Raw genomic sequence first — 1,153,433 nt, forward strand, 5'->3', positions numbered from 1 at the left:
TTGATTGAGGTTTTTGAAAGTCATGGTGTCTGTGGTAGTTTGAATCATTGGGTAATTGGCCCGAATAAGCTCATAGGCAGTGGCACTATTAGAAGGCATGGCTCTGTTGAAATAGGTGTGGCCTTGTTGGAGGAAGTGTGACACTGAAGGGATGGGCTTTGGCTTCTTTGCTAAGCTTCAGCCAATGTGACACTCAATTCACTTCCTATTGCCTTTGGATTAGAATGTAAAAGTCTTAGTGACTTCTCCAGCACCATGTCGGCCTTGCATGCCACCTTGTCTATTTGGACTGAACTTATAAACTGTAAGCTACCCCAATTAAACTTTATAAGAGTTGCCTTGGTCATGATGGCTATCTACAACTGTAGAAACACCAACCATGACAGTACCCTTTGGTTATTTTGAGACAGCTTCTCAATATATGGCCCAAGCTGAAGTGAAATACACTGTCTTCTGGCCTCAGACTACTAAGTGCTAGAAGTACAGGCATGAGCACGATGCCTTCTTTATCTGAGCTCCAGTCAAGTCCCTTGGTCCCATCTCTGAATAGCATGGATTTCTCTGCTGTTAACCTCTCCTATTCTTTATTCACATTTGCCTGTTACACTGGCTCATTCTTAACAGCTCCATTTTAATGTTCTTTCCCATAAGAGGCCCTTTCTAGCCCCCAGGAGCACATTCAGTTCTCAGGGTTCTTTTGCTAATTTCCACTGTGGTTTTCCTATACAACAGTTATTGTTGCTGATCGGGGACCACACAGTGCTCAAAGTGCTTTAAGCTCAGACACTTCTTGATCTCAAATGGGGTTATACCTTAATAAACTCATCGTAAGTTGAACATATCCTAAATCAGAAATGCATTTAATCCATGGAACTTATTGACACCATGGCTAGCAACCACTAGCACTGCATAGTAGTGGCTGTGTCCCCTCACAGTTTTGTGGCTGTGATTCCCTGTTGCTGCCTAGAATCCCACACCTCATATAAAGTATGATTTCTACTGGCTTTCTGTTGTTTTCATACTATTATGAAGTTAAAAACAAAATTTAAAAAAACATGAAGGGACAGCCATAATTGCATATGTAATCCTAGCAAAATCCTATGCCGTGGATGCTCCAGAATTCAACTATTGACCTTGCTTCCTGTGGAAGTGCAAGTGTTATGAAAAATGATGGGAAGTCATCTCATGCCACACTCAAGGTTTTAGAATATATAATAATAAGTGCATCCAGTATATGCGAAAGAGGGATTGAATAACCAAACTATGGTCATTTTATAACTTTTATGCTTTTATCATGAAGTGCTTCATGCGGACTAGACTGAGTCAATCTATTTGCTAGAAGTAAGATCCAACCCCTGCCCTGTGAGCTAGTGAATGTCCAAGAAAGGGTGGGAGATGTGTCTACTTTGCCTCTCCTCTCTGGAAGGTAGGACTACTTTATTTTTTTTGTCACAATTCCTAACTTTGTTTGCCTTCAATTTAAATCTGTGTCCCTTGCATATTAATGCCTCCCTCTCCCCTCGTGTACAGTGTCACAAGAGATCCTGGCAGGAGGGATTCATCTTAGACAGGAGGAAGGAAGGATCCTCATACTATTATCAGGGCTCTTTGAGACTCACAGGACCCTCCAGGACACTAGATCACAGATGTGTATAGAGACACTGCTAGAAAGAACACAGTTCTATTTCTGTGCTGACCAGAGACTGGGAGTTGATGTAAAGGGCCTCTGAAAGCCCCCTTGTACCTGTCTACTATAGTATGTGGAGAAAATCCACCCTGTTATCTTGCGTGTGTATAAAACATGGAGTGATCACATTGAGTCTAAAACCTCCTATGGGCAAGGGACTATTAATAGACATTCATTAAATGCCAAATGCATACAAGACTTTGTTCCGAAACAAAGAATTAGATAAGGTCTTTGCTGGAACATAGGCTCTTCCCAGGGAGAACAAAAACTAAATTCATCGAGTTGATGGGGAGAAAAAAATCACAGGTAAAGAGCACAAATGTAATCAGGGTTCTGACCCCTTTGAAACAATTTCTTACATATTTCTTTTATATGCCATGGTTTATATATAGTGTGTGACATTCACCATCTTGAAAGGATTTGTAAGTTGTTGCCCCCCCCCCAGACCTTTACAGACAGGAAAATTACATCGGGCCATTTCATATGACCTTCCTGAGCCATGGTTTCTTTATGTATAAAAGTAGACAGGAGTAGTTAACGGGAAAGGACAAATGGGACATCACCCACCTATGCCAGGTGTGCACCTCAGGTGGGATCACCTGTGCCATTACAGAAGCTACTCAAATATTAAAATGCTTCTGTCTGTGTCCCCTGAGAGTCCTTGCCCTATATATATACCCCAGCCTCCTCCCCCTTACTCCTTACCACTTTATCTCTGCTGGTCAGCCTTTTTTCAAGAAGCAAGAGACATATGCGAAAAGGCACTTAGAGATTGTATGTGGGTGAAATAAAACCATTCAGGGGTGGAGAGATGCTCATCTCACAGTAGTGGGAGACTGCTACTTTCCTCCATCCCAAGGGTCCAAAATGTGAGGATCTGTGTCTATCTGTGGCTTTGGAGGTCAACTGATCAAAGCTGAGACCTTTAAAAACGACCATGGATGTCATAGGTAACCTTAGGCTAGTGGGGAGTGGCCTAGGGAATGAAAGACTCTTTTCTCTATCCATTTTGATTTCCTGAAGGTGTTCACTATACAAGTAGATCCCAGCCTGGAGCTAGGCAAGGAGGAGCCTTGTAAAGGCTAACAGTCACCAGGTGAACCTTCTGGTGTAGAGTGGGATAGAGAAAGAGAGAGGGATTTTACCAGGCGGAAAGGGAGACACTCCTGGTCTGTGATTGCCCCATACCTTAAGGGGTTTATTTGACTCCTGTACCAGGCTTTTTTTTTTTTTTTTTTCAAGCACTAGGTTTTGAAACAAAAGTTTCTTCCCTGCTTTGGATTCAGTCCCATTGTAGACCTTTCAATTTCCTTCAGTAATTTCCCCAGGGAAAGAGTGTCAAGTTTGTCTGCACAGGCGGCCAGGACAAGGCATCTTTTCCCCTCAGGATTGTAAGTCTTCAAGTAAAGGACACAAAGAATTGCCACTCACCTGAGATCCAGGAGGGCTGCTACACTGGGTTTCTACTTAGTGTTTGCAGTTAAAACTTCCAACAGTTAAAGCACACAGCATCAATTGTGTGCAGTGGCCCGGCATAGTCCTTATCTAGTCTCCTTGCTAACAGTTGCTAGAAGTAGGCAAAATTTGAGCATGACTGGGTCTCACTGTCTCTTCCAATGTCTTCTCACTATAAAGAGCCAAATTGCTCTGCTCATTTCCATGTAGAAAAGCCCTTTGAGTGTATTCTGTGCCGGCCGGCAGCCTACCTTCTTGCTGTCCAACTCTTACCTTGCCCCCTATTCCATGGCTGTCTCTGGCCTTTGCAGCTGTGACCAAATCCTTTGCTCTCCCATCGTCCTTAGGATGTGTGCAGTACCACTTGGTAATTCTGATGTTCTGTTTTTTTTTTTTTTTTTTTTTTTTTTTTCTATAATAAGTCTGCCTCTGGCCTGCTAATGCTGTAAGAAGGAAGGTACTTACAGACAAAAGGGGAGACCCTGAAAAGTCTCCCAAGTCTCTGAATGTACCCATCACAATGTTGAGCATACTGTGAATTTCCCAAAGGAAGTTGAAGCTGCTGATTAGCTGTTTTGTGTGACTCTAGTTTAAACCCATCGGAATATTGCGTCTCTGACTCAGTGCTTATATCAAGCAGGGTCTACATATCTCTGCTGACAGGGACAAACCATTTCCTCTGCAGTTTCCTCGGACTTGGTGAGGACAGCGGGGTAGGAAAGGTGTGGCTGCTGTACCTATCACAGACACAGCAATTTTCAACAGAAGATGAGCGTTCTGAGAATGTCTTCATAGATCAAGACACAAAGAACAATTGCTGGCAAGGGAAGTTCTGCCACAAGCCCTATCCTATCCAGCACGGATGGAAACATGCGCGTCTCGTTGAAGTATGATTGTCTGCTGCTCTTTGCTTTTTCCATATAGGAGCTGTAACCTGGACAAAAGCATCTGAAAGCCTGGCGAGCTCTCATGTCAATTTCAGTTTAACCAGGTGCTGTTTTTCCTCTGTCAGTTGCCTTCCTGAGACTTCCTTTGCTTAGCAACAACCTCTGTTTTTCACAGCAGCTTCTCTGCAAGCTTTAGCAGCAATTCTAGAGCTTCCCAAGGGCTAGAAGCCTTGTGGCCATAAGTGGAATTGAGGGGGAAAGCTCCCAGGGATTGGAAACACCTGAGGTTTCTTCAGCCTCTGGCATTAGAGCTGGTTTTAAGGACTGGGCTACTAATGCTGTTTAACATAAATGACTTGTGCCCGCATTGTATCAATAGGTCTTAGGCACCCGACACAGCTCAGAAGAGCAAGGATAACTACAGAAGATGTATTTGGGATATAGTTTTAACCCTAGCACTATCTGGTCCATCAGGAAGTTTCAGGAAATTCATCTTCCTGGAGGGAGCAATCTTTGAATGTGCTTTCAGGTCAGTGGAAGATAAAAAGCAAGCAGGGTCCAATCTGTGCAATATATGAACTCTGAGGTTCAGTTCCCTGGAGATCAGTATGGTTGTCTTTGGAATTTTCTAAAGCTAAAGGTTTCCAAAATCCTCTCAGTTAACAAGACATATCAGGATGAGAGGCAGTGCCAGAGTTAGACAGTGAGTGAATCTCAGCATCTATATTATTATAAGAGCTGCAGGGACTCCACATAAGCCATGTTATCTCAGTGAGTTACTGTTCCTATGGTGCACTCCCAACATAAACCAGCAGTAACAGCAACCCCTATAGAAGTGCACTGACATTCATCTGGTTGGATAAAGCCAAGGAAGAAAACCTAGTCAGGACCAAAATATGCTGGGTTAGTCAACCTTCCGGATATTGCATAATACATAGGATGTGTATGCAAGTGTGGCACATGTGAGCATTCTTGATGGTGTGCCACACATGCACATACATCCTATACACCTTCCATTGATTTTTCTCTACCTTGGTCTTTATCTATAAGAGTAATGTAGGTCACCTGTTAGTCAGACCTGGTCTATGATGGCAGACTTGTTACCACCACTGAGGTAACACCTCCAGGATTTCCCAAGATTCTTGAACTGGGCCCCCTAGGCTAATTCATGATATTGGAATTTACTGACATTGGCATTTCAGAGCCCAGACATTGGACTTTACTGACGTTGGCATTTCAGAGCCCAGAGTATATGGTGAGAGAAAAACAATAAAGAAGACGTGGAGAGTGGATGTGACTTCCTCTGCAGTCCTGGAAAATCTTAAATCAGATTAAATAAGAAGGAATATAGGAAAGTACTTTATAAATGGCAAAGACATAGAAAGATGTAAAATTGAATACTATTATTAGGGCATACAAGCAGATATTCTTCTCTGGTAGTGATGCTAAATATCCAATTCCAAGTCACCCATGCATGTAATAAGTAAAATATTTATGACAAGGCCAGTGACTTATCTACCTGGTAGAGGCATTTTATGTCTCTAACATGAGAAAACATTGAACTGTGTTTGAAGAATATGATTCATGGAAAAGAATAATAAAGATGACAAAAGTTAGGAGCATCTAGTTTGAACCACAGTGATGGAAAATGGGATAAGTGAAATATTTTGGAATACCTTAAAATATATCACAAGAGAGTTTGGTACAAATATTTTATGGACTTAATTTGACAATTACCAGCAGATGTTAAACAAAGAATCATTGGCTATGCAAATGCAATTCACCCTACTTTCTTTTAGTCATGTACGTTAAAATAAAGTTGATTGAGATGTTTAAAGGTTGTGACCACATAAATGGTTGCTAGCTTCTATCCCCATCTCCGTGATGTTCAGTAGATTATGACTGTGTTGTCCTCTTGGACATAAGTTCTAAAGCAGAAATAGCCAAAGAGGTTCCCTGACCTGTCTCCATCCATCCATTCAACAAGTGTAATATCTTACCAGCTCAAAATATTGCCAGTTGTAAGATGTGGGAGTACTGCCCATTAGGCCATGGTATCCTATTGATTATGAGACTTGTCGAAAGCTTCGAAGTTTTTAAGTAAACAATGTCTATTTTAGACTTGAATGATCAATTTAAAATGTAACGATGAAATAAACTGGTGGGCCCATCAGACCACCTTAATTAAGCCTACCTTCACCTTCACCTCAAGAGAGTTGCATAAGCATTTATATCTGACTTTCCTCATAGGCCAAGTAGGATCAGAAAAGCAGCTCTCCTCAAAGGAACTGTCAATTTCATATCAATGTTGACAGTGGACCATAGAGTAATGGTTTTTGTTTTCCTAATTTTGGTCTGTTTTAATATCACCACTGCATTGTTGTATGAGTGTTGATAATGAACGGTGGTTCCAGAGAACTGTAGAATAGATACAGGTTAGTATAAGTAGTGAAAGCAATAATACAGCTGCATGAAGTATGTAGTGGAATCTAAGAGACTGAATATATGACACAGACGGGAAATGATAGCATTTTCTGATGGATAGTGTGTACATATTGCAGGAAATATCAGGAATGATTTGAAGGTTTGTTTGTGAAGATAAAGAAAATTAGAAGAATTGTATGTTTCGTTTGAGATTCACATTATATTAATCTCTGGTGTTGGTGTGTTATACCAGTGATGTAAACACCTTGTCTCTGGGTTTATTTACTTAAGGAGATGATGAGGGAAACTTGTTTAGAAAACGCATTCTACACCCTGAAGATGTTTATTGAATAGGTATCTGCTATTACTAATTACTGCACTAAGTTTTAAGGCAAGTCTAAAACTTGAACTTCATGAGATCTTTATAGAATTCCACTGGTTCATTTTTTGTGTTTAGAATAAATAGTTATACTGGTTTGAATTCAATTATATGTTAGAAATTTCCCTATCCACAAAAGAGTCCAGATGAGATTTGGATGAAGGTAAAAGTCAGGGAAAACGATTTGCCTAGGTCAGGTATTTTTCCCACTTCAGGGCCTTTGTGTTCTGGTTGCAAAGTCATTAGCTCTGAAACACACTGATACAGTTAACTTATCTTCTTCCTTGATAAACCAGTGCAGGTCTCATTAGGAAACCTCCCTGACTTGCTAGATGGGCTTCCTGTGTGGCAGGTGTTCATAACAAAATGTGCACACACAGCACATTCATTCTCTGTGTGTGCTGTAATTCTATTATTGATTTCCCCTCTGCTAACTTGGAAATTTCCTGCAAGCAGGAAGTGGTTTTGATTTGGCTCACCATTTAATCATCAGCATCTAGAACAGTGACTGGATATCCTGGGGCTTCAGTAAATAATGGGGAGTAAATAAGTGTAGTTTCATACCAAGTCCCACCTATAATTCATTTCCCCCTCACAAGCACAGATTCTTGAATGTTTAATTTCTCCAATGGTTTTTGGTGACCCCAAGGAACAAATGCACCATAAAGAAGATAAAACGATTCAGACAAATATTTGTATTAAAAAAGGCTTTACCTCTACTCAAATGTTGGTATCAACAAAAGTCTATTGAATCCCTCTTTTAACTCAGTGGAGTTCCCATGTTCCAAAATCATGTTTCTTTTTTTAAAAAACTTTTTTATTAATTTATTTTTTACATTTCTCTCCCTCCTCTCCTCCTACTTCACCCCCCCCCACCACACACACACCACCACACTTCCCATCTGCTCCTTGGAGAGGATAAGGCCTCCCCTTGGAAGTCTAAGTCTGTCCCATCATCTCATTGAGGCAGGACCAAAGCATCTCTCCATCCCCCATACCCCTGTGTCTAAGCTAAGCAAGGTATCTCTGTATAGTGTTAGATCTTAAATCTACTGCCTTATATGTTGTCCCAGTCACAACATTGTCACCTATGTTAAGGGACTCTAATTACATCTTATGCAGATTCCCCACTTGACAGACCTGAGTCAGTGATCTTTCACTAGCTCACATCAGCTGATTTTGTTGGTTTTCCCATAATGGTTTTGACTCCTTTGTTCATATTATGGCTCCTCACTCACTTTAATTGTACTCCAGGAGCTTGGTCCAGTGGTTAGTTGTGGATTTCTGCATCTGCTTCCATCTGTTTCTGCAAGAGGGTTCTAGCTTCTCAGGGGTTGTGGATTGTAGGCTGGGTATCTTTTATTTTATGTCTGGTATTCACTTATGAATGAGTACATACTATATTTGTTTTCTTCTAGTTCTGTCCATTTGCCTGCAAATTTTAGGGTGCCATTGTTTCTTACCACTGTATAGTATTCCATTATATAAATATACCCCATTTTCTTTATCTATTCTTCAGTTGAGATGCATCTAGATTGTTTCCAACATCTGGCTATTACAAATAATATTGCTATGAATCTACTTGAGCAAATGTCCTTGTGGTGTGAATGTGCCTCCTTTGAGTATATGATCAACAGAGGTATTGCAGGGCCTTGAGGTAGGTTGATCCCTAATTTTCTGAGAAATTGCCACACTGATTTCCACAGTGGCTACACAAGTTTGTACTCACACAAGCAATGGAGGAATGTTCCCCTTTCTCCACATCCTCTCCAGCATAAGCGGTCATTGGTGTTTTTTTATCTTAGCTAACAAATAATCCAATCAAAATCATGCTTTAAAGTCTTAGTGTGTGAGTGTTTGAAGAGTAACTTATCACAAGTCTCTATACCAATAATCACTGGTCACTGGGCAATGAGAATTAAATACGACCCATTCATGCCCCTCAAGGAACATTTGACAAAATTGATTCTAGGAATTCTTTTTATTTGATTTTAATTAGAAACAAGCTTTTTTTTTTTCTTTTTTCTTTTTACATGTCAATTCCAGTTCCCTCTCCCTCCCCTCCTCTGCTGCCACCCACAAACCCTCTATCCTATCTTCTTTCTGCTCTCCAGGGAGGGTGAGGCCTTCCATGGGGGATCTTCAAAGTTTGTCTATGGTAATTGTTCTGCTCATGTGGCTAAACTGGGCGATTCCTCAGTTGGTGAATCTGAATAAATGAGCCGAGGATTTGTGTGTGCTTTTCCTTCATGTTTTTGTAAATCTCGCTCAAGGTATAGAAAATGGATACTCCCAGGGACAGGCCGGCCAGTTTGCTTCCTTCTTCCAAGTGAAGGTTCCACTCTTCAAATGTGCCCTGTAAACAAAGGGTATGAAACAGTCCTGCAAAGCAAAGTAGCTGTTTCTCAAATGTGTCATTAGACATTTCACTTCTGAAGTCATTAATGCACATGGGGCCATGCTGATAGAGAGAGAATGGAGGACATGGGGGAAATGTGGGAAGAACGTGAGACATTGCTAAGCCAGGGTCCCGAACTATTTAGCTAGAAAGACTTTCTCATTGAGTTCAGGGCATGGCTCAAATTTGCTATGCAGGTGTATTTACCAATTCCAAGTCATCTCTGAGCCACTCCATCGTGTGCTGTGAATTCCATGTACTGATTCCTACTGAAGTAGTTTTAATAACAAAGAACGAGGAGAGAGTAACGGGTAAAGGCTGCTAGCATCCCAGTGTTTGGAACCATGAGTATTTCATTTGGGACAAAGGATATAGACTACTGAAAGTGTGACCATGGGGCAGAGTATCTTCAGGATTTGTGTTGAAGTCCCTGCAAGAGCTGTCAACAAGCTTGTAATGTGTTTAGTGCCCTCGCACTGTTGTTTGGGTGGGCAATTACTTCTGACTTGGGAATTACATTGTGGAAAATTGATTTCATTGTTCAAAACTAAGGCTGGGTGTAGAGTTTGCCTGACTCTCTTTCTTGCATGCTATGCTAGCACTGGCTTAGCAGGTAGGGAGTGCTTCAGACTGGGAAAGGAATAGAGCCTACCCAGAATCCAAGTAAGAAACCACCAGTGAGAAAGATGAAGTAGCCCCCTCACCCTGTCCTTGACTCTGATATTTGGAAGTGTAGGATGAGTTATGTTTTCTTAAATCAAATGCCTATACTAATAGACAGGGCAAAGCAATGCTGATTCCATTTCTTTGGCTCCATGTGGGTTATGAGCTGTTTGGCTGACAGGAAGGTCCAGTAGTTATCATAAATAAAGCTACAAATACATTTGGTTTGATCAGAACTGGTGTAATTGTCACATTTGGAAACATTACTGAGAAGAGCCAGTCAGCAAAAAGGGTTTGGAGGGCAGAGTCTGGGTGTTAGAACACTGCAAGCTTGATTTTTCAGTGTTTAAATTCTAGTCCACACAGACTTCCCTGGCAGACTTGGAAGGACACTCTGCTTGCTGCATATTATTTACAAATCAAAACATGCGGAACAATATTTTACTGTATGTATTTGGGAAATTTGAGTAATTCATGGGACACATCCAGGGTATAGGTTCACAGTGATGACTCTCCCTCCCCCCTCTCTCCCTTTCTCTCTCTTCCTCCCTCTCTCTCCCCCTCCCCCTCTCTCTCCCCCTCTCTCCCTCTCTTCTCCCTCTCTTTCTCTCTCCCTCCTTCCCCCTCTCCCTCCCTCTCTCTCTCCCTCTCTCCCCCTCTCTTTCTCTCTCCCTCTCTCCCCCTCTCTTTCTCTCTCCCTCTCTTCCTCCCTCTCTTTCTCTCTCCCTCCTTCCCCCTCTCCCTCCCTCCCTCCTTCCCTCCCTCTCTTTCTTGCTCTCTCTCCTCCTCTCTCTCCCTCTCTCTCTCCTTCCCTCTCTCTCTCCCTTCTCCCTCACTCTCTCTCCCTCTCTCTCCCTCCCTCCCTCCCTTCCTCTCTTCCTCCCTCTCTCCCTCCCTCTCTCTCCTTCCCTCTCTCTCCCTCCCTCTCCCTCTCTGTCTCCCTCTCTTTCTCCCTCTCTTTCTCCCTCTCTTCTTCCCTCCCTCTCTCTCTGTCTCCCTCTCTCTCTCCCTCTCTCTCTCTCCCTTCCTTCCTCTCCCTCTCTCCCTCTCTCCCTCCCTCTCTCTCCCTCTCCCCCCCCCTCTCTCTGGGGAGGGAGGAGTGCAGGATACAAGGGTGTTTGTGGGTACACTCACCCATGCCATCACATGGAAACAAAAAGCTGACATTAGTACACCTTCCTCAGTTGCTTCTCCACCTATTTTCACCTGGGATTTACTGTTTACTGGCTGGGTAGTATGTCCCTGGAATCCTGTCTCCACATCAACCCTGAAGTTACAGATAATCCCAGTCAAGTCAGGATTCCTGCACCCCTCTGACCCCAAATTTTCCTGAATTCTCAAATACAAGTTTTCACAAGTACTTCAGGCACTGAGGCAGCACCCCAGGTCCTCATAGGCACAATTAGGGCGCTTAACAAGAGGCTTGCAGTGATTCTGAAGTAGCCCACACATTAATCAGGAGACATGAATCAAATCATGTGTGGATTTCTTTTTGTGTGTTTTTTTTTTTTTGTTTGTTTTGTTTTGTATTTTCTTCTCTCTCTCTCTGTCTTTCTCTCCCCCCCCCCCTTTTCTCTCCTCTCTTGATTCTAAAAGAGCAGATTCAAGTAGAAATGTGTGGAACATACCAATCCTTATCTAGTGCTGCTGAAAAGGACCAGTCAAATGTGATCATATACATCTTACAACCCTCTGCAAAGCCAATAGCCACAAAGGTGTAGATGTTGTTTCAAGTGGGGACATTTATGATTCAGGGAAATGGGTGTCAAGTGTGGAAGGACACAGGGAGGATTCCAGGGAATTCAGATGCCTGAGATAACTTTTGTTTACTTGTTTTCTGTCATTTAAATATGCAAATACCAAATGTAACCTGTGCCTTTGGACATAACAGTTGTCAGTTGTCCCAGCAGTGAGAAATCATTGAAACCTTTTCTGGAGGCCGCTCCTTTCCTTCCTATTTTCTATTGTTCCAAATATGAGGAATGGGAATAAAAATTAAGCAATTAAGTAGCTACAATCTCTCTTTCTCTGTCTACCCATTCCCCTTTTCTCCCTGTAGTTTGTTTTATCTTGTCTTACTTGTGTCTTGTAGAGGGCAGCTTTGGACTAACACCATTTGCTGTTTCAAGAAACACCACTGTCTATTATTAAGCAATGTTCCTTACTGCAGAATCTATCTCTCAACTTCTCCTTAAGAAGCCACTTCAAGTGTCTGCAGAATAGCCACCATGATTATATGTTTTCTTTCCTCAGGAGGCAAAGACAATGCAATGATTGTAGAATTTTCCCATCTTCACACCCTTTATCTGCATGGTTTTTAAAATGCTGCTTTCCAGAATTCAGTCTTGCAGAAATCTTATAAAAACCATAAGTCATTTAATAATACTGCATTTTTAAGCTAGATAGAGCAATATTCCATAATAGCATTTTATATAACAGATAAGAAGAAGGAATACAATAAACTAGTGATGGATCTGGACTAGAGCCTGGTTCTACATATTAGCAACTCAATTTTGTATTCAAAATGCAGCACCAATACTCAGAGATTCCACATCAAAAAGTCACTGGAACACCATAAGTGCTATGGCCACTCTAGGAAACTTTAATCAAATATATGAGAGATGCATAGATAGAGGAATATTCATTATAAAAACATCAACAACCTCCAAATTATAGAGATGAACTCATAATTTTACCATATGCCAGAAGAAATTATTCAAGTTATTTGCAAGCTTGCATGGGAATAGTCAGCATTCAAAAACTAAAGCCAAACCAGGTCACCTTCATGAAGGCTGATGTATCAGAATGCATTAGACACAAACTAGAAGAATTGATCTCAACTTGAGCTGAGGAAATAATGGATCTTTTCTATCAAGGTTCTAATCATGGGATATAGGCATGATGGGAGACTCATGAAGCTGTGGGAGACAAATGCAGAGAATCACAAATCATGAGGTTATTAATTTGCATTTAGTGTCTTACAGGAGGATGAAGTCAAGTGCTCATGGAAATAATGTTTGAATTAAGAATAGTGAGAAGGAAGATCTAATGCTTTGAGTGGCTTGATTGGAGAGTCAAAGAATAACAAAGGAAATACTAACCACACAATCAAATACCAATGAACAAGGTCTGAGTCAAATTAGGTCTGGCATTTGGCTTAGAATTTTAAAAGCTGTAAGTTCAAAATAGATGCTTTTATTCCCTTTATCAGACACTATGAATGTCAATTGTTTTAAGCTGATTGTCTGCTGAAGGCAAATGACTGCATGCAGGATGCTTTTGGCCAGGTGTACTTATCACCTGGCATTGTGGTTCTGAACAAGCAAAGATTGCTAGTTTTCCATAATCATCCCTTTGCATATATTTTTTTCTTCTTTAAATGACAAGTATCTCATTTTTACTAACAATTATAGTAATAGAATACCATTAATGTTTTTCTGTGCTCACATTGTACACTTTTTAATCAAACATATCTACACAATAGGTTCTTGTGATTGAAAAGGGCTACTGTCTTCTAATATAAACTCAAGGTCCAGAAAGTAGAAGATAAAGATGGAAGAGACTAGTGAAATGTGCCAACATGCAACCAGATTTTTGTGTTAATTCCTCCAACCTCTTATCTCTAGCTTGAAGAATAATAACTGACATTCATCATCACCAGCCCCAGCACATAATGTGACCACTAGTGCATCACTGATTGTGAACATAGCTCCCAATTGGTATTGTCTATAGATCAGAGGGCAGACTTTGAATGAGTCTTCACAATGCTTCAAGACAGACCCACTGTGGAGAATATGTGTGTGGGAGACTCATTTGTGGAGAATGGAAACATATTGCACATCTGTGTGTCTGGATAAAAGCAGGTATTCCGTTGGAAGGTGAACAGGACTATAGGAATGTTGATGAAAATGGTTAAGGCTTTATAGTGGTCCTCTTTGGATTCATAGAGGTTGCCATGGTATAGTAATTTGCCAGTCTCTGATGACAGTTCCCCTGCGGGACATTCTAATGTTGATGCAGATGGAGTGGATCTTAAGTAGGATGGTGACTGATCTGTGAGTTACAAGTGGTCCAGTACACATGGACTTATTTTCTATTTGGCTTGAAGAGAAAAAAATCCACCATAGGTTCTATTCTGGATGATTGTTTCTACAGATTTTGATAAGCACATCGAGCACATTATTGTTTCCAACAAAGAGTTTTTACTCTACGCTTCTATATCAGCTCCTGCCTCCCCCTATGGTGAATCCTAAATTGACTTGAAGGCTGAGGGAAGAGAATGCCATTCATGTTTAGTTTCCTAAGCAATTTTGGGCTCATAGATCTTCTAACCAGAGAATAAACTTTCACTTCCAGGATGCAATAGGGAGATCTCTTTACTGGTGAACCCGTCAGTGATAGGGAAATGATCCCCCAAGAACATGCTTTTCCATAACCCGATCACCAAAAACCCCACAGGCAAAAGGAGCATGAATTGACAGTGATAGGATCAAGCCTTACTCGTCAATGCTACTTTATAGTGCTGGTTGACATCAACTCGGGGCATGATGCTCATGGGCTGCTCTGAGGCATGATTAGTGACAAGGATATTAGTAATGTCAACTAATAGTAGTTTAGGAGTGGTCCATAGATACCTAGCAGTGGTATATTTGAAAGAGAAATCTCCTATTCCAACAGAGGTTGGGAGTCCTGTTGTCCTGTCTCAGTAAGTGAAGCTTGGGTAGTGTATCTTTGCAGCAGCTCTGGAATAGCCTCTCCAGGGGGATTTCTGGCTTTTACATTAGAAACAAGACAGTCACCCATGTTTTCTCTACTTGATTCCAGTCATCTGTGTTCTGTAAGCTAAATCCACCAGTGTGGACAGAGGCATGGGAGGGTTAGAAACTCTCCCTTGGTTCCTTCATTCTTTTTCCCCTCTATAATTAAGAAAGTATTGACTTTATTTCTTGGAGCAGTTTTAGCCTTAGAGAAAATCGAGCACACAATGTAACAGAAAGAAATACATTTGTGTCTCTGAATCTACATATAAAATACTTTCCTATATGAATAAGCAGTTACAGGCTCCCAACATCAACTCCCTATACTTTCTTGATTCCAGGAGAGCACTGTTTTGGAAATAAGTCCAATTCTACTTACCTATTGCATCTGATAAACCTTTCTCTGCTTTTAATTCATTCCTGTCTTGCCTTTCTACTCTTACTTTGCATCCTAAGAAAATATAAGGCCCCTACTTCCAGTGGTTCTGGGATGGGGTGGGAGTAAGATCAATGCAACCCAAGTCTAGAAGACTTAGCCAGACTGTTCCACACTCTATTGAGTTGTCTGGTACATGAAATTTCCAGTGAAGAGTGTAGTTGATGTGGAAGGATAAAGGCAGGCAAAGAGATAAAGTAAGGGATTCCATGTCAGTGTTGCTAGTGGCAGCTGGAAATGCCAGCACTCCTTTCAAATACCATGACTTCTTTCAGGCAAAGCTTATGCCTAAAGTCACAAGGACTGTAATTCCTGACTTATCAGGCCAAAACCTCATTTTTGACTCACGATCTTCTATGTGTTTCATTTCTAGAATCGGCCTTAGAATTATTTGAATATTGTTATATTAAATATTTCTTTCCTCTAATTTATCGGTCTAAGTGAGGTTTGGGGGGGGGTGGCAGACATGGAAGGCAGTCAGTTCTCAGAATCTTAATTCATAATATTTGGAGTTATTTAACACACACACACACGATGAAATCATTGGAACTAGCAACCATGACTAGACTTGACTATCTGATCTACAAGGGAATTGAAGAACAGTAGGATAGTGGTAGCTTCCAACAAGACTCCCTGAAGGTCTTGAAGGTATTAATGCTCTCCTTGCATCAACAGGGAGGATGAGGGATGTCTCAAACCCCATTGTCTATCAGAGCACTTGCCAAGGCAAACTCTTGCCCCTTCCAGGAGCAGTGTAATACTCCTATCTCCATCCTTCAGCCAGCCAGGCAAATTCACACCCCCCACCCCCATTACAGAATGAGGTATCACACCAAGTGAAGAGGGACATGGAACACTTTTTAATGTCAAGTCAGAGACAACCCACCCCTCCCCTATCCCCCATCCCACTTTCCCTCATCACATCCAGGACCCCTCCCCGAGGCCTCTCTGGTCCCCAGACTGGGAAGGAAAAAAAAGGTTACTTAAAAACTGCATTTTTCTTCTCTTTCATACACACTCACACGAAGGTGAAAAATTAAATAAAATAAACCGAGAGGATTAAGTTCTCCAGTAGTCACAAAGGCATCAGGAATTCCCGAAATGGGCTAAAGCAAGTGATTACTGACTGTTGGTTTAGTTGGTTCAGTTGCTTGCTGTCCTTTAATGCCCCAAGGTGTGATGGAGAAGCCAAGCTGGCAGCCTCTGCAGCAGAGAGCCACACCTGGAAAGATGCTGCGCCTGGTATTAGTTATTGTTTCTGTTGTCCTTTCCGCTTTTTAGAAATGTCTCTGACGTGTAAATAACCCAAGGGGGGGAAAAAGGAAGGATCTGATTACACAATTACCAGTAAACTCTATCATCTTTTAGAAGATCAACACACAGCTAACGCCATATACAGCATGCAGTAATGTCTGAGAAAGGACCCTGCTGAGAAACAAAATGGCTAGAACTCTAACAAAAAAAATATATGTATATATATGTATATATATACTGTATAATATATGCCATCAAAAGAATCATAGCCAACAAACCAAGGTAGCGTGTAGATCAACCTTCCATTTCTAAGCAGTAGGTAGATAGCATAGTACTGTCTGCATGAAATGCTGGAATGAGGAAGAAGCTGTAACACTGGTGGAGTGTTTGTTAAATCAGATGTGTGTCTGGTGGATTCACCAAACCCTCACCAGGCGGTTAGGACCTCAAGTGTGGTCTACCAGTTGTAAACCTCGATAAAACATATACTATTTGCTTTCAATGCTTACTAAACACGCTTCTCTTCACCCCTCTCCTGTGTATTTTTAGTTTTGCCTCTTGCTTTTACACTAAGTTCTAGACTCATATCAGAAAATATAATTAATAAAATTAATAATGAATCAGAATCCCTTATTATCCATGATGTCCATGTGGTAAAATGACAAAAAAAAAAAAAAAAAGAAAGAAAAAAGTTAAATGATATTATTTTATGACTGTCACTTGTGGGATTATGGTGCTGTCAGGCTGTCTTGTTTCCTTTTCTTTCTATTTTTTCTGTTTTGTTGTTTGTCTTGTTTTGTTTTGTTTCTTCTGATTTCACTCTTCATGACACATGCCACCACGGCGCAGCCCACCAAAGGGCCCTCTGCGGCACATCTAGGTCCCTGTTTCTCACTCTGTGCTTGTCTCTATGGACCGGTAGAAATTGGGATGGCCGACTCCAGAATGTTCCATGGTGGGGCACTTTAGTGGGCAGAGTGGCTGAGCCCTTGCCCACCCTGGCAACAGAGAGGTCACACAGTGCAGCTTGTGGGTGGGTCCAAGCCAGGTGTGCCTTCTTCCCATTTGGGAAAAGAAAGAAAACTCAGTGGTATCTAATATCTGCAAGGCAATTTTCAAATTTCCTTTTTTTTTTAAGCTTTTTTTTCTTTCCCACAGTTTTGTTTGTTCCCCTCCCTCGAATTTCTGCCCCATTGGCTGTGATTCTCTGAATTTCATTGGATTCTGACTTGTCGCTGTCGTGTTGCAGTGCTGTTGTGTTGAGATGCAGTGGCGGCAGCTCTCCCCAGCAGGGACAGGGACTCCCTTCAAAATTTGAGAAGCAGGTGTAAGACAAGAAGAGGGAGGAGCCAAATGCAGCCTGCCCTCCTTGATGTCCCATTGTTCACTTCACTAACAGCACCTGGGCCTGTGGAGAGAACACACATGTCATGAGCTACTTGCTGCAAGATGGGAGAACTCATCACCTGTCACTTGGTCTCCTGTCATTTCTACTAAAGCTTAACTTTAGGATGAACAGCTAGTGTTCTAACAACAGAACATTCTAAGACTCTCAAATGGATCCTCAGGGTGTAAGCAGAAGCCTTCTCTGGCAGAGAAGACACTGCAGAATCGCCGTTTGCCCATGGCATAACATGCTTCAATAATGTCAAATCCTTGATCTCTTGGCCACTTTCCCCATTACCCATCATCACCTTCTGAGATCTGACTACCTCAGAAGTATACAGAACCTTCAGGAAAGGACTTGGTGAGCCCTTCCTGTAGTCTCTCTCCTTGCTGCTGTTCCACTGAACAAAATGACTCTCAGTCTCAGGGAGATGCTGGGATTCCCCCTGAAGTCCTTGGCCTCTTTCCCATCTGGGTGAGGTATTGTCAGACTTTAGCTCAAGTGTCTCACATGCCCAAATGAGTGTATACAGGGTAGAGAGAAGACTAATCAGGGAAAAAGACCATGTTCTATGTTATGTGGACAAGCGTTCACCTAGGGATTAATGTGGACATGGGCATGCAGTACCTTCATCAATGAATGACTATTGGGAGGCAAGTTTTGTTATGAGGCATTTATTCACCTGGTTTACAAATAGATACTCTGCCAAAAACATGAAGCAGTAGAACTAACTCCAAGGTTAAAACTCCCCATTAGCTTCCCTATTGTTACATACAAACTTATGGGCTACTTTAGCTCTTGGGTCTAAGGACTTCCATAAAAAAAAGGCAATGATGATTCTGGAATAGTACACTTGGTTAGAAATCAGATGCTTTAGACACTTAATGAACAGGTACATGATCTCTGATTAGACCTGCTCGGATCTGCTCTGGCACATTGAATTTCTCAGAGTTACTTAGAACTGGTGACCATACTTAGTCCTGTCGCCACCTGAACACTGCTGGAACCTGATTACCTGACTCGGGAGCTCAGCACTGGAGTCACTTCTGGTTAAATCAGACCAGATTCAACTAGGCTTCCTGATTGCACATGGGCTTATTCTGTCAAGTCCTAGAATTTCTGACCTAGCTACTGTCCATATGATTGCATTTCTTGGTCCTTCAAAGTCAGCAGCTGCCAACCTCATGTTAGCCTGGGTTACAGGTATCACACACTGGCAAATTCTTGGCAATGTTGAGTCATCACGCTGAAAAGCCCAGGGGACCCTATTCTGCTCTGTGCCTGCCAGGAGAGGTGATCCAGGAAAAACAAAGTGGAGAGCTTTCTTGGGGACACAGGTGAAGAAGAAGCATGATCAGAAAATTACTGAGGACTCACCTTTCAAGTGCTCACATATTGTAGAATCTGGCTGCTAGCTTTCCATCCAAAGTGGCACTAAGAACTCCCTCACATTGTTGTCTTCACACACTTTCCTTGTATTACAGAGAGATGTCGCTCTTTGACTCCCCAAGTAAAGATGTCCTATGCTTTGAGGGAGTCTTCCCTCTCTGAACTGTTCTGTTCTTTCTACTTAGCCCTTTGTCTGTGCCAGTGGCTGTGAGATCTTATATACAGATCATAGAAACCAGGTTCTATTTTCATCCCTGGTAAAGTTAGTGGTCCATTTCATATTTCTACATGTGCCTTGCCCAGTGCAATTTGAAACATGGCCTGTGTACTTAGTCTGTGGGAATCTATCAGATCAGATCTCAGACTGTAGCACATCTCTCTCTCTCTCTCTCTCTCTCTCTCTCTCTCTCTCTCTCTCTCTCTCTCTCTCTCATCTGTTTTAATTCTCTGAATATTCAGGTATTTAGCTTTAAAGCCCATTCCTGCCCAACTACCTGACATGGTCAAGAAGATAGTAAGGGGCAAAAGAGATGGAGAACACATGCCACCCTCTTGAGAACACATGGGCACTCCATTTCTCCTTCCTCCCCCCTGCTTCCATACTTAACTGAAAGGCAGAAGCCACAGGCAATAAGAATACAGCAGAATCCCTGCCTAGGTCCCATGTAAGAACAGTCCATGCAAGGCTGAACACCTTTTTCCAGCCTGAAGCCTCTGTACAGTGGTCTGATAGCTTTGCTGGGTGTTCTCACTGAGGCTTTTGTGCAGTTACATTTGTACACCCCTCAGAGTTCCACTGTGCTTCAGGTGTATGCTGGGAAACTACAGGAAGTCTACAGGGAGAGCTCTTAAGCCAGCAACCTACAGGAAACAGAAGAATGCCTGTGAACTCATCTTGCTTGGAGGAAGGGTTGTCTTGGTGAGATTTACAGGGCCTTCATGGTGTTCATATTCACCAGAGACTGCCCACTGACTCCACGCTAGACACATACTCTTTCTCCTTCCCACCCTGTCTGTCTCTTCGGCATCTATGGCAAAACATGATTAGAATGAAGGAGCAGGAGATAGATGGCTCAAGGTAAGATGTCTGTCCATGCCTTCTGGAAGACACGCCTGCAGCGACTCGCCTCACAAGTCACAGTTCACCATCTACCACTACCACTGCCACCAGCTGCTGGACCTCCCCCATTTATCCCTTAAATTAACTTCAGAGTTATGTTGCCACACCTAAAATTGTTCCAGTACATGGGGGTCACACGTTCACACACATACACACACACACACACACACACACACACACAGGCAGGCAGACACAAACACACAGACACACAGGCAGACACAAACACACACATACAGACACAAACACACATGTGGACACAGGCAGACACAGACACATATGCACACACATACACATAGGTAGACACACACACACACACACACACACACACACACACACACATGCGCACACACTGGCTGGCACTCCCCAGCCATATTCTTTTCCTTTCCCATGCTCACATTCTCTAGCTCACTGAAACATTCTTCATTTAACTCCCTCCTATTCATTATTCCAGCTTCAAGGCTAGACCTCCAGTGCTTTCCTATAGGCAGAACTCCTTGATTCTGTCATAACATATCCATTCCACTGTTAAATGTGCCCCAGAATTGTAATATTCTAATTCTCCCATTTGTCTGACATGAAGTTTCCCTTAAGTGCTATCATCAACTAAAACCGGTTCTTCCCTCCTCCCTTCTTGTTGTTTGTTTGAGACAGGGTCTCTCTACCTAGCTCAGGCTGAGTTAGAAATCTTAACTTCCTGTCTCAAGACCCCAAGTTCTAGGGTCATAGGTGCATGCCACCCACATTTGGCTTGTTACAACTTCCTAATGGCAGGGTATGTGTCTCACTGACCATGGAAGGTAGTCAGTGTTACCTGACTGAGGGAGAGCCCTGACTGAGGCTGGCATGTCTCTGTTTGCCTTGCACTTCTGTTCTCAATTTTCTTATAATTATATTTTTTTTTAAAAAAAAATCAAACCATATAAATATTTTCATCTCGGTGTCTTCTGCTTTATCTCAAATTCTTTTACAGAAATCCTTCTTCCCCTTTTCTAACTCTGTCCAACAAAGCCACCAAAGGTCCCAGGACTGAACACTCTATCCAGAAGCAAAGCTTCATGGACTAGGGATTTGAGAGTGATAGGGAGCTATTGCAGTGTCTCAGGACTGGGCTGAGGATTGCAAAGTTTTGGAATTTGTGGAAACTTTACTTTTGAAAGCTTAGGAGGCTTCTCTGGTCCCTTGGCTTCTGTTTACATATGTAATTTGCTTCCCACCAGCACAGATCATGTATCTTCACAGAAGGGTGAGGTCAATGGCTAACTCATCAGGGCACTGCCGAAGGCTGGCATGCCCCACTATGAGAAAATACTGCACAAATACCAGGGGAAAGGGCCATGGGGCGAAGCCTTTTATCCAGGCCGGCATAGGTCACAGCCTGCTGAGAGCAAGGCTCTTCCACAGTAGATGCTAGGGAAGTGGCAGCTTATCCCATCCGTCTGTCTGGTGACACTGTCACTCAGATGAGGCATCTGTTCTTCACCCAGCCACTCCTCCACTCCACATTGGATGCCTTTATTGCCACTATCTCATTAGAGAGCAGCGAAAGCCTAAAGAGACTAATTACCAGGACAGTTAGGGTCTTGAAGAGCGGGGATGAGTGTCAATTATCCATCGGAAACATCTGGTGCCATGAAAGCCTCAAATAAGACACATTTTATTCCTGTCCCAGTGAGTCACCCAAGAACCTCCCCTTTCCTCCCAAGGCCTCTCCCCAGTTTTCTTCTAGCTCCAAGTTAGAGAAGGAGAGCAAGGGATAAGCAAAGGAGGCATGCAAGGCTATGGCCTGAGAAGATTGATGCACTAGAGAGAGCTTCGGGGGGGGGTTAGGCAAGCCCAGCGACAGGGTCCCAGAAGCCAGCTCTTGGGAATACAGGCAGGTGCCCATTAGTCCCACCATAAAGACCAGTTAGACTCATGCAAGTGGAGAAACTCTGGCAGGCGGTGACGTCATTGGGAATAGAGTTAATCTAGGTTGATGACAAATCACTCAAGAGTCAGGGAGAGGTCCCTCTGGAATGCTTGAGGGTGAGCTTAAAGGAGAAGGTGTCTAGGAGGAGGTGAAGAAAACTACATACCCTGTTCCCACTAAGGCATCAGTTGCCTGAGAGAAGTAAATATACAAACCTTTCCAAGGGGTCAAGGCTGTAGTTTTCACTTCTAAAAAAAATTAAAAATAAGCCACTGTTAAGGCTGAAAGCATCTTCAAGTGCTTACTTTGCCCTCAGATGGTCTTAGAAACAAGCCAGAGACACTGGCTCAGGAGATTCCCCCAGTCCCTTAGACCTGCCTCTGGTTATGCTGACCACTGTCCATCACCCCGTAGCCCTTCAGTTTTTATTTATTATTATTATTATTATTATTATTATTATTACTGTTATTATTGTTTTAGCTAGAAGTGGACTGGAGGCAGGGAAGAGTATGGGTGACAATTACTGTGGATCACTGACTGACACAGGGACTGTATTTATACACTTGATCTTAGGAGACACTCACTCCTTTGGAATTTCAGCTGCAGAGTCAAACTCTCTTCATAGAAATGTCCATTCTTTCATCAGACTGTCCCCCATTCACTGAATTCTGTGGTGTTAAGTATAAAGTTGACAGATACAGTAGGATTTATACTCCAGCAATTTGAGTCTGGGTACCCATGCTAATTATAAAATGTGAAAGTATGACTTGCTTTTACTTAGGTCTTGTCCTTTAGAAACACTGATAAGTAGGCTCTTAGATGGCAGGGGAATCTTGACCTTTGATATCTGAGTTCAAGCTGACCCTGATAGGACTCTCTCTCTCTCTCTCTCTCTCTCTCTCTCTCTCTCTCTCTCTCTCTCTCTCTCTCTCTCTGGGGCCACGGGAGACCATGCCATCTATACCTGTGCTGCAAGACTGGGTCTTTTCAGAAACCCCTGTAAATACATAAAGACAGAGAATTCTTTCTTGACTAGATGATGAAAGAGCTCCCATTCTCCTAATTGCAAGCTCTTGGAAACATAGACAGGGTTTTCTCCATTTTTCTGTGGCTACCAACAGCTCTGATGGCTTGATTTGTGATAACCATTCACCTTTTATTTTACTTTCTAGCCAGGGGCCTGTGCAGTTGCTCATCTGCATGCAGGGAGCATATGAAGCATTAACAAAGTTTTGGGCTTTGGGCACTGAATTGTTACCCGAGGAATCTGTTCTTTGTGCAGAGGTACTCACATTCAGAGAGATAACAGTCTTTGATGCAGTGCACCCTAACTGCAACCACAGTGTTTGTAGCAAGACAAATGTACTTTGTGCTTCAGACTCTGGAGTTATTCTTTAATGGAGCCAGGCTTACAAATCCTCCTGATTTGTGTATATTATCAACCTTAAGACACCCTTTTGAATGTATAAAGATGTGAGAGGTGGCCCAATGTTTGGTCATTGAAGGAATGACCTAGTTGAAGTTAAGATTGGAGAGGGAAGCCAGATGTGGTAGCCCTGATGTCTTGTGCACAGCATGGACAGTCTTTTGGAATACATTCTTGGCCCTTGGAACAGTCCAGAAGCTGAGGAGGGGCTGATTTACCAGTGTCAGTGACAAGAAAGAAGGTGAATGGAAGGAAGGACAGCTTGAAGAGATGTTGGCAGATAAAGAAACCATGCAGACTTTGCCCTCAGACCACAAGTAGTGAAAACATATGGTGTCCTGTAGGTTGTTATTCAAAGAGTAGTGTGGGTACTGGCTCAAACAGGGCTACAGGAGGACAGAAGTAGTTTTTTTTTTTGTAGACCTAGGACCTTGAGGAAGAGTTATAAGCTGAAGGCACACATTCCTGCTTCAGGAACCACACCAAAAATCCAGAAACAACTTACACACAATTGTTCCCATATAGTTCCCCTAGCCCTGGTACAGCCATTTGAAAAACAAAACAAACAAACAAAAATAAATCAATTCTTTAGCATTTAGTAGGTAAAGGGCAAATTGACACTTGTCTCAACCTTATCAAGAACTCATTCTTTTGGGTCTTTTCTAGGTCACAATATTTCAGCCCAGTGTTGCTTAATGCAGCAGGGGTGAAATGCCGGCCTGCTGTACCTTCTGTGGACTGTAGACCACTTTTGTTCTAGCATCAAGAAGAGGTACAGGAGGTTTGGCTTCATCCTCTCTGTCATGGGGACATTCTGAGAACCTCCTGAGCCAGTGGTAGCCCTAAGCTATATGTTTCGAGTGACATCTTAGCTGTCAAGAAAAGAAACACAGCTGGGTATGATTACCATGATTTAACATATCTTGAATCCCAGCACTTGGGAGGCAGACACAGGCAGATCTCTGTGACTTTGCGGCCACCTTGGCTACCTAGTGAGTTCTAGGACAGTAAGCCAGAAAAAAAAAAAAGGGTGGGGGGGGGAGAGGAGGGGAGAACTGGGGGATGAAAAGATAGCTCAGTACTTGAGAGCCCTGGCTATGCCTATTCTTGCAGAGGACCCAGATTCAATTCCCAGTACTACATGGCAGTCCTAACTGCCCATAACTCCAGTTCCGGGGAATCAAACACCTTATATCACAAAATATTTGCAGGTGACATAGACATGTAATCAGACAAAACACACACACACACACACATAAAATAAAAATAAGCAATTCTTGGCAATCCAAGTAGTTTTCTTCTGTATGACAGACCTTGATTAAAAATTATCTGATCCTTTTGCTAATGATACATTATCATAAAGCCAAACAGAAACCTGGTGGTGTGGTAAAGATTAAGAAAGGGAAAGCTGGAGGGAAGAGGCAAGAGAGAACAGAAGGGAAGAAGGGAGAGAGGAGAGAAGGAGGGAGGGAAAATATATAAAAAGGAAAAGAATCCCCTATGTCAAATAACATCACATATTTCTGCTCATTCCAGAAATGATCGTTATGTCAGCAAAGGAAATAAATACTCATAGCTGAAACCAAATGCTTAGGTAAGTTCAGGGCTGGCCTCTAAATCTCAATGGGAGAAATTTGCTTCTGGGTGAATATGTTTGTTCAAGTCACTCTTCTAGAAAAGAAGATAACAGATTTATTTTTTTCATATACATGCCATAGAAATGCTGACTGCATTGATTCCTTGGTAGGTTGACTTAGCTAACTATGTTGAATTTTCTGCAGGAAGAACTGATCATCTTCTGAAATCCAGGAGTAAATATCTGCTTTCGTTGTCCATTCTTGAATCCTGGGAGGCTCACAGGTATTAATAAGCCAACATTTCTGAACCCACGGATATCATCAGATCTGAGAAGATTGAAGATAGAGGACCAACAGATGAGGAGAGAGCAGCTGGGGAGCTGCTGAGCCTGCAGTGTGGGCCCTGTGTTCTCACCCACACAGAAGCTCTGTGAAAGACGATGGTACAGCCCAAAGTTCTTATTTATCACTTTGAGAGTCCTGTACCACCAAATATTAATACTGGAAAGTGACATGCAATCTGTTGTGTTTGCAAAAGAGAGGCAGAGAAATATGTCAAGGGTGGCAAAAATGCTGAGGAGGAACAAAATTCTCTTATCACTTCTTGTCCATTTAGATATTAGGCACCAAGGCAGCCTCAAATTTCTCTAAAGGCCAAGGGTTTCCTGTTGTGGAAACCCATACATTCCTGTAAGTCTTTGTGCATGTAAGAAGAAGTATTCCTCAGGAAAACAGCTATGTTGTCTATTATATAGGAAAACAGCCATGGTAAGGGGAGGGGGGATGAATGCAGATAAATGAGAAGAACAAGGTCAGCTTCTTCTAAAGTCGGCCAAGCTTTACAGTCTAGTCCAGTGGTTATGCTAAAGGACACATGAATCTGTCGGGATGTTCCAGACTTCTATAGTCTAAAATTTCTGACCTAGCTTACATCCAACAAGTGACTTCTAGGATGAAGGGGTGAGAGGAAATCATGATGGGGGGGCAGAGACTTTCTCCCAAGTTTTGTTGCACATGCCTTCGTTTGGGGAGATGCCACTCCACCAGTTAAATGTAACTTCAATTAAGAATTGCTAGTTAGGGACTACTCCTTGGATGTGAAACATTCCTGCTTCCTCTTACAATTTAGTTCTAGTGGTCAGAATTAGCATAATGACTGCTGACAGCGTCTGTCCTTTCTATTACTAACATTAGTGCTTTTCTAATGCCCTTTATTTTGGCTCTGAAAAGTGCCTCGTTTGGGAGTTCAAAGGCAGAAGTTGCAACACAAGTTGAGTCTGAATAATCCATGGACTTTTCCTTTTTTCTTTCCTGTTCATTGTTTCACTTTCTTGCTCAGTGCTATACATCACACGGGGGGGGGGGGGGGGGGGTTGGTAGGGGGCGGGGGGGGGCGGATAATGTAGCCTTGCCTCTTTTTTATGATAAAAGCAGTTTTTCTTCACTTGTCACATAGCTCCCCTGTTATTCATTTCTTTCTATCTTTCCCTCCACCTCCTACATCTAATGTATTCTCCTGTGAGTGTTCACGCAGTTAGAATGTAAATGGATGAACAGGGTGGGTGCAGGGGAGGAGTGGGATGAGGGAGGTCAGTAGACTGTGTTGGAAATAAGGAGTTCTCCTTGAGCTAACTGAGGGGCCAAAACAGTCATTAAAGGCTAGAACTATAGCTCAGTGGTAAAGCATTGTCTAGTATGTGGGAGGCCATGAGTTTAATATCAAGCATGACAAAAACAAAGCAAACAACAACAACAAAAACTACTGTGCTCTAGAAGAGGAAAGTGATATATGGTGACAACTTTACAATATATCACTCACACCTCATGAATGGACCTGGAAGAAATGGGAAGAGACACCAAGTATCTATAGAGTGGCAAGAGCTACACAAGTCATTGATAGGCAAGAGATGAGAGTTGTAAGGGAGGTCAATGGGCTGGTGAGAAGAAACTGAAAAGAAACAAATACATGGAATGTGTCCTTGTGGAGGGAGTCCTTGTCTTTTAGCCAGTATCTGGAGACTCAAGATGTGATGGTGTTCTTTGGAGCCTTTTAAGTGCTGAATGCTGGGACCATTATAAAGGGCAGATTACACTTTGTAAAAGATGGAAGTAAATTCAAGTGAGGTTATATGACTCATCTAAGAACTGGGGCCTCTTAAAGGTCATCTATGAGCTACAGCTCTTTGGTGCCCCATCCTGGATCACTACTTGCACCATCAAGCCTTCCTTGGAAAATCTGTGGATCAGGTGATGGTGATGTGTTTTTTGGACTGTGTGAATCACCTTGACAATTGTCTGAGTCTGTTGTTGATCTATGTCAACAGAACTCTTCATGTGCAAACTTAGACACCATTGTCCTGAGGTACCACTGTATTAAGCAGTTGTATTGTCTTCTCGTTGGTTCACATTTAGTTTCTGAAACCCTTTTCCTCATGCTCATCTCTGGGTTTGGCATTTTAATGATGCTTTGTTTGCCTTACTAATATCAGCTCTCCTAGAGAGTGTGTGCATGGGTTGGGCCCAGGAAAAGCCTGCCATGGCATTTTCCCAGCCCCCAGGAGTCTCCTTAAATAGCCATCCACTGCCACATTCCTGCAATGATGATCTTACTGCTAGGAATACCAGGAAAACAACACCAGGGATAGGGCGAGGGGAAGGGTGAGGGTGAGGTCTTTAGGACTGAGAAGGGAAGGAAAGCAGAAGGCAAGGGGGATACTGACCTTGCAATAAAGTTGAGCTTGTAGGCTCATTTAGTTCTAAATCGGGTGAGGGACATACAGGAGAGAAAAATGAAAACAAACACATATATTATATACAGTCGCTATATATTTTTCATATATAGTTTGTATACTGCCTTTCACAAGCATTTCTAGAGGAAAGGATAAATAAAGGAAGACACAAACCAAAGGCCATAAGACAAGGTGCAGCAAGACAAACACTGAAATGCTTTCTGTCCCTTAACAGGAATGGGAGGATAGGAAGCAAGGTAATTTCCAGTGCAGATGGATCCCATCTTTGTTTCTGCTGACATTGGGAGCTAAGTGTAAACAAAGGAACAAAGCCCCTTGCTGGGTGAAATTTTTCCTACCACATCTTCACCCCATTATCTTTCAGATAAAGATGAAATCCAGCAATTTCTGATCTCATCTGAATTTCATTAGGACCCCCTGGAATCCATGTTCAGGAACATGGAAGCAATGGTCTCAGAATTCTAGGACTAGCTCTATGATCCCAGAGTCTAGACGCTCAGAGCCTTATTGGTAGTTAATGGCAAAGTCTACCCTGCTTCTATAGGACTTACATCTCCCAAGATATAAGCTTAATAGGAGTTTCTTACACCAGAATCCCTCACTTTCAGTTTGACATGAAAAGGATACACTTTTATGATCTATGTGCAAGTTGATGACAAAATAGCAATAATTGAGCTGGCTTTCTGCAATGGCACTAGAACAAATATAATCACAGATGCTCTATATTCACAAAAGTAAGTGCTACTGTCCAATCTGCCTGGTCTGCTTGGTGGCTCCTACTGAAAATGACATAGAGCATTACCTATGAACTTTGGAGCCACAAAAAAAAAAAAAAAAAAAAAAAAAAAAAAGCCTTAACGAGATAGGGGGTTGAAAATGCTCATCTTGCACATTATTGGAATTTTACCAGCTCCATGGAAGAACGGTACCCATGGAGATCTTCTGTGATGGGCTCCTCAGGAATAGTTTCACAAAATTTGAAAGAGTTGCAAGTTTGTCTCTTCCTCCTAGAGATTTTCTATGTTACAGCTCTGAGATCCCCTCCATTAAGGAGCAGCTCCACCTGTACTCCATTCATCTGTGGTTGACCCAGGCCTCCTCTACTTATTTGCAAATGTGCTATTAGTTCATAATGAACATTTAGCAAACCCTAGAATCTAGGAAGCTGGCAATGATAAAAATATCCCAAAGGAGGTAGACTGTGTCTTATTGTTGGTGGGAATGGAGGGAAAACAACATTGTAATTGCCATATGTAGGTCTGTTGAAAAAAGAAAAATATAAAACAAAACAACAAAACAAAAAAGAAACAATGGCAAAGACATTTCTTTCTCCATCTTAGAACAGAGAGGTGTTTTAAGGAGCAGGAAGGTTATTTGAAAGAATGGACATGGCTGTGGCCAGAGATTGGGATGTGGAAGGTACTGGGGGGAAACACTATATATGCTTTAGATTTTCGAGCAGAAAGAAATGGACTTGCCACATTTCTAACCCTACTCTCTGTGCACAAATACAGGCATTTCCCATCAATCCCCAAAGGACTGACAGATTACAGGGGCATATGGGAGAATCTGTATAACTATTCCCATACACAAAGGGAATTCTGATTGCTTTCCATGTGCTATGACTGTGCTTGTTCAGGTCCTAGACATCTCAGTCAGTCTAGTCACAGCTTGCCCTTTCTCAGCTGTGTGTTCTGGGATCAAATATGGCCTTCTCTTTTGCAGCCCCCTCAGATAAGGCTGAGTTGCATTTCATATGCTAAGTAGAAGGCTGGGAAAGTGGAATTGAGAAGCAGAGATAGTACCATACTCAGGTGTATCTTTAACACAGGGAATGGAGGAAACAGATTGGGAAACTTGACAGTCATTGAACTTGGTAGAGTATGGAGAAATGTGCTCTAAAGGCAACCAGAATTAATCACATGACCCATCAGAAGCATCTGAACACATTAAGGCTTTAAAGCCATTGGCAGACACCTGAAGTCCTTCTTGATGGTAGATAGGCAAAGTATGCTCACTCCTTGGTAGACATTGCTCACAGGGTATAGACATAGAGTGCTTTCGAAGAAGCTTTCTTGCTGCTTCTGCTATGAATACAGTGGCTATGTATGAAATGAAGGCAGAAAAAAATGCTTTATAAACTTAGTCTCTCAATTAAGAGTTAAAGAATCGGTTCATGAACAACGATATGAGAACTTTTAAGATGATGGTGAGGATGGGCAAATGTCTTTACCAGCCATTGACAAATAGAGAACTTGGAAAATCCCATTTTCCTTCTTCTTTATCTGCCCATCTCTGAAATGAATATTATTAAAGACTCCAAGGGCTGTGATTCAGCTCTTATGAATGTCATTCAGATTTCTTATGTGCCAATGGCTGGGAAAGTTTCAGAAAAGGGAACATGTTATTTAGCCCAGTGAGAAAAGGACTGAAGATGTAAGGGCTCCTCTCTGAGATCTTAACTATTTTGTCCAATTATAATCACTGAGTCAGTTTCGGAGACATCACTGAAGGGGAAAAAGTCATTTTTGGCATCTTAAAGCTAGCTGTTTTAGGACTTTTGCCATTTTAGATAAATGAACATTTCATTTTTTTTCTTTCTCACTTCTGATGCCTGCATTCTCATATGCATGAGTTTCTCTCTCTTCTCTCCTTTCTCTCTCTCTCTCTCTCTCTCTCTCTCTCTCTCTCTCTCTGTGTGTGTGTGTGTGTGTGTGTGTGTGTGTGTCTGTCTGTCTTCTTTGTTAGTCTTTCATTTGCTCTACTTGGGTCACTTCCAAGCCTTTTCTTTTCTTCCATACTCTCTTTCCCTCCACCAACACTTCCCCAGTTCACATTGCCTTGTTACCCATCTCAGGGCAGAGTCTCACCAAATAACATGATGCTGGCATTGGTATGGCCCAACTTGTTGGAAGCCACACAGGTGTAGTTCCCGTAGTCGTGTTCAGAGACGTTGAAAAAGATAAGCTTTGAGAGGAAAGGTCTGTTTTCCACTTTGACTCCCTTCTTTCCTTCAACCAGTCTAAGTAAACAAGCAACAGAAAAAGAAAGGGGGTGAAGGGAAATAAAAAACAAGATCAATTTCTCTCATACAATGGACCTAGAGTCAAGAATTAATGACACCCTCATCCCCCAACCCCCAGCCCCCCAACATGATACCACCATGGTAATTATTCATTCTACTTCATGGAATTATATGTTTCTACAGTTCTTGGGAAGAACAAGCTGCACAGAGTTATATCAGGGATCAGTCTGGAACAGTGTCCCCTGGCTATGTTAGTTTTCTGTAAAAGTCAGCTGATGGGCTGGCAGGACTCACTTTGCTTTGTAGTATAGAGATTTTCCTGTGTGTATCTTCCTTTCTCAAAAGGCCAGTGAACTGGTGTATCAGTGCACCACCCTCACTGAAATATCCTATGGTTCTATGGGATAGCACGAAGCAACCTGCCCTGGGAACAGATACTACTGTTCTATCTCCAACTTGTTATGTAGATGTGAATCTTGTAAAGGGTGTTGTTCAAGGTTCTGCAAGCCACCATGAGGTTGCATCTGTAGCCAGTCTGGGTGTGGGTCCTTTTTCCTAGTTTGGCAGTCTTCTCCATAAAGGAAGAAGTCTTCACAACAGAACCAAGCTGTGAATTGAGTTTTGGCTCCATGGTGGGAAGAGGGTTACTCAAAGCAGGTTCTTCCTTGACAGCTCAGAAATGTCTTTAGCTAAATGCAGTGCAGAGTGGCCAGCAGAGCTTTGCAGCACTTTACACTCCTAGGATGACAAACATCCTCCCTCTCAGGCACTCAGAGATTCCCCCATCCCTTACTGCTACAGACATAAGATTTCTTTGTGAAACTGTAGTCCTCTAAGTGTCCCTGTTAGGTGGGCAAGCTTTTCTAAGTGTAGAATTCCATTTCCTCTCCCTTTGACTGACAAGGGACAAGGAAGGGAAAACAGCAGAAATGTGAAGCCCCCAAAGACATATGAAAAACTGCCTGTCTCCGCCTAAGACACTTCCATTTGTTGCTCAATTCTACTCATGTCAGTGAGAGCGAAATGGGCTTCAGGTGTCATTTACTGGGAAAGATGTCATTTTCTTTCTGAGACCTGAGGCCATGGCTGCCTTGTAGCCTCAGTGGCATCAAGAAGAAAAGCTGAGACAAAGACCCCATAGTAGAAACACTCTTGGCATGCTGGTTGCTGGGACGATAGAGAAACTTACTCAATGGGAGAATATTGGAAATGAGTACATGAACAAATGAATAAACAGACACAGAAAAAACAATGGGAAGCTGTGAATGGATCTTAAGGGGGCCACAAAGTTGCCTGCATCAGAGCTTCTGAGCCAGCACTGGGGCACTGTCTCCCTTTCTCTTTAGAGTAAATGATATCAAAGATGGCAACCCCTGCTTAGACTGGTACTGTGAAGTCAGCTCTCCCTTCCTGTGCCTAAATATACATTTGTGTCATGTTTTTATCACATGCTTTGAGATCTCATTTTTCTGGTATATTTTGTTTATGTTTTTTCCCTATTAGGAATTTGAATAATAGAGTGGTTTAATTTTCACTAAGACTTAGTGTTCAGAAACATATATACATATATATATGTGTGTGTGTGTGTGTGTGTCAATTGAGGGGGGTCTTTAGATCCTGTAACACCAAGCCCCAAGCCTCACATTTTCTTCATCACAATAAGAAGTGTGGTGGCCAAGAAGGATCTCTGATTTCTTTAATGAAGGGAAACAGCTAGCTCCATTCTCACTTCATTGAGTTTGGTCACCTCTTTCTGTCTCGGATCTTCATTTATAAAATGGTGGCTGCCTATTCCACACCTTACTAGAGGCTACCAGGATGTGCCCTAGAACTCCCAAGCAGTAGCAGTGTCCCTCACTGGATGTGGATTTTATGATGGAATGACTGGGTTCTAAATACAATTTATTTTATTGGCTGAGGGACTAGAAGATGCTTAAGGCTTGGATGACTGCATGAGGAAAGAAAAGGGGTAGTGAACACAGGCCCCGCTGTTAGACGATGCTTTGCTGGGATATTCCCATTGCTGTGCTCAGACTCTTTTTTTGGTTTTCCAAATTCAGCCTCCTTTACTCTTTGCTCATCTATCCACAGATCTCACTGGACTTAGTCACTCCTTGAGCACCACTGCCTCTACTTTTATGAAAATATTCTGAACACAGACAGGGCTTACACATTTAGTTGTTGTTCATCCACCTTCAAATAGCTCTTTGATAGTGGTAATTGTCATATTGCCTGGATGTACTGAGCCACTGACCCCTGCGCTGACATGCAATTTGATAACTCCTTGCAATGATCATCTTCACTGACTCACAACAAATGTCCTTGTGATGGCTGCAACAATGGAAAGGAAGGGAACAGTCCTACTCTTTTTCTCCTACAGAGAAATGACAACTTGCACACAAAGGGAGGGTGTAAGAGGGTCATGGGCTCGTACACAGTGGTACTGAGAACTTCAGGGAGGGATGTGGAGACCTATGATGGGCAGGCAACTTGACAGCCCCTCCCAGAGGCAGATAGAATGTCTAAGTTCTGAGAAAATGTTAAAAATAGCTTTCTGTGGAATGCGATATTTTCATGGCATTTAAAGAAATAATCCTTGGGGCTCACAATAATGTTGGTAGCTTTGTTTTCTTATTTTTGCATGGCTAAATTATATTACCTTACAGGTATGCGAATTGTCAAGTGATAACACTGAAGATGACATTAAAAGCCTAGCTGAACTGCCTTTAATTTAGAAAAGGTTTGTTTGCACATCGAACTCCCTTGGGTGTCAGGAGAGGATTTCCATAGATTAGATTATGACTCTCTGCAATCAGGAGTGTGGAAGGGAGGTTAATGAGGAGGGGAGGATTGAGCACTGTACCTCTTGTCATCCTTGAACCACTGGAATTCTGCTGAAGGGACTGCTGAAGCTTCACACTGTAGAGTCCCCTTCTGCCCCACAGGAACACCTGTACCCTTAGCTTCTGAGATGTATGGTGGATCTGCAGAAAAAAGATGGTCCATGCCATTTAAGAGTACTTTTAAAAATGGAAAAACAAAACAAAACCAGAACAAAAAACAAAAACAAACTGCCTCATTCATGCATTTATGCATTTTGTTTCTTACTCTCTGCCCTACTTCTGCTTATCTCCATCATCAAACTGCTGTATGGACCATCCCAGAGAATGGAAATGGTCTGGATGCTGTTCTAAAGGAAGACATTGTCTTTCAGCATGCATTATTTCTTTTCATGAGCTCTTGAGACACAGTGCCTGCTTAAGTCTTTTAACTTTCATAGGCTGACAACACCCATCAGCCTTCCACTCCACGGGATAGCACTCAGCACCTTTAATCATCCTCACAGGATGTCTGTATGCTAGGTCTTGCCAAAGTATAGGACTTCCAGCTATTCAATCCCCATCCAAGACTCACTTATAACTAATAATATTCATGGAGAATTGCCTGAAGGGTGTATGGCCCAGTCCTTCCCATGGGCATACTGAAATGGAGCCTGTGCTCAACTAGATGTCCTTGCTGGGTCTGCATTTATTTGAAGTCTTCACTCAGTTACTCATGGCATGCCAGAAGTTTGCACTGATGGGTATTATACAACAACTACTCTAAATTTCTGTTCTGTTTGATGCCAGGGCATTGTACCTGCATTTAAAAGTGGGGAGGGTTTTCTCTGGGGTCACAGTACCAGGAAAAGCAAAATTTCTTCTAAGAAAATGATTTCATTTTGTCTTGGAGATGTACATCTTAGAGCACATGGCGTTTCCCTTGCATTAGCATTGTCCAGGCAGATTCTGTGAACCCAGAAGCCTGATGCTTTATATTTCCTATTCTATGAGTTGACTCCTTCCTTTTGCTAATTTCCATAATGCATTTTCCCCTTTTCTTCCACTTTTGTTTTGCATCTTAAGTTCATTGTCAACAATTGTAAATTATCTGAAGTTCCCTGCAAAGTAGTGTTTACATAATAGGAAAACATGGCAGCATCATTTTACCTTTATTATTTAAAGTGTTTCATACTATCTAGGTTCAAACCAGAGCACAAATCGAAACAAGAAATACTGAGTATTAATCTATACACAGTATACTTCCCCTCCCCCACCCTTCCCGTGTAGAAGGAAAAGGGCTTTTGTGTTGCTGTTCTAGGCCTTGGGTTACATTCCGTGACAATCAAAAGCCTTCCACAAGTCGTAGAGAGTCCAGTCAATGTACATAACAAGGAACTCAGAGGGAAAAGGGCAAGGAATTGGTAGAAAATTCATGTAGATCAATGTCAAGTAGAATTCAGAAGTCTTATAAAGGGAGAATGAAGTTTTCACAGGACTGACTTTCAAATGTTTTGAATTTTTCATCTATCGTTAAAAAGAAAATTCTGAGATATATCCTCTGGCAACCTGCATATGTATATACTAGTATTTAAATTATGTATGTAATCAGAAGTCTATATCCATCAACATCTTCATTACAAAAGGATACAATACAAAGATATACAAAAAAAAAAAAAAAAAAAAAAAAAAAAAAAGACAAAAAAGCAAAAAACAATCCACACAGGGGTAGTATTTGTTCCAGCTCAGGCTTTTCTCACACGGGGAGTATCTGACTCGGAAGCATGTCACTGCATCACATGTGATTACATTATAGGAAAGCTTTGGATTTTGAAATATATTTATACGAAGCATGCATTCAATGGCATTATTGATTTGCAGGCCATATATGAAAGTTTGGTGTTATATAAAGTTACTGTCAGCAGCTTTGGAAAAGAATGGCGACACTGAGCCTGTGAAAAGAGAAACGAAAACATGACTTTGGCCCCTTAGCTCTGGAGAGCAGAGGAAACAAAGTGATGCTGGGTCTTTTCTGTCATTCTGAAGGCTGGCTTATTGCTGCAGTCTTGATAAGGGGCCAGCCTCACACTCTCATGGGGTGGGTCTGGCAGGGCCACTCACAGTTCACGGTGACCTTCACTCTCCGTACCACTGGTGCAGCCACGTCATTGGAAGCACTGCACTCGTAATCCCCTGACTGCTCCCGAGTGATGCCCTGAATTTCCAGGTACTCATCTTCACTCACAAAGCCGACAGCTGCAGGAGAAAGAGTGAGATGTAGTTAACTGCATGGAAAAGACCAAAGACACATATTAGAAATTAGAGAATGAGGTTGGGGATTTAGTTCAGTAGTAGAGCACTTTCCTACCAAGCACAAGGGTTCAGTCCTCAGCTCCAGAAAAAAAAAAAAAAAAAAGGATACAATTTATAAGCTAGTTAATGTGGAGAACTGCCCATTTGTCAGCTCAAATTCTTAGGAACATTACAGATTCTCTCTTCCCTATTTCTGCCTCCCCACTCCCTGCACCCCCCACAATTCACACCCTCTTTTCCTTGACTCCCCAGTGTTCTAGCTGCAGTGTTTGTGCTCCTACTGAACTCATGTATGGAAATAATTAACTGGTTCTCCATAAGAGATTAATAATTTTGACATTTATACTTCTGGGATCTTACCACATGGTTCAGCTCTGGGATTGGAGCAGGCACCTTAACTCTTTATGACCTCCAGACATCATTTAAAGTGAGCTTCGGATGCTGAGCTACGTCATACAATCCTGGGCACGAGACATTTGAGGATACTGCATAGTTGTTGCATGCACACACACACACACACACACACACACACACACACACTTATACATGAGATACATCAACAATGAAACACATACAATTTAAACACCTTTGTTTTCATATTAGGCAAACAAATAGGCAAATATCAATTTTCCAGACATTGATCGCCTGGAATTCTTAGGCATAAAACCCAAAGAACAAATCAAAGTGGAGACTACACACATGATGTCAAACCACAAGAGAAGGAGAAAGTGAAGAGCAAGGATTCATGACTACAAATTTTTCCCTGTCATGTCGGCATTCAGATATTTGATTTCATATCTCTAGTGGAACATTACTAATAATATTAATGCCACATCCATATCACATCCCACATATAATGGCTACTTATGTGCATCAAGTTATGTAAAGACTCTCCGTTGTCACCACTCATTCAGACATGGTCTGCTGGACCCAAGGCTGGTCTCAGACTCACGAAGTTGCCTAGACCTTGAACGCCTGATCTTCTTGTCTCCACCTCCTTAGGGCTAGGATAACAAGAGTGTGCCACCACACCTGGGCCAGCCCAAGACACTTAGAGAATAAGTTTCCAAGCTCTGTCTCAAAGCTACCCTGTGCCTTAGTTTCACATAAATAAAGTTTCAAATAAAGGAGGAAAATGCTGTTTACCTTTTGGGATTATCCTTCCTAAACTGTTTAATGAGGGTAACGAGAATGAAAATATCCTAAAGTAGGATGCTACAAAAAGTGAACAGCAGGGGGCATTATGGTTAATCCTGGGACAACTGAAATTGGGAATATCCCTAGAAATGGAAAAATGCTTTTTCAGGAGTAACACACAAAGCAGGCCTGATACCACATGGAGTTACCGAGAGCAGAAAATATAAAGAACACAGCACACACATGAAAGCATCTGAAAACATTCCTGTACTGCCCACTCAGTAATGCAGTTAATCCTAAAAGCTTTAGAGAAGCACAGAGCAGGGTGGGACCAAGCTGCACTCCTGTGGACAGCCCCAGAAATGGACCAGGACTTTTGGATCTAGGTCATAAAATCTCTCCTTAACCTCACATGTTTCTGTTAACCCAGACCATGAAACCAATGACTAAGACATTCACATAATACAAAGAAGGAAATGTATGGCATGTCAGCTGCAGCCCTGTATTACAGTGTTACCCTCATTCTTGTCATGTCAACATTAACCATCACAACAATAATAGAAAAATAAACAGACCCCACTGTCTTGTAAGAAAAAAAAAAACACTATTGTTCACTCTCCTATAATTTTTAGCCATGCTTGTGGGTGGGCTTTAAGGTCTCTTTTGCTCAAACTTTCCTCAGTGTGACTGTCAGTTGATTTCCTGTTGTATGCATGATGTAGAGCTCTCAGCTCCAGAACCACATCTGCCTGCATGCTGCCATGTTCCCCTTCATAATAATGGATTGAACCTCTGAAACTGTATGCAAGCTACCCTGATTAAATATTTTCTTTATAAGAGTTGCCATGGTCATTGAATTTCTTCATGGTAATAAAACCCCAACTAAGGGGCTGCAGAGATGGCACAGTGATTAAGAGCACTGGCTACTCTTCCAAAGGACCTGAGTTCAATTCCTAGTACCCTCATGGCAGTTCACAATTGTCTGTAACACCAATGCACATAAAATAAATAAAAAAAACCTAACACACTAAGTTTGTGTAATCATCCAGTCACATCATAGTAACCCAGAAACTCTTACATATATTTAGCCTGATGGAATCTGTACTTTCTGGGTACCAACATTTTCTTCCTTCTGTTACCTTTGAAGATGAAAAGGAGTGCCAACATGTCTTATAAAAAGCTTGGAAAACATTTAATTCACAAGAAGAAGCAAGGGTATACTGATCACATAGAAAACAGGGCTCACAACCTACCACAGGAGACCATCAACATGGTGGTCAGTGTCAGTATTATTGTTTTAGTTTAACACACTCTTTAGAACCTTGGCTGGAGAAAGAATAGAGGAAATGAGAAGGGATTCTAGTGAAGAAATTGTGATTTCTCTTACATGGCTGTTGTTTATTTACTACCAACTGCAGGCCAACATTTGTCAGATCTTTTCGCGCTAGAATGCTATAATTACTGTGCAAAGCATCTCGGAGACCAGTGTCACACTTAATATTCCCATTAATTTTAAATGGTAGTCCTTGGTACATATGTGTGGCAATTGGTGTCATATTTTAATTAGGCTTGCCCTACACCATCTGAAATTAATAATAGCTCGAATTACCAGTGTAATTTATAAATTAACAGTGCCTCAGCATTAGGAAATAAATTAGCTCTGGACAGCTGTTTCTGGATTGAGCTCCAATGTTACTGCAATGATTGATGGGATCTCAGATCTTTTAGGGCCAAGTAGAATACCACCAAGACAGAAGAAGAAGAGGACTATGTGTTCCTTTTGAGCATTTGTTTTCTCCAATTTAAGTCTGTTTTTTGTTTTGTTTTGTTTTGTTTTATTTTGTTTTTTAATCTGGATCTATGATTCAGATATACTTATTGTGATCATGGTGAGATTTGCAGAAGCTGAACTGTGATTAACTTTCTGTGTGGACATCCAAAAGGAAGAACATTTGGAAGGAATACAGTCATAAGCATAAATGCAAGCTAGTAAATGGTCACTGACTTAAAAAAAAATCAAGTATTCTACAAGAATGTGGGGGTATGAATGATGGTGAAAATTCTTCTAGTCTTGCCAGGTGTTGTATAAGGAAGGAAGCAGATGGCTTAGGATTTGGGGGAGGTATATGCTCTTTACTGATCCAAATATTTATTATATGTATGTCATACAAAAGCTGATAAGACTTTCTTTTACCATCATACAGCCTCAGACAAAGTAAGAAACCATAAAGAACCCACATGATTTCAATGCTTCCCAGTATATACATTTTCCTACTAAAATAAGCAAGGCCTGTGAAAAGTAGTTCAACTCTGTGAAAGAGATTTATAAATTATACTCTTCATTGTTTACTAGGGGTCTAAATGGAAAGGATGGAGAAAAAGATGAAAGCCACATACACACAGTAAACTAAACTCAGTATCATCAGAACTGATGTGCCTATTGATGTCACTTATGACAAACAAATGAATAGAACACACTAAATTAATATACAAAATTTTAGCATTAAAAAATTAAGGTTATGTATCACTGAATTTCTACTCTGGCTGTGAATTGATCAGTGATTTATCCCCAGAATGAAGAATTTAAAAAGAATACAGGAGGGGAAAACAAAAACAATTTAACTGAGCACACTTTGTCAACTGCTATAGGCTTCTAAAGACAGAAAGTGGCAGACCGCTTGAGAAAAGCCAGTGCCAAGAGTCTCTTCATGATCAATAGTACTCATCTATAAGTTGGCTTTCTCTTCTAAAGAAAATGCATCCTTGGGTGAAAATGACACTCATCATCTTAAAATATTCTCCCTCTTCATGGTACAACTCTTGAGACATAAGTGGATTCCTGTTTTCTTTAGCAATCATACATGTGCCTCTGCCTTGCTATAAAAGCCCCCATACCTTAGGAGCATTTCACACACCAGAGTTTATCTTGTATTGGTGTGGGAAGGTGACAGAACACCTTTGTAAAGAGCAGAAGTTGAGAGTCACACAAAACCAGTTCTCTACCATCTAGCTTCATGATATGGTAAGTCCACTAACTTCTACCAATTCTTCTGAACAATTCAGAATAATACTATGCACTCCCTGTGCTGCTGGGACAGGCAGACACTCTCGGGATAATGGGAAGCCTCTACCAGTCACTCTAATCATTGCTATCATCCATCCCCTAATGCTGCCAGGACACAAACCTTTGTTTTATTTTAGTTTAGTTGTCTGTAGAAGAGGGGCAGATGTGCAAATGCTGGTGCCCACAAAGTCCAGAAAAATGTGTCAGCTTCACTGAAGCTGGAGTTACAGGTGGTGGTGTACCATCAAATGTATTCTGGGAACTGAAATTGGGTCCTTTGTAGGAGCAGTACATGCTCTTTGCTGCTGAGCTAACTCTCCAGACCTCCATAGCACTATAGCACTTTTATTAAAGATATGTCTGTGTTTAAGTGTGTGCATGTGTGCATCCGTGCATGCATGCATGTGTGTGCGTGTGTGCATGTGTGCAGGCGTGTGTGTGTGTGTGTGTGTGTGTGTGTGTGTATTTGTGTGTGTGTGATTTTTAAGTTGAAGGCAGATGTTCTCCTCAACCATTCTCCCCCTTATGATTTGTGACTACATTTCTTGATAAAATCAATTTGTAGATCCTGGCTCCTCTACCTAGCTATCTAGCTTCAGGGATCCATTTCCTTTGCCTACCACAGTTGTCAAGGTTTATGAAGGTGCTAGAGATACAAACTCCATTCCTTATGTTCATGTGACAAGAACTTTACACACTGAACTATCATGCGAGCCCCTCCTACTATGGCTCATAATCATGGTCTGCTATTTCTATCTTAGACATATATGATGGCCCCATCTTCATATATTGCTTTTATCACCAATCCAACTAATTAAATCATACCACACCTCTACTTCAAATTCTAATTTGTCCATAAAAATGATATAATTTGAAATGAATTATCCCTCTTTCCCCCTGAAAAAGGTATGCTTAAGACCTAATTACTAGTCAAATGTCACTATATTTAGGGTCTATCTTCTTTCCTTCCTATTTTTTTTTGTTGTTGTTGTTTTGAGAGAGTTTTTCACTGACCTCAAACTTTGTCAACCCTTGTAACTTAGTCCTTTGAGAGCTGAGATCACAAGCATGAACCAACACACCTTGCTTGAAAATAAAGAACTTAGAAAGTAATTAAGTTGCAATACAATGTTGGGGCAGCAGTATTAAGGTATATGGGGAGAAGATGGTACAGTGACAGTTATGACACTTCACTAATCTAGATCATGCCAAGGATTGCCAAAAGGTACTAAAAAGGATGACCCTTCCTGCCGTTGTTAGAGAGAACCTAGACTAACCAATGACTTGATTTACAAATCAAATTGCCCATAACTGTGAAATAATAAAATGTGATTTGTGGTTACATCTAATTTTTTTGTATTTTGTACAGCATGCTGGGGCTATTAGCATATGCCCTTAATTTTCTGTTGTTGATGTCTCTGAATGTTCTCCATCCTAGCTGCATTTTGAATTTAAAGTGTTTGAAATAATCTAAAGGTCTTAAAGGAACATTGGTGGTTCCATAACCTCATAATTTTTGTACTAAGACAAAGACATCCTTCAGGAGAATTCTTTTAGAGGGACTGGTGAAGGTACAGCTATGAAAGCTCCACCAATAGGCATTGGAGACTGAGTCTCCAGAGTGGAGGACTTTTCACATTCTTATTTGGGAATTGTTTTGCGCAGCCACTTAACATGTAGCTCTAATGTTGTTTTCCAACAATTGAGGGTCACATGCTGACCTCTTTTTTTTTTTTTTTTTCGATGTCTTAAACAATAGAGACAAGGTCATAGTTATCCCTGGCTCTCAACACATCTAGAAAACTAGTTTACTTGATTTGAAATTTGTCAAGCACTAATTGATACAAAGATTGATTGAGTTGAGTGATTACAGTCAGTCAATGATCCAATGACTCAACAGGTTGAATTCAATCAAAACAATCCCAGGACTACTCATGATTCCTTAGGCCTCAGGTGACAATCAGGAAGGTGGGGTCACTTCTGATGTTATTTTTATATTTTCTGATTTAAAAAATCTAAAATTCCTATCAGTGTTTTAGGAAAAGATTTTCTTTAAATATGTGACTTTAGAAGGCTTATGAAGTGTTTAGTATAATTTATATCTAGTCTTGGAGCCAATTATTCCCTCAGAGCAATGTGTGCTTAATTTAAAACGGTAGCTCAATGAATAGGTATGAATTATCTCACAGATAATGTTTTATAGCCAACTTTTCAGGAGCACATCTACTTTATTAAGCAATGTGACAACCAAAGCACCAAAATGAAGAAGCCTGAATCAAGCTGGATACATGATCTTCTACTCCCGAAGCCCCACAGGAGCATCTCAATAGCCACAATACTGAGTGCAGAGTCAGGCTGAAAAAGACAGAGCCAACCCATGTGCCCGAGGTCACAGACTGGGCATTAAAACTCTTTTAACTGAAAATAATAACAACTTTGTTATAATTTTTATCATACCCAAGAATAAATTTGTCAGGGGGACAGCTGTAGCTATTGGAGGGGACACAGCTGTTTCCTTAATATTTTTATAGTATGTATAGCAGCCGAGATCAAATCAATGAACCACAGAAACTAGAAAAATATAGAACCCAGAATCCTAGCATCAGAAGTGAGTACGAATTATTTTTAAAATTTAATGCCAACACAGGATTTAGCAGTGCCAGCTATGGACTAGAGGACAAAAGACAAATTTTAATTACTGATACTTCCCTCACCTCAGTCAGCATCAGGCTGTTTCTGCAATGTTCAAACTGGGCTTAAGGACATCTGCTTTAAGATCAAGTGAGCTGGCATCCACTCCTACACCCTTATAACTGTAAGGGATCCTGCACAGGCTGTGTTTAGACAGAAAGAAGCCATGTTGTTTTCCAGCACATGTTTCGAGGGAAACACCACAGTAGAGGCAAGGTTCTGAGTACCAACTGGAATGTTCTGGAAGGATCTAGAAGGAACAGTTTAAAGGAAATAATCAAAATTATAAAGGAAAGATAGGAGGAAGATTGTGCCACTGTAACTCCAGGGTCAGGGCCTTCCTAAGAGCCCAGTGTAGTCCTGGATCCAAGAGAAGTGGGTGTGTCTGTGGCCTTTAATGCTCAGCTGGAAAAGGTTGGAGGTCACACTGGCTGTGCACATAATTCACATTGAAATAGGTGTAGTTGGTTGAAACTAGAAACATTAAATATGTTTGCACAATATGGTATTGGTGATAAATGATTTATAGTATACTTAACATAAAAATATTAAGCAGAGAGGCAGCTGTACCCCTCCAATAACTACAGCTGTCTACCTGACAAATTATTATTGGGTATGATAAAATTTATAACAGGGTTACTATTATTTTAGGTTATAATAATTTTATCACCCAATCTGTGAACCTAGAAGCTCTGTTCACTCTGTTATTTGCTGCAGAACAGCTTCTGAGGTCCTCAGATGAGGCCAGAACAAAATGAATGAAGAGATGTTGAGACTATAAGCAATATTTCCTGGCTATAAGTAGACAGCCATGAGTTTGGATGCAACCCACACCCTGTATAGTGTACTGGGTAACAGCTCCTTTGTGTTTCTGACCCTTTTCCCATAATTGGAAGAACATACCATCTTACAGGATAACTTTGGGTGTGAAATGAGTACCTAACTATGGAAAGTCCCCTCAATAAATGGAACTAGCACACCCATTGGTTTCAGTGGTATGAACTAAGTTTGGGCACCTTTTAATATAAAAAATCAAGACAAGAAAATCTCAACTAAGAAATGAAAAGAAGGTCAGATATCATCTTTACTGGTAGGAATGTAATAAACTCTACAAAGGATTCATAATATATCCTTTAATTAGTATCTCTACTCCTTTTACTTAAAATAGGATTTGATTTACAAGAAATATAATTTCTGAGGATCACTTCTTAAAAACAAATCAAGTATAGTTGCGCATCCCAGCTAAGCCTTCTTGAAAGCCTGAGAAACATCTCTGAATTCACAACAAAGAACAAAATGTTAAAGACACATTTACACACAGACACACATACACACTTGATTTTCCTCCAGATCTTGATCAGAGGGTTGACACAAAAGGAAATCTGATGATCTCCACAAGAGTGGGCAAATTTAAAAGCTGTCTTTCATAGAAAATGTTCTGGAAGGTTTCAAACTGATTTTATCCTACTGCAAACTGAGGAATAAGTCTGAAAAGGCTTGGTGAGGAAATTACTTTTGCTATCAAACTTTAGGCACTGACATAGGCTGAACCATTCTAAATGGCTGGCTTCCATCTTCAAGAGGACATGCACTTCAACAGGTTACTGCTGTTACAAGCAAGCTGGGCATTCATGTCACAGAGTGCACATGTTTTCATGCATATTCGTAGGTGCTACTTTTTGATTTCTAGCTAGTATGAACACATCTCATTCTTGGGAAGGTTGTCTTATCAATTCTTGTAAAACCCCTTTCTGTTGGATGCAGAGATGTTAACTGTGGCTGAGGTCTTTATCTAAATCAGGGCTTCATTTATATGTGGGCTACACACAGGATGATATTCCCCAAACAGTTTCATTGTTCAACAGAATCCCTGTTTGTGACAGAAATGCACACTATACTCATAAAATTAATCTGCTAACCTGATTCCACTATAAAGCAATGAAAAATTGATAAAAATGTGAACTGATGCCAAATATATATTACATGTATACACATATAAATGCACATATATCTCAGCAAAGTACCTAGTATAGATCCTCCATATGTTAAAAACTAATTTGATATTTGGAAGTGAATACATGTATATATTTGAATATTTATGAATATGCACAGATAAAGTATAACATTTTAAGTTATAAAAAAGAAAAAAAAGGAATTCCTTTATTAGTTCAGATGGGGGAATTTTGGAAGAATAAATTATCTCTATATAAAAGTGAAGCTGCAACCTAAAATATTTGTGACAAGGACCCCTTTGTGTTCTCCCCTGGAACCAGGCCCCGGGAAATTTTTAAGAAAGGCTAGGACGTTCCCTATTGACAGTGGTGGCAGTTTCCAGGGCCTGTGAGACTTCTGAGGTTTCTCGGCTGTTAGCTAGGTACCCTTCCCATGTTGACTACTTGAGGACCTGGCAGCTGAGTTCCTCATGTAGACCTTCTATTATGGGTGATGCTATCAAAATCAAAGCACACAGCTGGATGCTTGGAGTTCTCAGCGTGATGTCTGGAACCTGAGTATTTGCAGGAGTGCAGCTGATGCCTGCTAGAAAATAAATAAAATATAAATAAATAAATCAGCCTTTGATTTGTAAAACTCAGCCAATTTGATCTGAAAGACATTGATGGGGGATAAATATAGAAGCCGGCAGTGCCATGTCATCTCAGGCTTTAGGAGTTTGGCTTGCTTCTTCCTGACTCTCTAGAGATAGGAGTTGGTGTGGTGTTGTGAAAGATAAAGGACTGAGGTAGTTTGGGATAGCTTGTCCAGATTCATTTAAGGAAATTCCACAGATTTGAGGTACTTCTAAAGGGTTAAGATCTTTTTGGCCAGGAGAGGGTAACCTCAGCAAGAGGTCCTCTTCTAGCAGTCTCCCTGCCCACCACCTTTCAGCAATCTGAAAAGTTTGAGGGTTGGTACCTGAACATCTGTGATTTAGCTATCAAAACAATTTGTGGAGCTTCTTACTGGAGAATTGTAGAAATCTGGCCCAGGAGCTGTACCTGAGGAAACAGCTGTGTGTGTGTGTGTGTGTGTGTGTGTGTGTGTGTACATGTAGTGACAAACACACACACACACATACACACACACACAAAGAGAGAGAGACAGAGAAAAAGAGAGACAGAGAGAAGCACACGAGTACATGTGCTTTCACGAAGGGGCTATTTCACCTTTGACCAAAAGGGAGCCTGATAGCAGCTGAAGATGCTGCAAATGTTGTATCTGTGTTGTTTTGCTCCTTCACTTCACATGTAGTGATGGTTTAGAACCAAATCTGCATTGGTTCTACCCACACCTCCTGAAAATAAATCCTCAAAATCTAGCTGGCAAAAGGAAGAAGAATGGGGCTAAAGCACAGCTGTACGTGTGCTTTACTATTTTCTGGAGAACAGGAAGTAAAGTTGCTTGTTTATAAGCCCTTTGATGAATAACCGTGCACATCTGGGAATTCCTGTGTTCATTACAGGGGAGAGGCCTTGCCTACCAAGACCTGAATTGCATGTGAGGAATAGGAGGATCTGCTCATATATGTGAGGGAGTTGGTTGTGGGCTGAGGTGGGAGCTGGTGGACATGGCTTTCTCCTTTTTGGACAGCCTTCTTAGATGCAGATCATAGCACAGACTCTCCTTAAGTATTTCATTTTTCAGTGAGCTTGCTAAGGAAAGTCTTACAAAGAGGTGGTTGTTTGGGAAGACATGGAGTAGAGAAGCTGGGATGGTGTCACTCTATAAATGAGATAATCGAAGGCATATAGTCAATCAGATTCTGAAAGAAAAATGACAAGCTGCTATGCATACAAGAGATGGAAATAAATCCTGTATTTGCAATTGGCATGGAGAGGATGCACACTGGCAGAGGATAAAAGTGGGCAAATCACGTGCACATAGACTAAGAAAGCTGGAAGAAGATCTGCAGGAGCATTTGGTCCCAGAGAGAAAAAGAAACATGACTGAAAACTTTGTCTTTGTCATATGTAATTATAGTCTTCAAGTAGGAAAAGAAGGGGGCGTGTTTTCAAACAGTTGTCAAAACCTAGCCACCAACACACATACTTCATACCTAACTGTGCTACCTGCAGCATGTGCAGGTCCCCTGCCCATCTGTTTGTGAATTCGCCTCAACTTTCTTATTAGTTCCAATATACACAGGTGCGAGTTTTCAACCACATGGAATCTATAATATGAAGAGTGTAGGGAAAATAACAGAAGGTCTGATATACTATCTCATGGGATACATTACTAATGTTCCTCTTATAGTTCTTGTTATTTTGTATGAAAACTAGATGTAATGGCATGCACATCTAGATATTGGATAGAAAATGACCTAGTAAAACAAGAAAAGCATGATGTTATCAATTTCTGCTTATAGTTATGCCTTTATGAACTAGGTGACCATGAGGAAGTTATCAAATCTCACTGCCCTGTTTAGTAAAATGCAGATATCCTTTTACTACTTACAGGCTGGATATGAGAATTATATGAAAAAAATTGTAGAAATGTGTAGAAGAATGGCTGGCACACAGAATGGAATGTTAGAAGAAAAGAACAACTCTGGAGAAGTTGGGGGGCTACTCAACAATGACATCTGATAACACCCACAGCTTTACTGTTTCTATCTTCACTTTTCAGGTAATTTACACTTAGAATATCTGTGTCTCCAATGGATAATCCTAGCTATAATCATGATTGCCATGTCTGCTTTCCAACATAAGAACCTGCAGAACTTCAGGCTCTTAACTGCAGGGAAATGCCCATCTGTCCTCCCCCAGACTCGGCAGCCTAGACTCCCACTCCTCTCATCTTTGTTCACAGCTTTTCCAAATCTCATTTCTCCTTAGGTGAGGCAGAATTGCCTTACCTTATTTCTCATCTTCCTCACTTCCAATCAAGGAATTCTGGTCAGTGCCATTGGAGCACCCTGGTGCGTTCTATTCATTTCCTTATCAGTACTATTCCCTTAATTTGAGCCTTCATTATCTTCGCTACCTAATTCCATTACTCTGATTTCTTAATTCTATTATTACCTAATTTATTATCGCTGAAATATTGGCGATAGTAGAAATCAATCTCATTGATATTGAAATCCCTTCTCCACTTGACATGACTCAGTGACATGATATTCAGAAGCTCCTGTGGGTCCTTGCCCACCTCTCCAGGTTTGTTCATCACTCAGCGTTTTCTTCAAATGCACCAGCTACACCAGCAGCATTCTAAAAGTATGAAGCAGCACATGAATCTGTGTGTCTGAATCTCTCCCGTTGTGTTGTGCCTGGAATCCAATATCTTCTTTGTTCACTTTAGACATCATTGCAGGCTTCAAAGCTGTCTTGGACAGAACTGCTCTGAGAACCCTGTTTTGACCCTCACACACTTCTTTCCTTTTCTCTACTCAGTGTATGCTTCTGTTTGTTGTGTGGTGCAAGAATAATGCTGCATTGTTGTGTACCGATTTTCAACAGAACTGAATCTTTTATTTATTCTACATCTACAACTGTGTTAAGTACATTGAAGTCACCAAGTGATTATAAAGTCAAAGCTGGAGTAAGTGAAATAGCGGACTCATTTAGATGGCTGATGTAGCCCTCATGGGCAATTTAGGAACCTTCTTTTCTGATCTCCAAGAAAACAGCTGATATCTGCCTTTAAAGATTTATCATTGTTTTCCCCCTCTCTTTTTGTGTGTGTATGTACTTAAGGTATGAACTCATAAAGAAGACTCCTGAAAAATGACTAAGACTAAAGAATTTCATCCCACATTACCAAAGGAGAAAAACACTATACCTGGGGCAAACCGAGAGAGAGCTGGGTTTGTCTGTCTGCACAATGTCCTTCTTTAAGCATTCTCACTGTTCGTGTCCCTGCTTCCTCTGCCTATGAGGACACAGTGTGCCCTAATCAGAAGAGCATATGAGAGCTTTCTTATGTCATCACCAATCTGGTTCAATTTTTCCTGAGTAGAATCAACTTGGTGATTCAGCTTTGTCTATTTGTAATTAGCCAGGATATGATTGCAGGGGATGTGATTAGGCTCTTTACCTTCCTGGGACAGGCAGGGAGAAAACTGCTGCCATCAACAAGAAATGGGTTTCTGGAAAGGAAGGGGAACCTCTGTTTGGGGACACTGGCCACATGCCACTTGTAGAATAGCTCTGCACAGGAAATAGAAACATCACTGGAGGAGATGGGTACAAGCAGGAGCTGATTCCAATGAAGGTAGTGAATTTAGCTAAGCAGGGTAATGCTGTGCAAGAGCATCAGATTTACTCCAACTTCTCACTTCCTGCATCAAGATGTTTGGAACCTAAGATATCCATGTGTTTCCGGGATCTAGTGTGGTGCCTGCCACTGACAGTCCCATCCCTGCACCCCCAGATCTGTTACTCCATGTAAATCACATTCACATGCCAGTATCAAATCTCCTTCAAACTTGGTAACACTTCTCCTTTAATTCCAACCATTGAGATTAAGGAATATTTCACTTGATCAGTACCCAATGGCATTGTCCCTGACATAAAAACAAACTTAACCACTTTTACTTATGAAAAGTTATTCGTTATTGCTCTTTAACACTCAACCAGGAGGCTAATCATCACATCCAAAACTTCACTGTCCCCTTCCACAGTACGTGGAATGATAGAAAGAACTCATGAATAGAGTCAGTGGCTGCAAACATGGGAAGAAGGTAAGGAGAAGGTAGGGAGAAGCATTAAGTGGAGAAGAAGAGAGTATGAGAAAGGCAGTTGATAAAATTACATATTAAGCATGCATAAGATTTTTGTAAGCTCAAGCCAGTCCAAAGCCCATCATGAAGACAAGAACTGGTTATATAGTTCTTTCCCTAGCTATTGGCAATTCCAAGCTAATGAGAGAGGAAGGGTCAGTTTTCTCTAAGAGTGTAGCCCCTGATAAGTTATCCACACTCCAGTAGGTGACAACACATCCAAGAATATTTATTTGGGCAACACAAAATGGTCTGGATGATCTGAATAACAAGGATATAAATTTTCGTGGAAACTGAATGGGGAATAAGTCTGGAAGAAGTTGGGGGAAGGGTGAATACATTTTTGGTTTAAGCCTAGCCTTTAACAGCAGAGCTAAATCTCCAGCCCAAGTGTGTATGTGTGAATGAATACACTCAAAACACATTGTACAATATTCTCAAAGATCTAATTGAAAATTGCATGTCAAATTAAAAAAACTAAGTTGTTGCTAAAGGAAGGGATTCAGTTGTTTGAACAGATCAGAGGCTTGCTTCCATGATTCCTGTATTGCTATGGAGGTTTATGCCATTGCTACTCCCAGAGCAATCATACAAAATTGCTCATTTTTGACATCCTCTGATGCTTTCAAGACCAGTACACCAGGGAAAGTCACCATTTTTCTACAAGTGAATAATCTTTAGAACAGGGTCAAACCCCTTTTCTTTATATAAAGGACAAAATATTATTTTAAGATCTGCAGATCATATAGTCTCTGTGAAGCTTGATGAATACCACTAACATAGCATCGGAAGAGACACATGGTTGTGGTTGTATATTAATAAAGCTTTCCTATAGACAATAGTATTTAAATGTCATTTTAATTTGTTATAGTATACAGCGTAGTACAACCTAAGCCAGCACTAGAGATTGGCTCCAAGGCCTCCTGAGGATATAAATGTCCACAGAGGCCCGAGTCCCTTATGGAAAATGTATTTGCAGATAGTGGTCTAATCATGTAGACCTCCTGTAGACTTTGAGTTATCACTGGATAATCTACAAATTCTCTCATACTATAAATCTATTTTGCCATACTATGTTATTTGGAGGATAATGATAACAAAATGTGGTCTGTAAATGTCTGATGCAGATGTAGTAATTTTGGATTGCAGATTGCTAAGTAGATGAATACAGAACTCATAGATGTAGAGGGTAAACTGTGTTCTCTTTTTGGTTGATATTCAACAATTCAAAAATGAGAAAAATAGCCGTACAAAAGTGCCAGCAGGTTGAAGTTGGCCCATCATCTGTAGTTCACTGACCTTTACTCTATGTTTCGATTGCCTGTTTCTGTCAGTTTCATAGTGTACTGTTCATCTAACCCTACCTTTGTCTTAACTCCATACCCTTTATCACTTTTCCCAATACTCTCATTGTGAACTCTGGAGCCTGGTCTTCATGGTCAGTAGTTCCTTTATGTTCTTGTGTTCTTGGACAGGAACCATCCTGACCCTGTCATTGAGGTCTGGGATTTTGTATGGCCCTACAGACCTTCAAGCAGAAGCTACCAATTTTCAAATGACATACACACTTTTTTGTTACTTGGTGTCTTTGATTCCTAACAAAAGTTGCAGACTGAGTCTGTCTCAAAGCTTTGACTTTCAGGACTTACTTTAATAATTACATATTTCCCTTCTTCACATTTCTCTATTGACCTGGCTGTCATGGAACATTCATGGAACATCTTTGTTCCTGGCTAAGAGTTTCCATCACCAGTCCATTATTCATAGCAACCTGCTGTCCAAAAATATAATTGACCCAAACCCAACTCCCTTATTCTTGACTATTCATGACACTTTCCTGTGATATTTTCAGTTACTTGTCTCACATTAAATCCGCAACTGGCCAGGGACTGTACCACTTCTGAAGTCAGAAATTGAACAATTCAATGTAGTTATGACATCTTGTCTTTCCACAACGTTTGCTATGTAACTGGACACAAACAATTATTTTTTCATCCGGGGTTATCAAAGTCACTGATCCATCCTTTTAGTCTTACATGTCCCTATTGATATCTCTTTTGATAGACTTTGGACTTCTGTCCTATCATTTTAATTCCATGAAAAAATATTCTTACCCCTCACTTCTATTTCTATGTTATTATTATTAATGTAAAATACTTGATTCCATTCCTGTCAAAATCTAATTCTTCTTTACGATCCATATGTTTCTGCTCCTCCTACCTTTCCAAAGATATCACTCCATCAGTTGTCTCTACTAGTTCCTACCTGTCATCCTCTTTTGCTATAATAAACCATTTCTAAAAATGTTCTTCTTTTGCCTTTTAACTATCTGTCCCATTACCACTGTATTCCACTGACTTGTATTCTTGTCAAACTCCTTTCAATGACTGTCTACATGTGCTATCTGAAGTCCATCGTCCCTTCTTCCTACTTCAGACAGTCTAATCTAGCACCTGTTCACTCCTCTCAGCTGACCCTATTCACACCAAAGCTATCAAATGACGACCACGTTTCCAATCTTTTATTTTTTCCACATTTTCTATTTTATTGCACGTGTTTAAGTGTTTTTTTTTATAAAAGATTTCTCAGCAGCAATTTACAAGGTTGACAGCTAACTCTTAGAGTCTGTAATGTCACAACCTCTGAATTGTCATTTGTTCCTCTGGTAACACCTTTAAAATCTTAGTTAGATTCTCCTTCTTTGCTAAACTTCTAACTTCTACAGAATAGAATCTTCAGGGAACAGTCACTGGTGTATGTATATATGTATGTGTGTGTGTGTGTGTGTGTGTGTGTGTGTGTACACATATATATTTTTTCACTGTTAAATCATTTGTTAGTTCTTATCATTCATTCTTCATCATTGAAGATCAGATGTATGGCAAAATCTGTTAGCATTTCTTTCTCAGTCCTATTTATGTTCTATGAACCCCAGATTCATGCATGCAATGGCTAATCAAATATGGTCACTAGATGGCTGGAATGCATCACAAGTTTGATCTTTCTGACACAGAATCTTCAGACTTTCACTGTCTAAGTTTCCATTATGAACTAGTAACTCATTAGTTTCTCACACCACTTCTAAGTACAAAAACAATTACATTGCCGAGTATAATATATTCTACATCTGAGGCCTTGATTCTATCCTCTTTACTCTATTTTACCATGTGTAGTCAAACACTTCAGAGAATGCTAGAATAGCCTTTTGAGATTCCTGGCTTCCAGCTTGGCAATGGTGATGCATGCCTTTAGTCCCAGCACTCAGTAGGCAGAGGCATTGCTGAACTCTCTGAGTTTGAGGCCAGCCTAGTCTACAAGGTTATACAGAGAAACTTAGTCTCAAAAACCCAAGAGAGAGAGAAAAAGACAGAGAGACAGAGAGAGAGACACACACAGAGAGATATTAAGTTTTCAAAAATTTTTTTGGAGATCTATACTTGTAATAATTTCCCAGAATAATATCAATGCAGTGTTGCCATCTGTTTTGGCAATGCCATGCCCAGTATGACAACTCCTTTTCTTTAGCATGTTCTCTGTATTTTTCCATATTTTCTCAGGTCTGTCTTAAACAATTGACAGTGACTGAAGAAGATGACACCATCTTTGGCCCCAGGTTTTGCCTATGCTATGACCTGGAAGCCTTTCCATCTCAGATTGTCTTTTGTTTCTTTTAGGTTACAGCTTAGATCTCATCTTTGTGAGGTTTGATGTCCTGTATCAGTTATGCTATGCTGTGTCCTTTGTTAGGACTTATTATATTGAAATGGGATTTTTAGGGATCTCCAACTAAAGGTCTATTGAATGCAAACAATATTTCTGCATCTGTCAGGTATAGTAATAAGCAATATACAGTAGTTGGAAGAAAAAATTAATGAATAAATAAAAGTAAATATGATACATTTGCTCACAATAAACTTATCTGGCTAAGTCAACATTCATTCTTTACCTATGTTTTTATAGATTTGGTGATTAAAGTAATTTGTTCAGTATCTCAGTGCCTATTGCAAGCCCCTAAATGAAGTATCTTTATTACTTCCTTAATAACCCATGGCACACTGACTTGATGCTCTAGAGTCACATTTCTTAGCACTTTCAGTTCCCAATTTCCTGATAGCTATGCCTTACCAAGGAGAAAACAGTGGGAGACATATGCTCACTTATAGTTTTTAAAATTGAATCTGTATGCTCATATTAATAATAATTAAAATAATATGGCTTTCAATCAATTTTACTGTATTTTAAATTCCATGCTGGATTTGTAGTACCAGTTAAGATGAAAAAATCATAATACTTTCTCTCTCCCGCTCATTACAACTGGAAAAATGTCATTAGATTATTGAATGATTCTGACACCAGGTATCAGTAGGGTTATCAAGAAGAGAGATGAAAACTGAAGAAAGAGCAAGATGGTGGTAGTTTACTTTAACTATTACTTTTCTCTGACTTTTCCTTGCTTAAACTCAGAGTGGGGAAAACCCTGAAATGTTATAACAGATCCAACAGAAACTAGATCAAGACAAGTTATCCATTGGCCCTGAGAATGAAGGTAGTGATATGAGGGGCAATATGAGGGGCATTGGGCATACCCTGTGTTTTCCTCCTGCCTTTATAGTTAACATTCAAGGAAACAATCTCATGATCAGAAGAACTGAGAGAGGGGGTTAAGGTGCTAAAATGTTCACTCCAAGTTGGACTCAATCACATGAAATCAGTACCATTATGTTTTTAGGGATGAGAGCTGTGGAGATTGATTCTCTTGCTTTCTATGGCAAAGGATGGGGGCTCTCAGGAGCTGGAGAGAGTGGGCAGGATGGAGGCCCAAGAAAAGGATCCTTCAAGCAGCCTTGGGAACGTGTCGACCTGACCCATACAGTAGCCAAACACTTGGAGAATGGAACTTTTGTCAGCCCCACCTGCCCTACCTTCTAGCTGGGCAACAATGCAGGACTGTGGAAGTTCAACAGGCCTCATAACCAGACAAAGCCAGGAGAAGGAAAGTCCAAGCTTCAGGTATGACCTGGACTGGATTAAGTGTTTCTTCAAATAGCCTGTCTTAACTCAGATGGTTTTTCCAGAATTCAGAGTCTCCTAACATAATTTCAGAAATATGCATGATGTAATACGAAATTGTTCATCATAGGATGACTGTGGAGAAGCCAGATTATCTCAAGAGAAATTCTTATTAATAAAAATCAACAAATTATCAGACTTTAAAAAAAGTAGAACATTCTGGAAATGAACATACAAATTCTTAACAGATGAGAAATTGTAAATTAGAAAAAAAATAAAAGAAGTAAGATTTAGTTTGAGATGTCAACCAGATGGACACAATAGCAGAGTGGAAGTTAAGAGTAAAGAGGCAGTTAACTTGAAGTAAAACAGGACCTATTTGACTTCAGCAACAGAGGACAAGACTCTAGAAAAATCTTGACAGTGAAGAGCCTGGGAAAGAAGTGTTGGGGGTGAGGAACTTGTACTCTCATTAATTCTAGTTGTGATGGGCGAACAAAACTATACCTTGAACTATTCATAGAAATGTACACTAAAAAGCTGCTAAGATAATTAGCTAAGGATACACTATGCTACATTATAGTTGTCAACTTACATTTTATATTTAGAATCTTAGATTTCCCCAAGTTTGTCAGTTTCTTAAGATTTCTTGTTCTATAGTGTCAAACTACTATGAACATTCAAGTGTCTGCAATCATACATTAGTGCGATTCTTAGACTTCATTGGGTAAATTTCTTTGTATAGTGTTCATGGTAAACACAGATGCTCACAAAGTGCAAAGTTAAGTGTTAGTGAGATGCTCAGCCATAAATGGGGGATTTATGGTACACATCTTCCTTGAGTTTCAGAGGTATCATGGAAGAGGGAGCAGAAATGTTGTTAAGAAATGGAGGTTGGGGAGGACCAGAGCAATACAAAGTCTCTTGGACCCAGAAGCATAGCTGTGCTCAGTAAGTCATAGCTGCTGTGGTTGCTGTCACGAGGTCCAATCAGTGAACCTTCTAGCATGGAGGGGAAGGGGTTCAAGAGTTTCCACCTACAGTTGTGGAGCTGTGGTCAGCTGATGCCATCTGAGGGAGGGATAGTCAGTGTTCTCTAAGGAAACAGCCCATGTTGTTTCAAGAAGACACAGGTGGATAGCCCACAGCCAGGAATATATGGATAACACAACTTGGATTCTCTCTCTCTCTCTCTCTCTCTCTCTCTGTGTGTGTGTGTGTGTGTGTGTGTGTGTGTGTGTGAAAGTTTGGAGAGAGTAGCTGGTCGTAGTTAGGAGTTGGTGTGATATGGTTTTGATAGTATTTTTTATTTTTTGTTATTGTCAACTCAACATAAGCTAGAGTCAGTCATCTGGGAAGAGAGACATTGATTAAAATATTGCTTTCATATGACTTGACTGTACACAAGTCTATGAGGTGTTTTATTGGGTAATGACTGGTGTGGGAGGGCTCAACACACTGTGGGCAGTGCCTCCCCTAAGTGACTGGATTAAATTAAAAAAATCAAGCAGAGCAGTTCATGGTGCATGCTAATAAGCAGCATTGCTTCTTGGTCACTGCTTCATTTCCTGCCTTCAGGTTTCTTCCCTGCTTTGAGTTACTGCCTTGGCTTCCCTTTGTGATGGACTGTAAGTGGTGGGATAAAATGAACCCTTTCTTATCCAGTTGCTTTTAGTAAGAGTGTTTTATCAGATACAGCCTATCAAATTCTCAAAGAATTTATGTGTCTTTTATGTACTAAAAGACTCATCATTCTCCCATGAACTTGGGATGTCTCAAAACACATCATCTTGGCTAATAAGCATCATGGGTCTATGCTCTACTAAGAGTGATATTCTCTATTATATGTTTTTCATAGTTCCACTGTTATCTGTCTCTAAACTGGATGATGGAAAAATACCATCTGTAGACTCTATGTCTAGCATATAACTGAAGAGGTAGTTTTATTTCACAAATCATATATCATATCTAAGTTTTTCCTTTAAGTCACTCTCATCCCAGAGACCATATATGCCATCCTCCTCAGAACCATAAGGATTCTCAGGAGATTCTACAATGCAAACACACCTTGAGCCAATCATATTTTTCCTTTCACTAACATACATCTGCATTCTCTATTTGGATCTGAATATAGACCCTGAAATGTAAGCTCACACAATAATAAGTTTATGTGAGACACCTTCACATGCATGCTCATACATGCACATATGTTAGCACATTTGACTTTCTCTAACAGAATACTTAAATCTGTGGTTTATTTCAAGCTTAAATCCATTTTCAGCTATTCTATCTGGGGAAACATTCATGGAGCCATAGCCACTGGTTCATTTCCACTTGCTTCTCTGAAATTCAGCTCTTCAGAGGTTGCTCTGTCTCCCAGAAACCCCTCTGAAGCCTTTGTAATAGCTTGCTTTTTTGCCATAAAAATCACATTTTTTTCTTATTCTCCAGCATTTGCAAAACTTCAGCCTTGAAGAGTGTGACAGTTCATGGGTCCCTTGCTCAGTCACATGTACACCCAGTGTGCCACACAGGTCTGAAGTAGGAGGAGAGAATACTGATTTCTGGATTTTAGGGGGAGGTGCACCCAAACAGAACACCTGCATTGTGTGGCTGATGTTCCCTTACACTATTCATTTGCTACATTATGAAATACAAGCAATTGGAAAGCATGGCACACTTCACTTAACCAAAATCACAGTCCTGATTACAAGCCTCATTATTTCACTATTATTTGTGAATGAGGAAAAGCACTGAGTTCCGGATCTAACAGAAGCCTCCCTAAGTGACTGCATAAATTGCTGAGGCAGCACTGATAAAGAGGATAGTGGCTGAGCATTGCATAGCACATTTCTGCCTCTGAAAGCCTGGGAGGTCCAGAAAGTCTGAAGGTCATTGAAAAGAGTAAGTTTATGCTAACAGGGAAAAGGAAGTGCAACAACACAGCATCAAAGAATAAATCATCATCCAACAGAAGGATTAGTAGGCAGAGGGTAAAGGACAGGATCAGTGCGAACTCTCATAAGCACCAAGAGCAAGCACAGCTTCCAAGTGGGATGAAACCCTGTAGTTTGACTTTTCTGTGAAGATACAATAAGAATGAGAGTCAGGTAGATCCAATACTGTGAGGGACTATCCCACACATTAATGTTCCTGCCCATTCCTGATTTGGGGAGTGGGCAATAAATTCTACTAGTTGTTCTGATGGCCAAAACTTCCTTCATGAAATTCAACAATCCCTTAGCCATGGCCGTTAGTTTGAGCCATTGGGTATCCAGGTTCTTCAGATACTGAAATGGAGTAAGAGAACTGAGTAGAGAACCAAGAAAAGCAGACCAAATGGTTCACTGAGGTGCCAGGGTGATGGTGCACAAAGAAGGGGTGCAATAACCTGTGTTGTCTTCTGTGCTGGCTCCTGAATCTGTTACATTCAATTATTCTTCTAGCCATCTTAAATCTTCTTTAGCAAAGAACCAGACACATAACCCCATTTAAAGGGAGCTAATACTAGTTGAAAATGCCATTGTAACAAACAGCAATGTCTTGCATTGGCATAGTCTGGAGAGTTTAAACTTTATTTTGTCATGCTGATATTTTGGAAAATTTACTTACTCTTTTTTTGGGGGGGGAGAAAGGGTATTTGAGACAGGGTCTCTGCGTAACTTTGGAGCCTATCCTGGAACTTGCTCTGTAGACTAGGCTGGCCTCAAACTCACAGAGGTCTGTCTGTCTGGGCCTCCGAAGCACTGGTATTAAAGGCATGCACCACCACTGAACAGTTACTTTTCTTATAGCCTCTTCAAAGATTAAAAAGAAATAATATCTACCAGGAAGGTTCTAGATCAGTCTAAACATGTTAAGTAAATCGGGTACTCTGTATAAAAAAAAAAAGTTATTGTGTCTCAAGAATTAGAGACTCAAACTGAAGAGATGGTCACATACCAGCTAGCAGCCAAGTCTCTTGGCCCGGTTGTTACTGTTGGTGGTCTTCTTCAGAGACATTTCTTTAGCCTGTATGTCTGGAAGAAGACTCTACCTATGTCCAAAGCCATCTGGAACACAGCTTCTTTTGTCTCATGAAGCAGCTGGGATAAGCCAGAGTTACATTAACAAGATGCCTATCTACACAAGAGAAGAGGACTGTGCCTTGATTAGCGAATTCCCTAAGGAGCAGGACTCATCTGGCAAGGCTTGGACAGAGGCAGAGAGATTGAGGACCCGGGCAGCACACAGGGCCAGAGAAGAGCTGGAAATGGGGAGTGGTGTGAAGAATAAACAGACTCTCTCATGTTCTTTGGTGACAAGGGCTAAACCTGTTTGTCAAATCTGCTGCCCCAGGAAGAGCTGTAAATGCAACCTGAAAAAAAAAAAAAAAAAAAAAACAGAGGGAGGGGCATGGTTGCCATGGTTACCTCTGGAGTGTGCCAGGCCTGAAGAAGGGATGGTAAGCTATGATAGAGGGACCAGCTTGGATGAGGACCTAGAACATAGGATAGATCAGAAGAGTCGCCCAGGCCTCTTCTCTTGAGATGCAATAGACAATTAAAAGCTTTAAAACAATGATTAAAAGAGATATGAAGGGCAGCTGGAGAGATGTCCCAGAAGTTGAAAGAACTGGCTGTTCTTCTAGAGGCCTGGGTTCAATTCGCAGCAACCACATGGCAGCTCATAAGTGATTGTAACTCTAGCAGGTGGGATTCCAACACCCTCCCAGAGACATACTTGCAGACAAAACATGAATGTGCATGCAACAATAATAAAATAAATTGTTAAAAAAGAAAAATAAAGAACATTCAGGAAAGTTGGTGTTCCATATTCTGGTGAGCACAGGGTGGCTAAAGAGGCTGGGCAGTGTAGACAAATCAGATTTGCTCTCAGTCCATGTCATCAAGCAGGTAAGGGTAAGGGCGGCTTCTAGTCCACTGAAGCCAAAAGAGGCAGATAGGGTGCCACTGAGAGGACCTGAGGAAGGTGTAATGAGGGAGGCAAATTCAAGAGGAGAGTTCCAAGGAAGCAGCTGCCCTGTGTTGTGTCTTTCTTCCAGCACAGGCTCTCTGGCTGGTACCAGTTCCTCCTTTGGTTTGCAATCCTTGGTTAACACTGTACCCTCAGCCCCAGCCCTAGCTCCAGGCCACCAGAAGAGGTAGATGACCCTTCTGAGGCTGAGTCAAAATCACCTAGGTTTGCATTGGACAGCTGGAAGGAACAAGGGGCAGTGATGAATGCCACAGGCTTAGTCTTACAAGACTATCTCCTTCACATGCTGAGATTCTAACATCCAGCATTTCAGGGTGGGATTTTGGGAAACAGGATTTAATAGATATAATAAATTTACAATGACACTATTGAGGTAGACCTTAATCTAATATGGCTGGTGTCCTTTGAAGAAGAAAACAGGGGCATGGAAGGGAATGAACTAGGGAAACAAAGGGAAGGTGACCATATTTTTATGCCTGGATAGGCTACTATGAAAATGAATTCTACCCACACCTTCACATTGTACTTTCAGCCTCTGTAACTCTAAGACGATAATGGTTGTTGTTTAAGCCATTCAGGGTAGCATATTTTGTTATGACAGCCCTAGAAAGTGTTCTGTGTATTCATCTCCCCTTCCCTAAGGCAAATAGGAAAACCAATAGAATAAGTGGGTTTCCTTTTCAGGGCCTACTATGTGCTAAATATTTTACATAAATGTTTTAACCTAACATAGAAACTATCCTTTGCAAAGGAAGGGTCCTATGAGTTTGTCCAGACCTCCAGAGGCACTAAAGAGATCTGCTGTCTAGTTCTTGTCTCCATTGGGAAACCAGCCTGAGCTGCCTTCCTGCCCTGAGTGTCTGTCTCCAGAACACAGGGCAGTGGGAATGGGTGGGGAGTGTGCTTCAGGATGATGACAGAAAGGAAGCTGGCCACAGGCTCAGAGAAAGAGCAGACCTTACTTCTGCAGCCATCATATTTGGCAGGAAAATTTCCACTTTCTCAGAAGCCCCTCATTTTACAGGAAAGGTCCCTGTTAGCCTTACTTATCTTGGCCTCCCTTTCCAGTCTGTTTCCCTAAAAGCACCATCAGTCCTGAGACTTAACTGTGTGCTTTGAGGAAGAACCTAGGTAGGAGACACAGCAAGAGCAGGTGACAATTTTTTTTTAATCTTAAAAAAATCATCCTCCAGGAATATAATCATGATGCAAATATTTTTAAATGTTTAACTATCCATTCAAATCCACATTCAAGCATTAATAGGCACCATCTTTGCTCATCTTCCTGAACTCATTAATCTCTGATCTCTGATAAGGATGCTGTTGTAATTACATTACAGTTTTTTTGGGGAGGTGCTGGGATCAAATCCACATCATCCTGCATACTAGATAAGTACACTACCATTGAGATACGTCTCCAGCACTCCATTGCATTTGTTGATAAAAATGATCCAGTATTTAGACAGAATCTGCAGGCTCCCTAGAATAGATCACAACTTTACTGCCTTGGAGAAATTTAAGAATTCAGAATTATAGGGATATTTAGGGTGAGAATGTGGTTCAGTTGTTAGATTACTTCACTAGTAGTCAAGATTTCAAAATTGTATTAAGTTCAGTTGGAACTAATGATGTTGCATTGTTGTGATAAAGAAATATTTTTAACAACATGAAATTCATAAGACTTAAGCTGAAGACAGAGGGGCATGTGTTAGAGAAAAATCCTGCATCTGGAGGTGGGACTTGAGGTGGCAATTTGAAGTTTTCTAATGCTCAGCAATATACATACATATAGTATGTCTTTGTGTAAAGTTGGAAACCAGAATGATTTATGTCTTTTTTCAGGTTATACACTGGCTTACAGACATAAGCTATTCTTCACACAGCTCTAGCTCAGCCACTCTGATGACAAGAAATTTTCTAAGGAATATTTCATGAAGATTTTTAAAAATGTTTACGACAATGCAAATATTGATGTCTTAGCCCAGTCAATATTACAATTTATTGTCCTTCAATAAAAAGAGCGAGCCAGGCTCCCTATTGGTCAATATTTGAACTCAGGTAAATAAATCTTTATACTGACTTCAGCAGATGTCAATATCTACTTATTCAAGATAAGTAAAAGTAAAAACAGGAAGCATTATTTATTTTTTGAAGTAAAATAACAACTAGTTACATAAAGGCCCTGCGGCATTTCTGGAATATCAATATGTAGTTACTCTTGGCAATAAACCATAACAGCATTATAAGATGTGGGTTGAAAGCACAATGCTTGGAATTTTAGAAGTAGAACTTAATAAAAAATAAATTTCATCTATGTTTTAATATCACAATACTTTTTTAGACTTGAAAGAATTTTCAGATTTCATGTTCTTTTCATCCTGTATGAACTTAATTTTTGATGTTATCCATAACTTCAGGAATTCACAAGACCATATTTCTCATCAATGCTTAGATTACCTGATTAGCCTTCACTCTGAACTTGAAAGAAAAATTTCCCATATTTGACCTGTGTGTTAGTGAAGTCTTCCTATCTGGTCATGCTTTGGGCTCTCTGTTTCAGAAAAGTGTATGTCTATAATCTACATCTTCTCTTATGGACTGTATGTTCATTAGCAAAAGAAGATTCTCCCATAATTACTGCTCAGAGGTTGAAGAAAACCACCAGCCATCCATTAGGCACCTCATAGTTTCAGAAAGGGCGAACAAACATATGTGCATCTGTGCACAAGTAAAATTGTGGGAAAATTGTGCACACATGTATGCCACATTACACACATAAATATTCTTCTTATGGAGGAATTCCTGCTTACATGTACAAAATGCATTTGCCTAGACATTATAATATATTGGCCTTAGGATGACAATATAGGATGCAAAGTGGTAATGTTACTTTCATGTTGGAATAGGTTTTACACGCCTCAGGTATGTGATTTGCATCCTGAATTGGGACATGGACTCTGTGGATTAACAGACTATTTGGCCAATTAATATTCAGACATGCTCTGAATATCCACTGATGACTCCCAGGGTGGTATCATTTATAGCTGTTCCCAGAATACAGTTAGGGAATGCTGATGCTCAGTGTTGAGATGGCAATTTATGCATCAGATAGGCTTAAATGGAGATTTATGCCTATTATTAAAATATCCACAAAGTGATAGGGGCTGAAAGAAGAAAACAGGCCTTTAAAAGAATTGAGAGCTGCTAATGGTGATAGAATGTCATTTGCCTCAAATGGCTTTGTTTTTGTTTATGTTTTTTAGTTTTTTTTTTTTTTTTTATCCTTCAGGCTGAGTTGCCCAGAAACTGTGTCCTGGGCAGTGACAGTGACTTTGTGAAATGACTGTATGAATGGCCCATGTTTGTTACATTGAGAGCTGGGTGGTATCCACATAAGCAGATGTGCATTGAATTGGAAGCAATCTGGAGGACAAGGACATGAAATGGCCCTGGATACTGCCATGGTATGCACTGCAGGGTCTCAGGGCTCAGTATAGCTGATTCTCTCAGCACATGTCTGATGGGCAGTTCTGGGCTTTGATGATGCCATGTTATGATCTTCCCTTGGAGATACTGACATGAAAAACTTTCAAGGTAAATCAGAAAGAGCCCTTAATGCTAAACCATTTTACCAACACAGTTAAGGGATTTTTGATCATCAGCTTGCAGAAAGTTATATAACAACACCCTCTTTAAAAGGTATTTATTTTAAAATTGTATATCTGTAAGTCTGCATGTGTAAGTGTGTACATGAGTGCAGGTGTTCATGGGTTTCCCTGGAGCTGTAGTCACAGGCAATTGTGAGAGGGGTTACTCTTAATTGCTAAATAATCCCTCCAGTGCCAAACAATTCTGATGACAAAACTCTATGTTTGGCTGCTATCACATCAAATCTGATATTTTATACTGGAAGTGCACAAAGGAAGCAGTGTGGATTATTAAATCCACAAGGCTACAGTTTTTGCATTTGTTCTGTCCAGCACATATGTAACTGTGTGTGGGCAAAAGGCAGTTATTGATGAGAGGCAACATTGAAACTGAGACTTTGAGAGACCAAATACAAATAAAAAGCCTGCAAGCAAAAGAGGGAAGGTCATTCTGGAAAAGGACAATAGCACATGCAGAGGTCTAAGGAACAAAGGAATACCTTGCTTCCTAAGGTGTTTATATGCAATTAATTGAGTAGGCAGTAGCAAGAATTAAGGTGAACCAAGTAAAGACATATGAATTGGTATTGTAAGTGTCATAAGCACATGGCTTTAGGATATTCCTGAGGAGCATGGGGAGTGGATCCAAAATTTAAGCAAGGGAAGACCATAAACCAATATATAAGGCAGGAACTGGCCTCTGGAAACAAAATAAAAGGTAAGAATGGGAAAGAACAAGCCCGAGAACAAATACTCAGATGAGACATGGCTCAGTGATGCCAAAGGCTAAAATGTGCCATACCTAGGCAATGGTAGGAGGAAGGAATGAAGTGAGAGAAACTAAAATATTGAATAGAAATTTAGAAAAATTACTTAAATGAAAACTATGAGAAATAATTATCTTACAAATTTATGTCAGGAAGAGACAAATATAGGGGAAACTTACTAAGAATGTAGAGTGTGGAAAGAATATTATATAGAGGCCATTGGGAAGAAATAAGAATCCCATTTGGATAATATACTCTACAGTGGCCTGTAAGGCATGTAAGAGGGAGGGTCACATGCAAATGACACGGATCTCCTCAGTATGTGTTCATTTCAGCTAACGTTGTTAAACGTCTAGATGAGGAGGTAAAGGGACAGGGAGTAGCATGAAAAAGTATTTATGTCATAGATACCCAGGGATGATTAGCATCAAGCAATAAATAGAAAACCCCAACTAACTGTAAGAAGGGAACTTCAAACATGGAGAAGTGTCAAATAACAGTATTAGGGCAAGGCATCATTTTCTGATAATATCTCCCATATCACTGGGACTCTGACATTCTTCACATTGTGGTAAGGAAGCCAAGGCACCTGGGTAGGGCTCTGACAAGTTCTACCTATGCCTCAGAATACAGCCACCTTATTCTTAGAAAGCCCAAGTGAGGTTCATAGAGAGACTTAATGGAGAGACCACTTGGAGGAGTTCTGGCTGGCTGGCAGAGGCATTAGCTAACATTCGTAGTCACAGATGTATGAAGATGCCTCAGATAATTGTTACTTGAAGGTGCAAAGTTAGCTCCAAGGCTTCAGATCTTCCCAGCTGAGGAGTCACACTTTCTAAGTAGAAACAACATGACCCTCCTCATCTACTTCAAGTCTCCCACCTCAAGTGTCTGGACAAATTAACACCATCAGTGTCAGGGGGTGGGGTTGGGGGGCATTCCATTCAGAGATATCACTGGCCAAATTTAACAGAAGTCAAATAAACAAATAGAAATTCTCAAGAACTCACAGGTGTTCTAGAAACAGCAGAACAGAGACTTCAAGAAGACCCAGAAATAGCTGTGTGGCTTGGAAGTTAGAGAGCCATGGTGATATGCATGCTGTCTGGATCAAAACAGGAAATGCGACCCAAGGAAGTTGAAGCAATGAAATCCCAGGGCAAAACCCCAAGCATATATATTTTTCCTGAAATTATTTCAGAATATATTTCTACTATTAACTATCATTTGTTTACATCGTCAAATAGAATCATGTCATCGAAAAAAAATTAACAATGATTGTCTGTAACTGTCTATTCTGGAAGGTCTTCTAACAGCAGGACCTCCTTGTCAAAGGCACAGTATATTCACCAAGTCACTCCACATGATAGGTTTCAGCTTCAAAAATGAGCTTGTGGGTCCATGTGTGTAATGGAATGCAGAGGCCATAAAAACTTTTGCAACATTAAAAAAATCCTAAACACACAATGACCAAAAGTTAATTCAAATAAAATACATAGTGAATTTGAAGTATTTTTGTAGGTGCTTGCTTGTTACATCACAGAACTTCACTGAAGAGTTGGTTTGGAACACATAATATCCACACTTTGTACTGCACATGCCATCAAGCCACACTAGAAAATGATTAATAGAGTGTAGCCAGATGACATCTGAAAAATCATTTCTTGTAAGGTACTGTTTCAACCCAATAAAGGAAAGACACCATATGATCCTCTCAATAGATGAAGAGGAGATGAATGAAAACTGTTATAAAAAATACTTAATAATGCAGGAATTGAAGTTAGTTTTTTCAATTAACATGAAAGGTTATTTTCCCACTAAAGCAAGAATAAGAGGATGTCCACTCTCAACCATATCTATTCAACATTGCATTGTATGTTCTAGTCTGAGTGAATAGGTGCAGGTGCAAAAAGTGAAACTAAACAGGTTAGAAAATAAAACAAAAGTTATGACAGATGGGAAAGAAGTAAAAACCACCACAATTCACAGACGCCATGATTTGTATGTAAAGAATACACTAGAGCACCATTTAGAGTAGTAGATGAATTTAGAAATATTGCCTGGTGCAAATCAACATACATGAGTCATTTGCATTACTGTATACTTTCAGTGAAGAATATGAAAATAACCCTACCAAAACAGCTATTTTTATAATGGCACCAAAAAAGAATAAAATACTTGAACAAACTAAAGCATGTGAAAATTCTATTCTGAAAACTACAAAGCATCATCGAAATTTGTGGAAAGATATCTGAATAACTAGGAACACATTGCATGTTCATGATTGGAAGGTTTGATGCTGTTGAAATAGATGTGTTCTTCAAACTGATTCTGGCTCAGTATGATGGCTATGAAACTCCCAGCTACATTCTTTGCTAAAATTGACAAAGACCAAAATTAATTTTAAAAGTTTTTGACAATGAAGAACAAACCTGGAAGAGTCACATTTTCATATTTTAAATCTTACCAAAAAGCTATACGAATTAATACAAATGGTTAGGTATCCTGGCCATTAATAGCCTAGAAGCTACACTCTCCCTGTACATATTGGATCCCTTGACTTATGCAAGAGTACAAGAACAACTCAAAGGGAAATGAATGCTCTTTTCAGCAAATTGTGGTGAGCAAACTAGACATTCGCCTGCTAAGGGAGAAAATTTTATCTTACCCATATGTGTATACAAAATTAACTGAAATGGAAAAAAAGAGAAGAGAGGAAATCTTCATGCTCTTGGGGTTTTAGCTAGAATGATGGGATCACAAGCAATGGAAGAAAAACAAGCATGCAGTAATCTTCAAAAAAATGCAAGTGTTTGATCATTTGCAGATTACCATCTAGGAAGAATAATGACAACTCACATAACAGGAGAAAATATTTGTAAATGATGCATTTAATATGGAACTTACATGTGGTGGGGGGATGAAGGACTTTTTCTGTGAAAAGACAACCCCGTTGAAATTGGAAAAAATTCTAAATAAACATTTTTACAATAAAGTATAAATGGTCATTAAGTACAACATAAATGCCCATGCCATTGGGCAACATAGATATTGAAATCATAACTGTATTGAGAAAATACTTCACATTCATTGTAAAGGCTATAATCACAAAGATAAATAGTAACAAGTGTTTGATTGGACATTGAAATACTGGAACTGTGGTATGTTGCAGAGAGAATTAAAATGAAAATGTGATTTTGGAAAGCAGTCTGGTAGGCTTTCAAAAGATTAAGCGGCATTACCATATATTGCCAAATGATTTCATTCCTAGGTATATAACAAGTATAAACATGAATATATGCCACACAAACACACATCAATAGTCATTATAGCCCCCAAAGGGAAACAACCCAAGTGCCCACTAACTGATGAATGGCTAAACAAATATTGGCCATCTACATGGTAAAATATTGTTCAATCACTAAAGTAACAAAGTTCTGATATGTGTGTCAAGTTGAATGAACCTTGAAAATATGCTAAGTTATCAAAAGAGTGAAAAAATCTCACATGCTCCATGTTGGTGTTGATATAAAGTGTCCCAAATGGGCAATTCTGTGGAGACAGAAATTGTAGTAGTTGTTTCCTACTTCTCAGGGAGAGGAAGGGATTGGGAGGTGAGAGGAAGTATGGTATCCAGAGACTATTGGTTCTCTCGAGGTTGATAAAAATTCTCTATAAATGACTGTTTTGCACAAATGACTGATAGTTATCCAGTCTTGTCAATAGGCCCCAAGCCATGGGCATAGCGGGTGAGCTGTGAGCAAGCTGACTGTGTCTTGCAATGCCAACCACCAGGATTACTGACCTTCTTTGTTGCATCTTACTTACTTAATTATAACACTAGAGACAGACATAGTTCCAAATGGGAAGGATGTGGAGGTGACGGAAGGCTCCCATGTTTTGTGTGATTAAACCTTTTCAAACTGTTGAATTCTACCTCATCTTATAAACTATAATGTATACTTACCACCTGATCTGACCATTCACACCAGAGACATAAAAGCATATATCACAAAATTGCATGCATACGAATTTTATTCATGACAAAAATATTCATAGGAACTTGGAATTAGAAATCATCTAAATGGGCCTTACATAAGTGCATGCACTAAACAATTTTATATTTCCAGGCATGGTGGATTATATTTGTAGTTCTTGCAAATTGGGAGGCTAAGGTAGAAAAATTGTGAGCCTAAGGACAGTTTGGGTTTCAAGGAGAGACAATTCTTAAAACAAAATCTGGGCATGATATTGGATGCCTGCAATCTCAACCAGAACTCAAGAGACAGAGGCAAGATGACTACTTTACCTTCAGGCCAAGAGACAAGTCTCAGATGTAAAACAACGAAAAGAAAATATGTGAAAATTTAAAATAAATGCATGAAGAATATTCCATATAATTACAAAGTAGACTACAAGTGGCATTACAGATAAACCCACTGACAGGGAGGGGCCTACCATGAAGAATAATGTTGTGTGAGTTCAAACACAATGTAAAATATCCTGTCCAACTTGTAGAAATCATATTGCTGCTTGCCAAGCTGAGAGTGCTGGGAAGAGGAAAAACTCTGAATGGAAATGAAGGTATGTCCTCACAAGCTGAAGAGGTTTTATAGCTTGATTAAGGTGGTGGTTACCTGTCTGTATACAGTTTCTCAAAAGCCATCAACCTTAACATGTTTGGATTTCTTTGTATGTAAATTATAGCTCCGTGAAGTTGATTTGTAAAAAGAAAAAGTAAAAGTAGCTTGATGAAGTAAATGACACATCTCTGGGGATGTTTTACAAGGCTAGATCTTGATTGATAGGATTTCAAGATTTTTAAATTGCTGGCTTACCAGGACCCTCCAATCACACAATGACTATACTTCCTCACCTTCCACTCAGCACAGCCTTGTGATTCTCAGGACTGTCACTTGTAATGCAGACACCACAAAATTGGAAGTCAGGTATCTTGATTCCAACCCTGGCTGTGTCATTTTGGACTATGCAATTTTGATATAAACCATGGCCTATAACTACATAAAACCTATGTTACAGTCTGCGTATCAGATGGGCTTGTTACTGTAAAGTGTTTTGTTAAGAAGCATGGCAATCTCTCAAGAGGTACTTGCACATTTTATGGTGGGACAGATGACATAGTGAACCAGTCAGGAAGTATGGCATCCTGTTTGCTGTCTAGCTCATCCAAGCAGAATGGGAGAATTTGGCTTCCCTCGGTCAGTCTTTTTAAAAAGGTCTTTGGGGCTGAAGAGATGGCTTAGTGGTTAAGTGCACTTGTTTTTTTAAGAGGACCTAGGTTCAGTTCCTATATGATACTTCAAACCATCCATGACTCCAATCCCAAGGAATCTGATGTTCTCTTTTGACCTCCATGGGTACCAGACAGGCATATGGTACTCATACATGAATGTAGGCAAAACACTTCTATACATAAAATTAATAAATGAACCTAAAAATATATAACACGACAGTGATGCCTACACTGAATGGTTGGGATTCCAGTGTACCTGATACAACAGAACACCCCCCACACACATATGTTTCCTGCCTTTTTATGCACACAAAATGGGTGCATATGTTCTATGCCTTAAAGTTCATAATTATGAAGACAATAAAGTTCCAGAAGTCTTTCTTCTGAGACACACTACACTTGAACTAGTCTGTGGTTTGCATGTAGATGGAAGGTGAAAGACTTGTACCACACTTGTTCTTGTCCTGCAGCTTCACAGGCAGGAAACTCTGCATACTGAACTTGCTTAGTGTTTCTTGCCACATATACTGGCTGGTGACAACCTTAGAGACACTTTGGATGCTTGGTGGCATTCTAAGAACTAGTTTCAGATTCCAAAGAGCTCTATGCCTAGCAGAAACATTGGCTTCTTAAGAATGTGTTTCATTTTATTTTTTCATCTTTATTTCCTCCTTGAAAATTGAAGAAAATGCAGACTGGTGTATTTGGGAACATTTCATGGAAACAGTATTATTTCAAGTTAGATTTTTTTAAAAGTAAACAAAAGTGGTATTTGGATAAAAATAGGAAATGGACATCAAATACTGAATGAAGATGGGTATGAATCTGAAATCCATTGGGTAAAGCTAAAGAAAGAATTAAGGGGCTATGGAGATGGCAAAGTCAGTATAATTCTTTCTTCACAACCACAAGGAACTGAGTTCAGATCCTCAGCACTCATGTAAAAGCAGGTCTGGAATACAAGGATCTCTGGATCTCACTAGTCAGCTAATCTAGCCAAATCCATGACTTCCATGTCCAAAGAAGAACCTATCTCAAAAGTGAAGGTGAACAAATGAAGGAGACAACTAAGGTCAACTTCTGGTCCACAAGCACACATGTTTATACATCCACACACAACTATGTACAAAGGTATCACACATACACTCATGTACACACATTCATACATCCACACACAACTATGTAAAAACACATCACACACGCGCATGCACGCAAGCACACCTGAGCACACACACACACACACAGAAAACTACACTCAGAGTTGGGGGAAATTCATGCAAATACCAGAGTCATGTGACCAAAGTGTGAGAAACATATACATCTAAATGATTGCATGTCTTCCAATGGATTTACAATATTTCAGCAGTGTCTGTAAATGGCCAGCTGCAATATATTACACCACACTTTTCAAATTAATTGATTCTGCGCTCCTGGATTATGCCTCCACTCTTTCATCTCCTGAATCTTTGCAATGAGACTAAATGAGCCTTCACAGAGAAAACCACTTTGATCTACTTACTCCAGGGGAGGGAAGCACAGGGTGGGCATATAAGATGGTGCTTGGCCTCATTAGAAAGTACTTGCAGGAAAATGAAAACAAATGGCAGGTGCCCCTCCCATGACTCCTATGTGTTGCCTAAGCTCCAGTCCTATTTCCATCACAATAACTGTCAGCCATGTTTGCACTCTTTATAGAGATCATTTCATTTAATATCAAATATTTATAGTCAGGGTCTCCTGATAGACCCCTTCTGGTTCAGATGTTAAATAAAACATTTAATCATTACATGTATTTCAAAACAGGTAGATCACTCCCATCTACACACATATGCAACTCTTCCTACCTAATCCTACATTTCTAAGTATATCAGTTTTTTTAGCAGTAGCAAAATTCACAAATCTAGGACTCTTGATTCTTACCACTGTGCACAAGCAGCTGTAAAAACTCATTCAAATCACATAATCTTTCTGTTTTTCGAGTTCTCTTTCGTTAAAACTTCTAGCATGCTACTATCTCAGAGGAAGAGATTAAAGGCTTCTCTTCATTACATGTGGCCCATGTTTGGCTCCGAACTCAGTGATCATCATGGAACTTGATGGATGGGGGGGGGGGGCTGAGTTCCAATGCCACTCTTGGCTGCTTTGATGTTTCTGAGATCCAGTGGCCTTAGTATGGCTTCATTCTGTTCTTAGGGTTATGCAGAAAGATGCACATTCTCCTTGGATGGACTTGCCCCAGGGAGGCTGCCCTTATGACCAGGTAACCTGCTTGGGCAAACGCTCAGTTCATATTCTTGGGGGGGGGTGCGCTCATCAGCAGAGCCTGGAGATAGAAAAGGGTTGTTATATTATCCATCTTTTAATAGCCTGCTGGCATGAGGGACAGATGCTCCATGGCTCTTTTGGGAAAGCCCAGATTCCAAGTCTCTATATGGGTTTCTGTGAAACCAGACTATCAGGGATAAGGTGTTCCAAGGCCTGTACTTCTCCTTCTTGCTTCATATTTTCCTCACACTTCCTTCCTGGGTTTGAAAGTCTTGGTGAGTAGATAGAATCATTGCTGAATGTCCCATTTTCTGGGATAGTGGCTACTTAGCAGTAAGTATCTTGCATCAGTGGTGATCAGCGGCAACCAGAACCCATAGCTGAGACTTGAATTTCAGCTCTGTCACTAGATGAGTGCTCCTTTGGGTTTTGTGTTTAATCTTTCTGCCTGAGTTTTCCTTGCAGGTGAAATGAAGAGCATAGTGGTATGTACAAGCTGTTACTCCAGCTGACTGACTAAATAACTAAGAAACACTGAAAATGTGCCAGATGCCCAGGCAGACTCTGTCAGTGGACAGTGTTCTCACTATGGACACCACCATTCTCCTCCTCCTTCCCTCCTCCTCTTTCTTCTTGTATTCCCATTTTGTTCCCTATCAGATGTCATTCTTGTGGTTTTTAGGCCAGTTTTTTAACACCGTAATACCAAATTTTTGACAATATATTTGCTTTAACTTGTTGCCTTTTTGTAAGAAACAATTCAAGCATAGCCTCTAGCATGGGGTGCAAGTGGCAGTGGAGATTTGAGTGTTTTCTGAAATAAAATCAGAGCAGATTTGATGCTGTCTTCACTGGGGAAGGCAAGAACTCTACTTAGCAAGAGTAGTTAGGCAATTTATAGAGATCACACAGATGAAAAATGAAAAGAGCATGAAGGAAAAGCTAGATTTACCCATGAAAGCCATGCCCCTCCAGCCGTTCCAGACAGTTTTGAAGTCTACTTTTTAAAATGAAAATAACTAGCCCTTCTCCCACACAAAGCCTTGAATGAAGAGACTATGGTATCAGACAGAGCACGGAGATGATAATTCCTAGCAGGACAGTGATGGGAGTCACTGATCATAGTCTCTGGCAAGGACAGAGGAGACCCTGAGCTCACACTAGAGCTAATAAACTCAAGACTTCAAAGTCCTCTTCCATCCTCTCTTCCACCCCTTGCTCCTTCTCTTGTCTGTGAGGCTCCATTTTAACACTGGGTACATCACTCAGAATCTCCATCTGTAATCAGGTAAGCACAGAACTGCTTGAAGTGCAGTGGGGTGAGAAGACCCTCTCACTGCTATCTCATCTGTCCAGTCTCTGCTTCCTAGATGCCCATTTGGGCTGTATTTGGAAAGCCCCTGCCATCTGACACTGCCTTTTATCTTACAGATGAAACTGGTAGGTCTCACAAATGTCAGGATGAGTAATGCCAAGGAGGACCTGTGATACACATTAGTGAATGCAGGACAGTTTGAAGACCACACACCCCACTCTGCCACACCTGTGAGCTTGTGACTTAGGCGAGCTGTGCACAGCAGGCTGTCAGGGGTAGGGAAACAAGGCTAGGACCCCAAGGTCTCAGTCTGGAAGAGATTTTCGTGTCCCTCGGGGGTGGCAACAAAAGAAACAGAGGTAACTGTGTGTGCAGCTGTTTAAGGTTGCCTTTGGCAGTTCTGTCTATTGGGCACACTGCAAAAGCTGAATAATTAGATAATGAAGCTGAAAACTTTATTATCCAAGTAAACGTGCCATATAAATATAAGCTACTACTGCCTTCATATGTGACATCCTCTTATTCAAATGCATCCATTTTTTTATGTCTTGACTTTGCTCTTTTTTAAGAAATTCAAGATGGCTTTCTAAAATACCTGAGAGAGAGAGAGAGGTTGAGAGAGGGAGAGAGGGAGAGAGAGACTGTGTATGTGTTTAAGCCTGCCTAAGCAAACCAGGAAATGATGAAATCATAAAAAAAAGATTGGCAGATTTTATTACAGACAAATCAAAACTGTTGTATGACAAATGGTATTATAAAATAAACTAAAAGGTAGGAGACAGACCAGACTGGAACAAATGTGTGCACTGTTTATAACAAAGGGTTAATATCCATAATACAAATAGCATTTGCACAAATCAATTTTAAAAGCAATAAACAACTCAGTAGAAAAAAAATGGATGAAGAGAACAGACAAACATTTCACACAAGACATGCAAACATCTAATAAACCTATGAAATATGAAAAATATGTAGAAAAAATTCCCTGGGTAACTCAAATATGCAAATAAAAATAGGTTCAACTTCCACCATAATACAGTGGAAGAAATGTAACATGCTGAGAGTGTCTGTCTGCTATGGGGGATGGAGGAATACCACACTTCTTTGCACCGGTGAGATCTTTAATTGATGTCGTCCTTTTGGAGGACAATTAAGCTGGCATTATAAACATTTAGAGTCAACAGACCCCATGAACAAGCAGTTCCACTATCATAATCCACTTCATAGAAATATACCTTGTAAAACACACAAACATTTTTGTTTGTGAGGTGATCCTGAGTAGCACTCTTTGAAAGAATAAACTATTATAAATCCATAAGGATCACAAAGCTAAATCAATTTTAAGATGGTCCTATCATGTGAAAGATTTCTTGGTTTGTTTAAATTTTATGTGTGTGTGTGTGAGTTTACATGAATGCATGTAGGTATACTTCATTTGTGCCTGATGACTACAGAAGTCATAAAAGGGCAATGGATTCCTCTGGAACTGAATGAAGTTGATGGTTGTAAGCTACCAGGTTGGTACTAGAAACCAAGCCTAGGTCCTCTGCAAGAATATCAAGTACCAATAATGACTATGCTATATATACACAATTGTGGAGTACCTTTAGGACATGGTGATAGTTAAAAGGGTTTAAGAATCTTGAGGTTAATGGCAGGAGACACTGTTAAATTGGGGGAATAAAGTGGAGGTGAGGGCTCAAGGAAGACTACTGTTGAAGAGAGAGCCTCTACATTTTTAGGTATAAATAAATATGTATATGATGTTGGAGGAGGAGTTATAAAGGTTAGTCTATAAACTCTCAGGTAAAAAAGAGGAACATGCTAGAAACTGGAAAGAAGGGAAGATGAGATGAGTGGCAGGTGAGTGGAGGTTCATGTGAGCATGAAACACACCTGAGCAGACAACTTTGCAGGGACCTGAATCTGGAACAAAAGAGGACACAACAAGGACATGGTGTCAGAAGTCTTGTGCTTCACAAAATGCCATGATAGAACTATTTGGTCACGAATGTGAATTGCCCTTCTGCTAGGGAACGATGACCTAGAAGGTGTTTCTGAAGTCAGGTTGAATTAGATGGAAAGCTTCACAGGAACTTATGCAGAGAATGAATGGCAAGACCCAGTTTGAAGAAGGTCACTTGGAATGCTGTTTTTGTGAACATACTTAAGCATCTATATCATGTGGTTAGATGAAGTTAGACTAGTAGGTAATCACAAAAGTCTAAGAAAGAGGACAAAGTGGCTCAGGCCGGTTACTCTTCAAAGATTTTGTGCTCTTTGACTGTAGTTCTGTAGAATCCACTGTAGGCCATGTCTTTGTGATTGTGACACACAAAATAAGATCTCTGCATTGGGATAATCACAGCACCTTGATCAACTCGATGGGCTTTTGGCAGAAATACACTCTGGATCAGCATCATAAGGAGCTGCCAGGAGAGACAGACAGGGATGGAGTACAAAGAGTCCCCCAAAAGGGGAAGTTTCTGGTAAAGTGTGAGCAGATGAGGGGAGTGGGGCTTGTGAAGTAAAGGGATCTATAATCCTCCAGGTCAGGGGCACAGGACATCAAATCACCTGGGCATCTTGCAGAGATGAGCTAGTGGAATGCAGAAATGCAGGGTGAGGGCCTTGGTGTAGCACAGGGCAGATGTTGCTTCTTGGTGGCTTCACTATATGGGATGCAGAGACATTCCAGGGGGCTGACGCTCAGAAGAACATGGCACGGGACCTGGGTAGGCATTAGGTTTAGTAAGTATGGAGGTGAATCAGGAGTCACCCATAAACAGCTCTATGAGGCTGTGGATGGGATTGTAACCCTGGGCATGTTTGAAGGGGAGGATTTCTGAGTGACCTGACTCAAGAGTGGAGGCTAAATACCCTTTGCCTATGGGTTTCTCTACAGGTTTAGAGTAGGGTAGGTGGATGAAGTAATAAGCAGAATGTTCATCTCTGGGGTTGGTGTAGAATAGGGGCCAGTCCAGCAGTTTGGAATCCCCTCCATCCACAGGAGTCTCACTTCACATTAGCATCTGCCTGTTGGCTTCAACCCTGCCACCTGCCTCAGCTCTGAGTCTTCCCATTTGAATTTCTTGGAAAGTTCTTCACCGTGACTAGCCAACATGATCTGTGGGCTTCCTCCCTTCTTCCACTCACAATATTTGTACTCATTTGTCTTATTGAAGCCTACCCCCCCCCCCCCGTTCTATTGAGACATTTGACTGGCAGGTCTTATTTTCCTACAGCTGAAACCCATCTATTCTCTAGACAATGAGGTACAAGTGCTTTGTCTTCTATTGTGCTCAGTGGCCTTCTGAGCTCCCATTTTCAATCTTTAAAGGTATGTCTCAGAAGCCTCCATCTAAAACAAGGTCCTAGAACATGGACAATTGGACCAGCAATTCTGCATTTTACCAGTTAAGACCAAACACAGAAAATATCCTGATATTCTCTACCCTGGATGCTTGTCCTGGGAGGCTGCCTCCATGTTCACAGCAGAGTAAGTACTGGGAAAGAACAGAGGGAGCTGTTCACTCTAATGTACTAAGGCCTCCATTCCAATGCATGCTATAGGTCCACTCACTCTCCTTGGAATCCTCTGTGCTTTCTACAGGATGGGGTGTGTGCCCATACTCATTATAGTGTTGAGAAAAGTGGCACTAAGGATGATGCAGTAATAATATGGGACTTCTCCTGAGAGTTGTTTGGAAGGTTTGTCAGCGAAGGGAAACCATTTGTGGTCTTTCAGAAGAGGAATGGCCCTTTCCTCCATTGAAAGTTGACCTTTCTGCAGGTGGAAAGGGAAGGACAATGGTTTCAAGTACAAGGCCACCCTGAAGGAAACAAGTGTCCCATCTCTCCTTTAGCTGACATGTCCAAGGCTCTACTGCTGTTGACTGAGTGGCGCCAACTCTGGCAGAGTTCATCATTCCTAAGGGTGCTAGTTTCATAAGTATTTTGGAGTATCAGTGGCAACTGGTACTCTCCCTGCCTCTGCTAGAGAACACGCCTTGGAGTAGTGCTTAGGAGGAAACAATCCAGGCTCCATAAACCACCTTCTAAACCAGGCTGAGGCTGATGACTTAATGGGTTTGGGGCACATTTGAACAGAAGGTCCCCTGGTGTTCTACTGCCAACACCTAAAAACTCAGCTGTGTTTCAGGTCCTGCCCTGGAGACGAGGCTTCCCCATCTGGTGACTCTCTTCTGCTGTGGATTCTCAGCCAAAACTAGTCAGTTTGGCCAGATTGTGAATAAAATCATCCTTTGAAATATTTTATAATCTAGCTGTGCATACTACAGAACGAATGAAGCTTTTACTGACCTTTTTGGCTCAATACTGCCAAGTATAATATTCGTGACCCGGCAGAGACACCGTTCTTTTCTTTTCTCTAACTTGTATAACATCATTCACATTTTGAAGTGCCTTTGTTCAAACAAAGCTCTAGAACTTTCCTCAAAAGACAAACAAAAAGTACACACTCCATGGTACTACTAAGTTGGCAAAAATGTTTTCAGAAGTCTATTTTCATATAGAACAAACTATTCAGACCTTAACCCTGCTTCTGCAGGTTACGAGCAGTATAACATGGATAAGTTTACCAGTGTCTATGAAGTCACATTTCTTCTCTTTAAAGGTATCTATTAAATTTGTTTGATTCATCTGTGGCTTCCCTGGTTAAGGAGAGACAACAGAATGGGAATGGGGGAAGGGAGAGAAAGAGGAGAGACAGAGGAGAGTGGGAGAGAGAGGGAGGGACATTTAATCCAGGCTTTAAAGCTGAGTGCATGGCCACTCTGCATTTTGTGCTACAGTAAAAAAAAAACTCACCAAGATGGTCCTCTCCTCTCCTCCTTTCCAATTCTCAAAACATCCTGCTTCCTCAAGTTTTGCCTCCCTTCTCCCCAGTGGTACACATACTATTTCTACTCACAGCTTTCAAAGTTTAGCTATCTGACTTTGTAGCATCCACCCAGGTCTGATTTGTAGCTGATGCACAGCACAGTGGTTTCTGGTCTGCCATGGCTCCTCTCATTTCCTCACCCAAATTGTCACCCAAAATTTCTCACTTCATTCTCTCCTGGGTCTTCCCCTGCCTAAATGGGAGTGCTGGAATTGAAGTTCCTTTATAATATTCATCCATCAATCCTCCCACTTGTTAGAGATAGTAGCTATTTGGTAAGTATGGTTATTTTAGAAAAGTCACCTATATTTTTGGTTTGAGCCTAGCCTTTAACTGCTGAGCCATCTCTCCAGCCCTAGAAATCTCACCTATAGTAACTGGAGTTTATAGATCCAATACTACACAGGTTTTTATACACACACTCCCCCCCCCCCAGAGGTAAAATACAGTCCTGTCATTTGCCTCTTACCAACTGTTCACTTAATGGTAATTCTCAGAGAGTTTAGAGGCTGGTAAGGTGGTCAATATTTACATTAAATTCACAGAGATAATTGACAATTCTAACAGTTAAATCACAGGCAATCTACACACAGAAAATAGAAGAAATTAACAGGTAAGGCTTCTGAATAAGCCTGACTGAGTCACTTTGATGGAATTCAGTTGAGCACTTGGCTTGACAGTCACATGCTTAAAGAGTGACTGTCACTATCACACAGATGAAAATTCACTCTCCACCCTGATGAGCCTGTGTTTTTTTGTTTTTGACAGAGCCATAAACTTTACTCCTTTCCTGTGTGCTGCCCTTGTGCTTGTGTTGAATGCAAGTGGTAGATGGGAAAAGATTTCCTTTAGCTAGAGCTCCTGAGATAGTTTTTTCTGCTTGTGGTCAATGATGATTGAAAGGCAGTCAAGTTATATGAACTCAAGCACTTAGGAAAACAGCAACAACAACAATAAAAACAAACAAATAAACAAACAAAAAACAGAACCCTGGGCTATCCTGTGGCTGTGCTATTCCAAGGCTTTGAGAGAGTGTGAAAAGTCAGAGACTCAGTGAGGTAATTCCATGGATTTGGGGTTTGGGATGTATCAACAGTCCAAAAACAAACCCAAAAATATCAGGTAACATTGAGACACTCCTAAGATTAGCAGAAAATTTACCAGCCAATTAATATGCCAGCCAATGTATTTTACCTAAAGCCAACTCTAAACTTGGGGAAAATGCATGATAATCAGGTGTAGTCACCCTACTGATGGTTGCTCAAGAGCCAGAGAAGAATAGCGAGACAGGGACAGATCATGGAGAATGTGTTCTTCTATCTTACGAGTTTTCTGTCTAGCAAAATAATAGCCAGCCAAGCATCGCCAACTCCTGGATCATCAGACTGAGTGTTCTTGCCTGGGTTCCAATTAGAGATAGTTCATGGATCAGTCCCTCCTGGAAGATGGACTTGTGCTGTCCCCAGTTAGGCTCTCTGCCTGAGAAGGTTTATACTGGAAATGCCTGAGCAGCTGTCCCTGTGTCCCTGCTGTCACAAAGTACAAATGCATCTGGTGAGTAAGGCTCCATGGCTAGCCTGTAGTAAATGCCAGCTCCATTAGTGTGACAGGTGAGCAATCTATTAAGAAACCAAGGGCCCCTCCCTCATTATAGGAAAACAAATGAGCTGTGCCCCGAAAGGGGCAGTGGGATGGAAAGCGGTTCTTTATGAAGGGTCTGTGCTTTGGAGTTACAGGAATGTGATTTAGAATCCTGGTTGTGACAATGAAAATGTGAGGTCATGACATCTGTTTTGAAAGTTTCTGGGCCCCTTACATGAAAAGTCAGCAGAAGTGATTACTAACTGACAGTAACTAAAGGAGGGGAGGCAAACCTGAAGATGCCCAAAGTGATGATACACTGACAGCAACTAAAGGGGGGAGGCAAACCTGAAGATGCCCAAAGTGATGATACACTGACAGCAACCAAAGGGGGGAAGGCAAACCTGAAGATGCCCAAAGTGATGATACACTGACAGCAACTAAAGGGGGGGGGAGGCAAACCTGAAGATGCCCAAAGTGATATGAACGTTTATTCCCACACCCTTACTTAGTACAGCTGGCTTCTCCAGAAGTCCCAGGCAGCACTGTTTAGCAGGATAAGGAGCAGACCTAAGCATCCCCACAGCTAGGCTCCAGTTCCCATCAGCAGGATGCACTTCACTGCCAGTCACCTTACTCATGTCCCCACCTTCTGGAAATGCCTTACTTGTCAGGTTATTTCCAAGGTTCTCAAAGCCCTTCCCTCTCAGCACCCTACTCTCTTTCTCTTCCCGGGAGGGCTTGAAGATAGAATCCAACCTTGGAGAGGTTTAGTTCTACCACAAGTTCTTCTTTTATTATTGCCTTCTTGCAAGGTGAGAGAGGACAACGTCTCAGAATGAAAGATTCTCCTCCATGCCCTCTCGCAGCAGAGGCCCTAATTCATTTTTCATGGCCCCTTGCAGTGACAAAAGCCGCTGCTTTCTCTCTTGTAAGCGTGTACCATGCAATAAGTCAAAGCTGATGCGCATTTTCCCCCTGGGTGCTGGAGCGCACTTTGATTTAATTTGCCCTGTTGTTTGGCACCTAGTCTTTGCCAGCAAGTTTCTTCACAGACCTGGGGAAGCAGGCCCTGACAGCGATGGGGTGCAGTGACAGATGGGGTTCAGTGGGTAGTGTTTAAATAATTTGCTGTGATCATAAAGGAAATGCCGCAGAGCGACAGATGCTCTACAGACAGTAGTCAGACAGACACACGCATCCTGTTTGTGAGAGCTGCGGCCGGATGACAACATGCTCCCACAGAGATAGACCCACTCTTTTTCAGTTAGAATTAGCAGGGGTACGGGAGAGCTACAGAGGACCCCAGAGATCAGTGTGGGTGATGGACTAGGCTCAGAATTTCCTGAGCAGTCATAGGAATCATCCCCAAGACTTTGAGATGATGTGCGCATGCTCTATTTATGCCACTTTTACAATCGCCATCTCAGTTCAGGACCTGTCTTCCATATAGGTCTAGGTGAGAGCATTGGAAACATCATGGGGAAAGTCAGGCTGCACCCACCATGAGGTGATATAGCCAGGGTGTGATGTTTGGACTTTTTGACCCTCGCCCTCCTAACAAGCTAAATAACCCCCGCTTGTTTATACATTGTGGAGCTTCGGCCTCCTATATTTTGTTAAAGTGATAGAAACTCATGTGACATAGTTATATAGATGGGAAGTAACTGGTTTGGGCAGGGATGTATTAGTTATTTTTCATGGCTATGACAAAATACCTGACAAAAACAAATTGAGGAAGAAAAGGTTTGTTTAGGCTTCTGGTTTAAGGAGGTATAGTATAGTATGACAATGAAGTGATGGCAGCAGAAGTGTGAATTGGTGGGTGAAAGCCTCAAAAACACATCCATAGATGGGTTTCCTCAGTGATTCTAAATTCAGCTGAGAAGGATAACCACCATGGATACATGTGTACACATCAGAAATGTTCGGTTCAGGAGGTGATTCATTTTTTTCTGCTCCTAGGATGAAGATGGCACTCTGACTGTTGCCACATTGTCTCTGCGCTCATCAGAGGAGAGAGCCATACCTTGGATCATTACCCAGTTTGGATGCTGCAGTTACAATTGCAGGTGAGACATCTGTGATATATCTTCCCAAGCAAAGGGCCAGATGAGTGGGAGGATCACAGCAAGATCTGAGTAGGTATAACTAGCTTGAGCCACACAACGTGGCAGGAAAAGGTCCTGTAAGCACGTGGTTCCTGAGAGCTCCCATATACACACTCAGATATATGGGAATCTACCTTTGCCCTGGAGAAAATATGGACAGATGTAGTGCAGGGACAGCAAAGAGAAGGTAGGGAAAGATTGTGTTATCTGTTTGGTTTTCATTACTCACTAGGCACTTATTTTAGCAGATCTGAGTGTGAGATGCATTTCTGAGAGAAAGATGGTGAAGATGTAAGAAGAGTCTGGCTTGCTTGTTTCCAAGGTGAGGTGGAAGGGGGGAATTTAAGAGGGAAGGAATGAGATGGCAATGGAAAGGGGAAGGTTTTGGCTTGGAGGTCAGTACCCCAGCGAGATGGCATTGCTGAACAGGAAGTGGAGCAAAGAGGACTGAACTGTCTCCCAGCCACGACTTGGCAGCTGAAGCTTGAAGGTGAGTCACACTGGAGCCCAGCCTGTTTGCTGGCTTACCTGTTGCGAATTGAACAGCTGCCGCTCTCACCACCCCCTTCCCCGACTGGGCAGTATACTTCCTTCTGAAAGGTGAATGGAGATTTGCCTCTTGGCATTTTCTGGATTTTGTTTTACAGCTAATCAAACAGACATTAACCACCTGGGAACCTAGAAGCTGAGTTCCCTGAGCAGGCAAGTGACACCTTGACCTTTTGAGGGCACAGATGGGACACTGTCAGAGCTACTTCTGCAGAAGCATTTAAAGGACTCAATCAAAGTCTTTGAAGAAAAAGAGCAGTCAGAGACTGAGAGCAACAAGCTATCATGTGAGAAAGAAACCTGAAGAGATGTATCTCAAAAGTGTAAGGAGGGGGTAGGAAAGATCACAGTTTGGGAAAACAAGACAAATTTTTTAAAAATGCCTGTTACTACCACCACCTGGTTTTTCAGTGAGTATGAGAAACTTCTCAGCCCTTAATTCCAAGAAAGTTTAAAGGTTAGGTCATTGGTTCTCCAACTATGGGTATTTTCCTCTAGTGGACATTCGCCTTTGTCTTGAGATGTTCTCAGTTGTCCTGGATAGGAATAGACTATTAGTAACATCTGTTGAGTTGAGACAAGGACCTGGGAAACATCCTACAATAGTCAATAGTGCTTGGAGAACTCAATCCATCGCAGCCAGATACTGGTCCTAACAGAAACTCATCCCGATTCAGGAGAAAGAGTGCTCTGTATTCCAATGAATGACAGCCATTCCAGTTTATTTGGAAGGACTTTTCTCTGCCCAGTAGCCCCCAAACAAAACAGTGACCCTGGTGAGAGGAAATAAAGAGGCTTCCCAAGAAGCAGTAGGGGGATTAGACGTGAAGGAGGTGTTAAAAATTGGAAAATATATAAGGACAGAATGGCCAAAGGAAAGATGGATGTAGAAATATCTGCAGAGAGAGCAACAGGAGGGAATGTCTTAGATGACACCAGGATGTGTATTTGCAGTAGATGTGTTAAGGGCTGTGGAGAAAGTAAGCCTGGCGTTTCAAGAAAGATTCAAAAGTGAAAAGGAAACAATAGAGAAAAGAAAGTTACAGAAGCAAGGAAGTAATATTCTGTATGGCTGTAGTGATTTACATCCCACCCTCCGTGCATTCACTTCTCTTCCTCTACACCCTTCCCAACATGGATCTTTCCATTCTGTCAGCAACTGACACTGTCAGATAAGCAATTAGATCTCATGGTGGCTTTAATTTGCATTTGCCTAGTGATTCCCAATGATAGTATTTTTTTTCTTTGGTGGCTGTTTCTATGATTTCTGTTGAGAGATGTTTAGGCAGGGTCTTAGTTTTCAATGGGTTTTTGTCTTATTTTACTATTTAATTCTCTGAGTTAATGTCCCACATATATTTTGGTTATTAATCTCATGTCAAGCATATGGTTTTCAAATATCTCCCTCTAGTCTGCACACTGCTAATGGTTTGCTTTGGTGTGATATAACCCCATTTCTCTGCTTTTGCTTTTGTTTTCCACCCTCTCATGGTCACATAACAAAGTCATCGCCTAGAACATAACTGTGTGATTTCCCCCATGTTTTTCTTTTATAGTTTAAAAGTTTCTGGTCTTACACTTAAGGCTTTAATCCACTCCGAGTTGACTTTGGTGCCTTCTATGAGATAAGACACACTTTTACACATGGAAATCCACTTTTCCAAGCACCATTGACTAAAGAGACTATTCTTTTTCATAGGAAGAAAGAGTAGGGATAGATAAAGAACACTCAGGATAATTGAAAAGGCCACGGGGAAACATTTTATATTTACTTAAAGATATGAACACTTTAGATGAAGTTATACCACTTAGCGTGATAATGCACTCCCCCAAAGCCATAGAATATCTAACAAAACACCTGTGCCAGGCATGGGAAGTGTCTTTTGAGTTGTCAGTGAGGTGAGTCACAGAGACTTCCAGAAAAATACAGGTTATTGTTGTTGCTCTTGGTTGCTTCCTAGAATTTTAAGATTAAGACTTTATTACTGAAGACAATGCATACTTCAGACACAGGATTTTGAGGAATCAAGCTGGTACTATACTTGAAGCCTCCTCTCTGAGGACTAGCTTACATGGTGTCTGTAAGCTTACTAGCTTACATGGCAGTTATAAAACTGCCAAGGGGGGCAGGGAACCTGTGTAGCACAATAACCAGCTAGACATACACAAGGATGCAATAGCAGCACTTCTCTCAAGGGGTAACCAATAGCCATCTAATGGACTTTGGGCCCTCTCGACAGGAAAGAATTCATGTCAGATACTGTATAAACCTAGCCAACTACCCCATAACAGGTGCAGTCATGGACTCTAGAGGAGGATGTTTTAATGCTACTTTTCCATTGCGTATTACTGGCACTTGCCTTGGTTTCATTTCCTGTTATTATGATAAAACACTCTGACAAAGTCAGCTTCTGAAAAATCTTAGTTTTATCTTGAAGTCCTTGGTGGCAGTGTAGTGCCAGCCTTAGGAGCTTTAGAGAACTGGTCACATTGTATCTTCAGACAAGGAGCATGAAGGAACCAGAGAAATGGCTCAGTATTTAAGAGTTTGTACTGATCTTGCAGAGGACTCAAGATCAATTCCTAACACTCACATAACCCTATATATACTGCCAAATATATCTACAATTAAAAATAAACGTAAATAAAATAAACAATGGGAGACAAATTCTACTGTTCAACTTGCTTTCTCCATTTTACATAGTTAGCTCCCCTGCCTATGAAATGGCACCACCCACAGTGGGCTAGTTTTCTTTCCCACCTCAATTAATAAAATCAAGATAATCCACCAGAGGGCCATCTATTAGGCGACTCCAGACTCTGTCAAGTTCCATTTGTTGATGTGTACACTTTTTAAAACTTATAACACTAATTTGATTACTTTTGTATAACCACAGGGAAACTTGGTCTTTTATTTCATGATTGACATGGGTATTTGCCTTTATTCTGTTGTTATTCTTTGGGAATGTATCATCTTGGTTGTATAAAATCACATTGGAATATAAAAAAATTAAATGATAATATTCCTGACATAGAATAGAGTATTTTTTCTTGATGTATAGAACTTCTAATACATGGATCTTTTAATCTCCTTATTAACTTTATTCTTAAGCATTTCATTCATCCTGGCTATCATAAACAGATTTAATCTCTTGATTCATAGCATGGATAGCCAATTGTTATTTATTTTTTGTTCTACAACCTTAATATATCCCCTTATTCTGGTAGTTACTCTTGGAATCTTTAGGTTTTCTATACAAACAATGAGGACATAACCAAATATGATAATTTAATTTTTTTCTTTTCCTATTTGGAAATATTTTACCTTATCCTTATATAATTGCTCTGCCTAATACTATGTCAAGTCAAAATGGTAAGCAGGTCATCTTACTGCTCTCCTGGTCTCAGAGAAAAAACTTTAAATTTTTGACCATTGATAATAGTGTTATCTGTGGCTTTCTCATCTATGATCTTAATTATGATGCTCTATCTTCTTCTATTCCTAGTTACTTGGGAGTATTTTTATACAATGTTTTCAAATTTCATCAAATATTTTCTATCATATAATAGGTGGTCATTTTAGGGCTACACAAAATAGCCACATTGTGAATAAATCTGTGTTCATGAACAGATGAGGAAATGAAATTGTGCTATGAAATAATAAAGAAATTGTGCTATGAAATATTATTCAGTCTTAAAAATGAACGAAATTCTGTCATTTGTGACAGAGGGAACTGCAGAACAATATACTAAGCCACATAAGCCAGGCAGAAAAGAGCAAACACCATGTGACTTCACTTATGCTTGTTATCCAGAACAATTGAATTCACAGAAGCAGAGGGGAGAGTGGTGGTTAAAGAGGTAGGAGGAGTGAGGAGATGGTTGTGAAAAGAGGGGAGGAATATGTTAATGTTTTCCTTAATTTTGAGTTCTATTACACAGCATGATGAATACAGTTAATAATAGAGTATTGTAAATTTCAAAATTCCTAAGAGTAAATTTCAAACAATCTCATAAGAAAAAATGTTAAGTATATAAAGTGATGGATATGCTAACTAGCTTGATTTAATTATTCCACATTGTATTCATAAATCATAACATCACTTTATATCCCATAAATTCATACAATTAAAAATTGTCAATTTACAACAATTAAAAAAAAAAAGACAGGAAACGAGAGGTGCAGGGAGGTGGAAAAGATGCTCCATTGGGAAGAGGTGGTGCTGATGAGACTGTCAGTCTGGCTAGAGCTGAGCTGAGCACACAGTCTGTCACTGTGGCTGGGAGCTAGGAGAACCTGGCTGCTATCTTACATTATGTGCTCCAATCTAGAAGATGGTGGGCTAGAGGCAAGAGTCTGGAAGGCAAAGGACTATGGGCCCAATTCAGGGAGGTATCTTCCAGCTTCTCCTTAGCCTAAATTTACAGCTACGCTTTCAAAGCCTATATTGCTTCATCAGATTCTACATTTGAACAATTTTTTGGAAATCTGGCATGTTAATGAACTCAACTCCTACTGTCTCATGTCTAATTATGCTAGGTCTTCAGCAGACAGAAAGGCAGGTCTTGTTCCCCCATTTATCCCTGTGTGCCAGGTCGACTGTGTTGAGGGATCCTCAACTGAATCTTTACCCTATAAAGGTAACACTTTGGTAACAGCCAGTCTCTTGGATGAGAAGAAGTTCAGGTTTATTGAGTCATGAGACTAAGACATGTGACTGATCCAGGACTGAAGTGTTGGCTGACTTTAATACAGCCACATCATCTGTCAATTTCTCATGCATGTAAACAGTTCCCCATGAGAGCCAGGAAAATGGGTGATCAACTAAGAAATCAACTAGCTACAGGATCATGAGCAAGACTTTTCACTTTCTCCAGATCTCATTTATGTCATTTGTAAATGGATAAAACAAAAGAAAGGAAGAAATAAATTTGGACTTGATGATTTTTAAGGTTATCTGTGGAACTAATAAAGAATAAATTAAATGATGTGTGAGTGTGTGTGTGTGTGTGTACACCTTATGTGGGTTGTAAATTTATTTGCATTTTAACTTCATATTCTTTTTGTAAATCAGCCCCCTTTTAATAAATGTCCTAATTTACAGCCAACTAGGCTGTGCCTCAGTCCTTCTATGGCTACATATCTTGAGCTGATGGTTTAATAAGCATGACTTCATTCTTCTCACTGACAGACTAAGAAGGATGTTATATCTATCACACAAGACCATCAGGAACATCAGAGGCAGCTCATGGGAAACACACACAAGAGATTCAACAGCCCCAGGTAAAGGAGAATCATTATCATCAGCAGATAGAGTCAGCTGCTAGGCCCTGGGGATGTGTCCCAGGAAGAGAGTTTTTCTCTTGGGCATGGCTGTGAAAACATATTATATAGAAATTCTTCGAATAGCAGAAATAAGACTGAGCCATCTGCCATAGAATGAATATTTTCTCCCACACTCCTAATTGTCCTGTTATATGTCACTGTGGTCAGTATTCTGAGAGAAAAGACCTTGTCAAACAAGTTGGAAGAAACATTGGCTTCAATAAATGAAGTGCTAGACAATCCTGAATTCTGAATATATTATATGCATCATAGATAACTAAATGGCATGTTTTCCTAAAAATATTGGAAACCTGCATCTTTCTCCCTACAAAGAGATTTTTTTTCCTCCTCAAAATAATCAGTGCATTTCTGAATACAACCTTGGTGATATCAGTGTATATAGTAGATATTTTTCTTATTTATCCATCCATATGCCAGGGATGAAAACATTCATGTACCCATACATGCAAGACCTTCCTTCCCTCAGACAATCTTCAAAGAGTATCCCAAAGCTACAATAGCTTTGGTACTTGAGTTTTTAGCAAAATCTCCAGTTCTAGGAGCCCCAGAAAACTAGGCATGACCACCTATACCAAATGCCAATTAAAGAAATGTGGAAATTTAATCAATGTGCCCACAACAAAGAGTGATATATTAGCTAATGACCCCCAATCTACCTTCAAGATACTGATATGAATGTTAGGTTTAAACTTCAGCAGGATGTAGCAAGTCTACTTAATCAGTCAGTATAGGGTATAAAGGGCCAAGGGAAAACATCCTGACTCTGACTTGACCTCAGGACTAGGGCTTGAAATTGAATCAATTCCTGAGTTTGCCACAGAGTCAGGCTGCAGAATCGCACCAGTCCCTGAGCAGAGAACACATCAATCTCTGAGGTCCCTAAGCTCCAAAGGCCACCAATGTCTGACCAGGAAATGCCACTAATCCCTGAGCTTACCCCAGAATCTGACCACAAAAAAACCACCAATTCCAAGCCACCCTAAAATGGGCCATGAAGCAAGTTAAAAATTGATTCCTATCTAGGATGTCCCCTGGGATATTATAATCCCATTCATGGTCCTGGTCAGGGACTGCCCTAACCTCAACTGGGTGGGTGTTATCAATTTGGTGAATTTTATCTCCATGGGACCAGTCACTTCACGTCTCTGGGAAAAGATTGTTGGTGAGAATATTAAAATATCATGGAAGATGAGATTGAATACCTAATTGGTTTTCATAGAGCAAGGTCTTATACATAATAGTTGAGCACTTTGATTTAACACCACATACTCAGATCTGACTGGGTGGGTAGCCTGTGGCTAAGGATGGAGAGAGGGAAACCAGAGAGGCTACAGAGAAAGAAAAGTAGTCCCAGATTGAGGCTGTTAAGGGGGAGCGGTTCCTAGTGTGTTAGATAATAGTGAAGGAATCATCTTGTTTGGGCTTCTTGCTTGGAGTTGTTTCTTCCTTGGTTGTTTTATCCCAAAATGCATCACACCACGTGGTTCCTTTAAGATAACCTAAGTATAGACTTTAACTGTCAACCCTAGTGTTATGGATTTTTCAGATTTGTAACTTTACCCAATGTGCTGACAGATCTTGAGGTAAGATTTATACCTTAGGTTTAGAGAGTTAGAACAAAACCAAAAGAATATGAGAGTCTTTGTTTTGCTTTCCATTCTCTGTCACATAGTAGGTGGCTTGCCTGATATGGGACAGATTTTGGAGGAAATCTTTTAAAGAAGCATGTTTGGGTCTAGAGGAGGGAGAGCCATATCCCAACTTCAGAGCCAGCTTTTAACTGAAGTGGGACAGCATAAAGCAACAGTCTAATGCCACTCATACCTAAATGACACTTGGATTCCTTAACTTTTTAGGGTGGCTTGGAACTGGTCGATTTTTGTGATCTGACTCTGGGGCAAGCTCCGGGATTGGTGTGATTTCAAGCCCTGGTTTGGGGTCAAGACAGGGTCAGGGTGCTTTTCTTTGGGAACATTATCATTAGACTACTTCTTCCTGATTGGGGATGTGGAGGTTCTTGAGCAATCCTGATATTCACCAGGGTGTAACTGGGTGCTACAGGCATCTGGCTCCTTAGCTAGGGGCCAGTAATCATGTAATAGTAACTGGTTGAAAGTCTGGTTAGAAATCTTCTGGATCTGTTGTTGAAGAGATCTAGACAAGAAGTTTATAAGGCATGGTACAACTAGTAAAATTAAGAAAAGGAGGAGAAGAGGGGTTAAGAAAGGTGACATCCAGTTCCATAGTAGACTATCTGTGATCCGCAGGCCAGAGGCATCAAGTTGTTTCTTATGTTTTTGAAGATCCTCTGAAGTTGTCGGATCTTATCTCTACTATAGCTGAGTAATTAACATAGAAGCAACATTCCTCCCCAAGGAAGAGACAAAGACTACCTCTCTCTGCTGTTACTAAACCTAAATCTAATCCTTACTATGGTAGCCAGCAAATCTATTTGTCTCTGGAGGATTAGTATGGTCTGACCCACCATTTGAAGATCCTGGATGAAATGAGGGAAGCTGATGGTAAATAGCTCAGGAGGTAGCTCCTGTTCCCCTGATGGTGATATCAATGGTTATGCACAGGGCTGTTAGAAGTGGTATGACCTGCATTGTCCATTTCTCATACCATCTCCTTTTGGCAACCTGTTGGTGAGCAATCTCCAGACCCAACCACAATAGTGGTCTGGTTGAACCATTAAGTATAGGTTTAACAATAACATAGAGGGGAAAGAAATAAGAAACATTTTCTGTTATCCTAAATCACTTTCTGATACCATCAGAATTTCTATTTACATGAGACTTTCTTGGACCCTCAGAACTTCCTTAAGCTTTCACATCCTCAGACACTTATTTTAGACTCTCAGGACTTAAGCTGCCTTCAGTGCTTACTTACACTTTCACATTCTCAGACCTTTATAACACTTTCTTGGCCTCTCATTGCAACGGGGCTGAATTTTTACCAAGGGCCTCTCCTGGGCTCTCTTTAGGAATAACAGTCCTGCCTGACAATGCCAAATCTCAGCTGCTTCCTATGACCCCTTCCTGTCATTTTAAAACTAATTCCATTTAAGTGGCTCTAATATTACAAAGTTCAGTTACCAGCAGAGGTAACATTCCTGTATGAGTACATGGAGGTGCAGCTTTAATACTGTATTAAACAAGCATTGCCATTTGAATTCTATCATAAATGCTGTTTATGATTTTTGTTTTCCAGACAGTAATTGTCATACAAAAATAGAGAAAATAGGTATAGGTGGTTAGCCCCAGTGAAGGAGACATGGATAAAGGAGTTATAGCGAACTGACTCAGCCTTTGATAGTCTGATACAGAGCAGTTTCCTTGGCCTTTTTTACCCCACAGTAATACTTGGTCAAAGTGTGGTCCTGTCCATCATTGTCCAGTGCTGGTCGTACACAGCAGTCTCACCAGAGACTCTTATACCTTCATCGCTGGAGAGGAGTTGTTTGGTTCCCAAGAGATGACTAATTATGGTGCAGTCTAGTCATCAGAAGGTAATCTTCCTTATCTGAAGCATGGTCTGTCCTATGGGGCTCACTGTCACTGGGCAATATTTTGAGGACCTTGTGCAAGGATGTTTATTGGTTAATCCTATTGTTCTTAAAATCCAAAGTAACTTAAGGAGCTCTCTTAATTTTTGAAAACTGTCTCATTTAAAACTACCTCAGCTTTATGTCTTTCTAACCAATCACCTCTCATTTATAACCACTCAGGTCACATGTTCCTTCCAGACTCTTCATAGATAGGAAACTGTTGGTCTGTCCTTGAGGGTTTTTTGTTTGTTTGTTTGTTTGTTTGTTCTTCCTCACTCACCACAGTACCACTCCTTTCCTCCATTTCCCTCTTTCTTGCACTCTCTGCTATCTGGAGAGTAGATGCATGGCAGTCTTGGATGTCAGGGTAGACAAACCAGATTTTTGCATTCAATCCTGATTTCGGCTAGTTCTTTTGCCTGCAGGCTAGCTCATCAAATTAAATATTTGCTTCATGATGTCTCTCATTCATCATAAATAACTAAGAAGGAAGGAACAGGGGGAGCTCATAGGAAAATGAGATCAAGGGTTGACTTTTAAATACATTTCCAATTTTTCTTATTTCTGTAAATAAATGTTTAAAATAAAGATCAGAAAAAGAATTCAGTCCCTTCAGTAGGCATCCTACTAAATAAAAGGCAAGGGAAGGGAGGAGAACAGGGTGACTGAAAGATTCCTTATATGGAAGTGGAACTCTGAGGAGAAATCTGCATTTTAGAAATTCCATCAATAAAATATCAGCCTCCTGATTCACAATGGTCACTGTTGTGGGATATTTGTACACTCAAGAAGGCTTATTGTTGTGATTGGTGTAATAAAGAGCTGAGCCCCAATAGCTATGCAGGAGGTATATGTGGGTCTTCCAGGTAGAGAAAGAGGATAATCAAGGCACAAGAGAGATGGCGGACTAGTCAGACACAGAGGATGAGACAGAGGTAAAAGCTACATGGTAGAATGTAGACTAATAAAAATATGGGTTAATTTATGTTATAAGGGCTAGTTAAAATTAAGCCTAAGCTATAGGCTGAGCTTTAATAATTAATAAAAAGTCTGTGTGTTTTTGTTTGGGAGCTGGCTGGTGGGACAGATAAAGACCCATTACAGGTCATTCTTCACCGGTCAAATTTAGTTCAGGTAAAACATTGAATCCTGCAGAGTTCATGGTGTCATCTTGAAATGTATTCTTACAGATGGGGTTAGAGCTACCATAAAGTCTTTCCTCACCCTGGCTGAACTTTTAATCTTTGATTTTATTGGTTTTCAGAGGCAGCAAAGTCCAATAAGATGTGTAAGTAGTGGGCCTTGCACACCACTGAACACTTCTATGTGTACTGTTGAATCAGTCAAAATCCAAGCCTTAACAGTTCTACTTGAGTTTTGCAATGACTCTGTGAGGCAGACAGTGTATTGGGCCTCATTTCACATAGGAGGAAGCTAAGACCTAAAAAGATGAGATCGTTTTACAAAGTCAACAATGCCTTGTTCTTTGCTTTCATTATGGTCATTAGCACATAAGGAAGTTCCAGCCTGTGACTGGAAAGGTGATGTGGGCTGTGGTTTAGGAAAGCATCTCATATCACTTCTGGAAAAAACAGATGGGTCAATCAGGCAACCTTCCATCAACAGTAACTGAATGAGCCAATCTACATTTCTCTTAAAAGCACCAGAAAGTTCTTCCTTCCTAGTAAGTAATTACTAGAACCTAAATCAAATGAAATACAAGCACCAGCTTGCCTCAGACCCATGGGCACTTGCTAAGCCAGACACTTTTCATCTTGTTGGGCAAACCCAAAGAGAACAGGAATCAAAGCACAGGACCACACTGAAGTGGGAAGTCTAATAGGAAAATCTCTCATAGTAACGGAAGAGCTCAGGATGCCACAGCCCTGGATGAGAGGAAGCACCAAGATGGACATTCCTTTCAAGAAATTGTCATATAGTTTGGATGACCAGGGCTGGAAAGGAAAGGAGAAGGCGTAATTTAGTTTGAAGTAGTTCTAGATAGCAACCCTCCCAGGCAACCCGCAGAAACAAATACAATTCTATTGAAAGAAAGGCTATCATTTTCATCAGAGTGGTCAAATTTGTTTATCTGTAATACATTGATCTTCACAAAGGAAAAAAACATAGTCCCATAACAATCACGATACAGAAAGCAAGGAAAGCAAGCTACACATGTCCACTAAAGGAGGTGACATTAGTTATCACTATTTTAAAAAAAACAAAAAACAAACAACAAAAAGAAAGAGTTGAATATCTTAATGGAAAAATATAAAGACTAGCATATTGGCAGTGAAAATAACATGTTATCATTTAAGCTTATTATTACTGTATGTGGGTGCATGGGTATGCCCATGCCATGGTTCACAGACAGAGAGATGACAGCAGCATGGACTCACTTCTCTCCTTCTCCCTTTAATTTACATAGGTTCAAGATCACCAGCTCAGGTATTATGCAAGAGCTCTACCCACTCCGCCATCTCTTTAGCCCCAGTAAATGTTAAATAAAAGTAAATATGTACATTTAAATAAAATATTAGACAATGGCATAATTTATGTAAATATGCTCCACATTGATATAAATTAATATATAGTTAAAATACTTATCAATGGGAATGTTTAAGGGAAGATAACACAATTCTAGACAGATCAGTTAGCTGAGAGATGAGTAAGACAAATATGTCAAGCAGAATAATGCAACGAAGAGATGAAGAGTACAGATACATATGGGTAAGTATCACAGAAGTGGTAAGTCTATTTCTTACTTTGTAAGCAGCCCTAAAGGACAGCAGAAAGGAAGAAGGATCAGGAGACGATAACGTAAGAGATCAAAGCTCAGAATTTCTGAGAAGCAATAAAATAGTCAATCTATGAATTTAAGAACACTAAAAATTTTGAACAAAATAAAAAAGCAAAGGTATGTGTAACTAGCCACAGCATAGTACACACATGTACATACATACATACATACATACACACACACACACACATACTTACATACATTCATAGGTAGTTCAGAAAGCCAAAACCAGAGGAAAAAAATCTGGAAAGAAACATGACTAACAGTGTGCATGTGTGTGTGTGTGTGTGTGTGTGTGTGTGTGTGTGTGTGTGTGTGGTGTGGTGTAAGTAACTTTAATGAAAGCCAACTTCAAATTGACAGGTACCTCATCAACAAAAGAAAGAATAGTCAGTAGACCCTTTCTAAGCTATAAGAGAGAACTTAAAACTCAACCTTCTATACCCAGGATAAGGGTCTTGCAGAACTGATGCAAAATGTGGCATTTTCAGTAAGTGACACTGGAGAAAACATGCCACCAGCAGAGGAACGCCTGGGGAAGAAATTTTGTGAGAAGGAAAATAATACTGAATGGAATGTCTAAGGATGGTCAGAGAGAAATGAAGACCTAGAAATATGATGAGTATGTACAAAATGATGCCTGCATATATGTAGTCAGCAATGACAATGACCTTGACACTGAGATTGGACACCAGTCTGTTCGGCCCTGTCTGAAGCCTCCACCTGCATCACTTCATGGCCACATGTCATTTTCAGGAGTAAATCCATCCTGCACCTATCTCTGCAGCTTTCCTCTTATATCATGGGTTTATGTGACTTCAGGGATCACTTTGAAAGCTCAGAAGAAGGAGAGATCCAAAGAGGACTACTGGGCAGGCCTGGAATTGGAAACTAGATCTCCCATACATGGCACCTTCCTCTGATCCTTTTGGATTGTAGAACTGAGGAACAGTCTGCTGTCCTAGAGCCAAGTAAATGTCGAGAGTTTACTATATGTGAATGTCAACCATAGTAGGAACTGTCTTCCCAGGAGCCCGCTCTTCAGCTGGCAGAAGGATGAACACACATAGCGCGCGCACACGCACACACACACACACACACACACACACACACACCACATTCATCAACTGACATAATTACAGTGATATATGATATAGCCAGCATACTCCCATACCCATACTTGAAACACACACTCATACAACACACATTCATTACCTCTCACACAACATATACATTTACTTTTACACATTTACATACTTTCACAAATGACACTCTTACACACATAGCTCTCACATACTTCTACAATTCACACACATAGTTTCTAGCCCTGAGCCACAGGCTGCTCCCAGAATTTGAATGGAATAGAGTATTCCTTCATGAAGCCTATTGGGAATATATAACTGGTCCCATAGGTCCATGGAGAAAGCATGGAGAAAATCCAAATGTGTTCACATGCATGCATGCACATACACATGCCTGCACTGATAGAAAGAAAGTGTACAGGAATTTTCAACATCAACATAGAGGTCAAGAGACAGAGCCCCAGACAGCTGCTAAACCTATCAGAAAGCTGCTGAACCTATGGGGAAGGTTGTGATGATATGAGAAATATCTCCTTTCTGATTCCTGAAATGGATGGCATTCTCCTGAGGAAAAGGGGGCCTAGCCATCACCCTCTCCTCTCCAGAGATACTCCTGGATGGTGTGATTGACAGAGCTACAAAGAGAAAGCCTGCATAGCAACAGTCATGCTGGAAGTCTCGGTGTTAGTGGCTGCCAATGCCCTTCCTGGCATCTATGCTGCACAGAATTTACTGTATTTAACTGAAATTGCTTGATTTGAACCTGAAACCTGGTGGAGTACTGAGGGCTACCTGCTTGACAGGTTAGCCATTTAAGAGGTAAGGGCATCTGCAGACCTGGGCTCTGAGGTCTTTTTGTGCAATTGCCTTTTGAAGAAAAAGCAGCCAAACTTGTGATTTTCATGGCAGTTGAGCAGAGAACTGGGATCCTTGGCTAGAAAAGAAGCACACTGGCCTACCCTCCCTGTTGAAAGCAAGAGAAGCAGTGTCCCTGCCCAGGCGGCCTCCTGCTGCTCACATGAAAGGCCATTTTAAATAACAGTCATGTATTAAAGCAAGGGGAAAGAAAGGAAGAAAAAAAAATAAAAAGAAAAAACCTCAAGGGCTATAGCACTGCCACAGTTTTAAATTATAGTGTAGGAGGATAAAAATAAAAGAGAGAGAGAGAGGAAGACAGAGCAAGGGAAAAAAATTGCCATTGTTTTATGAAGCAGATGGGAAAGTTCAGGGGATCAGAAAAAGACTATTATTATCTCAACTCTACAGTGACAAGCCAGCAGAAGGATGCACCGTTTTCTCCCATCTCTCCCTGAGACTGGGACACTAGCAGAATATATTTTGAATGCAGCTTAAGGGCAGGGGTTCTAAGCACCCAGGGTAGAATAAAAGATCCAGTGGCATATATATTTTAAGAGCACCTTCCCTGCATTATTCCATTACCATTCCCCTTATTCCCATGTTTAGATGCTTTGGGCTGTGACCACCGAGTGCCATGATGTGCCCTCTCTAGGGTCTGAACAGAGAAGGGCCTGGAGAATTCCAAGGATTAAGTACTACAAGGAACAGCTTCCTGGGGTTAATGTTTCTAAATTCAAGGTTAAGGGGACACAGGTTACTAAAGCTTAATGAGGTGGCTGTGTCTGCTGAATGTTCACATCCAATAATATGAAGGAGCAGATATTAGAGAAAGGAAAAGGGAGGTACAGTAACACAGCTCAGCAGGCATAGATGCAGTCAGCTACGCTTGATGACCATATGCTTGATCTCTGGGACACAAACAACAGAGAGCAGACTAGCAACAAGTTGTTTTCTGACCCAGACATAAGGACTGTGCCTCACGTGTACCTGCACACATACACATGGTAAATAGCTAAGTGAATGAATGAATGAATGAATGACAAATAAAGAAGGGAAATAGGGAGTGAAGAGGAGAGATCCAAAAGGAAAGGGTGGGAAGAATGTGCCAGAAGTGTGTAGAGGGTAGAATTTCTAAATCTGTAATTACAAGGCATTTATTTTTAAATTTAGGACACTCCAGAGCCACTGCTCTGGAAGGCCTCTGCCATATTTGCCCTCTGCATCTTTCCGTCTGTATCTTCAGAATCTCTTAGCGGTAAACTTGAAGCTGCCAATCATTGCATCAATTTTAGGATTCATTTCTTCATGCAATAAACATGTATTTTAGAAGAGAAACATTCACTGAAGGTTTGGGAGCCCACATTTACTAGTACTGAGTGTTCTCTATTGCACATTTCTCTTCAGTGACTTTTTACCAACTCCTTCAAAGCAAATCATTCCCATTTTAGAGAAGAGAAAAGCAAGACCACAGTTGGTTCTAGGCTTCACAAAGATCCTCAAAGCAGCTTGGCCCTGTAATTCAAATTGCTCCTGCCTGTCATTTGTGTGCTGGATGGACATGTGTTCATGTGAAGTTTCCAGAGAGCTAAGCATAAAGGTGTGTGCTTTGAAACCTGCAAATGTGTTCTAGGAAAGCTTCTCAAAGAAAAGAGCATTTGACTGCATCTGACTTGTGGAGTGGGGGTTGAGAGTAGCCTGAGATTTGGGGAGTGTGGGAAGATGGTGTGTTGGTTTGCTTGAGATGTCCCTGTGAGTCTCAGACATTTGAATGCTTTTTCCCTTATTGGTGGCTATTTGGGGAATGAGTAAGAAGTATGGCCTTTCTGGAGAAAGTATGTCACTGGAGGCAATTTTGAGGTAACAAAAGACCCTCATCCCCGATGTGTTCTTTTTCTAACTCCTGCTTCCATTGAGAGATGCAACTCTGAGCTGGTCCTGCTACCATGGACTTTTACCCTCTGGAACCGTATGCTCAAATAAATGCTTTCTTTTATGAGTTGCTCTTTAATCACAGAAATAGAGAAGAAACAGAAACAAATGGAGTAGCATCTCAGCAGAGGGAAGAACATGTGGGAGGGCATGAATGTGTGGGGCAAAAGCAGAGAAAGAAATTTGGGGCTAGGCAGGTCAACAGGGAAACTCAAGGGGTTCCTGTGTGGCCTGTGAGAGTGAAGGCTTGGTCCCCAATAACCTGTTGGTAACTGAAGTGAGCAGGGATACAAATGATAGGAGGAAACACAAAGTAAAAGTGAACAATCCAGCATCTTGGAGCATCGTGGATGCTCACGTTCACCATGGATTTTTAGGATGGGAATCTTTGACCACCTTGCCATCTAGACCCAACTCATTTTGACCTTCTCCTTCTGCAAGTGTGTATTTCAGAGTAACAAAATTCTCTTAATATTACCCAAAGCAAAATAAGCAGAAACCACAAATATGAAGTCATATTTCAGCAGCAGTTTATGGTGTACAAGGTTCCAATTCAGAATAGGGGTGTTTCTTTCTGTCTCCACCAAGGCTTCAGCCTTGGGAAGTCGGAGCAGCCTCTTAACCATTTACTTCACTGCTGTGTTTCTTGAACATGAGGAGGGAAATTCCCTTGGCTATCCCACTGGGCTAATGTGAACTTCCACTGCAAACAGCCAAAGGCTGCTCATAGGCTTAGCTTTACTCAAATGCAAACATCAACACATGCATACAGTTCTGGAAAAGTTCTGGCTGTGTTGGGGGTTCATCTGGCTGACTTAGCACTTTAGTTATAAGAAAACAAAGTTGGTGTTTCTAAGGAATCCTGGGAAGGGCCTGACCACCTTCCCTCACAATTCCTAAAAACTTATAGGTGGTTATGCACTTGGAGCAATGAGAGCCTTCTTCCCTCACTCCTTCCTAGTTGCCTTATTCCTCTCCAGCTTGGCATAAAATTTCACATTAAATCCTTCCACGCGAGGGAAAGGGGTCACCTGGTCCCAGGGAAAATTTGGGAACTGTGTCCTGCCTTTTATTGCTTTGGCTCCCCAGGATATTCCTGTCACTCCAGGGAGCACTAAGGGGTCTTGACTGTGAAATGGACAAAGTTTCACAAATTCTAAGGCAGAAGAGATTTGGTGAGAAGAGCTAGTGTTCTGCTGAGCACAGACAGTGAGTTGTTCCTGGCAGGTGAATGCCCATGGGTGGCTGCAACTGCAAACAGCATTTGTTCTTTGGACAGAGTCCCAATGCCACTTGAGTCCTGCAGGAGGCCTGGAGGACATCCCACAGAAACTCTCCCAGCTTTTTCTGCCCCCAGTCTGCCTGTGACCCAAAGCACCAAACTAGCTTGCCTCATCATGTTATTGATGTGTCCTGTGCATAGAATATTCCACCTGCTTTTCTGGATGCTGAGAAGCTTGTGCTGTCCTGGGTGGACTCTCTCTTTTGAAAGCACTCTCAACACACACACACACACACACACACACACACACACACACGCACACACACACTTCACTGCTATTCAGACATTCTGCTTCTCTGCACTTGAATGTCTACTTGCCTTCCCCCACTTGTACAGGTACCTCCCACTGGCCCACAGTGCTCTGCTCTGGTATTACTGTTTGTGCTGCAGCCCCTGGAACATGTTTTCTTTCCTTCTGAACAGCTCCTGGACGTGGCTGCCGACCACAGCCTTTTGGCTATAGGGCTTCTCAGGAAATATAGCACCCATACTTCAGAACACCTCTGTGCCCTACCAGGTCTGGGAGGGGCCATGAGCTTTTTTAATCCAGCTGCCATTGCTTCAGTGCACTTAATATTCACGACAGATAGAACATTTCACGGCGAATTGGATGCACATTCAACTGGAAATGAAAATTTTATGACTGTTCTCACTCGGAGCCACAGATTACACCAGCTGAGAAAACATGGGCACAACCGTACAACCTGTGAACTGTAAAGTATATTAATAATGAAACCACAGCCTGGGAAATGAAGCCTTTATTCTGTTTATATTCTGCTCCATTAATAGAAGGCACTTCAGCTAGCTCCGCCCCATTAGCCAGCAATCTGTGCAGTGAGCAAGGTTGGCTAGGAGACTCAGGGCTGGGCTACTGGGGGCAACTGCTCAGCCAATGACACTCTGGTTGCAGAACTTCAAGTGGGCACCAGCTTTCTCCAAGTGGCAGCCAGGGATCTGTACACCCAGAGTGCATATATGACTTTCAGGCACATACAGGTTTGCATGGTTCTAATCAAAGAACCATGTTTCCTCATCACTATAGCAAGGTTGAAAATAGAAAGAGAAAAGAAAATGCCACTACTCTATGTAGAAACTGAAACTGATCACCCAGAAACAGCAACACATAATAAGTATTGAGAAGTTCTTAAAGTGAGATATTGCATTGACACCCCTAAGTCACCCAAGGTGTATTTTCACTATATTGATTTCCATACTCCATCATAGAAATAATTAATCAATCTAATGAATTATTTGGCTACACCAGAGAAATATGGTTCCAGCTTTATCAAAGTCTAGATGCAATAATAACAACACTCTTCCAGCTGAACCCAGCAACCCCTGCACCTTCCAGCTATCCAAACAGCAATAAAAGCCTATAGGCAGAAGCATAACGCCTAAATTCTTCCAGACAGGGTTTATACTGCCTGAGACCTGGAACGAGGTTATGCATACATACGCAGGGCCTGTGTAACCAAGTGACTCAGCATCCCTTTTGCCTCAGCATCTGATCACGGATGGGGCAGCTACTTTGGGGATTGCTGGCTGTGGGTGTATCCAAGAGCCCTGAGTTCAGCAAGGCAGAGAACCAATCTAGCTCCTTGTCAGCGCAAGCCTGGCATGATTTACAGATCTGCAGTATAATTAGTGACAACTGGAAAGAAGTCCAGAATGTGATCCGCCTGCCATGGGAGTGCATGAGGTGGGCTGGCAGAAGGCAGAGACAAAATCAAACCTGGAGGTCCTTCAGTGCAGGAGGAACTGAACTCTGGCTGTGCATTTGCCTCTGGTGTGGTTCTGGAAAGGCACTGGGCACACAGCAGCACTGGGAGGGGTGTGTGTGTATGCATACTTAAGCCAGTGTATAACTTTCCTCTGACTCCTGGCAAGAGAAACTTCCATTCCCCTGATGCCTGTGGCTTCTTGGCTCCATCAGTGGCCCAGGACTGGGCAAAAAGTGGGGCAGATGGTCAGTCATGGACAGTGATCATGCCCTCAGGGGATGAGATACTTTGAAAGGATATCACAGTCTGCTGTCTGCTTAGACTACTTGAAGCTAGTGAAAGGAATGATGTAATCCTAGGCCATTGCTGACATTTCAGTTAGCAGTGGAGTGGCAGTGGTCCTTTAAGATTATGATGAAGATTGTAACTCCCATCACCCAGTGACCTCATAGCCATCACACTATCTTAAGAGAGCACACACTCATATATTGTTGGTGATGCTCACATAAATAAACATATTGCACTGTAATAAAATAAAAAATATGGCATATCATGTGTGGCACTTGATAATGACCATAGAGCTTTGCACTACTGGCCTATGTAGTGCTCACGTTTTCTTAGAGTGTGGTACTTATATAAAGCTTCCTGCAAACACAGTGCCACTGTGTTGGCCATAGCTTCTGGGAGCTCCTGCTTAGCACATCTCTTATTTACATTCAGGCCATATGGAATGATTGGCCTAGATCATCTACTTTTCATAAATACCTCTATGACATTCAAAGAGTAACAGTGCAGGTCTCAGATTCAACCCTGGGATTAAGCAACTTGCTGCTCTACGTACTTCCTCCTCTAGCCCTGGATAACATTGTAGCCTGGGGCCATGAAATTCTCCTTGCTTGTACTACTCTTGGAGATTGAGGGAAAGGTAGCTGCTGCAGAGAGATTTGCCTATTTGAGTCAGGCCAGTCCCACAAATTTTGCAAAGCACTTACTGGCACACGGAGTAATGACAACCATCACATATCTCTAGTGATGCCACCAACTGTACAGACTGGATAAATGTTTTGACTGACAGTCATCTTTTTGAAACACATGGGTTTTAATTCTCTTTGTGAACATAAATTCTCAGACAATCCAAGATCTACAGGCTTCTCATCAAGCTCATTGAGAAAGCCTTCCTCTTCTGTCCATTTGCATATGAAGAAATGGGAACACAGACAAGGGAAGTGATGTGTCCACCCAAATTGGAAGCTGCTACAACTAGATAAAAGTAAGTAGCTACACACTTGCACTAAGAACCCTGCACCTGCTTCTGAAAATTTCAGGACACAGATATTTTTTTTTTCTTTTCTAGAACTAGCCTCTATATCTGCAGTCCCAATGCTGAAAGGCATTCTTTGTATGAGAATTTCCACCACCTATTGTACCTGCAACTGGTGTGCAAAATGTCACCATTTATGCAAAGCGTATCATGGAAGCCAGGAGAAGCTGGAACCTGAGTCCCTGTAGCTGCAGCAACCTGTTGTTGACAGAATGGGGACACGTTTCTGAGCTCAAAATTCTATAATAATACCTCAAGGGACTCATTGGCAAAGTTTGGTCAAAATATAATTACTTTGCACAGCTATTAGAGGCTGATAAAAGGTTTTAATTTGGGGAGTGACCTCACCAATCTCACAGATTCTGTAACTGCTTTTGCCTCCTTTGAAACGGAGTGACTACTCAGGCTGAAGGCCTCAGTCAAAGCCAACACAGGATGAGCCAGGATGCTGGCATCTGAGGGAATAAAAAGGGAAAGGGGGTTTTCTGGTTCTTCCCATAATGAGGATGAAAGGAAGAAAGGCACGTGAGATGCACAAGTGATAGCCTTTTCATCCCTATTATTTCTGTTCTCCTTCTTGCACTCTGCTCTCCTTTGTGCTAAACAAAGCCATTTGAAAATGTAGCTTTTGTCTTCACAAATTGCAAAGTGTGGAGAATGTACCCACGACAATCCTTTATTTCCAGAGAAGCCAAAAGGAATCATTTTGCCCTATGTGTTTTAATTGTTAAGAGGCGGTTCCCTCTGGGAGTGCTTACAGGAGGGTAATAATGTGAGAAGGGAGGTTCCATGTGCAGAGGGTGCCAAGGACAGAAAGGAGACAAATGGTTGATTTGAGGCTAAGGACAAAGACACCTGCTGATGGGCTTGAGTTCTGCCATTTAGCTGAGAGACAAACAAACATGATAAAAGTAACCAAGGAGATAGTATCAAACCACCACAATCTATTGTGCAGCTCCACGGTGCATTTGTGTGAAGTCTGGGATTGCATCTGATAGCATAATACAGATTTTACACACTGCAATTTGCCTCTGAGGAGATAGACACCACATACACACAGAGAGGGAGGGAGAGAGAGAGAGAGAGAGAGAGAGACAGAGAGAGAGAGAGAGAGAGAGAGACAGAGAGAGAGAGAGAGAGAGAGCAGGAGGGAGGAAAGGAAAGAGAGAGAGCAAAAGATAGAGAAAGCATCACAACAAAGGCTAGTTTACATTTTCCTCCCAAATGCTGCCTTGTATCAGTGGATTTTACTGTGTATGGGCAATTGGGTTTGATGAATGTGTTGGAAATCAGGGAGCAAGGCGGGGGTGGTAGCAGTGCATCCAAGCACGCCAATGGATATAAGGCTTATGTAAAACATATGCAAAATAACTGTGCATCTTCATGATGGCTCTTAAGTAAGGTTTCAATGGCTGCCATCAATATAGAAGATGTTAAGAGTGGGAAATGATCCATCAGCTTCATTTTAAAGAGATATATGTGCAGGTCTTTGCAAGAGGTGAAGTTGCAAGGAGACAGCCAAAAGAAGGGACACTTGAGTTTATAACTTCATGTAGTTCTGATTGTCCTTCTAAACAGTGAAAACATCCCACTAGTTAATTTAGCTCATGAAACTAGACATCACAGAATTGTATTTCTAGGACAAGAGGGGACTACTACGTATTATTACATTTAATCACATTTCCCTGCATACAACAATTCTAATTAGTCAAAAAGACATGGTTTACTGGCAACTGAGTACTAGTTACAAGGTAGATTATCAACTACATACATATTTGAGTGTCAAAAGGGAAACATATTACCTCTAAGAGAAAAAACATACATGTAAAATATATGAATATGTACATATTATTTCTTGTTTGGAATTTTTGTAAGACAAAACTTTCTCTTTTCCAAGATTTGTTTATTTTTATTTTATGTACATGGGTGCTTTGTCTTCATGTATGACTGGGTATCATATGCATAGAGTGTCCATGGACTCCAGGAGAGGGCACTGGATCCTCTGGAAATAGAGTTACAGATAGCTGTTAGATGTGGTATGAGTACTGGGAACTAAACCTGGGTCCTCTGCAAGAGTAAGAAATACTATTAATTGCTAAGTGATCTCCCCAGCTCCATAAGGCAAACCTCTTGAGACACTCATAAACACACGTTTGGATCTCTTATCCCAGGCTTTCCATTCTGTTTGTTTCTTTGGTGTCTCATGTGCCTTTTATTGATAGCTTTTCCTTTTTGGAATGTTTTCTTCTCTATCTAATGTCACCTCAATATTACTCAAGTTACTTTGAACAGATTCTTCGGTGTAACCTCCATTTTGGTTGCTTGAACATATCCAGTGGCAAGCATTCTTAACAAAGAACAAGACATTTTTCTCTCCACAATGGAGAGAGTCTCTTAACAGCTGCCTGAAGAAGACAGTCAGAGTGTCTCTTCAAAGCTGGGAACAAAACTACACTCTCTGAAATGTAAAACAAACAAACAACAACAAAAACACATTGAGTTCGAATATTCACATTGGTATCACATAGTTTTGACATTGGGAACTCAAAGAGATGGACTTGATGTTGGAAGAGACTTTCCACAAAGACTGTTAGAATCATCATTTTAAAATGAAATCCAACTTATACTGTCACCTTTTTGCTTGACTCTACTCTCTTTCTGTTGATAATTTAAGAAGAAAAATAATTAAAAAATAACCTCTGTAAGAAAAACTAGCTTGCGGTTAGAGGAAAAAAAGCAAGTGGAATATACCAAACGATAGACACACTCACTTCGGTTAAGTAATGAAAATTTCCAAAGTTAGGGATGATGTCTCATTTATCCTCACTCTTTTATCTACTTCTCTAGCTTCATTTGAACTTGTTATATGTTTAAAAAAATGTCTGTGGGTGGATGAACAAATTAATTAGAAGAGGCACAATGTTTCAATCCATACATACATATGACATATATAATATATTACATATATACAAGAGTTCAGTAAGTAATATGAATTTAAAATAGTATTGTCCTTTAAAAATTATAATTAAGTTTATAAAGGGAAATCATCATTATTATTCTAGCTCTATAATGAATAAAACATAGACAATATATTCCATATACATATACATATGTTCTAAGATTGGTTTCAAGGTAAACACAATGGAAAGTTTTGATAGGGAAGAGATGCAGAGAAAGACACCCCAAGATTTCACTCTCTGCCAGTTTCTGCTGCTCCTGGCATCACTCATTACATCATAAAGTAGAGACTTCATGGTAACTGGTCTTTTCTCTAAAATGCAATGGTAGATTTGGGAAAAATTGGTGGAAGGAGAAAGTAAGACAAACTTTGTCTACTTGGCTTTAAGAAGAAAGCATGTAATTACCCAGCAATTACTAGTGTTCATTTCAAGCCTATGGTTGTCAATATTAGAATATCACTTAGAGTTCAGGTTATTTGAGCTATGTAGAGAGAAAGCCAACAAGAAAGGCAAATATGGGACTCAAAACACATGTGGTTAGAAATAAATAGAGATTGTGTTCCATGTATCAAAGGTTGTATTCTGTATTTCTTTGTTTACAATAGAAGCAAATTTTCCTTGGATTCTTCTCATGAATGAAAATGGAAAGCATGATTTCATGCTGTGCCTATGCTCTCTCTCGTATAGCTAAGACATCCTTTTTAAGAAATTTGCCTACCTAATCCATTCTAGCTTCTGTATGGGAAGTAGCCATCATTACCAAAGCAAAGGCAGCCTGTTCCTCTTTGTTAGAAATAGGCATCGTGGTGTTATTTTGATACCCTTTTTTCTCTGAGCATGCTGTTGAATAAGCCAGTGCAGGCAACTTATTAGAAAGGCCACACTCAGTTAAAACAGGAAGTACTCCTTCGCTATGGGAGGGGGAAAAATGTGATCCATGAAGTACATCACTAGTCTCACCAGGGAGATGGCCAGAAATGCAAACATCCCATCCAGGAAGTGTTGAACTCAAAGGGACATTTTCACAACATCCAGGTGAACAAGATCTAGGTAATTTGTATGCACATTAACATTTGAGGAGCCGGATGGTCATGCTAAGGGGTGCTCTCTGCAGAAAGCCCTTTCAATCTTCATTTGGTCTCCAGGTGTGTTTCCAGTCACACTTTCCTAAAGCTATGAGCTCAGATCCTACGTATGTGTGCTCTACCAGTGGAGTTGGTTCTGCTTTGCTGGATACTCTCTTATCTTTCCTTCCCAAAGCTAATCTCATTGTCTGCCTGTCTCTTGACATTCCTTACCTGTGTGTTTGGAAGATGACAGACAGAAAAGCTGGGAGTGTTCCTGAGTCTGGAAAGGCAAGGCACATGAGTTACAGCCAAACATTCACATAACCTTTCCATGGTCTCAGGAGTTATGGACCCAAGGCATAGAAGATAATCATTCTCCAGTTCTGCTTCATGTGAACTACCCAGTTCTCTAGCTCTTGCACGTACCCATGGACACTGACTTGCTCTCCCTCACCCTTTCTTCTGCCCATCCCTGGCCAACAGGTTCTTCCCAAAGACAGCTTTCTTCTCCACTCATTCAGTGTGCATCAAAAGGAGTGGGAGGTTACAGGTTAACAGTGATGTAGTAGAGTCTGCTGCTGCCAAATTAATGCTGGCCGCCATGTAGCTTCCCTCATTAAACAATGCCCACCAAGATCCTGTCTGCTGTAAAACAATTGGTCTCTGAAGCCCAGTATTCATCTTCCAGGGTTGCTGGGAGATAATAAATGGGTAATATTCCAGTGATAATGGTAATGGAGTCACGGCTCAGAGCTAATATTATGGCAAAGTAGTAATTATTTCAACAGTAAACAAGGGGATGGTTGAGCTGTCGACAGAATTCCAGCCTGTTGAAATGGTTCAGTTCATTTGCTTGGAACTGAGGCCTGGGACTGGCTGCAAGAGTGGGATAAAGTGTCCATCCTTGGCCCTAGTGCTCCAGATCTCCTCCTGGCCTCTGATTTCCTCTGGCTAAGAAGCAGCAGAAATCCCCAAGCTTCCTCAGGCCTGACTTGTGATTGATGGGGCATGATAGTGATGGTGCCTTCAGGCTTCAGGCTGAAGATTCTGTCTGTCTCCTTCCCTATGGAGCCTCAGAGTGGGACACTGAGTCTTTCTGAAGAAGTAAGAATGTTAACACATGGGCTAGAAAACTGAAGTTTTTCAAGACAAGCTTCTCCAAAAAACATTGCCTCCATTTATATGTAATCTGTGGTCAGTGGCTGACAGCAATGAACTAGTTGTCAGGAAAATGCTTTGGCAATTTGTGATTCTGGAGATTGTGTGAACACTGATAAAAATGGAGACCTCAGCAAAAGTTCTTAAGATTTAAAAAGAAAATGATGACAAGACCTGATCAAATTGTGGGGTTTGCAAAGGCTCCCTTATGACTATGACCTTTCAGTTCCCCTTGTCATTAGCTAAGGAAGGTGCACCCCACAGCAAAAATAAAAACTTTATCTATGGGAACTTCTTGCCACTTCGTCATATGATATGCCTCTTCCCAGTCATTTGTTGCTAAGTAGATAGTAAAGTGTCCCCAGTAGAAGCACACAGTAGAAGTTCTATGATTCTGTGCATAAATTGGCAGTTGACTGGGCTCAAACAAGTAGGTCTCTTAAGGATTTTATATGAGGTTGCAAGTCCTACTGTGTTGAACCTAGGGTCTCTGCCAATGCTTTCTGGTTCAAAGTACAATGGCTGGGTATCGTTATGGGTCTCTAACTCTTCATCTTTCTCCTGGAATCTCATATAGTCTGTACCTATGGGAACCTCAGAATTATTTATTTCTACCTGCTGGCCAAGGCCTCCCTAGTGAGTGAGTGTCCTGCAAAACAAAACAAAACAAACAAACAAACAACAAAACTTCTAGACTTTTATAGCCTGCCTTGGGTAACACTCGGTTTCTCTATCACCCCTCTCTCTCTATCACTGAAGCCAGTCTATAGTTCACAGAAGTGAGGTGAGACTACAGGTAATGCACTTTTCAAAACTCCAGCACAGCTCAAAAACTCAGTGACATCTCTACATGTTCATAGCACCATCGTAGAGTCTTTGTCCAGTTTTTATTAAGAATTTTTTATTGCTCTATTCATATACGACTCTATTCAAGAATATATGTCTCCCCCCACTATTTTGTCACCATGACCATGGTAATATGCATTATTGCTATTAATCAAAGCCCTTGTATGCCTGTAACTGACAAAGAGTAATTATGCATTCCAACTTTTAAAGATATGTGCTGCTCCCAGTTGACAAATGAATAAAAAGGGAGACAAACACTAAGTTAAGTTGTATGCCCCACAGATCTTTCCAAAGTGCCACCTTCCTTCTAAATAGAATTAGTTCCTATAGACACCATAAGGGAGACTGAAAAATAGCTACAAATTATTATCATGAGATGCTGGCTTCAGTGTCCTTATCTGTGGAATGGAGATTATAATGATGCTTATCTCATTATCAAGATTAAATGTGCCCCTAGTTGTAGAACACTTCGCATGGAGTTGGCAGAGGATAAATCCTCAAATAAAGTTAGTTAATGGTGCTTTTTAAGAACTTCTGTGAGCACAAAACCTCTTTCCAAGCATAGGTTTTATTTTTGTAAACAGCCATTTGGATTAAAGTCTCATGAATTAGATGAGTGATAAAATTATAATAAATACATGTCAAAAAACTTTGCTGGCTGAGTTTTTGAAGCTGCTCCAAGGCAATTCCAATATATACATTACAAAAAAGTTCTCAGTAATGGTAGCATCAGTGACCCCCAGGTGGTGGCTAAGTAGTTCTGATACTTGTCAAAAACACCATATTGCTCAGATGGGCTATACATACAATAGAGAATACTCATTAACTGTAAAATTTCCTAGGGGATTCACTTTTTAAAATCCCTAGTTCTGGGATAACAATCAAGCCTGAATAGAATTTTGTGAATCTATTATGGAAATCTATCTAACATTAGACTGTCAGGTGGCAATAGTGAGGATGGGCTCCGAGTCCCATGGTGGGTCATCATACAGTACTTTAGCTAGCTGGCAAAAAGCCAAAAGGACTCTTTTAGGATATGTGAGTTTTTAAGTGATGCACAACAGGAGAGAGAGAGAAATGAAAGGCAGCTCTGTCCTGATAGTTCTTTTCCTACCTCAGTGGTAAAACTGGAGCACTAAATTCTTGGTGCTTGTTAATTCTAAAATGTTACTCCTTTTCAATTCACAGTAGCTACGACCTAAGAGGAAGAAAAGACTGGAGGCCAGAGACATGGGAGAACTACACACGCACGCACGCACGCACGCACACACACACACACACACACACACACACACACACACACACACACACCGGTACAAGCACCCACATGCACAGACACAATTGCAATGGTGGCTTAAGAAGATGTTGCAGAGAGGATAATTTATTCAGTAAAAGAAGTGATGTAGTTTGACTTTCAGGTTTGGGTTTTGACCCAAAAGTTGTCTTGTTGATAACAACATGGGTTTATTATGACTATGACTTCTGCTAAAGAACCTTAGAATAATAAGCATTATGTGACTCACAGGGAAGGAAAATATAGAATTATCAAATAGCGGGAGATATCATGTATTTTCTGGTAGTTCACCAAAATCTTAGGCTTCCTGAATTAAGTGGCTGGTTTTTTCCATATACAATTCATTGCAATTTAAAATTGAAATCTATTTCTAATGGTTAAGTTTATAACTGTGAGACAGTTGTAAACATATATTTGAAAAGTGGAACATTATAAAGAAACTCATAATTAGCATCTATAACTCCAACACTTAGCAATAGTCACTAATTTTTTTCATGCAAAGTTTAAAACTCACTTTTAAAAATGAATGACAAGACTATAAAGTCAATCTCAATAGAATTCTCTGTGACAGATTAATTCTTCCCTCATGTTGGTGAAACTGTTATTAGTCTCATGTGTAACTAGTTTTGAATGTATGAAATCATAATGATGGCATTCTGAAGGACTATTCATCTAGGTGATGATTCAGAATTTTTACAAAACATGCTAAATTAGGTAGAGCTCATTTGTCTATGATCTTTTAGTAAACTTGAGATCTGCCCTGTTTGCTTGACAAATAAAGCTTATTGTTACAGCTGCATTTCAGGCAGAAATAGAGGAGAAGATGGGAAAAGTGAGGTAGGTTTGGACCCAGAAGATACAAGAAGTCTGCAATTGCCCATTATGGAAATTCTCAACCTGTGAGTCAAGATCCCTTTAGGAAGGTTGAGAACCACTGGACTATATGGTGCTGATGAATGCAAAGTGCTCCTTCTGGGAAGATGTTGCCCACGTGGAAGGCTATTAGTGAGAGCAGGTTCATCCAAGCTATGACAGAAAGCTATAGCAGAACAAACAAAATAAATAGCAGCATCTGCTAGCCATGTCATTGCTGAGATGTGCTGATGTAGCTAGCAGGAAGCATTTTCATCACAGGTAAGTTTCTAATGAAGAGAGGACCTCTTTCATGCAAGAGGAGCTCAGTAATCACAAGGGTACATTGTTTAAAAGTAAGTTCCACATTCTAGGTTTTCTCTGATACTCTCTTTCCACTTCACCACCAGTGCCATGAAACAACAGAACCGACAACAGAACATGGTCACCAGAGGCAGCTGCTTGATCTTAGACTTCCTAGCATCCAAGACCACAGAGCAGCTCAATTTTCTTTTATGAAGCACTCAGTCAAACATTTTTCCCACAGCAAGAGAAAACAGACTAGAAAACCTCCAAACAAACTTCCCCAGGGGTAGACAGAGAATCAACAAAAGAGCAGTGAGCATGGATCTGGCCAGGAGATAGAGACTCAGGGGAACACTGTGCTTTTGTTATGCTCTGGAAAAAATGACCCTTCAAACCAAAGTGGGTAGAATGTTGAATCGTTAGACTCTCAGGGTGGTATCCATCAGGGACTAGGCACTGTGTGCCTTGTTAGAACATAGGTCAACAAGGAAAAACAGCTGATGGGCACAGGAAGTCGTCTGTAGGCTGGGAGGTAGCTCTTGGCTCTCTGCAGTGGCATGTGCCCCTCTTGGAAGGACAGAAATGCTCAGAGGTTTGGAATGTGTGTGGGAACTACAAGGGCTTCACATGGTGCTAAGAAGAGAATTTGAATGAAAAGGGGTTTTCAATGGCAGCACCAGGCTTTCTAGTTGCCAGTGTGTGTGTTACAGGGGAAGGCAAGTGTCTCCAAAAGATCTGAGGATAGAGATTTTAGGTTTGGGAGTCATGTGACTTCAGTACTGGTAGAATGTTGATATTGTAAGACAAAAGCATTCATAAATAAATGGATGTCTCTGGCTGAGTTCCAAAATTACTAACTAATAGACAATAACCTTCAAAATTCAAACTACACTTTAATTTTTTTTCAGCCATTTAAAAATGCAAAATCCATTTTATGCTCCTGAGATCGGGATCACCAAGGAATTATAAGATGATATTTAGCCTAACTGAATGTATCTGTCAATCACTACCATCACAAAATGAGGCAGTGAGAGCCAACGCCGGCTTTGAAGCATCCAGAGGCCAGAACTGTGGATTGGGAATCACAGCAACACCAATGTCCTCTTTGCCCTGTGATTTCCCTCTTGATTTCTGGCTCGCATTATTGTATCTTATTCTTCTGCTCTTTTCATATGAAATTCAGACTCAACTCACCTCACTCCCTGGAACTACATCCTCTGTAGCATTTGAGAGATGCTTAGGTGAACTTTCAAATTAATTGCACTGTATAAATAAATGTAAGACTTAACAAAAGATAATGAGGACAAATGATAATTGCTGTTGTTATAACAACGGCCACAAACACTGGTTACATTATTTGCTTTTTGAGTTTGTGTTGCAAAAATGCAAAAACATCTTTGTCTTGGAAGACTGCTTGGTAGCAAGATCACACCTCTACTCTCAGCATCCTTGACTTTCTTGGCATTGCCCCAGAGCACATGCATGATTAATGCAGAACTTTTAATAAAGAACAATGTGCCTACTGTCTTCGTGTTTACAAAGCACCTGCAACATTCTGTTACTATTCTGCCTATTCTCATCCTATTTTACAGATGAGCTAACAGAGGTCCAAAGAGGTTAATTGGTTTGCTAAGGGTCATCCACTGAGTAATTGGCAGATCGGAGTCCAACCTAGTGTTCTGACCAAAGTGATCTTCACTCCCTAGGATCCCCTGCCCCAGTTAGACTGTAAGAGCTTAGATGTTAAGTTAAAGGTTGAACTGGGATATTGGGTTGAATATTTTCCTTCCCCAATGCAGACCAGAGGTAACCAAGCTGCACGAGTTCCTGGGCTAGTGCTTTCTGTTCTGCTTGTGGGCCTCATCCCAGTCTTTTCACGAAGTCCCAGACAATTGGTTGTCAGTTTTCCCACACACACTTTTGCTTTCCTGACTCCTTTTCTTCCTTTCCCACAATGTCTCCCAACATGGTGTACATCATCAGATGGTGAAATGACTTACACTCACTCAGGAAACTTGGCAAGCACTGCCCGTCTTTTATGTGCACAGTGGGAAGTTTATAGTCAGGATGAATTGTAACAGCTCTGCAGGGCAGACTTCTCAGTACTCCCCAGCTGTAGAGCTCTCTGAGGTGAGACATGGCTCGAGAGACACAACACAGCAGGGACTTTCTGATTCCCCTTTGCATCTAAGTTGGATCTGAAAGCCACACTGCTGTGAACATCCTGGCTCACTCCTTGCCTTTCTCACAAGCAGCCAGGGATTCCAAGGAGGCTGGCAGCAAGGCTGGGCCTTCTCCTACTGGGAGCCCTATGGCCCCACCTATTAGCCAGGCAGAGAAGTAAAGTGTTCAAGGAGGCCTCCTCAGAGTGTGGTGAAGTATTAGATGAGTGCAGCAGCAATGTCTTATTTCCAAGACTGTGGACAGCATCTGCTCTGCTGCTTAATGACATAGTTGCTCCTGTTTTTTAGTAGGGCAGACGTTCCTTGTCAGAACTTATATAGCAATAAAGTGCTACTCTACATTACAATTAAATGCACATAACATAGTGTGGGATGTTGTTTATCAAGAAATGAGAGCATTTTATCTTAGTACTATACCCCAAATAGGGTCCTGTGGAGTAGAAATACAATTGTGTTTATTTCTCTTTGAGTTTGTCAAAATGTGATCAATGTATTGTTTTCTGATCATTTCAGTTGCTTTCTTCAACCTTCATTAGACCGTTCCCACTGCCTTTTGTACCAAAACTAGAGGCAGCTGGTTGTGAAGTTATCCTTTTACCAGTGAAAGGAAGGATGTGATCAGAGAAGCATGGATTTGTAATCTTTACTTCCTGCACTTTCGGTATACAGTGGGTACACCAGAGTAGTTATGGGTCTGACCCTGGGGGAAGCAGGGAGTCAGTGGATGGATCACCTGAAGTGGTAGACCTTGTATCAAGAAGTACACTAAAAATATTGCCTAAATTCTGCATTAGATAAATTGTGGTACTATGGAAACCATGTTCAAAGTGGACACTCATATCGTAATTTGCCTTATGCATGTATTATTCATTGTTAGGAACAGTAATTCATATTTATAGTTCAGATGAAATACTGTTAAGGATGGCAATTACAAATTCAACCATTGTTATTACTGTAATTCCACTATTCACTCTATGCATCATCTTTGTTGTCCCTATTCTGCTGATATTTACTGAACATTTACTTGGTGCCATACACAGGGCACATGTTACATGGATTGGTTACAGTAATCCTATAATGTACCTTCTGTGATGGATCACACTATTGATGAATTGGATAGATGAGATGGCAAAGGCTGATGGATAGTGGTAGGCAGCCCATAGTGATATTGTTTGGGAAATGGTGTAACCAGAATTTATGTCTTTAAACTCACTGCACTATGAACTTATGGACTGGTGGGTGAATATCTGAGTTTAGTCTATATTCATGAAAGAAAGATGTTTATGTCTATAGGCAGATTCAAGTGGCTAGAGCTCCATTTCCAGCTCTGTTCCATCCTAGCTTACTAACTTTGACAAATAACTTAACATTTGATTAATGGTCATGCCTCATTTTCCTTATTTTTCTTTTTCGGTGTTTCCAAAGATTAGATATGCTGATACAAGTAGAGTGCTGGCATTGAACAAGAACAGAAAAGGTCCTTGTTAGTACCAGCTTTTAACATTGTATCGACTTCACTGTCTTCTCCCACTCAACATATCCCTTCCAGCATCCTTGAGCTCAAATAGAAGACTGAACTCTTGGAACCAAGCTTCCTTGACATTGTACTACATCATTACAGGCCTACTTTTAAGTAACTCCTTTGTGTTTTTCCTTTCCTTGAAACCAGCTGAGACACAGGTTCATAAGCAATCTCTGCTGCCAGTTCTCTATGCAGATTACTGCCTTGCTGCAAGTCACACAGCATGTTAAGGCAAACTGGGCAGGATGCAGTCTGCTCTGCTCTTGCTATAAGGCAATGGGTGATGGCAGACACTTGAATAGGGCATTTTAAGCATAAAGGGAACTTTAATGGACAAATGGTTATTGGAATGGCACACTGAGACCTGATCTTTCTCTTTTCGTTAGAAGTGACTGGTGGCAATTGTCGTGCAGATGTCTCCTTGGGGTTGGACAAGATAATAAACAGACGAATCAGAGCATCTGGGGTTAAACTCAAGAGACGTTCAGAGTATTGAACTTTTAGCAGTACTTCATGGAGTGGGGAAGACTCAGACTCACAAGACTGAGTAATCAAAAGACCTTCATGAGGTTCCAATTCTACACAGGAGTCTAATAAGATTAATTGAGGTTGGAACTTCTCTTGGAGATGTAGCTATATACATGATAGACACCAAGGGGCTTTTCTGTGCTATATGTGACTAGTTCATGTGTAGTGAGGTAGTCCTTCTGTAGCACTGACCACGCCCATTGGGGGGTGGAGCGATGGGCGGAGGTGACCTGAGGAAGGAGGTCGGAGGGGGCCAGGAAGGCGCTCTCTTTCTGGCGTGACTCGGACAGGAGAGGATCGGGTTGAATTTCCTGGTGTTCATCTGTCTAGGTTGTAAGTTATTTCTCCCTGAATAAACATCCATTCGGCTTATTTGTTTATCCTGATCCTTATTTACCGCAATATTCATGTTCCTTTAAATAACCCTAATAAAGTCCTTGGTTCAACAAGCTGGACTTGGTTGGGAATATTTTCATTGGTTTATTTTATCTAAGTGGATAGATATTTATTTATTTTAATCTCCCCAGAGCATTACACAATATCCTTTTCTTTCACCACAATCAGATTTTTGAGCTATATAATTTGATGTGATATGCAGTACAGCATACATATTACCCTCCATTCTGAATCTGTGTATAGTAATAAACTCAGGTTTAGTATAACATATTTCTGGTCAGGTTTCTTTGTGACGCTACCATCTTCCCACATTTGGTATCAGCTATAAAATAAGTCTACTTTAGCAATGCTAACTTCATATAGTTATTAGAGGATGAAATGAAAATATGGTGTATCTATATCATCCCATCCCCCAACTTTCAAGAAACACTGTGGGAGAAGGGATAGAAAAGTGTACAAACAGAGGTCAGCATCTTTGGGGTGAAACAGCCTATTTTGGATATAACAGCATCATTTCACAAAGGATATTGCAGCAGCTGGCATTGTACATACACAAGATGAAGCCAGTCAATACTTCAGTATGAACAGAGGCTCATGCAAGCTGCTGCCCTTAGCTGAGGTGCTATTAAACATTGGTGGCTTTTCTTTAGGGATGTGGCCTGTTGTGGAATATTCCTTTACATTGGATGAAGGTATTTCACTACGATTAGTTTAATAAAAAAGCTAAACAGAAATACTAGGCAGGATTTCCAGGCATGGAGAATGCTGGGAAGAAGAAGGGAGGAGTTTGGGGAAGACAGGGAGGAAACAGGATATGTAGGAGATGAGGTAAAAGCCACGAGCCATATGGCTCTCTCTCTCTCTCTCTCTCTCTCCCCCACTCTCCCTCCCACTTTATTTTTCATTTTTTTATAGTTTCTCATTCTGTAGCCCATGGTGGCCTTGAACTCATGACATGTCTTCTTCAGTCTCTTAGGTACAGGAATTACTAGCATAAGCCACCACGTCCATTTTCAGACTTCTCTTTTATGCAGAGGTAGGATTAAACCATTTTAGCAGCTGCCGTTTTTCTAATGACACCCAGTTGTCTCTCAAGGCGCAGGACTGCTAACTCCCTGCTTGACAGTTTGGGCATGCCAAATGATCCCAGGACCCCTTACTGCCATCCACATGATGACAGCAAAGAAGAGTTCCCATCAAGAGGTTCTTATAGCCATGACAACATGTGCAACTTCACTCTACTGAGGTTGTCATTTCCATGACAACACCTGAATGACCCAAATCAAGAGGCCTAGGGAAGTGCCACAAAGAGAAGATGTGTCAACGCTGAGGAATGCAGCCATTCAAGGGCAGAGCAGGGCAGTCAGTGGGTACTCTCAGCAGCAAAGCTAAAGCAACTAAAATGATGTCTAAAAATAAACTCATATGAAGCTCACCAAGGTGTTCTGAGCTCCGAAGAGCTCTGGGTCCTGGGAGGGTATATGAGAAGGGATAGAGATAGAGCCAAACTTCCCAGTCCTTGTGCCTTACACAAACATTCTACCCACCTAGAGGGCTTCTATTTTCAAAAGAAAGAGGGGTTCTAGGGTAATATGGACAATGTCAGTAAGATCATCAAGGCTTCAAGATAACATTTTGGATGGAGAATCACAAATTTCAATTGCACAGCAACAGGAGTTTCTTCTAAGATGCCTGGCTGCCATTATTCACTGTATGTAGAGATTGTCTATTTGTTCCTAGGCAGACCTAGGCATGTGGGCAGGTGATACCAAGTCAGTAGGCATGTTTGCAGAACTCCCTGGTCATAATCTATGGAGCTCAAATATTTACCCTAAATATTAAACTCTCTGACCAAAGCAGGATTTGGATCAAGTTTGTCTACACTATTGTTTGGGCCTCATTTTCCCCTCTCATTTTCCAAACTAGGGAGCTCAGGCAGGAGGATATCTAGTTTTGGTTCCAAAGGGAGATTCTGACTTGAAACAAATAAACAAAAAACAAGAAGATGTCATAGTCATTTGTGGACCACAACAGATAGCTTCCGAAGGCTGGCTCTGGCTGTGGTGAAATATGGATTGGATAGCCCTGCTCCATGTCAGCATATAATTGTGGAGGGGGTGTTAATGGGTGGAAACTTTCAGAACTTTTCTCTGATCCCAAAAGAAATTGGGGTGTGAACAGAAATCTAACCATGTCTCTATGTCCCTTGCCAAGAGTCATTTCACACTTTAAGTGTTATTTCTGACAGTACTAACAGCTATCCATCCCCGGTGATCCTCATTTGAGTTGGCAGTGCATACTCTCACATCTAAATGGCCTAGTTGCAGAGAGAGCATGTTGTATTTGCAATCAGGAACTTTACCTATAAATTCCAAGATCCCATAAAGTTGACCTTGGATGTTGCTTCATTGGTGACCAAACATACTGTGTGTTCAATAAGTAAAAGCTAAAGTTGACTATCTTTTATTTCACCTGAAGAGGAGAGATGCTGAAACTGAAACCACGAAATTACACAGGATAATAACCAGGCAACTTTCAGGGCTGCCAGGCACCAGACTAGAATCTGGGAAAACATATTCTTGAAGTAACAGTCCCTTCCGGCTCCTGATCATTATTCTGTGGGACATTACTATAACACCACCAACTAAATTTCTTCTCAGCTCTTTCAGTCCATTTCCCCCCTTTCAAATCAACGAATTACCTGTTGACATCTTTCCAATTTTCATTTCTATTAATTAATTTACTAATTAATTAATTTCATGTATTTGTTTACTTTAAAATTTGAAAATTTATACATGAACACTGTATTGGCATTATTTCCAACACTCTCTACCCTCTTCAACAGTTCCTTATTTCCTTCTCACTTCATCTCAAATTCATCACACACACACACACACACACACACACACACACACACTTCCTGCTGAGTACATTTAGTGTTGCTCCATTTCAGATTGGATAACCCATTAGAAGAATATTCTTCCTCCATTGGTAGCCATTAATTGCCTGTATCTCTAGGTGTAGGTCATGTGACATGTCTGCTGCTTTTATCAGATCCACTCTTTCAACGACTCCAGTCTGAATTTTGCCAATTCTGTTTTCATTTCAAGCAACTCTAAGCAGTGCTTGCATCATCAATCATCTCTCCTTTTAGGAAGCACCCTCCATCATTGCCTATTATTTCTTACCCGTCTCTCTTGTCAGTTCTCAAGCAGTCTTTGATGGAGGCCCCTCTCCTTTCCCTGATACCTAGATGCTGGAATGAAGCTTGTTGGGGTCAGCACACACGTCTCCTGTTTCAACTCTTACCTCTAATACACTTGCTGTATTTATGAGTCTAGCCTGCTATCTAGCACCCCAGGGTTGTTGCCTAGTCATTATTCTGTACAATTATGCAGCTTCTCTTTCGGGGTCTGCCCTTTTTAGATGAAATAAAAATTAGCCAAGTGTGGCTTTTACTTATTGAACATTCAATTTGCTTGCCTAGCTCCCATGTATAGGCACTTGTTAATTTAACATATCTATGTGTATATCTAAAGCACTAAACTCTAGAAATATTTACTGGTCACAGGTTAAACATCTGAGTGTAACTTTTGATCTCTACCTCTTATTTGAAACCCCCAAGCAATCAATGAACTTTAGCTTTGTTTTTTGTTTTTTCTTTTTTATTTAAATTTGAAACAAAGTTGTTTTATATGTCAATACCAGTTCCCATATTCTCCCATCCTCCCCTATCACCCCCACCAAACCCCAGCCCATCCCCTTTCTGCTCCCCAGGGAGAGTGAGACCTATCATGGGGAGTCTTTAAAGTCTGTCATATCATTTGAGGCAGGGCCTAGGCCCTTCCCTATGTGTCTAGGCTGAGAAAGTATCCTTCTATGTGGGATGGGCTCCCAAAGTCCATTTATATACTAGGGATAAGTACTGATCCATTACTAGAGGCCCCATAGACTGCCAGTCCTCCTAATTAACACCTACATTCAAGAGGTCTAGGCCAGTCCTATTCTGGTTTTCCAGCTATCAGACTAGGGTGCATGAGCTCCCTTTTGTTCAGGTCAGCTAATTCTGTGGGTTTCTCCAGCCTGGTCTTGACCCCTTTGCTTATCCCTTCACCCTCTCTGTAACTCGATTCCAGGAGTTCAGCTAGTGTTTCACTATGGGTGTCTGCTTCTGATTTCATCAGCTATTAGATGAAGGCTCTAGGATGGCATATAAGGTAATTGTCAATCTCATTGTCAATTGTCAAAAGTAACCTCTCCACTATTGCTTAGATTGTTAGTTGGGTTCATTCTTGTAGATTTCTGGGCATTTCCCTAGTACCAGATTTCTCCTTAAATGTCTCCCTCTATTATGGTATCTCTTCTCTTGTTCTCCTCTATTCTTCCCCTGTGTCACCCTTCCTGTTCCCTCATAACCACCTCTCTGGTCCTCTTCTCCCCTTCTCTTTCTCCTAACTCCCTCTCTCCTCCCTCCATGTGCCCAATTTGGTCCTTTTCCAGGGGACCATGTTTGTTTTTAGAACACATTCAAGTTCAAAACAGTTTTACCATTTTCAATCCTACCATCATAGTCCACATTATCACTTTTAAGTTTTTCTCATTAAAGTCTACCATTTCTCTCTGTCAGCATTCTTGATCTCTGTATATACCAACCACACTCCTTACTCAAGACTTGGCAGTACCTAAAATCTCGGTGTGAAACAACGATTTTAAACCTTCCTAATGTTTCAACCCTTTAATCTTCATATTGTGGTGACCCCCACCATAAAATTATTTTTGATGCTGCTTTATAACTGTAATTTGCTATGGTTATGAATTGTAATGTAAACATCTAATGTGCAGAACTGATGTGTGAACCTTCTAAAGGTTGTGACCACAGGGTCAGGGTTGAGACAGGTTGAGAACAATTGGTCTAGTTTATATTCTCCTAATAACTAATAACCCCACTTCATGGGGGTACTGTAGGCCTTCCTTGTATTCTGCCTTTCAATACTATAATGAAGATTCCACCCCTGATCTCTCTTACTCATCTTAGTAGTATTTTTTTTCTCCTTGCCCTCTCTCTTCTGACACCAAGGTATACATTTTTTTAATTGGGTGGTGTCTCTCCCTTTATTTTAGAGCCCCTAAGAGCCAATGCTGTACTCAGTGCTCAATCTGTCACATTTAGATGCACACTGGCATGTTTCAGTACTCAGTACCTGAAGGACAAGTCAATCTGCCCCTCTCTCATATCTCATGTGTATACATCATTTCTGCTCAGTCTAATGAGTTCCTCTTCTCCACAAACATAAGCTTCAACTTGTTATAGTTCTTTCAAAAAAAAAAAAAAGAGTAGCCAAAGGCATGGAGAGATAACTCAGCAGGTGAGAGCTTAAGACCACTTGCTTTTCTTGCAAAGCACCTGTGTTTCGTTCCTAGAACTCATATTGGACAACTCACAACCATCTGTAACTCCAGCTCTAAAGGATTTGATACCCTGGTCCTGCATACACATAGGTACCTGCATACACATGGGTAAATACCAAGAAATATACACACATTCACCTAAATAAAATATTTAAAAATAATTTTAATATGGGCTAAATTATAGCCATTAACAGGTTTAAAAAAAAAAAGTCAGACATGCATTGATATGTATTATCCTACCTGTGGCCATATGGAATAAATCCAAAAAGAACCCTAAACTTCCCAAACAGGCAATTAAGGAGGCCAAACAAAGACTTTAAGGAGACATGTGAGTTCAGCCCCCACCTCACCCTACCCATTTTAAGCCCATTTCCAGTTTCTAGCCATTCTCCTACATGTCTCTAAAGTCTTCCCTACTTTCCAATCCTGCTGTTTCATCATGTTGAACTTCAAATGACTTCTCTAAAGGGCAACTGTGCTGGCCAACAAGAAGACTTTACCCTACCTAATGCTACCATTCTACTCTCAGGCCCTTATGGTGAACATTGGGCTCTGTTGAAATCAACAGAATAAAGTTCCTAGGTCTTCCCTGGGGGTTACTACTACTATATCTAACATGGCTCATGTTTCATTGAAATACACAATGCATAGGTCCCCCAGCCCCACCATCATCCATGCCCAGGACATCCTTCATTGCTGTACAGCAGACATTTTCTCCTACTAAGTTGGCTCACACTTCCAACTTTCAGCCATCTTCCCAGTTCCCCCAAAGAACACCCACAATCTAAGTTAAATGCTCAGTTATACACTTTGCCGCCAGACAACCCCTGCTGCCTTGATTAACTAAACCTGGCTATTTGCTGAGATCTCTTTCTTCTATGTAGCTTTATCAAGGAATGTGTGGGTTGTTCCCTTTGGCATTCAGAGGCTGGGATTATTGCCTTTCTCACTCCACAGGCTCACTTGAAGGCCTTCTTTCTTTAACTCTCAATGGTCACCTGTTCTGTTAAAACTCTTGCTTTCCAGGCTTGTCACCTCCACTCTTCTTTCTCACTTTCCCATGATACTTTGAAGGCGCTGATGTATGGGTAGAGTCATAAGCATACTGCCTGCAACTTTTAGCCATTTAACTGCAGTGCTTCCTTTGGTGATTTATCTGATACCTGCACTACCAGTCATTAGATCTGTTTCTCTATGTCCTTCTCCTTTATCTATGCTGTATGCTACCCTTGTCATTAGCCTAAATTTATTTGTCATTCTCTCTATTTGGTAACACTATGAGAGCATGATTTCTGATTCAAAGTGTGTGTGTTTCCAGCTTGCTTACTTAGATGGTCAATCTATAATGCACATGTACTCTGTTCACTTCTTTGCTAAATTATCATGTATTTAATGTGTATATAATTTCAACATCAAGCCAAGCATTGATGCATATGGTTAGACACCAGGAAAAAGGCATCCTCTTTGCCCTTGATAAGCCTACAGTCTGGGGAAGGGCTGTATTAAATATGACTTTCTGACCATGTTGGAGCACATCAGTGTAGGCATTCACTGTTGCTATTTCAGAAATAAACCTGCTACAGATACCAAAGGCTCTTCCCCCTTCAAATTTGAAAGGACTAGTTCTTTAAAGATGCTACTGCATCCTATTTTGTCTGTCACATCACTATGTAGATAGATGATGTCTTTGTGTCTCATTGTAACACTTTGCAGCAATTAAAAGTAGTACATTCTAAGGATTACCTACCTGACGTTCCTTCTATATTGTGCCTACTAGCATAGAAGGTCAACGAGGCCTTGACTACAATCTGCTTTGTTGCTTTGTTTACTCACATATCTCCAGTGCTAATTGAATTTGCCTTTCACACAGTAGGAATCTGTTTAATATATAGATTCTCACTATGTGTCATAAGTTGTTATATTATTCACTATGGGTTTCAGGATTGCCATGAACTCTTTCCTCCTATCTTAGCTTCCCAGGTTCTGGACTATAGTAATATGCCATTATACTGAACTCAATAAGAAATTCTAGAATGAATAAGTTAATTAATTAACATTATTTCACCAATGGTTTCCCTAGAGGCAACATAAACACTACCTTCTGTAATTATTTTTTCCATTGAATGGTATATTATGTGGTAAATAAGTAAATTGGGGAGAAAGCCTTTTGTCTCTCTCATGCAGGTCAATGGACAAATATCTATAATCAAGGTTACTCTAGCTAGACATTCAAGAAAGTGACATGCAATGACACAAAGAATTCAGAGAGGAGCACAGGCCTCCTGGGCTACAGTTCAGCTAAGCATGGAGAGTCCAGAATCTGTTGTGGGGAAAATATCAATACAAAGCAGTTTTGTTTTCAACCCTGGGTCAAAAGCAAAGAAAGGAATCTGTGTTTTAGAGGTGGGAAGAGTGAACAGAGATGATTCAATCACTGTTGTGGGAAACTAAGGAGATTAGATGATCGAGATAGGATAATAAGGGGTGCATGGCCCTGGCCCAGGACTGCAGAGCAGTGGAAGGCTCTGCTTGCAACAAGATCCAGAGATCCCATAGAACCTGGGCAAGAGGTTGCAGCCCCTATGACAGGAACCTAATTGCTGTTCTTCTCAGTTCCTTCTGCCTGCCTCTTCTGGTGGGGGAAAAGCACTTTTCTACTACTAGGAAAATGAAGTATGCCAAAACCAACAAGCCACATAGTGATGCTGAATGAAGTCAGATAATGAAAAACACAGCCTGGAATCTGGCAAGTTCTTTTCATATCTAAAGCTGCTAAAGTGTAAAACAGCCTAATAATAACAATCAAAGCAGAAGGCAGGGCATTGTGTAGTTAAATGGTAGTATTTAACATAAAGAAAAAAAAATAAATCAAGTCAGAGTGCAGCCCCATCAATCCTGTGAATCAGAGCCGTCCAGGTTTGTATATGGAGAAGCAAGCTGAGACAGTGCAAGACACAGGCAAGACTTGGTTGGAGAAGAGGGGGGTAGAGAGGCCAGAGCTGCATGCTCAGGGCTATGGCTTTTGTTCAGACATATTTACATTTAAAAGAGTCTGAGATCCCAAGAGAGGGACAGGAATGGCTCAGGGTTATTGGGCCCAAGTGCCAGGATGTGTCTGGGTACAGTGAGGGGGAAAAAGTCGATTTTCAGATAATCAGAAACAATATCAAATTTTACTTGATTTGAATTTTGCCTTAGTTGTGTAATTATTTATGAATCCAAATCTGTGCCTTTGGTTCTAAAACAAAAGGGATGCCTATAGACTGGGGCATCTCTTAGAATTAGGGAGTAACAACTTGTGTCAAGTAAATGACCAGCAAGTCACACATCAGTGACTCTCAAACCTGAACAGGCTTCACAATTGTCCAGTGGGTATGGAAACCTAGCCTCTTGGGTGCCCCCCTCAGAACACTGATGTCTGTAATATGGACAGGACACAATCAGCTTTAACAATTGTTTAGGGTTCTTTAGTCCATTGTCTGTATTTGGGATACAAGCTGCCTTGCACTGAATCCAACCAACATGGGGCTGCCAACCTTGTCCCACTCCTTTGACTTTCAAAAGCCTCATTTAAATGAGAAAAGATCTGACAGGTCATGTGAAGTAGGGACTAGGGCTTCTCTCCTGTCTCTAGATTAAGGCAGTTATCCCTCCATGGGGGATATGTTCGCAAAGTCCTTTTGTGCACCAGGGATACATCCTGGCTCCACTGTCTGAGGTCTCTTAGACTGCTCAGTCCTTCTGGCTGAGACCCATATTCAGGGGGGCCTGAGTCAATCCCATGCTGGCTTCCCAGCTATCAGTCTAGTGGCCATTAGCTCCTCCTTGTTCAGGTAAGCTGTCTGTATGTGTTTCTGCCGCATGGTCTTGCCCTCTCCATCTGCATCTGGGTTCTAGTTAGACTCAGTGTTTATGTATGGGTGTTTGATCCTGTTTTCAACAGGCATTAGTTGAGGGCTCCATGGATAAGTTAGTTGTTGATCTCACTCTCCAGGAAGGGCATTTATGATAGCCTTTCCACGGAAGCTCAAATTGTTAGTTGGGAGCAGTCTTGTAGTTCTCTAGACCTTTCTTTGTGTTCAATTTTATCTTCAAACCAATATTGGCTCCCTCTTTTAAGTTCTCTCTCTCTGTCTCTCTCTCTCTCTCTTCCTATCTTCTATTCCTAACCAAGCTCAATCTTCCTGGTCGCACATGTTTTCCTTTCCTCCCCCTAATTTTCTCCTACTTCTCTCTCCATTCACTGCCCCCTCCCCACTTCACCTGAGCTCTGGGGGATTTGTCCCTTCCCAGTTTTGTGAGGGACTTTATATGAATCTCTTAGAACACACCTTGTATCCTAGTTCAACTGGTGATGTGAATTATAGGCTGGTGATCCTTTGCTCTAGGTCTAAAATCCATATATGAGTGAATACATACTGTGTTCCTCTTTTTGTGACTGGGTTACCTCATTCAGGATGGTTTCTTCAAGTGCCATCCACTTGCCTGCAAATTTCAAGATACCATTATTTTTTTCTACAGAGTAGTATTCCATTGTGTAGATGTGCCACATCTTCATTAACCATTCTTCAATTGAGGGGCATCTAGGTTGCTTCCAGGTTCTTGCTATTACAAATAGTGCTGCTATGAACATAGTTGAACAGATGTCTTTGTTGCATGGATGTGAATCCTTTAGGTATATGCCTAAGAGGGGGATTGCCCGGTCCTGTGGTAAACTAATTCCCATTTTCCTGAGGAACCGCCATACTGATCTCCAAAATGGCTGTATGAGTTTGCACTCCCACCAGCAGTGGAGGAGTGTTCCACTTTTTCCACATCCTCTCCAACATAAGTCATCACTGGTGTTTTTAATTTTAGCCATTCTGGCAGGGGTAAGATGGTATCTCAAAGTTGTTTTGATTTGCATTTCCCTGATAGCTAAGGATGTGGAGCATTTTCTTAAGTGTCTTTCAGCCTTTTATGACCCCAACTGGATGATATTCCCCTACATATGGAATTGGGGTGGGGGGATGGGAGGGGAGGGTGGTTAGAGTGCATGTGAGAGGGCAGAGGAGGTAAAAGAAAGGGAAGGAAGGAAGGAGGGATGGAGGGAGGGAGGGAGAGGGAACTGGGATCGACATGTAAAATAATAAATTAAATTAAAAAAAATGCTTTCACTCCAAAATTTAAGTTGAAGGACAAGTTACTGGGGAAAAGGATTTTTATTTTTGTTTCCACAGAAAATGAAAAGATGTGGATTCCTTCCAGGCTAATGTGGTTTGATCACGCCAGACCGCCTGAAACAGAGTACAAGGTGATCCTACATTCAAAACAGCTGGGCAAAGCAGCCCTACAGACTACAGCCAGGATTTTTGAATCTTCTTCGATTCCCCCCATGACAGCGCCCCTTACCAGCAGGAAGTAGTTTGGAAAGAATGACGCCCAAATTCCCAAATATTGTGTATAAATGTTTGTTTTCATTTAATTGGACTTTGTTATATAAAATAAAATAATAAAAAATAAATAAATAAATAAATGAGAAAAGATAATATGCTTTCTTTCAGTGGCATATGCTAATAATAAAACCTGTCTCTCACTGTTGTCATGAAGAACAGACACCATGTGTAAATGGTTAGAAGGAAGCCTAGCATATTTTTAATCTTCCATAAACTGTTAGTGATTGAATGATGGAAAGTATGTCTGTTAAATAGACTCTAGGATAAAAACATAGTCATTGGAGGGCAAGAAAAGATTCAGAATTCCCAGCTGGCCCTCTGTGATCCATGGGAGATGGAATAGAAGATGTTGCCTGAAGACATGGACTGCTTTGAACTCTTTATTGTATATGTTTCTTCCCTATACACACATAACTATGATGAAGTTTATTTTATTAATTAGGTAGAATAAGAGATTAAATGACAACAAGGTAGAGCCACTTTAACGGTATACCGTAACAAAATCAAAACAGAAAGAGAACAGCCTCTCTCTCAAAACATCTTATACTGTGCTCAACTCACCCAGCAATGATGTAAGGTAATGTGTGATGGGACAAAGTGGGGCAGGTGACACACACATTGTGAGGTCAAGGCAGGCCATAACTGGCAATATTACTTATACATAAGAATATTGGTACCACTACACTTAACCTTGAGACCAGAGGGCCGCTAAGTGACAAGTGGGCAGGTAGTTTATATATGGCTTTGCTTGATAAAGAAAATATGTATATCACAGGCAGAACAAATCAGAATGGCATGAAGCTTTGCCATAGTCATACTACTGAAAATGGTAGACTCTTGGAAACTTACATTTGTTTATTTCTGGAGTTTTCCATCAATATTTTCAAACCACAGTTGACTTTAGATAACCAAACCCACAGAAAGTGAGGCCACTGAATAGGGAGGACTACTGTAGAAAATTAGCACTGTATATATGTACTGTAGCCTGTACATTTACATTGGGATTGGCAGGACTTGGCAAATCCTAGACAACAATTTCTAAGCCTCGGTTGATCTAATGAGATGCTTTTCATGCCACAACTGGTGCTGACTTTCATGTGAGTCTGTTCAGAAATGGTCCTCCTGCCTGTAGGGGCCTTCTTTCAAATCATCTTACCGAGCCATGATGATTGGCATTTGTGAAAAAGATGATTCAATCTCCTTGCTTTTGTTTCTTTATTTGTTCCATCAAAAACATTTCTGCTTGGTAACAGTCACCAAGCACCAGCATAAATAGCCTAAGACTCAGGAGAGCGTGGGGGAGTGCCATGTTAAGGGTGTCTGAATTCAGCAGACATCAGATTCTACAACATTTTTCAAGGGTTTTTTAATAATTGGGTAAAACCACAAACAGTGCCTGTGGTGTGAACTTCTGCCCCTGGTTTCTAGACTGAGGCATGATCGCATATGTTCCCAATTCAGGCACATTGAACTCATTAATTTCTCCACTAGTCTTTTTTTATTATCTTCCTTCTCTTTGAAGTAGAGAGTTGCATGGGTAAGATTGCTCTAAATCAGACCATAAATATTAAACTTACAAAAACCCTTATTGACAGTGGTGAACTTTACCCTAACTATGTCTGTCTGGCTGTAAATTTATAGCTGAAAGGAGTTATGGAGTTAGAGTAATCTGCAAATGTCTCCTTTCATTTTCCTCCACCCTGTTCAAACCATTTGATGAATGAGTTTCTGGAACACTTTCCCCTACATGTTAGGTTGTGCCATGGTTTGATCTTTATCACAGTATATTACCCTTTCTATGCATCAGAACCAATACTGTCTATTCCACACTGCTTTGAACAAGTCTCTCCTAATGACACATCTTTTTCTTTTCTGATCAGCATTGACCACTGCAATATCTATTTCATCAGTAATTTCCTGGTCCTTCTGGAGGAGCTACTTAGGGTATCATGGGCACTTTGACTGAGGATCTAAGTTTATTGGAAAGTGATGAAGCATGAAGGAGGTGCCAATTAATTACTTTTAAATACTATCCATTCTGGCAATTGAATAATTCCACTTTTTAAAGAAGGGATTTGAATGTTCTCCTCTTCTGTTCCTTTGTCATGAGTCAAAGTACTGAAGAAAGAGCTATCTAAGGACATGGGAGCTAATCATAGGGCATTTATGGTATTATATATCGGCCAACCATAAAGCATTTAAAATATTATGTGTTGGGTAACCAGAGCCAACATTATCTGTTGTAATGGAGACAGATGTTTTGCATTGATAAACCTGTCCCAGTCATTTGACAGTGTATCATTATCTCTATTTCCCAAGAATAATACTATGAAGACTTGATGTTTTGGGTACAGATCAAGTAAAGGATACAGAACCTTTTCTTAGATATCTATCTAGATGACTTGGAAATCTTGATATGGTTATCATTCAGAAATAATGCAAAGATGATTGAGAGACACAGCTCAGTTGTGGTGGTCAAGCATACATCAGTCCTACGTTCTAGCCTTGATAATGGCAAAAAAATGTCCTGTAACCATTGAGATGAGGGTACATTTTCAATATTTTGGGCCTATGAGATAGCTCAGTAAACAGAGCTTGCCACCAAATTTGACAACCTGATAGGTAGTCAAAGAAGATAACTGACTCCGCAAATTACCCTTTGTCCTCTACATGTGTTCAATGGAACACACACACACTATTGTAATAATAAAAGAATTTAAATGATGAAAAGAAATGAGGCTCTGGTGTATTTCTCCCTAGTCACTGACAATCAATTTTATTTTAAATGATATCAATTTATTTTTATTTTTGCTTTTGTTTGAGGCAGAGTTTCACTTCAAAAATATCCCTAGCTAGCTTGGAACTTATTATGTCAACCAGGCTTGCCTCATCATTGTGGTGATCTTCCTGTTTCTGCCTCCCATGTTGCTGTGATTGCAGGCATGTATATTCATGCCAGACTGTATTTCCAGCACTCTATACTCACGCATGCCACTGTCTATCACAGGGACATTAGTGTAGGCATTGGAGAGGAAACAAAATGGCATAAGTAAGGACTGCTCTTGCATTCCATGATCTCTTAGATTACTGAGAATGTCAGTCCTTCCTTTTGAGTGACTGGAAAAAAGCCATCTTCCCTGATTGGGAATGTGTGAAAGTGCTTTAGAATCCCCAAAAAGAGGTGAACCCTGACTCAGGAATGTAATTAGAGACTCTCAGACAGGTATCTTTGTCTTGCAGCAAGAATAGGGTTTTTTAGTAAAGAAGTGATCTAAGGAGAGAAGGAAGCATGGGTTACCAAGAGGTCTTCCCATATGTGCTGACTTGTCTTTGTTGTTGGTTTGACAATGCTGCATACTGACAGGAATGGCCAGGCCAAGAAAATTCTATGTACCATTCCGAGAAACAGGAATTAATGGAAGAAAGATGTAGAGCTTCAGCTATGGTGGCCAGTGCCCAGCAGGACCCAGCAACTGAAAAGTAAGTGACAACTTTTCTCCACTGGATCTGTCCAGTTGTAAATGACAACTGTCTCAGATAGCTAATCTCTTCTTTCATTGAAATGAATGCATCTTGTATAGCCAAAGCCTCAGACAGGGGGAAGATTCTCCATACAGTGTTTCCATACATATCCACTGTAGAATGCACAAGGCACAGTGTACCTCCCTCTTGCCCACAGGAAGCAGATACATGGAATAAGATGCCCAGGGCATCCCCATACCCACTTGACAAAGACATCTTCTCCTAATTACTTCCCCAGATTCTGATTCTCCATGAGAAGACAAGAAGAAAGCTGGCAGCTCTCAGCAGATTCCCCAGGCAGGAATCTGTACTGACAAGTAGCAAGAAGACTAAACACCAATTCTCCCCTTCTCTTCCAAGCCATTCTTTCTCAGAGACTTGGGTTACTTTTTGGCTTCCTGGTACAGCCATTACTGGAAACATAATCACTAACTATCTCTTTTGGTCACTACAGGAAAGATTTACAGGGTACACTGATTAATAACAAGTTAACTCAACCAAAGAAACATGGTATAGAGTCATGGCTCCCCATCTCTCTTTCATGCTGGGTGGGTGCCATGTCCGAGTAAGGTGATGCCTTTAGCTCCCTCCCTCAGCTCTTCTCTGCTGGGAACAGTTTTGTCTGCCATTCTAATGATCCCCATGCCACACAAGCCTTGATGCCGGTGCTGACAGGCTACTCATTAGTGCCAGGGTGCTGTAGTCAGCCGATGGCTTGCCAGAGCTCCACTCCTGACACTTTTTCACAGAGCTGTCACAGAGTCATAGAGCCTGCCAGCTCTGGTTGAACTCAAGCTGTGATACCCCTGGTGCCAATTAATGTGTCAGTGTCCTGCTTTGCTGGGGAGGAGGCCTTGTCAATGCTGACAAATGGGAAACCAGGCAAGCCAGTGGTCTAGAAAGGGCAGCGGGTGTGTGGCTCAGGACACTGGCAAGGATATGAACCCATGCTAAGGGTCACTTTGGTCTCATCAGCTTGTTGACTTGAAATTTTTTGAGAAATAAGGACTACCAGTAGTTCACTGAGGTTCTTGAAGCCCAGGAAGGAAGAGCTGACTGCAGGGAAAGGCTGTTGACATGGATGCAGAAGTCATGTGGAGGTGTATCCACTATATGTTGCATTAAGAGGCTTTCTTTATTTTGAAACTCAATGGAGATACTTCTGCTCTCATTCTACCCACATATCTTTATGTAACCCTGAGACAAAGTTGGTTTTCCTTCCTGTCTCTATTTATATACCAAGAATAAGGAGATGTGGAATGGGAAGGACAGGAAGGAGGGATAGATTTATAATAATTTTCTTTTACTCACTAATTAACTGCCTTTGTTTTTCTCAATTCAAGAGAACCAGCACATTTTCATATATATTCCACTATCCTCCTTTTTACATTAGGAAACTACTTTGGAGCCACCTATGAGAGGGATAAAAAGCAGTAAGTAGTGGGAGGCTCATGATGTCCCAGAAGGTCAAGATAAAGAACATGTTCCAGAAAAAAACATCTCAGCAGAGTTATGGGCAGCTAGGACATGAGTGTATCAGAAATCCCAACATCAAAGCCACTATGAGCCTTCTCAACTTCTGTGAGAGTGAGATTGAACAGGGGCCTCTCCTTTCAGCCTAAGTTGAACATCCCACCACAGCTGGTTCCTTGGGGTGGCTTCATGAAAGCCTGAGAGAGCCAGGGAAGGCTAGTGAAAATGTCCTGGAGCTTTAACAGGGGTTCCATCTGGGAAGGTTGCATATCTCCACTGTAAACATCACAGTGGAGAGGAACTATCAAGAGTAAGACAGGAGCATTGCACTGGGAGAAGAGGCGTGACTCTCTGGAGCAATGGCAAATAGCAGGGATGTACATCAAAGCAACAGTGTACTCTGAGTGGTGTCTAGGCTCCAGGCACTGTGCATATGGTGAAGATGCAAAAAAAAAAAAAAAATGAGACCCAGACCCTGATCTCAAAGAACTTTAGAGATGGGGATGACACAATCGAACCAGATGTGGAACACCTCTGCTCCATGAATTTCTTCAATGCCTTTGTCTCATCTCAGCGCCTTTTGTCTTAGTGTTCTTTGGGTGTCTTAGATGAGGATGTAGATTACTATTCAAGAGTTTTAGTAAAAGAAAACTGTTGAAAGTAGGTGCCCAGGGAATATTCTATCGGGCACTTAATGGTTTCTTGGTTCCAATGCTGTAAACATCCACAGATTCATGACTGGAGTCAGGTTTTTACCTGAGCTTATTATAGGCTGCCAGGAATATGATAGGGTAGGAATCCTAGCTGTTTCTCTAACCCTCTAACAACTCAGTGATATCTGGTGCCAGGGCTGTGGGAACATATTTCTGTGAAGTCTGGACCTAATTTGGGGGTCTTCAGGGAATATTGAAAGAGAACCAATTTCTGCATACTAAAGGAAACTCAGGGATAGAACAGTTTTAAAGTCCATTCTTTCAGGCCTAGGTAAAGATAAAGGACAAATCCAGACTCCTGAACAGGGAGCACCTTTGGAGGAGATCTTGGTTTCTCTGATGCTGTGTGTGACCGACTGACCCTTCTGAGGAATTTGGCTGGGCTTTCATGGAGTTAGCTGCAGCTCTTTTTGGGAACATGAAATGGGAACTTTTCCTCCTGAGACTATCAGAGCCCACACAAATATATACAGTAAGTGCATACCCCCAAAATGTGTTCAGAGGGAGGACAGATATCTAGAAAACTTTCTCCTTGAATTCCAGTGGTAAATCACGAGGAGGAAATAGAAAAGGCAAGTCACCATAAATAACATAGGGAAAACAACTTTGCACAAAGAATGTCTGTGCCAAAAGGCAGCATGGGAGGACCTATATTCCTCTGCATCCTGCCTGTGGGCATCTAACATTGCCTGTACCTGGTGAATGGGCTGGACCAGCCTCTTGACCCTTTTATCTATCAGACATCCACTCCTATATCAACATCCAGGGGCCTTCCTGAAAGAATGGTTTACATTTTATGTTTCCTTTCCACACAGATGGCCCTGGCTAGAAGTAGTCATTCTAAAGAGGTTATGAGATATTGTGAGTTGCACTGGATGGCTTCTGATAAACAAAACTAGGCATTTTCAAAACTGCACAAAACCAGCAGATCAGTCTAAAGGGAGAAAATGCAATGAAGTCATCAGGTCGTCCCAAGTGCCTGGATCAGCTGTTCTTTGGGGAGAGTTTCATGTCTGTGTAAGAATTTTTTGACTGAGACATGATCTGTCTTCCCCACTGGGACAAAAGATGACAACTGCTCACTGCCTTCGGAGACTCAGTGAAGGTGCACATTATTCTCTCAGCAGCCCCAAGCCTGTCCTAGTTTATTTAAAATAAGCACTTTTTTGGAAACATTTAGTGAGTACTGATGAAGGCCTGACTGCTAAGGGTCTCTAGTTTCAGCTCAGATTTGGCAACAGCTCAATGACATCTCTGATCTCCAAAGAATCATCGCCGGGGACACTGGTCCCCAGTGAGTCTTGAGGTGATTAGCTACAGCTCAGCATATCTCATCAGTCCGAAAGTGGGACAGCTAATCTGGGTCCCAGATCTGGACAAAGCCGTTCACCTAAATTACTCTAATCTGAAGGTAGATTCTGATCAGCCTGCTCCTCTCCCCTTGATCCATCTTCTGTTTCCATAGCAGCTAAAACCTCAGGAAAGTGGCAGCATCTGGCCCCAGCTCAGATGAAAATCTCCTAGGGAAGTGAATTAACTTCACGGCCACAAAAGAAGGAACAAAGGATGCCTAAAGCACAGCTAAACCAGCATCAAACAATAGTGAAGGAGGAAGAGAGGGGTGGAGAGAATGGGAGAACAGTGAGAATAAAGTGAAATCATGGCAGAAATATTTAAGAGATAGTGAGAAAAATGGGAGAACCAAGAAGTGTAGGGGAGACGTGGGCATAAAAGGATTGGACAGCGGAAGGTATCTGGAGGCGAAAAGCCATAAAACATCAATACAGTGACAAAGAGCTGACTGGTTAAGGATGGGAGTCAAACTCGAGACAGAGATTCTTGGAATAGGTAAAGGAAGTCTACTCAGTGATAAATGTTCTTCAGTATTGAAAGGCATACTGGCCCAGCATCTTACAGCACTGGGGACTCAGTGACATTAAGCTGTGATAAATGGGGTATGTAGACTCGAAAAACCTGTGCATTTAGGTATCCCCACCTTTACAACTTTCCCAGGTCTGCTTTCCATCACTAATGAATGATCTCATGCTCAGCTGAGGCATCCTCCCAGACTTGAGCCAGTCCACACAGAAGGTCATTTCAAAAGGAGAGACTGACCTAGATGCAGAAAAAATTCTCTCTTCTCTGTTTTCAAAGGGATCGGGAATGATGACCAAACAGCTCCCCAGAGTTCAAGACAAATACAATTGAACATGTCCCAACTCTGAGACCATCTGTCATGTTACACTGTCACAGTCTGAGAGGAAATTCCATATTTGAAGCTGTTATAGCCCAACACTGATTTTTAAATATCTGATTATGAAGGCACTACCACCTTTAGAGATGAGGGCCTTAGGTTCCAGTGAAGGACATGCTGGAAACAGGCAGTCCTCAGTTATTGGTACCTTCTTCGAATTCACTTGTAAAAGCAGACAGTCTGCCCGGCCCAGTGGTTATGGTCCTTCTGGGGACAGCCTACACCCAACAATGACTACTGTGTTGATGAAAAGTGCGAACCCAAAGATCTTAGTAGAGGACAGATTAGAAGGAATATTGTGATTCAGAAATCCTACACAGCATGTGAAATGCTTCCATGGACCACATCATGAGTCATTATCTCCTTCCACACAAATTTTCCCCCTTCTGTTTTCCCCTACAGGAGCTGATCACAGCACACCCAGAATAGATTAACTTTGCTCCACATCACTCTATTCAGAGTCTGCTATGGGGGCACACAGCCTGGAACAAACAGAAAAACCTCCACAAGGATGCCTTTGGAATCCTTAGCCTTGCCCTGCCTAGCAATACACATGCCTTCATCTGTCTATACATAAGCATAAACATGAATGCACATAAATTCATATGTAATTACATACATTAGCCAGTGATCAGCAACAGATCTGAGGTTGTCTAACAATGCCTTTGCTCAAGTGTTACTATCTCTTAACTCCTTTCATTAATCAATGTATACTACTCAGTTTTCTCAACCTTAACCAGTACTTGTTACATAGTCATTCAGCTCATGAGAATATATTCACAAGAACAGGAATGTGTTAGTTTAGGGTTATGACTAATTCCCCCAGTGCTTAGAACAGCCTGGATGATGTTCCTTGACAACAAATAAAAGCTACCTTAATGTTCAGTTACATCTTGTCAAATCCTAAAGGTTCAAAGCACAAATCACTCAGTTTAGTCTTCAAAACATCTGAACATTTTGGCAACATAAATTTTTCAATGCAGGCACATATTATGTGATATTTGTTATTTAGAAAATAACAGAGAAAAACAACAGCAAAACCACAAAAACAGCTAATGGCCAGATTTTTGGCAAAGCACAGACCAGGGAAATTTCTTGTTAGGAATATAGCATTTAGAGCTCTCATCTGTCATTATGTGTTTGTATTTCCTATCTCTTCAAAAAGCAGCTGGACAATGTCACCAGCGTAGAACTTCCATCATGATGTTTAATGTTACAAGTTCACACAGAACATCTTCACGACTATTTCACCCAGACTCAAGCAGAATTAATCTCCATGAGATTGCAAACACATATTCAGGCACACCTTCTGAGATTGTCAAAACTATAACCATGTGCATAGAACAATCATATCTATAGAGTCATGAATTGATTTCAGACTGCCAGAAGCTTAGAGCCCTTTGGCCTCGGCAGCCAGTACCACCACCTCCCATCCTCCAAACAAGATTCCTCTTATCCCTTATGAGTCAATGTTCTTACCTTTGGGAGAAATATGTCTCCAGGTTACTGTAGGCTCTGGTCTACCTGTGGCTATGCAAGTGAGGCTGATGTTGTTCCCTTCATTAATGGAGATATCTGAAGAAATCTCTACAATTTTGGGAGACACTGTGGAGACAAAACAGGTAGAAGGAACATAAAAATCCTGCTGACAAATCTGTTCGTTGTCTTGAAGCAGAAGCAGACAGAAGCTCCCAAAGATTGAAACACATGGACTACACTTGGAAATGATGAAAAATCAGAAGGATTACCTTAAACAGAAAAAAAATCTTACCTTGAAGTAGTTTCCAAATTAAATACAAATAACTCCAGAGAGAAATCAAGTCCACTACAATGCCACAGTAACTCCCAGCTGTATCTTCTATCTCCCCTTACACTACCACCGCCACACACATCTCCAACACAGGTTCATGAGTCATTCTTATTGACTTCAGAGGTGGTTTTATATAATGCAGTTCTTAACATAGCACATATCTACCTAAATAGCTTGGACTCTCCCTGTTGTCTACCTGACATAATCATGTTCTCTAGGCCAGCACAGGAGGATATTCAGAACTGAGCAATAACTAACTTCCCCCACCCATCTCTAGTGCCCCCCCCACATTCACTCACCATGCCCCAACACACCATGCTATTTCTGGTCACATAGAGAATCTATATTGTTCCTTGTTATTTCCTTCACTATCTACCCGTCCCCCTTAACAATTCAAATTCAGTTCTGCTTCTTCATCCATGTTCCTGAACATACTAGACACAGATGCTTGGGCACCCATTTCAGTGAGCTATACTAACTTGACCCCTCTCCTGCAAAGAAGGAGGGTAGTACCACAAATGTCTGAAGTTGGGGAGTCACTTGCTTCCTTGGCTTCTATTTTGGAGCCTGGCTTCCCTTTGAAGACACTATGCTCCTCCCTCTGTACTTTGGAGACCTGCAACCTGGTCAAGCACTGGCCATGTACCCTGGTTCACACTGGAATCTGTGGCAGATGCTCATTCTTGCTATACATCTGAACCTCCTTCTGCACTGTCACCTTTACCTAGACAAAGTGACATTGGATTCTCCATGAGGCCCCTCATTTTTCTAATCTATCAAATGATCTGTACTTTAAGAAGATAAAGTGACAGTGTCATTTATTGAGCTCCTAAAGTCTAAGCATACATAGATGTATACAACTACATTATACCTCTTTGTTTGGAGTCACTCATTCACTCATCCAGGAACTTTTCTGTCAGCGTGAGCCTGAACCATACCATCCTCATATAGGTATCCACAGTAGAAGCCCAACAAGTATTTGTAGCACCCATCTTCATGCTGGACCCTTTCATCTGGGAAGGGGATATGATGGAAGTATCTCCTCCCAGCCTTTTTCCTTTTTCTCCCTTCTCCATCATCTTCTTTCATTCATGTCTTGCAGTCTACCTGTGTGGTACTCACGTCTCCCAAGCATGTGCTGTGTTTTGTCCTGTTATCATCTCCCCATGTGTGCTCAGCAGCTTCTCTCTGATGGTACCCTGACTGGATGAATTTCCACCCTTCTATTTCAATATAAGTTCTCACAAAAGAACCTTTTACATCATTTAATCTTATGTTTTCATGCATGTAGTGTCTTTCATATGGTAAGTAAATCTGATCATTTTTAGACTTAAATCTACATTAAATTTCAAGTAAAGAGGGTGTGTGTGTGTGTGTGTGTGTGTGTGTGTGTGTGTGTGTGTGTGTGTGTCCATTCCTGCACATTAAGATAGAAATAAAGAATAAGTGAGACAGAAGTAAAACAGTGAGGTGGGAAACTCATTGCTCCACAATCTCAGATATTTAAGATCTAACACTGCAATTTGCAGTTGATCATTAAAAGTCAGAGTGTGCCTGTCAGGATAGAAAGGCAATTGATATGTTAGTGACTAAACATCTGATTTGCTGACTCTTGACATATAAATTTCTAAATTCTCTTAGTTCTAAAGTTCCATAGAACTCTTGCAGATGTAAAAAAAAGTCTGATGTATTTCACTCACAGAACGTTAACTGCTGCATTGCCTTCTGGTGAACTTGGCCCAACACATCTGCCTACTCCCCACTCCTGCCCAGTCTTGCTTGCTTCTTGGAACACAGGTTGCCTGCAGAGTGTCTATGCTGGCCTTCAGACATTACTTAAATGGTGCAGGTAAGTAATTTATTGATCTGTAAAGCACTCCAAGATTCTCTGCAAGGGATTATGTCACGCCAATGCCATGCAATAAAATAAAAAATGATGGACTTTGTGGACACGGGATGATTTAGGGGTTGTAGTTGGAACTGTACATAAAGTACATTTTAAGTGGAAATCAGTCCCGGTAATGAATTATTCTTGCTTTGGAAGGCTAACTGGGAGTTCATTTTCCTGGCTTCCTACATGATAGCTAATCTGCTAATCATACACTGGAGAACAATGGACAGTCCCCAAGTGGCATGGAAGGTGGAGTGGGCCAGAGCTGTCAGTACAGTAAGTATATTAAATGAGACAATCACACCTCATGCTTGGAGGAATCATCGAGAATCGTCTCCTCCCCCACCCCTGTCATTTACAATTGGAAAGTATCCAACTCATGAAAGAAAGGGAGAAGTGCTTACCACCTCTCCCAGCAGGCCTAACAATAGACCTTGAAGGAGGCACACTGCCCTAGATGGAGCCAAACAAGAAGCCATGCTTGGTATGGGGCTCAGGTGAGAACAGGAACAACCAGAGTGATGAGAGCTAAAGCAACACGTGCAGATGTTCTGGGGTGGAAAGGATCACTGTCTAGGTGGCAACTTTATCACACTATCGGTTTTAAGATTAGAGGCTCAGAGCGCATCCTTGATATGAGGACTTGAGTGCTATCCACAGCACCTCCCTGAAAAAATTAAATTGAGCTGGCAAGGAAGCACTATGATTTCAGCTAATTCCTGCTCATAAAACAGACTTGGGAAAGTAAGAGATAGTCTCTCTGTATTTCACAGTTTCCATGGATACTTTCTGTACCTTACTTCCCTTAATGCAGGCTGTTAGAACCATACCAGGATTGCTTTGTCTGCTAGTATTTATTCATTCACCCATTCATTCATTCTCTTGTCGATATTCATGAGTCACTTTCCATATGCCAGCATTGTGCTAAGCACTAAGAACATAACGGCCTTGTCCCTAAGGATAATGTAATCTAAAGATATAAAACAGACAAAGAAATTCAGACTTTAATGTATTGTGACAGAGAAGGATTCATTAAATGCTATGGGAGTATAGAAGTCAGATGCCTAAACTTGACTGTGAGTGGCTATTTCAGGACACTTTCAGGACACGTGGCAACTATGTTAAGTTTTATGGGCTGAGTAAAAGTTTATCAAGTCTGGGTTGGACAAGAGAACAAGTTTGTTAGGCAAAAAGAATGAGATAAGAAAAGCACCATTAGTGCTTTTGTGCCAATGTATAATCAACCATTATCAGGAGAGATTTTTCCTTAGCAGCTGTGCCAAAAGGCGCAAAGTGCTTGTGAATGCATACTCTATACCCAATTGTGTATTGGGTATTTTATGGCATGCAGAAATAACCAGTCTGGTTAGCTCTCCGTGTACTTTCTATTTGTTTGGGGGAAACAATGCATTCAAAACAGTCTATTGTGTTGGAGGATGAAGCAAAATGTACCAGAAAATTGTGTGTGATTGTGAAATGCAGGATGTATGTGATAAGTGCTGTGAGCTAGAAGGAGGGATGACCACAGTGAATAGGAGTACCAGAGGTGACTCCACCCCACATTGGCATCTGCTCTGGATAGCAACAAGCATGAAAGAATTATGCAACAAGACCAATGTGGGGCTGTACTATAGGAACCAGAAATACACTGGTATGGATGGCGTAGCAAAAAAATCCATGAGGTACAAGAACATACAACATATACCAGCCTTCTGTCCCACAGGGCTTCAGATCCTGGGCCTCCTGCACCACCTTCCTCATCTACAAAGGGGAAACCAGCAATTCTGAGAATTCTGGCATTTGTGGGATTCTTGAGGGAACTTATTCAACTTCTGAAATGACTTCAGAACAGTTCCTGGAAACATGAGACATTCAATATATGAGATGTGTATGGGTTTTTTTTTTTATTTTTGGCCTCATATGATTGGCAAACTAGTGTGAGTGTCAACACAGAATTGACAGTCAATAAATTTCACAAGGATCAATGAAAATGGGATACGAAATCAATGAGATACCAGGAGGCCAGATTGCAGAACAGCCTGTAGGGGTAGGTCTTGGATTGTTAACTTCAATAGGCTATGGCAAGCATTTGATTTTTTAAGCAACACTAAAATATTATTTCTATAATTTAATTTTTTATTTTAGGAAGAAGAATCTGTTAACCATGTGTCAGAATGGAACTGGGAAAAATAGGAGTTAGAGAAGTCTATGTACATGAATGACATTCAAAGCCTGGATGGAACTGTTGGCTCTGCAGAGATTGAAGGAAAGGGGTGGATTGGAGAACAGTGCCAAGGAGCATACATGGAACCTAATGATGGCCTGGAAGGGAGGTCTCAGAGAAGCAATTGGCTCCATGGAGAACTTTAGTTAGAGTCATTTTGGTTTAAATATGCTGATGAGTAAGATGCTAGGTGACAACTGAGGACAACCAGGCAGAAGCAACCTGTTACCAGTTGGAGTTACATGACCAAAGGGGCCAAAAGCACAACTGAAAAGTAAACTCGGGAGGTCTGAGAACAGGAGCCACGAATCAAATCAGTTGAGCATCAGTGGTGCCTTGAAGGGGATGTCATTTTCTGCATATGTGTGTACTTGGTCTGAATCTAAAATATACCAATAACATAAACAGAAAGACTAAGACATATTTAGGATATATTTAGGAAGAAAGACAGAAGTCAGGTGAATCATATTCTGAGGATAAAATTCCACATTTAATACATATTTTAAGTTTTCATCTGGCTATTACTGAATTCTAATTCAAATATGTAAATAATTAAATAAGGTAATTATTAAAACAATATTCTGAGGAACTTTCCTATTCCTAGTTTAGCTTACAGTGCCCAGGTGTTGAGTTTTAATAATTATGCCATTAATAAATAGCAATTTGCTGTTTTTAGCACACAGTAGATATCCTATTAAATCTGAATTAAGATGCTTTATTAAGCACTGTGCAGTCCTGTGGGGCTGAGAATGCATGTAAGTGCATGGACCAGGTACTTCCCAGGACATATGCAGATATATGCCTCCCAGATGGCTTCCACTGCTGCAAGGCACTTCTCTTTGCTCACTAGTGAAAGAAAGCCCTGGATGCCCAAGCCTACTAGGGACAGTGTTCAAGGCTGGGATTTCTTTGCTGCTGTGTCCCAGGAACTTCTGACTTTACAGTATTAAATGACCAAATCTAGGGTACTAGCAGCCCTTTTTGGCTTATATACCTCAAAATGACACTCAGGCCATGATAGCAGCCTGATGCAAAATGTGCAGTGTAGACATGGAAGCTATTTAAGAGGCAGCCATTGTATGCCAGCAAATCCTACTGCAAAGCTGTTCTGCATAAGAATGCATCAGGCGGTGTGGCGAGATATGGGACTACATTTCCCCAATCCAGATTGAAACAGGCTGATAAATCAGCCACAAGCATGGAGAAAACTTTCTTATAGTAGAAGTCCCTTTATGACATGCACTTCTCTCCTAACCTCACCCAAGGTACCCTATTTCTCTGCTGCCTCTTCTAGTCCTAAAACACTCCGACCCTTCCTGATCCAAAGGTCCCTCTAAAATATCCCTGTTTTCTTCACATAGCTTATTTGTCCTAGCCTTTATATCATGACTCCTCAAAGAATCTTCTTTGGCCACTTTTTTTCAAGATAGTCTCCACACTGGATTAATTTTTCCAAAATTATTGTCCTTTTTATTACTTCGTGGTGCTGGAGGACTTGAGATCACTGCCTTCAGCATGAGAGGCAATCATTCTACCAAAGAGCTACACTCTCAGGTTGGCCTCTTCTAAACAAACCTGAAGCTCCACTGTTGCCTGCTCACTGAATTGCTCAGTACATGACATTATGTCCAGCAAACGGCACATTCATGTTCTACAGAAACATTTTGAGTGAATGGGTATTTTTGCAAGGGTGAAGGGAAGTGTGAAAAATGAAAGTTCCTATATATCCTCAAGATCTATGTGGTACAGACAGCAATGATGATAGTCACCAGTTTCCAAATACCTGCTTTGCAAAAAAAAAAAAAAAAAAAAAATATATATATATATATATATATATATATATATATATATATCACATTTACCCCCACAATCCCACAATTACCCCAGTGAAAAGGTATGATTTCTAAAGAAACCCATCTTGACTACTATGAAGTGTCAAGACTCAAGGCTTTTACCTTAACATCATTAAATCCCAGACCAATGGAAACTCCTTATCCACTTGATTATGAATTGGGAATGTTTATATTTAGTAGGGAGTCTAGCAAATTATTCAAGAACATACAACTGAAAATTTCAGTGTGGTGAATGAGTTTTAGTAAGGATTTTATGGCTAAAAATATCCTTGAAGTTGCAAATACATGTATGAAAAAATATATAAAAAAAGGAACATGACACCCAACTTCTGTGCATATTGGCTGCTTGCAGAATCCTGTTGTACATTAGACACTTTTCAGGGAGTAAGCTTACTGATAATATTTTAAGGATCCTATGAGGAATTTCTATTATTATTATTATTCACAGATGAAGGGAGTATTAGAGGAAGTGGAGTCATGTGTTCAAAGGCAAGCTGTCAATCAGGGATAGAAATGAAACATTATCAGCAAGTTATGGGTGATGCCTACTGTTTGCTCTTCCCAGAGGCCAGTTTTGTAGGTTGCAGGGTCCAACCCTGCACTGCTTGGGTTTTGCTGAAAATGTCTACCCCATGTACCCATCCACCCAGCTCCTTAATAACAAAGCTATGGGCAATGGTTATTTCTCTCATCTGAATACCTCCACATTTGCTACATCTCATTCCTTTCTTTTGTAGCTCCATGGCAACATTTGTGTGCCCACTGGAAAATTAGCTGCAGAAGCCCTTCTCACTGCTATGTATACAGTGTTATTCTCCATCACAGAGTACATGGGAGGCTCCACCACCATGATTCTGGACTAACTTCCCACTTCTGCATCCATAGTGAAATCTCCCACACATTCCACTGTGAGCACATCTTGCTCTCCTTGTATCATTCACCTTCCTTCAGTGTGAGCTGAACCAGAGATGTGGCCCTCAAGGACACTACTGAAGCCACCCCTGTGGCTACTGACTCCTGCATGCACTCCTGCATGCACAAGGTAGACATAGTCTACCTGGTGACAGAGAAGTCATCAATGATATCCACCTGTCGCAAGTCCAAGACTAATACAAGTTCTTATTGGTTCTATTGTGATTTCAAACACAAATCCACCATCCCCTTGCTCCATCTCTTCACTCTCTTCAGCTGTTTTTCCTTTCCTTCTTTCTTCTTCTGAAGTATCTGTATGCTCTAACACACATATATAGAACTGAGGGGTCTGTGGCATTATTTACAAAGACAACCTCTAAGATTTATGTCAGAAGACCAAGTATGAAGCTGAGATCTTCATATTACTAGCTCTATAAATGGACATAAGTCATTTCACTAGCTGGTTGCACTAATTATATTAATATCTTTCTGAACCAGTGCTTTATGGATCAGAGAAAAATGTGGAAATACCACATGTTAAACATAAAATATTATTCAAATATGACTCAGTAGTGTTACTAATCCTCATGTATCTTTGGAGGCCAATATGAAGAGAAATTGATTTAAAAGACATGGTGGTATGGTTACCTATGCTCCTGTCAGCAGATGCTAGCTGAGACTTAAAAGCTAAACAATGACTCTGAGGTCAAAGGCATCTGCTAGCTGAAGACTCAATCCCAGCCTCAGAGAGGTTCAGGCTTACACTCCTGCCAGCAAGGAAACAGTGGTTGCTGCTGTTTGAAGAGAACGAAGCCAGACTGGATGTTCAGAATCCCAGATGAGGGTCTGAAATGTGAAAGCTCTTTAATGATACAACCTCGGGCGATGGTTATTTCTTTCATCAGAACACTTTTGTCATTTGTTACATCTCATTCTTCCTCTTTCGGCTTCTCCATATTAAAACCAAGGAAAACTCATGAAGCCCTGGGAGAAAATCTGGTGATTTATTCAGGATTAGTCATAAACCAGTGGTTCTAAAGTTTGGAGTGTGGGCCTTTCAGGATCAACAGAAATGTGGAAGGAAGTTTTTATGAGCTCTACTCTCTGACCCAGTTTAATCATCCCTGATGGAGACATAGAAGAATAAAGTAAACACCATTCATTCATCATGCCATGCTTCCCTGCTTCTGGGTATATTCGTGTAAATTGAATTTCACAGCCCCTACCTGTAACTGTAAGTGCTCCATTATAGTGGGCACCAACTAAGAAATTGCTAAGAAGTGTCTCCTCATCAGCTCTCCCAAGTGAGAACATAAAAGAAGTCTTGCTAATCATGATGCGGCCTGCCACCCAGACAGGACTGGCTGGGTTGCAGTTTCTAGAACAATAGTACAGCACTGAAATTGAGTAGCTTGCTTGCCTTACACTACTGTTCTGATATGGACCAGCTCTTTAGTTACCAGCTCATCCAAGGGTAGAAAGATAGAGTAGGAAACCAAGGGTCACTGAGCAACAGAAACAAATTCAAGAATCCCTGAAGAACATCTGGCCAGGTGTTCAGCATAGACACAAGCATTGCACTCACTGTGCAGAAAAAAGACTAAAGTTACTAAGCTAAACAGCTAAGCCAAGTCCATTATGACTGGGCAGTCAGACACATGCCTTCTCTAAGCAGGTATCTAGGAAAGCCAACAGCCAAGTTCCAAAACTAAAATGTGCCAAAAATGAGGAGGGAATCAGTTAACCTGATTTACTATATAGTTTTACAAGGAAGGTGGTGGGGAAAAACAACAGGAAAATGTTGGTTTTCTTATTATACCTCATGGAAGGAAGCTATTAATTGTTGATCATCTCATAAGGACTATATTCTTGCCATGTATTTTCCATGCAATTCAGAACACTCAAGACTTAAAGAGCTAATGAAATTTCACTGAAGGAAGAGGGAAGTGGTCAATGGCTGAGCCTGGCTCTTCCTACAGGATTTGGGGGAACAAAGCAAATATGTAGGTATAATTGAAAAAGCACTTTGTGGACTGCTAACTACTCTACAAATAGATGCTATTATGAGTGAGATAGTATGGAGTTCAATTAATTAGTAGTAAACAGCTTAACTCTTTGCTATACAAACAAACACTGGCTAGGTCTTCATTACCCTGCCCAGCTACATCTTTTGATTAACCCAATGGATCCTCAGCATTCAGTTCAGAAATGGGGAAGACAACAAAGTTTCTGATGTTCCAGCTTCTAAATTCTGCTAGAATTCTCCGCAGTCCACAGTCCTGCTGCAACCACTGAAACCCTACTGGAGGTCCTACTCAGGATTTTTCTTTGACCTCTTGGCATCTGGCATCTTGCTGGGATTCCTTTTTTGAAAGCATGGAGGCATATGTAATTACTCTAATGAAGCTGACCAACACAGTGATAACAGCCACTCTTATCATGTCTCAGACACATTTTATATGAGTTTTCTATACAAGCTCTAAATGACTGACCAAGGGCTTGGATAGGAAAATGTCCTACTAAGCTTTGAGGACTCTGCAAACTCAGGCTTCGTGGCTTCAAATCCAGCTGCGAGAAGGTGTACATAATTTTGTTCCTTAGAATACAGAGTTCTTGCTGGTCACTTCTTTTTCCAAATTTAGGAAGAGGTTAACATATTCTTGCTTCTGTTCAGAAACTTACCTTAAGTAGAGGAGAACCATCTTTCTACTACATTAGTCTGAGCTATCGTCCCTCCCCAGGATCAAGTCTGTGTTTCTATATGCTGACGTAAGCAATGTGACATTGTATGTATAGGCTAACACGCTCTCATGGCCATGATTCTCTCTACCCATTCTTTCCCTGCTCTTAAAACATGACTAAGCACCAAATATTTCTCTCATACACACTACCCTGTTCAGGCCAGATGGAGGCCAATCAAGTGAAAATGGAGGCCATGTCCCCAGGTGGTCCCTTCTCAGCACCAAAGAAGTCTATGCTGTCAATCAACTGCCTGCCACCTACACACCTACACGCTCAGCTACCTTTCTGGTGTCATTTGCACTTTAATTCCTAATTGCCTAACAGCACTAGTAGTTAGGCATTCAACAATGGCTATAAATCTGTGAGCAGGAGGAATTATGCTGCCTGCACTAAGAAGGTTTCCATGAACTCCTGGCTGACTGTATCCCTGACTGCAGGAGAATGAGAATAATTTTCCTTCTAGTACCTGCAAGGTCAAGTTAGACAGAGAGGAGATTGCCTTGGGGAGAGCATCTGCCTTCCTCTAGCAGCATAGTAGTGCTAATGCTTGTGCCAGAATGAAAACTCAGGTTGTACTCAGGCTTCTGTGTCAGTGATTTCTGGAACCATCTTCAGCAAGTGAAGATACAGCTTATGATCTGACCTTGACTCTCAAAGCCCTGTATGTGGTCCCACTGCAGTTCAAGGTTACTTGGAAACTGGTTTTAGACTGATTTTGTGTTCTGAGTTCTTATTGCCACTAAATCCTTCATAAAGGTTATGGTTGGAGAACAGATCATGATGAAGCCTTTCTCCCACAGCATGGGAGGTAAAGATGCTGGCCTGTTTGTGTTGAGCTACAAGTTCTCAGAGAACACAGTAGCTCTGTGAATCCCCTGTGAAATGTCACAGTGCTGGAGCAGGAGAGGAGGGTGCTGCCTGGGAAAGAAAAAGTTTCAACATGACTTCTTGTTAATACAAAGCTTGTCAAACACATCACCTAGAAATACTGAATGTCTTTATTAGATTCTTTTATCTCCCCCCGAGATTGGAAGGACGCACCAGTTGCTTCTCGGTGGAGATGTCATCATCCAGAAACTAATTAAAGGCTACACAGGAAGCTGGGGCACTCACACTCTGGAGAACAAAATGCATTAGCAAGCAGAGTAAAAAAAATTACAAGTGAACTTTATATCGAAAAGGGCAAGTTGGGAATTTGACAATAACTTTTCTTTCTCCCTCACTAGCTCACAGCAGGTGAAAGTGGGCCCATCAGGATGTCAATGAATCTTGATGGAAGACCATCTGCTCCCTAGCCTCTCTCAGGAAAGGATTTCTCCTGTCTGGGTACCAAGAGATGAGGACCAAATGACCATGTGCTGTGGGAAATGCAATCAGGTAGGTTTCAGACCAGACTCTGCCCCTACAATTGAGACATGTGGGAAGATGTGTATGTCTGAACAACATTCATTTACTTGTGCACTCAATCCAAAGTATTTAAGAGTGCAGGAAAGGCAGACTAAAGCAGATGTCTTTCATAATGGCAACAAAAGCTTACAAACTATGCTCTTGTTACCTTTAAATATGGAACAGGCCTCCCCCATGTATCCTGTGAACATTGCTGTTCTACTGCTCTATAGTTACCAAAGACCTATCTCTACAGGTGCCATGGTCTCCCCCTTTTGGATCCTCTCTGCTCGCTCATATTTTATGCTCTTTCATGTCTCATTATTCACAGAGTCCAGATGCTAAAACTTAATAACCTATCTCTGCCACTCAAGGACCATTACCATTCCCACTACCCTAGACCATGATGTTTGAGACATTTACTGATTAATGCCTTGGTTTGTGAACCTTCTTCTGTTTTTAGGGTTCTTCCTTATTAGCTCTGTCTTCTGAAACATTCTCATATTTTGAATATACCTTGTCTTACACTAGTCTTTTTAAGAATTATTGGCTGGATGACTGAGAGTGAATGGGTGAATAAAAGCAAAAGCCTAAATATTTGCTGCTCACTCAGAGAAAAGTTTAAAGCCTTTGCTTTGTCTTGGCAGGATACCCCTGCTTGTCCTACTTTTCTTTCTACTTTTGTCTCAAATGATTCTTGACCAACGAAGACACATGAGCTACCATGCATTAAGGGTCATCTAGAGAGATGGAGATCCAGAGCACCAGGGTAGCCAATAGCTCACTAATGTCTAAGTACTAATTAGCTTTTGAGACTAATCCTAGATGTCGGTCCACTGTTAGTTTCACTGATCTGCTACCGAATAATACACACCATACACATCAATGCAATTTTTGTAGTGATAAAAAATATACCACATTTGAATTATCTTCAGTGTTTTTAAATACAAAGTCCAATAGCATTAAATACATTCATAAAAACAAGTAATTTTTGAAATAGTTACTTAACTCCTCAGTATTTTGTATGTAACAAATGTTGCATGTTGCATAGTATCCTATGAAAGGATGATTATGATGAGTGGTTTACATAGATCATGTAGTACCCAGCACATGCTATGGGACCAAAGATATGAATCCATATACAAATACATTTGTCATACCTGCTCCAGTTGGAACTGCTCCAACTAGAATTACATCGGCTGATGTCTATGTAGCCAAATTCCAGGTGCTACATCTTATCCATTCTGAGGGCTAATTCTTTGTCTTTGTTATTATTAAGTCACCACTTGCCTCTGACTTCCCTTTTGTTCCTTAGCTTGGTGTTGTCACCCTGTCCTTCTTCTCCTATTGTCTTAATAGCCACTCACAAGTTCCTGGCTCAGAGGTAGAGAGCTTTATTTCCTGACTGTGGTTTGTTTCACTAACTGCTATCAGATGCTCCTGGATTCAGAGTTCATGACTTTCTTTTGTACTGCACCCCCACTCCTATATAGGAAATCCCTGCATCCACACATTTTAGCTACATGGAGATGGAACGCAGTTTTTTCCCCTCTATAAAAATGATGGTATAATAATGGTTCTTCCTGCAGGGCTTTCCTAGAGATTTAATGTGTTCACATGCATAAAGAGCTCAGAACAATACTGAGCTCAATAAAGTGTGCTCAATAAAGCCCATGCATTTCCAGTGTCCCAAATATAATTCTGGATTCTTCCTCTCTCTACTCCAAAACCTCTTCCTCTCCTCACATGCCCCTTCTTAATTAATCACACAGTTGCCAACCTAATCTCTTTGAACAAAGAAACAGGAGTTGCCCTTAATTTCCCTCATTCCCTTGCTTTCCATGTCCAACTATTAAATCTTGTTCACTTTATTTCCAAAAATAACCCTTACACTCCCTGAATTTCATTCTCTTCTCTCTTGAGATAATGTTTAGCCCTCTACTTATTCAAGTCTGCTTTATGCTGTGTTATTTCTTTCCTTTTACATAGACATTCCACTCTTTACACTACAAAGTGCTTTAACAATACCTAAATGAGGGGTTCTCAACCTGTGGGCCATCATGACCCCTTAAGGGTAACACATCAGATATTCTTCATATATGATATGCATAACTGTAGCAAAATTACAGTTATTAAGTTACAATGCAATAATTCTGTTTTGTTTTTCAAGGTAGTGTTTCTCTATGTAACTTTGCCTATCCTAGAACTCATTCTGTAGACCAGGCTGGCCTCAAAATCACAGAAATCTGCTTGATTCTGCCTCCCAAGTGCTGGGATTAAAGACTTGCAGTAACACTGCTCAGCTTCCAGTGAAACAACTTTATGGTTGGGGGGTCACCACAACATGAGGGATTCTATTAAAGGGTCACGGCATTAGGAAGGTTAATAACCACTGAATGTTAAGACAACACATACAGAGAGAGAGAGAGAGAGAGAGAGATAAAGAGAGAGAGACAGAGAGAGGGAGAAGGAGAGAGAGAGAGAGAGAGAGAGAACCCTATGAGAACCCTATCACTTCTATTTATAATCCTCCTCTAAAATTCAAAGTTCATAATGATGTCTCCAAAACACTACCTAGCTGGCTTGGGTGGAATTGCTTCTATGTCTTGGGCTATTTTTCACTCAGCTCTCTGATCTTTTCTCCACTCCTTGTAGATGGCAAGCATTATTTTTAATACAGCTTTACAATTTCTGTTTCTTATTTCCCCCATATCTTCACCCAAACCATCATATGGTTAGTAGTTTACTACTTAGATCTCATTTCAAATGTTTCTAAACTCAACATCCTCCCTGCCCATCTTTTTAAAGCAGCCCATCCCTATGTTCTCCTTTGAATTGTATATGACATAACTGGATTTTCCTCCTGGATTTCTCATTTATTCGCTGAGTGTTCATTGTTTCTATCTCTTCATTGGACTTTTTCCTCCCAGCGTTGCTGAGAATTGATCCCGGGGTCTTGCACATACCAGGGAAGAAATGTTACTGCCTTAGAGTGTATTCCACAAGGCATGGTCAGACAGGCAGTCTGTAAACATGCTCATCAAGGAAACCTGACCATCTCAGTTCGATTTCCAGAATCCTGAGTGTTGCCACTGACCTCCATTTATGTACCATGGCACAGGTGTGCCTGTCTTCACATATGCATGTTATAAAATATACTCACAGTATTAATAAATCAACAAAGCTGAAAAATTGCACCCTTCGGGAGAATGAGGCTTCACATTGTACCCACTCTATCCAAGCCATATACAGTGGTGTTCAGTTCACTATAGGAACTTGATACATTCAACCACCCCTAGGCAGAATTTATTTGTACTATTTTTATTGTCAGAAATACTTTCTGCCTGTACATATCATAACAATAAGATGTCACAGTGATCACTATACAACAAACATCCTTTAGAGGAGACTTGAGAGGGTAGAACCAGAAATATGTTTCTTACATGTTGTGCTTCAGCTTGATGGTCTAGCAGTAAATAGAGTTCTACCATTACGGTCCACCTGTGAACTGGGACCACGTCATGCTCATTATCTTTCCTGTGATTCCATGGGAGGGACATATTGAAGATAAAGATTTCCATAATTCAGCAACTAACAACTGGAAGACTAAATTTGCTTCTACACACAACCTGAAATCTGCACGAGTATATGTGGGGAGATGTATATGTGTTGTGTTATATGTATGTATGTGTGGATAATATGTGTGTATACATGTATATATAATGTTCATGGTGTGTGTTTATGATATGTGTGTATGTGGTGTGAACATGTGTAGTGTGTGTGTGTGGTATATGTGTGTGTGTGTGTGTGTGTATGTGGGGTGTGTAAGTAGTGGGGGTATGTATTTATAGATTTAAAATGAATATGTTTATAAAGAGGGTAGGGCAGCCTTACTTTCCTACTGAAGAAGCTGCCACTTGTGAAGCTCCAGAAAATGTTAACTTGCTTTGCAAAGTCCAAGTTCAGTTTCTTCTAAAGCACTAGGACATCAAAAAAAAAAAAAAAAAAAAAAAAAAAAAAAAAAAAACCAATGGATTATGGGCTGTTCTCCCTTTTCCAAGAAGGCTGTGTTGAGTAACACAGAAAAGCTAAACAAAATCCCTGTCACTGGGCTATAAATTAAAAGTCCCTCTGTGCTACTGCAGATAAATCAGCAACTTTAACACTCCTTCCCCGAGCTGGGCATCTTCAAGGAGCATAGGACAGGTGTCTCCAAGCTGAAGTATTGGTTAAAAAGCTGTCCTCTAAATTACATTTGGGCTATTTCTTTTCTGGCTGGCTGTATTTTTTTGTGATCTATCTGGAGGCTTAAAAAGACGCACAGCAAAATAAATCTCAGTTCCATTAAGCACACACTATGGACTTGCATATTTGTTCTTATCTTTGTTCTTCCTTTCTGTCATCCCCCGCTGCCCCACCCCTTCTCAATGCTATCAAACATCAGCACCAGAAAATGTTTATGATTACTCTTGACTGATTCTAATCTAATTCCCTGTAATTGTGATGCATCATCATGTGAACTTCCTCTCTGTTCTAAGAAGCTCTAGCATTCTCACTGCAAATACCCTACAACAACTTCAGATGTAAAGTCAGACTGTTTCTTTCTAGAGTCAAAATGGTTGATAGAGTAGGCTCTGGTCTAAACACCCAGTCAGAAAATCTGGGTCAGTGGAGACAGTCAAGGGGCACTGCCACAGTCTAGATTGGATCAGCACAAGTGAATGCACTTGCCTTCCTTTTAAGTCCAGTCCAGGCCCCTGCTGAGCCAAATCAATATTTAATAATTGTGAGATACGGTTGGTTATGTGGATGTGTAGGGGGTCTTCACTTGCCCCTTAGTGGGAGCTATTGCAGCAGCACTGCATATATAGCATCTCATAATGCCCAGTGCTTGCTCCTTTGGCAATTCCTATTTTTATCAACCCCACCATTCACTTCTGAAATGCATACTAAAGACAATAAGCTAAGTCCCAGAAGAGCTCAGCCTATACCAAAGTAGCTAGGGGTGAGCAGGAGTTCATTACAGCAGACAGTGGAATTTCTCTTTGTGGAGGTGCGGGCTGGGAAGAGTAGAACAATGAGGAGATGGAGCCAGGTCATTTCTAAAAGATCTTGTGAAGAACTCAAAAGCACACTGCTTTAGAAGAGAGAAAACATGGACCTCTGCTGCCCTCAGTTCTCCTGATACCCCTAGTGTCCCTCTAAACCAATCCTTTTCCTTGTATCTTCAGCTCCATCATCTGTAAGAGGAGTTTGGGCTAGTTGAAATGCCTCTACATCAGCACTGACATTTTGAGCTAGTGATGGGAGATGCCATTCTGTAAATGTTTCTCATACTGGTTAATGAATAATGCACTGTTGGCCAATAGGAAAGGAGATAGGAGGGACTAGGAGACAAGGAGGAAAGAGGAAGTAGAAAGGAGGGGGTCAAGATGGAGAGTCTGGAGAAAGCAGTATGCCGGCCAGCTCCCCAGGAAGAGAAATACATAGATCAGCAGAAATGGGTTAATACTTAAGACAGAGCTAGCCAATAAGAAACTAGTACCGGGCCAACAGAATTATATCTAATACAGAGTCTCAGTGTGTTAATTGTGGCTGGCACGGCGGCAGGACCAGACTGGCAGCGGGAGGAAAAACCGTACTCCTTACAAATGGCACCCACGTGGCTAATAAGAACTTCCACTTAAAATTTAACAAAAGCTTAAAAAAAGGGTTTTAGAAACAAAAGAACAGAGACAAGCAAGGTTTCTTAGTAGCAGCATTTTTCTTGGTTGAACTCTGCTTTGCGAGAGACAAGCAGATATTTGCACGGCTCCTTTAAGGGAAGATTCCCGACTCAGCATAAGTGGCAAAAAACTGCATGGCTTTAAAAAAGCACTGCTAACAATTTATTGATGTGTATCAGAGCTGGCAATGGCAGTGACCACATCTCCAAGTCGGCAACCTGCTGCTTGCTGCCTGTAGACTAAGGCAGTGAGCACAACTCTCATTGCTGGCAGTAAAATAGCCGCCACCATCTTTGATAAATCATGGCAGACACAACAAAGACTTTCATTTTAGCAATGTTGTTGTTTAACCGATAAAAGACTTGTGGCTAGAAAAAGATAAAGATTTACAGTAAAGACAGATTCATATTATGAAAAACCTCTAAAGGTTTACAGTGTGTTTTAAAAAATATGTAGGCTTGGGAGAGAAAAAAACAAAATGGTTTTTAAAAGGCAGAGAACAGCTGGGTGTGGCTGCACACGCCTTTAATTCCAGCACTTGGGAGGCAGAGGCAAACAGATCTCTTGTGATTTCAAAGTTAACCTGGTATGCAGAGTAAATTCCAGGACAGATAAGAGTTACACAGACAAAGCCTATCTCAAAAAATAGAAAAGAAACAGAATAATAAAAAAGCCACAAATGGAAAAACTCTGGACACTGTATGGTATTAAATTGTCTTTGTATTGCTTGACTGCTGAGGAAACAACAACTGTTAAAGGAAATGCTGCTGAATTAATTCAATTTATATATTTTAAAAATGCTTTGACTCCAAAATTTAAGTCTAAGGACAAGTTACTGGGGAAAAAGTTTTCTATTTTTGTTTCCACAGAAAATAAAAAGCTGTGGATTCCTTCCAGACTAATGTGGTTTAAGCATGCCAGACCCCCTGAAACAGCGTTCCTGGTGATCCAACATTCAAAACAGCTTGAACAAGGCAGCCTTGCAGACTACAGCCAGGATTTCTTCATCTTCTTAGGATTCCCCCATGACAGCGCCCCCTATCAGCAGAAAGTAGTTTGGAAAGAACGACACCCAAATTCCCAAATATTGTTTATAAATGTTTGTTTTCATTTAAATGGGTTTGGTTATAAATGGTTAATGATCACAACCAATATTCTTTTTAAAGGTAAAAAGGGGATTATGGTATAGATATGAATACTTTGTTTTGGAATGGATTTCATTTATTGATACAATTTAAGGTCAATTTTGTTATATGTATATTTCTCTTCCTGTTTATGTATTGTGTTTATATAGCTCATTTAGAAATGTAATGTATAATGTAGTACAGATAATAGATAATTACCTATGATAGTCAAAGCTTAGAGTTAAGTTAGTTAGGTTTTCCAAGATACACAGAGATGTATTTGAGATAGGCATTCTTCAAACCTTTCAAAGACCTATAGAATATGGCATTTAAAATGGTTTAGGGTTTTTCTTGACAATGAGACATAAATGCTCCTGGCAACACCACCTACATCAGAAAGGAAGATGAAAGATGGACATTGAAGAAACGTGTTATGGAGTTTACTTCCAATATGGCAAGACTAGCCATTTGGACAAGATACTGCTCTTTTCTGGACTGTTTGATTTTATGCTGTATAAACTGGACATGCAGAACCCACAGAAAAATGACTGCTGATTCAAGATGGACATTGCTACAGAGTTCCTGCTTCATGGAAGAGTCTGACAGACAGTCTGCAGGACACAGAGAAAAGTGACTGACAAACTGCCAATACAAGAAGACAGTTTCCCGCTTTGCTGAAGAGTCTGCCAGACACACTATGGCCTATGGGCTGAAGATGGAAGATTACAAAATAACTTCGGGTGACCAGGCAGTGAATTGTCTCTGTCATTTCTAGAGTTTATATGTTATCCTTCTATGGCCTTTGAAGGAGTTGAAGACAGATAGTTATGGTTATAGTTTTCCTTAGTTAAGCTTAGAGATAAGTTACATATAGGACTTTAGACACACAAATATAGGATAGATGATAGAATAGTTTCTTTTAATCTTGTTAAATGTTAATGAACTAAATATTGTTAACTGTGATTCTTACTTGATAACTGTTGTGTAATATATTTTGCTATATTAAGGTTAAAACCCTTCTTTTTATTTTAGACAGAAAAGAGGAGATGATGGGAGATGCCATTCTGTAAATGTTTCTCATACTGGTTAATGAATAAAGCACTGTTGGCCAATAGGAAAGGAAGATAGGAGGGACTAGGAGAGAAGGAGGAAGAGGAAGTAGTGGGGAGGGGTCAATATGGAGAGTCTGGAGAAAGCAGAATGTCGGCCGGCTTCCCGGTAAGAGAAATACATAGATCAACAGAAATGGGTTAATACTTAAGACAGAGCTAGCCAATAATAAACTAGTACCTGGCCAACAGAATTGTATCTAATACAGAGTCTCTGTGTGTTAATTGGGGCTGGTGCGGCAGCGGGACAAGCTGGTGCAGTGGCGGGACAAGACTGGCAGTGGGAGGAAAAACCATACTCCTTAGAAGCTAGTTCATCACTGAGGTAAGGGAATCCTCCTGTTCATTGTAAGATATTCTGTAGCATAAACACCAGTAGATGCCATCAGCACAACCCACACAAATTTCCTGTGTTACACACACTTGGAACAGCCACCATCCAGATGTTGCCAAATGTATCCAGGACATGTACTTCATGAAGCCACTGGAGCAGCTCATTCTGGAAAAGTCTCCTGAAATTTATATGCTTTTCTTTTCATGCAGAGTTGCATGGAGATGCTAGTCATAGACATAGACTGCAATCATCTAGAAGTTTCTCCTACATGCCGTTCTTGGGAGTTCACTTTCAAAACCAAGTTCAACATTGCCTTGCCCTGAACTACTTTCTTTCTTAGGTTTAAATAAGGTAGAGGCACTGTGTCTGTTATGACACCCTATGGTACATAACCCCATTATAGCTTTTCAGTGGCTCTGGAGGCATATGTAAAGCCACAGAACTTCCTACTATGATGACTGGCCTTCAGTGGCTGGCAACACCCGAAGCCCTCCTTATTGCCTTTATACTTCATCCAAGGCAGCTGAGCTCCATCTCACTGTCCCCTTCTGCAGGCCACCAACACTGCAGGGTCACGAGCTACTGAATGGCTCATTACCAGGGGCAAACCCATCAGAGAGGAGCCTCAGTCCCAGCACTGCAATGAATCCTTCAATTGGCTAGGAATGAATGCATTAATCTGGGGCTATTAGAGCCTTTTATCAGGCTGCCTAAAATATACTGCCTTCCCAAAGCATACTGAGCAGGCATTTCACCCTAAAGGGATATGTGGGAGGGAACACTATATCGGCACTAACTAAAACAGAACAGCTAAGACAAATATCACATACAGGGGGAAGGGGAAGGGCACTGAAGGCTAAAATAAAGGGAAACAGCCATATAATCTGAGAAACTTCCTTTAGAGTGAAGAAGAAAAGAAGAAAAGAAAAGCAAGACACAGAGGTCCTCAGTGTTACAGACTTCCTGAACAGCAACATGGTGGAAGGAGAGAGGCCCTGGGGCAGGGAAGGCCTTGTTCCAGTCACCATGCGATGGACATGGTCATGTGATAGACATGGTCAGATGCCACATAATAAAACCTGGTGCTTAATGTCATAAGTCTGTGGTTATGTAGACATAAAGAAAAGGCAGTAGGCACATTTGCATACCTGTTGTAATCCCAGAGGCATGTCACTGGAAACAAGGCAAGAATTCAACCTGTCAGGTACCATGCTCCACTAAAACTCCACTGGGGGTGGGGGAGGGAGGGGACTGAGCAGCAGAGCTGCCTCAGACACTGGGCTAAAGGCAAGACTGCAAGAGTAACAGTCCTCCTGGGACAGTTTGAGGCCACAGTGTTGATGACTGAGGGCTTATTTGCTTATAAAATAGAAATTATTACAATTGCCTTGCTTTATCTCATGTTTGTGAAAACCAAATATAATAATTCATGTGAATATGTTCTCATACAAATAAAGAAATGGCTGCAATGCTAGAGCATGAGTGCCAGAATATTTCAGGTACCAGATAAATAAATAAAAGGGTAAGCTGTTCAATGCACTGGCCACAGGATGAGGACGGCATGACTCTTTCTGTTCGTGCTCCATCGTGAATTTCAGTGGCCTGTGGGGTCCTCAGGGACTAGGCATCATAGGGACTATACATGGGCATAGGGACTGGGCATAGCTTAGAAAAACAGGCTGCACTGAAGACGTGAGTATGGACAGCATTCCTTCTGGAGTGATGTAGGCTCTGGAGAAGGAGCAAGTTGGCTCATTTAGGGATAGGTTTGTTCTTGACTGGTTCTTTTAACTTCAGTCTCATCATTTCCTGGTTTTGTTTTATCACAGTAAAATTTATGACCATTATGGACAGAGTGTCATAATGAGGTGTAGTCAGATAACTTTCAGATACTTCCATCCCCAAGGGGACCCCAGGTATCAAGAAGCTTCCAGAATGGCTCAGTGTCTGAGTTTTGGTCACTGGAGAGTCCCCATTACTGTGTGGTTTTTTTTCCTGTCTTTAGTAAATCTGGCATTAAGAGGGCTTCACTCAAAGCCTAGGATTTATAGATTTCAATCATGCTCTTAACCTCTGATAGCAGAACACTTTAGAGATACTTCATTTTTTTCTCTAATCTCTCCTTTCTAGAGTAGAAAAGAGATTATTAGGCAAGAGTGGCAGTTACTGTTGATGAGGATGACTCAACATCAGTTCAGCTATTGGTTGTTAAGACCTTGACCTGTTATTTGCCTGCACACAAAGGAGGGCCAGCAGTAGAAAGCATAAGCCCCCAAACAACATGGAAGTCATTGAAGCCACCACGGCCTATAGCGTCCTTTCCACTCCATCCTGACATTCTCCCACCTTTCACAAAAGCTATGTTCTAACAAGATAAACTTCCCAAGGATCTGGAATCTATTTTTATATTTTATATCTGGAATCATTTTTAATAATGACAGTCTTTTTACTTAGTAATAGAGAATTATTTAAAATCATATCTGTTGAACCATATCAGCATCTCTGGGGATAGAAACAGCAGAGCTGTCCATCAGCTGCAGCTGATGAATGGGTAATGAAAATTCCAATGCCAGATGCAAAAAAATAATCATAAAATTATCAAATTTGCAGGTAAATGGACAGAGCTGGAAATAATTGTACTGAGTGAAGTAACCCAAACCTGAAAGACAAATGTTACATGTTTTCAAACTTTGGATATGTGTGTTTAAATTGGGGTACCCATAAAGTGAGGAATAGCTAGTTAGAATATACTTAGTACCAGCCATAGGAGATAGGTTTTTAAGGGGGGTGGTGATAGAACAGTTAATATGAAAGGGCATAAGTGAACGGGAAAGGTTAGTTGGGATGAAAAGTAAGAGTGCAGGATAGGGTAAGGACTATGGGGAGGGACCACAAACACTAAATACATCTGAAAATGCCATATGGAAACTTGATAATGTAGAAGCTTTCTAAAACACACACACACACATGCACGCACGCAGGCACGCATGCACGTATGCACGCGCGGACATCCACAAAGTTTACCCACAATGAGGGGGATAATGTCTCTTCTGGATAACATAGACTATAAAAACAAAACAAAACAAAACAAAAAAACAGTGTCAGGTATAGGTTATATCTTTTCAAGTGTTTGGTGGGCTGTTCTCATAGACCGTACACCTACCCTGAACCTATAAAAAAAAAAAAAAAAAAAAAAAACCTACAGGCTAATGTTACTGCTCTTGTTCACCTCCATTATGAAAATGTCATATTGCTGATGAAGCCACCATCATAAGAAGTAGAGAAATCAAGCTAATATCAACTAGGAAGCTTCATCTTCCTGGTTAACTTTTATATGGCAAAAGGTTCTATTGCTGCTACAAAGGAGAAGGGTAGTCAATATCGATACTCAGCTATGAACAACACAATTTAGAATAATAACTGGAATAGCAAGTTCTGCTCACTGATGCAATGCTCATCCGAGGCTTCTGCCCCATATTTCTGCTTTGACTTGCTGCCCTGACTTTCCTCAGTTATGGAAAAATATTCAGAGTTGTAAGAAAAATGCCCACTGTCCCAAGGTGTTGTCTGTTGATCACAGTGTTTTATCACAGCACTAGAAACAATAATTGAGATAAGCAAAAAACGATAAGACTTAGTGGTGAAGACCAGTAACAAAACAATGTGCTGTATATGATGGGGCATTGCACACCTGAACTCACAGTGCCTGGATCTACATGCACAGGGCTTGAATAAGATCAAGGCAGCCAAAAATCTCAGCATGGGCAGAGAAGGGGCTCATGACATTCTACCTTTATCTTAAAAGCTATTTGCAATTGATGTTTTCTGGAGAAAGCATTCTGTTTTGTTAGAGATTTGGCCCCTGAAAAATGACTCATGCTCCCGTAGATGATCCTACACATTAACAGCATCATGTGAATTTAGTGGGTTTCAAAATAAAGAGTTCACAGGAGGTTGACAGAGAAAAGTGATGGAGGGAACAGTGGATAGATTTGTTCATAACAATTATACTCACATATAAAACTTTCCATTTAAAAGTTACATATGGCAAAGCAAAGGTAGTAACATATAAGATTTGCTTTGGAATATATTCTCTTGTGTGGCTATTGGCAAAGAAAGAAAATAACAGTGATGTAACACAGTCAGATGCAATAAGATCATCAGAAAGCATCCAGCTCTGATTTGGGACATCATTTCCTATCAAAGATGTGCTAGAAGAAGCCTTTGTTTGCATTATGAATAGAGGGATTATTTCAGAATATGAATGGAAGAAAAATTTCCCTCTTGAGAATGAAGAGAGTAGAGAAGAGATTATTACAGGGGACAGAGACACTCTGGTGTGTATTACCAAAATAAATGTATACATACATATCTGATGTATGGAGACAGACATGCCCACATAAACACAGCTGTACATGCAAATATGTACCTACTGAAGGAGTGAATAAAAGCAACGGAGGACACTATAGAGAAAGCATCTAGTGTTTAGGCATAGCCTCCCAACACCGAAAGCAAGTTTGAGGATGTTTTGTTTGTTGGTTGGTTTTGATTGTTTGTTTCGCTTTCTGTTAAGCTTTTCTATCTCAGTAGCACTGGGCAGACATGATTCTTTATTTAGAAGTGGGAGAATAATAGATCAAATCCCATAACATGGCTGTCAACATACACACACACACACACACACACACACACACACACATACACACAAACACACACACACCAAAAGAAAGAGAGAAAAACAGAGAGAGAGAGAGACAGAGAGAGAGAGAGAGACAGAGAGAAGAATCTGCTGTTCTACAACACTGTGAAATAGCAACCCAAATCAATGAAAATTAAGAAGGCACAAATGTTGAGCTGCTGCAGAAGGTCCCACTGCCAGCTTCATAAAACATTGCTTCCTACACCATCATAGGATTACCAAAATGTGATCCCTTAACAATGCTCATTCAAGGTCAGCTGTTGAGAGGAAATCTCCTTTCTACCAGAAAACTTTGTGTAGTGCACTTCATTTGATGGGGTTACAAATAATATAAACATGTTTTCCAAAAAAGATAACTCTGAAATTTTAAGGAGACAGCTCTATTTCTGAAGAGATGAGAGGGTTCCACTTGCTGCACTGCTAGGAACAGGGAGCATTGCAGTAGGGGATTGCAAGGGGAAAGAGCTTGTACCCTTTTGCCTCAAGGAGCTCTGCCTGTAGTCAACCAGTCTTGCTTATGCAGTGCTACATGGACAGGCCACAGAAGATGAAGCATGCTCCTTTCAATATGGGTCTGGAACTTAGAAAGTACAAACATCCACCACACTCGTGCAACCAGTTGTGGGAAGGGTAAACTTTTGAATTAACCATAGATGTTCTACATCAGTTGACTCTGCAAAACTCACCCCAAAGAAAGGGGGGACACATGACATGGAGACTAATGTTTTGGAGAGGTACATGGAGAATATGAGCAGGAATAGATGCACACAATCTTTTCTGTGATGTGGTTATAGACTGAGTGTGTCTCTCAAAGCTTCATGTGCTTCATGGAGGCTTCTGGTCCCCAGCGTAGCCTTGTTAAGGCAGAGGAAACTATATGATGTTGTACCCAGTGTGAAGTTGTTTATAGGGATCACCCTTAGAAATAACTAATGCTGCTCCTCTGGCATGAGTTATTTCTCCTTATTGTAAATTGTTACAATGTGAGGATCTCCTATGCATTTAGTTCCTTCTGCACACAGCTGCTCTCCTTTCTAATTCCCTGTCTTGTTGTAGGATTGTAAGCCAGACATTGCTGGAACACCAGTGCTATGATGCTTTAATTCTCTAGGTCAGAATTACAAGCCAAGTAAACTTCTTTATTTTCTAAATACCAAAAACCAAGACACTTTGTTATAGCAACCAGCATTATTCTGATATACTCTAAACATGATCTACTCTAAACACAGCCTTTTCAGGTGAAGGATCTCTAAAAACTAAATAAATAAATAAATAAGAAATTTTTAAAAAAGAAAAGAAAGGAGAAAAAAGGCAAAACATTTCTAATTTTTACACATAGAGAGATGCTTTGGCCAAGTGACACAGTAATTACATGCAGCATTCACCATGAAGCTCCTACATAGGTAGGGTTCCTATGACTTTGGAAGATTGAAGGTAGGTATACATCTGAGGAGATAAGCTGAATTTTGCTCTGCACAGAGAGCTTGGTGAAATCCTTCAGATCAGTGAACCCAGTGACGGTTTATAATTTCAAAGAACCTATTAACACCTTTGCTTTTGAATCAGAGGCTGGAACAGGAGGTGTCTGTAGCATTTGTTTCCCAGCCCTTGTCTCCAGATCTTGATTTTCCATGAGAATTTTCTCTGTGGCATGAGAAATACTTTCTGAAACCAATTGGTTTCTTTTCATCTCACTTCTCATTAGATACCTTGGTTTTATCAGTGCCTGTGTTCTCAAATATAATGAAGACAGTGACAGCCTGATTAAAGTATTGGGACTTCATTTGAGTTTTTGTCTAAAGTTTTCATGACTTCTTCGATTTGAAGAAACACACTCGTCCTGGTGCTGTCAAGGAACATGAGTATTTTCAGGTGACACCTGTGTTCTCAAGGGGAGGGATGTGTGTTTGAGAGTATTTTGAGAGGACATTCACAGTCCTCTGGCCCTTCTTTATAATGATTGCAAATTGGGCTCCAGAGTCTCATAACTGTGATGTTCACTAATCTAGTGTTTCTACTGGAATGAAAATCCCTTCGAAAAAATGAGCTGCATCTTCCTGGTATTTTGTTAAAGTTCCTAACAAAGTGTTCTTGCCAAGCATAAACTGGAAATACTCAAAGCAGGGTAATGGGAGTCAAGGCCCTGAGCACTATGTCTGTTGATGTCACTGCTGAATCTGGCCAGAAGGACATAATAAATCATTCTGGAACAAGCTTGTTCTCCAGGCTTCTGAGGTCCTGCAGAGTCTTCTCTGATAAATGCAGTGCTGCAGTGGTGGTTGAGTAACTATTCCCTGAGCTCTCACTGCATGCCAAGCCTGTGGGACAGAGCTGAGAATGGATAGAACCAACAACTTAAGCATATGTCATCAGGGTAGAACTGAACAGTATGAACGGTGGATGCTATCTAGCTCTACTTGAGGTGTATGATGTAGAATAGTGCATGTGCATGTGCCAGGGAGGAAATTTTCAAGAAAGCTCTCCTGGGTTGAGGTCTTAGAGAAACTGAGGAAGCACATAAGCAGAGAAAGAGAGTGCTGAAGGAAGCAGAAACAGCATCCATGAAAACAGAAGAAAAGTTCAGAAATGCTGGGTAACAAGTTGGTCTGTGTCCTTCAGCTGGAAATGTGGATAGTAGTATGGGTAGATCAGGATTCCACTTGAAATAGTTTATATGCTTTAATAAGGATGGGGTGGTTGTTCAAGAATTCTGGTCATATTTGTGTATGGAAAGGTAACATGGGCAACTCTATAATGATATATTTAAGAGTACTAATTAGAAATAATTACCACTGTGCTTTCTATCATCATGCTATCTTCACCATTTTACCTACTAATTTCAAGTCTTTGGTGTGGATGCTGATTTATAGCATGCTTCAGTCTTGAGTACAAAGGAGCCTACTGCTATGAACTACCCTTATTGTATAGTAGCTGTTACTACATGCCTTCAAAATAAGTTGAATGATACCCCCAAAGTCACACAATTTTAAGTGGTATCAGTCCCAGCTCAGGTAGTTTGACCATAGAGGCCATATCCTTAGCCAGCATGCATGCCTTGAGAGTGTAAAAGCCTTCCTTGGAAATGCAAGCACTGCTCAAGGAAAGAGGTCTAAGAGAAAGGAAGTTAATGGATGGAAGATGGAGTTGCAAGCCTTAATAACATGGGCAAAACACATGTGAAGCTAGAAGTAAAATGGAAACTTTCAGAGAAGTCTGAGATTCTTGACTTGGGGGATTTGATGAATTGGCAGCATTTGTCAACATGAAAAATATTCATTAAAGAGAAGAACAAAATTTTACTTATGTAATATTTAGTGGAAATCTGCTACCATATTACATGGTTACTCAAAAGTTTGACTCCATTCCTACATTTAAGGAAACCTTGATAGTGAGAACCCACACTGAAACCTGTTAAAGATTAACTAAGTGTTCCTCCTGAGGTTTAGTAACTTGGACATTACATGTCACCTCCTCCCTGTTGATTGGATATTTTCATCAATGACCTGATGCCATAGGTGGTGATATGAAAAGGCAAGGTCAGTTAGAATGAATCACTACTAGGAAGTTCAGTATTTAGAAGCATCTTAAGGCCACACTAGACATTTAAGTACCCAGCATTCTAATGTGTCAACAAGAGGGCCACAGTGGAGTTTTGGTGGCCTCAGTGTCCTTGCAGAAAGACTTCCTGAACTGTGATATTTTTCTCTCCATTATCAATTGATTCCACAAATTCTATGACACACTTTCAGTTAATGTTTTTTTTTTTTTTTTGTTATATCAACTTCAGTCAATTCCTGCTCATGGAAACCAAGAATCTAGTTAGATGCAAATGAGATAGACATTGTTTCTAAGCTGTTAGCACTTTAAGTTCATATGTTAGGAATGTAGAGTTCAAATTGTCTCCCAGATGTACCAGCAAAGATATTCCATTGACAATCTTAGAAGAAAGTAAGCCTATCTAGATGACTGCACAAATCACTGCCCTCAAGTCAAATGGAGGGCTGAGTTGCACCACTTGCAGAAACACAAAGGAAGAGATTCATGCAGAGCTCAGGGGACATGGCTATGAATGACTTACAAAGAATAGCAAAGGCTTACATAAGTAGTAAGTTCTGAGATGGAGCAGTCAGTACAAAGCAGAGCTGTGAGAGAACAGTCTCATGAAAGAGGAATTACCAGGATTGTAAATGGTAAGTAACAATGACAATAATTTCATCAGGAGACTAGAAAGAGTACCCTAGGGCTGAGAAATAAGCATGTCCATGACACAGTAGCTTGCCTTGCACTACTAGCTTATTCTGAGACTCTTACATTAAAGAGGTAGTCTTCATTTACAATACAAGGTGATTGTCATTTCAGTCATAAGTAACCTAATCCACCACATCTTCCCTCACCTCCAGAAGGAGCCCATGATTGCCTGGGGTTATCAACAAAGGAAATTTAAGAAAACCTCACCAGACTTTAGTTGTCATCTTGTGATGCTGAATGGAGTGGAGGTGGTGGGCAGAACTGCTAACTTTGGTGACCATAAGTGTATTTGACTTTTTGTGGTTATTGTTTTTTTTTCCATCAGTTTTCGAGGAGCTAACCCAGGTCCTTGTGCAAGTTAGTCCCTTCTGTTTGTGGAATTGAAATACAGTTTCTAAGGACACAAATGTTAGAAATGTCTGACACTTAAGAAGACTTTGGGGATGATTGCTTTGGTGGTGGGAGTGTTTGTTTGTTTCTTTGTTTGAAACAATGAAACTGCAGGCTTGAAACCACAGAAAGCATAGAGGTAACTCTGAGAAACTATTTGGATATATGACATTTTTCTGTCCTCCACTGTTTCCCTTTAAGAACTGAGATCACTCTTCCCCGCTCCTATGCATTGCTCTTCCCCCATCTTCCTTGTTTCTTTAAAGATGCCTGCTTTAATTCCTGGCTAATTTCTGCTTTTAATAATAATCCATCAGTGTTTAGTAGCTCCTTTAAAAGTCATGTTTGACTTAACATGACTGTCAGTTTCTCTCTGCCTTCTGCATGCCCTCACTAATCATCTTCTACATCTCTCCGAGGGATTATTTCATCATTTTAAAGGGTGTTCCTCTTCTCTTTTATCTTTTCACAAATTATGTAATAATTTATTAGACTGTGAATGTCTGATAGAAAGGGAATGTGCAGCCACACATTGAGGAAATCACCTTTCTCTCAGAAGACAGCCAATCCCCTCTGTGTGTTCCAAAACCAAAGGGCCCATGTAGCTTTGGCGTATTCTGGGAAGGTGCTATATTTTACAAGGTACTTCTGAACACATATACACAATAGCATTGCCACTATTCTCACTCTACTTTGAAATGAAGAAACAAAGGCACTGGGAGATTAAAATGTTTCTAACAGCCAAATATTAAGACAGGTAGGCTGTTGGTGGTGTCTGCACCTTAATTCATTTTAATGTGTGACTTCTTAATCAAGAAAGCATCCTCTTCATCAGTTTCTATTCTTAATTTGCATCCTTGTCACCAAGTTCCATCCATTACCACTGGGAATTGTGTTCAGCTCCGTGCCTTCTCTGTCACATGGATGAGGTTCTGTAGTTAGGTGGGCCTCACTACTCCCACATAACAATAGCAGAGAATGCCACTTCCATCTCTTCCCCAAATCACCTTCCAAAATGACTTTGAGTCATCTTTGCAGAAATGCAAATCTCATCAGCTTATAAAACTTTAAAGTATTCATTTTCGTCTGTTTTACAAGCATGAAAAGCCTTTTGTGGGGTGCATAAAAGAAGGCCCTTCAGGATTGTCCCATTTGCATCTTGCCAATCTTTCCTTTCACTATAATGTATTCAAATGCACCCTCTTAGTTTCTTGTGTCTGCTGGTATCACATACACACCTGTTTCTTCCTACCCATCATTATCTTTCGGCCTTTCTTAACCATAAACTAGATTAAGATCTTAGTGTTAGCCCCCTTTCCCTAAATCTTCTCTTCCACATACAGTCTGTTTCCTTGATTGATGAACTATCAGTGTTTTTATGTGGCTACATTTTCTTAGCCCCTTATCTAGATTCAAATCTGGAAGACTTCTTCAGCTTCACTCTACCTTGAACCAGTTCGTGTTTGATGTATCTTTTCTCTCTAGCATCCTACTGCAGAGCTCTTTGTATTTGTTATGGGAAGTGACCTTTTTGAAAACTCTTTGGCAGCAGCAATTTCTTTTTGTCTCTAAGTGTCTAAACAGCACAGAATGCCTGAAAAAATACTCAGTCCCCTAATGATCAATAAAAAAGAAAAAATAAAATTTTGATAAAAGTTGAGTTCAGATTGCTTCATTAATGTGATTATTTAAAATGCATAATTGAAACACCACATTTTCCTTTGCTTTGAGTTCATTGATTCAGTTACATTGAATATTATATCCTCATAACCTACACTTACATTTAATATCTGAAAATCGCTTTAGTTCTGGGTAAAAATATTTCTCCCTTAGGTGGTTTCCATCTACACCAAAGTAATTTTCATTCTCTTCAGTTTAGTGTTTACTTTTCCCATTATTATTTCTCATGGACAAATAAATAATGAGTACTCTTTTCCTATAATCAAACTTTAAGATAAGAAAGTTATCTATAAAAATATGAAAGGCATGGACTGGAGAGATGGCTCAGTGGGCAAATCACTTGCTCTGCAGTCATAAGGGCCTTGGCTCAGACTCGCAAATTCCCTGCAAAGCTGGATGTGATAGTAAATACCTATAATCCTAGTGCTCCCATGGTGAGATGGAGGGCAGAAGCTAGAGAATTCCTACAAGAGCATGGTCCAGCTAGCCGGCCATATGTAGTGATGAGGAATGAAAGACCCTGCCTCAAACAAGGTGGAGGCAAGCACCAAACCCTGAGGTTGTTCTTTGACCTGCAAACATGCTCGTTAGTACATGTATACTTACTTATGTTCCTACATGCTCACATGAAGTGTACACACACAAACACACATACAGACAGACACATACACAAAGGGAAAAGCATATATATATATATATATATATATATATATATATATAAATGCCCCCAATTGTCCAGATTTACAGTCAATATAAGGTTTAAAATGTAGATTAAAAACCTTTCCACTAATTGCTATAGTTAAATTTCACCACTTTCTCAACATACTTGGGAATCTTAGAAGATCAAATTTGAAGAGTTAGCTAATAGAATAAGGTACAATATCAAAGATAATGATTCACAAAAAAGAATGAATGTCAACATAAATCTCAAAGTTAATCTGTACATTCCTTCCTGGATTTCCTGACAGCCACAGAGTGGTTACTCTTTTCACATTCAATGTTTAGTTCAATAAGGAGAAAGGCATTGTAGCTTTTTCACCTAACAAAAGGAATACAAATATTTATGCAGTACTAAAAGTTATTCATTTTATTTCAAGCAAGCAAAAATCATAAGGCTCTACAAACTGTGTTATTTACTTGTGTGACCTCATATAAAGGACAGGATCTTGACAGCCCAAGTCTATCTGTAAAACTACTTGGTTCATAGGCTACAGTTGGTGAAACAAGAGATTAGATATAGATCAATGGTTTTCAACATTCCTAATGCTACAACCCTTTAATATAGTCTGTTTGTTTGTTTGCTTGCTTGTTTGTTTTTGTGGTGACCCCCAATTATAAAACTATTTTCACTGCTATTTCATAACTGCGATTTTGCTACTATTAGAGCTAGTAATCTATATCTGTGTTTTCCAATGGTCTTATGCAACTGTGAAAGGGTAGTTCAACACCCCAGGAGCTGAGAGGTTGAGAACCACTGGTATAGAGTAAGGGAATATGTGGCACAGGTAGATATCCTTAGGAAAGGGAAACAATAGGTAGTTATGGATGGATGGGGGATTACAATTGGAGGGTCAATTGAGAGATGGGGAAATCAGTGAAGGAATACAGAGGATAGCTAAAATGAAGAGTTATTTAAGCCAAAGTATGGGCACCTAAACCATTAGGAGCTTCTTAAATATGTACATAGGAAGGTGATTTAAATGAAATCACCCTATAAAGGGGGAAAGAGTCACAACTGTCCATCTCTTGTCACCAAACAAAAGTTCCAATACCTGTCACTGAGATGTTGGTCAAAGGGGTTCAAAAGGGGAACCAAAAAGTTCAGACTGTTGCCAAGACTATAGGTTGCTCTCCTCAAACAGATGGCAAGGCCTCACTGCTAAACACAATACCTACACAACTCATTGAACATGGAGAAGTTGAACTGATGACTATATAGAGCCTTTGCCCTTATCTTATGACAACTTTGTTACAGGAAAGTACTATACAAGCTACCAAAAGTGAAACATAAACATCAAGCCAGAGGGAGTAACCAACCAATATCTGATTTGACTTAAGGCCTACTTTATGAGATGAAACCCATATCCAACACTTCTTAGGTGACAAAGAAACAAAACTAGATTGCTCAGGGAACTAGGGTAAAACCAAATACTACTGTTTAAAAAGAATGAAACAAACAAATCTATCAATAAAATAATGCCTAGTGGCATTCTACTATATTCATAGACCAATACTTTGCTCATCCCTCATCAGAGAACTTTCTCCTACAGCAGATGGAAATAAATACAGAGTCTGAAGGCCATACATTCAAGAGTGGGAAAGCTTGGAACACTCAACCATAAACAAGATGTCCTATCTAATATCTCTCCGATGGGCTTAGGCAAACCCTCTGAAGAGAAGGCAGAAAGAGTGTAGGAGCCAGAGAGATTGAGAACCACCCAAAATAAGGCCTTGCAAATCAACATTTTCCAAGTTTATAGGAACTCACAGAGACTGAAACAACTTGCATAAGATCTGGATGGGTCTACACCAGGCCCCCTGCATATATATTATAGCTTGCAGTTTAGTGTATTTATTGGATTCCTGAGTATGTAAATAGTAGGTCTCTGATTCTTATGCTTTTGCTTGAGCTCTTTTCCTTCTGTTTAGTTGTCTTGTCCAACTTTAGTTGTATTAGTCTTTGTTTTATCATACTATATTTTATTTTATTATCATCCCTTAGAAGACTGTTCATTTTCTAATGAGACACAAAAAGGGGATGGATCTCTATGGGAAGGGAGGTGGGGAGGAACTGAGAGGAGTAAACAGAGAGGAAACCACAAGCAGGATACAGTATGTGAGGGAAAAAAAATACACTTTCAATAAAAGGTAAAAGTTAACAAGAACAGAACAAAAGGAAGACATGGGTAAGCTGGGTGTTATTGAAGACCTGTATTAACTTGTTCCTATAAGTGATTTTTGCTTGTGCTTGCATTCATTCAGCCAATTCTGGTGGAGTTACTCAACAAAACTTTCAAATAATTGCTCAATTCTTTGGTTGTGTGTGTGAGGAGGAATAAAATTGTGGTGGAACTTAATAATCAATGACCACAAACTAATTAAGCAGATAGCATCTTAGATTAAAAGTTTCTCTATTTAAAAGTTTTGACCTGTTTCCTGAAGCACTTGAGAACTAAGTAAAGGGTTTTCCAGCCTGAATAAGTCTATTAGTGCTAGCCAAACATCAAGCAGAGATCCCAACACTACAGTATTCTACCCTATTCTCATTGGGGCTTCATATAGCTTACAACAGAAAAATTTTTATTGGCTTTATGCATTTCATTAGCCTGTTGGGTTCCCTACTCAGGTGTATTGAATTGTAGAACTCAATGACAGTTTCACTGTAGGTGTTTTGAGGGAAGGCATTCCTCAGAAGTTGCTTGTTAGGAAAAGTCCCAATGTTTTCTGAAATATTCTAATTTTATCTGATTTTTTGTGAAATAATCACTTTATTTTTAGAAGTAATAATGACAGCACTGATAATAGTAATACATAATAAAGTCATACAATTCTGTCCCTTGTTCCACTTTGTAATGATATAAGTGAAAAACAATGTATTCATATTCTGGTGCCTATCAACTAGAATTGTTAAAGCCACTAAATTGGATCATACTGTGGCCACTGGATTGGAGTGCACTGCTGAGCTGTAGTATTTACTTGCATAAGGCCAATGGAGTTAAGAATGAAAATGTGTTTCTGTCCATGTTTCTGAAAGCAAATAGTCTCCCAGTGGATTTGGTACTGAACAAGGCAACCTCTTATGTTGAATCATGCATGTATTGTAATGTCTCTAATAAATCAATTACTTTTTGGCAGTAAAATGTCAAAGCATTTAAAATTCTGATAATCACCTCCACTTTTCAGAGCTGTAGTCTGTGTAACCCACACAGTCTAGCATTCTCCTGGAAGCACAGAGAAGGTTAAGTAACAAAGAAACAATGAAATATTTTGCCATACCTGTCCCACTAGGATCAGAGTGGCTAAAATTCTTCCCCATTCTCAGAATGCTGAAAACATGGGTACAGTTCCACATGCCAAACACAGCTTGGTAGGAAACATACTTTTGGTGCCCTATTACAAAAGTTATTGTAAATAATCCCTCAAATATTTATTATGTGCTAAACAGAAGCACATTCTAGACATCTTTTCTGCTACATGTGTAACCCAGTTTTACACCTTCAAATGACAAGATGTGATGCTACCCCTTAAGTTGCAAAAGGGAAACTGCCTTCAACTTAAAGGTGTTTCATCTGCTATAGAGATGAAAACTCTCTCTGAAACAGTTTTTTCCTTTTCTTTTTTCCTTCAGAAATTGCTTCTATATTTGTAACTGACCAAAATGCTACAAACATATCTCTTAAAAATGCATACTTTGTTATCACCCATCATTCTAGAAATAGCCCTTCCTGTAGCTCTGCCCCTGAGTACCTCTACCTCAAGCATAAGGAACTGCACATGTTTTCCAAGGACAAATGAATACTTAAGTCCTTTGCACACCACAAAGGTTATTTTCTGCATATAATCACATGTAAGTGGAGGGAAAATTGCAATGTGTGCTGATCAAACAATCTTTTTGTGTTTATTCAATGAGTCCAAGTGTGAAACATATGTTTGGGGCCCAAATAGATGATAAATAAATACATAAACAAAAATTCTGGCCCCTATGCTAAAGAGTATCAAGAAAACAAAGGAAGTGGACCTGGGGTAGATAACGACAAAGTATTGTGAAGAATTTTGAAATTGTGACACAATAAAATTGCAAAAAGCATCCACACTTGACAGCCACGGAAGAGGGGTGGGGTTGGGCTATTAAAGAATAACTTTTCAAGAGTCTGTGTTTAATTTCAGTCTTACAAATGTGGGATGTTGATTTTTATTGAGGGGGAAAGATGCACAGAGTGACAGAATCAGTGGCAGATACAGGCACTAATCATTCCTGAGAGCTCAGAAGGGGCTCAAGTGTGTATACAGGAAGGCAGGGAAGCTATTGTTCACTCATGGCTAGGTTGCATCCTGTTAGATTCTTACACAAAGTTACCTCAGCTTAACAGACACCGGGCCCCTATCCTTATACAGCTGATAGAGGGTAAAAAGTAGAGGCAAGTGTATAAACAGACTAACACTGACAATGATGGGATATTCGTGGTGGAGGAGAGCGATCATGGGTTCAAACGGACAGAGCACACACCTTCACACACACCCTCTATACACACCTTCCATAAACTTTCCACACTCTCTCAGCATATTCCCTCCACACACTCCTACCACACACACTCTCTGTACACTTACTACACACACCCTCCACACACTTCTTCTACACACAACTTCCACACACACACTCAACACACCCTACACACTACACTGAGAATTTTTATTTGCAATTAAAAATGTTACATCTGTACATTGTGCACTGAATCTTTCTCTAGTACTAGAGCTGGGCATCTTTGTCAATTGCTTTATTTGCAAAGCAGCCCACATCCCAGTGCTCAATGTTGCTGAACTCCCTTCAACATGCTGCAGGGGAAAATGAAGGTCCTTGGTCCCTAGTTCAGACAAGCCACATCAGATAAATGTGAAGTCTTGTTATCCAGAAATATTCATCCAAGAAAAGGAAAGAATTTGATTACCACGAATTCTTCTCCATACCCCTCTTCCTGCCTGACAGTAACCTCCCTCTCCAGAGCAACAATAATCTGAACACAAACAGACATGAAGCTTTTCAAAAAGTAATGAACTCAGAGGCATCAGCGCCAAGGCGATCATGGTTTAAATGCACGACTCCAGGAGCCCAGAGAGGCCATCAATTATACAGCCCAGCCGTCCAGGAAGAAAAAATAATATTTCAAAGAGTCATTGCCAGAAAGAGAAAGAAAATGAAGAAAATGCCATAGAAATCAAACCATTCAGAGCATTTTGTTCCAAGCGGTGACTGAGCAAAGATGAGTAGCTACATCCTGCCAAAGGCAGCTGTCTCAACACAGAGAGGAAAGGAGGGACAGAGCATACCTTAGTCTATAAAGTCACTTTTCAGCATCATTTTCTGCTATCCCAGAGCATGTAAACTGCTACACAGTTAATTGAACAATCCATTTGCAAACATTTTTGAGAGCCTAAAACAACATATTACCTACCATAGTATCCAGAACCTGTTCATATCCGTAGTTTAATTTTTTTCTTATAAGTCTTTGAAGCAGGGAAGGGCACATTACCATTTCCGGTTTGCAGATAGAATAGAAACAAAGGAAAAAAATATGACTTGTTCAAGGTCACTCATCTACTAAGAGTCCCCATGGTGCTGATGGCACATTATTAAGACAGCCATCAATATCCTTTTATTTTTTTTTAATGGGAGTTTCAAATAAAGATTTTTGAGACTCAATAACTAACTGTCATTAAGTCATAAATCTGATCTTGTAGCATCCAGTTAGGGGCTCTCCTCTCTCCTCTGGGGAGAAGCTACTCTATTAGAAGGAACACAGAGTCAAACAGGCTTATAAGACATAGTTTCCATCTCACAGTAGGAAGCAACTTTTGTCCCAAACATTCTGTACTAGTTTTTGTTTGTTTTTATTTTTTTAAGAAAATTAAAAGAGGGAAGGTAAGTCCAAAGAGGTAAGGTCAAAGAGAAATTGTTAAACTATGTTGATTATAATTAAAGTTGGCTTTTTTTTTCCCTCAAAGAGGGCAAGGCAAAGAACAAAACAGCAACCCCACAGCTGAAGGTCTGAATAGTCATCTACCCTGGGCTGCTTGCAAGCAGAGAACTCCAGCATTAGAGCCTCTCTGAATCTCCATTGATGCTGGAGTGGTCTTATTGGGGACACACTTGTCTTTGAATTGCCCACGGTCCTGAATATGATTCCCATAAACCCACTGGTTTGCTAATTGAACTTTGGTAGAATCATTACTTTGACCTCTCATTGGTGCCTTCTATGGGGTGAATTGATAAGTTTCTCCTCTCTCCCCAGGAAATTCTCATACAACACAGGTTACATTGTCTTGCTTCCTTCCCTATTGGGGTATATTATATCCAATTTTGCTTTTGTCACTCAGACTGAGGAAATGACAATACCTGCCCAAAACATTTTACAAAATAAGATGCACAGAACATTAAAGATGTAATAACTTAATTGCATAATTGTTCTTTACAGAAGTGAAGGTGAAGAGGAAGAAAAGTCTCATCTACTGCATATCTGGTGAGCTGAAATGTTAAGAGTAGTAGTCTCTTGTGCTTATGTTCATCAGCGTTCAGCTTGGATGTTCAAAAATACAAGTGGAAGCATTTAAAAGCCAAGTATCCAAGGTCATTCAGAAGAGTGGTTCAAAACCCCTTTTTGTACACTCATGAATGGTCATAGACAGACTGATTAACCTTTCTAGGCTTCATTCCTTAGTCATATATTGGGAGTGGTGAGGGGGTTTAACTCACGCTTCTTTTGGAGTTTAGAAATCTATGTTAGGGACTACAGGCAGCACCAGGAAAATACACAGAGCATCTTTAATGATTTGTATTATACAATGTTCTGTGGATGGAGAGCTGGAAGCAAAAAGTGTTATTTCCCTGTCTTCTGGATGTCTAGCATCAGACAGTAACTGACGTCAAGGGGTGCCAGGGAGCTTAACTAAAGAATTATGGTGAAGGTCCTGTGTGATGCGTAAACACTGAGAGTTAGTGGATGGCATGTGGGTTGCCTGGCGTTTTGTACTAGTCCTTCAGTATTACAATTGATCTTGCCTGGTTTCCTCCTGCATTGATCTGTTCAGAATGCTCCTGACACAAATGCAATTTTCTGTGGCCAGCAATCAAATTCACCAATCGTACATGGCAAAAGCGATCGAAACAAAGGGCAGAAGTTGTGCTATTTCCAGCATAAATGATCAGTTCCTGAGTTTCTGACAGCATCAAATGGAAAAATCAAAATAACTTAAGACAGAAATAGCCAGAAGACCCTGGGTCCTCAACCTATTTGCAATATTCCTATGTGACCTGAAGCCATCCACTCTGTGCAAATGAGAAATTACATACCTTGTAGGTTTGTGTGCTGGGAGAATTGGGATTTGGCATGAACATGTCTTTCCTTTGTAATAATTGTTTCTGCTTTTAATTATTGACATTTCAATAGATTTTTAATAGTATCCCTCCATAGGCCAAAGCATTTCAAGTTAGAGTTCTCTCTAGTCACTAAACACACTTTTCCTAAGCCATGTATCTTGAAAAGAATTGCATGTGTTGAAAACATTTCTGACTATGTGTTAGACAAATGATCTTATTGGTATTAAGCATATGAAAAATGAATGATGACAAAGAGACCTAGGGGGGGCAGAGAAAATATGAATAGACCATCCTGGTTTTCATACTCTCAATATGAGAAAATATGCCCTCACCAACTATGCCAATTGCTAATTCAATTCATTATCAGTTTTTTGAATTGTTAGAACAGTCCAATCTATTGTATGCTGTTTATCTCTACCCCAATACTAACTGATTGGATTAAGGGCAGTAACCAAGCTCAACAAAGATAGTATGATTTGTTTTTTTTATAATTTGTGATTGAAGTATTAAAACCAAAATAGCTGGATGCAACCTGGCATGACAAGTCAATGCCACATGGGACAGGTTGGGAAATAGAAACTAAGGTGAAAGAGTCATGAGATTACTATAAGCTGATCTCTCTGTAGTTTTCTTATGCAAAAGAAACACAATAAATATACCTCTCAGTCCAAGAGACCCTGAGGGATGGTGAAAACAATACCCTTTCAGAGACAGGCTCTTCTTAGATTTGCTTCAACAGTGTCTCCCTCACCCACTGCTCCAACAAAGGGTCTGAAACCATTTTAGTGGGTTGTTGAAACTCAAATGGATATTTATTCTTGACAAAGATGGGTAGTAAGAAAAGGTCAAGAACCCACAATGAGCATGGGAAATGAAAGGACTGAGTGTTAATGAGGGTAAATGAGTATCTGAATGTTTATCTTTCCTAGTTCCCAAGGAATGAAGAGGTGGATCTTTGGGGAGCTGATTAGGTTCTCAAAGCAAATCCCTCATCTTTTTGACCAGCACTCTTATAAGGGAAGCATGGAGAAAACTCTTTACCCCAGTTACAATGTGCAGTTATAACTAGAAAGACAGCATCTGTAAGAGCCTTTCTTGTGCAGTCCTATAGACCTAAGTTTAATTCTTGGAACCTGAGGATGTTGGAGAAAAGAATCTCTTGGAAGTTGTCCTCTGACCTTTACATATATATTTTCATGAACCCTAACAAGATACTGAGTGAGCTGATCACTTGATCTTATTGTTCATAAGCTATTGATTTATTTTGTTTGATACAGCAGCTTCTTACTCAGGAGACAAGAGATTGGGCACTAAGACAGACAGGGAGGATAAGACAAAATCATCATGTGCATGCTTGTGTGAGCTCTGTGGAATTTTGTTCTTTGGAAGAAAGTCAGTTAACACCCAAAGAAAGAAAGTAAGGCACTAGATTATGTCACAAAATGAAAGAGGAAGAATTAGGGTACCATCCAATAACAATTAACATCTGGTGGACTCAAAAAAGTTGCATCTTTTGAGTAAAGAAATACTTACAACACAGTGAGGTGAGTGCAATGCAGACATGAGTGAGGCTTGAACCATTTAGCCAGAAGGAAGACTTAAAAAAACATAACAGACATCTTCAAATACTGTGGTTTCCATACTGGGGTCAGAGCCATTTCACTAATATTTTTTCTATTTCCAACACTCTCAATAATGTTTGACATATGAAAGTGAATTCCTTAGTGAATACTTGTTAACCCGAATTAAAAAAAAAATCACTAATTACCTTCAAATACTGGATGTTTCAGTTTGTTTTAATTCCTTTACAATAAACCCAGGAATCCTTATTCTCGGACTATATATGAGAAAACTGGAGTTCTGAAAGATAAAATATTAGGCTAAAACATTCAACTACCAATATTTCATTATGATGACTTACAACTTGTAGGCATTTACATGGGTATACATAGATGGAATTCAGCTTTCAGTTTCTGCTATGGAAGAAACAAGAGGATAATTCCATGAAAGAATAAGCTTGGTTATATGCATGTGTGTACCAAGGAGCAATTCTGAAGGAAGTTAGATTTGTTCATTATTCCTTCCTAGAGTATGAATGGGAAATGGAATCTGCCCTCCCAATTACTATTGTAGAGATGATTGCAGTTTTAGAAATAGTACTATTAAGGTTTATAACCAGAAATTCATATAACATACAAAAAGAAACTACCTCTTTTTGCTTGGGGGGTCTATGGGTATTGGTCACATGGGACATGTTAATGGCAGTAGTGAAAAGCCTTGTTCACCCTGACCACATCATTTTTCCCCCAAATATTCCCTAAGAACCACTGTTCTGTTAATCATAGCATGGCTGTGAGGGTTCATTCATTCCTTAACACATGGCCTCTGCCACTAGGCTCTAGTAGGAGTCTATGACTGACCTGAGATGGCTGCTCCTTATCCCAGAGCAAAGAAAATCAAAGAGCTTGCCCTTTTTCTCATCAGTGGTTCTCCATATCACTATGTCTGAAGATGCTCTACACATTTAGAGAGATTTTGGTAAGCTGATTTTTTTTTGGTCCAGCAGGACATCTGCCACAGCTCTCTGTAGACACAAAAAGGGTACCCTCACATGCCCTAAGGCTGCCACAGCACCTCCACAAATATTTGTTCCCACTTTACCTCTGGTTTTTGAGCCAGTGTTGGAAGCATAACCCTTTCTTCTTCCTAGCATCAGAACAGTCACCTCTATCTAGTCTCAGGTTGATGGTAGCTCTATTCTGGGAAGCAACTCAGTGCAGGGAACATAATTCTAGAGGTCACTATGGCTAATCAGGCTATAGAATATCTGGCACATTCAGAAAGTGTTATATAAAATGACTAATAGCTCCATTTTATACCTGATAGCTATAGATGACCACTCAACTATTGGCAATTCAGAAGAAGGCAGAAAGAGAGAAAATTAAAAAATCAAATACAAAATGAACAAAACCATCTAAGAGCTGGCATGGTAGTACGTGCCTGTAATCCTGACACTATGGTCTCTATGGCAAAAGAAGTAAGAGTTCTACACAAGCTTAAGTTATATAGGAGAATCCTGCCATTAATTAATTAACTAATACTAAAGTTATTTTCTGAGTATAATCTCCAATCCTAGAAATAATCAGGACCAAAATAAAGGAGGGGGGATGTGGATCAGAAGTTCTCAGAGACTATGCTCCCCAATCCTAAAATCAATCCAGCATGGCATTTACTTTCTCTTGCTGGGGGTATGAAAATCAAAGACCTCCCTTGCACAGCATCTGAATCTGAATGACAGGCTCTTGTGCCTGCCTGGGACAGACTTAGAATGAGCTCTGTTTCTCACAGATATAGATGCTTCTGCAGCAAGGTACTTCTCTACTCAAGGCCACACCCTTTCCTGAAGACAAGTTTCTCTTAGACCCTGTGTTGACAAAAATTGCTCAGGGGAACTAGCCTGAAAATCAAAATCACTTTCAAAAGCAAGAGGGAGAGAGAGAGAGAGAGAGAGAGAGAGAGAGAGAGAGAGAGAGAGAGAGAGAGAGAACACCAGATTAAAGTATCAGCACAGAATTTATGCTCTGGACTTAAGGTTTAATAATGCAACATAAAATCAATATTTAATAAAGCAAATGATGGAGAAAAACACTGCCCGGGAGATGAGGCTGCTGCTCTGTTTTCAAACGTCTTGGTCCCAGAGGAGGGCAAGTTGGCAGGATGGATGGGAGACCAGGCTGACAAGAGAATCTGGCATGCAGACAATCATAGGTCCCATTGATTCCCATTCTGTTATCTCCTGGGTTTGCTGGCCACTTTTATTAAAGGGCTGACATGGAATTACAATGAGAGTGATATGAGATGTTCAATAGACCAGGGGCCAATGGACCAGGCCAGCCTTCAATTAGCAGCTCTGGATTGGCGTGTTCCATGCAGGAGAGCCATCAAAGTTCAGACTCTATTTGGAGAAATGAAAGGCAGAGGATGGGCCTAAAATTGGAGCTTTATAGATGTGTTCCAGAGAGGCAACCCCTGATGAGTAATGTCAGGCTACTTGGTGATGCGAAGAGGTGGTGCAGTAGAATGCATCTATTCTGTATACCCAGCATCTCCAGCAGTGCTTTGCCCTGAAAAGAGATGCAAACTGCCACTCACTGATGCATCTTGAGTGGGCTGCGTCTAGGAATTCAAAGTGACTTGGGTCCTCTGTTTTCAATGTGCAGTTCAGAGCACTTCTGAACTTGGGGAAAAGTCTTTGAAGTGCTTGGTTCACCACATCCTTTGCAGTTAGTTGAGTATGCCTGGTTAGGCATTTCTTTCCGTTGGAATATGTTCTTTCTCAGGGGAGCAAATCATAGTTCATCCTGTCTACTTCTCTGGATATCTAGGTCATAGTTCATTTCATCGTATTAGTTGGCTTCTAGGAAGCATAGTTGTCAGATAACCAACCCACTGCCACCTTGCCAGTAGAGATCTATGTTCTTAAGTACCTTCCACAAGCTTATCGGTTTGCTGAGTACTGGTACTCAACATGAAGACTATGTATGGCATAACATAATCCTCTGAATTGTGTAGTCTCCCCTCCCTCCAAGGCTCCCACTTTAGAGACAACTGAAGTCAATATGTTGTTTATAGCATAACAAGCCTCAGGCAAGGTATGTGACAGCCTAGCTGCTGCTTGAATGGGAATAAACTCATCTGTAATGGGCAGATTGGCTACTCCCATTTGTTTTCTAAGAAACAGAAGAAAAAGAACAGAGTGCACTGATTCTCATTAATGAGAAAAAAAATCTTCAGAAATCCTCAATACGACTGTAAATTGTGAAGACAGTCAGTGCCTGAGAGTCAGGAAAGTCAAGAAGATGGAAACAGAAGAAATGAAGAAAAACTTAAATAGGCATAAAATTGCCAGTGTTACTCATTGCTGTTTGTGAAGTCATATAACCTGCACAGAACAATCATGCAATTAATTTTTAATGAATGAATGAACAGAGTAGAATAAAATCAAAGACCAGGATAGGGTAGGGTGGAAGGGAGCTGTAGAAAATCAGGAAGATGGATCAGAAAGGACTAGGCCATGGGGAAAGGTATGGTACAGAAGGCTGAGTGCAACTGCATAAGTCAGACATGTCCAGGAATTACTCAGCTTAAGCATCAGTTTTCCATGCAATTATTGATACTGTTATGAAAATTCTGCTAATGGAAGACAGAGGTTCCTGCATATCTCTTACTTGTAAAGAGTTATCAGTGTGGTAGCAGGAACTATCCTGAAAGTGGACTTGATGCCAGAAATGAGGTCAGCTCATGGTGGCCCTTATCTTTACCTTTTCTTTGAGCCTCACATGATTTCAAGCTTCTGACAAAAGTTATCTGATTAATCCCTATGGGTTAAAATTTTGAGGTCTACAGGGTCAAACAAATTGATCAAGTCATATGCAGTATAATAGAGATTTCTCCCTGTACTAGTAGACAAAGAAGTCCTACTTAAGCAGGACATAGGGAAACAGGGAGTGTCAATGAAGAACTGACATTATAGTTGCAGCAAATTGGATTCAGAACTTCAAGGACTCAAAACAGTTAAAGAAAGTAGGTGGTCACATTATCCAAATTACATGGTGTGGACCTTTTGCTGAAGGTGCCTAGTAGGGGCAGTCAGGAGAAATTCGACAAGACTGTCCACACTGCACTCAGGAGAGAGTAGCAAAGGCCAAAGGAAGCCTGATGTAGGGGTTTTAGATGATCATTCTCAGTGTTGGGAGTAATTGATATATTCACTCAATAGCTCAGAGGCTGCTATCTGAGCAGCTATAATATAATTTTATTTGTAAAATTCTCACTGCTTTCGAGGTGCTCTGGGCACTGTACAATAGCACTAAATAAATTAAATTAAAGCATGAAATATTATGAAAATGCAATGAAATCAACATCACCGAGGAGACAGGGAAACCCAAAAAGAAATAGGAGGGAAATGACTCCTTTCTGTAAGAAGCAGCATATAGTGGCGGGGGGGGGGGGCAGATGCTTGGGGAAAGCAGAAAAGTGAAGCTGCCTAAACAACAGACAGATTCACCATTGGGGGTCTTTTCACAGCAGATAAGGCTCTAATGTCATCTTCCACTGGGATGAAGTGGAGGAAGACTTTAAACTCCCTACATGTCAGTTTCCTCATCCAAAAGTATAGATATCTACTGTTGAAGATCTTGAGACCTGAGTGAAGCATACTACCCAACATCATCACTTTTTATTGTTGCTGTGACCACTGGGCAAAGGATGAGTGGAGGATAACAGAGACAGAGTAGAAAGGAGCAGGTTAAATGGGACAGGAGAGAATATAGGAGGGTTAAACATGTACAAATTGTATGATACATTTGAAAGAAACAGCCTTTATGAAACTCTACACTATACACACACACACACACACACACACACACACACACGTAAGAATTAAGAAATAAAAATTAAATGACAACCTTGAATTCTCTTTTCAAGCATAGGGTATAAGGTTTTAGCACTCTTTCAGAATGTTGATAGACAAGAGCAAGAAGAAACTGGATGGTGTGGAAAGTAGGGTAACAGTATTTGGTTTTGGACACACTGTGGGATTGTTCAAAAAACAATTCTGCCCCATTCTAACATAACTTTCTAGTATTTGATAATGGAGTGATTCTATTTTTGCATGAAGTCATCATAGATGAAGCTCAGAGGGATTACCAGGGTTACTGTATATCATAGATCATGAGCGAAGAAGTCATGGAACATGTGTGGAGGCCAATGGGTGAGGGAGGTGAAGCTGAAAACTAAATCACATCATAAGAATCATCTAGGAGGAAGGTGGTATTAGGGGAGAGTATTTCATAATAAGACAGGTAAGGATTTCAATTAGGGTGTGTGTGTGTGTGTGTGTGTGTACATGTGTGTATGTGGAGACAAGTGGCCAACACTGGGTGTTTTTCTTGATCTTCAGAAGGTTATTTTTTGAGACAGGGTTTATAACACTGGTTTTAGCTAGGTTGGCTGGCCAAAGAACCTCCAGGATTAACCTGCCTCCATCCACCCACTCTCTGCCTGCCTAGTGCTGGGTTTAGAGATATGTGCGGTGACAACTGGCTTTTATATGTGTACTAAGGACTTTGTCATATTTGCCCAGCAAACACTTTACCCACTGAGACATCTCATTAGCCCCTTTTTAAATTGAATTAAAATTAATATTTTGATGATTTTTGCTTAAAAAATAAAACAAAACGAAACGAAACAACAATAAAAAACACTCCCTAACAAAAATCTACCAGTAGAACAAAGACGTTTACAGGGTAAGTGCTAAGCCCCATCACCAGCACTATCACTGTCTTGACATCTGCTTTGTGGTACAACTGAGAACGACCTGGGGCAACAGAACACAGAATGACCAGCTTCTGATACAGTGATAGTGGGGTGGGTGATCTGGCCATGTAAATGCTGGGTCTGCCTCAGAAAAACTGATGGCTGGACACATCCCCATCTGTAAACATTCACTGAGGTCCCAAAGCTAGATCAGTTTGCTCAGGGCACATTTTAATAAGCACATGTCATTTCCAGCGAGTATATAGGATAACAAAGAAACACAAACTTTGCTTATGCTGTGCTTTTTAAAATGCGAACTTCCATTATTGATGGTTGCCACCTGAGCTCATAAGACTATGTAGTGAGACTGATATTTCACCAGTGGACATTTCCTTATAAGAAGGGGAGGGGAGGAATGCCTCAGACTGAGCTGGATTATAACACCTTTGTGTGGAGTCAGCTCATACCATCACCCTCAATAGTTCCACATAGCAAGACTTGTCATTATCCTCATTTTACAGGTGAAAGAACCAAGTCACAAAACCTGGTAGAGGTATTATTCTAACACAGCTGGGTCTCTCACCATGCTGGCTGTCTTATGTTCTCACACACACATAAAGGAAGATATGTCCTTAGCCAAGGGTGAGCAAAAGAGCCCTGAAGAGAGCCAGGAGACTGAACTTTAGTTGTAATATTCCTCTTAGTCAGAGGTATGACCTTGGATTTAAAAAAAAAAAAAAAAAAAAAAAAAAAAAAAAAGCTTACCTCGTGTTTCTGTGTTTCTCCATCTGTCATGACTGAACATTGGTTTTCAACAGGAGTGAACAAAGCCTTATCTCCAATGTTAAATCGAAAGGCCTGAATAGAGTCTCCATAATGGTCATTAAACTGTAGCTTGAGTGTCTGAGACCCCTGGCAAGGGAACCTCTAAGTGGCTTCTACCTGTGATATTATTTGCAAAGTCCACACCTAATTGTGGTCCAGTTCTCTAAGTTCTATTGATGCTAGCCTTTGCTCAGGGTGCAAAGTTAATGCCTGGGTTGAGTTGTGCTGCACAGAGCAATGGAGCCCAAGTTCTGATTGTTCTCTGCCTCTAGCTGTCATGGAGACAAGCTGAGATGGCTGGCTCCCTAGATTCCAAACTAAGGGAAAGGAAACCACCCATTGCACAAGGTTCTTCTGAGCATCAGATATGATCCTATGCAGAAAGAGCCTACTAAATAAAGGTCCTGCCTACTACACATATGAGGACCTGAATCATGTTGCCAGCCTGGTGCAGAAAAGGCTTTGTGCATAGAGAAGCCAGCTGATCCCTGTACTCAGCTCACTGTGCTTGCTGCACTGCTCAGGAATCCATCCTAGACATATTTGTTCATGGCCAGCATACAGCACAATGTCCAGAATAATACCTTCATCTTTCTTTCCCAGCCAAAGGTGGGCCCCTTTGATGGCTTCCACATTCACACTGGGTAAGTATCACATGGCTGTTACACCCATGGTCTGCTGCAAATTACTTCCAGTTGATAAATAAATGGAAACAGCCTGAGACAAACACATGTCCTCCCCGTGAGCACACATACACATATTCCCCACACAAACACATTCTGAAAGAGCAATATACACAGATCCAGATTTGGAGTCTCAACAAAGAAACCTTAAACACACCAACTCCCCACACCCAACTGTGCAAGAAGGGAATTTCATCTGGGGCTGGATGGGGCTCCCCAGGGGAAATGATATATTGTGAGTGAAACTGCAGCTCCATTTCACGATGTGCTTATTAAGTGAGATGAAAAAATAAAGCGGTGCATCTGATCAGCTGGCCTTTCTCTCAAGGGCAGGGTAAGCCCAGAGTGTTGGTGGGAAAGCCTGGAGCTGTTTGCAGACATCAGCAGGCTGCAACTGTGCACTGGAAGGTCTAACCTGATCAGAAGTGATGACTCTGCCTTAGTTTACTGGCTATGGCTGATTGTCAGTTCTGCCCTGACTGCTGGGAAAGGCTCTCCTCAATAGGACCATATACAATAGCTGTTACCTGTTGGCTAAGCTTATGCTAAGCAATGGAAAACTCACCTGTTATGTGAACTGAAGTAAATGATAGAGGAAACAGTTCAGAATAAGTCTTTTCTGGCCTCAAATAGGCTGGAGGCTGTTCTGACCACAGAAGTTGACTTCAGGTCTAGCAGGTCTATTGAGAAGGCTGTATCCTCTGCATGCCCCCTTAGGAAATTCCTCTGCGGATTCCCAGCAGGCAGCTAGAATAGGAGATCAGGGATCCTTTGGTAGGGGTTTGGCATTCTCTGCATTCTTCTACCTTCCAAGCATCTCCTAGCAGATCTGTCCTGTGCTCTATCCTATCTACATTGTCTCATTATGGGCTTGTTCCTCTGTTCACACGTAACTCATCTCCACTTACTGACATGTGTTCATCTCTCTAATCTGAAACCAAAGCTGGCAAGGCTTTTCTTATTTGTAAATTTAGAAACTTGAAGCTTCTATAAAGTTAAAACAATGAATTCTGTTTACTTCCAGCCTTAAACCAAGGAGGGCATGTGTCTTTGGAGAAAGATTATTCTCGTAACCTGAGAGACTGTGGACCATCCTGGCTCTTCCTGTGTGTCCAATGTCTCCTTCCATGCATGCCCCACCCCTGTTTGTATACCCTCAGAGAGCTGTCTATTGAGTCCCCCTACATGGAACAGAAGATGGTTCTGGATCAGGGACCCAATAATAGGTCATTGACTGCTCATGTTCTATGTTCTCACTCCCTTATTTTCTCTGCCAAAAACTTCCTTTCTAGCCCATCCATGCTGTGTTTAGATGCCAAAGATCTTTCTGAAACAACAAATGTAATTCTCCCCTTGTGTTCTCTATTCCCAGTGTTCAGTGAAATCCCACATCTAAGGAGGCAGGACTTAGGCTTCTCTACCCTACAGGCCATGGATCCTCCCCAGAGCTTTTGCTTCCCCTTCAACTATCATGTCTCGACTTGGTTGGTCTATTGAATGTCCCTGTTGTGTGTGCTGTTCCTTCAGTCTAGGATACTGGCTCTCTGTAGAGCTTTCATAAGAAGATCCATCCTGCCAAACTCAGCTTAAATGTCATATGTTCTAAAAATGGGGGGGGGATGAATAATCACCTAGAAGGAAGTGATAGAAGACTTCATGCCCCTCACTCCTGAACAAATAAACAGATGAAGACTGAAACAAAAATGTTCGTCTGTTTTCATCCACATACTCAATCAACAAATATCTATTGTTCCAGGCCTTATTCTAGGCATGTGAAAGGAAAGGTAAAGAAAACAGCTCAGTCCCCATCCTCACGGAGAAATACATTCTGGTTGGGGTGAAGTAGGCTACATCCTTTTACAAAGCAATATACTTTATAACGATCAATGTGTCATCATGAAAAATGAAGCAAGAGAGTGCTGTGGAGACATGACAGTGGTAGGGAGCTAGCTTTACAGAGAGTCAAGCAGACCACTTCCCCTCAGGTGACTTCCGGCAAAGAGCTAAAGAAGAAAGGCATACTCTCGCAGGAGTTGGGGACAAGCAGGAGGTACATGGAGTTGTAGAGAGATGTTAGGAACCGACTATCATCAGGCTGAGTCATGTGAAGCAATGATATGGCCTGGCTCACACCCTACATGCACCAGGAAGCAAATGCTGAATCGAAAGAATGGCAAAGTCTGTCAAGATACACTGTGCCTGAATGTGAAGAAGAAATGAGAACTATACTGATGAAGAGACAGACTGTCCAGGCAGGTGAAGGTAATGATGTAGCTTGCCAGACAGAGCTGGTGAGGAGGGGATTCTGAGTAAATCCCAAACATGATCTGCTTAAGAATGAGAAAAGAGAGGAAGAAAATCTGAAATGGGGATTAACGTCCTACAATGAACTGCTAAATAATGTAATTATTGCTTTTGGAAGATGAAGGCTATAGGAAAAGGCCTTCCTATGATAAGGGTACCAAGACCTGTTAGAACTGAAGAGATGTACTAGGTACATTCTGAGTTGGAAATGCTGTTGAGATAAATAATGAAAATGAAGCCCAAATAAAGTATTCAGCAAATGAGAGAATACCCCAGGATCTTCAACTCCATTTCCTCATGCCCAAGCCATCCACTTATGACACTCTTACACAGCTGAGAAGTTCATATTTGCTGTGCTGTATCATCTAGAATGCCCAGGTCAGTATTTTAAATAGCATCAAGTACAATCTTATCCTAAAATTGTAGTAATTTCATCAGTTCCTATCTGTGGCACAGCATCAATTCATCAATTTCCTATCAAAGACACTATCATTGTATATACAGGACAGGGTGGATTTCCAGGACATAACTTTCAAAAAGACCGTCATTCCTCAGTGCTGTCAGGGTACTGGTTCTTGAATCTTCTGAGGATACCAAAACCCAGAACCATGCTTGCTTCTATAATATAGTACAGTATTTGAATGTAACTTAGGCACATCTTCCCACTGCTTCAAATCAGCCTTAACATTATACCTAACATAATCCAAATGTTATGCACATAGTTATTATACCTTGTTGTTTAGAAAGTTATTACAAGAACAAAAGCCTGAACAGAAATCTGAATATGTTTTTTCTAAGAAAGAAGCCTCAAACAATAGCAATTTAATGTCTCCTAGGATCTCTGAATCAGTTAGTGGAGAGTGGCCTTGTTGGCAGTTTTAGCTCAGGGTTTCTCACAAGGCATAAGGCCAGCAGCATACAAGACTGTTTTTCTCTGAGGGCTGAGTTGGGTGGGAGACTGGACATTCAGTGGGTTGGCTCATGGCTGCAAAGTCATGCTGGCTCTTGGAGGGAAGCCCAGGTTCCTCTCCACACTGGCTTATCCCTATGGCTACTTGAATGTCCTTGCCACAGAGTAGCACAAGGAATCAGAGGTTGAATCCTTTCTGTGAAGGGCCAGAGAGCAACAATTGTGAACACTGTTGGCCAAGTCAAGCCTCTGTAACATGCACTTCTTTATTTTATCAAATTTCAAAAGCAAAATTTGTAAGCACTAGCTTCCAAATAATGGCAATAGAGGCTCTGGGCTGGGTTCAACTCATGGGTCCTAATTTGCTGACCCCTGCTCTGGAGCTGAGCATCCTAAACTGTGGGTGGTAAATCTGTATGTGGCCATGCAACTGAGCTTTGTGAAAAAGAAAATGGTAACAGTAAAAGGTTTATGAGCTGTCAAACTCCAAAAGTTTAAGAATCTGAGCTATTCCCAGTAGATCTGTGGTACAGCATGCATCCTCACTGCAGCCTTGGTTTGGAACATGTGTGAGCAAGTGGCATTGGGCATGCCTTCACACCACAATAGACAAACCGATGCCTGAAGTACCTGGCTCAAGTTTGAAATATTATGTGTTACATAATGTGGTATTTTTGCTGTACATACAATGTTGTCCATAATTATAGAAAAACTAGTTATTCATATTTTCCTATCCTCAATCTTCAGCACGCAAGTATCAAATTCGTGTATCTTTCTGACTGCATTGTGTTAGAATATTTGATTTTAAAAATGTTGTTTGAATTTACATATAAGTGTTCAGAATCAATAAATGTTGAAAAAAATGAAAATAATATCTGACAAATTCCTAAGTCATTTGTAAGAAAAAGGAAATCAGGGCTGTATTAAACTTTTGATAACAAAATATGAATGGAGACAACTACAAAAGAAAGTATCAAAAAAGCCAAATCAAGCATACACAGCAGCAATGTATATCAAAAATAGTCCTAAATATGCATGGACTTGAGCAATCAGCCAAACAGAGGGCCTCCTGAATTTTGGATTTCCTTGTTTTGATTGGGGACATGGTATTTCTTTTTTTTGAAACAGGGTGCCATTATGTAGCCCAGGCTAGACTAAAGCTCACAGGTATTCTCCACCATCAGCCTCCCAAGTGCTGGAATTATTGGCATACATCACTATGTCTAGCTTGTAAATAAAATTTTAGTGAGATATTGCCAAATTAATTGAAAATATAAAATAAAAATTGCTATTTGAATTGCTTGCTCACTTGAATTTAATAATGAATCATTAAATCAATTGTAGTTGGGTTTAGGACTGAACTTCTAAATTCTGCAGTGACCTTAAACACACCTATCATTTTGTATTGTGTATTTATGTGACGTGGTGTTCATGGCATTGGCAATTATAAATTCAAAATATTGATCAACTCTGAAAAACATTGAAGAGACTCTGTTCCTGCAGTATTAAATACCATGCCTAGATTTAGTTCTTTATGCAAAAGTAAGGATATATATATCAAAATTGTTTTAAAATAAAATTCTTTGGGGTTTATTGTTAGTTAATGATTTATATGTGTAACTGTTCTATATAGGTACATGTATATTTGGGGTCACATAAAACTTTCTTCAACAGAAGGGGTTGTGAGTGAAAAATGTTCAGGAAGTCCTAGCTTACAGCTAGAAATCACCCCAAAGACTAAGCTCAAAACTGCATTCCAGTAGATCTGCAGTACTAGAATTCTTTCTTAATTCCTACCCCCAACAACCAGGGGCCTGTCATTTTAGAGGCAGTGTATTAATTTCATGCTGCTATGTAACAAATTTATAGAAATCCCACAGCTTAAAACAAATAGAAATGTCTTTTCTTCTCAGTTCTGGAGGCCAGATGCCCATAGGCCTTTCATTGAGCTGAAAACAAGGATCAGATCTTAATCTGGAGGCTCAGAGGAGAGTGTTGCAGGATTCTTCCAGCTGCTGGTGACTGATGACATTCCCTGGATTGTGGCATTATCGCCCCATCTTCGAGGACAATGCTGTCAAATCTCTGTTCCCATACTTACATTATTTTCTCTGTGTTTGTCTCTGGCAGCATCACTGCCTCCTCCTACCTTGTATGTGTGATTACATTTAGGACCCAAGATAATCTCCCTAACTTATACTCTTAATTTAATCACATCTGCAAAGATGCAACCATTCGGGGAATATTCATGGGTCTTGGGACTAGAAACTGTCCTTTGCTTGGCCATTCTTCAGCCTACTACAATAAAACTGAACCATGAGCAGTGAATCACATTGTTTAATTAGTTTTTAAAAAGAAAATTTATAACTCCATTCATTACTCAACAAATAGTCCCAAACTCCTATTAGTTGGAGGCACTGGGAATACAATGGAATGCCTCCTGCCCTCAGGAAAGCAGACACATCAGACTTATCACACAACTTGTGCTATAACCACAAAGAAGGGCAGGACTTGAGCTCTTAAGGGAAGCAGAAGCTCAAGGCAACTTTGGAAAGCACCCCCTCCCAACTCTGTGCAAACTTATATTTGAAAGCTAAAACAGCAACTAGCAAGAGAATTCAGGCTGAGAGGAGAAGACTTACAAGGGGCTGGGGGCCAGAAAGAGCAAAAATATTAGTATAAAGTCAAATAAAAACAGTGAGGCAAGGATAGAGAATGAGCCAAAAGTAGAGGTACCAGAAACCAGACTACAAGCTTTCCTGGACTTAGATGTCCTTGAGGTAACCTTGTTTGAGAAGACTACTTTGGACACATGAGTAGTTGTAATGAGGGTGTAGGTGAAGGAAATAGGATGGGTGTGGACAAAGTGATGCTATTTTTTATTTTGTTCTTGCAGTCCACAGAAGAGGTATGAGACCATCCATTTCCAAAGATTTTCATTTATTTGGACTTCTAAGAGAGCAGAAATCTTGCTCCTAAACTTGGAGTCATCAGTCTTAAAGTCTTAGATCCCCAGGAATGATCCTGCCTGTGCAACTATCCTCTTATCTTGTAAGTATCACTCCATCGCAACCCCATTCTATGTCCTGATCATAGACTATTGTGATAAATATGTGTAGATATTCCAACCCCCCAATGAATATTTTACATATAAGTGAATGTGAGAAATTCTAAAAATTCTTGATCTTTCTTTCTTGAGGTGGGAGGAATGAAATGGCTTGGCTAGCCTGTACCCTCAAAGGAAGGGAAGTTGACCCAGATGTCCTCTCTCTGAAGCCCAGGTTTCTAGGGGAAAAAAGGCTACTATAGCATCTACTCAAAGACTTCAATGTGACATAGCTGAGGTACAACACCAGATGGAAGGGCAGAAGGAGATTACCAGGGTGTAATCCAGGTTAGTTCTTAGGAGCATGGAGAGCTGCATGCCTTTCAAATACAGAGGACTGGATCTGCTCAAAGGACACAGGCTAGGACAGACAAACCTGTATGCTTGATTACAAACTTCATGGCATTGGCATACAATCACCTGCCACTTCCTTGCATCTAATAGGCATCATTCTGCAAATCAGATTATAGGATGTATCAAAACATTTCTATAAAGTATCTAATTGAGAACAATTTAAATAAGTAGGTCATTTTTTTCCCAGGTAATTATTATCAAAATTCAGACTGGAACCCAAAACTCTTAAATCCTAAAATCTACTTCTTTCTACTAAGCTATTAAATCCACAGTGGAGTCATTGCTGGGTTCATTGTGCAGACTCCCAATTAATCACAGTGGAAAGCTCTACTCGCCAAGTGAAAATCCTCTAGCTTGAATTCTTAATCCCCCACCAGCTGAGTTTACCACAAAGACATGAATATATAATTGAGACATAAAGAAAACATGCCACAAAATTAAATTGTCCTAATTTTTAAATCAATAAATTCCTTTTCAAATAACATAAAATGAAGATAAAAAGAAAAATGTGGGGCCCCAGCAACTACAACAGCAAATGAGCTGAACTCCAGCAGATGCCAGCTAGACTTTCCACCAATGTCAGATATTGCTGATCACAACTGATATTCATTGGGAATGTCAGTTCAATGGTATATTCCAAGTGCAGACTTCTAGAAATCTAAATTAGTCTGAAGGCATGTGAAATGGCAAGACTTCTCCTCTTCTGCATGTGAGATATCAGGTAATAGGAGAAGGTGGCTTCTGGTAGCTCTTGCTGTGGCTGCCATTTATCCTTAGCTGCAACATCATCCACTCAGGTATACCGTCAATGACATGCCAAGCCCAATGTTATGTACTCCTCTGAGTGCATAAAGAGCTACTCCTTGACTACACTGTGACACATTAATCATTGTTGTGACTGCAGGTGTAAGTACAGAGTGCTTCCAGCAACAGACTTGGTGGTAGACAGGTCTTGGCTGTCTGTCTCATTTGTGTCTTAGCCACTACGCAAGGGACACAGAACCACTGGGAATTAGAGCCATTCTTTTCCTTCCAAGACTTCTTCCTTCCTCTCAAGGCTTATTAACCAAGGTGCTTGTCATGTTACATTCCACTGATAGCCTTGTGGATATTGTCCACTGTCAAATCCATTCAATGTACATTACCTTGAGGAATAGAAATGTCACCCTTGCCTATACATCAAGTAAAACCTAGTCTGGGGAGAAAAAACTACACATCCCCATCCATCCAAAACTGAAGTGTTGCCAACTTTCTGGCCCTGCTCTAAACACATAAGTGATGCCCCCTCTTATTCCCTTATGATTCCTGCCTGGGACAACATGTCTTCCCCAGAGCACCTAACAAGTCCCACTGACAACTGAGAAACTCTTTGTGAAATTCTACCTTCGATTATGCTGCTTAGTTATCAGGGAGCTGCAGTTACTTCCTTTCATTGATTCATCAAATCTATATGCACACAAATACTCCAGTCTCTGCTCTAACAAGATAGTGGTTTGTTGGTAATGTTCTTCTGTGATATCAGGAACTCTATGTGATTTTTGTGTTCCTAACATCTAGTTTGAAAATGAAGTTGAATAGTATTGAATAGTGTCCCCTGATGATCTTGAATTCAACAACAGATAGGCAGAAAACCTTCTACAACGATGTCGGGTCTTCCCAGGCCCAAAGAAGCTGAGGACTGTTAGCTTTCTCAGGAAGAGAATGGTGAACTGAATATGAGAAGGCAGACTGCACACCAATCTTCCTGAGCAGGCAAGTGTCACCATGGGTCATTCAGGGCACTGAGATCAATAACACTGCCTTTGATATCACTCTCCCAAAACTACTGTGTGCATAGCCTGTAGCCTCCAACTCCACAAGCCTTCAGAGAGATGGCAGTAAGGACAAACTCAAGAATTAGAGATGTACTGCTTTCCCAGGAAGGCTCCAAAAGACCTCATACAATCTTTAATTAAGAATATCTTAAAGGCATGATGGAGCTTTAAAAAAAAAAAAAGAATCTCTGCTTCACAATTAGTTTGAATAAAGCAATACCTCCAATGTGGAAAAGAAGGCCACAGAAAGTTTATTTTGAAAAGGCTGGCATTGAAGATCTGAATTCCTTCTCCACCCAAATAAAATGACAACCTTTCTACTTGGAGGCTGAATAAGAAATAAAGATACAGAGGGAAACCTTGCCAATTTGTCCATCCCATGGTGAAGTTGAGATAGCATGGAGGCAGTTCAGGTTCCCTAGGGAAAGCCCCTCCAGGGAAATGATGTTCCCCGCTGCTTATAGAATTTCACCAGGGAACATTAACTGCTCACCTGGAGGAATGCTGCTAACTCCCTGATGTTCTGGGAAGCAGTCACAGTCACCTGAATCCTTGTTCCCTTAGAATCACATGTGAAGTAAAGGATTTACCCCTGTCTACTGTTGTGACCACAGAAGTGATGCCAAATTTCCAAACTGCTTAGAAAAAAATGAGGGGTGTCCCTTGCCCAGCAAAATCATATTCAAAGGAACACAAATGACTTTAGGGAATCCAGTGTGACTCACCCTGCTTGAATATGGAACAGGTAGGCTTATGGTGAACCTCCAGAGATGGGAGCACTAGCCTAGCCCTTCTGATAAATGATGTCACTCCAGTGTAGTTAGGGCTTGCAGAAGTTAAAAACTTCACCAGGTGGTGAAATGCTTCATTGGCATGCTACCAATTGCCAGGAGAATGTCCTACCTCCTTACCACTTTCCATAGTGGTTTGAGGAATACTTCAATTTCATAGTAGAATTAATTTCCATAGCTTTTCAAAGTTCTACCAAATTTAAATGCAGAGCCTTATGATCAGAGAGAAGGTACATTTTCATATATTTCTTGGAGGAAGCAGAAGAGTAGAGTGTCCCAGTGTTCTCCATTGTCTGTCACCTGGGGCTACTGAAACCTAGAAAAGTACATAGATCTCCTGTGTGAGGTGAATCTGTCTGTTTGGGACTGGTGGGTGATGCTGAACTCAACCATGGACTCAGCCAGGTGTAGTTAGAATGGAAACAGGGCTGTAAGATCTTCTCAGGACTCCAGGAGCCTGATAGTGTGAGGAGGAGATGGCACCACCTGCTGTGTGCAGAGACAGAGATCTTTGCTTTCAAAATAAAAAATCAGATCACATTGTTCCCTTTGATATTCTGTGCTTCAAATTTCCTTTTGTTGGGGCCCACCTGTAAAAGTCTTTGGTGCATAGGCATTTAGAAATTCAAAGTTATTGTTCCTGTTCTCTTAATCACAGTAATGAGTTTTGCTTGACAAGGTCAATTAATTATTCAAGATTGGAATACACACACACACACACACACACACACACACACACACACACACACACACACACACTGGCAAGCAGAGAGGATTAGGAACCTGGAGTCAATAAAAGCTAGATGAATGGTTAGTATGGTCACAGTTGAATTGTTTATGTCACCAGCTGGCTGTAGGTCTCCCAGCCCAGTCTTCCTCCCCTGAAATCTCATGAACACAGGGGCTGGGTCCTGTATTGTACAGTAGACATCAGTGGTTCAGTCCTGCACTAAAGTTTCAAAGCTGCTTGACTCTAAAGGCAGGTAATTAACTGAGACAATAGGAAGGCTTTTCAGATCAACTCTGCTGTGTAGAGAGAAAGAGAAAGAGGAAAACTCATTTGCACCAAACAAAAAGGGAGGGGCAATTAGATGCTCTAATGACAATGGAGAGACCTAGATAGGGCCTGGAAAACTGATAAAGAGGCCAAAAGCTTTCTTCTTATAATAAAAGGAATATCTTTGTTTTTCTAAGTTCTGCCTTCTGTTGTTTTCTGTCATGCAAATGTTTTTCTAGGCAAGATTTAAAGTCCCAAGGGTACTTGGTCAAGACTGAGAAGTCCTTCTTCATGCTTCAGTAAGGCAGGCCTTTCATGTTCTATACTCACTGCTGCAGGACATGGCAGTGCAAACACAGGATTGGAGGACAAAAGGCATCTTAGATGTCTTCTCTAGCTGCCTGCACCTTGACAAATGATTCAGTGGCAGCAAGTCTTTTATTCTTTCCATTTTCCAAGGTCTCACTTCTTTTATGAGATCAACAGAGATGGAGGATGGTCATTTTGAAACATACAAAATTTGTTTGGTAGCAAAATCAAGATCTGAAATACGCAGCTAGATTTCCGAAGCAGACACTTATTTTTATACCCATAAAGATGGAATCAGAGGGTCAAAGGATAGATGTGGTTTTTATGAGTTATTTTATTTTTAATTATGTATATGTGTGTGTTTGTTTGCATGTGCCTGTAAGTGAAAGGGCCTTCAGAAGCCAGAGGAGGGCATTGGATCCCCTGGAACTTGTGTTACAGTTGAGCGACCTAACACAGATACTTGGAACCAAACTTAGGAATTCTACAAGACTGCCACTCAATGCTGAGTCTCCCCTCCCCCAGTCACATCCAAAAGCTTAAGTTCTGGCTGCCTAACTGGTTATGCAAATCTTTGAGTGGCACTTCTTACTCAACATTCTGGATGCCATCTTCCTTGCATTCACCTTTGGACTCCAGTCTTCTTTTGTGCCCTAGCTGAAAAAAGAACTCCAGTCTCCAGTCTTCCATTCAGCAACTTCTTCTTCTTCTTCTTCTTCTTTTTAATGAATACCATCTTTTCTTATTTCCATTTTTTTTTTCCAAATCATTTCACATCCTATGCCTGGTCCATTGCCAAACTGGTAACTACTGGTAACACTGGTTAGTAATGCTCCCTGTGATGGAAGCTCAGGTCCATACTCTGTGTCTGCATCCTCTACTTGTTTAGAAAACACAGTTCCTATGAGTGCAAAAGTGTTAGTTCTATATCTGATATTTTAAATTGTCACTCTAGTAAGTTGTTAGTGAGCACCAGTCTTCTCATAGGCACTCACAATGGCTCTGCTTGAGAGCTGCTCCTTCAACTCTTCTGCCTGTGGTCTGCAGTTTAGTGAGGGCTATAAAGCCCAGTCCAACCTAAATGGAACCCTGTCCACGATCAAGGACCTTGACTAGTCCTGTTGTAGAAACCATGCTTTTCTGTCATCATGAGGAGATGAGAAGAGTTTAGGAGAATCTACAAAATCACAAACCCATCTATAAACTAAATTAAATAAAAGAAATCAAACTTAAAGAGTAGAGATTCAGGCAACAGCATCCGTATTCACACAGATTCTTAGAGATGATTTGGAAAAGTGATGCACCATTCTCTCTCCCCACACAAAAGTGAACTTGGTCTTAAAGGCAGCATTGCATTCATCCTTATTTACTAATTTTCAAGCCATGGGAGCATACTGCTAGAAATGCTTCTAGGGACTAATTATTGCAGGAAGAAATGAATGAGTTTATGTCTGCTTCTCGGGCAAATGAAGTTGTGGTTTCTTGACTATGTTTAAGAGTCAATCATTTTGAATTACAACTGTAAAGAAAGATCTAATATAAAGAACTAATGGACTGTGTGGGATATTTGAAAGTCATGATGCTACAAATAATCTTGAACATCAGACAGATTGCAAGAGGTCATGGCACTGTCATTTCCCCTCACCTCCACCTTCTCTCTGTGTGTGATACACATATATGATGCTGGCTACACAGATATAAGTTCACTTGGCAGAGTGCTAGGTCTGTTTTTTGTTATTATTAATGTTAGTATTTCTGTTTTTAAATTACAATACTATTTGGAGAGCTTGATGTGCCCAACTTGCATTCCAGTAGTCTTTAGTTGAAAAGCAACTTAAATTCAGACCATCAGCTTCTGCTAAGGGAATTAGTGTCTCTGTTCAGTATAATAAATGATCCCAAGATAAATATATTTCTTTTTTTTAATCCTGCATGGTAGTATATCCTCTTTCCAATACAGAGTCTGGCTCTATTTAGTTTGTCTGATTGCTTTGAAGAACAGGACAGGTTGACTCTGGACAAACTATAGTCCTCTATTCATTAACGTGTCAATAATACTCAGCCCAGGCAAATTGACAGCGGATTAGCTTGGGCTGAGTCTGTGTACAAGACCAATGCTTTTTTTAACCCAGCTTGTTTCCAGATCAATACACCCATCAGCATTCGAAAATTAGCCCAAGATGAGATTCCAATACTCGAGATGGTGTGTCATGGGAAGAGGGCACCTAGCCAAGTCACAGATGTAAACACCTGGCTATAGATTAAACATTTTCCATTAGCTTGGACATGAGTGAGGATGGATGTGGACTGTAGTCCCTCCCTTCCTCCTGTTGCCCCACCTACCAAGTAGTCAGCCTTCATTCTTGGGGCCCGTGTAAGATCTTTGGACTATATTCCCAGACATTTACTTTAGTAAAGATTCATTAAATACCCAATGTGTACAAACCAGTCTAATATTTAGGGCAGGCATGTATGGATGTGTGCAAGGAGACACAGAGGAAACCAATATTGACCAAGACCGGGTTTCTTGTTTTCTAAGAGGTGTTCGAATTTTCCACTTCATCCCCTTTCTCTTTCCATGATGGTGCTGCTTCCTGCAGTGAACCTCTGCTCAAAGTTCCTAGCCTTTCCTGGTCATTGCAAGACACTCTGCCTGAGGAAGGACTTCCGAAGTACTGTCTTGTAAAGATCATAGGTGGCTTCCCTGGAGTGTTCAGCAAAGCTCCCCACAGAATGGTGACTCTTAACTTTTATTTTTTTCTGTCTATCTACTAGGAAAATCTATTATATGTTTAAAATGTATACATGCTCAAACAAAAATCTCACATAGCAGTATCTAGTCTGCTATTTATAACACACTCAAACACCAGCTATGCAATTCTATTTTAAAACGCTATTTGCACAAAGCTGTTTGAAAAAAAATACTCATTTATATAACCAATAAAAGAAAGAAAGCAAAGAAAGAAAGCATCATAATTTCCTTTGGTTAAAAAAAAAAAAAAACAATAAGCAAAAGTTATAAAACCCTGATGTGACCGTACTCTGCCGCAGCCTGATAGCTTCTAGTGTATTGCTGCCCTTACCTCTGAGGAAGCTGTATATCTGAGTGTCCCCTTATCCTACACTCTTCTCTCATGGCCGCACATCCTGTCCTGCTTCTGCCAGCTCTGATTCATGACCCCAGTGTGCTTTCTTCACCTTCTCATCGAGACCCCTCCCCTCTTTTAATTGGTTCTTCTCAACCCTTCTTCAATTTTCTCTCTCTCACCAGTCACTCCAGCTTTCGCCCTACTCTCAAACATACTGCAGGGGATGGGGGGGTGCAGGATGCAAGTGGGACATCACTGCCATGCCTGCTACCTGCCACTGAACTGCATGAAAAGAGCCAGGGATCAGGCTGGGATGTGAGGCGTGGGGGAGGAAAAAAATCCTCCAACCTTGGATTTCACTTCCAAGGATATTCAGTTCTGAGAGAGCAACAACAACAAAAGTATTTAACCTACCGTAAAACATGACTAAATGTTTAAAAATATCAGTAGTGTTTAAAAAAGTCAAAGTAAACATTCAATAGCACAGTGACTAATAGGTACATACACCTCCATGGGCTAGGCCTTCTCCTAAGGGCTTTAGTTTAGCTATGTGTAAAATGTAATCCCAACCCCGCTCTTCACATTTACCCTGTTTCACAAGATGAGGCCCCTGAGGTGCAGTGATACTGGTCAGACAGAAGACAATGTGGCTCAAAACTGTTGCTCAGTAACTAGAAACCCATCTATTTGTTAAGTGTAGTTTGCTGCCCAAGGACTAGTTCTGATTTGAGAAGAGTAATATCAACCCCATGATGTGAGAAACAGGGAGTAGAACGCAGAGAAATAAATCCAAACCCATCCAAACACCAGCAAACTCCCTAGCAAACCATAAGCCTACAAAGTGTAAAGAAGAGAACAGAACCCCAAACAAGCAACCAATCAAAAGAGAACAGAAGACCAGCTAAGCAGGAACCCTGAATCCAGTCTCATAGCAGAAACACGAGGGAGCAAATCTTGACTTGGATAAAGAAAGAAGCATGTACACTGCACCAGTGTGTGTGTGTGTGCGCGCGCGCATGTTTGTGCGTGCATGTGTGTGTGTGTGTGTGCATGCACACATGTGTGTGCACACTTGCATGTGTTGCTGGGGGTGGTTGAGGTAAGTTCCTGGGTTGAGGCAAGATCACTGCTTCTTGGCTCTTCTGTCATTAAAGGCTGGTCTAGGGCATGGCATATGTACCTCAACAGAAGAACATTAAAATTCTGGTCTTAAAATAAAGCAAACTTGTACTTGGGTGCAACATTTTTAAAGATGCTAAGACAAGGAAAAGCCAAGGGAAGCAATAATTAAAAGATAATTTTGTACAAAAAATATTAAAATATTATTGGAATACCAAAAAACAAACAAACAAACAAAAAAAAAAAAACTCAATAAGCCAGTCATTAGAAAATTCAGTGTCTAGCTGCAAGATGACCACCAGAAAAGTGTCCTGTACGGGGAAAACATCAAGGATCATCTTGGTTTAGGATCATCAAAAATACAATGAACACTGACATTCCCAGATCTGCATTGAGGCCTCCCAACCAAGCTCCACCCACCTTGTACAATGAGGTGGACCCTGGAGGTCTTAGGGTGGTTGTCTGTCTGCACCGAACAGGTATAAGGACCCTCATCATACACATCCACATTCTGGATCTCGATGCTGTACTGGGTCTGGGTGTTACTCAGGAGGATCACACGAGGATCTAGGCACCACTTGTCATTTCCAGCATAGAGGATGGTACTGCGGTTTAGCCAGGCCACCCGGGTGACTCTGTTGTCAATTGTACACCTGCAAGATAAAACCATGCATATAAGTAAAAGGACCAGAGACAAAGCAGAGGTTGTTAGAGGCATTCTAGCATTCTTCAGCATGCCTTCATACCTAGTGGACAGATACGCATTTCCAGTGTTTGCTTTGCCAGAACTTACTTTTAGGATTATGGCTTTAGAATATCTACTATCTGAGTTTTCTAGATCCTGAGGTGTTTAGTGTCTCTAAAGCCAGAGGAGGAAATGATCATTTCAAGTAACCTCTATGTGCAAAGTCAAGGCATCTTGCTTACTCAGAATATCTAGAATGTTAAGATACTGCTAGCACTCCTAGCTCAGCCCTAGGATCCACATACTGTGGACAATGATAATTCCCATTGTCACTGTCTGGGTGTTTGAGATGTGCTAAACTGTTCAATACTCACAACAGCCCTGCAGGGTGCATTTTATTGGAAAAAGAATTCAGGCACAAGGATGCTAAATGCTTTTCCAATTCATGGTTAATATGTGCTGGCTCAGAAACCGAGCTTTAACTACAAACCATCCTTCCACTCATCTCAATATAGCAAATTCTAACAGAAGGCTTCTGAAGTCAAAACTAAATAGGGACCACCACTATTGCTATTTATCTTCATTATACCCAGGGCAGAAATGTTCAATTATTGCTAGACTAAAGACATTTTCTAAAATCTCAAAACTGTTTGCACATATAAAAATAGATTCCCTTTCTTTTTATTTTTGCATCTGGAGCCCTCAAGTTGTAGAAGCTCCCTTTTCTCTTCTGCACTGCACTGTGAAACCGCCCAGTAACTCTGGCCAAGCCTTCATCACATCTTTCTGTCTGTATTCATTTCCCTCTCTTGTTAAACAAAGTATGTCCTATGGCCTAGGGCAAAATTCACAAATACAGTGTCCTGCTTGCGTTCGTAATACTGGGAATAGCTGTGTTGCATGGTCTTTATGGTGATGTCTCAAATTTCTGCACTCTTTTAGGGTATAAAGCACTTTCACATTCACACTGTCTCATTTGTTTCCTACAACAACTATTTGAGGAAGGTGCTCAAATCCATTTCCTGTTTCAAAGACCAGAACTGTGGAGTTCCAAATTGCCTAGGTCTTACTCAATGAAAGAAGAAGTGCTGAAGACAGGCCCCCACCCTTTAACGTCTTACTCCTAGCACTGTGCTTCACAGTGTGCAAAGGTGACCTTTCCAGTGGAAAGGTATCATGCTTTACTGTCAACTTCATTGGCTTCAGAAATTCAAGGAAACTGGCAAAGCATATATATGGATTTATCTTTGAGAGGATAGGGAAAGTGCAAAAGATCCCCCAAGAAATTAGGATTCACCATCTCAAGAGGTGCCACAAATACATGCTCTTTTTCTGATGCTGCTCTGATGTGATATATTCTGCTCCGGGCTCACACCTCACCAAATATGGCGGAGTCACACCTGTGAAACCTCAATAAGCCTGGCCTTCTTTCTACACGTTATTTTCCTCAGATTTTTTTCCCACAGTGTCAAAAACCCAACCCAAAGTGTCTTTGCTTCTGTTGAATTCTAAAAGTGGTCTGTTATCAAAAAAAAAAAAAATTGCTAAGCGCTGCCATGTCAACCCCTCCACTTCCTGCTTCCGGACAACTACTGTAGGTTGCTCAGGCATAGGTGGATATTTTGTAGAAAGCTCCTATGGGGAAATCTGCCCATCCAGAAGCACTTTTGCTCTAAGGCCCAGCACCAACAGGTGCCACTTACATCAAAAATACATTCCTTATACTACTGATTCAGTCTTTGAGAGCCCAGAAATAGCAAGTTATAACAAGATCTCAGTTAGAGCTTGAAAGACACTGATTCAGAATAGGGATACCCAGGACCTATATAAGTTATGGAGCCTGAGGCCAAATGAAAAGACAAAGACCTCTGTCAGTGAAAAGTTCCAGATGGTGAGAGTGGGACACCAAACCGAATGTGGGTTTGCAAATCAATAGTCATGAAGCCAGCTCTACTGTTCCTCAAACTTTGCTTGTAATCTGTGAGGGGAGTTTTCTGAGAAATAGGTTCAGGCTAGAAGCAAGGCCTGAGACATATCCAAACTCTCTCTTCCTCTCTCCCTCTCTCCCTCTGTATGTTACATAGGCTACTACCCTCAAACTCTGTCCTTCTGCTTCAGCCTCCAGAGTGCTAGGATTTCAGGCCTGTTTCATCTTGCCTGACTTAAGGTTCTGTTTCCTGGCTGGGCTCTCTGAGGTGAAGGCATTCACTTAGAACCTGGGCCCACCCTTTGAGGTGATTTCATCTGGAGGTGAATTGTGTACACATTTGCTTTTGGGAAGCCTTGAGGCTACACCTCACTGCTAACATGTGGCTGGCAAGAAAACAGCTTCTACATCACAAGCAGCATTCACCATCACCTGGGAACTTGTTAGAAGTGCAAAATCCAAAGCCCAACATCAGAGGCAGTGAATCGGAAGCTGCATTTTAATAAGATCTCCAGGTAACATGATTGCATGTGATGCTTGGCCTGGTCCAGAATTATCCCATGCCTCCTTTCTGACTTCAAGGAAAACACGCAGAACACACTGAGAGTGTCCAGGACAGAGTATGAGATACTGACAAAGGAAACTCCTCATGGTGATCCCTTCTTTTCAAATCACAGGACAATGGTCTTCATCTTGGGCTGCAATGACTGAAACCTGGCTCTAGAATCATGCTGCTTTGAACTCCCTGAATTACAACTCATTCCACACTTTGCTTTCCTGGAAACACCTTTTATAATAATAACTTTAAGGGCAGACCCTGTTCTGAAATTTGCTTGGGTCAAACAGGTTACCAGAAAGTCACACTCATGGCCAGTGCTTGCTGAACATGTATCTCTACTTGCTAAATACTGTGCAAGCCTGCTCTATGAACTATTAGCATCTCAAAAACTTGGCTGCATTAATGTGCTGCTGCTAACCAAAAGATCAAATTAGCTGAGCCTAAGAAAAACATCTATATAAGAAAATCACAGTGATATTAACATCCATCCTACTTTTCACCTTTGGTGTTCCTTAATGCCCTTATGAGACCTCAAACAAACACATCTAAGTTCCAGGTTCTTAGACTCAGTTTGCGTGTGAATAACCTGGCTGAGAGCATACAACAGAGATAGCTGGGTGGTGCTGGACAGGAGACTGAGATACTGCATTTTGTTGTCACTCGAATGGTGCCCACAATGGAGGGTGATAGTCTGGAGATACACCGTGAGAACCGCTAATTCAGAGATCTGGTTTCTGGCGAAATGAGAGCAACTGAGTGGATGGGTGCTAGGAAATGACTCTTGTCAGAAACAATTTTCCATTACTTTGCCGGAGAAAACTTTCTTGTAACCAATGTGTTCTGTGAAGCCAGAAACAGATTCTTAGTGACTTTTTCTCTGAGCAGCTGAAATTAAAGCAGATAGCAGTTAAATGTCCAGGCTACAGGAAATGCTGACCAGCACACCCAAGCCCTGCTCACAGTTGTGACACCCACTGCTTACACTTCACACAGCCTCCAGAAGTAGTACCAGAGGAACATCCTGGGCTACCCCTGGAGGTCTAATTATTGAATAGGACTGAAGGAAAAACCTTCTCATCATACCATCATACCTGGCTTTACAGGGCCAGAGAGGTTCCTCAGCAAACAAGCTAACACTCCAAATGCAGCCAATTTCCAGCACAGTCATGTAGCCCCTGTGATATACTACACTGAAAAGTTGGCATAGTTTCAGCTGCGGTTTTAGGCACATCCAAGTTCATGTTGAGATGTCCAAACTGTCACTGTTGTGTATCAGTCTTGCTGAGTCTCCATGGAATTAACACAGGCGTCTGCAGAGATGGATCACAAAGGTAACTCTGCAGCCAACTCCTGTCACCTGCTCATACCTGCCCCTATCTATCTGTCTCATTTATCCAGTTCCATAACAACTCAGAGGAGACATTTCTTCCAGGATAAAAAATAAGTGAAACAGATAATTGCTCCTCAGCCAGAGTGAGTGTTTGGTTGGTGGGAAGAGGCAGACATTAGAGTAGGAAGTTTGGCCAACAGTCCCCTCTTTGTAGACATGCCATCGTTCAAAGACTTCTACATAGTTATTCCTGAAGCACACCATGATGTTGCACCTTCCTTAGGAAGACATTAAAGATATGATTAACTGGAAATGGATAAGGTTTTAACTCATCCTTCCTTGACAAACCAAACAGGGGAAGCTGGAGTTGGACTCTCATCATAGAACAGGAAATAGAGTTCAGCAGGACAGAGGAATGAGAGAGATGGTAAATGGAAAGGGTGCCATGTGTGTTCAGAACATCAAGAATATCTCTCAATGAGAATGAAAGCTAGAAACTGCTCTAAGGCAACAGGGTAGGAGATGCTCTTAGTGGGGGCAGCAGTGCCAGGAGAGCATTCCAGTTCTGTTTCCCTGTTACTTTCTTATTGAGCACATCTGCCTAAAGGCTGCTATCTGTCTACATGATGGAAACAGAAAGGAGGCACATGGACACCTGGTTGAAACATCTGGACAAATCAGATCATGTCTGTTCCCATACATTACCCCAGTTCCAATTTCTACCATAAGCCCTTTCAAGAAGCCTCCAGATATCTGAATAGTACCCTCTTTCCTGGACATCCCCTTTTCTGTTTAAGGGCTCTGTTGTCACTCATTCTCTCTCCCTCTCCCTCTCTCTCTCTCTCTCTCTCTCTCTCTCTCTCTCTCTCTCTCTAACTACCTCTTGCTCTCCTTCTTATGCTCCAACGTGTGAATAAACTTCTCTCTAAAACTTACCTTCTGTCCATGAATTTCAGTCTTTGAAATCACTGGCTCTATTGTTCTTGAAGACAAACTCATATTTCTGTGTCACAATGTCTCCTAGTATCTAAAGATATACCGGGTTTCTATTAAACATCCTCTCCTGTCATGATTTGGGCATGAAATAGACTCCAAAGACTGTGTATTACAGCTTTGTATCCCAGCTGGTAGATCCAGCCCCAAGAGATGACTGAAACATGGGGGCTCTGTCTCTTTTGGTTTCTTGGCTACTATGAGGTGAGCAACTCAGTTTTCTGTTCCCTTCAACTGTGATAGTCTACTTCATCACAATCTAGAAACAACCTATGTGCCAATTATGGACTAAAACCTCTAAAACTGAACCAAATAAATCTTTCCTTCCTTGAGTTCTTTTCAGGTCATAAGGACACATTTAACACACTGCCCAAACTGACTCTTATACCAAGAACAGAACAAATCCCTTTGTGTGTTCTTATCCAAGGCTTCTGGACAGAGCTCTAAAGCTTACTACTCCACTCATCTCTGACATCCTCTGACAGCCAGCTTCAGGGTTCAACAACTAGCTACAAACACATCCCAGGTTTTGGTACAAGGGTGTATGGTTTTCCACACCATATCAGCTCTCCCTTATGCATGAGGCCCATGTTGACATCCCATAGACAGTCCTTGCCAACATCCTAGATGATTCATGACAGAGGAAGAATGCCCAGAGAGACGTTCAGTTGCCAAGAGACATCTGGTTGCCATGAGGCATCTGAGTGCCATTTTTTTTTTAACTAAACCAGTGCCCCCTTTATGTGCATATGTGACTGTCTGCCTTGTGGACTTTCTTCTTGTTGGGAATATACAGACCCATCTAAGGCTCTATCCTTTGAGACTGCCCTGTACATATGAACTGCCAGAGCATCATCTATGGTGACAGAAAGCCTCATATGCAGTTGGCCAGAAAAGGATACAGCCATAGGAGAACAGGCCCAACCATGACACTCTAGGACACAGAATAAGGTATGGAATACTTCCAAACCTTTAATTGTCTGCAGCTGCATTTATTGCCCCCAAAGAAGATTTAAAGTCCCTGACATCTTCAATGAACAGTAATTGTTTTTTTTATAAAGAGGGGAGACATGAAGTATTGAAGCAAGCCCAGGACACACATCTCAGAATGAACTTTTGTGGTCCCACACTACTTTTGGAATCAGGGTGAGAAGATGAGAAAGATAAGAATTTGAAACCTGGAAGTGAAAGTGGTCTGTTTGCAGCCTCCTAAAGACAGGCAGATTGTTGAAAAAAAGAGAGAAGGATTATTGAAGAAAGGAGAGAAAAGCCAAGCCTGGTCTCTCATGATAGCACCTGCCTGAGGATCTAAAAGCAATAATGGATCCAGACAGTGTGCAATCCGCCAGCTCCTCCTATCAAATGGCCCTTTAACTTCTATTGAAAGATGGCTCGCTTGAGACCACAGCAAAAAAAGGTGCCTCTGTCCTTCACAGCACCTGGTCACAACTGTCTTATCTCACAGAAATGCTTCAGCCACTTCCAAATTTGACTTCCCTAGCTTTTGGCATATGCTCTCATCACCTCAACCTTCTCAGAAATTATTGCAATGTGGGTGGCTCAAGATGCCTTCACTCAGACCCAGCACATTGGAGTTCTTGTGTGAGCCTTCCATACCTGCTTCTCTGAGGAAGTGTTTTCCTGGAAAAACCAGGCAACAAAGATGCCAAGATGTCTCATTGCTGATCCAGTGACACTACAGAGGCCAGAAGACACCTCAGATCTCTAGAATAATAGATACCCCCAGTAGTGAGGTGGATTATTTTGAACCAGCTAGATAACTTTTAGCACCTAAACTCATGTTCTTACAAAATTGAGCTGGATCTTACAGACAAAATCTCCAGTTTTCCTCAGTTCAAACTGGTCTTCCTTCTCTCAACTGGCTCTGGTTTGACTTTGAATAACAAAACCAGCATACAATGACATCTTCCCTAGCTGTGAAGATAATGACCAGGCTGGTGATGCCTTGGCAGAAGGAGAGGACATGATTGTGATGAAGAAGAAAAGGCAATGAATGAAGGAAACAAAACCAAACCAGATGGACACATATCATGCTGTGCCTGTGGCTCCATACTGCTGGGAAACAGCTGTGGTCAGGGGGAGGGATGGAAAGAGGAGGGGAACATGGCCGAAATCTGGCTGCTGGAATGAAAGTCTCCTTTCTGCTTTCAAGATCTCAAAGTTACTTCACTGCACTGATTGCATTTAAATCATCTGTGGTGAAAATAACTTTTCTCCTCCATGAAGCCAAGAAGGAGAAGAAGAGGAGAACTATGCACAGGAAAGCATAGTTCTGAATACCAGAGAGATTGCAGCAGGACTCCTCTGTGTTCTATCACGTGGACCTCTTCCTCATTGGAGTTCTGTTCCTTACATCCTTAACACAATTGTAAATTACGAAAGGCGATGGATATCTAGGCCTTATTTCCTTGTGTATAGAGTCCAAAGTACACAGCAAACATCTGTCCACTGATTATGTGATTGATGCCACCCATGTTTTACAAATTTTAAGAGGGAAAGGATGTGAGGACAACATCCAGTAAAGGTTCAAGTTATAAGAACAAATACACCACATGTCACTAAGAACCCGTATCTGCAAATTTGATTGTATGTGCTGCCCTCCATGACTTCTCTTGCCATGGGGAATTGGCTCAAAGGAGGCAGACTCCTGATCCTTGCTAAATGCCTTGTGGACAAAGCAGGAAGGCTTTGCTTTGTGGACTTCCAGAAAGGCTGTCAGCAAGCCGATCTACCCACCTGTCCTTTCTTAATCAAATATATCTTCACGGCCAAACTCAATGCAGTTAGGTGGGCCATTATTTGTCTAAATAGCACAGCATTTTGATTTTGTACTGGTAACAAAAACTCAACATTAATATGAATTCCAAAGGAAGCTCAACAGGCCACATGATATTTTAAATTACAGCTTCCATAAGCCATTCTTTATTCATCCATGGTCTAGTCATATATAAAGAAGAGCTTGATAGTTAGTATAAGACGATTTGGGTAATGTGAGAATGTCTCCACTATGGCAAAGTGTAAAGGCCTTGGCAGAAATGAAGACAAAGAGGCATCTTGGGCATCTCTCCTTCTGTCAGACTACTGAAATGATGGGCCCCATTGGAACTGGGATTTCCCCAGGGGTCTCACATTGGGAGAAGGGAAAGGCTAGACTCCTGGTACAAGGCATACAGGAGCTTAATTTCCATAAAGAGTTGCATATAGTTCTGACAGCTTGTCAGACCTCATTTCAAGGAGAGAAGGCGGGGGGGGGGCAGCAGACAGCAGCGAGGGGCAGGATTACGTCTTGACCAAGACTTAATTTATACATACATTTTTTTTTTACTTTATATTATGTGCATGGATGCTGTGCCTGATTATATGGCTGTGAATCCCATGAGTTGCTGGTGTTCTGGACATCAGAAGATGGCTTTGGATCTCTTAGTACTGGAGTTACACAAATGATTATAAGTGACTATGTTGGGGGGGACTGGGAATCAACTGGTTCTGGGTTCATCTGCTGGAGAGTAGTTAGTGCTCTTAATTACCAAACCATCTCTCTGGTTCCTAGTTATACACACCTTTTACCCTCTAACTATAAACCTTATGTCTGAACCCATAGATAGCCTGGGGAGGAAAGTGGTCATAGGCCCTTATTCCTCTTCCCCATGTGGCCACATTGACTGTTATCTCATTGCCTGGACTTCACTGTTAGTATTTTTTGAATCAGGCTTTTGAAAGATGTGGCCTGTTAGGACTACCAAGGTCCACAGCCTCCTGCATTCCTTGGGTGCCAAAGCCAAACAACCTAAAAAGCTTCATTTCTATTCATTTCTTTATTATATTCAAAATAGACCAAACATGGAGAACAGCCATTCCTAAGGGGCAGAGGCTAAATGCACTCATGTGCATAACATTCATGGAAATTTGCCTTGAACGCAACCTGTCATTTGACCTTGGCTCAAATGAGTGAGACCTGGGAAGCTCCACCCTACCCTCTCTGATGGTTTATTTAAATAGTACTTACATAGAGAGGGTTATATCTCTGAGGGTGTTTCCAGAAAGCAACAACATGAGCATCAGTGGACTAAGGAGGTCAAATACTTGCTCATCAATTTGAAATAGTATCATCCAACCCACTAAGGAACTTAATGGAATACAAAATTAAAAAAGGGCAAGACTTTCTCTGTGTTCGAGTTAAAATATTCATCTTCTCCTGCTCTGGAAAACTTTCTCTTCAGGTTATGAGTCTTTGGCTTGTATTGAAACTTACAGTAGAGTTGTGAGGCAAAGCCTATAATCTCTAGAGTGATAACACAGGCAGGCATTAGACAGATAGATGGGTCCAATTGATTCTGTTTCTCTGAAGAACACTGAGTGCCAGAGACACCCAATCCACATGTTTCAGGCATGGACTGTATTATGTACACCGGTCTACCTCTTCCCTGGTTGTCTGTACACTATACACAGTAGACTCTAGTTGCTTGAGGTTTTATGTGAAATGTTCTTCCATATTGACATTTACAGAAATACCTATCCTTACCCTAGGACTTTAGATATTATTTTTATTCCAATTTTTTTTTTTTATTTTCAAGGCTGTTTTGTGTTTACTGAGTATTCTTCAAACACACTTCATCCTGTTATGTATTACAGGAAGTATATTCATGGTTCATCCTTTTGTATTACATGCAGCTCTGGGAAGGCAGAAAGCACATACAAATTGAGCATCTCTAATTTAAAAATATGAAATCTGAAAATCCACAGAATCTGAAACTTTGTTGTTGCCAACTTGATGCCACAGTGGAAAATGCCATACCATAAAATGTTATTTTTATGAAATAAAATTTTAGATTACATAAAATCACTTCCAGGGTAGAGGGCATATGTGAAACATCAATGAATTTTGAATTTGGATTTGGGTTCCATCCCAAGACATCTAGTTGTGTATATGCTAATATCCAAAAATCTAAACAAATCTGAACTCTGAAACACATGTGGTCCTAAGCATTCCCATTAAAAGATGTTCAACCTGTATTATCTGCTTGTCTAAGTCTACTCCTTGACACCCCCTACCCCATAATAGCTTCTGGTAATAATATTAGGGCAATTTAGACCTTGGTGAGTGTTCTAATGTTTGTGAGGTAGAGGTTTGTTAAACAGTGTTTTAGACAGGGATGAGTCTGAACAAGCACAAGGGTATGAGAGTAAGTCTTCTAGGACCTGGGAGTAAAGTGTATGGAACAGAAAGCTTTGACAGGACAGATGGAGTCAGATATCTGTGTGCCTCTGGACTCCACAGTGCAGTGACTGGTGTTATCACATCAAGGGTTGCCTCTGCCCTCCAGCATCCAGCTGTTTTGTTAAGCCAGTGTGAAGCCAGGCAGGGCTGAAGATACAGAGGGAAGGAAGGTCCCAGAGGTTGTGCTCCTGTTTCAGAAACTACAGCCCTTGCCAGAGGCCCTTTCTTCACAGCCTCACTCCCTGGTGGGACCTATGACTTCCCCTATCCCTCCCATGGCATGGCAGCACCTTTGTAAAAAATCAATTTAGAGTGTCATTTCTTGCCTATGGAATCTCGGTTTACTGTAGATAGTTTATCCAATCTGCCCTAAAATAGACTCTCACTATATTCTGAGGCCAGAAAGTGGCCAAAATACCTAAACAAAGCATTTTTCAGAGACTAGCTCAGAGTGTAGGGAATTTATCCTTAGCATTGAGCTTTTTTTGTTTGTTTGTTTGTTTTCCTCTAGTGGACTGCCCAAGGAATCAAGAAGGGAGCTGGGCAAAAGAAAGCTTTGGGAAATAAATCCATCCCTAGTCTTGCCTACGGGTTTAACTCTTTCATCTTGTTCTCACTAACAGCTCTGTATAAAGCTTGTACCAGATTTCTTCACGCCTCTTTATCGGTCAACAAATCATGTCCAGCCAGACAGAGCATCTAGTGGAAAAACCATAGCACACGTGGTCCAGGTTACCAATCTTGTGCATATCAATCTTGTGCATACACAATTGTACATATTATGGCCTTATGTGTCTTAAGAAAGAGGAAAGAAGAAAGCAATCTGGCTTGCTTCCTGATGAAAAACAGTCTGTGCTATGCAGACCCTATGAAAAGGAAGGCAGGGAAAGGAGATGAGCGCTAGACTTCCAGAGATGCTCAGGGGACTCCCATGTTGGAGGGCAGTGGGGAGGGGGTTGCATCTGTTTTCTCATTAAATGACCTTGGCCACACACCATTTCACCTCCTTGTGGTGCCACTGTGTCTAAGCGATTGCCTGGCCTGGGGTGGAAGTGAAAGACAGCTGGTAAGTAGGCAACCATCCTCCCTGGGGAGCAGTTGTCTAGATACAAAGCCCCCTTTCTGCTATCTGAGTTGGAGTCAGGGAAACAGAGGAAGCAGGAGGCAAAACCAGCACAAAGATGCAGCCTGAATTGCTGAGAGCTTATCCTTTTCCATCTATGTCCTGTAGATCCTCCCCTCCCCCAGCACTCCTAAAGACAAGGAAATACAGGAATCACCAAGAGCACAAAGCTCATTGGCTCTGTCTAGATAATTAAGGTGATACAGTCCCCATAGGAGCGATGTCTTTAGGAAGATTAAATCTGCCAGTGGGAAGGTGATGCTTTGCTTGGTCTGCTTCTCTGTACCTGGGGAGACATCACTGTTGACCATTTTCTGTTGGATCTCTTCTTCACTAGCCCTGGTTCAGCTGCTTCTTTGAACTGGTCCTTAGGCCAACTTGTTGCTAATGATGGGTAGGGCTACTCTCCAGCTTCCTCACTTCTCTTGCCTTTCTACTGGCAGCTGATTATATTGAGGTGGGGGGTCACAGTGAGAATCTTGGGGTGCAGGAAAGACTGCAAATGGCAGACATGCCAAGTCAGCTCTTGTTTTATCTGTATTATATATAAAGACTGTGTAGATAAGTAAAGGTAATTCTCTTGGGCCTGATGGACAGGCCCAGAAGAATCTCACAAGTGTTTCAATCCAAGGGAAAATGTGTCAGGATGCGATCTGGGGGAACTCAGGCCTCAGGTGGGCAGAGGAGGAATGTGGACCACCTCAGGAATGTGATACATAGAGCATAAGGCCGGGAGGGGAAGAGAAGAAGCCAGGCCTGGGGTCTGCTTTTAGATCCCCAGTGCCATGAGGCCCTCCAGCACAAGACATAGCAGTGGTATATGTTCACCCTGGCTCTTTCAGGTCCCTTGTATCATCTCTTGTGGCCGTCCAAGCTCCCACATTTCTACTCCTACCCACCAATTTCCGTTTCTATGTTCTGAGACCCACCTTTAGGTTCCAGGCCTCTGTTCACACTTTCACAGAGAACTAGAGTTTGCATCCTCCAGGCAGCTGTCAGCAGGCTGCCTGTAGTGGACAGAAAGTGCCTTAGCCATCTTTTGGGTCTCTGCCTGAGATAGATAGAGCTGCCTCCGGGCTCCTGCCTTGCACTGCCTCCCTGCTTCTGTTCTTTCTTCTTATGTCTAGTCCTTAAGGGCTGCTTCTGGGAATGCAAAAAAAGACAACCCTATCTATCATTCTCACACCTGCTTCCTAACTGGTAGAACCCATAAGAAGAGAAAGAATGACAATGTTTAAGGTAGCACAGAAAAGTGAATAGAAGGAAAAAAGCGGGCTGCTCTATGGCCAGCTACTGGGAGGAGCAGACAGTTCCTGCCTCTGCAGAAGGCACAGTAGCTACATAAAGCCTGAAGCCAGGAACAGTGGGCAGAGAGATGCAAACACAGCCAACCTGGTAATATAGAGGGGCACTTCATGGGAGACCAAATGTGCATAGGAACACAGTGAACACTCCCTGGAAGACAAAGATGCCCAAAGCTATAGAAGTGAATACAGGGTAAAGGAGCTGGTGTCTAGTCTGGCAAAACTGTTCTGTGTGATGCACAGAACTAGAATGCCCAGAAACAAAGGTTAAAGCCCTATGTGCCACACTGTGGAGTATGTTGTATGCTGTGTTATGAATTGCTTTCCCAAGGGTCTGGGGATGCTGAATGGCAGGACAGAAGTCATATTTGGAAATGATGAAGGGAGAGAGGATGAGGAAGGTAGGGAAGTGAGCCACTGCCAGCCACAGTGGGAACACTGCACCTTGAGCTTCTTAGGGATTGTTTTCCTTCCTGTAAATATGCTGCACTCACTCTTATCATCAGAGAATTGTCCACGTAGATGTTCTCGTCCAGCTTCACAGGATGAAGTTAAACAAGGCTGGAAACTGGAGTTACGTGTAAGGGGTATTTGTGGCTCATAGGATCTCCACATGTTCTTAAGGCCACTTACTAGCCCTTCTATTTTCAATGACATGGATAAACTGTGGTGTATTTGAAAAAGTTTACTTTTCCCACCTCTGTTTTTTTCATTGAGTAGCAACTATGTCCCTGACATTATTGTGCTAAGCAGTTAAAGATTCATTTTACAATCAAAAGATATAGACAGGCACATTCTCTTTGTGCAGAAGAGGAGGGGCCATAGTTCAGCCATGAAGAAGTGTGGTCCGTATCATGACAGAATACTAGAAGTGCTGTGCAAAATATAAAAAGATGCCAGGGAAACAATCCCTAATCTTATGGGTCATGGGAAGCCTTGCAGAAGTGGCATTTATATAAAAATTCTGCAAACTGGTATTCGCAGGAATATGGGAGTACACCTACCAATAAGCAGCCTGAGGTCAAATTTATACAGCTATTTTTGTTTTGGAGGACAAGGCTGCCTAGCTATTTACATTCAAATGAGTATGTGCATCTCTTGACTTCTTAACCCCAAATACAATGGTTGTGTTTTGGGACTGGTGAGCACCTGCCACCCAGCATGACAGCTTGAGTATAATCCCAAGACCCACATGCTAGAAGGAGAGAACTGATAAGTTTTACTCTGACCTCCATACACATGCCATGAGGTAGGCACACCTACACACATACACTTACACAACAAAAACACAATAAAATGAGATAGTGTTTGTGTGGCTGCTGGGTTTCAGAATAGATTAAGAAGTGAACACCCTATAAATTTGATAATACATTGGGTATTACTCAGCTTTGAACAAGGTCTATAATACATTGGGTATTACTCAGCTTTGAACAAGGTCTCTACCATTTGGAAGCTCCTGCATGTTCAAAGATCTGATATCACCTCCATCTCTGCATTCACGTCCCAGAGGAAATGGCAGCAGCCGGCCTGATTTTCAGGAAGCCATGGTATCCAAACTCTTGTTTCAATGTCTAATCTCTCGAGATAAGCATGCTTCTTTTCTTGACTCAGTGTCCACATGCGCTAGTGTGGAAAATACAGTCTGCCTTACCCTGTTCTTCTGGTTGATGTGGTCAGAATGCTTGCATGCTGAAAGGAGGTACAAACGGCCTGCTTGAGAACATGGAGGGGTTAATGTTTGCAAACCTTCTGTGTGGAAACAGTTGTCCCTGTCTCAAGTCTTATTTTCCAAGCAGCCAAAATACATGCCAAGGCCGCCATGCTCAACATTACACATTTATTTATTGTGCTTCTATGCCTGTGGAGATGTGGTGCTCACTCTTCAGAACAAAACATATTCCTTACTCTCTGTGTTTTAGGAGCTTATGATACAGAGAAGATAACAACCACTTAAATGAGAGGAAGCAGGGTGCCTGCATAGGCAATTGGATGATAAACACCAGATGGATATGGAAAGAAATAAGCACAGTTTTAACCCTCCGTGCACAGGCACAATCTAATCAGAAGCGGGAAGCTCCGAACACAGGGCTATTTTCTTTGCCTGTGCCCAGCATCCCTCCCCTCCCATTCAGGGCAAAAGACAAGGAGGCCAGCAGAGGTAAGGTTGAGCTGGTTAGTGAATAGAAACAGACCCTCAGCTGAGAAAGCAATCCTTGGGGTCAGTGCTCTATCTGCCATTCCTTCCAAAGCACTTTCATCCAAACAACATTGGTCAATTAAATAGCCAAGTCCTTTACAGAAATTCTGGGTGGATTGCCCTTGATCCCTGCTGACTCATCTTGTAGGATGGAATTCCAGCTGAGATATGGGTGCATTAGTTCTTTCTCTGTACCCATCATCACTAATCATGAATCTTTCACAGTAAGCCCAAGTCAGTCCCCGGCAGTGTTCAAACTGTACAGGCCACCTTCTGTAGTGAGGGCTGGGTAGGACTTATTCCCACCTCATCCAAGTCGGCAGAGAGCTGTCAGCTGTATTATCCTCTTACATGGTCTTTTGCCTCCAGCTCATGCTTCAGCAGTGTACCCTCTCTGGCCCTCTTGGAGGACTGTGAAAGATGTTTCTAGACAATCTGTCCTAGCCTCACTTGTTTAAAGCCCTCAGTGGCTCACACTGCCATGGGGACACAATTCAAACAATTTGGAGAAATACATCAGGGTGTAAGGCTCATGCCTCCAATCCCCTGTCCTTTCAGTGCTCTGAATGATAGCCAGAGTGTTCTGTGTGTGTGCAGATTCCCAAGAAGAGCCTGCTTGTGCCTTATATGCCACACTCTAAATCTATTTCATAGTCTGTTTTCACCACTATCTAGCCACGTCCCTACTTTCCTCCATCACAGGGATCCCTTCAGACTCTCAATGCACCTTATGTAGCTTCAGCATCATCTTTAGCAGGGTATATGGAAATTGTGAAGGCAAGGCTAGTGCACTTTCTCTACTTGGTTTTTTTTTTTTTTAATTTTATTTTTTTGTAATCTACCATATACCTATTGTGCCTACCATCACTACATGTTTAGGGACATTTTCAGTTGATAAACAGTGGTTGCTTGAAGTGAAGGCACACTGTCGTATGTGTCTATCCTAAACCAGGTGTGTTGAGACAATAGCCAGCCTTATACAGAGCTCAAATCCTGGACTCTCTCCAACTCTTCTCCATGGTTACTCATGCAGGCTGCCAGGATCCTAACACGCTTGGATCTATACCACATGTGAGTCACACTCATAGAAGTCACAAAGTCATGTTTTGTGCTCCCCCACCCACCCCAAAAGCCTACAGTGAAGAAAAGATGCTGTAGATAATTCACGAGAATGTTTTTGTTAACTAACCCGAAAAACAACACCTCAAACTGTCTTTATGCTTGATGCATTCAAAGCCCTTCCAGCTTTAATTAGTATCTCACAGACTCACCAAAACAAAGCTGGGGGCAGAGATACAACTCAAACCCTGGATCTGAGGATTTAAAATGAGTTAGTGTGGGCAAGTCACTTGTCCCGCTGAGACTCAGCTATGCTTTTTCATTTTACTATTTTTTTTTTTTTTTTTTACAAAACCAGGATGATGTCCAAAGCCCCAGCCGTGTAGTTTACACCAAGCCCCAGCTCCTGCCTTGTTCTCCAGGGACGTATGCAGATGCTGCTAGCTGTCCAGATTTGATGCTCAGATCACCACAAAAACAAAACCTCTCTGTTCTGATAGCCAGGTTCCTATCTGTTCAAGGTTCTGCAGACAGAACCAGGATGGAAGAACTTAGGAAAGAGATGTGGAGAAAAAGTGCAGAATTGTGAAGACAGGGTGCCAACTGATGACATGAACAAATAAAACACAGCTTCACCCTTCATGCAGATTCTCTGGGAGGGGAATACAATAGAAAAAACACTTCATGTCACACCCACAAAGCAGAGAAGAATAACATATTATTAATTAGGATATAAATTTATGTAGTAAAATTGGTATCATGATGGTTTCTTAAATGTTCTCAGTAGGGGAACTTGAAAGGAAAGATAAGAAGGTGGTACTTTCTCCTTCCTCCTACTTGGGAGAGACCTTCAATCCCTATGTTTTCTGAACTTATATGACCCATGTGATATTTCTTAGCATCTCCCTAACAAATCTATTGGATATCACTTTCAAGACTTATTTCATTACCTCTAAATTCACTTACTTGACTGTTTTCTAGGTGCAAGTAGTTGATTCTATCTTTCCAGATGATTTCCCCCTCACAGTCACTTTTCCCTACTTGGAAAATGCATTACAACACTCCTATTGGTCCTATTGAGTATCTAAAGTTACATAGCCCTAAACCATACCTACAATATGGTTTCAATTGTCATACATACATACATACATACCGTGATAAGTTTAACTATTGAATTAGTCTTAGTAGTAGATTAGTAACAGAGGTGCTGGATGTAGCAGCACATGTCTCTAATCTCAGTATTCATGAGTCTGAGACAGAAGGATCCCTGTAAATTCAGAGCTAAAATACACTGGAATAGAATATAGGACTCATGTCAAATAACATAATAAGATAATTATAATATATTGTAATGAAAGTCCTATGAATGTGGTTTCTCAAGGCTGAAATATATTGCACTGTATGCAGGACAATGAAAGTGCTACAGGGTTACCCAGATGGTGCAGAAGTTCATCACTCTACTCAGAACAATACACAACCTTAAACTTATAAATTGTTTACCTCTTGAATTTTCATTTAATGTTTTGGACTGTGATGAATTACCGGTAACTGAAATTCTGCACAGTGAACCAACAGATAAGGCTGACTATAACACTGGTCACTTGTGTGGTCAATATGTTTGGATCATGCTCCCTTATAAGAATACATAAAAAAGGATATCCCCTAGTCCCTGCCATTGGAACTGTGTTTTTCTCACTAAGAACAAGATGCTCTGGTGATATAGTCCATGATCAGCAGACTAACCAAAGAAGAAGGGACTGACAACAAGGCTTCCTAAAGAAAGAGATTATTCTTATTAAGAAACTGAAATCAAATTGATCTTAGTTCAGGAAAGGCAGGAGTTGGATTTGTGGAGATGCTGACCTACAGAAGTGTCCTTATCATTGAAGTCATGTACATCTCACACCTACATTCTAGATTCCTCCTTCTTGTCTTATAAATGCAGGCTCAAACAAGTGTCCCAATCTTAAATGGCTGATAGCTGGAGCTAATGAATTGGTGTGCATGCTTGAAGAAAAATAATGACACTAGCAAGCAACTTCCAACTTGCATTCCATAGCAATCTTTTCCACATCCAGGAAGCACAGAAGACAGGGAGTCTGAGATGAATCAGACATTCAAGTTGTTTCCTATGACAGTGGGGACCCACCACCCCCATTCTGTTCTTCAAAGTTCCATTTTACATATATTTCATCTGTCTGCCAAAGACAGTTACGACCCAAATGGCTATGTTGGGTTGGTTCTGATTTAAGAACTCACTTGGGAGCAATCAGCTTTAAGATCTGTTGGCTGACCTTTTGTCACCCCACCCAGGATAAAGTAGGTATTCTAGATCAATACAAGTGCAAGACATTGGAAAACTGTCCCTTAAGTTGGATCTAAAGTTGTCATTAGGGACTCAACAGTAACAGCCTATATAACAGAGGCATTGCACTGCATTGTACTTTGTGTACAATGGTAAAAATGTTCAATTCTTAAGTCACCACCTCTGAGTTCTGTGTCAAAAATATATGGCCAAACTATGCCCTCACACCCTTAAACAAAAAATATTTTGTTTAAGGGGATTTTCATCTGCTGTCATCCTAGGTTCAATAATATCAATTGTCTTCAAGTAAAGGTTCCCATACTGTCCCCAGTCATTTTTCCCCTTGCCAAATGTTTATATCTGCATATTCCCCCACCAAATATTAATAGTTACTTAACTCCTAGCCACAATTATAAACATTGGAAGAATCTTGGTGACCCCTATCCTGCCTGAAGGAAATGTGCATTTATGCTGCCTGGAGGCAGGTCACAGTATGTCACAGACTGTCTCTACAGAAGTCATATCTGAATCCTGCTGTCAGATGTCCCTGTGGAGTTTCTCAAACCTTGCTGATAGAGTAGGCAGGACTAGAAACAGTTGAATGGTAACATTATGCATGCACATTCAAAAGACATTTATTATCTGAAAGACACTGTTTAGAAATTGTGCTTCTACTTAATTTGTGATAAATGATTAGTAAACTTGTTTGTCAATGTAATAAAAAAAAACACTGAAACTCATAGAGCATCCTCAATTAGATTCACATAGCGTTTTGTCTGGGGGAAAAAAAAAAAGAAGTAACACACTCTCACAGGAGGAACAGGTATATTTCTTGCCTGCATGTTCCCTTCCCTTCTCTCCACTTAGCCCTTTGCCCTGCACAGTCTATCCCAGACAGACTTCCTTTGCCAAAGCAAACCAGCGATCATAAGGTGGAAGATGGATGGACAAATAGAGGGATATCCTTTGTCCACAAGTTCCAGGAAAGAGTATAAACCATGCTGAGGGCTATTCCCCATACTGCTCCTCTCCTCAGTCCCTTGGACAGAGAAGGCTAGATCTAAGACCAGAGCTAGCCTCTAGAATTTGAGGATTATAAACTCAGACATCACTCAGCCTGCTGGCATGACATCTTTTCTCCTATTAATAGCAACTTCTTCCATTCTGCTTATCCCAGAAAATGGAATGAATGAGGCTTGGCTCCAAGTATGAGAGAGAATAAAACCCAGGATAGCAATAAATTGGAGTACAGAGTGGCAGACACTGTAATCCGCTGGAATGCCTCTCTGGCTCAAGGAAAAGCACCTCTTTGGGGAACCAGCAAAGGAAATCAATGCCCATAAAAGCATCCAGAGCACAAGCAACAGCAGAAAAATAGATACTGTTGACCAGGACATGCGGCAGATTGCAGGTTGTAAAACAAAATAGAAAGTCATTAAAAAGGCGGGCAAAGGGCACAGTTGCACGATGCAGATGTCACTGGGGACCTGTGTTGGGGGCCTCAGGGCTTCTCATTAGCCAGGAGGTCAGTATTGTCTGTGTGACTCTGGGGTCCTACATGGTTGATCCCTGCACAGTGGCGTGGAGGTGAGAAGCGATTACTCATGCAGTGGGTCCACTTGGTAGCACATTCTCAGCAGCTTATCGGGTTATTAATACATCACAAGCATATTGAGCTGTATTCATTTAGGGTTCGGATTGCTTTAACCAAAGACTGTTCTGGGAAGCCTGCCAGGGTATGTATTTCTGGAAGGAGTTCCCTATTCTACCTCATTCAGCACCTTTTGATCCACCAGAGGGCAGAGTCAACCCATGAGACCCAGGCTTGGGAACAACCTTGTGGGGTAGTTTACAGAGGGAGGGGACCAGGAAAAAAAAGCCACGGACAAATCCTTCACCTTGGACAGGAAGTGGGGAAATACTTCCCGCAACTCTTGGGACAAAGGACTGACAATAGACTCAGAAAAGGAGCAAGGAAAGAAAAATGCCATTAATGTGCCGTGCCTCAGTTTCCCAACATGTAAGAGGACAGATGCTTGAATCTTTTCAGTGCACCTTAAACCAGGCTGCCTTTTACAGGCCATAAGAAACACCTCTCATCACACAAAAGGGACAGTGGGCAGACCAAGGCTCTAAGGTCACATCCAGCAAAGTGAAGTCATAATCTAGAGGCTTGTCCTGAGCTTCATATGCCTCTCCCTCTGACCCTCTGCAGGCCTCTATCTTGGGCATTCCCATTCCTGTACCCCTCTCCTTTCATCTTCTACTATCTTTGCTACCCTCCCCAATTCCTCTTGTTTTGGAAGAAATAAAAGAAAACCCTCAAATAACTCCTGGGGGAAAATGGCAGCAGCTGCACAGCCCTCCTCCTTCTCCCACCTCGGAAGGTGCAGGCACACTGCCAGCCATGGTGTGAGCTTTGATTTCCAGTCCTCTTGCCTGTGCTCCACAATCACTCGGCCTTCATTTATTGGAGTGAGGAGGGTGGTGGAAGCAAAAGCAAGAAGAAACATCTTCCCGTCTCAGAACAAATAACTGGAACCAGCACCTGTCATCATCCTCAGTAGGGTCCACAGTAAGTATCGCATGTCAATCACATTACTCACCATTAAGAACCAACACTGCAGCAGGGCTGTAGAGAAATCACATTACCCTGATATTGTTCCATGCTCTTATACCAGCCCATGTAATACTAAATCCAACAGGTGCTTCTTTTGGGAGAGGAAAGGAATGGGTTCAGAATCATCTTGGTTTGGTTTTATTTTTCCCATCACAAGCGTTCACTGCCATACACAGTGATCAGACCCTGGCTTATTCTTAGTCTATGTTTCTCAACATTGCACAAGAATGTGTGTTGGGGCTCTAGGTAGTTACAAAAAGTGATGTTACAGCTTTCCTGAGTTATGTCCCTTCCTCTAACTACAGTTAGCACACTCCACCATAGTCAGGACCACAGTCAATCTTCCTTCTTCTGCACACCTCTCCCTTCCCCTCTCCTTTTCCCTCTCCCTATTCCCCCCTCTCCAAACACACACACACACACACACACACACACACACACACACACACACACAGACACACTAACCACTGCACTATATTATCTTCCACTTCCCTTTACTTACAGCGGGTTTAATTTAAGGGTTTTTGGGCGTCATAGAACATATTCTTCATGAATTTTACTCACTAAATTATCTTCACCCAATATTTTGGGGGTGTATGTACTTACTGTGTTTCAACAAGTGCCAAAGAAATACAAAGGTGAATAGGCCAGATAAGATGTCTTCTGTAGGCAGTGCTTTCTGATTTAGAGCATTTATCAAACATATTGCTGACCTTGATAAATGTTATTGTTTTATAAATATCTCTCCTTTATATTTAAAAGAAGTTTCATAGCTTTCCTGATGAACAAAGCTGAGAGATATTCACTTGAGTGGCTGGGGAGATTTAGGTAGAAGCATGCTGACCTAGAGGTGCAACACACTGGGGCATATGGGTAAGATATTTTCCCACAAGACCTTTGGAGTCACCCTTAGGGATATGGAAGACAGCATCAATGTACAGAGGTCTCAGAGTACCTCACTGTACCTAGATCTGTGAGATGGATATCATCACTTGCCACTGGGGAAAGACTAAGAAGCAGCAGCTGCCCTCACAGTTCCACCCAGCAGCTCATGCCTGCCAGAGTGAGACTGCAGGAAGGACCAGATGCTGAGAGGTAGAGCCTAGGGTGCAGAATGAAACTGAAGAAGTCCAGAGGGCTATTAATAGAAAGGAATGAGCATAGTAAAAATAATACTAATGAATATCAATTAATGGTCATCAACATGTAGTAGGCCCCATGCTGAGCTCCTTACACACATTATTTTATTTGCTTCATATAACTATTCTCTGTGGAAGTTACCAAAAATATCTCTACTTTGCATGCAAAGAAATAAAAGAGCAATAGGTTGCCTGGGGTCCCAGAGTTACTAAATTTCAGAGTAGGGTTTCAACTCTAGGAATCTCTCTGTGGAGATCCATTCTCCACAGCAGAGATTCTTTACCTACAGGTGTTGCTGGCTTGGGAGCTGGACTAGTGGGGATCCTGGCAAAAGGAAGGAATATGACAAGGGAAGGGTTTTTAGATGGACGACTTCAATTCTTAGTTATAAACTCAGATGCAAATATATTAGAGACTCTGGGTTGAATCTCATATGCTAGTCTTGATTGTTCATCCAAGTTGTCTATACCTTCAGGACATGATGATGTCTGCTGTGACATGGATGAAGTTCCTGGCAGCTGGGCTCCTGGCACATCCTCAGACTCTTGTTGACTGGTTGTCAAATGTGCAGAGGGCATTTTTGATAGGAGGACTAGAGGAACAGCAGCTTCCTACTTCTTCCAAATGAAGAATGACTATAGGTCATATGCACACCAGGTCCTCTGCTCTCCTGCTCGCTAACAGCTCCAGCCACCTTTCTTTCTCTCTCCATAAAAATAAACCCATGTGCACCCTATCACAGGCACATATAGGAATTATTGGGTATCTTAATAAGGCTCCCAGAACAAGCCTATGCTTTTTAGTAAGATAGCATTAATGTCTCTATATGTATGTGAGAAATATATGAAATGAACCCCAACATCCCTCTTGTGTGTACATCTACCTGCCAGGCCACCATCTGTGCCCTTCTTGTCTCTCTCTGTCCTTGCTATGGACAGGACATTTTACATGAAGCTGTAAAATTTGATGACAGCTTTCTGTTCCTGTCATGTGGCCCTCATGCTGATCCCTCTGTGATATACAGCACTGACCCTCTGGCAGTCAAACAGCCTCATTACAAATGAGGAAAAAGAGAGCAGAAGACACAAAAAGAGGGTTGCAGACCAAGGAAGAGTAGTGCTAACAGGACAGTGTACAAAGAGAAAGGAGAAGAAAGGAAAACAGCCTAAAATTGTCAGCCAGGGGAAAATGGAGACTGGCCTTCTCATTCACTTTTTGACTACCCAATAGATGCATGATATTCTGTCTTTCTCTCCCTCCCTCTCTCTCTCTCCCTCCCTCTCCCTCTCCCCCCCCCTCTCTCTCTCTCTCTGTGTGTGTGTGTATTTCTTACTTGTCCCTGTGTCTGTCTCTGTCTCTCTCTGTCGCCCTCCCCCACCCTCTCTGTGCCTCAGAAAGTAACCAGGATTCAATTCTAAGTAGAGAAGTATACACTCTTAACCTACAGATACTATATATTGAGCAAAATGCAGTATCTTCAAAGAAGCAGCAGCTAAGGGGCTCATGAAACTGAGTTGGGATAGGTCATGGGTCAAGACTTCTTAGGGAAAGCTTATATGGGAGGTCTATATCCCTGTGAGTTTCTAAACCTTCTTTTTCTTCTCTGAGTCTCCAATCAGATTCTTGAGACCTAGGGGCGAAATGCAGTGCTTTAGAGGGCACGATCCAACATATCTACAGGGCACAGGACTTCCTGCTTAGACAAGGCAGGGGCATCTGAAGGTTTCCTTAACAAACGCATGAAGTCTCATCTTGTAGTATGGGCAGAGCCTTGGCTCCCAAGAAAATCCTGCTGATTTCACTTTAACTGCCCCAGGGGAGGCTGATTTACTGACTCCCAAGTTTCCTAAACAAGGAAGGGAATTTGGAAGAGCACCTACAGGCACATCATAATGGGAAAATGCACATTTGCCTTTGCAGCATCCCTACAATGGGCTGCACCTGTTCTTTGATTCTTTTACTGCCTATCACATTCTTGTTCCTGTCTTCATCAGGGATAACCTTGACTACTAGTGTGCTGGATTCATGAGTTCAGCATCTTGACAGGGTCCTGAATTCCCTAGACTCATGTCTCCCAGAGACAGGAAATTGGCATCTGTAGCATCTGTTCTGAGTGCAGGACTGTGCCAAGTGAACAGCTCAGGGCATGATGCTTCTCCAAACACACGGCTCAGCACCAACAGCACTTTACCTACATTTCAAATTAATAGGCAGTTTAGGTGTTCTCCTTTCAGCTTCCTGCATAGAGGCAGAGGCTGCAGTGAATGCCAGCCCATGGTGTCTACGTTATTAGATATGCCTGCAGAATGCAAGTAATTTGTGCTTCTGCTTTGTGCAATTGGCACTAATGGCACATGCATAAAACGGAGCCATCTTCCCAAACACACGTCAAAGGGATGTATTTACCAGGCACAAAGGCTAGGAGCAGAAGAATTGAACTCTAATGATAACATGTTTGCAGAAAAGTGATGCACTTAAGTTATTATGTATGAAAACTATTGGCAAAATTGTCAGTCTAGGCTCATTAGAGAAAAAGAGGTGGGAGATGAACACAGAAGGGGTGGTCTGCTGGTGGGAATTGAGGGACAGACTGCTGTATGAGAACATAGATTACCAGAGGGAATGGAAAATAAAATGAGAATTAAGGCTTGTGAGGCGGAATTTAAGAGAGAAATAGGGGATTTTATAGGTCAAAGAGAGGTTTGCAAGAATAGAGCTGGGAACGGGATCCTGTAATGGATCGGCTTTTCACTTATATTTTCTGTACTCTGTAGTCCTCTTACTTAAATAAATGGAGTCTGGGCATTTTCCACTAAGTTCTTCCTTCCTGCATTTCATCATGCCTCTGTCGACCCCAGGCGTCTTGTACATGACTCATATTTTTTTTTCCAGAATTCCATGTTAGCCGCCAGTCTCTACTGTTACTACAACTTTATGCATTCAGATTTATATTTTACTTTTTATGCTTGAACTTTGATGTGGGTTTGCATTTAATCTGAGCAGAAAATTAACACTATGACCCTGATTTTATATTCAAAGCAAATGAGGTCCTGGGAAGAAGGGCTTATGGAGGTCATTGCAGAAGACAAGCTTAGTGATGAAGATGAATTGCACATCCTCAGGCTTATTCGGGCAGATGCTCCCTCCCTATCTCTACAATGGGAATAAAACCCCAGCCTGTTTTACTTTTGTTCTGTGAATGCTGCAAGTTTTGTAGTGAGTTAGTTCAGCAGGCACATCAAGGTGACCACTGGACAGTTGTGAAAGCAGCCAAAGACATCAAAATGATTGCAGATCATCAGAAAGCAATGAAGAATGTGTGTGCACACAGATGCACACAGCCTGTACCTCCATCCAGTCTCTTTGGCTTTAACCCAGCTTGGAATAGCCCATTCTAATTGCTACCAAAGTGTAGCATTAGGGTTAAAGGCAGACATAAAGTGAAGAAAGAGTCCTCCCTTGTTGACAGTCAAGGAAAGGGTGCTGCATTCACTTCAGTTGCTATTGACATGCTTTTCTCTGGGGACCCTTCAGGTCAGGATGCCTATTAATGTCTGAAAAGCCATAGGCAGGTAGGCAAATATTATATCCACCTATTCCCAGCTGAGAAAAGAAAGGAGGCAGTCAACACAGGTGTTTTATCCACTAGTGTATAGATACTGTGTCTTCAGGAATCATGAAGGGAAAATGTTGCTCATTCTCTCCACAAATTAATTACAAATTTTAGTACTGCAAGGAGTCTTGACTCTTTCTTGCCCATGGAAATGATTCTGTGTGGGTGTTTCCCCCAAGCCAGGGGCTAGACCTATAAAAGGAATTAAATGGCATTAGTCAGTACTCAGATCACTGATCATAGGGCCTTGGTCTCAGCGGGTTATATTGATTTTATCACCTCTCCTCATCCTTACTCTCATCCTCTCTCTCTCTCTCTCTTTTTTTTTTTTTTAAATCACCATCAACTCCTTAAGTCCATCACTGTCTAGAGAGAGTGGAAACATTCTGCCATTCCTTCAATAAGCCTTTTATCTCATAGGCTGATAAAGTTCCAAACACACAGAATCCGCATTTGAAGATGCCATTAGTTCTGGTCAGTTTTAACACCAGAGTAATCGGCATGTTCACACCCAAAAATAAATAAACAAAATAAAAGTAAAACAATTGAAAATGGAAACATAGCAACATAAATAGAGGAAGAGACAAAGATGTTTGCTATTGTTTCATTTTGGGGTTCTTTTTTATCATTTGCTGAGCTGTAAAACCAAGCTGTGACTTGGAGAGGCCTCATTCTGTACTGCAACAGCAAATTTACTGATTGATCTCATTGTCTCCTCAAGCCTCTTATATATTCCCCAACTCCCCAGCTTCTGTGGAAGAATGTGCTACGGAAGCATATATAGTCTTTACACAGCATTCATGAGTCCACATGGCCCAATGAGCCAATGGGCTGACAGCCATGCATGGAGATGCCATCCTCCAACATGAGGACTGATATATACAGCAGCATCACTTCACCACTTGAAACTTTACCTGGCAGGATATGCGCATGGCCAGGTAATCTCAATTCTCTAAAATCTCTGTCCATCTGTGGCCTTGGTGCAGAAGGTCCCCAAGCCCATCATCGATGGCTCCATGGTGGATTGGACTCCTACATGGGACCAGAGGCCTGCCAGCTCACTCCCACTGTGACTGAAAATCCCATTTCCACTCAGGATGGCAAAGGCAAACAATTTAATGCATTAACCTCTACTGCCTCCTCACCCAGCTGCTTTCCATCTTGATTGAAGGGTAAGGAGGTTAATTATTCCCAGGCTCCTCTTCAGGGTTCACAGACCATATCATTGCTGCTAGCAGGGGCAGGGGCTGGTCTGGCTGAACCTAGGCTTTGGAGAAGATGGTGGTAATGAAGTTGGCTGCTGCTACCACTGGAGCTGTTCCTGTGCCAGGCTTTGATATCTGAAAGGGTCAGTCATGAGGTCAAGGACGCATATCCCCATTCTCAGAGATCACAAGAAGTGATGATTTCAGCTTTGGTCAGTATGATCACCATGCCAGTGCATCCCTCACCAATAGATTGAGTGTCTTCTCTCTGCAAATATAGATTGAGGGGAGACTACAAAGCTCTGGATCTTGAGAACCACAGCCTCCTGGAATTACCTCAGATTCAATAACAACTGAAGGCTACCAGCTCCTGCCAATGAGAGAAACTCTATTTAGGGAGCAGAGAAAACAAGCCACCGATGGAAGGTGCTTCGTTTCATCCACTGGCAGTCAGAGGATGAGGCTGAGGAAGAATGAGGCAAACTGGGCAGAGAGGGGTTTCTTTCTACTATATACTATCACTGTTCCTCCCCCTCCAGCTCCTTCACCCCCTTGAGGACATCATCCTTAAAATATATTTCATTTCACAGCTGCATTATGGTACCACAAAATCCTGGGAATCCAATTTAAGAACAGATTACCTCCTCACTTACTTCATTTGAAGCAATTACATGTTAATTTTCATTGAAACCAGCCTAATGCATACCAATCTGATGCTGCAATCTCATTTGAATACTTAAGGGAACATCTACCAGGTTTGGGGCTCCAGAGATTTATATTTAAAGGGCCACTTCATCATTCTGCTCATTGGTGGGCACTCTCCTCTTCCTGGCGCCCTCCCTGAAGCTCTTTGGGTTGGGAGCTGTACCATGGTGAAGTAAGGACTGATTGATGAGTGTGCTCCACAACTGCACGTAGCTATAGTTAGTGAGGGAGCCCATGTTCCGGGGCTCCTGTCTTTTCTCTGCCATTTGTGTTGGTGGGTTATTGTGATCAAAACACCTAGCCGCCTCCACCTTAATTTGTCTGCCTTGCGAAGTCAAGATTCATTCTGTACCATCTGCACAGGGGAGATGCAATGCCAAGTCCCACCTCTCCTCAGCCCCCTGTCTATGTGCAACCCCCTCACATTGTTGATTGCTACATATGGCATTCCAAGCCATTCACCTACGGAGGAAATAGCTTTCTAGACAAGCCCTGTGCATTGATCTGAGCCACTGGTAATTAATAATACTTGGGACTTTACACTCAGCTGCTCTTTCAGTTTCAGAATATACAGGTTTAAACAACAACAATGGAAGCTATTCTGCTCAATTTATGAATTTAAAATGAGAAACATATCTGAAGCTGCAATTTAGAGAGATTCTGGAGCTACAAAGGATCATGAACCTACTGTGAAGATGCTACATACATACATACATACATACATACATACATATATATATATATATAGTATTATATTGTAATTCATGATAACATAGAGGAAGGCAGACGGTTGTACAAGATGGATTTAATTTGGATATCCCAGAATTGTTGGTTCCAATGCAGAGATGTAGAAAATCATGACCAGGCAAGTTATTGGAGACATGTCTATTAACGTTGTCTAGATTTAGCTTGAAGTTCAACAGGTATTTGCGATATTTACTGCTATGTACAATGCTGTGACTGATCTCTCTCTCCCCCCCAGTTATCCCTATTCTCATGGAGCTTATACAACCAAGGAGACATAATATATAAGACCATCAGATAATGTGTGTAGCACAGAAAAAGAAGGCAAAGAGAGGGTTGAGTAAGTGTGATGTGGTCCTGGCTCCCAGTTTACTACTACTGTATCATACTAGCAAGCAGACTTAAACCCATTGCCTGTTCTGCCTCAGAGGAGCCAATGTACCTTCAGGCATCTTTTGAAATATCATTTACACAAGTAAAGGTCATTCCTGACCTAACAGGGTATTTCCAAGCTCTTCACCCTTAATTTTATTTATTTATTTTTGGTTTTTTTCAAAACAGGGTTTCTCTGTATTGCTTTGGAGCCTATCCTGGAACTAGCTGGCCTCGAACTCACAGAGATCTTCCTGCCTCTGCCTCCTTAGTGCTGGGATTAAAAGCCTGTGCCACCAATGCCCGGCTGATCTGTTGCTCTTTCATCAGCAGAAGCTTAGCTTGCAGCAGATATGAGGGCATGTGGCATGGCCAGTGAGTTCAATAAGGAAGATCACACAGACAAGGGTACGTGCCTATGTTCAGAGACAGCAGGCTTGAAGATTGACACTACTTGCTCATGTTTTCAATCTCAATCAACAACAAAGAGAACAACAGTGGTGCTGCCTTCCCTTATAGATAGCTTGGTAAATACATTTTGTTTTCATGCAGCAAGATTGAAAGAGCATTTGCATTGCTGGAGGGCTAACTGGACTCCTAGAATAAAACTGCAATACAAAAAAGCAATCACTTTAAATGTCCACTCCTGTCTTCTAGCTGTAATGCTGAATTAAAAATGAATGTGGGTTCTTCAAGAACTCTAGCTATCTATGACTTCGGCGGAGGTGGCGAGATTGTCTTCCTGCACAGATGCCAGGTTATGATCTCACCTTCAGAAGAGGAGTTCTCATAAGTCCCCCATTTCGTTTGCTTGGGCACTTGTTCTCTCTCTCCTTGAGTCTTGCCTCACATGTTTACATTGTTTTAATTTTTTGTGCTTCTTTCCATATCAACAAATGGGGATGAAACCAGGTAAAAGAGCCCTTTGTCAAGTTGGAGAGCCTCTCTTCCCTTTCTCTTAATTATGAGTGTTATCTGCATAGTGAGTGTCTTCCCTATAGCTCTAGCCCTAGCCTCGTAGTCCCTACTCTCAAGCCTGTGATTCATCATCTTAAGGCCTCAGAACTACAGATATGTATGTGAATAGGAAAGTATGGGAACTGGCTGTGTTTCAGTGTATCATCATCTTGCACTGATGTTTAGCCCATGCTGTAACAGGTGCAACCAGTGTTGTCTATTGACTGAATTGGAGTGACATTCTGACCCAGGCACTTTGTCCAGGAAAATGGGGAGTGGGAGTGGGCAATAGCTACTCAGAAAGGGACAAGAGAAGACCATATCCAAACTAAATTTAGAACATGCTGTAGCTCTCAAAGACTGGATAGGGATGTCTTACAAGAGAGATGAGCATGGATAAAGGTCTTTTCAGAGGGTCTGGTTTGTTTGCACTCTGCCCCATTAAAGAAAGGATATCCACAGAGCTGGGATGATAATGGCTATGGATTCAGTAGGCTTTGCTGGCAGCATTTAGGACAAGCTGCTCTCTGCAACCCTACAAGGTTTGAGAACTAATCAATGAAGATAGGGGAATGTAGCACCATCATTTCATTAGTTAAGTCAACATTAGACAAGGGAAAGTGGCCCAACAAATACTAAGTCATGATTTGTCAGCAGGTCTAGGGCCCAATACTGGTGTCTCAAGCTGCTGGCATGCCATATAGTGACTGATGGGGTGAAGGAACCCTTGTCCAAGCAGGAGCCTTCTCTTAGACAAAAAGATATCCTTGTTCAAAAGAGCCACCTGTTTCTGTTTTCTTGGTAGAAAAATGTTACTTATAGCTTTCCTTACTTTTTCTCCTATATAGTATCTCCTATATAGTATTTTGTTTTTTCTTTTAGCCTTATTGAGGTATAATTGACAAATAGAAATTATATATATATGTATATATATATATATATTTAGCATGTACAACATGATGTTTTGATATATGTATGTGTTGTGAAATGATCACTACAATCAAGCTAATTAGTATATCCATCATCTCACCTAGTTACCATTTCCTTTGTTGGGAGAATTTAAGTTCTGCTCTCAGCAAATTGCAGCAAGTCTTTGCAAATACAACACAGCCTTGCTAATTCATCTCCACCATGCTGTGTGTTAAATCTCCAGAATTATTCTTTGTAGTTGCAACTTCAGTGCACATGAAACTTCTACTCGTAAGAGAGGGAATCTCTGGCCTGGGTGCAGACCTAGCATTTTACTTGGGGCAGTCATCCACTTGGCCAAGACACCACAATTAGGAAGATGGTTTCACCGTAAACCACACTTACTATATATGTGGGGTAATCAGCCCTTAAAAAAGCCCTGCTGTACTTGTCTTCCCAGAATCCCCACTGTTAGTGTAGTGGTTTGTAGGGCCACAGCCATGTAAGCATGCTAAGTCTGCCTAACTGTTTTGTATTACTCAGAAAAGAGTAACTTCATTTTCCTTTATCTCTTTTCTAAGAATGCCTTTTCTGCCTTTGTGGGCATCCTTACTGTTCCTGTAATGCTTCCTCTACCATGTGGCTGCTAGTTAACCATGTGTCTAATCTCCATGCCAGCTTAAACAGCATGGCTTTGTTCCTTTCCTTCCTATTTCTGGACAGTTGTTGAGATGTACAGCTTGCTGCCTGGGAAGTTTTCTTGTTTTAGACTCTAATAAAACTGTACTTGAGCTCCCATTTGATTCTATTCTTAAATTATTTTATTAATGAGACTAAGAATCCCCAAAGGGGATTCTTGTATCAAAACTTTGTACTCAGGGACCAATAGCTTCCCATTATTCTTGCCCCGCCCCCGGGCCCCAGAAATGAACATTCTATTCTCTGTTCTATGCATTTGACTATTTTACGTGCATTGGTCTCTCTGTGTCTGGGTTACTTCACTTAGCAAAATGCCCTCTGAGTCCATCTACAGTGGCTACTATTGGAACCATCAATCCTACCTTTATCCTCAGGAAACCAAAACACTAACTCATGTATATATTTACATCTTTGTGTTCCTTGCATGAAACTCATAATAACCAAGATATAGACTTGTCCATCATCAAGAGATGACTGGATACAACAGTTGTGATACACACACACACACCATGGGTAAGGCACATGACAAAAAGGAGAGCCTGTGGGCAGGGAAAATGGCTCAGTGTGTAAAGGAACTTAAAACCAAGACTGATGATCTGAGTTACATTCCTGGGACTGAAGTGGTTGAAGAAGAGAACAGACTCCCTCCAATTGTACATGTATATGTCTATTGGTATGGACATGTGAATGTGTACACATATACACATTTACATACTTACATATGCAATTGAATACTATCCAGCTTTGAATAGGAATATATCCTACACTCTATTTTAAGTACCAGGTCAGTAGAACTCCAGGTTCCTAGTACTAGTGTTGACAATCATTACACACACACACACACACACACACACACACACACACACACACACACACACATATATATATATATATATATATATATATATATATATGCATGAAAAGACAATCTAGACAATTTTACCAATTTTTTTTTGCCAGTTAGGAGCTGTTGATAAATACTGTATAACCTTGATCAACTCAGGCATATCTTTGGACCTTGTTTTCCTTATGTTAAGTTAAACTTGATCATCTCTATTGTCCCCCACACCCAAAGTAAAATATTAGACTTAAAGAGCTAACGTCAACTCCTGATATCCTTCCCTTTCCAAAGGATTATAAATGTGTTACACAGACATACAAAGTAATCCTCCTGCACAGATGTGAACAAATACAGAGACTCTCATCCAGACATTACTCGGAGAGTGAGAGACCTTGGAACACTCAGCCTTAAATGGTATATCTCCATCAGATTCCTTGCCTTGGAGCTCAGGGAACCTTGCTGAAGACGAGGTGGAAAGAGTGTAAAGGGATGGATGACAAGTCCTCTAAATCAACATGAGCAAAGTTCAAATGAACTCACAGAGACTGAGGCAGTATGCACAGGGCCTGTACGGGCCTGCACCAGGGTACATATATTACCACTTCCAGTTTAGTGTTATTATAATATTCCTGAGTGTTCTAAGGAGTGAGTCTCTGATTCTTGTGTCTTCTCGTGGTCTCTTTTCCTTCTGCTTGTTTGTCTTGTTCAACTTCTATGTGATAGTTTCTGTTTTCTCATATTTCATTTTATTTTATCATTATCCCTTAGAAGCCTGTTTGCTTTCTAATGAAGGGCAGAAAAGAAGTGGGTCTGGATGGGAGGGAAGGAAATGGGTAGAGGAGATGATATATTATGCGTGGAAAGAATCTCTTTATAATACCAAGGGAGAGGCCATGGCCAGGCATTAGGAATGTGTGTTTGCCTGTAAGGGAGGAAGGATGATGGCAGTGAGACAAGATGCTGCTACAGTTTATTTTTTTAGTAGTTAGTTTTCAGTGCAAGGCCCTGCACACACTAAGTAAACACCCTACCCCAGAGTCTCAAGCACAGTTAGAACATACTTTTGATGAACACTATGGCATTACTTCAGAAAAACATCTTTAGTATGATCATTTAATACAGTCTAGTGTTGGTAACCAGAACAAGGAACAGAACCAAGCATCTTGTACTGCCCTCTCCTGGTAGAGCAGTAAAGAACATGTAGGAAGCAGGACTGGAGGTGGGCAGGGCTGGTCCTGACACATAAAGTGCTTTTGTTGGGGGCTCAATGCGTTCAAAGCACTCCCCAGTTTTCTTCATAGAAAGCCAGCTGACTTGACACATGCCATGTACAACACTTGTTCTTTATTTTAAACACAGTTTTAGATGTCATTTTGAAAGCAGGATAAGACCTTTTCAATAACATTCCATATTTACACTTCTTTTATTTTTTTAAACAAAAGCTTGTGTCTGAATAGAAACACGTCTTCAAAGGATGCCTTTTGAAGAATCTATAGGACAGATAAAAATGTGTTGATGAAGAAATAAGTTCAACTGCACAGTATGAAAGCAAATCCTTCCTCAAGATCAGGAAGAATGACATGAAAAGAGACAGAAAGACTGGAGGTTTCAGGAAAGGCCACAGCAGTGGATAAAGAGTTCTCAGGATGCAGCTGTCATTGGTGGCAATGAAGGCTTGGACTTGATGCTCATTTAAGATTCCTCTTCTGTCTGATTGTTTTTGCAAGTTCTTCAGTCATCCTTGGCTTTGACAATGAGCCCAAAGGACTTCATGGCATCCATCAAAACAGGTACCCCTGCACAACAAAAGGTGCTGCCTAAGGTGGCTTTGGGGGACATATTTACTATCTTCAATCACCCTAGTTGTTGGTTAGATTTACTGATATCTCAAAATATTCTGGAGTGAGGAAGCTGTGCTCTGTCTCCTCCTCCTGCTTACCACATCCCAGCCAATAGCAGAGCACCTGCAAGGAGGTGAGGATGCATGTGTTGAGTCAGAGGCCAGTGCTTCAGAGTTGTTGCCCTGCTTCCCCCTATTGCAGCCCACCCCTGGTTGGATCAATTGGGTACCAAGAGTAGGAGGAGCCATGAAGGGAAAATATGTACCTTTTGCATGTGGGCTAGCTTTCAGATGGAGAGAATTTGGGTCATGATACTGAGTTAAGATAACGTCCCTCCTTGTGATCTCTGGATGAAAATGCTATTTAAATGCAAATCACAGAGGCATTTATTAAAACCATGGCAATGATTCCAAAGTTATTTAAAAACCAGGTCCCTGGGTGAATATCTTACTAACACCCAGGTGAAGTCTTCACTGAGGTGGGGCCTGGGCTGCATGAACAAAGCAAAAAACAAAAACAAGAAAGCCAGTGGGCAGGCAAGATGGCTCAGTGGGTTAAAGGCACTAGCTACCAGGACTGATTCATGTGTTGAAAGAGAGAACAGATTCCTTCATATGTCTGTGCATGCATGCACACACATAATAAATAAAGGTAAAAACATGCTTTGCTTTTGTCTTTATAACAAAAAAAAAAAAAAAAAGAAGAAGAAGAAGAAGAAGCAGTCTTGAACTTGGTCAAAGCAATCTGGCAGTGTCCATGATACAGCAGACGGGTGTGTGTGTGTGCTGGGTGCTGAGCAATAACTAGGACAGTGGCCGTGGAGAACTGCTTCCAAGGTCTCACCAGGGTAACCTTTGGTTCTGTCTAAAGTCATCAGAGATGGTCCAATAGGCCCATCAGGAAGTCAAGTGCCTTCCAAGGCCATTCTGGAGGTAACAAGACAGACACCCTTTCAGCTATTTCCCCAACTGTCACCAAAGAAGATTATCTCTGCAGTCCTGAAAGTAAGAAAACAGGGCTACTATTAAATCTTCTGGAGGGACACTGAACAGACGCACAGAGCTGTGCTTGCAACTGCCTCCCACAAACCAGGGTGGTCTTCCCATGCCATGTGTGTGCGATGTGGAAAGGAAGAGGTCAGAAATTGCTTATTAAGTCAGCATAGGTGTCCAGGCTCCAAGCTCACCCTCCCAGAGTCCAGAAACACCTGATTAGAAAGCAGGGCATGGACTCCAAGGTCTGTCTCAGTGTTGTCTACACAGTCCCCAGCAGCAAATGTTCCCTCAGTAGAGAGCTGTGGGTTCTACCAGCCTTACCCATTCCAAGACTTGAAGCATCATTTTCTACCAATTCAGAGAAACAATAAGGTATTCTAAGAAGTTCCATTATTTTTTTTTTGCCCTCTTTCTCTTTGTCATTGCTTTCTTGCTAAAAGGTTAGCCATACCCTCCTACATAACATGTCTTCAAGATGTGGCATTCAGCTGAGTGTGGGGACACTAGTTTCTTTCACTTGTCTACCAATGCTGTATAACGGATCAGGCAAATGACGCAAGATTGCTTCATCTATGGTCTGTTTGGCATGCATCAAGCTGCATGGAAGTGCCTTAGCCTGCGTCAGTCACCAAGATTGCACAACATAAAGAAGGCTATGTACTGCTGGATGAGAAATAGGGGGAGAGTAAGTTCTGCTCTCTTTTAAGAACAACCAAGGCTGCAAACATGAAAGGGATCTTGTGACCTTTTGTTGTGCTGTGTAGTAGCTATTTATAATCTGAGTCATCTGTAGCCTCCATTGAGGAAGGCAAAGCTTCCCTCATCCCTTGCCAAAATGCCTGTATCAGTATCAAACTAGTTCCTTTCTGCCTCAAGTACAAAACATTGAAAGCCTCCTCAGAAAATATAAACTTGTGGTAATGTCTCTTTATTACTAATCGTGATTACAGAGACAGTTTCCAATCCCCCGGTGGTGGTGAGTGGCTGGCTGGAAACTATCTATTATTCTACTTCACAGACTGAAGAATTTAGATAGGACATCTTTAAAAGAATAAGTCTGAACCCTAGTGCTTCATTTTTTCTCGGCCAACTTTGGTGATTGAAGCATCTACAATTCTTTTCAGAAGGTCAGTTTATTAAGTGTGTGTTGATCTCAAACAATCCCATCTTACTCATGGGAGACTGTGAGCTGGTAGTTTGCTTAGGACTGCTGGACTCTACATCATTCAGAACCGAAATGGGGAATCCTATGTAAGCAGACCTACAGTCTTGGGAATGTCTAACCATATACATTGTTAGTGACTTTATTTCCATTAGGATAAGTTTTTTTTTATTCTTTTATTTTTATTATTTTCATTATTGTGTGTATGTGAACCAGGTGTGAATGTGGGCATGTGGACAGTGTGCATGTGGACATCAGATGACAATTGTCAGGTGTCCTTCCACAGTAGGACCTGAGAATCAAAATTGGGTCATCATGCTTGTAAGGCAAGCAGATATGCTCCCTGAGCCATTTTGCTGGCTGAACCTTTAAATCATTGTTTCCCTGCCCTTATAACAGTAAAGGAAAATTCAACCTTATGCATATCCTTTTCAAGAAGTTGTGAGGAGAATCTATTGTGAGTTGCTATTTTGTAATACGAGTTCTAGTAGGTCTTAATAATAAAAGCCCAGAGTCAGATATAGGAGAAAATGCTAAAAAGATCCAAGAGATGAAGGAGCATAACTACAGCTACCTTACCTACTCAACTTCCCAGCAGAAAAGAGACTGAGCTCCTATCTCCTCCCTCCTTACCACTTCCTGTTTCCTACCAGCCATGTCACTCGTGTCTCCACCTCCCTAGTGCTGGGATTAAAAGCTTGTGATCTCAAGTGCTGGCTGGGATCACCTTAGTATGGGCTCGGTTTCTTTTTTAGACAGATTCAATCTCATGTAGCCCAGGGTGGCACTGAACTCACAGAGATCTGTCTGTCTCTGTCTCCCAAGTGCTGGAATTAAAGGTGTGTACCACCACTGCCTGGTCTCTCTGGTTAACTAGTGGCTTAGCTCCCTACTCTGACTTTCAGGCAAGTTTATTTGTTAGATCACAAACAAAATATCACCCCACTTTGTTCAAGAAATAACTGAGTTTGCTCATTTATAAGCTGAAAAATATATCTACAAATTAAGGTGTGCATTAATATGATTTTCAAATATGAAATAAAAATACCAAATTCACTAGATTAGATTATTTCTTGCTATAAAACTTCAACCTAACATGTGTATCAGTGAAGGCATTTGCAGAGAGGACACTGAGGTAAAAAGGGGAAAACAAAGCCCCATGCCACCATCATATGTGATCTACGAATAAACTGATTACATGCATACTTATGGTCATGCTGCAGCCATCTGCTGGCAATGCAGCTCTCCAGAGACACAAGTGTCCTTGGCAGAGATGAGTCATGCAGAGTCCTGAAAAGATGTTAATTGCTAAGTTTACTGGTGCTAGGAACACCAAACCTTGTGGCGACAGGAGTGCACACCTCATTTTCTCATCCTGTGTTCACACTCACTGGTTTGTGCCAAATGTGGTGCAAGGGACAATGCTACAGCACTCAAGAGACAGAACCCTTCCTTCTGGAACTGATGTGCTAGTCGGAGCACTAAGAAATGCTGAAAAATTATTTTAGAGAGGCATGGTGTCCTGAAGACAGCACACAGGACAGTGGGCTGGAGGTGGGTGATGCTATTAGACTGCATAGGTTGGGGTTATACCTCGATAGAAACATATTTCCAGGAGAAAACATTTGTCTTAGTATCTAAGAGGTAACCAGGAAGTATCTAAGGGGAGACCTTGGACAGTCAGAAGAGAGAGAGATGCAAGCATGCAGAAAGGAGGGCATGAATGCACAGAGGATGTTTTCCATGAGCTGAGAGTATGTCAGGGGAGTGGACTAATTGGTTCCATGCACGGCCATGGGCTTTCATCTGATAGGTAGAGGAAAAGGATTGTAGGGCTTGTTGGTTACCAGTCCTGATTTTAAAGATAAAAGTTTGGACAACTGAACAAAAGGGAACTTGTGGACCCCAGACTGACAGCTGGGAAACCAGCATAGGATTCAACCAGGCCCCCTGAAAATATCAGTTATGGGGTCTCTGGAAGTTTTTATCCCTAGTGTATGAATGGACTTTGGGATCCCACTCCCCATAGAGGCATACTCTCTCAGCATAGACACCACCTGGGGAGTGCCTGGGCCGTGCCCCAAATGATGTGACAGACTTTGATGATCCCCCATGGAATGGCTCACCCTCCCTGGGAGCAGAAAGGCGATGAGATGGGGGTAAGTGGGGAGCATGGGAGGACGGGAGGGAGAGGGAACTGGTATTGATATGTAAAATAAAATTGTTTCTAATTTAAATTTAAAAAGTTTGGTTAAATGGTATTACGATGGAGAGCAATATGATATACGGCTTCTGTCTTAAAATGATGTTTCTGTTTTTCCCAGAGGACAGTGTAGCAGAAGGAGCTGGGTAGCAGAGAGGCCACTTAGGAAGTTCAAGTAGCTATCCTCATTTGATGATAGTAGGCCAAATTATAGGCTGTGAAATGAAGGACAGAATATAGAATGAGGATATGTATTGCAGGTGCAATAGGAGTAAGGGAGATGGTGAGTCATGAAAGAACAAGGATCAATTTGAACTTCACAATTCTAGCCTGAGCAGCCTTTGTAGAAGGTGCTGTACTGTGAGATGGGATACTCTTCATCACAGAATTGAGAAGAACTGGTGATTCTGTTTTATATTTGCACCTATGATGTCCTGCTGGAGTCACCTACAAAACTCCTTCACCTGGTGTTTGTGTGTGTATAAGACTGTCTATATCAAAGTACTATTCCTATAAGTCAGAGGGGATGAGAGAAAAAGATGGAATGTGTGCAAAGCATCCCAAAATACATATGGATCCAAGCTACAAAAGGCAACATGGGCTTGGGTCCTCCAGACACCAACATTCAAGTTAGTCCCAGTGAAGCAGGACAAATAAAATAAGGAGAGGGGTAGTTCCCAGAAACTCAGAAAACTAGCAACAATGAGGCCCTGTTCTAGAGTGTTTTAGACTGCAGCATAGAAAGCTGTTGTTAGTTCATGCAGAAACAAAACAAAACAACCTTTTTTTACTTGAACCATATTCTGCATGAGTACATCGAGGAAGACAAGAGAGTATCAATGGATAGCTAATCATTGTGAATACTTAGTTATGTGTCCTGTGACAAGATTCCACCTAGAAATTAGAAGAGGACATTGACTAGGTGATCAGCTGTGGTCACAATGCCTAGCTCTTTTCTTTTCCTCAGCAGGACCAGAGAAGGGCTCTGTATTTGGACTACAGGGGCTAATACAGTATCTGATAAATAAACACCAGATGCATTGATGAATGCCCACATTGCTGGGAACACTCTATATACTTTGTAGACTTTAATTTTCAATCTTCCTAGATTGAGAAGAGAACTCAGAGAGCTGCCCAGCCTTTACAGAAACTTGCAATAAACTAGCAGAGACACATACATCCTAACTGTGTCACATATGTTGATGGCTAAATGATCACAGTCATCATTCCATTCAACTCCAGCAGACCTAACAGCCTGTCACAGGGAAGCACTAAAAGACGTCAACACAGAAGGAGTAGCCTGCCCATAGTGGAAGATCCCTTCCTGTGGATGTCTAAAATTTGCCTTGAAGATCCACTCAGTTCTGGACTTTTAACATTTCAAACAAACTCAGCTCTAAGCATGAGTTTGTTTAAACTCTCTGCAGACAGCTTATAGGTGGGTGTGGGCAGAGACAGATGGGATGCTGCAGAGAGGAAGCTGTGTAAATGCCAAGTGGCCAGGGCTACGGCCAACCTGGAAGCCTTCCGGCAGGCACTTCTGTTTACTAACCTCCTGTCTTGGCAGTGCCTTTAGCATGGTCACGTGGCTGCTCCACACGGAACTGCTTAATTGCCACCAGTGGATAATCTGACCCTTTGAATCCAGATGGCTGAAATCTCCCTGTCATGGACATCGGTACCCCTTTCCTGAATAAAATGGCTGCCTCATTACGTGGAAATGGTTCCCTTTCCGTGAACCATCTGATGACTGCTACCTTGGAAAAGTGAGGTAAATACCACCCTGAAAGAAAAGGGAAGAGGAGGCAGGAAGAAGGTACATGGTGGGAGACTACTACCCTGCCCCTCTCATTTCTGTAATCTGAATGTGTTTATTTATAACTCAACATTCTAACTGATAGCTAAAAGCTTTCAAGTGAAAATGTAGGTCAGAAAATATTATGTGGGGTAATGGCAATTGTTTCAGCTTCAGAGAACAAGTAAGTAATTGAACTTTGCTGTATCACTGACTTCTATAGACCAACACCCACCCGCTTAGCCACAAAGCACATGGTCCCAGTTTAGCCTCCAATGGCTAACTTAGAGTTTTCTTGCCAGAGAAGGGGCTGGGTTTATGGCAGGTAAACAGAAAATTGGCAAGGATGGTTCAGATGCTCTGCCCCTCACCTTAAGGTAGGCACAAGTATTTTGTTCAAAGCCCTGGAATTCTTCATCCAAAGCAACCTTAGGATAAGGAGAGATGGGTAGAGTGAAAGCTGCCCCAAGCCAAGGTGCCCTAGGGCCAAGCAATCAGTTCAGAGCTTTGGGGCCTGTACAGCAAAGCTGTGCAGTGACAGAAGACTACAGAGTCAGCCAGTCAACCAGATAAAACTGCCTGGACTCCAACCTGGAGGGGTCAAATCATGATAATTAGGGACAATTAGCCATGTGTCTGCTGCACCCAGATTTTATCCCGAAAGCTCAGGATCGCTGCCTCTCCACTGTGGTCCTGCCTCTTCCTCCTTTCTCTCCACTCCAGTTTCCTAATATAGACTTCTGTTCACTTCCTCATCTCTTTCCTCTTCCCGGAGCCTCCTCACTCTCTGCTTCTCTCTCCACTGATTGCTCTTTTCATGTCTCCCCTAATAGATACATTTTTAATAGCTTTCTTTTCTCCACAAATACAAATGTGTTCTTGGTCTAACCGTGTGTATTAAATTAATAAGCACACATTTATTTATCCCGAACTTAGCAGTGCTTCCCCCTGGGAGCATTCTGCTTTCAGTCTCTATTCATCCTCACTAAGTGGGCACAGCTTCTGGAGGAGCATTGGATCCTTGGTTGTGCTCAAACTCCTGGGCACACATTCTCTCGGCGGGCTTCCTTGGAGGCCAGGGTTAGGAATAATAAGTGGGTAGAGACTGGGGCAAAGGAGAGGAAGAGGAAGCAGCAAGGGGAAGAACACACTCAAGGTGGCCCCACTGGGCTCTCCAGGGGCCTCAAGGCCACCCTTTTGATGCCACTTCCTGTTAGATCATCCTTTAACTTAGTGTTTTGTAACCTTTGCTGTTCATGGAGTGTTCATTACAGAAAAATAAAATACAAGGTTGGAAAGATAGAGAAATGAGAGGGAAGCAGGAAGAGAAAATGGGGGGGGGCGGTTAATGGATATTAACTGTCCCATAATCTCCTTACTCAGAAAGGTCTACTTTAAATATTGTAGCAAATATAAATATCGTCACATATATCCATAGCAATGTTTATATACACATTGGTATTCATATGCAGACATGACATGGAGCTATATTACAGGTAAACTATTGGAAGAAGGAAGATGTTGGGGACCAGTAATCTTCCAGTGAGAAAGCCATTTGCTGAGCCAGTAAGGAAAAGAATGGACAGTTAATAACCTGCATGTGGGCAGCCCACCGCATTTGTATTGCCTCAGCCTCACACAAACCCACAGGAACTTTAGAATGGAGTAAACAAAATCTTAGAAAACTCGATTGTCTCTTGACCAGATTCACAGCCAGGCAGTGGAACATTCAAGACATGGATATAGGGCAATATTATAGATGACTGGTATCCCTTTCAGATGTAGGTAAAAGCTGAGGAAATCTCTGGAATGGAAGACAGACATGAACTAGGTACTTGCCTTTATTTTACTTATTTATTTATTTATTTATTTATTTGCCACCAGACATTTATAACTGAACTAGAGAAAATTAATAAAAAAAAAAACCAAACATAATCTGAAGATCACTTAACAGTTAAAAAGTTAATCAACCCGAGTGTAGGAAAGTGAAAACTGAACTTATCAAAGTTCCTGAACACAGAGCTGAATCTGTGGTGATGCTCTCTACAACAACAAAATGCCTGAGATTAGAAATGCTAGCACGAACACAAAGGCAAAAGAGGCCACGTAACTAAGAACCACATGGCTTCTGTGAGCTTTACTTGAAGCCACAGTGGACCCCAAAACCTGTGCAAGGGCCGGATTCCAATCTGGCTGAGAAGATGTGCCAACTGGTTTCAGTCTGTCAAACTCGTCTTCTCTAAACTTGGAGAGAGGCTGAGTGAGGGTTCTGCTGCGCCTGCCATGCCTGTGTGCATCGAGGGAGTCACCTCCTGGAACATCTGCTGCCAATGCTCAACACTAGGCAGGATAGGGATCAGATGAAGGCAGACCCTGGCATGCTTTGCTCTTCATTGGGGCCAATTTGCATTGTAGATGCCACAGGCTCCCTAGGGCCAAGGAACGCAAGGCCTTTACAGTCCAATTTGGCTCTGCTGTGTGCTCAGTTCTGAAGGAGAGTTGCACTTAGTTTAATGGTTTGACACGAGGCACATGATGTGTGCAAGCACCTGGAAGTTTGAGGGAGGCTGGATTCCAGAATGTGTGGAGACAGGCTCCACACTGCCCACAGCCCTGGGACCAGAGGCTGTCACTAACACAGCAGGGCAGCCACACTAGTGCCTGCTCAAAGGGCACTTCTAGAAACGCTTAGCATTTTCTCTACTTAGGAAATGTCCTTCAAGAAAGTTTTGCTGACAATTTGATCTTACCACAAAATGAGGCAGAATAAAATGCATTAGAAAGACTAATATGAAAACTATACTGTGTAAGTTGCAAAACTCCTCCACAACATGGAATGTAGCCAAACTGTAACATTCAAGGTTTTAAGGAAAGATTCTTAGACCACTTCCTGGTTGATAATAAAGTAGCCAAAGTTTGCTACTTCATGAAGAAGGAATGTTTATTTAGCTTACAAATACAGAAGCTGAAAGTCTCATCTCTAGGTATTATGCCTAGTTTGCTTCACAAATAGTGAAAAAGGCAAAAACTGTCATGTGCAAGAGAGGCCAAGTGTGTGGTATAGCCATTTAATAACAATTCACTCAGAAGAGAACTAACTCATTATGTAAGGTCAGAACTAAACTCTTCTATGAGTAGCACCCTAATCTCCTAATTACCACCCATTAGGCTCTACCTTTTCAGAGCTCTACCATTTTTCAGGACCACTACAATGGCGAGGACTTCTGAAACATGGCCCTCGGTGAAGCACACTCAAAACATAACAGATACTTTGTGAGTTCTTCATTGGAAAGAGCATTTGCCCATCTTCTCTGCTCACTGGACAAACATATGAGATGCAACCTATCAAAATCTCAGAAGAAAGAACTCTTCCTATAACAGATGATTTTGGAGCTAATTACTGAACGATGAGTAAGAGAAGTCAAGGAGAAAAGGAATAGAAAGCACGACAGGTTTAAAACACACACACACACACACAGCACATACTCATATACACATACATACTCTTACACTCACATATTCACATACTCAAATAAAACACACATTCTTTCTCTTGCTCTCTCTCTTTCTCTCAAGAACACACACACACACACACAGGGGAACACAGTACAAATGATGAGTAAAGGAAACAATAAGCAACTCCATCTTCTTGGGGTGCTAAACACTAGAAGAGAATGCCAAAAATGGGGCTGAGAGCTGGGAAAGAGGAGTTGAATCAGAGTGTCTTATGCTATGTCAAGCAGCTTAGACACAAACATTCATTATGTATTTTACATAATCTTTCCTACCATTATATTCAGGATTCAAGGATAGAAGGCTGAGCTTAACAAGACAGGATGAGAGGCAGTTGAGATAGTAAATCATTGCCATAGTTCAGGCAAGAGATGGGAATGCTATTATATTCTTGGTGATAGAGACACAGATAGGGTGAGCAGGTGGCAGCATCAGACTGGCAGAATGTGGTGAGAAGAAGTAAGGCTCTAGGTTCTAGCTAGTGCTATATAGAATTGATTGCATCACAACCATGCATATTGAAATGTGTGCAGTGCTGTGTTCCTCAGCCTATCCTATTCCATTACTATGTCTGGTCACAGTAAACAGGGATACTAAATTATTGGACAGGTGTTCACTGAACACAAGCTCCATGGCTGGCTAAGTATAGCTTGACCCAGAGGACAGACAGTGGTCATGTGTACAGAACAAAGAACTAAAAGGCCACTGGTACCAAGGCCTTGGGTCACAGGGCAGCAGAGCAGAGAAGAATGATGTCACCCTGAGTTTTCTTTTGTCCGAGTGAGCAATCTCTCCATGGTGGAACACCACTGTCAAGATCAATATTGAAATAAAAGGGTGGGGAGGACCAGAGAGAAAGAAAACAGCAACTCAAGTCCATAGAGGTAGGAAGGCTGATCAATGGCCTCAGGAACAATCCATACTAATTATGGTGATAAAAAGCTGTCAGTCAATAGCCTGGATATTAAATTTAGTGGGTTGGAGACAACAGGTCTGCTTTCATTTCCCCCACCATTTTATTTATTGAAACACTCAGATACAAATGAGCATTCAGTGCTGAGATTACATTGTTCCACCTGCTTTGAACTGCAAATGCTTTGATAACTGGGTTACAAAAGCTGTCACATTCCCCTCTATAGTTTCTAGGCAGAAGTCTACTTTCACCATTCGGACAGAATTCCATTTTGTGAAGTTTGACAGTGATACTCATCATTAACTCACAGCTGATCATTCACCTCATACATCTCAACACAGCTGTGTGTGTGTGTGTGTGTGTGTGTGTGTGTGTGTGTGTGTGTGTAGTGCTCAGAAAACAGAAAGAAGATTCCCTCGGCAATGAGAGGACACAGACAGCACAGTTATCCCCAAACAGCTTCGAGATGGATGGCAGCCCACTGTCAGATGTTGTGCTTCTGCAAAGGAAGTCCTTTGAGACTCTTTGTGGCCAAATGCCTAGCACAGAAGGAGCGGAGGTAATGGGTGTCTAAGAAGCTAATAAGGAAGCCTAGCTCACACCACCACGTATGGTTCCAGATACAGCAATTCAATCATCCTTGAAGCAGGTGCTGGTGGCACAGCTCACTGGGGGCTTGCATATGCTAACTGAACCTTCGACTGTCTGGGTCTGTACTCCCCTCCGACTTGATTATTCTTCTGCCAGGGACAGATCCTGTGCATGCTAGCTAACCAGCCTCCAAATCAATCTCCACTCAGAAAAACAACACGAAGCGCATATTTTATCAGCCATGCCGATCAATCTTGCACAAGGTACTAAACAAACTCTGTTAGGCCATAGATTGCTTCCAGGAGTGACAGCAAGGAAGCAAGTGGGTGTGGTGATTAACCAGGTGGATTTCAAGGAATCACTCCTTTTAGTGCCCTAAAACTTTGCTGGCACAGGCAGTAGAAAGAAAAAGTCATCTTCCTTGGAATCCAAGGATTTGTAGTTATCATGTCTATAAGAAACCGTGGCTTAAAACTAGGTTGGCAGACTTTGATGATCCCCCATGTAAGGCCTCACCTTCCCTGGGGAGTTGATAGGGGTGGGATGGGGAATTGATGGGGATGGGCTATGGGAGGATGCGAGGGAGAAAGAACTGGGATTGATATATAAAATAAGATGGTTTCTCAATTAAATTTTTTTTTAAAAAAAAAAGGGTAAAGAAAAAAAGTTGGTTAGTACCAACAGGTGGAGTTGGTCCATTTGGGAAGAAAATGGAAAAAATTAGCTAGAGGATTAGGTAGGCAAGAGCTGAAAGACTTTGGGAGGAACAGCAAGGCTGTGCAGTGTGGGGCAGCTGACTGCTTTGGTATGGGAATGGAGGGTAGGTGCAGAGAGGACATTTGTCACCAACATTTCCCCTATGAAAAAGCAAATGCCTGACTCTCTCCAGAAATTATCTGTGACATAGCATGGTATATGGATTCTCAGTCTATTATCCTGAGAACAGTAAGGTTCCCTAGAAGTCTTGTTCCTTATGCCTGGCTGGCTTTAGTACACAGGCCTGCTGAAGAAGAGTCTATAGAGTTGACTGACATATGTTTAAGAATGCCCACTGCTAACACACTTGAGGCAAACCACTCCATTGTTCAGTCATGCTTTTCCAAACTGAGGTGAGAATGATGCCAGGATATCTTCCCATTGCATGCTAGTCAGAGGTAATGGGATTAACAATTAATCAGCAAATTAACAAATAAGATAGATATGAAAATATTCACATATGCTGGTCATCAGTTATGTTTTATGACATAAAAAGATTTGGGCACCACTGGCTTAGAAGCACTTTAGAACCTATTCCTCATATAACAATGTGCGGTTTTATTCTTCTGAACCTCAGTACATAGCCTCTAGCAAGCTTCCAGCCACTCCCCTCTCTCCCCCACCCTCCCCTGAGACTTCCAGGCTCCCTACTATGGTCAGCAGAGTTGGTTCTTTCTCTCTATCTTTCATTTACAATTTGATTTTGTCGTGTTGCTACAATTTCAGTTTCGATAACATGGAGTTAATTAAGACACGATCTCTAAGAAACAGGTGGCCACGGGAAGATAAGCACAGAATCTTCCAGCTGTAAACAGCTAAGGCCTCTGACCAGAATCCAGGGAGCTGCTGCTGTTACAAAGAAGACATTGCTATCAGCCCTAATCAAACATGAATGTAATGTTCACGTGAATATTGAGCAGAGTCCATGCACATTGCTCTGGCTGTGATCAAAACAACCCAGGCTGTTGTAGAGGAAGGAAGCCATATATGGGTTGACACATTCCCTTCTGCTCAATAGTATCTGGCCAAGGAGACATGAAGACCAAAAGCTAGGATCCTTCTCACTTGTTTGGGAAATTTGCATAAAAGTGCTGTAGATTCACCAACTTTTGCAGTTGAGGGTCCATATTTGCCTCTAATTCCTTAGAAAATGATGAGACCATGTCTGCCAGAATTGTAATTAAATATTGAAAAGTCAACATGAAAGCAAAGGCATTGGAACCTGGAAAGCTCTACAGCCAGGACCATCTGAGATGTGCTGCCTAGGACACTGTCTCAGTAGTGCTAGTATGGGCATAAGTAACAACTGCAGTCCCACAAAGGAATTTGTTAGCACTCAGGCTTAAAACACATATAGGTGATTACCTCCCAACAAAGCAGTCATGGGAAGAATTCTTAAGTGAATGATAGGGTTAATACACCAAAAGTTTGCCTCATACCAGTCTCCACAGGACTGAAGCACCTTTTTGTACTAGAGACACTGTTAGCTTTTGTGTTCCAGTTTTTGGAGAACAAGCTAATTACATAAAGCAGAACATAATCTTGCACATAGAACATATCATTGTTTCAGCTTTGATTTGCATGGAGCAGGCATTTACTGTTTGTAATTTTTGGTAAACCACCAATAAAACTACTGATGTTTTCAGTTACTACATTTAACTTAGACAACATGTCATAATTAAAGACTATCCTAGCTGCTTCAACTTCCCCAATCACGCCACCTTTCTAGTGGGCTGAATGGATATTAATAATAGCAAATTTTATGACACTTTCTGCAAATAAGACACTTATTTGCATTAATTGGACAGAAACAAAAAAGTAGCAGGAAAAAAAAAGTTTGTCATAGAATCTGTGCTACTGTGTAGAGGTCAAAGTGGATTAGAAGGCAGGCTCCCATTCACCTCTATCCTTCATGCCATTCTTCCCTGGTTTTCCTTTTGACACACAGTCTCATTACATAACCCAGGACATCCTCTACTTTGTGATCTCATCTACCACAAGCTATCATATCCTCAGCTGAAGGCACCCCCAAACACTTCTCCCTTTCATTTCTTTTTGGAAGAAAGTTCTCATCAGTCCCCCAAATAAAACAGGGAAGTTTTAAAGAAAACAAATAAGTTTCTGTTATGCAAAAGTCTTTCTCGGGGTGAATGGCATGAAGTTTCCATTTCTTGGCAAAACTGTATTGACAGACATTCCTAAATGCAAAAGTTCCCCAACTGACCTGACCTGAGCACCATATAAATGTTTTTCATTGGATAGTTCTCACCTGTTCAGTCAAGGAAATAAATGTGACAATTTGGGTACTATAAAGGAAATCCAGACACACTGAGTACTAAAAATGACAAAAGTCACTTCTTCAGTGGTTCTGATAATTTAGAACATAGCCCACTGTACTAGATGATCACCCTAGTCACCAATACAATGTGGCATGAGTGTTTCTAACAGCCTGGCTGAGAGGAGGCCTATGGTCAATTGTAACTGACTTCAGGTCACTGGTCTCCTCAGACTGCAAATGCCAATCAGACAGGTCAACATATTAAACATTGGGGTTCTAAACTGGTTATGGAAGTAAAGCCCCAGGCAATGATATGACCAGCACACATGCAGGCTCATCACTCTTTTCAATGGTTTAGGCCATTTCTAAATAGATGTATGTGCCTTGGGCAGTCCTGCTATTACCACACCTCAGAGAGTACAGCTTTATAAGAACCTTGGCTTTGTAGAACTACTTGAAGATGAAATACAGAATAAATGATGCTGCTACATACTACCTGAAGCAAAGTCACGGAACTGGGCTGTGACCTCTGTGAACAATGACACTAAAGAAAGCTACCACTGCTTTATGCCTACCACGAGTCAGAGATAAACATAGTTCCAGGACTTAAATCAAACAGGGCCTGATATAAAGTCAGTTGTTGTCTCTACCATTTGCTCTGTAATCCTAGAGTCAGATTTCATATAAACCCAGGCTGTTAGGCTTTGTGTTACTGTGTGAGCATATGTGTATGCATATACACATGTGAGTGTGGGCACACGTTTGCTGTGACATGCCTGCGGAAGTCAGTCTCGGTTGTTGGTCCTCACCTTCTACCTTGTTGGAGACCATGGCTCTTTCTGTTTTCTGCTGAGTACATTAGGCTAGCTAGAGAGCAAGTTTCTCAGGGATTCTACTGCCCTCCATCTCTTGATAGGCATGCCTGGTCCAGCTTTATGTGAGCTCTGGGAATTCACATTCAGGATCTCATTCGCTTGGAAAGTGCTTTAGATGCTGAGCCACTTTTCTAGGACAATTCATTTTAATCATGGTCATAGAGGGTTCAGTCTACCACAGTAGAGAGAGAGAGAGAGAGAGTGTGTATATGTGTGTGTGTGTGTCTGTCTGTCTGTCTGCCTGCTGCCTGCCTACCTGCCTGTGCATATGTATGTGCAGAGATTGATCACTTGGCCAAAAAGTAGAAAGTGTATCTTTTATAACAGGCATTCTCCTTTCCCCTTTTATTTCCGGGATTCCGAGTTTATAGTAGGATCCCATCAATATTCAAGGACTTTCCTGTGAATGCCCTCCCAGACACACCTTGAAGAGTGATTTCTTAATCACCTAGGTGCTTCTCAGTCTAATCTAATTGAAAATAAAGATTAACCACCACACCCAGCAGTATGGAGATAGAGTTGTTAAGGAACTAAACTGTGGAAATCAGGTGCAGTGGCATGTTCATAGGCAGATGGACACAGCAGAACACAGCCAGTGAAGTCTACAGAGTGTCACTCCTCAGAGACTGCATGTCCTGTTTCCAAAGTCTCATTCTCCACACCCTCCACAGTATTCTCTGTTACCCTGTGGCCCTCTTGCTGAGCTGGACTTTGCTATATCTGCATGATGATTAATGGTATGGTAAATGTCAGCTCCCTTCCTGGCAGGTCCTTGTACAAGGCAGCAGGCAGATGAAGAGTGAGGAGACAGTAGGTAAAGAATTCAGTGCTTCTGTTAACCATGCAGGGACAGTCACTCCTTGATGGGTCAGTAATTAATAGCTCTGGAGTGGTGGGCTGCAGAAGTGTGCTTTGTGAATAGGCTCTGGAGGGGGGGAGGTTGCATTGCTTGTAAGGTCGTTAAGAGAATATTATAAGTAATACTCCATGACTCTCTCATTAAATACTAAGTGAGTCATTCAATCTTGGGGTTCTATTTCTATTCCCCTTCTAAATGCAACTTTAATGATTTAAAATCCCTTCAACCCAATTACAGCCCTGGATTCTGATTAGGAACTCTTGCCCATTGTGAGCAGGAACCATTATCCAGAAGCCTATAGCAAAATTAGCACCTAGAGAGGTAGCGCTGGGAAATAAATCCTTCCCTGACATTTCAAGACCAGTTCCCGGCCAATTACAACACACTCTGTTACTCTGGTAATGTATAACTGAGTTGCTTCTTGCAATCAAAGGTTGCTGGTCGAAAAGATAGGAGAAAATCATTTAAGGTAAAAAAGAAGCATTGGAAGTTTAGAAGCCAGTCTGGAACAGCAGCCTTGAGGCGAGGAAGGGTCTGTCAGGCAAAAGCTGTCACTCGGGCTTGATAAATTTATCAGAGAGAAGCAGTGGTAGATTAAGGATACTGACGTGGCAATTGGGGACTAGGAGGTAACATGCACTTCCTCCACTGTCTAGTGGTATACTATACATGTTATAGTAGCAGTAAGTGCTATGACTAGGGGACAGCATTCCTAAGGCTAACACAAAAGCATGGTCCAGTGCAAACCCTTGTTCAGTAAGAAGGGCTGGGCAAGTGGGATTTCTCCATGCAGTTTTTTCTTCCTTTTTAAGCAATTCAGGCTGGTGGTATTTCTCAAATTTTTAACACATGGTCTCTAAGATTGCTCCGAACTTTGACAGTAGCTGCTGTGACATTTGTGAATGACACAAGTCAGCCCAGGGTTAAGAACCAGTTAGTTGGCTCCGTTCAGACTTAGGATGCTAGGAATGAAGTCCTCAGCTTTCCAAATGCCAGTGCACATTACTGAAGAGGAAACAGGGTCATACAGACAAGCCACTGTCTCTGTCATGGATGCCCTTTTTTGTTACTGTCTTTGTACTCTCAGTTCATTTACCAATCATGATAAATTCCATATCAGTTCAGGGACTCCAGGCCTATGCCTTTGCCTTTGTGGCTGAGGTAGCACACTTGGAGCCAATTGCTAAAACGTTAGGGTAACACTGAAGCTGCAGATGAAGGAGGCCAGTTGTCAAGCTGCGGAAAGACAGGACACGGGACCAATTAGGAAGATGTCTAACTCCCTTCTGTGTGGCTCCTGATGTGGCACCGGCCCATCCTGATGATGTTGCACCAGCCCATCCTGATGTTGCACTGGTCAACCCTGCCACAATCCCACTTGTCTTGTTTTCTAGTTATGATGTGAGAGAAGAACAATGAAAGGCAGGCAGAAGCTGAAGAGAGAGCAGCAGAGGAAGCTTTGTGGATTCCCAGGTTGCAGACAGGCCCACTGTATTGAAATCCTACAGGAGGCATCCACAGTGATGCCATCAGGCTGGGAAGAGGGAACTGAGGGTGCACTCCACTGCTGGGTTCTACCCTTTCCTCTGAAACTCCTCTAGCTCATCTTCAAATGTCTCCATCTCTGATTCCCTCCCTCTGCTATTAATCTGAAGGAGCTGTCATTACAAAGACTCCCTAATTACTAAAAGCTGATAGTTGCCTCCTTGTTGAGCCCTATTGTGATAAATGCCATGAATAAACATCCCAATTTCCCCTGGCCCAGCAGTGTATACATGCACACACACAGGGACACACACAGACAGAGTCTTCTTAAGCATACTGGGGCTGTCTCATCACTCTAACCTCCTTGACTTTTCTCTTCTCTAGCTCCCGTTGTTTCCATGGGAACCACAAAAATAATAATAATCATAATAATAAAAGGGGAAGAAATGCCTGCTGTTCTTCTATTGAAAGGGGCTTCTATTTACCAACACCTAGAGTCCAGTGTCCTCAATGGACTGCTGAATTCTAGCCACATAATTCTCCTCACTCTCATCTAGCCTCATCCTTAATATACATGCCACTCAGATTCACTCTTTGGATCTCCCTAAAGCGAGAGACAAAGGTTTTTAAGGGTTGGAACTCTTGACAATAGAAATTATAACAGGAAGACACTAGAGTATCCAGGAATAGCATATCTCATGCCTGCTGAAAACACCTAGTGTTTTCTCTGTGGTATCAACAGGTTAGTCATGGCAACTCCTAGACTTTCTGAGCCTAGGAAAACATGATAAACTAGGAAGAGAACAATGTATTGAGCTGGGCATTTAGCCTGACAATTCATTGTTCTCTTCCTTCCCATCTAGCTGGCCAGTCAAAAAACATGAGGCATGGGGTGGGGGTTGATATCAGTTTTATAATCTACTTAATCCAGGAGCAGTGCTAGTTAGTTATAGAATATAACTGTGAACCACTGTCACTGTCCTCATAGAGCATGCCATTTTTTTTTTGCTGATACAGATAAATAAAAACACGAGGTAGAGTTGGGACTGGATCCATCACAATGAGTTTTCACAGGAAAGACTTTACCTGTTAACTCAAAGAAGTTGCTAGGAAGGAAGCACTTCAGTGTGATGTCTTAAGAGAGAATATGTATGTGAATGTTATGTGTTTGAGTGGTGTGTGTGTGTGTGTTAAGGAAGGATGTGCCAGACTAGTTGATGCTGACGATTTACCATGAAGCCAGGGGAACAGTATCTTAGACTAAGTCAGGAAGAGTGCTGGACTCAGTGTCTATTGGAGGAACTTGTGAACTGGATAGTGTGGTGGAAGAATTAGCTGCCAAGATGAACCTAACTCCTGTGCTTCCTTATGTACCATGTTCTGTGGGCTCAGAAGTCATCACTGAGACAAAATACTCAATAAGAAGCAATTTGAGGGAGAAATAGTTTGTTTTAGATATGAAGACAGAGTCCACAGTGGTAGGGAATACATGGGGCAGAGAAAACAGACTCTTAGCTGTGATACAGAAACTTGCTCATATTTCTGCAAATTAGGAAGCAAAGGTATGGTAACATTGGTCCTCAGAAGGTTTTCTCCTATCTCATTTATTCGGGCCAGGACAACAATATAAGTAGTGGCCCCCAAAATATTTACAGGATAGGTAAATAGTTGAAGGGAACCATGGTATACATGGGATACCAAGACACGGAAGGCTTCAGGTCTCCTAATCCAAGTTAAGTATATAGGCTGTTGGTCCAATAAAATAAGAGAACCAATGAAAAGCTGTAGAGAAGAAAAATAGAATCATGTTTCTATTTAAAAGATTTGGCTGTAGCATAGAGAATGATATTGGTCAGGGACAGCTTAGGGTACAAGGACAGTCAGAGAATACAAAAATAATCATCATGAAAGATAAGAGTAGCTGGAAATAAAGTGTTGACACAAAGAAAGATAATATTCAATGGGGGGCAGCATGTGGAGAACTGAGATGGATTATTTGAGATGCCAATCTGTCTCTGGTCTTCATTCCCTGGGTGAGGGTCACTAAAAAGTAAAACTAAAGGGAAGACAATGGAAATTAACCAAACCTGCTAAACTTACTGCATCTTTGCATCTCTGGCTGGGGATAGACAGAGAACTACATCATGGTTCAGTGTCAGGAGACAAAGTAGGCTTGGGTTATGAATTATAGAGGCATTGGTATATACATATAAAGTGGAAGATGGGCTTGACACACAGACAAAAAACAAAAATAACAAACAAAACAACAACAACAAAAAACAACACCCAACACCTCTTGATTGTCCCAGGAGGCAAAGCCCCCAAGAGCAAACAACCAGATAGACTCAGGCAGTCAGAGAGCAGTGTTTCTAGAAGCAGAAGAAAGAGGTTAAGTGACCTAAGAGGTCATGTGAGCTTCTTCAAAGCATATCTAGGGACTCCATCAGAGCTCTGGGCATCTTGGTGGGTATCATTTCTGAGGAGCAGTGGAGAAGAGTGAACTATTAGCAAGAATGTCATAGCTGGTGCAATGATGTCTGGGAGGTGAGTGTGGGTATGAAGAAAGACATAGAAATTAGGCAACAACTCAAGAAAAATCTCAAATACAAACTATATTAATGGTGTTTCATTGCTGAAATGGTAGGTATTTAGATATTGCAGGTATCTGAAAGGGGAAAAAATACAAAATTGGCCTTCTATGGATAGTGCACAAGAAGAGGTCCACAGTAAAACCAGCTTCAGGAAAGAGAAGAACTTCTGTTTATAGAGATGTGAATTCACAACTATGGGGGCAGGAGCTCCCGAAACCACTGTCTTTAATGGTGCCAACGTGTCATGTTTCTTCATTAATTCACTTCTACAATATTCCCACAAGTACTTTTCTTTTTACTTACTTTGTCTCCTTCCTTCCTTCATTTTAAAAAAAAAAAAAAAAATCTAGAGTCTAGAGTCATGTCACAGCTACAGAAGCACTTTGTAAGTGACCAACAGAGTTTTGAGACATGGTTTCACAAACGTTGGTCAGGCTGGCCTTGGACATACTCTGTAGCCAAGCAGGCCTTGAACCTTTTATCTTCTTGTATCAGCCTCACAAGCAGCTTAATTATCTGCCTGATAAACTACCTGCAGCTGTGGTGGCACATGCCTTTAATCTCAGTGCTTGGGAGGCAGAGGTGGGAAGATTTCTGAGTTTGATACCAGCCTCATCTACAGAGTGAGTTCCAGGAAAGCTAGGAATACACAGAGAAACCCTGTCTTGAAAAGCCAAAACAAAAAAACCAACAAAAAACAGCTATATTGAAAGTCTACTAAAATACAATATTTTAGGAATATAGAAAATATTCACAAACTTTATAGTGGTAAAGTCAAATAAAAACAAAACCAATTATGATCTCAAACAAACAAAAGAAAAATTTAAAAATAATACAAAAGTAAAACCATAATTGAGAAAGACAGATACCTATAAAAAGGTGCAAATATCAGTAAAAAACCAAGACCTAAAATGGATTTGTGTGGAGAAAAAGAAGTAATTTATAGGAAGACAAGTTTTATGCAGTAAGAAAAGCAAGAATGCAGGGGTTAATAGACTCAAGAAAACTGAGAACAGCACTCTGCAGAATGGGAGGCAGAAACTGGATAACTGACTTGTCAGCCTTTTGTTTTTAAGTTAGCTCAGTGGTTATGGATTCATGGAAGAACCACTAAGAAGCCCAAGTTTTCTCCAACAGCAATTAGTGTAAGCTATCAAGAGATGATTTTTTTCTGAGTTCCATTTTCCTCAAAAAAATATCCATAAGGGCACTGGGGTAAGGAGGGCAAGATGTTTATGATAGTGGATGAAGCCATGGGTTTCTGTCTCTAGGCTGGATGATGGGGAAGTGATTAAAGAAAAGATGGAGGGGCTGGATTGAGAGGAGGGATGGGGCTGCAGAATACATCAGTTCCAGTGTGTGATGATGGAGAAAGAATTGATTATATAGACCTGGCAGCTGATTTAGTGAGGAAGTTGCTTGGGGACACTGGGAGTGATCCCAAGGCTCTTAGGATAACTGACTTAGAACACTGACTGGAAAGAAAAGGAAGGCTCATTGGACAGAAGTAGATGGCAGGCTAAGAGGACATAGGGTCTGGCGATGCTCACCTAGGTGAGCAACAGGTCTGAGTTGAGGGTGGGGGACTGTGACAACATGAAGAAGTATTTTGTGGTTCAGCTCTCCTGAGGGTGGCACATACCACCTCATCTTTGCTAGATGGCAGTTGTAATGGGCAAAGAAAATGTAGCACAGAAACGGAGGTAAGAAGATTTCCATGCTGTACGCCAGCCACTGTACTACTGCACACAATTCTCAATGCTGTTTTGGATGCCATTTCAGGCACATGATCCTACAGCTAGAAAACCACAAAGGACTTTGCAGTAGGTTGTAGCGAGTAACCAGCAAGACTAGAGTCAGGAGCCAAGCAGTTTTCTTTTTATTAATAGCCAGCCAAGAGGTGGCTGTTGTGATACACACCTCTACTTCTAGCTATTAGGAGGCTGTAAAAGGAGGACCTCAAGTTCAAGCCTGTCTGGACTGCACAGTGAATTCAAGGCTAGTCTGGGAAACTTGGAAATACCCTGTCACAGACTAGACAAAATTGAAAGTGACACAGCTCAGTAGTGAAATCCTTACCTACGCAGCTCAATACTGTAATCCTTACCTATGCAGCTCAATGATAGAATCCTTATCTGTGAGGCTCAATGTTGTAATATTCCTGTGTGGGTTAGTACTGGAATTCTAGCTTATGTACTTCAATGGTAGAATCGTCATCTATGCTGCTCAATAGTGGAATCCTTGCCTAAGTGGCTCGATGGTACAATCCTTACCTAACACACACAGGCTCTAAGTTTCATCACCTGCCCAGAAACAGCCACGGCTGGGTTGAAGAAAGAATAAAGGAAGAGTTATTGAATGAGGAATGAATGTTGATTTACTGCTTCCTTGGTGTGTGTGTGTTCACAATATTGTATTGCTATTACAAAATGACACTTTTTCCTGTCCTACCTTCTGGAATATTCTGCTTGACTTCATTTCAGTGATCATAGTATTTAGAGCCCATGCCAAGCCCTTTAGCATCTACTTATATATTCTTTAACAAGCATATGTGACTTCCTTTCCATGAACCTCATCCTTTTGAGGCATCAAACAGTCCTTGGGCCTGGGCTGAAGACATAGAGATTTTCCCTCCAGGTTTATATTGTTCCTTTATCTGGCATTGGACTTGGTATGTGTCAGGAGCACAGATGTTGTCATTTAATCAATTCTCTTCATTTTCTGTCTCCATAAACTGCCCAGCCATTAGATCTCCATGCAAGCACTCGGGAAAACATCCTATGAAACAAGAACATTTCACAGTTTTCTGAGATTAAAATCTGAACTAATGGCTGTTAGCAAGAGAAGAAAGTTCCATGGAGATGCATTTGCAAAGCTCTGAGGTTAAGCACAACCCTGCTGAGACTGCCCAGCTCACAGACCATATAGGTCAGTGAAGCTTAAAAGGCTCCACAGAGCCCATTGGGAGTATGGAGATGAAATGCAGGTAGAAGAAGGTAAGTGGACAGATGGTAAGCATCATCAGTGGGCCCCGCACTCACGCCTGGGTCCAAGCATTTTAGTACACCGTCCAGCAGCAGACAGAGCTGTCCACTGGCCCGAAGGATGGGAACTGCCTTTGTCAAGCAGAGCTGTCCACTCTTGGCTGCTGGGGATTGTGTACAAGTGCTCAAACCCAGCTATGATCTTTTTGGCATGGGTCTTTGGTATCAGGATAAGCCTGTATGCTCTTTGAAAAGCAATCCAGCTGAGTGGGCCATGTGGGCACAGCTGGTAGATGCCTTCTCCAGTGACTGCACATTTAGTCACTTGGCAAATTAAAAGATGTCCCATGCAGGCTGGAAGCTTGCTCTCAGTTGCTTGCCCAATGGGAGAGCTGGGGCCATTGATTTTCTTCAGCATGCTTTCATGATGAAACTTACCTGAGCCTCACAAAGACTCTTTAGGAAGGGCTCTGAAGGCTTAGAATTTGGGAGCTAAGAATTTAAATAATACATGAACAGGATGGTATGAAACTCTTCCATTTTGACCATTCCTGCACTTAACATAAAAAAGCACTGTAGAGAGTGCATTTCCCTCATTATACCCACACTACTTTTTGTTAACATGAGAAAGTAGTGTATCAAAATAATAATAAAACTATAGAAAGATAAAAACTGGAAGACTGCCTTACACAATTTGTGGGAGATTTTACATTAGCTGGCATGCATCACAGGTTAATGGAAAGCTCTCATGTGGCTGGCCAAATGTAGATGGGGTACCTGGCCATATTAATAGGAACAGAAAGTAAAAAATAGAAGACAATGTGCTTCACACTCCTTCCACCTCATCTAAAACAGTCTAAGACTTCACACTCAGTTTTAATGTGCCAGGGAAATATAACCAGGACAGCAAAGGTCAGGAGAAACACCTATGAGGAATTTGTAACTAATCTTGGAAAAGAGAAGACATCCATAACTGTTTTTAAGTTTTTGAAGATCTAGCATCTTGGGAAAAAAAACTATTTCAGAACTATTAGGTATAATTTATAAAATACAGGGGAAAATGTATTTGTATAATTATAGTGACTTCTTTAGCAAGACAATAATGACAATTATGAGCAGCAGCAACCAGAGTGACATGACCTGGAAGCACACTCCAAGAATTGTTAAAGACTTTCACAGGGTTTATAAATGGTGCTTGTAGGATTCAAACACAAGTCCACTGATTACATATCATAAACTCCCATCTATCTATGTTCTATTACCCACACATCTTCCTTAAGGTTGTGATGCAGATTTAAAATAAAGATGCACACAAAGAGCTCAGAAGAGCCAGTGGTGTCACAGCTAGCATCCATGAGTATTGACTATTGTCACTGCTATCTCTGGGCAAGCAGAGCTGGCCAGCATCTAATGCTAAGGTTTTCTGGTTAAGTGTGTGCCTCTGAATCACATGGTTTCCTTCTCTGGGATGCCTCTTAGTAATACCTCACTCCTTGTGCTGGGCTGGTTATATGGGAGCCCTAACTCGTATGCAAGGGTCAAGTGCCCCTCTGCAGAGCCAGCTCCGATACCCTTGAGGTCTACATTTAATCCTAAAGTTGGACTTTTCTTTATTCAAATCCCATTCAGAATTGGCACGATTCCATTTGCTGATTCAAAAAAAGGGAAAGAGGTTTTGAAAAGGCTTATAACAAAGGCTCATAAGCCTTACAGATCAAACAGCTCTTAAAGAACAACATTTTGATGAGTTAAGTGTAAAAGAACCAGAAACATACGGATTAAATTCCCCTTGAAATTTGAATGCATTTAAAAATGAAAGGGAAAAGCACTTGGCAGAATGCACTGGGGTCCTCTGCTGAATCTCAAACATTTAGGAAAACGGCTTGAGACATTGGACCCAAATGAAGCCACTTTCTATCTGGCTTCCATTAAGTGCTGCTGGTGTTTTCCCCCCACATCTCTTCAGAGACTATTTCAGATCCTCGGCTCCTATTCCTTCCTTTTCGCTTAATAGCTAATTGCTAATTACCAAGAAATTTGTGTGCTGGGAAAAGCAGTTCATTTTCTGAAAAGACTAGAGACTATTTCTCAGGTCATCCACTGGTAAGCATGTGGCAACAGGGGCCTGTGACGCTCTTTTGTGGTTGAGCTCCTTGCTACCTGTCCCATGTTGTTAAAGTGCTGAGTTTGGGATGAAAAGCACACCAATAGGTATGTCAGGTTCTAGAGGCCTGAGCTAGCATCACTAGACAACATAGCACTGTTTCTAGAGTTCTCTAGGACCAGAGTTCTCATGGGCAGGGCAACAGCAGAGACTAAAGTGGGATTGTTAGATAAGCAAAATTGTTTGGCTTGTGTGGATGGACCAGTGTTGGTGGTATTATCAGGGAGAGATGTCTCTGCAATGATTCCTTCATGGGTGACAAGAAAACATGGCTTCAGTCATCTTTATTTATTCTCTGTTCATTATTTTTTAGTGATGGTTTGATCATCTGTTTATTCTATCTTAGAATAGAGAATTAATCAACATCAACAAATACTGTCAGTGAGTCTGTGCATATTATGAATGATGGCCGAGAGTTGCCTTTTACTGTGGTTATAGTTTTATTTTGTATGATCTGTTTTCATATGAGCAATAAACTTGGAGGCATTTTATATAAGTGCAGAGTTCTGACTTGAGAACAGTAGACCCAGGCTTAACTCCTTTCTTGCTCATTTTTTAGCCAGATGAGGCTGAAGTAAAGAGTTGGTGTCTTACAAGACACTATAAAATGTTAGGTATGATGGGCTACTGGCAAACATCCCATCCCACCGCCCCAGCAAAGTTCCTGGCTCATGAAGGAAGTATCAGCAAATGATGGCTGCTCTGGCTTCCCTTCTGCTGATCCCATTCTGTGGCATGGATTTTCAAAAGATATTTGAACTTTCTTGAAGCCTTCTTCTAGCAAAGAGGAACCAAATATACATTTCAGATCATAATTGTGAACCAGAGAGAAGGCTAACAGTGAAAATCTTCATTCCCTAAGACTATCATGGGCAGAAAGATAGAGCATATACAGCATATCATAGGCAAAATAGAAGTCTGTCTTCATGGTCTTTTCTCAACGGGCTGGACCAGATCACTTTGTGGATTTTCAGGAATTATCAAGTCCATAATATTGCCTGGGGACAATGACTAAAATTTTAGTAGTGTGGGGCTGCAGTGTGGATAATGACCACAGGCATTGCATGTTCTCCATGGGCTTTCTACTGTCATGCTAGTGCTGGGCATGTTGTAATGATAATCTTGATTCATTTCTCCAGCCTTGGTACACTTAGAAGTAGGCAGTGACTCATTGTCACCTACTCATTGTTTCAGTAAGTGGGTATGTGGAGGGGGGTTCTCAGTCATACTATTTGACTGCAATTCACCTGTTGCTGCATCCCTGCTTCCAAGACAGAGTAATGACAATTCACCATGCAGTATATCCTAAAATATTTACTGTTTGTCCCTTTACAAAAATGTTTTGGCCCGATAGCCTGCTAGAATCAAGCAAAAGCCACAGATAAAGAAAAGACATATTTAGTAAGCAGGGCAGTTGCTGAGAACATGGTACAGCTGTTTCCATAACACACACTCATTAAGTCAGATTAATGCAGCTATTTAGCATGAAATGTATGAGGTAATCAATACTATTGTGTCTGTAGTTTAAAGAAAATAAATGATGAAAGTATGTCATTGATTACATACCTACCAACACTATCAATATTTACCTTACTTCAGGTAAATGCCAGTGAGATAAAGGTTACCTCTTGCATGAGAAGAATTAGACTTTTGGCCAATTCTCCATCATTCTGAGACAGATTAATAAGAGCATAGCTGAGCTTTTCCCCCTCCTGATTTCTGCCTCTGGCTGTTAGACTTTTGCTTGAGACTTCTTGAAAAGGGTGAGAAGGAGCGAAAGGAAAGAGCCATGCTTTAATCTAAGTGCTTATAAATCGTTCTCAAAAAAGGCAATGTGCTAAAATAAAATTCTTTACAGAAAATGAATAAACACCTTATTTTTAGATTTCTGAGTAGATTGCAATTATCTTTCTTCCCTAGGCTAATAATAGCTCCGAAAATCCAGTGTGGTTTGGAGGTGGCAAGAGCTCTGTTGGTCCCAAGATCATCAGAAATGTTGTTCTACTTAGAAATGTAACTTATGCATAAAGCCATCCATAAATGCTATCTTGCATGGCTAGCTTAAGAGATGCAAATATCAACCTGGGGCTCCATCTTGGAAGGGTGTTCTACTGGAAACCTATGTGAAACTTCTAATGTTAAGCTGCTAAAGATACTTCTCTGTTTCACTTTTACAAAAATGTCTCCACATTTTTCATATTTCCTTTTAAGATTTTTATCTTATTGTGGGAAGAATGTAATCTCAGATCTACATACTGAATGAAACTGTAAGCCTACAGTGTCTGCAATAGGCACAGTGCTATACAGGAAATGTCCACACTTACTTATTTTGTGTGATGGAACTTGATGTTTGTTGAACTGCCTGTTCTTGCCCCTCCCCGGCCACTGAAACTCATCATGCTAATGTTTGATTCTACAAATCTGCCTAGTTGATACCATATTGGATTGAATGTCCAATGTTAGCCTTTCTGTGACTGGCTTATTTTATTCACTTAATTAAATGTCATCAAAATTCATGCATGTAACCACACAGAATAGATTGTCTTCCTTTTTAAAGGGTAAATAATATTTCTTTACATGTATATACTTCATTTTCTGTATCCACTCATAATCAACATGTTTACAGCATTTCCACATCCAGGCCATAGTGAATTAAATATAGTGTGTTTGAACTAGTAATATGTCTTCCCATTTTTCTGTAACCTAAAGAGATCTCTGCCTTTCTACTTCTTCATGATTTATACAAGTATTGGCAAATTAACAATCACCTTATATCAAGAGTACTTGAAATCAAGCAAGTATATTGTTTTCCTTGGACCCATATTTAAAAAAAAAAAAAAAACGTAGAAAATGATTTTCCATGAATACTGTCCCTGACATTAATCCTGGCTGAAAGTATAAAAGGATTCTGATGGAAGATCTATGCTTCCTCATAAGCTCTGATTTCTGAGGCAGAGGCCAGCCAAGTTCTCACAGGTCAGTGGTAGTACCATAAGAGGCTGATACACACAGTGCCTTTGCAAGTAAAGACTGTGATCCTCAAAGCCAACCTGTCTCTAGGTCAGTCATATAGGTTCCCTTCCTGTCTCCAAACAGTCTGCCAAGTCCACACTAAAACAAAATGACACCTTATTCTGTTCACTGTTTTCTAAACAAGCCACTATCTAGTGGCCTATTCCAAGTTCCTTGAGGGAAATTCTGTGCTGGAAGATAAATCCATGACATTTCAAGACTCATTCTCAGTCAATTAGAACTGCCATTGTGACAGTGGCTTGATGGCACACAGATTCACCTCCAAATCTCATCCCTTAGTGGCCCTGCAGTGCCTTCTGTAGGCTAGGTCCAGACAGGAAAACCAGAATGGCCAGAAATAACAAGGGACTGAGGAAAGCAGAGATGGGGGAAAGGGTTGTCATGAGAACCTTTGCATCGAAGGCAGCCTTTCACCTCCTGCACTTCCTTTGACCTCTAAATGCAACCTTGGGCCACACAGGTCACACAGGCCATACATGCCACATAGGCCACACAAGTTTCACAGGCCACACAGGAACTACTGAGGAGATGAGTTGTTGGTACTTTATTTGAAAATAGACTTGACTCTGCTGATTAGCTTAGAAAGTTTCACCCTGGGGTTTGGGCTTACAGTTTGTGAAGAGGGCTTCAAGTTAGGCCATATTGAATCAACTTCCATATTGCTTAAGATCCCCTATATTCCTCAACACGTGTCTGGAGAAACAGTGAAGTCATGTGGCCCTTTCACAGTATTCAGCTTGACATTTATGGAGGGCCAGATACTTTGCACACTTACTGCCACTGATAAAATGCAGATATAATATAATCAGTAAGACCTACATGAGATCAACATGGCTTCCTTCACTCACATGATGTCTTAGGATAAATAAGCATCCCATTTTCATGGCTGGGAAACTGAGACCCAGAGAAGATAATGCTCATACTCCAGGTCTCCCAATCAAAACAAAACAAAATAAAACCTCTTACTTTGCTTTCTAAGTAGAGGAATTCTCAGTGTGACTCCTTGTATTATTACAGAAAATTACTGAAGATAGAATCCCTCAACCTAGACAACCCTGCTAAGTTTTATTTTCTGATGCTCTGACACTCTGCTGACCTTCTGGACATATCAGAGAGCTATGAGGCTCGGGAACTTCAGGCTATAACAGGCAAGACTCAGAAGCCAGACACAGTTTTCAGAAATGACACGATCTTTGGATCTGTTCAGCTATGACCATAGAGTAACTTTCAGCAAGTATTTGCCTGAAATATGTATGTTCTCTCTTATGAGTTCTCAACTCTTGATTCTTCTCTGCAGCAAAACACAAAGCCCCTACCCCATGACACACATACTCTATGGTGATAGGCAACTGTAACTTTAAAAGAATGAGTTAGAGACCATAAGCTGGCTGAGAGTCCCTTTTGGAGAGGTGGCAGGGGGATCTGTTCACATAGCACTCTCATTGAACTAGGCCTCATGTCTTCCGTAAAACTAAAAATAAGGATGATAACAAGAAAGATTTATCTGTGTCTGAAAGGAAGTTCTGACATTTCCAGAATGGCATCTCTCCAGAAAATCTGTTCATTCCTTCCCATTCACATCTCTGCTTAGTATTTCTCTGGAAAAATAAAGCTAAAGGGAATGATGACTTCCCCATGGTTCACAACAATAAGATCACCCAAGTTAACATACGCTCCCTCAAAACTTGGTTGGTTAATTACCATCAGAAACACCAAAGCAACAATCAGTGTCATATGTGTTTGAGGACTCTTATTGTTCTAAGAGACTCCTAATTATATGTTTCCTCTTGTGTCTATCCTTTACCCCTCCCTACTTCCCTACGGGAGATCGAGTAACACAATCAAAGAAGATTCTAAAGAGGCTTGTCATATCCTGGGGTTTACAAGACATGGCATTCAAAAGGCAGTGATGTTAATATTGTTTTACAGTATGCTGACTTGCTTGGGGGTTGCAGCCATCTGTGAGCATTAACCCCTTTCTAATGCAGGGGAAAGAAGGATGGGCGGTTAGCTCACTCACGCAGGCATACCTCTCAGGATCTCCAACCCTCAAGTTGTACATAGCTAGTTTCTTTCCTTTTTTCCCTTCCTCCCTCCCTCCCTCTGTTCCTCCCTCTCTCTCTCCCTCCCTCCCTCCCTTCCTTGCTTCTTCTCTTCCTTCCTTTCTTTCTCATGAGAAACATACTTTAGTTGGTTTTAATGGACTAGTAACCTTGTGATTATGTCCCTAGCCAATCCCTATTCAAAACATTATCAGAATTATCCTGAATTCTTCACGAGTTGAGTCTAGCATATGCAATTGGTTGATGATTTTCAGCACAGATTTTACTGTGTTTACAATCCGGGGCTCTTAATGCAGGGTTATTGTTACTGATGCATGTTGTCTCAGTTAGGTTTCTGTTGCTGTGATGAAATACCATGACTAAAAGAAACCCAGGGAAGAAAGATTTGGATTACAAGTTCTGAATCATGGTCCACTGAGGGAAACAGGAGCTGATGCAAAGGTCATGAGAGAGTGTTTCTAACTAGCTTGTTCCTCCTAGCTTGCTTAACCTGCTTTCCTATAGCATCCAGGACCACCTGCCCAAGGGTGCCTCCATCCACAATGGGCTGGGCCTTCACATCAATCACTAACTAAGAAAATGCTTGCCTATAGTCAGATCTTATGAAGGTAATTTCTCAACTGAGGTTCCCTCCTTTTAGGTATCTCTAGTTTGTGTCCAGTTGTCAAAAAATACTAGCAAGGACAGAGGCCTTGCATGCCATACAAATTATGTTGTATTTCAGTGTGTGTCAATTGTGAAAGCAGCAAAGGTTTGTGAATGTGACAGAAGATATGAACTCTAATTCTAAAAAATGAATTTGTTATTTTATGATTCTTTCTCTTTCTCTGCATTCTTTCATATACTCAGGCACATATATATTTCTAGGATATTCTTAGACTCTGTGAATGTGACTTAGTCTTAGATCAGGAAAGCTCATTTTATTAAATGTTTAGCTTCAGTATGGCTTCATCAGAAGCCATAGACATCCACATGGGCCTTTGATGGTAACATGGACCAGGGACAACAACATGACTCTGGTCCTCAGCAGGATCACAGACACCAACATGACCTTTGGCTGCAGCATGGACCATGGACATTAACATGGCATCCAGAGATAACACAGATCATGGATATCAATCTGGCCTCTAGGGCAGAACAAACATCAAATGGACCTAGGGTGTCAACATGGACTGTGGCAATATTGCACTGGAGGTCATGTTGATGTCCAAGGTCTATGCTGCCACCAAGGATATTGATGATGTCTATGATTGATGATGCAACTACAGGCTTTGTTGATGTCTGCAGTCTTGCAGACAGAGACCATGTGGATGTCAGTGGTCTATGATACTGCCTAAAGCCATGTTGATATCCATGGGCCATACTGTCACCAGTAACCATAGTCCATGATCCATTGCTGCCACTGACTGTAAAGGTCAAGGAAGCTTTTTTGCAATGGTGTTGATGACTTCAGACTCATAATGGAGAATGAAAGACATACAAGGCTTCTGTAACAACCTTTTCCCCCAACATCATCCCCAAAAAGTCTAGACAGGAAGCCATTGAAGAGAACAGTTAAAACATGTGATAGGCATACTGAAGGGTAGCTCTTCATGGTTTATGGCTTCAGGCAGGAGTGAGAGTGGGGGTAGGGAAAGACTCATTGTGTTTTATGTGACTGGCCACTGGGAGTTTGACCAGGCTCCAGTGAGTACATGAGCAATGCCAACTAGACTTAGCATTTTTCTTTTATTTTTCTTCTTCTTTTTTGGTGTGTGTGTGTGTGTGTGTGTGTGTGTGTGTGTGTGTGTGTAGGGGGTGGTCACAAGGGTGGGGGAATGGACCTGAGAGGACTGGAAGAGTGTGAATGGGGTACATTATGTAAAATTCCCAAACAATCAATAAAATATTATGTTGGAAAAAAGTTCAACTTCTAAATATTTAGTATGTCTTCCCGATGTCCCTGTATCATCATGTGTAAAATATTTTAAGGTGCATCTTATTTACTCCTTTTTCTCAGTCAAATACTTTCTTCACTAGTACAATTCAATCCACTATTCCACCACTTAATTTTAATCTACATACATGCCCTGTGAACTTTTTATATGTGAGGCTTAAGTATTAACTTGGCTGGACTATGATGCTTAGTTATTTAAACACAGATGGACTGTTGCTGTGACTATATTTTGTCACATTCAAAATCAAACTGACCTGAAATGAAGAGGGTCACCCTGGATGAACTGGCACAGCCTCAGCAATTGACTCAAAAGCCTTTAGAGGTAGAAGAATGACCTCTGGGAGGAAGCAATGCCATCTGTGGACAGCTGCCTCAGCCTCTGTTGTCACAGATGTTATTCTTGATGCCCGCCCTGTGGATTCAACTTGCCAACCCAGGGCTCACACTCCAATAGTCAATCCTCCCCATTAGACACCTCAGGCTGTCTTCTCCAGTTCTGTTGCTGCTCTTAAACCCTTACAAGTGCACACTTTGTATAAAGAAGTAGGGCACAGCTCAAAGAAATACCCCAAAAGGTATAGCTGTCTGCTAAAAAGGATATTAAGCAGGGGCCAGGAGCCTTTTCACATGTATGTAGGAAAACCATAATATGGTTCTTGAAGTACTCAGAGGAAATTCTGTGGACATGTATGGAACTTTTTCTTAGGAACATACTATTAACATCTATTGTAAGAAAGTTGCTTCTATAAATGTCAGGAAACCTCAACAAATGCCACCTAAAATGGATCGTCACAATGGTAACACCAATTGGAATGTCAGTAAGGATGGGGGACATCTCATAAAGTCCCAACCCTTCAGGGAAGTAATGGTTGTTGAGAGAAGAAGAAAGTCTTCTCTAACCATAGGCCCTTTGACAGGTTATCCAATCCCAAGTAGTCATCCTTAAATAAGTATATATAAAACACTAACTGGAATCAGCAAGTTGTATGTATATATACACATGTGTATATATTTGTGTATATAATATATGTGAAAAAATAATTTTAAAAATGCTAAATTTGAGAGGGACTAGAGTACACAAAGTCAAAGGGGGGAAAGAAAAAGTGGAAATAATGTAAATGCAGTACTCTTGTATGAAATTATGCAAAGCAATTACAAAATTTAAATTTAAATGCCTCCTATTATTATAGAGGATCAGAATGCTTACCTGCATTCTGCCCTATAGTTTGTAGAAAGAAAAACATTAAGTATGATATGGATATTTAACAGAGGACATTTTCAAGCAATGGGTTAAAAGGTTTTGCATTCCACTTACAGTAAAATGTGAGAGGAGAAAAATGCATTGAAAAGCTGTTAAGGAAAAATGACCCTGCCTTTGATGACTTGGGAAATTATCTATGTAAGTTGTGAAATCTACTAAAATTAGGATACTCTGTTGTTGACAAATGTGCCCTGAAGAAAAGACTGACAGCAAAACTAAGCAAACTTGTCCAAAGAATGAAGCTATTGAGTGCAGGAGCCATAAACAGAGATGAGATTACCCAAGAATGTTCTACAGGGAGCCCATCTTTCCAAGGGTATGAGTCCCTATAAATAACATACATAGGGGACACAAAAAGTTTTGAGAATGTAATGTCCATAGAAAACATGGCCAGCATGGCTGAAAAAAAAATGAACACATCACAAAATTAAATAACGCTGTTGGACTCAAGAGTTTGACAGGAAAGAACCAACCAGAGAAAACGGTTAAGCTATGTGTATTCTATCATTCAATAAAAAGCAAAATGAACAGTGATTCCTTGTATGCAGCATTGAGCCCAGAGGCTAGACTGGACAAAAAAGGCTGAGTGTTTGTGCCAGAAGGTAAGGATCTGAGCCACAGAGTATCATTTCCAAGCCTTGTAGCTGAATGGCATTTTCCTGGTAGAACCCTGAAAGTCCTTAAAACTGCTACCTGCTTCTTCTTTGTTTCTCTTCTTTTTAAAAAGAGCTACAGAAGTTTGTCTGTGTGCATCATAGTTTAGAAGAAGGTAAGGTGTATTCTAGTTTCAAAGGCTTCCAGATGGAAAGATATCTTGCCTCCATGTGGCTCACACTCAGAGTATTATCCAATCTATGTTAGATGATGAAACATGGGACTTTGGGCATAAATGTATAAATAAGATTTTTAAAAATGAGTGTATCTACATCAGGCTGAGATGTGGAGAATCTTGTGATGGAGTGAATGCATTACAAGCATATATATGACAAGCATATATGATATGAATCAAAGGTAGTCATAGGTTTGGGAAACTGTAGTAGACTGAAAAAGATGTACTTTGGAAGTGTTTATATTCTAACCCCCCAAATCTGTATATTTCTTTTATGGGGGTCTCTAAGAATGTAGTTAATGAACAATCTTGAGATGAAAAGCCAATTTTGGATCACCTTAGTGATCTTTAAGTACAAGCACACAGTTTTTGAAAAAGGAAGATAGTAGTGGATTGAAATACATATGCAAGTGAATATGGTATGAGTGGAGGGGAGACAATAAAAGCTGAGCTTGAGGAGTAGAGTAATGCAGTCATGGACCAGGAATGCTAGAATCTCTAGCCAAGCTCCTGAAGGAGCATGGGCCAGTTCACGCCTTGCTTTAAGTCAGTAAAGTGATGTCACACTTCTAGACAAGTTGGAAAGTATATTCTCTTGCTTTAAACAGTCAGGTTTGTCATAAATGTTACAATAGTATCAGGAAAACAACATAGAGGTTCTCAATGATTATTCAGGTATCTCTAATACAAAGATGCCAACCATAATGGCAGAACCAAAGATGCCTCAGTACCAGTCTTAGGATATAGAAAAAAGGATTCCCATGGAGAGGAGGACATGAGATGAGCAGTCATAAAATTAACCAACATATTTTGAGATGTGTTCAAATGGAGGAACCCTTAGATTTCACAGCACAAAAAATAAAAGGTTAAAGTAGAATTGCCAATGGCCAACAGTTACAGTAGAGTATGCAAGGAGACATTCATTTAGTTGTATTTCAGTCTTTAAACTGTGCTTCCTATAAAATATGGAGAACTATAAAACCATTGAGGACACCTGGTCTGGTGGTCCCCCCCCCACAAACCTGCCAACACCATGTAGGCACAGTCAAAGAAAGGCAGCATATCCAAAATCTGAAAATATAGAGTCTGGCAGTTGGTACCTGCTCATGGATAATTTCTTCACTTTCTTAGTTCAGTGTAAAGAACTGAGATAAGACTTGTAACATTTTCATAAGCATCTGCCACATGCCTAGACAGTTAATAATAACAGTAAGTTAGCATGTGGGAAAAGTCAGGATTACAACCTAGTATTTCTTCTCCTTAATTCTTCCATTAAGAGGCTAGAGAAATTAGGAGGCTAGAGTCCCATAGAGAGGATTAAGTCTTGAATGGCATTCCAGAAGTTTTGTAATTTGTGGGGTGCTTATAATACATGGTACAATATAATTTTATGTTCTGGACAGGATCATTATCTGGTGTTTAAAAAGATATAAAAGGTCACACACGAGTAAGAAGGGAGCCAGTGTTGATCCTACTGGAACAGGTTCCAGGAACAAGATGTTTGAGGCCCTGCTTAAGGACAGCACAAAACACACTTTTCAACCATTGTGATCACCCACCCTGAGGCCATGTTAGAGGACGCAGAAATGTAGCCTGCCACATATGATTGCTGGATGATGGGGGAAATCACATGAGTATAGGGAAGAGTTGCAGGCTTCCTTGTATATAGCTATTCCAGAAAGGGCATCTGAGTTTTGGCATCTCTTCTAAGGGAGCTGTTTATAAAATGTCACAGTGTTTGATGGTTGGCAAAGTACTTCGGTACATTTGTTTACAAAGCCTGCCTTTCATGATTCCTAATGATCCTAAGGGCCAGCTGCATATGTTGTTCCAAGAGTCAGATCTGACACATTCTTGTGCGCAGATAACCCAGTGGAGCATGCATTTCTCAGCCCTTTTCTGCTGAAAGCACTGCAACAAAGTTTGCAGTGCTCAAAGTTTAGCACAATGCAATGAACCTTTAACCTTGTCCCATATGTCACTTAGCTACTTAGCAGAGATGCAGAATGGTGTGCAATGAACCATGTTCTGCAAAACCCAAGGAAAAACTGTTTTCTCAAAAGTTGCTCTACTTGGAATAGTTACAATGTTGTGATCTGTAACTCAAGGTGATGGTCACTTAAGCTTCTGTCCCAGTGGGAAATACATCTGTTAAGCTTGAAAGGAATCCAAAGAAAGAGCATCATGGCTCAAGAACACAGACCCAGTGGCCTTCTTGCATACTCCTCTAGCTACTTTCAGGTTTGTTCCCTGCACTGTGTGAGCAAGGGACTTGGTGAGGCTCATTCTAAACCATCAAGAAATCCATGGCTTCAAAACCTTCTTTTAAAGAATTCACCATGTTGTTGGAGTCCTCACTATTAACCCTTCATTTCTGGCAGTCACTTGGAATTAGTCTTTTCTCAGATATATGTGGTGTTCCTTTTGTGCACATCTACCTAACTACCTAACTCAAGTATAATTTAGCAGTATTATACACACAGGGACACACTCACACACACACACACACAAACACACACACACAGAGAGAGAGAGAGAGAGAGAGAGAGAGAGAGAGAGAGAGAAGGAGGAGAGACAGAGAGAGACAGAGAGAGATTTCAATTAAGAAGATAAGTTTATTCTAATCCAAGGTTCAAGGATGGAAGGAGGAGTCTCAAGAAATGATTTGTTCAGGGGCTTCTCACTCCTTGTCCAAAAAAAAAAAAAAAAAAAAAAAAAAGCACTTTTGGAAGAGCTAGTGCTTTTCCAGTCCCTATCACTGGGGCTCTTACCTCCTTTCTCTCAAGTTTTTCCATCTTCCAAGCCTTCCCCTTAACATATTTTGCACTCCTACTGCCATAGACATGTGTAGTCTCAAATTATGTATGTTTAAACTTGATTCTTGACATGAGCATATTTGAGGTTGGGCCTCTGGTGCATGGTTAAGCATAAAGAAGTAGTCTTCCTAGGGTTATCCAGGATCAGAACAGAATGCTCTCTTTCCTCCTACACCTTGAAGTCACAGGGAGAAGGAAACACGCCTTCAACAGACATGGAACCTGCCATAACTTTGACCTGGAAACTTTGCAGGCTCTAGAAATCATAGGAATGATTAAATACATGTTGTATGAGCCAGTATATAGCATCCTGTCAGGTAACAAACTGACAACCTGAACAAACTAAGACAGCTCCCTTTCTCTTTCCTCCTAAGCCTAAGACTTTTCTATTGAAGCTCAGTCTATTCTGCCCAGCATCCACATTCAGAAACACACAGCACCAAGAGTTTCAGCCTTCTGTTTCTTTGTATAACCCATGGAGTATTTCCTATTCAATAAAGGACTTCATTTCTATTGACTTGTAAAGACCATACACTTCAAGTGCCGCCAAAACAAATCAATGTCACATGAGCCAAATAAATCCTTTTAACTACTCTAAAGAACTAGTGACTGTGAATTCTTGATGTCTGTATTTTGGTCAGGGCTTATAGGTTCTATATAACCCATGGCATAGCTGCTACACTAAGACTCCAAGCAGGATGCCTCTGACCACAGTGTACTTACTCTTTAGAAGGAGAAGCCTTTGTGGAGGGTCTACACTGGTGCCACAGTACTCCAACTCTGGTCCACTCTGCATTTTATCCAACACGTTAGGCTTTACAGTAATAGTTCAGAGCAACCTGCTTGTTAAGGAAAGTTACCCTGAAAAATTCAGATTTGTTAAACATTCAGGACTGGAATGTTAAAGCAGTCACTGTTAATGAGTATGGGTGATTTTTACTTGGCTATTTAGAACTGACTGGGTTGGCACATGCCAGATCTACTCTTGGCTGTGGTTGACATGGTTAGCTCCTGAGTCTCCCAAGCTGGAAAATATAAAAACAAACATATAGACATTATCATGTAACACTGCCTCTCTCACACACTGTAGAACATCTTGAGGCAGGTTTATGCTTACTGACCTCAGGGTAATTTTTTTGCACCTGGGTGGTAAATTACTTCCAGGTGAGGGAAAGCCAGATGGCCCAAACTTTCCTGGAGTTGATTAAAATGATTGTACCTGCTTCAGATATCTACCAATCAAATACCACTGTTACATTTACCATGGTAACGTCTCAGCCAGTGGCTTCTGCACTGTTAATAGAAGATGTTGAATCTACCAATTAAAACCAGCAAATGATACCCCCTATCTGATACACACACACTCACATCACTTCATCCTAAGTGCTTTCACACAGCCAGCTGCTGCTGAACAAAAAGAAAATTGAAAAAAAAAATTCTTTTAAAAGTGGAGCCCCTGCTTTTGGTGACATATAGAATAATAACACAGGTCTTGAACACCCTGGCACAATCTACCACCACATAAATTCAGAAGATTCTTGAACCCTGCGATTGCCTGGCATCTCGTGGGACATTTGTCTGCACTTGGCAAAGATGCCCAAGAACAAGGGTGGAGGACAATTTTCACATTCATGTGGTATCAAATGTCTCCTAAGTCAGCCATGTGAATTCCGCACTCTGTTATTATCAGATGCTATTAGATAGCCATGTGTTTCCACTTTCTGGTTTATAATTCAATACAATTCAATTTATTTCTGTTCAATTCAATTGGGTTCCATCTAACTCAGTTTAACTCAACACATTCATTAGCCACATACTCTATTAGCTATATAGGCTGGTATGAAAATTAGTTGAACAGAACCCTCCTTCACAAGGGGCCTAAAATAAGTTATCTGCAAGTGTTTGATGGACCTGTACAATTACATGAAGGACACTGAGCATCCCTGAGTGCTATACGCCGCTAAGGTGCTGAAAAAGACACATGGATGACTTCAATATATCAGCCATTCTGTCAAAAAGTATACAGTGATTATGCCAAGGGTGAGCAAAACTCGTGGTTAGTGTTGCAAATAGGGTGAGTATTTTGAAAGACAAAAGGAAAGGAATAAAAAGAAAATAACAAAAGGGTTCTACAGCACAGCCCCATCTTCAATACAGCATTAAGAGTAAGATAAACCGAAAGCCAGCGCCATTTCAGCGCACATTCACAAAATGCCATCTCAAAATCACTTAGATCTTCAGTATTTTTTCAACATAGCTGAATGTTTGCCTTTGCAGATGCTCAACACAAACATCCGCATTTAGACCAATAAAAATAGCAGTCGTTTGCAGTTATGACCATTAACACCATGTGTAGACATGCAAAAATAAAAGACTAATCCCACCATGTGAAGCAGGAAATATACCAATTTCTAAATTTTTCTGCACCTTCAGGTCTAGAACTGCTCAGAAACAAAATACCAACAGCCCACAATTGCAGATATTGCACACTCCTCAGGAAATTCAATAAACTTCATTATTTCTAGGATTTGAAATTAAGTCTTTGGTTTCCACCAATAACTTGTGATTCAGTGGGATGCTCCCTTTGTTGCTATAAATGCCTCTGTTCCTTTTACGTGGTTTATTAATGGTGCAAAGCTATCTGCCTGATGTCAGAAGAGGGCAGGGGGTCAAATATTTCTTTTCTCTCCTTGTTTGAGTGCTGCTCAGTGGGGACATGACCTTCATCCCAAGCACATTGAACTTTGAAATATTGGAAGCCCTTTCTTTCATGGAAGACTTGCTTAGTTAGGGAAGCATGGGGTAAAAGTCAATACCAAACCTTCTCTTGGCTTGCTTAAGTCATGCAATATGACTTTACCAGGTAAACTGGGTCCCTCACAGTTCTACTCTCCAATGTATTAACCAGAAGAAAGCTTTCAACAAGGCACTTAGGCCTAATGCAATGACTATTGGAACAAACAGAGAGCTACAGTTACTGGATATGGTGTAACTGCTGAAAGAAGTTTAACAAAGATGTTTCTTAGAAAACTCAGCAAGCCTGGGTATAAAACTTGTAAAGGCAGCTCTCTACTGTCCCACCAGGGCCAGCCTCAGAAGAAACTGTCTACTCCCACCAGTGCCAGCCTCAGGAGAAGGGACCATCCTTTTCTGCATCTGTGCTGCCATAGCTACAGCCTTTCTACAGGGGTGGTGGTAGACACAGCAGAGCTTCTGTCAAGTCTTTGGATGATTATAGATATATAAAAGACAAGAGACTCTCCGACTTAAAGAAACAATCGCCCCCACCTTGCAGTGTTGCAGGGGCATTCCTGGGAACTCAGGACAGGAAGAGTATATATGGGACTGCAAAAGTTCAAGTCTGACTGAAGCATGGACTAGGTATTCTTTACATGATACCCTAATGGAATGAACCAGACAGACACTGAGACTATGGTAATGTTCTCCAGAGGATTGCATGGACTCCAAAATGGTTTCCTGTGGGGACTACTCATAGGCACCTGTGCTGGGGCACCTTAGATGTGGAAATTAATCTGGCTTAAGAAACAAAATTCAGATGAGCAAATTACAGGACTGGTAACTATATAAAGCCTAGTTTGATTAGGGCAGCCAAGGTGTTGGGGCAATCACTTGATGAATCTAGCATCGGTATTTCCATTTCAAGCATGAATATATGTCCTAGTGAGCCTTAATTGTCAACCTCATACAGAGTTAACTGAGGGATCCATTTGTGTGCATTTTTCTATGAGGGACTGTCTCAATTATTAATTGATGGGGGAGAGCCCATCCACTGTGGGTGGGATAATTCCTCAGAAAGATGATCCTGAGCTGTATAAAACACTAACAAAGAATGAGGTATGGAACAGTCAGGAATCTTCCCTGGCTCCTGTCCCAAGTCCCTCCTCTGATGTCTCTCAATATTCCATTCAGACCTTGAAGTACGAGCTAAAGAAATCCTTTCTTCTCCAATTGGCTTTTGGAGAAAATGTTTTATCACTGCTCCAGAATGAAAGCCAGAATTGTATGTAAAACAATGCACACTTGACTCCCAAGGCCTTTTCCTTGTCTGTCTGAGCTGTTCTTTGTGCTAAGGAACAGCATGTACCCCAAAGGCTGATGCTTATAGAATGACTGCAGTCGGGTTCCGGGGCTTACAGCCACCAGAGTTTCCAGGAATCTAAAGCTGAGTTTCAATGGCAGCCCTGCAAACAGGGATGAGTAATCGAAGTACCCTACATGGCCAGGCAGATGGACTGTTGGGCCTGTCACCTGATGTATCAGATAAGTTCAAGCCTGCACAGAGGCAAGAACATGACAAGGAGGCATAACAACCAGGCAGAATGTCAGACGGTAAATGCTGCCCCAGAGCACACTAACTACAAAGAACAAGTAAAAAAAAAAAAAAAAAAAATGGAAGTGGAATATTTAATTTTTACTGCTGTTAAGCTAGAATGGGTGGTTTTAAAACTTTATCCCCCCCCAGGAAGGAGTCCTAAAGAATTTCTATTGCTGTTATCACCATCATGATCCTCTCTCTTCTTACTCCGTTTCACATTTTCAGAATATTTGTCCCGTTGTGAATAGTATTGGCTTATTCTTATCTCCTGTGGATATGGAGCAGGTATGCTCCATATGTAGCCCTTGCCTCCTTCCAGTGAAAGGTACAGGTTTTAAAAATATGGCAAGCAGAGGACAGGGTACCAAGAAGGTGATTTAGGCCCTGCTTATAACACTTGGTTTCCTGATCTCCGTAGGTCATCCTCTTTCAGAATAAGGAAGAAGACAACTAGCAACTTGAGTTAAAAGACTGTAGGAGCCACTTTTTGTCTGAACATCCTGTCCCAGTGTTCCATAGAAAATGAGGGGAAACTAGTACAACAAGAAGACTTAGAAAATAAATCTTTGGAGGAAATGAGGCACACAGAGGTCGCTGCAGCAAGTGTAGGAGACAAAGGTGTAAGGATGTCCGGAAAAGTAGGGAATGGATTTAGCACTGGGCATCTCACTGTTAGAGGCTCATGGACAGGCTAAATCTCTATCTATATCAGCAAGATATACCAGATCCTATAGAATGTCAAAAGAAAGACCAAGTCCAGTATGAAGGGCAGAGCTGCCTAGGGGATAGGGTTGTAGAGTGCCCAAAATGGTGGCACATACCTATAATCCCAGAACTTGGGGGACTAATATAGAAAAGGTCTATGAATCAAGGCCAAGATGGGCTGCACAACAACTACCAGACAAACACGGGCTATAAAATAAGTCTGTGTCTCTAAGAAGAAGGAGGAGGAGGAAGAGAAGGAGGAGGAGAAGAAGAAGATATTAATCAACTCCTGTCAGGCCAAGAATATTCCTTCCCTGTTAGGAGCCCAGGTGAAGCACATTCTACCACCAGCTCCTGCAACCTACCCCCTTCATGGCTTCATGGAGTGCACAAAAAAAAAAAAAAAAAAAAAAAAAAAAAAAAAGCAGCAGAGTGGGCTCTCAGGATTACAATAGTGCATTCGAATAAGAATCACCCTGTACTCCACAAACACCAGCTCCATGAAAACCAAATGAAGAATCACCCTAAAGCACCCCAAAAGACAGAGTCATCAGAGCTGACAGAGCAAGGACAACTGCAAGTAGAATCAGATGTCAGAACCAGACATAAAAAAGAAAAAACAGAAGCTTTGTGTATTCACAAACAAGAACAGGCATTATTTAATAAGCGCCTTAGGAATGAGAAACAACGACAGTGTCCTAAGGTAATTTGCCAAATGACTCTAGGATTTGGGAAAAGAAGATGAAGTAAAACAATAGCAGTGAGAAGTTCAGGGACTTTGTGTACGTCCCCCATGGAGGGATACTGCCTTAACCTAGAGACAGGAGAGAAGTCCTAGTCCCTACTTCACATGACTTGACAGATTTACATGACCCCACCTGGATGGCTTAACCTACACATGGAACTGGGGTGGGGGGATGAGAGGGGAGGGTGCTCAGGATGTGTGTGAGGGGGCAGAGAGGGTAAGAGGGAGGAGAGAGGAAGGGAGAGGGAACTGGGATCGAGATGTAAAATAAAAAATAATAAATAAATAAATAAATAAATAAAAAAGAAGCTGAGAAAGAAAACTGGGATACTGTGATAGTCCATGATAAAATTCAGCCAAAGGGTGAACCCAGGATCCACTGGAAATGCCTCGGTGCCCTGTAAAGAGTTACTATCTGGGAGCCCTCCAGAGCAAATCCAGAGGACCATGAAACCATAGGCTACCCAAGGAGAGAAGAAGGGATAATGTCATGTGTGGAGAAAGCAGAGTGGGTAGAGGGGGTTAGTTTGGGAGCAACTGCAGAAATGGCAAGCATATTTTCCCAAGAACATTGTTCTAAAACTTAAACATTCGAGAGGGTGTTACTAAAACACTCCTTGAAAGTATAAATACACAGTTTAGGCTATCTGACAAAGAAGAACAAGGAATTCACGTAAGACATGCTGGCAGTACCACACAACATTGCTAAAAACACTTCTAAGAACAGAAAGAAAGATTTATAGTTACATTCCTAGAAACCCAAGCCTGGTGCATTTCCAAATACACGATATATTTTAGACTTCATCTTTTACAATATTTATTGCATTGTCTATTTTCCTTAGTTTTTTTTTTTCTTTTCTTTTCTATAGTTGTGTACACAGCCGGAGAGCAGAAGCAAGATAAGCACCAGACTGGGACTCCACATTTGCCCTTTCCTTGCCCCAATGGTGCCTATCTTCCAGTTGATTGTGTTAGGTTTATGAAAGCCATACCTCTCAAAGTTGCTATCAGCACTTTCCTTTTTCTGTGGGGGCATAGAATGTGCCAAAATACCCAAATAATCCTACAAATATCACTGTACTAACAAAGCAGGTGGAGCTCCTGGAACAAGGTGGACAGCTGGTTGGCAACATTGTTGTTGGGTGCATTGTTGTTGCATGTATGGATATACTTGGCATTGGCCCAGTGGCCTTCCTCTAGTGTGCTAGATGGCATGCGGGCCAAGGAAGAGTCGAGCCACAGGGAAGAGGATCATCTAAGCATATATGTAAGATGTAAACAGTGAAATCAGGGTCTTGGCAAGTAAGGAAATGACAAAGTTTACACAATCAATCCTCTGCCCTTCCCTCCCTTCTCCTCTTTTCCCTTTTCCTTTTATCCCCTTCTTTTCTCTCCTAGTCCCTCCATTCATCCTTTTACAAGCTTTAATTCATCTTATGTGTTTAGGATTCTCTACTCTGTTTCCTGATTTTCTATTTTAGTGGGGGAAGCACAGGTGTCAGATGATCGTACAGCTGACTGTGTTTAGTGGCTATGTGTTTAGGTGTTTAGGTGGTGGAATTTCAATGCCATCAGAAACCTTTCACTGTGCATTAGTCAGTGTAGTAAAAAAGCTGAGAAGCTCAGTTGGGGACAAAGCAGGGAAGTGTGTGTGTGGGGGGGGGCCCAGGATTGTAAGCCAGACCTTGTTCTCATAGGTATCCACACCTACCGCCTCTACATCTTCCAATTGCCAGTTTGAGGCAAGAGTGTGTTCATATTTTAGTCCTTACTGAATAAAAATAAAGATTTCTAACTTGTAATTTGTAAGAGGAGGAGATGTTTTTATTTCTCTCCCTACTGCAAAGATGAAAATAGACAAGTCAAGATCTCTTCTTTATGGTTTCTCACTGCCAACCCTCTCACCTACTTTTCTGAAAACATAGCTACTTTTGTTCAGAGGAAACACAGAAGACACACTGTGTAAGGAGGACCAGAATTTATTGTGCATTTTCTGTGTGCAGAATCCTGTATCAGCTGCTAAAACAGATCATCTGTGATCTAAATTCATAGCTGTCCCTCAATCTGTCACTAGATCAAATCCTGATAGACTTACCCTAAGCTAGGGAGTCTATTCGATGAAATTGTCCTTACCACATCGAATCTATTGCATCATGGTTTAGCTTCATCTAAATTACTTAACACAAAGCCGATGTTCTAACAAAGTGTTGACCATCTCATATATACGCACAAATAAGCTTCTTATAGCCTTGGTGGCATGAGAGAACACAAGCCAGAACTCTCAAAACCACCAGCAACATTCATTGTAATGGCAAGCCCAGTGGTCATTGTCCATCATCACAAGTGACTGCACCTCAGAGTCAGAGAAAAAGACTCAAATTCAAAATTTAAACCAGTTTCAATTGTAAAGTTTAAAAATCAGAAGCCAAGGTGTATTATGTTTGGGACTATCAGTGCAGGCCTATTAAAGACAGATAATGAAGAGTCTGTGTAGAAAATGAAGCATTGTGTTCAAAAATGTTAAGTAAATGATCAGGTCCCTGATTCCTAAGATAGGAGACTCAAGCACACACACACACACACACACACACACACACACACACACACCTGCATACAGATACATACATACACACATACATACACATCAAGAAAACAGACACACATGCATACACACATATGCATAAACACACAAAGTCACATATACAAACATGTACGTGCGCGTGTGCGCGCGCGCGTGCACACACACACACACACACACACACACACACACACACATCCTTCTTCACTGCATACTTGGAAATACATGTTTACTTTCCAATCTTGCCTGCCTGTTATCCCAGGCTGCAGCTGCTGTTCCAATGCCATGGTGCTAGGTGCCAAAAAGCTGTTTTCTTCCACTCTAATAAACATGTTTCTATTCATTTGTGAGATGGTGTGTTTGTTTATCCAGTAGGCTTCTGCTATGTGGGTCTGGCCAGATCCTATGTTAACCCTCCAAAGACAAAGCTCTGCAAGCTCAGGCTCTGCCCAGGTGTCTGAGCTGCACTTCAGTGAGTGAGTCCTAGGCAAGGTGGTGGCTTTGAGAGGAGAAAGATGTAAGTGAATGAGTAAGGGGCATAAATGGAACAGCTGCTTCATTATCCTAAAACAAATTTAGAGCCAATAAAAGGTGTTCAAGTGAGAAGACTGGAGAATGAAGATTGGCAGTCAAAGAAAGAGCCACATTGGCTTTGGCCTCAGCATCAGGTCTCTTAATTCCAAAGCACTGCAAGGAACTCAGACCCCCTGAGACAGGATTCCCTGAGACACTGTTAGCTCTTCTTCAACAAATCCTGGCATGGTGCTGCTTGCACTGTCTCCAGTGGCTTACACTTAGTAGCTTATTTAACCCTTCTAGTCAATGTTATATGTGGGACAGATTTAGCCATGTTTTATAGAGCAGGAAACTGAGACACAGAGATGTGGCTGACCTGACTAATAGATGTGTTATATTAGATGTGTTATATTAGTCAGGTCAGCCACTTCCAAGAGCCTTCAAGTAGAAAATGGGATGCTGAAAATACATTGCAAGATGAGTAAGGGACTAGGAAAAGCCACAGACAGCAGACGGAGGGGCTAGAGCCCAGCAATGTGCAGTTAGGGTCACCTAAAGTTCTACTCTTTGTTAACAGCCACCAGTAAGTATGCAGTGACCTTGATATGAACTTTCAAAGGATGGAGGAAATATCTAACCCAAACAAAAATAAATATATGAGACAGATTCATTTGTTATGGATTCTAAGTATCAAAACAACATCATCACAGTTGTACTGCCACTACTCAGAGTAGTCAAGAGTAGTGAAGCCCCTAAAGGAGCATTTCTCAACTCTCGTCAGAGCACTGTGATGTTGTTATCGATCTGTTAGGGTCAAAGACTGGGCCTTGCCAGCCTCACAAGCTGAGCTCACCCACCTTTCCCTAATACACCAATTAAAGAGACAAGTTACAACCAAAAGCAGAGAAAGGTTTATTCAATTTGCCACATTGGAAAAAAGAACACATAAAGGGGTCTGATGATCCCCAATCCATCTTCAGAGTGCCAACATGAAGTTGAAGTTTAAATAGATGGCAAGAGGGCTAGAGCACTGGCTGAGTGGGTGAAGCTCTTGGAATGCAAGCATAAACTCACATGAAAGCTAGCTGCAGCAGCACACAGCTGCATCTTGGGTGTCCAACGAATAACAACACTGGGGGAGTGTATAGAAGACCAGTGGAAATACATGAAAAGATTAGTTTTTCCCCCATTCATGATAGCTTTGTCAATGTTCTACATCCTAAGTTATTGAATTAGTGTCTATTGGACCTTCCCCTCATCTTCCAGGGACTGAATATCCCCCATTCAGTCTGTTTTCTGGCCACCAGTATAATCAAGAAGATGCCTACACTCCTATAACTCATTGCAAACTAACTGTGCCCACATGCATTCATTTTTTCATAAAGTGGAAGTGATCAGGGTCACAGTCTCATCTTAAAGGAATCTTTGCAGTATAAATGACAAAGTAAGTACAAAGTTGTACACAGCTCTTCAGAGAGACAGGCCTCACATCAAAGTCTATTGAAAATTTTCTATTTCTAGGACTCCAAATAAAATCATCTGTGTCCATACAGTAGAAAGTGTAGACAGAGGGCTTTGGAACTAACACTAGCTTTGTCTAAAGGGGAAATGGGAAAGACTATAAGGTAGTGACCCCCTGCCTTCTGTGGAGTGCACATCTATACATCAATTCCCAGGCCTTTGTACAGCAGGAGCAGAGGCCTTACTGTAGAAACACCGTTTTGTGCTGTGTTCTTTCTTTTGTTTAGCTTTTATTTCATTTCTTTTTTAATGATCACTGCATTTGCCACTGTAAATAGACCATCAATGCAGTGCAGCTTCTTTTTTGAGTAGTTGGCAGCTGGCTCTGGAAAAGAATCCATCAATTAAGGTTATCAACACAAGAGAAAAAAAAACAACACATATTAAGCGCCTTCTGTTTCAGGAAACACCTGGGTAGCTTTAGAGACAACATATCCTCCATTGAGATTTTGAAGCACATACTGAGTTAATTTTGCAAGAATTGTAATTGACTGGTTGGGTAGTGGAAGTAGAGAGAGTAGTTCACCTTCATACCTCATATTATTTCAATCCACTTCTCAATACTCCCCACATCCAATACACAGATATGGGGAGAGGACAATAGGGAAGGAGGGAGAGGACCGGGGAGAAGGGTGGAGACGGGAGGGGAAGAGTTCCCAGACTCAGGGAAATACCTACTGATTTGATGCATAAATCTATAACCCATTCCTGTTGCAATCAGAGAGCATCTAGTTGACATTGAGAAGGATTTGGTTTAGTGAGTAGGTGCTTTGTGCTATTTTCACTTGGTCATGACAGTGTAAGAATAGGAGCTGTAAAACTTGACAAGAATCCCATGCCTGGAAACATCCTTCATAAATCCATGACCCGATAAGTCAATGGCATCATTTCCATCATCTGGATCATATACTGAGATCAGATCCTTAGGTCAGAAATGCTTTGGGTCAAATCACATGCCCCTTTCTTTCAGGTGGTTAACCCCTGTTATTCTGTATGTCTTCACTAGTGACTTCAAGGACAATGGTAGTTATGCCTTCACAAGACTCCTTTAACATTCATTATGCTTGCCCAGAGTTCAGGTACTCTCCGGTGTTCATTATTCCTGTTACGTTTGGTACATCACTGCAGCTGCCTCTTGACCCAATGCAATGCAAATGACACTGAAAGCTCTGAAACATACACAAATACCAAATCCAGCAATAGAATTATTTTATTGTTGTTTAGCTCTTCCTTTAGGTCTATGTTAGACATCATAAGAGATACTATAAGAAAGAAATCACCAAGTATTCCTTTTGCTTTTAATGAGCTTTGGAATTTCTAATACATTTGAGAAATACTTATTTATGAAACATTAATAAGGCATTTAAATGAGGGCTTACACACACGCTTTGAGTCTGGAAAAATATAACTGGGCCCATAAACTATGACCCTGAAGAGAAATAATTAATTCAACTATTCTGTCTGTCTCATAGATGGAAAAGATGGGGTGGAGGGATCTTCCCAATCAAATAACATTTCCTTCAAATATGAACTTGGAGTGAATAAGAGAGTGATTTTCCATCTGGTGCCTTAATTCCTGTCTATCCGGCTTCCTATTGCTTCCAGCCTGGACATGTGATTATCTATCACTCTTTCGGAATGAGCAGGACCAGGTGCTTCCCTGAGCATCTCTGCTCCTTCCCTTACCTACACTCTGATAAGCATGGGATAGCTGGGGGCCATTGACAAGACTCACATTTCCAACTGATAAAGTGCCATTTACACTATGAACACAGATGGCAGTGGTAGGGTGTTCAAACTTTACACTCTAAGGGAAAGTAGACCAGGGCTCCCACTCCTAGGGAGGATGAAGGCATGCCCATCCCTTTTATTATTAAAGAAAGGGACAAAAATAAGAAAGAAAAGGGGAAAGAGGGCCAGTGACATATTCATAGTTAGAACTGTGGCACACAGCTTTACGAATCAGCAGTAAATCTGGCTTCATGATGTTCTTTCTCCAGATAAGTGTCTATTGGGAATTTAAGAAAAATTTCCTGAATCAATTGGATGGACACAGAGGTCAATATGTTTATTCTCCCTAATTTGAATTATCTATTTAAAAATCTGAGTTATTTATTTCACACTTTATAGGTGAAATTTTTCAGCTCCAGATTTATTCAGTTCTTTCTAGTCTAACATGCAACTGGCCTGGGAGACCTGGTAGACAAGCCCCAGGCCAACCTGTGTAATCATCGAAAGACCCACTGGCTGCTTCAGGTCCATTATCCCACTGCTCCCCTAGCACTGAATCCAATCTTCAGGGATCACGGTGCAGTAAGCACCAGCATTGATGAGTTCCCCACAATCATTCCTGAAATAGACTTCACACTTGAGGGAGCTGTGCATGTCCTTGCTCCCCACCTTCTACATCAGAGCCGAGAGGAGGAGACAGCAGTGGAGAGGGGCTTAGGCAAATTAATAAAAGTACAAACTATTTGTATTTTCCTGCCATTGTGACCAAGACATTAGGAGGGTAAATTACCTGGCCAGAGCTACAGGGCTAGGATTGAAACTGGCCTATAATCTGACTGCAGAGAGAAAACTTTTCAGCATGAAGAAAGATGTCTCCCTTGATCAAGGTCAGCTGTCCCATCAGCCAGCGGACATCAAGATACCCTCCCCACCCCTGACACAGAACAAGGCTCAGAAGCCATCAAGCCCTATTTCTGGAGTTCCTGCTACAAGGCAGGCATAGTTATGCAAAAGAGGGAAAAAAACAAACAAACAACAATGGCTGTTTACCGCATCTCAGGGCAGGTGACACACATAAAGATGAAAAGGAAACAATGGAAGCAGGCAAACAAAGCTGGAAGAGAAAGAGCCCTTTGACAGCCCCACCAGTTCACTGTCTTTTTATGGAGCCAGTGTTCCTGCAGCAGCGGCCTTACTGATGTCTGTGTGCTTGGCTGCTTCTGTCCCAGTATCTTTAGCTCAGGAGCAGATCTAAATGATACTCTTTTTGTCCACCCACCCCTCTTCATCCTCAAGCCTCCAGACACAACCACTTAAGCTTTATCTCCATGCACACTCTCATAGAGTACACATTTCTTCTGAAGTAGAGATATCAAGTGTAAGCAATTACTTGTGTAGTAATGTGCTTATGCTCACCCCACTCCTTGTACTAAGGACCACAGTGGTGGGGCCATTTCTCTCTAGCTCCAACTGTGAGCGTGATGCTGTTAGCAGACAAACACACCATCACTAGGTGTCTCTCTTCCAGAAGGCAACTTGCCCAGCAGCTTTCCTTGTTTCTATGCTATCTGCCTATTTTAGGAATCTTCACAGCTCTAAAATCCCTGCAGGAGTAGGCTTGTCTGCAGTGGCTGAAAGGATCAACTGTGGAATGAGTGCTGTTACTCAAAGAGGGCTGGAGCTGGGCTTCTGATAAACCTGGGGGTTCTGATAACTCCTATTCATGAACAAAACCAGGTGTGGATACAGTGTTTGCTCTTCCTTCCCATTGGCTTAACTTGGGCCATGGCTCTCCAATTGCCAGCTCATCACAAATGTCATAGAGAATTGCTGGAAAGAAATAAACACCACCACCCCCCCCAATTTAACTTACCCTATTGTTCTGCCAGTCACCCATTGTGTGTGTCATGTGGTCGGGGTCCTCTGTTAAGCAAACACTTCTGAGCCAATTCCCAATTCAATTTTAGGATAATCCAGCTAATTAACTCAGAAAAAAACATCAGTTTGCAGATGGGAGAGAAGTATCTTGTCTTTCATAGTTACCTCTAGTGATGAAATCAGAGAATCCTGTGAATCAAAACTGCCCAAGGGTCACAAAGAAAGCTACTCTGAGAAGTGGGGAGTCACTAGAAGGTAGCATCTTCCCCATCAGGTGGAAGGTGTGTCTGAGGCAAAGGCACCTGTGTTTGCTTTCCTGGCTGAGCTAATCTGAAACACATATCCTTCCTCAGAATGCCTCTTTCTGCCCAGGAATTTTCCCACACTGCCTTCCTGACTGAGCAGAGCATTGGCCCCTTCTCCAGATGAGTCATATGCCACCAGACTCACCATCAGGACAGAAGAAAAACCTACACCAGGCAGAGGTGATGGAAGCAATAAACACCCCGATAGTGCTGATAACTATGGAGGTCACAGCCAAGGGCATACTTCTCACATTTCTTTGAGCTACTCCCTGGATTTGATAAAGGCTGTCAGTTGGGGAGGTAATCTGCTGTGGCAGGCTGTGTTGTCTCCTGTCTTGGACTCTGTTCTCCACCTCCATTCCTGTCCCAAGCCACACTTCGTGTGCCATGACCTGAACAAGAGTGCTCTGCTAACCCTGTCAGATATAACCAGCTCCAACAGTGCTCTATTCATTCTCTCTTCACCTTAAACATGCCCTGTGCGCATAGAGGTGAGTCCCATGGTCTCCATGTCTGGGTCATCTGATGATGACTTTCTCTAGGGGTCACTTAGAACAGGCAGCTGATATAAATGTATCTGTAGACCCAGATTTTTGTTCTTTTTGCAGCTGTGTCTGAGATGTACTTTTCTTCCTGGCAGTAAGTATCTGGAGCAGATGGCCTTCAAGTCAAAAGGCTAGATGTCTCTCCAATTATATTTTTCCTCAATTCCATTTCCTTTGACCTGGTCATTTCTGAAAGACCAAACACCCTCTTAATATCCTTTCTTCTGAGCTCACAATGAACAGCAAACTAAAAACAAATGTCTTGAATAACAGTGCACAAGTTCTCCTTTGGAGACATCAACCTTGACTCTCCACAGGACAAGGGCTGATTCTTCAAATGTCTCTCAACTGATGAGCATGAAGGGACCACAGACATTAGGTACTTTATCACCCACCCAAAATTAGTGGGCTCTGATTCTCTAGATTGTCTCAGTTTTGTTTGTTGCTGCTGCTGGTGATGTGTGCTTTGCTTATTTTGAGGATGTCAAGATGTTAACACTGTGCTCAATACAACTTCCGATATTCCTCTACTCCTGGGTTCTGACTCACTGTGGTTGACATTTGGACCCAACTATTTACAGGTGTTAGCCACATTCACACTACTTTCTCATACAAAGCTTTCAAGGGACTCTGGAATCAGAGCAGGGAGTACAAAATTCTGTACTCTAAAAGAGTGAAAGGATCTTTTCGTTTCCTGTCTCCAAATGCAAGCAAATAAAAAAAATGAAAGACTCTCTTCTGATCCCACAGCCATTCCTAGAAATTAGCATTATCGTCTTGGTACCACAAAGTGGCCAGCAGTGTCCCAACATAGAATGTAGAGGTTTGCCCATGGTGTGGACTCCAGGAGATCTTTACAGAGAACAGAAGATGCTTTGATCTTCTCTCTTTCCTGGATAATCTTTAGCATTGTACTAGAGCAGGAGGGAAAGGAAAGAGGCTGAGCATGTTTGTCTAATGGTCATTGTTATTTGGCAATGTATACTTTCTGTCATTGGATATGGTAGTACATACCTACGATACCAGCATTAAGAGTTGGAGAAAACTTGGCTGCTTAGCATATAAGCACAGACCTGTAGGGACACAAAACTGCCAATATTAATAGGTCTAAAGATGAATATCATTCTGAGTTATCACAGTAAATGGAAGTTCTATGGCTATAATGGCAATCTGGCTCCAAATCTGAGACTTCACAGCCTGTGTTGATCAACTCTGACCTTAGCAGGCAGTGATACATAGGTCATGCATACAATACCATCACAAGGATCATGAACATGACTGGAACCTAGGGAGATATCTCAGTCAGAAATGTGACTGCTGTACAAATGGGAGAACATGAGCTCAGATTTCCAGAACCCATGTAAAAAGCCATGTGCTCACATGTAAAAAGGTAAAACATGGCAGCAGAAGTCTATGACTCCATGAAATGAGGGCAGTGGCAAGCAAATCACTGGCAAGTTTGGTTGCATTGATAAGCTCCAGGTTCGTTGAGAATTTGCCTCAAAAAGCAAGGTAAAATGACTGATGAAGACACCTGATGTTGACCTCAGGCCTATACACATGCAAGTACATATGCATGTACAAACCCACACAACAATATCTACAAAGCATGCCTGTACACAAGAATAGAACACAGGAGCACACAGACTAAGGTAGTCCCCAGGAAAGCCATGTTGAGTGGGTTCTCAAAGATGTTGTTTATTTGTACAATGGGGACTTGATTTTATAATATCTAAATGTTTTTCTGCCAAGGTTAATAATGGGAATTGAGACCAAGCATTTAAAGGAAAACAATATTATCTAGAATCATAGCTGAAACATTTCAGAGACAAAAAAATTGCAAACGATATTTGGGAGTCATTATCAGGCTGGCCTGAAAACCTTGTTTAAAATTTGACCTTGACATTAAAAGGCTCTTTAGTAAATAGGTAAGATTCAGTGTCTCAGTTGTCTTCATCCCTCCAGCACTGACTGGTATCCGTGTAAGATCTAAGGCTTTAAAAGCACACACACACACACACACACACACACAAAAAAAAAAAAAAAAAAAAAAAAAAAAAAAACAGGACATGGGCAAAAGAAGTTATAGTCAAACCTAGAAAAAAATGTACACTTTGATTCTACATCCAGATCTGTTACTTATAAAATGCAGCCATAGGTGGTCAATAATATCAGAGCCTGGGATTCCACAGGTAAAATTTATGATCTTGTCAGCATCCTAACATTACTACTGCATTTAAACAAAAATGATCCTAGTGTTATTTCTAAGAGAGTAAACAGTCAGTATGACTGAAAAATGGACAACTGATAGACACGAGATGGATATGTGAGTAGAAAAATCAAGGGCTCATTTGCCCGTGCTTTTTTGTTGATGTTTTTATAGTTTTATGCCATAAGCCCCTCCCGATCTCTAAAGATATCCTTTCTATGTGTTGGTGAAGAAGACACAGAGAGAACCCAGGGGAGCGCTATCTGGGAATGACCTATTATCTGTACTCAGCATGTTCCTGGAATCCTGTTGTCCCCATGAGAACAGGTGAAAGCCCGACACTGTCAGAAAGTGGGAGAAGCACTCTATTTAATATTTTATTAATGGTATTAAGATTTCTTTGCGTAAGTCATTAATCATTAGGTCATATGAAAGGCTTATGTTTATTCAGAGAGTATAATAACTCACCACACTAAGGACTGTAATTTCTCACTGGCCAATAGAAATACTAGGTTGCTACACAAAAGGGATGATCTTTTTCTTTGATTTTTGTTTTTTTTGTTTTGTTTTTTTTTTTTTTTTTTTTTTTGCTTTTTTCTTTTTGTATTTTCTTTTTTTTTTCTTTCTTTCTTTCTTTTTTTTTTTTATTTAGTTTGACCTAGGCCAGTTGCTTGATTTAACACACACTTATTGAATGCCTTTGATGAAAACAAATACAATTTCATCTCTTCTGTTGCAAGCTCCCAATGACAGCAATAATGATAAAATAGCAAGAATCATCACCATTTGTTGGGCACTCGCTCAGCACCAGTCCTGTGTTAAGCACTTTGTACTCATTATCTCAGTTCTCCTATTTAATTCTCATCACCACCCTATGAAGCATGCACTAGTATGATCTCAATTTTGTAGAAATTGAGTTTTGAATTTGAGTAACTCACCCAAGGTTAAGCAGTGAGGATGGGTCTGGTCTAGCAAAAAAGATAGACTGCTTCCCAGATAAAAATTCCATTTTAGATTCTTAACTTCATATAAGTAACCATATTTCTATACACAACCTGTATGAGCCAGGACAGCGGTAGTCACTCATCTTTTATTCCCTGTCCTCAATTCTGATAGATTTCTACAGATAGTAGAACCATGGAGACAGCTTAGGAAAAAGAAATGAAAAAAAAAAAAAAAAAAAAAAAAAAAAAAAAAACAGTTCCTAGGACAGTCAGCTGATTAACCAGAAGCCCTGAAGTCTGCTGAAGCTACACTATGCAATTACTACAGGCCTATACCAAGGACCTGACTTGAAGAAATCCTCATCTGCAATCACAGAACTCAAGTGTGGGTGTGAGGTCCACTCTATATCTCTATTGTTGAAATGTATTTGGGAGATGGAAGGAGAGTCACAGAAAAGAATGCCAAGTAACCATCAACATTGGATATTTGAAAAATAAGTATTCATATAGGAAACTGTAAATTCATGCTTGCAAAATGTAGTTAAATATACAAAATAGCTCCAAAAGACACCCTAGGGTGTTTCTTAAACAATTAGCACCTACTAATTGTATAAAAACAATGCATTTCATCTAGACTTTTGTTCATTTATTTTTATCTTTTTTAATCTGTGAAAAAAATTAATTGGTTTCATCCCCCCTTCCCCATTACCCTCTTGTCAACTTGAAAAGGTCTAGAATCAAGCTAAAGACAACTTCTAGCCATGACTATCTTGATTAGATTAAATGAGGTAGAAGGATCCATCTGCTATGGAAGGCACCATTCCCTGGACTAGGATCCTGGGCTGCATTAAAAATGAGAGGGAGAGAGGGGGGTGGAGGGAGGTAGGTAGGGTAGGGAGAGAGAGAGAGAGAGAGAGAGAGAGAGAGAGAGAGAGAGAGAGAGAGAGAGAGAGAGAGAGAGAGAGATTATTCTGTTTCCTAACTCTGGCCATGACCAGCTCCCTCAGGTTTCTATTGTCATGACTTTCCAAACACGATGGACATACCCTGGAATTGTAAGCTAAAATAAACCCCTTCTCCTTTAAGTTGTATTAGCCTAGGTATTTTACCACAGCAACAGAAAAGTAATTAAGACACTTCCCACACCACTTCCTGCTCCCATTGGTCCTTTTCCTCCATTCAGATAGATTTTGTATATATTAAAACATGCATATATTAAAATTAGGATTATACCTGTGAGAATGTATGATATTATTATAGTTCTTTCCCATTGCCTTCTGTTGTTCCTTTCATCCCTTTGTCTTTTCTCTCACATAATCACTTCCAACTTCCATGTCCTATATATCTGCATATTTAAATCTTTATTTCATATATGAGAGAAAACATGTAATATTTGTCTTTCTGTGTCTGCTTGGTTTCTTTTAACATAATGATCTCCACTCCTATCCATTTTTCTACTAATGTCAAAATTTCCTTCTTTATGGCTGAATAAAACATCTATTTTATAGATGCATGTATAGTATGCATTAGTATGAGTTTATGTGTCTGTGTGAAGACAAATAGGTGGATGGACAGATAATATATATATATATATATATATATATATATATATACATACATACATACACACACACACACACACACACACAGACCGAACAGATCACAGGTCAGATTTTCTTTATTGATTTATCTGTTGATAAGCAGCAAAATAGGTTCTGTATCTTGGCTGTTGTGACTAGTTCTGAAATAAATATAGATGTGCAAATATTTCTGTGGCATAATCCTTCAGATATACATCCAGAGGTGATATAGTTGGATCAAATGGTAGTTCACGGTAGATCTATTTTTACTTTATTTCCAGAAGCATGCATTCTGATTTCCACAGAGGTGGAATTTACATCCCCACCAGCAATGTATGTGCACTCTTCTTTCCCTACAGCATTAGTTTTCTTGAAGAGACATACTTTGATTAAGATGAGATGGAATATCAGTATAGGAGTGTCTTAGTTTCATCTTTCTTTCTTATTTTGAGACAGGGTTTCAAACTGCAGCTGAGGCTGGCCTAAATTTACTATGTATGTAGTACAAGATGGCCTTGAGCTCACAGCACTGCTCTCCTGAGTCTTTCCAGTACTGAAACTGCCTGCATGAGCCAACACACCTGGTTCAATTCAATGGAGTTTTAATTTAGATCTCCTGATAGATAAAGATATTGAACAATTTTCATGTATTTCTTGGCAATTTTATTCTTCCTTCTTACTTATGATATATGATTACATGCCAGAGCACACAGGAGAAAGCCAGAAGACTTTAAGTTCATTCTCTATTTCTACCTTTAAGAGGATTCTGAGGATGGAAATCAGTTATCAGCCTTGTGCTGCAAGAGCATTTACCCATGCTGAGACACCTCTCCCTCCCTGTCTATGTTCTTATTGAGAACAGTCTGTTTAATTCATTTGCCCATTTATTGAGTGATTTATGGGGGATGCTTAATTATTTGAGTTTTTATGAATGATTTTTTTTTGTTTATGGAGACAGGGTCTGTCTATGAAGTCTTGAATGGCTTAGAATTACACAAACATTTTGCCTCAGATTCCTGGATGCTGGGAATATAGAAGTATCCCACTATACCCACCTTCATTATGATATTCTAATACATGTACACTATGTAGTTAGATCATGTCCATCCCTCAATACCATCTTTTATCTCCCCTATCCCATCATGATATTCTCTTTTTTATCTTGACGGTCCCCCAAATCTGCAGTCTACATGTGACAGAAAACAGCCTTCCCCTGTATCAAACATAAGATGATGCTAGTATATTTTGTTTTCCAATCTATCTGCGTGGGGGGCAAGCACTAAATCAACATGCTTTAAATTACTTCAAGTAGTGGCTGAAGGATGTAATGGGTAACTACTTTTCAATATTTCAGAAAATATAAATGAACCCAAATTATTTTTCCTTTGGACAATGCAATTAACTAGAATCTCTCTGGCTTAGAGAAAGAATAGTTCAGTAAAACCATAAAGTTGAGCTCAAGTCTTCAGTGACCATGTAAGAGTCTGGGTTCAGATAAATTTAGGCAAGATAGTGGCAAGATTGTGAGGCTATGTCTTAGTTAGCATTTCTATTGTTGTGAAGAGATACCGTAAGCAAGCAATTCTTAAAAAGGAAAGCATTTAAGTGGATCTGGCTTACAGTTTAGAGCTTTAAGTCCATTGTTGCCATAGTGGGAAGCATGGTGGCACACAGGCAGATATGGTGCTGGAGGAGTTGATATTTCTACATGTGGATTCACAGGCAGCAGGAAAACAGAGAGACACTGGACATGGCTTGAGCATTTGAAACCTCAAGCCCACTTCCAGTGACAAACTTCCTCCAACAACGCCATACCTACTCCAACTAGGCCACCCCTCATAGTAGTGGCATTCCTTATGAGCCTATGGGGGCCATTTTCATTCAAAACACCACAGGCTGAGCGCAGGATTCCTCAGTGACTCCAAAAGAAAGTCCTTCTCAACCACCTCAGGATCCTAGAGTAACGAGACATGATTCCCAAATTCTGCTTTCATGTCCCAGCATCCTCAGAGCTGGCCTTCCTCTCACACTCTCCATTTCTTCTTTGTCTCTACCATGTTCCATTTACATGGTAGCAGCATAAATCAACAGCATATGATAAGTTCAGTGAATTAAATGTTGCTTAAAAATATGTATTCTGAGCATCAGCTGTATTTTAGTCCAAATCCTAGGTACTAAGGCTATAATGTTCATTAGAACACCATGACTCCTATCCTTATAAATACTTATTATCATAGGGATGATATATGTAATGTAATGGCAGATATGATATCAATAATTGATGAACTGAAAGACTGTAGGATATGTAGTGCATGTCAGGTGACCTAACTTTGTCTTGATTCCTCCTTTGATGCACAGTTCATGCATACATTTTTTGGAGCAGACCTACACACTTTTCTTACCAACATTACTGCCTTCAGAGCCTAATGTTCAGCCTATGGAATGGTGATATATATCCTGTGGTGTATAATCTGTCTCTGCCTTATGTTGTAGAAACATACTCTAACATATGACAAGCAAGTTCTTAAACCAGGGTCCATCTCCTATAATTTTGTGTTCCAGCTCTGAACTTAAACATTTTTGTTTAGGAAGAGAACATTCTTTCTTCTCTTGGGTATGGACAATGGAAATGCCTTGCCATAGGTCTTTGCTCCTACAGTCTCCAGTACAATGAAAGTATCTGAAAAGAAAGACTGATGCTCTTGACAGAGACAAGGTCAGTGGTGTTCATAGCTCACATCAGCTTTATTAATGGAGTGGAGGACAGGATGTCAAATTGTCCTTTGCCAGCAGAAAGCAACACAAACTTGCACATCTGCAGTCCCTGCAGAGATATGATTGACTATTAAGCTTTCCTTGGATCTTAGTTTCATTTTTTTTTTTTTTTTGGAAGAGGCCATATTTGTTCTGGTGAGCAGGTATTGGCTCTCTCACAGAGAACAATGAGGAGAAACATGCTATTTGGCTTCTAAGGTCAAAGCAAAGCACTGTAACTTTGACTCAACTTGACTCTGCGTTCTTATGAATAATAAAATGTGTAGCTGTGCACATGCCATTTAAGTTATAGAAGTGAAGTCACAATGTGAGTGATTTATTAGTGTTGCCAACAATGACCTGAATGAGGGCCATGGGGATTTTGGGATTGATGATAATAGGGGAATCCTGGACCTTGTTCTTCAGCTGACATGCTGCATGACAGTTGAGGATAACAAATAACATGGCAGTGCCTTATAAGTCAATCTACTGATACATTTGATCTACTTGACCTTCTCAATGTGATAATATCCTCATTTTATTGATGAAAAAAGTAAAGCCTGGGGGTGAGTCAGTACCTCATCCAAAGTCAAGCTTATAATTGATAGGAGAACCTGATCTTACCTGTGGTCTTCTGGTTCAGAACCCCACAGGACATAGCAAAAGGGGTTCCAGAGCAGTGGAATTGCTTGCCTCAGATGCAGACACAAGGCATGCTCCTAGTGCTTTCCCCTGAACAGCTAGACTATTAAATCTTGGGTATGCAAGTAGATGCACATTCATATCCACTGAGAGACAGAAATGCATCTCAGGGAATTATAGTTTAATAATCTCACAACTCAGCACATTAGTAGTAACCAGAGACAAAAATAAAACTCATGCCTGTCTAGGAGTGTCTAAGGTTATTCTGAATGCAATTGAACTAACATAGGTGTTCCACTATCATCATGTCAGAGTGATGTCTACCCCTCATTTCCTCATTCCTCATCAGCCACACCTGGGTGCTCTGCAGTTTGCCTCCATCCCTTTGCTTACACAATTAGAAGCCAAAACCAGAGAAACAGAAAGCTATTTTCCCCAAATACACCACCTCTTCACCTCTCTCTCTCTCTCTCTCTCTCTCTCTCTCTCTCTCTCTCTCTCTCTCTCTCTGTCCCTCTGTCTTCCTTTCTCTCCCTCTATCTTCCTCTCTCTCTCTTCCTCTTTCTCTGCCTTTCTCCCCTCTCCCTCTATCTTTCTCTCTCTCTCTCTCTCTCTCTCTCTCTCACACACACACACACACACAATTAAAATAATTGAAAAGGGCTGCTGTATGTTTCACAAAGGGAAAAGCTCCAATCTAAGCAAATGCAGTTAGGGTGGAGGAACGATGTTCTTTTAAATGCTTGGTATGGAAGACTGTAAGTAGTTTAATGTTATGAACAGAAGGAAACAGTCTTTACTGGAGACCTACTACGTGACTAGCACATACACAAAACAGTTTTATATTGGAACAGGCACACAGTGTGAGTCATTCATTTTTACAAAACAATAAGGAAAACAAGTGCATGTCTGATATTGTTAGAGCCAGACAGTGGTGTGGTAAAATCTGTATCTGACAGCAGAGCACATTCACATATATGAGTCTAAGTCACTCTCTCAGGATCCGGACAGAGTTAGGTCATCCACTCTCAGAAACAATTCTTCTCACTGAGGTTGAAAATGGTGATTGTAGAGAAAAATCCCTTTCCTTGCTCCTTGTCCAACAGGCTGGGTATGCGGAATCAGAAAAAAAATCGCTTCAGTATAAGACATTGGCAGAGAGCCTTGGTTGAAAAGGGCAACAAATAGAGCTTGGGGACAATTGGTCTCATCAAAATTCTCAACATTTTGTGTGCTGGTACTATTCCTGATCCGAGGATAATTTCCCCCTGCCTTAGTTAGGGTTTCCTTTCTGTAATAAAACCCTAAAACCAAAGTACTTTGGGGAGGGAAAGGTTTATTTTGGCTTACAAGTCTCAGATTACACTCTACAACTAAGAGAAGTCAGGAAAGGAGGAACCTGGGAGCAAGAATTGAAGATCATTGCTTGCTGGCCTATTCCTCAAGGCTTGCTCAGCATCGTTCTTATAGCACCAAGGACCACCAGCCTAGAGTTGCCACAGTCTGCAGTAAGAAGGGCCCTTCCATATCAACCACCAATCAAGCAAATGCCTCACAGGTTAAACCTAGGTCAATCCAGTGAGGTTATTTATCAGTTAAATGGCTATGGTTTTTGTCAAGTTTTCATAAAGAAAGTACATTCAAGATACTCCAAGGACAGTGAAGGATGTTATAATACAGAGTGTTCCAAATGGGTTCTTTTTTTGTGTATGTACATGCAACTCCTAAGCTAACCACTCCTGGGAGCTGTTTTTGGAAGTACTTAGCCTCTGGTCTTTGAATCCATTCCACTTAGCCACATTCTCTAATTTGAATCTGCAAGAAAGCATCAGGTTTGCAGTCCTCCAGAATGTCCTTCCTTCCCAATCAATATTTATTTCCTTTTTTGTTTTTTTATTAAGCTAGCTATTGCTATGTTTTGCATGTCTGAGTATGCTGTACATATGAATGTGCATGCTCACGTGTGTGCAGATGCCTGTGGAAGCAAGAGGTTATCATTTGTTATTTTTCATGATCACACTTCACCTTACATATTATGGCAGGCTCTCTCATTTGAATCCAGAGGTCACCGATTTGGCTATTCTAGGTAGCCAGCTTGTTTCAGGGATCCACCTTACTGGTATCTACAATCCATCTCCTCCTATGCATCTCTGCTTCCATTGGTCCTAGAATCTATTGAGACTCAATATCCCCAAGCATTCTAGCTCTGTTTGAACCCTCAGATTTCACTTTTTCTGGAAGAATCTGCTGAAGGTTTTCTGATGTATTTCCTATTCCCAATATCTTTCTGTTCCATCTGTCTTCCAGTGACACATGTATAGGAATCTGTGACAAAATTTCATGAGACCATCCTAGTATTAGTCATGAACCAATGTATAAAGACACTGCTTTCAAGGAGCTCATTGCTGAGTGTGGAGCAACATGCCAAAGGACCATAAGTCAAAAGAACAGAATATCAGTGTGAAAGGAAGAAAGAATACTATGAGGCGATGGCAGCCAGAGACTATTGATGACAAATCAGGCAATGTGCTGAAGATATACATAAAAAGCCACTCAATCTGCCCAGGAGCCCCAGGGCTGAGGGAGTCCAGAATCACCCCCACTTTACAGCTGAGTAAACAACATTCAGAGAGGTTAAGTCAGTTGCCCACATTGAACCAGATTACAAATGGCCCTGATTCAAAAGACTTTGCAGGTCGGAACTCCACTAACCTCCAAGTCAGAGGCCATTCTCCTCAGTACACTCCCTCCCTCTTCCACTTGGAAAATCTTCACTGCATGTTCCACATGAGCCAGAGTCCACCATACCAGAAATAAATAAGATTGGTCAAGAAATTCATGAGCTTATCACACAAAATCAAATTAGATGGATTGACTGAATTAAGCTTCTGCTCCTAGTGAACACAGATTCCAGTTGCCTTCAGCCTTCTGTGTTTCAAACAGAAACTCAGAATTACTTATGCTAGCCATGAGTTCAAAAACACCAAGAAATCAAGAAGAGCAGCATAAGGCACATGAGCAAAGTATTCCCATAGACAGGAGGCACATCCACTCCACCCATGTGTGTGCACACACACACAATAATATTTTGTTTGCAAATCTGCCTATTTACATAGTTAATTTGGGATCTGTTTGCAAACACAAATTAGTTTGGTGCAATTACTTTGTGCATGGACATGGAGTTAGCCGCTTCAGCAGCTTAACAACATCAAAAGAGACTGCATAACAGCATATGGTTCTCTGTATATAATCACAGTATTACCTACACACATTAGTTACATAGATGTTACATTATAATTAGTACCATTCTTAAGTCATTGGAAAGGGAGGAGAGGTATTCTAATTAAATAAGCAAGGTGTTTTGATTAGGAGAGTGACAATGAATCACAGCAGTCCATTAACTGAAATGTGGCATGCAGCTACCATCTTTGTGCTGCCCCTCCATATTGGGGGGGAAGCTCTTAAATAACAACAATGATTAGGATCATTCTGCGACTTCATGTTTCCCTGTCTTCAAGACATATTGCTGCTTTCTGAGTCTCCTCTGAAACTCAAGTAGTCACCAATGGTATCACACTGTAGGAGACTACAGCAACAGTCTGGTGACAATTGTCCAGAGAAGGGAAAGTAGTAGTCTCTGCATAATGCACTTAGTGGTAAACTCAAGATCAGGACAGACCACTGACTCTGGTTTGAAATCCAGAGATGATTCCCATACCCTCTGGCATCATGATGTGGCTGTCACTTTATTAGCTGCCACCAATGTCTCAGTCAGTTGATTTCTCTCTAAGATTAAGAATGAATTCATAATGAAATTCTCAGAGGGTGAATAGTTGCTGCACTTCCTAATCCATTCATAACCTAGGCTGTTGAGTAAATAGAAGCTAGTATTCAAAGGTCTTCACATGGTTTTAAGGACTCATGCAATTAAAAGTATGCTGCCTCCTGAGGATGTAATTCACTTAAATTCATTAGGGTGAACTGAGCCAAGCTGTGTCATATGAGCTCCAGACACAGCATTTGCTGGGTGACATTGGACAGTGTACTAAATCTTCTCTTGATTCCTCCATGATACTGAATTACATGCTTAAATGTTTTCCTCTCCTTTTTCATTATAGAACGAACTTTTCTTTCAACAGGCACTGTGTTAATATGAGCTTCAAATTTCAACAAGCAGTGACATCATCTTAGGGTTGATATTGCCATTGTGGCTCTGGGTATAATGGGTCAGAATATTCCTTACACCCAATTTCCCCCATGCTGCCAAGTGCAATATTGTCTCCATCCTCTTTTATGGAGAAAATGTGAACTTGGAGCCTAGGGGAGGGAAGCCACAGGATGCTGTTATTATCACCAGGCCAATTGAGGAGAACAAATAGCATCACAGCATAATCAGCATCTTATCCCAAATCGTTCTGTCCTTCCTCCCCAGTACACCATTTAACACTCTGTGCAGAAGAAACTAAACATTCTTTGTAGCATAAGATGGGAAACAGACCACAGAAGCACAGGATAAGAGATCACTGGTGTCCATCAGGAACAAATGACCATGTAATAACTCTGTAATTACATGGTAACTAGAACTGATTGAGCCTGTAAATTATATCCTTGTCACCCCTGGGTAATGATGCAGCTCTATCTCCCATCTACAGAGAGCGGCAGCACATGTCCACAGACGCTGAGAGATAAGGGAATTCGGGGCTGTTAAAGCAGATTTGCTGTTGCTGGTAGGTGCCAAAGAGACAGGCTGAAATCTGGGATTTAATGATCTTCCAGTTGACGCATTACTGTCTCACCAGCCATAGCAAGACATCCATTACCCAGCTAGCACTCATCATCCTTTTAGAGTGGTTGATTAAGACTCCCAAAATTAGAGATGAAAGGAATAGGGTAGGGCTGGGAACATGTTCACGCAAAAATGTTACACATGCCTATAGACAGACAGACAGACAAACACACACACACACTCACACACACATCATATTGGCCAAATTACACTCCCTAAAACATTTAATTTGCAAACCTCTGAAACATCACTATTGTGGCATTTCACCAAATATTTTAATACTAGGAAGAATATTGTCTATTTCTATGCAACATCCTCTCTGGGACCATTATGCAGAAGCATTAAGAAATTCTGCCTGGTAGATCATTCAGCAAATATTGTTTGACAGCCGACTGTGCATACAGCATTCTTTTAGGTGTTAGAGGAAACAAAGCAGCATAACACTCAATTCTCTCCCTCAAGAATATGAGTCCACTTACACAGATAATATAAATACATAAAGTGCTGAATTGTAATGCCACAAGGCAGTATATAATTAACTGCCAAATGACTAGTATGGATAATGAGACACAGAGAGTAGAAAAGAACTCACTTTACTGTGGTGTAATTGTAAATATAGCATCTTACAGATGAACAGGAACATCTACAAGAGACCAACTATCAGTCTCATTTAAGCTCGATTACGAAGGGATGTTTCAAATTTCTCTCTGTTGACAGGCCTCTCGCTTTCCCAAAAGCAAACAACAACCACCACCAAATGAATAAATAAAATGTCCAACAATAAAAACTGTGGGAAGAAAAGTATCAGGAATGTGATCACTGGGATGGAGATATGTCTCAGGAGTTGAAAGCACTGGCTGCTTCTCTAGAGGACCAGGGTTCAATTCCTATCACTCCATGGCAGCTCACAGCTGTAATATGGATCCAGTGCCAGGCAGGGATCCATCACATCAGGCATGCAAGCAGGCAAAATCCTATACACATGAAATGAATCTACAGGAAAAAAAAGAAATATGAACATAAGTATAAAATTGCCTCTAGCTGAGATAGTAGGCAAGCAGAAATGTATTAATGATGGCTGTTTTTTTCAGCACAGGTCTCAGATGAAGGCTAACTGTCCAAAGTTATATGAACATTTACTAATCAACATAGGGATTTAGTAAGGAGAACAAGGGCAGGAAAATAGCACAGTCATCAACTAAAGAAACTACAAAATCAAAAAGAAAGAAAAAAAGGAAGAAAGGAAGGAGGGAAGGAAGGAAAAAAAACTACAAAATCATCCCCCTAACATCCAAGCAGGGTGAATTAAGTTAGGGGACAAGCCAGTGGGGATCAATAGGGTCATTTCTCCCAGACAATAAAGAGGGGAAGAATGTGCTCTGCGCTCTGGATTCTTTTCCAACCTTTAGATGCTGTTTAAAACAGGTTATTGCTGCTGTACTGCTACTGCCAAGGGTTAATGAAGAGGGGCCCTGGGGTCCTATCTGGATTGGATAGAAAACCATTATCTATCATTCAGTGGTCCATTTCAGCAAGCTCAAAAAATACCCAAGCTAACAAGGGACTCTATGTATGTTATACATCTATGGGGCAATGGTTCCTTGCTCAAAAAGAGAAAGAATACATGGATGATGCTTAAAATCCTTCCTGAACCTAATTTCCGGAAAGGCTGTAATGCTTAGTTATTCAAAAGCTAGTGAACAGTAATTGAATCCCCAATCTCAAGTTGCAGGGAAAGGTTAACTTCAGCATTAACTAACAAGTAGTTGGACAAATTTCTCAGTAATCTGAGCTGCTGTTGATGACATATCAATATTTTCTTTCTGAAAGGATGAAGCAATATCTAAGAAACTGTCCTGTGATGAGTTATGGGTGATCTTCAGCGGCCTTTATTTGCCTGCTCACACAACATTGGACTTGCATTATGCATTCCTACAAGAAGGTACCTGACCGAATTCACCTAGTGGAGGGAAGATTTATTTTTCCCTTACAGTTTCTGAGGATCTTAGTCCATGGGGAAGGTGAAGGTATGGCACAGTAGCTAAGTGGCAGGCAGGAGGAATATGTGGGAAAGACTGTTCACATGGTAGTGGTCTTGGAAGCATTGAAGCAGAGGTTGGGTTAAAAACTTTTAAAGGCCTGACTCTGGTGATCCACATATTCCAAGGAAGGCCCACCTCCCAGGTTTCCAGAACCCACACAAACAGTGCCACCAGCTGCAGAAGATGCCCTCAAAACATGAACCTGTGAAAGACATTCCAGATCCAAATGATAAAAGCAATAGAGCTGGAAGAAACCTCAAACTGCATATAACACTTCAGCCTTCCATTGATGTCAGGAAACAGCTTCCTTTGCTGCTCAAATCACAATGGTGCTGACAGGCAGGGCTCTCTACACCCCCACTTTTTATTTTATTTACAGGGGCTACAAGATCGATATTAGCTCCCCTGGAAATAAAGCTTTCTGCTTTGCATTGGAATTTATTTTCAATTGCTGCTGGAAACCATTATCACACAATAATGTTCATTCACCACTTATGTTATCTGTTCAGCTAGGCAGATTGCCAGGTATTTGACTGCCTGACACCAAGTCCATTTGGTGCATGACAAAAATAAATCCTCACATTGCCTGGAAATAACAGGAGACATACTTACCATCCAGCCCTGGATGACTGTGATCCTCTGGAGTTTTCAGAACTCATGTAAATCACCCTGTGCCACAGCCGTGGGTACACTCTCACTATCTGTGTATAGTGAGTGGGAAGAAAATGCTTTCAAATGGATCAAACTTACTACAAACTGTAGAGGTAAAGGAATGAAGGTGGAAGGCCATTATGGGTCTGTACTGTCTTAGTTTGGGTCATGTTTTAATTAAATTGGATTCATTGATCACATGAGACTGCTGTGATGTTCAAAAGTGTTGACTGACATCCTCCTTGGTGCCAGAGTAAGTGCTTGACATTCAGGGAAAATCACCTACATCTGTCTAATTATGCATAAGGTAAACATACTGGGACACATGTAAAACATGGTGTTGGCACTAGTAACGAAACACTGTATCCTGGTTAGAAATCCAGGGGCAGATTCTTTGATGAAGTATAATTTGAATTAGATGTCTTAACTGATCTGTGAGCACAAATGTAGGCAAGGAGGCTGTTGAGAACAGCTGACTAGAATGTAAGTCAACTCAGTGGTTTACTAAGGTTACTCAAGGTTTACCCCTTGAGGTGGGGACTTAGTAAACATCACACCTATAATTAGGTTTTATTTAAAAAAAGAAAAAAAAAAAAGTAGACAGCCACGCTTAAAGATGAGCCTACACCTCTCCAATCCTGAGGGGATTTTAGATATGTTATTTTTGACAAGTAGTCAGAGAAACAGTGTCTCAATTAAAATCAAGAAGGTCAAGGGCAAAAATGGTGAAGTAGACAGGCCCGGTACACAAACAACAGTGAAAGCCCCCAAAATGGAAGAGGCTTACACTGAGAGTGTTTCAATTTGATTATGGAGGAAATCATGTTCATAAGGTCCCAGGACAAGTAAGTGTACATGCAAGGAGACAAGTTTGGAACAGTGTGGAGCACTGGCAGAAAGGCAGGTGACAAGTAACACCAGACTAACAAAACCATAGCAGGAGGTGTCACCATAGAGTTGGTAGTGAACAGGTTGAGGGAAGCAGTAAAAGTAACACCTATTTGTGCCCTTGGGAGCTTTGTGTCTTAGTGAGTTCCTGTACCCAGCACCTGGGAGCACTATGGCAAGATAATCATGTTTTACATAACCCTGGGCTACAGAGTTAAGTTCCAGGCCAATGATGGATACATAGTGAGACGTTATCTCACAAAACCAAGAGGTGGGATAAAGCTCAAGGCTAAAATAATTGTACTTATTTAACTTGTAAGGTCCAGGTTTGATTACTGCTGTGGACAGAATTAAAGGGTAATGGAAGAGGGAGGGAAAAAATGAATAAAGCAGAGAAACGAGGTTTATGCGGAGTTTGAAAATACTTATCAAAGCAGTTTTAATAAACAAAACAGTTTGGATATATTCATTTGGTTAAAGAATGAATGGACATTAAAAGTTGAAGTGTTCTTCCAAAGTTTCAATTAAGAATAAAAGGAGAAGTGGATGGACAGAAAGATGAACACAGGGAGGACTTGAGCATCCTACCTTTTAGAGGAAAACCTGGTAGAGAGCAGTATGATGTGAGGTTCCCACATGGAAAGGATTATAGAACAAAGTCTAAGCAACTGTCATTTCTACCACCAAAGATAAATGCAAATCAGAATCCATTAGAACGCTCCTGTAAGTCCACATCAGTCTATCAGTCTGTTCTTTTTTTTTTTTTTTTTTTTTTCCCTGAGTTGTGGTGTGATTGTCCAGTTTCTTCCTAGGATCTATCTGAAATCTAAGCAGTTCCATGTGAGCAGAAGACAACTGGGGCCAGACATTGCCCAGTTCTCCCTACTGACTGTCTCAGGTATTTAACCAATGCCTGAGGGAAGTTCTCCTTGATCCCTCTTTTTATCACATACCCAAGACCCAATTTCCCAGCCAGTCTTGTAAGCCTCAACTATCAAACAGACGCAGAGAATGTCTACCTCACACTTCCCACCCCTGTACTCCCAGCCCCTGCTATTGCTCATCTACAATGTGGCTATGCTCTTCCAACTGGTGCATTGATTCCAACATAACCCTTCCCATATGCCCAGAATTATCTTTTTACAAGCACAATCAGAACAAACCATTTCTTACTGCAGTACTGTATGAGGACATCGTGTTTATTCCTATCTTTAAGTTAGCACACAAAGTAATGGGTAGTCTCATGCTTACCTTATTCTCACTGATCCCGCTTGCCTGGTACTTCCACTGTCTCCCCGCCCTCCTTCTGCTGATCCCTTTCTTGCCCCTGAAGAACTCTCTGTCTGCTTGCATGTCACATGTATTCCATAGCAACCTTTTACTCTCCCGCTCTCCCTAAAAACCTGTTTTTCCCTTTTCATGGCTTTCAATACATATACAAATACTAAAATGTAGGCTTTGCCTATGAGAGAACATGTGCCACCTGTCTGTCTGAGTCTTGTTTATTTTGCTATGTGTTTTGGTTTCCAGTTTATCCATTTCCTCACAAATATCTTTCTCTACTTCCTTTTGCACAAAGCATAAAGCTAGACTTCTTCTTAGAGCAGGACATAGTAGTCACCTCTCCCTCCCCATGTGTGCACAGTGTAGTGGGGAGCTGTGCTCACTAGTCCTAGTTGTCTATGCCTTTCTGGCTCACCTAGGCAGGATTCTCCTTCTGTCTGCTTGGGGCTTGTCCTTGTTACCTACTTTGCTCACAGGCTGCTTGCAGAGGAGTGTCCTCAGGCTGGAGCCTTGCCCTACTAAAGCACTCTGCTCTCTGGTTTCCTTTGGAAGCACAGCTGTCCTTTTTGAGTGGGTGGGTGCTGTCTCTTTAGCCTCAGATCTAGCATAAAACTATGTAGATCATCATGATCCCAGGATACAGTCTGTAGTAATCTCAGGCAATGTGAGAATTGAGAAGTATGAAAACATGGCTAGCTTGTGTATTCATATGAGATCTTAAATTTGTCATTACTATAGTCAGTAGCTGGCTAATTAATTCAATGAACTAACTTTCTGCTCTCTCTTGATTCCTAGAATCTTTTTCTTTCATCTCCTTCCCTTTGGCCAAACAAAATCTGTCCCTTTACTTTCCTGCTATCTATCATAATCCCGACACAGGTCCTTCACATATTTAGCTTTCTTTTGAAAATCCAATATGTACATAATCTCTTTCCTCACCTCTGTCACATTACCTCAGCATGGGTACCTTCAAGGACGACCTATACCTGCGAGCCATCATTATTTGCTCTTTACCCAGGATTCTTTCTTATGCAATATATGCTGTAAATTTATTTATATGCAGATATTTAATTACAACTTACATATTACTGTATAGTTACCTGTAAATATATATAATTAATTTGTTAAACATGGTTTATTTTCTACCATACATGCAATAACTCAACTGGTGTGTATACAGTCTGATTAGTAAGTAAATAAATAATACATCAGGTTCAGCTCCCTGATCCCATCACAAGATATTTTATAATTATGTGTATAACATGAAGTGGCCTGGGAGATTGTACTCTATATTAGTGGATGGACAGTGGGTGGGAGTAGCTAGCTGGCAAAGAGGGTTGGTAAAGAAAAACCTTAGAGAGACAGACAGGCCATGTGTTGGTACCAACAGTATCCTAGTCACCTCCAGAGCCCTTGAGAACTGCTTCTCCTGGGGATGCAGCCACTTGTGATTATGACCAGAGCAACAAAAATAAGATAAATGATATTTTTCTATGCCTTGCTCAATAAGACAGAGCAATAATATATTTTAGGGAAAAAGAGAAGGCTATCAAAAAAGATTATAATGTTTTCAGATCAATTTAAAGGATGATAGCTCAGTGATATGACAAACCTACTCATGTGGAACACTGCCACTGCTTTATAAATAAGAACTTCCTATACAAACATGAGGATTTGTAATGAATTTGCTGATTATTCTCTTCCCGTGAATAATATGCAGAATTGATGTTATGTCCTTTTTCCTCTCTGGTTACTTCCTCCCTCCTGTTGCATGGTTTTCTGATTTATTTTTTCCTTTATAACATCTGTTAAGACACACCTTCATAATTTCATAGCTATCACTCAATGGGGGCTCAGCCTTCCATTTCTTTGTCACTAAAGGCCAGCATCATTCTATTTCTGCTGATGCAATAAATGAATTAAATTTCTTAAGCAAAAGTCATAAAAAAACCCCAACAACTTTGTATTTTTAGTCTGGCATCATAAGAATCTTTTCTTTAAAAAACAGGAAAAATAGAGCAAACTGAGTCTCTATTTATTCTTCAAGTCCTTAGAATAGACTAAGGGCAAACCACTAGGCCCAAGAACAAGAGCTCAGCAGCAAAACCAGGATCAGTATAGAGAAACTAGAAAGCCTAGCTATACCATAATAGGCTCAGCACATTCAAGTATGAGAGGTATGGGCTCTGAAAGGGCCCAAATATGGGAGGCCACTGACTCATACGTTTTACCTCCATGAACCCTACTAGATTTATAGCTTCCTTTAATTAATATCAGAACACATTTCCCATGTTTCCGGGGAGGATAGGCAAAAGTGGTCAACTGGAAACATGTCTGGGGTATTCTATTCTTACTGAGGCCTGCCTCACAAGAGAAATCATTTCACCAGAGCCTAGAATCTGGGGAAAGGGAAATGTCTAACTCCAGTCCCATGTAGCCTGACTCACCTGAGAGAGAAGATGCATGTACTTAAACTGAGGTATACTTATGAAGATCACACTCCAAGGACATAAGCCCAGTAACACAGAGAATAGCAGCATGGGGCCTTGCATGGCAATAATGGGGTGTTTGTATGAAAAAGAGAATTGTGTAACTCAGATACTAGTGTGACAGAAAAAGTAGATTGATGGGAGATGTCATTCCGTAAATATGTTTCTCATACTGGTTAATGAATAAAGCACTGTTGGCCAATAGGAAAGCAAGATAGGCGGGACTAGAAGACAAGGAGGAAAGAGGAAGTAGTAAGGAGGAGTCAGTATGGAGAGACTGGAGAGAACAGAGGTCCGGGCCCACTCTCCGGTAAGATGAGACCATGTGGAAATACTTAGATTAATAGAAATGGGTTAATATTTAAGACAGAGCTAGCCGATAAGAAACTAGTACGTGGCCAACAGCATTATATCAAATACAGAGTCTCAGTGTGTTATTTGGGGCTGGGGGCTGGCACATGGCGGTGGGACTGATGGTGGGGAAAACTACTTGTGACAGTAGATAGGTGAAAGGGCAGGGGAAACCCACGCAGAAGGTAGAGCTGGATGCCCTGAAGGAAAGATTGGGGGATGGTGGATCAAAAACACTGAAGCAAACATACAGAACGCCATGATGAGTGCACTGCACATTGCTAGCAACACACAGAAACCACAAAATTATCAGTAGACACTTCCTAAACCTAAATCCACAGAGAACAGAGCATGGGATGAAAAGGAACCAAGAACCTTACTCCTGTGTAGGGTTCAACTACACAGCCAGGTGGACCCCTGCTGATTGTAGTTGAAACAGAGTGTCCCATCTTAAGACCAGGAAATTCAAGACAGAACAGACAGGGACAATGGTTCTTTACTTGCTAAACTCTATCTTAAAGCTGTCTCTTGTTTTTAGCCTGCTTCACCCAAAGTAATTCCCTAATCCCTAATGGTATTTCCTTCTCCAGAAAGAGAAAAGATAGTAACAAACTGCCTTTGAGGCCCCTCCCCCTAATCAAAACCCAAGCTAAACCCAAACAACACAAAGCCACAGCAAAAAATAATTGCCTTGTTCTCAACACCAATTGCTGTTGATAATATCTGTGAAATGTAAGCATTGGAACTTAGTTAACACTCCCCAATGCACAAGAGGATTTTCCTCAGCACCCTTAGTGTAGTATGAAAGCAGATGACAAAGCTCTTGCAGATAAAAGCCAATGGAATTATTTTTTCTTTGTCAAAAATGTATCTGATGAATATACAAGAAAGAAGATGACCTCCATATTCATGCACTCCTTTCCCCTAAAGAAGAGTGTTTGTGACATGAACTGACAGTGGCCTCACAGTCAGGGATGTCTCTTAGAAGGGACTCCAGAATGGTGTCCATATGTGAACATTTGGGCTCCTGAGGGATGACACTTTCCTTGGTGGTAGAGAGCAATGGACATTTAATAGCAGCTGAGCAAGACTCCTGAGTACTGCAGGGCAAGATATTAACCCAAAGGACACTCCAAGCTCTCTCTGCAAAGGCAATGTATTAGACATAGCAATCTTATTGATATTAGCGGTAATTATAATAATTATGAGTGTGCACACGGCACTTTTGTGTCTGTAAATGCTCCGCATTCATCCTAATGATTGCCATTTGTACAGTACTTCGTATTTCCTAAATACTCTGTCATTAATTAGATGATGGCAGCAACATCTGTGGACAAGGGCCTTAGTTTTCCCTCTTATAGGCACAAGATGGAGGGAAAGCAATTGCCTTGCCCCAGGCTGTGTGATCAGTCAGGGAGGAATCACAATCCCATTTTCAAGTGCCCCAGTGTCTGTATTGCCTGTACTTTGTATGCAAAGCTAGGCGACTGCTTCTAACTGAAAGGAAAGTGCCTAGAGCATGAAAACCCATCACTTATCCAGCCTCTGAGTGACTGTTAAGTACCTCTGGCACCATAAGAAATCTGTTTTCATGGACAACTTCAGGGGTGCAAGGTATTCCCCAAAAATCACTATATGGAAATTCAAGGTCCTCATCCTTGGTTCAGGTCACACCCCTGATTCAATCACACTGACCTCTCAAGCGCTGTTAATGGGAATCCACAGGTGTGTGAATAGCTGCTTCAGACAGTGGCTCTCAGCCTTCAGTAGCATCAAAGGGCTTTTCAAAGACTGCTTGTCCCTACCCCAAGGATTTCCCACTAGAATAGACTGGAATGAGGCTTGAAAATGTGACAAGTTCCCTGGTGACATTTATTGCTGGATCTGGTACCACACTTTGAGAAGAAGTGATTTAAGCATTCCTATCCTGTCCTGCCTCACCCTCCCTATGTTGTCCATCTTATTTTTGAGATGGGGTCTTCTTATACAGCCCAGGTTGGACTCAATTTTAAAACCCTCCTGCCTCCACCTCCAGAATTCTGAGATTATTTTGTGTGCCACAACAGTCAGGAATCTATGGTATTATATATACAGATAGAAAATTTGTCTAATTGTTTAACTTTTAATTGCAAAAAGCCCTTCAAGGGTAGCCACTTAGCTTCCAATAGACTGACACAAGCCTCTATGTTCAGCACAGGCTGAACCAAACCGTGGCCCCACAGACAGACTTCTACTCTTCAGTGTGTCTGGTAGCATTGGGATGGCAGCTTGAAAAGGGAATATTGTAAAACCCTAGTTCTGGGGTCCTGATGGGCTGATGGGAGAGTCCCGTGACACAAACACCAAAACCAGGAGATGCAACAAGCAAGAGGTGTTTATTGAATGAGTGCACTTGGGTGTCAACATTCTTGGGGAAAGCTGCACACCCCTCAAAGGGTTCAGGCTCCTTTTCATAGAGACAAACTGCAAATCAGCATGGGGCACTGCATGGGGCACAAGGTGATTGATTACAAAGTATGATCTCATGATTGAGAGATCACCCAGGTGTGATCTGTTCCTCTTTAAAGGATAAACCACAATATAGAAAGAGAAAGGTTTTGTTTAGTCCCAGCTTTAATGTCCTGTCCAGTCTTCCATGCTATCATATGGCCCATCTTCTTTGCCTCAGTGCTTTCCTCTATGGAGAGATGCCACAGCTACCTTAGGAGAGTAGCTAGTGGAAAAACTCCCTGCCTGTCTATGTAACTTGCTCTAGAGGGGAAAAGGAATAGGAAGGTATACCAATGCCTTGAGTCATGTTCTACCTCCATTTTCATTTCTGTGGTCAAAAAAAAATGACTGAAAGCGATTTGAATAGGAAAATGAAGTGTTTATTTCATCTTACACTTCTAAGTAAGAGCACCTCATGGAGGAAAGGAATAGCAGGAACTCAAAGCAGGAATCTGAGCAGAAACTGTGGTGGAAGGCTGGTAACTATCTTGCTTTCCAGCTGGCTGGTGCTCAGTAACTTTATTAATCATCCCAGACCCACCTACCTAGGGATATAGAATTATACTTGAATTATCAATCAAGATGTCCCTTAGACATGTTCAAAGCCCAGTGTGATCTAGCTTACTCCTCACCTGAGGTTCACTCTCCCCAGATTAACGTAGATTGTGTCAAAAGTTAAGCAGTACAGTTATCAAGATGTCAGGAGTTACTCATTTTTACAAAAAGTCTAGCCCATCCTAACATGCATGAAGCTCCATGTTCCTTTTGGTTATGTGTTTCCAACCATCTGGAAAGATTGACAAATTTTGATAAGCATGTAAGGAAGAAGTCCAGGGCAGATTTTAAAAGCACTGACAGCCACATGTTACATAGTTCCAGAAGGTGAATTAGCAAGAAATGGACAACTGTGGAAGAGCCTAAAATATACCATGCTTGTCTTGAAAGCAGTCAGCCTCTATCAGAGATCCCCAGTAATATATATTACACAGGTAAGGGTGTAGCTCTGTGGCTAGAAAAGAAAACCAAACCAAAAAACACATGCTGTCCCATCTCCTACTCCAGCTCTCCCCATGAGGTTGTTTCCTTTGGGAAGAGTCCCCACATTCCAGAGACATTCTTGGTGAGCAGACTCTAGGAGTCTGCAAACCCACTATCAGCTACAGATTGAATGAGAAGTGGTTCAGAAACAGTTTCAGATAGTAAGCCATCCCAGATGCCTGCCCCTTGACAAGTCAGTACTCAGCCAAGGCATCACCTTGCCAGGGTTTCTGTCCTTCTCCCAGGCTCAGCTGTGACCAGAGGACCCAATTCCACAGCTGTTCAGCTGCACGCTGTGCCTGTTTCCCAGCTGTAATGCCATATTACTTGTGCTTGTTTGCCATCGGCTTTAATTAAGAGGGGTTTAATTTTCCAGCATTATCTTGGCTCCTCCTTCCCAAGCACTCACATCAAGAGATTCAGTGGTTTTCCACCCAGGCTCAACTCAGGCACAGGCCCACTAACATTGCTGAAAATGCCCTCTTGCGCCCCCACAGGGCAGAGAATACAATGGATCACGTGACAGATCTGCAGTGGGGGTGGGTGACTCTGCTGCTCTGGGGATCCCCATGAAAGCAAACTGTTCCTTTGGAGGAACCAGGTTCCCCTTTTAGTCTCCACTGGGTATTTTTTTTTAAAGTCTTTCCACGAGCTTCATGTGGAGCCAGCCTAAGGAACTCAAACTTGATTCCAATCTGATTATCCAACATGGCCCTATCAGCTGAGACAGCAACATTTATCACATTAATAGGAAGGATGGAAGAAAACTGGGATCCCATCCAACAGGAGCATTTTTATCACATGTTGCACTGTCTTACAAATCCAATTATCACCAGCTGAAGGTCTTAACAGCCTTGGATTGCAGCTTTCGAATCTTAAAGGCGCATGATGCACATTTTCTAAGATTTCTTTCTACCATTCCTTTTTCCAGGCTCTTACAGGCACTCAACCCACAGGACAACTTCAAAGCTAGAACTGCCAATGAACTGTCTTGAGTTTAACCAGTGAGTTCAAGGGAAACTTAGACTGAGGATGCCATTTGTCTTAGTTAGGTTTTTTTTTTTTTTTTTTTTATTGCTGCAATGAAATACCATGGCCAAAGCAACTCAGGGGAAAAAATGGTTTATTCACCTTATGCTTCCATATTGCTGTTCACCACCAAAGGAAATCAGGACAGGAACTCAAGCAGAGCAGGAATCCGGAAGCAGGAGCTGATGCAGAGGCTATAGGGAATGCTGCTTACTGGCTTGCTCCCCACGGCTTGCTCAACCTGCTTTCTTATAGAACCCAGCACCACCAGGTGCCCAGGCACAGCACCACCCATAATTGGATGGACCTCCCTCCATCAATGACTGATTAAGAAAATGACTTACAACTGGATCTCATGGAAGCATTTTTTCTACTAGGGTTGTTGTTCTTTTGCTATAATTATTGCCTATGAAACACAAACAGGAGACTCCGCCCACATGGAGTTTATCGATAGAGGGGAGAGAAGGGGGGTAGCTGGTGGCCAACCGAAAGCAGGGGGGAGAGAGAGAGAGGAGAGAAAGGGAGAGAGAGAGAGAGCGTGCAAGAGAGAGGCATGCTTGGCATGCTTGCTTTAAAAGGGAAACTTCCCCATGTGTAACTAAGTCCCCTAGCAGCCAGGTAAAGCTTGAGCAGCCAGGTAAGACATGACCAAGAGCATCCTGCCCATCATCAGTAGGCGGGGGCAGCAGACTGCTGGTTCCCAACAAAGGTTCTACCCATTCAGATGACTCTAGTTTGTGTGCCAAGTTGACATAAGACTGACCAGCACCCACTTGGCCTTAACCTTTTGGGCTGAAATGCACTGCACAGTGAGAGGTAAGATCCAAGAAAGCAAAACTAGGGAGGCATGTAGGTAAAAGCAGGTGACTGACAAAGTAGGACAGTATGTTTTATTATGCTACACAGTTCCCAAAGTTTACTCACAAATTTAGAAGCTGTTACCAGATACCCTGTGACTTAGAGAAAGCATTCCCCAAAGCTATGAGTATAAATGTCTGAGAAACATGCTAAATAAAACTTCCTGGCATCTGCTGTAGCCAGGAAAAGAGATCAGCAAATATATGCACAAAAAACCTCAAGACAATGTTGATCAAAAGTGACAGCCAACCATTGCGAAGCATAATCACTGCACAAGGGTAGAAAATGACCCATGAGTGTTATATCTGTGTAGAATTCTGAGCTCTGGAGAAGAACTAGTGACTCTAGTACTCAGTGAGCCTAACTTGGTCACTGTGAAGGCTTTTCCAGGGTAAGTCAGGCCATGAGGAACACCAAACTCTAGGCCTTAGTCTAGGAGAATCACTTGATTTGGAATATTGGGTAATGTCCTATCTAGGAGCACTGATAGCAGGAATGATGGTCACAAAGAAAACCAGGTAGGTCCAATGGGTGCTTGGAGTGCTGTTCAGTTATACATACTCAATGAGGAACTCAAGTTAAACCCATATCTTTCATTGGAACAGGAAGCAAATGAAAAACAGACCCTAAAGTGAATTACATTTCTAGTGGACTCACTACCCAAATACAAGTCTACTAAAGGATGTATGTCTGTAGGTGTTTGAGTATAAAATCCATTTAATCATTGGCTAAAAGCTTAACCATACATACCCCAGAACAAGCTGTAAGAAGCAAGGCTTTAAAACTAATGTTAATACGTTGACTACCTTTGACTGCAATATAGTACACTAAAAATCTACACTAAAAATGTACTTATTGTACAATTGGGCACTAAGAACTCTTGGATTGTTCCAAGATGTTGGCTATAGTAGTGATAATTTCAAATCATTTTAATACTTTAAAATTTAAAGAACTAGGGGGACCTATGTGTTAAAATGAAGGAAGCACATAACATCAATAAATATATATACAGAATATCAAAGATATAGAAATCATTTTTCAAAATAAACCAAATGCAAATACTAGAGATAAAATTAAAAGAATGCACATCCATACAAAGAAATCTGTTCATCTATGTCCAAAGCAGTGTTATTTGTAATATCCAGAACCTGGAAGCCCCTAAACCAAAGAAAGGATGGAGAAAATGTGGTACATTTACACAATAAAGTACTATTCAGTGGAATAAAACCAATGAAATCTTGATATTCTCTGGCAAATGGATGGAACTGGAAGAAACCATCCTGAGTGAGGTAACCCAGTCACAGAAAGACAAGCATGTTATGTACTCACTCATATATGGATATTAGACTTAGAGCAAATTATTACTAGCTTACAATCAATACCTCCAGAGAAGTTAGGAAACAAGGAGGATACTAAGAGAGACATACATGGTCCCCCAGAGAAGGGGAAGGGGACAAAATCTCCTGAGAAAATTGGGAGCATGGGAGGGAGGAGGGAGGAAGTGGGATGAAGAGAAGAGGAGAAGAGGAGGGCAGGGAGAACATGAGGGATCAGGAAGACTGAGTCAGGGGAAGAATAGAGGAGAGAAAGAAAAGAGATATCTTAATAGAGGGAGCCATTATATGTTTAAAGAGAAACCTGGCACTAGGGAAATTTCCAGAGATCCACACAGATGACCCCAACTAACAATCTAAGCAGTAGTGGAGAGACTACCTTAAATGCCCTTCCCCTATAATGTGACTGATGACTACTTTACATGCCATCCTAGAGACTTAATCCAGTAGCTGATGGAAGCAGAAAAGGAGAATCACAACTAAGCACTGAGCCTAACTCTTGGAATCCAGTTGAAGAGAGAGAGGAGTAAATAGCAAAATGGTCAAGACAGTGCTGGAGAAACCCACAGAAACAGCAGACCTGACCAAGTAAGAGCACACATACCACAGTCGTAAAGCTGGGGCACTAAGCCCTCTGAATGTGGGTGCCAGTTAGGAGGCCTGGGCAGTCTATGGGAACTCTTACAGTGGAACCAGTATTTAAGTACCCAATAATGTGTCTTTTTCCCTGAAATAACAGAGGCCAAGGAACTAGGGTGACATATTCAAATATGGTGGCAGGAACAAGACTATTGTGTAAAAGAATTTCTCTTCTAATGTGCAGGTAACACACAATCTGTCCCAGACAATGCACTGTGGATTGACCTATCTTCCTATCTTGCAATTAATTACTCTTGAAAGTCTACCAGGAAGATGTGACACAGCCAGATGCTGACCCAAATTCAAAAGAAAAAAATAAATAAATAAATGGCAATGTGGAGGTTCACATAAAACTCAACTAGCCTCTCCTTATCACACCACCTTTGAACAAAATTCTATGAGCAAGACTTAAACTATTGCATTCCTGTATTTATCATCTGTACAGATGTAACACATCTGCAAGAAATAGGATAAAAAAAGAAATATGTTGGAGACTACATTTTACCACAATTTGGTTGATATTAATAACTAAATCAGTTTTGAGAGGCTAAAATGAGCAATTATAATCACCAGAGAGAATACTAAAATAATTTCTCAAACATAAAAGTAAAATGTCAATATAAAGTTTGAAATTAGAGTTGGAGAGACAGCTAAGCCATTAAGAGCACTAACTGTTCTAGCAGAGGGTCAGAATTTAGATCCATCCAAGCACTCACATTAAGCAGTTCACACACATCTGTAACTCCAACTCCAAAAGATTCAATGCCCCCTTTTGGCTACAGTGAAATCTCTGATACTGGCAATCCCCTTAACACACACACACACACACACACACACACACACACAGAGAGAGAGAGAGAGAGAGAGAGAGAGAGAGAGAGAGAGAGAGAGAGAGAATGAGATGACTCTTTTAAAAAGTGGAGTGGTATGAAAATATAACTAATGCAAAAGTAGCCAATATAAATGACAAAGAGACAGTTAAAAAAGCATTTCTCTCTCTCTCTCTCTCTCTCTCACACACACACACACACACACACACACACCACACCAAAAATATCAAAACATAAAATGGAAATCCAATCACGAATAGAAGGGCTGCTAATATGTATAAAATAAACACGACAATTAAGAGAAAAATTTTCAGACTGTGGACTAAAGTGAATTTCCATTATAAATTATAAAACATAAAGAATATTATAATAATAAAAATCTTGGAAACCATGGTATTAAATTACAATTAAATTAAAAATCAGGCAGAAAACTATAAACTCAGATTTTAAAGAATATGATTATTGTTATGAGTCAAAAATAAACAAAAAAACATGTTTTGCTGAATAGAAACCAAATCTCAATAGATCAGAATTGTGGGATGCAGCAAAAGACATGCATAGTTGTAAACATTTATGTTAGAAATGATAAAAGGTCTTAGTTGGTAGCTTAATAAGCCACCTTAAGAAACTGTAAAAGTAGAGAAAATCAAATCAAATTAGGGGATTAGAGGTGATAATGAGTAATATGAAATAATGAAGTGGAATAAGATATTACAGAAAGTTAAGTGAGCTAAATTCATTCTTAAAAGATCAACAAAGTTAACAAACATTTAATTAGAGTAACTGAGAAAAGGAGAAGAAAATTGTTGGAGTTGTAGAGCAGTGGAGACCTGCTGTTGCAAGCCCTAACACTTTCAGAGTATATATGGTCTACATGGAAATCTTATTAACAACTTACACCAACAAATTAGACAATGTGGATGAAAGGGACAAATTACACAAATGTCAGAAATTACTGAAACTGACACAGAAACAAGTACAACATCTGAATAAGATAGAACCCAGTATTTATATTCACCATTAACCATTGCCAGGAAAAGCCAGCTCCATGAGCCTTCATAAAACTTTGTCAAATAGAAAAACACAAAACATCAATCCTGCATGAATTCCTTTACCATGTATGGGTGAGGCTTATTCTAAAGGTTCAATCTTACCATATATGAAGACAAAGATGGTGTAAAGAAAACAAGGTACATATTAATATCATTCATGAATATAGATGCAGCATGCTTTGATAAAATATTAATAAATGGAACCTAGGAATATGTAAGGAGTACTATACACCATTACTCAAGGGGACATATCACAGATGAATAACTTGATTCAGTGTCTGAGAATGAACCATATATGACATAAACTAGAATTAAAACAAAGCTGCATGTCCATTTTAATAGATTAAGGAAAACATTTACCAAACTTTTACACTCATTCATAATAAAAATTCCCAAGCAGGAGGGTCTGAATCATCCTTAACTTTACAACAGTTATGTATAAAGCTACCCACAGTTAGCATTCTACAAATATGTTAAAAATCTGAATATTTTCACACTGGGAGTAGAATGCTCATTGTTGGCTCTTCTATTCAATGTGAAATTAGTGCTTCTATCTTTTGCAACAAAACCAACAAAAATAGAGATGGAAACAGTAGGAAAGGAAAAGGAAGTTAACATTAAGATAGAAATGAAACTTTATTTCAGCCAACACAGCCTGAGTGATGAAAATCCCCACATGATTAAAACTAAACCAGTTCAGCAAGTTGCAGGAAATAGCATCAGTACACAAAGGGCAATTATATTTCCTAAACCAACAACCCTGAAACTGTGCTAACAACTCCATTCACAAAAGCATCAAAAAGAATTAAATACTTAATAATAAATGTCTACACTGAAATCCATATAACAGTGTGGAGTGAAATTAAAACCTGTCTAAATAAATGGAGAGGCATTCCATGTTCATGGATCTGAACCCTCAGTAGTGTCAAGATGGCAGTTTCCCCCAAATTGATCTATAAATTAAAATGAGATCTCCATTAAAATCTCAGCAGGGTGGTATAAATTGACAATCTGTTGCTAAACTACTTATGAAAATGCAAAGGATGTAGAAAAGCCAAAACAATTTCAGAGAAGATTAATGTCAGAAGACAATATTACCTGATTTCAAATCTTCCACAAGGTTATAGCAATGAGGAATGTATGTGTACAATGACAGGCATTTAGATTAGTGGAACAGAACTGGCTTTCCTGATAGAAATTCTATTTACAGGAACAAATGAAGAGCCATCATTCCCATTTGAGGCCAACTGAGTTTTCACTGACATCCCAAGAATGAAACATGTTTTCAAAGCATTGGTCAGGAGCAGTTGAATATCCACGTGGGTAAAAATGGCCCTTGATCTCCAACTCAAATCAACAGGTCTATGCATAGACATTAACATGAGGCTCTTTCTAGGAGAAACTCATGTTCCTTCATTGGGTAAAATGTTCTTAGGTTAAAAAAAAAAAAGACTTAATAAAAATGTGATAAATTGGGCTTCATCAAATTTGAAAACTTTTTGACTCAAAATCATCATTAAGGCAATGAAAAGACATGCCACATACTGGAGAAAATACTTGTAAATCATGTGTCTAATAAAAGCCTTGTACCAAGAAAATATAAATAATTCTTACAACTGAGGAAAACAAGCAATTCAATTATGAAACTGACAAAAGTGTTGAACAGACTCCTCAAGCACAAAGATATATGAATAGTAATAAGCATGAAGAAAGGCACCCAATGTCATTAGTCAGTAAGAAACTGCAAAAGGAAGCCACAAGAAGATAAACTTACAACCTCACTACTAGAAAGGCTACAAGCAAAACTCCCGACCCTAGCAAGTGTTGGCAAGGACTTAGAGAAAGCAGGCTACTTGTCAGCTGCCAGAGGAAATGTGAACTGTTGCAGCCACTTTAGGAAAACAGTTGGCAGGTTTTATCAAAGTTTTAAATAAATTGACATGCGACCCAGGAAGTCTACTCCTAGGACTGTTCAAAAGGAAATGCAAACATAAATTTTCATATAGATAAGTTTATAGTAGTGTTTCTCATACTAGCCTATATCCAAAAACTATATCTATCTATCTATCTATCTGTCTATCTATATGTATGTATATATATATATATATATATATATGTAAATTAATTTTAAAGGTGTTGCATCTTTGTAATAGAACACTGCTGCTCAATGAAAAGATTGAATTATGCACACATGCTAACACATGGATAAAATATTTAAAAGCATGATGAAAAAATTCACCCACAAAACCTGCACCTTGTATAATTACAATTAAATAAGATTCTTGAAAAGGAAAATTTATAGACAGAAAAGCAGATTAGTGGTTGCCCCAGTCTGGGATGAGAAATGGAGGTAATATAGGCGTGTGGAAATTTTCTGAAGTGATGATCATGTCTCCAAATGGAGTGTGTTGATGGTTACTCAACTATAGGAGTTTACTTTTTAAAAACAAAAATCACTACATTATACACTTCAAGGTGATAAGTGTTAAGGTATATATAAATGATGCCTTCACCAAACCATTAAAAAATGAAAGGTTCCTTCAGTCGATTATCTTGGAGCCATAAACATTCATGTGTACCCCATTGTTCTCCCAGTGGGAAGATGGTGCCCTCCCTGATCAAGACTAAGCTTACTACCATCTTTCTGTGTCCCACTGATTCCTTGATAGCATTCCTTGTTCTCAAAATTTCCTACTAACTAAATCTTTTTCTGACTTACATTAAAGGACGGTCAATAATAGGCATGGTTGCCTCATTTCCCACCTATAAACAGCTCCACATAGATAGCCTTTTCTGCAGAATGGTCAGCCTGCCACTGTCAGTAAAAGCCTGCATGCACAGCTCATAGACCCCTCTCAGCCCTTATTTCACAGACCCTGCTTCACAAGCCTTCCTTCCCGTTCCTTACTGGCATTCGCCATGAGTTTCTCTGGCCTCACTATTACAATCTCTTAAAATGACTTGTTAGACAAACTTGACTGATTTTTGACCTTAAAAGTTTTATGTGTCTAATTCTATACTGACTTTATGCCCCTCTTCTTTAAAATGCCTCTTTTTTTGCCAGTGTCCCCAACATTAGTTAACTATATGATCTCTAACCTTGAGCTTCACCTCCATAGGTCAATTACTGTCTAAATCAGTAATTACATGTGTCATGCACACCCCAAATGCAGCAATCCCCACCTCAAACTCTAATGTGTGTTCTCTAGTTCTTTCCAAGGAGCTAGACAAGCAGGAAGTCTGAGAGCCTTTTGCAGTCCTCTCTCCTGTCCCCTCTCCGGACTGCAGAGAAGCCCTAACCAGATACTTGCAAGTGCCTGCTCCTTCTTCCTTTTTACCCTCCACTTCTGGCTTCAACTTACTACTGCATCATTTTGGTATTCTAACATAGACACTTCAAGTCCTCCTTTTGAATGAATGAATGAATGAATGAATGAATGAATGAATGAATGAATCACTCAAGCAAAAGAAAAAAGAAACATAGTTTTCTAGGCAAAGGTGCTGTCAGCTTAAGAAATGTGAACCTCTACTGGTGTCGACCTGTGTGGAAGCCTTGTTAGAGCTCATTAAAAAGGAAAGAATGCTTAGCTATGCCCTGTGCCTTTCTTCTATGTGCTTTCACCTTCAGATTTCCATCTAACCCTGTATATAGAGTACTTCATTATTTCAGATTATGCTTATTAAAAAACTTCGGTAATCTGGAGATAGGCTGGGCTTAGGTCCATTTTTGCATGTATGAAAAAAGTGTTGATTAATTACAGTGGGAATGACAAGACAGCTACTTGACAACATATTGTTAGCCATTAATTAACTTAGCTTTATGTTCTTGAAAGTAATAAAATTGCATTTCTTTTAAAAGGTTTTATAATTAGTCTGAACCACACAATTTAGCACTTAATTATATACTGTCTTCTATTGTTTTTTAATTCTTTTTTTCTTCCTTTCTCTCCCACTCCTTTCTTCCTGACTGCCTCTCCCACAGCAGTATAGAGGGACCATACCATGCATTCACTGTTCCAGTCATTCTTAAAGGATATAAGTAAATACAAAGGCCTTAATTCTGCCTTCAGGGAGCTTCTTATGAAAGAAGAAGATGGAATTGGCACATAATTGACTATATTACACGGGTGAAAGTAATTAACTACATTCCTGAGTTTGAGATAAATCTATGATATTGAGAGAATCCACAGAAAACTTTATTGCTTCCAAATTGATGGGAGGATATAGGCTTGAGGACAAAGACAGACACACTCAGAGATATAGAAGGTATGTTGATGAGCAAGCTCAAAGGCAGAAGCAGGAGAAGTATTTAAAACCACATGATGTATACTAGAAATACCATAAGCTCTATAATCAGCCCCTCTACCACTCATAGTGATCTTGGTCAACTTAATAACATGCAGAATTGCTGAATGTTAGGTTTCCCACCTTTAAGTCATGCACTATAGTGTCTAATTCATGTTATGGTAATTAACTTGGAATAGTACTCATAAAGCTCAGTCACACAATGGGTATCAAAATATGACTCAAAAGGGCATGTGCTCCTTTGTTCCAAGATAAAATGAGCATATTAGATATAAACAGTCTCTCTGGGGAAACCATACAACAAATTTTTAGCAGCCACTCATGCAATTTGTGGTGCTCATTGGCTTAATTGGTGCCTCTGCCGTCAGCTGATTTGTGCCTCTTAGCAGAGACACAGGACTCCTTTCTTGTCACAGAAATTTTGTCCATGTTGTGATCCAATGTCCAATGGACCAGAACATTTGGTTCAAGAGGCAGGGTTCACATTCAGCTGGTCTGAATGGATTATGAAGGTCCCTGACTGACTCAGGACTAGAGAAAGAAAGACCTTGGAAGAGAGAGAGCCAGCCCAAGGGGTTTTGTGGTCTTTTCTAGCCAGGAAGTGGATGGTGGTAGTGTGTGTTGCAGTCGCCTGAGATTATCTCAGGTTTGTATTTTTAATATTTATCTCCAAGTTTTATTTTATAGCAAACAGGAAAAGTAATAGCAATACTTTCTCCCCGGAGCTCTGTACGCCTTAAGAAGATTTCAAATAGAGAATGAAGTACTAAACACCACTTATTTGTACTTCAAGATAAATATAGGAAGCAGTGCAGCAATGGTTATCAGGGGGTTTCCCATCTTTCTTTTGTCTTTTTGTATCATATTGTATCATTATAGAGTTTGTATTACAGGTTATTTTATTCAATAACATATTTATGAGACCAGTTTTACGGATCAATAATGTAAGACATGGTTTCAGGCTTGTTGAGAATTATGACAAAACACATATCCCAACCACTCAGCACTAGAGAGTTTGCATTGTAAGATCTATAAATATCAGATAATTTCCTATGATCGAACTAAGATCAAGGAAGCCTAGTGACCATACACATGGACAAGTCACTGAGATCAGGGGAAGTCCAAGTGTCTTGCTCAGGAGATAAGACTAAGACTCCCAACATCTATGAACAAGCAACTGATATTTGGCATTTCTTAAAAGAGATGACATACAAGTATTCATTAAAAAGTTATCCCATTGTGATAAGCAAACATGAGGGAAGGAAACCAGTCCTAGAAAGATATTGGCAGCTTCCCTACATGGGGGGAAATGCAAAAGACCTACCCATGGTAAACAGTCAAAACTTACAGGAGCCAGGAAGGCATCTGGGAATTCAGTGAAAGATACCTGATTAAGTAGAAATGTGTTACTTAATAAAAAAAAATGGGACAAGACAGGGATGTCTACTGTAGAGAAAAATCACTCATGTTGCTCAAGAAGAGACATCAGAGCGCAGAGCATGGACTAGGGACACTGTGAGGAAGCTCCTCCATGGGACAAGTGAGTTAGGATGCACTATAGAGAGCAGTCAGAAAGCCGGAAGAGAACTGACCTATAGACACATCCATCTATCATCCCTACAGTTCAGCATCTACTTACAGGATCATCCCATCCCAGACACAGGCTCTTTAACTTTGTTTGCTGTTGACATCAATGGAACCAATGGGAACTTGAATTGGGGCTGCAGCTGCATCTCACATGGACAGAGTTTCCAAGATTCGGTTTTATGTTCTCCATGTTATATGGGGGAAAGTAGTTGTTTGTGAAATATTTATATCCAAATAGATGGTATGTATAAAGAGAATTGTTAGAACCAAAAGCTGATTGGATGAATTGGAACAGCCCTGGTGAGAATCAGCATTTGGATTGTCTGAAACTCCTAGAATGAGCTGCATTAGCCTCCATTGTCTAGTCTCTGCTTTAATGTTAGTCCATCCCCTTCCTTCACTCCTGCCATGCAAAATTAGCCAGCTTGGTAATGGCCCTTAACTACAGGGGCCAAGAGGTCAGCAGTGAACACAGAAGGTTCCCTTTACATCAAAACAAGCTTTGTCTTCTCCATTCTCCTGTCCCTCTGAGAATCTGTGTCATGATCGCCTCCCAACAAAACTGAAAAGGCAGACAAACCGATGACAGATTTTTTTAATCACAATTGTAATAACCCATCATGTCTCATGAAAAAGAAAGAGGGCAACAGGGAGGCAATTTGGTCCAGGAGTTTAATAAAAGCATGCTTCCCTCAGAAGGAAGCTCATAATGCCATCTTCCAAGTGCAGAGTGCTAAACAGAGCTCAGGAAGGCAATGAGCCAGATTTGGAGCTCTAAAGATGTCACTGGGTAGTGTGTTCTGTTCTCGTGGTGGCCTGCTCATCTGGAGAGCAGAGCCACAGGAGACTGAGCAGCATCTGTCCTGAAAAGAGGTCCTTTGCCATGTTACTCTCTGCAGCGATATTTGGTTCTCCTTCTGCCTACAGGCTTTCTCTTAGTCACAAGCTTGCTTTCCATCAGCACGTGCATATGCATGTCACAAACCTCTAAGGGATTTGCTGGTCCAATCCCAAGCTGTAACTGTGCTTAAAGACAGTCAGGTATACAATGAGGAGTAGGTCACTGAAAGTTGAGGGAAACTGGGACACTTCCCTGGGTGGCAAGAATTAACTTCCAGGACTCTTGCAGGCTCAAGCAGTTTCAGGGAACACACTGTGTGTTTAAAAAATGCTTGACAAAGACAAGCTTCCAACTGAAGCTTTTCTTAACAAAAGACAGGGGGACTTTTGCCAGAGGTAACGCTTCCAGGCTGACAGGCAGAGGGAGGGCTGGGCAATAAGTCAGTGGGGTGCAGAGGGAGTAGAGGATACCTTCCCCACTGTGTTGATTTGGTGTCTGTGAGCCTTTCTTTCAGGATGTGGATATGTGCCTTGATGCCCCGCTGGTGAATTCTCTCCAGTTATAAAACATTTTGTTACCTTCATTCGCTCTTAATTAAAATGAAAAGAAAACTCCTAGGGTTTCACCAACCGGAAAAAATACAGGAAGAAAGAAAAGGAAAGGAAAACAAGAAAGAAAGAGAAGAGCTCTTTGAATTGTTGAAAGCAAAAGGTTAGAGTTACCTGACTTGGCAAGGAAGAAAGGATTAAAAAAAAAAAAAAAATGAACTCACCGAAATGGTTTTAATCTCTTTGAGCAGTGTGGATTCTGAGAATATTTTCAGGGGGACATTGTATGCATTTGTAATAGCAGAAGAAAGACAATGGCTTCTCACTCTTCAGTACCCCCACCTGGCTACCAACACTCTCCTGCACTCTCTTTGGATTGCTAGATGGCTGGCTAGCTCTCTCAACAATTTTCTACCAAAGGCCACCACTGAGTCAAGATTACTCACACAGTAGAAATCAGGATGCTAAGAAAAAATAAAATCTACAATATTGATAGCTTTAATTTTCTGAGCTCTACCTGAGGTCAGCTTTGATATTAGGTCCTTGACATTTTGGTTCTCACAATGGCCACGCAAGGAAGGATCACAGTCTTCAGCATATTGGAAAAAAGCAAAGGCTCTAAAAGACTACCATTCTTGTAGTATGTTTACTAAGTACAAACTATGCCCAAAGTGGTATACTCAGTAAAGGGGCAAGGCTGAATCTCCTATCTGTCTAAGTGTATGAGCTTTTCACTGTTTTGAGACCTGCCATTGGAGGCAAAAGAAAATTAATCATATTTGGTTTTCTAGTCCCTTACTTCATGCGTTCATTCTTCATGAAGGCCCCAAGAGAAGTATACATATACTCGTCTTGATTTCTTCTTGGAATTAGTAAGCCTGCTTTAAAATCTACGCATGTTCAATTAGATATTTGTTTCTCTGTTCTCCATATTCTCTGCCTTCTATGAAAAAAGCCCTGTCCAGGTATCCCATTGTAGCACCATATTCAAGTTTTAGACTTTAAAAAATGTTTGGTTCTTTTTTTTTTTTTTTTTTTTGGCTGGCGGGGTTGGGGGGACTCTGGAGAGAAGACTCCAATGTTAAGTGCACTGGTTGTCTCCCAGAAGATCCAGTGCCAGAACAGACAGTGGCCAACAATCTCTCCAGTTCCACAGGATCCAATGTTTTCTTCTTGCTTCTAGTGGTCATGAACACAAATTGTGCAAAAGTCATAGTCATATATTCAGACAAATAACCCATAAAATTAAAATCAAAATAAATTTCAAAAACATTTTGTGTGGGGGAGTGTGTGGGTGTTGTAACACAGGTGTGTGCAGTTGTACATGAGTGAGTATGGGTGTGGAGGACAGAGTACAACCTTGGGTGTCACTCCTCAGGTACTAACCACTTTTTGTGAGACAGGGTTTCTCAATAGCCAGAAGCTTGCCAAGCCACTAGGCTGGCTGACCAGTGACCTCAGGGATCTACTTGTCTCTGCATCCCCAGCATTGGGATGAAATTCCACCATGCCTGGCATTTTCAACAAGGGTTCGAAAGATCAAAAACAGGTCTTTATGCTTGTATGGCAAGCACTTACAGACCGAACTATCTCCCTAGCCCCACCCTGAAACCTATTTGAGTTATAAATTCATATGCCATCGACTCCGTACTACTACTATGTCACACTGTATGTTTTAGCTCACCCAGGATGAAAATTTAATTCTGCCAGACTCTATATTTAATGCCATGTATTATTATTTGCCCTGGATTCATAAAGATCTGTTATACATTTGATTCTATATTTGATGTCATGCATTATGATTTGCCCTGGATTCATAAAGACATGTTATACACAAAAATACCCACAAAGTTTACAAAACCAATGCAAATCAGGTAGATGATTACCCATTCCCAAAGAACTTCACCATAGCCATTCTTAAATAGCAAACTTCTCAGTGCAGTTATAATTTGACTTGATTCTTCCCCTGGGGATGCATCTTTTGCATAAATAAAGCAAAGCAGAGAGTAACAAAAGGAGCCCCAGAAACATCAACCTGGAAACCTACATTGTGAATCTGTTGATGTAGCACTCAGGTATGAATAGTCCTTACATCAAAGGGTGTTTTATACTCTGTTTCTCCTAGTGATCCTGTGCTGGTGGTAGGTTGTCAGTAGGATCAAAGTTGCCAAGTGGTCCTGGGATGAATGACCATCTTTCTTTAATTGCTCTTTCCCTGAACTCTTCTACAGGTTCATCTTCAAAAAGGAAGGAAAAAAAGTAAAAAGAGAACCACACTTAGGAGCTAGGCTTCAACTGCTGCTCATTCTTTTTGTCTTAGACCCAGGGTAGTCAGAGGCAAATATGCTGTGCTGAAACAGACAACTATCTCTATAGGTTGAAGCAAAGGACACAGGCGGTACTCTGTGTCTACTACTCCTGGTAAAGCAGACAGTCTTCCAGTATGGTCATAACTTTGAAATGTACCATGCAGAAATAAAGACTTATCCCAGCCCTCCACGACACACATGTCATTTCTACTTGCCTGTCACTGACTAGTTCTAGTCATGCAGCAACCACCAACCCCATATTGGAAGAAGTACAATTCATCACCATGAAATACTACACATGTAAAGATCCACAAGTAATCAATAAGCAGCAAAGATTTCTACAGGATACCCATAAGCAGAGAACAGAAAGCTTCAGACCATAGAACTCTGGAGAGCACACATATGGGACTTCTAGGTGACCTGATCTTTATTGGTTCTTTGCAGGTTCCTAGGTACATCCCTGATTACACCAACCCTTTCCCTTTTGGAAACGACTGCAGAGTTCTCCTCAATTCATAATTGGTACTCACCAAACCAGCCTTGTGGGATGCTGCCTTCATCGCTAAGGAGGAGAAATGAACAGAATATACCTTGTTAAAGTTTCCACTCACAAAGACATGCCTTTGTCCTGTGATGGCCTTGCAAAAGCACCTTTCATCTATTTCAAAGGGAAGCTGCCTCTTCACCTTCTCTCGGCCTTTCTTGTTGTGGGGCTGTTTCCTATGTTAGGACAATTGAAACATTTTTCTCCTTCCTCAAATTCTGCCTTTAGATTTTTCCACATAGAGCAATAGAGCAGAGGACAAGCAGCACACACAAACCAAGCTGTCTGTTAAGTCAATGGGACATCTCTCTCTCCTCAAGTTTTCTCACCATTTTGGGTTGAGAGAAGCAGGTGTCAGGTCTCCTTGGGTGAAAGAGTTATTTTCAAGCTGTGGAAAGATTGCGATTGTGAAGCAGATTTTTGTCAACTCCTACACATCCTAACACTGAGCACCCTTATTATAAAAGGTGTCAAGAGGCATCAGCCAAGTGAATGAGGCACCCAAGAGAAAGGCATGCCTAATCAGAGGAAGCCAAAGGAAGGGGCATTATTCCTGATATTACAATAATGGGGGACATGTCTCACCAATCTCCAGCAATGTTTATGTGGGAGAGTACTATGAAGTAAAATACACCATTATGGTTAAAATCTGCTTTCATTTTCTTTGAGATGTGTTTTAATGTCGTTTGTGATGCTCTAAGAAATAAGCAACATCCGCCTTAGGGAAAAAAGAAATGATGGAGACAGAAAGGTAGCTTATAAATCTAGGTGTGCTCATAGCATATGCTAAGGGATTTGCAGCAGGCCCATGCAAGTGAATTAGGAACTAGGAGGACTGAGAACTGGCTATCTCTGTCTTCTTTCACAAAGAAGAGGAAGGACAAGGAACACAAAAGCAACACCAACAGCACAGTGAACTGAACATATAAAAGTACAAAAGAGAAACTTCTTTGGAATTGCTGCTATGTGTCAGGAATAGTATGCACAATTACCCCCCATTTAACATGCATGACAAATATACAATATAACTTCCACATATCCCTTCCTTTCCATCCACAGACAACTCCTCCACACTTTAACAGGGTTGTTCTTATCTGCCTGGCTCCATATTAGGCACTGACAGCACCCAGGAAAGAGCTGGGTTAGTGACAATACAAAGCGGAAACTGGGAAATGTCTGCTTAAGGTTTTTACAGACGACACCTCTTGTCTAAGAGAAGATTTTCTCTCAGGCCTTTGGCACTCTCTCAATTCCAGTTATCCACATACAGCAAGATGTTAGAGTTAGGTAATGGAATTCTACCTGCAGTTGTACAGACTCAGACTCTATAGGCATAGCTCCTGGAAACAAACAACAAACTCCCTTTCTAACCCCATTCTGATAGCCAACCAAGCCCAAACTATTGCATAGTGTCATCTGCAGCTCTAATAATGTCCCTATGCTAATCGCTACCCATCAGCAATACATTTTCACCACAAATTCAGAAGAACAGGTAAGCCTCCTTGTCCCCACTATCTCATTGTCATTCTGAGTATGAAGGTGAAGCAGTAGTGATTTCTGTGAGTGAGCTCTCACATCTATCACCCGTTGTAAATGTGACTATTAAAACTGTCCGTGTTCCAGGCCTTAGACACCTCACCATGCTGCTCAGCAGAGGACAAGCTATCATGTTATTACTTAAAAGTTCCCAAGGAGACCAGTCCTTTTAATCTTGCTATCTACAGCCAAGTGAAAGCTGAATCAATATACAAGGTAGCATGAACTTCCCAGACTTGGAATTATTGTAATCCTACCACAGATATACCAGCTGATGTTTTTCTATTGAGGCAATGCAATTGTGTACTTCCCTCTCCCCTCTCTCTCTCTTTCTCCCTCTCTCCCCCCTCTCTCTCCTCCTTTCTCTCTCTCTATCTCACTGTGTGTGTATGTGAACTCCTTACAGCCAAGTTATGAGACCCCTGTTGATCTGTGACAGAGGATACTAATCAAGAGAAACCAGGGAAGTAGAATACAGATATGAGACATAAATGATCAGGTGAGGGAATTAACTAGATAAGGGGGAGAGGTCTTCCAAGGAGGAACTGTAGGAACATGCCCATATACAGGACTTTGAATACATGGGAGAAAATGAGGCTAGAATCTACCTTTAGCTTTTACTTAATAAAAGAAATTCAAGTTTAAAAATGTTAAAAGAATGGATTTGAAGATTTATTGTATTTTGGATATACATATAGACAATTTTATTCAGACTAGAATAGAGAAGTTGTGGTATAAAGTAACAGTACAAGCAGTCAAGATACCACTACCTAGCACAGTCAACCACTCCCTGTTCCATTTAATACACACACACACACACACACACAAAACTTTCTCCTTTCTTCCTTTCCCTCCCCTGAATCCTCCTTGGTATAAACATTCTAAATTATTTATATCTAGATTGAAGGCATCTTTTGGTATAACTGGGCTAGGATAATCAAAATATAATTGTGCTATAGATATGCAAATACGTTATGATAATATTTGATTAAGGCAACTATGAGACCTACAGAATGATGCTACAGCAAGCTTTGGGCCATCCAGGAGCAAAAAAGAAAAAGAAAAAAAAAAGGCTTCAGATAAAAAGGTTACATGAGGATCTTGAGCTGTTAAAGAAACTGGCTGGGTGAGAAATAAATTCCGAACAAGAAGCATCTCTGTGAACAGCTCTGTAAGTAGTAAGACCAGGAAAAATAAACCTTAGCTCAGGGATTTCTCTGTGCAGACTCCAAGGAAGCAATTAAGGTAGGTTTCAGGCCTCTGAGAAGATTCAAACATGTGAGGAGGCATGGTCTGATGTGGCGACAGAATGACTGGGAAAAGCCTTTAGTTCTTAAGTGACCAATGTAACTTAAAACCAGCTTCTCAATGTATGGACCTTAGGCCAGAAGCATCAGTGGTACCTGGGAATACGCAGCCCTACTTGTGTACCACCCTTTCCCCCTAACTCAGTGAGTACATGTGTCTGTGTCTCTTGTGTGTGTGTGTGTGTGTGTGTGTGAAATTCTTAGACCCAAGTTAGAAGAGCTCTGTTTTAGCCTATGACAGCGGAAACTAATCAAGAGAAAATAGGGAAATGGAACATGGAATCAAACCCCCAGGAGTTAGGGAGAAGAAATCTGTATTTGACGTGGTCCTCAGAAGAGCCTGATGCCCACAAAGCAGCAATTAGACTCAGGATGATGTTAGAGCAAAGCAGGAAATATTGGCATTACTGAATTTAGCAAGTTGGGTCCACACAGAGCTATGGCAGGGTTTTCCGGCATTTGGTAATGTGGTTTTCCTTCACTTCCATTCTACTTTTGCCTTGTACCTTCTTAAGACCATCTTCTAGGCCAGAGACCTGATCAGGAACTTTGATAGACTAAGCAAGGAGAGGCCATCAAAGATCAAATTTCTCTTTAAAAGGAAGCAGCAGCTCTGCCATGGATGAGTTAATATGGTAACACAGCTGCAACCTTACTACATACAGGCTCATCCGGTCTAAAATTTACTGCATCTTCAACATTAGGAACTCGTCCCCCATATTTTCTGTATTTTCCAAGATGAGTTCACTGAAGCACAAAATTTAATTCCCTCATCCAAGATCATGGAGAAAGGAAATAGAATTGGATCCAAATCCAAGCAATCGGTGCTGTAAGATTTGAATGGTGGCCAGAGATTCCTGGGGAAGGAAATGATCCAGAAGCATGGATAGTAAGAGCAAAAGATAGAAATAAAATAAAAGAACAACCTGTTCATACTAACATTTGAAAATTTTGAAAACAAAGGGCAAAACCTTCCTCTTTGAGGGATAAATAGAATTTTGTGTGTTTGCTTGTTTTTTTTTCTCTCTGCAGAGCATTAACTGTATTCTTAGAAGGACTTGATGTCAAATGGTAATCCTGTATCACTGCTACTAAAAGCCCTGTCTGTCCCCTCATATCTTGGACCTATGACATCCTCCTCATGGCTCACTTATCAACACCTTCTGTACTCAAATTCCAATTAAGAGATGATAGTCAGACATGGGGAACAAACCCCAACACTCAGGAGGCAGAGGCAAGTGGATCCCTGTAAGTTCAAGTCCAGCCTAGTCTACAGAGTGTGTTCTAGTACCCAGCAAGGGGTACTAAGAAGCACCATGTTTCAACAACAGTAATATTTTCAACATAAGAAAAATTACTAAATTTGATAGTTTTTATACAACAAATCTGACATAAAGATCCATAATGGAAGTGTGAACCAATTCTGTATCACTTTCCTACCTAAAATCTTCAGTGAAAGGAAAACAACACCCTTGACCTCTGAAAACCCTCCTGCATTTGCAGAGACTATCTCCACAATGATGGACAATCTCAGTCAGCTCTCCATTGACCCTGCAGGTCTCACTAATTCACCATCTTCTATTGTATTTTTCATTTTCATGTGGCTGTATGTTGATTCTGATCTTTTTCCCCATCTAGACTTCACCCTTCTGTATGTCATCCATTCTTTCAGGCCCTTGATTCATATTTCTTTGCTCATCCATGTCTATGTAATTACTCCTCTGTTTCCATAACTTTTTGTTCTTAATACCATTTAACCACTACTCACATTTGTTGCATGGTTTCACCTCTGAAATTTATAACACTGAGCAATTATGGGTGTGTTATGTTACATGTATTACTACAAATCAGCTCCTTTATGTGTATGCACTATATCTGGAACAAAGGATCTAAGTCTGAGAAAGCTGACATGACATGCATGCTTGTGTATTGTTAGCATTGATTTCATACACAGTGTACTGCTTTGTATGAAGGAGGCGCTGCACTCACTCATACTAAGCTAAAGAGATGGGATGCCTCACACTCCCATAGGAGCATATGTGATTCTGCATTTGTCTTTAGAAATCTAAGTTCCGTTTTATTTAATGCAGTAGCTCTGTCTCTCAAGCTGACCCACACATTCTTCTTCAGCCTCTTGTCTGCTATGGATGCTCCTGCCTATGCTCCCTCAGCAGATAACCAGGAGTGCCACACAGCTCTCAAGCTGCCCTTTGTTTCTGCAAGTTTCCTGTGTTGCTTGCTCTGCATGAAATGCACTTTGCTCATTCTTTAGGAAATTCCAGATAAGATAAAAAACCCTTGCAGAAAGTCATTTCGTACCCGTCCTTCCTACTGGTATTATGCTGCCTCCCCCCCCCCACAATGTTTAGGAAGCAATTGATTATATTTTTCTGCCCTATTTGCTTATGAATTCCAAGAGGACAGCAACTGTTTCTTATTTATCTCCATGTCCCCAGGCACCAGCGTGGTACTCAGCGCAGTGTCTAAACTCGGTGCATTGAATGAGAGAATAAACGAATGAATAATGGAATAGAGAGGAGAGACCAAAGCAGACTTTTATAAATTTGTGAAGGAACCTATCATTAGCCCAGTGGAGAATGTGATAAAATTATGCCACACAATAGGAAATGGAAGCATGTTAATATGAAAAATGCACTTGTACACATTTACCCCAAACACTTTCCATATTTAAGTCATATCCTCTCCAATTCATTTGCAGTACTGAAATCTACTGGGGGAAAATGGTTTATGGTAAATAAACTGAAGGAACCTCTACAGGAAATATACCACAGAAATAAAGGAAGAACAGCATCAGACAGGAAGGTGGTAGCATCAGGGACTGAAAGCCAAGGATAGGGCATCCTTCTTTCCATAGAATTCCTTCCTTCCAGGACTGACAACTGAGCATCAGATCTGTACCTGGCTTTTGAGACAAAGCAATAGACTCTGCCCACAAGCCAGAATTTTAAAGAAAAACACAGTGAAAACAAGGGGTGATTATGCCAATGGAGAGTTGGCTCCACCCTGATCCCCATCCCAGATTGGGTTGATGGTATCTCTGAGGTTGAATGGGCCTTAGCACTCACACACTGGACTCACAGCTGAAAGCCTAAAGGCATCTGTGATCTCCTTCTCCTTGATGCCTTAAGAGAATTTGATCAAGTCATGTGAAAAGTGAAAGCTACATATTAGAAACGCCAGCATGCAAAATGTGTGTGTGTGTGGTGGGGGGGAGGGCATGGACTAAAATCAAGCATGAAAAAGAAAAGGGAAATAAAACTAGAGCCATAGAAAGCCTGTCAAATCGCTCCAAAACTGCAACAAAAGCATGGGAGAGATAGTTTCTCTTTAATGAATGCTTTGATCAGCCACAGTTGATATAATAATTATATAAAACTAGAGCAAGACAGAAATAAGAGGTGTTTTTCTCTTACATAGCTTATAACCTTTGCAATTGGTTCATATATTTAAGAAAAGAATAAGGCCCTCCCTTCAGCACAGAAGAGTCTGCTTTGTCCTTTGACTTATACAGGAAATTCTCAGCCAAGCCTATACCCCTTTTCCTTCTTGCCCCTAGGAAGGCTGCTCTGCCAGCCATGACTTTGAAAGGGAACTAATAATGGTGATGGAATTTTGATCACCTGCACCTTGCCCTTCATTCTCAGGCTAACACTACTATTTAATCCATAGTTTATCCACAGGCTGTGTGTTTCCTCTCCACCACAACGCTGTTTTTTTTTTTTTTTTACTTCAACTGACTCCTCACTTCAATCTGTACTTTGTTGGTCATTCCCCAAGTAAGAAGGTATCCAGTGCTTCTGGAAATATTGACTTGGCTAGTCTCCAGAAAAGGAGGAGAAAGCATCATTCTTTTTTAGAGTGATACTCCCACAAGCACGTGCTCGTTAGAAATAGTAGGGGAGAGAGGTGGTTACCATGGGAACAGAGGCAGACACACAAATAGGAGCCACACATTTCTCTCAAGGGAGTACCAGCAGGGACTCCTTCCTTACTTCTATCACCACCAGAGCCCCTTTTGAAAGCTTTCTTCCCTGAATGGGAAGAGAGGCCAAAGTAGGGGGAAAGACACCCCTGCTCTGAAATTCCAGGTGACAGGTGGTGAGTCTTCCGAAGCCACAGGCTGCTCCCGAGGCTGTCAGTGGAGACATCCTAAACCAGGGTCTGGACAGAGGAGAAGAGAAAATAATGGCTGCATCTTTAATCATCATCTGGATAATTCTCAAGAGTGATGGTACATACACTTTAGCCATAAGCTCAAGCAACATTGATACAGAGTGCCCATGGTGGCTTAGAGCTCAGCCAGGTTATAAGGGGAAGAGGTGGGAAGAGATCAGAGGATGACAAAGCCCACCCATCACTTTAATGCCATAGAGCCCTTCTGGGGGCACACTGAATACATCAGGAGAACCACAGAAAGAATGGGGAGAAGAAGAAAGGCAGGACATACATGATGGGGTGTGTGCACCTCCGGAAAGAAAGTAGAAATTGTATATCTAGCCCGACACTGAAGTCGGGCTGATGGAATCTGAGACTGACTCTACCATGATCAGATATAAATAAATAAATCTGGTTTTTAAAACTCAGGCTTATAGTAATAAAACACTGGCCAGCTGTTTAGCAAAATGTATATAAACAGCTGGTTGATTAAATAGCATTCAGGCTGCAATGAAGCCTTCAGGAAAAGATGATGGGCAGGTTCGTCAGGATGTCTCAAGCATAGCCTTGCCTGAGTGGTGGGACCCAGAGGCCATGGGGATGCCGCAGAACTGGAAGCCTTCCCCTGCCACATGCCAGATGCTGATTTATGGGGACTGGAACAATTTGTCTAAAGCTGTAATTTTAACTACCTCCGTGCTGAGCAGCCAATCAGTGGGCTTGCTCCACGCAGCTTTTACGAGTCCCCATAAAAGCAGCAAAATGAAAACTCAGGGGCCCTTAAAATATACTCCAAGGGTTTCTGCAGTGCAATTGGAGGCTTTTATGACTCCTGTCAGGACTTTTATGACCCCGTAAAACCAGGCAGCAGCCTGGCCTGAGATGAAAAGTGGCCCCACTGTCTTAAAGTCTAAATGGTCTGTACATTTACAAGGCCTCCAGGAAAGATGGGGGAACACAGCCAGGGTTGCCTAGAGTGGAGGTGGGTTGTGGGGCAGGAGGACTGAAAACGGGGAAAGGGAGTGACTGGAGCAGAGGAGGAAGGGGATGAGCTGCGCATGCGTTCTACCTGTCAGAGCCCAGGGCCCCAAATACTCCTGACATTTGTCACACAGGAGTAACAAGTGGAAGTAGATCCAGGCAAGATGCATTGTCTTTGGGAAGAAGGAAATGGAAACTTCAAGGGACGCTCAGGCTCCACCGTACCATTTCAAGGGCATTTCCCCAATATGACACCCGCATTACAGGAAGTGTGTGAGGGGGGGTAGTCTAGGAACACTGCTCAGAGCACTGTAAGTGTTCTCCAGAGTTCAGAGAAAAAATTCCACAGGACTAGTGTCTGCCCTGTGCCTGAAGACAGAAGACACCCACTGCCCACCATACTCAGGTAAGAAGTCTTATCACAGACTCCTTTTGTGTCACTGAGACTGTGACAGTGTGATTCCGGACCTCAGAGTGCTCCTGACATCCAAGCTAGCTGGACAGGTACAGTGTGCTGCACAAACCCCAAAGAATCTACTGCCCTTCCATGGTACACACAAGCAGATGGCTTAGAGTCACATGGTGTGACTCTTATTATGGAGGCATAAGCTGCTACCCAGGGAAGGCAAGGGGCTGTTATGTGCATAGGGAATGGACATTCCGGAACAATCTTACTCTGGGACTCCTGGTCCTACCACACAGAGCCTACAAAGAAAGTAAAGGTGATAGAAAGCAAACTTCAGAGCTCAAATAAGATTAAAGAATAAAAGAAAAGTGAATGTGTATGAAATACCACAGCAGAGTCAGGAGGCAGGTGTTCTACAGGCAAAGCACAGAAAGACTCTGTAAAAGTTGTGAGAAATGGGTCCATGTCTCTAAAGTGATTGTCTGTTAAGGCTGAGGGTCATCCAGGTCAAGAGAAAAGACATGAAAGCAAGTGATTCACTTAGATGAATTACCATGCTGCCTCCTAGAAGAGTGGCATCTTCTACCTAGAGAGGCTGTATGTGAGTAAGGAAATTACTGTGTCACAGCACAGGGACTGGAGTTCAGATAGAATGAAACACATAATCAGAGTCATGTTGACCCCAGGGCTGCAGGATGGACACCGACCCAGCAATTATTCCTCTTCTATCATGCATGCTAGCAGGAGCCTTGAGGGGTGGCAATGCAGGTTGGAAGATGACAAGGCCCAGCTGTAAATCCCAAGACACCATTATGTACACTGAGCCAGTCCTTAATCTTTGTGAGCCTTTTTCCCTCATCTGAAAAGTAGAGATAAAATATTTGCCTCACGTGGTTGCTGTAAGGATTAAAAGAGATAAATTGTGTAGGGCTGGATTTGAGCAGTATCTTAGTAGACGGACAGGAGTTTGTCAGTGCCCACAGAGAGGGGATGCAGTTTTAAACAGAGGAAACTATGGTAGTGGCGGACACAAACCAAAAATCAAATTTTAGGTACAACCAGGAATCCCCTATCCCTACAGCAGGAGTCACCTGTAGGGAGCAAGAATGTCCATTTCTTAAAAATTGTACATTGACAAATTATAACTGTAAATATTTATGGGATAAAAATGGATATTATAATTTTCATGCATTGTGAAATGGCCAGATCAAGCCATTTGACCCAATCTATCACTTTAAGCACCTGACACTGTTTATGAGACCAGCACTCAAGGTTCACCCTCCCAGTGGCATTGAAACTTGCAATGATCAACTGTGAGTTCTGTTCACCCATGCTGTCAGCCTACATCAGACCTGCTCCTCCTAACTGGGTCCTGAACACATCCACTTACTTTTTAATTTTAAAAATATTACCTGAGTGTATATGTATGTATGTGTATGGGCATGTGAATGGAACCTTAGACGTTGCTGCTCAAGTCTATACCCCATTTTTGTTTTTTTTTTGTTTTTTTTTTTTTTTGTTTTGTTTTTTTGAAACGTTCTTTAACTGGTCTAGAATCCCCCAGTCAGCTAGACTGGCTGGCCAGTGGGTCCCAAGGATCCACATATTCCCCTGCACTGGGATGACAAACAATGTCACTATGCTTGACTTTTATTGATTTGAGTTTGAGGACTGAATTTTGGTCTTCAGGCTTGCAAGGCAATTGCTTTACCAACCAAGCTATCCTCCAGCCCTATCCCCCTTTCCTATCATCTCCTCAGACCTCTTCAACCACTGATATCTACATTCTACTCTCTCCCACCATGAGTCCATTCACTGTATTTCTCTATATACTGAGATCATGTAATATTTGCTTTCTTTTGGCAAAATGTTCTCCAATTCTATACACACTGTGGCAGAGGACAGGATCTCTTGCTTTTGCACAGTTGTAGAGTTACCATATTTATTTTTATCCATCCTTCCTCTCCTGAACCCTTAGGAGGACTACATGATTTGGCTATTGAAAATAGTGTTACTATAAGCATGACCACACAGACAGTACTTCAACATGCTGATTTAAGATCTTTGGAAATGCATACCCAGAAGTAGAATTCTGCTTTTAGCTTGACGAGGAACCTCTGTAGTGAATTCGTTACATATTCCCATCGACATTTTTCTACATGAAGATCTCTAAACAACAATTCACTATATTGTAGCAGGTGTGGTGATGTGACCAGAGGGGAGAGTAGAGTGTCTTCTTGTTTTTATTCCCTGACTCCTGTTCTTACCATCCATTCTCACAACATCCAGAGTCTTCTTAAAATACACACTGAATGTGTCATTATCTTTAAAATTCTTCAGGCACTTACTATACTATACAGGCCAGCCCTCAAAGCTCTGTATATTGGTGTCTGCACAGCACCAGCCTGGATTTGCTTTAGCCTCTACCCCTCTGCTCCCTTGCTCCCAGATTAAATTCCTATTCATCATAATTTTAATGTTCATCTCTCCAGTCCTGCTGAGCTGATTCCTCCTCATCCAATTGTCATCAGTGTGATCAAAGACTCCTCTAAAAGACTCCATGAGTTGGTAGTATCAAGTTGACACCCAGATCCACCAGGCACTTCTTTCAAACACACATTCAGTTCTCAGTTCATTCACACTAGAGTAGAATGCCAGTGACCATAGAAAGACACCATCTTAGAACTTGGCCACCTTATCTGGAGAATAATGCACAAAAAATAAAATGTGTTAAGTTACAAAAAGGGCTGGTCTAGAATGGAAAGGATCCTGAATATGTAGCTTGAGTGTGTTTAGTCATTCATGCTTTCCACAGAGCTAACAGTGATTGAAATAGGACATTGGCTCAAATGAAATAAAAAGAGCAATATGACCAGGCTATAGGGATGCTATATGGGGCTGTAGACCTGTGTTTGGAAGCATGACTGATTTCAATCATACAGGTGAGAAGGGGAAAGGGTTTGGATTACCACTGTGGATGTCTAAATGCCAGACAAAAGCCATTCAAAAGTAAACTCAGCCAACAACAAGAAATCAGGATCAGACCCCTTTGTAGCTTCAAGGTGTCTATCCAAGTGCCTGGTAGCCAGATGAGTGTGTGGGTTTCATAGTTAGAACTCAAAGTGTGAATGTGGACACAGAATCAAGTATAGGGCTTCTTAAATACAAAATCTGTGAGAGTGGAACATAATGAAGGAAATACTCAGCAGACAGCCGAGAAAAAGATCTTGTGTCCAGAAAAGACTAGAAGCATAATTTGATGAGTTAGAGGTGCCACACCTATATCACTGAAATAGAATAAACAGTCCTTGATGTTTGTATAAGACTCAGATGAGGCTAGTAGGCTCAAATTCAAACTCTGAAAATTGTGAACAGTTTAAAAAACAGTAGGGACCTGGGGACCAGAAGTTGCTTTCCTTAACAAACTCCTGTCACACACAGCTGACATTAGATGTCTCCTGTCATTGGGTATGTCCTGATTATACCACCCATTTTTCAGCAATGTATATCAACTGCTTATTAGGCTAGATGGTTAGATATCATGCCTGTGGGGTCCTCTCCATCTCTGTTTTTACTTCTGTAGCAGAGTATCTCTTTCTCCTTCCAGAATTCTACAAAAGCCTCCTTTACCTAGTAGAAGAGTATTCCAAGTGGGTCCCTCAGACTTCAGGTTGTAGTCCCCCCCACAGATGCTATGTTTTTTATTTATATATACACACAACAATGGTAAGCTTTAGCTTTTAAGTTGAGCACAAGGGATAAATGACAATAGTTAATAATGAGCTAGAAACATAATAACAATACAGTCCTTATCTGATCATGTAATTTTAGCTTGTAAAAATCATGTGTGTCAGAATTCACAGAACACTTTCTTGGCCAATGCAGGATGAAGTTTATCACCAAGGTGAGGAACTCAGATGGATATGAATGATAATTAAGAATAAAACTCTTCTCCTTGCAGGGCAGTGGTGGCAAATGCCTTTAATCCCAGCACTAGGGAGGCAAAGGCAGGCAGATCTCTGTGAGTTCGAGACCAGCCTAGTCTATAAGAGCTGGTTCCAGGACAGCTTCCAAAGCCACAGGAAAAAAAACAAACAAACAAAACAAACAACAAAAACCTACTAACCAAACAAGCAAAAAGCCTCTTCTCCTCAAAGTCACCACTAACTTCTAACTAACCAAATCCAGTGGATGGCTAACACTGACTCCTTCACTCTTCCTAACCTTTGGGGACGGAACCTTCTTTTGTTAATGGTGTTGACTAGGCCTTTATAAGCTGCTCTTTCTCCTCCTTTTCATTTTTAAGTCTCCAAAATTCATGGATTGTTATTGTCTCAATTGTACCTACCATAGGAAATTTATGTAAACACACACACACACACACACACACACACACACACACACACACACACAATCTTTTTCTATCATTTGTAAACAATTATTACAAAAGTGCTAGCCTTAGCTCAGGACTTCCATATATACATCTACTTGGATTTGTACAATTGGAGGCTTGGTAGGCACTTCAAAAACAAGATGTCAAAATTCAGCTTGTCATCTCCTACCACAAAGCCCTGTTCTCCTCTCCCAGCTAATTACCTCATTATCGGAGCCAAAGATATGGAAGCTGTTCCAGGTGCATTGCTTGTCCCCCCACTGCAACAGACAACAAACTGCGCGTTCTACCTTCTAATTACTGCTGCTCTGTATTTGTATTGCTCAAGCCTCAAAATGCAGTTTGATCCCTCCTGAAGGGATGTTATAGACTCCTGGAAGTCATTCCACTCAAATGGCTTTTATTTCCATACTCTATCCCAGTGGGCACAGCATTCCACACATCTAGCCTGTACCATTTCCTTTTCGCGCAGAAGGATTCCCTTCTTCAAGACAGAAATTCTACCCTATTCAATGTTTTTTCACATATGTAGGCACACGCTACTTTAAAAATTAGATTCCCATATCCAATCCCAAATCAACTTCAGAGAATACCTGGTGGGCTAACTCCAGAAATATGGTGGATATGTTTCCAAACTTCTAGAAATTCTTATGACACAAGTGTAGTTTGCAAAGGAGATGTTTCCTGTAAAAAGTCTCATCTCTTCTCTGGGAATCCCTAGTGCAAGCACTCTTCTTCAGACTCCTGTCCCCAGAAGGATTCATGCAGCATACGTCATTGCTGGCCATTGTTCAAATAGTCCACGTGTAGGCATCTAGACCCAAGATTCACAAACATGGATCCTTTCACAGAGTTTTTGTAAGGGAAAAACAAAAGAAATGTCTTTCCAGATTGCCACATGGCTCTTGTATTCTATTTTGTGCTTTGGAGAGGTAGAGTAAGCGATTCTGTGTACTGAGAAGAACAGAAGCCACAAAAGGAATAACAATACCGACTCCCTGGTACTATCCTTGCCCTTGGTATCACTCTTTTTATATGTTTGTTTTCACAGTTCTGGGATGGAGCCCAGCGCTACACGCATGATGTGCAGACTCTCTATCACTGTGCTATATTTCCAGCCCCTGACTATTCTTGAAGCGAAGCTTCAAATGGATTTGCAGTTCAGGAAACAATTAAATGTTTTTAAGGAAGTTATATTCTTGCCTGAGATATGTTGAATGGTTTCCACACAAGCATCCAAAATCAAGTTTGTTAAGAAGGAAGAGATAAACACCCAGTGAGTGCCTCCACTTTACTTCATGTCTTGTCCTGCCCACTTGTCCCTGGTCCCTATTATTTCTTGCCTATCTTCTTTGTTATATACTTTAGAAGGTACAATTACCTCTTTGTATTAGCTTCATCATTGCTGAAGATTCCTTTCAAATTCTATTTCCTTGAACCCCTCTCCAGGCCTTTAGAGTAGACATGTATTCTCCCTGTATCTTTTCTTTTTTTCTTTTTGAAACGTGGTTATTCTGTGTAGTTTTGCAGCCTTTCCTGGTACTGGCTTTGTAGACCAGGCTGACCTCTGCCTCCCAAGTGCTGGGATTAAAGGTTTGCAATACCACCACCCAGTTTCCCTTGTGTCCTAAAGCAGCTTGTGTTGAGAACTGGTGTGGCTTTTGTTGAGTGATTTTTGTATCCCCCCCTGAACCTCAAGATGAAGGCTAAGAGCTATTCTTCTAGTACCTTTGATTCTCTACCTTTTGACATAGCGGTAAACATGGAATGACCTCATCAATGCTTGTGATATGAAAGACTGTACTAATCAGCCAATTAATCAGTCACCTGTTAATTTCTAATGACTCAGAAGCTGTAAGACAAAGGAAATGATAGAAAGGTGACTGCCTATAGCTTATGATGATTCAGTCTCTGACTTGCAAAGAAAAGCCCCTTGTGATGGGACTGATGCTGTCATCTCCACAGTGCAGCAGGTGGATGGCTGTTATGCTTCTTTTTTCCCAATACAAAGAAAAGAAAGAAGGTCATGTGGGGAAGCCTCTTACCAACTCGGCTGAAAGAGTCTGCTCAATACTGCTTGACGTATCTCCTCAGCTGGAGATCCTAGGAGCTGGAAGGTGCTGCATCTTCCCTACAGTGCACAGTACTATTGCTAAATGCACAGCAAACATCAAGCAAGCTGTATGAGTCATCCAGCCCACTTAGTGTGTAATATTGCTTTTCCTTTCCCTCAAGTCAATGTTCTTATCCAGATTATAGAGTATGTACAGCACAGTTACAGGGCAATCTATCAGGTAGCTGGGTTCACAGCCCACTCAGTCACTCACTGATTAAGATTCAAATTGACATAGTCTTTCTCCCCCCAACCCCTTCTCTCTCTTTTCAGTAGAGCAAGAATGTGGAAAATAGTTTATAAGCTCAGTCCCTGGCTCACAGGAGATGAAAATGTGATACTTTGCTAGCTCAGACAAAATCCTCCATGCTACATTAGGCTTGATAGCAAATTTTGTACTTGCAGGCTTTTATCAAAACCATATCTGAAATCTTAATAATGCAGGAAGGTGGATAAAGTCTCTCCTCTGTTCAGGTTTACATCAACAGAAACAGAACTAATTCATGATTCAAAACTCAGCAATTTTGGCAGGTCTACAGTTGCATTTGGAAAGTCATAAAGAGGATGAGAAGAACCTGGGTACATGTGAGCACATGTGTACATGCACACTAGCAAGCACACACATGCACATGCAAGCACATACATGTATGAATACACATACACACGCACACACTACTGAATGAAAATAAAATCTTAATGCTAAAATTAAAGATTATATTCGTGAACAGCAAGGACTGCCTTGAATTTTTAATATCAGCCCCCTTATATAACATAAAGTACGGGCTGGAAAGATGGCTCGGTTGGTAAAATGCTTTGCCTTGCTGCACAAGGATGCAAATTTAATTATCAATATCCATGTTAAAAAAAAGAAAAATCTGTTTGTAAAAACATATACCTATAACCCCAGTGGTGTGAAAGTAGACACAGGAGGATTCCCAGAGCTTGCTGGCAACATAGTCTAGAGGAATCCATGAGCTACAGAATCAGTGAGAAACTCTGTCTCAAAAAGTCAGGGGAAGCTTGAAATGCAGATCAGTGGTAAAATGCCTAACTGCTGTGCATTCAACCCTAGGTTCAAATCCCCAGGCCCCTAAAATAAAGAAAAACAAAACAAGGTGTATATCTGATAAAGAAGACACCCGTAACCCTGATCTCCACCTACACATCTACACACACACACAAAATCACATATACACACAGGTGCAAACCCACTTAAGCACAGATCTGCAAACCCATTTACACACACACACACACACACACACACACACACACACACACACATTCACATACATACAAAGAATATAAACTATATATACAAAAGTATAAAGCTAGAGTCAGTCCTTCTATTGTATGTGTAGTTTTCTGGCCTCATACAGACACAACATACTACAGGATGAGGAGACTACCAGATTTATATGTAAGTTAAGAAGAAAGATTTGCCCTTCTGTTCAAATCTATAATTTTCACTTCACTCTCTATGAAACTTGAATTTTTTTTTAAAAAAAAATGATTTTAGCTTTATGTTTTCTTGTTTTCAAAATGCAATGAATAAAATCCATTCTGTTAAACTTACTGGTTTCTTTTGAGGATCAAAATCAATAAGATTGATTCTTCTATCCCAGCTGCCAGCGTTCTAGCTACACATAATAACACTATGGGGTGTGCTATTTTGTTGTTCCTAATATTTGCGGCTTCTCTTTAGGAAAGGATTAGAGTATTTGGTGCATTGACATTAGTTTTGGCCATCTGACTTGTTGTGGCCAACACAAAAAGGAGTAGAAATCTCACCTATTACTATAAAATGGAAGGGTTTGGAGCAGTCATGTGGGTCTTCTATTCTTTTCTCTCTGGGACAAGACTCCATGTCTTAACTCTAACTTATTCCTTCAAGCTTTAGCCCAGAAATTAAATTAATTGAAATCTATACATATATATATATATATATATATATATATATATATATATATGGACATGTATGAGATAAATCCATATTGAAATCAGTTGTTTTTGCAGCAAAATGTAGCCAAAGCTGACTGATAGACATGAGAAACTGTCAACCAACTTCAATTTTCCCTTAAGTATACCTCAAGATAATCTGATCCAATTTCCTTGGAAAATACACCCACTCACAAAATAATTGTTAGACTTTTAATACAACAGGCATTTTCTCATCCTGCCTATTAAATAATTGTTTTAAGACAAATATAACTATCTTTACAATAGTATAACATATTTTGATTATAGGATTAAAAAGACAAATAATTTAAAATAATTTGATTAGTACAGACCAGTAAGTACAATGCTTTGAAGTAAAAAAATTTAATTGCATGCATATAAAAATGTTTCATAAAATAAATGTATATATGCTACAATAGAGCCCTCATCTAGTAGCTGATGGAAACAGGGGCGGACACGCACAGCTAAACACTGATCCCAACTCCTGGAATCCAGTTGCAGAGAGGGAGGAGTGATAAGAAAAGGTGTCAATACCAGGCTATAGAAACCCACAGAGACAGCTGACCTGAACAAGGGGGAGCTCATAGACCCCCAGACTGATAGCTAGGAAACCAGCATTAGACTGACTCAGACCCCCTGAACATGGGTCTCAGTTAGAAGGCCTGGGCAGTCTAAGGGACCTCTGACAGTGGAACCAGGATGAATCCCTGATGCACAAAAGGACTTTGGGAGCACATTCCCCATGAAGGGATACTTCCTTAGCCTAGAGGCAAGAGGGAGGGCCTAGTGCCTATTCCAAATGACTTGACAGATTTTGATTGTCTCTCCTGGAGGGTATCACTCTCCCTATGGAGTGGGGAGAAATGGGATGGGAGAAGGGGCTCAGGGTTCATGGGAGGAAAGGGAGAGAGAGAGAACTGGGATCAATATGTAAAATAAGAAAAAGTAATATACACATATATGTGTATTAGTTGTCAGTCATTTACCCAATTAGCATAATTTTGTGAAGTTGCCTTTTTGGGTAAGATATATAGGCTTAGGGTTGTCTGAATATATAACATCCATAAGTCATTAATATTTGAAAATGGAAGCATCAGTGGTGTGTCCAGAAGCAACATATCCCAATGCCAACTTTTCTGTGTCACATTTTTAAAAAAAGATTTTTATTATTTATGTGTATATGTGTGTCTGCGTTTGAGTATGTACTCCTGTGTGCGGGTGCCAAAGAGGCCAGAAGGTAGCATCAGATACCCTGACACTGAAATTGTAAGCGGTTGTGAGCCACCTGACTTGGTCACTAGAAATTGAACTAGGCTATCTGCAAAAGCAGCATGCACTATTTCTTTCTTTCTTTCTTTCTTTCTTTCTTTCTTTCCTTTATTTTTTTTCCAAGACAGGGTTTGTCTGTGTAGCCCTGGCTATCCTGGAATTTGCTCTATAGACCATGCTGGTCTCCAACTTATGCTTGCCTCTGCCTCCTGGGTGCTGGGATTAAAGGTGTGTGCACCTGGCAACAGCAAGAACTCTTAACCACTAAACAACTAAATCAAATATTTTCTCAAAATGTAGATGGTTCCAGATCCATTAGATCTATACCTACAGATCCAGATAAATGATATCACTTTTCTGTATCATGATGATATGGCTTAGTTTGCCTATTTGCCAAATCTAGAAATAACAAATCCATTACTATAGAGGCTTAGCATAAAGAAATGGGATTGTAATATCTGGAGCACATACTTTAGTCATTTATACTGTATTTATGTGGGAGACTCCTCTGATTAGATGCCTTCTTGTCACAGACTTTTATTTTTTTAAATCTCAGCAGCCTTCCTTGTTCTGCCAACAATCAATTCATCAGGCCCAGAAAACTGTCAAAATGATGGCACTGTCCATGCAGCCACACATATCAATTTCTCAAGAGAACTCCTGGTTTAACTAAATGTGACAATGTTCATTCCCTTCACTTGGAGAAAGTCCTCATCTCAGCCTAAAGAGGTAATGACAAAGTCCATAAGCCCACACCACCATGCCTACAGCAGTCATTCAGAAGCAATGCTGTACAAAGACAATCCACCACTGCCGACTGGTGTGCTAACAGACCACCAAGAGTAGTTTCACTTTTACTTACAAATTCAATTTCAGGATGGATGGAGAGAATCTAATGCAGCATCACCAAGTTACCCTGAAGTAGTTATGGAAGAACACCTGTTCCCTGGGGAATGTTTGTAAAGTAGAATAGCTCCAGGCAAAGAGTGATTTGGAAAGTCAGTCCACAGAAAGGCTAATATATTATTAGACAAAAATCTTCAAGTGAAGTACAAACGTTGTGCAGTGAAAGCTTTGTACCCCAAAAGCCATATATTAAAAGCAGTCACCAATGTGCCACTATCAGAAAATGTGTTTGGGGGCTTAAAGTGTGGAGATTAGGTTCAGAATACAGAACTTTATCAGTAGGATTAGTATCCATATTTAAGATGCCCCCAGAAAACTTCCTACTATGTATAGATACAAGAAGCCCCTCTATGAAAAAGTAGGGCCTTAACTAGACTCCAAATTAGTGAAGCACTTGATAATAAATTGCCAGACCTCCATATATTCAGACATAAATTTTTGCATCTTACACAGTATTCTGTTACAGCAGCCTGTATGGATTAACATGACAAGCTTGTCCTCAGGAGAAGACATCTATGTGAGTCACCTTTGTTTCCAGTGTATAGCCCATTCATACTTCCTCAGCAAAATGAGTCAACTGAGTGACTGGCCAAGTGAACAACACCACATATTGGAACACAATGATTTGCTTTCAGAAGCTCCATGTAAAACCAAGCAACTGAATCATTTGACAGAGGCTAAATGATAGGAGAATCATTGCTTGAAATGGCAAATATCTTAATAGCAAGCAGTAAAAATTTCCTTCTATTAGTAATGACCATGACACACACTTCTCCCATTGAACTGTTGTGAATCTTCTCTCCATCTCTGCATCTCCAGGAACTTTCCACACCATGTCAACAGCACAGACTTCCAAAGTCTGCTCCACAACCCATTTGTTTTGTTGTGAAGGCAGTTCAATAGGAGAAAGTCCAATTAAAATAAAGGATATGATATGATAGAGTAGATAAAATATTAGTTTTACACATAGTAAACATTCCAGTCTGCATCTACAGGTGGCTTGCATGCACACATGTACATGTATCTCCTTGTTTCTCCTTGTCTCTCCTGTTAAAATTAAAATATGGTTGTTTATATAAGTGGACATAAAATATTTGAAAACCATTAGTATAGATTAAAAAAAAAAATAAGCTAGGAAGACCTGAAGAATACCTGTCTCCCACTTGCTAGCTATTCAACTTTGAACAAATGACTCTGCCATTTAGACTATTGGGTTTGTAAATCTATAAAAGCAAAATTATGTGGGTTAAAATTTCAATGAAATAAAGTAACATTAATGAGTACTTGGAATTATAAATTTATAAAAATATTTCTCCCTTCCCCTTTTATCTTTTTGGTTAACTTAGTGATATGTTAGAATAGTATAATCTTTCCTACCTCCTAATTATTTTGGAATCCATTAGATTTCCCCTACTAGAAATTACATTCCTTAAGAACAAGGAAGAAAACTCAGTTACTCATTCACTGAATGCTTATTGGAACCCTTTTGTAGCCAGTGGGACTAAATCTCTAAACAGTAGCAATGAGTAACCCTAGACCTCATGAAGCTTACATTCTAGAGGAAGAGGATCAATAAAAGCAGATGAACCAGGACCAAGAGCTGAAGTGTTTAGGAAAATATTTAACATATGGATGTGTGAGACACACTATGTGGAGATAGACTTTATGCAGGAAGCTTAGAGGTGTCACTCGGGTATAGTTATGGACAAATGTGCCCCACATATTTGGTGGCAAGATAAATAAGTGCTTAATAAATAAAGACATGTAAAATGAATGGGGGTGCCAAATGAGTAGCCTTTATAATTAAGTGCCGAAATGGAATAGAACATGCCCTTTTAATTCTTTCAGTTCCTGCAAAGTGACTGAAAATCTTGAGACAGGGAACAGGAACAGCCATCTAGCTTTTGTGGAAGGCATGCTTTAAATTAGGCTTGTTGAAACAGGCTGTAAAATCCAGAACAGCCAATGACTGTCATTCAGTCTCTGTAGTGATGTTTCATGTTAATTGCCAGTACAGACATGTCCCTGGAGGCTGTATCTTTAGTGGCCAAAGGACCTATCAAGGTTGATGTTTCAAAGTTGGAACAGCTCCCATTAGGCCAGATGGAGTTTTTTGAGAGAAGAGTGTAGATTCCCTAAGAGATATTTCCAATTCAAAAAAAAAAAAAAATAAGATAAAATTAAAAGCAGACCCACAGAGATACAGCATAGCTCAATAGAGAACAGGGTGAGTTTTCAAAGGTCTCCAGTTCAGAGGTCTGTGAATACTGATGTCATTTATTCTGAGTTTACTAAGTACATATTAGGTACTCTGGGGCTAGCTGGATTGAAGAAGGGAAGAAGATAATGAACATTTATCAGGTGCACAGGCCTTTTCTATTCCTGATAATGTTGGATCTCAACAAATCCATTCTAAGTTGAAAACATCATAATTGAAATACATTTCATATATCAAACCTATAAAATACCACCATAACTTTCCATAGCTTGTGTTGTGTGTTCTCAGTAGTTAGTACAGCAGCATGTAGTTGGTCAAAACCATTTAATGTAAACCCTATTATTCAAAGAAGTGCTGAGTGTTGTATAACTTATTAAATACTGTATTGAAAATAAAATCATATGGTTGTACAGTAAAGTTTTATAGTGTTACAAAATATGAAATTCTTGAGTGTGTCCATCATAAATCAAGAATTGTATTCTTGTCCTAATGGCACCTTGTGGAATCATCCCAAGGAAACATTAGTGGGAGGAATGTATAACAATCACCACTCACTATTCATGAACACTAATCTTTTTCGGCATCATATTGGCTGCCGTTGTCCAAACCATCTTGCAATTACATGTCACTTAATAAGAATTCTGCCCAATGAAATGAGTGTCAAAGTCACCTACAAAACTTAATAAGCCTGACCCTTCAATGACTCCTTCTTCTACTGTTGATACCTTCTGATTCCCCTGCAAGATGCTGCTCCTGAGGACGTTGGATACATTTTGTGGAAATTGAGGGACCATCCTGCAGATTCTTTTTTTTTTTTGGATGAGCCCTAAGGCAGAGGTGGGTATCACTGACTACCACAGGACTAACCTTAATTGATACAGGTGGGTTATGGATATCTGGTGCTCACCACAGAGATTTGGTGATGTATTTGTTACTCCAACTACTGTTTGTCTGATTTTTAATTATTGTCATGAATAGGTGATGGCATGATTAAACCAAAAATATCATACTTGGAGGTGACTAAAATGGATTAGAAAGATGGTGATCCCTACTATAAAATATCAAATTATTTGGTAAAAATGTCACTACAAATCAAAGTAAGTAAATGTCCACTGAATCTGAGAAGGAATGGAGATAGAGGCACAATCATTGCAACTAGCTATTGCAAGAAATAAATGAGCTCAAAGAACACGTTTTACTTTCCAAAGAAATGAGGAAGAAAATAAATCCAGCAACTGGAGGCCTCCCAAAATAGGAAAAATTGGCTGAGCCAAGGCCTTGCCCATCATAAAGATCACATAGCACACCTCTAAGCTGAAAGCACCATTACTAATTCTCAGACTCACCTTTGGGGAGATTATAAAATCATGGTCAGTACTTTCCTTGCCAAGGACCTTCTTGAGTGGGCCTCAATGTTGCCACACTGAACATTGTGAGAGCATAGAAAGGAAGGAGCAAGTAAGCCTCAAAACTGTTCTACTCCCTTTGGTGTTTGATTCGTAGAAAATGATGCTTATGCAGTATTTGAAAGACTTTGTAGTCAAAGAAATTATGACTTTACTTTCAAAGAGCCAATGACTTTGAATTGAAGTCTACACATTCTAACTAGAAAAAGCAAACAGTGGATTGCCTAACGTATTCAGCTTCAAGGAGAATTTGATCAACAATAACTGTACCAAATGTGTCCATGGAAAGTGCTGAAGCTATCCAGCCATGAAGAGTATTAAACCAAAACTCTCCACTGGAGACTTTTTCCAACTGACAGAGCAAATATATCACCATCAACAGAAACTAGTAACATTCCAGCTCTCCTCTTTTCCCAATTAAATGTTTATGATGATAAGCATAAGTTGTGAAATATTATTTTAACTAGGCAAAGATGTGTTGCATTTGTTTAACTTTGCATAGGGTACCTAGTTGGTCTACTAAAAAGCTGAACATCCAATAGCTAGGTAGTGGAGGGAAACATAAGGCTAGAGGACAGAGAGTATACATAGGAGGAGGAATTTAAGCTTGAAAGAGATGAGAGAAGGAGGAGGAGAGAATGAGGGAGATGCCTGAGGTCAGAAGACAGATAGGGCCAGAGCCACACATGAGAAGCAGCAAAACTAAGACATACATAAGGAAAGAAAAGAAAAATGTCCCAAAGCAAAAGGTAGATAAAGAGAAACCGGTTAATGTAAACAAGGTAATGAGAAATGAGCCTAAGCTAGAGCAAGCATTCATAACCAGGAAAATGTGTAACGAGTACGGTTTTTCCGCCTGCTGCCGCCCGGTCTTGTCCTGCCGCTGCGCCAGCCCCAAATAATACACAGAGACTCTGTATTTGATACAATACTGTTGGCCCAGTTACTTGTTTCTTATCGGCTAGCTCTGCCTTTAATTATTAACCCATTTCTGCTGATCTATGTATTTTCCCATGGCCTTCTCTTACCCTGGAGGCGGCTGGCGTCCAGCTCTCTCCAGACTCTCCATCTTGACTCCTCCTTCCTACTTCCTATTTCCTCCTTGTCTCCTAGTCCCTCCTATCTTCCTTTCCTATTGGCCAACAGTGCTTTATTATTAACCAGTATGAGAAACATATATACATAATGGCATCTCCCATCAAAAATGTCTCTATGACATTATTTGGGAGCTGGTTGGTGGCCCAAAAGAAAGCCTAGTAGAAGCATACACTTTTAGCCTACTTCAAAGTACAAGGAAGGAAAAGGGAAGCTGCATATCACTCTTCCATGAGAAGTCACAGCTAGTCATGAAGAGTAAGAGGAAAGTATTGCCAGGTAATCTTGAATTTGGAACAGGATGCAACAGTTGGAATGGACTTTCAGTTTTCCAATTTGGGGCTAACTTGGTGTTGTATACATGTGAAGAAGGGTGCAAAGGCATGCAGTATCTACCAGTGTTAAAATGCCAAATGTCCTAATTTCCTCACGTCATTATACTATATTCCTTTACCAGGCAGTGTGTCAGGTCAATGGAGTAACTATACTTTGATCAAAAGCTTATGAAATATCATCTACTATGATTATCCTTAAAATTCTTCAATGTGTGCTCTCTTATGCTCCTTCCTTATCTCCTAGCTTCAAGATAATTTTCAGAGGCTCATAGAAGACAACTGACTAAGATAGCAATGGAAGAGCATTTCTTAGTCTGGGTCAACAGGTGTCTGTGTGGAAGATTAAAAGAACTACAGCTTTTGCATTGATGAACAAGACATGGGCATGTTTATTTAGAAGAGGATTTGTCTTTTAGAAAATATAATAATATTCATGCCTTAATTGTAATTGAACTATTCCAGATAGCTTTACAGAAATAAGGGTAGTGTTTAACCTATGTCCCACAATCTTCATATCCCATTGTTCCACACTTTTTGATAATCATCCATCATCAAAAAGCAGAACAACTGTGTCAAGATAAAGTGACCAATCTTTTCCTATCTTCAGATATTGGGCACAGGTTTCCTTTTAGGTGGTATGGTTGAAAATGTGTTTATCCATGGCTAAAGAAACAATCTATACCTAGTAGGGACAATACAAACTTGAATGTGCCCTGCAAGCTAATGAAAAACACCCTCTTCCCCACATGCTGATTCCAGAGGGTTCTTTAGGTAAATGAAAATCATAAGCCATTTTATACTGGAAGTTTTTCTGCAGAAAGGCAAGACTTGGGTCCTTTCTTTGCGTTAAATCTCACCTTTATTAAATTGGCTTTCTCTTAGTGAGTTTCCAAAGCACTGAGTTACTAACAAGAAAAGATTTTAATAAGGTCCTATATTTTAAAGCCATAGGCAACACAGCCTGGGCCCTTTATGCTATGTAATGAATAAAAGAACTCAAATCACTGCTTTTAAAAACCATCTATCTAAGAATTATAATACCCTTTTATTCCACCCTCCTTTTCTTTAACTTTACATGTTTGCAATGTCACTTGCTCCAAGGGCCATGTATTAGAGGAATAGAAACCCTGCTTTTCACAGGAGATGGCCCTGGCTAGAAGGCACCCCTCTCCCAAGCTGCTCTTGCAATAGAAGAGCCTGTCAGTGAATGATCAGTTTGCCCAGCCCATCCTCTTCCCCTCCAGTACCACACTGTAGCTCCTTTCCATTATCTGGCTTCTCTTGTCCTAGCTCTCCCCCTGTTTTCTCTTTCTATTCTCTTGCTCTGCGCTTTCCCTTGATCTAGCATCGAGGAAACAACATTCCAGGGAGAACACAGATTACTCTCCATTCAGTTCCAGTATACAGAACAAACAGAAAGAAGCCGCCCCATCTGGCTTGGTGACAGCATTCACTGCCTCAAAAGTTTCACCAATCAATGCGTTTGTCACAGATTTCTCTTCCCCTTAGGTTGATGGGCAGTCTAGAGCATAATTTCATGATGAGGGAGGATGGATTTTTTTGTTGTTGTTTTTCTTCTTTTTTTCTTTCTGGGGCCCTAAGCAACACAGGGTGATCTGAATTAAAGTAGGCCAGTTCTCGAATCCTATTCTAGCACTAAACTTTGGAGAGCCAACCAGAAAGAAAAGTACAACATGATATATGTCCCCTCTGGTCCTCTTTTGCCCCAGACACAGAACACAGGTGCTTCCAAACACGGAACAAGTAGAACATTCCCATCAAAATGTTTTATTCTGACAATGAGTCACCTCCCCAGCCAACAAAGAAGTGCCTGTAGAGATAATTAAGACCATGACTGGAGTGGGCTGGGGTGAGGGGTGGGGGAAGCTGCAGGGAACATCATATGGTCTCATACTGAACCAGACAGCTAGGGGGACACACTGAGCCATGCTGGAGGTTCTTAGGTGGAAAAAGTATTGCCTAGTTAAGACACAGACAAGCTAGACATGGTGGCAGAAATCTAATTCTTTCTTCTCCCATCCTCACCAGGCAGCTGTACCAAATTCTCAGTGAAAAAGGAAATACAGAGTGCTAGGACATCACTCAAAACGTTTCAGTGTTTGTCCATCACACTATGTGTAGCTTTGGCTGGCCTGGAGCTCACTATGTAGGCCAGGCTAGCCTCAAACTTATAGTGCTCCTCCTTTCTGCCTCTGACTCCTGAGTCCTGGGATGGAGGATGTGCACCCCTACATCTGGCTGATCCAGCTCGCTCTTGAGGTTTAATCTATACTTGGCCAAATTTCTTCTTATTTCTCTTTATCAAAACAGATAAAGTTGATGAAGTTGTTCAAGGACTAGGGTATTTAATTATAACATACATTGAACATACACACCAGGTACACAACTACTACATCTACTTGAAGTAAAAACTGGAAAAAAATGGCTGTGTACAGGACACCTATAATAAATGATGAGAATCTGGTACAAATCCCTACCACATAGACTTGCATAGGCTATTTGCAGTTAACTCCCATGTTATGAGCAATTTTCCTGCCAGCCTGATCCCACAGCCACATCAGCCCCAAATAACAGAGACACTGTATTAGATATAAAGCTGTTGACCAGTTACATTTCTCCCTGAATAAATAGCTATTCACCTTATCTTTTTTTCCCGATCCTTATTTTTCCAGATATTCCTACTCCTCTTTGTCCCTTTGTCTCTTCATGGCTTGCTCTCATTTCTGCAAAGAGGTTCATTTTGAATTGTCCTTATATGTCTTCTTTCCTACCATCAGCAGACTGTCTCAAGAACATCTTCAAGTCAGACAGTGGTGGCACAAGCCTTTAATCATAACATTCAGGAGACAGGAGTAGGTGGATTTTTGTGAGTGAGAGGCCATCCTGGTCTACAGAACTAGTTCCAGGATAGCTAGGGCTACACAAGGAAACCCTGATTTGAAAAATAACAACAACAAAAAAAAAACCACTTCAAACCCCTTTCCGTTAGTACTCCCAGAGCACAGAAAGCTGTTTTGTAACACTGCATAAGCTCAATAGGTGCTTAAAGTAAATATATTCATTAACAAGGTAGCTAGCTACCCATTGTTCTCTTAAACGGTGCTGAAACCTCAGTCCATTCCTACAGACATTGAAAATTTGTGGTAGTTATCTATTTTCCTTTAAAATTTGCTTTTTAACCACATAATTAAATCATCACAAACAATTTGTGGGACTTACATTATGAGAGAGAATTCAATTTGGTTTTCTCTCTTGGATATTTTTCATTTTCAATTCAGTGTTGGCCAAATAGACATTGGTTATATCTAGCAGGACCAATGCAATAATAACATCTAGCATGAATGCACTTGCCTATAAAATTCAACATCTTTGAGCCTCTTTGGGAGATAATAAACCAGCCTTATTTTGGATATGCTATATATGAGTTTGCTGCAAGCTTACCTACTTTTTCAGGCCTGACTATCAATCTAGGAAAATGATCAATTCCCACTTCAGAGATGTATGAAGAGAAGCAAGTAAAACACAAATATTTTATAATATTTGGACTTTTCTTTTGACACCCATTGCTTAGGATTTGTGCTCTTCTTGGGTTATTTTTAAAATGCAATGCAGGTGATTTCAAATTAGCAAATGCCATGGTTAATCTTAATTGTCAGCATGCTTGGGTTGAGAAATGCCTGAAACTTAAGTAAAGCACACTGCTGAGCTCCATTCTGTGGGAGTGTTTTTAGTGATGGTCACTAGATGATGAGGGTTCTGCAGTATTGGGATGTTTAACTTACTGATGGATTCACATGAAGGTAGCACCACTGAGAGGATGTGAGAGATACAAGATATGTTCTAGTTAGAGGAAGTGGGTTAATGGGGGAGTGAGATGGATTCCCCTCTCTCTGCTTCTTAGACACAAGCAGGTGAACAGCTTTCCTAGCACATAGCCCTGTTGCCACAGTGCTCTGCCCTAAGACATGAGGCCAAATGACCATGAACTGAGTAAAACTAAAACTATGAACCAAAATGAGTTCTTCTTTACCTAAGTTATTTCTGTCAGGTATTTGGTAACACTAGTAAGAAATATAAGCGATGAAACAAATGATTGTTTTGTATCCAAAGGGTATAATTAAAACATGACTCAGTTTACCCAGTAGTGATAATGCTATAACCCATCTTTCTTTCACATCTTATCTCTATATTAATTAATATGTACAAAGAACATTGAGTTCCTTGGCCCTATATATTCACACAGGGCTATTATCAGTAATTGTCTTTTAGTAATTAGATGTCACCAGGTCCATTATCATATCTATAGACTTGGGAATACTTGAGCCATAATGTTAGAGTCTAAAGTGTTGTCAAATGTGGATGTCAAGTGTCTTTCAATGTCATGTCCTCTTCTGGGCATAGAGAATGATATCTTAATGCTGCCTTCTGGGCATTTTTTAGTTAATAATGAGGCCAGCAGGCCTCAAACAGCTTCAAACAATAACTCCTTATTGGATTACTAGACAATGAATTAATGGTCACAAAGAGAATTACCAATCACAATGTAATTAATTACAGGCAGGTGAGAAAGCTTTGTAACATCCTCCATTTCATCTCCATAACACACATGCACTATACATCACCTTGATCAGAGGTCCCCTCAATTTTTGAATGCTAAATATCAGAACATCTTAAATAATCAGAGAGGGCTCTAATAAAATCTGTATTTTTAAAATATGTTAAGTTCCTCTGTTAAATGCTGAGAATGCCATTAACAGGTCCTTTGTGAAATCTATGATCTAAATTTTGGATCTGATGGAACCAATAAATGGATTTAATATAGACTGACTCAGAGAGCAGACTAAGCTGTAGGAGGGTGAATCATACTCTCCACAGGCTCTTTAAGTCCTGATCTAGGTCTAAACTTTGGATCTGATTGATCCAATAAATGGGCCTTATATAAACTACCTCTGGAAGCAGACTGGGTGTGGTAGGTTGAATCATATTACACTTCACCTGGTTGTAGTTGACTTTCTGAGTTTCGGTGTATAGCATCAACAATCAGAATCTACTTGTATTCTGCAGGTAGGGATGTTGAATACTAAACTGACTGCATCTGAAAGGTCCCTTAGCTTCACAGAGTGAACCTTACCCATGTATGTTTCCTAAATATGTTCCCAGACATGCCAACCCCATAGTATCTAACCTATCAGCTTCCTTGGCATTTATAGGCCCACATAAGAAGAAGGAACTAGGCCAAAACCCAGAGAAAATGTATGCTTTGCAACTGCATGCCAGGGCCCTTCTTTGCCACAGTTAATATGTGCTCCAATTAAAGAGATTTCCAGGTCATACACACTCAAGCATGCAGGTGGGAACTAGGTCAAACATATGTTAGTATATTTGAAACTCAAGTATTTTTCACAGACTTCAATTGCTAATGTGTGTTCCAATTCTCCAAGCTCTGGTTACATAAACAGTATCAAACAGACATATTGATTAAACATGAATACTCCTAGTTTGGAAACTAATGCCAGGAAAAAAAATGGACTATAGTCTTATTGCATGGAACCCTGCCATCTTCCTGTGGTGGCAGGAAGTAGGGCAGGAAGAACAAATCTTATTAGCTAGAGAAGGTCTAGTGGATTTTTTCCTTCTCATTTTATTAGCTTTCATTCCTTGCTGATGGATAGTATTTTTTTTCAGAGAAAACATTCTCTGACCCAAACAATTTGAAACCTACTGTACTATATGTTCTAATACTCCTTCTTTCTTGCTAGACTTTCAAAAGGCTAATATTTTGAAGATAAATAAGGATAAAATGATATTATTAGCATCCTTATGATCTCTAAATTCATTTTCCGATAGTTTTGGCACAGGTTTTCTGGGCTATGATATTGTCCCATCCTTCTCCAATTCTCTCCTACTACTCAACAGATTGAGATATGCCTTTATTACTAAAGTAATTTCTTCACCTCACCGAATTCATCATGTCTCTCCTCACACTTAACATTCTAAAAGTTAAATCTCATTTCATTCAACATCCCCTGCTCAATGTCTCCCCTGCTGGCCATGCCACCATCATCTGACTATGGAGAACCCCCAAAGAAGAGCTTCTCCTGGAGTATCACTCTAGCTGTCCCCAAGAGTCTTTCTGAATACCATTATTTTTCTCTAAAATTTGTGATTTGTTTTTCTCCATAAATTATTTAGGATAATACTTGTGTGTAGAAGCTATCTGTGGACAGTCAATGTCCTACACTATCAACGGTTTCTCATGAATGGAAATTTGTTTCTCTCTCTCCCCCTCTCTCTCACTCTCTCTCTCTCTCTGTCTCTCTCTCTCTATCAAATCAACAATATGTTCTATTACAAAAGTTCTTGCTTCAATGGCTGCCAGCTTTTTATAGTAACTAGTAAAAAATAAATAAATCATACCAATACTTCCCTTGGCCTTTGACAATCAGCCTTCACCAGATATGGTTAAGGAAGCATTCAATCATTTCATATAAGTACAGTGTTGAAGCAACTATATATATATATACTGGGAGTTAGGGCTAGTAAACTAGTCAATGGGCTGGCAAGACCTTAAAATCAACTCTTTGTTTCCATGAGGGGAAAGAAACAGTTACTCTTGGATGCTATCATTTTGGCTGCCTAGGGCTGCAGAAGCGGCATGCACCTGAGCAATTGGTAAAGTCCAGCCTGAGGAAAGAGCCATTTGGCATGGGTAGGACAGCCCTTGCATAACACACACCAGCTCATTGTTCTCACAATAGGAAGAGCAGATGCTCTTGGGAAATTTGGCAGTACAACACATGGAGAGAACGAGGCTCAGCACTGAAGGCTTATGATAGGAAACTGTTAAGCATAACTGTTTTTGTTTAGTGTTCTTTCCAATCCATTAAAAATGTAGAAAATGATGCTGCCATTTTCCAATTCTACCAAGTGGCAGCAGGGTGTGGGGGCAGAGGGCAATCCATGTACTTCTGAAGAGATAGGTTCTCAAGGCTCAGCACGTGATAAGCCAGATCTATTTGATTTCCAATATGCATGTATGCAGAGAAAGCTTCCAATGGGTGGTGCTGACATTTATCTTCAGTATCTGGGGACTGGTGGGTTTGGTCACCCCTGTGCTCAGGAGTGAAAGTAAATGTCAGAAAAGATTAGTGGCCATATACTACCCACACACGTGGACATTTTTCATTCTCTGTGCATTCTTCATGCTGCTCTTCATTTAGGAAACAGTTGTGAGAAATTCAATGTACCTGTGCTCCAGAGGGAGTGAAATTATGGAAATGTGTGCTGTGTTATCAGCAGGGATTTTGACTGGGATTATTTTCAATGCAAAATACTACTTCGCAGTATACTTTACTATGCTTATTGGAGACAGGGACACAGGAATGCTTTATATTCTGAGAGTATGTCCTCATCTATGGGTCTTGGAACTCCGGACAGCACATTGGGCTTTTATACTTATGCTATTACTTGGATCTATTTATTAAGGAATATGGTTAGTACTGAACTGAGGCCTGGAAGAGAGGGGTGAAAGACTTGCTTGGAAATGTTCACCTAGATTATTTTTGTGGTAACCACAGAGGTGAAAATGGCAACAGGGAGGGGGAAGAAAGATGAAGGAGCACAGGAACACGTTCCTGTGTGATATCCATCCTGTAAAATAAACTCCCTAGCCTGGCCAACTAGGAGCCAAGAGAAGCAGAAAAGAGGCAATAGGAAAGACCAACTCCCATTCTAAGCCCTCTAAGCATCCACTCACTGCTTCAACTGGGTTCCATTAAATTCCATGGAAGCCAGGATAAACCATACTTAAGAAATTCAAATTAAGGAGCTAGAGAGATGTCTCATTGCTTAAGAGAATTTGTTATTTTTCCAGAGGACCCAGATTTGATTCCCATAACTCAGATGACAGCTCACAGCCATCTATAACTCTAGCTCCATGGGATCCAATATCTTCTTCTGGCCTCCAAGGGCAACGAAAAACATTCATACGAATAAAATAGTACAATAATTTTTAAGTCCAAAACAAATTAAAACAAATAAAAAATTACAAAATAAAGAAACAAAAACTCTAGCAATTCAGAATCACCTATCATGATTCAAAGACAGATTGCTTGTGAATTGGAGAGAATCAGCCCCTCACAGACCAAGTTGTTCCTCACGGAAGGTATCTGACACTCATTTTTTTTACAGGGTAGGAGACACTCTGCTCTCTGGTGGAGCTGTATTTTCTCAGATATCTCATCCTGACTAAACCACACAACAAAACACTCTAAAGCAAATGACAGCAGGGCCTGGGAGTAGAGCTCTCTTCTTCTCCCAGTGACCATACAGACTTGAAATTCCACTCCAAAAAGCCACTCTTCCTACAACCTCTTCCTATCAAGTGGAAAAATCAGTGAGCTAAGGACTCTTGAGTTCAACCCATATCTTCCCTCACAAGAGGAACACTTTTGAGGAAGGACATCTATGACTTGCATCCACTCAAGGCCGAAACACAAATCACAGGATCACCCTTGACAAATTTATCCATGTAGAGGCCTAACTAAGCATTTGTTCACTTCTTTTTCTTTGTGAGGTATGAAGCTAGGTGTGCATGCACTTATCCTGAATTAAGACACTTACTTTGGTATTTTATATTACCCAAAGAAGCTAAAATCCAATAGGGAGAGCAGGAAATTATACTGTCTATCCATTTCCTAAGGTTAAGCTGGACCAGCTTACAACTGAGGGACATACATAAGTGTAGATATAAATATGCATATGGATATGCAGTAGGGGTAAGAAACACACCTGTTAGTTGAGGGAGAACCCTTACAGGACTTAGCAAAATAAAGGAAGCATGGGCTAAGGGAAGAACATATCATAAGCACACAGAACAGTTGTGATGTGTGCCAATCTTCCACAGATTTCATCTGTTTCAGAGTGCGTCTCCCTTTACCACCTCAACTTGAAATATCTTGTACATCAGACTACAACATCACTAGCTCTTCCTGTGGAGGGTTAAGAATCTTGCAGGTTCATTATGTGATACTTCCCTTTTGTGCTGTTTTACCCCGATTTTTCTGGGAAACTAAGGTCTTATTGAAGCTCTTGTTTCAAATAAAAACATTTCGGAAATAAGGACTCTTGCAGGTCTTGGGCACTCATTATCAAATTGGATTCCTACTTGAGTCTTATGGGGGAATGCTTTCTCAGATGAAATTATGAAAATGAATCCCGTTTTGGTGGTAGTCTCAATTTCTTTCTTGTTGTTGTGATAGGATATGTAGACAAAGCCAATTTATGGAGAGGAAGGTCTGTTTTATCTCACAGTTCAAGCTATAGTACAGCATGGAGAGGAAGTCAAGGGAGAAATCTGGAATGTGTTGGTCTCAACACCTCCACAGGTAGAAGAGAACAATGGACACATGTTCAGCTCATTTTCTGTTTTATGCAGACCAAGATCCCTTTCCAGGGAATGATCCCAGCCATAATCAAGATGGGTCTTCACATATCAGTTATCATAATCAAGATAATACCCTACAGGCATGCCCAGAAGCCCATCTCCTGGTTGACTATAGAGTTTGTCAAAATGACATTTGGCATTATTAACCACCACAGCTTTCATAGGCTCATTGTTGGAATACTAGGTGCCTAGCTGGTGGAACTGTTGGGGAATGACTGGGAGGTGTGGCCTTAATGGAAAAATAAGTGGAATTTGAAGTTTTAAAAGCCCATACCATTCCCACTTAGCTGCCATTTCCAGTTCACTCTCTCTGCCTCATGGTTGTATCTTAAAATATGAGCTTTCAGCTACTACTTCAGTGCCAGGCCTGCCTGCCTGATGGTCATGAACCCTCTCTTTCAACTCTAAGTTGACTTGGCAGTGTCTTACCACAACAAGAGAAAAGTAACAAAGACACACAGTTTTCTGTGTATACCTCTCAGACATTGTACCATGCTCATAGAATAGCTAATTACCATGAGAATAAAATGCAATAATTTACATTAAAACAACAAATTTAGTGCTGTCTCAGATTCCAGTCCCCCATAAGAGAAATATAATGGATCATATAGCAAGGTGACAAAGCATATCTGTCTTCAAAAAGTACCAGGATATGGGATACATAAACTTAGGGTAAATACTAAACTAAAGAACATGTGATTTGACTATGATTCACTCATTCATCAATTTATTCACACACCTAAATAAATACCCATGTTATGCCTGGTACTTCTCTGAACACTACAAGATCTAGAACACTCACATTAACAAGGGCTCCTCATAGTGTGTTCCCTGGATAAGAAGAAATATATAGTATGGTTCTCTAGGAGTCTTCTCTCAGATAGAGTAACACTATGGGTTGTGAGCTGAAGAGGTGATATGCATGATGGAATTTTCAGAAGTCTTAGGTTTTGCTTCATTTTGTGTCTAATGGTCCCCTCTTCGCATCCTACTGAAGGGACAACTGAACCTGCAGGGTGATCACAGGTGTGAAAGATAACCTGTTTCCCGATTCCCTTCCATGCAATCATCCCTGATGATGTGGTTATAGATGAGATCATAGAACTGTGAGTTCATTCTCATAAAGATCTTGTAGCTCCTGGAGAATGAGTTGTATCTTTAGTTAAGTAAATTTCAAGTCCATAGTGTTTTTGTTGGTATTACAAACTTACTTATCCATTTAGTTGCCAGATCATTTATCAGCTTGAATGTCTTCAGCATAGTTGGATGCACTCAGTGTTGTAGACCTCAGCAAAGGAGATGAATTCACAACAGGGAAGCTGACTAACAATTCACTTGAGAGGCACAAAAATCATCACACTTCCTTTCATTCAGAATTCTATGTGAGGTTATGTTTTTGTGTTTTAGTGCTTTAAAGAATTACAAAAAAAAAAAAAAAAAGTTCATTGATGGTCCATGACACTGTGCCTGATAATTTGCCTAAAAATGAAAGATAGAATAATATTACAGCTCCTACACATTCCTAATATGAAAGGAGAAAAAAGCATAGTAAGCATACTTCATCCCTTCATCCCAAAGGATACATCTACAACATATCTTCTGCATCTATGACAGAGGGGTCAGAAAGATTGCAAGAGCTACCATTCCAGGAAGTCTATCCTAGAAAAGGCGACATAAACAAGACTGAACAAGGGCAATATCAATGGACAAGTTAATATGGAAGGGAGAAAACTTTATGGAGTCCTCACTGCCCCCCCAGAACTCAGGCAACCAATGACTACTGGAAAAGGGTATTTAGCCTCCCCAGGGAACAAAGCAACTTAATGGTTGTCCAGTGCAGAGTTGTCAGTCCTTAAACCATATATATACAAACAATAAAAATGGACTCAGCATACACAAAATACATATGCAGGCATGTACCAACAATTAAAAAAAAAAAGGCTACCAACTTGAGACCAACTTGAGAGTCGTGGAGAAGTTTGAGAGAGGGTAGCTGGGAGGGGTGGAGGGAGGAGGAAGTGATGTAATTCTACTTCAATTTCAAACTTCTTTCTTTTTAACTTCAAAGAATCCTTTGGCTTAGGGTGTTTTCTAAGAGTTTTGTGGTAACCATACTGTCCACACCACAGGGCAGACTATTGGTACAGGTAGATAAAACCCAGGCCGAAACACAATCACAGGAAGTCAGGCCCGACAGGACAGGCTATCTTGCCAGGCAGTACAGACACAATGATCTAATGGTGTGGTGAGGTTCAGGGAGAAGAAACAGATGTAACAGATAAAGCTCAGAAAAAAAGACTGTATGTGTAGGAATGGAACCTGTTAAAATGACAACCACAGCCACACAAAGCTTAGTGGATGGTCCTGGAAAACAGTCTTGTAGCCTGGGGGTCTCAGGGGAACAGAGCTGGATACTGATTTTATTACGGGAAGGCTATTTTGTATCATGTTGTCAAATTGCACCTTAATATCCTAAGAGGGGGAAAAGCAAAGTCATAAACGTCCAAACTAAGTCCTGAGGGTTGGAAGGATGCTCAGCAATGCAGAGTGCTAAGAGAGTGCTTTCTGCTCTTGCAGACAACCAGAACTTGTCTCTTAGCACCCATGTCTGACAGCTCACAGTAGCCTGCAACTCCAACTCCAAAGGACCCAATGACTTCTTCTGGCCTCTGAGGGCACCTGCACATATTTTCTCATGCACATGCGTGCTCACGCGCGCGCGTGCACGTGCGCGCGCGCACACACACACACACACATAATTTCAAGAGATAATTAAATGAAAAAAATCCTGTTTTCAATAAAAAATCCAAGTATAACATACATTCATATGTTAATGAGAAGTGAACTGTGAGGGATTTTGTTATTGTGAAAATATTAATACCCGAGAGTCTAGTTACACATATGAGATGGCTTTGACTTCTACACATTATAGCATGAGGCAGTCACCACATTTGTGCACACTGTCATTTATCAAAATGTCATTATATGGTGTAGAGTTTATTTGGTCAGGCACTGTTATAAGTTCCTTATATATTTTGGCTCATTTAATCTGAGAAAAAGCTATATTTAAAAGTTAAGGTTAATCCATCCACATTGGAAGTGAAAAGCTGAACACTATCACCAAGGCCACAGACAGTGGCAGACCTCAGATTTGTACCCTAGAAGTCAGGTTCAAGCTTTTAATTACTTTTATGTGGTGTCTGATGAGGAACACCGTTGGCAAAATCAAAGCAATGAGCAATGACATAGATTCATACAAACATACTTTTCAAATTTTAATGCTGATAAGTAATTAACATATAGAATGTGTGCCATGAATTCTTCTGCCTAAACCCATATGAAAAGGAGATAGTGGCAATAAAAGGATAGGGCAATGATTCAGCAATAGACAGGAGAAAAGATCTAGAAAACAAACCTGCTCATGAAGAGTTACACATTCCCCAGAAACCAAAGAGATGCAAACAAAATTAGGAATGAAGACTCACTTTATCCCATAAGTATAGATAAAGCTAAGTTGAGGTACCTGCCCTTGTGCTCCACAGGGTGACAATAGCCCTGTAAAGCCTATTGAAAACAAGGTTGTAGTTCTTTATGTTGTGACACACAGAACCTATTAACCAGCAGCATCAATAGTGGCTCTGCTTCTCAGGGAAAGTTCACAGCAGTCTATGAAGGGTTGCTTGTCATGATTATATGGGACAAAGGAAGCTGGAAAGGATGCCCCAGTAAATCAAAGAAATGGATACATCAGTGGCAAATACATACAAGGTACCAACACATTTTATAAAGATGCATGCACATTTAATGAGATTTATGCGATTTATGAAATACATTTGTATGAGGAACTGTAGAGCAAGGAGAGTAGGAATAGAATTGAAGATGAAGGGGCAAACAAGACAGCAGTTTTCAGGGATCAATGATCCCGTGTCGGCAATGCTGGTCTTTGATAGGTGTGATTAACTCAGCCCTCAGCCATGCTGCATGTGTAGAAAAATAATGAAGAATTATGAGTGAGATCAGGAATGGAGGATGAGGCTAAAGCCTAGGTACAAGAATGAGGATGTCAATCATGCTTAGACAAGAGCTGAGGTGAAATGCTACTGACATCCGAGGCCTACGGTAGTTTAAATAATGGCTGCTGCAGTCTGTGGGAAAGCAGAGCCAGGGACAGATGTGAGCCTTTAGATAGGAATCAGGTGGCCAGACTAGGGAAACATAATGTCTCCGGGGGGTGGGGGGTGGGGGGGAGAGACTGGTGGAATTGGGGTTGACACATGAATGACAACTGTCAGGTTACAAAGCCAGAAGGTATTTCTGACATTAGTTTATTTAGAACAGAAGTGGTTAGAGCCCCAGAGGAAATAAAGTTTCTAAGCCCCCAACAAGTAGAGCATAGAAGCTGGACAGGAGTCATGCAATTGAAACACATGCCCCTCACCAGCTGAACTGAAGTAAATACACAGAAGTCAGAGTCTGGATGTTCTGCCACCATGATGCTTGACCTAGATCCAGCCAGACTATTTTATTTGGTTGTGAAAATGTACAGGTCATGTTTCTGAGTACATTACTTCCATCATCTTTACTGTGAATTACTGACTTTCATGTAATAAGATGAACACAGAAAGGGGAGACAGTGCCCCTCACTTTGCAGTTAAGAGTAAAATTTCAGCAAGAGAGGAGTTTGTCCTTTTCAAAATTTATGGCCTGTCCATAAATTGGGCATACTAAGAAAACTTCAGAGACCTGTCCAATAGCTCAAGTGTTTCTATTCATACCATGTGATAAAACCCAAACTATGAAACCCCAACACCTACTGGTGATCTGCACCACTGAGAAAGGACCTACAGTCTTTGCTAAGGCTCTCAACCCCAAAGATTAAAGTATTCTGCTCCCCCAAATCAAGTGCAGAATAGTACTTGTCAAGAAGATATGGCTTTGAATGCTCACAGACAGCAGACACAAAGAGTCCATGCCACATTCAGCTAACAGAATGGAGCACATTGGAGGAGAGAGGGCAAGCCCAGCTGAGTGGTCTTAGGAGAACATGCCCTGTCTTCATCTCTCTCATGGAACTCATCACAGTCATGCTAAGCAGACCCCTGGGTGAACTTTCTAGTCTTCTGATTAAATAGCTCTGCAAAGACTTCTGCCTTTGTTCCTGAAGCACCCTACCACCCAAATGGAAAACAGAATTAGCCCTCTTCTGTTTTTAATCTTGAATTGTACGCTAATTGGTGTTTAAGAGCCCTGCTGCTGTATTGTATTTGCCCAGTCATTAACTGTGTTTGATTACAGATGTTTCAGGTATAGCCAAAATGTCCCCTTGCCTGCTGACAAATGAATACATCAAGTAGTTTTTAAACACCACTAGTCTCCAGGAGGCCTAAAGTGCAGCAACAAAGATAGTTCATGGGGAAAGACTCAAAACGGTCATGAGAATTAGGTGCGTGAGAGTGTATGCTCGGTCTCTGAAAGGCCCTCTTTAAAAATGCCTTTTAGGGAAAATAGGTAGGATTCATAAGAGTGTGGTGGTGGGGGATTATCACTCTGTTAGAGATCAAATATCTACCATGTTATAAGTGTGAGCTGGTCCCCAAGAGATTTGTGGATAGGAGCTTGGTTTTTCAGTGTGACCATCTTAGAAGGTAGTTTGGGAATCTTAATACACACACCAAGATATTAGGTAACTGAGGATTGCCTTTTAAGAAACCAATAAAGATTTGTGAGGCCTCTCTCATGAGAGAGTAATTATCATGTATGTGAACACCTACTCCCTAGTAACTTCCATGGTATTCTGTTAAGCTACTATCTTTTTCCAATACACTCCCACCATGATGCCACTACCAGAATATGATACACCCACAAGGGTGACGTAGTGAAGCAACACTAGTCCCCAAAACTAAGTTAAATGAACCCCCTTTCTTTATGGCACACACAGCCTTTAGTATGTATTACACCGAAGATAGATTGATGCTATAGCTCATCCACAAACCCAAAACCCCAAAGCGTACTCCACTCTTAATTCCACATACCAGGACAGTCCAGCAAGACCACAGGGACAGTGCAGAGTCAGGAAACACAAACCACGAGGAAGTGGAAGGGGTGATTCACAGATAAGAAACACACAACTGGGCCTAGCAAGCAGCAGGATTACACACACACACAAACACACACACTAGACAAACAAAAGAAAACCCTGTCTCAAAAAAAAAAAATGAATGAGAAGGAAGGAAGTAAGGAAGGGAGGGAGGGAGGGAGGGAGGAAGGAAGGAAGGAAGGAAGGAAGGAAGGAAGGAAGGAAGGAAGGAAGGAAGGAAGACACTGACAGGGTCTTTTTTATTTCCCTCTGGGAGTTCTGGAAGCTACTTTCCTAAGTGAGAAAGATTTCTTGATAGTGTTAGTTACCTGGCAATTTTCAGCCATAGTGTCTTCAATAAACAGATTCTGAGGGTGGCATGCAGGATGGTGGATGCTGAACTCTCCAGTGACACATGGTGTGGCATAGAACTCTCTAGACAGGAGGATCCAGCATATTCAGTGGCTCAGTCCCTGTGTTTTCATCCCTCACATGTTACAAAAAAAAAAAAAAAAAAAAAAAAAAAAAAAAAAGCAGTCTCAGCTGAAAACTATTTCCACTCATGGTTCTATTTTTCTGTGTTATTGGTCTACTTAAATGCTAGTTTCTTAGCCCCAGCAAAATGGGAGTGCATGCCATTATTCTAATTAATATCACTGAGATAAAACATAACAGCAATTTGAAACTACCCATTTTGTTGGCCAAATCCAGGTTGTGTATGTTAAGCACTCCTATTGTTGTGAAACAGTGTCCTGACCTGTCACCTCTCCAGCTATGAACATTACCTGACAGTCACATGTGCCTCTGCCTATACAAGATCACTACTGTCTTAAAGTCTTAACACACTTCACACTTTGGAATTCTTTCCCCAGAGAACTTCCTTCTTTCGATTTTTTGAAGACACTCCTCAAATGGCACCTTCATAGAGGTTTCTTAAAATGTCCTCTGTATTTCTCATTGTACTACTTCACTGTTTTTCATCCACAAGCACACACACTCCTGGCAAATGGACAATGTATTCACACATTAGCTTTACTGCCTGTGTCTCCTCACTGGCATGTAGGGCAAATGGATTTTTTTAAAATCAGTTTGAATGAGATATCCTGTGATTTTGAACAGTTACCTATACATAGCAGGTATTCACCAAATATTGACTGAACAAAGGAATGAAGTGAGTCTATTCTGCTTTTGTGACCTTGTCCCCGTTGTTTTCTTCCACCTAGAATCTTGCTACAGTGATGTGTGATGTATCTATCATCTTCTATGCCAGAAAATGAGAACTTCCTACTTTGAATTATTCTACTTAACTCGGCTTCAACTGCTGGTTCCTCAGGCTACCACTCCCAGATGAATGAATTTTCCCCACTAGATTGATGTCAGGTGACTCTCTTCTATAATTCCCTCCTCTTGCCTCTCTTCCTCTCTCACCAGGCTCCATCTTTTCTTTTTTACAAACATTTCAGCATCTTTGATGCAGCATTTGCTATGCCAGCCATGCCAGGCATATTCCCGACTTTGATGAGTTCACCATCTACTAAAGTTTCCTCCAGAGCTTCCCAGTGAATAAGTCATTCCAAAGCTTGACATTCTTCATCACAGTGACAAAAATAAAAACCAAAAAACAAGGTGTCGAGTCTCAAAATCCCATTCTTTATTCTTAGCATGAAGATAAAAATTCCTACCATAGAGCAGCATTTTGTAATTAATCTAAGTGGTACTTCAGAAGTAATTATATACAACATAATAAATGTATACAACAATGTAAGTAATAATACTGAAGTAAACTGAACAATGCCAAGATGTCCTGTTGGCAACCACTTGGTGCCAAGCGTGGAAGTTTCTTTCTCTTCTCTCCAGTGCCCAGCAGTGGTCACATTTCTTTACTCCATCCATTGTTTTATTCTGCCTCACCCTTGAAGTTACTTAGTAGTCTGCTTCCCATGAGATGTTGAGCTGCTTGAGGCTATCTCATTGTGTGAAGCTCAGGAGTTGTACACTGCAGTTAAGAGTTAAGAGACATCTTGCTTTCTTTTCTTATGGGCCTCATTTGTTTTCCTTTCTTCTACATATGAGCATGCCTAACAGTCCTTTTCCCTCTCCATCAAGCCCTTTGTTTTCATTGCCTTCTTTTGCATTCCACCCTTCTTAATGATCCCTTCTCTCTCCAGCAGTACCACACTACCTGTTATGCCCTCCCTCTTCTCCTTGCCCAGGCTATGGTGCAATCATCCCCCCATGCCCTCCTGGTCATCACTTTCTGTCAGCCTCTTGTCCTCACAGCCCAGCCAGGAGAAGGTTTATTGATCCCCTAGTAATACCCGAGTGCCTCTGAAGGTTAAGGTCAACAAGAGTAAAGCATCCTGCTGAACCACAAAACCTGACTCTGCTTCAGTAGGAGGGGCATCAATTATTCAGAGTTGTCAGACCATGGGGCACACACATCCGGTGATAGTGGGTGGGAAATTGTGAATGATAAAGTTAGTACGGAAGACTGTCACACATAGGTAAACGCTCACAACCCAGGGCCTGCCCTTGTTGCTGGGGCTGACAGTGATGACAGGATCAGCTATGGTCACAGGAAAAGTGATGCTGGATAGAATCTTATTAAAAAAAAAAAGATGATCATCAAAAACATCATCAGCATCTAGAAAGAATAATTTATGTTTGAGTCATTTTTATTTATCTTATTTCCCACAACCCTACATATAATTCTCCTTCATTTTTCTACTTTCTCTTGTGATCTATCAATGCTTCAGAATCAAAGTAAACTCAGATAATGGTGCAATTTGCTTGCCACTTCTACATCTTTACAGTTTCAAAGTCTTATTCCATCTCAATAACAGTCCCTCAGTTCATCATATACAGGAAATAAATAAATGTGAGTCAGAAAAACAGGTGTAAATCTTAGTATTTTACTCATTCCAAAGAAGTATGCTCTCAAGTATCAGCGGCCTGTCCCAGTGATGTTACTATCATTTGTCACCCAGCTCACCCTTGGGCCGTTGCACACACAATCACTTTGCTGAATGCCCACTTTCTCCACCTTCAGTTGGTTGAAGACCCATTCACAGTTCAGGGTTGCTTTTAATCTCTCTTCTCCTTGATAAAGGTTTGCCTGAGTTTGAATGCTGACTCCATCATCTTCCCTTTCACTTTCCTGAACTGTCAATATAGAAATAATAGCAATAGCAAGCAGGCATGTGCAAATCCCTTTGAAAAGGCCTCTTTTGCTGTGAGTACAGTGCAAGCAGAACTCTCATTACTATGCCATCTGCACATGCTCAAGGTACAAATTGCATGCCTTGTGCCTCTCCCTGAGGGGACATATTCTACTTAGCAGCTATTAAATCAAGGGATGTTGTCAAGACAGAATCAGAGTTCTATCTATGACCTGCCCTGTCCCTTTGGAGAGGATCCTTCTACTAAGGTTGGAGGAGAAATTCCACATGAGCTTTCATGAATTTATTATAAGCATGATCTTGTCACAAATGTTTCCAGGGAGGACATCTTGTAAGACAGAGCTTGTGTCTCCCTCTAGAACAAAAGACATGTTTTCTTTATTGTCGCTCTAATAATGATAATGTCTCACTCTCTGAAAGTCACTGGATATTTTCCTCTCAATCTACCATAAAAGATTCACCCTCCCTAAACTTGAAGTTACTCAGTTATAAAGCAAATCCAAGTCTTCAGTGACTCTGTAGCATGCCTATGGGTGCAGGACTACTGGAGAGTGAATATGAACTTACTATGTAAGCCACGGTAGTAACATCCTTTGTCTGGAACACAGAACGATAAGTGTACTGTATCTTCTGCCAGCATCACCTTGAAAAGTGGCAGGTTATTCATTAGTTTAAAATTAGGGTAAATTATCCTACCTTCCATGTTTCCCGACAGGTTCTGGTTGGTGATGACAATTGGCTATTGATACAACTTTCTAGAAGATAACAGGAGCCATTTTCAAGGGCTGTGTTGGAGATAGACAATCTATGGAACCTCTTAACAAATGCTATTCTTAGGTCGTGGGTATATGTTTTAAGTAAGGATCTCTACTGTTCTATTAAAGGTTAGAGGCTTTTAAATCTCCCTACCCCTTCAACTTTGCCCCCCTCCACTACTTTAAGGAGAAAAAATGGCTGGGATGGGCGTAGGGATAAGGCTGTGGTACTATGGAACAAAAGGCATTTAACCATATGCATAAACTAGAGAGGTATAAGGAAGGAAAGGTCTTGAGTTGCTAAGGACACAGGCACAGAAGTCACTTTCTCTCATTGTGGCTGAACATGCAGATTCAACTGCTATGTGATGTGACCCATGGGTTGGGCCCATTAAGCCAAGTCAATATAGTGTTGTTATTGCTCCTACAACAACAATAGGAACTGAAGTGCCGTGTGTCTGCACTTTATACCCTATAGGTGGAAAAGAGAACCCTCATGTTTGGGGAGAGATTCAGGGACAGGAACACTTAGAATACTTTAGGACAGAAAGTTTTATGTTACCAGGGAGTAAGCTAGCAGTTAGCACTATTCTCCACTCTCTGATCTCTGAAATTCTTATCTACAATTTAGAATTAGGACTCTTCCTTTTAATGGTTCTGAATACAGTTCTGATCACATGTCTTCCAGCAGTAGTGGCTGTGTCCTAAACCTTTTATAGGGTGTTTTTTGTCTGCTTGACTACTTGTGAAGTTTCTTAGGATGGTACAGATATCTTTACTCTTTCCAGTTTCCTCACCAGGCAGGGCAAACTACAAATCAGAACTGGTCCTTTAGTGGACTCCAGATTATAGAGCCATTGCATTCATTTACCAGTTAACTTTCAATCTTCTCCCACTAAGTTGCATTGGATGTATTCAATCAACTTGTGGCAAGTTCTCTACCTCAAAGACCCCAAACCCTAATTATCTATCTGAGATAAACATCTCTATGACTATGATTTTCCTGACCAAAACATCTGGCAACCAGCAGCAGTCTCTATCCAGAGTCATCTCAGAGGTTTTGGGTTTATCTGCCAGGCATGGTCACCAGGTACATCTCTTTTGAGTACTCAGCTTGTGATCTTGATATTTGCACACTTGTGGAAACCAAACACCAGGTTTTGAGAAGCTTTGAGATTTTCTAGATTGATATTCCCAATCAGAGATTGCTAAAAGTAGAACCCAATGATATCAAGATAGAAGACCCCCGCTATCCTTGTTTGTCATGGAAATTGTCTATTCCATAACCCAGTCTGTTTATCTTGCTGTCATGTCACGTTTTTTCACATTTTAAACAAGAAAAAAAAAGTTGTCTATCCCTCTGAGGAAATTCTACCATCAAAGTGGTGCAAGGAACAAAGCTGCTGACTCAGCAACCCTTTCCACTCCTACTGTATACACAGAGATTCCCTTAAATGTCCCTACTTGTCACAATGGTATCCTCTAATCTGCTCCAGCTGGTCAGCCTCAACATTATCATAACAGAGCCAAAAACGAGCATGCTGTTAGGCTTTGTGGGTAGAACTGAAGGCTATTCCCATAGTTCTGACAAATCATTCTCTTCACAAGGCTAGCTTGTAGTGATTTGTAGACTGCTCTTCATGGCCTCACTGTTTTGCCTCCAACTTTGAAAACCATAGACTACCATATTAGATAACCCTCAAAAGGACCATGGATTGTGAAAACAAATCACAGCTGCTAATCAGCCTGACTGATGCCACATCTAGAACAAGCTATGAGACACCACTGGGACGATCAGTTTGAAGATGAAGACTAAGATAGCCAAATTAACACCACTGATAGCTGTGCTCCCTGTGGTAGGAGATGCGGCAGCAGCTCTACCCCCTACAGTAAAGGATTATTTCATTTCAGACTTAGTGTTTTCCTACCAACAAATTGATCTCTTTGTCTCACAGTGGGAGGGCACACTGGAAGGGGTACTGTCCCTGTCACAGCTGAAGGATAAACTCCATCTGACATATGACCTGGTTCGGACTATTAATGCTGAAACCCTGCTGAGGACACTTTGTAGGGTACAGGAGACCTTACTTACTGAAAGCAAAACATTGTCTCCCTTGAAAGTAATCTGGGCCAGTGGTGAGCTTTCTGAATGTTTCTAGTCAACTCTGTTGTGCCTTTCATTACAGATATTACATAACGAAGGACTAATAGGTCAGTTGTTTGACAAATCCACTTTCTGTCATGTCCCATTTGCCCTGACTGAACCTTGGAGTTGTCTTAGAAAAACCAAATCAGAAAACTGTCTACAGCTAAAGAGATGGCTCAGTGGGTAAAGTGCTTGAGGAAAGGGGACTTGAGTTAGATCTCCAGTACCCAAGGAAAAGCTACTAGGCATGGTGGTATGCACCTGCAGTCCCATGCTGGGAGGATAGACACAGATGAACTCCTGAAGCTCATTAGGCAGCTGGTCTAGACAAATTGGAAAGCTGAAGGGTCAGTGAGAGATTCTGTGTAGAGAAATAAGGTGGAGAGTGATAGGATAGGACACTGATATTAAGCTTTCCTATCTACAAACACCTACATGAGTATGCACACCTACACACATACCAAGCACAAAGGATTTCTGACTGCTTGCCCTTTGCTTTCCAGTGCAAGCATCTCACTAAAATACATTGGTCCCAGAATGTGACTATTCTATGAAAGGGATTGTAGTTACTGGATAATAAACAACATGCTTACACACAAGCCAACATGTGTGTGGCATGTGCACACAGATATGTGTGTAAAAGTTCTTGCAGAAGCTCAGGACTTATTCTCGACAAATACTATGCTTTATTTTTTCCTGTCGTGACCTCAGTTCAGCAGAGTAGGTTCACATGGGGCACAACATGGACACAGGGCTACCTAGAGCACTCACTTAATTGTTTGATCACAACAATTGTTGGCATGTCCTAGGTTAAAAGAGAATGGCTACATTGTTTAGCCATTATTGTCCAAATCCCTCAAGAGTGACTGACTCAAACAAGCCAAAGTGAGGGAAAATTGCTATTCTATAGGTTCTATAAAATTGCCCTTGACTCTGCTTCAACTGAGTCATCCAGAAGAAAGGTCTAGGAACAAATAAAAATATGATTGGAAAGGGTAAAATTAGAAGCCCCATATGAGACACATAAGTTTTGTAGAAGACAGCCAAACCTCAGGCACCTGAGCAGGAGCAAATCACTCCCAGGAGGCACAGAGAGGAAGGTATGTGACTAAGCTTGTGTCTTATTACCAGCCCAGAAACCCTGGCCATGAGGAAGCTATCCCAAACACTCACAAGTATCTTTTTTTAACTGACTAATAGGTCCACTGATACTTCTCTGGTGGCTCTGACAAGTGGTTTATCATGCCCATAAACCTACATGAGAAGTTTATCAGGATGGCTTAGGATGACCTAGATAACCTTCAAACTGAGGCACCTCTGCAGATTCTGAGTTGACTTCCCTACTCCCTTCTCACAGTCATTGACTCACAGAACATGCATATATCACATAAATGGGGACATAGGTAAAACTTGTTACTTGATGTCTTCAATTGGTTCCAGGATCCCCACACATGTCAAAATTGGTGATGCTTAACTCTTATACAAAACATATACTATCTGCATACAACCTAAGCATAACTCTCTTATAGTTCAAATCAATTCTATGTGATTTAAAATGCCTAGTCTACAGGTTGAATAATTACACTGTAGTATTTAGATGAGAAAGGAAAAATTCTGTACACGTTCCAATTGTTTATCAAGTAGTTTTGATCTGTGACTGACTGAGCTCATGAACAGAGAACCATCTGAATACTGAATGCTAACAGTAAGTGAAGCTAGGCAGTCCCTATCAATAGAGATTAGGTTTGCAACTATACTCAGTCATTCTAAGTGCTGTAGAAACCATGGTGCAGCAACCATCTAGTACCTCACATGGAAGAAATGGTTAGCCTGAAATTCTAGACAGATGGATCCAATAATTGTAAACATTTTCCCACCAAAAATACTTGAGACTAGAATTCTTTTTTTCACAATATTTCTATTGATTATTTGGGAATTTCGTATCATGAACCCCAAACACACTCACTTCCCAGTCCTCCCAGTTCTGCTCGCAACCTTTGTAAACTTCCCTTACCAATGAAGGAGAAGGAAGGGAAGGAGAAGTTATACCCAATGGATCATGGTCAAACTTTTAGTGGCTATCCCCTTAAAGAAACCTGAGTCCTCCCCGACCTGCACCTCCTAGAGAAGCCATCAATTATGGAGAACTACCCTTCAGCATCCTTATTGTTAAGTGTTCTCTTTGATGGTTTTTCTGTCTATGTTGGTACTGTTTTGCAGGGAGGGATGTCTCTGAAGTCTTCTGTGTCCCTCTTTCTCAACTGTGAGAGTGCAGAGACTATAAGTCTTAAGTGGAGATCAGGGAAAACCTTGCCATTCTTTTGTACAAGTAATGAATCTTTTGTTTTTTAATTTATTACTATTTAGTGTTGTAATGTGTTTGTGCACAAGCCATGGCACACATGAAAAAGTAAAACAAACAGCTTTTGAGAATTAGTTCTCTGTTTCAACAATGAAATCTGGTAATCAAATTCAGATCATCAGGCTTATATGGTAGGTGTTTTTAACTGCTACGCCATTTCGGTGCCTGCATTATGACTTTTTTATACATTATAAGATGCTCAAAAAGAATTCTAAAGTACTTGGGAAGCCTCTTCTTTACTCTAGAAATAGTTAGGGTCAGTCTTATCTCACTGGCAAGGACAAAGGACTGAAATGCCTTGGACTATTGTTTTCCAAACCCAGATCATGTCTGTTTCCATCAGTACTTACTGTAGTACCCACATTTATGTCTTACACAACTAGAAAGGTCAGTATAGAAACTTGAGGTTAATAGTCTCCTTTCTTCCCTAAGTAGACCCTGATCAGTTTGACTTTTGCTCATCTAGTCATCTCTGGTTCTCTAGGAAGACAAAGCTGAAGCTAACCCTGACATAGCTTCAACCCTGCAGCATGGAGCCCTGTTAATATTGACCTTAATAAAATGTTCTCTGAAAGAAACTAAATAGACTTGGTACCATCCTGCCAGATTAATCAAAGTAGCTGATGATATAAGGAAACTTAGCCACAGGGAACTATCAGTAAGTACTGACAGGAAGCAATAATTCCTTGTGGCTCTCTAATATTTTGCACCTCTTGCAAGCACAAGCACAGATGATCCTTTCATAGATGTTTCCATGGTCAAAGAATTCTATCCAGGTTGTGGTGGCAATACATATCTTTAATCCTAGCACTCAGGAGGCAGAGGCAAATGGATCTCCATGAGTTCAAGGCCAGCCTGGTCTAGAGAGCAAGTTCCAAGATAGCCAGGGCTATTAACACACAGAAACATGTCTCAAATCATAATCATAATCATAATCATAATAATAAAAACCTAAGACAGAGACAACTGGGACAACTGGGTATTTATAATGCACAGAGTTGATTTTTATGCATGGTGTGATAAAGACATTTTGTGATTTTTATACATGGTGTGAAAATGCCATTTTGCCCCAGTACCAGGCAAAATGTTGACAACCATGCTGGCCTCCCATTATTAAACATGTAGATATGCTAAACTTGGATTTTACTCAGGTGTTTTGCCAATCAGTAGAATACACAGCATGATCTTGGGCTATAGATAATGCATTTGAGACTTGGGGCACAAACTTGAAGCTACTGTTGTTAGAAGTCCTCTGACTATGATCTCAGAGTCTCACACCTTGATAGCTTATACTATGCTTTGGAAATCTTCCCTCTGAATGTCTTTGTGTTCAAGGCTTGGCCTGTAGTGTGGCACTGTGCAGAAGTGGTAGAAACCTGAGGAGGTAGGGCCTAATGAGATGTCCTTAGAGTGTGGGAGACTGCCAGTGAAGGAAAGAGTGGGTCCCTTACTCTTCCCTCTCTTTTCTTCTTGGCCATGAGGCAGGCAGTTTTATAGCATCAGACACTCATATCATGGTATGCCACCTCACCACAGGCCCAAAGCAATGGGATCAATGGACCACATAACTGTGACCCAAAACTGTGAGCTCAAATAATCCCTTTATCCACAGAGGTCAGTTACCTTGAGTATTTCATTATAAACACACAAAGCAGCCTGTCATCCTGAGAAGAACGTAACATCTATGACCCTTCATGCTTCATGAATCAGTCACTGGTGTTCTAGTCTGTAATGGTATCAGTTTCTCTCCCAAAAGACATTGTTCCTTCTGGAATGGTGACTATCAATTTAACAGAGTGCCTCTACCAAATGAGCACTGCCCATAGGCCACAGTTCAGCCCATAGAAGGAAGCCCATCCTGTTAATGTCTTTCTCCTGCCTCTGGCTTGTGGACACACAGTGAACTAGCTGTCTGGTTTGCAGAAAAGTGAACTTGAGATAGGAATGAGCAGCTGGACTCACCAGCATGCGCCAGTGTTGAATTTATCTTCTTCAGAGTTCTTTGCTTTTTCATATAGAAGATAAATCAAAGAGAGGGAAGAGGAGAGTGTGGGCTTGTGCTTTCCTCAGATTAAAGTCATTGATTACAAGCTGACATCATGGGAGCTGTTGATACAATAAATTTTTGTTTTTTTCCTAAATGATTTTCTCATTAAAGATTAGAGTTCTATGGGGAAAGTTGTAGTACTCAGTGCTAAAATATTAGCTCATATTTAATACCTGCAGTTCCGGCTTACCTGCTCAGCATTCTTTGTGGCTACAGCATTTCACTCTCTCCCCTCACCACTCATGAGAGTCTGAAGTTTATCCCAAAGCATCATGATGAGAAAAGCCCCCTACTTGTCCCATGCCACTCTTCTTATGGCACTGAGGTGCCTAGGACACCTTCTGAGCTTTTAAGTTCCATGTCTCTAAAGACTACTAAATTGGGTCGGATGTGTGAGATTAAGCTCACCTCATAAAATTTGCTTGAGAAAATCTCAGATCCATTAATGCTTCATAAAAATTTTACAAGGTTTCTGCTAAAGGAAGGAAAACAAACAGAGGTGGTGTCGGCATCTAGGCGCTCCTTAAATCAAACATTCTCTCTTTCTAATGCATTTTTTTATGGCACCAATCAGAAAAGCAATCAACCATGAAGCCTGCAGCTTCTTCTGCTTCCATTCCTAGAGTAAAATCTCTAGTATCTTTAAGCATTCTGAATGAGGCCAAAAGAGAAGTGTCTCTATTAATATTAATATACATCTATAGTATAAACACTCTCACATGTATATCTAGATATATCCCCACACATATCCTTGTATCTATACCTATCAATCAATTCATCTCTAGGTAGATGAGAAAACTTATATGATCCTAAAAATGCCCATATTAAGATTAAAATTTCCCATCATACAATTTCAGATCAGGAAACTAGGGTAAGATGAAAAATTAATCTTTCTCATACTAATTCCAGGATAGAAGGCTGAGGATATAGAAATAATGGGCATGCAAGACTGCTAGCAATTTAAATAACTCTCCTATTTATTACCTTTACTTAAATTTGTATTGTTCTAAGAGCTAAAATTTAATAAAATAAATCACAAGTAAAAACTGAACTCCAGGGTTTAAAGGTCACTGGTTTTGAGATATGCAAGGAGACCGTTCAGAATGATTGACAGCCCAGCATACTGCCCCCAATGTCCAGAGCTGTGGGCTCCAGATACTCTGTACCCAGACATTCTCTTGATAAATAAACCCACTGAAGGGAGAATAGAACTCTTGGACCTAGTTTCCTGACATCATAAGGGACTGTCCTGCCAGCCCTTATTCCTCCAATTGTGTGACTTCCTTTGGAAGTCTTTTCATAACAGACAAGTGACTAAAATATAGAAGCAATAATAACACTACCAAATATTGCTTAGATTTTTCTCTTTTATGTTCCATATATATTATAATTATCTGATCCTCAGAAACCCTGTGAAGTAAAAAAAAAAAAAAACTGTAATATCTTGGAAAGGAAACAAAATTTTCACTAAAATAAAAACTAATGCTTAAATTCTAGCTTGGCCGGCTGCTAGCTTATAGGACTTTAGACCTACAAACCTGTTGTCATATATGTAAATTATGGATGGGGGGGTCTCTATTTAACACACATGAAACAGTGTTATGGTTTAATCTCTTAAAATTGCCACAAGTCTAGTGTGCCTCAAAGGGATGGGGACCAAAAACTTGGTCCCCACTGATGGCACTGCTGGGTCCTGATGATGGCACTACTGAGTCTCTTCTGGGAGCTGCTACTGCCTTTCCAGACTGGGCATACTGGGAAGTAGTGTTGCAATTGAGATAAAAGAGATCACCGAGGGACATGAATAGGTTAGCTGTCAGGAAAGAGAAGGGGGATATGATGTAATCATATCCCAATCTCAAGAAAAGTAATATTTCTAAAAAAAATCGATATGGAGACTCCAACCCCTTTGCCTTTTTCCTCTTTCTGTGTACTTCAAGGTGAACAACTTTGCTGTATGGTGAGTGGGCTGCCATAGGACTCACTTCACAACAGGCCCAACTGGAACACAGAAATCCAACCAAGGTGGAAGTCATGCCTCAAAATAAGTTTGCCCTCCTTTTGAGTTGTTTATCTCATCCATTTTGTCACAGCAGCAGAAGACCAATACTTAGGACATTACATAGAGACTTGCAGAATAAAGTATGTCCACTCACACTTTCGTACAGTTTAGGAAATTAACACTACAGAGAAAGCTTATAGCACAGCTATATCTCTCCCAATCCTGATGCTGAACATGTTTTTTCCATGACTCGTGGCTGCCCATCTTTGCTTTCAGCTAGCAGTGTGCCACACAGGGGGAGGCTGACTTTAGAAGGAAGAGAAAGGCTCTTCACTCCTGCCCAGTTTCCACCAATTAGAACTGTGGCGGCCAATTTCAAGAGGGCCCCCACATCAAATAAGCATGAGTGAGAAAACAATGCCTCAGAGATGAAAGATTGGGTTTTATGGGTGGTGCCCTTGCCCTGTGGCCCAACCCACATGCAAACAGATAGGGAGACAATCTGAGCTCAGTTTAGTAGAAGCTGGAAGACCAGGAGACTTCCAGAGGTTTCCCTGATTCCTAAGCACTCTGTTCTTACCACATTTGAAAAATCTGGCCGCAGACTCACAGCAATGGAAAGGTATTGTGGGTTGTCAGGGAATGCCTGCTGACATCATTTCTGTTGAGAAGCAATCAATCCAAACCTGGGGCTCTGGTCCTTTCCCATTTCCTGTACTCCCATGTGCCTGTTTAATGCTGATAGCTCTAATGATATCTTTAATAACTAAGACTCTGAAATGCTCCAGGTCATCATGCTGCCTTGAATGGGCAGCACCTGTCGTCTCCCTGATGCTCCTATGTGAAAGAAGAAGAAAGAAGTCCAGGTCTAGAACAGGAGTGTAGCCAGTCCAGGGCTCTCACCACTCAGCCTGCCTGCTTCTGAGCAGGTCTCCACTGTGCTGGCTAATGGAAGTCTGTGGCATTCGCAGAGATGTTTGTTCTAAAGAAAATCGATAGTAGACTCCCTGACACCAGCATCAGACATCGGAGAGACACTGGCTTCCCTGACTGGCCTTGGGAGTTCTTGAGCGTGTGGAGAAGGAAGTATATTCACTTAAGGCCTTTGCCCCACAGGTTTTGTAAATAATTCAGAAAGACAAGGAAGAGCTATCTTGAGAACAGACTTCTGGGGCTGTATTGCTCAGGATTCTAAGACATCACCTAGTGCCCCTCTGGTCATTTTCTTCTGTTACATTTTTAAAGCCAAGCTATGGAATGCATTTAGGAAAACCATATCTTAGTATTAGTAAAGTGTAATGGTTCTCTGGTAGGAACACCAGCCCCAAATCCCACTATTATTAAATCAGAGCAGAGCACTGGCATGGAGGGGACCAGGGGAACTAACAGGGTGAGGGAGAAAGTTTTCCTTAGCTCTTTGACCTGGTTAACCTTCATAGTCAAATTGATTTGATTAAGAAATGCTTAGGTAGATGGTAAAGTGCAGCTTTGATGTGTCTGCATGGGTGTTTCCAGCAAGGATTAAATCACGAGGCCAGTGACCTAAGGCAGGAATGGATCCTTTGATAGACTTGTACTATGACAGTGTGACTGGGAGGTGGTGGAAGTTAGGAGGTGGGATCTACTGAGGTTGGAGGTCCCTGAGAGGAGTGTCTTTGGGGATGTATGTGGCCCTGGCTCTTTTCCTGGTTTCCTTTCCTTAGCTTCCTCGTCACCAGTATGTGAACTGCTCTGACATCTCTGAACATGTGAACCAAGATAAACAACCTCTCTCCTTCATTTGTTCTCAGATATTCTGGTAAGAATGGTGACGACCATAGCAGTACAGGATTCTCACACTACCAGTACCTTTCATAAATCACAGTAAAATTTATAAAAGGACTTTATGCATTTCTGGACCCTTGCAGTTCTTAAAAGCTGTTGTCTAGACTAATTGTCCTGAGTACTTTCTCACTCTGGTCGTCTATATTTCGCTCTTATATTTGAAATCGTTTTTGAATGCATTTGAGAAGCCTTTCCCCTCCCTAGTGCTTTTCTGAGAAAAAGGGAGCCCTAAAAGTTGACAAACAGCTGTTGTCCAGAGCGTAGCCAGGGTCTAAGCATTAAGTAATTGAGGGGGAAAAATGCCAAGTAGCCTGTCGAGATGCGTGGAAAATTTCCAACTCAGTACCATCCATCTCAATGCAATTTAAAACAATGGCATTGTATTTCCACCAATTATGCTAGCAACCCTCAACAAAAATTATAATATTCAGCACAGATGAAAGGGTGAGGTTGTAGAGAAATGAGCAGTACACCTATGCAAAGGGCAATTTGACAGCAGGTGTCAAAAAACATTGGCCATTTGCATATGCTTAACTGTAATTCTGCTTCAAGAATCTATCCTATGGAAATAACGACAGTTGTGAATGAAGACGTCACAAGAGGAAGTTAATTCAAACAGTATTTACAATGGCAAAACCATCAGTAACAGCTTGTCTCACAGAAAATTGACAATCATTACTTAAAAGAGTGATTGCCTATCTATGCAGCAGAATATTTTGTTGCAAGGAAATAGCACAAACAGGGGCTGGAGAGATGGCTCAGTGGGTAATGTTCTTACTACAAAATGATGAGAAGTTGAGTTTGAATCCCTATCATGTGCATAAAAGCTGAGTTTGGCAGCATACATCTGTAATCCAGTAATGGGAGGGGACTAACTGAAATGTCTAGCCAAAACAGCAAGGTTCAGTGACGTACCCTATCTCAAAAAACACAGTGGAGAGTAAAAGAGATAGACATTAACCTCAGACCTCCAAGTCCACATGCATGGATTCATGCTCACCCTTGTATATACTGCAAAGAGGGAGAGCAAAACAGAGAGAGAGATCACTTATACAATATTCAATGATAAGATGCTATGCAAAAAGATTATATGTATTAACTATTGCAAGTAAAAGCATAATTATACATATAGATGTATGAAGTAATGATTGACAATATTAACAATGATGACCCATGAATAGTGAATTACAAATAAATACTTTTCGCTTGTCTGTTTGGTTTTCTTACTACTACTTCTTGAAATTTTCTGTAGTAAACATATGATGCATACATTTTAAGAAGAGTAGTTTCATATGTTCCATAAATGTATATTTCATGTATTCTATAAAAGTTGACTGGACACATACTTTTCCCAGGGAGGATTTGGGGCAAAGTTAAATGTGCAGTCTCTCTGGGAGGTGCTGATTTAAAGGTAAGATGCTATGTAATCCTCTTGCAGTATCTGAGCCTGGAAAAGACAGAGTCTCTGGCCATACCAAGTCTAGCCTTAGCCTGCAGCTGCATTCTGTGCTACTGCAAATGCCTGTGTTTAGTTCCCCAGTCACTGACCTGAATCCAAGAGAAGTCAAATGCCCAGAGCATTCATTTGGATGGCTATTTTGGGGTAATGGAGGTCTTACCTTAAGTCAAACCTCTGGTGGAATCTAGCCCTGAGGAATATCCTTCAGGGGGTTACTTCATGTACTGATTGGACTAATTTAGCTACAAGTTACTAAACAATGGTACTTGATTTTGCCTTCCTTACACACAGATTTAACATTATCAAAGACAGCTGCAGTTTAAAAGTGCAGGAGCTACTTTTCTCCATCTCTCCAGAGTGACTTAATTCTTAAGTCTGTCTATGTCATTCCATTTATTTCTCTACCTTTCTTGCTCCCCTCTCATCTTCTTATCTTCTCTCCTCCTGATTTATTGCAAGCTTTTACTTAAAAATAGTTTTCTTCTTTCTTACTCTACCCCTCCTTTCTAATTAAAACATAAACTGGTCCTCTATAAAAGGCCCCTATAAAAGTGATCATTTTGCATCGTGTTCACTGCTAAGACCCAACTACATTTAATCTCACCCAGGTCATCAATGCCAAAGAAAACAGATTAAGCAAAGCCACCTATGCAAAGAATTCTCCTACCCAGTGTAAGTTCTGACTTTGACATTAGTGGGTATGGACTGCCTATTTTCCCATAGGTTTTAAAATGACTGGTACATTTCACTTTTCATATGTTCATTCAGCCAGCCCCTAAGTAAGTATGGTCTGCAAAGATCTGTTCTCTATACTAATTCTGCATGCGCGCATGCACACACACACACACACAAACACACACACACACACCCAAAAATTTGGCTTCTGCTATTCAAAAAAAAAAAAAAAAAAGACATATAAACCCTGTACATACCAATATCCAAAAAGCTGGATCCTAATTTTATTCCTAAAATACATTTTGAAACATCTTATAAAACTTAGAGAAAAAATACAGCATGACTCTATTTTTGAAAATCTTAGCACTTCCACTTTCCATGCCATTGGCAAAATCAAAAAAATGTTGCCACGACAACAAACTACCCAGTCTTTCCCTGATGCCTGACAACCCACCAGCACCCACTTTCTTTCCTGAACACTCTTGCTTACTGGCAATAGGAAAACTGAGCTTAGTGCTTTCTGTCCAGGAAACAGAAAAGGCATCTACATATTTGTTTTTCAAGATTAACAAAACTGGCCTTCAACAAAGATGTTGAGGTATGCTTCCAGTTTCACACTCCTTATATATACCTGACCAAAGCAATGGCAAAATAACTAAATTGCTCCTGCCATCTCTACTCTGGGGATTGAGTTTGGACAGGGCAGTGGCTGAAGTAAGCATGGGTAAAGAGAGACAGAGATGCAGCAGTGCCAGCCACCATCAGTCATCACCAACTAAGAACCATGCTTGCTTCTTTAACTGGTTTGATTTTTTATTCATTCATTTATATTGAAACAGGATCCTGCTATGTAGTCTGAGTTAGTATTGAACTCCCAGGCTGGTTTTCAATTCACTATACCCTGACTCAGACTGCACAGTTCTAAGATTAAAAGACTGTGCCACCATACTTAGTTCTTTTCATTTCTAAAGGGAAACTCTTGTGGAACCATATCTCTGCATGGGAAAGATAAATAGCCTCCCTTTATTGAGCATTCAGTTTGTTGTGTTTGCTTCCTGCTAATCATTAAGGAGAAGAAAGTGTATCCAAGTATGTGGTCATTGAAAAGATATTAACAAACACACAAGAAAAACATGAGGCTCCACAAGGAGTAGCTAGGGGAAAAGGGTAATCATAAAATTAAAAAGCCATGTATTTTGCTGCATTGATTCAGTCAGTATTACTGAATATTACATATGCACACACATATGTACACACTTATATATGTATACCTGCATGCATACATAGATCTGCTACAGGTAGTTTGTAGAAAGTACACTGGTAAATGATATGAAGTTTCTTCCCTGAACAAACACAGATCCTGTTAGCATTTGTAACTTAAGACTGACAGCCATTGAGTACTAGTAAAAGTCATGTTTAGGGTAAGAGCAAGGGATGCTCAGTAGACAGTGTAACCACTTAATTCTTTGAGGCAAGGAATGGCAGGCACCGAGTATCAAAACACCTTCAAAGAGATATAGTCATTCCAAATGTTCTTGAATGATGCTCAGGCTTTGGCTTATCAATAAAAAAGGTAACCATAAATAAAGTTCCCCACACACAAGAAAGCAAGTAATAAGATATTGTCAGACTTGTAATGAGTGAAACCAGGGTGATGATTTCATGCCGGGAGCTCTCATGGATTATGTGGCATGGAATGTATGTGGCAGAAATCTCATTATGAAATCTTAGGTTCAATGGTCTTGTCTTCTTCACAGGTGATGTGGGCTGTGAGGAGTGCCTGGGCCATTCCCCCAATCTCCAGCATCATACTGTGCTTTGAACTAGTCTTTGTTTCAGACAGGATGGCCCCTTATTCACTGGACCAGGTTAATAGGGTAGAGAGGGAGCATCTGCTTCATAGAAGGCTGTCAAGTGAAGGCAGTAACACTGTCTTCAAACCAGCTTTTCATAGGCTCTTACTTAGTATTTAATTTGGCTGCAGTGTATGGAATTAGGCTAATGGCTGTTAAGTGGCTAAGGCACAAACATGCCCATCTGCTGAGGAGGCTCTGGGCCATTGTCTATTTGAAAGGCTAAGGAAAAAAGATGAGTGAGACACACTGTTACTCAGAGAGCTTCATCACATGCCTGTTTATGACCCCTGTGATCTTATTTCTCTCAATGCTTCTCATTTTCATGGTTCCATATTAAAGAGATAGAAGCAGGTCCTCACTGCTGGACCATTACCAAAATGGAGATAGCCTATCCTCATCTAAGCTGGTGGATGCAGACCAGGAAGCAGCCCCATTAGCAGCACAATGATTCAGTGCACCTCAAGATATGATGCAAAGTAACAATGTTCAAGGTGCTATGGAGAACACAAGGAAAGAGATGAGGCTATAGTATCACTGAAGATGCATGATGCCCTAGGTTCAATTCCTAGTACTTATTATTAAATTAAAAGACACAGAGAAAGTGAAACACATGGAAAGATTCCTGACACTGGGAGATCCTATCTTAAAGAGAAGGAAAGAGAGACACAGGCCTGAAGTATTCTAATATATCATCCACCTTGTGCAAACCCCAATCTAAATCTAAGGAGGAAATATCTAAGAAGAGTATATGGGAGTTCAAGGTCAAGAATTCTTTTGGACTTTTGTTTTGAATACAATAATAGCTTATGTTTATAAGTACTCATTTTCTGGAGCACAATGTACATGTAGCATCTAAATTAACATTATCAAAATCCTGATACAAGAATCTTTTCATTCCTTTTGGCTCACGAGTAAACAGAGGTGTAACTAGTGCTATCCATTGGCAAGGTTTTTGTCAGCTTCTGTGTTATCTTTAAAGTTAGAGAGGAACAAGTAGTTTAGTGGTAGAGCACTTGTCTAACAAGCACAAGGCCCTGGGTTCACTTATAATCACTGCAAATAAATAAAGATAAATAAAAATACAGCTGGAGAAAACCAGACAGGCATAGAAGGTGAAGTGAAAGGGGAGCATGTGGGCTTTCCAGTCCTGTGCTGGGCTAGGGGTGTGGTGGGAATCAGGTGGTTATGACAGTGAGCTTTCTGGTTTGGCTGCAGTATGTGGACAAAGGCATGGGAGCCAGCATGTGAGGGATTGTTTAAGCCAGTATGCAAGATACTTAGAAAACTAGGCAAGGGAATGAGTCGTTAAAGGGGAGGTTTGCATGCAATAGAAAAGGAAGAGGGTGCTCAGGGCTATTCTTCTGAACATCCCGTCATGTCTGATACACCAGATGCAATAGCAATGAAGAATACAGACAGGAAAGATCAAATGAGATGTCACAAGTGCCCTGTAAGCAAGTGACACTGCACTCACACTTCAAGGAGTCTGGTAAATCATGGTACCACTGTGTCATGTGATATTGGGGAGGGGTGACAAGGTCAGTCTCACCAGTAGACACTCACTCACTACATAGCCTCTGGCTTGGGTCAAGAATTGTGCTCGATAGTGGAGATGAGGAAGCAAACAAATCGAAGACAGGCTATCCGTTGTAGTGAGCAAACACTCACGAGATAATTATAAACAGCTAATACAGACAGCTTGTCAAGTACTGGCAGAGGGGTAGTATGTAAGCTGTGGGGTCTTGGCAGGATGAAAGACTTGGTTTAGAGCAATGAGGGGAATGGTAAATGTCCAACAGAGCTTGCACAGCACTCTGAGCTCATCTAGGATATCTAAAAATGCACCCTAAGTGTGCCATGTTAGTCCTTAGGAAATGTGAACATTCAAGTTAAAAAAAGACTTATGAGTGAACAACTATGACTATACTAGAAATCACTGGTGACTTGGAAGGATGAATTTCTGCGACTTCAGGAATGTGGGTCACAGTTCTAGGTGCAGGGGCTGTCTCAGGGTAGAACTGAATATAGCCTTCCATTTCCCAGAGCTGCCAATGCATGGAATGTCTTCAGTTGTGCTTAGAGTTTTGTCATTGTGTAGCTTAAAAAACCACTGAGATGGCTTTCTGCCTTATGAATTAAGGACAAAGATGCCAGTGTTTAGACCCCAAGACATTATGTTGTTCGAGATGCTGAGGATGCAGAAGTGGGCGAAACATAGCTTCTTCCCTACAACTGATGCTCTAGACAGAGATGATAGGTAATAAACAGACAAGCAACAGATGTATGAAATTATTCCAATGTTCTCTGTAACACTATCCATGGCACCTAAGACACATAAGTGACCTAAGTATCCATTCATAGATGAGCAATCAAAGAAAACCTAGCTCAAACAATAGTATTTTACAGGCAAAAAAGTTAACTGGGGGACAACAAAGGTTCCTTTGTCTAAGGTCTTCAACAACAAAGAAGAAGCCTGCTTTAGGAAATGAAAATGGACAAGTATTCAAGTCCTTCATGATACACCTTTGGGCATCATTATAATTTGAATCAACTTTTACTAAAATATCTTTCTCAGTATGTAGCATGTAAGAGTTTATGGCCAAAGATGTGATGATATTCATTACTGTAATTCACTAAGAATAAAACTAATAATAACAAATCAATAGAAATGTATTATTAGGACCTAATGTTTTTTGAATGTTTACTTTGTTACAGTCGGTCCTGGCATGAAATGCCTCCTTTGTAGGATGTTATTCAATCTCACTACAAATCTAAGGAGGGCAAACCCAGGCTTAAGAAGTAATCTAAACCAATTATACAAGGCACCAGAAACACTCATATCCAAATGTAGCTCATACCAATGTCACTCCTGGTAACTGTACATTACTAGCAATGTACCATGGGACTATGATAGAAAACAAGATGCTAGAGGACTAAAACCCTGAAACATTGACAGCTTTAAGAACAGACCTCACACAACTGTCTCACACATGCTCTATTCGCACCAAAACTCCACACAGACTCCTGTCATCTGCTCTTCTTTCCTCCTTTCTTCCCTTCCTTTGTTTCTTCCTTTATTGGCAGTTTTCTGGTGCTTCTATGTGCCAGACGTTGCCTTCAATTAAGATGGACAGCCACAGTTCAGGTGACAAGCTATACGAGAGTAAATCACTGGCCATGGCAATAAACACTGACCTTACAGGCAAGGGAGGCTCCTTGCAGGGACCCAGCAGCAGGCAATTACCTCACACTTAGTGTACAACTTAATGAAGAAGGCCAATAAAATCAAACTGGAAGGAAATCCAGATAATCAATGTCAGATATCAATAATGAAATATAGAAGGGCGTCTGTGTTTTCTCATTTATTTATTTATTTATTTATTCATTCATTCATTTATTTATTAAACTGACAACCTACATCTCCACAGAGATAACCTAATTTCTGGCCAGAGTGTGGAATCTAGATGCAGAAGAGTATCCAGTGCCCATTGAGCCTATTAAAGTTTACTTGTCCTGTGGGGGAGTGAGGAAGCACTGAGTGAATGTGTAAGGAGTGGTTGGAATCCTGAGTGAATGTGTGTTGTTGACATGTGCAAGGCCGTATAAAGGACTCTGATGCCTCACACAAGGGAATGATTAAGACTTGCCTGGAATCAGGCTCCAGGAATTGAAAAAGCCTGCTTCTGAGTCAAATAAGAGTGTTTACAAACAATTGGCCAATGTACGCAGAAATTATCACCCAAAACTTCCTCTTCTGAGAAGACTGAGCCTTAGATATTTACCTAAGTAGACCTCCAAGGGAAATGAGCTAACCCTGCCTCCTTGTTCAGCTGTGTACATTAACTCTGCCTCCTTAATTCATTTGTATAAAATTAACAAGTGGAGCTTATTGGCAGCTGGTACCCTCCCACCTGACCCAAGCTTTTCTGTACACATGTCTGTGTGTCAGAACTTTCTTCATTACCTTGTCATTCCAGTTGATCCCTGAAGTCACGAATAGTGTGTCAGTATCCCTTCCAAAGTCATGTTGAAATATAATGGACATTGTAATGGCCTTAACAGGTGGTTCCTTTAAAAAGCAGTTGGTTCATAGGGTTCCATCCTTATGAGTGGATTCTGACAAAAGCTGACTTCTCTAATTTGATCTGATGTTAACTTGCCTATCTGCCATATCAGGAGGCAACATGTGACACCACCACAGTCTTAACTGCCCAGCCTCCATGGTTTGGCTTTAAATAAATTTCTGTTGTACATAAATTACAGTCCATAATATTCTTACACCATAAAGGGGGGATTTGAGATGTAGCATAGTGATAGAACACATCCTAGAGGCTTTGTTCAAACCCCAGCACTGAAAGTAGTCAGAAGGAAAGGAAATCAGGAGGAAAGGAGGAAGACAAAGTCAGAACCACCACAACTTGCCTAGAAAAACTTCCTGCTGAAGAAATCTAAGAAAGCTCTTTGGGGAGTGCCAATTGTGCTGACTAGTATTGTCAACTTGACACAAGCTAAAGTCGCTGCAGAGAAACAGTCTAGATTTAAAAAATATCTCAGTAAGATTGGGCATAAGCAGGCTTATAGCCTGTTTTCTTAATTAATGATTTATGTGGGAGAGTCCAGTCATTGTGAGTGATACCACCCATGGGCTATAAAAAAGTACACTGAAGAAATTGTGAGGAGCAAGCCAGTAGGCAGCATCCCTCCATGGCCTCTGCCAACTTCAAGCCCTGCTTCAGTTCCTGCCTTCACTGCTTCTGATGAACTGTGATAGGGAACTGTGAGTGGAAAAACACTGTCCTCCCCAGGCTGCCTTTGTCATGCATGATTTTTTATCACAGGACTAAACAGTGAAGGCAGCATGACCAACATAAGTAGATACTCTTAATAAACAATTCTGGGACTGAAATTATTTTAAAGGTTAAAAAAAAAAAAAAAGGATTTCTCCCTGCCATGGGTGCATAAGTGAACCAACAATTTCATTATAAAAAGACCACATCCAACCCAGATGTGATCTGTAATTCTGACATATAGAAGGATTGAGTGAGGATGATGAGTTCAAGGCCAGCATGGGCTACAGAGTAAGACCATATTCTAAAGCCAAGAAAGAGAGAAAATCATTAATATTGTTCAGCATCTCAGGATAGTAAATGTCTTTCTAAGGAAGAATGCAGACACAATAAATGCAAAGTAATTTAACTACACAAATTTAATAATGTATACAGAAAATACATATGACAAAAGGTAAGACTGCAAGAAAGCTAGATGATATTATAAGATGAATGGCAATGATTAATTTATTCCAACTCTTAAGAATAGATAAGAGAAGGATGAGGGAAAAACAGATAAGCAAGCTAAACAAAAAGATGAAGTAAAATTGTACATCAAATATGAGAATTATCCATTTCCTTCCCTATCAATGAGACAAAAGTCCACTATTTTAAAAAATTAAACAATGAAGTATTACAAAGAAAAAAAAAAAAGAACCCAAGAACCTCACTCATTACAGGCTAGGTTATATAGAAAATTCTACACAAGTCCCTAAGATTGAACAATCCAATGTGTGATTTTGTAATATTCTCCATACTATGGATTTATGTACTCCTAGCCCTTACACACTCAGAGGTGTGAGTTAGCTTTAAGAGACACTTACGTGTTTGTGCCAAGGTGTTTGTTGTGGCCTGGTTGGAACAACATAGAAAATGAAAATAATTTGAATATCATTGTAGAAGGAACCAGTGAAATGCATTCCCAAGCCTTAGAAAACAGAATATTACTCATCTAGGTAAAAGAAGTAAAGTTTAATTTATACACACTGATGGGAGAGCATATTGCTGACATACTGTTTGTAAACAATGGGAAGCCCAGATCGATATGTGGGACACATTTCATTTGTGTAAGATACATATTGTATGTGCCACATATGGTTGGAAATGAATGTAGAAACACCTGCCAAACTGTGGGCTCCTCCAGAGAAGAAGAAAGACTTTTTTTTTTTTTCAATGAAATGTCTACTTTTTAAAAGTCTCTAGATTTTAGCAGAGGACATATGTCAAATTTTGGTTTGTTTTCATTTCTTTGTCGGTTAAAGAGGAAAATAGATAAAGAAATCTTCTACTTGACCCTTGAGCAATTTATTTGACTTAAGGTGTGATCTTCTTTTCAAAATAAGAGTCCTGGGTGGTGTTTGATATCTTCTCACACCAATGCTTATAGGATTTGAAAAGAAGTTATCTAAAAGGTCCATATGACTGCTGCCACACCAGCAGGCTTCTGGGTGAGAGGTGCTGAAGCATCCATCAGTGGTCCATCTCCCTGTTGCTACTGTCTCCTGTAAGTCTCACACTGCCTGCACAACCCAAGCATCCATCTTCCCATTCCTGCTGTTTCCCATGAGTCTCACACTGCCTGCTCGCCCCAGCTCCCCTGGTCTTTTAATAGTTTCTATCTACTGGATTTTACTCCCTGAGACTCTGATTCCCTGATTGCTCTATCTGTTCTCTTTCTGACCCGAATCTGGTGACAGACTTCTGTGGTCTGTCTTCCTTTTGTGTAACTAAGTTCAGTTCATTAGTTGTATACAACACATAGATCTGCTCAGTCTCAGCTGACACATTGGTCAGGACTGTGCATGGAATCTAGCAGCCTTCTGGGCTGGAGACACTCAGTAGGCAAGACTACTTATCACAGGGAGAGATTTGCCAGGTTCCATCCATTCATTTTAACACTCTAGTCTCCCAGAGGTTTCAGAATGTACTCATTGCAGCGAGCAATTACTCTAGCATGCCAAGGGAGAGTGAGAGGCTGGAACTAGAGAGGCACAAGTGTTTAGGGCTGGGTCACTGTACAGCTGGGAAACTACACCACCCAGAGAATTAACAAAGAGGGTATGCTATTTGCCTTTCCTTTTCACAAACTCTGACTGCCTTTGGGATTTCTTCTCTAAGTGATTGGGGAAATATTGACAATTAAGGCGAAAATTTGAACACCTGGCTGGCCTTTTCGTCTGAATATTCCGCTTCTTACTGTTTTCAGCTTGTATATGTATGAGGGGCTCATTCTCAATCTCCCTCCTCTTTAGTGCAAATGGGACATCAAAAAGCTGCCACCTTCAGACATCCATGGTGGATAAAGGTGTGTGTGCCTGTGTGTGTGTATGTGTGTGTGTGTGTGTGTGTGTGTGTGTGTGTGTGTTTGTATACATGCCACATTTGGTCCAAAGGATTAAATTTGGGACTTTGCACATGCTAGACACATGCTTTACCAATGAGCTATCTACTTCCAAGCCCAAATAAAAGATTTCAAGTAAGTTTGCAGCCAGATAGACCTAAATATGAAAAATTCCCAGGGTTCAGGAGGCTCACCTCTGTACCGCTTCAAACTTAATATGTAAATGCACTGTTAAACATTAGGTGTATACCAGGGTGTGGTGTGTGTGTATGTATGCATGCATGTTAATATGTGGTGATAGCAGATGCTAAGGGAGTAAGACTATTTCATACAAATAGTTAAAAATCAGCTTTGCTATTTTGTGACCCATACATGGGAAACCATTAAAATATATACTGCTGTTTTCCTGAAGCTGTGCTTGCTGAAAGATGAAAATAAAACAAGAACAAAAACAATGAAATCCAACCACACACCAAAGGGACTGTGCTTAGTTCAAAACTCTAGGCATGAAGCCCAAATAGATCCAGACCCAGCTTTATCCTCACACAACAGGGAAGATGATAAAATGCATTTACTTAGTCTTGCATCACGAGAGCCAAATGATTCCAAACTGAACTAATCCTGTCTATCCCAGGAGCAGTGTTTTGGTTCTCTGTGCTACATATGTCAAAATGGTGATGCTGTGGCATGATACATTTCCACAACACCCCTTCAAGTGTGATCAGGCATATACTCCGACACATAAATGCTCTGTATACATTTGCTTAAATAAATAATTCATGAAACTACAAATACCTATCCCTGAAGCAGCTTCCAACTCTTAAACACTCCAAGCGTGCTCACCCTCATTTTAAACAGGAGGAGATGAAGTGCAGGTTGCAATTCAGATGGAGGGGAGGGGATGCCAATCCACCGAGACCTATTTCAAATTAGCAAGGAGTTAGCTACCGGATACCAACACAGCAGGCAGAATTTATTTCAAGGGCAAAATGTGGTATTTAAATAAGGAGAGCATCCCGGTGGTCCTGATGAGGAAGCAAAGCTGAGTGAGGACATGGATTTCAAAACACATGCCTTTCCTGGGTCTTGTGAATGGAGGAAAGGACTGCCCTATCACCTTCCTACAATACCTAGAACCTCCAAACACAGCTCATTAGATACTCACCTCTACTTAGCTAAGCATGTCTCCTGTGCCCAATGCAATATGAATACAAGGATTAATAAACTACAGTACAGAGCCCAACTACTGCAAATCTCTGTCTGGTGATTTCCTTTTTACCACCAGAATTTTGCTCTGTGCTTAGCAATTCTGGGTTTAAAGCATTTTTTATTTTTTCTAGGCAAATTACTTCACACCAGCCAGTGGCATTTGTCTACTACCAAAAGCCTATCAGTGTCACCTAGATCTCTTTAAACCGCTGGATTCTTCCCAAGATCTCACACTAAAAAGGAAGGAACGTGTTTCAGAAAAGTTTATGAGCAGAAAGAATAAAAGTTTCACATAAAATATTGACCAAAAAGAGGCTTTGTAAACTCCACTCACAAAAGACTCTTTCCTGGGGAGTATCACTGTCACTGGGAATTTTTCCTCTTTTCAAAAATTTGACTCAGAATGTCTGCCAGGCCAAAAAGCTCTGGCTGTCAGAGAGGTGTGGGACCACCATGAGATTCCTATGCATGCTTTTGTGATCTGCATTTTGAAGGCTAGGTAGCCTTTGCTTATTTGTGATCCAATTCAGTAAGACATTTCTAACAGTGGAAGGGCATGCTGTGAGAAAGTTTTTCAAAAGAAAGCTGAACTCTTCAACTTCTTTGTCCAAGCTAGAGGTATTATTCCCTGCGGAAAAGCTTTTCCATGCACATACAATGACCTGAGTTCAGGCAGCCATGTACATGAGCCAGTAACCCCAGTAGTATAGGGAGCAGAAACAGGAGGGACAGTGGGATCTTGTTACCACCAGCCTAGCTCTAGGTTCAGTAGAAAGCAATAGAAGAAAACACTCAATATCTTCTACTGGGGCCAAGCATGTGCACACATGCTTGCACATTCCTGTATGCTCACCTCACTACACACACATATATGCATATATATATATGTATATATATACATATATATATATATATTCCAAAATCAGAAAGACGTGAAACACTATCATTCCCTGGTATTTCTGGAAAGCAAACAAACAAAAACAAAAAAAGAAAGAATGAAAGAAAGTTCTGTCAAACCTTGTCAGAATTGCAAATCTTATTAGGCCCCAGCAAGAATCTACCAAGTCAGAATCTTAGAGAAGACACAACATGTATAAACAACTCAGCAGGGACTCTCCAACTTCAGTGTTTGTCTGAAGTAGAGGCTGGGTTTGTTAAAGAAAAGACTTACCTAGTATTTCCTCCAGAAAGTACCCAGACATCAGCATTGCTTTCTGGGCCTATGACTTCTGATTGAAGTCACTAGCCCAGCACTGATGGGCTGCCAAGTGGTGAGGGATCTCTGACAGAAGGGCAGTCTGTGTGTGTGTGTGTGTGTGTGTGTGTGTTACAAGAGAGCGGGGATGGTACTCTAAACACTAAAATAATTTGCTTTGTACAAACCTTAAACACATAGCCTGGGAGTCATTTACCTGCAGTAATTGTGGTGTATCATCTATATCTGACTGTGATCCATCACAAGTGTTCAAGTGAAGAATTTTCCATTTGTGATGTCATGACTGTGCTCAAAATATTCGTGAAGTTGGTGCATTTGGGAGTTTAGACTTTTGGATGTCTTGCACTGATGATAGTACTTTGGGAGATGAACTTGGAAATGACACCTCTGCTCCCCAGACGTGCTCCAAAGATTCAAAGTTGCAAGCCTAGTCCTTTTTAGACCATCAGAAATGACCTGCAATACTCTGGATGGCTAAGCTCTGTGCTCTAATACACAGAGGCACTTCCTGTGATCCCATAGAGACAGCTAGTCTCTATACAAAGTGGTATTTGTCCACCAAACCGTTAACATTGTCCTGCTTTAACTCATAGAAAGGATGCTTTTCCAATCACCCCTTGTAGCTAGATCAGTGGTTCACCTAAGACCATCTTCAGTACCAACCACTTACATTATGATTCATAACAGTAACAAGACTACAGTTATGAAGTAGCAATAAAACAATTTTATGGTTGGGGGTCAGCACAACATTAGGATCTGCTTTAAAAGGGCGCAGCATTGGGAAAGTTGAGCCCCACTGAGCTAGATGGAGACATACACCATTTCCAGACAACACCCAAACCTGCCAGATCACTCCCTCACTCTCCTTGAAGCAAGGACTACAATATATATTCCATAATGGAAAAGCTCAGGTCCTTAAATCACAGCCTGGGAGGAGCCACTCAGGAGAGCTGTGCCTGCTGCCCAGATATTTCATGAGCAAGAAATTAACGTGTATCACGTTTATTCACTAGGATTTAGAGGTTGTTTATTACAACAGCTGTTATAATTATGCCACTAATCCATCCTCTGTTTTTGCATAGTGGCTCCTACCTGACCCTCCTCCATGATCCACTTGCTTCACAGTTAGTTTAAGCACCAATTTCCCCTCAAGAATATAGCCTTATTCACTTTACTTATTTAAAAAAAAAATCTTACCATTGTAAAATCTCTGGCATAAAATGGACAATTATTAAATATCTATTAAAGGGAGAGGAGAGGAAGAAAAGGAAACAAAGGAAGCAAGCTTTAAAAAACAGTTTTACCACCTAGGCTGAGCCCACAGATCTAAATATGTTCCCCTAATATGGATTATTGCACAACCAATACCTGCCTGCTGTCATGGATTAATTTTGATTAGAATGGAGTGGGGTTAGAAGGGAGGAGGTGCGGGTAGAGGAAGGGGAGGGAGAACTGTGGTTGGAATGTAAAATGAAATAAAAAAAATTAAATGGAAGAAAAGAATGCAAAATAAGAAAATAATGAAAGAAACTCAGACCTCCACAACTAGGGATTCTCCTTGAGGAGTTGTTTGGATCACTCCAAATGATACACAGCTGCTCCTACATAAGAAGATGCCCTGTGTGAGGTACTTCCTGGTTAGTCCCAATCCCCTGATACCCTCACGGGATTATGACAATCGTAGAATAGCATCTGACAGTCATTTATCCTGCCTTTTCTCTGCAATGTGGAGGAGCATGAGCCATTCCAGTCTCCACTAAAACTGAGATTGAAGACATTCTTCTTGCTCCTCCAGAAGATTCCTTTTCAATGTCAGAGGGACAGAGACAGAGAGAGGTCAAGCAAAGACAACAGAATGCAAGGCTTTGTTCTTAGCAAGCAATATACAGCCATAAGGGAATAGTGATTAAACAACTCAGTCATGACCACAAGCCCAGAGGAAGCTAGAGAACAAGAAGCAATGTCTGAATTCCCGTCCCTTTACCGATTTGTTATTCTGACACACCCCCAGAGGAGGTGACTTCACAGGGATGACAGAGAAGGGAAGAGTGTTCTAGGGTACCAGTGTCCAATTCTTAATACCCACAGACAGACAGCTCCTCCTCAGCTGAAGCCCCACAGGCATGAAATCAACAAGTGACAGTCAGAGAGTGATGTCAACTTGACAGATTATGAGCCATTGCCCATTTACCTTAAATCATTTGCCTATAAATCATATGTATGAGAAGGTGTGTGATGTACTTGCCTACCAGGCTCCCAGAGTGTCCATCTTTCTGCTTCACTTCCCTGGGCTCTGTTCTCCCTGCCATGTCACCAAATTAGACTGGATACAGTGGTACACCCTGGTCATCTCCAAATTCAGGAGGCAAATGAAGGATGAGTGTGGTTCAAATGTAGTGTGAGGCCATACCTCTAGGTTTTTTGTGGGGGGATACAGATTGTGTTTTTGTTCTTAAGTGGATTATGGTATGGAAATAAGGTTGATAGATTTAGTTAACTGATAATCATGTTTCATAGATGCTGATTCATTAGGATAGTAAGCAAAATCATCAAGTCACCTCTATTCTACAGTTTCTATTCTCTGAGTGCATAGGATGATGGCTCAGTGGCAGGTATCAGACACTTGCACGTTCTATTCTACTTACCTTGAATCAGGAAAAGGATATACTCACCATGGAAAAGCCAAGTATGAGCAAAGAGGTAAGAAAAAGACACATCCCTGAACATTTTGGAGTTATCACATATAGCAACCAGTCTGTCTGGGTGGCATCAGGTGATTTCCCCTGCTAATCGACTTCATATGTACACTGTGCATGTCAGTTTGCTTATGTGTATACTCTGCATTGTTTGTGGAACACTGGGGACAAGAAAGTAAATATACATCCCCTCTAGTAAACTTGAAAATGCTTATCCCTCAATTTATACCAATTAATGTCTTTAATGTGTTTGACTCCAGTAAGCCTCCCACCCCACTTTCTCAACCACTGGAGCCCTTGGAAAGACTGATCAAATTTCCTTGCTCTTATATTACTTTATGCAGTACTGGGACTAACTACACATACAATGCATATGAATGTTGCATTGTGCTTGGAGTAAAAATTCAAAGTCTTCACTGGGGCAGTATCCACTGAGATTCTTAGGTTGGCAATACAATATAAGACCATAGAAGATCTCTGTGGAAAAGTCTGTCTGATATCTGGATACTCCACAGTGAATTTGAAAGCAATGAGAATGGTCTTCCTTCTTGGAATTTAAAATAGATTGTTTTTCTGTATTATTTTCCTTCTGGCTGAGATCTGGATTTCTGGATCTCAAGGGAATCACATACAAACAAATGTCTTAAGAATGAGAGATGTGCCCTGCATGAGATCCATGTCAGTTAAATAATTATCCTCCCACTGTCTTTCAAGCCTACCATGCAAATGATGGGAGCTTTCTAATTATTGTCCCCTTTCATCCTGTGTCCACATAACATCACATCACTCAAGGGGATGACACAGAAACCCACTTTACTCCATCCTAAATTCTGTGCTAAATTTTAAGAAAAAGAAACAAAAGCAAAGGACAAAAGATCCTCACATCCAAAGGATTCTTTTGCTCCCTTCAAAGACAGAACTGGGTTTGCGCTTTGCCTCTCACCTTTCCTCTCTCTCATCATGATTACAATCTCTTTGCTAGAACTTTATCATTTGTATGCAACCATGCTCTGCAAACTGTGTATCTAAACACACACACACACACACACAGAGAGAGAGAGAGAGAGAGATAGAGAAATAGAGAGAGATGCATGCAGTCACACAGATACACACACACAGTTACTTTCCATTGATCTCTCCCAGTTACTAGCATACTAGCATCTCTCTCTCTCTCTCTCTCTCTCTCTCTCTCTCTCTCTCTCTCTCTCTCTCTCTCTCTCTCTCCTTAATGCCTATCTGAAATCTTCATTTTCATGATCAGGAAGGTTCATCAATGCAATCTCAGGGACATTATTCTCTTCTATGATGTGGCAGTAACTTTCCAAGTTGGTCCCTCCTTTCTGAAAACATTTTCTCTTCAGCTCTGCTCCCACAGATTTCTATTCCCTCCCAATCTCCCAATCTTCCCACCTATTCTCTGTGCTCTTTCCTGGCTCCCACATCTCTGCAATCTTCAAATATTGCAGATCTGCAAACTTCTAATACTGACCTTTCTCATTATTTACACATAACATTGGTGATTTGATCCCACCTTAAGATTTTAAGATCAATTGGAAGCTTCTCTCACATATTTGTATTCACAGCATCCCATGAGAACCTCTTTCAACTCAAGACCAACACCTAACCCTTTCCACACATAAAATTTCATGCTTCCTCATTGAATTTTCACAAGAGTTACACTCCATCTAGCACATAGTCAAATGAGGGAAGTCATGCATGCTTCCATCCATCCCCTCTTTGCCCTGCCTTTATCCTGGTACCTACAGACTATCCTTAGCACCCGCCTACTTCACATTATACTTAGAGCAGTAAGAGTTCTCACTGATGCACACCTGAGCAAGCTATTCCTTTTCCACAAACTTTTAACCCTCATATGGCACTGAGATGAAGCACAAACCTTTTACCTCATGCCATGTAGTCAAGAAGAACCCCATGCCTCCCTGGCCTCTCTGAGCTCTCTGACATCTTGTCATCCCCTACTTTGGCACTGTGCTGGGCTCCAACAGCTTTTTTTCCTTCTCAAGCATGCAGAGAAGGCTGCAGACCACACCAGCTCCATATTGATTGTTCCTAAGAATTCTACTCTTCCTTCTAAGCTGTAGGCAGAGCAGGCCCATGCACATCCCTCAAGGTTAGGTTTCACTGTCCACATCCCTACCATCTGTTCTTGCCTACTCCTAACCATGTGTTTCTTATCACATCTCCTATTCTTCAGAGCCCTGTCATCCAAAATCTTCCTTGTTGAATTATGTTTCTGTCTTCTTACCACTAAAATGTAATCTTCCATAAGAACAAAGACTTTACCTTGTTCAGCTGTGTACTCCAACCACTTAAGTCAATACCTAATCTACAGCAATCACTAGATGGACAATAGATACCTAAACAAAGGAACATATAATGAGTACCAGCTAAACTGATAGTGTGTGCATTTTATTAACCTTTCCTAGTAAACACTATTTTAAGGTTTGGCTCAGTGATCCTTACAAGAAGAATTTAAGTATGAAGACTGTGCATCCTAAGAGAACCACATCTCTTTTTGCCCTGAGATGTTCCAGTGCACATACTTGATACAGTGTCTGCAACCCATGTTCTGTGAGAGCTCTAACACACAAGTCATCCCTCTAAATAGCACTGATTTCTACTAGCAATAAGAAACTGGGATTTATTTCCAGAGTTATATCCAATGCTAAATTATTATACTAGCTAATATAAGGTCTGTCTATAGGGAGTTTCTGTTCCCTCTCATTGGCAGCTTTGTGGGGGAAGGGTGAGGGAGACAGAGTTACAAGTTTCCCTGGAAGCAGACTTCAGAGACCAGCATCGAGGTGCAGATCTGGTTTAAAGTGTATGCTCACTGGCATATATGCATACTTTCTCCAATCAGCTAAGGTCATCACAAGTTACAATCCATTCAGTCTGAATGGCATGCAGCCTATGTTATGTGAGGTTGCTCAGGGTGGGCAGTATGTCTGGACAGTGTGTTTTCAGACAAAGGGCAGGAAGCAGACAATGCCCTGGGCTTTAGTGTCAAATTAGAGGGTGTCTAGTTAGTTGGGACTCCATTATGAGTCATCTAGTGTTCCAGAGACCCAGGTCTGCTTAAACAGGAGGTTTTGACACCTCTCATGTTCCCGTTCCCCATCTTTCAGTGACACTGTCTGAACAGCCTGACCCCTTAGAGTTATAAATAGAGAACTAGAAAAATAAGAAGAGACTTCACAATTCCAAAGGTCACTTTCATCTGCAAACTTTTAGGTCATATGTGAACAATTGCACTGTGATATCACCTCTGCTCAGGAAAACATCTATAGTACCTTAGTGGCTGTTACCATTCTTGGAAGGCATCTCAGCATTGTATGGCCTTTTCTTATATCACATACCTGCTTAATAGCAATACCTGTTGGTGACCCATCCATTATACAGAGGACCAACCATACAGGCCCTATGCAGTCTTGCATTTTATCTCTCTGTCATATCTGTCTAATAGAACAAGAGATAATACACAGAATATTAAAAAATATTAATAGATAGAATAAATTATTAATTCAATTAAAATGAGTCTAATAATGATTCTTTTTCATTGCATTTATTAAAAGGAATAATTAATTGCTAAGCGGGTATTTAAAAAAACATACATAAACTGCTGACTCCACTGAGTGAAATTGCAGACTTCTGTTTCTGCAGGACAACAGGGTAAATGCCTGAGGAAAATACTCCTCTTGCTTCCCATGCCTGTGTTTTCACAGCTGAAAATGGAGGAGTTGAAAGACATATTTTCCTTCTGGAACTATTGTACAGGACTTTTAGGAGGAATGGGAACCTTTGTCCCACCCTTTACTAGTCTTGCTTCCTTGAGCAATTTTGGGAGGGCTATTCTTGGTTACAGCATTTGGAGTTATAATCAAGATAGAATCCATCTCCAAGGATGGGTGCAAGATACGTATGGGTGCTTAGCACGGTGTCTGGTAACCTGCTACACAATTGGCGTCTGTCAATATTGTACAAGGTTTGTGTACTGCTGTTCTCTCCTCTGAGTCATCAGAGGAGATAACACTTTTTCAGGGCAAGGACCAATCTGGAAATCACTTACTATTTTCCCATAGTTTAACAACCATGCTCATGAGAAGACACCAAGAAAGACTCAATATTGAGACAGATTAATATAAGCAAAAAGGGCTACAAAAATGACTCAGCCTACAAAGGTGCTTGCCTCAAAGTCTGATAATCTGAATTGAAATCCTAGAACCCATTTTGTGGAACACACACATGCACATATGCACCTGCACTCAACAAAATTTTAATTAAGCATACAGTATACAGTGGTGTCTTGATGTTGGGGGTGGGGTTTGGAGTGGTTTATGCAAGAATATAAGGTAGCAGATAAATTAATTTCCAGATGAATTAAAACTTAATCCTATATGTTCCAAAATTGTCATTTTAATTTTAACCAACTTAGATGACAAATTACTTGAAATATTGGCTCACTTGAATGTCTTGAGAGACTAACTTGTAATTTAATATACTTTCAAATGTTGAGATCTCTGATTCATCATTCCAAACACTGATGTTTGACACAGATATTCTTAGAAGATGATGGAATATGTACAAAACTGTTCTGCACATGCATACACCAAGAGACACATGTCTGATTTCTTTGCTTCCTCCCTTTTCATCACCCCTAGTGATCACAGTACAAGAGCAGAAATGCAATGCTGGTAATTTAACACAGATTCAACAGAAGAACAAAACAGGAGCATTAACGATTGGGAGTTCTAGTGATTTATTTAAAAGTGATATTTGTCACTGTCTTCTTTTATCCATTCCCCTCCTTTGTTCTACATGAGATAAGGCTTGCATCTAGGGCTGAGAGTTCTCTGTCATTTTTGCCTAAACCTCTGCAAGGAAAATGACCAAAAAAGGGCAGTTTTAATCAAAATAAATATATCATTGAATGGGTAAGGTAATTAGGGTCATGGGACATCTATCTGGCCCTGAAAATTAATGAGAGATTGCAGAGGGAAATGAAGGGAACAGGCAAGGGGGCCCATCTCCTTCATCTCCTTATCTCTTCTCCTGGACTTTTCCCAAACACACGTTCTTTTTTTTTTTTTTTTTTTCCCTTTTGTCTCTGGTCAGCACACATGGGTGAGGATCTTCTAATTCCTCTAGGGAACACCAGGCATGGGCCTGGACACAAACTGGTTCTTGTGACTAATAAATACAAGAAGTTAACCTCAATCTTACAAGTGAAGTAAGTAGAAGGCTTCCAAGTGGGTTTTAAGTGGGGAAATAGGTGACCGGATTTTCTAAACCAGTGTGCATGTTTCATTCAAAGTCGTAGTGTGGCAAGGAATTATGTAAGCATATCTCAGGATGGAAAGAGTTCATTATTTACATGACACAATAATGATAATACAGCAGGACACTAACTTCCTTGCCTTTCATGTATTGCTATCACCGACACCCTTGCATACTGACTTTCTTTCCTTTTTTTTTAATTTTTAATTTTTTTATTTAATTTATTATTTTACATGATGATCCCAGTTCCTTTTCCCGCCCTCCCTCCCTTTTACTCTCTCTGCCCCCTCACATGCACCCTAACCAGGTTGCAGAAGCACATAGAGACAGCTGACCTGAACAAGGAGGTGCTAACGGGCCCCCAGACTGGTAGCTGGGAATTCAGCATGGGACTGACTCAGGCCCCCTGAACATGGGTCTCAGCCAGAAGGACTGAGCAGACTAAGGGACCTCAGACAGTGGAACTGGGATGTATTCCTGGTGCACAAAAGGACCTTGCGAACACATACTGACTTTCTAACTCAGCTACACAATGAAATACATCTGTAAATACAGCTCATTGGTTACCATCCCCACATGGCCCCTTACCTCTCTGGAACCTACATAATCTCTAGAAGTTGCCACAAAGCCTACTCCTCAGTGAGTTACATGTCTCTCAGAAGAGCCACACAGCAGCATCTTGTTATGGCCAAGAAACTCAGACTGTTTAATTTACAATGCTCTGACCACTCCCACAGACAATGAAATGAGACCCAGTCTGTCTCCTGGACATTCCTATGGTCCATCTGAATCCACATTTCATGCTCTCTTCTCTTTCAGCCCAGGAGCATCTTCCCTGCTGCTGTGGCACTCTCTCCCAGATCCCCTCTCTCCCATACTTCTAGCTCAAATACTACTTCCTGTTAGTGAAACTTTCGCTACCCCTGTCCAGCTGTAGCCGCATCCCAGCACTTCATTAAATCTGACATATCTGGATACAGCTCTCCACAAGCTCACCATCTCCCCTCACATGACTACACTGTGAGTCTCAGGAACATATGTCTCTCTTACTCGTTCTAGAATCATGGCACATCACACATCTAAAAAATGTTCCAACAAATGAATGAATCACTCTAAGGCAGGCAGTGCTAAAGATTTTCTGTGGATTATTTTATTTAATCTTCAAACCTTCTCTGTAAGGTAGTTTCTATTAATTACTATTCTTATTTTACTAATGAGGCTAAGTAAATTTCCCAGTGGACTGCACAGTGCATTCTCCTAATGGCATTTCTCCCTTATCCTCTCTATATTTACACCATGCTCTATACACACAGGATAATGTCCCTCTGACCTATCATAGCTCACACATCAGAGAAAATATCTAAGCTTCTTCTCCAGTGTTTTGGGGGGAGGGTTATTTTGATGTTTTCTATCATTTTTTAAATTGACAATTTCATATGTAGAGCACACAGTATAATGGACAAGACGAGTGTGGTCATTAAAAGCACAGACAGGCCAGCAAGATGGCTTAGTGTGCAAAGATACTTGCAGCCAAGGCTGACAACTTGAATCTGACCCCTGGCACTTACAACAACCACAAAAAAAAGTCCAGCCCCTGCAAGCTGTCTTCCATTAGCATGCACACATGCACACAGGCATACACGCAAAGATTCACACAAGTATAATAAATGAATAAATAAAAATAAAATGAGGTCTTTATTTTAATAAAGGACATTCACAGGCCATGGAAATGGAATTAGCCTATCTGAGGTCAAACCCCCATTCAGCCACATATTCATAAGTATATGAGATAAGATGTGCAAAGCAATATGTCCTTCTCTCTCTCAGAAAAAAAAAGTTCAGGAAATGTCCACTGGAGTTGTCATCACCATTAAGTACTGACTACACGATTGCCCAGGCTAGTCTTTACTTCCTTCCCTGAGTATCACACACATATTACAGCAGCCTAACAACACTGTCTATAGGTCCTAGCCATCAAGACAGATTCTTTCTCTTCCTGTCTTTCTGCTTAGGTGTAGAGTAAAAATCCAAGGGAAAGAGTCTGTGGAAAGAGGACTTTGCAGCACCAATTCAGTAAAATGTAAAGATAAAGCCTGGTAGAATTAACCCCAGAGTCATCTGTCTTCTTCTTAGAAGAAACCTGAAACACTAGGGACTAAACTGCAGAACCCACAGAAATCACCTGCATCTGTAAAATAAAAGTGTAAGCTCACTGTCTTTGAGAAGACACAAGCCAAGTCTAACTCTGAAAGAGCATTTCCACTGTGTGAAGCTAACAGGGGAAAGGGAACTCCCAGCTAACAGCTGGAGGTGTTACAAAGCACTGCCCTTTGTTTTGATGTTAAGAGAGGGCAGGCATACAAAGGAAATGAATTACTGCTTGGTCAAGTATTCCAGAAGGGGTGGGATAGATGCATAGCCTATGGGTGCACAATGCATGGACATGGACCCTTCAGGCCCCCACAGTTCCCTGACAGTTTTGGGCCCAGGAACCAACTGGTAGTTCTGGCACACTTGCAGGAGAAATGCAGTGGCACTGCCAGGTTTCGGTGACAAAGGGAGCATTTACAGCAGGCACACTGACAGCTGTCCGAGTGCCACATTTATTTACAAAATGTTAGTTAAATTACTGACAGTTGGCGCTGTGGAGGAAAAGCCGAGAGAAAAGCTGACACTTCCTGATCTACTGGTGCTCAGCTCCCTGGATCTGCTTCTCATCTCTTTATTAATTCCATTATTTGCCTGTTAGTTTATCTATGTATGACTTCTGGTTTATTCACTGGCCCTAGCTTTGAAGAGACTTCAGGTGTCCCGTGCAGTTAAATTGCTCCATGGAATTTGGTTCCAAATTGCCAGAGCTCTAAAGTTGCCCTAAGGATGACTCTTCTGAATGGCAAACATGCTTCAAGCAGGAAGTGCAGAGGAGCCCCCTGGAAGTCTCTGGAGACTGTAGAAGAAGGGAGCACATATCAAGCCAGTTCTCCCACCACCCTGACCACAGAGAGACTAAGGTGGGAATAATCTCACAATTGGAAACATCTCTGGATGCTTGTGCTCTTTGTCAGAGACAGGATATCCATGAGACAGCCAGACCAAGTACTTCCGTTTTTTATTCTTTCTGACAGAAGCAATTAAGATAGAGGAAGAAGAATTTGTGTGATAAATGTAGATCAAAGTCATTCCTCTATGGAGTTTTAAACATCACAATATATTTCTGATACATCTTGTATCATTGCTTTTCTTCAAATGTTCTTTTTTTTTTAAAAAGGCATTGGTTGCCATAAATTGTTGTTTTAAAATTTGTCCGGTCTTTTATCTTGTGTCAAAATAATTTCTGGGTTTTGTTGATAACTTTTAAAAAGGGACAGATAAGTGAAGAGTAATTAAGCTTTCCCTGTGTTTCCTGCTCCTCCTCTGCCCTCCTCCCCCATGAGCTTGTCATTTATTGAACTCCAGACTTTGTGCCTGTTGGTCATTAACACTGGAAGGGAAGTTCAATGAGACAGGGGTTTTAGTGTGCTGTGATTGTCTGTCATTGTCTACAGAGTCTCAAAGAGTGTTCTGCCTGTGGTCAGCAAGTCTTGGCATTCCTGAATGAAATGATAACAGCATAGCCACCTAGAGCTGACACTTCTCAGTCCCGTTGGTTTTCATGTGTCGAGGATGTTCTGGGCTCACCATGAAATAGACAGAGGCATCACCACAGAGGAGGGACACCTGTAGCTTTAAGGCCTTCTCTACTTCTTGAAACATGTCCAGGGTTTTATAGGGGCCTTCACAGGCTGTCCCAAATCATTCCTATAGGTTCAAACCCCTGCCTGCCATCATCTTCTTCAGCCTTCCAGTGGCATTTGCTGCTCTCTAGCACAGCCCCCAGGTTAACTTCCAAATAAACTGTAGCTACGTTGAGTCTCTTTTTGTGAACCCTCATCTTCAGCTCCCTCTACCAGACTAGAAAGGGCTTGCCAAAGGTAAGAATGGTGGCCTATTTGTATGTGGAGCTCTTAAATCATTCATCCCACTGCCTATACATGGAAGCAAGTATACAGAGAGCTCAGTGATTGACCTGCAGTGATACGAGTCCCCAAAGTCACCAGCCTAGAAGACTGCATAGTACCAACCTTGTCTGATTACAAAAACCAAAAACATATGGAAAACCCACAGAGAGCCACAACCTTGTAAGCCCACTACCAAGAAATTTGGTATGCACCTGCATGTTCATACAAAACCCTTTCTGTTTTGTTGTTTTCAGTTAGCATCTCCAAGTGCAGACATGCTCACAAATTCCGAGCATTAAACCAGTTCTGACCAATGGGTATAGATCAGTTAATGTTCTGAAGTAATTTAGAGAAATTACCATCTTTGTTCATGTATTTACATAAATTATTTTCTAATAAAGGGAAAATAGACACTACTGATAATATGATGTTTAAGCACCACAAAAATTACTTATCTGGTACAACTCTGAAAAGAAGGAGGAAAGTGATTAGAAAATTCAAAGCACTGGTCAGCTGCTCACAGGAAGGTGTAAATAAGTTGGAATTCAGAATCCAGAAGAATGGAAGTTCTATTTCCTAGGCCAAGTAGAGAGAACAGGGTGGATTTGCTACATTTATATATGCAGATATGTTACACACATGATATGAAATATGAAAATATAAGGTATTTTATGTGATATATGAAACTTTCATTATAAAGAAAAGCAATATGCAATTGGCTTATAGGGCACACAGAACATGTGTTTCTCATATAAGCATTACATCATGCCCTAGAGCTTGTGAGGAGACAGGCCCAATGGGAGGTAGAAAAAGAAAAGGGACCAGTCCCAAGACCAGAGGCAATCTGCATCCTTCCTTACTTCCACCTACATGGAAGGATCTGAGCATCAAACATGAACTCAGCATCATCCAGGGCCTCAGAAATACCTATCCCACTCATTCTTACTTTCTTCTATAAAGTAAATTTATGCAAAAAGAAAAGGACTGGGATTGTAGCTTAGTGGTAGAGCACCTGCCTAGAACATGTGAGGTCATGGTTCAATCACTAGCTCCACAAATACATACATGTATACGTGAATGCATACATACATACATACATGCATGCTCACACACACAAAAAGAGAAATCCATGAAATATTAATAGAGAAGTTCCCAGTGTATTCAGATGTGGAATATATGTTTATATCATCTTTAAAATAAGGGTTTACTTTGTTATCTACAGCTTAGTGAAATTATTGAGTAGAGATCACAAAATCATTGGTACCTGCTGACTAGTTAAGAACTTAGTACCAACCAAGGCAATTGCATCAAAGCTAAGTGGTCATATTCCTTACCTCAAGCACTTACCATGTATTTATGAGAAGAGTATTCAAAACCCTCTTTTCTGGCTGCCTGGAGAAATGCAGCAATCACTAGCACCCTACTGGGTAATATTCTACTACAATGTTTTCTCCCAGGCTTATGCTAACTTTGTTCTAATTGCCAACTCATGCATCTATGTCTCACATACCCTTCCCTTTCTCTGGTAACCAACCACATGTCTACTCACTACTGCTCTCAAGTTAACATGTTCAGATACCACAAATGGGCAAGATGAGACAGGATTTGTGTTTCTGGGTCTTACTTCACTTAGCACAATATCTTTCAGCTTCATTCATGCAATTGCAAAGGACAGGGTTTAATTATTTTCCGAGCTTAGTGATATTTCATTTATTGGATAGAGAACATTTTCCTTGTCTATTATATAGTATTGGACACCTAGACTGACTCAAAACTCTTAGCCATGTATAAACAGAAGCGCAATGTACATAGCAGTGTGCTAGTATCTATTTGGCATCCTGGTTTCACTTCCAGTGGGACAGATAGTAGTTCTAGCTTTAGTTTTTGGAGCATGTTCATAGTGTTTTCCATAAACACGGAAATAATTCACCCCCCAAACAATACATATTGTTCTTTGCTTCCTTCCTCACTCCCACATGTGCCTTACATTTTTTACAGTTGTCATTCTAATTATTATTTGCTTATGATACTATATATACATATATGAGAACATCACATTGTACATCACAAATATATAAAATTACTATCTACATAGTAAACAAAGGCTTCATCTTTATGGTAAAGATGACAAAGGTGTTTAAAACTAAACAAAAAAAATAAGACTAGGATCTTGCAGTCTTTTGCTGAAATATTTACTGTACATTATTTCTTCTGAACATTCTATCAATTTTAGCTATCAAAGGCCCATGAGTGATGGGTCCTTTAATCATGAATGACAATAAAGTCTACGGAACCATATAATGTTTATTCATCCAAGGAAGTAAAGGACTGGTACTTCTGTGTTACCTCATGAGACATCAAGGACATCTTCAGAATGCCTCAATTGGAAGGATCTTCCTACTTTGTGCATCAGTGTACGTCTAATAAACAACAGATACTCTCCAGGGACAGCCCTCCTATATTACAGGAAGTGTTAGTTGGGGATTTGATATTCATTGTGAGACTCAAGAGACGTTCCTTAGCAGGCTGTGGCTGGTAGAAAGGCACAAATAACTTTTAAGGGAATGTAAAATTTTAATAAGGACTAGACAATAAATAATAATTAACTACCAAAAGGTGGAAAGCACTCATGATATAACAGCGTTCCAAATGATCAGACTGCTCCCATGGTCTCCATAATATAAGGTCCAACGTGTTCCAATGCCACACATTCTGGGTTAAGTTCTGCCCTCAACTCTTCTATCTGTTCATGTCAAGGAATTCCTACCTCAACACTTTCATGTTGGTTGTTTCTTCTCCCTGGAGCATCCCCTCCCAATATAGGAACTCACCCTAGCAAATATCACATCTCAGTTAAAGGTTCCATTTCAGGAAGACTCCCCAACCTACTTTCTCATTTCCCCCTGTAGCACACCCAGCACTACTGGCTTTAGGCTGTGGCTGCTCCTTGACTTCCTATCTTCTTGAGTCTCAAAGGTCTACAATGGCATTTTCTTCTCAGCAGATGTTAATTAGTTTCTTAAACAAATAATTGAATTGATATAAGCATAAAGCATTGGAGCTGTGGAAAAAGTAAGACATGCACCACCTGTTGGGATAATCAATGAAAGAAGAGAGTCTAGATGTGTTCTGTAGTGTCACAGTGCTGGGGTCTCAGGGAGAAACAAAGGACAGGAGTGAAGGGTGTGGAATTCACACAAACTAAGTAATCTCCAAGGGAGGCTGTGTTTGAGCATTGGAAGTCCATCTCAACATTGGGACAAAACACGGGTGAAAGATCTCAAAAAAAATCTCTCTCTAGAAATTTTCTAAACACAAATGGGAGAGGACCTCTCTTCCATAATCTCTCAACCATGTTAAATCATTTAACTTGTGGGGTTTTTGTTTGGTTGGTTTGTTGGTTTTTGGTAATTTTCTCTGTTAGTAGCATAAAATGAAACATCTAATACTTAATATGTGCCAGGTACAATCCTTAGAAGTTTTCATGTTAACTTATATGATTATTATAAATGATCATGATTATTAGATGAGATGACCCATGTAAAATATTTATCACATAATGATAGGTTCTCATTATATGCTGCCACAGCTGATTTTGTTTTGGTTGTTGTTGTTGCTATCATCTCTCTCACAGAAATTCTACCAGGTAGGTATTAAGGTACCACAGTCCGACCCCTTCTCGGAGAATCTGTCCCATGTCCCCTGACTGAATGCCTGAAAGATCATATAATACTGAACCTTACACACACCATAATTTCATGTGTATGCATAATAAGGATTTACTGGTAATTTTGGCACAGTGGAAGATTAAACAATGTAACAGCAAAATATATTGTTTATAACAACATACCGTAATAAAAGTTACATGAATGTAGTCTCTCTCCCTCAAAAATGTCTTATTTGACTGTATTCATTGCTTATTTCTATAACAATACTTAAAGGAAGCAAGTACATCATGGTGTGTCTTTAGCATATCCAAATTGTCAGCCCCACTAACTTTGTACTTAAGTCCATTATCAAGTGAAATCTGGGATACTGCAACACAAAAACGTAGTGCCACTACAGTCCATCTGATTACTCAGATTGCAAGAAATGTACACCATGAATAAATGGGACAAAGGACAGTTCACATCTCTCTCACAGAAATTCTACCAGGTAGGTATTAAGGTACCACAGTCCGACCCCTTCTCGGAGAATCTGTCCCATGTCCCCTGACTGAATGCCTGAAAGATCATATAATACTGAACCTTACACACACCATAATTTCATGTGTATGCATAATAAGGATTTACTGGTAATTTTGGCACAGTGGAAGATTAAACACAGTGGAAGAGAGAGAGTGAAGTGGCCAGGACACAGATTCATCACACTCCCCAAAAGCTTGCAAGTTAAAGTTGATAAGTTCTCTGTATCTGGATTTTCTATTTAATAATTGCAAATATAGGTTGTGGGTAACTGAGACTGCCGATAAGCAAATGCTACTGTATTATTTAGTGCAGTTTCACAGATAAGAATATAATGTCTGGAAAGGATTAGTCTAATCATTTCACAGCTCAATTTAAGTCCCAACTTAAACCTGTACCAACATCACAGTCCATTTTCCACTGCAGAATATATACTTAACTACCAGGTTTTATAAGAGTTGGATACCTCCATGTAGATAAATAATTATGTATTGTAAATAACCAAGCTATTGACAGGATAGACACTCTGCCACTTGAAGCTTCATACATGTGAAAGGATCTCTGATGCTCCTGAACTTCTGTGATTTAACATCTCTGTTACAGTGTCAGGAAGCCTGGTCCTTCCCCACACCATTGACTGTCCCTGCTTTGCATCTTTTCTTCCTTTAATTAGTGCTGTGAGGAGAAAGCTGAAGGGCTGTTGAAGCCTATGCATAAAGGAAGAGTGTGAAACATAGTGACAATACCAAAGTGTAACAGGCATGAGGATCAGGCCACCATGACACCTTATGTGAAAGAAGAGAGATTTGTATCTGGTGACTCCTAGCATCTGCTGTTTCATTCAGCCCAGTCTCCTTGTGTGGGTCTTGGAGTGCAACACCTACTAATAATTGTATGCTAATGTTAACTAATGAATAGGCTATCTCCTAATACTAATGATAACCACAGGGACAGGGAAATGTTATTCTGAGTGCTTAATAAAGTTGTTGCAAATGATCTAAGTATGCAGTGTTCAATTTTCAGATATAAATAAAGATGATCCAATGAGTAGGGAACAAACAAACAAACAAACAAAACCCAACAACACTTTCTAACCATACATGGCTTGTGGATACAAAATACACAGTAAATAGTCCTTCTGGAAAGCTCAAGAGGCCTAACCTACAACTGATTTCTATGAGCCCATTAATGCCAAAAGTACACCTCCTTAAACTACAGGTGCATTTACAGATAGTCATAAAATTCCAGCTTAATTTACAATGCTGTGGAAATGGCAATAGGTAGAATTTCAAATTGAATATTATGCATATCATAAATGCTAATAAGGTTTATATATCATACTAGAAAAAACCTGAAACCCATGAATGATGATATTTCAGTAGAACACACTAACTAGATCCTCATGGCTAGAGATGGAGAAGGGAGTCCTCAGGTGCAGTCTGCCACAAAACAATACTATGATAGCCAGGACCATTTCTTCAGGGTGGCTCTTGACACAGAAAGCAGAAATGACATAGGCCTGGGGATTGTTATTTATTTCTAATTTCCTAATACTTAGACCCTTATTTCTATGCTCCTGAATTTCTATGTGATGATAGCTCTGACATGTTTGCAAGACCTCCATACCCTTCTTCAAAAAAAATTATATAATAACATATAAACTAGATTTGCTAATAAGAAACCATGTAATAATGTGATATGTGAATAGATTATATGTTAAATCAGGATTAGTATATCTAAATCCTTGTCTATCATCTCTTTATAGTGAAAACATTTTAAATTATTTCTTTTAGAACCATCCTAAATTGTAATTGCATAGGCCAGCCTTGAACTCACTGTTGCCCAACTTGCCAGGCAACATGTGGTCTATCTGTCTCAGCCTCCTAAGTATCCAGAATTCCAAGCCCATGCTACCAGCTGCAGCCTAGAACTGCTGGTTCTTGTCTAACTGCTGGCTCTATGGTCACTGTCTGTTCCTTCTTCAGTTTATAGCTTTAGCCACCAATTCTCTGCTATCTTTTGATAAGGTCATTAATCTTTGGGGTCACTTAATCTAGCATGTTCCTCTGTGGACTTTCAGGGCCCTTGCCCACCATGTACAGTTCTCCCCAACTTGCAAGTGGATTTTACACACCAGCTGACTGGCCCCCTTATTTCATTTTACTTTCTGTCAATTCTTTACCCCACATGACTTACTTGTTTGTTTACTTGATAACTGGCCCCTGATAAGTATAGTTTTTCATGCTCAGGATACATAGGAGTTGTTTGGAGTCACTAAATGGAGACTACCCTTTTGCCAGGCACTGGTGAGTGACTTCATCAAGTTGTAGGAAGGACACATAAGCCAACTTTTCTGGGCCAAATGGACCTGAGAAAGATATATTTTTTTTCCAATGCAACCATATTCTCTCTTGTCACTAAGACTTTCTCTGATACCTGAGGCAGTCATATAGGGGTAAATAGGAACCACAGAGGACAGAGCTGCTGGTAGAGAGGTATGTGGGTACATTCTACAGGTTTACATCAGTCCCGTACTGTAAGCAGGGAGCTGTTCGGCCTACTAAGCTACAAAATCTAAATTTCAATCATGAAATAAGATGATATTGAGTTGCTGCTTCCACATTTCTTCCTCTCTTTGAAGCTCTCCCACCATGACCACACCTTACTCCTACCGTGACCTCACCTTATGCCCTCCCCTTGCCAACATTTCCTTTCTCCAATACACAGAGTCCCATGTGAGTAGCCCAATTCCAGCACCAAGATTCTCTTCCACAGTCTGACTCCTGACAGCAGATTTGCCTCCTTTCTCATCAATATTTTCAAGAACAAGCCTACAGACCATCCATCAGTCTCTTCGAGGGCTGTCAATGAAAACACCAAGAACTAGAATTCCTTCAGCACACAGGGTTACACTAAATAAGAGACTCTGCCACTAATGAGCCATTTGTCATCTGAGAGGCATTTCCACTAATTGCAATATCTCAGTTATAGCCATCATGGATATGTGTTAATTTGCTTCAAGGTAAAACTTTTCTTTGTGGCTGGTTTTCACAGACTCTCACAGTAAAGGAGACATTTTACTTGGTTCAGAGATATAAAGCGTCAAGGAATTGAAAATCAAACATTTGAGGCTTCAGTTTGAAAAGGCCATGGGTCTGGCTTTCAGACATGTTAAAAAAAAATCACCGAAAGGTTTGCTGAAAAAGATTAATAAGTTCATAAGCTTGAGATAAAAATCATGTATATATCCATACCATTAAAATGAAAAATATGGATTACTTAGTAACTGTTGAGTACTGATTTAGATGTAGATAGTTATGCCAACAAATAATCTCTATAGCTCAGACCCAGACAGAAGCCCATTGTTCCCTTGTGTAGTAATCTAATGAGGTTTTGGGTCAGCTGGTAGGGTGGGGCAGGAACTCTTTCTTGTGCAATTGTTCAGGGACTTTTCTGATGGAGCATCTGCCACAGAGGATGCAGTTTCCAAGGTAATTTTAGGCATCAGAAGCCACATGGCATCAGGAGAAAGAGCTCAATGTAGTTCACAGGGGAGAGTGTGGTGGTCAATCCACTCATAGCTATTGTTTACATTACTTAAGTCACATGACCAACCTAAGAAAAACTGGAAAATACAGCCATGGATTGTGTTGGTGAACAAGAATAAACAATATATATTTTAGACACTAGAAATCTGTTTTGTTTTGTTTAAAAAAAAAAGCAAAGTAGTGGACCAAGCAAGGTGGGACATGCCTGCCCAGCTATTCCAGCAGGTAGCTGAGGTCTAGGAGAGCTGATATTCTTAACAGCATCTCATGATGAGTTGTGAGAGAACCAAGGTCCATCCCAAGCCCAGGTCTCCTTGGCCCTGAGCCACCAGTCAGTCCCAAAGTGATGAATTTAGCATAGATTTTCCAGAAGCAATTGAACTACCAAGATGATATCTGGTTACAGACTGCAGCAGTGTCTGATACTGCCCAGTCCTCTGTGCCCTCTGCCTTCTGCAGACAGATGGCAAGCAAGCATATGAGTCTGTCCAGAGACAGTTCACACTAGGCATTGCCCTCAGCTGTACCAATGGTATCGGCCACATACAGAGTGCCACACATTGTTTTGAGCACTTAAGTGATGGTAAACTTAGTCACAACTTAATGAGTCAGTATCCCAGAGATCATAGACCTGCATGGCTGAGCCAGGATTTGAGCCTGGGAAAGGCAGCAGTTACTTAAGAAAGCAGGCTTGCCAGGCAGGTGATGTAGATCTCATTCCCAGAACTCAGGAGGCAGAGACAGGTGAATCTATGAGTTTGAAGCCAGCCTGGGCTACAGAATGAGTTTCAGGACAGCCAGGACTACACAAAGAAATCATGTCTGAAATTAACAGAACATTTTGTTAAATTCCAGGCTCATGGTTTGCCTTCTGCATGCCATTTCCTTGTCTTCTTCCACGTTTGTAGGCCTCAGGCTAGAAATAATCCTCATTTCCCAGTGTTTATTAGATTTCTATAAAACTCCTTGTAAAGGTGGATATTTAAAGGCCCTTTAGATTCCACACATCTGGCTTTATGAAGTGTGTCCCATTGTCCACTTCCCAGGAAAATTCTTCCTCAACATCATATTCCACTGTCTGACCTAGAAGCAAATCCAACAGCAGCATCCACCTTTATCTGCACAGTTTAATAACACCTGAGCCCATGCCACTACAGACTTTCCTCTTCCTAGCAAAAGATAAACAAAATTTTCACTGTTAATAGCCTACTATTATTCCTAATAAATGTTTCATTCACTCTACAAATATCCTTTAATATATTGCATGTCCCAGCAGTAATTCAGTCACTATGAATGAGAGCAATAAACTCACTGGCCTGGTGGATCTTACATTTTAGGGGAAGAGACAATAAATAAGTAACATATAAATAAATAACCGGTCTTTCTAAGTGTTAAGGCTATGAAGAAAATTACAGATACAGAAGGGAGCACAACAAGGGGGATATGGGAATAGCTATTGCTAACAGTGTGGCCAGGAGGATGTGTCACTGGAAAGGACACACAACTTCCCTGAGGGTTGTGGTCACACATTCCCACAGCAGGTTCTAGCGGAGAGAATAGACTTGGATCCCAGGGCAAGAGAAGCTCAGTATGCCACTGCCCTGGGGAGGCAGCAAAGATGGACTCCGGGTGATTAGAATGCTCTTCACAGTACCATGAGTCTGCATTTCATTCCATGGATAATTGGACCAAAACAGGGTTTGGAACACAATCATGTAACATAATTTATGTCCATAAAATGATAAGCAAGAGATTTCTAACTGGGAAATGACTCTTTAATAGCACAAGCAGATAGGAGCTGGAGAGATGGCTCAGTGGATAAATCACTGGATGTTCTTCCAAGGACCCAAGTTGGGCTCCCAGCACCCACATGGCAACTCACAACTGTCTGTAACTCCAGCTCAGAGGAGCCAATGACCTCTTCTGCCTTCCTCAGACAGTACCGGCATATGATACACATAGATGCATGCATGTAAAATACCCATATACATAAAATAAAAACAGATAAATCTCTTTTAAAAACAAAAAATCAGAGGCATGCTATCAAGTACTTTAAGAATGAGATGTTGACTTTGACCTTTGACTTTGTTCAATCAGATGGTGAAATGTGGTCCAATTCAGGAATCTCTTTAATGTGAAGATAAACTGAGTTTGCAAACTCAGCATATTAAAGACAGCATAAAATAGGAAGAAAAACAAAGTAGCTGCTAGGTTTCTGGCCTTCACAACTGGACAGCAGATGTGTGCTTAGTGTGGACAGTTCCCAGGCCTGGAAACGACTGAGGAGCAGGCAGTTAGTGAAAGTTGGTGGTGAGTCAAGAGCATGAGAGAGGCATGCAATCTCAATGTCTCGTAAAAGGGCAATCTGCTAGTTCAGAGCCGGACAATGTAGTTAGTTCAGAGAGAAGGGCACAGTCAGGATGCAGAGTAACTGTCTGTAGCTGAAAGAGAACTGGTCCATATGACTTATTGTATCTGCTTTGTCATCACTGCAAGTCTTGAGGAAGATGAAAACAAAAAAGAACAGAAGACATAAAAAGACATCTATTCACCTTTCAGGCTCATCATAAGTAGGACATGGAAGGAAAACACCCAATATTGGTTGAGATTACTTCAGTGGTGAAAATATTCCAAAATAGCTACTTTACACCAAGGGAGGGGATGAGAGTATCAAAATCAAAATCAAAAATCAAAGGAGATTTTAATGATGGCAGATCGTAAAATCCACAAAGTAGAAAGGTTTGTGGCATTATAAATAAGCATGTACCACCGTCAAATTTCATTCTTACCATGGTAAAAATCTGGAGGTGAAAATGGCTGCCTCATAGTTGACAGCTTTTACCATAATATAAGCAAAAGCAGAAATTACTTCATTCTGGTGGTCTTTTGAGAGTGAGGGAAAACACTAACTATTTTCAGCCTCCTCAGCCTCCCTGGCAATTGCAATGGCAGGGGATGGCCCCATTCCTGGGAACAAACAGCATTGTGAACTTTGACACCTATTCTGTGGGCCACTATGGTTCCTGTCATGGCTGAAGAGTACTTGGTCTAAGGGGGCCTTTCTGTAGTTCTTTATATATGACTGCTGTTACTTAACAAAGGCCTTTCTTTACAATGCTGTAGGGCTGTCATAACAGAGAAGCAAACCAAATGGTTACAATAAATAACTATAGTCTCATACTTCCAGTGGTTGGAAGCCTGAGACCCCAAGAGCAACAAGGCTACATCACTTGGAAACTCACATGCAAGATTCTACCTGGTCTGCTTTCACTTTTTATTACTAACTCTGTAGCATTCCTGTCTTCCAAGCACATCACCCCAACCTCTGTCTTCTCCATCACATAATATTCTCCTTGTGTGTATTGGCTCAGGCATTTGACTGCAGTATAACTCCATCTTAGCTCATTACAAATGAAGCATCCCTTAATCCAAAAGTTCAAAGAACCCCCAAAATCTAACTCTATGAGCACCAGTGTAATAGAAGCAGAAAACTCTGAACCGTGAACATAATGTCATCCACAACATTATTTAAAATTACCACCAGGCTACCTACACAGGATATATATGAAACATAAAAGAAATTCCTATGAACAGGGTGATGAACCTCATCCCCAAGACTTCTCATCATGCAATTGCAAAATTAAAAACAAACAAACAAACAAGCACATTATTAAAACTTCAAACCTTAAATCTAAGTCTCAAGCATCTTGGATAAAGAATATTCAAGCCTATTTCCAAATATGACTATATATAAGGTACAAGAAACATTTATTTCTTTATTTGCTACTTTGTTTGTGTGGTGGAACTACTGGCATAGATCTCCTTACAGCCCCATAGTACTCAACTTTATAGTGGTCACATATAAAAACAACAGCACTCAATTAGAAATAATGTGTATTTATTTACTCTCTTACTTGTACGTTCTGGTGTGACTACAATTGTTTTAGATTGATCTCTCCTGATGGGAAAATTTGTGAAAAGATGATTTTTCTGAGTATGAGAGCAATTTTTCCACTCATTCATTACATTATGATCTGTCTAAAATCCAGACAAGATAAGAAATTACTTTCATACAAAAACATCTTCCTTTGCCTCCATAGGGCCAACAAAGCTTTGTCTGAAGGTTGATTTCAGTTTTATGATTTTCTATCAGTCTGTTGGTTGATGCTGTTTTCATTAAAAATTCTATTATTTTTTTTTAAAAATCCATCATCAAGTTCTAAAATTAATTCATATGTTCATTTTACAAGACAAAGCTCACCCCAAAAGCTTTCTAAGCAAAAACATTTCACTCTGACAAGACATAAAATTGGCCAAACACTCCAAAACAAATCCAAACAACTCAGCTGTGTGAATGAATGATTTTTGACAAACAGACCATTAAAAAAATGGAAGCTGCAATTCATAATAGCTCATTACACTCAAACTAATTTATACCTTTTGCCACTGGCTTTAGAAGACAGGGCTTCCTTGATCCTATTGGTGAATTCCAAACTAATTTTTAAATACTAGAAGCATCCCAGATTTTTCTCTACCCTATAGAAAATTACCAAATACAGGTTTTCACCATGCAAGTTCTGGGCCTGCCTTCCAATGACAAGGAGATATCAAAGGCAGACAAAAGAACTTCATTGTTGAAGATGAACATACCCAAAGATCCCCTGCTACATGGCATCCTACCCTATCTTACTTCCCTTTAATATCATATTATCAGAGACTAATCGTCTGAGGACAGAGATCACCCAGCCTAAATCTGTCCATGAATTTCTGATAACCTACTTTATAAAACATTCTAGACGGCTTTGTTTGGTGGGAAATTCATCTTCAGAGCCATGAACTGTCACAACTTGCTATGCAACAATCTTGTTAAGAAAAATGAAGGCATACTTTTTTCTCTATTCCTTTCAAAAGTGAAAGTCTCAAGAAATGATGGGAACCTAAGAATATTCATAGATCAAAGCAAAGGTGTTGGAGAAAGCATACACACACACACATACATGTACACAGAATTACAGATGATTATGCGGGCTTTACCATTATATAACCATTTATAAGTAAATAAAGTAAATCTACAGAAGTGTAGTTACATGACTATTGGAGCTACAATGGTTTATAATGATAATAGGATAAAATATGTGGATATTATATAACTCTGTATGTACATATGCATACATACATACATGCATGCATACATACATACATACATACATATATATATACATATACATATATATATATATATATGAAAAGATAGTTTGCTGTAAAGGTTTGCAGTGTGGGGGTCCCCTTTTCCCTTGGCCTGTTGGCCATCAATCCAAGAGGTCAAAAGCTCAGAAGCAGTGGCAGAAAGCTCTGTATCCTGCCCTTGAACATGAATAGAGACAACTCTCCAGAAGACTGCCTTTAGTGAACCAGCTCAAAATTATTGCAGCGTATAAGAGATATATAGGATTGGATATCCTGAGGACAAACCCTAATTTGAATTAAGTGGTACACTCCTATCAAAAGGTTTTGTATAAGGCAATAGGTCCCTAAAGCAGAGGTCCTAGCATAAGTCATTTAATAGGAATCTGTGCCAAGGGTTAAGCTAAAGATGAATCAGGCATCTGGCTTAAAGACAGCTTTCAGGTAAGGTTAGTCCTCCAGGCCCAGGGACATTCTCCAGATAAGGGCAGGTAGAGAGCAGGAAGTTCTCCTGGGGAGAGAAGGAGTCCCATGTTGCTAAGCCCTTGAGATAAGCTACCAGACCATGGGGGACAGCAAGCTTTTCCAATCAGCAAAAACCTTCCAACAGTTCATTTCTTTATTTTCACCCAGCACAATACCATGGACTGTATAGCAACTGTTCTCTTCTAACAAAGAGATGCATTTTGTTTGTTTGTTTGTTTGTCTGAAATTACACTGAGAAGATGCTTGCACCATGGAGATACTTGTGTGGATTCCTGACTCTAAGTTCAGTTTCCTTCTAATGCATCACTCTGTGCCCTAGTACATGCCTGCCGGAAGAAGTTGGTCAGTATTCTGTGTCAGAGACCTTTGTTTCCACCAGCTGTCATTCAATTAAACTTCTCTTTTATCTCCTCTCTTGTTGCACATGAAAAATCTGAAAATGCTTCCTAAATCCAATAAAACTTTTATATTATAAAAACAGTTGTAGACCATTTACATGTATTTATACATGCAGACAGATAAATATGGTATTGATGACACTGTCTACTATTTTTCCTTGTCATCAATTATGCAATGGAAATTCACAAACTGTCCTGTTCTTGGGAAATAAAATTACTTTAGTGAAATGTTCAGCCTTAAAGAGTAGATACATGTCAACATTAATTTTTCAATACCCCAGAAGAGATGTGAATGGTCCTGTTTCACATATAAGAAAAACAAACAAACAAAATGGTAGACCCAGGCCCTTCCCATTGGACCTCAACCACCTAACATTCAGTTGCACTGGTTTGTGGCATCCTTATAGAATTATGTCTATCTGGAACTATTTCGTTTCCCACTTTGGGAAAACAGACATATTTGAGGAATTGTGACCTCTCTGTGAGAATCCGAGACTGCTGAGGTCTGAAGCACAGGATTAATGGTAGAACCTGGACTAAATTTTCTTCTGAATAAGTCAGCCCATGATTCCGAGAAGGAGCCTACTAAGGCAGAATGGGTATCTGTGTATTCATGCCACAAGCTACATAAATTCTTCATAGTCCAGGACCTATTGCCAAAACTCATCAAGAATGGAGCTGTGTGTTACACAAGGAAGAGCAAACAAGTCCTTGGTAGCAGACGGACTTGGATAGAAGAAAAGAGGGATAAGATGAGGCCAGCTCTCTATCCTAAAGAAAAAAGTCCTAAAAGACAGGTCCAAGCTCCTACTATCTGCCCCTGTGGTCTGGGGAAAAGGCTTTCTATTGTTTATCAGTCTGTGGATTCTGAGTAAGAACTGTGTCTCCTCTGTGATTTGGCTGAGAAAATCCTCAGCACAATGCTTAACAGACATGAAACAGGCTTGTGTGGCACCCAAAGGCAGTGTAATAATAACACATGCTTTTGTCCAAAGAAAGAAGAGTTAGGTGAGAACCAAAAATGTGGTGACAAATGTCAGCCAATTATATCAGAGCACCCCAATAGGTCTGCAGAACGGTTTGATATTTAGAGGGCAAATCCCCCTTCCTTTAGGCACAAGCAGCCTGGTAAGCCCACAGCCAGGGACTGGAATTGATGCTGCATGTCACCTTTCTCACTTTGGAGCAAGACTGATGGTCATTGTTCTCCTTACATTTAAAACTCTGTGACCGACCTTCATGATCTCTGTAATCCTTTCAAACTTCTTTGTGTGGTCCTAACAGGGAAAGAATAACTATTTCTGCAGCACACTTCTGGGGAAGGGAAGGGATATTGGAAAACTGGGTTCCAGTAAGAACTGGCACACTCTCACCCCTTCTGCCCCATAGTTGGTGGATTTTTCATGATTCCCATTTTGTTTTCTGGCTCCATGATGGACTGGCATGATCTCGGAACCTCCCTGCACAGGTCCATCTGCCCATGTCCTCAGAACTTCAGTCCACAGGATGAAAGCTGACCCTCTCTTGACAGGAGCATGGTCAGCAACCGTGAGAGAAGTCAAGGAGGTAAATAAACCCAGTGCATGCTTCATGGATGGCAATGCTATTCAGAAAGAGTGATGCCAGAAGCAGGGATCAATAATTCCACCACAAGACAGTTGCTGCCTATGGACTTTGAAAATAGAAGATGGGACCGGGGATGTTTTCTGTCCCCCTCCTCATCTTTAGTAGACTGTCTTCTCTGAGGTTCCACTGGCATGCCATCAAGAACATTTCTTCAAAGATTGGGTGACTGGGTAGTAAAACGAAGGAAGCACACGTCACAGCACAGCTAGCAAATAAGGAGCAACACAGCCCATCTGTATGGAGCTCAGAAAGATGCCAGCTCAATGAATTACATGCATTTGGAACCTGCACATGTTACCTTGTCAGAAACTACTCCACACCACCCATTACCAGGGCAACTATGATGCTGCATCAAAGACATCCCAGGACAAGGACAATACAAGATGGTAAAGTAAAGAGAAAGTCAAGGGAAGAAAGGAATGATCTTTGACACACATTTCTTCACTCATCCATACAGCTCATTTATTGGTGACTTCCAGAAGAAAAGCCACAGGGGAATGAATGTGCCCAATAGGCCAGAGGGTGTACACCTATCCCACAGAATTCACTGTCCATGTGAGGAAGGCAGACAGTATTCAGGTACCTAAACACAAGGATTGATGGCTTCAAACAGATGAGTGTTCATGAGGAGCTGACATTGACTTGTGGAAGTAGGAGGAGGCCTAAATTGATATGGGTGTCAGCAAAGGACTCAGTTGGGTTACTTCATCTGTACTTGGGCCCAAATCGGAAATAACTATAGATACAGCAATCTGGATGGCGTTGTTCCTAGTAGTAGGACAACCAAAAATAAGCTCCATGGGTCCATTGATAATAAAGCCCAGAGAAAGTTTAGTTTTACTTACCAGGGCTTTCAGAATATCTGCAAGGACAAACACAGACCCATAAAGAACCCAATTCCCTAAATCTGGAAGGAAATTCTCTAGATCTACCCCAATCTTCTGTGTTACTTACCTACAGCCTTGATCTTCCACGTTAACATAGACTTTTTATTTTCAAACTCATCCAAGAAAAATAACATGGTTTAGTCACTACAAGTCAGGACACAAGACAGAGCAGAGATCCAGCCTCTGACTTGCTCCACACTCAGGAAATAATTCACTTTTGTAGTGACTGTTTCATTTGTGGAATGTCTGAACCAGGTTTCTCACTAGGCAGAATCACTGAATGACATTCTGATGTTTAGTGAAGGTTTGTACCTGGGCTTTACCTGAGCTACAGGTTCTGAACTGCTTGATACTGCCTCTACTTTGTTTGCTTGGCTTTCGAGACAGGGGTTCTCTGTGTAGCCCTTGCTTTCCTTGAACTCTTTGTAGACCAAGATGGCCTCAAACTCAAAAATCCACAGCTTCTGCCTCCCCAGTGCTGGGGTTAAAGGAGTGTCCCACCACTGCCTCTACTTTTTCATAGTACTAGTTCTATGTCCTAACCACCAAAAGCCTACCTCCACAAGAGGGCACTCTGCTCAGACCGGCCCAGCTTGCCACCCTAGCCCCATGTGTTAATCTTGACTGCCCTCTTCACAGACTAGCTTTAGAGAGTGGACCCAGGTCTTCTGAGAGCCAAGTCCAGTAGTCTATATCTTTCCCTCCATTGTTCAACACCTGACTTGATGCACTTTCTGAAGGAACCATGTAATACATCTTTGTTGTTTGATCATTGCTAAGTTATAAAATAAAGTGATAGATAAATAGGATAAGGAGAGAAGAATAGTTCTAGTTTGTCTTCATTCATCAGTTTCACAAACTCTATCATCCAGGGCACTTGTGAGGTTAAAAGTTGTGATCGTTGCTCTTCCAGAATGAGCTCATCCCACTAAGAAAGACAATTAAACATCAATACAAAAGAGGAAAGAATGGCAGACATTAAACAGCACTGGGGAAGTAGGAAGACAGATTTCATTGGGCCCTGATAAGTTTTAAGAAATCTCTGTGTCCGAGGTCTGTTTAAATCACCCTGAACCAGTACTCTAACTCTATTACTTGCTACTGGCCTGAGTTCAAATAAATTTTGCCCTTTGAGTCTGGACTCCTTTATCTGTAGAATGTGAGATAATCTAATGAATCTCGGAGAGTAGGGGGGTCAACTGTTACTCTATACATTTAGTTCATAGTACCATACAGAGGCTGGTCAATTAATGATAATACTATTCAACATATTAACATCCCCATTTGATGTCCCACTTCAAAACTTTGTAGCTATTCCACCTTAATCAAGTAATGATTTTGATGGGTTTTTTGTTTTTTGTTTTTTTCCTGTGAGACAGGGGGCTATAGTGGGGATCCAACCAGGGATTCATATGAGCTAAGAAAGCACTCTATCAATTGAGCCATATCCCCAGGCTCAAGTGAGAATAATTCTTTATTCCAATGCCTCAGGTTTCCCATCTGTAAAATGTGATAATAATAGCAATTACTTAGTAATTATTACTAGAATTCACTTTCAATGTTTGGAGGTTGAGATACAGCACTTTGGCATTCCCTGATGCACAATGACTACTCAACAAGCCTGGGCCATATAGTTACACATTCTGTGTCATGTGATCTCACCATTCATAAACACATCAAGGGAGGGCACAAACAGTGGGAGATTGAAAATGTCTACAACTCTGTATACCGTTGTTTCTCAATAGCTCCACAAAGGTCAACAGAGATAATTAGAAAAAGTAAAATAAACTTTGAAAGTTTCTTCAAAGTAGAATTTGTCACTGATGCATTTAATCTGTAGGGACTCTAAAAGATCCCAAAGATGATACTAGTGAGAAGAAAACAGAATAAAAGAAACTAGAGCGGAAAGTCCTCTGCTGGTCATGAAGAGAACCGCAGTCTTACTGAAAGGAGGATTGGGTGGCTTTCCCGGGAAGCAGAGGTGCTTCAGCCTCCCTACTTGTTGATACTGAAGGAAATAGACCAGTTCCTTCTCTAGCACAATTTAAAGGAAAAAAAAATAGAATCATGAACAACTAGATGGTTGCAACTTATAAACAAGTGAGATGCAAATTTAGCAATTTTTATATAAACAAATTAATGCATCGTAAAATCACTACATGCAACTTTTCAAAACAGAACATCAAAGGCAGGAAAAGTGTCTAAGAATTCAGTGCTTCCACTCCCAAAAGTGCACCCTCAACAAGGAAGCCCTTCCATATTCATTCCAGTGCAATACAATCTGAGAAGGACGGGGAAACACCTGAGGGGCCAAGGGTGGCACACACAAGCTTGCCTGTTACACCTAGTGCCAGTTCTGACCACAAATCATGGCTATGACCAATGTCTTGTATCGTTCACACACTGGTTCATCTAACCCCTAGCTTTTAGGGTTCCATCTACTGAGAGAGCCACCCTCCTGAATGCCACAAAGACATTAAGCCCTTTGTGGCTGACACAGCACAGCAGGGGACTGGATGGACCTTTTATGCAAGGTTAGGTTGTGACCAATCCTGAGGTATACAGGCACAGCCTCACCACATCCTCACACTTCAATCTGTATTCAAAGAAGACCACTGTGTGGAGTCTGTGTAAAAATGCAAACTAACATTGGTATTTGAAAGAGACTGAGGTGAGGGTGAAAAATAAGAGCAAAGCAGCCTATATACAATAATGACTGTTAGAAAGAAGCCCCAGGCCCTGGCACCTGCTGGATGCAGCCATTTTCTGGAAAAGCCAGAACCTCCTAAGCCATAGAGCTATTGCCTTCCTTGGGTGACATCTTGGGACACTCTAAACCCCTTGTGTGAATGTGAGAATCACTGTCAAGGCCAACTGCTATTTATATCTTCAAACCCCTAGGGCACTCACTAGCTTCTTTTCTCTCTTCTGAGTGTGTAGTGGGGAGGGGGAATCTATTTGTATTTAAAATAAACCCCACACATAGTGTCTCTATTTTGCTTCTGGAGGTCTGCTTCCTGCAGCCAAGGGTCAGGGTCAAAGAAGCCATCTAGAGAGCACTAAATTTTCTTGACTATAGTTTTAGAGGTTTGGAGTTCTTTTTCTATTGAAATAATCTGAAATCTGCATAGTTACAACTCCCATGAAGTCCCTACATAAAGCAAATGCCCAGTCCTTTTAGAGAGGGGGAGACTGGGGGAGCTTAACCTAAAGTGTTCCCTGAAGAGTTCATTTTTGTATTATTGAGTAACCAGGAGTTCACTGGAGCCATGATGGTTAGGTCTCCAAAGACAAAGGATCTTGGGATGTTTGCAGCCTTGCATGGTTCCTTAAATCACATGTGCTTTTGACAATGCCCCCACAATTCAACTCTATATTGCCAGCACTCTCACCCCAACCCTTTCTGTCCTGTAGGTATCATGCACAAAGTCCAGTCTCAGAGCACTAATAGGACCAACACATCTGACACCAAAGCCAAGGTTAATTTCCCAAGAATCTCCATGTCAGGGGATAAAAATAGTGTCCTGTCGCCTGTGGTCAGTTCAGTGGACCAGTTTTAAAACTTTATTAAGGAGGACACATTAAGCCAAAGAGGGGTGTGAAGGTTTCTTGGTCTCTTAAAAATTCCAGAGAGGAAAATCTCCTATTATAATCATCCAGTGTGTAGCCCTCCTGTGAGAGGTGTGGTTTTATCAACACTGGAAAAGGACTCAGTGCTTTGATAGCAAGGTAACAAGGGAGACAGTCTTTGCCCCACTTAACACAAAATATAGCCAAGCTTCTTCTCCTCCTTTCCAGGTCTTGCAATCCTCAGTCCTAGAAATCATCCCTGACCCAACACAACCCTCTTCCTAGGGTTTTTTTTTGGGGGGTGCCAAGTTTTGCACATACAGAATTGGTGGATAGAGCAAACAGAGCATAGCCCACTCCTATAAATGGCATTTTCAACAAACACATCAGAGGGCATGGTGCTAGTAGTGTCCAAAAGCCACATTCAGACCGGAGAACACATCTGCCTCTGCCCACCGTCTCATGGAATCCAGACAGCCCAGAAAAACATTGGTAAAACCAGGCTCGGGAAAAGAGATTTTGCGGAATCCGGTCCCTGGTGACAATTGACAGTGGCGCGGACAGTGGGGCATAGCCACCAAGCCATGTCCCTGCTTTGGGACTCATTAACTTCAGAGAGATCATCCATGCTGAGTCTCATGCAAGTCCCAGGTCACCATAGCCTTCAGGCTCAGGAACAGGCAGCACAGGACCACTGCCCTAAAACTGAGATGGCTAGCACATCACCCTTAACAAACCCCTGAGTCCTAGAAGCTAGGTTTGGGATCCACAGATCTTCCCACAGGCATGGCCCTGTGATCGCCACATTCCTTGGCAGAGCATGCTAATTCAGGAATTGTGCAACGCAGGGAACTAGCGACCTCTTCACTAGCCCTGGCTTGAGACATTGAACACACCCGCACCCCCTGCCCCTGTCCCCCAGCCCAAACAAATCATTATTTCGTAGAATGGCAGTTCCCTACCTGAGGGTGGCGCTCTCCCCCTGCCTGACCGTCACGTTGTCCATAGCTTTGGGGAAGGTGGCATCTCCGCTGCGCACCGGCACTCCTGTGGGTACAAGGAACAGCAGCCTGAGAGACACGACCACGAGGCACTTCCAGGGCAGGAACAGGTACCCACAGACCCCCATTCTCGAAAGCCACAACTTCCCAGAACTCCGGCAGCGGCACGCACACGCCCCCCGGGCGAACACAGGAAGTGGGTGGGGTGGGGAGTGAGCGCGGGGACCCTGCGATGAACTAGCAGCGACCGCGCGAAGCACTGGGAGGAGGAAAGCGCGCAGACTCCTCCAAGTCTAATATTCCTCCCTCAAATCCAGCCTCAGCTCGCCAGCTTCCAAGAACCAGTTTCCAGGGCACACATCCGAGGCGGACTTTCTCCGTGCTGCCTGTGTCCAGGAAGGTGGCCAGAAAGGAGAAGCGCAAGGCAGGCAAGCAAGCGCACAGGTGCGGGTCTCAGGAGCTGCCTCTTCCCTGTAGCAGTTCAGGCATGGCACTTTGGACAGGAGTAAGCACTTTGGTATCCAACAGGGCTGTGGCTGGGTTGCATCCAGCTACCCAGATGTGGTCTGCGATTCCTCAGTCGAACAAGGGGAATTCCAGCACTTTCTTAAGTTTCAGAGCAAGGCTCAATGCCAGAAATAATCGGGAACAATAGCAGATGGAAAGTAGAGCACGCAAGAGGCGGTACGGATGGTGCCAGGCTACTGCTCAGCCGGCTTCAAGCAATCCGGACTCCGAAATCCTGCCGCAGAGCCTCGGTCAACTTACTCGGAGCCCAGATGCGCGCCGCAGCCTGGGCTGTCGTCTCTGCAGCGCAGCAGTGAGGTTCGAGCGGCCCGGGAGGGCGGACCGTGACGGGGTCCCTCGCCTGCTCTCTGGCTCGCTGCAGAAGGCGAAGCGCAGTCAGCACCGGAGCCGCGGACGCCACGCTCAGCGGCCGCCCCCGGCCTCCGCGCCGCCTTCCTCCCGGGAGCAGCCCCGACGCGCGCGGGCCCCGACCGCCGGGGTTGTCATGGCAGCAGCTCCATCCCTGACCGCCACTTTCTCTCGGTGCCTACTCCAAGCAATCCAGCGGGCGGGTGGCACGGACTGCGCGCTCATCCCAGCGGGTGTGGGGCGCTGGAGCCCACCTTAACCCCCGCCGTGCCGGGCCAGGGCAGGGCGGTGCACCACCTCTGGCCACTGGTTTAACCATTTCTGGACTTAAAGAGCAAGCTCTTCGCAATTAAGAAGACAAAGTTACTGTGAGGTCTTAATAAGCCCTAGATGTCTTAATAAGGGTCACAAGCTAACTAGGAAGAGAAGAGCCTGCAGCATGCATATGTGCACCTTTAAAATGGTCAAATTAATTCTATCAGCATTTTAGAGAGCAGTGTTAGAGGATGCTTTAAATAGTCTCATTTTTATTCAACATTACACTATCCTCTGCACTCCACCCACCCCTAAAAGCTCCTTAAAACCCCATAGACTAAACACAACCGTTCTAAAGAGATTGTCCATGTAAAATATAAACGTGAAAATTCCAGAAGCGTCTTGGTGGTTGAAATGAGCAAAGTCCTATTAAAATGTTGGTCAAGATCAACACTGCCTTTCTCAACTCCTCATCTGCACCCCAGACACTGAGTACACTGCCCTGTAAAAGGGAAACAAGCATGGGCAACTGCCTGGTTTATGAAGAAAATTCTCAAGGTCCTGCCAGGTTCACACTCTGGCATACCTGATTTCATGTCCAAGAGGTGTGGCTTTCTTTACATCTTTGAAGCCCAAGGAAAGACTGGCTATGCCTCAGGACCTGTGATTTCTCTCTGTCTGCTTCTGGTTCCTCTGTGCCTACATCATGTTTCTCCCTTCTCCCTAGTTGTGATGGACCATGACTAGTCCCTGTGCAGGGAACAGAGTGGATCGGTAGGGACAGTAAGAGTAATACCAATATGATCCCTTCTGAGGGACTTCCAGTCCTGAACTTCCAATAATGACTTAAACTGTTCCTGGGAATAGGAGGAAGTATAGGATGGTTTTGTTTGTTTCCCCTGGTCTTTCTATTGCAAACAATTGGGATTCAAACAAACAAAAACTATAGGGAACGTTCTTCGCCATCCTGACACCAAAACATGAATGCAGAACCAAGATTAACCACAGTGGTGCTGGTATGGGGGGGGGGGCTTTGACACTATTGAGCAATGCAGGCCATGTCCATGTAGACAGCATGTAAGAATCCTTAAGGACCCTTCTCCCACAATATCCCCTCACACTGCTACACCACAGAGAAGGGAGGGCAGACGTCAGCTTTGGAATGTGTTAGCCAAATTCAAAGGCCACAAGGGAAGCTTGGTTTTCTATTTTTGTAGTTTCCCAGGCACTGCTGGACCATGAAGTACTGAGCAACTTTACACTGAAGGTGTCAAAATGCTCGACATCAATTCATTACTAGGACAATTCCCTACTGTCTCCCTTGGTGACTTTTTCTGATATTAAAGTCACAGGGAACTCATCCACTATTTTTGAACCCAGGGAACCCTTTGACATACAGCACCAAAAATGCTGCTTGTTGACTTATGGCAATAAAAACTGGCTTTTTTTCTCAAAGCCTATTTTGTTTCCTTTTCCCGTGGGAAAACATGAAAATTATAAACTATTCCCTTCATTTGAGCTGTCCATGAGTACAGATAGAAAGCTTGAGCTTCTCTTTGCTGATTAACAGGCTTATGAGTTTAAGAATCTTTCCATAAAGCCAGTGTGTCACTCCTAATGATCCATCCACCACCCTCCCTCTGGCCCCACACCACCCTACTTCCTAAGTGCCACACTCTTTGGAAACAAATGCCAGACATGGGGAAGGGAAAGGAACTCACTCTGGGCTTTGAAGTCATTTCCCTGCAGACTCAGGCCCTAGAATGGAGAAGATGATTCCTTTCATGACAAATTCTAATTCAGCCTTGTGCATCTAATTCCAGGTAGGTACAAATGAGCATTAGGTTTTGCATCTAAGAATGGAGATAATGACAACCAACAGCCTGTCCCAAGGGACCTACATACATGATTAACTCTAGAAAGAAAAATACTTAGAAAACCATTTAAGATGGAAGAGGCTTTATTAATACATTTTTCCTGTGACTGTTTCGTTATTATGGCTAGACAGAAAAATAATCCTCCAAGGCTCCTTGAGACACAGTCTATATTGGCCTGAATGCACTTCATCTCAGACAGGCAGAAAGTCTCTCTTTGACCCTGACTGGGAGTATTGACCTGCAGCACCCTGGTGGCTGTCCACAGAAAGCCCATCAGAGCTCAGGTAACCCTCATAGAGAACAAAGAAAAGCCACTCACAACCTCTGCTTAGAGGACACAGGGATCCAAACTCTATTCACAAATAAAAGTCAAGCAAGTGACCAAAGGTCAGAGATGCCCACACAATTAACAAGACAGGTCGGCTTCACTCAAACCTGCTATTGAAGTGCTTTAAAAAGATGAAGATCAAAATCGCATGTCAATTGCCTTCCCATCCCCTAATCCCTAAATATAACCAGCACTTAGTGGCTTATCTTATATCCTGTCTCTGGCTTCATAAAAACTGCTGGATTTATTTTATTTTTCCCAGCATATCTGAGTTAATGAAAAAGGGATGACAGTCAGAGCAATTTCATTATTTGTGTTCTTTATAGAAACAACTTCCCCTCTGCCTCCTGGAAAGCAGACTCCTAACTAGTGCCTCCTCCACCTTCTCCCGTCCCATCCCCCTCTCCTTCCTCTCTTCTTTCTCACACACACATATACTGTACACATAAATCAACTTGTCACAGCTTGTCTCTGCACTGACAGCTGTAATTGCTTCAGGTTATAAAAATATCTTTAGGACAATACCTTTCAAGCTCTCTCTCTCTCTCATACACACACACACACACACACACACACACACACACACACACACACACGCACGCACGTGCATGCAAACACACACACTGAAGCAGATAGTAGTGTATGGTGTCTTATACCTACTTGGCACCTGTACACTGAACTAGGGTTTGAACAAGGAGAAGTCCTGATTGACAGGTAGCCAGCTGGGATTTTTGTTTTATTTTACTCATGTTACCTACAGCAAGGCTAGGGTGAGCTAAAGAGCTATGGCTATTCCACTGTGCAAGAGACAGAGGAAGAGCAGTAGCTTAAGAAATGCCAGCTCTATTTCTCTACAAAGGCGAAAGGCCCCCCCTCCTGGTAGAGATTTCAAATAGAAGCATCGGCAAGATGAAAAACGCAGGGCAGTTAGTGAGTGGCGTGACATCAAATAGATATTGGAAGATTTAATCAGAAAGAACAGTGTAAATCTGGATAAAGAGGTGCCTCCAGGGGTGTAGGGAAGGACTGGGCTTTGGAAAAATGCTTGCTATTTTAGCTCCTCTATGAATACAAGATCACAACAAAAATCACTGCTAATCTGGGCTACAGTCCAGTGTGTTAGGATTTCAGTGGGAAGAGCAACAGGGCAACATGAAGGGGGGGAGAAGAGGGCTGCATGTAGAAAAAAGAGGTCAGAAACAGAGAGATTCAAGAAGAAGGATATGAAGAAAAGGCAGGGGCATGGCTGCCTGTCCATGGGCTTTGAAACACACAGAACTTTATAAGAGATGCACAAACCAAAGAGATTGTAGCGGGGGAAGCTATGGAGGGCACCTGAATGAGCAAAATCAAAGTGCCAAGAATACAGAGGGTAGGTATCCAGAGAGCATATCCAAAGAGTCAGAGAGGTTGGGGCAAACTTTTTGCTTGTGTAAGATTTAGGTCATGGTAAAGCCTCAGACCCAGACAGTCACAGAATGATGTGTCAGAAAGGGTGTGGGAAGATGTGCAATACTTCCCTTTCACTTCAGGAAGGAAGGATTGAGTCCCAGTATGGCACATTAGGTAAAATGCTAATAGTGAGAAAAGAAGGCAAGAACTCAGGACTCCTGACAGCTGGTCCACTCGTATTCCCATTATTCCACAACTATGGACACTGATAAACAGATGAGTAGCAAACACTGGCTTTTGATGCTTCATCTGGGGCCATACAGACAACCACAGAAGGAGCCACACACTGCTCATGATATCTCTAGGCTTCCAGTGGTTGTACTGAACATGATGCATTTAGTAAACAAGCATGTGTAGGGCCCGTGTTGAGAACCAGATAAAGAGAGATGAAGGAAAACACAAGACACACTGGCTTGCCCTCCAGTTACCAGCAGTCTGGTGCTTTTGAGTTTTTCAGCAGCCATTATTTACAGTGAGATACACAGATGTTGAAGTTCTAGGGAATACTGACTTGTACTCCCCTCAGCTGAGGAAAATAGACTGCAATCTACCTTCCTCTTAAGAATCCAACCTGTGGTGCACGTCCAGATTTCTTGGCACCACACTTGCCTTTCTAGAGTCCTTGTAAAGAGGAAAGGAGTGCATTAGGGATGCTCCAATGTGACACAAATCCTCTAGTCAAGTAATCCCACACAGAGCATGCTGTCTACCAAGAGAGACAGACAGAGTTCCCAGAGCTTCTCAGACTAAAGAACACACTTGTGGTATGAACACTGTGAGGAAGAAATGGAAGAAGGCAAGTCACATCAAGAATGAAAGACCTTTACATTAGGAACTGATGCTAAGCAGGTCTTTACTGCTGAGGAAGAATGAAGAGCAGGCAGCATGGCAGAATCCTTGTAGCAGGCAAACTTCATAGACTCCACCCAATCCAAGAACAGAAGGAAGGTGAGCAGAAACTATCACTTGTTTGGTTGTGTTCAGCTGAACGCAAGGTGTAACCTGATATCTTTGTCCCCTTCGGTAAGATATAAGCCCTCATGCACCCATTCAGTTCATATTATCCACCAAGAACAACTGTGGATTTTGGAACCAAAAAGGGCAAAAGTCAAATCTTCATGCTGTCATAAGGATAGGACCCTGGGGACACAGCTGTGCTTATAAACTAGAAGAAATCATGGTACCCAGCACATGGAGCTGCTATGAGGCTCAGTGAACAGACACAGGCGTTCAGGCCAGAGCCTGGCTTTTCCTGTGTTTCTTGGGTGATATCTGGAGGGGTTGTCTTGAATATGTCAGGAAGGATGTAGAGAAACTCATTCAGAGGACAAGAGGAATGTAGGAGCAGAGCCCAGGTCTGGGGACAGTCATGGAATTTACATCAGGAGGGAGCTTCATCCCAGTGAAAGATAAGAAACACCATGCTGGGATATGGTAGAGAGAGAAAGTGCCTCAGTCTACACACTCCAAGCTGGAAGAAGAGTGACCCTACCCTTCACATCACTGTCTCATCTCTGAATATTTTAGCTATTCAATGGCTGCTATCTGTTCACAGAAGCCTGGGGGGGGGGGAAAGCTGTGCTTGAGATCTGGCTTACTCCTGATAGCTGTTGAAGCACTTTGAACTCTCCTGTTCCCAAGTGCACTGCAAATGTAGAAAAACCCAGGATGTAGGGGATAAGATGCTTCCAAGCCATCCTAAGGAAGCCTTCAGACCCTCTATGGGTCTCCTGAACCCTTCTGTGCCCCATATGCTTGCTGCAGGCAAAGCCACTTGGAGTCTGAAAGGTCAACTTGCTACAGTTTCCATTTTCAGAAAGTAATTTAGTCTTCTAACCCTACCAACAGCCCAAAGCTGTCAGCCCCATAGTTCTTCTAGAGAGGTTAACTATGGACATCAGCTTACATGAATATACTCACCTACACACTACCTATCAAGTGTAATATTTGCAAGAAGCAGCCCAATGGGTCAGGGACTGGCTTCTAATACCACACCAAGCTTGTGCATGGCAATCTCTGCAGACTGGAGCACACCCAAGGCACTATCAGGAATACACACCTTGCATACTCTACACTTCTTTCCTTCCTAAAGAATCACTCGCCGTTCATGTCTTTTCCTTGCCTTTACCCACATTTTTCTTTGGAGGATTGTACTCCTTCCTCAGCTAAGAGATCAATGAGATGGGAACACTCCATAATATACTGTTTTAATTACACTTTCTCCTAGTAGTAACATCCACTTGAATATCATCTTGTAAACCAGAACACCTGGGTTCCAAATCCTCTCAGCCCATCAGCAGAACTCAAAGCTAATTTGGAAATGTTAGGACATTCATTTGTCAAATGAATCAACATCCTATAGGGACAGGGAATCGCCATCATAGCCTACCAGCTAATTCATTCCAATGGGCTAACACATTTCTGAAGAACTAAAGAGTAATTCCAGAGAATGATGACATCTCTAGGGAGGCAGGGATCAAGGGTCTGCAGTCGTAGCTCCAGCCTACCACTTACTGTAAGGAAGTGCCTGGGTCTCTACCTCCTAACTCCTATACAAGGAGCTTGGATTAGAAGATTTCCAAGGACCCTTCCAACTCTAATAGACTGTGATTATGATGCTCCTCAGCCCTCTTCTCAGAAGCAGTTTACCCTTCAGAGTCACTTATCTGTTCCTCCTGTGCAGAAATAGCCTCTTCCCCCTGCCCTTCCACTCTCCAGTAAGCCAAGGTACCACTTCAGAATTCAGAGAACTATCATACAAGGTAATTAATGAGCTGCCCCAGATCTAAGGCAAGCCGATGGAGGAGTCAAGATGATTAAAAGTCTTCCAATAAAGGGTTTCTTTAAGGAAAAGAAAAATCCCACAATGCATCCAGCAATGTTAATCTTCAATAAATAGGCTGTTAATATTTAACTGGCATTTATTTAAACTTACAGTAACTGTCCTATTAAATCTAAATTAATTGCCCATTTGGGAATCTTCCCCTAAAGCCTAGCTGGGACATGGCTGTCTAGATCATAGTCTTTGCTAGGCATCTAGCCATAAAGAGCATAGTTAAGCCATTCTTCCAAGACTTTGCTATTGGACTAGCATGGCTGCAAGAATGTTGGAGGTAAACTAGGCTAGTAAGTTGTCTGCTCTGTGACTTTCTAGGAGCCTAATTGTTTCTGCTCTTCAGTAAGAGACTATTCTGTTTCATTATTGTTTTTATTACATAGGGCTGCATAAGGCAAATTTTCATACAAGAATATAATGCACTTTGAACCCCACTTCCCTCTGTCTTCTTACTCTTTTTTCCATCCAACCCTGTTCCTTGGAGAGTTTTACTTCTAATGTCGTGCATCTTAGACACATCTGACCTTATGTATACAATATATAAAGTCTAGGGCCTACAAACTGGAAAAAACATGTGGCATTTGTCTAAGAATGACTTAATTCATTTAATATGTCTATCTCATATTGCATCCATTTGCCTACAAATGACACAATTTCATTCTTCTTTATGGATTAAGAAAATCCTTATTCTCTCTCTCTGCTTAGGAATATTTTTCTTTTGAGCACATGCTAGTCAAGTACCCCACCCACCACAGACTATAGGTCAATCAGTACTCCTCCCCCTGCTTTTTTTGAGACTTTGTGGTTTACATTCACTCTTCTTTCTTTTGTCTAATTATCTCCTGAATTTCATAAATAGGATATTTATGCTTCACAGTCAGTTGTGTGTTCATATCTGAATACATGTATACATGCATAAATGCAGCTTACATACAAGCAAAAACAGAAATACACTTTCATGTGTCACAAAGAACATTTTGTAATGGCAGTCAGCTATAAAAGAGCTGTGAAATAATCCCTGAGCCATGCTGCTTTGTCAGGGGTAGCCAGAGTGTAATTGGGTAGAACTGATCTTTGCTCTTTCTGGAATCAATCAATATTGTTTTATTATAAGTGTGATCCTGGCTGAACTTCTGTGGTGTTATTTCACTATGATTAAAACACATTTGCATTTGCTCACATGCTCACACTCACTGCTCTAGTCAGATACTTGTGCTAGTGTGATGCGGATTTCCGACAAACACAGGTTTCAGTCACATGGGTCAGTGCTCAGACAGCATCAGCTTCAAACCAAGGTGTCCGGCTAGAATCTGAACTTTCCTCTAGGAAGTGGGAACAGAATCAGATGATCATAATCCTCTGTAAGGTTTCTGAAGGACTAGTTGGGTTTCTCTAGGTTCTGCTTGCCTTGCAAAGCATGGAGGCAGGTGAGTTGTAGCTAAGGAAAGATGTGGAGAAGACAGACCACTGAAGGGGAGGACAGCAGAGAGGAAGGCAAGGCATTCGCTCTTTGTAAAAGGACTGTGCTTGTGCTTAACCACTTGTGGAAGGTTTAAATTTGTACTTCTATAAAAGTCAAGTATTTCTTTCTAATGTATTTCTAACTAAACTCGTATACAAACCATTACTTGTTTGTTTGTTTGTTTGTTTGTTTTTCTTCCTTCAGTTTCTCTCAAGTTAGACTGAAGACGTACAGGATCCTCACAATGCCTCAGTTAATAAAAGAAATTTGTCCTTTCCCAAATCACCTTTATTTTTCATTTTACTGACACTTAGAAAGTGGAGGAAAATGAATGGCATTCTCAGCTCTTTTGTGTTATCTTGTTGCCTCATCTATTCACCTTCACTGAATGTCATTTTTCTGGAATTTACATAGGACAACATGGAATGGCATTGTTGATGCATCAAGACCTCAGATCTCCTCTCCTAGGGATCAACCACTTGTGGCTTTTTCCTCCTTAAAAAAAAAAATACTGATTTCCCTGAACCTTCTGTAGGCTTCTTCCTTGGAATTTATCAGAGATCTGCAAGAAGCAAGAAAACGAGAACAGCTGCTAGAGAGTTCTAGAGTAGATTTACCTGAACTCGGGTAGCTCTAATCCTGCAAGAGGGAGAATAGGGGCATGTTGTGAGTGTACATGGGAATCAGGCATAACATGTGAAAATAATTTACCTCAGCTTTCACAACAGTTTTGACAAGGTGTCAGGATCAAAGATGGCTTAAAAAAGTGGTGATGAGATGTCTCTGTTTTTCCCTCCAAGGCAGAAAATTACCTTAAAGCTAAGATGCAAATCAAGCATAGATTGACATGTTTTTATAAGGAGCAGTATTAATAAGAGATACCTCAAAGGACAGTAGCTAGGACAAATCAAATGTAATTTCTTTTCGTGTTTGAATGATTTGTCATAGGAAATTCAGAGGGAACACTCCTAGGTTTTCAGAAGGCATTGTGGTCCATTAAACTTATGTGAATATACAGAAAAGTGGACAAGTCGAATATAACAGGCTTCAGGAAAATAGTCCAATGTGTACTGGTTAGATATCAAGTCCTGGATGGCTAAGAGACTGAACATGGATGCTGTAGCTAATGGCCTCAACTGACTTTTAGTTCAGGCTCCACAAGCTACCAGCCTCGTCTTGACCCACCTTACTTACCTTTGAACATCTCAGTGTTCTCTATTAAAATGAAATAGTGCTTCCTATCATGTTAGCTGCAGGATTACATAAGAAAATACAAATAGTACCCAATGGCATGTTGTGCCAACCCCAGAAACAAGAGCTACTGATTTTTCTGTCTCCAGACTAGGAAAGTAACTTTGTAATCAGTTATCACTGGTGACTATTTCTACATGGCCCTAACAGTACAATGAGACAGAGTGTTTTCCCACAAATAACAGGATTTTCCACCCCCAAAAGAATATTGATCCAATGTTGCTATAAAAACTAATAGAGCTATATTAAGAGGAAAAGATAGAAAAAAACAAAAATATTACTTTACTCAAAATTACAGTTTTATTGAGATAGGATCTTGTTTCTGGAATACTATGAATGAGGATGATTTCATCAGGTCTTGTTTAAATGTCACTATTACTATTTCCTGAACTCTGCCCCCTCACTACCTAATTCCTTCCTTCCTTCCTTCCTTCCTTCTTCCTTTCTTCTTTCTTTCTTTCCTTCTTCCTTTCTTCCTTCCTTCCTTCCTTTCTTTTTTTGGATGCTTCAATTTAGATTAGAAAAACAAATCTTATTTTATATATCAATCCCAGTTGACTCTTCCTTCCATTCTTCCATGCCCCCACTGACCCCCATCCCATCCCTCTTCTGCTCCATAAAAAGGGTGAGTCCTTCTATGGGGGGGTCATCAAAACCTGCTACATCATTTGCGGCAGGGCCTAGTCTCTTCCCTGTGTGTCTAGGCGGAGAGAGAATCCCTCTATGGGGATTGAGCTCCCAATGCCCATTTGTACACTAGGCATAGATGTCGTTCCATTACCAGGGGCCCCATAGATTGCCCAGACTTCTTAACTGTCACCCATGTGCAGGAGGCCTGGTTCCGTCCTATGCTGGTTTCCAAGCTGTCAGCCTGGGGTCCATGAGCTCCCCTTTGTTCAGGTCAGCTGATTCTGTGGGTTCTCCAGCCTGGTCTTGACTCCTTTGCTCGTCACTCCTTCCTCTCTACAACTGGAATCCAGGAATTCTGCTCAGTGTTTAGCTGTGGGTGTCTGCTTCTGCTTTCATCAGCTACTGGATGAAAACTCTAGGATGGCATATAAGGTAGTCATCATTATCATTATAGGGGAAGGACATTTAAGGCAGCCTCTCCCCTATTGCTTAGATTCGTAGTTGCACTACCCAATTTCTTAACCCTCCTGTCATTCTGTTTGTGTCTTTTCTCACCCACATCTGCCAGGTGCCCTTTCTAAATTATATGTAGCAGGAACCGACCTCTCTGTTTCCACTACCTCACAATGACAGGAGACATGCTCCCTCCTGAGCTCTTACCTGAATGGCTGAGATCTGTCTTAGGTTGGCTAGCCATCCTCAGCTCTAGCCAGGTTTGTTGCAGTGGCCATGTTGAAAGAAGGTTCCCAGAAGCTAAGAGCATCACTTTTCTCAACTAAGCCCTTAGTGGCCCCCCACTGCCCTTTGAATAAAGCTTTCCATGTTTATGTGGTGTCTGAGCCCCAAAGACACACTCCTTTGCTTTTAGATTTACCCTCTGTCGATTTTCTAACAGCAAACCAGATTAGAACTATTTCATTTGATGACTATTTTAATTTCTTAAAAATTCTTCTTTCCAAGCTTTGGCCTTTATATCTGCTGCCGCCCTTCCTAAAATCCTGCCCTTGTATTTTTCAAACCAAGTCCTATCGGCCTTTTCAGATCCTAATTTCTTTCTCATACCAGGATATATCCTACCTCCACATGATACGCCCTCTGCAGCAGTATTTCTCACAACAGCCACGATATTCAGGGGAACTGAAGTTCTCTCTTCCCTGATCTATTCCTGAACCCTAACACCAGATCTGGCACTTAACCACTTGATGAATATTGACTGAATTTCCATGGCTGTCACAGCTGGGGAAAAATCAGCAATTAAAATTCTTTGCTGACAAGGCTTCCAAATCAAGTAACCTTAGAAAAATGAAGACATGCAATATAAGATAGTGGGCACACACCAAATGATTTAATACTAAAACCAAAAAGAACCCAAAGAAATAAAGGTAGCAGCTTAAGGATAAAAGCAGTTGTGTCTACACAAAAGGCTGTACCAGAATATGTGGTGTGTAAATGGGAAGGCAAAGGCTAGGATGAGTGAGAGGGTGAGAGGTTTATTAGGTCACAGATGTTTGACATATACCTATAACCTTTGAATATGACTCCCAACTGGATTGTGACTGTCCAGAGCAGGTAAATAGGACATCTGAATTGATGTGACCTGCTGTGACCTTTCTAATGTCATGTTCCTGTTTACCCAGTGATTCAATTGTCTACATGGATGGGGGTGACAGAGCTGCACTCATCTCCAGCCCTGTACACTTCTATCCCAGCCCATTCTAGAGTACAGCTGTATCCTGGGTGAAGGCAGTTCTTAAATGCTGCAAGGCAATGAGTGTGTGACAGAGAGATGTGGGAGGATGATCGAGAAAGCAGGAGAAACCAGCTTTAGACAGGATCAAGTGGACACTTTTAGCTCATGTTCTATGCACACACACACACACACACACACACACACACACACACACACACACACACACACTCACGCACACAGGCACGCATGCACATTTCTACTCTTAGCCACAGTTGAGTATATACATTCACTGTTTCCTGAACACTGCCACCTGCTTTAGCTCTGGCTATGCTTGGCAAACTTCTTCCATAGGCTGGGCTGCTCAAGAGCGGAGCTGGCTTGTAAATTGTCTTTAAGCCCCTGGTGCTCTGTCTCATTGCCTCTCTGTGCCAGCCTACCAACTAGGGCATGATGGGAAGCAATTCCATAGAATTCTCACTCTAGTGGAAGAGAATTATCTCAGTAACCATTGAAAACAATAGCTGGTGCCCAGGTCTGACACCCTACCTGTTTGCTTCTTTTGACTTGCTTCATGAGAAACTGCTAAACTATAAATAATTTCATTGGGGAAAGTATAGCATTTCCTTTCCTTCAGACATGGTGGAATAACATAATACAGGGCTCCACAGATGTTGAAAACAAAACAAACAGAAACAAGCCTAAGTCCAAACTAGGAGTGTTTTATGAAAGTTTTCCCCAAATAAAGGTTGGAGTAAGTTAGTAGGGAAGGGTGTTTCTACTTGCCCAGCTGGGATGAACAAACTCTTAACACATTCATTGAGAGCAGGTAATGTGATATGCAGGACTGCGTGTGTGTATGTGTGTGTGTGTGTGTGTGTTTGCGTTAGAGGTAATTACATAATTACACAGATGATCAATAGCCACAAGTAGAATCCATATAGAAAGGGAAAGTACAGTTACAAGAAAAGAGAAGAAAAAGGAAGGGATATTGATTCACAATCATTCTGTCTCAACACAGGGGAGTAAAGCATATTCAATATCAGCAATATTTGTGAGAAGGAATTAATGAATAAAAACTGTAAAAACATAACACGTAACCTAGAGTCTTGTATTTTCATCTTCTCTGGAGACCCATTGGCTGTACCTCCCCCCAAGCAAACACTGTTCTGACCACTTTCAGTCTTCTAAGAGAAAGAAGAGCTTTGTGCCCTTTTTATATCCTTCCTTAACAGACCAAAATAGAAGAGTTAAATGAAGTTATCTAAACATTTCCAAGATAGCCACTTGGCTCTTGAGAGAGATAGCTAAGTATAGTCTCGTAACAAATCTACTCCAATCCCAACATTCAACCCTGACCCCCTAGCACTCTCCATCCAAGAATAACATTAATACTAATCAGACTATTAGCCAGGGTGCTTGGTTTGAATTTGAAAAATTGGAGAAATGATCTTATAAATTATTTTCCAAGGATATCATCTTTTAGCATTAACAGCTATAACTGACTCTGAATTCTGGGAAGTGAGCATAATTACATGGAAATTGACACGACACAAATGCCAAGAATTCTGTTAACCTTTAATATCTTTTTAAAAACCCCCTCCTTGTAGTTATCTCTTTCTTTTGTTCTAAATGTTACTGATGAATATGTAAAGGTGTAAGCAAACAAGACAGTAGGTGGACTGTGGGATATTCGTCTTTGGAATTCTAGAGTTCTCCAGATGTTCCATAAGATACCAAGCGATGAATGGCATACTTGGAGTTTGGCTGAATCCAGAAGATGCCTCGTCTCCGTCTTGGTATTTTCTCTGTTCTTGTTCTCTGATTACAATTCTCCAGGCTAGGTGGAGTTCCTTTGCAATAGAAATTATAGTGGAAATGTAGGTGTGAGGCAGTGGGTGTCTAATGCAATTCCTGACCTGCTCTGTGTCTTTGCAAAAGTCACTGCACCTTTTCCGTGCTTTGGATTTCCTTTTAGTAAAGCGAGTGTGATGACATTTAGCTTCAACTGCAACAATATTTGCATAGTGCTGTAAACTTTACAGAAGACATTTACATCTCTTATCTCACTGGTGTCTGGGTGTTCTATTCATTCCCCCTCCTTTTCAGACTCTACTGCCATTACCAAGATTCTTTTGTGTTCTCTTTTTCTCTGTGTACAATTTTAATTAAGTCTTAACTCATCCCTTGGCCTCCAGCCCTGCCTCTTCCTAAACTAGTCCTTAAGAGCCATAGCAAACTTTGGGGGAGGAAGTTGAAGGGGTGTTGATAATTACTATACCCAGGAAGCAAGAACTATCAGGACCATGAGGGCAGAGAGATTACATGGTCAGCAATGTGAGAACTGGTCATTTGTGGATACCGGATAATGAATGCCTTAGTTAAATTTCATTTAACTAATAAATATGAATTTTCTTGCTTGGTTTTAATGTTTACCGAACATCCAAGAATACTCCATCTTGCAAACCATGCAACAATTGCTTGACTTGCTCATATCTTTACCTAGAAGTGTCACTGGTTTTGGAAATTGTATCAGCTGTGAGAATGTTTATTGTGGGGTGTGAGTCACTAGTTCTACATGTCTATGACAGCCTGCCATCAGTGTAGCTGCCATGTTTTCCCTAGAGACAGCTGTGCTTCTCTCTATCCCATAGTAAAGTTGTTCCTCAAGACTCATTTTATATTTATTACTAATCATTTTCTTTTTATTTAGTTTTAAAGATCCAGCTAGGACATTAAATAGGTCACTTTTGAAGTAGGCATGGAAATGGTTTATTTTAATTTTATTTAATTTAAAGTTCTAAGCTTTATATGGTAATGAAGACATACCTAATTTTAAATGAGTTCTAGGTAGGTTAAGTTAAATATTAGCTGATATAAACAAATTATTTGAAGCCAGCTTTATCTTTCTTGGATTGATCTCTAGTAATGTTCTTGGTTTGTTCAGGAAGTTTCGGCAGCTTTCCCTGACTATAGCAGGTCTTCCTGCCTATGGTAATTGTGCCACTGAGAGCTATGTTAGACTAGACTACAGCATTAGGCTTTGCTGTGACCTCACTGCCCCCTCACTGACCTTAACAACTCAATCAACCTGAACTAGCAGTCCTTCCTGGACCATCACACTGATACTCATAATCTCTATATGAAAGGATGCCTTTCTGTTATTCATAATTTTTGTAAATGCCGTTCAGACATGACCAGGGTAAATTCTACTTCCTCCATGAAACATTGTTTTAACCAATGTTCCCACTACTGGAATAAATCCTTTTTAACATATCATCTATCTGTCTGTGTATCTATCTATCTATCTATCTATCTATCTATCTATCTATCTATGTTATATGTCCAAATATGGATTATATGCATACATATATATATATATGCTGTAAATATGCATATCTACCACAATGTAAGAATTTGTGATACCCATATATCTTTGTAATATTGCATGTTTATTATGTTTTCGATTCTTTGTATTATGGATGATTCATTTGGTCTCACCTGTTATGGGTAAGAAGCTTTCTGAAGGAAGTCACTCTTTTCTTCTAGTTTCTTTATTCACCTTCCCAATGCTGTGCAATGTGTGGGAATGAGAGTGTAGGTTCTGTAATGCTCATTTAATTGAACTGCTATCTCAGTTGTTGTATTGCTCTAAGCACTGCCCTTCATTCACACAGAAGGAAACTGAACTCTAAACCTGGAAGGTTTTTGTTTGTTTGTTTTTGTTTTGTTTCAGGGACTCTTGATATTGTTGTTTTGTACATGAGATCTTACTGTAGCTTTGCAGGTCTGAGACTTTCCATGTAGATCAGGCTGGACTAGAACTCCCCGAAATTCATCCATTTCTGCTCCTGGGTGATGAGATTAAAAGTGAGTGTCATTTGCTCACTTGGGAGATTCTTTTAGGTAGAGCATCCTGTAGAGGTAGGAGAAATCCTGACCTCCATCTCATTCAAGGTCTGGGGCTGCCTTTAGAAGTGACCTAGAGTTTGGCCTCTGTTTTTACACACATACACACACACACACACACACACACACACACACACACACACACACACAAAGAATTAACTAGTTTCTAGATCAAAATTCTAGTAAAGAGGTTATGGTTTCTATGACTTCATGTGCAAATGCTGAGGCAAAAAACTTCCACTTCTCAAAATCTCATCTCCCAAACAGACTTGCAGCTTGCTCCATTTTAAGATTGGATTCCAACAGATTTCAGGCAGAAATAAGACACCAGTTTCCCAGAACCATCCAAAGACTTGCTAGTGGTGGAAGGGTCAACTTCCAGCTGTGCTCCCTGGCCCAGTGCCAGTCCTGGCGGGACCCATCCATCACAGCTGAAGCCTGCCCTTCTCACACGCTGCTTGAGTTGGAAATGGAAGGGGCCTTTTAACAGAACATTGTCTTAGGAGTGTGTGAAGCAAGGCTGACAGAGAAAGGAAGATTCATTCCTGACACCAATCATACTAATATCTGTCACCAAAATGACATTTTCCCTTTAATGATGAAAAATGCATCAGAATAGAGGAGGGGAATAGCAGCTTCCCCTGTGCTGAGCTGCTCTGGCCTGAAAGGGAGGAAACCTCTGCTGCTGCTGGTGGTGGTCTCAAGGTGGAGCAGGTAAAGGAATGGATGGTCGGCCCGCCACTGAACAAAGAAAACTCATACCGGGTTTAGAAAAGCAGGCCTCCAGCACAGGGAAGTCTCGGAATTAGGTAATGTAACCGAACATCTAATCCATTTCTTATGAAGTTCTCTGCCTGCTGTTTCTGCAGACCCATCTCCATATTTTTCAGGCACTGAGCTGGAGGCTCAGGGCTGATTTCCAGGGATGCCATGTCCAATTCCCTCATATCAAGTTAGTAAGCCTCATAGGAAGATCATGCTGCTGAGTCTATTCCCCAGTCTCTGGGTGTGAAAGGCCTGAGCCTGAGAAACCCAGACAGAATGCAGGTTACCTGTGTACACCCAGGAGTCAGACTATAGGTAAGAGTGATCCATGGAAAGGAGAGAAGGCACCACAGAGCCACAGTTCCAGAGACCCAGTGCCCAGATTGGTGAGGACTGCACAAAATTCTGCATGTGCTCCCTCATGCGCTGAGCAGTTGGAGAAAAACAACAGCATGGCTGCTGTAAATGCTGGCTGCTTGCTTCTCAGCTTCATGTCTACCTAGAAGTAACTTCACCATTCTTTCCCATTGGAAGAGCCTGTTTCTCATGGCATTCATCCACTTACTTCTCTTCTGCAGCTGTGCATGGCCATTCGACACAGCAAGACAACAATGAGGAAGTTCACATGCATGAAAATGAAGCATGCATATTCCCCAGGCCCCATATTTCTGTCTTTATGGTCAGGTGACTGAGGGAGAGATGCAAAAGGGAAGCTGCATTCTAATAGTTTTTCCAGGGGGTTCTCCTGTGAAGGCCTTTGCTGAACCGTTAGATACCCTGCCTACCTACCTCCAGGCCTCTTTCATGGTAACAGCTATTACACCTCTGAGAATAAAAGGTTTGATTAGTGGCTCTCAAAACCATCACTGCTGAGAAATATCCAGTCTCTAACTTGTTCTAGTTTGTGTCCTCATGGACTTGCTTATATCCTGTCACTCACTCTTACAAATATTGGCATGCCTAGGAATCACATGACACCAAGGGACTTTTGAAGTTTTTAGGCTTTCAAAATTATATGCAACATTAATTAGCACAACACCCACACATTAACTAACCTGCCAGGAAAGCAATGTTACATCATCATCTTTATGAAGAAGGAAACTGAGTCATTTACATCCCTTTATTTGCATGAGTGGGCTCTGGCTCCCTGCTCCTTCTTCTCCATTTTCCTTTCAAAAAATACTTTAGCCAAGCAAAGGCATGGCTTTGCACAACTGAGACCCCAAAGGCACTGACAAACACAAACAGACTGTTTAAGGCAGAAGCCATAATATGTATCCCTGCAAATAATTGAGACCATACTATCTTTTCAGATGGGGTCAAACACACTGTCCTCTGATGTTCTTGGCCTTTTGTGTCTCCTTGTGTCCTTTCAGACACAAAACTCCCCAGCAAGAGCTCCAAGGTCCAAAGTGACTTCTAAACTCTACAAACGACACCAAAAGCCTCTTCCATAGTGGAGAGAAAGGATAAGCCAGGCTGTTCCCAGGGATGCTCAGCAAGAAAGGGAGGAAACTTCCTGCCCAGAGCCAGTAGTGCTATCCAGCCCCTCTGGAGGGGTCATCTGCTATGAGACATCAGGGATCCCACTGAGATCTTTCTATCAGAAACCCGTGTTCTTGTTCTTCAGGGTGCTAGGCACCACTGACAGAGTGGGACATTGACCATGATCTCTCTGTCTCTTATCCCCATGATGGTAGCTGCTTCTGGAGAGTTTAAGAAAAAAAAAAAAAAAGAGGAACTTGGATGAGACAAGACCCTTATTCCAGCTTTATGATCATTAGAAGAGGGCCAGACTGGATTGCCTTTCATAGCAGCTGTGTCCAGCAGAGGCACTGTGGCAATGTAACATCCAGGGGTCGAAATCACCACATGTCCTATGACAGTTGGAAGTGGGCCATCACCTCCTGATGATAAGGACAGTGCATTTGCAAACTGCTTAAGTGATAAGATGTAACTTGCACATAAACGTTTGGTTTGCATGAATTACTTTGCTCATAGCATATTTGATATACTTGAGGAAATGACAAAACTTTCTACTTTCACAGCAGCAACAATCACAACTGACATAAAAATATTGGGTCTGTTGGGAAAGAAATGATACATTCCTTTCTTGTATAATTGAATTCTGCTACACCCATTCTGTCTAAAAAAAAGACTATGTTCCCACTTGGCAGATGAGTAACATAAAGCTCACATTGGTCAGGAACCTGACCAAGTTCCCACTGTGAATTATCAAAGATCTTAGCTGTAAACTGAGTCTTCCAACTTCATTTTTACTTAGCAGCACTGTACTCATTGAGGAAATCTAGCCTCCCTTCTTGAGGAATGCTCTCTCTGCTGTGGCTCCTCTGTGAGGACAAAGAGGCCTTAGGATAATGGGAACAATTTATGAAGGGCCAGAGGAGCAGAGATTGAGAGCCATTGTTAAGAAGTGGGGCCAACGGAAAAAAAGAAACACAGGAGGTATGGGGCAGAAGAGGGAAGCAAGTCCACCTTGCCTGAGCAATGTAACGAGTCTGCTACTCACAGCACAGCACTGCTCCAAACATCTGGGAAAGCAGCATCTGTTGTCTACAGAACAACAGGCAGCATTGATCAACAACACTGGGAGCAAAGAGCAGGCAACACTTCCCAGTGTTAAGACACTGTGGGTGGCTTCCTGGGTGGCTATTGGTAGCTCTTGCAGAGCCTATCAGGAGAACAGAAGCCTGCTGTCTGAAAAGGTGTCTGCTCTGGATGTGATGGCCAACTTCCTTGATGTTGTGCAGCATGTGGTCACATAAAATGCACACTTTGTTACATGCTGGGGACGTGAGTCCTGGCAGTTTTTAGACTTCCATCCCCTTGCACATTATCGCCCCAAGAGGTCTCTGACCTGTGAAGCAGCCACCACATGAGAATCCCTAGCTTATACATATATCTGATAAGCAAGTATAATGATCTCCTCTAGATACCCCCCAACAGATCCCCCTCTTCTCCACAAGCGCCTCTGTCCTGCAGGGGAGAACACACCTCTCTCTCCTGAATTTCTCAGAACCTGGATCTACTATAAGGTCCAAAGGTCCAGCTGAGTGAAAACACAGGATATCTGCCTTCCAAAAAGATGTGCTTGTTGTCTCTATTGCTTCTGTCTTTCTATTACATCAACTTCCTTTAGCATTAAAAATAGATCCAAGGTAAAGTCAGAAGACTCAAGTTCCATTCCAGAACTTCAGGTCTAGGGGATCTGGGGCCGTCTTTCTGGTCTCCCTGGCATCTGCACTCACATGCATATACCTACCCACACCTACATACAAATAATTAAAATTAAAATAAATCTGAAGAACATATATTTCAAAAGACCTTTGGTACCATCTCCATTATTACTACCATCTCATGGGTGAGGAATGTAGGTCTAGAGAACTTTTGAGGAGAACAAGTCCACAGAGCTGGGCTAAAAAGGATATATGGAATTTGTTTGTCCCCAAGCTCAGCTATATTCTTGCCTATTTCTCTGAAGCAAGACCAGAGTGAAAAGTTGAAGGAATAAATGACCCCAGGCTAGAGACAGGTAACAGTTGAAGAGGAACTATAGAGGAGACTCATTTTATAAAACGAATCTGTCAGGAAGCATGTATCCAGAAAGACGACGACAAATACTCATTATGAGCTTTTCTAGAGACATTTGGGTGGTGATGTTTATTCAAACGACTAGGGGTGGAAGTTTTTCAGGCAGTTTTGCCTTTTTATGTTATAGGAACAGAAAATCAATCTACCACTAATAAAAGATAAATCAGGACTGCTCATATAAACCCAACTGTGATTCCATGCTTTTCAGCAAAGGAGAATGCTTATGGATTCCCGTTTCAGCCACTGTAAACCCAGAGCCTTGGGCTCCCACCTCAGTCTCCCCTGCCTCAAGCAGTTTGCCCGTAGCCCTTATAGTCTGTGGCCTCATCATTAGCACTGCAACACCAATTAATTGTGATAATGAGCAGCCTTCATATTTAAGGAAGAGTCTCAACCTGTTCTCTTGTGGCTTCTAAATTTGTTTAGGAAGCTTTGTCTCCAGGAGGTTGTGCTGGTAAGGGCTCCCAGGGTCAGAACTGCTTGTGTGCCCATATGAATGTGTCACACAGGGGTGCTCACTATCTAGTAGAGCCGTGTGCTTTCTTGTGTGCAGGGAAATAGGTCAGGGAGAAAGAACTGTGGGCGTACCCTGTGCTGCCAGGGAGATGAGCTTTAGGTGTGCTGAGGAGGGAGACTCTGTGAGCATGAGGAAGGAGATAGTGGGGGGGGGGTATTAAGTTCACTTTGCAGTGAGAAGTTGCCAAGTTGGTGGGAGAGGGTTCCTGCAGAGATTTGTACTCCCTGAAGAGATGCCCAGGCCATCTGGGAAGCAGTTCCTCATGCAAATGAAGTGAACCACTATATGCCTTGCTCCCTTGTTTCCATTCCTTGACTTCCCACATGCATCCATCTTATTTATTACAGACTCCTGGGCCCATTCGCTGTCTCTTCCCAGTCTACTTTTCATTTACTCTTCTTTTTTCCTCATTTGTAAATAATAAATGTCAAGGGATGGGACTGCTTATTTTTACTGGGATGACTGGAATCCTGCAGCTTAGGACCTTGTAAAAGCCTCCAGACAAACCCCCAAAGGAAGGATATTTTCCCTTGAGGATATCCTGATGTATTTTTTTTTTAAAGCCCACCCACTGGGCCGTCAAAGTCACATGTACTGTGACAAAGTGGGTAATTATGTTTCACTTAGCACACATCAAATGAACAATTGGCCAAAGAGCTTGTAGCTTGTGCACCCGTGCTTGCCTGAGGGAGGGGGTGGGGTAGGAGCTGGCCTTGGGCTCAGAACACCAGGGGGGTTCTGGCCTTTAAAGGAACCTATACAGAGCCTGTAGAGGCGGGAGGTTCTGAGCCTCTTTTCTGCCAGGGAGCTGAAGTGAAACCTGCCTTGTTGGTCTCTCATGTCCCTTTGTTTGGTTTTCATGGAAACCTGTGTTTATGTGGAAACTATAGGCGCATTGGCTAGAGACAGATGTTGCTGATCTCCGTACCTCATCACCTTCAAAATGCTCCTTTGAGAGAATGAGCCCACACTCTTGAGTTCTTTTGCTAGAGAAGGAGATGAAAACAGATCACCATTGTTTCCTAAAATCTACATGTGTCCTTTGGGTGCAGGTGACCCTAGGCTGCCTTTGACAAGGGATCTCTTTATCTCCCCCCTCCCCCATGCTTGCTGCATCTCCAGGAAGGGGAAACATAACTAAAGTCAGTTGTCATGCAAAATAAAACAATAAAACCTAAAGAGAATTAGAGCTGGCTTCTCTGGGGCTCATACAAAGACTAGCCTTCTTCACTCCTGAGAGCCCTCATCCCATCACCCCTTCCCTGCACTTCTTCGCAGTCTGGGAAACTTTGTCGCTTTAAAATTTAATTATATAAAATCCTGTTCCCTTTACCCCCTGCGGATGAGCAATTGTTCTGCTATTTCTATAAAAACGCCACAGGAAATATGAAAATAGGAGGCAGGATTTGGAGCAAGACTGCTCCTGAACGCCTGTGGTTAGCAGCATCAGAGATGGCTGCATGGATTTTTATATCTGTCACAGGGAAATGGAAGGTAGCAAGGAAGGAGTATGGGAGGAGGGACACACACACACACACACACACACACACAAGAGAGAGAGAGAGAGAGAGATGGAGGGGGGGAGAGGACAAATGGAGAGGCATGCAGGATGCTACAAGTGACCCATGACCTTAAGGAATTGAACTTGAGAGCTGGACTCAAAGCAAGGCAGCTTGACCTGTCTCAAGCTCACTATTCACTTATACAGTAGGAGAGCCAGGAAGGCAGGTGGGTCAAGATGACTCATGAGTTGGAGAGGAATGAATTGTATCTTTCTCTGCAGGATGAGATGACCTCTTCCCACCAAGCTGGGCATTATCCACAGACTTTCTTTCCATAACCAAAGAGTAAGCTGGGAGAAAGACTGAGTAAAAGCAGTAAAATCTGAAAGGACAGACACTGGAGGGTGAAGCCAAGTTCATAATCATGCATGGCCACCTGCAGATGGAATATGGCAGCTGGACTCTTCTTGCTGTGTTTCATCTCAGATGTAATACGAGGATAGCAGAAACATGGCAACAAGAACTTCTCTCACAAAAGGGGCCTAGAAGGGTGTGATTGTAATTATTAGAATAAGTAGTTTTGGTGTAGCAATATTTCAAAGAATATGGGGATTGTGCTTGGCCACATCTACCATGCTGAGTATTAAGTGTTTGAACTCATTTTATGACTGCTAGTTTGTATCTCCACCAGCATCTCCCAATTCACAGACATTTTCCAGGAAATGTAGAGGCAAGATCCAAGCTGTAATGAGCCAACAAGGAAGTCAGGAGCAGCAACAGGTAACTGGTAGGGTTAAAGATAAGAAGTAGGTGCTGCTGAGTCAAGCACATCAAAGGCCATGAGAGGCTCTAGCTCTCCAAGGGAAGGATAAAATGTTAGCTTCTTCCTAGTTGCTTCCTCTCCATCCTGGCACAACCTACATAGCAGAAGAAATCTGCATGTGCGAGATACTGCTATGGTTAGTATATATTTTCCTCATCTTGTTTACTCTGCTATGTGGGTTATTTTAGGAGATCAGGGTGTCTAATTAATGCTTGATCTTTCCCAGCCTCTGTAGATCAGTGAACACATACTGAGGTCAGTGATGAGAAAGGAGAATCTGGTAGGGAATCCTAAGAAAGGTATGCTTTCCTTAAACTGGCATCATTTTCCCTTCCTGACTTCCTTTTCCTAACTCCTAAAGGTCTTGAACTTAGGGGTCTATTATCAGCAGTGGTATACAGATCCAGATACCAAAGTACCCATTAGATACATGCCAGGGTGACTTCTCTGTGGAAGTGTGCCACTACCAAGGCATGATGTTGTCACATCAGTAGTAAAATATGTTTTCCTTTGAGATTTAGTGGAAAAAAGGCCCTTGTGCCCTAGGTACTCTGTATACATCATTAGCTCACAAAATCAGCTATTCTCTGTTGTTAGGGGTAAGTCATTTTTCTTTTCCTTTTTTGATTGTTTGTTTTTTGTTTTTCTATTCAGGGTTTCTCTGTATTGCTTTTGAACCTGTCTTGGAACTTGCTCTGTAGACCAGGCTGGACTCGAACGCACAGAGATCCACCTGGCTCTGCCTCTTGAGTGCTGGGAATTAAGGCGTGTGCCACCAACGCCCAGCTTAGTCATAGATTTCTTATGAGACTGTGAAGTAAAATGTGCTTTGGTCCAAATGCTCAGCATCACAGTTAACACTTTAGAGGAGATTACAAGTGATGGATTTTTAAAAAACTTGCAAACTGATGGAGGCTGAGGGGGTACTTTTCTCAGGATGAAGACAGGAGATGACTCTTCTGACAGGACTTTCAGTTGGGCTGGTGAAGACAGTCTCTTAAGACTGATAGTGGAGAGCCACTAGCGAGATGAGGGGATGCCTAGAAGAATATAACTCTGGCTCAGGCTAGAGGTTTTAGAGAAGTGAGCAAAGGAGCTGAATGATAACTGCCCCTGGGAATATGGAGGCCCTAATATGACAGGAAAGAAAGTAAGGGTTTTGGATTATTGGAATGTGGCTTCTACTAGCTAGTTGACCTTTTCTTTCTTTGAAAAAGTAGAGGAGCAGCTATTAACACAGATTGACTCAGGCATCTTGCCACAGAGGTGGTCAAGGCTTCACAGAAGCCTCTACCTTTGACCTATTTTGCTCCTTTTACATTGGGGTTCAGCTCTCTGCATTTCAACACAGCCCTATCTATACCTGGGCAATGGAAGAGTACACAGATACCAGCAATCCCTCTCGGTGTGTTAGAATAGGTTACCAGGTAAACATAATTCACTCTCCAAGTCAACAGGCAAGCCTAGCCATAGGCAGGAGGTACATATCAGAATTAGAGTCCATATATGAAGAAATGACAAACCAGTTATCTTTATTCCAGATAAGTAAGACCCACATGAGGAACAAAAGGCAGGATGCCATAGTGAAGCCCAGTCAGAAGGCAGCGACTTCTCCACCATGCCCAGACCAATAAGTACAGACAAGAAACAGACATCTTCTGGTCATGGCAACATAAGAAGAATCTAACCTTAACCATTGAAGAGAGGAAAGTGAAGACTAGATTGCCAATGGCATCACAGAGCAGCCTCCCAGCCTTAGACTACCTGTGACTGGGCTTCATGCTCTCAAGGTAGGTTTGAGCTTGGGTTTCAGTCCTAAGAGGAATATGGGCATTACAGATTCTCCAGTGTGGACATTACAGGTGCTCCAGGAGTTTGGCATACCCTCCTGCCCCTGCAGGGATTCTCTCTTGTGAAAGGGAACCTAGACGTTTGCACACAGGGAGCCATGATCATAAATGATACATGGTAAGGACTGAAGAAAAGGAGGTGTTTAATCAGGGCACAGTGACTTAAACAGAATTAAATCAAACTTGGACTTTCGCTCTGAAATTCTGGCAGTGACCTGCTTGTCTGCACTCAGTGAGAAAGTTGAAATCATGTGGTTAGCAGGCCTGACATGGAAGAGATAAGTTTCTTGGAATAGGTAGGAGAATGAAGGCATGGCAGACAGAGAGGCAGATCCTTAATCAAGGGACTCATCCACTGAGAACTACCCCAAGCATTTGACTCAATTTCTCAATCAGGTGACAAAAAGTTCCCTTGTTCTTCGACTGTGAATAAGTGCTCATGGGCCCACACCACACCATCAGGGAACTTCTTGTATGAAATTTATCTTTTTCTCCATCATTTTACAGTGACCCAAGTACAAAAACGCTCCTCTGTTGTGGTGGCTGATAATGCAATGAGGCTCCATTCCCTCTGTGAGCTAATGACATTTGTGGGGAGATGACAGGTGGGTATGAAAATGGAATCGGATAGGGAGGGGGCAGGCTCTGGCTCTGTTCCCTGTTCTTTGCTGTTTCTGTCACTTTGCTTCCAAAGAAGAGTGTGGGTTGATATCTATTAGTCTGTGCATCAGAATTTTCATTTAATTTTGTAATGAAGATGTTGCTCCATCAGATACAGATGACATGTCAGCAGAAATACAGAAGGCCATTTTTATGTGTCAGCTGGCTCTCAGCAGGGCCCCCACCTGCCTGGGATAGTGTAGAGTATGCAGATTCAAGGGAATGGCTCCACTAGGCTAGACTGATTATCACACTTATGCCAGGTCTTTGTTCTCTTTCCTGGTGACCTGTTCCTCTCCAGCTGGAAGCCCTATGAGGACAGGAGACTTTTGCCTGTTGGTTCATGCACATCTGAGTCTGGAACATGAACAATACTCAGTTTAGATTCATAGTGACCAGCCTTTCCAGATCTGGTCATGCCAATGCAACACCTCTAACCAGTCAAACCTACCTGAGGACTTGTCCTTTCCCTTGGAAAAAAGGTCTGCTTAGTAAGGGTTTCCATTGTTGTGAAGAGACACCATGACCATGGTAACTCTTATAAAAGAAACTATATAATTGGGGCTGGCTTATAGTTTAGAGGTTTAGCCCTCTATCTTCATGGTGGGAAGCAAGGCAGCATGCAGGCAGGCATGGTACTGGAGACAGAGCTGATATTCCTACATCTTCACTTACAGGTAATAGGAAGTAGTCTGAGCATATTTTGAGCATATATGAGACCTCAAAGCTCACCTCCACAGTGACACACTTCTTCTAACAAGAACACACCTACTCCAACAAGGCCACACCTCCTAACTGTGCCACTGCCTTAGGGGGCCATTTTCTTTCAAACCATCACAAGGTCACAAAGATGACCTAGTGCCAAGGACTGAAGCATCAAATCAACTCAGCGGTCACCCAGTTGTAAACCTGTGTTCTTGTTCTAAAACCCTCTGTGCCTTAGTGTCCCCTTTCTGTAGCTGATGTTCAAGGTACCGACCTGTTGTCTTGTACTTGTTGTTAAGGCTGAAGAGGATAAAGATGGGCCTGGCACATACCAACTACTCAGTAATATTAGCAAGCATACATTCCTTAAAGAAAGCTAAGTTTTGTTCCCACTCCCTTATCTGAGTTTTTTCTTCCTGGGGAACCTAGAGCAAATACAATGCCTTCAGAAACTGTCAATCCATTTCTCAGAGCCACACTACTCTCCCCAACCCCAACTCAAGATAGGATAATTAACATTTTTTCATATCCACTTTGTCAAGATTACTGTAACTTGCCATAGTGTAGAAGTTGAATGCCTGGTTACATAACCACACATCTCAATTTTTTTACTTTTCAAGCTATGAGACTCCATGAGTACTAAGCATGTCAAATACATCAGTCCCTCCATCTGTACTAAATAGGGACATTGATAGTATCTAGTTCCTGGGATTACTATAAAGATGAAATTAACTAATTGCCACTAAGAGTTTAAAATAGCTCTTGCATCTACTGAGAAAGTAATTTGTAGATAATAAAGTTTTCTGTCTGTAGCTACCATTACACAAAATACTTTCAGCCTGTTACGTACAGGCTGGGGACCCCTCTCATTCTGTCATCTAGATAAAGATAATTGTATCTAGATAAAGGTCATTGTATACACAAAGACATAATACTTTATTTTCCTGGGTAGGTGACCTTGAGTGTCTATTCTAACCAAGAACCTGTGATAAGAGTTGGGGACATAGGTTCCTTTGGGACAGTAGCTTGTCATTTTCTCCTTAACACCTTCTGCTTTAATATTTGAGACACTGGACTGTTCAGCCAAAGACACTGAGTACCTGATTGGAAGTCTGTCTCTCTCTCTCTCTCTCACTCACACACACACACACACACACACACCCCACACACAAAGAGTATCCTGGTCTGCATTCTGGAGTCGGTTATAAAATAGTGAAAATCAATTCTATTAAGAGTTTTGTTTTCTTAACAACATGGGGAATATTGCCTTGTTTTCTTATTTAAATCAGAGGTTCTGACCCTAACTCTGGGTATTTGAGATTCTCCTTGGAATCTGAACAGGACCTGATACCCAGAAAAAGAAACAGGGTACTTAGAACTGTGGATTCTGCTTGGATTTCATGCCACTCCTTGGAGCAGTCCATGGTCCTCTATTTCCAGCTTTCTCAAGGGAACCAGAGATATTCTGACCTTTGAGTGTGGACCATTAATGTTCTGACTTTTTCCTCTTAATTACTTGAGATGTTATAATTGGCATAAAAAGGTTATGTGCTAGGGTGTCAGTCTTGAAGAGCTGCAAACAGCCACCTCAGAATGTCTGGCTTCTTCATTTGTGTGAACTGCCTGGAAAGTCCTGGGTGTGAGGGATAGGGGAGAAAAGACTCTGTGTATGTAGGTGCGTTTACCAAGACAGGTTTGTGTTGTTTTGCATAGGCTTATCAGCTTACTTAAACTAGTCTATTTGTAATTTTCCTAAACTTCTTTTTTTTTTCCTCATTGCCTATCCAATCAGGAAAAAAAATGATAAGATTGAGTAGAATTTCTTAACTCTTAATGACTACATGTTTTATCAAGCCTAAAATATGAGCACTGCATTCAAAGCTCTCAAAAATTGAGTTAAGAGGCAGATCTTGAAGGTGTTGGGGACAAAATTGATTAAAACACATTGTATGAAATTCTCAAAGAATTAATAAAAATATTAAAAAAGAATTGCCTAAAAATCCATGACAAATTAACATGGACTAGTGACTATATATCCTTTTCTATTCTACAGAATTCCCCATTTGCATTATGAATAGACTTTCCTTCCATTTACCCCTATCACAGAAGGTATGGCTTAAACCCTCTATGTCTCTCCAGGACTAAAGTGAGACATACTTAACATGAATATCATGAAAAAGCTCCTCTATCACACTGTAATGGTTAATATTTCGTGTGTCCACTGGATAAGACTGTAATATCCAGATATTAGATCAAACATTATTCTCGATGTTGCTGTGGAAGTATTTTTAGATGTGATTAATGTTTAAATCAGTGGACTTTGAGCAAAGCCGATTATTCTTCATAGTGTGGACAGACGTCATCCAATCCTTTGGAGGTTTTACATAGGAAAAGACTGATCTACCCTGAAGAAAAAACATGCTGCTGCAGATGTATCTGTACTCATGCTCAGACACCAGCTTTCCTGCTCTTTAGCCTGATGACCTGCCCTGTACATACTTAACTTCTCAATTGTGTCCACATTTTTTGAACCAGCCTCCTTTCTTTCTTTCTTTATTTCTTTCTTTCTTTCTTTCTTCCTTCCTTCCTAACTTCCTTACTTTCTTTCTCTCTCTCTCTTCCTTCCTTCCTTTCTCTCTCCCTTCCTTCCTTTCTTCCTTCCTTTCTCTCTCCCTTCCTTCCTTTCTTCCTTCCTTTCTCTCTCCCTTCCTTCCTTTCTTCCTTCCTTCTATCCATCATTCCATCATTTCTTCTTCTGTCTATCTCTACCTTTCTATCTCTCTCCCTTCTATCTACATGATTTCAGCTATGTAGCCCAAACCGGCCTGGGACATGGAATCCTCCTATCTCTGCTTCCTGAGTACTAGGATTACAGCCATGTGCCACCAGGTTCAGCAAACCAGCTTCTCTCACTCTTCTTGTACACACACACACACACACACACACACACAGAGAGAGAGAGAGAGAGAGAGAGAGAGAGAGAGAGAGAGAGAGAGAGAGAGAGACAAGTTTGTTCTCCTGGGTAACTCGAACATGCACAAATAGTCTAACACTGGCCTTTTCTTAAAGGAAAGATATTCTTTTATGTATCTTTTTAGGATGTGACTTTTCTGTGAATCTTTCCTTAGATTTCACTCAATTTTCCAATCCCCAATTAATTTATGTTAGGCAAATAGAGGAAAGCCATGGCATTATCTCCTGCTTAGGATGGAGATCAGCTCACCATTCCATCACTCACAGCCTCTTGTCTACCACTGTGCTGTCCTCACATGGCAGTTTTTATCTTACTAGCCCGTTTCCTCGGGGATTTTTTTTCACCCATTGATTTCCCCCATTTCTCCCTCAGAGTGCATAGAACACAGCACAGAGAATTGCTCCATGATTGCAAACAAATGTAGGTTGAACACCTGACATTTCTACATCTCTGTGGTCCCACTAAATGGATGCCAGAGATATTTTTCCCTCTAAACTTTTTTGAGGTACAAATCTAATTAGTATTAACAACAAAAATCAGGAGTTAGATATTATGGTAAAAACCTGAAGGATCCAAGAAGGAGAGAGAAAGCCACAGAAGCTTCCTAGCTTTTTCATACCTCTACCCAACAGGGCTAAGATTTTTCTCTCTGCCCTGCCTTATCAGTTTGTTTCCTCTCTGTATGGTCCTCTAGACCACTGTGGTTAACTAGTGGCTAGCTCCGGCCTCTCCAGGAAAGCATTATTTGTCAAAACACAAACAAAACATCACACAACACTTCTTTCATTCACTTTTCATCTGTTTGAAATGAGATAGTCAAATGCAGCCAGACACTGTATTTAATCATTATTCAATGTGTGGTCTGCGGTTTCTTGTTTTGTGTTGAAATTGGGTCTCATTGAGTTAAAACTCTGATGAGATCTTCCTGCCTATAACCTACCAAGCAGGTGGAAAGCCATCACCCCACCCACTTATCCACTGTGTTGTTAACTCCAATATCCACTATGGGTTGGCTACTTCTCTATGTTAAGAGGCTGTGCTTGTATGTGTGTGTAGATGTGTGCGTAATTGCCACCTCACAATTCTCTCTCATGTAGGCTTCATTATTCCTATTTTGATATTCAGTAGAGGCAAGTAAATTAACTGTGATTACATGGTAACAGTGTGACCCACCTGAGACTCCAACTCATTGTTTCTAACTCTAAGTCCACTCACTTGCTGTTCCTCCAATTGCCTCCTTAAACCACCAGAGTGGGACTGAAAAGGAAAGAGGTGTTTACCATGTCCATGTTGTCTTAGTTTGTCAGAAGAAGCACTCTATGTGTATTAATGAGGACAATGGAAGGAAAGAGAAATAACAAATAATGGAGACCCAGACACAGTTGCTAGCAGAATAAAGACTTTCAAAGGAAATGAAAACAGGGTTTTAAAACACAGGACATCTGTATAGAAAAGCATATCAGAATGGAACATATTTTAGGAGGAAGGAAGTTGCATGGAAACACACATCCAGAAATCACCCAAGTCGTGATTTAAGCAGCGATAATCAGTACTAGAATGTTCTTTCTGCTGCTCCTAGCATATTTAAGCCCAACATCTTTGCCTGTAGGGTTAGCATCTACCACACATTTGGCCCAAGGTTCTGTGATTTACCTACACATACTTTAGCTTTGAGACAGAAGAAAAAGACAAGACTTTGAATTTGTCTTCATGGATGCCACAAGGAACTGAACAGGGATGATTTTTTTTTCTAAATAGGCTGTACACTAAAAGCCTGAAGCCAAGGTTTAGTAGACATCATCTGAGAATACAGATAACAACCCAAAAGCTATGGGGAGTCCATGCACCCTTAGAGCTGGCAGGGAATCTTTCACATGCAATGTCCATTCTGTATCTGCTTTGCTATCTGGCACTGGACTCTCAAGTCCAGAGCCCTGGGTGGGAAAACTCTGTGTGAGAAGCTTTCCAGCTAATCCACAGCTTAGACTTTCTTTTCCTAGTGACCTGTCCTAGCTAGCACCTCCTGAGCAAATGACTAATTCCCCTCCCTCATTTGCATTGTTACCTGAAAGGTATTTTTAGTCTGTGATCATCTGCCCCTGAGTCCTCTCCTTCTCTAGTCTATAATTTAGCATTAGGCCCAGTCTGTTTGCAGAAGAACTGAGCATGCCCAGGATTTCTGCTCCCAGAATGAATGCCAGCAACGGCTGCCACCTCCTATAAGCCTTAGTTCAAAACGGGGAAGAAAAATGCCACTTTCAGATTGGTCTTAGTTTTCTTTATTGAAAGTTTTATCTCATGTCTGTTGAGTTGGGAGAGATTTGTCCAGATGGCTGTGTGTGTGTGTGCGCACACAAACGCACACACACATGCACGAGTGCACGTGAATGTACCGAGAAAAGCAGAGCATAAAGAGGGAAGTTGATTTTCCTTTGTCCACAATCTATTTCTCTGCTCTTTATGGCTCTATTCACTACTCTATTGCAATACTTGAGGATGACAAAAGCCAAAAAGCTACAAGAAAACAAACATACAGGACACCACAGATATTACACTAACAAAACAAAACCCTGAAAAAGCTCTTGCAACAAATCTTTCTAAGATTCTGAGGCCACAGCCCAGTGCAATGTACGGAAGACTATATAGGGATCTGGGAGAGGACAGCAATTTAGAACAGCAATTTCAAAAGACTATAAGAGAATACCTACAGCTTGAGCTAAGAAACTTTGAGGAAATTTATCTGGAAGTCACCAAGGTGCTATGTTAACCTTTTCCTATGATTTGTAGATAAAAGATTGTTGTTGTTTTCAAATAACAATTTTTGAACAAATACAATTGAACACACTTTGAACTTAAGTCTAGTCACAACATGTATAGAGCACTACAATGATAATGATTTAACAAAAATATTTCCTTGTTCCTCTTTCTGAGATTCTTCTATTTTATCTTGTATTGATAAATAATCTTCATTAAATATGATTCCACTTAAAAACAGGAGAACTGGCAATGGGCATTTGGGGAGTATGTCTACAGCACCAAGATAAATCTACATTTTCATGTTTCATTTTGCTTCCAAGAAAACTCATCTACACAGTGGAGGAGTATGGCAGATGTTAAGTTGACCAATAATAAAGTTTACTGTCGTCAAGGTAGGCATCATGCTCCCCCAGAGATACACTCAGAGAGCACATCATCATGTCTCTGATATTTTTGTAAAGATGTCCCACCTGGGGCAGACTGCAAGGAAGTACCACACAGACTCAGGTCAAAGGTCTCCTTCCTGAATGTGCTAGCAAATATAGTTCGAGTTTAACATGGTCCTCAGAGACAGAATACTGGCACATTGTTATGATTTGAAGGAGAGATAGAGTTGTGGCAACTGAATTTGATGTGTTTTCTTGAAAAGATCCTGAGCCAGAAAAGAAGACATATCTCACTGCTAGGAAAGGTAACAAAGCATGAGTTGGGCTTGTGAAATGTATGCTTGGACTGATATCAGTATTGCTCTCCTGATTGTGATGATTACAGAGTGGCAAAGAAGATGGAATTCTTATTGAAGAGAAGCAAATCTTAACATATATAGAAGGATGAGGACTTCCTATCAGTATGAGTCTACCCAGTGACCAGAAATACACCTGATGACTTTGTTCTCTCTTTGTAGAGATTTCCCCAAGCACCTTCTGTCTCTAGCCACTGACCTTTAGCCTTGGCTCATAGGATAACTGATGGGAGATGTGATTCTGTAAATATGTTTCTCTTATTGGTTAATGAATAAAGCACTGTTGGCCAATAGGAAAGCAAGACAGGTGGGACTAAAAGACAAGGAGGATGTGGGAAGTAGTAGGGAGGAGAGTCAAAATGTAGGACTGAGAGAGCAGAATGCCAGGCCCTCTCTCTGGTAAGATGAGACCATGTGGAAATACTTAGAGTAATAGAAATGGGTTAATAATTAAGACAGAGCTAGCAGCTAAGAAACTAATAACTGGCCAACAGCATTATATCTAATGTGTGTTATTTGGGGCTGACACAGCTGTGGGACCAGGCTACTCATAAGAGATAACCATATCAATTGGCTATTATATATTCCTCAAACTCACCAACAGCAAAGTGGATATGAGAGATGCATATGAGAGATACTGGAAAACACCTTTGAGAACCAAGACAATCACTCTCTAAGTACAGAAGTCCCCACACTGATGTCTATAATAAGATGCAGTTGTTCGCCTCATCACAGGGGCAGTAAGTACACTTGCCATTGAGAAAAGCTATTTTCTAACATCTGGAGAACTGATGTTATACCTCTTTGGTATCCCTCCTCCACTGAAAAGGAAACTATGCCCCTTCGAACCCCAAAACAGTTTGTGTGCAGGACAGAAAGCATAAGTAAAATTCTATAGCCAAGTATAAGGAAATGTGATTATAAAATATACTAAGTCCTTCAAGATGATTCATAAATCAGATATTTCATGGTTTCTGATTATAAACTCCCTTTATTCTGTGAGCATGTAAAGAAAGAACGTTGGCATATCAGCAGAAACACAAGTATATTCAAGATGGAGATGTTGACTAGTGCTGGTAGCACCTGTTGCTGAGGGAAGAGGAGGTACGGGTTTCTGGGTTCCTGAATTCTGTGGGTGCAGTACTTATTAGGACCTGTCTGTAATCTTGTCCAAATAGGAATTTCTGCTCAAATTCTTTCTGGAAGTACACTTGAACATGATTTGTCCTTTTAAATCCTCAAATCAAGTCGCGAAGCAGGATGAGGAAGACTGATGCAAGAAAGCTATGTCTCCCCAGGAGAAAGTTCTGATGGATGAAGATACTTTACAGTAGCAGGAATGTAACATGAAGTACCCAAGAGCAGCAGTTGCCAATCAGATGGGGAGGCACAATCCCAGAAAAGCAGGTATCAATGTAACAATAATTATTAAAAAAGTGTGTGTGTGTGTGTGTGTGTGTGTTCATATAGCACTTTGCAGTTCACACGTTTTATTTCATTAAATCTCACACTACCTCTCCTGGTGTAGTCATTGTTATTTTCATTCTATAGACATAAAAAGGACCATTTCTCACATCACCTGGTCCTTTCCAGCTCCTGCTGATGCTTTACTCACAAGCACTTTAAAGATGGTTCTAGTAAAAAGAAAATGAAAACATGGTCTCCTGCCCTTCAGTAGTGGCACAATTTGACCTGCTTTTGGCAGTGCAATGCCTGCTATGATATTCTTCTAACAGATTTGTCTAATTATGTTTTGCTTGGGTTAAGATTAAAATTAATTGGTCTTTCCACGATCAGACATCAGAAGAGTAATAGGGCCAGGCACCTGAGAAACAGCAAAGGATTAAAAGATCAGCAATGGGTAATCCAAAATGCAAAGTCCGAAGTTGGTGCAAGGTGAGGAGAGGATGTGGACTAGTCCTTTCAGTGATAGGTTAGTGGTTTGTTTATTTGCCAACACCAGTATCTTTATCACAACCTGGGTGTAATGGTATGTGACCACAGCTACACACACACACATACATACACACACACACACACACACACACACACACGCACGCACGCACCCAGATAGAGACAGAGAACAGAGAGACAGATCAAACAGAGACTGGGAGAAACAGATACCTAGGTGGGAGAGCTCCCGGTATATGCTTCCTTCTACCACACTCATATTGCTGGATAGAATCTAAGGTCTGTGGATTTTTGAAGAACGGATAAATCATTTCAGATAAGGAAAAAGGGGTAAAAAATAGACGATAAAGGAAAAAAAATCTACTTTCTCCCCCTTCAAATGCCACAAGAAAATGTCAAGAAAATTGCTTTAGTGGAAATAGCAGAGGAGTTCAAAACAAAATTGCCAAGTGTCACTCCCTTGGCCTGCTCTCCCTTGCCTCTGAGGTGCCTTGCTACCTCTGCTCCATTTGCCCCTAGGATGCCACTTCTCTGTCCTCCAGAGGAGAAAGGACTGAAAAACAACCCTTGGAAAGCCTTTTCACTAAGGAGAATAATAGGGAATCTAAACAAAGGACACAAAAAGGACTGAAGAAGAGATTTTCTCTGCTAGCTGGCCACTTCCTACTCCAGGACAAAATCCATGAAAGGGAGGACTGTTTTCAATTTGAATGACATCATTATCAAAAGCTCTTGTTTAGTGGTTAATTCTGTTATGCTGGTCACAGGTCACCACCAATAGGATGCTACCTAATATACTTTTGCCTCTTGCTCTCCTGGAACTTCATGGCATTTCACAATCCTGTGAGAGACTTCCCTGATTTACTCGGGTATACCTACCTGTCTTTCTTTGTGAATTTTCTATTTTACTCATATCGGTCAGTACAATGCTTACCTGAAGGACACAGAGAATGAGACTTTTCCTGTTATAATAGATGAATCCATCTAGTCATTCATTCACTTGTCCATTCAACATACAAAAAGGAGGGAGAAAGAAAGAAAAGTTCAGAGCCATTGGATACTAGGTTGTCAGCTACCCTGTAAAAACAGAAAAATGAACAAACCCAAATCCTGACATGAAACATTATATTAAACTTAGTGTATAAATGGGGGAAGTTGAGTGCATACATATGAATGGACTCACACCACACTACATAGTACAGGTTCTATTTTCGCCTTTGCCATTTGCCCTGATGTTGCTACAAAGGATTCAGTGAGAAAACCATCATCTCACTGAGTTCATTCTTGCAGAGCTATGCCAGGTTCTCCCCAATTAAAGTCTACAACCAAATCTCTAGCCTTGATTCTGGAAACCTCAACTGGATTGGTAATTGGTGTTGTGGTCCTTTTCCTAGATCAGATGTATGGTAATGATGATGCTTAATTATTTGATCATTAGGAATAGCCAACAAGTAGTCAAGCCCTTACGCTCAATCTATTATCCCTTGGATATAGACGAACCATTGTAGAGAATAGTATAGGCAATTGTAGAAGCAATAAAGAAAGGTTCATCAAAAGACATGTTTTTGCATTAAATTAATTGCTAGGTTTTAGCTGAGAATGTATAAGAAATAAAATAGCAAGAAATTAAACTACAACCCCCAAGACAAGGACTAAGATATGATCCTCTGAAACATATATCACCCTAGTTTGTAATCTATTTGGTATAATGCATATTATAATTATTTAATGGGGGATGTTTTCCTATTGATGTTATTTAAAAACAATTGGAAACACATCACAGCCTAAAAATAAATCATCTTGAAGGAAAACACTTTAGAGTAGAAGCAACCAAAGTCACTGGTGCTTTGTGGTTAGAAAAAGATGTGATAGACTCTATTGTCCCCAGAGCATATGTTTATAATCTTAAACTCTTGGAGTCACAGTGAGGTCAGGACGACCTTAATCTCTATTTCTTTTCACACTGAGGCAACCACTAAGCACTAAGCACTCTGTTATTGAGTTTAAATGTCAACGTTGTCTCCTCTAAATCTGCTGTAATACCCTCTAGTATTGTAGTATAATTTTTCATAAAATCTTAGTGAGGACACTATCAACAGATGGAGGAGTCTAAATCAGCAAGTTGGATGTATTCTTAAAATACTGCAGTGATATTTTATATTCATTGAGCATATCTCTTTCATCTCTCTCTCTCTCTCTCTCTTTCTCTCTCTCTCTCTCTCACACACACACACACACACACATGCACACTCCATTGGGCTTTTTCAAAACAGTATCAAAAATTGATGAAGAGAGCCAGAGAAATGTAACTATTTGGTAAAAATTAATAGGATAAATATCTTGTGAAAGAGAACTGATGGACATAGATTTGGGTTGCACAAGCCAATGCATGAGGCAGCCACTGGCCCTTTTGAGGAATCAAGACAAATGAAAGAAGGATACTGAGAAATTGATGAATCTCAGCAGCCCTGGGAATGTCAATAACTATTTCTCCCTGGGTATAATCATTCTGAAAGTTCCCTTCCAAAGCCAGATGCTGCTGAGCCACATGAAAGGTAAGGTAGGACCTCCCCAAGGTTAATTAAGGACTGGCCCCAGCTCCTGAGCTCAGCTTCCACACCAGCTTGTGGATAATGTGTGCCAGATCTGCGTCAATCTCGTCTTTTTTCCCAGGTAAACATGTGGGCTTTGGTGGAATTGCACCCAGCAGAGAGTGCCTTAGTAATAAGATGTCTTAGGTGCACTAAAACAAAATCTAGTACTATGGAAGAATGAATGAAGCCGGCAACTGTGCCAAGGGAGTTCTCTGTGGGTACACAGCCTGTCTTCATGAGGAACTTTAAAATCCCTTGAAGGCACTGACAGTTTCCCCAAGTTTAGGCCTGAAATTGGCTGAAGCTCTTCATTCTTAATTGGGAGAAACTGCGGAGGCTGCAGGGAAACAAGAAGGAGAAGACAAGGTACATGATGAGAAAGGAGAGACCTAGGGGACCAATGGTTACAAATGCAGAGAGAAAAAGAACGAAGGCTTCCCTAGAGAGCCTAGGGCAGAGAGGCTCTCTGGGACAGCAGAGCAGATGGATCTCCAGAGAGGAGCCAAGAGGAGCCAGTGGGGGACACATCAACATCAAAGTGCTTCTCATTGCATTGGCGGGGAAGAAAACAAGCCTATACATGCAGCATATTCATATTGATAATGTAAACAATATTTCAAAGCTAATAGCAGTATTTTTTCCGTCAAAGTATTACAACATATTATGCTAATACTCAGCCCTGCTGTGCTTGCCTTCCTAGGATACCTCCGCTTTCCCAGAAGTCACTCACTGCCTCGGTAGCTCTATTTATTTGTTCCTGATTTATATTCTTCCTACTTAGAAAACAAGTCCGAGACAGCTTGCCTTGTTAAATATATATAAAGCCAAAGAGTGCAAATGAAAACAGAGGCAGAAATCAGTTAAAAAGAAACATATCAGGTTCTCCCTGGGCTGGGCAGCTGAGAGGCATTGAACACTAAATGTAGCTCTGAGCTGTAAGAGGAAGGGGAACAATGTATATATTGCTGATGGCTGTTTTTTGTTTGTTTGTTTGCTGGTGTTTTTTTTTGTTTGTTTGTTTTTTGTTTTCCTGTTTTTTAATTGGTAGGAACACAAGCATACCAGGACACAAAATCACACTCAACACTGCTAGTGTTTAGGACGCACAGCAATAGTTGATTAACTGACAGTAGTTCAGTTATGTTTTGTATAAATATATAATAGTACTTTCAGATGGGTTTTTCTCATAGTTGCTCCATCCTTGAAGCAGCTTGCAGATTTTTTATTTAGATTTAGACCAGTTCAGTTCCTTAGGCCCTGATCTGGGTTTTGAATATATATATATGTCTCTATCTCAAATATTACAAACTTCTGGAGGTAGAAAGAGACTGATAATAATTTTCTTAAAATAGGCCCTGAGTGATATACACAAGTCAGATCTTTCGTTCATTCCTTATTGACAAGTGCAACACTGGGTTCTATTTTGGTCATTTTCTTTCTGAGAATTGGCTTCTGAAATATCCAAGTTGGCAGCTTAGTGTGCAGGGTACGCGTGAGAAGGTGGAGACAGGGTCTCATCCTATAGTTCAGGCTAGCCTGGAAGTTGTTTTGTAGTTCATTCTGTCCTTTTTCCCATAATCTTTCTTTCTCTGTTTCCTGAGTTGTGGGATTACAAGCATAATCTGTTATGGCTGACTCATAAAATGGTGCCAGGCTATTGTCAAGCTTTCATTATGAAGATTCAGAAACAACGTGCCTTAAACCTGGATATGGGAGTGTGCCTGGAGTCCCCACACTGGGAGACAACCTGAGTGAAGTGAAAAAAGGACATTACCTCAAGAAGAGAATGCTACCTGGCTTGGTTCCTGCATTAGACCCCAAGCTCTCAACAAGTGGCCAACCCTGGGGCATCAGCCGAGCAAAGGGAGAGAATTAGAGTTTTCTACATCATTACTCTAGGGGCAGAGTTCACTAGTCTCTGCTGTCAGACATCTCAGAGCTAGAATTTCATGAAGATGCCACCTATTTACTAGTATTATCTTTTTTTTTCCTGATCTTTTTCCCCATAGAAAAACAAAGGCTCAAATGTTAAAACCACCACTGATACTGTTTAAGAGCTAAATGGGAAGATTAAGATCCCAGCGACTCTCTACCAAAACCTACCTTCCCTAACAGATGCTGTCCTCCTCCAAGCCTTTGTCTTCCCAAGGGCCAGGGGGCAGGGGTTGGAGGGGGACATGAGTAGAAAGCACAGCTTTCCCAGTTAGGAAAGGACACAAGGACACAGGACTGGGAATCCATTTGCCTGAGAATTAAGAAAACAATAGAGAAGTGGGACCTCATAAAACTTAAAAGTTTCTGCATAATTAAAGAAACAAATATCCTGGTGAAGAAGTCCATGAAAAGGTAAAGAATCTTTGCCAGCTGTATATCTGACAGAGTATTGATATCCAGCATATATAAAGAACAAGAGAGAGAGAAAGAGAATAGAAATAAATGACCCATTTTTAAAAAATGGGCCTACAAACCAAATGAAGAGTTCTCACCGGAAGGATAAAACAATGACCAACATATATCTGCCCCAAATAAAAATGTTCATTGTCTATGGCAATCAGGGAAATGCAAATCAAAACAACATTGAGTTTTCATCTTATTCCAGTCAGAATAACAAAGACCAACAAAACAACCAAAGCAAAGGCTGGAATGGGTGTAAGGGGAAATAAATCTTTATTCACTGATGATGGGACTGCAAACTGGTGCGGTCTTTATGGAATTCAGTGTTGAGACGTCTCAGCAAAGCTTCTCCACATGCATTGCTTAGCCACCTTCATTGATGCCCTCTTCATGGTAGCCAGGAAATGGAACAACACAAGTATCTTTCAACTGATGAGTGGATAATGAAAATGTGGTGCAATCATGAACTAGCAGGTAAATGACTATAACTGGAAAATATCACATTGAGTGAGGTAACCCAGATCCAGAAAAGCAAACTGCATGTTCTCTCTCAGTGGAGACTCCTAGTTCCAAATTTCCAAGTGTGAGCACATATGCTGCAGTAACTTCAGAAATCATGTAAGTAAAAGATGGAGTAGTGCTGATCTAGGAGGCTGGGGGAAGATAAAGAGGAGAATAGCATGGTGCAGGGTATCTAATCAGGGAAGTGGGGAGAAAGGAGGATCTAATTAGGGAGAGAGGAGAAATACAAAGAAAGAGGAAGTATAAGCTCCTTGAGGCACATGAGTGACCAGGCCCCACCCTAGACTACTCTAAGGTGGTAATGGCTATTTCCAGCTCCTTGAGTTGGGAGGGTTGCCAATCTCCATTCTACAAGGGGAATAAAAAGTTCAAGAGTAGGCCAACGAACCCCATGAATCCCATGAACCCCTGAACTCAAAATCCCACCAATCCCTGAGCTTGCCCCAAGATCAAGCCTCAAAATTCCACCAATACCCTAGAAAGCTATGCCCCCTCCCAAGAAAACCTATTAAATGTCTGCCCCTTTCTTGTTCTTAGCTGCTTCTCACCCAGCAGAAGAAGACACCCTCTCTGCTGTGTCTGTCTCAGAAATATTATCTCTTGTGTAAGGTTTGTTATGCCTTCTGACACTGTATGGTATTCCTAGGCTCCAGACTGGCAGTATACATTTTCCATCAGAGCTATAACATTTTCACTGGGGAAACCTTTCCCCTCAGAACTGTAATACTTCCCAGAGGAGTGTAAAATAGCATTGAAGATGGTATACTATTAACTATCTACCTTAAAAAACTATAATACACATTAATATGTATAAACATCCATTATTATTTAAATTAAAGTTTATCTAGTCTGTTAATGCTCTCTTCCAAGAGCCAAAGACCACATAACAAAAATCCTAGCACCAGCAATAAGATGCCCCCTTTTTTGTTGTTGGTCAGGGTTATCCAAAAGACTGTCAAAACATTACAGACCATTGATATTGCCCTTGGTTCTACCAGCAAAGGTAGGCGATAAGTCTCTATTGCTGAAGTCATCATGTACTTCAGACACAGGACCTAGAGATCCATTAGCTGGAACTGACTTGACTGGCTCCTCTCTGAGGAGGAACTTTCATGATATCAGAAGGCATCATACAAGCCTCCCAAGAAGGAAGGAAACAATCAAAATTTCTGCCCATCTATGACATCTATAAGCCACAATGATGACCAGCATGGCACAATTACTATAAGGGTGTTGTAGTGGCACTCATACCTTGGCAGTAATCAACAGCTCTCTTTTTGGACTCAAGACAAGCTCAACAAGAGGAAAACCATGACGTACTAGAAACCTAGCCAACTACCCAGGGGTAATGAAGTTATAGATCTTGGTTGAGAACATACAACACCACTTTACTAAACCAGAATTATCCAAACTGCATTGAACCCATGGATAAATGTAGTCCTAATTCCTCATAAAGGGCACTTCTCTTTGCAACAGATCATTACAGAAAAGCACAATTAATCAGAATGCAGAGTTGTAGATTCCAGTCCCAGTGGATATATCTACAAAGCAAGTCCCTCACCTAAGGCTCAGGGAACATTGTGGAAAGTGGGATGGAAATATTGTAAGAGGCAGAGGATAAGAGAATTTTCTGTGAGGCTATATATCCTAATCATGGCAGAAGCTACATCCATAAAATCTCACTAACACAACTGCCTAAACATGAGCTGGACAAAGGCAACAACAATAGATATACCAAAGTGGAAGGAGGAAAGACAACAAGGCCTGGAGTCTACTACACAAAGAACTACAAGCAACAAAGGAATTCTGAGCATGAGAGACATAGTTATCTAATACACACTAGTTATCCAGTAACAAATGGTCAGCCCTGAAAACATACATACAAGTAACATTATGTAGACTGAATATGTTATATTAGGAATGTATATATTCCTATGTGTATACAACACATACAAAGGCATGTACACACACATATACATGTATAACATATAACATATACATATATGCATGAAACAATAATTAATGAAAACAGAAAGCATGAATTTTAAATATAGAAAGAGAAGTATATGGGAAGGCTTGAAGGGAGGAAAGGGGAGAGGGAAATAATATAATTATAATCTCAAAAATAAAAGAAATAATATAATATATGGAATATAATATAACAAATAATATAAAGCAAAGCTTTCATCTGAAATATTCAGAATTGGTGCAGTGTACCTAAACATACTTTTCAAAAAGAAAATATTGGGCAATATTCAAGAATCCTCAGATCCTAGTTGATCATGCACCAACAGATGCCTCCATGACCCATAAGTGTATGGGCAACACAAATTACACATGGTAGGTTATAAAAACATAGCATAGCATATGAAGTTAGGATGAGGTAGAGATAGGTTAGGAATTTGAGGGAGAATAGGAGGTAAACATAAACATGGTATGAAGGGATCAAATTCACAAAAAAAATAATAAAGTCATTATATTGAAGAACCACCAAGTTACTTAAATTTTCTTTGTGTCAGTTTATTCACCTTATAAAATTGGTGTCTGAACTATAGAATTGTGCTTTGAATTAAGTAATGTGGCTTCTGAATTGCACACAGACCACAATCACTAAATCATTCCCTAAAACAACAATGGAGCCCCTCGGGTCCAGGAGATGAAGAGGCAAAATCAATACTCTCATAAGAGTCATGGCTTAGATCTGGATGGGCCAGTGACCAGCTCTGGGGTTTCCTCCCAAGCCAGTGAAAATTCTAAGATCTGACTTTGATAAGGAATAACAAGGGACAAGATAGAAAGTATGAGACAGCAGCATCTGCCTGGAGATCTACAATTAAATTATCTCCCAAATTCTCACTAAAGTTTCCTTCTGCTTCTAAAACTATTCTAAAACTATAATCTTACTAAGAATAACCTAAAATGAGAACATACATGATGTTTTAGAAATAGCATTTGGAAATCGTAGAGCTGGCATTGCCTAAGCCATCTGAAGTCATTTTAAATTTTATTTGGGACGAAGGATGAACAAGGATAGTTCAGGCCAATTTCTCGGGAAGCCAGCAGGATGTGAACAGATGTCAGTGGTGGCAGATCATCTCAATTCCTCTCTGGTTTCTACATTCAGCCCAAAAGAGAACATGAGCGCCTTCAAACTGAAAAGAAGAAAATAATTTTGGAACTTCTCTTGGATGCCTGAGCTGGGATGAACATTCCTTAGAAACAATGGGTATCCAGTGAAGTGCATGTGAGGACAAGAGGCCTATGATGGGCTAGAACCCACCCTTCTCCTCTGAGCAGCCTCTGATGGAAGATGCTCCAGAAGCTAAACTTTGGCCACTAGGGGATAGTACAAGGATTTTAAAAGTTGGAGTCCACAAATCCCTCCCTGCTTACTCCATCCACCCAGAACTTAGGAAATAGAAGCCTGTGTGTGTGATGACCACACAGCTAATGAGTAGGAAAACCAAGAGAACCTCTTTCTCCATTTCTAGTCTGGGAGAAAAAAAAATGTAAACTGCCTCCCACTGAAGCACAGTACAAAGAAAAATATATAGGTCTTTCCTTGTGTTGGAAGTTTCTCCATCCCTTCCCTACTCCTAGTGTAGTGTAAGAAGTGATGAAACCTTCAAGAGGTGGGTGTCTTCCTGCAAGGCAATTAGGTCATTGGAGGTGATGCTTTAAAGAGGAAGAAATGGAGTTCTCGCAGGATCCTAGTTAGTTCTCATGAGAGTGAAATGTTAGCAAAACTGCCTGACTTTCTGTCTCAGTGCGTGAACATTTCCTTACACACTAACCACACTAACTGTCATGTTATTCATCACGGTGTGGTCTTGCCAGGGGCTAGACAGGTGGATGAAAATGCCTCAAAACTAAGCTAGATAAAACGTCATATAATGTAAAAATAAAAGGAGGAGCAGGGGGAGACAGAGCAGGGGGAGGAGGAAAACAGATGGTATTTCTAGTGATGTCATCAGGACAGTATCATGGGGAAGGGAATAGTGTGCACAGGGCAAAACTTGGAGGAAATAAAGCTGTTTGGGAATACAATATAGATTGGGTAAATATAAGAGGGAAATGAACAGAGGTTGGAGCTTAGGGTGTGTGTGGGAACTAGCAGGGAGCACAGGTTCTCCTTGGAATGAAAAGAGTGAAGACATGAGACAGAGTGAGCCAGGAAAGACTGTTGCTTCCAGCATGAGCTGGCCATGTGCTTGGACTTGATTTTGGAGCAAGCTGCTGCACAGACCCAGACAGGATCAGATCTGTGTGGCAAAGATGAATCTAAGCAGTGCTGTGTACAACGAGTGGCAGCTGGGAAGGATCACAGGCAGAGAGAGCAGATAGGAGCCAGCTAATAATAAGGAGTTAGATACAGATAATCAAAGGCTGGGGGCGGGGGACTGAGAGATCGTTAATAGAACTCAGCCAAAATTAAAAAAAGAAAAAGGAGCCTTAGAAAGAGCAAAGGAGGGGAATTCAACAATGAATTAAGGTAACTTACTTATCTGTGGAACAAGGGGTACCTTGTGATTTTGTGGCCTGTGTACCTTAAAGATTATATTCTAGATGAAGCTAGAGACAGCTAGTGAGCTCCCTAGGACTCCACCAAAAGCAAACAATACAGTCTCAGTGAAGCACAGCCCTGCCATCCCTTTAAGAGTTCCTTGTTGCAAGAGAATGGGGTAGAGTGGGCTCTCTTGAAAGCTCTCATTCAACAGGATCCTGACTATGGTGTTCTCTAGCCTGCCCAGCACAGTCAGCCTGGACTCTTTCAAACTTATACCTACAGCTCCATCTGCTGGTGGTGGGATCCCTGGCTCATGGCTCTATGTATTTAAGACCTTACTTTGTGTCCATACCTCACACTCCACATTACACTCATAGAAACATACTCATAAGCGTGTGTATGTGCACACATAGAAAGTTATACACATATAACCACACACATTCAGACATACAACACACAGACATCCATGACATACATGGGCCCACAAAAATATGCATGTACACTAGAAATAAGCACACACATAGTCACACACACACAGGAAGACTGATAGATATCACACAAGAACACAGGCACATTGACACTCGGCCAAACATACAGAGGAACAAATACACACACAGGGATATACTATACATACACAGGCACACATAGGAGAATCCAGACATGCAAACACACACACACACACACACACACACACACACACACACACACACACACCAAAAAACAAAGCTAAAAGCTTGCACCCCTCTGTAACGTGCCTGCTTCAAAAAGCTTCCTGCTATAGCTGTGTGGTCCCTCGTTCTCTCCTTCCCTCTAATTTTGGAGGCCTGCAGCCCACCCTTGGGCAGACCTGGGGTGTGAGTTGAACCACATTCCCACCTTAGCTCTGTGTAAAGTGCAAACAGCAGGTGGGCAGGTCACAGTATTTGGGAGGACACATGGTTGGACTTCTGAAAAGCTAATTTCCTTGTTAATTTCCCTTTGTGCTGCTAACTGAACCTGTGATTACATCCTGCTCTCTCCTCAATTGTCCAAGAGCTGGGAAGGAAAGAGGAAGACCCTCTTCCTACACCTGCTCCTACTCTCCATCTTGGCAGCCACACACTGTTTCTTGCATCCCCAACAACTGGTAAGACAAGTTGGTCCCTCCACCTCTCCTATTAACCCACTTTCCATGATGATACTAGTTTGTCTAAAGAATCTTAAGTTCAAATGAATTTTATTTTTAAACCAGAAAATTCATGACACTGTAATGAAAATAGTCACTTTTAAAAAAAAAACCTTTTAAGAAAAAAAAAATGCCATTCCTAGCTACATCTCTTAATGGCTGCCTCCTGGAGGCAGGCTAAATGATGATTCCACCAACCTGTTTAAAATGTAAGGGAGGTTACTGCAGAAGTAATCCGAGGGTGTCTCGACTGCAAATACCAATGCCTTTGTCAGCGATCTCTGGCGCCATGCAGGGCGCAGGTATTTTTAGCCCAGGCAGATTTGCAGGGGGACACGCATGCACAAGCTGAATTGTGTGAGATGGTTCTGAATCATGACTATCCATGCCTGTAGGGTTTGGAGCCCTGAAGGAGTGGCTGGCTGTGCTAAAGGCAAATGGGTCCTGGTATCTGGTACCCCTGGGGTTGTGCCCAGCTCCATTGCCTATGGAACGCTGAATGAGAAGCAGCTTCTCTATGGCAACTGCTTGGCCTGGCAGTTCTAAGAGACCAGTGGGAAACACAGTGATGACATGGAGGGCTGCTATCCTTCATCCTGCAAACACTCCTGTTTTTGTTTGTTGTTTTGTTTTTCTCCATTTAAATTTGGGACAAGACTGAATGGAAAAGGACAGGTTAAATGCTGGAAATATCTGAGCGTGTGTGAGCAATAGTGCAAGTGTATGTATAAATGCATGTGTGGAAGTAGGTATAGTGTGCATGGTGTTTTGTTGTGCATGTATGCTGCATGTGGTGTGCTGTAGTGTACACATGTGAGGTGTGTGGTACATTTGTGGTGTTGGGTGACTATTGTGGTGTGCAGGTGTTCGTGTGTGAGTGTATGACAAATGGAGGTATGAGTAACAGAAGTGTGACGTGTGAGTCTGTATGTGGGGATAGAGGTAGATCCAGCAGACCAGACCAAATATGCATATGTGACTATATTAATTTTTCTAGCGTTGTTTGGTTTGGATGGTAGGTTGTTGTTGCTTTTGCTTTTTTTTCAACAGTAGTCAAATGGGCGGTAGGAGGCAGTGACTGGCTGGGTGAACAGAGTATCCCACTAACCAGACATTGTCCATAAAAACACATACTCAGGGAGATTTTTGAACACTCCCAACTTCAAACATTGATTTCTATTATACTCATAAGTACATTCCTAACTGAAAAATATTGCATTCTAAATTTTTGTTTGGTGGGATATTGTAAAACACAATTTGTAGTGTAATAAACATGAACTTGAATATTGGCTTCTGCCATTTGTTAGCTAGTGGATTTGGGTAAGCCGACTGATCTGTGTAAGCCTTAGGATTCTTATCAGAAAGGGGCTACAGGCACTGGCCTTTGGGGCATGTAGATGTTGTCTCCTGGTAGAAACTATATCATTGCATGGCTGAGTGACATGATAAAGAACCCAATGTCACAGGGGGCATATCCTCTGTGCTGCCCAGGAGAGCAGCAAAAGGGTAATGAAGAGTTCTCATCTCCTCAAACACAGAATCTCAATCATTCAGACATGGGCTGCCCAGGCCAGAAACTTTGAGTTGAAGGCACAGCTGAGACTAAAGCACAGAAATTAGCAAGAGACAGAGACTAGCCCAACAGTAGGAGACACATCCTGACAGAGACAACTGTCTGATAAAGGACCGATAGGTGACAAGCGTCCTCTCCCCAGTTGTGTTCAAACAATGCCAGGCACTCCTGTTCAGAGGTGGCATGTAGAGAGCCTCTTTATTAAAGCTGAAAGTTTAGCTACATCAAAATCAAGATAGAATGGTCTCCCAATGTTCACAGCCTTTGTTTCTGTGAAAGAGAAGGAGGGTATTACCATTCCTGTTTCCCCTTGAAACCCAACACTCTAGAAGTCCTTGGTCCCTGCTGGAGGCCAAGAAATAATAGGAAGCCTCCGGTGTTGCATGGCTGTGCACTGGGACCATTAAGTGTTCCACTTAGTGCAAGAGGGACAGGGCAAGTGAGAGTTGAGTTTAAAAATGATAATTAGCTCTTGTGATAGTCTTAATTGAAACTCGATAGTCCAATGAGAGGATTTCGTGGGTCAACCCTGCTCATTACCCTCTTTAGCAGCAGGAAAGTCAGGCCCTCATGTGACACTCCTGTGGCCAGCCCCACAACAGACAGAACAGACATTTCACATTTTTTTTCTTCCCAAAGTTTTCTGTTTTTATTGATTTATTTTTCTTCCGTTGGCTGTTTCTCTCCCTTGTTCACATCTTCCCTAACTTTTTAGTATTTAAGATAGACACAGACCATACTAAGCTAGCTACTTCCATTTCTCAAATTCAGGTTAATTCTGAGCTATCTAACTGAGCAACTGACGTTATTCTTTCTGTATTACCTTCCTTCTCATTTTCCTCTCTGGTTCTGCTATATCTCTAGGCCAGGCATGTACTATTGGAACTGTTTACACATTTGATTTGCCATTCTGCCAACCTCAATTTTATAAGCTAGCCCAACTCATTGAGTTCTCTCAGAGAATACTCAATGGTCTGTGTGAAACTTGCTTATGTTTGGTAACACAGTGTGTCATCATTACTATATCTGGTTTTTAAATAGGAGGGAATGAAAATGATTCCTAAGTATGAACAAACCCATGCAAGTTATGCAGCAGCCACACTCCTGTTTGTAAAGTGGCAGAAGATCCTGAACCTGAAGGGTGATTTTATGGAGGCAAAGCAAGGTAGAAGAGGGCAGCCAAGACTGCACTCATACTGTCCCATATTCTGTGCCGAGAAGGGAGGCTCTAGGCCCTCAGAAGTTGTGGCTTCTAGGCTAATCTCAGAAAGAAGAGGAAGGGCCCTTCTCTCATTATGCCATCATTAGTCTCCTGCTCTGGGACTTCACACTGGGTTGCATTTCTGCAGTTCCAAGAATAGATTGCCTAGTGCTAGTGATTCTGAGGTGTGTCTGAGTTACTTCAATCACCACTTTCTGGGCCCAGGTCACTGTGCTTCTTGGAGACACTCTGAATAGGCTCTGCGTGCTGCATAGTAGAGTCAAAGGATTCCAAGAATATCTTCTAACCTGTACTTGGAAAAAAGGACCAGGATGTAGAGAAACCAGGAAATGAAAATGGAGACATCAATAGCACAAGCATGAAATGTGTCTCAAAGCAGACTTTAATGGGCACAGGTACAGAAAAAAGAAACACCATGTTAGTCCACTCTCCATTGCTATAATGAAATACTTGAGGCTGGATTATATAGTAAAAGTTATTTAGCCCACTCCTGAAGGTTCAAGAGCATGCATTGACATTACCTCTCTGGTCTAAGGATGTTGTGACTAATGGTGCTATCATGGAAGAATGCCTGTGGAGATCCCATCTCTCAGATAACAGGTCCAAGCTTGGCCCTATAGTCCATTCTGAGAGAACTAGTGACCCAGTGACCTTGGAAACCATAATAGTTCTATCATCTGTTGACAGTATCGTACTAAGACCTATCACATGAACCTTTGAGAGACACACTCTAGACAGATGCAAAAAATGAAAATATCAACAGGAATCCTCTCAGAGGAATCTCTCAGTTTTTCTGTGACTTTTCACTTCCTGCTTGGCTGCTTTCCTTGGGATGGTGGGAGAGGTATGTGTATGGGCTGGTGTATGGGCATGTGTGAGCTGGAAGTCAACCTTGAGTGTTGTTCATTATGAGCTATCTGCCTTGTGTTTTGAGACAGGGCCTCTTACTGGAATCTGGGGCTCATTGATTGATTAGACTAGACTGGCTGGCTAGTACGCTCAGAGATTCACCTGTCTGTTTCCATCTCTCCAGCACTGGATTACATGTGTGCGCCATTACACCAGCTTTTTGTGTAGGTGCTATGGATTAAATTCAGGGGCTTGAGCAGCAGACACTATACTGAGTTATCTCCCCAGCTCTGATTGGCTGCTTTTGAAACACATAATGATTATGGTTTTGTTTTCACAATACTATGTACATATATATGAGTGCAATGGCTAATCTTGGTTGTTAACTTGACATCCCTGGGAAGAGAGAGCTTTAAATGAGAAGTCACCTCCATAAGACTAGGCTGTGAGCATACCGGTAGGGCTTTTTCTTGATTACTAAATAATGTAAGAGGTCTGAGCCCATGGCAGGCCATGCCACTCCTGGGCAGGTGGGCGGGGGCTGTATAAGAAAAGTCGCTGAAGTGACTCTGAGAGTAAGTAGATTTTCTCTAAGACACCTGCCTCTGCTCCTGTTTGAGTTTCTGCCCTGGCTTTTCTTGGCAATGATCTATTACTTGGAAGTATAAGGGAGATAAACCATTTCTTCTTCAAGTTGGTTTTGGTCAGTGTCACAGTAACTACAAGCAAACTGGGAAAAAGAGAAGCATAATTTTATAAACAGAACAGTAGATTACAGGGGAAAAAGGAAGAACCCCGCCATAGAGGCCTGGGCGGGAAGTGTTTGATTCTTATACTAACTCCTCAGTTCTTCACATTAGGAGAAATAAACCTTAGACAGCATGGCCATGATGCGCCCTCAGCTCTGAAATTCGAAAATTGCCTTGGTTTTGTGAGGACCTAAGGCTGAATTCCACAGATCTCCTTTCTTCTCCTGAAAGGCCAGAGGCACTCTGTCTATAAGATATATGCTCAGTATATATCTAATCCCAAAGACAGACATATTGTTCTGAAATAAACAGCAGATTGTGTTTTCAGGTGAGGAGAACAGTTTTAGTTTTTGCTGTCTGGGGAACATGGATGTCCCCCAAAACTCCAATGTGAGCAAAAACTTCAATTTGGGCCACATTTTTCTAAAAACTAGGGAAACTTAAAACAAAACAAAACAAACAAAACAAAACAACAACAACAACAACAACAAAAACCCTCACCTCACTTTAAAAAAATCTCTGAGTTCATTCTTAACACCCAGGCCAAGTGTCCATCCTACTTCCCAAGTCAACAATGTCTAAGACATTCAATAAGTGCATGAATAAATGAACGTTCTACCCAAGACCCAAATTCTGTGGACCCACAGCTGCCACATGGTTGCGCTACTTCCAAGATTACCATGCCCTGCATTTTTTTTTTCTTGAAGTGGAAATAAAGCCAGTTAAATTATCTTCCTTAAGTTAACTTAGATATGGCTGACTTTGTGTTTCTTGCACATTTAACTCCAGTCATGGCCTCAAAGTGACCCAGAAATACATGCTCCACAGTCCACATAGCTGTTCACTTGACAGTTATGATGTTATCACAAAGAGTCCCCTGATCAACTGAATCCTGGCTTTATAATAGGCACTTTGCCCAGACAATATCCTTATAGATTTATGATCAGATACTCACTTTCTTTAAGCTGATGGTTGCCTGCACTGGTCACTGGTTGTTCTTGGAGCCACAAAAATAGTAGTAGCTGACTCAGAGGGGCAGAAAGTGATCATGATGCTTCACATTCAGGACAGATTCTAGGTGTTTCCAGAGGGAAGCAATAAGCTGACTTTCTCCATGGGTACTCAGGAACTGTTGATGCCTCCTAACATGGAATGGAGGCATGTCTAGCTAGTGCTTACTTGTCTCCAAGCACTACTTGTACCATAGCAACCAGCTGCATGGCCTGCCTACAACACCCTTTTTTTTTTTTTTTTTTTTTTTTTTTGCATTCTAAGACATATTCATTAGTGAAATATCAGAAACCTCAGGGGCAGCATGTGCTTCTAATTCATTTTCCAATTGTATAATGAGCCAGGAGTGAATTTTTTAGGGTGAATTTAATTGACCTTTACAGCAACATCAGGCAGATTGGCTTAAATGCTATTAAAGCAGAGGGTAACCCAGAGAGACTTTCTGGAAGGTTATCGGAAAATCTATCAAGTTTTTTTTTTCTTAATTTTCATCAAGAAAGGAAAAAGCTAAATGGAGGACACAGAAGGATAAACAGAAAGAAGGACAGAAGGACAGAAGATTCAGATTAAGAGTGTGATGGAGAGAGAAGAGGGAAATGAAATGTCAGGGGTGGGTGGGAGCATCTCCAGCCCCTTATTGCCGGGGGATTACGCTTTAATTTAGAAAGCCTTCTTGAAAATGTGCAATTAAGCTACAGGTCACATTGGCCTAGAGTCTTTTTAGCACTTGGGAATAGGAGAGTACAGCCCTTTCTTTATTAATATTTTGCTATTGGTATTTAGGTTCTTCATAGTAGAGTTCACACAGAATAGAAAATGACATCTTCTTTTGGCAGCTGACATGAGTCTTATTTCAGTCTCCTTTGTCCCTTTCACTAAAAGTTTGGTTCTCAGTCACAAGACACTCAGAAGAAAACCAGGAGCAGGGCTGAAGACATCCTAGGATGCCAGGAAAACACCCTAAGGAAGGAGTGACTGTCAATGAATGGGAGCATATGGCACTTTGTGACAGTGTCAAACCATAGGAAGAACGATTGGGAGAAGCTCAACAATAAACACTAGAATCCATCATTATTGTGTTGTACTCAAGCATTTCCACAGTTGTGTAGCTGGTAAGATATTAGGAGAGAATAGCATGTCTTTGAAATTTGAAGAAAGCAGAAGCAGTGTGCAGCCCTAACTCCATTCCCAACCAAGGAAGGACCGTTAAGAACCAAGGAGGCGGTCAAGGATGTAATCTGAACCTTATGCCCTGATGAAGGCTGTGTGTAAGACTGTCCACTTGCTGGTGCTAGAGAGTTTGGACTTGGGAAGCTGGTGTTCCTAGATTGTTAATACAGCAAAATATCCCTTATCCTTCTGGGAATCTAGATATTTGATGCACACAGGCAAAGATGGACACATAACCAGGACCCAGTAAGTACGCTGGATATTGAAGTCTGTAGCTGTGTGCTTCTACTGAAGAAAGTTCATGTACTCCTGCAATTTTGTTGCTAAGGCAAGAATGGATGCTGTGAGACCTATTGGAGAAGGCAGATGGCTTAAGGAATACTGTATGTGGAATACTTCAGACTCAGTCCATAGTTTTATCCCTCGTATTCTTGGTATGTACTTTTATCAGAAGATCCAGGAAATTAGTATGGCTGCATTCTGATTCCTGTGAATATTTCTTGAATATTTTCAAATATGAGGGTGCCTTGGCAACCCCAGGGATACTCTCTTGTATAGAAAGGTGTCCAACTGTTTTGGTACTACCCTCAATTCCAAATCTTACATTCCATTCTGAGATCACTTTTTGATACTCATGGAAGCTACAAATATGAGCTAAGGCCCAATATAAGTGCATCTTACCTCTGCAGTGACTAAACTTTCCCAGCCCTTGGAAGACTCTAATAGACATTGGAGTTACTCATATATAAATGTTTGACTCCTCATATCCAAGAATCTACAGAAGAATGGGTGTGGGGGAGCAATTTAGAATAAGCTCAGAAAAAAAAGGAAAGATAAAAGAGAGGGAGACTTCTAAAGTAGTGATACAGAAAGTGTCAGTCTCTGTTTTTACTATCAAGGTCAGCAGCATCTTTTTGAATACTGTTTGTTGAGTGCTTACAGAATGAAAGCAAAAGTTTGTGTTTGCAAAGCTCTTTGCATACATTGATTCTAAGTAGCATCCAGAGTGGATGCAGCAGGCAGTGGGTGCCATTACTAAAGGACAAATAAATTACATAATGTTTCCACATCACAGAACTGGAGAATGATGAAAGGGTATCCTATCATCAAGGCATGTACCTTTAGATGGCAAGTGAAGGCTCAGAGTGGTTCCCTTTCACTGGGTGCTGATAGACTTGAGGAGGCTGTTTGAAAAGGACAACAAGCAATCTTACTTCTAGTTGTCCCTTAACACTGCAAAATTCCCAGTAACTTTTGTGGGGTAAAGTTACCCATTCACAAGCATTCTTTATTCTTACCAGAGCCCTCCACCTGGTCTTGTAATAGCAACAACGTTCTTCCAACCTTAATTTTGAAATACGTTATATTTTCTACTGTCTGGGATTAGAGACTTTTATTGCACCCTCAAATCCTATAAAATGTTTACTAAATTTGATTCCTATAAATGTACTTTTGTATTCTCTGCAACTTCCATCTAGTACCATACAAGTTTACGTGTCTGCTGGGACAATGAATGGAGAGTGGATAGATGTATAGATGGACATATGTAGATAGGTGGATGGATGGATGGAGTACAATGGAAGAATGTATGGGAGAAGAGAATTAACTACATTACAGGAATTATATACCAACGTGTTTTTAACTGCTTCCTTGCCTTCTGCATTACAGTATGTGAAGAACTATCATGGGAACAAATGTATGGACACACAAGTGCAGAGATGACACTCTTTTTTTTTTTTGCACTTGTCAACTTCACAGAAACTGGATATTCACAAAGAAATGCTCTATCAGTTGTCTACCAGATTTTAACTCTCCAAATCCCTGCTCCAGAAGGAACAAATCATACAAGAGGGCTCCCAGTTTGTGAGGTTCTGCTGCTCCAAAACCTGTTTAAGCTTCTGTTCCTTATAGTATTCTGTTCACCTGACTTCATATTGTCCTTTACACCCCTCAGTGTTCAGAGTACCACCTTAGTTCTGTAGAGAGTGGGCATTTTTGCATTTGATTATTTGTTCATCAAACAACTCCTTGCAAGGGCCAGGTTATTTCAGTAATTTATAAGAGTCACAATTATGGTCCAATTTGTGTCCCTGTGTGCTTGTTGCCTAGCTGAGGAGATAGGTATTTATCTCAAAAATTGCATAATACATATGAAGAAGAGGGTTGAGTGAGAGAGAAAGAGGAAAGGGAGACACACACACAGACAGAGAGAGAGAGAGAGAGAGAGAGAGAGAGAGAGAGAGAGAGAGAGAGAACAGAAATCTGGAAGAAGCACGGACAATAAAGAGAAATGAAAAGCTGCATCAAGCAGAAAAGAGTCTGAACGTGAAGAGGCAAGTAACACACACACACACACACACACACACACACACACACACTCACAAAAGCACAAAATGCCTTATGCATTCTCGAAGCTCTCAAGGTTCAATGAGAGAACACAGACTGGAAAGCAGGGTGAGGAGAGGAGGCAGGGGGAGATGAAAGCTGTCAGGAGCGAGACACAGAAGAGCCTTTCAAGCTACATGAAGAAGTTGGGGCTCCTACCTATATGGTGATTGGATGCCAGTAGAATACTTTAATGAGGTATCTGTTTGCAAAAGGTCATTTGGTAGGAAGGGAGAGGATGATTGGAGGTGGGTGAGTCAGGAGATAAGGAGACAATAACATAGGCTAGACAGGAAATAACAGGCAAGGATTAAAGTGTTAGCAATGGGAATAGAAATGATATACAAATTTGAGATGTCATTAAGTAAGGGTGAGGGACAAGGAGAAACCCTTGACAGGTGTGCAAGTTTCTCTGTTTTACTGACTGCTTGCGCTATGGGAGTTATAAAAAAGCAAGACAAGGTTCTTTTCTGCAGGAAAGGATGTGTGAGATGTGAAAACAACTAATGGCAAAAGGTGATGCATGTCTACTATCAATGAAAGGTACAGACTTAAAGTGCCATGAAGAGGGTGACAGAATGGGGTTCTTCCAGCTGCACTCATAGCAAAGGTCTGGGTGCCAAATCCTATGCGTGTCAGTCTAGGACACAGTGAGACAGGAGACAGCAAAGATGTTTCTGAGGGACCACAGTTACTAATTTGGATGTCTTTAGCAGGGGTGTACAGTAGGACTCAGGAAAGATAAAGATAGAAGGTAGAGGCTGGGAAAGATCAGTACTTACACATGGTGGATGATCTGACCTGGGTGTCCAAGCACTAACATAAAAACCCAAGGGTGATGGCATGCAATAGTGACCTCAGTGTTGTAGAGATGGCAGTAGAGACAGGTGGATGGGTTCCTGAAACTCATTGGCCAACCAGCCCAGGAGAATTGATAAGCTTAAAGTTCAGTGAAAAATTCCATCTCAAAAATTAAAGGTGAAAAGCAATTGAGCAAAGACATCTGATTCCAACCTTTATCCACCATGTGTGTATGAGCACAAACTAACAACACTTATTACAACAAGCAACACTACACACAAGGAAAACACACACAAATATACTGAAAGTGTTTTTGTTTGTTTGTCTTGGACAAAAACTAGAATGTAGAAGATTTAAATGACAAGGAATTGGAGTTTCTTGCCCCCTGGCCAGCATTGCCCTGATTGTTCAGAGTGTATTCTGGCAAAAATCTGTGTCCCAGAAGATGCTATCAACTGCTTTGTAAAATGAGAGGATGGTGGCTGAATTGCATTTGGAAAAAGATGTTAAACTAAGTTAAACAGGTTCATTACTAATGGAGTTTTGAGCTAGTTTAATATTACATATAAAGATGAGGAATAAAAAGGATCAAAGGCTATAGTGCAATTAAAAGAGAAGGAACAGAAGGCATAGAATTAGAAATCCACATGTGGGTTCTAGCCCCAAGTTCATTATGGCTTAATTGTGAATTTTCATAAGCCATTAAAAATCTTCCTGGGTGGACCTCAATGTCATTGTCTGTGAAATGGGGCTATTAGATTAGGTGAATGGTTTAAAAGTCTAAGTGCTCCCTGTCTAATTTAGAGTCCTTAAAGTGGGTTAATCATATTTTATATGGCTCAAACATAAGCATAAGAGAATGTAGGTAGCTATAAAGGGCTTTGAATCAAATTGAAATATTTCTTTGATTTTTTGATGGTTTTGTATAAACTTGGCAAGATGATACTGGGACATTAGCTATTGCTACACTCAATTATAAGGTGGATGAGTGAGAGGAATCTGGTTTTGTTTGTCTTTTAATTTCTGGCAACAATTCCAACCGCGGAGACACAATAACTCAATCAACACTTGTTCACTTTGCAAGTGAGTGCTGGTCAACTGTAGAGCAGCAGCTCTATCTGCCTTTATTGAAAGGTCAGCACCAGCTGTTCAGCTGGAAACAAACCTGGGGAAACAAGCGTGAAAGCAATACCACAGGGATTAAGAACTTCTTGTTGAAAATTTGCAGACTGGCAGGGTGTGATGGTTCATGCCTTTAGTCTCAGCAATTGGGAGGCAGAGACTATGTGATTTCGAGGCTAGCCTCATTTACAGACATCCAGAGCTATACTGAGAAAGCCTGTCTCAAAAAAGAAAAACAAAAAGAAGAAATAAAGAAAATTTGCAAACTATTGCAATAGATGTTCTCTAAGGTATCTTTAAATTGTGAAATCACATATTGTTGATGTCTAAAATATGACATTGTAAATGATATTTTAAGATGTTCATTATACTTTGGGAGGGGGGTGAATATTTTTGAGTAGCAGAGATGTGGAGAAAATTGAGCATGATAAGCTGTGGAGGAGTGAATGGATGATAGGAAAACTGATGTCACAGGTATGGGACACTGACTTCACCAATTATGCCAGCACCAGAGCCCCCAACAGTGCTGAGCCTTAGACATGAGGCAGACAAGCACAGGGCATAGTTCTTAACCTGGGACTCTACTTATTTTGGGTTATAAACACACACACACACATACACACACACATACACACACCATTCTCTAGTAGTGTACATGGTAGCCTGAGAATCCGCAATGAATTGCTCACATAGCTCCCTCAGAACAATAGAGTAAACTTCTTTTTCTTAAGGACCATCAGACTTGAACAGTTTCTATTTCAACATTTCCTAGTTGTGTGTTTGGAAATTGTATGGAGGGAGGCAGTGAAGCCTGAACTGGTTTTTAGTGAATGTATAGAAGGGCAAACCTGCAGCCATAATGAAATGTTAAGAGAGTCTCCTATTTACGGCCTTGGACCTATGTATGATTGTCCATGTGGATGATTAAAATCACATGCACTATGGGACAGAACATGCACAATACCAACCAAAGTGGAGAACTGTCTATGTTATACTTCTTAGTAACCAAACTCTTCCTTCTCTTGAACCCCACAAAAAGAAGTACCAAACAACCACCAGGGCCCCTGAGCATCTTCATTCATATGGCCTGGGGCTGCCTTGCAGTGTATTCTGACCTGTTCTTTGCTTTGCGTCACACCCCTACCACTTTTGAAATCCCTGTGGTCCTTTATTTCAATTCCTTGAGCAACAGGCCAAGAAGCCAAAAACACCCAATCCTGACCTCAACCATCAGTAACAAAAGGAATCAATGAGTAGACTTTGGCTATCTAATCAGTCTAACAAAACATTTATTGGCTACCACTCTCTGCCAGTAAGGACAGGGCAAATCAGTTTAAATACAATCTAGTTGTGCATTTGTTATGTCTGGCCCTGAGTTAGATCTATTGAAAGATTTGATGGTCTCTAATCTGTATGGAGTTCAAAGATTTCCTAGCTCCATAAGTAAGTCAGAGGCAGGCAAAAGCAGGACCCCACTACATTTGATATTAATGAATTTTGATTCTTCTTGAGCAAGATATTTAAATAGTGTTGTTAGGATAAAAAAGACTCTAATTTGAGAAATAATAAAGGCATACCGCAATGTACACAACTCTAAAAGAGATTCGACAATGGAAAAGATAAGGGGGAAAAGATCTGGGGAGTTTGTAGAAAGCAAAAAAAAAAAAAAAAAAAAAAAAAAAAAAAAACAAAGAAAAAAAGAAGTTAAATGTTTGCTTTTGCTTTTTATCATCTCCTTTTGTTTTATGTGTGAGGATGAGGAGACTCCGGGGTAGCTCATAGACAGGAAGGAAAGAAAACTGTGAAAATCCCACTAGAGTTATTACATAGATAGACTCAGTGTTCTACTGCTTCTAAAGTTGGTGTGGAGAGGCCGTGGTAACATACTAATTAGTATCAGGATGCTATGGACGTATCCAAAATAAGCCTGTCTCCCATAGCAACCCTTCCCATTCACTTTCTCTTCACCCTTTTAGATTGTCACCCTGGTTCCCAGTAACCATCTTTATGTACTTCCTGCCTGCTGGGGTTAGGGTGGGGGAAGAAGTACTTTATTTTAATTGTTCTAAATTTACCGCTTCTAAGCTCCAAGTCGTGTCTCTTGGTTCAGATGCTCTAGAATTGCCAAATTACCTGTGCTCCCCGCGAGCACTGGAAGTCCCCCACCAGCACACTGGCCAGATGCTCTGCCCAGCACGGAGCTCTGGCAGCAGCAGCCTGTGGCCTCCCTCCTCCCTAACCAGACCGCGTACGCCATGCTGGTTTACACTGCCTGCACTCCCACTCTTGTTCTTGCCTGCGCATTCTCTACACAGCAGCTGGAGGGATCGTTTAGAAACCGTGTCACAATGCTTTTCAAAGCCGGGAGGGGAGGCATATGGCCCTATTTACCTGTGACACTCAGTCTAATTACTGAGAGTGTCCCTTTCACTTTCATAAGCCTCCCTATCTGGACAACAATTAAATATCCACTCTTCTTCAATACTCCCAGAGAAGCCGCACTCCATAACACGGCCTAATCTCTGTTGCCCACTCCCAGTCACAGGTCCCCCTGTTTGCTCCACCATTAGGCAATGGCCACACTAGCTTCTTTGTGTTTCCAATATGCAGAGCTTATGCTGCTATTGGAACTCAAGTGCTTGCCACTGTCCCCAGCATAGACTCTAATGGCCCCTGCTTTCAACAGTACATTTTTTTTCTTTTCCTTCCCAGCTAAACACAAATACAACAACCGCGAAACTATCTTCCATTTCAAAGTGAGCAAACCTACCCAGCACACAGATTTCCTTATCGGTTCTCTTTCTGTTTCTTCATCTCTCTCTGCACTCCGTCGCCCTCCCTCTTCTGTTATTTGTTGCTACCTTATCACTTATAAGGTAGTTCCTTAATGAAGGAACCCACCTGTCTTTATTTGTTATCATAGTTACCATAATGATGGGTCAGAAGTCCTGAGTACTCAGCACTAGGAATACCTCCCGTGGTATTTACCTATGGGAACACCCTAAAACATTTACTTTACACTGAGGTCCTTTCAACTGTGAGAGCATAAAAGTGTAATCCACGTGCCTGCATTTGCATCACTAATATATCGTAGAATGGGTATGTGCCTGTTCCAAGCCCCTCTACTATAAAATATATATTGTTAACTTTCTATATGTTTCTGGCAAAAATAACACCATTTATTTCAACCAGAAGTTTATAGCTCGTTGAGAAGGAATAACAGTTTATAATGACATATTTTCCCAAAGAACTAGCTACAGAACATCTTTGAAGGGCAAAGAATCAGTAAGTCCATTAATTGCTGAAAGACATACAGTTCTAATGGGCTCAACTACTGATTCATGGTCAATTACTGCCCAAGCGAAGAGCACAGCCCAGTGCACAGCCTTCTATAGGCAATGCAGGAAGTTCTCCAAAGATTTGTTTCAAATACTGTGGAAATTTGAGGAATCATATGGAGAGTTTGGTGAAACACAAACTGCTGTGACAATCTCAGGGTGTTTGCCTCAATGAATCAAAAGTAGACACCTAAACCATGCATTTCTGACAGGTTGTTGAGAATTTCAGAGCTTCAAAAATGGAGATGAACACTCCATAAAAATCATTGGCTTAGAATTTGAGATGGCAAAAATCAAGAGAATAACCATCCTAGATAGCCTGAGACCAAACCATTTTCTTAGAAATGAAGCTAAAATTTCTAAAACTAGGAAAAGAATAAGGGCTACCTATGACTGGTTAAGGAATTTTACCTACATAGAAAATGTAGTAATTGTAATTGGATCACATGCTAGTATCCTTTTATAGTCTCTGCCATAGTTCTAGACAAATAGCTGCCACTGAACACTGTGTGTAAGCAATAATAAGCAGAATAGTATGATAACCTTAAAGGCGTAATACTGACACTCACCTTGGAGGTAACCAACAGCTCTCTAATTGTACTTACAGTCTGCTCAACAAGAAGGAAATCATGCCAAGCACTGGAAAACTAGACAAATACCAGGAGCTAGAGAAGTCATGAGTCTTGGAGGAGAAGTGACAATCTCCTCTTTACTAAAACCAGTACAACCCCTAACTGCATTCTAAATATTTATTTTAGGCCCACAGAGAAGTGTATTTCTGACCCTTCATTCAGGAAACTCTTTGCAAGAGATGGAGACCATTGCAGAAAACCACAACCAATTAAAATTCAAACAAGAGTACATGTGGCCCACTCTCAATGGATACATCTACAATACAATTCCAGCATCCAAGGTTCAGAGACTGTTCTGGAAGAGGGAAGAGAGAGATTGCAAGAGCCAGAAGAAACAGAAAGCCTGCTACAAGGTTATATATTCTAGAAATGTTTGAGAAGCTACACACCCAAGAAGTCTCATCAACATGACTGCCCAAACAAGACCTGAATAAGAATGACACCAACAGATGTACTAACATGGAAGAGAAAAAGCTCATGAGGACTCAATCTTACACAAAGAACTATAGGCAACTAAGGAATTCTGAGAGTGAGAGAAATAGTTTGTACCAGGGAAGTGTCCTCTACTTGGTTATCCATTGTCAAGTTGTCAGCTCTGAAGTCATGTATGTCATTATGTACAGATCAGTTTACATTTATATATTTAGGAATATATATATGTATATATAAACAATTAGAGAAAAATAAGTCATGAATTTGACATAGAGCAAGAGGGTTTCCATAGGAGGGACTGAAGACAGGAAACACAAGGGAAGAAATTATGTAATTATAATTTCAAAAGTTAGAATATGAATATATGTATGTAAGGTTCATCATAAGCCTGAATGTTTAAGTAGATGAATAACTAGGTAGATAGATGATGATGATGATAGACGAATAAACTAGTCGGTAGGTACCTGAATAGATAGATGATTGGAAGGATAGATACATAGACAGGTGACAGATATATACCATTATGGATGGAAAAATATATTTTAGAGAACTATCTGCGATCCTCCTTTATTTGCTGTTGAAACAGTAGACCTGATGAAATCAGAATTTCCTCCAGAAACATTATGCTGTTGGAAAGAAAACAGAAAAGGCTGGGGCCTGTTATTACCCTAAGGAACTGCTTGTCTCCTAGGAAGAGATGTCACATAATTGTACCAACTTCCAGACCCTTCCCAGAGACTGCAGCCTAGACAACACAGTGGTGCCATACTTTGTCCAGAAGGACTTAATTTTGCTTATTTCTTACCCTGTACCTAAGCTTTATGTTGTGACCCAGAAAGTTGAGTTTGGGGAGGGCTCACTACCCTCATTTCACCCCTTTTCTCAATGCAGTCACACTGAAAACATCTCATTTTTTTCTGCTTTCTACAATCATTGTCTTGAAGATGGATGTTTGAGCCTAGCTTGTTTGGGATACTACAGCCCAAGCTCTGGCTCCAAGACCAGATGGAGAGGTGGGAAGTTGGATGGATGGGTGGGACCTCCAACCCTTCCTACATATATGCCAAAGTGAACTCATGTACTCAAGCAGTCAAACAGATTAACAGAGCCAGGTGAATATGAGTCTATGGCCAGGTACAGACAGCAGACAGATTCCTGACCTGTACTGCCATCTCGGGAAACAAGGCAGAGGGAGTGCCTTGCTAGCCTCACACTCCTCTCCAAACTTACTCACTCCTTTGCTCTGTAGGGAGCCTTGTAATACCTAAAGAAAGGAACACTTCAAAGTGAGGCGAAGAAAAAAAAGAGTTCAAATGCAGTGAGTGTATTGAAACGTAAGGTTTTCTGTTTTAGTGAAATTAAAGGTGTAGGAACCTCTGCTGTATTAAATGTTCAGTATGTGCAGAAAGTAAATACTGTCAGTGAGCAGGCAGGAGATTAAGGTGACAGGAAAAGCAGCTTTTAAACCTGTTAGATATTAATTTCCCATAGATCATCCGTCTGTCCTCTCCTTGTTTGAAGTTCCCAAGGCTGGAGGCTTCAAAGCACACACTGACTGCCATTTGCACACAGCTCATGGCTCCGCAGGGAGCCTCCTCAGCAGGTTATAACACTGTCCCTGCAGGAGCCCTCCTCGTACTCGCTCACTGTCAGTCTCTGCCTTTTTCTTTATTTCTGAACATCAAGGACAATTCTATCAGCAAGTCCAGCAGCTGGTAATGCAGCAGGCTCATCGCCACCATGGTGTGCATCTCAGACCCTCCCTGGCTCCAGGCATGCAAATTGATTTAGGAGATGAAATGAAAAGTGATGGAAATTCTTCCTGAATCCTCTAAGCAACTCTTTCCTCTTCCTTGTTTCTTTTTCCTTCTCTATCATGCTTCATTGTTTCTCTTTTTGTGTGAGCTGAGGTCTGGGAAACAATGGACCTTTTGAAACTCACCATTTGACAATTCCTTATTTTTATTTGGCTATAGCAATGCCTGTTCGGTGCTGGGGATGATTTGTGTCCTCCAAAAGGCTGCTAAAGTAGGACAGAATGGCAGTCTGTCCCCAAATATGCTATATGAAAGATTGTATAAAGATGAACAGCACAAAGGGATTGCTGAGCCCACTGCAATTCCTCGCTCCTTGACTAGACACAAGACACACAGCTTAGAAGGTTCTAGACTAGCAGAATCTTGAAATGTCATTCTTAGACTTCTAAAGGATAAAAAGTCATATCAACTGGAAATGACAGACAAATAATAAAAACATGTTTTTCTATTAGAGGAAGAGGTGACTTATGAACAGGGTATCAGTTAATCACCTGAGGTTTCTGCTTGATTTCTCTGAAATGAAGGTGCTATACTGTATTATCCTCTAAGCCCACTTCCTCGCTCAATGATCACAGACATGCAATTATAAGGATTCTATTGCTGTACAGCAGCAAAAAATGTAACATTGGGCTCTTCTCTGTCATTTGCTTTTTTGTTTTACTGTCATTAAATAACATATTTGGATCTACCTGTCACCAACCAATTATGTACAACCTGAACCCACAATAATGTGCTTTGGACTCAGCAAAGAAACCAACTGGACATATTAAAATTTATTTTTCAGAATTAAAACAAGTTTTGGCTACACTTCGGCATGACACGTAGAGGAGACATGGCAGGAACTGACTGTCAAGGCAACACTGAGTCAGGTGGGAATCTGCAGAGACAGCCAGTGGATATTTCTGTGCATACAACTCAGATTGGGAGATATTTCTGTTGAAAGAAGTCTGAGAAATAACCCATTGCCTAGTTTTCTAATCAAGAAATCCTATGGGTCAGTGCCCTCCCTTAGTGCATACCTAAATTAAAGATGGTTCAGTTCTTGCCAGGTCAATTATTGACTTACAATCCTGGCCAAATCCGATGGCACCACCTAACCTGCCGACCTTGCCACCCTTTCCATTTGAACATCGATTGTAGCAGCTCACCTCATTAGTCCATTCTCCTCAGCAGCCGCTACCTACCCAGAGGAATTTCAGCTAATCCCTTTTTGTTGTTTATTTCTCAGTTTTGTTTAAGCGAATTGAGGGCAGTGACCTCAGACTGGGAAGGACAAGCCAAACTTCTGCAAAGAAATCTCCAGCAAGTCTCTCGGGATCCACCCCACTCTGTGTATTCTAAGGAGAAGCACACATGGTTCAGGAATCCAGAGCGTCTACAAGGACAAGAATGAGACTTTCTAGAAGCATTCAGAATTGCTAAGCTTTAGGTCAAGTGGAAGAGGGAAGCGCCCAGGATAGTTATCATTTTTTTTCCCCATTGTGGTCACCACCTGGTGGTCTAGAATAGCTTCTAGAATGTACATTTAACTAAGGAATGGGTGACTCAAAGAGTCATTGCTTTGTCATTACTGGACAGCAGTCCTCTGCTTCCAACAGCTCACCTGCTAACCCATGTACCCAGGCTGCAACTGTGAACATGCATTTTCAGCATTAATGGAATGATTTCAAGTCTTTGTACTAATACCAAGCCATTAAAGTGGATCCTGGGGTTTGGCCTAGCATTAATGGTCACTGTAACCTGCACTTATTATCCTGAGTGCAAATCACATGACTCTAGGTTTCAGGTCTTAGCCAGCATTTTAAAAAATGAGTTTTAGATAATCTGTAAATAATCTGAATGTCCTCGCGCTGGAATGAGGTGTTTTCATTGAAGGGCCATTATCCGCCTAGCAATATTAGATGGGATACTTACATACCCATTCTATAGATAGAAGTCTCGAATTTTCTAAGCAACAAAATAGATTGAGGAACAGAAGTCAGCCACTTGGCAAGTAATTTTCTATGGCAGCCTTGCTGGAGACAGTGCAGAGGGACATAGCAAGAGTGGCTAAAACAGCAGCCTTAGTTCACAGAAGGAGAAAAGAATATTGAAAGCCCACAGTGCACCATGCTGTAATTAAAGGAGCAATTCAGAGGGAGAGTGCTTAGATTTTCACTCTGCTCTGCTATTCCCTAGGTGTGAGACTTGGGGCCAATCTGGCATCTGCATTCCAGAGTCTGAATGAGAACCAAGGGCAGCAGCAGATGTGAAAGCTCTTTGTAAAATGCAAAGACTATCTAAATGTTAGTTGTTAATAGCATTTTGAAAAGGAGCAAGCACATCAATGCTATTATCAAGGGTCAGAGGCAAGTGGGTCTCTTGAAGGCCTGTGGAAGAGGAAGCAGATATAATGCAGGGATTTTTCTGGCAAGCGTGCGTTCCCTGTAGCAACACCCATTGTGACCTGCATAGTCTCAGGAAGCTGAAGGTGATATTATTATTAATATTACCCAATCATGAGGAAAGTGACTTTCATGTAGATGAAAAGGACTCCAATTTCACCTTATCAGCCGAGAAGAAAAGGGGATCAACCATTTAATAAAATAATCATGCAAACTCTAGTGTAAGAGCTCTAGCTATTTGAGGGTTCCAAGCATCCATCTTCACCTATTAAATTGTTCAGCTATAGTCCAAGGGGAAATGTGAAAGTTATGCCTACACAAAGGAAAGGAAGTATTTTTGAGAGTAAGAAAAATGTATAAATATGCACTTAATTTTCATACTGGCTTCGTACCTGAAGTTTTAGAACCTGATAATAAAATTCATCAAGAGGAATAACACATCTATATCACTATTGCAGGTTCTTTGTAATCTAATAACACAAGGAATACAGAGAATAAGTGTTTGCTAATGGATTAAATATTTTAGAGCTAACATATAAGGCTTTTACCCCCACATGATAGCTAGCCTTCAAGATGGTCTCAGTGTCCCTCCTATCTCCTTGCATATAAATCTATTCCCTTTCTATGGAGGTTGGACCTAGGGACTTGTTTCTAATAAGTTGACTAGAATACAAATGTTGAGCTATAATTATAAAAGACCCTACCTTCTATCTTACTCATGACCCTTTCACCTCTACCTTTGCTATGCATTCTAAAGAAGGATGCTTCTTGTTGGTACTGCCATTCACAAAGATCCATATGGCAAGGATCTGAGGGTAGCCTCTGGCCAACATCATAGGAGGAAGCAGAATCTGTTGCTGATCACACATGTGAGCTTCAGGGTCCATCCAGCCCAGCACAGACTTGAGATAATTGTCATACTCAAAGGCACCTTGATTTATACTTTCTGCTAGGTCCAGAGCCAGAAGACCTAAAGGAGTGTGCCCACACTCAACCTGGAGCAACAATGTAAGAATAAGCATATGCTGCTTTCAGCTGCCTCCCATAAGTAATCAATGCACAGCAAACACGTCAATCATAACAGCAAGTGAACCATAATATAGCACAGACTCAAAAGATCCCTATTTTTTTTAACTGATATTCTATTCTGGAAAAGATTTCTAAATTATTCAAATCAATCATTGTCTATTTCTTTGCTCAGAATTCACCTATGGCCTCTGTCCTTCATAGCTGATGAGTGAAATTCATTGATATGATACAAAGTCAGCTGGACTACCTTCCTGTCAACCTCCATCCCATACCAGTAAAGTCATGCTTCATGTTCTAAGCAACACTGCACTTCCTGTGTATGATCCCCCACATAAGGAACATCAGCAAACACAGGTCTTCTCTAAACCTTCTGCCTAGCTGGTCTGTATAGCTCATCTCTCACCATCCTTCTATACAAACAAAGTCATGCCTCTATTAGAAACACTTATTAGAGCCACCAAGCTCTTCAGGAATCCTTCTCTGGTCATTATAGATCAGAGCCTTCTGGAAGCCTATGAAGAATGGCTTATTTGTGATAACATTTGTGCTATATTTATAGCAGCTATTATGTCCATGTATCTGTCTTGGTGCTTAAGCACTAAACTTTTTGAGGGTTGAGCTGAGTCTAGTAATCTATCTTTGTGCTTATGAGGAATAATGTTTTGTGGGTATTAAATAGAATTGTAAGCAAAGGCATTGAACTAATCCCAAAGTTTATTGTGTGTAATGGTCTAATTGGGATCATTTCAACCAAGCAGCGAGAACAGTTGCAACACAAGAAGCAATAAAGGAACTTCCAGAATATTCAGTCTATTCTGCTACCTGGAAATCTAGTAACTTCACTGCTTTTCTTGGGTTCATTGTAGAACTTTCTGTCAGGGATTTTTATTCTGGCATTCTTACTCTGCTATCTGGGTAGCTCAACTATGACCTCTGTCTTTTTGTGGCTTTTGTATTAGAGATTTCTAACAATGTATTGATTTCCTGATATAGGTATTTGTCTTAAAGATATGGCTACAGTTTGAGACAGACTGAGTTCTCTGAAAGTATTCAACTTCCTGACTCATTTAACATGTAAGCAGCCTATCTTTCAAGCCAGCATATCTTTCAGTCTGACAGATGGGGTCTAGACCACTTTTCTCAGGTCATAGAAATGAAAGAATATACATACTTGTTCCCTACACATGGCCACCTCTGTAGGAGCCAACAGAGATTGGACACAAAGTTCATTGCCTGACTAGGGCATGGCTACCGTACTTACAACAGCAAAGCCCTTATCTAGAAGACAGAGTCTGTGAAAAATAGAGAAACACACAGAGAAAGCATTGTTCAAACTTATTTTAAATCTTATCATCTGACCACTACAAGAGTAGAGATTGGCATGCTGGCTACGGAGGCCTCTGATGCCGAGCTGGAGGTGGAAACAAGGGTGGTCCTTCCTGCCACCACAGAGGCAGGTTACCATTCATATACACCATGATTTGGGTTTTGGTCCTGGGCATTTTCCTGGTGATAGGTTCTAGAATGTGATTTGCAGATCCGTGACAGAACAACAACAGAGGCGGTCATCAGCTCAGGGCTAGTCTCTGACCCAATACAAATGCCAAAGCAGATGGGAAGAATGAGGGAAACACCAACACACATTGAGTATACAGGAGGCAGTTATTGTCATGGCAAAAGAATTGCACACTTCCTGTACATGCTATGCCCTAGAATGAGCCATAGACCCCCTGATTTTTTCCTTCAGGTTTGGTCACAGTCTGGGTTCTGGCCTTACATAGCAGAAGTCTTCAGACTTCATTTTCGTGCCCTACTCACCTGATTTCACTCTTTTCCTTATTGCTGCTATTGACAAGTACAGGTATTCTCACTATAAATTATTCTAATTAAGATGTTTTGGATATGTAATAACTGATTCATTAAGTTTGTTACCGAGTAATCACTACATTTTGGAGATTACAACAAATATGTCATTACTGAATTTTCACAATAACTCAATATGATAAATATTATTTATATTTTATTAAAGAGGAAGTCATAGTCCTGTAACAAATTGAAGACTATAGACTTAAAATTAATAAGCAGTCGCAGAAGCCTTTGCCATCACTTCAACACTGAGTTCCATCTTTTCTGCTGTTTTGCCATTAACCTGGGCTATGACTCAAACCTCTTCCCAATACAAATTTTGTTAATTGCTCAGTTCATGGTTGCTCTAACTCCGGTCCCATATCATTTCCTTCCTCACCACACCCATCTTCTGTCCCATTACTGTTTTGCTCCTCTGTGACTGAGTTTCAGTCATTGAGCCTTAAGCAACAACTGTGGCCAGCTCTCACCCAAGAAGTCCCTTAGTGTTTCCGTGTTCTAAGGTTCATCCAGGCCCTGATTTTTGACTTGTATATTCCTTGGAATACTGTACCTAACAAAATACAGAATGCCTTTCTGTTGTTTTTGAGGGACACTGTTTTGTAAGGTAAGGTCTCATGTAATCTGGGGTGGCCTCAAAGCCACTTTGCAGCTAAGAAACATGGAATTTTTACAGAGTTGAAATAGACAGACAGACAGACAGACACACACACACACACACACACACACACACACACACATACATACACACACACACACACACACACACACACAAGACAGACACAGAGAGACACAGAGAGAGTTGAAATTAAGGTTTAACTTATCATTTTCCAATGTCTTGTGGTACAAAAATGGCATACAGTCAAGGGAAACTAAGCCTGGAAGTTTGAATTTTGTTTTTTCTCAGGCTAAGGACAGGCTGTCTGTCCTCTGTTGGACAGTAGCATGGGCCACAGTTCCCAGCAGCTTCTCTGCCAGGGACACTTGGCAGTGTACTGCACAGCTAAACTAAAATGTTCAGTGGGTGTTGTGGACTAAATGTACTTTGCAGGATGTACATCAATATACATTGAGGAGCATCTGTATTTCTTTCATCCAGTTATAAAACATTTTCAAAGTATTTTTATTTTTAATTTGGAATATTTGTTTTTCAGATTTTTGTGCATACTCAAGATTCATTTATACATAATAAAAATAAAAAATTTAAGTGTTTAACATTCCATTTATGTTTTGTTCTAAATAATAAAATATGTATGGTTCAGCTAAAACAATGCACTATTTAATAAATTTGAAAGAACAGATTGATTAAAAATCATCCCTCACTAGTGTTAGAAAACAACAAATTGAACCCCAAAATATATATAAAAATACAGTACTAAAATATATAAAAAGCTATTAAATAGAAAGCAAATGAAGTTTAGGAGGATTAATAAAATTGAGTATTTCACTGAGAAGGTGAAGAAAACTAAATTCACAAGAAGAAGAAGGAAAAGGAGAGTGAGAGAGAAAAGAAGAGAAATAATAATAACAATAATAATAAGCCACTAATTAAAAGTAAAAGATGCACAATATGCTGTAACATAAACTGTCCTAGTTTGGTTTCTGTTGCTGTGATAAACACCATGACGAAAAGCAGCTTAGGGGAGGACAGGGTTTATTCAGCTTGCATCATGGAGGAAGCCAGGGCAGGGGATCAAAGCAGGAACCTGGAGGCAGAAACTGAAGCAGAGAGCATGGAGGGGGCTGCTAATTCTGATTGGCTTGCTCTTGGGCTCCTGTTCAGCTCCCTTTTAATAAAGCACAGGCCCACCTGCCCAGAGATGACACTGCCCACAGGGGACTGGGCCTTTCTGCATCAATTAACATTCCAAAAACTACCCTACAGACAAGCCCAGAAGCCATCTGACTGAGGCGATTCTTTAACTGAGTCTCCCTCTCCCCAGCCATGTCAAACATGGCAATGGAAGCTATGATAGTCACAAACTCAGCACTTCTTTTATTAATACAAATGCTCTTGTAGTCCAATTCGAAAACAAAATAGGTAAGTTAAAGCGATTCAAAGCATGGAAAATAAGATTTCACAGGTGATATTCAGAACAAAATGTTACCAAAAGTTTAACAACCTAATAACCAGCATTAGGCCCAGAAGCATTTGCAGACAGGCTGTAAAAGTCATAGAGAATTTAAAAGTTAAGTGAACATGAGTACAAACCCCCACAAGTCCTCTGACTTTCATGACTAAAACATGACACGTACATGTGTGTACCTGTGCAAATGCACACATGATGAATGAAATGTATTAGAAAGAATAAGGTTTCCTGAGCTAGAAATTTTGGTTCCAAAAGCAGAAAAGGAACATGTGAAGTCATTCTCACACACGGAGATGTGACAATCAAATTGAAGATCAGCAAACTAATGTCAAAGTTATATTTTCAAATATCCAGGAAAGCTTCTATACACATGTATTTTATTTTATATGTATGAGTATCTTGCCTGCATCCATGTCTGTGCACCACTTGAGTGACTGGTAGCCAAAAGACAGAAATGGATCCCCTTGATCCATTACAGATGGTTGTAAGCCACTATGTGGGTGCCTGGAATTGAACCCAGGACCTATGGAAGAAGAGTCAGTACTCTTAACCACTGAGACATCTCTCCAGGTCTCAGCACAGGGATGTTTCTTAAGTGACTGAGTTGTTTTATCCAGGAAATAAAAATTAATTAAATCTTCAAGTGAATTAAGTAGACCTGATTCTGTGAGTGGAGGCTTGCCCTGGGCATTTGAAAGAAGACTCATTAAAGGCTGCCCTGGTGTCTGTCGGATGTATGGGTGTGTGTATGTGCGTGTGTGTGTGTGTGTGTGTGTGCATGTGTGTGTGTGTGTGTCTGTACATGTGTGCTTGTGTGTGCATGTTTGTGTGTGTATGTGTATATGTACATGTTGGTGTGTGCATGTGTGTGCATGTGTGTGTGCATGTGTGTGTCTGTGTGTACCTGTGTGTGCATGTGTGTGTGTGTCTGTGTGTGCCTGTGTGTGCATGTGTGTGTGCATGTGTCTGTACATGTGTGCTTGTGTGTGCATGTTTGTGTGTGCATGTGTGTATGTACATGTTGGTATGTGCGTGTGTGTGCATGTGTGTGTGCATGTGTGTGTCTGTGTGTGCCTGTGTGTGCATGTGTGTGTTCATGTGTGTGTGTGTGTGTGTGTGTGTATGTGTGTGCAGAGCACTCACACCGATTCTCACTAGCAGAGCTGGACTGAAGACAGTGCACATTTATCAAGCACCTGCTGATGGCCGTGCATCTGACAAGGCCTCCTCCTTGAGAAGCACTGACCATCCTGGCCTGAACATCACCCTTTCCATTTCAGCAGGGCTCCTTCTCAACACCGCTTCAGTAAGTACAATCTCATCCATCTATTTTCTCTGTAATAGCTTCCTTGAACCAACTTCTGCGATTAACAGTTTATTCACTGAATTTTATTCCTAGAATGCTTGATTGGTCAGTTTCGAGAGTAGGGGAGGCAACCCTTTTCATTAAAAAACAAAACAGAACAACTGTTTAATAAAGTGAGATACACTTATGATAGAATTGCAAAACAAATAGTGAGGTATAAATGTTTTACTTCATTTCATAGATGGGATTTGATTAAAAATACAGTGAGCATCAAATTCAGAATTTAAACAGTTAGAAGGCATTGCTCCAGAGTCAGGAACAGAGCAAGGCTGCATGCTCTCATGCTCTCATTGCTTTTATAGAAGGATTTGCTGAAGGTCAGATTAAACACAGTGACACAGATGAGGAAATAGAGATAATGAGAATCAAAGGAAACAATGAGCTGCCTAATGATATGATTATCTAAATAAGAAATCCAGGTGAGTCAAACGTTAATTATAATTGATACAGGAATTTAGAAACATAAATGATCAATATAGAAATATCAATTAAAATTTGAAACACTAGCTGCACACAAATGAAAAACTAGTTAAAGAAAACACGATTTGCAATGACAACAAAAATAGGGTCCATGGGACTAACTGTACAAAACATGTACAAGAGATTTATAGCAAAAATTATAAAGCTTTATTAAAAATCTCAAAATGAGATCTAAATAAATGGAAGCCTACAGTATGCTCAGGGATAGAAAAAACCCTCATCATAAATATGCCAATGCACATAAAATTATTCCATAAATTTTATCAAATACAACTCTAGAGAAAATACCAGGAGAATTTTACATGACACTACGCATTAATTCGAGGAGCATAAATAAAGGATCAGAAATAACTGAGATGAATTTGAAGAGCGAAATGGGAGGGTTCATTCCCTCTGATAGTGAGATATGCTTGGAAGCTCCATCAGTGCAGGTGGTATAATTGTAAGGCCACGAAAAAGAAGCACAGATCAAAGGGAAGGACATCCTAACACAGAATCACTCCACACTGAAACAGAGTATCCCAAAGAGATACCTGAGATCTTTTAGAAACTTTCCAATGAGGACAGGACTCCATCAGCCACACTCAAAACTCAACAGCAGGATGAACTCTATGAATGAGTAGGACAAAAAAAAAAAAAAAAAAAAAAAACAAAAACAAAAACAAAAACAAAACAAAGCTAAAACAAAACAAAAAAAACAGGGCTTTGCGGTTTTTAGAATGCCAAAAACATTGTATCATCATATAGGGAGTTATTCTTCATACAAACACATATGCATATATACAGAGCCTCACAGGGGAGAATATAGTTTTAGTTCACTTAGGAGGACAAAAGAGATCGACTATGAAAATTATATTCCTTTCAAAACACAAGTCCCTCACTGAAAGAATAAATTTTTATTTCAAAGGGCAGAACTATCAAGCTGTAAAAAAAAAAAAAAGTAAATGTAGAAATTCAAACCCTATCAACCACCAAGACAGGGAAACAAAGCAAAACAGAGGCTTCCAGGGAAAACAGACAGCTCACTAAGGAAAACAAAACGCAGGTATGTTTCTACACACCTGTAGTCCCAGCTACTCCAGAAGCTGAGGCAGGAGGATTGATTGAATCCAGAAGTTGTAGGCTGTAGTGTTCTGTGTTGTTCATGTGTCTGCACTAAGCTTGGCATCAATATGGTGACCTCCCAGGAGAGGGAGACCACCAGACTGCCTGAGCAGAGGTGAAATGGCCCAAGATGAGGAAAAATGTTCAGCCAAATTAGAAATGAGGAAAATGCAAATGAAAACAATAAAACATCATTATATCTGCAAATTGCTTACTCTTCTATGCCCTAATAAGAACATAAAATCATTTTATTAAGCAAATTAACAATATTTGGGAAATTTGAAGGCCTTTGAATCCCACACCCAGTAATTGCTGATCACATGTGCACAGGGTGTTATGTATAAGAATGATTACTTGAGTATTGGTTGTGAAAGGATAAACAAGCTAAATATCTCACATCATGCCAAAGAGAGCCGTGGACATAACATGGAACACTAACCTTGAATTTAAATGAATGAAGGAGATATCTGTACACATAGCAACGAGCTTGGAATTATGACACATATATATTTTTCCAGCTCTCAAGATGTTGAAGCAGGAGGGTTGTGAATTGGAGGCCAGCCTGAACTACAAAATGAAATTCTGTCCTCAAAAAATAAAAACCAGAAACTAATTGTCCTATTAAAAATGAACATAAGGTTACAAAATGTGGAAAATAATGGAGGCTTACAATCAGGTGAAGATGTGTGTGTGTGTGTGTGTGTGTGTGTGTGTAGGGCAAAGGTTGATGTCTGGTGTCTTTCTCTATCACCCTTCACCTTAATTTTGGAAACAGTGTCTGCCACAAAACCAGGAGCTCATTGATTGGGCTGGAATTGCTGGCTTGCCAGTGAACTCCAAGAATCCACCTATGTCTACCCACCCAACCCCCAAATAGAAATGTTCCAGATGATGCCTGGAATAGAACTCAGGTCCTAACCTTTGCATAGCAAGTTCATTACCACTGAGCCTTCTCCAGAGCCTATATTGAGATTATTTTAATGATTCAACATTATCGAAAAATATTTTATTTTGTTTGCATGTATATTTGGAACTAAAAAAGAATGTAACCAACTTATATTCATGAGGATAGCAAATAGAAACAAGGAAAATGGACTTAGAGAAAAATAAAAGGTTCTGTGTTGGTATGTAATGTATTTCTTTAATATTGAGATACAAAGTAAATTTGGGGGAAAAAGTTAAGACATAGAAACATAGGTCTTTAACACACTTTTTGTTTCCTATTCGTGATTTTGTTTATATATGTGGCAATTATGAGTGATAGCTCTTGAATGGAGTCTACCTAAAATATATGCCATGTTTTCTATTCTATGTCTGATACCTACCATCAACCAATACTTCTGTTGCAACATCTTATTTTAAAGACCAATTTTCTATGAATTTTCCCTCTGTCTGCTTGAACATGATCAGTAGAGTAGCACATGCCCAAGCCATTTCCAGGAGTTAGCAGATTTAGGGTACTGTTCCATGGGACGCTGCCTCTTAGTGTTCTTTTTCATGAACCATGCTTTCTATTTTCTTCTCTGTCTTCTGCTCTCTTCTCTTTTCTTCTGTTCTCTCCTCCTCTTCCTTTCCCTTCATTTTCCTTCTCCTTCCTTCTCTCTTCCCCTTCTTTCTTTTTCTTTTTCCTTCTTTCTTTCTCTTCCTTTCTTCCTTCTGTCTGTTTTGTTTTACTTACTATCCTTTTGGAGATAAGATGCTTCACTATGTAACTTATACTGGTCTGGAATTTCACATATTGTAAATAAAGCAAAAACAAAAACAAACAAACAAACAAAAAACCCCACACCTATGCTAAAGAGTTTGCCAGGCTGACTAGTTGGTGGTTGTGGAGAGATACAATATCCTTGATGCAAAGCCAACTTGTCTTGAGCTATCTTTAAGCTCTTTGATAATCATCCATTGTTAACTCCTGTCTAGCCTAACAGCCTGGTGACTATCAAGTACAAAATTTTAGGGTGTTGTCTTAGTACATTTTTTTTGTTATGATTAAACACTTTCCAAAAGAATTTGGTGAGGAAAGAGCTTATTTTATTTTATTTGGTCTTATACTTCCACATCACGTATAGTAGTGCAGGAAATAGGGGCAGGAACTCAAGGTAGACCTTGAAGGTTGGTGGAAGAAACTGAAGGGGAGTTCATAGAGCAATGCTGCTTACTGGCTTGTTCAGTCTACTTTCTCATACAAACCAGGGTCATCCTCCTAGGAATGGCACTACCCATAATGGGCTGGCCCCCCATATCAATTATTAATTAAGAAAATGTTCCACAGGCTTGTGCACAAAACAATCTGATGAATGCAATTCCTCAACTGAGATTCACTCTTCTCAGATATATCTAGGGCAGTTTCAGGTTGACTAAAAACTAACCAGCACACACTTAGTCATTAAGCAAGTCACAAGAGTCTTTCAACCCAAAGGCTAGAAACGCCAGCAAATGGCACCAGAGATTCATCTCCTGTGGCCCAACCACCTAATGTTCCTACCAATGTATTCAAAACTATCTTGATTTATTTTCCTCCTCCATAATTACAACTTCATTAAATCATTTCTGCATTACAGCACTATATTACAACCATTTGAATCCATGTTCTCTCAGATTTTGCTCATGAATTAACTCTCATTCTCATTGAGGTGAGAGCTGTTATGCTTGATACGTTATGCAAAAACCACAGATTGAGAATTGTGCTAGAGATCATAAAATAGAAGAATTGGGCCAAATTAATACCCACAGCAGAAACAACCTTACCTAGAAATATTTTAATTCCATCTCATTCTGGCCCTAACATTCCACAATGAAGACACAGTGGCTTCTCATGGGCTCACAAGTTCAAAAGACCACAGACTATTCTAGTAAGTGAAATGTTACACAAACCGTGATCAGTCACTTCGCCCTCTGCTCACCACTTGACTCCTAAAACCATCCAATGGCTTACCCAGTCATACAATCTCCTTTCCCAATCATAGCCCCAAATGAGATTGTCTCAGGCTCTGCTCACCCATGCTCTGCAACTTCAATTAACACATTCATCTTTGAATGAGACTCCAACAATACTGTAGGAGAATTCAAATATGTAGAATTCAAATATGAATTCTAACTCTTCCAGTATGGCTCCTGCCTAAAGGTCACTCAGCATCTCTGGCAACTTTAATTCTTCTTGGTAGCCCAGCTCTCAACCTGTGGAAGCACTCTTCTCTCTAAAGTGCTTGGCCCCTCTTCTTCACGCACCTTATCGCTATTCCATCATAACTCTTAAACATTTCTTGTTAGATGTACTGGCTGGCTTTATGTCAACATGGCACAAGTTAGAGTAATCAGAGAGGAGGGAACCTCATCTGAGAAAATGGCTCCATAAGATCAGACTGTTGGTAAGCCTATTTGGTCATTTTCTTAATTAGTAAGTGATGGGATAGGGTCCAGCCCGTTAAGAGTGGTTCTGGGTTCTATAAGAAAGCAGGCTGAGCAAGCCATGCGGAACGTGCCAGTAAGCAGCCCTACATGGCCTCTGCATCAGACACTGCCTCCAGGTTTTTGCCTTGCTTGAGTTACTGTCCCAGTTAGATAGATGATGATCTATGATGTGTGTGTGGGGGGGGGGTGAGCTGAATTTAACCCTTTCCTTCCCACCTTGATTTGGTCATGGTGTTTTGTCTCAGCAAAAGTAACCCTGACTAAGACATGGAGCTTAGCTAGTTTGGCTGGTTTTTCCTCCAAGCCTTTCAACTGATTTCTCTCCTTTCATACATGACAGCATTAGCCACATCTCTTTTTCCTAATTCTACTTTTTTTATAATCTGCCAACACCAGCAATGTTCATCTTTGGCTATATATTATAAACAAAACAGAATGTAAAAAATTATAACTGACAGGTGGGAAAATGGCCTGGATACCTGAAATTTTAGAGTTTGCTAAACTGATTCTAGTTTCTACTAATTTGAAAATGGTTAAGCACGTGTTGCCTGCCATTAATGCCTAGCCCAGGATGGTCTCATCATAAATACATCTGCACTGAGTGCTATTCCTATTACTGGAGACTATATTCTGCTCCAAGTGTGAAATGCACCTGCTTTCAGGGTCACTATATTTGGCAACAGCCCTTGGCAGTACTTCCCAAAACAATAAGGATAACTTGATTATAGAATTATTACAATTTATTACAGTTATTGGTTTCATATTTCAGTCTCTTTCCAGGGTTGTGTGTTCTGTAAGGTAGTGACTATCTTCTATTCATCTTTATATCTCTAGAGACAAGAAGAGTTCAGGACCCATAAAGTGTCTCAGAATTGTGTCCTTAATCTGTTTAACTGACCATGAATTGAGTGGTCTCACTTTAAAGTAATTATCAAATTCTCACATGGGTCTCTATGTGCTGGACAATCACACTTTTATATTAGTTGTTTCCCTGTCTGTTTCCCAAGGGGGCCATTCTGCAGACTTCTCTCCTTTATTCCACTTCTGTCACCTTCCAGCATCCTGGTGCCTGGTGCCTCCACTTCCTTCTTCATAGAGCAGGAAGCGAGGGCTTTCTCTGACTCACTATCCTGCCTCTGCCTTTTGGATTTGATACCAACACAAACGCACCAGCCTCCGAGGAACGCAGGCCTCCAGCCATCTACTGCAGGACATCAGCATCACTCCACTCCTGCCTCATATTCCCCTCTCAATGTCTTTCTCTCTCTTCACTTTCTGGCTAATTTATTCATTATATGAACTTTTGAAAAATTCCCTTTATTTTTCTGTCATACAAGAAAACTCATCTGAAACCAAATAAGCAAATTCCTCTGCAAACCAATGGTCTATCTCTTCTTGCTACACAGTTGTGTGTTCTCAGGAAGCTGTTAGCCTCCTTGTTTTCAATCTCATGGTTATTTCTTAATATTCCTTTTCTTGTTAAGTTTCTTATGTAATTATTGAATGGCAAATAGTTCCTATTCATTTGAATATAAGTTAAATTCTATTGCTCTTCTCTACGAAACACTTCAGTGTGAGTTTCTTAGAGTAAAAGTCTACACTCTTATAATGACCTTTTTTTTTTTTCCTTCAGCAATATGTTCTTATTGCCTGACTCATAACAATTTCTCCTCATGGCAATTTTATTCATGATGACTGTCTACCTACACACTATGTGCCCTGTCTGTCTGTCTACTCACTGTGTGCACTGCCTGTCCACCCACTGTGCACATTGACTGCTTGCCTACCCATTGTGTCCACTGTATACACACTGTGTACACACTGACTGTCTACCCAGTGTGCATGCCAGTGTCCTTAAGGCTCCTGCAGTGATAGACTTCTGCTTTAGAGACTTCTTCCCCCAAGGCCTACTACATTTCATGCTCCTCAAAAAATTTACACATAGGAAGGACAATTTTTTTATAGACATTTTCAAAACACTTCAAAGAATACTCTACATAATAGGTACTTAGTAGATGTTTACTAAATGAACAAATGACTAACAGAAAAGTTCATGTTCTGTTTTAATTAGTCACATGAAATTGATCATATATACTACTGTCTATACAGGCAGACCTTTTAAAAACTTTCTCTTAACATTATTTTCCATTGATTTCTTACATACTGCCTGTTGATACTGCCATTGATTCAAATACTTCATCAATATGATGTCTAGCTTCATAATAGTATTGAAAGGTATCTACGATCATTCTTTTCAATGACATTTATTTATGTTTGTGAATGTGTGTGTGTTGGGGGGCTATGCATGCCGTGGTATACTTGGGAGGTCAAAGGACAGCTTGCATGAGTTTCTCTTCTTGCCTTTTACTATGTTCATCCCAGAGATTGAATGTAAATCTCTAGACTTGGTGGCAAGGGCCTTTTGCAAGCCACCCATGACAGAGCCAGGACTTGAACCACATATTTTCCATCTCTACCTTTTCTTCTTGAGTACACCCATAGCAATTCAAAACACAAACACAACTAGATGCTCAGCTTTGTTCTTGCATTTCCCACTGGTGATTACAGGACATTCCTTAAGAAAACTTAGCATGCTCAATGGCTGTGTGTCTGACATGGATGGTGGCAAATGCAGCCTTCCTAGAGAGGCAGACAGAGCATGATCATAGGCCCAGTGCATTCTATACCCACCCTTGCAGCAGTAGTGCAGGGACAAAGTCATCCTTCCCACTTCTTACCCGATGTAGAAATAAATAAATAACTGCAAAAAATCCAATCTCTGTTTGGAGGCACTAAATCCCCTCTTCTTTCCAGATGGCTGGGAGATTTCTCCCAGGTGGTAAATATATTATTAAGAACTCATTTCACCGTGAAATTGACTATTCAAAACACAGACAGGAGTTAATATATTAGGACAACCTGTCTGAAAACTCACGTTAGAGAAAATTTATTTTTGTTTAATATAAAGCCTGGTATTATACACAACTCTTCTAGTTCAGCTAGTTAAAGTTGTTCCCAGTTAGAACATGTGTCCCCCTGTCAGGAGCACTATCACTGAGTGTCACATATCCCCATAAGAAACTGTGGTCACTCCTTCTGTGTAGCATGGTTTTTGATGCTGTCCAGCCTCGGACAGCACTGTTCAGGTCTCTTGTGTACACAGTGACTGTTTCTCAGTGACTGTTTCCCATCTGGCAGTTCAAACTAAGCTAAAAAGTCTTTAGCTGAACTTGTTCTAGAACAGCCTTGCAAAGAGATGACCGGGAGCCCCAAGGGGAAATGTAGAGAAGAATTGCCAGGAATAAGTCATGAGCTGTTTTATCAATGGAAAAATCGCACAGATTACAAAACAGAAAAAGGCTTGTCACTAAGGATCCATCTGGCTGTAAATGCCTCGAGCATTAAGTCGTTCATGCTTGGCTGATTTACCTTTCAGTAACTAGGCTACTTCCTTAGATCACTGGGCCCATTACTCAAACAGATCAATAGCTCACTTCGTGTATTAGACTGGCCCTGAACTCCCAGAGATCTGCCCACCTCTGCCTCCTGTGAGATGATATCAAAGGTGTGGTCCACAACACCTTGCTCAAATAGATCATGGACTGTCAGTGAGATCCTACATTATAGTAAGAAATGTATGCTTCAGGTTTGTGCAGGGTTAGAAAAACCCAGCATCAAGAGTCACCAACTAACTATTTAACAAAAGGTGGGGGGAGGGAGGGTGAAGGAAAGCATAGCAGTTCAGGGACCTTTGACTTAGTCTTGAGGAAGGGTGAGTTTGGCATGCATCTGTGTATAAGTGCTTGTCTAGGAAGGGATGCCCACCTCAGTATTGGAAGGAAAGTATCTGTGCCTTTGCTGATAGGGCTTTCTCCTTCTGATATATACTCACTTCCTCCATACCTTGACTTGTTTCAGTTTTTGTCAATAATCTTAAGTTTAAAATCGAAATGCAAAATAGTTCTGAGTTTGAAGGAAATAGTGTGGGTTCTCATAGAGGCTCAAAGAGACTGTCTTTTGTTTAAAAATGATCCCTTCAGGAATGACAGGTTTATTTCTAATTACACAATGAACTTGTTATGTATTGGCACAAGTGAATCCAACTGACACCTAAAAATGTCTATTAAAGAATTCTTAATTTATACAATTATTTTGATCCAACTAATTACTCAAATAGGAATTTAGTCAAACAACTGCCTACGCTTCTCTAAAAAAAAAAAAAAAAATGAAGTTCCAGAGTAATTAGTAAACCAGTAATGAATAATCCACCAAAGAATGAAACTATTTTTCATATGTTTAAAATAAAACAGTGCCTCTTTCTGGGCCACTGACTTCTGCAGCAACTCGGAGAAGTCCAACCACGAATTCAAAGAGAGTCCTGCAGAGGCAAAGCTCATTCCAAAATCACTTCAGTGAGTTAGAAACCCAGGCTCTGGTAAATTACCAAAAAGTATAGAGGCTAAGCAAACTTAATTGATTGAGAAAAGCTCACCCATCCCTTTCTCCTTACATCGAACACTCACCATCTATACCAAGTACTGGGTACTACACTGTGCCATGGCATCCACACCATGTACCAGGTGCTATGATGTGACATGGCTCATAGAGAGCAACGTTTCTCATTCAGTCCTTGGAGAGATCCACAAAACCTTAAAGGCAACGAAAGCTAGAGGTTTTCTCTGCCAAAGCTCTCCAACTCATTTAATGGAGCTGATTCCATGAGAAATTTGCGGGGAAAGAGGAATAACCAACAGATGGAAGATAAAATAGTAACTATGTTAAAAAAAATTATGTTTTTTTTATTTTATTTTACATGTCGATCCCAGTTCCCTCTCCCTCCCTCTCTCCCTCCCTTCCCTTCAGCCCTCCCTCCCTCCTTCCCTCCCTTTTACCCTCTCTGCCCTCTTACATGCACTCTAAACACCCTCCCCTCCCATTCCCCCACCACAATTCCATATGTAGGGGAATGCCATCCAGTTGGGTCATGTAGATGTGACAGGTCCTGTGAAGTAGGGACTAGGGCTTCTCTCCTGTCTCTAGAATAAGGCAGTTATCCCTCCATGGGGGATATGTTTGCAAAGTCCTTTTGTGCACCAGGGATACATCCTGGCTCCACTGTCTGAGGTCTCTTAGACTGCTCAGACCTTCTGGCTGAGACCCATATTCAGGGGGGCCCGAGTCACTCCCCTGCTGGCTTCCCAGCTATCAGTCTAGTGGCCCTTAGCTCCTCCTTGTTCAGGTAAGCTGTCTCTATGTGCTTCTACCACCTGGTCTTGTCCTCTCCATCTGCTTCTGGGTTCTAGTTCTACTCAGTGTTTATGTATGGGTGTTTGCTCCTATTTACAACAGGCATTAGTTGAGGGCTCCATGGAGAAGTTAGTTGTTGATCTCACTCTTTGACTCCAAAATTTAACTTGAAGAACAAGTTACTGGGGAAAAGGATTTCTATTTCTGTTTCCACAGAAAATGAAAAGATGTGGATTCCTTCCAGACTAATGTGGTTTGATCACGCCAGACTTCCTGAAACAGAGTACAAGCTGATCCTACATTCAAAACAGCTGGACAAAACAGCCCTACAGACTACAGCTAGGATATCTGAATCTTCTTCGAATCCCCCAAGACAGCGCCCCTTACCAGCAGGAAGTAGTTTGGAAAGAACGACGCCCAAATTCCCAAATATTGTGTATAAATGTTTGTTTTCATTTAATTGGACTTTGTTATATAAAATTAAATAAAAATATTATAAAAAAATTATGTTAAAATACAATATGCATGCAGAAAAAAATAAACACATCATGGTTGAACAGCTTGGTAAGAATCCATTGCTGAACACACTTATTTCTCTAGCACTCGTTGAAGAGAGGGCTTGCCTGTGCAGAGGAGCTGTTTTCTTGCCCTCTCCATCTCAGCTCCCTGAAGTCATACCATTTTGTTCTATTTTAGTAGGTCAGTTTTACCTATATCTGTATTGCAGATAAATGGAACCACTTGCTATGAATTTTTTCCTTAGTATCTGACTTAGCTGGTAAATTTGGTATCTATCATCCATGCTACATTATTATTGTTATTATTATTATTATTATTATCATAATTATTATTGGAAGATTATGTCCCAATCAATATATCCATCTGATTACATGAATATGCATCACTTCCAGTTCAGGGAGCAAACAAGCACAGCAACTTCAAGCATCCTTGTAAATCATCTTTTGCCAAATCTGTATTAAAGAAACTGCAATGCAAGGGAAAATATGAAATTCATAATTAATAGTTCTCAAGAGTTTTCCAAAGTGTTTGTACCAATTTGGATTCCCAGCAGAAAAAAAATCATTTCTAGTTTCCCTGTACCCTCACCAGCTCTTAATATTGTCAGCCTTTCTAATTTTAATCTATGTTTGTAGATAAGTAATAGCATATCGTCATTCTTTTAATATATATATTTACCAATTGGTGACGCTGAGTCATTTAGAGAACATTATTTTGTGAAATGTCTGTTGAAATCATTTACCAAGGACTATTGGGTACCTACTTATTTTTGAGTTTCATAAGTTGTGTATGCATTCTAGAGGATAGCCTGTTATCATTGACAAGAATTGGGAAGGTCCTATTTGTTCACATCTGACCACTTAAAATCAGTCACAAGCAGCATTGTTGGGGGGAGTCAATTTAGAGTGCCATAGCCTCCAAGACACACATACACACTTGTACCTGGTAAACTTACATGTACCTCAGTCAACTTTTCATTATTGACTTACAAAACAGAGACAAGGTTGAACCAATCTGAGCCCCAACGCATAGGGGTTTCAAAGTGCTGCAAGTGCCCATGCCTATAAAACACCCGGATATTACATAATCTATAGACTGAAGTCCAGGAGGGCAGGGATGTCTTGTGGCTTGCTCACTCATTCTTATATTCCTTTTATGTTTAAACAATACTGAGCACATGACAATAAGATATATGTTGAGTAAAGAAATAATCACAATTCATGGAGCCCATTGGGTAATTGTTAGTAGCGATGATAGAAGCGAGATGTGTCTTTATATGACATGTCTTAACTGAGTGGACAAATTGTGATGAGGAAAGCTATATTTCCTGCACTGTTTAACGATTCTACAATACAAACATCCAGGCTAGTCATGGAAACTGCGTGGACAGTTGTGATCTAACTCATTTGAGAAGAATTATATTTATAAACTATTGCCCAAAACACAACCTTAATATTTTTGGAACTAGGTGCTATGCTATCATTGGAAAAAATTATGTTATGGATATTAAGTATAATTTTAATCCTGTCATCTCAAAAATATGTTGCTCACCTTCTGAGCAATAGCAAATTAGCTCATAATTACTAAAGGAAAAAACTCATTAAAATGAAAGGACACAACAGATTAGCTTAAATTAAATTTGAAAATTAGAATACCATTTGGATAAAATGCAACATTCTTCTGTATTAACCAAATAAGTGTATATGTGTGCATTTATATGTGTACACTCACACATATGCAGGTTCATATAGTCCTACATACATATGTACATACAAATATATATGTAACTGCCACTGGTGGATCCCAAAATTAGCTCAGGAAAGATGTTACCAGTATTTTCTTCACTTCAAAAGTCTTAGCGGGGCTTAGTGTAATAGTCCACACCTTTAATTCTAGCAGTTGGAATGCAGCAGCAGGCAGATTCTCTGCATTCTGGGCCAGCCTGGTCTACATAGAGAGTTCATGCCAATAGAGGATACACAGTGTGTAGTGAGACCCTGTTTCAAGCAAAAAAAAAAAAAAATATATATATATATATATATATAAATAAATAAAAAGAAAGAAAGGAAGGAAGGAAGAAAGAAAGTCCTAGCAATTCATTGATGCAAGTGGTAGGAATAGGCCAGCTCCTGTACTGGGCTACCCTGTCCTAAGATGAAGCCTTATATCTAAACTGAGGGTGAAATCAAGACTGGTTTTCAAGGGCCACTGAGATTTATTGAGACACAGTTTACACTGCATTGGAACCAGAAATGAAGCCAGTTGTGACTCACTTTGAGTGACTCTAGAAGAATTTTGAGTTCTTTTTGCTATCAAAGAACAAATGTACTCATCTAGCCCATGCTGGGAATCCAGTTTTTCCTAGAAAGTAAGCCTTTGTTCTAATAATTCCTTAGCCAAACACTACATCCTTGGTCTACTGGCCTATAGGTCTGAGGTCTACCTCTCCTCATGAACACTGAATCAGCAAGGCAACTGATTGCTCTGAATCTAACAGTGAAAAGACAGTCATACATAAGCCCCTTGGGGTTTTGCTTCCTTTAACATCCAGAGTGTGCCCTGAGGGCTGGTTTTCAAGTTTGAGTGTGTGTGTGGTTTATTTGCATGGATGGTGTGGAAACTGGAGAAAGTTATAAAACAAAATTATTTCTGTTGGTTATCCATCTGCATGCAGCAAAATTCTATTCTAGAGGATAACTGATTATAAGAACATGCTAACAATGCAGACTTCTCACTCAGTACTCCTGGCATAAATATTAGTTTTCATAGCCTGTTTGCCCTCATGAATATTTAAAAGGTGAATGTCAACCCTAAGACAATCAGAGCACTGTGCTAATCTAAGAGTCATCATTAATACTCAGCCTTTTCTTTGGAGCTAGAGTTAATACCAGTTAGTAAAGTTCCCCCTAAAAGTTATTTTGATGGGAGATGTCATTCTATAAATATGTTTCTCATACTGGTTAATGAATAAAGCACTGTTGGCCAATAGGAAAGCAAAAGAGGAGGGACTAGGAGACAAGGAGGAAAGAGGAAGTAGTAGGGAGGAGTCAAGGTGGAGAGTCTGGAGAGAGCAGGACACCAGCTGGTTCTCCGGTAAGATGAGACCACATGGAAATACATAGATTAACAGAAATGGGTTAATACTTAAGACAGAGCTAGCCAATAATAAACAAGTAACTGGCCAACAGCATTTTATCAAATACAGAGTCTCTATGTATTATTTGGGGCTGGCGCCGCGGTGGGTCAAGACCAGTGGCAGGTGGAAAAACCTTACTCCTAACATTATTTCACAGATACTGCACCAAATTCTCTTCCTCAGACATGTCATAAAGTCTGAGGAGAGTCTCCCTTTCTCACACAAGCTATGTGAGATGCCTGGAGAAGCTTGGGCATTAAAAATTTGGGAAAGGATGGGTTGTATGAGTTGCCTGGACCGCTACAGGCTTCCTGGATTCCTGACTTCCAGAAACATGCGAGTCTCCAGACTGAAAAATGGACTCCCCTGAACATTCACACATGGTGGTGAGGCCTGGGTCTGCAAAGCATGGAAACTCAGCCTGGGCTGTTTTCTACTATAAGGACTTGGGAATGGGCATTCATCTATCTTGTGGTAGAATCTGTTGTTGAAAAATCTGGGAAAGTTTTGCTTCCTTGTGGCCATGTTGACACTCAAAGCCACATGTAGGCTTTGTAACCAAATGCAAACCATAACAATTTAAAATTTCTCATTAATTTTTAGAGATGCACGTGTGAAATGGAGTCTTGCAACCCCCTGGAAGCCACTATTAGTTAAAAAATGTGAGCCCTAAAAATACAATGGTTTACTCTGAGATTATAGTGAGGGTTGGAACCCCAAAGTTCCTGTATGTACAGACACACATTAGGAGATAAGTACTCTTAAATGTCAATGTAGGTATGCACATGTGAAAGAGAAAGAGAAAAAGACAGACAGACAGACAAAACACTTATGGAGGGCTAAACACAAAGCTAAAAGGAATCCTTTCTGTTGAATTTAACATTTTGTTTTGTTTTTTTAAATAACCAATAACATTGAATAGAGAGTTTCAAATATAAAAGTAGCATGCAGGTTTCCTGATACTTTGAAAATACAGTAGAGATCAGCCAGGCAGTAGTGGTACATGCCTTGAATCCCAGCACTCAGGAGGCAGAGGCAGTTGGATCTCTGAGTTTGAGACCAGCCTGGTTTACAAGAGCTAGTTCCACTACAGACTCTGAAGCCACAGCAAAACCTTATAACCCTATCTTGAAAAAAGAAAAAAGAACATACAGTAGAGATCAGATCACTGAGACTATGAGCTAAAAGATTCTGGGGATCAAAAACTCCATGTATTTATGTATCATGGAGAGGTGCTGTGAAACATTCCAGTTTTAGAGTAGTGGCAGCATGTTGCTGTTGTTGATGGTGCTTCAGTGGTGATGAACCCAATAGTGGTGATCAAAACAGGGGTGATGTTGTGATGACTGTGGCCATTGTAATGACTGATGGTGGTAGTGAGTGATTTGTGGTTGTGGTGGTTGTGGTGATGTTATTGCTGGTTCTGGTGGTAATGGTGATAGAAATTATTGATGGTAGTAGTGATGGATGATGGCCATAGGGTGATGTTATTGGTGGTGATTTGTGGTGATGGTGATAATAATTAATGATGGTGGTCAAAGTTATGATGATGCTATTGTTTATGGTAGTGAGTATGGTGATGGTGGGACAATAATGACTGATAGTGGTGGTGATAGCAGTTATGATGGTTGTTATAATGGAACACATAAAAGATTACCCTACAGAGGGTACTGTGATAACTACTTTGCCCGGACAAGATCATTCAGACCTAAAAATATTCTATGTGGCAGTTGCTTGGCAGATGCTTTAATTATCTTCACCTTAAAGATGAGAAAAATGAGGCATGGAAAGTATAATAGCTTCTCAAGGTCATATAGAACCAGATATTTGAACTCAGATGATTTGACTCCAGAGTGATGAACCTTGCTATTCTGTAGTGCTGCCAAGAAAATTCAGAGAAGCAAGAATCAGAAACAGAAAGATATATTCCTTGTGTGACAATATTCAGTGATGGGAGACCCGGGGAATATTACTGTCTAATAATGGTAGGGGACTGCTTAAAGTACAGAAAATCACAGTCTGAAGTATAGGAAAAGGGTGGATTTAGAAATTAAAGAGGTAACTGCCCATAAAATTTGATCATTTCATTAGAATGTGATGTGACAAATTGAGTAATGGTACCAGATACCTGCAATTTACCTTATATGTAGCTTGAGATTCAAGATAACTATTTGGTGTGAGTATCAGCATTTGATGCTACTCTCAGTTAAGTTCCTGGTCTTGAGTTGTGCTATTTAACCATTGAGAAATATGAGAAGAGGGATGAAGTATTACTACAAGGAGTTACACTGGCAGGACCAGCCATTAAGCATGGGTCACAAACAGATAAAAATGACTGGTAGTGTCTTTTAAATAACAACAGGAGACCTAAGCACCAATAGCATGAATTCTTAGTCTATGTAACTTTCCTCATCTTTCTCTGCTACAATCCTTTCTCCATGACAGAGTGGTCCTTCACCCAGCTATTGCATGGAACCTCACCTCAGTTTCCCATTCCTCTTTCTCAACTCTGCTGAGATTGCTCAGTCTCCAATCCTTAAACAACCCAAATGCATTCCTTTAATTTTCTACCATGGAATCTTACCTTTCTGACTTTTTATGCTTGTTAGCTTTTTTTTTTTTTCATTTTCCACTTTCAAATAGACTTTAGGAACTACAAATTTAGAAATATCTTCCAAGCATGTGGAGATAGAGTTTGGTACAATGTAAGTACGCAAAATGATTTATAGAAAGATCAGATCAAAGGAAACAATGGATATACACATGAAGGAATGAAAACTCTTAAGAATGCTACCATATCAGGATCTGTAGGGGCAATGCACAGGCAGAGACTCTCAAACTCTATATGTGCATAGGCTAGCTGAAGAGCCAGTACTCTGTGAGCACAGAAACTGCATACCTATGTTTGCAGCTACACCAGTCCTATAGGCATAGGATTCAGATTGCACCACAAAGGCTCCAGAAAGCCAGATCTGGGGCTACATCTTCCTGTATTATTCTGATCTTTTTTAAATTTATGTTTATGTTTATATGTGGACTGTGTATGTGCAGAAGCATGTGTGTATGTATATATATGGGTGTGTGCTTGTGTGTATGTGTCTGTGTGCGTGTGGACATGTGTGTGCATTAACACACACATACATGTTGAGGAAAGATGACAACTTTGACAATTATTTTTCAGGAGCTGTCTGCTTTTTTCTTTTTGAGACAATGTTGCTTGCTAGCTTGGAGTTCAAAATGTAGACTAGGCAGCCAGCCAGCCAGTGAGACCCAAAGATCTACCTGTCTCTACCAGTAATCTCCAGAGACTAGATGTCTGGCCAGTGAGACCTGATGATCTTCCTTGTTCCCTCTTATAATCTTTGGTACTGAGACTGCTTGCATGTGCCATCATGTCCACCTGTCTTTACTTGGGTTTTAGGGATCAAACATACATCCTCATTCTTGGGAGGCAAGAACTTTCCCCATATGAGCCATCTCTGTAGCCATTTTCTTTTTAATGTTCTTGAGACTATGGAGGCTTAACCATCAGCCACCTTTTTATTGCTGTCAACAATAAAAAGAAAAGATTCATCCCTTGCCACTCCCCTCTCTGCTGGTCTCTGTCCCTCCATCTCCATTCTTATCTCATCTATTATGTACCCACTATGCCATCCAGAATACTTCATAAATTGTTCAGGACTTAAGAGACAATAAGCTTGTGCATCTACTAGGCATCTTGCCCCCTTTGCCACTCAAGCTTTGTATCCTCACTCTGACACTTACTTCAGAGTGTGGAGAGGAGTGAATGTGTCCTCACTGATTATCACTGCCCTCTCTATGCTCACTCACTCCCTTGTGGAAATTGATTCTTTGAGGCCTGTGCCATTTATCATCCCACCTCCAGCTCTGCTTGCTGCCAGCTTCCTAACTTCCTTGTCAACCCCCATTCATCAAAGGCAGACTTACATAAGTTACTCAAAACTCTAACTGGTGCTGGAGAGATGGCTCAACAGTTAAAAAAAATATTTGCTACTTTTGCAGAGGACCCGGGTATGGGTCACAGCACCCACTACACATCTCATACTACATTAACTCTAGTTCCAGGGGATCTGAAACCCCCTTTTGGCCTCTGAGGGCACCAGACAATATATGGTATACAAGGTACATACACATATTTGCAAGCACTCACACATACACATAAAAATTAAATACACATTAAAAATAACTCTCTCGTGTCATTTATGACCCCCCCAACTTTACCTTAGGAATCTCTTCAATCTACTCCTGTGAAAATCACAGATTTGTCTTACTCTGTAGCTATGTTTTCAGAATTACAGACTTGAATTCATAATATCTTCACTATCCATTTTGTGTTTCTAACAACTTCCACTAGATGTGTTCTTCAAATTTTCTGATATGTTGGTCTGAAGTCTCTTCCCTTCCTTTATGCTTTCTGCCATGAACCATCTGGGGCTCATAGCTCACCTTGTCAACTGAAGTCTTGCCACTCTCTCAAGGACCTGGCTCCTCTGCCCTCTGCTGTGGTATCTATAATTGGACTAGTATCTAAGATGCCTGTAATCCAGACTGGACTTTTAGCTGCTGAATGTCATGCAGTAAGGGTAGCTTGACCCTATGCTAACTACTACCATCTCTTGGATCTCCATGAGTATCAGGAGATGCCCTGTTGCATGTCTTATTTGTATTTCAATTGTACATTCTCTTCTACACACAGGATCCTCATTTGATATCCTTGTACAAAGGTAAAAATCCTGAACTAAGTAGATTTTTGCGATTTTGCCAGATTTACCCACCACTGCCTTCCCCACAGTATCATGGCTACTGTGATTTATTTACTTCATTTATCCAGAAGTTGTATGTCTTGGTCACAGAGAAAAGGACACAAAGAAGGTGAAGCCACATATTTGAGGAACGTATATTTGTGACAGGTGTGGAGAAGGGAGGAAAATGTTGCAGGAGCCTCAATAAGTATTGCTAAGAAAACTGCTGGTTGTTAATTAGAATCAATTGGCTCCTAGGATTAACTATCTGTGGGCTATGAAGCTAGTGGACCTGGCTTGCAGAATTGAAAAGATTTGATGGACTGCAAGAAGAAATGTAATATGCATGAGAAGAGTAAAAGTATATGCATGGTCTCCTGGGATTTCTTGTAGTCTGAGTAACCCACTCAGTCTTTATCCCCACAGTCTATGTGCCACAGAAGAGTAGAAGTGAGTGGTTGTGCCCATAACACCTCCCTCTACCAAGGTATCTCTTTCCTTGCTTTCCTTCTCTGTTCTTCCCCCAAACCAACTCAACCTTCCTTATCCCTCATGTCCTCCTTCCCTCTTCCTTTTTCTTTTACCTCCCTCCATCTTCCCCCCATGCTCCTGATTTATTCAGGAGACCTTGCCATTTACCCTTTCTAGGGGAACCATGTATGTCTTTCTTAGGGTCCTCCTTGTTTCCTAGTTTTTTGGAGTTATTGATTGTAGGCTGGGTATCTTTTGCTCTATGTCTAATATCCATTTATGAGTGAGTACATACCATGCTTTTCTTTCTGTGTCTGGGTGGTTTCTTCTAGTTCCATCCATTTGCCAGTATAGAATAGAAACTTGGCAGTAGAAAAATCTCCAGAAAATCACAAGGATGACCCCCAACTAAGAATCTAAGCAATAGTGGAGAGGCTACCTTAAATATACTTCACCTGTAATGAGATTGATGAGTACCTTAAATGCCATCATTGAGACTTCATCTAGCAGCTGGTGGAAACAGAAGCAGAGATTCAAAGCTAAGCATTAAGCTGAATTCCTAGAATTCAGTTGTAGAAAGGAAGGAATAATGAACAAAAGGGTCAAGACCATGTGTGGGAAATTCAAAGAAACAGTTAACCTGAGCAAGTGAGAGTTCATGGATCCCAGTCTGACAGCTGGGAAACCAGCTTAAGACTGAACCAGACCCCTGAATGTGGGTGGCAGTTGGGGGTCTTAGGCAGTGAATGGGGCCTCTAGCAATAGAACTATTATTTACCCCTAGTGCATGAATGGTCTTTGAAAGCCCATTCTATATGGAGGGATACATTATCAGCCTAGATACAAAGGGGTGTGGTGTTGGTTTCTTTCCTGACAAACTGGTCCCATAGCCACTTCAGTTCCAAATAAATACACAGAGATGCTATATTAATTACTAAATTGTTGACCTTTGACTAGGGCTTCTTATTGGATAGGTCTCTCTTAATTATTAACCCATTTCTACAAATCTATGTATTTCCACATGGTTTTACCTTACTGGAGAAGGGCCAGGACCTACTACTCCTTTGTGGTCTATATGGTGACTGATCTCTTGTGGCTCTCCTGCCTACATTTCCCAGAATTCTATTAGTCTCCTAGTTCCCCCAATATTCCTGCCTCATTGGCTAAACAGTGTTTTATTCATCAACCAATAAGACAAACATATATACAGAAGAACATCCCCATCATCTCCTCTTTTATGTCTAAATAAAAAAAGGTTTTAACTTTAACATAGTAAAATTATATATATAGGAAAACAGTTGTCAAGTAAGAACTGTAGTTAACAATATTTAGTCCATTAACATTTGGCAAAATTTATAGAAAATATCCTATCACTATCCTATCTTTGTGAGTCTACAACTTTATGAGTAAACATCTTACATCATAACAAAGGAAAACCATAGCCATAACCATCTGTCTTCAACTCCATCAAAGACCACAGAAGGATAATAAATATATAAGCTCTAGAACTGACAGAGACATCTTGATGCCTACACAGTCACCCAAAGTTCTCCTATAACATTGGAGTATCCATCTTCAGCCTGTAGTCCATAGTGTGCCTGGAAGACTTCTCAATGAAGCATCTCAGTGAAGCAGGAAATTTTAAACTGAACTCCTGAATTGGCAGTTTGTCAGTCATTTTTCTGTGTCCTACAGAATGTCCAGCAGACTCTTCCATGAAGCAGGAACCCTGAGACTGTCCCATCTTGTTTTACAAGTTCAGCATTCATTTTCCTGTGGGTTTTGAATGTCCATTTTATACAGCATACAGTCAAATAGTCAAGGGATGAGAGGATTTTGCCCAAATGGCTATTTCTGCCATGTTGAAGGCAATCTCCATAATGAGTTTCTTCAATACTCATCTTCCTCTCTGACGTAACTGGTATTGCCAGGAGCAAGTGTATCTCACTGTCATGAAAACCCTAAACCATTTTAAATGCCATATTCTGTAGGTCTTTGAAAGGATTGAATAATATCTATCAATTTGAAATATATCTCTGTATATCTAGAAAAAGATTTGACTATCAAAGGTACTACCTATTCTATATTTAATTATATATTACATTTTAAAAGATCTGTATAAACACAATACTGAAACAAGAAAGGAAATATACATATCACGAAATTAACCTTAATTTTGTATCAATAAACCAAAATCTATACCAGTGCGAAGTATTCATTTCTATATCACATTCCCCCCCCCCTTTTTTTTTACTTTAAAAGGAGATTGGCTGTAATCATTAACCATTTTTAACCAACCACATCTAAATGAAAACATACATTTATAAATAATATTTGGGAATTTGGGCATTGTTCCCTCCAAAGGGGAGGGCCTAGATCCTGTCCCAATTGATGTGATAGATTTGATGATCCCCCATGGAAGGCCTCACTTTCCCTGGGGAGTGGATGGGGGCTGGGATGGGGGACAGTAGCTAGAATGGGAGGATGGGTGGTAGAGGGAACTGGAATTAGTATGTAAAATAAAATTGTTTCTAATTTAAATAAAAATTAATTTAAAAAATAAATGAATGATTGTGGGTGAATGAAGCCTCTGTAGTTTTCAGCCCATCAGAAGAAAGTTTGGAGACCATCCAGAAAAGTGTTAATGGTCATCAGATGAGGATCAACTGTAAGAAGTATGGGATCCCTTGTTCTAAAGCAACTGACATTAACTAAAGACATTGTTTAAGGTTTATAGTTCCATTTATGGGTTATTATATTCTTAACCTGCCTTCCCAAATCCTGTAGAAAAATAAGCTATTAAGGTAAGAGTTAACAACTTACAATGCAGATGCACTCATCTCTTTTCTTCAGCAGAGACTGTTTTACTTTATTTTCTATGTATTTATTTCCTGCCTTTCAGACTGTGTAAAGAGTACACAAATAGACACATGGGGGAGGACCTAGAACCTGATCCAAATGATATGACAAGACTTTGAAGACTTCCCATGGGAGGCATCACCCTCCCTAGGGAGCAGAAACAGGATAGACTAGGGTTTGGTGGGAGTTATAGGGAAGGATGGGAGGGTGAGGGGACTGGGATTGACACATAAATCAACCTTGTTTCAAATTTAAATAAAAAGAAAAGAAAAGAAAGGAGTTTTAAAAAATGAGTAGGCAAGCAAGTAATATCTATAGCTACAATTCTACTCCAGGCCAGTAAGATAAAATTGAGAGTCTTGTAGGGAAGGGGACTTTGAATAAAATACAAAATTTTAATTCTAAACCAAACTGCAAGCATTGATTTTTAAAAAAGAAAGAAATTGATTGAAGTATTATGGAAGTACATACATATTAATAATTCCTGGCAGCCATGGGGGAAAGAAGTTTTTTCAAAAAGTTGACAGTAATCATCCTTAAGTTTAGTATACCTATATCATATGGAGGTCTAGCACATCCTAGTAAGAACCATTGCTCCTCCAAGGTGCAGTCTGCTTACTCTGTCACTTGTCTTACTCCCTCCAGACTTATTCAGAGTGTTTCCTTCACTATTTTGTATAAACAAACAATTTGACATCAATATAACATGTCCAGTCTCTCCTTCCAAATATTTTCCTTACCTCCCTGTCTCTCTCTGGCCACAGACCTGTTTCTCTTCTCACAATGGTATTAGATATCTCAAAAGAACTGTGATTTTTTTTTCAACTGTGTACTGTCCTGTTTCTGACTCCTCGTAGTCTCACAATAATCACTGCCTACGTCACCATGGTAAGACATTAACTGCCATGCTATATGTCAAGTGTGTGTCCCTTCTGCCCCATCTGCACATTGTATGTAGTTGCCATGGATACTTTTGAAGTCTTTTCTTCCTCTGCCCCCTGTAGTTGCTTTATTTTACCTCTCTGGTCACCGTTCTTCTGCTTCTCTTGCAGACTTACCCCTCTTTTGTTGGCCTATGCAATTGGAACACACCAAAGTACATGCCTGCATATTCTTACAAGAATCTCTCCTTAAGGCATTTTGTTCATAGACATAATTAATGAATGAATACACACAACACTATCTACAAACTCATATCTCTAGCCTCATCCTCATTTTCAAGATTCATAGAGCTCCAAAAACTGCTCAAAGTCTTGTCCATGATATTAGAAATTCAAGGTCTAGACAACCACAACTAAGTTGAGAAGGATATTTTGTCAGTTCTGACTTTGGGCATTTAAATGGAATTCAGTTCTCATCCTTGGCTCATAGTCTTCTAAACAACCAAATCTACCTATTTGTCTGTTTTATAACCTTTTAAAAGTTGTAAATAAAACTCACTTTACCATAAATAACTTACAAATAAAAAGCATCCTGCAGTAGATTCACAAAGCCACTTGGTGAAGCTCTCGCCCAGACTCGGTTTCTACCCAGACTCGGTTTCTACCCAGACTCGGTCTCAGTGAATTTTCTCTATAAATAGAATAGTCATTCTGAATCTACTACTGAGCTTCACTTTGGACTTTACATTTTACCTATCAATTATATTTTTCTTCACATATCCACAAATCACACAACAACAAAAATCCATGGTACAGTTAAAATTAGAGAAAACAATTAGCTTTTATCCTCTTTCACAGTCCGTCTATTCTTTCCCTGGCATTCTGTCCTCCCTCATCACCTAATAGTACCCTTTCTTGCTCTCTTTTATAGGTGTTATTCTATTCCCACACCCACATGTATATTTGTTTACACATGTACATATACGCATTGTAGCCGTAGATCTTCATATGAGGTAAAAAAGATTTTAATTTTTTTTCCTATCTATTAACCTCTTGATTTCTACCCTCACCTTCCTGGTATGCCTTCATTCATCATTTCTGTCTCAGATAACTAGAATAGTCTTCCATAAATCTATCCATACTGATCAGTACACTCACATCCAACTTTCCCACATTGAATCCCAAATGAAATATAAACCTGGTGATTGGACCTTGTGCTTAGAATATTAGGATAAAGAGATGAGTTCCTAATGCTCCCTGTCTGTTCTCTGAGGAGTCAATAGCTCAAATCCATGTTAGTTTTTCCAGTGTGTCCACCCTGAAAAAGTCATACCTTAGTTTTCTAACTCCTTGCATCCCAGTTCTAATTCCCTGCCTCACTTGGGTATACAGTTGTTTGATACATAATCAATTAAATTAGTGTGTATTAATGTTTTAATTCAAAGGAGGATGAGCCCCTCTGGCAGCATGATTCATATGCTCATGGGAAGAGGTTTGGATACAGATATACCCAAGAGTGAAGACAGAGGTCAGAATCATGGTTGTGCTCGTCAGTTTTTCTAAACTTCATACAAGCCAGAGTCACCTGGAAAGAGGGAACTTTAGCTAAGGAATTGTCTACATTTGACTGGCTTGTGGGTGTGTGTGTGTGTGGGATTTTCTTGATGATTGATATGGGGAAAGCCTAGATCATACTGAGTCATGTGATCCTATGTCAGTTATTTAACCAATAAGCAGCATTGCTTCATGGTGTCTGCTTAGGTTCTTGCCTTTAGATTCCTGCCTTGAGTTCCTTCTCTGGCTTCCCTTGATGTTCAACTACATAACCTGAAAGGCAAAATAAACCCTTTCCTTGACAAGTTATTTTGGTCATGGTGTTTACCTCAGCAACAGTAACTAAACTCGGACAATGGTACTACAATCACAGATTGCCACATTGCTAGGAAACCATCTGAGTCCTGGCAAGAGTCATGTGACAGATTCTTCCTGCAAACCTGAGAGAACATAGGACTCCATCATCACTGTGATGTCAGCCTTGTAGCTCCTAGGATTGTGGGGACTTTCTGGAGTGCTTAGTCCCACTCTGAGCGTTCATACAATAGTACTTACAAACTGATGTACACCACAAGTCTGTACTGATAGCTAAGTTGGTCTCTCTTCCAATAATTTGTGTTCTACTTCCTAAAAGAGAACTTTTTAGCTGTATTTATATCTGGGATATCTTTCTTCTCTCTGTTACTTTGCTAAATACCTAAAAATCTCCAATTCTCTTGGCCAAGGCAAGTGCCACAGCCAAAGGAAATTCTATTTATGATTCTGTTTGTCTTGACTTATAATTGTATATCATTCAGGCCTTTCATAAGGTGACATAATGTCTGTCATAGTGCAATCATGCAAATCATATTTGTTGTTTGAAAGAATGAATTCTTATAGAAATACATATTCTAGGTTGATTTTAATGTGACCCCAAGCAGAATTAATTGCCTACTGTTCTTCACTTTCCTCTCAAATATCATGACCCACTAACAGTAGGGGCTGTGACTTCTTTGAGTATTATGTACAAAAAATATGCACCATGCTGGGAACTGAATGGGTACTCAGCCAATATTTGTGTGACTGAATTATGTTGCTGGTGTAGGAATAACTGACCACAGCATGCTGCACAAGTGGAAGGTATAATTACTATTGAATGGCTTGGAATATTTCCCTCTACACTAAGAACTTGTTACAATTTGCCTTTCCTGGTAAATACAGTTATGCCCAGTAAATTTTTCTGTTCAGCCTCAAACTTAGGTGGAAGGAAATTAAATGTGTCTCCCTCAGATTCATTTCGAACTCATGACTCAGTTGATGTGCTTCACAATGCCTTTTGAGAATTCTTTTCAATTCCCTTTATCCCTTCTCCTCCATCCTCCCTCCAATGTGTGTAACCCAGGGGGAAACAAAGCACTTAAATGTAATCAACACTGTAATCATACACACTGTTGAATTCCACCAAGAAGAAACAGAAACTGGAGTCTTCTATGCACCCCTCTTTGGATTTAAATTCCTATCTTTGGAAACTTTGACTATATACCTAGGCTAAAGTAGCAGCTCTTTGTAGTTGGGGAGTCATCTACTGAAGTAGATTGTAACAAAAATTATTTTATATCCCCAGTATTCTTTTCAAATTTTAAGTAATGCATGCTGAGGAAATTGGAAAAAATCAGGAATTTTACAAATTTAATAAAGAAGTGTTTCTTTCCGTTAGGTTATAACAATAGAAATTTCTGCCTCTTCATTTCTCTTTACCTGGTGTTTCTAAAGCACTTGCAAAGGCTAGAACTAGTATCCAGAATTTTGAGGGGATAAAAACCCAGATATTTATGAATGAAGCAAGGTCAACTAGATGATTGTCAGGATACTCTTCACTCAATCAGGATATACTTTGCATTTCTTTTGGGCAGAGAGCTAAATCTGCTCACAATATGCCCTACCATTAATTTTATATTGACTTAATGCTCAAAGAAACCAAAGAAAATGAGACTAAAGGGTGGGACCCTGTGTAGAATTTGTTCTGCTTCTAGTAGATAAGTTTGCTTTGGGTATTGGTTACAGGAGACACTTGGTTACTTTTTTATTGCTATGGTAAAACACCATGATCAAGGCAACCTATCGATGAAAGAGTTGCATTGGTGGCTTACAGTTTCAGAGGGTTTATGTCCATGGTCATCATGGTGGAAAGCATGACACCAGGCAGGCAGGCATGACATTAGGACAGTAGCTGAGAACTTACATATTAATCTACAGGTGCAAGACAGAGAGAGCTAACTGGGAATGACATGGATTTTGAAACCTCAAAGCCCTTCCCTAGCGACACATCTACTCTAATGGGACCACACCCTCTAATCCTTTCCAGTGTTTTCCACCACCTGGGAATCAAGTATTCAAATACATAATCTTATGGGGACAATCCTAACTCAAACACCACAAGGAGAAAATAATTCTTTACCAGTTGATAAAGAATTCCCTGTCTCAGGATGTCTTGTGATTGGTGCATCTCAGTATGCCATTAGTATTTCTCACCTCCCAAGCAAAAGATTTCTTTTCTAATATCAATTAATTCCTAATTATATGCAAGAATTATCCCATTCCTCTGTGTTTTAGTGTCAAAAGAGAAAGAAAAAAGAAAGAGAGAAAGGGAAGGAAGGACAAAGGAAAGAAAACAAAGAAAGAACAGATGGAGGGAAGATGGAAGGAGTGAATTGAAAAATGCAGTGACTGTTCTCCACCCAAGTACATGCTACTCATGGAGATGAGGCATTTCCCTATGGATGTAGCTTTCTCTTCTAACTTGCTTTTATCTGTTATTCAAATCAGTCTTTGAATATTGAAAATCCACATCCATTTCTACTTTCATCTTCATAATTTTCTCTTTCTCATCTGCCTGCTCCTATAGGATACCACTGAGCCAAAGGAAAGCAATGAGCCCTTTACTCAAGTATTAGAATACATCTGAACTCCACAAAAAAGTAGCACATTACAGTGACACGATGAAAAATGATTCATTGGGGATGGTCCTACTTTCCTTGCTTTTATCAGTTACTCATTCAGGACACTGAAACCAGCTGTTACAAAGGCTGGTATTTGCTTTACAAAAGAAGAAAAGCTCCCTCTGTACACACAATCTTATTCTTCCTACTGATTCCAGCATCAATAGCATTTGACGGGTTGGTAATTTGTATTTAAAAAAAAACATTATTCATTTAGTGCCATTTTTCTTTATTGTTTTACATTTTACACATTGGTGCATAGAAAACATTGGTGCATCCTAACAATTCTATTCTTTGCAGTGATCATTCATTCAAGAGGGGCTGTATGAGTGTCTTTGGGGACAGTGTGATGAATTGTGAAGTGCCAGGGGGGCATGGCAATGAGGAGAGGGGAAGAGGGAAGAAGCAGGAGAAAAAGATGGAGACAGAAACAAAGACAAAAAGGATAATTACCTGGGGTGAGAAAGAGGAGACAACTGCACGAGAAAACAAAGGGAACTTGAAAGAAGAAATTGATACAAACATTACATCCTTATACACTACAGCACACAAGGACTTTGGACTCTCAGCTCTCCTTGCACCCCTCATAGGCTATGTACGAATGTATTCCTGAATTTTTGCTTGGTAAGGGACTTCAACTTTACTTCCTCATAGTAAAAATAAACAAATATATTGACAAGAATCAAGGTACAGCTTCACGTATTTCAATGTTTGCTCCATAAAAGTCAGTGGTTGAACCTATGAATCCATAGTCTCAAACTGACCAAAGCTATGAAGAGTAAGATGGGATGTAGCAAGGGAAATAATATGTATCATGTGTACACAAGTCCCTGCACTTGATCCCTGGTGCAAAACACAAATCTCCAAAACAAAATAAATAAACAACCCCTTCCCAAATTCTGTCTGTAACTAGAACACACAGACTTCTCTCCTGCTATTATTCCCAAAATAACAGAGAAGACTATTTACATAGCTTTTACATTATGTTAATTATTACAAGTCATCCAGAGGTCACAAAAAGTATGAAAGTGACCAGGTGTTAGGATGCAGGGCTTTTTCCTGAGCACTTGGGAGGTTGAGGCAAAGGGTCATGAATGCTGGACCAGCATTCCCACACATGCGTATCCCCTCACACACACATTTGACTCTCACAATGAGGGATGTGTCTAGGTTATATGCAGATATCATGGCATTTTGTGAAAAGAACTTGAGTATCCCAAGATTTTGATAGTCATGAGGGAGTCGGGGACCCAGCCCCTAAGCTATACCAAGAAATAAGTCCATTTGTACTAACTCTTTTCAGTTAGAACTGATATGCTTAGGGAGCTTTCTGAAAGTGGGCTCTTTTCTCAATCAGTAGTGTGAGAATGGGACTGAATTGCTAATTCTGACATTTAGATCAAACTAGGGACACATAATGAACACAGCCCTCACTTAGAAGAGTCACCTGCTAAGTAGATGTATGGACCACACATGCCAAGCATGTACAGTATGAGTTTGAAAATGCTTTCTTTCAGTTATTAAATGACACCTGAGTATCCATAGCTATGATAGCCACTGTGTATCCATGGCTATGATAACCACTCTGTACCCACAGCTATGATGACCACTGGGTATCAATAGCTATGATGATCAATGTGTGTTCACAACTGTGATGACCACTGTGTGTCCATAGATGACTACTGTACATCTTTCCATAACTTGGGTGACCACTGTGTGTCCACAGCTATGATGACCACTGTGAGTCCATAGATATGATGACTACTGTACATCTTTCCATAACTTGGGTGACCACTGTGTATCTAAAGCTATGATGACCACTGTGTGTCCACAGCTTTGATGACCTCTGCTTATTCTTTCTTCCTTCTCTTAATCCTCTGAATGGTAAGTATTGGCCTCATTTTGCTGATAAGGACACAGAATCTGAGAAGTAAAGTATTTGATTCTGGTCGCAGTCATAGTTAAGGTGAGAAACCAAATTAAAATAGGCCTTACAAGGGAGCTCAAGAGTTCCTGGTGATCACCAAACCTGTAGATGCACACACCGAAGTAGATGAGAGAGAAACAACTGCTTGGACCATCACAGAACAAGGCTCTCCTGCCTGGGTCAAATGGATGAGTTAGCTTTGATAAATGGTCTTAACCTGATGATTAAGTTCCAGAAGAAAACAAAGTTTCCAATGAAGTGAGAAGTGAGTGACAAGTGTTCAATCAGCTCCATTAGGAGGAGGATGGCAATCCCTTTTTTCCTGAGATGCACTGCATGGTGGGAGATCAAGACAGCAACTCAAGAACTAAAGAAAAGAAGTTTTCTTTTAGTGGTGTTATTGCTTTCCTGACCCAGACAGAGAGACATCATTTCTTTGTACTCACATGTGAAATGGCAATGCCTGATTCTTATATTTCATTTCATACCTTCAAGAGGAAACCCCTTTGGCTACAGATTATTATTACTGACTAGGGGCACACATTCCTGTTGCTTAAAATTCAGCAGTTCATTTAGACTGGAAGATTTGGGTATGTGCATGAGGAGTGGAGGACCCACCCTGTACATGTACATTTATTACCATTACATGGTATGAGACATCCTGAACATCCTCCAACAAATGCTGTGCTATGATTGATAACACTATATAATACAGGAATGAACAATAAGATTATGAAACTACTGATCACCTGTCAACTAGAAGGATGTATATAAAAAATTCAGGTTGTGGAATATGCATGGTGTGAAAACCTTTGCATGAGTTTCAAAGCATGGCAATGCTTTCCATTCTTGAGTGATCCATATGTATACCTTAGATTGTCCATTAATGCCTGGACAGTGGACATTGTAGGAGAAAGACTAAATATAACTGCATAAGAGAAGGACTCTCAAAGGCCCTTGACATGATTGGTCATGTATATTTTTTTCATTAATCTGAGTAGTAGATGTGCTAATGTTCATACCCCCCACTTAAAAAAATTAAAATATTTCACAATAAGTGCTTTTTGCTGGAAAAGACGTGAAAATAAGCCCAGAAACCCACAACCACCAACAGATGGCAACCATGGGGATGGACAATAAACCTCCAGAAAAAGAGAGATGGGAGCACACACCAGGAAAATCCTATTGCCACTTGGAAGCCAGACAGACAGCATTGCTTCTCATTGGACCACTGGCTTTGGTGGTCTGCTTTCAGGAGTGTCCATAGGCAGATAGAGATGTAAGGGGAACAACAGAAGGAGACGGAAGATGGTGAGCACTATGAGAGCTAAGGTTCTGGGAACACAGGAGGGAGCAGCTCTTGTTAATCTCACCAGGCTGTTGTGGTTGAGTGGACTCACTTTGCTCCCAAAGCAGACGCTTATGTTATTATTTCTCTCAGCGGGTTTCAAGCTGCCTGTTAGTTAATAAGAAAAGTGAGAGATGCAACAATTGCTTTTGCTTGGCTAGCTTGTAAAGGCTTTGTCACTCAAAACTGGAACAAAGGCCCTAATAACATCCTGTGCCATGAAGGCAAGTGTCAGAGAACAGACAGAAATCAATTATCTGGGTGAAATTCAGAGGCTGGAGGAGCAGTGTGCACGTGCATGAAGGCATTCAGACCACATAATCCCATTAACAGGGTGTTGGGCTCTCACGGGAGGGCAGAGTCACAGGAAAATTATAATTAAAAGTAAATAAAGGGAAATGAGTCCCTGGTGGCCTTCTGTCATAGCCCTCAACACAGACATGGTTCTGTCTGAGGGTAGCAGAGCTTTGAATGGCTTGTGCACCAGGCAGGCTTGGAAACGGGAGCCATAGGCTCTCGTGGGCATGCTCACTAATCCTGCCTGTTAGTAACATTTAGTAACTGGTTAAGAGATTTGAAAAGTGACAGCAGTGTGACCAGAGCCCAGAGTCAGGATGAATCTTCCTGACACAGGATCTAGATGACTCTGGAGACATTTAGCGTTCATTGCTTATGCTAAAGTGGTGTTTAAGGAAATGTATAATGAGAGTGAATTGATGAACAAATGGGCAATGATTATGGGATAGCTTGGTGAGAAGTCCACTCACTTCTTCCCAAAACTAAACCACAAAGATATCCACAAAACCTTGTAGCAGTTCAGAAATCCAGGCATGGTCCCAAACCAAGTACATTAATATTTCTGGGTGATACTTGGGCTTGTATAGTTTAGCATGGCCCCTTAAGGCACTCCAATGTGCAGCTGGAGCTGGAACTCTTTGGATAGGATGGTTATTCCCCATTCTTCATTTGAGTAGATAGGTATAGTTCATGGTCTTGCAGAGGAGCAAGAGCAGTCAGGAAACAGTGGAAAGAGAGTCTGATCTCACACCCATCAGTAACTAGCTTTATGACTTCAAGTAAATAAATTAAACTTTCTAAATTGTAGTGCCCTAAACAGTATAAAGGGAAAAGGTGTTCTTGTGAACTGGCACTTGAACTCAGGGTCTTAGCTTGCTAGACAAATACTCTGCCACTGAGCTCAGCCTCCAACCCTGGTGTGGAGAGATGTTCAGGAAGTATTTTTGTGGTGTATTTTGTTAGCAAGTTTTGTGACCTTAAAATCTCCCAACCCATAACCTATGCAGAACAGTCCATGTACATGTCTTGTGAGGGCTGCTTCTGGCCACTGAGCATCTGTGTGGAGATCAAAGATGTGCTTCCTGCAGGAGATAAGAGGAGGCAGAGACTACTGCAGGGCCCATCATGCTCTAAATAGGTGCTGTATAAAGAGGCACGCATGCAGGCAATGGACAGTGTGTTTAAGTAATAGAGAAAGTGCTGGAGCAACAGGCTTTGACACATCATGTTCACTATATATCCAGTTATGGATAAGTGAAGGAATGGATTCATGAATGAGTGAGTGAATGCTACTGTAGTAGGTGGCTTGTCTTTGGAAACTGCCTCACTGGATATAAGCTTGACGATTTCTAACATCCTAACCCATCTACACAGATCTGGGGTTGATCAACAAGCACAATCATGACTTTGGTGGTGGGAGAGAACTGCCCTCCCCCTTACAGGAAGGACAAATTTGCGAAGAGGAATATTTCAGTTTATGGTACTGGGTGGAAATCTTTATAACTCCTCTGCAAGCTCTCTTCTCTTTCAAGTGTGGTTTTCCCATTTACTAAAGCCAGTGGGTGAGAGTCTGCTTTTATATCAGGTAGGCCTGGGGTCATGGTGCCCTGTGAAGAGACACCAGAGGTACTGACAGGACAGAAGAAAACAGTTTTAAATGTATTCCCTAGGAGTCATCATAAAGTAAGCACTGTGGCGTGAAGGTGGCTTCTGCAGCAAGGAGGGTGATTTGAGCCCACTGTCCCTCTCCCAGACTGTGTTAGCTAGTAACGGGTGGGTGCTAACAGCTGCTAATGTGTACAGATTGGGAGAGCTGTAAACTCCCAGCCCCCAAGCCCATCATCTTGAGTGTTGCTGGTGGTGAGAAAGTTGTTTGGAAGAAAGCACAGCCAGGGGATTCTCCCTTATTTACAAAGAGGGTAAGTGGTATGATCCAAACCCAGCAACAGCAGCTGGCACCAGCCCCAGGGCCTTCACAGTTCCTGTGGGGTTAGGAAAATACTGAAGAGTCATTCAGTGTATGCTAATGACATATGGGGCAGAAAGGAGCCTCAAATAGGTGCAGAGAGGGTTAGTAATTACTGCTAACTAAATGAGGAGGCCAAGCCCTCCATGCTGGACAATGTGTTTTGTCAGAAGGGTAAAGCCAGAGCAATGCCAGGGATGGAGCGCCAAAGGGAGAGACCTACCATCTCCTTCCCAGACAACCCTTGTTAAGGCCCACAGGTGTGGTGCTTGTTGCACATGAATGCTGGGCATTGTGGGACAGAAAGATTCTTCTTCCTTGCTACTGATGTGAAGTCTGTTGAGACATGGTGCAGCAGCAGCAAGGGATTTGAAGCTGGTACCTCTGCTGGAAGCTGTCATTGAGTTGCCAGACAATGTCAAGGCTATTTCAAGGTCAGACTGAGGAAACATATAAGAGTAACTTGAGGGTCAAATTGTTTGTTTAAAATCAGCACCACCCATTTAATTTTCACTTCTCCAAACTCCCTATAAATGATTTTATTTTATTTTTTAAGATAATCTGTTCTGTACTGATATCCAGTTGCAGAGAAGGAGGAGTGATAAGAAAGGGGTCATGACCAGGCTACAGAAACCCACAGAGATGGCTGACTTGAACAAGGGGGAGCTCATGGACCCCCAGACTGATAGTTGGGAAACCAGCATTGTACTGACTCAGACCCCTTGAACATGGGTCTCAGTTAGAAGGCCTGGGTAGTCTAAGGGACCTCTGACAGTGGATCCAGGATGTATTCCTGGTCCACAAAAGGATTTTGGGAGCACATTCCCCATGGAGGGATACTCCCTGGGCCTAGGGGCAAGAGGGAGGGCCCAAACCCTACTCTAAATGACTTGACAGATTTTGATGATCTCTCCTTGAAGGCATCACCCTCCCCGTGGAATGGGGAGGGGGGATGGGAGGCGGGCCAGGGGGCATGGGAGAGAGAGGGAACTGGGATAGATATGTAAAATAAGAAAATATATATATATATATATATATATATATATATATATATATATATGAAGATAATCTGTTCTGTGTGGAAACAATCCCTAGTCTTAAATGTCAGGTATAAACCCTGAGGACATTGAGCTTGGGGTACAGTAGAAGTAATCAAATGCATTATTAACGTGGACATGCCATGATGGGTGTGAGCCTTCCAGGGATACAGAGAGTACAGAATGGACTGGGTGTGGGTGGAAAGCAGGAGACATTCACAGCCAGCCTTGCTTTAACTTACTCTGGACTCTGCTGAAACAAGATTAGGAAATGGCTCTCCATACACTCCTGGCTTCCTAATTCTGCCACAGCCTTGCCACAAGTCAGAAGTGTTTGGACAATCGATGCTTTTACCACAGGAGAGAGAAAGGAAACAGCTAACAATTTCAGAATCGGTTAGAGGCAATATTTGTTATTAGGAAGCCCTTGAAAATCTAGCCAGCTTATATACAAAATAGACGGCATGATTATACATTTATACAATTTAAGTGAACAGAATGGGTCCTGTGTGGTATGCTATGCCAGTGTTGGCCCTTGGAACATTAGCCCTGATCCCCCAACTAAGAGGAGGCTCAGAGTATGCTCAATAGTGTAACTCTGGGACTGCAAGGGCTGCCACCCAAGTCAAGGACATGGAAAACCTTCACTTTCTCCAGTCTCTAATTTGGTGTGGCAAAAAGTAAGGCGGGTGGATTATTATCAATTCTTACCATTTCAGAGTTACAGGATTTAGGGGAAAGTTCCTGAGATTCACTAGCTTTAACTTGTCAATGATGAGCTAAAATTCCTCTTTAAATTCCTCTACTAACATCAAAATCTTTTTTCTCTCAGATTTCCACTACTCTGGTCTTAGATTCATATTAACAAATCTTCTAAAATATGGTGTATTTAAGAAGGAGCATACCCCATGACTCTATAAAAATATCCTATCTGTCATTCAATGATTAAGAGCCCCATTGCTCTCAAGGAATTTACTTCCCAGCACTTCTGTTGGGCAACACACAACTGTCTATATATTTAGGGCTTCAGGGGAATCTTCTGTCCTCTTCTGGTGTCCATGGGCATCTGCACTCATATGCCTACTTCCCTATAACAAATTTAAAAAAAAATCTTCCTTTTCAAAGCTTTTAAGACAGTATCATGCTAAGTCATCTAAGAAGGAAACATTCAGCCTTCAGACATTTGGGGGAGTTCAAGGAACAGTGTACACTGTCACCTTAGGACAAACCATGGTGGTGCTTGTGACACCATGCCGATTCAGTCTTCTTGTGAGGGAGATGCATTTCTAAGGAACAACTACTCTTCCACAGCCACTGGGGCCCTTGGTGTGATCTGAAATACAATCTTCTTACCCATCCCTAGGATTTATTTATCCCATTTCATTATCACATGATCCACAACTACCAGCTTCTCCACAATGAATGAGAACTTCTCACAGTTAGAAATGTGAAGGTTATCAGTGCTACTTTAGCTTGTCAGTTTGAGACACCCTGCAGTCACCTGGGAAAAGCAAACATCACTGAGCAATTTTCTCCATTGCACTGGTCTGTAGGTGGGTCTGTGGGGGCATTTTCTTGATTAATGGTTTACGTGGGAGAACTCAGCCCACTGTCACCACTGCCACCCCTGGGCAGGTGGTCCTGGGTTGTATTAAAAAGCCAGATGAGTGAATAATGGAGAGGAAGCCAGAGAGTTCCTCCATGCCTCTTGCTTCCTTCTCCTCCCTGAAGCCCTGCCCTGACACCCCTGGAATGGACTGTAACCTGTAAACTGAAATAAGCCCCTTCCTCCAAGTTGCTTTGTTCACCGTGTTTATAGTAACAGAGAAGCAAGCTAGAGAACCCTCTGAATGCAATATGGGGAGAAAATGGAAGTTGGGACCTTAGAGGGAAACAATCATGCCTTTGGCATGCATATCTCTCCCCAGCTCCAGACCCCCCCCCCCAGCTCATATCTCAGATTTGCTGAGGCATTGAGGCTTCATCCCAGTCCTAGTAACATGCTGGGATCTGCCCCCCCTCCCCAACAGAAGGAAGCAAGATTAAAGGCAGCTGCTTAATCCTTCCTCAAAGCTTCTTAGCATTTCTATCAGGGTCAGCTCAGCCAGTGCTTTCTCAACCTGCCCACAGAAAATATCCTAATTTAGGTCCTTCTGCTGACTGTCAAGTTGAGAAAATGAGAGACTGGATCCTGATCAGAGGACAGGCTGCGAGAGATGCAGGTGGCATGAGGGAGGGCACATGGGGGTGGATGGCAGGGTACCAAGCCATCCATTTCCTTTGCAATGACGAGATCTCAAGAAGAAAGATGCTTCTTTGTTGCCTCAATTTTCCCCCTCAGAAAGATTAATTAAAAACCTCCAATGCATTGAGCACCCACTGGGCTGTGCTAGGGGGCAGGGTACCTGTGAGCAGGAGGGGCAGTGTAGAGGCAGTCACATGGAGGTGCTGATCTGATGGATAGAAGGCAGGTAGCTGGTGTCAGCAGAAAGACGGGACAGACCAAGACAGACAGGGTAGAGGAGATGAAAGGATCATGAAAATCCTTCTAAATCAAGTTTGACTTGACCCTGGAAGTATCAGAAAGTCACACAAGCATTTTTATTTGGAGAGCAATGTGACTGAATTTGTATTTTGAAAGATCTGATTGGCAAGTAGTACACAGGATTGGAAGATACCAAACACAAAGAGAGATCAAAATCCCTTGCTGAGGAGGTTGGTAGTGTTGGCATCAGACAGCAGTAGAACAGAAGAGTGCTAGGATTGGTGTGCAGGGGAATTAAGAGGTGGCGTCATCAGGGTTTGCTTAGTGATGGTTGGAGGTGATGCAGAAGAAAGGAGATCCAGATGAAAATCCTGTTTCTAGCCTGGACAATGGGTGCAGTGTACACCACACAATGAAGGGCGATGGTGGGTGCTGCCCTAAGAGAAGTGGAGGTGAACAGAACAAGGAAATCCAGAAGTCATCTCAAATAAGGTCACTTCTCACTCCCCTATGGTAGCTGTGTTTCTCTGAATTGACTAAAAACTGAGACAAGTTTAGGAACTGCTTGGGATCCTGACCATCGGTAATTGTTTTGTTTTAGTTTTGAATGCAGAGGGGTAGAAATGAGTGAAAAGAGCATGAACATCTGAAACTGCATGACAGGGTTCCAGAACTTTCACTTCCATGGTGGAAGAGCTAATGTGCAATAAAGAACCTATTGGTGTAGACTCACAGTCTGGCTCAGCAGAGAACCAGCTGGGGAGGCACCTAGGGGGAAGCTGGGGGAGGAGAGCCAGGTGCAGGCTTTCAAAGCTGCTTTGTTAATGATCTGGAAGAGGAAGTGAACTGCACATTCATGAAGTTTTCAGCTGAGTAGCCAGAATGGGTAGTGCCAGGGAGGAGGGCAAATAATTGGACTAAAACCCAAGTGGCAGCAGAGAATAGGGACCATGCGTACCCACTTCTGCTGTGGTAATTTATTGCAAAAGGACCACATTCTTTCTGAAGACTTACAAGTAGAGCGCTCTATTAAGGTCTCCAGGAGGCACATTAGCTCTACAAAGTCACTAGGTTGTAGTTCATCCAATGCTTCATTAGGTGTTAAATGACAGATGGTAATAATAATATTAATCATACAGGACTAACATTTATTTAGCTCTTCCTGTGGACTTACTGCTAAGCTAAGTCCTCTTACCCCTTTGACATTCTGAATTCTCCAGAACAGCTCTTCTGCAAATGAAGAGTTCAGAGTGAAGGGCTGAAGTGACTCACTCAAGGTCACACAACTCCTAATTGGCAAGGGTGAAATGTGACAGCATATCTCTGAAACCCCAAAGATTCTAGTCCTAACTATCACCCTGTATGGTCGGTATCATCATAGAAATGTTATAACCAACATCATTTATGGGATAAAAGACTTTGCAAAAATAACAATGATTTCAACACCATTTTAATTTGGGGGGGGGGGACTCTGATTCTCTACTAATGTATATTGTCTAAATCAAAAACTTTCGGCATTCCTATCTATAAAGTCTACTTGTGGGAGACTCCTAATTATTCTTTAAGGAAAGCTTGGGTGTCTCTTCTAGTCAGTGTTCTGAACCTCCTCTGAAAAGGTCATACATTCCTATACTCCCCAAAGTTCTCTTATTGGTAGGAATAATCCCAAAGTATTGGCAATCATCCTCTGTTCACTTGTGAAAAGTCTTTTATTTATTCATCTCTATAACCCTAATACCTAAGCCATGACTTTGAGCTTAGTATGTTCTCTACCAATGTATCCAGAAGAAATACAATTAAAAAAAAAAAAAAGACTTGGTCACAAAGTGTGGGTATTGTTCACTTGTGAACAAATACCTTAGGATAATAGTCATCTGGTCTCTGAAACTGGAAAACATATTAGCCAGAGTTGACAAACCTGAGAAACCCACAGTTCTTTATAGTGAGTGCTTAGTTACAAACAGTGGACACCTACAAAGGTGTGGCTTTGATGAGAACATTTTTTTTTAATCTCCAATTGAGCTACTGTTTCAAACACTTGATGAGAATGTAGAGTAATAAGAACAACTCACTAAAGGTGAACACATGTCAAAGGCAAATCTCAAGCAACATAATGGGTACTGAAGAGTTTCTTGCCATAAAAAGGTATAATGAGGTTCTTAAGGAAAAGGATTTCTTTATCTCTCTTGACTGTGCCTTCTCATATGCTGTTTCATTTCTTTGTCATTATCTCATGTCCTCAAATTTGCTAAAGTCTGTCTAGCTATAGAAATATTAAACCATCTTTTATTTTTGTTTTTGTTTTTTTTTTTGGTATAACCTCACTTTTTCACTTTGCCTTCTCTCACAGTGTTACCTTCAGTCTTGCTGCAGAGGTAAATTCCACTGAAATGTCCCCTGGTTATTTGACAGCCACCTCAACTCCCTTAATGGTCTTGGCATTTTCATGATATGTGCCTCACAGGCCCATATGGCGGTCACCCCTCAAGCCGTGGCATTTATTCTCTTTCCTCCTTCGGGTCCTATATTCTGACCTTAGTGTCTCATTCACTATATCCAAAATATTTAGTACAATCCATGGTGTATTTAGTATAAAGGAGGTGGAGGAGAAGGAGGAGGTGTGGAAGAGGGAGGAGGTTGAGGAATTCAGAGGGGAAAGGAAGGCAGGCAGTCCAATTCAAATACTATAATATTTTCTCTAATCTGGGAGGATGAAAATGAAGTGTATTTTAGCCAAACAATTTAGATTCAAGAGTAAATTCTTATGCCTGAATGTTGAACTGGAGTTGATCCAAAACTCATTATTTGTTGAAAGGATACATCAGTTCTCATATTCTAATATGTACTAGATATTTGCCCACACATGATAATGACAGCCTTGTTAAAAGAGAAAATAAAGAGGAGAGAAAGGGGGAAGACAAAGAGAAAAAGATTCTTTGCATGTAACAGGTAGAAAAGTTAGGGAGAAGGCAAGAGTTTGAAGCAAGCAAAATGGAGTCAAAACAAGCATGCAACCTTGCCTGGTGTGAGGTCACTTGGCTGGGAATAGGTTAAAACCAGAAAGTGTCCTTGTTAGCTAACAACCTCCATTCAACTAAGTTTTATACTGGCATCAACTACAATACACAGTTCATTCAGGGATGGCATAGACACTTCTAGAAAACCTTATGAAAGATGTAGATTATCTCAGGGCTAAAAGGTGAAAATAATTATATCTTAAAAAAAAAAAAAACATTGCAAATTCCAGATGCTGGCGCAGCTGTATTTTAATATTCCAATACTATGACAAGAGTGAATCTTGCTATGTGCCTCTTATCTTCCCCTCACATACCAGTGCTGTCAATGCCATTGGCAATTTTACATGTAAATGAGCTCATCCATCACTCCTTGCTCTGCAGCAACTCACTTCTGAGCCTGCCATAGAGTTACACCATTAAATCTCCCTGCTTTACAATATACATCATGACATATTTGACATCAATCAGCTGTGTCAGCCTGCTCACTGTAAACCATAAACTCACTCTGCAGCCCTCCCTGCACGGGGTGATTAAACCTGCTTGGGGGTAGCTTCCTGATTACAGTGATAAATGGTGATTCATTTCCAACTCATGCTCTCACCTGTTCCTGGCTGCTGCCCCATACTCCTCATGCCTGCCTGATGGAGGAGGCAGTGGTCAGTGGAAGGTGTACACAGAATTGTTGGTTTGTACACGTGGGTTTAAACCCTGGCTTTGACTTGGCAATTACTACGATGCTCTGGGTTATGACTTTGCTATTTTTAAATATGGTTGTGAAGCTGCATCCTTTATTGTGTATTTAGGACACAGTGATGAGTATGTACTTAGAGTTCTTCCAATGACAGCTTCCCCGACCCCCAATATTAAAGACAGATCAGGAGATTAACTCCCAAGTATCAGTGACAGATACTCTCCTGTCCATCACATCTGTGTAGCAGACAGTGTTTTGTCAGGTTAGCCCTACTTAACTACCTCTGAGTCCTACTCAAGTTAGACTATCATAACTTATGTGAATAAAGATGGCATGAGTATGGATATACCCATAAACATATTTTAATCACAATTTTCAACTATCTCACTTACAAAATTCAGTATTTTGTTGTCAGAAGGAACACATTGCTAGCAACATTCTGGCAGGTTGCATCACACCATACAGCTGACCACACTTCCTAGTATATTATGACAATACACTTGAAAGCCACTAGACCAGATAATTTATGTGCTTTGTTCTAGCAGAGAAATCCAAAAGAATTTTAGCAATATGATGAGCTACTCCACTGAGCTGACTAGGCAAACCATCTGATCTTTCCAAAAGTCCTTTTGCCCTTCCTTTTGTTGGGCCTGAGAGAGAAGATACTTCTCTTGTTTTCTGGCACAAGGATCAAGCCATCTGCTGACCAGTGGAAGCATCCTCAATGGTGTGTGCTCTCCAGAATATATCCTAAGTAATAAATCAGAGGGCTCTTTGGACCCAACAAAACACAGAGTAGTAAGCATTCTTTATCCTTAGTTACCCTACTCACACACAGATCAAGGACTAGCCACCTGCTGCTTGTTCTGATTTTCATCAGCCTGGCTGCTCAGGTCTCCTTTGTCTAATGATCTCATTTATCTACCAGAATCCATAGTGGTCTGTCCAGAGAGGAGTGTACAAACCATCTGGAAGGAGTAGATAGAGGAATGAACTATTGCTATAACACTGAGGCAGACCGATTCGGCTTAGGGATGCCCATGGCATGCAAGGCAGAGAAGTCAAGAGAAATGCAAGAGTGTGTGGGGAGATGAGGAAAAGGGGGGTAGTTTGATGATTTTGTGAAGTCTAAAGGAAGGGAGGAGAGAAGCAGAAAGCAGAGGAGGGACAGCAATGAACAGAAGGAGAAAGTTAGCTTCTTGCTTTCATTCGTGGGACATCCAGAGTAATGAAGCCTCTTTCTAGAGAAGATGAATGGGCATCTGTAGAGATTATGAGTGAGGTTTTATTGCAGATCAATAAATCTGTGTCAGAGATTCCCATCTGGAGGGAGTTTTAATTTAAAGGAAAGAGTGATGAGCTCACAATGATAATAAATCAAAAAGTTGTGTATTCACGTATGCATTAACCTTCTATCAAAACACACATTGATGTCAAGCAAGAGTTTGGAAACAAATCTCCCAGGTGATTTCAAAGGACAGCCATTGGAACCCAATAGATCACCTGATAAGGGACAAAGAGAGTCTGCTGCCTTACTTCACTCTCACCCACATCTTTGACAAGAACTGAGGGAAGCTGAGGATTTATGCCGCTGCCATTAGCATGAATTGCTAGTTGTCACCAAGCAACAGCTGTCTTGGATCAAAACCAAAAAGAGTTCTCCAGAAAGGAGATTTCACAGCCACAAAACTGAGATAACAGCTGATGAAATAAGGGAAAAGGGAGCAATGGATGAATAAGGGAAATTCTGAAATCTCTGCTCAAACAAAATCTGAAGTGCTGGGGGTAATTCTGAAACAACCCTGCCATTCCATGCCTATCCCATGGACCCTAAGCTTAAACTGATGACCTCCACTGAGCATAGCAGTGAGCATCAAAGACACAGGGTGTGGCCATCAGCTGATGATGACAATGTCCTGGTGAAGTTGCATTACCATACTTCAAGAAAAAGCTAGCACAGACAGGCAGTGTTAATCAGCTGCCCACCTCACTCTAGAAAAGCTGCTAGTGTTAAGGACACCTCTCTGTTGAACATTTGCTGTCAGTTTTGTGTGGTAATCTGTATGAATGTGCTTACCTTTCAAATACTAAAGAAGTTAATCAGAGAGCACTTAGCAGAATAGCACCCAGCATTTTCCTTTGCACACATTTTAGGAAGTCTGTTCTCTGCATCCCAGTCACTGCATGCATGCATTCAATCAACTATAGATCAAAAACATTTTTTGAAGAAAATGCTTCCCATTGAACTTGTATAGACTGTTTTTCTTAATCATTATTCCCCAAACAACACAGTGTAGTGACTATTTTCATACCAATTACATAGAGTCCAAATAATTTAGAGATTATTTGATGAATCTGGGAGAAGCCGGGTATGTGTGACATCGTGAAATTCCAGCATCCTGGAGGCTGAGACAGAAAGATTGCTTTGAAATTGAGGCCAGCCTAGGCTGTATGGCAAAATCTTGTTTAAAAATTAAACACCAAAATACTAAAAACTAATATGCAAATCAACAACTGGTAAATGGGCAAAAAATAGAGGCTGTGGATTCTGAAGCTCTAAATGAGTTATTTACATCACATATCCACCCCTAACCACACATACACACACACACACACACACATACACACACACACACACACAGAGAGAGAGAGAGAGAGAGAGAGAGAGAGAGAGAGAGAGAGAGAGTTTTGGAAAATAAATAAATAATTTTGGAAAATAAATAAATAAAAACAAGATAAATGGGAGATGCTGAGTAGGGTGAGATAGTAAGCCTGCAATCCCAGAAATGAGGTTGAGGAAGGAGGATCTCACTTTTAAGGTCAGTCTAAACTATGAGAAACCATGTCTCAAACTAACTAAAATGGGAGGACTATCACTCCCTGTACACAAAATGTGTAAGGCATTCCTGTTCACATCTGCATGGCTCCATAGATGATGTGACAGGAAAACAGGGACCAGAGGATCAGCTGATAAACTTAGCTTAGATCTGTCTGTCTCACCCAGCAGGTAGCACCTCCAGCCTTCCTGGCATTCAAATCAAATGTTTAACAAATGCTTCACACCAATGACTCTAAGGGACTGTCTGTGCTATCTCCCACTCCTAAGGCTAGCCTTTGCTAAGCAGCTTGTGCTTCTCAGCTGAAGTGCTTCTCAGCAACATCACCCCGCTGCTTATGGCAACCTTCATCTTTTATCTGCTATTCATTTCTGTGAGAACTTTTTTTTGGACTAGCATTTTTATTTCATATATGGCTTCTTAACATTTACACCACTGTGTCACAGTTACATCACGCACAGGTGCACAGCATAGTGGAACCCAGAGTGGGTGCTTTGCTGAGGGTGGTGGGAAGAATGTCTTTAGGAATGACACTTAAATGGCAGAAATCACCTCTAATGGGACACATGGGTTCATGTAACAACTGAAGTGCAAAGAGAACTTAATTTCTGAAAAATGTACCAATTCCCAATCATCATTAAGAATTTGCATGTACTTTACAGATATCCCTTCAGCACCCTCAGCCATGAAAAATATTCATTTGTAAACATGGAATATTTTAGTGGGTTGGATCCTAAATCCCATTTCAAAGATCAGTAAAATGACTTCTGGAGAGGGAGCAGAATTTTTGTGACCCAAGTGGGTCAACCAAGCAACCGAGAAAGAGTCTTTGATGTAGAATTATGATTGTGGGAACCTGGATCACTGATCTTCTAAATCAAGTTCAAGGCCTGATGTCTCTGGAGTATTCATCTTCAACTGAAAATTCTTTCTCCCTGAATTCTCTGCTGAATATGTAGAAATGAGAGTTTTAGAAAAGATTATGATACTGTTAATAATCATCTTCATATCAATGAGGCTGTCTGAATGTTCCTATTGAAAACTTTATGCAAATAACATCGTTTGCAATTGTATCTAAAAAGGTAAAAAGGGAGAAGGAACACACAAGACACTGACAATAAAAATAAAGGCAACAAGTATTTATTACTTACAAATGACTTTTAAGTGCCCTCTCACATTTTCTAGTCGTTACATTCTTATGGGCACTGTTAGCCACACTGAACACAGAGAATTTAAAACATGCATAATATAACTGGATGTTGGCACATAGAAGAATGCAAATAGATTCATATCTGTCACCCTGCACAAAATTCAAGTCAAAGTGGATCAAAGACCTCACCACAAATCCAGATACACTAAACCTGAAAGAAGAAAAAGTTAGGAATAGCCTTGAACACGTTGGCACAGGAGACAACTTCCTGAACAGAATACCAGTAGCATAGATACTAAGATCAATGCATAATAAATGGGACCTCGTGAAACTGAAAAGTTTCAGTAATACAAAGGACAGAGTCATGGGACAAAACAAAATGATAGCCTATAGATTAAGAAAAGTTCTTAACCAAACCCACATCTCACAGAAGGCTGATTTCCAAAATGCATAAAGAACTCAAGGAAACTAAACATCAACAGACCAAATAATCTAGATTTCAAAATGGGGTACAGATCTAAACAGAATTCTCAACAGAAGAATCTCAAATGGCCAAGAAACACTTATTCAGCATTCTTAGCGATCAGGGAAATGCAAACCAAATGATTCTTTAATTTCATGTTACAACTGTCAAAATGGCTAAGATCAAAACTGAAATCAGCAGCTCATGCTGGAGAGGATGTAGAGTAAGCGGAACACTCTTCCACTGATGGTTGGAGTGCAAACTTATATAGCCACTTTGGAAATCAATATGGCAGTTTCTCAGAAAACTGGGAATCAATCTACCGTAAGACCCATCTATAACACTCTTTGGCTTATACCCAAAGGATGCTCAATCATACAAGGACGTTTGCATAACTATGTTCATGATAGCTTTATTTGTAATATCCAGAAACTGGATGTCCCTTAACTGAGGAATAGATAAAGAAAACGTGATATATTTACACAATGGAATATTACTCAACTGTTAAGAATGACATCATGAAAATTGAAGGCAATTGGATGAAACTAGAAAATGTCATCTCAAGTGATGTAACTCAGACCCAGAAAGACAAACATGGCATGTACTCACTCATAAGTGGAATTAGCTGTAGACTAAAAGATAACTATACTAACAATCTGTAGACCCAGAGAGACTAGGTAACAAGGGGTTTCAAGGGTGTATGCTCAAATCTTACTGGGAAGATGAAATAGAGGATATTTCATGAGTGAACTGCAATTGTGGTGGGGATGGGAACATGGGAGATCAGGTTTGGTGGGCATGAAAGGGAGAGTACTGAAAGAGACTACTGGAAAGGATGGCACATTTCAGGGTCAGGTAAAAACCTGGCTAAAGGGAGTCCTGTAATAATCTACAAAAATGACCCTAGCTAATACTCCTAGCAGTAGTGGATATGTATCTTGAACTGGCCATCTCCTGTGACCAGATTGATGCCTAACACAATTGTCATCAGAGAGGTTTCATCCAGCTACTGAGTGAAATAGATGCGGACCCACAGCCAAAAATTAGCTGGAACTCAAAAATCCTGCAGAAGAGGGGGAGAAAAAGTTGTAGGAGCCAGAGGAGTAAAGGGTACCATAAAAAAAAAAAAAAAAAAAAAAAAAAAAAACTCACAGAATCAACTAACCTGGACTCAGTGACTAAACTGACAACCAGGGAGCCTGTATGGGACTGACCTGGACATTCTACATATATGTTACAGTTGTGCATCTTTGTTCCATTGTGGGACTCCTAACAGTGGGAACAGAGGCTGTCTCTGACTCTTTTGCTGACTTTTGGGATCCAGCTCCTCAAACTGGGTCACCTTGCCCAGTCTTGCTACATGGGAAAGTGCTTAGTCTTTTGGCAACTTCATATGTCATGTTTGGTTGGTATCCATAGGAGACCTGCATTTACTAAGCAGAAATGGAGGAGTGGATTCGGGGGTGACAACATATAGAGGTGAATGGGGAGGGACTGAGAGGACAGGAGGGAGGGAAAATTGCAGCTGGGATCTTAAATCAATAAATAATTGTTCATGCTGACATAGAAGGTAAAAACCATTCTGAAACCTGGGGTGGGATATCAAATAAGTAAATACATACCTATATACATACATACATACATACATACATACATACATACATAAACACATAAATATGCATGCTGACATAGAAGGTGAAATCCATTCTGAACCCAGAGCCCAAGCTGCTAATTCTTCTCCATAGTCTGCTTTCTACTTTCTGTAATTTTTTTTTTTAATCCTTGGCATTATTTCCCATTTGCCATCAACTTTCTGGAACTTAAGCAGTCTTGTTCTTGATCACTTGATCCATCTCTGATCCCAACCCAAATGCAATCAGAATGGCTTTCGGGAATGGATAGTACCATCTTCAGGTACCTTCAATCCTATTGTCTCTGCTGCTTCAAGTCTCAGTTCCCAAGCATACTTCAAGGTACTCAATGATCTGGGCAAATTCACATTCCTTTATATTTCCATTTTATTCTTTGATTTCTGTGGTGATAACAGCTGGAGGAAGGGCAATGGCGCCTTCCCATTCTATTCCACCTGGGAGGAGCCTGACACAGACTTCACTGCACAGACTTCAACTCTGCCCAGCACACAATCAGACCTTCATGTAATAACAATCTCACTCATTTTTTTTTTTGCATCCCTCTAGGGCATTTACCTCTTAGTGAGTCTTAAGTCTTGAGTATGCATGTAAGTCTGTGCCCTCAAAAGCAAAGACTGTGATTCAGCCTATCTTCACTGGAACATACTATGAACATCATGCAAACTGGTTGAATTGAATTTGTTCTTTTTAACACTAGAGAGTGTTTCTCACTCAGGGAACAGCTGATGCAGAGTGACTTGTGAAATGCATTATACCATTAGTTAAAAAAATACTCAGTGTGGGGTTTGCTACTTCATGGGCTTTGCTCATTAGGCAAATTCCTTGTCCTTTCTCAACTATATTCTCAGTCAGAATAAAAGAGTGGTACCAGATAACATAAATTGCACCATGTAACACTTGACCATCATCAACAGTCTTCCCTATGTTCTTTTTAATTTAATTTCATTAACTTATTCTTTTATTATGCATGAAGTGTTCTGCCAGTGTGTATGTCCACACACCAGAAGAGGCCATCAGATCTCAATAAAGATAGTTGTGAACCACCATGTGGTTGCTGGGAATTTAATTCAAGACCTCTGGAAAAATAGCCAGTACTCTTAACCTTTGAGCCATCTTTCCATCCCCCTTATGTTCCTTTTAAATGTATAATACATACTTTAACATCCCTTTCCACTCTAGAGACTTTCTTGCTCTTCAGAGATGTGGAGATAAAAACAAATAACTTAAACTTTCATGAAAATCTTGTATCAACCTTGTGATATCAGCAAGTTAATTACCACTAACTTCACTTTCTTTTTAAAATGATGATAACTTAAAAAAAAAACAGCTAAAGTGCAGGGAGTTTCAGATTTGATATTCACCGTGTATTTTTAAGATTCTGAGTCATGGTAGAATGACACTGACTAAACAATTATAAATAATTTGCCCTATAACTGAAAACAAGGTTCTTCATAAAATTTGCACTTAGGTTTATAGAAAACCTAAGTTGTTGCATGTAATTACCAGGCAATCTAATTTAATCTAATCAGATCACCTTTAAAAGGAGCTTTGTCAAGTTGATACTATTTTGTTTTCCATGCTTGTATGAAGATATAACACAGAATGAACTTTTCTGTTAAAGATATAAATTGAAATGATAGATGTCTAATCTGATTTTCCCACCAAAATTGTGTTATCATGTAGGCTAAATTCCTTACCAGAAGTGTGATGTCCAGTGTGTTTCAGGCATGACCAGGAACATCACATTTAATTTTGTTTAGAAAACAAAACTGCATTTTTTTTTTAAAGCATAGAGCTTTCCAAATCGGTTTGCTCCATTAAATCGAACAAATGTTATAAGCACAGAATAATGGAAGGTTGTCTCATGGTCACTGCTGGAAGGAGAAATATGAATTGGATATTAAGAGTCTTCTTCTATGACAGACAATAAGAAAAATAAATGTGTTTGAAAGTCACGAAAGAGTAAATGACTTAAAGAATGAAGGATGTGAATTAATGTTTATTGATCACTAACTATATTCTGTATGCTACATACCAAAGGATCTTGTGCTGAAAAGGTGAGTGTAATGGTAGAGTAGTATAGAGATTTTTTTAAAGGACAGCATAAAACATTATCTTATTTATATTTGAGCCATATCAATCTGATAGCCATGGATCATTTTCAGTCATATTTGGAAGTACACCCAACCACCTACCTACCCAACCCCCACATTCATATACTAGGTTAAGAGAGGTTAAAAAAAAAAAAAAACTCTTATATGAAAGAAAATGTGCATATTAAACTTTATCAAGGATGAATAAAATCCAGATAAACTGATAATAGGAGGACTTCACATGAAGAAAAGACCAGAATAAAAATGGAGAGAAAACCATAGCACTATTATCACCTGTATCCATGGATTTAATTAATGCTAATCAAAAATATTTAAATTTATTTTCTGACCATGTACAGATAGTTTTTCTTGTTATTATTCTCTAAGTAGTATAGCATAGTAACTACTTGTGCTGGTTTGAACAAGAATGGCCCCATGGACTCATGTGTTTGAATATTTTGCCCATAGAGCATGGGCACTATTAGGTAGGAGGTGTGGCCATGTGGAGTAGGTGTGGCTTTGTTGGAGGAAGTATATCATTGTGGAGGCAGACTTTGAGGTCTTATAAGCTCTAACCTGGCCAGTGGGACACAGACTCCTTGTTTTGCCTGCAGATCAAGATGTAGAGCTCTCAGCTCCTTCTCCATCATCATGTCTGCCTGCACAGTGTCATGTCCCACCATGATGATAATGAACTAAATTTCTGAAACTGTAAGCTAGCTGCAAATAAATGTCTTCCTTTATATGAGTTGCTGTGGTCATAGTGTCTCTTCATAGAAATAGAAACCCTAACTAAGATAATACCTACATAATATTCACATTTAACTGGTTATAAGAGTATATAATAGGATTGTGCAGGTTATTTGCAAATTTGATGCCATTTTCTATAATGGACTTGAGAATCTGCATATTTGCGATCTCATTTGTATCATAAGATTCATCCTCCATGTATTCCATGAAACACTTGCATATTCTTATGCAGCAGTGAGTATTGAAGATTGGCTGGGAAGTAAGAGTTATTGCTTACAATCAGGAAAGAAGGCCCTGCACCCTACCATGGCACCCCAATATTTCCAACCCTGGTAGTGGGAATGTGGGTAAGCCACCACAGAAATCATCAGCATGGGACACCTGTCCCCATTTCCCATCTGACAGACCAACTGTACAGCTGCCCAGACTCAGAACAAAGATTAGGTTATAACTTGGCCCAGCCCTGCAACCATCCCATCTATGACCTGTTAGAGCATGTGAAGGGACCTGATCCAGGCACCCAAACCCGCAGGATGTCTAGGAAGAGTCCTAGTGCAGGCCCAGCATCAAGCATGTAGTGGAGACTAGGTGCCTCAAACCCATAACTCTTTGCAATGAACACCTGCAAGAAGAGATGTATGGACCAATACTTATACAGAATGACTTGTTGGGTGGCACTGCAGTTTCCATGATGAGACTTTTAATTCCTTCCCTTTTAAACAATTTTTCTCACTACATTTTCTTCATTTTTTTTCTCCTGAATTTTGTTTCATTGGTGGTGGAATCAAAGGGATGGATTTTGAATGGGATCAAGATACATGATATGAAAAACATTTAGAATAAATAAATTTTATTGATATAAAACAGAGTTATTGATTGTTCTTTGTTATGTCTGTGGACTACAAAACAAATAAATTATTAAAGGAGGGTTCTGCCTATTTACAGTAGTCTTTTTAACATATTGGTGTTGCGTTAACAAAGCATTGAAGGCAGGTATGATGGCTTATCTTGTAATCCCAGCACTCAGAAGACTGAGGCAGAAGGATTTCTGTGAATTTAAGGCCATCTTGGGCTACATAGTGAATTCAAGGATAGCATGGGATTCCAAGCAAGATCCTGTCTCAAAAAATTGTGAAGGTATGTAAACTAAAAAAAAAAAAAAAGAAAGAAACATATTTGTCTCCACTCTGCCTCCACTCTCTGGAGGTTGAGAGCTTGAGGTGGAAGCCACATCAGTTTGGTGGCTACAGATTCTGAGGGTCCTGCCTTGTGACTTCCTCCTCTGGAAGAGAAGATCCATTTCCTTACATGGCAGAAGTAATAAAGGGCGAAGAAAAGACCTGTAGCTCTGTCTACCCAGCCTTTTGACAATACACCAGTCCATTCAGAAGGATGTACTTTATGGCTGGTCACTCACCAAAAAGCCTACCTTGCAACATTACCACAGTGGTGGTTGAGGGTCAGCACATATATTTTGGGAGTAAACATTCACAGTGGTGATAAAGAAGACATTCTGATATCCAAACAAAAATAGTAGCTAGTGTTGCCAGTTTTGGTGAGAGACCAGCCCAGGATGTAAACCATACTTTGAGTTTTAAATGGTGACAAATACACTGCCAAGAGCATGGGGCTGGAGTGAGGTAGGACAGGATGGGAAGTAATAATCCTACAAGATGCAGAAGTGTAGCATGAGTTCTAATAGTTCTTAATAATAAAAGCCCAGAGTCAGATATAGGGGTAAATGCTGAAAGATCAGAGACATAGCAGCAAGCCACAGCCACACATTACCTCACTAACTTCCCAGCTGAAAAGAGAGAGAGTGAGCTCCTATCTCTGCCTGCCTCATATCCCTCTTTTTACCCAGCTATATTGAAAGACCCCAGCAGACCCCAAGAGTTTGGAGCCTGTCAAGGGGAAGGCCCTTGCCCCCAAGAGACGAGACCAGACCATTGGATGCAAGTGCAAGAGGTTATTTATTGTTTACACACAGGTACCTATGGACGCCCCAGTCTTTCAAGAGACTGAGAGAGCGTGCCTGGTTAAAGCATATGCAGTTTATATAAGGTTGGTGTGGCAAGAAGCAGGCTTACAGAAGCAGAAGCATGGTTACAGGGACTTCATTGTTTCATCTAAATGTAGCAGTTGTAGTTAACCAAGGACAGTTGGTTATTCGGGTTTGGCACAAAGAATACAAAGAATTCAGTTATGACTATCTCAGCATACTGGACACTGTCCTGCTGACCTTGCTTTAGTCCAAGCTGCAGACCACAGATATCTGGTCGGCGTTGGATGAGAGTAGCACCTGTTTCCCTCCTGTACTTTTCTCATAACATGACCTTAGCAGTTAATGAGAGCAGCTCAAGCAGGCAGTAAGCATAGTGGGGGTCTTTCAATATCACTTCCTGTCTGTCCTTACAGACATCCAGACCTCTATGGCTAACTAGTGGCTAGCTCTGACCTCTGGTCTTCAGGAAGCTTTATTTATTAGAATATCACCACCTAGAAGCATCATGGAATATGACATGTTATAGAAACTATTGTTAACAGGTGTCTAGAGTGATGTAGCTCCTTACTGCACACAGAAAATGGGGATTAGAGATTGACCTGTGCAAACACATAACACTCACCTTGGAGCGTGTTAGTAGGGCTTGACTCCAGTCACCTATGCCTGAAAGGGTGAGGTAGACTTAGATTTCTTGGCAAAGGGGACATCACTAACAGTTTCCAATCAGGGAGTGCCAGAGTCAGAGCTACATATTGGGAAGTTAATGAAGCAGGAATACAAAGAACAAGAGATCAAGGGTGGGAGATGTATTAGTTGGTTATTCTGGTATTTCAACAAGTAAAACAGGCAGGAGGTGATGGGGGCTGGTGAGGGAGAACAGTGGGGAATGACACCTTTCACACCAACTGATCAACAGTCCCAGGGGCAGAGTACTACAGACAAGGGTAAACACTGGCAGGTTCTTCAGACAGAGATAGATTCAGAATTAGATTTCAGGACAGGAGTCCAAGTGGGAAGCAGATCTAGGCACCATTCCCATAGAGGTGATAATTGGACAGTGGGAGGTGATGAGAAAGCTACCACAGGAGAAAGTATGTAAAACTAAAGGGCACAGAAAACCTTCCTGGAGGGTTACATCTCTCAGGGGCACAGGAGAGCCAATCAGTGGTGGACAATTAGCCCAAGAGGCTGGAAAAGGCCCCAGGATATGTGCAGTAGCAGGGAAGGTTTTACTGTGCAAAGAAGCGGGTCACCAAGAGGGATGAACTACACAATGGAGTAGGTTGGGTTGAGATCCAGCCAATTCATTTCATAATTAACAAGTTGGTGATCAACTTCAAGAGAAAAATTGGAGAAGTGTGAAAGCAGAGAACAGGTGGCAGATCCTGCAGAAGCTTAGACAGGCTGCTACACCCTGAGTGCAGAGTGTTCTCTCACACATTTGTCAGAAAGAGGAAAGAAAATACTCTGGAAAAGTCAAGCTGGTCTTCTTGCTGTACTTGAAATCCCTACTTAAAATTGCCTCATTTTATACTTTGCAACACTATGGAGTTTTGAAAACTCAGAGTACCTGGTAACTAGCATGTTAGAATAATTTTTGAGGTTCATGACTCACACCGATTCTGAACTATCCAGAGAGCTGTCTGCATCTGACTGGAGGTTCACATCTGTGTACTCAACAGCGGCAACTCCCACCCAAATTATAGGCATTGCTTTAGAATACCAACAGCAGCCAGCACCACAAACCAAGGTGAACAAACATCAACCAATATACCCATTAACAATGTCACACAGTGGTTAGGGAGATGAAATGGTCATTGGCAGAAAGGTGAGCTCAGGGAAACTCAGGGGTTGGGGACTATACCCACAATATAAATCATAAAATAAATAAGTAAATTATATTTATCTGCTGAAGAAAGCAAGCCCACTAATGCCCTACCCTCAGCAGCAATTCCTTGAACATCTATGTGTCCACTATCCACTGCTCTCCCCTTTCCTTGGGGCAATCTAGATACATGAAGGTCTTCAGAGTTGGGAGGAAGACACTGCTCACTGGCACCAGAAGCATGTACCCTTCTTATCAGAGATATCTCTGTGTGTGGATGAGATGGAGGTGACATTAAGGGACAGTGCATGCCAAGGGAAAACAGAAAAGAATTGGTCAAACTTCAATTAGCTAGAATGCTGTTTTCATGCAAATGGCCCTAAGCAAATTGGAAAGAGGCAGGTGTAGCAGAAAGAAACAGACCAGGAAAGAGATGCAAGAGAAAAGATGAATTAGTTTTAAGTAAGAGAATTTGTGAGAGGCATTAGCCACTCTTGGAGAAAATGAATAGGCTTTCTCCTCACATGTATTGAATTTCCATGATTCTCTAATGTGGAAGTCTTTTATTTGCAATTTTAGGATGAGAGACTTCAGGTATATTTCAAAAAAGAGAATTCTCCCTTTCCCATGCATGTATAATACTCAGCACCAGCCCCCAGGGTGGGGTGAGGTGGGGTGAGATGGATGGGTTGAGGTACAGAAGAGGTGACAAGCTCACTCATCTGAGAGGCATAAGACCCCTTAGATGGCCTTTGTGGACAGCACCAGGCTAGTTTCTTGAGCTACATGGGGAAAGATGGAAGCCAAAGGGACCTAAAGAAAATTTAAAGATGCCAAAAGTGATATGGTAACAAACGGGGGTTTGTGGCAAGTTGACCTTGTTCTGGTGACACTGGTAATTGGATATGTTATCTAACTTTGATTTCTTTATTTGTGATACTAAGAATAGTATTGCCTTCACTGTGAGAATGAAATGGGATAAAATAATGGAAACACATAAAAAATGGTCAGAATATTTGAATATAAACGCAAGAATCCAGTACACATTGAGGCTCTAGCTCTCAATTGGGAGAACACTCATCTAGCATGAACCTATTCTTAAGTTGGATTCCCAGCACCATATAAGCCAGGTGTTGTGGTACATGCTTATAACCCCCATGAATCTCACACTCAGGTGGTGGAGTCAGAGGTTCAGTATGCCATGGCCCTGCTCAACTACAAGTTTTGAGGCAATTTGAGGTAAATGAGAATCCTATCTAAAATGACGAGGAGGATGAGGATGCTGGTGATGATGATGATTCTAACATACTATGGATTAGAACATTCTTTTTAAGAGTTTTAATAAGAAGAACGACATTTTTTAATGAAATGACTATATTATGGGAAAGCTATCACAGGCTCTTTTGCCATAGGTTGGAACGAGTACAGTCTTCAATGGAGGCTTCTGTGGGAATGTATATCCTAAGAGTCCAATGAGTGAACAAGAGAAGGGGCGAGCAAGGCTGATGGCTTGTTCCAGGCTCCAGAAGAATCTGGGCAATTCAGTAAGGTTATCTGCTTCCTTGGGGTAGGAACTCTAATATGCCATTGATACAAGGCAGCTTCTGCAGGACAAATACATTCTACCAATATCTACTATGTTCTGATTTAAAATCTGACTTTGAAAACAGCCATTCCTTGGCTTTTTTTTTCATGGTTTTGTAAAAATAGTTCATATGACTCCCAATGGTTTTGCTTTGATGCAGAGGTGAGTCATTGGGTATTGTGTAAAAGTGCTAATCTTCCCCCCCATACACTTCTGAATTCTTTAATTTCTCTGACACATTAATTCTAACCCCAGTCCCCAAAGCCCCAACATCCCTGAGAATCCCAGAACAGAAATTATAGCAATTTCCTGTAACCTGAATCAAATTCCAAGGTTGGAGAGCACGGGCCAAGTCCAGCCATTAATTCAAACAACCATGTGAAAGATTATGGTGGGCAGCTGTGATTCCATTAAAGGGGGCAATTTCAACTCCATTTCCTTGATAAACAGACACAAGCTCACCCCTAAATTGGGCTTGATAGATTTGATTAGGGGAGAGTTTTTGGAGGTTCTACAGGAAAATTGCTGTTTGATGTGCAAGGCCAAATTGCACTTGAAATCTCCTTGGGGGTTGGGGGTGGAGAAGGAAGAGGAAAGAACACCTAGCCAATTGCCATCATCCAAGCAGCAGGGGAATCAAGCTGTTGTATTTAAAATATCTGTTAGGTATGCAGCCAGTGTGTGATGCAGAAAGTGTGCCTGCTCAGGGGACCCGGTGATTAAAAGCAACAAAACCAAGTGTTATTTAAACAAAGCAAAATGTGCCTATCCACTTTTTGTGCCCCCTATGAATCTTGCAGGGAAGGTATGTAGCATTGGTTTGGGACACCTGTGGTTTCCTGTTTCTGTTTCCACGTGGAGAACCCAGGGATCTGGACTAGAAGTGATGGGAATGGGCACAGCCTCTGATCACAAACAGGATGAGGGCTAAATGAAGATTTGACCATTTAGTCTATATGATTTGAATTAGTCAAATGGAAACTTTACTTCTTTAGGTCATCTCAGCCAGATGAGACAATGAAGACTGTAATCAGTTCTTGAAACACTGACTAAGGATACAAAAGTCACAAATATTTTGTATTAGTAAGTCTGGGATTTTGTTTGTTTGTTTTGCACAAGTACTTCAAGAAACACTTTCTCTTCAGCAGTGACCATTCTGCCTGCTTGGTGTCAAGCTTGTAGGGAATAGAGATTTACTGAGGACCTAGGTTGTGCCAAGAACCAGTGTGCTTTAAGTCCATGGTCTCATTAAATCTTCCATTAACCTTGGGGGGTGGCTACTATTTTCCTGTTTTCAAATAAAGATAACAAGTTCAGTAAATGTTTGATGTTTTAAATAGCTAAGATATTAGAGGTTATAGGAAATGAACTAGATGTTATCTAAAATCACCTACGCCCAAGTCCATATTCTTGCAGTCTCAGAGATATGTTGCCAGTGCTATGGCAAAGAGGATTTTACAATCGCCTGTCACTTTATATAATGCCCTTGGGAATTTTTATAGAGATAAATTTATAAATGTAGACATTTATAAATGCAGAAATTTGACAAATACATTTTCAGTATGCTTCAATAGTTTTAACTGAACTTCTATGATTCCCCAAAGCAGAGATATTTGAAACTCTAGGCTCCACCCACTCAAGCCTACTTGTTATAAGAGTGAGCACATTTCAGTTCATAGCATCATCTCCACATAATCTTATAAGTGACCAGAGTTTTCCACAGAATCCATGCCAGCCACAATTCTATAGCTTTTCTGCATCATTCCCCATTGGTCTTCAATCATCTAGCCATTCCAAAAAGCTCTCAGAATTAGCCTTTGTGTAGAGCAAGCACACTGTTGAGTTTCGGGAACATAATGCCACCCTAGCATATGAACCATTCTACTGAGTATACTGGTCTTCTCTTTCAGTTCTCCTTCCTTTCTCATCCATCACTTCCTGTGCCCCCAGAGAAGGACTCTAGGTAAGATACTGTGAGCTTACAATACTTCTTAGAGCAACTGATCAGGATCCAAAGGCCCAGAACGACCATCCTATATAGATGGGGACCAAGCTCCCCATTGAGCTGATAGTTCACCACACTGTTCTCCACAACTCAAAATTCTGCTGTTTCCCAGCTCCACCATATGCCTTGAACCACTGCTTTTCTCCAACTGAGACTACTACACAAACTTTACTCTGTGCTCATTCCACAAGTCACCTGAGATTAGAAAACAAAATGATTTTCAATCTGATTTGAGAGTTTAGAGGTTTCATTTCTTGTGCAAGGAATAGTGATGCCTATTAGCACATAAAATACCATGTTCAAATGGCAAGACCCACGGAGGACTCTGGGTCAGCATGCAGTCATCCAACATATGTTTGTTATTGAGTCACACAGATTGAGTCAGGCAGGAGTGGTACAGGACCGAGTATGGCATATACCCATGTTTGTCTTTTAATGTGTATACTCTTAATTGATAATGAGAGTGGGAGTTATTTGTTATGAACAATGAAGTCCTTTACTGATGAACTAAACCATTAAGTAACAATTAAACAACAAAATATTTTACAATGAGTCTTGAATGTTTTTGCTCTCTCCACTTTTTGCTATTTCAGGATCTTAATCATCAATTAATTGAATAAATATTTACCCAGGGCTAATTGGTAGTAACGCATTGTTGATTAATGCAGGCATGGACTCTGCCTGCCTGGAATTGAATGGTCTGGAGGAGGAACTATCATTCAGCAAGCAGTTAGAAGTGCACTGGATGTTGCCATCTGCTTCCTGATTGAAATAACTCTAGGCAGGTGTCAGTGCAGATGGTCAGGATCCACCTGCAGAGCAGGTTGGGGCAGGTGCCCTAAATGACCTGGAGCCATCACTCATCATCTCAGAGGTGGAGATGATGTATCTCCACCATTACTGATGCTCACACCTTCACAGGATGGGCAGTGGCCACATGCTGTTCTAGAATACAAACAAATAGGCCTTCAAATTGTTTGCAATAAAGGGATGATGGGAGTTGGTTCTCTTTTTACAAGATAGGGATCTACCCAGGTGTGGCTCCTAACTATAATCCCAACACTGGGAAGTCCAAGACAAATGTGAGGCCATTTTAGCCTACACTGTAAGGTCCAGATTAGCCTGAACTACAGAATAAGATCCCATCTCAAAACAAACAAACGAACAAGCAGGCAAACACAAAGGATACATCAGCAGAATCAAAACCTTAAACTCAACAGCAACTAGAGGCCCTAGTACTCAATAGGTGCTGCATAGTTTCCGGAGCTGCTCTAAACTCATCACCATTTAGATGCCTTGTTCTTGAGCCCTTTGCTACTGCTCCCATACCCTTCCTTTGGTGCTGTGGAGTCTGTGGCAGCCAGGTGCAGAAAGACATTTTGAGGAGACCCCATCTCTTTTCCATTTTTTTCTGGTCCAAGATGGAAAGGAAGTTACAGGTCTAGGCAAGTCCTCTAATCTGCCTATGATGACAGCAGCAACTAGGAGGAAAGATGGAGAGGTTCAAGGGGGATCCTGAAAACAACTGCTTGTACATCTACTAGCATCACCAGGCTGAGGATCTCAAAGACATTTATAGCAGAAATAGCCTGTTCATTTATTTTACACAGACACCCATTATTACTACTCTTTCCTTGTTTGGGTCTTGCATCAATGTGCTTGGCTAATTTTTTTCTGCTTAGCTGCCAACCTTGGACAAGAGAACATCTGGTGTATCCCAAAGGACATTAGCCCATTACAAAAGGAAAATTGATTTTGTAAAAAAAAATCATAAATCAGCAGTCAAATGAAAAATGTCATTTTAAATTACAAACATAACTGAGTTGGTGCGTGGCTGGTACCTGTGTATAACTGGAATTATTTATGACTATTTAATATTTGTTGGGGTGGTACATTGTAATTTTAATTATATAATACAAGGTGAGATAATTATTTACTAGTGCTGACATGGAAATGCCAATAATTGCTTAATATCTGTTGGAAATTATTCAACAGTTTTTAATTAGCAATACATACTAAAGTGATTGTTACTCTCCAGCAAATATAAAAATCCAGCCATGAGAAAAGACACCTGGGACTTACATTAGTAAGTGTTCTAAAATGTGCTATTGATTTGTACACATTATCATACTTATGTTATTACTTTTCAATGTTTGACAAATTCTTGCTTTCATCAGCAAAAGAACACAAAAGTAAAGAATAGCTATCGAAGTGGGCAATCATGTAAAATAAAAGGCACTTATTACAATGGGCCCATTTGTCTCAGACATCCTTAGATTGTATCTGGAATAACAATGTTTGTTGCTATAGGCTTTCATTCACACAGTTTCTCCAATTAGTCTATTCACTTCCATTACAGATCCCTAGAGGAATGCATCCAGTCCTAACTTTCAGAATGTCTTATAAACAATGTTCTTTGAAAACATACAGCTAAAGCTGTGGGCCAGGGAGAACTGGCAATCTCTACAAAGCACATTCCCTCTTTGGTTGAGTTCTTCTGCTCAGCTTTGGAATACACAAGGATATAATAATGAAGAAACAATAACACTGGATAGTAATAAATGGTCTTAGCCATTTACTATATGTAAGGGCTATTCAGGAACACTGTTAGTTACTAAAGACATCCCTCCGGGGCTCTACTATGTTAAAAAATACATTTAATGAGAATGACATTTTTAGAGTTTGCTGCTAAGTATTTCTTTCAGTAGTCCTTACACAATGAGGTGCTTCGCTAAGAGGGGTGGGGAGGAAGGAGGAGAAACACTTCCATTTCTCTAGTTCCAGAGCTGCTTGTTTGTTCTTACTATTGTGTTCATTTGTTGTCATGAAAGCTTGTGGTCCTGTTCCCTCTGTCAGCTGTCCCTCCAAGGCAGGGAACACAGTAGCTTTGGTACTTTGCTTCATACATGGATCATGGAAGGTGCAATGCACATATGTATTGCTTACCCCGAACTCATGTGTTTTGCCACTATGCAAGTCTAAATTAAACTTCTACAGTGAATCCTTGGATTGTGCCCTTAGGAGACCCAAGTTGCCTCATAGAATCTCAGAATGAAAATGTCCTTGCTTTGTCTTGGAACAGTAGTGTTTTCCTATGAGGCAGAATCAGAAAGACAGCAAAGGGGATGCCAGCTCACAGACAACATGGTATCATCTCCTGAAGTTGTATACCAAGCATTTGATCTACTAACAGTGAATTAAGAACAACCCTATATCACGGCTATTCCTTCCTTAATAGATATAGAACAAAAAGCAAGTAACAATAATAGCTGTCATGTGTGTATAAACACTTAGATACTGTACGATTTCATTAAATTCCAACAACACCTCTCTAAGAGAGAAATCATTATCCTACTTGCAAATGAAGAAAAAGACAGCAATAAGGCTGGGATTGGGATGAGATGCATGACACCTTCACCCTGGAAGCAAAATTTAAAGAAATGAGAGAGAAAATGGAAAAGAAAAGAAACCTCAGTAATTTCCATGCACACTTATTTTAACAAATAAAAATTAATGAAAAGATCAATGATAGAAAATGTGAAAAAATTAAAATAAGCTCGGGTTATTATCACCATTCTCCCCACCCCCGGATGACACTTCTCAGCAGTGTTGAATCCTACTATACCTCACCAAAGAATGTGCATCTTTGATAAAAGGAGCTGGGACACACACTCAGGTTCTGTTAACTCCAAAACCCGAATCATACATAACTCACTGTTGTGGCCTACATGATGGTAACATACTTTCTACAAGATTCATCACTTGCTGCAGCTTTCTGACATAAACACTTTATTTGGTGTCTTACAATTGAGGTGGGAACATCCATGTGTCATATGGAACTATTATTTTTCTCTAAAGTCAATATAGCATATCTTAGGTTTTAGATATCATGTATTCTAGAGCATCACAATAAAAATGAGAACTAAATGGTACAGTGTCAACTCTGCATGTACTGCTTACCCATCTATCCACTCGATCAACAACAGTCCATGAATACTTGTCCTATAGCAGTCTATTAGCATGATTCATGCAAACACCTGCAGATTTTTATCTGAATAAACAGGTAAAAATGACAAGAAGTAAGAGTCTATCTTCCTGAGTAAAACTCTTGAGGAACAAGGCAGTAAACTATGAATGAGGAACAGAAGTCATCGCCAGCAGCATAACATTCATATTAAGAAACCATGTAGTAGAGACACAAAGTGATGTTTTGACAGATGGCTATTGTGAATTTATGACAAAGTTCCATAACCTGGGCATCACTATGCCAAGTCATCCTTTCCTTTACTTCTTGCATGGAATTAGGTTATAGCAACATGCTTAGACTTGTGATTCAAGCAAGCTTATTCCTAAAATATCAGTATGGTTTTTCACCCCAGAGAAGTAGATACTCAGCTAACCTCCCACCCAAAAGTTCAAGAGGGAAAATGAGCACCACTGGGGACATCAGCAAAGAACAGTGGAAGCCACCTTTCACACCTCCCAATCCCCTTCTTTGGATTCTCATTACTCACTTCTTCTTTCCTGAGAGCCATCCATGAAGTCCTGCAGTCTGAGATGATCACAATCAGTTGTTATTCATCAATCTTTTCCCCCTCTGTCCCAGCCACAGCTCAGATAAATAATGAATACTGAAGTCTTCTAACTTCATCTCCCCAGTCAAGCTCTCTGGTCCTCTAGTCATTCTTGATATACTATAGTGAAGATCTTTCCATCTGGCTACTTCTCTCTGAGTCGGGAGTGGCCAAGCCCAGCGGCAGCTACAAAGGGCTGCGAAACCTCAGCTCTGTGTTCTGGTGCTTGGATCCTTTGTCACAACCCTTCTAATCTTTTCTTTAGCAACCTTGTGCCAGTGTGTCTTCCTAGTACACTGACTCCTAGTTCTGAGAGAATAGGATGGGAGATAGGGCATGGGATGTGATGAGGGGTGCATGTACAATGAAGGTTCTTCCTGTGGCTCCAGGAAAGTCCATCAGCTTAGAGGAATAGAGGTGCTTCATGGAATGGATTAAGACAGACCTGCATATACATAAGTGCTGTGGCTTTGATGAATTGGTTAACATCTCTGCCATTCTCCATCTGTGAAATGGAGATAAGCCTTTTGTTTCACACAGTTGTTTCCAGTTAAGGGAGATATGGCAAAGTATTGAACATCACATTTGTTTAGAATTTAGCCACTTGGGTGCTCATGGATCCCTAGTTTGTGCCAGATAGTGAGCACTAAGATTAGTGTATAAAAAGGGTAGGTTAATTATTTGATTCACAAAGTTGGGAAGGTATTTAATAAGTTACTTCTTCTCAGCATTATTGTTGATACTGGTAATAATATTATAGCCAATCAAGAGTGCATTACCATTATTAGCAATATAAAACTTAATCTGTAAACATGTGGGCTTCCTGTGGTCTTTCAGACTGTATTCACAGGAAACTTGCCAAGTCCTGCTTTGTTGTAGCTACTGAAGGATAATGGTTATACTAAAAGTACTTCTAAGCCACTTGGTAGTTCTTGCTAAGGAGAGATCTAGAACCACCATTTGAACAGGACTGGCTCCACTCATTCATCCTAACTGGACTTCCAAATTGTACCAACTCAGAATACAATCTAGACCTTTTTTTATTTTGTATTCTAGGTGAATGGCAATAAGGGAAATTAAGCAACTGATTAAAGTAAATATAATTCATTCCGTAAATATTTATCTTCTAACCAGACATTTGACGAGAAATGTAAAAAGTAAAGCTTATGAAGCCTAATGTTTCTTTTGCATGAGAAATCAATTGATCTATGTTTACCCCTTTTATTTCACAAATTCAAAACAATAGCAATTCAAAGAGCAGAGGCTGCATGGAGCCCTTCAGTGGGAGCTGTGGAGAGTGCCATGCCCTTTCTACATCTTTTATGCAAGGATGATATGAGCAGTACAGAGTAGACAATGATGGCTGAAGTGATGATGAGCAAGCAGGAGGGTTATGAATTGGTGGTGGCAATAGTATGCAGAGCAGGGTCATGCAGGTAGATGGCAGGAAGGACAATTATTGTTGAATTTAAGGAAGTAAGATATAAATGTGCAAGACAGAATTGATAGCATGCTAGTTTGGTTTAACCAGATGTGGCTGGCGAGATAAAAATCAATAAGAAACCCTTGTACAGAAGGCAAGACAGGCAAAGAAGCAGAAATCCACATCTCAGTCTAAATTTACTTCAGGTGATGAAAAAGTTGTTTTATTCTTCAAAAAAAATTATTCTCTGGCTTCATATGCATGTATGCTTGCTTGCATGCATGCCTGTACATGTGTATGTGTGAGTTACTCTGTGTGCATACAGACACATGCATCACACATGTGTGCACATACACATGTGCCTGAATGTGTGTGTATGCATGCACTTATTTTGCTTATTATGCGAAGCATACTCAAGCTCCCTTTCCAATGTATCAAAACTTGGTCATTTTAAAAGAATCCAAATACTATTTATAATAGAGATGATAGTAAGAGGGTCACATTCTAAATCAATACAGGTGTATCCTTTAATAAATACAACAATTATTAAGCATTAATTATAGTTCACTAGGTTCCGGGATCTGGTTTCACATTCTTTAACTTTAAATCTCATGTCAACTTTATTAAATAGGTTTGGATAAATAGTTCAGAGCTTAGTGAGATTTAATATTTCATTTCAGATTCAGTGAGTTGAACTCAGATCTCCATGGAAAACTCTGGCTACATTTGAAATGTGTCTCTTCACTTGATAGTTGACATGTTCTTTAATTCTATTCATCCACAATATACCCAATAAACTTTCAATGCTACAGGCTAGAAAGAGAAAGCCAAGATCCACCACACTTGCAAAGCTCTTTTAGGATGTTTGGGCTGGGATCATGACTTTCCTTGAAGGTTGGAGCATGAAGGACATTTTCAGATGTTATAGGGTGCTATTCCTCAATTTGGGTGTCAGTGACACAGATGTCCTCAGAGCAGAATATTTATGAGTTGTGTACTCATGATATATGGATTTTCTCCTCTATGTAAATATACATGTGCCTATATGTCCCAGTCACACACACACACACACACACACACACACACACACACACTCACACGCAAAATCACACTATATAAAAGTTTAAATGCAAACAAAAAACAAACAAGCAAAAGAGACATTTCCACTAGCTTTAGGGAGATTTACTCAATAATAGAAGTAAACAGACCTAGCCAGAATATTCAAAAGTCTACCTGGATATTGTCAGAAATGATTACATATTTATGACTGCTTTTTATATTTAACATATTTATTAGGAACAGCTGAAAGTAGCATTCACTTCCACTTCCTTATATAAACAGACAAAATATCATAGAACTTAGACAACAAAGCCTTACCTTTGTTGTGCTTACCACATTGTGAATATAGGCACTGAACAAAGCTGATTTGATCCTGTCATCACACATTGATACCACAAAGTGTGGAGGTTCTGCCTTAAATACTGGATAGAGAATGGCAAGTACTCGAGAAAGTCATGGATCTCAAGTTTAGTGCTTTTTTAAGCCTGAAAGCAATAATATTGATTAGTACTTGGTGATGTGGCTGAATTCCATTCTTTCAGGAGAGTGCCTCAAAGATATTTTTGAGCAATGAAAACAGACCTAGTACCTAGGAGACCTGGATGCTTCCCTTTCCTCCTTATTTCTAACTGCTAGAGGGCAGCCTGATGCAGGCAGCTCTGCTTGAACTGCTAGGAAGAATATTTTATAGGTCTGTATTTCTTGAGAGCTGGATGAGAACTAAAAATTATCCTCAGGACCAGCAAGACACACACCTCACATCTTGAAGCAAACCTTTGTTATAGCAATCAGTAGGCTCCTATGTGGAAGGAAGCTTCATAGCTTAACGTTAGCCTAGTTCAAGGAGCCAGTTCTCACAGTGCTGAAGAGGTGACAAGAGTCATTCTTGTTCTTGAGGCCAGGAGGAGAAAAGGAAGCATATGGTGTGTACAGGATAGGAAGTCATAGTCACTCTACACTCTTTATCTCAGGAGATATTGTTTCACTTTCCCCCATTTGTTTAGTATTTTCACAATATTGACAAGAGGGAAAATCCATGTAAGAAGACCCAACAATTAGAAAATTAGAATATCAAAACAGAGAAGGCATATGCCAACAAAACCAAGCTTCTGGAATTAACAGAACAATGAAACAGACAGACAGATGGACAGCCAGAAGACACAAACACTCCCCAGAAGAAATTTTGGATTATGTTTAAAAACACCCTATGCTTTCTCAAGCAAAAATTGAATAGATAGAGAAAATACCAGTGTTGGAATTCCAATTCCTTGTCTAGACTATTAAGAGAAAAAAGTTTATTTCAAGTGGGGTAAAAAGATATTTGTGAAGATAGGTACAGAAGGTTAATGGGGAGATTATATATCAAGAACTAGAGAGAGATATCTCAGGAGGCAAATGAATTTGTTCGAACAAACATAAGGACATGAGTTCAAATTCCCAGCATTCTTGAAAAATGGGTATGTCTGCATATGCATTTAACCTGTGATCTGTGAGCTATGGGCAAAAGCAGGATCCCTGTGAAAATAGACAAAAATTAATAAGGATATCACTAAAGCTTGCTGGCTGCCAGCCACATCTGCCTCCTTCTCTGCAGCCCCAATTCTGCTAGTAGTAGAAATTGAATACAGAGGATCATGTAGGTAAGGCAAGCCCTCCACCAACAAGAAAACCTGTTTCAGTGGAACTTGGTGGAGAATCATAGTGCAGGAAGCTGGACCTTCTTTTCTGCCTCTGTACACATGAATGTTCAGAAGCACATACATGTGCATACACCATACATGCATCACATAATATTTGATCACACACAACACACACACACACAACTGTTGCACCTGAAACAAAACATGAAAAAGAAGAAAAGGAATCTGAGCAAATGATAAAAGAAATGGGAGCTGACATGTGGGGAAATTCAGGATAGACCAGAGGCTCAGTGAGTTCATTCTCTTCCAAACTGAGTTGACAAGGAAAGATGTGTCTTACAGAGTATGTGCCATCACACAGGAATAGTACAATGCATTTTGGGGTAACATATAAGCATGTCACTTACATTCTGTGAAGGAAACAGTCTTTTTGCTTGTTTGTTTTTTGTTTTTTTTTTTAACCAAGGAGGGGAGGAGTAAAGATTCAGATTTGAATGCATCTCATTGGCAAACCTAGAAACTAGAAGATAATGACACAACCTCCAGTGGCTGAGAGAAAACACACTCAGAATACTGTGCTTAACCTAAAAGTATTCCCAACAACGAAGATGAAAGAACTGATTCAGAGAGAACTTCACATTGACTCCGTGTAATGAGAACACTTAAGATCAGCCCAATAGGAAATTCAAGCTGGAAGAGAAGCCAGAGCCAGGCCTGAACATGGGAAAGGCAAGAGACAGAGAAGTGAGTGGGAAGCCACCCCTTGCCTTACCCACCAAGAAGGAGAGATTTCTCGGGAATGAGCTGAAAGCCACACTCAAGGAGGAGGATATACACACAGAAACGGTTCTCCAAAGCACCTAGAGAATTACACCAAAACCTGGGACCTCGGGTGGAAAGGAAATTAAGCGGGAAGAAATCCCTGAGGAACAACAAAGACTTTGAAGAAATATGCAGGAGAAAGAAAACAACTTTTTCCAATAGTCATATTTAAATGAGGAAGATGGAAAAGAAAATAGAATCATGTTTTTCCTATTGTTATTTTATAATTTATTTTTTTCCAGACAGGATCTTGCTGTATAGCTTTAGCTGCCCTTGTATTTGGGGTATAGCACAGGCTGGCCCTAAAGTCATGACAATCCTTTTGCTTCAGCTCTTGAATTCTGGAAAAGTGCAGCATTTTCCAAGTGAAAATAAATGTTAGAAATTAATACTAATATATTATATTGCTTTTAAATAATAGAAAATGAGGACCAAGCCCATGTCTTAATGGTAGAGCCCTTGACCAGCTTGAGGCCATTGGTTCAATTCTCATTACAATCTACAAAATGGGGAGGGACGGGAGATGTCCCAGTGATAAAGTACCTGCCCTGTGAGTATGAGGCTTTAAGTTTGAATCTGCAGCATCCACATAAAAATCCAGGTGTGAATGCACACATCCGTGGCTCCAGCACTGAGTAGGCAGAAACTGGCAGATCCCAAGGCCTAACTAGCTAGCCACTCGCAACTGAAATATCAAGTTCTCAGTTCACTGAGAGACTCTGTCTCAGACAATACTGTTAATGATAATAATAGTAATAATAATGTAGAAAGTGATCAAAGATGACACCTGATATGTACACTCAGGTAAGCACACCACACACACACACACACACACACACACACACACACACACACACGGGGAGAGAGACAGAGAGACAGAGAGACAGAGACAGAGAGAGATTGAGAGATTTAGAATTTGTGTTCAACTGTGTTGCAAGAAAAACTGTAGCTATTTGAAATAAAAGTAAAACCTAGAGCCATAAAATGAACAGAAATTAAGATGTAATTGGCATAGTCTCTATATACAATATGATATAAAGTCAATTGTACAAAACAAAAGCAAAATTGTGTATAATGGAAAGAGAATTTGTCATGAAAAAAATATAATGCCACCTATTGAGAACTTGGTGAAATTAATTGATAAACCCTTGAAGAAAGACAGATGAATAGAAAACCATAATTAATAAAATTGGCCTTAGGTATAACATATAACCTCGAATTCTTGAAACTCAAATATAAACATATGTGTATATGTGTAAGAATTCACTTTTAAAAATAAACTTTCACTGGGCAATAAGGAAACTTGTAGACACATTACAAAATTTAATGGGTAACCCTAGTAGATCAAAATCCTATATTCGAATAATTATTGGAACCTTTACTTAAAATAAGTAACATATGTTGGTCATATTTGTTGCAAAAAACAATAGAATTTTAATTTATCCAAGAAGCAAACAAAATAAGATATCTGTCATCTAACCTTATGACACTAGGAGTAAGTATATTCCCTAATTTTCTTTATAATTAATGAGGAGATATGAAGATTAAATGTTCAATTTTCTAAAAATCAGAGAATGAACTGCAAAGTATACAGAAATAGGATAAAGGAATTAACACGGATACAATCAAGAATTAATTAAAAGCAAATAAACAAAATCCAAGCGGGACTATCCAAAGTTGAGTGCACCAAAGAGCTGTGTGTGATCCTGACTGAGGAGACGGCACAAACCAGCAAATGTAGACATGGTTTTAAGGGACCAAAGAAGAAGAAAGGAAGGAAGGAAGGAAGGAAGGAAGGAAGGAAGGAAGGAAGGAAGGAAGGAAACAGCATACCAATTCTGGCAGATTAAAGCATTTTAAGAGAATGTTCTATGAAGCTCAATAACAACCCAGAAAGCACAGATGATGCCTTAGCAAAAAGGAAGGGACCGAAGGCACCTAGGAAGTGAACCCTGGATAGAAACAGTGAAGTACGCATGCATTGTTTTCACTGGGTACTGGGACGCAGGTGAGGGTCCACTAACCTTTAAATTCTACTAATATTCAAACTATCTCGGGCCACATAACAAGCAAAATTTTTAAATTTGCTATATAAATCTGTATTGCATTAATGCTAAGACCTAATAGAAATACTGTGAATTGATTTCACACATTCATATATACAGGAAGAACTTAGTAGTAATTGCAAAGGTGACAGAATTCAGCTGTTAGTGGAAATGTGCTGTATTACAATGAAACATTGTTTCTAGCTATGGTGGTGGAGCTTAAAGCAGAAGGGCAAAATGATTCAAGTAATCACTGGAAAGTTACTGGCTGAAAGCTAGCTCAGCAATGGACCCTTGGAAGGTAACCTCTCTGCCTTCAAGAGTTTAGTTACTGTAGTCAAAGATGTGATCTTAGCATTCAAACACAATTAATAGCAAGGAAAGATTAAGTATATCAACACTCCAGGGACGGCATACACATGGGTGTTTACAGTAGAACATGTTTATTTAGTTCCATTTACATAATTTCACAACATTACAAAGAAATAAAAGACGTGATAATTGAAGTGAAGCCTGTTTGCAGGATTCATTAAAGCAGCTCAAGGGACAGGAGGAGCTGCAACCAGCAGATGCCTCTCAGTGAATGTCCCTCCAGGTTGACGTCTGAACTCTTCTGCAAACCTCGGTCCTGATGGGAGCAGCCCCCTGTGGGTGGAGTGTCTGGCTCAAAAGCTGTCAACTAGACCTGAACTTGAAATTAATTTTTAGATGTCTATTCTTTTTTAAATAGTATGCTAAATCTAAAAGACCCATGACTGTGCTTTTCAGCCTTCCTGAGAATGTTGTGTTTGTTCTTTGAAAATTCCTGACAGTATCTATATTTTACCACTTCATTTTGGGCCAGAGCTCTGTCACTATCTAGGTCATAAAATAATGAATGCTGAACGAACCTGCTATCCCCTGGTTCCCTGTGTCAGTCACTTCAGTTATCACACAGTAAACTCTAGCCATTCACTATGCTTTCTGAGTTGTCCTGTTTTAATGTTGGTGCTGTTCATGTACATTTGCTATTAAACACATTAAGCTATTTAGAGAGAGGAATATGGACTCAAGCATCTCGCCACCACTTTTAACTCAAACTGCCAACACTACCTTCTAAAGCAGTCATGAGCATCATCACATAAGCATATACCACCATTCTCACTTTCTACTACTACTATTAAAAATAATGCCTGGGAAAACAGGGTGGAGCCATCGAGATGGCTCAGACAGTACAGATGCTCAGGGTCAAACCTGCCTACCTGAGGTCAATCCTTAGGATCCATGTAATATAAGGAGACAACTGACTCCCAAAAGCTGTTTTCTGAACTCCACACATACCCTGTGGAACATGTATGCCCCACATGTCCCAAAGAATAAGAAAATGCAATTTTTAAAATCCCACAATAAGTAGAATCATACTGAGGAACTTTTGATCTATGCTCCCAGATTGGAAGCTTTTCATCCCATGATTGGTGGGCCCATCACTTGTGCCTATGGCCAGGCAGTTTATCATGGTAATGGAAGCTCAATATAGAGCAAAAGCACTTGCCTCTTGGCAGAAAAAAAAGAGGGGGGAGGGAAGGAGAGCGAGACTGGGGTCCTATGGTCCCCTTCAACCTCACACTCTAAGCAGTACTTCTGAAGACCAAGCTTCACATGTATATCTCTGGGAGCCATGGAACAATGATAGCCAGTTAAGACCTATAGTACTTTGGTAGCCGAATCACCTTGGTATTCATATCAAGGTAAATTCTGTCTAACATTCAACCATTACTCAGTGTTGACACTATGCTAGCCAGCCACAAGACTTGTTCTAAAGTTTTCAAACTAAGACTTGTGGCTGTGGCTCAGTGCTATAGTTTGTCTCCCTTGCATGACACCCTAGATTCAATCTATTACCAAGAAAATTAATAACATTCTAGCTGAAGTCTTTCCTTCACAGGCTATGTATCACTTTGCAGTCTTAACCAAACACTGGCTGAAATAATTTAGAAGGCAGAAAGTGCCTTGCTGAAGAAAATGCTGGCTCTACCTGAGAGACACCCTGCTGTTTGCACCTGTCTGCACGGAGGTAGCCTTCTGTCTGCTCCTCAACATTCACAGCAGAATGACATCTTCTTCCCATCTGGTGGCTCAAGCATATGGCCATCACAGCAACTTAGGATGCCTGCACTACAGGTACCTGTTAGAGTACTCAGTTATAAATTGTCTGAGTCCCAGAGTTAGCCAATAGCTCTCATTACATACTGGCTATTTTTAAAAGATTGATTAATGGTGATATTCACTATCATGTTTCTCCCATTCCTACTAGAACAGTGTTAAATTAGCTTATCACCCCCCAAAAGAGCTTTGTAGATTATTGTCCCAAATTGACAATATCTTTTCTCCTTCTCAGTCCTCTCTGCCACCTTGGACATAGAGCTCCAAGCATAGAGCCTTTGGGAAGTACATTCTCTTCTAGGCACCATTTGCCTCCTTGCTAGAGGAGAGTGATGCTCACAGTAAATGCTGTCCTCAGTACTGCTCCGGGAACACACTGTCTACCTTTGCTGGGATGCTTCCTCCCTGTTGAAAAGAGTGACTGATGCTGGGTGATTTCTTCGCTGGTCTTATTTGCTAACTTTCTGAATTGGGTGTGTGGAAAACTCAACTCCTGTTTTAGGAACAGTTGTAATGTGTTTTAATCTCTGTGTCACTTAACTTATTTAAAATTCATGCCCTCATCATTTTTTTTTTTTTTTTTTTTTGCCTCTCATCAGGCTTTGGCCTTGCCATGATTCAGGTGTCTTCCTTCTGTGTTAGTTAGCTTGCTGGCCCCCCACCTGCCTGTCAGCGCACATGACCTTGTATTGGAAAGCAAGAAAATGCACAGGTCAGCTTCAAAGAGTGGCAAGCAAAATTATAAATCCAAATGTTGTCTATCCCCTGCTGCGTTTCCTTTTATTTTTAAATAATGAATCTATCCTGTTGCTGGTAAAAATAAATCCTACAACTATACACACTTTGTCTTCCACTTCTATAGAATCTATACCTGTGGATTCAGCCTATTGAAGATTGAAAATAACCTGAAAAAATATGCCTATAATGAAAACAGAATTTTCTTGCTGCTGTTTCCTAAACAATACAGCCTAAAAACTACTTACATAATGTTTATATTACATTACGTGTTATAAGCCACCTAGACATGATTTGAAGTAGAAGTGTTAATGAGTGTCTTTTATACATGGCACATAAGCTTCAGAGTGCTGGTAATCTTGTGGGGGCAATACACATTCAGCCGAAGCCATACTTCATGTTTTGAATTTTCTCTTTTCCCCAAGCTAGCAATATACAGTATAATTCTGTCTTTTGATGCCAAGCAGTGGCAGTAGCTGCCGCTCCCAGCCAGCTACACTATCATGAGGGGATACAGCCAACATTCCATGGGGTACTGTATCAAATGAATTACACAAGCTATTCAACTCTTTATTATAGAATGGGCTTTCTGTGACAAGGTTTTGTCCACCTATAAACCAGTAAAAATGTTCCAAGCACATTAATTTAAGCTAAAACAAACTATGTTAAAAGAATTTTCTATTTGTGGTATTTCAATGTCTGAAGGCTCATGAAGACTTAACTTTACTTTATGTTGGTGGAGCATCTGTAATACATTCACCCTTGTGTCTAGTTTCTTGGATCAGCATAATGTTTTTTGAATTTATTCATTTGGTTTTGCACTCAAATGTTTCTTTTCATTACTCAATAGGATTCTACTATGTGTATATAATATTTTATCCTCTCACTTTCTGGTGGACACAAGCCATTCCTGACTTTTAAGCTGTTATGAATGAAGCTGTTGCAAACAGTTGTGCATTTTGTAGGGGCAAGCATTCATTTATCATAGACAATACCTGGGGATTACTAGAACACGTGGTAAAGCATTTTGAATTCCATCAGAAACTACCTAGTTGTTTTTCAAACTGCTCCTGTAACTTTTTAATTTCCATTTACAGTGGGTTAGAGTTCTGTTTTGCCCTACATCCACATGGATACTTCCCTCTTCAGCTTTTTTCATCTTATGCTGGAGGGCAGAGAGAAGAATCTAGTCTGTTTTCAGCTCCATTTGCTTGATTGCTGCTGAGCAACATCTCATTTAATCATCAACTTAACGCATTGATCATTTGTGAGTAGTTGCTTATGCAGTTGCCCAATTAAAACACCCTGAACTACTTATCCTTTGCTCCTGAATTATAATATTACTTTATATATAAAAGTCCATTCTAAGATACTGACATGAAGAATACTCTTATCCACTTTGTGGGTTCAATGCTGTTTTTTCCATTGTATTTTTTTAAATTAAGATTTGGCTATGTATGTAGCCTTCGTTGCCTTGACACTCAATGTGTAACCCAGACTAACTTTGAACTCGAAGTTTCCTGATTCAGTCTTCCAGATGCTGAAATTACACTTATGGATCTCCAGGCCCATAAGTGAAGGATGATAGGGTTCGAGGCCATACATTTTCTCTTGATCTGTGCATTCTATGTTTAATGTAAAGACTATTTATTTACTGACCAGTTAATAATGCCTGTCAGCCTGACAGGGTCTGGAATCACCTAGGGGACAAGTGTTTGGGTGTGTCTGTGAGGGAACTTCTGGATTGGGTTAACTATAGAAGGAAGAACAACTTGAGCAGTAGTACTCCATGGGCTGGCATCTCTGGCCGAATAAATAGGCAAACAGGAACTGAATGGCAACCTTGACCTGTTACTGCTTCCTGACTGTGGATGAACTGTGACCAGCTGTCTCACACCCCAGCTATTTGGCTGCCCTGCCATGATGGACTGAGTTCTTAAAAAGTGATTCAAAGTTTTCTTCCCTATGCTGCTTTTAAAAGGTATTTTTGTTGTCGAAGTATGGTGGCTCACATCTTTAATCCCAGAACTTGGGAGGTATTGATATGAGTTCGAGGCCAGCTTGGTTTACAAAGGGAGTTCCAGGAGATCCAATGTTACACAGAGAAACCCTGTCTGTCCAGTCACTGGAAAAATAATAGCAAATTGCAATATCAAAGGTTGCAAGTCTGGTTTGGTTGCTGGTGTTATGATAAACACCAGGACAAAATGCAAATTTGGAAAGCAAAGGCTTATTTTAATTCACAGATTATAACCCATCATTTAAGGAAACCAAGGCAAGAGCTCCAGGAAGAAGCTTGAAGTCGAAACCAATGGAGGAATGAGTTCAGCCACTCCTCGCTTCTGATTGGCTCAGTTCATCTTTTCATACCAAACATGAGATAATGTACAGTATTTTCCATGGGTATATCTAGCAATACTTCTATTAAAATACATTAAAAGAATCTCCATGTCTCTTCACTCAATTACCACAACCCTTTTATAGAAAACCAGTTGAACATATGACAGTTTTAAGTCGGGTTGCTGATTTCTGTGAAAAACACACTGAGATTTTGACTAGAATTTTGTTGAACATTTTTATCATTTGGGAAGCATTGGCATATCAATGATTTTCATTCAACTCATGGATGTGGCATATCTACTCTCTTCTGATTCAGACTTTACATTCAAAAAACTGTCAGTAATGCTTTATAGATTCACATGGATAATTATGCCTCATATGTATTCAAAAATTTATTCTCAAGTATTTTATGCTTGTAATGCTACTCTAAGTGTGATTCTTCAGAACTGAATTTCTAACTATCTTCTAGTATGCAAAAATCAATGTAACTTATCTATTAGCCCTTTACATTCAACATTGCTAAATTCACTTATCCTGGCCATGATTTCAAATTTGTATATTATTCTTTTTCTTATGTTATTGCACTAGCTAGAAGTTCAAGCTCAATGCCATATAGAAGTGATGAGAGCAAACATTGTTTACTTCTTAAATGTAGATAGAAAATATATGCTTTCTCTACTAAGTGTTGTGATAAATATGGATTTCCTATACACAGCCATTATCAAGTTGAGAAAGCAACTTTTGTGCCTCCGTTTATTAAGAGTTGTAGTTGTGAATAACGCTGAATTTTGTCAAATGCCTCTCTACTTCTATTGATTTTTGTCTCATTTATTTTGTTAGTATAGGAAAGTTTATTGATTGTGTTTCAAATATTAAACCAACCTCCTCATCTTAGAATAAAAATCTACTTGTCATGATGAATTATCCTATTTATATGTTTCTAGATTCAATTTTCTAACATACTGTCACAGTTAGCTGTGTGTATGTTTAGATGTAATTTTGGTTTATAGATTTTTTTCTCTTGCAATTTCTTTGACTTTGTTATCTGTATAATGTTGGCTTCATGAATTTAATTAAGAACTGTTTCTTTCTTCTATAGTCTCCAAAATTGTTTCAATAGATTTGTTACTATTTCTTCCTTCATTATTTGGCAAAATTAAAAGCAAAGTCATGTGGCTCTGGAATTTTCTTTTTAGGAACATTTTATACAACTACATACTAAATTTTCACTCAGTCTTGTGAAAAATATTCATAAAATTTCTCCCTTAATATTATTTCATTACATCCATGATGCAGATTTTACCATATAATCTTTTATTCTTATCCTTTAATATTTGAACAACCTTTATTGATAGCCTTTCCTTCATTTCTGCCTTGCTAATTATGACCTGGGTGTTTTATCTAACAATCTTGCTGTTTATTAGTCATTTCAAAGATTGGACTTTTGGTTTTGCTATCTTTTTTCTGACTTGTCATTCTTCTAGTGACCCTACTGACTGTTCCACAGGTACGAGGTAACTGTTTTACTCTAGTTGGATAGAAATTAAACATCTCCCAGACTTTCCTGAGAAATTGCCTATTGTAAAGATCACAGCTGGGGACATGTTCTCTCTGCACAGGCTCCCCTTTCACATTCACCCAGAGAAGCGTCAGGACTCATGTAGCAATTTCTGAAGTTCCTTGCACCTGAGACCTCCATGGTCTCCCCATCTTCAATGAACACTGAACTGTCTGTTCAGCTCAGTGAAAACAATGGGCTTCCAGAAAGGCTTCTAGGCAGAAATCTGTGTGAGCCAAAGGCTTTCCCTCATCTATCTTTATTTCCTGTAGGATCACAGCCCTAAGTGGCTATTGGCTGAAAAAATACATCTGTGCCATGTTTAGTTGTTTACAGCAGGAGGGAATTCTAGCACAAATTAATATCTCATGACCACAAGCAAAATTATGAGAGTTTCACGATTAGCATTCTGATGTCTCTTTTCTTTTTTTTTAATTAATTATTCAGCAGGATCTTATTCAGCACTTACTATAGTGGCACACATTTAACAATAATAAATTAGTATATAATAAAACATGTAAATTGGTTTCATACATCACTATTTTCTTGTTTTCATTTATTTCACCTGCTGTTTACTCAACATTTTCAACCTCTAAATTAGAGTGTTTATTCAACTGAAGAAATGATTATGTATTGTTTGGATATTGCTCCCATTGGGGATGATTTGTCCTTATAGGCCAAAACTCTCCTTAGTTCAGAACTGCAGTGCTTTGCATTTTCTTCTATTCATTTCTTTGTTCTTTTAAACATTTTAAGGGGAAAAAAGCCACTCTCAAACATGTTCTCTGCATCACTGATTAAATTTTAGATCGCTATTTCTGTCCTGTACTTCTCTGGCATTTCTAGTTTCCTTAAATATTTCTTGATATAATGAGACTCCCCATTTTACTCAGTTTGCTGCTACATCATGTTCTATTTTTCATATTCAGAAAGTTGGTTGGCTCTTTTTGCCTTTATGAAATTCTTTATATGATGCTTATTAAAGCTGCCTTCTGGTTTACGTAGTATGTGTGTTTGTGTGTTAGTGTGTGTGTGTGTGTGTGTCTGTGTGTGTGACTGTGTGTGCCTGTGTCTGTGTATGTATGCTTGTGTGTTTCTGTGTTTTGTGTGTGTGTGTTATTGTGGGTTAAATTCAGACTTCACACACAGTAGGCAAGTACCCCACCACCGAGCTGTGTTTCCATCTCTTTTGTATTTTGTGTTTTGTCTTCTCTAGGCTAACCTGGAACTCTCTTTGGAGGCTTTAAGTTTGCTATCCTTCTCCCTGAACCTCCAAGCAGCTGAGATCACAGACCTACACCAAGTTAACTGTAGTATACTTAAAACAAAAAGGACATAAACTACTTCTTCACATGTGCTCAAGCATGATAATATTCACTTTTTTTAAAGGGTTCCTGTGCTCACTAGATCTTTCTTTATGCTTATTGGCAGGGAAGGTATGGAAACACTGGTGAGTGGTTGGAGCCCTCACAATCCTCTGATACCATAAATGTAAAGGCTGCATGATGGGCTTATTCCATTGCAAATGTTTTAACATTTCCCACATTGACTTGTTTTCCTGAATGTTCTGCAAATCAGGTGAGATAGTTATCAAGTAGAAGCAAAGAGTACTACTGAAGATTGAGTCAGGAGAAGAATAGAGGAGAGCAAGAAAAGTGATACCCTAATAGAGGGAGCTATTATAGGCTTAAACAGAAATCTCGCACTAGGGAAATGTCCAGCAATCTACAAGGATGACACCAACTAACAATCTAAGCAATAGTAGAGAGGCTAACTTAATGCCCTTCCCCAATAATGAGATTGGTGACTACCTTATATGCCATCCTAGAGCCCTCTTCCAGTAGCTGGAAGCAGAAGCAGACACCCTTAACTAAACACTGAATCAAACTCCTGGAATCCAGTTGCAGAGATGGAGAAGTGATAAGCAAAGGGGTCAAGACCAGGCTGGAGAAACCCACAGAATCTGCTGATCTGAACAAGGGGGAGCTCATGGACCACAGTCTAACAGCTGGGAAAGCAGCATAGGACTGACCCAGATCCCCTGAATGTGGGTGTCAGGCCTGGGCAGTCTATGGGGTAGTGGGTCAGTATTTATCCCTAGTATACAAATAGACTTTGGGAGCCCATTCCACATAGAAGGATACACTCTCTCAGCCTAGACACATGGGGGAGGACCTAGACGCTGCTCCAAATTATATGACAGACTTTGAAAACCCTATGGAAGCAGAAAAGGAATGGGATAATGGTTTGTGGGGGGGAGAGGGGAGGAGGGAAGGGTGAGGGAAATGGGATTGACATGTAAAACAAGCTTGTTTCACATTTAAATAAAAAATTATCAAAAAGAAAGAAAGTCTCAAACATTTAGAAGAACCCACTAAGATAACTGTCAGCTTTGAGACCTAAGTCACCCACTCACCGTCCTGACATCTGGTAGTCCCTGAACCATTCTTGACAATTGAATTAACAACACAACCTGTGCAGATGACCTTAGAGCCATATACCTACTTCCTGATAAAGAGCACTTCTCAGTCCCACAGGCCTCTCAAACTCGGCATGTCCAAAATGAAACTCATAATTTCTCCAATGTTTCCTATATTGGGAAATAGCACTTTGATCTCAAAAGCACAAGCAAATACCTGAGAGTGTTTTGAGAAGGCCCAGTGTGCTTCAGTGAGCTTGCCTGTGGTACTGGTCCTGTATCCTTTATTTCTTTCCTTTCTGAGTTTTGCCCTCCTTCTTACATTTGCTTCTGGTGGGTTTGTTTCTCCTAGCTTATATCTATTCAGTCTTTCCCACTTCTTCCTAGCCATTTTTTTTTTGAGACTGGATCTCACTGTGTAATCCTGGCTGGCTTTGAACTCTGGACTCAGACTTTCAGTGATCCACCTGCCTCTGCCACAGAAGAGCTAGGATTAATGAGTGATTCTTGCTCAAGGCTTCTTCTAAGACAAATTTAATTCTTTCCAATGGAAGGCATTTCTATACCAGTTCTATCTCTGAAAGGAACAACCAAGTTCACTAGCCTAAGAGTCCCCCAAACCTTACTGTACATGTGACCCCCACTTTCCAAGGCATATGATGAAAACACATTTGATTGGACAGGAATGCATGTGTAAAAGGGAGGCGGTTCTGCATGTCTGCAGAAGTCCCATTAAATCCTCACACTGGTGTACTTCACAACACTCCAAGTAGCATGTCTCTAAGGCATGATACTGCATACATCTCCAGGCTCACGCTTCTCTCTGTTCCTCTCCTGCACTGTGTCCTTTCCCCAAATTTTGGCTGCAAACACTTCCTAGAGAAAACTGCTGTGTTTTTTTCCCATAGCTTCTCTGTCAGCATGTAATTCCATCTCCTCTTCATTTCAAAAGCAGGTGTTTCTCAATATCTGACCCAAGGTGTGTTTTATTATCTTTCCTAAAGTCTCTCCATAGACAGACTTTGCTTTCCTCTTGCATGCTGGTTATAATGGGGTGAGCCTACTCTTAAAGTACACGTGACACTTTCTTAGTAGATTTGGACTCTTGTCTTCTTCAGTAGTGTACAAGCCTTACAAGGCAGAGTGTATGTTGTATAACATGTCTCTAGCACACTGTCTATCATGTTATGGGACTTGTTCTTTGTAAGAAAGGATAAATGCAAAATGCAACAATGTGTTAAGCATTAATTAGAAATATTCTGTAGAGTTATATTTGGTTTCCATTACCACAAAACTATTGTCACTGACTTGTCAGTTCAAAATAATGAATAGTTGTTATCTCACAGTTGGGATTCCAGGAGTCTTCTACTCTGTCTGTACTGGCTGAAAGGAGAATATGGGCCTAATCCACACTTCTCAGCCCAGGATCCATGTTGCTTTCCAAGTTCATCCCTTGTGGGCACAGTCTACTTCTTATGCTTCTGGGGGAACTGTGTTCCTGCTAGGTGTTGTCTGGACCTGCCCAGAGACTGGAGGCTGGATGTGATTCTTTACCATGTACCATCATACCATTACATGGACAAATTACAGTAAGGCTGCTTTCTTCCAGGCCAACAGGTATTCTCCAGTTTACCATGGTTACCCCATATATAATGCCACACAATCACAGGCTTGGCCATCTAATCAACACTCATTATGTAGCACAATCTAGACAAGTAACACAGAGAAGCTGTTCTGTCATAATCACAGGCCATGTCCTCATTCAAAGACAGAGTATTCTACTTGTACATCACCATGAAAGGGTGGGGGTAGAAACATTGATGTCTAGTCTATCTTTAGAATTCTATGTACCACAATAATTGACTAGAAAGGCCCAAAAGGAATTTAGTTAATTTTTCTATTGCTGTGATAAAACACTCTTACCAAAAACAACTTATGGTGGAAAGGGTTTCTTTCATTTTGTGCTTTCAAGTAATGGTCTATCATCAAAGGAAGTCAAAGCAAGAACTCAGGGCAGGAACCTGGATGCAGGTACTGAAGCAGAGGCCAGGGAGGAAAGCTGCCTACTGGCTTGATCAGTTTGCTTTCTTATAGCTACCAAAACAATCCGCCCAGAGGTGGTACTGCCCACAGTGAGCCAAGCCCTTCCATATATCAACCATTAATCGAGAAAATGTACCACAGATTTGCCAGCAGCCCATTTTGGCGGGATCATTTTCTCAGTTGAGGTTCCCTCCTCTAAAATGACTCTAGCTGGTGTCAAACTGACATAAAACTAGCCAGCACAGCACAATTGAGGAAGATAGGAAAGAGAGTCAATCTTATACAAAAAGATAAAGGGAGACATTAAGTATGTTTATAAAATAGGAGTTTTACCATGATTATATGCGAGAGCTATTTTTGGTGTTTAAATTCTTCCTTCTATAAATGAACATGAAAATTGAGGAACTTGTAATTTATGATAGAATTCCTGACTACAGCTAAAGGGGTGTTCTTCTGCATTATAATCGCCTTCTACTCCTACTCATTAGCAACAAAGAAAAAAGAGAGAGACGCCTTCAGCCTTGGAATAAATAAGTGAAAAGGAACTTAACTTTGGTATTAAATCCGAGCAGTTGCTCTTACATTTTTTCCTCAGCTTGATTAACTCCAAGTGGAACCCTAAAGTTTTAAAGAATACAGTTGATGCTTTTTTGCAGTAAGATTGACAGACAACCTTTTGGTAAAGAATAAGTGGGTAGAAACCAGTTGCATGCGCTTCAGTTTAACCTTTTGGAAAACCAATCACCAAACACAGTCATAGGCTTTTGGCTCTTTGCAGAGGTGCCTGCTTCTTCTCTACAAATCCTCCTGGATCCTAGGATTTGAATGACAGGTGCTTAATGTTACCGAACATGCCAGGTTACCTCTTCATCTCCTGCATTGAATGGGATTACATTTCTGAGCTGTGACAGGTGATGAAATGACAGTATTATCAGCTTTCAAATTTTTAACATTTGCTCACTCATGGCTTATTCCCCTGGGGTAGCTTCTTTTCTACCCTGAAACTCACCAATGATCGGTGTATCAGAATTCAATATATTCATCCCTCACTATGCAAGCAGAATTAGGTCAAACATTATTTGGCTCATAGGTAAAAACTCCCATAGGCAATTATCAATTCCCTTTATGATTAATGTAAAAAACAATGGTGTTCTATTAATGGAAATGTGTGCTTCAGTATTCGCAGTCATGTGCTGTAGATAAACTCTATCATTACACTAATACAAGGTAAAAGTTCCCAAAGCAACCAAGAATTTGACAGCAACTATAATAACCGATTGTGTCAATTTGCCAAAAAAAATAGAATAAACTGACACTATTGCTGTCAGTGTTAAACTCATTTTTGCAAAAATTAGGGTTCTTTTTTATGTTTTTAATGCCATGTTTTGAAGTGAGTTCATTGAATAAGTGCATGGTACACAGCCTTTTAGCATTGACAGAACCCATGCTACTACAGGCTTCATTGCATATTAGGGTGAGTATTGTTAACTTTTTACTTACAAAAGTCAGGCACAGAAACACATAGCTTATGTAATCTTATAACATGATTAAAAGAGTCCCATGTAACAAGGATTACTATAACTGGAAAAATAGTCTTCATTAAAAGATCTTCACTTAATGGGTATATTTTCTTATGTATGATATGTGTTTTCTTCATTGAGACCAATGTTTCTCTGTAACATCAACTTAGAACTGAACTAAGATGTCTGTCTCAGACCCACAAAGGATGACACTTTACCAAAGAAATGGGAAGCATAGACAAATGTCTGCGTTGGAGATAAGCAGGCTTTCCTGGTGTTAGTGCCTATAATCCTAGCATTTAGGCAGCCCACAGAGGAAGGTCTGGTTTTTAAAGCTAGTCTTGACAATGTAGTGAATTCAACACTAACCTAGTCTATACAATAAGACATTATCTCAAAGAAGTGGGGAGGCCCTGGTTGATATAGCCTACTACCATGACATTACAACATAAATAAGTAGGCAACCATAAATACAGTCAACATCTATGGGTGACTCGAGGACCTCTGACAATATTGAATGTTAAGGATGCTATATGTATTTTTGCATAAATTATGCATATCCTTCCACATACTTAAATCCTTCTAGATTATTTGTAATACCTATTACTAAGCAAATTTTCTATACAAAGCTCTCACACTATGCTGCTTATGGAATAGCAACAAAAAATAAGTTGGTATATTAGTCTAGTTGTACTTTTCATTTGGGTATTTTTGATTCACAGTTGGCTGAATCCATGGACATGCATTCTGAAGATGTGGAGCTCTGTGTACTGAACACTTCCTTCATGATTAGAATTCAAGAATTTCCTTCAAAACTTTTCTCCTTGTGTGGATATTATGACTCTTTGATACCCCAAACTTGTAATTCACTATGTTACACACACACACACACACACACACACACACACACACACATACACACACACACGGGGGTGGGGGGGAGGGTAAGATGCCCCACTTTCAGGACTGCTCTAAAAAGTCCTGCCCTTCCTTTCTTTGCTAACTCGTGACTGAGGGGCTAAAGGGATAAAGACAACAGCCAAATCCTAGGATAGAGGAACCTGGACACCTGAATCACCATTTGGAGGTATGCGATCTCTCCATCCTTCAAAAAAACCAAAAAAGAGAAAACCAAAAACCAAACATTTAGTCTGTTTCAACATTAAAATATAGGGATACGTTTTTTGTAACAGATAATACTAGCCTAACTAATACAGAACTCAGGGTTTTGAAGTAGATGCTGTCATTATTATTTTTTTAAGTCTACAGTATATGACACCAGCTTAGCAGTTTAGTGATAGACATTGAGGAAACAGACCTAGCAAGCTGGAAATCCCTGCTCTGCTGTAGTGAAACATTTGGTAAAACTGTCACCCTTGTTAACATGGAAGACAGACCAAGTGCCTACTGAGCTGGTGCATCTCAGGGAAGTGGTTGGAAAGAGGCAGAATGCAAGCATATGTTGATCTTCCCTTGCTGTGTTTGGCAAGGTATTTTAAGAAAGATGAGCTTGATATAGAATTGGCTGCTTTGCACACAGAAAAGAAACAGAATAAAAGTACCCAAGTTTTAGAATTACATGCTTATCTGAAACTACCACTAAAGGACAAAGAATGTGAAAACAGTGACAAAGGGCCATTTAGAGGCAAAGTAGGAACATCTTGCAACAGGAGCTCCTAGGAATCCCTGAGGAGGGTGACCTTAACAAAGACTCCTACTAATGGGGGAAATGGAATCTGAACCACCGTCTTCTGTGACCAGGGAAGGCTTCCAATGAAGGAATTGGGACACCAATCCAGACACAAAACTTTTGACCTACAATCAGTCTTGCCTGCAAGATGTGCTGGGGTAAAGGTGGCTCACAACTTTTGAAAGCAGCCAAAGGGTTAGTCAAAATTGAGACCCATGCCACTAGAGGGAGCCTACCCATGACCCATGACACTTCCAGGAAGGCCAGGAACCAGATTCAGAGATCAAGGATGGAACCAAACAGGATCAAAAAAAAAAAAAAAAAAAAAAAAAAAAAAAGAAAGAAAGAAAGAAAAGAAAAAAAGAAAAAGAAAAGAAAGGAAGGAAGGAGAAAGAAAAAGAAAAAATGAGAATGAATTGGTTCCTAATGATGCTCTGGTATATGCATAGAACAGAGCCTAGCATAATAATCATCAGAGAGACTTCATCCAGCAACTGATGGGAGCAGATGCACAGAAACCCACAGCCAAACATTAGGTAGAGTTTGTGGATTTATTCAGAAAAGCTCAAGAAAGGATTGCAGGAGCCAGAGGGGTCAAGACACAAGAAAATGGTCCACAGAATCAGCTTTGCAGGGCTCATAGGGGCTCACAACCAGAGAGCCTGTATGAGTCTGACCTAGGTTCTGTGAATATATGTTATGGTTATGTAGCTGGGTGTTCCTGTGGGACTCTTAACACTGGGAGCAGCAGCTATCTCTGACTCTTTTGTCTGCTTTTGGGAACTTTTCCTTCCTCCTGGGTTACTATGAAGATATGTATCTAGTTTTATTATAACTTGATATTGCCAAGTTTGGTTGACACCCCTGGGAGTTCTGCACTTTTCTGAAGGAAAAGGAAAAGTGGAAGAGGGAATATGGGGTGTGGGGACTAGGAAGAGAGGAGGGAGGAGAAACCACCTGGATGGGATGCAATATATGAGAGAAGAAGAAATTAAAAAAAAAAACTCAGTTAAAGTGCCACAGCCACGTAGCTTGGGCCAAACTTAAGCTGGAGCATCTACACAAGATCATTATTCCAAATAACCCCAAACTATCCACTACCATTATGACAGAGAGTGTATCATGGCTGGAGGGGAGATTTGAACAATGAATTTCTGGTACGACATCTGGCTTGTAGAAAGGTTGAGAAAATCAAAGTAGTGTTTTGTCTTTTTCAAAACATTTGTCCTGTTGTAATGACTACAACATCCCAAATAATCACTTAATATGCATAAAACACATGCATAAATCCTATCACTTGGCCTCCACCTCAAATTCACATCACCATTGCTCTTTGGTAAGGAAGGCTGTAGGCACCATTGTTATTTGGTAAGGAAGGTTTAAGTTATCATTGCTAGTTGGTAAGGAAAGCTGGAGGCATTGTACTGACCAAGCTTCTCAAATCTTCACATAGTATCTTGGAATAAAACCCCTGAACAATATAGAACAAATATGTGGCATTCTTTTCCAACTTTCCATATGTGAAACAGAGTATTCTGGAATGTATAGCATATTTTTGTGTGCACATTGCTGTTTAATGACCACACTTTGGGGACTGGGAAGTTGACTGAAACTAGCATCTGGAAAAGATGTTCCATTGTAGGTCCCCAGAGGTTGTATCAGTAGTATGGAGAGGGAAATCCAGGACCAAATTTTTTCCTGTGGGGATTAGGTAGGAATAACATGACAAGATTTCATTTCTGTTGTTTCCTGCTGCCTGAAGCTCGCCAGAAATTTTATCTCTTTTCTGACCTGACTAAGAGTCCACTCTGGGGAGAAAGTACATGGCTTTCTTTCCTGTATAAATAGCCACTATTCATAGCAAAAAGTGATCTGATATGGAAACATACGAAATGATATAATAGGTTAAGGGACCAGATGTATTAGAGCTATAAAACTCCGTCCAAATGTAGCATTTTCAGGATTCAAGCCTTGTGGAAAGTATTAATGGCATACATTTGTTGAGATGCAACTGAATATGTTTTGTAAATTCTAAATTAGCTGTCATGGCAGCACACCCCTGGAGGAGTGCTATCCTGAGTTACATTCCAGGGACATTCAGATAACAGCAATGGTGTGTTCCTCTGTCAACTGAACAAGCATTCATCTCAGAATGATTATTTCTAAACCCATAAAAACAAAGTACCAAGCACCAGGAGAGATGTCCATCTGCTAAGCCTCAAGAATCCATTGCAGGAGAAGAGAGAATGTGAAAAGGGCAAGGAAAGCATGCACTCGTTTCTCTGGAGATACCATAGGAATGTTGCAGCAGGCATGGGTTCTCAGCAGATTTGAAATCCAAGTGTGCTTTAAAAACCACAGGCATCCAGGAAGGAAGTAGCCCACAATAGCTCTCAGATCATTAGTGACGCAGTCATAGTGAATGCTGAGGCAAATTATCTTCACCTTCAGTTTAATGCGTTCCTGGAAGCTGCAGAGAGAACCGCTCTTAGGAGTGTTCTTTAATGGCGAGTTACACAAAGAGAATTCTCACTACAGTTCTTTGTGATGACATGGTTATCTGAAACAGAGAATGGAAATTATATTTGGAGCCCCCACATCTGACATTCTCATGTATTCTGCATGCAATGAATACATTTATAGAAAATCCATCCTCAATTGGCCTAGGAGAAATGATACAAGTGGAGACAGTTCCTCCAGAGGATAGAAGGTGGGGGAATGTTTGTTATTCTACCAAAGTGAATAAGGAGAGAACGACTTCTGAAAATGACTTCTCCAGCTCCCTAATAAAGTGTGTGTGACTGTGCAAAGTCAAGGGCTAGTGTGAGTGATAAGGATGGGCTTCCCCAAGGGGAAGGCAGAATGGGAGTGAGGAAGAAATAAGGCACATCCGCTGTCTCCCTGAGATGCCACTGCCGAAGGAAAAAAAATTGAGGTTGTAAGGGGCAAAGCCCAGTGCCTGCAGGGTAGGAGGCTTAATAAAGGCTGTTGAGATAAAGGAAACCTCTTGAAATGGATGGGGCTGCACTGACGTTTATGAAGAATCCACCAGCGATTAAGTACTTATATTTGGTGGAAGGCTTCAGAGCAATTTTGGAAAAACAGAAGAAAGCAAAGGCAGTGACATGAAGGCTGTGGACTATTTTGTTTAAAAAATGTGATGACAGGAGATGCCAGGTACTGGAGGTTCTTAAGACTATTGAATTCAAGCTTTAACACACATGTGGGAATTGTGCTGTGCATCCAGTAGTCACAGCTGACAGAATGATGCACGAGGAAGCAGACCGTGTAATAAAGGCAAGAAGACCATGCACTGCTTAGTCACCCTAAGTGAAAACATACGACATGCTGAGGTCACAACAGAGTCACATCAGCTACTACTCGTGGATAAAATTAGCGCATTTGACAAGGCAATCTACAGTTTGGGGTGGCTGAGGTTATGAAACTTAAGTAACAGTTTAGCCAGGTGAGAATATATACCATCTGAGAAAAGAGAAAATGTCTCCAAGATGGAGTCAAAATGAACAGTCGGTTTTTTTTTTTTTTTTTTTTTTTTTTTTTTGCATTGAAAATGTATGTCTGACCTAAAAGTGCATCGGCAGGAGCCTGGCATTGAGAAGAATATAAGAGGGCAAACAGCAAGACAACTGGAGGAAGGTAGCTTCCTCCACTTGAATGCAGAGATCATAAATGTAGTTAGGAAAAGGCTGCATAACCGAAGAAGAAATGGGAATATAGGTACCCTTGTATCACATTTTTGAATGGATGTGTTCCTCCAAATTTCATAACTAAAAAACCCAGTCACCAAGTGATAGTTTTGGAAATCAGGGCTTTCGGGGAAAAAATGGAGTGAGTTCTATTAATGAATTGGGCTTCATTAAGCTGTCTTTCACTCTTGGCTCTTCTAATCCTTTATCCATGTGAGAAGGTAGCCTGTCTCCTCTGAGGATGTTGCAGAAAGAGCCAGAGCAGACTGTAACCTACCTTGACACTGACTTGCCAGCACCTTAGCCCCTCCATTGGAAGAACAAAGAGGAATCGATTTCCATCCATTAAGAACTACCAAATGTCAGGTATTCTGTCATAATATCCAAAAATACTGGAGTTTGAATCTGTGATAGCTTGGTGTTGTGGGAGAGGTACACTCTTTAAAAGATGGAGCCTGCTGTGTGGTCTTCAGGTCATTAGGGGCACTCTTGTTTTAGCATTAAATCTCACACATTTAAGAACATAAAATAATGAATGTTTTCTGTCCATCAGAGTTTCTTATGTGTTAGCAGGGTAGACTTCTTAAGGTTTCAAGAGACTGAAGTAAAAATGCAAGCCGGGCTTTGTATTTATTTAAAGTCAGGAAGGCAGAGAAAAATCCACTATCTCAATTCCCTGGGCTGTGAATGTGGGGAAGTTGTATCTGGGCACAATGAACATGTCTGCAATTCCAGCATATGTAGAAGACTGAAGCAGGAGATTCACAAAGTCAAGGCCAGCCTAAGTTATAAATCAAGCTAAAAAGCACCACGCAAAACTAAAACAAGTAGATATTCAATAGCTTCTCGGGTTTGTTTTTTTTTTTTTTTTTTTTCTTTTTTAAAAAGAGAAAAAAGCAACCAGTCAGCAAACCAAATGAAAAGGAAGGTGTGGTAGTGGAGGAAATACTGACAGATTGGGCGTGAGAGGTTACCTTAAATCAATGTTAAGGCTTATGTGTATGGGTATTTTTATCTGCATGTATGAATGTGCACCAGTGTGTAAATGCAATGCAATGCAAAGGCTAGAAGAAGGGCATCAGGTCTCCTGGAACATTCCCAAATTGTGAACAAAGTTCACTGTGTTTTATATCACTGCCAGTCAAGGTACTAATTTGTGTAACTTTAAAATCAAAGAGAAGCGACATGAGATGCAGGAATTGACTTCCATTTTCTCTGTTTCCAAAATTTGAGGCACTTGCGCAGAGCAGAGGCAACTTTGGAAGCAAGTTATTTGAGATTAAAAGGCTCTGATCCCCAGCATGTAAGCATCAGGACCAGACATAGCCAGAAACTGACATGCCTTTCTTGAAAATATATCTTTGGTTCTGCAAAATTGCCTTACAGTGTGAAGCTGAGCCCAACAGTTGCCTCATGTAACTGCTAGCCATTTTAATCAGTTGATGAAGACTATTAGAGGCCCAAACGATGCCCTCAGGAAATGCTGAGTGATAATCCTAGTCAGATTCTCAGGAAGAGAACTTTGACACTTTCATTTCTAACCTTGTCATCGATGTAATGGGCACAGCTCACATTTCAGACCCTAGGATCCTCAGGCCCTGTGGTACTCTCAAAGAAGCACTTAAAAACTCAACTCCTTTTTATTGTAGTCATTAACAAGAGTAACGTAATTGATACAAACTAACACAAGATGGAATCAATGGTTTGAGAATTTCCAAGATTCCTTGTATCGAGAGAGAGAGACTACACATTTTTATTTCCAGACTTGTGTGATGTCAGTTTTACAGCTGAGGCTGGTGGCATTTTACAGCTCCTTCACAGAAGTGGGCCTTAGTTTTGCTGCACACATGCACAGAGGGCCTCTTCAGTGGGACTCACTGACTGGCGCTGTGATCTATTGAAAAGGAGCATCATTCTGAGGCTAAGTATGTATGGAAGCTGCATCCCAGTTCTCACAACAGCAGAGTATCTGAGGAAGCTGCATCCCAGTGCTCACAATGGCTGCAGCAAGACTGTGTCACAGCGAATTCTCAGAGCTCTGAACATGGAAGAAGATGCAGACAGTGTCTCTTCAGTGGTGGTCCTTCTGTTCTGACCTTCACGTGGGAAATACTGGCTGGACAGAAGGACGTTGATGGCAATGCCAATGTTAATATCTCTACCTCCAAAGCTACACAGCCCATTTGCCAAGAGCCAGTGTCTCCCATTGATTCAGAAACCAAGGACAAAGTTCCAGGAGAAAAACCACCCAAGAGGACACAACAACAGCTCCCATTGTGTTTCATGCACTAGAATTTGAGATTTCTACAAGTGAAGCTATCATTTCCACTCACAGGCTGTGGAGTTAATTTAGAACCTAGTTTTCTTGTTAGGAAAAATCTTGTAATGCCAGGCTCAAGAGTGGTCATAACCCTAGGGCCTAGACACTGAGCATTTTACTCCCCTTAACTTTGCCAATGAATTCACACACAAAGAACTGTACTGATTTTCTGGGAAGCCTGAGATTTGTGTTTCATCATTGGCAACCAGAGGCTTTTGCTGTTTGTGGGAGGAATAGCAGCGTCAGCTGGGTTGAAAACTTTAGCCATCTGAGCTAAGCTGGGTTAGACTTACATGTCCTCACATTCTCTTTTTCCTTAACATCAGAGTCTCGTCCTTCCTGAGCTTAAGACTGGGCTCTCAGTGTGGTCATCTGTGAAGGGTAAATCAGGTGACTGAACTGGGGACATAAGACTAGCTACTTAAATAAAAGTATGAATCAAAAGGAATTTGCCATTCAGCCTTCCAATTTCCAGGAAAGAACATGGCCAATAGTTGTACTTAACAGCCATTTCCTGAGGATCCTGCCTCTTCTGCCAAGCTTGCCTAAATGGCCAGTCCCTGACTCTTGCTGAGTGGTGAGTGAGGCTCTAGCAAGAAGAGGGCCCCAGAATGCATACTGCCTCCCATATATGCTAAGAGTAAAATAGTCAGGAAATGGGAGCTGGGCTTGCACCCCTGGCATGCCTGGGGCTGGATGATATTTATTATCAATGACAAAGCTGTCATTCTTCAACTGATGTCTAGGTATAGTTCTCAGTTGGTTCAGAATATGCCAGTAGAGAAACAATGGGTGATCCACACTCCCCAAGCCTCCCTTGTGGATGCAGAGCATCATGTTTGGAACTCAAGGCTTTGATGCAAGGTGCTGCCTGTGTCACCTTGAGCACTGAGCACTTCTCGGCAATGCTCTGAACCTCCCTGCTGCCTCATTTGTGGAAGAAAGTTAATGATACCAGCTTGGCAGGCAGGTTTGTGTAGAGCTCATATAGGGCAGCACTATCCAAATGTCTGTAATTAATGAACTCAACTTTCTTGATCTCCCAGGGGAGAAAAGTAAATGCTTTGTAAATACCAGAAGAATTAGTGACTGATGAAAGCTTTTTTTTTTTTTTCTACTTTGCTCTTTAATTTCTTTTTCTTCCATTCCTTCCTGTCTCCTTTCTCATCTTGTTTTTTCTTCCACTGGAGTTTTCTCTGCCAGCATTTTCAGAGGCATAAAGCTTTAAGAGGGTTTTGAGTGCTTTTTGACTTAATTGAAAGAGCACTTTCCGTGGGAGACTTTTTAGCCCTAAAGAAACTAAAAATATCCAAAACTTGCAGAATAAAATAAGAACTGAAAGAAAGGAAAATGTACACGGGATTCTGAGCTGAAGTGAAATGCTAAACAGAGGGGGACATTTTGGAGGAACCCCGTGAGATAAGCACCTGGTACCAGGAAAGAAACCATTTTAGTGTTGGATACCTATTGTTGAGAAGGGATCTATCTGCATGGGAGTGGGAATGGTGGAGATGGGATACATGCGTGTCCTTTGCACTTGGTAACTGCTGTCAACATTTACCTACCTTTTCTTAGCATTAACATTTACTCATATCCAATGAAATCTGTAGTGTTTAAAGCATTTTAGGGCATTAAACGTAAAGACATATACCCAGTTAAAAAATAGTTCAAAATGTTTATAGTTTATTATTCAATTAAGTTCACCATCCTGAGGCATGGGTCATATAGACTGGAAATAGTGACTTATTCTTTAGGAGTGTTAGTGCACTATATGCTTCAATTATTGCTGCTACAAACAATAATAGTAGACTCCGATACAGTGAGAAATTATTAAATATCACATGGCCCTGGTGCCTTCGATCAGACATCTATATGTTAAAGACATTATAAGTGGGGCATGGTTAAGAGTCGAGATTTCTTTCTTCCTTTATATTTTAGCTTTCTATTTCCATATATTGACTGTTTGAAGTGAGAGTCTTCATTGTGGCATTTCCATACATGTATCTAATGTATTTTGATACTATTCATCCCTCCTCTGTTATATTTTCTTATTCCCCCAACACAGACCATTTATCTTTCCACATTCTAAATAACCCACCCCTCTTTCATTGTCTTTTCTCTTCCTTAAATTGTGAATTTGAGGAAAAACAATGTGTTTGCCCTTATGAGATCATACTTCACTTAACCTGTGATCCACCCATTTCCTGTACACAAAATTTTATTTTCCTTTATGGCTGAATAGAACTGTGTATATATGGGCTTTTTTTCAACCATCACTTATGGATTGATATCCAGATTGATTCTATAGCCTAGATATTGGGAATAGTGCAGTTACAAACATGAATGTACAGGGATGTCTGTAGTTGATGTCACTTCATTCAGGTATGGATATAGACGTGGTATTTCTGAATCATATAGCACTTACAATTTTAGATTTTTGAGAAAGTTCCATAATGGCTTCCATAGTAGCTAGGATTATTGGGATTATTACCACCAATAGTGTATGTAGGCTCCTTTATGAGTGTCATCTCCAGAATTTATTGCTCTTTTTTTCTTGATGATAGCATCCTGGCTAGATGGAACTTCAATGTCATTTAATCTGCATCCCTTTTCAAAGGCTAATTTTTTTTCATATCTTGGTTCATTTACTTTTCTTTCTAAATGGATTTGTTTAAATAATTTGATCACTTATTGACTAAGTGATCTGATATATATATATACATATACATATACATATACATATATATATAATGAATATTAATCTCCCTTGGGATGAACTACAACAAAAACCAATTCTCCCATTCAATAAGCTGTCTTTTCACTTTCTGATTCTTTCTTTCACTGTGCACAAGCTTTTTCATGATTTGTAACCCTAGTTTTCAATTCTTGCTCATTTCCTGAGACTTTCTCATAGGTGTAGATATTGAGAATTTGAAGTGCAGGTGTCAACATAGTGTTGAAGTGCTTCTTATCACTTCACATGATTCTAGTCTCTTCTAATACAAACACTGAGCCCATCATGGGCTCATGGCCTTCATTGCCTTACTAAACCCAATTCTCTTCCAAAGGTCCCATAAGCTAAAATCAACTTATTATAGATTAGGGTTGCAGGAAGAAATTCAGAGAATTGCAGATAGAAAAGATAGAAAACTGCATAATACATGGATTATCTTGTTCGGTTTACAAACAGTCCTATGAGGTAAAAATCACTGAATTCTCCCTGGAGTAAAGGAACCAAGCTAAGTAATTTGTCTTGGGTACTCAGCAAACAGAAAGCTGCAAGAAGAATCCAGGAACTTATTCTAGAGCCCATTAGCCTTCACACTGTACTCACTCTCTTACTCATAGGTCTGGATACAAAAGAAAGACTTGTAGAGAGATGATGTAAATGGCTTACAGTTTTCTGCATCATGTTAGTGAGTGATTTTAAAACATAATCAAAGACTACCAAAGAAGACAGAGGTGAAGAAATATCATCATGAAGGTGAGTCAAAAGAAAGGGACAAAGGAGGCTAGATCTGAATATTTATGTGTCCTGTTATTCATGTGACAGTGACTAGAGTGGATGTCTAAGAATGAAGAGAGTCTGATTGCAAAGAAAAAGCTAGTAGAAAGGAGAATAAAGGCATTGCTCTAAATGATGTCACTTATATTCTTAAAATCATGAGCACATACATATAGCTCAAAGATGGAAAATATTTCACTCAAATAGTAACTGGGGAGCAGGCAAAATAATGGAGTCTGGATTCTTTGGTTGAGAATGGAACAAGTGAAAAATATTCTCAGCAGACTGATTGCTTGCTGTGGCTGCATGATATTCTGTGTTGAAGGCTTCCCACTCAGATGTAAGGTAGGAACATCAGTGGTTGCCTCCCCTACTTTTAGTGGTGAAGAGGTACCTCTGCTTCAGCAGTGCACCTGCTGTAGCTGCTCCTCCCTCCAAGGGATGAGCTAGGCTGACCATGGCCCTCTGAGCTAGGCTGACCATGGCCACCTCACCATCCCATGTGCTCATAGAACCTGCCTTCTAGTACCCAAGGTGTGCTTACCAAGATCTTAGCTTTTCAAGATGAGCATCACACTGACCTCCTTGGATGCTCTTCAAGAACTCTTTATGAGAAAATGTGCCTTCCTTTGAGTCCCACTATGCATGGCTATTTAACCCCCAACAAAACATACTGTTCCCCAAGTGAAGACATACTTGTGAATGTTTCCTTCAAAAGATACTACCTGAGCACCTACTTTGTGCCAGTTACAGAGGCATAAATGAGGCTGTGGAGCTGTACAGTGAAAAAAGATAGGGATGGTACTGATTTCCTGAGAATTATATCCTGGGGGAGTCAGATGATCAGTGATTAAAACAAACTACCTAGATAATACTGCATTGTACATGAAACAAATGGGACATTTGATCATGAAGAACAGGACACAGAGCTGGGATCCATTTAAATGGAATTCTGGGGTAAATTCTCAGAGGCTAGAATAAGTGAGAAGTAGAAAGTGGGGAGGCAAAAATGGCTCTAGGATGGACATCTGAATAGGGAGTTTGGGAGAAATGGAGTAAAGCTCACACAGGAGGGAAAATTCTAGAAGCCTGGCATAGGATGGACAGTAGAAAAAAAGGGAGTTTGAAATGGCAAAAAGAGCTCAAATCACACAGATACTCAGATTTAGTCCAGTTAGGGTTTGGACTTTTGCTTTTTAAAAGTGATGGAAAGCCATTGGTGGTCATAAAGGGGCAATAAGGAACTTAATTTGTATTGTAAGGTGCCCAGTCTAGCTGCCCTGTGTGTCATACATGTGAGTAAGACAAGAGGGAAGTAGGACTTGGTGCTGGAACTATGTTAATTAGGCATAGCAATTAGACCCTTGAAGAACGTACAGAATAGCTGGAAATAGGCAGGTTGAGTTCCCCACACTTTCAGTGACATCAAAGAGCCTGGAGTACTCTGGCATAGATCTTAGCCTCACTGTGACTCAGTTTTCTCACTAAACTGATAATATTCATAGCACCCATCTAGAATGAACTGTTAAATGTTGTGTATAACATCTGGCATTTTAAAATTGTCATCATGACATTTAGGGGTCTGTAAAGAGTACCTGGTTATGAATTGAAGTTAGAACAAGGTACTCTTGGAAAGGTGCAACTTCAAGCCATATTTTGGCTTTTAATTTGTCAACCAATGCCTTCAAAACTACAGCTACTAACAGATAGCAATTGCACTCGAGTTATTTCACACAGTATTGTATTTAATTTCCCAACAGCCTTAAAATACAGTCCTGTTACTATTGCATTTCCTTTGTGTTAGCACCTTCAACTTTGGTTTGAGGAAAATGTGGCCCACACATACAGAAGTATGGTAACTCCTTCAAGGTCAAGTAATTAGTGGTGTAGCCAGAATTCAATCTACATCTGTTGAAATAAAATCCCTAAACTCTCTCCACCTTAATAATTCATAAGCAACACAATGCCTGTATCCAAAACATATCTCAAATTATTGGGATTCCAAAGGATCTCTGTCTCAGCACAAAGTATAGTACACATGGGGGGTCCCCAGGACACATGGAGAAGAAAGGAATCTGCCCATTCTATGCTTTACAAAGAAGGACAAAACAGACCTCTTCCATCTGGCATTCTGTAAAGCCCAGCTTTGCCAGGTAAAGTCTGGAAATGAGTTTGTACCCACTGCTGAGTACCAAATGTTAGATAGCTAATTAACCACAGAGATCTGGGAAGGAACCCATTAAAGAGACCAAATACAGCATGAAGGGAAAGTAAATGGTACTATTGCCGCTTATTACTGTTATCACCATTAATATTAATATTAATACTATTATTTAATTTTATTATTACTCTGATATGTCATTATTATTGCTGTCTCCTACCATCTTCCATACAAATCTATCACAAAATGTTTTAGAGGTTTAATATTGTGATAGTTATGTAATTAAACAAATAGAAATAATAGCTGCAGAATTGCAGAGTTACATAATCATTGCTCTGCAATGGAAATCGTAAATAAAACTTACATGCCTCACTAGCAGTTACATTAAAAACAATAGAAACATTCAAGCCTAAAGCTGAAGAATTATTTAATGGTTACATAATTAAATAATAAATTATAACAGAACAACAGAGACATGCAGATCTGAAGCAGTCTGCAAAATGGGTAAAGGGAACCATTAAGCAGGGTGGGCCCTGACAAGAGAGGCACTAACAGTTTTCTGCTTCCTATTCTGGATCGATGTATGTGAATTTTATCACCCTCAAAATGCAAAGCAATTTGTCTGAGGCTATAAATCCCTTGGATAATATAATACCCTAAAATGACCCACATGTTACCAACACATCTTTGTGTTTCAAATGATCTCAAATTGTCTTTAGTCCTGACTAAATAGTAGACAACAACTCCTCCACTGCCTGCACTGATTCAAGAACTAGTGGGTTGGCTTGAGAAGAAAAGCTCACCAGAGGCCAATATGATCTCACTGGGAAATTTATTGAGATAGTTGCCATACCTGAACATTTCTTTGGTTGTGCTATCCCAGTATTAACATAGCTCAATATTTGGAAAGACCACAATATTTGGTATTAAATCAAATACTTAGAAGATGGACTGACTTGCTAATATGATTTCATCCCTGAGTTCTGCAGTCAGACTGCCTGGATTTTATATAAAGGTGTATTTATTGAGGTCTGGAGTGAGGGACACCATCCTCCACCTAAGAACATAAAACAGGCACCTGTTCTAAAGACTGAGCTCAAAGGGGAAACCAGAGTGATAGCAACACATTTTGCTCTCTGAATCCACCTGTCTCCCTGGGTGTCAGCAGAACTGAGCCCATTGTTGGAATGAATGGCACGATGGGATGTTCCTGGGATGCCAGCAGCATGCAGGATGAATAAGCACATGGCATCGCTCAGCAGTGACAATGGGGAGGCAGAAGGCTCCTGTCCAGAGCCAGCAGGGAACAGAGCTGTAGTCTGCCAGTCTCTCTGTAATTCACATTTGAAGGAAGCTCTCAGTTCTCCATCAGGCCTGTTCTGAGAGCAGCCAGGCTGGGCCATTATCATAATGGGGTCACCTGGGATGCTAGGAATAGACAGGGGAGCAGTCTATTGGGGAGAACTAATTGACTCCTGTCTCCTTATTTGGCTCAATTTGACAGGCAAACCTAATGATTGGAAAAGCATGGCCTCAGAAGAGGCCCACACCATGGAAGAGCCAGGAGGCCATTGCACCTGCTGGGCCTAAGGGGGGGTGGAGCAGACTGCCCAGTGTCAGCCCCACAAGCTCAGGTCACCGTTTTCCAACATGCAGGTCCGGCATGCCCCTGGCTTACAGGGAGACTGTGCTGCCATCTGCCTGTGTCCTACACTGGCACAGTGATGAAGGACACTTAGAATTCACATCTCTCAGCATCCTTTTGTCTTTGTTTCCGAGAGCTCACATTTGAGTCCCACAAGCAAGTCGTTTGTATGCTTCCCAAAAGGAAGTTGAAAGGAGGACCCTTATCTGGGAAAGTTGAGGAATCAGCATGGTCCTGGGGTGTGGGGGAAGTTTTCTAAGGGCTCTGCTGACCTCGAGCTATTTGAGAATCTAGGTAAAAACATTAGGCTCCTTGGCTAGCTCTAACAGGCTCCAGGGTGCTGTGGTGCTATGAACTCCCTGGGGAATCCAAAACAAAAAAAAAAAAAACCTGATATGACAGCTCAGACTTTAGTACCAACATATCACAGGTTGGGAAACTTTTTTTAAAAATCACAAATATATTTCTTACTGTTAAGGAGGTTGAAACTCAGATTTGGGGGTCTCTATGTGGTCAGAATGTGTTCCATTTTCTATTCCCCAAATGCAGCATAGTGGCTCATGCATATAGGTCCAGTGTTCAGAACACTGAGGCAGGAGAGTTGCCATTTAAAAAAGAAGAAGAAAACAAGACCACTAACCCACCCCATCATGAAGGGTCCACTCTTACTACTATATTTAAACAAAATTACCCCCCAAAGACCCCATTTCTAAAGGGATTGGGGCTATAGTATAAGACGATGGAGGATTGGCAACCATGGGTCTATAATGCCTTGGTTGGAACCCTGCTTCCTTTTTGTCAGGTGAATTCTGTGTGACTTTGTTCTCAGTGTCAGTTACCTGGTCTGCAGGAAGAACAGTGTGCCTCCCGCATCAGGCTGCATTGTGCAAAGGGTCCAAAAAGTTCTAGAAAGCCTTGAACACTAGGTTCTCAATTAGATTCTACTCGCAACTTTCTTCCTGTTCCTTTCAAGGTAACTCAATTGTTAGTTTTTGTTGTTTGTTTTGGGGAGTTGTTTTGGTTTTTGTTGTTGTTTTGCATTTTGTCGGGAGGTCTTCCCTTTGTCCACATTTTTGAGATTCCTTTCATGTGGGATTTCCCCCTCATTTTTATTGCGATCAAAAATCATCAGTTGAAACCAACCTTCAGAAGGCAGAGAGGCTCTTCTGGGAGTTCCAGCGGTAGGAAGGTCACTGCACTGGGAGGTGCATGGTCACCTGCCAATTGCATGGCAGAGTGCTTTTCCTGTGCCCTGATCTCCCTTGGAGCAGGCTTCCCAGCGTCTTAGCTCCCTGTAGCTCCTTTCTGGGGTCCTCTCTGGACAGCTCCAGAGCCATGTGCCACAGGACCAGATGCCTCCAGCCTATACCCACAGATGGAATCCCCTGGCCGTTCCCAGGCCCACATACCACAGCCTAGCTATCTCTAACCGGGATGCCAACGCTGATGCGTGGAAACCACATGCCTAAATAACGTCTTTGTACTGAGCAGAGGAATCAGAACGGAACAGATGTTTTAAGGACTCTATAAATTCGTGAAGATGAAAAACCACCCACCCAGCACTTTTTAACAATGCGCCATGCTCATGAACCAGCATATCGGAAATACTAAAATAAATACGAAATCCCACTGAAGGCTCAGAATAAATCGTAGCTTTCTTTCTTACTCCCTTTCTTCTTTCCCCCTTTAAGCATATACTAGACATCATTTTTAATACTCGTTGAAGATCCACATATAGGAGCAGGAAGCCTATAAAATCATGGCTGCTTCCCTCTAAGTAACCTGGTGATCAGCCTCATCTGTGTGAATAGTCCCCCAACTGCTTTAAAAAAAAAAAAAAAAAAAAAAAAAAACCTCATTCTACTCTCCCCAGAAACTTCTCCCTCTCTCTCCCAGCTCATCCACTGTTGTCATGTTGCCTCTCATAACTCCTTGCTGAATTCCAATGAGGTTTTCTAATTAGCCTAATTAATTTTCTGCCCAACTTAATAAGACTGTCTCTGGTTCAGAAATAATTGGACTTCCCAAACACCATTTTCCCTCCCTCCATTTCTCAGTAGTGAATTGTGATCCAGCCTCCTTTAATAATTCAAAATTAGCTTCTGTTTTTCAGATGATGGGTTCATGTTTGGAGAGTTATTTAGTTTTTTCATTAACACTCTCTCATCTCCAGCTTGCTCTTCTGAAGAACACCTTTAAAAGCAATAAAATAAAAGGGAAACTTGGATCCCTTCCTGCAAGGGAAATCCATTTGGGACAGAGGTTTCAGTGGATTTTTGCTTCTTATCTTATTAGTTTTCATGAAGGGAAATTATTGACCTGGATGAAGCACACTCTTTCCCACAAAGTTTGGAAGCAGCTGTAAAAATAAGCCCTACCAGGCCAAGGCTGCTTTCAACGGAGAGGTTTCCAACCCTCTCAGGCAATTGGCCTCCTAAGGGGAGAAGAGCCTTCTTGTAACCACTTACAAATTTGTTATGTGTGTTTGTGAATGTTTTACTATAGAAAAATAGAATTGTTATGATCGTAAGTGTGTGTTCTCCAAGAGCAAAGCAAAGCAGACCAAGGAGTTGGACATAAAGAGGAAGGCAGAGAGCTAAGGGAAAGGAGAGATGGAAGAGAAGTAGGCAAGCCAATGAAAAGGTCTCTGCTTGAATAAGAGCTGCAAAACTGTGTAAACTGCATATTGTCATGTGTTTGTTCTGGAATGCTGGGCAGTCTCAGCCTCTATAGTATAGCTTTTGCAGCCCTAGGAATATTTTGCTTGGAAGCATGTAGATGGAATTATTTTCTCACTCCCTAGAAAGCCTCAGACAATTTTGAGAGGACTCATAAATATGACAAGGACTACTGTGCCAGGATAGGAAAGCACAGTAAGCCTATGAGCCTCACAGTCTTCCCCCAGACCCCACATCTGGGAGTCTTCTACTTAGGGCCACCAGTTTTTAAGTGAATCTTGAAGATTTGCAGGTGTGTGGCTTACAAAGACTTCATTTCAAACAATCACAATAAGAGTGAATCCATGTTCTTCCCTTTTGATCATTCTAGAACAAACTCCCCCAAACAAAATGGCTGCAGATACCGGACTGAATCAAGACTCACTTAGACATGCAGGCACATTAAGAGAACAGGAGCCAGAAAAGTGCACCAAACTGGTGCGTTCAGACATAATAACCTTCCACGCAGAAACAGGGTGTTTTCTCCCAGACTTCTTTGTGGGTGGACTCTGCCTCCTCTTCTTGTCCCAATTCTTTTCCTCTTGTGAGGATGTTTCAGACACAGCATTTGGTAGTGGGTATGAAGCACAATCTAATTTATTTTTCAAATGTAAATAACATTTAATTTCCCACCAATTTTTCCAGATGAAGTATGCCTACACTACAAGCTAACAAACTTGATTGACTAATCATGGTTAGTAGGAAGAGAAGTTGGGTTACAGGATCAAAATAGAAAATAAATAGTAACATTTGCGGCCAACTATTTGAATGAGGCTTGTTCTCAGCAACCAGTTAGGACAATATGGAGTGGAATTTAGTAGTCTACTTTGTACTAAAAATCTCAGACTTCCCCTTGTATTGCTTGAGTAATATTACTTGATCTCACATGGATGCTACAGGACCCAATAGGCATCTAGAGCTTCCTTAGAGCATGGTTCATTTAACAAGATGGATTTTTCAGTGAAGATCTGTTCAAACTTTGAAGCTAGTATAGTACTAATGAAACTTGAAGTCTTTGTCCATTTTCTAGCCCTAGAGCTCAGTCAATGTTTTCTAACCCTTATCCTCCCTATGGCTCTGGTCCTGATGTTAAAAAAAAAAAAAAGCCTTGGGGATGACATCCTGTTGAAAGAACCAACCAAGTAGATAAAAAAAAAAGGAAGAAAGAAGGAAAGGAAGAAAGGAAGGAAGGAAGGAAGCACCATCTCAATGTTTCAATAGTCACCTGAGGACCTAACTCCAAGTCACCACAGCAGAAGTGCTTCTATTTGCCTTCAGAATCTGTTCTTACCAGTTGGCACTGAACACAGTCCTGATGCGACCCTGAAAACAGGCTCTATAACAGCAAGAGGTGAATATCTTCTCCACTCCAATTTGTCTTGACATTGTTTCTTCAAAGGTCTGAACTAATATATTAATCCTGATTAGACAAGATGTGGCAGGCAAAATTCCCTGGGGAAGGTAACCCTCCCAGACACACCACTGAGGGGTCAGTTTGATAGAGCTCACAAAACCAGTTCCCCATACCCAACAATTTAATACCAGGCAATGTTCACAAAGGTGTTGGGAAAGTGGGAAGGTGGGTGAGTAGAGATCAGAGTTAAACAATCACAGGACTAGGACAGGGTATGGGAAAGGAACAAGTGATGTGTCTGATACATATGAGCCAGGCTCAATTTAGAACTACCATGTTAGGACTTCAAGAGGAAACGCCAAATATGAAGGCTATGTAGCAGTTTCTAGAGACACCGCTCCATCTCTTGAATCAGATAATGGTAGAAATGTGTTGAACTAGGAATATCTTGTTCAAAGACAACCTGTTCCCTCTGGGGGTCCCGTCATTCAGGGATACAGTGGGGCATATGCTGCCTGGTTGGAAGCCCCATCACTAGTCAAGGTTTGATGGATAATAAAATGGTTGGGTCACCTTTTAAAATCCAGCCAAATTTGTTGCAGTGATCTCCCACAGCAAGCAAAGAAGTGTTTCCTTATAATGTCCAGGAGGTTGCTGGCCATGATCTCCACATAGTGCTTCTGTGTTTCTGTGTTGACCTCATGGAATGCAGGTTAGGGGAGAAAGTAACTATAAATGTTCCCCTTGAGCACCCAGGCTCTCATCTTCTTCCTAAGATCAGGTGATATCAGTATGTAATAACTTCATAACATAAGAAGACACCTGGTTTTTGCCCAGGGCCTTTTCTATTCCTCCTTCATTATGCCTGGTAATCCTTTGTCAAAAAGCATGAAGAAGGCCTAGGAAATGGCTCAGTGGATGAGAGTGCTTGCTTTAAAATCACAAAAACCTGAATTCAAATCCTTAATGCCCATGTCAAAATTCAGGCATGACTAGGCATCCTTGTAACCCAGCACCTGGGGGTTTAGATTTCTCACCAGCTAGCAGCAAACTTCTATTTCAGTAAGAGACCCTGCCTCAGGGCTGTAAGACAGAGTGACAGAGGAAGATATCAGACATCCTACTCTCTGTGGGCCCCCATGCATGTGCACCTATATACTCTCATACATGCAACACACACACACACACACACACACACACACACACACACACACACATCACATATATGCTGTACACACAAAAAAAAGCCTTAGCAGACAATGACCATGACATTTCAACCTCACTGCCACCACTACCATTACAGTGCATGCCTTTTTACAAATGCCAGGGAGAGTATGGGTAGTGATAGCAAAAACTAAAACTATAGCCCTGAGCCCAGTTGGTTGAGATCTAGTGTTGACAATGGACTGCTTTTACGTTCTGCAGAAGTATCAGTGTTACTATGAACTGAAAGTAAGAAAAGAAGGAACATCTCGATGAGAGTACAATAGTCAAGCCTGCATCCCCACCCTCACAGGATGCTTGTACTCAGACAAGAATCCCCACTCTGCTAAGGACTTTGCCTAATTCCTCAGAGTGAAGAGGCAGTGGGGTTAGGGACAGAGTCTAACTCACATGCAGACATATGTTGTTTTCCCTCTGTAGTCGTTTTGAGTGAATGGTATCGTACAGGAAGACCATGTTCAAAAGTGTCTTTCCATATGAGAGTTCAAACACTGTGCGGATAATAAAACATGCTAGAAAAGCTACCAGTTGTCTTTGTGAATCAAAGCACAGGGGCCCAGTTAAGCCCAAATATTAGGTTCATGAATGTTTTAATATAACTATGACTCATGTTCGTATGCTAACATTACTTGTTATTTTACCAGAAATTGGAATTTGGCTGGTTCTATACTAGGATTTTTTTTTTCCTGACAACAACCCTCAGGGCAGTCCATTTGTATCTCAGTGGCCTGAGTTCCCAACTTCACTTTGCTGGGATAAACTGCAAATGCTGTCAAGAAAAATGTAATGACACTTTTCTACTGTACTTGTCTGTCTCCACCCAAGGGTAATTGGATCGTCTCCTAGGCCAAGGGTGAAATTTGAGATCTATGCACATATCTAAAGTGAAGGCATCCTGTTGTATACACTTGAGTTATTTCAGTCAATTTTATTGAGATTAATTTATGAATAATTAATTTCAAATTAGATAGTATGGCTTGGTTCTGAGAAGTATGTATGTCTATATAGGCACTGTCCCATTTAGGAGAGGGAACATTCTTATTGCTTCCAAGAGTTAATTTGTTCCCTTTGCTGTCAGCCCCATGGCCAGTCCATCTATGTTCTGTTTTCTGTCCCTATGGATCTATTTTGGCTTTCCTAGAAGTTCATGTAAAATGACTCCAAGTTTGCAATCTTTTCCTCATGAAGATTTGAAGCCCACCCATGTTGTTGCACATGCCTATAGATAGTTCATCCCTTTTAATTGCTCAGTTCCATTACATTGTCTTGATTTAGCATAATCTGTCTACTCGAGTCTCTGTTGGTATGTAATTGAATGTTTCCAAAGTGAACAATACCAATAATGACGCTGCAAACACTTGTGTGAAAGTGTTTGTGTAGACATATTATTTTTGTCTGTCTTGGAGAAATGGGAGGAAACATCAAGGGAGCAGACTATGTATTTAAATTTATGGAAAAAAACCAATACATTCAGTGGTTTACATTTCTAACACTGGTGTAAGAAATTTCTAGTGGATCCATGTGCTTGCCAACATTTGTTTGTGGTCAGTCAGCCACAAATAGATCACACTAAGGAAGAGCAGCAGGTAATACCCAAATGAGTAAGTGGTGAAAAATATGCTCTCTGGAAGACCATTTAAAACACAGTGCTTAGGGGTGACTAGAAAAAAAGGAAGCGGTGATAAAATAAGCTTGTCTCACATCAGCAGCAGGAATGTGGAGGTGATAGTGGTAGGATATTCCTGGTCCCTGGTTTGAGCAGGTTGCTTTCTGGAGACACCGTAAAGGGAGAGGATGATTAGAGGAAACAGTAAATGGCAACCATAACATACAGAGCAGGCATGGTAGATGGCAAGCTTGTCACAGTAGCATATTTCTCGACCGTAAAAAAATTTGCAGGTATGTGACAATGAACATTTGACTTAATGTTGTGCCTGAAGTGCCTCTACTTGGACCCTCAGGACAACTGAGGTACACATCTTGCATTATCCAGCTTGAGCAAACATGCAACAGGTGAAAATTGTCTTTTTTAAAATGTGGAAGCCTAGGAGTGGTGGTGTATGTCTGTAATGTCGGTGCTCTGGGGGGGGGGGGCTGGGGTAGGAATTTTGAAGCCATCCTGGTTACAGAGTGCGACTACATCTCAGGAAATCAAACCCAAGATGGATGTTAGGAAAGTACTCTGTAGAGAAATGGGAACACAAAAGTGACTGGTTCTTTTCCTCTGTCACATGCCAAGTGTTGCCTGCTGAGCTCTTAAGTAATCACAGTAGGTCCCGTGTAGTTGCTGCTTGGCCATTTCACCTCCTTTTCTCCAGACATTAATGGAAACACTAATACACGAGGAATACACTAAACATGGGAGCTACACAGATGCTGAAAATTCTGTTTGCTCCATAGAGCTGTCAAGAAGTCTAATGGTCCTGAGTGTCAATCAATGACAATTCAAGGACCTAAGTTCAGAAGGAGGTACATCCCTGGGGTAAGGAGAACAAATTAAAGATATCCATCTAATGAGTCAAGTAGTCAAAGTTGTAAAAGGAAAAAGAAAGATGTCTATCGCTGTGAATTCGACAAATGTGACTACAATTGCTTAGAGTCTTGTCCTTTTGGTTGCTCACTCTGTGACAAGCACAGAGCAAGTACTGCATCATCTTGTCCTCACAGCAACCCTGATGCTGGAGGTAATTATCAACCTTTTATTGTCTTCCAGGAAGCCATGGCCTAAACATGTTAGCTTGCCTAAGGTCACATTATTAGGAGGTAACTGAGTTGGGTGCAATGCCATGTCTGTGTAGTCCTTGAGCCTGAGAGTTTTTGATTCCTCCAAGACTTTTGAAGTTGTGTTATTGGAACAAAGTCACAAGGAAGCAGTTGCTTCACCCACTCTACTTTCTTCAATGCCCACTCTTAATGTACTGTAGTACCCCAAGTGTGCTGGATATCTATATGCAATGTCGTGTGCCTAAGTGCTAAGGACACAAGCTACAAGCTACTCTGTGGCTCCCCTGCTTCTAAACAAAACAGAGAACCTGGCTACAGAGGTCTAGCCAAGAAAGACTAAACCAAGGTCACCTCATGCTGCTGTAGCTCAACTTCTTCTTGGTGCTGTGGTCCATACCTAAGCAGAGTCACAGAGGAAGGGGAAGAGGGGGGGGGCAAAAAGAGAGAGAGAGAGAGGAGAGAGAGATTATGTGTCACTATCTGCTGTGAAAAGACCTGAAAAACCGTGTCAGATGAGATTGCACCTCCCTGGAGACATTCTCAACACAGAAAGTCTTATGAGCCGATGTTCCGATGCTCTTGGACTTTCACTTGGTGGAGGAGGAGGTAAAGTGTGCAGGGAGAGGGGAGCAGGTCACAGGAGACACGCTGTTTACAAAGCCACAAAAGGAGGATGAATAGATCTAGTTGGGTCCCCAAAGGCAAAGATGTGACTTTTCACAAGTAAACAGGAAGGGTTTATTTAGACAGATATTAATTCAAGACAGAGCTCCTGATTTAGGTCTCTGCTTTGCTGCACTGCCCTCTGCTGGCCAGAATCCTTCCTTATGGCGCTGACTGCTCTATTTGCGAGCTCTCATTGGTGCTTACAGGTGAATGTATAACAAGCTTGTGTCCTCATTTGAGTGTGTGTATGGAACCTATCCAGGACGTAAAACTCATAACTTTTTACCTCTGGCAGCCTCTTTTCATGTCAGCTCCACTGAGAAGTCTCACACCTTAGAATTACCTAGAATTCACTATAGTACCTCATTCATAGCAAACTCTTGACAGAGCTTGAGTGATTATGAGCCAAAAGACACAGCTGTAATGCAAATACCAACTGAATTTAGCCTGTGGCACCTTAATCTTATATGTACAGTAATACTGGAACTTCTTCAAGCCAATCAGTGGGTCCTTCTAAGAAAGATGTATCAGGTAAAACTGGAGTCACTGTGTGAGGCAGCAAGTGCCAAAAGCCGCCCTGGCAGCCAGTATACTGGAGAGACCCATCATTAATCATTATGACACGATGTAATGTGTTGGCTGTGTCCTAGAGGAGGCATTCCTGACACTATGGGATAACGAGGGGCTTGCCATGTAGAGAAATGGGGGAAGGGGATCTATGCAAAGGAGACAGAATGTCAGTGACAGCAATGTGAAAAATTGCATGGGGCTTTCAAAAAATCCCCATGGTAATACTCAAAGTTCCACTGAGGGGCAGGACTGGCGATCAGCTGCTGTTTGGGAGGCCAGATGAAGCAGACCCTCTGTCTTCTGATTAAAAGGCTTACTGTTAGATAGGAGTAGATGGCTTCATGGATTACATGAATTCCAGAGTTCAGATCCCCAGAGCTCACATAAAAGCTGGGCAAGTGTCATGATCTTACTGTAATCCCAGCAGAGGAAGAGACAAGGAGTCCCTAGAGTAATCTGGCTTTCTATACCAATAGAAATTCAAGAACTCTGGGTTCAGCATGAGGTCCTGTTCCAATAAACAACCATAGATATTAATTTAAACAGACACCCAATAATCAACTTCAGGCCTTCACACAAGCATATCCACATACTCATGCATACAGGTACGACACACATGTGTCTCCCACTGAAGTGGCTACAAATTCATGTGCTCAGCCCTCAACACACAGATACACTCAAAAAAAATTTAATTTAAAAAAGCTTGTGATTACAGACTGTGGTAGAGTCATAGGCTTGTTCTCTATTGGTTGGTGGCATGATTTGTTTGCCCTGCAAAGAAGGCAAAAGATGATTTGGGGGCAAAGAAAAAGGAGACAGAAAGGAGGCCCCACTTCAAAACCTCTGAATTTATTAGAGAATCAGGAAAGGCTTCGTGATGATGTCAGTGGCCTGGATAGCAGAGAAAAGATGAACAGGAAGACGATTTGGGAAGCACGGAACACTGGCACAGATATTTTTGCCAGCAACTGGAAGACAGGATAGATCATGCAGGCAGAATCCAGGAAGAGGAATAGATCCACAGGGAAAATGCAGCCGGGACACTGAGCTGGGTGCTTATTAGTTATCCCAGCAGCATCTCAGACAGTGAGGCTGCAGGTCACAGGAGAGTCTGACTGCATGAACCATTTCCAGAGCTCTCAGTTTATAGACTGTACTAGAAAAAGTACATTTTCCATCTGTGCCTTGGTTTCCCTCTGGCAAATTAACATAAAAATCTGGACTATTCCTACAGGATACAGCATCTTCCAAGAAATGTTTACAAGACTCCTAGTCTATTTGTTTAATGCTTTATCATAAAATGGGTATATCCTCTACTCCCTCATGACAGCCTTACAGGTTATATATTTTTATCACAATCTGATTTTCTCAGAATGAGTGATGGGGTTAAGACAGTGCCACACTTTGGAAAGGAGAGAATCGAAAGTTCAACTCTAGACCTCTGCCTCTTTTCTAATGTATCATTAACTCACTGTTATAATAAATTATGGACCTCATTGCTCTGGGGCTCTTTATGTGGGGCTCCTATGGTATGCTAGGTTTGCTAGGGGAGAAGAATAAAACTAAAAACATTTTACAAGAATGCAAAGAATACCAAATGTCTAAGACAGAGAAGTGGGGGGGCAATGTCCCATCATTTATAAGGTGCCGAGCTCCTTGGAAGATAAAGGTTATTTAAATGCATAGGCTTATTAATGTCTGCATACTTACAATTCTTTCCATCTAAGCACAACCTGAAACTGCAAATTGTACAGGAGGAGAGAGAGCATGCTTCATGTTTATCGTGATCTGGAAAATTATAGCGTAAGGATGAAGGAAGGCAAGCTTAGAGCCTGAGTACATAATGAGCAAATGCATTCATGAGCAACTATCCTCTTTTTCTTTGCAGCACCCTCCTTTCTTGACAGGAAAGCTTCCCCTACACCAATTTGGCTACATCATATCCCTGTGTGCACGTTGTACACATAGATGGAGCATTCTCCATGGGGCAATGTTTCCCTTCTCCAGAGTTGAAAAAGAGTAGCATGTATCCGAAATCCTGCCAGCATGCAAGAAACATCCCCAACCAGCTCTGTGAAAGATGTCTGTCCCTGATGGTTGCCACAGAGAAATAAATTAAATCACACCAGCCCTGAAAGTCACCTTCTGAGGGAAGAGATTTTTGTTGTTCTGGTTCTCTGGCTTAGCCACTTCCCTGTCCTTCCAATTACCCACAGAGGTAAGAGAACATGAAGACTCCCCAACAGGGCACATGCTGTATCCCAAGAGATGGATGATAACGTCTGAGGGAAGTGGGTGGAGAAAACTCTCTGCACTTCCCAGCAGCTGGAGCATTTCAGGGAGTGGCAGAAGGAGGGCCATAGATTAAAGAATAAGCATGTTTCCTTGAAATGCTTTCTTTGTTAAATTAAAATAACACAGAGGGTTCACTGTCCCCTGGTACTCACCCTAAGGCTACAACTTCTCTTGTTCCTTGTGAGGAAGTGAGTTTCCCCAGTAGCTAGAAATACTGCCCAGAAAGTGTTAAGAGTCATCCTTCCATATTTGAACAATGTTTTATGATAAAGCATCTTGTTGTTTGTCATTACTTAAACCTTGTAGACTTGTCATTCTAGCCCAATTCTATGGGAAACACAACTGAGATTCTATCTTGCAGTCACTTAGCTAGACCCCCACAGCAAATCAGTAAACGGTAAGTTGGGACCTTAAGACCCATCTCCATGTTCTCTTCTGCATCAATTGTTGGTTATTCAGTGCAATAATTCAGAAGGCCCATGAAGGAAGAGTGGGGAGGAATGAAACAGGAAATAGTCCCTGCCAAAGCTTTAACCACCAAAAATATTTCACAATTCTAATACTAGGTGTTTGCATGTGGTTTTAAAAACTTCCAACTTTCCTAATTGTCCTCTTATTCTGTCTTCCAAGAAAGGAGTTTAATATCAGTTGTAACTCTTCCCATTTGAAGGGGAGATGGAGCATGAAGAGATGGGCATTAACCTGACCTTTCCCAGGTAGTCTGGCTGCAACTTCCTAATTTCCAGTGCAGAATTCAGGGGCTCTTTTCTCATTAGGAAACTGTTGAGTCCCCCAGAGAGAGAGAGAGTTATCAGAAACATAGCCTAAGGAATATAAACCATAATCATAATCACAATTCCTTGAAGTGGTTTTTGGTGGCACCATGAGTCAGAGAGCATTTCACCATAGTCCCAGTGGAAATGCCTGCCTTTGTGTGTCAGCACCAGTTTAAGGAATGCCACCCCTTTATATACCAGCTGTGACTTAGGTTGTATCATTTCTTGAGGAACTATCTGACCCTCTGTCCATGTGTAATGGTGCTTACAATTGCCCCAAAGATAAGCATACACACACAGCTAGAAGCCCCCAGCCCTACAGGCACGGTGCAAATTATTTCATCGACACATTTACCTAAGCACAGTGATGTCAGAAGTATCAATATTAGGATTTTAACATCTCTTGACCAAGGAGCATTTGCATTTTTATTCCTGGACCCCAAAGCAGTTAAGCTCATGGGTGAGTAAGCCCCTAAATAGCTACAAAGGACACTGAACCTCTTTACCCAAAGCGTTACAGAGTCTAGCAACAATACAGGAAATGATCTTTCTTTCCAGAAACATTAATTATCTAAGACAGACACAATTTCTAAACAGACTTCTCCTTTCACTGTCTCTGACAGGTTTTCTGAAGACTGCTTCAGGAGGAAATCCCCAGAAATATTTGAAGCTAGGAGACACTTTCCCTCAGATACATGCTTTGTGTCTCCAACAGTCATTGCTGTCAAAATTTTATTAACATGAGAAGAAGAAAGCATTTGATTTACATGTTCCCTATTATGTGTAATAATAATCTCTGTACAGATGTTGGATGGATATAACCACATTTTTGTAGATTGGTTAAATAAAATCAACTATTTATTCCCTTTAGATTCCAAATTGCAATTTATTTGTGTGGAATTTAGTAACACTTACCACTTTACATATCTAAAGTACTTTACAAACATTAACAAATTAATCCTCTCCATCTCCCCTTAATGTTCGGAGTAATTAACTCCAAATCACAGATGGGGAAGTCAGGAAAGGTTAAGAGATATGCTTCCAGTGGCAGAGATAGTCGGCGTCGCCCAAGACAGGAAGCAACATGACCTGCTCTTCAACTGTGGGCTAATTTTGGAACATGAAGAGCTTCTAGGGTAAGCAGCCATTTAGGCTTTAACTGAAGAGCCAATTAGATGCTGGCAGGTTAATAGAGAGAATCAGTACCCACGAGCAGAAAGTGCAGGTGACTACGAGGTCTATATGATCTGATGATAAAGGGCTGTGTGTATGGGACAGTCACATTGGATACAGTAGTTCTTCCCAAAGGCCCATGCATTTTAAACTCCCCAGTGTTCTGCAGTGTACTGAATGATAAACTCAGTTCTAGATAAGCAATGGCTGCCACTTCCATGCGTCATAAAGTCTTCAGACTTGATTGGTCATAACCTATTCTTGGGTTGCAAAAGGGGAACAACTCAGTGGTCATCTGCCAGTGTGTTTGGACAATGAGGTGAGTCTCCACTGTGGGTGACAGGCCTGCATTCTCACTAAGCCATTGGTAGGAATGCTGCCTACAACAGTTGAGTTTTATTGAATCTGTGGCTCTGGGTTGCTTTAAATTCACACAGCAAATTACCCCTTTTAGGAAAATTACCATGAAGGCGAAACTGGTGGAATTGGCTTTTACTTTGTTTCATAATTTCCGCAGACATTTGCCACCTCAGTTTTTTTGGGAAATTGCATAGAAGTTATTCCCTCTTCCATTTTATCTCCATCAAAATCATGCTTAAATAATTACTAGCTACTGGAAATGGATACCACCCAATCAAAAGTTACTGTTTTAAAAACTTGGAAAAGATCAGCGTTAACAATAGCCAATGAAACACACAGTCAAATATATGTATTTGCTTTCTGTTGCTGTGATAAAGACCATGACCCAAGACAACATGGGGAGGAAAGGGTTTATTTCACCTTATGGCTAATATTCATCAGTGGGGGAGGCCAATGCAGCAACCCAGGGCAGGAACCTGGAAGCAGGAACTGAAGGCGAGGTCATGGAGGAATCTTCTTACTTAGCTTATTCACCATGCACTACTCAGCCTGATTTTTGACAGCACCAGGACCACCAGCTCTGGGGTGGCACCATCCACAGTAAGCTGGATTCTCCCATATCAATCATTAAGCAAGAAAATGGCCCCACAGACTTGCCCACAGGGTAGCCCGATGGAGGGATTTTCTCAATTGAAAATGCCCCTGGTTTATGTCAACTTCACCAAAACTCTAGCCAGTACATCTGGGGAGTGTTAACAATAAAGAAAAAACTTATGGTGCACAAAAGGACCTTGCGGACACATCCCCCATGGAGGGACACTCCCTTAACCTAGAGAGAGGAGAGAAGTCCTAGTCCCTACTTAAAATGACTTGACAGATTTATATGACCCCACCTGGATGGTATTACCCTACATGTGGAATTGGGGTGGGGGCATGGGAAGGGAGGGTGGTCAGGGTGCATGTGAGGGGACAGAGAGGGTAAGAGGGAGGGAAGGAGGGAGGGAGAGGGAACTGGGATCGACATGTAAATAATAAGAAAGAAAGAAAGAAAGAAAGAAAGAAAGGAAGGAAGGAAGGAAGGAAGGAAGGAAGAAATTACCAAGCCGTTGCTAAACATGTGCCCTGGGATGGAGGTTTCCATAAAATCCCAACCCATCTTGAGAACACAAATCAGTAAACATGATTTTCCTAGCACTGGTTGAACTGAAAATAAGGCAAGGCCAGAGCTGTTTCATGAAAGTGTATAACCAAGTGAAGAAGGGAGGCTGACACCCTGTGGCTCCTGAGTGGGCCATAGAAGAGCCCTCCTCATATAGCTAGTGCCTCATCCGCATTGATGCATGCCAGCCCTGCAACTTGAACCTGGGTGCCTATAACGCTGTCCTTCTGCAAAAGAAAAATGCTGCTCTATTTCTGCTTTTGTCCTTCACTCAGATTCTACTTTCCTTAAGTGTGTAGCCCTTTAGTTCTCCCACAGCAATCAGTTCTGTTTACACACATTATTCAAAAGGGATCTTTTGGCTTCTGGATAATAGCATGTTTACCAGAATTTCTCTATTTTAAATGGGGAAAATAAAAAGAAATAATTAACCCCCCTTTCCTCCAAATATTTGGCACAGAGCCCACAATACCTTTCAACTAATGAAAGTGCCCTTTTATCTAATGCTGGAAATAGCTTGGTTAAAATCCGAGACTATATAATTCACATGGGTTATTTGTCTGGCCCATGGAAAAAAATAACTTCATAATACCAAATACCAAAAAGACACACAAGCTCTTTATTTGTCCTGGCACTTTGCTTTAAAATGAAGGAAAAAATTCTACAGACTTCACACAAAAGAAATTGTGGGAGCAAAGAAGCACACTGTGAATAAATCCAAACAGAAGCCAAGAAGGAACACACAGAATAAAGTCACTGCTTATTAACTGGAAATATTTTCTGAAGGCCATGAAAAATTTGCCTCAAATTTAAATACTTTGGGTCTATAGCTTAAGTTGATGAAATTCTTTGACCATAAATTCTTATATATTTGCTTAACTGCATTTCATTCACAAGTTGTTCAGACTGCAGTGCATCATTCATTCATTCATTCATTGCCAAATCCCTTGTGTTTTTTATTCCTCTGTTTTCAACTATTAGGTTACAGTTCCACTTTCAAAGAAATCATTTATACTAACAAACAGTGTTGATGCGTTTGGTTTAGAATGTGCATTTTATTTCACAATGAAGTCTGTACCTGGATGTGGTGATCACTTGAATGAGTGACAGAGAATGTCCTCATTGCTAAAGGTTGATTTCTGTGGCTCTGGTGGTGTCACTTAGTGGAGCTCTGAGACTTCTGATTTCAAGAATGCAGATGCTCTGCTCTTCACAGCCCTTCCTTAGGTGAATACAGAGCCCAAGTGTCTCCCATGACTAGTTCAGCCCCTGATGTGCTCCATAGGCCACCCCCTTCTCTCAGTCTTTTGTAGGGTGTCACCAGGCTCCACCCAGATATCTAGTCTCTTAAAAGTCACGGAAATGATCAAAGATGATCAAATCTCCATTGTGACGATTACGCATCCCAGACCCCAGCCTGCCCTCGGTTCCAGCTGCCACATTCAGGGTCAATAAACTATTATTCTAGCTGTGTTTCACAGCCCACTGACTCAAAATTGACTGCCTGCAGCTCTGTTTTACTACATGGAGGAAAGAAAGGAGAGAGAGAGGGAGAGAGAGAATATCTTATAAATTATAAGGAAAACAGGGTCAAGGAAAAAGATGAAGATGATGAACATGTCCCATGGATTTTGATATGTCTTTAAAAGCAAACCGTATAACTGATTTTACAGTCTTGTCCAATTAGTAGATAAGAATTATTCATCTTTATGGATAAAAAACTGAAGTCAATAAATTCATAATGTTGAAAATAACCATTTTTATGAAAAGGGAACACAATACTGAGTGTTCGTTATGAGCATTAGACTTCTTATCTGCTCCATATTAAGTTTTAGCACAAACATCTTCTGAGATAGGGGTGCTTATTCTCATTCCACCAGTGTGGAAATTAAGGCACATAAACGTAGGCCACTCTCCCAAAGAAGCGGGAGTGATAACTGGTGAGGCCTTCACTACAGTGTTCAGCCAAGATGCCAGGTTCCCACTGCAGCCCCAAGAAGGGCTCTAGCACTGTACATAAATTAATAAATAAACAAACCAAGAAAGGAGTGAAAATTTCTGACTCCACACTTGACAGGGAACCTTGTCAGAGTGAGGATCCTCAAACCTGCATTTGCTTCAAAACCACTGAGTTTTTTCATTAAACCAAAGCACACCAAATTACTACACTCCTTGGCCTAAGCACATGGATTGATTTCCCTCATCATTGACTTTCTGATGTTTTTAACCCACTGGCTTCCGAGTTTTCTAAACTCCCCCTCCCCATCATCTTGTTGCTGCAGCTCTGAGTTAGACAGCAAGAAGAAAACCAAACCGGAAAGAGAGCCTCTGTGACTGCAGTTTCCAACCTGTAACCTCAATTGCACTGTCACATCCCTCGGCTGGCACATTCTGCCACCTGACCAGGCTTGTCCTGAAGGAAGACAGGGTGTCATACCAACCATCCGCTGGAAGCAAGCCCAGAGGCTGCTTAGAGGAGGCAGTTCTCAACCTGTGGGTTGCAGCCCATTTTTGGAGTCCAGTGGCCCCTTTTACAATGGTTGCATATCAGACATCCTGCATATCAGGTATTTACATTACAATTTGTGACAGTAGCAAAATTACAGTTGTGAAGTAGCAATGATAATAATTTTACAGCTGGGGATCATCACAACATAAGGAACTGCCTTAAGAGTGGCAGCATTAGGAAGGTTGAGAATCACTGGCTTAGAGGGTTGTCAGGCCTCAGCACTGAACTCCTTGAGCTGTCAAAGCTCTCCATGGCAGGAGAGAAGGACCAGAGTGTGGACGGAAGGAGGTCTTCCATAAGGTTAGGAGGCAGCTGAGAAACAAAAGCCTTCTCTACTTTGCTTTTATACTAATTGAATAATGACAGGCAAAGGCTAAGGATGCAGCTTAGTAGTAGTTCGCCAGGATAGCATACACAAGGCTCTGAGTCGAATATACCCATCATCACAAATGATGATGGTGTTGTGATAATGGTGATGGTGATGGCAGTGGTGGTAGTGGAGTGGTGGTAGTGACAATTATGACAATGGTGGTTTGGTAATGGTGATGATGATGGCAGCAGCTAATTATTTCTACAGCTTTATGAAACAGACATTCTTAACTGACTTTTCAGACTGGGAAAACAGGCATTCTAAGAAAGTAAGTAAAACATTAATACACAGTAGTAACAATATGAAAACTGACACCTTTGAGACAACTGGGATAAGGTTTAAGAAAGAAGTTAGGTAGTAGCCTTTTCTTCTGGAACTCCTGGAGGCATTGAACCTGTCATCCTTATGGTGCTACGATGAACTTGGCACAGAATGGGGACTGGCACTTTACTCGGCATATGGAAAATCTAAATGGACGGTCACCATGTGCCACTGGCAAGACTACAGAGATGGAGTTCATGTCGCCAAGTGAGCTCAGTTCAATCTAAGAGGCCATGTAAATTCACAATGACTCATTGGAGAGGCATTCTACCCTCCACCCAGGTTGATGCTTTAATGTGTGTCTAACCAAACATTCCTCTTTCCTCCATATATGCCATTTAAATTCAGCAAATTATGGGGAAACTGAAGGACTGTCGGTTTGCAGACACCACGTAGGTCAGTGATATGCTTTGGAGGAGAATCACAGAGTATATGAAGGGTCAGGAGTCATGGTGTCTAATTATACCAGCCAACCAGTAGTGCAGCTACAAGAAAAAAATTTCATCAGCCAGAGCAGTTGAGATCAGATGGGTACCATGGTTTTCCTGGGCCCTTCTCTAGTATTTACAATATTTACCAATGCCATATAAAAATCCACTGCACTTCATGCTGGAAAGGTTTTCATTGGCTATACTGTTTCATAATTTCATACCTTGAGACTAATTTATAGTGACCACTTTCATCAGGTGAATATAGATTCTGATAGGGAAGATCGTAATGAAAAATTGTAGGGACCTTGGGAGATATGTCAACTCTTCATTGCTGACATGGGAAAGGCAAGCATGCCACTATGTGTTCCACAGAGGAGCAGGCAATAGGAACAGGGACTTCCTCCCCTGTCACCATTCAGCCCAACACCATGGATAGAGGTTTGTGTGCCTGAATTCTCGGTTCATCCGTTTGTCTGGATTGCACTTGTCCATCCCAAAGAAGAATTTGAGGATGGAGAAGGAGGAATGATGGCTAACCTGGAACATCCATCTGCATCCTCTTGCTCTCTGCTAATGAAAACTGCTGCTGCCGGCGATCCTGGCAGCTTCAGGGACATCAAGAGAGGGGAAAAAGCCACGGAAAACGAAAGCGTCAGTTTGATCTACGGTGTAATTACACCCGTGCTGGGAGACAACACAAATTTGGCCCCAGTGCAGGTATAATTCTTTTTGTCCAGAAATTAATTTTCATATCAAGAAAGAAACCATTTAAGTTGTGAAACCAAACAGGACAAAGGAACAAAAAGGCCAAGGATGGCAGCCTGGGGCCTGGGTGTCAGCCCTGTACTGGGTATTAATAACTTGGACAGGGTTTGTGAACAGCCTGGCAACATTTCCCAACCTGCTCACTCCAAGGCAGAAATCAAGCATCTGATTCTAAGTGGAAGATCTTTTGGAGGCAAGGGTGGGGAGGAGGAGGTGCCTGAAGGAGACAGAAAGGATAAGGAGCATAGCTCAGCTCTCCAAACACCCAGATGCATTTGTCTTTCCCCAGGATCCAATGAGCAGAGCTAAAACAATGCTGGTGCTCTTTTCAGAGCTCTGGAGGGCAAATGAAATAACAAATAAGAAAGTACTTCAAAATCAACACACTTGATACCAGATAAAAATAGATGTGACTAAAGACAAATAGCATGACTGGCTTCCATTCTACTGAGAGGCAGAGTGGTACAAATATGCTAACAGAGATTATATAGATGTCAAGGTCCTTCTGGAACTCCAGTGTGTGGTCTGGGAGATGGGTGGTTCCCTCAAGAGTGATTCCGGTGGGATGCAGGTCTGTCCTCATCTTTCCAATTCATTGGCATCCTTCCAACCCCTTTGCAACTTCCCTGACCAATTCTTACAAGCAGTAGTTGGAGCCCATCTCACAAGAGTAAGTTAGTATATAATGGACCATATTGTGTGGAAACTCCACTTCATGTGCCAGGTCCATCATCTCCCTCACTGAACCCACCATGGATGCTATTGGCCCAGCACCTTGACTTATGGGGAAAAAGCATCTGTCTAAATGAACCTATAGCAGCATCATGTCTCACCAGAGAATGCAAGTCCATGCTCCCTGAGGACAGCTGCTCTGAGTGAGCATCCTACACTGACATGTCTCTTCACATGCAAATCACAATAGCATGGTGGATCTAGGCTGAGTTTTCAACTAAAATAAGCAAACTATTTTCCAAAATGGAAATAGGGACAACTTACTCCTCATTCCTTCTTGTGCCCAGTTTCTCTGTTCATTTCATATGCTACTCTCAGATAAAAACAAAACAAACAAGTGAACAACAAAAAGAGCGAGCGTGGAAGAGGAAAGCAGTGTTCTCCACTGTTTCCCCAAAGTTAAGCTGATCACGGAGCCTCTTTTTGTCTTCCTTATTGTGCCTTCCCCATCTTGCCAGAGAGCTAGAAGCTTCTGGCAGGTGTGGAGCTGACAGAATACCACCTCAGAGCCATTTCCAGCTGATAAAGTGTCAAATGAGATGGAACGGAAAGTAAAATCCATTTGAGGAAGCCTTGATGGCTGGGCTGATGGATAAGGGAGGCGTGGGTGAGGCTGGACTGCCACTTCCAAGGCGCTTGGCAGCTTAGAGAGTAGAGGACAGTGCGACAGCCGTCAGATGCTGCGGTTTTCAGTCACCTAATAGGCTGCCTTGCTACATACTGGTGAGCTCCAGAGCTGGCAGAAGAGGCTTGGAAAACAGGGAAGGAGTGCTCGAGTCTGAGGTGGAAGCAGTAACTAATTTCATGTCATTCTGGATACAGGGCAATTTGGTGACCTAGAAATAGCACTGGATTCTAGAATTGACCGTGCAGGGTTATCATAAATGGAGCATTCACTGAGGACTGTGACTTCAGATGAGCCACCTTTCTTGGCTCTTAGTTTCTCATCTGTGAAACAAAAGAAGTAAGAAAGTGAGAGATGGTGGGGGCAGTTTGCCATGTGCACTGCTATTATCACCTTCAAACTCTTGGACTCAGGGATGGTGACTCCAGGGTAAGGTGGTCACACCGTTTTAAGTATATCTACAGAAATGGCTCAAGGAAATGTATCTCATGTAAGAAAACCACAGAAGTGGCCAAAGGCTCTGTCAATCAGCTGTCCATCACTGCAACAGACTAACTGGGATACTTCACTTACTAAGTGAAAGGTTTGCTTTAGCATACAATTTTGGAGATTTATTGGTTTATAGAGGTGTAATATATGAGCATGAGTTCTGTTTGGTTTTCCTAAAAATATCCATTTGCTTAGGGTCTGTAGCATACCAGGGCAGATGTAAATGGTGGGGAAGGAGGAAGGCAAAATGGATTGCCTTGTGGTTGTGAAGTGAACAAGAAAGAAAGCATTAAGGGGTGGAGCCATGGTTACCTTAAGTTATTTAAATGCATGAGGACGATGACCTAGTGACCTCTCACCAGGTCTCATCTCTTCAAGCTTCTGCTGTCTCCTGTTTGCAGTGTCATGGGAACAGCACTCATCACATGGTCATTTGCAGACACACAAAACCTAAGCTTTGCCAATCTCTGGCCATTGTTCTCTAAAATGCATGCATGAAGGGTCTGACCACACTGACCTCAGTCCCAAAAGCAACGGAATCAAGGAGTATCAGAACTCCTCAACAAAATGGCAAAGCATACTATACACATAGACAAGAACTAGTCTCTATTGAAGGGAATGCATAGTCATGCATTCCTAGCTTGGAATCAAATATCTGGTTAAGGGATACAAGAAACAAAATAACATGAATGGCTCTTCTTTTTCCATTTGATTTTATTTCAGAGAGCAGGCGCCCTTGCTGGTAAACCAGAGGAAGGAGTCAGGCCCCTAGAGGTGGAGTTGCAGGCAGTTTGGAACCATTCAAATGAGAATAGAAGTCCAGTCTTCTGAAAGAGCAACACAGACAGGTTCCTCCTGAGCCCCTCTACTCAGGTTTTCCATTCCTATGTACTTCATCAAAATGGCTGCCATGCCCCTGTTGTCATTTCTGTGAGGCAACTCTTTCATTTGATGGTGTTTCATAAGCTATGCATCCTAACATTGTACCCATTTTGCAGATTAGCCCCATTGAGAGTCAAAGCATATAAGGGTGCATATAAGACAGGGAAAGGGGTTTGCGGAACTATTTTAAGCTCTGCAAAGCTGTTGTAGGGTCTGGACATCTGAGGGAAAGCCTGGGTGGTCTGCCGGAGTCTCACCTTCACTAGAGGGGAATACTCTTCTTGTGGCTCCCATACTGAAAGAGCTTTCTTTTCTCCATTGCTTCTCCTTGTAGCACATTCTTGGCAGCATCAGCTAAATAAGTGTGATACAATCCAGCATCCCTGTAGACCTCAGTGGCAAAAGGGCCAATAAGAAAGGAGGAGTGTTCTCAAGTTCCCGGGAAGGCTTTAGTCATGTATTCCTAGTTGATCTTATTAGCACCTTTCCCTGTGAAGTAAACCCCTTGCTTAGGTTTTCTTGGCTTTGTCAGTATTTGTTATCTGCTTTCTGTTTTTCCTGGTATTATTTTAATTATTCTTTCCTCTTATTATTAAATCTAAATTGTCTGAACGGTCCCTGGGTGCTGTCATAAAAATGATGAAAAGAAGTATAGCAACAGGGACTGTGATTGGTGTCACAGGGGACATCGTGATTCTGATAATGCAGGTATTTCTGTGTGGATTATTAATAATGTTATTAATAATGACAACAATCAGAGTAGCGACTAGCTTGGAAGCTGAATATTTCTGAGAAATGGTAATCTGTGCCCAGTGACACGTCTCAGAGTCAAACAAAGGGCATGATGTTGATAACACATCTGCCAAACAGTGGGCAACACAAGCACAAGGAACGCCTGGGAATCTGGACAACTTAAAAGCACAGTTGGAGGCAAGAGTGACAGGACCCTGCAAATGATGAGGGTTATCCTCTAAGATGACCCATGTCTCCTGAACATCTGGTCTCTACTGAGCATATGATTAAACACATGTTTGGCTCACCGTCCATGCTTGTTGAAATAATGCAAACTAAGAAGGCAGAGAGAAGAGTAAATGAGGAATGGAAGAAGGAAGGGTGGGAGGGAGGAGAGAAGACTGAGTCACTAAGCTGAAAGTTATTCATCAAAAGCAGGTAGGGTCAAGAGCAAAGTGTTGGCCATTGGGCTGTTACCATGTAAGGATTTTAGAATGGTATTTTGTTTATTTGTTTTGTTTCATTTACTGTGTATTAGTTGTGTTTTTGAGACAGGGTCTCCGTATTTGGTCTTAGCTATCCTTGAACTCAGAGCCCCACCTGCCTCTGCCTCGATTTAAAGTGTGTGCCACCATAACTGGCTCTGTGTTACTATGATAAAGACTACTCTACTACTTCAAGTCCTATTCTTTTCTACAATGACAGTGAGAACTATGTTCCCCAACTCACCCAAGGACTCAGCATTCTGAGGCAGGGAAGCTGCAGAAAACAATGAGTAGACAGTCATTGACTCATTCCTGCTTCCCTGGAGGCTCCTCCCATCCTGGAGCCTCCTCCCACCCTGCCTCCTACCCTGTACAGTCACATTATAGTGTCCCTTTGCTGTGGGATACAGCCACAGCTGCAGTCAGCTGTCACTTAAAGAAACTTTCATTTGGTAACTAGTTATTCCAAAAACTATTGATACAGACAAAAAAAAAATAATAACAATGCACAGGACTGTTCTTTAGAGTATCATTCATAATACCAGATAATTGAAAATTATATTAATGATCAACAATATTGTTATATTAGATAAATTACAACATGTGATAGATTGTTGTGGAGCTATTAAAATAACATTTTAGAATAAATTTTAATTGCATTAGAAAATGCTAGAATATGAAATGGTGGTTAGGAGCCTGCAAGAGTAGAGAAGGATGGAGTTCCTTATTTTGGAGCAAAGACTACAGACACACCTCAAGTCCTTGTGGGCATTTCAATGTAGTTCACGTGCATGGACATTCTCACACAGTAGTATAGCTAGTTGTCAGTTCATACAAACTTGTCTTTACTAAACCAAGGCATTTGTCTGATCATTATGCTCACTTTATAAATGCTGTGAATTAATCAATGATTATTAATTCAATGGTGTGAAGATAAACACTGAAGGGACACTGGCCCACAGAAACATGTGGTTCTGGCAGGCCTTGCCCTTCTCCCTCATTCTCTATGCCTTGCTAATACCATTAGATTACATTCCTAAAGCTAGGCCCCAAGGTTCATTCCTTTATTTGGACACTTCCTCCTCCTGAGACTGAATACCAAGGTCCAGCAATCAGAAGCCACCTTTGAGTCACATAATTAACATGCCCAACATGTGGTCCCCTAACCCAGCCCACCCCACCCCACCCCTGTCTCATCATAAACTGTCATTTTTCTCTATGCCAAGTCTGTCTCCTCTCTATCCAGAGGCAGTCCTTTGTCCTCTGGGACAAATACCCCTACTCACTTTCCTTTGTCCTCTTCCTCTATCTCCTGTCTTTATCTCTTATTCCCTGCCCTCAGTCCCTCTGTGGCAAATATATCTCCTTTGTCCTGAGAATTTGGTCTTGGGTGTCCTGAACTGGTACTTTTCCTTTCAAACATGACACCCAGCCAAATCACTAAGGCGAAGGGACACATGCAATTGGGCACAAGGACAGGTACATGAGGAGAATACAGAAAGCATGTCTAGGCTTCTACTAAATACTGTGTGGAAAGGAAACTATCCATACCAAGAAGCATTTCTGAGGTATTTCAGTGCCCTCTAAAATGATATAAAAATCATCTGTGTAAGCATGATGCCCTATACAACATTAGGCTTGAGATATTGAGACTTCCCTGTGAATGCTAAAATTCATGAAAATTTTAAAAATAGAGTTTGGTAGTGTGAATGAAATTGGCTCTCTCATTGGCTCATATGGAGTGTCACTATTGGAAGACATGGACTTGTTGGAAGAAGTATGTCAGTGGGGGGCAGGGAGGGCTTTGGATTTCAAAAGCCTAAATCAGACCCAGTATCACTCTCTCTTCCTGCTGCCTACTGATACAGATGTAAAATCCCCAGCTCCTTCTCCAGCACTATGTCTGCCTGCATGCTGCCATGTCTCCAACCATGATGACAATGGACTGAACCTCTGAGCTGTAAGCCAGTCCCAATTAAATATTTTTCTTTCATAAGAGTTGCTATGGCCATGGTGTCTCTTTACAGCAATAGAACAGCAAAATTATAATTGGCAAAGTACCTTAAAATATCTCCTGCTGACATTCACATGGAAGAAGTTAGTTATTCAGTTTGATGTAATGGGTTATATTCTTTAGAAACTAACTAACCTGGGTGAGGTTGAGGGTGGGAACAAGATCATTGAGACCTATGGAGTTGACCGATGGCACTGAGAATAAGCAGAAAATGGTGAGTTCTGGAGAGTTCCATCACACAGGAAAAAGGCCAGTCAGACTCAGTAAGTGGGAATAAGGAGGGAAATGAATATTTACAAAGGCTCTAATGTTCCAGCTTGGGCAACTGGATGAAAAATAACCAATTATGTGACTGAGTAACAATGCAAGATGGCATGTTACTATCTATTGTACTAAGAACTTGCTATATAGCTTAACTCATTCATTCTCATGACAACCTCAAAAGAGGGTCCCTTAATATTAGCTTCACTTTACAGGTGAACAAATAGAAGCCCAGGAGGTTTAAGTAAAATATGCTCAAGATCATCTTTTAAGAAGTGGCACAGAGGATGAAGAGATGACTCACTGGATAATGGCATTTGCTATATACAAGCATGAGAACCTGAGTTCAAATCCCAAGTACCACTGAAAAACAACAGCAGAAACAGGCTAACCTCAGTGTTGTGGGAAGCAGAGGCAGGAGGATTGCTCGGAAATGCTGACTATCAGCAGAGCTCAGGTTTAGTAATAGATCTGTCCCAAAGGTATAAGCTGGCTAGTGATAGCAAGGACACCAGATATCCTTCTCTGGCCTCTGGACCCTTTCATGGGAACATGCATATGCATACACATATTCACATAACCTATACACCCACAACTACTCCCTGTACTCACACACACTAAAACTGAAGAACAGATTGTGAATTATAAATCACAGGGCTGTTACTAAGTATTGTGCTATGTCAAACCCAGAAGGTCATGAAGTTGGAAAAGTATGTACACAGATGAATGTCAGACAGAGGTCTGCCAAGCATTATCAAGGTAGAAGGACAGGTGCCAACACTAGCCGGCATGCTAAGCCCCAGTGGTATTTTTATGGAGAAGAGGACTCTCTGAGATTGGGTTGAGCATGCTCTTTGCTCTATAGATAGATACAGGTGGACTGAGTCACAGAATGTAGCTTTCAGCAGTTGGTGAATTGCTTCAAAGGAGTTTTGCAACCAATATTCAGGCTCAATTCTGTTCTAATGGCTTCCACTAAATCAAGGAGGAAATTGAAAAGATTGGCATACACATGCACAGACTGTGTGGAAGTCTGCAAAGGTGATGATTGGTGCCCCAGACATGACCTTAATTTTCCATTAGTGGGCCTCGATGAGGGTCAGTTGTGTTTGAAGATGTACAAAATGAACTGGAATAAGAGGGATAAACAGGAGCGGTTAAGAGCCTTTTCTAGAGGAATTGGGAGTTGATTAAATAGCATCATATACAAGGAAGCACTTTGATCTTGCTCACAAATGGAAGATCAGCATGAAACCTAAGTGTTGACCTGCCTGATGAGACTAAATAAGGTTTCTGAGAAACATGAAAGAGGGGACTGATGTACATAGCTCAGATCTTAAGAAAGCAGGTAAGCATAAGGAAGGGAGGAGTTTACAAGGCTGATGATTTTTCCTTCCTAGTCCCCGAAGCAGAACAAAATCAGGTTCAAGAGTTTGGACATAAGTAATCATAGGCACTGTCTGCAGCAGCAGAAGGGGGGCATGGGCCACACAAGATTCTAGAAACAGTGGGCAGTTTGCTTTGTTTTTGTTTGTTTGTTCCTGGCTTGGGAAGGTATAAGAGAAATCAGTTGTATTAATCATAAGTGGTATTATAGATGGAAAAACAAACAACGAGCGCTGAATTGAGTCTGCTGCTATGAAACACACTCTGCTCCAGAGAAGGCTGGAGAGATCTTATTGTCTAGTGTCGGAAGTCAGCAGTGGCCGTTCTTTAGACAGGTTTATAACAGGGACAGGCTGACCCAGGCATGTGGCTGACCCCAACAAAGAGAGTTTTATAGCAGGGACAGCCTGGTCCAGGCAGGTGGCCAACCCTAACAAACCCCTAAAATCTGTTTTTGATCTGATAGGGGTGATCTAGCTCCACTGCTTGCTTTACAGATAATTCTGATTGCATTCTTCCTTTTCTCCTATTATTTTCCTCTACATATAATGCAAAGATTTTCATGCTTTTCTTCACATCAGAAATCATTTCCTCTTCATAATCTCAGCAATTATCAATATGCATATATTTTAGATTTATTTTTATGTGTATGTGTCTACGTATCTGGTGTGAGTCATGGAAGCTAGAAGAGAGCATCAGATTCACTTACAGGCAATTGTGAGCAACGAGGCCTGGATTCTAGGAAGCAAACTCAAGGCCTCTGGAAGAGCAACAAGTGTTCATAACAGTTCAGTCATCTCCTAACCCTCTATCTGTATGCTTATTGTTATAAAAGTCTAATCTTCGCTCAGTAAGATGGTTTACTGGGCAAAGGCACTTGCTATGTATGAACCCTGATAACCTGGTTTTAATCCCCAGAACTCACATAGTGGAAGGAGAGCTGTAATTCCCACAGCTGTCCTCTGACATACACACCATGGCATGCATGCACATGTGTCACACCAACTCCAGTGGAGTCTGTGTGACATGGTGAAAACCATGTTTTTGGACCAGATGCATGTGTTTCATGGAATTTAGTCTGATTCAAACCACATCTCTTTGCATTGTGCCTGTCTGTCACTCACCAAATCCTTACCGACCTAATTACTGGAGCCCTCATTCTCCCATGGAGGAGACCCCTGACTGGGTCAGGCCATGACACACATGTACACGCACACACACACACAAACACACACACTACCACCACCATACCTTACACACACTGCACACACATAGGAATGTAACTTAAAACGCCCTCTGAGGCTGGTCTTGTTCTTTCAGCCATAAATCCATGTCTTTAGAGGGAATATGTGTTCACCTGAAACTTTTTATTTAGATTTGTTATTCCAACCTCAGAGCATGTCTAAAGGTCTGAAAATACACAAATGGTCAGTAAGTACATGAAAATGTGCTCAACATCATTAATCTTTAGGAAAATGAAATAAATTCACAAGAAGAACCCATTTCACTACAATGAGCTTGTGAAAGCTGGCTAGAACCAGAATGGCAGACACTAGTAAGGGTTTGCAAAGAAGTGGGGTCTCCCTGTGGTTGGGATGAAAAGGTGAGGAAGGCAATCTCAAGCTCCTCAGAATGTTAAGCATAGAGTTGCTACATGACCTAGGAACTCTGACCCAAGCATATTCACTTTTGTAGCGTATATGATATGATAGGTTCCATTTCTCACATGTAACATCACCTGCATTGTTTATGTGCATCTCCTCCCTTGGTCTTTACCATCCCTCTCCCCTCTCTTCCCCTCTCTTCCCCTCCCTTCCTCTTCCTTTCTCTCTCCCTTTCCAAATATTCCCCATTATGACTGGAATTTGAAATATCTCCCATACTATACTGGTTTGAACATTTTGCTCCCCAACTAGTGAAGCTATTTGGGGAGGCTTGGAACCCTTAGGACGCATAGCTTTGCTGGTGGAAGGCAGGTCATAAGTCTGAAGACTATAGCACAGCCTTTGGTTTTCTGTGCCTTCTGCTGCCTGGTTTTTGTCATGCAAACAGCCTCAGCAAGATGCTCCTGCTGCCCCATCCCATATTCCCTCCTCTGATAGGCTGAAGTCCCTGAGATCATGACCCAAATAAATCTTCCCTTCCATGAGCTGTTTCTCTCTGGTTCCTCTCTCGTGTCTGAATAAAACTCCACTGTGTATGTTTTCCACATATTCCCTTTTCATTTTCAGTGGATGGACATCTAAATGGATTCCATGGTTTGAGTATTTTCAGGAGTGTTCCAATAAATATTGGTGTGCTGGTGCCTGTGTAGTGTACTGACTTAAACTGTTTCAGGCACACACACCCAGGAGTAGTACACCTACATCAAATGGTATTCTGCTTCCATGTTTTGAGAAACTTCTATACTGATTTCCATAGTGTCTGGACTAAGTCACATCCCCACCAGCACTGTATAAAGTATCCTTTCCCCATATTCTCAACAGCCTTTATTGGGTTTGCTTTCTTGGTAATAGCCATTCTCACTGTTATCAGTGTAATGCCAATTTGTATTTACACTATGGTAATGGCATTGAATGTGCTAAGCTTGCATTTACCAATCATGCACTTCTTGGTTGAAAAGCATCTGTTCACCTCATTTGTCCTTTTATTGACTGGATTATTTATAGTTTGAGTACTTAAGTATTTTGAGTTCCTTATAAATTCTAGATGGTAATTCCCAGTGGAATTCTCTTTGCTATTTGGTGGGTTTTCATGCTGTGCAGAAGCTGTTCAGTTATATGCAATGCTATTTTCCAATTCTTATTATTATTTCCTAGATTACTAGAATCCTTTTAAGAATATTCTACCTATGCCTATGCAAGGACTTCCCCTGTGTTATTATAGAGTAGTATCAGGTTTTCCACTAAGGTACTCAGTCCCTTTTGAACTGATTTTGTAAAGGGAGAAACACAGGAATCTAGCTTCATTCCTCTACTTATGAATGTCTAGTTTCCTTGGAACTATTTTTTTGAAGAGGGTGTCTTTCAGTCACCTTTGTGGAAAAATCAGATAAATGTAGCTACATAGAATTATTTCTGAGTCTTTGATACTGTTCTATAGGTGCATATGCCTGGTTTTCTTGTGCCATGCTATTCTTGTTACTATGGCTCCATGGTATAATTTGAAATCAGATATTCTGATACTCTCGTCTTTGTTCTGCTTGGCTTGGGAATGCTTGGAGCAATTCCTGTTTATTTATTCTCCTATCTTGTTAGCAAATTACTGACACCTCGGGCAGGTACGTTTGAGAGCAAATTATCCACAACTAATACCTACTGCATTTAATGTCCTGGCAGCTATCACATGATAGATATGCAGTCCATACCAGATAGTTGTTACAGATAGATAGGGAACAAGCAAAATTGGGGCTAAGCATCAGATGCTTTCATAGAAAAGCCAAGCAAGGACATTAATGGAGGGTCAGACCTCACCCTTAATCCTGAAGTTAAAGGTACAATAAGCACACACACACACGGATGTACATGAGAACAGCCTCCCCAGCCTTGACTTCAGTCAGAACACACCTGTGAGCTGCCTGGAACTAAGCATGTACTTCAGCACAGTCACATGAGCAACAAAAGCCCTTTCTTCATGATGGGTCAGGATGAAAACCCTTACTGAGACTTCTTCCTACCCCTTCCATTTTGATGTTGATCAGGGAGCTGCCACCTGCCTTGTCCTTAATCAGATCTGCATATTCCAACTACTCAGAGCAGATGCCTCAGCAAATGTCTTGCTTCTCCCCTGTCCATTCTGGACCTAAAAATCTGCCCCTGCTAACACTGACATCCCTGACATCCTGTACACATCCCTGACTCTTCCTTACTAACCTGTGAATAGATTAAAAAATGAACACAGAGATTATTGAATTTGTTCAAGGTCATGCTGTTAATAAATGCCAGGACATTTCAGATGTCAAGTCCAATAGACTGAGTTTTAAACTGATGCTTTTTTTTTTATCATTACATATTGTCCTTACCTATAGTGCATTATCCCATAATATGCTATGCTAGTGTATGCCTACAGAGAGTACAGTGGTTGCTGGTTTTGTTATTCTACTCCATTTGAGAGGCAATAGGGTTGAAGATCTAATTCCTGACCTCATGAAGCTTATTTTTGAAATCAACACATATACATAACCTATAGCCCAGATGCATTGCGGGACCTGTGATGTCTCATATCTAAGCAGGAGACTTCCATTGCTAGCACACTGGGAAATGGAAAAGACAGAGATTTGCCTGAGTTAAATTAAGTGTAGCATAATAATGTCAGTCTCACCTAGGTTTCTTCATGAGGCTCAACTCAAGGCCAGTGCAATAGTTAGGTTCCTTCCTTCCTCCTTTCCTTCCTTTCTTCCTTCCTCATTCCTCCTTCCTTTCTTTTTTCCTTCTTCCTTACTTTCTTCCTGTTTCTTTCTCCCTTCCTTTCTTCTTTCTTTCATTCTTTCTTTTGTTATTTCTTTCTTTCTGTCTGTCTGTCTTTCTCTTTTCTCTCTTTCTTTCACCAACTTGACACAACTTGAGTCATCTGGAAAAAGGAAACCTTAGTTGAGATTTGCCTCCATCAGGTTACTGTGGACAACTCTTAGGAGCCTTTTCTTAATGAACAATTAATGTGGAAGTGCACAGACCACTGTGGCCTGTGCTACTCCAGGGCAGGTGGTCTTGTGCTATATAAGAAAGAAAATCGAGTAGGCCATGAAGAGTAAACAGCATCCTCCATGGACTCTACTTCAGTTCCCTCCATGTTCCTGCCTTGAGTTCCTGCCCTGACTTCCCTTAATGATGGACTATATGCTGTAAATTGACATAAACCATTTCTCCCCCAAGCTACTTTTGGTCAGAATGTTTCATCACAGCAATAGAAAGTAAGACATCCTATAACTCTGATTCCATGCTCTTCATTCTATTGTTCACCTTAAAGACTTAGATATTGTTTAAAATAGTCTTCCTTTGACCAGCAACCTATGGGGAGGTGCTGTTTTCTTTCATATTTAGTCTACCAACACCCATTTCCCCCTCTAACTCACCTAATTAGCAAGTACTCCTTCTGCAAGTTAGTAAGTTGATTTTACTAACTCATAAACAGCCCCCCATAACTTGGTACCCCCTTTTTGATGATGTCAAGAAGAAGCCAAATTTGTAACTGTCTTCTGCAATTGTTAGAGCATAAAGCCATCTGTTCAGTGGGCTGGTTTTACCTTATTTCTTACTTTGATTTAAGTTCCCCTACCCTTTAAAGATATATTTTGATATGTCTGACCTTGCTACCTCACTAGAAAAAGGAAGCAAGGTACTTATGAATTGACTGCTTTGCAAGGCAGGTGTTCCAAGGGAGCATAGCTTTTGCCTTCCTAAAGAAATATTGCTTTCCTAGGTGAAGCACCCATAGTAAAGTGCAAGGGTGCAGATTGGAGAAAGAGGATGGAGACAGCACCAGGCCAATCTGCTCTGTATAAGAATGGAAGAGGAATTCTAGAATTGGTCTGACAGGTTGAAGATGGAATCATCTTTAACAGCACAGGTTATAGGGTCTTAGGAGAGAGAAATCAACCTGGCTACAAAGCCACAGGCTGAAGCTTAGGGAATAATAGCCAAGCAGAAACTTCCCAATTCCAGTGACAATGATGGCTGAGAAGGCTTTTGATGGGAGATGTCATTCTATATATATGTTTCTCTTGTTGGTTAATGAATAAAGCCCTGTTGGCCAATAGGAAAGCAAGATAGGCAGGACTAGGAGACAAGGTGGATTCTGGGAGATGTAGTAGAGGGAACTCAAGATGTAGGATGTGAGAAAAGAGTTCCAGACCCTCTTTCTGGTAAGATAAGACTACGTGGAAACACTAGATTGATAGATATGTTAATATTTACAATAGCTAGCCAATAAGAAGCTCTAGCCAAACAGCTTTACCATTAATAGACTCTCTCTGTGTTATTTTGGGACTGATGTAGCTGTGGGGCCAGGCTGGCGGCAAAGTGCTCTTAACAGGCTTTAGTGCTGGGATGTTTGGTAGCTCCTTTTAAAGTTGTTTCCTTTGCTGCTATATTATGCTTCAAACTCAACAAGCCTGCACTAAAATCTTGTCCCTCACAGTAACCTTGGACCAGGACTTCTCAACTAAGAAAAGAGTCAGTGTCCTGCAAAGACAGAAGCAGACACATGTCTGAAAATGGGAGGGGGTGCCAGGAGACTAAAGGAGATTAACATCAGGGGAGACCAATGAGAGACAGTGATTTGAAAGACCTTCCCTTTGCTTTAAACATAATAGAAAAATGGGGAATTTGAAAAAGTATAGCAGAAAGGCTAGGACTTATCACAACATAGATGAGGCTTCCAGAGGACACTATACAGCTCTATATCCTCCCCAAACCACAATACCCTCCTTCCTGCTATGAAATCCCTTTTTCATCTAATGGCTCTTTTCACAGCCCCAAATCAAACTACCCCCTGTGAACAGGAATATCAAACACCCTATCCCTCATCTCCTTTCTTCTCTTATTTCTTTGACACATGTTCTTTACTTTTTGTTGACATGGGTATACTTCTGGGACAAAGTGTGACATTTTCATACATGCATATAATGTTTAAAACTTCAGTTAGAATAATTGCTATTCCAATTGCCACAAACACGTATCTTTTCTTTGCCTTATTAGTTATGTTTCATTATTAGCTTTGTTACCAACCATGGTTATTCTATTATATAATAGAGAACACTCTAAAGCCATCCATCCTGGCTAATCCATACTCAGAAACCACTCAGTACACTTTCTCCACTTCTTCCTCCTCTACATCTTTTCCGGGTTCTGGAAAAAAATCTTTTTCTTGGAAATCAATTAATTGTTAGCTTCTAGATACAAAAAAAAAGGTTAATTTTATTTTAATTAACTTTCTGTTGTTAAATTGTTTCCATGTTGTTTGCTGCAGACAAAGGGCTTTCACTGTCAGTGGATGAATAATATCCCATTGTATGTATGGGCACACTGTCTCCTGTCTCCGTGCATTCACCCACCTGTGGGCAGGGAGGTTGATTCTGTATCTCGGCTGTTGTGAACAATGCCTCAATAAACAATTTGGTTCAGTTATTAGAATGAGGTCTTTAAGATCAACAGCAGTATCTCTGGAGACAGGTTAATAGAGCAGATGTTCCATCCATCCCTGCTTCAGGCACACTGAGCCTGGGGAAGTTGCTCAGTGGTGTCCATCTCAATAGCTCTCTAAGTGATACGGACACATCACAGAGACCAGTAGCATCTTATCACAGTAGGATTTGGTAGTGTTGGGTTTTTTGGTTTTGTTTTTCCAGCTCAATTCCACCTAACAGATTCTCCTCTCATTTCTAACAGAAAAATAGTAGGCATGCTTGTAATCCTAGCTACCTGGGAGGTATAGACAGGAGGATCATGAGTTTGGAACTTTGGGGGCTAGAGAACAAGTTCGGGGCTATGCTGCAATACTTAGTGAGATCTTGCATCAAAATAAAAAGTGAAGATAACTCAACATAGACTTTCCAATAGAGTATGCACCTAGCATACTGCAGACCTGAGAAGACATGTATTTTTCTAATGATCTTCAAAGACTCTTTCTGCTCTATGGCGTTACTCTCTGTGCCCCTGTGCTGTCTTTGTCTCTTACTTCTTATAACACTGACCTCTTTGGTGTTTCTAAAATGTGCAAGGCTGGCTTCTACCACCAAACCTTTATTAGAAGCCACTTCCTCTGACTGGAACACCACTTCAAGTCACTCCATTCGCATAGCTTTCCTGGATCCTATTACCTGCACCTAGTCTCACCTTTATCAAGTTGAATCTATTCTCATTTATTTTTCTCTACACGTTTGTATATAAAATCACATATGTTTTAAAACTTAAATATTACACTGTCTGACTCACCCTCCTCTAATAGATATTCAGCAAGAGCAAAGATTTTGTTTGTCCATGGTATCCATTGATGCAGTATTTGACACACACTATGATGCATAGTCAATATTTGTCAAGTATGTGAAGTCAACACTTACTTGATGTCCTTTTTGGCTTGTGAACTGGCACATTCCCTGGACTAGGAGCTCAGAATGAAATAACTTGTGCTACATTTAGGAATTATCAGAGTCCTCCTTCCTCTTTCAACACACAGTTTAAGCCCCGACCCCTCTTATTTCATTGTCCAGCTGTAATTTCTAGGCATTTCCTCTGTCTTGGAAAGCCTCTCCCTGCTTGCTCTCTCCACCCCAGGGCTGTACTGTTTAGGCAGCCTCCATCTGTCCCTCATCTGAGTTCCAACAACCCTGTATGCATCTGAGATCTATAATTTATTAGTGCCCTTCTGCTGGGATGTTTTTTCTTTCTTTCTGTATTTCATTCATTCTTTCTGGTCGTTACTGGTGCACAAATCTAATCACCACCATCAGAAGGGCTGCAGGTGTTTGGAAGTCTCCAAAATTGATGTAATCTGAACCCCAAACTAGGCTGAGATAGGCAAAACTCAGGGACTGTCTTGATGACTTTAAGTGGTGTCCTGGGCTCTTCACCCCTCATTTGCATGTTTGCCCCACTCAGTGTGTGCAGTAAAGCCACAGTTCGTTCTTAGAGGAAGCATGTATATGGGTTGATGCCGAGGGCCACTAGAGTGGGCTAGACAGCATGAATGAGCTGTCTTCTGAAACCTCAGTAGGCAATATATGTTTTTAATAATCATCTGGTAATTAGCAGCTGTGATTCAAAGCCTTTCACTTGGAAAAGAAATAATAATTCTACTTCCTGGTGCCAGGAGCCAGATGGGCAGCCAAAGACAGAAGCCTCCAGCTATGTACCAGATAAGTAGAGACGGTCAGGTCCACAGGCTCCCTCATCACCCTGCAGCTGGCACAACATCTGGACAGGAGAACAAAACTGTGGCCCAGATACCTGCCACACACAAACTTGTCCACTTAGCACCTAATTACTGTATTTGTTTATAGCCCATGATATAGATATAGTAGAATCCATCCCTCCCAGGATTATTTTCAAGGGACTTTGGAAAAGACATGCTGCCTTATAAGTAATGTCGAACTGGGGAATTATTTTGAACTGTCACATGACCATGAATTCTTTATTTGGGTTCCAAGTAATTGCTTTAGCCCTCAGGCCTTCTCACTGCCTGCTACCCTTCCCCCCACTTACTCTGCTAAGCTTGGCTCCCTCAGGGTCAACCAACAGCAAACCTTTTCTCAAGTACCAGGCATCTTTAACACATATACCAAATATTCTCAACACCCCACCCCATCACATGTACACTTCTTTGATGAAGATATTAAAAAAAGGCAAATCATATAAAGAAGGACAGAGAAAATAAGCCAACTATTCAGATTTATTTATATTTCTCTAAAAAGACCAGTAGCTAGTCTCTTAGAGGTTTGGGATACGATGGTGTGAATTTGTTTGCTTGACTGAAATAGATAACATAGAGTCAGACCTTTGTATAGAGAAGAAAGAAAAAGAAGGAAAAGCAGAAAGAATAGAGAAGGCAATGAACAACAGAAGGGGGCTCAAGGTGAATCTGTAATCTACCATTATCAGCCCTGCTTTTGTTGTATGTTTTACATAACCAAGAAGGCTGAATTCAGGTCTAGCAGCTGCACCATCTCCATCACTGTTAGCAGAGGACCAGTGGCAACTGGTCTTTGGCTCTGCACTTTTCTCTTCCTTGCCAGGAACAATAGCAAAACTGTAGTTGCTGTTCCAACCCTGCACTGAAGAGCTAAATCTGTTGATGGTTGCCATGGCAAACAAGCTTAAAACACCACTGGGTAGTGTAATAGTAGAAGATAATGCTTCATAAGTTTCAGTGTTGAGTTTCTGAAGGCAGAATTTTCCTAATGCTATTGTTCAATGGGGAAGAGCAGTGCAATGAGGGTCAGTAGGACTGGATCTCAGTCTCAGATTGGCCACTAAAAACGCCCCATGACCTACCGAGCAAGACTCTTAACCTCTCTGAAAAATTAAGAACTGGTAACAATATACTAAGTGTTGGGATTCTAAGAAAGAAATAATAGAAATTATTGTCTAAGAGTTAGAATCTGATCCCTCCCCTCCATTAGCCAAATATGGGACTTTAGATATTTCATTTAACCTTTCTGGGTCACCACTTCATCATTGGGAAAATTAGAGATTACAGACAGATATTATATATCTTGTGTTAATGTGATATCAATGATAGAAGAGCTGGAATTTCAGACAAGAACATCATGAGAGAGACAGAACAGCTTAGCTGGCCTTGGACTGTCATCATGCATCTCTATCATGTTTTATAGCAATCAACTAGGATCTTGAGATAAGAACATTTCTATAATAAATTAACACACTGTTCCAATTATTACTATACTCTAAGAATGACCTTGAATCTTGCTGTATAGATACAAGTCTGTTTGAAGGGAATCACACCTAAGTTCTCCTTGTAGTAGCCACTTTGTACACCTAATAATTCATTCTTACTCAGTGTGGTTTTCAGGAGAAATAATGACCTAGAGACACAGAAGATCCCCCCATTTAAATGCAGTGTGTTGGATTATGCGTGCAAAATCTTGAAGAACAATATTTAAGTGTAGTAATTGAAACAGTGACAATCAAATGAATGAATGAAATGAGGAGAATAGTTATAATAGTACATGTATCTGCTATAGTTTATACGCACTACATTCTAGGCATTGTGCTTGGTAGTTTATAAGCATTATTTATCTAATCTTTACAACAGTCCAAAGAGATAAGAAGTGTGGTTTTAATGTGTAGATTGAAAGTTGTAATAAGCTTTAGAGAAATCATGTGACTCAAACAACATCATATACATCTTGTATCTTGATTAGTGGAGGTGGGTCTCATGTGCAAGCAATATTGACTCCAAAGTCAGTACTCATAGACAATAGGCAAATTTAATATTTAAACATATAATACTTGGCAATGTATTGAATCTATAACAAGCAGTTTCACATTTTACATAAAAAAATTAATGAAGGATGTATTTTTACCTCCCAGTCACAGAAGAGAAAAATCTGTCTTTGAAAGTCTAGGTAGCTTGCAGACCTTCTGGATAGATCAGAAATTGGTTCCATGTTGTCTTGATGCAAAAGGCACTATACTCAGGAAAATTGAGAGCACTGATCTAGTGTCATGGTATGTTGAGAAATGAAATCTTATGTTCTTCTTACTTCCAATTTAGGTTGAATATACTTAATCTGGAAATCTGAAAAGCCCTGTAATTTAATAATATCATGTTTATGCTCATCACATTCATGTTACTGTAACTAATAACCAAGTTAATCATTTAGAGAGGGTAAAAGGCTATGCTACTTCACAGATCTGGAGTTTTCAGTTCATAACCAGGTCTTGGTTGATTTGTACAAGAGGCAAGGCAGCACATCACAGTAGGAACTTGTGGCAAAGCAAAGATTGCACTTATGGTCCAGGAAGTAAAAGAGAGAGTATGAAAAGAGGGCTGGAGTCTCATAGTCCACTTAAAGCACTGCCCCATACCTCCTTAAGTTTCTATCAGTCCCCATTAGCATAGCACAGGGGCCAACAGAGAAAGTCCATGCAAATGTTCCTAAATAAGAACATGCTTAAAATGTTAAACCTTTAATCTTAAGCATTTTAGATTAAGCACTCTACCTGTAGCAATACTGCCCCAAATAAAGCTGTTACCTTGGAGTTGCTAATGCAGAATTAGAGAGAAGATATTATAGATGGTAGCAAGCTAATCCAGATTTAGGAGGAAACTATAATACAGAGTAGCAGAATGCCATAAGGGTAGTATGCTCACTTAACCCTCATAAAAGGCTATATGGCACATATTTACTAGTGAGGCAATTGAGGGAAAGTGAAGTAAAGTAATTTATACACAGTCTTATGGACTTGGGAAAATGCAATTGGATAGAACAGTTTACATTTTACAATATCAAACATGATCATGTATGACCCAAGGAAGAAATACAGTTCACTAACCTAATAGTCAACATGACACAAAATTATATTGAGATGAAGAGCGGTGTCATGGGACAGGTCACTCTTAGATGTCAGGAAAAGCTGGGTTTGAAACTTCCATGGCCACCATCACTACATTTGCTAAAATAAGAATCTAGTTTGACTCTTTTCTCCCAACTTCTTCAAAACCCATAATGCAGAATTAATAAATGGATGATTGTTATAAGTGAAGTCAATCTTCCAGACAATGTCTGATTCCAAACAACAAGAGCTTTTTGTTTTTATCAAAAAGACCAACTTAAATAATTGAGTACATAGAGCCTTGTACAAATGTGAGTTATCCCTCAGAGATATAATAAAAAACCCCGGGATTTCCACATTTTGGACACAGGACATGGAGAAATCAAGTTGGTACTGATAAGGAAGCTTAGTCCTTTCTACCTAGCTTTAACTGCATCATAAGGTGCTATGCAGGCTCCCTGGAGGAAAGTCAACAGTCTTCTCCAGATGTGAATCCTATAGTGTCTATAGGCTCCATAGTGGCATGAATGCTATAAGGGGGGGCGGGTAGTAAACTACTTTCTGGATTTAAGGGCCAGCCCATGGGAGCAAATTCATATCTGGTGATGTAAATCTAGTCAATAACCCATGATTGAGGACTTCATAGGCCACAGGAGGTAAACCTATTACTATAGCTAAATGGGAATATTATTGCACTGCCCTCTACATGTATCACGTATATTGATATACCCATAGATTAGTCCAACTCTTAGACCTCATCAGGGAAGTTGCTTTGTGTAGTGGGTGGTGAGTAATGCAGAAAACTTAACACTGGTCAGAATGCAGACAGTAAGTGTCTTTGGAGTGCTCAGCCACAAAAGGATTACCTATATCACACCCTTTTTTCCCTAAGGCTGAGAATCCACTGTGGAAGAAGGGAAGGGAAAATTGTAAAAACCAGACATGTGGGAGGATCAGAGTAAAACAATGTATTCTGGACTTGATAGAGCCCTGTATTCGTGAACTCTCAGAAGCTATGGCTACCTGCACATAATTGTTGTGCAATTTCAAGCCAATAAATATTTCAACATAGAAGAGATAGGGCTCATGAACCTGTACCCCTAGTTCAGAAGCTAATGACAGTTGATGGCATCTAGGAAAGAGAGAGTCAGTTTTCTTTGTGGGTTTGGCCACGGGGAGGTGACCATACTCTAGTGGATGGTTTCATATATGTAAGTATATAGGAAATACTATTGGACTTTATGGGTTATAAGTAAATGAAAGGAAAAAATGAAGAGGAGACAAAGTTTGAAGGGAATAGGAAGGTGAGGGTAAGCTAGGAGGAGCTAAGTGGAGGAACAGGATGAATTTGGTCAATATACATAATATGCATGCATATAATCTCAAAGAATTAAGAAAAATATGTTTTCAGAAGATCCTGGGATTTAAAGATAAACACATGCCAACAAGGTGTATGACCTCTCAACTTTCACTTAATGTGATCTCAAAGTTATGGAGAAGTGGTGGCACACACACTTGTTATGAAAATTAAAATAGGTAACTTCCATCAGGCACCTATCACATTTTCTGACTGAGTAGAAGCACACAGTGTTAACTTCTCAGCAGTCTGGAAATGAAGCAACTGAAGCAACAGTATCTATAGTCTGTCATTCAATTTTTCTGGGCAATGGGGCTTCTTTGCTCTGAGGAAGTACCCCCTGACACATAGTGGGGTGGATTTCCTCCCACATAGGTATTTTAAAGCAGTTTATAGTAAAAATGTGTGCATGGCGAGCATGAACCTGCTGTGAGAACACACCTAGCAGCAAAGGAAGTCCGCCATCTGCGCACAGCCAGACCAAAGCAATTTCCAATTATCTTCAACTTGCACCCTTGTGAGTTCCGCCTAAAGTTGAAGTTGTTGTTACTTTTCCACTCAGATCCTGGAGTGAGAATTTCCCAGTGGATATAATGTGTGATGATTTGGCTTCTCAACCCCCATTAGCATTGATGGAACACAACAGGACACTTAAAATAAACAGGGTCCCCTTGGCCTCCATAAATGCTTCAACACTTAGCAAATAAGCAGCATGGTTAGCTCAGAATCACAGGCTTGAATGGCTTGTTGGCAAGTTCCTATAGCACCCAGAAGGCCATGCAGAAACCCATAATTTCTGTAACTTGGCCCTCCAGAGGCATTGCACCTTCATCCACATGAAATGTGCAAGGAGACAGCATCCCCTGCTTCTCTTAAGAGAGCTCTTGCTTCCATGGTCTCATCCAAGAACCCACTGTTGTGGCTACTAGGAGTGCTGTCTACATTCCTCTGACTGAATGTCCTTTGACATAACAAGAACAGCAACACTGTTGCCCTTGGACAAAGATTTCACATACGATTCTACTGGATTCAAGAACAAATGACGGAATTGTGTTTCTGCCCAAAATGAAGGAGTAGAGAGGAGACTTCAAACATGTAGAAAATCACAACTGAGATAATGCTTTAAGGACACCACCAATCTGGCCATGAATATAATACTCCTTGAAAAATGAAAAGCAAATCATATGAGCACTAGACCTGTCTCAGTGAACTTCTTAGAGGAAATGTTTGGGCCTACTTTAGGGAGGGCTGCATCAGGCACAGCCTGGGAATGGCAGAAATGAATGGCTGGGATTGGAGAGAGAGAGAGAGAGACACACACACACACACACACACACAGAGAGAGAGAGAGAGAGAGAGAGAGAGAGAGAGAGAGAGCTCGGTAATTAGAGTTCTCAGAGTAGAACTCCAGAAATATGAGTATTCCCCAGAGCCCTGATCAGCATGTGTGTGATGAAACATCCAGAAGCTGGGCAAGGAACTTGCCAGAAGACGGACTAGTTCCCAGCATTCCTACACAACCAGCAGCATGCATCTTCTGAGCAGGCAGATCAGAAACCATAATAATTAATTAGATACAGAACATGGCCCTTGTGGGTATCTTTGTCAGTGAGCCCTAACACTAAATATTGTTCTGGTCTTACCTAACAGACCCCAGAAAGCAAGCTCTGAAAGCACTTGAATTTGTAAGTAAAGCCCTCCCCTTAGCATGAGGGCTCAATTTGTTTCATTGTAAATTTTACTAAATACTTAAGGAAGAAATGCAATCTGTTACACATAAACTCCTTGGAAAATTGGAAAGGAAGGAAAAATTCCCAATTTATTCTATAATGTCAACATTGCCTCGACAACAACTGCGAAAAATGGCAGAATAGATAAACAGATACAGAAAGAAAGAAAGAAAGAAAGAAAGAAAGAAAGAAAGACAGAAAGGAAGGAAGGAAGAAATTATAGAACACTATTCCTCATGAACACAGATGTTAATGTTCCAAACATAATTTTAATAAACTAAATAAAACAGTGTACAAAAATGATGCCACAAGGTCATGTAAGTTTTAACTCAGAAATACAAGTTTAGTTGAACACTAAAAAACTAATCACTATGATACACACTATTAACCAACTAAATGAGAAAAGCCTAGAATCATCTCAAAAGAGAAAGAAGAAACAATTTCACAAACTCTAAAATCTATTTTTGAGTTCAAAGCAACATAGCAGCTAATAACCCTCTGAAAATTAGACATAACTGATGAAGTTTCTGTGAAAACTCCAGAGCTGTCAACTCAAAGAGAAAAGTCTGAAAGCCTTCCATGTAAACTTCAGCACAGAAGAAGGGCATCCATTAAACATCTCTTATTCATATCATTCTGGAAGTTCTAGCTAATGCAATAAATGAAGAAGGACCCATAAATAGATGACATTATTATAGACTATCTGTTGAAATACACACTTTTTTAAAAATAGGTCAGAGAGTACTGGTGTGACTCAGTGTCTTCTAGACATGACAGAGCCCATAGTACTCATGAACATACAGCAGCTGTAACTGCTGGCAGAAAACATGCATAATATTAAGCCAGCCAACAATCTAGCAGAGATTGGTAGAGCTCAGAGAGCAGCTGCACCCTAGCTGAGAACCATTGGCTGTTTATGGCTACTGGGAGAGGGAGAATGGTATGGCCTTTTGTAGGATGCCCATGCTCCAGTGAACAGACCATTTATCTATACATTTGCAGGCAGTATTAACTCAACTCAGTGAATTACCAAGAAAATAAAAATAAAGAATATGAAGTTGGGTGAGTAGTATGAAGGTATGAAGAAGTCAGAATTTGATCAAGATAATTGTACACACAGCTGAAAATCTCAGAGAGAGAGAGAGAGAGAGAGAGAGAGAGAGAGAGAGAGAGAGAACATAAAAGATGGAGCCATTATAGGATTGAAGACAAAACTGGACCCAAAGAAAAGCCCAGAGACCTACAAGACTGACTCCAACTAACAATTTGAGCAACAGTGGAAATGCTACCATAAATGCCCTTTCCTGATAATGAGATCAATGACTAACTTATCTACCATCATGGAGCCCTCATCTAGTACCTGTTGGAAACAGAAGCAAACACCCACAACTAAACACTGAGCTGAACTAGAATCCAGATGCAGAGAAGGAGGACAATACCATGCTGCAGAAACACATAGAGACAGCTGACCCAAACAAGGAGAAGCTAATAGGCCCCCAGACTGATAGCTGGGAATCCAGCTTGGGACTGACTCAGACACCCTGAACATGGGTCTCAGCTAGAAGGACTGAGCAGTCTAAGGGACCTTGGACAGTGCAACCAGGATGTATTCCTGGTGCACAAAAGGACGTTGCAGGCACATCCCCCATGGAGGGATACTCCCTTAACCTAGAGACAGGAGAGAAGTCCTAGTCCCTACTTCAAATGACTTGACAGATTTAGATGACCCCGCCTGGATGGCATCACCCTACATGTAGAGTAGGGGGGGGATGGGAGGGGAGGGTGGTCCGGGTGCATGTGAGGGGGGGAAAGAGGGAAGAAGGGAGGAAGGGAGGAAGATGGGACTGTGATCGATCTGTAAACTAAACTAAAATAAAATAAATATGTAAATAAGATAAAATTTTAAAAAAAAACTTTTAAAACTAATGACCACAATAGCATTATACCAATAAAGAGTGTACCCAAAATTAATTGTGATACTTCATAAAATCAAGGAACAATTTGAAATTGAAATGAATAAATTAAAAAATACCTTTAAGAAGGGCTATTGCTATTATCCTTGGTTACCCCTCAGAAATGGAAAGTAAATGCATATTTACTGAAGACACCATGACAGACACAAGACCTAGGGAACCTAACTTAGATCTTACTGGAAAGCCTCTTCCCTGAAGACTAGCTGTCATTGCACCATGTAAATTTCAAAAGGAAGAAAGAAACCAATAGTCCTACCTAGATATGATACCTATGAAGCATGATCTGAATGGCATTATACCCTAAGTGCAATGATGACAAATATATCTTGGTAGCAACCAAAAGCTCTATAATTGGAATTAAATCCCACTCAACAAAAGGGAAATCCTGTATGAACTAGAAACCTATTTATAGAAAACCACACTGATCAAAAATCAGACTTGTGAAACCTAGCCTTGACTGACACATCTTCAACACAACACTTGCACTAGGATCATTATAGAAAAGGGAAAAGAAAGATTGCAAAAGCCAGAGAAACAGGAAGCTTACCATATAATTTTTGCAAGTTTTAAAACCCTGCAAAGAGAAGTCATGCCATACAACAGGACTCTCATAAGAGTTTTATTAGAAGAGAAGAGAGAAGGGGCAGAAAGGGGGTGGGAGGCAGAGACCGATCCCTGCAGACAAGAGTGGTGAAAGAGAAAGAGAGAGAGAACAAAGGGGAAGAGAGACAAAGAGAGAAAGATGGGAGGTGGGCAGGGCCCTTTTAAAAGTGAACATTGTGAATGTGCTCAGGAGGTGCTCTTTGTGACTGCAGTTGAGAGTATATCCTGTCAGAACCCCAAGGGCAGGCCAGTACCTATGGCTGAATACTAACAGTAATTGTATCTCTTAGAAATAACAGAGAAACTATACACTTTAAGTCTCATCAACATGATTGCCAAAAATCTGAATAAGAATGACTGCAATAGGCATGTTACCATGGAAGTGGGGATGTTCCAGGGACCTCAGGCTTAGACTAAGAACTACAGGCAACAGGAATTCTGAGGACAGGAGAAAGAGTCTTCCCCAGGTAAGAGCACACTAATTGGTTATCCAGTGCCAAATAGTGGGCTTGTCAACTCTGAAAACATACAAGAAACATTATGTTGTCTGAGCAGGTTGTATTTATATACACATGTGTGTAACAACTAAGGAAAAAGAGGCCATGAATCTGAAAGACAGCAGGGATGGGGGAGAGAGCATGGGAGGGATAGGAAAGAGGGAAGGGAGAAGAAAATTATATAATTCTATTTTAATATCAAAAGTAATATATATACAATTTCAAAACGTACTGTAAATTTAAATAGATAGAGGTAAATACAACAAAGATTATCTGGCACCTGAACATTAGACATGACAAAATAATACTGAGAGATATTAAAGAAGATCTAAATAAACAGAGACACTAATATAATCAGTCATGAGACTTGTACTGTTATAATGTCATTTCCTTCAAATTAATCCATGAATTCAATACTATCTCAGTGCAAATACCAGTAGATTTCATAAGTAGGAATTGACAAGTTGATTTTAAAATCCACATGGAAATGCAAAAGGCTGAGAATAGTAAAAAAAAAAAAATTAAAAGAAAACAAATTGGAGACCTAACACTGCCTAGCTTGAAGACTTAGAGCTTCAGTAATCAATAGTGGAAACACTAATTTAAAAATATCAATGGAACAAAATGGAACCCAACAATTAACCTGCACTTACAAGGACACTTGATTTCCTACAGAGGTCATAAATCAATTCAGTGGAGAAAACACAGACTATTGTATAACTACTCCTAGAACAATGGGATACCCATGTTAAAAACTAGACTGGCAGTCCATGCTTTGTGGCATACAGAGAAATCTATTCAAAATAGATCAAAGACTTAAACATGAAACTTTCCAGTAAAAGTAGGAGAAAACTTTGTGACCTTAGGTGAGTCAATTATTTCCTAGCTGTGGCATAAACAAAGTATAATCTACACAGAACAACTTACAAGTTTGACTTCAACAAAATTAAAACTATTTGTTCTCTAAAGGCCTCTGTTAGAAGATTAACAATATAAGTCACAGGTTGGAAAAGATTTGAGATCATGCATATGGCAAAGAACTTAGAATATATTTTATTATTGTGCCCAAGTTGCAAATTGTATGCTCTTTAGGATCTAGCAGCATTGTGTTTGAGGAGGCACCGTGAAGGTTGAGGGTGTGTGTTTTTGCTTGGTTATTTTTGTTACTATAATTTAATAGAATTTCTCCATCTCTTTCTACCTTCTAAATCTTCCAATATACCCCTCCTCTTTCTCCTTCAGATTCACAGACTCTTCCATCCCTGTTATTATATGCATATATGTAATTGTATATACATATATATTTCTAAATATAACCCATTGAGTCCCGTGTAATGTATGTTGTTTGTATGTATTCAGAGCTGACCTTATGGCACCAGAAAACTGAGTGTTCTGCTCTTCCCTGAGATTCCTCCCAATCTTTGCTTTCTCAGTTGCTTGTCTTTATGTAGAGCTGTGGCTGAACAGGCATTTCCCCATCCAATTTGGCATGTCTGTTGGTATCATCCTTGTTCAGTTCATGTTTGGGTTGTCATGTTGATTAGCTTTTGCAGGTGGCTTATGGTGTTACAAGGAGCCAAAATCTCACAGGTAATTTCCTGATACCTCTGGCTATTAAGATCTTTCCACCTCCTCTTCCACAATGTTCCCTGAGCCTTTGGTGTGGGAGTGTTCTGTAGATGTATCCACTGGGATTGATCTCCACAAGTCTGCATTTTGATTCATTGTGGTTTTCTGTAGTGGTCTCTATCTGATGCAAAGAGAAGTTTCCTTAATGAGGGGTGAAGACTACATTTATCTCTGAGTTATAATGACAAATGTCTGTGGCAATATAGAAGTCAGAGTCTGTGTTGATGTCTGTTGTTCCTCATATCATCAAAGGCCATGCCAATGCCAGGAGTCTGGGCCCCTGCCTAGAGTCACATTGGCATCTGATGGCTATAACTGTCATAAGGGTCATCCTAACCTGAGTGGCCTGCATTGCCATCTTGGACCATAGTGACATCCAGGCATGGCCTACTGCTGAGGGCCAAGTCTAGATCTGTGTTTCTATCACAGCAAATGTCTTTGTTGATGTCCATGGCTCATGGCCACCAAAATCCACATGGATACCCAGGGTCTATGGTGTCCCAGGGCCTTGCTACAAACAGGGCCATATTAATCTGGATGGCCTGTGCTGCCACCAGGGCCATGGTGATGTATGAGACCAAGCTGCTGCCTAGGACCATGTCTGCATCTGTGCTCCTGCTGCAGATGACTATGGCCTGTGTTACCACAGAGGATCATAAGAACTAGGTATATTGAAATCTGAGGGCATCACGGGCCCTGGGATAGCTGGTTGTGCATCTGGAGATCTGACCCTGCCCCACATGGGAGAGCTGTCCCCATACTCAGAAGAGATGGCCCCACCCTTCACCCTGGGCATGGGAGAGCGAGTCCCAATGTCATGCACGTAGGAAAGCTGGCTCCACCCCTCATCTGAAGTGGTGGACCCAGTGGCCCAGACTGACCACTTTTGGTACCACCCAGATCCACATCCTGGACCTTGAGTTGACCCACACTAACATCTACCCTATCTATGACCTGCTGGAACATGTGAAGGTACTGGTCCTGTGGAATGGTAGCCACAGGATCTTTATGACCTGGCAACAGCAGGATATCCAAGAGGAGTTTTGCTGAAGGTCCAGTGATGATAGTGTGCCATAGGGCTTGAACCAAACTAATGACTGATTGCAATGAAAATTTGCAGGAGGGGCTAGTTGGGGAAAGAAAGGTATAATGCAAGACACAATGCAGCACCCAATGCAACAAGAATGAATGAAGAGCTGTTGGAAAGACAGAGGAGCAAGTTGAGCTTTTTGCTTTGTCTTGTTTTGCTTTTAATGAATTTTGGGGGTTTCTTTTGGGGGTAATTCTGTAGGGGTAAGAAGTTGATATGGAGGGACTTGGGGGTGAGTGGAATTGGGTGCATGATGTGAAATGATCAAATAATCAATAAAGAATTATGTTACCAAAAAGGACAAATATTTATAGATTGTTGTTGGGGAATAAGCTGGTTTAGTAAATTAGTGATTGTAGATTCTCCTTCCACAGTCACAGCTTCTCTAGACTGAGTAGTGAGTGAGCTAAGTTTCCAATACCAGGTATGTTATCCCTCTTGCTGCACAATTCAAATCTTAACATATTCAAGAAGACAAAAATATCTATGTTATTCTATACAATAAATAAGGAATAAATCCCTAAATTAAAGGGAGAAACTACAGGAAGTATATAAACTTACAGACATTGAACAACACACTGTTGAATGCAAAAGAAATCAGAAAATGAAAGTGAGTACACACTATACCAGATCTTTGTGAGATCTAATGAAAGTGGTTTTAGTTGATAGCTATTAATCTCTAACTTAAAAAAAATGAAGAAGCCTCAAATAAATGGTTCACCTTAAGGTCTTATGAAACAAGAACAAACCAAAAACCCAAATCAGTAGAAAGAGAGACACAATAAAGATTAGAAGAGAAATTAATATAAAATGGAAACAAAAGAGCATTGCAAAGGATTGATTAATCATGACTTATTTGAAAAGATAAACAAGACTGACAAATTCTCAGGCAATAAAAGAGAGCAGACTCTAATTAAATTTTGAGATGAAAAGGGAGATGCTACAACAGCTATCAGTAACATTCAAGGGGTCAGTGGAGCATACTTTGAAACCCTAATTTCTAGCAATTATCCATTTTAGAAGAAATAGGTAATGTTCTAGTAGTATACAACCTATTAAAATTAAATAATGCTATAAACAACATGAGAACATCTCCAAGAAGAAATGTGAAGAGGTATTAACAAACAATCTTTCAACTAAAACCAAAGCTGAGTGTGATTCTCTGTTGGATTCTATAAGATCTTGGGGAGGGTGATGGGGAGCTGTGAGGAGAGCTAACACCAATGCTTTTCAAACTACTCCATAAAACAGAAAAGGAAGTAAGGCTACCTGAAGCAGGTAAAAACCTTGATACCAAAACCAGGGAAGGATACAACAAACTTCAAAAAATTATAAGCCACTCTCGCTGATGAATATGGATACAAGATTTCCTAAAACACGTGTAAACTGAATTCAACAACAAATTTAAAAGAGTATTCACCATGACCAAGATAGTTTCTTTCTAGGATGTTAGGATTACTCAACACGCAGAAACCAATCTATGTAAATACATCATAAAGATTCTCTCAAGGATATGAATCACATAGCATGTCATTGATACAGAAAAAGCTTTAGACTGATTCAATATCCCTTCATGAAATGTTTTGAAACAAAGAGGAATAGAAGGAACTTTCCTAAAAAACAGTAAATGCTACGTGTAAAAAAAAAATCTATAGCCAACATTATATATACTACAAGTTTTGGTGACTAGTTTCTTGAGTTCTTTGTATATTTTAGAGATCAGCCCTCTGTCACATGTGGGGAGATGGCTCAGTGGTTAAGAGCTGGTTTTTAATTCTTTTCTTGTAAAGACCTTTTTGTGTCTTATATTTATTCTTGGGAAATGTATTCTTTAAATTATTGTACAGGGTTGTTTAGTTGATCTTTTTCAGCTAATTTATTATTGGATCATAAGTCATGTACTGATTTTTCTATGTTAAATGGGTACCCTGCTACTTTTCTCAAATATTTTATCAGCTTTAAGAAATTTCTGGTACTTACTTTTTCCAGAAAGGAGGAAGAGCTCCCTGAGGATGCCTCAGCTCCCAGGTCCTTGTCTCCACCTTAGGTACATAGTTAGCATTAACATGTATTCAGTGAGTAAGAGATTAACCTGAAAGTGAGTAGTACCAAATGGAATACAGTCACGCTCAGGGGCCATGCAAAAGTTTCATGGATAGTTATTGTTTCTCTGTCCATCTATCATATTTTAGATAGTAAGAGATATGTAGAAATAATCCTATTAAAAAGTGGGGTACAAAACTGAATAGAGAATTCTCAATAGAGGAATCCAAAATGGCTGAAAGACACTTAAGAAAGTGCTCAACATCCTTAGTCATCAGGGGAAATGCAAATCAAAACAACTCTGAGATACCATCATACTCCTGTCAGAATGGCTAAAATTAGAAACACCAATGACAGCTTATGCTGGAGAGGATGTGGAGAAAGGGGAACACCCCTCCACTGCTGGTGGGAGTGAAAATTTGTATAGGCATTTTGGAGATCAGTATGGCGGCTGGATTTTAGACAGAGAGCAATGGATCACCAGCCTATAATTCACACCACCAGAAAAACTAGGATACAAGGAGGAACCTAAGAGGTACATACAAGGTCCCTCGCAGAAGGGAAAAGGAACAAAATCTCCTGAGCATATTGGGAGTGGGAGTGGGGGGCAGTGAGTGGAGAGGGAGTTAGGAGAAAGAGAAGGGGAGAAGAAGAGGATCGAGGAGAACATGAGGGACCATGAAAATTGATCAGGGGAGGAATAGAGGAAAGCAAGAAATGAGATACCATAACAGAGAGAGACATTATAGGTTTAAAGAGAAATCTGGCACTAGGGAAATTTCCAGAGACCTACAAGGATGACCCCAACTAACAATCTGAGCAATAGTGGAAATCTACCTTAAATGCCCTTCCCTGATAATGAGATTGATAACTAGTTTATATGCCATCATAGAACCCTCATCTAGTAGCTGACAGAAACAGAAGCAGAAACCCAAAGCTGAACACTGAGACAAACTCCTGGAATCTAGTTGCAGAGAGGGAGGAGTGATAAAAAAAGGGGTCAAGACCTGGTTACAGAAACCCACAGAGACAGCTGACTTTAACAAGGGGGAGCTCATGGACCCCCAGACTGATAGCTGGGAAACCAGCATTATACAGACTCAGAACCCCTGAAAGTGGGTCTCAATTAGAAGGCCAGGGAAGTCTAAGGGACCTCTGACAATGGAACCAGGATGTATCCCTGGTGCATGAAAGGACTTTGGGAGCACATTCCCCATGGAGGTATACTCCCTTAGCCTAGAGGCAGGAGGGAGGGTCTAGACCCTTCTCCGAATGACTTGACAGATTTTGATGATCCATCCTGGAAGGCCTCACCCTCCCTGTGAAGTGGGAAGGATAAGATGGGATGGGAGGGAGGGAGGCATGGGAGGGAAGAAGGGAGAGGGGACTGGGATTGATATATAAAATAAGAAAAAATAAGAAATATAAGAATAAAAATTAGAAACCCAAAGAAATAGACAGAAGAAGATACTAGAAGGCAGAAAACCACTTGCGTGCATAAATCAGAAGAACCAACATTATGAAAATGCTGAATACACACATAATACCTAACTTCAAGCTATACTACAGAGCCATGGTAACAAACAAACAAACAACCAAAAAAAGCCCCATAAGGTATTATTTCAAAAACTGAAAGATAGATTAAAAGAGGAGACTACAAGACCCAAAATAAACTGACAAAATCACAGCCACCCACCTTTTTACAAAGATGTAAAATACAGTTTGGAGAAAACACAACCTCTTCCACAAATAGTGCTGGAAAAACTGGATATCCACATGTAGAGCTGGAAAAACTAGATATCCACGTGTAGAAGAAAGAAACTAACTCTTATCCTGAATAAAAGTAATATAATTCAAATGGATCAATGACTTTCTTGTAAGACCTAAAAATCTTAAATGGGTAAAGGAAAACATTTAGCATATAGGCAAAGACAAGGAGTTTCTAGAAAGGACCCCAGACTGCCTGGAAATGAAGCCAGAAATTGACAGATGAAATTGCATGAAATTTCTGGACAGCAAAGGAAACAATTAACTGAGTAAATAGACAGACAACAGATGGGAGACAATCACTGTTACTTACATATGGCAGAATTTATTTTGGGGTTCTGTATTCTCTTCCATTAATCTATGTTTCTATTTTTGAAAACTGTCATGTGATATCTGTTACTATGTTTTGGTGGTATATTTTGAAGTCAGGTATTGTGATACCCTCAGAACTGTTCTTTTTGCTCAAGATGATTTTGTGTACTTCTTGTCTTTTATACTTTTACATTAGCTTTAGAATCCTGTTTCTAGTTCTGTGAAGAATATCATTGGAGTTTTGATGGAGGCTACATTACATCTGTGTTTCCAAGTTTCAGTTTCACTGATGCATGATTGTAAGCAGCCTCTCTAACTTCTAGTGTTTTCTCCCATTCCTCTCCTCAAGGGAAGACAGGACAGTTATTTAGGAAAAGATTTCCAGCTTTTTAAAAGCTAAACATGCAGTTTCCATGTGATTCTGTTCTTTGGTATTTACCCAAAACAACTTAAAAACATATGATTGTCTGATATGGTGTGGGCATTTGTGTTCTACCCCCCCCCCCAAATTTTCACATGTTGAAAATTTAATCGCTGAAGTGATGGCCTTAAGGAGATGTGGACATATGGGAAGTGATTAGGAAATTCAGAGATTAGGAAATGCGAGAAAGCATTAGTGAGCTGGGCAGTGGTGGTACACACCTTTAGTCACAGCACTGGGGAGGCAGAGGCACGTGGATCTATGTGAGTTCAAGGCCAGCCTGGTCTACAAAGCTACACAGAGAAACCCTGTCTCAAAAAAAAAAACTGAGAGACAGAGAGAAGAAAGAAAGAAAGAAAGAAAGGAAGGAAGGAAGGAAGGAAGGAAGGAGGGAAGGAAGGAAGGAAGCCTTAGTGAGATGTATCCTGTAGAGTAGTGGTCCTCAGCTTTCCTCAGCTGCACTCCTTATATAGAGTTCCTCATGTTGTGGTGACCTCCAACCATAAAATTTCTTTTATTGATACTTCATGACTGCAATATTGCTACTATTAGGAATTTTGATGTAAATACCTGATATACAGACTATCTGATATGCAACCCCTGTTAAAGGGTTGTTTGAACAACCCTCCTTGCCCCCTCAAATGATCACAATTCAAGGTTAAGGACCACTGATCTAGAGCATGAACCTCCCATCCTGCAGAGCCATGGGCTGAGCTAACATTTATAATTTATCACATATCTAGCCTGGTATATTTAGTTATATCAACAGACAATGGAGTAAGACACTGTGACACAGTGTACTTAATTTAGTTCTAAAATAAGAGGAAAGGGGTTTTTGTTAATTAAAAAAGGAATAAATGGTTGCCCATTTGAAGTATAAAACACATATCTGTGGGGAAAAAAAGAGAAAATGAAAACAAGAAAAGAGGAAGAGGAAAGTTTTACTGAGACTGTTTATTTCAAAAAAGTAGAAAAGAATGAATTGGCCTGAAGAAGTTAGGAAAATCACTAGAGACGCAATTGTTCCTGGTGGCAGGAAGTGTTAATGAGGCATTTAACATTTGGACTTTGCTTAATAGCTGGGAATAAGTTGAGATGGAGTAGGCTGAGTCATGCCGATAGGAGGACAATGAAGTAAATGGTTAGAAACAGTTTTATCACAGTTAAGTGGGAACAATACTCTTTTGTTATCTTTTATCGCTCTCTTCTACTTGTATGTATGGCATTGTGTGCTTTGTATTTAGCAGGAGTGCTTAACTACTTTCCATTTTGTTGCTCTGAAAATTTGCATTTCTTTATAATTACATATCCAGTGTGAGGTGTGACATCCTTGATTTCCCAAAGAGATTCAATTCCCAGGCCTCTCTATAGGTGTAATAAAGCACTTGGCCTCAGAAATGGAACATAAAGAAACACTCAAGGACACATAGACAGCCAAGAACGTGCCTTAAATCTCCAACCTTGGCTTCCACTCTGTCACTCTGTGGATCCTGTCCTTCAGTCAGACTGAGAAGCCAAAGCACATGAGGAACCCAGTGCACTTGCCTCTGGTTTTCCTTACTTCATATTCTTCCTTCCTTAGTCCTTGTCAGTGCTTTTTAATTTTCCTATCAACTGAGCAACTTACTTGCTAAATATTTGCAAAATGTAGAGGAGAATGAAAAAGGGGTGAGGAAGAGAAGGAAATCAAGGAGGAGAAGGGAGAGGAGGACATGGGGGCAGGGACAATAGGGAAGATGAGGATGAGAAAGAAGAAGAGAGAAGCCACTCAACCCATGTATGGACAATTGCTTGTGGTGTTTTCTTGTTTTGTTTTGTTTTTTATATACATGTGTATGGACATCTGACCATTTCTATCTACATCATATGTTTATATACACACACATTAGAAATATTGTTATATAAATGTCTGAGAAGACATTCTCACTGTAGCTAATAACAGAATTCCTCTTCCGAAAGAAGGCCATTTTCTTCATTAAGGAAACAAATGTTAAAAAGAGAAGAGCCTGGGATGATGTGAGCTCGCCTGCTCTGCTACTTACATTTCTGGTTTGAGAGATTGAGTGGTGGGACACATAGAAAGAAGGGGCACTTAGAGAGGAGAAAGCCAGACACTGAACCAGAAACACCCATTGAAGATGCTGGGATGGAAAACATTTCTAGAAAGGGGAAACATTGGTCCCTTTTGAGGACATGGAATTTAATCACTAGAAAACTCAACATGGCCTTCATTAAGACTTTCCTACACATGGCCTTGGGCCTGGGGTGAGGGGTATAGCATTAGTGACTCCAATGTTTTCTAAGCCAACCCCCTCCCTCAAGTTTCTGGTTCGCTGTGCCTGAGCTGGACCTGGAGTTTCTACTTTCCTCAAGCCTCTCAGTTGTTGGCAGCACTCTGTATGTCACCTTTTGAGAGCTACTGGACAAGAGGATTAAAGACAAAAGACCAGATCTCCTATTTGGATAGATGTGAAGACAGGGACCCAAAGATGGCTCCCTCAGTGCTAGGTCTATCTTGCTGCCTACCTCTTGTTTAGACTGAAACTTTAGAGAAGCGTTGATGGTTGCACTTTAACTTTCCTCACCCACTGCTATTCACCCTGAGCCTCCTTGTCTCTCTATTCTTGCTCTCTTAGCATCTCAAAGCAACTAGAGAAAGTCTTAAAAATCACTACATATGGACACCTCTCTGCTCGGAAGTCACCAGAGATTTCCTGTCTTCCATGGGACAGTGAGGTATTTCTCCTTCCACTACACCTTCCCATGGCTCATCTGCACCAGAGACATTAGTTTTCTTACTCTATAAATAGAGTCTGTATGCTCTTATCTGCAAAACAGACTTTCTCCAACTTTTCTTCCCTAAAAATGCTTGCCCCACAACAAAGATTCCTTCATCTTCTGTGCATCTGTTCAGATAATACCTTCTGAGCAAAGACAACACAGTCCACTTAGAATTGCACCTCCATAACCCAATTCTGGCCACTCCCATCATCTTCTGGGGCAGTTTTCTTAGCATGTGTCATCATCCATAATTTTCTGTCACTTATACAACTTATGATTTCTGGATATTTTTACTTCACAAGAATGTAAGCATTCCCAAAGCAAAGATTTTTTTTTTGTTGTTTGGTTCTCTGATGTATACTAGAGTAGATCACTTTTTACTACATAAGAGACGTGAACATATTTTCATGTCTAAATAAAGCATGTACATTTCAGTTACCTCCTAATATGCCTGTCTTATCTTTACATCAACATCTGATGTGAATGCTATAGATATTCAGATCTGTAGATGCTCATGTTCTATCTATGAAATGGTGTGGTATTGTCACAGGTTCCGGGACACATTAAGCCATCTCTGGGTGACTCATCAACCTGATTCAGTGCTCATTCTGTGCAGAGTGGCCATGCTGCTGTGTTCAAAGAGTCTTGATAAGAAAAATTCTATACAGGCTGAGCACAGATCTGATTTTTTTTCATGAATCTTCTATTCAGGATTGATTCATCATGCAGACAAAGATCTCACAAACACAGAGATGTACACCATTCTCTCACTGCTGAGTATTCAGGTTTTTTTTTTCTATCATTTTACTGTTTTGTAGAACATGCAATGAATAGCCTCTCTCTCTCTCTCTCTCTCTCTCTCTCTCTCTCTCTCTCTCTCTCTCTCTCTCGCTATTTTACTTAGTTATTCTTTTACCACCCCAGGAGATAATCCTATAGATGGGAACAACAGGTATAAAAATATTCCTAATACTTTTAGTATTAGAATTTTAATACCTTCATTGCATGCAGCCAAATTGCTTTTCAGCTTACATCTCTTACAGCAAGGGTTTTAGGTTACCCACTGGCAGGATATAGAGTCAAAATTTTTCTGACTATGGCAATTTGTGAGGCAGAAAGAGACCCATCTCAATTTAATTAATTTAATTCTTTAAACTCTTGTTATGTTTCTTGATCATTTGGGTATTTTTTTTTTTTCTAGCTCTAACGAGTCTTTGTTTATTGTCTGTTGTGTTCATGTTTTCTTATTTGTTTTTGGCAGTTTGTGTCTTGAGATTATTTAGAGTTCATTGCACTTCAGTGGATTAACCTATATTGGTTATTTTAACTTTTTGTGAAAGTTCATTGTTAATGTGGGGAAATGAGATGGGATGTATAGTTTTATATGTTGAAATATTAGTGAATTTATGAATAATTTATTTCTTGGACTTCTAAAGTCTCCTGTCTATATGATCATAACAAAACAACTAGAAAATTGAACTCCTTCCTGTTTAATTTAGATGTCTGTATTCCTCTGTTTGCTTGCTGGCACTGTCCAGGATAAATGTCCTGAAGTACTTAGAGAAGCTTCCTTATCATCTTGAACTAGAGAGAAAGCCAGCTTTTCACCGCTTTGGAGGCCTCCTTTACTTTGAGACATTTTATTTTTAAATGATATAGAATATCCTCTAAGAAGACATTTGCAACAAGTGGGTTGCAAAAGATTTTAAATATTAGCAAAGATGAGTATAAAATAAAGCACTTTTGGTGGAAATGTACAACCATAGCCATATGTCAAAAGAACAAGGACAGGAGAATACGCCAGCTAGAGAGAAGGAATAAGAGATATATTTTCACACCATGGTTATTACTGTTTTGGTTTCTTTTTCTTTATTTATTTCTCACTACACTGCAGTGGCTGGCCTGAAATGCAACAGAGATACAGCCTCTGGCTCTTATTGCTGGGAATAAAGGCATGTTCCAGCACACTGGGCTCTTAAGCCTTGTAGTTAGCAATGTGTGTGATACATATTTTTAATAATTATGCTATGTTTATATACATATATATAGTAGTAAGTTATTCCCTAAATATGTCAGTTGAAAAGATTAAATTTTAAAAGTAAAAAATAGTATTACCTTTCATAATCTATGAATTTTCTTCCTACTGTTGAATTCGAACCCACTGTTGTTGGAAAACATACTAGTTGTTATCCCAATCTGAACTTGTTAGGACTTGCCTTGTAGATTTACATTATTTTCAGAACATCCCATGTACATTTGAAAATAATGTGTTTTCTCTTGTTGTGTGAATGCTCCTTCCATATCTCCATAGTCCATGTAGTTCATAGTGTTACCCAAGTCCAATGTTCCTTACTGAACTTCCTATTTCAAAGACTCACTGTTGAAAGGGGGCATTTAAGGACCTTTCTATTATGGCATGGCAATCTCCTTTTAGTTCTGCAAGTATTTAACCTATATAATAAGGCAGTCTGATATTGAATGTATATGTATACATCTATAATTGTTATATTATTCCAGAACTGGCATCATTATAATTTCATAGCAGCCCCCTTTGTATCTTCTGAAAGTCTTTCCCTTAGAATCTATCTTGGCTCCAAGAGGCACAGAGACTCTTGCTCGATCTTTTCGGAGGCTTTTGCACAGACTGTCTTTGTCTATTGCCTTCTCTTTTAATTGATTAATGTGACCTTAAAACTAAACTGAGTCTCCTGTAGGTAGCATACAGTTGGGCTAATTTTTTTAAATCCATTTAGTCATTACATGTATTTTCATTGAATAATTGAACACATTAATAATGGGTAATTTATTGACAATTAACAGTTTGCTTCCACCATTATGTTGTCTTGATCTGTTCTGTTGGTCTCTTGTTACTCTCCTGATGTCCTTCTGATTTACTTATTGTCTTGTGGTGTTTACTTTGATTAGTTTTCCTTTATCTGTTGTGTATGTAATGCAGGTGCTTTTCTTAGTCTTTACTATGAGGCTTATACAAAACATAACCATCTACTTTCAGATGATAACAGTTTAACTAGCTATTTCTAAAAAAAAAAGTAAACTCTACACATCTTTCACACATTTTATGTTATAGATGTCACAATTCATATTTTCCATGATATAACCATTAATAAATTATTGTTGCTAGACTTCTAATATTTTGGCCTTTTAGCTTTTATAATAGAGTTGAATGATTTGTGTACTACCATTGCAATATTTATTTATTCTAAACATTACCTTGACCTTGACCTTGTGTTTTGCCCTTCCCCATCCATTGTTACCAGTGCCCTTCATTTCACTTGGAGATTCTTTTTTTTTTTTTTTTCTAACATGTCTTGTAAGACAGGCCTTGTTTTCTGTTTCTCCAGGACTGTTTCATCTTCTTTCTCTCATTCTCTCTCTCTCTTTCTCTCTCTCTCTCTTTCTCTCTCTCTCTCTCTCTCTCTCTCTCTCTCTTTTGTATGCAGAGTTTCTACTAAAAATAAAAATCTGTTGATAACCATACAGAAAGTTGTTCATTTGTACATTAAAAATCATATGTATGTATGTAGGTATACACACACATACTTTCTCTCTGGCTTTTGAAATATGGCACTAAGTCTTAGTAAAGATTCTGTTGTGTTTGATTTTTAAGAGCTATTTTGCCTTCAAGGATCTGGATAGTCATTTCTTCCTCTAGATATGGACAGCATTCTGTAATCATCTCTTTAAACAGGTTTTCTACCTTTCTGTCTTTCAGCTACTTCACTTACCATCATGAGTGTGTCACCTCGCTTGCTGGTAACCCATATGACCTGTGATCTTTTGCCATTGTGTCTCACTCCATTTCTTTCTGTTTCTTAGATAGATGTCTTAAGTAACCTACCTTTGCCTGAGCTTAAAGACTCTGTCTCCAGCCTACAGCTGGAATTCTTGAGATACCTTTAAGATATGGGTATTATGTTTCTCAGCTCCAGAACTTTCAGGGAACTCTTTGTTAAGTTTTATTTTTTTCCTTTCATTGAATTTCAGGTTTGCTTGTGTATTGTTCTGCTATCTGTATTTTACTGCAGTTTCACTGAGGTCATGTGAGCCCATTATTTGAATTCCTTGTTAGGAAGTTTTTATTGATTATTTGAAGTAGGCCAGAATGGCCCTGAATATACTCTGTAATGCAGCCTGGCCTCAAACTGGAAATCCCCTTGCTTCAGTCTCACAAGTGATGGCATTTCAGATATGCCAACATGCCTGGCTTTTGCACGTCACCTCTTTAAGATGAGTTACTGGCCAGGTGACAGAGGCTTACACCTTTAATTCTAGCACTTGGGAGTCAGAAGCAGGTGGATCTCTGTGAGTTCAAAGCAAGTATGTTCCACAGAGCAAGTACCAGAACAGACTCCAAAGCTACAGAGAAACCCTGTCTCGAAAGACAAAACAAAACCAAAAAACAAAAAAAAAATGAGTTATTGTTATTTTGTGTTTTCCTTTGTCTATGCTGTGCTTTGTAGACTGTGTCTCAGCCTTGTAGAGTATTTTTAAACCTTGTAGAGTATGTGTCAGCCTCATACAGCATGTGCCATCCTTGCAGTTTTACATTTCCTTCTGTTGATTTGAAGAATGGCCATCTTTTCTGGTGTTTATTGATTTGCTGCATTAAGGTGAGCCCTCACCTGTTGGCCTATACAGATACTCTGGGTCTCCAAAATGGGTATTGGACTAGGAAGATGACCTAGTTCATAAATTGCTTATTACATAAGCATGTATCTGAGTTCCATTCCTGATGTACACAAAAGCCAAGAGTGGCAACTTGCGTCTATGATCCTAGTCCGGAAGTGAGAAGACACAGCTTTTTCACCCAGCTAAAATAGTCAAACTTTTGAGACCATGTCTCAAACTGTGAGATGAAGATAACAAAGGAAGACATTTAACCATACAGGCCTGTGGCCTCTACATGTGCATGCATGGGTGTGTAGACCTGTACAAACATTGCCACATGTATTTGATCAAGGATGGATGTTCCCCTACACACATAAGTTATTTTTTTTAATGGGATTGGAACCTGGTCCTGTGGGAATTGTTCTGAGTCTGGGTCAAGATGAGCTGCTCTGGTACATTTGAAGACCAAGACTTTCAGTTGCTAGGGATAAGCTTGGTCCTAGGACTATGGGGAGAAAGTAACGCCTGCCTAGAATTACAAAGATATTTGGAGTCATCAGAAATGTCCTGAGTTGGGAGCCTGAGATGATGGAGTTAGCCTAGATGAAGTTAATGGTGCCAACCTGAAGCCTAGGCCTGCAGTTTGGCCATGGCCTAGTGATGGGATCAGTAGAAATCAGGTACCTATGTCACTGTCCTTCCCCCAGGCCAGGCTCTGTGTTCTCCTCGTGACACACAGACTTGGTGTCCTTCCTTTCCTCCTAGCACATGTTTATATCTTTGCCCCACTCAGATGCTCCCGTCCCTTGTCTGGATCTCTTAGCTCTTAGGAAGCTATTTTTGTGCATGAATTGTTTTTCAAATTAGTGTTTCTATGAAGGGACAAGCACCGGAAACTCCTTATTCTGCCATCTGGCTGATGGAACTGTTTTTAAATTTCATGGTGTTTGACATACAGAAGGATTTTATCTGAACACTGCCAAGCCCATCAGTCTTTCTTCTATTATTTATGGCATTGCTTTGGGGCATAGACAGACCTTCTCCACCCAGAATCCCTACGCAGATTTATTTATGCCTCTAGTTTTAAAGGCTTTATAGTTTACATTCTTCTCTGTAATCCACCTATAATCCAAACGTTGGCCTCTATATGAGAATTTTGATGACAGTTAATCAATATTTAGTGCCACGCTCATGAATATGATCTTATTTTTTAGCTGATTCCTCTACTTGTCATATTTGTACATAAAATTCTTGAATTTCTTCTCTTTCACAAATGTGTTTCCAGGCAGCCTATTCTCTGCGCACATCTTTCTATTGATTCTTCAGATCCAAACTCACAGTTTATAGCATTGCCACTCTGAGGAATGTTTAAAGGTGGTCAAGTCTGGCTTTCCTAACTTCCATTGTCTTCCATTTTTGCAATGTTCTTACTTGTGGCTAAAAATGAGCATAGTTTGTTTTAAAGAAAACTGTGTCAACAAAGCAAAAATCAGTACTATGTTTCAAATCACCTATAAACAACAAAGTAACTTTCAAAAGAGATACCCTCAAACTATTAGTCTTTCCATCATAAAAGTGGTTTGCCTCTGCCTGTCTTTGCCTGTGTTGTTCTGTTCTTCTCTTTTAATCCCATGGCTCCCCAGACTCTGCAGGCGCTGTCTCTGGTCTCCCCAATATGGTGGGTTATTATTTGAGCTCTCTTCCGCCTGCCTGCTGTGTGGCCTTAGGCCCAATATCACCAAGTCTCTCAAGTCACCCATTAAAAAATGAAGTTCTAATAGTAACTATTGATGATGAGGGTCTAAAAATTAAATGAGAAAATGATGTGTTGAAAGCCTTTTGTGTTGAACTGAATAAGCACTCTTCAGATGGGGACTTTCTGAATACTATGGCATCTTTCCCATCCCTGTCTTTACCTTTGTAAAGAGAAAGGATGGGATGTGCTACAGAAGCAGGGTCTGACACACTCAAAGGATGTAGCAGCCCTAGAGAAAGAAAAATAGGACTCTAGGTGTCAGAGACTCCGTTTCTTAAGAAACTCTCCCTATGTTTGGGCTGATGAATGGAAAGTGATGAATGGAAACTATGCGTCCAAAAGAAGGTAGCATTCAAGGGAAGGTGTCCTGGAGCAGGTTAGGAGAAGATCCAAGCTCTGTCCACCGACAGACATCTTCATGGATGTGGGACCTGTGTAGCTAGAGAGGGCCCAGTGCTCAGAAGTTCCATGCTTAGTTCACGCTCAACTGCTGACAGCTCAAAATGCTAAGTACATTTTTAACTAAAAGAGTATTCATTGTGCACTAGGCCTTGCCTGTCATCCACATCATCCATCTTAACATTTTCCTTAGGTTGTCTGGCCTCCTTCTAAGAGGAGCTCTGAATTTGTTTGAAACTTCATCTCCTAGGGCCTAATGACATACCATTAAATTAAGAAATAAAAAGATACTTAGCAATGACAAGCCAAAAGGATACTTGCTGTAAAGAGGAGGATGGAAGAGCAGGGAAATATATATATATTTTTTTTATCAGAAGTGTACTGAACCTGGGAATAGAGTTCAAACATATATAAGCTGCAATGTATAAGCTGACTGCATAGTTATCTCTTAAACAAAAAAAAAAAAAAAAAGCCAAATGCCAACTCTAGAGCTGATGGAATACAACACCTGCCCTGTAGTTCACAGCTAAGCTAGTAAATCTGAGGCCTTTCATTGCCAACCACAAGTCCAGATGTGTCACTTGTAACTAACTCTTTTCTCCTTAGAGGGAAATGAACACATAGCTTTCTTTATTTGACATTTAAAAAGTGCTAATAGCAAAGGGTGGAGCTGGTGAGATAATTCTGTAAAGCCATGAGAGTCAAGCCTGCAATCTAAGTAAAACTATGAGACATGACGGTACATGCTTATAATACCAGCACTGAAGGATTCCTGGGACTTACTGACCAGCCAGGCTAGCTTATTTGGTCAGCAGCAGGCCAAAGACAAGCAACAAACAAGCAAACAAACAAACAACAACAGCACCAATGTAAAGGGGTCCTGACAAAATACCAAGGTTGATTTCTGGCCTCCACAGGAACACACTCATACATGCAATTGTGAGTTCATAAGCTTTGTCTCTATCAAAACAACAACAAAACAACTGCTAAAATATAGAAAACAAGGAATTCTTTGGGGCTGTTGAGAAGCTTAGTGTTTAAGAGCACATATTGTTCTTGCAGAGGTCTCAGGTTCTAGGCTCAGCATCTATGACAAGTGGCTAGTGACTGCCTGTAACTCCAACCCCAAAGGATCAGCTGCCTCTAGCCTCCTCAGACATCTATGCTCATGTGCACACACCCACAAACACCCACAGAGGCATACACATAATTAAAAATTATAGAAGCTTCCCCTTGGAAGAACTTCACATAATTGCTCATTTCTGCCTCGTAATGGCCCTCTGAGTAAATAGTGTTTGTTTTATGCATAAGAGGAACCAAAACTCATGAGTTAACCAACTTTCCCAAGTCACAAATGTATCATCTGGCATTAAAAAAAAATTTAAAGGGTGGGAAGAAAGGGGGGAGGAGGGAGATGGGAGTGGGATAATATCTTGTTTATATTGCTTATACAAATAAAGCCTGCCTGGGCGTCAGAGAATAAAGCTTGCCATGAGCTAACCATAGAGGTTTGGAGGTCTAGACAGACAGACAGGAAGTGAAGCAGCTGGGAAGGAACAGGATATAAGCAGGGAGAAACAGGAAATTGCTCTCTTGTCTGCTGAGACACTAAGGCAGTAAGGAGTGCTGTGGCTTGTTCCTTCTCTCTGATCTCTCAGCATTTCCCTCTATATCTGATTCTGGCTTTTTATTATCTAGACCAATTAAGAACTCCATTTACTGGATAGAGAGAGGGGGGAGTAGCAGGAGAGAGGAGAGCATTTGTCCATTATATGATGGCACCTATCCTAGGAGTGTTGGAGGGAAAAGTTTTAGTACTTGACAATGGAGGGGATATGAGCAGCATGGAACATAGTTCCTAGGATCCATGTTCAAGCCCCAGGGCTGGAAGACATTGTCACTAATTAACAGACCACAGATCACTAGCAGCTGAGTTGCAAACTCTAGGAGAGCAGTCACTGCATCTTTTTGGGACATGCTGAAGTGAGGTGCCTAGAAGGCATTCAGGAGGATGCCTGCAATTGTGTCACATTCCTGAAAGCAGTGCTGGGAGAACTCAGTGAATTAATACCTGCAAGGAGCTTAGAATGGCACACAGTGCCAAGTAAGTGCACTCTGTAAAGCTTTGCCATTATTATGACCTAGTAAACATCTAGGTCATCATGGAGCTAAGAAGATTATTATGACCCAGTAAACAAGTGGGTCAAACAGAGCTGAGAATCGAGATCTTGGCTAGAGTTAGAAATCCAGAGTTGCCATCTTATGGATAACTGAGGCCATCAGAAAGTAAGATCTCTTAGAGAAGGATATGGCATCAAAGAACAGCGTCCTAGAGAGACAGCATCAACAAAGAGGCAATGAATGTATAAAAGGAGGCATTTTCTGAAGTTTCAACAATAGGAGAAAGTTTCCTTGTATTTAAAATCAAACACTTGAAAGACAATTCTTTGGGTAGTAATCAATCCCATCGGAAATCACTAATCTCTGACAGAAGAAATGCAGCTAACCACACTTTGCTGTGTTTGGTCATGATCAGCACCAGCGATAACTTGATATCCCCCCAATTACCATGTATTCAGACTTCTGTGTGGGGAAGAGATCTGGCTTTCAAAAGATGCTGTCTAGTCCCAGGTACTATATACACTATATACACACTCCCTGGGTGCACGTCCATGCATAGATACAGTGGTGCTGGGAACTGAACCCAGGCCTAGTGCATGCTAGGCATGCTAGGTAAGTGTATTACCTCTGAGCCACACCCCAGCCCAGTCTTCTTGCTGATAGTTTGACCAGTGACCTTGGAGGGCTCCTCCTGATCACCGTGTGAAGTCTTGCAAAAGGCTTGTGTGTGTGCCCTTTGTCTGTGAATGACTGTCCTCCACAGTTCCCAATTGTGGCCTCTAATGAACATAGTCCTCACTGACTTTCAACTTTGTAGTTTCCTATCTTCACTGTTAGGTTGCAACCTTATATCAGTGCTAGTTTTACTGATAGCCTTAATGCCTGGCATAGCAGAGAACCATTGCAGGTTCTGAAAGACATCAAGTTTTATTCCTGGAAGGAAGCTTTTTCATTTTGGCATCATCTGTGTCAACTATCCCCACTTTTTTGTTTGTTTGTTTTTTTGTTTATTTGTTTTTGATTCTGCATTCAGGGAATCTGTGAAGGTTTGGTAATCAGGACCTCCACCCTTCATTCAACATGGATGTTTGCCAATTTTATTATTGGTTTTTCCAGTCAAATGGGTGAAGCATATATGAACACTAAAATGTAACTGGTAGCTCATACTTGTCATTTCAACACTGGAGAGACTGGGGCAGAAAGTCTGCCCATGAATTGAAGGCCAGTCAAAGCTACATGATGGGTTCCAGGCCAGCACAGAGTACTGAATAAGACTCTAACTGCAAATTAGAAACAAACAAGAAACAACAACAAAAAGCACACACCAGAGGGCACAGTCAGTAAATACAGCTACACAACTGTAGACTTGTAGCATCACCTCCTCAAGACAGCCTCTTTGAGACATCCTCCTCCTCTTTCTGTCTTTGGAGTTTCTGTCCAAGCAGTAGCAAGACTCCTAGCCCACCTTTGCTGACTTACCTGCCTTTTCTCCCATGTCCAGTAATCCTCAAAAACAGATCCAAAAGGGAAGCTTTGGGATTAAAAGGCAACTGAAGGAGCCATCCCAAGTTTTCCTGTGCTCTGTTAGCCATGGCCTGTACTGGAAACCAGCACAATTTAAAGGGATTAGTGTCCATAACCACATAAGTGACCCCCCCTACACATTAACAGATGGGTTATTAGCATTTTGTTTTACATTAAGGAAGTAAGTTTACACCATAGAAGAATACTTTTTAAAAATCTTTGTTTGGAAGAAACACCCTCTTTGCTAGACAAGATCAGACACCTGCATCCCATAATGTTTGTGTTTAATGGATACAGTCCCTTTTGATATCTTCCCAGTACCAAGGTAGGTTAGAAAGTTCAGTAGCTGCACAAAGATCTGAAAACATGGTCAAGGTGTGTCATTAAATGGACCCCTTGGTCCATTGCTTTCTTTTGGATTTCTTTCAGCAAGCCAAATCCTAAACACAGAAGTTCAGAGAAGACAGACTCCCAACAAGTCAGCCTGGCAGGGGGCCTTGGAAGAAGAACATTGGTGCTGCTAGGACTTTGATGTGAACTGGCTATGTGAAGATCATTTTCCTCTATGAAGCTGACTTTTACAGAAAAAATATTTACTGCATATTTTATTTAGTGTGTGTGTGTGTGTGTGTGTGTGTGTGTGTGTGTGTGTGTGTGTGCATCTCCAAGGAGAACACCTGCTCTTTAAAGACAATGGCAATTGCATCGTCTGTAAAATGGGAATAATTAGAGCATCTGCCCTACTATACTGGGATGAAGGTGAAATGAAGCAGTTCATGGGAAAATGGGAAGTGGTTATAGCAAAGCTTGCACACAGCACAAAGGCTCAGAAATGCTAACTGTGATGGCAATGTTGTTAATGATGATGACTAGATGATAACAAGGACATTCTCCAAAGACCAACATGAAGAGGGGACTTGATAATGGAAGAAGACAAGTTGAACTTCTAAGTTTAATCTAGGAACAGGGATCTTAACAGTGACGCAGGAGCTGAGACAAAGAGATGGATGGCATTTGTACCATTTATACATAAGGTTGGCACTCCTGATACCCTTTATAAGTTGAATTTGACTTTGTCTTGGACTGGATTCTGGATGCAGAAACAAGGTCCCCATGGAAATTGTAATTTCTAGTTGTTGTGGAAGGACTTGGAACTCTGGATACTACTCACATTCATAAGAGTTTATAAATCCTACACTAGTTATAATTTGCCCAAGAGAAGCAAACAGACAGACCTGTTCCAAAAGCACATGCTGTCACCCCTGGCCAGACAGGAGTTACAGTTTCCTTGTCTTCCTACTTCAGATGTTTCATAGTCTACATGGTCACCCAGCCCATGTCACAGCTGAGCACAGGCAAGAGAACAATGTCCTCTTAGTTTCCAATGGTGTCAAACAATTGAATGACCCATCAGAGACTATACTGGGCAGACTATACTTTTCATCACTGCGACAAAGTGTCAGGAGGAACTTGGTAATAGCAAAGATTGATTTTGCCTCACAGTTTCAGAGGTTGTATCCGTGGTCCATCTCTAAGGTTTCTGGGACATAGTGAAGCATATCTCAGATGGAGTTATATGGAGGAGCGAAACTGGTCACTTCATGGTCACCAGGAAATAGACACAGAAACATAGAGGAGTCTAGGAAAAGTTGTACACCCAAAGCCTTACTCTTATCTACTTCCTTCAGCATTACTGTGCCTTCTAAAGAGTTCTGGTTTATGCTTTTTGGAGACAATGTCTCATTCTGTCACTGAGCTATGCTGGAACCCACTGTGAGAACAGACTTGTCTCTGACTCTTGCCCTACTCCTGAAGTTTCCAGACCTCATCCAAAACTCTACCAACTACTGATCACACTTTGAATACCTGCAATATTTATTGGGAATGCTGCTTCATATCCAAACTATGGGGGGAAATCACCTGGAGATGTTCAAAGAGCAAGAATCAAACAAGTCTGAAATCAAAAGTCATTAAAAGAAAGTGGCATCTAATAACATCACAAACATGTAACAATCCCAATGAACAGTGAAACACCATCAAAGATGGAAAACTTACAGAGGTAAATGGTTGACATGAGGAAGGTACCTAGAAATTCAGACAGAAAAACAGAAATGACTTATATGGAGGAGAAGCCCCAACAAGTTATTTCCAAGGGAAGCCTATAAGTCATATTTAACATGATAAAGAATAGCGTGGAGCCAGGATGTATTCCTGGTGCACAAAAAGACTTTGCGAACATATCCCCCATGGAGGGATAACTGCCTTCCTTAATCTAGAGACAGGAGAGAAGCCCTAGTCCCTACTTCACAGGACCTGACAGATCTACATGACCCCTACTGGATGACATTCCCTTACATATGGAATTGGGGTGGGGGGATGGGAAGGTGGTTAGAGTACATGTGAGAGGGCAGAGAGGGTAAAAGGGAGGGAAGGAGAGAGGGAGGAAAGGAAGGAGTGAGGGAGGTTGTGAGGGAGAGAGGGAGGGAGAGGGAACTGGGATCGACATGTAAAATAATAAATTAAATTAAAAAAAAATGCTTTGACTCCAAAATTTAAGTTCAAGGACAAGTTACTGGGGAAAAGGATTTCTATTTTTGTTTCCACAGAAAATGAAAAGATGTGGATTCCTTCCAGACAAATGTGGTTTGATCAAGGCAGACTGCCTGAAACAGAGTACCAGGTGATCCTACATTCAAAACAGCTGGACAAAGCAGCCTGACAGACTACAGCCAGGATTTCTGAATCCTCTTCAAATCCCCCATGACAGTGCCCCTTACTAGCAGGAAGTAGTTTGGAAAGAACAACGCCCAAATTCCCAAATATTGTGTATAAATGTTTGTTTTCATTTAATTGGACTTTGTTATATAAAAAATTAAATTAAATAAAATAAATAAAAAAATAGCTAACAATTTTCAAGAAATAAGCATAAAGTATTAGGAACAGCCAATATGTAATACCATCTAAAGTGATGCTTGGATACAGCCACAGCACCCCAGCTTCAGCCACGCTCATGTTGAGAGGCCCCCAAAAACAGTATCTGCCTGTTTCTTGGCTGATTGATTATATTTTCAAGTTCATTCTAAACTTCCAGTGAGTGTGATCTCTGTGTTTATAGCGTCCTCTGCCATCTTCCCCAAAAGCCTCACTCTGCAGTGAAATCTGAAAAATTAGCAAGGCTGTCACAGAGACTGACAGTGCCATGCGTTCACCTGCCCTAGCTCAACTCCTCTAAGAGCCGCCCCTCCCTGCTCCGAGCTCCACACACTCAAGGCTATTCCACTAACGTTTTCTGCTTCTTGTCTTCAGTGCCAGGGGCAAGGTGACATTCCTTGAGATTTATTATTATTGTTTTCCATAACCTGAGGAATGTCAGCCATCTAAAAGCTTCTGCACCATGTTGATTTTCTAAGTTAACTCTGACTTAGTCTAGATTTATTGGCTAACTTGCTGATTTACCTTGTGTGTGTGTGTGTGCACTAGCATACCTGTTTGCTTCACATGAAGGTGAAGCAAGAGGGAAAAACATTCAATTCTTATTTGGTTCTAATATGTGCCACTGTGGGAGCTAATTGCTATCATCAATGACAGTCCTTTCAATTCGTGTACCTGTCAGGTAAGGACAGTGATATCCTTTATATCACACTGGAAAACGAGGCTCTAGGAAGCTGAGTGGAGGGCAAAGGTAAAATTGGCCATGGATCCTATTCTATAGGAAAGAAAAGGAGCCAACATATAGAAAGATGACATGCTGGAAGAGCACCCAAATCCATATTTCAAATAGAAACACAACATTATGCTGGCATCCAAGTACATGGAGTGAATGGAAGTGCCTTATTCACTTAGCATGCTTGCATCCCCAGAGCCCAGCCTGGAGCTCTACTAGTTAGTGTACCTGTATTTCCAAGGACTGTAACTCAAGAAACTGGGGTTCCAGTGCATAACAACCGAGCTTGCATCCACTCCCCTCAGTGCTGCTTCTCTGGGCTCGCTCTGCTCTCTCCTGGGTGAATGAAGCCACACTGTGTCATCCTCACGTGGCTGCGGTGTGCAGGGCCAGTGACATTGTCACAACAGTTCATACAGCTCGAGAAATTTGTCTCTACCCTCTGAGACCAATAGTCCCCTCCCCACCCCCATAGTCACTGTCCCTAGAGGAGCTGCTGTCTTCTTGGCTTTGGAATATCACAGGGTTTATTGCATCAATAAGATTTTCTGTTGGAAAACGAGTTTATTATAGTATCAAGTTGATGTTCACTTTTCCGGGCCATAGTTCAGCATTTCTCGTGAACTTCAACCCTCCGGTTCTACTGAGCTCATACATCATGACTCCCGTTGCCCTCGGGGCAGCAGTGGAGTAGAGAGGACTGTGAGCAACAGTTCTCTGCTGCCGTGTGGATGTGGGGAAGGCAACCTCTCTAAAACTGCTTCCTCATTTGAAAGTAGAGATAGCACTTATACTTGTGAGGTCACCTTAAGGATCAAGGGGCATACATCAGTCACTGCCAACACTTGTGTATTCCACATCAGACCAGGCGTTTGAGCCTCCACGCTTCTCCAAATAAGTATTCAAGCCTGCTTCCCATATAGACTCAATACTCCCATGGAATAAATGTCCTGCTTTAAAGAGATGGGTTGAGATGATTCTGTGAGGTGAAGTCAAAAGAACCCATGCTCTTGAATGAAACCCCAGCTCTTTCTTCTTGTAGCAAATCACCTGACTCCTATGAAATGCATTCCCATAATGCTAATGTGTATGCTGTGCTGCTCATAGTGAGACCATAGATTGAACCGGGCTAACTCAGTTCAGACTCCAGCACCCTTTCTAAGTGGGAAACTACAATAACAGGCACTAAACCACGCATGGCTAACCAGCCTAGAACACTGTACTCTGTGATTCTTACTGAAGTCCAGTCCAAATCTTACCATGGAGGACTTTATAGGGAGGGTGTGAGGAGGAACACTAAAATCCTTGGAGTAACTATTGCTGAGAACAGTTTTTAGGGTGTCTCAGACAACCTGAATGCATTTTCTAAATCCGCCATTCTGCCTTCCACTTGTCAGGTGGCTGCTTCTCAACTCTTTTCCTCACTGCCCTCTGGTGGTGACAGCTTGCAATTTCATGACTGACTGGCTGACTATTCTTGGTCCCCTCCCAGAGTGTTCTCAGCACTAAGCAAGTTAATTGTCACAACCATCCTACTGGATCCATGAGTTCAGAATATGTGTATTAATGGGGCCACAGACAAAGTATATCAAAACTGAATCAGTATTGAACATGTATACTTTCCCCTTGTCATTAGTCTGTTAACAAACAACTTAAGTACATAGCCTTTAGTTTGCATTGAGTATTTTCAGTAACATAGAGCTGATTTAAAGCAGATACTTAGACACAGAACTTGAGCATCGTGGAGTTTGCTATTTTCAGCGGGCTGGTCCCAGGAGCCAATTTTGCTTTCTCACCCTTGCCTAAGGCTTTGAACCTCGTCATCAGCTGCCCTTGCTGCTCTATGCACACCCCATTCAGCTCTGAGCTATTGCCTCAGCAAAGGTGATCCTATCACTCTTGCTTAAAACCCTTTAATGACTTTCACTCTCCCCCAGGAAATCTCAGGGACCTTGGCACAAAGTAAAATATGACCCTCTGTGATGTCTCCTTTGACTACACTTTCACTCTGAGCTCTGACTATGTCCTTGGGAGTCCGGTGCCATGCCTTCCCTTCATTCCTGGAACCTTCCTGGGGCCTTGGAACTATCCTAGGGTTTCTGGACTCTGCAGGTCTCCTGGGTTTCCTTCCCCTGTCTTGTTATTTTTAGTCAATGCATTTCCCACCTCTCCCCACTGAAGGCCCACCCCTCACAAGAGCTGTTGTCACTTTACCAATGAGGACTTTCTGTGAAAACTTCCTCTCCCACCTCCACATAAGGCACAGGCCTAAGCCCCCTGCTCTCCACTCCCATGAGGGTTTTCCCACCTGACCCAGAAATCACCTCATTGGCAGTTTTCAGATCTTCTCAGTTCTAAGACAAGGTCCTATGCTAGAATAGAGAACTAGATAAATGTTGAACGAAAACCTCATATCGCCGAGACCTTGAAAAATGGCAGCTGCTTCAAGGGGAAAAGGTAATCACACTCACTTATATCAGTGATTCCCATGAGCATTCATGATAGATTTATTATATGCAAGTCACCAGAAAGAGATTTAAATTCTCTTTTCAACTAATGGGGCGCTGCATTACTCACCAAACTGCAATACTATCTCATTTAATCATCACAACTGCCCCGGGAAAGAGGAAGGCGGGCAGGTGGTAGATCTACATTCCAGATGAGAAATCAGAAGCTGGGGAGGGAGGGACCGATGACCAAGCATCTGAGGATAGCATGAATGCCAGAGTGTGAGCCCAGTCGATACAGCTGCTCTCTCGAGGTGACACAGGTCTGCTATCTTTCATTAATACTCTGCCACCTCTTTCTGACAGAGGCACATCCCTGGGGATGAAGCCAAACACGGAAATATGCTCTGCCTGCAGAGTTGAGCTGTAAAAGCAATCTTCCTAGCTTCTCCTGTCTTGCCTCCGGTTCCTAATCAGTTATGGAAGAAATGACAATTCAGAGAGGAGAAGAGATCCCCATGAGGAGCTGCAGCTCACTGGAGGGATCTGAAGGCTTTGTTTCCACAGCTGGGATGTCCAACTGGCAACATGGGAGCACATCCGTGTAAGGTTTAGGTAGATGATACAGAAACACAGGAAAAATGACACGCCGAATGAATCAGTGAAGGTGAAATAAACGGTGTTCAGCAACAGATGGGGATGGGTAGTTTTCTCCTGTCACCTCCCCTCAGGTAATAGATAACCCTGCTGCTGCCAGAGTTCCCGGGAAGACAGGCACAGGGCCTCAGTCTTCTTTCTGTTGGAAGCCATGCCCCTCATCCCTTAACCTGTCTCCAAGATAAAAATCTTAAGAGACCCAAACTTTTTGCAAGACTTATAGTGGCGATTTAACTCAGTGCCGGCTGAGGTTGCTATCTGTCAGGCTGTCATGGTGACAGGCAGATTTGTAAATGCTCTGGCTCCAGTGCCAGGTTGAAGGTGACATTTTTCAGCTGAAGATTTTTTTTCTCCATCTCTCATTGAGACAGCACAACTCAGAACACAGAAACAGAAAACCATCCCCTGAATAAGCCTGTGACCCCACAGTCCTGCTGACCCAGGCTGCGGACCCCTGTGTTCTTAGATTGTTGTCCAGTGCCTCCCATCCACCTCTGTGCTGACAGGCCAGGCTCAAGGGAATTCCCCAAAAGGCCAAATACTCAGGCCTGCCTCCCCACCCTAGCTCTCTCTGTCTGCCCATGATGACTTATCATGATTTGTCTTGGCTGATGGTGGCTCTCCCTGTCCTGTTATAAATCCTCACATAGATTCATTAGCAACAGTACAAAAACCAGAATCCCAACTAAATTCAGTTAATGCCTTGGCATCCTATTTCTTGGCTGACACATCTAATGCTGGCCCTGAATACTCAGTACCATTGCCCTTGATCCCTTTCTGGAAGCATTAATCCACTCCCAGGATTCCTTATTAACCTCTTCTTCCCTCCCCTTCACTGAGCTCTGACTAGCCTCATGGTGGTGATTTGGTTTACTGGTTTCCAGTCCAGTTCTTTGCATCTATTTTTTGATCCCTGGGGAGGCACCTTGTACCCTGATGCCCAGCAGGAGGCCAGGAAGCACACTGTCTCTTCCTGATTGTTCTCTCTCTCTCTCTCTCTCTCTTTCTCTCTCTCTCTCTCTCTCTCTCTCTCTCTCTCTCTCTCTCTCTCTCTCTCCTTCCTCTGTTTCCTTTAAAGGCCACAGAACTGTGCAGGGTTATTCAGAGGCCTACAAGGAGTCCACATGTACTGGGAAATTCTAAGAAAAGGGAGTTCAGAGGAAATCCTGGGAGAAGCTTAGGGCCCAAAAAGGAGGAGGAAAAGAACCCAGGTGATGGTCTGTGCCATGCTGGCCTCCCCTCTGGTGGTTTCTTCCCTACTCTTCTCTGGGGAAACTCTCACTGGGAAACACATACCATGGCCACCCTGAGGGCCTCTGGCTCCCCTTTGTCCTTGACATTTCATGGTCTTCAATTTTTCATGCAAAGATCTAATATTGCCTTCTTTTCATTCTTGTTCATTTTCCAAATTCTGATAGATAACATAGGCACCTCCTCTCACAGAACTTGGTTGTGAGTTCAGGCTAACCCACAGCAGAAATTGTACTGATGTCAAAGGTTTCAGGCTAAGATCCTCGAATAAGATTAATCTGGTGGCACTGAAATAAGCTCAGTTAGGTCACTGAACCTCAGGGAGACTCTGAGAGGCATCTCAGGGACACATTCCTACACCCTGAAGCACCTGTGTCCCTGCCCTCCGGAATGTTCATCCCTGCCCCTCTTCCCTTCTCTTCCTTTCTTCCTGGAGTTTTCATTTGTGTGTGTGTGTGTGTGTGTGTGTGTGTGTGTGTGTGTGTGTGTGTGTGTGTGTACATTTCTGTGCTAGCTTACACTGAATAAGGGGCCAGCTGTTGCTGTCACATTAGGTGGCTTAGATACTGACAATATTTCCTGAACTTTCTGAGTACATCCTGGGTTGTGGTTTCTTCCAGAAACTCTGGCATCAGGCTACAGCCTCCCCTCCACTGCGCCTCAGCTCAATGAGAATAAGACACACAGCCTGTGTTTTGGGTCCCTGTTCTCAGCTCATCTGGTGTCCAAGGATTATTTTCTTGGGGAACAGCTTTAGGGGAACAGCAGATTATTTCATTCCCAGGAGGTTTGGTACAAGGGCTCCCCTTGGCACACAGCCTGGCCTTTTGGAGTCAGACTGTCTCCTTATGCTCCAAGGTCTTCTGTCTTCATGCACCCTGGATTCCAATACCCTGTAGATAGGAGTATTCTTTCCTGTCTCCTCATAAGACAATGTCTGTTAAGTGAATTTTACTTACAATTCTCTGGATACAGGAACCCCTGAAGGGAGGGAGCATTTGCAGCTGTGCACCAGAATTCCTGTACCAAGTTGGTGGCACCTGATCTTTGCCTGGCAGTTCCTCCAAGACTGCTGTGTGATATAATAGTCTTTTCAGAGACAGTTCTCTGCATATCTCTGGACTTCCAGAATTTGCCAAACTTTGTTCATAGTTCAGATGATATATGTGTTTGTGTATGAAATCTAACAGGGGAGGCCTTGCATTCCCTCTTCTCTAAGCACCCAGAATCCAGGATTATCCAGTGAGCTCAGGGTGCTTCTATACCAAGTTCTACAAATACAAAAGCCCCAGAATACACATGGGAGGAAAGACACAAGATGGCCTCAGGTTCTGCTCATGTCCCCTCACTATAAGACAACCTGAGTGGAGATTCCAGCCCACAGGTGGATATTGCCTTTGCTAGCATAGGCTACATAGGGTAATGATAGTTTTCTCCATGTGCACAGCACAAAGCCAAGTGTATAAATGGAAGTAAAAATCCTTCTGTCCCAGGAAATAGACATGTGAACCCAAAATGATATTTCCTACTAAAGTGGAAAAGTCTTTTTTTTTTTTTTTTTATTACGAAGTCTCTCTAGAGAGCTGGCAGATGGTAACAGCGGGGAGGAGTACCCTAGGGCAGAGTGCCAGCTGCCATGAGAAGGGAGGAATAGCTTTGACCCAGGCACTTAAGGCTTTCAGTCCATGTCTGGGCTGGGGGAAGGGATGGTGAGACATGGAGAAGCCCAAGCTCATGGCACCCTTGCTGGCCTCACATTGTCTGCCCTGGCTTTCTCACATGTCATCACTGGACACTTAGAATCAACAGAATGTATTTCCTTCATCTCTCTAGACACTTAAGTGGGACCATTTTCTGGGCCATATTGGTCAACACTAGTGAGTTCTAACAGCCGAGGCCAGTGGTTACAGCTCACCCATGCTACCTTGCTCTGTTGAATGATATGTAGGGACAACTCACCAGTTCTCTATGCCTCAGTTTCCTCATCTGCAAAATGGAGGCAAGAATGTCACCATTTGGGAAAACTATGGGAGGGTCCGATTCATAGCACACTTGCCCTGCACAGACTGGGCTGTCAGTAGCCCAGAGCTATGTATGGTTTCACTCTGTTAGATCTGAAGAAAAGCTGGTGATTCTAATGATTTTCCTATTTCTCCCACATCGTCTCTGTCTCATTCTCACCTCTGTGGCAGGCAGAGGAAGGCAGAACACCGATGTAATGAGATTACAGTGAGCATCCTGGAGGTAGGCGAATGGAATGCGCTATCTCCAGAAACCTAGATGTTTTCAAAATTGGGTGCTTCAAAGTGCAGACAGAGCCCCGTAGGAGTCTTAGTTTGCTGCCTAACAAGAGAGAAGTAAGTGAAGGCAAGGCCTCTGGCCTGAGGCATTAGCCCACCCATCCCTCTGTAGGCCACCACAGGCTGCAGCCAGCTCCTCCTGGTGGATCTCACCTCCACACTTGCCTTCAGATCTATGGAGGAGTGAGTGCCTGCAGGGGGATGAGGCTAAAAGCAACGTTTTCAGGGGAATTGAATTCTATGAGATAGATCTTAGAAGTCTCTCCCAAGAGCTGAGCTAGCCTTTGAATAAAGACTAAGGAAACAGAGTAAATGTCCTGTGCTGTAGCTAGAAAGGCCATAAATTCTCAGTCCACCAGTCCCAACACCCCATGCCTTCCTTCTCTGGGATCCTTAACCATTCTGGACTAAAACTCTGGGAATTGTCCTTCTCAGAGGTCAGACTACACAGAGACAGCACAATGTCCCCTGCTACCTATGTCTGTGCTTGGTGATGGTGATGGCCTACCTTTTCATTATGACCCAGATTCACAGGAAACAGGAAAACTGCTTCTCAAGAGGAACATAAAGAGCTCAGGGTACAGAGGCCTCACTGGAGAACCCCCTTTCTCTTCTGCTGGGAACTTTGTTCAGCAAAACCCTAATTCATTGACCAAGGCTTGTTTTCACTGAAGGTAATGCCTATGTAAAATTAAAACCAACTCAATTCATTTTAAAACACAACTAGTGAACCTGCTAAAAGTATATGTGGCAGAACTGGAAAGTGATTTGGAAGTCCCATGGAAACCTTGAAGATGTATTGGAGTGCACCATCCTTTAGATTGGGTACGATTACTGCTCCTTGACACGAGCAGCCACGCTTTGATTCAGAATACAGTCATTTGGTCTGACAGCAGGATAACCCATTTGGATATCAAACCCCAGGGCGAAGCGGGTATCCCTGATCACCTGCACCCACCTGGAACACCAAGTTTCTCTCAGGGCATTAACTGAGTCCTGCTGGGCACTGGGGGAAAGCACAAGGCAGACAAAGAGCAGGCAGAGCAGGGAACTCCTGCACAGCAGGGCAGCACGGCCCAAGAGAAGCAGGTAAAAGGGAGGCGCTGGGACCACCGGTGTTGCCTTTGCTGATTTAGAGCTCAACTCTCAGACTTCTCCAACAGAGAAATGACACGTTCAATCACATCTGATGGGATCTAAAGCATTGATCTCAGGCATTAAGAATCACCCACATGCTGGTTTCTGCCTGAGTGATCTGAGTTGTTCCCTCTGTCCAACTCTGCTTTGCGAACCATTTTGCAAATGTAGTTGGAGGTACCAAGAGGCAAGGGAAAGCTGTTTCCCTCCCTGTCCCAGAGCCCTCACTTTCATTTTAAGGAGCTGGGCTTTCATTCCAGGCGTGTCTTCCCCCCAGGGGGGCAAGGGTGCCCTCTAGTGACATTTCTATGGAGCTGCAGGCAAGGTTCGAGGTCTGCATCTGCAGACTTACTTTCTCCAGATGTGAGACCGCCTGGCAGCATGCATCGCACCCCTCTGGGGTTTATTAGCCTGCTGTAATGTCAGTGCAATAATAACCCCAGGGAGGCCATTACACCACTATTTCCATCCAGAGGAGGGCTATTCCATCAAGTACTCCAGAGGCCTGCTTAGTAAATGAGTTTTCTTTTAAAGATATGTTCACTTGATTGCTTTGCTAGAGTGTATTTGGCACCAAAAGAAAGTCTGTGGGGGAATGGAGGACATGCAGGGGCCTGGGACCACCATGGCTCAACAGCAAAGGAAAGGGCAAGATATCACGGGCTGGAGGCCCTTGCCCTCTCTGTGGCCTTTGGTCCCTCTTTTCCAGTGGCCCCAAGTTCATCTTTGTGTTCCCACCCACTCCACACAGCCCAGGGATGGGTAGCATTAATTCAGCAAGTCATGGCTGATCCGAGTTGCAGCCACAATCAGGAGGCAGGGAGATGGGAACAAAGAGTGAATATCAAAGGCCTGTCACCATCTGGGTGCTGGTCCTGACCATAGATGGCACTTAGGCCCAGAGCCTGGGAGTTAGGATTCATAGCCAGTACAAACCTCATAAAGGTCAGTTAAGAGGCTGGAGCTGGCCTGTGGCCCAAGTTGAAAGAGGCCAAGGGGTTGTATTCAAGCTCTTGGTATAGGAAGGAGGTCCTGGGAGAAGCAGAGGATCCCTCTCACATCTTGTGTATATGAACTCCTAGTGGGTCAGCAATGCGCCAAGATTAACATCTGATGCCAGGCATGTCCTAATCCACATGGGTCACACTTCTCACACTTACAATTCCCATTCCTCTTCAAACTTTGACTTAAGGAAGCTATTGTTTAAAAAACCACATCAGAGGAAACTTCTGTCCCCATAGACACCTACAGAAGGAAGGCATCCTCTTCAGGCCCAGCCTCTTACCGACCACACATCTGGTTGTCCGTATCAGCTCTAAAAGGCCTGCCAGCCCAGGTTCCATCGCCGCCCACTGACACAGCCACCACTCAGCCTGCTGGTTTCTGTGCCCCACCCGGCAGGGCAGGTGTGTCTGGGCTGTAATTGTTCCTAATTAGCTTCTCCAGCACTTGGCACCTTCTGCAACCTCCAACCCGCAGTTAAGTGGTTCTCAGAAAAGGACAGAAATGATTTTGTACTTTTGGAAACATCAAAGGAAATTTAAAAAAAAAAGACCCCATTTTCATTTGCAGCTCCAGGCCAGCCTTGATGTGGTGTCCACATGAGGCTGGGCCCTTGCATATGTGCAGAGGGGACAAAGAGTTCCTGATAAAAACACACGCAAGTTCTCAGGCCTGGGGGGTCTCTATGTGGCCTCAGGCCCATCTACAATGGGCTTAGAAGCATCTTATACCCACCCCCCATACACAGTTATGATAAACTACATGGAAACAGAGACCTCCCTACACTCCCTTGCCAAGCATAGAAGTGTGGTGCAGGGTTACCCCCAGATGACCCCTGATGCCATGACCAGATTAAAAACTGAATACATTGCTTGTTTTCCTTGTGCTTGTTATAAACTGGATGGTTAACCAGGTCTAGAACTCATGTATGTCTTAAGCAGGATTAACACTGAACAGATAAGTAAGTATATAATATGCTAGGTACTGTAAATGGCAAGGAAAAATAATAAATCAAGACAAGGAAATAAATATATAATGGTTTCCTCTACACTTGGAGAATGGGAGACATCTCTGATAAGGGACATCCGGTGATGAGCCCAAGAGCTATAAGGAAGAAATCCACTTGCTGTTAGGGCATGCAACACCACAAGGCGACCAGCGAGTGTGAAGGTGTCGGTGCGCCTGTGCATGGTGCCGAAGGGAACCATGAGACAGGAGATGGACAGCAATGGGCCAGTAGCACAGCTGATTAGGGAAGGACAAAATCAGTCAGACCCCAGAGACTAGTGACTAGCAAGAGAGAAACAATGGAGCAATTTTGCTAGCCCTGGCAGTTCCAGGAAATGTCAAGGGGGCTGGCTCAGCAATATTCTCAGTGGCCATATCTGTCCTGGTGTTCTCAGCTAGGGTTCCCTTCATCTCACCTTGTACAGCCTTGTACAGGTGTCCAAAAGACTCAGTATGACCTACCAAGGGGTCCAGATCCCTTCCTACACATGGGCTTGTCAGGGGAACCAGACGCAGGACTCAGGACAGCATCCCTAGGAAGTATACACGAGCAGCAAGTCTGTGGGCCTGGAGGACCCTGCAGATCACTCTGCAGGTACAGCCAGTCCTCTTCTGTCCTCCCTGGGGTGCTTCAAGCTCCCTGAGAACTAGTTTCTGTGGGCACCAAAATAAAATGGTGCCAGATCTTGTGGGCTGCTGTGAAAGGGCTTTGCAGGCAGGGAGGAAACTGGGGTTTGCATGGGATCTGTTGTCTGGAGAAGCCACCTGGCTGTGTCCAGAGCCAAGTTATACAATCTCAGAGATGTCATGTGTCACTCATCCCAAAGGATCTTCCTAGGATCACTCTTGTCAACAGTGTCTAGGTAAATATGCCCTTAGGGTAGTGACTTAAACTTCGCTCTCTGTGCTATATCCCATGGGCCATGTACATTAACTCACCTGGAGACAAAGATCTTACTATTACTGGTGGAGGAAGTGAACTGGAGTGAGGCCAACTCTAATCATCTCCCACAGGGCCAGGCCAGCGAGTTGTAGAGTTTTAGGAACCCAGTTCTGCTGAACTCCAGAAGAAAGAGAATTTGGTTCCATCACAAGAACCTGTCCTCCCTCACTGCCTCTTCTAAACTCTGCCTTCACCCTCCCCCCCCCACTTGCCCTCACCTCTGTCAGCCATCCTTTCCTCCATCATGATGGGAGGAACAAGGGATGGGAACATTTAGTGAAGTCAGCCCGCAAAGGAGAACCCATCCATTCCCTCAGGGGACCTCTGTCTCTACCATCCAGCTGCCTGCTCTCTGCTAAAATTGCAATTTCTGAAAATGGGAATACAGATGCTGGCTTGGGGTCAGGCCACCTGCAGAGGAGCCATACACACCCTCTCCATGGCAATAACAACCAAGGACAGAATTGGTTGCCTCTTGTTCCAAGAAACCCCAGGGCAATCTCCCATGGACATTTTCACAAGATGAGCCTCAGACACACCTCAGGCTTCCCTGCTGTGGGCTACTCTGCTGTAGTAGCTCTTGTGATTTACATATCTGGGTTCCTTTTTTGCCTCACTTCACTGAGCAAAATTGAGTAAGATGAAGGTGGGGAGCTACCCATGTTTGAGGGTGATGCTCCACTCACAGAGGCCTTGTGAGCATTCTTCTGATTAGGAATAGCAAATGCAGATTCCCTGCTGGGTTTGGAGTAGAGGCCAGAGGACAAGTTCAGTTTTAATGAGAGAAGGGGAAAAAAAAAAAAAGCCAGTGCAATGAGAATGGGGTGGAGGTTGCACTACCAGAATTCCAGAAAATCCCATGGGTATCCTTTCTTGCTTGTGGGCATGGAACATATTCCTTGCCACTGTGGCCCAGTAGGTGCTGGGATTAGTTGACAGAAGGGACCTGAAACCAAAGAGCTGGGAGGAAGCCTTCTGATAGACAGGCAACTGGTTTCATATCTGGCTAGCAAAGCTTAAATCAGTGTAACTATCTTTCACTTGCAGACACTGAGCAAATCAGAACAGGGTATCCTCAACAGGGAGTTAAAAGGAAGGACACTAGTTGCCATCTGTGGCATCCAAAGGAAGACAGTCCACACAGGGCTGGCTATCTTGTGTTAAATGACTTGCAGAGTCCTTTAGTGTCCACCAGAGAGCGCAGTTCAACGCATCCGGTGCTGAAGCAGGGAAGACAGAGCCCTTAGGCCAACCAGAGCTTGCAGACAGCTTAGGCACATAAAAAGAAGGGGGTATCCTGAAGAGGAGACTTCCATTTTGGTCCATTGTGATGTGTAGAATGCCCTAAGTGGCCTGAAATTACAGCTGCTGTTTTATATAAGAGATTCTAGGAATGGTTCTTACCATTCCTAGAGTGAGTCCTGCTTTCCAGGAGGGCAAACAAAGGCTTTGAAGAATCATCCAATGGTGACACAGTGGCTAGCAACAGCTGAGAGTAAAGTCAGAGATCAACAGGCTGCTGGTACAGTGCAGGCTTGGCTTAGGGGAGAAAGGTCTCTGTGAACCTATCACCTGAGGTAGAGGGTGGGTCACAGTTTTCTATAAGTGTAATCTGGAATGGAGAAGGGTGAACTCAGCCTGCTTGTATGTTTAATTTTTATTCTATAGCCATAAAGGCCAAGGCAAGAAAGAACACAGACAGATAGAATCATACAGAGAAAAACATAGACACTTGAAGAGACAGAGACATACACACACACACACACATACACACGATGGGGGGGGTGGGCACGGGCATCTAGACAAGTGTCTAAGGAGTGCCTGTCCTTAGGGAGTCCTATTTTTCTCCAACAACCCAAATCTGGTAGCTTTCCAACTCATTTCAGTGAAATCCTCAACGTCAATTTTATGAGCAGGCCACCTTCACAAGAAGAGGGAGGAAAGGCGATGCGCAGCAGACAGGGACATAAATAGCAGAGAGGGATGGGGGGGTCAGGGCCCCCAGGGCTGTCTCTGTCTGGGTTCATGTCTCACAATCACCCAGAGAGCTTCATCCTCCCCTGTCCAGGAGGGATTTACCGATGCTCAATAAAATCTGCCGTGGAATCTTGCTATAAAATACAGGCCTTTCTCAAGCTGCTTTGCCCACAGAATCCTAATCCTGGAGTCACCTTCCCATGACTTTTTTAAAAAGAGAGATGGTTGGCCAAAACCCAGTACTAGGCTCTCCCAGTTCAACACCTGCATTTCATTTTCATTTTTCCCCCCTAAACTGTTTGTGTTTCTCCACACTAGCTTCCATAGGGATGTTAGAGGCATCAACTCAGGCGTTTCGAGGTCTTTACCCTTATGTAGGGACATTTTTATGGTTTCGGACGACACTAATCCAGCCATGTTTTTTGTATTTCTTCTTGTCAAGGAGCCAAGGCCAGAAGGAAGTGGGAGAACTTGAGAACAAACAGCAGAAGAACTGTACAATCAGAGAAGTGGACCACAGCTCCCAGTGGAGACACCATTGGAAGGCAGCCTGGCAAGAAACTAGAACTCCTCTGTCCTTACCATGGCAGGCATGATTAATCAATCCCAGCACTGGACTCCTCAATTGATTACTTGGGGAGCCACTGACTGATTAGATCCCACAGACAAGATGAAAGTCCTTTGCTGTATTTGATCTACAGTCTCAAATGTACCCTTCTTTTCTTTCATCACTCCATTCACCCTTCACCCGCAACACTTTCTCCTCCGACTTGGACCAAGAGTGACTCACTATCTGGATCAGGAATACAAGAGGAGCTGGGACAGGGTGGGAGCAAGCATGTGTTGTGAGAAGGATGCTACTTGAGCTTGGAAGGGTAGGGCAGGTCATAGAGGAGACCAACTGAGGTCCAGGGAACTCTGCTCTCCCTGAGCACTTTCCAAAACTGACAGCTCCCGTGGCAAAAGCAATCTTGTAACGTGAGAGTGATAGCAAATATGGGGAAGACTATACGAGGAAGCTGAATGCAAAAACATGGGCTTTGGTGGAAGGCACCCTGGTCTATGACTGCTCGATATCATCAGGGTCTCCTGACTGATTTGGCCCACTCCACTCCTGTTTAGACTTCTGTAGAGAAAACTGTAAGTCCAGAAACCAAAGGCCACCAACAAAAGGTCCGAAGAACCAGTGACAACTCCTTTCGAAGCTTGAAAACACAGAAAAGGAAACCATACAATCTGGGGAGGGGTGCCAAGTAGCAGGAGGGTATGACACAAAGGAAAGACAGAGTGTCCTAGAGGAGGCTCTGCACAGTGGCACGTCTGAAAATGCACAGAGTGACTCAGGTCCTGGGAGGGCTTCCTGGGCTCTAGGATAGATGCCCAGCATGGAGAGTGCCGCTCTCAGGATACTTTGTTTTCTGTGCAGCATCAAGGAGATGCAGAAGATCTCTGCCTTCAGGCTCCTAGGCTGGAATAGGGGTGAGTGACACCAGACACTGGCGATGCCACTCAGAGGTGTATCCAGCTAGGGGGCTTAGCCACCCACCCCAGAAAGGTCAGCAAAAACTGGATGAAGACTACACGTGCTCCGCATCAGCTGCCTAAAGGCTCTGCTGGGCTCTCAGACACCCTCAAATCCTGACCTGAGCCCAAGGCAAGACAGGGGAGGGAGCTTGTCACCAGAGCCCCCAGGGAAAGTTGATGTTTGTGAATTCCTTAGAGAATCCTTCAGACCAAACCAATAAGTAAATAAAAGTGAGGTCATGAAGTGAAGTGTGACAGTGGAACTCATTAGCATACATCTGCATATCAATGAAGAAGGAAGGGCCTGCCTAAAGAGAGGGGGTCATTTACACATTTGAAGATCTCTTACAGTGGAGTGGCCAGCTCTGTGTCAGGGGTCTGTGTGTCACTGGGCCCCAAAGGGGGCTTGGGACGAGTGGAAGGACACAGCCAGGGCCCACCTCTGCCTCTACCAAGACACTGACAACTTGCTTCTTGGCTCTAAAAGTTCCTGACGTGTGACTCTGAGTGAGTAACTATGCTGGAACAACCCCTGTTCCTCCATAGTGACAGCAGCAGCACTCAGAGGTGTCAAGAGAATGTGGGTTTCCTGGAGCAGAGTGGCCCTCCATACATGATGAGCAAGCCAAAACTGCAGAGGCTTCTGGGGATGGCACAGGAGGGGACGCCAGAGGAGATGGGGGAGGGGAGGGGGAGGTTGGGCTGCACACTCAGCACCCCTGTCTAGATAGACACACACTCTGTATTTTTAAAGACTTTCCAGTTTCACTGTGCTGTTCTAGCTCCAGGCTGCCTTGCTGGCATATTAATAATAAATAATAATACATTGCATCTGTCTAGCACTTTGCTATGGTTTACTAAAGACTTTCACCTATAATGTGCCACTTAATTCTCATTAGTGCTTGGAAAGGCTTGGCTGCAGAGATGAGAAAGTAGGTATTCATGGGAGCTGGGCAACTGATACAAACTCAAGTGGCCCTAAGGGTCAGGGGGCACTGAAACCTGGTTCATTTGTCCCTTGGCATCTACTAACTCAAATGGAATGAATATTCTCAAAGCATGCATGGTGGGGCAGGGGTCCCCAGGCCACTGTCCACATCTCTCCTCAAGTCCCACCTGTACAAAGTTAGCATCTACTAGGTGCTAGACTCAGAACTGTCTGCTGCTGATTGGTGTGGCATTTGAAAAGCACTCAGCACCACCAGTTTGCCCATCACTGTCAAGTCTGTCAAGGCCAGGAAAGACAAAGGCTGTAGTGTGGTTCCCTAGTAGAAGCATCTAAAGGGGTGTGACAACTGAACGCAGCCCAGTGGATGGGTCAGTGTTCAGGCACGGATGTCACATCTGGATAAACTGGGATCTAGACTACACCAGACGACAGCAGTGGATTCCCATAGAGTTTCCCTAGTTCCCACAGTTGTGCCAAGAATGCTTGGTAAGAAGATGACCACTTCCTAGAAGATGCATGGCAGATATGGATGAACAAGCTTCGGTGTGCTGCTCTGTGCTGTTTTTAGAAGGGGATGATGCAGCTTAAGAAAGCAAAAGCATACCGATACAAGAGGACATGTCTCTCCAAGCATGAGTGGTGGTGCCTTGCAGGACACTCATGTCTGACTGAGTCTTGTAAGTCCCAGGGACAGACTCACACATGTTAGCTGCTGAAACCCCCCTTCCCCTGCCCCCACTCTCTCTACTGGCTCTTTTCCCTGCATGTATGAGCACACACTCACAGTACTCACACATCCACAGGCATGCAAGTTTGTAAACATGCAAGTTTACAAACAAGTTCATATATGTGCATGCACAGACTCACATGTGATATAGTCAGGCAGGGTTCCAGTGCAGAAACAGAGCAGCCTGCCTTGTGCTACCTTCGACACAGCTCATTTATTTTACACTGAGCTAATTGTTTTGAAGTCATTTTTGCCCATTTATCTTAGTTTTCACCTCATGCAATTAAAAAGAAAATACCTCATTCCTCTCCCACCAATAGCAATTTACATAATTCAAAACAATTCCTTCCTATAGGCCCATGAATTTTTAGAGGCTATTGAACCTTAAAGTCCTCTAATAGTCCCTTGTAATCCTTAGGAAAAAAAAACAAACAAACAAACCAGCAACAATGACCAATCAGAATCTCCTATGGAGGAAACCTAACTCAAGGCTTTCATCTCAAAGTTTTCTCCAGTGAAGGTAAACCCTGTCCCCAGTGAGCTCCCTGCCCATCTCAGCCAGCTCTAGCTCTTAAGGCAGAAAAACTCCCACAGATTGTGTGTCTGGAGTCACAAAAGGGCCTGAATTGTTCCTCTGCCCTGATGACGGCATTCTATTTTAGGGAACTCACAGTTTGAGATAACACAGGAATGCACAGTGAACAACCTGGCTAGAATCTTCTGAATGGAGACACCAAAGAGTCTCACAGAGGTGGCCAGAGGAAGAAGGGGCATCATGAACAGCAAGCACCCAGCCTTTGGAGTCAGAGGTGGGCACTGCCATCTTCTCTAGAATTCAGGAGCTCTGACAGCCCAAGGAAACCACTCAGCCTAGACCTCAGGATCTTCATCTCCTAAAATGAGTTAATACACTCCCTCCACTTCTAAAGCTTTCATGACAAATAGAAGACACTGAAACCAAAGTTTCTATCCCATGGTTGGCATTCAGCAAGTAACAATTGCTTATTACACTGTTTTTAAAAGATGGTGCCTCACCCGCCCCTCTGGCAGACCTGGAACACACTATGTAGACTAAGCTGGCCTTGAACTCACAGAGATCTATCTTTCTCTGTCTCCAGAGAGCTGGGACTCAAAGGCTGTGCCACCATACCCAGTCAATAATTGCTTATTAACATAGCTACCACTCCAAAAGGTTGTGATGATGCATTTGGCAAAGGTCTGATCTCTATTGTAGTCTGTGTTAGGTTCAAATGACTTATAATAATAACATCAGTGAAATCACATCACAGGCAGTAATAAGAATTTTGAAATGTGTTGGGAAAACAGCCCCTGATATATTGGGAGACAGCCAAGATAACCAGTCGACAAACAGTGGCCAACAGATGAGATGCTTGGCTGTTAAACACACTTAATAAAACAGTGTAGCTGTGGGAAATCGCTGTCTTGCTGAAGAGGCGTCTCCCAAGGGTTTCTGCAGCAAGGATCCTTTGATCTCACACTAGAATGAACAGAAAAAGATGGATCTGGAGACACAACACTCAGCCAGGCCCAAAAGGTAGGGTGCCAGCCAGTGAGGCTGGAGGTCTGCATGGCGGCTAGACACTGGAAAAGACAAGACTCCACATATGAAGAGATTAATAGGGAAAGAGATACTGTGTGGCGTGCCTGGCATACCAGAGCTCTTTTCTTTTTACTGGTGAGTGAGTGGATTGAGTTAAGATCCACATGAAAGGGAAGATAAAAGACCAAATCCCATGTCCAGCGAGCCCATGTTGTGATCCCTAATCCAGAGCTCACTGAGCATCACCTACTGTCAGACCTATGACTGCTCATCTTACAGTGCCGTGGGTGTGGATCCCTGATAACATACTCCCAGGGGGAAGTTTTGTCTCATTTGGGGAGTTTCAGCCAGGAAACATTACAGGGAAACAGACAGGGAAGCACATTAACACTGGTACTATTTTGCATCATCAAATGGGAACAAAAGGTTGTGGTTCTGCACTGGGCCACACCAGATCCACAGGCCAGAGAGATACCACAGCAGTAACTCAAGGAAACAAAAAGCATTTGCAATACAAGGAGCTCCATGCCTGGCACATCTCCATGGCTTGCTGGCTTCTGAAGCCAGGGTTTTTCTCAAGGGCACACGTTCACAGCCAGGAGGAAACAGAAGTGCCATCCTGCTCATGTTTGTCCTTTTTTCAAACAGTGAAGCTGAGACCACCAAAGATGAGACCACCAAAGATGTGCTGGCACATGCAAAAACTAAACTGATCTTCAGGACTGACTTTCCTAGCTTCAGTGCCACCATCTCTGCTTGTAGAGCACCAGCCCTAGTGGGATGAGAATGCCTTGAGTAGAGACAAGAGACTTGGTCAGGTCTCAGAACATTCTAGTTTGAATGTAGAGAATGCTCAAACATGCCTCTGCAACATACCTTCTTGATTGGTAATCATGAGGAGAGAGAGACAGACAGAGAGAGAGAGGGGGAGGGAGGGAGGGAGAGGGAGAGAGGGAGGGAGAGGGAGAGAGAGAGGGAGAGGGAGAGGGAGAAGAGGGAGAGGGAGAGAAAGAGCATGCACTATTTTCTATAGCCACAAGAGGGCAGCGGTACCCCACGCTAGTCCTCTGCTGTGCTGTACCTGCTGTGTGTATATTTATTTTCAATGAGGTCAGGAGTATCAAGGTTGTAAAATAACATATTTTCACTTGTTTTCTTCCTCCATCTCAGACATAGCATTTCCGAAGTCAATTATCTCCCCTAGATGTTATTTTCCCCTCCCTTTTCCTCTGTGTTGTCCCAACCCATCTGAGACTGTCACCAACAGTGGGCATGAGGAAGAATCCTCAAAAGAACCTTTTATTTCCCTGATGGCAAATCCCCATCCTGGTATTTTACTTTCAAAATCAGTGTTCAAATGTAACACCTCTGTTCTCCTGCCTCACAAGGAAGTACTGATCGTGCAGGGCTCCAACAGTGTCTGTAAGGGCTGCAGGGACCACCAGAGACCTGGCGGCACACCCAGGTTCCACCTAGCAAGGACAAATAATGTATGAAAACATCACTGTAGGAACCAAATGCAATTGCAGCATTCAAAGCCATTCCTAATCCTGCCAATATGGGGCCTCATACTTCAACAGAGGCTTTGTCCATTTATTTGAGCAGATAGATGGGTAACCTGGATTACCATAGGGGACAGCACAAAAGACATTCATCTTCATGGGCACAAAGACAGACACAGGGAAATAATTAGTGGCTCTCAGGAACTATTTCCCTGGGGTCTGCAGAAACTCAAGGCAGTGCCAGGCAGAAGGGCCACATGTGCCTTTCAGGGAGGCTATGGTACCTGCTCAGAGAAGGCACCACCATCTCACAGCAGGGTACCAGGTAAAAATATGCAAGTGAATAACAAACCCCACCACCACCCACTCAGGAGCCCAGGCTAGGCCCAGCCCTAGCCTTGTCTATTGGTGTTTTTATTCCAGAAACTTCCACAAGGCCCCTTGGATGTGCCAAAAGTTCTAGAAATTTCACCTGACCTAGTCCCTCTCCCCCAGCTTTACCTGGAGTCTGCATTACCTGCGAAATGCAATTCTCTTCCCTGTCCTCGGGGTCAAATCATAGTCAGAGATGGTGATAGGGGTCAGCTTGAGCCAGACTTTGAAAGAAGACATGGCGGGACCAAAGAAAAGGGTTGGGACTGTCCGTGAAACAACAGGAGTAGGGAATGTGAGCTGTCCGGGAAGGTACATGTCAGTGGAACTCGGCTCAGCTGTGGCCTGGAGTGTGCTTGCTGAGCAGGCTCAGGTGTGCAGCAGATGTAGCTGCCTTCAGAGGAGAAGTCTGGCTGCCTGCATTCGGGAGGCATGAGATAGCTGCCTGTCCTGGGCTGCTGGGCCCCCATATCGCGTGTTCTTCTCGCCCTCCTTCTGCTCCTGAGATGCTGATGGGGAAGAGGAACACGCTGCCGCGATCCTGTGCCTGCCACTCTCAGACCTGCTCAGCCCCCGCCTCCGCCTCCACCCCACCCCACCCCACCCGCACCTCCGCTCTCAAGAAAACTCATCAGCTAGGACCCACAGTTTGCTTCGGACCCACGCAATATGTTTAGGAGGAGAAAGTAGACATGAAGGGGGGTAGCATGCTAGCAGAGCACAGTGAAGAATCACCAATGTGGTGGGCCATCCACTGCTGTGATGCAGATGCCAATGCTAATCCAGTACCCCCGGGTGAGGTCAGCAAGATGACCTTGGTCATCCCTGAGTGGAGTACATGCTATCATCACAGGGAATCAAATCTCGGCTCTCTCCAACCTTTACATGACTTTCAAAGGGGCCTCAGCCTCCACTCACGAGGTTTCAACCATCAGCAAAGCTCCCAGTTGCCACACTGCTCTGCCATTTTTGACACCATTTCTTTGATCAACTCTTGTTGCCTGGCAATTTTGTCTGTCCCTGGTGACCAGCAGATCTTCCCAAGGCCTCCGCTTCTGATACTGCTGACTCTTGGCTGTTGTTGCAGGGCTCGGAGCCATGTGTCAAGCTCTGCCAAGGCGAAGATGAGCCCCGCCCTGGAGGAAAGTAAGGACTCATCCTGGGAGTCAGCATCTATCCAAATGCACTCTCTGCAAGCCCACAGTGAATGAGGCCAAGGGCTAGCAGAGACTGGACAATTCCCCTGAATTTGCAGGGAATTTAGATAGAGAGTCAGGTGTCCCTAGCCCTCCATAAATAAATTGTGCAACCATGGGGCTGGGAGGACAACTAGATAGTAGTACCCCAGGGAGCCGAGGGAGGAACCAGCATTTGAGGCTAGTTATGCCTCTGCCTGCCCTAGGGAGGGTAACGGTCCTTCCACAGCATAAAGTTGCTGAGAAGGAAGTTACTCAACGGCAAGAGGCCAAAAGTCGTCTACCAGCAAATTTCAGGAGCTGGGCTGCTATGGACAAACCTTGTCATGGGAATATAGAGGCTGGAGAGGGCAAAATATCAGAGGAGAGGTGCTGAGCTGGGAGGGATGAAGAGATGAGGGCTGGATTGAGAGTGGACAGCAGAACAAGATCACATGTCTGAGCTTCAGGGATACAGAGGAGGGGAGGGGGGGCACAGGAGTAGGTGGAGTGGGGAGGGGCAGGTGGCCTGGCTGTCATTTTTCAAGCCCACACTGCCTCCCTTTCCCACCCTGCCCATTTCCACCTTGAACATTTAGTCCAGGGACACAAGGACCAGCTGACAATATTGAGACCTGGCTGCATCCCCCTCTGGGCCTGCAAAAGTGTAATAAATGAAGGATCAAAGAATTATTAATGCAGCATGTGAGCTTTGCTTTAAACAAATCAGAGAACTTGACAGCAAGATTATCTTTTTTCTATCCCTCCCCCTTTGTTGTATTCTACCAAATTCCAAGAACTTGATTTTTGCCAAGGTGGACAAGAATGGAGCAGAGGCCAGAGAGGGAATGGAGGGCATTTTGGGGCAATCCTGCAGCCAGGCAGCCTGATGTGATAGCTTAATAAGAAACTCATCTTAATAGCCTACAAACAAGAAGCCAGAGACAATTAAAATTCACTTCCAATTAATTGTTTCTTCTTTTCTCATTACCAAGCAATGCCAGCCAGAAAACAACAGGGCCTTAAAAAGCAAAAGCAGGTCTCGGCCGCCACTTCAGCCCGAGTCCCCTGGCAGCAAGCTGGCCAGAGAGTCTCCTGCTTCAATTCAAACTCTGCTCCTCCCCACCCTCCACCAGGAGGAGGACCCTTTAAACATGAACGCACCCATACGTCTATTGCCACAGCCCTGGAGAGGACTTTATGGTTTCAAACTCGAGTTACTTACTACACTAAGTGACTGCCTCTGTAGTCATGATCTTCCTACTGGTTCGGAGGCCTTCTCCACCAGCCTCAGGCTCATATCTCTGTGCACCTCCTCACTGGCTTTCTGGGCTCTCACCACAATTCTGGACAATAAAAGACACCCTGAGCTGACACAATCTCAAGCAGGCCTCCGCCTGAGGCCCAGAACCCCAGAGGCTGTGCTTACTTTGCCTGGCCCAGAAGAGCACCAGGGCGTTGCAGGTCACTTTTGTTAAGATGTCCCTGTGCTGCAAAGCAACTGCCTGGAAGGTGCCAAGGGCCCCAGCTCCAAATCTTGGCATTACACTGGGGGTGGGGTGAGGGTGGCCTGCATAGAGCACTCAGTAGGTGCCAAGTGTCTTCTGGGTACAACCCACTTAATGCCCTAAACCACCATCTTAGCCAGACAGCCCATCCTCAGCACACAGAGCCAGTGTGGAAAGCCTGACTGATATTTCCTCTATAGCTTTGAGCCACCCTCAGCCCTTAAATATCTCTCTGTGTCTCTGTCTCAGTCTCTTTCTCTCTCTCTGTGTGTGTGTGTGTGTGTGTGTGTGTGTGTCTGTGTGTGTGTGTGTGTGTGTGTCTGTGTGTCCCAGTGGACACATAGAGGTATGAAGATACCCTTAGGCATTAACTCTCACCTTCCACCTTGTGTTTAATAGGGGCTATTGAATTGTTTGCTGTTGTGTACACATGAGGATGGAGGGGTTCTCCTCTCTCTGCCTCCCATCCCCCCATTCCACTACAGGAGAACTGGAATTCCAAGCGCGCTACCATGCCTGACTTTGGAGGAGGTTGGACATGCAGACTCAGGTCTGCTTGTACAGCAAGGGCTTAGCCGCTGAGCCATCTCGCTGGCCCATGAGCTGCATTTCAAGAGGCATGTAAGGGTTCTAACAAAACTCTCAGCTTAGTGTGTGTTTTTGATTTCTTCTGTTGTAAGAGAAAGCTTTGGCCGCACCCTTTGCCTCACCTGAGTGGTTTTGTTTGTTTGTTTGTTTTTTCAGAGTTGGGTTTTTAAAGATACTTTAATGCAGATTTTTCAGAGAGGGTCTTTCAGAAAGAGAATTCACAGTTTGCTAAGTCTTTTTTTTTTTTTTTTTTAATGTAGATCTTAAACTGGAGGAGCAGAGGAAAGAGCAATGCCAAGGAAAAGAGTAGGACACACCCAGATCAGATATGAACTTCTCAAGGGACAGTCACTTCTCTTCGGTTAATAGACCAGAACGCATGGCTATGAATCAGCCAACTGGAGGGACAGCCACTGTGTACAGATGCTTTCTACCGCAAAAGCCAGGCATCATAGCTGGTGATCCCTAGAATGAGCCCTTTAAAAGACAGGGCAGATCCTCCGTCCTCCCACCACCAGTTACCACCAGTGGAGTGAGTCCCCCAGGCAAGAGTTCCCATCAAGCCTTTACTTTATCGCTGTTGTTGATGTCTGAGATGCCTCATAATAACTGGGATGGATTTCTTAGGGAGCCAAATAATGGGATGCATTTCCACCCTGGCTTTATAATTAATGTTTGCATCATTTATCTTTCGTGGAGAGATTATTCTGACTAACGAGGTTCTGGGCCACTAATTCATTACGCTGCCTTGTCACTTCCTGCTCCTTCTTATTACCCAGAAATAGACTCATTAGTCAGAGTTCAATGACAGGAAGAAATTGTGTTCGTTAATTTAATTCCCTCACTCACTTCTGGGCCCATGTTTGTCCAAAATGGGGATTAGAAGAGGGAAAGTTTCTCCTCTGAGGTCTTTGCTTCTGACTCATTATGTCCCCCACCTCACCCCTGGTCAGTCAGGACAGAGCCAGTGGGGCCATCAGAGAGGCCACCCTGGCATTGCCCTTTCTAAACTCATAGCTGAGCGGGTTAAGGGACACAACCTGGGGACTTAGGGACTTGTAACATATAATCAACTTTTTAATTTTTCTTTAATCTTCAAGTGTCAGTTGATATTATGCAATGGCTTGAATGTGTCACCCAAGTGCCTGAGATGAGACTGGATACTCATTGCTACGGTGCTGAGGGGTCGGGTCTGTAAGCAATGATGAGGCTACAGCTCTCTGAAAACAATCTATTCCAGTCTCAAAACAACAAAACAAAACAAAACTTGTAAGAAGGATGAGTATGTACACATACTTAAACACATACACAAGCACACAGTTACATAGTCTTCCCAAGGGTCAATTGATGCATCAAGAAACAAATAGTTTCTAGACAGATGGAGAGTCCAAAGACTAACGCCGAGCACAGGTGACTGGAGAGAAGACATCACAGGTTGAAGGCTAAGTCGGCCATGTTTTCAGAGTCTCCACAAGGGTTCTCTTCAAGAGCAAAGAGGATATATTCCTTAAGGACAGAGAAGTGGATGACAGGATCTCTTCGGTCATCCAGAAAGTCCATTCATGTGCCACTACGGTGACATGAAGGATCAAGGCTGAGGCATGAAGCACATGGTCCTTCCTCTTCTGTGGGGTCCTCAAGTCACCATAGTCTGCCCACAAGGAGAGCTGGTATCTCTAGACCTCAGCAGATGAAGATGAATCTCTCAGATGTGTGGGGGAAGAAAATATTTTGGAATATCTGCTCTAGCTGTTTACATACCAAGGACCTGAGCAACAACTAAGCTTTCATCTGCCACTGAAAGGGATGTCAACCTCCCTGTAAAGGATCCCACTGAAGGCGGGTGGGGGGGCATCCTCTCTCTTCTGAGTGTAGCTTTGTTCCTAAGGGTCTTTGTTCATCAGTGCTACCCTGTAGATGGAGAGGGTGAAGACATCCCCACTACCACCTTGCTCTTGAGCACACAATGGGAATGCACCAGAGACTTTTGGCTTTTAATTAGCTCATTGCTGGAGAGTCAGGGTTCTTTCATCTCAGGATATCAGGATCAAATGTGTCTGCTGGGTGTTTTTTCCTCCCAGGAAGGGTAGCCATAGCCAAGGGCCAGGGTTCTGTGTTGGAGAGGGACAGGAAGAGGCCAGGGCAGGTAACCCCTACCATTTTGATGTCTTACACATTTGCAGTAGATGCTAAGTAACAGTGTATCCTTACCAGTTTGGCTTCAGGTGTCTGTAACTCCTTGTTCTCTTTAATGAAAGACTGTTCTGGGAATGGAAAGGAGGGGGCAGAGGCAGTGTAGAATGCCCACAGGTTTATGAAGTGCCTTGAATTCAAGGCAATCCTCCTGCCAAGGAAGAGGGAATGGTAACTGGTAAAAAACAACAGGAAGGAGATAGAAGGTACAGCTGGCTCAGTAGGACCCTGGAGCCCTTGCTTGAGGAATTCAATAGCCTTGAGGGTTAGGAGCAGCTGTGTTACCTTTAACTATCAACAGCAAATGCTAGATTCAGTTAAGTAACCTTGGTGAATATTTAGTGTTAAGCGTAGCACATACCACATATCACTGCATCACTTTACTATTAATATTTATCACAATAGCTGTTAAGAAATCACAATGGATATTGAGCTGAAGATGTAACTCGGTTGTCAAGCATTTGCCTAGTATGTGTGAAGTATTGGATTTTATCCTCAGTACCAAATAAACTAGGTATGATGGCTCACACCTGTAATCCCAGCACTGGAGACACAGAAGCAGGATTTGAGGGCCAGCCTGGGCTACATGGGGCCCCTTTGGAATAAAAACATAAAGAAGTAGGTATGAAGTGAGATACATCCTGAACCGTTTATGACTTGTGACCTGAGTTTTCAAAGCAGTGGTAGGGAAGTTTTATACCCATTGTACAGGAAGGAGACTGGAGGCCAAACTGGTGAATTGCTAAAGTCAAGCAAATGGTGCAGAACTTGCAAGGTTGCCTCCTTTCCAGGATGTGGAGGAGCTCCTGTTTCTTCCCAGATGTTTGGGCTGAGTCTCAGACCTCTCTCATGACTGAATGTGTTTTCTAGAACTCTCACAAAAAATGCAGGAGGCTGGAAGCACCCACAACACAATGTAACCCTCACAGATCTGAGGTCTGGAAGCCCAGGATCAGGCATGCTTCTCTGCGGCCTGTCCCTGGCTGGCACTGAAGATTATTATTTTAATTATGTGTTCTGTATCTGAGTGCAGATGCCTGGGGAGGTCAGAAGAGACTGTCTGACCTCTCTGGAGTTACAGGCACTTGTGAGGCACCTGACACAGATGCTGGGACCCTTACTTTAGTCCTCTTCAAGAGCAGTGTTTGCTTTGAACAGTTGAGCCATCTCTCCAGCTGCTGCCTTACCTTTTTATTGTCTCTGTCCTAATCATTTCCATCGCATCTGCACCCAGCCATATGTCCTCTGCCTTCACTAAAGACATCTTTAAGAGCCCTCTCTCCATTCTGGAGCCCCCAGGGCTCAGGGCTTCCAACACACATTTTGGAGAGACAGATGACTGGGACCAAGGAGTTTGGTTAAAGCTTTTGATCCTTCACTTGCCATGGAGTCTCCTCGGCTACTCACATCACTGCACTCACTGTGTACCCAAAATCTTTTTACTGTGCTGTACAAGAAGATTTACTCTCTAAAAGGCTGGGCAAATGTCAGGATTAAGACAACTCACTCCAGAGATGAGGTGTGGAAGGGATAGGTAAGACAAGGCAGCTGTCTCTAACTGTCAATCTTCAGTAAAAGCCCTTCTTAATTTCCCTGAGGGACAGGAGGGAAAGGGTGAATGCCACTGGCAAACACAGGAAGCATTTAGAGTGGTTCATTACCGGGGGTCCAGTACCCACTCCCAGTCTGCTGGAAGCAGTTACATGGTTCAGTCCTGGGTACCCTGCAGAGGTATAAAGCAGATTGGTTTTAGGTATTTCAGGTCATCCACATGGGAGAGTGAGCTGAGGGCTCCTGGTCTATTTTATAAACTTCTCTGAGCTACAGCCTCCTCTTTCTGTCAGATGTCAAAGGATGGTCACAGCTGTCTGAGGGTGGCTGTTAAATGCTACTAGGAAAAGAAAAGGAAAAAAAAAAAAAGACACATTGAAACCCAACAGAATAGTGAAAGGAAGAGCAGCAGCCATCATACTTCCAGGATTCTGGAACTTTTGACTTGGAGAATATACTCCATTTGTTTGGCTAAAAATGATCAAATTAATGTACAGGAAAAAAAGAGACTTGGGAACAGAAATGTGAAGCAAGTATAGTCATTTGGTGCCTGGCCCTTGGGGGTAGACAGCCAGGGAGAGGAGGGATTTAATCTCCTGGGGCCCACACATTGCTGAGTGATTGGCAAGCTAATTTTGCTCTCCACTAGGTCTGGTACGGAAAGGAAGTGAAAGTCGCAAAGCTGCCAAGAACTGCTCCTTGCTTCGGCAAAAATTCTAGATTTCATCAGAAAAATCGAGAATGGGATTTGGGAAGGCCAGAGTAGGAAGGAATTATCTAGATAGTGATCAAGGTTACACATTGAACAGTCTCCTTTCAGAAGTATTATTGTCTTATTTGGTCGCTGAATAAGCTTATAAAACATTAGGCTTGGTATGCCTTTGTCACCAACTAAGGGACTCAGAATGTAATGGCTCAAGCATACACAATAAATTTATGCCAGATAAAGATATCCAAACCCTGCTCTAGTGAGCTTTTATCCATCTATAGCGGTCTTTCAGATCAAGAATGACTGTGAGGTCAAGTTCAGTCACTGTACATAGCTAAACATGAGAAGAGTGGAGGCTGGGAATGTAGTTAATTAATTACAGAGAAAGAGTAGAGCAAGAGTAGAGTGGTTTAGACTTTTCCTTCTTGTTCTCCTGGGGCAACGGAATCTAGATAAACATCAGTCTGAACTTCAAACTCAGGCTTCAAGGTCAGGTGCCTGGGGAGAGAATTTCATTTTTAAGTTTCAATGTCCTCTTTTTAGGGAGATGATGATAAGCATAATGTCATATCATTGTACATATGTGTATCTGTGTGTATGTGTGTGTTGACCATTAAGGTCTGGCTTTAAAGAAACACAACAAAATATTCTTTGATCAGAGTGAGCAGCAATGAGATAGGCCCTGTGAAGACCCTTGTGGAGGATGGCATATCTTTTTGCTTCATATTCTGCTAAAAAGCCCCTACCCTAAACTCTGTCCGCCTCAAGCCCACTGCTGCTACTATGTCCTGGAGATGCCAGGCCATAAAATGCTCAAACTCTGCCAGTCATCTCGGTCTTTGTTACAGGCAGGGACTGTTGTAAACAGATATCAGGAAGGCCACAGCACCCAAGGTACAAGGAAGAAAGGAGAAAGGTCAGTACAGGACCAAGAAGGCTTTGCTATGCTAACCCAGGGCTCTGCCGCTGAGAAGGTGGCCAGGTTAATGAGTCAGGGCAGGAAGAAGCCAGGGCATTTGGCAGCCAGGCTAGGAAGTAGAGCAGTGATTGAGCAGGGTGTAGAGCGATGGAGCAGATAAAACAGTTCACCTATATCTCAGAAACTCATGAAGAGGGCATAGGTGTGACTCTGAAAAATGTCCTGGCTACTTGTCACCTTTCAAAGACAAAACCATAGCTCTTCAACTATGCATCCAAAAATAAGCAAAGTGTGTGCTTTGGGAATGTCTTTGTGAACACTACCCCTGTCTTCTTCCACAAGGGCACACTGGTGCTGAGGAATGTGTTGTTCTGGATCTAGGTGAAAATAGGATTCTATTCTCATGGTTCAGAGAATCATAGCAGATAAAAACTATTCAAATATACCCCATGCTTTTACGCTCAGTGCAAGATTTTCCTGTAACATTAACATGTACTCCATTATGCCATATTAATTGAAATTTTTGAGGCATTGACTTCATCTGTCATAATAAACTGTATCTCCCAAAGCTCCTGTCTCTCAAATGACAAGTTGTGGTGTCCAGAGGAGAAAGACCTGAGTGGATGCTAACCCCTCTCTACCCATACACCTCTCATTCTGCATACATGCACACGTGCACGCATGCACACACATTAACACACACACCCTACTTGCAGGAAATTCCAAGAAATAAGAGTTCATGCCACAGCCTTATTCATTGTACAAATGTATTAAAAATGGTGAATTATCTTACTAGGTCGACAACTCAATCAACTACGACTGTGGCAAAGAGGCTACAGACACATCTGCGGCCTCAAACCTTATCTTTTAATTGTTTTACTGGGCACAGTGCCAAGGGTGGTCTGTGGCTGCCAAGTGGGGTGGGGTGGGGTAGAGCCTCAGCTTGGGCTTCCATCCAGAGGGATGGCAGCTTAAATCTCTACATTATACAAATGCCAAAAATATTCCCAGGTGTGACCACAGCCGGGAACATGTAATACAGGGTCATGACATCCAGCGGGAGTACAGGAAAGCCATAGGTTTGAGATTGAAAGGTGAGGAAGGACCACATTTTTCTAAAAAAAACAGTACTTTGCCCTGTTTGGGGAAAGGACTTAAATGTAGAACTATCCTCTCTTCCTTCTTCCCTTCCTTCTTCCCTCCCATATTTACATTCTAAAATATAAATATGATCTGCATATTTACACTTTAGAAAGGAATTAGACACTTTTAATCTCAAGCTCTGAGGCTGAGACTGTGGCCCAATGGCAGAGTGCTTGTTAGGCACGAGTGAGGCACTGGATTTGAGTTGAAATACCCCTTTATCACCCCCAAGTCCTGTTTCCTCCTTTATTGTGGCTGCTAGTGCAGTTTCACTTTCTTACCAAGCCTTCTCCACAGAGCTCTGTTTTTCCCCTTTAACTGGACATTAAAAGGGACCAAGTCTTCTAGATATCTTACCAGGAACATTTTATGCTCAGTCTAGTTTTATAGGCCGCTAAATGGGATGCTTTACATTTCTTTCCCTTCCTCTCTCAAGGACAGTTACAAATCCATGTGGGACAGAGCCATTACTCAATTGTATCAACGGATCCCTGACAACCTACGAGGGGAAGAGCAAGATGCGTGTCCACAGTCATCTCAGAGAAGCAGTTGCATTCCAAGCACTGGAAGGCTGAGCTGGCTGGGAACTGAACGCCTTCCATGAGTGACTGGGAAAGTATAATCACTAGTACAATGACAAATCAGTCTCCAGCTTTTCAGAAATTACTCTGCTTTATGCTAAAGAGAAAATAAGTAGTGTTTCAGTCTGGCTGATCATGCGGGAATTGAGAAATACACCAGCAGTAATGAAATTGACCTGAAAATTAAGTAAATGAATCTTAATGTTCCAGAGCTCAGTTTCCCCACAAACTTCTCGTCTGTCCAGAATTTTCTGTCCCACTTACAATCCTCTCCAGGCAGGAATTCTCTAGTTCTGAAGTTTTCTCCACTGGAAGGCCTTAATCCTCTTTCCAGAAGCAAGCTTCAAACCCCTTTGGTCCTCAAGCTCCTGGCCACCAAGAATGATTGAGGCACAGCCTCAGAACACACAGCCCCAAGCCATTTTCAACTTGGACCCCCTCCAGAAAAGCATCCCCTGTGGGCAGTGCAGCCAATAAGTTAAAGCCTCCCTCCCATTTCAAAGAGCAAACTCAAGGCCCTTCTCAAAGCCAAAGCCATGACCTGGACCGTCTGTCCTGGAGAAAGGCCCTGGACGTCCGTGCCGAAAATGAAGAATGAAGCAGGCAGGCACCTACCTGTGCTGACCCTGGACTGCCACCTCTTCCCACCTTCCCCGTTTCTTTTTTCACTCATTTTTTTTCCACTTTTAAAACATCCAACTTTGCCTTGGGGATGAGCAGAATGAAATGTCACTTACCTATAAAAAGAGAGACAGGAGAAAAGTCATGCATCACATTACATACAGGTTCTTTGAAATCAAGGCTGCCTTCTGACTTTGAAACTGTAACAATGAACGAATAATATTTTTTTTATCCCCCCTTTCTATATTTAATGAAACTCGGGCTCTCGCAGGTAGCCCATCCCAGGGGCCCAACCTCCCTTCCCCTTTTTCCTTTTGTTTCCAGGCTGCTTGCTATCCTCTTTCCCACTCTCACCTCAACCTGCCTGACCTTCTCTGCATGGAGGGAGTAAGGGTGAGAGGCACAGACCACAGAGGCCCTCAGACAGATGTGCCACTGAGGTCACCAAATGTCACAAGTATTTTTTGTCAAAGGTGATGGAAGTGGTAGAGACTATGGATCAGGGACAGCCTAGCTGCTTGGGACAGGAAAGTTCAACTCCCCACAGGCAAGGTGACCTTCAACCCAATAGCTTTGGGATTTCTTCAAATAGCTTTGGCTCTAGACACCTCTCTGTCTTTTTCTCCATTTCACTCTGAGTGGTTTATCTTTGAATAAATTCTTCTCTTTCCCCCTCTGTCCAGAATAATTGGTAATGCTCACTGTTCAGACCTGCTCAGGATGAAAGTTCTCATTTTTGCATGATCCATACTGCCCAGTCCCCTGCCTCAAAGCAAAATTCAATTGATCCATCCTAGGCCTAAGAGAATATTTTCTTGAGATGTCACTAAGACACCTAGCCTGAGTCCTAGTCCCCAAAGTACTTCTTGTTCACATGGCAAGTTCCCTGTGACCCAAGATCATTTTATTCAGTGCTCAAGATAAGTTGTATTCAGGAATGGCCAAGTCACCATAGCAGAAGATCTATCAAACATCACAACATGTGCACATATTGGAAAACAGATTTCTTTGGCCTGCCAGAATCATCTTCATATGCCTGGGTACCACAATTCTTTTTTCTCTTTTTTTCTTTTATTTTTGTCTACCAGTCTTTTTCTGAGGCCCTCTAAAGAAAATACTCCAGAGCCAAGTACTGGACAGACAGGTCAGTACATCCTCCTTGACCAAGGCTGTGTCAGCTTTATGTTCACCACTTAGGATGCTCTTTAAACATGCAGCCATGGCCATGTATACTTAAGAAATACTTTCTCCTCCAACCAAGTCACTGTATCAATGACTTAGAAATGGTCTGAGACATGCAGTTGGTCCCAAAGTCTTGATTAAAAATACTTGGCTCAGAACTGTTTCTTCCTATATAAAAATAAAAACATGTTCCTTCAGAAGAATGATAATCTTTGTTGTTCTCACTATGGATATCAAATTTTAAAACAACCAATCTGGTTTGCTTGTAGGCCACAGTTGTCTAGAGCATGGTAAGGTGATGGTCAGCCTTGTATTCCCTGTAGGAAACATGAACTATGAACTCATCCAACGAGACATGGATTGACTCCATGCCTCAACCAATGTGAGAAGATGCCACTTCACTCCATGCAGCTCTCTGTCGTTCCCACATCTGTGAAGAGAAAGGAATACCATATGCCTCACATGGTCCACTGGTATGCGAGGCTGCACTATCCTTGAAATACATTCATATTTCGAGCTCACTGCCAGGAGCAAGTTCTTTGAAGGGCAGCACCGATGATGTTGGAGCCACACTTCCACAAAATGGGACATTGGTTTGTGCTGCTCCCTGATAATGGTGAAGAAAGAATGCCTTAGCCCTCTCAGCCACTGAAAATCCAGAAGTTTCTGTCCAGTGTTATTGCCTCTCCTTTGACCCTGAGGAACACTGGCTTCCTTGGGATCATTATCCATCTTTAGTATCTTTGCTTAAAAATTCTCTCTCTCTCTCTCTCTCTCTCTCTCTCTCTCTCTCTCTCTCTCTCTCTCTCTCTCTCTCTCTGATCATTGCCTTCTGCCCTTGCACCTTTGAAAATCTGTTGTCCTGCTTGATCTCTGGTCTGTAGTTTTGCAGCTGGATAACTTTCTTAGAAGGCTGAGTCGGGGGAGAAATAGAAGAGGATGGAGGGCAGAGCTAGAGACTGAAAAGACCGAATGTTGTGCCTTCCCTCCATCAGAGATGGCAGGAGAGCAAAAGCACCTTAAAGATGTCCTGCTGAGGACTCACTAAGAGAGGGCATTACTCTGCCATGGGTGCCCATAGCAGGGCATCTGTGTGTGTCAGGGGGCAGGAGTCTTAGGGAAGGTTCTGCTTTATTTTCTACTTGGAACTGTTCCTAAAAATAAAACCAATTTGTAAAATAAAATCTCTTACTCACTCAAGAGAACATTCTTAATCACAATTAGTGGTATATACAGAATCATCTCTTACCAAATTTTAAGATTTGTGGAAATGAATGGATTTTCTGTGTACAATAGAAAGAAGAAAGTGGTGGAAAAGAAATTGTGGGAGAATGGGAAGATTTCTTCCTTGGACAGTCCTACATATCTTCCAAGTCTACTGATGTCTACATATTATTGCATAGGAACAGCTCTGCCATTATACAACCAACCCCAGTGCATTGTCTGTGGACTATGAATAAGAGTCTTCCCATGTCTTGATCTTTCCTTCATTCCTGTTGTAGTTTGGAATGTCCCCACCAAAGGCCCATATTTAAGTGTCTGGTCCCAGTGTCTTTCTCTATGGTCCTTCAAGGGCTTTTGGAAAGTCTCTAGTAGAAAGTGCCCCAAGTAGGGATTATGGGAACCTCTCTCTATGCTTCATGGTCTCCCATTGTGAGCATCCACCCTGATGTGTGTTCCCACTAGAATGTATGTTCTCACCATGGGCCACACTAATAGGGTCATCCAGTCTTGGACTTGAATCCCTGAAGCTGTGAATCCAAATAAACCTTTCTTTACTTGACAAGTATGCTTGTCATGTGTTTTGTTATAGTGACATGAAGCTAATAAGGTTCCTGACACAAAGCCCACTGCTCCAATTGCCCTCTGTCCACCTTCTTTCCTGACACCTATTAGAGTTGGCTTTGGCCATTCTGCCACTACATTTTCACTTTGCAATCTTGACAACATTTAGCCCAGCTTTTGTTGCAAAATGAATTATGATAAAGCTTTAAGAATTTATCTTTGTGAATTTGGACCTGTATATAACAGATTATGGATCTATGCATGCTCTGATAGCACGGGGTCTACTGCACAGATGAAAGATATGGGTCTTGCCTTCTTACATTACACAGAGAAAATGGGATGCTGAGCTATATTATAGCATCCTATGGACAAGAGAGAGACAGGCACAGGCTAGGGAAGGATACAGGGCAGGAAGCTTCCATTTGGGTGCTCTGAGAAACGCCAAGAATAAAAGCATTGAGATTCTGTATAAGGCACCAGGGAATGTCCACATAAAGGCTAGCCCTTTGTGAAGAGCTCCCTGCTGAATGCTACATTTAAAAAAATCTGATGACCATCACCCAGCCTCTGACCCTCTTCAGAAGAGGGATTGCTTTCTTTTTCTCCTTGGAGGGCAGTCATTCTGCAGTGGAATTCCCCACTGACCCATTCCCAAATCTAAGGCTGGACTCAGATGCTCTATTCCCCGAGAGAATTGGAACCCTAACGGGAGTGTAAGCTCTGCAGATGGGGCTCAGAGCAGCATGACCTTCTCTCTCACTCCAGGCACCATAAGCCCGACTGCTGCGATGACTTCTTAATGGCTTCTTGCAGGTTGCTGGAAACCATATGCGATAACAGAACAACTCTTGGAAACCACTTTACACCAAAATGTTTCTCCTCTGGTGTTCCCTTCTTTATCTTAAGGTTGAGTGCCAGCGATGCTCTCCAGACTTTGAGAGCTGTGAAATGATGTTGATATCTCTGATGGCTGTGGAGTACAAAGGAATCAGACACACTCAGAATAGACAAATTCTAGGTGCAGTTCAAGTGTGTTCTGTGGACCTGGGTATTCGGGTGGAACTGACAGTCCATACTTAATCCACACTTGAGCAAGGAAAAGAAGGATGGATTTTGGGGTGGGGCTAGGTAGCATTCCTTCTCTTCCTGTCCTGCTTCACATCCTCATCCTCTCTGTTCAAACTGGGAATCTGAGAACCCACCAGCAAGAAGGCTCTCTGCATGCCCCCATTACTGGGATCTGCAAATGCATCTCTGTGACAGGCTACAGTGGTTGAGTGTCCCACCCCCCAGCTGCACACACCTTTTTAGTCCTTTCTTTCCCCCATTAGTATCTATCAACTATCAATACCCACATCTTCTCACACTGTTGGGAGATGGCTTCACAGAATATGCAGCCATTCACTTGACTCAGAGATACAGCTCCAAGACCCCATGCTGGGTTATCAAGAGGAAAAGGAGTGAGCAAAGGTTTCATCTGGGTCCACATGGGTGAAAAACAAATGATGCTAACCCATCTAGCGGGGAGTTATTTTTAGTTGACTGTGTTAAAAGGTAGAGGGGTAGACTTAGAGTCTTCTCCAGCCAGCCCTCCACTGAGGTATTGGGTAGTGAACCCCTTCACATTTTCCATCTATTTTCCTACCTTATAGAGAGCACAGTGGGGTGCACGGCTCTCTACCTTTCCTGCCCACATAGTCTTCATGATCTGGAGAGTGATCTGGCCTTAACACTTCCTGGGTGGGGAGACAGAGGCCCAGGGTAGGGGCAGTCTGGAAGTTGGAGAACACACAAAACAATGGACCTGTCCTATTTACTTCTTTCTCTGACTTTGTGTCCCCCCTGGGGTGACTGAAGAAGTCTTCAGTGAAGTTAGGCTACACATGTGATGGCTGGATTGGACAAAAGCCAAGAGGCCTCATGCCAGCACATGAGAAGGGAGAGGCCCTTGTGATGTGCTAAGGCTCCCACAGGAGACCAGACTTGCTCCGAGAGCCTCTTGTACTCCTCCATTGCTGCACTCTCTCCTGATGCTAAGAAAATCCCTTGACCCCCCCCCAAGTGCTTCCTGAAGACAGGAATCACACCAGCTTCAGCATGCAAGAGCTGCCTGTCTGTTGAATCAATCAGGGAGCGACCAGCCCACTTGACAGGTGGGGAGCCAAAGAATGTCATAGCTTTGGTTAGAGAAAGGTATTGTGTACTTAATTAACAAAGACTTAACAAACACCTCCTTTGAATACCTCCTTTGAATACCCACCTGGAGGTGGTAACAGCCTGAGATAATTTATAGGGTCCTTTTCAGCAAACATCTTGTCAATCAAACATCTTGGTCATCCCATACACCAGTCTCAAAGAGAGCCTAGATTGGTGCTGTCCCTCTATGCATTCTCTCCTCTCCGTGGTCCCTTGCTGGACTCCACACAGGTGGGTGAGTTAGTGCCCCAAGCTCTTTTCCCAGGACTCCCAGGTAGGAACTACAGGCTCTATCTTTCCATACCCTTAACTTATACTTTGTCCAGGTCTGGGTTTGTAGCAGCTGAAAGCCTTTGTGTGCTGATTAAAAGGCAGACAGTCAGGTGGCTGTGGTGAGGGACAGAAGGAGCTAGGAGCCTATCTTTCCTCAGTCCCTCTGAGCTTGTTCATACAGTAAAACACAGAGCCCCGCCATGACATTTGATCACAGTGGAAACAAAGGCAGACTTTGAAATTCATCAGACACCTTCCTTACCTGCAGGCCGCTAGCCAGCCTTGCCCTTCCCCTGGGTCCACCAGCTACAGCCCGTTCTCTAGAGAGAGCAGGGACAACTATGAAGTTGTCTTTCTAATGTCCCACCAGGGTTTCTTAAGGATAAAAGTGATGGTAGGTAGAGGAGGCAGAAATAACAAAGGGAGAAAGAGGAGAACACTTTCCAGAAAAGGTCCATAGGAGAAAGAACACATTCTGATTGCTAAGGGTCTGTCTTTCCTGCCTTCTTCCTAGAAGCGGTTGACTCTGACTGTGCATGAGCTGCACCAAAGTGGACATGGTGGCTGAGGTCTGGCCCTCCAGTGCCTGACTAATAATTGCAGCTCCACTTTGTGGGGGTTGGTGTTAGATGGAGGGCAGGAGTCCATGATGTGGGTTTAAAGGAGATGTTCAAGAGATGGTAAGAAAGTTATTCATCTAAGCAATAATACTTGACAGCCAAAGATGAGACTTTATAGCAGGCTGTATTCCAAGTGACTATCTGAAGGTGAGTGTCTGCTGCTCAGTGCCAATGCTATAAGCCATACTGCATGAACCGAGGAGCCAGGATCCCTAGACATGCTCATATTGCTGCCCTACTATGGAACAGCAAACACTGAGAGTCATGCTCCCCTTTGTTAATTTCTTGTTGAGGAAGTATATCTCCTTCTTTCCTCTGCCTTCAGTTTATACAGCATCCAGAGTAAGGCACACTGGACTACACCATGCTCGAGAGCTGTCCTCCTGCTTGGGGTGTATGCTGTGTATTTGATGATGAGCTGGATGACTTAGGGAGGTGAATCTTGGGCTGGCCCTGAGAGCCTCTTGTTTCTCTGTAAGCGCTGTGAGCTTGAGCACCATTTTGGTTTGTGGTCACTGGAGATCTGCATATTCTTCAGGTTCCAAAGTTCTCATTTGGCTGCCAAGACCTCATGGAAACTGTAGGTAGCATTGGAAGCCTTTCCATGGAAGGAATAGTGAAAGTCACAATACAACATCTCTATTCTATATCTATGTGCTGCACCATATGGGGTACTGTCACGTCTATTCTTACTCTATCTGAGCCTTCTAGGAGCCTTACAAGGTCAGGGTTCTTTCACAGTCCTGTGTTACAAGGTGTTAATGGGGCTGTCATTTGCCAATGATCACAAATTCATTCACGGAACTCAGGACACTCTAAGGATTCTGATGGAAGAATGCCTACTTCTGCCCTTTGGAGACCATTCCCAACTGCTCTGGGCAGGGATCCAAGCACTCTGAAACTTTCTCAGAGCAGCACAGCTGGTGAACTGACCTACACATCCCACTGTGGTGGACGACACTTCCTTTTTTATGTTCTCTTCATTTATTCCCAGCTTAGGAAGCAAACATTTAAATTTACTGGTCCCAGGATGAATATATACCCAAGAATGCTTCCAACATCACTAAATAAGCTTTATTTCACAGCATCTGCCAGGGACTCTCACTTAAAATTCACTGTTTGACTATGTCCAATTGATTTGAGTGAACAAAGTAATGAGTAGTTAATTCTCAGTAAGTGTTTTTAATAATGGGTTGATATTTATTCAACTTGTTTTTCAACTAACTATACACGTATGGAATTTATATGTTGGTTGCTGTGTGTTAAATGAAAACCAAATGATTATTAAAACCATATTTATTGAGGATTAATTCTGCAATAACCACCTACACAGTAGCTATCAAAGTAAATCCTCCATAAATGTATATGTGAAAGCTTTATTTAGATTGTTCCTATAAAGCAAACTTAAAGAAAATAGTTCCTACAGGAGTTTGCAGTAGCAAAAGACAAAACTTGAATTTTTCATTCAGTTAACTCAAAAATGATAGCATTTCTCATCTGTAGATATGGGGACCCCATATACCAAGAAGCAACAAGGAAAAAAAATAAACATAGGATTCCCAATCAGTAGTTTGAATTTACATTTGATTTACTGATGATTAAAAGTATCTAAATGTCTGCAGATAGCTGGAGTTGGCACTGGCATCACCCTGTCCCCAAACAATAACTTTTTTATCATCCAAATGAAGAAAATTGAGTGAGTGTGTATTTGTGTGTGTGTGTGTATGTCAGAGAGAGAGAGAGAGAGAATGTGCTTTATTTCCTTGGAATTAAATATCCACATTTCCCAGTCATTTTTATTTTTAGAAAATCAAGGGTTTGTTTGTTTGTATTTTTGCTCTAATTTTTTTTTGTCCTCATTTCTTCCAGAGGGGGCATAGCAATGACAAAAAAAAAAAAAAAAATAAGTCAGTGATAAGGCTGGCCCGTATTCTAGCATCTGACATTGGTGGTGGTGAAGGTAGTGATGGTGGTGGTGGTGATATCTATATTTGAGAACAGTCAGTGAGCCAAGCACACATACTTATTTCTACTTTCATAATTATCCTTGTGTTAGTCTTACTATGTTGCTGTACTGTCTTCTTGGTTTGTTTTCACAGAGTCTTGCTATGTTGCCCAGGCAGACCTTGAATCTCTGGTTCAGATGATCTACCTGCCCCAATTTCCCAATTCTTCAGGATTATCAGCATGAGCACCATTCTTGTACTTTTAGTCTCTGCTGAGAACCAAGGGAGAGGGGTTTCTGGAACTACAGGCAAGGCTGGATTCCTAGAAGCTATGGTCCAGAAGCCTGGAGGGAGGATGATTGGGAACCATCAACATCAAATATGGGTGAAAACGGAGAGGTCACAATGGCCTAGGGACCAGGTGCAGCCTCCCTAACTCTAAGGCTGTATATAGTGACTAGCACAAGTGCAAGGATGTCACCCACCAAGTTAAGAGGAACCCAAAATTTACATCTTGAAGAAAAGGCCTTTCTTTCCCTCTTAACGAAATAATCCCCTGATGCACATCATGGCCTGCCTGAAAGGTTTTCATCCTGTGGATCACAACCATTTGGGAGATTGGACAAACCTTTCACAGGGAGCTTCTCTTTTTTCCCAGCTGCTTGGTCCCAAATAATCACACAAAAGCTTGTATTAATTACAAATTGTTTGGCCAATAATTCAGGCTTATCACTAACTAGCTCTTACCTTTAAATTAACCCACGTGCCCTTGGCTTGCATGCTGCTTCTTGGGCCGTTGGCTCGAATCTCTTTCACACCTCCCTTCTTCATCTGAATCCTCAGTTTGGTTGTTTTGCCTAATTTTATCCTGCCTGGCTACTGGTGAAACAGTTTTATTATTAACAATGGGAGGAATATATATTCACAGTGTACAGAAGGGCTGTCCCACAGCAATTGACTGTTTATAAACTATCATCTACTTCCCTTTACCTCCTGGTAATCCTTTCTATGGGATCTAGGAAGATTTACACCACTCTCTCACTCACGGTTTCTTATTGATGAAGCTCCTACTGAAGGAGATGATTAACTTTTTGACCTTATGGGGCTCTAGTGTGACCTCGGAGAAGATATATAATCTTGTTATCTTGTAATGAGTTTTATGGCTTATTTCCATGTATTTCAGTTATGTTCATTTGGTGATTAATGCAATTATCAGCCTATGCATTTCTGAATTATGAATGATGGAGCATTCCCCAAATATGAAAGAGGTTTGGGAGTGTTCTGTCCATTCCTTATCCTATTTGGTGCTTATTTCCATTCTCCCATACCAGCATAGATAAGCAGACAAGGCATTGTTTCTGTGAGCCCCATGTGTCCCATCTAAGCTCTACTTGGGTGTGGTTATTAATGCAGTGACCTTTAGATTATATTGATTTAAGTAAATCCTCTGCTTATCATTCACGCGTGCCATGCACTATGTTGTAATTACTGAGATTATTACTTAAGATTTGGGGAATGGAATCACTTGTTCTGGACTGTCATCTATGAATGCGGAAGCCTGGGCAATTATGCTGATCTGAACTCAGGGAGTTGTAGTATGAGCTACCATATGGAGACACATGTGCACAGTGGTTGGTGTGTGGGGCATCCCATGGACTCATCTTTCTCTTTGGCTCATACTTGGTTACTTGACAGGTTCTAGTATTTAACAATTGAATCTATGTGGCACAGAGCAACTTTTATTTCACCTTGTACAATTTCTGGATATACCACAAAAAGCAGGTCATGGATAATACTTAAGAGGGCATGAAAGGGGATATGGGGAGATAGCTCAGCAGGTAAGAACACTTGTTGCTCTTCCAAAGGACCTGGGTTCAATTCCTGCTATCCACATTGCCACTCACTATCATCTTTACCTCCAGTGTCAGGGGATCCAACTCCCTCTTCTGGCCTCTGAGGACATTTAGTACACAGACACACATGCAGGTAAAATACCCATACATGTGATAAGAGAAATAAATGGTATACTGTAGGCCTTGTATTCTCATCTGACAGGTATGGTGAGGGAATAAGTGTGGTGATGGTCTACATTCACCATCCTCACTTTCCCCTATGTTCATAGTGTGAATAATTGAGGCCAGTTGGCATTCTGAGGGGGATAAGCATTTGATAAAAAATATTACCTAGATCCAAAACTGTGTTTATGGTATTATACAAGCCTATATGAAATTATGTGAAATAGAGTTTTAAATCACAATTGCTCATCTGAACATACTAACACACACCTATAATCCCAGCACTTGGGAGGCTAAGGCAAAAAAATTCAGAGTTTAAAGCCATCCTTCACTGCATGGTGAGATGGAGGTCAGCCTGTGTTATAGAAGAGAGACCACTATTCAGAAACAATGTAAGTAAGTAAATAAATAAAAATGTATTTAACTTCTATTTACAGTAGATAAAGTTCCTCTTATTTATGAGATACACCTAGGATAGCTTTTTCCCCATCTTTATTGAATGAAACAGTGTGGAAAAACAATATAAATTAGGTATGAATCTATGTCCCAATTCTGTCATTTATACATTATATGAATCTGTAGGAATTCTTTAATTCTCTTAAGGCCTAATTTTATCATTAAGTGGGCATCAGTTATATAAATCTAAAATCTATCAAGAAACAAACAGATCAAGTATAAAACATTCCCTAACATACCATGTGGTCCATATTGCTCACATTCCAGCTGATTTTCATAGCTTACCCTCCCTTATATTGGAACATAGACACACCCCAAAAGATCTCTTCATTGCAATCGTTTGTATCATGTGTGGTTTGTTCTTTGTGAAGTTCTCAGAAAAGAATCACTGTGCAATCCCTGATACACTTCAATGGCCTATATAGATGCATCTGTCAATGCACTTAGGAAAATCCTTAATGGTGAGACACCCAAGTTTGAAGTAAGCTCTGAATTTCTTTCTTTACCCAGAGATCACATGATCCCTGGATCATGTGCTTTGCTATTTCTAGAACCCTTCTCATGATCCACCTGACCTTCAGTGAAGGAAAGTTGGTAGGGAATATAATCCCACTGCTCAAGTGTGGAGGATTTAAGATGTGAGAACTCGAGAGTAGTAATCCAGTTCTGCTAAAACTTGAAAGCCAGTGTCTTTGTACACAACTGAATACCTGGGAGCCCCAGAAGTCAGCATGCCAGTTCCACCCCTCTTCTGCATATCCTGGATATTGGGGTTTCCACATTCCTCAGCAAACATATTACAGTACACTTGTAGCCAGGCCACAGAGCACACACTCGTATTTCTTCTATAATGTAAAAATCAATACTGAAAACCAGGAAATGTATTTTACTGGGAATAGTAGGTTAAAACTGAAACACAACTCCAAACATTGAAAAAGCTTAGATGGAAACCCCTCTAGAGTTCAATTCTTTTCAATTTCCCACTGTACATTTCTGTTTGGAGGTGTCGGGCGCTGTCTGATGGTTGTCACTTCTCCCCAGCAATTTCTGGCCAAATCTCAGGACTTGGCAAAGATGTTCCAAGTGAGACACCATGCACAAAGAATGCTTAAATGAAGCCTTGGAAGATACAGTATAATACAAAGTCTGTAGCTTGATCCAAAATCCACCACAAGTAGATGATGGCATAGAGAGTTCTAGAAAAATATCCCATTTACAGCAATGTGTTCAGAGCACCTCTTCTCAGATTGGTCCTTGTAAGAAGTGTTTGTGAGAAAGAAAGTAGGTTAGGTACTGGGAAGTGTGTGTGTGTGTGTGTGTGTGTGTGTGTAAAAGTTTTAGAAATATGAAAGTTATAAAATTGTATGCATCAAAAATAGAAGCAGAGAAAGGGGTCAGATAGTATCTGCTTGGGCTGGTGGGCATCACAGTCTTGTTCTCATAGCTGTTCTCTGCTGGAGTTATGCATTGATCTGAAACAGCCTCTGAAGGATCCTGGGTTGAAGCCTTGGCTGTCAGCTGACATGCTGGGAGAGTGTTCTATCCAGGGCCCTTGCCTCAAGTCACTGAATCCAATGAAGGTGTCCTGATGTGTGATATATTGGATGGTGGTGGACCCTGGAGTGGGGAGCAGTTGGAAGAAGTATGTCACAGGAGATCTGCCCTGGAAGAGACTAGCTTGTCCCTTGTCTCGTCCTCACCCCTTTATCTTTCTTCCTTTCCTTCCAGGACTCCAGGAGACTTGCAGGTTGGTCCCCAAGACACACAGACATGCTCCCTGCAATGATACTCTGTCTCATTATAGCTTAAAAGCAATGGAGCTAGCTGACCAAGGATTGAGAACTTTCAAACCATGAGACAAAAATGAATGTTTTCTTCTCAAGTTGATCTGCCCCAGTATTTTATCACAGTGATGAAAAGCTGACTGACATGTGGTACAGCATGGAAGCAGCCATAGACTCTGGGTAAAAGAATTGAGTAATGCTATGTTCCCATAAAACTGTGCTTACAAGAACAAATGATGACCCAGATTTGGCCCATGAGACACAGTTTTTTGATTCCTGTATCAGATGAACAACTGTATATTCTCCTTTGAAGGATGTTCATGAAATAGACCTCCTTCCCCCTCTCAAATCATCTATACCAATTGTATAATGCACTTTCATAACCTTTCACATGTGTGCTTCTTTATATGTGTGTCTGGGGTGAAAACTGGTCTAGGGTTTCATACTTAAGTTTCGTAGCTAGAGTCCATGTCTTTGTATCTCTCATAGCACAACCCATGAATCACAGACATCTTTGATGTAAGAGATGATGTTGAGATAGATCATGACGCAGCCCCCAGTTTCAGCTATTCATTCAGCATGTTCATAGGATTCAGTGTCTGGGTTTCCTGATTCACTTGAAAGAATGGCACGAAAGGCAGGCATTGTGCCTTCCAAAACAAGGTCATGGAACACATCCCCTGGAAATTGTGGAGGACTATACTATGCACACATATGAGACACAATCTACCCTCTGTGCAGAATGTCTACATGTGTATATTTGCACACCCAAGAGTGCAGCCCTAAAAGCACAAAGACTAAAATGTGCTTGACTGGGTAGAGGCAGAGATGTCTGTGAGAAGAAGAGTCCTAGCTTGAGGGGAAAGAAGGAAAAAAAAGTCACATGGTTTGTTTTCTCACCAGAACTACTCTGTCTGGTCACCAGTTATGTGTAAAGGGTGAGGATGATGGAGAATGTTCTTTCACTCTTCCTTCCCTGGTGCCTGCCACCTGTCATCTCTCTAGACACAGTGGTGTAGATGGAGGGGACTGTGCTGCTTAGGGAAGAGGCAGTGGTACCTGTCTGAGTGGACATTTTAGCAAATCAGCCGCCGCCACGGCACAGCTCTGAAGCCCCTGACTTTGCCACTGAGAACAAACTGTGCACTCCTCTATAACCTTGGAGTGGCCACTTCACTTCTCTGTGCTTCAATTTTTCTGCCAACAACATGACTAATAATAGCCTCAATTTTATGAGAATATTGTGTGGTTCATTTTCTGTGAATAATGTACTTAAAATAGGGCCTGGAGCACAGTCAGGTCTAATACATGGTCCCTTGTACGGCTCTAGAGCACAATCTGACCCCCCCCACACACATACACACACACACTCACACATGCCCTGTCAGCCATCAAGGCTGGCATGGTGCAGATTTGGTGATTGTGCAAGCCTGTACACTATAGAAGCAGCGTTTGGTGGTTTGGAGTGACACATAGAACAAAATCAAATAAACTGTGAATTTCTGCGCCATCACAAAATCTGAGTTACAGAGGCATACTGGCATTCTAGATTCTCTTCTGAGGGAAAATAAATTCATGTCTCTCTATCAGAATTGACAGGAAAATATATCATCTAATTTTAAAGCAAGCCCATCATGTTAATAAGATACTGAGGGAAAGAAATAGAGGAAGCCTATACCCAGGTCTCCTTAAAGTCTCAGGACAGGCTTAGTGGTAGAAACCCATCTCCCCATTTGATAACTGGGAAGCCAATGCTGAGGAGTCAACTATCTAATGATGAAAGGAAGGAGCACGGGATGTCCTGGGACTGTATCAGCTGCAGCCTGCTGGAAAGTCAAGTTTGGGTGTGATCAACTGAACTGCCATGTTCAGGTGTGGTCACATAGTCAACACTATCAGGTGTGATCATATATAATGCTATACATCCAAAATTAATCAAACATACTACATATTCAGGTGTGATTTCAAATACCACATGCTCAAGGGTGACTACATTTATCATAAGTTCAGATTTGATCAAACATACCATGTGTAAGTATGGACACACACATACCACACATTAAGTTGTGGTCACCTGCCTGCATACTATGTACTCAGCGTTATCACCTCTATCACTTGCTCGGTTGTGAATGCATGTATTCACATATTCTGTCTGTATGGATAGGTAAACGGAGGAGGACTCAGTCTCCTGGGTGACTCTGAGTGTATCAACCTCCTATGGGCCTTCTTTGCTGCTAGGTCACATTAATCTCCTCAGGATAACATAGAAAAGGGGAGGCCGGGAATACAGAGAAGCAACTTCCCTGCGGGGTTGCAGGCAACTTCCTACGCATTCCTAGCTGCTTTGCTTCTGGGAAGATTTCCCCACTCATGCTGTATCCTCTTGCGATCTCTTACTATAAATCACAATCAAAGGCCAGCATGGGTTGCTGAGACTAACAACCTGAATTTGGTCCCTGAGACACAAAAGGTGGAAGGACAGAACCAACTCCCACAATTTCCTCTCTGACCTTCACGTGCACTCTGCGTGGCATGTGCACAAACCTTCTAATGCTAAATAAATGAATGAACAAATAACTAATATATAACGAAAGTTTAAAATTCACAAGTTCACAAGAATCCTGGTAGCTGCAAGATCTCACACTAGTAGCCATGTTGGGCAGAGTACATCTTTAGGATACTACCATGAGCATAAGTCTGAGGCCCCCTGGATTCACTGTTCCATCTTCCCTGCACACACTCAGAATTACATTGGCCTGGCAGCACTGGTTTTACCCCTACTACATTTTGCGTTCATACCTGTAGCAATATGGTGGTAGGTAGTGAGTACACAGCGTGATAGACAGGATGGGAGAAAGGACTGGAGGTGTGGAGTCTGCTTCTGGCAAGATAGGTTCCCTGTTATCGCAAGGTAGGTGAGACCTCAGGCTTCTATACAACATGATGAAGATCAAGAGCTGTGAGAGGCCCCAGGGACCATATGGTCTTGGAAGAAACAGATCCTTACAGCAAACCGTCTTTGCTGGGATCAGCCTTGGTCTCCTGTGCCTTTCATCCTTGTGGTGCACACACAGAGTTCACATGGCATGACTCACATGCACACTCGGGTACACAGAGGCATTGGCAGCCCCCAGGGCCAGGCACACACATGGAGAGTGTAATATCAGCAGGTACTCCTGTTGGTAGAATCACCCCTTAATTCATTCTGAGCCGTGCCATTTCATTATCTTGATCCATGCTTTGCCTTGCTAAAGTGAATGTCACGGACTGTGCATTAACAGCTGAAAATAACGGCAAAGGCCCGAATGACTCTGATGGGAGCTGAATTCTGCTCTGTTTTCCCCTCAACATTTTCTCATTCCAGTCCTCTTGCAGTCCCTTTTCAGTCTTTCTTGTGTCTTTTAAATATAAAATGTAAAGTATTAATTTTGAGCAGAAGCAAGATTAAGCCCTCTGGAAAGGATTCTGGAAATGGAGCCATTGCTTGACTTAATTAAGAAACGATTAAGCTGAAGAGCCAGTATTAAAGCTTCATGTAGCTGGTTCCCACTGAATTGTTGTTGGAGAAGTAGAGTCAGGAGGCAGAGGGAGGGTTGAGGGGGAGGATGGAGAAAAAACTGGATAGCTGGCATAAAGCAATATTTGTTGAAATGAGAAAAAAATTAATCGATGTGGAGATTTCTCTACCTTCCTGAAAGGTCAGAATGAAGACATAGCAATTGTTATTACATCCTCCAGACTCTTTAGATGTCCCAGGATGGGCCATCTCCATTGCTCTCCTTTCCTCTCTACCCCAGGTGTCTGAATAGAAAGGGGAGAACATGCTGTTTGCATCAATACTCCAGGGAATGCAGTTAGCCCCCTGAAGCTATAGGATAGCAACGACTAATTAGCCCCACAAATTTATGGGCTCTGGGGATGTGAGCAGATGGGTGTTTAAGTTAACAGCACATTCAATTTGTCCTCCATTAATTCCAGAGCGATACCTGAGTTTATTGGAGTTTTTATATTGTTTCATCTGTTTCAGAGCGAGTTCTCCCACTGCCCCAAACTGTCATTCTTTTGACAAGCAACTCTAGTCTTTCTGAGGGTCCTGGAAGGAAACTGACTCAGTGGCAAGCTGCTTGGATATCCTAGTGCTCTGAGGTCACATGCAGGTAGCTCCAGGGGGGGTCTTCTACCCTCTCCTTCTAGCCCTTCCCATTTGTACTGCTCATTTTGAACTGTCACCACTGGCCATTCAACCTGGTCAGTTCCAAAAACGCTTACACTTTCTGTCTTTAAATGTTTCTGCTGGAAAATCTACCAGAGTTTGATGCTCTGATTCACTGAAGAGTCATGTTAAAACAAACCCAACAGCTGGGCATTGGTGGCACATGCCTTTAATCCCAGAACTAGGGAAGGAGAGGTAAGCACACCTCTGTGAGTTCGAGGCCAACCTTCCAGGATAGTCAGAGCTGTTACATAGAGAAACCCTGTCTCCAAAAACCAACCAGCCAACCAACAACAACAGAAACTGGACAGCATTGATTTACAAGTGGAATACCACTCAGAAGTTTCTTTACCAACCCTTTTTCCTTACCACCCCTCACACTTCCCGAATGGAGCTGTAAAGCCATTCCTGTACCTCCCTTGGAAGAAGTAGGGAGGCCAATGGGCCAGGGTACCCAGACAAGTGCCAGCTGCACAGATGGAGATATTCTTCCCTCTCTATTCTCACATTAGATTGAAATTGGCAGTTGTCTGGGGGCGGGGCTCACAGATACTGAAGGTGAGGCCTCTGCTCCCACCATTTCTTCTGATAGCCAGAGAGACTCCAATCTATCTGATTTCTTTTTAAAGTTTTTCACTTTGAAATAGCCTTGATAATATCCAATCTTCTTTATGATTACATTTTTATGAATGAAAAAACAAAAACAACCAAAGTCACAAAATTCCAAGGTTCTATGAAGTCATTGATGCTCAGAGTACCATGGAGAAATGGCAACTCTGATCCCCTGTCAAAAGCTAGGTCTGCCTTTCACAGAGTTCTAAGGTTTAGATGTGTAGGGAAACATCTCCACGGCCATGGTCACTATCAATACCAGCAGCAGCAGCATGTGGACCTGAGTGCAGAATGAAAACCCGACAGAAAATGACAGGTTAAACATCTCCGATCTGAAAGTTTGAGATGTTAAATGCTCCAAAATCCAAATCTTGAATGCTGGCAGAACAAGTGGAAAATTCCACAGCTGACCCTGTGGGAGGTATGGGAAGTGTTGCAGACAACACTCCACTTCACTGAAAATAAGTGCCTCGGGCTAGGTGTGAAAAGGGCGTGTGAAGTATAAACAAGATTGCATTTAGACATGGGTCCCCTCCCCGTGACAGCTTGCACATAGGCAGATATTCTAAAACCTGCAAAAAATCGATAGTCTTAAATATGTCTGGTCCTAAGCATTTGGATGAAAGCTATTGAACTAGAGCCAGGAGGCCAATGTTGACATCCATTATTGTTCTAAAGCAGCAGCCAAGCAGAGATATCTCTTTGTCTCCCCCCCCCCACCTGTACCTCCCCCTCTTGCCCAGGATTGCCTTCAACTGGAGATAATCTTACCTCTATCTCCCTAGTGCCAGAATCCATCCCACATGAGCCAAAAAAAATATTCTTGTTTCATTTTCATGTGTAAAAACAATTTCAAGTATTAAACAACACATTCCTGTGATTCCCTGCATACAGTGAACACAGTTCTATGGTTCTGGATTTGCCATCTGGAAAGAGCAAGGAGTGTACTTTATAGTCTGGCAGCCAAAGAGCAGGTGAACACCAATAGCCTTGTGTTGTAGAATATTAGTTTAAGGTGTGTTACATTAGTTTCTGCTCTGTTTAGTAATGTGAAGATGTACTGCTTTTGTTTATGTTTGCATTTGTTTACCTCTGTGAAGCTGTGGTTCTTTGCCTGTCTAAAACACCTGATGATCTAATAAAGTGCTGAATGGCAAATAGCAAGAGAAAGGATAGGCGGGGCTGGCAGATAGAGAAAATAAATAAAAGGACAGGAACAGAAGCAAGAGAGAAGGGGGGGGGGCGGGAGGATGTCAGGAGCCACCCAGCCAGCCACAGAGCATGAGTGAAAGTAAGATTTACAGAAGTAAGAAAGTGAAAAAAGCCCAGAGGCAAAAGGTAGATGGCATAATTTAGGTTAAGAAAAGCTGGCAAGAAACAAGCCAAGCTGAGGCTGGGTGTTTATAAGTAAGAATAAGCCTCCCTGTGTGATTTATTTGGGAGCTGAGCGGTGGGCCCCCAAAAGAACAAAAAGCCAAAAGAGTCCAAAGAGCAAAGAATAAAAACAAACAACTACAGCCTTGGGTAACTATGAGGGACTGTCCTCCTGAGCCCATTTCCCATAGACACATTCTCCTCTTAGATGCTAAACAATCCAGTGCCCTGGCCCCTCCTAGAAATTCTGATTTCATAGTTTGGCAGTGAGGGGGACAAGGATATCTCCAGCATTTTAAGCACCATCACAGGTAATTTCCATATTGAGGAGTCAAGGAATAGCTTCAGAGACACAGCACTTAATTGAAGTCACCCATTGAGTGGCATAATGCAAATATGGCCTCTGGACTCTTGTGTCTCATGTCACTGTGCTGGTAACAGGATATCTTTTCCAAAACAGTGGGATACAGTTAGCCTCATTAACAAGACAAAAAATGGCAAATTAGGTCAGCCCCATGGTTCATGCAACACCAAAATATGGCTTATCATAGCCTGCAGGGATCGTCTACTGGGAAGGATAATTTCCTCACTGAACTTGGCCTTCAAAGGATAAGAAGGAAACTTGCTGTTTTCAGATAGGCAGAAGGGAACCTTTCCCCGAACCCATTTCTGCTTTTCTGCTCTGTCTTATTGTCACTAGAGCAAGGTGCAAGCGTTTATCCTCCCAGCATCAGTCAGGCAGCTGCCTCCCTCCATTTGGCCTCCTTCTTTTCTCAGGCTTAAGGAAGCCTTTTGAAGATTATATTCTTCCCAGCTGCAAGGAGGAGGTTACAGAAGCAGCAGGAGTTCACAGAAGAAAACAGAAAGTCCCAGTCAGAGTCTCAGGCAGCCAGCCTTCTCTAGGTTGAAGGCTGCACTCTCTCCCTGCCCAAAAGAGCTAGAGGGAGAGCCAGGCCTCAAACCTCAGGGAAGTTGCCAATTCTCCCCAAGAGGCCAGAGAACCCCCAGTACAGCAGGAGCTGGGGGTGGGGTGGGATGGGGTGGGGTGGGGTGGAGCCTGGGAGCAGAAAGACACTCTTTTATCACTTACTAGAATAGAGAAATGATTCCCAGCTCTGTGAGAAGTGTGCTGGTACACCAGGTAGAATGTCTGCGGTGTTACATGAAAAGGTGTGTTTTTGTTTTTGTTTTTAAACACACACACACACACACACACACACACTGTATGTATGTATGTATGTATATGTCTTTGTTACTTCTGAGCAGGAATCATTTCCGTTTAAACTACCAAATCCTTGTGTGATAAAATACAATTTTCTTGGGAGGAAAAATGCTACCAGCAGAAAGAATCATGTCTAGTCAGCAACTTCAGAGGAATTTTCCAAACCAACAAAGAAGGGGAAAAATGGCAATCATATATCACTTTTCATTTTAACACAATAGTTAGCTCTGTGCCAGCAAAAATGTAAAGACTCTAGAATCTTCTACATCTTCTGCAGCGACTAATAGCTTCTAATAATTATTAGAGAAGATTCAATATGAGGTAGTGGTAGTAGTTAGGTCCATATGGCTTGGCATCAAACCTCAGCTTTTCTATTCTCCTGCAGGGTGATCTCAGGAAATGACATAACCTCTCTGTGGCACAGGACTTTATATGGGTGCTGGGAAGGTGAACAGGGTTTAAGCTAATGATATTTTCATTATTGTTTTTAATCATTATTATGTGTTTAACATTTTTTTAAAAGATGGTCTTATATTTTAACCAACTTTGGTCTGGAACCCAGGCTCCCTCAAACATCCTGCTTTAGTAAATTGTTTTTGCTTTTGTTAAAAATATTTTAAGTTTTTAAATGAAATAGAATTATACTTTTTTCCTCCCTCTACCCTCCCAGCATCTTTCCCTCAAATTCTCCCATCACCTTCCACTCTCAAGTTGATAGCTTCTTTTTCTTTTATTATTATTGTTACTCTGTTATATATGTGAATATGATTTCAAGACTGACCACTCTACATTGGACAATCAATAAGGGAGCTTCATCCCTGGGAAAGACTAATTTTCCTTTTCTCTGCAGTCTTTAATTGCCTGTAGTTCTTTGTCTAGGGGTGGAACTCTGTAGAAATTTTCCCCTTCCACACTAACCTGTCTACTGATATTGCCATTGTTACAGCCTTGTTTATGCAACCATGGAAGATTTTTCATAAGACATGCAGAGAGGTTGCAACTGATTTCAAAAATATTGTTCAAAACTGCTGTCTTGCTACTGAGCATCAAAGCCTGAACAATGATCTAGGTTTATAGAAAGTGATCCTTAAGTTTAATCATCAACAGAGAGATGGAGGGCAAAGTGCTTGGACAGGCAGGACTTGAAGCATCATCCCATTTTAGCCAGAGCAATTCCAGACCAATGTCTTTGTTATCAGGCACGGACTACTGTGCCCACTTTACATGTTGCTAGTGATTGGACCAGGGCTCCTTGAATGCTGGGCAAGCTACCAACTCTGTTACATCCCCAGCACAGATACGTAATTTAAGGTTTGGTTCATTATTAATTATATGTGTGTGTGGGGGGGGGGTAGGGGGATATGTGCATATGAGTGTAATTGCCAACAGGGGCCAAAAGAGGGTGCTAGATCCCCTGGAGCTGGAGTTACTGTCAGTTGTAACCCTCCAAACATGGGTGTTGGGAATTAAACACAGTTCCTCTGAAGAGAGTATTCTTAACTGCTGAACCATCTTTCCATCCCACCAGATATCTGATTTTTTTAATACAATGTTTCTAAGTTATTTAAATGCAGACTGTAGCCTGTGCTGTATAAATTACTTATATAAAACTGGGTGCTATCTGTAGGGCTCAGTTTTCCTGCAGCATCATCCCCAAGAACAAATGTATGTGTGTTATTCCTCCCTGTAAATGAGTACAGCAAGTGAGCTGGGTCAGGCAAACATGGTGTGCTCCTACAGTGACTTATCCCTCCCCTAAGCTTGAGTGCCACATACCAGGTAAAGATGTCAGGATATATATGCTGCTGAGGTAGGGGTTCTCAGCCCAGAGAGAAGCTGAGAGAAGAAATGATGATGGAGATCTTAGAAACAAGAAACATCGCCTCTTTTGAGAATATATTTGTTCTGAGCATTTTGCCTTTTGTTATCTCTTTTCCATATCCCTGCAAGAATCTTTCTATACATGGCCAGATCTTGGAGCTGTCTTTGTTTTGGTATGTAAAAATGAATATCAGTTGTCAAGTTGAGGGCAGCATAGTGATGGTACTGTCTTTGGTTTGAGCATGAAAGCTTGGAAGAAAGTAGATAGATGATGACAGAGAAGAGGGCAAGATTAAGGCAGGAGAAGCCAGTTGCAGGTCAAAAGTTCTGAAGAAACAGACAGATTGCTGGCCAAATACATGGAGTCTATTTAGATACTATAGCTTAGACACTGAAACAAATGGGGAAAACATAAATGTGGTGGTATCTTTCTTGCACAAATAAAGCCTGTCTGGGACTCAGAGAATGGAGCCTACCACTAGCTAACCATAGAGGTCTGGAGGTCTGTGCAGACAGACAGGAAGTGATATAGCTGGGCAGAAACAGGATATAAACAGGGACAAACAGGAAATCGCTCTCTTCTCTGCTGCTACGCTTAGGAGGTAAGGTGTGCTGTGTTTTGCTCCTTCTCTCTGATTTCTCAGCATTTCCCTCTATAACTGACTCCAGCCTTTTAATATCTAGACCAATTAAGAACACATAAGAATATAGGGAACTCTGGGAAGTCTCCTTAAAAAGCATGGCAGGAGTCATGACAGTTGTTGGCAAAAGGTCCTGGGATCACACACACCTCTCTGAGACTGTAAAGAATACATCACTTCTCATTTGCTGCCCTCCCCATCATTATGGAAAGTGACTCTGGTCTTCATAGAGAAGACAGGTTCAGAAGCAAAATGCACAGGTGCTTAGAGACAGATGTGCCAGCTATGTAGGCAGCACTTCCAAGGCTCACTTTGTGAGGGAGATACAGACAGACTGTGGCACTGATTAAGACCCAGACATGACAGTATGCATGTGCCTATTGGTGTCCTTTAGCTTGGACAAGGAAGTAGGTATCTCATTCAGAAGCCAAGCGGGGTTAGAGAGACCTTGTAACATGAGTAAAGCCAGTTTTGCAGGCACACTAGGCATTTGCCCAACTTTCAAGGTGCCAGTTGATCTGGGCACTCCTAGGTAGACATCATCACCAGAAAGGTAACACTGAAGTTCAGGTCTGCCTGAATATAGTCTTCAAATTGCATTGAGGTTAAGGAGACAGGAAGAAGATAATTTAAGGAGACAGTTAAGAAATGCTATTGCCTACCATGTGTGCTATCTCATTAAAGCCCCAAAATTGCTCTGCAGGAGATCATATAATTTCTACTGCATGCATGGAAACGACCTTGCAGAGGTCATGCTTGTCAAGGGATCTTCAGCCTGTCAGCTTCAGAGGCAGGGGAACACAGATCTGTGTCATCCTTTTGCCTGTTTTAATTCCACCAGGCCCCCGAGCAGTGCAGAAAAACTGTAGCCACATCACCATCACTACAACAGACAATTAGAAAGAACTTCTTATATCAAGGGAACCCTGCATAGCTCTATGTAACACTGATCATGTCTCAGAGAAACATATAAAGTGATTGTTTCACTTTCACCAACAAAAAAAGTAAAGCTTAAAAATGTCGAGAGGGGCCAAGATTGGAAATTTGATCTTTCTCCATTTATGACCAGAATGGAACTGATGGCCTTCTTCCTATTCCTTCTACTCCATGATAGCCTTTGGCGGTGAAGATTTGGTGCAGAATTATGACAAAATATTTCATTGAGAATATGCATATATCAGTAAGCATATATTTTATGTACAAATATGTGCATAATTTCGTGTGTGTGTGTGTGTGTGTGTGTGTGTGTGTGTGTGTGTGTGTGTGTGTGTGCATGCACATACCACGATATGGTGTATGGAGCTAACCCTGGGTATAAGTTCCCACCTGCCATTTGATACAGAGTAGAGTAGACTATGTGAACCAGCAGCTCCAGGAGTTCACCTGATTCTGCCTCTCATCGCATTGCAAGAACCCTAGGATTACAGATGCATGTTCCCAGCCCAGGCTTGGTGCAGGTTCTGGGGATTCAAACTCAGATCCGCAGGCTTATGTGGTGAGTACTTCATCCACCAAGCCATGTCCTCAGACCCCATCCATATATAATTTCTTTAATGTGTCCAAAGCTATGTAGGGACACATCTATAAATGCTGGCATTACTTATAATATTAACAACTTACAAAACAAGAAAAATAAAATCATATTATTAAACCCATTTTACAGAGCTGGAAATTCTGGGAATTCAAGCTAAGAAAAAAAAATGGTCAAGGTTAACAAATAAGTAAAGACTGGAAGAAGGCTACAAACTTAAGGTCATTTGATTAACAAAATCATTTCTCTCTCTCTCTCTCTCTCTCTCTCTGTGTGTGTCTGTCAGTCTCACCCCCCCCCCCTTCTTTCTTTTCTTGTCTGGTGGATTGTCCTTGTACAGGCCAATACCAAAGTGCTTCAAAGGGAAATAATAATGCCTTTACAACTACAAAATTGTAATATGTAAGTCCTCAATATTGACAAGTTTTGGTCATCGCATTCAAAGATCAAGAACTGTCTCTGGCTTGGGCTTGAAAGAGTTTTATTTCCATGACGGCATTATGTGGTATAAGATGCTTTTGGAAAAAGAATTTTTTATTTTTATTTTTTCATTCCGGGGGCTTGAAATTTCCTCCAAGCAGCTCTTTGAAGAAGAGTTATTAGAATTTATTTTCAATTATACACCAGAATAAGCCGTCTGTAGTATAGTTAACTTTCAATTTCAGCCAATTTTCGACGCATTCAATCATAGATGCCTCAGTGATTAAGAATCTATGTTGCAAAACAATTCCCACTTTGCAACAATGCAATCAAACAGATCTACAACTCATAACATATTATCCAATGCTTTCTCAGCTCACTGGTGAAGTGGAATAGAATTTACCAACCATCCCCATTACCCAGAGTGCTCGAGCTCATTTGCAAATGGATCTGAAACTCAGAACAGCTCTAGAGGGGATTTGGGTCTGACATAGCCTTGAAGAGGCTTGGCTGTTTTGGATATTTATGACTTTGAGCTCTCTCATTTTCTCCTCTGCCCTGTTGTGTACTGGCTGGTAACATTCCATGAGAAACTGAACCCCTCCCCATGTGAGTCTGAAATCACTCTCCATGGCAGGAGTTCAGATTCATTAAGAAGACCAAAGCAGGTTTTATGTCCAGCTGTTTGCTCTTCTAAGTAGAACGGCTCTGTGTGTGTGTGTGTGTGTGTGTGTGTGTGTGTGTGTGTGTGTGTGTGTGTGAGTGCCTGTGTGTGTGAGCACAGAAAAAGGCATACAGTGACAGAAAGAGATGGTATAGAAATGTAAGAAATGCAGCAAACTTAAATTCCTTTAAAACTTTGGGAGACATGATAATAATAATATATTTATAGATAGCTGAATTGATTCATAGAAATTCCTTTAGTAGGATCCCACTTTTAATTCAGTGCACCAGACATTAAATTCCATTTTGGATTAAGGGATAGGAAGGACTGGCAAAATAGGTAAAAGGAAAAGGGAACAAATTCTTGAGGAAGATTGACTTGCATTTTTAGACACTCCAAGGTGGAGTGAGGAAATACTGTGGTCATTAGATTAGGCCTTTGAAAATCAAGCGTTTACAACCTTGGAGAGGAGAAATGAGAGCCTGGACACTGAACTCCTTCAGGTCAGCCCACTTCTCTTCTACCTGGGCAGAGAAGACTAGAGTTCCAGACACCAAGACCTCTGCACAGCTTTGGTATCCAGTGGAGACAAAGGATGAATTGTCACAGAGGGGATGCAAAAGGCTGTCCTTGCATGACCAAGATGGCAGCAAGAGCTAAGCCTGCCTTGCAGACTCTATAGGACATAAGGATAAGCTAGAGATAAAGAAAGGTGATTTGCTTACAAAGACTAAAGGTAAGACCCTTTAGGTTTTAGAAGGAAATATAAGTGGAAATAATGGCATTCTCCAACCTAGCTAACTCATAAAGCAATGAGGATAAAAATAGAAATTCTCTAGCATCTAGGGAAAAAAAAATAAAGAGAAGTCACCATGAAGAAATAACATAAACACATAGAGGGTAACTCAAACTTGCACAGAGTAGCATTCCTTGCTAACAAAATATTAGAGCAAACTCTACCAGAATCTGAGCAAAATAAAATGTGACCCTTAAATATTATGGTACCCAGCTGTCTTTAAAAAAAAAAAAAAAGTGTTGCCAGCCATCCAACCAATCAAAACAGAAGGGAGACAGCCAAAAAAGATTTTTGGTTATAAAATATTGATGCCTGAAACTATCAAATTAAGTCTAAACAATTATGGAAACTGTACCCAAAATGAGTGACAATGGAAGATAGGACACAATTAACGCGAATGTGGGAGGAAGTGTGACAGTGCTCATTGCTGTATGCTTTCTGTTGCGAGTCAGGAGCTACTGGCTGCATTGGAAAATGTAACATAGAAAACACTTTAATCTCTGAATGTCTTCTGTCTCTGTTGCAACATCAGAGGGAACTTTCAGAAAACAATGAACAACACACATAGTGATTTAAAACTATAACATGGCTTTGATTATTCCTAGTAATAACAGATAAGGTACAGAACCTGGAGTTGAGAAGTTAGGGTCGTAGAAAAAGTTGGCTCAGTTACTCTCTGTGGTTAGCTTTCTCTGGAACACACAGCCCCCCCCCCACACACACATAGACACCTATATTCCTACTATACATGAACATATATATGCATAGCTATATGCTGCACATATATATACATACTGACATACACATAGAAGAGAGAGACAGAGAGAGAGAGAACTTGCATTGAGTTTCTAGTAAGATAAGAGCTGTCTCTAAACTATTCATAATCTTTTCACAATACCTCTACCCTAGATACAATTGCCATAAGAAATAAAGGTGTTTCTGTAAACCTGGAATGTGGACTAGAGCCTACTCAATTTATACGTTTCCAAATTCATACCCTAGTGTCCAGTTACCATGTGACATTTCCTTAATTATTTTGTTTGGTTTCACTCTTGTCAATTAACTGATCAGGTTTTCCTGGGAGAAAAAGGAAACTCAAGCTGGCCATCATAGTACAAAGCAGACATTAAAATCAAAATGAGTTTCTATTGATGAAAGCATGGTTTTCCTTGGTCATATTTAAATACAACATTGCCCTTGTTCTGAAGACTTATACTGAAAAGATACCATTAAAAATTAGGTTTTGCAGGAAGAAGCATTCTAGGACCCTAAAAAGCCTGGCTGAAATCCCTGACCTATCTCAGAGATCAGGAGAGGGCAGTGTTTGTAACAGAAAACTGCAGTACAGATCACTAGCTCTGGAGACTCCAGTACAGACAGAAGTTATCATCAACTGACCTGGGATGGCATGGCAATGAGGAGCCATAGCTTCCGAACGCCTCTGTTTAAACTTACCTAGAAGTATGTGTGTGTGTGCGAGCAAGTATGCATCTGTGTGTGGTTTGTCTGTCTGTCCCCAAAAGCAACTTTTGGGAGGAGGACTCTCCTTTCACCATGTGGGAACTGGAACTTACCTGCTAAGCCAACTTCCTGGCTCTCTGGCATGTTCTCTATTGTAGGGCCATTACTGGGCTACATAGACTTTGATAGACTCCTGAGGACACTTGGGACTCTTCATCAAGGAACAGCAAGGGGCTCTGTTCCTGCTAATTTGACACTGCCTTGGCCACCAACCAAGAAAAGGTCAGTGGGGAGAATAGGAGTCTACCTTATAACACTGACCATCAGTCAGTGCTGGCAAGCTCCAACACACAGATTTTTATCCGGCTTAAATAGAATTTACAGAGAACAATGAGAGACACATGCAGACTAGGATACTTCCAAAGTTTTCCCTAGATCCATCTAAAAAGCCTCCCACCAGCCCTTAAAGCTGGGATTAACACAGGAGAGAAAGCTGGGGTTCAGCAGAGAGAAAATACATTTGAAAATCATCTAGTCCTGAGAATATCAGAGCTTTGGATATTAAATGCCATTAATTTCTTTAATCCAAGGCAGGAATTGCTAACTTTCTATTTCAATATCCATTCCCACTTTCATAGAGTCACTAGTTTTCAGAGATGCCTGATGAGGAATGTCCTGCTGTATGCTTTGAATATATGTTCTCTTACTGGTTGATGAATAAAGCTGTTTTGGCCAATGGACAGGCAGAATTTAGCCAGGTGGGAAATCCAAACAGGATAGAGAAAGATAATAAGCAGAGTGAGAGATGCCATGTAACTATGGAGGAAGTAAAAGACTTGGGTATCACCAGTAAATCAAGACTATGTGGAGATACACAGATTAATAGAAATGTGTTAATAATTAAGAGACAGCTAGCCAATAAGAAGCCTGAGCCATCAGCCAAATAGTTTGTAATTAGTATAAGCCTTGGTGTGTTTATTGGGGACTAAAGGGCTACGGGATCTGTCTACAGATGCCTGTGGTGTAGCCTCCTTTGCACTTGGTGTAGTCATGTGACCAAGTTCTAATCTCATGGGGCAGCTGTATGGGAGCTGTCTAGAATTTCCTAAAGCACATTTGTTTCATGCCATTTGACTTTTTCTCCTGGGAGGAGAACCGTGTGGTGGTTGGAACTTCCACTGTGAATGCGAGGTCAAGTGTCACACTGGGGACACAGAGTATGCAGGGAAATGCTGGTCCTAGGTAGCAAGATTCCCCCATGTCAGCCCTGCACACTGTCTTCAGATATTTTGAATATAAAAAGAGTTTTAAATTACTTAATCCATTGCTTTCCAAATTCCTGTGGGTCTTGAGGACTGAATTCCAGTTATCAGCCGTGATGGCATGTGCCATTACCAGCTGATCCATCCTGCCAGCTCAGAGCCCTTATTCCTGAACACAGATTACAATTATAATGGAAAACAAATGAGGTTTGATCTTCTGTTCAGCTGAGCCAGCCACATGCAAGCACTTCCCTCTGGAACCCTGTGCATGTATCCATGCACCCCCCAGGGTCATTCTTGGAAAGTGAGTCTCCATCTTCCTGGAGCATCCATCAGTAGAAACAATTTTACAGAGATAAGTGTGAGCAAGAAGCAGTGGACAATCTCATTCTCCTTAGCAGCCAGTTAATCAACGTATGGATCCCCATGTCTGCATATTCCCTGCCATACAGCTGATGCCTGTTGATGGAGCTCTGTACTCTGTTGCTCACACAAGAATATAAGATTTTCAATGGTTGGAATTCTCCAGAGGGTGGGCAGTCAAGCACACTTAGTCCGTTGCTGTGGACAGAAACAATACAACTTCTCTAGGCCTTAGGCTGAGGTCAGCTCCATTCCAGTCCCGCTGGAAATGATCAAACTCATGAAACCACTTAGGCATTCTGTCCTGCTTCTACAGATTAAAAAACATTCTGTAAGGCATTTGCAGCCACACGGCTTTACTCTTCATTGAGTCTGTTATTAAGTCACCAAGAAGACCTCTGTCGTTTTCATTTAAGGAGATGATAGAAAAATTCTGCCAACCCTCAGTCACTGGCTTCACAGGGGCACCATCCACGATTTCTCTATTCCCATTTGACAAGCCTAAAACAGAGCTGACAACACACTCTGCCTCTAGATGAACCCTTCACCATTACCCCTGCCCCTGCCTGTGCCCCTGCCCCTACCCCTGACATACATGCACGTACTTCAGATAACCACCAAATATATAACCAAGACATTTTGTGAAGAACCAGGGTCCAACATATTTGACTTTCTTGTCTCTTGCCCACATTCATGGCTCTTGGATTCATGGCTCATCAAGCTGTTTAGACACCTGCCTCTGCTCCCAGGGTACAACAATTCTTCAGGGAGCCGTCTGAATTATTTCTTTAAGTATGACTAGTACATCAGTCCTATCATGCAGTCTTGGAGTTTCATGGGAAAGTCCCCTCCAATGCATTCATTTGGCTAGTTGGATAATGAAACTCAGATGAAAACAGCCATTTTTTTTTCAGAGTGCAGGACAATTGATTTTGAGAACAAGAGAGAAATGATTACCAACACCATAGCAGCAATCATGTTTATCAGACATTTGCATATGTCAAACACATTGCCATATTAATAACTAAAAACTTACCTTACATACCGCAAATGAAAAGAAAAATAGTAAAACAAAACAAGCAAACAAAAAAACAAAACCTAAATGAGACTTAAGGATGTCCAAGTTCACAGTCCTTTCCTTGGATGTTGCCTGCCTCATTGCTGGCTCCCAGAACTAAGGCTCATTGTGTGAGAGGGTACCCTGAAGAGAAGTTGTGGATATGCTGTTTCCCATCAAGTTTTCTAGCGTGTAAGGAACCTAGAAGTTCTGGCTCTTCCCCTACCCCTTCTGACTGTCTCTTCAGAAGGTTTGCCAATCCCCCTCCTGTGGCATGGTTCCTCCAAATTTCCAGAAGAGTCTAGAAGCAGAGTCAGGGTTCCTCAGTCTTGAGTAGTGCACATTTGCTTTGTGAATGTGGCCATTGTCATGGGGCCTTAGGCTTCAAAGATCATGGGGCAGAGCATTACCTGTGTGTGATAGGAAACAGGAGGCCCTTGCTGTCTCCTTGTTGATTGTATGCCCCCCATGAGTGAAAGAAAACCAGTGCTTGCTTCTGAGTGGAAATCTGGTGTATGAAAAGGACTCTTTGGCAAGATGAGACTTAAGTTTATCTTTGAGAAGTGCATTTTTTTTTCTGCAGTAGTCACAGACACAGAGCCTAGCCAAGAGGATCTGTGTCTAAACATGAGTAGGGTGGGGTAAGGATTCTGGTTCTCTTGGGAGCTTTCTTCACATTTTCTTTCCTGTCTCAGCTATACTTGCTAGTAAGTAACATCGACTTCTTTTTCCTTAAATGCTCTCCTTTCCTTAAAGAGCTAATGCAGACAACTTTTGGCTTCCAAGCAGGGCAGCGTTTACCCTTTATCTGCCTCTACTCATACCTCCCTCAACACTAAATGCAGCTTGCTTCATTTCATGCACACACAGCGATTTCTCACCAAGAAGAAACACCTGGGAGAGGCAGGCGCTTGTGATACAAGATAATTAGAGATTATTATAATCGAAATTTCATTGCCACATCAAACTGTGTCTTTTAGCATTAATTAATCTCCCAGCCCAAGCCCCTGAGCCTCTCAATTCGCCTGCTGGAGATGATCAGTTTGTCAAACACCCAGCCCTGCATCTCATTATCTTATCACAGGGTAAAAGGGGGTAAGATTAGCACAGAGCTCTCCCATAGCTTCATCAGGCAGTGGGGGATCTATGAGATACCATCTCTGGTCAGAGGCAGTGGCTATCATGTGAAGAATATTTTATTTATTTATTTATTTTTATTTGGTGGATGTAATTCAACTCCTTATATTGCATCTATTTTGGTGCCAGAATAAAACTCTTTTCCAAATAACTCAACATTAGCATCTACATTAGTTAATATCTATATGCATTGGCGGTATTACTAATGATTAACTCAGAAATGGCAGCTGATTATTGTGCTGTCATTTGAAGAACTCTAAATACCTTAGTGCAATTAGATATCTATCCCCATGCTAGTAATAGATATACTTTTCTTAACATATATGTTGTACTTTTCAACTTTGCTTCTCATAAGTCACTGATGCAATTGTTCCAGCATTTATAAAGTTTCCCGTATTCTTGAAACTGAAGTGCATTTTCACCACTTCTAAAAATAGTAAGGTCATATATTGATTAGGAGGTGTATACAAAAATTTATATAGCAGCAATGTACCCTAGATAAAAGCTGGGGCCTAGGCAAATGACCTGTAAAGGGATATTTGACTAACTTGGGACATGTCCATAATGTAGAATGTGCACAATAGTGAGAACATTCACCACAAATGTCGGCCACAGTACCAACAGTGCTGAGTGAAGAAACAAGGAGACTATTCTTCAACATGCTATTCATTCGTGTAAGTTGAAAAGTCCCACACTTATCCAACAAGCTGATAGTCTTGACTGTAGAAGAACTTGGCCAGTCTGGTGTACAATGATGTTACCTAATCTCTGTGTGTTGTTCAGGCGTGGTCAGTATGTGGCAATTCACTGAGATGATTTTGTATGTCCATATGCTATTTTGAAGGAGATCGTTTTGTGTTGATGAGGAGGAGGAAAAGGGTGAAGAGGAAGAGGCAGAGAAAAAAAGAAGCATTTGAAGTTCCACATGCCATGTTCCTCATCTCTTTGCTCTTCTAGGAAACCTGCTTGAGACTATCAGTGAATTCCAAGAAGTTCTCAAGTTTGCTCCTAGGCATTTGATCAACTGACTCCTAAAGACACTTGTTACTTCCCTTGCTGAGAAAGGGGAATTTGCCCCAGCAGCTTTTTCAAGCACACCAGGGCAGAGTCTCATTAGGCTGGATAGCCACATCTGCATCCAAGCTTTCCATGAAATCAGGTGCATTTAAGAAACACATCTGTATTCAGAAGACATGATTGGTACACACACCTAACACACTTAAAATTGATCAGGGGTGTTTTTTGTTTGTTTGTTTGTTTTTGTTTGTTTGCTTTTTTGTTTTGTTTTGCTTTTGTTCTTTAATGATGTGGGTCCCTTCACATGATTGATTTCTTTATAAAAGGCAAAATAAGTTCCACAGACAGAGCAGGGCATCTGTGCTTACCAGTGCCAGGTAAGCACAAAAATCTGTAGGTTATTATTTGTGTACCATCAAGTTTCTTGGGTTATGATGATCTCTAAGTATCTAGAATCATCAGTTATTTCTTTTTTGGAACAGCAAATAATATACTTAATCATTACTGAAGCCTACTAGGCTCTGTGTTCTGTAGACAGACCCTTAGGCTGTCTCACTCCTGGATTCCAAGTATACAGTAGGTGGAGGAGGCATGTTGATGAGAGGATAAATGAGTGGGTCTAAATGTGAAACATGGCCCAAAGACAAGCTGGCTCACCTTCTGCGTAGGCCTTGCAGTCCATGATTAGTGTGTGTGTGCTTGAGATTTCATACACTATTCTTGACAAAGCAAAATAGACTCATGCTAATAAACCAATCACTTTTTAATGTCCATCCTATGCTCAGTAAAATACTAAGTGCTGCAAGTGCTGCAAAACTATGCATGAGCATGATTCCATCCCTGTAAGACAGGCACTAATAAAATTGCAAATAATATAGAAAGCTCACAAATAGTGCAGAACAGCCAGCAAGGATAAGCAAGGGGAAGGGATGGACTGGGTGATGGCTGTGCTTTATAAGGTTCTATATTTGTGTTACCTCACTTAATACCCAGGACTGTACTTACTGTACAGAAAAGGACACATACCTGGGCCTGATATTATAAAGTTGGTTGATGGCATCTAAATTCAAAGCCATGAGGCCACTTTTATTGCTTCTGGGAGAGGCACAGTGAAAGTTGGTTCTTAAATAAGGTAGAGTGCAAATGGAACAGATGCTCAAATTGGGCCCCACTGTGGTTCTGCCAGGGAATTTCCCCCATGAGCTGAGTAAATAGAGCCTAAGGTCAGCCATCACCTAAGGCTTCACTCACTGGATGATCACATGACATCTATTTCGAACAGGGTGCTGTTAGAAATGACTGGGGTGAAACATCCTGACATGACCCTATCAGTTCCTTACACACACACACGCGCGCGTGCGTGTGCGCGTGTGCACGCGCAAAACAAACAAAAGTACCATTAAGAGTCACTTGCTACCTTAAGCAAATCAACTACTTTGTTACATGATAGTTGACAGGAGTAGACATTCCATCCATCCTGCCCAAATGAGACAACCATGAGGTTTATACTTGGCAGACAGCAGAGGAAATAAAGCAAGATACAAAAACTGATATGGCCAGAAACAAATACACCATTAACTACCCCTCGTTCACTTTCTATAGCCCCCCTCAGATGCCTTCTTGGTCAGTGTACTTTCTTTTGTGGGGGCAGAAGCGGGTCCTGGCCCAGTGGGAGACATACAGGAATCACTCAGATCATTCCACAGAGAGATGCATATTGGAGCCATTCCTGTCCCCATCACAACCTAATCCATGGCTGATTATTTGTTTATTTAGTTACTGCTGTCTTGCTCCAAGCATGCTGCTGTCCGAATGAATTTTCATTAAAATATGCAGGCAGCAGAAGATGGGATTTTAAAATGGAAAGACTTAGGACTCTCTCACATCATGTGCTATAAAATGGAATTTTGTGGATAGCATGGTGTCTGTCCTGGACGTTTGCCAAGGGCTTTTAGTTAATGAACTACTCAATGGGTCTCATTTCAGTGGTGCCCAGTGTCCGTAAATGGTTTTCCTGAGTGTAAAACCTTCTTATGCTGATTTCCACTTGGATTCTCTAAACAGACCAGAGAGTTAGAACTGCCATCTACACTGGCAATGAAGTTGTGGAAGCCCAGAGATGGAAAGCTGCTTTTTCCAGTTCATCTAGCCATCACATGGGAGTGTCAAGGCAACCTCAGACTTCTGTTTGGGAATTTCCCATCACTGCTGAAGGCCTCTTTCTGCATATGGGGAACTCTTATGGGTGGAATGTATCATTTCCAACAGCAGTGCAGAGCAGTGTGTGAGCAGTCAGGATAGGAGAAGTCAGGATACTTCAAGGCTATCTCATCTTAGCCAATACAGAATAGGGAAGAAGACAGGAGCCCAGAGGCAGAAGGGAAGCCTATTTCAGTGTGTTTTTCCTAGTGAATTCAGTGCTTTCTTAACTGTGTGGTCACAGAAAAGATTGAATCAATTTATATTCTGTTTCTACAGCATAGTTTTGGTTACCAAATAGTGGTTAATTTAATAATCTGGTCAACTTAGAGGTAATAAATGGAATATTAATATAAATGAATTAACTTTTCAAGCAAGAAATAAATTATTTGTTCATTCTCTCCCCAAACGTTATTGAACACTCTGCTGTGCAAAGCATGTAAATGAGAGCCTGTGCCTGAGTAAGGAGGTTAGCTACAGAACAAGGGCGTGCTTGGGAAGCCCCAGTCTCAGCTTCCTATGTTTGTCTTCCTGAGATTATACAAACAGTGAAATAAAGAAAACACGTGTTTACCACTCTGACTCCTATACATCTCTCCTGTACCCTCACCAGCCTGTGGGCATGTTATTTTTAATAGATAAAAAATTTCTGGCTGTTTGCACTATTACATAATTATAAAACCTCCAGAAGCAGCATCCTATGGGTTTGGTTGGGACTTTATGAAGAATCTCCTATTCTGTTCGCAAGGTTCTGAAACACAGTACCCACTCTGGCCCCGGCGACAGATACCCTTTCTCACAAATGCCGCTTTCCCTGCTGGTGTGTCCAAGAAGAGATTGGTAGGATCTTCTTCCCAGGGCTCTCCATTGTTCTTGGCTATTCAGGCCCCAGATGTGGGGCACAGGCCTCATAGAATCCCCTCTGGAAAAAGCCCTTTCTGCTCCTCTCTGCAGCTCTTTTCCACATGGTAACACTTACATATGTGGTCAGCACTTAGAGACTGACAACACTCCCCCTTCTATTTATCTGCTTGTAACTGCCTCTTATGCAGCACATACAACCCAAGGCCACCCTGTGGACATCTCTTACCTCCCTTTTCATATCCTCTTAATGAATTTGACCTAGAATAAATAAATAATTAAAACAAATTTAAGGAATTCTTTGCAGCTACTTCTAAATAATTGCTAATTAATTCTCTGATCTTCCCAAACAGAGGGTTACTGTTTCGAGGCCTTGGCAGATAAACAGGCAAATATCTGCCTGGGAAATGTAGAGACGTAAGACATTGCCCACCGTTGGAGGCTCCATTTACTATGTCTATGGATGTGAATACAGTCTCCGATGAGTTTGTGATTAGGGGACTGTGTGAGCTCTGAATTCTCCCCTTGTTCTCACATGCTACATCTTAGAGACTCCCTGCTCCCACACCATGCAATTACAGAGCTTTGTACTCTGGCAGCACCTAATTACTGTTAGCAAGTGATTTCACATTGGTTAGCATAATTTCTAGTTATGTTTCATTAGTTCATCATTTCACAAATAGTTATTGAAGATCTATCATGTGCCAACTACGCTTCTAGGCACAGAGAATATCTTAGTGGACCCACAGGCTAAATGTTGCTGTCATAGCAATTGCATCTTAGTCTATGAGACAGATCATAGGCACTAAACAAACATGTGACTTGAAGTCAGATGGCCCTAAGTGCTGTGAACAACAAAGCGAGGCCCAATGGAGGCTGCATATGAGCATAGGCTTCAAACAGGTTAGTGAGCAACTGTGTAAACAGATGGGGCATGACATTTCAGTAGAGAGTGCAGCAAGTGCTATGGACATCGTGGAAGATGCTGCTTAATGGATTTGAGGATCAGCAAGCTAGCCCACTTAGCTGAAACCATCCAGTGAGCAAGGGAGACCGGGCAGGGCACGGGGCTTTGAGACATCTAGATCAGTAATGGCTATGTGGTACATGGACTGTTTCCTATGTAATGGGAGAAGACACTGAAAAGAAACTGACTTGGTAGGTGTTTTAAAAGAACCAATTTGCCCTATCAATAAGAAGTAGGGTGGGAAGGTAGGGTGAGAAAAACTGAAACAGGAGAACCAAGTGAGAGTGTTGATGAGGAGGGTGACTTTGAAGGAGTTATACAGAAGGTTAGAGAAAGCCCGTCATGCAGTTGAAGAGGCAAGGAAGCTTCACTGCATGGTGTCCTCCTGTGGCTGAACTTAGTCGTAAAAACTCCCTCTCTCTGTGTCTCTGTCTCTCTTTTCTCATGCTTATGTGCTTTCGTGTGTGTGTGTGTGTGTGTGTGTGTGTGTGTGTGTGTGTGTGTGTGTGGTGTAGTGTAGTATAATGTATGCATGGGTGTGTGTGCCTATAGAGTTCAGAGGAGGACATTGTATTTCCTGGTCTATCATTCTCAGTCTTACTCTCATGAGACAGGCTCTCTCATTGAGCCTGAAGCTGGCTGTTTGGAGTCTGGCCAATGATGTCCCACAATTTGCCTGTTTCTGTCCACCACCAATGGGGTTATAGGCACAACTATGGGGGGCTTTTTCTTTTCTTTATGGTATTGGCGTTTAGAACATGGATTTTCACAGTGTCTTAGTTGTGGTTACTATTGCTATGACGAAACACCATGAGCAAATCAATTTAGGGAGGACAGGGTTTATTTGGTTTATACTTCCATGTCACTGTTCATCCTCAAAGGGAGTTAAGACAGGAATTCAACAGGATGTACCCAGAGACAGGAGCTGATATAGAAGCCACGGAGGGGTGCTGCTTACGGGCACTGCTTGCTCATCACAGCTTGCTCACTCAGCTTTCTTACAGAACTGAGGACCACTAGCCCAGTGTTGACCCCCCCACCACCATATGAATCATCCCCTCCCATCAATCACTAATTAAGGAAATGCCCTAAAGATGGATTTTATGGAGGCATTTCCTCAATTGAGGGTCCCTCTTTTCAGATGACTCTAGTTGGTGTCAAATAGACATAGTACTATCCAGGACACATAACAAGCACACTTTTCCACCATGCCATCTTCCCAGCCATGGTAAAGTTTCATATAACCATTATTTACTATCTTCATCCTCTCTTTAGCATATGCCAATTGGGGCAGACCTACTGTTTCTATATTTCTCCCTGTTGTTTTCTGAGTCAATTAATTGTGACATTTCTGCCTATGTCACACCTGCTAAGAACTAACACCTGCTAAGAACTAACACTAGTTCCATAATAGTTTTTCTCCTTTTCCTGAGAATATTACTGCTGTGGGAATTCATTTTGCCAATGTCTTTGGAGTATTAGGGTTTGGGCATGGCTTCTTGTCTGTGGATGGATGTGAGCTCTTATAAAGAGAGAGGCAGAGAGAGACAAGATCAGACGATATGAGCCTGTCTGAATCAGTGTGTGGCCAGTTCCCAGCTCCTTTGGGCAGAAAGGAAGGTCTTTGCAACTTGTCTTGCATTCATGAGTGAGTCTGTTTTTCCCATAATATATATATATTATCTTACTTTAACCCTCTTAAGTGTCTAGCTCAAAGAATTCCTTGTTCTCTCCCTTATGTGTACATTGTAATTATATCCACCACTGTAGCATTATGAACAACCTTGTCACCATGTCAGGACAAAATATGTTGAGGTGCTAAATTTATATCTATTTTTCATTTTCTCCTTTCCCCATTTTCTACCTTACCATCAGATGTGGGAAGGGATGAGTATACCTTCTGCACCCTGAGAGTTCTAGACTTCAGTCTTATTGGAGATATATCTGTATGTACTCGGTTCCTCTAGCTGTGAAGTTTTATATAAAACCAGAGAGGGAGTAGTTGAGAGATTGAGGGTCTAAGTCTTAGCTGCCTTCTGGAGACAATGTGTATCTAGAAGATGCTACACAGTCATATGTATTAAAGGCTTTGTCTTTGGAATGGTGCTGTTGGAAGATGGTAGAATGTTTTACATGCGTGGGCCTATTTGGAGGTCATTGGGCCACTGGTGACATGCCTCTCAAAGGAATTGTGGAGCCCGTCTTTCTTTCTATTATTGTCTCTCATTTGCTTTCAGGCTTCAAGGAGAACAGTTTTACTCCTTCACATGTGTACCTACCATGATGTGCCACCTTAGGCCCCAGCAATGGAACCTATCTATCATGGTCAAAGCCAATCTATCATGCTTCCCTTTATAAGTTATTCATCTCAGGTATTTGCTTTTGCAAAAACAATTCTGAAAGACATATTTCCTATGTTACTTACATTCTGTCTAAGAAGAAGTGGCGATTTCTAAATAAATGTATTGAGTTTTCTGGTTAATAAGTCCCATTTTCTTTTTCAGAGTTTTGCATACCACTGCCCAACATGTCATACTAGATGTATGTTTGTGTGCATTCCTTTTGAGCTCATTCAGTGTGCAGGACTGCTATATCTTTGCAAGTCTAGTTAAGCCCTCTGAGAACTTGGTATATTAGACGGAGTTCTAAGCTTTGTGCTTTTACACTGTAGTGTTTCTTCAGCACTTGCTTATGCTGTGAATTTACCAAAGTGCATGCTAACTATGGCATTCTTACAGCTAGTTTACATTCAGTTTCTCTGTCTCATCTGAACACAAGAAGATTACAAAGAGTCACATCCTAATGCTAGTAGGAGCCAAACTTTACGCCTACTTCCTCTCCTTGTAACAAAAAGGCTGCTCCCACCAAAATAAATCAGTCAAACAGGAGCCCCAGGCAACAGTGAGCTAATTTAATTTAGATGCCTTGTCACCAGAGGGCACAGAGTAGGGGTATATTGGCACATTTGCTGGCTAACTGACTGCTCTCATGGTATCTGTATACATCTTGGATTGCACTTGGCCGTGGTCCAGAGAAAATCTGCTTCCTTTGCTGCTAGACTTTGTTTCAGTACCAGAGCTTTGGGGAGATTATGAAATATTCTTCCAGGGAAATATTTAAAGCCAAACCCCATTGTTCTAGAATGGCTGTAGGTACAGACTTAATGGGGGGCGGGGGGCAGGGGCTGTACTTAGTAACCTCTGGAGAACCTTTGTGTCTCACATTGGCTGGATTTCTGCCATCACCAGGGTTATACCTAACTGCTTTTTCAGTAGAAACCATTCCCAAAGTCTCCCTCGCTGGAAGAGATCTGAGCCACATGCATATGAATAGCCTCAAGCTTTTCTGGGATAGATGTTTTGGTATCATTTCTGTCCCAGACTCTTCCCAGCTCTCACCCCCATAGCTGTGTCCTGGTCATGGCAAAGTGACTCCAGCTTGGCCCCAGGAAGCTGCTTCTTACAGGACAGATTCCTCTGTCTAGCTCCCGGTTAAATGACACACTGGATGGTTTTGCATGCCCCTCTCCACTGCCCCAATTCCTTCTGGACCAGACTCAGCCCTGTAAGCTATAAAAGGCATCTTGTCCTCTCTGTAACACTCTGTTTCATTGCTTCAGCCTCAACAACAACAAAACTGCCAGGGGAAAGAACTTAGTTTCAACAATTGTTTGTGTCATGGATGATGAAAGCAGGTAGAGGGCATTTTGCTCTGTGCACAACAGGGCCCCCTGCTTTTCTAGTTCTGTTCATCCATCAGTCCAGTGGCAGTGTAGCATTCAGACACATTAAGGCAACTAAAACTGCCTTTAAATGAAACCAGGCACCTGCACTCAACACGAAGACACCAGCCTGCAGCACACACCCATTTCCTTCCTGGGCACCAGCCATCCCATGTGACACTGTCAGCTCCTACTTTCAGTTGTACCAATGCCAGACACGCTCCACAAACATCTCCTGTCATTGGGTCTGTTACAACAAAATCTGTAAATGACAATGTCAGTAAAATAAGCCTGACAGCCTATCCATAGAAAATAGCAAGCAAGGATTGGTGAGGGTTGAGAGCTCAAAACTGAGATAAAGATAACCCTCTAAACGCAGGCATGATGGAATATTTGGCTCCCGTGTGTACACATATTTATCCACACTACATCCAGTTTCCTTCCAGAAAACATACTTCATTTCCCTGTGACAAGACAGGTTTGTGAACAAAGCATTGCAGCCATGTAATTCTAGGTTCCTGCAGCTCTTCGTCTTCCCCAACCACTGTGCAATTTCCAATTACAAGTACGGCCATAGCTACAAAGATGACAACACACACACACACACAATCACACACACACACACACACACACACACACACACACACACACACACAGGACTCAGACAGGAGAAGCGGGCACCTTGGCTTCAAACACACAGCCAAGATTCTGCAGCTGTAAGCCTGCTGCAGCTTCCAGGCATCCACTCTAACCTGGCCCCGCAGGCTGTCAGAGCAGTATTCCCCCTCCTGACTCCTGCTATCTGCTGAATGAGCAGTCTGCATTCCAAAACCAGCATCTGGGGTGTAAGAACTCAGATCCTGGAACTTATTTCAAGGTCAATTTGCTTCAGAATCAAAACCCATTTGCCATAGAGATATGCTAGAGAGAGGAGAGGGGCTCCCAAAAAGGAGAAGGCACATTCATTAGCAGCTGTCAGAAAAGGAAATCAGATCTCTGCCTCTCTGTCCATCCGTGTGTCTCTGTCTCTCTGACCCTGTCTCTGTGTCTCTGTCTTTCTACTTCTCTGTCTGTCTCTGTCTCTATAGCTTTTCTGAGCCAATATATTAGTTATCAGAGGAATAGGGTAAGGACAAGAACTGTTTGTATAGCCCATCTATCTCTTGAGCTGAAAACAGGAGTTTCCTACTACATATGAGGCTGACGACTCCACTTTTTGGGACTCACTCCCGGTGCTCAGTCATCTCTAAGCCACCAGTAATTCTTGACAGACATTTTCCTGAGTCCTGGGTAAAGTTCAAGGCACCAAGGAAATTGGTGGCAGTGTTTGTCCCCCTTCTTAGATTTCCTTATCTCTGCCTCCTGGCAGGCTAGGTCTCCCCTGTCTTTTGTGTATGGGCAGTTACCATTTGCCAGGGTTTATTTGACTTACACACCCCTGACCACTGTCTGTGACTGAAGGGAGTCAGGACAGGAACTGAAGCAAAAAAACATGGAGAAACATAGCTTACTGGCTTGCTTAGACTTGTTTCTTCTACAACCAAGGACCACCTACCCAGTGATGACACAGTGAGATGGGCCCTCCTACGTCAATCATTAATCAAGAAAATGCCCCCACAGACTTGCTCACAGGCCTATCTGATGGAGTCATTTTCTCAGTTGACATTCCCACTTCCTAGATGACTCTGGCTCGTGTCAAGTTGACAAAAACCTAATTAGCACAAAGAGCGATACTCAGGCTTGCCACACATTTAGGCTGGAGAAAAGGATTCTAGTTGAAGGCTCCTGCTTAGCTACACTGGTTATCCAATCCCATTTTCACCATATCGAAAAAGATCAGATGAGGGGAGGCAAGGATAGAATGGGGTCCCTTGGGATGCATAGCCATGTGGTCCAAGATGAAAAGTGTAAATGGAAGAGGGGTGGCCAGGAGCAATGACACTAAGCTCATCCTATGCAGCATATCCAGAAGCTGTCTTGCAACTATGCACATCTGAAACTCACATGTATTCCTGTTTCCTAGTCTTGGTGGACACGGAAGCTTCAAGACCTTTATGTGCTCTGAGACCTGGGACAGATGCTCATTTAAACAAAAACTGACAAGACAATGGTAATCTCAGAGAAAAACCTACTCAGAGCTGCCCCAGAAAACTGTGCCACACAGCACTGAGTATAGCAGCTGGCTTGACCTCTGGGACAAACCCAGCAACACCACTGCCCAGGGCCTCCTCTGGGACTATGTCCTTCCCAGGGCAGGCCCTGGAGCATTCCCGATGGAAGTCAGTACCTTTGTCACCTCTGGGTAAAATAAAAGCTTAAGAGTAAAAAGTAAAAGAACTTACCCATTTGGGGTAATATGTTTATTTTTCCATATAAATCTGTGCTAGTTAATAATAGACCTTGCCAGGAATGGGTCATCTCCTATCATGGGCAAGATTTCTGACCTTTCATGGCTTTTGGTTCTAGTTTGCTTTCCTATTGTTCTGATAAACAAACACCATGGCCAAAGACAATTGGGGGAGGAAAAGGTTTATTGCATATTACAGAATGCCTATGGATGGTGTGTTGGGTGTTTTTGTGTGCCAATTTGACACAAGCTAAAGTCATCAGAGAGGAAGGAGTCTCAACTGAGGAAATGCCTCCTTGAGATTCAGCTGTAAAACATTTTCTCATTTAGTGACCCATAGGGGAAAACCCAGTCCATCCAGGGTAGTGTCATTCCTGAGCTGCTGGTCCTGGGTTCTATAAGAAGGTAGGTTGAGCAAGTCATGCAAAGCAAGCTTGTAAGAGGCTCCCCTCTATGGCCTCTGTATCAGCTCCTGCTTCCAGGATCCTGCCCTGTTTTGAGTTCCTGTCCTGACTTCTTCAGTGATGAATAGCAATGTTGAAGTGTAAGCCTAAGAAACCCTTTTGTCCCCAACTTGCTTTTCACACGTGGTAATTCTTCAAAGCAATAGAAACCCTAACTAAGACAGATGGTACCATCCATGGTGACCTGGGAGCTCCAATTAACAATAAAAAATAGTCCACGGGCCAGTTTGATATAAGAAATTCTTTAAGTGAGGTTCCCACTTCTTACTTGTGTCAAATGAGATTAGCTATCATCTTCACTGATCTGTGTTTATTAGTGCCCTAAGCTTCAAGGACAAAAAAGAATCCCACAACTAGGGAGAGGTCCTCCACATTTCTCTCTCCTGAGAGAAGGCACCACAAGGAAAAGCAGGAGTGTGAGCACTAACCCAGAAGGTTAGGGAGGAGGGCTGGGCAGAGCTGCCTTTTCACATAACCAATTCTAGTTATCCTCTTAAAGCAAGCTGGTCACACAGCATGGATTTCAGTTTGGGGAGTAGACTCACGTACAGATAATTTCACCAGCCTTCTTAGGAATGAGGCTGCACTGTGAGTTTCATAGATCCAAGCTCCCACAGCAGAGGGAGAAGGAGGAAACACATGTCTGTGTGGATTTTTAGCTGGGCCATTCTGTGCATAGAGTTGTAGCCATAGCAAAGTAGCATGTTCTGTGGGTGACACTTTGCTGCTCATCTCCAACTGACAGTGCCAGGTAAACTTGTGTTCCGCCATGTTAGAAGTAACCATGCAAGCATCCTGTATATTTTACACTGTTGTCAATACTTGATAAACATATGAGGTACCAAAAGGAAGTGCTTCATCTGTAACTGACTGCAATTTCAACTCAATTTAGCTCAATAAGCACAAGAATGGCATTTCCTATGCATCCATCTCTTTTCCTGAGCCCAGCCGCCCTCCACGGAACTTTGCATACTTTTGTAGAGACTTGAGGTTGAAAACATTTTATTCATTATTTCAGTAGGTTAGTGATGTATTACAGCAGCTGAAAATGTTTTTCATATTAAACATCGTGAAGAACTAGGAACATGGCAAACACCTTTAAACCAAGGTTCACTCAGTAAGATTACAGGTTTGTGACCAGTCTATTGCACATAGCTAGTTCCAGGCCAGGCTAGGCTGCATATCAACCCTGCCTCACAAAGCCAATAACAACATTGTGAAGAGCATTCAGAATACTCCTAGGGTATTTCATGAAACTCAAGAGTATATTTTTTATTGTTGAGTATATATCAGCACACATATTAGTGGCATAACATACAATACCTTATCCCCATTAGTGTCAGGAACTTATGAGCAGTTTGGCTGGAAAATTCTCACTTAGAGCCATGCATGAGATTGAAGTGAGATGCAGGTGGGACCCATGTTGTCTGACTATAGTTGGGATGGTCTATATTGGATGTGGTTTGCATAATGTAGGCAGTGAGTCAGTACTAATTACTGATTGATCTCAGCAAGGTAGCTACTACGTATTACAAGTTGAGTGTGAAATGTTTCTCATTGGCTCATGTGTTTGACCATTCTGTTCCCAGTGGGTGATGCTGTTTTGGGAGGTTATGGAATCTTTAGGAAGTGGGACTTTACTGGAGGAAGCAGATCACCGGAGGGTAGCTCTTGGGTTTAATATCCCTGCCCTGCCTCCTGTTCCAGTTGTTTGCTGTGCCACTGAGATGTAAGGCACCCCCAATACTGCAACAAGATGCTAGCATGCCTTCCTTGCTATAATAGACGGCAAACTATAATCCAGAAGAAATTCTCCCTGCCTTAACATACTTGTCATGGACTTGGTCACAAAGGTGAGAAAAGTAATGAATATGCCAACTTCCCACCAGAAACAGTGATACAAGAGAACACGGCAAGAATAATAATGCCTTTTATGACCTAGCCTCTGGGGTCATAATTGACATTTTGATTACATCAAGCCATCCTTGGTCTGTTGTGAAAAGGGACTATACATGGATAGGATGTATATTGGGAGGTGAGGGCTACAGCAACTGCTGCCATATTAGGCAGGTGATCTTCAGAAACCCACTTTTTTGATCATCTTCAAAAAACATGTTCACAAGACAGATGTATCAGTAAATAATGACAGATCCACATGGGAAATCCATTTTTTTTTTCTACTTTGACTGATCACTACATTGAGTCCATCTTTAGTATGGAGTTATACCATTTCTTATCATTGTTATTCTGTTCCTAGTTCCAGGTTCTTGTGGCTAGCAACAGGGCCAGTGTGTATGTTTGAGTTCCAGCCCTTTTTGAATTACAGACATTTTGTCTTTCTCTTGGCTCTCTTCCTCTTTCCTTACATGAAAGAATTCCCCTTTGATCTATTGTTCACTTGGTTCCAGAGCACTATGATTCCACACAGAAGAGTCAGAGAGGCAGAAAGCCAGAGGAGATTTATCCTGTAATTACCAAATCTATGTACACACACAGCATGGAGCCTATGATTACAAACACTATAGTACATCCAGAATTGAGGAATTAGTTCTGTATAGAATGAGGTATCATTTGAAGCCCAAGTTCTAATTGAGTTTCTCTACCTTCCCACATCAGGCTATCCCATTATTCATAGTTAACATGCTCCCAGCCTTCCCTCCTTACTCACATTCCCTTGCTCATAATGCATCCCTTGGGTGCTGAGCCTCAAGAACTCTTTTCAGTGTATCACGCTCTCCTTTTTACTCACTAAGTTCAGGAAAAGAAGCTGGGCTGCCTCCATCTTCTAGTCTTTCTTCTTATTACTATATCCATCTTCAGGTGAAATAAGCACTCACCAGTATTTGCATTAGTGCCCAAGCCACCCCACCATCCCAGTCCAGTTGACTCTGTGCACCAAATCAATGCTTTACCAATGCCACTTCCATCACTTCTTCCCCTTGCTCAAAAAGCCTTTCTTCCCCTGATGTCAGGTAAAAGCCAAAATGCTTTGGCCCAGCACTTAAGAGTTCTAGGATTTGATTCCGGAGTCCATTCAGATGTTTTTGGGTTTTTTTTGGGGGGGTTGTTTTGTTTTTGTTTTTTTGATTTTTGTTTTTTGCCTGACCAACATAAGTATCCTTATCCCCACACTTCTATTTCAATACTTCTTTAAACCAGGTGCTGGTATGATCTTGCCCCTGTCTGTCCAGTGTATGTCCATCTGTGATCCATATCCTTCTAGAACAAGCTTCCAGAGCTCCAGATCCTCCTCTAAGCTCTTCTGCTCTTCAACTTCAATTTATATTATTGCCCATTAAACTCATTTGCCCATTGCAAAACCTTGTTTAAAGAAAGCTTTCCTTGATCCAGGTGTAGGGCTCCATTGAAAAATAGTCTTTTATAGACGGTGTATCTCCCTGCCCCAGATGCATGGACAGAGTGCACTTCTCCATAACTGATAATAGTTCAAGCACTTAACACACTAATGAGTTCCATGTGTTGAAAACCCCAACAGAAGCCCCAGGAACAGTGTTTTTTAATGGATTCCTCTCTTTCTCTTCTGGCTCAATAGCCATCTCAGGTGGAAAAAGCTTCATTTTATGACATGGTTTGAACCAAAAGGCATTTGTGATGGGTCGGGAAGGGGTTTGGGGCACTCTGCCCAGCAGAGGATGCCTTCCATTTCCTCAGCTGCTGCTGATTCCTTGATTTCCTTTCTTTGCTTCTGCCAGGTTTGTTTTTCTCTCTCAGTTTACCTGGTTCATCATTTAACAGTTTAATGATTGTTTTGGTGCCCATTGGCAAGTGTCCCATTTAGGGACTAGCTACCCACTGTGAGAAGCTGGAGTAATTTGTGTTTGTACATTTTTGTTTTCCAAAAGGCAGTGTTAAGGGGATAATGCCAAAATTGCACAAAGGATTGCAACAAAGAAATGTCCTTCTTCTGCTGTCAAGGGCAGCAGTTCCTACCTCTTTCACACAAGTAAGATAGGTACCCTGAGATGGGCCAGCCTCAGCAGCTGGGAAGGTTGTCTTCAGTGGCTCCTCCAACTCCATAGAGAATAAGAATGTTGGACCTCCGTCCTAATTAGCATTTATATTAAGTGAACTAGGGACTGGGAGGAAGGGTGGAAGACAGAAGCCTGTTTGGCTGTTAAGGGGAGGTGTGCAAAGAAGAGTAATCCTTTACACATAGCCAGGGACTAAGAATCTGTTAAGTGTTGGGCCCAGGGCTAAGCGTTGTTATTCACACAGAAAACACCAAGAAATAAAGCAGCTCGAATGCAAAGCACAGCCTGCTTTTCCAAGGCCATCATAGTTGTCTTCGATCTTTTCCGGATTAAGCCAAAGCCTGTCAATGGAAATCCAACCGGACTCACAGTCAGGAAACTGCACAGCACGGAAGCAGATATGGAGGAAATTGAAATCAGAGATGGAGGCTTAGGTCACAGCTTCCATTACCCAGTGTGGGCCACGTGCTTCCCTGCTGGGTGTTCTCTCCAACCTGGTTTGCTCTTGGTTTAGATAACTTTAATCATAGGGCTTTGGCTATAGCTCTGAGGTCTGTTATTAAGCCAGGAATAGTAATGGAAAAATATCACATCCTATCTAGCAACCCTAGCCCAGGCTAGTAAAGTGGCAGAGAAAAATCAAACTCAGAATGATAGAACCAGTGTGTCCCAGGGAATGGAACCCAGCAGCCACAGAGCCACATCCAGAGTCTTTAAGAGAAAGCCCAGCAGAATCTCCGGGTAGATCAGCTTTCTATGCTTCAGGGAAAAGGGACGTAAGGTTTCCTGCCCACACCCTGTCACCCACCCATGTTCTTAGGTGCATGTGCAGTTTTGAATCATCAACCAGTTCCTTTGGGTTAAACAAAATGTTTCAAAGCACTATTTGCACTTGTATTTGCAGCCACTGTCAATAAACACACACACACACACACACACACACACACACACACACACACACAAGAAAGGCAATCGGATCAGGATTAAAAGTCTGGTATGCCACCTAGCCTTCATCATGAACTCATTGTGGGATAACATCAAAGCAAGATGCCTCTGAGGAATGTTTCTCATTGGACAGATGAGCCATTTGAGCTAGATGACATCCAGGTTGGCTTCATGAGTCAGGTACATTGAAGAAAGAAAATCAGAAAGAAGGAAAAATAATGGAGGCTGGACTGAGAGTTGGGGTGAGAAAGCAAGCAAGGCTTGAAAAGGTGAAGGGAGCAGAAGAAATGCACCTCAAACATCCTAGAAATGGTCCCTGGGCAAGGCCGGCAGGCCAGATCAGACAGTTGCCATTGGACCATTCTCCTGTGTAGTCAGGAAACATGAGGCTATCATCACTGATGGCGAATGGTGCCACTGTCACATGAAAACAGCTTGGCACCATCACTATCCTTTGATGGCTTCCAGTGAAAGGGCTTTTCTAAAGTGCTAATCTATAGAAAGAGTCTAAGCACACTTAAACTAGTAAGATGTAATTACTTCTCGAACACCTATTCAATGTCACCTTGATCACAGAATTTTTCCCATCCAGTCATAGCATTCACTCATTCAGAAATGCTCATTGGACAAAGATTTCTTCTACATACTGACAACACAGGAAACAAAATATAATCCTTCCTTGCCTTGTGGAATCTGCTATATGGATTATCATTGTGCATGGAAAGTGACCATAAAAAATAAGGACAGCTACCATCAATTATATTTCCCTTTCAGTAAGTGATGGAAGAGAATTGTAGTGCTCATCTTATAGGCAAAGATCAGGTTTGGAGGTCTTGGATAACCCATTCAGCATTTTACAGTGTATAATCATTACAGGCAGAATTTAAAGCAAGTGTGCTAATCTCAACCACACACCATCCACTGTATACACTGCAGTATCTACTCCTCCAGGGGAGAAAAGTCATGAGGGACTGAGGAGGAAATGGAGGAAAAGACGAAGTTGCAATTATGGGGCAGGTCACGATGGGAATTAATTAGCCCAGGAAATGTTCTTATTCGCTCATGTGAAATTTTATAGTTATAATTTGGCTGTGAAGTGACCAACATAAGCTAGTGAATCGAAGTTTGCAGTGGGAAAACAGACACGCCACAAACAGAGCACAGTCCCAAAGATTCACCACAAGTCACTGCTCTGCCCACTGAGGAGGTAAACAAGAAGCAGCTGACAGTTTCCAACTCCAGGGCAATTCTGCTCACAAATTCTTACAACCTTCAGCCATGAATATGTCCTTTTTGCCAGCTCCTGGTTGGTGCAAGAGATGCACACATGTGTGTGATGTCCAAAGCCATTTAGCTGCTCAGAAGTTATCTGCACTGGCACGCAAGGTGTGAGGGAGAAGGATCCTGTCATACTCGGGCCATCAAAGGGGATTACCCAAAAACTGATAAAAGATTTTAATTTAGATGATGGTGATGAGGGCTCAGGGGAGGGGGCTGAGAAACGGACATATTTAACTCTGAGGTGGTGAAAGGAATGAGATTAAACAGATGATAAAAGCACACTGAGCGAACTATTTAACCAGCAACCATGCAGTCCCCTGTGCTATGGCCTTTTCTTTGTGCTATGTGGCTGGCTATGATAGGGAAATTCCCCCAAGGCACCTGGCTTGGTGCCTAGGATTCTCCACTGCCAAGAAGAATTTAACAGCTATCATTGCCCTTTGTTACCCTGGAAACAAACGAAAGCTGCATCTTGTTAACAACCTATATTCTTGACCACAGTGCATACAGATTTAAGAGGGAATGAGTATTTCCACTTTGAAAGGAATCTTCTTCCAGTCAGTTCTCACGGGCTTTAAAACGTGTATGTGTGTATGTATGTATGCATGTATGTACGTATGTATGTGTCTGGGCTACAGTTTGAAATCCTGTACTCTGAAATCTTTCTTGGGCCTGTGAAATAGCTCAGCAGGTAAAAGAAGATACTTGCCACACAAGATGATGGCCTGAGTTGGACCAAGAGTGCTCAAACTTCACAAAGTTATCCTCTGGCATTCCCACACATTCTGTGGCACTGACACACCCACCACACACATACACACACACACACACACACACACACATACACGAACACACACACACACAAAACCCTACTGAAATTACATGATTTAAATTGCCAAGTTATCATTTATATCTCATTATCTTTTAATTGAGGAAGAGCTAGCCAAGCAATATACTGGGTATAAATAGTCCAAAGCACTATCTATTCAAAGTATGGTCCATGAACTAACAAGGTCAGCTTCAGTTGGAAGCATGGTAGGATGACAATGAATGTTTCAGTCTCACTGTAGTTCTATGGAACAATATTCATGTTACTACATAGAGACAGCTTACCTGAACAAGGAGGAGCTAACGGGCCACCAGACTGATAGCTGGGAAGCCAGCATGGGACTGACTCAAGCCCCCCTGAATATGGGTCGCAGCCAGAAGGACTGAGCAGTCTAAGGGACCTCAGACAGTGGAGCCAGGATGTATCCCTGGTGCACAAAAGGACCTTGTGAACACATCCCCCATGGAGGGATAACTGCCTTAATCTAGAAACAGGAGAGAAGCCCTAGTCCCTACTTCACATGACCTGTCAGATCTACATGACCCCTACTGGATGACATTCCCTTACATATGGAATTGGGGTGGGGGGATGGGAAGGTGGTTAGAGTACATGTGAGAGGGCAGAGAGGGCAAAAGGGAGGGAAGGATAGAGGGAGGGAAGGAAGGAGTGAAGGAGGTTGTGAGGGAGAGAGGGAGGGAGAGGGAACTGGGATCGACATGTAAAATAATAAATTAAATTTTAAAAAAATGCTTTGACTCCAAAATTTAAGTTCAAGGACAAGTTACTGGGGAAAAGGATTTCTATTTTTGTTTCCACAGAAAATGAAAAGATGTGGATTCCTTCCAGACGAATGTGGTTTGATCAAGCCAGACCACCTGAAACAGAGTACCAGGTGATCCTACATTCAAAACAGCTGGACAAAGGAGCCTGACAGACTACAGCCAGGATTTCTGAATCCTCTTCAAATCCCCCATGACAGTGCCCCTTACTAGCAGGAAGTAGTTTGGAAAGAACAACGCCCAAATTCCTAAATATTGTCTATAAATGTTTGTTTTCATTTAAATGGACTTGGTTATATAAAATAAACAAAAAACAAAAAACAAAAAAAATATTCATGTTACTAAGTTCCCCAGTTATTCACATTCATGTTATAGTAGAGAGAGGGTAAACCATGACCAAAGTGCAATACTGAGGCTATAGCATGTTTTAGCCAGAAGGAATGTTGAAGCCCACTGATATGGCTCCATTCCATCTTGATGTAAGATCAGAGAGTTTGAGTCTATTATTGCTCTTTCAAGGTTAGACAACAATGATATGTTTGCCCTAAGGTGTGGCTATTGCTTGTCTTGCCTAGATAACAGGATATTTGGCCTAAGGGCCTAAGGTGTAGCTAATGGATCTTTCACTAGTTTGACTAAACTAGCAGGCCAGTGAGCCTCAACGACCCTCCTATTTCTGCCTCACAAAAGTGAGGTCTATAGCCAGGCATTACCTCACCCAGCTTTTCACGTGATTGCTGGGGACTGAACTCAGGCCCTAATGCTTGCTTGACTGAATTCACTCTCTCTCTCAAGCCCCCTTTGTAAGTTGTTCTTATAAAGCTCACTTAGTTTTTACTGATTAAGTTCCCTTGATTAGAGAGTGAGCAGTTTAGAAGCCCACTGCTCTGTTAGAGCAAGGACACATCCGGCCCACATTCTCTATTCAAGAATCTAAATGCAATGCAGGCACAATTCACAGTAATTGTTTGTTGGCAAATGGCTAAGTATATGATGTCTCTAAATAAGTAGGAGCAAAAATGAGGGCAGAAAAGCCATTCGCTCATCCCAACTCCTCATAGACTGTAGATTAGCTTTAGACAGGAATAGCTGGAAGGTATTTTCGATATGGCCAGATGTACTGGTTGTCACACTCTACTCCAGGACTCCACATAGAATCACAGCCCTGGGCTTCTGGGTCTGCCTTTAGAAATGGAGTCGAAGTGAGTGTGAAGTGAGAAGCAATTTGGTCTTTTCTTCCTCCAACTAGAGAAATTTTTATCTGTTTCTAGGTGAGATTTTATTGGAGCCAACAATTTAATTACATGAATGAACTTTAAGTAAGGCATTTAAAAACTACAGTGTGGGGGCTGGAGAGATGTCTCAACAGTTAAGAGCACTTGCTGCTCTTGCAGGGGACCCCAGTTTGGTTTCGGGATCCATGTGAGGCTACTGCACACAACTGTCTGTGATTCTAGCTTCAAATGTAGATCCAGCACCCTATTCTGGCCTCTGAGGGTATCCCCACATATGTGGGTTACACACTTGCAACACACACACACACACACACACACACACACACACGTAAAAATAAGAGTAAAACTTGTTAAAATTATACTGGCTAGAAGTCTGCTCTTTTTGCCCTTAGGACTGAAATTTTCAGAGGTTGACTGATTCTCTCATGTCTCCCAGCACTGGCATTTGTGCATAGCTGTGAAGCTGTGGTGCATGGCAGGTTCTTCATCCCTGCTTTTGGGTTGACTGCTGGTCCACCATAGTCCAGAAAACTACCACAACTAAGAGCTGTCTATGTCCAGTGTGCATGTGCTGTGGGGTGTGGTGTAGCCCATGCGTCTCAGATCCTGTCCTTCTCTACCCTTTCTTTGAGCAGGACCACAGAGTTTCCCTATCTATCCTGGAAGGTAAGCCTGAGTTGCTTCAGACCTCCATTATGAATTGTTCCTGACATTGGATCTTCAAGCCCAGGGTTTCTGCTCCACAGAGGTGTCATGGATACACCAGATGTTGTCTGAGCTGGGTCCACTTCATCATTCAGAAGTATGAACCAATCAGTGGTAACCTTCTACTCTTACTTTCCCCAGGGAAAAACATGGTGGCTGGCTATTTGGAAACATTTTCACAGGAATTGTGGGGCCTTTTACTCCAAAGCTTTGTTTCTTGTTGTGTTTGGACCAGCAAATCCATTTCCCATTCTCTCCTCTTTCAACCCCTAAGTGCTGGTCAATGGTTAGGTTGTTTTCTTGGCAGTCGACATAATAAATGTAGGCAGGATATTTACATTCCCCATTATATGTTTTTAAATTTCCTTGGCAGAAGAACTGTGAATGCAAAGTAATAGTATGGCTGGGAAGCAGGGGGCCATAATTAAAATCTCTTTTTGTTTTTTAAATGGCTTATTAAAATACTTGTGAAACCTGCTATACAAAGAGGCAGCCAAAACCCTGTTGCTGCTAAATGGAATGAAATGGATTTTTCAAATGTCATGCTAGTATCCACTTAATAATACATTTTTCTATAGACAGGACAATAATATATATTTTAATCACTTTTCTACAGGCAAATAGACTGCACAGGGGCTGCCCTTCACGGGCACTTGGAAATTATGAATTTTTCAATAACCTTTTCTATTATTCATCCTGTGTTATTCCGTAACATTTCTGCATGAGGAATGTGCTTCCCAGACACTTTATGAAGCTTTTCTATTATTTATTAAACAGCAAGGTGTCCCCCTACAACCCTTCACCCCTATCCCTGAGAGAAGGCTACTCGGAGGAGGGTCCGACATGGGTACCTACATCCCAACTCATTAATAACAGCAGATCTATACGAGATCCTGATTGAGTAGGCACATCAACATGGCTCAACTTTGGCCTCTGGAGATGCTTAGGCTCAGAAATGTGTGTGGATTCTTTGGGGAAGGCAAGGAAGAGAGCTAGCCTAAGAACCATCTCTGTTCATAGAAACAGGGCCTTGCTCTGTATGTCTGACCAGCCCTGTTCCAGAAGAGATCCTCTTGGGAACATAACTATGATTAGGAGGCAGGAATCCTGGGTTGCCTTTTCTATTACAGGCATAAGTCTAATTGGAGAGACATCCTTTTCCTCACTACCCTCATCTATGCACACTGTTGTCTTTGCATGGATGTTGACTCACTCTTTATGTCTTACAGTAGTCTTGCTTCTCAGGGAAGACTTCCAAAACACATGCTAAGCATGTTAATTCTTCCTCCTCTCCCCCACCCCCGGATGTCATGCACACCTCGCTCAGCATTTGCTACATACCATTATTTCACTGTGGGGACTCCCAAGAGGGACACATTCTCTCCTGTGAGTAGAAGCAAGACATGCATAATGTCCAATCACTACTTAGGATGAATGAATGAATGAATGCTTAACTCTACAGCAGATGTTAGCAACATGACAAAGGTGTAGATGGAGAAGACAGACATGGCTTATATATTTGCATGCTTACTGTATGTCTCCTTCTTTCTCCTCCCCAGTGAGGTCAAATGTAATTACATATCAAATTCCAGACAAGGAACTGTCTGAGGAAGAGGCCTGGAACTCCTGGGGTGATGAACTTAAATTGAGACCACAGCTGTTCTGCCTGCCACCTGCTGCTGGGTGAATGTTCTAGGTGCTCCAGCCAGGTACCTGTGCTCATGAAGAAACCATGGACACCCATGAATATACACACATTATATCTAAACACTGAGCTATAAACTTGCTTTGTCCAGCCAAAAATTAATTGCACCTAAACAGAACAGGAAGAGAATCCAGAGTAGGATAGAGAATCATTCGGTGAAGGAGCTGTTAATTAATCTGTTTGATTGATCATTTCCAAACTTTCTACTCTGGGGAATAGGAATGCACAGCCAGCAGAGGAGGCAGAACTCTAGAAAGTTGCCCTACTTCTAATATGCCCTAGAGGAACTCTGCAAAAAATAATTGTCATGCTAGCTCTCTTGCCTCCAGTGATCCATTGAGCTATGTCCTCCTCCGCTGGTTTCCTCTCATCCTTACTCACAGTCTGAAAGGAGGAAGGGCAGGGCCCCCTCCTTCTCATGAGGTGTCTGGGAGAGCAGAGCCAACTCACAGCCAGGGAGATGCATGGCTTGCATTGCTAGCACTGTTCATGTTTTCTGTTTCATGGCTTATCTTACTTTGGGATTTTCTGATAGCTATGGACATTTTACACTGGGAAAATGGACCCTGTTGAATTCTTCTGAATGAGCATCCCATGTATCTAATAATGATGTAACAATTATTAGATTACTGTTCTTGAACCATACACACCTGCAGGAAACACTGGTGTATGATCCTTGTGTTTTTATTCGGGGTAGAGGCACTGAGGTATACCGAGGAGCAGGGATCTACCAATGTCTGGGAGGGAGAAGGAAGAAGAGCAAAGATGGGGGGAAAGTTGAGGAGAGGAGAAGAGAGAAGAGAGAAAAAGAGAGGAGAGACGAGGAGAGGAGAGGAGAAACAGCATCTCAGGCACACTAAGGACAGGTGCTGATGAGGACATGGGACTTTATTCATCCCTGCCATGTAGGAAGGTTGCAAAATGTTCTGGCTCCTAAAAGAAACAGTTAATGTGGTTTCCTTACCCCAGGTATAGGTTCCCACACCCCAACTATACATGTCCATATCATCTGTCCATTTGGTTTTGTCCTCAGGATGGACTGGCCTTCAGGCCTTTTTCCTGCCTTCTGTTTATTTCAGAAGTGTGTTGTTCAGTTTATCTCTGCCTCTGAGTCTACTGTGAGGTATTTAGCCTTTGAGGTCTTCTGTAGCTACTTTCCTTCCATGAACCCCACATCCAGAAAAAGTCTTTTTAAGTGGCAGGGGTCCAGGAGAGGGCTTGGTGTGTCCTTTTCATCCCCAAAGCTCAAAGCCACAGCTTGTGAAGGAGCTGCTGTGGGACCTCCAAGGCCGGCCACAGTTGGCTGCTCTCCCACTGTCATGGATTTCTGTGTTTAGCAATGAGGAGCTCAGCTTCTGGAGACTGGAGGTATTATTTGTAAATCAAGACATTACCCCAGCAGATAAGCCAAACTCCTTCATCACTGTTAACCCTTGTGTCCTTCTGATCCATTGAACCTTGTGAGGACTCCCTCCCCCCACACACAGTAGGGTGTTTCCTTTTATTTCAGGGTATCTTTTCTCCCTGTCTGAGTGATTACATCTTCTGGAGTACAGAAGTAAGGAGCATTATTCCTAGTGAAGATTATCAAGCATTCACATTGTCTCTATAGTTGGAGGGCACACACTATTGTCTGTGGAGGGAGAGATATGGCACCAACAAGTGATTCACTGGTGGGCCATGCCTGGGGATGGCTGTGTCCACAAGAGCTCTAAGTGGAGCCATGAGCCTCAGGCTAAGTACTAAGCTACAATCACCTGCTTTAAACAATTGGCTTTGCTCCCAAAGTGAAACATAATAGCAATTATATTACAAGATTGATTGCAGGTTCACTGTGTCCTAGATGCTGCATTTAGTGCCTGAGCTGTGATGGTGGCACATGCCTGTAATCCCAGAACTTTAGAGGTAGAGGTGGGTGATTCAAGATTTTGAAGCCATGAGTCCCTGCTTAAGAAAGAACATAGTCATTATGCTAAACCCTATTACATTATAAAATTAAAGTTAGCCCAACAAAATCCCTCCAGAAAGAAGTGTCATTAGTCCAGTTTTACAAAAAGGAGATGTAGCAAAGAAAGGTTGCAAAAGTGGCTCAAGGAAAACATAGCCAATGACTGGCTGAGCAAGAATGGAAGACAAGGGAAGACATGACTCTGGTGACATCATAGTGTATGGCTGGCTTTTATTTTTCCTTCCTGTCAGTTTCTCCAGCATTCCTCCATGGTTCTGCTTTAGTTCCTGCCTCCAGGTTCCTGCTACAATTCCTACCCCTCATGATGGACTGTAAGCTATAAGAGCCAATAAACCCTCTCCTCTTCAGATTCTCAACCTTCCTAGTGCTGCAACCCTTTAATACAATTCCTCATGTTGTGGTGACCCCCAACCATAAAATTATTTTCACTGTTACTTCAAAACTGTAATTTTGTTATTTTATGAGTTATAATATAAATGTCTGATATGCAGGATAGCTGATATGCAACCCCTGTGAAAGGGTTTTGACCCCCAAAGTAGTCATGAACCACTAATGTATAGGTAGAGTAGGTAGAAGATGTTACTGTTGGCATAAACAGCAACACAGGATAATGCATAGAAAGTTAGCTCAGAGACATCAGCAATTGGCAGCATAATCTGACCTTGGAATACATTCACCACAGCAAATCTGTTCAGGAGCCCCATTGAGGACTAGAAAGACACTGGAGAGAGCTACTCCATGATAGTTGCCCTCAAGGATTGCCAGATCAGCTCATCTAAGGCAAGCTGCTATCAAGGAGATTGAGGATGTTGGAAATAAAGGAGCCTGTCTTCATGGGGCCACAGCTGGGGTGTGGACAAAATACAACAGATCAGAACTGCAGAACTAGATAGAGTTGTTTCCCACCTTAGCTTTCCAGGCATTCTCCTAGCTAACACCCCTGAACTGTCCATGTGTGTACTGTGTTCTCACCTGTGAGCAGGATAATAGTGCTTTTTGTGGAACCGTCACAGAGACTCAACAAGACTCAAGGGCTTGGGACAGCATGACATGGGTGGGTAGGTCTAGTCCCTTGGCCTATTTCAAATCCAAGGGGAAGAAGCCTGTAACTCAGGAGTTCGCTGAGGCTCTCTCCCTCTCCCTTCTGATATATTTGAATCAACTTTCCAGTTGCCTGTCTCCAGGAGGTTCCACCACCTGACCCATTGAGAGCTCTGCAAGGAAATAGCTCAGCAGAGATTAGCTGAGCAGGCAACTCCCTTGTCACATCCAGGTTTATTGAATTTACATCCAAAAAGAGCCAGGAGCTACATTGATGGCTCAAGACATGGTGGCATCAGGAAGAGGGTGTGAGGAGTGGTAGGGGCATTTGAGGGGCAGCTCTGCCCCCTGCCTAGTTCCTGTTTCCAGCATAGAGGGAGATAAAGAGTCATAAATATTAGTTTGCATTTCACTGCATGTTGGGCACATTTCCTGCCAACACTACCTCTCACAAGGGCAACTGCTTGACACTTAGGCAAGGGAGTAAGCGGGAAAACAGGACAAGATAAAATTACAAGTGACAGCACAGCCCGTGTCTGCAATTACAATGCATTGTAAACAAGGCGTATTGCAATTCCAGCTGCCAGGCATGGCCGGACTGTCAGGGATGGTGCCATCTGAGAGGACAGCAGGCTTCTGCACAGCTGCTCCGAGCCCAGCATGCTGGGGAGATAGGAAACAGGCCCAGAGGAGCTGAGCTGTACCATGGAAGCATGGCCAAGCAAGGAGACTGATAATTTCCTGGGAGCAAATGGACAAAAGCAGTGGGAGAGCATCCAAAGGACATTCCCACCATGTGTGCACATGTGTTCATGCATGTAAACATGCTTAACCTGTGTGTGTGTGTGTGTGTGTGTGTGTGTGTGTGTGTGTGTGTGTTATATGTGTCATTAGGGTGAAGAGAAGAAACTTCAGATCCTGGGTGCATGATTCAAGATCATTGCAGGACGAAAGAAAACAGCTTTTAGGAGAGAAAGAAAACTCCCCAGTGCATGGAGGCATGTCACATGATATGTTTATGATTGACACCACTGGTCAGGGTCAGTCAAGCATTGGCCTGACATCCTGACCTAGTCATTATTGAGCACCTATGGTTTCAGGTTGTGCACTGCAGGGGCTGTCAATCTTGTGCAAAAGGATATAGCCTGTGGTGTGGTGCAGTTCTCAAAGCTGAGGCAGGGAGATCATGAGTTCAAAGTCTGCCTAGACTACATATTAAGATGCTGTCTCCAAATTCAAAGTGGGAAGAAGGTAGCTTTTGATCTTTAGGAGGTAGATAGAGAAACAATGCGGTTAATATCAGTTTTCTTTTGACAATGACAATAAAAATGGCCTAACCTAGGTATGAAGACAATGCTCACTTTTTTCACTGAAGAGCTCATGAAAGCTTAAATTTTGTCTTTTTCCATTAAAGCTGTTTTTTCTGCCCAGGACCATTAGGCCTGACTGGTTCTGCTTGGCCTGGAAGGGTAGAAGAAACCATGGTCACCATTATTGTGAGCAAATATATGGTGGGATGTGTGAGGGAGAGGTAGAAATGTTCATCACCTGTGGAGAGAGTTGGATCTGAAGAGGTGAAGGCGATGAGGAAGGAGGTGAAGACTGATGTGGGTGGCATGCTTGCTACCTAGGGCTATAGTGACATCTGGGCTAGGGCTGCTGCCAAGGGCCATGTCTTGGTCCATAGCTCTGCCACTGCAGTGATCTGTGTTTATTTTTGTGGCCCCTATTATCACTGAAGGCTGAGAGGATGCCCTGGGGTCTAGGTTACCACCTGTGTCATGTTGGTGCCCAACGGCCATGCCACCACAGGGGCCATCTCCATCTGAGTGACCTATGCTGCCATCTGGGCATGGGCTGCTGTTGAGGGCCATGTTTAGGTACATGGCCCTACAACCACGGGGGTCTTATGTTAATGTCTATGGGTCATGTTGCCATCAAAGATCACATGGATGCTCAGGTTCTGTTCTGCTACCTTTGGCCATTTTGAGTTCCGAGGGAAGGAATGTGCTGCTGAAAGGACCATGCCAATCTGAGTGGCCTACACTGCCACCCAGAGCTGTGGTGACATCCAAGAGGCTACTGCTGGCCATGTCTAAGTTTGTGGTCCTGCTGTAGCTGAAGTGAGGTTTGTGTTGATGTCCACTGCCTGTGTTACCACAAGGGCTCATATGAACCCAAGTGTTGAACCATGTGTTGAAATATGAGGACCATGTTGAACTGGCCACACCTCTCAATATCCCTGAGAGCGCTGGCTTCTCACATCACTGGAGAACTGCCCCTGCCCCTAGCTGGCCCTGGGATAGTGGGTCCAGGCACTAGAGAGCTGGCCCTCCCTCATCAGAAAATTGGGCCCCTGCACTGGGGAGAGCTGACCACACACTCCATCAGGGCGTGTGAGAGCTGGCTCTACCCCATGCCTGAGGGAGTTGGTGCTCGTACCCTGATTGATCAACTCAGCTACCACCCAGTCACACATCTAGGGTTTTGTTGGTAAAACCCAAGATCTAGCCCATCTACAAACTTCTGGAACACATGAAGAGACTGGTCCTGAGCAACCATAGCCACAGGATCTCTATGGCTTGGGTCAACAGCAGGATATCCTAGAGGAGTAACAGGGAGGATTCAGCATTGATGATGTATCAGAAACCAGAGGCCTTGAACCTACCCAACAACACATTACACAATGAACATTGGCAAGTGAGGGTGTTGGGACAAAAGACTATGCTTCATGTTATACAGACACTCCCAATGCCACTAAGATGGATGAATAGGTGATGGAGAATTGAAATGTTTCTTTGTTAGTTTTTGGTTTGTTTTCTTGTTTTTTAGTTAATATTTTTATTGTTTTTTAAATTTTCCTTTGGCGGGGGAACACTACAAGGGTGAAGGGTGGATACAGGGGCCTGGGAAATGAGTGGGATTGGGATACACTATGTGAAATTCCTAAATAATCAATAAAAAATGTGTAAAAAAACAAACCATTTCTCTAGCCCTTTGTCAAATATTAAGCAGGTTTAAAATGAGGTGCAAACATAGCAGATGCTCAAGAAAATAACAACTTCCTTTCCTTCTCATCTACCTATCCATGGCAAGGACCTGTTCTATACAGCACATATTCAGCTGAGGAGCATTGTTCAGGGTGAGGATCAGGACAGGCAGCTTAGGGTTGTAGTAGAACAGACTGAGTTGCAGCACTCAGGTGGTTCGTGCCCACAGTTCAGCATGATGAAACTAGAGGGAAAACAGGCTTAACTTGTAGCAAGAACAACTTAAGTTAGACACTTGACAACATACATCAGCTGGAAATAGGAGCACCCCCATTCCAGGCTGGTACCCCTAAGCCCAGCACCTCTGTAGTCTGAGTCTTGTTCCCTGACTATGAGAATGCAGGGTGGCAGGTGGCATTGGATGCTCCCAAAGGCAGCTGATAGATAGGGGATGAATATGTGGATGGTTTTTCATGAATATAGTAATGGAAAGAGAGATGTGATGAGCAACCAGAATCATAGTGCTGGCAGGGACTTTAGATGGGCTTTTCTAGACTTATCACTTGTAATAAAAAAGGGAAATGCCCTAGAGAATGTTTGTCAACAGCTGGTATGTATTCAAAAATGCATGTATATGCAAATATATATGAATATGTATATGTGCATCTAGTATAATTAATGAATATATACATTATCATATAGTTACAACATAGAAGTGATATTATATAATATATAGATGTAAATGTAATTAATACTTGCTATCTTTGTTTGGGAGGACTATGTTCCCTACTCTCTGAAGTAGGCAATGGGGACCCAATCCATCACTCTATTGTGCCAACATTAGCTTTGCACCTCCAGCTATGAAGGCTAGGTAAGGGACAAGAGGTGCCTGGGGACTTTGTAGCAGTGAGACCAAAACAGTTTACTGCTTGTGTGACTGCTTCGTTAATCTCCTTTAAACACTACTTCCATTATGTTACCTGTCTCATCACAGACCTGCACTTTCCTAGGATCTACAGAATGAGGAATAACTCTTTCTTCACCTGACTACATACGTACACACAGCCTGAACCAGACATTTGAAAGTGGTTTTTGTTTTTTCCCTAAGAAGGATGGGACCCTTGTCTTCTGCTCTGTTGTGTTAGGAGCCTGAAGCCCTTGCCCATAATGTTAAATATTTGATGCTTTGTGAAATTCCACCAGGGCTGAATATTTATTTCTGACCTTTCCTATTTATTGTGTTTATGCACTCTCGATATATAGGATCTGTTAGCCAAGATGCCAGGCAAGTCTGCCAACAGCTCCTTTTTGTGCCCCTATTCTATCAGAGCTAACATGTATAAAAGTACCAAGCCATAAATCTTCCTATTCATCAATTCACATGTTTGCTAACCTCAGTTACATACTATCCTTCCCTCAAACTTGATTGCTAAGAAGATTTAGTGTCACAGCTAAATATTTTGGATGCTCTCTTGGGAGAGAAGGGATCATGACTTCATGACTCCTCCTCAGAAAATCCACCCTAGCCATGTGGTGTATGGTCTCTCACAGTCTTTTGTGTATTGCTCATCCAAAGGAAGCCAACGGCCAGGTGGTAAAGCAGCCCTTCAGACAGGCCAGTTTGGTAGTGGATCAGCCATCACATGGGTGAGCATGCATAACTTCTCCATGTACCTTGGCCTTTCTGTTTGTTACTTGTGGTTCACAGTAATTTCCTTGGGTCTCAGTTTCTTCATGTGAAAAGCAGGAAAAATAACTTTTGCAATAATACAAAGGTATCAAATGAAATGTAAAACTTCGAGAGTGGTATCTGCCACACAGTAAATATGAAAGTTGCATTTCATGACCTGGCATTACTTGACCCTCAATTACTCATCCAGCCCCCTAAAGTTAGTGACTTGGATTTTCTCTGCCATGCTTTATATATTGCCAAGACTGATCTTGTTTTGACACCAGGCACTATTTAGGTGCTGTGAGCCTCAGTAGGTACAATGCCCCATTGGACTTCATTCCTCCCAATGTTTCTGATACATGGAAGACTAGAGTTCTGTCTAGCATGGTGGCACACACCTGTAATCTTGGAAGTGGAGGCAGAAAAGGCAGGGATTTATTGTGGGTGTAGACTACACTGTGAGTTGGAGAACAAACCTAGTTTCTGAGAAACAAAATCCAAACATGTACATAGTCCTCTGGTATGGAGCATCTAAGATATAAGATTTGCTTTCACTCATGTATATGCATGCTGTGATTGGTGAGGTAGGTTTATAAACACAGTGGTAGGACTTAGAATTATGAGTCTATTAGTTAAATCATCACTTCTAGATAATTCATCCATTTTCCAATTCACAGGCACTTCTGACTGCTAAGATCTGTTTGTGTTTAATAACTTGAGTTTGTTGTAGATGCTGTTCTAGTTAATTTCTGTTACTCTGACAAATACCCCGGCAAGAGGCAACATGGATGAGTAAATGGCTCATTTGACTTACAATTCCAGGTTATGGTCCAGTGTTTCAGGGAAGTTAAGGCAAGAACTCAATGAGCTATCACATTACATCCATAGTCAAGAACACAGAGACATAAACAAATCCTTGCTTGCCTACAAAGAGCTTTCTTCACTCTTATACAGTTCAGGGCCCAGTTCACACAATGGCACTGCACACATTCAAGGTGGATGTTCCATTCCATCTCAATCAGGATAACCCCACACAGGCATGCCCACAGCCAGCCTGGTCTAGATAATCTTCTATGCAGGTTCTCTCCCCAGGTAATTCTAGGGCGTAGCAACTTGACATTCAAAACTGATCATCGTAGATGGTAATGCAGAAGAACTTGTGGCTGAGATGTGCACTTTGAAGTAGCTGTGTAAAGTAGGAAAGTGTTTTTAGCTGTCCTCTTAGTCAAATGGAGGTAGTAATAAACCTACTCATGGGAGGAAGCTGAGGATGGCATGAACTTACATTGTATAAGCCAGGGAAGAATTCAGGCATAGCCAGCCAGCACTGTGGAAGGCCACTCTCTGGCACACTGCAGGTGAAAGGATTTTATGGTAAAAGGGTATCTTGGCAATCAGGGCCAGAGAAATGTCACCAAAAATCACATTATGCAACAGACCCCGGGCATGAGATTTATTGGGAAGGGGGTAACGTAAAATGGTTGTCTCTAAGCAAGGATAGAAACAGCTGCAGACTAGGTCATGATGGCTAGCTTTATACAGGGTATGGAACACGAGCATAAGGAAATTATGCAGTGGTGGTAAATGTGGCAATGTGTAGCACTGGCAGTTAGTGATGACGATGTTGGCACCGAGGGGAGGAACCTGGTTCTGGAATGTGGGCAAAGGATTTTTGATGGTTCTCAGTATGCCAAGCAGCAGGTATAGGCAGCCAGCACTGTGGAAGGCCCCTCTCTTTTCCCAGTATTGGGATCCATTGCTTTCTGACTGAGAATTTGCTTATTTTAAGACACTTCAGATCACTTTGATGTAGTACATTTCTTGACCCCTTTCAAGAACTAAAGTTGCTCTATGTTCAGATGTAGCCAGCATGAAATCAGTGACATAGATTCTTCCTTCCAGAGACTTAAAAATATTTTTGGAAGGAGTCTCTGGGTGCTAAGCAGCTGTTGAAGTGTTTCTCTTTAAGACTACATAGTTTTTTTCTTGAATATAATATGAGAGATGGATAGACAATCGCAAGGGTCTGTGTTCACTGTCTTATTTATCTATTGTTTGGCAACAGACAATACATCTTACAACTGCCTCTTGTTACTTTATAGTTTCTGAGGCGAGCAGTCTTAAAACACCCTCCATGGGCACTTCTGGCTCAAGGTTTCTGAGGGGCTACAACACATTTTTGGTCAGGACTGTGGTCTCCTCTGAGGCTCAACCAGAAAGGTGGAGATGTGTTCCAGCTGGCGTATGTGATTCTTGGCATGTGTTTGTCCGTCATCAAATGAATCTCTCTAGGATGCCTCATCTCCTGTCAGATGTCTGGCTGCCTGCAGCTGGCTTCATCCAGGGCAAGTAATCCAAGGAAGAGTGAAGGAGATTGCCCAAGATGAAAGCCACTGTCAAATACCTTAATCATGGTAGTGACATGAATCCCAAGCCTCTATCACATTTTGTTTGTAATTAACTAAAGATTCTGGAAAGCACCTCACACACTCAAACACACACACATGCACATGCACACACTGCACAGTCTACAAAGGCTGACTAAATACTTAGAATGTCAATGACTGTTGGAAGGTTGGAAAGCTGCAGGTTCAGAGTCTGATTAAAAAGTATCTTGGACTACCTTTAACTCTCTTAGGAACCCACCTCTGTATCTCACCCAACTTATTGTGGAAGGAAAGCATTAACATAGCATAGCACTAAATTCCATCAACCCAGAACTAAGAACACTATTACATAGTATTAGTATCTCAGCCTATAGCAGAGGTTTCTCTGCTTCACTTCAACTTATTTCCGCCAAGGCTTTTTTTTTTTTTCAAAAATGCTTTGATTTGTGGCTTTCTTTGTCCCTTGTTTTTGTACCATAAAAACTTGATGAAACCATTACAATGTCAGAATGTGGAATTTTGTGTACTCCTAAGTCTGTGCTCTGGGGCCATTTTGGCTACACAACAAACTATCCTTTTTAGATGAGAACTGTGTTTAGTTTGTTTTTATGTTGTCAGTTATAATTGAGTCAATAAACACAGGCCCTACTCATGGAGAGGGATTCGCACAAGGCTATTGTGGTAGTATGAAAAGGTATGGACCCCACAGACTCATGTGTTTGATTGCTTGGATAGGGAGTGGTACTATTAGGAGGTGTGGCCTTCTTGGAGGAAGTGTGTCACTATGGAGGCAGGCTTTGACATTTCATTTGTGCTCAAGCCATGCCCAGTATTGACAGTTCACTTCCCGTTGCCTGCAGATCAAGATGTAGAGCTCTCAGTTCATCTAGCGCCATTTGTGCCTGCACCCTGTCAGGCTTCTTGCCATGATGACAATGAACTGAACCTTTATAGGAGTTTCCATGAGTGTGCTGTCTCTTCACAACAATAGAAACCATAACTAAGACTGATATGATTATCCTCAGGGTAAGGGCTAGGTTCTTAGGAACTCTTCTGGTGGCCATCTACCAATCTTCTATGCCAACTATGGCCTCTAGAGAGGTCACTGCAGTGACTATGAGTTTCAGATAAAGAAGGAAGACCTAAAGTACTGTTGTAAAGCATTAAGTCCCCCCAAATACCAGTGAGAGAATTCAATCTCATTGAAATATAAAGGCAGGTTACTACAGGTAAGGTTAGGTTCTGCATGAGCTTGTTAATTTGCTCCAAGAGACAGTAGGTAAGTTAAAACACTGAACATAGGTTCTGGAAAACCATGAGCATTTGCTTGGCCAGAGAGGAAAGGAAAGGCAGTAAGAAAAACCATAAACAAATGGATATGACCTGGAGTCACAGTGTGTGTGTGTGTGTGTGTGTGTGTGTGTGTGTGTGGGTGGATGGGTGTGGGTGTGGGTGTGGGGGGGTTGATGGGGGACACAGAGGAGGCTGACTAGAGGCAGAGAAACATGTTAAGGCTGTCTATCAGCTTCAATAGTCTTGAGTGGGTAAGAACTGCACAAGGTTCTCTTGGAGTTTTAATGGCACAGCCTATGCTGGGAAGAAAGGAGGGTGTGGGGTCCAAAGCTTTTCAGATTTACCTGGACTTTGGCATTAGAGATTCTGCAGGGAATGGCACTGTGACAACAGCGGCCATTATCTAGCCAGGTAAAATGGTGGGGGTGGTTTGGGTGCCCCCTGTGGCCAAGAGGAGAGGCCTGCAAATGGCTCTGCAGCCTTCGCCTTCTTTGCTTTCAGCGATCAAATTGCCAAGAGGGTCTCCGGAGCCCCTCCGGATGCATCCACCCCCGCCCCAGGCAGCCCATGGAACTAGTCCATGGCAGCCAGTCTCCAGTGTGGTTCCCCAGCCAGGCCAGCTGGCAGGAGGGCTGCCGAGGCAGCAGATCTGAGGAAAGAATCCTCAATCACATTTACATGTGCATGGTGCAAAAAAAGGGAAAGGAAGGGGGAAGGGAACCCCTCCGGAATCCAAAAAGAAAGTCAGTAAGTACTCCACAATAAAAAAAAAAAAAAAAAAAAAAAAAAAAAAAAAAAAAAGACTCAGCCACCAGCTTGATTTGTCTCAGATGTTCTCAAATCGATGTCCTTAAAAGCTCTGCTTCCCTATCTTCCTTCTCCTCTCGTCATCCAATTGCCAGAAGAAAGTCTCTAATTTTGCTTTAATTTGTGCCTTGGTTGCAGGAACAAAACAGAACGTCACTGAAGCCCCCCTCACCCCTCCCCCTTGGCACTCAGCAGCTGCACTTCCTCAATGGCCTGACGACAGCTTTCTCTCCCACCATTCCCAAGTCTTTGCCAAAGATCCTCAGAGCACAAGGCTTAGGGCAGCTTCCAAAGTAACAGACATCCAACGTTTGCATTTACAGCTGCGAGTTCCCCAAAGCCTCTCAGGAGTGGGGGTGCCGGTTCTGATTCAGGGAAGAGCAGAGCACAATGGCTTGCTGTGATGTGGCACATGCTGGGATCTCTCAAAAACAAAGCTAATCTTGGGCATCTTGCCAGGATCGGGTGGAAGGACGTAGTAACAAATTTGGATATTTACATCATTTTTCAAGAAAAAGAATAAACACAGTCTCCTTATTTCTATACAATTGAATCCTTTTGGAAGATCCCATGACATTTTGTTTCCCTGTTGACTCATAGAGTTCAGAGTATACTTCTCAAATGCAGCCCTGGCTTGAACCTCAGACAGAATTTTCTCTCTCCTTTAGTGGTCTCCAGTCTTGCCTCTACCTAGGAAGAGCACAGAGAAACACTTCTAATTAATCTTTGTAAATTGCTGAGCAATCCCAGGAGCTAAAGGCAGAGTATTATTAGAAAGTGCTAGCTGCATTTGGTAGTGGCCATAAAAACTGGGTGCTGACCAGATCACTTTTCAGGGTGCAATTATTGGGAATGGTTGCAAGTGGTTTTATGTGATTGGGTACTTCATGAATGCTCAAGCAAAGCACTGGGCAGCCACCCAGAGACACAGACTTGTGGCTCTTGTCTCCAGCAGGTGTTGGCAACCAAGGGTTTGCAGCCAGTTAAGCTGTGATCTTTTTGCTTTTACTAATCCCTTAACCACACCAGTCTTGTTTCCTGATGTTATACCAGTAGTCAACTGTGGACATGACTGCAGGCACCAGCAGAGGGAAGAAGACAGTGTCCAGTGCTTAAGAGCTGGAGTTACAGGCTGTGAACAAGGATGCTGAGAACTGAATTCAGTAGCCATGCAAAAGCAACAGTTACTCTTGACCACAAAGTCATCACTGTTTATCTTATCCTATGTCACATACGCATGTTTGTTAAACTCCACAGATAGGTGTGTATGAGGGAAACACAGCCTAAATGGTTTTTAACACTACTTTCTATTTCAGGCATCCACTGAGGGTGAAGGAGTATAGCCTTTTGGGAAGATACTTGTCCCACTGTAGTTTGGGGTCTGACAGAGCATCCCTTTTGTTACTTTTCAGGATCTGGAGAAACAGCTCACTTGTGGCTAAAATGAGCCTTCAAGTCAAGGGACCTCCAAGTTGTTAAGTGTGTATATAGGAAGATCTTCATTATAACCTATTTGAAGACTCTTGGGACAGAGGATTCAACTGATTCAAGGATGGAGATGAAAAGACTTCTTAGCATTTGTCTATAGAGACCCAAAGAGCAGAAACAACCCAGGTGCAATTTTGGATAAATGGCTTTATCTCAGCTTTATTATGTGTTTCTGATCCTGTGCAAGGATTTCTCAATAGTTGCTGCCTAGAAATTGTTGTGTGATATGAGGCAGGGCATTGCTTCCCTCTCTCTGAGAATCTCCATCTGTGTGGATATGAATCCACACTTCCTAGGACACTTGATTGGGTTACTAATTAAAGTTCAGAAATGCTCTTTGATCTGGGGAAGGCCCTGTGTCTGAAGGGAGGGCACACTACTTCCCTGATTGGTTCATTTGCTATGGTGATTTTTCTAGAGGCATATGAAAAATATCCAGCTACTGCAGTTTATTGTCTTGTGTTAACACAGATATTTCGCCATAATGCTGCATGAAAAAGATATCATAGATTTACTGTTTTAATATCTATTTGCTACAAGGACTTTAGAATTAGATAATAGGAAGTCCATGATATATTGGGAGATATAAGGTTCTGAGTTACTGCTAAGGGGCTTGAAACTTCTCTGGAAAGATTTAAATTCCAGGTTCTGAGAGATGAAGCAGTCTTCTCTTCTCAGGGCCAGCAGGATGGCACTCAGAATAGGAGTCCTAATACAATTGGAAAACCCCAGAACATAATCTCTTCTATTGGAACTAAGGGCTCAGAGACCAGCTTCGACTATAACTTCCCAGGCACTGTGGAAATAGGTTAGTGATGCATTGGATCATCAAAGGGAACAAGGCAGACTGGAATCCACATGTAAAAAAGGGAGGCATTTATATGAGCTTTTCCGGGCACATTTGGAGGCACATTTGGAGTCCTTAAGGAAGCCATTCTACTATATTTCCTTAAAACCTCAATTAAAAGGACACCTCAGACAGCATAATAAAATCTGGGAAGGCATCTTGGAAGGTGGTGAAGTATGTCTTTAATCTCAGCACTTTGGAGGCAGAGGCAGGCAGATCTATGTGAGTTTGAAGTCATCCTGGTCTACAGAGCAAGCATCAGGACAGGATTTGAAACTACACAGAGAAACCCTATCTCTAAAACTGAAAAAAATGGGAAATTCAGAGTTGAAGATCATGGCTGGCACACATGGGCCCTGCTCTGAAGCTAGGGCATTAACTCCCAGACTTAGTAAGTCTGAGAAGAGATTATCTTATACTGGATACAGGGACTGTACCAGTGATAATTATCAATATGCATAGTGGTTGGGGATTGTGACAGGCTGTCAGTTTGACAAACTTGACATGAAAAAACTTCAGCTGAGGAACTGACTGGGTAAGATTGGCTGTGGCTATGTCTTTGGAGGCATTTTCTTAACTACGGGTTGATGTCGAAGAGCTCAGCCCATGGTGTGCAATGCTCTTCCTAGTACTGTGAGACCAAACTGTGTAAGAAAGGTAACTGAACAGAAGCAATCAAGCCAGTACACAGCATTTCTTCATGGTCATCGTCCCAGTTCCTACCTCCAGGTTTCTGCTTGAACTCCCTGTCTAGGCTTCCCTCTCAAGGATGGACTATGACCTGTAAGCTGATGTCAATCCCTTCCTCCACAAGTTGTTGTTGGTCAGTGTTTTTTTTATAACAACCTAAGAGAGCAACTGGGATAGAGATGGATTATATACATGGTGGTGGTCCCAGACGACAGCTGGCCTCAAGGTGACTTAATTTTGTGTGAATTTTGTGTTATGAGGTTGACACAATAGAAATCACCAAAGCATGTTGCTCAGAATGTCATCCTGCAGTTAACCTGTAGCTGACTGCCAAATCATGGATAGAGTTCAGAATATTAACTATATATCCAAGAGATGTCATCCTAAGTGCTTGAGGTCATTTATCCATTGATCCTTTATTCAACCCTTAGGTAAGAACAGGATTTCTTTCTTCAAAGGAATCATCCAAAATGAAAACAAAACAAAACTAAACAACACTCCCAAACAAAACACCAACCAATAATCAAAAAACTTAATAGGCATGAAAGACACAATTTAAGATTCAGGAGGAGCAACACCAAAGCACAGCTTAACCACCAAGTTAACTTTAGCAATATATTCCTTAAATTTAGAAGTGTTACTGCCAGACTATAAAAAGCTAAAGGGTTCATTTACATATAGTTAGCATTCTGGAGGGAGAGGCCAATGAGAAGCAAAGAGAGCTAGACATTTTCTGCCATGTTTCTCACATGCTGCAAGGTGCCAGTCAGTGTCCATTCTTGTCCATAGTTCCTTCTCAAAGCTATTATTGTTGTTCATTTAGAAGAGATCTCAGGGCACAGAAAACAGACAGGGGTGTGGCTTTGAAAGTGTAGCTATGCTGTCTAACTAGAGGACTTACACTCTACTGAAACAGGTTCGGTGGGGTTAGGGAAAGTTGAGACAACTCAGTGTCCTTCATTTACAAAGGGACAGATCAGAGTCTCTTGGCCATGTTTCCACTGAGGTGCAATCCAGCTCCTAGAGGGGGTTTTGAAATCACCAGCATGGAAAGTGTCCACAGAACTGCATCAGTATGTTCTCCTCTGAGACACAGGATGTCTGTGGAACTTAGGATGGTTAGGAAAAATAACTCAATCAAAGAATAAGCAGGGAACACAAGGATCAGGTTAGGACTTTGGGTGAAGTGTCATCTTGGAAGCATCCCTTTGGTACCTAACAGGAAGAAAGCTTATGGAGGGTACTGTTCGGGGCTGACCTAAGCAAAATGGAGTTACTGGTACTAAGTACCACAGACTTAAACCCAACTTTGAACTGGGCCACTTTTCCAAAAAGATATTTGGACCTCTGCCTGTTCCTTCAGACCCTCAGTAGCATCATGGTCTTGCCCTTTGGGGATGGAGGGAAAGATTCCTGTCTACATAGGGATAGAGAAGAGAAGAGATGGCAAAGTGCTGGATGCTGAGATCTGGGGATCTGTGGAGAACCTTAGATACATGGGAGAGAGAGTCTGCCCCTGGGAAAGGGACTGAATGAGAAAAGAATGCGGCCAAGAAGACTGAAAAATGTTCTGGTGAAAATGAAAGAAAATTCTTTGTCTGAATAGGAGTGTGGTGTGCCTCAAATTTTATTCTCTTTAGCAATGACTCTGAACTGTGCAGTACATAAAATTTTCTACCCATCCCAGATTTTTGTGTACCTACTTATCAAGTAGAACTCTCATCTTTCACCTTCTGACAGCCTCCACGATTTCACGAGAGAATTCCTATGTCTCTTAGGATTGTGGTTCCTAGGGTGAATTTGTAAAAGATTCATGATCCCAGTCATAAGGACAAGAAGTAGGGCCCTCCTCTACCCCCAATCTCTATAGTGAGAACATTGGCTGTAATGAATGAGACAAGCCTTACATAGACAAGGAAAGGTAACTCCACTTAGGCTCCTGATTTCAGACTTAAAATAAAGAATACCAGAGGAGTTTCAAAATGTAGGACCAACAGGGTAGAGCTCTGCGTCCTCTTTCCGAGACAAGCAGAGATTTGTGCGGCTCCTTTAAGGGAGGTTTCCTGACTCAGAATAAAACCTGAAGGCTTTTAAAGAGCTCTGCTAGCAACTGAATGGTGTGTACTAGAGCTGGCAATGGCAGTGACCACATCTCCAAGCCAGCAACATGCTGCTAGATGGTAGCAAAGACCAAAGCAGTGAGTACAGCTCTCAATTCTGGAGAAAATAAAAATCTGTGGATTCCTTCCAGGCATGATCAAGCAAGAACTTCTGAAGCATTGTCCCTGGGACAAGGAAGTCTCACAGACCACTACAGCCAAGATTTCTGCATCTTCTTAGGCTCTCCCTACCAGCAGGAAGCAGTTTGGAAAGAACAATGCCAATTCCCAAATATTGTCTATAAATGTTTGTTTTCATTTAAATGGGCTTGGTTGTAAATGATTAATGACCACAACCAATCTCTTTAAAGGTAAAAAGAGAATTATGGTGTAGATATGAATACTTTGTTTGGAATGGATTTTCATTTATTGATACAAATTTAAGGTCAATTTTGTAATTTTGTGATATATATATATATATATATATATATATATATATATATTTCTCCTCTTGTTTAGGTGTTTATATAGCTCATTTAGAAACGTAATGTATAATTTAGTACAGGTTATAGATAATTACCTATGATAGTCAAAACTTAGACTTAAGTTAGTTAGGTTTTCAAGATTTATTTGAAATGTATTTGAGATGGATAGGCATTCTTCAAACCTTTCAAAGACCTACAGAATATGGCATTTAAAATGGTTTAGGGTTTTTCTTAACAGTGAGGCACAACTGCTCCTGACACTACCTGCATCAAAAAGGGAGATGGACATTGAAGAGTATATTTTCAATATGACAAGACTGGCCATTTGGGCAAGATTCTGCTCTTGTCTGGACTGTTTGACTTTATGCTGTATAAACTGGATGCAGGGCCCATAGGAAAGTGACTGCTGATAAAAGATAGACATTGCTACAGGGTTCCTGCTTCATGGAAGAGTCTGCCAGACAGCCTGCAGGACACAGAGAAAAGTGACTGACAAACTGCCAACACAGATGGGACATTTTGAAATATCTTGCTTCGCTGAGGAGTCTACCAGACACACTATGGCCTATAGGCTGAAGATAGAACATTACAGAAGAACTAACCAGTCAGTTGACTAACCAGGCAGTGAGTTGTCTCTGTCATTTCTAGAGTTTATATATTATCCTCCTGTGGTCTTTGATGGAGTTGAAGACAGATAGTTAAGGTTGTAGTTTTCCTTAATTAGGATTAAAGATAAGTTACATATAGGACTTTAGACTCACAAAGATAGGATGGATGATGGAATATTTTCTTTAAATCTTACTAAATGTTCATGGACTAAATATTATTAACTGTTGTTCTTATTTGATAACTTTTTTGTTAAATAATTTTGCTATGTTAAAGTTAAAATCCTTCCTTTTATTTTAGACAGAAAAGAAGAGATGATGTGAGAGGTCATTCTGTAAATATGTTTCTCTTATTGTTTAATAAATAAAGCACTGTTGGCCTATAGGAAAGCAAGATAGGCGGGACTAGGAGACAAGGAGTATTTGGGAAGGAGTAGGGAGGAGTTTCAAGATGTAGGACCAACAGGGTAGAACTCTGGGCCCTCTTTCCAGTAAGATAAGACCACGTGGAAATACCTAGGTTAATAGAAATGGGTTAATATTTAAGACAGAGCTAGTCAATAAGAAATGCTAGTAACAGGCTAACAGCATTATATCTAAATAAATAAATAAATAAATAAATAAATAAATAAATAAATATTAAAATAAAATAAAGAAAGCCATTGCTTATTATCAGCCTGGAGATCCAAGGTAATCAAAAATTCAATCCAACCACTAAGTCTCCTTCTCACCATTCCTGAACCCTAGCCCTCTCCCCCTTCTGGTAGGGCCCTTTTATTAAAAGAAGCCATTTTGTTAGTTCTCAGCCTAGCAGATCAGACTTAACCTTATTGAGATCCTGAATAAAGGTGTTCAAGCCTTTATGCTGTGGCCTATTTGTCTTTGTATATAACATGATCTACAGCTGCCCTCTGAGGGCAGAGTGGCAGGTGGGTGGGAGTGGGCCAAATCACCGTCTGTGGCCTCGAAGTCCACATGTGTAATCATAACACAGCCATAGACTATAATATGGCCATAAAGATCTCAGAACCACAGTATATGAGAGTTATGCCTGAAATGAAGTCCAATCTGTGAAAAAAAACAGCCAGCATTAATGCCACAAATATGTGACAGCGGGCAGAGAAATGACTGATCGGAGATGTTTATAAATATAGAAAGTGAGCTGCTCAAGGCATCCAATAGAGGGGGTTAGCAAAATGAAGACAGATGGCGGGTGATTAACTCTCACATTCCTTTATGGCTGCCAATCCACTGATGTCTTGCTGCTCAGCTTCATCACCAGCCCCCTGGTAGGACCCTCCAGGTACTTTACCGGATAATCACCACCTCCTAGATAGTTCTCCTCCCAGAGAACCACTGCTTGTTTCTCAAGGATGAGCTCTACAAGGACAGCAGTATAAGCTGATACCCAGGGAGACATTCCAAAGATGGCATTCATCTGTTAGAAAGGCAGCCAAAATCCTGGGGCTTGCTCAACTGTTTCATGGCAGTTTTCATGGAAATATAGGATATCATGTTGGGAGAATTTGGAGGCTCCCTTCTAGCCTAGCTCTTCAAGCAGTGCTGAGAAACTTCTAGGCTCCTTTTCCAAGTGATGAAAAGCATGCCCTTTCCCAAGAGGATCCATCCTTTTTTGACATGGTGTTAACCTCTAAGTGAATTAGTGTTCTTTTTTCTAGAGCACCTAGTCTCTGATCCTTGGCTAAATCATGTACAAGGATCAGCCAGTCTTCCTTCTCAGACAGATCTACAAAGATCAGGAGAGGACACAGACCATAGCCTTGATCTTATCAGTGGGATTCCAGGAATTCTATTCTTGATTTACAAATCCCGCACTTCACTCAGATTAGTCATAGTCCTAGCCATCTGTGGTGGTTTGCAAGAAAATGGCCCCCAAAGGGAGTAGCATTATTAGTAGGTGTGGCCTTAGTGGAGTAGGTGTGCTCTTGTTGGAGAAAGTGTGTCACTGCGGAGGCAGGCTTTTAAGTCTCACATATGCTTAAGTCATGTCCAGTGAGACAAACAACTTCCTGTTGCCTGAGAGTCAAGATGAAACACTCTCAGCTCCTTCTCTAGTACCATGTCTGCCTAGGTGCCACCGTATAGCGTCATGATAATGGACTTAACCTCTGAAAATGTAAGCCACTCCAATTAAATATTTTTCTTCTATAAGAGTTGTTGTGGTCATAGTATCTCTTAATAGCAATAGAGACCCTGACTAAGACATCAACCCAGGCCAAGACACACCTTTTCACAAAGTGCTCTGATGACTGTCACAGGCTCTAGGTACTGTGACACCCTGGTGGTATGTCTTATTCACCCTGATGTATGCTCACATTGTTTTGCATGGAATAAAAGCAGGAAGAATCCTGTTACTGGATTTTGCAGGACATCTGTAGTCACTAAAAATAGGCAGGCTTCCATTTAATCTTTTTCACCCTGCATAACCAAGGTTTACCTCTCCAGTCTGTTAGACAATGCATACTTTCAGGTTGTGTCTCCAGCATGATTTTCATTGGATGAGCATTCTGCTCTGAAATGCTATAGATTTCAGAGTGGAACATCTGAACACCTCAGACCTATCTCTATCAGTTGCTAGTCTCATTTCTTTTGAACCCTTAAATACCATTTTAGTCCTTACATTCAGCTGACTTGTTATAGAGGTCTGCTTCCTAGTTCCCTGGCTTTCCTCTTGTCACTATCTGGCTGGGCATCTGGGCCTTGATCATTTCCTGAACAGTTAATAGTTCTTATTAACTTTCTTTCCCAAGGGCAAATGACATTGCCTTGGACCTTCTCGGTATAGCTGTGCACCTAGTGCCAAGCAGTGGAAAGAGTAAACACTCCATACTACCTTGTTGAACTGGATTCTATAGATAGGCTTATCCCTATCTATAGGTGCAAAGACTGGGCATAGAAAATCTAAGTAGCTTCCTTATAGCTAAACAGCTAGCAAGTAACAAATTCAGGTTTTTATCTCAGTGTCTGGGTGTCGATACTGCTTTATACACTTAGTCCCTCATGTCTGTTTCTACCCTTGAATACTTGCCCTTTCTGACCTTCCACCCTTTCTTACAGTTTTCCTTTTCTGAATCCAGTGTCCCTAGTGTACTGGCCTTTCTTCCCTAACTCTTCATCTGGGACTTACCTCTACCAGAACAATCTTTTCAAAGAACTTTTACCTCTTACAGTTAGTAGGATTAAGCATGAATCTGAGATAAAATATGACACCAACCTATATTTGAATACTTTGCCTTGGAGACCTAATTATAAAATACTACATTTTTTCCACATGAAATTTCATTATCTTTTCATTTTGCTGGCTTGACGAGATCTTTCTGTAATAGATCACCTGAGAAATTTGCTTTTCTTCCCAAGTCCATGTCATCCATAAGTTTGATAAGTGTCGTCCATCACTGTGTCTTCATTCAAACTGCTGATGGAGGTATTTAATGATTAAGGGCCCAGCCCACATCAGGTGTGTCCTGGCAAGCCAACTTGACAGCTTGATAGGGATCAATTAGTCATTTGGCACCTGTAGGTGTGTGCTGTCCATCCACTTTGCCAATATTCAGGGTAAAGTTTTTGTCCAATGAAAGCCTTACAACAAGGCTCCTAAGATGCCCTCCTGAAATGACCACTCATTGTGCCCACTGCACTCCCTGTAGAGCAAAGCCAGCAGAGGAAATGAGGTTTGTCTGACCTGACTTCATCTTAATAAATCTGAGAAAGTGGTAAATTGCCTGCTTTATCATTATTAACCCATAAGAAAAGGAGTCTATGCTTTAGAGCATCTGTTTTTAAAATGCAACTAAGGGAGTCCTGGATTTCCTTAGAAGTACTGGAGAGACTCCTGCCAGAGACGAGGGTCAAATAGTAGCCATACTCTCAGCCATCACTGTAAGAAGGTCTAATGTTTTATACAGTACAATAGCATTCACTTCTAAGTATTATGTTTAAAGTGAAGTGCAAACTATAATTTGAAAGCCACTGCTTTAAAGGGAAAAGCTGCCTGCCTGTCTGTCTGTTTGCAGCCGTATTTGATTGCTGTATTGACTGGTATGCAAGACACTCTATTAGACACATCATTATCCACATTTGTTCTATGCCTCCAGAAGTACTACCAGACTTGATAGATGGCCACAAGATAGAATGTCTGAGCAAGTTCATTATTGAAATACACACATCTAATTGTCTCCAATGAATCCTTGGTTTTTTTGTTTTTGGTTTTTTCTTCCCAAGTTATCTTCTCTGAGGCAACACCCCTAACTTCAGCATTTATGTAGGTTTCTTAACTTTGGCATATTTACAAATACACATCTTCTTCACCCCTATGATAGTCTTAATGAGGAAAATGCAATCAAGATGCAATCACCCACTTACCAGAAGGAAATTGATGCTAAACAGGGGTTCAATAGTTTCTTTGTAACTATATAATCAGTGTTCAGAAGAACCACCTTTCAAAAGTGTGGACCCCAAAGTATTTGAAATTTGCCTTTATCCTGATGAGAGATGCCATTATGTATATATGTTTCTCATACTGGTTAATGAATAAAGCACTGTTGGCCAATAGGAAAGGAAGATAGGAGGGACTAGGAGACAAGGAGGAAAGAGGAAGTAGTAAGGAGGAGTCAAGATGGAAAGTCTGGAGAGAACAGAACTGCCATTCCTCCGCTCTCGGTAAGACCACATGAAAATACATAGAAATGGGTTAATACCTAAGACAGAGCTAGCCAATAAGAAACAAGTAACTGGGGGACAACAGCATAATATCTAATACAGAGTCTCAGTGTGTTAATTGGGGCTGGCGCGGCGGCGGGACAAGACCTGCAGCAGGCGGAAAAACCTTACTCCTTACATTATCTCACATAGCAACATCTTATTTTCAGTGGGTTGAGCACTGATATTTCTGGGTGCCTTCAATGGGCTAGATATTGTGCAAGGCATTTACAGAGATTAACTCATCTAGTCTCACAGAGTCCATGCCAATAGCAACAGTTTCACACTCAGTTTTGCAGAAAAATCTGAGGAACTTCTCCAAAGTTGTACAATAAGAAATTGGAAGAGCTAAGATTCAAATTCAAGTCATCTAGCTCGAGACACTTTTACAATAACAATCATTTTCTTATTTGTATTGGCATTTATCTTATCAAACTTATCACACACAAACAGGTTTGATTCTCATTGCTTTCTGGAAGGGTTTGGAAGCTGTATGTATTCACATACGCTCTTACACGAGAATCTATCATCAGGGATTAGACCTTTCTTTTGAATTATGGCCTTCCTTCCTTCTTTCCTTCCATATGCTTGAGAAATTCAACTCTGGGCTTCACACATGATAGGCAGGCTCTCCACTGCTGAACTCTACCCCCAACCCAAGTTAGGCATTTTCTTTTGTTCAAGTGGAAGTGGTCTTTGGTGTTAAGTATCAATAAGAGTCCAGTAAGTCTGACTGAGAGTCAAATGCTGAGATAAAAGGAACAGAGGCATACATAAGCTCTGATTATTTGGGGGAAGGCTTGGTGCAGGCACCTGCCCAATGGTGACTGCAGCTCCAGAGAATAGCACCCGGAAACAAAGTGTGTCCAAGGCTTGAAGGGGAGTGGCGTGATGATTTATCTCCAACCCATGTAGCTATGGGCCAATTCTGCCTCACACACAAGCATTCTGATGTTCCCTGTTATCTAATCCAATTGTCCTGAAGAATAGTTAAAAGGCACAGAAACCTACACAATATGTTTCTCGTGTGGACAGAGCCACAGTCTGAAGCAGGGGGATTCCCTGGTATTAACTCTTTATTTCTGATGGGAGTAGTTCCTCTCCTCTAATTGGCAGGGACAGAGTAGGGAAAGGGACCACAGATTACAGTGAGTTCTTACCAGCCTAGCTCCTCTATACTCATTGGAAAGCTGGCTTTCTGCCAATATATATATATATATATATATATATATATATTCTATTACCTATTGAGCAGGAAGGAAGATAACACTCCTGAATAGCATCAGACAAGGAATGAAATGAAATTTTAACCCTGGTGATGTAAGATGTATTGCACTTCTCCTTTATAGAGTCTATTTGCCACTTGAGATAATTCAACTGGAATCCCCAGAGTACCCAGTGGGCCTGGAGATAACAACAGATGGAGGTACCACTGGTCCGCTTAACATCTGCCTGATGGTCTTAGGAAGGACTCATTTTGAAAGAGGGTCTCTGGTTGAGCTTTCATAGGAGGAGGATTAATCTCTAAGAGAGAATAAATAAGGTCATTTCTGCTCACAGCTATGGGAAACTGAAGTCACTGAAAGCTTGTACTGGATTCCTGTCTTGTTGTTCGAGTCCCTTCATGCACTCTCTGGCCATCTGAATATCATGCTGGCTAATTTATGCGCACTATTGGGAGGAAGAAGGCAAAAGGCATTTCCTCTTTCCACATTTGGAAAGGTAGGAATTTTACAGATGGGCAAGCACAAGGAACACAAAGGTGACTCCATAGAGCCAGAATATACCATCACTTTTCCTTCTTCCAAAGCTACTTTCATGGGTCAAGATTTTTATTAAAATGACATGAAAGCACATGGCTGCAGGCATAGGTTAGGATTCACTGCACAAATCTCTGACTCTTTTCCAGGCTGCTGTAGTCTGCATCTTAAATTAAATGTCCCCTCTGCAGTGATAAGGCTAACCAGGGTGAGCTTATTAGGAGATAGTAAGGGCTTTGAGGGTCGGGGGTGAAGGTTCTTAGGTCTCTGCAGGTGTGTCAATCAGAAGAACTGAAGTCCTGGCCATTATGTCTGTTCTTTTGTTCACAGGCTCATGGTACAAGAGGTGGCATACTGCCATGTGTCCCAGCTGCAATGGACTCTGCTGCCCCCAGCCTAAAGCAATATGTTCAACTGCTCAGGGATAGAAACCTGAGATTTTGGCCTGCTCTCTATAAGTTAGTTATCTCAGGACTTGCTAAAGTGATAGGAAACTTGTAGCTTTACTGACATCAGAGCCTCAGGTCTAGGACTCCCAGGACTTGTGAGGAAGAGGAAGAGGAAACTGAGGTGTGTTATCACCTCACTGAGCCACAGGTGATACTTCTTAGTGAATCCTGAGGCTCATCCCTAGCCCCTCATGCTGGCTCCTGAGCCTTGCAGGGAGGTGAAAGCTGACAGGCACATGTGAGGTTGGGGGCTGCAGACTCAACCAAGTTACAGAAGTCAAGAAGCCGCTTTACATTCCGCCCGCATCCAGACATGCTCTCTCCTTCATCAGCTTGAGAGGGGCATATCTTGAGACACCGAAGAAGTTTTCATCTCCTCTTGATTGGGCTCTACAGCAGCTTGAAAAGCCTCTGACTGAAAGTGAGAATCGTGTCACACCTTAATAGCCTCATTTCTCAGGCGACGTGGGCTTTTTCAACTCCCCAGCCTCGGTGGGATGTCGAGCAGCGAGAGGGCTGCCCTGTTTGTCTGGCACACATTTCTATTCAGGGAGCCATCTCTGCTGAGCTTTTCAGAGAGCCACCTTCATCCAAAGGGAAGGACAGACGTGCTCAATATGAATGTTAGTGGCAGCTAAAATCTGCCACACCCAGGGTTATAAAGCACAGTCGGGTGAAGACAGGAAAGAAGCAGGAGTAGGGACCAGACTGGAGCTACTAGTCAGGCTCAGCTGGGGGGAGAGGAAAGCAACAGAGAAGGGTTGCAGGGAAGGTGTCCCCTTTTAGAAGGTTAGGCTACTTCTTGCCACTGAACAGAACAATGTACAGTCTTTATCTGGCTGGACCATTTTCAAGCCTGGGCAGCAAGACAGCTCAACTCTGAGAGGTGATCTTTGAGACACAACCATTGTATGCCCTTGTGTATCTGGGCAAATCTTGCAGGTCTGCTGCTGTGACCTCCTTGGAAGACCTTGGGCAGACAGTTTCCTGTCTAGAAGAGAGGGATATTGCCCTGTTTGTTTCCAAGCACCTGTCTTCATGTCACTGAGCACACAGCAAGGACCCCAAGCAAATATGTATTAACTATTCCATGTAGCTCTGGGTGCAGCTGGCTTGTTGTGAATTTGTAAAGTATCTTAGTGCTGGACCCATGTATTGTAAATAGATCCAATCTATTTCACATACAGAGTGTAGCCAGCATAAGGACAGAAACTAGAAATGTGGAAGACACATTTTGTTCTTTACCATGTGTGCCCTTTCCCCACTGAACCCTGGGATACCTAAAGGAAGTCTCCGCATGAGACTTTTTGTGACCTACTTCTGAAAGGATGAGTCTTGTGTTGTTTAATTGAACAGTGAGAGAGTCAGAGTGTGGCCTTCTGTGTGAGGGGTGGGCAGAGGATCTGCAACAGGGAAGGGGTCCCCTTTTGTCATTTCAGGCTCAGCTTGTAAATAAAGAATGTCAAGGAGACCCAAGGTCACAAGGAAAGCCACTTTTATGCATCAGAGTTCCTCCAGCCCTGGGACTAAGTGCCACCACCAGTATGAAGGGGTATTCCTAGATAGGGCACCCCTCCACTAAGAACCAGGGGGCACTCCTCCCAGAACTACTCTGTAACAGCAGCTAAAAGCTTGTGTGGGTTTTGGGGTGGAGCAAGGCTATACTTGCAATAAAAGCAAGCATTCCACCACTGGGCAATATGCACAGTATTTTTAAAAAATAATTGAAATGAAGTTTTCCTAAATTACTAAGCCTATCCTTGAACTTGCTCTATAGTCCAGGCTCATCTTGAACTTGTGGTCCCCATGCCTCAGCCTCTTTGAATGCTAGAATTACAAATCTTGGTCACCCTTTCAAATAATAATAATTTGAGTCATAGAGCAGCTAAGTGACTTGCCTGCAGTAATGCAGTGTCACTAGTTTCAACATCCTGGCTCTTAGCTACCTCACTGCATCTCTCTGTTGCCTTGGCTCTGTTTCCATTTGCCCTGAACAACCAGGACAGTGGAATGGGGGGTGCTTTACTTGAACTTGAAGTCCCTTCTGAGTCCACAGGGCATGTTCCATAGGAAGTATTTCTCTTTATTGAGCAAACAATGTTGCATTAATTATTATTTTAGCTTGTACTGGTTCCCATGGGAAAAGCATTCTACAAGCTTATGATCTAAGTCACATTTTCAATATGTAAAGTCGTCTTTCTGAAAGTGCCTATCACCGTCGAGTTTTCAAATGACAATAGAATTTGTAAGTAACTTCAATTCTGTCTACTCTTCAGGCGCCATAGACGTCTGTCATCTGTCTTTCCAATGTGCATTGAGCACACTGAACAGCTGGAATAAACTTTAGACAGCATCCATTTGGCTTTACCAGCTCAGCGCTTCTCCTTGGCTGATCCTCAGTCATGGTTCTTGTATATACTCATGACACTGGGTGTGGGGCTCGCAGAGAGAATGCCACCAGAGTCCAAGACAATCCAGACTCCTTTAATCAAAACAAGGAGCTGGCTGGATAGAGGGTGGGTGGGGCCTCCTCACATTGTGCTTTGATACTAGGAGTACCTTTATGCTGGGTCTCGGTGCCAGGCTGTAGCATGTATATTTTGAATTTAATAGATGTTCCAGGTAAAGAAGGGATGAGTACCAGCAGTCCATGATGACGCCATTGGGGTGCATACGCTTGTCTCTGGAAAGGAGGTGGTGTCCAGATCTGGAACTAAGGGTCAAAAAGGCTCTGAACTCTGGATGAGAAGTAAAACTAGAGTAGAAACCCAGGCCGCTCACATTAGAATTTCCTGAAAAACTGTCCTGATTCAGAAGAATTGAGTGAAGGACCCAAGGCTGAGGTCTGATACTGCTTTCCAACAAGCTCTGGGAGATCTGAGTACTTTGCTGCTAGGAAGCAAGGGTCAGAGGTCTTGAGAGTGAAGGGACAAGAAAGAATGAAGCAGATGGAATGATTGATGCCTGGGGTCGGTTTGGGGGGGGGGGGGAATGCAGCAAACTGCAGCAGAAAAGACAGGATGGAAATGGAGACTCTGGGAGCATTGTCCTGGGTGGACACCATACTGCAAGCCTCTGCTTGCTCTAACCATAATCCCGACTCGGGGCTCTGTGTGAACCTGGAGCCTGAGCTGGGCTCCTTCTGCCTTGCATCTAGAAAAGTGAGGGAAATCAGCCTGGCTCTGTAAAGGGTTGTGAGAAATTTTGGTGAAAGATTTGGCAGGGTGTGGGGAGTGGATGATTTGATAAAAAGGAATCAAGTACTACTGACACATGCTGCAGTGTGTACCAACCTTGAAAACAAAGTGAAAAGGAGCCAATGACAAAAGACAAGGTGATGTACCATTCAATGTATACAAAAATCCAGGAGATGCAAACGCATGGAAATTGAAAGCAGATGAACAGTTCCCTGGGTTGGAAGGGACAAAGGGATTGGAAAGGGGGCAGATGAGTGTTGAAGGGTTCATTTGGGATAATGAAAATGATATAAACTTGTGATGGATGCAAGTCCAAATATCACAATAGCTAAATGCCTGTCAACAGGAATGGTGTAATTTTATTACATTTAACATGACACGATTTCTAAAACAGGCAAATTAAATGTTATGTGAATTATGATCACCTAAATAAAGCTACTAAAAAAGATGCTAAGAATATGGCTCAGTGGTTGAGACTTTAATTTGAATACAGTCTTTGTGACACATTTGGGTGGTCAAAATTGCTCAAAAGCCTGGATTTTATGTTCTATCTCAAGTACCTTCCCTCCCTCATGGCAGGAATAGTTGTGAGTCTGATTGTGAGTTATGAGATATTGTCTTAAAAAATGAAATGGAAAAAAGAAAGAAAAAGAGGAAAGAGCCATAAAGAGAGGTAGGGGGAGCCTGGGGGACATGAGTTCATTTTTACTGCTGGGCAAAGTGGAAGAGTAATATTACTTAGGTATTTGTAAGTGTCACAACTACCACAAAGTTCCTCATATTCTTTTTTTTTTAAAGTGTCGCAACTACCACAAAGTTCCTCATATTCTTTTTTTTAAAGTGTCACAACTACCACAAAGTTCCTCATATTATTTTTTTAAAAGATTTATTTATTTATTATGTAGTGTTCTGCCTGCATATATGCCTGCACTCCAGAAGAGGGCACCAGATCTCATTATAGATGGCTTGAAGTCACCATGTGGTTGCTGGGAATTGAACTCGGAACCTCTGGAAGAGCAGTCAGTGCTCTTAACCACTGAGCCATCTCTCCAGCTCCAATTCCTCATATTCTAATTAGCATTGCTGACAGCAGAGGTTGTTGGGTGCTGTCGGGAAAGAGGGGGCACCAAGAGAAGAGGGGACCCAGACTAGATCTGAGATTTGCAAGAAAACTCTCCTCTTGCCTTTCCAGACCAGACTGCATGGCCCTGTTGGAAGTCCCCTAAATAGAGGAGTATTTGCCCTCCTGCCTTGAGAAAAAATTTCCACTTGAGGTGGGCCTTCTTGTCCAGGGTGGTTGGTCAAAGCTACTCAATGGTCTCTACATGGACTGTGGTCATGGCATAACCTTACAAAACAAGGACAGTGTTTCATACTTGTATTCTAGCCCTGACTCTAGGCTATTCTCCTCTTGGCATTAGTTGTGTGATTTAAACAAGTGATTACTCTCCCCAAGCCCCAGTTTTCCCAACTGTAAAATGAAGATGCTACAGGATGTGAAGTAACATACCTGACTATATTAATCTGTAGAATGGGTCTAAATGAAAGATTTATGAAATTTAGTCTGGGTCTCAGCTCAGTGAGTAGCAGGTCACCTGGAAAGCCCCATTGACTGCATGTTTTCCTAACCATTTCCTGAATGGAGGCTTGCTCATTTATGCATGTCTTCTAAATAAATCAAGTGAGTTCAACTCAGTTTCATGACTTGACACAGAAGGGTTTTTTTTCTTTCTCCTATATCCATTCTAATGCATTCTACAACATGCAACAGAAAGCTCAGAGACAGTGCTCTCAACACATTGTGTAGGCTCAGGAAGTGTTTGCTGTGGTAGAGTAATAATAGTGACACCCTCACTATTGTTTACTTGTATTCACCCAACAAATAATTACTGAATGCTATGGTAGCATCCCTGTAATTACAAGTATGTGAAAGATTGTTAAGTGCCTGGGAACCAAGACTATGCCTCATTTTACCCAACTGTTCCTCCATGGTGGTACTGACTTATCTTGGAGGATAAATGGGATGAGTCCAAAAATTTGAGACATGTATTATCTCTGCATTTACATACCTGAGCCTACACAGGGTCACATTTGGATCTATGACTAGTTTTTCAAAAGATAAAGAACCATTTTATAATGCTGAGCACACTATCACCCATGAAACACAGGGTTAAAAGAAATGGATCTGGGGAAAGCTTTCTAACAGTAAGGTTTTATTGGGTGGTCATGGGATCGACACCTGTGAAGACATGTATGCACCTCTTTGTCCATGCTTGGCTTACTTGATTTTAGATAATGGCCTCCAGAGGGAGATTTTCTTAAGTTTTCTTGGTCAGAGTTTCCCCAGGTGCCTCTGGCTAGACTCTTAAGTGGCCCTAGACTATTAAGCTCCTCCCACTCCCATACATTCCCCATTCCAACAGATTGGAGATGACCAGATCCTCGGCTGGAATAGAACAGGAGGGTTTTTCAAACCCTCTGTCTCCAGTTGGCTCCTCTCACCTCCCAAGCCCCACTCCCAGCCCAGCCCTGCCCACTTAGACGGGGAAACCTCAGCAGAGCCATTTTTCCAAGTCTGGAATGTGTGGCATCTCAGAGGGACCGCCCTGACATCTAAAGCTTTCTCAGTACAAGGCACTACCTGGCAGGATTTCCAATCACAGGCGATTGATATTCTACTGAGCATCTTGGAAAATAATCCGCAAACAAGAGGCTGCAGGCTATGAGCGTTTCTGTCTCTTTCTTGCTCCCTCTTCGCCAGATCTCTTTTAGAACTCAGCTTACAGCTTCATAAAAATACAGCCTGAGCTGGAGCAGAAAACCTTAGCACTTTACCCAACAATATTATCCTTTTAAGAGTTTTATTAATCGGTTTAAGGTTGTGCTGCATTTGGCTAAGAGGTGTAAGGTGCCTTCCCCTGCTGACAAGATTGTCCTTGCATTTCAGGAGTTGGCACGGTTGGCTCAATTAACAAAATGGCCAGCGAAAGAGGGTCAGCCTTGGAAAGCTCAAGACTCATACTGTGTGTATGATGAGTTGAGCAGCAATTTGGCTCTCCTGCTGCATCCTGCCTGCATACAGGCATGCTCACTAAATGCATGCACCCATGCAGGTAGACATGTGTGCACATGCATACAAGTACCACACAAACATACACCACACCATGCACACACACACACACACACCACAGAGCAAAGTACACTGAGACTCTCCCCAGGAGACACAGAAGACAACAGCATGAAAGCAGATAAAGGCTCTCTTGATTTGTTTTTATCTCCTTGCTGTTAAAGAATTTGTAATACGTTCAGCAAGGAAGACTGACTGGCTTGAACAAGCCAATGCACCTGTCAATTTAGCAGCATCATTTGAGCTCAATCAGTGTGGCGCTGGAGGAGTCCCCTAAATGTTTAATTTCTTCCAGCACCATAAGCGCTGTGATAGGTCTTATCAGGATTGTATTGACTGCACAAAATGAGTCCTGGTGTGGAGCAGTTTTCTTGACAGGAGAGACGTTAAAAGCACACACCAGGAACCCGCTTAACAGGTTTCTAATAATATCATCTTCTATTGGCATCCTATTTTCATTCCTGACCACTTCAGTCCTTTGGTGTGCACATGGATGATTCATCCTGCCCTGAGATGCAGTGTTTCCCAGATGCAGGCTGATACGACTACAGGCAGAACAAAGGTAAGACTTCTTCCCCCTGGAGATTGGTCAGCTCCAAGATGGTCCTTTCTTCATAATGTTAAGTTGAATGTGTGGCTTTGTTATCGACATGGGAACTCTGGATTTCAGCCAAACTCAGGTTGATCACACATCATATGGCACAATGCCCAGTGTTTTCTCAAACACTCTTCTAGGACATACACAAAATGAATAAAATATAGGTTTGAGTTTTGTGTGAAACAGGAAAAGTAATGTATCCACTTGTGACCTGAGTTCCATTCACAGTTCATACAAGTGTCAGGAGAGAGCAGAATCCTGAGAGTTGTCCTCTGACCTTCACAGACATGCCTGTGGTATGTGCATGTCCACACCCAAGTAAATAATTAAACAAGTAATTAAAAATGTTCTAACCAGCATAGAGGGTGCTATCAATCACAGTGCACATTGGTGTAGTGGCAGTGGGAGAAGAAATGACCTCCTACCTGCCTTAGAAAGGCAGGGGGCAGACAGGAAGTGACCTAGAAACATCCTCAAGGAGGAAGTCAGTCTGGACCAGGAATCAAGGTTGCATTTTCCCAGACAGAACCTAGAGTCAATGTCATTCCAGCCAGAGAGACAGGACAGAAAAAGGCAGTAAGTTATGGGAAATAAACTACTCAGTAAAGTATGCCACTGTGACTGGAGATAGATGAGGAGGTAGTCTGAGCTTTGGGGAGTACACAGCCATCACAGCCATGACAACCACTATGCATGACTGGATATCTACTCACTGTTGCCATTTTCTCCAAGCTTGTCATTCTCAAAGAAGCAGATCATACACACTTGAGACCTGAGAGGTGGCAAGTGCCACACAGTGCTTCATACTATTATGACACCACAAGACTCTAGAGCTTTCCATAAACTAAAGAGTATTGTAGTTTGGAAACGTACATGGGGGACTTGAAGTGAGGTATGCTGGGAGAAAAGTAAATGTCCCCGTGTATATGTGATTCTGTGAGGGTATCAGAATGTTTGAGTGTGTGAATGTGAGTGTATCCAAGTGTGTGAAACTGTATGAGTGTTCAAGAGAAATCCTGCACATTTGAGTGTGTGTGTGTGTGTGTGCGCGTGTGCGCGTGTGCGCGTTAAGGATATTAATGAGGGAAAGTAACCCTGCAGAAAGAATGCAAGAAGCAAATGTGGTTTGGAGGGTTATTAAAAGGGTGTATCTCATGTCAAGTGTTTTGATCATAAAGATAAAAACAAACAAATAAAGTATGGGAAAGAAAAGAGACACAAGGGAACTCTTAGAGCTGTTGGCTGTAGCTATGGTGACAGAGTCCCACACATTTGTCCAAACTTTCCAATCTCTATGCATTGATTATGTGTAGTATATGTCAATATTACCTCAGAAAACTTGGGTGGAGACTAGGGAGATGGATCCATGGATAAAGGTATTGGCATAAAGCATGAGTACTAGAGTTCTGATCACTAGCATCCCTACAAAAGCCAGGTATACATTGTAGATACCTGTTATCCCAGCACTCAGAATGCAAAGACAGATGATCCTAATGTCTGTCTAGAATAGCCAGTATTAGCAAGTTCTGGGCTCAATAAGTAACCTGACTCAATAAATCAAGTGGAGAAGAATCAAGAAACAAACTAGGCATCAACTTCCAGGCCCCCATGCATATGCACCCATGTGCACTTGTTTGTACATGCACTCATATACGCACCTACATGCATTAGAATATGCATAGTCAGGTACATAAGACACATGCACACACACACACACACACACACACCTGGGAATGTGAAGAAAGGGAATTCCAGAGAGCAAGCAGTTCCTATCCCTTTCTCTGTCTTATAGGCACTCAGGTAGGTAGCCTTGTACAAGCCAGGAAGCAAACCCTCAGCAGTACCTAACTGTGCTGATTCTTTGGCCTCAGACTTCCAGCCTCCAGAGATATGAGGAACAGATTCTTCGGCTAAAAAGTAAATTAGTTATCAAGACTCAGGGGTGGCTCAGTGTCCAGCTGCCCCAAGGGAGTGGAAAAATCTTTCTCTTGATTAGCCAGTCCCTTCAGTAGCGAAATGATCTAGATTTTTAATTCTTAATTTGCAAGTCACATGCTCTAAGCATAGATAATAAGAGCCTTATGCTAACATCTTAACATTTGCAGACAGCCAATAGATCATTGGTTCTGAGCTTATGGTTCATGACCTCTGGGTGTCAGTTGACCATTTCACAGAGACTAAGATCACCATTGGAAAAGTATTTACACTACAATTCATAACAGTAGTAAAATTACAGTTATGAAGTAGCAACAAAAATAATTTTATGGTTTCGGGTCACCATGACACAAGGAACTGTATTTAAAGGGTTGCAGCCTCAGGAAGGTTGAGAACCACTGCTATAGACTAGAAAAGTGTCCCAGAAAACACAGGCATAAGTTACTTTTCAGGTTTCCAATTTTTCAGCCCAGAGCAAGACCCCTCCCCCAGGATCTCTGTACTCAGTGATGCTGCTGCAGAGGCGCCCTCAGGCCCTCTGAAGAATCATGGAAGAAGCACTGTGAGTTTGCTTTAGAGGCCAATGTGAAGACAGCTTGGGGAGTGAGGCAATTCATTAAGACAGGGAAATGAAAGGGACAAAGGGTATCAATGCTTATCATCATTTTTATCTCCAAGGGAAAAACAGGCTGCAGTCTTAGCAGAGATATTTGATGGGATACAAGACCTTAGTGTGATGCTTTCAATAGAGAATGCGCCTAATTGTTTGATCTCCACTATGTTAGGAATAAGTTTTTCTGCTGGTCTGGACCCACCGCGGCGCCAGCCCCCAATAACACACTGAGACATCGTATTTGATATAATGCTGTTGGCCAGTTAGAGAAACATATTTACAGAATGACATCTCTCAACACTACCCAAGAGTATTGCATTAACTCTTGTTTCTTGTACTTGGCTTTCATGCCCAGCCAAGGGAGGGGTCAAGCCAGAGGGAAGGCTGCTACAAAAGAGTGGCCCTGTGGACCCCACAAGTGGGATCTTGCCCTAGCCCACATAAACTAACACTCTGGAGTCCTTGGGGAAGATGGAAGAAAGAATGGCTATGGTAGACTGAGGCACAGGAAGAATCTTCCTGTGCTGTTCCCCAGAGGGACTGAAGGAACTTCCAATTACTTCCACAGTAAAGTCCTTGACATATGGAAATTTTCCCCACTCCCCAATAAATTACTTGCAGTTAAATTTAATATATTTTTTTCCTTCAGAAAAGAAATAATCATTAGCCTCAGAAGCAAAACTAGAGTTAAGGCTCCAGTAATATAATAATAATAATTTGCACTCACATGAGTTCTTCCAGCAAAGGTCTCCAAAGCTCTGCCAAACATTAATTAATTAAGCCTTGCCGGTTGCCCCCAGGAGGCAGGTAGCTATTATCTCAGCTTTCCAGATGTGGAAACTGAGTCTCAGGGAGGCAAAAAGGATTTGCCCAAGGTCACCAAGGGAATGAGAAGCAGCTTGACGATTCTCTAGACTCCAAGCACAAAAGGCAGGGCCTGCCACAGCTTGTGGGGGAGGAGGAGGGCTGGTGGGCCTCGTGCTGTTCAGGACCTGGGGGTTCAGGTCCAGTAAGCGTGCATGAGAAGACAAGGAGGGGCTCCTACCCTCCCTCTTTTCAGTTGTGAGGTTCACGGCCTGGAGCATACTGCCACACAGCTAAAATCTGGAAATGGACATCGAGGTGCCAGGAAGGCGAGATTACAGAATATTTTGGAGAGAAAGCACCAAATTCCAGTTTTCCTTTTTCCTGACCCCTGTCCCTCTCTGGTAGGTTTCTGTAGACATTTAAATCCCGAAATGCAAAAGATCAAGTTGAGAAAATTAGACTCTAGGCCCTTATGGGCCTGCCATCTATCCATCTGATCCACTAGACACGCCCGAGGCTTTGCCCGGTCTCCTAAGGAATCTGCTGGGCAGGATTGTTTACAAGGAGAGCAGAGGAGTCCGAGCCTCTCCCCTCCATGCCTGCTTTAGCAGCTGACAAATATGAGGGAGGATCTGGCCCTCCCTGATCTCCATCTTGGGTGCTGTAAATGGAGGTTTGGGTATTTCCTCGTGAGATTATACTTGGTGTAATGAATCCAATTCTTCCATTCCCTCTCTCTCTCTCTCCTCACGGGACCGCAGCTTCTGAGAGTTTATCTCCTGTAAGATGAATCGCCCAGAGACGCCTGGTGCATCTTTCTTTACACTTCACCTCCCCCACTGCGGATGAGAAATAGACTTTTCCCTCATCCATCATAAGTCAGCGTGACAGGGCTGTCGGTCCTGCGGCCTGACCTACTGCATCTTTCTTGTCTCAGCATCAATGCCCCACTGCTTCCTTGGGATTGGTCAAGGCATTTATAAAAGATCTGAAACTGTAGCCAGACCAAATGCCCCCAAATAAAACCAAGTTACAAATAATAATAAAATGGGCAGAAAATGAATGTGAGATATAGTGTAAGGGAGATTCCGTTCGGATTTCTTGATTCTGGATTGTTCACTTTAAATGGGGTATTGTGAAATGCTAAGGAATCCAGTTTCCTTGACATGTTATCAGTCTTCAAACTCCCCTAGAGGGCAGAGGGTAAATCCCATTTGCTTGATTTCACACCTCGGGAAAGTGAGACAAAGGAAGGTGAAGGCTGGGGCTGATAATGGAGGCCAAAGGAATTAGGCTTTCTCTGACAGGGGAGAAGCCCTTGGAAGGATGCAGTGAAGGCTTCTAGGTCGTGGGCAAATGAATATAAGCAGGATTCCAGCAATTTGTTCTATCACAACACTTCCTGCCGCTCCCCTATGGGGACAGAAAAGAATGAAAACAGACTCTCATTTTAACACAGGAAGTAGCCACTGGAAATTCTGAGGTGAAAACACACAGGAGTGGCAGACAGGAGATCAAGCTGGGCTGAGAAGAACACAAAAGAATCAGGCTTTGTCTTTTAGCCTTTGGGAGAGCAGCAAGACTCAGCTTCTCATCTCTAAAATGGGAGAACCTTTGCATGAGGGACCATTGTGTAGAGATTTTAACAGTGATTCCATGATCGCCAGGAAAACTCAGAATGAACCCAGTTGGCCTGATGAGTGGGGTGTCCTTTCTTTGAAAGTCAGGGCAAAAGAAGATCCTTCTGGAAATGTTTTTCCAAACCCTGAGGCAGGTCAGTGGACAGGCTCTCTTTTCTCATGGACACCATGAAAATAAGCTAGGAGTTCTCAGCCTTAGCTAACCCTGAGATGGTAGCTCAGCCTCGATGTCGTGGACCTTGTCCACGCAAAGGGCCATGTTAGGGAAAGTGAAGGGGGAGGTGTGTGCTTGAGTGGGTAGCCACAGCATTTGTGCCTGCTGTGTCCTGGCCACAGCAAGTCTTTCCCAGTCCTATGCACTGTCCCATCATTTTTTTTTTCCTTCATGGATGATTCTGGCAGGAGCAGAAAGGACCTTGGCTTTTAAATGTTATTGGAAGATTTAATTAAGCACCATTTGAAATTTTTTGAATGGAAATTGCTACATTAGGCATGATTATTACCCATTTTCTTTAAACATAGGGCCAACTGCTAAGCTGTTAGGCACAAGCCTGGAAATTACAAAAAATATTCAGATATCCATTATCTGGGATTGTGTTGCCAAGCATCCTATCTGATTATAGGATGCCTACTGGAACAGATGGGCCTTACATGGGGCCCTTCTAAGCCAGGAAACGCAGACATATTGAGTTCCAGTGAATCCACGTGCCCAGTGCTGCTGCCACCGCAAAGAAATCATTACTGCTCTTGCAAATCCTGGACAGTTCCTCCCACAGCCAGCTTCTGAGTTCTGTGACACACAACAATAAGGGCAACCTTGACTTGAGTGGGGGGGGGGCATTGCAGCACAGCCAGAAATCTGTCTGGGGGATTTCCAGGTGACCAGGACAGTTGGCATAGGGACACAGGGAACACAGAGCCCATTGTAAGGCTCTGTTCAAAGCTGTTAATGCAGGTGCTCTGACATAGAAAAAGTGCCTTCATTTCAACTCCCTATTTACGAGAAGTTTACAGAAAGCTTTGGAGCCAAAGGAAACAAATTTGGTAAACACAGTAAGTAATAGATTCAACAAATACAGCTAAGGATAAAGGACTAATTTACATTTAATGAGACAGAGATTGTTTATTAAACAAGAAATGGTTGTGCTTATGAAGATGGCCTTAAAGGTTTTTGGGTTTTTTAAATTTTTTTTTATAAAGAATACATTAAGCTTTTTCATATTCAAAAGATGTGACTGGAGGAGTGGAGGGAGGGAGGTGCCTGCAGAATGCATAAAAATGTAGGGAGCTGATAACTCCTTCTGGAATTTAGGGCACTGGACAAAAAATGTAATGGAAAATAAATTCCACAAAAGGTTCGCTTCCATGGGTGTTATACCACAGGCTGACCCCAGAGTATTGATTTAAAAAATAAAAAAAAACTATATGATTACTAGAGAATTGATGGCATGTTGGAACATAAATTCTGCCCTTGACCTTGTATAATGGATTTTTGAATCAAAATTTCTTTAACTGTGCTTACAACTGTGGGAGTCTGTGTTGGCTGCTGCTGTCTCTGTGATTTCTAAGTGAGAAAACACTGAGGTTTCCCATGTAGAAAGCACCCCAACCTCTCATAAAAGAGGAGAGCAAACAAAAGCCCAGCCCACCTGTGGGCTCTAATCTTTTCAAGGTACAGAAACCAACTGAATCATGGGATTAGTTCAAAACCACTACCTGCAGGACATTCTAAAGTCATTGGGCTCAGTAATTTCGCTCCTTCTTTTAGGGGGACAAGTCGTTTTTAACTCACTTTTCCATGTCTCCCATAGTACCACATGCAGAGTCTGAAAAGCTGAAAGTGTATCCCAGACTAGATGGCTGGAACAGAAAAGTCTAATTTTTACCAATCTGCCTTCTCTTAAAAGCTGGCCCTCTTTGCAGTCAGATGGGCTAGATAACTATGTTCTGAACATGAGTGAAGGTGTAGTGAAGTTTCACTGTAGGTCAAACATTTAAAAGGAAGTGATGGATAATGTCCCTGTTCTTTAATTTTCCCATGTTTTCTCAGTCATGACATGACAGTAAACACTGATCCAGCCACTTGGGAACTGGACTTAAAGCTTGTGTTCAAGTGGATACCCTTATCCCTTTTGTATCTACTTACTTGAAAAGGAGACACAGCTCCACCCTGCTAATGCCCTGTATGTAGAACAGCTGGGCTTTAGTTTCTAACACTGAACTAGTCACAATGGCTGTGATGGTTGTTTTGGAAGTTAACTTGACTATATCTGAAATTAACTAAAACTCTAGCAGCTGGGTATACCTGTGAGAGTTGGTTTTTGTTTTTGTTTTTTTTTTTTCCTTAATTAAATCATTTGAAGGGGGGGAAGACCCACTTTTAATTCAGATCTTTCAAGGTAGGAAGACCCACCTTTAGCCTGGACTACCCCTTCAGCTGGCAGCCTATATAAAGGACACAGAAGAAGGAAGCTTGCTCTCTTTGTCTGCTGGTCCTCACTCTCACTGGCAAGTCCATTCCTTCATTGGCATTAAAATCTAGTTCTTTTGAATTCTGGCATATAATGAAGACCAGCTGAGATATCCAGCCTTATGTACTGAACAACTACTGGATTCTTGGACCTTCTGTTGGACGACAGACAGCCATTGTTGGACTAGTTGGACAATGGCCTTTAAGCCAATCTAATAAATCCCCTATGTCTATGTTTATTTATAATAAATATCATCACTTGATAAATAAATAATTAAATATTATTTACTATCCATACTGTAATTTTATATGTTCATTATAGATATATATTTTTCATTGTATCAATTCTGTTCCTCTAGAGAACCCTGACTAATACAGGACTTTGAAATTAACAGATTTTTTTTAATGCATACTTGCCTGTTTTAACCACAAACTTCTTAGTAATTGGAACTACATCTAACAAATTTGAGGCTGTAAGGCCACCTGTTGTGTAAATATTGCCTCTGAATTGAAACATTCCCTCCTGGAGTGAAGATGGATTCTCACAAGGTTTAGGGAGCTAATCCAACTTGCATGAAGCAGAAATTTACAAAACTTAGTTGTAAACGCTGTAAACAAGCTGGGGATGGGAATGGGGGAGAGGAGCACTGTTGTGTGTGGAACAGCCTGCAAGCTGGGAAGGAAACTCCAAAATGCTAGAATGGATTTTTCCACAATGCTGCTGACCAAGTGACAGACATACTTCTGTAGGTAACCCCAATATTTGGTTTAGCAAACTATACTTGAATGAAATTATCCCTTCAGTCTGTGATACCAGGCCCTCTCTGGGGTGAGAGGAAGCCTGTGCATGTAACACCACTCTCTCAAATAAAATAAATGGGGGAGCAAAACAGAATCCGTATCAGAAAACGTTAAACAAGACAAAAGCTGATAGAGAAGTTTCCAGAAATATTGGATGGAAGCCCAAGTTGTAGGTAAGTACGTTTCTTTCTTTATGTGTGTGTGTGTGGGGGGGGGGTTAAACGGGTGGGAGGTGAGTAGTGGAAGCCAAGACAGCATCATTGATGAGATTGGCATTTTATTGTAGTTGTTTTGTTTTTTTTGTTTGTTTGTTTGTTTGTTTTAACAACTGGAATATTGTTTGGAATAGCTGTGCATTTTCCTAAGCAGAATGAGAAAAGACACTTCAAGGCAGGCCTTGGGGAAGGTGGCTTGTCAAGGAAATCTGACTCAGCAGAGTAAGTGCTGCTTCTGTCAAAGAAGCAAAACCAGCCTTTATTCTTGATTTTCTTTCCTGAACACCTTTGGCATACATTTCATAGTGAGCCCTTCAATTATAATACATTTTGAATTTGATTTTGATTAGAAAAATGGTTCACACTAAGATAGTCATGGACACAAGTTCAAGGCCAGCCCGAACTGCATTGTGAAAGCTTGTTTGGAAAAGAAACGATACAATAAAAATCTTCAAACAACATAAAATGACAAAATTCTCCCAAAGATCCTTGAATCTTGTTCAACAGCTACTACATTTTGCTTTATTGCCTTGCCTCCTCTTTTGTTTTCTTTCTTCATTATTATTATTGTTGTTGTTCTTTTAATTTTGTAAGTTCAGCTGGAGCCAGACAGAGGATGGGAGGGAAGACATGAACACTGTGTGTCTAATTATTTTGATAACACTTCCCTGATACCACAGCACTTACATTTCAGGCCAAGCATCAACCAGTTTCACTGTTAGGACCCAGCTAACTCCAAAAGCATCTGGTGTTCTGGAATTCCCAAGAAATAACCTTGGGATGGACTAATGATAGGATGGGCATACATGCAACGAAACTCAAGAACAAAATAGACATGTAGCTCTTGGCAAAAGGCTAGAGGCAGCAGAGCTTTCTGAGATAATGGCCACTGATAGCATTTTACATAAAACTGAGATGGTATCTTTTGTGTCACTGTGGATATGCTGTCTATAGTTAGGCCACCTAGAATGCACCCAATCTGTTCTGAAGGAAAAGAAGCTCTCTAAGATTAAACATGGAGAGCTGTCAAACTTTGGCTATTTGGCAGGATTTTACTTCTCCTCCCATACACTCACCCAGAGGCACTGTGAGAACCTTTCAATGAGGTTACCATGGGTAAAAAAAAGTTCATCAATGTGCTTAAAAGGAACATTGTAGTGCCTAACAGGGTGAAGCAGAAAAGTCCATGCACTTTTCTGCTTCTACGTTTCTTATAAGAAACTCAAATACGAAATGCAGCCCAAATACCACTGAAGAGGAAGGGCACTACACTCTTGAACACTTGCCTGTCCAACTCCCACTCATGAAGAACTCAACTGTAGCAGAATCTTTCCATAACTTGGCTGAGAACGAATGTCAAAAAAAAAAGGCAACTAGTTCATCTTTTGCACAAATGAAGATTATAGATGCTGTCTTGCTGTCAGTCATGTGACTCCAAGGTAATCCAAATTTTCACAGGCTATTTGGCTATGTATCTTTAGGTCCATATGCCCTAGGCTGGCTGGGGTGGGTTTCCCCAATTGCACACAATTGTGGGGAAAATTCAGGGGCTAGAGGGCCAGCACTGGGTCAATGGAATGTCTTTTGCTTCTATGTCCCAGTCAGTACTCAGCAAAGTGTTTACAAAGAGAGCAGTTGAGAATGAGTTTCACAAATGGGTAATTTTTTTTTTTTTTTTGTTTTTTTTTGTTTTTTGTAGGCTCCATGTTCTGGTGTAGAAAATAGCAGGATTGTGGTGTAAGGATGGAAAACTTTAGCCTAATTTTCCCTAGACTCTGACCCCTACCAGTGAGTAGGCAAAAGGTCATTCTTGACTGTTTACAACAGGGTGGTTTACGACAGCACCTGTGAGTGAATGAGAACAGGAAATGAGCCTTGGCACACTACCCAGAAGCCCTAGCAAAAGCAGACTTCCTGGGCTAAGTGCCGGCTTGGATAGTTCAAATTGATTGGTCTGCACTGGATGCTATGAGATGATTGGTTTATGATGTGTGGGCTTTGTTGTAACCCTATAAAAGCTGTCTGAACCCTATAACCAGGGTTCCCTGTCCTCTACCCTATGTGGAGTATGGCTGCGGACCCCAGTGCACTGGAATATAAAAGACCTCATGCTTTTGCATCAAGACTGTTTCTCATGAGTGATTTGAGGGGGGGGGGCGCCTTTCTTGAGTCGGGGCGTGAGGGTCCATGCCCTCCGCGGGTCTTTCAATGGCCCTCCAGAGCTTTGTTGTGAGGTGTACTGGGGCTGGTATACTAGCCTCCAAGTTCTTTATTTATGTACTTATTTTATGTATATGAGTCTTTTGTCTGCATACCAGAAGATGTCATCAGATCCCATATAGTTATAGATGATTGTCATCATGTGGGTGCTAGAAATTGAACTCAGGTCCTCTCGAACAACAGTTGGTTCTTAACCACTGAGCCATCTCTCCAGTCCTATACCTTGGTTCTTGCTACATTCCTGATTCATGCTGCCCCAAAATTTTCTCTTTGATGGAGGTTTCCATTCCCAATCTCATCCAACACTCCCTACTAACCCTTTCATTGAAATTATAAAGAACTATCTAATTGTGTAGCCCACACAGAGTCAACAAGTTCTCCACTGCTAAGAAGCTGACATTCAAAAGTAGAGATTCATACATTTTTGAGTGTAATATGACACAATAAAAAAAAATAGAATCATACCAATTTCAAAATGGATCGCCCAGTTTATAAGTAACACAGAACTATTACAAATGTCTAGTAATCTTTGATGGGGTCACATCCCGTAAACCCACCATAAACTGAAAGTGTATTAAATAAAAATTATTAACCCCCAAAAGTAGTTAGTACATCTAGTGTGCTAAATAACATAGTCTTGAACATGCTCAGAAAACACACATCAGATAGATATGGCCAGACACTTCACATGAAGCCCACTGCACCAGAAAGAGTTGAGTAATTCATGGCATTTGTTGACTCTTGTACTGAAAGTCAACAACTGAACAGATGTATAGGTCTGACTTTCATCCTCTTCCAAAGGAGAAAACCATTAGGTTGAGCTATCATAACTTGGGACTTCCTGGATTAGTTTGAGGTCAAGGAACTAGGCTTGCTGAACGAAGAGGGCAGGGTGGGTGGAGAGGTTTGAGGACATTGGCAGCATCGCTACCTCATAACAACAGAAGGAACCTAGTCTTCTTCAAATCTGCAATCATGTTATCATGGGTCTTGTCTCTTCCTTCAAGGAAGGAGCTTAAAGTACAGAAAGGTGTTGGTCTAGTGTCCTTCCCACCTTTCTTTTCTCCCTTCCTTCTCTCCTCCCTCCCTTTTCCCCTCCCTCCCTCCTTCTCTCTTCTCTTTTTTTCCCCTGGATTTTGGCATATAACAAAGACCCCCCCCTCCCCTCTCCCTCCCTTTTCCTCTATTCCTTCCACACTTCTTTATTCTCCCACTCCCCACTCCACCCTCCTTTTCCTTGCCCCTTTCAGACTACTTTCCTTTCTAGCCCTGGGGCTTCAATCCCGCACCTTGGACAGAGCAGATAAGCCTTCTACTACTGAGCTACATGACCACATTTATCCCTCTTAACCACAGTGATAAATTCATGAAATGACTCCATGCTCACCAGGCAAGTCTTGACTACAGAGACATATGGAACAAACTCAGCTGTTGACTTTAAGTCCTTTCTCTTCCTCCCCAAGATAAGCAACTTTGTGGGAGAGATAAGATTTGCCTAAATGTTTCCTTCAAAGTAGCAGAGTGAGCTTTCCTGCGTGCCACAGAACAGTGATAACATTGTAGTTCCTATGTGCCATGGTGGTTGTCAGTGTTTCCCATGTGCTGGCTGCTGTTTTAAAAGTATTTTTTCAAAATAGGACCCTGAGGTTCAGTGTTTATGTAATTTGTCCAGCGACTTATAAATTGTAAATGGCAGATTGGGGCTTTAAAACCTTGCCCTGCCCTTTGACTTCCCTAGTATTAATTATAATTTCCATAAGAGTGGTCCCTGAAGATTTAAATACTCTGCTTTGAGTGCAACCTGTGTCTGAGAGGTTGGTTTCCAGACCCACACTGACAGCCTTCTGCCTGCTGCTTCCCTCTGTTTTCAGATGAAGGCAGTGGTGACACGTTCTACTTTAGGGGCCATCTTCTCAACCAGGGAAGATGGCTTGGGATGGGATGAGCAGATGGCACCAGAGTCGCCCTGTTTTCTTTTCTCCTCACTTGTATTGGGCTTCACGCTTGTTTCCAGTCTCCCCTGTCTGAACTCAACTATGAAAACACTTTCCCCACTGATACTTCCCAGGTCCCTTTCATTCACAAAAAGCCGGTTCAATACATCCTGGCGATGCAAGAGGCTTCCTATGACCCGTTTCCCTTGGAGACCACTTTCCTTCACCTGGAGGTAAAGACTCTGAGCTGGCAGCCTTCACTTGTACCAGGAGGCAGCACCTTGCTCACACATTCTGAGACCCATGTCTGGATGCTTCACCAACACTGCCATTCCTAGGCATTTATTATTTTTCTATTGAGTCAGTTCCTGCCTGAGGAAGTGGATGCTATCAGAGAAGTGTATTGTATGTCCCAAGGAGGTCTCCTATAGGACAATTCTGACAAAGAAGAGGAAGGTGTGATCTGGGGCCTGTTCTCAGTGGGCAAGAGCTAGATGCATTTATCTCCACAGACACATCTGAAACAGAAGATGCCAATTGGTTGGGGACTAACTGATAGAGCTCAAAGATGAGCCAAAGATGTGGTCCCAGAACACTCTCCTCTTTACTCCTCCCTCACCTTCCTGTACCCAGCATGCTGCTGACTATAGATAGGGGTGTGTGCCAGTGACTTGGCACAATGAATTTGGCTAGAGTGGATGGCTCTGTCTTACCACACATCCAGTCATCAGAAAGGACCTGCAGACAAGATCCAGACAAATATATCTGAGGAAAAATTTTCCTAATACATAATGAGTCCTAAAGTCATGGGGCCATTGAGTCTATTGGAGTTGTCCTCAGTTCATTATGTCTTCCCATGGAGAACCACACAGAAGAAAGAAAGAAAGACACAAATAAAATATCAAGAAGAATGAACTGATTGTGACTAGAGACATTGTGTCAATACTGTAGAATGAAGTGTATTCAGCCAAAGCTGATGATCTAGAAACTATGTGGGCTCTTTAACAAAAGAGCTGAGTTCTTGGTTCTTTGGTCTTGCTCTGCTGCAATCCTGGAGACTCCTTGAGTTACCTAATTAGAAAGGACAGCAAGGACATACACCTGACACAAAAGGTCTCCATTCCCCATCAGAGGAAAGCTGGGAGATAGTGCCCTGCAGAAGGAGCCAAGTACAGCCAAGAAGAGGGTGGCTTTCTCCACAAAGTGAGGGGGGAAATTTCACTTATGATTTCAAATATTTTCTCTAACATAGCTGCTCTTTGTATATGGGAAAAATCTTTTTAGTACAGAATTTATTTCCTGAGGAGGCTTCTGCTTCTTGCCTGTGAAATAACACACTCTAAAGCAGAGAGAAAAAGAAATGAAAGCTAGGATAAATGAGCAAGCTGGACTGTTAATAAGTATTATTCTGTCTCCGTTTCTGTTCACGAGTGTGTGTGTGTGAGCAAGTTTGAAGAGAGTCCTAAGTGGCCTTTTCACACCAGGAAAGAATGTTTATAGTAACATTTATTTATAAATTATTATGTCCCTGAAAATCTCAAGTTTCATAGAAGGCATGAGGTTCTTGTGCTCACAGACAAGCTCTATAGGAACTGGGGATGATAAATACGCAGGGTTGTCTCCTCAATGGAAATGGTGTATGTCTGTTTCTGCCAGGGAAAGCTGGAAATGGATATAGTTAATAGTGATCTGTGCTATGTGTAGGGTCACAGCACACCTAAATTCCCAGGTTATATGTTTTTCCCAGATTCTTTCTCCCAGACATTTATCTTGAACATTGTTTCTCCATCAATGAAACCCCTACTTATGGAAGATGTCACACATACCTTGCAAGAAAGTTTCAATATAGTCACGGCTTAAGATTTATTGCAATAATTATCACCAGGAAAAAAAATTTTCAAAGTTGTACTGTGCTTAAGTAGGTCTAAAACAAACTGCCCAGGGTCAGACTCTAGAAGTTTGAACCAACACTGGCTACTGAGTTGTGTTGAACAAGATTTCTTTCTTGCCTAACTCAGAATATTACCCTGCTGACCCTGGTGTTTGCAAAGACTCCACAAATTTTCCCTTCTGAAAGTTGTATGTAACTGTATCTAGTCATTTTGGTCAAGGGAACAGTTTTTTCAGAATATAGCTTATCCTACTCCTTAAACTCATAAGATCACATAAGGAGCTGTGAATTCTTCACTCATTCATTAAATTCCTCTTATTGAGAACATCATTTACGTTAAGTATGTCCCTAAAATGTGGGTATAAAGGGGACCACATGGTCTTGAAAAGGAGATAGATATGTCAATATATATTGACAAAAGGTCCTGATAAATAACAAAATGAAAACAAGCACAAGCCTTTGAAATAGTGAATGGAAGAGAATGCTGTAGAGACAGAAAGAAAAGTTTTGGTATATGGTATTCTGTTTGATTTGAACCTTAAACACTCGCTAAGAACACTTGACTAGTCAGGGGGCATAGTTAGAACACAGGGACTGAAGGCAGAAGGAAGGATAGACTCCAGAGGACTACAAAAGCAAGCAGTCAGAGCCTCTGGAGACTAAAGGTAGACTACTATATGTGAGAATTACAGGAGCTGAAGGGTGCCACATGGAGAAGTAGAAACTTGACTTGCAGTAACAGAGGAAGGGCGAGATCTTAAAACTCTTATACAACCTGGTATGATTACGTCGGAGAAGGGTCCCCATAGCAGCAAGGGATCCAATGACATGATTCAGCAAAGGAAATAGAATTCACAACAGCAACAAAATATCAGGAAAGGGTACTGTGACATAGGTTAGAAATGGCGCAGTTCTAGCTCAATTTTAATAATGATCACAGGGGAGCAGGTACATTTCCACAATGTGTAGGAGGATAAATAGACTAAGTTTAGGAAACAGTTTGACTCAGGCAATAGAGAGGAGGAGGCAGGCTGATGCCCGGGTTTCCAGAACAGCCTAGTGCTGCCTTTTGTAAATTAGAAAATGAGAAGTTTGACACCTGAAAGCCAGAAACAATGAGGTTTGTTATAATCTGCAGAGTTAAGGCATCTACGTGCCATCATGGACTCTAGCACCCAGGAGATAGACTTGTGTTCGCACCAAGACTGTTTAAATCCTCCAAGCCTGTTCTGTTGTTTCAGTGTGATTTGTGCACCAATAGCTCATGAAGACTTTCAGTTGGGAGGAGTCATTTTGAATTTGTGGAATCTTTGGGAGGTGAAGCCTCGCAGGAGGAAGTGAGTCCTCAAAAGTTGGCTTTTTAGCTGGGCCTACTTCCTGTCTATTCTCTGGGTCTCTAGGTGTCTATCTCTCTGCTCTTCGAATCACCATCCACATATGAGCAAGCTCCGCCATGATAGCAGCAGTTGCCAGTCAAAACACAGGAGCCAAAAATAAATTCTCCCACCAGGAAGTTGTTTCTGGTAAGGAGTAAGGTCACAATAACAAGAAGTGTAACTGATAAAACTTAAAAATGTATATAATTTTCACAATATACATAAAACATAATTTCCAACTTATTATAAACTGAAGACTTGGGTCATGGTCACCCAGACACATAAGGAAAGAGTGAGTGCCCTAGATACCACCATGTTTCCCTTCCTATAAGATACTCCCCTGTCCCACTAGGCATATTTTCTACCATAAATTTTGTCATAGCTGCTTCTTACATTTGTGTATGTGGCAGAGGTATCTCTATGTCTGTGTGTTTATGTTACTATCTGAGCAGCCACTTTGTGTGTGTGTGTGTGTGTGTGTGTGTGTGTGTGTGTGAATTGTAGCTCAGTGTGCTCCTGTGAGTCAGCCTTATTGTATAGACTGGAAATTGGTCAGTTTCAATGCTATTTGATATTCATTGAAGGCATATACTACAAATTGCTTCTTCATTCTGCTATGATGGATGTTTTTACTGTGTCTACCTCAAGGTTATTTTAAACAATAACACCAGGAATATTCCTGCAAAGGTTCCTGGCTACACACACACACACACACACACACACACACACACACACACACACACACACAGACACACACACACACACAATTCTGATAACTAGGAGTGTAATTCAGGGTTTTAGGGTATGCAGAATTTTGATAGAAACGAACTCTTCCCCAAAAGGCTAGCATGAAGCTTCATTCCTTCTATATAGATGACACCTACCATAACCCAGCGCCTCCTACCTAAGCCAGTCCTTACATGGGCAGAACAAGCAGGGGACCGATCAATTGTGAGAGTGAAATGATCAACAGAGCTGGCTTTCTTTTTGAGTGAGACATTTTATCTATGTGTAAGGACACTAACAGAAGACAGTGGGAAGAATGGTGAACAAGTTAGCACATGGTTCTGTGTTTGAAACATGTTGGTTCTATCAAAGGCAAATTGCTTTCTCAGCTACAAGACTTCCTGAAGACTTTATGTACACTGATGATTCAATTTCAGAGAGAGAGAGGGGGAGCAAGAGAGAGAGAGAGAGAGAGAGAGAGAGAGAGAGAGAGAGCATGCTCTCAGGCTGCTTTTCCCATTGCGGTCATAAAATCATTTTTCTTTGTTCCCATAAGGAACATCACACAACATTTCCACATCACCTGTGTCCCTTCACTGTCAAAGTTCATTCTTTTTTGTTTGTGTAGTTTGGAAAGGTTAGCTTACTTTCTTGGCTACCTAAAAAGTCTCTCTTTTATGACCCACTATCTTCTCTCAAAGCTATGACTCTGTTTCTAAAGGTCATCTTGGGCTCCTGTCTATCTTCATACCCATGAAATGGCAAAGGCCCTGGAGTCAGCCCTGTACATGTGAACCAGGCACACTGCTACTCTGCCAGACCTACATCTCCGATCTAAGCCTTGTTTTACCAACTGGAAATCAATCAGAATACTATCTGTTTAATAGATACTAGATGCAGGAATTCAGTCAATACATTCCTTGCAATATGTTCAGAATAGTGTTTGGTACATAGTGGATACCTGGTGTAACTCTCTGTTGTTCTTGTTACTATCTCCTTGTTGTTCCTTCTCTTCTGTGTTTTCTGGGACCCAAGGCCACGTGCTTCCCTGGGAGCTGTGCAAGCAGACTCAGCCCAAAAGACATGAATGAAAGTCTTCACACATTGACTATATGTCAACAGCACATGTGTATGTACAAGCACAAGACAAAAAAAAAAAAAATTACCTTAAAGTGTGGGTTGTCATTTGAAAGATGAAACCTCTTGGTTTTGGGATGCTAATTATCTGTGGGCAGAATGTATTTTCCTCATGGGAATATTTGTTTCGTTCCTAGATTTTTCCTTAATGAAGTTTCTTTCCTCCCTCCCTCCCAGCCTCCTTCTCTCCCTCCCTCCCTCCTTCCTTCCCATTTTCTTTTTACAGGCTGCATGTAATTGCTTTGAAGAAATCTCCACTAGAATGAATCTGTCTTTGCCTAAAAACACTTTCTGTGTGTCTAAGACACATAATTATGCAATATGAAACACTTTGAGTTCCAGCAAATACAACCCTTTGTGGTGTGGTGTGGGGATGACTACTTCCCTTCTTTGAAGAGATCTTTGTTGTTTCTGTTGTTTTCCTGAGAAATTAACAATGTAGTCAGTATTACACTGGATCATAGGTTCTTTCTTGTGAAAGCTTTTGCTTTGAAGGTGAAGTCTCCATAACCCTTTAGCTCCTTCTCTCCTCTTAGGGCCTCTGTCTTTTTCACAGCATACAACCTGAAGCACGTTTCCTGATCCAAATGCTGGCCATGGGATAGAATGTTCTCAGAAGTGCTGGAACAGATGAGTACAAGGTTCTCTCCTAACTAAAGGCCCTGAGCTGTCTAACTGGCATCAGGATTGGGGTTGTTTCATAAACTATGCTGGTGTGGGGACTGGCTACATGGCAAGAACACTGATGTAAGAAAGACTGTAAGCTTGTTTCCCAGCTTTTTTCTCATTGTTTCTATACTTGACCCATTAGTATCAGTAAAGTAGGAACTGAGAATGTCCTACTGTTGGCCACAAATGCAAGCAAACTCTAGGCCATGGTGGCACAAGCCTTTAATCCCAACACGGCAGAGGCAGAGGCAGGTGGAACTCTGTGAGTTCAAGGCCAGCTTAGTCTACATTGTGAGTTTTAGGACAGCCAGGGCACAGAGAAAACCTGTCTCCAAAAATTAAAAAAAAAAAAAAAAAAAAAACTGTTGCATTTTTTTTCTACATATGATGTCGTTGACTAAATGTGATGACCATATGGATCCAGAGCCAAGCTTTAGGGATGGGGGCTCCAATAATGCCTCTGTACCTTCATTCTTCTGGTATTGTAGCTACGGGATTGGAATGCATTGTAGGAAGAGCACAGGTCTAGTCACAGCTTGCCACTGTAAAGGTATGTTGCTGTTACTGCTTTCTCGGTGTCACCTTTGGTGCACAAGAAAATTAGTGAGTAAAGATAAGATTTTTGTCAGAAGTCCAATCATTCACCCACGGGTCGCCCACCCACTCCTTCATGTACCCATATCCTTAATTGGGTACATATGCACAAGTCCCTTAGACCAAATAAAGATACATGATCTAAGGGCTCCAAATTTCAAGAGCCAGCTTGTCATTGTTTATAAAAATGAATTGTTACTATTGCTTCCTTACCGCTATAGTTTCTGAACTACTGTCCCAAGTTCTCTGGTATTTAATAACTACCTTAAATATTTGGTTTGTAGTACAAGTTTGCTGAGGGCTTATTTCTTTTCTTCTGATGTACATGATAACTGCTAGATTTATATATGCTAAGAGGCTTGGAGGCAAGGAGCATGTTTGATATATAGCACATAAATAAATAAAGCAGCCTGTGCCAGCCTCCAGCCTTCCCTCCCCTTTGTCAGGCAGTCAATCCTTCTGGATCAGAACAGGAAGAAGTCTGGAAGGGAAAACTGACTTTTTCAGACCTGTTCCAGCCGAGACCAGCAAACTTGTATCTCATGAAGCTAGCTGTGTTAGCATCGCATTTAATCCAAATGTTATCATAATTATTGTAACTTTATGTTTGTATAGTACTGAGACCCTGGGGAGGAAAAAAGGACTGTGAATGTAAAATAAGATGATTAAGTATCACTGCCCCCTGTGGTGATATTTTGTTTGTGATTTAACAAATAACCCTGAAGATCAGCTTGCAGAACTAAGCCAGACAGTGGTGACTCACTCCTTTAATCCCAGCACTTGGGAGGCAGAGACAAGCTCATCTCTGCAAGTTCAAGGCCAACCTAGGCTACATGAAATTGATCCAACCTACAAGAGAAACAGAGCCAAGCGATGGTGGCTCATACCTTTAATCCTAATACTTGGGAGTCACATGCCTTTAGTCCTGGCACTAGGGAGATGGAAACAGGAAGGGATATGGTAGGGCAGAGAGAGGAATATTAGGCAGGAGGAGACAGGAGCTCAGGGCAGTCAGTCTGAGGATTCATGGAGACAGGACCTTGCCTACTTTGGTCTGAGGACTGGGTAGAGGTAAAAAGTTCTCTCTAGTGGCTGGCTCCTTTACTTCTCTGATCTTTCAGCATTTACCCCAGTATCTGACTCGGGATTTTTATTATTAAGACTAATTAAGAATTTGAGCCACAGTCCCCCCCTTCCATGGGGCTAGGGGTGGAATACCTTGGTTTTTGTTGTTGAGTTTTTTTTGGATTTTGTTTGTTTGTTTTTGCCCCCCCCCCCCCCCCGCCAATTCCTTCTTTTAGGTAACACCTGTATGTACCACCTGGAGACTAACTTTTTCCTGATGGGATCAACTTAGAGAAATGCAAAGAAGGGTGGTGGCAATAGAAACTTATGTGGGGCCAAAAGGAAAATTTCTTGCAGTGATTAAAAGAAAGGAATTGGGATTTACAGCAAGATGTGAGTTACTACTTTATACATCCAAATTAACAGTCACTGAAATTCCAAGAGAAATCTTTTACACTCTTGAAGGCGAAGCTTGTTTAAAGTCTGTAACTTTCCAAAGCCCCTTAGTGAGTGTGTGGTAGATTCCGAGTTTAATTTTTCATCTCCTTCTAAGATTCCTGCTTCTCTTGGTGTGATTAAAAAATTGGTTTGCAGGCCTGATGAATTCTGGGTGTGAGACTGGCCCTGAGCAATGAGGTTTCAGAGATATCATTGACTTAGATATCCTCATTTCCCCTTAAAGGATTTCCAAGAAGACAAAGGAGACTGTTGCTCAGAACCTAAGAACAACAGTTATGCCTTATGACATACACCTTAAAGGTGAGATAGGTCCTCTTGTGAGGTTTTTCAGACCGGAGAATCAGGAAGAAAGCTTAGACCTAAACTGTGGGAAGAAGGGAGCTAGAGTAGGCCTCAGAGGTGAGGACACAGGAAGAATACATGATCAAAAGCAAGGAGCATGCCCCAGAGCCTACAGAGCAGGGCAGGGACAGGGAAAAAGAAGAGCTGGGACCAGGGTTCAGGGCAGCTCCTTGGCCTGCAAGTCTATCTAGAATGACATCAGAAGTGCAACTTGAGAAGCCATGGAAGGAAAACAAAGGGACATTCTGGGCCTTCTGCTGCCATTTCCCCAAAGAGTGCTAATTCATTCCCCATCCTCTCCTAGGTCACTGGGACACTTTGAAGCGGGTAGTTTGCAGGGATAGTTTAGAAACCTGAGACCTTCACCTGCATTGAACTGTATGCACACCTCTCTGCACGCCCCACCCTAAAATCCTCTAATAGCTCCTTAACAATCCCTTAGTAACTCCCCATTTATGGTCAAACACATCCTAGGACTAGGAACATGGAACCAATTTAGTCTGGGCATGTTAGGTACATGCCTAGTAAGACAAACTGTGTTCTCTGTGAGAACTTTCCAGGAAACCCCCCCCCTCCATTTACCATTTTATTCCCATGCATGATTGAGAATGCAAGCTACTCAGGATAAAGGATATGAACAATTTATAGAATTATATAAGCCAAGCCTGTCAATCAAAACAGAAAAGTACCCACATCACACCCCTAGCAACTAAGACCTCCTCCATCCAGACTCACCAGAAGAAGTCCCCTACAGTTTATCAACTCTGTAAATTTTGCTTTGGTTTTAAAGAAACTTTCTCCATACTTTGCTATTCCTATATTCTTTAATTCTTTAAACAAAATTCCAGGAATCTAAAAATACCCAGTCTAGACATAAACCACCTGTATAGCTTTGCAGAGTCCGTGGTAGTACTTGCACTCCTAGGGCACGCCACTGTTTCATTTACATCTCCTGTGGCTGATAGGCAGCTGCAGAGGCTGCAAGGGACCATCTTGTTTGAGAATGGGGGTGAAACCATCCAGGAAAGCAGGGCATGATAGCTGGTTAGCACATGCATTGCCTCCATCATAGTAGCAAGGTGAGAGCAGGGAAGTTGAGTCCCAATTCATGACAATGCTCACCATAGCTGGTCAAGAACTCAGGCAGGTATGCAGCTCAGCAGAGGTTCTTTCTGTGTAGAATGTGGGAAAGTGAGTGTCTGGAGGTGGGGTGTCAAGGAAAAGGGACTGTAATCAGGAGAATGTGGTAAAGCTCCTCCAGAATCCTGCTGGGACTCTGGATGGAATTTCAGAAGGAAGCTTTGATGAGTTTGGAAAGTTTCAAATCCAAGATGTGGGCATCTTGGCTCCTTTAGTAACCCTTTCTACCCTTTTCTGTGAATGAACTAATGCTTTGTCCCCAATAGGGAATCTCTGCTAAAGGCCTCAGACACAAATGAGGACACTGTTCGCCTCCTGCTTGGCTGAAGCTGGGTGTCCGTTTCTACAACAGAAAAATAAGATTAACCAAGAGGTAAAACATAGCTTTGTTTAGTTTGCACAGAAACTGTTCACAAACTACTAAAAGTAGGAGAGGAGACATCAGGCTGCAGTGAGTGGCTTCAACATGCCACCCTCCCTGTCTCTTCTCCCAAAAAAAGAGAGACCTGAAACCCATCAGTAAAACCTGGTGGTGGGACTTTGCACAGTCAGCAGTTCTTTTAAGTAAAAGTAAAACACTCTCTCACCGGTATAAAATTCAAATACAACAGCAGGAAGGGAGATAAAATGTAAATGCTCGCCTCCCAGCTCCCTAAGCTAACTACCCATATGTAAAGCTGTTTGCATCTTTCTGTGCTTGGCAAGCTCTTGATGATCAAATTCAGTCACCATTCCCTGGTTCTTGCCTCATTGCCTCCTCCTCGGCCAGGTGTGGTTATTTCCAGTTGTTCACATGTTCTGGGCCATTTCATACCATCAGGATTTTATTCAGGCTGTTCCAGCAGCCTAAAATCTGTCCTTTCCCCAGCCCCTCTTGCCTTCTGCTTGCTGACACCTTAAACTGGATTTCAGTGTTCCTAATAGTACTCACTCTACAAAGAACCTAAGGTCCCTCCATCAAGCTGTTTGTCAGCTTTAAGCCCCCAGAGAAGTCTGTCTGAAGTTAGCTGTGTTTTGAGTGTTGGGGATGTAGCTTCATTAGTAGAATGCTTTTGCCCAACATGCTTGAAGTTCTGGGTTCAATACCAGCACTACAAAACTGGGTATGGTGGTGCACATGGCTATAATTTTAGCACTTGGAAGGTAGAGGCAGAAGGATCAGGAAGTCAAGAAACCCTATCAACAACAATAATAAATAAAGATAGTTGTCTTTAAGTCTTTCTCCCTCTGGCTAACTTAGTTTCTTAGAAGCTAAGATCTCTTTTCTGCCAACTTAGCAAAGAGACTGATAAAGAACTCAGAGAACACTAGTGGCATGAATGAATAAGTGGATGAATGAATGAATGAATGAATAAATACATTAAATGTGTCATGTCCAAATTAGGAAGGCATTCTTAGTATTGCTGTGAGTAAAAGAAAAAAGGGAATGTTAAAGACTAAAGAGAAAAAGAGTAGTTTGAATAGTCAAAAGGGAGGAAACCCTAAAGCCTACTGAGAAGGAGACATATAAATAGAAAGAAAGAGAAAAAGAAAGGAAAAAAACAGAGAAATGGAAAGTTTCTCCCACATCTAAAAAGACAATATGCTAAGCCATTCTAGTCACACTCAATTATTTACTCACATCTGTTTATTATCATCCGAGAAATGATAGTGCTTTTCATAGTTCTGTACCTTAGCTTCTTTAAACTCACAGAGAATGGGCTCTGACTGCATTAGATTGCACAGTCCATTGAGGAACAGTGTATTGTCTGAATTACTGGGACTGTGGTGGGAGGAGCATTATCACTGCAAGATTATCACTCTAAGAGGAGGTTAGATGTAACAACAAAACAGCTGCAGATTGCAGGGAGTCTAGGGGCTTTTGGAAAAGGAAGAGGGCATGGATGAGATCCTGACATCACTCTGGCCTGCCCTTCCCTGTAATCACACCTGCCCACTGCAGTTTCATTTTCTTCTTGGGCAAGTTTCATTTTCTTCTTGGGCATTGAGAGACCTAGGCACAGGACTTTGGCCACAGAGCTCTCCTGTGGGGAACGACCTCACTGAAGAATGCCTTGCAGTCCCAATATGTCTGTTCCACGCAGTTCCCTGTACAGTGTGGCCATCTGGGAGGGAACATTTTGAAAAATATAAAAATCTCAAAATTAGCCTGATGCAGTGACCCAGAACTGTGATCTTAGCACTTGGCTGGCAGATGCAAAACAAGTTGAAGGCCCAGCTTAAGCCCAGCCATGTTGCCAACAAAATTTCCAAATTTAAATTTGTAGCTAAGCGAGGAGACACTGGGATAATTGTGTCTGGTTTCCGCCATCCCTGAACTCCAGAAGGAGAGCACTGGGAGGGAGATGAGACAGCCAGGTGGCACCATGGAGCTAATCTCTTTTTATATTTGAGGCCTGAAGAATGGGATCACGGGAAGCTTCAATCAGGAGAAATATCTCTAGGAGTAGAGAACAGGCAACTTCTTTGCTGAATCAGGAAAATGGGTTTACAATAGGGACAGTTCAGGAGCAGAGGTAAAGGCGACATGTAGATAACAAGAAAAGGAGAGAAACAACTCTCAACAAGGGAGGGTAGGGTGGAAATTATGAAGATCTGACAATTGAGAAGTCAGACCAATCAGGGGCTCCGCCATCCTGGGGGGCGGGACCAAAGGGAAAGGACACCTTCCTTTCTATCATATATATGCAATAATTCAGCTCTTCAAAGCAAATTATATTAATTTGAAATTAGAAAAACAAATCCAAAGTGTAGGAAAGAAAATTGTTTTATTTACAGTGCTAGGGAGATTACTCTGGGAAACCCAGAGCCCTAAAACCTGGCCACTGTGGTCTCAGAGGCAGCTCAGAATCCTGTCTATGTGACTGGCCTTTTCCTGTTCTCTAGGAACCAGGCTGAGACATAAGACAGGGTCTTCTGAATGTGGGGTAGAGGCCATGGGAAGCCAGGCAGCTCTGTAGGACTTAGCCCCAGATTCCTTCCTGGGAGGGAGGAGAGGCCACCTGCCTGGCGTGTTTGCTAACATGCAGGAGCTGCGGCCTGTAATCATCATTAGCTCTCTTTGGTGTTTACTGACTGTTATTAATTAGAACGAGCAAACTTGGCATTAATGTGCCTGCCATAAGGATGAAGGCTCTTTCTGCACAGCCATGCTGCATGAGCAGCTAGACTGGGACTCATTTACCAACTGTTAGCGGGAAGAAGAAGAGCCACACACACCAGCTGACAGAGGGTTATGGGAGAGCGAGGGGGCTGAGGTCTGTGCCTATCTGTTCAGCATTAGGAGGAGCTGCATTAGAACAAAGTAATACAGAACCTCTGCCCAGTTCATGTGGGAGCTGCTTGCTGGTTCTGGGTAGCCTCCAAGAGCAGCGCCAGCAAAATCCTGTGCTCCTTGGTCACCAGACACAGCTTTCTCCTCTCTGGTTCCAGCTGCGGAGGCAGGAACCAGAAAGTCACTGCACAAGCCAGTGGCAAGTGTCCTGATGCTCTTCAGGGAAGAGCATGTCTTTCAATGAATCTTGGACAAGATTGGATTGCCCAGTTGTGCACAGTCGCCATGAAAAGCCAAGCATTTTCTGGTGTACTGATCAATCACAGTATCCATACATCTCTGCATTTCACTGGAAGTGATGCTGTAATTGTATGCCCTCTCTAACAGATTATCTCCCAATGCAAAGGCTGACCTATGTGGGAAATACAGAAGCCAGAGGAGGCAGTGGAGGATGGCAGGTAGAGAACAGAGTTAATTTACTTCTGCAGAGCTAGGTGGCCTGGGATTTGGACATCATTCTGTTCAGAGGAGTCACACACTTCAGTTTCCTCGACTATGGCTGAGGAACTGGTGAATAAGACTTCCAAGTAGAAGTCACTGGGGCTGTGTCCTACAGGATCTGGACCTGTACTTTGCATAGTCTAGGGAATCACTCTTTACTTTCCCAGGGAAAGCAGCCTGGTCTAGTTATACTGTAGGAGTCAAGTCTGACTGTGCAGAACATTTAGCCTTGACATCAATGTGGGAAAAAGACTGCTGTGAAGCAAAGCTGACACCCCCTCACTTTTCCCCTCCCCCTTCCTTCCTTCCCTTGCTGCCTGTGGCAGCCTTTGCATCTTGTGTTGGCCCTTGGTTTCTTGACTGCCTCTGTGACCTGTAGATATTTATACTGTCTAGATCGAATGAGTAGAGGAGGTGAGTGATGAAAAGTGGAGGATGCTGATACATGAGGACATGGGGACTGGAGCATGGGTAAAAAGGACACCTGGGGAAATAATGGGCTGGAATTCTGTGTCACTAAAATCATTAGCTATCTCAGATAAACCCACCCCTAAAATGCTCTAAGGAAACTTCAGGTTTCAGGGATCTTAGTTGCCCAGAGGTGGAATGGCCACAGAGTCACAGCAGTTTGATCCATGGGACATCTGGTAAACAGTGACTGTCCCTGTCACTGTTATCACAGGTCAAACACCTTTAAGTCATGAGTGCAGCTGTGAAGAGAGGCTGGCCTCTTGATTTCCTTCTTCTGTTGGATGTCTAGTGACACTTAGGCCATCTGAAGGTCTGAATCAATGCACACAGCTTCAGGTCCATCTCAAAGCTATCTCTGCTAGGTCTGCTTGACCCTCTAAGCTGAGCTGGGTTCCCTGTTCTGTGGGCCTGTTAGAACTTGCCCTTCCTCGAAGGAGAACAGAGCAGGGAAATGAAATGCGCAGTTGTGAGCTGTTCAAGGTCAATACCTATATTTTATGTATACTTCTAGCCCTCTGGAGACTGTGTCTAGAGCATGCTGTAGGTATTAGAGAATGAGGCAAAGGTCCTCTGAAAACTGCTCTTCTGTCAAAACTGAAATGTGTTTGCCATCAAGCAACTGTGGAATACATATACTCAGTTGATTTGAGCCAATGTGCAAAGAAATCAGCATAAGGCTTTCAAAGTTAATTTAGATGTCATAGTCTGAAGGAAGTATAGGAGAAAGGGGGTGACATTTCTCAGCAGCTACTTCATCTCTAGTGAGCAAAGTCTTTAAAATATCCTATCTATTCCAGCCCTAACCATTCATAAAGCAGGTGCCATTATTCTCATCCAGCCACCTCTAAGAAGTCCACAGCATTCTCTCAAGAATAGAGCTAGACACTAGAGTCTGTTGGTGAAGAAGGAGCAGAGAGGGTCTCTTGGTCTTTCTGCATACAGATTACAATGAGCTCTGCAGTTCAGATTGGATGTACATGTTACTTGATTTTTCAAAGCTCATGGCATTCAGCTAGAATTTAAAGTCTGGGCTATATGACTGTATGCTCTATTCTCTTAATATATTTGAGGTGGTAGACAATACAGACAATTTGGGCAAGATATGTTGAATTTCCATTATGTAACTAAGAAGGACATTCAGGAAAGACTAGTGGTTCTGAAGCATTCTGAGGCCTCCAAATAGTCTTTGGTGATATTTAACAGATCTCCTGTCTTCCTAAGTCAGTGGTGGACTTGGGACTAGGCTTTGGATGGGGGTAAAGGAGAGAATCATCTCTGTCACTTTAAGGTCTAAGTTGTTTTCATGTGTTTGTTTAGAAACAGCACAGGAGGCTGCCTGACACGCAGGGAAGGGGATGGACCTGGACTCCTTTAGACCTCACCTCATCAGAGTTACTGTTTGGAGTAATGAGGAAGCAGAGGGATTGATTTGATGCTAATGAATAATCAGCTTCCATCAATAATTGTAATCACTAATCTGGTGCAATTAGAGGCAATTATAATAAATGCAATTTCCTCCTGAGCCAGTAACGAACTACAGAAATATGAATTGACTTAAGGGGGCTGGCAATGATTTATGTGATTGTGAGATCATGAATTCCATTATTTTGATAAAGGGTCTTAAAGGGACAAGATTCTATTTTGAGTTCACACCTACCTAAGGGAAAGCTACAAAATGTAGTCAGAGATGATTGTCATAAAGGCTCCTGTGTGACTCTTACAACTGGATTTAGATAATGCCAGAAGCCTATAGAGACTACTTGCACTGTCACATAAGATTGGTTCCTTTCAGTTCTGCCTGCTAAGGTATCCCGAGTCTACACTCCAGAGTTCTGAAGAACAAGAGGAATAAATAAGTGTAGCTCAATCAATGCTGCAAAAGAGCTTGTGCACAGCCACTTCTGGATGTAGATTTGACCTTTCTCTTATTCACCCAGACCTGTTGGCCTATGTCCCTTTGCACATCCAAATGACTCACCAAGTTCAAGCAGAAGGATGTTTTTATGTATATTGATTGCCTCCATATCTATTAAAATTTATTGAAATCACTTTAAATGTAGCCTTGTTCTTAGATATGATAATGCCTATATTTATGTTCTAAAGCATCATCCAGTTTTTCCTGTTTTATTTAGGCAGCTACAACAGGGCACTACATAACTGTGTCAGGACCTTAGTCATCAAGAACAAGGTGAGCGGTGAGATGGCCACCTTCCTGCTTGTGTGCAACTGAGGGATTATTGGAATTCTGGACATTTAGCCCCCAAATGGAAAAGTCTAAAGTCAATAGATGAGTTGTTCCCTTGGAGATGTATTTGGGCACACAGAGGCCAGAGAAGGATGGAGAGAAGAATGAATGTTTCCATAGCTCTTGAAATAAAATTCTGCTCCCTTACAATGAATTTCCAGGCTCTTCACAACCCTACCTGGGATGTCCTGTCCTGGTTCCTTACAAGGTGGGCTCTATGTTCATTTCTTTAAGCCTTACACTTGTCTTATACTTAGAACCAGTCATTTGCTTTTCCTTTGGCTAGAGTGCTCTTTGGCCTCCATTTCCCCCACATGTTGCTTCTTTTTGACTCTCCTTCATAACTTAAATACCTTCACATTGAATTATGTTCCCAGACTCCAGTTCCCATGGAATAATCTCCCATCACTCACTCAGTGACATTGGCTTTGAAGCTCCTAATAACCATCACTCTCATGAACGGCTACCCCCTTCGCCAGTCCCACTTTATACTGTTCAGGCATCTGTATTCACACGATCCTCAACTGACTCCATGATGGTCACAGTGCCTTGTGCTCTTTCTTATGCTTGAAATGGATTCTCATGGTGACTCTCAGTTGAAATTCTTCCAGAATAACTTTCACAAAGCCTTCTCTACCTACTTAACTAAACCACCCTTTGCTTATAATTTTCCCCTTAACTGTTAAATAATAATTCATGTAAATAATAGTTGTACATATTTATGAAGTACATGATGTTTTGATAGATGCATACATCATGAAATAATTAAATCAAGGTAATTACTATATCTATTGCCTCACATGATGCTTACCATTTCTTATGGTGAAAACATTCAAACCTTACTGTGTTAGGAACTTTGAAGCATGCACGTTTTAACTGCTGTCACATCATACAATAGATCTCAAAATCATTCTTTCTTTTTCAAATGGAACCTGCTGATTAACACCAGTCCCATCCTGCTCTTTAATACACATCTGGCAGGTATTGCATGCTACATACTTTGCTCCATATTGTATTATATTTTCATGTATCTTTGCCTGAACCAAACAGTGCAGTTCTAGAGGTCAGTGACTGCCTTTCTCCAGCTCCACTTCATCAGCCAAAGTGTAACAACTGCACAACTATACTGTAAATCCTACTTTGCTAGGGGACTCTGAGGTTTCCATCAAGTGACAGGCACCTTCTTGTGTAGTCATTTATACACACTCCTATAGGTACTAAGATTCTTTTGTGTGTATGTCTGTTTATGAAATAATCCTATGTATGTGAGTGATGTATATATGTGTGCATATTTGTGTGCAAGACAGAGGTCAATACTGGGCATCTTCCTCTCACACTGAAACCAGAGCTTACTTATTTAGCTACATTTGCTGTCCAGTCAGCTCTGGGAATCCACCTGTCTCTGCTTTGCCTCCATCCCAGGACAGAGGCTATCTCTCCAGGTTAGACACTCTCCTGGGGTGTTGGGGATCTGAACTCAGGTCCTTATGCTTAGGAAGCACTTTATTCCCTGAGCCACATCCCCCTACACACACACTTGAATAGAAATACAACCCATATGGTACAGTAATAGGAAAATAAGCATAAGACTCCACAGATGTCAATGCAAGTTTCAATCTGTCACTGACTAGGTATGTGGCATTCACCAACTCCCTTTATCCCTGCCTGAGACTTTGCTGTGTATAAAATGAGGCAATATTGTTTAAATTTCTCAAGTGCTTCTAGGTTGAGCATTCCACGCTTTTGCACCTTGTTGAAACTGCAGGGGGACAGGTGAGGGAGAGTAAATCTCACATATTCATACTTAAAATTCCAAATGGAAGAACTTGTTGTTTTTCTCCCCCTTCTTCCCTTCCCTTCTCCCAAGTGGTAGCAAACAAGCAATAAATATGGAAATCCTGAAAGCGAGAGAAAATAGTGAGTGTTCTCCATCTTGCTGACAAAGTACAGAGGCTGTGCCACACAATGAATGGGCTTATCCCTCCGTTTCGCTTGAATGAATTCCTCCCAGCTGAGCATAGATGGGCCATTCCAGGACAGGTGTCCTTTGTTCTGTGAGCATTGGGTCCCCTGCCCCTGTGCCAACCAGAGCAGCACCAGAAGACCACTGTGGAGTAAATGTGTGTGCCCATCACCAAGAAGCCTCAAACAGATGGGGATCTAGACTTTGGAAAATGGCTCTGAGGGGAAAGAAACAATCAGGTGAATTGGGGGTGGTAGTCCTGAGACAGAGAGGGAGGGAGACAGGGAGAAACAAAAAGAGAGAGATGGAGAGAGAGAGAGAGAGAGAGAGAGAGAGAGAGAGAGAGAGAGAGAGAGAGAGAGAGAGAGAGAGAGAGGAAAAAAGAAAAACAAAGCAAGGCAGAATGTTCCAATCAGCCAAATCTTTTCTTGCCAGGGGACAGGTAACTGGTTTTCAAAATTGTGCAGACACACTCAGTAATTGCTCTGTACCTTCTCTTGTCTGCCTTTTAAGCACCAGCCAGGATCACGTCTGACTCCCATTACCAGCAAATGTCCCAGGAAGGACCTGAAGTAATAGAGCCTTTTAAAGCTTATTCTCAGAAGCTCTTCCCAAGATGGCACCTAGAACGGAAGTGCTGTCATTTAGCTGTCAGTTACTGCTCCATCAACTGCCTCCATCCTGTTTGCTGCCAAGGCAGCAACCCTTCCTGTGTCCAAGGGTCACATTCTAGCAGGTCTGTGCTTCTCTACTTACAAGGCAGGCAGAGAAGTTCTCAGGTCTTCAACAGGTACTGTAACAAAGAGGCTGAAAACTCACTGCTTTCTGGGCTGAGATACCTTAGTAGTGGGGTGTTTGCCAGGCATTGCAGAGGTTCTGGGTTCAGTCCAGAGGAAAGGGAGTATGGGGGGGGACAAGAAAAGAAAACAACTGACTTGCCTTTCTGAACATTTCTTCAATTGTATTATCCTATTTTTGTTTGATTATAATTGTATTCTTTAGCTTCATTCATGGTGAAAATGTCAGACCTAAGGCTTCTTTTTATTTTATCTCTTCATGATTGTATCCTCAACATGACTGCTGTTCAAGATGGTATCAGTATGCTGTCAGTGGCGCTGAATCTATGGGCACCTCATCCCAGAAGAAAAGGATGTGGTGGGACTGGTCACAAGGATGCCAGTCATGTTTACGCAGGAGTGTGCCACTTCAAGCATGAAGTGTGGGACTCCACACTCCTAAAGCCTTACTCTTGCCCAAATTTTATACATTCTTTTATGTCCAGCTGAAATATTGCTTTCTGATATGAGACAGCATTGAAGTATTTTATTCTGTGTGGTTGATCATCCTCTCAACCCTGTGAAGATGGTACAATAATATTTAATATTATTCTGGGAATACTGAGTAATCACTTCACCTGTATATTATTTTCAGTAGAATGTAGTCTTTATAAAATCGAATGTGTCAGATTGATAGATGAATAGCAGCTAGGTGAATTTCTAATAAAGAAAATTAAGTAAAAGTTTAATTGTAGGATCTGGTGGTAGGTTTATATATTGTAAAATTTCTTTACCTTTTTTATATGCTTGAAAAAAATCTCATAAAATGTGAAATAATTTTAAGGTTTCCAAACTTTTGATACATTCATTCATTTCGTTCATTGGTTTATGTAACAAACTCTAATGATGTGTGCACTACTTTCCTTATTACTAGAACAAAATTGTTTACAAAAGAAAATTAAGAAAAATTCTGTTTAGCTCATAATTGGAAGTGCAGTTCATAGTGGCATGGAAGGTGTGATAGTGTGAGTGTCTGGAGCTTTGGCAGGAAGATCTCCAGGCAACTAGTCACACTGACCTTCCCAGCCATGCCCAGAGGTCTTTCTCTTAACAATTCTAAATCCAAAGTGATAATAACCATTAACCATAACAAACCCACTTTATCAACTTGACACCCAAACATGTTTAATCCCTAACATTCTACGCTTGGCCCTCAAAGTTTCATGGCCATCTCTTAATGCAAAAATGCACTTAGTTCAAATGCAAAAGCACCCATAGTGTCAATACTATTCAAAAGCCCAGAGTCTCTTGTGGCACTCAAGACAGACTCCTGTTAGGCCATATAAAACATTTTAAAATGTAGACCTCTGGGGGATGGAATGAGATGGCTCAGTGCTTAAGAACACTTACTGCCCTTCAGAGAATCTAAGCTCAGTTCCAAAACCCATGTGGTGGTTCATCAGCATCTGTAACTCCAGTTCCAGGACATCTCATAGACTTCTCTGGCTTCTGCAGGCATCAGGGACACATGATGTTCACATACATACAAGCAGGCAAGACACTCATACACATAAGCATAAGGATAATTTATAAACTTTCATGCTTTCAAAGTGACACAGAATAAGCATTCCCATCCCAAAAGAAGGTAGTGGGAACACACCAAAGAAAAATTAGTCCAAAATGAAACATAATCTCATGTCTAGACTCTGGGGCTTTATCTGAGCTCTAAAACCCCACCTTTCCAATTCTGCTGCTGGCAGGACATGTTAGCAATGTCTTCAGCCAGTTCTACAGCATTCCTCTGAGGATTTCCCATGGTCCTGGGAAATTTCCATCACCATAGGCTATCCATTGTAATTTAGGTAATCTTCACAGCTTCTTGTATTGACCTGTGGCCTCAGTGGCTTTCTGAAACCTCAGTACAAGCTCCATGACCTTCTCGCTCTTGCACTGTGTATTCCTGAACAACCAGCACCGTGGGGATGATGTTTCCAAGTTCTGCTGTCAGCTCAATGTAGTGAGTCCCCACTATTGGTCACAGCTATAGGGTCCACTTTGCACAGTGGCAGCTGAACCCATGAAAACACTTCTCTAGTTGGGTGTTTTTGATCAGAGAAGCTCTATGGCTGCATTCTGTCTCTTTCCCCTTTATGGGTAAAGTGTTATACTAAAGTCACTTTTCCTACTGTCCCAACACAAGCAAAGTATGACTTTTCTTCTTAATATCACTAATCTCTTTAACAAATGCAGCTACTTTCTCCACACCCTTTCTGGTATGCAACTTGAAACTCACACTCTTCACCAACCTGCAACTTTTCATGTCTCTGCTGCTTTTGCCTTTTTCTCTCACTGTAAACATAGGTAAGAAAAGTGAGCAGTAACCATGACACAGCTTGAACATTAACTGTCCTAAAGTTCCTACCACCAGACAAATTGGTCCATTGCTCTTTAGTTGGGCCTCACTCAAGTTCTCAAGACGCAAAATACAGTTGGCAAAAACATAATATGAATGGGTTCTTGCCCAATTCATGGTAGGTCTGTGTTCCTTTCTGGATTTTGTAGATGACTTTTGCTATTAGCATCTCTAGAAGCATTTGGGTCTTCAAAACTCCCACCACAATGGCCATCAAGCTCTACTTCTGTATCAAAACTCCAAAATCTCCTGTGTTCTTCCTGCAAACCAACTCTGAAGGCTTCTGGAAGACATGATCAGGTTTGTCACAGTAATAGACCAGTTCTTCAGAGCTGTTTTTGTTTTGTTTTGTTTTTGTTTTTTCCGTTTGCACTAGTCATTGTTTTCATTGCTGTGATAGAACTTAAGGAAGGGAAAGTTTATTTTGGCTCACAGCTTGAGTGCAGTCCATCATGGTGTGGAAAGTGTGACAGGGAAGCAATTCCAGCTGTGATGGTGGAGTGTGAAGCAGCTGGCTCCATTTCATCCTCAGTCAGTAAGCAGAGATGAATGCAAGTGCTCAGCTCACAGTTTTGTTTGTTTGTTGTCTTAGTTAGGATTTCCATTCTATGGCAAAACACCATGACTGAAAAGCAAGTTGAGAGGAAAAGGTTTATTTGAGTTACACTTCAATATTGCTGTTCATCACTGAAGGAAGTCAGGACAGGAACTCAAACAGCAGGATCTGGAGGCAGGAGCTGACACAGAGACCATGGAGGGGAGCTGTTGACTGGTTTGCTTCTCATAGCTTGTCCAGTCTGTTTTCTTATAGAACCCAGAACCACTAGCCCAGGGAATGTACCACCCACAATGGAGTGGGCCATCCCTTCACTGATAACTGATTTAGAGAATGCCTTACAGCTGGATCTCATGGAGGCATTTCCTCAGCTGAGGCTCCTTCTTCTCTGATGACTCTAGCTTGTGTCAAGTTGACACACAAAACCAGCAAGTGCAACTGACCCCTTGTCAACTTCACACATGAACACACCACCATTCAGCCACATCCCTTTCTCTTTTATTCATTCCCAGAATCTCACTTGAAAATCATAAATAATTTTAAAAGTCCTACAGTCTTTACGAACCCAAACACATTAAATTTTCAGTCTCTTTAAAGTGTTCAGTCTCTCTTAAAAGTTCAATTCTTTCATCTTTGTGCTTCTTTAAAAATCAAACTTAAATGCCTTCTTCAAGAGGAAGAAACAGGGCACCATCACAATCTGAACTAAGCAAACCAAACTCCAGCAGTATAAAAGCTGTGTTCAACATCTAGGATCAGGTCTTCTGGATTACTGCCAAGGGCTTGGGTCACTTCTCTGTCCCTTCCCTCTGCAGCACACACAGATGTCTTCTAAGCTCTGGTTGGCTTGACTTCACTGCTTGCACTATGCTTGGTCGTCACTCCATGGTACTGGCATCTCCAAAATGCTGGGGGTCTTCTACTGAAACATGGTTGCATTTTCACCAATAGTCTCTCATAAGTTCTCTTCATGATGCCAGGCCTCAACTTCTTTTCATGACCCCTTAAGTTCTGGGCCTTCTACTGCCACTCAGGCTGCACCTTCACCAATGGCCTTTCTTGGCCTCTCTCAGTGCCAAGCCTCAGCTGCTCTCCATGACCCCTTCATGCCTTCAAAATCAGTATGACCTGGTGACTCTTAGACATTATTGAGTCTGGCTGCCAGCAGGAGGTGCAGCCTTGGCCACCTCTAGAACACAGCTTTTCTGTGCTCCCAGAAAACACTTTCCAAAATATTTCACCTCAGTGATGCTGGTCTCTTCTTAATCACCACTAGTTTCTTAACTCCAGATGACCAGCATCCATAGTCCCAGTTATGTAAGGGTTTTACATTAGTAGTTCCTTCCGGTATCTTGTTAATCACAGCTGATTCTTCAGCCCCAGCTAACCAGAACCACAGGGTCTTAATTCAAAATAGCAAATGGCCCCATAGTCTTTACACTTCCCTCTGAAACTTCACAAGCCAGGCCTCCATCCTCTGTACTTTTCTCAATACTTTTATCTTCGAAGTTCCCACAGAGCATCCCACAGAACTCTTTAACACTAAATGGCTCTTCTAGACCAAAGTTCCTACATTCTTCCACAATCCTCCTCAAAGCATGGTCAGGTCTATCACCGTAATACTCTACTATGCTGGTACCAATTTGTCTTAGATAGGTTTCCATTCTTCAACAAAACACCATGACCAAAAAACAAGTTGGGAGGAAAAGCTTTATTTGACTTACACTTTAGCATTGCTGTTCATCACTGAAGGAAGCCAGGATAGGAATTCAAACTATGCAGATCCTGGAGACAGGAGCTGATAGGGATGTCATGGAGAGGTATGGCCAGTCCTTTGTACCCATGTCACTCAACACAACTCTCGAACACTCTGACACAGGTAGTTTCCTGCTTACTGACTTGCTTCCCATGGCTTTCTTAGCCTGCATTCTTATAGAATTCAGGACCACCAGCTTGGGGATGGCACCACCCTCCCTGGGCTGGGCCCTCCAGCATTGATCACTAATTGAGAAAATGCCTTACAGCTGGATCTCATGGAGACATTTCCTCAACTGGGTCTCCTTCCTCTCTGATGAGTCTAATTGTGTTAGGTTGTCACATAAAACCAGCCAGTACATTTGTTTGTTTGTTTGTTTATTTATTTATTTATTTTTCTAGTGTGGCCCTATGAAATACCCCTATGAAATATGATAATCTGCCCCCATTCAGATCCACATTCAAGGTGGATATTCCCTCCTCAGTTACACTCTAGAAATACCTGAAAGGTATGTCCAGAGGTGTGTTTCCAAATCCAGTCAAGTTAATGATGAAATTAAATATTACAACATGCTTTTTACACTCTGAGATCATACTCTATGCACATGGTCCCTACAATGACCTGTCAGTGCTGAGAAAATATAGTGGATGCTCAGCAAATATTTCCTGATTGTGGGTTCTTGTCATTCATGTGCCACTGATTTCCTTCCTCAATGCATCTACCTTTCTGATGTATTACTGTGTTGGACAATGTCTACCTTGTAGATAAGGGAAATAATAGTGACACTGGGCTCTATATAAGATTTTGCTTTGGACTACCACCCATCTCTTTTTCTTCAACCTGAATGAAAACCAGCATACTACCGTGGCAGGGGGAGCAGGTGAACTATTCAGTGTGATGTAACTAAGGACAATCCCTGGTCCACCAATTTCTTCCTCAGTTAAGGATGTAATACGGTGAGTTCCAACCCTCAGTTGTTGTAATGTGTTCTTTTTGATGAGAAGCATCCCTTCTTTCTGGTAAGTTACCTTCCACATCTTACCGTTTCCCTGCATATAGTATATAGACTTGGCAGTGAGGATCCATTAAGTCGGTAGAATTGTACTAACATTCATTCAACCATGTGTGGAAGAGACTGCTAGGTGCCAGTCAGTTATTTTATCCAAAGGGGAAGGTCCACATCCAAGTATCCCTGCCTTGTCTTTGGACAGCTGGTGGTTTCGGGAGGAAACTACCTGTGGCAGGGTGTTCGAGAGTTGTGCTGAGTGACATGGGTATAAAGGACTGGTCATACTAACATTTTATTGGACTGTATTTCTTGCCTCTTTCTCTCTGGCAATTCCAGACTTACACGTCTGGAATAACAGGTGATGAGGGCATTTAAAAGAATGCTTATGTCATTTGTATAGCAGTGAGTGGACAGTCAGGCTTCAAAAATAGGATATGATGAGGAAGTAAGGTGGGGAAACCCTTGGGAACATTTACTCATTTTATAGTCAGATGCTGCAGGCCATTAATAAATACATGCTAGCTGTTTTCTTCCCATAGTGCTTAGTGTCTTTGCCATTCAGTTAGCAATTAATCATGGAATAGAGTATTGTGTGACATTTCAATATTATTGCATCAAATTTTTGCTCATTGCTTACATTGCTGTCTAACTCTTTACATGTGTTGCAAGTCTAGCCTCAGCTGGAACTTGAGATACCAGAAGTTGTCTGCTTTTGTTTTCTATCTCCCACTGTGCCTAACTAGAGGCTGGCTCATAGAAGGTATTTAATCAATGCACTGCTTAAATAAGTCCTTCTGCCTGAGGCTCATCATGCTCCTGTGACCCCAGAGAGCTGACAGCTGTCACCTGGGCCACCCTGGGCCATAGGGACACAATCTAAAAGAGCCTCATGCACCTTCCCTCCACCAGTGGCATCAAGACCCCCTGAGATGCAGAACCAATGTGAATTTTAAAGACAGGTTCTGTGGTGGTTCCTTCTCTCTTTAGAGCCACTGGAGCGGCTCCTTTTACTGAAAGTACAGGGATTTGTGCCGCGTGATTGTGCAGCTGGGGGCCGGCTGAGTCCACAGTCATCAGGGGCTCAGCATGCTCTGAAGGGCTTTATGCTCCAGGCCCTCACTCGGGCGGGGCACCTGGCTCTGTAGAGGCCAGGATGCAACTGTTTCTGCAAATGACTTTGCAATAATGGCTCTGCACCCAAAAATACAGAGCTGAGAACGTTTTCTTTCCCCTCCTTACTCAGATTTCTCCCCAAAATATCACAGTCAGGCAAAGAAGTAAGCACATGTTTTCTTTTATGTCAGCGAAGCAGTAAAAACTGTCAATTTTTTGACTGCCGGTGATAGACCAAGACACGCAGGTATCATTAGTTCTAACAGGAGCTCTTTCGTAAGCTATTACTCCCATTTTACAGAGGAGGGAACCAAAATTCAGAGATTCTTGATAATTTTTTTTTTTTTTACTGTTGGCAAACTAATAATTACCAAATAATGTACAGCCTGGATGAATGTGTGTGTGTGTGTGTGTGTGTGTGTGTGTGTGTGTGTGTGTGTGTGTGTGTAGGTGTAGTGGTGTCTATGTGCCAGGGCTTCGTATCCAAAGATTTACCCTTCAGCATCTATTCTATCCTATCCTTGTTGCAAGCTGTGCAGAGACTGTTCGCTCTGCGGAATGGCCAGGTGGTGGCAGAGGCTGGATGATGGCAGTTTCTGGAGCTCTCAAAAATGTCGTCAGCGGTTCACTTATTATTCAGGATAACATCCAACAAAGTGACGACTTCTTTCCTTGCTATCAGTATCTCCTGCCAGCTGTTCACTTGGATTGGGGGAGAGAGGGATTTCATTCTGAATTCACAAATGCGGCTAAACCTCCCTCTGAGTTGAGCTGTGGGGATTAGTGTTCATGGCACAGGACTGTTTGGCAAGCAAAGGCCCTGGGAGGGAAGGAGAACCCGGGTGGGAGAAAATAACCCATTTCTGGAGACTCTGCCTTGGGGGGTCTATCTCTTCAGAGCAAGACCTTTAAATCCACAGGAAACACAATAAATGATCCCAGGGCTATTAAACAAATGACTGCTCTGGTTTTGGACAAAGAGGCCCATTTGCTTTTCTGTGCAGAGGTGTGTCTTGTTGCCGTCCTCTCCCCCTCTTCCCAGCATTTCTGCCTTCTGTGGAATCCCCCCCAATGCATTTCTGTCAACTAGACTATTCATGCAGAGCATGTGTTGCTTCATGCAGATCCTGGAATAACCTGTACCTAAAGGTTCTGTCTCTATGCTCCAGAAGGAAAGAAACACAGGCAAAGCTAGGACTGAAGGCAGGAATTGTGACTCCTATTTGGGCCTGCACCCATCAGGCCAGAGAGCTATTTTACTTTAGCTGATGATGCAGGAGCCAGTCAATGCTAGGCAGAAAGCTGGTCACTTGAGAGGCTACCCTTTCTGGCCCAGGTCCCTATTTATATGATTAGGACGCCTACACCATTGTTCTCCTAGGCTGGTGTTGCAGACACAGGGGAAAGCATTTATCAAGAGGGAGCTAGATCACCCATTCCCATTTTCTTAAATGTCAGGGTGTAAATCAAACTCCAAGCTGATTTGGAACATGTGGGTGTTAGCGAATCAGACAAGGATAATGTGTTTCTAATCCAATGGCTTTCACGATATATGATTTACATCCTAGGATTGTTTCACAGTGCTTTCTCTGGGTTTTTAGTTAGCTTGGTATTCTGCATCTGCTATGAGTTTTATTACCTCTGGCCATAGGGGACTATGGAATTGTCACTTATCTCAGAAATGCCAAAAAAAGGCATGATAATACCAACAATGACAAGAATACCACTACGTAAATACCTTTCGAGACTATCACCTCAGCAAGGCCCAACTGTTTTATTAAAACTTGAAAACAAATAAGCCAGCCACTGAGTGATGACATTTAGTTCCAATTCCATAGCCCCTGATAATCAAAACTTATATATTCAACAACAAAAACACACAATTTAAAAACTAGCCTGAGGACCCAAGTAGACATTTCTCTAGAAGGATAGGTAATTTTCCAATAAGCACATGAAAACATACTAATCATTAGAGAAATGCAAATTTGAAACTACTTCACACACATTACAGTGACTATTATTTAAAAAGCAAAAATCAGCAAGTGTGTAGATGCAGAGAAGTGGAAACTCTCATGCATGGAAATGCACAGAGAATGTAAAGATGGCAGTGTTGAGGAAATATGGTATTTCCTCAAAGGAGTAAATGTGAAGTTAACATAGGAACTGGCATTTCCACTAAAGGCTGGGCATGAGCAGGTACTTGCATGTTGCATTCATTGCTTCCTTATTCACAGTAACAAAAATTGTAGAAATAACTCAATGTTCACCATTAAGGAAATGGATAAATACCATGTGGTATATGCATGCATTGATATATTATTTAGCCAGAATAAAGAATGGAGTTCTCATGTTTGTTCCAACAAGAACTTAAAGACAAGGAACAAACCAATCTGAAAGGAAGATACTAAATGATCCCCTACTATGGAATATCTATTGAAATACCAGAGCCTAGACAGAAGACGACATTAATTTTATTCACTGAGGATAGAATGTTTTGAAGATGGGCACACACACTGTGAAGACATATATACTTTTAAACATTTAAAATTACTGTTGTGGTAACTTTTGTTTTGTGTACTTTACCTCAGTGAAAGAAACTCATATCTATTCCCTAGGTAAACCTCTTCTCCCCAGACAACACCTGGATGACTGCTCACACCTCCAGCATGTGTCCTGATGTGCTGTGTGCTTTCACCGATGCTGTCTCCTCTATTCAGTATGACTTTTTCCTATGCTGTCATTCAAAGTGCTAGCCAATCACAGATACTTTGACTCACCCTCCTCTTTTCTGAAGACTTAGCATTCCCCAATTTGCTTTTTTAAATCCTTTCATGGATCACGGGAAGAATTCAGCAGCTTGCCATCAAGCCTAAGTCCCCAAAACTCAAAGAGTGGAAGTAGAGAATTGATTCCCACAAGTTGTCTTCTGACCTTCCTGTATGCACCCTGGTGCTTACACACACACACACACACACACACACACACACACTAAAGAAATATTTAAGAACATTTTTAAATTCCATTCTTGCTTTATCATAATGCCCTGGCCTGTTCAACAATGATTTCTTCAAGTAGGTTAGCAGTTTCCTCTTCCAGTGACAATACTTTATTCAAATGAATTAAAGACTTTCATCATGGCATTTTCAGGTATGTATCTTATCCTGCTTTGCTTGAAGTTGCTTCACCCAAAGTCGTGTGTGTGTGTGTGTGTGTGTGTGTGTGTGTGTGTGTGTGTGTGTGTATGGTTATCATGGTTGTTTCTTTTGCCTTAAAGTATGTACATGCACTGTATATGTGCCACAAAGAGGCTTAGATCCCCTGGAACTAGTGTTCCATACAATTGTTAACTGCTCTGTGGATGCTGGAACTCAAACTGGGAAGCAGAATCCCATGAGGTGAAGGCTGAAAAATGGCTCTAACTATTAAGTCATCTCTCTAGGCCCCCCACGATCATTTTCGTAATAGGGGTGCAATAAATTATATTTTGGATTTTGTTCCATTTAGGTTTGTTTTTTAGTTCTGTATGGAGGAAGCAGGCAGTCTTAACAGTTCTGAGAAGGGCATTCAAATTGCAATAATTGAAGGGAGAGATCAGGGACAGAAAAGAAAGTGGTGTCCTCTGCTGTGTGTTCTGCCCCCATTCACACCGTGGTAGCATCTGGCAGGTAGTGCTTTCAATACTGACTCCAGCCATAGAGACCTGGTCTTGCTCTTTACCTTTGCTGAAACTTTGGCATCCGCCTCTGTGATGTGGGAATGACAGGTGCATGTTAAATGATGATGGAGAGAGTATTCAGAGAACAACATGTGGGAGCCTTTGCTCCTGGCAGGTGCTCTGCACAGGCGGTCCTGCCTGTAAAGTCCTCTGATCAGAACTCTGCTCGATACTCCTGTTTCTCTTCTTCATTCTCCAACAAGCCTGAGCTCAGATATCTGTTTCCTTTGTATACTCCCCCCCACCCCCACCCCCACCCCCGCTGCATGTTTTCCAACAGCAACACAACCTGGAGTTCTTTGCTGTAATAACTAACTCCTTCCTCCCTTTCCTGTCAGGGGGAAGGAGTTGAGGTCAGGAGGAAGTTAAGGGTCTTCACCCTGGTCCTGCAGCACAGCTGCTCTAAGGTCACCATTTGCTGCTGAAATCCAGTTCCTTGGCTACATCAAAGGGCAAGTGCCCTACATGAGCTGAAGTTGGCAGGACCTCCAGTTCCTTGGCATGCAGTTGGAGTCCTTTAAGCTTCTATTCTTGGGTGAATATAGGGCTTTTGTTCACCGTCCCAGCCCTCTCTATAACGGGGAAAGTGCTTTTCCTTTCCTCCCATTTTCCCACCCTCCTTTCTCCGTTGGGAGCTTTCAAGTCTTCCAATTAAGTAGCTGGTAAGTTTTCTTTGTAAGAGGCACTAAACTTCACTGGATAACCTCCATAGCAAATGAATTCCTTTCCTTTCTCTTGGATTCTTATGCATTCAATTCTTTTATAGGGGAAAATAGGTTAAAATAAAATAGGAAGTTTGCAACATAGAGACACTGTGCTAGGCACCAGAGAGGCCTAGATCAGCGAGACATGCCCCTACCCCCACCCCAAAGGAATGTCCAGGGAATATAATATTGTAAGAAGTCTGATGGGTGGATGGATGCCAAGATAGAGTGCTATAACTCATATCTTGAGTGGCCTCCAACATCTGTGTGTTAAAGCCACAGTCAGTCTTCATGTTATTGGGAGGTTGAAGAAGCTTTAAGGCAGTGGATTTCAACCTTCCTAAGGCCATAGCTCTTTGTAATAGAGTTCTTTATGTTGTGGTGACCTCAACCATAATATTATTTTGCTACTACTTCATAACTATAATTTAGTTACTGTCGTCGATCATAATGCAAATGTCTGGTGTGCAGGATATCTGATATGTGACCCCTGTGGCAGTTCCAACCCATAGGTTGAGAACTACTTATTTAAGGGCTGGGGTTTAGAAGTGGAGTTATTTTATGAGACCATACTTGAAGGTATGGCCTCAGTGGGGATTTTGAAACTCTGCTGACCTTTCTGTTTTGATCCCTGACACTTCATGGGGCTAGCTGCTGTCCTCAACGACATACTCCTACTGGTGATTCCATCAGTTCACAGCATCAGGACCAATTGGTCATGGGTTAGAACCTCCAAAACCTGTGAGCCAAACAGAGCTTTTCTCTTTATAGTTGGTTTATATTAGGTGTTTATTACAATGAAAGAAAGCTGACTGACTATGTGCGGTAACACTAAATAACTTACCCTTTTAAACTGGATCAAGTGGGGTGGAATGGGTTGCACAGGACAGACAAAGTACTAGTCTCATCTGCTTTCCAGAAGACACTAGAATACTCTTTTATGTATCTCTACTGTGTGAATGCTGGGATAGATAGAGCCCGGGGTATATAGTATGGGAGGAAGAAGGTCATTCTTACAAGGTGAAATTCCTGGACTTGGAATGATCGTGACTTTTGTCAGGAACATCAAGATGACTAGGTGCAGGGAGGAGAATTTCAATTAGATGGACAGCTCATCCAGATCGACTTCCTGTGCCAATATATGCACCCATCTGCCTGGATTTCAGTTTATACTAAGTCCTATAGTTCAGGGTGCTATAAGAAGATGAAAGTTCCTGAGAAGATCTTGTCAAAGCCATGGCTCTTCCTGTACTCCTTGGGCACTGATGAGTGAGTCTGAAACTCCCATCTATCTTTCCTCTGAGACTTATTTCTGTTGCCCCATATTTGGGAACGAACAAGATTGAGAGTAAACTTTTTGTCCACAAATAGCTTAAAATCAGAAATAGCTGAGGTAAGTAAAGACGCATGTGTCACCATGGCATGGCTATTCATAACCATCTAAGGACTCTGTCTATTCAGTTCAAGAAAAATCTTTCTAAGATTTATTTTGTGTACACGTGCATGCATGCCTCTCTGCATGTATATGTATTGTGTGTGGGTGTTCCTAGAGAACAGAAAAGGGTGTCAGATCCCTGGCAACATGAATGCTGAGAATCAAACGCCTGTGCTCTACAAGAATGGCAAGCACTCTTAAGCACTGCATCATCTCTCCAGGCATTTAATCAGGTACCTTGGGCTCCATACCTTAGACTATTGCCCTTTAATTTACTCAGAAAGACACAGATAGCCTTTCTATCTGGAGACCAGCACCCACAGGCCAGCATTAAGTGTACAGTGACAATATGTCAAATTGTGCCTTAAGCTACCAGCCTGGATGGTGCTTTCTGATGTGTCAGAACATCTGCTTAGCATAAAGCACATGGGATCTTTCTCCAAAGACTTAGACAGCAGTCCATGGAGCTACTGCTGTTTTAGTGGTTGTTTGGGCTTAAAGCGTGTGAGGCCATGTGCAGATGGGACTCAGGCTGTGCTTACTGAGCACTCCAAAAATCAAAAAACCATGAGGAATAATACAAGGGAAATGTAATGCAATTCGTTAGGGAATATAGAACTCACAGAATCTTCAGAATTAGTGAAAGATGAAGTAAACTCCCAATGTCTACACATAAGTAGAAGATGAGAGAGAATAATCCAAGCTAAAGTACAGATTGATGCCTAGAGAAGACCAGAAATAACACATATCTCTTAAATATTGACTGAACAGGGACCAGTATTGGGATCTATGAAAGGTGGTAGGTATATTGGGAGACTACAGCTCAATTATTTAGAAGCAAGTATCAGGCCTGGAAGCAGAACCCATGCCTGAACTCATCACTCATTTAACAAATCAAAAGTATGAGGTTATTAAGGTATTGTTTATTGGTTAAGATTGTATTGCATATTGATTAAACATCACTGCCACTTTAGGTGCTGCCTGAAACTGCAAAAGTTTCCCGATGTTTTTCAGTTATTATTTCCTTAATTATAGAATGCAGCTAATAGAAACACCCACCTCATAGAGTAGATACGAGCCTTAAAGTGAATATATGAGACATGTATACATATTACAGGTGCCAGTTACATTGATAATCATTTATTACTGTTTCATGATGATGATGATGGTGGTGGTGGTGATATGGTGATAGCACAGCCTCGGTTGATGAAATATCATCTGCTATGGTGTGAATGTCCTCTTCAAGGCTCCTGTTGAAACTGAATTCCCATCATGGTTGTGTAAGCACAGAGCTCTTGAACAAGCAACTAGGTCATAAGGGTGGGGCCCTCATGCATGGATAGGTTTTGTTCTAGGACTAGGTTGAACCCCCTGGAAATGGTGTGCTAGAAAGCACCTCATACTCCTCTGGCATGGACTTGCTTTTCATTCTGCCTTTCACCAGAGGCAGTACTCCACACAGAGACCCCTTCCAGATGCTGGTCCTTATGTTTCCCATCTTCTAGGATCCAAGTGAAACCAACCTCTATTTCTCCGGAGTTAGCTACTCTCTGGATTCAAGTATATCAAAAGTGAAAGGACCGAGAAGACTTCCTTGAACACTCTTAGCTCAGATGGGGATGAAAGGCATATTCCCCCCAAGCAGAGCTTTACAGAAATCACTGCAAGGGAAAATAAAAATATACCTAATTAGAGTAAGTTTAAACACAGAGGTGAAAATTATGTGCGATGGAATGAGTAGAATGTTATCAACAACATTTTTTTTTATCACTTCCAAAATCTACAAAAAAAGTCAGACCCTTCAATCTTTGAAAGGCAAACATTCAGAGCCAATCCAGGTCAGGTCCCTGTTTCAGGCCTATTAATACATTAAGAGGATGGTTAAAAGCCCACTATCCCCTAGTGGACACTCTGACAGTGTGTGAACCCACACAATTTCTAGTCCCATGGTCCTGAATCTTAGAAATAGCCAGGGAGAGAGAAATGATACTAAATGACTCTTGCCCGTGATGGTGTAGGGAAGCTAGTTGAGCAGCAAGGTTTCATCTCTCCCTGGCCCCAACTGGGACAGAGTAAAGCTCCCATGTCAACATCCAGGAGATAAAAATCCTTAGTTTTCACCTAGGCAGGTGACAGCAAATCTGCACGGATGGTGATAAACCTACTCTGGTGACAGAACTCATGTCAAGAGTGAGACAGGTGTGTGCCAATGGAAATGTCCTAGAAATAGTGGTGGTCACTGGGTGTGAAAGATAAATTGTGATCACAATCAAATTGATATTGCTCTTGTAATAAGGCAGGGGGATAAGTGTGCAGAATTTAAAATCTAGTTCCACGGTGTGAGGAATGGAGGGCATTTTATAGAAAATGAGGGCATTGGCCAAACAGGCTGGGATTCAGAAAAAGACTTCCGAGGATGAGGATAAAAGCTTCTCATCCACTCAGACAAAGCAGAGGCAATAGAGATGCTCATCTCTGGGTGTCTGGAGACTCACAAATAAGCACATTAGTTTCAGCACAGACACCGTTACTCCTTTTCTATACACAAGGGCAGATAAACCTAACATAGCCATACTGCCACACTGCATTGCCATTGCTCAGGACGATCCCAGCCAAACCACCGATGTCACTCAGTATCCCTGGATGTGTACTCACACAGAAAACAATATGCTCATAAACACACACACACACACACACAAGCGTGTGCACAATGCACACTCACACAAATGTGCTTGAGCACACATGCACATGCACACACACATGAACACATACACACACTCTCACATGTACACGTACACACACACACACACACACACACACACACACAGTGAAGTCCCATACAATGGTTAGCAAACTAAAAGTTCTTCCTATTCAGACATGGAGAGAAATATGAAGTCTTTTGTCACCTTGAAAGCAGTTTCTGTGACCACACCCAGGCACGAACTGTACTGCTTAGCTATGCTCCAGCCCCTGATTCAAATCAAATGCCAACACTTGTTAATATTGCTCTAAATGTCATTGCTGTAGCTCTGACCCTCCCTCCCATCCCCTCTTGTACCCAGTTCACCCCCAATATACTATTGTTTTAAAGCAGTTCTTCTGTTAATTAAAAAGTGGGAATCAATTGGCCTCATCTCTCCCTTCCAGGCTCCTGTGCACACAAGGATTAGAGCTGCCTCTACTTAAGTCAATTAGAGATAAGGAGACGCTGACATTTCTACAACCAGCCTTATCGCACTGCTCAAAAATGGCTCAGATTAACATGTACAAAGATGATTTCTTTAGTACTTTCCCCTCCTCCTTTACTTTCTTTTAATTATTATGAGGAAAGCTGACAATCTAAGCTGATGGTAGAGATGTACATTCCTGCCTAAGATGAGTTGCCCTCCAGAAATATACACCTGACCTGCTTATCTGGGAGCATCACTATAACCCCATACCTGCCCACTAGGTTATTTATAGCCTCTACTAAACCTCCATGTACAGAGCGTACAGAGAAATACAAATTCTTTGCCTATAGTGAGGACAATGCAATTTTGATGTAGTAAGAACAGTGACATGGGCATCACAAGACATGAGTTCAGATTCTGTGGGGACAGTAAATATGTCCTTAGGTCTCTAGCTATTTTTAGCCTTACTGGCCTTATCTGAGAAATGGAACTGCAGTGTTAGCCTAGCAGCACTGTGGTGAGTGCACACAAGTGCAAATGCAAACAGGGAATTTAGTGCAAGGGGTGCACACATGTTAAGTTCAGTGAGAACACTGTGAAGTAGAGCTCAGACTGGCGAATGTCTGGATGGAGAAAGGATGCTGTTCACAAGTAATCCCATGTGTCATAGAACATGCTAGTTGTTGATTCCAGGCACTTATTACACACACACATGCACACGCATCTCTATAGCCATCACCATTAAACTCTACAAGCTTATTACTATGATCTGTGTTTTAAAATGAAAAGCCTTGGGTTCAGAGAGATTAATTAGGTTGTTGAAGAACACACAATATGAGGAATGGCAGAGCTGGGATCTGAACCCAGAGCCCATTATCTTCCCATTACTTCTTGCCCCAGTGTTGTTGAATAATCATGGGAGGAGAAGTGGTATAGTCCAATGACCTCTACTTCATTCTTGCAGTAGTAAGAGAGCTAACTCATTGACACTGCTCTATGAACATATTAGCAATTTTCCAAATTTACTGAGTCCATTAGCCAGAGTCTCTGGCTACCTTTGACTTTAGCTGCCTGGACTCTGTTAAATGCTGTAGCCGACCTTGCACAGCTTCAATAGACATCTTCCAGCATTTCTCCACATCATCATTCAACAAGCAGACTTCTCTCATCTAGAAATCCTTTATTAAACCACTTCTGGCAAACAAGCTGACTTTCAACAGTGCTTACAATGCACAACATGATAGGCCAGAGTTGAGCCCTCTGAGTGTGGCACACACACACACACACACACACACACACACACACACACTACCCAGACAATGCTGAAGGAAGGACTGTTGTCTTGGCTGCCAGGTGTGCTATGGCAGAAGGACAAACCTGGACTCAGTCTCTTCAGACATCCTGTCAGCTGGGAAGGGATCTCACTCTAAGCAATACCCCTTCTCCAGGTGGCTAAATATAGACCTGGCAATCTTAGCCTACTCAAATCTCAGGTTTTCCCTGAAGGACCATTCTCATTATAGAGCTTCCTGTGGGGTTAGACAAGGTGGTCTTTGACCTTCACAACAGTTTGAGTTGTCCATCTATGCAATTCAGCTTATTTGCCCGTCTTCCCACACATGGTGCCTTGATTTCAAGAGCACTCCCCAATCAGCAACTGATTTGCTAAGTTATGCCTCCAACTTTGTTTTCAAAAAAAAAAAAAAAAAAAAAAAAAAAAGAAACTCATGTAGTAACACTATTTAGCCAAGATCACTAGGTTAATAAATGCCTGGAGTTAGAAACCAAGTTAATTCTGTCCTAGGTAGGGTTTTGTTGCTGTGATAAATAACATAACTAATAACTTGGGGAGGAGAGAGCTTATTTGGCTTATAGGTCACACTCTACCATTAGGGGAAACAGGAAAGAACTGAAGCTGATGTCACGGGGGAGTGCTGCTAATTGGTTTGTTCTTTGTGGCTTGCTCACCCTGCTTTCTTATAATACTCAAGACCACCTTCCCAAGGATGGTACTGCCCACAGTGAGTTGGGCCCTCCTACATCAATTGTTAGTTAAGAAAATGCCCACAGATTGACCTATAGGCCAGCCCGAAGGAGGCATTTATTCTGCTGAGGTTCCCTCTCCCCAGATTATTATAATTTATGGAAAGCTTAAAAAACTAACCAGTATAGTCCTAGACCAGATTTACACATACACCCATATGTCCCTCCTTGTTTTACTCACATGGATAGACTTTTCTCTACACTTTACTCAATTGTCATTATTTGACACCTTAAGATTCTACTTTACATCTTCACTTGTCTTTTTTTAGAGGGATTGTGGTTGATTAGAGATGGCCATAAGCTATCTGAGAGTCCTGCCATTGAGATCAAGCTTCGATTTTCCACCCCTCTGAGTCTAGGTTGGCATTACTGCCATGCTAATTCAATAGAGCAGAGAGAAGTGACCCCACACCAATGCCACATCAGCCTGGAAACACTGATGTTTCCTACCAGTGACTCACAAGGACTTGACTGACAAATGAAAGTTCAGGATGCCACAAGAGACCATGTGGAAATGTTCAAAGTTACCATGCAAGTGAAAACAGCTCACATACACATGGCCTCCCACACCATCAAGTTGTGCATGTGATGCTGTCTCAGAAGCTCTACATGGATTCAGTCATTGTCTATACCAGTTGGTCCTAACTGATGTCACAAAGATCAAGATAATCATTACATTAATGCCTTCTGAATTTATGATGTGCAAATCTGGTTGAGGAATAATTTGTTATACAGAAATAACTGATTATAACCCTGAGGCATACACCTGAGTTATATTGACAAGTGCCCTGACTATCTTCCTTCTCCTTTGTTCCAACTCATCTCCCGATCATTTCAGCTTTACTACCACCCTCTTAGTATTTTCATTTTTGTATTCAGGCTTGCCTAGAGATTGTTTTCATCTCTGAATGGACCTTACTATCTCTTCCCTCTCTTCCCTATTATTTCTCAAATGAGTTATCAATACATACAACCTCCATGTCTGCACTACCCCTTTCCTCCTTAACTTTTAAATTCCTGCTTTTACCTCAATTGTTCTATGACATAAAATTTTTTTTTTGTGGAATTTTCTTTAAGTATCCATTGCTTTAGGGAACCATTATCACAACTATCCTCAGACAACCAATATTACAAAATATGAGCTGCCTGCCATTCATTCATTCATTCATTCATTCACTCATTCATTCTTCACTCCAGTACTGAGATGTCTGTGTTGTGAGACTCCTATGACACTTAACAGGAGAAATAATGGCCAGTTCAGACAAGAATATATTAAAGACAACTGACATAGACATTACTGACCTAACTCCATTATGGTACACGTCATTTTGAAAGACTTGTAGAGGCTTTTGTGGCTTAGGGGCCTGTGTTCTGTCCCTTTAGTCAGCCCAGCATGTCTCAGCACTGGCTTCATATTTGAATCACCAGCAGAGATTTTAAGAAACACTAATCATTGAGTGTCACCTCTGGAGATGCATTAGTGTAGGCTAGGACTCAGGAATTAGGAGGTTTTAAATGGCCACTAAGTGATTTTAATGTGCAGTAGGGGCTTGAGAGCCATTGACTGACCTAAATCCCTAATAAGGCAGCTTAAGATCATTTTACCTTATCTGTCCTCTGCGGAGACAGAGGAAAACAGTGGCTGGAGAATGAGGCACTTGAATTTTACTGCGAGCACTGGGCAGCTTTTCAGTCTCAGGTTAAACAAGCCCAGTTCCTCCAACCTTTCTGTGACATCCATATTTGCAGCACTTTAATCACTCTTTAATCTTGTTTTGATTTAGCTCAAATAGGTCTGTTTCCCTGGAGAAAGCTTTCCAAGTTAGATGCCTCTGTTTTACAGAAGCACATAACCCTGATAGCTCATCAATTCAGCTGTGAATTGCACAGGAGTTGTTATGAAATATATATCGGGAAAGACTCAGCAGACTGTTGCTTTTCATTTAGGCTTGCACTGGCTAAAAATGAAACCACACATCCCAACGAGGAGATCTTTCTCTGTTGTCCTGAAAGTATTGCTAGCAATACATCTGGTCACTTGACTGAAGGGTCACCCAAAGACACTCAAGGCCCTACTTTGGTTTTCCTGAATCTTATTTTCTTTTGGAAATTGTAATAAACAGTGGTCCCAAAGAAACTCTGCTTTGTTCAAAAGCCATCTTGCAGATGCTGAACCTGGGTGGGGGAGCAGGGGAGCAGAGGGATCCAGAACTCAGCCTCGGTCACTCAACACACATGAGCTTGATTAACCATCATACAAATTCTAATCAGAGTCACATTTGTTGTCCTTTCATATACATATGCATGGCTGTTCTTTCCTCTAAATCACATCAATTTAAATTTTAATTTGCTTATAATTCCAAGAGCAATTTGACCTATTATTATATTGGAAATGAGAGACTCATAGCACAAAGGTCTTCAGAGATCGCAAACAGAGGAGCACAGGCAGCATGTTCTGGGCAAGGGGATCTTAATAACATGCTGAAAGGGGAGGCTTCATTTACATGGGAGCAGGCTTCTGTCAGTCTGGATTTGGAAGGAAGATTGGAGACCGGTCATTTCCTGAGTGTTTTTCCCCTTAAGGTTATTAGCACATACATAAAGCTTTTAGGTCCTTAAGATAGAGTAAGAATCCAAAGCATGGCAAAAATGACTGACAGTTGTCATAACACACACAAATCCTAGAATCAAAGCTAACCATCAGAGAGCAATTGCATTTGGAAGGACTTTTAGAAGTTTATCCTGCAATCTGAGTCTCTAACAAAGGTTTACAATCGAAGAACTTTTTAGTCAAAGCTGCATTGTATTGTAGATGTCACAGAAGCATGGAGGACAGATGCTGAGGAGACAAGATGTGTGTTTTCCAGGTTTCTTAGAACTATGTGGTATAGTATAGATCTGTTGACTTCCCTATTCATATTCCTGCTATGCCATTTATCTCTGTGTGTGCATTCATGCATGTGTATGTGTTCTGCTAAGAATTAAACTCAGGGCCTTGTATGTGCTAAGCAAGCATCTATCATTGTTTTACATCCCCAAAACCTATTGTATAGTCTTAAGCATTTTCTCTAAACTTGAAATCTTGGTTTATCTCACAATTGTGATATTATCTATCAGGAGAACAGACAGAATCTTGGTAAAATACTTAGACTTAAAGAGTATTTCCAGGTGCAGAATGTTCAGTAAATCCAGTTGTTATCATCGTACCTCTGTAGTTAATTGATCTAGCACAAGTACAAACACAGTTGCCAGTGCTAGATCAATTCTGGATCATTAAAAAACAAAAAATCTGATGATCCTATGATGCAACTATGGATGGGAACAGAAGCAGACCACTCAGTTCAGCGCCATTTATGTATTAATGCAGAAACAAAACCAATGAAGCTTTAAATCAAGACTTGGGCTGTATGTCACTAATTCCATGATCCCCTTTCCCACACCACCACCTCTGTGGATTCCAGGATTGAGTTCCCAATGGCATCTTCAATGGGAGAAGAAGGGATGAGAAGGGAAAGAAAGACTCATCTGTTTGAACTCATAAATCAACCCTGGAAAAAACGAATCTAATTATTATTTAGAAAAGCGGGTGAGGGGCTAGGGATTTGGATTGACTGGTAAGGTGCTTGCTCAGCATGTATGAAGCCCCAGGCTCAGTCATAGTACCAGATAAACCAGCCATAGTGCCAGCAATCAGAAGATCAAGGCAGAAGTTTAAAGTCATTCTCAGATACATATCAAGTTGAGTTTTAGACCAGCCTGAGAGCTATAAAACTCTGACCAAAAAAAAAAAAAATCTATGATGTTTATCCAACACTGCCTTAAGACACCCAAAGGCATGAATCCTCATTTCTGTCCATTTAGCCTCTATTAAAGTCATCATGGGTTATTTACTGATGCTACTGAAGACAAATCATAAGAAAAATATACTTACAATGCAAGATATTTGGAACACATTGCATCTGAGATTTCCCTGAAAAGTGCTATGGAAGAAATGCTGGTCTAATTAGTTATTGTGATCAGGTATCTATGGAAACAGTCATATATTTGTCCTTAAGCCAGATAAGCACTTACTCATTGAATAGCACACAATCATATAAGCTGAGCTTGATGATTACACATTGCACACAGAAAACAGAGAGAGCAGAAAGGATAAGGGAAATAAACACACAGAGGAAAGAGGGCCTGCCACACAGCATGATCCCAAGCCTACAGTGATCCAAAGCCAAAGGGAGACTTCATTCACTTGCCACTGATTCTGAATGAACCCCATAAAATGCCCCCTTGGTGCCACAGTGCAGGGAAGTATCCTATTAATAGCATGCCTCAGCTGCCTTATGGGTTAAATGGGTTAACTGGGCTTTTGTTGTATGGCCTTGTAACATAGTAACCATTTATAACATAATTGCTATGGGAAACTGTGTTCTGAATTCCAACTACTGAACTTGAAAACCTACTTCTAAAACAACCCACATGCTCAGCAGAGCACCCTGTGTCCCCAGAGAAACAGCAAAGGGCTTAGAAAGAGTCCCTTAAGTCTCCAAGGGTGCAGGTGCCTCTATAGGGCACTTTCCACATGGGTGATTAGAAACTTCAAACTTCTCTGGTCCTCAGTTAGTGGCAGCTGAGCAGGCACAGCTCCATCTATTTCATCTGGAATGTAAGCGCCACCAGGGCAGGAACCATGCCCTCTTTGTCACCTCAGCTCCTCTAGCCCGCCATAAATATTTGGTGAGTAAAGGAATGGAAGAATAATTGCCTACCTCCCAGCACTGTGAGCAGAATCGAATCGAATGGGATAATGCATGTGGAAACAATTCAAGAAGCTGTAAAATAGAATACAAATGAGAGACATGATAATTATAACCTATTGTTACAGACAGAATGTCACCTTCTGTGCGTTCCATGTAAATGAGGATGTTTGTGTTAGTGTTAATTCGAATGGCTGAGCCAATATCTAGAATTCTGAGTAGTACAGATGGGCCATGCAACCTAGGATAGCAGCAGGGGATGAAGACAGGAGGGAGGGGTGCCTAATGAGAAAGTAAGTAGGGAAGTTGGAAAGAGTGGGACTGGAGGGAAAATGGGCTAGTTAGAGCAAAAGCCTACAGGTAGGACAAGTCAGACCTAGGCATCAGTTAAGGATTTTCATGCATCAGGAGTAGGGAAGGGCAATTTCACCTGAGCCAGGGAAGAATCACAAAGAATCACAAAGGGTCTGATGTTATTTTATAGATTTACAAACAAAAATAAAACAAGAAAAACAAAGAGAGGGGGGCTGGTACTTGGATAACTGAGTAGGGAAAACACACAAAGGGCATTGCTAAGACACTGGGCTTAGCACATAGCAGGACGAGGCTGAACTCAATCAGATTTTGGACCTCACTTGTGAGCTTGCAAGTTGTTTCATCTCCCAGAAACTCCTCCTGGGACTGAGATATCCATGACTATTTGCTGATTATAGCCAGGTGTGCAATCAAGGAAGAACATGGGAAACTTAAAGGTGAAGGAGCAGGTTTCGGAGTCTGGTCCACAGTACAGTGGCCATCATGTCTGTTTGGTATGTGCCTTGGGGGCCGGGTTTGGTTTTTGTACATTTGTTCAGATCTCACCTTTGTCTTCAGAGTGGAGTGCTATGAACTGACACTCAGCAGCACACACCCCGCCTATGGCACAACAAACCAGAAGTTGCTTCCTGATCACACACAAAAGAGTTGAGGGGTTGAGATCTGGACTTTCTCATCAAGCTGCTTTCTGGTGTTTGAGAAAAGCCTGTGGCCACTTCCTATGGTCTCTCCTGCAGTAATACTATCCTGTCTTATTAAGACAGACAGACACCTCATCTTAAGGATTTGAAGTTCCTGCCCTGCTCCATCTGCCAATCCTGCCAAGCAGTCTAAATTGTTCCTGCATATGCTTCTTTGGGAATCACTTGAAAAGACTAGAAATGAGGTGGGAAAGGTTCTTCTTTATCATTAAATAAATATGTATGAGAAAAAGGGACAGAGACAATCAAAAAAGAAATTCTTTCAGGCTGCTTCTCCTGTTCTGGAGTCCCAGATGTCAAGTTAAATTATAATGCAGATAATTCTGGGGTACGTTTTTAGGAAGAGCATCACATTGCTTCATGATCATAGGTTCAGAAAACTGAGGGGTTAGCCATAGCAATGTCAGAACACCTCCTGAATTAATTACCTGTGCATCTGTTGTATGGAATGAATAAGACCTGCTTTTCTGATACATAGGATCATTGTGTAAATGAAGAGAAATAATATATGTAAAAGCACTTGGAGAAATTAAAAACACACTCCAGAAATAAAACATTGATTAACAGGGACCTATTCAATCAAGAGCTGCTTTCTCTGTCTCATATATTTGTTTAAAAATACATAAATACACACGGTTATCAACAGGACTGGTAAGTTTCATCTAGCTCTTTGGAAAAACAACAGTGTGTGTAGGGCAAGTTGTCCATATTTTCTAAACAAAAACTCCACATAATCTTTATGCAAGTTTTTTCTGTGACTATTTCTCCTCCTATAAAGTGAGTAGAAAAGGGGATCTTTTCTTCTACTTTCCCACAGTGATGCATATGATAATTCAACAAAAAAGCTGTGAATTAGCCTGGGCATTGGCAGGAAGTTTTATGTGTATAATCTCCCTGAAACATCTCTCATTTCTCTGCTTAAACACCTGATGCAGCTGAACTAGCCAAACGATCAGAAGGAAGTCACTGACTCAAGGCTATAACTCTGTAAGTTCATTATGTGTGAGTTACAGTTTTGAACCAGACTTGGCTTCCAAGGCAAGAACCTCACATTCCTAAAATAATGTCCCTGACACCAGAGGAAAATGATTTCTACAATTCTCACCTTGAACTCATGTACAACTCCTACCTCATTTGTGACCTGTTTCCTGAATAGGTGACTCAATCTGGCCCTGTCATTTTGACTTTAATTATCCCCAACATTTAAAGGCTCATGCTCATGGCAGAGGAGGATTCAGAGGACCAAATTGCCTTAGCAGGTGATTAAACACTCAGATGAAAGCAGGAATGCCATGCGCCATGGACAGAGAGCCCTGTTCCTCATGATATTGCCGTCTGCTGGTGACATCCCAGGGTCCAGCGAGGTAGAAGCACAGAGAACAAGTGTACTGTGTGCTGGCACTGTACTGATGCTTAGCATGGAGTGACTAATTGAATACTTATAAATGTGAGGCCAAGGGCTCTACTGTAAGGCACCAACTCTGGATCAGAAGCAGCTCCATAAGAGAAATGGAATCTCGTCTTCCTAGAGATTCTGATTTGCTCTGGGATTGGCTATGGCATCTGCATTGTGAAACCATGAAATGATGACACCAAGGCTTATTAAAGGCTGCCAATATTAGGAACCACTAATATTACTAGAGATTTATTACATGTGAAGTACCTGCAGAAGCCTACAAAGTTGTTCCCATCTGTATTTCCTGCTTTCTGAAGTGGGAGCCACACCTTAGAAAAGTCAGAGACTTGCCACAAACAATGCAACTTGGAACTATCAGAGCAGAGACTCTTGCCCTCCCCCACCCCTGAATCTGAGCCCTTATCACCATTTTATCATCTCGGGCAGAACCCTAAGCTGGACAATTAAATCAAAGTGTGTATGTTAAAGGCAATTTTCTTGTTTTCTCTCCCGGGGCACTTGTGGTGATGCCAGCTGACTGGCCATCATTATTATTATCACTATTAACAGATTCTTCTGCTGAAGCCAGAAGCCAGGTTTTGGAGGCATAAATTCCAGAGGCAAGAGCCAGGAAAAATGCACACAGTAATCTTTCCAGTCGTGAGGATGGTGGTCTGCAGGGAAGCACACATTTGCTTCTATCCCCCAGGGTGGTGACTGAGGAAAGCCACTTCGTAACACATAATTAAGATAAAACTTAACCTTGGGCCCTCCACCACCTTTATAAATCTCTTTCTGTAGCCCAGCCTGCTAGGGACCCATGTGTAGCAATAGTTACAAACATACTCAGCTCCCAAGGACTCCATGGAGCAGCTTCAGACACCCTGCCCTGCCCCCACACAATCAATATTATCACACTGTTAAAAGATAGTCATAATGTCTCAGATCCTTAAAGCCCCTTTGAGCCTAAAAAAGTTCAAAGTACTTTTATATTGCTTCTTTCGTTCTATCTTCATAACATCTGAAGGTGGAAGAGGACTTTGGGGGGAAGCAGCTTTCATTCCTTAATCCTGTCTCCCATAGTCTCAAAATTTCTGTTCCTTTCCCTCAAGGAAGAGGCTCATGGGGAGATGACCTTGACTTTGATCAAAGGTCCTTTGTGTTCTTTTTTCAATATTGCTGTTTGGACTGGCGTGACTATCTTTGGGTCCCATGCGTATTTTCATTGTCTGCCATGGAAACACCAGAGGCTAAAAGCAGAGTCCACCAGTCCTCCTCCATGGAGAAGCCATCTCCATAATGTCTTCTCCATCAAGAGGGCTACTGAAGTCTCTCTGATGAGGCCATGATGACTTAACTTAAGTTGATTTTGCAGTAACCAACGGGATGCAGGTGTAAAGCCCTGACCTCAGTGTGTATATGAGTACAATGCCAGCAATGGAAGGGACCCAACTTAAATATTTAAAAGAGTACATATCTTGATATTCAGAGAAGGAAGAGACAGGACACCTCACCAGAGAATTCATGGAGAATTCTGCATCATGTCAGAAATCACACAGTCATCAGATAAGACAAGGAGTTGGAATCATTATGTAGAGAACAGGCTGAGAAGACCAAGTGTTGGTGCCAGGGCTTAGATGAGCTTTGAATAAGGTCCCAGTCTCAGGAGTGCAAAGCACAGTGATGGAATGGTCCCCTTGAGCAATAGGTTAAGACAATAAAAGAGAAAGTATTGCTGAGGGCAGTAAATATTTAAATGCTATTCCTACAGGTACTCCTTGGACAAGTGTCCAAGGCTCTCCCTCTGCCCACTGTGGATCCTGATTTGGCTACTGGCTAAGGAAGCAGGTGAGGGAAGAAAAGGCTATAAAACCAGGGGCTGTAGCTCACTTGAGTATTCCCTGGAACTGGAAGAGTAAATGAGTGAATGTCTTATACTACTATTTCCAATCTTGTCTATTGTCATAAGCATAGGAACTAGAGCCTGGCCTGAGCCTGCTGCAGGAAACAGCCAGACTCATCTAGCTAATTCAGCTTGATGACAACAAAGAGAGCATGAGCAAACTCTGGGAACTTCACATTAATATCCTGAGACCCAGAGTCCAGACATGTGGGATCTTTGAGTATGTACATGGCCACAAGAGCTGGCCACTGTGTTCTTCATCCAGGTAAGATGGCTATGTTGTCTTATCCAGGCTCTGTTTTAAGGACAGTTGATGCTTAGTTCAGCTGGAGCTACTGTACTCTAGAGAAGAGTAGGTGTAGCAGATAGGACTTACTAAGATTCTGTAGAAGGAACTGGCAACAAAGACTCAGACAGAGACTTTAAATATACCCAGAGAGTGAGCAAACACAAGACAAATGAACAAACACAAAACAAATTATTTTCATAATCAGGAGAAATACATGTGTCAGTGTGTGCTCATGTGTGAATGAGTTGGCACTCCAGCCAAAATATAAGTTGAGTGTTATGAGCCATGAGTGTTCCTTCCTTCAGCTCATGGCCCGTGCAGCAACTCCCAATGAGAGATTTGGTTGCCAGGCTTGAGATTCACAAGTGGGCTGGGCAATGTGGAGCTTGTGAATTGAGATATTCAAGTGTAAATTGAGATGCTCAAGTGAATGGCCACCCTTCCATGTCCTGCACAGCCTATTATTTCCCTTTTGGCATCAGCGGTGATGTGTTTAGACAGCAGGTGACTCTCGTGTTGTTATGACTGGAAGTCCTGAACTATACCAAGGTACTTGTCCCTGTGCATATAAGGCCAGGTGAGGTTAGGATCTTAGGCACTTACACTGTGATGGGTCATACTCTGACACACAGATTAGCCTTGCAAATTGCTGCCAATTATAATGGGCATAGCAAGCACTTTCATCATGATGCAAAATCCAAGGGATCAAATGGAACTCAACACTGCTGATGTTTTAGAAAGTGGAGGGAGGAGGTATAGGACACAGCTGCCAGGTGCCAGAGTGTGATTGCCTAAGACAATAATCTCATCTCTCTAGCTTCCTGCAATTGGGAATGTAGAAGAATCAATCCTAAACAGAGACTGGACTCAGCCATGCAATATGCATAACCTCAGAGTTTCTGCTGTTTCATTGGGATCTGTTTGGAAGTTAAGCCCACCAGAGGTCTTGGGCTTCACATGAAGTCTTGGGGCATGGCTGTATCCTGGTAATCATGAAACAGGAAGGAAAGTGAAGAGGTACCGGCACTTACAAGGTAACAGACAATTATTCATGGAACCCTGATTCACAACAGGCCAGGACTGAGGGTCACTGGCAGACTCATCTCACCCTGTTTCAATTAGGCCACCACATTTGCTGTGCTATCTCCACCGGCTGTCATTCTGGCCTTACCTGCTGGGCTCAGTGCCTGGCTCAGGTCTCCTGTGATGGCTTGGCTCCTCCTCAGCTTTTGGAATGGGAACCTGTGTTCACTAACCACCTGCTTCCCAGCTCTGGCCCATGTCTGTGAATAGTATGTCTCAGAGGAGTGTATCCCAAGGCCCTGGAGATAATGTGCACGATCCTCTGGCTTTAATCTCAGAATGGCACATTTGGTAATGTATTTTCCTGGGTATACTCTCCCTGATCCTACCAACTGCCTTGTGGAAGGTCTCAGACTCCAACTGATCCGTTTTCACTTTGGAGAACTGATGAACCTGAGACACTAAATGACTTCCAATGCTATAATCAGTACATTGGGAACTATATATATATATATATATATATATATATATATATATATATATATATATATGGGTAGGTCAAATCATGACACCTCCCTTCTGTGCCAGTGGCTCCTAGATCCTTTCAGAAAATCACAAAGCATAGACTCCTAGAGAATTTCTCATGCCAAGTAGACTGTAGATCCTCCATCAGTCACCTCCTGCACCAACCATCTCTGGAGGTCCCAGAAGATTCCAACCATGTCACAAATTTTACTGCAAGGCCAGACACATGGTAAGCATAAAAGAAGCATGCCAGCCAACTGAATATTAGTTCCTGAAAATGCAGGGACTCTTGGAACTTTCAGTAGATTTAGTGAATTGATTAAATTTCTTCTTTGACAATTGTATGCACACTTACACAGATCTGTACCTATATTGAGTTACTTAATTTTCCTCATTTGATACCCCATTAGCCTCTACCATTCCTCCTGCCTTTTCCATTAGAACTTTTCCCAACAAGCCCATTTCCTGCTTTGATGTCTTTTTTTTTTCTTTTTCTAGTTATCATCATCATCATCTTCATTGTTGTAAATAAACAAGAGAAGGATGATTACTGAAACATGGGAAACATATCTGCTTACAGTGCTGAAGAAAAAGACCCACACTTCCAAATGCCCACTGACTACTCATAATCCCTCTGTGAGGGATGGAACTCCTAAGTCCCTTCCCATATATCATAAAATGTGGGCCCAGTCTTGTGTACATTTTAGGGAAGTGGCCACATCTATAGTGAGTTCATGAGTACAATAGTCATGTCAAGTACAGAAGACACTGTTTTGAAGCATTGCTCTTCCCTAGCACCTGCCTTGTGCATTGTTTCTGGCCTTTCTACTGTTTCATGAGCCTGGGAGAAGTAAACATGCATGCAATATTTAGGGCCAAGCAGCCCTTGGTAACTCATCCTTCATACTTTGACCCGAGAACTTTCAGGCAGTGGTGGCACACACCTTTAATCCCAGCACTCAGGAGACAGAGGCAGAAGGACCTTTGTGAGTTTGAGGCCAGCCTGGTCTACAAAGCTACACAGAGAAACCCTGTCTTGAAGAAAAAAAAAAGTCTAGTGACAATTAAAAGAAGCACTAATCACATCAAATCAAACAAAACAAAAAACAGTGACAGAGTAGATTGTACAAATTGGAAAATAAATAAGACTAAAGTAACTAGATACTTGGAAACCAGTAAGCACTGCTGTGTTGCAGATCATTGCAAGTGGGAATTGGATTCCAAGCAGGCTCCATCTGATTCCCAGGCCATTCTTTGGAGGCTGGGAACAAACAGGAAGGCAGTATTGGTAAATGGCTGCACTTTCCCCATCCCCACCCAGGGAAAGACATAGGCCAGACTGCTTTGTTGGGGGAAGAGCATGTTTTATTTTGTCCTACAGCAGAAAGAAGGACAGGACAGTAAGACACCATGCACAGCAGGAAACTGGCAGGAGCCCGGTTGCCATGGAGATGAGAACATGCAGCAAGTGTGAGGTTTGGGATTAGAGTTTTTGGATTAGCTGGAGGAGATTGGCAGACAATGAGGCCCCAGCCCAGCCTACAGCTGAAAATGTGCATTGTTTCTTAGAGTGGAAACAGGAAATAGTTCTTGTACTTGTGGAATCGGATGCTGTGGTACATGTGCCCTGTCTCCACATGGTATTTCCTTTGGAAACCCTTGCTCTTGATTGCATGATTGTATTCCTGCTGTGATGTCCTATGCTATATTTTGATTTATGTCCTGCAGATTAGCATCATCTGCTCCCACATGCTCCTTTTGCTTGAAGCAAAACGCAGAAATGATACCTCAGGCCAGCACCTTTCTAGAGTCACCTCCTTTTGAACACCTTGGAGCCTCTATTTCCTTATGTCTATGGAAGAAATTAGAATGCTTCCCTAGTACATAAAATTGGATCTGAATTGGATCTCCAGTACTTGAAGACAAAGCAAAAGCAACAAAAGAAGCAAAATAAATACCTGCAACCCACCTTCCTCCCCCCAACTGTTGGGAAGGCAGGACAAGACATTGCCTTGTGCCTTGTGCCTATAAAGAACAGGGAAATGCTGACATTACCTAGGCTTTTACTTATGGATATATCCTGCCTCCCTGGGAAGTTTGTTGGTTTCTTGAAAACTGGATCCAGATCTTCCTTTGGGCTGCTGGGTCTACTTATGTGAGCATTCTTTACTTTTAAGTATGTATGAGAACTGGCCCTGGCAACACTTCTTGTGTATCTTCATAAGAACAAAAGCATGCCAGCACTAGAGTGTGATGCACTGGATGACCATCAGATTTTGTGCCTGGGAGAGGAGGCAACAGGCAACCGAAATCTGGCTAGAAAACCAGAGAATGTATAGACATTCAAGAAGAGAATGGGGAGAGGCAAAATGGAGTGTTTAGATTATACCAAAGATGAACCGTGTGTACTATAGTTCCTGGACTTCTGATCATAAGCAACCATTTAGTGATACTTTCCTTCCAAGACAGCCTGACCTTGAGGAAGAAATGTGTCCCCTGACATCCTCCTAGAAGGTGCACATAGGCCATAGGGAATGAACAGATTGGATTCAAAGTCACAGATTTGAGTTTGAGTCTCAATTCTTCAACTTGAAAGCTATATGTCCTGCATCAAGCCACATTACTGGCTTCCAATATTATTATTTTTTTTCATCACACCTACTATGATGCTCTTTCTTAGTAATCCTAGTGATCAAACCAAAGTTTGTCTGTGTACAGGAGACACCTAATTCCAGAAGGAATTCCAATTTAGGAATAATGAAAATGAACATTAATCTGCCCCCAGTCTATCATTTTAACCAGTTGTTCCACTCTGAGGTATCTGTTCCTAAACTCGTATCAAGATAGGCTCTATAGCATGTGTCTTCCTTAGCCACCAAGAGCTGGGTCTTGAGTCCCCTAAGTCCTGTTCCATTGGGTTAAGAAAAATGGAGGTACTGGTCTCTGGCAAATATGTCCTTGCTCACAAGCCTTCAGAAAAAAACCTCAGAATATCAAACTGCAAAGGGAAAGAGGAAAAGAGCAGAATGTATTTCCTACATCTCATTTCTACCATACTTCACCTTGTTTCTTTTAGTCCAAAGTCCATGGACTCTTCCATGTTTCCATGGAATAGTTTGTCTCTCAGGCAGAGTCGGTAAGTCATCCTGAGAACTAGATCCCAGCAGCCCCCTTGGTGATCCACCAGTGACCAGTGCTGGAGTGAGTCTCTCCCTGTGGTCTTCTCCTCCTCCTCAGAACAAGTTGGCAGGATTTATAGGGCTGTCCCAGCGACACGCCATCTCAGTAACTGCAGAATGGCAGTTGTAAAAAATTCCATTTGCTAGGGTATTAGAATCCCATTAGCACTCCCAATGGAGAAATAACCCGGACCCTTCAGAAGGAATTAAAGCTATGTGGGCACCAGCATTTGGAGTGTTATAGGCCTCTCCCAAGTTTGGCGGATCACACCAGCGGACATAAAGCTCCAGGCACCAGATGTCCTTGGTCCATAAACCCCTTGAGAGAGAGGCCTGGGAATGATGTGCAGGAGGTTCTTTAGTGCCACAAACAGCTCCAGAGTAATCACCAAGAATCACTGAAACACTTTTCTGGTTTACCTTTCTCAGAGAATGAATAGTTTTAGGGAAAATCCCATTTAATCCAAGACTGTCTTAGAACCTCTTGTGCCCCTTCCTCTCCTCTCATTCTAACAGCAAAATCCAAGTCCTAAGTGACATCAGCAGTAACACTACAAACACAGCATGTATGTGATCATCAAAACAGAATCCGTTGAAAAACAAAGGCACTCACAACACTGTTCTGGTTGGGGGTATTTTCAACATAACACAAACTACGTTCGTATGGGAAGAGGGAAACTCAGTTGAGAACATGCTTCCATCAAATTGGACAGGGGCAAGTCTGTGTGAACCTTTCCTTAATGACTGGTATGGTAGAGTTCAGCCACCTCTGGGCCAGATGGTGCCCCTCTGGGCAGGTGGTTCTCAATTATGTAAGAAAGGTAGCTGAGCAAGCTATGGAGTGAAAGCCAGTAAGCAGTGTTCCTCCATGGCCTGTGCTTTGGTTCCTGACTCCAAATTCCTGACCGGAGTTCCTTCCTGACTTCCCTCAATGCAATGATGGACTGTGATTGAGTTGTGGAAGCCAGATGAACAGTTTCCTCTCTAAGTTGCTGTTGGTCACGGTGTCCATCACAGCAATTTCTGGTCAGCGAACACAAATACCCAGCCAAATCATTCTACTTTAAGAGGAAACAGATGCCCAGAGAGGTGAAGCAACTTTCACAAGATCACACAGTAGTCAAAATGTAATCTCCTCCTTCTTGGTCTAATATTTCTACTACTGGACTCCCTTCTGGTAGAAGGAAAGAGTCTTAGATTGCCTGTGACTTTCTGAACTATGAGCACTTCTGAGGTTACGGATTCTGAATGCACCCAGCAGCCATTCATCTCTGCCTGGGGAGGTGAGAAAGGAAGAGCTCCAAGCTTAGAGCTTAGGTGTTGCCATAATAGACTTGTGGTCTAAAACATTAAAATTATTTAATGGGTTTAAATAGTAGTTTCTTAGTCTGTAAATGAGGGTCAGCAACAGCAGTATGTGGCTTGTAGTGTCTTGGGGATCTTGCTAAACACCAGTTCTGAAAATGGAGACTGAGAGTCAGCATCTTTAACAAGCTCCGTGTGACAGTGATACTGATGTCTGGGAATCACACTGCACTGATCAAGGTCATTGAGTCATGTAAAAATTAAAGACAATGAAACATACATGGTTCTTAGCACCATGAGGGTGATTATTCAATAAACAGCAGTGGTTAACCTCATGTGTTCATATGAAGCCTATATCCTACAGATTCAAGGGCATCCCCAATGACCTACTCCATGCTGGGAACCATGCCAGGTGTGCAGAACTTCTTGCCATCTGAACCTCAGGCCACACCTGTAGCACAGGGGAAATGATTCCTGTTTCTACTGTGAAAGAGAACAAGACTCAGAGAAATTAGTGACTTCCCTATGGTCAAAAACGGCAGCCCAGGGCAACGACCTCGAGCGATAGTTCTTCCACTGCACTGAGGAAAGAGCTGTGCCCTGTCTTCAAGTCTGCCCAATTTGCCTACTATCCAGAGCAGACCAAGGTGGACTTGAACTGTGAATGCTGACTGGTGACTTCCTGCTGCCAAAAGAGGAGAGAAGGCCACATTGGGTGGAGAGGGAGTGCTACAGGGCGCACTGTGACAGGAGGAGTGGAAAAGGGTGGATGGCTGATGGATGCACAGTGGCAGGAAATTTACAGATCAATAAATAGACAGAGATCCAGTGAATTTGACAGCTGACAGACACGTGGGGGTGTGCCGACACCCAGATGGTCAGGAGTGAGCAGCACAGGGAGGGTGAGCTGGGAAAAGTGATCAATCTGGGTCAGAGCAGACAGGCCCAGAGACAGAGAACAGCACATATGATCTGGCAACATCATTTGTGAGTGTGAGCACCTGGTGCTGCATGAAATGGACGGTGCAGTGGGTTTTCAGTCTCTCCCAGATTCTACTAAAGAAGTCATCTGGGAAAGCCATTGTCCCCACTCCCACCCCTGAGGGGCTTAGAAGGGTAAAAGTGGTAGGCCTCAGGTCCTGCTGGCTATGGCAAATGAAGGCAGCCACGAATCACCAAAGTGAAGGGCATCTTGTTGGAAAGAAAGGCATTTCTGTTTGCCTCTCAGCACTTGAGCCCACAAAATCTGCTTGCTGGTGTCAGAAGTAGACAAGGAGGCCAGAACAGGTTGGATAGCTTTCACCAGGAATAGGAAACTTTGACCCTGCTGAGGCCTGGTGTCAATTTGAAGTCTCTGGAATCCCTGCAGTTGGCAAGCATTTTGCTAAGCACCTCTGCTCTGTCAGGCCCTGATACATATCTAAATACATGAGCAAGCCCAAGACCTTTGTCCTGTGAAGCTGTGTTCTGGTGGGAAGACAAACAACACCTCCAGAAAGTACTAGAAGTACTCGAATATAAGGGTGGATGACATGATGTGAAAGAGAACAGGGCAGGGGAGTGGGTGAAGGACAGACAGGCCTTGGGCAAGGCACTTGCAGCCGTCTGTGGTCCATCTGGCTGCTGACTCCATTGTTACATTCTCTGCAGTGCTTTCATGACAGCATGCTGCCCTGCATGTTCTTCTTTCTCTCTACGACATTTGATGGCTTCTATTATTCTTCCTTCTTCCTAGGAGTATAGGGCTTCCTTTCTTTGCTTTCTCTTGTCCTAATCTCCTTGGGCTGATGTAACAAACTGTGTTGGTGAACAGGGTAGTGTAAATGACATGTATTGGCTTCTTAGTATTCTGAAGGATGGAAAATGCAAAATCAAGTTCCAAATATTTCTCCTCCTCCCATGCTCCAGCTCCAAAGCATTCTCCAAATGTGTGATCCATCCTTTCCTTAGCCTGGGACCTTCTTCATGTTGCTATTTATCCAACCATCTCTTTTCCATCTGTCTAGGAGTTACTTCCCCAGAAAGGGCCTTCATGGATCAGTCCACAAACAGTTAGTGTCTCTGCCTTCAGTCGCCTGAATCCACTTCCAGCCTTTAGCACCTTCACAGCACTTCCTACTCCCTGTTGGGGTCCCAGAGTGGGTCATGGTTAGACAAAGCAGGCCAGGAAAGTCAGACCGCTTTAATTCCATGTGGATCTCCACACCTTATGAATTGGAGGGTGTTAGGCAAAAGGTTTCTTAAGTTTCTTAGCCCCAACTACTGCATCTCTAACATAAGGGTGATCATAAAAATGATGGTAAATCCTATGGAGTAGTGTTGTTGTGAGTCTCAAGGAAGATGAAAATGTAACATGAGGACCAGGAGTCTGTAGACAATATTTACTCAATACACATTAGATCCTAATGATTCCAGGGATCATTGGTGCCATCAAAATATCCAACCTGTGCAAAGAAAGAAAAGTGTGGAGCCTCCTGAGAGGGAACCTGGGCATTTGTTTCTGGGAGATTGTGCTTCCTCCAAACTACACAGCAATAAGAAGGGAGCTGAGCTGGGTGGTGGTGGCACACACCTTTAATCCCAGCACTCAGGAGACAGAGGCAGGTCGATCTCTGTGAGTTCAAGACCAGCCTGGTCTACAAGAGCTAGTTCCAGGACAGCCTCCAAAACCATAGAGACACCCTGTCTCGGAAAAAAAAAAAAAAAAGAAAGAAAGAAAGAAAAAAAAGAAAAAAAAAGCAGTGGGGGGGGGGAGCTGAGGACAGAACTGTCAGAACTGTTATGAATGAAAGAGTTTGGTATCCATGCCACTAATGCTGTGTTAGGATGAGAAAGCACATTATGCCTGTGCCTGAGGCTCAAGATGACTCCTCTGCAAAATGGGTAGGGCTGAAGTCTTGCAGTCTTTCCAGTGACATCCATTGCACCTGTCATTGCCAGCCCCACCCATCATTTCTGCCCCTTGATTTGTAGTGGAGCACACATCATCTAGGAGCTTCATTTGCAGCGATGCAGCTTCTCAAAGACACCCAGTGATTCAACAAATAATAAAAGATACCCTAATGGAATACACTTGCAGCTGATAGAGTGCTGTGAGTTAGTAGACAGATTGGATGTAATGCAGAAAAGTGGGAGGGACCCACTGAGGCTTTGGAACTCAGGGGAATTATTTAAACTTGATACAGAAAATATAACACACTAAAATAGTAGAAAGGTCTGTGTGGCTGATGGATGGCTAGCAGGTGTGTGTGTGTGTGTGTGTGTGTGTGTGTGTGTGTGTGTGTGTGTGTGTGTTATATGATGTGACTAGAGGGGATATAGAAGAAAGATAGGATTTTTAAATTTCTGTCACAAAGAACAAGGGAGGCTAGTTTAAAGCCTGAAGCAGAGAACAATATGCTCTGTTTTTGTCTGAAAAGAGGACATTCTATGGAGTGCAGCATGGACAATAGTTTCAAAAGAAGCAGAAATGATGTATGGAAGTTGCTCTGGAGGAAGCAGCTGCAGTGGCTGAGTTAGAGTGGCTTGGAGATGGCTGGAGATGGAGAGCAGGTGCCTGTAAGAGCAAACCCTCCCTGTTCCAAGACCTCTCTAACTGTGTGAAGTGATTGTTCCTAAATCAGGCTAAAGATGAGGAAACTGATCCTCTGGGTAAATGAGTGCCCAGCTACATAGCTGCTATGTGACAAAGAGTCCCTGGGTCCACATCTCTGAGCATCAAGAACATTTTTCTTCAACATCACTCACCCCAGGAATAATGTGTAGACTCATCCAGTCTATGTTCCCCGTTTTCCTATGGCACTGTGGACACCGGCTTACTGTCACTGTGTACCACCCCCACCCCCCATGAACTGAAACAAACATTGTGTCTCATTTTATAGCTCCCCGGACTAAAGAATTGCCTCCAAGTGCAAATTGAGTGCAATGTCTAGGGGGATTTTGAACAAATGATGCTGGTTCCCCAAACACCAGTAGTAATGTAAGCCTCCTGCCACTGTTCATGTGCCCAGGACACATCTCCTGCTTGGAGCTAACAATGACAAGGTGAGGCAATGCAGCAGTGGCATGAGCTTGAATTCTCCAAGTAACCAGCAGGTGCCTCCACCAGGGCAAGACAGCACCAAGGAGAGGAAATGAGGAACCTATCGAGTGGCCAGCCCCCACCTTGCAACCCAGGCCCTGGCTCCCCCCAACCCCCAATTTTTTCCAACAGAGTTTCCTTTCAGTCTTAGCTCAGCCTAGAGGCCACAACTCCAGAATAGGAATGAGTGCTCATGTATATTCAAATGCTAGGATGGGAAAACAGGCTGAGCTAATTAGCATTTTTAATGAAACAAGACCACAGAGAAAGAGCAGATATAATGGGCAATAACTTGTTTTGGAATTTTTTTGGAGAAAAAGGAGGGAAAGTTTACTGGCCTGGGTGGAGGTCAGAGTCATCTGTAGGATCAAGAAATTTACAATCATCTTAACAAAATCAAGAACAGCAGAAGAACTAAAGTAAAAATATACACTCTTCGATATTATTTCAGACGGTGTCATCGGCTCCACTTTACACAGAGAGCAAACTAGAAGTCACCTCACCATGGCAGAGGCACCAGAGTTTCTATGTGGGTCAGTCTGACATCAGAGCCTCATGTGTCTGACCTTTGCTCAGAGCTGCCTCTGTGTACAGGCACTTTCAAACACAGCCAGATCACCTACTGCAGCCTCACACAGGCTTCTAGCAAGAGCCCCTTGCAGACAGTGATCTACAGTGCTAATGCTTAGGTAGGTTGGCAATGGGAAGCCCTGCTTACTGGAGCATCCCTGAACAGAGCTTCCCTCTCCAGATCTTAACGGCCTCTGCGTGAAGAAGAGAATCCTGTGTGTGCTAGCTTTGCGTTCCTGATGGACAGAACCCATAGGCTGAGAAGGCCAACCTGACCCCCAAGGGAGCCAACAGGAGGAGGTCCGATACAGGAGCAGAGCTGAGCTCCCAGGAGGTGTTCAGTATGTCCATCTGCTGGCTGAAGTTTCAAAGACCCTCCTGTTCTTGTCCTCAGGTTGCTGTCATTGGTCCAGTACCCAGGCTAATCATGATGCTATTATCACCTGGTTTTCATTTGCAGGGTGGGGGTGGGGAGTTCTGTTCTATTTGGTGGAACAGCCAACATGCTCGCACCTGCCCTGCAGCCACATACCCATTTGGGTTTCGTGTCAGGCACTAATGGTTTTATTGAATGCATTATTGAACTGAAACAAACTAAATGCTCTCAGATAAGCTGAAGAAGATGCTGTTCCCTTCGTGAGGAGGGTTTTACTCCTCTTAACTTACTGGGTGGCTGGCTCTCAGGAGCTTCGAAGGAGTGAGATGTGAGTAGTGCCAGGAGATAGTGATGTGAGATGGGGATGTGGTGGCCCTTTAACCTTGGCCTTCCTGAGGGACTCTGGCCTGACAGTGCTTTGCTCTCTTCTGTTGTCTGTGTTGAGGAGTCTGAGTTGCTATTATAGGATGTCTCATTTTTTTACTGGACAAAATGGCATGAAATACAGGGAGGCAAGATAGAATTTGCTGAAGGTAAGGTGTCATGGTATCACCAGAGGGTTCCCCCTTCTCAGAACCCAACCTGCTGCCCACAAGCATGGTCTTCCAGGTAAAGGAGTCATTAATCCATTTCCTAGTGACCTTAAATCTCTGAATAGGAAAAGGCACTGCCCCAAGCCCACTCAAGTCACTGCACCCTGTCATAGGTGGAAGGGATGGGTTATAGAGGGGTAACTGAGTCACTGTCCATTCCCTTCTATCACAGTCTAGTTTGTGTCCCAATGAGAACAGCCAAACTTCGAATGCTTGCTTCTTAACCAAGACTGGAAGAAAAATGAGATATTCTGCGATATTTTCTACAATTCTTAGTATCTCTTTTGATAAAACACCTCTCTTAACCCTCCAGCATTTTGTTTTGCTAGAATACTGTCCTGGGAGAGAAGTCAAAGGCATCTTTGTGTGCAATCACTGAAGCACTTTGTTGATGGGCAAGGAGGGGCTGGAAAAGACTTACTCTAACCTAGGGCCTTCACTGAGCCTGGAGAAGAGCCTGCTCCTGAGGCTGCAACAGCACTTCAGGGCTTGAATGGTTGCCCTGGGCCCTAGGGGGCTGGTCCCCGAGCACCCCTAACCCTTGCCAGCCTCCTTTCCATGCCAGCATTTTCTGGCTTTGCTCCCAGGCTGTAGCGCATGATCCCAGTGCCTGAGCCAAGAAAAGGAGGCGAATTCATTCCCAAATCCGCACCACTGAGGCCCAGAGGGGGCATGTGGGAGACCATTCGAGGAAACACTATGGGCAAAGGAAGTGCCGATCCAGAGCTCGGAATCACCTGACCACTAAACCCAGATCACTGGTAAAGGCTCCCAATCAGTGTGATTGCAATCAGCTCGAAGCCTCCTGCATCCAACAGATCAGGTAAAAACATGCAATCTGCAAAATGTATGTCAAAATCAACAACAACAACAACAGCAGCAGCAGGGGAGGTGCAGAGTGGGAACGAAACCCATGCTGCTTTCGGGTAGGCATGTCTCTGACACCAGGCTGACGCGGAGGCTATATGACCAAAGACCCAAGAACCCGCTGAAGGGAGTGAAGACAAGGACAGAGACCGGGAGCCCAGCTGAGGCCAACATCAGCCCTTCAATCAGTCTCTTTTAATACTAATTTCCCCTCATGTTTTTTAATTTAATTCTCAGCTTCCTTCAAATACCAGTCAATGAACCGTCCAAATTTCCTCCAAATACCCTTGAAAATGTTAAATTATGCAATTAAGGGTGGTGTAATACAATAATATGAGAAGAAATGTTGTCATACATATTTTAATGAGGCACACAGGCTTGGAAGGGAGAGGGGGAGGAAGAAAGCCATTTCTAGAGCTGTCTTGACCCAGCTTCTGGTGACAGCTTCATCTTCTTCATTGTTCAGAGCCTGCCATGCACACAAACCTCAAATGAGCATTCCAAGTGGACAGAACTCTGCAGCACAGCTCTGCAGAGACAGGCCAAGTCTGCTCTGAAAATCCATAGAGATCAGTTGGTAGGATATCACTCTTCTCACATTTAAATGCATCATCCATCCACCTTCCATCTATTCATTCTTAAAAAAAAAAAAAAAAAAAAAAAAAAAGCCCTTTCCAGACTCATACATCTAACCTTTGAGAACACAGTAGAGTGGCAGATTATCCACTTGGCATTTATTGTTGTTGTTGTCGTCATCTTCATTGCTTCTGATCGAGATTATGGTCTCAAACACCCTAGGCAAGTAACATAATCCTAGCCTGGTGTCCTAGTTTATCAGCATACATACGACAATGCAATCCTGGGATGACATAGCGTACTCACTGGACATCGGCTGGGACCTTGGCTGGAAACCATGCTGTATTGTAAACTGAGAGTCTGCACTTTGTGATGCCTTCATGCTACACTTGAATGTGTCATCAATCACCTGTTCACCCTTCCTCTGCTCCTTTCCTGTGTCCTTGTGGCTGCATTCAGCAGCTTGAGGAAAATTAGCTTAATGAACTTCATGGAAAGTTAATTCTCCAGTTTACATATGACTGTTAAAGTAGCTAGACTGAAGCCATCTAGGTCATTTTTAAAGAAAATATATAGAAAACAGGGCTCTCTTTCCCATGAGCCCCTAGTCCATTTAAAATATTGTGATGGTTACCCTCTCCTTTTTACTTATGATTTTGTGATTTGAAAACATTTTTTTTTGTTTCCCTTAGGTGCATTATTTTCTCTTAGACCAAATGCTAAACATCTATGTCTAAAGATTACACCTTAATATTTTTCAGCCAGTATCTAGGCAGAGTTGAGGGTGAATCTGATTAAGATACTCTGTATATACATGGAGGAAACTGTCAAAGAATAAATACTAGATATTCTAAAGTTTTAAGAAAGATACTGTATTTACTGGATGCTAGCCCCTTCCAAAATAAGATTTACACCATCACGTTCAGAACTCCACCATCTGGCCCCTTTGTTCTTTAGTATGATGTTCAGTCATCCAGGCTTTAGCCAAGAGGATATGTTTAATGTTCCCTGAGTTCACCATCATACACTTTCAAGTGCTAAGATGTTGGCCCTTCTTCTGTCTCTGTTGCTTCTCAAGAGGAATGTTCTGCTCAGGATTGGACAAGTAGGCTGAGGACACATTAGCATGTGTGAAAATTATTGTTATTTTAGACTCTGGAGTCAGGAACTCCAGAGCTCAAGCCCAACCTGCACACTTGTCTCCGAGAGCCACATATTCCCCTGTGGTCACATTGGGATAATAATAACCACTGTTTAAGAAGCTGTAGAAAGAACAGTGGTAACATAAATACATTTTGTGAAACCAACAAACCTGAAATTTATTAATTCACAGTGTAGTGTAATGAAAAACATTCAGGAGTTGCCTTTTGATTCTAATACTGCAACTTAGTAGCTGGGTGATCATGAATAAGTCACTTTGCAATTTTAGGTTTCAATTAATCATGCATCATATGAGAGGCACAGCAGCTGTCCTGACAATTTCTCGGGGCTCCAAGGATGGGCAGTGAGATGCTGTATGTAAAATTGCTTGACAAACTGCACATCAGTACAGGAATACAAAGGTATTTTAAGTGGAGTGAGCAGCTTCAGGATCACAGATGAGTTAAAGGAAACTTGCTAGTGGCAGGTTGAGTGACCCAGGGAAATTTCCTATACCATTTTGGTACCTATTTTCACTGTTTACCAAATAGATATGACCAAGGAAATGGTACCATGTGATTGGTAGACAGACCAGATAAACCAAGGCAGATAAAGTGTTCAAAATAGTGCTTGCCATGATAATTGAGTAAGTGGGTTAGGCTATTATTTTTGGAGTTTGGGTAAACCATATTATACTCTCCCTTTATTCCCAGACCTTGGCCAGATCTATGTTTTGTAACTTAAAAGGTAATATCTGCATCACTGCCTTTATAACACTAGATTTGCTGGCATTTTATTATTTATTGTTAATATTTATTATTATTATTTTTATTACTATTATTACTTTTCTTATCCTCCATCTTGTCTCATCCTAGAATCCTCTGGTTCTTTATTTTCCCTAGAAATGCAACTAAAAAAAGTCATTTTATAATGAGCATGATTCCTTCATGGTAGAGATAGCACCAACTCCAAGACTCTATTCGTTAAGATTTTCACTTTGCCTTTGGGAGTAAAGTTTCTTATGTGGAACAACAAAAAAAATATTCTAGATACATTAGGTCTTGATTCTTCAGCATTTTCAGGGATATATTTAAGAAAATAATGTTCAGGAGCTACAGAGATGGCTGTCAATGAAGTGCATGCCACAGAGCATGAGGATCTGAGTTCAGATCCCAGAACCCACAGAAAAGCCAGGTGTGCCAGCAAGTTTCTGCAACACTAGCATGGGGGTGGGAGGCAGGGAGGGTGGATGTCACTGGCTAGCTAATATAGCCAAATCTATAAGTTCCAGATTTAGAAAGATAATTTATCTGAAACATAAGGTAGAAAGCTATGGAGAAAGATAGCCAATGTCAACTTGTGGCCTTCCTATGTGTACACACACACACACACACATCCACATGTTCTCATGTTTATATCTACATGAGTACTTGCCATATGCACACAGAATACACATACCACATGCAAAACACATCCTACCATGCATAATATGCAATTACAAATATTTAATACTTATTTAAAATGAAAGTGACACATTGTTAAAAGCAGAAAATAGAAAACAACTAACAGAAATTCCACGACACTGGCATCTTGTTATGAATGGCTCCCCAGTGCATTTTCCTATGTTCTTAGCTATGTACATCTTATCCTTTCTTCACATGCCAACAATTTTATATTAGCATTTCCTACAGTAAGAGCAGAAAAACGATTCAGTATCTACTCCAGCATGGCTGATTGATTTTTTTTAAATTGATAGCTCTAGACAGTTTCTTTCAGCTTCCCAAATCATGGCTGGTAATGTCATGGAAATTGTTAGGATTTTGTTCTGGGAAAACAGTCACTGAGCCTCTTTATTTATATGCTAGGATGTTTGGGAGAATTTCTCTCAGACTAGTTTCTAGGTCTTTATATTTAAAACTTTATCTTTCCTCCACTCTCCATATATGTACATTACTGGGCCTAAGGAACACATTTTCATTGCCCTGTGACTTATTGGAAGCATTGGTGTCTGCAATGTGGTTAGTACCTTTCTAGAAGTCATCTCTACATCAGAACACCTGGCAAAATTTTAATGTGTATAGGCATGACATCAAGTAAAAAAGGTACATTTGAATAAGCCCAAACTCAATGAATCTCCAACAAAATACTTTTAGTTGGGTCCCTAAAGTGTTTGTGTCTATTCAAATGCCACATGAAGTATGATGAATATTGCACCAGACTAAAAGTAAGAAAAGCCTTGACTTGAAATATCTTTGAACTCGGTCTATAAAGTATGACAAGGTGACTATTATCTGAGTGCCTCTTGCAAACTCTTGTATTTGGCCACTACATATAAGGAACATTTTTTTCCTGATACTTATTACTGCTTAGTAAATTGTCCCCATACCTAATGGGTCAAAGCCTATCCTGATACCTCAGTTTCAGAGAATCCCATAGCTGTATGGACCACAGGAAAATACCAACTATCACTGTGGGAGCCAGGGTTGGATTATCTCTGCTGAGCCTGTGCAAGTGGCAAAACCCTGAGCAGGCATTTGTGCTGTGTTGTAAGTCTCTAAGTTTTGGGAAGCTTTCTTTTCGAGAAATTGACAGTGGCTTTTGTGTTGCAGTTTTTTTATTTGTTTCTTTTGTATTCCTGGTTTTGGAAGGGGAGCTGCTTGTGTCTGACAGGTCAGTATCATATACTGAGCCAGACATATCCCAGCCCTGTCAAGCAGTAGATAATGAAAACAGCAACAGGGAGTTAAATTTTACCTAGAGTGTGAGACTACTGTAATGAAAACTTAAGATGGTGTATTGGCTTTGGGATTTTGTGGAAGGCTGGAGGGTCAGAGAGGAGAGGCTAACAGAGACTTGGAGAGTAGGGAGTTAGGGACATTGTGCACTAGGCTAAGGCCAGCTGTAGTGAAGAAGAAACAAGGAAGTGCATCTTATGGTACTGCAAAAGGGGTGGGGACAAGGGAGAGACGATCACCTTCTAATAGAACTTAGAGGAGATAAGGGAATCAATTAGAGCATCTGCAAGTGACAGAAGAGTCTCAGAGTAGAAGCTATAGAGAAAAGATCAGATCAAGTCTGTGACCGGACAACTCTTGGTTATGGCATTTGGAAGACTTAAGACCTCTGAAACTTGTTGGATCTGAACTAAGCTAAAACACTCCTAGAAACCATATGAACACTGACCTCCAGCAGCTTCCCACACCCAAGGTAGACAAGGTTAGCTGTTTTATAGGTGCCCAGAATTTAATGTGTCCCATGACCTTAGCAAAACTGACACCATAATGTAGGTACAATTCGGGCCTTCTAGAACAAAGATCGAACCTATTGAAGTCCACAGTTCTGGGAAAAATTCTGAATGTATTAAACTTGTTTTTTGGGCTTTTATAGTTCTGCTGTGGCTAACTGTTCTTGCTAACTGATGTTTAACAATTCAGGATGTGGTTTTAGTGCTTAAAAACTCACCCTGTGAGAGACTTGGGACTACACACAGGTTCAGATCACCAATTGTAGTCACCTGCGGGTTAATAAAGACTTTCTGTTGACTGGACCCTGTGTCCTGGTAGCCTCTTCTGGTGGGTACCTCACAACAACTGCAAGTGGTCTGCTAGGCATGGGGCAGGAAGGAAACTGCAGTAAGATTGATTGATAAATGGATGAACTGACGAAACTTCAGACAGAAAAACTTACCACTCTAAATTTTGAGCCTCACCCCCAAATTTCAACTGTGGGGCTTATTCTACTCTGATATTTATATTAAGACATAAGTAAGTATCTAGAGAGGATCATATTTTAAATGAGATTTATTCATAAAAGTCTAATACTTACTTCATTACTGCCACACCAAGACAGAAAACTATAAAACAGGTTAAATAAGGCAAAGGGACCCTTCATTATTAGTAGAGGATCCAGCCTTTTTTGCCAAAGACATAGAATTGTATTTTAGTAAAAATGTGCTATTTTCCCATAGGTTATAGGACTTCAGGAGATAACTTTATATTATGTTGTTAATTATGATAAAATTACTATGTCAAATTGAACAGTTAAAGAGAAAGAGAGAGAGAGAAAGGCAGATAGCCATAATAATTTGCAGAGAATTGTTCTCAAGAGAAAGTCGGCAATTTCAACAAAGTGATTAAAAAGTTCAAGGTGACAAACACATGTGAGTCCCCAAGGCTCTATGTGAAGAAAGCAGACTTCCAAACTCATTTGGCCTCAAGCACAGCCATTTTTGATGGCCATTAAGGGTGGAGAGGGGATTGGAAAAAAGATCCTGAGGGTGGAACATAGAACCCAGAGTTTAAGATAATAGGGCTGTTCACACAGGCAGAACTTAACACTGGTCAGAAAACTTCATTTCCCCTTCCCCAGAGATGCTGCATTTGTAGAAAGTGTCTTCCAGGACCTAAGGACTGCTGTGAACTAGGGTCTGTGATGTTCTTGTGTTCTTTTTGAGTGAAGGTCATTCTGGGGTTGATACTAAAATGCAACTGTAAGTTGCATGTGGAAATTTAACTTGCATTTTCAGCTCCTGGTCATTTATCCCAAAACACGAGGTACTAGACATCAACTCGATTCCATGATGCAATAAAATTTTGAATTTTTCAAGAAGAAAGGAAGTATGTTCCATGTAAGGGAGATTGAACTGCAGTATTCAAAAGGTGTTTTATGATGGGTAAGCCAAAACGATGCCTGGAGAACAATTCCTGTGTTTGCTGCTCCTCCATCAAGTTGTGAATTCCCCATTGCCTCCTCTTCTACCTGGGCAACCTGCCATTCTCCAGAATCAATAGAATGGGGTGGAATGATCCTGTGCAGGTTGCTGACCTCAGTCCTATAAAGCTAGGTGGCATTTAATCTTTCGGGAGTAGGTCATCAAGAAGCAAGTTCAAGACAATCCACTGAATGATGGCGTCCTATGGAAAGACAGTGTTGTGTACAGTGAAAGTGAGACCACTGTCAGAAAGAAGATGAGAAATACATGGCCAAGCATGGAAATGTAAGAAATAATGAATTTTAAGCCCCCAAGATTTTGATGGACACTTAAGTAGCAAGATGTACCAGAAAAGAGTGTGAAGTACACATTTTTTTTTTTTTTTGGCTTCATGGTGACCTTATCTCTGTATATAGAATGTGGGAATGAAAGTTGTCTCTTCCACACACCAGTTCTCCATGTGGGCTACTCTTTGGCTCACCCCTCTAAGACCATCTCTCTTTTCTTCTGCTTACCTCCTTCCTTGAATCTTGTCTCCTGGAGTTTGGCAAAGGTCTCCCGGGGACAGCAATCACATCCACTGTCCTTTACTTCAGGGCTGGCTATCAGTGGCCAGGCCTTTCAGGGATACCAACAGACAAATCCTCCCGCCAGCTACATTTTTTTTAACTTGGCTCCAGTATATTCCATCCTCCTCTCCCCATCTTCCCATTTGATTGGAAAGCTGCAACTTCCTTGGTTGAGGACACTCCATCATCCCTTTGGAATTCCCTGCATACAACTTCTGTAATTGTCTCCTCTTTTTCGTATCTTCACTTGAACCAAATAAAATTCTATTTGCCACTGTTCTTTTGACTGGTATAGTCTTCTATGTTTGTCCAAAAATTCTGAATCCTACTCAGCACAGAGTTAAAATGCCCATGGAATAGGAAGTCATAGATACTAGATTTCAATCTTCAGTATATAATTTCGTAGTTCAGTAACCTTGAACTAATCAATTAACTCGTTTGAATCATAATGTCTTCAGTTGAAACTGGAATGAATAATGATCTATTTCACAGAGTTATATTTGGGACATCCAGTATTCACCAGGACCTAAGTTCTGCATATGGAACCTTTTAGGCACTATGATTGAATGCATCAGAAAGCTGAGCTGGGAGCCTTCATCTTTTTCAGAATAAGTTATGAAGGCTATAATGAGAGTTTAAAGTAAAGAAACATGAGCCTTGAACTGAAATCAGCTTGGCTACCATGGTGGCAGTTTTCAGGGGCTCCAAATGTAATTAAAATGTAATGGCCAGTCGACCTCCTCCTGGGACAATTCGGCAAGAAAGCATCAGCCCTTTGCTGGCATTTTGAACTGATGAGCAAGGATGTATGCACCTGTGTCCAGTGATGAACTAGTGGCATTAAGAAGAAACAAACAGGAACCATGTTATCAGAAGATCTCCCCTTTGTAATCAGAAGACCACTCTGGCTTCTTCTGTGCAATATGCATTATTTATGGCTCATCCAATGCAAGCATTTTGTTATTTGCTTTCTGAGAAGGGAGGCAGGAAAAGGAATCTTTGACACAGCAGTTTTGAACAAGCCTAAATGAGATGGAAATGAAATGACAAGGGAGTAAGGAATGTTGGGAAACTATACATACAGAAAGGAATAAGAGAAAAATGATGTCAGTGGCAATCTATCCTAGGTGGTCAGGCCATTCTACTTGGCCTGGAGAGAACCCAGTACCCTAGGAAAGTACATTCAAATTCCAGTGGCTCAGGATGGAGGGGACAGTTGTTGACCAGTGAAATTTCATCTCGGAAATCCATTTCTCAGGACAGCTCAGGGACAAAGGTTGGCACACCTGAGAGCGTTGTCACCTCTGAAGAAGGAGATGACTCAGTTCTTGGCCTTGTGAAACTCAGATGGCAAATGCCAAGTAGAGAGAACAGACAGCTCAGCAAGAATATTACCCTGTGGCCTGTCCTCCCTGGTTGGCTCTACATGGAGCTAGGACTTGAGACTGACTATACAGTAGTATGACTAAGCAAAGCTCTGTCCACCCCATTTGCACCCATACCCTCCACACTGAACCATACTCAGAAGACAACTGAATTCCATGTCTGTCTTCCATCCAGCGTGTTCTCACTGATACTCTCATGATCATCATCATCAACAACACTAAATCTTTGCCAAGTGTCCTTCATTTTGTATTCTGTGTCAGGAAACTAATATTAATGGAGCCTCCAATTAAATGGAAGGTTGATCTTCTTGGTATTTAAATTGTTTTATCTAAATTAAGCTTTACAACCACACTGTCAGATGTTACAATCCCCATTTTACTGAGGATATAACATGTTCAGAAAAATAAAGTAATTTGCCTCAGGTCACATAGCTTTGTCATGGACAAAGTGTGGAATATAACCCATGCTGATGATCTCAGAGAGAGAGAGAGAGAGAGAGAGAGAGAGAGAGAGAGAGAGAGAGAGAGAGAGAGAATTTCCCCCCTTAATGTCATCCCTAGAGGAATTCCACAATCCTATGTGCTCACACAGAAGGAAATCAGTATACTTAAAGGAAGTAAAATATCCACTTCAGTATTGATAGGACACACGAAGATAAAGATGAGTTTAGACTAAGTATGTTCTATCTTTACATTTGGAATGTTTGGTGAGTAAACCCATCTTCTCTGATATCAAATCATGTCTGAGAAAAAGAGTGAACAAAACTCCAACACCTAATCTACAACTTATTTTTCACTCTGACATAAAGTTTCTTTGCTTTAGGAATCAATGCTATTGCCACACTATAACACATCCTATGAATGGACACACAGTGGTGGTCAGAAGACTTCATTCCCTGGATGACTGAGACATTGTAATTGCTCTCTTGTTCCACTGGCCCCATTGTAGACATTTGCCTGGAGTTTTTGAGATAAGATGGGAGTGGGAGTGGAGGAGTCACACTCAAAGATGCACCTATCAATACTCTCCTCAAAATACTTACCTTGGAACCCAACACAGAAGGGCCTCTTACCCTTTCTTCTTTCTTTATGATAGGCTTTCTTGATCAAGGGCATCATAGATTCAGATGTTTGTTTGTGGGGACTGGATCTCACTATAGAGCCCAGATGGTCCTCAAACTTATGACACAGCCTTAGCCTCCCAAGTGCTGGGGTTACTATAGTGTTCCATCATGATGGCCTTAGAAGGCTGTTTGTTGCTTGCCTTACCATTTTACATTTTGTGATGCTAGGTGTAGAACTAAGTCTTAATCCAAACTGATGTTCTACCATTGAGATATTGAGATGCATTCCTAGCTTTTGAAGATTTGAATCTTTATTTTTTTTTTATTTTAATGTGTGTAAGCAGTTTGCCTACAAATATGTCTGTGCACCAGTGGCCAGAAGATAGAGTCAGATCCCCAGAAACTGGAGTTACAGGTACTTTTGAGTTGCCATATGTGCCCTGGGAATTGAACACAGGTCTTCAGGAAGAGCAACATATGCTTTTAATCACTGAGACATTTTTCCAACACCACCAGATTTAGATCTTAGTGGAGCCAAGTAAGAAGTATTTTTCTGTTGGCCTGTGGGGGAAGATAACTTGATGGCTGTGAATCCATCCCTGGGACCAGAAAAAAGAAAAAAGAAAAAAAGCAGTCCAAGCCCCAAAGGAGAATTAGAAGGATGAAAACAATGTCACGTGTAGATATTGAGCAAGAATTTGGTATAGGATCCATGCCCATTGATTTTGAATATATTATTTAATTTTCCCAGTATCTACTGCCCCATTTTACATGTGAGACCTTAACATATTTAAGGAAAGGAAGTCCTGGGGGGGTATTTCCCCCTCAGATCTATGTCTCTTTCATTTCCTTTCAGCCATCACACTCCTACCACATTTTCATAAAGATGCTTTTTATTTCCTAAGGTGTAGCCTGCTGTCTGAAACATAGGCAGCATCTAAAAAAAAACGCTTATACAATGAGTGCAAGTGAATGTATGAGCACCACACAAATGCCTTTAGGACCTGAGGCTCAGGCTGGAAGACCAGCAGGAGAGTGTCAGTGGAAGCACTGGAGTGGCTCTCATCGCTCCTGGAGAAGGAGTGGTACCCATGTTTGGAAGAAAGTCTCAGTGTCCCCCCTAAACCTTTTGGAATGGCTTGGGATGCCTTGGGATAGCCCAGTCCATCACTACCACTTCCTTGCTTTTGCTTCTTTCCTCAATCCCCATCTGCTTCCTTGTTTGAAAATGATCTATGCTCTAGGCAGAGCTGTGTCCTTCTCCAGTCAAAAGCCTGGACCCACCAGATGCTTGCTAGGTAAAGGGAAAGATAATCCCCCTTCTTCACCATTTACACCTAAAAAAAGGAGAATCAACTTGTGACTATATGCCAGTTTCACCTTTATTTTTTTTTTTTCTGTTACCCTGATACCTTCACCTTTAAATTGAGAAACCCTTCCTCTAAACTCCTTCTTCTTCCAATACAAAATTTACCAATAAGAGCAATTCAGTAAATAGATTTCTGGCACAAAGCGACTGTCCTTTGTATAGACGCTGGGATACTTAACATAATGCAGGCAGAAAATTAGCCTGTAATCACTGCTTTCTTATGCTCTCCCCCTACCCCTTTAGATGTATTTAAGCCCAAGAGATTCCCTCAGTGAGTGTCCCCCTGGGACTTGGTCCCTCCTCTCCTCATTACCTGGGGTTTTGTTGTCTCTGGCTAGGAAAATTAGGACACAGCGGCTATTGAGATGCTTCTGTTCAGCCAGTGGGATGTTCACACAGAAGAATGATTGTCACTGCATCTGATTTTAGATGCTTTACTGGCATGAATTATCATTCAGGCTCTTGCAGGAAATGCCAAAGCTGGCAGCGCTGAGGGAGCTCCAGTTCTACCCCTTGCTGTTCCTTAATTAGCAAAGGTAGATGATGGGGGTCTTCTTCCCTACCCCCACCCCCACCCCACAGAGAAAGGAAGGAGCTGAGCAGCCACCAAAGCCATTCTGCTGGATGTAGGGCAGCACTAGAAGAGCTGGCCCCGTGGCAGGTTTGCCCAACCTTTCCACAACAGGATCACAGAAATGAGTCTGCCTTCAGGGGAGCCTGAAAAGGAACTTTTCTCAGATTCTCACTCCCACTTACAAGCTCCATATCTGCTCCTAACAAACCCAGCCCTTTTCTTCTTCTCTTTGATTAAAATAAAACAAACAAACAAACAAAAACCACAAAACCATCTCAAATGCCTGTTCTGCACTGAGTTGGTTGTGCTGTGTGCCCATGAACAAGTTCACTGTGGGTCTATGGCTATGGGATGTATAAGTGGAATGCAATTCCAACTGCAGAGTCTGTGGGAGGACTAAATAAGAATGTGACTGCAACTGTTGTACAAGCCAGAGCAGCCCCTGTAAACACATCTCAGGACAGGATGCACAAAGTACCACAAATTTAGTGATCTCACTCACCCACCCCCTTAAATGTGTAAAGAGATGTAGCATCATCAAATTCTTTTCTCAGACTAAGGCCCTAATTCATCTCCCACCTCCCCACACTCCCCCAGCCACCACTTACCTTATGTGTTTCCTCTCCCACACAAGAAGGTTGCCTAAACCTTTATGCATGCCAAGCCTCATACTTAACTCACCACCTCAACTCATGCCAAGACTAAATTTTGTTCTTCCCTATCTGTCTTCTTTCTTTTTGCGGCTGGGGGTGGGGTGGGGGAGAGCATTGTCTGGCTGAAAAGCTCATGATGGCCTTGAATTCTGGATCGCCTTCCCTCTACCTCCCCAGTGTTGGAATTACAGGCCTGCACCATAACACACTGCTAGCTCCTGTTTCTCTTTTGCTATCTATCTCTTTGCCTTCTTCTCCCCTTAGAATCTCACTTTCTCTCTCTGTCTCCCAATTCTGTCCTTAGCTAGCCTCTGTCCCCAGTATGCATTACCCAAACTGATCCCAGAAGATTAGCATACAGCAAAGGTAGGATTTTCTTGAAGAGGATAAAGGGAATGAGGGGAAATAGAAAAAGATAGACAAAAATAGCTTCATTTTAGTCAATCAGGGAAGGGCAGAAGGCAGTCAAAATTCACAGGCTAAGGATTCTGTTGCTGCATCAAGTATGACTTAGGACATGTTGCAGGCTAACGTCTATTCTAACTCACCCAGGGAGTGTAGTGATGGAGGAACTCAAACAGGTGAAAGCAAGAGGGTGCCACATTTTTGTCAGTCTGCTGGAAGAAAACCTGAAATGATTTAGCCCATGAATATGCATCATGCTCATCTTAGCGATCAGCAGAGATGCTCAGCAGATGGCTGGAATGTGTTGAGATCTGTTCAATGCTCTACCTGAATATTATGATGGGGAGGATCAAGCTCCAGACAGAAACTGTCAGAATGCATAACACATTGTCTGGGGGGTGTGGTAACTCCCCATTACCCTTGGACCCAGGGCCAAAGGCCACGATCTTATAGAAGATAAAAGGTAGCTTTAATGAGTGAGACATGAAAGGGGGCCTGACCATTAGTGGGCATTAATGCTCCTGTTCCCAGGGCCATTAACCTTGGGTTCCTTGGGCCCAATTCCAAGTAGGTTAATTACACACCGCCTTCTCAGACTTCTTCTGCCCTGACAGCTGCATTCAGTATGGTTGTAAGAAATGTTAGGGGTATCAGTCATCATCACCAACCTGGGAATGATGCCTTCATCACTGACTCTGGGATTTCAGCTATATATCTAGGTGTTAGTATGGGGGTAGAGGGTGGGACCTAATAGCACAGGGAAATTATTTTGCTACTACAGACGTACATTTTATTTACCACCCCTGTTTCTGAACCCCATTTTCAAGAGGCAGTTACAGTATATTCTTTTGCCTAAGAGGGAGCTGCATGGCTGCATTTCAAAAGCAGAGGAAATGTTGTTAATGATGCAGAGCTCAGGATGATTGAAGGGGATGCCAAGATTAACAACAGTAACAAAAAAAAAAAAAGTCTCCATTTGCTCCATTTATTACAAAGTGCTAGCTGTGTGGCTGCCTAGGCCGGCCTGGGACTGATTCTATTGTGACAGGATGAAGGAATCATAAAGATCCCTTGGCTGTTTCTGGTTCATGAAGATGCTGCATAACATGGGGACACTTATGCTCATCAATATCATTCATCTCTTACCTCTAGTCTCATCAACCATTAACCCCAACCCTTCTAAAGTGCACAGTCTCCCACAACACTTTGCATGCATGCCTTACATGCTTCCAAAGGCCCTCCTTCTCCAAGCCCTATCCAAGTGATCATAGCCAGAGAGAAATACTACATGGCTGTTGAAATTGAAGTAAGACTGGCTCATGGGCTGCAGGTAAAGAAGATGCACAAGCTTGCTTCCAAATTCCTTAATTGCCTGTGGCCAACTCTCTATGCATTTTTTCTAGCTGTTAGTACCCTGCTGATTACCCACCTGAATCCATGCTCTTGGGAGGCAGTCTACTCACAAACTTATTAGGAAAAGAGGCTATTTGGCATTCTTCACTCATTTCTATCTGCTCTCCATCATTTTCAAATCTCTACAGCAATGTCCATTCATACCCACTCTAGCATTTTCTGGATCCAAGCTTGCTTTCAGTCTTCTCTCTCCCAATGCCTTCTCCCTCTACCCCCTACAACCCTGATCAACACACTTCATTTGCAAATGGACATTCATTCGGAAAACCCCTATTGAGTTACCTCTTCCATTTCCAAAAGCCACCTACCATGCTTTTCAGAGATGAAATACTTAACTATGTATACTACATCTGCATCCAGCTGGGTAATAAAGTGCAAAGAACCTTCATGGATTGAAGGGAAGTGAGTTTCTTCTCCACTAAAGACATGGGACTAGAGCTGAATGCCCTTTGAGGCAGGCCACATTTCTCTCCCACACTGCTTGACCCAGAATGGGTAGAATGCTCTTTGGTACTCTTTGCCCAGACTTTTTGTTTCAGAGGCTCTTTGCTGAATCCCACAATCTGCTCTATAGGAATTCCTTAAATCATACTGCTTTATTTTAAACCACTCCTATTTTAGAAACTGCTAGAGGTTGGAGGCAAATTTCTATGCTTTTTCCCGAGTTTGTGTGATGTTTAGGCAAGTTATGCACAAAGTTTCATCATTGGAGACCCAAACTGGGGTTACTCCAAGCGAGAAAATGGGCGTGGTCTGCATGATATCTTCTTTGGTGGAAAGCACCAGATGGGAAGCCAGCATTTGAAGGATAGAGGAAAGGTGCCCAGTGTGTTTGGAAGGATGAGAAAGACACTGTGTGGTCTGCCAACACATCTTATTTGACATCACCTTTCCAGTACAATCTACCCCTTGTTCCAGCCACAGGTATGGTATAAAATTTAAGAATATACCAGAAAAGTTAAGTTAAAATAAAAAGTAATGGGAGTCAACAATTTGTACTGTCATTAAAAAATAAGTACTTCAATACTTTAAAAAATTAGAATCATTTCCCGAAAAGATGTCTTTCACTTACTGATGTCCTCATTTTTCACATCCTTTCACACACAAACCCTCTCCATCTCTCTTATCCCCTCTCAATTCCTGCTTAACACCTTCTTTGTCTGCCTAATTTCCCCTCCCACTTCCAGATCTTTTCACTTCGTGCTTGTTGCCCACAGGAGTATTTGTATAAAGCTATCCACCAGGGCACTGACAGCTCACCAGTGGCTATATAAATGAATACATTAACTTCTTGGCCCCCCAGAAACCTGTAGCTTCATGAACAGGGACACAGCCCTATGAGTCCCTTCCCTTATCCATGACTGTTAACATAAAAAAAAATAATCAATGCAAAAACACAGTTATAAACAAGCCATCCATTGTTTAAATAAAGCTATGATGAGAATACTACCAGGTCATATTAGAGCTGGAGGCAATAGCAAAAATCAGCAATACTGATCCTGTCTCGATTATAAACTTGAGATATCTTGTTAATTATTTTTAATATTGATTTTGATTTCTTTAAAGCAAGTAATTAAATAGTTTTCAGTGTTATTGCCGAGCTTAGGCACTTCGGTCGGTTCTGTACAGAGTGGATGCTTGACTGGCCTTGCCCTGGCCCCTCCCTGTCCTGTTCCACCAAAACAATCACTTACTACTGCCTTCTCCCCTTCCCCAGTCTCCTTTGCATTCCCTCCTTCTCTGCTGCCAGGACTCAGTTTTGTTTCCTCACCACTCCTTTCTTGCACAATCTCAGTCCTCATCTGTCCAACGCAGTGATGTCCAGACTCGCCCCTCAAAATGTTGCAAATCCCATTTTTCCTCCTTAAACGACCCCATGGTTTTTAGTATATAAAGGTAAGAACTTCAAACCTTTGCCTAATGTTTAGTTCGTTTTTTTCTTTTGCTACCATAACAAAATCCTTGAGACGGGCTCACTTTATGGATTCAAGTGTTGTGCTTCATTCACTAAAGGAAACTGAACTTTCAAAAGGGGGAGCCCCAAGGCCCCACCTCTTGTGAGAACCTCAAGGCTATGGCTTCAGAACAGCAGGAATGCACAGAGCAGAATAAATGCATGAGCAACAGGATGCTAGCCAATCTTTTGGGACCTGAGCTTAGTCTCAAGACAAGTGGCCCCTGTGGGAGCACAAGAATCCTACAAGCGTGCTTTACTCCCTTCCCAGGTCACCATCCCTAATACCTAAGGACCTCTTCTAGCACTCCCTACTTAAAGGTTTCACAGCTCTTTCAAACACTATAAGTGTGTGGACCAAGTTGATAGGGGGCAAAAAAAAAAAAGAAAGAAAGAAAATAAAAAAGAAAAGATCCAAGTTCTAGCCCCCTTCTTTCTTTGCCTTAGGCAACTCTTAGTTAGTCTGAGGCCCCATTCTCAATATTCCCTTTTACAGACTCCCCAAGTAATCCATAGGCACTGGTTTTATGATGCATTGCTCCTGCTTTCTGACACTTCAGATCTCTCATGCTGCCTTCCATTCTTCTCAAATTCAATGATTGCTGCTGACTCTGCCTGGATTGCCCGTCTCTTCTCTCTGTCTGGAAAACTTGCCCTTTGTATAGCTGTCTATTAGTGTATCCTTTCCCGTTGCATTATAATTGTCTGTTTGTACCTTTTTCTCCTCCACCGAGCTCTGAAATACTTCACAAGGACAGGGAGGCTGTCTCTAATTCATCTCTATATTGAAGGCATATAGCAGGTGTTCAAAGCAAGTTTTGTGGCTCTATAAATGAATTATGAATAATTGGGTAATTGAATCACCACAGAGAGAATGCTTATAAACAGGGCTTTAGTGAGCTCCTAGTTTTGCAATGTTGCATGCAGGGCACTTACAATCAGTGCTGCCCTCAGCAAGCCACGTTCATGGTGAACTTTACCAGCCCAGGCTGATCTGAAATATGCCCTTTACCAACTCATGAGTGGAATAGAGTAGACCCAATATAAAGAATCCAAAGAAACAGAAATGGAATTTGTGGAGTTCTGTGCTATGCATGGATGTACCTGTGTCTTTCACAGGGTAGAGATGATCCATTTTAATTTTTAAAAAAGTTTCACTGGATAGAAGTAGCTGTCCTTAACATGTAACCATCTCTGGTGGGACCACCAGAGTAACTAGTGTTTTCCATTCTGGAGGGTCGTGTAATAAAGAATGTGGACTGGAAAGATTATTTTTAATATCAATAGCCAGAATGATGCCATATGTTCATTTCTCTGGCAGCTGTGCTGCTCAACACCCACTGCAGAGGACATTTTGCAAGATATGGGCAGGGGGTGGGGGGAGCCTTATAGTCTTGTGAAGGAGGTAGATAAACACAATGGATTCAGGCTTGCTCTGCTATGGCATGCCCAGTATGTTAAGAATAGGTGTGGGTGCTCTGACATCACAGAAGAATGGTACCTAAGTCCTTCACAAAATGTCCAGGAAAGAAAGATAAAGTAAGTAAGAAAGGCAACATTCTGAGTGAAAAGCCAAGGTTAACAAAACTGCGAGGACATCAGGATGAAGAAAGAGATGCAGCTTGAGTGTTGAAAAATCATTGGACCATGTAAAAGTCTTGCACATGTGCAAGGGCTAGTGCCAAAAGTATAGGAGGCCTTTGCAGAATTTTAAAGAAGATTGATCTTACCTAATTAAGTTGTTTTTTTTAAAGAATTATTCTGAAAGCAGTATGACAGTCTATGAGAGGGATCAAGACCAGAAGGCAAGATGTTCAGTGCAGAGCTCTACGGTAGTAGAAACTAGAAAGTTGTGTGTGCTACCTAAGGCAATACTAATACAAACAGGGCAGATTCCACTGGTCACAAATAAAATTGTCAGAACTCGGTGGCCAGCTAAAAGTTGTGGGTAAATGAGAGAGAGTCACCTAGAGTTACCTATGGATTATAGAATTGGACTTCTGATTGAGAAGAAACAGGAAGAAGCGGAGAACTGAGATAGCGAGCACAGCTTTTATCACTTGCATTGCGGGGCCTTCTGATATGTCTAGGAAGAGAAAGCCAGAAATAGTATCTATCTTGGCAATAGCAATTTGGGACTCATTAGCAAATGGTTCTACCAAGTCAGGGAGAAGGCAAAAAATAAAATCTGGAATACATTAGCTATTCTTCTCATTGCAGTAACCAAACGCATGACAAGCAGCAACTTTGGAGAGGCAAGAGTTATTTTGGCTCCCAGTCTAAAAGGTCATGGTCAATCGTGGTGGAGGAGGCATAGCAGCAAGACTGTGAGGCAATTGTCACATTGTGTCTGCAGTCATGAAGCAGAGGGAGGAAAGGATGATGTTCTGCTCATTTCCTTCTCTTTATGTCTTTATTCTTGGTCCCTAGCCCGAGGGACATTGGCACTCTTTAGTGTGAGCATTGCTTGCCTTGGTTAAACTTTCCTGGAAAAGCCTTTGTGTCCTCCTACACAAATCTAAATCTAATCACATAGGCAATGAATATTAGCCACTAGGAATAGGAATATATTTACTACAGGCACCAATGTTGAAAGGGTGAGTAGAAGGAAAGTGGTCCACAGAGACAGATGGAGCAGCCACATCTGTTGAGTGTAACAAGAGTCCCCAAAACAACATTCTCCTGTCCAAGAATACATGAAATAGGAAAGTCATACGTAATGAAAAAAAAAAGTCTTCTGATATGTAGGAAGGTCATAAAAGAAAACAGTATCAAATGTCTGTAGTATTGATACCCAAAGACAAAGATGAAGTGTGTTCTGCTCCACGTTGGACTAGATAGGATAAAGGACAGGGAACATTGCGAGTTTTGCTCCAAGCACTCCCTCTTAGCCTCTCATAATCTAAAAGGTATTTTCACTAGAGGATCCCCAGGCTCTTTGCTCTCCCTTTTATTGTCTTGATAAATCCTTTATTGGGACAGCTGTCTTACAAACAAGCCCAGAACACACATAAACCCTTTTCATCACAAGTTATAAGTATGTGCCTCCTCCCATGGCTCTGCAGCCTGTAAATAACAAGAGGCTGACTGATAAGGAGAAGAGACTGGACCAGCCACAAGCCCTGGATCCCAACCTACCTTTATTCTCCCCCACCAAGTGAGCAAGAGCTGGGTGACCCACTGCAGAGTCTAGACAGAGCTTTAACTCTGAACGCTGCCATAGGGTTCCTGTCAGGGATCTGTTGGAGTCCTAAAGGGAATTGGCTTTTGAATCCTGTCTCTACTATCCACCCTTTGTCTGTTTAAATAATTCATCACCTTTAACCTGCAGTATTGATATACAATCAGCAGCCAATGCTTCTCATGTTTGCCGAGTTAGTCTTCCTCTTTCTGCCTCTTGCTTCAGTTCAGCCTTTGGATGCTGAATCTACTTCTTCCTCACTGTATCTCCACCAACCTGTGGGGTACTGAGTTCATTACCTTTAGCTCTCATTTAGAAAGCTCAAAGATTCTTTGGTCTGCCTTAAAAGTTCACATTAAAGAAATTATCTTTGACAGCTCTTTTTCCCCTTAAGAAAATGTGCATAATGCTGCATGGAGGAAATTATAGTCTTTGTATTTGTATTATTTAGAGGAGCATTTTATCTTTCCTATTTTAGTTGACCTAGGCATGAACTTAACACCTAACTCACTGAAGTCAGCCACAGGATTGGCTCATATCAGGTGTGAGGTGGAGACTGTCCTCTAAGGTGTGTTCTTGAGTCTTGTTTCAATGTTCCTTTCCAGCCTCTCTGTAACTTTATACCCTTTGTCCCATTCCACCAAGAACTTCAGCCTTGGTGACTGGCATGATGCCCTTCTCCTCTATGGGGATTGATACGAATTTGTAGGCTTACTCTTTCCCAAGGATGTGATAAAAACTGTAGATACCGAATGTCCATTAGCTATGAACTTCCTTAACCACTACCATTTAAATATGTGACCAGGAGCTTCATCTGTTTACTTCCAAATCTGGAACTAATTTTCCAAAGTCACTCACTCCCTTTGTCTGTAGCATACTCTCAGTGAACCGAGAGCAGAGACTGAGAGCTAATATTGCCAATTAGCATTTGGAGAGAGAAGTATAGGATGCTCCAAGTAGAAAAAAAAATACTATGGTCAGAAGAGTACTTTAGGCACCTTCAAATATTATGCTTTGGCTATTATACAAGGAACAAGGACTAAACAGTCCTGGGTAGAAATGTGCCCTGGGCTTCAGCCTGACTCTGGGATATGAGCAAGTTTAGACTGTGGTGGAATATGAGTGGCAGCTCAGCATTTTGAAAACATTGTTCTATGGGTAACATATGAGGTAGAGGTCAGGTAGAGTTGTATAATAGTCCAAGAAGTGTCTGATGAGAAGCTATACCAAGAGAATGGTATCAGGATTACCAAAATGGATACATTTGAAATAAAATTCCAGAACTGGTGACTGATTCTAAATGTATCACTGGAGAAAGATGAATATTGAGAAGTCCAGGTTCCTTGCTGGGCAAGTTAGCAGATGGGAGAGCTACAAAAAAAGGAGAAGTCAGAAGGAAGCATGAAAGGAGATAAAGAAGATAAATCCAGTAAAGAGCTTGAAGCATATGGTACCTGGGAGGAATCCAGGTGACAGCTCAGCTGAGTGGGCTATATAGGTGTAGAGCTCTTGGGCTGCAGATAAAGATTTGGGAGTTTGTAGCACATAACTGGAATCTGCCAACACAGGCATAAGTGAAATTCCCCAGCAGAATGCCAAGATAGGTGCTAAGGAGAGGGCCTAACAGACAAGAACTAGGTGCAGGACCCAAAGACATAAACCACATTAAAAGTCACCTGGGTAAGAAATGAGGGTTCTGCAAAAACAGGCAAAAGCATTTCAGTTAGAGGTATGGCCAGCCGTATCACCTGTCATAGGGGTCATAGGGATGTGATATGTGTACATGATTAAAAACAAAAACAAACAAACAAACAAAAAAAGTCAACAACAATAGCATCAAAGTCCTAAAAGTGCCCTGTAGTTTAATCATTCATAGGCCCATGATTCTGATTTAAAGAGAGTGATTTTGCAATGGATTGAAAGGTGCACGTGGAAGATGTGTTAAAGGTAGTGAGAATGTGTGGACTGCTCTATGAATATGGATTAGATTGGAATGGAGATAGACCATCACTAGATAACTAAGTTTAAGGGTTATTTGATTTCTTCGTGCCTAAAAGAAAATTGACAAGTTAAAACAAAATGTAAATTGAGAAAACATTGCCAAAGAGAGAGATTGAAGATACTGGAGAAAGAAGAAACAAAAAATGGAAGGGAAAAGACAAGGGACAGCTCCTCCTCAGAAATGAGAGAAGGGGAATGCTTCCCCACTGGCTAGGATGGTTAGCAGCTGTAATGTTTGCTCTGGGATCACTATGGAGGAAGGGGACATGACCCACCTCACTTCAGCACACTGCTGGTTTGCAGGACAGTCGCTGCTGGCTGATTTTCCCTTCTCAGCTGTGCTTCTTAAAGCCTTGCAGTGAAGAAACTATGCAATGTCTTCTCTCTAGTGTGCTTGGTGGTTGCATTCCACCTACCCCAGGTGGCATTCCCTATCTGTAAAGGAAGCCTGTGTCCCTAGCATAGAATAAGAGGGGAAAAGTTAGGGTGGCTGGAGACCACATCCTCCACTACTGACTCACAAGCATACCGCTTTGTCAAGCTCCACACACTTTGCTCAGGCTGGCCCTTGAGAAGGTAGAGGTCAGAGCATGGAGAATTTCTGCTGTGGTAAGGAGCTGCTATGCCGCATCCCAAGGTACTCCTGCCAACCTTGGCTCTAGCCTGGGTTGTGGCTTGCTTTCTGTTTGTGCTTCTCATCGGCCACTTATAATGAGGGAGGAGCTCCCTGCTCAGGGTCATAGCCACATTCTGTTTAGTGGTCAGTTCTTCAGATGTGAGCATCTCATTAAATGAGCCAATGAATGTCAAATGTTATGAGCAAAATTTAGAAAATAATAATCACAATGTAAATGTTAGTTATTAGTATTGATGTTATTATTAATACTATTCCTCAGATTCCTTCCAGCATGGGAAGTCTATCCCAGGCTCTGTAGTTTCCTGTGTAACTAATAGATTAGATGCAGAAACTAATTGAAGAGGGGTTTGGGGGTGATAACACCCCTGGGATATGGCAAGTTAGTATGGGATTTTGAGTGGGACAGACATGAGTCTGATTTGGAATTTCCCTCCTTAATTTCCAAAACCTTAATTTCTTCACCTGCTAAATAGATGTCTCATTATGTCCAATTAACTCACAGGTCTCATTTTAAAGAATTATAATTGTATACATTTGTTGCTAAATAGACAAAAAATATAAAATATTAAATCCCTCTTCTTGTCATTCACATCCTTGTTTCTTTCTCAGTGTGAGAAAATCATGCTGAATTTATCTGGAAAAAGGCTGTACCTTCCTTAGGACCCCTAACACCTGCTATGTTGCATTGGGGGTTATATATGTTGTTCATTGATCCTATGCCTCTTTTATTAGTCACTTTCCAACACACACACACACACACACACACATACACACACACACACACACACACAGGAGTGGGGGGGGAGCAGGGAGGGTGAGAGGGTGTGAAGTGATAGTAGACTGGCTAAATCCATAAACCTGGGCAACTGTGACTAAGGACTCACCTTCTTATGTACCCATCTCCCATCCAATTCCCAGATGCTTGGCCATTTCCCATTGTCCCCATTCTACCCTAACATGTTTGCTCTAGTTTCTTGGGACAAGAAAGATGCCCAAGAACCCCTCTAAGAGGTGGATGATGACTCTAAGAAGTGACACTGAAATCAATTAAGACCATCAGGCTGGCATCTTTCATGCATCACATAATTAAACAGTCATAGAACAACTCACCCAGGGAACCCCTGGCGTTGGCAGAAAGAAGAAACTCAGTTATAGCCTCAGTTATAGTTATGGCTGCCTGTTATTTATAACATGGCATTCAGGCTGTGAAAAGCAGGAATGAGAGGTGATCAGGACTGAAGTGCTGCCTGCTAATTTAAATGTCTCGGCCTCAGGAAACTTGCTGGAGTCTCCAGCCATCACAACACTGGGCAGTACATGTATGTTCCCTCTGGAATTTCTCCACATGCAAATATTGATTCTCCTACTTTTGAGTCATTGCTGAAAAGTACTTATTCCCATGTGGACTCCATGGAAGATGCCTGGTAGAAAGACAAGCACCAGCTGCTCTACATAAATTCTCACAGTTTGGGCAAGTAGATAGAACTTCCAAAAGTTCTCTTCTCTTTATCCCTGGAGAAAGCAGGCTAGTATGAAGACTTTGAGCCTTTTGAGATGGCATTAATTTGCTGCCTTCCACCTCTATACCAGCTATGTTCACAGGGAAGAAATGCAGTTATCTTAATTTTATCACCTTCGCCTGGAGTCCACCTCCAAGCTTCCAAGAATTCTCACCATCACTTCTTAAGTCTTGACATAAATAACACACCTTCAAAGACCTGCCCCTCACCACCATGCTGTCCTTCAGAGCAGGAAGATGCACACCTCCTTTACATACTTTCCAGTTGTCACATGATGACTAATCTTGACCGTCTACTGGATTGGCTTGAGAGGTAGGAATCTGTGGCATTAATAAATCTCATTTCTAGATGTTTCTGGGATGACACCTCAGGAGATGGTTAAATAGAGACTAGTCCCAAAGAACAATTTCATCCAAACTCACCCCTCAGGAGACTATTGACAAGCAGTAGAACCTGGAAGGCAGGTCACTGGGGGTATGCCTTTAGATTTATGTCTTGCTATGACTCCTTCCTGTTGTGGCTCCATTCTGGCTCCTTCCTTCATAAGACAGATAACTTCTGCTCCACACTCCTGCTACTATGACACTCTGCCTCACTTGAGTCCAGAACAACTGGAGCCAGAGACCTTGGACTGAGACAGTGGGTTCTATAAGCCTAAATAAATCTTTAATCCCTTAAATTGCTCCTGTTGGGTATTAAGTTGTAGCTAAACAAGAGCAACTAACACCTTCACTAACCCTCTTTAATACAGTGAATTACTAAACAAGACAGTTTATTTGACAGTCACAGAATAGTCACCTTTACTAATTATCTGCTAAATCCTAGGTGGACAAAGAATCAGCCATCATTGTTTCCTCATAAGGACATTCCATTGCCTGGCACAGAGTATGAATTTAATACATATCAGTCATTTGAGTAATGAAGAAGCCAAGAAGAATTTATTTGGGAAAGGAAACTAAGTTGTCTCATAGACAAACATCTCCCTTAAGGCATTTGAGTCAAAATTAGATCCCCATCAAAAGCAATGAAGAATTAACAGTGTTTTTTTTTTTTTTTTTTTTTTTTTTTTTTTTTATAGAAACTGTATATCTACAGGATCCAGCTTGGTCAATTCCATTTTGTTTCCAGGAATTCATTCAGCACCTAAAATACTCCCAACATAACATTAGGGTAACAGAGGATGTAAAAGTACATGTCTGGCTTCCTATAATCCCTGAGCGTACGATCTCCTACGGGAGATGGTATTTTTACTGAGGAACCTGTGTCTTAATCAGAAGTATACTGGCTGTATAACAAAGGCTCCAGGGGGTTGGGAGTGCAAGCATTAGTAAGCTTATTTCTCTACATATTACTTAGAAGAAGCTCCAGGAACATTGGATACACTCCTTTTTAAGTTCACAGATCTTCAGCCTTTCCCATCCCCACAGGACTTTGTTCTGACTTGGAGTATGTACAGGCCAAAAGGAATGTATACCAGTGTACATGTGACTCCCCAGGTAACATGAGGAACCTTTGGAGACAGCTTAACTGGATCCCACAGGTCAGGCTTTGAACTTCCTACAACCCCTTCCTACCTTGGGTTATTTCATGACTTTTCTCCCAGCTAATTCTCTACTTTTAAGATAACACCGATGTGCGCCAGCATGGAAGGGTGACAGGAGGCAAAACTGCTGCTTTCTCATAAGAAAAGCATCACATTTTGATGTTTAGAGGGGCAAGATGAGGAGGTAGTAGAATAAGCCATCTTGCTGTGTCTGGTCTTTTATTTTGGAGCAAAAAAAAAAATGTTTAATATTGTCAAACAAAAGCCTGCTTTCTAGGATGCCTCCTTGCTTGGCATTTAACAGAATCTCAAATCTCTTTGTCTTGCACAACTGAGATCTCTCTTAGAAGCAGTAAGTGTGGATCTAAGACTCCCTGCAATTTTCTAACTTTAGGCTACTCACTGAACTACTCATTAAAATAGAGCAAATTTACCCCACCCTATTCATGAGGGTAGCCTGAGGGCCATGGGATCACACAGAATGACACATAGGCATGGGCTGCTTTTGCCAAGGTTAAAGATAGCTCATGAGTATAGAGCTTACTTCACTTTGCCATTCTATTTTCTGCTACAACTATGCTCTGAGCCTCACACCATTGAGAGCACCAGATATTTAACAAAGTTTAATTACAGAGCAGATTCATCATATTTATAAGTCAACACCCTTAAAGCTTCTGTCTCTGACTCCCTCATGTTATAAATACGCCAAATGACAGGACCTAATATGTGTTAAGTTTTTACTGTACAAAGCTCAGTATCTCTGTTTTCGGGGAATGGCTTGTGCAATGATCAAAACTGTGCTCTTGGGGGAGCTAAGATGAAAATCAGTTGAGGAAACCAGCCTCTAGTAACTTCTCCAAGTTTATACTGTGGGAGTGTCAGGGTTTAAATCTTGGCACTCTATGCTTGGCCCACCTTCCCTGCTGTTGCACAGAAGACCACTGGCATGGGAGAGACAACTTACCCCAGATTACTCAATGGTCAGAAACAGAACCAGGTTTCCTGATCCCCAGCTCAGATGTCCTTTATCTACCTGGGATGGTGGCATAATATAAGAACAAGACCTTGCGCTCAAATCTTGTTTAGATTCTTGATGTTATTGGGAATTACCTTAAAGAAATGACTAACTGGGATTCTGCTTTATAATTATAGAAGAACACCATAAAATTGTATCTTCAAAATAGTGAGCTGTGAGAATTAAATGAGACAGTATGTAGAAGGCACTCCGGTCTTTAGCAGATCATAGCTATGATTGTCACATCATGCCACTTTCCTCAGGATGGTGTGCAGAGTGAAGATGTAGAAGGAGTGATTTTAGAGTGGCTTGGTTGTTGGAACCAGAGGGGCTGGCTGTGAAAGGGCATGGGATATACCAGAAGCTTGAGTCTGCAACAGAGAGCAGCCTTCTCATTTCAGGAACAAAGATGAAAGCACAGAAAGAGAATGACAAAACTAAAGATGCTGATGCTTGCGAGAACCAGCTGATATTTTCCTCAAGCACCTTGACATTTCATCTGTTCCATCCACCATAAGATGGACAAGTTGCTGACTGGGGACAAGTCCCTCCTTATCACCCAGATGGAGGCACCTATACCCTGAATTATCTGTTCCTTTTCCCCCTGGTGGCAACCAAACCTGACTAGCCAATCAACGGCCAAAGCACAGGGTTCCCAACCAGGGAAAGAGCTGGCTGCTCCTCCCAAGAGAACTCTGAAGATATGCAAACTTTTGCAATTGCTTCTGCCTACTCACATCTCTTTCCCTCTGTTAACAACTCGACAGACATCTTGTCTGTATTTGATAAATAAGCTTCTCTGTTTATTCAGGGGAGTGAATTTGTACCTATTATGATTCAAATGACATTGACATGATATTTTCTCTTTTTTCCCCCTGCTGTTGAAGCAAGAAAAGAAAATCCATAGGAAAAAAAAATCACAACCCCCCCCAAAGCAATTACTCTGCATATTGGTCCATGAAATAAATAAATGCATAAGCTAACTCTCTTTTGGGGTGGAGATAAGGGAATTGATAAATAATTTAGAAATTGTTGCTGCTTCCTGGTTTGCAGAGATGCAGCTGGCATGTGTTAATCTGAGCACATGCTGCATTCATTAGACACTGAGCAACATTTTAATTCCTCAACCATTAACATTATCTGCAAGTAGAGCTGCACTGGAAGTCAGATCCTGGGGATGTCAATCAACCCATTACACAGCACAGGCTCCATTAGATGGAGTGTTACCTTTCATAGGGCTGCCTGAGTCAGGTAGTCAATCAGAAGTGACTAGATTACCAAGAAGAGGATGCGGGCAGGTGGGCAAGCAGTGTACTACCATGGGCAAAGTACAGGTGGGCAGGTAGTGAACCACTAATAAAGTAAGGCTGCGGCGGCAGGAGCCACTGTGTTGTCTCGTTGATCAGCTTGAACTGAGCCTTTCTCACCTTCCACCCCAGCTTCCTTCATCTGGATGCTCCCAAACACTGACTCAAGCAGTTTCTCTAATGCTTTGAATACACACAATGTCCTGCAGATATAAGAAGAATAGGAGGGCTCGATATTTTTAGGTAAAAGTGGCAAATGAAGCAGAGTTTCTGGGGCAATCTCTCATGGATTGTGACGTGAAGGGAAAAAATAATTTTACATCCCAACACTGCACATATAAACATATATTGCATTCAGGTTCATGTGAAATATAGTGTCCCACAATGCCTTTACTATGTCATGAGCTTCAACAACTCTATTCCACTTGTCAAAAACCACTAGTGAACATCACTGAGTTATTTAATAACTTCTAATGGTCTGCTGTTTGCATTTGGGCAACATTGACTTAGCCCAGTTCTTAGGTATCACAGCAGACCTGGTATGAAGTCAAATTTCTGCCTCGAGATGGTAAGAAAGCCCCGGGGAAAGACTGAACAACAGTTAGCTATACACTTGGTCCAATAATAAAGATCTGAGGAGTAGGTGACTATATTAGTTTGTATAAATTTGAGAACTAGAGGCAGGGTGTCTGGGTTAATGAAATCTTAAGTACCTGGAGAGGGTTCTGGACTCCCAGCTACTATGATCTGCAATGGGAATGAGAGATATATATGAATCTCCCCTGTGAGATGGAGATCAAAGACTCCAGGGAGTTAAGATTCACATCCATTTTTGATCTCTACGTTCTTTTCTTCCTCTACCTTTCTGTCTCTATGTTTCACTTTCTCTCTTTGCCTTGGTTCCCCTCTCTTTCACTATGCCGTCCTTTCCTCTCTCTCTACACCCACCTTCCTTTTGCCAATGATGAATATGTATTCAGCCATGTCAGTATTCATTATTCACTATCTGCTGAAATTATTCTTCAAAGTTTCTATAAGCCAACAAATAAACAAATAAATATGGTTTGGATTGAGAACCTTATGTAATCGTGCACAGTGTGCATGCATGTGGTGTGTGCATGTGTGTACAGTGAACTGGAGGGCAAGACAATGATTCTATTTCTTCTTTATGAAGGGTTGTGAGAGCAAGGCATTGGAAGAGTAATAAGCCTGTGTATCCCCAACACTGAGAAAATAAAAAATACCATTGCTGGTTCTTGGCTTATTTTTCTTTTTCTTTTTTGTGTTTTTTGGGGGTGGGTGTTTTTGTTTTGTTTTGCTTTGCTTTGCTTTGCTTTTCAACAGGTGTGTCTTCTCTAAGCTTACCAGTCACGCATTTGATTATATTGTTTTTAACAATGAAACCTTAATGAAAAAGATGACATTTGTGGATCTAGGTCCTGAGTCTTTAGCAGCACGGGACCCTAAGTTGGTAAATGTAGGGATTTAACCAATGTAATTATGGTGAATCACGACGTCCCAGGGAGAGAGAGGGAGAGGGAGTGTAACAGTTCTCTACTTGAGGACAAACCAAGGCAGGGCTCACATAGCCTGTATTCAGGGAAGGGTTAGTTCCAAGGAACTGGGATTAGGACACATGTCATTTTCCCCAAACCTCTAGCTTCCTACATGCCTGAATTTTTCAGCTGATGTATGGTGACAGTAAAGTCTCCTCCTGTCCTGAGATGACTGTAAGGACTAAATCACACAATGTACAGACTTGCTTCCTGGAAGGTACTCAGTGAGTTGTCTGCACTTCCTCCTTCATTGCTGTGCTTATGTGGTTTTCTGTACCATCTCAGTCCATTTCTCTGCTTTCTTCTCTGCCTCTTGCTCCTCCTCAGGGCCCCTTTCATGACCATAACCCCTGAAGGGAAGGATGGAGTGGACATCTGGAATTACTGGCATTTGGGGGCAGGCTTGACTGAGGATGCTAAAAGAGGGTGGGCAAAAGCCTTCCAGACCTGCCACACAAGCTCTCTCTGCTTCCAGCCCCTGCTGGGTGAGCTCCTCCCCTGAAGGGCAGCTCAAAGAACCAGGTCCCCTGGTGGTCACCAGCCATCTGGTGGTTTTAAGCCACCATCCAGGCTCCCTGTTGAGGCTTCTGAGGACACAGAGAATAACCAGAGAACTATCATAGACATTTTCTATTAAGCCTAGACCCAAGGCTTACCACGAGGCCTGGCACAACCCAACTGTGCTTTGGGAATTGCTGTGGCTCATTCTCAGGAGGGACTCCCCTCCAGTCTGTCTGTGTTAATGATAAGCCTGGTTTGGAATTCTGAGAAAGGAAGAGACAGTGTTTACTCTGAATTCAATACTTCATTGACTTCCAATTGGGGTTTGTGCTCTGTTCTGCAAAAAATCACAGAACCCAAGAAACCTCAGATTAGTGTGTAGGTCCTGAGGGCTTAGTCCTCAGGGCCTGGAGAAAGAGTCCCACCCATGTCAAGGACTTTAATTGTGTGTATGGGGTGGGAGGGGGAACTGACACAAGATATAGGAAGCTGGTTGCCTGGGCAAAATTGTCGAAATGGCTGTCTTAGCAGGGCTGCTGCTGCTGTCACAGCCTCCAGCTCCAGAGCGTCTGTTATTGCCAGATAAGGAAAAGGCTATGGATTTTTCTCAGATCTCAGTCTGATTCTGAGTTTACAACTCCCTGTTGCAGTCTAGACTGCAGAGAAAGATTGGGCCATGCTCTGTGTGCAAGAACAATGGTCCCTGGGCGCTGAGGATGCGGCAGATCGCCCTCTCTTAGGGTTATCAGTGTGCATTTTGCCATGAGCTGCTCACCACCCTGCTGGTGTGTATTCAAGGAGCACAAACTCATTTGTCAGCCACGCAAAGACCAATTAGGAAGGCAATGCCACTATGCATTAATTGCCCAACATGCACAGAAGCCAAATGTAAATCATTCGGGGGTCGGCCATTCTTGGGATTGATCCACCACTGGGGAGAAGTGGAAGGCAGCTGCACTCAGAGTAGTATATGTGTGCTCATGCTTTCTCTTTCTCTTTCTCTCTCTTTCTCTTTCTCTCTCTCTCCCTCCTCCCCCCCCCACACACTGTAGCTTTAAATAATCTCCACCTCAATCTAGGTTCTAGAGACACCCCAAGTAAAAGCAAAACTTGGAGACCTAATTCAGAAGTATCACCCCAGCTTGACATGTTTGGGGCTTGGGATTTTAGGAAAAGCAATTGCATTATTTCACCAACTTTTAAAGCATTGCTTGTTGTCACCTTTGACCCCTTGTAGCACTGTTTGGACATTGATGGATGAAATTCTGCCAGAGTCTTCAAGAAAATATGGTTCTCAGCTCACAATAGGACATCTTGTCCCCTCGGAGGCCATATTGGCTCCCAGGACTCAGGCAAAGGACATCTCTGATTTGTGAGCTTGCTTAGGGGTATTGCAATGTCTGAGTCTGTAAGTCATTTGACAAATTGGAAAAATAGGATAAACTGAAGAAGAGGAAATGGGAAAGAAGTGGGAAAGGTAGAGTCTAGTGTGTGAGTGTGTGACCGCCTCTAACTTATGACTTCTGAAATAGGCTCAGGGTCCTATATGTACACACACACACACACACACACACACACACACACACGAAGTAGTCTTTAATAATCTCCATCTCAACTACCTCAATCTAGCTAGAGACACTCCAAGTAAAAGCAAAAACTGGAGATCTAATACAGGTGAATTATTATGCCAGCCTGACGTGTTTGGGGGCAGGTTAGTGACTGACAGCAAGGGAGCACAGACTCAGTATTTGCTGTGTTGATTTCTTTCCCTTCCCTAACTACGATTTTGGGGGAATAATGACTGCCCTTGTGACAGGAAGTTCTTTAGGTCCTAAGTTTCAAGGTTCTGACTTCTACACTCTCAGAAATCCTCTGAGGTATTGGGTGGACCTGCTTTTCCCTGACACTGTAAGTACAGACTAAGAGACCGGATTCCTGGAGTAGCCTCTCCCTTTCTTCAGCTCTCTGGCACTCTCTCATTCCCAGCAGCACCCCCAGAAACAACTTCCAGAGAGTGAGAGGAAACAGCTTGTCCGAAAGTAGAAGAGATGTGGGAATTGCCTAGAAAGCCAAGCACCATGTAAACAGCACTCAGGAAACAAGAGCTGTTGCTTTAATTATGGCTGGCTCTGCTTTAACACCAGCTTCACTTTTCTTTTCACGTGTTCATCAGAAAGCTGGAGAGAAAGCAATCTCCCCGGAAGACGGGGGCCACCACTGCCTCCTGGCCTTAGTGTCCTTCTGTTCTCTGGGAACAAGAGCCTGATTGGTATGTAGCCTGGCAGCTCTAGGATCCAGACTTTATGTCAGTTCTGGAAATGGGAATCAGAGTGATGCTCCCAGTGTGGATTTTACCTGTTGGTTTCAGCACTGAAGAAGAGGACAGAAAGGAGGGTGTTGTAAAGCTCATATTTACAAAGGTAGAAGAATAATGCAAAAAATACATCATTAACAATAAATAGCAATCATGTTTAATCAATATACTATTAATACATTCATTTAATAAGTAGGTAATAAAATATTTAATACATAGACACTTAATGATAATAGTAGCAGCTGCCATTGACTAAATGCTTAACTTGAGCCTGGCTAATGCAGTAATCTCCAGTGTTTAGTGTCCAACAACCACTCAGCCAGGTTTAGATTAAGATTTATGCAAAATGTCCTGTCCAAGGTCACACCACCCTAATGTGACCCTGTGTCTCTGGACTGCTGAATGTGAACTCTTGGTGATTTATGTGTTCCTATTTAGGGATCTTGGCATGTGTACCAAGTGACATAATTTAGGGAGACACCATGAACGGTGGATGGAGAGGGAGGCTGGTGTGTATACTGACTAGTTGCCTTCCAGAACAGAATAGAAGCTCTCTCGGGACAGACCTTGAGTATCCTGTAGACTCTTTCTGAGGGAAAGCTGAAATATGGAAAGTGAAGTCACTGACCTCAGGGCAAACCTGAGATCTAAGCACAGTTTCCACTGTCTTGGAAGATCATTTCTCTATTACACATAAACAGGACAAGGAGAAGGTATGTGTGAACCTCAGCCATATCTAGTGTCTTTATAGCCATGGAAACTCAAGGTCAATGTCCCAGACTTAGAGGTAGGCCTACTGGGGAAGAAGGGTCTTCCTATGGCTCTCTGAGGAAGCTGGGAAAAGGACAGGGTTTTCTTGGTGTTTGCCCACACTACTGAAGAAATTAAAACCACTGGGATGGAAGAACATTCTTCACCTCAAGCAGTAGCAGCACTTCCCAGGGAAGAGGGAATACACAATAAAGAAAAGCAGTGTTCAGAAGACAATATCTAATCACTCTTCTTGACTGAACCTAATTCTCAGCTTGAAAGCCTGATTTGTCTCCCACTTCCTTGTAAGGCTGTTCCAACTCTCACTTGCCTCAGTTTTTAAAAATGAAGTATGATTTTAGAATGATCTTCTAAAAATTTACTGTATATTCTGTATTGTTTAAAAAACAACTTGTTAGATTAGGGAGATACCTCAGCAAATAAGATCATATGTGAAAGAGTGAAAATCTGAGTTTGAATCCCCAGCATGTACATAAAAGCTGGACATAGCTACATGTGCCAATAATCGCAACATTAAGACATGGAGATAGGATGAAGCAGGGAGCTCATTGGCTCATTGGAAATAGTGAACTTCTGGTTCACTAAGAGACTCTATGTCAAGGGAATGGAGTGGATAGTATAATGTAGCTCCATACAAGTGTATATGGGCATACACATCTACATACACACACACACACACACACACACACACACACACACACTGTTAAGAAGCTCCCTGTACAATGAAAAACTGGGCATTCCCATTACCTAAGAAATTTCCTAATGCTCATTTGCTGCCTCCCAACTGATTTTTATCAGTATATTTTGCCTTTTTTCTAGAAGGTTCTAAGGGTGGAATCATATAGTATTCAGTCTTGTAAATATATCAAAAGTTCAGCCAGTTAGGATTAGGATTAGTGCTATGGTTATGGTTATGGTCATGGTTCAGCCATTTTGTTTTTCTAATAGCTTCTTCTTTCCCACCGGTGAATAAAAATCTAGTGTATAATGGGTCTCATCTCTTTACCCACTAGCTACCTGCAGGTCATATCAATCATTCCACCCTCCTCCCTTGGAAATTACAAATAAATTTACTGTAAATATTTGTATGCAGGTTTTAGTAAACTAACACTTTCTGTTGCATTTGTTAATACACAAAGGCATTTTAAATGTAAATATCTCTATTTTTGTTCTTGAATCTCTTTTTTGATTCAGTTTTATTACAATTGTTTAATAAAAATGTATACTCAAAGTGGACAGTGTAATGTGTTGATATCCATACATACTGTGAATTATCATTAATGAAGTTAACTAACATGCTCATGATCTCTAATTAGGGATCATATTTTTAAGATCAATACTGTTGTCATATTTCAAGAGTATAATCCAGGGGGCTGGAGAGATGGCTTGTGATTAAAAGCACTGGCTGCCCTTCCAGAGGATCCAGGTTTGATTGACAGCACCTACATGCCAGCTCACACCTCTAACACCAGCTCAAGGGAATCCAACACTCTCTTCTGATCTCTTTGGGCATGTATATAGTGTACATACATACATACATACATACATACATACATAGTATATACGTATAAGACATCCATACACATAAAAGAAAATAAATTATAAAATTATAAACCACTAATAATATTCAATATAGTCACTCTGCTGTGCTTCAGATCTTCAGAATATGTTCATTTTGCAGTCACATGCCTGTAGTCTGACTAAGATCTTCCCATCTTGCCCAGGCCCCAACCTCCGGAAACTTGTATTCGACTATTGTTTGAATCAAACCCTTTTGATGCCACATATATCTCTGTTTCTCACATGTCTTTAGGTGAGTTCTGTAGAAAGTTTTCTTTTCCTTTAGTAATTTCTTAAATCACATATTGTTGAATGCAAAAGTGCCAGACATCGTACAGACCTGAAATCCAGGATACTGGGATGCTATTCTGACTGGCTGAATGAGGAATAAACATGCTGTTTCATCACAGCCAAGGAACTGGAGCACAGCACCACCCTCCCAGGTCATATTGGCATAAAGATAAACCATTTATAAACACAAAACTAATGTTGTTCACCTGGTGTCACACCCTGAGACACTCATATACATCCCCCTACTTGGATGCACAGCAAGGACACTTTAAACTTCCCTGATGCTTGGAAGCAATTAGAGAAATACTCTTAAGGTATCTGCAGACTTAAAATGGTTTGTACTGACAATCCTTTCTACACAGAAGCTTTGGAAAGTACAAGATTGACTCTGGTATGATCACAGAGGGTCAGATTGTTCACCCTCCTGTTCTTTAGTTGAACCTCCTTGGAGGTGCTGCTCAGCTGACTTCCCCAGTGCTATCAAACACACTCTGCTGATGAGAATAGGCTCTGAATGGGAGGTGTCTGAGGGAAATGCAAGGCCTCTTATAGTCCCCACCACTTTCTTCTCCCTCTTCTGCCCTCTCCCCTCCTCATTATCTCATCTACAGAGGATCCTGAGAAGGGAAACTTTTTCCTTTATAGTAAGTCAGAATTTGTAACTCTATTACTTCATTCATCGACTTTGTATTTGGCCTTTGGGGCCATTGGAACTAAGTGGAAATCACAGGAGTCTTTTCAAAATATTTGAAATCCGCAGTGTTTTCCTCTCTGTGCTTAAAGCTAACATCCCTCATTGCCTCCTGCTTCTCATAAGAAGACACATTAGCCAGTCTGCTCATCACCAGAGCCACTCAGGACAGGGTGTTTGCCTGTGAATCCCAAGCTGCTTTTAATGCTGCAGATGGAGTGGGTTGTAGACATGCTGATCTATTAGTACAGCCTTGTCCATCAACTTTGGGGGAAGCTGCAATGCGCTAGCAATACACGGTGCTTCCTAGAAACTAAAATTCCTAAATAGTTTCGACTTTAGATCCTAAGCCCAGTTTTCTTTTATTGCTTTAAAAAAAATAAAAATTCCTGCCCATTCCACGAATTTGTCAAAATCCCTTAAAATCTGTTGTGCTAACTATTAACAATTTTTCTAAGCCTTGACTTTGACATCTCAGTCTTGTACTCAGAAAAATGGTTAATTGCACAGGGTTGAAGGCCAAGCCTTAATCCAGACTGACATGGCCCTTCAGCTGAGTCCCAAATTCCCCTGTCACTCCAGGACTCTTCCAAAATTTAAAAAGTGCTCCCTAATCAGTTTCTCCATAAGTAACTAGGTATGCAAAGGACAGAAATCTGAGCTGAGGGGACCCGGACACAGAGAAATGGTGCTGTACTAGTGAGCACAGGTTTTCCTTTCAAAAGCTTGTCCTTATCCAGACCTTCTTAGTAAAAACTAAGCACTCTAAATCAGCTAAAATTCTGGGTGTTCAGATAAATATCGATTGTTTCTCATTCTCATTGGCATTAACAATGGACAGAAGATCCGGGCTTCAGTCACATGTGATGAATTCATCCATGAGACAGTTTAAAAATATCCTCGGAAGCCACCCAACCAGACTTGTTAGGAGGTGGCTGATTAGAGTGCAGAGAAGAAGGTGAGTAAACCCTGCCCTGGAAATTTGCCACCTTGCTGGGGACTGTGCAGTACCCAAGGCCCTAGTCACAGCAGGTCCAGAATGGCAGCTGTAGCCTACTCCTCCAATGGCAGTACAGATGTCTGCCCCTGCTCCATGATGGAGGCTCATGTATGGTGCTGGGCTGGCATTTTAACAGCATGGAGAGGTGGCATTTGCATTCTCGCATACAGCCAGACCAGATGCCTTTATGCACAAGGAAACAGAGCCAGCCTCTCCAGGGGAGCCAAGTAATGGACACACTTGAGAGAAATCTCAAAGTGTGATTCCTGAACTAGAAGCCACAGTACCAACTGGGAGCCTTGTTAGAAATGCAAATTCCTTGGCCACAGCAAACTAAACTTACTTTGTAAGTTTGGGATGGGGTTCAGCATCCTTGTTTTAACCAGTCCTTCAGTTCTGAAACTCATTAAACTTTGAGAAGGGCTGTTCTAGTATTTGACAACAGAGAAAGTGATACAGGGGAAAGTAGCACATTGTCCAAGCCCCATGTCACCTTAGGGTGACTGCAGTGTTTGCAGATGCAAACAGTGGTGGGCTGTAACTAGTTGCCATATAAAACACATAGACTGTTCAAAGAATGAAGACAGACTCACAGAACCAACAGATTTTGGGGCAGCTGATATTTTGGTAGGCAGATTGGGGAAGGAGCTCTCCACCTTCTCCACTGTATTCATAAATGCTTCTTAAATGGAATAGCCCTCCAAGCATAAACATCCAGGTGTCCACACTCACATCTGAAGGGCTCCTGTTGTGTCTCTGTGACCCTGCCACAGCTATCAAATAGCCTTTTCACATTCTCAGCTGGCTCTGATGGCCTGAAAAGCCAGCCATTCTCCTGCCTAAGGTATCTCCCTAGTAGCCAGGAACCATCTCTCTCTTCTTCATTCTCCTACCTCATCAGCTCTTCCCTTCCAAAGCACCTAGTCTCCTTTCTACATCCACTCATTCCCATGGTGATTCAGTCAAATGAGTTCTTACTTAGACCCTTCAAGCTGCTATCTCCATAGACTGTGTGGCTGACAAATGAGAGAAGCATTATTTATTGTTTTGGAGGCTAGAAGTTGGGTATCATTGTGTTAGTGTGTCTGAATCCTGGGGAGGTCTCTCATCAGTGCTACAGAGGGATGCCTTCTCAGTACATCCTTACATGTTCAAACATGAGCACTCAATGGAGTCTCAGCCATGAGAACCCTGCCTCCACCTACAAGCACTCTGTATCCCTGAGCTAGGGACCTTGGCAAGGCCCTCATGCCATTCTTAAGTCTATTCAACTGGTACCTTATCTAAAATTCATTCCTATTTGGAGATGGCAGAACCTTTAAGTAGTAGTGCCTAGTAGGAGGAAGTTAGGTTACTGCAGCCTTAAAAGGGAGTGCAAAACTCTTTTCCTTCCAATCTCCTTTGCTTCATGGCTTCCATGAGATAAGCAACCTTTTTCTGTCATATGCATTTTTTCTATTGTATCAAAATTGAGCCCCAAAGCAATGGATCTGACTACTTACAAGTTGATTGTGTCATGCATTTCATTATAGTAATGGAAAACTGATTTTGTAACACTTCTCCCTCTATCTGACTAAGGGTTCTTTATTTTCTTCTTCATGGTTACTTATTTGGGGTTCCCTCCCTTTTTCTGGAAGGGAGTGACTTTGGTATTGTTCAACACTCTATTCTCCCACCAGACTAGGAACAGACATGGAAATGATGCTCAATAAGTGTTCATTCAACTGTTGATTAGCAATATGTTCCTCATTGATTCTTCTAAAATGAATATTGTCCCTTTTAAGTATGAATAAAGCACCTTATGCAACACTGGACCTCCATTGTCCAACACAACACGCAGCATGTACCACTGAATGAATTGATACAAGTTGGAACACAATCACAGAGACAGGAAAGCAGAGGAATCCATCCAAGACCCAGTAAATCCTATTAGGTTTAGCAGGAACAGAGGTCTATTTAAGAAGGAACAAAAAGAAGGAATAATAAGCCTCAGAGGCATCAACAAGGGTCATTGACTGTAGTCCCAATTCAAAATGTAATCACCCCAAAGCCCTTACAAGTAGATAGGATATTCCCTATAGGCAAGGGCATTCTGTGATTCCCAGATAATTTTATGCTGGTATTGGGCTTGCTTTTGGACCCCCCCCCCCTTTCTTCTCAGTCTGCTTTCCCTTACAGCTAAGCTGGACTTTAAGTTTTTCAAGCCATCTGCACTGATTCTTGGAGCAAATAGCCATTTTGTCTTTATGGATGTGTCCATCTTGGGATCCACACTAGGATGCTTGGTATGGATGGGTCAACAAGCTATGAAAGAGGAGGTTGGGAAGCAAGTACCAGCTGAGCTCCTGAGTCAGGGGAGATGGTAGACTATATTGAGGCATGCCTAATGTTTTACTCAAGAGAGTCTTTCCTTGCCAGTGCCTCACATAGTACAAGCATCCCAAAACAAGGGAGAAAATCAACTATGAACTAAAATTCTTTCTGCTAATAAGTTGATTATGCCACATATTTCATTATAGTAATGGAAAGACAAGTACTACAACATTTCCTCATCTTTCTAAGGTTTCTCTATTTTATACTACACTGTTTGCTTCAGAATCCAGATATGGCTTTATCCAGCCATGTATTCAGTCCTCCATGTGAACCTGACCTTAAACAAAGTTCTCTTTGACTTGGTGCCACTATCATACAACTCCCTTCCCTAAGCAGTTTGGGGGTTTCTTCTCTGTTCTTTTCAGCATCTTCCACCAACTGAGGGACTCCATGTCCTCCCATGGAACAGCTCCTTCAGCAGTGTTCTAGACCCTAACATGATGCCTCATGTCATTCCCTTGTGGTCATGCTCTAGAGAAGATATTAATGTTTGTGAGCAGAGCTTTAGTTCCATGGCTAGACTCTGAGAGGAGTAATTCTACGACACCCTGATCACAGAATGCTATTCGTGCTGCCTGTAGGCCACTAGCTCCTGTCACACTGCCTTTCTGCTGCACCTCCCTGTCTCTCAGTGTGGGGCCAAGTCATGTACACCCACCGGGCTGGCTGCAGCTGCTGCTTTACATTTGTAGATTTTAGGTCCATTACTGAACCACCCGTTGACAGCACCTGATGCTTTGACTGGCCCAGCAGATGCTGAGCGGAGATTTTCAGTCTTGCTGAGCCTCTGAAATGGAACTATCACACTTGCCTTGAACAGCACACACAAAATCAGAAAATTTATAGTCTGCAAGGGTATCTGCAGCGAGGTTTCCTGTTTGAGTAAGACAGGCTGATTAAAAATATTAAAGATTGTGGTGTCTTTTCCCCTTTCTTCAGAGGCCCTGTCTTCTCTCTGTGTTTATCTTTTGCTAGAGGCACATTTCAAAGCTTAAGGCTGACAGTTTCATTTAAAATTATTTAAACTATGCGAAATACAGGATGGGTATGAAGGTGATTTTTCTCCTCTCTGTGGCCCCACCCTCATACCAAATCAGGAGGCAGTTGGAGGCTTGCTTTAGGTGTCATTAATTTCTGAGACCCACATCATTCTTCTCGGTTTCCCACCCTTGCCCCTCCACTCCATACATACACAGTGCTCACAGAGACAACTTCCTCAAATTTATTGCATCTGCAAACTTAGACGGATATAAACTCCCTATCTCCCTCACCTCAGCCAACATAATCCCAAGCCATGGCTCTAACTCAGAAAGCCAGCAAAGGGCAGTACAGTGTCTATCCAGACTCAGAGAGAGGATGTAGGATACAGGATGATTGTCCTGGCCTTTCAGAGACAAAAAAGTGAAAGAAATGAAAAGTTTTGTTTCTAAGAGAGGAAAATAATCATATTATGGGTGAACTAAGGATGTTTGGTCAGGACGAGCCAAAGTGGAAAAATATTTCTAAACATGATGGAGACTGTCTGTGATGGGGATAAGGTAAAGGTGTCAGTAATAGCTAACTTCAGAGAAGACAGAGGAGGAGGACTACCACAATCAGAGATAAGCTCCTCAGCTCACCCTGTTGGTAACAATGTAGTCAGTGTGGGGTACTCTCAGAGGACTCTTTGTTCAGCCCACACCAGGGTAGGACTATACTGCATCCTGATGTCCTGGGAAGACATGGACATCAGCACCATCAGACTGCTCTTCAGAGTATTGGAGAAAATAATGGGAAACATTAGCAATGACATATGGTTCATACTCTCAAAAATGAATGTAGAGGCTGGGGTTATAAACCAGAGAATCCATGCCATTTCAAGCGTGTGTTTTGATGTTTGTTCCAATGTGTGCTTTGGAAAGTAAAGTATTAAGAGGTGTTGTCTTTGAGAAATGACTGAGCCATTCTGCTTTATACATGAGGCCTCTATAAAGGAGCTTACAGGGCTGGGTACAGCCCAGTGGTGCAGTACTTGCCTATCATGGGTAAGTTTGATTCCTATCACCACAAAAAAGCAAGTAAATACAGAAAATGTGGATTGAAGCTGAGAGTGGTGTTGAATTCTTATAGTTTGAGCTACTTATAAAACTAAGTTTGTGATCAAACTGTGTTATATAATGAGACCGTGTTTCAGAAGGAAAGATGGGGTACTAGGAGAGAGGGGGAGGGATGGAGGCAGATTGGGAAGGAGGCTATACAAGAAAGAACCACTCAGTTGGTATAAGGTCCTTACCAGACAACAGAATTTGCTGGCATTCTGAATTTCTAACTCTTCTGAACCATAAGGAATGAATTTCTGGGTTTTGTGGGCTCCCTAGTAAGCCATCTCTGTAAACAGCTGGCAAACAATGCCAGCATTCAGGAAATCAAAATGGGTGGATGTTCTCTGAGGCTTCGTGGGCTTATGAATGTCTAAGCTCTTTACTTTTGATAACTTACCTGGTTGAGTTAGTGATAAATCTACCCTTTCCCTTAAATCTGTTTCTTTGACTTTCCTACCTTTAGAGAAAATGAGCTTCCATCCTTCCTGCAGGATATAATACCAACACCCTAGTTCATAGTTGGATTGTGGTACCCAGCAATGACTGTCTTGAGCTCCTAAACTGCAGGGTACTGCAGGATTCTCAGCATCATTTATCATCTCAGTAGCTCTCCTCCCTATAAGGTATCTGCTAGACAGATTCAAGAATAGGATTTTCTTCTCCATTTTCATATTTTCTAGTTTTCTAAATATGGTATGCTTTCTGAGGAGGCCACCCTGAGTGGAGGGATGTCCCTCTGCCTGAGCAGCTAAGAGCTGATGGCCTGGATTCAAATCTATCAAAGACCACAGAGGGTGTTGTGGGCAGGAAGGGAGGAGGCTCCGAGACTCAGGAACCCTACCAGTCCACAAATAGACTTTCATCTTGTTGAGTTAGCATCACTGAGTCATAGCAAATGGAAACACACCTTATGAAAGCTGGTCCCACAACAGAAACAAAACAGAGTCCCATGTGCTTTTATCTTTGAGGACACTGAGAATTGCATAGCCCCAAAGGGTTGCTTTGCTAGAGAAGCAGTTTTCCTTTTCCTCTTGAGATTTATTGAATAGAGTAGCAGCCTCCATTATTTAGATGATAAAAATTCCACACAAAGGCATTCAGTAACCTGCATGTTTGGCACTCTCTGGGCACCAACAAGGTGAAGGATGCAGAAGGTTCTGAGAATCTAGGCTGGGATCTGGGGAATTTTAGGGAAGCTGGGCTCATATTAAAGACTGTAACTGTCCATGGAGCATTGTCACAACTAAAAGGTTCTTCCAACCTCAGGGTCTTCCTAGGAATGAGAGTTACTGCCTGTGTTCACAGTGCCTCTTCATGGAGCATCTACTATAGAGGGGATATTTTCACATATCATAACTTGTCTTGATGAGATTTCAAGAGACATTGGCTGCTCTATCTCCATGTGGAAGCACCTGACCTGGATCAGAAAGCCTCCTTACAGTTTCTTTAAGATCAATATTCACTAGAAACAAGCAGCCCTCTGCTGAGGTCCTAGGCTTGAGGACCTCTGCCCAAATCAGAGGAGATGGCTTCTGAGATACCCTCCCCTTAACCTGAAAGCATCAATAGCAAGAGCTAGCAAGGAGTGCATCTGGACCACAGGAGAGCTCATGGGGTAGCAGATGCTGCCCCAGCACTGAGGCAATAAGGCAGAGAGCCAGGAGTCCATCCACTGCCACCTACTGTGTTTCCATTTCTCAGCCCATTAAACCCAGAAAACACGAAATGTTCAGGAGTCTTGACAGTGATAAAATAGTGTCAAGCTCCCCACACCTCCCCATCCCTTCTAAAGGAGGTACTAGCCAAGGTACAAATCCAAGAGTTGGGAAGTCCCTCCTCCTGGGTAAGGGAGAGATGCTTAGGGAGGGAAGCATTGTAGCCCCCAGCACAAGTGAGCAGAAATGAGGGAGAGGCAGACATCTTGGGCTTCTCTGGAAATGCTGCCTTTTATATAAGTACCGTATCACTCTTGTATGACTACTACGGGCCATATCCTAGTGAATTCATGTTGAAATAACCCAAACTGCCCCCACCCCACCCTGTATGGATCACTGCCTGCCACTTCTTATTTGGCCATCTTTCACCATACACTGTAGTCAGAATTGATTCTAAAACCCATGATCATCATAAGATTCCTGGATCATACTCCTGTCGCAGCTTGTATCACCTTGTGCCATTTCTTCAGAACCCTTTATAACAGCCCATACTCCCTACACAACATGAACTTGGTGTTCCTCTGCTGAGTGAGTTCTGCCCCAATGAGAATGGCTTATCTTTAAGATTGCCTGGGTGTATGTGCCCATTTATGGATCTGCACACTTAAGTCCTCTAGCCACACTAGGATGCCCTGTGTCTATAGAAGAATCCCAGTTGGGCCCATTGCTGTCTTCCTTTTTGGAGCTTTCTTGGGAGCCATGGGCACACAGTGACTTTTCTCACTGTTCTCCTTGAACATTACTTTCTGCACTGCATAATTAGCACCTGATGCTATGCTGTCTTCTCTAATTATCTGAACCATGTAATGCACGCCTTAAAAACATCCAGAGAAAATACTCATCTATAAATCTCTACCTCATGCATCTGTTTGGTTTGCCTACCCAGACGGAAAATCCAAGTGTTTTTCCTTCATATACCAGACACAGTCTAGGCATTTAGTTGGCACTCAGTGCTTCTGAAGAAATACTTAGTGAAGTCTTGGTCTTTCTTGGCATCGATAATTTCACTTACATTTTGCTAATTCAGAACATAGAAGCAAAGGATTTTGTTCTTAGTTTACAATAAGGGAGCTTGAATCACTTCTATAAATGAATGATTTCAACCAGTTTTCAGGGATGGAGACTATAGGAAGTAAGCACAAGCTATATGAAGGATTTTCCCAGAAGTACCAGACCCAAGATACTTTGCTGGGTCAATTTTCTACTCTGAAATTCTGATACAAATAATTTCTTGCCATTTTTAGGCATGTATGTGTGTGTGCATGCATAGGGTATATGCCGGTATGCATATGGCGAGACCAAAGGAAGTTGTTGGATGTCCTGCTCTGTCTACCTTTTCCCTATGGACAGAGTCTCACATTGAACTCGAAGATAAGCTGATGGCCAGTAAGCCCAGTAACTCCTACTCCCCAGCATAGCAGTGGAGTTATAGGCATGCATGATCCTGTTCAACTTTTTAGGTGGTTACTGGGATTCAAACTCAGGTTCTCATACTTTATTCAACAAGTTCTCCCAAACACTAGATTAATTTCCCCAGCTCTTCAGGAAAGACATTTACTGCAGTGGTTCTTAGCCCTAAATTTGTATACCCTCTTTGGAGAAGGAGTAGCTATGCTTTGTGCTCAGATATCTCAAAATTTAATTGGAAGTAGGGCCCAGGCACAAAAACTTTTTCCAGAGATTCTTAAAATGGTGTTTTTAATTATACTGTGTGTGTGCATGTGTGTGTGTGTGTGTGTGTGTGTGTGTGTGTGTGTATGCACATGCGTGCATGCGCACATACACACACATGTGGATGCAGGTGCCCTTCGAGTTCAGAAGAAAGTTTGGATCCCCTGGAACTGGAGTTTCAGGCAGCTATGAAACCCACAATGTGGATGTTAGGAACTGAACTTGGGTTCTTTGCCAGAGCAGAAACCTCTAAACCTCCGAGTCCTTTCTCTAACCCATCTCTTGGCTATTTTAAGTTACAGCATCGATAACATCTATTAAGAAGGTAAAAAACAGAGATCCATTTGCTGTGAAGAGTGGTGTTAAAAACCAAAATATCCCACTCCTCCTAACAGGAAGCACAGTCAACATTAATCTCTTGGTGGTGTTGGAGCACTATTTAGTGTGGATTCACTGAGACTGCCTAGAAGTAATGTCCAAACATGAACTACCTAGAAACTAGCACAATAGAGGTGAATTAGTCAAACAAAATGGAGGGAGCTGTTCTGGAGAAGGGGTGCAGAGTGAGGAGAGGGGGAGTAGGGCATTGTCTTAGGCTGCACTTCTGCTGAGATGAGCGCTATCCTGCAGCACTGAAGTGGTTCCATGGAGGCCCATCCCCCAGCCCTGGCCTGTGAACCTTGCTTTTCTTCCTCGTTTCTGGATGGAAAAAATGGAAAGCAAGCTGAGGAAAGAGTTTTCAATAACAGGGGTGTCGGGGGGGGGGGCATGCTAGCCTTTATGTTAGCTTAGAACCTCAGAAATGTCAATATGCCATTTAAAAGACCAAATAAGGCATTCTACCCAGGAACAGGCAGAAAGGGAGAGATGAGGTTCTATCCGGCTGGCGCCTGATAGCATCAGTTCCTACAGGTCCTTAACTCAGCTAAAACTTGCCTGGAAACCTCAAGTGCCAGGTCTTCAAACACAGTGCTTGGTGGGGATGGAGCAGAAGATGGAGAGCGGAGGTGGGAGGCAGAAGCATCCTTTTAGACTCACTGGTTAACAGTGGTTCAGTTGTCACGACAAGCTTTCCCCCATGCAGAGTGCACAAATAACACAAGACAGGCTTCGAAGGACATTGAGGTCCCTCATGGGGAGTACATGATCAGGCAGCACACCTGCAGCTGCCATGCTTCTAGACACACACACACACACACACACACACACACACACACACACACACACGCACACACGAGTTAATTAAAAGTAAGAGGGTTGTTGGGAGAGATGATAGATACACTGATGTGAATGATTCTGGAATCCCTGCCTGTGCAGACTGCATTCACTCACAAACCTGGCTCTGTTGGCCCATCTGCAGATGAGACAACACAGGCTGCCACTAGCCTTAGCTCTGTTATTGGCTTGCCATGTGCCTTCAGGCAAGTCCCCTTGTTACTCTGGGTCTCAACTACCCATTTGTACAATGAAGAAGCTGGGCTGTGGTCACCTGAGGGCCCTTTCCCTTGCTCTAAATTCAGAATATCCATCCTGTCTTCTTGCCCCTGCCGAATCCCAGACAAGTAAGCAGGCGCACCTGGCCACCCTCAGGTCTCTCTGACCTGTGCACTCAGCCACCAGTGGTTTGCTGGCTGTCCTTTCACTGTAGCTAATCTCATGCATGAGTTACTGTGCAGCAGCTCCATTACCAGCAACAGCGACCACACTGATGAGAAAAAAATAAATGTAAGCACCTAATCTGACTGCGCCAATTTATAGCTCAGGATTCCCCAGAGTCTCTCCCCCCTCCCTTCTCCCTGGATGCCCACAGTCCTTTGTTTTCCAGATGCTTCCTGCCCACTACAATATGCACCTCTTCTCTTTGCACTGCTTCACAGGCCCCTCACTACCGCAGAAAGCTCCTGCCCTGTGTAATGTTTGAACTACATTTTTTGGCATACGCAGAGGACAACATCAGGACAAGGTGGCTGTTTCTGGCCTAGAGCCACCCTTCTTCTTCCATGTGTCCTGGTCCGACAGATTGAAGTCTATACAGAGAGTGGGACATCAGAGCAGTAGCAGGTCCCATTGTCCCCTTACAAATGAGAGCTCTGTTCACAGTCCTGTAAATCCTCCTTGGTCCCAAAAGAAGGAAAAGAGATGCTTTCCTTTTGAGATATCAGTTGCTACCAGCTTTTCCTGGGAATGCCACACCTGGAAGGTGGCATGGGAAGGGCCTCATCTCACGCCTGGGTATGTGTTCAAGAGGCATCGCCCCCCCACACACACACCATCCTTCTTCACATCTGACTGTGGCTGACAGCAGGCTCGCTGAAGGTGAGCTGCTGGACAGCGATGCCACTGATTGTGAGGACAGTTGGGGATGCAGACAGTGGACACCAGTCACAGGAGAAACTGATGTAGATTGATAGTCCAATAGATTGTCTCTGACTGGAGCTGGGACAAGACAAAGACATCCCAAGAGGGGTGGGCAGGCACGAAGACAGCTAAGACAAGCTCCCTTTCACCTCCTCCCTCACATTAGAGAAGCCTGGGCTCTGGGGCTCAGTAGGACTTCCACACACTCACTTGTTTGCCCCAGTCCCTGAGTACTATAAACAATGGTGGCCTGATCTCTGCCCTGCCTGTATGGAGTCTGTGTGAAGGCGCTCCACCAGGCAACAGACAGGAGCTCACCATAGGCCGACTGCAGCAGGTCTGCAGGCAAGGGAGAATCAGAACAATTGTGCTGCCCTCACCAGAATAAGTGTGAAACGTAACTGCTTGAGACACAGAAGTACAAGGAGGATAAGTGGAACAAAGCTACGGAAGTAGGACAGGCCTGCAGCGCACCCGCTGGGATCCTTGCCTAGCCTAGGTGCATGGTCGGAAGGCTGCACGTTTGAGGCCTCTGCTCCGGAGGCCCAAATGGAGATGAGCAATCTCATAATGAAACATCTGTCTCTCCTCTACTTCTCTTTCCCCCAACTCATCCAATTACCACATCTAACATTATCCATCATCTCATCTTTGTGGCAGCCAGAATCGAAAAGCAGACGAGGGAAATTAATAATAATTGTGGTGTCACAGTGCGGGATGCAATCAGAATTCAGCATGGAAGCAAATACAAATACAAACAAACCATATTTATTCTTCTGAAACATCGCTCAGTTCTCCCTCCCTCCTTCCCCGAAGAGCTGCTGCTGATGGAGCTAGGGAAAGAGATGAATCAGCGCTAATGTGGGGATTAGGAATTGATTCTGCAGCCCCAGCCTGCTCCAGCCCTGCCATAGAGAGGACTCTAATTGAAATTAGAGCCGGGATTTGGGAGCCTCTGAAGAGACAACTCAAATCCATCAGGGCCCAAGTGGGAAGCAAAAGGAAGGGATCTCTCTCTCTCTCTCTCTCTCTCTCTCTCTCTCTCTCTCTCTCTCTCTCTCTCTCTCTCTCTCTCTCTCTCTGTCTCGCTCTCCTCCCCAGCGAAGGTGGGAAGTCTGAAAAGATAAACCAAGAAACTGAATCATCCACTCCAGGGGAAGCCAATGAAAGAGGTGACTCACACACCCTTTGTCTTGATATCTAAGAGTCTAAGCAACTCATCAGGGGATCCCCAACCTTTCTTCTACATTGCTCCAAACCAGGCTGTGCTATTCCCACTTAGGAAGAGTCCTCATAGCCTGGTGGACTCCTAAATGCCAGTCTGTAGCCACCTATAATGGAGTAGCCTGCTGCCAAGGCTAGCGAGGGTAAGTCTAGCATAGGTCAGACCAAAGGGCAGAACATTTGAAGCAAAAATGTTCTATCAGGCAGGACACAGCCATTTGCATACTCTATCACTCTCCTTGCAATCAATTCACACCAGTCCCTCTGCTCCCAGTCTTATTTGGAGGCAGCCAAAACACCTGTCAGGGAGGTCCCAGCTTTGTGTAGGTGCGGCCAGCAGTGAGACCTGTTGGAAACCTGTGCTTATCTTTCTGTCCATGTTATTTTTGATGATAGATTCAACCTCCCTGAGGATGTCTATGTCAATATTAGTCACCACAGAGGCCTTTCCTGAACACACAAAATACTGTATGGGACGGTGTTTGCCAAAAGGTAGGTGGGAACTCAAATAAATGTAGCAGTCTGTAACTACTACAAAGGCAGATCCCATCTCAGCTACATACAGGCATACTAAAATGGGAAGAAGGAAGCTACACCTTGAACAACAAAGTGAGAGGACACTGGCTTAAAAATTCTGACAAGGTATAATAATTCCTTCAAAAGCTTCAGGCTTGTGCCACCTCACACTCTCCTGTGGCTTCTGAACTCTGGGATGTTTTAGCTCTACTCCCACTAAGCAGGACTCAAAGCCTGCTGCTTGGTGTTTTTGCCTGTGCACTCCTATCTGGAAGAAGGCTGAGGACTCTACTAGAGTGATTTTTCTGGCTGGGATCTGTTGCAGCTTCATGTCTGGTAATGAGATGCCCCTCTTGCTATACAATAGTCAATGCAAGCAAAGAGCTTGACAATAGTAGCCTCAGGAAAAGTTTATGTCCATGTGCAAATGCATAGGAAGTGATAAAACTTCCTTCTGTCTGGTCTCTACTACCCAAATCTGCTCCAAGGAAAGGATAGATGGTGCTTAATAGGTATCACTACATGGTGAGGTGGGGCACCTATTGATAGCCTTGTAAATTCACATCACCCAGCAAGCCATGACTTCTTTACACACTTCCATGATGGCTGAGCTTTCAGGGTGATATTCATCATCACAGTCTCCTAGCAGGTGTTGTTAGTGCTCTGCCATAACCCAAATCTGATTGGCTGTTCCATATGGTAAATGACAGTGTCTAGAGGTCTGCTATATGCTATAAACATCTTCTTTGGAACTACAACACATCTCCCTGTGCCTATTGCTGACTCTCAGCATCAAGTTGGACCTCAGTGATTTTTTTTGTCAGCCATGATTAAATCTGAGTTTGCAACATGTCATGGAATACAATTAGACTGTTAACTATGAGGTGAGTTTCAGTTCGGGTACCTGCAGCAACTGGGACCTGTGCAAATTACAATAGGCTTCCTAGGAATACTCCAGAAGGCAGTAAGAGTAGAGTCCCCAAAATATTTTGAGCTTTGATATTAAAACCTTTCGATTTCACAGTCTGTTAACTTCGTTGAGCCCCAAGTCACTGGTGTGAGCACATAGTGCCAAGAGCTGAAACCAAACCCTGAATTGTAAGAGAACTTAGGGCTGCAGAGAGCTCTGAGTGAACTCAGGGAAGCTGTCTGGAAACCATTGTTTCCTTGTAGTCCTTGCCCACCTCTCCTTATTACAGTCTTTCTATTCCCTCTTCCACAATGATCTCTGAGACTTTGAGGAAGGACTATAACATAGATGTCCAACTGGGGCTAATCATTCCATGCTCTCTTATTATTTGCATCTTGACCTGTTGGTAATTTCTGTGTTAATTGTCATCTACTGTAAAAGGAAGCTACTCTGATAAGGTTGAGAGATTGTATTCATTAATCTATGAGCCGAACAATAAGTCTATTTTAAATACTATTGCCATTTATCTGAATAGTTGTAGATTCTCCCCTAGAGCCTATGATCTCCTCCTAATAACTGTACCAAGTATGAGTTTCAATGTGTGCAGCAAACCCGAATTCAAATCAGAACACAATTGGTTACTCTCATGACATTCCTGCCACTATTGCACCAGTGGCCATGTCATATTGGGCCAATCATGTAGCTTGCAGGCTCCATGGCTGGGTATAACTGTTAAGTATTTTATTTCTCTGGTAGTGTGAATAGCATCTCCCAGCACTATGAAAAGCTAGCCAGTAGGAACAATGCTTCCAGGTGAATATAAGCTTGATATCTCCATGTTTTATGACTCAAGTGGGTTTATAAAAACCACCACCACAAAAACAACAACGAGATACAATGTTGGGTGGGTGGAACTGGCAGGAGTTGGGAGATAGTGGATATGCTCAAACTACATTATCCAAAGATTTCAAGTTACTTTTAAAAATGAAAAATAGGAAGTTAGGGAAAAGAAAAGTAGACATTTGGAAGAAGGTAAACAGCTGGGAGGGATGAAGAATGTAGTGCAGAAACTGCTTCCCAATAAAAATTCTGCGAACCTAGAGTTTGGGAAACTACTACAAGGGTGAGCTTGTAGAAAGTCTGTAGAAAATTCTGCCGCATACAAACTGCATTTAACCACAGCTACTTCTAACAGGGTCACCACCAACCTTGAAGAAATGGGTTAAAGATCATCTTTTTTTTCTTTTTATGTTTCTACTGAAGGATTCTAGGACCTTGGTCCATAATAGACAGTCTGCAAATAAGCTATAACCTTATCACTACATAACATCTGAAGTAAGACAGTTCTCTGTCCATAAGGTTTGAGAACCTGGGCCAAGCGCACATGGTGATGTTATAAGGGGAATGTTTCACAACTCAGAGTTGTAGGAAAACAAGGGTGATCTGTAACAACTGCTTGGAAGTTTTGATCATGAGATTTGTCAACCTAAAATAGAAGTGAAGAACTCTATACAAAGAATCAGATAGTAACTGTTAGAATCCATGCATTATGCTGCCCTGCCCCAGTCACTTGGCAGCATGCATTCAGGCAGTACCCGGGCCAGCCCAGGGTCCTATGGCTGCTATGCCACTACATAGTCTGCAAAAGGTGCAAATGTCCCTTTAAGAAGCAAACTCCGCCCACTTCTCCTCTCTTTTCCACTGTTTCTCTATAATAGCAGGCAGGACTTTTCCTATCTCTTCCTCTTCTCTTTCTCTCTCCCTTCTAGTCCCCCCCCCCCACTTCCCCTACTTTTTTCCCTTCTCAATACAAATTCCTTCCCATGTAATTTCTGCTTGATGGCTTGTTTGTTCCCTGCCATAGGGATCTGTTGCATTCTCACCTTCTATGTGTCTGTGCATGTGTGTGTGTGTGACACACACACACACACACACACACACACACACACACACGCAGGAATTTGTGCCAAAGTCAGAGGACAGCCTTGGGAGTTGGTTCTTGCCTTCCACCTTGTTTGAGATAGGAATTCCTTCGGTTCCTTTTTTACCAGACTGGCTGGCTTAAGCATCTAGGGATTCTCCTGTCTGCACTTTCCACCACTGCACCCTGCACAGCTTGGTCCTGGATATCTGACTGGTACAAGAAGGAAGGGAGAAAGGACAGACACATACAGAGAAGGGGTGGCTGGGTGGCCCCCGCACTCTGCTGGAGACGCACCATCCACAGCTGCAACCTGGAAAAATCAATGCATTTATTTTACCCATGTGAGTCAAGGAGGCGGGTTTATTGTATACAACTGAGTAAGGAGACAGGCTCAACTAGTCTCTGTAGGAGGTCTCTGTAGAGAAGTCTCAGCTGTAGTCATCCAGGAAAAGAAAGCTCCATGGAGGGTATTTTCTATGCACACTGTCAATGTTTGCACTTAGACCTGAGGAAAACTTAGCTGATTCCCATGAGCCCGAGGCAATGGGATCATTAAAAGGGTGTGCTCACATCAATATCTCAACAGCACACATTCACCTCAGGACTTTGGCCATTCCCTACATATTCTCCTGTGGCTTCCTCTGTTCCATACATGCCATGTTCATATTAGGACAAAGTAGGAGTATATACATGTACACTATTGCACATGGTTTTTATAGGTTGGGATCTAAACTTGGGTCATCATGCTAGTACAGCAAGCACTTTGTCCAGTGAGACATCTACCAGTCCTATAGTCTTCCTCACAGTTACTTACTTCTGTCCTTGTAAAGAAAAGTCAGTCACAGACAGAAGGCTAATGAGCAGGTTGGGTAAAAACTTTACTGAAAGAAGAGTAGGCCACATTTGACTTGAGTTTGCTAACTTTGAAAGAAAAAATAATTGTGCCTGTAATAAGTTATATAATGTCCTCCAAAAGCAAATATGGTTGGGTAGTATATATAAATCTCATCTTGTAAGAATTTTTAGAATCTGCCAGGTCCATCATTTAGAGAAATGAGTGAATCAAATATTTCGTTGTCATTTACATTATTATACCTCTCAACAGCTTCCACGCTTCTCCCCCCCCCAACTCCCACACTCAGTGACTGCTTGCCATATGTCATCTCTGCTGACATATTGAGAATGCACTTCTCCATCACACCCACAAGGCTCCAACCATGCCTGTGAGACACCACAGGCTTATCCGGCGTGGACAATGGCATCCCAGGTTCTTGATCTTCCCCCTCCTGATTTCCTTTTCTTATCTTAGACATGAGAGAAATTTTATTTCTCTCACATTCATCCTGGTTGATAATGCCCAGTGTGGCCACAGGGGACCAAGTGAACCTCAAACCCTGAATGGGCAAATGTGTAAGTGGGTACTAATGATTAATTCTCAGACTCTCAACTGCTCTACACATACCTTGAGGGTTTCAGACACTGCTTTAAAATAAACATCTCACAAGATAAATACAATGCAGCTTCAGAAGCATAAATTTTATTTGAATAATTTTAGAGGACGTTAAATATTATAACTAATTCAAATGATGCCATATTAAAACATCCACAATAAGGATGATAATATAGATAGGGCATATGAATAATTGACTTGAATTTATGATCATGATTTTGACCACACTGTACTATGATTTCATATTAATGGGAATATGTATTTCTGCTTCTCTCTTGGGAGTGTTTGATGGAAAAGTTTAAGACTGGCTCTTGACATGTACCCCTTTCCTAATTTTAGTGGGGAAAATAAAGGAAGTACAACCTCTCCATTTCTTCAGGAACACATGCACACATACCTATAGTCTTCTTCTATGGCACCCATTTCAGCAGGTAGAGAGCCCTCTTTAAGACCACCATCCTACCTGCATACCTCTGTCCTTTTCTGTGGCACTTTTTTGTTTGTTTGGTTGGTTGTTGTTGTCCTCGGCCACTTTAAATTTTCACTCCCTCTTTTCTTCTAGCTTGATTTCAGTCACTAACACATTCAAGAACCTTCTATGGAAACTGCTCATTTTGTAATATATCATGTTTTCTGTCATCCAATCCTTTACTCCTCTTCCTCAATCATAAGACCTCATTCATACCCTTTCTGTTTTTCAATCCAGCTCCAGTCCTTTTGTCTTTATCATTTTATTGAAATTGTCCCCATTGAGATCATCCAATTCACTCTAGTTTCTGATCCCTTGGATCATTCCAAACCATCTACTGTTGGAGCTTCCAGCATGACTACAGTGCTGGGTCGCTTCACCTCTCTTTCTGTAAAATACATTTCCTCAACTTGAACTTCTATAATTCTTTTCTTATTTAACTCCTATTATTTATTCTTTTTGTTCCTGCATTAGCTTCTTTTATTTGGAGGGAGGTCTATCTTTTAGGCACAAATAAGCAATAAGCTTCTTCTTCACTTTCTCTACACAACTTCCTAGATGAACTCAACTGTTGTTTTCATTTCCTGTATTAGTTATCTATTGCTGTATAACAAAATTTCCCCAAAGTTAACTGTGCAATACCATAAACATTAATCGTCTCAAAGTATGTGGTCCAAGTAGTCTCCAGAGTACCTCTGGAACTAAATCTCAAATGGTTGTGCTCAAGCTGTCACATCACATAGTATTTCAATTTCGTATGAAAACTCAAATGGGTAGTTCTTCTTTGAAGTTTATGCACATGGTTCTTACAGACCTTAGTTTCTTGCCAAGTGGATCTTCAAAGATGCCTATAGCATGGAAACTGAATTCCTCTAAGGTGAACGATCCTAAAGAGACCAATTACTTGAGAGTCCAAGATGAAAATCACAGTCCTGTCATAAGGTTGGAAGTGGGCACTTATTACTTCTGCTAAAGTCTATTTATCAAAAGTGAGTCAGTAATCCAGTCCTATGTGAGAAGATTACACAGGTTATGAACAGCAGAAGATGGGAGTCCCTGGGAACTACATGAAAGGTCACCCAGGATGCTTCCTGCTCACTAATGGTTGCCAAGGGAATTTTTGTACCCCTAACACTTTCCTTAAATTCTAGTATACTCCATGAATCCAGAACATATATCTTCATATTAGGAATTTCGAGGGGGAGAAATGACAATTCTTTCAAAATATGACTTTTTTCTTCCTACTCTCTAAATATGATATGAGCATAAGCCCAGACATCCTAACTGGAAACTGAGAAAATGTATTTTTAATATTTTTATTATGTTACAATACAACTGGTTTTCCTTTCTGAATTGTATCATTAAATAACAACCCATTTCCCTTTTCTACTACTTACAAAATTAAGTTGTTTATGGTGTTCTCCTGAGCTATAACATCAAATCCACGGCACCCTGTCAAGTGCCCAGCAGACTCAAGGTATGAGGTAGACTAGAGATGAAGTGCTGAGGCCACAGGTGGTCACAAGCACCAGGTGCTGATAACTGTAATGCACTTTCAAGTGCAATGTCACTGCCGCTGCCGTAGCTGCTTTCAATAAGGATGACAATGATTACAGTGAAGCCAAAGTGGATGAGTTACACAACCTCAATAATAATATGCAAGGTGCGTTCTTGATCATGGATGCAAACAAGTTTTCTGCATCTACTGAACATTTCAGGCCTTGTCAGAGATGCCAAAATCTCGGGCTCCAATGCCACATGTCATCATCTCCTCTTCTGCACCTGGATGCTCAGTTAAGGCTCATCCTCAAAATAAACTCTGTTTGTGAATGAGGAAATCATCACGGGATAATTGGAGCTGCCGGAGAGCATGGGATGTCATTCTAACTGAATGCCATTCTGAAGCTTCCCTCTGTGATCTGAGAAGCTCTACATCTAATCAGTCATTGAATGAATGATTTCATCCACACTAGATGTGCCGGACACCAGCCCCCGAGCTACATCTTCTCCCTTGTCCTGAAAGGATACTGTCACTTCCTCGGGAGAGAATCTACTGTGTCATCTCCATCTCCATCAGCCCTAGCACAGCAGAGAAAGCCATGTGGGAAAGGCTGAGCGACAGATAACATCACCCAGCAACAGCAGCCAGCCCTATTCCTGCCTGTGAAGTCAATGGACTTCCAAAAGCGAACAGACCGCCAGTGCCTCAGGACAAATTTAGCTGTGGCTGGGCTGCATCATGGATGGTTACTAGCATGAAAATTCATTCATATGAGTTTGTAATATAATACCTGACACAAGATATATCGTGGCTGCCATGCTCCAATCCCAGATAAGGACACAGCAGTAACAGATGGAGGAACAAGGCACTTATCTTGTTAGTTGATGGATTTATCTTTTTTTCGCCTTCCCTACATATTCCATAGTGTTTAGTGAGTGGTGTTTTTTACCATGCAGCATATGGAGAGTGAATTGATTTCTTTTCTCCTGCCTTAATTCAATAAGAATGAGAGTGGAGGATAAACAGTTTCTTGTGCTACAAAAATTTTCAAACAGTCAAGAAAATGTCAAATTGCCTTTACTTCTTTCTTGTGGTTAGGATCTCTGTTCTTGGGAGAATTCTTTCCTCAGTGGGAATAGAAGACAAGAGTCCTTTAATGATTAGGATAATGACATCTCCAGGGTCTCTGGGCCTGGTGCTGGGGACTTCAGAGAGGCACATGTGTACTCTCAGGAGGAGAGACAAATACATGTGGTCAGAATACTTCTAGACATGACTCATCATGGCCTTAAGGATGTATTCACTGGCAGGGTTTTCCCAAGATCACTCTAAAATAACATAAAAGATAAAAGGAATACAGACAAAATAAGAGAAGATTTCACCAGATAAAACAAGTTGGCAGAGCTCTAAGGCAGGAGCTGATAAATGACCTATAACAATCCATAAAACAGAGAAAGTTGAACCCAAAATGCCAGCATCTATGGAAGCAGCTGACTGGAGCTGAAACCTAAAACCTCAGACAGACTCAAGCTGTCTGTGTTTCAATGGATGCTGAGGGAAGACAGAACAAAAACACAGTGGAAAACATCCAGGAGGAAAAGTTCTATTTGACTCTCCTCTTTGCTGGAATTGTCCTGACAAAATACTGGAAGCTTATTTTCTAGAACAATGACATTGAAACATGTGTTCCCTGAGCTAGCATCCATATCACCTAGAAAAATGTCAGAGATGGAAGCTCATTAGGAAATCTGCATGGGATTGGCCTCTCAAGCTCCCTAGGAAATAGTAATAAACACTGGGAAAAGGTGAAGCAGAGATAGATGGGAGGGACTTAAGCAGGTTCTAAGAGTATTTGCTTAAAAAAAAAAAAAAAAAAAAAAAAAAGGTAGGCACAAGAGTAAGAGTAGATTAAACAGTAGTTGGCTTGGCTTCGGGGCAAGCCTGAACTGTTTAGTGAGTTCCAGGCCTGCAAGGACTACATAGCAAGACAGTTTCTCAAAAAGTAAACAAACCAGAAAAAGTCAACAACAAAGTCATCAACGTTTGAGGTTGTACAGCAAAATGCATGGCCCTACCCAGCCACTTCCAGTAATGCCTTCCTGCTTCTGTGTTCACTTGTGAAGACTCCATGGGGCTTTCCAATGCCTGCCTTTCAAGCAAAATAACAAACAATAACCAGGGGACAGTGAAGAAGAACTCTTGGAAATTAAAAACAAGAATATCTGAGAAAGTAAAAAAATGTTAATGTTAGACAAAGAAGATAAAACTGAAGAACCATTTCAGAAAATATTGAGGCAGCAAAGAGAAACAAAACAAAATAACATGCAAACATGTCACTGACCTAATAAAAAAGAATGATAAAAATATGGGAATTAACAAATAAATATCAAATGATACACTTTCAAAACTAATTGTAACAGAATGCAAGTATAAAGAAGAAGGAGGCTGGGGAGATGTCCTGGTAGTTAAGAACACTTGTTGCTCTTGCAGTGGACCAAGGTTCAGTTTCCAGCATCCACAATGTGGCTTTCAAACATCCATACCTCTAGTCCCAGGGTATCTGAAGCTCTCATCTTATGTTGCAGGCATGTGGTACATACACATTCACAGATGTAAAACACACACACACACACACACACACAATAAATCTATTTTTAAAAAATATTAAAGGAATAGATTTACATATAAACACATGCCTAGGTATGTATATATATATATATATATATATATATATATATATATATATATATATATACACATATGGAAGAAAATTCCAAAATATATAGATCCCATATGAGAAACTAGGAATCAGAGTAGTGCATGTCTACATAGCCACTAAAGAAATCTAAGCAGCCACTAGGGAAGTGTCAGAATGTTAGTGACATTTTTAAGGGGGAAAAAAGAAAAATGTTTTGAGGTCTGATTTTATGTGTAGCTAAACTATCACTTCAAGAAGGATGTTCCATAGTCGTCACTGTTAAAGTCAGCTATAGGATCTACGTTGGGTATAAACAACAAAATATATTATTGTTTAAAACAGTGAGAGAAGTTAAGAAAACAAGAACTGAAGGGATGGGGGCTGGAAACAGATTCTAAAATAAGAGAGAGGCTGCGATGACTGTGAATATAAGTCAGATGTCAGCTGTATAGCTGGCCTGGAAAGCAACAACTCACATGGAGCAGGAGAAGAAGGGCCTCCCCTCCCCACCCTGCAGCACAGAGTAACAACAAACACTGTTAGGTGGCTCATCCTGAACCTCAGCAATGATTCTGCACAGAAAAAGGGAGGCCTTTTGGGGAAAACAGGCATATGTGCACAGAAAAATAAGTAACTCTAAAAAAAGGTAGTTTATACAGGGAACCTCATCATAAGTCTTGTGACTTGATTTGCAGATAGCATTCATTTACATATTGACTTTTGAGCTAACCAATAATTCTACACTAAAACTACAAATTAGGGAAACAGAGGAAGTAAATGCAAAAGCTATTTAAGGATTCCAAATCCTTGTCTTCTCTGGTGAATGAGTATCTAGAACACCTTTAAAAGCACGTTATTCAGAACACCCAAGGTAAATATCTGAAGACACAGATAGGTGCTCACAATGGCTACCTCTGAAGAATTCTTCAACAAGAGAATGGAGTTGTCTTTTTAAAGATTTTACTGGTGGTACTATTGATAGTTAATGATGTTCATAAAAATTAACTTGGGGCTGGAGAGATGGCTCAGCAGTTATCAACATCAGCTGTTCTTCCAGAGGACTCAGGTTCAGCCCAGCACCCACATGGTAGCTCACAACTGTCTGTAACTTTATTTCCAGTGGATCCAACACCCTCTCAAAGGCATATATGGAGACAAAACACCAATGAACATAAAATAAAAGTAAATAAATGTTTTTTATTGACATTCATTTTATAGCATACATTTACAGTCCTCTGAGCCCTGCTTTCAATTCTGCATCTGCTTCTCTTAGATACATCATCTTTAAAAACTCATCAAACAGCCCTGAAACAGGCAGAGTTTGTCACTATCTTAGTAAAAACTGCCACTTCCTAAGAGATGTCTTCTCTGACACCCTCTGATGGAAAGTTGTCCTCTGTTAATGTCTGCCTCAGAAGCTTGCTCCTCTCTTAATGCTTGTCACAATCTGCAAATTTGATGGCTTTCTGCTGTTATGGGTCTTAGATTATGGAGTTTTGGTCAACCAGCACTAGTGGACAAAAGGGGAGATACAGGATGTATGTTCCAATCTCTTCCCCAGCACTATCCTCTTACAGTAGCAACAGGTCTCGTCTGAATGGAATTCTTCCCTGGCAGGTGGACTTTCTTGTTGCTAGAGGTAAGACTGAACCCTGTATAGAAGACAATGGTCATGGAAATGCAAGGGTTGAATCTTCTTTCTTGGGTAGTTTCAAACATCTACTCATACAATATTTGGTAGGTGCTCAAATAAAAATCATTAATTTATAAGACTTGATAATTTATATTCCTTGATATTTTGTTGTCTAGATACCTTTCATAGTTCCTCCCTCCACTAATCAAGCAGGAATTTATGGATGTAGTAGAGGGTTGTTGTTAGAGGCGGGGTCAATGACAGCAGTACGATTAGAATAGGTGCATGTCAGGGTACAGACATGTGAACCAGAAAAAAAGAGAATAGAGAGTTGTGGGATGGGATTCTCTCTTGGACTCTGGGTAAATATGGCTCTGCTCAGTATGAAGTCTCCTGGAGTCTGGGGTAGAGTAGTGGGGACTGTCATGTCAAGCCTTTCCCAGTGACTGTTTATCTGTGTAACCTGGAAAGGATAATGTCTTCAGGTTTGAAATGGCCACAGAAACTAAGACGATACACATTGTTGGTAGCTAACGAAGTAATTATCTACTGAATTAATAAGTGGAGGTGAGCTACACTCCTGGTGCTGGGGCTATTTCAGGACAGAGGATCCCTGCCACACAAAGGTCCAGATCTATGAGAAGAGAAACAGTTACAGACCAGGGGACTTCGAATACAAATGGTGGAGACAAGGTTCTACTTAGGGACCTGGGCGTGTCAGATATGTGCTTAGTGATTTTTTTTTTTATCTTTTCTGCTTATTTGCTCATCTGCCAATCCTAGCACATATATACAGGATCTAGGGGGGAATAGGAGTGTGGCCCGAATTATCCACGGCAGCAGCCCTCACAGTGCTCAGTGAATCAGGCATCCTTTTTGCTTTTCTATCCCTGCCTGCCATCCAAATGATATCCAAATCAGAGCCCCACAACACTGCAGAGTGATTCTCAGGAGAGAACTACAATTCTGAGCTGGGCTGAGGGGTGGCTATAAAAACAGACAGGTACCACTGATAAACAGCAATAAGCAAACCTAATCAAGACAGGGGAGTTTGCAGGTCTCTGCGATGCTGCACTGAGCAGCTGCAAACCAAGCCAATATGAATCACCACAGATCTCTCCCGGTGGCTTGTGCGAGACTGCAGTGGTTTTGGAACAATACACAGAGTGGAGGAAACAGTGACTTGGATCCCACAACAGGTTTGGGGGACCTGTGGGGAGATCAACTATTAGGGTGGCAGCCTGCAACCCCCTGCAGGGAAATAGCCTTCTGTGGAAGCAGATTATTTAAGATAGATGGCCCAGAGAAGCTGTTGTAGCCCTTAGGGGGAGCATCTAACACAGAGAACAGGCAGGACCCACTGTGGGCATCACAGCACCTGTCATCTCCGTTTGAGCATTGTGATAAGGGACAGGACAGACAGAGGGCTTGGGAAGATCCATTTAGTGTGATGTAAGTGATGTGACTCTGGTTGAACCTGCCACCCTCTCTGTGTGATCAGTCTCCATCTCTTCCCACTGTCACTCTCAAATCACTTGAGGCCTCCTCTCATTTTCCTGACCACAGCTGTCCCTGGTACAGTATGGCCTGAAAGGAAAGCTTGTGGGTTTCAGTCCTCTCCCACCACTAATGGACTTGGCTGCACACAAGAAGCAACTCCTCTCATCTGCCTGGGTCCCAGGTGTCCTGCCATTTCAGTGGACCCCTTGTCTCCCTGTCTCAGGCTGCCTGCTGCCAGCTCAGTCTAGACTACTCCTGCCATCCATCCATCACCACTCCCCTTCCTCACAGTCTTTGTATGAATAACTCCTCCTCATGTTTTATATTTTAATAACATTTCCTCAAGTCAATTCCACACCCTCACACACAGTTGGAGACCCTCATATGTTCTCCAAGCGCACTATATTTTTGCTTTATTGCAATTAGCACAATCTTAATTAAATAATCCTTTATGGCTGAGCCCTGCTATTCCACAGTCTCTATGAATAAACTCAGCTGGGATCTGGTGCATTCTCAGTGCCTAGTACTGTGACAGGCACCCCACAGTATGTAGTTAATGAAGGGGGAAAGACCCAAAAATATCACTTGAGCATGACTTATAGGCTCATGCTATTCTAGATACCAGGTCCTATTGAACAAGATAAGGTCCATGTTCTTAAGAGGCTCAACTAATATTTGGGACAGACTGAGATGTAAACCAACAATTGCACTTTCAGTGCTGTCACAGAGGTAAGAACATGGTACCTGGGGACTCATCAAAAGGAAATGCAAGCTATTTCAGGAGAGTAGGAGAGGTTTATGGCATGAATTCATAATTGCATTATAAATCCTCTTGAACATGGACATTAGTGCAATACTGTGCAAATAGAAAACCCTGGTGATATGGAGACTAGGGCAAATGCATGCTTAATCATTTGTTTACATGAGAGATCCCTAGTTCAGTGTGTTCAAATAGCATGTATGGAAACATCAGCGATGTTGATCTAAGTAGTTTTAGCATTCATCAATATTTTCATTTGCTTTAATATTCCTGTGCGCCACACAGTTATTTATTCTGTGTCATTGTTATTCATATTTTTCTATAATCATCTTTATCATCAGTATCACTGATGATTACTCTAACAGTAATGGCATCCAAATCTAGGCCCACAAATGACTCCGAAAATGCTTAGGGCAGCCCCCAGCCCTTGCAGCCTGTGCATTTGGTTTCTCATTTATTTTTGCAAAGAGAAACCTGAGGCTTGTAGGGGTCTGAGAGCTGGGCATCTAGCTCTCTCATGCTCTTTGCATGTTTTCCCAAGGAGGTTGCCTTAGTTCCTTGGTCATCTGTTTAACGCATAGCTTGGAAAATCAGAGCCTTTATTTCCAGTGGTCATCATCAACAATCTCTCCTCTCAGTCCCTAAAAAAGCAGTTATTGTTGGGGAGAAAAGTTGTGAAATGCTATCTTTGGGAAGGACACAGCCATTGCAATCATAAATTCAACAGCTTCAGCTGTGTGTGCTGGGGTGCACAAAACAGGGCCTTTGATCAGCACTCGATGGAGGAGGAGCTCATATGGCTCCCCCCATCCCTGGGGAAACCAATGGCTATTGATTGGCACTAGAGGAGTGAGAGTCATTATTTTCATTTGTGTAGCCACTTGATGGTGATCCCATCATCAAGCTTGGGTGACTGGTCCCACAGCCATGGCCCCAGGTAATCTCTGTAGGCCACAAAACAAAGCAAGCCTATATGAATTCTGTAAAGAAACTTGTAGGGGGGGTATGGGCAAGTGGTGAGGGTAGGAGGAGGGCAAGAGAACATGCATGGCTGGTGATAATAATCAGAATGCAGTGTGCACATATATGAAGTTGTCAAACAACAAGTTTAATGAGTCAAAAAAAAATTAGGCACTGAGTATTATCAGCTTTTACATATCAAGTGAAAGGACCTTTGGACAGAACCATACAGTGATCCCAACTTACCCATAATTCCACTTTCCAAAGCCTCAGTCACCATGAGTAACAAACTAAAAAAATATTGAATAAATAAAATAAATAACTCCTACATTTTAATTTGCCTAATAGTTCAACAAATGCATTTTTCGGTAAAGGAAGGAAATTATACCCAGGTTGTGTATGTTAGCTGCCTACACTAACTACTAGACTCGGTAGTATTTTGGTTACCAGATGGCACTTGGCAGTGTCATGCAGTGGCCTAGAACCTAGAACCACATCATGATGCCTGCCCTATTTACCCCAACCCATGTCATCTTCTCCATGGGCACTGTGTTACCTCATGTCAAGAGAAGAACGAGCATAGTATATGTGGAGGCTTAAATCAGAAATGTCCATTACAGGCTGACACATTTGAATTCTTGATTCCTCGTTAGTGTTGTTGTTTGTGGAGGTTATGGAAGCTCTAAGATGTGATAGCTTTGGTGGAGGAAGTACATTAATTGGGGCAGATTTTGAGGGTTTACAACCTCACCTCATTCCCTATACTCTCTTTCTACTTCTTGTATGTGGATAATGTGACCAGCTTGCTTTCTGCTCCTACTACTAAACCAGGTCCTCCCTGACATAGAATTTTCCCCTGGAACCATTAACCAGAATAACCTCTTCCTTAAGTTGTTTTAGTCATAGTATTTTGTTACAGCAACAGAAAAGTAGCTAATGTAGTAATAATAAGATATTTTGCAGAAGCAAAACACACATAAATTCATTACAGTATATTATCACAACTGCTCTATTTAATTTTATTTTAACTACTGTTAATCTCTTACTCTACTTAATTTATAAATTAAACATTATAATAGGCATATATACACAGTGGGGAGCAATATATGTAGGAGTCAACAGAATCCTTGCTTTCAGCTGTTTACTAGAAGTCTTAGAAAGTGCGGGCTGGAGAAATGTATGAGCAGTTAAGCGTCAATACTGCTCTTTCAGAGGACCCAAGTTCAATTCCCAGCACCCATGCCTGGTGGCTCATATTCACCCGAACCTCCTGCTCTGGGAGAATCTGATGCCCTCTTCTGACCTCTGCAGGCATCTGGACTCATGTATACATACCCATACATAGACACACATATATGCACATAATTAAAAATAAAATGAAAAATTCAAAAAGTAATATATAAAGAATGTACCTCCTGGAATTAAGGGGAGTTACTGTATAACTTTATGACTTATGAAAAATTATTTTAGGTACACATATTTGTTTTATCATAGGACCAAGATTTATTGATGCTCTACCGTACCACAAATTGTGCCAGAGGGAAAGATTAAAGAATAAATTTCTGTCTCTTCTTTCAAGTCTGGGAATTAAGGAACATGCATCATGACACAGTATGAGATATGAGAGACACAGACCTCAGTGACCAGTTTCACCTAAGAGAATAGAGATGATTTCATAAAGCAGCTGCAGACTGAAGCAAGTCTTGGAGGATGAGGCACTGAAGGCATGGAAGAAAAAAAGGCTTTCACAGTGGAGATTTATGGATCAATCAAAGCACTACATCAAGCATGCAAAATCAAAGGAGAAAGAAAGGAAGGGAGAGAGAGAGAGAGAGAGAGAGAGAGAGAGTTCTACTGTGGTGGAAAAAAAATGGCTTAGACTTGAAGAGTTGTAGACCTGGAAATATAGATGTGGCCAAGTTATGGTCCCACCACTAAGCTAAAAACGTTTGAGTTTAATTAAACTGAATTAAAAGACAAACAGTGAGATGAGTGAAGGATATATCACACATTTCAGCTTGGGCTTCCAGGTGAATGACATGTCATTGATGAAGAAGATGAGAACTTGGAGAAAACTATTTTCCATATTGAGTTTTAATAGACTTGTGGGGCATTCACATGAACATAATTAGTTGGGATCTAGAGATGTGAGCCTAGATCATTGGGAAAGGGCTGCTTAAAGAAGTAAATTTCAGAGTCATCTGTGTAAAAAACTGAGAATAAAAGTCATGAGAATAGAGAGATCACCCACAAAGGTTGCAGATGTGAAAGGAAGTCAAGGATGGAACTTTAATGAGCATTGATGTGAATTCTGTGAGAGAAATGAACAACAAGAGGCAAAGTCCCAGAAGCAGAAGACAACCAGAAGAGCACAGTGTTCTTGATGCCAAGATCAGGATACACTTTAGGAAGTGACAGGTCCATCTTGCCAGTGCCATGCCAACAAAGAAATCACACTGAAAGAGTAATGAAAAGATTAGTGAATAGTGATGCCATGGTTGACCTTGATAGAGGTTGTGGTCAAGGATTACAGTGGTCTGAGAAAGACATAATGATTCCACTGTTAGAGACTCTCTGTTAAGATGTTTAGCTTTGAAGGAGAGTGATATAGGATGCAGAAAATGGAGAGGGGCAGGTAGTGTGGAGGTGAGACCCAACCCTATGGTTTGTGCAATGATTTCAAGCTGCACATTGGAAGACTTTCATGTTTAACTGCTCACTGAGGTCCATATAGTCCTCAGGGTTTCATTAACAAATATCTATTAGTCATTACGCCTCCTTGGCTTTGGATCTGGGAAGGTAAAGTGAGATTTTATACATTTTAAGACAATCTAACTTGTCTATTCGAGTTTGTTTAATGTTAATAGCAAAAGGGCCACATGTTTAAGAATCACAGATCTTCATTTGGTTTGTTTTGGGGAAGGGAATGGTTTGAATACAAAGCTAGCTATAGGCTCCAGTGTTGGAGTCGGGATTTCCAGCTGGGAAGACTATTTATAATGGTTTGGGAAACTTTAGAAGATGGAACCTGACTAGAGGAATGGACTGCTGGGGTGGGTCTTTGGAGGTATCTCTGGCCTTCCTGTCTCTTTCTCACTTTCCTGTCTACTAGAAACAAACACTGGCTTCCATCACCTAGTTCCACTGCCATGACTTCCCTCCAGGATTTAAGGTCAAGTGACCATGGGATCAACCTTTGAAATCATGCACCAAAAGAAATACTTCCTCTGTTTTTCCAAGTACTACAGTGATGATGATGGAAAATTAATTTACACAGCAATTCTTTTTATTGTCTTTAAAATGATTTCTCCAAGCAAGAACAAAAATCCCAAATAGAGACCTTAACCTCTCAGGTACTTCAGAACTGGATACCTGAGGAGTATTTAGTTTATTCAAGGTCAGCCTCTTTCTCTTGTCTGGAAAGCCCCCAACAACGAGACCTGCTGCCCTCCCCCTCCTCTACCTCTGAAGGTCAAAGGGGTAAAGACTAACTTGAGAGAAGATAATAGAGTAACAGAACCTCATAAAAGAAAGAGGTAAGAATAGAGGTAAAGCGCTGCTGGCCAGAGGAGGTGATTCTGTTGATATGGTGAAGAGCGATGCTGACCCTGTGAACTCAATTTGCTCCTCTGCTCTTCACTTAAAAAATCTCCCAGTTCTTCCTCTGTCTTTTGTAGCCCCTAGAAAGCCCAGTGGCCACAGCCCTCTACGACCTGCTTCCTGCCTACTAATTCAGTTGTTGGAGCAAGGAGCCTGAGTTCTGACAGGTGGCCCTTCCAACAGAGGGAGAATGGATATCAGGGTCTCTGGCCTTTGGGGCCCAGCTTGGGCTGATTTCATTTCAGATTAAGAGCTACTGAAATGCAGCAATCGATAACTCAGCTCTTTTGTTTGCTTGTTTTTTTCAAGTCCCCAAAGAGATTAGATCTTATTTTGCAGACCTTTAGCAAATTTAATTGTTTTTTATCCACAGTTGCTCAATACAACTCCTTAGAATCCAGGAGCAGACAAAATCTCCCCTTGCATGTAGGATTCCTAGGAGCTAAGACTCTGACGTCTCTGGAGTTGACTAACACAACATCTCACACAGTGGGAGTACAGGGTTTCTTGAACCTCCTAGCCACAACACACTTATTTCTGACCACACCCAGGAATAGGAGTTCTGTCCTTATCCACAGGACAAAGAGGAAACACAGGGAATTAAGAGTTCCCACTTTACCTCACACTCAGATTGTAGCTTTAAATGTCTTCAGGGAGTCTATAAAGAACCTGGAGCGACAGATGACTTCATAACCAAGTCAGGATAAGAAGACCTTGTCCAGGTCCCCTCCGGTTCTCAGTGATATCTTCTAAGAAGGAAAACACCTCCAAAGTACAAGCAGTCACAGCCACTAATCACAACTGTAACAGAGTGTTCCTAATATTTTTAGCCATCAGACCCACACAGTGAGAATCCAAACTTCTTGTCTATAAGCTTTAGTATCCTGACGACTTGCTCAACACAGATTTATTGACCAGGAAGATAACAATTTGCAAATAACTTCACTTGTTCCTTTGAAGAACTTCCATAAATGACTTATTAATCCATCAATAAGAAGCATGAAAGGCCATCTTCTACCCCAGGACCCTGTACATCTTCATCCCTACCCTTGTGGAACCTACTCAGCCTATCTCCAGCTCCTATAATAAATGACACCCCTCAAAGTCTTAGTAAGGTTCCAACTTTGTCCTTCTCTGAGGCACTGCTAAAATTGTCACTTTCTTTATGAGGAAGCCATGAGCTTGGCTGTATTACCTACAGGTTGTAGTGAATTTGGAGACAAGCCTGTATTTGACCCTGGCTTCTGGGCAGCATTTGAATTCTTTGGCCACCTAGATTACAAGATTTTTCATCAAATTTCAGAGTTGTTAGTGAATATTATTTCTTTTAGAATCTTTGGCCCTTAATGTCAGAAAGGTGTTATAGATTAGAATACCTGACCTTGAAAAGTTTAGGTCTGCTCTGATGGATCTGAACTTCAACAAGGTGCTATGGAAATTGCGGTCTTACTTTTCACAGGAGTTGTTTAATTTAAATTATCTCTCAATCTGCCACTGAAACAAATGGCCCCCATCCCCAAGGTATCAAATATTCACACTTTACCAATATGAGACCTGAGCCTCTAAAGGGTTAAGTGATTTACTCAGGTGTAAAGCCAGGAGATACTAGACCTAAAAAAATCAAGCTTACCCTTCTTAATCCCATAGTAGCAAGGAAGGACTCTTCAGCTTGGCAAAGTGGACATGGAAGACTAACAGGCTAAAAGATGAACTAACTGAGCTATAGCAAACCACATAGTAAATGATCAGCACAACCCTGCTGAGAAAAGCAGTCCTTTACAGAGCACATTGCTACCACAACCATCTCTGTGGAATGATTGGACTAAGATTCCTGACTCGGATTGCCTACCTGTCAAATGGCGCCAAGTGGTTGATTCATGGCTGAGAAGCTGAAAATTCCAATTGGCAAAGCCATTGCAGGTCAGTGGAAGCAGAGGAAAGAACAGGCTGTGTCCCCAGTGCCATGAAGGTGGCTATGTGCTCCTGGCAGCCTCTACTGGGGCAGACATGCAAATACCTTAGTGGGTCACCAGGTTCCAGTGGTGTTCCCATCTGCCAGTTTCTCTTATTACCTTTTGTTAAAATGAGCAGAAATTCTTCCCATTCTGCATTCGTGCTTGATGTAATGGTGCAAAGCATTTTTCATTTATCACCCTAGTAGCAGTCAAAGGAACTCCTAATAATATAATACAGGAGGAAAGCCATTAAAGTTTATTTGCTTGTTCCCCATCCTGGGTACGAAATGGCAGTCAACAGTAGAGCTGCTTCCAAACAAGCTGACCTGTAGGTCCTACATAGACCCTCTTCCTGGGGAGGATCAGGTGCAGAAAAAAGTCCACTTGTGAATGATGTCATCTGGGCTAAAGAGCCTCACCACCAAGTCACTGAAAGAACTTGAACCCTGTTACCTAGGTAGGAAGTACCATGTCCTGATAGCAATAGACAGAGCTAGGACTTCATGACCTGGAATGAAGTCCAGGGTGACAGAAACCTTGCCATTTTTGAGGACTTTGAGTTGGCATTGAATGGGCATGTGGTCTCTGAATTGCATCTCCCCAGCCAACTTCAAATTAAGGCAATCCAGGGAATTTGAAGGACTGAGTCTTTACTATGAATAACCATTCTTATAGATTGAAATGGCAGAACAGGAGAGGCACAGGATATGAAGAAAACAGAGAAAAGTGTGACTTAATTACCAATCAAGTATCAACTTAGTAAAGATGACCTAGAACAATCTTAATTTTCTTATCTTGGTTTTTCTCATATTAAAAATTGGGGTAATAGTTCATGTGTTCTGGAATTATTTTAAAGCATAAACAGAATTATCCAAAGCAGTTGCTCACTCTATAATGTGAAGATCTTGATGTAAAGTTGAAATTTGTTCAGCTCTTAGGTAAGGCCCAAGAGTCCATGTCCCCTGTGGTAAAAATACTGCTGTTGGGATTCTTTGTATAGCAAAGATGTATGACAACAAATACAGTGCCTGGTGCATGATTGATGTTGGCAAATGTAAATCTTGTGATTGGCCATATGCTGCCTGCCAACTACTTCTTGCACTGTTCAGAGGTGTAAAAGGGGATAACCTCTGATCTTAAGGCAAGGATTTCTTCAATAGTCAACAATTGCTTAGAAGGAGCGATACTTTTCTCATGTAAAATACATCAAATAAGCAAGTGGTTTTTAAGATGTAGGACAAAGAGTAAAATTAGCCATCTGCAGTGACTTCCTGCATGCTGATATCTTGACTTATACTGGGATACATTGCTTAGAAGAAGAAGCTGAGGGAGTTCTGATGAAACTTCCTGCCTAGCTGTTTAACCAGAGGCTATCAGGCCTGGATGAGAGGGCATATGTCAACCCACCTTGAGAGATGCTTGCTTACCATGGTGATGTTTGTGAGATTCATCCCAGAAGTTTATCTTTAAGCAAGTATTAGAGGGACTTCCCAGCTTCTGACACTCTACTTAATTTATGCCTAATGAGAAACTAATGGTTTTCTTATAGACTCAGGCATGTGACAGCCATTTTTAATCTAACTCTAATTTCCAAGCACCTAGTTCCAGTGGTAACATCCTATAGCTTTAAAAGCCAAAGCAAACTGATAAGTTTATGATGCCAGACCATCTTTTCACCAGTGTTTTCAAATAAGATGCATTCCTGTCCCTCCCATCACATTTTGATCAATTTAATTCTAATTCTCCCTTGGAAAATCTTGGCATAGAAAGTGTCGACATGGAACATTGTGGGGTTGTTATGAACTTTGCTTTCTAGAAGCAGGTGAGCCAGCCTTTAAATCCCAACTCAGATCCTTACTCTGTAACCATGAACAGGGTCACATATCTTGCCAATTTCCATTTATGTCTTCATTTTTCTAAGAGGGTGGTTTTCATATATTATCATTTGGCATGAAAGTAGAAGAGAAACTGTCTAGGAGTGATAGAGACTATGGAAGAGTGTAAAGAACAGGGAATGGAAGGAATGGGGATGATACATTCAAACACCATATATACTTCCATGAAAACATACCAGTGAAAGATTATACTGGCTACAGTGAGTATACACAATAAATTAAATATTTTAAAAACTGATTGTACAATGTCTATTTCACAGGGGGTTGTAGTAGGGATTAAGTAGGATACTGTGTGCAAAGCCTGGAAGATCATACCTGGCATATAGTAACTACAATAAATACACTTGTTAGTGGTGTTAGTAGAGCTGAAGTGAAAAGAGGCATTTCAGAGCCAGACAGCCAGATTTTCATCCCATGTACACTATTCACCTGGTCAATATTCACCCCAAGCGTCCCAGATACATGAGGGTGTTTATGAAGCCTGCATTGGAAGGTTGTTGTGAACACTGAGAACATTCTTTTCAGGGCTTGGCACCATGCATGTGCTACAGAAGACTTTCACGGTATTTTACAAACTGTTATTATTGTTACTTTCACCATCTCACTGGTGTAGAACTGCAGAAGGGTGATGTTTAGGGCTAATTGTCTAAGTACTTCCAGTTCAGATGTTGCAGTGCTACCCATTGCTATTCCTAAATATGAATTTGGAGGTAGATCTTCAGGAGTGGCTGATTCAAAATGAGGACATTAAGGTGGGCCTTTGTATCTGACCAGCATCTTTAAAAGAAAAAGGAATTGACACAGCACACAGTCCAAGTGCAGTGACATGAGTACCCAGCCACATCATATCTCTGTGAAAGCCAAGGACAGCCGGTTTTGAAGGAACACAAACCTAAAGACAGAGTGACCTTGGACCTCCATCCCTGAGAACTGTGAAAGTACATTTCCATTATTGAAAATGCCCAGTTGTGGTGCTTTGGTAGTGGCATCCAGAGTTAAGAAAGACAGGTGGGTGACATCTTTGTTGTACTTGGCCATTATGCCAAAGCAATGGAGAGCTGCAAGTCCTAAGTGTTGACTGTGGAAGACCAGGGTTGGCAAAAGCCTTCAGTATCAGGGTCATAAACATAGAATGAATCCACAGGGCTAGGTAGGTTGAATTTGAGCATTCACAGGAAGGGAAGGTAGAGGTAAACATGATAGATAGAAGGGACACTTGTGGGGCACCTGACTCAAGGTAGTGTATAGACAGAACTTGGAGCCAACAGTGGAAAATTCTGTAGAAAGACTATATGCACTCAGGCAGGAATGACAGATTTCTAGAGGATTTGGAAGAAGAAGGGAAATTCAGCAGAATGGACCATCCCCAATTATGAGATATTTGGCAAGGAATTCTCTAATGTTGCTGTTTTAAATGTCACAGGTATTTCTCAAAATAGCTTATCAAAATCCTCTTGTCTCTTCTATTAAGCAACATGAAGCACACCTTTTCCCTAACGTCATTAGAACAACACGAGCAATGCCTATACCAAGTCAACTACATCACATCCAAAGCATGTGGCTCAAGTCTGAACACGGAATCCCCTGGGTGGTTTCATCCACTGACTCATCAGCTTATGCTCCTGACCATTGGCCACTCACAAGACATCTGAACGGTTAAAAATCCCTGGAGAGCATTTAAATCTTAGTTATTATGGAAGTAAAATGCACTTACAGGTACAGTTCTTATTAGCAAGGCGGTCACCATAAGCAAGGCTGTCACCATAACAAACTTAGTAGAAAAAGGAAAGGCTCATGTGTATTCATAAGCAGAAGAAAATAGCTAACCTTCAATAATCACAGTGCTAAGTGTACACCTCTGAGGCTAAGGTAGATAGTTCTCAGAGAAGATAGATTAGTCTGCACTGGTTTCTTTAAATTAGAAGGGTAGCTTGGGAAGCCTGAATAAATCACAATGTTGGAGACAGTTCTGAGAACACAAGTCTTGACCCATGTCACCCCCTGTCATCTTTTCCTCCAGTCCTTAGGGAACCCAACCAGAACTGCATATAGGATAACTTATGTGAATGAGCTCTAATTAAGCCCCATTCCTGGAGCGGGTCTGGAGGGTTACCACATCATTAGTCTTGGTTCCAAAGAAAAAGCCTGTGTGGGGAGAAGGTCAGAGACTCATCTAGTGCCTTTAGCTCTTATCTAGTACCTTCTAGGTCTTCTAGGCAAGGCCACAAACTGGCTGATCCATCAGGAAAAGGCCACCAGGTGGATAAGATTGTGAATCTTTAGTAGACACCATTGTTTTCTTCTCCATTGACAAATTCTATCTTCTTAGCAAGATTTTGGTAAGATATGGCAAGGAGCAAATAAGACATCCTGGCCAAAAGCAGTAATTGTAGATCTTCATGGTGGACACCCCTACAGACAGGGATTAAATTAGGGCAATGGTTCTCACCTCAAAGAGTGGATCATGACCTCTTTTTGGGTCATACATAAGATATCCTGCATATGAGATATTTGCATTACAATTCACAACAGTAATAAAATTGTAGTTATGAAGTCACAACAAAATTAATCTTATGGTTGGGGGGTTACCACAAAATGAAGAACTGTAGTATAATGTCACAACATTGGGAAGGTTGAGAACCATGGAATTAGGGAAGATTATTGATCCTGGTTCATTCTTGCTTTCTTTTCCTACTTCAAGGTCATCTCACAAAAACTCTACTACAAATAGCAATGCAATCTACACATTAAATAACATTATGGAAGAATGATTTGATACAGTTTTAAATAAAAAATAAGAGAAAAGTTAAGGTTAGAAAAAAAATCTCTCCTCAGAGCATATTTTACATCACTTTTTTTCTAAGTGGGTCAATGAAAAAAAAGTATTCTGTGACTAGTTGTGTCTGGTTCCCACTGCACTAATGGTCCATGGAATTAAAAAGAAAGTCCAACTTTCACAATCACTGCCTCAAAGGGATAACACATTTTGCATTCTTTTAGAATGCAAAAATGATTCTTGTTACTTCAATACACAGAAAGTTGAGTTCACATATCCACCAGGAAAAGAAATATGATGGCATTGAAACAAGGAAAAAATAGCTTTATATCATTTTTCATGACAAATAGAAAATAATTTTTAAAATATTTAAAGGCCATCTCAGGCCCTGTGGGATCTTCATGATCCCCAGATGCTTTGTTATCTCAGAGTGAAACTAGACATGAAGGAGTGGGATGGAGTGGGATGCTCAGCTCAAAACCATCATGGGGAATATGGAGGATGCTCTAGCATGGACCAGCATGGAGCAGAGCAAGGTCTACATCTTTGACCAGACATTTGTTCACTTGTTCTCAGAATCTGTAATACTCACCATTGTTCACTGTATATACTAAAATTGATGTTTATAAAATTAAAAAAAAAAGAAATAAAGTAAATGCATTAATGCATTCCCTGTTTGCTTTCTGGGCCATTTCCTAAGCTTATCCAATTCTGGAAGGACAAGCTTCAAAGTTCTTAGTTCACTCCTTGGTTAAAGAGAGTGGATCTCAGAGCAGCCCCTTGGGAGGGCAACTTCAGTCTAGATGGTCTTAAACCCAGGTGTGGGGGTTGAGGGGTGCCAAGAAAGACCCCAGTACCTTTCATGCTAAATAGGCCCTGAGCCTCACAAATTCATCATAGTTGTGGCTTTATTGCTTTCCCACTTATACTGTAACAAATTACCTTGACCTTACTGACTTTTTAGAAAGAGTATAAATACACTATCTGAAGAATTTTGGAGAATTCAAGTCCAAAAGCAGTCTTGCTGAGTTAAGGTCAAAAGTCAGCAGGACTCATCACTTCTGGGGGCACTGGGGTGGGAAATCGGCTTCTGTGCTCTTTTGGGCTGATGATGGTAGCCCATATGCCCTGGCTCCTGGCCACTCTCTGCATTTTTGACTGTTCATCCCCTGGAACATGTGTCTCTCGTGTTTTCCTTTGACTTTCTTGTCTTCTTCTAAGGCCATTTGCCATTGTATTGGTCCCTCCTGGATAATCCAGGATAACCCCTGTTTCCAGATCTTTGCTTCTAGTCATCTCAGATGAGTCCCCTTTCTTGTATGAGCTAGCATGGTCCTGGGGGTTCAGGGTTTAGGGAATGGACCTGTGCTTAGGCTGCTATTCATCAAAGGACACTGACATTGACAAACGTGTGTTTTTATACTGAATGAGATACCTGTCTCAGGCACCAAAGGATGGAACTAGATAAAGACTTCTTGACAAAACCTTCCAGAGATGCTCCTGGGCTCAAAGGCTCCACCCTAAGTTCCCAGGAAGTATGAACCTCCAGGTTTAAACTAGAGATGCTATATGGGGCCTTTTGGTGAGTCTCCCTGCACCTGCTGCTGCCTGGCTCCAATTTCATTTATACTCCACTCCTGAGAGTCCTTTAGAGCCTTGCGTCTCCCTGCAGTGTCTTGTTACTCTTAAAATGAAGCCTACTTGCTTTCATGGCCTCAAATCCATGCATGTTCTGGCTTCTGTCTCTGTCTTTCACTGTGTTCCATTCATTCACTTACCAACACAGCCCAGCTTCAAGGGTTCCCTTCAGTCTTTTGATGATCACAGGTCTCCTGCCTCAACATTCTTCACTTCTCTCTTCTGTCTGTGGTGCTGCATGGGCGGCCCTTCTCTCTATTGGACCCTTGTGTCCTGCAGACCAGAGTGAAGATGCAGCCTCTCCAAATCTCCCTGTAGCCAGCCAGCCCTTCTCGTTCTCTCTTCTTTCATACACCACATTGTTAGACTCGCCACAACTTGTACTTTTGAGTTAGTAACAGATTTATAGACACATGCAAAGTAGAAAAGCAGACAGCTAATTCCCCAGCCGCTCAGCTGTTCTTCCAGGACTGATGGCTGCCCAACCAAACTCTAAGCGAATGGCAAAGACCCAACCCAAGTCTGTTTCCTTCACAAATGTATAATTAGCCTTCAGCATAATGCTAATGGATGTGTGCAATTTCATAAATATCCTCATGTTACAAATGAGAATATTGAAAACACAAAAGATTTGGTGACTGACCCCAAGCTACATGACAATATTGAAATAGAGCTAGATATTGAATAGGCTAGAAAGCAGATCTTCTGACTGCTAGTTCTAGTGTTTTCTACCACCAAAGGGGATCAAATAAAAGATCTGAGAAACTATTTTTAGGGGGTGGGTGGCTATTTGTTTGTTTTGTTTTATGCTGATCTGTCTCTGTTGGCACTTGTCCACTGACATCCCTCCAATCTTCCAGCATACTCCCTAATTCAAATTCTGTTTAAAGAGTTGGGACATGGTGCATTAAAGAAAAACTAGATGCCTCTCCAATTTTTAAGTCAAATGGATGGATAAGTGAATGAGTAAGTGGACTAAATGAGGCTCTAAGGCTTGTGAGTTCTCTCTGATCTGATATGATGAAACACTCCTTGGTTATTTTCTGTCCGTTTGGTGATATAAGTATGAAACTTGAGGTGTTCCTGATGCCCACAATGATTTTGGTGCTTGGGACTTCATGTGTGGGGGCATAGATGCTCCTTCCTCCTAGACTTTCTCCACACATCTCTGCATGCATGAAACACAAATACCGAAAGACAGTTGCCCTCTTGCAGTTTAATATAGAATCAATAGACCAACCAGGGATATCTTGCTTTTTGACTTCATGAATTCTAAACTCTATGGTGTCTCTGCTAAGGTGTAAGCAGTAGAGCCTGAAGGGGCAACAGAAATACCATCATGCCATGTGATCCGATAAGCAGGTTTAGGAATCCAACTTCATCAAGACCTGGCAGATCCCTATACCAGCCTCTTCTTTGGGTTGGTGGTGTCCATTGTGGAGGTGAATTCAGACAGTGTCATCCTCTCCTTCACTCAAAACCTAGCTTTTGAATGAACTTCTTTGTGAGTGGAGATAGGAAACAAAGGAGATCTGATAGTTTGAAGTAGTCTCCGGGCTTTGCCGATACCATGGTAGAGGTCAGTGCCATGCCTTCAATGCCTTGTGCATTACTTCAAGTGCAGACACACTGATGAAGCAGTGATAAGCTACAGCCCATCCTGATCCATCAGGATGCAGGAAGGCCTTTGGTGCCTCTGATGCCTCTAGCGTCAGGGCTCTGATACAAGCCTTTTGGTAAACTCTGAATTCTATTCAATATTGCTTCATTGACATTTAAAGGTCTCCATCAGCCCACTAGCATAGCAAAACAGATTGGTGGATAAGATCGCTATTGCTTTGATACCTCCTCTGAACCTAAGACAAGATGATTGCTGCCTGGATGGCAAGCTCAGGAGTTCCTTCCAGCTTTAGAACTCTGTGATCGTATGATACCTCCCATTCAGCTAGTAGTCTGAACTCCTCTGACTGCCAATAACTCTCAGAAATCCCATTAAAGGAGCAAATGAAACCTGTAACCAAACCTGTCAGGAGACTGCCAGAAGCCTAGGGCCTTTTCCACCACAGACAGTTCGTTTTCCAAAAGACTTACGCTGCCAAATGTGGAGTGTTAGGTGAGATACAAACTACAGCTTCCTGTGTGTGCTGTGGATCAAAGGCAGGAAGCTGATGGACCTCCTTCTTAGGAATTCAGCCCATTCTCTGGTAGGAGGAGAGAAAGTCCAGATGGGTTTCTGGAAAGTTCCGTTGCCTTACGTTCTTTGATTCTGTCCTTTGATAACTTTCAAACCCCATCTGACTCCTTTGTTGAACACCTCAAATAAGCTAATGAATGTGTCATTTTCTAATTCAAAAATGTCAGCTTGAAACAGTGTCCCTAATGTTCTTTAATGTAAATTCCCTGGAGAGTTATACAAGATCCAGAGTAACTCAACCTCCAGGTTGGAATGAACCACTGGACCCTGCTCCTACAGAAGAAAGAATGCCAAAACTCTTAGAGAAATAAAGTGGTGATTTGAGCCTGTGGAAACTGCAATCTGGGGTTGTGGTTAGTGTGGTTTTGAAATGCCCTGACTATCCACTGGCATCTGCAGGAATCCAGCCAGCCTGTCACATAGGCACAGTCTGTGTCTACTTTGAGGGTCTCTTCCAGCGAAGTCATGCACATGAAAACAGGCACAGCCTCTGGGAGGGCTTCACTGCATCGGCCGTCCAGCCAACATAAGCACATCTGCTTTAATGTCGTGTACAGCACTGTGTATCTGAACATGGCCCACAGTAGACACCAAGGACATTGTATTTGCTTTGTTTCCCTAGCTGATTCAATTTTCCACTTCCCACAGAAGGCTGCACACCACCTTCAAATTTCCTAATGACTGATGAGCCAACCTTTTTCCTACTAAGACCTATTAAGAAGTCTCTTAATGTTTAATAAAGTGTAGCTCTTTATGGAACTAGAAGAGTCTTCCCCACCAATGATCGACTAATAGGGGTCCACCTCTCCAAAATCATGTTTTTTTAAAGGCTTCCCAGAGTCAAAAGTGGGACAAGCTTTCGCTGCAGAGGACAAAGGGAATTATCAAATGTCTTTTTGCCTTCCTTTGTGTTTACTGGGCAAACCTATAGATTAAACAAGTGATATTTTATCACTTGACATCTTTCTTGTCATGAGCTTGCTAGGACAACAGTGGCTTTAAGCTGCTATTCAGTAAAGTGTAGGTCTGAGGAAGACTCTAGCAGATCCTAAGAAAAATGATACCACTTATTAGCCAATGGACCAGAGGTTGTCTAATTTCAAAAATGAGAAGACTGAGAATATAGAAGGTTTCTTGATTAATCCAGGTCAAGTGAAAACACTGAATAGAGCTGATGCCCGAAATGAAGCTTGTAGACTCCCAGGCCTGACTGCTGTCATGGTGTACCCTCCTCCCCACCACATCAACCCAAAAGATAGCAGAATGTATTTTTGAAGATTTATTTTTTATCTTCTGTTGGCACTTCTCTGTCAACAGGCCTTCCAATCTCCCAGCCCACTCTCTAATTCAAATTCTGATTAAAGGCTGGCAATCAAAAGCAAGAGTCTAGATCCTCTTCCCCCAGTTTTAAAATCAGGTCTAACTAGGATTTCAAGTTCATTTGAAAGGCTAGGCTGTGGTGAGACCAGCACAGTTCTTTCTTTGTCTCCTGTCTTAGAGACCTGCCCCTGCCTCATCTCTGACACACACTGACTCCACACAGGAGAGGCTGGCTCTCTTTGCTGATTTTGTGCCCCATACATTTGGATTTGATGTCACTTTTTGTTCACCTGAGTCACTAACAGTCTGGCAAGGTGAGGGGAAAATCAAAAGTCATCAGTCAACATTAGAGCAGCAGAGAGGCTCTGTCACCTGCTATTGGAAAGGAAGATGGGGAGAAGCAGCCATGAGATTGAGCAAAGATTTTCTTGCCTCTTACTCAGCAATTCTTGAAATGCAATGAATGTGTAAGTGAAATAAGAATGCAAAACCACAGAGCTTGAAGGTTACGCTTCTGTTATCTCTCTATTTTGTGTTTTCTCTTCCTCTCTCTCTCTCTCCCTCCATCCCTCCCTCCCTCCATCTCTCCCTCTGTCCCCCCCCTCTCTCTCTCTCTCACACACACACATCTTCTCTCACCAACATAGAAAGTACTTGGGAAATGAAAGCACAACATTGCAATATATGCTTGGTTTCACCCCAATTTACAATCTGTACTAGATAGAGTTTCCACATAAAACATAAGAAGTCCATTTAAACTTGAACTTCTGATAGAAACAAAGTAATTTTTTTTCAAGCAGAAATATGTTTAAGATACCATTACTTTTACTAAGAACTTTTTATATCTATGAACAACACATTCATCTGGCTGTCTTGTCTTTTTATTTGTTAGCAATGACCAGGTGAGTGGTTTGCTGGAGATTCATGACATAGAAAAGTGCCACTATTGAAGAAACATGGAACCTGGTGACCTAGAAAGTCACCTAGGGTCTTTCCCAAGAACCTTCTGTTACAGTTCAAGTCCCTTCCAGTTCCATCCTTCAGATCTCTCTCCCACAAAAAAAAAAAGCCTGTGGTGTCACTATAAACTGTAGACAAATGGTTCTATAGTCTCAAGGAAGAATCTGGACTTGCCTGATGCTTATCAGTTATCAATGTGGTTCATATGAGGTTTCTAGAGCAGGCAGATGTAGGAGTGTACCTGCTTTCTAAGGCTGGGACAGCTGCACTATCCAGGCAGCTCTGAATTGCAGTGAGGGTTATTAAGAGCCTATGAGACATTAGGGATACTCAAGAGCATTCATTGATGGGAAAGCAGTGTGTTCTAACCATTAACTATAGACCTCAGATCTGGACAAAGTTAAATGAATAGGTAACACATTATTTATTACCAAGTCCTAAGTAAATGGAGATCCTCATACAAAGCAATGGACTCTGAGCAAATGTTCTACATAATCTCCTGGAAGGCTTACTTTGCCTCTTTTCCTCAAAAGAGACACTACATGCCAATGAAGGGGCAGACTCTGACCTTCTGTCCTGGTCTACACATAGTACCTCTCCTGGTAAGATAAACTTACTTAGTCTAGGGGCCTCTATTAGTTTGATAATGAGAACTTAGTGGGAACCAAACTTAACAATGGCCAGCACAGTGAGAGGAGTGTTCATGCATCCTGTGCAGAAAGATAGCCCAGCTCCAAAGGCCTTTCCTAAGCAATAGCACTCACTTCCTTTGCTCATCCTTCAGGATCTGGGAGGGAACCACCTTTGTAACCTGTCTCCAGTACACCTGATTCATGCCCCACTCCCTCCCTTTAAGCTCTCCCTTTCTCTGCCTTGGAACTAACTCTCTGAAGTTTAAGAGGAAACCTTAAAGATCTATCTAACCCAGGCAGAGAAAAGCGAAATTCTCAGTGTGTCAGGCTTGTCCAGCTTGTAGTCACTGAGGGTCATGTGGGCAAAGGAAGCAGGCCCCCAACTGTGCCTTCTGAGTTTGTCCTTAACCCTCCTGCCACTGGGGGCCTCTTTGTTTCCAGACCTTTCCTACAACCAAATCATCTCATTAACCATGGTGCTCATCTTCTATGCCTTTCATCCCTAGAATTTTTTTCTACCTGTCCCCTCAGGGCTGGACCACCAAAACCCAGATGCATCTCAAAGGGACAGTGCTGCTGTAAACATTATTAGTTTTAAAAATTCCCCAGGTTGGCCCTGTAGTTGTTTTTGTTGGCCTTAATTTAATCAAGCTTCTGGTTCTTCTTAGCTGAAGCAGGAAGGACACAGCCAGGAGCTGACACTGGATTCTGGCTTGAAGAAAGGGCTCTTATCTATCACTGGAGAGGGCTCCAGGGTTCTGGACAGCCAGCTTTAGCCTGAGGACAGAGCCCTACAAGCACTCTTCCCAGATTAGAAGCTTTGGTGCACCAAGCTCTCTTCTCCACTTGGACTCAGTGCAGGAGCTCCTCCATAGTCTTTACCACCCTGGGTTGGCTGGCGCTCGAGAAAGCTAGCAGGAACAGTCTCCTAACTGTTTATGACTAAAACAGAATAAAATGCTGTTTAAAGGCAATCAGTTGGAATTGCTTTCAATACATAAATATTTTGGGAAATGATTAGTTCATTTTAATTACTTCGTTCACATGGATAACAATATTTTTTTTCATGCAGTGGCTTCTCTGAGGAGGTTGCAAAGTTCTATTGATTCTATTCTTACAGCTCACACTTTCTTCTGGAAAACCAGTCATTATATATACAGTCGACACCGGGAGGAGTTAGGACTTGGAGGGGGCAAAGGGCTGAGTGGACCTCACTGGACCTCTTGTAGAAAGTTAGTCTTATCTTCAGCCAAGTTCAGCACAAAGTCTAATTAGATTCTAAATGTTTAATGTTGTTTTTGTCTTAGACCTCTGTAGCTGGGAGGGGTTGAGGCTCCACAAATATCTGAAACCATTGATATCCTGGGAATACATCTCCTGCCTTATAAATCATCAGAAAGCAGATAGCTTCCCATTTTTATAATTAGTGATAATATACTCTCTCACACACACACATGCATACACACACACACACACACACACACACACACACTCATCACAAAAAGGGAGTTGCTTTCCCTGAGAATTGCATTAGAGTGCATATTCTTTTGTCAAAACCACTTTGTAGATTTTATTAACTCAACAAGCTGAGCACAAATACTGCGCTTATTATAGAGAGCAGATCACACACAAGTGCCGTCAATAAGCCACATCACTCAGCAAACAAATTCATTACTATCAATTACTTGGAGAATTACACTCTTTTACTTCCACTAAGTACTTAAACATCTAATTTGATAGACTGGGGAGGGGTTGAGGGAGAGTTTTCTCTAATATTCCAGATTGTTACTTTGGGAATCAGAGTGACAGATCAAAGAGGTGAATATGAGGATCATAGACATATGTCTGAGATTGAAAATGCACAGACAACTGGCAGAAAGGTTCCCCCTCCTCTTCTCTCCCTCCTTCTCCTCTCTTCCTTCCTCTTTCCCTCTCTACCTCATTCCCATTCTTCCTTTCATTTTGTTTTCCCTCTTGCCTTCTTTTCTTCCTTCTCTCTTCCTTCTTTGCTCACCATATTTCCATGAAATTGGAATTTTGCGAAAGGCAGTGAATGCTGGCTTGAACTTCAGGGAGAAATGTCATCATATCTCCATGATGAGAGCTTACAGGCCTATGTGTTCAGAAACAATGCTGTCTCTTGCCTGCACAAGGGTCTTGTACTCAACAGAGAGCTGTGAGTAGAACTGGCATGAGCCTGAAGGGACCCTGGGGGCTGTGGCTTCACCTTGTCCCCCAGGAGAAGGGGCAGAGCACATAGAGGGTCAGCCCTAGGAAGCCCAGGCTGGATAGCAGAGAGGAAAGGCTGAATTTTCCGATCTAGCCAGGCAAGGAATTTTGCAGAAGCAAGACACACTCTGCTGCTACTGCTTAAACGTGTGCTTCCTTTGCTATGTGAAACTGTCCTCAGGGCTCTGTTCCAAGCACATAATTGGGAAAGGAGAATAAAAAAGTGACAGCCATGTGCTCTGATTTGCCCAAAAACGCTCTATGTGCTGCAAGACTGGCACCATGTGTGAAGCTATCCCAACCTGTAACTGAGACTTGAGACCACCTGGGGACTCACTTTCCCTGGAGTGGGAACTGCAGTCTCTTGGCCACTAATTGGTTTCTCTAGCACACTCACAGAGACACAGACACATATACACCTACAGAGAGGAGACAGGCAGACAGATAGACAGACAGACAGACAGGCACCAGACACACACACACACACACACACACACGCACACACGGATACAGACATACACACAAACACGTGCATATACAAACACAGACATACACATACAAACAAACATACAAGCATGCACACACACAGTCATACACACACAGATACACAGAGAGAGAACATACACCTGAGACCCAAATGCTCATACATGCACACATTCCCTCAAAAACATGCACACAGGACCCACTACCATCATTCAACTGACCCCCCAACACAGACATATTCTCTTGGCCTTGCCTGAAGAAATAAAGTCACTAGAACCTAGAAACCCCATCCTTTACTCATCCTCCTTCTCTGTGAATGTAGGGGTGTCACTTACTGTTTTCTATTTTTCTATTTTAACTTAGCTATGTCCAAATTGTGCTTGCGGAAGCAGTCACTGTGCTGCACGCTGTAATTTGGCAAGCCTTGGAGAAGTTAAAACACTGTACCCACATGCAAATCAATAAGGCAAAATTCAAAAGATGCTCTTAGTGGTGCACATGGACACTCAGGGGAGGACCACTATCAGTGGTGCACATGGATGCCCAGAGGAGGACCATTATCAGTGGTGCACATGGACATCTGGGGGAGAACCTAGGAGAAAATGATTCAGACCCAGAAGTGGAGAACACTGACTCCTTCCCTGGGAAAGAAGCGTGCAGAGGGGTTCCAGTACAGTTTGGTCAGCATTTTAAAGGATGGGCAATTTTCCAGGTTGGGGAAAAGATGAAGGCTGGGGTGGGTAAAAGGACACTAGAGGGAAATCCTGTCAGAACTTGGCCAGGCCAAGAAAAAGGCCACACAGAAAGTAGGGAAAGGTCCTGGCAGCAGAGGAAGGTGAAGGGCCTTAAAACTCAGGACCCAAAGATCCTACAGTGCACTATAGTGTTTGAGTGTTATGGAGAACCACTGGACATAATAACGCAAGGTAGAAGCCAGTGTCATTGCTCTGTTTTGTTATAGAAATATAGTCTCAAAGTAAAGGCCCTAACCAGAAATGAAGAAAATTTAGATCTGTTTACCACAGAGTGGAAGGATATGTCCTCGCAGTGCAGACAAAGTAATTACAAAAATGCAGGTTGATATGAGGGGGTCACAGAGTCTCAGGGATAAGAGGCCCAAAGGTTAGGACCTCTTCTCTTGACCCTTCTTGATTAGTCTGGATTTTCTGGTCACATTTGCTGCTTGCCTCAAGAGACACTGTACCAAAGAGCCTATCTGTGAGGTCCCTGCTCAGCTCAATGAGCACCTCGCAGCCGCAGCCCAGTTAGTGCTAAGATGCTGCCCCCACCATCCCTGTCCTTCCGTCTCTCAGTTCCTCTCCTCTTCAGCAGGGTTCCTCCCCACTGTCTGTGTCTACCTTGCCCCCCTGTATTAATTACTGAGGTTCCAAGCCCTGGGAAGTGGTTGTTAACAAAAGCTTAGTCCTGGAGGAGGTGATGAAAAAAAGGAGAAATTTTTGTTTTTGAGGCAGATGAAAAAAGCTCAAGAAAATGTGTGTTTGACCCCCCAACATGCTTCTTCAAGCTTCCTCCTGCACTTCTTAAAGGCACCTCCAAAGAGAGGCTTTATGAATGCAAAATGAAGTTCTTGCCTGTGCCTGCTCCAGAAGAAAGGAAGGCCGGGCTTTTATATACAATGTTTCCTTTATGACTCACGCTGATCCCCTTGCCCCTTGCTGAGGCACAACTTCAGAGGTCTTCCTGACCTTCTCAAGGTCACTCCGCTCTGCAGGGCCCCTGTGCCTCTCCCTGGGACCAGCAGCGAAGCTGAAAGGGCCAGGTTTTGTTTTCTGTTTCTTCTCAGTCATAGTGGAGTCCTTGCCCAGGGGCAGAAACCCCTGAAGTTCCCAGCAGGGCAGTCCCAGTAGGCTGCTGTAGGACTTCTGTACCACTTCATGGGAGGACAGAAAACCTGCAGGCAGGCGTGTCTCCCGCCCAGTGTCTACCTCATGTTCCAGGGATGTGGCCCGCCAGAGACTCCTTATGCACAGGTCAGTAGCCACTCTCAGCCTCTGCCAAACAAGCCCCTCCTTTCTTTTCAAGTGGCATTTGCTACCAGCACTTAGTTGCATAGCAAGTTAGTATTCAGCCATACACCTGGCTGTTAGCTGCTTGCTGACAGCCGTGATTTCGGTCATAGCTTGTTTGTCTCCAGTTTGTAGAAGCGATGCCCCTCCCTTGGATACCCTGACAGTTTTGGAGGGTACAGAATAATGTCTCAGTCACTACTGTCTGCTAGCTTACATGGCTGGCCGTGTTTCGCACATCAATGACAATTGTCACACACACATACATACACACCCTGCCACCCACTTCCAAACCTGATTTCTGAGTACAGCACAGGGATCTGCTTTGGGAACGTGCTTCTTTGCTCTCACTGGAGAAAACTGTCTGTATGACCGAATTGCCTTCCCACCTTTAACAGAGAAAGACTTGGCTATTTAGACTGATGCGTTGTATCTGAGAGGCAGAGTGATTTATTAGAGGCTGAAAAAAATGATGCTATTAACAAACTTGTGTTCCAGTTAGAATCTTTCTGTGCCCAAAGCCTGATTGAAACACGTTTCCCGGGAACACCCAGGCTTCTCATCTGTAAAATGGAAACAATGTTATTTTATATTTCATAAATTATTGCATATAATATATAACAGCCTAATAATAAATGTTCAATATGTAGCAGTTTAACTTCCCCACAGGATGTCATTATGCTTAGAGAGGGACAAAATTCAAATTTTGCCAGGGATGATCTATACCTATATATCTGCATGTATGTATATTATATTTTTATTACTTCTTTGAGAATTTTATACATGAAGACATTGTATTTGTATCATATTCACCCCCTTTATTCCTCCAGGATCTCTCCCCAGTTCCTTCCCTGATTCATACTCTCTCTCTCTCTGTCTCTCTCTTATGCCCTGCTGTGTTCAATTTGTCCTGCTGATATGTTCATGGGTCTGCGGTCATACTGGAATATGGCCAATCTACCAGATACCAGAGCATGGCCAACCTACCAGAGACCACATCCTTAAAGAAATCGACTCTCCCTTATGTTACACCCAACAACTATCAATAGCTCCTCAGCTTGAGGTGGGGAATCATGATCAGCCCTCTCTCATGCAGGAATCTTCACTGGCCTCTCTCATGCAGGAATCTTCACTGGCTTGGTCTTGTGCAGGCAACCACCACTGTTGTGATTTCATGAGTCACCTCCATCGTGTCCTTTTCCCAGTCCTCCCTGACCTCTGGCTCTTGCAAACTTTTTGCCCCATTTTCCCTGATATTTCCCACAGGGATGAACTTAGAAACTTCAGGCATATAAATGTTACATTTTTTTCAAGGTCTTGCCAAACCTACTATCTTCTAGAAGCTTCATCCACCATAGTGCTTCTCTTCACAGAGTTAATCATCCTCCTTAGAAATCCGGAATTTCACAATCACTTCACAAAAAGTGCTTATTACTTTCTCATGCATATGAGCATCTTATAGATAGAATAGGGGCTTGTTCATTTTGGCAAACATTTAGCAAAAATGAACAAAAGGAAGGTAGACATTTTTGTCTTCTTCCTGCAGTAGAAAAGGGTATTTCTAGGAGTCTGTTAACCATTCTGGTGTGAGCTATCTCTTCCTAAGTCCATGGAACACAGAGTGACCTAATGATTGATGACTGGCTTTTAGTTTAGGGTAGGCCTGGAAATGCCCATTAAGGGGGGGGGCATTGAGGCATTGCACATTAATCCTAAACATTTCCCCTTAAACCCAAATGAAATAACTAACTGTTGCATAATTCAATAAGAAACCCAGGCTGGGGGCCCCACTCTCCTTTTGGAGTAACCAGTGAGTAAGTACCATCCATGAAACTATTAAGTTAATTTAAAATCCTGACAATTTAGTGGCGCTCTGGCAAGATAAGACCCATTTATTAAAAGGCACAGTTCATTAACCCAGATGCTGCTGGCATGTTTGCTGGGAGAAAGGGGTGGGTTTAAACTCATCAGAAGCCATCTTCTCTCCCTGCCCAGGAGCCAGCGCCGTCCGGTAGAACGGAGAAGTTCAAGTCCTGTGTTAATAAATCCCAGGAAATTTCTGCACACAGGATTTCACCACCCCAATTCCTGGAAGATAACTGCACTGTATGGGAATTACGCTGAGTGTGATGGAGCTGAGCTGACAGCAGACAGGCATCTCAACATTCTTTTCTTCTTCCAAGCCCTCTGCCACTCTGCTTCCCTACAGCTCCTCTTCTTGGCTTCTCTGACAATCTGTGCCATTTCCCACTTATATTTTGCACATCTCACTTCTGTCTTCAGTTAGTGGACCTCAGACTAGGCATATGAAACATTCCACAAGTGTACCAAGGCAATGTCTTCCGCTCACCCTCTCACATATCCTTTGGACACATGACAAATCTGCATGAAATGATGAGAACACTGAGTATGAGACACACTAAAGTCCTTTCCTGAAAGACACACACACACACACGCACACAAACAGAGAGATGGGGGGAGAGGGAGGGAGGGAGGGAGAGAAAGAGAGAGACTCTTCCAATGCAATGCAATTGTAACCTTTCTCTAGAAACCCAGAGGGCACCCAAATAAATGGTTAGGGGGAGTTCCCAGCCCTGTCTGTGATAAGAAAGACAAAAAGCTAGTTCCAGCAGGAGTGGCAGATTTGAGAGTTCTATAACTTACAACATAAAATTAACAGTAGAAACTGAACTTCTCAACATGCAAAACTGCTTTAATCAACTTGAAAATAGGCTCTATTTGGACTAAATAACAACTAACATTTGTATTGGGACAGGGTCTTTATTTGGAGTTGCAGGGTGTGTGTCAGGGATAGGGGTTTCTTTTGGAGTCACCAATGCAGAGTTAATTATGAAAGTACACCTGTGCATCCTCCTGGTACATGCAGGGAGGCAAGAAAGAGCTTTGACCTGATTCTCCAAGAGGCACCCAGTAAGGCTTCCCGGTTAGGAAGATATTTATTTGGGTAAATTATTTCACTTAATTCTCATACTGACCTAAGGAGAGAAAGATTTCTGTCTGGCTGCTGGGAAAGCAAACAACCAGAGGATGGAGCCTAAGGAACTGCCTTTTCTCAGCACAGAAGAGAAGAGAAGTATGCTTCATGCTTTAGAAGGCTCACTCTTACTTTCACAGACTTCACTTCCCAGAAACAAAGCATGTGTGCACGTGGTGGTGGTGGTGGGGGGCGTGTTCTTTCATTCATAATTTCTGACAATATGGAGCAGCCATCCCTGCCCCTATTTCCCAGAAACTATGTTGTTCTTAAAGGTCGTAAGATGATGGAAGTGATTCCCTTCCCTCCTGGATGGAGTTGGAAGAATCAACAATACAGTCAAATAAATAAACTAGACAATTCAGAAAGCCACAGGGAGTAGCAATGGAAGACGTAATTGAAAGGGGCTTCAACTTTTTCCTTTTTTACTTGAGACATGTTTACAAGCCAGCATATAGGCACAGGCAAGGGAAATGAATGCAAATCAAACATTTACTGCTAATAAACAATAAAGAAATTTATTTTAAAACAAGTCCTGGGTACACATATAATTTTGCCATTTAATGAAGATGAAAGCCGATTTGCATAGTAATGAGATGGATTTGCTTGTTTATTTTTCACAAAGAATTAAATCTTGGCTGATTATTTTATACTGCTGAACAGACAGCGACTTCAACATGTTTCAGAATAACTTAATATTTTGAGTTTTCTAATGATCAATTTTCTGGGAATGCTGTATTTCATAAACACAGGGTGCCAAACTGTCGAAGTATATTTAGGGCCATCTCAGAAATAGTTAGAAGTACTGTCCTAATCCCTAAATCAAACTTCATTTAATGAATCTTTTTGTGAGACTTAAGTCAGATTCAAACAGCAATTTTATTAAAATTAACCATTCTCACAAATATAATCCGTGCTTATAGGCTGAAGAATGGTAGTAGAAATATATTAAAAGTCTGTTTTCTGTAATTAAATCATTATGTTTTCATAAAAGCAGAACACTTGGTTGTGTAGTGGAAATATTGTACCTCATTGCAGAAATTAGGCTCAAATCTGATCAGACATGTTTCAGTCAGTCTTACTTGTCATTGCTTGGTGTAGTGGAATGTACACGCAGCAAAGTGCACGTATGTGTTCAGGACCAGGGCTGCACTGAAGCTGTGTAATGCCACACGGGTGAGTCCTTCCAGGATTCATGAGTCCTGTGACTTTGAGTCAAATTGTGTTAACTTTCTGGAACCCCATTCAATTGTATCCCACAGTATGAGAAGCTGTGCGAAGGGAAACAGCTGAATGAGACAAGTCTGTGCTCACTCAGAATGGTAGAAAGCAGCCAGAACCAGAGAAGGCTGGCAAAGAACTCCAGGCAGAGTTAACAAATGGACCAGCTTCAGAATAAGAATAAAAAAGGCAAATTTGGGAATCAGGAGGGACCAGTTTCTTGGAGCAAAACCATGGAGAAAAATATGTGACAGTCTGTGTGAGGTAAGAGGCCAAAAAAAGTCCCCAAACAAACAAACAAACCAACAAACTTGCAAACTATGGGACAACAGAGCAGGATGACAGAGAAGGATGAAGATCTCATTATAAGAACTGGGTGCCAAATCTGTTCTATGACTAGACAACACTATGTTGCTGCTCTGGACTGGAAGGCATGAGGTAAAGTGTGAGGAGTAAGTGTGAAACCTACAAAATCCAATAGGAAGCTGTTGCAATCATGCAGGCAAAATCCCATGCTACCGTAGGGGAAGAAGGTATTTGAAAGAAGAATAAATACAGACAAAGGTATATTTTGTGATAGATTATGCAAGAAATGTTCAAGTCTTTTATGTTGAGACTAAAGAAACAGGAGGAACAGGGTAAATCTTAGGTTTCGAGCTCCAGGAAGATGTTTAGAAGGAGCCTTAGAAGGAACCCTGGAGACTAACAATGATGGGTGCAAGGTGGTAGAACACCAGCTTTCATTTTGGATATATTTTTATTGAAATGGTAGTGTAATACAGTCAGACATAAAATCTTAATTAATAGCAAAAAAAAAAAAAAGAAAGAAAGAAAGAAAAAGAAAAAAAAGGTGGGAACATTTTAATTTTCAATTGGTAGACACCAGACTCTATTGAGCTGAACTTTTTTCTATCTCAAAGGATCTGGCAATTTCCCCTGCCTTTGAATGAATAATATCCAACAATTTCTTCTTATATGTCAACAAGAAAATTATCAGCTATGAGTACCTTCTCTAGCTTGTCTCATACAGAAGTTAATTGGCCCACGAGAGAACTTGGATTGTGGTCACTCTTCCTGAGACAGGGATGGACTTCAATTACCTTTATTAAATTTACACCCTGCTGTTTTGCTTTCATGCATTTTGCTGAATGTAATAACTTATTTCAGTGTTGAGTCACTGTGTAATTCTAAGAATCATGTTTTGAAGAAATCTGAAATGGTAATTAACAAAACATGCATAATGCCAACAATGTAAGGCTCTCAAGAAGTGGAGGGAATGTGACCAAATCTGAGCTTGCACAAGAATGGCAGGTATGCCTCTGCTTGGGACAGATGATTTGAAACTGCCAACATGCATGAGTTCATTCTAGCTGCAGAAAAATAGCAACTTTTAAAATGTAGGTAAAAGAAAAGGATGAAATGACATTTTATAGCCGAGCAGTGGTGGTGTATACCTTTAATTCTAGCACTCGGGAGGCAGAGGCAGACAGATCTCTGTGAGTTCGAGGCTAGCCTGGTCTACAGAGTCAGTTCCAGGACAGCCTACAAAGCTACAGAGAAAGCTGTCACCAAAAAAATAAAATAAAATGACATTTTATTTGAGATGTTTTTGTGGATCTGGAGTTTACAGGCAAAACCCTGTCTGAAGACATGACTCTGGCTACCACCAGTATGTCAAGGTTACTAGAAACCAAAAGAGTGGATGAGATAGAACTACCAGAAGAGTCCAGGGAAAGTCTGAGAACCAAGCTCTCACCAAATGGCATGGAGAGGTTAGACTTCAAAACGAGGAGATTGAGAAGTGGGAAGGAAGTCGGCCGAGTGTGATGTCAGGGAGGCCAAGAGGGGAATTTTCACAGAAGGAAGAATGGGTCATCTGTGTCAAGTACTCCTGAGAGGTAGGCTAGAAATTGAACGCATTGTTTGACAATAAAACTGTCGCCAGTGACTCTGATGAGCTCAGTTGTAGTGAAGCATCATGGACCAGTGCCAAACTGGAGAATTGAGCAGGAAGAGTTGAAAAGTCAAGATAATAAATAGAGATCATTTTTGGAGATACTTCACTGGGTAAAGAGCAGACAAATGTGGCTGTGGCTGAAGGGGAATATGAGGTCGTGAGAGGTTGTTGATGTTACAGTTGTTTTAAAGATGGAGAGACAAGTGGTCTGCATGCTGATGGAAATGATCCAGTGGACAGGGAAAAGCAATGCTGTTGAAGACAAAAAGGAGGTAATTGAGAGATTGAACTCCTTGAGAGGAGAGAGCATAGGCTCCAGAACATAAATTGAGGAACCAAACTCTAAAATGAGAAAGGGATATTTTTTCCATTACAACCAGAGTGCCTTATAGGTCCCCAAATGAGAAATGGGTATTGAGAGATGTGGGGGCCAGGAGATGAGTCAACTCCCAATTGCTTCTATTTCCTCAATGAAATAGGAGCCATCTACCTCAAAAGGGAGAAAGGAAATGTTGAGAAGTTTATAAAGATTTTGAGAAAGAGAGAGAAGACACAGAGTTCTTAAGGAAAATACATGCATACCTGCCAGGAATGACTTGGCAGTAGGAAATTCCTATCAACATGTAGTACTGCTAAGGCTTTAAAGTGACACAAGACTACATATCTGTCTGTCTGTCTGTCTGTCTACCTATCTTTTTTTCCTCCCAGCAATGTCAAGCTCTACAGGTACAGGACCAGAGAAAGTGTTTATTAAATAGTTTTAGCTTGTATTAAGGTCTGGAGAGGGAGAGGAAATTATCATGGAAGGAGAGAGAATGGGGAACTTGAAGAAGCTTGCAAGAGTCAATATATGCTATGTGTATCCATTAGGGGAAAAACCTCAAGCAGTGTTCCTCCGCAGACAACTACAGTCTAGGTGTCTTAGCGACCTCAGAATTGTGAAGAAACAGTAATGGTCTACTTGGCTTTCCCTTTTCTGTAGTCTAAGCTTTACTTGGAATTAAATGAGTTTTCACCTTCTTTAGTCCCCAAAGCCTAATGAAAAGCAGCTGCTTGTCATCCATGTGGAGAAAACCTTTAATTGTGAACGTACATTAAGCCACCCTTTAAATGTCTCATTTCTAACGAACAGCCCTATTTCCTGTGACAGTTCTCACAGGTCCTGTGATATGGCCCTTTGATCATTTCCAGTGAGCACCTTGGGATACTATAGAAAGTGCCATAAGACTTTAATGGGGAGTCTTATAGAGCTCAATAGGACTAATATGGCCAGAGGATATCCCACCCTGCCTATATTTTTCACCTTGGGTTATATGCTTTGTTTCAATGATTACTTTTTTGACAGACATCAGCATTCTGTGGCCATCTTTTTCTTGTTCAAATTTGTTCCTGATGAACGTTCCATCCAGTCTGAGCATGAACTTGCATCCAGCTTGGCTCTACACTTGTCTGCTAGGCTGCATTTCTGTAGCTGCCTGTTTTGCAATTCCACTCGTACAGGCAGCCACACAGCAGCCTGTTGTCACTTCATTTCTCATTTCTTCAACCATTCCTTGGATATCCTTCTACACTGTGCCACAAGAACCATTCAGTTCTATTTCCAATTCTATCCCTGCCAAGGGAAGAAATGTCTCTATTGACCAGTGTGTCCTAAACACCTCAGTAAAAGTTCCTGAGTGCCATCGATGTTCTATGTATGCAACTCAGCATTGTAAGAGAGATCATGATTGGTAAATGTGGATCCGCCCTTCTCCTACTTGGAGGCATGACATACAATATCCTGGTATTGTTCTATGTTCTGTACATATCATGCTCTGTGATACCTCATACCCCAACCCATTCAAATCAATAAGACCTTCTACCCAGTACCTGTCAGTCATCCAGCAATTAGCTAAGAATAACTCCCAACTCTCAAGGCCCTCTTTTTAAAATGCATATGTACAATTTTGATGATAACCAACAGTCTCTCAGATACCTGCAGTTGTTGTTGTCACTGCTTAGCAATGATGAGGATAGAATATTTCTGATGGGCTCAGTGGTGGTGGATCACACCTTTAATCCCAGCACTTGGGAGGCAAAGGCAGTGGATATCTGTGAGTTTTAAGCTAGCCTGGTCTACAGATCTAATTCCAGGACAGCTAGGACAGTTATACAGAGAAACAAACAAACAAACAAACAAAAAAGAATATTTCTGATGGGAATTGTTTCCTTTACTATTTCCAGTTGTGCCAATTCGAATCTCACATGCAAACATCTAAAAACCTTGGGAAAAAGAGACATACTGTTCGACATTAAGGATATCTGATGCAAGATGAAGAAAGAAGTAGACACTCGTGATACATCATTGGGTCAGACACAAAATGCAATGTTTTTGTTTACTGAAAACCCACTACATATCAAACACATTAATATGTTATATTATTTAGCCTCATAACAGTATGGAAAAAGGTCTGATGACTCCACTTAATGAGGTTAGATAGCTTACAAGTAAGACCTCATGGTTAGCAGAGGGCCCTGTTTTCAGTACTCATGATTTTTTAATATCTGTATTGAAATATATAGTATTTTATAGTATATTTAATGTATAATTGGAAAATACTATATATTTTATTGTTAACATTAAACATTTCAAACGTGCATATGATATATTTTGATCATAGTCATTCCTATTTTCCCCTCTAACTCCTCCCAGACATACTCAAGTCCCCTCCCTACTTTACATTTGAAAAAAAAAGAAATAACCACTGAGTCCAGTGGTGCTGGTCATACATATAGATGTGGGGCTGTCAAGGGACCAAGCCCCTGAAGATAACTATCACTAGCAGCTGCCAATAGCTCCTCAACTAAGGGTGGGGGCTCACCAAAGCTCACATTGTAATCAAGAACAGAAGAAACACTGCAGAATCTCACCCTGGACAAACCCACACCACCCCCTGAAGTACAGAAGATACCTGATGGGTTTCGATGTTCAATGTCAACAAGCTTGAAGCTAGGAGCTCCTTCCTACGTACACAGCACACAGCAATGAGCAACACTTTGTCTACCAGACTGACAGAATAGCTCTAATACAGGTTGACCTGATCACTCAACACGTTTCACATTTAGAAATCTAAGTTTTCAGTTTTTTCCCTGCTGATTTTCCTAATTCTTTGTGTTCTGCCTTTGGGTCTGTCCACCTTTTCTTCTCTTCTCTCTTTCCTTCTATCCCTCTTTAATTTTCTGTATATGCATGTGTGGTTTGTGTCTGTGTTCACAGATTGTGTGTGTGTACATATGAATGTGTACACTGTGTATGCTTGTATGTATATGCATGTACATACAAAAGCCTAGGGTTGATGTCAGAGATCTTCTGCCATAGCTTTTTTAACCTTATTTATTAAGTCAGGATCTTTTCATCAAACCTAGAGCTCATGAACATGGCTAGTCAGCTTGCACTGGCAGGGAGTGCAGGGGCGTGTCTTTTCTCCTTTCCAATGCGATCCTGGAATTACAAGTGGGTATTTATGTGGGTGATGGGGATCTTAATTCAGGTCCTCTTGCTGGGGGGGCGGAACGACACATGCTTTAACCATTGAGCCATCTTCCCAGATAGCATGCCTGCCTGCCTTTCTCTTTTTCTCTGTCCCTGCTTTTCTTCTTATTTCTCACTGCCCCCCTCCTTTCTTCTCTATTTCTGTACAGGGAAGGAGGTCATTTAGGGAGGTTCAGTATTGGATCCCAGAAACTCAGAAGGTCAAAGTTAGGACAAGAGGAAAAAGAAGAAAACTGGTTCCACCCAAAGCTCAAGGGAGAGAGACTAAATAACAGAGAACACATGTCCTAGATTTTCTTAAGCCTCTCTCGGTTCAGATACTGCCTTGCACTTTCTGCATGGGTTGGAAACTTCTGGTATCCACCCCCATTGGCCACACTCAGAATGCAGGAGGAGGAAATGTGTCCCACATTCAGGATGCATCAACACATCTGCTGCATGTGTTCTGGAATGTGACCATCTGAGTCACCATGTTTTTGATAAAGCCAAGCTGTGAGAGAATTCACTAATCACTCCAGGTCACACAGGAAATGATAGAATGGAGATGCAAATCAAGGGCTCTGCAGTTATTAGAGCCAGTGCTTTTGGTAGGAATTTCCAATGGAGATACATTCCCAGAGAAAAGCCCAACTTGTCCTTGCTGAGATTTCACACTTCAGAAAATGAGTCAGGGTCTCAGTACCAGGTGAGGAAGACTCCATACTGAGCCCTACTCACAAAGGCTAGTGAGACCAGAAACTGGCTGGGAATATTTTCAAAAAGCTGATGAGAAGATGTGACAGCTTTCCCAGCCCCACGATGCTGAGAGTGTTATGGAGACTACGTACTCCTTTTTGATGCTATTTGGAGGATGGATAGGATGGATAAATTTCCCCTCCTTCATATCCTGTTTTGAGACTACCAGTGAACACAATCAGGGCCCATGCATGGCTTCTGTTAGGACAACCTCATAAAAGTCATATATATGTATTTCAAAATGGTTGGATATCAACAATCTCTTGTGTACCCATTTGATGCTGTTTTTGTGATCGACAGGTCCCCTGGTGGAGTCTAAATGCAGAGTCTGTGCTCAGAAAAGGCTATTGTCTGTCACTGCCCATCAATTTATATGTGGGAAGAGGAGGCACATCAGTGGAAGCCATGTTCTAAAGAGGAAGATCCTATGAATCTACACTGTCCCTCTCTCCTTTACTGACTTTTAAAGGGATGTTAAGGATGAGAACAAAAGTGATGCCCGGATAGTGGTAGACATCTTCATACTCCTCTTAAGTGTCCAAGAACACGAATCAAAGTGGCACTGCATGGGAAATTAAGACCACAGGGTTGCAGCCATGTTTCTGTGTCTTAAATTTCTACCCACTCCTTTAGTTCCTATATGAACTAAACTTTTGTCCTCATCAGTCTTCCCAACTTGCAATGCTGTTAAAATGAGAAGAGATAGTACATTTAGAGATACCCCTGAAGGGACCAGACCCTCACACAGCCCCCTGCTTTAGCAGACATGACAGGCTGCAGAAAAGACTTAACAAAATGTGCTGAGCTTACTGACCTTGCCTGTCCTCTCAGTCATTAGGAGGTCAGATACCCTTTATGTTGCAAGGAAGCAATCAGAAGTTAGCCAGTAGCTCTGGACTGCTTTACAGTAAGAGTGGCTTACAGAGCATAGCAACTGCCTTAGGAGGGCCTGTAGGCCATAACAAACAGTTGGCCAATAAACACAAGACAGGTCGCCCAAACCCAGAATTGCACCAATCCTACGACTGTTGTATACCCCTGGATACTCCCCTTACCCCAAGAAATAAATTGCCCCACCCTCAGAAGACCCTTGGGGTTCTTGGAGGGGCCCAAGTTAATGCAGTTAGCTATTTAGTAATAAAAGACTCATTGTTTTTGCATTGGAATGGGTCTCTTGGTGATTTGGAGGTTCAGAATTTGGGCCCAACACCTCTGTTGCACTTAGCCCCCACAACACAATCAGCAATCAGAGATGACTGCTATCATCAGAGGCAATTCCATGTGCATTGTAAGGACTTGAAGACTGTCCAGGAAAGCATCCAGCTCTCGTCATTCAGAAAAGCTCCCCCCACCCCACTCCAACCACCCTTCTACCACCCTAGCTGGTGAACAGAGTAGGGCACAAGGAATTCGAAGGAAGGATGCTTGAATCTCCAGAGGAGCCACAGCTTGAAGTGAATATGGAATAAAACTAAAAGCTTTCTTTCCAGAAGGCAAGGATCCTTTGGGATTTGAGCTCAGAGAGGGGCAGATTGGAATGTCCAGGATCCCTGTACTCATCTGACCTTGATAGAAGCCAGTCTTTTCCCTTCTAAGTGCACCTGTGCACCGTGTTTCTATCACACACATTATTTAAAAGTGCTACCAAATTTACAGTAGTTTTATTGTAATTCGGTCTTCAATCTTTAGGTCCTAAAAAATAAAATTACTTTTATGTGGAAGCTCGAGGCATTTTAAAGCTCTTTATTTAGATATTTGGAGGATTGCTGTGGAAGGGAAAGAAGCAGGGCCTAGCAAACCTCACTTTCCCTATGAATGTTGTTTTTCTAACTGACCACAGGCCCTGGAGTCCCTTTGTTTCCCTGTGTCTCATTTTTCCACCAAGTAAAATAAGTGAATTGGTAGTACTAGAATTTTCAGCTATCAGGCTAAAGGAAACAGTCATAAAACTGCAAGAAGACCATAATAATGCAGATGTTCACAGAAACATTATTTATGGTAGCAAAAATTAGAACAACATAAATGTCCAAACATGGGGTGAGAGCATTGTACATCTACTTGATGTAATATAATGAAACCAATTAAAATGATATTCACTAATACTATGTAACGACATGGAAAATTGCTTCTGATCTATTCTTAAAAAGAAAAAATGAGATATAAATGATATGATTATAAGGATATAATAAAAACCATGGCAGAGAATAAGAAAAAAGTGGGAAGAAATACATTAAATGTAATTGTGCATGAGTGACTTTAAATCTTTTTAAAGCTACTTTTGTGTGGCTCCCAAATTATATTTAATAAGGATATATTACTTAAACTAAACAAAGTACCTTAATAATCATCAGCAGCAAGCGTTGGGTTAAATGTTTTCCAAAGCCCTTTGCTTCTCAAATCCAACCATAGTCATGAAGATTTAAACAGATAATAGATCTGTTAAGCCCTTTCAAATGTAGACAGCCATGCATTATAATAGTGTCTTATTGTTCCTAACTGGGTTCCAAGCAAGAACTAACGTGAATCTGCTAATAAAGAAAAGGATCCAGACAAGAAAGGCCAAGGATACAATAAGCACTCTCTGTTAGAGCTCCCTTTGGCCAGAATATTCTTGATGCAACATTTGGAAGAATGGATTTTACACAGCTTTTTGACATGCAGTCCTCTCTGCCCTTTGTACTGACATAATTGTCAAGCAGATTTTACTGCATTCTCAAGCAAAGGGCAGAACAGATGGCCAGAGCCCAGCTTGGGGACTGGTGTCTACTTAGAGCATTGCTGATGCTTAGCAGGGAAGGGACAAGATGTATGGTTTTCTTGTAAGGAATAGGGCTAGGTAGAAAAGCCAAAAGGGGAAAGAGTTCTCTAAAGATGCTCCCTACCCCCAACCAAGGACTGCCATGTGTACATTGCTTTACCATAGTGAGCTTGAACACCATGAGAAACATATCTAGGAGTAGGTGTTGACCCAGATTGTAAATGTCTTGCTATAATTTTACAGCATAAGAACAACTACTAGGTTACAGTGGCTGGGGATAAATGGCCCCTAGAACCCATGTATTAAAGGGATAGCTGTCAGCCATCTTGAGAGGATTTGAAACATTAAGTGGTGAGCCAAGTAAAGGAAGATAAACCAGCAAAGGTGTGCCCTTGAAGAGGACTTTGAGACTCTAGCCCCATTATTCTTACCTGCACTCCTAGCTGCCATGGTCTTCTGCTTGCCACAAGCAATGGGGTTAAGTGACCATATGCTGAAATCTCCAAAACGATGAACCAGAATAAACCTTTCTTTTTTTAAAGTTGATTTACCCAGGCATTTGTAACAGTAAGGGGGCACTGACCAACACAGTTCACATTTCATCTGAAGTACATCACCTTAGTCACTCCCAGGCAAACCTGAAGAAGTGTTCAAAGCAAAATGAGGTTCCACAAAAGTAAATGTTCAGGAGATGTAGGTTGGCTCTTGGCCCTGAGCTGTAAAACTACACAGACTTGGACTGCACACGTATTTCTTTGAGTTTGTTTCCTCACATATTAAAAATAACCATATTCTGGAAGATTATTTTTAAAAACTTAGACACAATAGATGAAGTATCTGGTTCCTAAGAAAACCTAATGTGTTATCCAAAGTTAATCTGTAGGCAGCTTTAAAAATAAAAATAATATAAAATGAAACAAAACATTGAGTATGTGGTTCCAGATGCCTAGACTATATTGGCCTGAAGCAAGGGATATCATACAGTTGTCAAAAATGAGTTTAAAATACATTTTCTATTTTCCCATTCATTTCTGTTGGGTTTTGTTAGAGCCTTGTGCTCTAGGGTACATTGCTTGACAGGACAAGGAAAATTACAGAATTCAGATAGTCAAGGAGAGTAGCTAGGCTTGAGTCATTGCCATGGCTCTTGGAACAACTCATAGATAAGCAAAACATAGCAAGGTTTACTAAGTGAAGGAACATAAAAATATGGAGCCCCAAAACAGAAGAAATGAGGAAATGTATGTCCATCCTTTATAAGAGCTAGAAAGCCATGCCATGACCCACTCTAGCCAGTAAACCTGGGACTTCTCTCAGTTTGTGACTTCAGCCCCAAGATCCCAAATATATCAGACTGTAAAGTTCATTTGCCCAGAATGCTAAGCCACTGAGCATTTGAAAAAAGATAAAAATAAGCAACCCCAAAGCAAACTGGGTTGACATCTGGTGCTGGGGATAGGAAGTAGACTACAAAAGAACAGAGGAAATCAACCAGACTTTATCAACTCCACCAGCCTTTCCCCTGTGGGCAGAGTGGAGACAGTAGCCACTTCCCCCTTTACAGTTTTAACTAAAAGGAGCATTACAGAGGTGAATTAACATTTAAAAAGAATGTAAAAACTCAGAGCTGTTCTAATGATGATTAATGGAGAGCTATAAGGGGGCCATGACCTGCTAGTGTCATTAAATGGATTGGCAGGTTTCTGAGCATTAATTATAAATAGCCACAGGAGTTCTCCTGTTTAACAGAATGATGATAAATCTGAGTCTCTGAGAGAGAAGAAGAAAGCAAAATGGGGAAAGTTTGCATGTATCTGCCTGTGTGTTGTGTTGTGGGGAGTGAGACAGTACACAAGCAGAAGGAATGAGATAAATGATAAATTAGACCCTGCCAGTCAATCACATTTTCTAAATGTTTTATGTCCCAAAAGCTATAAAAGCAATATTCCTCTCTGCCCTTATTGGAACCATTTTTGTTCAGAATCACATCAGTTTCCTTGGGGATTTCAACTGAAATGTGCTTTGCCTTTTCTTTTTTATATTTACTCTCCAGCTTGTGACCAAGGAAGGGGTAGAGTCCGCATACAAATGGGCGGGAGAGAGAGACCCAAAGATCAAGTGAGTGGTGGAAACAGGTAGAAAAGGATATTTAGAGGAAGCCTTACCCCCTGTGGCCACCTCCACAGGTAGAAAGGGATATTTAGAGGAAGCCTTACCCCCTGTGGCCACCTCCACAGCAAAGCAGACTGAAGCAGGTATGTCCTTGGTTCTTGCTGTGGAGTGACCTCCCATGAGGGCCAGGAGTAACTTAACAACCAAGGGGGCTATACTGAGTTCAGGACTGAAGTGCCAGGAGGCCAGGGTGATTTTTGATGGTGATGTTCCCTGCTGTATCCCCAGAGCCTTGGACATTGTGGGAACCTGCATTTGTTGAATGATACATGTAGATCTCCTTTCAAAAGCCAAGATGCCTGGGATCTACATAGTCGACAACAGGATAATTAACATACATTTGCATCAGGGGTTTTTCTTCCTTGATAGCTTTGGCTGGCACTGAAATGATGGGATACCAGTCTCCCCTCAGCCTAGGGTTGGTAACCATGCTCAGATACCCACACCCATCCCTATTTCAACACACAATGCTCCTTTCCTGTGAGAACCACCAGATAGGAAAGGACTACCTAACTTACCTAGCCAGATAGACAGTCAGTACAGGGTTCCTTCTCTCAATGATACTCTCAATGATCTGCAACACCCTGAACTCTTAATATGTGGGAAGGGCAATTTAAGCCTAGGCGGTGAGGGTGCTGGCATGAGGGTTAAGTTCAGGGTCTAGGGAGGCCAGAACTATGTAGAACACCCAACACAGGTGATGAATTCCTTTGAGGACTTGGCTAATGCCTGTGCTAGGAAGAGAGAAAGATGGAGGGTGGTACAGGATAGAAAGGGACAAGAGAAGAAAATTCCCAGCCAGGATTGGAATGACGGGGGCTGGAGGATCATGCTGTGTTTTTGTGTGTGTATAGTTCTTTTAGAGGCTTTCCTCTACAAGTCATTATTTCAGCTGATTGGAAAATCGTGTTGAAAGACCTGCTTCTCTGGTACAATTTTCTTCATATCCTATTAGTTGCAATACAATTACAGAGAATACATCAATTCCTGGCCTGCCTGCTGCTGCTGCCAGAGCCGCCTATTAAAAAGCGGCCTTATTAATGGAATTGTACATCTAGGATTAATCGGCTTGCATTGGCCATTTACATTTCTCATTCCACAAGCACTTTTGTTTGCTTAATAGGCTGAAGGAGGTAGGAAATGACACAACAAAGCCTTTCCCAATTGCCAAGCCTAACACTGGTGGATTTAATATCCCCTTCCTCTTTTCATCCTAGAGTGTTGCATGGGGATGCGATCTGGCAAGTGTCATGAGGGAATAGTGAAGTGGCAGCTAGATGGCAGGTGATTGGTGGGAGTGAGGGAAGGGTGGGGCGGCCCAGGAAAACCAGTACTTCTGCAAAGGAACTAGGGCCCTGGTCTCTATCACTTTGAGAACTGAGGGGAAGAGAGGCCAAGTGTAGACCACCTGCAGTAAAACGTTCAGGAGAGCACAGTTCCTGTGATTCAGTCAGCGGACAGGGAGAGATGTCCACTGTGGCTTCTGCCAGCTATTCTCTATCCAGGCTGGTCCCCAGAATCTACCAAGCTCTCTACCATCTATGATTCCAACTTGATGAAAGCAAAGTATAATTTGCTATGTGGGAGATTGTGTTTGGAGGAGGTGAGAAAATCCAACCACCACCCCTGGGCTTAATTTGCATCTTCTTTAGGCTGAAGATAGCTGTGAACCTATGGTTTGGGTGGTCTCAGACTTCCAGAAAGGGAATTATGGATGACTTTCAAGGTCATGAGCCTCCCCAAATTTCTGGAGATCTATGTACAATGGCTGTCTGTACAGGAGCAGCCTGCCAAGAAGAGTGTTCCATATAGATGGACAGTCTACACCATGGAAACGGGCCTAGTACATGACAGGGTATGACTTAGGACAATGGGGTTAAAGAGGAGTAAGAAGGCAGTGTGGATGCTCCAGGCTCCTCCCCTCATGATGGACTCTCTTGTTAAGTGTGGGTGCAATACAATTAACCATGTATGTGCCTCAGCTTGCTCCTTCATTATTGAAGGTGAACCCTGCATTGGTCTTCAGGAAATTCTTTGGGACATTAAAAAGGCAGCCACACCAAGGAAATGTTGCTCAAAAACAGTAGCTCTCATGCCTTTTCCTCCAATGCTGATCACCAGAAAACTCAGCTTTCCAGGATTCCAGAGGGGTGGGAGACTTGGGGGAAGGCTCATAGTCAAGGGATGATCTTCTTCTAACACATGGTCTCCACACTTCTACCACATGGTCTCCCACATGGCAAACTGCATGCTTGCTCAAGTTGGAATCATAGATGGGAAGTGATGGAGAATTTGTTAAATGGCTAGGACCAAGCTTGGCAGCTCAGCCTGCATGAAGACTGTCTGCTGAGGGTCATGAGACAGAATTTGAATACCCACTGGCTCATCAGCATCCTCTGCCCTTCTTTGTGAATTACCCAGAAGGCCATATAGGTTGAAGTTCATCCCATTCCCAGGAAGTCATGCCACATTGAATATGCTTTTCCCTTTTCCTCACCCTGACCCTATTTACAATCCAAGATGAGCCATGCTGGTCAGAAATGACAGACAGCTGAGGTTGCTGAAGCCCAAATGCCTTTCTATGCAGGGGCCTCTTGCTTGCACAGAGGACTCTGGTCCTTGGGTTATCATAAGTAGCAGCAGCAGCAGAACCAATACAAGCTGAAGCACTGTAATATGGTAAGATTCTACTCTTTAATAGGTTTTCCTAAGCCACCAGGAAAGAAGATGGAGAGGAGAGACTCCATTAGCAACACTACAAAGACCACTACTTATTAGTATTTTAGAACAGTAGCAAAACAGTGCTTGAATCTAATTATTGCTGACAAATATGAAAATTGAAATCAAAGGGAAATTTTCAGCTATGGTGCCTCAGATGCTATCCTTCCCTGGCTTCGGCTGCACCAACACATTTGTGTTTCCAGTGGTTTCTAGAGAAAATTGGTTATTTTTCCCTTCTCCTCCAATACCTGGTTCTCTCCTCCCCCCTCTCCTCCTCCCCTACTCCCTCCCTGGCTAGGACCCTATAAATTTTGAAGCATTAAATCTGACATATTCATCTTGGTAGCTGGCACTGGGTAAGTAATTTTATGTTTACCTGTCAGGGTTATGGAAAGGAGCCAAGCAGTGTGCTATGGAAGCTCCTGTGTCTCTTAGCACCATCCTTAGTACTAAACTTTTCCTTTTCTTCTTCTTTTTTTTTTCTAGATAAAAGTCATTTGACTGATTTCAAATTCCTCGTGATATCAGGACAGAAAAAAAAAAGGGCTTGTCAACACCTTTCTTTCTTTCCCCCTATTAAGCATACTGTAAAAATCAATCCCTTTTGTCACCTCGCTCTGCTTGCGAGAATGTTTAATGGATGTCAAGGGAGCTAATGATCGCTGGTAGAAAATTCATTTTAGATTTGCTATTTATAAAGTACTCAGTACTCAGGTGGGAAATTAACATGAAGCAAGGAGTCAGTCGGGTGGGGTGGGGGAGGGCTGGCAGTGCAGGGCTCGGCCCCTGCCATGTTGGTAGTGGCTTTGAGACAGCACCCAAAGCATCCTGGGGACAGAGAGTACACATGGCTGGGAGGCTATGGCAAGGCATCCCAGGAACAGAGAGTGCATCTGACAGGGAGGCTGTGTAGGATAGCACAACAGTATAGCACAGTGATTTGACATTTTCTGGCCTCAAATTTCACAATCATAAAATATTTTCTACAATATGAACCTTACAAGGTTGTGAGCAGGTTATTTACATGTGATATTAAGAAATATCACATGTAAAGCATTTACCAGCTCCTGGCACATAGTACTAGCACGTGGATAATAAATATTCCGTGTCTTCCCTCATTGTCCCATGTGGTTTGTAAGACCCCACAGGATCAGCACCTATGTATACTCAGATCTTATTTGGACCTACATGCACTTTCAAGTCACATATAAGGACCCGAGCTCTACCTGTTATCTCTTGCTGCCAGGTAATTTGATCAGCCAGGGTTCTGTGCTCCATGCACAGCTTTGGAGAGTTCTAGTACCTGCTTTGCAAAGGCAAGGGGACTGCAGTACCCTCCCCCAAAGCCACATTCGTGGCAAGTTGCCAGGTGATCCTGATGCTGCCCTCTGGGCACCACGCTTTTAAGAACCCCATGAACGTACACGCAAACCCAATCAATCATTTCCTCTCAGTTCTGAGGAACGCTTCCTTCCTAGAAGCTCACATTCTAACCCCTCCTAGTCAAAATGAGACTCCTCACTCCAACTTCAAGCCAGTAGAGGCCTTCGAATCCTGAAGCAAATCTCCGAGAGCTGTTTAATCCCGTCTAAACGTTTCCATCCTTTGCTGAGGGGGTAAATGCCGAAGTTAATTTCATGATTTGTTTTCACATAGAGGCTGAGCCATCTTTTTCCTTCCTTTGGGCGGCTGATTGCTCAGGTATCCAGATGAGTTAACTTTGTGCTCCCAAGTCCACGCCCATGTGGAACTCCAAATCAGGGCACTCTATTGTACCCCTCTCCCTCCTGCTGGCTTCCCCCTTTCCTGGGCTTCCCTTGGATGCTTCTCTGTTATATTTGGATTAACTGCAAATCTCCTTTGATTACTCACTCTCTGTTGAAACAGACAACCTGTTGCCACGTGTTTGATTGCTGAAACCCAGGGGAGATCCTATTTGTAATGCAGCCAGTTACAGCACACTCAGCATTACACACCGCCACTGAGCTGCTAATTCATTGTCTAAGAAGTTGCTTTTCAGTTTCTGATTTTTCAATAATAGGCTTCTCACGAAGCTCTTAAGCTTCAGAAATAAGCCCCAAACTGCTTTTCCAGTCATTTACATACGCACAAGCGGATCAGGAAGTGGGGAAGAAAGGGAATAATTTTATATGTTATCCCTGGGACTCTGGAAGTCTGGGCAGGTGAGCATGTCAAGGCAGGAAGTCTGGGAAGGTCAATGGAAGTAGAGAGGCCCACAGGAGACATGCCACCAACGCGAATCAAACCTGATTGTTTCTCCTTACTCACAGTCACCACTTTGGGCCAATATGCTAAACACCAGCAAATTCCTTTTAGGAAGTTTATTCCTCACATTCTCCTTCCACAATGCCACTGTTAGCCACATAAGCATCCCTGTCTTGCCCATCACCAGGGCCAAGTAAGTTGTTGGTTGTGCAAAACCAGCCTAGGTGCCAGATCCAGGGGATAGACTCCATCATTCAGGAAATTTTCTTCGTACTTCTGTTGAGGAGTCATGGAGTCAGACCCTGGCTTATATTAGCTGTTCTGTCATTTGAACTGAGAGGAAAATAAAAAACAAAACCTTTCTGGTTGGTAGTATCCTCTCTCTCTCTCTCTCTCTCTCTCTCTCTCTCTCTCTCTCTCTCTCTCTCTCTCTCTTCAAACATAGATCTTACAAATAACACAGTGAACCAAGAATAATAGCAAAAATTCCTTTGCTTCCATATCATACAAATCCTCATTAAAATTTAGCAAATGTAATAAATTTGCTAAAACTCATTTCTAGCTTTAGACATCGATTTCAAGAAGGATAATGTTTTGCACATTGCAGGTATCATGTCAGCATCCTCCCCCAATAATAATAATGATAATGATAATAATAATAATAATAATAATATCATATAAGAGGTCTAATTAAAATTTTGAAAATTTAACAAATGCTTTTCAATTCAAAGATATAGCATATGGGTGAGCCAGCTTGAAAATTGTGAGCATGGGAAAGCTGTCCCCATTACCCATCTGTCTTGTGGCTGCATGAGCAGGGGAGAGTCGCCCCCTCCATCAATGCTTAGGGCAGGTGGGAGAGCTGGCCTTGCAGTCACAAGAGTGAGAGAGCCAACCCTATTAGTGCAGGTGTGGGTGGGCCAGCCCTGAAGTTGTAAACATGGGAGAGCTGCTCCTATTTCCCACTTCTCATCAGGCAGACAAACCCTACAGCTCTCCAGACCCAAACCCAGGGTTATGAGTTGGCCTGCTCCAACATCCATCCACCCCATGGTCTGCTGTAGTACATCAAGGGACCTGACCTGCAGATCCAAAGCTTCAGGATCACTGCAACATGGGCAACAACAGGATACCCAGGAAGAGCCCTAGTGAGGACCCAGCATCCATAGTGTAGTAGAAACCAGAAGCCTCAAACAAGAACAAAAACTTTTGTGGCAAACACTTGCAAGCAAAGGCAAAGGTGTTTGCAGTGTGACTTAGTATGTCACACTGAAGCTTCCATGACAAGATTTTTCATTCCCCCCCTTTTTTTATTAAATTTTGTTTTATTTGGGGGTGTGGAAGGGGCAGAGGGTGGATGCCAAGGAACAGAGAAATGAATGGGATCAAGATACCTGATGCAAAAGACACACTGAATAAAGACCAAAAAAAAAAAAAAAAAAAAAAAAAAAAAGAAGAAAAAAAAAAAAAAGACACAGCAAGCATGGTATGATTTTTACCTGCGATTCAAATTTATCAGAATCTTGGGTTTTTAGTTGCTAAATCTAGCAATGCTAGTGACTCCTTTTGTCCCAGTGTTTGGTGGCTTTTTTTATAGTAGATATATATGAAGGAAATTAGAGCCCCTCCTGCTACGGTTTGGAACTTGTTTTGAGTATGTTCTCTAATGAATCATATGCTGGAAACCTCATCCCCACTCATAGAGCATAAAGGAAGTTACCTATTGGGGGGTCCTTTGGTCATTTGCCCTGTCTCCCTTGAGTGTGTTAGTGCTCCAAGGCTGCATTACATATATGAGTGTGCTCCTCAGTCTATCTGAATTTCTGTCTCATCTCATGATCAAGCATCCTACAAGTTGATTCAGCATGAATCCAATAGCCAAGATGTATTGACACCACTGGGCCCTTGCCAGGGGCTGACTCACCCAATTCTGACTTTCATCCTCTAGGCTATGAGAGAAATAATCAACTTAAAAAAAATTGTCTAACTAGCCTCAGATATTTTGTTATGACCACAGAGCATGGAGTAATATAATGCTCAGGGGCAGAGTTTATGGCTTCTATTTCCTCCTAATTCTCAGCACCCAGACCAGGGAGCAGTCATTGCAGAATGTTCTCCCTGCAGGTGTGTTTCACAACTGCTGTCAGTCAACAGTCCTCTGAACTCTAGTAAGAGTCACCTGAAGGGCATTCTCAAACACAGATTCTCAGGTCTCATTCTAGGCTTTTGGCTTCAGAAACCACACTCCAGGTCTGTGGTGTCTGGTGGCGTTGTCACCAACTACTCTTAAAGCAAGTGAGAAATCGGGGTCCTTATGAAGGCCACATTTGGGGAAATTTCTATCATTTCCATGGAGTTTTAAGAAAATTGTTAGTTATTTATGATTCTATATGTCGTGTTTCTGTATGGGTATGTGCATGTTTGTGCAGGTGCCTGCAGAAACTAGAAAAGGGGATTGGATCCTCTGGAGTTACAAGTGGTTGTGAGTCAACCAATATGGGTACTGAGAAGACAGCAAGCCATCTCTTCAGCCTTTCCATCCTTTAAAATTCCTTTTCTGTTTTTATTATTTTTATCCCCTGTCAATCTTTCAGGTGGGACATTCCTGCCTGAGAACAGCAATGTACAGAGGCCCTTGTCTGTGACATCAGTTTGTTGCTCCAAGAGCTAAGGGCAGAATTAAGTTATGGACCCTGGAGAGAGGAAGAGACAGAGGCTGGGAAACATAAGGGAGGATCTTCTGTCCCCTAGAGGAGGAAGCTAATGATGACTTTAGAGAAGGAGCACTCATCAGTACCTGTCCTATTCAGTAAGTCTCAGGTTGTGGCTTTGAATTTTCCAAGATGCACCAATTAACAAAAGGTTTCACAAATATAATTTAGATCAAAGCAAAACTATATTCCAAGAAAACATAAATCCCACATCTTACAGATGAGGAAAATAAAGGTCTGGGGGAATAACCTCAGTTCCTGAAGTTGGAACTAGAGGCAGGACTAAAGAAAAAAGTTACTTTTCTTGCTAAATCATTAACTATATCTTACACAGGTCTGTTCCATAAACTGTAAAGACAAAGAGTTTTGCAATTCATGAGGGACTTAATGAAAGGAAGGAGTAGGCACTGAGTTCTGAACATGTTGAGGGATTGTCCTAAGTGACAGGACCAGAATTAGAAAAGGAGGTGGAGAAAGAAGGTGACATAGATCAGATTATAGTTTAAAAATCCAAAGATAGGAGATTGGCATGAAAGGAGGTGATTGACAGTTCATGAGGTCTTCCAGGTTCATTCTTCAACTCTGCCATGTCACACAAGCAAAAGTCTCTGCCAGGCCTTCCTTTTTTTTCTTTCTTTCTTGAATACATATCTGGACATACAGGTGGGCTTGCATATATACTGGCAGACACACTGACTCCCCTGTGTTGTGTTTAGGGGAAACACAAGGACAGTTGAAAACTCACCCGTATCCACCGAACCCAGGGTGGCTAGCTACCTCCGTTTCTTTCCATTTCCATCTCAGGGCAGTAAAATGCCCATAATAATATTTACCATTTAACAGTTCTTCAGTGTATAGTTCAAGTGATCAGATATGTTTCCAATATTGATTAGCCATTGCTATAATCCATTTTCAGACTTTTTCAACATCTCAAAAAGAATCTTATACACGACAGGAACTTTCTATCCTTCATCTTCCCCTAGTCAATCATAATCTCTATGGATTTACCTATTCTAGATACTTCATGTAGAGAGACTCCCACAACATTTTCCTTTTTTTTTTTTTCTGTGAAATTCTTCACTGAGTAGCATGTGTCAAGATGTGTTCTTCTGAAAGCCAAATAACACCCCATTCTATGTCAGAAAGTTTGTTCATCTCCTCATCTATTGACAGGCACTTGGGTTGTCTCCATCTTTTGGTTCTTGCAGATATTCCTTTGTTTTAAACACTCATGAACAATCAGGTTAAGTCCCTGTTTTTACTGGATCCTACAGAAATTCTGTTCTTAGCCTCTTGAGGAGCCGCTCTGCAGTTTCCACAGGGACAAAACCACTTTGCATTCCCAGCAGCAGGTAGATGGTGCCCTGTCCGCCTACTTTTCCCTTCTCCATGACTTTGCCAACACTTGCCTTTTAAAAGTACCCAATGTATATGAAGTGTATATGAAGTGGCACCAGGTTATTCCTGACTGTTCTTCCTACTTATTTATTTGATAATAAATGTTCTAAAGGGTGAAAAGTAGTACCTCCCTGTGATGCTCATGTGTTTCCTTAGTGACAAGGATGCACAGACCACCATGGAGGCAGCAGTGCCTATGTGCCTCATGAGAGCACAAGAAGGGGCCAGTAAGTAGCATCTTTTCCCCTGTGTGGGTCTTGAATGTGTCCGAGTGTGTGGTGATCCTAGAGAATAAAGTATTTCTTACACAATTGTATCTAGAGGAGATGATGGAGTTACGTTTGGGCTAAGTTAGGTGTGTGTGTGTGTGTGTGTGTGTGTGTGTGTGTGTGTGTGTGTGTGTGTAGTCTGTATGCAGTAGAGTTTTGGGAGAGGTTCTGGGACACCGGAACCCATGCCTCATGCTTCCCTTTCTTTATATGTTTCCTCATCCCATGCCTCTTTCACACATGCTGCTATCTTTCACCTAGGAGTCAAAGTCACATCCATACAAAAGATTCCAGCGACAGAGAGGCCTGTAACCCGATGTTTAAGAACACCACACCAGCTTTGAAATAGACAAGGCAGAGTATTTTTAAAGTCAGGAGGATGACTTTATATCTTATTTAAGCTGCTTTTGCTGAACAAGAGCTGAATCCAATCATAATAGATGCTTTCAAACATGTTTCTCCTTCTTTAGTTGAAATAGGTGTAGAATTGATCTTTCCAGACCCATTCTTTGCCTGTGCTTGACACGTGCTCCCTTTCCTACATGACTATAATCCTGAGGAACTTGTTTGGCCAGGTATCTCCTGACTCATCCTGCTGTGTTCCCCTTTACTGGCCCTTGTTCCCAGCTCAAGCAAATCTTTCTTAGCAGCATCCTCCCAAAGTGCAGTCTCTCTTATCACCCTTCTTTTCATTTCCTCCTTCTCAGTTTCATCTCCCTTCTTTAACGTAAATACCACATTTTCCAGCTCAACTTTTATTTCACTCTATGGCTCTTTCCAAAGAACTGTTCCCACTAAAGGGATAAAAGGCCTTTCGTATTGTTTGTAAATGATGTGTATATTTGTATCTCGGTGTGAGTATATGGGGTATCTATGAAGGTGAGATGAGGGCATCAGATCCACTGGAACTGGAGTTACAGGAGGTTGTGTGCCATCTAATACAGGTTCTTAGAGCTGAACTTGGATCCTCTGTGAGAGTAGTGTGTGCTCTTAACCCCTGAGCCACCTTCCTAGTTCACAACAGAAGACATTCTTATGACTACATGTGATGTTTTGGGATCATTTAGGAGCATCTGGCATTGCTAATAATCCTACATGTCTTACATACTTTGTACTTAAATGATATCTTACTATTTTGATTTTTTATGTGTGTATTGGGGGGCGGGTGTTTGACCTTTCCCTGTAAATCTCCATTATCAGAACTCTTCTATACTCTGCTGGTCTGTGATGACCTCATTCCCACCCACATAGTCTGTACTCTCCCTGGATCATTTGCTGTACCTGTGTTGAAGACTTTTTTCAAGCCTAAGTACTTCTCCAAAGTTTCAGAACATCAGAATAGCTCCTTGGAAACACACTGTGATGTCAACTAGATAAGTTGCCCAAACCCATGTCTGAGCTATTTACCCAGGAACTAGAAGACTCTTTCTCCAAGTCACTCAGGAGCCTCCGGCTGCAATATTGCCCATTCTCACCATAGCTGTCTCTATCTTTCAGCACTGTTGTAGTTCTCACACCCGTGGCCTCCTGCCTAATTGGCTACATCCCTTAGGATGTGGCCCTTCCTCTATATGAGCTTGTTTCCCTCCAATCCATTTCTCACACAGTAATTAGAGTGTCATTTTAACAACCCAATAACCCCAAATACTGCTTTTTTAAAAACCTGGTCATGTTACTGACTAGTATACAACCTTCAGAATGAACCTTTCTCCCAATATAAAGTTTGTTTGTAAGAGCCATTTAAGGTGGGGACAAGATGACTTAGAGGCTAGTCTGAACTACATGAGAGTGTCTCAAACACAAAAACAACAAAGACAGCAAGAAAGGGCCATTTATGTTCTGCCCTCTGCCTACATCTCTTCCAGTGAAAACTCTAAAAGGCAGAGGCAGTGGGTTTCATTGGGACCTTATTCAGCTGCAAGTGAAGATCTTCACTTACTACTTAAAAAAAAATCTCCATGATAGTAAGTACATTTCATTGCTTTTTATTTACTAAAACAGCAAGCTTTATGGTTACATATTGAGATACTTCCCTCAATATCCTTGAGAGTGTGGTTGCTCTTCCTGTGGGCAGTGTGGCTGCTGGGGTTCCAGGCAATGTCAAGAAAGGAAATAACAAGCATCAGAAAGCTAGAGTCATCTAACAACAGCCCCTGAAGCCTTGTCCATTCGTTTTGTGCCTGCACTCTATAGGTCAGATTGCATTACAAGTCCATAGAAGATAATGATAAAGGAATATTTACTTATCCTTATAGCAAGAGAATCTGGGAGGTGTTTTAAATGGGCACACTGTTGCCCTGTAAAAATTTAGGAGCATCATTTGTAGAGAAATAATAGAATAGATGCTGAGAAGACATCAAAGTGACTGCTAGAATAATCTCCTCACAGAGTGTATCAGCTGTGAAAAGGGGTTAACATCAGTGATTTTCACTGCACCTCTATGATACAATTTCTGGTATCCTTCCCAGACAAAGATGGCCACTCCTTCACTGACCAAAGCATGGAGGGTGGGAATCAGACCTGGACATCAGCCTGTAACCATCTTCCAAAGTGATGATGATAGGCAGGTAGAGCAGAACCAGGACTCAGGAAGGGAGAGTCTGGTAATTGGAACACTTTAGGATTGCTAGATATAAATTGGAGACCATTATTCAAATGGGATCATTGCCTTGAGAAGCAGACAGGAAATAGAAATGCCAAGGTGCCTCAGAACTCTACTAGTCAGTAAAACAGCTTTGAGATTTAATGGTTGAAGTGTTTGACTCTGGACCAGGTTTTAAGAGTACAAAAGCAATGAAAAACAATGACAAGGCATTTAAATCCTCCAGTCAAAAAGTCTTCAGGGAGAAGGAAGAAAAACAAAAACAGGGAATTTTTTATTTTCTGTATTAGCAAAATGATCTATGGATGTGCATGCCTTGACTATTGCATGAAGGAAAGAGCCATTTGCTGGTTGGTTTTTGTCAACTTGACCTAAACTTAGATGCATCTGAGAAGAGGTAATCTTATTTGATGAACTGCCTCCATCAGATGGGCCTGTAAACAAGTCTATGGTACATTCCCTTGATTAATGATTGATATGGAACCAGCTCGTGGTAGACATGTGGTCTCATGGTAAACATTACTCTCCAGCCTGGGGAGAAAGCAGGCTTGGCAAGCCATGAAGAACAAGACAGTAAGCAGAATTTCTGCATGGACTCTGCTTTAGTTACTGCCTCCAGGAGGTTCTTAACTTGAGTCTTTGTCTTGGCTTCTGCTGATACACCTTAACCTATAAGCCAAATAAACACTTTCCTCCCCAATTTGCTTTTGGTCATAGTGTTTTAGCATAGCAATAGAAACCAAAGTAAGACAGTCAATCTGCCCTTTCTGTGTCTGGGCCAAGGTGCATCTTTGCTGTCCAGGAAGTTAATCAGACTCCCTACTAGAATGCTGAAGAAGGAGGGGTGAGGAAAGGTTTAAAGAGGCAGAAAGAAAGCCCTCCTTTACTTTCTCTTCTCCACCTGAATGTGTCTAAGCAATTCCTTGTCCTTGTTTTTTATTTAGTCCTCCTGTTTCCTGCATCTGCTTCTGCTGTGGACACTTACTCAGGTGGAGAAGACTGGTTCCATATCACAACTCTACATGAACCTATCTGTTCGCCAATAGAAGAACTTGTCTATGTTCTTCAGTAATTCTAACCTGAAACAATGAATAGCTACATAGTTACCCTTAACATATGACTTATTGATAGTAGACAGATCTATAACTTAAGATAATTATCAGAATGATTAGAGAGAAGTATGGACACAACATAGTGCGGCAGCCACCAGAAGGAACTATATAGGATGACATACTTAATGTCCATAAAGTATTGTCACAAAATGCAATGGACAGAGCTAACAAGATGACCTCAGGAAGGATACACTTTGGAGTCGGACCTTTGCTTACACAGTGAAAATACACAGACATAGGATAAGGAAGATTGAAATAATACCGCACTGTAAGCTTGAGATATAATATGGCCACTAGACTACCTAAAGCACATCAAGGCCTCTTCTTTTCCTTTCCCTTTCTCACTTTCTTTTCCTTATGTCAGTAACACAGTAACACCTTTGCCCCAGATCCCTTTGCTAAGGGTGCTAGGAAAGTAAGGCATCCTGTGCCCTCCCTGGAGCTCACAGGCTGCAAAAAAGTCACAGGTAATTGGGTAACTACCCTAACATGCTATGGATGTTAAAAATGAAATTGAGTACAAGTGTACTGGAGCCACAGATGAAGAACAAGGCAGTTCAAAGAGATGCCTTTGTGCCAAGCTGGTCTTGCATTACTGAAAATGTTTTACAGTAGTCAAGGGCAGGCAGGCCTGAGCACAAACAGAGGACAGCATCCAAATGAACCTAAGGAAGAGAATCACAGAAAACTCAGTGTCTGTGCACGGGAATCGTAAAGTGAGGGAAACAGAGGCCAAACCCATAGGGCTTCCATGCCTTGTTAAGGCACCAAGGCTCCGCCCTGCTTGAATTAGGAGTAAGGAGTCATCATAGCCTCAGACATACTGGGAGAAGAGTATTTTAAGAAGCATGTGAGATAGTCACTGGGAATGTGGTTGAGTGGAAGCATGCTGCCTGGCATGAGTAAGACCCTGGGTTGAGCCACTGAGTGAAAGAAAGTTACAGAAGAGCAGTTAGAGCTCCAGCCATGGAAGGTTATATGAAAAATAAGAAAGAAATCTTGACATGTTGAACATCATGGAAAGACAGCAGAGGAGAGAATGACACTTTCAAATGTGTAAGAAACATCCAGATAACAGAAAGATCAGATCAGTTCTGCAAATAGGTAGATTAAGGTGACCATAATGCTACTGGGTGTTTAATAAGTACCAGCTTATCTAGGCACCTTTTCAGTATTAACTTAGTTACTTCATCCTTTGAACAGCATTACCAGGAAATCCTATAATTATTTCATTTTCTTGAGTAAGAAATAGAGTCATACAGAGGATGAATCAAGAGCTGGGAATGTAGCTCAATGGTAAAATGTTTTCCTAGTGTGCACGGGCCCTAGTTCATTCCCCAGGACCACAAGGAAACAAAAAAAAAAAAAAAACCACATGTTGATTCAAATGCCTCTCAGTTCTCAAAGTAAGAGGTAGCCAAATTAGGGTTGTTTCCAGGCAAAGCCAAGGACAAGTAAGCTATAATAATGTTCTAGAGTAGGGGAAATGTCAGGTAGAGCTTTCCTGTACCGTATCCCTTTCTTCCCATCTTCCCTGGAATCCAACAATTAAATTAGTAGATGATCAAAAGGAAGTTTCCCTATCCACATTATTGGTAACAGACGCTGGGAGCCCCCAGCAGCTGCATTGAGGAGGTGTCAGAGCTCAAAGGGAAGGGTCGAATAAATCATACTAGAAGTCCCCCTAGACTTGAACTAGTTGTGATTCTAGCGTCGTCTGACACAGCAGGGTGAATTCTTTGGGGCCACCAGATGGTTGTGTGGGTTACCCATTGGCTAAACATGGCTCTAATCTGCACAGTAGCTTCATAACCTATGAGCCTCTCAAATCTGCTGACTCCACCAGAAAACAAGCACGCTCTCACTCCTGCATGGCCAACAGGAACTGACCTGGCGTGGAAAGCAGAGGTAACATCACAGCAGTCTAACAAATGGAGCTTCATGGCTACTGTTGAGGTGCTAGGAATGAGTCTTTCTTGACCACAGGAAGGAGGCAGGACTACATGGTGACTGATTCCTCAGGAAGGGAGGGAAAGTGTAGGGAAAGATGGGTGCTCCGTCCCTGCCTTTGAGGAAGGAGTTTCTTCCATGGCTCCTTGCTGCTTAATACTCTGCAAGTTCATCTTAAACACATTTATTCTTGACCTTCACTCAAAGGCTTCCTGAATTTTTCTTACAGGAAGCCTTAGAGATGGATCAATTAGGAATGATTATAATTCTTCATTCCTTCTGCCTGCAGATCTTTAACTGATTAATCTTTGCCTGGCACCCTAAGAAGGCTCTACAAGTAAATAAACATACGCCTACATTGACAATGTCTTATCCATGACTCTGTATGTAGAGTTTGCCTACGCACGAACATCACTTTTGAGATCTGACTGTGTTCACCCATCTGTGACCATTTATATTCCTAGCTTCCTGCAGGCAGAAACTAGTTGTGAGTATTTACTTCTAGCACCGCTACCTATCAATAACTATACTCAAAAAGACAATTTGCAGAATTGCTGAATGCAGAGCTTGGAATGAAACTTTAAAATCCTTTGATCCAACTGCTTTATTTTAAAGTGGAAATGCCAAAGCCCGTCGAGGTGTGTGTCTAACCCATGGTGCAGGACATTTTCGGATGGCTTTCTGGGTGTGGTTTTTAGCCCTCCTCCTAATTAAAACAGGTTGAGGGAGTTTTTAAAATGTCAGTGTTTGCCCAGTGGTGGTGGCACTAGTCTTTAATCCCAGAATTCTAGAGGCAAAGGCAGGCAGATCTCTGTGAGTTCGAGGTCAGCCTTGTCTACAGAGAAATTTCCAGGACAAGCTATACAGCTACAAAAAAAAAAAAAAAAAAAAAATACACAACAAACAGATAGCTAGATCGATAAATAGATGATAGATAGATAGATAGATAGATAGATAGATAGATAGATAAAAATCACAAGGAGACTCTGACTTACCCAGTCTGTGATAGGGTCTGATGCTGGCATTTGTATAAAGCTTTCTGGGTATTTGATGGTTTCAAATGACTAGTTTAGAGTTGAAAACAGACCCAGGCTAGGGAGCTAAGCATCCATCTGTTGAAGGCCATTGTGGCTTCTGAGACTGGGTCAGGAGAAGCATTGCACAAGGTTACTGGAATTGGAGGAATTGTAGACCCAGGAAAAGTTTTGTCCCATGTGAAAACAGCCACTGCCATGGAAGATGGGAACAAGGGCAAATTTTAGTTGCATTGTAGGGACCAGACTGCACATAGAAGCATGGCCTTCTCTGGATGTGCAGAGCTGAAAATCCAATGGGACAGACCAAGAGGCAAGAGACGATAGATATACAGAACAGCCATGGAAAGTGGATTCCCAAATAAATAGAGTATAGCAGCAGAAGAGAACAAATAGCTGTCTTTGGTTAATGAAGCATTTGGCTTGTTTTAGAAACCTAAATTAGGGGAGGCTGACCAAGTAACAAGTAAGTTCTTAATGGGAAGCAAATGTGCATCCCACACTGAAGCCCAGAAAATAGACCAGCTGCCCAAGGCAAGTTCTTCCCTAGCCTTATCTTTACCATCTTTGGCCTTGTTGTGGCTGTGCAGAAATTGGGGCATAAAGGAGGGGGTCTGGCTATGCTAGGTGGCAGTGGAGTTAAGATGGCAGTGGTGTCTATGAATCACCAAATATTCAATGACCACACCAGGAGCCACATGAATAATTGACTCTCATTTGCTTTCAGTTTCTTCATGCTGCATATAATGGAAGACACTTGAGATTTCAGGAACACCCTCTTGGCAAGAACAACAAAAATCAAAGGTAGTGTCTCTGATCTGCAAGAACACAGAGCTGTAATGTGCGCTCTGCCAATGCTTCCTTAAACAAGGACTAAGTGCTGATGTTGTGGAATATTATTTTAAGGTGTGTGACATTTGTTTAATGATGCAAAGATCTGTTGCATTCTCTTCTGTTGATTTGTTCAATTCTGTGAAGCTGTGTTACCTTGCCTGTCTAAAATACCCAAATGGTCTAATAAAGAGCTGAACATCCAATAGCAAGTCAGGAGAAAGGTTAGCAGGGCTGGCAGGCAGAGAGAATAAATAGGGGTGAGAAATCTGGGAAGAGAGGAGATGGAGGAACTAGAAAAGAAGGAGAGGAAGATGTTGGGGGCCAGCCACTGAGCCACACAACCAGACATGGAGTACGATGGAAAGTAGAGATATACAGAAATAGAAGAGTAAAAGCTCACAGGCAAAAGGTAGATGGAATAATCTAAGAAAAGCTGGCTAGTAACAAGCCAAACTAAGGACGGACAATATAAGTAATAATAAGCCTCTGTGTGTGATTTATTTGGGAGATGGTTGGCAGGCACCCCAAAAGAGCAAGGAACAAAGAACAAAACAAAAACAAATACAACAACAGCAAAACAACTCCAGGCTGGTTACTTTCTTGCCGCACCATCATTTGCACAGGGGGCCTGATACTGCATGGAGTCTTCCCACTTGCTGCAAGGGGAAGATTGTGATCAGTCTTTGATCTTAACTCTTCCCTTGATTTGTTTACTGTTACAGTCCTAGCATCTTCAGTACAGCAAGAATCTTAGTAGTGCTCAGTACATTCTTCTTAGTGATTGACCAGCCATAGTAGATTTTTGACTGAGGTTAGAGTTTGGTGCCCCTTCTAAGAATAAACAAGTGAAACCAAAACAAGCTGGCCTTTTGATCAGTCTTTTACTAATGGAAAGTCTAATGTTCCCACAGAAGCCAAAAAAAGATAGGGGAAAAATCAAACTTAGTAACCTAATATGTTCTTGGTAGCAGGAGTGAAGAAGAATGTGTTTCCAATATTTGATTCTTAGCTTGACAGTCTGTCTTGAAATCCTCTTTTCAGCAATGAAAATTAGAGTCTTTGTTGGTTTGTTTTGCAGTTTGCAAATGGCTGCAGAGCTCTTCTGGCAGGGCTTCTGGTTTTCCTCTTGCAAATAAACAAAAGGCCATACCTGTAATATGACTTACATAAGGGGTATTCTGTGATTGCTTGCTATGATTTCAGAAGGAGAGTCAAGAAAGGGAGTGAGGAAAGAGGAACAAGGCAAGCACAGATGCAGAGGGGAAGATAAAGGCAGGAAGAAGGCAAGATAAGCTGGGTATGAAAAACTAGAGTGCCAGAGAAAAAAAAAAAAAGAGAGAGAGAGAGAGAGAGAGAGAGAGAGAGAGAGAGAGAGAGAGAGATATGAAGGCAACATAGTGAACAGCATCCCAGACTCCCCTCCCAGGGATGGGTGAACTCACCACGGTTCATCTCCCCTCCTTCCCCAATGCTCCGCCTTGTGTTCTGGGCTCAGTGGGCTAGACTCTCCCCTCCTTCTAGGCAAGCCTGCAGGAAGCAGAGCAACCCCTGCCAGCTTGACCTAGATCTGTCAACTGATCAATTACCACTCCTATAGAAGAGAAGGGGGGATGAAAGGAAGAAGGAAAAAGGAAAATGGAAAGAACTAGAAGAGGGGAGAACTGGAAGGGAAGGGGAGGCCAGTAGGAGAGGATGGGAGGGAGCATGGTTGAAGTCACATGGCAGGGAGGGTAGCAGCAGACTTAACTCTGATGGCAGCATGAGTAAATATACAAGGAGAGAAATGGGAAGTTTTCAGAGACAACTGACCAACATCAGTTAAAGTACAGGAGATCTTTCTTTTTCCCAAACTTCGCTGATTCAGAATAGAGTAGTGCCCCCCTTCTCCCCCCCTTTCTTTCTCTCTCTCTCACACACATTGAAATGCTCATCTTTAGCTCCTATCCCTCTTTAAGATTCCACCCCTTGGCTCTTCATGCTGCAGCATCACAACCCCATGCCAAGCCTCCTTCCACAAATGGATGGGGGCATGATCCCCGTGTTTCATCTAGAGACCCCCTCCCCTCCCCAGCATGAACTCCAGTGCAGTAGAGAAGCCCCACCAGGGAGGAAGACAGTCTGAGGAGACTCATAAGACAGTGACTACCCAACCTGCAGGCACCAGCTACCTTATGTTTGCATGTTTCAATTTTTATGTTTAATTTGTTTTTATTGAATTTCAAATGACTATAGACATAAAGTAAACATGTAACAAGCCAATAGAGCAGAAAGGAAGGAAACTGCATAAATACAACCGGTCTCAGCATGGAGTTCCACTTAGCACCACATGTTTGGAGTGTTACAAGCATTAATGAGTCCTTACAACACCCAGGGGAATCACTCCCCGGCCTGTCAGGCAGGTGGGGAGACAGGCTCTTGGGAGGAAATATTTATTTTCCCTATAGAAAACACAGAAAAAAATTGAGCCTGGAGATAATCAGGTTCCCAGCTGAGCTGGACTCAGGTCACCAAAGCTGGTTTGATACCTGGAGGCCATCTACATGGGGTATTTGAAGACTGTAGGGCCTCTGATGCCACTAGCAATGAAGCAAACTTTGCATTCTAGTTGGTGAGCAGGAAGTCAAGAACTCCCAATAACAAAAACAAAAACAAAACACACTTGGCCAAATCCTAGGCTTGCCAGTCTTGTCCAGAGGGTGTCTGCACTATGAGGGGGCATCAAGAATATTACAGATCTTTCTAGCACATTCTGCAATCACACAAGTAGGACAGGCTCACAAAATCTGCAGCTTCTTGGGATATTGCTGCTCACGTCAGTGCAAGGGATAACTTGGTTTGTCTGGTCCATCCATGACACACAGCCACGGGTAGTGTTGGTCATTGTCCCCTAGTTTTGCTGAATTGTATATAGGTGGCAAAGAGATCCCAGGGAATTGCTAGTAGGAAACAAGGAGTAGAGCCCCCCGCCCATTCTACTACCACCACACCCTTCCCTGGAAAGGTATTTTAAAGTTACTTTCTTGCACTGTATTGTTAAAAACTGCATTGGAAGGGAAACATCCTAAGAAAGAAGAGAAGCTAGGTATGCATCATGCTTAATAAAAGCAAAGTGCTTCCTTTATTTCTAGTTGACTTTAAAAGGAAAATGCATATCAACAGCAGAACCAGGTTGCGCATGGTAACTCTGGTAACTAGGGCTGCAGTTCCAAGAACGACCTTCATCAAGAGGGCCTGATGCTCCTGCTTGGCACTGCTTGATTGCCTGACAGCCTCGAACAAATATTCAGAGGCCCAGCACTGTGGGTAGTGCAGTATCCAGCAAGAAGGGTGGAGAGGAACTGTCTAGGAACATTAGACCATGATGAGCCCCAAGCAGGCAACTCTAAGCATGGCAGTCACATTTCACTTTTAGGGACTCCCCTTCTCTCCCTGCACTTTGGTCACACTTTCAAGTAGCCACAATGCCCACACCAGACCCTATTGCATGTTGTCAATAAGTGCCATTTGGTTTCATGTACCTTCTTCCCATCTCAGAACTACCCAGTTTGGCTGCTGAGGCCAACTGCATGCTTACTGTAGCATGGTGGGAAGTTAGGTGGTTTGTGTAGCTCCATGGTGCCCATGGCCTCGCCTGGGAACCAAGAACAGTGTGAAGTGAATGTCTTTTCACTCTGTATTTCCAATAAACAGCTTCCTTGACATGGGATCTGAGAGGTGAAGAATTAGGAGGGTTGGTAGGGAAACTAACCTAGCTAATGGAAAGGTGCTGAGAGGAACCATGATCCTTGGAAGGAAGAATGGTCAGTTGCTAGAAAGAGAAAAGCTGCAGTGCACCCAGCCATTTGCTTTGGGAACCTCTGCTGGCAGAAGGTGGGCACTGTGTTGGAAAGGGCAGCCCCTAATCCTGCCTCCTCTCTTCTCAAGAAAAGCTTCTTCGAGTTAACTAGCCCTGGTTTTTCTCAGGGCAGATCCCTCACCCCCTGGAGCTACTCAATGCCTTCCCCAGTCTTCCAGGCCTTGTCACATGAACCCTTAAACCTCCCACCCCTCTAAACTGGATCACTGTTGCTAGTGGGTTTGGGGGAGGAATGAATCAGGGAGGGGTTCCTAACCTGCCACTAGAGCTACACACCTTTCCAAGAGGCAAGAAACCCAGAAGTAGCAGCCTTGGGAAGAGTCAGCTTAAAACAAAAACAGGAGGAGAAAAAATCGCCTTGGAATGTGTGCTGAATTCTAACTAGTCCTGCTGGGTCAATGCAATAGGGGTGGATTATTGCAGGCAAGACCTGGGCTGCCTCAGTAATTCTGTAAGTTTGATAAGAGATAGCTAGCAGCCTCTGCTTCCTTCCCCGAAAGTAAAACAGATATCACCTTTGCCAAGTCCCACTGGCATGTGGTATGGGGTCTCTAGGGGTCACACTGCCTTAAAAATTGGTCAGCCCTGTTCTATTATGACACACAAAGCCGATTTAGAGCTCCCCAGATGCAGCCAGCACAAATAAAGCTATCATTTTTCCTTGGGAAATTCGGAATTTGGTTGAAGGAGAGCAGATCTGAGAAATCCCTGTCCCTACTTTCAATCCCCAGGATGGGAATAAGACTACAAAAATCAGACTTCACCTGGGGAAATATGATTTTTTCCTACTCCTCTATTCAGGGGTGATGTGAAGTATGAGCAAATATTATGCTTCTCTGCATTTATTTCTAATGAAAAGTTATGCTAATTTATATGTAAATTTGCTTTGGCCCTGGGGCTCCTGGCATATAGCCAATTGGTACTGCTGATGGTGGGATATTGGCAATTGTCTCCAAGTTGATTTAATAAACAGGACAGAGGCTCTCAGGACAGATGACAGTTTCCAAAAGCATGGGTCATCCTCTCCCATCCTCTGACACCTTACTCAATGCCTTACCTACTTAGTTTCCATTTCTGTTGTCAGAAAGCAAAGGACTATTTCCCTGAGGGGGCCTGGGCTTGAACTCAATTTCCCTACTGCCTGTGTTAGGGCAGTAGACTCAGTTGGTGGGATAAGCAGATATATATATATATATATGCTTGTGAGTTCCCTCACACACACACACACAGATCCTGCTCCATATTACGTAAGAGGAGTCAACCAAGGATGCCTCTAGACTCCTTATCCTTCTACACCCCCAATGCCTAAGGGACAGGGCAAAATGGAGAACTCAAAGGCTGAGCAGTCTCAAGGATATTCCTGTATGGTCCTTTCCCATGGACCTTCTTATCATGGTCTAATTCCCCTCTACTCCTTTCCCTTCTTCCTAAGCCATAGCCAAAATGCACAGACATTTGCATTTGACTCTTTCCACCCTGTTTCCTCTGTCCACCTCATATAGATCTGCAAAGACAGGGATCATCACTCAGAAGGGGTCAGAGGGACCAGAGATTAGGACTCAGGGAAATCACCAGAACTCCGTGCTGCACTGGCAGAAGAAGAGGCAGTTGTGGGACACCCATCCCCTTTCACTCTGCCAGCCAGAACTTTCCTCTGGGAATGCAACAGCATAGGAATAGGAAGGAGAGCCTTGCCCTCTCCTCCTCCCTGCCTCAGGCTCCAAGACTCTTGGGGAGCCTTGCAGGACCAAGCCTGGCAAAGTTTCTGCCTGTCTCAATCTCTGAGTTCCAACATTTTAAATAGTAAAGGGGCAACCTAGAGCTCCCCTTCCCCCACCCCGACTCCCCAAAGGATGGGGGTAAGGCAAGCTGGTTAGCAGCTAATTCCATGGCCAGGATTAAGGGGAGGATCTGCAGAGTGGTAGGGACCACACAGTGCAGCAAATGGACTCCAGGTGGAGGCACGTTCCCAAATGCACCTGAAAAGAGCAGAGCAAACACTGAAGAGCCCTGGTCAGAGAGCAAGCCAGCCTCAGCAACTGCAGCCTGGCTTCGCCGCCGCCGCCAGTAAGAAGACCGAAAATTAGCATTCGCCTCTTCGTGCCTCTGTCCTTTCAACTTAGGAAGGCTTTCGCGTATTTCAGAGCCCACCGCAGCCTGCCGCTGCCTGCACACTCCTTTATCTGCTTGAAACGCCCACCCCCACTAGCCCCGCTACAAACACACCCCCAAACAGATACAAAACTAACAGTTGTTCAGGCTCCTGTGAATGAATGCATTTATTCCCCGAAGCCAGACCGTTGGCCAGCACCTTCCAGGAGGTACCCGATTATTTCCAGCCTGCGTCTCCCGCTTTGCACCTCTTGGAAGCTTTACAAGTTCACTGGCCAATATTTAAAGTTTCCTCCTGTAATTTCTCCCTAGTCGTATAAGCAGCACGTTCGCAACCCGGCTGCCCTCCCCATCGGCGAGGATCCCCTGCGTACATGTGTGCTGGGCTGTGTAAGTGTGAAGGATGTGCATGAAACCAGGGAGCCAGCGCACAGCCACGGACCCAAGGGAGTAGCAGAGACACGTTTTACTTATGCACATATAGTTTCTCATTCCAGTAGCAGCCAGAATCAAATCAATATTCTCACAGCCTGGTCGGGAGAATGAAGTCCCAGCCATGCTGGATGAAACGCTCGCACTTCCACCTGCAAACCGCGCAGCGGAGCCGACCCCGAGAGCCTGCAAATGCTTGCAGCACCGGGTACCATTCCCGGAGCTGATGTAGGCAAATCAAAAGCCGATCTTACCTTGGAAGAGGCACAGAGCCGCCAGCCCCGTGAAGATTGCCCACGAGATAGAATTGTGCATTTTTGCCTGGATGGTTTTCATAATTTTTTTCTTCTTTTTCTTCTTTTTTGTCAGGATCGTTTTTTCCCCCTCCCTCTTTCTTTCCTTTTTCCTCTTGATAGATTGTGTCGCTCTCAAGCTCTTCCGAAGAGATTTAAATCCACTGTTTTGCTGAAGGACACAACAAGGAAGCCGAGGGCGTGAGAGAGTCTGACTTCTCCGTAATTATCTCCACTCATACTCTGGCACTGAGGCACATTGTACAATCTGGCCCTGGACAGCCCTCCTACAAGCTGCAATCATTGGTTCTAATCCAAGGATTGACAGAGCTACAACACGCGCGCGCAGGGCACACACACACACACACACACACACACACACACACACACACACACACACACACACACACACACACACGAGGAATCATTTGCTGGGCAAATCAAGCTGATTAAAGAGACAGGAGCCTGGAGAGATGGAATGATAAATGCCACTTTGCCCCTTGTATATTACTTTCATTTTTTAAACTGACAGTCAGCAGAGCCCTGAGCATCCAAAAATCTCTTTCCTCTGGTGGTCTCTAGCCCCCTGAACTTCGATACACTTTGCACTGGAGAAATCCCATAGCCAAGGTGGCTTGTAGGAAAATTTAAAGGGGCATTTTCATGCTCTGTGAAACTTGCAAAAACGAGTCAAATTCTATTTGTTGTTCCTATTTTCCTGGCAAGGGAAGTATCATTAAGTATCAGATTTCTTCTCTCTTTTTCTTCAACCTTTTGGTGTAGTCACTTTGAAAATAATAAATAAGTTTCTGTTTTCTTTTTCTGTCCCTCTTCCTTCAGAAAATGTGTATCACTCCTATTTTCATTCACTTTATTTTCTAAAATCACCCATGTGTATGTCACCCCAGGCCAAGTGATAAAGTGTCCAGAATTTGAGAAGACAGCCCACCATATGATTACACAGAACCATCAGAAAGAGAGCAAGGCTCTTGCTCTATGGCCTCAATCAACATTCACTAAAAAGCATATTGTCAGTGTCTGTACTTCAGCCTTCAGTTAGATTTAAGTTAGATGCACTAAAGGACCATCAAATCACCACTTTGTGTGTTGCTATAAATGTACTCAGATGGTTGCAGACATTTGTCTCCTTGATGATATGTCAGCAAGAAAATCAAACAAACAAACAAACAAATAGATGTGTGTGTGGTTTTTTTTTTTTTTTTTTTTTTTTTTTAGGGTTCTAATTCTAAGAAGTAGGAAGCTCAGTTTTGGCTTCTTCCCCTTAAGGAAACACATGATGTATCCTGAACAAAAGAAAAACTGAACCCATTGTGGATGCTCACCAATTCATTTCAGCACACGTTTTAGATTGTTCTCCAGAACACCACTGTCGTAGAACACCCCATAGAATTGCTAATGCATATTCTTGATATGCCACAGAGAACTCATTGCCTGTTCATATTTATGGGCACAAGAGTGAAATCAAGAGGATATTGAGACATTGGGACCATCCTAGAGGTTCATTCTGCTTGTTTAGTGACTATGTGAGTACCACTTGCAGGTGGGCAGCCCATGACCCTGAGCACTGCCACCCAGAGCATCTTTCTTGCTACCCACAGATCCAGGCCAAAGGCAGCTTCCTTTAGTTCCCTGAGCCTTGGCCCTTCGTCTGTAAATTTGGAGTGCTGGAGATCACGTCCAGAGCTTCTTGCTATTGTATTCAAAGGTGTTCTCTCTCTCTCTTCTGCCTCTACTTTCTAATTCACATGTCCACCCAAAAGTCCTTGATGCTGTGAGCTTTGCAGGACAAGAATCTTATCTTAGGTTCGTTTGTAAAAGGCTCAGTATAGTGGCACATGTAATTAAATGCTCCAGGGCAGCTGGGACAGCAGGTGACAAGGGTGCAGAATGGTCTGAAGGTCGGCTTCACTTTACCTCTACTTCTTTCTAAGATGATGAACAAGACCAGAGTCAACACTGATAGTATTCAGTGACTGCAGAGGGAGAGACATCAACATTTGTGGATGTTCTCTGTGGAACTGCACAAATCCATGTGTGAAACTGATTTTTGCCAGGCTCCCACACATGCAGCAACAGTAACGAAGTAGCTACCACAGTCAGTGTTTACTGAACCTCTGTTATGTGCCAGGTATAAAGATTTGCAGTCTTTTCTTGCATTTTTCTCATTAAATTGTCATGGCATATGCTTCATTATTATTACTCTGCTCATTTTACAGATGAGGACATTGACATCCAGAAAACACTTGCTCACAGGTATACAGTTCTTAAGAAATAGAGTCTGAGTTTGATTTTAAGCATTTGTGGGTTAGATCAACTTCTAAACTGACTTTCTATGCTAAATTCTAAACATTTTTTTCCTATTTTGAAAGCAGTGAAAGTATAAATTAATACATGCAGAACAACAGTTATAATATGATAGAAAATATACAATAAACCATACACTGCTTTGAGCCTTAATCAAATTGCCAGTGTTTGGCACCCGTAATTGATGCTATCAGACAGCACCTGTAAGTGACCGTTTTTCTATGGTAGCTTTCTGACATTCTTTAGAGAGGCTTGGAGTCACGATATGCCTTGAGGGGGACATAGACAGAGTAGATGAATAGCATGGGGAAGAATACTGTAAGCAGGCAATGTCATAAATTAGAAGTTAGATTTGGAGCTGCAAAGGGCCTGTCTAAGGTCTTCCCTCACACCCTGATGTGATACAATGATTTTTTTCTTTTAAACTTGAAGTAAAATGAAACCTTGGTCTATGCCTGATCCTAGGCAATACTTTTCTGAGAACAGGTGGATGGTATAACTATTGAATTAACACAGAGCAGGCAAGCAGAATACACACCAGTTATTCATACAGCTTCTTTTTCTATAGCTTTAAGAGTTTGATATACAAGAACTGTATTTATGTCGTTTCTGCCCTATCCTCCCTCCTTTTCTACTTCTCCTTTATCATGTGCTCACCTCTCCTTCTCAAATTCATCTCTTCCTTACTATTATTGTTACATAAATAATTATGCTTATTATTGTTACATACATACTCAATATATGTGCAATATACACATACATATTTATATCTGAGTCCAGTTGCTCATCTGTATGTGTGGTTAGTTCTGACCACTTAGATTGGATAGCCTATCAGGGGCTCGTCCTCTCTTAAAAACTATTTGTTGCCTATATTTCTTCATCTAGCGTGGTGCCCTGTGAGATTAGAGGCCATGTGTAAACTGGTGTTTTCATTGTGCTGGTCTCATTTAGGTAGCCATGTTGCTAAGATTTTATTGGTGTAGCTCTGTGTCTTGATTAGAAAACACTGTATCACAGCGAGCATCCTGATCCTATGACTCTTATAGTCTTTGTGTCTGCCTTTCCACAATGTCCCTTAAGCCTTAGGTGTGGTGGTTGTGTTGTAGATGTATCAGCTGGGGAGCGGTACTCTGTAATCAGTTGTTCTCTGCATTTAAGTAGCTGTTGATCCCTGAGATGGTTTCCATCTGCTGCCAGAAGCGTCTTTCAATGAGTGGGGAGAGTTACACTTACCTGTGGGCGTCAGGACAGGCATTTTGAATGAGTTGGGAATTGTAGCAGTTTAGGAAACTGGCAGTTGTCAGAACGCAGGACCTAGGATTGTGTCTCTCTAGGTTCACATCCCAGCTCTGCTCCCTACAGACTCCGAGACTCATTTGGAGATATCCCAATTCCACATCTGCTGTCTACAACAAGAGTAATTACTCCTCCATCCAGCCATAGCCACATCTCACAGCCACCAAGTCATTTCCATTTATTTTGCTATTTTAGCCAAATTGAGACTGATGTGGTCTAGCACATATCAGGGGAAGAAGCAATCAGGTCCTGAGAATTGAGTCTCTCTAGGACAGTAGCTTCAGATTGGGGCTACCCTTTCACTGAGTCAAAACATATTCCTAAGGGATGGCCGATCCAGCTAGGTTGGAACTACTTGCTGCCAAACCCTAGTGTCCAAAACGTGCTCTCTCTTTCTGAATGTGAATCTATCACATCCAGTAAATTTTCCCAGAGGCTTTCACATTTGGTGAAAACACGCAATTAACCTCTCATAGGGAAAGTACCTTCTCTTTTGTTGTGAGGTGTGGCCCCAGTCACCAGCTGACAGACTCCTGAGGTCAATTGCTACTGATGGTTATCATCGGCAGAGAGGACTCTGTGTACTCTAGGAAGGAGTTCATCTGACCAGTGTCAGATTTCACTGAGAATGATCATGTGGATGGAATCTGCTACCCTCTCCCCATTTTCATGTGTGTCTCAGCTCTAACAGGATGTATGGCCTCAAACAGCAAACCACCAGACCCTGTCCTTTAGGGGCGGCCAGCATCTGTGTTTGGGATTCCCGTGATGGGAAGCGAAGCACTGACTGATGAACCTCTGATTGGGGGACACTGTGATTGTAAGGGGACTCTCAGAAGTCTCAGTTCCTTGCTACACAATCAGAGTTCCTGTCTGTGAGTCAGACACTCGAGCCTTCCTCATCAGAGCTGCAGGAGGCACGGTGAACTTTGGGGTCACCACATTCTTATCATGCATCATTTGTGCATGCCATGAGCCACCTTCTCTACAGAGGAGGGTGGATAAGTGGCCCGAGGCCCAAAATCAGTGCCAAGAAAGGGACTTTACATTTTATGTAGAATGGTGCTCCCATCCACCTACAATTCTTTTAAAGTTAAGGGGACTTTACTATGGGGAAGAATTTTACTGTTTGTGGATAAAGAAGAAGGAAGAGGCATCAGAAAGCAAGAAGGGGAAACAGATGAGGTCTTTAACTTCTGAGGAGAGGGCAGCCAGCACTGTGTTCCATACACCTTTCATCATCAGGTAGCTGAAGATTCTACCCAGTATGTGATGAGCTGCTACAAATAGGGATTGATTCTCTGCAAACTGCCCCGATGCACACCTGTCACCTTAGGCCATGGCAGACAATAAGTCCAGGAAGGTTACTGTGAGATCCAGCTGCCCCGCTGTCCAAATTGCAGCTGAACCCTGAGAGCAGCCTTCAGCCTAGGAGAAAGGTGAACAATGGCCCGCGAGTGGTGGGCCAGCCCCAAGGACTGGATTGGGAAACCATACAGAGGAGGAGGAGAGGAAGGTGTGCAGTCTGCGAGGGAGGCAGGAAGGAGTGTGCAGGCAGTGTTTTTATTTCTCTCAGCCATTATGGAAAGAACGGCGGGAGCCTAAATCTAAAGAGCTGCGCAGAAATAATGTTGAGGACTTAACAAAAGCTGCTGCTCCGTTCTGCTGTCCACCTGCTGTGGCCTGCCTCTGCCGAAGCTCTGTGCAGAGCGTGGTCTTACATTCTCAGATGCTTGCATGAGCCCTGCTGTGGGAGCAGGAGCCAGCCTGCCCTCTGCACACCTGGGGGAAGCCTGGTGCAGCTGACTGGTGACTGCACTTCAGGGAAGGAAAGGAAGGCTATGACAGGAAGCAGACAGTCTCTTGCCTTTTCCAAGGACTGTCCCTGGAAAGTGGCAGGGCCCTTGGCCACCTTAGGTCAGGCACCATATGAGATCACTGGTAAAGGGAAGAGAATGGGTATAGGGGACAAAGCATGCCTGAATGGTGTAGCTCCATTTTGAGAATTTCGTAGTAGCAGATTACCTGATATATATATTTTCTTCTATATATATAATTCTTCTATACTGATATTAAAATGAAAATGTAATTCTTAGCCCAGAAATTTTAGATTTCAGTCCAAAGTCCTATGGAAAGAGACTCTCTCTCTCTCTCTCTCTCTCTCTCTCTCTCTCTCTCTCTCTCTCTCTCTCTCTGTGTGTGTGTGTGTGTGTGTGTGATGCATGTGCATAGGCCAGAGGACAACCATGTTATTGTTATCCATGTTGTTTTTTGAGACAGACCAATCAGTTGTCAGGAACTTGCCAAGTGGATTAAGGTCAGTGACTCTGCCTCCTCTAAACTTGGATGACAAGTGAGTGACAACATGCCCAATTGTTTGTTTTTTATGTGGGTTCTATGAATCTAACTCAGGTCCCTTTGTTTGTAAGGAAATCACTTTACCAACTGAGCTATCTTCCCACAACCAAAAGGAGCTAATAAATTACAAGCATGGCTTGTATTAGGAATACTGGGAAAGATGTGAGACTTAAAGTCAGAAGAATGGGCATTGCATCTGTCCCTGTGGGAGTCCATCCTGTGCTCATCAGAGGCTCAGGGTTCATATCCTGTCTCCCTCTAGACCATTCATCAAGAGAGAGCTAGCCTCTGCCTCATTACCTTCAAGTTGTGCTGAATATATTCTTCAAAATAAAGGCTATGACTATCCTAGCAAATGCATAAGCTTCTTGTCTTTAAAATCAACTTGCAGGAAAGCACTAATCAGTGTGCTGGTTAGGGAGCAGCCAGGTATCCCATCCTCAGGGTACTGGTTGTCACATTGTCTCTGGGTGCTGCAGAAAGCTGGGAGGTGACTGATTCAGCACACTGAGCTGTAGTTCCTTGTGGTCTGATGGGAGCTGACACAGTCTTAGTGTGTAAGTGGACACAGCCAATCAGTTTCCTCCCTGAGCATTTTCTAGGAGTTTGGAGGGAAAAGGCATTTTATCCCAGTGGTACTTTTATTGACACATGAGGGATACCTTTCTAACACTTGGGGAACCTCTGCCAGAAAAAAAACAGAACCAACAAAAGGAAGATAGAATTAAAGGGTAAAGATGCTGTTGAAAGAAAGACAAGAGACACTTGAAGCCAGATGTCCCCTCCTTAGAGTTCCTACTTTCCATTTGCTCAGATGAGCTGGAGTCAGTTCCTATTCCTTGTAACTGAAAAGATCTAGGGGAAAAGGCCAATGTAGAGGGTAATGTGTATGAACTTCCTGCTTCTCCACCCTTCTTGCATAGCTTCACATGCTCTTCCAAGTGTCTAGGTGTTAATAATCAGAGCTTGTAGAAGAAAGGAAGCCTTAGGCAGAGATGTAGGTGTCTGAGATCTTTAAAATCAAGTCACACCAAGTAGCCCATCTTGGTATCAACTTGGTATCAACTTGGTATCAGCTGGAACAACAGTGGACCAAACACTTCCTTTCCTAAAGGCTGTAGTTAGATGGGTTGGGTACATCATCATCATCATCTTCTTCATCATTTATCAATTGTTATTTTAGTGAATGCTGGGGATGGTACCCTGGGCTTGCATATTTCAGGCAAGTGTTCTGCCACTGAGTTATACCCCCAGCCCAGGCAATTTTTAATGAGGGTCTTCTATGTGGACTGTCTGCATGGTTTTCTTACCTGTCCTTGGTAACTGAGTACTATTATTTCAATTTACTTAGATCCATGATTGCTCATGGAGTAACTGGTCAGGACTTCTCCATACCTAACACCTGCCTTTTGTTCTCACATTTGGGTATATTTGAAATGAAACCAGTCTCAAAGGAAGAAGATAAGGGTAGCCCAATCGGTCAGGACATTCCTCTACCTGTGTAAAATAATGTGACCCCTTATTCTGAGTGAGGACTTCCAACAGCAAAGGGCTGGAACTGAACCCTTGGCTGGGTAGGAGTCTTTGTGACCCAGCCTTGTGAGTCTGGATCTTGGTGTTGAAGAGTTCTGAGAGTTTAGGTAGATGGGGCTTGGAGTAGAAGATCCTGACTGTCAGAAGATTGGAACTGGTTTGAAAAGCATGATTACTCTTGATTCTGTGCAAGGGAAAAAAAAGAAATAACTGGCATTTTTGGAGGTTCTAAATGCAGCACCAGTCTGGGCGTACACCTGAAATTTCAGCTACTCAGAAAGCTGAGACAGGAGGATCATAGATTCCAGGTGAGTGACCTCATCTCAGGATAAAAAACTTCGAACAAACCTGGCACTACTACTCAGTGGTAGAATACTTGCATACCTACAAACATAAAGACACACATATACATGTGTATGTGAGTGCGTATACACACATACACACACACACACTCACAGACACACACTCACAGACACACACATACTCTCATGTACACTCACACACACTCACATATATACTCACACACACTCAAACACATACACACACTGACATGCACACTCACATATACACTCACACACTCACACACACTCAAACATATACACACACAGTCACACAGACACCCACACCACACAATACTCACATGCACACTCACACACACAACACACTCACACACACTCACACTCACACACACTCACTCACGTGCATACTCACACACACATACACAGACATGCATAGAGATCAGGCCACTCTCCAGAGAAGTTCTTTCTGGTTCTCTAGATTTGAGCACACTGAGCTTCCCTGTGTCAGGTTGGGTACTTTATGGGATGAAGATTCAGCCCTGTTGGCAATGGAGCTCATAGCAGGTCATATCCATGAATGACACAGCACATTTTCTTGGAGGTAGCAGGACCAGAGCATAGAACAATCAGGGCTTGTCAGGGTTAGACACACAACAAAGTAGAGTGATGCTTGAGGTAACAGGAAGACCTACTTCCCTGCACTGGAGTTGAAAACTCAGTGTCTAAGAGCCACTATTCTTATTTGAGCCTTTTCTCTCCATTTACCAGTTTACTTTTAGATTTATGAGGACAAATAGTTTTGATCTGGTTAGAGATTTATGGATTTCTCAGTTGTTGGCCTCATATGGCCCTCGTGCTGTCTAAAACACATTGAATTCTACCACATGAATTTAGGCATAGGCTCTGGGACTAGTAGGGCTTGAGAACCTTTCCGTTAGTATCTCATGCTCTCATTTTGCAGAGAGCTGTGGTGTCCATAGAACGGTGACCACCTGCATAGGCTCACACAGAAGAACTGGGAACTGGGAATGGTATCAATTCATCTCACCCCTTGTCCAATGTTCTTTCTTATATTTCAGAATGTCTGCTTGCCTTGCTTCACAGTATGTATGTTGTCAAGAAACCCATTCTGGTTTATTCATCCAAATTTATGTTTTTCCTACTAAAAGTTTTATGTTAAAAAATAACCACACCGGGAAATAATAGATATATTCCACTACTGTCTGTAATGGATGACTTAGGTAGTACTGTGGTTTCTGATCCTTTATATAGCCTTGGTCACAAGAAGAGATAGTAGTGAGACTGAGCATAAGTGCCCTGAGACTCCAAAATCTGTGTAAATGCTTGGAGTGTGAGAGAGGAGGGGGAAGACAAGAGTGGAGACCTGACAGGGTTTGCATGACTATCAGACTTGCTAGTAGATTCTGATGACTGGCTTTTCAGGACAGACAGGTGGTCTGGCAGTTGGTTGGTATGGGATGATGCTCTTTTAATATATTCACCTATTCAAGTGTTCCCCTATGTGGTGCACAGGGATGAGAGCCCTTAAGGAGGGTATCAATGGAGTCCATGTGGGAGCTGACTCCAAGGCAGCAATAGCTACTCGTCATAGACAGCTGACGGATTCTAACCCACAATAGGATATAGAAGAGACATATAAGGGTTTAAAATCAAATCATTCTGTCATACTGAAGAATAACGATAATTCCTACTAAGGGAATGTATATATTTTTAATTTCAGAGTGAATTAAGTGCCTATAAAAAGTGTTGAGTTGGCAGCTCGGAAAGATGGGGCTTTTGATTTATGCCCAGTGAAGAAAGAGAAAGGCAGTTGCCTGGAACATTTCTGAGAGCTTGGAACCACCCACCCATGTCCTCTACACTTTATCTCACAAAGAATTGCTGCCCATCTTCCCCTCTCAGGTCCTACTCACCACTCTGCAATGGCTTCAGGTAAAGAAGCCAGCCGGACCTAAGAGTAGAACATCCAACAAGAGAATACCAAGGTCCATGGAAAACTGGATAACCTGTGACCATCATTTACAGAACAAGCAGCCGCAGAAGTATATGCACATCTTCCTCTAAGTGCTTCATTTTGGAAGCATGTTTGCATGTTTTATTTCACAATTTTCTCAAAAATATTTGTTGAGCAACACTTGCTCTTGTCACTTTTGTTTTAGGATGGGAGACATAGGCACAGAGGATGATAGAGTGTTGGATCTGGAGTTATCTTTAAAAAGTGACAGGAGTAAAAATAGTGCTCAGATTTCCATACTTTCAGGGAGGATGAGGCAGCAGTGGGGTGTGGACTCAGAACCCAGGTGACCTAACATTCTGCCTTTGTCCCATTGCACAGTTCAGTCCTCATGGGGTGAAAACAAAATTATGTACAGATAAAGGGATGGCAGTGATAAAATCAATAAAAATAACATCTTATGGATGGAAAATCTGTATCAGGATAGATTAAAAGCCTAGAGGTAAAGTAGCGATTGTATAGCCATGAAGGTGAGGTGGAGCTGGTCTCACTGCTTTAGATTCCTGTAGACAGTCGTTTAATTTACAGGATACTTAAGTTGTCTGAGCCTCACATGCCGTCACCCCCCACCCACTATAGCAGACTCAGGGAGGAGAAAGAGCCTGGCAGAATTGCACACAGCACCTGGGTAACGCTGCTGGCTCTCAGCAGGCTGTGACTCTACATGAGGTCATCTACTAGGGGAGCATTGTTTTTTGTTTTGTTTTCATCATGTAGAGAAATATGATAATTTGGGAAAAAGCTCTTTTTAAGAAAAGTGAAAGACTGATACTTTTTGTTACAATTTTGTCTTTTACTGGCCCTAACTTGGATTTCTTTTCTTGCTCTCCCTTTACCTTTGTATTAAAAGAGCTGGCTGTTGATTTCATAGCTGATGAAGCACCCTTCACTATGGATTTATTAAGACTAGTCCACAAAAGCTTTCCAGAGGTGGTATATATTGAAAAGATTTCAAAATATGTTAAAATTGACCACTGAGCAATTGATTGCTAATGTTATGCTGTCCTCTAGACACTCTGTTCAAAAATAAAGTCTGTTGGAAGAAGAGTCCTGAATGTACAACTTCCTGATACTGAGAACACACACACACACTTCATGTCTTCCATAATAATTCAGAAATTCCAGAAATTCTGTCATGCAGTTCCAAAGGCTGCTGTGGGAGAAAGTGTCTTTAAGGAGTATGTTTGTGCTTGCTGTTATTACATAGAAATGTCACTGCACAAGTAAAACACTTACATGGGGCAAGGAGATGTGACTCCGAAACACACATACATACACACACACACACACACACACACACACACACACACACAGAGAGAGAGAGAGAGAGAGAGAGAGAGAGAGAGAGAGAGAGAGAGAGACTCCCCATTCTCTTACAAATGTATATTCCACATTTACAATCAGGATTACTAGTGGAATATTGATAGCATAAACAATACTTTCCTGTGTATGGATTATTTTTTAATGCAGCATGTCTTACATGGTTTCCCATCATACAAATGGTGCAAGAAAGCAGCAGCAAAGTGAAGAGTCCTAGCATAATCAAGCAGGAAGGGAACTCCTGAGGTTTGACCCTCATCTTTCATGGTGCCATCAGGGATTCCAAGTGATGCCTTCAATTTAAAAGAGTATCTGTAATCTACAAAGAACTGTTGCTTTTGTTTCCTTTAAATATATTACATATTGTACTATATCTCTATGTTAAGTAAGAGAGACTTAAGGACATGTTTTCAATTCAAAGCATCCCAAATATTTCTTGAGCTACAGTTGAGTTCATCGGCTCAGGTTTTAGGGTAGGTTCTATGTCAATGTGAACTTAGCACTGCAGCATCCCTAGGACCCTTCATTTCCATTCTTGGATTAGTGGTCCAGCATTTACCCAGCTTCTACACTGAGATAGATAGTTTGAATACTATTGATGCATCTGCTGGCAATTCTTTCTTTTAAAGTTACTCTTGGTTCAAGTGGGACACTGACTCACAGCTACAAACATAACGGTGATTAAGGCAAAACTTGCCCTTTCCATTTTCTTTCTTCTTTCCTTTGTTTCCCCTCTTCTCTTCTTTTTTCCTTCTTTCCTCCCCATTCCCCCTTTCTTGCTTTCCTTTCTTTCCTTTGTTGTGTCTTCTCATGCCACTTCCTACCTACAGAGAAACTAGTTAGGAGGCCCAGAAGAGAGGTTTTGCATAAAGCATGAGCATTACACACTCAAGCGATGCCAGGGAGGAAGTGGATTCCAGGGTTACATCAGCTTAAGGTGCTGTGCTGTAGTATCATTCCCACAAGATAGTGATAAGCAGCTGTACCGTTTTACTGAATACAATTCTTACAGAAACTGTAGGCAGATTTTTTTGTCTGGGTTTCAATGAGTTCTGTGCCACCAGCCACTTCCCAAACAACCACTCAGAGAATTATTATTAATTATAAGTGCTCAACTGATCGCTTGTTTTTGACTATATCTTATAACTTAAACTAACCCATTTCTATTCATCTATGTGCTGCCGTATGGATCATAGCTTGTTAACTCATCTTGTACAAGTCCTCTTCCTTTGCATCTTGATGGAGATTCCTTTGATTCTTCTCTCCTTCTTCCCAGCATTCTCTCTGCCACCCAAATTGGCCAATCAGCTCCTAATTAACAACGAGAACAGTACATAGTTATAGTGTCCAAAGATTTTTTTTTCCACAACAGAAAACTGCCACGTGGTTAGTGAAGCATCTTCTAGGTCCTCAGGTTTACATGGTGAAATGGTAATTGAACAGAAAGTCACCAGTGCTAGGCAGAGTTTGGCTTAAGTACTATCAATGTCATGGATTTATAAAAGCAAACAAAATTTGCCATCTCCACTCAAGTATCATATGTCTTCCATGCAGAGACCAAGCATTTTGATGGATGGACCACAATGGGAGGTGAATCAAGAAGTTAAAATCAAAGTGGAATGTTGTGTGTTTATGAAAAGGAAATGCTCCAAAGTAAAAAGCAAACACTTAAGAGTAAAACAGCAATGATGTAACCCTAAAGATAAAACAACACAATTAGAAAAAAAGGTACTTAAAGGTTTTTATTAAAAAAACCATTGTGAAAATGATAAACTAGATAGATATGGAGATTGACAGTTATATTAGTCCATCCATAGATGGATGTGGGATGACAGAAGTTTGAAATAGGCAAATTAAGAATAAATATCCATCCTTTCAATGAAATTGTCACTATTAAACATCTACAGGTCAAACAGTCTCAGTACTCTTTCACAATAAGTACAATATGGATTCATTCTCAGTTAATGTCCAATTATCTTATAAATGAATGTGAAAAACTAGGGTTTATTTGTAGAGTGCTTGCTTTACATCACAAGCACAAACACAAAGGTCAGTCAATTCTCAGCTTCTCATAAACTGGAAATGGTGACACACATCTATTTATGGTTGTGAGCCTAGCCTTTAACGGCTGAGCTATAGACACACATCTATAGTTACAACCTTGACAAGAAGATCAAAAGTTCAAGGTCATCATCAGTGAAAGAAAGGGGGAGGGAGAAGAAGGAAGGAAAAGGAGTAAAGGAAGACAGAAAGAAGGAAGGAAGGAGAGAAGGAAGGAAGGAAAATAAGAAGAAAAGGAAGAGGAAATTAACAAGGAGATAAAGAGAAGTTATATTCTGGATAAAGGAAAAAAGTACAAGTTTAAAAAATAAGAATTCAAGTGAAATTCTAAATATATGTACAAGAATATTGTGCATTGAATCATATGTTATGCAGCCAAAGTAAATTACAGTCTCAATTGCTATTATTAGACAACAGGAAGTATTAGAAATGAATTGTAGGCACAGATGACTACTACAACATTTGACAAGAACAGCAAAATATAATTCTTTAAACAGAAGAACCAGCAGTTGTGTGTCTCTGAGAAGTCCACAAATAAGCAGATATTGGCATTAGTTAGGTGGTTGAGCAAAGTCTGGACTAACGGCTTTGTCCTTCTATCTTTACCTACCTCAAGACAGCAGTTGGCTTTCTAGATTTTGCATTCATATTTCCTGAAGAATGAAGAAAAGCATTGAAGGATACAGCAGCCTTTATCCATCCCATCTCATCTGGAAAGCTATTCTCTCAGAGAAAGCTTAGTCTTTCTCATTAGCCAGATCTGCAAGCAAACGACCAACCTTGATTATGAGGGAAACATGAAAGGAGTAGTAATGAGTGACCTAAGGGGGAAAGACCTAAAAGGAATAACACTAAAAACAGCAAACTTGACCAAAAATAATAAAATCTGCTTGAGTAGACAAATGAAATAAATAAAACCAAAGTGAATTTGAGAAAGGAACTATCTTACAATGTTTGATCAGAAAACATACATTCAATTTGAAATGTTGATAGAATGCCAGGTTTAAGTTTAAACAAATAATCCCAAAAATCTCAATGAAACAGAAGATTTTAAAAAGAAATATGGAATTGCCAATATTGACTCTATAGATAGAAGCCAAAGAAAATAACCACTGGGAATGCTTCACTATGCATCTATCACTGGATTGAAATGATACCGTGGTTCCCACCATATATAAAATCACATATGACCAAACTATTCTAAAACATTTCTCAGGAGCCCACAATAGCCATTTTTCAAAAGTCCAGAGTTGGAAGTTGCCTTGGGTTTATTTTTGGTGGATTGAAAAGGAAATGGCAAGCATGAACTTAGGGATCATGTTGTCTGAGAATATATTGTCCACGATGTGTAGAATCATTATTTTTCCAAAACATATTCAGAAATGGAAAGCCTTTGAAAGTCAATACATATCTGTGTGTAGACACAAAAGCATGAATACCCTACCCCCTCCAGGAGTACCCTGCAATAGAGTTTGAAATAAGATTTATGTGCCTATAGGAGTTTATAAGAAAAATGGAACTTTAAGTCAGTGGGGAAGTTAATTGATTATTAATTAAGTTGTGTCAGAAAAATGGTGACTCCATCCAAATGTGGTGAGAGAGGGGGAGGGAGAGAAGAGTGAAGGAGGGGTCAGAAAGGGAGAGAGAGTGAAGGAGAGAAACGGGGGGCTTTTTTCTTGATATTAATCAAAATTTTAATTCAAAGTGGGTTGAAGAATTTTTGGTTAAGAGTGAAGTCTTAAAGTGATGAAAATATCAGATACTATATTTTTAATTTATATAGTAGGAGGCTTTCTTGAGTAAGATACAAAACCTAGAATTTATAAAGGAAAAGATTGACAGGTTTTGCTGTACAAAAATTATAAATGTCTGCATGACAAAAGACTCCATAAACAAAGTTAAAAGACAAGTGAAAGAAACATCCATTGGTGCTGCGAATAATATTTTGATGTAGTGACTGATTTCCCCCTCACTTTCTTTTATACCCACCCCTTGTCCCTACCACCCCTTTGGCAGCAGCAAGGGTATTCTATGTTCATTGCCTCAGAGGATAGATGACACAGCATAGTGCAGAGAACAAAGGAGTCAGTTCTTAGATTTTGAATTTCAAAAGCCTAGGATGTAGCACAGAGGAAAAAAAAACCATTGGGAAATTGTATTTGTAGCAGTCCCAATCTTAAGATTTGATTGTCTTGATTCTCAGTCAAGATTCTATTGACTTGGGGAAGAGCAGGGGAAAGAGAAGTAACAGCTGAGAAACTGGGTGAGTGGGGTGTGCATGAGAATAGCTTTCTTACCAAGAGCTGAGCTTGGTTTTATTGGGGAGAGAGGTGGAAAGAGAGAGAGGGTGGGATCCAGGGGCATGTGCATGTATGTATGTGTGCTGTGTGTATGGGGTATGTATGAGGTACATGTTGGGGGGGGATGTATTATATATGATGTGTTTGTGTGTGTGTGTGTGTATGTGTGTGCACGTGCATGTGATGTGTGGTATGTGTGATGTTGATCCTCTGAGAACCCAGCACTGAAATGAGGTGCAAGACAAAGGATGCATCAGCACCCAAGGTCCAGGGAATGGAAAGTGAGGATGGCCAGAATGTGACCGAAACAACCAAATCATCAGACTTCTCTTCAGTTGCACAATGTAGCCAGATATAAAATGGACATGACCTTGGGTCTGAAAGTTCTTGACAATGAAGGTAGTTGGGCCACGTATCTTTAGGCCAAGCAACACCTTAATATAAAAATAGGCAAAAACAGCATAGAAAGGAAAACCAAGCCAACAAATATATAAGCATATTGAAAGATGCTGAGGCTTACAGAAGTACTGAATATTCAGTAAAATGAAAATGTTTATTGTTATAGACTGGCAATGTTTGTAAAGTACTGATAATAGCAAAAATGGTTAAACGGCAAAAAGAAGACCCAACACGTGAACCACACATTTGCTTGCAGTCAGCAACTCTACTTTTAGGTTCTCTACTTTGACAAAATATGCAGAGACACCAGGTACTATCTACACATGTATTTTCTACAACCTTGTCTACATCAACGAGAATAAATGTCACCAAGAAGAGATTGCCTGAAGTATACTTTTGATCTTCTGTTGTACCCAACATTACTTCGATATTTAAAAGAATGAGACATGGCTATGAATATCACGGTAAAAGGTATGTTACCTACCAAGGGACCATTAAGTCATATAATTATTTGAACAAGTTCCAAATAACGGCAAATATAATCTTCCCTACATTATAGGCAAGCATGTGCACATATATTGAGGGTGAATTTATGGAAGAATAGTGATAAAATAGAGGCTTTTATGTTTTCATTTGTATATTTATTCTTTTGGCAACATGATCCGAGATTTGTATAAACCAGAGAAGCTTCCAGAAAAATTTAGGAAATAGTGTGCTTTTTATCTGAGTTATTAAAAACACTGAGTTTTTGTGTTATTTAATACCCTCTGCACTTGCTCCCAATTCTTGACTTAAAGGATGCCTAGCTCAGAACTGAGCACAGTGCACAGAGGAGGAGATCCAATTCTCTTATTCCTCCTGCAGCTACCTCCTGACTGTTGGGGAAGGCAGGGCAGGTAAAAAGCAGGGCTTGGTGACAGCAGGGGAGGCAGAAACCGGAAAAGCTGTCTGATTGTTCCAGAAAGACTGTGGGCCTGTTGAAGTGGAGAAAAAAAAAAAAAAAAAAAAAAAGGACAAACAGGAACAAAAGTGCAGGAGTAGGGCAGCTGGAAATCGTATATATCCTCTCTCCCTGAAGATTCTGTCTTAGGTCAGACATTCTTTATCATTATATCTGGAAGCCTCTCTTTTGACTTAAATGGAACCTACAGAAGGACCACACTCTGTTCTCAGCACACAATCAAGGTACTGAATGTGAGAGAACAGCATCTATCCCAGCATTGCATCTGTGACTAAACTTTTCAGTGTGCAAGGTGCCTTAGGATGACTTAGTAGAATAACAAGGGACACTGGAAATGCCTGCGCTAAGGCCACATAGCAAAGTCAAAGAAACCACCATGCTTAATGATCATGTGGATCTACTGTACTGAATTCATGTTGAGAAGTAGTTTTATGAAAGAGATTTATCAGTAAGGTGAGGATGGTATCTCTCTGATGTCTGGTCCAGGCAAGCTTCAGAAAAGAGATTAGTTGGAGAGGCAGCAGGTGTTGGGGGATGCTGGCATGTGTTCTGTGTATAACAGATGCTTACGGGCACTCTTTGAGGCCTCAATTGGGAATGATATGAATAGGAGAAAAGAGAGGAAATGGACAAAGAGAGATTTTGCTGAGCTTTTACAAAACCAGACAAACCAATGGAAGAGCAAGGACCAGAACAAAAGGGGAGATCCAGGCAAAGGAGACTATCTTACACATCCTGACAGAAGACGTCAGAGATGAGCAAATGTGGAGACACACAGGTGAAGCAAGAGACAGATTAGCCTCAGCCTGGCAACTGAACCTCATATGACATACATGACTGAGGGCAGAGATGAGACTCAAGAGATGAGTGGATCCTTGGAGAAATGCCAGACTAGTTCTGTACATAAAACCAGCTAGATGAATCTTATCTAAACCTATGTGCTGGATGGATGGCACCTTGGGCCTTATTCTGAGTTGCTGAGTAAGCCCTTTCCCATGCCTGAGAAACTCTCTGACTGTCTTCTTAGCTGCTCTGAGAAAACACATCACATTTCTAGCTCTTCTATGCAACTCAGCAAGTTGCTGTTTCTCTAATCAGTGAAGCCCTGGTAAGCCGAGGCAAACACGGCATTTTCCCCATGGATCACTTACCAATACACACTGCAGAACACAGTCAGTGCCTCCCATAGACCAAGAGAGAGTCTATTCCAAGTGCTTCCTTCTCCAAGGCCCTAGAAAGCAGAGCACTCTGAGAGAGGGGTGTTTGGAAATCATGCTCCCTCTGCTAACATGTGCCTGGGAGAAGGCTCTGTTTTCAAATTGATCATAGCTTGATGTGCTTGTTGGTTCTGCTTCCCCAAGTACCCTGACCTCATTGGGGGCCATCTTTCCCAAACAAAACATTCCACATTGGTCTCTTTTCCCGTGGTCTCTCTGCAATTCTCATCACCTCTAACAGATACCTTGGAAAGAAGTTCATAAGCCTATCTTGAGTCACATTGGTTCTGGCTATTTCTTATGCAGTTTCATACTCCATAACTAAGGCAAGATGTAGCTAAGGCAGAGTACTAGCAGGAGTACTTTGGTATTTCTGAGCTGGATTCATCACCTGGAACATAGGAAAAAGTAACTACACACACCTGGCAGGCTGTGGGGATTTATTCTATTTTATTCTTTTTACAAAAGTGTTGGCCAATGCCTACTAAACTGATGTTATGAGCTGTCACATGGTAAGACTTGTATTTGGAGAGTAATGATCTGTGTTCTAGACCAGCAGGCTGTTAGAGCATGCATGTCTACTGTTCACTGTCCATTCCATAGTTATTGCCAGGTACCTGTCACCTAGACAAGCAGTGAAATCATAGCATGTAGATAACTTAAAAGAATAAGGACAAAAATATGCTGTGGACATAGGAGATGCTAGACAACACATCCTGGATGTCATCTTGGGTGTCTACACCTGGCAGCATAGAGCCCTCCCCTCCCCATGGAGGGGTGTTTGTTTGGCCCTTCAATTATTCATGTCTCACTGAGTAGGGATCTGGTTAAATAAAATGGCTGCATCAAGACTCACCATGAATTCTTCATAAGTACAGGCAAGGAAATGCTTCCAGCCTTCACTTCTTAACTCCATGGAGTTCTTCATCATTCCTTGAACACTAGCACTCCCAATAGTGTTGGGATGTGCATGGGTAACTGGGGTATATTCATCACTGCTATTGAGTCAGCTGGCAGAGGACCAGGAGCTGCTCTATATAGAGCACTGGTCAGAGACAGAGACTTTTAGTTGTCTTGTATGAAAACAAACTCTAGAGGGTCTTAGAGACAACAGTGCCTGTTTGCTCTCAGACCAGTAGAGAAATCTTTCCAGCAAAAGCATTCTGCCTTCACAGAAGACAACTCAGCCTACTCGCCAAGCAAGTTCTGCTTAAGATGGAGAAGTTGTTAGTTCCCTTTGCTACTGTAACTGTTAATATTTTACAAGACCCCCACCTCCCCAGTTCTCAGCTCACTAAAGGAAGCCAGCCAAGGATGCACTTCAGTGCAGGCTGGGTGACTTCCTCCTAACAAACTTATTGTCTGTGCACTGACTGACATGGAGGACAAGCCTTCCCCTCCTCACTCATCTATTCCTGAGCCTGAGGCATGGCAGCTTGCTGGAGAGACTGACCTGAGAAGAAAAGAGACCCCTTCCAGAGAGCTTCTTTGTGACAGGAGCCAAGAAGGCACTGCAGGTGGTTCCCTCACGAGTGCAGGCTGATGGTGCTAATAACACAGTCAGGACAGAAACACTAGCAAGAGTAGCCAGGGATGGACTGGGCTAGGATCCAATTCCTGGAGGGTTGGAGGAGCAGAGGAGCAGCTAGCTCAATTTATGTCCTGGTAAATGTAAAAATCAGGTAAGATTTTGATTGGACTCAATCATGGCAATGTGCCATTTTATTAACAATGTCATTATTCACAGAAAGTGCAGAGGTGGTCTTGGACTTGATGACTTCCCCAGGACCTGGAGTTGCTTGCCCTGACAGAAACCCACAGCCAGCACAGGACACTTCTAGGGGAAGCAGACTAATTTCATAAAAGTTTCATTTACAATTTTGTGGGCTCAGATTCTCTGGTGTTTGTTCACCTGCTTCGTGGCTGGGTGCACCTTAATTGTGGAGTCAGAAGTTCTGGATCAATCTCCAGCTCCCACTGAAATCATCCACTCTCTCTGAAATACCATGCACAGGTTAATGGCGGGTCTCCAAAATGAGCCATCATCCTAGCCTCATATTAGGATCCCCAAATGGTTCACAATGACCAGCTAGTCCTATTCTGGGCAGTGATGATAAAGGAGACATTTGAAGGGCATTTCATTCAGCCAATGTGTTTACCTCTTAAATGTCAGCAATGCAATCTGTCCTTGCCCTGAGTTCTGCCCTAGCCAGGTACTTCCTTCACTTGTAGTTAGTGTCCTTTCCTTCTTACTGGGTGATCCCCTGCCACACACATAATGTCTTTCCAACTCATACATTGCCCAAGTCATTTGTATCTGTCCATCACACAGAGACTCTAGGCCTCGGTGTCCAAGAAACTTGCCCTACAGGAAGTGCTGGCTGTGTTCCCCCCACGCTTCTACAGATCCTGGGCTTCTTTCCATGTCTGCACTTACCACTCTTTATTGCAATCATCCATTTACTAGTCTACCTTTTTAAATTAACGTGCACATTTGAAATCTGGGTTCATGTCCCATTTGTCCTTGGACACTGAACAGCTAACATAGCACTGGTGTGTGATTCGTGGCTAAGAGTGCTGAGTGAATACAGGAAGTTCATTTCCTGTCTTGATCCCCATATCCTTACAGGACAGCAACCATAGCATTTCAACAATTTTGTGGATGTGTCTTGTTGTTGGGTTGGGAGAAGGAAGTGAGTTTACTGGGCAATAACTAACACATCCCGAGGAAGAAAATTCCTTAATAAAACCTGGAAATAACTATTACCTAGAGTGATGGTTTACTAATAAAACAAGGCAACTCTAGGCAAACTGAAATGATGCTATGGCCTGGAGACCCTAACCCCTGCTTATCTATCTAAATTTTCCTAATGATTGCTTTCCTGGGAGTTTGGGTTTTGGGATTCCTGTAATTCAACAATGTGGACCACGTTACAGCTACCTCAGCCTTGCCACTGAGAAGCTAAGCCAGCCTTGCCGTGCGTTTTCCTGCCTACAATGTGTGTGCTTTTGCTGCTTTCCCACATGGAATCCCTCCCTCCTAGTGACCCTGTTTGGTTCTCTTTTCTTTCTGTGCCCTTCTAGAAACAGGAACACCTATGGTAGAGGTACAAGAACTATAATAGCTGTCTTGGATTCAGGGGCAGATGTCACATGTAGGGAATGATGTCACTGTTCACACACTCCCACCTTGCTTAAGTCATCATTTGACCTGTCTTTCCTAAAGAAATTAGGACACATCCTAAATGTACAGTAGCTACACATTATTCTTACCAACAGAAGCCAAGATCATCTACCTGCCCAAAAGTTTCTGAGAGTTCCACACCTCAGAAACTCATGGAAACTGTGGTGGTTTGGGTGAGAGTGGCACCTGTAGGTTCATGCATTTGAATACTTGGTTCCCAGTTGGTGGAACAACTTTTGGGGAAAGGATTAACAGATGCGTGGTTTTCTTGGAAAAGATGTGTCTCTGAGAGCAGGCTTTGAGGTTTTAAAAGACTCCTGCCATTCCGTTCTCTCTCTCCCTCTCCCTCTTCCTCTCTCTCTCTCTCTCACATAGAAATCCAGATGCGAGCTCTCAGTTGTCCCTGCCACCCTGCCTTTATTCTGCCATCATGGGCTCTAACCCTCTGAAGCCATAAGCCCCATAAGTTGCTATAGTAGTTAGGATTCTCTAGAGAACTGATAGTATATGATTGTGCATATGTGCTGTATGTATGCATGCATGTATTATGTGTGTGTATGTTTATATGCATATACTCACACACTTGTATATATGCATATATGATTCATTAGAGTGGCTATGGTCCGGATAGTTCAATAATAGCTGTCTGTTGGATCTAAAGTGCAAGAATCCAATATTGTTCAATCCACAAAACTGGATGCCCTCATCTTGTCTTCTCCATATATCAGGGTCCAAAAAAGAGACAGGCTCTAATACCAGTGAAGGAATGTCTCAGCATCAGGACATATGAACTTGACAGTGAGAACGAGGACAGGCAAAAAGCAAAAGCTCCTTTCCTCCCTGTCTTTGGCATAGGCTTCCATGAGAAGTGTGGTCTAGCTGTAGGTGGATCTTTCCACCTTAAATGACACAATCAAGAAACCCCGTTCACAGGCTTGCCCTGCTACTGGGTTATTTGTTAATTCCAGATGTAGTCAAGTTGACAAGCAAGAAGAGCCATTGTATTTGCTTTGGTCATTGTGGTTTTTTCATAGCCACAGAAATGTAGCTAAGGCAGAAACCAATATGAAAATAATCAAGGACTACCACAGCCATTAATGAGTACTTAGTTTGTGGAGAATGGACCTCCATCAGAGACCCTCAGGGTACATGATCTCATTTGTCCTCATACTAGCCCTGGAAGGCACACTCTCAATTTCATCTATCAGATAAATGAAACTGAGAGATAGTGCAATTACTCCAGGCTTTACACCCAATAAACAGAAGAGTCTGGATTTGAATTGTGGCCAGTCTTCCAAATATAAATCATAAAGGATCCACGTTGTCCTTTCTATTACCTGCTTCTTTAGACACAGAGAATTAAATGAGGAGTCAAACACACCTGTTTATTCTACCAATCCCTTGTCATGGAAAGCATCCCCACACATGCCCTCTCCCCCAGCATGCCTTGCTTCCCCAGTATCTCCTAACATCTATGTGTTTTTCCAGCAACCACAAGTGCTGTCTACATAAATCAGAACTTATTACTCAACTAGTTAAAATTTGCAAAGGCACCCCATTACCTCCTGCAGATATTCTTAGCAGAGCTAACCATCAATTGTAAGGGAATATTGAAATTTCTGTAGTATTGAAGAAATTCCCCAGTAAGTCTAATATCTCTTATGCTCTCTGTACCAACTCACACCTACATTTTAGGTGTGAACCTATAGCCTAAAGGGAACAAAAGAGCAGAGAAATAACAAAACAGAATACCAATATTTATTGAACATTTACTCTGTACAGGCAACATGCAGTGCTGTATGCCAACTAATTTATTTTCTTAAATATAGTAGTTTCATTTGCATATCTTACCTCCTTCAATCCTCATAAATGTTCCATGAGAAAGATGTTATTATTATCCCTATTTTCAAAATGAGAAATTGGAAACCCAGAGAGAATAATTCACCCTCATACTAGTAAGATTCAAAGTTCCCAAATTCAAACTCAGTCTAGATTTCAAATGCAGATATCTTGCCACAACAATCCCCTAAGACCTGTGCCCATATGGGAATAACCTGCACCTCCTTTCTCTTCATCTCATTCAGTTCTTCTCCCAGAGAACCTTCCTGGCATGCCTCTACTCATTAGGATGAGATATGCCCTGTGTCTACAATACTCGATTTCATTATTTTAGGGACTGCTTCTTCCTCCTTCCCAGTACAAGTTCCTTTTTAAAATATTCATTTCCCTAGCTAGGCAGGATTCCATGGACTTACTCCTCAACCATATTTTTTCCAAGTTCCAAAAACTTCTTGTCCCATTTATTTTCAGTGTCTTTAACCCTCCAAACCAAACAAACCTTATGCCTAGATCTTTTTAGCACTGTATTCCTCTTCTCTACATGAGCTTCTCTCAGCCTTAAAGAACACAACTCATGAACAACTCCATGGTTTACAACTTCTGGGTTTCTACCTTTGAGTGAAAATGAATCTATTTTTCCTGAAATGCTTGTTTTCCTCCATTATTAGAGAGTTTTGCTTCCTCTTTCATTGAAATAAAAAAGTGAACTCCTCACCCACTCACCATCAGTCCATTTATCCATCCATTTATCCATCCATCTATCCATCCATCGATCCACTGAATATGTATTGAGCCACTTGCCAATTCAGTGAGCAGTAAACTCAGCAGACAGAACTCACTATCCCTGTAAATCTTACATTCTTCTGATGGGTGATAGAAAATAACTAAATGAGCCAACTACTATAGAAACACTATTCTAATAGAGATAATTCAGAGAGGCAAGTCAGCATCCCAAACAGGTGGCAGTGTTTAGACGTCAGACGTTAGAAAATTCCTGAAGCTCTTCTCCCTTCTCTGAAAAAAATCTTTGAGTCACTCACCTGGAGTATACCTGTCTTATCTGAGTGATAATTTTGGTCTTTCTATGCCGTCATTTCCCAAAGCTTTGTGTTGCATTTTCCCCTTCTTCAGAAACAACTGCCCTCCATTGTGTGTCTTCTTTTTTCCAGCTTAAATTCTGCATTCACTAGTTACAGCTTGTCGACTGCCATCAAAATGGGTCATTAAAAAAATCACAAAGCAAAATTCCATCCTCACCCTTTGTATTAACTCTCCACACTTTCTGTAACTAAGTCCCCCAGACGCTTACAGCACAGAATGTATCATCTCCTTGTTCTGAAGGCAAATACCCAAATCAATGTGTAAACAAGATCATACTCATTTGGGGGACTCTTTACTCCTAGTTCTCTGTAGTTTTTTGTTTGTTTGTTTTGTTGTTGCTGGTTTTGCTTCATTTTATTTTATTCTACTGTGGTGCAGCTATTCCAAGTTCCTTTGACATTCTCTTTGTGTTTCTGTGTCTAAATTTCTCTTTTCATTAAAAAAATAATTGAATTACTGCAATACTACTCCAACATTAATTTCTTAACTAATGAAATATGTGGTCAATGTTTCCAGGAAGGTCACAATTGGAAGCATGAGAGGTTAGCATTTCCACATGGGAATTCAGAGAGAACAGCCCATAAAACCTTCTTATCCTTCTGAGGCCTCACTTTTGATTTGCATACTATTCTATGGCTATATTTTTTTTCTTTCCAAAAAAAATCATTTGTGTACTATTGATACCTCATTTTCTTCATTTTTAATTAACACTTAATTTATTTTAATGTGTTTAGGTATCTTGTTTGCATGCATATCTGCATACCACATGTTTCTTTGGTACATGCAGAGATTAGAATAGGATTTCTGATATTTTGTGACGGCTGTTAGATGTTTATGAGGTCTGGAAGAGCAGCCAGAGCCATCCAAGTTGTCTCTCAAGCCCTGACACCTTATTTTCTTCCTTTCTCTTCCTTCCTTTCTTTTTTTCTTTTCTTCTTCTTCTTCTTCTTCTTCTTCTTCTTCTTCTTCTTCTTCTTCTTCTTCTTCTTTTTTATTTTTTTTTATTTTTGTTTTTCCAGGTAAGGTTTCTCTGTGTAGCTTTGGAGCCTGCTGTCCTAGAACTTACTCACTCTGTAGACCAGGCTGACCTCCAATTCACAGAGATCTGCCCGCTTCTGCCTCCTGAGCTCCTGAGTGCTGGGATGAGAGAAAGGGAGCCACCAACACCTGGATTCGCTGTCACTCTTAAACCCAATATACTTATACTGTGTTCTTAGTTGAGAGAAAACATTCCAATTCTTCACTAGCCTTCCTTCCTTCCTTCAGCTTCTCTCTACTCAGGACTCCACTTATTCATACCCCTTCCCAAATAGTATTTCTTCAAACTGTCTTTTTTTAACATTTCAAATATACTCTTACTTATTCTCTACTTATGTCTATTATACCCTATTATACTTCTTAACAAAAACCCTCAAATTGTCAGTGACTTGCAGCTACAGATATAGCTCTGGCATTAAAAGCACATGCTGTACAAGAGTACCTAGGTTTAGTCCTCAGCACTCATGTGGTGGCTCACATCCATCTTTGACTGCAGTTCCAAAGAATCTCATGCCCTCTTCTGACCTCTGTGAACACAATGCATATATTGGTGGTACACATATATAGGTGCAGGCAAAACCTCATATGCAAGCAAAAATAAATAAATAAATCCTTTAAAAGTCAATAATGTCACATCTAACTATATATAAGTTTATTAAGTTGTGCAGAGTTTTGAGTCTGGCTAATTTTGGTATGTGATATTTTGATTTAATTTGTGAGATTTCTTTTTACAGTAAAGTTGATCAAATAAATAAAATGTCAGTGACATATCTGTGGTGTTTTGGATGAGAATGGCCTGTATCGACTCAAGTGTTTGAAAATTTTATTCCCTGTTGTTGGAATTTTGGGAGTAGGATTAGGAAGTGTGGCCTTCGTGGAGGAAGTGTGTCACCTTTTTGAGACTTCAAAAGCCCATGCTATTCCCAGTTAGCTCTCTCTGCCTAGTGTTGGCAGATCAAGATGCGTGCTCTCAGCTGCTGCTGTAACAGCCACACTCCCTATCATCATAGCCATGGATACTAACTCTCTGGAACGTGAACCCTGAATCACATGCTTTCTAGTATCAGTTCCTCATGGTGTCCTGTCACAGCAATTGAAAAGCAATCAAGACATTATGGTAAAACAATATAGTATGTTGTTCATATTGCTTGTTTGTAGGTTATATGAGATAGCAAGTCTCTGCTGCAGATGTGGGTTCTATGTATTCTCTCATCTAGGACACAAACTTAACCAACCAGAAGCCCACTTCTGAATATATATGAATTTTTATTGCTAAATGGTTCAAAAGCATAAGAGGCTGATTTGAAAAATGCCATTAAATGTGAAGTTCCTGTAGGACAAATGGCGGGCTACACTCGCATTCCAGTGGTCAGAGCAAGTAGTAATGTCCCATATCAGTGAGGCAGAGAAGCACATACCTCTGTCAGGAAGGCAGGCTGTCACTGGGCACGTGTGATCCCACAAAGGAGGAAACTAAAGACTGCCCTCTACTGCAGCCTACTGTGGTATGCAATGGACCACAGGTCCTCAGACTTGAAAGCTTTTCCATTTTTGTCTCTTCTACAAAGATGCAAACTCTTTTCAAGCCAAAATGACTCATCTTTTCATTCCCAATGTTTTACACGACACCTGCAGTATCATAGATGCTCAATAAATAAGGGTTGAGGGCATATATGCTCATACAACTTCTTATATATTCGCTTGGTGTTACAATATGAATTATTTTTTCCTTTTCATTCTCGTAGAGCAGCAGTGCATCCTTAGCTCTGGGGATACTGCACTTTGGTTTGTTTGCTTATTTGTTCTAATCTGCTCATTGTTTTAACAAAACACTGACCAAAACTACTTAGGGAGAAAGGAGGGCTTGTTTCATTTCACAGGTTACTGTCCATCAGCTAGAGAAACCACAACAGGACCTCAAGGCAGAAACCTCAAGGCAAGAACTGAAGCAACAACCACGGAAAAACACTGCTTTTGGGTTCACTTCCACAGTCAAACTCAGCTACCTTTCCTATGAAACACAGGCACACTTACCCACAGTGGGCTTTGGCGTCCTATCAATTGGCAATCAAGAAAATGCCCCACAGACAGGCCTATATGCCTAGCTGATGAAGATAACTTCTCAATTAAGGGTCTCTCTTCCCAGGTATATCAAGTTGACCACCAAGATTTGTCATTTAGGTGATTTTTATCCTCTGGGCTAGAACCTACATGAGGAGCAGATCGTCACCTCCCTTCTAGTGCCCTGCAAAATATCTGGAAGACAAAAGTTAAATATATGCCTGAATAATTGAATCGAATCACTTTCCCCAGTGGAAATCAGCATGTGTTTATTAATTGCCTACCAGATCCATTCTACCATTCACTCAGAATAGGAAGCTAGGACATGCCAAAGGCCAATGGCATTAAGGAGGAGAGCAGCGTATGCCAGTGGCCCCGACTTAAAGAGCAACACTTGCTTCCAGCAGCAAGCTCAGGACCACTGCGCTAATCTCCATGCCTTCTCATCTACTCCACCTGCACCCCTCACCTCAATTTCAACAGCATGCCTATGATCTAATTTTCCCATCCAGTTTATTGCTTTGCACTGCTCAGCTCACCAAGTACATTTGTGTTTATTGTGCGATTAGTGCTGAGTACTCTGAACAAGGTAATGACAGGCAGCAAAGGCCAAGAGCAGATGCCCTAGCTCTATGCATCACTTCATACCTCAGGAGAATGAGGCTCTCCTCTACTCTGAAGCCTGGCTGCATTACAGATTCAAGCTTTCAAGCTGGAACCATCAGCCTCTCGAGGAACCTGGCAGAATGCAGCCCAGAAACCATTTCAGAGGCAGACCTGGCAATGAGCAGCAGAACTGATGGAGAATTCAGGGAGTATGGGCAATACGATACGGTCTTCCAGGCTCTGAGATTCAGGGAGAGATGTGGTGCTTTCTGAGCATTCTGGTCTTGAGTTCAAGTAAAAGTGGGAATTCAGAACATTAACAGGAAGAAAGGAAGGAAGAAGGAAGAAGGAAGAAGGAAGGAAGGAAGGAAGGAAGGAAGGAAGGAAGGAAGGAAGGGAAAAGGCAGGTAATGAAAGCCTTCCCATCATCGGACCAGTTTAGACAACTTCTATCAAGAAAGTGATAAGATATAATTGTGACCAGAACCCTGGGCAGAGATTTCAGAGAACTAAAAGAACTAAGCACACTTCTGTCTTGCCCTACAATTTACCTGCTGCAGTGGTTTCAATGAGAAATGTTCCTCATAGTCTTGGGAATTTAAATACTTGGTCCCCATTTGGTGGTCCTACTCAGGGAGGTTTAAGTGCTTCTGCCTTGCTGGAGGAAACACGCTACTAGGGGTAGGATTTAAAAGCTTACAGACTCACTTCTCTTCCAATTTTCTCTCTTTGCTTCATGCTTAATTTCAAGATGTGAGTTTTCAGCTTCCTGTTTCAGGTGCCATGCCTGCTACCGGCTGCCACACTGGCCTGTCATCATATGCCCAAATAAACTCTTAATTCTGTAAGTTGCGTTGGTCATGGTGTTTTATCATAACAGCAGATAATAATTAATGTGCCTACCCTTGCCTCCCCTAGATAATAAATGCATCTTCCCTTAAGTGTTCACCTACTCTACGATCTTTTCTATATCTATATTATAAATATAGTTTCAAACATTCCCCCTCCCTAGTTCTACTGGCCAGTCCTCCTATTGATATAATGTATAAGTTGCTCCTGGTAAAAGGATAACCCATAAGCATCTTTTCACTTACTTGTATATTCAGCTGTTAATTGATTTCACCAATAGTTGAGACTTATGTTGCCACAAGGCACTGGGCATACATCTTTGAATGAAACACACTGTCTACTGTCTATGCCTTTGTGAAGCTCACAATCTATTCAAGGAGAGAAGCTTTAAACAATCATACAAATACATATATAAAGGCAGGTTGTGGTGCAAATTATGAATGCTTTTTTCTTCTTCTACAATAAGAGTCTTTTAATCCTGAAGGTTTCAAGGGAGTTATAGATGCATTTCAGAGGCTCTATGGGTTTCTTCGGGTTGTATGTAAAATATTCTATGTATATAGGTAGGTATGTGCTCTTTGCTCTGAAAAGTATCTATGGCTTTTATCAAATCTCAAAGGGGACTTTGAGCTGGTAAAGTTAAGAAGCTATGCCTCAGAGCCACAGACATGATTGACTTCTTTGTAGCATTGCTACCTCCCAGAATTGATTAGATGTGTTTCTGTTTATGGCTCTCACTGAGCCAAAGTGCTAACACAGAGCTAGAAGGACCAACTGTCCCTAGCAGCACCTCATGAGCAAAGAGGGTAAGTGGCATGCCTGGCTAGTACCCACAAAGATATTGATATGATCACTTGTCAGAAGAAAGATTGGGTGATGTTTGCAATTTTCATTTAAATATTTAACTATTTCATACATTTGCAATGTGTAAACCCTATTTACCCTTTCTCTCTTTCTCTCTCATATATATATATATATATATATATATATATATATATATATATATATATTTTCTTTTTTTTTTTTTGGTTAGGGGATATATAATCCCCTAAGACATCCCCTTTAAACTTCATATTTTTCAAAACATTTATTTGATAACCTATTATGTCTGATTATGGCTGCCCTTATGAACATGGATGTGATACTATTCATTGGAACATGGAAAACATACTAGTTGTCACACTCTCAAAAATAAATAATTTTCCATGTAACAGGCTGTCATTTGGGCCACCAACCAGCTTCCAAATCCTGACATGGAGACTTCTTATTAGTTATGAATGCTTGGCCTTATCTTATGCTTGTCCCATCAGCTCTTACAACTTAACCTGTTCTCTTCATTTACACGTTGCCTCTGGGCTTTTTACCTTTCTTTCCTTCTCTGTATCTTATTTTCAATGTTTCTTGTGTCTGGCTGGTGGCTGGTTAGCTTCTGGCTCCAGGAGTGTCCCTCTCTTCTCCCTCCTTCTCTTCTCCTCCTTCTTGTTTTTAAGCCTAGATGTCTCCTCTTGCTTATTCTCTTTGCCTGCTAGCCTGGCCTATGCCTCTTCTGCCTAGTTATTGGCTGTGCAGCTTTTTCTTTTTTATTAGCCAAATCCGGTGCCTTAGAAAAGCAAGAAGAAACAGCAGCACATCTTTACACAATTAAACACAGCATAAACAAATGTAACACACCTTCCCATAAAGTAATATTCTACAGTTTAAACAACTGTAACTCATCTTTACATAGTTAAAATAATATTCTACAACATGTCCCTCCCCCAGTAGCTATGAAATTCCATTAACTTCTCAGTGAGTGGTTCGGATTATAGAACACCTCATCTATCTATGCTAAAAATTTTAGAAGCCTTGATCTTTCTCAGGCCTTGTGTAGGCATTGTACATATAAGTACAGCTTCTCTGAGTTTGTGAGCACACCAATCCCTGAAAACATCATTTCACAGACCTCTTCCCCATCCTCTAGCTCTTATATTTTTTTCTGCCTTATTTCCTTTATGTTCCCAAGCCTTGTAAGAGGAGGGGTAGGTAACTAGATAACAATGCTAAACACCCAGTCTCCTATTCTTAGCATGTTTGCATTGACTTTGCTTACTATTTACATTCTTTTCTGTGTATTTTCCTGATCTTAATTGCTTACAATAAATGTATTATTTCCCATAATAAAGAAAAGTAACATATTAAAGCTATGTTATTTGGCAGGAAATTATACATCTTCCACCATATCACAATGGATGGCTAAAAGTTAAGATATTTACATACACATGCATGTAGTATACTGGCACTGTAATTATATTCTATGTTGTCATTATGAAAGTTAACCTTCATGAGGAGATAGATTGAGTTAGTCTATTAAACTATAGCTTGAACAAAGAATAGGGACATGCTTCTCACTGGACAGTTAGGGCTCTATTGCCTTTGACATTGACTTCCAATGAGTGATCTCCAATTCACCAGTTAGGGAGACATTTAGGAACAGGAGTATTTAGGAGAGCCCCTTCCAGGGTATGAGTCAGACCACTCAAGAGATAGCTCCCATCATTTGTTCTTCAACTTCGGGTGCACTGGGAAGAGTATTGTCATATGCCTACACCACAAGCTATGTTTCTACATATACATCTAACCCCTGACTCAGTTCTCAGACCTAAATGGACATCAATCATCATCAACATTTCCTCCACTGGAGCTCAGGAAACACTGAGAAAGAAGAAATGGAAAAATATACGGGCTGGAAATTGGGATGTGTTCTGACATGCTTCCTTCAGGACTTGGCATGGCTATCACACAGTCCAGATTAAAAGTCAATGAATGGTAAAGGCTTACATCTAGGTTCTTCAAGTGTGTAACAACTGATCTGGGCTTCAAGTTACTCAATTACAAATAAAATATGTTATGTGATCATATTCCATCTTACAGCACTCTTCATTAATTATAAAAAAAGATAATTAATGAGATCCACAACCACATAAAGACCATGTCAGTTAGAGACACTATTTTGCACATGATATCACATCATCTAAGATTAAAATGTATCATTGAACCAGGCATTGGTGGCACACGCCTTTAATCCCAGCACTTGGGAGGCAGAGGCAGGTGGATTTCTGTGAGTTTGAAGCCAGCCTGGTATACAGAGAGAGTCCCAAGACAGGCTCCAAAGCAATACAGAGAAACCCTGTCTGGAAAAACAAAAAAAAAAAAAAAATGTATCATCAAAATACATAAACTCCATAGCTGTAAATAAACCAACCTGTCACACATCACATTGTACAGGATGTGAGAAAGATGATGAAGAATGCATGAGCATGTGGCAGGTCACCCCAGGTACAGGGAACACCAGGGATCAGCAGCTCGTTTGTCAGCAACCTTCAGTCTGTGAGCTCCCCTGCATGGCAAAGTTCAGGGTGATTATTGCTATTATTTATGGAACAAGTTCCCCCTCATTTAGACATAGACTATAGTAAGACACCAAGGCACTGATAAATAACAGCTAATAGGTCTGTCTAGACAATCTTCTTCAGGTTTTTATTTTTTTTCTGCACCTTGAATCCAAACTGGGTGGAGAGCTTGGGGATAAGAGGGAAACCATTCTCTCTATAGAGCAAAATAAGAGGGCAAAAAGATTTGAGAAATCAGAGTCCTAAGCAGGGTAGAAAGTGAAAGTCTGGTGCTGCTGGGTAATGGGGGAAAGTATTTTTCCCTCTCATGTGTAGTGACTTTATTCATCAAGCAGGTAGTGACACATGGGGAACCTGACATGGGTGAAGCCAGTCAGGTTCTAATCTCACTGTGCCTCTCTCTTTTTAACAGCAGACTGAATACTTAACCTCTCTGGTCAATGATTTAGTCCTCAATTAAAACTAAAGTTTAGGCCAGATCAGCATTTCACAACTTGTGCTTCTCAGAACATTAGTTTCTATGGGATAGTAATAAGCATTAGCATGAAGGAAAATTAAAAGAAAACATGATTCTTTGGTCAGTTAAGTTTGGAGGATGCTGGTTAAATAGAGTTGAGTAAGTTTCCTTACTATAAGAATTCTCAGGGCGTTTAATGTGTTAAACGTTAGTTCTGAATCTCCCCAAAGTGACCATAAGTCAGGGAAACTTTCCCCAAACTTTTGTGATTGCAGATGTTCAGTGTTTTGTTTATATTTGGTTTTGTTTTACTTAGCATCAACAAAGATCTGAAGATACTTTGGGGAAATATATTTAAAGATTCTTTCCAGAACTCCACTTCCATTATGGGATTTTTCTAAAGGACCACTGAACGATTTTATGCACAGGAATAAACAAGAGGGACCAGCCTCATATGGAGTGACGGCTAGAAATGTCAAAGCCACCTACTTATTTTCTTGTTTAATCTTTGCAACAAGCTGGCAAGGTGAATTCTACCATTCTAATCTTACAAGGGAGGATGCTGAAGTTCTGAGATATTAAGGGAACATCTCAACAGAAAGCTGTGGGTCCTCTTGTCAGAGGTGGGAATATGTGCATGCAATCTTAAATACAATGTCATTTAAACAAAACCTCAAAGGGGTGAAAGACTCAGCCACACATGTATCTAGCAAAGAGTTTTAAGGAGCGAGAACAACCAATGCACAATGCCTGAAGGGAGAATGTGTCTAACTTGTTGGGCATCAAAAGGTAACCACCTATGCAGGAATGAACAGCAACTGTAATGGGAAGTAAGACATTTGCAACCAGAAAGATGAGATCACAGGCCTAGTAGCAATCCTGGGATCTCCTGCTTTGACCCTGAGGACAATGGAGGACAGAAGGGTGACACCATCTGGTGACTTAGTTTATTAGGTTGTAAATAAATGCTAGAGAAATGTGCCAGTCATTAATTCTGTTTACAGATTATTTTCGGTTCTTTTGGGAAATGGGCTATCTTCATGAGGCCACATCATAGATATTTTAGTTTAAAAACCTTGGTTCTTGGAACCCAAATGGAAGAGGCTCAGCTACTTGTTTCTAATACATCAATTAAAAAAGATGAATAATAGTGAAAAGCAGAAAATATTTAATCAACATCCACATCAGGAAGAGAAAGAGATCAAAGTATTCAGTGACCCTGAATTCATCTGTGGGGCTGGGACATGAGATTTAGTTTCCAACAAAAGATACATTGGAGCCATGGGAAAAGGTATGCATAAATAAACATTCCCCATCATGGTATAGTCTGGTTGACCATGGCCTAAGTTCTACGTGACGAGGTAGTATGAGAAAGTTCTTACTGCTTTGCTTAAGAGACAGGCTGGTTCTCACGGAAAGATTGTTCCTGCTGCAGGGTGCAGCCTCAGCACTGTGGAGAACTGCCTTGATTGTCTTCAATGTGTTGCTTTTCCAGGAATGCAAGGTGACTGTGTTTTAGGAGATTGATGGCAAATCTTTGGGTACCTTGGGTGCTTCTGAAATGAGAAACTGTAAAAGGTATCAGTAAGATGTCTCAAGTTACTTTTATTTTGGTACCTACAATCTTGAAGGAAATAAGGGGGGTTAGAGGTCACTTTGTTTTTATGGACAAACACTTCTTGAGTGATTGACATGCCCACATGGAATAGTATGCTGAGGATCTAGGGAAAAAAGGAGTCAAATACAAAATGAAGGCAGAGATGGAAGGCTTTCTTTCTCTTTTCTATTACCTTGTGGGCCCAAGTAAGAAGTCATTCTTTATAGCAAAAGCAATTTCTAATGCCTGTTGCAGTCATGGGACTTTCTTGGTCAATGAAACATGCATAGGAGTAATGTAATCCACTACCATGTCAAAGCTTTAACGCTCTGTGGACAATTTGCCCCTACTGTATGACAAGCAATGGGGTGGCTCAGTCAGTCTGGGTCTGATGGAAATTTATAGTGATTCTGCTAACCTGTCTTGAATGTGATAGTGAGCTATAATCCTGGTTAAGACACCAAGAGACTATTCCTACTTATTTCTCCAGAATCCTAAAACCCATTCCTACTGACATAGAAAAGCAGTGCATAAGCAGAATTAGCAAAGCTTGCTGCAGTAATCCAAGTGAGAGATGTTGGTCCGAGGGAGGCTAAGGGAAGTGCAAATGGTTGGTTAGTTAGATTGTGAATTCATTGTGAACCAACAGAGCTTCCTGATGTCTTGGTGAAGTGAGGTAGTAGAGGAGAGAAAAGAAGGGAAGAGAGGAAAAGGGAGACGGGGAGGGAATAGGGGAAGAGAAAAGAGGAGAGATAGCTCAGCACCTGTTCCAGCCTGAATAACAAGAAAGACAGAATTGTAACTACTGGTGTGGGGAATGATGGGTCAAAGAAATTCAGGGGAAGGGAGTTTTACTGTGAATTCTTTTCTTAGTGTTCCGGTTTCTACTTTATTCCATTGAAAAAGATTACAGTTTCTGGTTATCTGCTGAAATATTTGAGTTTAGCTTTTATCTCCTTGAATGTAGCATAGGAAGTCATGAGAGGTTCTAAGTGACAAGGTCCAATTTGTGAACCCTTCACAAAGCTCAGGCCAAGTGATAGTGTTATATGTTGTTTTCTGCAGGAGTGGCACAGACTAAAGTGCCTTGGAAACAGTATTTTATGTGCCTCCCTTTCAGAGCTAGAGTCCCAAACAAACCACTCGGAACTCATTGATTTGAAACTCCTCTTTATTGTTTTCTCCCTTGATTGAGTGCTTTGACTGCAAATTGCGGATTGATTCAGACTCCTCTAATTTTCTGCCTACTTGCTGGTTCTCACCCATCATGCTTGAGTCTTGTCTACAGACCATCCTTAGTCTCCTTCTAGAAACACTAAAACTGCACCATCTGGAGAAGATGTCTGGCCCTATTCTAAATGCCTTTACCCTTCGATAGTTTATCCTGGGAGGTTCCAGGCAGCAAACCTGAAGTCTTTTATGAGGTACAGGTTTCAACTTGGAAGGCAAATTCTTTTTCAAGATAATCAGCTTCAGTTTGATCCATACAGCAAGAAAACTACTCAATATTTAAATGTAATAAGATTTTTGTTTTATTTTTAAAAACAAGGTCCCAGGTAACCCAGGCTGCCCTCCAGCTAGCTATGTAGTAAAAATGGCCCTGAATTCTGATCTTGCTGTCCCCACCTCCCCAATTCTAGAACTATAGGCATGGGCCACTACATTTAATTTTATACAATGCTAAGGATAGAACCCAGTATGCCAACAAACTGAGCTATATTACTGGCTGCTAAAATGAGAAGGCTTTTTTTGAATAATCAAAGGTGTTGGTGACACTAGATATCTGCTTTTTGAGTCTCTGACAATAGCCTATGAGCAAGTAGTCATTGTCGCTTTAAAAATGCAGATACTCAATGGCATTGTCCAGTGCTCAGCTGGACAGGTGACTTGTTTATGTTACCTGAACTGTACTCAGAGCCCTCTATATACATTACCCAAGTCCTTGCAAACATATAAGGTCAATATTTTACAGATTAGGAGCCCATCCTTCTTAGAGCTGAATTAATTGCATGTTTTTATTTGAGTGCATTTAAAAGTACTTAAGTGTTTCTATTTAGATTCTCCAGGGGCCAGGATTAAATGTTCTGATTTCTCTCTTCCCAAATAGCGTGAAATCTAGATACTGTTCAGTGATACTCATCCAGGGGACTTTTGGAAGTGCCTTGTTGATATGAGGGAAATGGACTTTGGGTTCTTACCACAACTGTATGCTTTCTATAGCTCCTAGAACACATTGAATTATGACTTGCCTTTCTAACCTGTAAAACAAATACAAAAAAAATAATGTCCAATATGTTATTGGTGCTTTAAAGAATAAGAGTGGAGATATACGTCAAAGGTGTATAAGGACCTTCATTGCCATGTTCAGACAATTTTATCCCATAACTCAGAGATTTCCAAACAGTTCATTATACAAGCCTGAGACTGTGCTGGCTTGTCATTTGTCAAGGAATAGTCATGGGGCAAAGAAACAAATATTTTCAACAAAGACTTCCCAGCACACTATGTTGAAGGATGTGGGGAACCATGGATGGTTTTACATGGAAACAGAACTGTTAAGGCTCTTGTTAGTTTTCTTCTGTTGTGATAAAACACTGGGGCCAAGAACATTTAAAGAAGGAAAGGCCTTACTCCAGCTAATGGATAACAATCCATCACTGATGGAAAACAGTAGGAATTTAAGCAGAAATTTAAGGAAGAAACCTGGAGAATACTGCTTCCTGGATCACTCTCTCTTTTACAGCCCAGAACCACCTGCCCAGAGAATGGTGCTAACTACCATGGATTAGTGTCTCTTACATCCACTAACAATTAAGAACAGGGATTCCCTGAAACCATGCCAATTTGACCTAGGTGATAATACTATTGTGACTCATGTCTCAACTGATATTAGGCTATGTAGAGTTGACAATTAAGACAACTATGACAGTTGGGAATTTATAAATTGTCCTATATAAAGGACAGGTTTAAGAAGACCAGTCACATGCTAGATAAGAAAGTAAGTAGGAGATAAATATTCTGTAAGCAGAAGAAAAGATCTAACAACTGGACAAGAAAATGTCTTATTATTGATTGACTATGAAGGAGAAGGGTGAATCCAGACTAAGAAGTTTTGGTTTGAGTAATATGTTGTAAAGTTTTCTTTAAAGATGTGTTTATGCTATAGAACATTTGTTTAATGATGCAAAGATGTGTTGCATTATTTTATGTTGCATTTGTTTAAATCTGTGAAGCTGTATTACTTTGCCTGTCTAAAACACCTGATTGATCTAATAAAGAACTAAACAGTCAGTAGCAAGGTAGGAGAAATGATAGGCAGGGCTGGCAGGCAGAGAGAATAAATAGAAGGAGAAATCTGGGAAGAAAGGATCTAGGAACAAGAGAAGGAGGAGGACTCTAGGGGCCAGTTATACAGCCACACAGCCAGCTAAGGAGTAAGAGCAAAAGTTACATATGCAGAAATAAGAAAAGGAGAAAGCCCAGAGGCAAAAGGTAAACTGGATAATTTTGTTAAGAAAAGCTGGCTAGCAACAAGCATAAGTAAGGCTGGGCATTCATAAGTAAGAATAAGACTCTGTGTGATTTATTTGGGAACTGGATGGTGTCCTCCAAAAGATCCAAACAGCAAAGAGTAAAACCAACCAAGTACAGGAATGATTAGAGAATGAAGGGATAACTCAATGTAAAAAGATAGTAACCTGTAGAGAAATGATAGTGAATATGAGAAATATGATGTGCTAGTGGGGCATGAAAGTCTTGACATAGAGGCTGGTCAAAAATTAAAGGCACTATTAAGCAGTCACAACATAGAAACTCAGGAGCACTTTATTTCATCTTCATGTTCATGTCCTCATTATTAAAGGATGCACATGGTGTTTAAGAGGTCAAAGCACTCATAGATACTCAAGGATTTAGACCATAGCATTATCTATGAATATATTTCACATATCAATTCTACCAACCAGTATGCATTAGGGCTATGACCAAATGATCCTCAATGCTAAAACAAAACCCTGTACTGCCTGGAACCTGTCCTAAGTACTATGGGTTCAAATGATGCCCACACCTAGCTCTTGGGCTTTTGGCATAGTCTGTCTGTCTGACTGTCTGTCTGTCTATAGATATCTCACTCTGTTCTTCCTTGACATATGTGTACTTTTTCCAGTATGCAGTCCTGCTACATCACACACAGTGTGCCACCTTCTTAGACACCGAAAGCACTGGAGCCACCCACCTTGACTTTCTTCTACCAGAAAGTCTTTCATCAACAGTCATTCTTTGGGGAAAACTATTATTAAACAAGTATTATGCAGATAACCTGGATCTAACTGAGATTTTGTTTTAGGAATTTATAAGAACGAGAAAGAGGGAGATGAAATATCTACATAGGAAGTTTGTGACTCCATAATTATAGAAAATGAAATGTGTAAATATGTAACCTCTGTATGTGTGTGTGTGTTCATGCATGCTCCTTGATCTCTGTATTAGATAGAAGGGTGTATAGAAACATGCTTCACGTCTTGCATTATTTTTGTTATACCCAATTGACTTATTAAGGATATGATCCTAGAGTAGGAGGTGGGAAGGCAGGACTGGGGAGAGACTCCCCGGGTCTGATGTTTGCCTGGGGTTACTCCTTAAAGCTGTGCTTTCCAAGGGAGCTGAGTTGTAGACTCCAACATCTGCTAGTCATTTTCATGTGTGTCAGTATAGGTGAAAATGAGTGTAGGTGTCATTTATCAAATGGCACACCTCTAAGCTCTAGCTGTGCTTGATATGGCTCTAACAAAGGCCTACAGACCCAGAGCAATGAATGCACTCATAGCTGACAGCCAATCACCCATGCATGACTTTACCTGCTGCCATCTTGCCACCTTCTTGCTGCAAGAAAATCTCTTGCTCATAAGGACATACCACACAACAGTCAAATGACAATGCCAAACCATTGATTTCTCTCTTTTCTGTTCTTCTTTGGATGTGGCATGTGTTTTAGCACTCTGCACAAGTGTTAAAGTTCAGTTCCTTCTTGCTCCCGTGGGGTTGTTGAAGTGGTTTCTGGGATGTGTCCATTAGAAAGAAAAGGTTCATCTGAAAAAAGGGTTGAACACCCAAGGATCTATACACAAATGTTTGACACCCAGAGTGATGGTAATTGCTGAGGACCTTATGAGTCTGGTCATTAAGTAATTCTCTCTCTCTCTCTCTCTCTCTCTCTTCCTCTCTCTCTCTCTCTCTCTCTCTCTCTCTCTCTCTCTCTCTCCCACCTCCTGTGTTCCCCTGCTGTGATGTCCTATGTTAAAAGTAACAGAGTCACCCAAACTTGGACATGAACCTCTAGAACTTGGAACCAAAACAACCCTGTCTCTACCTCATAAGTATTCTCTCTACTCCATAAGCATCCTGTGCCAAGTATTTATAGTGAAAGAGAAAAAAAATGCTATTCCAGTGTAGGAATCAAGTATTAGATTTTGACCATCAGTGTGACCATTTATCCTGAGCTCTAGTTCTGCATTTAAAACCCTTTGACTGTTTATAGTAAACATTAGCTGGAGTGACTGTCATCTTATGAATTCTTTTAGGTAACTGGGGAGGTCACAGGGTTCCTGGGTTCTTCCTGTTATTCTAAGTGAAATCAGTAAGACCTTGGGGTATGGTTAACTTGAAATCAGTCTCAGAAGGTGATAGGATCCATCTGCGCTGCCTTTTTCAGTCAGCTCTGTTCTCTGTGTCATCTGCCTTACCTTTATTGGCTCACCATTTGGAAGCAGATCCAAGTAGTATCAGGAGGATACATTCTGTAACCTGCTTCCAAGGTCTGGAAGCATTTGGACTCAACAAGGAGAGCCCAGCCATGTAAGTGCAAGGCTTACTGTGAGCCTCCCCTGCTTTTCCCCATGACATCCTTTTTTTTTTTTTTTTTAAAGTTGTTTCCTTTAGCACAAGATATGTTTCCTCCCTCCACCTCTTCCAGCTGTATTCCCAGCTCATTGAAGAAAGGAGGGAAAGAGCTGTTTAAATTTATACTGTTGAATTTCTGTAGGACACCGAAATATTTTTGAAGTTAATGGAGGAGCTCTGAATAGTCTGTTTCAAATAATTACAGAAAAAAATACATTTAAATAATTAGTAGTTGCTACTAGAACATTCAGCAAAATGAAATGACATCTTTGCATGCCTATTAAACAGCACTTTATTTTCAGTTTAGGGTGTTTTGGATGAAATTAGATGGCAAACATACTGCATCATTGAGTGATTAGAAAAACTGGTGTCATTTAGAGCTACACTAGGACCACCATCAGCCTTTTCTTTTTCCCAGAAAGAAAGAAAGAAAGAAAGAAAGAAAGAAAGAAAGAAAGAAAGAAAGGGAGGAAGAAAGAACTGAGTACTCCTGTTAGGCAGTATTTTAATAGAAATGGGACCAACTGTGGCCCTTGAGACTTCAGCTTAAGTGGCTTATGGGTAATCCCCCTGCATGCAAGGGAAGGTGTTAAAGAGAATCTGATTATTCTATATTTTCTAATTCTGGGATTCTCATTTTGCTTTGCTTGGAGAATACATAAAACCCCTACTCTGACATCCTCTCCCCTCTCCAAGCAGAATCTTTTTGGCTCCAAACAGAAAATGATCCTAATCTAATGAGTAAGACCAAATATATCTTTAGCCTCACTCCTTGCTTTGTTCACAGGGCCTCGGCCCTTTATTCAAACAAAACAAAGCTCCGATTACAAAATTATTTACAAGGAGTCTAATTCTAACATTTAAATTCAATAAAGACTGTGGTTAGAAGACTTACATTTCCCATTCTCCTCTTCTCCTTCCTTCTTCCCTCTTCATAATTTTCTATCTCCACTGTGGTCCTTGAGACCCACTCAAGCTTTCTAATCAATGCTTCTCTTCCTCCTTCCTGGAAGTAAACAAGAAAGAAAAAGGGACAACTGAGGAATGGTTGTGTCCCCTCGGTGCAATGCTATACCTCACTATAATATATTGTTTATTTTATAGTATGCTATTTTAGAGGAATATTTTTTAGCCAGATGGACAGGAAATCCATATGTTCTTCTCTTCACTGATACATCGTCACACACCAAGAAATTTGTCAGAACAGCGAAGTAATCTCTTACAAATAAAAAGCCACTTAGAGTTCTGAGATTCTACCCCATGCATCTAGGAAGCAGTGGTAGGAGAGAAACTGACGTCACATCCGCCTGGGGGGGGGTTGGGGGTCGTGAATAGCCAGCAAGGAAACAGCTAGAACACAGCTAGAGCATGCTCTGCTCCAGCGCATGATTTGGGCAATCACATTTCTTTTGGGGGATCCCATATGATCTTTCATGTTGTGGGAATCTCTATCAGTTGTTTATGGCACTTCCTCGACCTAACACGCTTGCTTGTCTCCTTAGGCGTCTTTTTCCAGGAGTACCTATTAGGGTGTCCTGATTGCTGGTTCCATCCGGGATCCCTGGTTGTGCCTGCTGTTTCCCCAGGAAAAGAGAACATTATCTGCGTCTCCTGTTCCAGAAGAGTTGTTCTTCAGTAATTATCAAGTAGGACAGTTACAAAGGTCCAGATAAACTTCTAAAAAAGGGTCTCTCTCTCTCTCTCTCTCTCTCTCTCTCTCTCTCTCTCTCTCTCTCTCTCGCTCGCTCGCTCTCTCTCTCTCTCTCTCTCTCTCTCTCTCCCCACCCTCTCTCTATATCTATCTATATACATATGTGCTATTCAAGTAGATCGACTCCAGAGAAAAAGTGGGCTGCCTGTCTCAGAAGAAAGCAGTGAGTTCCCGTGTTTAAGTGAAGGAAGGAAGACGAAGCTGACTGCAGGGTTTATGTGGTGGCAGGAAGTGGTATTTCTGCAGAGACAAGTAGTTGGCCCAGCCTGGGCACTGGTGTCAGAGCTGTCAGCCTTGCTCCTGACACATGGGGGCAGCAATGAGCAACTCAAGGAGCCAAGGCCAGTGTCTGCCAAACCAATGTGAAGAGCCTTCTTCACAAAGTTGGTCATTTCCACCAGTTAGTGGGACCATTTCTCTCCTTCCTGTTTCTTCTCATGCCCTTCCTTCTCAGGCCACGCCACCCTCCCCGCACTGTAATCCCAACCAGTCACATGTTTCTTTTCCAGTGTGTACAGTAATGGAAGGTCTGCACTGTATTGTCCCTGCTCCGATGTCCCTAGGGTGACTTGTGCCATCAGCCCGCTCAGCAGCTCCTGCTTTTCTGGAGTTCTCTACGCAATACCCCGCTGGGGTCTGCTTTAGATTGGTGGCTTATAGATCCTTCTTCCCAGCTTCAGCCATGCCTTTTGGGAGTTCTATCCTGCCCTTAGTGGGGCAAGAGGGGATTTGGGGCTGTGAAGCAAAACCAAACTCCACTTCACAGTGGCCACTGTTTGGGAACATCCCTGGAAGTGGGGATCCCAGTCAAAACTGAATGTCGTACTCACCTGCTGCCTTCCTCTTCTGCCTCAGTTCTACAAGTCATCTGGACTTGGGAGTGCCAAGAAGGTTCACACCATGGCCTCCCTTCCCTCCCACTACCTGCAGGGTCACACTGAGCTGTCCTTGCTCAAGCCCCCTGAGCCCAGGCTATGTGAGAAGACCCAGCATGCCTCTGTCTGCAGCAGGCACTGCAGAGGAAAAAAGTGACAGTTTGATCTTAAGGCCAGCAAATATGCTGAAAGCCCTCCGGGAGAAAGCCACAGCCTCAGTTCCCAAACCAGGTTGTTGCAGAAGTAGTGTGCTCTGTATTTACTCTGCCTGTTTGGAGCCAATTTAAACAATTTCAATCAACAGAATCCATATGATAAATTACATGTTACTCATCCTTATGAAAGAAAGACAAGGCTCAGATTGAATTTAAACTTTGAGTGGGAAGTGAATTTCCAAAGAGCCCCAGAGTTTTCTCTTACAGACATGGAAACTAAAAATGAGGCAGGAAAAGATTGGCCTATAAGCACACACCACCTGCACCTTTGGAATAGAACTGTCTTTGGTAGTTCCATTTCAGACACTTTGTCCTGTGGATCTTGGAAAGGTTTGGGGAATTTAAGCCTCACCAGCAGGCTTCATTTGAGAGAGTTAGATAACCTTGCCAGGCTTAGCCAGAGCAAACAGCATCTATTGCTATGCTATGTGGTTTTATGTATTAAAATAAATAGATTACTCACTAATATTTAACACACAGTTAACAAGTGCCAAGTGGTAAGTATATGACCACCTTGCATGTGCAGGAAATGGTTCCAATCACACAGTAGGTTTTCAGTGATTTTTTTAAAACTGTCTTCACAAACACACGGGAAGCATGTAGCATACATCAAATGCTGATCTAAATACATGTAGCATACTTCATTATTCTCCCAGTTCTGTAGAATTGGACTGTTATCATCTCCCCATTTTTCAGACAAAGAGACTAAGGCCCATGCAGAGGGGATAAAGCTTTGCCTCAGTCTAAGAATAGCTGAGTTGTGGATCAGGAACTCAAGCCTTGGGGTTTCCAGTAGAAGCCATTCTCCACTAAATATTTACAGAGCTCCTTCTAGACAACAGGCACTATTCCAGGGACCTGAAGTGTATGACAGTGCCAAGGTCTCTGATTTCTTTGAGAGAGGCACCACCGGCAAATGAGTCAATCCAATAAGGGCTCTGCCATGTTAGGAAGTGGCCACTGTGGAGAAGAACCAAAACGGAGCAGAGGAGACTGAAAAGATAATGCAACAAGAGGAGATGGCTGAATTTGGATCAGGAGAGCCTTGCTGAGAAAGGGATGAGTGAAGAACTAGGAAGCAGAGGATGCTCGCCAGACCATATGGGGAGAAATCATTCCAGGCAGAGGGAGCACGTGCAAAGACCCTAAGGCTTGGATTGTCAGAATCAATTATGCTAATTGGTCCCATACTCCCTCCTCATCCTAAATTTCTAAGCTTAGCAAATATAGCCTAGCACCATGAATAACAGCGAAGACTGAGAGTAGATTTTGTAATGTCTCTAAATTACAAATCCAACTGTTAACCTCCACGTGGAACAGATGAGGCCACTCCTGTTGTGAAACACAGTGCAAGGGTCTGGATGACACATTTAGGACATGTAATTGCCTCCTTCCTAAGGAACCATGCTCACATCTTTTGCTCATGGATAAAGAATGCCAGAGCAGGGCTAAAGCCAAAGATCACCTTATTTAAAACCTCTGTGATTCAAGGATTGTAACCATTTAGTGCATATTGATTTTTCTTTCCTATTTTTAGGAAGGTAAGAGCATCTCAACTAAACATTTTTGATAGGTGCCAGTTCCTAGGGAAGATGACCTAAGAGTCCCTGAGAGCTGAACCCTATTACCTACTAACAGAAGATTCTAGAAGCTGGGCAAATAAACTGACTTCTTTTCCAGCTCTCAGCCAGGCTGTGGCACTGGAGCAGAGAGAATTTTTGACTTGTGCATCTCCTTCTTGTCTTGTCCACTATGGTAGTTTGAAAGAAAATTACCCCAAAAGGGAGTGCCATCATTATAGGTGTGGCTTTGTTAGAGGAGGTGTGTTCCTATTGGAGGAAGTGTGTCACTGTGGGAGTGGACTTTGAGGTCTTTTTCCCAAACCTCACTCAGTTTGACAGTCAGTTGGCTTCCTGTCGCCTGCAAGATGCATCACTCTCAGCTCCAGCACCTTGTCTGCCTGCATGCCCCCATGCTCCTCATAATGATGATAATGGACTGAACCTCTGAAACCATAAGTGAGCCATCCCAATTAAATGTTTTCTTCATAAGAGTTAATGTGGTTAATGCCCATGGTGTGTCTTCACGGCAATAAAGACCTAAGACACTCCTGTATTAGTCAGATTTCCTTCCTTCCTTCTTTCCTTTCTTTTTTCCTTCCTTTCTTCCTTCCTTTATGGTGTGTGTGTGTGTGAGTGTATGGCTTACATCTTCAGAAATTTAGCCCATGATTGGATAGGCCCCACACTCTATTACTTTGGCCCTAGGGCAAGAGAGAGCAACAAGGTAGCAGGGCCAGGTGAATGGGGAGACTATTCTCAATGGAGTAAGGAATTAAAAAGATAGGAAAGAGCCAGTACAAGGTGTATTCCCATAACAATACTCCCAGTTTCCCACTTTCTCTAGTGAGATCCCATCAACTCAGGTTTGCGGAACCTCCAAATAAAACTACCCACTGGGGATAAAACCTTCAATACCTGAGGTAGTTGGCATATTTCATAATTAAACAGTATCAACCTCTTCTTTAATGAGTTGTCATGACAATAAATAATGGAACAATAGTCTTTCATGAGATATAAGAACAGCCTTTATGAGCTTATTAGTACATGGCCCATCTCTGTGAACCCACTGAGTGACCACTCTAGAACCTCAGCTCACTTTTGTATATTAGACTAACTGTAGCTGGCAGATGGTCAAGGTTGGGCCTGCTCCAATCCTTAGAAAGAAGCAGAAACCAATGTATTTCACTGCTAGTTAGACCATCTATGATGTTCTCAACATCTGGAAAAGGAGATGAGGAGATAACTTGTTTGAGGGCTTTTCTTAGGCTCATGGATCTGCATGATGTCTTGTGAGGGAGTGATTTGTCACAAAAACAAACACACATGCATTGACTACCTTTCTTTTTAGTATATTTCTTTTGTCTTTAATTTCATATTTGTTATGAAATTATTCTGTGTGAAAGATATACTCTTATTTTTTTTTTTGCTTTTAATGATGAAGATGACATTTAGACTCTACTATCTTACCTTATCTCATAAATTCTTCCCAAAATCTTCCAAATGATATATTATTATTCCCATTTTCTAGATGAAAAGTATTGCAACATTATATGCTTTTTCCTAGATCAAATTTAATACCTGAAAGAATATCAAATATTAAGATTGATATTCTTAATCTTTATCTTGTCCAATCTTTCTGTTCAACTACCTTGTATCTGAAAAGGAATACACATACAAATGGCCTCCAACTGAGGATGATGCAGTTTAACAATATTTTTACTTTATAAGCTTCATGAAAGCATTCCGTCCCAATCATTCCATTTTTCACTTTCTCTACAGTATTCAATAAATGGTATGAGACAGTGAACACTTTATGGTAACTAACTGCAAAAGTTCTGAGCACATTTGAGGTAGGCTAGACTGAAATATTATGCTTGGTAGGTTAGGTTCAGTAAATAAATTTTCTGCTTAAAATAATTTCTAATCCTGATGGGTTTATTGGAATGTAACCCTACTATAAATTACACACACACACACACACACACACACACACACACACACCTTCAAAATTTACATATACCAGGGAAAGGAAACATATTTTTCCATATGGGACCCTACAACAAAAGGCAGATTGGTAGGAGAGAGAATGTAAATGTATTCAATGTAAGTTTTATGTACTTCAAGACCTGAGACGCAAATAAACAGAGCAACCTGTGAATGTTTGTTACTTAGGACTGATGAAGAATGAGGAAGTGTAGTTAAACAAAGAGGAATGATCTAATGCCAATGAACTGGGAGGGAACAGAACAGGCATACTTCTTAGATTATTCTCCCTGTCCTCTAGGAAAAGGAAGGCACCTTCCACAGGAGGGACTTATAACCTGCTTCCATACAAAAGGCAGAGGGACAGACAAGATAAGAAAAACCATCCAGCTTCTGCCATCTTCTCAATGCCAATATGTTTTATTTTAAAGTTTGAGTCCTTAATCCTATTAAGCATATGCATATCACAAGCATAGTCACATATCCAAGACTTGAATATACACAGGTATGAGCTCACACCTAAGTACATACATTCACACATAAGCACTCAAACATGCACACTCATACTCAAGTTCATGCAGGTACACAAGCACTCCCAGTCTGTGAGCTAGGGACTTAGGAAGTGAAGTACTCTCTACCAAGGTAGAGACTCAAATATGGATGCTTATAAAGGGACCAGCAGGGATGGAGGGGACAGATTGGCCAGGAGAATCTTGGAGTTTCCTGTTGAGAGGCAGAGATGCTTTTGTCCCAAGAGCTAAATTCACAGAAAGAGGCTGGCCACAAATCTAGCACCCCAGCCCACTGGGCAAGAGGAGCTGGAAGCTAGAGTTGACAGAAGGAAAGAAATGGCTCCCCACCAGGAACAAAAGCCAGAAAGAACACATTGGAGGTGCAACCAGATGCAAAAGATCTGGAAGAGGAAGATAATGAAGGAAGCACACAACAGTAGTTAGTGAAGACAGCCAGAGACCAGAACAAAAGGAAGACTGATGGAGACTGATACAAAGGTCCTCAGAGAGAGTGATTCATGTCAGGCCTAAGAAGGACTCGAAGTGTATATCACCACAGACTTCAGACAAGAGAATGGGCTCCCTGGTGCTCCATGGGGGTTCCACTTGTGACTAAACTGCAGTCTGTGACTTGGTCATAGACTCAACAGGATATAGGGCATCCAGGCTTTCTTCCATTTCCAGAATGACAGGGCCTTGACCTCTGAAGACAGCATTGGCTAAGACTGAGATGTTGATGGAAGTGTGAATGTCTCGTTCTTCAAAGTGTGATGAGGATGGTCTGGCCTTGAGCTGTTCATCTGAGGAATCTAACAGACACAGGTCAAAGCTCTGCAGAGAATGCACTGCAGACCCTGCTTGGTGCTAGCTACAGAACAGCATTATAGGAAGAGTGCCAGGACCATATTATCCAACACTCCCCTGTGAAGATCAACTTTCAGCAGGTTTGTTTTGACCCAGGCAAAAACTACTGCACTACATTGATACTGGCCTCCCTCCCCAGGCTACTATCAGCCTGGCCTAACATTTTTTCTGCCTCCTACTAGCCTTCTATGGGTTATTTCATTACCATCTACCCAGCCTCTGTTCTTCCTTTAATAATAAACAGATTAGCATAATCTCCTTCTAGAGAGTTCATCACGTGGAGATGCTCCTATATGGCTAAGGTCTGTGATAAGTTGGAAAGAACCTAGACACCATCCCATCTTGGCCAGCTCTCTCATGAGTGGGAGATAGTATTTTAAACAAGATGCTTCACTCTCTAGCCCACTTTCTCACCTTTGAAAAGGGCATCTTCAGATGCACTTTTCTGGAAACATGTCCGACTACCTGTTAAATTCCTTCTCCATATCTCGGGGTCTCATGTATGGTACTTATGGAAAAGACTGTCATTTTATGACCTTCTAAGATGTCCATGGTGTTTAGTCTTGGAGTAGGCATTCAACAGAAACAAGTCAACTGATGCCTTTACCGTGAAATTTCTTATAGGAGGAGAAGTCTGTGGCCCTGGTGGTAAAAGTCTTGAGATAGAGACCTGATCTGCTGGACTTCTTTGACTCCATCAAATAAAAATAGTTGTCCAAAATGGAAAGTAGAGATAAAAAGAGGGGTGTCAGGGAGACAGAGGAGGGAGAGAGAGAGGAGAGAGAGAGAAGGAGAGGAGAGAGAGAGAGAGAGAGAGAGAGAGAGAGAGAGAGAGAGAGAGAGAGAGAGAGAGAATAAAGCTGAAAAAGAATGAGAAACAGCATGGACAGCATGCACATCTTTGTAGCCACTAGCTAGCCTTAGGGTCTGCCCTGGTATGCTTGTGCTGAATTTTCTTGGCTGGGCACTTCTACGTATTAAGTTATATAACAAATTTTATACACTTGGCACATTGTCTAGTCTACAGTGGAAACTTGCAAACGGTGATAGCTATTTTATCCCTGCCACTCATCTTCTTAGGAAGTTATCCAGTGAGGTGTTCAAGTTCTTGAATCTAGGAAACAAACTCCTCATCTTTTAATTCCAGTTTAAGCACTTAGCCCCTCTCTGACCTTGGGCAAGGTGTTTCTCATGTGTTCTTGCTATATGGTGTCTGTAGTTCCAAGAGCTCAATATTTACAAAGACTTTATGATTAGTATTGTCATCTTTATCTATCATTACAAAGCTACTTCCCTCTGACTACTAGAATCAGAATGTCTTTCTGGCTCACCTTGAGCATAAAGCGCACAGTAGGCCTTCAGCACACACTGACTCAGTGACAAAAAGAGTGCTGTTTTACATCGTGTGCTTGAGATGCTTTCTTGATTGCATCCCTCCTAAGAATAAGTGACAAGTTGAACACTAGGGACATTGGAGAAACTGTATAAATACCCTTTGCCTGATTTCTGGGTCACATCTTAAGAGTGAAACAGAGATGTAGCAAGGCATTTCGAGTTATTCTCTCTTTGCCTTCTTAAAATCTTGCCAGCAGTTCCTTGGGGCAAACAGAGAAAGCCATGTGACAATGACAATGTCCTATTTCCCAGATTTGTCAGAGCACTGCCCTTCTGATGCTAAGTGAAACCTTTCCTAGGCATGTCTCCAGCAGGTGCTCTGAGAAATTCTCTAGGAGCCTTTGAGGTGACAGTCATGGGGGGGGGGCACCTAGAATGATCTCACTTTTGTAAGGCAGCTCTGAGATCATCCTCCTTATCTGCTGGTCACTGACAGTAATGGCAGTTCAGAGCAGCTGTGGTACCCAAAGTGGGAGGCAAAACTATTCTATCCACAGTGCCTGGATGCCATCAGAGCAGCAGCAAAAGCTGCCTCCATCTCCAGCTGATTTCATCTAATGCGATAACACTCATGATAATAAATATTGTTAAAAATAAAAGTCACCCTGGGGATTGTGAATCGCTGGGACAGGTGTTCAGAATGAGGAGAGTGCAGTAATTGGGTGACTTATTCATTATTGGAAATGCCGTTTAAAATCTATTGCATTTAAAAAAAACAATACTTCAGCTGCTCTCTGGCCTTCTGAAGTCATTAGTGGGTGTTCTTTATCTGTTTGTTTTCCTCACTGAAGTGAGCTTTTTAATGTCACATAAGAACTAACTTGACTCTTTGCCAGCATCTCTGAGTGAATGATGAAGTCTTCTGAGGCTCACACATCACTCTGTAAGACAGTTCCTCCTTGTAGTGCTCATTGTCTCTTCAGTCAGGGTACAGGGTGTCAGGGAGGAACAGAAGCTGTGACAATAGCTATGTGATAACAAATCCCATGTAGTCATGGGTAACACATGGTTTCTTTCACTTCATATAGTCAGGCCACCTAAGCATTTTGAGGGATGCCTGTATGTCCATCCCCTCACGAATCAATAAAACTTTATTGCAAACTCTGTTGCATGCTTAAAGTACCTCATTCATTTTTTAGAAGTTTGGAGAAGGGTAGTCCAAAGTGGAAATAAGAATAACTGTGTCCCCAAAGGAGCCAAGAGTTCCCACTGTCATGTAGTAGCATAGAGCTCACTTTTTACTCGACCTTTTGTTTTACATTATTAACTCTTTATTCCTTGAGCCAACATTAATGAATATTAACAACCTCCCAGCAGCCACGGGTACCTTCCTAAATATACAAAATTCATACATGAATAGTGAGTTCTGGGTTGGGTTGCAAAAAGATTCATTTATTGCCCCCAGATGTAAGTCCTTGTCTACAGTCAAATAAAGTTTAAAAAAAAAACATATACAGTGCTATTCAGGTAGGTTTTGAAAATATATATATATATATATCCATCCTGCTGGTTCTTGATTATACATGAGTTATCTGTGATTTTTAAGAAGATTGCATTTACGTGTGTGTGTGTGTGTGTGTGTGTGTGTGTGTTGTGGTTTGGTGTGTGAATGTGCATTCAGGAGTCTTTTTTAATCATATGAGTCCCACGGATTGAAAGAATGGCATTAGTCTTTACTGAAAATACTTATTCACTGAGCTATCTGGTCACATCCACAATTTGAATTTCTTCTTCACTTTTATTTTTTTTTCCTATACTAGAGATTTCACCCATGCTATACAAGTGCTTTACCATGGAGTTATATCCTTAGTCTATAATTTACTTTGTATTTTGAGACAGCATTCCTGGAAGTTGCCCAGTCTGGGCTTGAATTCACTCTAAAGCCTAGGTTGACCTTGAATTTATGTTCTTCCTGCTTCAGCTTCCCAAGTACCTGAGATTGTATAGATCTGTGCTGCTTGGCTAGGCTCCATGACTTGAATTTATAAGGCTGTGTTTGTTCCTGGACCTTGAAGGAATCCTGTCCATGACACAGCATAATTGAGAAACAGGTGGATTTGAGCCTTTCCTGTGACCTAGATTTGTTCATCTCCTGCAGCAAGAACCTATTGTGTTCCTGATGAACTTGATCTACTGAGGTGGCCTCTTCCTGATATTTCCGGACCGTCAAAAGAAAGTTTGCACTTGAGGAGAGGACCCTGTAGATGCTTTCCTTCTCTTCTGACTCTATATAAAGCTGTCAGAGGAAACCTTGGGACAAAGCTCCATTTTACAAGTTGTAAGTATAAACCCTATGGATTGATTTCTTTCTGAAAATACTCCTAGTTGAACTGGAAGGATAGGATTAGGAGCAGCAATAACCTTCTTCCATTGCTAGTAGTCATCCATCCAGTGCATGTAGTCATCTATAGCTTCCTACTGAGAGCGGTATCCAGACAATGCTAAACATACAACAGAAGAGGATCTGCATCCCAATGTACTCTTAGACCAGGTAACACTGAAGACTAATGAAAGTAAGAAGGGGCAGAGGTCTATGTCCCTTGGACTCCATGGTAGTGGTTCTGAGTCTATAAATGTGTCACAATAAGCCACCCTTAGCATGACCAGATACTTGCTGTGAGTTTCTGTTGAGAAGCCTTGAGGCCTGGGTCACTTTCTTCTCACACTGAATGTCACTTCCTCTTAGCATTTGCTCAGCCTCCGAAGTGCAAGTGAAATGTTTCACGGGAGATTCTGTCTCCTGTGCACATATTTTCTGACATTTATGAGGACTGTAGTTCAGGAGATTTTGTGTGGTTGCTTGAGTATGACAGACTAGAAGAACCATGAAAAGAGGGACCATGTGTTGTTCCTACTCCATCCTCAGCTTAGTGTGATGGCTGCAGATTCCTTAAACACTTGTAAAGGAAGGGTGCCCCTGTTTTCTGGAGACCAAAACTAATATTTAATATTTTTAAAAAATCTTAAAATGTTTGATCTATGAGGAGAACTCTTTTGTTCCCTGAATTTATCCTGAAGTCTGTGAACATTACATTAAATGGAAATGATGCCTTTACTGGTATTATGGCAGTAGGGAGTGTCCAGTGGCTGAAAGATGGAAAATCAGTTCTTCATACTGTCCTCTTCTATATCTCTGCCCTTTCTTATCTTCTTCAACCCCGCAGATGGGAAGGGGGTCTGGAAACGCTGGGTCTTCTCTTATGTTTCCTGAGGTTCTGGAAAAGTTACCTACAGCAGGTTATGGAGACATAGTCGAGGTCTCAGCACAGAGATATTTCCAGGGCTAGGAGCTTCAAGGCTGGCTGCTGAATAGCGTCTCGAATATACCAAAGAGGTAAATTAAATGCATTAATCTCCAGGAGAGTCACAATTGAGGCATTCAGGGCTGCACAGAAGTTTCCAACAATTGGCCTCATTTGCTTCAATAACAAATAAAAAAAAGTGGAGGGGAACTTGGGTGGGGATGGGCGGCTGCTTCCTGCTCTCCTCCTTCAGACAGTAATCAAAATGAAGCTCTGCATCGAGAATGCTCAGTTCATTTCATTCTGCACTTGAAAGCAAACACATTTGGCTCTTTCTCCTGTAATAAGGCAAATCCTTTCTCTCTTTTCATTTAAGAATCTAAAGATGATGCTAGTGACACCGAGACCCTGAAAGCTTCATTTCAGCTTGCTCTCAGCATAAAAAGGCAAATTTATTCTGGTTGAGATAGTTTTGTTCTGGGTACATGTTGTTTGTTCTCTTAGATCCGCAGAAGCTTTCTCCAGTTATGTGAATCCAGTAATGTTTTTATTTCCATTTTGCAATCGTTATGTTTTAGTTGCAGGTTTGGAAAAACTGCCCACCCAGGCTGTGCTCTGAGACTGAGCAGACATTTGGGAAGAAGTGAGAGAAAGTTCAGTACAAATATGCATGACTGGGGATCATTTGCAGGAGTGTAGCTAGGGTGTTGAAATCCAGGAGAAAACTCTAAATTAGCAGCTAGAAGATATGTCCTCAAACCTCTGGCAAATTTGACAGAGTCAGTTAATGCAAATAACAGCAGGCAGTAAGTGCATCCCACAGGCCTATGTCTTTCTCTACAAGCATTTTCCACAAGAGCCACAAGATAATTCAATGGGTTGGTACTTTGACAAATTTTACTGTGCATTTGATAAAAACCTTGTAGAGGCCCAGCAGACTGTCTTAAGACACACAACCAATATGCAAAGTAGCCAAGGCTTGGACTCAGGCCAACTGATTTGGATGCTTATGTACAGAATAGCTATTCTGTTCTACCTCTGGGCCTGAATTATCCTCTTAGGTACTTGGTTCTCTTTTTGATAGTATCTAATAAAGTCTCACACCCAGGAGGTTGGTAGAATTGTTTCAGAAAATACAAATAGATTAAAAATTATGAAAATATTATAAAGTCAAGGCATTATTCTCATTATTATTGTAGGACTAACCAAACCAGATATTGGTAGACATTCTGTGCTAGACAGTTTCTTAAAATATCTTTTAAAATTCTGTTTATTTATTTATCTTGTGGAGGAAGGGGCATGCCTGTTCACAATACATGCATGGAGACCAGAGGACAACTTATTGGAGTCTATTCTGTCCTTGTACCATATGTGGATAGAAAGGCTCTAACCCAGGTCACCAGGCTTTGTGGCAAGTGTCTCTACCTACAGAGATATCTCTAATGGTGTTCAAACTGTTGTCTCATGACTATGAACAGGACATAGTCCTGCAGATATATGAGAACGTTTTCCCTAAGAGTGATTTAGATAAGACATCCAGAGCATCCCTGCAAAGATAATCCTCAGGATGAAGTTAGGACATTGGGTTATGAGGAAAGACACACAGTAAGGGATGGGTGGGAAATTTCTTAGTAAAGACAGATGGGGGCAATAACTTGGATTTGTATGACTTTTTTTTAGACTCCAAAGAGTCAGAAACAAAGAAGACAGTTGACCTATCAAAGACCCTTGAGTTACCACTCCAGGCTATCAACTCTTTTTGACAGCCCCTCTATCCTCAATATTACTATTTATGTCCATAGGATTCTATTATAATCACTTGTGATTCTGCATGTCAGCTGCCTCTCACACCATTCAAGAGTGTTTCATTAGAGGTCTCAGGTATAGCTCAGTGCCATTGCACTCATCTAGCATGCCTGAGGTCCTGTGTTAAGGGAAGTCCTTCACCCATAACCAATGCATCCCCAGCCTGATGATGAGAAAAGTGATGATGCTGTCTGTATCTCCCTCAAACAGACTGAGCCCAACTGAAGCACTGATAAACTCTTGGTAAGTCTGTCTTCTCTGTCTTACTTTCCTGTTCTTCTATTCCTTCCTCTGGTCACTTTCTATATGAAGTCTTTGCACTCAGATTCCCATCCCAGGTCTGCTCTACAAAGATCAGCCTCAGCCTGTGACTTAATACCTGAGAAGATCAACTTAAAGGAGGAAATATTGGACTTATGTTTTCAGAGGTTGTAGTCCATAGTTATTTGTCTCTGTTGTTTTGGGTCTATGGTGAAATAGAATACCATGTTGGCCAGCATGTGCCCTAATGAACTGCTTGCCTCACAGAAACTACAAAGCAAAGGTAGAGGAAATGGTTGAGAACGAAATGTCCTTGCAAGGGCACATCCCCAGTAACCTAACTTTTTCATCTAGGAACTACCCCCTATATTTTCTAACACTTTACCATAGCCCATTAAGCTTTGAGCCCATCAGTAGATTAATGCATTCATGAGGTCAAAGACCCCATGATCCAATTACTTTCCAGAGGCGCTGTCTTTGAACACTGTTATATAAGAGATCAAATCTTTAGCATGCTAGATTTGGATCACATTTAAAATTTAAACCACAATAGACATAGTAAGTAAGAAGGCTATCCCTATACTTGTGGTTAAGTAATTGAAACAAGTGTGATGATTTACTACCCAAGCCAGTAGTGGGACAACAGTATAGAGGCCTGGAGCAGGCACAAACCTTTGCTTCTAATTGCTGGCAGCTGAAAAACCCAAGTGCCTCTTGAAGAAGTCATGTAGCATAGAACTCAAGTTGTATGATTATGATATGCTTCCTCTATTGGATGCTTTGGTCCCATGCAATTCTGACCATGTAGCGATGAGGGCTATTCCACCAGGCAATACCTGGAGGTAACAAGGAAGATATGGACTCCTTCCAAACCCAGAAAACATACTCTCAGTACTATGGTTTTTCAACATACCAGAATGATGCATCAACATTTGTATCCTAATGTTATGCAGCTGGCTATTAAGAATTATTAATATTAGCAGTTATGTAGCTGCTCTTTTTCATCTCCTCCTTGTTTTATTGAAATGATCCTTTCCCAAATAAAAGGGGGATGGGGTGGGAGCTGTGTTTCAGAAAGGGATGGATCACAGATCAGAAACGTGAAAATCTTCCAGGCTTTCCTTCTCACTAATCCTGATGCTCAGAAGCTGCAGTACTTGGATTTTAATTCAGTTCATTAATAAATGAATTATGCAATTAGTTGATATACAATTAACTGGATTCACTACGCATGTAGAGCTAACTGGGTCAGCCTGCATTTGTATGACTGTAATGTGCCCAAATGAATATGCCATCAAAGGACATGCAGTGGAATGGCGAATCACATTTGTCTGAGGCCACAAATTATGCCTGCCAGCTGCTGAAAGTTCCGTAGATGAAGCCTTGGTCTGAGTTGGCAGGAGAAACAAAAGCAGCACAATGCAGGACCCTGCGTGGCACTGTATCCATTATAGCAGCATTGTTCTCCCCAGATGAGCTTGGACGGAGATCAATAAATCCAGAATCCTCCTGGGCAGAAAGGATGAGCAATTGGATTTGGATTGGGATCTATCAATCAATCACTAAGGGAAAGAGGTTCTGGTGGCACAAAATGAAAATCTCTTAGTGTAACAGAGCCCTTCCTTGGGACCTGCAATTTTGACTGACCCAGATACAAAGTCAATCGAGATACTCAATCCTGTGATATCCAATTCCAACTGGAAAATGTAAGCCAATAAAATATTCAGCTGTGGTTTGTGAGTGTGACCAATCAATCCATGTCTAGGAATTTGTCTTATAGTTAAGGCTTTGATGATCGAGTTAAGGCTATTCTCCGAAGCTCACTGGTTATCTGTGTCCAAGCTGGAGCGAGCATGGGGGAGCAGAGAAAGTGGCAGAAAGAAAGAGAGAGAGAAAGAGAGAGGACATAGGAGAGAGATAGAGAGTATATGTGTGTGTTTGAGATTTTTGCTGATTGAGAGAAAGGAAGACTTATGGGAATCTATAAATTGCTTAATTTTGTTTTAGCCTTTTTCTAATTATTTTAGAGGTTCCCAAGACTTTCTGGGCCAGAGTCTGCACTTCAATAATCTCTGCACATGACTCATGGGTACATGTCTGCAATGATCTCTGTATTCCACGTTCACAGGAAAAAATCATTGTAATGAAGTCAGAAATTGTGAGCTCTTGTTTTGGTGGTCCTGTGATATAACTCATTGTTGGTAGTAACATACTGATTTCAGCTTTTTCAATACCATCACCACATATGGGACTGAGCCTTGGATTGGGTTTCATTGACTTGCTTTGTAAATTGTCCTTCTCTAATTTAAGTCATTTCCAGTTTGAGTTTGAAATACAATGGTCTTGACAATTTGTAATTTTATCAGTTACTTAGTAAGACTGTATCATTGAGAAATTAATTTACTATTTCTCAGATCTACTCTCTTTAGTTATAAATAAGACATATTTTGGGTGTTCATTTCATGAATTTTGGCAAATGCATACCACATAACACAAAATCAATTAAGACATAGAGTACCCAATTCACTTTGAACTACTCTATTGTGCTAGCATACCAGTAATTTACACAATGGTTAAGAATAAAGGTGGCTATGAGGCCCTCTTGTTGAAGATAACACATGTATAATTGGACACAAAGAAGTCAAGCTTTGTGTCTAACTAGACATTACATTCTACTGACTATTAGTCACTGTACTGGAAGGTCCTCTGCATCCTACTGGAGGAGAAAGGCAATCATCAATATCTCCCAGCTACAATCCCTGTGACTTATAACAATACCTGCTCAAAAGTGGTAAAAATGTTATGGGAATGATCAACCACTTTCTGATTAGATTTGAGGATCACCCCATGAAATGGAACCTATACTTGACACTGCTAAAGTGGCCAACAACCAGATACTAAATAGGTTATGGGCCCAGGGGAAAACCTACTTATACTTTCTGATAAAGGAACATAGCAACATGATTCATTAATGACACAGTGTTATATACACAGATCATTGCATGTCCAGTCCCCATCAGAGAACCCTCTTCTTGAAGTAGATGGAAACTAGCACATGCACAACTGGACAACATGTAGAGTGAGAGACTTCAGAACACTCAGTCATGAATAGAATGTCTTCATCAAATTTTTTTTCTCAAGACTCGGTGATCTATGTGGAAGGCAAGGCAGAAATAGAAGAGACAGAGATGATGGATGACTTCAAGGAAGCAGTGTCTTCCAGACACAAAAAGCACCAATGCACATACGAATTCACAGAGACTGTGGCAGCATACACAAGGCCAATATTTGTTTAAGCCAGAAAGCATCCTAGCACTGAGAGGGGCAAGTGAGCAGAGTCTCCTGCTTCTACCCAAGAAGCTCTTTGCGATTGATATTTGCTGGCAAAGGAAAGACCAAGTTGTTTGTTTTTCATTTTTTTTCTTTTCTCCCAGGCATTCTTCTTGGATATATTAACTATACCTCAGGTCAGGCTTCATGCCCATGAGTAGTTAGTTGGCCCACACAAAATTAACTCAATGGTATTTTTGTAGACTTTTTTTTGTTTCATTTTCTTGAGGACATTTTTTTATTAGTCTTTTGCTTGTATCTTGATTTTTTTATTTTTGTGGATTTCTTGTGGGGGGGGGTTTTGTCTTTGTTTTTAAGTAAGAGACGAAAAGGACATATAGTAGTGTGGGTAGGGAGGTGAGAAGGAGAGAATCTCAGAGGAATTAGGAATAGAGAAAAAACATGATTAAAACACATTGCATTAATTTTTTCAATTAAAGTTTAAAGAAAATAACAAGGATGACATTATAACACTAGTCACAAAAGCCAAGCTATGAAACTAGCATATATTGTTATTAATGGATGACTGCATAATGAAACTATAGTGCAGATACAGACGATGGAGTCATAAAGAACAAAAGCATGTTGATTGAAGAGAAATGGATGGAAATAAAGAGACTGTCAGAGTAGGCAATCTAAACTAAACTTAGAAACAAGTGCCATACATTGCCTAAGGGGAATATTGCTTAAGAAATAGAACATATAAGAGAAGTGGAAATGGGGATGAGGAAGAACAGTAGAAGTGTGGAGGGTGTAAGAGTATAATGGGGGATTAATAAAATCAAAATACATTAGGAGCATAGTGAACATGTAAGCCTTTATTTTATACAAATAGTACATACTAATAATTTTTGAAAGAAAGAGATGTAGCTGTGGTATCTTTATTGGGTGATACTCACCTGGAAATAAATTTCTCAAAATGTATAGAACTATACATACATTTTACAAATAAGGCCATTTCACTGTATGTAAATCATATTCCAATCAATTGATTTGAAAAGAAACAATAAAGGCATTTGGGATAAAGGACATCAATATATCTCTTAAGAGACAAATGTCATGTGTGAAAGCCCAAATGTTGGAGGAGAAGGAAGAGGAGAATTAAAGTTTTGGACACAGCATGGGGACCCACGAAGAGGTCACTTGATCAGTCTGTCTTTATGGCTGACAGGTGGTATTATAAGCCATTATGATAGTAAGATACAAAATTTCCCATCACTCTTTGTGTGGTGGTCCATGCTGGTAGAAAGGCACCAGAAATCCCTGGAGAAGATGAGCATTGTCAGACACCCAGCCTTCCTCCTGGCCCAGGGTGTTATCCTGTAGCCATCTCAGAGGCACAGTGAGAGAATTGACTAGCAGACTCCTGCATTCCAATCTCCTGGAGCTCAGAGAATTTGCTTAGAAACAAAATTGCTCAAATACACAAACACGGCTACTGATTTAACCCCAAGTGTCAAATGTAAAGAAGTGAGCAAATTGCCGAAATGAGTTGAAATGCAACCCCAGGACTTCTTCCCACAAGCTGTTAGTCTCTGACCTGGGTTGATGATCAGATCCAATTAGCAGGTGCTACCTTAAAATTACAGCACTGAGAGGGCACTGTGGAGATCGTCCAGTCCCGGGAATTTTACTTTATTTGTAGCTATCACATTTCTTCTTCAAGCCAAGCCTTATGTAAAAATGTAAACCAATTAAATGGATAAATGCATAGGTGAGCTAGCAAAGGCAGAGGTGAGGATTCTGGAGTCCCACCCACCGCTGTCCTGCAGTGGCCTCTGAAAAATAATGGATCAACAAGCTTGTGTGTGCATCTCTCTCTCTCTCTCTCTCTCTCTCTCTCTCTCTCTCTCTCTCTCTCTCTGTGTGTGTGTGTGTGTGTGTGTGTGTGTGTGTGAGATCTGTTGCCTTCATATGATTGATCAGGAAGCCAGGGTTCTTAGAAATTGAGAAATTCTGGCTCCAAGCTTAGGCCATGGAAAAGACTTTAGAAAGCTCCCGAGAACCAATACAAAAAGTCATTTTTCCGTTATGTAAGGTTGCCTCAACCAATTGTACACAAGCTTATTACACTGGGTCAAAAGGTTTTTTGTATTCTGAGTCACTCCATAGAGAACTCTGAGAAGTCCATGCTAAAGTCAGGCAGCCTAGCATCACTTAGCAACCACAGGGCAATATTCACTAAGCCTCTCTTCCCAGAGTCTGCTCTGTGAATTAAAGAATCCCCCAGTGCCTGATCAGAGAGAAAAAATGCCTTTGCATCCCAGGAAACTGGGGAGGAAGAATAGAGGGACAAGGTAAAAGAAACGACGAACTGGTGTTCCCAAGCCTCCTGCAAGCCTGTCTACCTCCCACACTCCTTTCTCAGATGGCTCATCTCCAAAGCAACCAGTAATGCCTGAAATGCAAGGCCTATAAAGTTGGGGGAAAGTCACAATTACATTTCCTTCATGTCTCAAAGAGATTCTTCAACAGGTTATGCAAGAGCCAGCTCTCATTCCAGAATGAGAAGTAGCCACAACATGCCTCAGGGTGGTGTATACTGAGGCATGCCACCTTTGTAGGGAATGCAATGATTCTATTACTTCACAGCAGGATGGCATATCAGTCAGGGACCTCTAAGAGCTCACTGTTGTTCTCTGAGCTGTGGTGTCTAGCAGGAAGACAGATTGTTTCCCTTCAGAATTGGTACAACTGATGTAGGTAGAAGCTATCTAGATTATCAAAACACCAAACCCTATCTCTGGCATATTTCACTCCATGTTCAACTTCAAGCTAAATGGCAGGGGCCTGGAAGGAGGGGTGGATTCATCAATTGGAAGGAATATCATGTATAATTGAAATATCATTTTATGGAATAGCTATGGATGCACTTTTCAGGATTGGGAATACAGAAGTACTAGGAATTTGCTTTTGCTCTTTGCCCTTTGTCCTTAGTGTTGGTTATATGGAGCCCAAAACTCTATCTCTAATCCCATTCTAACCCCTGCTAGTATCCAAATTGTTTCTGTTTATGGTCCATGTCATACTCTGCTAACAAACAGGCAAATGGACCCATCATGGCTCTAGGAAGAACTGAGTGAACATTCTTGCAGTACAGGACTATCCTCTAAGCCAGACTGCTACCATCTTCAGGAATTCTGCTGGGCCTGATTGCAAAAGCCCCATCACAGCTAAGCCTGCTGACTCCAGGTTCTCTCACAGAAAGAGAGAGGGGAGTATCAGGGAGTCTTTCCCCTGAGTATCCACCAGCTGTATGCAGTTCTGCCCTAAATGCACACGGGATGGGCTAGAGGATAAAAGTAGGGAAGGACAAGGGGAGGGGGCTCCAACTATGCGGCTGTGTGGAAGCCATCCTCCATGCTAGGCTCAGACTTCCAGTGTGGGTGCCTTAGGGTGGTTTATACTTCTGCTGTAACCCTTCACCCATGTTCTACAAGTAAGGAAGCCTAATAAAATCATTTGTTGCCCTGTGTGAACTTGGGTGGGATTGTACCGCATTTTATCACCGGGATCTTAGTAGGAGGGTGGGGATTCCTCAGACATGGAATTGTAGCAATACTTCCTATTCACAAGAAAAATTTGGTGTACTCATTGAGGGGAAAATCCTTACCCTTGTGTTAAAATCTCTGGTTTGCTAACTTTCCTAGAGCATAACCTAATGAGAGTAAGGAAAGTTCCAAAAGGTATTGGAAGGTGAACTTGTCAAGTACTGAAAAGTACAGCTAGGTTCAATAGGGCCTGATGCCCCCAAGGTCTTCATAGTTAATGAAACTGCTGATCGTAGCAATGTTGGAAACAGAACTAGAGGTCTCTAGACACTCATTGTCCAAAGCAATAGCTAAAGGTACATGTTGCTTATGGTCACAATATGGAACAGCATGGTTAGAGGACATCTCTGTCATTGCAGAGAGTTGGGTTGACAGCCCTGCTTTGGGCCTTTGGTCGGCCACATTCTCATCTGTCAACCACCCTGTGAGTAGCTAGTATGTAGTGTGCTGGCTGCCCTGTCAAGTTCTCAAATTACAAGGCTAACTGGGGAGTTGAGGATGGTTTCAGACAGCCATGATGATCTACCTGCCTCTCAATGGTGAGCAGATGTTTAGGTAGGGAAGGGGGAAGGAGGGTGTTAGTTGGAGGGAAAGCTCAGCTACTCCCTGATATTTAATTGTTCAGGTTATGCCTCTGATCAGGTCTGGGTATTTCTGCTGTCATTTGTTTCTTTGACTGTTTTTGAGTTTGAGGGATGACAATAATGTCTACCTCACAGGATTATTTTAAGGGCCAATAAAGTAAGGAGATACAGATGTGCCAGTATGTGTGATACATTCTAGGAGTTCAGTGACTATTAATTATTTTTGTTTTTGTTTGTTTGTTTGTTTTAACTGAATCATATTGGGCTATAGTACCTCTCAGTTTCCCTGCCCAAGCCTGATCTGTGATACCGAGAGCCATTCCTGTGGTGGTCCCATGTTCTGTCTGTGTGCTGGACTAGAATGCCACTGTAACTGCAGCTATTTCCAGACCACAGTGAAGCCTTCTTTTCTTTTTCCTTGCTTTGTTTTGCAGCAGGTGGTTCTCATTATTGTTCAGCGAGGTGGTAGCAAGGGACACACTAGCATGTGCCACATGCTTCATGAGCCAGCGTTTCGTGTCTGCAGCACACAGGCAAATGTCACCAGGGCCTGGATCCAGGACTGTCTCTGGTTAATCTGCAGTTTTCTGGATGCAGTCTCATGGAATGGGGAGGGAAGGACTTTGGATTGTGACTAGTTTGGAAACCCAGCTCTGCTGTCAGCAGCCTTACTTTCAACAAGTTGGCCGTATTCTTTGCAAATCTACATTTCATCTGCCATTGCCCTGAAGTGGGTGTCTTAGTCCATTTTGTACTACTACATTGAGAAATAAAAACACAGATTAATGAATAAGTGATGTTTTGGCTCCAAGTTCTGGAGCCTGGAAGTCTAGGATCAAGGTGCTGCTCTTGGCAGCCAGAATCATCTTGTTCTGCTTCCCCATGGAGCAATGTAGAAAGACAAGGGGAAGACTGGGGGGAAACTTTGATGAGGGACCCACTCTGGTAATCACAGCACCAAGTCTTTTCATATGGACTAAATTCAGGACTTTATTAGCCCTTGTTTTCCAACTCCATTTCCCTGGGGATCAAGTCTCCAACAGAGTTTTTAAAATTTACAGTCCATCTATACAGTGGGCTAATATGCTTTTCTTTTCTCTCTTTTTTTTTTCAGGACAGGGTTTCTCTGTATAGCCTTGGCTGTCCTGGAACTGACTCTTTAGACCAGGCTTGCCTCAAACTCACAGAGATCTGCCTGTCTCTGTCTCCCGAGTGCTGGGATTAAAGGGATGCACCACCACCAGCCAGTGGGCTAATACTCTTGCACCAATAAGCATGCTGGGTAGAGTAGTACAGTGCCACATAGCAAACACCAAGGATGGCCCCGTCATCACAGTCAGTGCCTTGTATTTTCTCCTGAAGATATGGATTAAAAACTTCTTCAATGGAGATGAGGATGTGACCTGGAGGTACAATGTTTGCCTGACTTGTGCCAAGGCCCTGGGTTCTATCCCCACTCATCACTGGAAAAACAAAACAAACACAAACATGTTTCCTACATAGACAGGCAGCTCTCCATGCTCATCCAGTGTCACAATCCTCATTTACCACATGATCTCCATTGGCTGTCACCTGAGCCAGTGAGAAAGGTTTGACTATTCCCATGTGAAGGAGGGCAAAAATGCAACTCACAGAGTTGTGCCACCAACCCACTCCATCCAGAAATCCAACTTACAGAGGTGAGCTATTTCCTATCTTCTGTTTCTATGATCTTCCCCTCATTCCCTTCCAGCCTCAGTGGCTTCTTAAGGGGCAGGATGGGGTGTTTAGGTTTATTTGTACCCTGTACGGTGAGGTTACACATGCAGGCACACACACACACACACACACACACACACCCCTGGGAATACAGACAGAAGCACCAGGGGTAATATGTAGGCAGAACCACACACCACTAGCAGAATAGCAAGGAGCTAACAGCAATAGGATCAGCACCTGGGGGGCAGCCTGGAGATCCTGACTGACAAACTAGCTTCACAGGAGAACAAGGGCCATCTAGTAATCTGTAGCTTTAAAGGGAAAAGTCTGGGCCTTCTTGCTTCTGGGCCACTGCATCTTCCTGTTTGCCCTAGTTTGAAGCCAGTTGTTTCTCCTAGTCCCAGCCTCACTCAGACACCCAGAGCAAACTTTCAGCTACCTACTGCTGATTCACCCATCTTTCCTGAATCAGCAGAACTGGAGAAAATGCACTCTCCAGGGATTCCTGCCTCTGGCTCTTCTCCTGGAAGTGCTGGTGACATGCTGTGCCTGATATTTAAAGTACAGATCCTGAAACTCCACTCTCAAATTCTATATATAGTGCCTTTTGTCCAATTTCCACCATGTGAACACACATCTTCTATAACACATCCCTTACACATGGAGCAGTGGTCTGGGCTATTGCTTGGGGGATCTCTTTTGATCAGGACATACAGCTACTCTTCAAAAGTCAAAGGTTTAGGGCAAGTAGCAGTTTGCACTGTGCAGTGGAAAGTAAGCAGTGTGTTCTGTTTGCTACTAATTGCTTTTGTGGCCTGTTTATGACAAGGGACAGTCCATGCCTTGCCATTGGAGTGGATCTACTACATTCATGCAATGCTTCTTTTTTATTTTATATAAATGAACACGAACATTTTACACAAACAGACTTACTTGTTCCTACAAAAACATGAAACATAAAATTGGAATTTTTATAATTCCCATTTCCCAGATAAGAAAACTGAGACATAAGCAGCAGTTGTTTAGCTGCTTCACTGTGATGCCAACATTCATTTGTTTCTTCATTCACAGAAGAAAATCTTCTGAGTTCCTACAATGTACTAACTGGAATGCTAATGCTTGGGAAACAATGATTGAAACACACATGCATTGTTTCCTATAATACTGGACAGACAATTAACACACAATATGAGTAAGTGAGGTTTAAGTTAAAAGGTGAGGGGAGGTGTTCTGAGACCAGGGAGTAGTGGCATCTGTAACCTCCACAAAAGTAAATTAAGACCAGGGGCTTGGAAAGGACACTTTTCTAGTCTGCATTCCACCCCAAGCTGCAGCCACGTACAGGACCACTGTCTAAGAAGATGAATGGATGATACATCAGAAGCTGAGAATTCCTTGGCCTGCCCTAGCCAGCAGTGGAGGTCACCTTGCCCAAGGCTGGCTTCAGAATAGCAGAAGAACAGAGCGGCTGGAACTGAGCCTGGGACTGGTCCTCATTGGGAATCTGGTCCCAGGAAACCAGAGGATGTGCATGTTGCTGAGGGGAAAAAAAGGATGAGAAGCATGCTGGCAGAAGTAGTGAGGGTGAGAGTTTAATTAATGTCAGGGACAGCTATGGCAGGGAGGACAGCTATACTATGAGGACAGCTGGATGGGTGGAGTGTGATCTTAATCCTCCTCAGCCTGGTCCTCCTTCCTGAAGCAAAGGGAATCTGTCTGTGCATCTTTCTCTTCTTCATGCACCCCCAGCTCCAAGGTATCTTGTTCATGTTTCCTCTAGCAGACAACTGCCTACATCACAACCTTTCCTTGGTGCCCTTTGGCCTCCTCAGTCCCACGATGGCTCAGCACTTTTTCATTTTGTTATCTTCTGCCCAATTCTATCACAACATGCCCCACTCATCCTCTTTTTTTCCTGCTTCCTTTCCCTGTACTGTGGCCAGGCCCAGAGCCTGTCACCCATTTATCAATGCATTGGAACTGTAGCTCAAGTATTGATCTGTGTTTGTTGGTTTTTTTCCTGTAAACTCAGGCTGTAAAGGTTTCATTAGCCTGCCTCACAGCCATTACATCAAGTAATAGGAAGCATCCATCTTCCTCAGGCTTCATGCCTGCACCCAATGGAGATCGGTCCGGAGAGCGTTAATCAAGCTATGAAAATCATTGGCAGCTCATTCCTTTATGATGAAAAAGCTAGTTTGCAGCCTCACTGGGTAGCAGAAGCCTGACACCTCAGATACCTACAGCAATTATGGACTGTGTGGTTCCCTACTTAGGAAGTCTATGCTTTGCCTAATGCCTGTATGCAAATCACAATTTTTTGCTTTAATGTGATTCTGTGACTTGTGTGCAGTGAGAGGAAAAAAACACGCATAAGGCTGGGCTTCTCAGAAGAGTAGTGGGCAAAAGGGGGAGTTGTCAGTTACTTTCACTGATGCTTGCCTAGGTGTCAAAGGTCCCACCAATGCATTGTGATGTAGAGAAATGTGTATATCACTAAATTACTCACTTGCCACCCAAGGTTCTTTCTAGTCAGACTTCCATGTAGATATAATGCATACAACTGCTTAGAAAGAGTAACAAAATGACCAACAGCATGCAACACACTAATGCTGACCAACAGCATGTAACACTTTTACACATACTTAGAATGAGTTCCCAAGGAAAGGGACTTGGAACACATTCAGTAGAGATAAAAAGAGGGAAAATGGAAAAGTACATTCAACTATCCAGTGCTGCAGGGATGGGAGGGGTCACAGAGGAAGTTGCAGATGGTCCTCGGCTGGCCACTGGCCTCAGTGCATAGTCCCCTGGTCAGCAATGTCAGCCTAACAGGACAGCCTCCATAAAAGGAATTTTCAAGAAACCAAGCTCTTGGGCTCTACTGAAGACTTTCTGAGTCAGAGAGACTGAGATGAGATCTATCCTCTGGTCCATGTTTTAAGAGGGGATATTACCCTCAACAGCAAAGAAGACTTGAGGTAGCACCAAGTGGGAAGAAGATAAAAGTCTGAAAGAATCAACAGGGACTTGGAGAACAAAGCATGTTAGGACTTGTGCCCTGACCACTAACATGCAGGTGACCAATGGTCTGAGTGTCCCATGGAGGGAATGTACTGGATTCCAGCAGCAGCAGGAGGGATACATCATGCAATGTCCGTAGTCAGATATTTAGGCAGAAAATCATAGGCTTGGAGACAAGAGTCATGTGTTTGCTCTGCATCATTAGACCTTTGTTTCTGACTTTTCATCTGTAAAAGCAAAATGAGAATAATTCAATCTCCTTGAGACTATCTGTGAGTTACAGTTGGCCCTCCATACCCACTGATTCTGTACCCATGCTTCCATCCATGATAGATGGAAAATATCTGGAGAAGAAATGGTGTCTATATTGAACATGTTCAGATTTTTAAAAATCATCATTCCCTAAACTGTACATGTCAGCAAGGACTGTTGTAATATTTGCCACAAGTCTTTGGAATCACTAGTAACCTAGAAGGTGTGGGTAGGTGACATGCAGATACCATACCATTTTGCATGAGAGCTGAGCAAATCCTGGAAACTATCCCCAGCAGATATTGAGGGACAACTGTGTAAGACAATGCAGGGGAAGTCTCCAGAACAGTCTGGCACAGAATGAGTGTTTGGTAAATGTCAGCTCAGACACCGTTTACACAGCACGTGTTCCAGTTGCACACACATACATAAAAGACTTGAGGGAGTGCAAAGCAGAAACAATGAGCCAACCAGAATATAACGAGACAAGTATGTACATAATTTTATGTTAATGGAGCAGAAGAGAGTCCCAAACACCCAAAATGAATCCAAACAAACAACATAACAAGAAATAGATTGCCAGCCAATCAAAGGTTTGTTTATTTCCTTACTCATTCAACCTATGTTGAATAATTTGCCAGGAGGAGGGGCTGTGCACCTCTGGGATTGCAGAGATGCCAGAACAGCAGTCTAGTGAGATTCCTAAGTTCAAAAATGATAAGCAATGGCACCAAGTGGAAAGGTAGTGACAGTGTAGGCTCAGGATTGCTGGGGACACAAGGAAGCATCAGACCAGAGGCTTGATTTTCTAAAGCAGGCTCCAGGCTGAGAAGGTGAGGCATGTTAAAGAGTTAACCATGGACAGGGGGCATCAGGTGGCACTGTAGACACATGGCTTACATGAACAAAAGGGCATGCATGGAGAACTGCTAAAACAAGTGAGACACACAGTCCATGCACGAACTGTGGGCAGGCGGTGTCAAAGAAGACAGTTTACAGATGCATTGTGGTAGCTCTTCCAGGCTCCATGTATCAGCCAAGATGGTTCTTTAACTCATAGTGAGGAGTTAGGAGGTTAAAGCGGATGAGTGAGCTGTTTATGCTTTAGTGCTTTCTCTAGAGCTGTGTGGAGGTTAGATCTCTGAAGGTCATGGCCAAGAGGACAGAAGGGGCTAGAAAGTGTAGCTCAGAGCTCCCCACTTATCCCTAGGGCTTCACCACTTTCTGACTTATACAGGAAGTGACACTTCATCAGACACTTGAGGGATGCAGACAGATCAGTCTTGAGACTATCCCAGCAAGGAGCAGTCAGCCAGGCCCAGGGGCTGACAGGCATGAATATTTAGGACAGAGATATGTTTATGAGCGCAGGAAAGCAGCATGGTCTGCCAGAGAAGGGGGTAAGAGAAGAGTCAGGCAGCATTGGGATCTGGCTCAAGGGTTGGCGAAGAGTTTAGATTTTCTTCTGAGAAAAATAGGAAATGCCCAAAGGCTTCAATACATGAAAATATGAGACTTTTGTTAATCTTTAAAGGTCATTCCAGCTGTTCTGTGCTTGGTGGAGATATGAGGGCCGGATATGGGGCATGTCACAGTAGCACAGGTTCTGGTAGCTACAACAAGATCCAGGGTAGTGAAGTCTTGAATATAGGAAGGGCTAAGAAACATACGCTGCTGCTTAAAGCCATATTTAATTCTCTGCCTCCCTAGGGTAAACATTGACAACTCCATTTTCCATATAAGTAAACAAGAGGGGGATATTGATGGGAGATGTCATTCTGTATATAGTTTCTCATACTGGTTAATGAATAAAGCACTGTTGGCCAATAGGAAAGGAAGTAGGGGGGACTAGGAGACAAGGAGGAAACAGGAAAGAGGAAGTAGTAGGGAGAGCCAAGATGGAGAGTCAAGAGAAAGCAGAATGCCTGCCGGCCGGCTCCCCAATAAGAGAAATACAGAGATCAGCAGAAATGGGTTAATAATTAAGACAGAGCTAGCTGATAAGAAACTAGTACTGGGCCAACAGAATTATATCTAATATAGAGTCTTTGTGTGCTAATTGGGGCTGGCATGGCGGCGGGACAAGACTTGCGGTGGGCAGGAAAAACCCTACTCTTTACAGGATATTGGGATTGAAAGACTCAAACATGAAAAGTGGGTGGAAAAGATTGGAATGAGGGGGTGAAAGGAAGCTTTACTGGAAGGAATATTGTTCAAAAAGATATATGGAAACCTTTGGTCATCCAAACCAAGTAAAAAAAGACAAAGAAGGCACTGGAACACAAGTGGCATGAAACAAAGGACAGGGGGAAATACACCTGCCTAAAGGCTTAAGTGGAGATGAGGGAGCAGGGGCTGCTATTGGGTTAACCAAAACTAAGGCTGTGGGAGGAAGAAGTCTCATAGAAACTCACTAGTTAGTAAGCTAAGGAAATAGGCTTTAAAAGAGAGTTTGAAAAGAAGTGTGATCCATGGTGAACAGTGTCTTTCCCTAAAGACACTGGCTACTAAGTGAAAATCTTAGTGTCAAATGTGAGATACCTCTTTATGATATTTTGGTTGTGGAAGCCTTAGAGGCCCTCAAACAATATAGGGTATCGAGATTGTTCATCATATCTACATGATGGTACCATGTTATCTTAAGACACAACTCATTTTGCATATAGGGGATGAAGAAATCAACCTCAACTATAACCAGAAAATTTCCTTTTTGATGGATAGCTTACATGGTGCCAATTTAAAAGTCAATTTAAATATGTGTATATTATATATATATATAATACACATATACATATAAATATACATATATGTGTGTATGTACTTAAATATATATATGTATATATATTGTATAAACTTAAGACATTTTCAAAGATTAAAACATTTTATTCAAGAAAAGAAATAGGACTGTAGAGTTCAGGAAAATTACCCCTGCTCGCCCACCTCTCACACTCAATTCCCTTATATATTGCAACTAGCTAGTCATTTTTCCCTTGACATGTGCATTCATTTGCTAAGAGGGGTTGGCTGGGGATGATGAAGCATTAGAGGCAGATGTGTATGGAGAAAGAGAATTATTAGCGTTTCCATATTGACTATTGGTGGCTGATGGCATGATCTGCTTTCCACACATATATTTCCGGTGCTCTTTTTCTTCTAACTTCAGCTTCATTGTTTATCACTGAGTCTTTGAAATACCTAACTCGAAGAGAAAAGAGCTTCTACCCGCAGGCTGTCCATGGGGAAGCCTGAAGCAGAGCACAACAAACTGGGAAGTTTTGAAGATGTCACCTGTCTCATCTTAAGATGTTTTGCTTCACAATGCAGCCATGATTATTTTAATGTCTGAAACAATGTTTCTAAATTATCGATAAATACCCTAACCCAGAGCAGTATTTATTTCCTGTTTCACATATCCAAACATATGATGGGCTCCTTGCATTGTTTTTTCCTAGAGTCAGGTGTTGAGTGTATGAAGGATTTGTGGGCCCATTTGGTGAAGACAGGTTTTATATCATTCGCAGAGGGCAACTGACAAGAAAGTGCTTCCCTCAAGGGCATCTATGGCTTATGTAGAGTTAAGTTCTGGATTCAGGTCTGTTCCATTACTTGTTGCAAATCCCTTAGGCTACAGCAACCTCACTCAGAAAACATGGCTCTGGCTGGTGTAAATGCAGGAAAGTGATGGCTGCATCTTTTTGGTCACAGAACAAGCTCATGTGCATTGTGAGGAGGTATGGAGGAAGAGGATGGTAAGGGGAGACAGAGGAGATGTTAACATGACTCTGAGTCTGGCCTCTGGGGACAGGAGTTGGCAGCACTCAGTCCTGTCCAAGGGTTTGGTTGAGCTTCAGCTGCCTACTTAGTATAGATTCTGTGTCTGGGCTTTCTGATCATAGGAGACTGCCACTATAGCAGGACCCATCTTGGAGCAAACTAGTGGAGGTATATGTTTGCGCTTGTTGTAGGAGGTCGGTTGATTAAAAAAAAAGCAAGAGGAAAGCCCAAGATAAACTGATCACAGTCCAGAAAGAAGCATCATCTTTAAGTGAGAAACAAACAAACAAACAATCAAATACCACAGTCTCCAGATGGAACACTCTGCAGAAACTGCTGGAAGAAGAGGCTACAGTTGGTTAGAGCTGGGAGCACATAGGCTTATCCAAAGCCTATCCCCGCAGTATCACTATAGGCGTTGTTCTCAATCTGGGGCTCGAACAACCCTTTCACAGAGTTCACTTAAGATCATTGAAAAACACATTACTTTTTTATATAAAATAAATGTAAATAAATGGATGTTTACATTGCAATTCATAACAGTAGCAAAGTTACAGTTATGAAGTAGCAATGAAAATTATATTATCATCAGAGGTCACTGCAACATGAGGAACTGTATTAAAGGGTCTCAGCATTAAGAAGGGTGAGAACCACTGCTCTAGGGCCTGCAGGCCAGCATACCTGAAACTACTATTCTACTGTTATCTCCATCCAGGTGGTGACTTGGAGTGCAAAGGGACAGGCATACTTAAGAAGCCTGAGTAATTATAGATGTAGGTGAGAGATGTGGAGAAAGAAAGAAACTGACATTACCTACAAATAACTTTTTATACTATACAGCCTACAGCCATTACATTCATTTAGGAGTAGTTAGAGCTACCTCTTCCATGGTCCAATCCTTCTATAATTCTAATTTAAATTACAGCATGAAGCTACTTATATGTCTAAGGAAGATAAACAATCCCAGATCTCTTCCGAAAAAAACATTAAACATTTTTGTTTGTTTGTTTTTGATGGAAAGAATTATTCCAGAGTTGTTGAAATAGCTTGGTCAGTTAAATATTGGCTCCACAAGCAGGTGTACCTACGTGAGTTCTGATTCCTAGCATGCCTAAAAGGCTAGGTATGGAAATATGTATGGATAACCCCAGCACTGGGTGAAGCAGAGACTTAAGGATGCTCTCACCTCTACATGTCTCTATGCACACCTACATATGAACATGAACATGCATACACAACACAGAAAACAACATTATACAAAAATCCCATAAGGCAGTTAGCCACCTTGTTCTTTTCCCCCAAATGTTTGAATATTATTCACCCAGGAGCTGTAGAGAAGATTGAGGGGAGCTTTTGCAGGACTATCCCATTTTCCAGTACTTTGTTACATTCTACTTCATCTTATTCCCAACTTTCCTCTGAGTCCAGTTGAAAATGTAACTAGAGCTATTTTCAGTCAGGGGTCAAGATTCAGGGCTCATTTGCAACCTCAGGCTTAGAAGCCCCAGTCTTATTGAAAACCTGATATGAAGCAAGAGACAGAAAGCAAAGACTAAGGGCAAATTGTCAATAACCATCTTGGGAAAAGGTTAATCTGGAGCTTGGAGGAATCTGTGTGGGCTAAAATCATTCAGGACAGGTTCAATATGTTAAAAGACGGCCATTGCTTGGGGCCAAGGGATGAAGGGTGAAGGGGGAGAGATTACCAGTAAATTACATAATTACAGCTATTTGCTAATTAATGTTTATTGATAGACACTACACCAGACATGGTAGTAAGTACTTTGTATATATTTTAAGTGATTTAACACCTCAAATGCATTGTGTAGGAGTAATTCTCTGTGTTATAGAAGAAGAAAGTGAGACTCTCAGAAAGTCCAAGAGTTCACAATCACACAGCTGAGAAACCAGCATGGAAGCTAGGGATTCAATTCAGGTACAGAGAAAGCTACAAATCTCTTCATTTTAACTGTCACATTTTACTGTCTCTTTAGATCCTCTGCTGTAAACTTACCATTGTTGTCTTAAGTTGACAGTTAAACCTTAGATTCCTTCCAATTTTGCATCTGAACAGTTGGGGTCCCTGCCTGTTTACAAGCTCCAGGAGGAAGAGAGAATGGCTTTATCCTTCTCCAATATTCCCCAAGTGGAAAAAACACCCTAAATATAATAATTTGCATTTTCATGATGCTTTATAATCTTCAAAACATTCAGCATATATATGTTTCCTCACTCCATCCCCGTGAAAGGAACAGACTGTTATTATCCTTAATTTATAGGTAAGAAAACAGAGGCCTAAGGAGTTTGACAATGCTTCTTAGTTAGCAAATGGAACAGAAAAGCCTGGCTTCTGTGTTCATTTTTCTTCTAAACTAATGTCCTTTTTTGTCAGATACTGGAAACCCCTTTCCCCAAAACCAATGTTCTTTGCTGGGAGAGTTTGTTAGGAAGGAAACAGGAATTTGATGCTGAGAAACACAGCTCAGCTTCTAATCTACATAAGCATCTCATGGTCATGAAACGATCCCTAGAACACAGCCAGCCGACCTTAGGCTCTGACCTGACAGCTTTGCCAAATAAACACGAACCACTGCTTACCAGGGTACCTTTACTGAAATACAACAGAAAATGTAAATCCCACCTGGAGGTGTAGTCCAGTAACCTCAGCTACTTAGAGGCTAAGGCTGAGGGATCATAAGTTCAAGGGCATCATGGGCTGCAAAATGAGTTCAAAGCCTGTCTGGGCTGCATATTGAAACTCTCTCTCTCTCTCTCTCTCTCTCTCTCTCTCTCTCTCTCTCTCTCTCCCACTTCTGTTTGTTTAATGTTTATTTAAATTAAAAACAATTTTATTTTACACATCAATATATCAATCTCTGTTTCTTCTCACTTCCATCTTCCCATTCACCCTACCACCCCACCAACCTCCCATCCCCCCTTCCCATCCCCTCCTCAGGGAAGCTTCCCATGGGGAATCACAAAGTCTGTCATATCATTTGGGGCAGGACATAGGCCCTCCCCTGTGTATCTAGGCTGAGAGAGTATTTCTCCATAAGGAATGGGATCCCAGAGGCCCCATAGACTGTCCAGGCCTCCTAACTGACACCATATTCAGGGGACCTGGTTCAGTCTTATGCTGGTTCCCAGCTAACAAACTGAGATCCATGAATTCCCACTTGCTCAGCTCAGCTGTTTCTGTTGGTTTCCTCTGCATGGTCTTGACCCCTTGGCTCATCACTCCTCCCTCTCTACAACTGGATTCCAGTTTGGCTTAGTGCTTAGCTATGAATCTCTGCTTCTGCTTCCATCAGCAGCTACTGGATGAAGGCTCTACGATGGCATATATAAGGTAGTCATCATTCTCATTATAGGGGAAGGACATTTAAGGTAGCCCCTGCACTATTGGTTAGATTCCTAGTTGGGATCATCCTTGTGAATCCCTGGAGATTTCCCTAGTTTAAAAAAAAAGGGGTGGGGGATAAGGTTGTAGCTTGGTAGAGCACCTGCCCTTTATGTATTATGCTCTAGGTTCAGTCTCTAGTATAATTCATGAACACACACACACACACACACACACACACACACACACACACACACACACATGCAACACACACAGCTGTTACAATGGCAAGATCCGTTACTGATCTGACTTTCTATCACACCAATGGCATGCCACTCAGGCACTCTGTCTTGGGCAGTTTGAGATGTAACCATAGACCCTGGGTAGCAGAAAATTCTTTACAGGCATATAACACCATCATTATTGCCATTATTTTGTGTTAAATGAGCCTTCAAGTGTCTGTGTATTTGCACTTGGAATTTCTGGAACTCATTTTCTCACGAGGCAAAGTGAATCTCCTAGACTGAGACAGTCTCTTCCTCTCACATTGCTAGTCAGACTGCTTGAATAGTTTCCATGGGGGCAGCCCTTCTCCCACTTAGCATTACTGTCTGTACACTAGCAAAAATTTCTACTCCTCACATTAGAGTAGAGTTTAGATATAAAACAGATGACAGAGAAAAGCAAGGGGCTACAGGAAGTGAGCCCAATGCTTGCTAAATGAGTACTGACTATAACCCTGCTTGGGTTTAGTGTTTGGCACTTTACCTGGGAGTCTCAATGACAGCTTTGTAAGATAAGCACTCTTCTCTCTGAACACCAAGCAGCATTCCCAGGAACCTGTCACAGCAGACCTAGTGCCAGCCCTCTCAGGGTCTTAGGTTGGGTTATTTGAATATGGTGTCATCCTCGTCAAGAGCTTCAGACTACCAAGCAGGCAGAGATATCCCATTCGGCAAAGATACTTGATGTAAGAAGCAAAGCCAAGGGGATTGACTTCTCAGGTGGGCCAAATGGAGGCCCCTTAGTTTTTTATGGGGTCAGTGTATCAAATTAAAGGTGGAAGAGGAATTGTAAGGACCCCTGGGTGAGACCCCCAACTCTGTACTGTCTATACTAGTTGTAGAGAAACTATAATTTGTCTTTTGGCCTCAAAAGACAATGTTTAGCTAGAGAAAGCTATAAAATGGAATATACAAGACTCATCAGGGAAAGGGCTATTCAAAGTGTGCAGAGGAAAGAAAGAGTGTTGAGCAGACAGGGTGAATTTGCAGCACATTGCAGAGGCCTGGCAGGGAACAAGTCCCTAACGAGGATGACCACAGTTAACCACCACACTTACTCCATCTGAGAGTCCAGGTGGCTTTGAGTGATTCTCCAGACCGTAGAAAAGAAGACTAGAATCACCATAACCCTGCCATCAAGGTTTTCATAGTAATATGGAAACCTGAAGAGGTGACTCCATCATTACCTCATGGACAAGCATGGTATTCCTATTAATTTGTAGCTAAAGGCTCTGAACTTTGCCTTTCCTAATCAAAGAAGAAAAAACCCGGAGAACTCGAATGTAGTATTCTCCAAATTGGGCACAGAGTAACACCAGAAGCCTAGTTGGTCCATAGGAATAGCAAATGCACTGCCGGACACATAGTAAGAAAGAGATCGTTGTAATAGTTCAAGTTTCAGAACCAAAACACTTGGGTTGAATCTTGCTTCCTGTATTTACAAGCTTTGTGTCTTTGGCCAAGGCACTGGATTAATCTGACCCTTGAGTTTGACCTGTAACCATGGAATAAGTCTAATCTATCTATAAGCAACTGAGAGGTCCAAGTCAGTTAACAGTTTTCTGCAAGTTTACTTGGTGCGCGCGCACGCACACACACACACACACACACACACACACACACACACACACACAGGTGCTTTGATAATTCAGCCATTTATGGAAATTGCCCCTTACTTAATTAACAGCTATTATTACAAAGAGTAAAGTGTTGCTGGAAAAGCAGTGACATGTACAACTGCCAGGTGACTGTTGAGGATTTGCAAAAATCCACTAATGAGACAAAACATGTGTCAAGAAGCCAATATCTTGTCAAGCATGTCTATGATTGATGAGCCATGAAAAAGTCTTAATTTCTTAATTTTATTCAAATTTTATGTTGGCCACAGCAAGGGAATGTAGTCCCAAGACCCTCCAATAATTTTGATGAGGATAAAGAGAAGGATAATAATAATAACAATATTAATAACAGTGAGGAATGAGAAGACCATTATAAAGAATGAAGCTTTAATTGTAACATTACTTTAAGGTGAGTTTGGGGTAATGGCCAGTATACTGGTATAGTCTGACACATGACTTTTCTGTTTGATACAAAGCCATAGAAAACACACAGGGACAGTTTGAAGAACAAGCAGGGTGAGTGAGCTGCATTAAAATGGGAATGAAAAATAACCCAGAAAATGCTATTTATTGTAAAAATTGCCAGCATCCTTAGAGCTGCTTTGATCATCTCTGCCTCAAAGAAAGCAGAGCCAACACAGTGAAGTTTCAGAAAAGGGCAGCAAAATGATCAGAGACAGAATGGGTGAAAAAAGGTCTTTATCCCTAGAAGGAAAGAAACAATTGGGGGGAAAATTCTTTGGCTTAATAGAGATCTATTGGATAATGAATGGTGAGTAGCGGCCATTCAGGTGCTGCCCTCTCGCCTGTCCCAAATCACAAGAATGAACAGGAATTTGAAAGGACTGAAAATAGATAAATGGCCATCGTATGTTTAAAGCCTCAACTGGGGAAACTGGCAGCCTCAGCCTCGGGGCATTTTTGAAGCAGACAATAGAGTGGCTTTCTAAGCAGATCAAAGGCTTGGCACTTGTCCCAAAGAAGCTCCTCATGCAGGGGTGTTTGCTGAAAAACAGAGGGGCCACAGCCTGATAGAGCCTCTGGCAGAGAGCAAACCTCCCTGAGTACTGTCCACAGGGGCTGTCCTTTTAAATGGAAGCATAGAGAGAACACTGAATTAATTTCCCCTTGAGGACCAAGAAAATGCCATAGGAGAATGAGAATGAGAAGGCCAGGTTTTGGATGACAGGGAGCACACCATCCTATCTCCACACTTCACATTGCCCCTTCTCAAGGGAGAAAGAATTCCTCTAGGCTTTAGCCAGGAAAAGCTGCATTACTCTGCCATACAGGGTTTTTCCTTGTTTCTGTTTTTTTTTTTTTAATTTAAAACCCAATGCAGAGTCCAGAATGAGCATTTATTTGCTCTGTAACAAAAGGCATGGGCATTAAATTGGGACATCGAAGTCTGCAAGTGTCACTATGGTCAACAACCAGAGGACATACTGGAGAAGAAACCAATGTTCCCTTCCCCAACTATAGAACTTTCTTATAGTTTATGACAGCAGCATGTTACCTCCAGAAACCTCAGTATCTTCATCTAAGCACTAAGAACTAAGTCCTTATTAGTATTAGAATAAATAATTCATGTCATGGTCACTAAAATTCAATGTTATTATGAGTGATTGATACTGATATTCAACTATCACCCAGTCAAGAAACTGGAAGACGAGCTCAGGAATGATCCATAATGTTAAGAGAATGAAGAAAAGTCAAGCAATAAAAAAGAGACAAGGACATCAACTGAATGCCTCAACTGTGAATGAGATTCAGAAGGAACCAGGCAAGAAACAATGGACACTCACAGCAATGTTCCAGAGGTCAGTAATAGTTTGACAGAAAGCCCACTGTGAATAGGCTTGAGAGACAGGCCAATATAATACAACCTAGCTAAAAAAGACAATACAAATAATATGAGACAAAAAGTCTGGAAAACATACCATTGAGTTTATTTTGTATTGAACATCTAATTGCTGGGCAACAGACCTACCCTTAAGTGTCGTTAATATGCCCAGTGAGACTCCATTAGAGAAAACAACTTTTTCCTTTGCAAGCAGGTGACAATTGCAGATAATTTGTTAAGAAGGGGTGGGAGCCTGTGTCCACATCCCACTCTCAGCACTGGGCCTCTGTCTGGCTTGAACGTGTGCAGACACTGTGCATCTTATTGGTCTTTTTTTTTTTTGCCTGCATATGATGTTTTCTGATTCTTTTGCTTTTATTGTGTATGCATTTTTCTTGTTTATTTATTTATTTTATTATATTTGTTTTTTGCTTTTTTAAAGAGAGAGGAAAAAAAGAAAAAAAAAAAAAACCAAAAACCGAAAGTGCACAGAGTTGGCCTGGTGGGAAAGTAAGGGATCTTAGAGGAGTTGAGGGAGGGGAAATCATGATCAGAATATAGGTTATACATTTTTTTTTCAGAAAAAGAAATGAAGACAGTACAGAGTTTGTGTACATGGATAGCATGTATTTTCATCAGTCATTGATCAAAAATGTTGCTATATTGTTCAGTTAAATTCTTCCAAATGAATAAGTATTAGTTGCCTTTTCTACAAAAGATTACCTCATTTAAATCACCAAGAATGTCTGCCTTATTTGACAAAATTCAACCAGATATCCAAATATTTCCTGTTACTAGATATAATATTGTATAAAATGAAGAAAAAATGGGCTGGAGAGGTGGCTCAGTTGGACATGTGCCAACCTTGCAACTGTGTTTGATCCCCAAAATCTACATTTAATATGGCAGGCATGGGGGCGGTGTATTATAATACCAGTGCTGGGGAGAGAGACAGGTAGATCCTTGAAGCTCACCAACCAGACAGCCTGGAATGTATAATAAGTTCCAGGCAAGTGAGGGACCTGTCTCAAGGGAAACGTGGGTGGCATCTTAATAGCAACACTGATACTTTTCTTTTGGCTTCTACAAGAATGGGCAACATGCTCCCCTGCACAAACATGAGCACATACACATGTTAACACACTCACATACAGAGAGAGAAAAAAGAGAGAGAGACAGAGACAGAGACAGAGAGATAGAGAACATCTTTATTGAATGACAATACAATAGACAGAGGTCCAGATATAATAAGCTTTAGGTGTCCCAAGTTATGTTAAGGATGCATCATTGTAGTAAAAAAGTTGTTGCTAGAAATTGTTTAAAGGAGAAATCTTGGAGAAGAGGCAGGTCATGCTGAAGGGACAAGGCAACCAGTCTGTTATACAGGGGTCCCCATAGCCTAAGCTACATGAGAAAGTCCCCATATCCTAAAGCTTATGTTTTCTCCACTTGGAATTCCTTGAAATAGACACCCTATCAATCCTCCTTGAGTCTGATTGATAGCAATGCTACTAAACAGTGCCTGTTATTCACAGACAGGTGAGCACCCTTGTCAAAGGTCTTGGCTAAATCATCTTGATTGTCTCTAATAACAATGTTAATGACCTTCTGAATTAGTATCAGGATGTAAAACATCTTTCCTTGATATGCATTCAATATTTTCATGAGAATTAGAAACATTCATTACAGACTTTGGGATACTATAAGGCTCCTGTAATATGCTGCCATGATTCATGTTGGAATTCATCACAAGAAACCATAACAGAGGCAACTTTATCATCTTGCAGACAGCCTGGACTGTAGACCTACCACAGGGACCATATAGAATTTTTTTTCCTTAAGGAATACACAAATCTCCAAAAGGAAATCACATATTCCTAAATAGCTACAGATTTGTGTAGTTCACTAATACTCTGAATTTTATGTCACAGAGCTGAGTTTTGCAGACAATTCCTGTCTTAGACACTGATTTGTATGTTTCATCATTATGCAGATATGACCCAAGAACAATTTAACTAGTCAGAAATATAGAGAAATATATAATATATAATTGAGATCTTCAAAAGTTGCACTGTCTACATAGGAAGTACTGAAAAGCTAATGAGGGGAATTTCTCATGTTAAAGAATATGTTGTTCTGATGTGAAAGCCCCTGAGTACTAACTTTCTTGGTACCATAAGGCTCCATGCAAGTTTCCAAAGAGAGAAGCAACCAACATTCTTTTTTTCATTAAAAAACAAAACAAAACAAAAACAACAACAACAACAACAAAAAAAACCCCAAAAAAACAGGGTTTGTCTGTGTTGTCTGTGTAACAGCACTGGATGTCCTGGAACTAGCTTTGTAGACCAAGCTGGTCTTGAACACATAGAGATCCACTTGCTTCTCCTTCCCAAGTGCTGGGATTAAATGTGTGTGCCACCATACCTGGTAAAATGCGTAGCTCAGGTTGGCCTCAAATTCATGATCCTGCTTCCTCTGCCTACTCCAGCAAATCCTACTGGTATAGATCACTACAACTGGCTCAACAGTCTTTTTTTATCCAGCTATGAATCACAATGACCAGCATAGCACAGTAATCCAAAAGGTGCAGCAGTAGCAAGCATACCTTAACACTAACCAACAGTTCTCTAATTGCACTTAAGACCCAATCAACAAGTAGGAAATCATACCTGGCACTGGAAATATAGTCAATTACCAAGGGATAGGTCCTTAAAAAAAAAAGCCCATAGCTATGACTGTCTTATTTACTTTTTATTGCTGTGGAGGGACAACATGACCAAGACAACTTATAGAAAAAAGAGTTTATTTGTTTTTTTTGTTTGAGTAAATCCATGATCATCATGGCAGCAAGCACGCCAACAGTCATGCAGGCATGGTGCTGGAGCAGTAGTTGAGAGTTTGCATCCTAATTCACAAGCATGGGACAGAGAGTTAACTGAGAATGGCATGGGCTTTTGAAACCTCAAATCCCACTCACAGTCACTCACTTTCTCAAATGAGGCTACACCTCCTAATCCTTCCCAAACACTTCCACCAACTGGGTACCAAGCATTCAAATATATGAGCCTATAGGAGCCATTCTCGTTTAAACACCACAGCTACTTTTCTAAATCAGTAGAATTCCAAACTGTGTTAAACATGTTTGGACTTAGACTCACAGATAAGTGTCCTCACCTCTCCTCAAGGAAGTTTCTATTTGCAATAGATAGAGCTCATTATAGAAACTCACAACCAATAAAAATGTAGAGTTTTGGAGCTCAGTCCCAACTGATACATCTACAACAAAACCCCTGCACCTAAAGCTTAGGGATCATTGTTGAAGTGGGGTTGGGGAAGATTGTAACAACCAGCAGAAGAGGGAGTTTGCTGTTATTGTGTCTCCTAGAAATGTCAGATGCCATGAAGCCTCATCAACATGGCTGCCTAAACACGGTTTGAACAGGAATGACGCCAGTAGACATACCAGAATGGACAGAGGAAATCCTCCAAGGCTTAAACTCTAGATAAAAAATTACAGAATGCTAAGGAATGCTGAGAGCAAGAGAAATAATTTTCTCCATGGAAGAACACATCAATTGCTTATCCAATACCAAATGTTCAGCTCTGAAACATACACATACAAGTAGCATGATATAAACTGAGCAGGTTCTGTTCATGCATTTGGATGTAGCAACAATTAAAGAAAAAGAGGCTATGAATTTTAAAGAGAGAAAGGAGGTATATGGGAGCGCTTGGGGGACAAAAGGAGCAGGAAATGATGAATTTATTTTATAAACTCAAAGAAAATATTTTTATAAAGGAATGTGTTATTTCTATGCTTTGTGGCCCTGGGATAATGAAGGCTCCAGGAAGATTAATGGGAAGAATAACATTATGAGAGCTTCTTCCCACAAACAAACAAACAAAACAAACCAATACAACAACAAAAACCAAAACAAAAATAAAGCAAGTTTAATTTCCTGTGCTTATTTATTCAAAGTCCATTTGAACCTCAGAGAAATGCTAACTCATATCTGTACTTTTCAAAGGGGAAAATTTTCAAGTTGGTCTTTTTTTTTTTTTTCATTTGATCCAAATTTCTCGTGCTACACATCAGGTGCTACTCTAGACAGCTGCCTTGCTTATCTGACTTTATAAAATTTGTCTTGCCTTCAGGGTGGAAGATAACCTGGCATCTTTTCCTCCATGCCTCTCATCCATAGCCCATGTGGTCAAGCATGTAGTGTAAGTCAGGGGTTGGGTTGTTATTTATCTCCCAACACTACTAGCTAGAAAAGAACCCATGGTCAGCCTTGGTTCTTTCTGTCATCTTTACTCCATTAAGTCTGCTCCAGTGATAGTACTGGATATCAGTGGTGCAGTCTATACAGTCTAGATGCTTTCTGCCCTTTATGGTCCTCCACTCTTTAGTTCATGAATCTAATATATGGCTTAGAAATGTTTCTTTGGGGGATTGTCCACAAGCTATTTTTCTTCTATTTTAACATTCATCCACACAGTCATTCGTGGAATGAAGATTTTAGGGCATCTCAGAATCTTAAAGGACTAGACTCTTGGACTAAAGGCCCATAAGTTTATTGACTTTGGAAACCTGCCTTTATTGGTCATCTGTGGTGTGATTGGTCTGTTTCTATTCTTGTGACAGTCAGAGGATTTGATGAGTTATTATAGAAAAGAATAACACCATCCACAGCCATTCAGTTTCTTTATGCTGCATGTCAAGTATTCTGCTTAATTACTAGGCACATTAAAAGATAAAACCAAAATGGAAAAATATTCTTAAAAAAGTCAAAACAAGGTCCATGTAGTTAGGTTTTAGGGAAATACACTTAAAAGCATAGTTAATGCATCCAATGGGATGGACACGTCTCAGCAGATAAGACCACTGGTTGCTCTTCCAGAAGACCAGTTCAATGCTCAGCACCCATGTGGCACATAACAGTCTATAAGTTCAGTTCTAAGGAGTCCAACGCTGTCCTCTGAGGGCACTACATACACACTCATTTGATGCATGGAAATAAATGCAAGCAAACCTCCAATACACATAAGATAAAAATATATACACTTTGGGTGGGGAAAACTGTAATCAGAATATATTGTATAAAAAAATCTATTTTAAAGAAAAATGCTCAAGAAATAAAGAGTTCAGAAATTTCACCACAGCTTTATTTATTTATTTATTTATTTATTGTGCATATATCCAACACAAATCCTTTAAGTGAAAACAAAACAAAAAGAAACCAACCTAAAGCTATCAATTGAATAAGCAGATTGGACAACAAGATTCATGAGACCAGTATGACTGCTCAGCTGAATTATGATGGCCAAGGTACACAGAATACTCAAAAGGTTTGTTTTCTTCCTAAAGATCAATCATTTCTCTTTAAGGTAAGGGAAATATGGTTTTTCAAAGAAGTACATGAAAATAGTCTTCACCAAAAGACTACATTTCATAAAATCATATATAATTCTTTAAATAAAAGTGAAATACAAAATTCATCATCACAAAGCTAAATTTCTGTATTACTGATTTTGCATTGCCTGGTGAAATCTGGTGAAATACTTCAAAGGAGGCAGGGTGGGGCTGGAGAGACGGATCAGTGCCTGGAAGCACAAGCTACTATTTCAGAGCTGTAGACTCTGCTCCCGGCATCCACATGGTGACACACACATTTTATCATTTCATTTTCTCTCATGCATTTTAAAGATGTGTTTTTATTTTGTGTGTGTGTGTGTGTGTGTGTTTATGTGAATTCTCATGTCACATGTGTGAAATGCCCATAGAGGCATTACAATGCAACAGATCTCACTCGAGATTTATTGGAATGGGGAGCAAAAGGCCACCTCAGAACCGGGATATGAGAGCGAGGCAGAGACAGACCAAGTGATCAAGGTGGAGAGAACAAAAGAACAAGAAGAGGCTTTTAAAGGGCACACACACATGTTGACAACTGATGATGTTGTAGCCACTTGTGCTAAGTTACTGAAGGCAGGCTGGGGGAGCACCGAATTTCTGGCATAATGAAACATCACTGTGTGTCTTACATGGTAAACACCAGTGTCACAGGTTATTGACAAACTGGAGAAACAGGAACCATCCCACACACATGTTGTTGGAATGCAGATCCTTATATTCAGTTGGAAAAACTGCCTTTGTAATAGTTACCTGAGGTGAGTGTGATCCAAAATTTTCTACTCCTAGAAATATCTATAGCTAGTGTCAAACTGAGTGTGGAAAAGTTCACAGCAGCACTATTCATTATAGGCACAAAATGGAAACGATACAAGCACCAAAGACACTTTAGAATGTTATGGATTGGAATACTATACAGTGAGAACAAATTAATCACTTCTATATGCAAAACAGGGGTGATTCTCACAAACAACTGAGTACCAAGATCTGGATACAAAAGATCATGGTGGCTTCCTGCCACCAACTTCAGGCTATGATTTTCAGAGAAACTGTTGCTGGAGGTCTTATGTACTATGCTGTGCTGTGAATGCAGCTGCAGATTGCTGAGCATGGATGAGCTGGAAAACCATGACATGAAGAGTCCTCTGACCTGTGGAGAAAAGATGCTTCCTGCCACCGAATACCCCAGAGGGTCCTGGAGGCAGAACAAAGCACTGGCCATCAGCTGCCTCCATTCCTGTCTTGCCCCTCCACCTTCCAGTAGAGAGGTGAGTAACTGGGGGGCACCTCCAGGCCACCTCTCCCTCTTGGAGTCCTCTGACCTGTGGTGGACAGATGCTTCCTGCCACCGAATTCCCCAGAGGGACATGAGGGCAGAACAAAGCATCTGACATCAGCTGCCATTCCTGTCCTGCCTCTCCACCCTCTGGGAGAGAGACAGACAGAGAGAGAAAGAGAGGGGGGACCTGGAGGAAGAACAAAGCATCCAGCACTGACTGCCTTTCCTGTCTTTCCCTTGCCCTTGCCCTTGCCCTTGCACCATTTGGGACAGAGGAGAGGACAGAGCCTTGAACCCATTCCCAACAGAAGAGAGAGAGACCCCATTTGTACCCACTGGAAGAAGAGATGGGAAGAAGACAGTAGAACACATTCAAAATCAACAGAAAGACTTATATGACACCACAAGAGTCTAAGGGTTCTATGACAGCAAGACCTGAACATCCCAATGCAGATGAAGCATAATAGAATGACCGTAAAAACAATTTCATGAAAATGATAGAGGCTCTCAAAGAAGAATGAGAAACTCTGTTAACAAAATAGAAGAAGAAGAAGAAGAAAAAGAAAACTCCAAAATGCAAGAAATCAATAACTCTCTTAAGGAAAGCCAAGAAAGAAACAATCAAAGAGATCAGGGAAACAACTCAAAAAGTTCAAGACCTGAAAACTGAAATAGAGACAATAAAGAAAACACAAACTGAGGAAATGCTGGAAATAGAAAAGCTGGGGTAAACGGCCAGGAACTACAGATGCAAGCATAACCAACAGAATACAAGAGATCAAAGAGAGAATCTTAGGCATTGAAGATAAACTAGAGGAAATAGACTCATTGACTAAAGAAAATCTTAAATCCAACAAATCCTTAACACAAAATATCCAAGAAAATTGGAACACCGTGAAAAGACCAAACCTAAAAATAATAGGTATAGAGGAAGGTGAAGAAGCCCAGCTCAAAGGTGCAGAAAATGTAGTCGACAAAATCATAGAAGAAAACTTTAACAACCTGTAGACAGACATGCCTTTGAAATCTCAAGAAGCTTACCAAACACCAAATAGACTGGCAAAAAAAAAAAAAAAAAAAAAAAAAAAAAAAGCCCCTCGCCACATAATAATCAAAACACCAAACATACAAAATAAAGTATATTAAGAACAACAAAGGCAAAAGGCCAAGTAACACATAAAGGCAAACCTATCAGAATCACACCTGACTTCTCCATGGAAACTGAAAACCAGAAGGTCCTGGACAGATATTCTACAAACACTAAGAGACCATGGATACCACCCCAGACTCCTATACCCAGTAAAACTCTCAACCACTAACAATCTAAGCAATAGTGGAGAAGCTACCTTAAATGCCCTTCCCTCAGATGGAGATTGATGACTACCTTATATGACAACCAAGAGCCTTCATTCAGTAGGTAATGGAAGCAGAAGCAGACACCCACAGCTGAACACTGAGCCCAATTCCTGGAATCCAGTTGCAGACAGGGAGGAGTGATGAGCAAAGGAGTCAATACCAGGCTGGAGAAACCCACAGAAACAGCTGATGTGGACAAGAGGGAGCTCATGGACCCCAGACTGGTAGCTGGGAAACCTGGTTAGAACAGACCCAGACCCCCTGAATGTGGGTCTCAGTTAGGAGGCCTGGGCAGTCTATAGGACCTCTGGCAGAAGAACCAGGATGTATCCCTAGTGCAGGAATGGATTTCGGGAGACCATTCCCCATCTAGGGACACTCCCTTAGCCTAGAGACATGGAGGAGAGCCTAGGCTCTACCTTAAATGACTTGACTGATTTTGATGATCCCTCATAGATAGCCTCATCCTCCTTTGGGAATGGATGGGGGATGGGATGCGGGTTCAGAAGGGGGCATGGGAGGATGGGAGGGAGAGAGTACTGGGATCAATATGTAAACTAAAAAATATTAAATAAAAAAGAAAATTAAAAAAAAGAAAGATCACGGTATGCAATGGTTGATACTGTTATTGTAATGGGACTGAGAATCATCAAGGAAGACAGGCTTTTGGTCATGTTTGGGGCATGTCTCTGAGGGAGCTGAGACAGAATTAACTAAGTGGAGACACCCTCTCCAAAAGTGGGCAGCACCATCCAGCTGATGGTCAGAGCCACCAAGTGTCACTGGCTACCTGCTCTTTTTCCTAACTGTGTGAGTCCTCGGCTGCTGCCATCCTCTGCTTACATCAGACTCTAGCTTATCCCCTCTTCCCAGAAATGCACTATAAGGAGCTCCAGCCTCCAGCACTGGTCTGGGTCTGCTGAGGCCTCTGGCTCTATGGAGTGAACAACCACTTGTATCTCAGCCCCTCTAACATACTGAAGGCCATTGCTGAAATGCCTTGCCCCTATCATGTAAACCAGATGTTCTCAGCCTAGCTGTAGGTGGCCAACTCTTTGGGGCATGGCATAAGATGAGGACAAATTACCTTTTAACAGGGGTTTATGTATTAGATATTTGTACCGTGACTTATAACAGTAGCAAAATCAAAACTATGAAGTAGCAGTAAAAATATTATTGTGGTTAGGGACACCACTACATGAAGAACTTTATGAAAGCGTCGTGGAATTAGAAAGGTTGAGAACCACAGATCTAAGTCAACCTAATGATTCCCTTCTTGTAATATGTATCCACTCTATTGGTTCTGTTCCACTAGAGAACTCTGACTAATGTGTAATATGTGATTCCACTTTCTCCCAGGCTGACCCATTGAGCAAAACAATTGATAGTGTTGTAAGTCAAGATATCAGTGGTCAGTGGAGTTCTGGTTGGTAAATTGTAAAGACACAAAGGCAGCTCTGCAGTGTGCTACTGGCCTATTTATTTGGTTGCAGTTTCCTGTATAGTCTGTCTTCACGAAATTTTGTCTCTCTCTCTCTCTCTCTCTCTCTCACACACACACACACACACACACACACACACACACACACACACACTCACTCACACATTAAAATCTTGCCTAAATAAAGAAGACAGTGATTGACAGTGTCCAGAATGTTGAAGGATTGACTAAACTATAAACAGTAAGTTAATATATATTTAAATGGAAGTTTTCACAATCTTGACAAGAACAATTTTAGTTTCCTCCCACTAGCCAGGTTGCTCTTCAACTACTTTAAATTATTTCAGTAATTTTAGAGGTTGCCCTGACTTGAGTATCTCCTCAATTTTAAATGAACATGAATTTGTATGTTAGGCAGCCCTCATTAAAGATTTATTTGCATCACATGATCTCCCCTGAGTACAATGGTTGACTATTTTCAGCCTTACTGTATCTATCTTTGTTTTCTCTTTAAAATGTTTTTATTTTTAAAATGAGCATTTGAGGATCATTTTAGTAGTTTAAAAATAGAGGTGACATTACAGAAAGAATAGCCAGTCCAGCTGGAATGTTAAGTACCCTCCAGTACTTTTATTATTTATGGTTTTAACTAAACCAATACATAGGATAATTCGATATGAGTGCAGTGTATAATGAGTAGTTAACAGTGCTATCTTCTTAAATGGTTTTTAAAAATGTGATTAATACATAATAGCATGCAAGCTTAGAAGGTTGAATGTGTACTGTGTTGATACAAGTGATACTGATCAAATCAGACTAACATTTTACCTCCTTGTCATTACTTTATGCTTGGAGCTCAAAACAGTGTATTTTCTGTAGTGAGATATTCACACTGCTCATACCTGTTGCACTGACCATATTCACTGGGGATGGGAACAGGTGTGGATGTGACCTGGGAGAACTAAGTCTGAGGTCAGGGACCCTTGAGCTTTCTCTTGCTTCCTGGTTGGAGACAGACAGCATTCGGAGGCATCCTTGGGATGGCGACCCGCTGGCAGTCATCTGTCTCTGTTGTAAATTATTTCTCCCTGAATAAACATTTATTCAGCCTATCTTCTTTCCCCTATCCTTATTTTTCCATGATCGTTGTCAACCAGAGTCACCCCACTTCACTGGAGTGCACCGGGCATGTATGGTATAACTGGGCATCTATTATCCAATCTTCCTCTATCCCTGCCTCCCATCTACTCCTCCTTACTTCCAAGATCATTATTCTACATTCAGATTGGCTTTATAGCAGTCACATATGTGGAAAAACATTTCATACTGTCTAAATTGCTTTACTTGTCATAATGTTTTCTATCCAATATCATCCATATTGCTATATATAATATTCTTTATTATGCCTGAATAATATTCCAGTATGTAGGTACTATGTAATTATTGCTCATATATTGATGAAATCTTAATATTAAAATATTTCTATTATCCCACCTTTCTATTTCTTGAAAATTTTCTTTTGATAACTTTTCATGACCTTTTCTCCTTGGGACTTGTGGCTTCTTTACCAAATGCTGTGTTTCCTGCTTATTGACATTCACATGCTATTACTATCATTAGCCTGTATTACGGTGAAATACTGTGAAATGCCAAGATGTCTCCTGATGCTGGTGAAGTCCCTGATGTTTATTATCACCAAAGAAAAGAATCCCATTGTACAGAGAACTCAAGGCCAAAGGTTTCATGCCAAAGAAGTCAGAAAATATACTCAATTCAGTCAAGCATTACCTCTGGAATACATACTCACCCACAGCATGAGCAGACTAACCAAAGAGCAATTTTCAACTCATAAAGGAACCTAGTAAACACCAGTTTTCATTTTTCTTAAATTAATATGTGTCTCTTGGTTTGAAATACACCAACTCCATCTCTTTCCATCAAAGCTGCATAGTAAAACTGCATGTCACCATCATCTTCCTACTTTCTTTCCTGCCTTTAGGTCATGTGATTTTTATCTGTGGGATCATTTCCCCAAGACCTACCAATTACCAAACTTTCTTGTTTCCAAGCTAGGTTGGAGTCCTTGTTGGCTATTGTTTAAACTCTTGGAGTAACTTCATAAGTGAGTCCTTTCTGGTCTATCTCTTTGCATTCTAGCTTGAAGTATACCTCAAAAGCTTAACTAGGACTAGTGCCCTTGAAAGCAACCCATTTATTTTTTATGAGTTCACATTGCCTAAAAATAACACCAATGGGATAGTCTGCACTCCAGACCTACTCTACTTTTCTAGCTTTGTATCCCACTGGGTCAGTTTCATTTGCAATGCTTCCCCAGATATCCTATACCTGATCTCCACCATGCATTGACCATGTGATCCCTCCATGCCTTGACCATGTGATCTCCTCCATGCCTTGACCATGAGATCTCCTGCATGCCTTGGCCATGTGATCTCCTCCATGCCTTGACCATGAGATCTCCTGCATGCCTTGGCCATGAGTCCTCTTCCCTTATACACTTTTGTTGCTTCCTCCTCTGTCCATTCCTTTCTATATATATGGAAGTCCAAGCTGAATAAAATGAATTATTAAAAGTATATGTTCTCTAAAATCTTACAAGCCCACCCAAACACACTCATACTGTTTTCTTTTTTTTCCCTGTTTCTTCTGATGGTGGCATTATTTAACCACTTGTGATGGCCTGGCTCATATCACAAGTAATTGTGTATTTATGTAGAAACTGAATGGCCACAGATAGACAATGGGTCTCAGTCACTTGTCATTTCTTATTATTTTTCCCTCTGTCATGTACTGCTTGGTGGATAGCCAAAGAGATCCTCTTCTCTAACCTATGGATTGTACATTGTATTGCACAATTTAACTTTTAAAATAATACTGAGGGAGATAACATCAGTATGAAAAGGAGAACCATTCTAGGTGTCAGATTGCCTGTGTTCATAATTTTGCTTTGACACTAATTCATAAGTTTTGGGCGAGTAATGCACTTGTTGTAGTTTGAATGAAAATGCCCTCATAAGCACTACTTGGAGGTGGGGCTTTGTTGGAGTGGGTGTACTTCATTTGAGGGTGAGTGTCACTTGAGGTGGCCTTTGAGGTCTCAGAGGCTCAAGCAAGGCCCAGTGTCTCACTCTCTTCCTGCTGCCTGCCGATTCAGTTCATTTTCCAGTAACATGTCGGCCTGCATGCTGCCATAATTCCCACTATGGTTATAATGGACTAAACCACTGAAACTGCAAGCCAGCATCAATTAATTGTTTTCCTTTATAAGAGTTTCTGAGTACTTGTCTTAGGGTTTCTATTGCTGCAACCAAACACAACGACCAAAGAGCAAATTGAGGAGGAAAGGGTTTATTTGGCTTATACTTCCAAATTACTGTTCATATTGAAGGATATCAGGACAGGAACACAAATAGGGCAATATCCTGGAGGCAGGAGTTGATGCAGAGGCCATGGAGGGATGCTACCTACTGGCTTGCTTCCCATGTCTTGCTTGATCTGAATTCTTTTTTAAAATTTATTTACTTTTGTTTTTTATTTTTATTTTACATATTGATCCCAGTTCCCTCCCTCCCTTCTTCCCTCTCTCCGTCTCACCCACCCTCCCATGTCTCCCCCAACCTCTCCTCCCACCCCACCCACCTCCACATGTAGGGTGATACCTTCCAGGAGTGGTCATCTAAATATGTCAAGTCATTTGGAGTAGGGACTAGACCTTCCCACCTTCCCTCTATGGGAAATGTGCTCCCAAAGTCCTTTTGTGAACCAGGGATACATCCTGGCTCCACTGTCTGAGGTCCCTGAGACTGCTCAGGCCTTCTAGCTGACACCCATGTTCAGGGGGTCTGAGTCAGTGCCATGCTGGTTTCCCAGCTATCAACCTGGGGGCCCATTAGCTACTCCTTGTTCAGGTCAGCTGTTTGTGTGTTTCTGTAGCCTGGTCTTGTCCTCCCTCTCTGCTTCTGGATTCCAGTTGGGCTCAGTGTTTAGTTGTGGGTTTTACCTGCATTCTTACAGAACCCAGTATCACCAGCCCATAGATGACACCACCCACCAAGGGCTGGACCCTCCCACATTGATCACTAATGGAGAAAATGCTTTACAGTTGGCATGGAGCATTTCCTCAACTGAGGCCCCTTCCTTTCTGATGACTTGGGTTATGTCAAATTGACACACAAAACCAGCCAGAACAGTATTCTTTCTGTTTCTCACTGTTTCACTATAAAAGAAAGACCTGGGCTAGCTGTACATGTCTCAAACTGTGTCCCAAGGGGACCAGTCTTGTACGATGCTCTCCATACTAGGAATAATTTCGTTATAAATAAACTTTAGTGATCTCAAATAATATACTCTCTGCACCTGGTATAGATTTGTACTACACCAGAATTTTCAAGTTGCAGGTCAGAATCAATTAATAGGGCATAAAATTAGTTGTGTTTCAATAAATACGTTTAAATAAATTAGATTAAGAGGTACCAGAGGTCATTATATATAATAAGTATAATATTTTTTAATGAAACTCTTGAGATACATATAAATGTGTCTTTTATGTAGGTTTAGACTAAACATATTTGTTTTGTAAAACACTGCACTCTAGATTAGTGTATTAGAAGCTATGAATTATCTTGCAGTAAATAGCATGTTCAACTCTTTTATCCTAAGCCTTTCAAATGTAATGTTACCACCCTCAAATGTGGCATGAGCACTCCTATTTCTTGACATAACCCTTCTTGCCATTATTCAAGATATGCTTGTCCCAAGAAAACATATCCCAGAAAATAAACACTGGTTTACACGAGCTCTGAAATTCCTATAACCATGTACACACACCATCACTCTGCAATTTGGGAAATAAGTTAGCATGAAGGAATAATGCTGTTACCACCTAGAAAATCTTTGTTGTTCACTGAACACTTCTGGGAAACCTAGATTCCAACCCCTTCTTTCTTCTACTTTCATATAGCTCCACTTGTGGCAGAGGGAAACAGCAGACTCGCTAGCCAGGATCAGGTCAATACTTTTCATTGGTGCAGAGATGTGCTGTTGCTTACAGCTGTGAGGTCAACAAGCTGTAGGTCACCTTGCTTGTCACTGAGGTCTGCCCTAGCTCTGGGGTCTGTGCTGGCTTCCTGTTTAGACACTGTCTTCCAGCTCTAGTTCCTACACATCTCCAGGAGGCATGCCAGTAGAGCTCTTTGTTTTCCTCGTGACACAAGCCCAGAAGGCTTGGAACACTCCTGGCTGCAGGCATCTCTTAATGTGGCATTGTTCATAGTGGAGCTTCCCAGTGCTCTCACAGTGAGCTCAACGAACAGGCAGCCATTGGCAAATAGGAGCAGGGGAATATCAGAGTTCATCATGGGGAATCTGGGTTCCAGTAGCTTTGCTCCCCTAAAGATTTTCCCTGCAACCTGGAAGAGCCATTTCTCCCCCTCCCCAATCCTCTCCCTGACACCCCTGGCATGCTGTGCAGCCTTGGGAAGATACAACAAGCAATCATCCCAAGCAGTATTAGGGGATTCACAGACACTGTGACAGCCTTCCCTGTAGTCTGTTTTCTGCATGCTCTTCCCCGTGAATTCAGTAGCTTCTCCACTGATTGTCCTTTATTGCACACACAGTCAGTAAATAGAGACATACCTTGCTGTAATGGGGTCACAGAGAATGGTGGATTAGAATGATAAACAAATAAGGAAATTACCAGGACACAACTTTCTGTTAATCAAGTCACTCTGGCCTGGCATCTTGGGGCCTCTTGTCCGTTTCTTTCTTGCCTCAGCCCCAAATAGCCTGGAGCTAGCTCTCTCAGATCTCTTGACTTATGGAAGCCACAGCCTATTCTGCCTAGGATACAGCCTACCCCTTATCCTCAGGTAAAATGGCTTCTCTATTTTTAAACTATCTAATGCCCAACTTGGTAACATCATTAAGTCTTCACTTCAGGATCACTTGAATTAAACTCATTTACCCCAGCACACAGCTTAGTGAAGGGGTCAACTCATTGCACTCCCCACCCCTGTATCACTCTCTTCTCTAAGCACCTTGTACTCTTCTATACTTTAATGTCTTCCAAGTCTTTCCCTGAAAGCATTGCCCCTTTTTTACAGTTCCATCAAACACTTTGAGTGAGAAGAATCCATTTCTAACCTAACGTTTTCGCAAGTAAAATTCACTTATCTCTGGTCAAAAGCATCTGAGTTTTCAGAATGTTGGCTGACAGTTGTTTTTGTTTTTTGTTTGGTTGGGTTTTTAAAGCCATAATAATTTGAATGTATGGTTTGGATGGTGCATAAGAGGCATGGCCACTTTGTGCTATAACTGTAAGTGAAAAGGTACATTTGTCAGAGTAAAGGGAAAATGGCAAAGGGGTATGCTGCTTTCTTCCTGGACAAATATCTTTCAAAGAACATTTAGTCATCAGAATAGAATCAATAGGAACTATGTAAGAGAGGGGGTGGGGAGTGAGGAGAGAGACAGAGACACACAGAGAGAGACAGAGAGAGAACTAGACCACATGATGATAGAAACTAATAAGTCCCAAGATGTGTCATCAGTAATTTCTAAACCCAGAACAACAGTTTCTTTTCAAAAGCCAAAGGCTCTGTGTCTAAGGAAAGCTTATGTTTTGTCTGATTCCCAAACCCAGGAAAACAGAAATCAAAACAAACACAACAAAACCCAAACCAATGACCCTGGTCAAGGGTTTAAGGAGGAATTATCTTTTCTCTTGACTTTCTGTTTTATTCAGGCCTTTAAATGATTGACTGAGTCCCACCCACCTTAGGGAGGCCATCTGATTTACTGTGTTTATAGAGTCAAATGCCAATCTCATTAAGAACATCCTCTCAGATAATTCCCAAATAATGTGTGATCAAATGACTAAACACCCCATGGTCCATTAAGTCTCCATGCAAAATTGACCATCACAGTAGGGTTATTGGGACTATTATCAAACTTCTCATTTGAAGCAAAGAGGGCAAGAAATACTGCCAACCCACTGGGCTGTACAAAATGAAAAATTATTTGACCAGGGAGTTAAAAGTGATAAGAAAAACCCTGGAATCAAAGCAAGAACAAAGGCAGAAGCTGATACATTTCCTACAGGGTCAGGTAGAAGTAGCAGATGTAGTTGGTATAGTATGGTTTCTGTAGCCAGCACCATTTAGACAGCAAGCATGCTACTTGAGAGGTAAACAGTCACTTAAGACTAGTCTAGGACGGTCAAAAAAATCTCAGTTTAGTGGACAGGTTACATTTGGAAGGAAGATTGTAGTAACAGAAGGGGGTTGAAGTGGCTTACAAATGTGAGCATGCAGTTGTTGGCAAGGCTCAGACAAACAGAGGTCATCATGGATTAATGTTATACAAGTATTAATGCAACCAAGAGTTTTTCTTCAGAATAAAGCCAATGAAGCATACTCTCTGTTTCATGCAATATAAGATATGCAGGTGTGAATTTATAGAACAGCCCAAAAGATAACAATGACAATAGAAGGAGGCTTAAAACATCATAAACTAGATATATGTAAATATAAAGGGAGCCTGCAGACCACTGTTATTGTCACATAAAATGATGACCAGCCCATAGGAACACGCTGCCAAGAAAAACCCTGGGCAGAGTGCGATCAATATGAAGACTTTGCCTACAGCTATCCACGGCTACAAAACCTTGTTAATCTCACTGAGACACCCTCACAGATGTGTGTTACAAATATTTTAATTGTGAATATACAGAAAACCAGGTTTACTGTTCTGCAGGATCCTGTACAATTCAACTATTCTCCTGTGTAAACCTTACTTAATTGAACATTTTGTTTCCACATTCCTCTTTCTATAATTAGTTAAATGGTAGATGTATTTGTTACTTTTCTGTTACTGTGATAAAATGCCAAGACCAAGGTAACTCATGAGGAAAAGGCTTATGGCTTTATGGAAATAATCACTGTCACAGCAAGCAATGCAGCAAGCACCAGCCTTGGACTTAGGGACAACTGAGAGTTTGAGAGTTCTCATTTTTTTTTTTTAATTCATCTATTTATTTTACATCATGGCCACAGCCTCGTCTCCATTCTCCCCTCCCAGTTCCTCTCCCCTAGTTCCCCCTCATCCTCTCCTCTTCCTTCTCCTACCAGGAAAGGGCAGGTTTCCCATGAATATCAATAAGACATGGCATATCAAGTTGCAGTAAGACTAAGCACCTCTCCAGTATTAAGGCTGGGCAAGGAGACCCAGTATGGGAACTCACAAAAGTCAATAAAAAAGTCAGAGACAGCTGCTGTTGCCACTGTTAGGAGCCCTGTGAACAGGACAAGCTACAACTGTCACATAAATGCAGAGGGCCTGGGTCAGTCCCATGCAGGCTCCCTGGTTGTCAGTTCAGTCCCTGTAAGCCCTATGAGCCCAGGTTAGTTGATTGTGTGAGTCTTCACTTGTTGTCCTTGACCCCTCTGACTCCTGTACTCTGTTCTCCTCTCCCTCTGCAGGGTTCCCAAACTCAACCTCTTTGGCTGTGGGTCTCTGCATCTGCCTCCATCAGTTGCTGGACACCTCTCTGCAGACAGTTTGGCCAGGCACCGATCTAGTCACAGGAGTGGACAGTTCAGGCTACTCACCCTCTATTGCTAGGAGTCTAAACTGGGGTCCTCCCCATCGACTCCTGGGAGATTCCCCTGCACCATGCTTCCTCCTGGTCCCCAAATTCACCCCTCAGCAGTCACCCTCAGCACTCTAACCCTCCATATACCTCCCCGCAATGTGACTGTCCCTGTTCCCATCCCCACCTGCCCTCAGTCCACTCGTGAAATCTGTTCTATTCCCCTTACCCAGGGAGATCTGGGTATCCTCCCATGAGAGAGTTCTCATTTTTAGCTGCAAGCATCAGACCGAAAACAAACTCCAAGTGGCATATCTTAAGCTCTCAAAACTTGCTCCCAGTGACATATTTCCTTTAACAGAGCCATACCTGATAAATAACCCCAAACAGCCACCAACTGGGGACTAAGTATTCAAACTCCAAGTCTGTTGGGGACATTTTATTCAAACCATCACTGTAGGTTAGAGGGTTTTGTTGTCTGAGCCAGATCGGACTTGACTAAATCATTTAGACAGTGCTCCTTCGTTATTCTTAGCTCATGCACCAGTTATGCTTAGCTGTGCGAAAAATCACCTTGATAATGCAGCATGCATGTATTGACAGTTTTTGGCAGTTCTCCTGAGATGTGTTGGCTGATCATAGTGACCAGCTGGGCTAATGTATGCTCTACAGTGACTTTCCTTATTGGGCACTTGTGACATCTGCTGGGACAATAAATTTGAGTTGTTCATATGTCCTTACATACCAGGGAAATCTGACCTATCTCAGGGTGGTGATTAAAGTGTTTAGAGCAGCAAAAGACAACTAGCCTAAAACACAAGAAAATTTCCCAGCCTCTGCTGATGTCACACATGCTGTTTTCTTATTGGCCAAAACAAATTCTATAAGTAAGAGTCAGTGTGGAATTACCTAGGGAAATCATCTCTGACACTTTTGTAAATAGTATGCTGCAAGTAGGCTTTATATAGCTACTTCTATACGACAACTTGATTGTGATGTTCTCAACACTCACCACATGGGAATTTTTACCAGTAGTTTGTATGCAGCACCTGCAGTTTGCTGTGTCTGATGATGTTGTCACCCTTGCTTGACATAGATGACTACTATAAATGCGTATACATTCCACACCCTTTAGTGGAGATGCTTTACCAATCCACTTCTTTTTAGTTCAATACAATTTGATTATGTAAAAACTTCTATCTCTAGCTTTTCTTTCTGCTTCATAACTGTGATGCCTCAGTACTAGGCAAGGTAAGAAAACAAAGCCTTAGTATGCAAAATTACAAACTTATAGAATAGAAAATTAGGGACTAAGAAGAGATTCATTTAATCACAATAGGTTGCTTTGCTCTCCCATCAAGAGTCTTTAAATAGCCAGTTCCCCTGGGGCTTCCAAAATAAAACATCATCAAACTAATGTATGAGCATTTTCAAGACTACCCCATTGCATAGAATAATGTGTGCCCACCCATATCTGATATTCTCCCCCAGCTTCCAGTTGACCTGAGTATCAGAGAAAAGGGTATGTCCTACCCGAAGAGTATTACTTATCAAACACTATGTCTTCAGAACAAAGATTAAAGTCACACCATTATATAATTTAAAATATGTGATCATCTTACCACATACATTCTTGCAGGAGCAAGATTACATCTTTTCCAAAAAGGAGAACAGTAGTTTGAACATCAGCCTTCACTTGGCTAGGGATATGGAAGAGAGGTGCTGTCAATAAAACTGATGGGGCAGAAATGGGGTGCCCTGCTCATGCTTCCTGAAGAACTATGCTAAGGATCCAGCCCCCACTGAGACTGAAAATCTCCGTCTTTCTTTTCTGCTCTGTTCCCAACTTTGGCACAGTTAATTTTCCCCATTTGATTGACAGACATCCCCACTCCCAGCTGTGTGTTCAAGCATGGCAACGCAGGAGGCCCAGAATCCATCATGTAGGAGAATCACAGGCCGTGTCCCACACATCACAGCCCACTTTCACCACACTGCCCCCGTTCCATTCCACCAGAGTGCTGTGAGCCAGCACATTAAGTAACACCCTAAAGCAGGCTCCTATTTAAAACTCCAATAGATGACAACCCATGTGAGAGACAGGCTTCACTCTGTCAAGTGAACATCTCTGAAGCATCTGCACTTTCCAGGCCACTGTTTTCTTTCTCCTAGCCCACCAAGGTTGAGCTCAGTTCTTCAGGCTGTAGGATAGAAGCTGCTGTGTTTCTGCAGGGGGCTGTCAAATTGTCTTACTTTTTCTGCCTAATTCATATGAGGATATCCATATTTATATTGATCTAGGCACATAAATGGCAATCACACGAGAGGCCTCAACTTGGCAGAGATAATTCAAGGCATATTTTCACTCACCGCAAATTCCAACATCCTCACAAGATCCTTCTATTTAGTCTGGTCACTGATGGGACATATTTACTCTCTATAAGCAGAAATTATATAAATGATGTGTGTGGACATGCACACTACTGATGTGTGTACATGAACAATCATGCATTATCTCATCTATAGTAACTATTAGAGATGTTATGCATTCTTCCTTTTGCCAGCCTTTGATTACAAATCACTTATTAGTGTTGCTATTATTGGGAAAACTCAGGCTGAGAGTCCTGGTCCAGCCTGCACCCAGATGTAACCTCACAACCTTACTAAGAGCAAAAGCTACTGTGCTGCACCTTGCAACGTTTCTGTTGGTCCATTCCATTCTTCTGTCTTTGCCAGTGACATTTGAGATGCAATTTGCACTTACTGGTCTATATAGTTTTTCATAGAATTATCTGCTGATAATTCCAGGATGTTTCCTGTGAAGCAGGAACAAACATTCTGCATCCCCTTTGTCCCATGTTCAGTCTAGTCCAGTCCTGTGTGTCTTCTTTCATATATCAGGGACACTATAGAGACTCAAGCTTTCCAGTTCTTTCAGCAACCCAGTGAGATGCCAGGTCATCAAAAGCTGCCTTCAGGCTTCATGCTGTTGGCACACGGTTCACCCTGGATCGCCCCGCAGCTGGGATGCTGAAACGATCATCGTTACTGAACTTTTGTTAGTGTGGTACAGGCAACATAATATATATATATATACACCATTCTCAGTGAATCTACTCTGGAGGAAGGAAATTATAAGTCTCCCCTGTGGTCCTCATATTGAGGTTGTCTTTCTAGCCTCCATCCAGCTCCGATTACCTCTGAGATGCTAGGAAGCTGAGGGGGTCCTCACTGCTACAATCCATACAGTTCACATTGTCTTGATTTATTCTTCCTTGTCTCCCTGGAAACAATCGTAAAGAAGACTTGCTCCTTCCCCCAGTTGTGTAAAATGTACCCTTTCTACCAACACTAATTTCTTATCCAACTGTTTTTCTAGTACACCCTTCATGGCCCCATCCTTTTCTGAGACCCTGGCATTCACAAATTAAATTTTTCTTGTTCAAGGCTGCTGCACATCTGATGATATATTTTGAAACACCTGGGCTTGTTGTTTTCATATTTGTTTATCCTTCCCCCACATCCTGAGCCTATGGAAATTATACCTGAAACTTATTTGAAAGATCATGGAATTGTCTGAAGTTAGGGGAAAAAAGAATTCGCACTGAAACACTATATAGTGGGGCCTTTTTGGTCTTTGGCTTTGTTTTGAGGACAGGTCTCATGATAAAGCCCAGGTTGGTTTTGAAATTGATATCTACCTGCCTCTCAAATTTGAGGATTAAATTCCCTTAACAAATCTACTCATTTTCTTTCAGCACGCCTTGGCTTACATTTGAGCACTCAAGTATTTGCCACAGTCACCAACTACTAATGTCCATAGTAATTACATTTTTTCTTAACAGTGAAGGATTTTTCATGTCTGTTTTAACAGTGTAGATGCTTCTGGATTTGGGTGTTATCGGGAGTCTATGCTGTACATGGAATCTGTAGCAGGTACCAGCCCCACATGGCAACAACAAGGTCAGCTGGGCTCATCATGCATGCACACCACATGTCTAGAGTGCTGTCTGCTTACCTGAGTCTCCGAATGCTGCCTGAAATAGCTGGCATCGTTTGTGCACTGCTGAGGTGGTGTCCACACACAGCAGGATTAAATAGCCAGATTCTGGTTTTGTCTGTACCAATACTCTCTAAAGCAGAGATATAAATCTCTGACAAATCCGAGTGTTGGGATCTTCATTGGCTATGCTGGCAGGAAGTGGAAAGTGGAGTGTCAAAATGAGCTCAGGATGCCCAGATACTGCTGTATTAATCCAACCCTCATTCTCATCCCAGTGTGTCTACCCAGCCTGAAACTCTGAAAATCATATGTTCACGCTGCCATCTTGTGCAGATCACAGTCTACTTTGGTTCCTCCCAGGCCCTGTTTTCTAACTTAATCAAACAAAGAAACAACCACCTAAAAGATTACAGATCTATCCTGGGAGATGAAATAATCTGAAAGGACATATAGAAAGAGATAATTCTCTAAACGCCCAGTTTCTCAGAACTGAAAGTCTAGACCAAGCACACCCATGTGCTTCCATTGCCTTCTTCCAAGCAAGGCGAGAAGCAAAGCACTCCTATAAAAATCCTAGTCTTTTCAGAGCATGCTGTCTGCTCAGGTTGGGATCAGACGGGTTCTTAAGCATCCTCTCTGAATGGTGCCTTTTGGGAAATCAGACAGACCTTGCTCGTGGCTCTCCTCAGGCCAGGATTAATGTGCTTCTGTAGACAGAGGGAGAGGATTTTAGGAAGGGTGGGCAGCAGGTCCCCTAGACATCTCAGGCAACCAGGGCAAACTAGTCTGGAAGAGGCATCCTGATGTTCCCCCAGATACCCACATCACCACAGATCAGCGTCTCTATTCTCCGAACAGCTAGGCATGAGCAACTGGAGAGTCAACTTTGCACATTTCCAGTAGCTGACCTTTCATTTCAGGTTCAAATCAAGGCCAAATCAAGCAGTCTACTTCCATAGTTTCCTAAACCCTGTTCCTTCCATTTCAGTTACCCCTCTTCTCACACTCTCAGATCTTTCTGGACAAAAGATAACACATCCATAATTTGTTCAGTGTATTTTTAAATCAACTCAATTTTTATTACTTAGATATGTATACGTTTATAGCATAGTTTTATCACTAATAATGATAACAGGGATCCCTTGGACAGAATCCTAAGAACTTTGTAAATATAAAGTACTCCCTACATTCAGGCTGCCTATGTTTGGATCTTGCTTGTGATACTGCTCAACGGTTTGATTTGGGAGTTCTAATGTTATTTTCCACAAACATAAGAGCGTTTCGTTACATTATTGAGAAGATTAAGTGAGAAGATACAAAAGATATTCTACAATCTGCCCAGAAGAAAATATGTCCTTAATAGGTTCTTTAACATTAGTAGGATTTACCTCTCAAACATTTCAGTTATCACTGTGAATTGTTTTTACAATAGTATAAGTGATGGCCTTAAGCCTTGGATCATTATAAAGACAAAAAGGTTAATTTTTTGTCATAGGTCAGAAGGGCTGAAGTCCCAGGGATGGTCCTGATTGTGGGGAGGAGACTGCTCGGGCAGTGTAGGGCATCATGTGGTCAGAGACAGGGCTCCCTCTATACATCTCTCTCCCTCCCTCCCTCCCTTCACCCCTCCCTTTCTCTCTTCCTCCCTTCTTTCCTCCCTCTCTGTCTCTGTCCCTCCCTCCCTCCCTCTCTCTTCCTCAAACTCTTCCCTATCTCATAAAGTCACAAAGATTTGACCCTACCTGAGGATGATATTACCTAATCCTAAACAATTCTAAGATACTCATTTCTAACTAAAAGAATATAATTAAGTTTCCACCCTCTTAATATCTCCTAATGGACATTAAATTCTAGCATGTGACCCATTAGGAGACAGTCAAAGTTATTATGCCACATGCGCATGCACACACACACGTGTGTGTAGGTGGGTATGTGTGTGTGTAGGTGGGTATGTGTGTGTAGGTGGGTATGTGTGTGTGCACGCGTATACGTGTGTGTGTGTGCATGCATGTGTGTGCATGTTCATGGGTGTGCATGTATGTGTGTGTGCCTGTGCATGTGTGTGCATGTGCACGTGTGCACGCACGTGTGTGTGTGTGTGTGTGCACGCACGTGTGTTTGTGTGTGTGTACATAGGCTGGCCATGAACTTGCTATATGACCTTGCCTCAAATTTGCAACCTCCTGCCTGCACCTCCCTAGTGCTTCTGGGACTGCAGTGTGCACCACCATGTCTAGTTGCATATCTTTTATAACCCAAAGATGTTTCTGGAGAAGTTAATTGCTATGAGCATCACAGGGAATTGCAGGAGAGAAGGAAACCACCTCTTACTGTGTCTTCTTTAGGCCTCAGCTTCAGTGCCACTTCCTCCGAGCACTCTTTCTTCTCTGACCAGCCCAGGGCTGCTGTGCCCCTCCTCCTTTACCTCATTATTAGAACATTGTTGTTCATTCCACGCTTAGACAAAGTTTCTCACATGCAGGCAGTACACAAAACAGGAACCAATAAATATTTGTTGAATGGATGAATACATGAATGAGAAGGAAATTGGAACTAACAACACATAAAGTGTTTTCCCAGGATCACACAGGTACTGAAGAGAGGGGTGAAGAGGGCCTTCACCGGCTTTCCTGACAGATCCTACCATGTAACAGACTAGACCGACCGAGCATGATTGCAGTGCTGCACAGCATTCAGGAGGTCCAAGGTCACAATTACATTCATAATTATACTCCAAATGCTGCTTTTTAAAAACTCTACTGACGTTTGCATTGATGATCTGGAAGTAATGGCAGGTAAAACTGTTGGCCCCTTGATGCAAATCAAGGCAGTGGCTCCCTGCTATACCAGCAGCCATAGTGCTAGTCTTTGTTGCCACACACACTCACAGTAAGGGTGAGGAAAGCTAGTTTGCATTAATAAAACTGTAGAAAAAAAATGAACGTATAGGAAAACCTCAAGCCTTGGAGGCAGACCCTTTCGATGGTCTGAGTGACAAGCCAATGCCTACGCAAGCAAGGCTGTTGTAAACCCAAGTGTGATGGTTATAGCCAAGAACAGCTCCTGTGAGATTGAGTTGTGAGCTCACTAGTCTCCCTTTTCTTGGAACACAGTGTTTGCTTGAAAGAAGAAATTCCAAACAAACTATGGTTATTCAGACTTGGGCATTTGGCAGGCTTTTTCTCAAAAATGAGCAAGGAAGCCTGTCACTTAAAGGAAAACAACTGAGAATATTGGTTGCCAATGAGAAAAGTGTGTTTCTGAGTAAAAAATCAGAATTTAAAAAAATAGTCTGAGAACTTGACAGATTCCCAATACAGAAGTCTTTTCTGATGTGATCACTAATTACATTAATAGATTGCACTTTTTCATATTGTGTAATGAAGTGCATCAGCTTTGGAAGATGTAACTGACTGGCAGAGCTGAATTTTTCAAATGTCCAGTGCCTGATGATATGAAATTGAGCTCTGTGAAAGACTCCCTAGGAATGCAGAGGAGAGCTGTGCATTTTTACTTAGAAGGGGAGGAGCTTGCCGGTGTGCCCAGACACAGTCTGCCTTGCAATTAACCTTTAGGTAAAGTCTGCCCCTTCTCAAGTTGGAGTGAATCAAAGAAGAAATTCCAATGTACCTGAAAGCCCCTGAAGATGACCTCTCCTTTGCCTGCCTCCAATCTGGGATAACAGCATTTTACACCCTCCACCAACACAACTCACTCCATTAGATCGAAATCCAGAGCACATGTGTGAGTATATCTGAATTCTATTAGCTCAGGGAATTAAGCACATTTGTAAAACACAAAATAATGGCACTTTGACTACTCATTTTGTGAAGGTATTGTTACTTTTCCCTGAGTATATATTTGCTGACATATGATTATGATTGTTAGTTTTACATCATTTAGTGTCCCCATGGTTTTAGTTTTTATTTCTGAGGTAATTATTGACAGCACTACTTGTATTAGTAGCCTTTTCTTTCTTTAGCATTTTCACTGTTTTGAAGTGCAGAAGTGCTAGTGAGACCAAAAAGCTTTATCATTCCTGAATTAGAATATATCAGGTGCTGTTCAAACTCTCCAAGGCCAACAGAAATCTGTTTTCCCAGATGGTCTGTTACAAGACTCTACAAGACCATAGCAGGTCAATTTTAAAGACAGAAGACTATTTATACAATATTTAAAATAATAAAGAGTACACTTGTCTTTGCTTATGAGGATACTGGTGATTAACACTTAAAGGATAAAAATAACAAAGTTTCTTCTCTTTCTCATTTTCCCCCTTTTTATGTTTTGTTCTTGCTTAATCCACATGTTAGGTTGTCTGCTGTTTGGGAGGACAAAGATAGTCAAGAATTGGGTCTTGGGCTGGGGAAGTGGGTCACTGGTAAAATCCTCTCTGATGAAGCAAGCAGGATGAGGTAAAGTTCCCTACATCTATGTAAGAGTAGATATGGTGACACATGGATTGGGAAGGCAGAGACAGGCAGATCAGATCCCCAGAGGTCACTGGCAAGCTCCAGGTTTACAAACCCTGTCTCAAAAAAAAAAAAATCAGGAAGGAAGGAATGGAGGGAGGGAGAGAGGAGAGGGCAGAAAGAGAGAGAGAGGAAGGAAGGAAAAAAGAAAGAAAGAGAGAAAGAGAGAGAGGGAGGAGAGGAGTGGAGAGGGAGAAGGAAGGAAGGAAGAAAGGAAGGAAGGGAGAGAGGGAGAGAGGGGAGGGAGAGGAAAGGGGAGAAAGGGAGAGTCAGAGGAAGGAAGAAAGGAAAAAAGGGAGGGAAAGAGGGAGAGAGGAGAGGGGGAAAAGGAGAGAGATAAAAGGAGGAAGGAAGTGTTTATCTCTGCCCTCTTCATGGACAGGCATGCACACTCTTACACACACTTACACAGGTGTACACACACCTATAGAAATTTTAAAAATAAGTGGATAGTTTCACTTCAGAATCTGGGCTGATGGAACTTCCCTCTAGCTTATGGCACAGTGCTAGTCACTATGGCAGGATGATACCAGTGCGGTAAGTTCCCATTAATAAAAATGGTTCATAATGTGCCCAGTTAAAAGGCCCCAATAACTCTCCCATTTACATTTCTTCGGACAATGTGGGTATCACGGGCCTGCCTGGCCTGGAAGATGTCAGGAATCTGCCATTCTGTCACAATGTCCTGATTCAGAAAATATGAGGTCTGAGGTGGGACATTTATGGAATACAGTGTGTAATTGCTGCCCTGATGAATGTCATGATGCACACTCTTCAACACAAAGTCCCCATTTAAACCTTTGCCTACATTCTCACATGCAACTGTCCACACTTAAGCTTTGTTCATAGTTTGTTCTGTTCTTTATGTTTGACTATTTTATATGTTTACATAGTTTTCTCATAGTGTAGGTTAGTTAATATTAATTTCACTTTGTTGGCAAGTTATTCAAATTTTAAAGCTTTCTTAATTATTTGAAAAATAGGTAAGTGAGCAGTACACATTAGAATAAACAGCATAACAATACATATCAATGTAAGAGTATACTGTTTTAAATTTTGAGATGAGGGATCACTGAATGAAGAATTAGACAGATTGATGTGGTGACAAGGATTTGTGGATGAAGAGTTAGCCTTATTGGTTTCTGAATTCCCAGAGTGTGACACAGAATCTGGAATTTGGTACACACTCAACATTTTTTCAGTGAATGAATGACTCTTGCCAGAATGCTTTCTGAAATTATTGCTCAGATTTTCAGTGTCACCAGTACAGAATTAAATTGCTCCAGCAGACTCCTTAATGGTTTACACAGTGGCTTTCTTTTCATTTGTGTGATGATTAGCAAGGCTGCATATATTGCCAAGACTTCCTTTTACTCTTGTGTTTTTCCTTGCATGTGCACTGCTAATAAAGCAAAACTTTTTCTCAGTGACTGCATCAATATATTGAGGTTTCTGAATGCTTGGGGCTATCTATTACAGACTGGGAATGACTTAGAGATGGAACCGAAGGAGTCCAGCTGAAGCGATAAAGCATAATTTTATATTGTCACCATCCTTGTCTCAGTCCATTTTATGCTACTGTATCAGAACACCTGAGACTGGAGAATTTATAATGAAGAGAAATTTACTTTCTGATGGTTTTAGGAAACTGGGGTGCCCAGTATCCAAATGTTGCCATTGGTCTAAAACTTTCTTGATGTGGCACTTTATGGTGGGAGGCAAGAGGAAAACGGAGAGCCTAAGTAGTGGACAAAATGTAGTCTTTGATTCTATGACAGTGGCATTAGTCCATTTATAAAAGCAGAGACCTCATAGGTCAATTACCTCTAAAAGGTGCCAACTCACAAAATTGCCACAATGACAATCATATTTTAACATGCGTTGGAAGTTTACACATTTGAGCCATTTACCATTTTCCTCTTTAAATTCAACAGATTCCTTTACTGAACATGTTTTCCAAGAATTGTCCTAAGTCCTCACACTGTTGACAGGTGGGTACATTTTCAACTCTGTCTTGAGTTAAGATACTGAGACTCAGCAACTGTCCTGGACCACACAGGCTAGAAGAGAGAAGCAAGATAGCCACAAGTTTCTGTTTGTATGAACTCGGAACTTGAGTTCCTTCTCTGGGCTTTGTACTTCCCTGTTACTAGCACGAAGGAGCATTGGTAACAACGTTAAAGGAGAAAGCATGTTCTTTGAAGGATCTAACAGGAGTATTCTTGCTGTGGTAGGGTAGGGTCTGAAGACAGGCGAGTGAGATGCTGTTGTACACTGAGAATATATGACCTGTGGCAATGTCTAGAGGAAATTGACATTGGAACTGGTCTTTACAGCCTCAAGAGGTAACATTTCAGAGTATTCACTAATAGGAAGAAGACAGATCCAAAGCGGGTTAGCAGCCCACTTTAGGACTGGTACACAACACTCAGTGCAGAGTAGGACAAAGGTAAAGATGCTGCAGGATGAGCATCTGGGCTCCTGCCAGGCCTCAGACTTAGAACATTTTCCAGGCATCATCTTTCATGGATAAGAAGTGGTTGGGAAGCCAACTGGCAGAGGCTTCCCAATAAGCAGCTAGTCATGTATAGTTATTCACATGTAAATTCATTAAGTAGAATAAAATTAAAACACCAATTCCTCAGTCATGCCAGCTACATCCCTAAGGCTAGAGAATGGGATATTGTAGATACAGAGAGCACTCACTATCACAGAAAGGTCCACTGAACTACATAGCCCTTGATTGTTCAAGTGGACCAGTATGGACCAGCAGCTACAGTATCCATGACTAAAGGTCTAAGAAGTACAGAAACCCAGACCCCATCCCAGACCTTGGAAGTTTCAGGTAAGACGTGCCTTCCAAATGAGAATCATTGCCTGTTCTCTGTGACATTAACAGGTTCCAGCAGATCTTCTCACCTTGCCGATGGCCCTTGTCCCCTAAACTGAGGGTCTCTCAAAAGAAAAGATGAACATCTAATTTTTCATTTTCCTTGAAAACATTCCCTACCCTATCTATTTCTCTTCCTTTCATTTCAGTTTTGTTCATTTTTATGACTGTATTTTTAGATCTCATTAATATTTAAGAGATTATGATGGTGGGAGCCCACCTTGGCTCTTACTTGGAAACAAAGCACATCCCACCATCCCCAGCCCTCCCCACTATGGCTCTATAGCCATTATCTCTGTGGCATCCCTCCATGGAGGTGATGATTTCACCCTCACAGAGATGTGCCATTTCAGCAGCTTTATCAAGAAACTGGGTACAAATACCCACCTACCTTCTGTATGGCAGTCTTGGGCAATGCACCTGCACCCAAGCTCAGTGTTTATAGCTGCTGTGGCAGGGATGGAAACACTTCTAGCAAAGCCTCATAAATATTTAACAGCAAGCACTTTGTTAAGGGTGGTGCTGCCAAGCAGCCTCAAATGTGCCCACATATCAGGAGCTGTTAATGTCATGTGGACATAACCCTCAGACAATAGCCCTGGACAAATGGGCTTATCTTAGGGGAGAGTTGAGAAAGAATTTAGAAGACTTTGCAACTATTTCTATCCTTCATAGGATACCCCACCCCCTCTGTGCCACATAGTCTCCTGATAGGGAGTGGCCTTCCAACAAATCTACAAGAGAAATGGCAGTGATGGGTAGTGAGAAAAAAATGCACCCATTTACACATGCCCCTCATGTTCACACAAAGAACTGGCTGCCTCAGCCAATTTTTCATAGGGATTCTTGTATTCTGCTATAAGTGGATGGCTCTCTTGTCACCATGGAAGCTCAGCCCACACCACTTATTTCAACTCTTCAAGCTTTAATGATGCTGGTTCAGTTTTCTTTACCCTCTGGATTGGATACACCACATTGCAATTCAAATCACCCCAAACACCACAGTAAGCATGAGGTGATCACATTTCTTCCTAAGTGGAAATGGCTCTCCACAGGGGACTCATTCTAGAAGTGAGGGGCTAGGGCAGCATTGCCCTGGCAACTTCTCTTTCCCTAGATGATCATCACTGGAGGTAAATGCTTGGAAGATTAAAGTCTCCAGTCCATGAAGCAAACCCCTGTTATGTTAGGAAAATACCCTCCACTAGCCATCTTCAGTGCAACAGATTGAATCACAAGGGATTGTTAAACCAAAGGGCTGTGTGTGTGCCATTCGTATCCCTCAAAAATGCTTTTCATTTCTTTCAGCTTATAAGATCTGTGAAGGACCTGAAGAGCTAATTGAGAAACTCAACTTGACCCAAGAAGGCAGAGAATTTGGGTATTTGCTAGCATAAAACACTTCCTCCTAGTGCCAGCCAGCACGGAAATTGCCTTCTGAATCTCTTACATGAATTTTGCTTCCTTACCGTTAAATATTTGCAAGGAACTCGCCCTTCACATAGGAGCAGGATCCTAGGGCCAGATATATAAAGAAGAGCATCAGATAAAGCATGGAGCTCTATAAGTGGTTCTACATTTCAGCTATCCACCTGGGGCATTTCCTAAAAACAAGTAGGAGAACATTCAAGGGAAACACATGAGCTAACTGAACCATGAACTAGCTCAGCCATCATGAGCCATGATGATGATCAAGCTCTCCCCAGTGTACATGCTTTGTTCCAAGTTATAATCAAAAAGTTCATTTGTAAGCACATTACTGGGGACCTGGAATAAACTTTCCCATAGAAACGATGTTATAAATAGAGCTGGAGCTCACCCACAAAAGCTCATCTCAGCCAAATGCAGTTCCAGTATTATATAGTCGCAAGAAAGCTCTAGAAAACAATAACAGCCAGATATCCATAATTAAACCAAACAGAAGGACAATAAGATGAAATGTCTTCTTTTATTGCACGAGCATTCATTCTTAAGCGAAAGATTAATTGGACAAGGATGAGAAGGTAAATGAAGATGACGTGGTGCTCCCAGAAAAGGCTCTGGGTTACCTCAAGGGCTGTTGAAGCTGATGGCTTGAGCTCTTCAGTGTGATTCATTTCACTTCAAAGCTTAGTACCACTTGCCTCGTGCTGAGGGCAGGCAGACAACCAGCAGTACTTACACTTAGCCCCTATAATTAAAGTCAGCTTTTATTGTTTCCTTCACACAACGAGAAAAGAGAAAAAACAGGCAGGCCTGGGGGGAAAAAAGGAGGAAGAGAGAGACCAGGAAGAAAAAAAGAAAGCAACTTTCCTGGAGCGGTAAAGGTTAACCAGGAAGAGGAAAACTGAGTTCTGTGCCAACCTGGATTTGAGAGTGGAAGATTGTCTTGGAGATATCAACAAAGTCAGTGAATCAGTCACAAGAAGAGGAGGGAAGGAAGAAAAGGGGAGGGAGGGAGGGAGGGAAGGAGGGAAGAAGGCAGGCTGGCCTCATGGAAAAGTGCTGCCTTGGACAGTTTCTGTGCAGGTCATTAGAGGAAGCTATCTTTGCTGCTGACTGGAGCAATTCAGACAGGGGCCAGCTTGGGGTGAACAGGGTGAGCTGAGGATAATGAACACGCTCCCCTTCTCACAGAAGAGGCTGACATGTACCGTGCTGACTTCAGATCCTAAAGGGCATCTCTGTGTTACTGTGTTATCTCCTGTGGCTCAGCATCACCATTATTCCTTGTTGCTCCAGTACCCCACACCTCCTGTCACTCCAAGGTGGCTCTTTCTTTCTTTGGAAAGGGCAGTACAGTTCGGTCCCCAAATGCCTGCATCTATCATATTGTTTTCTCTCCACTGCTGGCTGCTGCTCTGTCCCCCTTCATCCTAACTGCCTCTTCCTCATCCCTATGTCTGGAGTGGGATTTAATAGAGCTTTATAAAGACTTTGACACAAGAAAGGGAAATTTTAATATACAAGAGAAACAACATTGTATACAATACCAGACACAACTATTGCCTCTCTCCTAGCACAAGTTCCCCCCTGGCTTGGGATACTGCCCAGAAACTATGTGGTTTGGGTCTCATTCTTCTTCCTGACTACCCATTTCCAGGCTCTATAAACTCCCTTCTTTTGCAGACAATTGTGAGAAGTCTCCAGACTAGAGTTATCACCACACAGGCTTCATTTTTTTTTCTCCTGATATCCACACAGGCTAAAACAGGTGAGCCCTATTCTCTAGCTTCTCCTCCTTCCTCTAGGGCCTGGGAGAGTAGACAGCTGTGTAGGGAATGCAGAGACACAGGCAGGAGGTCAAAATGGTTCCTCTAGACTATGGGCCTGGGAGCATCAGCAGGAAAAACCTGCTCAAAGATAGAACCCAGGAGAGAGGTGAAGAAGACTGGGCAATAAAGGGCAAAGTGGTTCATGTGAAATTAAGAGGGGACTCTAGAAATGCCCTGAGTCCTGAGTGCTAAGGAACCACAGGCTGCCTTCTGAGAAACAAGCCAAAGATTCAAGACTGACAAATTCGAACTCTAGCTTGGACTCTATTACCTTTATACAACACAGTGGCTAATTGCACCATACTGTACAAGAGGATTTCATTGTCTTTTGTCTTATTCCTCTACTACAAACTAGGGTAGGAGCCTGCCCTCAGAGGTCTATTAATTAGTCTTTAAACAGAAAGTTCATTTTCCCTGACAAAGCCTGGACTACCTTATAATTCAGGAGTAGATAGGGTCATTTATTCATTTAAATAACTACTTCTCCCTCAGCTTATACTTTTCAGTCTGTAAAGGGTTTTGGATACTGCCTACCTAAGCCTTGGTTCCCAAGCAAAAATCAGAGAGTGTTGTTAATAATAAAAATATTCTGATGGACATAAAAGATGTCAAAATGGGGAAATATTGGCACTGAGAATGCTGGATGAAAGCCAGGTAAGATTGTCCTTTCCTTGGTGCCTGTCGGGCCTGGGATGGAGGAGCTAGCAGGAACTGAAGAATGGGCACCTGTGTGCTGATCTCACAGGGTTAGCCTAACCAGGAGTGAAATAGACTAGGCAAGGGAGGGACACAGCTGGTGTGAATATAGGCAGACTCTGATTCTCTTAGCAACCCTTCAAGGCCTCCATCATCCCATCCTCTCCAGCCTGCACTGAACCAGGAAGGCCTCCTTGTTTTCCTGGTTTAATTACTCTTTGTTCCTGGCATAAATCTAGTTGTTATGGGCTGAAATATTTAGGCCTCTCTCAAAATTTATATATTGAAATTCTAACCTCTAATGGGGTAGTATTGGGAAATAGTTCCTTGGTCAATGGTGAGTCTATGAAGGCAAAACCTTGATAAATAACTGGGTTTAGTGCCCTTATAAAAGAGATTTGAGAAGGCTCTTGTAGTGAGATAATCCTTCTGTAGCACTGACCACGCCCATTGGGGGGTGGAGCGATGGGCGGAGGTGACCTGAGGAAGGAGGTCGGAGGGGGCCAGGAAGGCGCTCTCTCTTTCTGGCATGACTCGGACAGGAGAGGATCGGGTTGAATTTCCTGGTATTCATCTGTCTAGGTTGTAAGTTATTTCTCCCTGAATAAACATCTATTCGGCCTATTTGTTTATCCTGATCCTTATTTACCGCAATAGGCTCTGATACCACATTTTGTCATATGAGGCTACATGGAAAAGATAGCCAGCTATATATAAGCCAAGAAACAAGCCTCAGAAGACATAAAATCTACATGTAAACTCTTTGATCTCAGACTTCTAGTCTCCAAACTGTGGAAAACAACCACCAAGTATAAGACTCCATGACTTTGGCACTTTTGTATATAACAGGTTGAAATGGTCATACCAGATACGTCTCTCCTCACACTTCATAGTTTGGCTTTGCAGGAGCAGGTGGGAATTCTGACTTAGAGGTGAGAATTTTGCCTTGAATTTCTTGAGCTCTTCAAGTCCTGCTTTAAAGGAGAAGAAGGTTAAAATGTTTCTCTTTTGAATTTCAATCTGTGAAAACAGAAGGGAGTAGATTACAGATTTTGTTTTGCTGTCATTTTAGCAAGGGACCCTCAATATAAAAGAATTATTCTGAAAGATGGCTTACATGAGTTTTATAAAATAAAAAAATAAAATGTTTGTAAAGCAAGACATATTTTACTCATGCCAATGTAATTTATATTTAAGTTGAAATATCAATATAACATGGTAAAATCAATATAATAAAAGAGATATCAATAATTATAAATAATAATAATGATTCTGTTACATTTTCTTTAAGGATTTTGCATGAATTAGAAAAAAATAAACTTGAAATTTTAGCAGATATGCCGGATACAGTGGGTAGAAGTTTAAAATAGATGGCCAGACACTGGAGATTATCAAGGGATTAATGAAAACTCTGCAGAGCTCTTAAACATCTGCTGTTTTACGACATAAAGGGTCAAGAAAGTATAGGATGAGTTTTTGGCACCATGCTAATAGACCCAACCCTTGCTGAAGGAAGAGAGGAGGGGTACTTCCTTCCCAGAAGAGCTAGTAAACTATTTGATGGTGGTCAGTTGAGGGGGAGCAGATAAGACCCCAACATACAGAAAAAGGTTAAATAGTGCCTTCCCTAGGCATGTGCACTCTCAGCTTGTTGAAGGGAGCATTTCCTCATCTGAACAGACATGGGTCATGCTTAAGGAGAAGAGGTAGTCTTCCATCAGACAGATGACAGTGGTCAAATTCCATACAGCAAGTGACTGTGGATTACTAGGATTGTGGATTAATGGGACATCTATATCATCCCTTCCCCTTGCTACCCAGGCTTGGAAATTATCATGAAAAAGGGAATAGACATATTATAAGATCCAGAGGTGGGAGAGATCTCTGTTAAGTAATGTGTTCTAGATGTGACAGGGTCTTTGTTTTCGTGAATTCACAGCAGCTTTGGTTGCTTACCCAAGGCCTTCATAATATCAAGCCAGTCACTTAACCTGAAGAGAGAAAGGCCCCGTGATGCCCCAACTCCAGTTGAAGCAGTTGGCGCTGGTGACTGGGGAGTCAGTTTCCTTTAGCTGTGTGGCCCATATTACGTTATCAATGTTAAGTAGATGGCACAAAAACCCATATGAATATGGGCAGCACTAATTGGTCTCAATGTGCTGAAAAAAGAGAAGGAGGAGGAGAAGTTGGGAAGAGAAGTTGTGTGGGCTCTCAGTAGGAATTGTAAAAAGAAAAAGAAAAAAAAAAGAAGTGGAGGTGGATATGATTATAAAACATTGTATTCATGTATGAAATTACCAATGAATAAATTAAAGTTTCTTTCTCATAGAGAGAAAAATTGTTGGGCCAAACTTGGTTTGAATTTTTGCCCAGACGTGTTCTTACTAGAGTGTAAGACCCTAACTGGTCAGGGTCTGTGGCATTGCAGTTTTCATAGCTGCCATGCACTGTTTGAATAAATACATGTTTTTTTTTTTCATTGCTGAGAGCTTGTTATCCCCTATGGAAAAGGGTGGTGCAGTTCTATCCCTAGCCTTCTCTCCCTAAGTCTATTGCAAGTCTCCATCAGAAGCTATCTAAGTCTGCACTGGAGCAGGAAGCAGAGGAGGCTGGCATGCTGGCATATGGTTGATGTTAAATCAAGGTCAGAATTGTGAATTCCTTGACTGCATATTCTAATTTTCAAACTCATTTTGCTTTGTGAATCAATGACAAGATGTCTAACTTAAGAAACAGTCTGATACTGGACCAGGTGTTAGAGAACATTGATTTAACTATGGAAAGGTGTGCTGCATTTGTTTATGCTGCAATTCAATTGTTTGATTTTGTAAAGATGTATTGTTGTTCCACATTGCCTGCCTAAGGCACCTGATTGGTATAATAAAAAACTGAATGGCCAATATTAGGCAGGAGAAGGTTAGGCAGGGCTGGCAGGCAGAAAGAATAAATAGGAGAATAGGAGGGGATAGGAGGAGGAATCTAGGAGAGAAAGTGGAGGGGGGGAGGAAAGGAGGCAGAGCGAGAGAGGGAAAGAAAGATGAGGAGGAAGACAGGCAGCTGCCAGCCAGCCAGATATAGAGAATCAGTGAAAATAAGAGATACAGAAGGAAAGAAAGATAAAAATCCCCAAGGCAAAACGTAGATAAGAGAAACAGGTTAATTTAGGTTAAAGAAAGAAAGCTAGCCAGGAACAAGCATAAGCTAAAGTCAAGCATTCTAATCTATTAATAAATCTCCATGTCATGATTTGGAAGCTGGTTAGTGGCCCAAAAGAAAAGCCTGGTACAGCCAGTCCTGCTCTTGTGTTCTGATTGTGCAGAGTCATTCTGATTGACTGCTAGGGACACATGTCTAATAGAGACCAAGGAAATCATGGACCTGCTAGGAACTCCACCCCAATGACCATATAGATTATAACAGAATTGAATAGTAAAACTTTTAAAGCACTAGATAAAATGTAAGATTTTTTCTTTTAAAGTAATTTAATGTGATTGTTTCCATGGAATCATTTCAAATATACTCAGATTCTTTGGTACATTTTAGCAGTCTCATCATTTAGATTTCAAGAGAAAAATCCAATCAAGAATATGCTGGAATAAGGTAGGAATAAAAGACCACTAAGAGAAAAGACTAATTCAAGAGTTAATAATTATGTTTTAGAAAGTTTCTCAAATTACCAATTATACTTCATTAATTAGTTATGAAATAAATCTAGTGGGCTATGACCCAGTGGGTTTTTTCTTTAAATGAAATTGAAAGGATTAGATGAAATAGAAAAGAAGGAATAGAATATAAAATGTCAGAGTGCACCTTCTACAGTGAGACTAAACATTACTTAACCATGCTTCTGTTTGTTACGTGTGTCTGTGAGTGTATGTCTGTGTGTCTATTGAGCTGTGAGAGTATTTGACCATGTTTTTATTTGTTATATGTATCTGTGTGTATGGGCCTATTGAGCTGAGGATACCAAGCACATGTCATCTGTCTCACAGTGTGAAAAGTTTGACTGGCACAAACACAGCACATATAAAATACATGAAGAAAAACAAATCAAGAATCAAAGATGACATGTGAAATAACAGGTATGTGAGTGAAGAACTAAGAAATACCAGACAAATTCTGTTTCTTCCTCTGTCAGTTGTTAATTTCTTTTTCCTAGAAAGGAAGGTAGTATTTACAGCCAGTGCCCCATAAAGCTGTCTTGCCCATTTTCCCCTTGACAAGAGGAAGACAAAGGCAAGAGAAACAAAGGAAGAAAAACAGAAGGGAAATAAGGAAGAAGAAGGGAGGAGAGGAAAAGAATAAATGAAAAAAAAAAAAAACAACTTAGTGGAGGCCAGAGCGTCTTACACCCCCTTAGCCTATGATAAAGCCTTATGCACTCTGCTTCAGATACCTGGGATTAGGTGGGAGTGTTTAGTCACAAGTTATTTGAAGAGGAGAGTAAAAACAAAGAATTGATTTCTCCAAATGTCAAGCTTGGATCCCAAATTTATTTATCTTTTTACAGATCAGTAATGTAGATTAGACCCATTTGGAATTGTAAATAATTCAAATATAAATGAAAATGCTTCATCCCTGCCAGGGAGTCACTAAAATTCTTCAGAGGATTGAGGCCATTTCTTCTCAGGACCTTGAAAGTCGGATACCCAGGAGTTCACAGATGACAGCCCCTAGACTCACATAGTGGAAGAGCAGCTGCCTGCCATTTGTCAGGGATTGATTCTCCAGTACTGTACACATAAAGAACTATACCTAGAAAGACAGGGTAACAGAGAAGTGTGTGGAATAAGGTGGAATGTGCAAACGGTTATCCTCAGGCTTGACATACTCCTAAGAAGAGCTATGGGTACATTGCTACAAGAAAGAGAGAACTCAGGGCTTTCCTATCTAAAAGGTTGAAATGAAGCTATAAGAAGAGGAGCACACTGACCAGGACCTGAGGCATTACCATGGTACACTCACTATTATGCTGAACAGTGTTAGACTCTTGGACTTCATGCTGCCTGTACCACACTAATGAAAATTTGCTAACATTGATTATTTCAGCAAGTTTAGTTTTTGTTTGTTGGTTTGGTTGGGGGGGGTGTTATTGTTGTTGTTGTTTGTTTATTTGTTTGTTTGTTGATCTCCTAGCCAAGGATGGGGAGGAGTCACTGAGCAAGAGACGAAACTCTCTTCTCTTGGAACTTGCACCCCTGGAGATATGCATGACTAGACGTGCAACGTTTCCCACATGACTGGTAACTAAGCCAGGCTTACAGAAGTTAAGCAGCGTGTTCAAATCACAGGCACACTCAACAGCAGAGAGATGGTTGAATCCAAACCCATCTATCTCCAAAGTGAACCGTACTTCATTGCTCCAGCCACACCCAGGACACTGGCAAGAGAGCCTTGCAAGATTCCCGCTCTTAATCATTTTACTCATCGAAGCATTATACCCACAGTCTTTACTATCAGCTCTGACTCTTGATCATATTGTCGTTTACTATTTTCTAAAGGTTTCATGGATGCAAGATTTGTTTGCTCACCTAAATTGAAAATCCCTGGAAGGTTGTACGAAATAATACATTCAGTCATAGTCCCCAAAGGGCCTGGTATCGTAGAGGGCTGGGAGCATTTCACACACTTTTTTTAGCACCTTTTAATCTGCTGGGGGAGAATTCTCAGTAGCACAGTGAATCTTTAAAAAATCAAATAAATTTTGCCGCTGACACCGAAAGCTATGTGATTTTTGTCTTAGAAACTGTTGGGATTCTAGTAAGGAAGAAAGTCCATTCCCGAGAAGTCATGAAGAACCGGACAAAACTTTCAAAGACTCAAAGCAGACAAATGTGGCACCTGGTTTCTGAAAGGGAAGAAAGATCACAACTCAAAAAGCTAGAGATTAATAACAAAGCATAATTTGCCTGTGAAAAAGACTCTGAAATCAAGAGAGATTCAATTAGGAGAAAGCCTTTAGGGTATTGAGTAAAAACTAATGTGGTCTTAAAAGGAACCAGTCATGTCTCACACATCCAGTTCACTCCATGTGGGGATGGTAAGGCAATAAACATATTATGGCTCACCCACAGGAAGGCTGTAGGCTCTGCCCCCAAGTGACATAGTCATAAATAAGCTAAGAAAATATAGCTTAGGTGACTGTGCCACAAGATAGCTGCTCTATGATGATGGTGATAAACAGGCATGACTCTGATGGCTCAAGGTAGACACAAAAGAGGAATGGCCTAGGAATCAGTCACAGGCCCTGATGTGTGTGGAGTTCCCACTGATGTGGGTGATCAGCAAGGCCAGGCTTATTAAGTCACAGCACTGAATGTGTGATGTACATCATACCCTCTTGAACAGGCTTGTATTTCTCTACAACTCAATGGAGTAGGAAAGCAAAGGAAAGGTTGAAAATAGGCATGAGTTAGGTTTTCGTAAGGGAAGCAACATCTGGTCTCTCATCATTTGACAGTACTCCTGGGGACCAGGGATGGGGGAAGCCTTCCCTTGAGTGAGAGGCTCTGGTGTGGTTGGAAAAGGATTATCTATCTCTGGGTTTGTGAGATATCCCCTGGGACCCCTGTTTTCTCTTCTATGCAATGGAGCCATGACTGATCTGAAGTATGAGCATTATGTATGTGAATAAGTTCATTAATGATCTTTTGGGGTTTCAATAATGCAACATATGGCATAAGTGCTAAGTATTATGATGTTTCTTGAAAAGGGCAAAGATCTCCACTTGGAAAGGAAATGAGAGGAAAAATTACAGGAGACAGAACAAGAGGACACAGGGGAGGAGCTATTAGGCAGTCTGGGGAACACAATTGCAAAGACTTGAGGATCATAAAACATCTGTGGTAATTCCTGCACACCTCTGCTCCTTTAGCCAATGTAGGGAGGCTGAGGAGGAGAAAGCAGCCTGTCATCTTAAGAAGAGGCAAAATTAGTAGAGTGAGCATTTGCCCTTGGCAGTGTTGAGGGGATCTTTCAAATGCCATCCTGTTTGGGAAGTTCTAAATGAAGAAATTGCTTAATCAATCTGGGGAATTGTAGCTATTTCATAAAGCAAGGTAAACAAGCTTCTAAAAATCAGCTGGCAAAGATCCTTAGTCTCTCTCTCTCTCTCCCACTGTCTCTCCTCACTCCCTCTCTTCTCTCTCTCTCTCTCTCTCTCTCTCTCTCTCTCTCTCTCTCTCACACACACACACACACACACACACATAAGCATACACACAACTTTAAGCTGACAAATTTCTTAGCTTGTCCTTGAAACTCAATTTGCTGCAGGTATTTCCTTCCGAATTAATGGAGGTGCATGTTCAACCCAATGCTGCCTGGCCATTTGGGGATGCCCTCAAGACTCCTTCCAGCAGTACAAGGGCAATTTTTCAAGCCCCAGTACTGGGGAAAATGGGGTCATTTTGTGGAGGGGGGAACAATCTGAATAATTTTCCCCTTATTGGTCACAGCCAGCAAAGCCTGCAAAGGTCAAACATGTGTAGATTGGAGCTGTTTCAGGATGTTAGAATCTAAGCAAAAAGAAAAAGAAAAGCAAAACCCAAATCCCCCAAACTCTACTCACACATTTTTCTTTCTTGCTTGGTTCTAACCTGCTATCTGAAGCATCCCTCTAATAAATTAAAAGAGCCTTGTCAAGTAGCTGGTTCTATTATTAACTAGACATGTGTCTCTCCTGGGCTTCCTAGCAGATCAGGAAGGCTGTCAGCCTTGTAGCTGAGCTCAGCATCCTCCAGGACTGAAGACAAGGATGATGATGAGTCTTTTAATTTGGTCAAGTAGCCCAGAAGGTGCTCAGTGACAACCATGGTCACGGTTGGAGTCTTTTCAATGCTGTCTCCCCAGGCCATTCAAGGGCATCAGTGCTGCCCCTGATTGCAGGCACTGGGCAAGGTCACTGCAATACAATTCAAGTCTTAAATATTGCATGTAGAGATCCACTGGAATTCCCATCTGATTGCATAGCTCTGGGACTTAAGAAGCAGAAGGGTACCTTTCTGTCCTTGGAACCCAATTGCTACAGATAACAGTACAAATCAGCATATGCCTAGGGTTCTGTGGAAATTAGGACAAACAGAAGAGAAAAACTTATGATTGGACTACTAGTGTGAAACTTGGTTTCTATTGAAATTTGACTATCTCTAGGCCAGTGACACATCCATTTCCAGGTGACTTTATTTAGAAGGAAACATATATCTTCTCATAATATGTTTGCAGGAACAGGTACAGGAGAGGAAGATCAAGGTGTCTGGGGTAGCATGAATGGATGAGAACATTATCCACATTAAGTCAACCTCACCTTGGAAACCCAACTACATTTCAGCTCCAACATGCCAGCTAAAGGACAGAAGATAGCACAATCTTGAGTCTTCCTGCTGAGACCATTGACATGGCCATCTTTAACTGAAGAATCACAGAAGTACTAATGTGTCATGGTTTGAATCTGATAATTCAGTCATAAGTTCTTGTTTTGAATGTTTATATGTAGCTGGTCTTACTATCTTTGGAGGCTGAGGAACCTCTAGGAGGTGGGGCCTAGCTGGTGATGGAGATAGCTTTGTAGGATATAAGCTCAGTTCCCATGTGCATCCTCTGCCTCCTGACAACTGTGAAACAAACAGTTCTCCTCCCATGCTCACTCCTCCACACATGATGCCCTGCCCAAATGCATGGGGCCAAACAAACATGGACTGAAGTCCTCAGGGATCAGGAGGAAAAATAAATCTTCCCTTCTCTAAGCTGTGTTCATCAGATTTTTGGTCCCAGACACAGGAAAGTCAATTTCCATATATGCCTCTGTAATGCCTCTTGCAGACTATCAAACACATAGTGATTCTTGAAGAGATAATTGTGGAGCAGAAAATCACTCAAGAAGAAATTATGAAATGTCCAGAAAGTTAGTACAGTAATCTTAAATTCTATTTAGCTAGAGCTCTGTTCTGTTTCCCACCCTATCCCTGTTTAAACCTAATGAATGAAATCCGTTATGTCCTGGAGGCCTCCTTCTCTAGAAGTGTTTGCCAGCTCCCCTTGGTCAGTGAGGATGCTCACATGGCTGCATTTTCTCCCTTCTCCCTCCTCATGCCAACTACTCAGGAAATTGAAGATCTGTGCAGCTGTCAGACCTTCCTAAGCATAATTCATGTTGGTTAGGATTTAAGCTTATGCGATTAGACCAACGATCATAAACCTTGCCCATTATAAAATCCTAAAATCATTATTATTTCTAAAGTGAGTCTAAAACCTTGGACAAAACTAATAACAAATGTATGCAGACTCAGTCCAAGATGAAACCCAAATCCAGTCTAATTTGAAGAGCTCAGTTTTCAGCGGATTATGGAGTGAGGCTGAGGCTCTTCCCTCCCTGGAGAGAGAACAGAGGAGCAGGGCAGGCTCTTTGCTTCTGCCCAAAGCAAGGGAGTGAAAGGCATCCCACAGTAGTTTTCTTATTCCAATTTAAGAAGAGGAGGATGGGAGTTTGGAGCTGGAATCAATACCCCCAGCCTGAAGAAGGTTCAAGGACCAAACAACAAACAAAAAACAAAACTAGCTTGGGACTGAGGAAAGCCTCCAGGAAAGCAGGGACTACATGATCCTCCATAACCTGGGTCTTCCAGATGTTGCTTGTCTTCCATAATGTGAAACATACACTTGGAAGAGCAGCACACAATGGAATCCTGAGGGTGGGGGCTTGTGATCAAATACAGATATGTCCAATAGGACATATCACCAATTCATCTATACAAACAAACCATCCATTGTTGTTCTCTGGAACAAGCCACCAAATGAAGAGGAGGGGAGGCCAGTCTCAACTCAGGGTGTGTGATTTAAAACCCAAGTTCAAAGTGTTGATAATGCTATGTTTTTACTTTTTTAAATTGTTTTATCCTATTTTTCTAGCCCATAAGGAATGCACCTTGGTGTCAACAGAACCCTTTGTCTTTGTAAGCAATTTTGAAGCAAACTATCAGTAAATTACTTCCCAAACCACCATACAACTAGATCATGCTGAGAAAATGGGCTTTGCAAGAACACAGTAAATTGTTGCTGTCACAGAAGAAAATACAACCAGTAGAAATCGTTATGGATGAATCATCATGAGAAAGGGCCAAAAAAAAATTAACCTTCATTCATTTTCTTTGTCATCATGCATGCATGCAGGGGAGGGTAGAGGTATATGTCTGTGTTTATATGAATTCACCAGCCACACATAGGACTGGGAGCTATGAAGGATTTTAGTGATAAGAATGGACAGCCTTTTCTCTGGCCCATGTGCCTTGGGGAGAACTGATTTCTCATAAGGAGCTGTTCAGGACTAAAGGACTAAAAGAAGGAGAACCCTGTGGTTAAGGGAGGAGGAAAAGAAGCCTTCAATTTTCAAGTATCTTTTGAGATTTACCAAGCTGTGCTAAGCTTAGGACTCAATGCTGTATACCTCTTACCTCTTACAATTGTATCTCTCCCAAGGGTCATCTCAAGCAGGTAATGTCTTACTCTGGTCTTACAGCTGCAGACAGGAAAGTTCAGAGAAACTGAATGATTTATCCTGAGCACTGAGGTTGCTAGGGTTTATATCAAGGTGGGCTATCATGTGTGATGCTCGACACCAGTAGAGAACGTTCCATAGGAGGCTCACAGTGAGTGCAAGCCTGCACACCTCACCAAATCTGGCAGCCCGTTTTCTATTCTATAACAAAGTATTAAATGTACAATAAATTATAAAGAAGTATCTTTGACTCACAGTTTTGCGTCTGGAAAGAGAGAGTGATATCAACATCTGGTGAGGGTCTTCCTTCTGCATCATGGCGTGAGAGTACATCATATAGAACTCTAGAGAGTATGCCAGCTGCTACCCTCTTCCTTTTGTCACAAAGCCACTGATGCTACCATGAGAACTCCCCTCCCCTGATCTTATGGCATCCTAATTGTTTCTTAAGGGACCTGTTCCCAAATACCATTAACATGTAAATTTGGGGATCTCAGAATCTGGGATACATGAACTTTGAGAGGAGATATTCAAACCACAGCAATTACCTGGAGCAAAAGCCAGCACTTTGGGATGGCTGAAGGATGTAGGTGCAAACCAAGTCACACATCTGTGACAGGTGTATTTATTGTCATTTGATTTTTCAAACCTTTGCATGATTTTCAGAATTACCTAGGAATACTCAGCCAAGATGCTCCAATCACTAGGAGCCCAGCAAGGGAGGTCCTGCCAAGTCTGAGCACTCTGCCTACACTTAGCTCTAGTCTCTCCTCTCCTCTCCTCCTCTCCTCTCCTCTCCTCTTCTCTCCTCTTTCTGTCTCTCTCTCTGCCCATAAAGTCACTCTTGTCACTCACTAATGACTACTCTTCCTGCCACTATGTAAACAGTAATAGAGTAAATGTTCCATTAAAGTGTTAAACATCCTTTAACATGTAGTAATGGGTTTCACATATGGAATTCGGGACAAGCTATGATTGCCATACAATGGGTTTGACACAGACTCAGTCTGAACTGATGCATGTGCTCTGAGGGCCTGAGTTCATTGAGGGATAGTAACCTCGTGGGATGACTGAGGAGCTTATGGCCACAGAGCTATACTGAAGTTGTACCAACAGGAAGACAAGGTCACCTTTGTCCCTGTAAGATGCTACTTCATCTCTTATCCAATGGCAGGTCAGATAATTTTGCAAGTATCATGAATTGAGGGTTCTGTCTTGTCACACTGATCTGTAGCAAGGAGCTATCTGTGACATTACCAATGCTCAAAAGATACCCTGAGATGGAGACAGGTCAACAGGGATTGCTGGGAAGACATGGGAAGGAAAGAGCTTGAAAAGCATCAAGTGAGAAGCACAGATTCATTTCTCATGCATCCAGAGCACAACACCTGGTACCCAGCATGTAGATCTAAGAGCCAGAGCCCAAGAAACATAGGCAGTGCTGCTTATATTTGACATGTAATTTCTGTGGCACAATATCCTCTGAAACCTTCTTAGTTTTTTGGGGTTGCTTTGCTTGCCAATATATGACTTCTATATGTTAGTGTGCAGGCATACATTTATTAATCTGTGTGTAAATCAATGCTAGTGCCATGTATATTGACTACAGCATTTACATATATCATAGCATGTGTTGGTTGTACAGTTAAGATATTATATGGCACTCATACACAAATATTAATTTTATATATGTTAAGTGACATTCTTACATGGGTACATGAAAGTTTTTTTCTGGAACTTTGCACCCCACCCAGAGAAGCAGACAGATTAACCCTCTCTCCATTCCTCCAAGTCCAATCCCCCAGTTTCATCCCCAGCTCTGTAGAAGATCACTTTCTGGGGCCCTTGACTTCTTTTCTGACCGTCATCTCCAATAGATCACATAGACCTTCACCTTTACCATATACTAATCCCAATATCCTAGCCTCCAAAAGCAGAAGGGTTTCCCGGAGAATACACCTGCTGCACAGGCCAGGGAAACAGAGAGGCTAACTGCAGGTCTTCACTGCTGCCTTGTCTTTTCCAAGTCTAATCCCTCCAGCTTCATCCCCAGCTCTGTAGCAGACCACCCGCTGCAGTGTCCCTCTTCTCTAGCCCCATCGCCAAGTGATCTCACAGATCGCTTCCTCCCACCTTCCTCACTCGTGCTCTCCTCTTGGTCCCCAAATCCAGCAGGCTTTCTCTGGGAATCCACCAGTCAAGTCTTCCAGAGAAAAAAGTAGGCCAATGGAGCAAGTAGGCTAGCTTTAGATCTCCACTGCCCCTCCTCTGCTCCATATCCAATCCCTCAGTCCCATACCCAACTTAATAGCAGATTGCCTATTATGGCCTCTCCTCACTCCCTGGCCTCACTCCCAGGTGATTAAGATCCTAGTGGAACTGGAGCATCCTGCTTCCCTCCCCTCTGTGGATCTCCAAAACCACTTCCCAAGCCCATCCTCATTCCTAAATACCTAGAAACACATTTTACCCAGAATCCCCAGTGGCTACACCTATCAGGATAGCAGAATTCCCTACCAGGCAACACACAACCACAACACTCTCCTAAGAGCCCGAGAGGACAATAGAAACCAATAAACAGGATACCCACCCAACAAGAAAATACCAGGTATCAGCACCTAGAATTACAATCCTCCTAAACCCAGATGTCTAGATGCCAGCAAAAACACAATAACAGCAAGGACAGCATGTTTCCACTAAAACCCAGCAACCATGCCTCAGGAGTCCTTGAGTATTGCAACATAGCTAAAGCACAAGACAACGACATTAAAATAGCTGTTATGGATATGGTACAGGTCCTTAAAAAGGAAATGAATGAATCCATTAAGTAAATCTTTGAAAACACAAACAAGCACTGAAGGGGAAATGAATAAAACAGTACCAGACCTGAAAATGGAAATAGAATCAACACAGAGAACGCAAACTTAGGGAAATCTAGAAATGAAACATTTAGGGACTCAAACAGGAACCTCAGAGGCAAGTCTCAACAACAAAATATAAAAAATAGAATAGGGAATCTCAGGCATTGAAGACATGATAGAAGAAATGGATACCTCTGTCAAAGAAAATGTTAAATCTAAATAAACAAATGAATAAATTCTGGAACAAAATATCCAAGAAAACCGAGACACTATAAAAAGACCAAGTCTAAAATAATACAAATAGAGAAAGGAAAAGAAATCCAGATAAAAGGCACAAAAACTATTTTCAACAAAATCATAGAAGAAAATGTACCTAACCTAAAGAAGGAGATGGTATCAAGGTATGAGAAACATATAAAACACCAAATATAATGTTCTAGAAAAGAAATTCCTCAAGGTATATAATAATGAAAACATTAAATGTACATAACATATAAAGAATATTAAAAGTTGAACAGGGAAAAGGCCAAGTAACATATAAAAGGGGAACTATTAAAATAACACTCGACTTTTAATGGAGACTATAAAACCCAGAAAGGCCTGGACAGGTGTTCTATAGACTCTAAGATACCACAGATGCCAGGCTAGACTCCTATATCCAGCAAATTTTTTATAAATTTTATTTAAATCAGAAACAATCTTATTTTACATATCAACTCTAGTTCCCTCTCCCTCCAATCCTCCCAAGCCCACCACTGCCCCCCCATCCCCACCCCTCATCCACTGAGGGATCATCAAAATCTGTCAAATTATCTGGGGCAGGGCATTGGTCCTCTCCCATATATCTAGGCTAAGAGAATATCTCTCCATGGGAGAATGGGCTCCTGAAATCTGTTTGTGTGCTAGGGATACATCCTGGTTCCACTGCCAGAAGCCCCATAGACTGCTCAGACCTCCTAGCTGACACCCACTTTCAGGGGTCCTGGTTTAGACCTATGTTAGTTCCCCAGCTGTCAGGCTAGGGTTCATGAGTTCCCACTTGCTCAGCTCAGCTGTTTCTGTGGGTTTCCCCAGCATGGTCTTGACCCCTTTGTTCATTACTTCTCCCTCTCTAGGACTGGATTCCAGGAGTTTGGCTCAGTGTTTAGCTATGAATCTCTGCTTCTGCTTCAGCTACTGGATGAATCTCTGCTTCATCTACTGGATGGGGGCTCTAGAATGGCATGTAAGGTAGTCATCATTCTCATTACAGGGGAAGGGCATTTAAGGTAGCCTATGCACTATTGTTTAGATTCCTAGTTGGGGTCACCCTTATGGATCTCTGAACAATTCCCTACTGCCAGATTTCTCTTTAAACCTATAATGGCTCCATCTACTGATGTGTCTCTTTTCTTACTCTCCTTTATTCATCTCCCCACTCAATCTTCCTGATCCCTCGTGTTCTCCTCCCCCATCCTCGTCTCCCCTCCTCTTTCACCTATGTCTTTCCCATTCCTTCCCATGCTCCCAATTTGTTCAGGAGTTCTTGTCCCTTCCCCTTCATGGGGGGGATGTATGTCTCTTGTATGGTCCTTCTTATTTCCTAGCTTCTCTGGATGTATGGATTGTAGACTGCTATCCTTTGCTCTAATATCTATATATGAGTGAGTACATACCATGTTTGTCTTTCTGTGACTTGGTTACCTCACTTAGGATAGTTTCTTCTAGTTCCATCCATTTGCCTGTGAATTTCAAGATTTCATTTTTTTCCCATTGAGTAGTAGTTACTGTGTAAATGTACCACATTTTCTTTATCAATTATTCAGTTGGGGGCATCTAGGTTGCTTCCAGGTTCTGCCTATTACAAATAATGCTCCTATGAACATAGTTGAACAGATGTCCTTGTTGTATGAAAGTGAATCCTTTGGATACATGCTTAAGAGTGGAATTGTCCAGCAAAATTTTCAGTCATAATAGGTGAAAGAAAAGATATGCTCTAATAAAAACCAAATGTAAACAATATCTATTTACAAATCCAGTCCTGCAGAAGGCAATAGAAGGAAAACCTCAACATAAACAGGTTAACCACACCCAAGGAAACATTGGAAAAAATAATCCCACATCAGAAAATCAAAATAGAACACACACATTCACATACCACCACAACAACCATCACAAAAAAACAGAAATCAACTGATATCGCTCAACACCAATGGTCTCAATTTGCCAATAAAAAGACATAGACTAACCAAATGGATAAGAAAACAGGATCCATCCTTCTGCTCCATCCAAGAAACACATCTTAAAATCAAGGATAGATACTACCTCAGAATACAAAGATGGGAAAGGATATTTTGAGAAAATGTACCTATGCAGCGAGCTGGTATAGCTATTTTAATATCTGACAAAATAGACTTCAGATCAAACTAATCAGGAGAGATAGGGAATGGCACTACATATTCATCAAAGGAAAAATCCACCAATAGGACATCTACCACCCTGATCAAAACTCACTCTAAATGGAAAAAAGACCTTGCAATAAAATCAGATATACCAAATCTAATGGTAGAGAAAGTGTGGGAATAGCTTTAACTGATTGGCCTAGGAAAAGACTTTTGGAAGAGAACTTAGTGCATAGGCACTAAGGTAAACAGCTAATAAATGAGACCTCACAGAACTGAAAAGTTTTCAATACCACAAAGGACATTATCATTAGGACAAAGCAGCAGCCTACAGGATGGGAAAAGAATTTTACCAATATATATCCAGTAGAAGGTTAATAATATCCCAAGTATATAACGAAATTTAAAAAATATAAATATCAGCTTTTGTCCCCAACATCAGGTCTTGGCTAGAGGTGAGTCTGGGAACAATTCAGGTGGAATCTCCCCTACACCCTTTCCCGGGAATTCCCTGGGTTGGCCCCGATCTCCCTGCCCCTCTGTCCTGTCCTCATCCAGAGCATTCTTGGAGCTCTGATACATCCCCATCCACCCTCACCGAGAGCCTGCCCTCCCCCTACCCTGTGCACTACCTTGCCCACTGTCCCACTGCTCTGGTTGAGCACTGGCACAGAAGGTGGAGCCAACAATCCAGACACCTTCAGGGAACTTCCAGGAGTGGATCTCAGCACACTAGCCCTGCTTATCCACGCAGGACCACCCATAATTTCCACCTGCCTGGTCTCTGACCCCCACTGCCAGTCCTCTACTGGAGCTCCGAGTACCCTCCCAGAGATCAGCCTATCTCTGCAGGAACACTGAGTTCCTGTGGGCTGTATCCTTGATCCGCATTGCAGGGCCTCTGCTAAAGAGGCCTCAGCTAGAGAGTGCCAGGCCCAGGCTAGATCTGCCTATAGGCACAAGAAACATCCTGAGTCCCAGCCTTGGGGATCATTGACCCCCCCATTGCCAGTCTTCAGCTGGAGCCTGATCACTGACCCCCATCGCCAGGCCCCTGCCTGTGGAGAGACCTCCTAGAGAGCTTGGACCACCCAGAGCTACAGACATCGAACCTCTGTCCCACCTAAGCCCATCGGGAAAATACCATAAAGAGTGAGAGACCCCATCAACATCTACTGGAAGAAGCTATGGGAAGACAAAAATACAAGAAAACACCTAACAACAGAAAAACAAGCATGACACCACCAGAATCTAGGGAATCTACACCAACTAGACCGGAACACAACAAAGCAGATGAAGCAGAAGGGAACGACTTAAAAATTATTGTCACAAAAATGATGGAGGCCCTCAAAGAAGATGTGAGAAAAGCCCTTAAAGAAATGGAAGAAAAAACAAAAAAGTGGAAGAAATGAAGAAATTACTTAAAGAAAGTACAGAAAGCCAAGAAAAAACAATTAAGCAAGTGAAGCAAGTTCAAGACTTGAAAACTGAAATAGAGAAAATAAAGGCAACACAAACTGAGGGAATGCTGAAGTAGAAAAACTGGGTAAATGATCAGGAACACAAGCATAACCAACAGAATTCAAGAGATGGAAGAGAGAATCTCAGGCACGAGGAAAAAGATTCATCGACCAAAGAAAATCATAAATCCAACAAATCCTTAACACATAACATCCAGGAAATGTGGGACACAGTGAGAAGGCCAAACCTAAGAATAATAGGCATAGAGGAAACTGAGGAAGCCCAGCTCAAAGGTGCCAAAAACATATTCAACAAAATCATTGAGGAAAACTTTCCCAATCTGAAGAAGGACATGCCCATGAAAGTACAAGAAGCATACCAAACACCAAATAGACTAGACCAATGAAAAAAGACCTTTCGACATATAATAATCAAAACACCTAACATAAAGAATAAAGAAAAAATATTAAGAGCAGGGAAGGAAAAAGGACAGGTAATATATAAAGGCAGACCTATCAAAATTACACCTGAGTTCTCCATGGAAAGCCTCAAGGCCAGAAGGTCCTGGATAGATGTTCTACAAGTACTAAGAGTCCATGGATGGCAGCCAAGGCTACTATACCCAGCAAAACTCTCAATCACTATAGATGAAGAAAACAAGATATTTAATGACAAAGCCAGATTTTCACAATATGTATTTACAATTCCAGCCCTACAAAAAAGTTTTAGAAGGAAAACTCCAACCTAAGGAAGTTAATTATGCTCACAAAGATGTAGGCAACAGATAATCCCACTACACGAGAAACCAAGGGTAAAGCAGGACAAATATATTCACAATACCACTACCAACAACAAATCTAAAACAAACAAGCATTAATAATCAATGGTCCTTACTCATCCTCAAGGTTAATGGTCTTAACTCACCTATAAAAAGACACAGGCTAACAGAATGGATACGAAGACAGAATCCTTCCTTCTGCTGCATACAAGAAACACATCTAAGCTTCAAAGATAGACATTACCTCAGGGTAAAGAGTTGGGAAAAGATTTCCTAATCAAATGGACCCAAGAAGCAAGCAGGTGTGGCTATCCTAATATCTAACAAGTTAGACTTCAAACAAAAATTAATCAAAAGAAATGAAGATGGTCATTTCATATTCATCACAGGAGAAATCCGTCAACACAAAGTCTTAATTCTGAACATCTATGCCCCAAAGCACCCACAAAGGCACCCACATTCATAAAAGACACACTACTAAAACTCAAACCTCATATAAAACCTCACACACTTATAGTGGGAGACTTCAAACACCAATCTCACCACTAGACAGGACCGCCAACCAGAAACTCAACAACAACAACAAAAAAGAACTAACAGAAGTTATGTCTCAACTGGGTTTAACAGACATCTACAGAACTTTCCATCAAACACAAAAGAATATACCTTCTTCTCTGCTCCACATGGAACCTTCTCTAAAATCAACCACATACTAGGTGGCATAACAAACCTCAACAAATACAATAGAATTGGAATAGTCCCCTGTATCTTATCAGACCACCATGCTCTAAAATTGGAATTCAACAACACAAATCACAGAAAACCCACAAACTCATGGAAACTGAACAATGTGCAATTGCACCACACCTGGGTCAAAGAAGAAATAAACAAAGAAATTAAGGACTTTCTAAAATTCAATGAGAATGAGGACACAACATACCCAAAATTATGGGACACCTTGAAAGCAGTATTACGAGGAAAATTCATTGCACTACGTGCCCATATGAAGAATACAGAGAATAGACTGCTTCCTAAACTCCAGGAGCACAGACACTGAGATCAACAATTAATAAATGGGACCTCCTCATACTTAGAAGCTTCTGTAAGGCAAAAGACACAGTGGACAAGACCAAAAGGCAGCCCACAGACTGGGAAAACATTTTCACCAATCCTATATCTCACAAAGGGCTGATCTCCAAAATACACAAAGAACTCAGGAAACTAGTCAACAAAACACCAAATAACCCTATAAAAAATGGGATACAGTACTGAAGAGAGAACTCTCTATAGAGGAAATCAAAAATGCTGAAAAACACTTAAGAAAGTGCTCAGCATCCTTAGCTATCAGGGAAATGCAAGTCAAAACAACCATCTTACTCCTGCCAGAATAGCTAAAATTAGAAACACCAATGACAACTTATGCTGGAGAGGATGTGAGGAAAGTGGAACACTCCTCCACTGCTGGTAGGAGTGCAATCCCCCTCTTAGCCATATACCCAAATGATCCACATCCATGCAACAAAGATATGTGTTCAACTATGTCCATAGCAGCATTATTTGTAATAGCAAGAACCTGGAAGCAACCTAGATGACCCTTAACTGAAAAATGGATAATGAAGATGTGACACATTTACACATTGGAATACTACTCTGCAGAAAAAAATAATGGAATCTTGAAATTCCCAGGCAAGTGGCACTACAAGAAACAATCCTAAATGAGGTAACCCAGTCACATAAAGAGGAACATGGTATGTACTCACTCATATATGGATTTTAGACCTAGAGCAAAGGATCACCAGCCTATAATTCACACCACCAGAGGAACTAGGATACAAAGTGTATTCTAAGAGATTCATATAAAGTCCCTCACAGAAGGGGGAAGGGACAAGTCCTCCAGAGCACAGGGGAAGTGGGGGGGGGCAGTGAAATGAGAGAGAAGTAGGAGAAAGAGAAGGGGAGTAGAGGAAAGCAAATGCAACTAGGGAGATTGAGCCAGGGCAGGAATAGAAGACAGGAGAGAGAGAGAGAGAGAGAGAGAGAGAGAGAGAGAGAGAGAGAGAGAGAGAGAGCATAAAAGAGGGAGCCATTACTGGTTTGAAGAGAAAACTGAACCTAAAGAAGTTCTAGAGACCTACAAGACTGTGGCCCACTAACAATTTTAGCAACCCAACTTTGGAAAGGATACCATAAATGCCCTTCCCGGATAACGATATCAACAACTAACTTATCCACCATCATGGATCTGTTGGAAATAGAAGCAAACACCTATAACTAAACACTGAGTCGAACTAGAATCCAAATGTAGAGGGAGAGGACAAGACCAGGTTGCAGAAAAACATAGAGACAGCTGACCCGAACAAGGAAGAGCTAATGGGCCCCCAGACTGATCTCTGGGTATCCAGCATGGGACTGACTCAGACCCCCTGAATATGGCTCTCAGCTAGAAGGACTGAGCAGTCTAATGGACCTCAGACAGTGGAGCCAGGAAGTATCCCTGGTGCACAAAAGGACCTTGCAGGCACATCGCCCATGGAGGGATAACTGCCTTAACCTAGAGACAGGAGAGAAGTCCTTGTCCCTACTTCAAATGACTTGACAGATGTATGTGACCCCACCTGGATCGCCCTACATGTGGAATTGGGGTGGGAGAATGGGAGGGGAGGATGGTCAGGGTGCATGTGAGGGGGGAGGGAGGGAGGGAATAAGGGAGAGAGTTAGAGGGAACTGTGATCGACATGTAAAATAAAAATAAAAATTAAAAAATATAAATATAAAACCCCCAAATAACAATTAAAATGGGTACAGATCTAAACAAACGATTCTCAAAATAGGAAGCCCAAATGGCTGAGAAATACTTAAGGAAATGCTCAAAATCTTAGTCATCAGGAAAATGGAAACCAAAGCTATATTGAGATTCCACCTTCCTCCTGTCAGAACAGCTAAGATCAAAAACAAAACAAAAAAACAAATGACAGTTCTTGCTGGAGGTCTCCATATAATCTCTACCCTCGGCGTTCAGGAAACCCTGTGGAAGAGAAAGCAGAAACAGTATAGGGGCCAGAGTGGGTGGAGAACACCAAGAAAAACAAGACCCTCTCTAAATTAGCATATCAAAGCTCATATGAACTCACAGAGACTGAGGCACAGCATACAGGCTCTGCATGGTTCTGCACCAAATGGAAAGAGAAGTGGACACGTGTCCCGATCCTAACCAGAAGCTATCTCCAATTGATAACCACTTGCAAATGAAAATTTAGTTTTTCTCCAAGGGAAACAAACTTCTCTTAAGGATGAGCACATGCCCAGCTGTAGATGGCCAAAGAAAATTAACTCAATGGCATCTTTAAATGTTCTTTGTCTCATGATATCATGTCAGGGCTTTTCTTCTTCTTTCTTTAAAAAAAAAAATTATAATATAAATTAAAGTTTTTCTTTTAATTAATAAAATTAATGAATACAATGAGTATTTGAGTATTTTCTTCTTCTCTCTTCTTTTCCTACAGTTCCTTTGTTGCATTGCTGCTCCAAGTTTAGCGTTTCTGTGGGATTCCTCAGTGTGGGAACGACTGACTGTTTCTTGTGCCTTCTCTTGGGCTCCTCTCCTGTTCATTTGTTTTTTTTTCTATTGCAATATGTTATCTTTTGTTTTATTTTCTATCATCTTATTTTACTATTATCTCTTAGCAGCCTGTATGTTTTCTAATGAGGTGTATAAAAGTGGTGGATCTGAATAGGCGGGAAGGTGTCACAGAGCTGGGAGGAGTAGATAGGGAGAAAATCAGAATCAGGATGTATTCTGTGAGAAAATATTTTAATTAATAGGAAAAAATCAAATCCTGGAATCTATATTATTTAAAAAAAAAGTGTTTTTTTTTTTTTTTTTTTTTTTGGTTAAACATACAGTAACAATCAGAATAGCAGTTCTCAACTTGAGGTTTTAAGTTACATACAAAACTTTTAAAGAAAAAAATCTTCACCAAGGACTTTCCTTACACTAGACTATATTCTCCTCTGTGGTTGGGCAGAAACGGGTCTCAACAGAAGGATTTTTTTTAGAACTCCCAAGTGATTCTTAACTAGGCACTAGGGTAGACAAGTGTTTGCAGATGGACTGAACACTGGAAGAGAAATATATAAAAACTAGAAAGTGCAAAATTAACAAACAAACAGAATGAGGGGCAGCAAAATGACTTAGGGGGTCAAGGCATTATCAGGCCAGCTTGAGCACCTGAGCATGACACCTAGAACCCAAAGGTGGAATGAGAGAAACAATGCCACATAGTTGTCCTCTGAGATCCATGTGAACACCGTGGCATATTCACCAAAGACAGAGGTTTGTCTGACACACGGAGTAATAATGACAATGGTCACTAAGGGGATATTTTTAAAATTCAAGGTGACAGAAAGCATTGGAGAAAAGGCTGAGGGTTTTCTTTAGCTCTGTGCAAGGAGAATGAATCCCTTTCAGGTGAAGGGTCAGGCCCCCAGCCCAGCTTCTGCCCATGTTATTCAGCACAGCATGCAGAGAGCCTTCCCGTGGGATGGAGCTTAGGCTCAGTCCAAAGCTAAAACATGAGCACAAAAGAGGCCCGAGGAAAGGACTGTTCTCTGTCCTTGCTTTTTACTTCGCAGGTTGACTTAAAACAATTTTTAGAACTGTCCCCGAGTCCTACGGGACTCATTTAGCAACACACCACCTCCTCTAATGAACTAGGAATTGTGCTACTCTTCTCGTCTCCAGGCAAGGAGGAGACCGTGCAGCCCGGATTTCTCAGGAACTTGGGACTGCTCTACAGGGTGCGAGGCATTAGCCATGCAATGTTGAGGATGAGATGAACCGCATATGTCACAGGAGCCCAGCAGTTACACATTTTCTTCTGTCCCTTTCACTCACCCTAGCAGGCAGGGTCTGTGGATTTCCCATTTCGAAAATGAAAGCTGTATCTCAGGATGGCCAGTATCACGAGGTAGGGAGCTGAGGAGGGTCAGAGCCCAGAGGAGATGGAGACACCCAAATTCAGATGCAGCCCTGGTGCTCACAGATGCAGACATGCACCGAAGCGGCACAGGTTTGCTGCATGGCCCTTGGAAGAGGGAACAGTTGTTACTAATAGCTACCCTTACCTGGGCCCTTCTTCAAACCCAGATCTATGCTAAGACATTAAACATATTTTCTCATTTAATGCTCACAAAACCTTGAGGGGCAAGTATTTTATCCTCAGTTTACTCAAGAATCTTTTGAAGCTCAAAGGATATGCCAGCAAACCCCAGGCTGCTTAGACTGGTGTATGTGTGTCAAGGTCCCAGGTTCTCAGCTCACTGCCCAGGTCACTTCAGGGTGTCTCATGGATGCTCCAAGGACTCTGAACAGTTCTTTACTTCCAGGAAATGGATTCTGTCCCTTTGGTTTGGGAATAATAGTGTCTTTCCTACCCCAAGTCTTCAGCCACAGAGGGAATAAATCTCTTATCTAGGGGCCCTTATATCAGGGTCATTCTAGGGTCATAACTCCTTGTGCATCAGGCACAGAGTAAAGGTAACAGGATATTTAGTGTGGATAAAATAAGGGTGCAACTTTGACCTTTACTCAGACTGGGCCTCAGCAGCTGGTCCTGTGTGGGGACTGAGCAAGTCATATTATGTTACCTCAGCCTTGGTTTCCTCTTCTGTATTGTAGTGGTTTAGAAAATACTTTACTAGAATTGTTGACAGGATTTTAAAAATAATGTATGCAAGCACATAAACACAGTGTCTAGCCATTGATTGCATGATGAATGGGAGCTGTTATTACTCCTCATGGCTAAGGGCACTGGTGCTTACATGGTTTTCTGCCTGTCTTCAGGAAGATAGAACTGGCATCGTCTTCCACACTGTGACCACACACACACACACTATCTGTCTGCATATGTGTGTTCATGTGTAGGTATAGATATGCATGTAGAGGAGCCACAGATCAATGTCTATATCTTCCTCAATTGTTCATCACCCTGTATTTTTGAGACTAGGTTCTCTGCCTGAACCAGGAGCTCACCAAGTAGCCTTTCTAGCTGACTAGCACCAAAAATCCTCCTTTCTCTGGCTCCCTTAGTGCTGTGATTACAAGCATGAATGATCTAGTGTTTTATGAAAGTGTCATCAAGCATCTATACTCCGATGGCCATGGGTATACAGCAAGCGCTTTACCAAAGGAGCCACCTCTCCAGCTTCCCCAACACCACCCCTTATATTTGATCTCCAAGTCTAAGTGCAGAAAAGGCTCCATCATGGCTTCCCACCAGTAACTGTCTTTTCTAACACCCAACAGAGCCCAGGTGCTTTGGGACTTTAAGGGATACACAGGCAAAAAACAGGAAAATTAGAAGTAACACGCCCAGAGAGTCCACAGTCCATCAGTCATTCTGTGAAAGCCCATTATGGAGCTCAGGCAAATAAGCGGTGGATGCAAAGAATTTACCCATCCCTCCATACCACTCATATAATCATACAGTCATAAGCATACACATAGGTGCCTTGAGCATGCATGCATGCATGCATGTGTGCATGCCCACACACAGTACCATGAATAACCTTTGCCATATTGTGTGCAGTAAACTGTTCACCCCAGGGCCAGCTTCCCTGGGGCTGATGGGCCTCTCCTTGAAGGATTCTCAGCCCCTCCAAATGGCTGGAAATCTGCTTTCCCTTAGCCTTCTCCCTGCCAGTCACCTTCTGTCAAGCAGTGATTATGCTCTTTTCCATCAGGAACACTGAATGATTGTGGCAAGAAAATTGCTTTCAGCGATAGGGATTTAAGAAACGCTTTTCCTGAAAATAGTACTCAAATTAATTAACTTGGAGGAAAGGGGTTGCTGGGTTCCCCCCTTGCCAAGTCTGGGTTTAATTTATTTTTTCCTAAAGACTTTTTGTTAGGTGCTAAGTAGTGAGACATGTTGCCTTTGAGCATATACCTAGAGTCGGGGAGGCCATGTAGAGTCCCAGTCCCTATATATAGCAGGGAGCCTGAGTTACAGAGGAAGTGAAAGCTGCCCATAGTCAGGAGTATGCATGCTTAATGAAGGTGGTAGGTGACAGTGAGGATGCCTCAGCAACAGAAGTGTAAAGCAAGAGTCACAGTGGGAAGCTCACAGGGATAGGACACATGAGAGTCTGGATGCCAGAGTCATTGCTGATGATAAATGAACACAACCACCTTCTGGCTCTCCAATGGGGGTGGGATTTAAATTGGATCTTCTAGTCAGGCTGGAAAATCAGATGATGCACACCTGAGTTGTGCTTTGTGTTTCCCTTTCAGACATCTGCACAGCACCTGGTAGAAGCAGGAAACAAGACATCGCACAGAGGGCAGGGGCCAGAAAGTGCAAGTTTCATTGTCAGGCAGATCTGGAATCAATGCAGTGCTACAGTCACTATTTGTATGAGCTTTGGTCAGTCATCTAACATCTCTAAAGTTTTACTTCATCTTTGGGATATAGAGATAACAATTCACATATCACAGCATCACTGTGATAATAGGGAATCAGTCAAAACCTTAGCCCATAATAATTCCTTCCTCTATACTAGTACTACATAATATCCTAATAGGCACTCATTGTGTGTGTGTGTTTGTATGTATATGTGCACACTCAAGTGCATGGACACAAATGAATAAATGACTGTGTTATTAATGCCTTCCATCTGTCATTCTTACTTGTACTCGCTGTGACTCCTGTTAGGTCCCAGTAGAATCATTACAATGTCACACAGAACAACTCCCAATTTTCATGGAACATCCATTTCAACACACAATAAATCAACTCAGCAGTCCACATGTGGGCACATGAATCATGCATCTTTCTGGTAACTACCTTTTCGGGGTCTTCACTTTCTGTTATTAAGAAGTGCAAAGACATTTCTTGTCTGCCTGGACCAACATTTTCTAACCTGAAATACATGGGCAAGATTTTCAGGTCCACCATCCTATAGCACACACACACACACACACACACACACACACACACAAACACACACTTATTTGTACTAAGTTTCTTTCACTATTTTGGGAGTTAAATATCCAGTTCCCACTGGCTCAGCATAAGGATGAGTTGTGATCACACACACAAACACACACAACACACACACATACACACATCACAGAAAGAGCCAAATTATACCAAACAATACTGATAGTTATCCAAATTAAATACATAAAATTAAATACATAAAAGTATAAAATGGATCCTTACATAAAGGATCTTGAGTACATTCCTCTCCAAGTGTTTTTTAAAAGGTGATCAAAAGATAACCTTTAAGAAATCACTTTCCTTCAGTTGAAAGGTTTTACCCTGTACCATTTTTTCCAGAACCTCCTATGTGTGTGCATATGTGTGCACAAGTGTGCATCCACACTCATACCCCTTCCAGACTCCAAGCACTGCCTGGCAGCTAAACAGTGCAGAGAAACAGAGTGGGAGAGCTGCTGTTACCAGAGCATCCTGTCTTTCTGGAACCTGCAGGTCTTCAAAGTGTCTCAGCCAGCCTTGCTCCAGGCTGAGTGTTCATAGTTTGCAGGTGAAACAAAGAGAAGGAAAATATCCTCCTTGAGACCCTCAGCAATGACATTTCCCTAATCTCTGCAGAGGAGACGATAATTAAGAGAGGAAGACATGAAGCAGATCTTGTGTGTTCAGAGCGGGTGCTGGGGAGCTGCAAAAGCAGCAGAAGGCAAGGCTCCCAGTGGGAGCTGTGCAGGGATCTAGGGGTTCACTTGCAACCTCAGGGCTGGGCTCTGAGATCTCAGCTGTGCTCAGAAAAGTATGGCAAGCATACAAATACCATTTCTGATCAAAGGCAAGAGGCAGACCTCCTATCTTTCCTATTTTCAAAGAACGTCAGAAAAAAAAAAAAAAAAGGCCAAACTATGAAATGTGCTTAACAACTTTTCCAAGGATACAACATACAACAGGACATTTCTGAGTTGGACATTGCTCTAGAGTCTAGACCTCAGTCAGCTATTCCTGTAAGCACTTCTAAAGCTGCTATGGGCACTGCTAATATATTCACCTCCTTTTGTCTTAATTCATTTATGTGTCTATTATGTGGTCCAATGTCTAGCATAGGAGACCTATAAAAGTACACACGAGAGTTGGGCACCCATACATACTGTGACATGAAAAAATTACCCCCATTTCATAACTTGAAGAAACAATTAAAGACAGATGGAGAACTGGTGATATGAGCCTGGGTTTCTCATTCCTTGCCTCTCTGTGCTTGTGCAGAAGTTTGTATATAGTGGATACTTAGGTACTTGTGGGGATACAGGCAAGGGCTCATAATTTTCTCCCTTAACTTCATCTCAAGAACAATGGAAGTTTTAGTCATCAAAACTATGTTTTTAGGGACTGAAGTCCAGGAAGCACCTGCTTCAAAATTGCCCGGGGGAATTGTTTCAAATGCAGTTCCACAGTCTCTTAATTACAATCTTGTCCTGGTTTACCTTCTACTGCCATGATAAACACAGAACAGAAAGCAACTTGGAAAAGAAAGGGTGTATTTGGTTTATACATCCAATCAGTGTATTGTAGAGCAGAGTCAGGGCAGTAGGATGGAGCTGCAGGCAGGAACCAGAGCAGATGATGGCAGAATGCTGCTGCTGACTTTCACTCTATGATCTCATGAATTGCTTTGTTTTTTTTTTTTTTAAATAAAACTCAGGACCATTGGTTGACTCAGGGGAGGGCAGCAACAACCACAATGATCTGAGCCTTCCTGCAATAATCATTAACCAAGAAAATGTTCCCAAAAATTTGCCTAAAGGCCAATCTGGTGGTGGCACATTCTCAACTGAGGCTTTCTCTTCCCAGATGACCCCAGCTTGTGTCAATTTTACATCAAACTAACCAAAACACAGATATTGCTAGGGTCCACAGGTAAGCCCTGTGCTCTTTGAAGTTATAGAATCCCTGAACACTTTGTTCAGTAGGACTTGAAGTCCTTTCCTAAAGCCTTCAGTCAATCAACTAAACCATGTAGCAAGGCTCTCTAAAAGGAACCTTGCACAGTCACAGGCTGGAGGGTGGGAGGGTTATAGTAGTTAATCATTTGGGGGTAAATTTCACTTGAAGCTCCACTTACTTAAAAAACAAACAAACCTAGATCTGGGACCTGAGCTTGATTACCATAATCTGGATGCAATGACACACTTCTAATGCCAATGCTGGGCAGGCAGAAGCAGGCTAATCATAGGGCAACTAACATAACCTAGTTGATAAGCTCCAGGCCAAAGAGGCCTAGGAGACACACTGTTTAAAAACAAACAAACAAAGCAGATAGATCTGAAAGAAAAATATCTCTGAATACCTGGCTGTCTTCTGGCTACCCCAAACATGCTCGCACACACACACACACACACACACACACACACACACACACACACACACATGCACACATGAATGCATGCATGCACCTCCCTATAGATTAGAGATGACCCCAAATTCTCTTCTTGTCTTGTGACTCTCAGATGCCTAGTAGGCACTCAGGTTCAAAAAAAACAACCTCCTGCCACTTCCATGGGATTCGCTTGCCTCAGGTCAGGACAGGTACACTGTGTTGGTTATCATTGTTTTAATTTCAGAAACTATTATGGGAAGGACCTGATGTAATGGTGTCATGGGAGGAGGTGACACAGATGAAAGAGGAGAGGAAGAAGGAGAAGATGAAGAAGATGAAGATGACAAGGAGGAGGAGAAGATGGGAATGGGGAGGAGGAGGAACGTGAAGTACAGAAGGGAAAGGATGGAGCTGTTTCGAGGTTGCCCGGCAAATGATTTAATGGATCTGGGACTAAAAGACCAAGCAAGAGGAACAAAAGAAGAGGGATAAAGAGAGGTGGCAAACAGAAGACAAGAGGAGGAAGAAATAGACATTGGCAAGAATAAAAAGGATTTGAAATACAAAGGCTCCAGAGAAATGAGCTTTTTTTTTTTATCCTCTTTAAAAAAAGAAAAAAAACTTGCAAACACTTCATTTTACTACACTTAATTAATCATAACACAGGAACATAAATGTTTAAAGGGTGAAATAAAATGTACAGAAATATAGTCCTACTCCACAAAAATGAGAACACATAAATTTAACATAAGGTTGTCATGCCAGCTCTCTGGAAACCACAGGAGGACAGTGTCTTCTTTTCCCTTCCTCCCAGTCACGAGCAAGTTCATGCTAATGAAGCCTCTTTCACACAGGCTAAAATCAATGAGCAAAATACAGAAGAAAGATGGGAAATGCTCCAAAGAGTGAGCAAGGGGCACAGAGAAAAAGAGCAAATATGACTGAAATAACTTCATTCTCTCCTCGCAGTGCCCTTCAGGCCAGGAAGTTCTCTGTCGTGTCTAACTCAAGTCTTTCATGCAATTCCAGCCAAGTTCATGTTCTAGACCCATCCAGCAAGAAACAATGACAACTGACTGATTCAAAATGCTACCTCATGAAAGAGCCAACGTTTCAAGTTCATGGGACCCTGCTTTGGAAGTCTTGGATCCATAGAATATGAATGAGCAGAGGCCAAGAAAATGCCCAAGAGTGCTAAGATTCTCCATCCACCATCACATAAGAATCAACCAAGAGTTCCTTTCTCCCTGCTCCAAGCTCTCTGCTCTCAGTGACCAACATTTTGATTCATCTGTGAAAGTGGCCAGGGATTCAGACATGCAAGGAGGTAAGAGTTAACCCATTCTTGTGTCATCTGAAAGGTAATGAAGAATTGTCACATGATATCCCCAAGCTGACCCTGACTCACCATTTATGTGGTATGTGTTGGACCCAAGAGATGAGGACTTGGAGAACATACTGTAATTAGCTTCTGCTCACATTCTAGGATGCTGATGGTCTTGGCTTCATTACTGTGGTGTGAAAGGTTCTGAGGCATGGCCTGCTGTGTCCCAGCTCCATGTCCAGGTCATTGACATCAGGGAGATCTCCATCATGCCTTCAGCTGTCTAGACAGATGGACCTTCAGATCCTCTACCTATTTTGGTCCGTAAACTTTCCTATTGGTGCCTCATTTGATGAGCTCCTGTTTTCCTTTAGGAATTCCAGGCCACCTGTAAACCTCCCCACCTTCCTTTACAGAGGCTTTCAGGCATCTGAACCCAAAGTCTCTCTCTCCCATTGACCAATAGGTACCCTTCCCTAGCCACCTAATATTGACAACAGGAGTTGCCAAGTTCTTGCGAGTAACCAAAATACAATGGGGGACCTTTGCAAGAGTCATCAAACAAATATCAGATCCATGGCAGGCAATGGTCTAGCTACAGCTGCTCCAGGCCTCCTTTGTAACCAAAGTCTGCATCCCTGCCATTCCTTTATAAAGCCCCTATCTCCTTGCCTGGCATGTGCCACAACTGAGTCACAAACTGGCCCTCTAACAGACTCTTTATGGGAACCTTGCCAATTGACTTTTATATCCCAGCTCTGTGTAGAATGGGGTGGAAATCACGGGATGGGAGTGTGTAAAATTCCACCATGATATGTAGCACAGAGACACCCCAGAGGGAGAACACGGAGTACCTTTACCTCTTCCATAATTTTGAAAACTGTGTCATTGTTACAGAGGAAAACCTCAGTAAATGCCTGGGAATGAGTCCTGTCTCCTGTCGGGAACTCCAAAGTCCATCCCCATGGCTCTCTACTGCTGCTTTGTGGTGACCTCTGATCCTGTAGAGCCACTCTCAGCCCTAGCAGCTGAGGGCATCATGGCTGCACCAGGGACATCATACTCCTTCATAGCTCCCAGTTCTCTGAGCACTTGCTTGTGCACTTCAGGGTGATGGGTGAGCATGTAAAGGACGATTTTATTAAATCCCTGAATTCAGGTCCAGCAGGCTACCTAATGCACCCAGGTTTTCTCCGTCCTTACTGCAGTTTCCTATCACTAGAACTACATTTCTTATGCTTGCTAATCTCCACACTAACAGATGCCCTGTGCTTAAATCCAGAGAAACTTTGAGAACCCCATATATGGTCTTTGGTATATGGGGGTGTATATCTTTGCTTAACAAATGCCTGGATGTTCTCAGCATTTCAGTTGTGTGTGTATATATATATATATATATATATATATATATATATATATATATCACCATGGGCCACAGTGACACATGGGTAGTCAACATCAGTATTAGGATCACTTTTCATTAATCATATGGTGTATGTCCCCTGCCCTCTAGAGAGACTGTGTGGTTCTTGAGCTACTTTACTACTGTCTTTAATAACAGTGTTGTGTGATCGATTTCAATTAGTAAATCCAATTCTGAAAGATTCTAAAGTCACATCCAAGTTCATCAGTGGAGTATAGTAATCAGTTAATGGTGTCTGCTTTGGTCACTTGAAAGAGAGAGGCAGTATTTCATCCACAGCCCTGAAGGCATACTAGTGTCTAGAATATGAGCTCACCCTATGTGGAAACTGTAGTTTCCACATATACATTGTCAGAGACCAGATAGTTGCTGGCAAACACACCATTCTCTCCTCCTTTCTCTACTTAAACCCCTTTAGGATTAAGAGCTCTTCCAGAGGATCGTAGTTCAATTCCCAGCACCCACACAGCAGCTCACAATTGTCTGAAACTACAGTTCCAGGACCTCACACCCTCACACAGACATGCATGTGGGCAAACACCAATAGACATAAAATATAATACTAAATAAATAAATCCTTTTAGTAGAACCCACTTCTCCACCCATGGAATGGGGTCTAGTTTTACAGTGAGAATATGACAGTAGACCAGTTCTATCATGGCCATATCCAAGGGGAATTGTATCCTGTGTGCTCTATTGAAACTTTGTGTCTACACAAGAATAAGAGCAAGCTATGACAGAGTCAGAGTCCATGTTATACAAGTGCCAGGTCACCTCGCCTTAGGCTATCCCAGGTCAGCTATTCTCCAACAGCAATGCTGGCTGGATGCAGGTAAACCAGGATCCAGCACAGAAGGAGAATGAGAAAAACTGGTGCATGCTGTTTTATACTACTGGGCTTGCGTTTTCTATCCTTCCATGGTGCTATAGATAGAAAATAGAGGTCTAAACATGGAAAGATACTAATGAATCTAAGTGCATCCACTAACTATGAACCTAAGGGCTGTTTGTAAAAACTGTTCTTTCTACCTATAATTGATTCAGTTCAAAACCAGTACTGTCTATCCATATACAGCAATGGGCCAGTAGCTGTTTTGTGCCTGTTCTTTATTCTCTACTTTTCACTTTAAATATAAAGTCAAAGAAATTAAAAGAATCTCAAAGTCAGAGCCAGAGATTTGGGGTATGTGCATGTGCTTACCTGCAACCAGGTACACACATATGTGGGGTGTTGTTCCCAGGGTACGAGTCATCTTGGCTTTTCAGATGGGGTCTCTCATTGACTTAGGCTAGCTAGCTATCAAGCCCCAGGGATCTTCTTGAATCTGCCTCCTTGGCATCTGGATCATTCTCATTCAAACTACTATAGTGCCTTATCATAGTGATAGAAAAGTAACTAAGACACCTCCTAAGGTTTTATCTTCCATTTCTTAGCCATAGACTTGCAGATTTAGTCCCTTAACATTCATTATGAACACTTTTGGATGACTGCTCCCTCAGACTGTAAAAATAGATTTGTATGTGTGATTTTGGTTTAATATCTGTAACCAGACTGTAAGCTCCATGTAAATAAGAACCTAGTATGTCTTGTTCATCTCTGTGTCTTTATGAGCCAGTAGAATCATGGGCTCATTCAGATATTTCTTGAATTAATGAAAAGCAATTTCAATGCCAGTTCTACCACAACTAAAAGCCCGGCTGAGATAGTCTACATTCCAACAACAAAGAAAAGAGCAGTACAAGTCTATTTTCTTTCAGAATTTGAACTAAGATGAACTCAAAACAGGAGCACATACTTTTTCAGAATGAGAAAAAAAAGTATAAATTTAAAACAAGCTTTCTGAGAAAACATGGCTAGATAAAGGTACTCTTGAAGTTAAAATGATGAACTTCAACTCTATGGATTCTTGATGGCCTCCTATCTGCAGGGATGATGATGACAATCCATCCTAATGGGACACCTCCAATCTGTGCTTGGTATTAGGAATGTCTCCCTAGATTGTGGCCTTACATAAACCAATTCAAACAACTTTTCCTCTGGTTTCAGCTCATAGATGTCACTATGATCTGCAATAGTAGCTTCCTCTGAGGTTCAGAGACTCCTAGTCTGCTTAGAAAGGAAGAAAACCTATGCCCCTTAAAATTACATTCTGATATTCAAATAAAGCCACATCCAGCTACCAGATACAGCTATTTGCCATAACAATAATTTCTTGATATCTATGTGATTCAAAGTACTGGGAACAGACACAGTTTTTATATTTGTCTATGTAATACAGACTACTAATTATATGGATCCCTCAGTGATCCCCAAGAACAATGTCGAAGCTGTATCCCCCCAGTTTTGCAGCTTGTTATACTGGCTTCTTAGCACAAAAATTCTGTGGTTGGCCTCCACACATAACTATAGAAGTATCCATTGTCAATACAAGGTCCTACTTGTAAAATGTTTAAGACCCTCAATGTACTAAAATGTAACTGTGTACCAGTGAGTACAAGCTTATAGAAATGTCCTACCAAGATAGCCTTGTCACCTTCTAAAGCACACAGATGCCCCTCCCTTCCTCTCTTCACCAACTTCCTATCCAAACACTGTCTCATTATATTCACTCTTTGTCCTTGAGGGCTTAAAGCCTGATGCTAAGTAGATACTTGCTCTTTCACCTATACTACAAATAGTGTCTCAGCACTTCTATTAATTGACAGGTTACTGTAGCCACATTCCCAGTTTTAGTGCAATGCCTACATGCACCCATAAAACCCTTACCTGCAAATGTCTTTCCTATGCAAGTCATCATCCAGGATGTATATTATGCTTCAAAACTAGGGTGAATGTAAAATAAGTGAGCACAATATGGCAAGAAATGGAAACAAGTTCGGGTTGTAAAAATTTTTATTGTGTGATTTCTTGTTAAATATCAGTGAATCAAAAGAACTATCACTTTTTCAAATAGGTCAGAAATTACCAAGCCAACCAGCATCAGTTCATTTATTGTCCAACCACTTGTTAGAATCTAAATAATGAAATGATTTAACATAGAAGTCCATGCTACCCTAACAAAAGTCTGTGTGTGAATCTGTGATATGGAGTTGTTTGGATAAGACCCCCCTTGAAGAGTTGGGAAGACTGCAGCTTCTAGCCATGACATATAGCAAATATGGGGATTAACTGACAATGAACAACTAGATGACCCAGAAAAGTGTTTGAATGGACTCTTTGAAGACATTGGACAACAGAAAGGAGAATGGAAGTGATCTGGAAAAGAAAACATTCCTGGTGAACATTTCTGATTTATGTATTGAGACAGGGGAACTCTAACAGTTCATGGCAGCCTTTATGAATCAAGGAGACAAAATGGAAGCAAAGGTGTTTGAGGGAGTTAGACATTGTAGAATGGCTTTCCAGAAATTATGGGCCTACATAGGAAGGAGCTTTAGAAATCTCCATGAGCTTCTTTTGAGTATTAAACTATGCAAATGAGACATATAACCTGAGAAGTCCAAAGCAGACTAACTCAGTCCCCAAAATGAGAAATTAAGCATGTATATATAGTGAGGGTGTTGATGGATAAAACTAACAACAAATTAGATACTACAGAAAATAAGTAAATATAAAGACATAATAGTAGGACCAATCCAAAACAAAGTACACACTGAAATAGAATGGTTTGGAGACAACAACAAGTGTTTTAACACATTTAATAGCAGGAACAGAGGTGGGGGAAATTATAAGGCTATTTTTAAAATATAGTGGCTCAAAATTTCCTAAATTTACAAATGAAATGAGGTTGTAAGATCACTGAAGTCTATCACAATAAACATAGAGAAAACCTCATTAAGTCACAATGTTTTCAAATAATCCAAAAGCAGTGATAAAGACAAAACACTACAAGTTACTAGAAGAAAAAACATGATGTCACATTATATACAGAGAGAGTGAGAACAATAAAGGAAACTATGTAAGGCAGAAATCGAGAAAGAATATTTGAGGCAGTGAAAAGAATCCCATATTCAGCAAAAACAGCACTTAAAGACAAATGTTTCTTTTTTCAAAAGAACAAAGCAGAAAGAATTTACCACTAGTAAATCATCCCTCAAAAATATTCAAAGAGGTTTTTGCACTAAGAACAAAAGAAAAGTAACAAGACAGAGAAACATAGATGTGCACAAAGCAATTCAGAGCACTTTAAGAGATCAGTATTTATTGTTTAAATTTTTCTGTAAAATATAAATGTTAGGTGAAGAAAATAACCAATAAATAAAGGTGGCTGCAGCCAAACTTGAAGACCTAAGTTCAATCCCTTGGACCCATGTTTGAAAGAAGAATCAATTCCTGCAAGTTGTCCTCTAACTTCCATACTTCTGCTGTGGCACAAGTGTATACATATGCACACGTGTGTGTGTGTGTGTGTGTGTGTGTGTGTGTGTGCACGTGCATGTACACACACACACTAAATATAAATGAATTATCAAAGTAAAGAATAACAATATATTGAGAGTTTATAATATATACAGAAGTAAAACATTTGATCATAGTAGCACAAAGAGAATTAGAAGAATTCCATTTAAAGATCTTTCATTCAAGAATACTAGAATACCGTTTCAAGGCAGTCTATGCTAAATACATATTGTAAACTCTAGAACGATCACTAAAAGCTGATAAATCAGTACTGAGCAGAAATGTCAACATGGAAATTTTTTAACTGGTGGAAATTAGCAGATGCCATAGCTTCAACCATCAACTTGATGCAATTGAGAGCCACTTGGGAAGAGAGAACCTCAACTGAGGAATTGCCTAGATTTGATTAGTCTGTGAATATTCTCTTAAATGCTAGCTAATGTAGGAGGGTACAGTTTATTGTGGATGGTGCTATTTCTTGGCAGGTGGGCCTTGGCTGTGTAAGAAAGACTAGCTGAGCAAACAAACCATAGGGGTCAAACCAACAAGCAACATTTTTTCATGGTTTCTGTTTCTTCAAACTCCTGCCTTGAGGTCTTACCTTGGCTTTCCTTCATGGACTATAACATGTATGATGAAATAAGCACTTCTTCATGTTGCTTTTGCTTTTGGTTAACTTTTTTTTTCTTCACAGCAACAGGAAGGCAAACTAGTAGAGCAAATGATAATGAAATAAGATTAAAGAGCATACAAGGCAAATAAAAAACAAATAGCAGATAGCAGGATGGTAATTTCAAACCAACACATCAATAATTATATTAAATGTAAATGGTCTAAACACAGCAAATGGAAGCCAGAAGTATTCAGATTGAACACAGAAGCAGCAACTAATCTGTTTTGTCTACAAGAAGTCGGATACAAAGACTCGGATATAATTTTTAGATGAGTGTCATACAAATATTAATTATCAGGATGCTGTAGACATTGACTTAATGTCAGACAAAATAGAAGAGGATTTACTAACATCTTTTAAAATAAAGGACTAAGGGGTTATACATTTTTTTTAATGTAAGTCAGTGAAAATGAATCTCCTTACAGGTTTACTGCTAGTGGCATCCCTACTGGTCATAATTAAGTCCTGTTGAGATCAGTTAAAATGAAACCCTCCTATTCTATTCCAAGCAGGTATTTGTCTTCATTTAACTTTCTCTCTCTCTCACTCTCTCTCTCTTTCTTTCTTTTTTTCTTTTTATCTTTTTTTTTTTTTTTTGCCTGTCTCAGGTGCTTCTGTATACTTTATTCTTTAATTGTTGCTTCTGTCCAAAATAGACTATTATGTTATATGTAGTTTCATGTTACTTTCCTTCTTTATGGAACAGATCCTACCAATTGTCTACCTTTCACCTTCAAGAGTGGAACTTGCATATTTTACCAAGTTGCAGGTTGGCTTTCTCAGCCCTGCTTGGCTATATTCTGGTTATACCTTAATAGGAACTGGTATGTGAACCTCACACTTTTGTCTACCTTCCTACTGGCAGAGAAATAAGAGGATAAAATTTCTGAGATTTTTATTTCTGTTTGTTTTGTGGATCTCTTTGTAAAAGCAGCTCACAATAAATTCTAGTTAGTATGGTATTTCTAAACTAATTTGTTTAAGAGAGCTTGTTACTATTTACAGTATTTACAGCAACTCAAATTTCCTATAAATCCCTGCATTATTCTTATCTAAGGACAGCAGTTCGAATACTGCTACAACATTTTAAACCTTCGCTTTTTAAACTTGGATGTTTAGAGCAAAACTTGGATATTTAGAGCAAAAGCTTTTACTATTGCTAACTTTGTCAATGAGTCAAATGATGGTTTTAAAACATAGTAGTCTGTTGACAGCGTCAATAGAGACCCTCTATAAATAACTAAATGTTCTTTCATTTGGGTTTTTTGGTATTGATTTTGCCTTTGTTTTTTCAGTAGTCCTGGGGATTGAACCCAGAGCCTCATGTATACTAGGAAAGCTCTCTACCACCTGAGCTATAACCATTGTTCTAAGTATGTTTAAAAGAGGACAAATATATAAAAAATGGATGCCAGTGCCAAGTCATGTTGCTTGGGTTGAGTCCTCATCTCTACAGGCCTCTCTTGGTGGTCTAAATAAGAAGATGAAAGTTATAGAAGAGTGCCTAACCACTCACCTAGTCCCATGCTCAGGTTTCTCTGTAATTCAGACTTTCTGTCCCTATTCTACCCAACCTCATCTGTCTGTTTCTAGCCCTTTCTTATTCTTCTTTGGCTTCTTTTCCCAGTAGTCAGTATATTGACATTAGAGCCCCACAATCTGTGTGTGCTAAAATTAGATCAATTAAGATCTTTTGAAGGATCAGAATGTGAAATACTCAGCAGGAAAGAATAGGATTCTTCAATAGTTATTTGAGTCTTTTGAAACAGCCAGTCTACAGGGTCTCCCATCTACTACCCAACCTCTGGAATAATTTTATTTTTTTTCAAGATAAATACTAACTCAGATTAGAGCTAGAATTCTTTGGAGAGGCTACTTATCATCACCATGCTGCCTTCCTTTAGTTAAGCTTGCTGGGGTGCCTGGTTGGAGAATAACAGCTGGGATTGTGTGGAGACTTAACACATTGCTGTCTGTGAAGCTGCCTTATCAAGAACAAGCCCCAGGATGGCATCATTTAATCAATAGCAGAGATGTAGGGAGGGAGCAAGAGAGTTCACAATGAACTGATTAGCGTATCTGGTTTCCTATGAACACTTGCAAACTAGTGAAAAGGTCTCCAACTCCTCAAGAAACCAGACAGATTGATTTTGAGTTCATTAGTAGTTGCTAGAGCAGGAAGAGGAGACAAATGACTAGAGACAGTGAATACATCATTTGGATTTGTACCCTCAATTGAGATCAAGAAACACCTTCAAGGGCACTCTTGGAGAGGACTGAGATAATGTGGGCCCAGACATCTTTTCTTGGAACCAGAGCGACTACCAATACCTAAGCCCTAAGGACAAGCAATGAACTTCTGTAGGATGAATCAGCTGCTTCTCCTACAGAATATCCAGCCTCCAAATGGATAGAGAAAATCTGTTCTGTATACAGATATTTTGTTCACATCATGTCAAGTATCTTTCTTCCCTAATCTCTGAAACCACTTAAATTTTTAGGTATGTGATAACAAACTCAGTATTACCAATAAGTTTGACCTTAAAGGGTCACTAAATAAAAGTCAGTGTGGTTTGGAATACACACAACTCTAATTTATCTTAGAGTTCATAGAGAACAGGAAAAAGTAAAATAGATATTTGTACATGTTTGTTTTCTTCTAGAACCTGCTACGCTAATAGCCTTCCAAAACATGAGGACCCATCAAGAAAGTGGATATTCTGCATATAAGCATTATATGGACAAGTTGTATAAGTATTGGACACAAATTGATTCATAGTATAATACATGGAAATGGACATCTTTGCTTAAAGTCATTTTTTTTTTCCTAAGCAGATACTATTTCCCAATATATCATGTTTTAAACACCATTTAAATCACACACACACACACACACACACACACACACACACACACACACACACAGAGTAATTTTTCCATAAGCAGTAGAGTTATTTCCTGTAAGTATGTACGGAATTCAATCAGAGGCAAATAAAACACTTTTGAGACAGGTTCAGTTAGAATTTTGTGGCAACATTCTACAGAGTAGTGACATCTCCTATGAACCTCTCTGTCCTTCTCAGTAGCTCCAGGTAACTCATGATGTACTTTCACCACTGCAGAAACACATACTTATGCTATTGGCTCGGCAATCAATGATCACTATGAGGCTCTTCAAGCTTGAATCTTAATCTCAGATAATTTAGGAATTCTGACTAGTGACCACTGAAAGGGCCCGGGGAGTTAAAATTGCTGGGCCTGAAAGGAATAGGCTGTTATGATCTTCTGTGTGTTATTTTTCTCTGTGTTGTGATAAAACACTGGACAACAGCAATGTAAGAAACAAAGGCTTGTTTTGGCTTCTAGTTTGAGAGGCTACAGTATATCATGGATGCAGTCATGGCAGCTGCAGCATGAGGCAGCTGATCACATTGCATTCACAATCAGGAAGGAGAGAGTGGGCGTGGGTTATAACTTCAAGACCCAGACCCAGTGACCTTCTTCCTCTAACAAGACTCCAATTCCTACAGTTCCAATAACCTACTGAATTGACATCACTAGCTAGTAATCAGGAGGGCAAGAATCAGGAGCATGTGGGAGACATTCCACATGTAAAACTCAACAGGTGCAGACAGGAGATTATCCTGGAAGTGGTTGGAGAGCATATCAGCAGTGCCAGTAGCTGAGTTTGACCTGAGAGGAAGGAGCATGTTTGAGGACCATGGATTGGTACTGGTACTGGCAAGTGTTTGAAGGGAAAGGCAGAGAGCAACAGGATTTCAGACTGGAAAGTATAGGGAGAAGAGCAACTAGAAGATGCAGAACTCATGAGAAAACAGATTGATGTTTATGAGCCTCACTGAAAAGCACAGGAAATCCAGACGCCTTCTCTACAGTGAAGTCACAGATTTGAGTGAGGGGAAATTACATGTATGATAGATATAACATTTAAGGATATCTGTGGCCATGCTACAAGAGCCATTAAAGGACTTAGGACACATGTCTCAATTTGCTATCCAAATCCCTTTAAACTTCATTCTTTCTATAGATCAGTAAACTGGTAGATCTTCCCCTATCCTACCAGTTTGCTAATGAGTCTTTTTGTCAGACCCTTACATTCTGCAGATTGTCTGAGAGAGGCACAATGCTGTTCCATCTTTAAAGGAGCAAAGACGCCAACAATAACCATGACATCAAACCAGGTGCATTCTAAAATCACCTGTGAAGTAGACACAATTCTTCCTTGTAGAGATGAAAGTTTGAGGTAAATAGCAGAGAATCAGTAAATAATTCAGCCTATGACCTTGATGCTTATTGATTCTTAACAGCTGTTTATCTTTCTCTAGGCTATGTAGGTGGAGAAAAATCCTCCCCAAAACAATTATCACTTAATTATAAAATTGCTTGGCTTGAGAGAGGCTTCTTGTTGGTTGTTGAACACTCTGAGGGGGTAAGTTAATCTTTCAAACCACCCAGCCTGACTGAAGCTGTTGCTTAACATTCTTAGCCACAAGCCTCATTGTTATAAGGTTTGGTTGAAAGAAAGTAAATAAAAAGAGAGAAAGACCCACTTTTTTCTTCTCATTTTCAAATATTTAGGGCATTTACTCAATCAAATGACTTAATGGCTGGTTATTTTTTTCCTCTATAGGATATGAATGCAGATTGATCCTAGCCTCAAGGCACCAGATGTAGTAAGCACTTGGGTGCACATGTGGCCTGCAGTGAGCCTTGGATCATCTCTAGTAGAAGTGGCAATGACAGTTTGAGGGCAGGTGGCACTAAGAGCTCTGGTTGTTTTAATAGACGGGCTTTCATATTGAACATCAAAAGGCAAAGAAGACATTTATGTCTATGTCTTTTTAAATGTAATTACTTCTCCACATTCATTTTTTGGCAAAAGATGGAACCCAAAGCCAGCCCTCATTCTCACCAGTCATTCTGTGGATGACCTCACTGTTGGCATCACCTGTGACTGTGAAACCTGTCATACACAGAGCAGGTGAGGACTGACATTGGCCAGCTATAATTTTCAAGTTTGAGCAGATAAACACTTAACCCAGATGGACCTTTTAAAAGGAAGTTATTATCATAGTTTGGTGATTATTGAAAATGCTAGGCTGAAAAAAAACCAGTCAATTAAGAAAAATAGGCAAAGGACTTCGATAGACCTTTTCGCCAAAGAAGATATACAAATAGCCAATAAACCCATAAAAGATGATCATCTCCAGTAGCCATTTGGAAAATGCAAATCAAACCCCAGTGGGATAACAACTCACACCCGTAATGATGGCTCATATGGATATTTTCAAATAATTGTTGGGGTGAATGTGAAAAGAACAAACAAAGCAACCAAATAAACAAACCCCCAGCAGGCCTTGTGAATGGGAATGTGGAATGGGACCAGAAAACAGTTTGGCAGTTCCTCAAAGAAATATTATCCAAAGATATAATCTAACAGTTCCATTTCGGAGATCACACCACAGCAGTATTTATCTTACTAGTCAAAAAGTACAAACAACCCAACAACCCATGTGCTCATGTTTGGGTCACTAAGAAAAGAAAACAACAAGTAGCTCATGAATATAATGGAATATTATTCAACTTTTAAAAAAGAATTGAGATAATTGTTCCCAGTACTTCTTTGAGGTCATTGTACTAAGGGAGCAAAGACAGCCATGAGAACACAAATCCCACGTGAGTCCACTCCTATGTGCTCCTTGAGTATAAATTCCTAGAGACAGCTGGGAGAATAGCAGGGTTGACAGAGGTTGGGCTGTGGGGGCTGGAGAATAATTAAATGGCTATAAAGCTTCTGTTCTATAAGAAGAAAATACTTTTGGAAAGTATTTGCTCAATACTATGAGTGTACTTAACATTATTGAAGTGTGTATTTAAAAATGAGTGAGATGGTAAATTTCACATTATGTGTATCTATCTTACCACAATTGAAAATTAAAGGAAGATTGCTCACACGGCCTTTGCAAATGAGTCAAATTCAGTATCAAAAGAAGAATTCTGTAGCTCTTCCTTGGTTCTACCTCCTCCAAGAATTGATCTACTGGAAAGCCTCAGACAGCTAACTGTTCTTACTCCATGGCCAAACTATAATACAAACTATAATAGATAGACTATTATCTCCTGACTGGGGTTAGGAGATGTTTGAAGAAAGGTTGAGTATGGACCTCAGAGAACAGCTTCCTGGTTCCATGTAAACTGTGCTGGAGAATAGCCATTGGCATATTCTCCTCTAATAAAAAGAAAGTTGGAAGATGCGTATGTTTCCTGTTCTCTCTCTGCAACTATATTTTCCCACCATGCTCATACCCATCTGATTTGTTGGATATTTATATGTATACTTATATGTTCTGTGTCTTTTCCACTAAAACAGAAGCTTTGTGAATGGGAATAGATTCTGTGTTTCTATACGTTGCTTCATAAAGATCTGCATCACTGCATAACAGATGCTCAAAAATATTTTTGAACAAATGAGCCCATATCTTTACATAGACTGGAATAGTATTGTACTTAGTGGTATTGTTTACAGTGTGACTGAGAAGCAATGGCTCCATGGAATGTTAAGAATTGTGCTGGAAGAAGCCATTGTTAAGTAAAGTTGAGCAGTTTTCCCTTGAGGGCTTCTGAGACCACGTTTCACTTCAGCATATTGTGCCATAGCATTCTAGGACACAGACATCCCAGAACAGTTTCTCAGTGGTTTACACACAGCCTAAGTTTTGAAGACACACCCACAGCAATGTTCTCAGACATACCTGGCTTCCCTCATTCATTCTACCTGTAGTTAATCCCTCTGTGTTCTGAGTCCTCCAATTTTCTAATTTTTTATAGCTCAAGTCTCAGGTTTGCCCTGATGATAGAATTTCACCCTCAAAGAACCAATCATTTTATGTGTGTATAAAACTTACCTGTGTTGTCAAAGGTACTATTTTCTATAGGAATACTAGTTCTCTTCCCTTTAACACACCTATTCTATCCAGGAATCTAGAAAACTGCTGAATATGGAAGAAAGGAAAAGCTTAATCAAACTGAAAATCTCCAAGCCAAAATAGGAGTTGGTAGGAGCAGTGACCAAGAACAAGGCAAGGTGTGACTAGAATTTCTGTTCTGCCTCATAGAAGTCATGGATATGTGGGATCATTCAGAGAGATGATGTGCCAGAGCCAAACCCGAGTTCTGTGCTTCAGGATCAGGTCAGGAATAGACCCTTACTTAGTTGCCCATCATGCTCAGCCCCTCCAAGGTGTCCCCCATAGACCCACTAAATGGCAACACTTGTCAGCTGTAATGAAAGAGGTGATGTCTAAGCCATCCAGAAGCAGAAAATCAGTTGGTTCCTTGTAGTGTACCTACTATGCCTCCAATCCTGTTCATTCCTGTTTTGTCTATAGTCTTATTTTTACAAATTTGAAAGAGAGAGAAGAGGCTTCAGTAGTCCACAGAGTAGGTGACTGAGGAGCTCTTCTGGTTGAGGGGCAATAATCACTACAGCACAGTTGGATCTGACAGTGTGAGAAAGCAGGAACAAACTCAGAGCTGAAGGTATTCTGGGACTGAAGGGTATGGATATCAGACTTTTCAATGTAGGATCTCTAAGAATCCACACTCTTCCTCTAGAACTAATAAGGCCAAACTGAAGCCACAGAGCCTGTCCCTAGAGAATGGGAGAAAAGAGAAACACTTGGGAAATTTACACCAACCCTATTAGGACAGAAACCCCAATTGTGAAAGGAGACAGGGAAGATGGAGTGTGAGAGTGTGTGTGTGTGTGTGTGTGTGTGTGTGTGTGTGTGTGTGTGTTTACTGTGTGAGGAGTCTTTGATTCATTGACTACTCCTTGTCTAAAAACCAAATAAGACAGCAAACAAACAAAACATCTCACCATGTTTCTTGAAGTTTTAGTGAAGAGGAAGCAAACTCTTGGAAAAAGAAATTTAGAAAAGGCAGTGTAGGCACAATCAATAATGATTTACTGCTTCCTGCTATATACTAAGGCCTTTGTTTTTGATGCCAAGGAATATGCGAAATATTCTACTTCCAGCTAGCCTGCAGTAGAGTTGTGAGAATGGAGCAAAATATCTCCAATGAGTAAATACAAAGAGTGCCAAGCCATTCTAAATTACTAAAGGCTTTCACCAAAGTGTGTCCAAGCATGAAAGGAAGTTCTTAAGTGGAGATAAAATAAACCTTTCTTTGGGAGATGAGGTCAGCACAATACGAAAAGCATAGAAGGCAGGATTAGACAGTGTTGGACCTGGAGGCAGGTATAGTGCTCACAGGAAGCAGGTGGGAAAGATAAGGTCAAGCCAGTTTGTGGTAAGCTTTGAATGCTAGTCCATGAAGTTTGAACATTAACATCTAAGCTCTAAATATTTACAGACAGAAGGGCAACAGATCACATGTATATTTTCTGAGCTCAAAGTGATTGTAAGACACAAGCAAGATGGCCTCGGGGTAGAGAGTCAGAAACAAACATAGGAAGGCTGCATGAGTCCAGTGAATATAGGTTTATACCTTCTCAAGGTACGTATGTCTAAAGTTTTCCTTTGGAGCCATTTCTCAGTAGGCACAGGCCCTGTGTTTTGAGAGGGACTGACTACAGCCCATTTTCTTTCTAGAGAGACACATGAACGGGTTAGCCATGAAAAGCTTGTCTTACACAGAGAGTGGTGTAAAATAAGCTACTTCTTGAGGAGGTTCTTTGAGAGCCAGTGCTTGCATCTTTCAAAGAATCCTTGCAAATCATGCATATTCTTAGCATTGAAGCCAATTGGAGGCTAAGCTTAGAGCAGCTGGTGGCCATTTTGATAACACTGTAGAAGATGAATAAAACTGAAATACGAGAAAAAGCCAACGGATGGCAAGTGAGATTTCTAACGTGTTGGAACACTGGAATTCAACTGTGTCTGTTATATATGTTTGAAAATATTTTAAAGAGTTAAACCTAGTGAATAGACTGGAAATAGCCAGAAAGAAGGGGAATGGTGGTTAGAGATGGCCACTCTGATAAGGTGACATGGCATAAGTTCGGCATCTAACCTGGTTGATCTACATTGAAGGATACAGGACACTGGAGTGTCCAGTATAGGAACAAAGAGAGCAAAGCCCTGGGATGAGTTCATTCAGAATGTCTGAGACCCAGTAGAAGGCCATTTTGGCAGCAGTCAGCTGAGCAAGAGGGAAAGCAATAGGTCAAAGGTCGGGATGTGTAATGCCCTGTATGTCTGTGAAAAGCTGCTACTCTCTGAATGAAGGGGAACCATTAAAGAGTTTTAAGTTAAGAATGACATGATGCAACTTATGTTTAAAAGGGTCACTTGGTCACAGTGCTGAGAATAGACAGAAAAGAACAAGTGTAGAAAGCCAGGAAGTGAACTGGGAAACAACAAAAAGCCATGTGGATTGGGCTCAGCCAGTGTGACTGTAAGATTCTATTCTCTGCTTAGGGGCCAGGTCATTAAAAATAAAAACCTGGAGTAGGGTGGTGGCTGGTATAAGGCAAGACAAGAGTGGGCTAGGCAAGTGCTGTCAGTAAACACAGCAAGGAATATATTAGGAAGGGAGCCAATGAATTCACAGATAGAAAAGGAGCACCAGAGGCCAGTTGCCATCTCAATTAGGACCAGAAAAGGCTGGTGCTCCATCACCTGTACAGAGATGTAGCAATATGTACCAGGAAGTGCTAGGCCAATGGGGAAGAGCTAGCCTGGTATTCAATAGTCAAAGATATTAAGGGACTTTGTCATCCAGGTGGTCACTGTGATGTTAGGGCATGATTTCCTGGTGTATGGGTAGAGTATATGGAGATGCAAGCAATTACTATGCTCCCAGTTAGCTTGGTCTTGAGGACAAACAAGGACCTACTAGGTATCCTAACTGTCTTAACTGAAGAATCCCCTTCCCACCCCTGTAAACTGGAGCCTGTCACTTTTTCCACTACGATCCTATCAATGTTTTCTTTTCCTTCAGAAGGACGGAAAATCAGGCTGTGTGCTCAAATGGGTACTGGAAAGGAACCCTAACTGTCTAAGAGGGTTGGGATGTTATAGCTGTGTGTAAATTTCAGCTGCAAATGTGAGACCATAGTTGGTTGTACATCAAGGGAGCCTTCCCCCTGCTGTCAGGAGGTTTCTCCTATACATAGAAAAAGTCAGAAATTGATCTTGTGCTTAGCATTTACCTGGTATTCTCAGAGGAAGCTGCTTTTCTAGCTGCAGGAGTTTCCTTTACTCAATACAATACCTTGCTTTGCCTCTTCTCTCCCAACCACCTGGCGACTTCTCCCCAACTTGCCCTCTACCTCCTGGTGTTAACTTTGGATTTGCACATCTTACTCCGGGTTTTCTCACTCACCTCTGGACCCCTGTTGTCCATCTCAGTATTTGGAATATAGTTTGTGCTCGATAAATTTCTGTTGAATGTTGCAGAATGAATAAGTTATTGGTATTGATTGCCAGCAGCCTTGTTCTTTTAGCAACACTTCTTATCTACCCCATGTCTTTCTCAGAACAGGCCAAATTGTGGTGCTGGAAAGTACAGGAAAGCCTGCCTCGTCTTATAATCCTCGCACAGTCCCATGGGAAGGTGGACAATGACCTCACCCTTTGACACATGTAGATATATAATTTGATTCTCATAAAATGGAATACACACACGCCAACTACATTCTAATGTAAAGGAAGGCTCTATACTCATCTCTGAGACCTCCAAAACAATGAAGCTGCACTTGACCAGCAGTTAAATGGTTGGGACTGTCCAGCCTTTACCTCTCTAGACACAGAAGTCAGATCTGTGCTTTGTCGTCTTGGATGGAAGTTCTACAGGTCCTTTTCAACTCACACATTTAATGACCAGAAGCATAGTACAACCTAAGGTGACAATATGAAAGCTTTTACTGAACAAATGAGAGGCAGAAAATTATGTCATACAAGAGTTGACTTCTGGAGTCAGAATGAGCTTGGGAAGAGCACCCTCTTCATAGGATATTAAGTGTGGTGTGTGTGTGTGTGTGTGTGTGTGTGTGTGTGTGTGCATGTATATGTGTGTATGCATATATATGACAAGGTGTGTGTATTAATCAGAGTTTTCTAGTCATATGCTTGGTATATGATATATCATAATGAAATTTATTACATTGGCTTGCATACCGGGTACTCCAACGTTAGCCATATAGATACTGGGGAGAGAGAATTCAGCTGCTCAAAGCTCAATATCCTGGGCCAGTTCTGAAGGCCTGCAGGTTCCCTGAAGTACCTCTGCAACTGAGACTAGGTTATTGAAAAGCTGACAAAGAAGAGTCCTATGCCATTGGACCACAGTAGCAGCAGAAGCTACCACTCAGAAGCAACAAGAGCATGTACACATGCACTAGCTGCATCTTCTCTCAGTGTCCTCTGTCCAGCTTTTGACCCATTGGATGGCGCTGATCACAGCGCAGACTTTTCCCTGCAGACTCTCTTACCTGTAAGTCATCTGTGGTGTATCACTTGTTCTAGGACCGCTTAAAACTGACAACCAACACAAACCATCACATACCTTACTCTGATAGACTCTCAAGAGACTAGCTCATTAAATGGTAATATCAAGTCTAGAACAAAATGTTCTAATACAAATTTTATGTGATCACTGGGGAAAATTCTACATCCCAATGCTGTAACACAGCAACCACTAGCTACAGGGGCTCCAGAGTGTGATTGAGCAACCAAATTTTTAGTTTAGCATAATTATTTTATGCATAAATAGCTATTCACACCTACCAGCTGCTGCTTACACAGAGCAACTGTGGACACTAAGAACTGCCAGAATTTTTTTAAAAAGTCATGAGGTGTGCCATATCAAGACAATAGACTAGTGTTCAGCACTAGAAGGAAATGAGCTCCCAAGACCTAAAAAAAAGACAAGGGAAAAACTTCAATCTACCTAACTAAATAAAACAGTCTATGTCAATATCCTGTATAGTTGTGACTATATGACCTTTTGAGAAAGGCAAAGCTAGGGACAATGAAAAGACTAGTAGCTGTCAAGATCGGAACAGTGAGTAATAGGCTGAGCACAGGACTTCTAGAGTGGAGAAATTTCTCCACTCAATGTCATGATGCTGGGCACATGCATAAGATTGTCCAACAAGAGATTGTACAGCACCAAAAGTGAACTCTAAAGGTAGATAGTGACCTTTGGGAAATAAAGACATATTGCTTATATGTTCTTCATATAGGAGAGGTATCAACAATGGCGAGAGTTTCAACAGGTGGGGGTGTGTGTTAGTTTTTTTTTTGTTGTTGTTGTTGCTATAATAAAACACCATGACCAAATCAGCTTATGGAAGAAAGAGTTTATTCTGGCTTATCATGCCATAATGGTGGGGGAGGCATTACAGCAGGAAGTCAGAGCAGAAAGCTGAGAGATCTCATCTTAGAGAAAGTGGACTGGAAGTATTGTGAGTCTATAAATTCTCAAAGTCCTCCCCCAATTATAGCCATTCTCCAGCAGGGCTGATCCTCTAGCAGGCATCCACTCCCACAAACAGCACTACCAACCAGGGACCATGTTTCCAAATACTTGACCTACCAGGGACATTTTTCATTCAGTCACTCAAAGGTATATGGTATTTGGAATGTCTCTTTAACTTCAGCTTAGTTGTGATGAACCTTAATTTGCCCTGAAGAGAAATCCTACTTCAAAATAAACAAAATAAAACAAACAAATTGAAAGAATGATCGCAGGATGCCTGAAAAGAATTGGGATTTGAAATTAAGTCAAAAGTCAATTGTATATTATTACCAGAGGCTGCATTTGCAAGGAGCCAAAGTTTAAGAGCTGTCTTTCTGCCCAGGGTGTCAGAACAGAGGATTTTACTTTTTGAAGAAAGATAGCATCAGGTGTCAGGCTGGAAGGTCTCTAGGCTCAAATTGGGGAAGACCTTGAATACCAGGCTCAAGCATCTAAATGTATTCATCATCCAATTGAGTCCCTGGAGGTTCTCAACTAGAGCAATGAGATAGCCAAAATGTGTTTTAGTGGTATTAATATTCCAAATAAGCATGCTATTTGGCACTTGAAGGTCTTTGAAGGTCAGGTATTTGTCTTCAAGTTAAATTATATGAGGTTCTTGATATCACACCAGGAAATCAAAAGTGCTTAAAACAGTTTAAATCAAATAAATAGATAGCTTTGCTTGGGATCACAGTGCTTTACAAAGAATCTTCCATTACTGATGTGGTATGTCCTATATTGCCTGGAAAATTACAGGCTTTTAGGGACTCCTGCTTGATGGATTTGTCTAAATGTGTGCAAAGGACATGCACAATGTAGATCGCATCAGCCCTGGGAACTCAGCATTCAGAATGCTTAAGTATGGAGAAAACATTTCCATTTGTGCTCTCCTACAGTGTGCTATCTTCAAAGGTCCCCCGATTTATTATTTCATCAACAGATAGGAGAGGGGAGTTTGTATGAGATCAAACAAACATGAGTACTATGGGAAAACTGGCAGGTGACAGTGTATAAATTGCCCGATGGAAAATGTCAAAAGTTGACATCAGAGCAGTAGGAGGGTAGGGAGCACACAGAATTGAGAACAAATGACCATGCCTTTCTGGGAGCCAATTCCTTATACAGTCTGGCTAATGCATTGCAAGGAACTCAGGGCTCAAATACCCACTGGGAATCCACCAAAAACCATTAACTCAGAGTATGTCCTTTATTTAACAAAAGAAAAAAATTGTAAAGCATTTCTTTATTTCTATGCCTTATCTCATTTCCCTTGTTATCTTCCCTTTCTTCTCTAGTCTCTGTCTCTCTTTCACACATACATGTGCATTCATGTGGGCACACTCAAACACACACACATACACACACACACACACACACACACACACACACACACACTCACATACACACTCCTGCATGCTTTCTTCTTATCTACCTTCTTGTTTCTTTTACATCTCATACTTTACATCTGCCTGCTCCATCTTTTAAGAGTAGTGCCCTGATAGCTAAATCATTTTCCAGGTAGAAAATTAAATCGCTATATTCATGCAGTCTCAGAAACAGATACAAGGAAGATGGTTAAAATCTCTACAACCATGCTAAGCGTTCAGAGCAGGACTTCCTCTTGAATCAGATTCTTTGAATTTAAGGACTCTATGATACAGTTAGTGCCATCATTTGACACCATAGTGCAAATTTCTTTGTTTATAGCAATATGGATTTTTTTCTTATCTAACAAAATTCAGGAGAAACATTTCCTTTCTTCTTCATAAAATGCAAATTCCATATATTTGAGTCCTTATAGCTCTGTGCAGCAGATGTTACAGAAACAGCATTGCACAAGGAGAGATACATATGTGATGGGTGCTTAGGGACTTTACCATGATCTGGACTGCAAATCACAGGGCTAGAAGAAGCTCAAACCCACCTTTGAGATCCAAGCCAGCATCCTATCATAGCACCTGGTCTTCATGGTGACTGGAGGGTGAAAGCAAGATCTGGCATCAAATCTGAATGGGGCTTCAAAATAAAAATTAGCATGGCCTGAAAATTTATTTGCACCCCAATGAGAGCAGCAGTGAATTCTAGCCTGAAAACTCAGAGCATTAGAATCTCTCATAATGCCAGCTCCCAATATCGTACTCACTCAGTCATTGTGATTTAATCAATGATCTGTTTATTTTTGTTCTCTATAAGGTCCCTTGTCTCTCTAAAAATGTATAGTTGATATGCTACTAGAATCTAATAAATGTCACTTTATTTCTCAAAAGCTCCCAGCTAGCAATCTCAATAATTTACAGTCTGTTCCCCTGTCTCTCTCCCCTCCACCTCCTCCCGCTTCCCTTCTCCCTTCTCTCTCCTTTCTCCCTTTTACATGGCTTCTATCTTTATTTTTCTTGTAACTATAGACAGCTGTTTACATCTCTGCCCAGGACCAGTCCTTGTTGTTTGTCATCTGCCACCTGTCTTTTGGGTATTCTTGTAGAAGCATGCTTATATATACCCTTCACTGCAGTTTGCCTTGTAAAACTGGGGCTTCCTACCCGAAGGCCCTCCCTTTACTTGACCGTGGAAAAGCTTCAACACAACTTGTATTTCAGCAATGCAAACATACCATCCACCCCTTCCTCTTTGGGGTTAGCCAGCACCATCTTCCTCAATAAAACCTGCTCACATTATCCCATCCTTCCCTCCTAGGGCTAGGCTGGAAACAAAATATACTAAATTTGATTATTTTTAAAAAAGTAAACTCAACCCATTACTGTTAGCGTCAGTACTGGATTAATTTGTACCGCTATAAAAATTCATGAATTCCACTGATACCCTCAGCATTTGGAGCACCATTTGATTAACAAATCTTCTACAGGCAAGAAAAGGAACACTGACTCCCTTATTCAGACAATTTCTCCTGAGATCCCAGCATGTGTCTCCTTGGTGGCTGGCCATGTCCCTGATAACCCTCGCTGAAATCAAGACCAGAGCAGTGCTCGTATTCCTTCTCCCCTGGACAGTGCCTTCTGTTGTTGTGTTGCTGACACTACTCACACGTTATTAACAGCTGAACAGAATGCCAAACCTTCTGTTCCTAACACATTTCTAACACCTTTCCCAATCCACAGTTGTTATCAAAAGGCATTTGCAGCTGTGAAGAAAGGTGGGTGGGGGGGGATGAAATAAATTAATAAATAAGTCGTTTCCATTGTAGAATGCTCAGCTCACCACAGCTTGAAATCCCACCCTGGCCTAGCTCCAGATAAGGCAACAGAATCAGGTTTCTTTGTCTTCCCTGCCCTCCTGTGGGAGGACATACTTGCTAACGTCAGTCTAGCAGCAGACCCATAGCTATATGCTCTTCATGTAAAAAGAGACAGCAGCTAACTGGAAAGAGTTTTGATTGAGACTTGTTGTCAATGAAATTCCACTGTTTAGAACTCATGGAGCACACCATGGATGGTGAGGAATTAGCAGATCTTCAGCTCCAGCAAAGGTGGAAGAGATTTCCTCAGCCTCAGTCCTAGGACCCACTGTGTTTTCACACTTTACTCCTAATTTTTAACCATTTGAATGGTGAGAGGGGGCATTGACTACAAAGGATTCAATCAAATCAAGAAATTCTGTATAGGAGAGTAATAAAAATTAAGTGACAGCATAAAAATGGTTGATTCATTTCTGAAGGTCTGGTTGAGGAAAGTTTTGGTAGATAACAAGGTTTGAATATTATTTCAGTTAGAGTATAAGAAGAACAATTGAGTGCTTGATTGAAACCACCAATGATTACTGGATACAGCTAGCTAGATAGCTACTGTATACTGGTTTACTGATTATTTCTTCCCTATCCCTTATACCAGACATTGTAGTGAGAGCAAATCAAAGACTTGTCCTTGAGAGGTCAAAGGTTAGTGAAGAAGTCCTTATCATGCGGCAGGACATAGGGTGCTTCTATAGGCTCTACAGGATGTTCTGAAAGACAATCAAAGTAGACAGTAGAAGAAGGAATTAGGAAATTGTCTAGGAAGGAGAGATTCTTACCTGATTAGAATATCAGTTTGCCATGGAAGTGACAAGGAATAGGACCAACTCTTAATAAGAAAATAATTACAAATTGTGCTAAGGAACACTAAAGGAGGATAGGCTTGCATAGATTTACAGTGTGGAGAAATCAGCCCCACATAAACAAATGTGGAGGAATGGATGCAGCAGGACCTACCTAGAGACCACATCACACTTTGAAGTAACAACAGACAAGGCACTAATCTTGTAAAATAGTAATATCAATACTGACCATTTAGAAATACTTAGACTCTCATGCCAGATTTCTTTTATTTAGAGAGATCCATATAGAATGCTACTGGTGGTGATAATTTTATCATAAATACCTACACATTCAATGATGGATGCAACCGGAACTCTAACTAATATGAAATGTCTTTTCTGACATCAACAAGATGGGGCACCCAGACTGTCTTTGCTTGCAAAGTCTACCCTGTCACTGTCAGTCTGAAATGGAGGCTGGCACTTCTACTTTGGATCTGCTGAATGTATTCCTATTAAGATTTAAATCAGTTTAAGGATCATTTCTTAAGCTGTTCCTCTTTCCCAGTCTCCACATTGCCTCCCATCTCTACCTTCAGAAGACTGTGACTTAGCTTCAAGCTAAAAACATGAAACACAGATGACCTGGTTTGTTTGGGAGTTGCAGAAGTTCCTAAATTCACAACAGTCATCAAATGGACCCTTGGGAGAGCTCTGCTGTCCAGCCCTCTTCCATTTGGTGGATAGATCACAAAGAGAAATGGGGAGCCTGCAGTTCTAGCAGAAACTGGCTCCAGGGGATGTGGACCAACCTGAGAACTAGTGAACTAGTCCTAGCCCTTATCCTTGTTTTCAAGGACAAGAAACTGTTGGTACAGCAAAAGTTAAGCCAGTAGTATGAGTGAAGTGTTCTTGGGAGTCTGGCCCCTAACCAGCTTTGATTCTGTCCTCTAGGGGATTTAGTGACATGAGACATATTTGGTCCCTACAGTGAGGACAAGAGTACTGCAGGCATCTAGTGGGTATGCTGGTGGCCATTAAAACTTTCAAGATGGCCTCACAATAAAGATTACTCAGATGAAAAGTTTGAACTTTCTAACCAGGAGAAATTCCTAAGCCTGGATCAAGAAATAGTTCTTTTAGTGCCTCGTGCTCACTATCCTTTAACTACTCCCCCAAGAATACAAATTGAAAGGAATATTCCCAGCAGAGACATGTGTCTCATGGGACAGCTGCTGACTTAGGAGGTTTGCCTCTGATGATTCTTCCAACTGCCTTGCCCATCATCAGCAGAAAAACTAGTTTATGAGATGCTCTTTCATTTAGACTTTAAGCGGTCTGTTTTCATATTTAATGTATTTTTGGGTGATTTTTATTTTCCATAGAATAAGGCTAGAACCCCTAACATCTTTCTGGGATCCCCTCATGTCCACACTACTCCTCTTTTGCCCACCTCTAGCCACGATACTTACATTTTGTTTTCCTTCTTCTTTACCACCTCATCCCCTGCTGGTACAAAGATGACTGTTTCTTCAATACAGAGCAGGTGTGCGCTCTCTGCAATGATGTTAGGAACCATTAGGGATCCCCTACATATATATATATATATATATATATATATATATATATATATATATATCATCTTATGTAATGAGATACTTTGATTAAGCATTGGCTTGGTAGATTCTGTGTGAGTCCCTCCCTGATCCCCTTTATATTGGGACTTATACTGGAAAGCTATATATGGTTCTGAGCTATTCTCCAACTGATGCTTCCTTCTAGTCAAAACAAAGAAAAAATTTCCAAGTGAAGACAGAAAACAATCATCCTCTCTTTTTTTATCATTCACACACATGTACACATGCATGCAAACACACACACACAGAGAACACATTATCCATACAGACTTTGTTATGGATCCATTCACATACAAAATGAAAAGACAAACAGTGGAAGCAGGTTGCTCTGAAGCAATGCCAGCACAATGGGCCACCTGGCTTCCAGCTATAGGAATCCCTAGGCCCCATTATTTGCTGTAACCTACCTATAGATGGAAGATGGGCACTCAAAAGTTCATCTTCATTTCTATTCATCCCAGGGTACTGGTAGTGTGGTGTCCCAGTTCAGCTCCAGCATGTCTTCTGAGCAGCCTCAGACTCTCCTTTTCTAATCTGTCCTTCAAATAAAGCTAACATGAAAATGAACACTCATCAAGACACCTGATAGTTTTCAGCTCAATCATCTCTGGTTAAGACTTCCCATTCCTCTATCTCAGTGCTGGCTGTAGCAACTGTTACAATGCCAGACAACTTAAGGAAGAGGTTAAGGGTCAGGTTCATCAAGTGTCCACCCATAGAGGATTGTTTCTAGGACCCCCTATAGACACCAAAATCTGCAATACTCAAGTCTCTGCTATGATAGGGAACAGCATTAGCATATTGTGTGTGTGGGGGTTATACACATTTCCCATATACTTTAAATCATCTCTGGACTCTTCATCATACCTAACAGAATGTAAATTATATGTAAATAGTTGTTATGCTGCATTGTTTAGGGAATGATGGAAAGAGAAATGATCCTGTGTAATTCTTTTCAAATATTTCTAATCTTCAGTTGATTAAATCCACAGGTGTGAAATCAGCAGATTCAGAGAACCGTCTCTGTCTTCCAGTACAGAAGGAAGCCAACCCCCCCAAGGGATGTATATAAGTTAAATTCCTGTGACTGTGATAGATGTCCCCCGAAGAAGCGAACTGGGGGAGAAAGGGTTTATTTTGGCTTACAGTTCTAGAGGAGAGAGTCCATTATAGCAGGGAAGGGACAACAATGTGATTGGGAAACCAGCCTGGCATTCACAGTACAGAGAAAACAAACAAATAAATAAACAAAAACAAAACAGAAAATGGAGCCAAGTTATATGACCTCAAATTCTACTCCCCAGTGACATACTTTCTTACAGTGCTCACATAGCTGGTGCCAAGTGTTGAAATAAGGGAGCCTATGGGAACATTTCATTTCTAAACCACAGCAGGATGCAGCATCATGTGCCCTCTGTGGGGCAGAGCTGAACCATCAAGCTTCTCCTGGTGACCTACCACCCACCTGTACCTGTCCTTATCCAAGAAAATCATGACACTGGAATATAACTTGACATATCAAAGCCAAGTCCATGAAGGTACCATGGATCCAGGACAGCTGGATGTCAGCCTGGGGACTCATCCAGAGACTTAGAAGAATTGATGTTCAAAGAGGAGAGGTTTAAGGTTGATTTGAAATGTTGTTGGTGAAAAGGGACTTGGGCACAAAACTGTCATTAAGTGAGGGTGACAGTGGCATAGATCACTCTGGACTCCACAAAGGTATGACATCTTGAACCTGCATATGTGAGAAGCCCCAGGGTATGTTCCGTTCAAAACTAAAAGGACCAGGAGCACATTCCAGGTAGTACCTCTGGCTAGTCCTCTGAGTAGGGCAGAGCAAGGGAGGGGGAGGGCAGCTGAAGGCAGAGGAATGAATCAAATCTCTACTTCGTAATGAAATTGACATGTTTCTAAGATTTATTGGCAATTCATCAAGCTAGTGTCTGGGAATTGAAGTCCACTGTCTAAGGTGTGTATTGTGTACACCCTTTTACAACTCCCTTTGATTCCTTGTTCAAGCTCCCTATCTAATCAAGTTGCTACAGATGTTAATTCTTTTTAGATAGCTCCATCCACCAGACTGTGTGTGGTTTATGGAGTAGCAGGCAATTGGTAGCAAGAGGAGAACCATATTTCATGAGATTATTCCCCATGCCCACAGTTCTTGATAGTTTACAGAGAGATAGAAATGGAGAGATCACAGTCAAGACCACAAATGGGTAACTACAGAAGAATGCACATATACATAGAAAATACAAATCTGAGATATAGGGAAGCCATTCCTGTGCTTTACGGAACAATGTAGGAGACAGGTGGTGGGAATAGGAGAAGGGGCTTGAATCAAGATTCAAGAATATGTAAGATCCTCAAATAATTAAAAATAGAACTACCATATGATCCAGTAATCCCACTTCTGACTATATATCCAAAAAATTTACATCAAAGTCTGCAAGAGTTATCCACACTACCACACTTATCTCATCATTATTCATAGCATCCAAGATAAAGAAGCAGTCTACATGTCCACAGACAAACAAATGGACACACAAAATAATAAGGCAGATATATATATACGTCATGCGACATTCTTTGACCTCCCCAAGGCAGGAAATTCTACAATATTTGACAACATGAATGAACCTAGAGGACATTATGTTAATTGGAATAAGCCACACAGAGGACAAATACTGTGTGCTCTCAGTTATCTAAAGTGAGGTACAGAAAGAAGTCAAATTCACAGAGTCAAAGTGGAGTGGTAGTTGTCATGGTTACCAAAAAGCCTAAGAGGGCTGCTGCTCAGTGTGCTTACAGCTGTAGTTATGCACTGTGGCAAAACTTCTAGAGACCTGCTGTACAACACTATGCTTAACAAAGTTACCATATAATATAATGAAGTTAGCTGTAATATACTGCACACTTAAACACTTGTTAAGGGAGGTGCATTCATCTTTTAACCACAATACAAACTTGAGTACAAAAGAAATATTGCAGACAACTGGTAACCATGAGTCTAATCACTCTTAATAAAATTGTCAAAATGGGAAAAAGCAGATAAGAGCAGCTGCCAGATGAAGGGTGGAGGGAAAGGTTTCTGGGCTTCCAGACCTGGATACTAGCAATGGCAGCATGAGAGCTAGAAATTTCATCAGCAGCAGGGAATTGGAGTGGGCATGGGGATGACAAGGTCATCTGAGGACAGAAGAGTGTGAGATGCCCAGGGGTCATCTGCAAGCATTGTTCCCCAGAAGCTGAGCTGCTTCTCAAGTTGTGACCTTGTGACCCCTGCTCAGGGCTGGTAGTTCTGATGCTGGCATTCCAGGGGAGGCCCACCTCCCGACCTCAGCGCCATTCCAACCAACATGCTCATTTGTCTCCTGCTTTGTGTCCCCACTCCAATGTACACTGGGCTCACTTATGTATTCTTCCTACTGACTCAGTTGTATTAAGTGTTTTGTGGATACACCTAGGCACGTCCCCTGTACATGAAATGATATTCTTCTTTACCCACAGGATGGATCTCAACAGATGAAGCATTTATCTAATTATTCTTTATCAAAAAAAAATCAGGTGTCAGATATCAGATTAAGAACCTGAAAGATCAGAAAAGCAGGGAAGTAGCCACCAGTGCCGTCTTACCACTTCCATTCCTTCTTTCAAAGGGGCTGAGATTCTCTCTCAGCACCACTTTACTACTTCCTGTTTCCTCTCTGTCCACTCCACAGTCTTCCAAACCTCTATGGTTGATTTTGGTCAACTAGTGGCTAGCTCTGCCCTCTGACTCAACGTAAGCTTTATTTTCTGAATGAAATCAAAATATCACACAACCCATAGATCTTTTCTGTGCTCTTGGTACTAAACCACCCTAGAACAGACTAGGGGTAAGATGCAAAGAGCAAAGTACCAGTACTGCTGGTGTCCACATATGCTTGTCCTAAGCAGATTACAGGTTTTTTAGTACTTACTCTTTTGTTTTTAGGTGAGAATGAGGACACATATGCTGACCAGCTACAGTATCAATAGTCCAATGTAGTGACACTTGGAAAAGTATAATTCACAGGGGATGGGTTCTGTTCTATTGTGACTTAGTTGGTGCCTTCACATTGTAGCTCTGGGTCTAACTGAATTCTGAGCCTCTTCTTTTTTTACTTAGTAATCCCTAACCTACAATTCTGTGCTTAGCAAACCACTCCAGGAAAGGGGATTGAGGGAGATGCTTTGTGCTATAGAAATGGAGATCCAAGAGACAGGATCAGGATGCAACCTGCAGGAATAAATATAATCCATCCCTGGCCATGTCTAGAATTCTGACTTAGCAGTCAGAGCCAGAAGCTTCGTGGTCTAGACTAAGACCATACAGAATGCGCTGGGGTGTCTCTCCCTCCCTGCCTCCCTCCCTCCCTCCCTCCCTCCCTCCCTCCCTCCCTCCCTTGCTTGTTGTTGTTTTCATTTCTACTCTTAGCAATCTGGTAGAAATGGCACCTGCTTATCCTCACTAGAAGCCCAACAAAATACAGCTTTCATCACTTGATAGTGTACATGTGCAGCCCATGCAGAGGCATAAAAATCAATGTGCATTGATTCCTAAGCTAGAAATTCATAAACTTCTTTAAGGTCATGGATTGATTTTCTTTCTTTCTTTCTTTCTTTTTTTTAACTGAAAGTGAGAGGCTCTAGACCTTTGCCTTCATTTCTACGGCCTTTCTCATCTTCTCATCTACAGGAACGCATGCTCTCTGTCACCTGTGTGCCCTGCCTCTCTGTTCTCAGCACAGCCAGGAGGAAGAGCACAGAGAGAGAGAGAGAGAGAGAGAGAGAGAGAGAGAGAGAGAGAGAGAGAGAGAGAGAGAGACTCATGCTACATCAAAGCTTCCACCCCCTGTCTTAATCCACTGGATTAATCAGATAATGGCAAAAAATGGATTGGAAGATTGACAGCGGAGAAGCAAGCACAGTGATGACAGCACACTTACCAGTGTTTGCCAAATCAAATTAGGGGAGTGAGGGGTTTAATTAAAGACAAAGGCCAAGATTTGATGGGTGCCTCATTCCTGTACCCATTGCAAATGGTACCACATGGTATGGGAAAAGCTCTGAGATGACTTCAACTTTGGATAAAGGCTGTCTCTCCAGAAGCGCCTCCTAACTGCTGGGATCTGACCTGGTATGTCCTGGTCCTCCCAGGACCCTCCTGACCATGAGGGTGTTGAGGCTTATATATGTTCCTCTGAACCTCATAAAGAGTTATGATCACCAGAGGGGATAGATGGAAAAGTGTGTTTTTAGACTGCAAAGCATCTGATGATTACAAGATAATTACTACTCCAGGGTTCTAAATCTTCCCTTCTTATATTTAGAAAGAAAGAAAAAAGCTTTAAGGAAATCTATGAATGGCATGTCTGATGGGCCATTCTCTGCTCCTTCCTTCCTTCTTTCCTTTTTTAAAGCTCTTCTGTGTTGTGGTAAGGACAATCCTCACACAATCCACCCCTTAGTTGACCACGTCCCCATTATCTGAAGGAACAGTGTGTCACAGTACACCTCTACTGTTTACTCATCATCATGTGCACAGGAAGCCTTCCACCTTTCCCTCTGCCTTGGCAATCACCATTCTGTTCTTTGTTTTCAGATACTTCATTTAAGTGGAGTCATAACCATCATGCAGTTATCCTAGAAGCCCTTTCCTAGGTGTTTCTCCTGTAAGAGTTGAAATAAGGATCTCCTGGTTGCAAGTAGTGTTGCCCTATAGCCAAGACACAGAAACAATGTAAACATTCCTGGTTAGATGAGTGGATAAAAGAAATTGTAGTGTCTGTACACAGTGGGATGTTTTTTAGTCTTAAAATAGAGGTCAATGCTCTCACCTGTGACTACAGAGATGAACCTTAAGCTAAGTTTAAATAAGTCAAGCACAGAAGGGTGTGGGGGGGGCATTGCAAGGGGGAGTGTCTTTTAGTTAATACTATGTTAGAAGCTGTCAAGATGATTCCATAGTCAAATGCCACACAAGTTACATGCCAGCTTTACTGTTACCCGGCAACCTCTGCTTCCGGAGCCCAGGCTTCATCATTCAGAAAATGAGGGAACCAGGCCTGTCTGTGAAGCTGCCCAGATACCAGGCCAGATAACCTAAGAGCAAGCCTAGGCTAAGTGGCACCCACAGATGCCCTGATCACCGCTATGCCCCAGAAGATCAGATCAGCCAGCTGGCGCATTCTGGTGGAACAGAGCAGGGAGCCAAGCCTTGTTCAGGCCAGCCGCCAAGGCCTTGGATTTCCACTCACTGGAGGCCCTGCCCAGGCAGCTCTCCTTGGCACCAGCAGCTTGCAGTTGGTCCTCTTGGCTTTCCAGTGAGCCAGGGGAGCAGAGTCTCTGGTCTAGGCTGCCTATGGATCACATGATGTTGCTGCTGTCGGGCTGCTCAATTAGCAACAAATCAAGATGTTCAGATGGAGCCGGGAAGCATCAGCAAGCCAGCCCCCACCCCACTAGCGAGGGGGGCAGATTGCTCTTGTGATGGCTACCAACTTCCTGTCAACCTCGCAGGCCTCTTTGTGGCGCGCCAGCCTCCTCTCTGGATCACAGTCCTTCCTCTCTCTCTGGCTCTGGTCCTGTGTGCTGTCAGCACCTGGCCCTGGGAGCAGCAGGGCTCAGCTGTGCCTGCCAACAGGTCCCTTCTCATTAGTAGAGGCCTCCTACTGGCGGGTTGAGGCAGCGCAGGTAGGGGGCCTGGGTTCTCTGGGCTTGATTGAGTCAACCCATCCTCCACTGACCTGCTAGTATCTGGCACTTGAACGTGTGTGGACAGGACAAATTTGACAGCTAGCTATATAGCCCCAGCATCAGTATGTAACAGTTAGTCTTGAGCATAATCTGAGGCCAGAGTCTTTTTCTGATTAGGAATCTGGCCGAGAATGTACTAGAGGTGACCTAAGAGAGAAAAAAGCATATCTCCATCTCTACCCAACAAATAGACAACCCTGAAATCACTTAATGTGATAAGCCTCTCAGGCCCAGAGCACAGAAAAGCACCATCCTGACTGTCCTTGTGCAGATTGTGAGCACCCAGGCTCTTTCACTACCATACAATTTCTAAGAGTCTGCTCGGATGGAAAAAAACAGAATACTAAGAAAGAGAGTGACACTAAGTAATTTCTTGACTTAGCCCAGTAGCACCCAGTCTGTGATAGGCTCAAGGGTCCTGTGTCAGGTACACCAGAAACCACACCAACCTAGGCCCTAGGAGCAGAGAGGGTGGAGAAGAGAACAAGGTTTACACACAACAAGCAGAGAGGCAGAGTGGGGTGTAGCACATCACTGGGAGTTCCTGGGTTCTATCTCCAATAATTCCTCAAAGCAAAGAGGAATTGGCAAGATATGTGTATGAATGGCAGATCATTACCTGACTCTCAGGCTAAGGAACCTCTCTGCAGGGTGAGCATGCCAGACTGAGGTCTCATCTCAGTCAGAGTTTGGAGGAAACATTTAAAACAAACTGGTGTTGCCTCCCAAGAGCAATGTTAGGGTTTCTATTGCTGTGAAAAGACACCATGACCATTGCAACTTTTATAAAGGAAAATCTTTAATTTAGACCATTATCTTCATGGAGCAACATGGTAGTGTGTGCAGACAGACATGGTGCTAGAGAAGTAGCTGAGAGTACTACATCTTGACTTGCAGGCAACAGGAAGTGGTATGTCTGAGACTCTGGGAGTGGCTTGAACATATGTAAGGCCTCAAAGCCCACCACCATAGTGACACACGTCCTCCAACAAGGCCACACCTCTTAATAGAGCCACTCCCATTGGGAGCTATTTTCTTTTACACCACCACTCATGTACTGCATAAATACCTACTTCTTGGTGGAGTCCTCAGGAAACGCAATTAGAAATGTGAAGAAATACACAACTACCTGTGACTGGGCAGGGGAGGCCACCGGAGTGCTTCTTGCAGAACCAGACCACAATGACAACAGCTAGGTCATTCTCCCTTTCAGACATATGTCTTTATCTTTTCAGAGAGACCCCACTGCACCCAGTAACACCAAGCACACAGCACACAGCACCATCCTAGGGATGAAAGTCTCCCTCCTCCCATATATGTGACTCCTAAGCAAGGGGACTCTGTCACTCCTTTGGTCTTTGGAGTGGAGATTTAAATGGTAAAGCCCTGCAGGGATCAGCTACCCAAACCTCTCTGAAATCCCATGGTCTCTTCTCTCTTACTCCCTTTTAGCATCCATCATAGAGCTTGCTGGAAGAGCTTCCTGAAGTATGCACCTCCATGTAGTTCTAACAGAAGACCATGGAGGATCCTCAAAGGGCAGTTCGGATTCATGTTCAGCCTAGTAAGTGTGGACCTACCTCAGTGGCTGTATCAAAACAGACCTGGAAAACAATGCCATGAAGCACATCTCTTCTTTATTTTGAGCAAGAAAATAATGAAATGCCAACCTTGGTTGGGAGCTAAGTCTGGACAGTGTCTCCATCGTGGAAGGAGCCTGGCAGTGTCAAGGTTCTTATTGTACAGTTTTTAAAGAAGCCATGTAGATTAACTCCATCTTGACAACACTAATAAGAATGGGGCTAGAAAGGGCCTCTTTACCCTTTCATTGTCTAAGAATGGGACAAACCACCATTTACAAAAAGAAAACAAAGTCATAGACCCTCAAAATTCTCATAACTATTTAGAACTTTTGACCAGGAAAAAAATTCACATATACAAAAAAATTTTACAATAGCAGGTAAAAGGCAGATGCCCTGAAGTTTCCCCATCATAAGGGCTGAGTACTGAAGGAGGGAGTTATCTGCCTTGGCTTGGCCTGGGCCTTGTGCTTGTGGCGGCTCCGGAGTCTTCTTTATGTTGCCTGTGCTGGCTCTGTGTCATCCCACGGGTATCTAGGAGCAGAAACCCAGGACTTTGGGAGCTGCATGGTATTTTCTGAAAGGGTCAGGTGAAGGAAGGTATGGAGGAGAGAGTCATCTCTGCCACAGCCTACGGGACTTCCTGCCCTTGTCACTCCCCCTCTGGCTACTGGATTTTCTCCAAAGGCAGCAGCAGGCACCAATGGCTAATTGCTCCAAAATAGCTAGTCTCCATTTCAGGGTGCTGCTTGCGTTTGCTTTAGTAGCTGGCAAATGAATCCTCCTAGGGATTATAATAACCCCATCCTGGCTGTGTTCCCTGGAATCTTGGCCCTTTTCCCTGGCACTTGTCCCAAAAGGGTTGGAAATCTCTGAGTATTTATCCCCTTGAAGATTCCCCGTGCCGGCCTGGCTCCTGGCCATTTTGCACACAGAAGGCCGGCTTCCTCCCTTCTTCCGTGGAGCAGACCCTGCCCTGGTTCTCCCCATCACCTGCCCATCACCCCAGCATTCTGCTCTGGGCCCCAACCCTGCTTCCTGGAGGCTGTTCTCTTCCCACCAGGGCTGCCAATCTGCCCATCCAAGACTGCTGCTCTGTCTTGCCTCCTCACTGTCCTCTCTGTCAGTGATGTTTTCATCCTTTGTGGCAGATTTACTTTTTCTCCCCCACGGTATCATTTCCATCAAAGCCTGCAGCACTGAGCAGAGAACGGTATGGCTTCTCTGACTGAAGAGAGACACCAGCTAGTGCTGAAATGGGAAACAGTAAACAAATGGAGCTATCGCTCCCTCAAAGAGCCGGTTGTCAGTTCTTCCCTCCTGATAACAAACACATGACTCCCACAGCAGGGGCTGCACTGACATTTTGTTTCGGTACCTCAGAATATTATCGTGGACCATTTGTTAATGGCATCGTGTTATCAGAGCACAGAGGAGGGTGCAGTCAAATTGTGAGCACTTGTCAAGGGATGCTTCTGCCTCTCCATGCGCCTGTCTCTCCCCACTTGACTCTGAGCTCTGCAAAGATAGAAACTAGATCTTAAAAATCCCATGCAGCTACTATTGCCTCTTCCCAAGCCCCATTCACCAAGGAAGGTGCTAGAGCACGTGTACTTGGGGTAAGACTGAAGCCTTTAAGTCTCATTGTTGGTGTCTGAATCACAATGGCCCAGCTCATCTATTTTCCAGCAAAACTTTTGCGAAGTATTGAATTTTACAATGCATGATGTGTCAACATTTCTTGGAATGTGTGTCCCAGAGGAGAACAATGAAGGCCTTGTAGGACATCTTATCGCACCAGGTTCTTAGCCATGACCACAGTGGGAGTTGGGCTAGTAGGTGTATGGCTGGATCTCAGCATAGCTAGCATCATTGCTGGAAAGCACACAGGGGAGTGAGCTTTGTGCTACTTTTGTGTAGGAAGTAGTGCATATTTTCCTTAAGCCAACTCCACCCAGTGCTCTGCAACACTTGAAAGGTTCTTCGCAGCTTCTGTTGAAGAGCACGTTCTCTTAACAGAGAGAAGACTGAGCAATCACCCTGATCCAGAGCATGATCTCTTGTCTTCAGGTTCTCCACAGCTTCCTCTTTGCAATGCAGGCCTGCTGCCATTCAGCTGACACTATTGTGATGTTCCTTTTGATGCCCTTTGCCAAGTCACCACTGGCTCTCAGTGGCCACTCAAATGCAATCATAATAAATAAACAATAGTAATTAAAGCATTCCCTAATAGATTATATAAGATCTTTATGTGGCTGGAAAGCCAAGTAAGCACCATTTTAACAAGAAAGAAGAGGGGTGGGCCAGCTCAGAGGAAGTATTTGGGAAATGAAACTGTTTTCAAGCAGCCATTGTGAACTCTCCCCCATTGAAATGAATGCACGGTGCCATCCAAGCCAGGAGGACTTGTCCTGTGGAACAAACTGCAAGTGCTATCAGAAAAACAGAAGATGACACACAATGGAGAGGCTGAAACTCAGTCAGAATTTGTTTATTTCAGGCATTTAAAAGAGATAACACATAAAGAAAACAGATGTGGTTGGACTCATCAGGGTCAGACTGCCTCTGCACAGGGTAGGGACAAATCCCCTTGAGGTTAGAAAGCAACAGAGAAATCAGAGTACTACTGGTGAAAATAACTTCCACCCAATACTGCCCCTACTATCCCCCCCACTAAACAAAACAATAGCAACAACAACAACAAACCTTTCTCATGACAGAGCCCAGAGGAGTGCCACTGAGCCTAGGAAATGCATCTGGTTTATAGCCAGAGTAGAAGAGGCTTGCATGGGAAATCTGAAATTTGTCATCTCAGCCACCTTAGCTTGCCTAAGCCTTTTCTCCTCTCCTAGAAAGCATAAAAACACTTCATTTAAGGATGTAGCTATAACCTTATAGTAGAACTTAGACTGACCATGGGGATTTAGAGCACCAAAAAGGAAGAATGAAGCATCATTTGGCACATAGTAGGTCCTAAAAGATGCCAGTCCTTTCCCAAGTGATCCCTGTATTATTTGGGAATGGTTGGGCAACTCTGATAAATGGGAAGAATTTGGCTTGCTGTTGGAGGTGGGCAATACTTAAATTTCCTCTTTGTCTTGCTATCAGCCTTAGTGTCAACAACATTAGGAGAAATGGGTTCCAGACCTCCAGAGGAGCTTGGAAACTTGAGGAATCTCTGTTGTCCTTCACCATGGACAAAACCATAACAGAGAATCAAAGGGAAGAATTGAGTCAACTGATGTCGTAGAAGAAATGTCCAAAAAATGGGTTAACTGTAAAGTTGATCCATGAATGAAGACTAAGATTTCCTTGCCATAAAAAAATAAATAAATAAAAAATAAAGATATTCAAGGCAAGGAAAGCAGTATAAAAAGTGCAAGGAATGAATGAATCTACACATCATACTTGCAAATACTTTGGAAGTGCTTGAAGCTCAGAAAGCTGGCATGAAATTTTTATATGCACCCCTTCTTCTGCCTCCAGCTTGTTGGAAGGCACACCCTTTGCAAAGTTCCTTGACTCATACACTGAAGGCTCCACCTAATGGATCATGTAACACATCTTTAGAGTTTTATCTACAGATCAGAAAAAAAAATTGCAGATAACCCAGAGACTCAGGACAAAAGGCATGGGGCTGAACAGCAAGAACAAGCCCGGGAATGGGTTAGATTGGTTTGGGCATGGTCTCCAGGTTTAGAACTTGAACTTGGGGGCAAGGTTGAGAATGGTTAGGTGTTGCCACAAGGAACAAGCCTACTTCATAGTGCCTTAACTGAGCTGAAATCCACCCACCCACCCCCTCCTCCCCATTTTTAACACCTTGTAAAATAAAGAGCAGAGTCTTAAAAAGAAAGCCAAAGATGACAGTTGTAGGGTAGAAAAGCTGTGGGAAATAAGTGAGGAACAGAAGGCTCGGGATTCTGTGCTGCTGTCAGTAACTCCTCGTGAGGTGTCCGCACGGAAGCACAATAGCTGGGCATGAGGCTTGAGGACACAGAGACATGGGAGCTAGGAGAAATGGGGGTCAGAGTCTCCAACAAGTTTTGACACAGTCCTTTTATGTCTGACCTGGGAGACAGCAGATGCCCCTACCTGTCATGACATGTCCTGTGGCTGAAGGCTTGTCTTCTGTTTACTATTGTTTTGTCCTTTTCATTTCTCTCTGGCATCAGCTTCAGAGCCTATGAGTGTGATGCTGACAGTCAAGAGCTTAGCACTTTGAAGAGGAGAAAGCCTTACATAAGGCTGAAGAGTAATCAAAGAGCCAGGTGAACTGGAAGACAAGGCAGTGCCAATTGTCCACTGATTCCTTAAAGAATATGAAATAGGAACTTAAAGAACCCATCATTCCCAGTAGTCAAACAAGGTTCTAAATGGTCCAATGCATAGGTCAAGTTTACCAAAAACCTAAACTTCTTCTATCAACAGCTAAAAGCCCATCCCTGTATAGGAGGGTATTAATGAATTAACCAGACATGGTAGAATATTTGATGGTGTTTTATTGGTAAAAGAACTTACACAGAAAATGGCATGTGACTGTCGCAGCATTCCTGCTCCAAGAGCTCAGCCCTGCCTCCTTGATGCTCTCCATGACCTCATGGGTTTCCTGAGCCTGGATCCTTTTCCTCTTAACCAGTCACATCTGCACCTGTAACCTCGCCCAAAAGGTGTGGTCACTGCTACAGGTACTGAAGTGAATATATTGCTTCAAATTCCCATTTTAGTCTAAAGAAGAAGGTTTAGAATTGATACTAAACTATATACAATAATAGCAAATATGAGCTAAAAATAGCATTAGGTATGCTCTAGTAAAAGGAAAGGTAAAACACACAATCTAAGACCTATTGCCAGTGAAGCAACACAGAGCAATTGGCAGGAACTACATGTCCAGTCCTAGGGTAAAGGCATAACAGAGATTACTATGAAGTTCCTAAACTGGAAAGTTTAAGTGTTGTACCTAATATTTCTAAGAAGAGAGGACAATAACTGTGACAGTCTAATCTTCAACCTCATCAAAGACCTAAGAAGGAAGATAACATTACGAGGGGAGGCAGGAAGAGCAAGTGAGTGACTTCCAAAATGTGCAAGTGAAGACAGAAACAGCTGACTACCTGGACAGTCACCTGAAGTCTCACAGCAGTCTAGGGGCAGCCAGCTTCGGCTAAGGCCTAGAGTGACTGACGACACAGAAGCAGGAAGGTTGAAGACTGACTTGGCAGGATTCAGCAGTCTCTTAAGTTTATCTCCTGCAAGCACACAGTAGGACAGCGTGTCCAAAGCCAGTGGCCAAGGTGGGGGCAGTTCTTTGCCCAGGAGTCCATTAGCCAAGGAGAGAGTGAACTCCAGAAGGAGTGTCATTGGTGCCCAACGTACTCTTGGGAAATGCTTGGTGCTGTCAGGAGCAATGGTGTCTCATGTCAATGGAGTATTACTATTAAAACATTTAAATGCCAAATCCTGCAGGTCTTTGAAGTGTTTGAAGATCAAATACCTGTGTCTGACTAACCTCATAGGTATAAGAAACATGGGTAACTATAATTTGTAGTTCTCAGAAACATAGTTGCTCAATTACTTAAGCTTCCCAAAATAATTTAGCAAGGGCAATGACTTCAAAAAATCAAAAACTGTAACCATATGCACATATATAAATATCAATAATAGAACTGAAATGTCTTGACTAGAGGTCAAGATATAAAATATCCTAAATTGCATCAATAATATGTGTGTGTGTGTGTGTGTATGGTTTTATATTTATGTGCAAAACATCATAAACAGTCAACACAGAAGAATTTAACAATTTAAGTTATCTATAGCTAATGGTTACTAAAATTAGTTCACAAGAAGATATGTTAATCTACCTATATCCCATCCTAATCATACCCTTCCCATCCATACCCTTAAACTTATCTAAAAGAGATACCAGAGTCTGACCATCACCTTCCATACCCAACCCTACACAACTTTAAACCAACCCTAAGCAGGTGATAATTATCCCTTTTTTAGTGATGAGAGAAAAAGAAAAACAAAACATCCATCTCTGTCTTCCTGTCTACCCTGAGTTCAGCTCCCTAACCTGTATTTGGAGATGGTTAGATAGAAACACAGTCTCTGTTCAACCATCACCACAGACCTTGTTTCTTGCCCTTGGAGATTGCCATGATATTGTCTCCATGGCTCCTCTTGGGTCAACCGCAGACACTTCTTACCTGATGGGCAACTTAAAGCTCTGTGTGATTGGCAGTTATTTCTAGAGTAGAGGATGGGTCTTTGAAGCAAATGGAGCACTAGTCAGTGAAGCACTGTCTTGTCATTGGCTTTGGAGGATATCCAGGTTATGCAAGGAAGGAACTGCTTGGGAACTAAGGAGGGACTTGTGTTTAGTCTGCAGGAATAAACAGGGGCAGGTTATACCAAGCTGCCTCCTCCTCTTAGCATCAGCTAGCAGGGACAGTTCTACCCTTACAAGTGTCACCCTTCCAGTGTTTCCTTGGCATCAGAATCAACTTTTAATTAGCTGAACAAATGTGTTTAGTGTTGTTACAAACAATCTTGAAAACATTCATATCTGGCTTCATAACACATTATGGCAGGAAGGTGGGATGGGGGTGGGGGTGGGAGCGGAGAGGCCTAGTAGGAGAGAGTTGCAAAGATTTATCTTTCTAATTATTCTTTGCTTAGGGCTAATATTAAAATTAGTTTTAATTCCCCGAGCACACAGCAGCTTAGGAACATGCTGGGAGTTGGGAAGGCTGGTCTAGGATTTTAAATTTGCTCATGATAGACACACTCGGTAAACAGCACATTGGCAGTTCAAAGCAAGCTCTTCTGTCAGAGGGTCTGGCTTAAGACCTCCAAGAATCTCTCCTAGTGAGGCTATTTCCATACTTCATGCAGAGCATGAGGGAACAGTACACTGCCATGTGCCTAATGTTGCTCTTGGCTTATAGGAGCAAGTGGTCTTCTGTAGGTACTCTATAGAACTTCATTATCATTTGGAAGCAAAATAACTCTAGATATGGGAAATAATATACAATTACCAAATGATACAGAATTACTGCAAATCAATACAGCATGGTGTACCTTTTTCTTTTTTACCCCCAGTGCCAGAGATGTGTTGTGCTAATGACTTTTGCACCTGCTGAGCATAATTAGCAAGTAATCTGCATGGGTGTGTAATTACTGGGTAAACACATGATATTTGCCAATAACTTCCTGCTAGGTAATCACCAATGAAGCTAACAGGTAGCTATTAGCACTAACTTTAGATAGTGTGAGGACTGGCTACAATATTGGCTTAAATTTGGGCTTCAATGGGAGCTTTCTTCAAGGAATATGATTCAATTCATGGAAAAGTCCCTCCCAACAGCATGCCCCTCTAGCTTTTTACTTGGACCTGGAAACATAAACACCACACATCCCAAGAATCTTATTCATGGATGGGAGACACTTGAGGTTGGATCCAGTTTCCTCATGTATAAAATGGAGATAAGCCTGTTCCATGGGTTTGTTTTGTCTACTGAATAGAACAATTAACATGGGGCCTAGGTTAAAAATATAGAAAGTTCCATAAATGTATGTTATTACAACTATTACTCCAACCTAGCTGACAGCATGGAGGCCTGGGAATCTTACATAGAAAATTATAGAAGATACGTATACAGTTAGACAGGAATTAAAACTCCTCTTATTCCAATCCCAACCTTAGCTTAACAGCTAAGCTCTTAAGAAAGAGTTTAGTGTCTGTATCCCTTGCACACAGCTGCCCCTGCTTTATTTGCTCCTGCCCAAGCCCCTCACTGTATGCCACTCTGAAACTTTTCTCCTGTTTAAAATATCACAAG

The 1,153,433-nt window shown here is 41.5% G+C and overlaps 1 protein-coding gene across 4 annotated transcripts; it reads right to left on the bottom strand.

Annotated features, from left to right (window-relative positions):
- Positions 1–15,923: 15,923 nt before the first annotated feature.
- On the bottom strand, positions 15,924–971,974 carry Ntm (neurotrimin). 4 transcript variants are annotated; one of them, XM_051196959.1, is made up of 10 exons: positions 971,592–971,974; positions 424,414–424,498; positions 198,108–198,340; positions 135,329–135,454; positions 35,864–35,998; positions 33,787–33,907; positions 30,769–30,920; positions 27,869–27,904; positions 22,361–22,393; positions 15,924–17,748 (listed from the first exon to the last, which is right to left on the bottom strand). In XM_051196959.1, exons 1-10 carry the CDS (start codon positions 971,671–971,673, stop codon positions 17,648–17,650), a joined length of 1,104 nt encoding a protein of 367 aa, XP_051052916.1. In that variant the 5' UTR covers positions 971,674–971,974; the 3' UTR covers positions 15,924–17,647. The 4 variants fall into 4 exon arrangements, with proteins under 4 accessions (XP_051052916.1, XP_051052917.1, XP_051052919.1 ...); XM_051196960.1 differs by lacking the exon at positions 971,592–971,974 and adding an exon at positions 692,402–692,474; XM_051196962.1 differs by lacking the exons at positions 22,361–22,393; positions 27,869–27,904.
- Positions 971,975–1,153,433: the final 181,459 nt, after the last annotated feature.

Source organism: Phodopus roborovskii, unplaced genomic scaffold (assembly GCF_943737965.1).
Source record: "Phodopus roborovskii unplaced genomic scaffold, PHOROB, whole genome shotgun sequence".
In the NCBI taxonomy this organism is placed as follows: domain Eukaryota; kingdom Metazoa; phylum Chordata; class Mammalia; order Rodentia; family Cricetidae; genus Phodopus; species Phodopus roborovskii.

What these genes read in the sequence shown, in the direction of transcription:
- Ntm (XM_051196959.1), bottom strand. Translation starts at nt 971,673, where the DNA reads ATGAAAACCATCCAGGCAAAAATGCACAATTCTATCTCGTGGGCAATC. An exon ending in GGGGAGAGCGCCACCCTCAG is followed by an intron (nt 198,341 to 424,413) that starts GTAGGGAACTGC and finishes TTTATCTTGCAG; the next exon opens with GTGTACAATTGACAACAGAG. An exon ending in AAGCTCAACTTTATTGCAAG is followed by an intron (nt 22,394 to 27,868) that starts GTCAGTATCCCC and finishes AATTTTTTTTAG; the next exon opens with AAGTGAAAACTACAGCCTTG.